The 1,153,433-nt window shown below is 40.3% G+C and overlaps 12 protein-coding genes, 4 long non-coding RNA genes, 1 other non-coding gene and 3 pseudogenes across 124 annotated transcripts in view; 11 read left to right on the top strand and 9 right to left on the bottom strand.

Annotated features, from left to right (window-relative positions):
* Positions 1 to 28,064, bottom strand: part of LOC145507395 (uncharacterized) — a 721,493-nt gene extending 693,429 nt beyond the window's left edge. Inside the window, exons 1-6 of one of the 9 annotated variants that reach the window (XR_014054811.1) lie at positions 23,200 to 28,064; positions 21,645 to 21,748; positions 20,126 to 20,211; positions 6,790 to 6,919; positions 5,345 to 5,597; positions 894 to 1,288 (exon numbers count right to left, since the gene is read on the bottom strand). This is a non-coding gene — a long non-coding RNA (uncharacterized LOC145507395). Of the gene's footprint in view, positions 1 to 893; positions 1,289 to 5,344; positions 5,598 to 6,789; positions 6,920 to 10,726; positions 12,817 to 20,125; positions 20,212 to 21,332; positions 21,475 to 21,644; positions 21,749 to 23,199 lie in introns of those variants that run through there. The other 8 variants (XR_014054813.1, XR_014054814.1, XR_014054812.1 and 5 more) reach the window with 8 other exon arrangements.
* LOC145507398 (uncharacterized) lies at positions 9,292 to 28,653 on the top strand. The gene is made up of 3 exons (XR_014054833.1): positions 9,292 to 9,430; positions 26,428 to 26,463; positions 27,178 to 28,653. It is a non-coding gene; the product is annotated as an uncharacterized LOC145507398 (long non-coding RNA).
* Positions 28,654 to 56,548: 27,895 nt separating this feature from the next.
* On the bottom strand, positions 56,549 to 119,891 carry SEC16B (SEC16 homolog B, endoplasmic reticulum export factor). The gene is made up of 26 exons (XM_081493882.1): positions 119,759 to 119,891; positions 98,590 to 98,943; positions 96,707 to 96,819; positions 95,469 to 95,589; positions 94,597 to 94,705; positions 93,007 to 93,151; positions 89,709 to 89,860; positions 89,266 to 89,327; positions 87,381 to 87,516; positions 86,666 to 86,896; positions 81,529 to 81,626; positions 79,318 to 79,399; positions 75,253 to 75,370; positions 73,919 to 74,030; positions 71,976 to 72,081; positions 69,891 to 70,031; positions 68,383 to 68,502; positions 67,468 to 67,540; positions 65,885 to 66,169; positions 64,966 to 65,033; positions 61,049 to 61,201; positions 60,800 to 60,898; positions 60,283 to 60,394; positions 60,069 to 60,148; positions 58,334 to 58,432; positions 56,549 to 57,687 (listed from the first exon to the last, which is right to left on the bottom strand). The coding sequence occupies exons 2-26, from the start codon at positions 98,883 to 98,885 to the stop codon at positions 57,619 to 57,621; spliced, it is 3,180 nt and encodes a 1,059-aa protein (XP_081350008.1). The 5' UTR covers positions 98,886 to 98,943; positions 119,759 to 119,891; the 3' UTR covers positions 56,549 to 57,618.
* Positions 119,892 to 147,349: 27,458 nt separating this feature from the next.
* Positions 147,350 to 177,807, bottom strand: LOC145507390 (protein Cryzl2). Its single transcript, XM_081493877.1, has 10 exons — positions 177,691 to 177,807; positions 177,501 to 177,609; positions 175,401 to 175,497; positions 173,300 to 173,358; positions 172,678 to 172,743; positions 171,800 to 171,909; positions 170,342 to 170,423; positions 165,773 to 165,954; positions 163,569 to 163,797; positions 147,350 to 147,439 (listed from the first exon to the last, which is right to left on the bottom strand). The coding sequence occupies exons 1-10, from the start codon at positions 177,735 to 177,737 to the stop codon at positions 147,371 to 147,373; spliced, it is 1,050 nt and encodes a 349-aa protein (XP_081350003.1). The 5' UTR covers positions 177,738 to 177,807; the 3' UTR covers positions 147,350 to 147,370.
* LOC145507391 (ATP synthase F(0) complex subunit g, mitochondrial pseudogene) lies at positions 150,995 to 151,467 on the top strand (annotated as a pseudogene). Its single transcript, XR_014054808.1, has one exon. The product of XR_014054808.1 is annotated as an ATP synthase F(0) complex subunit g, mitochondrial pseudogene (transcript).
* Positions 177,808 to 225,627: 47,820 nt separating the features above from the next.
* Positions 225,628 to 610,352, top strand: RASAL2 (RAS protein activator like 2). Of its 7 annotated transcripts, XM_081485990.1 has the most exons (20): positions 225,628 to 226,147; positions 226,270 to 226,529; positions 423,759 to 423,886; positions 436,457 to 436,583; positions 508,527 to 508,633; positions 545,008 to 545,117; positions 567,439 to 567,592; positions 569,622 to 569,720; positions 570,270 to 570,824; positions 573,123 to 573,267; positions 578,935 to 579,079; positions 579,710 to 579,946; positions 582,057 to 582,258; positions 584,292 to 584,491; positions 585,483 to 586,344; positions 594,382 to 594,516; positions 597,754 to 597,956; positions 599,171 to 599,258; positions 604,593 to 604,731; positions 605,306 to 610,352. In XM_081485990.1, the coding sequence occupies exons 2-20, from the start codon at positions 226,328 to 226,330 to the stop codon at positions 605,383 to 605,385; spliced, it is 3,918 nt and encodes a 1,305-aa protein (XP_081342116.1). In that variant the 5' UTR covers positions 225,628 to 226,147; positions 226,270 to 226,327; the 3' UTR covers positions 605,386 to 610,352. The 7 variants fall into 7 exon arrangements, with proteins under 7 accessions (XP_081342116.1, XP_081342117.1, XP_081342114.1 ...); XM_081485991.1 differs by lacking the exons at positions 225,628 to 226,147; positions 605,306 to 610,352 and adding an exon at positions 602,188 to 602,218 and having other exon boundaries at positions 226,176 to 226,529; positions 584,313 to 584,491; positions 604,593 to 605,074; XM_081485988.1 differs by lacking the exons at positions 225,628 to 226,147; positions 605,306 to 610,352 and adding an exon at positions 602,188 to 602,218 and having other exon boundaries at positions 226,176 to 226,529; positions 604,593 to 605,074.
* Positions 303,653 to 309,160, top strand: LOC145504699 (uncharacterized). 3 transcript variants are annotated; one of them, XR_014052441.1, is made up of 3 exons: positions 303,653 to 304,422; positions 306,229 to 308,734; positions 309,105 to 309,160. It is a non-coding gene; the product is annotated as an uncharacterized LOC145504699 (long non-coding RNA). The 3 variants fall into 3 exon arrangements; XR_014052442.1 differs by having other exon boundaries at positions 303,882 to 304,379; positions 306,193 to 308,734; XR_014052440.1 differs by lacking the exon at positions 303,653 to 304,422 and having other exon boundaries at positions 306,156 to 308,734.
* Positions 395,431 to 398,371, top strand: LOC145504697 (proteasome subunit alpha type-2 pseudogene; annotated as a pseudogene). The gene has a single exon (XR_014052439.1). The product of XR_014052439.1 is annotated as a proteasome subunit alpha type-2 pseudogene (transcript).
* LOC145504700 (uncharacterized) lies at positions 438,825 to 446,977 on the top strand. Its single transcript, XR_014052443.1, has 2 exons — positions 438,825 to 440,926; positions 446,509 to 446,977. It is a non-coding gene; the product is annotated as an uncharacterized LOC145504700 (long non-coding RNA).
* On the bottom strand, positions 449,570 to 450,171 carry LOC145504698 (SREBP regulating gene protein pseudogene; annotated as a pseudogene).
* A 647-nt stretch (positions 610,353 to 610,999) lies between the features above and the next one.
* Positions 611,000 to 630,268, bottom strand: CLEC20A (C-type lectin domain containing 20A). Of its 3 annotated transcripts, none has more exons than XM_081485998.1 (12): positions 630,125 to 630,268; positions 628,004 to 628,263; positions 626,560 to 626,639; positions 626,329 to 626,465; positions 625,077 to 625,442; positions 623,562 to 623,627; positions 620,745 to 621,107; positions 619,519 to 619,611; positions 617,500 to 618,264; positions 614,035 to 614,154; positions 613,090 to 613,175; positions 611,000 to 611,094 (listed from the first exon to the last, which is right to left on the bottom strand). In XM_081485998.1, the coding sequence occupies exons 4-12, from the start codon at positions 626,348 to 626,350 to the stop codon at positions 611,014 to 611,016; spliced, it is 1,962 nt and encodes a 653-aa protein (XP_081342124.1). In that variant the 5' UTR covers positions 626,351 to 626,465; positions 626,560 to 626,639; positions 628,004 to 628,263; positions 630,125 to 630,268; the 3' UTR covers positions 611,000 to 611,013. The 3 variants fall into 3 exon arrangements, with proteins under 3 accessions (XP_081342124.1, XP_081342123.1, XP_081342122.1); XM_081485997.1 differs by lacking the exons at positions 626,329 to 626,465; positions 630,125 to 630,268 and adding exons at positions 628,995 to 629,051; positions 629,166 to 629,300 and having other exon boundaries at positions 626,592 to 626,639; XM_081485996.1 differs by lacking the exons at positions 611,000 to 611,094; positions 626,329 to 626,465; positions 630,125 to 630,268 and adding exons at positions 611,916 to 612,135; positions 628,995 to 629,051; positions 629,166 to 629,322 and having other exon boundaries at positions 626,592 to 626,639.
* Positions 630,269 to 640,773: 10,505 nt separating this feature from the next.
* On the top strand, positions 640,774 to 659,362 carry TEX35 (testis expressed 35). 20 transcript variants are annotated; one of them, XM_081486006.1, is made up of 11 exons: positions 640,774 to 640,890; positions 641,665 to 641,715; positions 642,308 to 642,376; positions 643,330 to 643,386; positions 644,072 to 644,131; positions 649,031 to 649,095; positions 649,325 to 649,514; positions 649,849 to 649,892; positions 656,299 to 656,348; positions 657,866 to 657,890; positions 659,196 to 659,362. In XM_081486006.1, the coding sequence occupies exons 1-10, from the start codon at positions 640,852 to 640,854 to the stop codon at positions 657,868 to 657,870; spliced, it is 630 nt and encodes a 209-aa protein (XP_081342132.1). In that variant the 5' UTR covers positions 640,774 to 640,851; the 3' UTR covers positions 657,871 to 657,890; positions 659,196 to 659,362. The 20 variants fall into 20 exon arrangements, 9 of the variants coding, with proteins under 9 accessions (XP_081342132.1, XP_081342129.1, XP_081342130.1 ...); XM_081486003.1 differs by having other exon boundaries at positions 641,665 to 641,823; XR_014052433.1 differs by lacking the exon at positions 657,866 to 657,890 and having other exon boundaries at positions 649,765 to 649,892.
* Positions 659,363 to 659,932: 570 nt separating this feature from the next.
* On the top strand, positions 659,933 to 831,744 carry LOC145504693 (uncharacterized). Of its 3 annotated transcripts, none has more exons than XM_081485987.1 (7): positions 659,933 to 660,220; positions 695,553 to 695,691; positions 740,551 to 740,662; positions 777,745 to 777,837; positions 814,216 to 814,274; positions 818,980 to 819,084; positions 831,411 to 831,744. In XM_081485987.1, the coding sequence occupies exons 3-7, from the start codon at positions 740,619 to 740,621 to the stop codon at positions 831,419 to 831,421; spliced, it is 312 nt and encodes a 103-aa protein (XP_081342113.1). In that variant the 5' UTR covers positions 659,933 to 660,220; positions 695,553 to 695,691; positions 740,551 to 740,618; the 3' UTR covers positions 831,422 to 831,744. The 3 variants fall into 3 exon arrangements, 2 of the variants coding, with proteins under 2 accessions (XP_081342113.1, XP_081342112.1); XM_081485986.1 differs by lacking the exon at positions 831,411 to 831,744 and adding an exon at positions 828,980 to 829,281; XR_014052426.1 differs by lacking the exons at positions 740,551 to 740,662; positions 777,745 to 777,837; positions 831,411 to 831,744 and adding an exon at positions 828,101 to 829,281.
* LOC145505158 (uncharacterized) lies at positions 829,403 to 833,795 on the bottom strand. The gene is made up of 2 exons (XM_081486955.1): positions 833,790 to 833,795; positions 829,403 to 833,033 (listed from the first exon to the last, which is right to left on the bottom strand). The coding sequence occupies exons 1-2, from the start codon at positions 833,793 to 833,795 to the stop codon at positions 832,251 to 832,253; spliced, it is 789 nt and encodes a 262-aa protein (XP_081343081.1). The 3' UTR covers positions 829,403 to 832,250.
* On the top strand, positions 832,193 to 995,867 carry RALGPS2 (Ral GEF with PH domain and SH3 binding motif 2). Of its 16 annotated transcripts, none has more exons than XR_014052423.1 (20): positions 832,193 to 832,334; positions 875,394 to 875,538; positions 881,740 to 881,844; positions 883,136 to 883,186; positions 902,482 to 902,565; positions 911,167 to 911,256; positions 915,242 to 915,334; positions 920,365 to 920,491; positions 959,433 to 959,570; positions 960,648 to 960,738; positions 969,584 to 969,655; positions 971,010 to 971,145; positions 971,942 to 972,093; positions 975,330 to 975,384; positions 978,548 to 978,625; positions 980,192 to 980,297; positions 980,852 to 980,944; positions 989,399 to 989,504; positions 992,045 to 992,136; positions 995,489 to 995,867. XR_014052423.1 is itself a non-coding variant. In XM_081485973.1 (20 exons), exons 2-20 carry the CDS (start codon positions 875,482 to 875,484, stop codon positions 995,516 to 995,518), a joined length of 1,752 nt encoding a protein of 583 aa, XP_081342099.1. In that variant the 5' UTR covers positions 832,193 to 832,334; positions 875,394 to 875,481; the 3' UTR covers positions 995,519 to 995,867. The 16 variants fall into 16 exon arrangements, 12 of the variants coding, with proteins under 12 accessions (XP_081342099.1, XP_081342097.1, XP_081342109.1 ...); XR_014052425.1 differs by having other exon boundaries at positions 832,193 to 832,338; XM_081485973.1 differs by having other exon boundaries at positions 969,584 to 969,651.
* On the bottom strand, positions 865,573 to 865,645 carry TRNAE-CUC (transfer RNA glutamic acid (anticodon CUC)). The gene has a single exon. It is a non-coding gene; the product is annotated as a tRNA-Glu (tRNA).
* Positions 931,982 to 953,365, bottom strand: ANGPTL1 (angiopoietin like 1). Its single transcript, XM_081485985.1, has 5 exons — positions 952,927 to 953,365; positions 947,194 to 948,039; positions 935,530 to 935,723; positions 934,084 to 934,354; positions 931,982 to 932,673 (listed from the first exon to the last, which is right to left on the bottom strand). The coding sequence occupies exons 1-5, from the start codon at positions 952,934 to 952,936 to the stop codon at positions 932,486 to 932,488; spliced, it is 1,509 nt and encodes a 502-aa protein (XP_081342111.1). The 5' UTR covers positions 952,937 to 953,365; the 3' UTR covers positions 931,982 to 932,485.
* Positions 995,868 to 1,006,225: 10,358 nt separating the features above from the next.
* On the bottom strand, positions 1,006,226 to 1,079,763 carry LOC145504689 (uncharacterized). Of its 3 annotated transcripts, none has more exons than XR_014052420.1 (6): positions 1,075,088 to 1,075,198; positions 1,016,203 to 1,016,330; positions 1,013,834 to 1,013,926; positions 1,013,412 to 1,013,529; positions 1,012,592 to 1,012,713; positions 1,006,226 to 1,007,253 (listed from the first exon to the last, which is right to left on the bottom strand). XR_014052420.1 is itself a non-coding variant. In XM_081485970.1 (6 exons), the coding sequence occupies exons 1-4, from the start codon at positions 1,079,761 to 1,079,763 to the stop codon at positions 1,013,482 to 1,013,484; spliced, it is 594 nt and encodes a 197-aa protein (XP_081342096.1). In that variant the 3' UTR covers positions 1,006,226 to 1,007,253; positions 1,012,592 to 1,012,713; positions 1,013,412 to 1,013,481. The 3 variants fall into 3 exon arrangements, 1 of the variants encoding a protein (XP_081342096.1); XM_081485970.1 differs by lacking the exon at positions 1,075,088 to 1,075,198 and adding an exon at positions 1,079,439 to 1,079,763; XR_014052419.1 differs by lacking the exons at positions 1,006,226 to 1,007,253; positions 1,012,592 to 1,012,713; positions 1,013,412 to 1,013,529; positions 1,013,834 to 1,013,926; positions 1,075,088 to 1,075,198 and adding an exon at positions 1,022,090 to 1,023,154 and having other exon boundaries at positions 1,014,669 to 1,016,330.
* On the top strand, positions 1,079,039 to 1,124,228 carry FAM20B (FAM20B glycosaminoglycan xylosylkinase). 50 transcript variants are annotated; one of them, XR_014052417.1, is made up of 13 exons: positions 1,079,039 to 1,079,115; positions 1,081,021 to 1,081,270; positions 1,082,283 to 1,082,427; positions 1,083,239 to 1,083,369; positions 1,091,927 to 1,092,430; positions 1,100,461 to 1,100,547; positions 1,104,299 to 1,104,408; positions 1,114,380 to 1,114,551; positions 1,114,767 to 1,114,958; positions 1,116,670 to 1,116,729; positions 1,119,077 to 1,119,374; positions 1,122,463 to 1,122,681; positions 1,123,273 to 1,124,228. XR_014052417.1 is itself a non-coding variant. In XM_081485951.1 (11 exons), exons 5-11 carry the CDS (start codon positions 1,092,054 to 1,092,056, stop codon positions 1,119,306 to 1,119,308), a joined length of 1,230 nt encoding a protein of 409 aa, XP_081342077.1. In that variant the 5' UTR covers positions 1,079,039 to 1,079,115; positions 1,081,021 to 1,081,270; positions 1,082,283 to 1,082,427; positions 1,083,202 to 1,083,369; positions 1,091,927 to 1,092,053; the 3' UTR covers positions 1,119,309 to 1,122,985. The 50 variants fall into 50 exon arrangements, 25 of the variants coding, with proteins under 25 accessions (XP_081342077.1, XP_081342076.1, XP_081342091.1 ...); XR_014052396.1 differs by lacking the exon at positions 1,079,039 to 1,079,115 and adding an exon at positions 1,079,183 to 1,080,174 and having other exon boundaries at positions 1,083,202 to 1,083,369; XR_014052403.1 differs by lacking the exons at positions 1,079,039 to 1,079,115; positions 1,081,021 to 1,081,270 and adding an exon at positions 1,079,163 to 1,080,174 and having other exon boundaries at positions 1,083,202 to 1,083,369.
* A 1,124-nt stretch (positions 1,124,229 to 1,125,352) lies between these two features.
* TOR3A (torsin family 3 member A) lies at positions 1,125,353 to 1,151,686 on the top strand. Its single transcript, XM_081485969.1, has 6 exons — positions 1,125,353 to 1,125,689; positions 1,127,037 to 1,127,150; positions 1,127,773 to 1,128,038; positions 1,129,688 to 1,129,866; positions 1,150,153 to 1,150,277; positions 1,150,826 to 1,151,686. The coding sequence occupies exons 1-6, from the start codon at positions 1,125,422 to 1,125,424 to the stop codon at positions 1,151,080 to 1,151,082; spliced, it is 1,209 nt and encodes a 402-aa protein (XP_081342095.1). The 5' UTR covers positions 1,125,353 to 1,125,421; the 3' UTR covers positions 1,151,083 to 1,151,686.
* Positions 1,151,687 to 1,153,433: the final 1,747 nt, after the last annotated feature.

The raw sequence follows: 1,153,433 nt of genomic DNA, 5'->3' as shown, positions 1-1,153,433 counted from the left end.
TTTTTAAGGTTCATCCAGGCTCAGCCTATAGCAAAACTTCATTTCTTCTTACGGTCAAATAATAGTCCATTATACAAATGGACCACATTTTATCTATTCATTCACTAGCTAAAGAATATTTGGGTTGTTTCTACTTTTTGGCTGTTATGAGTAATGCTGCTATAAACATTGGTGTATAAGTTTTTGTGTGGACATATGTTTTTACTTCTCTTAGGGACATACTTAAAAATGAAATTGCTGGGTCATATGTTAACTCTGTCCTTGGAGTAGGAAAATGGCAACCCGCTCCAGTATTCTTGCCTGGAAAATTCCATGGACAGAGGAGCCTGGGGGGCTACAGTCCAAGGGGTTGCAAAGAGTTGGGCATGACTGAGCACACACACACAGTAACTCTATGTTTAACCTTTTGAGGAACTGCCAGACTGTTTTCTAAAGTGAACAGCCACTAATCTTGCACTTGCTTCTAGGTGACCTGAAATAAGTCACTTAACCTCAGTAAGCTTGAATTTCCTTATCTGTAAAATGAGGATATATCCCAGAAGAGATCTTGTAAGTAGAGGGTCATCACTGCCTGACATCCAGTAGGTATTTAGCAAAAGGCAGGTATTCTGTTGTCCCTGGCAAATGGTTCCCTGACTGCTCCTCCCTCTCCAGTTTGGATTCAAAACATAAAGCCTGTGCCATGGAAGGTTTGAGTGCAGCCTAATGGAGGTGTGACATAGAGAAAATCAGAGTACAAAGTCATACCACCTCTCTGAATCAGGTCCCAGGTTTCTAAAATAAAGAACAAATAAACAAACAGATGAATCTCAACTCATGTGTGCATGTTCTCTTTGCTTCTATAAATTGGACTTCTGCCCAGAAACCACAACAAGTAAAGAAGAAATCAATAATCCAAGTTTTGTATGCTAATGTAATTTGGTGAAAAATGTACTACAATGAGCTCAGTTAGAACAACATTCTTTAGATTGCTAGAGTTTCTTACAGGCCACATCTCCAGAAAGACCTACAAAAATGAGATTTAGCAAAACCATTGTCCACGTGGATCTGAGCAATATAGAGACGTGTGAGTCAGTCCCCAGTCCCATCGTGCTGAAGCCTTGATTAGCATTTCTGTTTCTGGCAGAAAAGACTGACAGTCAGTCAATCAGTCCCAAATAACAATAATATAGCTCTGCAAAAGAGAAACTTCCACTCTTAGGGGAGTTATTGTTATTCAGGGTAAAAAATATCCCCTGGGCAGATTCACTCCAATGCAGAAGTTGGTTTCAGTGTTACTTTGCAAAACCTGGGGGGAGAAAAAAAAAACAGAAAAAGTTGTTCATGCAATATTTCACATTGTGAGAAGATTTGCTTTAGGGACAATAGGCATGATGTTTGGAGAGACCTCTCCTAGCAAATGAGAAAACAGAGGGATTTCTATCTTTAACTGAAAAAATAGTAAGAGGAGAGACTTGAAGACTGAACACAAGCGAGGCTGCCCCATTGTTGCGGCTCCCTGTGGAGGTGGGGGGTTACACACACAGGAGATGAAGCCACAGTCCCAGGCTTTCTTCCACCAGCTCCAGCTTCTGGCTCCCTCTGCAGTAATGCTAATTATGGGGTAAGAAAAACTAATCTTTTCTTTTTCTGAAGACATTAATCAAACCTATCAAAGAAGTACCAAAAAGAAAAAAGACAAACTTTCAACTAGGGATTACAAAGAAAGATTTAAAAGAAAAAAAAAATAGGATTTGCTTACTATTAGCCATGGGAAGGTTAAGAAGAAACATGATAATTGAGGAAAAGCCACTTGGGATGTTCTACATGCATTTTATACACCAAAAAAAACAACAAAAAAAAATCGTGTAAACTGAGTATCATAACCTGCACTCACTTGTCACTGAGTAAAAAATATATATGCCAGAAAAATACACTGACAGCTCTCAGATGTAATATTGCTTGTTTTGAGGCTGAGTTTTATATGAAGCAGGTGTGGCGTTGAGCCCTTCAGTTACCAAAATGACCTCTTCCAGGAGTCCTGAGAGGCCTGGACCCCAGCAGCCACCACCAGAAGGAACTGGGGAAGGAGATGGTTTATCTGACCTCAGAGCCAGAAAACAAGTACAGTGACATTACTGAATGAAACTGGGGCATGGGGGTGGCGGAATTTTTCCTGAAATACTGTGGCTCTGGATCAAAAGAAAATAATGCAAAATTTAGTCTCTAAATGTAAAATGCTCTTTCTATCCTCCAGGGCTTTGTTTAGGTTGTTCCTTCTGTCCTACCCCAGGCTAGTCTACCGTTCCTCCCGTGGTCCTTTCACAGAGGCCACTTCCTGCTGCCTGTGTTCCCCAGCTCCCAAGGCCCCGTATGTGACCCCATGAACTTGCGCAGCTCCCTATAATCACCTCTTCATAGAAACTGCCTGTTTACTTCTCCAGCTGCCTGGCTTGAATGTAAGTCCCTAAAAGAAACAGAAAAGCCCCATCGTGTTCACAGGGTATACTCAGGGCCCATACAATGTGTGGCACATAGAAGGGCTCAATAACTTCACCAAATTCTCTAGCTGAGTGAAAGAAATAGAGCATCTGAACCCAGAAGTGAAGCAAACCCTGAAACTGCCCACCAGCCAAGGTCAATCAGGTCAAGTACTGGGGGAGGGTGGAGCCTCAGAAGGACAGTCAGGGAGAAAACCATTCAAGGACAAGATATCCCCCCCTCCCACCTCCGCCAGTCTTTCTTTTCAGAATCTGTGGCTTCTTATTGTGTCTTAGAGCAAAGAAGCCTCTTGATTGTTACATTTAAAAAGTCAAAAGCCCTTTGCAACTGTATTGTTATTACACAAGGAGCATAGATCCTGACTACAGATTAGTAGAACAAAGGCAGATGGACCTGAGTTTAAATCCCAACTTTGCTACCAACTAAGCAAAGAGGTAAATCACTTAATCTATCTCTACCTCAGTTTTCTTCTCTGCAAAACAGTGATAATAACTGTGTTGCAGAATCATGGTGATTAGATTAAGTAATGAAAGGCATTGTACTGAGGGCTATTTGTTAGTGATGGATGTGTGTGATGATGTGTTTCAGCAACATTGAAAGGTAAGATTCCCAAATGTTTACTAAATTTGTTCCTGTTGTGTCAGGCATTATAAAGAAACGTAGGCTATATTTCTTGCCTTCAGGGAGGTCATAGTGCACTGAATTCAACAGACACAGGAGCAGCTGCAGCACAGAGAGGTTAAGACACATGCCCAAGGCTCCCATGTGGCAGAAGCAGGATAAAAATCTAGTCTAGTGATGCCCAGACAGTGCTCTTTCCAATAGCTCACATTCCATGAGGAAGAGGAAAAGGCACATTTCTTTACTGCTGTGCACCCTGCATGGAAGGTAAATAAAAGAAAAAATACAATAAAATAAAAATACTGTACTCATCGGATGGGGTTTTAGTCTGTTAAGGCTCCCATAACAATATGCCACAGATTGGGTGGATTGTAAACAACAGAAATTTATTTTTCACAGTTCTGAAGGCCGGGAAGTCCAAGATCAAGGTGCCAATAGTATCTGGTAAGAACCCAATTCATAGACATTGCCTTCTGGCTGTGTCTCCACATGGCAGAGGGATGGGAGATCACTCTGGGATCTTCCGTAGAAGAGCAGCAATCCCATTGAAGAGGGTTCTACCTTCATGATCTCATCAGCCACTAGGGCCCCTTCTCTGAATACCACCACTTTGAGGGTAAGGATTTCAACCTATGAATATTGAACAGACACAAATATCCAATGCATAGCATATGGTAAGTAGAGTGCTTCCTAGTACAGATGCATTGAGGATTTTTATCAAAAAAAAAAAAAAGAAAGAGGTTTAGAAAAAAAATTTCAAGAATTGTATTTAACAGTGTTGCCCCATGGATCACCCAGAGCAGAAAATCTGGATCAGTGAAGGTCAAGGAGCTATTTTTCAGCAGTAGAAGGAAATAGAGATAGGTTTCCATTTTTTCCTTAATCATGACTCTTCTTTCAAACAACTAAACAAACAAACAAACACTACCTGTTGCAAAAACTCTTCCACACTCTGACAGGATAAAAATTATGTGTGAAGTAAACAAAATTACTCATTAACATCCCCTACCCATTCAACCTGCCACCCACCAAAAGATTAATCCTTATAATCGCAGGGTCCCCTGTTGAATATGTAGAGATAGGGTGCTCGGATATGGGTTTGGGGGAAATAAATTACTCTGCATAAGAAAGGGAGAACTATTGAGAGGGGTTCTAGGAAAATTCCCAGCCTACAGTCCTCTTCACAAATACAGTGTCTACTTCTTAGGCATTGACTCAATGGTGCTCAGACATGCTCCTTCCCTGTAGGTCACAATACACTAGGTGCTCTTGTGTGTTTTGTGTTTTAAATGAGGAAGCACACTTGGGAGATGAAACCATCACCTATAAAGGCAATGGGGGAAATTCGTTTTTAGGGTGACAGAAGGCTGAGCACACAACTTGGCAGAAACAGGAAAGGAGACTAATACAATTTGATGAAGAACGGGGAGAATTCAGTGAAGTTGGGAAGGCTACGCTAGGCTTCTGGGGAGCTGTATAAGGGCAGAAAGACAAGTTGAGAAAGGGCCCGACAGAGGAAGAAGGGAGTTTTCTGGAGGAATAACAGGGTCAGGCAGGCTTGGGCCTCCATCAGAATTTTACTAAAGGCAAAACGTGGGTGAGGGAGAACCTGACCAGAATCAGAAGACATGAATTTTCATCCTAGCTGTGCTCCAAGCTTGCTGTTGGACCTTAGTTGGACAAGTCACCAAACCTCCTCAAATTCTGTCATTCTCTCACTTGGGCAATAGTTGCTTCACAGCAATGATGACTTAGTGCCACTGAAAGTGGCCTGCATACCACGCAGGGATCTCAGGAGTGTGGCCTGGAGTGCAGCTTCCAAGTTGTTTCTCAACCACCATCTCCACTTTGTGGGAGGCCCGCACCCTCTTCAGGGGACATGATCCTGTTAGGGACATTTAATGGAGGTAATCTTGTTCAGGCTTCAGAAGTAGGAGAGCAGGCCTTTGACTAACTTCTGACCCTGGCTGGACTGTATGCCAGCCTGCAAGCACACCAGTTGTTACCAGCAAGCCAAGTGGCATTTTAGATAAGAAAGGGAGAGGGTCCTGGAATTTCTGGAGCCCCAGGGACCTGGTCAGTTCTTCAGGGTCTGGAAAATCTTATGACTCACAAGATGAAACAAACAGCATTGTAAAAGCTAAAGAAAAACCAGAGCTGCATTTTTGCATGCAAACAGATGACGACATTTGCAGCCTAAGGTTATAAGCGGGAGCCCCAAAACTGCCATGTGAAGTCTCACCTGTGAGTTGGATGTACCAACCAGGACCTCTTCCATTTGGGACTCCAGATTGCTGTTTCTCGGGACTTCCCAATGCTGTTCAAGTCTAGGTGTAGGTTTCAACCCAATGTGGTGCTGCAATATCTCTCTCTACTGTTTCTGTTTTCTTTTAAAGACTGTATATTGAAATCAAGTCCAATAATCCTCTCTTAAATATTGACATTTTCATTGTGTGTGTAACAAGTGGTTTCTATTCTTAACGAATCCTTCGAACCTAAAATGGAAGTAAAACTTTTGACAAAACAGATTTGTATCTCAGGCTTTGTTTTCTTCCCAGGTGGCACTAGTGGTAAAGAATCCACCTACCAATGCAGGAGACACAGAAGATACAGGTTCGATCCCTGACTTGGCAAGATCCCCTGGAGGAGGAAATGGCAACCCACTCCAGTATTCTTGCCTGGAGAATCCCATGGACAGAGGAGCCTGGCAGGCTACAGTCCATGGGGTCACAAAGAGTCGGACACGTCTGAGTGACTGAACATACACATACACATGTGTTTGCTTGGGGCCCAATAATCTCATCTTTGTTTTTAGAATCTTTTCAGAATGTACTTGAACATATTGATTTCCTTTCCTAGATAAGAGAGATGCTGGGTAGAGAGCAGACTTGGCACTCTGCAGAACTAATTGTCAAGTCACCCTTGTTCTAGCCTTGGTTGTGTGAAGCCACAGTCTCCTTTTGATGGAGTTTCCTTATCCTTAAATGAGAGGGTTGGAACTGACAATCTTTAAGGTCCCTTCAGGCTCCAAAGTTCAATGGTCCCTTGAAAGACCACTCCTGAGGCTATCCTACCAGTCCAGAGTTCCAGCATTTTCTATTGCCCAATTAGCAGCATTTATCTAACTTTTTTTGGTCAGGTATGTGCTTCTATTCCAGGCATTCTGAGCCAATTCTGCAAATCAGACTTCTTGGAAGACTCAAATGTTTTAAACCATCTTCAAACATAAGACATCAAATGTACCATTTTCCCTTCATCCACCAACTTTGTACTTTTATCCGAAAAAAAGGAGGTACTGAGTCCATCTGGCATGATTTACCTTGAATAAAAGCCCATCTGCTTATTATTTCTAATTTCATTGTCCTCTAGAATGTTTACAGAAGTTTCTTTCAATATTTATTGCGCTATGTTTCTAATTACTGATCCAAACCATCCACGCAGACTTGGTGGGGTACCATGCAAGGATGTAGGTGTCTTTCTCCTTTTCATCTCCACAGTTCTTTACTCTGGAGGCACAATGTGGCCCTTGGCCATCATTACACCCCCCTGGTGTAACACTGCAGCGATGGATTCTGACAATCAGTTCCTTTATCTTGAGTCTCCCTAGGGCTTGCCAAGGAAGCTGCCTCTGATGAATTTTGCCTGCCTTGACACCATTATTGTCATAGCAAGGATGGAGATAATTACCTGGTTTATTATCCTGAGGCTGGCTTCATCCGGCCCGTGATCACTGGAAACAGAAGGCTTATCTCTGTCTTCAGGAGTCCTGAAGAGATGGCTAAGAGATTCACATTTCTCAAATTACTGAAAGACATTTCTGAAAGACAAGGATGGAGGCATTTCCAACCAAATCCTTTTCAAAATACTTCCCTAAAAATCAAAAAATGCTAAAAACTGTTTTAAATTAACCCTTTTCTCCCCAAATGAGCTCCCATTTCTGATTTCCCCAGTTCTGTTATGATGCTTTACTTTTCTCATCCCATGGCACTATCACTGCCCACAATCAAGCACGTTCTGTTACTCCTTCTTTGTAGCATCTTGATGCCTTTTCCATCTGTCCCTGACTTCCCGTCCCCTCTCCATCATCTAATTTCAGCCCCATATCACATGGTCTCCATTCCTGCAGGACTTCCTATCTCTCAGTCTCTCCTCCACCCCATTCAACAAGCACATGACTCCAGAACATAAAATATTGATTTCATCACTGTCCAACTCAGCAATATGCTATGAGTGCCTTTGGCCTTCAGGATTCCATGCTCTCGCTGACTCACAGGAGGTCTCCACAACTGAGCCTCACAGCCCCCAGCTGGCTGTGTATGCCATAGCTGCACCACGAATCCTCTTTCCAGCCCCACAGGGAGTGCTGGGCCCTCTCTGAGCTGCATACTCAGCTTTTGTTCACACACCAACTTGCCAGGAATGTGAAAAAGTTGAAAAATGACAAAGACAGAATCTGAGGTGAATTCTGACTGCAGACACCTAGGGATTAAAAATGAATATAGCAGTGAATTTTTATGGGGTGGGTCACCATTCTCCCAATTATCATGCTGCCCCAAATCCAGGGGAAATATCCCCACTCTGTAGACAGGCCACAGCTCTCCTTTAATGATCCAGAAGGAAGTTCTGGAATGAAGGGATGGAGGGAGGGGAAGAAAGAAAGAAAGAATGAGGAAAAGAAAAGAGTAAAAGAAAAAACAGCAGGCACTATACAGGAAAGGCAGGACTTATGGGTCAAAAAGATGGGCTTTGGAGTCAAGTAGAACCAGATTCAAACCTCAGCTCAGACTAATGCTGAAAGTTGGGCTCTTTACTTAACCTCCCTGAGACTGTTTCCTTATCAGTAAACAGGGTGAATATCCACCTTGCAGGGTCACTGTGAGTATTAGAGTCAACGCATGTAGATTCCCAGCCCAGATACTGGCACTTAGCCTCTTGATCTTTGCTGAATTACTCCACTGCCACCTCCAGCCCCAGCAGGTTCTACTGCAAGGGTGCCCATAGGGTGGGTTCACTCTACCAGCCTTCAGGCAACTTCTAACCAGGACTAGCATGTGCAGTGGGAGCCTGTTGTCTGGCCAGTGGTTACAGCTCTTCCCCCACAGATCACAGCTCTACATATGCTCCCACTGAGACTTTCCCTCAGACTACAGCTCAGCTGCCCATGTCCCCAAAAGCCCACCAGGTGGGACTCCCCGCATCCCTTCAAAGATCAATGCCCCTTTGTCATCCCTAGCGACCAGCTGCAGACCTGGCTCCGTGAACAGCACTGGCTCTGGCTCATGACAGGACAGCAGGATGAGATAGGCAGTTAGCCCGGAGCTGGGCTCCTGAGCCCTGCTCCCGGGATTGTCCCTGCCCCTAACATCTCTTAATTGAGTAATCTTGAGTGTATCACTTCAGTTCTGTGAGCCTTGGTTTCCTAGTCTCTAAAATGAAGACTTGCTTCCTGGGGCTGTTGTGAAGATTAAATGAGTTAATGAACACAAAACATTTAGAATATTGCCTGGCACACAGTGGGTAATCGATAAAATATTAGCTGTTAGAATTAATAAAGCCTTTCATCATCACCAAGGTCTCAGGTGCCTCATAATCAGGTTGATTAAGATGGCTCCCTGTTTACCCTGGGGCTTCTTCAAAACATCCTGCTTGTCCTCATGACCACCATGTGCCCACATGTGGTGCACACGCATACAAACACACAGCCTTCAGCCGTCAGCAGTACCAACCCTGAGGCAAGAGAAGACTGATTCCCTGGAGCCTTCAATAATAAGCACTGTTCTCCACCATCTCCTGATGAAGCTAAGTCAGCACTCAGCAGTAACCTACATCTGCTTCACTCAGCAGACTGCCTTCGCTTCTCCCAGGTCAGCAGGGGGGAAGGTCAGAGGTCAAACGGAATCATCTGACCCAACCCTTTGTTGAGAGATCATAAAAATTGAGGCCTTTTGGCTTGAAATGTCTGACTTGTCAGTATCACCTCAACTTACCAGGTATTTCTCAACTTTACCCTTTTCTTTGGCCTTACTCAGAAAGTTTACAAATTTGAATTCAACCTTTCAGAAAACATTTACCGAGCATCAGTTTTATGCCACGCATTGTGCTGGGGGCTGCAGATATAAGGATGACTCAGAGACAGACTTTAGGTTTCAGGTTACAGTCAAGAGAGGAAGACAGGCAGCTGGACAGATCACTTCAATGCAATGTGATATATACTAAGGCAGAGAAATGCATGAGGAGCTCGTAGAGAACACAGAAGAGGCATCCAACCGGCCAGGTAAATCAGGAAACGCTGCCAGGAGAGGGTGACTCCAGAGAGGCATCTTGAAGGGTGAGTAGTCATTAACAAAAGAATAGCATTTTTAAAGCATATTGGCATAAAAAGAACTGAAGTTGTGTCAGTTGCAGAGACATGAATGGACCCAGAGACCATCGTACAGAGTGCAGTAAGTCAGAAAGAGGAAAACAAATATCATATATTAATGTATATATGTAGAATCTAGAAAAATGGTATAGATGATCTTATTTGCAAAACAGAAATAGACACACAGACATAGAGAACAAATGTATGGATCCAAGGAGGGGAAAATGGTGAGGGATGAATTGGGAGGCTGGGATTTGACATATATACACTATTGATACTATCTATGAAATAGATAACTAATGAGAACCTACTGCATAGCTCAGGGCTTCCCTCATAGCTCAATTGGTAAAGAATCCAACTGCAATGCAGGAGACCCCCGTTCGATTCCTGGGTCAGGAAGATCCCCTGGAGAAGGGATAGGCTACGCACTCCAGTATTCTTGGGTTTCCCTTGTGGTTCAGCTGGTAAAGAATCTATCTGCAATGCGGGAGACCTGAGTTCAACTCCTGGGTTGGGAAGATCCCCTGAAGAAGGGAAAGGCTACCCACTCCAGTATTCTGGCCTGGAGAATTCCATGGACTGTATAGTCCATGGGGTCGCAAAGAGTCGGACATGACTGAGCAACTTTCACTTCACTTCACTGCATAGCTCAGGGAACTGTGATGATCTAAATGGCAAGAAAATCCAAAAAAGAGGGAATATATGTATACTTACAGCTGACTCTCTTTGCTGTACAGCAGAAACTAACACAACATTGTAAAGCAACTATACTCCAATAAAAATTACTTTTTAAAAATGTCAGGCTAGAAAAAGTGCCAAAGCTAAGGAAGGGTATTAGTGCATAATTCCTATAATTGAAATAATACCTAGTAGAAAAATAAGAAACTATAAATTTCTAGGGAGAGACTGGAAAAGAGAGGGGGAATTTCACTTCTTTAAATAATATGAGAACTCACATAAAACTAATATTAAGTTAGAAATAATAAAGAGAATAATAAAAAATGACAGAGTCCTTCCTACCTCCACCAAAAGAAAAGATGCATGGATATGATAATCTACTTCTCTCTTACCTTACTGAGGCAGGGAGAATCTCTTTGGGGATTCATGCCAAATAACTGATTTGATAAAATAAAATAAAAAAATACCCCACAAAAGCATATCAGCATAAAAAATACAGTGCAATTTTTGTAACTATGGTCATTTGGCACCACTGGAGGGCACAGAGGGCTTCCCAGGTGTCATGGTGGCAAAGAATCCACCTACCAATGCAGGAGACTCAGGAGATCTGGGTTCGATCCCTGGGTCGTGAAGATTCCCTGGAGCAGGAGGTGGCAACCATTCCAGTATTCTTGCCTAGAAAATTTCACGGACAGAGAAGCCTGGCAGGCTACAGTCTATGGGGTCACAAAGAGCAGGAGGTGACTGGGCACACACAAACACAGGGTGAGGAGGAGGGGTAGGAAGTGAGATGGAAGATGAGCAGGTACTAGACCATGGAAGGTCTAAAGTCTTTTGAATATTATCCTGGAACAAAAGAGGAAACATTGAAAGGTTCTAACAGAGCAATAACATGGTAAAAGTTGAATTTAGGTAGAAGTAAGAGGGTAGGTGGGGCAGAGGAGAAGTGTCTAGAAGAGAACATTTAGTGATTATTTATAATAATCCAAGTGAGAGATGGTAAGAATCTGAACTAAAGACCTCTCAGTAGAATTGAGAGAGTTTCTGTTTAATTTCAGAACTATTTAAGAGGGTAGGTCATCAAACTAGGGACTGCTTAGGAAGAAAAGGGAGAGGAGACAGAGATGAATGAGTCCCAGATTTCTATCATAAATGAAACATCAAGTTGTGATTTATGCACGAGAAATCCTAAGAGTATTTGGATTTATACAACAGGTTTTCTGTGCAACATTACAGATAACTTAATTTTAAGACAATGCTAAATAACAGTTTTATCACACCAACTAGGTCACAAAGAAAACAATTTCTGACCATGAAGCCTCAAATAATTGGCAGGGGTGGGGGTGCTAGCAATAGATCTTGAATCTAACTGAAGCATCTACTACTGAAGTTCAGTCTCCTGGAAATGACAGTCCATATAAAGAAGAACAGAGGAAAGAGGTGGGGAAACACACAGAAGCAAAGACTTGGATATAGGACAAATGTCTGTGGTCAAGACAGAAGGACTGTGATCAGAACAACACTAGAGAGGTCATTTTAAATTAGGAAACTGCAAAGGGAAAGGTAACTCCTGCAACATGAGAATGCTATTGTTAACAAATAGCAACTTCAGAGCAACAGAGACAAAGCCTTGGTGTTGACCCCACTGGAAACACAAGAGACCAACATTTATTTACTTCCCATCTTGATCATTCTGGACCATTCAAAATCCTGTTGTCGGGCTCTGTTAATTAGAACTGGAAAAGTCCACTTAAGATAATGGAAGATGGGTGTTGAAGATGAATTTTGGAGAGAAGGCAAATGTCAAGCCTGGGAATATGTTCTACATTTGTAAGCCATAGGGAGTCATCTCAGGCTTTAGAACAGAGCCATGATGTGATGAAAGCAAATTTTTGAAAATAGTCTGGGAGAGTTCCCTGGAGGCCTGGTGGTTAAGATTCAGGCCTTTCACTGCCATTGTCCCAGGTTTAATCTTGGGCTGGGGTGCTAAAATCCTACAAAGCATAATGGTGCGGCCATAAGAAAAAGAATAGTGTGGAAGCCCTGCACAAAATGGATTAACTTGACTGAAATCCCCTCAAATACTGCAATATGGCTGCCACTCTTGTTAAATCTTTCAGTTTCTCCATTAACTGCATCTTCAGACTCTGCTCCCTCTAAACCCCCTGGCAACACTGTTTCCTAAGGGCCCCTAGCTCTCTGTCTCAGTGATGTTCAAACAGAGGGTGTGTGTGCTCAGTCACTCAGGCACGTCCAACTTTTTGCAACCCCGTAGACTGTGTAGCTCACCAAGCTCCTCTGTCCATGGAATTTCCCAGCAAAAATACTGGAGTGAGTTGCCATTTCCTTCTCCAGGAGATCTTCCTGATGCAGGGATTGAATCCGTGTCTCTCGTGTCTCCCGCAATAGCAGGCGGATTCTTTACCACTGAGCCGCTGGGGAACCCTCACTGATGTTCAACCAGAGGAGGTGCCAAACTCCCTCAGCAGTCCTGTACAACAAAGACTTGTCCTGTTCAGAAGGCCTGCAGTGCCCGGGATGAGAAGCAGGGTATCTGATCTCTTTTGCTGCTCCTACTTTTGTCTTCTGTAAATTTTCTTCTGTAAATTTATCATCAGGCATTCTGCCAGCCAAGCTGCCTGAATAGCAGGTTAAATGGTCACTCAGCTGTCATTGAACTCCTTCTCCCTTTCAGAAGCAACTGGAGGCAAGCCAACGCCCATTATTGACCTAGTTTCACAGCAACTTAAGATTTCCACGGTGGTTTCTACTAGCTAATTCTCATGTCAACACATGCTTCAAGTTAGTTTTGTTATTAGTGGTTTGTAAGTGGAGGGACTCCAGTACAGATATGGAAACCTGTTCGTGTCTCCTACATTTAATTCACAGACTCAGAGCGTGGGAAGCTGTTTTCAAAGTTACACTAATTCTTTCAAATCTCTAGGAAATTTACTTAGTAGGGTGTCATTTGTGAAGAAATTTTAATATAAACATATCTTGCTTTTGGAATTCAAATACTTTTGTGGCCTAGTTATGAAAAGTGAATCTCCTCTACTGGTTTTTATTGTATTATTGAAGATATATTCAAATTTTTAATCTCTTTAAAGAGATTAATGCATTATTGCCATCTCTTTGAGCCTGTCTTTTCAAGTCTCTCACATTTTATCTTCTATTATTGGCCTTCTTTGAGGGACTGCAGTATCTTTCTAATTCTAATAAATTGAAAGTGTTTTGAGGGCAAACTGTCTTATTTTTTGTGCTCCTCCAGTCACTATGACAGTGCTTGGTCTATCTTAATGACAACAAATATTTGCTGATGAATTTGTGATGAAGTTGATGGTTGTACCTATTGGGAATTCACTTTTTAAAAACAATCTTGGGGACTTCCCTGGCAGTCCAGTGGTTGAGACTCTACACTTCCACTGCAGGGGCATGGGTTTTATCCCTGGTTGGGAACTAAGATCTCCCATTCCACATGGCCAAACAAGATAAAAAAAAACACTTCACAAAACATTACTGGTGTTTTTTTCAGTATTCTGCCCCTTTGTCGTCCCTGTTTCAATTTTTAAAAGTTTCATTTCATCAACACCGACCTCTAAGTCATGGATACTTCTCTCATAACTAAGAAGTCCCTAATTCCCCACCTGTCTTCCAACTAGAAATTCTCTATGCGAGATACAGCTAGTAACTTACCCTGTGGAAGTGAAAGCACAAAAATGGTCACAATTTTCCACTCATCACTTTGTCCAGGACCTTTGCAATATAACTTTGCATCTGCTGCTATCAAGATGTGGGGTCTATTTTCCCAACCCCTTGAATCAGGAATAGAAAAAAATTCCTTAAGTTGCTAAAGAAGAAAGTAAGTCTACCAAAACACCCACAGGAAACCTCACATGTAATCAATACAAAGAGTCCAAATGTAATCAATACATTTTATTTTTTTATTTTTTATTTTTTTATTTATTTTTTTATTTATTTTTTTTAATAAATTTATTTATTTTAGTTGGGGGCTAATTACTTTACAATATTGTAGTAGTTTTTGCCATACATTGACATGAATCAGCCATGGGTTTACATGTGTTCCCCTTCCTGGACCCTCCCACCTCCCTCCCCATCTCATCCCTCTGGGTCATCCCATTGCCCCAGCCCTGAGCATTTGTCTCATGCATCGAACATGGAATGGTGTTCTGTTTCACATATGATAATATACATGTTTCAATGCTATTCTCCCAGAACGTCCCACCCTCACCTTCTCCCTCAGAGTCCATAAGACTGTTCTATGCATCTGTGTCTCTTATTCTGTCTCACATATAGGGTTATCATTACCATTTTTCAAATTCCATATATATGCATTAGTATACTGTATTGGTGTTTTTCTTTCTGGTTTACTTCACTCTGTATTATGGGCTCCAGTTTCATCCATCTCAATAGAACCAATTCAAATGTATTTTTTTAATGGCTGAGTAATATTCCATTCGGAGAAGGCAATGGCACCTCACTCCAGTACTCTTGCCTGGAAAATCCCATGGACGGAGGAGCCTGGTAGGCTGCAGTCCATGGGGTCGCTAAGAGTCGGACACGACTGAGCGACTTCACTTTCACTTTTCCCTTTCATGCACTGGAGAAGGAAATGGCAACCCACTCCAGTATTCTTGCCTAGAGAATCCCAGGGACGGCGGAGCCTGGTGGGCTGCCGTCTATGGGGTTGCACAGAGTCGGACACGACTGAAGCGACTGAGCAATATTCCATTGTGTATATGTACCACAGCTTCCTTATCCATTCGTCTGCTGATGGACATCTAGGTTGCTTCCATGTCCTGGCTATTGTAAACAGTGCTGCGATGAACATTGGGGTACACGCATCTCTTTCAATTCTGGTTTCCTCGGTGTGTATGCCCAGCAGTGGGATTGCTGGGTCATATGGCAGTTCTATTCCCAGTTTTTTAAGGAATCTCCACACTGGTCTCCATAGTGGCTGTACTAGTTTGCATTCCCACCAACAGTGTAAGAGGGTTCCCTTTTCTCCACACCCTCTCCAGCATTTATTGCTTGTAGACTTTTGGATAGCAGCCATTCTGACTGGTATGAAATGGTACCTCATTGTGGTTTTGATTTGCATTTCTCTAATAATGAGTGATGTTGAGCATCTTTTCATGTGTTTGTTAGCCATCTGTATGTCTTCTTTGGAGAAACGTCTGTTAAGTTCTTTGGCCCATTTTTTGATTGGGTCGTTTATTTTTCTGGAATTCAGCTGCAGGAGTTACTTGTATATTTTTGAGATTAATTGTTTGTCTGTTGCTTCGTTTGCTATTATTTTCTCCCATTCTGAAGGCTGTCTTTTCACCTTGCTTATAGTTTCCTTTGTTGTGCAAAAGCTTTTAATTTTAATTAGGTCCCATTTGTTTATTTTTGCTTTTATTTCCAATATTCTGGGAGGTGGGTCATGGAGGATCCTGCTGTGATTTATGTCGGAGAGTGTTTTGCCTATGTTTTCCTCTAGGAGTTTTATAGTTTCTGGTCTTACATTTAGATCTTTAATCCATTTTGAGTTTATTTTTGTGTATGGTGTTAGGAAGTGTTCTAGTTTCATTCTTTTACAAGTGGTTGACCAATTTTCCCAGCACCACTTGTTAAAGAGATTGTCTTTTCTCCATTGTATATTCTTGCCTCCTTTGTCGAAGATAAGGTGTCCATAGGTGCGTGGGTTTAAATCAATACGTTTTAAATGCATTCCTTTTCACACCAGAATAAGATAAAAATGCTCACTATTACTGTAACTTCTTTATATAGCCCTCAACGTTTGGCCAGTGCAATGAGATAGGAAGATTGCCAGGGAAAAGCACAACTGTTGTTGTTTGGAAATAACAAAGAATATATGAGAATTTTATAGAGAAAATCTTCTTTAGGTCATATAAGTTCATATTAAAGGGGAAAAAAATCCAATGCTAATAGATAATAGATAGTTGCTGCCGCAACTAAAAGATAAGATTATTTAATCCTGTAAAGATGGAAAATCTCCCCCAAATTAATTTATAAATTTAATGGAATTATGAACCAAATTTCAGTAGGATTATTTTAAACATCTCATTAAACTGTTTAAAATGAGAATGGAAGAATAAGTATCCATGAATAAAAGAGAATTTTGAAAAGCAAGGAACCGAAGCAGTTAATTACTGTACTTTATTGTTTCCTAGGGCTTCGGTCCGGGAGAAGGGAATGGCAACCCACTCCAGTATTCTTGCCTGGGAAATCCCATACACAGAGGAGTCTGTAACAAAGTACCACAAACTGGGTGGCTTAAAACAACAGAAATACATTCTCTCACGGTTTTGGAGGCCAGAAGTCCAAAATGAAGGTGTTGGCAGAGCCACACTTACCCTGGGAGCTCTAAGGCAGAATCTGCATGGGGCCTCTGCTAGCTTCTGCTGGATGAGGGCAGTCCTTCACAGTCCTTGACCTGTGGCTGTATCTCTCCAATCTCTGTCTTTGTCTTCACCTCAGCCTTCTTTCCTGTGTCTTTCTGTGTCTGTGTTTTCCTTCTTCTGTCTCATGCTACTGGATGTAGGAGCTATCCAGGTAATCAGGCTCATTGCATCTCAAGTATCTTAATTTAATTACATATGTAACAACATTTCCCCCAAAATAAAGTGACATTCACAGGTTCTAGGGATTTGGATGTGGACATATCTTTTTGGAGGCCACCATTCAATTCACAATACCTGCCCTATCAGATACGAAGGCATACTATAAGGCCATAGTATAACTCGATTATGTACTGGCGCAATAACAGACTAATAGACCAATGGGACAAAACAGAGCCCAGAAAGAGTTCCAAGTTGGAAATTTGGATATATGGACAGCTGACATGATAAATCAGTGGGGGAAGAATCAGTTTAAGAGAGTTAAAAAAAAAAAACCTAAGGAGGAAATTTTAACTTAGACCCTATTTCACACCTTACATAAAGGTAAAATCTGGATGGACTAAAAACTTAAATATTAAAGATGAGCATTATATTGGTGTGTGCATTTAAGAAAGTATAGAAGAATATCTTTGTGGTATTTCAGATAGGAAACAAGACCTCAAAAGCACAAGCCATATGGTGAAAAATTGGCAATTTTTGATTATATTACAACTAAGGATTTCTTCTTGCTTATAGAATTGTAAATAACATATGTAGTTACTTCCTTGTCCAGAAGGTGAAGTTTGACTCCCCTCCCCTTGAGTGTGGGCTGAACCTACTGACTCATTTCCAAGAACAGAGTATGGAAAGGAAAAAAATCCAACTTGACAGTACAGAAAAGTGGCTGATATCACCTTAACCAAGTGTTCAAGATTAACATCACCAGTAATAAGTCATGTTGATATTATGTACCCCTTGATGTGATGTGAGAAGAAATATACTTTACTTCTGTGGTCTTCTTCCAAAAAAATGTGTAAGCCCAGGCGAATCATAAGAAAACGGCAGTCAAACCCAAATTGAGAGGCTGTCTACAAAATACCTGACCAGTACTCTTAAAAACATCGAAGGTCATGAAAAGCAAGGAAAGACTAAGAAACTAGCACAGATCACAAGAGACTAAGGACATGGCAACTAACAGCAATGCAGTATCCTGGATTAGATCCCGAAACAGTAAAAGGACATCAAAGGAAAGAATGGTGACATCTGAACCAATCTGTGATTTAGTGTTCTTAAGCCAGTGCAGAGAAGGTGATGGCACCCCACTCCAGTACTCTTGCCTGGAAAATCCCATGGACGGAGGAGCCTGGTAGGCTGCAGTCCATGGGGTCGCGAAGAGTTGGACATGACTGAGCGACTTCACTTTCACTTTTCCCTTTCATGCACTGGAGAAGGAAATGGCAACCCACTCCAGTGTTCTTGCTTGGAGAATCCCAGGGACGGGGGAGCCTGGTGGGCTGCCATCTATGGGGTCGCACAGAGTCAGACATGACTGAAGTGACTTAGCAGCAGCAGCAGCAGCTTAGACTAGTGTTATTTCTTGGTTTTGACAAATATGCCAAAAATTATGTTAACATTAGGGGGACTCCCCTGGTGGTCCAGTGGCTAAGACTCCATGCTCCCAGTGCAGGGAGCCTGGGTTCAATCCCTGGTCAGAGAACTAGATACGACCTACTGCCACGACTGAAAGAACTTGTATGCCACAAATAAGATCTTGAATGCTGCAACTAAGACCTGGGGCAGCCAAATAAATAAATAAACACTTTAAAAATAAATAAATAACATGCTAACATTAGGGAGAAGGTAATACGGGAACACTCTGCAGTATCTTTACAACTTTCCCGTAAATCTCAAATTCTTCCAAAATAAAACATTTGTCATATGAAAAGTAATTTCCTTCAACAAAAGATACCAGAAGAAAATTGCATCAGCTAAAACTGACAAAAATTAATGTCTAAAATACACGTGGAATTCCAACAAGTTGATAAGAAAGACAGGAACCCCAATAGTAAAATGGACAAGAATATGATTACACAATTCCCAGAAGGAGAAATCCAAATGACTAATAAATGTATGAAGAAATGCTCTGTATCACTAATACCCAGAAATATGCTCATTTATATGGATGAGAATGTGGAGATACAGGAAGCCTAGTTCACTCCTACAGAAGAAAAAAGTAGAACAATCATCTGGAAAATACCATGTGAGACGAAATGTTCAATTACCCCTATATTATAACCTATAATCCCACTCTAGTGCTACCACCCCAGGAACACTATTTACCCAGGACCATACACAGGCATAGAAAAGGCTGGTCTTCACAGCACTGTGGCAGCAAAGCACTGAGCCAACAATGGCATCTAAAACTGGGACTGTGAGCAAAACATAGTGGACACATGCTCTGGAAGACAATGCAGCGAAGAATTAACCACATGCACATTCACCAACATGGATAAATCCTGAAAAATTATGCTGAGTAGAAACAGTAAAAAGAAAAAAAATATACTGAAATACTATTATATAAATCTAAATGTCATACATTACATAAAATAGTCTAAACATATGTGTATGCGTGTTGCACGTTTACTAGATACGAAGGAGATAACAGGCATAGGTATGAAGGTGGAAAATACTGAAATAAACTAGCCCATGTGAGCCACAAAGAAGAGGGAGATGCCATGAGCATCTTAGGTTCAACTCTTTGCATCTGAGGTCAAATCTAAATCAAAAAGGGCAGAGGGCAGTTCTGGATGAGGGCTTGAGGAGATCACCTTTGAGCTAAGAGCATGAGTTTTAGTGTGGATGGATGGGGGAACATCTATATTGTCTTCTCAGCAGCCCTTGTCTTTACAGGCTGATTACAAAATAAGTTATTTCTTAATGTCCAGATAAGTCATCCACAGATGAGAAAAGCATTGCTGTACTTGATCTCATTACAATAAGACATAGCGACAGTACAGCCTGACACTCATGAGTAATTCTTTCCAATATCCCTATGAATCCCCTCAATTCACAAAGAACTACTATATCACATCATTTCCCCCATGATATGTATATACAAAAAGTGAAAAACGTTTTTTCCTCGAGCGGCGAGGGGCAAAGCATTAGGCCAGCCATGCAATCCACCACTGCACCCCAGCATCCCAGCCAGCTAGTGCAATTCTGATTCATGCTTCAATAAGAATACAAATTATAATATATTTTGAACCTGGAGGGTCATTTGCAAATAATGGAAAATGTAAATTCTAAATCAATGAAAGTCCAGGGAGTACTATACCATGATGACCACCCCAGTGCCCTAGAAGAGTTACTGTAGCTTTTTTAAGTGTTTAATCTCTGAAACAACAGAGGCCCTGAGCAAACCTTGCTCACTGTGATTGACAATGTGGCCTACGGCTCAGACCACTGCCGCACTGACTCTAAGCAAATCACAGAAGATTGAAATTCTAAAAGAAGCTGTTGATTTCAAAGCTTTTAATGATTCAGATTTTCAATCAGCAGCTTTTTTTTCCAGTTCATTACTCACAGACTCTGTGGATCAACCAATGTGTGCAGCTCATCTCCTCCTTAATTCCTCTAGTAATATAATCCTGTCCATCACTTTACCTGGCCCTGGAAAACAAAGCCAAAATATACATGTTCATTTTACCTTCATTTACTCTGGCAAGATTCCAAAAAGCATGGGAAACAAAGTAAGAAAAACCCAAGCATCTCAGAAAGCTTCTAAAATGAAGCCCATCAAGCCGATGATTCCTTAACACAAGTGAACTGATGGGAAATTGAACGTGAGCTGGCAGCTCAGGCTGTGATGAACGAGAGATGCATGTGAAAAAATAAAGGGAAGAGGGGAGCATCTTCAACCTCAAGTCAGGACTCTGTCCATTTCACAGTGTCATTCCACCTCGGGAGTCTGGAGATGAAAATAACTTGGTTTTGAAATACACATAGGCTATTCAAGGAAGCAGCCGACAATTTTAAATATGAAGAGGGGTATGGGAATAGGTTCCTACTGTGTAAAATTGCTTGTTATTGAATTGATTGAGTTGTCATTCGGCAAAGGTGATTTTAGAAATGAAGCTAGCAGGGAAATAAATAAAGCAGAAATTCAGATAAAATTCATTCAAGTCTTGCCACTGGTATCTGTGAGACTAAAGGATTGCAGCTTGTGAAGGTAATGTTATTAAACAAAGATGCTGAAGGTCGTTCCTTGTCACCCTTTTCTATAAATTATCCCACTTCTTCTGTGGCTCATCGACTGTCATTCAGCAGATCACTCATAGACTCACCTGGAGCCAGGGCCAGCCAGACCGTGTTGATACTAAGAAATTCCTATGCTGTCTTGCTATATAGCACCGGAAGCCCAGCTCACCGCTCCATGATGATCTAAAGGAGTGAGGGGCGGGAGGGGAAATGGGAGGGAGGCCCAAGAGGGAGGGGATATATGTATACACATAGCTGATTCACTTCATTGTACAGCGTAAGCTAACATTATCAAGCAACTGTGTGTGCTGTGCTGTGCTCAGTCACTCAGTCATGTCTGACTCTTTGCAACCCCTTGGACTGTAGACTGCCAGGTTCCTCTGTCCATGCGATTTCCCAGGCAGGAATACGGTAGTGGGTTAAAGAAACTGTACTCTGATAAAAAAAAAATTTTTTTTTAATTCCCATGGTGTCTTAAAGGTCTCCTGGAACCCATTTCCCATGTTCTGACCCCAACCATGATCCAGACTCACCTCCTGCCCCTTCAGTGCCCCAACTAAGCCATCAGTTCTTGTGGCTGACAGTAGATGATCAGAGATTTAGAGGAAAAAGACCCAGCTTTAAGGTATCTGGTGAGCTAGTCAACAATAGCACTTACATCGTCTCTAAAGGTCTGGAGGAGGGCCTGGCAACCCACTCCAGAATTCTTGCCTGGAGAATCCCATGGACAAAGGAGCCTGGCTACAGTCCATGGAGTCACAGGAAGTCAGACACGACTGAAGTAACTTAACACACACACACAGTCTCTAAAGGTATGTGGCAAGTTCCTGCTTCATTAGGGTTACCTTGAGAACTGAGAAGAATTGACTCTCAACTGTATCTTTTCTGTCCTGGGTGCTCTATAAAAATGTGTTCAATGAACGAAGGAATAATGAACAACTGGCAGTTCCTATAATAGTCAGAGAAAACTACAATCAGCAGCCAGTCCTGACAAGTCTGTGCAGAGGAACAAAACCTCGGCTGAGGGTGGGAGCAGAGGGACAGAGAACCAGCAAGGAGGTAGCAAGTTTCCAGGACTTTGGCCAAGGAGATTAGGCATCAGAACAGAGCTCCAATCCCAGCAGGGAATGCAAGTGTGGAATGGGATCAACTCGGCGGAGCTTAAAGGAAGTGTGTGTACACTCCACCGTCAGCTTGGGCAGGGCAAGCGGGCAGGGGGCATCACAGAGGAGGGGACCTCCAGGCCTGCCCCAGCTGAGCAGGGCCCAGAAGACCGCTGACCCAACTCTCTCATCTGCAGCTCCACCTTTAAAAACTGGCTCTCGGGGTGGTATAAATTTAAGTCAAGGACTTCCTCTGTAGGGTATTTCATATAAGAGCCTGCTCTTGTGGAAAGTGCACTAAGGAGACAACTTCAGAAACACCAGATTCAAGTCCCAGCCCTGACGGGATGCGCATGTGTCCTTGGACAAATCACTGAACTTCTCTAAGTTACAGGTCCCAGCTCATAACTGGGGGCAATGATTCAACCTACTGGAGTGTTGGAGCATAAAGAAGGTTCCACATGTGGAAGTGCTCAACAAAGAACAGAGTGCTATAAGTGTTGGCTATTTGTGCCTTCCACGGTATTTCATATTGAATCCAATGTTGACCTTGTCAAATTAAATTTTCTGTGATTATAAAGCTTTGATTCCAAGAGATTTTTAAGCATTAAGTAGGCAAAGTGAGTTGTGGAGGGAGCTAGAGAGGCCTTTACCGGAGCCTCTGAAATCACACTGCAATCAATATATGTACCCAAAGCATCTCCACTTAACCCAGGCTCTGCTGGAAGCTGTGATCCTCAGCCCCATCTGAAGCACATTTAAGTGTCTGCCAGAGGGCATGTAAATAAAACCTTCACTGAGGTAAACAGTTGTTCAGTTTTACAGCCTGTTCACACGTAACTTTTATGTCCCATTATGATATACGGCTTCTGTGTGTTTTGAAGGGCTGGAAATGTCATTCCATGTGGCATCCTCTATGTGATTGGCTGATAAACGATTATTTACTTGCTAGCTTTCACGGCCCATGAAAGTCTTTAAACTGGAACGTTGTCCCTAACTACCCGTTAGTGATTATGGTAATTCTTTCTAACAGGATGTGAGCAGCCATCCTGACAGCCTTCGTGGTACAAGGAGGAAGGTTGGGTAAGATAAGGAGGAGTTCACCCTCAACCCAGGGGGTTCCATCTGGTTGTCTAAACCAAAGGCTACGCCAACCATTGGTTGTTGTGTTATGACCAAACGTGGAACGTGTGCACTCTTAACACATGGTGCATGTCACAAACATGAAACGATTCCAGGAAAGAGCTTGAGTGCTATAAACAGCACCTGTTACTGAGTCAAGTGACTGAACCCTCACCTTCTGTTGGTTTCACCCCGAAGTGACTGTTCAGCTGCTGCACACGATCTGAAGGCTCAGGCAGGAGAGTCAAGTATGTTTGTTCCACTTCCTGGTAACACCTGTGAATGCTTCTGGGATGGAAAGCAGGTCACTTCTCTGCCCTGAGAGAAGCAGCAGCCCACAGCTTGAAAATGGAATGGATCTGAATTTTGCCTGAAAGCTTGTTGGTTGGAATTTGCAAAGTACTTTTAATAGAAATAACAGTATAATTAAGAGTTTGAAAATGTTACCATGGTTATTTTAACAACAATAGTTACCAAGTATGGCATGCTTATTGCTTGCCAGAAGCTCTTCTGAGCATTTTACACATAATAGTTAACTGATACAGTAAGCCAATGAGACAAGGTTTATCATTTCCATTTCACAGAGGAGAAAACTAAGGCTCAGAGAGGCTAAGTAACTTGCCTGCACTCTTGACCACCCCTCCATTGTTGGTGGAAGCCCTTGTAATCTTCATGCATGCACGCATGCTAAGTTGCTTCAGTCATCCGATTATTTGTGACCCTGTGGACTACAGCCCTCCAGGCTCCTCTGTTCACAGGGTTCTCCAGGCAAGAACACTGGAGTGGGTTGCCATGCCCTTCTCCAAGGGTTCTTCCTGACCAAGGGATCCAACCCTCATCTCTTATGTCTCCTGCATTGGCAGGCAGGTTTTTTTTACCACTAGCACCACCTGGAAAGTGCTGTGATCTTCATACTTTCCATATTTCCTCAATTTAAAAAGAAACTCTTTTAATTGTATTATACTATCAGGAAGATATTTTGTCATTAGCTTTCTAGGCTAGACCTCAAAAATCAATATTAGCTATACACAGCTGATTCATAGGAACACAAGTCTGAGCAGGGGTCCAAGTGAAAGACTATAAAGAAGATGGAAAATGAGGAACCAGGGGTAAAGGAAGAATTCAGAGCTGGGAGAGGAAACAGGCAAGCCAATGGAAATGGAGGAGAAGAGGTCTTCACAGACAAGGATGATGGCATGTGAAGACGAAGGGGAAGAACATTCCAAGCAGAGGGGACAGTTTGAGCACAAACATAGAGGAGAGAGCCTAAGGGTGGAGAACGTGGAAAGGAGCAGTGGCAGGAGGCTGGAGCTGAATGGCGAGATGCTTTCAGTGTCAAATTAACAACTTTGGACTCAACTCCATCCCCGAACCAGTGCCAGTTTTTACTTCATGCGGATTTTGTAACATAAAAAATGTAATGAATATTAAAACTGCTATCTGTCAACTGGAAAAAGAAAGAAGCAATTGTTGGCACCTACAAGATCAAAATTTTTAAAAAACGATGACATTACTTAAGTGTCATATTTATAATAAGAATCATCTTCTCCTTTGAAGTAATGAAAAAGATGATTTTCACATTTTCAAAATACTAATGATAATTCAACACATTAAATTATTACCAACACTTGAATGTATGTGATCATGGGCCAGTTCTTCTGGTGTGTTGTTTTGTTTTTTTTGACACCATCCCAAGCACTCCATCACTGTTTCAGGAACTCAGTAAACACTGAGGACTAGAGTTTCTGGACAAACCTCCAGCCTCAGCAGGTACCTGGAAGTATTAAGCAGGGAAACTGAGGCAGGAGTCCAATGATGAACTAACTCAGTGGCATGTAGAGACTGCTGCTTGGAGCCTCCTCGGGGTTTGGGGCTTAGCTCAGCAGAAGAAAGAACCAAATACCAGGTACCCCTCCTGGCACAGCAGAAATACACACTCATTGAGTGGACCGGGTGCCAGATACTTGAGAACTCAGCCTCACAGCAATTCCTCCAGAGTCACAAGAAACCCAGGGCCCAGTGGAGTAGAGCTTGGAGGTGGAGGGCATCCATGAGTCCTGAGTCCAGAGTCTGGTGGGGCAGGAGGGGAGGTGGCAAATGCAGGGGTCTGGGCAGAGACTCTCCTAGACAAGATGCACAGGGTCTTCACCAGTCTTCTGAAATTGTGCAATTTGGCAGTCTCCCCTGCTCGCATGTCATTGGGAGACAAGACAGGATGTTTGTTTCAGCTTTGATTTGTTTTGGCCATTGTGCCCAGAGCCCATGTGGTCATGTTCCAGCCCAGGATGGGCCTGCCCTAACTCTTGGGCTTCATCTCCATCCTTGCTGCCACCATCTTGGACGCTTTTCTGTTCTTCAAAAAGCACCACACTCTCCACTTTGGATATTTTGGAGTCTTTTCCTTATGACAGGCACATTCTTCTCCCCTTGGTCCTCTCTCCTCCTTCACCTGTTTACTCAATTCTTCACTCATATGTTGGCTTTGTTACAGAGTCCAAGCTCATACCACTCACTGCACAACAGGTCAATAAATCAAAAGATAAGCTGTTGAGGCAAGGAATAGTGACTTTATTTGGAAAGTCAGCAAACAGAAAGATAGCCGACTAGTGTCCCAGAGAACCATCTTCCCCAAGTTAGAATGCAGGCTTCTTTTATACTAAAAGGGGAGGGGATGTTGTTGGTTATTGTAAACTTCTTAGTGTCAGAATCCTTTGTTCTTGCAGCTGTCCATGTAGGTCATTGCATGATGTCCCTGTTAACTTCCTACAAGACAAATTCTCCATTGTGCAACTTTTTACGTCTGTAAGAATGGGAAAGTGTTATCCCTTTAAAAGTCAGAGGCTTGAGAATGGGCTATCCTGTATATTTTAAGCTATAGGCAACATTCTTAACTTGTAGCAATAAAAGGTGTATGTGTGTGCTAAGTCATTTCAGTCATGTCTGACACTTTGCAACCCTATGGACTATAGCCCACCAGGTTCCTCTGACCATGAAATTCTCCAGGCATGAATACTGGAGTGGGTTGCCATGCCCTCCTCCAGGGGATCTTCCTGACCCAGGAATCGAACCCTCATCTCTTATGTCTCTTTCATTGGCAGGTGTATCCTTTAGCACAAGTGCCACCTGGGAAGCCCAGCAATAGAACAAAAAGGTTAAAGTAAAAGAAACATCCAACATGGAGTCAGATTTGTTCTTTCCTATTACAACTTAAACAACACTTCCCAAGGGAAGCCTTCTCTCCTAGATCAGACGAATACCTGATATATACTCCCAAAGCACGTATTACCCCCTTTTATAATTCTTATCACACTTGTAATTATGTGTTTGTTGTTTCCCACCCCTCTACACCATGAACTTTATAAAGCAGGACTTAAATCTGTCTTGTTTCCCATTGTATCCTCAGCATCAAGAACAGGACCAGGCACAGAACAGAAGACCAGTAAATATTTGTTAAATGAGTGAGCAAGAGTCACGTGTCTATGGAAGATCTGAAAATTTGCTTTAGTCCATTGTGAGCTCCTAGAGGCTGGGACCGAGCCTGATTTGTCTTGCACCTGTGCTGCCTTGCATTGCTGACGTCACATTGCAGGGACTGGATTTTAAAAGGGTGACAGGAGAGCGTGAGATGGCATTTCCTCACACCAGGCCCTTCTCTTCCATCCAACCCCAGAAGACCAATGGGGTTGGAATTTCACCTCACCCAGCCCCGCATCAGTTTCCTCTTCTCAACTCCTACAGGCCTTCATGGCTGTGCCATTCCTTTGGCACTTGTTACCCCCTGCTTTTTCATGTCTCTCTCATGAGCTCCTTCAAAAGAGAAGCTGTCTTCTCTTTCCTTTAATTTCTTGGCTCCTAAATAATTTCTTGCTCAGAGCCAGTGCTCTATATATGTTCCAGTGCTCTATATATGTTCATTGAGGGCTGAAGAGAAGCTGAATGTTTCCAAAAAGATTTTTTAAACCTCCTTCCCTGGTGGACTTTGAAAAATTAGGGTGGATTTTCAGGTGTGTGAGAAAGTTGAATGACAGCTTTCCTGGAAGCAGAAAAGTAAACTACATGAGTCCCTCTCCAAACCTTCAGTTCTATGAAATTAAGCATCATGTTGACACTGTAAAAAATGAGAAAGTGCTCTTTTTGTCTTTATTCATTTTAGACAAAGCCTGGCTGTGTCGGGTATGCTCTGGTTTCGAGGGTCCTGGAAGAATGGGAAGTATTCTTCACTCTGACTTCAAGTAAACATGGCAGGTCCTTGTCCTACTAAAGACAGAATGAACAGCTTGCTCAGAAAAGCTGAGGATGGATTCCCAGAATTAGCCCAGAAAGGACCAGCAGCACCACAGACTTGACCCTGTCGCTTCATAGACGAGGCCTTGCTTCCAAAAGGTCCTATCCTCACAATGACTGGCACGTTGCCCTGGCCTGCAGATAACACGAGAAATCTCACTCTGCCTTTGCACCAGGATCCTCCTTACAGTTCTGCTAAGCCTCTCTACACCTTCCCTCACAGGCAGAGGCAGGAAAGGCCCCCTCAGAGGAACCCATTGCTAATCCATTCCCCTGCTTCTGTGTCACATTTAATTACTCACTCAATACAGAGTTATCTGTACTGCAACTCCAGACTAATGAGATACTGCGAAGCCTTCAAATTGGGGATTACCAAGTACAGCATGTTGTACTAAGGTCAGTTTGGATGGTTCTAAAGCTCTGATTACTACACGATCACCTTCTTTTTAACTTGAAACACTTTTATTTCTCATTTTTCAAAAGGGAAAAACTGTAGGGTGTTTTGGAAGAGGCAAAGGGTGTTGCTTGGTTGTTTGTTTTGACTGCATGAAAGCCTCAGTGATCAATATCTAAATCCTCAGAGCTGCATTGAAGCTACCACCTTCGTAATCTTCCCAACGGGGTATGCTGACCTTTGCCTTAAGGGAATAAGAAATTACAACCTCTTGATGACATTTTTGCAGGGAAATAATGCAAGAGGCTGGATAGCCATTGTTTTGAATGTGTTTGCATTCTTACCTAGTTTAATGATCAGAGAGACCCCATGTAATCCTTTTATCCTAATTCCTTATCAAGTCCATCTCACAAAGGTACTAGGACTTTGCCTCTCACCATATTTGCTATGCCCGGGAAACTGGGGTCATGGAGAGCTTCCTGCACTAGGACTACATACCCCCTATGCCTGTCCAGTAGCTGCTAGTCACATGTAGCAATCGAGTAGTTGGAACATGGCTGTCCTGAATTGAGATGTAAGTGTAAAATACACACCAGACTTTAAAACCTAGAATTTTTAAAAATTTAAAATATCAAATTAATGAGTTTTCTACATTTGATTACATGTTGAAATGAAATGTTCTAGATGTATTGAGTTAAATCTGGATTTTTCATCCTCAGTAGCATAGACATTTGGGGCTACCTGGTTTTTTGCTGTGGGATGCTGTCCCCTGTGCATTGTAGGATGTTCACTTGTATCTCTGGCTTCTTCCCATTAAATGTCACCAGCACACTCCCAGTTGGGACAACCCAAACTTGCCTAATGACATTGCTAGACATTGCCAAATGCCCCCAGGGTGCAAAATCTCCCCTGATTGAGAAACATTGGGATAAATAAAATATACTATTAAAATTAATATCACTATTTCATTTTACTTTTTTTTAATGTGGTCACTAGAGAACTTAAAACTACACTTGTGGCTTTTATTTATGCTGGACAGTGCTGCCCTAGACTGAGCATCCTGAGATCAAGGCTCTTTCTTTTCATTGTTGCATCACCAGTGCTGAGGGCAAGGACCCTTGGGCCTGGCACAAAATGGAGGAGCAAGAGCAGAACCACAGCCTGTAATGTTTGCAGGTAGGGTTGGTAGGCGGCAGCCCACTGAAGACATTCGGGTAAGTAATAGGAAGGAAATGGGATAAACACCGATAGGTCACAGATCAGGCCCACCGGTGCTAGAAGAAACCAGTTGCAACAATCCTAGAGTTTGAGGGAAAGAGAGTTCTAGTAATCATCGTGAAATCACAGGCTGGACCTGATGGCATACTAACCATTGGATAAAGTCCACCTCAGGAACCCATGTTGTCTTTTAACTGAAAATAGCTTTGCATGCGTGCGTGCTAAGTCACTTTATTTGTGTCCGACTCTTTGCAACCCTATGGACTGTAGCCTGCCAGGCTCCTCTGTCCATGGGATTCTCCAGGCATGAATACTGGAGTGGGTTGCCATACCCTTCTCCAGGGGATCTTTCAGACCCAGGAATGGAAGCCGCATCTCTTATATCTGCTGCATTGGCAGGCGGGTTCTTTACCACTAGCACCACCTGGGAAGCCCAAGAATAGCTTTACTAGTGTTAAAATAGTAAAAAAAAAAAAATAATAATAATAATAATGTATCATTTGGAGACATAATATTTCAATCAGCATACAAGCTCCCAAGTCCCTCCGACACTTGCTTATTTTCTACTTCCCAATTCTAATCCTCTTAGTCTGCCCTTCTTCAGCTGTTCTTTCCAATCCTGCGTTCACCTTCCCACCTATCAGACCACAAAATCCTCATAAGTTTGCTATTCTTAAGGCACCAAGCATACCTTTCCTCCACCACGTGTGCCCAACCTGTTCTCATATGGTCACATCTCCCAGGTTGGGTGGGAACTCTTTACTCATACCCTGACTTGCTCACCACCTCCAGCTCTTCTTAAACTGGTTCTTCCTAAACCTTCTTCTAATACTTAGGCCTTAATGAAGGTACATGGTTCACGGCTGAGTGCATTCTCTAATGCCAGACATCTTGCACTGCCCACAGTAAGGCTCAGGGATCCTGTCCCATAACCTACCCCACTGTGCTCATGACAGAAAAGAAACTTTAACATTATTGTTTTATCAATTAAGTTGTCTTTCATTGAAAGTTAACAGAGAACTCCAACTCAAAATGACTTAACAAATAAGGTAGGCAACTCCATATTTAATTGGGTAGCCTAGGGACATCACTAAGGACCCAGGTGCTTTGCAACAGGGGTCCCTGATGGCACTGGTCCATGGCCTGTTAGGAAGTGGGTTGCACAGTAGGAGGTGAGGGTCAGGCGAAACCAAAACCATCCCTACCCCCACTCCAGAGTGTGGAAAAATTGTCTTCTACAAAACCGGCCCCTGGTGCCAAAAATGATTGGTCATTCTCAGAGAGTCCACTTTGTCCTTAGTGTTGCTCCCTTAATAGTCCCAGAATATCTGCATCAGTCCCAGGTGCTCCATTCAAAGACTTTGTTCAGAGGTGGAAAAGAAGCCATCTCTTCTCTGTGTCTCGTTTGAAAAGTGAGAACCCCTTTCCCATAAGCCCCCTGCAGACTTATCACATCTCATTGGGAAGAGTTGCTTCATGTATCTATACCTAACCACTAACCATCAAGGAGGAGAAGGGACGAGAAAGGATGAGATGGTTGGATGGCATCACCGACTCAATGGACATGAGTTTGAGCAAACCTCGAGAGATGGTGAAGGACAGGGAAGCCTGGCGTGCTGCAGTCCATGGGGTTGCAAAGAGTCAGATGTGACTTAGGAACTGAACAACAACTGGTAAGGAGGAGGGGACCACCAGGATTGGCTCAGACAGTGGCTGTCAAAGCCTGGTCTTCAGACCAATAGTATCACCATCACTTGAGGCAAATTCTCTGACACCACCCAGACTTACTAAATGAGGGCTGGTGCCCAGCCACTGGTGTTTCAACAAGCCCTCTGCATGATTCTGATGTCCATTAAAGTTTAGGAACCATTGGCTTAGACCAATCTTGGCTTGCTTCTGGGCTAAAGCCTGCCTCCCTTGAAACATGCAATCATGATAAGGGTGGACACATAACAAAATCAGGGTTCTTTTATAAAGGAGAAAGGAGTGACGTAAGAATAGAGATTGAATAGAGGGTGGTTAAATAGTCAACATTACATGCTATAATCACCAAGTCAATTTTTTTCCCTTTCTGACTGGAAAAGAAGCCTTCCTATGTTATACACTTTTATTGCACATGCCTGGCAACCACTTTACAATAGTTCAAAGAGTGTTTTGGGAGTATTCTTAGAAAAAGTTTAACTCTATTTCTATACAATATTCAACAAAAACAACAACCCTCTAGCAACACAGTCTTCAAAACTATTACCCATAAAAGGGTTTCATATTATCCTCAGGATAATTTTATAAAGTAGAAAGAGCAGTTGTTATTTTTATTTTCATTTTACAGATGGGAAAACTGAAGCTCAGAAAGGGCAGAATCACATAGCCAGCAAATTTTAGAGTGAGCATTCACTTTGTAGATCTTCTGGCCTCAACTTTTTATTCCTTCCATGATGATACCAGGCTTTCTCCCAGATAAACATCTCTGGGCAGAGGCCACTGTGATTCAACACACCCAATGTCAGAACTCTGTGGGGCAATGATGTCCTACAATAAAGCATATTAGGAAGAAAGCCATGGCTGTTTCCATAACTTTCACCTGCATGGCCTGTTCCGATGCGAGACAATGGAATTCCACCTACAAGAAAATCTGACAGCTAGAAGAAATGGCAGAAATTTCCCTACCACTGTTAATTGTGCAACAGAGAGATTTTGCATGCTGCTTCCCAAGAAAATGAGCATTTTCATTAACACTGTTGACATTATTGACCTAAAGTTCAGCGAAAGAGATGCTACCCTAATCACATTGAAATTACCTAAGAAGATATTTTTCTCTAGAAAACCCAAATGAATTTTTGTTTTATTTTTGTAAGCTAGAAATATGAATAATTTTGAATTGATGCCTTTGAATTGTGGTACTGGAGAAGACTCTCGAGAGTCCCTTGGATGCAAGGAAATCAAACCAGTCAATCCTAAAGGAAATCAACCCTGAGTATTCCCTGGAAAGACTGATGCTGAAACTGAAGCTGCAATACTTTGGCCACTTGATATGAAGAGCCAACTCTTTGGAAAAGACCCGGATGCTGGGAAAGATTGAAGGCAAAAGGAGAAGGGGGTGGTAGAGGAGGAGATGGTTAGATAGCATCACAGACTCAATGGACATGAATTTGGGCAAACTCTGAGAGATAGTGAAGGACAGGGAAGCCTGGGGTGCTGTAGTCCATGAGGTCACAAAGAGTCAGATATGACTTATCAACTGAACAATAGTAACAAATGTTTAAATATAGCACACACAGTATACATTAAAATAAATTTCAACAGTAATTTTCAACTAGGGGACCCAGGCTATAATGTTCTCAAACAGCCATCAAACTAGGAGCTCAAACCCTAAAGATCACATGGGGTTCCTGGGGCAACAGAACCCAAGAAACAGAGCCGTTATGTTTCTCAACCCCATCTCCCTTTAATCTAACCATTCTCCAGCTCTGCCAGGAATTCCCTTCAGATCTCGGGAGCACTCATTACTAGAACAGTGCTGCCTGAGATGGGAAACTTAGAAGCTCTACCACAGCCTGAGTCAACCTTGAGATCCTAATAGGCATCCAGAGACCCAAGGAGCAGAAAATAGTACATACCTGAAGACTCCTTGGAGAAAAGGACTTTTGCAGAGAAAACTACATCAGCAGACTTTATTAGGAAACCCTGAAGGTAGGACAAAGGCAACGTTATCCCCATGGCCCTTGCTCAACGGTTCTCCAAAGGAATGATCCTCTCTAGATTCTCTACTGTTGGCCCTGCTGCTGATTTTTCTCCTGCCTTTTGTGGCCTCCATGTATTCAAAGAGATGACACTGAGCCTGGAAGTTCTAATAATCTATGCTGTACCAGCTCTGGATTCTAGCATCACTCCAACCTGACTTAGCTTAAATCTAATGCACTCACTCTCCAAGATGCTGTCACCAAAGAGAACTTTCCTTTTGATCAAAAGAAAGCCCCGATGCAGCACCACTGGGTCCTGGTGCAGCTGCCAAGTCCTGTCCCTAACCAAAGCCAAGCATCTTCCTGCCGAAACCCAGGTGGAAGGGAGCTCTTTCCCCACCTCAGCCCCGCAGGAACACGGCAGCTCAAAGCCCCAGAAAGCGCTCCGCCTGAGCTGGGTTCATGAATGCTTTATTATTGTTCTGCTGAGCAGTTACCCCCATGCCAAGCAACCCTGAACAATCCTTCTAAGCCACAGTGATGGATGTTTGCAGGAAACCCATGGGAGTTATTAATATTCATGTTCCCGTCACACTTTTGCAAGTAATGGAAGCTTGTTTTCTGTAACACATCATTAGGCGAGGAAGATAAGTGACCTCCTAGAGTTTTGATGTGCAAAGGGTGGTCACCCAAGGCTCAGAAGGGACTGATGGGAGAGCAGACAAGGTGAGAGGGGTGACAGTGTTGCACTCTCCTTTGGGAGACTCCCAAAAGACCCTTTTGGTGAAGGCGGGCTTTCATGGACCCCTCCGCCCACAGAGCGAGCAGAATCTGGGACTGGAATCTGGGGAATGGTCACAGTGTCTCCCCTCCCCCAGAGGACAGCAGGACCCAATGTCAGGTGTCTGAGGGCACAGATTTGAGAGCACAGAGTGAGGAATTGGGAGGTCTGGGCTGAGCCATCCTGCCTGTTCTAGAGCACTGGAGAGGCCTACAGACTCAGGAGCAAAAGAACAGGGGGTCATGAGGGTCAGAAGGAGAGCATTTGCTGAGAGCTCAGGGAAGACTAGGTCCAGAGCGGCAAGGCTTGAAGTGAGGGAAGGAGACGTGCCCATCAACTCTAAGAACCAGTCAATGGGGGTTGGAGAGTGATTATTACCCATAAGCCTCTCAGAGCTGCCCACCCGACCCCTCTCCACTCTAAGGAAGTGCCCAGTTACAATGCAAACTGTTGTCACACACGCCATCCACATTTCAGAATGTGTGGACTCTGTGCCTCTGTTTCCTCATCTGCAAATTGGGCATAAGAGTCATACCGACCTCATTTTGTCTTAAGAATTAGAAGAGTTAATACACCTAAACATAGAACAGCACCTGGCCTGTAGTACACGCCATTCAATGCAAGCCATCATCATTATCACCGTTAATATATTTATGGGTCCATTTCCCTCAATAGACTGAGTTCTCTGCAAGTAGGAACCATGTCTCATTACATTCATTACCCCAAAGCCCAGCACTGTGCCAGGCACAACTTAACTGCATGGTAAATACCTGCTGAATGAATGAATCAATGAATGAATGGTACATTTCCTGATCCTGTCATTGTAGGAAAGGCCTCACTCTACACTTAGGCTACATGAAATCATTTCTTTCTAATATTAATAGCATCAGGTCACTGATTCATTCAACAAATATATGTTGATCACTTGCTCTGAGCCAGGTACTATTCTGGATGCTGAGACTGCAGCAGGGAAACAGAAATGGAGAGACTGTCAGGCCTCGTGGAACTTGCCTTTCATAAGCGGAAAGAGAAGACAAATGAAAAAAGAAGTAAAATGTGTTCTGTTTGATGACTATCTGTGCTATGGAGAAAAGTTGAACAGCAAGAAGTAGGAAGCTGCTATACAACACAGGGAGCCCAGTATGGCATCTGTGATGACCTAGAGAGGTGGTACCAGGGTTTGGAGGAAGGCTCAAGAGGGAGGGGACATATATATAATTATGACTGATTTGTGCTGTTGTATGGCAGAAATCAACACAACATAGTAAAGCAATTATCCTCCAATTAAACTGTTTTAAAAGAAAAGATGCCAGGGAGCAGGGAATTTCCCTGGTGGTCCAGTGGTTAAGAACCTGCCTTCCAATGCAGGAGATGCAGGTTCAATCCATGGCCAGGAAACTAAGATCTCACATGTCACAGGGCAACTAAGCCCATGCCCCACAATTAGAAGTGCTGCTGCATTGCAACTAGCGAAAGTATGCATGCCACAATGAAGACTCAGCATGGCCAAAAAAATAATAATAAAATTAAATTTTAAAAAAGGAATGCCAGGGAGCAGGGGCATTCTGTGTAACAACAGTGCTAAGAGAGAGCTGCTGGAGAAGGGAGCCAAGGAGGTGGGAGAGCCAGCCAGGTAGGGGAAAAGACTTCTGGTTGCTACTGCTAAGTCACTTCAGTCGTGCCCGACTCTGTGCGACCCCATAGATGGCAGCCCACCAGGCTTCACCATCCCTGGGATTCTCCAGGCAAGAACACTGGAGTGGGTTGCCATTTCCTTCTCCAATGCATGAAAGTGAAAAGTGAAAGTGAAGTTGCTCAGTTGTGTCCGACTTTTAGCGACCCCATGGACTGCAGCCTACCGGGCTCCTCCATCCATGGGGTTTTCCAGGCAAGAGTACTGGAGTGGGTTGCCATTGCCTTCTCCGAGACTTCTGGTTAGAGGAAAACAAAGGTGCAAAAATATGTTTATATCTTTTGGCCACACCTTAGTGACAGATGTCATAGCCTTCTTATAATGGAGAGGGTTTCCTTAGATACCTGAGCCATCAAAGTCAGCTTAGGGTACCGAGTTTTCCACAAAATCAAACCACAATCAAACAGTGACATATCTTTGTTAACTGTGATTGTGAAGTGAAAGTGGATCTCTCAGTGTGATCAGGAAGGAACACTTCTGACAATTCCAGATCTGTTCCCATCTATAGATCATAAATCTCATTTCCTTCTGGATAGATCTGTTAAATGAGATATTAGGTATAAAAGGCCCAAAAGACACTTACTCCTTGGAAGAAAAGCTATGATGAGCCTAGACAGCATATTAAAAACCAGAGACATCATTTTGCCCACAAAGGTCCCTATGGTCAAAGCTATGGTTTTTCCAGTAGTCACGTACAGATGTGAGAGTTGGACCATAAAGAAGGCTCTGCTACTGCTGCTAAGTCGCTTCAGTCGTGTCTGACTCTGTGCGACCCCATAGATGGCAGCCTACCAGGCTCCTCTGTCCATGGGATTTTCCAGGCAAGAGTACTGGAGTGGGGTGCCATTACCTTCTCCGTAAAGAAGGCTCAGTGCCAAAGAATTGATGCTTTCAAACCGTGGTGCTGGATAAGACTCTTGAGAGTCCTTTGGACAGCAAGGAGATCAAGCCAGTCAATCCTAAAGGAAATCAATCCTAAATATTCATTGGAAGCACTAATGCTGAAGTTAAAGTTCCAATAGTTTGGCTATCTGATGCAAAGAGTCGACTCATTGGAAAAGCCCCTGATGCTGGGAAAGACTGGAGGCAGGAGAAGGGGATGACAGAGGATGAGACTGTTGCATGGCATCACCAACTCAATGGACATGAGTTTGAGCAAGCTGTGGGAGTGGTGAAGGACAAGGAAGCCTGGCGTGCTGCAGTCCATGGGGTCGCAAAGAGTCGGACACAACTGAGTGACTAAACAACAAGTGCTATGCTGGGCACACTGCAATTGCTTTAAATGGTTATCCCTGTTATTCCAGTCTTATTTCCTCACCCTCCCCAAGTCCCAACCTCCCAAAATGCCACAAAGAAGGAAAAGTACTGGAGGAGGTTGTCACTCTGTTGCTACTTGGGAAGCACGGGTGGCGAGGGGGAAGGACAGGGTAACTGACCACTGATGGACATTTTCTGTACCAGACTGTGAGTGAGCGGCTTGAGAGAGGCAATCTCCAGCTCTGTAACTCTGCACGATGCCCAGCAGATGACCTGCCACATAGTCGGTACTCAATAAATGCTTGATGAAAGAATAAATGGAAATAAAGTGCAGCCCTATGCAGTGGGCCTCGGGACTGTCATACACTCATTTCCATGAGTCCTACTGGCATTTTAGCCAGCCTGAGCTGGTGACACCTATAGAGCGAGGCTGCACCAAGACCTAACACCTCAGGAGCTTAACTCTCTTGCTGTCCACACGAACGCTCCCTCAAATGCCACCTGCTGTTCGGGGTGGCGCATGAGTAGCAATCCACATAGGGAGTCTGGGTGATTTTACTGCATTTAGCTTTGTTGGCATTTAGATAAATCATTACTTTCTGTAGTTTTAAACTTTAGCTCAGTGTTCTCAGAGAAGATATAAATTATTAAACAAAGGAAAGCAACTCTGGCTTCAGATCAGCTGGCAATTAGCATCACCTAGCACTGAGAAAAAAGTCCCTTCATGCGGTCCACGTGTCAGACTAAGGAGCTCATGTTTTGGCAATGATGCTCAAGTTCTAGCTGATATTAATCTCAGCTATGCCTGGAACCCAGAGATAATAATTGAAGTGATTTGGGCATTCACCCCTACTACAAGAGAAAAGGAAATTAAAAAGAGAAGGAAAAGGAAATGTAAATCTTGGTATAAGAATAAAAGGAATTTACATGAACTGCACACTTTCTAGTTACCACGTATGGTACATATATGAACTCATTTCAATTTTTACATCATGAGAGGTGCTGCTCTCTCTGTTTGGCAGGCAATCAAACTGAGGTTCAGAGAAATTGAGTAACTCACCCAAAGGCACACAGCAGGTGGAGAAGCAGAGAGTAGAACCTGGATCTGCCTCACACTAAGCTGCCCCCTCTCAGAAGAGAGCATAGGACCCCAAAGGCAGCCACAAAGTATATCCCAAAGGGTTCATGGGCCATGAGCAACAATGCCCTGGGTAGAGTTTAAGTGTGGACCACTCCCTTTGAATGTACATATCCTCAAGGGAAGGATGAATCTTCACACATTTCAGTGACACCAGAATTATTCCCTCCCTGTAAGAAGAAAAAAAGAAAATGTTTCTTTGTAACAAACTGAGCTAAAATCATGAGGTCCTATAACACTGTTTCTCAACTTTTTCTTCACACGATCCCCCACTTTGGCATTTGTCATGTCCCATCATTAGAATATAATCTATGTCATATGTATATATAGAGAGATAGAAATGTATCATATTTATATTTCCCTTCAATGCTAGAACTGGGTCTTGCCCCAACAGACTCTTAGTTAATATTTGTTGAATGAATATTCGTGTGTAAAATCTATCACAGGAAATAAAAGATTGTAAGTGATCCAACTAAATAAACAGGGTTCGAAAAAAAGAGAAGACTTTAAGCATTGATTTTTTTTATGATTTCAAGAGTAAATCCTCCTCTTGGAATCCAGAAAGTGACCGGTGTTATTGACACTGGAATATGGGAAAAGGGGAGGTTTAATTAACCAGACAGCAAAGCAAAAGTCTTTGTTTACCTAAGAGCTCCCTGTGCCATTGCCAGGTACCTCTTACCATGAAGAGTTTTCACTGCTCAAGGATGATCCTCATAGGAAGGGGGGCAAATGCAGTTTAAAAAGGTAAGTAACAGCATTAAAACGACACCATCAGAAAGGCTTATGAGGATTCTCAGGTCACAATTCTGACTGGTCAGACAATATTAATAGGAGGGAGAAAAAGAGCAGAAGGCTGTGTTGAAAAGATCCTCAGACTACCAAGACAGAAATGAAATTCTGAACAATGAAAGCCAGGAAAGCTCAGAAGAAAATATGGCTTCAGAGATTCCTAGTGAGACCCTTTTGGGGCTTTTCCAGGTAGGAGATATAAGAGATGCAAGTTCAAGCACTGGGTCAGGAAGATCCCCTGGAATAGGAAATGGCAACCCCTTCCAGTGTTCTTGCCTGGAAAACTCCATGGATAGAGAAGCCTGACTGGCTACAGTCTATAAGGTCGCAAAGAGTCAGACACAACTGAGCATGCATGCAGCAAGACCCTTTTCACCTATCTGGAGAGAACACACACACACACACAGACACACACCCTGATGAGAATGTTCCCAGCAGGTCCTTGGTAACCTTCCAACAACCATTGTTGCCAATTACTGTCCCTTCGGTCTCAGAACACCTGCTTGGGATGACACAAGCCAGGGATTCCAGCTGAGCATCCCAGGACCATTGAAGTTCACATTAGCCAGGTGACTTCTGGAGCCTGAGGGAAGAGCCAGCCCAAACATTTCACTTGGGATCATGTCAAAAAGCAGCTGCCTAAATAACAGTCCCATAACCAGCTCCCATAAGATTTTCCCTCTGGACAAGAAGAGTCGTTTTTGCTGCCAGGATATGAACTGCCTATTCAGGTAAAGACTGACAGTGTGATAAAAATCTAAATCTTCCTCAGAAATTTTAAACCTTCTTAAAACACAGACCTAGACATATCCTCTAACATACAACTCTGACATTTTATAATTAACTGACACATAAAATAATAAAACATACCCAACATTCACTATGTGCCCAGCTCTAAGTATTAACTTGTTTAACCAATGCAAAAAAAAAACAAAACAAAACTATGAGATGAGAAATATCATTACTCCCACTTTATGGATGAGGAAATTGAGGCCCTGGAAGATTAACTTGTCCACGATCACACAGTTCCAGAGCCCTCACTCTCACCCACTACACTATACTGTGTCTTATACTAGGATTCCAGGAAAACCTTAGATGTTTATGTCACTTGCTATCATTGACACAAAGTAACCCTTAAGTCTTTCCATTGGGAATACATGTGCATTCCTGAGAGTTTATCCAATTCAGCAAGTTCAGTGAAACCTTATTCAACACCTTCTTGGTGAAAACCAGGGCCAGATGTGGGGGTGGGCTCCATCTGGAGGTGGGCATCAGGCTTTCCTCTTTGCATCTCACTGCCAAGAAGGAGGTCCGCTAGTGTGGGAGCCACAGCTACTGAAGCTGAGCACACTAGAGCCCATGTCCCACAACAAGAGAAGCCACCACAATGAGTGCTACTGGGCCATGAGGCAGGCTGGGATAGTCTGTGCAATAAACAACAAGTCAGGGCTTTCCTGTTGGCTCAGTGGTAAAGAATCCACCTACCAATTCAGGAGTCCCAGGTTCGATTCCTGATCCAAGAAGATTCCACATAGTGAGGAACAACTGAGCCTGTATACCACAACTACAGAACCTGTGCTCTAGAGCCCAGGAGCCACAACTATGGGAGCCCAAGCACCCTAGAGCCCATGCTCCACAACAAGAGAAACCACAGCAATGAGAAGCCCCTGTACCACAACTAGAGAGTAGCCCCTACTCGCCACAACTAGCAAAAAGCCAACACAGCAACAAAGACCCAGCATAGCCATAAATAAAGTATTAATTATTTAAAAAAAAAAAACACAAGTCAAAGGCTCTTGCATCCCTGCCCTGCTCTCTGCTCTCCTATCTAGTCCCTCATTTAATTTCCAGATTGTGTTCCTGTATTTGGTTAGTTCAAGAAGTTAAGCCTTTGGCTTCCTACCCCCTGCGCCATCTCCCAATGCCTCAGGGGTTAACTTACGCCAGCTCTGCTCTTGGCTGTATTCCCCTGGACCACCTCCCTGTTAGATTCAGTTGTCCATACCCTCCTGCTTTCGCACAATGGTCGAGGCTTGGGTATAAGAATGGGACCAAGGAAGCCAGTTTTTAGTCTCGCCCTTGAGCTCTTCAGGAGACCAAGAAGAAAGTGTGACTCACACATGGAGAATCCAGCTCCCTGAGCTATGAGTTCCATGTGGGGGTTTCAGCCAACACCATGTGGTCATCAATAGTGTACTCTTGTCTGGCCATGTCCTTCATGTCCCAAAACCAGCAGTGGCAAACTGACGGAATGAGGGTTCCAATTTTCAGGATCTCACTCCTGCCTGTCTCCATCTTGGAGACTTCTTAGAGATATAAGGACCAACGAACCGTGGTCCTTCCCTACCCTCAAGGAACCTACAATCCAGTGGGGATACAAATAAACACAAGTAGTCAGAAATCAGGCAGAGGGAGAATGTATTGTCTGTCTACTTGGGAGCACAGAGAGGGGCATGATGGATTTCAGCTAAAGCAATTAGAAGAGGCTCACAGGACTTGAAGGATGAACAGGCTTCTGATGGCAACGGAGGGGTGCTTTTTCCAGGTCAAGGGAACAACGCGAGCCAGAGACTATGAAGCTGGAAAGGGCAAGGAGTTTTGAAAAATATCAATCACTGAAGCATTGGGTATAGGAGCTCAGAGAGATGAGGCTGAAATCAACCCATAAAAAATCTTAAATGTCATATTAAAGGGTTTGGCCTTTGTCCTTTAGCAAGTAAGCAGACGTTATAGGTTTTGATATTTATTTCCTGAAGACTTCCCCTGCCTCTCTCCTCAATTCTAGACTAGCAAATCCAGCTGCATGGCCTGGCACATCTCCACTTGTAATTCTCAGATCCTAACATGTCCAAATCACGCTCTCCATCTTCTCCCCACATCTCTCTTCCTGCAGTTTTCCCCATTTTTCAGCTGCTAAAACCAAAAACCTATGAGTCAACTTTTACTCCTGTATTTCACTCACACCCCACAGCCAATCCATCAGAAAATTCTAACAGCTCAACCTTGAGAATATACCCAGAATTTCAGCACTTCCCACCACCTGATCCAACCACCATGACCTACTGTCTAGATTATTCCAAGAGCCTCCTGTCTCTCACCCAGTCTTGTCTCCTCCCAGAAGCCAAAGTGATCCTTGAAAAATGTAAAGATCATGTCAGCCACTCCTCTGCTCAAAAACCAACAGCAGTCTCCCTCTCACTTAAAGACCAAAGTCCTTACTGTGACCCCTACATCCTATGAGATCTGCCTCCCCACTTCAGGGAGCTCTTCTCCTTCTGCTCCCTCCCCTTCCATCACCCACAGCATGCTGGCCTCATGGCTGTTATTACACATCAAGCATGCTGTACCTTGAGACCTTGACACTTGCTGTTCCCTTGGCCTGAATCTTGAGATGGAGAGAATATCTGGATTATCCAAGTGGGTCCAGTGTAATCAAAAGGCCCATTATAAGAGGGAGGAAGAGGGAGATTACTGCTAGAGAAAAGAAGAAGGCCATGTGATGATGGAAGTGGACATTGTCGTGATGTGGCCACAAGTCAAGAAATGTGGGCAGCCACCAGACCCGAGAGAGGCAAGGAAGAGTCTCCCCCGGATCCTCCAGAAGGAACCAGCCCTGCTAACATCTTAAGTTTAGTCCCTAAGACTCTTTTCAGACTTGTGGGCTCCAGAACTGAAAGATAATAAATTCATGTTGGTTTAAGCCATTAAGTTTGTGGCAACTTGTTACAACAGCGGTAGGAGACATACCACTGGGAATTCACCAATGCCTGTCACAAGTGGAAAGGGCACTGGACAAGGCTATTAGATCTCCAAGAATCCTTTCTCTCTTGAAATTCTAGAATAGAAAAATAATTGGAGGGGCTTTAAAAACTCATTGTAGCCTCTCCTGCTTCTGGGTCCTTCCATAGCAAGATGTTTAAGACTGAGTCCAGCTCTGTCTACTCAGTTTGGCCTCTTTTGTAGCAAGAGTTTTAGGAAACACTATTTCCAAACCTGACAAATCATCTTATATTTTAAGAGCATTAGCTTTCCAAGCTTTTTCTTTCTTTTTCCCTTGATGGGAGAAGGAGAAAGAGAAGTCTTCATGCCCTGAAGTAGAAATAATTATGTTGAGGACTTCAAGACTGCATACTCACTGTTTACACCATTCTGATCAAAGTCAGTCATGACTTAAGAACAAACTGTAGCCTTCTATTCAGTATTCCTTTCAATAATCTTTCTGCTTCTCCTCTTTGAGGGAAGAAAAAACTTACAACCTGGAGATTAGTATTAACCATAATGATAATGTTTCACGTTTACATGCTCAAAGAGCTTTAGCATCATTAGGCAGTTAATGCATATGACACTTCATTGCATGAGGGAGGTCAGTACTGTTCTTCCCTCTTAGCGACAGGGATCCAGGTCCTGCAAGTTTCAGTTCCCACTCGTACACTTGTCATCCATCAGCCACAGGGCCAGTGCTGGAAATCAGGTCGACAGAATCTCTGATCTCTCCAACGTATATAGAACTGTGAGCAGCCAACAGCCTCCAAAAAAAGACTGTTGACAAAAAAAAAGCTTATCAATGAATAACAGGATTCAAATAGAGTATTGTCATTCTTTAGGAGAGATAAGACTTGTGAATAATCAACAGCACAGAAGACAATGTGAAAACGAAGGGCTATTGTGCTGTGTGGCATAGACAGTATAAACTTCAGGGATTCGGATAAAGGAAATGTGATTGAGCAGATTCGTCTGTGCAGAGTCTTTTTTTTTTCCATGCCAACTAGAATTCTTGTAGCTCAGAGAGGAGCTCTGTATTTACATGATTGGAGCACATATATGTTCCACCTAAAGACAGAGCAACTATGTCTGGAGCAGAAGAAAATGTATTAGACATCAGTGTGTTGGCTTCTGTGCTCCCGTTACAGGAACTGACCTGGATGTAAAAAGACTCCTATAGCCTAGTGATGGCATCCTTGCATGACTCATGTGGCCCAGCCTGGACTCCTGCTCTGAAGAGTCAAGACAGAGAGGAGCCTGCAGGGCTTCAGGCATCTTATCATTTGCAGAAATGAGGTAATTCTTTTAAGCAGCCCAGTGTCTCACTTAAAGCCAATAGGGTGGTTTCACTACCATATGACCCAGCAATCACATTCCTAGGTATATACCCTGAGGAAACCAAAATTGAAAATGACACATGTATCCCAATGTTTATTGTAGCACTATTTACAATAGCTAGAACATGGAAGCAGCCTAGACGTCCACTAACAGATGAATAGAAATATAAGTTGTGGTACACTTACACAATGGAATATTACTCAGCCATAAAAAGGAACACAACTGAGTCAGTTCTAATGAGGTGGATGAAACTAGAGCCTATTATACAGAGTGAAGTAAGTCAGAAAGAGTAAGATAAATACCATATACTAATGCGTATATATATGGAATCTACAAAGATGGTACTGATGAATTTATTTGCAAGGCAGCAATTGAGAAACAGACATAGAGAACAGACTTATGGACCTGGGGAGAGGGGAGGAGAAGGTAAGATATATGGAGAGAGTAACATGGAAACTTACATTACCATATGTAAAATAGATAGCCAATGGCAATTTTCTGTATGTCTCAGGGAACTCAAACAGGGGCTCTGTACCTACCTAGAGGGGTAGGATGGGGAGGGAGATGGGAGGGAGGTTTAAGAGAGAGGGGACATATGTACACCTATGGCTGATTCATCTTGATGTTTGACAGAAAACAACAAAATTCTGTAAAGCAATTATTCTTCAATTAAAAAAATAATTAAAAAAAAACCCAATAGGGTGGTTTCAGTGAATTTTTTTTCAAAAGACAGAGATGAGTTAAACCATGGGTCCAGATTTTGGGATTTCACAGACTAATTAAACTTCCCCTCTTCATCCTCCCCAAATGTGGGGGACTTAGGATCTTTTTGTTTTGCCAAGTAAAGGCTAACAAAACTGGTGAAAAGTTTGCAGTGGTCTAGACCCAGCTGTGTTTGGAAATCTCCAGGTTAAATGCTCTGTAAATTCTCTGATGGCTGTTAGTTCAGAGATCTCATTTGCCACTTTACCATTTGTAGGCAAATTCAAGGAAAACCATGCCTCACACCTGTTTTGCTCCTTGAAACCATAATGACAGGTAGGCTCCCTGCAGAGGTTAGTCTCTGAGGAAACAAAGACTTTCATCCATCCACCAACCCACTCATTCATTCGTTCATTATTTACAGAGTACCTACTAAACAGGGCTTCCCTGGTGGCTCGGTGGTAAAGAATCTGCCGGCAATGCAGGAGGTTGCCTGCAATGCCGGAAACGTGGGTTTGATCCCTTGGTTGGGAAGATACCCTGGAGAAGGAAATGGCTACCCACTCCAGTATTCTTGCCTGGGAAATCCCATGGACAGAGAAACCTGGTGGGCTACAGTCCACGGGGTCGCAAAAGTCAGATACGCCTTGGAGACTAAACCACCACCACCACCGCTTACTAAACATTAGGGATTATTTTAGAAAATGGAGAAGCAAAGAAGAAGTTTCAAGCCGTGTTGACACATAAATCATGAAACAATATTCATTGCAGCATTATTTACAATAGCCAATATTTGAAAGCAACCTAAGTATCATCAATAGAATGGATAAAGCACATAGGATATAGATACAGTTATGCAATAGAATATTACTCACCATAAAAAAGAATGAAGTCTTGCCATTTGAAAGAGCCTGGATGGACCTAGATGGCATTTTGCTAAGTGAATTAAGTCACATAGAAAAAGATAAATATTGATACCATCTGATTTAACTTGTATGCGAAATCTAAAAAAAAGAAATAACAGGAGCAGACTTATAGAACACAAACTGGTGATTGCCATGGTTGGTGGAGGGGGTGGTGAAGATGAGTGAAACAGGTGAAGGAGATTAAGAAGTACGAACTTCCAGTTATAAAATAAATAAGTCACTGTGATGTAATGTACTGCAAGGGGAATATCTCAATAATATCAAAATAACTTTGTATGGTGACAGGTGGTAACTAGACTGATCATGGTGATCATTTTATAATTATAAAAATATTGAATCTCTGCTTTCTACCTGAAACTAGTATAATAAGACCATTATACTTCAATTAAATTTTAAAAAAATGAAACAAAAAGATAAAGCTGCAAACAGCAGTGCCAGGGCCAATGAAGGTACAATCAGAGAAGAGGGGGTGGGAGGCACAGGGAAGCAGAGGTTACGTGCACCTGCTTCATCCACCGAAATTTCCATCTTCCATGGTACACACCCTGGCAATGATGCTGACAGCAGGCATATCTTCAGATAAGCCAGACAATGATATACCCCACTGTTCTAATTCTGGAACTGCTATGCCACCTCATTAATATGTGAAAATGTGTTAAAAAGCTGCTGATAAACAGCTGCACAGAGGCAGAAATAGTGGCTCCATCACATTTGCAAGCTTTACTGGCTCTCGAACATGGCACGAGAAATGAAGCTTCGCCTGCATATATAAACTGGGTAATTTGCTGTAATCCTCCACTTTATTGGTAGACATTTTGCCATATCATGTCTCCCCAACCACAGTTTAAGGGCACTTCTGATTTACACAGCCCTGTAAACTGCCTCTTCCTGAGAAAGAACTGTCATGTCGTTTGGCAGCATTGTTTCAACATTCTGATTTATCAATAAAACGGAAGATTGCCTTGCTTCCATGCACTGCACAGTTCCTAATAACTGCATTTGTATTCAGTCGGAGAGCATTTGATCAAGGAATTAGATACAAGTTATATATAAATCAGTGCAAGCCCTGAGTTGACCGAAATGTTGGAAAGTGCACTTCTCAGGCAAGGGGCATAAAATTTTACCCCGACCCAGAAGCAGATCAGGAGTAAGGAAAGAGGCTTGTCTGAAATGGGATGGCAGAGATTTTCATCTCTCCCAGGCACCGCTCCCCAAGGCCAAGGGCAAAACCCCTTGTTTATCTTACCTTGGGGATGGCCCTGCTCCATATTTCTCTAGCCACACTCCCCACTGGAGGAAAAGTCCCCAGCGATCCTCATTTCCAATTGCCTCCTTTCTCCCCACTCCAGTTCCTTTCTGGTGACAGATTGATGGCCTCCCCAGGTGCCGCCTGAATGTACCTTGGGACGGGACAGCAACACTGAGCTTAACGAACCGATTCCCAGTGTGTCCCTACTTAGACCCAGACCTTGGAGGTGATTTCCATCCCTGACCTCCCCACCCCACAGAGGAATTACGGCCGGTTGGGGGACCTTCTCTTCTGGATAAATATTAAGCTGTTTTCTGTTTGGACCAGGTGGCAGCTGCTCCTTCCCTTCTGGGTTGGGGATTATGTATTTGTGTAATTTTTATATTGTGTTTGTTTTCTTGGCAGATGGCTTCCTTCTCATTATTGGGGTGGCGTGGAGGGGAGAGGAAGGGTGTAACTCTAGGGGTGTGTTCTGCTTGATGAAAGGCAGATAATAAAAAGGTGGCTTTTTGTAAAACCCACAGAGAGCAAGACTATATAATTTAACTAAACACGAACAGCCTCGGATCCTGCAATTATCCATACAATCACCATCCAGGCAGCACCTGGAGCGGGGCAACTTAGAAATGGGCTTTCCTTTCTAGAAGCATTTAGATGATTCTCCTGACACACACATCTCCTTTCCCCTGGCTCCCATCCCCACCTCCCCCACCATCCCCCACCCCATGCTGCATTTGCATGCAAGAATGCAAAAACAAGCTCTGGGTCAGGATGTTGCCACATCTAGAAAATGTCAGTGTTTCCTGGCAGTGCCAAGAGTAGGGGTGGGGTCTTAGAATTGCAAATGTAGTGCTAAGTTAAAGCCCTTGGTATAAAATTTGACCTAATTAAGACACTACCAGAGCAAAGCATTCCAATAGCAATTACATAGGTTGTAAAGGGGGTAAAGTGCCTTCTAAAACCAAAAAATGCTTCTGCCAGAAATAAGCACCTCTGAGGGTCAAATGAGGAGCTGTCAGTGCAAAATACCACTCGCCTTGACCTCAAGCCGGTACCTCCCTTCCATCAGCTGCCATGAAGGCTATCTGCTGGGGGTCTCTGCAAGGAGCCTGGGCTCCCCCTCCCAGCAATCTCTATCACCTCTCCCATGTACAGTTTCCCAAAAGTTGTGATAATTCTTATTTGCACCCCTTGCCTCCCTTACTAAGCTATCATTTATTTATGGATTTTTTTTTTTTGAGTGTTTTCTATGTACTGAGACCTGTCTCAACTCCTAAAGATGTAGTTAGTATTAGTCGCTCAGTCGTGTCCAGCTATTTGGACCTCACGGACTGTAGCCTGCCAGGCTTCTTTGTTTGTGGGATTCTCCAAGCAAGAACACTGGTGTGGGTAGCCTTTCTCTTCTCCAGGGGATCTTCCCAGAGATAGATCAAATTCTAACAATAGGATGACCCCGCATGGCAACCTCTAGGCCAGAAATAATTTGTAAATATTTTCTTACGAACAGTTTTCAAGTACTCATAATGGAAAATTACTCATTCAGGTCTACCTTGAATACTGAGCCCCTATTAGACATAGGCACTGTGAAAGGTTCTGTAAATATAAAGGTAGGTTGTATCAGCCCTGTCCCTGTGGAGTCACAGGTCTAATGGAAAAAACAGACATATTCCTAAACACTTAAGATCATGAGTAATGTTCCTCAGTTACAGATGGAAAACAGAGGAACAGAGATTCACCCTAGATGAGACAGAAGTGCCAGACTGGGGATAACATTCAGTGGTCCTGCTCAAGTTTGCAGGACAGATTCAACCACTTTAAACTAAGTGAACAGAAGGTAAGGGTCTAGGCTCTGGGGCCATAGTGCATAGGTTCAAATCCGAGCCCCCCACCCCAAAATACTGTGTGATCTTGAGAAAGTTACCTAAATTCTCTGTGCCTTCATTTTCTCAATTGTGAAGTGAGGCTAAATAAAGCCACCTGGTTTGAGTTATCTTAATGATTAAATAAGACAACATACGTGAAGCACCTGGCACAATGCTTTCTGAGCTCCATTGTTAGCTGTGCAGTGCTGTCCAAGTTATTTGAACTTCATGTTTAATTTCTTCCAAATACCTGCTTCATTTATGTTAAGAGAATTTAATGAATGTAAACATGTGAACTCAAGTAACAACACCTAGCACAAAATCTTAGTTATTATTATCGACATTTTTATTACTACAGACACACTCTCGATATACTAATAAAACAGCTTTATATTTTAAATTATGTTCTCATAGAGGAAAAAACCATCAGCCTGGAAATCAAAACTTTAATTAAGGGCTTCCCAGGTGGCACTAGTGGTAAAGAATCTGCCTGCCAATGCAGGTGATGCAGTAGTTTCAAGTTCAATCACTGGAGGAAGAAAGTGTCAACCCAAGTGTCAACCCACTCCAGTATTCTTGCCTGGAAAATCCCATGGACAGAGGAGCCTGATGGGCTACAGTCCATGGGGTCACAAAGAGTCAAGCGTGACTGAGTGACTGAACACTACACACAGGAAAATTGACTAACCTCTCCAGTCCAGTCTTTTCATCGATAGTTACCTCCTCGAGAACTTTCCAGTCACCTCCTTCCCTGGCAGGCAGTATCAGGGCCCTCTGCAGGACATTGCTAGCTTCTGGAGCAATCGCTATCTTGAAATATACTTGTTCACTTGGTTTCCCATCCCATCCATGAGTTCTTTGAGCTAATCCTTTTTTTCACCTATCCATTCCATAAGTTTAAGTAAGTGTTAGTTGCCCAGTCTTGCCTGACTCTTTGTGACCCAATGGACTGCAGCCCACCAGGCTCCTCTGGCCATATTTTCCAGGCAAGGATACTGGAGTGGGTTGCCATTTCCTTCTCCAGGGAATCTTCCCGAACCAGTGATCGAACCCAGGTCTCCTGCACTGCAGGCAGATTCTTTACCAACTGAGGTACAAGGGAAGCCCATCCATTCCATGAGAGGTCCTAATTTATTTGTTGAATGAGCAAATCCAAGTTTTTAGCTGAGAAGTTTGAGGACACTGAGAAATTCAATTAATTTACTTAAAATCACCAGTTTAGCTAGTGGGAGATGTGAGCCTAGAACTGGAAGTCTTCTCTTACTGTGGTATCTTCCCCAAGACCACCAAGTCAGCCTCTATAAACTGAGTGATTCATTTGAAGTGAACATTTTCTTTGCAAACCATTTTTTTATTTTAGGGTTTTAACATCAATTACCTTCAAATAGCAAGCCACTCCAATACATTTAAAAACTAATTTGATTCAGCAAACGTCAATGTATCTACAGCTTGTTGTTCAAGTACCTGTTGCACAAAGCAAGCAAGTATAGCTGGATCCCGACTTGAGATATTAACTGAGGTGCATTGTCAGGATGACTAACACCATCTGTGAGGTTGGGGCTGGTTTGTTGTTGTTTTCAAGGAGAAGCAGCTGAAAAATTACATAAAGAAGTCACGAGTGTAAGGCTATGATTTGTTCTCAATTCATGAGTATTCATCCAAATATTCAGAGAAGTATTAGAAATAAATTCTTATAGCCCCCAACTCAAATTATGTCTACCCCAGGACAATGAGATCTCCTTGTGATCTCAAATCATGATTGTAGAACACAAGGACAGTGAAAAAGAAACAGTGTTCATCATCCTCTATGTTCCAAAATGGACTTTTAGAACTCAGAGACAAGTCTTTTAAAAGTTCAGATTTCTAAGAAGCCAGACTGGGGGAACATAACATCCTAGGTACAGTTTTCTAGCCCTACGTCTGGATTTATTGACCTATGATCTGTCATATCCTATTCTGGTAAATAGGACTCCATGAATAGCTACATATTATCAGCCATTTGGAAGATGCTTAAAGGAGGGGCTGTCTTCCAGATAGGCAGTAATTGTGAAGAGGAAATAAAAGTCTAGAAAAAAAAGGTAGAAAGAGACACACACATAAATCACACGCACTCCTCACCTTGGACCCTTCCCTAAGAGAGTTCCACTGCAATAGTCGGTCTTTTTCAGCCTCAGGATCCTGGAAAAGGCAGAAAGAAGCAAGCAGGTATTTTGTGATGGCAGTCTGGCACATCTACATCAGGCCATCCTCCTTTCCGATGCCACTGCTCCCTGTCCTTGTCATCACAGTGCACCACGATCCTTGTTCCTTCAGGCTCCGTGCTTGCCCCCTGCAGCTTAATGCCACTTTACACTTGAGCCCCAAAGTTTGAATTTGCTATTCTACCTACTAGCAATAAACTTCACCCAGATAACCAACAATAGATGGTACCATTTGAACATGTTACATATTATATTAGCTCTTCAATTATATAAATAGATGAAACTCCTTATTAAAGATATCAAGGTAATTAAGTTCTTTGAATATATTTTTAAGTACAACTGTTCTGACATTAAGCAGTAATTTCTGTGTTCATGTGTCTGTCTCCCTCACTGCTGCTGCTGCTGCTAAGTCGCTTCAGTCATGTCCGACTCTGTGCAACCCCATAGATGGCAGCCCACCAGGCTCTCCCGTCCCTGGGATTCTCCAAGCAAGAACACTGGAGTGGGTCGCCATTTCCTTCTCCAATGCATGAAAGTGAAAAGTGAAAGTGAATTCACTCAGTCGTGTCTGACTCTTCGCGACCCCATGGACTGCAGCCTACCAGGCTCCTCCGTCCATGGGATTTTCTGGGCAAGAGTACTGGAGTGGGGTGCCATCGCCTTCTCTGGTCTCCCTCACTAGACTATGAGTATTTTTAGAGAAGACCCTCTTGATGAGAAAGCAGTGCAAATCCTGACACATCATTCAATTAATATTTGATGAATAAGTGAACAAATAAATGTACATATGTCCAGGGACAATGTAGCTCAAAGCCCAGATTCTGAGGCCAGACTACCTGGAGTCTAATCCCAGCTCCATGACCTTGGACAAATTGCTTAAACTCTCTCTTGAGTTTTCAGATTCCCCATTAATAAAGCTTTGCAATACTACTATATAGGACACAATTGAGCACGCACACACACACACACACACACACACACAGTGTATGTCATAGTGTCTGACACAAAGTGTTATCAAATGCAAGTAACTGTGCCCAACCCACAGTGAGGCCAAACAATACCGAAATGTCAGGGTTTGAGGTCCAGGCCCTGGCTACAAGGAGGGGTCCCTGCACGGGCCAGTTATCCTACCCAGGAGAATTCGTCCAGCACCAGTCTTGGTCCTCCCGCCAGTGCCCAGGCCTTGCTGAAGAGGGGTAGTGAACTGGCAGTGCCCTCAGGGCCAGGTCCCCAGACTCTGCCCAGCCACCATCATCACTACGGGAGCCAGACGCCCAGGGCCCAGCCGGCACCTCAAGCTTTTCATCTGAACTGGAGAGAACCCTTTGTATAGAACCAATAGGAATACACGTTGTAGCAAATACCACTCAGGTTAATCCCCAGCTCACAACAATGGCCCCTCTTTGAGAACAGCCCCAACCACAGAGATACTCTGAAGTACAATGTCCTTGCAACTTAACCCTGACCTCTGGCCACTTCCTAGGTGACAATTGATCTAAGCTGGACCAGCTTTTGAAATTTGGAGAGAAACTGGTTAAAGCTGTTACCTTAAAGGCCGTGTCTATACACTCCCAGTTGCTGAGGCCTCCGTGGACTGTGAGTTGGCGGGAAAGGTTCGCTGCTGTTTCCAGGCCTGTGCCTGGCCATGGTGAGGACTCTGGAGCTCTTCAGGACCCAGCCCTCAGCCTATCCCCAGGCCGCCCAGCTCATCCACCAGCCCGGAGGCTGGAGGGCCTAGAGGGCCCCGGGGAGAAGGCCTTAATCTGCACTCTCTGCCGCAAGGACCACTGGGAGGCTGACTGCTGGCCACGCTCAAGGTCTCCTGATAACAATTACAGACTAACGGCTGCAGGCTCGCTCCACTTCTATTACGTAAGTACTCAATAAATACATATCTATTGTTATTGCAATGCAGAATGTCTGGTCATCATAGCTACCAAAAGATTCCAAACATTCAGCTGATTTAATCCCCAACTCTGGTCAAGAAAACCCCTTTTTGTAAGCCTTCATTTCACAAGCTGAGACATGATTTAATGGGCTTCCAAAACGTGGAAGAGTTCCAGGCACAGGTGGTGGTGAGCAGCTGTTTTCCATCTCCGCTGAGGACCAGCTGAGAGTCTTAAAGAGCCACATGAACAATTTGGGTATAAAGTACTAGGAATACCTTCCTAACGTTTGAGAGTGTGAAACCCTACACTGAAACCTCAAGAGAAGCCATGGAATCCTCCTCTCTAGAGATTCTTTAAAAATGGGACACTGAATCAGCTCTAAGTTGGATAAAGACCAGAAAAGCATCTCACATTAAAATAACAAGCAGTTTGCATGGGTTAGTCAAGTTTGAGTTACACTGCTATTGACCTAGTTCCCTTGAAGTACCATTACCTGGAGATACATATAAAAAGAAAGAGTATGAAAAGCAGATTCCTCTACTAAGTGAGACTGCAATGAAAACTGTTGAACATGCTCTAAATCCTCATTCAAAATAACTTTAAATCTCATTAAGAAATCATTTCTGAAGGATCTGAATGAACAGTACCTGGTATAAGTACTTCATGAGAGAAGGCAGTGTTGGGGGTCATGTTTGAAGCAAACTCAGGAAAGTACCTAACATCCTATTATATGCAGACCACACCATATGCAATTTCCAGCTTAAGATGGCAAAAACAAGAGGTGAAAAGGCACTTCCATTCCACTCTCTTGGTGGAGAAAGTGTCAGAAAAACCCCTGTGAGTGGAGAGACCCAAATTACACACCTATTATTCTTTACAAGCTCAGGAGCATTTTGCATATTTCCTCTTGGGAAGAAAATATTCTGATTTTAGTGAAGAGGTGGAGGCAGTCTCTTGCTATTCTTGGTGGCTCAGAGGAAGAAACCAAAGAGAAAGGCGATTTCTAGGGTAAAAAACATAAAAAAGCTAGCAGAGGCTTTGATCCTGAGCAACCTGAAGCTTGAGTTAGAGCCGGAAGAGGAGGCTGTATAGGTGACTAAGGAAGCAAGGCTTGTTTGCAGTTTTATAGCCACATAAGTGGATTAGACAGAAGGCAGGAATGGTGATATGTGATAAAGACACTTAAATGGAATTTAACGGTTTATTCTCTTCCAAATTACTGAACATTAGGTTTAAATGTTTCCGTATAAATATTAAATTATATGTATATAGCAGGATTGCAAATTTGCACATTACCACTCTGTTTTTTAAGGAAAATGTAGCTTCTTTATTTCCTATAACTATTCTTCCTCCAAGTTCACACCCCATTGAGGAGTGTGGGGCAAAAACGAATTTGCCGATTAATAATATCTCAGTCTCTTCCCTTTTAAAGAGCGTCTTTGGGTAAGTCTTTTTTTAAAAGAGAGAAAGATCTGTTTATATCTTCTCCCAGGAATGAGAAAGAAGGTCTGTGGCTGACACAGCCAGCCCCTCTCCTTGCAGGTGGCTGGTCTGATCCAGCCCTGACTTGGCATCCGCTTGGGCACAACGGGTCCCTTGTGACCTTTGGTGCACAATCATTGCCTGCAAGAGTCCCATGTGCACCAGGATGCAGGGATCCAGAGGCTCTGCCTCAGACTATGGTTATACCCAAGGCCAGGATGCTACAGCTCCCAAGCCAAAGCCAGCTTCTCCTTGGCCTGCAGAGGCCTGGAGCCTCCTAGCAGCTGTAGATGAGGAAACAGGCCACCAGCCCCAGTGTTCTCAGGCTCCCTGTTCCTGGCAGCGTATTTCTAGCACAGCCTGTTCTACATCCCCAAGCTTCTACCTACATAGGAGGAAAAAAATACCTTGTTCTTAGAGCTGCATTTGCTTTGTTTCACCACAACTGGTTTTAACCGCTAGAGCTCTAAAACAATCATGACCTTTAGCAACCTCACCACCATCACCACCACTTATAAAAGCTGATAAACTACTAAGACCTTTGAGTGACCCCAGTTTATCAGACCCTTACTGCGCTCAACTGAGGGTTCCTTCCTGACCAATGAACAGCAGGACTTGTTGTAACCAACCACACACCAATGAACGGATGCATTCTGACTTTGCTGGAGTACAAGCTTCCAAACATGAATTAGCGTAAGTGCCGCAGCCTCCTCCCTTTCTAATGCATAAAACCTTCTGACCTTCCCCTCAGAAAATGTGTCCGCTGCCGCATACTTCCTATGCCTGGAAAGTAACTAAGCTCAAGGCCTACTTTGTTGACACTGTAGTCACTGGTTTGCCATGAATAATCCCAACAGGAGGCAGAAGTGAAAAACCACAGAATCTTTGCCTTCCTCTTAGGTCCTCACTCCTTCCTCTAAAGTGCTTGTTTTTATGAGATAGGACTTCCCCTTTGTCATTGTTCCTGGAGGCACTAAGCCACACGGCCTAACATTGGTGGCAGCCGGGATGCATGGAGGGAAACCAGCTTAGTCATAAGAACACCTATTGAAAAGTAATTTCAATTTATTCTTTCCATTACATACCTGCATCAAGAAGGAAAAATCTCACACAGATGGCCTACAGGCACATGAAAAGATTCTCAACATCACTAATTATTAAAGAAATGCAAATAAAAACTACAATGAGGTATCACCCTTACACGGGTCAGCACAGCCACCATTAAAAATCCTACAAACAACCAAAACTAGAGAGGGTGTGGAGAAAAAGGAACCCTCCTACACTGTTGGTGGGAATGTAAGTTGATGCAACCACCACGGAAAACAGTATAGAGGTTCCTCAAAAAACTAAAAAATAGAGTTGCCATATGATCCTGCAATCCTACTCCTGGGCATATATCCAAAGAAAACTATAATTCAAAAAGATTCATGCACCCCAGTGTTCACTATTCATAATAGCTGAGACATAGAAACAACCTAAATGAATGAATAAGGAAGATGTGGTACATATATACAATGGAATATTATTCAGCCATAAAAAAGAACAAAATAATGCCGCTTGAAACAATATGGATGGACATAGATTATCATACTAAGTGAAGTAAATCAGAAAAAGACAAATACCATACGATATCATTTATATGTGGAATATAAAATATAACACAAATGAACTTATCTATGAAACAAACAGACTCACAAACATAGATAACAGACTTGTGATTGCCAAGGGGGAAGTGGGTAGGGGAGAAATGGATTAGAAGTTTGGGATTAGCAGATGCAAACTATTATACAGAAGATGGATAAACAACAAGGTCCTACTGTACAGCACAGGGAATTATATTCAATATCCTGTGATAAACTATACAGAAAAGAATATGAAAAAGAATGTGTGTGTGTAAACATACACATATATATATAACTGAATCACTTTGCTGTACAGTAGAAATTAACACATTATAAATCAACTATACTTCAATAAAATTTTTAAGTGAATAAAAATCATTTACTCTGGTAGGCTACAAGATTAAGGCAATTTTACTTATTAGATTGTATACTAACAATTTTTTAGAAACACACACATGTAATGTGTAGCATGTACTAGGTACTTTTTTAAGAGATTGACTCAGTTCTTGCACTCCCGTATGTGATGCCTCATGTGCTTAGTCATGTCCGGCTCTTTGCGACCCCATGGACTGCAGCCTGCCAGGCTCCTCTGTCCATGAGGATTCTCCAAGCAAGAATACTGGAGTGGGCTGCCATGCCCTCCTCCAGGGTCCTAGGTGGTAGGTACTATTATAATTACCATTGTAATTATCATAATTACAATAGTAATTATTATCCTCATTTTATAGAAGAGGGAATTGAAGACAAGAACAATTAGATAACCCTGTTCAAGATTACAAGGTGAACTGTGGATGAGCCAGGATTCAAGTCTAAACAATTCGGTGCCTCTGAAACTCACAAACTGCTGACACTGTACCGCCACTGGGTGTCAGCATACTGAACTGAAGGGGCTGCAGTCTTTTCAGGAAAAAAAGGAACAGCAGTCACTGAGGGCCTTCTAGATGCAAAACACTTACACGTGCATTTCCTAATTTAATCTGAGAGATGAATAAACGTCTTAGAGGACAGAAGGTGCAACATTCAGTTAACGGAGTAACTAATTTTCATGAGAGGAGGGTTTGTTCATTTTTTTTAAATCATAAAAATAACGGTGGACAAGTTAAGAGGATCAGCCCCTAGATTCTCCATTAATTAAAGGCTTTTTCCAGCTGTCTGCACCTTATCACCCAATGAAACCATTATTAGAAAGACCTCAGGGAAGAGACCACGCAGTGTGCACTCTCCCTCTGCAAAAATCAGCCAGAGACAAGCATCTGCTACAAAATTATCTGGTTTAATCGCTATCAACATCAGAACCATAGTACATTAAAGTACAAAACCTGTATGTACAATTACACATACAAAGAAATGTTCTTTGTGAGGAGCAATTTTCAACAAATCTGACAAACAGCAAGAGTCATTCCTATTAGGGGTTTGAAAGGAGAAATGGAAATTTCTGAGATGGTCCCTTCCTCCCTCAGGCTCCTCTGACCCTCTGAACATGAATTTACAAAGGCCTGAGGGAGAAAGGGAAGTATTAACAATCTCAGACACTCAATCCTCCTCTTATGGAAGGGGTGAATTTTTAGGGAACATTTTCCATCCTTTATTACACTGATGTTCCATCCATCTGCATCATTAGGTTCAGTAGTTACCATGACAATATGATGCCTACAGCAATCTAACTTGATAGCCAGATGCCAGAATGTGAAAAAATAGGACCAGCTAAGAAAGTGAGAGAAATATAATTAATCTGAACCACATTTAAAAAAAAATGTGCACAAACCAAAACCAAGAAGGAAACTGCCGAAATGTCATCCAAGAGAGAATGATGACAGGAAACAATGATCAAGTTTCCAAGATTCAAAAATCCTTTGCTAACTAGAGCCATGAATTGGTCTGTAACTAAGGCTGTGGAAGGAGTCAAAGTTAATCTAGAATATTGCTCTGAGTGCCTCTCCCCAAGTAATTGCTGCTGCAGAGTCCAGCGGTGTCATCTTCAATTCCCGCAGAGGAATTCTTAAGCCCTGATTTTCCCAAGGATCTACAGCCACGTCCCCAATGCTGCCACCATGGCATCCCACTTCCCTCCAGTCTGATGTTAAACCCAGCTTTTCCACCTGAAGACGTCATTTCCACCATCACTGTGAAGCTAATCTTAAGAGATTGAACTGAGCTGTGTCCTGGGAGACCCTGTCCCCTTGCCTTCTCCATATCCAGTGGAAGCAACTGGCTAGCACAACCCTCTTTGGGGCCCAAATAGGGCAGAGGGGCTGCGAAATTAACAAGAACAACATAACAGCTGTGCTTCAGGGAGACCAGCCTGGGATGGGTGGTCCTTCTCATCATGACTGGGTCGGATAGCGGCGCTGAGCTAGGCGATTTGGCCGGTTCAGGCTGGTAATCGTGGAGAGCTGGAAGAAGACAAGCACAGCACTAGGTTATAACCCCAAGTGTGTTTCTGCTGAGGGCTGACTGGCTGGATTGAGCTTAGGCATCCTGAAAGTCTAGAACCCCTCAGGAGCATTTGGCTTCCTATGTGGTATTCTCATTATTCACTTTCACACAACACCTTTACCTCTTAAATAAGGAGAAAGAAATTTGATTTTATAAAGAAGAGAAGCCAATAACACATCCGAGCAAGCAGTCTGCCTCAGATCATGCAGAAGCAAGGAGTTTAGTTTCAACCAAAGTTTGCAATGATCCCCTCACCCTCAGGACACTGTGCTGGTGCAACCACACCATTAACACTGACACAAATTGTCTCTTTTGAGTCTTAAGACTTACGAAAGGTCAAGAGAAATATTAATAATAGTGACACTGACTGAGCATTTTCAGAGTGCCAGAGCCTTCACATACATGCTCTGATTTAATCCTCACAACTATCCAGTGAGGTAGTTACTACTAACCCCATTTTACAGATGCAGAAACTGAGACTTACAGAGGTTAGTCATTGCTGAAGAACTCAGGCATAGTAAGTTGTTATCAGTAAGTTATAAACCTGGGTCTCCTTCACTCAGAACCCATGCTCTGAACCCCTCTCCCTCAGGACCTCCTTACCTGGGGAACCTGAGATGGGTTGTAGAGAGGAACACTCCCTTTCACGGGGGGTGGAGGAAGCAGAACCCCAGCGTTGAAGTAGAGCTCAGTGGAAACACCCTGTGATGGAAAATAATAGAAAATCCTCTTAGTCACCACTTCCTGGATTCTAGAATGTCAGGGGCTTTCCTGAGAATCAACTTTGGTCAAGAGATGCAGTCCCTGGTGATGCAGTGGATGGGAGCCCACCTGCCAGTGCAGGGGACACAGGTTCCATCCCTGGTCCAGGAAGATTTCACATGCAACTAAGCCTGTGCACCACATCTACTGAGCCTACATGCCTAGAGCCTGTGCTCTGCAAGAAGAGAAGCTGTTGCAATGAGAAGCCCATGCACTGCAACGAGAGAGGAGCCCCCATTCACTGCAACTAGAGAAAAGCCCACATAGTAGCAAAGACCCAGCGTAGTCAAAATAAACAAATCATAAATACATTTTAAAAAATTTTTAAAAGAAAGATGCAAATGTGATAGAGCTCAGGGAATCCTGAGTTAAACAAACAGTTCCAGTGGGCACAGCTACCCCCGGGGCCTGGGAGAACTTTGCAGAGGCTCAGGTGCTGCTGTGTGAGAAGAAACGGCCACAAAAAATGTACTAATAGCATCGTAAAAAGTAACCTCGTATTCCTTGAAAGGCCTAAAATACTATATTAGTACCATAACCAGGCCCCAAGAAATAAAATTGTTTTCCTAGCAATTGTCATGAAATCTATACTAGACAATTAGTCAAGGCTTTATCACAGTCCTTGCAAGGGATACTGGTGAACTCTAGCTCCTATTGGGGACAGGGAAAGAGGACATTCCCTTTTTTCATTTCATTTTTTTTTTGGCTGTGCCTTGTGACATGTGGGATCTTGCTTCTTCAACCAGGGATTGAACCTGTGCCCCCTGCACTGGAAGTACAGAGTCTTAACCACCGGACTGCCAGGGAAGTCCCAAGGCCACTCTCTAGACATCATGTAAGGAAGCAGTGATGGGCTAACTCATGTTCCTGCCCCCAACTTCCTGTCTTGAAGTCCTAACCCAGGCACCTCAGAATGTATTCAGAGACAGGGTCTTTAAAGAGGTGATTAACTACTGCACAGCTCCATGGTGACCTAAATGGGAAGGAAATCCAAAAAGAGCAGATATATGTATACTTATGGCTGATTCACATTGTTGTACAGCAGAAACAAACACAACACTGTAAAGGTATCCAAGCAAGAATAATGGAATGGGTGGCCATTCCCTTCTCCAGGGGATCTTTCTGACCCAGGGACCAAATCCTCGTCTCCTGCATTGCAGGCAGATTCTTTACAATCTGAGGCACCAGGGAAGCCCCATACTCAATAAAAATTAATTAAAAAAAAAGGTCATCAGAGTGGGCCCTAACCCAGTATGACCAGTGTTCTTGTAAGAAGGGGGAATTCGGACATAGACACACACCAGGGAAAGACCACATAAAGACACAGGGAGAACATGACCGTCTACAAGCCAAGGAAAAACCCACTCTGCGGACACCTCCATCTCAGCTCTCCAGCCTCCAGAACTGTGAGGAGATACTTGTCTGGTGTTTAAACTGCACAGTCTTATGACATCTTGTTCTGGCAGCCCTAGCAAACTACTACAGAAACTTTCTCTATACTCTCAAGTCAGGCCTTCACAGGGCAGCACCTCCAGCCCCCATGAAAGTTCAGCTCACACACAGGTGGGCTGCTCACCTCGGGTCCTGACAAGCCTCCACTCCCCGGGCCCTCAGCTGTCCCCGCACCAGACGCTGACCCTCGGACTTCATCTCCACCTAGGAAGCAATGAGTCGGGGGTGTTCCAACTACTCAGGACAGCAGAGCCTCCACTCCCAGAAGGCTCCTCCACCCACCCCTGGGGAGTGCAGAGAGGATCACAGAGGGCCCAGAGGACATGAGGTTGGCATACCTGTTTCCCTGGAGATGGCACCAGCACCCAGCAGAGACTGGGGATCTGGGGAAGGTGTCAGTGAGAGGCCTGGGCTGGGCTGAGGTGGAGACGCTGCCCTGGGCATCTCCTGCTTAGTGGAGAAAGGAGGGTGGCACTGATGGTCAACATATCCATGCCACCTGCTTGCATTCCTGCAGTGCCCACATGGCGGCCTCCACCCTCAACCAGGGCTGGCCTCCTCTCCACCAAACTCCATTCTCTTCATACCACTCCTCTGCTCAATAATCCAAGTCACTGCTGGCTCTCAAAGGTTAAAATTCTACATCCTAACTTGTAAGGCCTTTCGTCATCTGCCTTTCCCCTCACTGGATCAATCTGTCTCCCACAACCTCCCATCACAAAACCAGTTTCATCCAGACCAGGGTGGAGATGCCAGCTCCGGGCCCTCCTGGAGTTGAGGAAACTTCCTCAGAAGGGGCCACAGAAGAGGGAGTTTTCCCTGCCCAGCCCCCCACAACCTTCCACCCAAGGTTACCTCAGAGTCCGGGCTGTCAGACGAGTCTTCGTCTCCAGAGGGGGACACATTGTGGGTGGGCTTTGAGCGGAACCAGCTGAACCAGCCAAACCCTGGGCTCTGGAAGAGAGAGGGGGAGTTCTATGGTCTGTAGAGTGGAGATTAACACCCCCTCACTGTGATGGTGGTGAGACAGGAGAGGAGGGGACCCCACAAGAGCCCAGATCCCCAGCTCTGTGCCACCATCTGGGAAGAAAAAGATCCCTCCACCTTTGCATTCTCCTTCACGTTTCCGAGCTTCTCTCTCTGGACGGTGTTTTGGGAAGATTTTTTATCTGCCTCGTCGGAGGACTCCTCCTCGTCCTCCTTGACTGATACAGTGGAACTCTCAGAAGTACTTCGAGCTCTGGGAATCAGTGGCACCTGGAATCAGGGAAAAGAAAAGCAACATCTTTATAGCACTTGACAGGTTACAAAGGCACATTTACATGTACTCCCTCACCTGACCTGCTTGATGAATCAGCGGGGATAGCCTTACAGGATCTAATATGACTGATGAGGAACCACGATTTAGCCACAGGGAATAACTTGCTGAAGGTCTCAGGACAGGCCAGAGCCCAGTCTCAATCTTCAGATTATCCTTAATCCTGCAGGGTTTGGGCCACTGTGCTACTAGTCCCCAGGAGCATCAGGTTTCCAGAACTATGCCAAGGCCTAGAGCAGGGGTATGAAATGCTTCCACTGGAGACGAAGAGAACCCGGAAACACCCTTCAGGGAACCCCTAAACGCAAAGAACAGGGAAGGTGACAACCACCGAATCTAACTCATCCCAGACCTCGCTTCCTAGCTGACTTGCTCAAGATGAACTGTGAGCCAGGGGGGAGTAAAATACACCCACATCCCTTTGTATTAATTTTGTGTGTGTAGTAGAATATATTGGGTTGCCCAAAAAGTTTGCTCAGGTTTGTCTGTAACATCTTACGGAAAAATTCAAATGAATTTTTTGGCCAACCCAACACATCACATAAGGTTTACCCATTTAACCACTTAAAGCATACAGTTCAGTGTATTAGAATATTCATGATGTTGCATAACCATCATTGCTTTCCATTTTCAGAAATTTTCATTAACCTCAACAGAAACCGTTCCCATTAAAACTAACTCTGCATTTTTCCTTCCCTCTGGCCCCTGAGAACCTCTACGCTTTCTGTCTCTATGAGTTTGCCTATTCTAGAAGCCTTGCATAAGTGGAATCATACAGTATTTGTCCTTTTGTGTTGTATTTACAATTTGCACTCTCAGAAAAAGATAATTGGTATAACCTTTAGAAAAAACACTTTGGCAAATAGAGAAAAAGTTTCATTTTTTATTCTAATGAGTATAGAACTTACTGTGTACCAAGTAGTATTCTGAGCATTTTATATATAGCAAGTCATTTAATCCTTACAACTATCCTGTTAGGTAGGTACTCTTATTATCACCCCATTTAACATATGGGAAAACTAAGACACGGAAAAGTTAAGCAACCTGTGTAAGGTCACACAGCTAGTTAAGGGCAAAGCAAGGATTCAAACCCAAGCAGTCTGACTTTCCTTCTAGGAATTTCTCCTGATTGAGTAATTCAAGAAATACACAAGGGCTTATATATTAGACTGTCCAACATTGTGGTTTACATATAAGGGGAAGGGAAGGGAGGAGTAAGGAGAAGGAGTAGAAAAGAAAAGGAAAAGAGAGGCACTTGAAGTGTTTAACAGAGTAGTAAAGACGAATTAAAATCCAAGCTCCTTCCAGGGCCTACCAGGCCCTCTATGATCCTGCCTTTCTCTGTCTCTCTGGTCTTGCTTCTTAGCCCTCTCCTCACTTTTTTTTTTTTACTTTTTTGACCACACTGAACAGCTTGCAGGATCTTAGTTCCCCAACCAGGGACTGACCTCAGGCCCTCAGTAATGAAAGCGCCAAGTCCTAACCACTGGACCACCACGGAGTGCCCTCATCCCTCTCTCTAGATGCAGCCCATACGCTCCCTCAGTTGTACCAGCTCAATCTTATTACAGTGTCTTTGCTCTTGCTATGCTCTCTGCCTTGAACACTTGTTCCCTGAATACTCACCTGGCTCATGTCCACCCTCCATGCTGAGCTCAGAGACGTACTCCCTCCCACACCATCTAAAGGAATATCCCTCAAGCGTACAGTGGTTTATTTGCAGTCATCTCTGCTGAACAGAAGCCCCATGAAGGCAGGCTTTGTCTAGTTCCCTATGTATTCCCAGCCTCAATAACAGGACTAGGTACACTGCAGGATCTCAGTATTTGTGAATGAATAAATGCATGAGCAATGATGTTTCCACACAGTGAATTTATCACACCAATACTAAAAATCATATTTAAGAACGACATGGAAAATCTCATTTTACAGTGTTAAAAATAGAAAATAAAGCTTCATCTACATATGTTCTCAACCATTTAAAAACACATATATGTGTGTATATATATATATACACATTTATGCATGTGTGCTAAGTTGCTTCAGTCATATCTGACTTTTTGTGACCCTATGGACTGTAGCCTGCCAGGCTCCTCTGTCCATTGAATTTTCCAGGCAAGAATACTGGAGTGGGTTGCCATGCCCTCCTCCAGGGGATCTTCCCAACCCAGGGATCAAACACGCATTTCTTAAGTCTCCTACATTGGCAGGTGCGTTCTTTAGCACTAGCACCACCTTGGAAGCCCATATACACATATATATACACATATATAGATGGGTCTCCTTCACTTTTTGAACGTTTGTATCATACAACTTTGCTTTTACCAAAGACTGACATTAGTACCTATTTTCATTAACAAAGCAAAACAAAACAAAATCCAAAGAGGATTTTTACGAAAAAAATCAGAAAGTGCAAAAAGCATTCAGTGTTTGTTTTGTAGGAGCCATTATAGAGGTAGCTTGTATCCCAAGCAGTGAGACTGGCCCCACTAAGCTCCTTCCCCGGAAACTACACTCAGCATCTCTCGTGGCTTTGAACCGTACCTGTGAGCATCTGCGCTTCATCTCAATTCATTTTATGCATTGTTAGCAAGATGTGTACTGAGGTAATTGCTTCTTCCCTTCACATCATTTAGACTTATGAAAGGTTTCATAGGAAGGTTCTGCTTTAAGATAGCATGAGAAATGTGTACAAAGAAAACATATTTGGAAGAAAAGAAACTATTTGGCTATGAGATTCTGAGTGATGTCTGTTTGACACTTTATATGACATTTTCTCTTTGTTTTTCAGATTTTGTATAACAATAAAGCACTAATGGAGAAGGCAATGGCACCCCACTCCAGTACTCTTGCCTGGAAAATCCTCCCATGGACGGAGAAGCCTAGTAGGCTACAGTCCATGGGGTCGCTAAGAGTCGGACACGACTGAGCGACTTCACTTTCACTTTTCCCTTTCATGCTCTGGAGAAGGAAATGGCAACCCACTCCAGTATTCTTGCCTGGAGAATCCCAGGGACGGCGGAGCCTGGTGGGCTGCCGTCTGTGGGGTCGCACAGAGTCGGACACGACTGAAGCGACTTAGCAGCAGCAGCAGCAGCAGTAGCAAAGCACTAATTTAGAGGGAAAACAAGTTTCAAGGTCTGTAGCTTGGTTACTACTCAAGATAGTTCTATGACATCACTTTCAACCAGGCAAAGCTAGACAGTATCTTAAATTTGGACCAGCAATGCCTATTAGTAGAGAAGGGATTCATTCATTCAACAGCTGGATAGATGATTAACTAGACATGGTTACCTCCAAGACCTGAAGAGAAGAGACACAGCAGCCAAAGGTCCTTCTCAGAAATAAAGTAAGGTAAAAATGTTAAAGATAGAAATATCAAGAGTCTTACATGATGGCACAGAGCACAGCAAGTATTCAGTGCATCAGCAAGAAGAGGGCATTGGAGGGGGCTGATGTATGAGACCAGAGGTAAACCCAGTCCTGCCCCCATGGACACAGGTTGGCAGGACTGAACGTGAACAAGAATGAGCCTCCTCTCCACCTCTCAGGATCTGGTGTAGAAAGAAACAAGGTGCAATGTGGAAGAAAGGGCTGGTGCAAGGTACAGGAAGGTGCCTGCATGTGGCTGAGAAACTGGGGCAATTGGAGGAAATCCACAGCTCAGAGTGGGTGGTGTCATCTGGGGACTCTGTCCTCTCACCTGGGGTCTGGAAACAGCCTTCTGCCCATCAGGATGCTGCAGGGTTTCTGGAGACACTGTGTTCTCTCCTATGGCACAAAACACAACAGAAATCAGGATGTGAAGTTGGGCCTTTCCCTTCTATCCTAAAGAAGGGTAATGGGAACACAGTCAGCTTTCCTAATTGCCAAGTGGCTGGAGCTCTGAGCACACAGCCCCAAGTGCCTCAAAACAAATATGAGGTCATTTGCAAAAGCCTCTTAATTCCAGCCACCCCAGAACATGCCACTCACCCAACCTCCACCCCAAACCAAGATCATTCCACAGGAACCCTGAAAATGAGAGCCACGTCAGGCTGGATCACAGGGATCCTCCCAGCCTTCCCCTCTGTGTGAGCCTCCCATCTTGGACAGGACCTTATCTTAGAAGGTCTAAGATCTGATCCTTCTGTTTGGCTTCCAGCACTTCCCTGGCATCACTCAGCAGTGCTCACCCATACTCAGCCCCTGTTGTCCAAGACCTGATGGGACAGGACAGAAGCACGAGCCTCTGCCTGCAGCCCCTGACACAGATGACTTCAGAAAGAGGACTTGGCCTAAACTGCAGCTGGAGGCACCAGTGGCATTGTCTTGCCTTCTACTGCCTCTCTCCTGGAAACTACGGAATCCAAAGGGAGGGCCGGAGTGGCTGCTGGAGGCTGTGCTGTGCTTGTCCCAGCAGAGAGCTGGGCTGGAATGGGAGAGAGCCGTCTCCCTTGAATGAACGCGAAGCTACCAGCCCAGGTCTGACACCCGGAGGCCCTCAATCACATGCACACCCACCACCCAGGGCTTCACTAGCTCCCACCCCACATCTCACACTGGCCCCTGCACCACCCTCCTCTGCTGCTCCCCTCCACACCTCCCCACCCAAGGCTCGCTGCCTTGCTGGCAGCTCTTACCAGGGGGCAGATGTATCTGCTGGCCTTCCTCCCAGGCTCTTCCTCCGGGAGCCCCTGTCACTGCCATGCTGCCACCGGTCCCCAGCAGATGGGTCTCAGGAACCGAGTAGAGAGGCACCGGGACCCCCAACTGCCCGGAACCTCCACCTGTTGGGTAGGAGCCGGGCTGCTGTGGGCTGGGCTGGGCCGGGCCCAACTGCTCCGGAGTTGGCCACAGAGCTGAGCGGTCGCCATAGGCTTCTGAGTTGCCTTGAGGTCCAGAAAGATCCTGATAGAAAGTGTTTTCTAAGGACACAGAACAAAGAAGAGGTGAGACCTGTAATGTGGCCTCTGTGCAGACGAAACACCTGGAACAAGGCTGCTCTTTGGAGAGCAGTGATGAGGACAGGCCAGTCGACGTGGCCATCAATGTGGCAAGAACAACACAGTGGTGACTGTAACACCTCTCGCCATTTAGGACTTAGAGTTTTCAAAACTGTATCCCTCACCGCTTGTATGATCTCTGAGCCTTTTAAACCAGGGGGTTGGGATAGCAGAAATGACCATCTAGTCTAACTCCACACTTTTTAGCTTTTGGATAAACATTTTTTATGGATTTACTAATGGACTGGGGCACTTGGAACTTAGAAAGTTTCAACTTAAAACCCAAATCAGACTACAGAAATGATGGCTTTGTTTTGAAAGATAAAGAGCTTTGGCCCAGGAAGGGGACTTGGTGACATTGTTTCTGGCTCTGCTGTGCTGCTAACGAGACAGACCAAGGTGTGGACTGCGGACGTGGACAACGGTTGGCCCAAATGATGGAACTAGTGAGGTCGGCTGACCTACCCGCTTGATAGGGTGACAGGAGACACGGCTGTTTCGCAGGGGAAGTGACCACTCAGGAGCACCCAGCCTGCTCTCCCGCATACCTCTCCCCTCACCAATTCTGGGACACAGCAGCAAAGCTGGGAAACAGAGACCAAGGCCTGCCCATCCTTGCTATCCCCTTAATCATCCCTAAAGGCGGTACAAAAGGCTGGGAACCAGCCGGAAGCAAAGCCGTGAGACCCCGTCCTCACCCCACCAGTGAGTGCTATTTGGGGAAACAGCATGGAGTCAACTGGGATAACAATGTCTGCCCAGGCCAACACTTGAAGCATCCTAAGGGAGAAGGAGGGATCTGTTGAAAACACTTTGAAGCCTAATTCACGTGTGCGGCAACTGATGCTCAAACACCACAGGCACTTCCAAGGTACCCACCACTAACAAGAAATACAGATGATCCACCACCTCAGGCATCGAGAAACGCATCCACCTAGGGAGATGGTACTGACACTAGTGAAGCAAATACATAACAACCCAGCAACAACAAGATTAAAGCCTGAATGTGAAACAAAAACTCAACAATGCGGACACAGAAGTGTCAGGGAAGGCTGTGGCCAGTGGGGCTGTGTAGAGAGAAACCTAGACTACAGGTCAGACTGACACGGGTGAGGAAGGCACTCCAGGCAAGGAAGGGGGAACGTTTTTTGTTAGGTTATCTCCTATAATCAGATCCCAAGAGTCGGCTATTTACACACTCAGTTCATTAGTTTAGGTACCTGGAGTTTTTCTGGCTTCTGAAATAACCGCTTGAGCAGAGTGAGGACCCCCAACGTCTCCTGCTTTCTTTTGCTGTTAAGATATAGTAAAATCCTCTTAGGTGACACAAAGAAAAACAAGAACAAGGAAGCATGATTTGAAATGAAGTCAAGCAACTTCAGCAGTGATGAGGTAAGGGAGCCTCAGGTGAATGTGGGGGCTGTGAGGGGTTGGAGGTGGGGGACCCGCGGGTCTTCCTACCTCTCAACTCTGCTCAGAGACAGCAGGCAGAGGCCAGGGCATCCTCCCCTTCCAGAGGAAGGGGCAAGAGGAAGGAACTAAACCATGGGCCCCAGGGCCCACAGCACATGGGGGAAGCAAGGGCCACGTGTGTCTAAAAAAAAAATCCGCCTGCCCCTTTCTCAGCAACAGAGGAAGAAAGGAAATGGAGGAGGCCCTGTTCCAATTACTGTGACAATTACTACCAGCCGCTTTTGCAATTGTCAGAACCAAAAAAAAAAAAAAGAAAGGTCCGGAAGTCTTTTAAGCAATTGCCCTACATTACGTGAAAGTGACACCGGGCCACTGTGAGCCACTGTTCCTCACAGAGAGAGACGGAAGCTTTGATGGTCATACAATGTATTTTCTGGGACCACAGAGAAGGGTGGCCGGGTGACTTGGGAGAGGGTCCCACTGTCTCACAGGGGAACACAGGAAAACCTCTCCAACCGGGAGGGGAGCGCGTTAGTGGAGGGGTGGTGGTGGAAGCTGAATGCTACCCCTTCCCCCATCAGGCCGTGCTTCCTTGGGGACAGAGGACCCCACAGCCCTCCACGGTGTTGGGGACTTGCCAACGTCAGTGCCTGCCTACCCTGTGTCTAGAGGAGCCAAGAGGGGAGCAGAGGCCCACCCCGCTGACCGTCCCCCCCCCTCACCTGCAGCTCCCTGTGATGCCCCCGAAGGTGCACCAGCCAGTCCGGCTCCAGGTCCCTGTCTCCTCGGTGGCGGCGGCGTTCTAAAACCAGAGGATCTGACAGCTTCAGTCTCTCCGCCAGCTGTGCCCGGTTTCCAGATGGTAAGAGAGGGAAAAGGAGGAAGAGAAGTAGGAGAAATGGACCATGGGGAGAAGCAGTGAGAAAAAAGAAGAAAGCAAGCCTTTGCTCAGTTGTAAATCAGATGACAAAGAACTGCCGAATAGCAAATTCACCAGATACCTTCCTCGAATCGCAACATAAACAGTTAAACCATCCTGGTGTTAGATACTAAATAAAATATGAGGAGAAACTGCTACTCTGCTCTATGTCTCTGCAAAGCTGTTCTCAGGAGCAGTGCTTCTCAAACTTCAGAGCTGGTAGGAACTACCTGGGATTTTGTTAAAATGCTAATTCCGATCCCAGAAGTCTGTGGGGCCTGAGATCCGGCATTGCTAACAAGCCCCCCACGAGGTGACGCCCACGTTGCCGGTTGAAGGACTGCTTATGTTGCAAGACTATTCATTCATTGCTTTTCTGGTGGCTCAGCAGTAAAGAATCTGCCTGCCAATGCAGAAGACGCGGGTTTGATCCCTAGGTCAGGAAGATCCCCTGGAGGAGAGAGTGGCAACCCACTCCAGTATTTTTGCCTGGGAAATCGCATGGACAGGGGAGCCTGATGGGCTACAGTCCATGGGGTTGCAAAGAATAGGACACAACTTAATGACTAAACAACAACAACAACATCCCATCATTAAGTCCTCAAACTTTCCTACTCCTCCCTTCTGGCTCCTGAGCTGCCTACAATCATCATCCTGTTGGCAGAAATTTGCCATTAAGGGCACTCAGTAGCACAGATTTTACTGGCTACAGAATCCAACACTTGGGCCTCATTTAAAGCCAAGCAAAAATTGACGGTAGGCTGCCTTTCTACTCTCAGCTAATGGATTTTTCTTCAATTAATTGGAACAACTATTTGCCTGATTGTTTTCTTTCCCAGGAACTAAAAGTTGATGTTTTTGTTTTCTCTTTTTTGAATGTATCTCACATGTGATAAAATATTCCATGCATTTAAAAGCATTTTAATAAGGATCATTTCCCATTTTAATCACTAAAATATATTTTCTAAGCCCAGCTTTTATAATTAGAATGGTTTGCCATAACATGCATTTTTACTGTACCAAAAAGGCAGATGCAAGAATGACTTCCTTGCACAGCACACGCCTGGTTTCCACTCCCCCTATTTCAAACCCCCTCCCGCCCCCCGCCCCTCCTACCCATAGCATCCTTCTTTATGCAGCGTCAGGCCTCTGCTTATCACATCTGGGCATGCATATGTGGTCAAAGACAGCCAGGGGCTCCAATTTTATAGCATGTTCAAAGAAGATGAAATGGGGCCTGAGCCGCTTTACAATAGCTTTCTCTGAACACTGAAGATAACACACCTGCAGAGAACCCTTTGAGAAGCTCACCTTGATGAGTTCCACTAATAGCACAGGGTGACTGCTCTCTCCGTGGCTCAGGAGGGCTGTGCCAATGGCTTCGCAGTAATGCAAGGCCTGGGACGTGAGGCCGTAATCTGCCAGACGGGAAGCATAAAGGAGCTTATACACCTGCGAAGAGGAGCAGGGCCAGAAAGAGAGAAGTGGAGATAAGACTTCTTGGAAGTCAGTGGACTGCCAGCTTCCTCTAACTCTGGGTCCAAATATTAAAGAGGGCCTTGCAACATTTAGGGCATTCTATCTGTGTATAGGCACAGTTCCAAACCCAGCCTGCAGTTCCGTCATTGCAGAGAACAGGGTAGAAGGCACATCAGCTGAGTCTCCCTAGGCACTGGTCACCATGGAAATGCACCAGCCTCCCCACTTCTTATCAGGCAGCCTGTATCTCTGGGAAGCCTGGTGTGTGGGGGGCAGAGGACCAGGCGCCAGGGGCACAGATAAAAGAAGAAAAAAAAATGCCTCTGGTGCAAGGGGCTTCAAGGCTAAGACAGAGAGTACAGACAGATACAGGTAAGGGTTCAGAGAAGCATGAGGGACAGAGCCAGATGGAGTACAAAGGGGCTGGGAATCAGACAGACCCAAGTTCAAACCCCAACTCTATGCTGGGTATGGAACATGAAGCTAGTTCACCCACCTCCTCTCTGCATCTCGGTTTCCTCATTCTAATATGGGGATGATACTACGAACTACCCCTTGGTTGTTGTAAAGATTCAATGAGATAATCCATGTAAAGTCCCTAGAGCAAATGGTACCCAAGAGATGTGCTGCTGCTGCTGCTGTTGCTAAGTCGTTTCAGTCGTGTCCTACTCTGTGCGACCCCATAGACGGCAGCCCACCAGGCTCCCCGTCCCTGGGATTCTCCAGGCAAGAACACCAGAGTGGGTTGCCATTTCCTTCTCCAATGCATGAAAGTGAAAAGTGAGAGTGAAGTCGCTCAGTTGTGTCCGACTCTTAGCGACCCCATGGACTGCAGCCTACCAGGCTCCTCCGTCCATGGGATTTTCCAGGCAAGAGTACTGGAGTGGGGTGCCATCACCTTCTCTGCAAGAGATGTGAGCCAATAGCATGTAACTCCTTGGAATCTCTTTTGTGAAAAGAGGGTAATCATGCCTGCCTCACAGAATTAGAAATCACACAGTCAGATGATCACAGCACAGCGTCAGGTGTGTAAAACTCATTCCCTAAAAACAGCTAATCTCACCGCTATCAGTCCAAAGACAGCTGAGAGGTGGGATGACTACAGAAGAGAAAGATAGAGACTGAAGACCTACATGGACCCAAACAAGCTCATTGGGCAGGGCTGCGCTGGAAAAGATGGGTCTTTGGTAAAATCCTTACAGAAGATACTAACTGGGTCACTGCTCTATAGACAGTAATCTATTCATTTCCAAGGCTTTCTTTCGTGTTTGGTGGTAGTGGTCTGTGTGTGTGTGTGTTGTTGCCACCAGATACACTCCCACTACAATCACTGAAGAAGTCTTTGGGGCTCAAAGGGGACACCAGGGCATCCAGTAGAGAGGTTGACAGGTTAGAACCTGGATATGGATGCTGCCTACACACCTGCAGCCCTGAGGGAAAGAAGGACGGACAGGGGCCAAAGGACAGAGCAGAGAGGAATTCCAGAGTTAAAGATGGAAGCATCCAAGAGAGATGGGAGCAGCAGGTCGAGGAGAGAGAGAATGGTGAGCAACCAGGGGCTGCTCCTGGCAGGATGACCGTGGAGCCCAGGATAAGATGGAGCCGTTTGGAGACAGAAGAGCTGAAGGAGCAGCAGACAGGAGGTGGGGCCACAGGGACGTCTGCCTGATTCTCCTTTGTCAGGAGGGAGGCAGGAGCTCGCAGCACAGAGGCTGCTGCCATGTTTTGCTTTCCTATCTTAAAACGGAGACCTTGAGGGGACCTAAGAAAGAAATCCTAACCCTTCCCACACTCCAGCTCATGAGGAAAAGTCCAGTGGATGACTTAGCCTAGCCACTACATGCCAGAGAGCAAGGCTGAGAATCCAGCCGCCCACAGCCATCAGATGCAGATAAGGCCTTGTGAGTGTTCAGTTACCTGGAAAGAAAGGATGAAGGATCGGGGACGGCCCAGCATCTGACAGTACTCGAAGATTTCCGTCCTCTGGATAGCCTCAGTTGTTGCAAATTTCAAAAACTCTTGACTAAAACCAGGGAATAACAATAAAAGAGTTTGAGGTCAGGGCAGGTGGGGGACAGATTTCACTCATAGACAGCCAAACACCAGCTGCATCCATTTACGGCAGAATTTCTGTCCTGGGCTGATCCCTGGGGCAGCTCCAAGAGAAGAAGGAGAATCTGTGCTCCCAAAGGCTCTGGGGGAAGGTGGGGGCCAAGCGAGGGGACTTCAGGGAGTGGGGGCGGTTCCTGCCATCTTTCCTGGAGGGTCACTTAAGGCAAGATGCTCTCATGCCCAGCTCAGAGGGGCACTACGTCCCCCCTGTAACCATGCTGAGCGCCAGCCTTAGTGCCCTGAGAGCCCAGAGTGGGTGTCTGGGAGAGGTCACCCCAGCCTAAGCAGAAGAGCAGGAAAGAGGGAGCCATGTGATGTTCTGGGAGCACTGAAGAAAGAAGGCCCTGAAAAGAGGGTAGCACCGCAGAGCCAAAAATCAAATGACAGTCCCTACATTGGACGCTCATTCCAGTGAGAGAGCAGACTGAATGATCGTGATCTGGGGGGCCCTCAGAGTCTCCACGGGCCCCAAAACAGCTGCCGTGGGGGCTGAAACCATAATCACTGGGGCTTCCCCTGGGGTCAGGGCTGGATCTCCAGAAACATCCTCATACAATACACAGGAGAGAGACACCTTAACCCAGGGGTCTCCAACCTCCGGGATCTAATGCTTGGTGATCTGAGGTGGGGCTGATATAATAATAACAGAAATAAAGTGCACAATAAAAGTAATGCACTTGAATCATACTGAAACCATAAGAGTTTTTTTTCCCCCCACCAATCCCAATCCGTGGAAAAATTGTCTTCCACGAAATCAGTCCTTGGTGCCAAAAGGGTTTGGGACGCTGCATAACCCATTTCGCTTGTTTGTCACACCTGGCCCAGACAGGCTTCTTTGGCGAGTTAACTACGTGCCATCAGAGACCATGACCTTGACAGACAGGTCATGAGACGATGCACTTCTACGAAGAAAAGCCTGACAGTCTGGATTCCAAGGCCAACCTGACTCCACTTTAGCTGTACAATCTTAGACCTGTTACTCCACCTCTCTGTGCCTCATTTTCCCTCCTCTATAAAATGAAGCTTAAAAATACACTTTCTTCACAGGGTAAACTTGTAGTGATTAAAGGAAATGGTGCAAATAAAACAGCTGGTACAATGTAAGAGCTTAGGAAATCTTAACTATCACAGAGAGAGAGAGAGAGAGAGAAAGATCCAGAATGTGGAGCATGGCTAGAGAGCAATCTGGTGTTTTCATCCATTTATTCACTGTCTGGGGGCTTATCAAGGTCCTTCTATGTAAGAAGTCTAATGTTATGGCCAGCAGGGAATAAGTGACAGGCCTGACTTTGAGTAGCTTGTGTGTCAAGTCAGTGTAAGATGTGGGGGCGAAACACAAACTTCTCCCACTTGCAGGTTTTGCCCAAGGCCGGTTCTGAGAATAGGTCCAGGGCTGCCTAACGCAGAGCCTCAAGCCACCGCGCTCGTTCGTATTAGCCTTTTCCAAGAGTCAGTCTCTGGTCATGGAGCCAGGGCGCCACCGAGTGGCCAGAGGGGCACAATACAACCCACAGGCACCAGCTCGCAGCTTCCGGGAGCAAGGCCTGGGCCTGAGGACCCCTGGCGGTGTGATGCTGTACTCTTCCCGGCATCTCAGCCCAGAGCCTACCTGTGCTGAAAAACCATCAGCAGTAGCTGAAAATTCACCAAAGACAATGGAAAAATGAAGCCTTGAAACCCACCTAGGACTAAACCAATCCCCTGGAAGACGTCCTCCCCACTCTCTGTCCCCCAGAAGATTGGCATACCTGTGGCTACTGCCCAGCAAGGCCAAGTAGTCTGTCTTCACGGTGTAGTAGCCGAAGGGCACGTGAGCCATGAGGTAGCAGAAGTGAGCAGCCTCCACCAGCCCCTTCCCAGCTGCAGGCGGAGAACAAGCCTGGGTCAGGGAACACGCCCACAAAGGGAGGGACCCACCATCCGAGTGGGAGGGGAGAGGGTTAGGGAGCAGCTCTGAGGTCAGAGCGGAGCGCTTCGGGGGAATAAAAGAACAAACTCCCATGACACGAGTCACAGACCCCAAATCCCGCTCCCTCTCCCACCCCATTTTTGCCCTCCGACATTACATTTCACTTCTCTTCAGCCAGAAAAAGGCACTATTTCACATTCCCCCTAATGGACTTTTGATGAGGACGTCTCTAAGCATTTTAGTCCTTCTGGAAGGGGAGAAAAAGGAAAGAAATGCCTACAGCTGAGCAGAGAAGCAGACCTTTGGAAGCTGCGGTTTTAAAACTAGGCTTCTTGGGGCATTAATGCTAATGCCTCCCCCGCTAAAATCAAACAATAGAAGACTTTTCCCAGTGCTCATAAAAATCACATTCATTACCAAATTGTTCCCAGCTTTTAAATGTTCTCCCATACCTTTTTCATTACTTCAACACTGAGTTAATTCAAGTAGGCAAAGTAATTAGCTTGGCACCCAAGAAGGTTCAACAAAAGTTAGTTCTTTCTACCCAGGTGCTGAATAACTTGTCATTTGACTGGGCACAACTTTACCTGTAGCTATTTTAAGTTTAGCAGAGCAGTATTTCACAAAGTGCCACAAAGCAATGAGTTTCTAAATATTCTGTCCCTTGACCCAATCTGAGAACCACTGATCTGCAACATCCAACAGCCCCTAAGTGTTTAAAAGGCCACATTCACAAAGAGATGATAGAAATAAAGCCTACACAGTTACCCAGAGTAGCTCGGGCAAAAAATAGAATTTCCTATCTGGTTGAGCTGGGTCACTGGGGGACTAACAACAACAGTAGGGGAGATGCTCCAGGTGTTAACTCCATCTGCTGGGGACTCTGACCCGGGCACAGGAATCAACCACTCAGGGCAGCCTCCTGCGGCGGCGGGACACCGGAGTCTCAGGGGCCTGGCCTGCACTTGCTTACAGCAGAAATCTGGGAAACGGAAAGGCAAGAAGGACACTCCTCTCCCTGGACTTTCTGTCCCCAAAACACTGAGGCTCCTGGTCAAAGAAATGCCTGAGGCATAGACTCGGGCCCAACACAGAACCTAAGTCTAAGCACAGGGTGTTTAAAGCTGGCCTGGAGACAGAGGCGAGGAGGGGATGGAGCTGGTCTCTGCTTACCCAGGGTGTCCCCCATGCTGACAATCGTGCGCTGGTACAGCTCCGGGTCTCCACCCTGATTCGACAGAATCACTGCCAAGTGTGGCCTCCAGTCTCCCCACTGCTTGTCCCCACAACACTGAAAAGCAGCAGAAAAATTGAACATTGCCTGAGTAATACAGCCCCGGCCAGAACATAGGTTAAAGGAGGCTGTTGTCTATTTTCTGATTTGCCAGGAATGCCCGTTAGGCTGCCTGCAGTGCGGCCACTCATTGATTCTGAGCTCTCTTTTTTTAAAAAAGCAAAACTCTTAGAAGGATGGGTAGGCAGACACATTACATACATACATACACAGGAATATTGGGAGGTGGTGGTTGGTGGTTTAGTCGCTAAGTCATGTCTGACTCTTGTGACCCCATGGACTGTAGCCTGCCAGGTTCCTCTGTCCACGGGATTCTCCTGGCAAGAATACTGGAGTGGGTTGCCATTTCCTTCTCCAATATTGGGAGGTAGATAAAAATAAAATTATACTACTAGTCACTAATTTTCAAATTTCATCCTGGTGCCCCTAATCTCAATAGCTGGGGACAAAATTTAAAGAAAAAAATTGATATTGATATATTTCCTTCTTGGAGGATCACAAACCCTTGGTTCGTGAGAAGAGTCCATATTAACCTGTAAGAAAACAGGGGAACACTGGGCTCCTTAATATTTTACCAAATGGCTAATGTTCTCTGTTTTTACAGGGTCCTCTTCTACACATCACCTTCTTTAATCTTCCCACAACTCTGTGAAATCTAATTCCTATCGCCTCTTGAGGAGTGAGAAAACAGGCCAAGGGGCCCAGCCAGCGTTAGTCGCTAGTGACGATACAGGGGCAGCAGAGCTCCACGAGGGGGCGGTAGAGGGTAGTCAGAGAAGTGGACGCGGTGGAAGCCCCATAGGAACGATGGGTGGTCTTTCTCCTGAATGACGGGGAATTTCAGGGCCGAGGAAATAGCAATAAACAAAACAATGTCACAGGCTCCGGATTCAACAGGGGCCCTGACTCTTGAACAAGTTTCTTTAATGCCTTTGAAGCTTTGTTTCTTCATCTCTTAAATCGAGATCATAATGTCTATCTGACTGGATTACTGTTGACGATAAAATAAGATTGGTAAAGCCCATCGTGCTCCTGGTTTGCACTTTATAAGTTACATGTAGGTGTAAATACACACACACACACACGGAAGCACAGCAGAGGAAAAGAGGTGATTTGCAGACCAGTCTGTCCTCCAATTTGTTACACAGAAAGGGCAGAACTGGAGATTGACAGTAATAGCTAAGATCTGGAGGTCAAAACAATTTGCAATTATTTGGTATTGTATTTGTAATTATCCCACAGAACAAAAGATGCTTTATCCAACTCCATTTTATAGATACTCTTTGTTTATCTGGGCAAAGCAGTGTGAATGAGAGGAATGATGATAACAAATCACAAAAATAATAGCAGTTCTCACTTATTGCACTCTGACCCTGGGCCACAGCCTGTGCTAAGCATTTCTCCTATGAACAATCACATGCATTAAGTACTATTATTATCCCCATTTTAACGTGTGAGCCAGGCTCTTTCTGGCTGGAACTAAGGGAACCAGCAACAGAAAATCTCTTGCTAAAAGAACAAAAACTTAGAAGCAATTCTTCTGTCTCCTCCCCAGGTGATTTGGGGGTTGGGGGGGAATCACTGTAAAGCAGGTCTATGGAGGTGGGGAGAGAGAGAACACTTATTAACTAACTTCAATGGGCCAAGCATGGTCATTAATACATTCAGATATTTTCTCTCCTTTAATTTTTACAATAGCTCTGTTAGGCATTAAAATGCCCACAAAGATGAAAAGCTGAGACTCTGAGACTAAGTAACAAGACCCAGTTCACACAACAGTGAGGAGCAGAATCTAGGTTAAGCCTGTGACAGAAGCCCACTTCTCTGTTTTCCAGTCGCCATGCTTCGTCCACTACACCTCTGACGCTAAGTACCAAAGTCTAGCCTTTTACTGGCTGCTATGATGCTAGGAAACTCTCCAAAACGGGTGTCAAATACCACACTGGTATATCACCTCTGGCTCCTTGGTTTTCTCACCCAAAAGCAGGGATCATTTAGCAAACTCTACCAGTGCACTGTTGATTACATCACTCCCTGCATTTAGCGTTTTGTGACATGGTACGATTTCACTGCAGAGCACATGCACTCGGCAGAACTGTGAGGTGCAGCCCATGCTCTAATATAGCCAGTTCATTTGACAAAGGGGCATGAAAGTCAGCATTTCTCTTTTCTTTTCTTGAAATTGTCCACAAGCAATAAGAAGGACAAAAAAGCAAAAGTGTGGGTTTTCATTAAAACTAAATGTCGGCAAAAGCCCAAGCCTCTAAATACAAGAAAAGGCTTCCAAAAGAGATTGAGCAGAGGTGGGTTCAGGAGGCAGAGAGAGAGAACCCCAGAGGGGATCCCACAGCCATCTCCATTGGCTGGGGAGAAGCAAAGACACTCACAGAAAATACCAGGTGGTGTGGAAATGCCAGCTGGCCTGGAACGTGGCCCTGGCATCTCCCCAGCTCAAACCTCCCATAAATAACTGGTCCAAGGAAGGCCTGAAGCCTGTGAAGGAACAAATACAGAATTTGTATAAATATACCATCAAGATAAAAGGAGGGAAGAAGGTAGAGAGAACATTTACCAGAAAAAAAAATGATGCCACCAAACAAAGAATGGTCATCAAATATTTCATCATGAATGTAAGTAAAATAATGAAACAATTTCTTTTACGAAGCAAGGGCCTAAAGCTAAGTTATAGGAGCAGAGGAAAGAGATGGTGGAGAACAGGAGGAGGTAAATGTGACCTGCAAAGCTCAGGAGAGAAGTGGGGGGAAAATCAAAGAAATAAAGACAAAAATGGAGGGGACTTCCCTGGTGGTCCAGTGGTTAAGAATCTGCCTTCCAATGCAGGGAATGTGGGTTCTATACCTGGTCAGGGAACCAAGATCCCACATGCCATAGGGCAAGTAAGCCCACACATTACAACTACTGAGCCTGCGTGCTCTGGAGCCCACACACCATAACCAGAGAGAAGCCCACACTCCCACAACAAAGAACCCAGGCACCACAACTAAGACCAGAAACAGATAAATAAATAAATAAATAAATAAATAAATATATATATATATATATATAATGACAAAATTTCAAATAGCACAGAAACCAAGAGACTGATGAAAACATAGTAAGGGACGCACAGGAGGGACACACAGCAAAAAAGAAGAAAGAATTAATCACATATATATATATAAACTATTACATTTTGTATATAGAGGGAGTTCCTGAAAAGAAGACCAAAACGAGAGAACAAAACAAATACTGAAGGATATAATTCAAGAAATTCTTCCTGAACTGCAAGAGATGGATGCACATATTAAAAGAGCATGCTCTATCCCCCTCAAAATTGACACAGACAGTCAACAAGAAGATATATCTTACTAAAATTATTGGACTTTGAGAATAAGGAAGGAATACCTTGGGACAAAAAGATCGAGTCCCTTATGATTGGAAAACTATCAAGGTGGCCTCAGGGTTCTCCTGAACCACATCTCACACTGACGACCTGTAGCATCTAAAGTGTCCCTCTTTGAAGAGTCCCGTGCAGTGGTGGGGAAGAAAGGAAGCCTGGCTGTGGTAAGCGGGGAGAGCAGCCTCAGCTTCGCTTGCTATTCTTCACTCAGCAGGTAGCTGTGGATTCGTGGAAAGAGCAAGATCTTCGGAATCAGATAGACCTGGACCGATCTTGACTCCTCTGCCCCTAGCTCTGTGATCTTGGGTCATTTTATACTTTTGCATCTCAGTTTTCATGACGGCAAAACAGGGATAATAATTCCTACCTCCACACATTAAATGAAATAATATACATCACAGTACTTAGCACGGGGCCAGGCACATGGGAGGTGATTAAGGGACAGTTGTTATTTTATTTGTCACCTCTCAAGCCATCACTTTGTTCCTGAGCGGTCCCCACCCACTAAACCCTTAGGATGCTGGGCTCCTGTTATGAAGGGTACCGTGGCTGCCTGTGGGATCCTCCCCGACATGAGCTGGAAGAGAGTCTGCAGTGGGTCGTTGAGCGCCAGTGTGCTGGTGAAGCTGCAGAGAGAGGGGACCGAACATCAGTGGGGACCCAATCAAGAGCACCTTTAACCCATTGCCTTGCAGTGGCTTCTGTTGAAACTTGAGTTTCTCTCTGCTTTTCGGTTATGGCTCAGCTCCATCCCACTTTCAGACACCCATCCCACCACATACTCCAAACAGACCTCACCACCAGGGGAGACCTTCTGCACTTCAGCACTGACACCCTAACTCTTGAGCAAACCATTTTTGTAGACCTTCGTCCATCACGGAGATGAGCCACACATAAGTCAATGAGCCCTGAGAGCCCAACAGTAAACCTGAGCCTCTTCTTTCCAGACCCCTTCTCCCCAGCCACGCTCGAGACCCACTGCCCCAAGGCAGTTCTCCTCCAGGCCAAGCCTACAGTTCTCAGTGCTGCTTTTTGGGGCTTATCGCTAACCCGGGTCTCTCGTGCCTTTGCTCACAAGTACTAAATAGTCATTTTCAGTAACTGAAGAGGCGTAGAGCAGGGACCAGAAATGATCCTGCTGATGACAAACCGTGGGATCTGCTTAACAAGGATATAATAAGCTCTATGGCTGATTTGAGATTTAAGCATACTCAGTAAGAGAGATATTTCACGATTCACTGGGCCCCATCAAACATCAATGGTCCAAGGCGGAAATCCGTAGCAGAGATGTATGCTACAGCACAGGGTTGTGGGATGCTCACTTCCAAAACCTAAAGGAAATTTATCCCTCAGAATGCTGTTTTAACAGCATCCTTCCTCCAGAGCTGAGAATGCTTCCCTTCGTAGAAGTTCAGTGCTCCTCACCATTCTGGCCTCTGAACATAATGAAGTACGTGGGGGTCACCATTTGCTGGGAAGACTGAGGGTCAGAGTAATAAAGAGCAGGGGCCATGGTGAAGAACAGACTCCCAGACAGTGTGACAGATGTGAGCCCCACAGACCGAACTTAAAGTGAGGGTGTCCTTCTTTTTATCCAACCCTGCCTAGCAGGATTTACGGCCAGTTTAAATATTAGATAAGGCTTCCCTGGTGGCTCAGCAGTCAAGAATCTGCCTGCCAATGCAAGAGACTCAGGTTCAATCCCTGTGTTGGAAGATCCCCTGGAGAAGGAAACGGCAACCCACTCCAGTATTCTTGCCTGAGAAATATCAGGGACAGAGGAGCCTGGTGGGCTACAGTCCACAGGGTTGCAAAGAGTCAGACGCAACTGAGCAACTAAACAACGAGCTGAGAAGGTAGCTTCAAGGCTTTAACCAACACAAGAAGATAAATTTTGACTTAACATCCTTCTCACTGTCTGACCCAAGCCTGCTCCTTATGGGAGGGCCCCCTGCCCCACCCCATCGCTGCCACACATCTGTCCCCAACCACCCGCGGATGCCAACTGCAGCCTGAAGGGCTGACCCTGGCACCTGCTACACCCACCACCTCCGTTTGATCCTGACTCGCCTTAACTGTCTCACTGCCCCTGCTCTAAACTCCTGGCCAGGTACTCACACCTCCATTCCTATCCCATTCTGGTTTGAGCCTTCTTCCCTGTGCCCCCTGGCACCCAGGTCCTGGTATGCCAGTGCAAACTATGACCGAGGGCATCTCTTCAGTCTTGACATCTCCCATTAGGTGAAGTCTTCCGTGTCTAATCTCCAGCCCTATGAACCCCTTTCTACCACAGCTCACAGTCCCGCTCCTCTGTATCCCTCCCTACATCTCAGCACCCACACCCCCACTGCAGGACCAAGCAGTGAGTTACTCACTCTCAGTCCTAAGGCTCTGTCAGTCACCCTTAAGTGATCCACCCCCTCACTGATGGAACTCTCTAGAGTTCTAGAAACTTCTCTCTTCCAATGAGAGAAGGCTACTGCAATGCAGAATCCTGTTTAATCTTTGGAAGCTCTGACCCTGAGAAAATGTCAGTAAAACGTTTTGTTCAACTTAGCAGCTAAAAAGAATGCATCCGTGCCTAGGTTATAAGGATCTGGAGAAGAGAAATACTACGTCCGACTTAGAATTGGAAAGATGCTTGGAGAGTGGGGCTTTTCAGTGCATCTTGTCTTTCTCACTACCCTCACCCTCACATTTGGAGGGGAGGTCTCTCCACTCCATTGGTCTTTCCCTATGCAAGTCCCCGACTCACCCACTCATGACCCAGCTGTAGGTCCTTGGGTCCATCTTGCTGGAGAGGAACAAAGCGTGGCCCCACAAATGGTTCTTCATGGCCCACTCCAAGGCTTCCTGAAAACACAGACAGCACCTTCAGTACCTCCTTGCTCACCTTCCTCTAACACAACAACCAACAACTGTGCTTGGGTACCGCTGCCCCCTGAGCAGTTAGAGGCCAGGCCTCCAGGAAGACTCGCAGAGCCTCCCATGTGAATGTGAGAAATAAAGAGCAGGGAACCAGCTTCAGCTGGCAGATACTTCTCTCTCCATTGTCCCTTTCTCCAACCTTCAAGTTATCAGAACCTATTACATGATTTCATTAGCTCCTCACAAACATGGTTACCAGTTACCTTTATCACTTGAGAAAATGTCACACGATGCTTTCATGAGCCTAAGCACCAAGAACGAGAGAGGCATTTCACATCAAGGACTGAGTCTCTAAAGATGAGTTGCAAGATGGTGTTCACAGGGCATAGCAGAGGAACTGCTTATTAACAGCTGTGGCAGAGACACCTAGTTCCTCACAAATATCCATGCTCTCCTTCCTGGGCCAAGAGCTGGACTATATTTCCCACCTCCCTGGCACTGAGGTGTGGCTGAGTTCTAGGCTGTCAGATGGGAATGGCAGCAATGTGTGCAGCCTCTGGGTCTGACCCATAGAACCCCTGCAATGCTCAACCCTCCATGGCCTCCTCCCCATCTGGCTGGAATGAAGATGACTCCCAGGAGCCTATGTTGAAGGTGGTAGAGCCTCCGACAGCTGAGTCCTTGGGTTACTCATGGAGGAGGGCTGCCCCATCTTCTGTTCACCTGCCCAGTACTCTCACTGAAGAGAAAAAGGCTGCTATTATGTTTAAGCCAGTATACATAGCCATTAACCTACCCCACCTAATACTATAACTGAGTGCTTACTAACTATCAAGTGCTTGTTAGTTAACTAGTCAACTTCATATGCCAAACTAGTCACACCATTAATTTGGTGACAATTTAAAGCTGCAGATTTAAAAAACATACACATACACATATTTATCTCTTCATTTAATTTTCAAAACTATTTAGTAAGAGTTTAATTTATATCTGAGGTTGACTAGTCAAGAATCCACCTGCCAATGCAGGAGATACAGAAGATGCAGGTTTGATCCCCGGGTCAGGAAGATCCCCTGCAGGATGAAATGGCAACCCACTCTAGTATTCTTGCCTGGAAAATCCCACGGACAGGGGAGCCTGGTGGGCTACTATAGTCCATGGCATCGCAAAAGAGTCAGACACAACTTTGTAACTGACCACGCAATTTCCTTACTGTCCTTGAAATAATTTGATTTTTGGACAGGAGGTTACTAATGAGGTATTTCCACCTCCAAATGAAAATATATTTGATTATCCCAACATCTCCCACGTTATCGTATTTGAAGAGAGAATAAATTTAAACAATCAGTTAGGAAAGTCAGCCTCGTAGTCAGTAGAAGTAAAACTGACATTAAGATTGCTCTTTTTGAAATAAGTTCCTACTGTATAGCACCAGGAACTATATTCAAAGTCTTGTAATAAACCATAATAGAAAACAATATTTAGAAAAAGTGTATCTATATGTATAACTGCATCACTCTGCTGTACAACAAAAATTAACACAACTTTATAAATCAACTATACTTCAACTTGAAAAAACAAAAAAAGAAACCCAGGCAAAATCTTAAAAAAAAAAGATGTTCTTTTGGGGGAAAAGAAGATTGATCTTTTTGTACATTAAACTATTTCATAGTAGTATTTTTTAGAAGGAGTTACTAAATACTGGTAAGCTTTCTTATCCCTCCTTGCTATTCTTTGGAACTCTGTATTCAGTTGGGTGTATCTTTCCCTTTCTCCTTTGCCTTTCAGTTCTCTTCTTTTCTAAGCTCTTTGTAAGGCCTCCTCAGACAACCATTTTGATTGGTGGAGAATTACTACTTTATTCAAAAATCTGCATCCCCAAAAATATAATTTAAGAATCAGTGATGAATTGAAAACTTATATGGAGGATATCAATCTTGCCCAATGCCAGAAGTGAGACCCTAGTCAAGTGTTAATATAAGATTTTAAAAATATTGTGGAGTCCGGCTCCTCACAGATCATCCTGAACTCCCACAGTGCTCTATCTACCCATTGCTACATTTAGGTCATAGTATGACAGATGATGTGGTGGGTGGTTACAAGCCCAAGCTCAGGTACCAGGCTGCCTAAATCCAAACCTTGGCTTTATTACTAACTTTCCTCATTTATAAATACACAAAATACGAGTAGAACCTAAACTAGAGGGTTTCTATGAAGATAAATGAGATAGTGCATATAAGGTGATAGGTGAGTATCTGGCACATAGAAAGTATTTTTCAAATATTTTCTTTTATTATTGTTGTTGTTATGGTCATTTCTTATTCTTAAGAAAGAGATGATCAGTGATTTATCTCTGTATCCCCCTACTGGGTTTGATGCCTTAGAAGAAGTGGCTGCTACATAAATGTTTATTGAACAAGTGAATCACTGGTGAAATAGCAGTCCCTACTATATAGTGACTATATATATTAAATATATAATGACTGTACACACACACATATATGCTACAAGTTGATCCCATTTTCACTGAGTATCATGCCTATCACTCATTTAGAAGATAATATCACATACAAAGACACACACACAATTAAAGATTTTAAGGTAAAGGTGAAATCACAAAAGTATTTCAACTTTATTTTCATAAATTAATTTTGAAGCAGGAAAAGCCTTTCTATATATCACCCAAAAAAAAGTGATTCCGGACAGAAAATCCTAAAAGAGTAAAGAGCTCCTACAAATCAATATATGGGTATCAAAAATCCACAGAAAACTGTGGAAAATCAGTGACAAAAATATTCACAGATTAAAGGATATTCAGCTTCATTTATAATAAGAAAAATGCAAATAACTACTATACATTTTTTTCACCTCTCACACTGGCACATATCAAAAGTTAAGAAACACACTGGGCTGGTGAGAGTGTAGGGAAGCAGGCACTTTCATATATTGGTAATCAGTACAACCTCTAAAAAGTCAGCTTGTAAATATCTATCAAAATTACAAACCATATACCCTTTGATCCAAAGCTTCCACTTCTACGAACTTTCCTTACATATATTCTCTCCACAGGGCAAAATGACAATGTTATTCATTGCAGCATTATTTGTAATTGCAAAAGACTAGAAATGACCTAAGTGTTAATCTATAGAAGTTCAATTGAATTGATTATAATTTACCTATAGAAACCTATGTAGCTGTAATAATGAGGAAGGTATTTGTATATAATAAGAAACAGGAGTCACCAAAATGTGGCCCAAAGACCCAGTTCAGCCCACTGCCTGTTTTGGTACAGCCTATAAGCTAAGAAAAGTTTTTACACTTTTAAATGATTGAAAAAAGATCAAAAAAAAAAGAAGAAGAATGCTTCATTACACATGAAAGTGATATATTCAAATTTCTATGTCCATAAATAAAGTTTCATTGAAAAACAGCCACACCCATTTATTTACAGATTATCCATGGCTGTTTTCACACAACAACAGCAGAACTGAGTAGAGCAAAGCCTGCAAAGCCTAAAATATTTACTGTCTGTTCCTTTACAGAAAAAAATTTACCAATGCCAATATAGAGTGCTTCCTATAAGATTTTATTACATGACAAAAGGAAGGTGAAGACAGGATATGTAATATGCTATAAGGGCAAAGAGGGAGGAAATTATTATATGTGGAGGAAATACCTCCATATATTTCAGAGAGGAAAAATCTTGTGGCTGGGAGGGAGCAGGGAACAGCATCATTTCTCCTGTTATATCCCTTTTATCTTTTGATTTTTAATTAAATTGATTCGAATTGATTTCAACCATATATGCAAATATTTAAAGCTAACTGAAATGGCAACTCAATCCAGTATTCTTGCCTGGGAAATCCCATGGATAGAGGAGCCTGGTGGGCTACAGTCCATGGGGGATAGCAGAGAGTCCAACACAACTGGGTGACTTTCACTTCATTTCACTTAAGACTTTTGTAAAATGTGAGCTCAACTTCAAAATTAGGGTATAAAATAACAGGGACATATGTGAGGTGATGTATGTGTTAATAACTCAGTGAGGGGAATCCTTTCACAACATATATCAAATCACATTGCACACTTTATCTTACAATTTTGTCAAATATACTTCTATTTAAAATTTAATAAGTATTATAAAAATGTCAAAGTCTAACTTACATATCAAAAAATACAGAAGATATCACTTCATCAGTGGAATTAAAGTATTCAGTATTGACATGTATATTTTAGATATAGTTGATGGAGGTATCATTTGTAAACAAACTTCCTGAAAACTAATTTAGTGTATATGTGAAGAGCCTTTTAAAAGTACATGCTCTTTAACCCTGTAGTTTCACTTCTAGGAATCTATCCTAAAAAATAATAAAAAGATCATCCAGAGATTTATATAACAAGATTTTCGAATTGTACAATTTATGCTGGTGGTGGTTTAGTCGATAAGTCTCTGGCTCTTGCAGCCCCATGGACTGTAGCCCCGCAGGCTCCTCTGTCCATGGGATTTTCCAGGCAAGAATACTAGAGTGGGTTGCCATTTCCTTCTTCAGAGGATCTTCCCCAACCAGGAGTGGAACCCTGGTCTCCTGCATTGCAGGTGGATTCTTTACCCACTGAGCTACAAGGGAATGGCAAAATTGTACATGGCCTCTATATTCAACAACAGTGAATTGTGCATAAAATATGATACATTCATATAATGAATATAATCTAGTTTTTAGTGGTACAGTTTACTGCCATGAGAGGATTTCATCATATAGTCTTAAGGGAAAAAAAAGAAAAAATTGTATATGTAATTTAACTTTTAATATTGATACAAATGCATAGAAAATACTGGAAGTAAATATATCAAAATGTTAACAGGTATTATCATTCAATGGTAGGACTTTGTTTTGTTTTTTTTTCTTTGTACCTTTCTGAACTTACGTGCTATGAAATGAGTACATGTCACTCATATCACTGGGGGAGGGGTGAGTTATCGGGCTGCCGGGACTATTTTAAGCAGGAGCAGGCGCGGCACTTGCCTTCTTCCTTCCATAGTAGAGCAGCTTAGTGAATCTCTCCACGATCTGCGCAGGCGTCTCCACGCTGGGAGGCATCTCTCCGGTGAGCAGGTCCCGGGTCCCCGAGCTCAGCACTGGCCAGTCCTCGTCCGTCAGGTTGATGAGGTTGGCCACAGGAGGCTGCCGCTTGTACTTCTCCAGCTTCTTGCAGTCCTGCATCAGCAGCTCGGCGATGTCAGACCCCACCATGGACTGCAAGACAAAGAGAACCCCATTCCTTGAGGGAGAATCCCATTCGTCGCCATTGGTACCCCAGGCTGCAGAAGAGGGGCACCGGAGCACCTGCTTTCTTCAGGAAGAGACGCGCTTGTAAACACAAGACAGTTCTTTTTGCATTGTGGTAGTTGAAACTCCACCTTCATTCTCATGGCTACTTTCTGCTTGTCAGGAGCCACAAAGATGACCAGAAATATGCACACTCTCATGGGTGTATCATCTGCTTGGTGCAGTAACCCAAGAACTGAGCAATAACCAGAGGCTAGTGGAGAAGGGCAGGGAAAAGTTAGCGTTTGCACTCTGACATTGACCTCAGCAGTTTCTTTTCTTGAGGCCATTTGTTGCTTCTTTAATGTTACCTTTTATAATTATGCCCCAAGACGAATCTTCTCTCTCCCAGGAAAATTTAAATTTCAGTCCACCCTGCACCTGCCCATCCTCCGGCCGCGGTGATACTGACCCCGTTCTGCCGACAAAGGAGAACCAACAGCTGCCAGAGTAGAGCTGAGTCTCTGCTCCTCAGTGTCTCAGATTTGCGGCTCTGTGCTGCCTTCTGCTGGCAAAACGTCATGATGTCCACCTTGTGCACATCTTCCCTAGGGAGGGATTTCAAGGAGCAAAGAGTGAGGGACAGACTCCTCCCCCAGGCAGGACCACAAGCCCCTCGTACAGCGTGAGGGCGCTGCCTGGGCTGGGACTGGGATAGTAATAGAAACAGGACAACCCAGGATAGGGACAGTGAGTCTGTAGTTACAGGACAGTTGTTTCCATATAGAACAGGACGGGACCTCAGAGATTCTCTCATCCACTGTCTCCATTTTACAGAGGAAGAAACTGAGGCCCAGAGACCTGAAATGACTATTTGGGTGGCAGGTTAGAGCACAGACTTGGAGCTCAGACCACCCTGGATTTAAATCTAGCATAAACTTCTCAGCCTACACAAGTTGCTTATCTCCTCTGAGCCTCTGCTCTTTCTGATAAAACTGGGGTGATTAAAATGTCTACCTCCAGGGCTTCCCTGGTGGTACACTGGATAAGAATCTACCTGCCGATTCAAGGGGCACAGGTTCAATCCCTGGTCTGGTAAGATTCCACATGCTGTGGAGCAACTAACTCATGTGCCATAACTACTGACCTTGGCGCTGCAACTACTGAGCCTGTGGGCTACAACTGCTGAAGCCTGCATGCCTAGAGCCTGTGTTCCACAACAAGAAAAGCCACCACAATGAGAAGCCAGTGCACTGCAACAAAGAATAGCCCCCCGCTGGCCACAACAAGAGAAAGCCCGCGTGGAGCAACGAAGACCTAGTGCAGCTAAAATAAACAAACAAAATAAAATTTCTTAAAAAGTCTACCTCCAACTCAATGTCTTGTAATAACCTATAATGGAAAAGAATCTGAAAAGGAACAGATTTATATATAACTGAATCACTTTGCTGTACACCTGAAACTAACACAGCATTGTAAATTAACTATGCTTCTATTAAAACACTGTTTTAAAGTCTACCTCATACAAAAAGGAATTAGCCAATTGTGTAGCATATATAAAGTGCTCAATAAACAGGAATTATTATTTGCTTGAGATTATTTAATGAAGTCAGTCAAATGGGGATCAGTACCCTAGGTGTCCAAACACCCAGCTCAGTACTCTAGGCCACATCGCTACACCTGTGTGTAAAAATGGAGACAACAATTCATTTTTACTTGGAGGAACTGTCAAAATACCCTGGGGATTTTCATGGAGGGGGGAGCTTCAGGATAAGGACACATCTGTATAGTTGTGATGATATTTAAAGGGCTTCAGAATGCATTATCTCACCTCTGACACCAGCCTGAACTCTTCTCTCCGCAACAAAAAACATCCTCAATACTTGCCAGAAACATGACTAGGAATGTAAAAGCAGTTCTAGCTCAATCCTGCAGAGGGCAGACTTGCACACTGTCTAGTAACTCATGCTGACTGGGTTATACACCTTTCCAGAAAAATGTTTTCCATATGGTCAACTTGCCTATGATTTCCCAGGCTGTGCTCCACTTTTCTACCAGCTTAAGTATTATTAAGTACCCAGAACATTAAAACCACCTACCACATAGCCTTTGTAAAATAGAACTGATTTCAGCTTTTTAAAACTTTAATTCTTCTTTCTGCCTTTCAACACTCAAATTGCTTGTCAAAATGGCTCAGGCCACATCTGGCTCCAACTTGTAGCACAAAGATTCCATTCCAATGGTGACAGATATTTTCTTTCAAGGAAGCCAAGCCCAAATCCCCAAAATGCTGATTTGGGAAGGAAGATTTTATAGGTTTCAAAAGCCCTTATTTGGCAACTTTTATGTTGATTTACCTGATCAGGGGTCCCGAGAAAGTCCTCATCTCTTCTTGTTCCTCGGAATCATTAAGAATAACCTGGAACAAAAAACTCAAGTTTGGTCTTCAAGACTATGTCCCCCCAGTGCCCCATTCCTCAGTTGAGTCCAGTATCAGAACCCAGAGCTGTGGTCCTAGGATGTGGCTCAATGCCTCATGGAGAAAGCAGAAAGACAAAAATGAGCTCTCTAGTTGCTGGATATGAGCCAACAGCATCACAGGTAAAACATCAGTCTAGCATTACTTCTTTCAGAGAAGAGCCCCACGCATTCCTTCACACACACACACACACACACCAATCCACAGGGTACATGGCTCAGGCCCCTCCAAGAGCACTCTGTTCCTGGAGATGCCAGGGCTCAGGCAAAGGGAAGCAGGGAGTAACATGCTGACATTCAGGGGACACAGAATCTTGTTTACCTCCATGCTGTGCAGTTCAACAAGGGCTGTCTGTCCATCACTGGGAGAGCTGGGACTCACACACACCAGCTGACCTCCTGGCCCAAAACTCACAGGCATGTGAGGGACATAGAACTTCATGGGTTCCTTGGGACCAGCTGCCGAGATGTCTTCTGACCAACCAATACAGGTGGACACTGTTAGCATTACTACCACTGCTTTGCTTTACATAAGAAATATTCCACAGACACATTTCTTTCCAAATTTCACCTGGGACCAAGATAAGATTCTGGGTGGGTTATATTAGAAGAAATACATGCTCAAAGTCAGATTTAGGCCTTTAAGAATATGTCATACTATAAAGCCAAATCCAACAACATATTATAAGAATTATACACTATGATCAAGTGGGATTTATCCCAGGGATGCAAGGATTCTTCAGTATATGCAATCAATCAATGTGATGTACCATATTAACAAATTAAATAATAAAAACCATACGATCATCTCAATAGATGCAGAAAAAACTTTTGACAAAATTCAACAACCATTTATGATTAAAAAAAAATTCTCCAGAAAGTGGGCATAGAGGGAACCTACTTCAACATAATAAAGGCCATACATGACAAATCCACAGCAAACATGATTTTCAATGATGAAAAACTGAAAGCATTTCCTCTAAGATCAGGAACAAGACTAGGATGTCTGCACTCATCACTATCATTCAACATAGTTTTAGAAATCCTAGCCATGGCAATAAGAGAAGAAAAAGAAATAAAAGGAATCCAAATTGGAAAAGGAGAAGTAAAAATATCACTGTTTGCAAATGACATGATACTAAACATAGACAATCCTAAAGAGGCCACTAGGAAACTACTGTTGCTAATCAATGAATTTGGCAAAGTTGCAGTATACAAAATTAATGCACAGAAATCTCTTGCATTTCTGCACAATAAAAATGGAAGATCAGAAACAGAAATTAAGGAAACAATTCCATTTAGCATTGCAACAAAAAGAATAAATACCTAGGAATAAACCTTCCTAAAGAGGTGAAAGACCTGTACTCAGAAAACTATAAGATACCGATGAAAGATATCAAAGACAACACAAAGAGATAGAGAGATATACCATGTTCTTGGGCCAGAAGAATCAATACTGTGAAAATGACTGTACTACCCAAAGATATCTACAGATTCAATGCAATCCCTGTCAAATAACCAATGGTATTTTTCACAGAATTAGAACAGAAGATTTTATAATTTGTGTGGAAGCACAAAATACCCTGAGTAGCTGAAACAGTCTTGAGAAAGAAAAGCAGAGCTGGAAGAATCAGGCTTCCTAAATTTAGACTATACTACGAAGCTACAGTAATAAGACAGCATGGTACTGGCACAAAAATAGAAATATAGATCAATGGAACAGGATAGACAGCCCAGCGATAAACCCACACATCTACGGTTGCCTAATATTTGATAATGGAGAAAAGATAATCTCTTCAATAGTGATGCTGGGAAAACTGAACAACCCATGTAAAAGAATGAAATTAGAACACTCCCTAACACTATATACACAAAAATAAACAGAAAATGGGTTAAAGACCTAAATGTAAGGCCGACACCATCAAACTCTTAGATGAAAACAGGCAGAACACTCTGACATAAATCGCAGCAAGATCTTCTTTTGACCCATCTCCTAGAGTAATGAAAATAAAAACAAAAGTAAACAAGTGGGACCTAATTAAACTTAAAAGTTTTTGCACAGCAAAGGAAATCATAAACAAGACAAAAAAAAATAACACTTAGAATAGGAGAAAATATTTGCAAATGAAGCAACACACATGGGACTAATCTCCAAAATATATAAACAGCTCATGTAGCTCAATATCAAAATAACAAACAATCCAATCAAAAAATGAACAAAAGACCTAAATAGACATTTCTCCAAAGAAAACATACAGATGGCCAAGAGGCACATGAAAAGATGCTCAACATCACTAATTACTAGAGAAATGCAAATCAAAACTACAATGAGATATCATCTCACACTGGTCTGAATGGCCATCATCAAAAAATCTACAAACAAAAAATGCTAGAGAGAGTGTGGAGAAAAGGGAACCATCTTATAATGTTTGTAGGAAAGCGGATTGGTTCAGTCACTATGGAGAACAGTGTGGAGGTTCCTTAAAAAACTAAAAATAGAACTACCATATGACCCAGCAATCCCACTCATGGGCATATACCTGGAGAAAACCATAATTCCAAAAGATACATGGACCTTGATGTTTATTGCAGCACTATTTACAATAGCCCAGACATGGAAGCAACCTAAACGTTCATTGACAGAGGAATGGATAAAGAAGACATGGCACATATACACAATGGAATATTACTCAGCCATAAAAAGGAACAAAATTGTGCCATTTGCAGAGAAGTTGATGGACCTAGAGACTTTCTTGCAGAGTGAAATAAATCATAAAGAGAAAAACAAACATCATATATTAAGGCATATATGTAGAATGTAGAAAAATGGTACAGATGAACCTATTTGCAAAGCAGAAAGAGAGACACAGACATAGTATGGACACCAAGGGAGGAAAGGAGCATGGGATAAATTGATAAGATTGGGATTGACATATATACACTATCAAGTATAAAATAGAAAACTAAGAGAAACTACTGTATAGCACAGGAAACTCAACCCAATGCTCTATGGTGACCTAAATGGGAAGGAAATCCAAAAAAGAGGGGATATATGTATATATATGGCTGATTCACTTTGCTGTACAGCAGAAAATAACAACATTGTAAATCAACTATACTCCAATAAAAAATTAATTTTAAAAAAGAAAAAAGAATATAATTCAAGGAATTAATGGTTGGGTCCAAATGATAATGTACCAGGCCTAGACTCTCATGAGGGTGACAGGTTGGGGATTGGCTCTCATAGCCCCAGTACTCAGGGCAAATCTCCTACATCCAGACCTTTGTGACCTGCCTTCACTTTCCCAAACTGACTCTGATCTTCACTTTCTTACCTTGTTACCTACAGTACCTCTGAGGGCCTCCTCTCCCAACCTCATGATGGCCATGGGCAGTGTTCCTTTCCAAGAACCAGCTATGATGCGGTCTTCAGTACAAAAGAAAAGATGGGGAATGGAGCCAAAGCTGGCCACTCTGCCCAGGGGACCTACATATGCAAATGAGGCAGACAAAGGATCTACTCTTGGAAATACCAGGTAAAGTTGACCTTCCAAGAGATGTGCCACCCAGCCCTCTTCTCATCAGACTCAGCCAACTCCTTTAATCACGTCAGTACCCACCAGCCTGAACTGGGCTCCAGACTGCTGAAGTCATGGGGTCATAGAGCTCGGAAGCATCTGCCATGTACTGACTGAGCTCGTAGCTGCTGGAAGTGAGACCAGACTCATGCTGCCAGAGAAGGTTGGACTCCTCCATCAGTGATGGCTGGAAGTTAAAAACAACAAGAACACATGGGAAGAATCAGAGGCACTTTCAGAGAGATAGTCCTCGAAAGTGTTTCTTCAAAGCAACAAAACTCAAACTTTCAAATAAATCTAATGAATGTGGACATATTGAAAGGAAAAGAAGGGATCATTCAGCTGACAGTTCTCGCTAAAGGACTCATTTTGGCCCGTGGGTAGAGTGCAGGTCCTGGGATCGAGGGATTTTAATTCAAATCCCAGCTTTGTTAATACCAGGCTCTGTGACCTTGAACAAGTGACATAGACTCTCTAAGCTCAGTACTTTCATTTGTAATGTAGATAATCATACCTACCCTACATAGTTCAAGTACTTACCTCTTGCATTCATTCACCAACTGTTTAATGAGCACTTACTATGCTCTGGGTGCAATGCTTTCCCTAAGGATACAGGTATAAAAGGACTTTCCTGGTGGTTCAGGGGCTAAGACTCTGTGCTCCCAATGCAGGGGGCCCAGGTTTGATCCCTGGTCAGGGAACTAGATCCCACATGATACAGCTAAAAATTTGCACACCACAACTAAAAGATTCCACATGCTGCAACTAAAAAAGATCCTGCGTGTTGCCATGAAGATGCATGCTGCAACTAGGACCCAGTACAGCCAAATAAATAAATATTTTTAAAAAAAGAAATTCACAGAACTTATAGTCTGGGAGGATTGTAAAACAGATGCAAACAATGGATGCAAAAGCTCTTTGTCCACACTGTAAAGTACTGTACTCATATATGACTGCTGTTATTGTGTTGTTATTACTGTTAGCCCTAATAGGTGCCCAGCTCTGTTAAGTATCAGATATACAGAAGAAACTGTACCCCCAAATCAAAAAAATCTAACCAGGGATAGAAGATTAATACAAGACTGTCAAAAATTAAGACCTTGTCTCTTGTAACTTTTCCATAAATCTAAAGTTATTCCAAAATTGAAAGTTTAAAAAAATTCAAGAGCTCCATTTCGTAGCCCAACTGGTACACACGGTAAGATTTCAGAAGAGAGAAATGGAAGAGTCAAGAAAGGTTTCAAATTCTGCTTTTCATACCCAAATTAAAAGATGCTAGCAACTTCCCACTTCCTGAGTAAACCAAATTGCTAGTCCACCGGGGTACCGATAGCACTTCTTTTCTTTCCCACCTTGCAGTGACTTGGGTGATATTTCCTGACAGCTAACGTGGCAAAAAAAAAAAAAGAAAATGCAAAAGGGTTCGATAAGGGCCCCAGACCCAGAAGATTAAAATAGGAATCAGGAAAAGGAGGACGTGGGCATGGAGGCTCTGCCAAGAGGGGAGGAATGGTACCCCTTAGACTGCTGGCACTAGGGACCCCCACCCCCAGGGCCCTGCCCTGCCACTGCTGATGATGTCAGCTGTGATGCACTATGACAGGCCACCAGCCCTGTGTCACTTCAGGTTACCTTGTTTTTCTGGGCCCCAGTTAGCGGACTCTCCATGAACAGGTCCCCGGGCCTCTCCTGTCCAGAGTTAGAAGCAGGACTGTCTTTATAAGGATTCCGACTCTTAGATCTGCAGCAAAATGACAGGAGCATGTGAGAGGGAGTCCGACGCAGGCCAGCAAGGCTGAGCCGCTCTGTACTGGAGGCTGCTCTGCCGCCAAGTGTGGGCAGGTGTCGGGTTGGCCCATGTGCCACAGGGAAAAGCCTTGTCCTCCCTTGTGCTGCCACAGTCTATTAAACCAGAAAAACAGGAACTCCGGGGTTCATAGTACAGTTACTAGAAGTGGCCCCAAACTCTGCAGACAAGGCTGGGTCTCTGCGGCCTGACATCCCAGAATGACTTAAATCAGAGCAGGTGGGTTGGTGAGTTTCAGGCAGGGGAAAGGCCTAAGGGCACCAGATGGGTGGATGTACACAATGCTCTTCCCTGCTCGTCTCATCCCAGGGGAGAGCCCATTCTTAGGGCAGAGGACCGGGCAGAGGAGAAGCACCCCATCCCCAGGCAGGATGCAATCATGAGAACTTCTGCAAGGCCACATCTGTTCCAAGGCCAACACAGAATTAAGGCCCTCCTTCAAGATGGACCTCAAGTAACCTCACAGGTTTGGGGACTTAGGCAGGGTTGGGGAACTGCCGCTCAGAATTAAGAATCCCTCCTTCTAGGGTCCATGTGAACAGCTGGCTCGGGCCAGCCTGAGCTCCATCCCTGTGGCCAGAACAAAAGCAGACGGGCTTCTGAAGATGAGAGGCCAGTACCAGATGACATCAAATTTGCCAAACGTAGTCTGAGTTTGGCTGAATCCTGTTGAACCAGCCTCTCCTTTCACACTTACTGGAATTGGGTCTCCCTATTTGTTCCAAATGGACTATTCTGGTTTTCATGTTGATGATCGTTGAGGTACTTTTGATCTCGATGATCTTCCTGCCAGATATAAGGACTCCCTTGCCTTGGCACTGCACCCTCAGAGAAAACAAAACAAAGACAGGTCACTTCCTATTCCTAAAAGTTCGGAGATACTAGCAAGTTGTAAAGCTGGGTTACTGGAGCATGGCAGGTATAAAGACATACAGTCATCCTTCTGTATGCTTTAGGGGATTGGTTTCAGGACCTGGGAAAGTTAAAGTCCCTTATATATTAATAAAATGGTGTAATATTTGCATATAATCTATGCACGTCCTCCATAAACTTCAAATCATCTCTATATGACTTCTAATACTAATAATACCATATAAATGCTATGCAAATAGTTGCAAATACAACATAGGTGCTATGTAAATAGTTGCCAACAAGCAACAAATTCAAGTTTTAAGTTTTGGAATTTTCTTTTTTTCAATATTTTCGATCATCAGTTGGAGGCAGACCTGCAGATTCGGAGGGCTGACTGTATTTGCCAAATTGAATAAAGTTGGTAAGTGAAAGCCAACAGTGTAAGTCTGTAAGATGAACCTCAGTTTTCTCTGAACCAGTCAGCATGACTGTCTAGGATAGTACAACAGTGGGGATCGTGTGTGTGTGTGTGTGTGTGTGTGTGTGTGTGTGTGTGTGTGTGTGTTTGTGTTTTCAGTACTGAAACAGATTTTTCTCTTTGCTAGCAGGTCAGAAGCTGCCATTAACACGTACCTAAATCCTTACTATTGGTATAGGGTATAAATTCCTTTTTGCACAAATCTGCCACTCTGTGATGGTCAGACTCATTACAGCCCAGCCACACACTTGATGACTTCACTGTTAAGAACTGACTTCACTGTTAGTTGGTCAGGGAGAGACTATAATCTTGATTATAATGAGGGGTAGAAAAAAAAATGGGTGAAGTACAAACTATCCATAACACTAATAACATAGTAATAGTTTCAGTACCATCAACTACACCTACATGTACAAAGAAAAACGACTCTTTTCTATCTCTTCTCAAGACGTCTAGCAGCAGTGTGTTTGCTATGGCCTCATCTGACCAAGAAAGAAGCAGGTGGGGGTGGAGGCCTAGGATGAGGCTCTGAGCATGGCCCTTTTGGCCTCTGCCCTGTCAGACCAGTGGTAACATCCCAAAGGCTCTTGGAGATTAGTCCATACCTCTTTCTTCCTGAAGCTGCTGTGGGTGTCCATGGTAGTAATAACTTCCATAAGCATATTCTTCCCTTAGGGCTGGAGAGTAATAGCTCTGATAGAGATCCTCAATGCCCCACCTAAAGAATCACAAAGAAGGCCACTCATTCAAGGATGAGCATAGCAAAGAGAAAAACCAATGGAGAGTAAATTTCCTGGTGGTCCATTAGCTAAGACTCCACACCCCCAATGCAGGGAACTTGGGTTTGATCCGGGTCAGGGAACTAGATCCCACATGCTGCAACTAAAGATTCCACATACCGCAACGAAGATCAAATATCATAAGTGCCACAACTAAGACCCGGCACAGCCAAATAAATAAATGATTTTTTTTTTTTAAAGAAAAACAATGAAGGACTTGACAAACAAAACAACTTTAGAGGACAAAACTGTGATACCCATCTAGAATCTGCTAGAAAGCTATGGTTCATCCTACAACCAAAAATCTAGAATCGGAGCAGGAATAGGATCATTATGTCAGAAAAAGGCTGCAATTTTTACAATAAAACCACAGCCAACCGTCTCTTCTCCTTACTTATGACCCTTCTTACTCCTCAAATACACACATCCAACAACACGAAATATTATCTAAGAAAACCCTGCCCTGATATCACCTTAGGAAACCCCTTCCCAAGATAATTGTGTAAAGTACCCAATGCTGCTGCTGCTGCTGCTAAGTCGCTTCAGTCGTGTCCGACTCTGTGCGACCCCATACATGGCAGCCCACCAGGCTCCGCTGTCCCTGGGATTCTCCAGGCAAGAATACTGGAGTGGGTTGCCATTTCCTTCTCCAGTGCATGAAAGGGTAAAGTGAAAGTGAAGTCGCTCAGTCGTGTCCGACTCTTAGCGACCCCATGGACTGTAGCCTACTAGGCTCCTCCGTCCATGGGATTTTCCAGGCAAGAGTACTGGAGCGGGGTGCCATTGCCTTCTCTGCAATGGCACCCCACTCCAATACACCACTGTAATTCCCATGCATATTATAGATGGAAATGAGATGGAAAAGTCAAATTGGACCATCTTAAATCTGATTGCTGTTATTGCCTCTACCCTTAACAGACCTTCCTTCAAGAATTAACACTATTTTTATCAATTAATAATTCTTTACTATTTCATAGGGACAGAATTCTTTACAATAACTGTCATAATTTCAACCTTAAACCTAGAGGCAGGAAAATATCATCTCACCTGAAAAAGCTAAAGTAAAAAATAGATGGCTTGCAACATTCCATAAAATATGAAGGCTGGAGTAGAAACTCCAGATTCTCCCAGAATTACCTCACAGAGCCCTTTTCATTTTGAACTTGGAGACTACAAGCTTCTATCCACTCTCTGATTTTTTTAAGTTCCCATTCATTCACTCACTGTATATATTTTCTGTGTAGGCATCACACTGTAGGTGCTGTTCTAAGCACTAGGACTCTTATGTTGCTGGTGGGTTCGGTGCTAACCCTGGGTCAGAGTCATCAAAGAGGATAAGGAACTTTTTATAGACAACCATAGGAAAAGCTTTTCCATAGTCTACAAATCCTGCTTTTTGTGATCCCAGAGGAAGAGGGTCTCATCTGCAGTCTTGAATTTCACCATTCTTTCTACTCTCTCCTCTGCCCCCAACACCCAATCGCGTTGTGATGGCTTCTTTAAGAAGCTCCCCTAGGGATTAATAAAGGGAAATAAACTATATTTTCAGCCACCAAAATCCAGGCTGGGAGAGGAAAGGGTTTAGCTAAGTCAATGTAGAAGGAGGAGGAACGGGAAGAAGAGAAATAAAAGGAAAAGGAAGACGGAAAAGAACAATCTGTTCATAAGCATTGGGAGAGCTGGGTCAAGTCCAAGCTCTAAATTCATACCTTGAATACAACTGACTGGGATAACCGCCTTCGTAATAGTCAACCCCGGACATAGGTGGATGCCATTCTCCAGGTCTGGCTGCGTAGTGAGGCTGTTGGTGGTCTGCCCTGGGGTCCTGCTGTGGCTGGGGGCTCCTACCCATGTCTTGCCTTTGATGGACCCTCTCTCCATTGTGCCAAGAGTGAGGAATAGGCCGATAGTATCTATCTCTCCGAAGCCCTCCGTCTGGATCCTTTGATGGTGTCGGGGGCCTCCCTGATGGCTGAGGCAGCCACTGAGGAATCCAAGGTTCCATCCTAGATCTTCTGAATTTCTCTAGTGTTTTGAGTCGGCTGTGTAGTTATTTTATCTTCCTGCCAGACAAAACAAAAAGAAAACAAATTATCATTTTAGGCCTATATCCAAGCATGATGCTTAATTAGGTTTTGTGAAAGAAGCACCGATGGTCCTCAAAAATCTTCTATCTAAAACAAAACCACACAGGCACTGAGACAGAGATATCTGAAAAAATCGCAAGTGGATACTTGAAATAAATAACAGGCTAGACAATTATATTGAGGTTGTTATAAAAATTTTAAAGTATATTTGGAGCAACAATAGATGTGGAAGGCCCGGGAGAGGTAACAATAATAGATGAAGCTCCAAAAAAAAATCAAAGTATTCCAATTAAAGACATGTGTGCTCACCTATTCCACCAACAAATAGTCATTCAGGAGGCCCTATGTTGTCATAGAAATAAAGTGGGCTTTAGACAGAGCTAGACCCAGGTCAGATCCTAACTCTGAACTTCCCTGGTGGTAAAGTGGATAAGAATCTGCCTGCCAGTTCTAGAAACAAAAGAGACACAGGTTCAATCCCTGGGAAGGGAAGATTCCCTGGAGAAGGGCATGGCAACCCATGCTAGTATTCTTGCCTGGGAAATCCTATGGACTGGGGAACCTGGCAGGCTACAGCCCATTGGATCACAAAGAGTCGGACACAATTGAAGTTATTTAGCACACCAGGAAGATCTCACATGCCGAGAAGTAGCTAAAGCCTGTGAGCCACTACTACTGAGCCCTTGTACTCTAGGACCCAAGAGCCACAGTAATGAGCCCCTATGCCACCACTACTGAAGCCCACATGCCCTAGAGCCCACATGTTGGAACTACTGAAGCCTGTACACCTACAGCCTGTGTTCCACAACAAGGGAAGCCACTGCAATGAGAAGCCCATGGATGGCAACTAGAGAGTAGTCCCCACTCTCCAAAACTAGACAAAGCCGGCATGCAGCAACAAAGACCCAGCACAACCAATAAATAAATAAATAAATACATTATTTTTTAATTTAAAAAAAATCCTAACTTTGCCACTTATTAGCAAGTCAAATTTTTCCAGCCTTAATTTCCTTACCCATAAAATGAGGGCTGTAATAATTAGCTGACTGGGTCACTGTCAGAGTTAGAGACACTTATATAAAGTGCTGAACACTATGCCTGGTATACAGTAGTGGTTCAATAAATAACAGTGTTATCAGAGATAGAGATTAGTGTAGTGTAAGTAGCTGAAAAGATTTGCTAAATAAAAAGAAACTTAGGGACTTCCCTGGTGGTCCAGTGGTAAAGAATCCTCCTGCCAATGCAGGGGACACAGGTTTGATCCCTGGTCCAGAAAGAATCCACATGCCTCGGGGCATCTAAGCCCATGTGTCACAACTACTGAAGCCTGCTTGCTCTGGAGCCTGCGCCTGCAACAAAGATCCCACATGCTACAGCTAAGACCCAACATGGCCAAATAAATAGATGTTTAAAAAGAAGAAGAAGAAGCTTAAAGTGACTTCAAGAGACATCTTTTCTAAATCCTTAAAGTCTTAGAGAACTATGCTCTATAACCTGCCCATGCCTGCCCCTCCTCCAAGGGAGGTGAGGAGACGCAGGTTTGGGATTGCTTCTGTGACAAACTAGAGAGCCATGTCTCGGTAATCTTCCTGCCTAGAGATTTTAAAACCTGGAAGTCTCCCCAGGATCAAACTGGTTTTCCCCACTTATTCTTCAAACCGGGATATAGCTCCCGAGGACGAGTTACCTTCCAAGCTTCTCTGCTTGTATTACAGAGCAGCACCAGCACCCAGCTGCCTTCAAAGAAAAGCACCCATCACCCATTACAGCTGCTCAGGAGTCTCCTGTGTCAGGAGGATACACGGCTCCATCAGATCCCATGCTCCTTCTCCCTTGGGAACTACGTTAGGTTGAAAAGTTCTGATCGGATCCACAACTTGCTCCCACTCCTGAAACTCCCAGCCCAATATAAGAATGAATATCAGAAGCAAAGGTCAAAGGGTGTGTGTGTTGAAATCAAGATGTCACTCTGTTCCAATGCCGCGGAGCCAGGGTCCACAGCTATGAGCAGAGAGCTGTAAGCAGAATGCACCAGAAGAACAAGGCACAGAAGTGCCTTCTACCTCCAGAACAATCACAGCTCAGGAAGACTTGCACCTTCCTTCCCATGTCAGCTTGCTTCCTTGAAAAAGTCAGGTGTAACGAGAGCCTTTTCCAGCAAATCCCAGCAAAGGCCAAATGCCCCAGACACAGTGAAAGGCTACCTGAGTCTTTCCTGAAGGCCTATGGAATTTGAAAGCATTTGGACACCAGGAAGCTCAGCAAGAAGAAAGCCTCAGGATTTCCCTGGTGGTCCAGTGGTTAAGACTTCGCCTTCCAATGCAGGGCGTGTGTGTTCAATCCCTGGTCAGGAAGCTAAGATCCCACATGCCTTATGGCCAAAAAACCAAAACATAAAACAGGAACAACACTGAAACAAATTTATAAATAAAAACTTTAAAAATGGTCCACGTCAAGAGAAAAAAATCTATTTAAAAAAAAGAAGACGAAAGTCTCTTCCACCTCATCCCCAGATATTTTCACTAGACAGCCCTTCTCTGACTGCAAAGACACATTACCCACTCCCTTCGCCAAAGTCAACTCCAGTTGATTTCTGTTGCCAAGATATCAATTCCAACAAGTTAGGGCTCAGGTTACAACTAAGGACCCCAAACGAAAACCATTTAAGATACTCCAAATGAAGGCATTATATGCACAGGGACAAGTCATACTCACACATCCACATAAATGACCTTCCCTGGCCCCACTAAGGTCAATATTGCCTTTCCTAATTTGACAGCACAGCAAGCACAGCCAAGACAAAACCCACAAGGGCGCTAGTGTCCCCACACACCTGCTCTGACAGCCACCACCTTCCCTTCGCATGCTCCAGGAGTGTCTTCTCCCCTCCTAGACACTGTCAAAGTCCAGGTGCCACATCTACCAAGACTTACCTGGCTCTCAGATCTACAGCCTGTCAGCTGCCTTTGCAACTAACTGCCCAGCCTCCATGGGCTGATTCACGAGGGCAAAGTACAGCCCAGCTCCCTCCTTCGTCCAGACCCGGCTTGGCGTGTTTGCCCAGAACCCAGTCAGAGGCTGCTGCTTCTGTTTGCCTGGTAGTGGGCTGAGCCAGTCTCATGCACGTGTGAAAGAATCCAAACCCGCACAGCAAACAAAGAACAGAGACCTGAAGGAGAGGAAGTGCAGAAAAGCCCAAAGGCAGCCTGGCCTGGGGACAAGAGCGCCATCTGTGGGTTGTTAATGCCTGTCTGGGCCACGGGAGGCTTGGCTGCTCAACCTCTGTTTCTTCTCTGAAAGAGGAATAACAGGGTGGGTTTTCCCAGGTGGCTCAGTGGTAAGGAATCCGCCTGCCAATGCAGGAGACTCAGGAGACGTGGGTTTGAACCCTGGGTCAGGAAGATCCCCTGAAAGAGGAATAACAATGCTTAATTTAGGAGGGTCATAATAAGGACCACAGGCTGACTTCAGAGATATTCCGAGTTCAATTCCGGACCGCTGAAATAAAGTGAGCCATACGAATCTGTTGGTTTCCCAGTGCATATAAAAGTTATGCTGTACATGATACTGTAGTCCATTGTGTGCAATAGCTGTATGTCTAAAAAAAAAAATGTAGGACTTCGCTGGTGGTCCAGTGGTTGGGAATCCACCTGCCAATGCAGGGGACACAGGTTTGATTCCTGGTCTGGAAGATTCTACAGGCCATGGGACGACTAAGCCCATGTGCCACAACTACTAACCCTGCACTCTAGAGCCCATGCTGTGCAACAAGAGAAGCCACTGCCATGAGAAGCCTGCTCACTGCAACTAGAGAAAGCCCACGAGCAGCAAAAAAGACCCAGTGCAGCCAAACATAAATAAATAACAATTTTTTTTTAAATGTATATACCTTAATTTTAAAATCCTTGGGGACTTCTCTGGTGTCCCAGTAGTTAAGAATCTGCCTTCCAGTGCAGGGGACACGGGTTCAATCCCTGGTTGGGGAGCTAAGATCCCACATGCCACAGGGCAATTAAACCCACAACTACTGAGCCCTCGAGCCACAACTAAGTGCTGACACAGCCAAATAAATAAATATAAAATACTCTATTGCTAAAAATCGCTGAAACAATTACAATAGTAATATCAAACATCACTGATCACAGATCACCATAACAAATATGATCACAATGGAAAAATGTGAACTACTGCCAGCATACAAGATGAAAAAGAAAAGAAAAAAAAGAAATATTGCCAGAATTACCAAAATGTGACGTGGAGACACAAAGTGAGCAAGTGCTATTGGGAAGGTGGTGCCATGAGACTTGCTCAACGCAGCTTTGCCCCAAGACTTCAGGTCGTAAAACAACACAATAAAGTGAAGCGATATAAAATGATGTATGCCTTTAAATGTTGGTAGTGATATATAATTATGTATGCCTTATAAATAAGCATTATCTTTTCATTTCAAAGGAGATGAGCTAATTCTACTGGCTAAGGTAGGTACAGTACACACTGTGTGTGTGTTAGTTGCTCACTCGTGTCCGACTCTTTGTGACTCCATGGACTGTAGCCCACCCAGCCCCTCTGTCAATGAGATTTCCCAGGCAAGAATACTGGAGTGGGTTGCCATTTCCTTCTCCATGGGATCTTCCCAACCCAGAGATCAAACCCAGGTCTCCTGCATTGCAGGCAAATTCTTTACCGTCTGAGCCACTGGAGAAGCCCAGAGTACTCACTGGTGGGTAGTAAATGCCTGTTTTAGGTTTTTCTCATTTGAATTTCTCTCCATTGAATTCTGATTGTGCATCAATTGTGTTATCTAGATGGAAGGCAAATTTAAATACTCAATACTGAATTGAAGGCACTGAGAAGTTTCTATTACAATAAGAAAATAATTTCTCTTGTTTGAAAAATAAACTTCTTCAGGTGAACATAAAGAAGCTCATGTCTACTTTTGAATTAATATTTTAAAATTTAGCAAATCATCATGCTGTCTACCTTAAATGTGTACAATGCTATACATCAATTATATCTCAAGAGAGCTGGGAGAAAATACAAATCAAACTCAGAATTTGCTCTAAAAAGGCTCAGATGTTTATCCTTTCTTTCAACAAACACTTACTGAGTCCTTATTATGTGTCAGGATTTGACACACATAAATATGAAGGACACAGTCCTTGTCATCAAAAATCTTTGAGCAAATTAACCTGTCATGCTGTTTATTAGTCCAGGGAAGGCCTGGACTAATGGTCCTTGGTTGATCTCATGATCAGATAGGCTAAGGTACCTAAGCTATAAGATTATGACACAGAGGACTTCCATGGTGGTCCAGTGGTTAAGAATCCATCTTGCAAGGCAAGGAACAAGGTTTCAATTGCTGGCTAGGGAACTAAGATCCCACAGGCCACGGAGCAACTGAGCCCACACGTTCTGGACCTGAGGGCCACAAGTAGGGAGTCCGTGCGTCACAAGGAAGATCCTACATGCTGAAACTAAGACCTGACAGAGCCTAATTAATTAGTTAATTTTTTAAGAAAAAGCTTTTGCCACAGCCCTTCAACTGACTCCGAGGACATGACAGCTGAATGTAGAATTCTCTGACTCTGGGTCGTGGTTTCTTATCCCACTGGTGGGCTTTGAGGCTTTGCTCACTAATAACTGCACTGTCATTTTTAATCCTCCAGGGAAGAGGTACTGGAAAAGGACACACACAATGACCACAGGAATCAGAACATGGTTGATTACAACACAGACTCAGATGTCAAATTATGTGTCCCAATATTTCACAATAACATTCATGAAAATCTGATGTAACTCTTTTGGCTTGTAACATGATGTTAGCCCTGCCTCAAGGGCTTCCCTGGTAGCTCAGCTGGTCAAGCATCTGCCTGCAATGCAGGAGACCCCAGTTCAATTCCTGGGTCAAGAAGATCTTCTGGAGAAGGGCTAGGCTACCCACTCCAGTATTCTTGGGCTTCCCTGGTGGCTCAGATGGTAAAGAATCCTCCTACAATGCGGGAGACCTGGGTTAGATCCCTGGATTGGGAAGATTCCCTGGAGAAGGGAAAGGCTACCCACTCCAGTATTCTGGCCTGGAGAATCCCCAAGGACAGAGGTGCCTGGAGGGCTACCATCCATGGGGTCGCAAAGAGTCGGACATGGCTGAGTGGCTAAGCACAGCACAGCACAGCCCTGCCCTATAACACAGCTCTGTCACTGAAATGTTAACTTTGGAAGACCCTACAGGTTATTTTAGCAACTTCATTTGGTTAGTGATAAAACCAGATCCAGAGAGATAAAATGATTTAGTCAACATCACAAAGCTAGCTAGAAGCTCAGTTAAGATGATCTAGATGTACTGGACTCGTCTTGCATTGGGCTTACCAAAGTGTGATTATTAATTATTCAAGAATTATGTGAGCCAACAGTAAAACTGTTGATAATTTAAAATCCACCACAGCGGGGGTATATACAGCACAGAAACTGGCAAGTGCTGCAAAATCAGGTTGTTGTTGTTTTCAGATAATCACTTTCCCGGCACAAAGATGACAACTCCTAACTTCTATTCCAGTGTCCTTTCAACCACAAAATTGTCATTCTGTTTCCAGCTTTCATCTCATACATCTGGGTTAAACATCTAGCCCAGTTATTGCAAATGCTCCTTTTGTGACATCCCAAAGCATCTCCAGTCATCTCAAGAGTTATTATGAAACTCTTCAAATACTCACCAACCAAAATTAATTTTAATTAGCCTTAATTATTTTATATAGACATATGGCATACCACAGTTATATAGGTCATGAAATGAAACAAATTGTATGGGGTTTCAGCACTCCAAAAGATTTGGGATTTATCAGTCCCTGCCTTCCCTAGCACCACAAATCAACAGTTACTAAGTCTTTCAACCTGGCAGCTCAAGTCTTCCTGGTTTCTAACAAAGTTCACTCAGTTTGACAGTATACTAGCAGCTCATCCTAAACAGGAGCTGGGCTAAAATTGGTCTTGTCACCTCAAGCCCTGATTGCAGCACCCTCACATGATCCCATAGGCTCTCATACACTGAAACAGTTATAGTCTTAACATTTTTCCCTTCCCCAAGTGTCCTGTCCTCTTGCCCAATTCCTACTCTGCATGCCAATTGGCCACTGGAACTGGAAAGAAAAGTGAAAGTGAATTCGTTCAGTCGTGTCCGACTCTTTGCGACCCCATGGACTGTAGCCTACTAGGCTCCTCCGTCCATGGGATTTTCCAGGCAAGAGTACTGGAGTGGGTTGCCATTTCCTCTCCAGAGGATCTTCCCGACCCAGGGATCGAACCCAGGTCTCCCTCATTGTAGGCAGACGATTTACCATCTGAGCCACCAGGGAAGTGGAGCCCTGGAACTGGAGCCCTGGTCAATTACTAATTGTTGTGAATTTCCTTTCTCTGCCTTCCTCTCCAGATACCAGACCACTAAGAGGCCCTTGCTTCAACCAGGTGCAAATACCCTAGTTTGACATCTATCTAACAAAAGCATCATCACTGCTAATAATGCAGTTAATCTCTTCCCACCAGAATAGTGCTGCTAGATGTGAACACCCACCCAGATCCAGGTCAGGTTTGCCATGAATCCCTGAGCACTAGGATTTAATGACTGGTGAGCCTTGTAAAGGCCAGCTTAGTAGCTGAGATACTCTCCAGGCTTGACCCCATTTCTTTACTGAAAGTAAAAATTTAGGAAATGAACTGAGATGCCTTATGTCAACAGATGACTGGTAATTATTTGTCTGGGTAATGGGTCTATGGATGATTTTATTTTTTTCTTCTGGCTGTTCATATTTTCTAACTTTTCTACAATAAATTTGTTTTCAAGGACAAAATCAACTAACATGATTTTTAATCAATACTATATCCAAATGTGGTACTGTCATAGCAGTAATTAATTATTTACCCAAGTTGCTAAAATGGAGCAGTGAGTCCCCAAAGCTTCCAAGATTGGTTGGCTGTGCTCAGTCTGCTCTTCTGGAAAGATGATTCTGCATTCACTAAACAAATCTTTATTGAACACCCACTCTATGCCCAGCATTGTCACTTGTCCTGGGGACACCGAGATTAATAACATAATCCTTTCCCTAAGGAAGTTTTCAGTTCATTGAAGCAGTAGATATTGAAAAGCTGGACACAGAAAGAGGAGCCTGTGAAAGATAATAATGAAGGTGGGCTGAAAGCCAGGAGAGAATGGTGCCCCAGAAGCCACGGAAGGTGATGGCTTCAGAAATGGGAGAGTCATCGACAATGCCAAATGTAGGAGAGACATTGAGAGAGGCAACAGTGAAAGTATTCTCCCTACACTGGTTTTACTGATAAGGAGGTTTGGTGATCACGACATAAACAATTTCCTTGGAACTATAGTCAATGGTATGAGGAATTAGACACAGAAATCACTTGTGCTGCAAATGGAAAGTAAGTAAAAGGAGACAGTTCTGAATTATTCTTTTGAGACGCCTGCGTATGAAGAAAAGGGGACAATAGCCAGGACTACTATGAAGCACTCAGGATTGAAGAACTGGCTTAGCATAGACAAGATGAAAAATGTTATATGCTGATTCATATGAAGATTGGAGATACAGAAACAAAATACAGTTACTGAAGGAATAAATCTCAAAAGAGGCTGATCACATAGAAGTATGGAAGTAAAAGTTAAGCCTAGCTTAAAGAAAGGGCATTTCTTCCTCCAAGAAAGAGATAAAGGCAGTGAAGATAGGCTTGGATGGAGGCAAGTCTGTTCAAAAAGGGACTGGGTACTGAGACTTCTCTGCAGAGTAGACTGCTAGAGATCAAAGTGAGCTTTCAGTGATAAACTGGAGAAATGTGGTGATGGTTTGGATTGGCCAATGTAGAAAACAGGAGTGGGCTTTAACCAGGAACATGTCTTCAGAGGAACCAGTAGGCAGGAAATGCAGCTATTATTGGACCCTTAGATGGATTTGAAACTCCATGAGGATATTGAACATCTGTGGTTTTGTCCATGCTATGACCACCAGGCCTAGCACAGCATCTGGTGTGTGACAAAAGCACAGTAAAGACTTTATTTATAAATGAATGGACCTCTGAAATGTATAGCAGCAACAGTCTTGGCTGCAGATTGTATCCAGTAGTTTTCCCAGCCTGAGTAAAGAATTAAACTCTGATAGAGAGTTCCTAGGGAAAGTAAAGGGAGAAGGCAATGGCAACCCACTTCAGTACTCTTGCCGGGAAAATCTCATGGAGGGAGGAGCCTGGTAGGCTGCAGTCCATGGGGTCGCTAAGGGTCGGACACAACTGAGCAACTTCACTTTGAATTTTCACTTTCATGCATTGGAGAAGGAAATGGCAACCCATTCCAGTGTTCTTGCCTGGAGAATCCAGGGACGGGGGAGCCTGGTGGGCTGCCGTCTATGGGGTCGCACAGAGATGGACATGACTGAAGCAACTTAGCAGCAGCAGGGAAAGTAAAAGGGAATGTTAAGGCAGTGAGTTAAGGGGACTGACTGAAGAGTGGTTGAAGAGGTGCCGTATAGGGCATAAATGAGACAGAAACACAAATTCTCTGCATACCTTGTTAAAGTGAGATGCCTAGAAATACATAAGAGTCCTCTCCAATAAGACAGTGAAAGAAAAATATTCAATCATGATTCAAAATGTAAAACTTCAGTTAAAGGGGAATGACTGGATAATGCCTACCCCAGACTTTCCAAAAACATCTGATATAATGAAGTGCTAGCATCTCATAGCTCTGGCTCCAGAAAGGAGTTGGGGGCGGGGCGGGGAGGGGAAGGTTTAGCGCAGAGCAGCCTCTAGACTCCAGCAAAGCCAGCCCCTGGAGCCTGCCTTGGAGATACAGAGTTCATGGCCTCAGCCAGGGATTGGCAACCAAGGGTTTAACCTCCTTCTTCAGGAGGGTTGGGTGGCAGGTGAGAGGCATAGCAGCACATGCCTGTCAGCAGTTCCATTATCAGCAAGGACGTGTGCCAGGAAAACCCGGTATGAGGGCCAGAGACAATTAACCTGGCATAGGCACCATGAGCTACTCATGCCAATCCTGGGACTGTTGCTCTTACCCTAGAAGTGAAGGAGAGGGGGCCTCACTCTCTCCTCTCCTCATCCTTCCCTTTTTATCGATGCCCCTTGAACCTGGATGAGTGGGGTGGCAGCTGGATACTGCTCTGACCTTTAACCCCACATCAAGCTTCCATCAGGCAAAGATGACTCATGCACCTGCTAAATGAAATAAAAGGCTATAAATGCTGGGAGAGTCCTCCAAGCCCCCAAAGCCAACTGGAAATAGGCGGGATAAAGCTGAGTGTGAATTTCAGCTCCACTATCTGCTAGCTGTGTGAACTTGGGCAAGTTACTTCATATCTCCTTTTCTTGCTCTATAAGATAGGAACAATAATAATAGAACCTTTCTCAGAGAGCTATAATTTAAGGGTACATTTTTAGATTAAAAAACTACAAACATGACATATACTAAATGCTCAATAAATGTTAACTGTTATCATTTCCCTGAAAATGCTATAAAGTACTCAGGAAGCATTCCATACAAGTCATCAGTCAGGAATTAATTGGTTACCCATTACTGCTCTGAAATCCACAGCTCCTCCTCCACATTTAACCCAGTGTCCCCACTGAACCATGAGATCAGGGAAAAATTGAGAGACTATGTTACACAACTACATATGACATAAAACAATGGGTTAAGGTAAGAACATCAGAATTAGAAACTTCATGACTATGCAGTCCTATGCTTCTCACACTGGACAACTTGTAGCCACTGTCAGGATGCCACAGGATTAGCACTAATTTTATTTTATAAGAAAATTAAAATACTACCTTAATTTTTAACAAACAAAAATATTCTAATATGGGATATAATGGAATAAAACTCAAATCTGTATTACTTTTTACAACAAAACATGAAAAACTTCAAAAAATTTTCATACTTGCACCGAGACAGGTACACACACATCCCACACAGACACATGTTCACATACACATACCTTGCATCTCCAGGAGTCACTCCCTGCCATTTGATGGAAATGTTTGAGAGACACATTTGAACAAGAGCAGACATTTGGACACATAACTGATGAGCTGGGAAGAATCTCTGGAAGGAATCCATCCGTGCAGGTGATGCAGTGTCTATGCCAGAGAGACTCAGGCCAAGGCATACAGCCCTTTGATTTCCAGACCTGTAGCACTCCAAGCTTTCCACTGCTGATAAAAATCCTCTCTTACATAAGACTCTATAGAGTACCTAGGCGGCCAGTGACTCTCTTGCTTTACCTGGGGCAGGAAGTGTTTGTTTTCCAGTTGGCAAGTCCTCAGACTCCTTAGAGAAACACACCTCAATATTTTAGAGTTAAGATCTTCTCCCTTTGGGCTTCCCTAGTGGTCCAGTGGTTAAAAATCTGCCTTCCAATGCAGGGGACGCAGGTTCAATCTCTAGTTGGGGAACTAAGATCCCACATGCCACAGGGCAACTAAGGCCACAGTCTGCAACTACTGAGCCCGTGCAACTAAGAGCTGATGCAGCCAAATAAATAAATGTTTTCAAAAATAAAGATATTCTTCCTTGATGGAAACACACATATGTGACTCAAACTCATTTAAACTCTTCAAATACAGGGAAATGTCACGCCACTTAGCCTTCTTCTTCTCTCCAGGTTTCACAACCCCAATCCCATTTATGTTTCCTTGTGCAATTTCCTTCCCTCAGTCATTTTGGGAAGTAGCAAAGGCACAGGGGAAAGAAAATAGGAATTGAAATCTGGATTTAGTTTTAACATCGCCACGTCTCAGCCATGTGCCTTTGGAAAATCATCATTCCAACTTTATCAGCCCCAGTCTCCTCATTTTTAAAATAAAGTCTAAAAAGTACCAAAGAAAGGCAATGTCAAAGAATGCTCAAACTACTGCACAATTGCCCTCATCTCACACACTAGTAAAGTAATGCTCAAAATTCTCCAAGTCAGGCTTCAGCAGTACGTGAACCGTGAACTTCCAGATGTTCAAGCTGGTTTTAGAAAAGGCAGAGGAACCAGAGATCAAATTGCCAACATCCGCTGGATCATCGAAAAAGCAAGAGAGTTCCAGAAGAACATCTATTTCTGCTTTATTGACTATGCCAAAGCCTTTGACTGTGTGGATCACAATAAACTCTGGAAAATTCTTCAAGAGATGGGAATACCAGACTACCTGACCTGAATCTTGAGAAATCTGTATTCAGGTCAGGAAGCAACAATTAGAACTGGACATGGAGCAACAGACTGGTTCCAAATAGGGAAAGGAGTACGTCAAGGCTGTATATTGTCACCCTGTTTATTTAACTTATATGCAGAGTACATCACGAGAAACGCTGGGCTAGATGAAGCACAACCTGGAATCAATCAAGCTGGAATTGCTGGGAGAAATATCGATCACCTCAGATATGCAGATGATACCACCCTTATGGCAGAAAGCAAAGAACTAAAGAGCTTCTTGATGAAAGTGAAAGAGGAGAGTGAAAAAGTTGGCTTAAAGCTCAACATTCAGAAAACTAAGATCATGGCATCTGGTCCAATCACTTCATGGCAAATGGATGGGGAAACAGTGGAAACAGTGACAGACTTCATTTTGGGGGGCTCCAAAATCACTGCAGATTGTGACTGCAGCCATGAAATTAAAAGACACTTGCTCCTTGGAAGAAAAGCTATGACCAACCTAGACAGAATAATAAAAAGCAGAGACATTACTTTGCCAACAAATGTCCATCTAGTCAAGGCTATGGTTTTTCCAGTAGTCATGTCTGGATGTGAGAGTTGGACTATAAAGAAAGCTGAGCACAGAAGAATTGATGCTTTTGAACTGTGGTGTTGGAGAAGACTCTTGAGAGTCGCTTGGACTGCAAGGAGATCTAACCAGTCCATCTTGAAAGAAATCAGTTCAGTTCAGTTCAGTTCAGTCACTCAGTCGTGTCCGACTCTTTGCGACCCCATGAACCACAGCATGCCAGGCCTCCCTGACAATCAGTCCTGAATATTCATTGGAAGGTCTGATGTTGAAGCTGAAACTCCAATATTTTGGCCACCTGATGCAAAGAACTGACTCATTTGAAAAGACCGTGATGCTGGGAAAGATTGAAGGCGAGAGGAGAACGGGACGAAGGAGGATGAGATGGTTGGATGGCATCACTGACTCAATGGACATGAGTTTGAGTAAACTCCGGGAGCTGGTGATGGACAAGGAAGCCTGGAGTGCAGCAGGAATGGGGGTCGCAAAGAGTCGGACACGACTGAGCGACTGAACTGAACTGCACTGAAAAAGTACCTCACAGGGCTGTGATGCAGATAGATTGAAATCATATATGGCAAAACACCACAGTGCCTGTTACATAGAGGTTTGCCATAAATCTCTGCCTCTCCATATTCCAGGCTCCTTACCTGCTGTTAAAGGTGTTCCAATCTAAACTGTAGGCTAAGCTCATGAGTGTGATACAATATGATGGTTAAGGGCTCAGGCTTTGCAGTGTGAATTGGATTCGAGTCCCAGAGCCTCCCCTGACTTACTGTAAGACTTCAAGTAGGTTACTTAACCACTCAGGCTGAGTGTTCTTGTTTGTTAAGTGTATAATAATGGATATCTTCACAAGGTTGTTGTAGGATAAGTAAGACAACGTACTGTTCATGGCGTGTAGGAGGTGCTCAATGAATATTTGACGCCAGATGAGTGCACGAGCTAGGAAAAGCACTTGGCACGGTGCCTGCACATAGGAAGTGTTCACCAGTGCTTGTTGCCAGTGTTGTTGTGTAAAAGATCATAGCAGGAGAGTTCCCTTCTGGGCTGTTCAGGGTGTAAGTTCTTAGGTTCTCTTATCATAGTAGTTCATAGCTTTTATCTTAGCTAGTCTTTATTATTGGCTTCAAATCTAATCTTGAGTTATTGCTTTTAATTTTTCTCCTGATCTCTCTCTCATCATCATAATCCACTACATTCATAGCTTGTCTTCCCCCAAGACAGGCATCCTTGGTTCTTTATTTATATCACCCAGTGGTATTGGCAGAGTTTGTCCATTTAGGGGCAATGAAAGTGAGTCCAGAAAAGGTAAGAAATTTCACCAAACTCATGCAGTGTCAGTATCAGTCATCAAGTGGCAAGAAGTCAATTACAGGACTTCTAGTCAAGGCTTTGTTTAGAAAAGCATACTGGTTACTAAAAACCATGTGGTATATTTAAGGCAGGGATTCCCAGGTGGTGGTAGTGGTAATGAATCCACCTGCCAATGCAGGGAATAAGAGACACAGGTGTGATCCCTGGGTCGGGAAGATCCTCTGGAGGAGGACATGGCAATCCACTCTAGTATTCTTGCCTGGAGAATCGCATGGACAGAGGAGTCTGGCAGGCTACAGTCCATGGGATCGCAAAGAGTCAGACACAACTGAAGCAATTTAGCATGCATGCAAGCATATTTAATACAAAATTGCAATTATTTAAATACCCACTCCATAAACTTCAAAGTTATCACTGTAAATAGGCTCATTGAACTTGACATATATATAGGAAATTATATTCATAAAAATAGAAACTCAAAGATTAACTTCTGTATTTCCTCCTTGTCTCATTTGTCAGTCGGTAAAGGTGCATACCATTTTGCTGGCTCTACTCCTCTGCCCACTGTTCCACATACAGAAATAGCCCACGTGTGCACAGCATGAGTGCATACACGTATTTTAGCGGCACTCACATTCTTGTTCTCTTGGCCTGGAATAAGTAACTGCAGATATAGCCAAGATCCCCAGGAGTGCTGTTCTAATGCTGAATTTAGCACATCAGGACACTTTCCATAGGAGCCGCTTATGATGCCAAAAAACAAAGCTCAGACTTCAGTTTCTGGAGGACACTGAAGGACACGACAAGCTGATGGAGAAGTTTCTTTTCTAAGCATAAATGTCTGTAGTCATCGAAAGGGAGATGGCCAAAGTTCATTATTTTCTGGGAGCCATACATATATGAATGTTATAGATTCTCTGCATGCTGAGAAAATACTTACTGCCTTGCTCAACATTGCTTTTGTGACATAGCTTCTGTACAAACCTCCTAAGTATACTTCCTTTTTCACTAAGGATGCAATACTCTTTATGATCCATGACATCATGACACTGTGACACCATGTCCTAGTGCTGGTCCAAATGTCATTCATTAGATGGATGATGTCACTGAATGAACCTAACTGAGGTATATAGCCTCACTCCAGGAGAATTTTTTAAAATTATTTCCTTCATTCAGTAAATAATATTTTAGATACATATGATTCATTATTCACTGTAATAAGAATATTTTCTCCTGTATGAGCTGGCTCTCCAGTTTCTCTAATAAAGCTGCTAAGTCCCAGGAATATGTGGAAGAAACCAAAGAAAAATACCAGTTCCTATTTAATAACCAAGAAATGGGTGAGAAGCTGAGTTCCTCATTTATCATGTATTTACTGAGTGCTTACTATGTGCCATGCACCATCTCAGGTGTTAAGCGCAGGCCACAGGAAGCAACCAAGGTGAGTTTGTTCCTTATGCTCTTGGAGTTTACTACAGACAAGGTAACAGACAACTCCAGTGATCAGTGCTGGGAGAGGATGGCAGTAAGAAATGGATGAAGCACACACCAGAGGTGCCAAACCTTGGCAGAGAAGTCTTCCCAGCAAAGAAAGGTGTCTCAGTGAAGACCACATGAAGGAAGACTCACATCCAGGAAGGATGTGAGTCTGTTAGCCTGGAAGAAGGGAAGGGAGAGCAAGAGAGTAGGTGTTCCCAGCAATAGGATGGATATAAGGGCTCAGAGGTGAAGGGGGACCTGCACATTTAGCACATCATCAGTAGGTTTTACGTTCAGTGTGGTTGGAGCCTAGAATGCACAAAGGAGTTGCTAAGACTGAATTTTTGTATCCCTCTAAAATTCGTATGTTGAAACTTAATCCCCAGACTGATGTATTTGTGGCTACTTTGGAGGAGGGGTGATTAGGTCAGGAGAGCAGAGTCTTCATAAATGGAATTAGTGTCCTTATAAAAAAGACCCCAGAGAGATCCCATGTCCCTAGTGAAGACACAGGTGAGAAGATGTGAGAAGTGAGAAGATGGCTATCTATGAACCAGGAAGCAGGCCCTCCCCATACACTGAACCTGCCAGCACCTCGGCCTTTGGCTTGACAGCCTCCAAAACCATGAGAAATAACTTGCTGTTGTCTATAAGCTAGCCAGTCTGTGGTATCACATCATAGCAGCTTGAGTGGATAAAGACAGCAGTGATGAGGGCTGAGACTGAAGAGACTGTCCTAGCTGTCTCCACCAGCATGCAGAGCAGAGCGTAGCCCCAGCTGTCCCTAGCATCCAGATTGTTTGCACACAACGTGGCAGACACGTGCTACTACTGCCTGCCTGCCTCCTTTCCTCCAGCTTCTGGTAATAAATCATTAGTGTTTCTATGATGAGCTTCCCTGACCCCTCTCAGTTTATATAGCACGTATAGGACTGACCCCATCTCTGTTCTAAGAATGGACACAAAATTCATACGTGACAGAGTCCTACAGCTCCTGCCTGAAGTGATTAATTTGGCAGTTAGCACATGTCCAGGGACACGTCCACAAAGCATGCTCCCAGAGCTTATGCTTGAACTGCTGGGAAATAAGTCTTCCCACTGGATTGACTGAGATGATAGAATAGCAACCTGGAGCTGCGGGCACCCATCTGTCCACCATTCATTCAATCAATAACAGTTTCTTGGATAACTAGTATGTGCCTCATGCTGTTGTAGACATTAGGGACACAGAAATAAGGATATAATTCTGCTTTTTAGGTTTTCACTATCAACTGAAATGGGAAACAAAATAAATTTATCACCTTAGATAAAAGTGATAAATGTTGCATAGCTTCTCATATGATCACAGAAGGGCAACCAACTCAAGCAAATCTTCCTAGGAGGAAGGAAAAAACTCATTAAACCTTATTGTATAATTAGGACTTAATCAGATGAATTGAGGCATGGGGCGGTTCCACAAAAGGAATCAGTAAGTTCAAAGGCATGGAGGGGAGGCCCAGTTGGACAGGCTCTGGTGACACACCATATTCAATTAGACAGGAAGATAATGCCCTTTCAGGGGAGTGTATATACCAAAATACTTGTCTTGGACAGTGAATATGAGTCATGAGCTCCTGAGAAAAGTCTGCAGGGACTCGAATGTGTGGTGGGTGGTATTTATTTGTTTATATGTTGCTTCTTTCCTGAAGATTTGTATATGTTTTGATTTATGTGTTATCAGCACACAAGTCATAATGAAAATCATGGACATGAATGACATTGTCAAGGAACAACGCAGACTTTAAAATAAAAAATAAGATGAAGAATTAAAGGTAAAAGGCAAAGAAAGAGAAGTTCATGAAGACTAAGCAGGCAGAGTTGGAACAGCATCAAGGAAACCAAGCCATCAAGACACAGGAAGAGGTAAAGAGACTAAAAACAGTAAGAGATCAAGTTACATAGGAGCTTGAAAGTATCCACAGGATTCCATAGGGTTCGCGGAATGGTGAGAAAAGGGGTAGAACATTAAAGAGGGTTGCTTATTGGCTGGCTGCTTGGTTGGTATAAAATGGGAGACGCGTGAACATGCTTTTCCCTGTGGTGGAGCGGAAAGCCAGTGTGAAAGAGAGGCTAAAGAGATGGGGGAACAAGGGAAATGAGCAATGGATGCAGCCCCTTAGGAGGCCACAGAGGGATGGAGCTCATAGCCCAGAAGAAGGGACTACCTGGGTCCGCAAGTACACTTCTGCCATTGAGAAGGGCTGGGGGCAAGCAATCCCACTACTAGGCATACACACTGAGGAAACCAGAATTGAAAGAGACACGTGTACCCCAATGTTCATCGCAGCACTGTTCATAATAGCCAGGACATGGAAGCAACCTAGATGTCCATCAACAGACGAATGGATAAGAAAGCTGTGGTACATATACACAATGGAATGTTACTCAGCCATTAAAAAGAATACATTCGAATCAGTTCTAATGAGGTGGATGAAACTGGAGCCCATTATAGACAGTGAAGAAAGCCAGAAACAAAAACACCAATACAGTATGCTGCTGCTGCTAAGTCACTTTAGTCGTGTCCGACTCTGTGCGACCCCATAGACGGCAGCCCACCAGGCTCCTTCGTCTCTGGGATTCTCCAGGCAAGAATACTGGAGTGGGTTGCCATTTCCTTCTCCAGTGCATGAAAGTGAAAAGTGAAAGTGAAGTCGCTCAGTCGTGTCTGACTCTTCGCGACCCCATGGGCTGTAGCCTACCAGGCTCCTCCGTCCGTGGGGTTTCCCAGGCAAGAGTACTGGAGTGGGGTGCCATTGCCTTCTCCCAATACAGTATACTAACGCATATATATGGAATTTAGAAGGATGGTAACGATAACACTATATGCGAGACAGAGAAAGAGACACAGATGTATAAAACAGTCTTTTGGACTCTGTGGGAGAAGGCAAGGGTGGGATGATCTGAGAGAAGAGCATTGAAACATGTATATTATCATATGTGAAACAGATCGCCAGTCCAGGTTCGATGCATGAGGCAAGTGCTCAGGGCTGGAGTACCGGGATAACCCAGAGGGATGGGGTGGGGAGGGAGGTGGGAGGGGGGGTTCAGGATGGGGAACACATGTAAACCCATGGCTGACTCATATTAATGTATGGCAAAAACCACTACAATATTGTAAAGTAATTAGCCTCCAACTAAAATAAATAAATTAGTTAAAAAATAAAAATAAAATAAAAAGAGAAAGGCTGGAGGCAGCATGCCCAGGTGGGTGCTAGGCAAGGCTGATGGGGGAAATATGCATACTAATTATGTTAAAGAAATTGATCTTATCCTTCAGATTCTATTAAAACATGTTAATGAGACGCCCACAATTTCCAAAGCTAAAAATGACTGAGCTGATGGTGCTGGGTTTCAGGAAGCTGAGGATGTAACACACAGTCACTCATGGTAGGTTTTTTTTTTCTATTCTATTGGAAACACAGCCTGACTTATTCTTGATTCAATTTAATTTCTGTCAAGCTGTAGCCTGTGGGTCACACCTATTTTAAGAAATTTCATTTTCCTTAGTGCCAGGCTCTTGTGTCTTTGCTCCTCAAAAATCAACAGCACTTAGAAAAGTTCCAATTGATAACCATTTGGAAATAGATATTTAAGATGAGTCTGTATGGAATCACTACCTTTAAGACATCTTTTTCAGGAACAATCTTTCCTCTTACCAATATCATACTATATGTGGGCCCATCCAAAAAGGATCCTTCAAGTTTAGGTCACAGAAAATCACAATGTGGGCTTCCCTCATGGCTCAGTGGTAAAGAATTCAACTGCCAAAGGAAACACGGGTTTGATCCCTGATCCAGGAAGATGTCACATGCTGCAGAACAACTAAGCCTGTGTGCCCCAACCGTTGAGCATCTGCCCTAGAGCCCAGGAGCCACAACTACTGAGCCGGCACACCCCAGAGCCCCTGCTCCGCAACAAGAGAAGCCACCGCAAAGAGAAGCCGATACATCACAACTAGAGAGTACCCCCGCTTGCTGCAGCTAGAGAAAAGCCCATGCAGCAAAGAAGACCCAGTACAGCCAAAAATAAATAAGTAAATAAATTATTTTAAAAAATAAAATCACAATTTGATAAAGCCTAGTTGATGCCATGTGAAATCTATTTCATAAATAAAGTACTCATTCCCAAATAAGACATGGAGCAAATTCAATGCTGGGTAAAAAGCTGTTCAGCAAGGGAAAAACTCACAGTTGATAAGGAATCAATTACTGACAGAGTTATTCCTCCCACCCATTCATTTTATAGCACAGAAACTGCAGCCCAGAGTGCCATATGGTTTGCCCAGCATTCAGGTCTCCTGACTGTTCATCCCTCTTCTCATAACATCTGTTTTTCCTGCTGGGCAGCAAACATTAGTGGACCAGAGACCTCTTTCATCTTGTTCACTTAGGCGCCCCCAGCATAGAGGTAACAATCAGAAATACCTGTTAGTAAGTTAACCACACTTAGGGTGGACCACTGCTGATCTTTTGTGAGGTTTTATAAAGAGCTGAACATCAGAGTAAAAGATCTCAACAGAAAAAAAAAAAATCACCAACACATAAACATATGGTTTAGAAACTCTGAAAATACCAAAAACTCCAGACATGATTTCCAGGGTGGCAGTCTCGGGAATAGCAACTCAAGGTAAGGATCCGTGCCAGGGCTTCATTTGTCATTGGGTTGGCAGGCCCAACGCCCCTGGTCATCTATACAGCTCGAGAATAGAAGTTTCCACTGCTGCCTCTAAGTCAGCTTTCACCAGTTTGAATCCACCTTAAATATTTAACAGGCTCTCTCCCTCCCTCAAACACTATAAATGCTAAGGCTCCTTTGATCTTTCCATAACCAAACCTGCCTAAAATTTTTATCTTTGCTGAAATCACATGTCCTTTTTGCACATTAGCAATGCACTCTACCCCACAGGGGATAGTCCCTGCCAGAGTATGCAGGTCCTTGGAGGAGTTAGGACTTGAAAGGGGCATTAGCCACAGTTAAAGCTTGTTTTTTCAAACAAGACCCTGTGAGTTTCCCCTTCTGCTGAGAACCATGTGCCGGCTTGAAAACTTTCCACTCTGGTTAAGACCAAATGTTTCTCAAATGAATCTTCTGAAGGGGTCTCTAGTGGGAACTGTATTCCCTCTTAGCATTCTTCAGTTTGAGTTTGCTTTGTGTTAATTGGTTAATGGTGAAAGTAAGTACTTACATCTTTTGCCCCTAAAGCAGGAGTTGCTGCTGCTGCTTCTGCTATATTCCAACATGACAGCCTGCTGTTCCTCACAACTGGCAGACACTGTAAGCTGTGATGCCACGTCAGCTGCTCAGAACCTTTCTGCTTCAGCAACAGTTTCCTGACGGGATGATTTGCATGTAGATCCTGAGGCTGGAAACATGATCTGACCACCATATTGAGAAGGTCTGAGTAAAAGAGGTCACTATCTCTTTTATAACAGACTTATAGAAAGAAATCACAGACCCTTTCATGTATCTAAATGAGAATTCCAAAAGAAATCTAAATATTATGATGACTTTCTAAACAATCATGACAGCAAGTTAATAACTGACCAAAAAAATTCTAGTGAAAAAAGTAAAATTTAGACTTGTAGACAGCATCATAGATTTTAGAAAGTTAAAAAATTATGAGCCTGAGCTGAAAAATATTATGAGCTTGGAATGGCAGAAAACTGAAAAAGTAAATGCTCATAAATAGATTTTTTAATAGATTATGAGACATTTAAGTTGTGGACTATTCAAATATCTAATGACAAATAATGTATTAGAGATATACCAGTTGATTTGAAAGGGTTTCTATGAAACATTAATGAGCCAAAATAAAAAAGGTATAATGTTATTCTGTTTGGGGTTTCTATGGCATATAATTGAGTGAAAAGTATAATATTATCCCATATGCTATTATATATGCATATATATGATAATATGTAGTTATATATAACTATGTATCTATATAGATAAAAGTATACAAAAGATATATACCCAGCAGTTAATAATACTTGCTTTGTTTGAGGGGGAGGAAATACAAGGACAATGACCAGGGATGGATGTGATTTTTTTTAAAGGCTTCACAATAAACAGCATTTATTACATCCCATGTATATAAAAGTATCTGTATGTGAATGGCATGTACACTTGAGAAGTGTGTGGAAGTTAACAAAAGTGTTAATTAGATATCTTTGGATGGTGGGCTTCCAGATGATTTTTATCTTATTCTCTATAATTTTACATGTATTTCAATCTTTCTCAAAGAAAAACTTTCTTTATATAATCAAAATAAACAATAAAACTGCTTCTGTTATGTAGAAATTTTCGACAAGTGGTAACTTGCCTGAGCTCTTCTGTTTCTGAGGCCCTCTGCTGAATCTTAAATAGATTTGGTTTTTTTCCTTCATGTTCCAAATACACTCAAGATTCTGAAGATGTTCTTGTGCTTATCTGGAGCAGACAAGCCATGCCAAAGAGAAATGTAAAACACTACTGTAGCCCAGACCTCACACAGCCCTCCTCTCCTTTGAGGTGGATAGCAGAGGGGGTCATATCTTCACACCTTCCCGTGATGTGTGGTGCAGAATGAGGGGGCTCTATGGCATGTGCACACACAGAGGTGTGACAGAGCTGTCACCTACACTGCCTCAGATTATTTCTCTAGGGGTGACTCAGGAATCATTTGGGAAAATGCCAACTGAGGAAAAGGGAGTTGGAATTGACCAGGCAATCCCTGCTTTCAGCAACAAAGCCAGAAACTGAGAAATAAGCTCTCATTGATCAGTGACCAAACAACCAACATATTTTACATAATTAAACTACAAGCGAGGTCACTATGTATTCACTGGCCACATTTTCTGAATTAAAATGAAATGAGATATATGAATGTACTTGGATGTAAAATTATTTATAGGGAAACACCACAGAGTTTTTTTTTTTAATTGGTACAATCATAGAAAATTCAAGATGTCCCATCACCACAAAGACTATGTATTAAGTAGATATGTGTATGAGTCAGAAAGCATATATTGTGTGTATATATTCACTACTCTGGAATGGGGGAAGCTCTCATTTTAAACTTAAATGAGAAAAAGACCTGATTTAGATAAAATATTTTAATTATAGAAATATTTTGAAAATAGCTTTTTAAAAATAAATGTTGTTCCTTACTTTCAATTACAAAAATAATCCAAAGTAGAGGCCAAAAAACTTTAACCTAAAACAATCTTGAATTCACCTCATCATTTTAGATAGAAATAATTAGAGATGAGAGAGGTTAAATAACTTGCCCAAGGTCACACAGTAGAACTTAAGGCTCTGGCTCTCAGAGATCATCTCACAACACTGTGCTGCAAATATTAAGAATAGATCATACATAACCTGATTTGTCATAACTAGAGAAGACACCCATAATTACCATATTCTTGCTTTATATACAAAGAACACCTCCTTAGATTTATGCAAAGAATACTTAAATACGACCTGCATTTGCCATCTTGTCTTATGATTAGTTTAGGCTCTGTTATCTTGTTAATAATCACTCATCTAGACAAATGAAGGATACAAACAGAAATCTGTAAAAAGCAGATGTAAATAAATGCCAAACGTGTGATGTCAGCTACAAGAGATCAGGAGAGGAAAATAAACCTAAGGCAATTTCAAGGATAAGAAGAAAAGGAATCAATTCAAAAAGAGATAGGAAAGAATATTCAAAATACGAAGTTTCTTGTTTGAGAACACATCTACTGCTCAGGCTATTATAGGCGATACTAGGCCTTAGTTTACATGGGACTTGTGACCCTGATCCAAAGACAATCTAGCAGTCTCATTTTCCACACACTTCCCTCACTTAAAAAGAGACACATTAGGAAAATATGCAAAAAGTATACATACATATTTTCACAAACTAGCATTTACCTTGGCTCAGACATCTCCAGTAAATTGAAAAGGTACAGACCTGTGTATATGTAACTAAACAACTGAATAAAAAGGAGAAAATGCAATGACTGCTATGTTCCCAAATACATACTTTCTCATAGGCACCTACTTCACAGTTTCACTAGCAGATTCAAGGAATTAACTCAGATGTTGGTGAACCAAAACAGACAGCAGAACACAATTTCCACAAATGTTTCCTCTTGAAAAAACATCTCTTAAATTAAATTACTTATAACGACAGTCCAGTCTCAGTGTTTACCTACCATAAGGCTAAGTTGCTGTTGTTCTGTCGCTAAGTCATGTCCGAGTCTTCACAACCCCACGAACTACAGCACGCCAGGCTTCCCTGTTCTTCAGTATCTCCTGGAGTTTGCTCAAATTCATCTCCAAGGCTAAGTTATAAGAAGGGAAAACATCTTAAACTTCCCAGGAGAGATAAGCAAAGGGTTTTTGAGCAGAGGCAGTATAATACAATGGTTATATGTGTGGGCTCTAAAGCCACACTACCAAGCTGAGGTCCTGGCTCTGCCACTCTCTAGCCCCATTGATATCAGGTAAGTCATTGAATAGCTCTGGGCCTCAGTTTTCTTATCTGTAAAATGGGTTTAATAACTCCCTCAGGGGTTGTTGTGAATAGATATTAAATTATTACAGCTAAAACCATTTAGATTAATTTTACACAATCCATGCAGCTGCCTTAAGGAGTAGTTCCTATTATTGCTCTTCTTTCTTTCTTTTTTTTCCCCCCATTTTAAGCTTTATTTTTTTCTTTTTATTATTGATTCATAGGAGTTCTAATTCTGGATCTGAATACTTTGTTAGAGTATTTATTAGGAATATTTTCTCCCTTTTCTATGGCTTGCCTTTTCATTTAACTGCCTTTTTCTTAAGGTCTTTTTTTTAATTGAAATATAGTTGATTTACTGTGTTGTGTTAGTTGAGATTTACTATGTTGTGATTTACTATGTTGATTTACTACGTTGTGTTAGTTTCTGGTGTACAGCTAAGTGATTCAGATAGATACAAATATATATAATTCCAAGCTCCTAATTTATCTCTCCTCCCTCTTAACTGTCTTTTAATAAGCAGAAACTTTTAATATTGATAAAGTCCAATTTATCAATTTTTCTTTCTTTTAAAGTTAGTGCTTTGGGGATCTCATGAAAGAAATCTTTGCCTGCCCCAAAGTTATGAATATATTCTCCAATGTATTCTTCTAGAAGCTTCACAGTTTCAGCTTTCACAGTCAGGTCCACAATCCACCTTGATTTTGGGGAGGAAGGTGGTGAACTTTGTAACAGCCAGATAGGAGAGACGCACAGAACGAGGTGTGTAGGAAGGCACAGGGAGCTCCCATGCCTTCTCCCGAGTGCCACTCTCCCCATATACCCATCACGCCTTCTCTCGAGTGCCACTCTCCCCATACACCCGTCACGCCTTCTCCCGAGTGCCACTCTCCCCATACACCCGTCACGCCTTCTCCCGAGTGCCACTCTCCCCATACACCCGTCACGCCTTCTCCCGAGTGCCACTCTCCCCATACACCCGTCACGCCTTCTCCCGAGTGCCACTCTCCCCATACACCCGTCACGCCTTCTCCCGAGTGCCACTCTCCCCATACACCCGTCACGCCTTCTCCCGAGTGCCACTCTCCCCATATACCCATCACGCCTTCTCCCGAGTGCCACTCTCCCCATATACCCGTGTCTCCATGTGTCACTGATGCAGAAGTTCTGCTCCTTTCTTTGTAAATGAGAAAACTAAAACTCACAGAGAATGAGCAGTTTGCTCAAAAGTCCCGCAGCCAGCAAGGATAACCCAGACTTTGAATCCAAGCCTACAAACGTTTCATCATGGTTTATACTGCCTCCCAAGTCAGCAGTTCAAAAACACACAACACAGAGATGGAGAAAACAAGCATGGTTACCAGACGATGGGGGCGGGGGGTGGGGGGTTACAGGGAGATTGGGATTGACATGGATACACTACTATGTATAAAATAGATAATTAATAAGAACCTATTGTATAACACAGGGAACTTTATTCAATATTTTGTAATGACTTATATGGGAAAAGAATCTAAAAAAAGAGTGATATGTGTATATGTATAACTGATTCACTTTGCTGTACACCTGAAACTAACACAACATTGTAAACCAAATATACTCCAATAAAAATTTTTCAAAATAAAAAAACAGACAACATAGATCCTTTTGTTGTTATTGTTTGTTCATTCATTCATGTATTCATTCACTGGAGAGCTTAGTATGTGCCAGGCTCTGTACCTGGTGTTGGGGATCTAGCCATGACCTAGGCAAACCAGAAGCAAACTGTCTTCATGAAGCCTACATGCTGATAAGGGAGGCAGACAAGCAAACAAAAATCAATCCATCATGTAATAAAACAGACAGCAGTCAGTGCCCTAAAGAAAATAAGAAAGTGATGGAGAATAGAGAGTGTCAGGGTTGAGATGGGCTCCGTTAGGCAGAAGAGTCAGAGAATACTTCCCTGAGGAGAGATGAATTCAATAGGGGTGCTCCAGGCAAGATCTGGAGAAACAATGGAAACACAGTGAACTGTAATTACCCTTCACGAGGCAGGAACAAGATTGACCTATTGGAGGTGTGAAAAGGCTCCTGCCGTGAGCTGGTCTGGAGAGGGAAGGTGTAAAAGAGCTTCTCAAAGAAAAGGGAAATGAATGAACTAAGGAAATGAGGCACCACTGCCAAATCCACTTGAGTCCTGTGTTCATAAAATTAAGACCAGTCAGCGGCTGTGTGTTTTCATCCAGTCACATTCTGAGATCCGGCGCTTGGATGCAGACATGAACAGGTGAGTAGAGGGTCATCAGATCCTGGGGTCTGCAGGTGCAGGCAGCAGAAGGGTAGAGAGGCACGGAGTTGAGCTGGGCCATGGACTCACATTGCTGAGGGGGAAGGCAAGGCCAGGGGGCGTAACAGACAGTGGAAAGAGGCAGGGATGATGGCCTGGTGGACCTGGTGAGGTCAAAGTTTGGTTGGAAATGGGGTTCTAAAGGGAGTGAGCTGGAAGTGAGGAAGTGGCAGTCACAGTGAAATGCCAGAAACCAACATTTTTGAGTGGGGACAGGTACTAGTAATGACAAACACCAGTGTTACTGAGTGGGTGTCTGAGAGGGGGAAAAAGGATTGTTGAAAGTAAGGAAGTTTCCAGAATATTACTTGGATCGCCTCTACCGATGGTCTCAAACCTTCACACACTAGAATGACTGGGAACTCTTAAAAACTACACAGACCTCCAACCCCCAAAGATTGCAGCTCAATAGACTGGGAGGAGAGGGAGTGGTGCCTGTGCTTCTATTTTTTTTTAAGCTTCTTGAATAATTTTAGAGTGCAGCCAGCATTGGCGCTGACTGATCTAAGCGGGCCATCCACCAAGAGTGAGGACAGATGAGAGTGGAAGTGAGCAGGCAGGGGTTGAAGCATCACTGGATGAGGGGTTGACGGCAGGTTGGTGGAGGACTACAATGCGGAGGTTTATGGAAATTCAAAGGCCCGTCTTTCAGATAGGTCTGGGAGTGGCCATGAGGAGCAAAGCAGACACCAATCCCATAATCAGGTCCTGGGACACCTGAGGTGTGTCCCCACGTCCCCAAGAGTGAGTCAGGTATCCAAGCAAAAAGGTGAGTAGGACATTCAGAGAAGAGGCTGAGGTCATAGGAGAGGGTTTGGGAGTCAGGAGGATGGGAGTCAAATAAGGAGATGTACAAAGATGTGTAAGGAAGGGGGCCTGAGAGTCTTGCATTGAAGCAATGATGTGGGAAGGCATGATGGATTAGTACCAACGCCTTTCAGGAAAGATGGGTCATCGATTCTAATTAGAACCTCTCTTTCGCATTTTCTTTAGACTCTCGGGCAGTGGATTCATTTCCTAGGGCTGCCATAATAAATTACCACAAACAACAGAAACTTATTCTCCCATAAGGAGCTGGAAGTCGAAAATCAGGGTGTCAGCAGAGCTGTGCTTTCTCTGAAGTCCCCACGGCGGGAATCCTTCCTGCCTCATCCTTGCTTCTGATGACTCCAAGCAATCCTTGGCATCCCTTGGCTTACAGCTGCATCACCCCAATGTCTGACTCAGTCTTTACATGACTGTTTTCCCCTCTGTGTGTGTCCAAGTCCCTCTCTCCTTATAAGGACATCAGTCACTGGGGAATTCCCTGATGGTTCAGTGGTTAGGACTCAGTGTTTTCACTGCCAAGAGCCCAAATTCAAACCCCAGTCAGAAAAGAAGCCACACAGCAGGGCCAAAAAAAAAGAAAAATTATTTCAAGATAAATAAATAAATAGATGCCAGTCATTGGATTAGAGCCCGCTCTAATCAGTATGGGCTTCCCAGGTGGTGCTAGTGGTAAAGAACCTGCCTGCCAGTGCGGGACACATAAGAGATGAGGGTTCGATCCCTGGGTCAGGAAGATCCCCTGAAGTAGGGCACGGCAACCCTCTCCAGTATTCTTGCCTGAAGAATTCCATGGACATAGGAGCCTGGAGGGCAATAGTCCATGGAGTCACAAAGAGTCAGACAGGACTGAAGCGACTTAGCACATGCACTAATCCAGTATGACCTCATCTTGATTATATCTATGAAGACTATATCTATATCTAGAAGTTTATATCTGTGACAGACTTTATTTTCTTGGGCTCCAAATCACTGCAGATGGTGACTGCAGCCATGAAATTAAAAGATGCTTGCTCCTTGGAAGAAAAGCTTTGACAAATCTAGACAGCATATTAAAAAGCAGAGACATTACTTTGCCAGCAAAGGTCCATCTAGTCAAAGCTATGGTTTTTCCAGTAGTCACGTATGGATGTGAGAGCTGGACTATAAAGAAAGCTGAGCACCAAAGAATTGATGCTTTTGAACTGTAGTGTCGGAGGAGACTCTTAAGAGTCCCTTGGACTGCAAGGAGATCCAACCAGTCCATCCTAAAGGAGATAAGTCCTGGATGTTCATTGGAAGGACTGATGCTGAAGCTGAAGCTCCAATACTTTGGCCACCTGATGTGAAGAACTGACTCATTGGAAAAGACCCTGATGCTGGGAAAGATTGAAGGTGGAGGGAGAAGGGGATGACAGAGGATGAGACGGTTGGATGGCATCACCGACTCGATGGACATGAGTTTGAGAAGGCTCCGGGAGTTGGTAATGGACAGGAAAGCCTGGCGCGCTGCAGTCCATGGGGTCGCAAAGAGTCAGACACGACGGAGCTACTGAACTGAACTGATGAAGACTCTATTTCCAAATAAGGTCTAGGGTTTCAACAAGCCTTTTGTAGGGAGGAGAGGAACATAGTTCAACCTATAAGAGGCAATCCATGGAAGTGATGTTACAGCTGAAATAGTGTTCTTATCCAAAGAGCACAGGTTCTTGGGGCTTCTATTAAATTCACTGCTCGCCTGTCATGGCCAAAGAGGGTCAGCTGCAGGCCTTCTTTATAGACCTCAGGGTCAGAACAGGGGGATGGACAGCCTCACCAGGCACACATCCAGCTCGATGGATCCTCCTTAATCCTGCCTAAGTGTGAAAGCAAAGTCGATTCAGGGAAAACCCATCCTCCTAGTGGATAAACAATTCAATTTTGTGTTCATGGCAGGTCAGCAGTATCTTTGAATAGACATAGAGCATATATTTGATGAGAAGCTACAAAGTGACAAGATAATGAAAGCCTCAAAGACTTCCTGCTACCTCACCATTAGCAGCAAGCAGTGAAGGAGCAATAAAGATAAGGAAAATAACCTGTGTTGTGCTAAGAACCCAAATTTAGTTGAAAAAGTAATGTACTCCATCAGTCAATGATCAAGGATTAAGTGCCTATTGTTGTAACAATGAGATGAGGGGAAAAAAAATGCACAGCACAGCTCTGCAAAGAACCTATCCATCCACCAGCTGGGGATGTTAAGAAACTAGAGCCACGTTTTAAAGTCAATGTTAGTTAACTGTTAACTTGTATGGTGCAGATAGACTCAATAACACAGAAACCCAAAAATAGGAGGGAGTAATGATTCCGGGATTACTCCAATGGGGCTTTCTGGAGTTTGGTAAGTATTTCTTTGGAGGCTGTTCTGTGTAACCCAGTCACCAGGCTGGACCCTAAGCCCCCGATTCTCACTCCGTGAGATGATCAATGTCTCTCTTTCACAGGCAAGAAAACCAAGGTTCCCAGACACAATGTCGTGACTCACCCAAGGTCAGAAGTTTGTAACTTTCAAGTCAGGAGTTGATCCAAATCTTTTATCCTCAAGTCCATGGCTTTTTCTACAACACACTGAAGAATGAATAGGGTTGGGTAGGTACAGGAGAAAAAGGAGAGTGTTGTATGTATGGGAAATAGGATTAATATTTTATTATTACATTTAGCTAATTGGCTCCTGAGAGCCAGCCTGTATCCCCAGATGAGATGCTGCAGTCAGTCCTCCAGCACTTAAAATATCTGTGTCAGTGAGAAGAGGATCACAAGGTCTCCTTGTGCTTATTTTTAACTTAAAAATATAACCTTTAAAGAAAAGGACAGGATAAAAATTGAAAAAAAAATAATCAGAAATGTTACAAGCTCAAGTCAAAAGGGAACTATTCAACAGGTTATTGAATAGTTATTCAATAGGTTACTGACACTGACTTGCAGGGAGGGGTCCCTGGTGGGTCACAGTGGTTCCTGGCTCCATGAGAACTGAGAAGGGTGCCCTGGAATCTACATCAGAAAGTGGGCTTGAGACTGGAGCAGAAACTAACAGCAGGAGACATCCAGGTGTGGGTGCCACTTCCCCATGCCTGCCCTCCCTTCAAAAAGACACTACCCTTGATCCTTTCTTCAGAGAAGAAAGAGAGAGAGAAACTCAGTGGACCTGGTTCCCAGCTTCTACCACTGGCTTTTGCAGTTTCAGAACAAAAGGAAAAGAAGGGGAATGTTTTAAGCTATCACCTTATGTTACAAAAGTGGCTCCAATTGATATGTGAATGCTGCTTTGTGTTTTTTGAGACAAATCAGCAAAAATATAACATCCTTTCCACAGCTGTCCCTTCAACTCAAAGAAACCAGGAATGAGGAAGCTCTAAGTGCCACAGACTCTGTTTCTCAGGACCTCAGAGTGAGAGGTTTCTGCAAAGCATCCCCCTGGGTCAGGTGTCGAAAGGAGCACCTAAGAATAGACAGTTTCCCTCAGGTCTGCAATACGATGGTCACTTTCCACCCCTGGGTCCCATGCAGGGGAAAGAGTATCAGAGGCAGGTCCTGAGTCTAAGGAATTTACTCCCAGGCTGGGTCTCTAACCCAGGGCCCCGGTCATTGCAAAAGTTCCCTAAACGTTGAACATCACTGAAAGATAACACTACCACAGACAATACAAGTGCATGCATGCTCAGTCATGTCCAACTCTTTGCGATCCCTTGGACTGTAGCCCACCAGGCTCCTCTGTCCATGGGATTTTCCAGGCAAGAATACCAGATTGGGTTGCCATGCCCTCCTCTAGAGGATCTTCCCAACGTAGGGATAGAATCCACAACTCTTGTGTCTCTGGCATTGGCAGGTAGATTCTTTACCCCTGAGCCATCTGGCAACAAGGCAACTGTGCAAATCCTTGGCTACCTGAGAGCTGAATTGTGTGCTATGGGAGGTACCAGGAGGCAAGGTCAATATAAGCTGGTTTCCCTGAGCAAACAAGACTTCAGCTGAGCTCAGAATGGCACAACTTGCACTGAAGGGAATGACAGGTTCTTGGAGTGAAAAGATGTGTTTCTTCGGGTACTGTGTGTGCACCACAGATGCAACAGTGAGCAAAGTGCGTCCTGGCCCCTGCTTTCACACAGCTGCAGTCTCCAGCGATCGGTTTCCTTGGAGTCCAGGGTACTGGTAGATCGTGACAAAAGTTGACAGTGATTTAGGGACTATGATGTGCCAGGCACTATGCTAAGTATGCCACAAATATAATCTCACTTGCTCCTCATTGCAACTCAGAGATAAGTAGAGTTTCTATTATCACCACTTTATGAATTGGAGACTAAGCACACTCAGATAATTCATGGTGAAGCCAAAATTCAAATCTAGGGCTGCCTGACTCATGGGCCATTCCCTTCCCACTATACCTCATGGGAAATGAGGTCAGGGGAGGGTGGATGGTGGAGTGTTTGGAAGCCCGGTGAAGCAGTCCATATTTGCTATGAAGGAGATAACTTATTTGTTATTAGTGTATCTTCCTGCTGTTGCCTTACCTGCTCTAAGTCAGATTCCCAAGGGACACACCCAAAATTCAGAGGACCCTCCAGACAAGACATGCTCTCTCCCTCCAGATGTCCATCAGCTTTCCGGCCATAGTGAACTGCAATGACCATCTTTAAAGGAAATTAGAGTCCTATTTGTTTTCTCTCCCTTAAATCCTAAACCTACGAGAAACTATGAGAAACCAGTTCCTGTGGTTTTTCTCATCTGGCCCCTATATATTGGCCTTTCGTAGTTTTCCCAGTATTCACAAGAACCCTCACAGCTATCCAGAGACTGACTTTTTAGGAGACATTTTATCAGTCAAAACATATAAAGGAGAAGAGATGCTTGCAAATTTCTCCTTAGCTTTTACTTCTTCATCTTCCCAGGGAGGAAAGGGGGATGAGAGAAGATATATCTGCATTCTCTCCACCTCCCGAGAGGATGCGGGATTGTTCCCAGCCCTCAATCCTTTCCTTTGTTCTGAACTGGGAAATACTGCTCCCCTAGGAGGCCAACCAGGATCAGGCAAGGCAAGATGAAGGTCAACCCACCCAGTAGACAGAAAACTAGAAATGCTACAATAAAAGCAGAAGTTCTTAAGTTCATATAGATAACATCTACTTACCAATTATAAAGCACTTCCAGGGCCCTCCCTAGTGGTCCAGTGGTTGAGAATCCACCTTGCAATGCAGGAGATGCAGGTTTGATCCCGGGTCAAGGAACTAAGATCCCACATGCTGCAGAGCAACTGAGCCCACACACCACAACTATTGAGCCCGCACACACTAGAACCAAGTTGCCCCAGAACCATCATGCCACAACTAGAGAGCCCACATGTCGAAACTAGAGAGTCCACATGTCGAAACTAGAGAGTCCATGGACCACAATAAAGATTCTGCATACTGCGGCTAAGACCTGAAACAGTTAAATAGATAAATATTTTAAAATAAATAAACGCTTCCAGAAACAGGCCTTCATTTGACTCTCTCACAATAGTTAGGCAAATTTTAATGCTGACATGACCTTTTTTTTCCCCACTTGAGGAAACTGGGGTACATTATAAAGAAGTAAGTCCCTTTAAGGTCAAGAAGGTAAAACTTGCAGCCATGCCCTCTGAACTCAGTCTGTGCTCTGTCCTCTCTGGCATATTCACTCAGGAACCCTGATTTCGACAAGATGCCAGATAGGGACAGGAAAGCTTAATGGTCAGTCTCCATGTTGTCATCCTCCAAGATTAAAAAGATTTACACAAATGATTTTAATTTCATTTTATAATCTCCTATGACTCTACCCTCTAACAATATGTCTTTCTCTTATACTAGTTGGTTTGGTCCTGGCCAACCTTTAGAGTATGAAGTTCCATATACTCACTATTTCTGTGGAAGGAAGTGCTATTTTTACTTTGCCCTAAAACTATTTCTTTAAAATGATAAAGTTGTCCCTAGTTCTTGTGCTCTGGGATTTCTTAAGTTCATATTTTTATCCTATGATTTTCATTATTTTATAAATTTCAATTATAGTCCCCTCTCAGCCTGGGTCTTTTCAGAATGAAAAGCCCTAATTCTTTTATCATCCCTCACAAAGGACTCTCTTGACCCTCTAGATCAATTAAGGCGTCCTCTGGATCCTGTCTGGCTCTGTATGTCTTTGAGGTATATCAGATCGTCAGGCCCTCATCACTTTGTCCATTGTTCTGTATAAAAGGGCACAATGGCTTCAGATAAAATCAAATGTTGAAATATTTGAGAGATACTCTTTAAGCAATTCTTCCAACTGTATAGCATGGGGAACTATATTCAATACCCTGTGGTAAATCATAATGGAAAAGAATATAAAAAAGAATGTGTGTATATGTGTATGTGTGTGTATTTATATATATATATATATATATCTGAGTCACTTTGCTGTACAGCAGTAATTAACACATTATAATTTAAAAATACCTCAATAAAAAATAAATTTTAGAAAAATCAAGCAATTCTTTTGCTTCAAGTCAGCCCAAGATGTGTGCTAAGTCACTTCAGTCATGAGCACTGACTTTAGTGCTAAGTCACATTCTGTGCAACCCTATGGACTGCAGCCTTCCAGGCTCCTCTATATATGGGATTTTCCAGGCAAGAATACTGGAGTGGGTTTGCATGCCCTCCTCCAGGGGTTCTTCCCAACCCAGGGATCGAACCCAAGTCTCTTACTTCTCCTGCATTGGCAGGCAGGTTCTTTACCACTAGTGCCACCTGAGAAGCCCCAGCCCAGTACAGGCTGAAAAAATATAAATTTTGCTTCAAGGCTGAAATGACTTTGAACACATTGCTACCAGGCAACCTTGTAATCTATTATGGAAATAACAATTTACAAAGCATTTTCATATACATTATCTCACTTGACCCACACGTGAACTATGCACCATGCACAGTAGAAAAAAAAACCATTATCTTCATTTTTTTACATGAGAAAAGGAAAAAGATTAGTCTAGCCTCTAGTCAAACACCTGAAACTGGAGTCCTAGACACGAGCCCTCCATCAAGAGAATGGTGTTTTATCCACTGTGCAATACAGCCTTCCTTATAAACACTTGTGATTTACATTAAAGCACCAAACTACCTCTAAGTCTATGTTAGTGGTCACAGCATAGTCACAAAATAGTCTGTAATTCTATTGAAAGGAAGGATTTTTAAGGTCAATCTAAACTCTTCCTTTCTCTCTCTTCTCTGGTAGCTTCCCTGGTAGCTCAGTTGGTAAAGAATACACCAGCAATGCAGCAGATCCCAGTTCGATTCCTGGGTCAGGAAGACCTGCTGGAGAAGGGATAGGCTACCCACTTCAGTATTCTTGGGCTTCCCTGGTGGCTCAGCTGGTAACAAATCCGCCTGCAATGCAGGAAACCTGAGTTCAGTTCCTGGGTTGGGAAGATCCCCTGGAGAAGGGAAAGGCTACCCACTCCAGTATTGTGGCCTGGAGAATTCCATGGACTGTATAGTCCATGGAGTCGCAAAGAGTCGGATACAGCTGAGCAACTTTCACAAACTCTCTTCCCTTCTTTCTCTACATGCTCTACAGGCACAGTCTCAGCCATACCACAGGCATCATGGTCACCTCCATGCAAATGACTTCCAAATCTACACCTCTAGGCTACACCTCCCCTCTGAGCACCAGAAAAGTATAAAACTGCATACTTGACATCTTTTGGTTGTCTGAACATGCAGAAAACATCTTCTGTCCCAGTCACATTCTTCTCCACTGCCAAAACCCAGTTCTCTTTTTTTTTTTTAATTTATTTTTTATTGAAGGATAATTGTTTTACAGAATTTTGTTGCTTTCTGTCAAACCTCAACATGAATCAACCATAGGCATACATATATCCCCTCTCTTTTGAACCTCCCTTCCATCTCCCTCCCCATCCCACCCTTCTGGGTTGATCCAGAGCCCCTGTTTGAGTGTCCTGAGCCATACAGCAAATTCTCTCTGGCTATCTATTTTACATATGGTAATGTAAGTTTCCATGTTACTCTTTCCATACATCTCACCCTCTACTCCCTGCTCCCCATGTCCATAAGTCTGTTCTCTATGTCTGTTTCTCCATTGCTGCTCTATAAATAAAGTCTTCAGTACCATTTTTCTAGAATCTGTATATATGCATTAGAATACGATATTTATCCTTCTCTTTCTGACTCACTTCACTCTGTATAACAGGTTCTAGATTCATCCACCTCATTAGAACTGACTCAAATGCATTTCTTTTTATGGCTGAGTAATATTCTATTGTGTATATGTACCACAACTTCTTTATCCATTCATCTGTCAGTGGACATCAAGGCTGATTCCATGTTCTAGCTATTGTAAATAGTGCTGCAATGAACAATGGGATACATGTGCTTTTTTCAATTTTGGTTTCCTCAGGGTATATGCCTAGGAGTGGGATTGCTGGATCATATGGTGGTTTTATTCCTAGTTTTTTAAGGAATCTCCAAACCATCTTCCATAGTGGCTGTATCAATTTACATTCCCACAAACAGTGCAAGAGCATTCCCTCTTCTCTGCACCCTCTCCAGCATTTATTGTTTGTAGACTTTTTGATGATAGCCATTCTGACCGGCATGAGGTGATATCTCTTGGTAGTTTTGATTTGCACTTCTCTAATAATGAGTGATTCTGAGCATCTCTTCATGTGTTTGTTAGCCATCTGTATGTCTGTGTTGGTTGCATAGATATTTACAATTGTTATATCTTCCTCTTGGATTGATCCCTTGATCATTATGTGGAATCTTCTTTATTTTAAGGTCTATTTTGTCTGATATGATGATTGCTACTCCAGCTTTCTTTTGCTTCCCATTTGCATGGAATATATTTTTCCATCCTCTCACTTTCATTCTATATGTGTCTTTAGGTCTGAAGAGGGTTCCTTGTAGAGAGCATATATATGGGTCTTGTTTTTGTATCCATTCACCCAGTCTGTGTCTTTTGGTTGGAGCATTTAATCCACTTACATTTAAAGTAATTATTGATATATATGTTCCTATTGCCATTTTCTTAATTGTTTGGGGTTGAATTTGTAGATCTTTTTCTTCTCTTGTATTTCTTGACTATATATGTCCCTTTAACATTTGTTGTAAAGCTGGTTTGATGCTACTGAATTCTCTTAACTTTTGCTTGTCTGAAAAGCTTTTTATTCCTCCATCAGTTTGAATGAGACCCTTGCTGGGTTCAGTAATCTTGGTGGTAAGATTTTCCCTTTCAGTACTTTAAATATATCCTGCCATTTCCTTCTGGCCTGCAGAGTTTCTGCTGAAAGATCAGCTATTAAGCATATGAGGTTTCCCTTGTATGTTACTTGTTGCTTCTCCCTTACTGCTTTTAATATTCTTTCTGCTTAGTCTTTGTTATTTTGATTAGTATGTGTCTTGGTGTGTTTCTTCTTGGGTTCATCCTGTATGGGACTCTTTGTGCCTCTTGCAGTTGACTATTTCCTTTTCCATGTTGGGGAAATTTTCAACTACAATCTCTTCAAAAATTTTCTCATAACCTTTCTTTTTCTCTTCTTCTTCTGGGACCCCTATCATTCAAATTTGGGTGTGTTTGATACTGTCCCAGAGGTCTCTGAAACTATCTTCAGTTCTTTTCATTCTTTTTACATTATTCTGCTCTTCTGAAGTTATTTCTACCATTTTATCTTCCAGCTCACTAATTCATTCTTCTGCTTCAGATATTCTGCTATTGATTCCTTCTAGAGTATTTTTAATTTTAATAACTGTGCTGTTTGTCCTTGTAAGTTTATTCTTTAATTCCTCTAGGTCTTTGTTAATTGATTCTTGCATTTTCTCCATTTTGTTTTCAAGGTTTTTGATCATCTTTACTATTATTATTCTGAATTCTTTTTCAGGTAGTTTGACTATTTCCTCTTCATTAATTTGGACTTCTGTGTTTCTAGTTTGTTCCTTTATTTGTGTTGCATTTCTCTGCCTTTTCATTATATATATATATATATTTTTTTTTAATTTACTGTGTTTGAGGTATCCTTTTCCCAGGCTTCAAGGTTGAATTCTTTATTCCTTTTGGTTTCTGCCCTCCTAAGGTTGGTCCAGTGGTTTGTATAAGCTTGGTAGAGGGTGAGACTTGTGGTGAGCTTTTTTATTTGTTTTTCCTCTGATGGGCAAGGCTGAGTGAGGTGGTAATCCTGTCTGATGATGATTGGGTTTGTGTTTTTGTTTTCTTTGTTATTTAGTTGAGGCATCCCACACAGGGTGCTACTGGTGGTTGGGTGATGCCAGGTCTTATATTCAAGTGGTTTCTTTTGTGTGAGTTCTCACTATTTGATACTCCCTAGGGTTAGTTCTCTGGAAGTCTAGGGTCTTGGAGTCAATGTTCCCACTCCAAAGGCTCAGAGCTTGATCTCTGGTCGGGAACGAAGATTCCATAAGTGGTTTGTTATGGCATTAAGTGATACTAAAACAAATATGCCAACCTGCACTGAAACCAAGCACCACCCAAGGGTCAACAATTTCCAGAGTAAGATATACCACACAAATTCTCCAGCAACACAGGAACGTAGCCCTGAGCTTCAATATACAGGCTGCCCAAAGTCACACCAAACCCACTGACATCTCAAAACTCATTACTGGACACTTCATTGCACTCCAGAGAGAAGAAATCAAGCTCCACCCACCAGAACACCGACACAAGCTTCCCCAACCAGGAAACCTTGACAAGCCACCCGTCTAACCCCACCCACAGCAAGGAACCTCCACAATAAAGAGGAACCACAAACTGCCAGAAAACAGAAAGGCCACCCCAAACACAGCAATATAAACAAGGTGAAAATGCAGAGAAACACCTAGCAGGTAAAGGAGCAGGATAAATGCCCTCCAAATCAAACAAAAGAGGAAGAGATAAGGAATCTACCTAATAAAGAATTCCAAATAATGATAGTGAAAATGATCAAAAATCTGGAAAACAAATTGGAGTTACATAACCTGGAGACAAGGATCAAGAAGATGCAAGAAAGGTTTAACAAGGACTTAGAAGAAATAAAACAGAGTCAATATATAATGAATAATGCAATAAATGAGATCAAAAACACTCTGGAGGGAACCAACAGTAGAATAACGGAGGCAGAAGATAGGATAAGTGAGGCAGAAGATAGAATGATAGAAATAAATGAAACAGAGAGGAAAAAAAGAAAAAAGAATTAAAAGAAACGAGGACAACCTCAGAGACCTCTGGGACAAAGTTAAACGTACCAACATACGAATCATAGTAGTCCCAGAAGAAGAAGACAAGAAGAAAGACCATGAGAAAATATTCAAAGAGATAATAGTTGAAAACTTCCCTAAAGTGGGGAAGGAAATAATCACCCAAGTCCAAGAAACCCAGAGAGTCCCAAACAGGATAAACCCAAGGCAAAACACCCCAAGACACATAATAATCAAATTAACAAAGGTCAAACACAAAGAACAAATATTAAAAGCAGCAAGGGAAAAACAACAAATAACACACAAGGGGATTCCTATAAGGATAACAGCTGATCTTTCAATAGAAACTCTTCAGGCCAGAAGGGAATGGCAGGACATACTTAAAGTGATGAAAGAAAATAATCTATAGCCCAGATTACTGTATCCTGCAAGAATCTCATTCAAATATGAAGGACAAATCAAAAGCTTTACAGACAAGCAAAAGCTCACAGAATTCAGCACCACCAAACCAGCTCTCCAACAAAAGCTAAAGGATCTTCTCTAGACAGGAAACACAGAAAGGGTGTATAATTTCGAACCCAAAACAATAAAGTAAATGGCAGTGGGATCATACTTGTCAATAATTATCTTAAATGTAAATGGGTTGAATGCCCCAATCAAAAGACAAAGACTGGCTGAATGGATACAAAAACAAGACCCCTATATATGTTGTCTACAAGAGACCCACCTTGAAACAAGGGACACATACAGACTGAAAGTGAAGGGCTGGAAAAAAATATTTCATGCAAATAGAGACCAAAAGAAAGCAGGAGTAGCAATACTCATATCAGATAAAATAGACTTTAAAACAAAGGCAGTGAAAAGAGACAAAGATGGACACTACATAATGATCAAAGGATCAATCCAAGAAGAAGATATAACAATTATAAATATATATGCACCCAACATAGGAGCACTGCAATATGTAACGCAAATGCTAACAAGTATGAAAGGGGAAATTAACAATAACACAATAATAGTGGGAGACTTTAATACCCCACTCACACCTATGGACAGATCAACTAAACAGAAAATTAACAAGGTAACACAAACTTTAAATGATACAATATACTAGTTAGACCTAATTGATATCTATAGGTCATTTCACCCCAAAACAATGAATTTCAGCTTTTTCTCAAGTGCACACAGAATCTTCTCCAGAATAGATCACATCCTGGGCCATAAATCTAGTCTTGGTAAATTCAAAAAAACTGAAATCATTCCAAGCATCTTTTCTGACCACAATGCAGTAAGATTAGATGTCAATTATAGGAGAAAAACAATTAAAAACTCCAACATATGGAGGTTGAACAACACACTGCTGAATAACCAACAAATCACAGAAGAAATCAAAATATGCATAGAAATGAACGAAAATGAAAACACAACAACCCAAAACCTATGCGACACTGTAAAAGCAGTGCTAAGGGGAAGATTCATAGCAATACAGGCTCACCTCAAGAAACAAGCAAAAAGCCAAATAAATAACCTAACTCTACAACTAAAGCAACTAGAAAAGGAAGAAATGAAGAAGCCCAGGCTTAGTAGAAGGAAAGAAATCTTAAAAATTAGGGTAGAAATAAATGCAAAAGAAACAAAAGAGACCATAGCAAAAATCAACAAAGCCAAAAGCTGGTTCTTTGAGAAGATAAATAAAATTGACAAGCCATTAGCCAGACTCATCAAGAAACAAAGGGAGAAGAATCAAATCAACAAAATTAGAAATATACTGGTTCCTTATCCCACTTCAGAAAGCAAGCAGGTTCTACAGCATTTGTTTCTTAATAGCTCTAGTTCTGATTATCTGTCATCTTGGTTCATTTGCTGTCCTTCAGGCACTCATTGTTGTTCTGAAGCAAGGTGAAAAGACAGCCTTCAGAATGGGAGAAAATAATAGCAAACAAAGCAATGGACAAACAATTAATCTCAAAAATATACAAGCAACTCCTGCAGCTCAATTCCAGAAAAATAAACGACCCAATCAAAAAGTGGGCCAAAGAACTAAACAGACACTTCTCCAAAGAAGACATACAGATGGCTAACAAACACATGAAAAGATGCTCAACATCACTCATTATCAGAGAAATGCAAATCAAAACCACAATGAGGTACCATTTCACGCCAGTCAGAATGGCTGCTATCCAAAAGTCTACAAGCAATAAATGCTGGAGAGGCTGTGGAGAAAACGGAACCCTTTTACACTGTTGGTGGGAATGCAAACTAGTACAGCCACTATGGAGAACAGTGTGGAGATTCCTCAAGAAACTGGAAATAGAACTGCCATATGACCCAGCAATCCCACTGTTGGGCATACACACTGAGGAAACCAGAATCGAAAGAGACACGTGTACCCCAATGTTCATCGCAGCACTGTTTATAATAGCCAGGACATGGAAGCAGCCTAGATGCCCATCAGCAGATGAATGGATAAGGAAGCTGTGGTACATATACACAATGGAATATTACTCAGCCATTAAAAAGAATACATTCAAATCAGTTCTAATGAGGTGGATGAAACCGGAGCCTATTATACAGAGTGAAGTAAGCCAGAAAGAAAAACACCAATACAGTATACTAACACATATATATGGTATTTAGTTAATCGGTAAAGATAACCCTGTATGCGAGACATCAAAAGAGACACAGATAAATAAAATAGTATTGTGGAATCTATGGGAGAGGGCGAGGGTGGGATGATATGGGAGAATGGCATTGAAGCATGTGAATTATCATATGTGAAACGAATCGCCAGTCCAGGTTCGATGCATGATACACGGCACTCGGGGCTGATGCACCAGGATGACCCAGAGGGATGGGATGGGGAGGGAGGTGGGAGAGGGGTTCTGGAAGGGGAAAACACGTACACCCATGGTGGATTCATGTCAATGTATGGCAAAACAAATACAATATTGTAAAGTTAAAAAATAGATAAATAAACTAATTTAAAAAAATAAAAAAACAAATATGCCAAAACAAGAAACCAAAGATGAACCCCAGACAAATGACAGTTACAAAATCAGGCAAATAATAATTAAAATAATGGAATATACACATATACATATATACCTATGAGCAAAGTCAAAACAGTCCAACAAAAATAAAGTACAATAGATTGACCCGGGGAACAAAGGAAATCAAAAATTATACTTACCAGTTAGGAACAAAACTAAAGCACAAATTGGAAAACAAAATTACAGCAAGGTGCCAAGTGGGGAATAAAGCAATGAAAACAAAATTAACAAATATGTTGAGAGGAAAGGAAAAAAAAGAAAAGAAAGAAAGAATAGATATGCCAAGTTAAATAGAGGTAGATGAAGAAGATTTATATACATTAAAGATTAACTGCAAGGAGAAAAGAACAGTCTGAAAGGCAAAAAAAAAGGAATAAAGGTAAAAAAATATATTAGGTTTAAAAAAATAAAATTATAAAAAGAGAAAAGAAAAAAAAAAGGAAGAGGAAAGAAAAAAAGGGAAGAAAAGGAAGACTCCAGGGAACTGCAAAAGCCCAATGTAGAGGCAGAGGTTTATAACAACAATAAAAATTGTGACTGAATATACACATACACATATACACCCATAAGCAAAATCAAAACAGTCCAACAAAAATAAAGTACAATATGTTAACCCAGCGAACAAAGGAAACCAAAATTACATCTACCAGAACAAAACTAATTAAAGCACAAACTGGAAAACAAAACTAAAGCAAGGTGCCAAGTAGGGAATAAAGCAATGAAAATAAAACTAACAAATATGTTGAGAGGAAAGGAAAGAAAGATAGATATGCAAAGTTAAACAGAGGTAGAAGAAGATTTATATACATTAAAGGTTAACTGCAAGGGGCAAAGAACCGTAGGAAAAGTAAACAAAGGAATAAATGTAGAAAAAATAATAATAGGTTTAAAAATTAAAATTAAAAAAAGAGAAAAGAAAAAATAAATAAATAAAGGAAAACTCCACAGAACTGCAAAAGCCCAGCATAGAGGCAGCAGAGGTTTATAACAACAATAAAAAATGTGACTGAGAAAAAAAAAAAGCTCAAAATTTTAATTAGATTTCATAGTGCCAGTAAAATTGACAACTACAACATGGGGGGGGGGATCCAAAAGAATCCACAGAACAAGCCAAAACATAAGAATAATAAATGTTTTTCTTGAGTCACCGCTGTCGGAGTCCTTTCCGTCGCTGGGAGTCACAGTCCACCTCACCTCCCTAGGATGCCCTCCAATACTGTGCTCTCTCTGGACCTGCTGTGGGAGCAGTTCAGATTTTAATCTGGTCCTACTCCTGTGTGTTCTTGCCTCCAAAGTCCACAGCTATCAGAACTACTGCGTTTTCTTTTGTAGGAGTTCTCAATCTTTTCTATATTCCACAGACACAGAGTCTGCCTAGTTGATCGTGTGGATTTAATCTGCAGCTTGTGCAGCGGTGGGAAGGTTTTGGGTCTTCTTCCTTAGCCACACTGCCCCTGGGTTTCAACTGTGGTTTTATTTCCACCTCTACATGTGGGTCATTCACTGAGGTTTGCTCCTGATGCTGCCCTGGAGGACTTGGGTTTGCCCCTCTGAGGGCCAGGTGTGGAGGTGGTACAACTGCTTGAGTGCCAGGGGTTCTGGCAGCACCAGGTACTCAGGGGAGTTGGCGGCTAGAGCAGCAGGAAATATAGCGCTCTAGAAGGGTATGGCAACCAGTATTGGCCAATACACTCCAGTGTTTTTGCCTGGAGAACAGCCCCCCACCCCCCAACTCCCTGACAGAGAAGTCTGGCAGACCACAGTCTACAGGGTCGCAAAAAGTCAGGACATGACGGAAGCGACCCTGAACACATAGACACGACTTTTTTTGCCTGTGGCAGCTCTGCCCCAGTGAGAGTTGAGCGTGAAGGTGGCGCAGCTGCTTGGCTTGCGGGGACCCTGGCAGTGCCAAGTGTGAAGGGACACAGACTCCCTCTGCCGCAGGAGTTATGGCTCTGTCAGAGTCTCTTTTTGAGCCTCTTGTAGCTGGCGATTAGAAGGCCTCTTTGGTCAGTCTTTCTCTGTAGCTCCACCCATTCAGGCACTTACTGGGGTCCTTCTCTGTTGTTCAGCACATCAGGCACATAGAGGGGCCCCCTGGCTGGGGCCGTACTCCGTAGTTCAATGTGTCAGGCCTTTGATGGGCCAGCCTCTCTATCGTTCAGCTGCTGGAAGCTGGTGTGTGGGGTGAGCGAGGCTATGGTGATAGCTCCACCCCTAATGTGACTCAGCAGTATCGCCTTGCTTCCGTGGCTGCCTGGCTTTCCTCCACAGGCATTTCCCATCACAGTCTCCTCCCTCTCATCCTCTCCAACCATCTCTCTGCAGTCAACAGCAGCCGTCGACCTGGGATTGCTCCACAATCCCTAAACTGCAGCTCCCAGCCACTGCGCCTTCCAAGGAACCTCCGTACCTGTCCGGGGTCTGCATGGCTGCGGCAAGGACTGTCTGATTCTCATTCCATTTAGGCTGCCACAGATCAGTTGTTTCACTCTCAGCCTTAAATATTTCTCCTCTGACTCAGACAATTGCCCCGATGTGGGGATCAGACCCCTGCTTCAGTTCCCCTACCCGCTGAGGGTAGGTCCAGTCCTACTAACACTCCCGTTTTTCCCCCTAGTACCTTCACCCTACCGAGTTTTGCGTGGTTCAATATATTCTTTTCTGCTGGTCAGGTACTGCTGTCTGTTCTCAGCTGGTGTTCTGCATGTACTTCTGTGTCTGAAGGTGTATTCCTGATGTATCCATGGAGAGAGATGTACTCCACGTCCACCTACTCCTCTGCCATCTTGCTTTCCCCAATTCTCTTTTGATGTCCCTCCTCTCAAAAAACCTATCAGGAAACTAGGGGTCATCTCTACATTTCTCTCTTCCTCCTGCACAGCTCTCATCCTTTCCTTCCTCCCCTTCCCCATCATCACCACCTTAGTCCAAGGTTACCATCCTATCTCACTGGGACTTTCACAGACTCCTAATTGGTCTCCTCCTCTCCAATCCTTCCTGCCCATTATAGACCATGCCATTCTGGTCATTCCATCCTTTCCCAATCCTTGCTTAGAACACTTCAATGGAATCCCACTGCCTGTAGTGTAAAGGCAAAACACCCAGAACTGACCCACCAGCACTGCCTAACCTGGTCCCACCTGAAGCCTCATCCCACAACACTCACCTTCATTTCTTAGGCTCCAGTCCCACTAGCCTTTGTTTAATCCCTTTAATCACCATGCTTTGTCACAGGGTCCTAACATATTCTTGTCTTTCCTGGTTTTTCTTATTATTGATTTATTTGGCTGCACCAGGTCTTAGTTGCATCACTCAGCTTGCCAAGCTGATCTTCAGCTCAGCACATGGAATCTTTAGTTGTGGCATGTGGGATCTAGTTCCCTAACCAGAGATCGAACCTAAGCCCCCTGCACTTGGAGCATGGAGTCTTAGCCACAAGATCATCAGGGAAGTCCCTGTCTCATTCTTTTTAACAACTGCTACCAGTCAATCCTAAAGGAAATCAACTCTGACTATCCATTAGAAGGACTGTTGCTGAAGCTCCAATAGTTTGGCCACCTGATTCGAAGAGCTGAGTCACTGGAAACGACCTTGATAGTGATTGAAGATTGAAGGGAAAAGGAGAACGGGGCAGCAGAGGATGAAATGGTTAAATAGCATCACCGACTCAGTGGACATGAATTTGAGTAAATTCCAGGAGATAGTGAAGGACAGAGGAGCCTGGCATGCTACAGTCCATGAGGTCCCAAAGAGTTGAACGCGACTTAGTAAATGAACAAGTAAATGAACAAGTGCATAATGAGGATGTACATCATATACAACCATTTCCTTCCTTCACATGACCTGTATAAACAATAAACATTTTGAAAAATCTCTGCTCTTGACCCAGTTATACAATCTTGGAAGGAAAATAAGAGAAAGAAATAACAACATGAATTTTTCTTCGTTTACTTAGTTTTGGTTTTAAATAAAAGTGATTTTGTGTAGATACTTTTATTTTCCTTTACTTGCCGAAGAACAAATCTTTTGTTTTCTTTACCATAGTTCCAGCATAGTTCAGTTCTTCAGTGCTCAGCCTTCTTTATGGTCCAAAGAATTCCTAAAGGAAATCAACCCTGAATATTCATTGGAAGGACTGATGCTGAAGTTGAAGCTCCAATACTTTGGCCACCTGATACCAACTCATAGGAAAAGATCCTGATGCTGTGAAGGATTGAGGGAAGGAGGAGAAGGGGGTGACAGACGATGAGATGGTTGGATGGCATCACTGACTCAATGGACATGAGTTTGAGCAAACTCAAGGGGATAGTGAAGGTCATGGAAGCCTGGTGTACTGCAGTCCCTGCGGTTGCAAGGAGTCAGACATGACTTAGTGACTGAACAACAACAACCATAGCTCCAACAGAAAAGACAGCTTTCTACAGCCATGCAGACTGCAGAGGAAGGAGCAGGGACAAATACACAGGTGATATGAAGACAGGATTATCCCACAGCTAGCAGCACAAAAATCCCACTTCTGTTGTCGAAAGAAGTGTGTGCAGGTGGATAGACCCACAGTTCGAGAAAAAGAAGAGGGAGCTGTGTGGGAGTGATTTCTTCAGCAGCCAGCCTACAAATGGGGAGCTGGGAAAAGTCTGTGAATATAGAATAAATGCTGTCACTTGGAGCTGCACTGATTCTTTTTTCAGACTAATGGCTCAGATGGTGGAACAACCAAACGATGACTAAAATGTGAGTCAAATGCTTTCAAATCAAATCATTCCAATGAAGCAGGAACACAGGCAAGCAGAGAACAGGTCATTAGGGGTTCTAACCAATACTTATTAAACCTGAATAAACTCACTCTCCTTAATGACTGCCTCTTTCAATCTAAGTCATTTTGACATCAGTGAGCTGGGGACAATCGATCTTTACTACTAGTGACGTCTACTGATCAGCTCTGAACAGTGGGAAAGGGAGCTGCCTGGGGGAGGGGGAGAGGTTGTACACTTTTCTCAATCTTGATTTGTCTTCCTTCTCTCCTGGGGTCTATCCGGCATGTCTTTCAATTATCCCAAAGGGCATCAGAAAATTCTAAAATTGGTGTCTTGATATTTTTGAAAACTTTCATTTAAATACAAAATTAGCTCACGTTAAGAAGAAGTGTGGGGAGAATGCAGGCGAAGAGAGGCTTGTCATTCAATGCAACCACAGGGCATGCAGCCCCCAGAGACTAAAATGGGCAGCCGGGCATGGAAGAAGTTTGAGCTCTGGCTCTCATGGCAGCTCCACGTGGGCCCACAGCAGACACATGGTGGGTCCCTGATCTCATCCCCCTCCCCCTTCCTTCTGCTAATTTCTCAGTCTTAAATTCTCTCCCTAAATGTTCACTTTCTATTTCATAATTCGATTTTTCCAAAAGCTTTTTGGTGAGGACACCCTGAGAAGATGGGTGTTTTTGAATGCCCTGGATATTTATCAGAAAACAAAGCCTCTTTCCGATTTTCTGTCTCGTGCTGAATTTATTATTTTACATCTTTCAAGCAATTTGTCTATTTCATCTAGTTGTCAATTCACTGCTTGGTTTAATGATCGTATCATACCGTTTGTATGCATACTTCCAACAGCGTCTCATATGGTTTTCTGTTGCTTTTTTTTAACTTCTGATAAATGGTTAGAAAAAGAAAACAAAGCTTCTTGCCACATTTATTGGAACTGGAGCTCATCAAGAACAAGTAGAAGTATCTCCATTCCAGTGGTATCAGGTGTGTGTTTTTGCCCCCATCTTACTCCCCTCCTTTTGAGTGGTGATCAGGAGGATTGGAGAACAATGTTTATAACCAAAAAAGAAAGGAAGAAAGAAAGAAGTAAAAGTAACCAGCAAGTGCTAATCACCTACTGTGTGCCAGATGCTTTGCCCAATCACTGCATGTATTGCTCAGAATAACTTCGTGAGGTGGAGACTATAGCATCCACTTTTTAGGAGAAAATCAAAGCTTGAAGACCTTAAGTAACCACCTCCAACGTGCTGAGACTGAGATTCAAACCCACCTCTTGGATTCAGAATCCTGTGTTCATTCCTTTAGACATGCCACTCCTGCTGGTACAAGGCAGAATGTGACACATCCTGAGGGAGGTGCCATGGGAAGATAGAGAAGAGATGGCCACCCACCTGAGGGGGAAAGCCCGTGGCAGAGGTAGGTCTCAGAGGCCAAGATGGCTTATGTTTAACAAAGATAAGAGAGAAGAGGAAACAGCTTGAGAAGAGGAAGGTGGAGGAGACAAGCAAACTCAGTGTACACTGAGGGACCAATGCGGCTGTCCAATATGGGCTGGAAAGCAGAGAGGGGCACAATCCCGGTCATGGTGAGATGCGAGCTTGAGGAGTCCGAAAGCCACTGTGGAGACAATGGTGAGCCATCGTCGGGTTCTGAGACAACACACAACTGTAGCTGCACTTTGGGAAGGTCACCAAGGCAATAACATATAACAAGAATGGAGAGCAAGGGGATAGATTAAAGGTAGGAAAGTTAGTTAGGAGGTCACTGGAATTAGCAGATATGACATGATTAGTCAGAATGGAAATGAGGATGTGGAGGTGTAAGACTTCTTAGAGGTGAAGATGATAGAACTTGGCCATGGATGCATTATGAATAGGTGATCATACATCTTGGTAAACCTGTTCTCCTGGGGTAATTACTAACAGCATCCTTTCACTCTCAACTGTATCCAAGTCTGGACAATAAAGTACATGATCACACTATCTAGGAATAAGAAAACAGAATAAAAGATGACTCTAAAAGATCTTGAAACTGGATTAATAAGGAAGGTGGTAATATGGAAAAAAAAACATGGAAGGGAAATCAAGTTTTTTTGTAAAGATAATGAGTTTGGATTTAGACATGCTGAGTTTGCTGAAATGAAAATTTATTTAAGGGAGAGAAGCACCTTGCCTGTGGATTTACGCTGTGTGACATGAAGGAAGGCATCATTGACCTAAAAAAAAAAATCCAAAAAACTGTGGTCAGACTTGCAACTATGCATATTTCAACAAAGATTTGTTGCTGGTTCAATTCTTAAAATAGCTAAAGTATTAAGATGTCTCCAAAAAAATGTATGTAACTATCTAATGCAATATTAACTAAGTAACTGATCACCACAACCTCAAAGGAAAACAATAAGGATAATCTAACCTCAGAATTTTTCTGTCTAAGGTATAATTTTTAACATTATCAGATAAATAACATCAGATAAAAAGTCTTCGGGCCTGTCCATACTCTACTGTAATATTTCTGAATATTCTAGCTTTTGAAAAGAATGGAGCCACTGCCAGAAGGATCAATAACGTAATTTTTTTACAATTTTTTTCTTTCTATTTAAATTACCTTGTTTCCAATGTAACTGAAATTACAATCTCTCTGAAATCCTTTTTTAGAGGTACAAAGGTAAAAACATAAATTAAAAACTAGCCACAGTAATCAAGATTGTGACATTGGTGTAAGAATAAACAAACAGGTCAATAGAACTATTACAGAACCCAAAAATAGACCCACACAAATACAGTCAGCTGATCTTTGACAAAGGAGCAAAAGCAGTTCAATGGAGAAAGAATACTTTAAAAAAAAAAAAAAATGGAATGGTGCTAGAACAACTGAACATCCAACGCAAAAAAATGAATCAAGACACTGTCCTTAGTCTTTCACCAAATTAACTCACAGTGAATCTTACACATAAATGTAAAAAGCAAAACTATAAAACTTCTAGAAGAAAACAAAAAAAAATGTAAGGCAACTTATGCTTAGCAATGAGTTTTTTAATATAACATCAAAGCATAATCTATGAAAATAAAAATTAGTAGGACTTCCCTGATGGTACAGTGGATAAGAATCTGCCTGCCAATGCAGGGGATACAGGTTCAATCCCTGGTCTGGGAAGATTCCACATGCCATGGAGCAACTAAGTCTGTGTGCCACAACTACCGAGCCCAAGCTCTAGAGTCCGTCAGCTCCAACTAGAGCTACTAGAGCCCATACTCTGGAACAAGAGAAGCCACCACAATGAGAAGTCCCTGCACTGCAACTAGAGAGTAGCTCCCCAACTCTCTACAACTAGAGAAAGTCCTCAAACAGCAACAAAGACACAATAAACAAATAAAATTAATTAAGTTTTTAAAAATTGGTTAGTTGGACATCATTAAAACTAAAAACTGCTGCTCTGCAAAAGACACTTCAAAGAATAAAAACATAAAACACAGCCTGGGAGAAAAGTATTTGCAAAATATATATATGAAAAATAACTTTTATCTAAAATACACAAAGAATCCTTAAACCTCAACAATAAGAAAACATCCCCATTTAAGAATGTGCAAAAGGTCTAAGCAGACATTTTACTAGAGAAGACATACAGACAGTAAATAAGCCTATGAAAGATGTTCATCATATGTCATTAGAGAATTAAAACAACAGTGAGATACTACTACACACCTGTTGGAATGTCTAATATTCAAAACTAACAGCATCAAATGCTGATAACGATGTGGAGCAATGGCAACTTTCATTCATTGTTGGTGGGAATGCAAAATGACACAACTACTTTGGAAGATAGTTCAGCAGTTTCTTATAAAACTAAACATATTCTTACCATATGATCTAGTAATTGTGTTCCTAAGTATTTACCCAAATGAGTTGAAAACTTATATCTACACAAAAACCTACACAAGAGTGTTTATAACAGCTTTGTTCATATTTGCCAAAACTTGAGAGCAACCAAGATGTCCCTCTGTAGGTGAATGGGCAAACAAGCTGTAGTATATCCATACCATGTAATATATTATTCAGTGATAAAAAGAAACGAGCTATCAAGTCATGAAAAGACACGGAGGAAACTTACAAGATATAAGATCAACTTACAAAAATTATTAATATTTCTCTATATCAGAAATAATCAACTGGAAAACATAACAGAAAATATTGTTCTCAAGAGCAACAAAAACGACAAAAACGAAAAGTACTTGTAATTAACATAACTCAGGCAATACAGAAGATTTTAAGGAGAAAAACTTTAAATTCTATTTAAAAACATGAAAGATCTGAATAAATAGCAAAATATCCCTGTTTACAAATGAGAAAACTTAAAACTGTAAAACTATCACTACTCCCCCAAATTAATCTCTAAAGTCAACACAATTCGATTCAAAAGTTCAGCTAGAGTTTTGAGGAACTTAAGAAATTTATTTCAAAATTTCTCTAAAAGGATAAAGATTCACAAATATCTAAGTCATATTTGAAAAATAACAGGTGGAAGAGTTACTCTTCCAGATACTAAAACATACTTCAAAGCTATAAATACAAAACAGTGCAATACTATTATAGGAATAAACATGTGAACCAAGGAAACAACAGAAAGCAGAGAGCAGACACACACATATGTGCCTGGGAACTTAAAATAAGACAAAGGTAGTATCACAACGGAGAAGGCAATGGCACCCCACTCCAGTACTCTTGCCTGGGAAACCCCATGGACGGAGGAGCCTGGTAGGCTGTAGCCCATGGGGTTGCGAAGAGTCGGACACGACTGAGCAACTTCACTTTTCACTTTCATGCACTGGAGAAGGAAATGGCAACCCACTCCAATATTCTTGCCTGGAGAATCCCAGGGACGAAGGAGCCTGGTGGGCTGCCGTCTATGGGGTCGCACAGAGTCGGACACAAATGAAGCGACTTAGCAGCAGCAGCAGCAGCAGTATCACAAATCAATAGAGAAACAATGAACTACTGAGTCTGAGAAAGCAAGCTCATCGTAAGGAGAAAAATTAAAATTGATTACCTAATTTATACCTAATACAAAGGTAACTTCAGATGGATTTAAATCCTTAAATGTGAAATGAAAGTGCAAAGTTAAAAAAGAAAAACAGAGAAGAAAATCACTGTGAACCAGGGATGACAAAGGACTTATTAAATAGCTCCCAAATAGCACTAATCACAAGGCAAAACATTGATGTGTTTGATTATATAAAATCCAAACAAATGTGACATACACTTGACAATTTTGGAAGGACAGACTTTCTCAAAGCCTCAAACTAACATCGTTGTTTTAGTCGCTAGGTCGAGCCAATTCTTTTGCAACTCCAGGGCCTGTAGCCCTCCAGGCTTCCCTGTCCATGAGATTTCCCAGGCAAGAAAACTGGAGCTGGTTGCTACTTCCTTTTCCAGGGGGTCTTCCTGACCCAGGAATTGAACCCATGTCTTCCGCATTGGTAGGTGGATTCTTTACCACTGAGCCACCTAGGAAGCCCCCAAACTAACATGTAGAACCTTGTTAATCACATTGTGGTTCAGGACAACAGGCTTCTGCATCATCTGGGAGCTTATTAGAAATGCACAGCCTTAAGCCCCATCCCACTCTTACTGAATTATAATGTGTATCTTAACATGATTCCTGTGCACATTAAAGTTTGAGAACCACAGGTTACACAGGAACTTTTGCAAATTAGTAAGAGAGAGAAAACCCCCATAGAAAACTTCCAAAGGGCTTCAATTTCCGGGCGGGTGACATTCAGCCGGCCAGTCGGGGCGACGGGGTCTCCGTCCTAGGACCATGGCCCAGTTTGTCCGTAACCTTGTGGAGAAGGCCCCGGCGCTAGTCAACGCTGCTGTGACTTACTCGAAGCCTCGATTGGCCACGTTTTGGTACTACGCCAAGGTTGAGCTGGTTCCTCCAACCCCTACTGAGATCCCTACAGCAATTCAGAGCTTGAAAAAAATTATCAACAGTGCTAAAACTGGTAGCTTCCAACAGCTCACTGTTAAGGAAGCTCTACTGAATGGTTTGGTGGCCACTGAGGTGTGGATGTGGTTTTATGTTGGCGAGATCATAGGCAAGCGTGGCATCATTGGCTATGATGTTTGAAGACCAATTTTTAACATGTAATTATATTTGCTTTATTATTCAAGTGTTCTTGGACCATGTGTGAGCAGACTGCTATTTGAATAAAATAAGACAATGTGTCAAAAAAAAAAAGAAAACTGGAGCAGGTTGCTACTTCCTTCTCCAGCGGATCTTCCCAACCCAGGGATCGAAACCAAGGTCTCCCGCATTGCGGGCAGATTCTTTACCAGCTGATCCACCATGTTATATGCCGACGGGTGATAAATAAATAAAAATATTCTCATGCATTGCTGGTAGAGGCGTAGACAGGGCAAGTCATTCTGGAGAACAGTTGGCAGTCAGATGAAATAGGCATACATCCTATGACCCAACTACCCTATTCCTGGGAAAACACTCCCACAGCAACACTTACACAAGTCCTAACAGTCACCCATGAGACTGTTCATTATAGCAGCAATCACAGGGGCAGGCAATCACATCAATTTTATCTTTAGGGAAGGGATCTGTAAACCACAGTAGATGCACAGACTACTATGTAGCAGTGAAGGGTAACAAACTGGATATAGGAACAGCAATATGAAGGGATCTTAAAAAGGCAGCACTGGGACTTCCCTGGTGGTCCAGTGGCTAAGACTACACATTCCCAATGCAGGGGGCCCAGATTCGATCTCTGGTCAGGAAACTAGAGCCCACATGCCACAAGAAGATCAAAGATCCCAAGGGCCACAATTAAGACCTGGAGCAGCCAAATAAATTAAAAAAAAATTTTTTTAAAGATGGTGCTGCATGAAAAAATAAAAAACAGAATAAGACCTACCAGACATTTACATCACTTGAAAATAAATTAGCACACAAAATGATTCTGTGTGTTTTACAGAGAAATATAAATCCAAAGATAAGCATCAAACACATTATAAAGACTGACTCTGAGGAGAAGAAAGGAAGATAAAGGGAGTAAGTAAATAGAGACAGCCATAAATATACAGACATAAAAGCCAAAGAGGGGCCTTGTGTGGTCCAACGATGAACATGTGCTTTGAAAGAGGATTTTGATTAACCAAGCCTTTCCCCTTGAAATCCTTCCCCAAAAGCATAAGAAAAATAAAATAAGCACAGAAGCAAATCAATCGTGGCAATCTCTCCGCAGCATGAAATCCCTGGCTTCTCAAGAACATCTGTCTTTCAGGGCTTTGTGCCTTACAGAGACCTTCCCAATCTATGCAGATTTAGATGAAATCAGAGGAGGTGGGAGACGTCTCAGACAGATGTCTGAAACACTCATCTTCACCCTGTCGATAACTCAAAGGTACATCTCCAGGTGACTCACAGCTGCATCACTCTCCCTGTCAGCTAGAAGTTGCTTGTTCCCAGAGATCTGTCACAGGCCAACAACAGAAAATACTTGGGGAAACAAACATAACTGGAGAGAGTGGTATTTCTCTTCACCTGGCATCCTAGAGATGTGAGGAATCCTCTGCAAATGAATGTTAACATAAAAAGAAAGCTGTCCCTTCAAATGTTAAAACTCATTTTGAATCAGTCTGCATATAAATCTTTATAAAAATGTAGCACATTTATCTAACTTCTTTAAAAGATAATATGAGGGATGGAAGGAAATAGAACCTTTTTGTTCCATGACTTGGGAATCTCATAATTCTGAGTATCCATTATTTTGCCCTTTGTTTTTTAGATGCTCTGTTAACTCTATGTCCAGATGCTACCTCTGTTGTGACAGCTGCTTCTAAAAATAACCCAGCTCTGTCCCTTTCTACCTTTTGATTTCTATCTGGGCTTGGAAAAACAGACAACTGGTGGTGTTGAAAACTAGATATTTAATGAGTGGTAAGACTCTCAGTCAGAGACTTGGAAGTGAAGCACATGGCTTTAGACCAGAGTCTTTTGATAGATAATTCAGATAGCTGGGGACATCCCTGCCCCTCCTACCTCTTCTGTATCCCACAGGCTGTGTCACAGAGAGAGAGGCTGCTCCATACTGATGCCTAGATAGATACACAGACTGTACCCCGAACCCTGGTTCTCTGCCCTGCAGTGACTGAAGTCAATTACATTTGTCTCTGGAGATAAGCAACCTGGAATGTAGGGGCAGAGTGAGGCTATTGTTTTTGTTTTAGGTTCTGCTGCTGGAATTTTTAATTAGCTCATCAAACAGGAGTAATCAGAGTAAACTCTGTGTGTGTGTGTGTGTGTGTGTGTGTGTGTGTGTGTGTGCGTGCGCGCACGGCACGCTAAGTCGCTCCAGTTGTGTCCAACTCTGTGTGACCCTATGGACTGTAGCCTGCCAGGCTTCTCTGTCCATGGGATTCTCCAGGCAAGAATACAGGAGTGGGCAGCCATGCCTTCCTTCAGGGGATCTTCCTGACTCAAGGATGGAACCCAGGTCTCTTAAGTCTCCTGCATTGGCAGGCGAGTTCTTTACCACTAGCGCCACCCAGGAAGCCCCAATCAGAGTAACCTACAGTTCCCTAAATATATTATGCTGATTCATGTTTCCCATTAGAAAGCAGCTCTTCCTCCTAACACAGCACTGTCTTGAGACTGTCCCAACTAAAACAAAAAACACAAAAAGTTCTTTAAGTCTTACAGAATATACCCAGTGAACATTTGATGAATAAAACAAACTCATGAATGAATGAGTATAGCGGGGACTGAGTGGGATTGTTTTTAAAAGGTAGAAATGTTTAGTCAGTGATACACTGTCATAGTTGAATTATATTTATCAGATCACTGCTCTGATAGAAGTGAATCCGAATCTTCTTTTACAAGGCAGTCAGTGCATTTCACCAGAAAAGATACAGCTGGCAAACAGCATATGAAAAGACACTCAGGATCACTATTCATTAGAGAAATGCAAATTAAACCCAGAATCAAATACCACTACACACCTACTGAATGGCTAGAATTAAAGACAACAGCTGAAAACACGAAGTTCTGGCAGGTGCAAAGCAACATTCCTGCATTGTTGGGGGAAATGCAAAATATTACAACCACCTGGATAAACAGTTTGGTAGTTATTAAAAGGTAAACATATAGTATCAGACCAGTACAATGCTTGTACTGAAATGTTCACAGACAGTGGTTGCCATTTCCTTCTCCAGGGGATCTTCCCAATTCAGGAATTGAACCCAAGTCTTCTGCATTGGCAGGCGGATTCTTTACCACTGAGCCACCTGGGAAGGCTGTATACTGGAGCACCAGTTTCTAATCCAGAATATACCAAAAGAAAGAAAATCTATGTACTATGGGTTTTGAAAGAAATGCAATAGAAGCAACCTTGCCTTCAAAATCATGTGCTGTAGAGCCTGTAAAAGAATTGCTCCTCAGTAGCTGAGGTATAGAGAGCAAACCACTGATTTGTCCAGCTTGCCCTTCCTTGAGGAGCATAAACATGTTATATTTAGAATTCTGCATAGATTGCTTTTAAACTGATGTTCTTTTTTTAAAAAATTTATTGAGATATAGTTGATTTACAACATGTTAGTTTCTGATGTACAGCAAAGTGATTCAGTTATGCATGCGTGCTAAGTCACTTCAGGCGTGTCCAAGTCTTTGCAACCCCATGAACTATAGCTCACCAGGCTCCTCTGTGCATGGGATTCTCCAGGCAAGAATACTGGAGTGGGTTGCCATTTCCTTCTCCAGGGAATCTTCCCAACCCAGGGATTGAACCTGTGTCACTTATGTCTCCTGCATTGGCAGCCGGGTTCTTTTAACGCTAGCACCACCAGGGAAGCCCCCATTCAGTTAAATATATATATATTTTTCATATTCTTTTCCATTATGGTTTATTACAGAATATTGAATGTAGTCCCCTGTACTCTCTCTCTCTCTCTCTCTCTCTCTCTCTATATATATATATATATATATATATATATATACCAGAACCTTGTAGTTTATCCATTCTATGTATAACAGTTTGCATCTACTTATCTCAAACTCCCAATCCATTCCTCCTCACCCCTTCCCCAAATGGGGGGATGTTCTGTTCTCTAACAGAGAGTCTTAAATTGGTATTCTTATCTAATGATGTTATCTAGCCACCACTGGAGACTGGGGAGGGGCAGGTGGGGGATCTGCTGCTCAATAAATAAAGCCAATTAAATGTGTAAATTAAAAAAAAAAAAGGTTAAGCATAACACTTACCACATGATCTAGAAATCTCAGTTGTAAAGTAAATAAAAATGTTCAGTTCAGTTTAGCTGTTCAGTTGTGCCTGACTCTTTGCGATCCCATGGACTGCAGCATGCCAGGCCTCCCTGTCCATCCCCAACTCCCGGAGTTTACTCAAACTCATGTCCATCGAGTCAGTGATGCCATCCAACCATCTCATCCTCTGTTGTCCCCTTCTCCTCCACCTTCAGTCTTTCCCAGCATCAGGGTCTTTTCAAATGAGTCAGTTCTTCACATCAGGTGACCAAAGTATTGGATCTTCAGCTTCAGCATCAGTCCTTCCAATGAATACTCAGGACTGATTTCCTTTAGGATGGACTGGCTGGATCTCCTTGCAGTCCAAGGGACTCTCAAGAGTCTTCTCCAACACCACAGTTCAAAAGCATCAATTCTTCAGCGCTCAGCTTTCCTTAGAGTCCAACTCTCACATCTATACATGACTACTGGAAAAACCATAGCTTTGATGAGACAGACCTTTGTTGGCAAAGTAATGTCTCCGCTTTTTAATATGCTGTCTAGGTTGGTCATAGCTTTTCTTCCAAGGAGCAAGCATCTTTTAATTTCATGGCTGCAGTCACCATCTTCAGTGATTTTGGAGCCCAAGAAAATAAATCTCTCACTGTTTCCATTGTTTCCCCATCTATTTGTCATGAAGTGATGGGACCGGATGCCATGATCTTAGTTTTCTGAACGTTGAGCTTTAAGCCAACTTTTTCACTCTCTTCTTTCACTTTCATCAAGAGACTCTTTAGTTCTTCTTCGTTTTCTGCCATGAAGGTGATATCATCTCCATATCTGAGGTTATTGATGTTTCTCCTGGCAATCTTGACTCCACCTTGTGCTTCATCCAGGCTGGCATTTCGCATGATGTACTCTGCATATAAGTTAAATAAGCAAAGTGACAATATACAGCCTTGACGTGCTTTTTTCCCAATTTGGAATCAGTCCATTGTTCCATGTATGGTTCTAACTGTTGCTTCTTGACCTGATTTCTCAGGCAGCAGTTAAGGTGGTCTGCTATTCCCATCTCTTTCAGAATTTTCCACAGTTTGTTGTGATCTACATAGTCAAAGGCTTTGGGGTAGTCAATAAAGCAGAAGTAGATGTTTTTATGGAACTCTCTTGCTTTTGCAATGATCCAACAGATGTTGGCAATTTGATCTCTGCTTCCTCTGCCTTTTCTAAATCCAGCTTGAACATCTGGAAGTTCATGGTTCACATACTGTTGCAGCCTGACTTGGAGAATTTTGAATATGCAATTTTGAATTTTGAATATGCAATTATACCTCAATAAACCTGACTTTAAAAAAAAAAAGTCAAGCCATATACTATTAAACACAAAAATAAATAAATTTTCAATACTAAGTGTCAGCCTGGGTTCCCTAGAAAATACAGCCTGATCAAAACATATGTTCTAATGCTACACTGCAGTGCTAGCGGGGCAGGATGAGGGAAACTGGGGTGAATCAAGGAAGGAGGAAGAGGAAGCACAGGATGAGTGTTACCAATCCTGAACTGCTCATAGCTTCAGGGGCAGATGCAGCTGGTTGCTGTCCACATGGGGCCTCTCCAGAGAGGCAGTATAGGACCCAAGGCACATAGAAAAAGCCATCAGGAAAAGAGGAAAGGCAAGCGATTTATCTCTGGTCTCTCACTTGTCCCAGCTTGTCCAGTTGTGGGGGAGCTCCCCCACACTTCTGGACGGTGTTACCCAGAGCCCCGCATCTGGTTTCTGAAGAAGCTAGAGCTACAGCAGCTCCCTGATGAACAAAGCAGTGACCTTGCCTAAGATCAGCCCTATACTTAGGGAAAGTATGAGACAGTCAACAGCGTCAGGAGACGGACCCTAGGGATGGGCCCTGGGCTGCATCGTTGCAGGGACAAGAGAAGTGTGATAAGTGGCCAAGGCCTGGGGCAGGTGGGCTGGCTGATGTAAGGGGCCCATAAACTGACTCTAGAGCAATGGACTAAAATAATATGCATTCTATCAAAAGAGTAATTTAATTTTTTAGAATATTCCACAGATACACTGAGGAAACCTCAAACAATTTCTACCCATTAAATCTGTTCATGGGGTGATCTCACCCAACCTTCACGTAATAACAAGTTCAGACCCGTGAGGTGTAAATACTGTGTCAGGCAGAGACGTGTGTGGGCAGCTCCCTACAGAAAAGAAAGCCAGCACATCCAAATAACGCCACTCTCTGAGCAGATCACAGTGCTAATTCATGATCCACCCATCATGGTACAGACATAACAGTTCAGAAAACAACAAATTCTAGTAAAAATTCAAAATCTGGAGACTGTGTTTCTAATCCTGCCCTCTATTGTCAAAAGGCTTCCCAGGTGGCGCTAGTGGTAAAGAACCTGCCTGCCAATGCAGGAGACATATAAGAGATGCTGGTTTGATCCCTGGGTTGGGAGGGTGCCCTGGAGAAGAGCATGGCAGTATTCTTGCCTGGAGAATCCTGTGGACAGAGGGGCTGGAGGCCTACAGTCCATAGGGTCGCAAAGAGTCAGACACAACTGAAGCGACTTATCATGCAAAAAGTGTCAATGCAAAGTGTTCTAGTTCAGGGACTGAAAAAAGCTCAACTCTGTTATTTTATAATGACTACACACTTTCCTTTAAACATGTTTGCTATGTGCTTTTATGTGTATTATCTTATTTAATCGTCAACCCTGGGAGACTGTGTCAGGGGAAACACTGACTGCAACCACCCACCCTGGCCAGGTGGTGCCAGATGTAGTAACCATTTGTGTGAGTTATTTTACAACAGGAAGTCCTGGTAAGGAACACGGAACTAACAAGCCACCACCCACCGGAAGAATCTGGGAAAGGTCAAAAGGAGACTCCACGTGTCCTACGACCTCCCAGAATCCTCCTCCCTGACATCCATCTTGGCTGAGCAATGTGTCCACCACCAGGAAGGACCCTGAGTCAGAATGGTTACCAGAGATAACCGGGAAACTAATCCCATCACCATAAAACCCAAGACTGCAAGCCACGTGGCAGAGCAGTTCTTCCGGGTTCCCTTAACCCCCTGCTCTCCACCTAGGCACCCTTTCCCAATCAAGTCTCTTGTTTTGTCAGCACCTGTATCTCCTCAGACAATTAATTTCTGAGTGTTAGGCAAGAGCTTACTTTTGGGCCCTGGAAGGGGTCCCACTTCCTGCAACAGTTGGGTATGTTACTGCCCTCCCAACAGATGAGGGAACTAAATCACAAAGATGTAAGTCACACAGCCAGTTAAGTGGCAGTGCCAGGGTGTGAGTTCTGGTGGTCTGACCCTAGAGCCCCATACTCGCAATCATTCATCCCACAGATACTGTGTACCTGGCAGAATCCGGAGACACAGAGGTGCAGCAGCACATGGTCCCTGCCTCCATGGAGTTTATGGACTATGGGAATGGCAAGCATGGAACCAGTAATTACAAGTAGATAAAGGAGAAGCACAGAGGGTTACAGAAGTTCATACCTGATGCCTACTAAAAAGGCTATAATACAAAGTATGTGATCATGCTGAAACAGACTAGAAGCTGGGACCCTTTGCTGCAGTGCTTCCACTTGGACAAACGTCCCCTCAAGCAACAGAACACAAAGAAACTGGAAGGAATTAAAAATAACTGCATGGGCACTTCCCGGGTGCTGTAGTGGTTAAGACTCCGTGCTTCTAATGCAGGGGGTTCAGGTTCAATTCCTGGTCAAGGAACTAGATCTCACATACTGCAACTTAAAGATTCCGCATGCTTCAACTAAGAATTTGCATACTGCAGTAAGAATTCACATGCCGTAACTAAAGAAGCTGCATGCCACAACAAAGACTGAAGATCCTACGTGACACAACTAAGACACAGAGCAGGCAAATATTCTTTTAAAAAGTAAAACAACTGCACACATGTGCAGTTGGGGCAAATTATGAACAACATGATACAAAAAGACGAAAAACCTACCTGCCACTTCTGAGGTGTTGGGGGCAAAAGCAGGGGGCTGCAGCATGATCCCTGCAAACAGCACCACCAAGGGGGTGGGCAGACCACCTAGGCCCCTCTCCAGCCTGACCCATGGCCCTACCCCTACCCTCCCTCACCCCATCTGAGGGACCAGTTTGCCCCACTTCAGGGAGTGAGCACGGGAAACTACTCCTTTTTTTGCTGTCTCTGCAAAGCCTTGCCTGATTTCTTCCTCTGGCCACTTATCAACTTCTATTGATTAAAGAGTACAAGAACTCTGGTCAGTAACAGTATTAACATCAACTATCAAGGTCAAACCAGTACTCCATATATTCCGTTGAAAATATAAGATGGGAAGCACCAATATCTCTGGTATTATAGAGATACAAGTACAATGGTCATTTTCCAAGCCCAAGCAGGTTCTGACAAATGTGTCCAATATGTTAACTGATTTACATGAAAAAAATATTATTACCCAGACTTTAAAGTTTAGTGAAATTAATTATAATTTCATTTAATCTTCATTTTAAAAATTCAAGACTCCTGGTCACTTTAGCAATAAGTTTGTTCACATAGATGCCTCCATGACAGATGGATAAACTTCATACTCTAGGATACGGTTTCTAAGAAGAAATTTTCTGATTTGTTTAAGGACAGAGTTTGACCTTACCTTAAGGAGCTCTGATTTCAGAGTCAGAGACACACCTGAACTAGATTCCAGGTCTGTCATTACTACATGTCATTGGACAGGTTTCTTATCATTTACAAGTCTTGATTTCTTCATCTGTAACATGTGATAAAAGATTGTTCATATTTCAAAGGTTTGTTGTAAAGATTGATTAGAAAATGCCTGTAAAGTGCTTAGCACAGTTCTTGACCCATAATAAACACTTACTGTCTGTGAGCTGCCATTATTACTATTATTCTAAATAGCTTGCATACTGAAAGAAGAAGAAAGGGGAGAAATAGTAAACGGACAGAGTGTGAATCAGATGCTTGAAGTGTGTTAAGGAACATGGCCTCGGAGAACAGTTAATAACAGAAAGGTCAGCAGAGTGGAAAGAACTAGAAAAATCCTACATGCAGAGTCCTCATTGCCAAGGAAGGCAAATGGAAGCTGAGAGCAGTTACTAATTAGTTAATCTGTGTTTAAGAGAAGAGAGAACTTCAATGTGGGTAATTAAAACAATAATCCACCTCTAGCTTTCTTTCATGCCTGAGCAGTACCTAGAACACATCAAAGCAGAGAAGAAACAGCTCAAACTAGCACAAGTTTCCACTTGGGTACTGTCTGACTGTTCTTATACTCGATCAACAGGTGTATATGAGCCTGAGGTGAAGCAAACTTCAGTTTAGGAGTCACATAATAAAAGAGGAAAGGCACACAGAAATTCTCTAAACTGATGGTTTTCAAGTTTTTAAGCCACAAAACCTTTTCTGAAAAGAAAAGCATGAACACAAGAAATAAAACGTGCAGTACTGAGGTCCCGGGGCTTCCCTGATTGCTCAGTTGGTAAAGAATCTGTGTGCGATGCAGGAGACCCCCGTTTGATTCCTGGTTTGGGAAGATCCGCTGGAGAAGGGATAGCCTACCTACTCCAGTATTCTTGGGCTTCCCTTGTGGCTCAGCTGGTAAAGAATCCACCTGCAATGCTGGAGACCTGGGTTCGATCCCTGGGTTAGGAAGATCCCCTTGAGAAGGGAAAGGCTACCCACTCCAGTATTCTGGCCTGGAGAATTCCATGGGCTGAATGGGGTCGCAAAGAGTCAGACACGACTGAGTGACTTTCACTTTCACTTCACTTCACTGAGGTCCCAGCAGAGATGGAGCCCCAGAGCCAAGCAGCTCACCCTCATTCAGAATGTGGCTGCTGCTGCTGCTAAGTCGCTTCAGTTGTGTCCGACTCTGTGCGACCCCATAGACGGCAGCGCATCAGGCTCCACTGTCCCCGGGATTCTCCAGGCAAGAATACTGGAGTGGGTTGCCATTTCCTTCTCCAGTGCATGAAAGTGAAAAGTGAAAGTGAAGTCGCTCGGTCGTGTCCGACTCTTAGCGACCCCATGGACTGTAGCCTACCAGGCTCCTCCGTCCATGGGATTTTCCAGGCAAGAGTACTGGAGTGGGGTGCCATTGCCTTCTCCGAGAATGTGGCTAGGAAGTATCAACTGAAAGCCACAGATACTATCCCTCAACATTGTTTTGGCCATGTCATGTGGCTCATGGGATCTAGTTCCCTGACCAGGGATTGAACCTGGGCCCCAGCAGTGAAAGCACTGAATCCTAACCACTGGACCACAATGGAATGCCTACTCCTCAACTTTACAGATGTGGAAAGTGAAGATCAGAAAGGTGAGGGGAATTCCACAAAATTGCAAATAGACGGGGACAAAGCTGGAAACAGAATCCAACCAGTTTCCCAATGGCCAATCAGGTTCTCTTTTTACCAATGAACATAACCTTCTTGGCTGACATACCAAAATGATGAGGAAGAAAGTAAACCATTTTTGAGAAGAATGTGTCTCATCTCATCATCGGAAAAACATAAAAATGGAAGGCTGGAGAGAATGAAACCTGCCAGCTTGGGCTCCACAATCTGCATATGAACAAAACATCGCCTCCACCAGTGGCTGACTAGAGTTACCAAAACAGTCTTTTGAAGAGTAAAACATATTAAGGAAAAAAAAAAACAAAACTCCTTGCATCCCCTGGCAGTCCAGTGGACTCAGCACTTTCACTGCCAGGGCCCAGGTTCAATCCCTGGCTGGGGAGCTAAAGTTCCACAAGTCATGCAGCACTGTCCAAAAATAAAAGTCCCTTCACAGTAAATGTCTAACAGATTTGCATTTACAACTACATTGCATATGCATGCACATAATTACACTTTGGAGGACGTTTAAGTCACATTAATGGGACTGTGAGGGAATGAAAAAAGGGCTTGAATAGCCAACAAAATTAACAACAGTGACTAATGGATGAATTATAGTCATATGATACCGAGTGTGATTTGGTGTTCTGTTCACAGACCTCCAGCTTAGATCATCTGGTTGTACTTTAAAAGAGTCTACATTCTAAAAGCAAAGGTCAAATTAAGGGCTTCCTTTTTCAATTTGTATGTTGTACAGTTCAGAGTTCATATCAACACCAGTAAATCATTTTCTAAAGTACTATCACATCCTTCTGTTTAAGACACCAGTGATGTAGACAGAGCCCTCAAAATCCAGCTCCTTCATGGCCTTCACAGTTTCAGTTTCCCTCTGACTTACTAAGCGTGAGTATACAACTATACAACCTACAAGACAGGGAGAAATCCCATGACCCTGCAGCCTGTGAGACCCCACTGTGTTTTCACTCTTTAATTCCATATAAAGAAGATTTATAGTATCTAGAGAGAAACTGGGGCTTCCCAGGTGGCTCAGGTGGTAACGAATCTGCCTGCAATGCAGGAGACCAGGGTTTGATCCCTCGGTTGGGAATATCCATCCCCTGGAGGAGGGCACGGCAACCCACTCCAGTATTCTTGCCTGGAGAATACCATGGACAGAGGAGTCTGGTGGGCTACAGTCCATAGGGTCGCAAAGAGTCAGACACAAATGAAGTGACTTAGCACACACGCATGCAGAGAAAAACTATCCAGTAGTTTGACACATTATTTCCTGGCCTTAGCTATATCACTGGGAAAGACTGAAGGTAGGAGGAGAAGGGGACGACAGAGGATGAGATGGTTGGATGGTAACACCAACTTGATGGACGTAAGTTTGAGCAAGCTCTGGGAGTTGGTGATGGACAGGGAAGCTTGGCGTGCTGCAGTCCATGGGGTCACAAAGAGTCAGACATGACTGAGCAACTGAACTGACTAGCTAGTGTCTCAGGGGTTTCCCAGGTGGTGCAGTGGTAAAGAATCACCTGCCAATGCAGGAGACACAAGAGATGTGGGTTCAACCGTTGGATCAGGAAGATCCTCTGGAGGAGGAAATGGCACCCTACACCAGTATTTTTGCCTGGAAAATTTCATGGACAGAAGAGCCTGGCAGGCTACAGTCCAAGGGGGTCACAAAGTCAAACACAACTGAACAACTGAACACAACAGCATCTCACCTCTTCCAGTTTAAAAACCTCTCCAATGTGTGGCTGGATGCGCCCTTCCTGGCAGTACTGAAGCGCTGAGGACAGGCTTCTGGAGAAGATGGGAAAGTTCTGGTGCCGGTACCTGCTCCAGTACAGCCCCATGGCAGTAATATTCTTCAGGAGCAGAAGATTGGCTGGTACAGAAGCAATGGTTCCTCCAGCGAAACCTACCACCACGATCCTGCCCTCATATGCCAGGCTGAGGGGAAAAGGAGGAAAAAACAAAGATTATAAAAGATAATGCACATTCACAGCCATTAGGATGGCTACTATTAAAAATAAACTAGAAAATAAGTGTTAGCAAGGATTTAGAGAAATAGACCCCTCAAGGAACATTGGTGAGGTTGTAAAATGGTGCAAATGCTATGGAAAACAGCATGGAGGTTCCTCAAAAACTCAAAACTAGAACTACCATATAACCCAGCAATCTCACTTCTGAGTCTATATCCAAAAGAACTGAAAGCAGAGTCTTGAAGAGGTATTTGAAGACCCAAGTTTACAGTAGCGCTATCTATAAAAGTCAAGAGGTGGAAACAATGCAAATGTCCATCCACTGACGGACTGGTAAACAGAAGGTGTTATATACATACAGTAGAATATTATTTAGCCTTAAAAAGGAAGGAAATTCTGTCCCATGTTAAGACACGGATGAACCTTACGGTCATTACGATAAGTGAAACAAGCCACTTACAGAAAGATGAATATTGTATTAATCTGCTTATTTGGGGTATCTAAAGTAGTCAAATTCATAGCAACAAAGTAGAATAGTGATCACTAAGGGCTGGGGAGAAGGGGAGAAGAGAGTTGTTTAATGGGTACAGAATTTCAGATTTGCAAGAAGAAAAAGTCATGAAGACCTGTTTCACAATGTAAATATATTTAACATCACTGAACTATACATTTTATAGCAGTTAATATAGCAAGCCTTTTGTTATATACTTTTTACCACAATAAAAAACAGAATGAGGGAAGAAAAAGCAATGGACAGTAATTAAGAGAGGCACAAAATAGAATAGAGCTTATGGGAGTTGGCGGGCAGTTGTTTAATGGGTACAGACTTTGTATTGGAGATGGTTACACAATATTGTGAACAAGTTTAATTGTACACTTCAAATGGTTAAAACGTTAAATACTAGGTTGCCTCTATTTTACCACAATTAACAAAAAAAAAAGCAACATGCATTAAATCCCCAGTTGGGAATTCCTCTTGACCTTGCAAACTAGCAGAGGGGAACCATTCTGCACCAGTTTGGATTTCTCAGTAGGAAAAGATAAAAATAAGCATAAGCAAGAAAGAATAGGGAGCCAGAGGAACTAACCAGTCTAGTAAGGGGACCACACGGATCCCTTCTGTGGGCAAGCTGCTCTCTCTGCTTCTTCTCCTTTAAACTAAGATAAAGCATAAGACTATGCTTGCCAGGATGACATGAGAAATGAAGCTAATATTATCAGAGCACTGCAGACTCCCTGGTTGAAACAGAATGAGAATTAGCATAGATACAACAGTCCCATGAAATCTCCAGTGATTTTTTTTTTTAAATAAAACAAGTCAAGGAGACACCTATACTGGTGGTAGCTTCAGAAACCAGTAAGATCGAAAGAGACCCTTCCTTGGTGCATAGTGAACTGGGGGTCTGCCACCCCAGTAATTCTAACATGCAAACAATGATCTCCTCAAGAATTACCCACAGAGGAGAGTTTGGGGGAGAATGGATACACGTATATATATGGCTGAGTCCCTTTACCATCCACCTGAAACTATCACATTGCTAATCAGCTATGCTCCAATGCAAAATAAAAAGTCTAATTAAAAAAAAAAAGAATTACCCATACCATGTATATAAAGTAGCTAGTGGGGGCAGGCAGGCTGAATTTAACACATGTATAATTTCTAAAGCATTTGATATTGCCAGCTAGAGAGTCTGCGGTTATTTTTTTTTTATATATTTTCCAGTTGGCTATTTTGTTTTTGCTATATTTAAGCATTTCCTGATTTTCCCTCTGCTTTTATTCCTTTTCATCCACCCACTCAGCTGTTCCCGTTGATGCCAGTGCCTGAAGGAAAAGTGAGCAGCAGAAACAAGAAAGCAGCAAGGCCAGAAGGAAGCCAGAGGTCTGGGAAGGTTTCAGCAGAGCCCCCGGTCTGGCCCACCCAGGAGGACCACTTCACCTACCTGCGGAGAGCCTCCAGGAAGATGTCTCCTCCCACCATGTCAATGACCACGTTCACCCCGCCACTGCCCACTAGCTTCCCCACTGCCTCCTTAAGGCTGCCCCGACTGTAGTTCACGCTGGACTGTGCCCCCCTCTGCATCGCCAGCTGACACTTTTCATCACTTCCAGCCGCAGCTATTACCTGCATGAAGAACACAACACTTCAGATGGTCCAGAATACGTAGCAAGAGGGGCTCTCCCGAGCCACCCAGCCTCCAAACAAAGGGTGCTGATCAAGGAAACCAATGTGACCTCTGTCTTAGCACCAGCCTCAATCCAACACAACAGGCCCATCACACAGCATCAATGCACTGGCCTCTCCATGCCCCACTGACAACGGGGTCCACATTTCCAGGAACCCTGGAAGCTCAATGGGTCTAGCCAAGAAACGATTCAGGAGACACAACGTCTTCTCCAAATGAAAATTAAAACCACCATTTATTGCTGTCCTTAGTCACCCAGTTGTGTCCGACTCTCTGCAATGCCATGAACTGTAGCCCACCAGGCTCTTCTGTCCATGGGGATTCTCCAGGCAAGAATACTGAAGTGGGCTGCCATGCCTCCTCCAGAGGATCTTCCCAACCCAGGGATCAAACCCAGGTCTCCCACATTGCAGGTGGATTCTTTACCATCTGAGCCACCAGGGAAGCCCATCATTTATTGAGTACCCATTATGAGTCAAGTAGTAAGGATACAATCTAAATATCAAGCTTGGAGCCAAGAAAGCATGATCCAGCAGTATGATGGGGGAAGCACAGAGGGCTATGGAAGTGCAAGCTAGAGGCACCTAACCTAGAGCTAGAAGATCAGGAAGGGCTTCTTAGGGGGTAAAACATGACTCAGTGGAAAGAGCTTGAAGTCAGACAGACCTGAGTTCAAATCCTGACTCTGTTACTAACTATCTGTGTTACTTAAGGCAAATTACTTAGTAAGAACTAACATTTACATAGTGCTTACTCTGTACCAGACACTATTCTAAATGTTTTACATATATTAATAACTCATTTTATTTTAATAGCCCAATAATATACACACTATTATCATCCCCATTTTGAAGATGAAGAGACAGGCCAAAGAAGCATCTTGCCCAAGGTCACACAGCTCATGGGAGGTAAAACTGGGATCCAAACTCAGGTAATTCATCTCTAGAGTTTATGCTTTTAACATCTGTCTGTATTGCCTGCCAACTTCTCTAAGTTTCAGTTACCCCATCCATAAACTAAGATATATTTTTAAAATTAAAAGGAATAAGCACTTGGGAAACAAACTGTTAGATAAATTGAATCTACTTTTAAATGTAGGCAATTATTTATTCTATTTAAACTTCATAAGAACATTATGGGGGACTTCCCATTCTGAAGATGGAGACATTGACCCAGAGAGGTTAAGTAATTAAGCCAGGATTATCCAGGTAGCAGGTGGTAGAACAACTATTCAAATCCAATGCTACTGATACCGAAGCCCATGCTTTTCCACTCCTTCAAGCTGGGAGAAAGCCATGCCTATGGCCTGCCAAAGAGGGCATAGATGGCTGTGGGCCATACTGTGAGGAGGTCTGGGGTTTGGAAATCTTCAGAAAAGCTTCAGATACTGAAGCACTGCCTAGAGGTGCCTGTTCACTAGGCAGCCCCCACCAGCCCAAGCACTTTGGCTTCAGGGTGACATTCAGAATGTGCATTCAAACACCCAAGAACATCTGTGCTCTTAAAAGAGTCCAGACTCACCCATAACTATTTGAAGCTAAAAGTTACCCTCAAACGCTCCCCAATGGAACCCTCAAACAGCTGCACTGCACAGCAGAACCCACACACAGTGCCATAGTGGGCACACACCAGACTAGTGTCAGGCACCTGATTCCAACTCCAGGATTCCTTGTAGGTCCCAGTGAGGCTTGCTGTGAATCATTCTTTTCAGGTGCCTCACTTTCTTCATCTGTGAAATAGGGATAATAAACACTTCCACTCCCCATCTCCCATGGGTTCTGTGAGGACCAAGGGTAAGATAATTGCTGTGCAGGCAATGTGAAAGCAATGTGAGATGCTGTGAATGGAAGGTGTTATCAAAATGACATGTTCTGAGCAGTGACATGATGACATTATTTTTTTGTTTGTTTGCTTTTGCTTAAAACCATTATTCCTGTTAAAGAAAATACATGCATGCATGCTCAGTCACTAAGTCTGACTGTTTTGCAACCCCATGGACTGTAGCCCACCAGGCTCCTCTGTCCATGGGATTTCCCAGGCAAGAATACTGGCGTGGGTTGCCATTTCCTCCTCCAGGGGATCTTCCTGACCCAGGGATCAAATCCACGTCTCCTGGGATTAAATATTGGAATTAAAGCAAATTTTTCTTTCTACTTAACTTATTGTATCTATTTAAAACAAACAGTACAGTCTTGTCTTCCCAGAAATGTTAAACAGTCAGTGTTTCTAAACAATGAGACTAATTTTGGTCTTCCCGCTAAGAGAGGTGCTATAAGCCCTTATTTTGAGTGTGAATGTGTTAATATCCCATGAGGAGCCTCCTGGTATCTGAGACTAATTTCAGAACTCACATGTCCTTCCCAAAAGAGAGTCAATGTGAGAAAAGAGAGCTGCCACCTGGGGAAATTCCAGATCAGTCCAATTATCACCAAACCTGGACAGTATCTTGGTGCTTCTAGGCTCCAGAGGAACCTCACACTCAGCACATCCAAAACTGAGCTCACCATTTCCTCCTGGGTTCTCAGTCCCAACAAAAGGCAAATCTCTAAGTGCACCTAGTTTGTGCCTTCCCACTCAATGTCTGATAATAACAGGATCCCTTTTTAAAGGAACCTCCCCAACACACTATGCCTCAGACTGGTACATGACACGTGTGATCTCAATATTGCCACAACCACACTATGAGAAAAGCACTATTGTACAAATGAGATGACTGAAGCTAGTAAGCTAGAGACAGCTAGAATTTGCACTTAGGTCAGGCTAACTTCAGGGCTTCCCTGGTGGCTCAGATGGTAAAGAATCAGCCTGCAATGCAGGATTCCTGGGTTGGGAAGATCCCCTGGAGCAGGGCATGGCAACCCACTCCAGTCTTCTTCCCTGGAGAATCCCCATGAACAGAGGAACTTGACAGGCTACAGCCCATGAGGTCTCAGAGTCAGACATGACTGAGCAACTAGGCACAACACAGCAGGCCAACTTCAAAGTCCTTGTTCCTTCAACCATATTAGGATGCTCTCCAGGGAACCAAATTCTCTATTTTCTTCTACTTTGGTATCTTTCTGATCATCACCTCCAGTGCTCTGTTTTAAGGATCATTGCCTCTGGCCTCAATTGCTCCAAGAATCTGCCCTACTGCCTCCAGACTATCCCTGACCCCCTGACCTTGCCCCATCCCTCATCCCCATCATTACCAAAGTGAACTTTACAAAAATGCAAAGATGATCACGTCATGCCTTTGCAAAATCTTCAATAGCTCCTGGGAGTTTCCAAGAAATGTTCAGATTCCTCAGTGCTTCACGATCCTATCTCTCTCCACCCCTCTAGAGTCACCCGCACACCATTCCCCACACACATCCTTTGCTCCACAGATGCTATTTGCCATTCCCTGAAGGAATCATGTTAGTACCTATGTCTCTGTCTTCCCATGACTTAAACGGCCTTCCCTTCCTTCTCTTCTTCCACTATTCAACTGTAAATGTCAGCTTAAATGTCCACCTTCTCTAAGAAATTCTTCTCTGACACTCACAGCCTCCAAGAAAAACCCATATAGTGAATTGGGTCTTTCTTTCATGTATTTATCCATTTATTCAATAAATAATTATTTAGGGAATTTTCTGGTAGTCCAGTGGCTAAGACCCCACGCTCCCAAAGCAGGGGGCCCAGGTTTGATCCCTGGTCAAGGGACTAGACCCCACAAGTCGCAACTAAAAGTTATACACGTCACAACTAAAGATCCTGCAACTAAGACCCAGAACAGCCAAATAAATAAATAAATTTACAAAATAATAATAATTATTAAGTGCCTACGATGGTCTCAGCACCATGCTAGGTGCTGCGATTACAATAATGGATCAAACAGATACTGGTCCTGCCTTGAGGGGGATGACAGTCCAGTGGGATGGAGACATTGATCCAATAGGGTTAACCACACTATGAAAGAGAAGTACAGGATGCTCAGAGACCACATAGAAATAATACCAGGGAGGGGAGGGACAGAGAATACTCCCCTGAAAAAGCAGCATCTGAGTTTAAATTTGAAGTTCAGGGGGAGACAGTTTAGAGCATTACAGATAGAAGGAATAGAATCTTCAGAGGCTGTGAGGCGAGTTGAATCTTACCAAGGTCTAATAACTGGAAGCACAAGAGACTTACTCCTCAGTTCCCTCACTAGTCTGCAAGCAAACAGATGGCAAGACCCTACTCTAGGTTACTTAACAGTCCCAGTACCTCAGACAAGATTTTTTTTTATATAAATAAAGGAATATATTCCATGTTTGAAAGCAGGAGGTATGATATTTTTTAAAGGACACTCGAACTTGCAAATACCTTGGCCTGAAGAATGTTTGTTGCCACATCTATCATGGCGAGGCCTGTGGCTCCAGCTGCTGCCGTCACTAAAACAGTTTCTCTGTGCAGGGAAAGATGAGTGTTACTCAAGAAACCAAAAATCATCCAGCAATATGATTTCATGAACATTCTGAAGACGGGACATTTTAAAGCAAGAAGAGAACTGAGAGTTCTTCTAGTTTAACCCTGTTCATGTGCACGTACACGTACTTGAACACTCTCCAGCCTCTCAGGCTATATTATATATGTAGATCAGCGCTAATTTGGTCCAGTCCTGAAGAATTCCCATGTGAGGGTCCTTAATCTCTCTAGGTAGCCTCTTCCTCATTCCAGTGGTAGCCTTTCTTTGAGCTACCACTCCAATTTCTGCTTCTTAAATTCTGTCCTAAAATCACTCCCATATTAAACACTGCCAAATTTTAGAAGTTGATGATCACGTACCAGTCGCTGCTCTTCTAAGCCCATCTCCCTGGAGCAATTCTGAGCTCTCAGAAAAGAGCAAGAAGCTGTGGGAATGCTCCAGGTGAAGTGAGAAATTCAGCACCTCTGAGCTCGAAACACCTGTTAAGTATACCCAGCCAAGCCTCACAGAGGCAAACACCACTGTGTGTGTGCTGGGCTCAATCAGTGCTCAGTCGTGTCTCACTCTTTGCAACCCCATGGACTGTAGACTGCCAGGCTCCTCTGTCCATGAGATTTTTCAGAATACTGGAGTGGACTGCCATTTCCTTCTCCAAGGGATCTTCCCCACCCAAAGATCAAACCCGTGTCCACTGCATTGGCAGGTGGATTCTTTACCACCACACCACCTGCCTTGGGTATTTGTCTCTGTGATGCCCAGCCAAGCCTCACAGAAACAAATGCCACAGGCTTCCATTAAAACCAGCGTGAAATGAATTGAAATAAACCAGCTCTCTAAAATGTAAGGTTTTCTAGGAAGTGATCTCTGGAGGGGTCAGACTTGAGAGAAAGATTTCTCCAAATTCATATTGGCCAAGTTCACAGTCTATTGTCCCCTCTCAGGCAAAAGGGTATCCCACTGTCACCAGGCTCCAATCCTGGGTCACTCCCTTCCTGTGGCTTGTCCTTAGATAGCTGTGAGGAAAGGGTCAGGGAGGGCTTCCCACGTGGCGCTAGTGGTAAAGAACCTGCCTGCCAATGCAGGTGATGTAAGAGACTCCGGTTTGATCCCTGGGTTGGGAAGATCCCCTAGAAGAAGGCATGGCAACCCACTCCAGTATTCTTGCCTGGAGGATCCCATAGACAGAGGAGCCTGGCGGGCTACAGCCCATAGGGTCGCAAAGAGTCGGGCACGACCAAAGGGACTTAGCATGTACACAAGGGTCAGAGAAGGGAACAGAGGGGCACAGTCTTGGTGGACATTTCTGGTATTAGAGGAGGCACCATCTATCCTTCTGTCATCGACACAGTCCTCACCCAGGCTGGGTACAAGCCCGATGCTCCAGGGCAAAAGTAGCAGTGCCATACGATACGGGTAGCGCGGCAGCTTCTCGGAGGGACATCTTTTCTGGAACCTGCCACAGGCCCTATAAAAGAGATAACAGTGACTTAGAGATTAAACACTGTACCTCTTCATAAAGGCTGCTCAATACATATTATGACTTGACTTGCAAAGGGCAACATATGTCAGGAACCAAGCCCAGAGGAAGTCAAGACCAAGCAAGCGATGGTCAATTTCAAGACTTGGGCACATCAGTCTTCAAAAATCCTAAAGCTGGCATCTGGATCAGGAAGGAACTAATCTGCAGAGGATATAACACATGCCACTGCAGTATTAATATAATAAGTGAATTACATTGTGCAAAAAGTTTACCTTAAATAAAGCTGTTTAAAAAAAAAAGTGTGTATCATCCACCGCTAGGGGGCACCATTCACATCCTGGACAACCACACCCCTACCCCAGCTGGCTAGCTCCCAGGAGGACTATCTTTCACAAGCTTGGTGTGGGGAAAGAGCTCATTATATCCAGGCTTCAAACCAGTTTTTCTACCAAAACCACCTAACTATGGTCCAGTTGGACAGCCAGTCGATTGTTCCAGGCCTCAGAAAACAAAATGCCCTTCTTCATTAAATCACTCCACGCAAACAAAGCTCTATGCAATGGTTGTCACACCAAAACAAGCAAAAAAAAAAAGCGTTTAGCATTTGAAAGAAAGAAGTGCTTGGCTGAGAAACAAGCTATAACCAAAAGAATACAAAAAAAGAGAGGGAAAGGAGAAGGACGGAGGGATAGGTGAAAATGAAAGACAGCAGTAAAAGAATCTCCAAGGATGAATATTGAGGAGTAGGACTACCTTGTGGTCAATGATGCATTCTTCAGCCATACCATTAAAGCTAGGCAGGCCAATAACTCGATCTCCCTGAAGGGAAAATATCATTAAGGGTATGTTCAAATGCATGCTCTTGCCATTTAACCCCTTCCCAGATTAACCCAGAAAAGAAAGAAAATTGTTCTTTCTGATCCAGTAAGACACAGGTTCTCTTAATCATCTATTCAGTGTTACTGCTTAGTAAATAATTCACACAACCACCATCAGGTGGCCAAGCCAATTTGAGCACATTTTGGACGATGATTGAACCGAGAAAGGAAAAAACCGATATGAATTAGAATCCCAGTATTCATTTCTCTCACAAAATACTGAGACTTGAGAATTCTCTATCCTTTCAGTAACTAAAACCCCAGGTGCTGCCTTTCATTAATAATAAAAAGTTTAACGAAGCCAGGCCAGGCTTCCTTCCCTCAATTCAGAATTAGTTTCTCCCCGTTCCATCTCGTTCTGCCTTTGGTGTCCGCTGGCAAAGTCCAGGAAAAGCAAGACCCTCTGGCTACAAAGTCCAGGAGAAGCAAGACCCTCTGGCTACAAACTATCTCTCATAGTTACCCCCACATCAGTTCCCTAGATTCAGCTAATTTACCTCTTTCACCGTGCTGACATCTGTGCCTGTCTCCAATACTATCCCAGAAAACTCCATTCCTGAAACAAATTGTTTAAAGATCAGGTTATCTGTAAAGCCAGCATCAGAGAGATGAGAAAACTCTGATTGACAGGCTGTCTGTCCTATGAGCTTTCTAGAGCCGGAAGGGTTTGTGTTCCGCCCCCTACCCCATCCAGGAAGAAGAATAGGAGTGTTATACCCAACACACAGGAAAGTGAACTAAGATTTCATGATCACAACTTGAAAAGCTATTGCAGTCCCATTCTTACCATGACACAAATGAAAATTTCAAGAATGGGCAAAAGAACAGAGAATCATGAGTTTACAAGTACTTTTGACCCTGATCTCTGGGGCCTTGGGCTCCTCCAGGACCCCCAATGATAATATTCATCATATGGTATTTATCTGTTCCCATACCTCCTCTTCTGGACTATGAGGGCCCTCAAGGACATGATCTATATTCATGCACACAGCACTTGGCTCAGCTGGATGAACTGGTGTTGTCTGCTCTTTCCTCCTCCACCTCCAAAATTTCTGAGTTTAATGATCATACATTTCCCACTTGAGCTGCCAGAAGAATAACTCAATTGAGTAAGACATCTTCCCCGCTAACCAGCATGTTAGCAAATACAAACAGAGGGAACTGGTTCCAAGTGTTGAGACATAACCAAATGTCCTAAGGCCAAAACACTGCAACTGTTTTGCAATCACTGAATCCTTAGTGGTGTCTATCTGTATAAAATATACATGTACTGTATATTTACAGTATATAACTGTATATTACTTATATATATAGATACACACCAAACTATACTTATATCTCTTTTGATAAATTTCAACAACAAAAATGAGTCATTGGTCCACATACTCAGGATCTAAATGTAATCAGATTGAGTATAATGCAAATCAGAGAGCAGCCTACTAAGAAATGGATAAACTCTGTTTCTTCTTTCTGATCCTTTGGTATTAGGTTTCTTGGGGAATGTATTTGTGAGGACTGAGAGTCTTAGCTGCAACCAGATGTTTATGATCCTTCAGTGAAAAAGTAACATTAAGGAACTGTCAAGGAATGAAAGAGAATGACTATGGCCACTGATGATTCTGATCAGGATTCTGGTGAGCATAATAATACATAAAATTTTACTTGTTCATTTATGCATTTTCAAAGTATTTATTGAGGGGTGGATGAAGTAAGTGAAGGGGATTAAGAGGTACAAATCTTTAGTTAGAAAACAAATAAAACCACAGGGATGTAAATATACAGCAGAAGGAATGTAGTAATATTGTAATAACTTTGTATGGGACACATGGTTACTAGACTTATTGTAGTGTCATTTCATAATATATGCAAATGTCATATCACTACCTAGTACACCTGAAACTAGCATAACATTGCTTGTCAACTGTATTTCAAACAATCAATCAAGTATTTATTGAGCATTTAGCATGAGCCAGATACAAGAGTACTAACGGGGCCAGGGTGGGCAGGCAGGATAATGTTGAACAAGGCAGTCATAGAATCTTCCCTCATAGCACTAGAATCACTAGAATCTAGTGATTCTAATTAGCAGTGAGGCTGAGATATCTTTTTTTTTGGCCACACCACATAGCATGTGGGATCTTAGTTTCCCAACCAGGGATCAAACCTGCATTGGAAGCATGGAGTCTTAACCACTGGACCACCAGGGAAGTACCGAAGTTGACATATCTGAATCACCACTGATAGCAGGCAACCACCACCATGGTACTACTCATGAAGCACATGGTTCTTTTTCTTTTTACCAATTATAATTTTTTTGAACTTTTTGTTTTGTGGTATAGCTGATTAACAATGTTGTGATAGTTTCAGGTGAACAGCAGAGCAACTCAGATATACACATACATGTATCCATCCTCCCTCAAACCCCACTGCCATCCAGGCTGCCACATGACATTGAGCAGAGTTCCACATGCTATAAAGTAGGTCCTTGTTGGTTATCCATTTTAAATATAGCAGTGTGTACATGTCCATCAAGCAGTTCGTTTAACAATCTCTATATCTTCTCTTTTTGAAGCAATCACTTTGCCCTTTCATACTCACCGGGTGTGAAGGGAAGTTGATGCCTTTCCTGATACTGACCATGACAGGCCAAAATATCAGCAAAGTTAATTCCACAGAAATGAACATCAACTCTGACCTGCAAAGGAAATAGAGCAACAAGGCAGATCAGTACACATCTTTGGAGACAAAGTTCATTCAGTTATACTGTAATATTTACTGAATGGCTACTATATGCTAAGTACTGAACTAAGTACTGGTGCACAATCTCAAGACAAAATGGACAAGGAGCTAAGAGCATAGTACAGAAGACAGACATTAACCAGATAATTAGGAGAGTTTATGTGCTAAACTACAACTCCTATACAAAATGTTAGATAGAAATATATGGTGCTACGAAAGCACATAACGGGGAGATTTGACCTTTGAGGGAAGTAAGAACTGTGAGGAGTTAACTATTCAAGAGAGGGGAGGGGGAGCCTGGCACAGACAAAAGCAATGACCTGTGCAAAGGCCCAGTGTATGCTTAGTTGCTCAGTCATGTCCGACTCTTTGCGGCCCCACAGACTGCAGCCCACCAGGCTCCTCTGTCCCTGGGATTTTCCAGGCAAGAATACTGGAGTGGGTTGCCATTTCCTTCTCCAGGGGATCTTCCTGACCCAAGGATAGATGGAACAATGGAAGCCATTAAAAGATTTTAAGCAGAGGGTAACATGATCAGCTGTTTTGGGAATCAGGAATTCTAGAAGTGAGAACTAGACTCCCCAGCTTATGTGTTTCATGACAGAGACAGAGCAGAGGCAGGCCTGCAGCAGTTTCTGTTGCCCTTGTCAAGCTGTGGTTCTCATAGTGTGGTCCCCAGACTACCAGATTCAATGTCACCTGGCAACTTGTTAGATGTTCAGATTTTCAGCCCCTGACCTACTGAATCAGAAACTTTAGAGGACCAGCAACCTGTTTCGACAAGATAAATCTGATGCAGCCTGAAGTTAGAGAACTACTGTCACATACCAAGCCACCTCAACAGGGCTTGGAATCACGGGAGGAAATGAAGGCTGAGACAGAATCAGTGACATTCCTTTATCTGTTTACATTTCCCATATCATACAGAGGTGACCCTATTGATGAGAAGATATTTTATGAACAAAATGCATTCATTCAACAATATTTTAAGCATCGGCCACATGCCAGGCACCATTCCAGACTATGGAGATTTAATGATGGATAAACTCACATAGTCCCAGCTCTCACGAGCCAATTCCTGACACAACAGTCTGGGCAAATAACAGAACGAAGAAGCCCTGCTCTCAAGCTGTTTGTGTGCTGTGTCAATGACTGTCTCAAACATTGTGTGCTGACATGCATAGCACATATAACTTCCTGAAGCCACTCCACCTTAACTCAACGTGGATGGCTTTCAGCATGTGAATCCCAGGAAGCAGGCTGGCTGCTAGCCTACAGTCACCCAAATTATCCATTTAGTCCCAGGGTGCGCATTAGTGATACTTTGGGACTGCAGCCACATTTCTTCTCCTCCCAGTGGTCTCCAACCCTGAGACTCACTGCCTGTTTCACCTTGTCAGACAGTCTTATTCTCCACACCAGATGAGCGTCACCAGGGTGGTCGAGAGGCAAAGCCAAAGTGACTACCACGTTTTCCACCACCCTAAATGTGGGTAGATGCCCACAACTAATATAATCCCACCCACGCCAAATCACTGCAGTGCACCAGAGGACGGCACAAGGAACATTATCATGGAAATACAGGGCTGGCTGAGGGGAGCAGGGAGGGCAGATAATGAGATGCTGCAACTGAAGGAGAGGAAGCAAGGGATGGGGTCCATTTATCTGTGTTAAATCAATTACTTGCAGGTGGTTATGCAAAGTCGTGTGCAAATCAGAATTCTCTGTTTCTAAGGCAACAGCTCTGGGGCCTTCTACATTTGGGTTTGGGGGAACAGTCTTCTCTTTGCACTTTGGCCTTTTTGTGACCGAGGAAAAGGCCCATCTAAAAGCCCAGCAGAAAGCTGCGCTCCAGTTTCTCGGGCGCCCCCGAGCTAAGCACTCGGGAACTCAGTCCGGGAGGGGAGCCAGCGGGTCACGGGTGGTGGCCGCGGGGAAGAGGGCATCGAGGGGCCTGACCTCATGCGGCTGGACAGGGCGAGGGGCCACCTCCTCAATCACCAGGGGCCGCTTCAACTCGGCGCACAGCGCGGCGCGGTAATGTCGGCCGCAGCCCTGCCAGGCGTTTCTGCAAAGCGGAACAAGGGTCGGGTTATTGGGGCCGAAACTGGGGCGGCCCTTAGGGTTTTGGGGGTGAGTCAGGTCGCACCTGCAGAGCCAGGCCCGAGACACGCATCGTCCCCACGCCGCCGCCATGGCCCAGAGCAAGTGTCGCCGGAGCGGAGAGGTCCGAGCGCGGCAGGAAGAGCCGCCCGCCGCCTGCCCCGCCCCGGCTGCCCGGAAGAGCGCAAGGGCGCCGGGCGACAGGTCCAGGGGCGGGCTACACGCACTGACCCAGGCAGGCGGCGACAGCCCGGGCCGCGCCACCCGCTAGGGCACCGGAGCCCCCTGGTCCCCCGGGGACGCCACCGGGAGGTGGAGCCCGCGGCGGGGCGTGTAGGGAAGGTGGAGGGAAAAAAAGAGGAGAGAAGTGAGGCGAGGGGCAAGATAGGGGAAGGGGAAGGTGAGACACCAACTACTAGGTATAAAATAAATGAGAAACGAAGATGTAAAGTACAGCACAGGGAATACCGCCAATATTTTATAACTTTTTTTGTAATTACTGATTTTTATTAAAGTACTCTTTTCCAAGACAAAAGTATAGACTATTTCTTAACTGCTTCAAAAGGACATTTGACCCTGTTGACCTCACATCTTTTGATATAAACTCTTCCCTTAACTTCTTATAAGAACTCTAAAAAACATTGACTGATTATATTGTACACCTGTAACTGATATAACTTTGTAAATCCACTGTACTTCAACAAAACAAAGTATAAATAAACAATTAGGGGGTGAGGGTGGACCTCTGCATGTGCGAAATCCTAAATGCATAAAGGCTTTATGGCTGCCTTCAACATCTTACTGGGATTTGAGAGGGTAACAGGCAGGAAGGCTGGGGGTCTCCAAACGGAGGAAATAGGCTGCAAGTGTCAGACATTTTTTCTCTCTCTCTCAAGGGGCAGGAGGTAACCAACAAGCATTAGATGTTTTCCCCTTCTCTACACAAATTTAAAAAGAGGTTTCTCTTAAAATTCAGTGTTGCCATGATGACACCTGGTTGCACCTGAACTTAACTTTTCTCAAACCTTGAGCTAACCAATGTGTTTTTCTTATGGAAATATTTGTCTTCAGTTCAGTCGCTTATGTTTGTCCTAAGCTATGTTAATGAATTATGTATTTATCCTCAGTTCAGTTCAATTCAGTTGCTCAGTCGTGTTCGACTCTTTGTGACCCATGGACTGGAGCACGCCAGGCCTCCCTGTCCATCACCAACTCCCGGAGCTTGCTCAAACTCATGTCAATTGAGATGGGGATGTCATCCAACCATCTCATCCTTTGTCATCCCCTCCTCCTCCTGCCTTCAGTCTTTCCCAGCATCAGGGTCTTTTCAAATGAGTCAGTTTTTCGCATCAGGTGGTCAAAGTATTGGAGCTTCAGCTTCAACATCAATCCTTCCAATGAACATTCAGGACTGATTTCCTTTAGGTTGGACTGGTTGGATCTCCTTGCAGTCCAACGGACTCTCAAGAGTCTTCTCCAACACCACAGTTCAAAAGCATCAATTCTTCAGCACTCAGCTTTCTTTACAATCCAACTCTCACATCCATACATGACAACTGGAAAAATTGTAGCTTTGACTAGACGGACCTTTGTTGGCAAAGTAATGTCTCTGCTTTTTAATATGCTGTCTAGGTTGGTCATAGCTTTTCTTTTAATTTCATGGCTGCAGTCACCATCTGCAGTGATTTGGGAGCCCCCCCCCCAAAAAATATCTGATTGTTTCCATTGTTTCCCCATCTATTTGCCATGAAATGATGGGACCAGATGCCATGATCTTAGTTTTCTGAATGTTGAGTTTTAAGCCAACTTTTTCACTCTCCTCTTTCACTTTCATCAAGAGCCTCTCTAGTTCTTCTTCACTTTCTGCCATAAGGGTGGTATCATCTGCATATCTGAGGCTACTGATATTTCTCCCAGCAATCTTGATTCCAGCTATGCTTCATCCAACCCAGCATTTTGCATGATGTACTCTGCATATAAGTTAAATAAGCAGGGTGACAATATACAACCTTGACGTACTCCTTTCCCAGTTTGGAACCAGTCTGTTGTTACATGTCCAGTTCTAATTGTTGCTTCTTGACCTGCATGCAGATTTCTCAGGAGGCCAGGTAGTCTGGTATTCCCATCTCGTGAAGAATTTTCCACAGCTCGTTGTGATCCACACAGTCAAAGGCTTTGGCATAGTGAATAAAGCAGAAGAAGATGTTTTTGTGGAACCCTCTTGCTTTTTTGATGATCCAACGGATGTCGGCAATTTGATCTCCAGTTCCTCTGTCTTTTCTAAATCCAGCTTGAACATCTGGAATTTCACAGTTCACATACTGTTGAAGCCTGGCTTAGAGAATTTTGAGCATTACTTTGCTAGTCTGGTGAATTCCCTGGCAGTTCAAATGGTTAGGACTCTGTGCTTCTCCTGCAGAGGGTCTGGATTGATCCCTGGTAGGGGAATTAAGATCCTGCAAGCCTAGAAGCCAAAAAACAAAAATAAACCCCCCAAAAAGGACATCTGATCAAAGAGCATATAGCCTCTGAGGTTCAAGCCCAACTCTACCACCTATTTGTGTGGTTTTGGCAATTCTCAAGGCTGTGGAGTCCAGTTCATACCCCCAAAAGTGAAAGCATCAGGCAAAATAATCCATAAATTACTAAATTCTGTATCTATTTGATGGAAACAATAGTCCAAGGTAGCACAGAATTATGGAATGATCAGGAATGGAATAAAGGAAAAATAGAAAGCAAAAATGAAGTAGCAATGAACTTCTAAAATTATGGCCTAAAGAAAGGCTTTGGTAGGAAAAGAATTAAGAAAAGTGAAGGTCACTGTTCTTTTAAGAACACTGGCAAGGGGTGGGGCGGGGGGGTGAATTTGGTAGTCATTTTAGCCCTACCTCCCTCAGGGACAAACTAAGCGGAAGAGGAACAAGGACTGGAGGGTGAGAAAGTGGAAAAAGATTATCTTCCATGAAATGCTTTGTAAACTCTTAGTCATTATGTACATAAATCAAACCACAAGGAGTAGAGAAATACCAACATTATCATCATCAAAATAACATTCTGGGACTTCCCTGGTGGCTCAGTGGTAAAGAATCCACCTGCCAGTGCAGGAGACACAGGCTCCATCCCTGGGTCAGGAAGATCCCACACGCCCTCAGAGAGCTAAGCCTGTGTGCCACAACTACTGAGCCTGTGTCTAGAGCCGGCAAGCCTGCAACTACTGAAGCCCACACACCTTAGAGCCGGTGCTCTGCAACAACAGAGATCACCACAATGAGAAGACTGAGCACCGCAACAAAGAGCAGCCACCCCCCATCTCCACAACTAGAGAAAAGCCCAAGCAGCAACAAAGATCCAGCACAACCAGAAACAAAACTATTTTTTTAAGCAGACAACATTCTGGTTACCGAATAACAGTGAGCAACAAGAAATCTCAAGTTTATGAAATGTAAAATGAGGATTGATTTTGGTATGAAATGAGTTGTCACATGGGGAAAATATTTTGTAAAATATTAACTATTTATGAAGTGAGGTAAAAGTCGCTTAGTTGTATCTGACTCTTTGCAACCGCATGGGCTGTAGCCTGCCAGGCTCTTCTGTCCATGGATTTCCCAGGCAAGAATACTGCAGTGGGTTGCCATTTCCTTCTCCAGGGGATTTTCCTGACCCAGGGTTTGAACCAGGTCTCCTGCCTCGGAGGCAGATTCTTTACCATCTGAGGCACCAAGGAAGTTCCTATAAGTATTTATACAAGATATAAAGTAAGCAATTTTTGACTGAATTATAGTTGATTTACATAAAGCAAGCAATGTTTAATTGAGCTCCTTGAAAGAACACCCATTTCTTAATCTCCTTTATGTTCATACCTTGCACAATGCAACACTTTTAGGCACCTAACACATGCTTATCACTGAACTGTTGAACGAGCACTCCAGTTTAGGTCAGTCGCTCAGTTGCATCTGACTCTGTGACCCCATGGACTGCAGCACGCCAGGCCTCCCTGTCCATCACCAACTCCTGGAGCTTGCTCAAACTCATGTCTGTTGAGTCAGTGATGCCATCCAACCATCTCATCCTCCTTCGTCCCCTTCCCTTCCCACCTTCAATCTTTCCCAGCATCAGGGTCTTTTCAAATGAGTCAGTTCTTCGCATCAGGTGACCAAAGTATTGGAGCTTCAGCTTCAGCATCAGTCCTTCCAATGAATATTCAGGACTGATTTCCTTTATGATTGACAGGTTGGTTCTCCTTGCAGTCCAAGGGACTCTCAAGAGTCTTCTCCAACACCACAGTTCAGTTCTTCTGCGCTCAGCTTTCTTTGTAGTCCAACTCTCACATCCATACATGACTCCTGGAAAAACCATAGCTTTGACTAGATAGACCTTTGTTGGCAAAGTAATGTCTCTGGTTTCTAATAAGCTGTCTAGGTTGGTCATAACTTTTCTTTCAAGGAGCAAGTGTCTTTTAATTTTATGGCTGCAGTCACCATCTGCAGTGATTTTGGAGCCCCAAAAAATAAAGTCTCTCACCGCTACCTAGTATCAATTTTTCAGATAATTGGAAGTGTCTTTAAGCATCAGGTTTTTTATTTTTGATTAAGTATTCTTATGGACATTTTTCTATTGTCATTTTCATAATATCCTTGTCATCCTCAGGGAAAATGAAAATCAGTGAGTTTGAAGAAATCTATCAATACTGCATTCTACATTCATAACAGTATCTGAAGAAAATAGCAGACGTCCCTTTAAGAAGAATCTTGGAAGGAAATGAAAATATCTTAGGTAATTGAGGTGATTTTAAGCACTTAATGCAAAATAACTTTCATTTTTCCAAAGAACTTCAAAGGTAAGTGATAAGGCATTTAACAGTAGTTGCTACAGTGGCAAAAGAAGTATTTAGTTTACCCATCAATGTGCTGCCACCACACTGTACTATCTAGTTTTTGTTATCATTTTTGGTTATTTTGTTTTCTGTGGGGTAAGTTATGAAAGTGGAGAAGGAAATGGCAAGTCACTCCAGGATTATTGCTTGGGAAATCCCACGGACAGAGGAGCCTGTTAGGCTACAGTTTATGGGGTCACAAGAGTTGGACATGTCTTAGCCACTAAACCACCACCAACAAGGTAGGAAAGAGGGGAGGAAGAATAGAATTTGAGTCCTGGGGGAGAACAAGCAGCTAAATCTGGACTAATCAGTCCTCTGAGAAGAAAGAGAAAGAATCTATAATTGCCCTACAAACCAGTTTGAGGGCTCATTAGGAAGTAAAAGAGTAACAGATGACTCTTCCTTCTGGTACAGCTCACTTGAAGAGATAATATTTAACACCCAGAAGCTGCTGGAAGGGTGAGGGTAGAGAGATGAATACACAAACAGCTATGCTATCACAGAATAATAGAAAAGCAATATATAAACAACATTAACACCATGCAGGACTACACTGAACATGTAAAAGTAGCTCACAGGGTTAAAATGCTTTATCCAATAGTTTGTCAGCATCTTGAGAATAGAGTCTATGTGTCTCAGTTACCCAGTTTACCACCACATCTGACACAAAGTAGATACTCGGAACATTAGGAAGGTAAGAAGACTGATCCCCAAAAGCTGTGTAAGAGAGCTACCAGCACTTTACTATTCAAAGCCATGTCCAAAGATGTTAAAGGGTCTTGCACATACTTTCCTGTTTAAGGATGCATCTACCTGATACACATAATCTGATCCTTTTTTCTGACTAGTGCAGTATTGCCGTTATAGATATGCGATTCAGTTCAATTCAGTTTAGTCGCTCAGTCGTGTCCGACTCATGCAACCCCATGAACCGCAGCACGCAAAGATGTCTCCCAAGAGTCTTGAGCTGTGTTGTAGTTTGCCTTTTTATTGAATTCCCCGGATTGCTCTTTCTGACTATTGCAGTTGGGGTTAACTTTTATCAACCTCAGAGACGGACTTGGTTATTGATATATGTGGGCCATATTAACCTTCTAATCTATTCCAAGAATTCTGTAAGATTTGTTACATGATTTATCTGCTCCAAAATTCATGAAATCATAGAATTTCAGAGCTGGGGTGGCTCATCAAAATGATCTAAGCAACGGGGCTTCCCTGGTGGTCTAGTGGTTGAGAATCCACCTTGCAATGCATGGCACACGGGTTGGATCTATGGTCAAGGAAGATCCCACATTCCACAGAGCAACTAAGCCCGTGTGCCACAGCTACTGAGTCTGCGCTCTGGAGCCGGAGAGCCAGAACTACTGCAACCTGAGCACCACAGAGCCCATGCGCCACAAGAGACGTCTCTGCAACGACAAGGAAGAGGAGCCCCTGCTCACCGCAGTTAGACCAAGTCCAATCACAGCGAGGAAGACTCAGCACAGCCAAAAATAAATAAGTTTCTTAAAAAGATGACTTAAGAAACTGCTTCATCAACAAGTGAGCAAGCGAAGGCTCAGAGATGGACTGGCCCAAGGTCACACTGCACATTACTGGCTAAAGTAGCATTAGGATCTGTTAGGACCTGGCTTTCTTGATTTCTTATTCAATGCCCTTTCTATCAAGCTCTTTGGATTTCACACACTACAATACACAATAATAATATTTCACATTTTCATAATACTTCATAGGTTTCAAATCACTGTCATCCAAATTGCTTTATCCTGCCAGTGATGCAAGTGATAATAATGATTGCTACAACTAGCACTTATTGGTTACTTAGAACAAACCAGTCACTAAGTGCTTTTGCATTATTTTCTTAGCCCTCACAATAGTCCTATTACTATTATTTTCACTCTTTTAAAGATCGGGAATGCAGACTTAAGTAATTTGCCCAAGGCCACAGCTAGGAAATGGAGCAGTGTAGAAGCCTCCTAATTGCCTGATGCCAGAGGCCGGCCACCCACTGTTTCCTCCCTCACTATTGCCTTCCGTGGCAGACAAAGAGGGTATTGTGCCATACGTTACAGAGCCATGCTTTTTGCTTATAGTTTTAAGTTTAATTTTATAGGAATTTTACAGTAGTTCAAGCCTAGAAAATAGATGAATTCCCTGAAGAGGAGAATAGAGAGAAACCAGCCTCCAGGGATGCCTGCAGTTAAGACACAAGAGCAGGAAAAGGTAACACATAATTAGAAGTACTACCCTATTCCTTATAGCCAAGAGCTTGAAAATGTATTGATTTTATTTAAAGTATAGTAAGGTTAAAAATGTGATTATGTAAAGTAGTTTTCACACACACGAAAAGATTTTAATGAAACAATATGCTGACTGGGTTGCCTGGTTACCAGTCATCACTTAAGCAGGTACCAGCAGGCATTTGGACTAAATTCCTGGCACCCAGAGGGACTCATTTGGAAGCAGTGGTGACCTGGGCTATGTCTGCCATGGGCCCCAAAACTAACCACCAATATTTGATGCAGGAATCTATTTTCCATCTTAAGCCATCATTATGGAATCAGTTTACAAGTTCCCAAGCAGTCTGGCAACTTTATGAAGCCTTTCCAACCCCACCTCCCCCAGAGAGGACAATTCCTTTCCTTCCACATGTTTCCCCCAAGAGCTTTATAAACTTGGGTTAGCTCGCTAATCTCATTGTTCAGGTGGTATTTATCTGTTTATCCCAACAGTTAAGCTGTGAGCACTGTGGATGGTTCTGATGAAAACATAAGAAGAAAAGAATTTAGGCCTTGGAACCAGATGTACCTATGTTGGATTCCTGATTTAGTCACTTAACCATTGTGACCTTGGGAAAGTTATTTAACCTCTCTGAGCCTCCATCTTTGTTTTCATCTATAAAACAAGTGTAATAAAAGCCTCCTCAGGTGGTAGCTGTGAGAATTAAATCAGATAAGCCAGCACATGGCAGCCCTCAATGAATGGCAGCTCTTATTATGAAGGCAGTCCTATCCTTGAACCTCTCACCATCTAGTGGAGAAAGGCACATGAAAATAGGCTTCTAAGGGATTTCCCTGATTTTCCAGTTGTTAGCACTCTGTGCTTCCACTGCAGGAGGCATGAATTCGATGCTTGGTTAGGGCAGTAAGATCCTGAAAACCATGCAGCATGGGGAAAAAAAAAAAAAGATTTCTACAATGCCTGTGATATGTCCTGTGACCTTGGGCTGCAAAGGAGGCTGTGAAAGCACAGAGAAGGTCAACCTACCGCACCTGGAGAGCATTATTTCAAGAAAGTCTCCCAGAAGAAGGATGAAGAAGAATTAGCCAAACAAAGAGCAGAATTAAACATGTCCCAGGCAAAGGAATGTATGAGAGAGAAGGTGGCACATTCAAGGAATTATAGGTGGTCAGCTATAACTGAAGTTATGATTTGAGTCAGAGAATGGTGAGAGATGAGACTGGAGAAGCAGATGGTGGTGTAGAAAGAGTGTGGGTTCAGGGAGGAATTCCAGCTTCACCACTTTCCAGCCATATATCCTCATCCAAGTGACCTCTTTCTGGGTCTTGTTTTCCCATTTGTAAAATGATTGTAATCTAATATATGTAAAGTGCCTGGCACAGACGTACTTTTTAAAAAATGATAGCAAGTATTATTTATCTCTGTTTATCTAGGATGTGGAGAAGGAAATGGCAACCCACTCCAGTATTCTTGCCTGGATAATCCCAGGGATGGGGGAGCCTGGTGGGCTACCATCTATGGGGTCACACAGGGTCGGACACAACTGAAGCGACTTAGCAGCAGCAGCAGCATCTAGGATGAGCTTAATGTTTGGTCCATTTCGACTGAGTCAATAGAAAGATGAATGAATGGATAAATTCATTCACTTATTAATGTTAGTACTTATTAGACACCATCCCTGTGCCAGACTGTTCTAATCGCTAGTGAACAAAACAGGCAAAAAATCCCTGCCCTAATGAGACTTACAGTTCATGAGACTGAGACGGAAAAGGGGCCACTGGTGTCTCTGAGAGACCGTCTACTTCACAGCCCATGTGGCTCCAAAGTTACCTAATAAAAAGTTAATAAACCGACACAGCAAGTTTCCAAGAGAGCTGGATGTGAGTCCTACCTCCTGTCCTCTCCCTTAATTGCTTCTCACTTATCAACCCCCAGCTTCCTGTTGTGATCCAGGGGAACTGGTGAGTTGTGTTGTTTGGCAGGAAGAAATGTCAAGGAAGGCTCAATTCATTCTTGGGCTCTAAGTCTAAAGTGGTGGTAAGAGGAAATAGGAAAGCAGCTCACACAAAAAGGCTATGGAGAGGGAGATTTGCCTATCTCAGAAGCCCAGTGATAAGTGAGCTCAAATGCCTTGTGATGCATCCAGGTTTTATTTCAATAGCAGGATAATCATATTCACATGTGTGTATCTCATTACAGAAAGGGTGCCCCAGAAGATTTCATTTAATCCTCAGAAAGACTCGTCGTTCAGTCGCTAAGTCATGTGTGACTCTTTGCGATCCCATGGACTGCTGCACCCTAGGCTTCCCTGTCCTTCACCATTTCCTGAAGGACTCCATAAGGGAGGAATTAACCCCATTTAATCCCATCTCTCCCCTTGAAATTAACTGCTCCCTCTCCACGGCCTCCTGTCCTATGGTATATAACTATATCCATGCTTCAATCATAAACAAAAACAACAAAAATCTTTGTTCATCTCTCATCTCTCTTTGTGATTCTAAAAAACTCGACATACACACACACACAAGTCCATTCAATGTTGAAAATATGCTCATTAGATAGAACTGTCATATGATCCAGCAATTCCACTCCTAAGTATGTAGCTGGAAAAAATTAAAACACTAATTTGAAAAGATATACAGACCCCAATGTTCACAGCAGCACTACTTACAAAGCCAACATATAGAGGCAACCCAAGTATCCATCAAAAGATGAATGGATAAAAAAAGAGACATTAGATGTATATACAGTGGAATATTACTCAGCCATAAAAAATAATGAAATTCTGCCATTTGCAGCAACATAGCTAGATCTAGAGACTATTATGCTTAGTGAACTAAGTCAGATAGAGAACGACAGATACTGTATGATATCACTTACATGTACAATCTGAAAAGTAAAACATACCAGTGAATATAACAAGAAACATTTAAGATACAGCAAACAAATTAGCAGTTACCAGTGGTGGGAGGGGAGGAGGAAGGGACACCATAGGGGAAGGGATTAAGAGGTACAAACTACTATTTATAATATAAATAACCTACAAAGATATATTGTACAAAGAAGTACAGTAACTTTTAATGGAGTATAATGTGTAGTAACTTAATGGAGTACAATCTGTAAAAATACTGACTCACTATACTGTCCACCTGAAATCAATATAACATTGTAAACCAATTATACCTCAGTAATAATGATAATAATAAAAGGAATATGCTCATTGGCTCTGTTGCTCTCTTCCCATTTGCTCTCCACTCTATTCTTCCCCTAAATGCCACTGGACCAATGGATGCTTGTCAGTCAGTCCCCATCACAGTTGGCCTCCCTCTTGCAGCATTTGAAGCCAGTCTCTGCTGGTTCTCCTCCTACTTTTCAACCCACTGCCCAGTTTTGTTCTTAAGGTTCCTTTCCTGTGCCACTTCTTTAATGTTGTTAGCCAGGGTTCTTTCTACCATCTTTCTCTCTCTCTCTCTCTTTCTCTTTAAGTGAACTTTCTGTTTTTTCAAAATCCCGCTCAAGCTCCTGATTCAGGAGCCCTTCCCTAACCACAGTCTCACCACCTCCACCTTCTCACTCTTCACCCATTTCCAGAATATACAGAGTCCCCCTCCTCTTGCTTCTCCGGGAACTCTTCTATAGCTTCTGTAAAGCACATCCTACATTGTGTTGTGACTGTGTTTGCACCTGTCTCCCCAAGAGATTACACCGGACTGCAGGGTGGAGCCGGCAACTTCTCTATTTCTGCATTCTTGATGCCTGGCACAGGGCCTGGCACATGGTAAGCTTAGAGATTCAGAGGCATTTGGCAAGTTCTCAAGAGTCAAACAGCCAGGAAGCTTATAGGCAGGACCTCAACCCTAGTCTTCTGATTTTAAAGGATAGGAGCTCTCTGCCTCAGTACAGAAATGAACCAGGTGGCAAGTGTTTTATTGTAAATGCCTCAACCCTAGCAATTTATATATATCAAGGGGCAAGGCAATGCGAAGGGTTTTCTTTTCCCCACAAACAGTGCCCAGCTACCAGGTATGGAAGGATTTTTTGGTATTTGTAGCCTTCCTTTTGCAAACTCCAAGATGAGAAGAAGGAATAAAAAAATAAAACCCACCTCCCATGTCCTCCTCCCAGTGGACAATCACTACCATCACTTCCTTTTGAGCCAGGAGGCCGGAAGCCAATCCTAGCGCATGAAATTCCCCACTTGAGAGGAGTAGGGGGTGACTTAACAAGACACCTTGTAGCTGGGTCAGCCCTGAATATGACTGTTGCCATACTGAAGTCATATTCCGGAGAAAACCTTCCAAAGATGGTCACAGATACACCTAGAAGGAAAGAAACTTCCCCTTTCCCCAGGAATAAACAAGCTTTCTAGGGAGAGGCTCTGAAATCTGACAATGTGCACACTCCCCAATTACAAGCTCAAGTTCCACCCAGATACACACAATCAAAGGCTTTGCCAGGGCCATCATTACATGCACAGGGCCCTCCTGCTGTTTGGGCAACATTTCAGTGCTGCAATGAAGCAAGATAAATGTCATCAAAGCGGCAAGGTAAAGACAGATCTATGCGGCAGTGCCTTTTTCCGATATGATGACTCACTTTGCCTTCTCATTTACAATGTCGCAGTCTGAGAAGGGGAGAAGGAAATGAAGAGGAAAAGAGTGGGCTGTGTTGTGCATGTAATTTGTTTCCCCATTTCAGACGGCTTTTTAATGAGCTTTCTCATTAAGGGCTCTGTGAGCCTATGCTTAAAGTTTTCCAGACAAGCTAAGGAGCAGGACTGAAATCAGATGGTATCAGGCCAGCATCTCATGTTTTGTTTTAAAGATACAGTAAGAGAGGAGGGGGTAGTATGAAAAAAAAAACATTGTTATTTGTGAGAAGAGTGATTTGATAACTCTTTGATCCAAGATACTTTGGAAATGAATGATGGGGTTTTCCCCACTCCCCATGAAAATCCTAATGTTCATCAATGTTTGGAATATTAGTATATATCTGTGATAGCATTTCTCTATCCCATGGAGACAAGTAATTGTCCTGTGCTATCCTAACCCTGGGTTCATATTTCTGATAAGGTACTCATCACATTGCATCAGAGATAATGTCCTCTCTAGACTCTTATCCCCCATGGGGTAGGCACTCAGCCTCACCTAGTCTCCTTTACATTTCCACAGCCCAACACAGTGTCCGGACACATCAACACTCAATAAATGTGATTTTTACCATTTAACTGAATTCATTAGGTGCTGTCAGTACAGGAAAAAGTACATAAAATAATTAGACCTAAATACTAGACTGCAAATCAGCGTAATTTATCACCTTGCAAGGTTCAACAAACATTTTAATGTGCTAACCGCCCCTAATTAAAGAAGCAGCCTTCAACTGAAATTATCAAGAGGAAGGAAGGAAAGTACAGTCAGCCCTCCACATCCATGGGTGCCACATCTGTGGATATGGAGGCAGACTGTACTACACTAATTCTCTTTTTTTGGCTGTACCACGTGGCCTGTGGGATCTTAATTCCCTGACTAGGGATCAAACCCATGACCCCTGCATTGGAAGCGTGGAGTCTTAACCACTGGACTACCAGGGAAGTCCCTGTACTATACTATTTTATACAAGGCACTTAAGCATCTGCAGATTTTGGTATCCACTGGGGGTGTGGGAACAAATTCTCCCCTCCCCCACTCCCCCAGGTTATCAAGGGATGACGTACAGATAGGAATTCAGAGATGAAAAATTTGTTTTATCATTGATGGATGTTATTTGGTTTCAGAGTAGGAATTAGCTGCTTTACAATAGAGAAAAGGATGTAGTTTTTGCTCTATTTATCTTGCTAGTGAGTTTTCTTAACAGAACATAAGCACAGAATGCAGGAAAGTGTTCTCTAGCGGTGCCTATGCTTGAACTAGCTGCCCTGTGATCTTTCCCCCTGCTTGTATGGCATAAGGCATGCCTTACTTGGGATCATTCCAGGGACTTCCAGAGATAATATACTGATATATGTGAACAGTCTGACACAGTGTTGGCCATGGAGTATGTGTGCAATAAGAACCCATTGCTGGGAAGGGCACAAAAAGAGGAGAGGGGCTCCCCTCCATCAGACTGGAGAACAGACCTCAAGAGAAGGTATTAATAACACAATCTGCCTAAAACGTTTGCTCGGTGGTCCAGCTAAAAATGCTGCTGACTCTTCTTATGTATCCTGGATTGTATTTCATTCCAGAGGTCTAGGCTATCTCTGTGTCTCCCTCTTTCTCACTCACTACCACACCTGAATAGTCAGCCAGCAGTCAGTGGTCCAGCCTGACAAGCAGAAAAATGAGACTGAGTGTTCTCAGACTACATATCTGGCACATTTTCTCTGATGGGCATCACCTAGTCTGTATTCCACAAAGTGTGACCTGTGGACCATGCATCAGAACCCTGAAGGTACCGATTAGAAGGACTGGTCTCCCAGCTGGCATGGCAATCTGGCATCTGTAGTTTTATTAGGTTCCCCCTGGATCCTGCTTCCTGCTGAAGTTCAAGAGCCTCTGGCCCTGGCTTCTGACCTAGTGGTGCCTCAGATCACTAGAGGGCACCCTGGAACAACATTTTCCCCAGGCTGTGGGCTTTCTGCCAATGGACCAGGGCTGTGGCGCCCTCATAGTTCTGGGCTACAGTTTCCAAGCCCATCCTGGAACCGCAGTTTCCTTTAAGAAACAGTCCAGTTGCCACATCACCAAATATATCGAGCAGGCATTTCCACAATGGCGCTGTAATAAATTCAATTCCTAAAGAAAAGTTTCACTTTGTCATCCTACCTTTATTCATTGAACATAGATTGTGAACAACATTAGGTATTAAAAGGATTGCTAAAAGAAGACATTCTTTCTATTTTCAAGAAAAATGTAGGGAAAGATTAAAGCATGCGTATGAAACCATTTGGAAAATATAATTAATTGTAAATTGAGTTTCAAAGTAAGGAAAAATAGAATAATGACTAAATATGACACAAATAGGTGCCAGTATACGCACAAACAAGGAACTCCACCAGTGGCCTGGAGCTGACTGGGAAAATTACACATCAGGATCTCTGGAAAGGCATCATGGAAAAGGAGAAAGGAGGTCCAGGGCAGCCCAACACAAGCCTTTTCTTTTTAAATATTAATTATTTATTTGGCTGCTTGGAGTGAGATCTTTTAATCGTGGCATTTGAACTCTTAGTTGCAGCATGTGGGATCTAGCTCCCTGACCCAAGGATCAAACGTGGGCTCCTTGCATTAGGAGAATTGAGTCTTAGCCACCGGGCCACCAGGGAAGTCCCAACACGTCTTTTTAATTCAGGGCTCTTCCTGGTGTCTCAACAGACACTTAAATAAACATGCAAATACAAATCTGGGGAGGGCCATGGGGACTTCTTTGTCATGTTGGCATAATGCCCATTTATCCAGCAAGTCCTTATGGGGCACTATGACGAGCCAGGCACTGGCCAGCACACTGGGAAGGAAACGATGGGCAAGACAGACGCCTTAGTCCTGCCCTCGGGTGTTTCCTTCCAGCAGGGCAGACAGGCAAACAAACGCATAATTACAAAGCAGTGTGGAAGTGATAGGTTTAGTAGAAAGCTTGTGGAACCTCATAGGGGAGAAACCTAACTACGAGTCATGTTGGTGAAGGAAGCCTTCATGGAATAGACATAGTCAATGAAAGAACTTCAAGGATGAGTTAGGAGCAGCAAGGAAAGGCATGCTTGAAAGCTGGGGAAGAGAAGCAGTAGCTATTTAAGGATCTGAAAAGAAACGCAGTAGAATTCAACTGGTGGAACTGGGCAGGGAGGGCAGGGGACGTACGCTACAGAGTGTGTGTGTGTTGAGGGGGTGGGGGAGCAGGGCAAGCCAAGGCCGGCTCATGAGGAGCCTTCAGGGGGATATGGAGACATTATCCTAAGGGTACTGGGGAGTCATTGAAGGATTATGAGCAAGGGTAGTGCCATGATCAGATCTGTATTTTAGAAGGCTCTGCCTGAGCCAGGGTCACTGTTAATAAGTCAATAAAGAATTAGTCTCTGCCCTTAACTGGACCTCTCCAATTTCCTTCCTCTATCCCCAGTCACCAACTCCCCAGGAAACCCTTTAAAAGCAGAGGTTTCTTTTCAAGGTCAGCTTCACAGGGGAGGCAGCAGAGGAGACCGGAATAGCCTGCGAGGTGTGGCTGTCATAAGCTGGCCTGCCCTTCTCAGGGTATCCTGTGGTCCTCACGAAAGGCAGTCTCCAGCAAAGTGGAGGCAAGGCCACGTGGACTGGAAGAGGGAGTGGTCTGAACCCCACTTCCTTGGTTGGATGTCCTAAGCACCACACTTGAACTGGGTAAAAGGCTGTACAGAGGAGAAACAACAAACTTGCGAGTGGTGCAGACAATTGAAGCAAAATGCACAAAAGGAGGCCTTATCTGCCTAGGTGACTGCTGTTTTATTATTATGCTTGTTGCCGACCTAGGACTTTGGCTTGGCCTACACATCAAAATCCTTAATCAGGCTTCTCATTCTTATCCGCCTGGTAGCCAGGAGGCAGGCGAGAGCAATAAACTGTGACTGAATGACTAGAAGAAGCACAACACTAGGGCAACTGATTGAATTTTCCAATTAAAATCTAGCGCCAGGATTGTTTGCCTACAGAATAATCAGAGAAGTTTTCTTCTTTTTTTTTTTTTTTTCACCAATACCACTCAGGGCAGCCCCAAAGCATCCTGTACTATATCTTTATTTCCTAAAATGGAGGTTGTGCGGGGACCAGGCCTTCGAGTAATTCAAGTTCCTCAGTTCCGGCCTCTGTGATGGGGAGGCCTCACGCCCAGTTTCCTTTCCTTCAGGGTAAGGAAGAGTCTGTGTGCAGCGCCTGGAGCCTCTGGGCACAAAAATAGACTATTTGAGCCGTTTGGATTTTCCTTTCCTGACAGTGGACTTACTCAGGAAGAGGCACTTAAACAAGATTTTTTTTCTCTGTGTTTTTCAAAAAACACATTTAATGGGGGTGGGTGGGGGAGGGGGAGAACGGCAAAATTGTGATTGGAAAGAAGACTCACCCTCTCCTCTTTGCTCCCTAAATAGGCTCAGGTGAGGCAGTCCTTTTGTCCTTAATTGCCTTGTCTGCTCGCACTCCCCCCACCCCTCCCCCACCTCCCCTCCCCCCACCTCCCCACCCCCCCTTCCTCCCCCCCTCCCCCCACCCCCCCTTCCTCCCCTTTCAAGCTCCCAGACTCCTTTGCTGGGCCCCCACCAAGTCCTAAAATCACCAGCATCTCTTCCATTGTTAGGCTGGTAACTGAGACTTCCCACACAGTGATATGAAGAGACATATGATTCAAGCCTCCCTTTTCCAGAAATATTATTCTAGTCGCAGGAAAAAATAGGGGCCTGCTCTATGTCTGTCACCTGAAATAAACTCCCAGTTCCTTCCCTGCTGCTCCCCAGATGCTCGAGTCTGGAGATGGTTCCAACTGATTTTGCCACCCAGCGCCAAGGTCCCTAACTCCCTCAAGCAGGAGCCAAGGGAGAGGGAGGAGAAAAGGGGGCCTCTGAAGTTGGTCACCTCAGGGCTTGTGAAGCACATGCTCGTCACGTGGAGAAAAAATGTGCCGGCTAACCTCTGTAGCTCCCGCGGGAATCCAGAGTTTGTGTCTCTTTGCAGAGCCCAGAACAGCCTGTCTGTTCTCTCCCTGTTGTGTGCCTGGCGCTTCCCCAACGAGATATCTCCTGGAAAAGCTTTTCCTGTGAGGGGTGGGGAGCTTTTGTTCTCTGAGAAATTTGGTGCGGCTAATTAAGAGCATTGTCCTGGGAGGGGGAAGGTTTCAGAGGCTGTTTCCAGCGAGGGTGAGTGCTACCGCCTGGGATTGCCGCCATGATGCTCTTGGTCTCTCTGCCCTGCTGGGCGAACCGTTTTAAGGGGAGATTAAAATAATATCCAATAAAATAAAAATAGATATTGAAGTGGAATCTCCCTCTCTTTAAAAAAAAAAAATGTTCTCTGCAATGAATTGCGTTTCTATTACTAACTTGTTTCAGAGAGGGACTCTCTGACAGTTTGGTTTTTGACCCCTACCCATCAGGTAGAAGCTGGAGGTCCTAGGACTAAAGCCATATTCTGTTTCACTCCTTTTCCTCCATAATAAAACACAACACACAAACATGCAGCTAAAGTAAAATTTCTAGCAACGATTTGATTTAGTTCTTGGTTGTCAGCATAGAAGTAGTTCAACAACTCTCAGCTTTTGATTTGAAAAACAGGGGTAACCTACTTCATGGCATTTGTGGCAACAGGACCACAAAGATCATAAAATCTCAGACAGGCTCTGATTGTCCCCATAGCAGCAAACCCAGTTAGACTCGAACTTTGTGGAGGCAGCATTCTGCACTTAGTTTGCTCTCTCCGGATTCAGGAATTTGTATTCATTAATTGATACAAGTATTTATTGAGCACTTACTATGTGCTCTGTAGTGTTCTGGTGGCTTAGGATACGTTCAGTTCAGTTCAGTCGCTCAGTCGTGTATGACTCTTTGCGACCCCATGGACTGCAGCATGCCAGGCCTCCCTGTCCATCACCAACTCCTGGAGTTTACTCAAGCTCATGTCCATTGAGTCGGTGATGCCACCCAACCATCTCATCCTCTGTCGTCCTCTTCTCCTCCTGCCTTCAATCTTTCCCAGCATCAGGGTCTTTTCCAATGAGTCAGTTCTTTGCATCAGGTGGCCAAAGTATTGGAGTTTCAGCTTCAGCATCAGTCCTTCCAATGAATATTCAGGACTGATTTCCTTTAGGATGGACTGGTTGGATCTCCTTGCTGTCCAAGGGACTCTCAAGAGTCTTCTCCAACACCACAGTTCAGGATACATTAGGAAACAAAACAAATACAGATTCTGGCTCTATGGGGCTTATATTCCAGGAAGAGAAGATCAAGAATGAACAAAACACAGTAAATATGTTATATATAGAAAGGTGATAAGTGCTTTGGGGGAGAAAGGAAAAGTAGATCAGAGTAAGAGCAACTGGGAGAGTTGGGGTAAAGGAAATTTGGGTGGTCATGAGGCAAGACCTAGGTGCTCCTCTCCCCCAGAGAAAGCGATTGGAGATTCAGTCCCTGTGGACTGAAACTCCAAGATAAGACTAGCAGGACAATTAAGCAGGGAGGCTGGGCCCTGCCTGGACCACATATTTCTCATTCTGGAATTCAGGAGACCTCCCTAGCCACACAACAGCACAGAAAGTTTTCTTGGAGATCAAATGGGGAGTGATGTCAAGGGATGCTCTACCCATACACCTTTTTGGTAGAATCCATCTTGGCTAAGAGATGGGTGTGCATACATGGGAGGATCCTGAGATATACCAAATAGGGACTGTGAACCAGGCAAATCAAGATGATTGGCCAAAGGAAACCTGGAAAAAATGTCCCATAAAAGTAATTCAAACTGCCACGAGGTTGCAACTTGGTGATTCTGTCCCAGAATCCACCCGTGTGTGTACCCATACTGTACTCTTTTTCCTCCTAATAAACACTTGCTTCACTACTTTCCATCTTCGTAGGAATTCTTTTCTGCAAAGCTGAAGGACCAGGGCCCTTGTCACTGACCGCTGGTCTAGTGCCTAGGCTCTGGTGCTCTCTCCATCGTGACCAAGCCTCTATCTCTGGCTGGGAACCCAACCCCTGCTTCGAGCTCCTGCAGGCTGAGATGACCCGAGATCAGTCAGAGTAGCCATGAGGAGGTCACAGAAAAGGGCACGTGAACAAGAACTTGTTGGAGGTGATGGAGTTAGCTATGTGGATGCCTGTGGAGGACAGATGTTTTGAAAGAGAAGAGAGCCCAGTGTGCAGGACCTGAGATGAGAATGTGCTGAAAGGAGCAAAGAGGCCACTGTGGCTGGAGTAGCAGAGCATAGGAGGAGAGGGCAGACAGATGGCAGGGTCTAGGTCAGCAGGGCCCTGAATGCTAAGGTCAGAACTTTGTCTTTTACTCTCAGTGAAAGGGGAGCCACAGGAGGTTTTGGAGCAAAGGAATGAAATGATTAAACTTTAATTTTAAAGAATCACTATAGCTTCTTGATAGAAAAAGACTGTATTAGGGTATCAGCAAAAGTGATGAATCCTAGGTATATCAACACATTTATTTTTCTTAGAAGCATTTTGAAAGTTGACGGAGCCCACAAGATTTGTTGATGGATTGGATGTGAGGTGTGAGAATAGAAGTTAAGGATGTTGCCAAGGCTTTTGGCCTGAGCAACTGGAAGGAAGAAATAAGCACCTCTTGAGACAGAAAAGGCTCCACCAGGGTCACCTGGGGTCCATTTGATCTGAGTAACCTTTTCTGTGGTTCTCATCCAAGTGCAGGAATCAGAATCACATGGTGGCAAGTTTTCCAATTTCACTTGCCAAAGGATCCCAGAGATTTGGCTTTAGTGGATCTGGAGTGGGGTCCCAAAATATGTTCAACCTGCACTTTGGTTGAGAACCACAGAATTGTAAAATCATATTTGGTGGGGTTTTCTGTTTAAAATTCTGGACTTTATGACAATTGAAAGGATTTCTAGAAATTCTCCCACTCTCTGGGATGAACTGCAAGTCCTCCTTTCAAAATTAATTTCGAATGCTGCTGCTGCAGCTAAGTTACTTCTGTTGTGTCCGACTCTGTGCGACCCCATAGACAGTAGCCCACCAGGCTCCTCTGTCCCTGGGATTCTCCAGGCAAGAATACTGGAGTGGGTTACCATTTCTTTCTCCAATGCATGCATGCATGCTAAGTCGCTTCAATCGTGTCCGACTCTGTGCGACTCTACGGACAGCAGCCCACCAGGCTCCTCCGTCCTCAGGATTCTCTAGGCAAGAGTACTGGAGTGGGTTGCCATTTCCTTCTCCAATTTTGAATGAACTACATCTAACTTACGAAACAGTTAAAGCTACAGAAACATACAGAAACAGTTAAGCATACAGAAATGATAAATGAGATAGAATGAAGCGGTGAGATTAAATTCTGATCTTTTTCACTAGAAAACTGGTTATGAGACAGTTCTGTTCTGAGTCTATTTAGGTTCCTTTGATACTTTTCTAGTGTGAGCCAAACATCTAGCCAGTGGCCATCCCTCCAGGCAGGGACCAGCAGAGAAGAGATGGAAATACAAACCCTTAGTGTGAAACAAACAAGAAGAGGGAATTCCCTGGTATCCCAGTGGTTAGGACACCATGCTTTCACTGCCGTGGGCCTGAGTTCGATTACCGGTCAGGGAACTAAGATCCCACAAGCCACGCAGTGCAGCCCAAGTAAATGTGTGTGTCTGTGTGTGCTTAGTCACTCAGTTGTGTTCGATTCTCTGCAACCCCATGAACTGTAACCCGCCAATTTCCTTTGTCCATGGGATTTTCCTGGCAAGAATACTGGAGTAGGTACCATTGCTTTCTCCCGGGGGTCTTCCCAGCCCAGGGGTCAAACCCAGGTCACCCGCATTGCAGGCAAATTCTTTACAATCAGAGGCATCAGGGAATCCCCTAGATCAATAAATAAATAAAACAAAAAGGCAAAAAGAGTACCTTTTGGGGAAGTTTGGGGGATGGTTGAAAACTAACATGATAGTATCCTCAACTTGGGCACCATGCATAAACATTAGTCTAAAGATAAAGCCTACAGATCCAGATTTTAAAAACTGAGACTCAAGGAGGCCAAGTTCACTTGCCTAACTTGACTAACAATTCAGCAATAGGACTGGGCTTCAAAGCAACAAATCAAAGGCCTGCGTTGCTGGTTCCCAGGGCTGTCAGCACTCCCTTGTCACAATTGGTTCCACCAAGAATCGGAATCCCTCCCTGAAAGGAAAAGCTGCATAACGAAGCAGTGTTCAGTGGGAACCGTCTATTCAGTCTGACTCCCAGCCGGACCATTCTTTTATCCCGGATCATTTTCTGCAGCTATTCATTTCTGTGCGGCGGTGGTGGGAACATTGACGACAAAATGGCACCTTCTTACTCCATTTGGCTGCTCCCTGTGTGTCTGACTCACACCTGCTGACAGGAACGAGCCTCAGCTTCTTCATTCCCTGCGGAGCTGGAGGTGGATTTTAACTTGCTCTGGCCCTCCCCATCTTCATGAAGACTGTCAGCTTAGCTCTGATTTAAAAACAAAAAGAAAGAAACAAAGCAACTCCACAAACCTTTATTACCCAGCGGGTCACTAGAGGCAGAGCTCCCCAGGCTCACGTGGAGGGCCCAGGGCTGGCAGCTGAAAAGCCAGCTTTTGACTTGTAAAGCAGCAGCTAAATTGGCCACAGAGCCTCTTAGGCCAGAGGACCAAGGGCTTCTCTTTGTGTTCAACCTTTATGCTGAAAAGATTCTTTTCACTAGGTGGAATGTCCACTTGATGATGTTTATTTGGAGGATATTTAGAGGGCTGCTCTTGTTGAAATCAAGCATTTATTTGACCTGAAAAATAATGCTCACATCCAAAGAGAGTATAGGCTTCCCTGCTGGCTCAGATGCCCGCAATGCAGGAGATGAGGGTTCAATCCCTGGGTCCGGAAGATCCCCTGGAGGAGGGCATGGCAACACACTCCAGTATTCTTGCCTGGAGAATTCCATGGACAGAGGGGCCTGGCAGGCTACCGTCCATGGGGTCACAAAGAGTTGGACACGATTGAGCATCTAACACTAACAACAAGAATACACAACAAACAAAAGTAATGTGCTGTTTTATTATTACCAATAGGCTCTGAATGTGAGTAGCTGTTTTCTTTACCCATTAATGACAATAGACTTATCCTTTTTCTTAGGCTTCTCCCCATCCCAGACATTCTGAAGGACGGACATTTGCAAGACGGCTGGTCTTGGAGTCAGGGTTGTTTAGGGAGCAAACGTGAATAGTTATATGTTATTTAAAACCCTAAGCTTATTTTCCTGAGTACCTTGCTCTGTGACACTGAGACAGAGACCCTTTGGCCCAGGGATCTATGGGCTCTATTTAGATGTAGCCGATCTTGGGAAATTTTTCTCTGGAAGCAGGACTCAGGTTACTTTCCCACTGGGTTGAAATCTTTGACCTTTACTTGCACACTCATTAAGTGGCTAGTGAATGTGTTTTTTTGCCTCTCTCATAGAGTTGCTTTGGGATAAAGGGAAAGGGGGAACAATTCAAGAGCAAATTGCTCTGATTAACATTGTATTTATAGTTCAGTCTATCAAGGTCATTTCCCTAGATGCCAGCCTTCCTTTATGAAGACAAAAATACTGTGTCAGTGCCTCCCTATCCCTAGAAGGCAGGAGGCCAATGAGGAAGGCAATGAGTAATAATGAGTGGGATGCACATTTATTTACATATGTATACACATACACAGGCTTTCCAGGTGGCGCTCGTGGTAAAGAACCCAGCTGCCAATGAAGGAGATGTAAGAGATGCAGGTTCAATCCCTGAGTTGGGAAGATCCCCTGGAGGAGGGCATGGGAACCCACTTCAGTATTCTTGCCTGGAGAATCCCATGGATAGAGGAGCCTGGCAGGCTACAATCCATAAGGTTGCACAGAGTTGGACACAGCACTCATGCATGCATACACACACACATATTTGGCAGCTTGGTGCTGTGCATGTCTGGTGCAGTTTTTTCTCTTACTCTGATACTTGTCTTAGGCTCCTCAGTTCCCTTTTCGACTGTTTTCTTTGGGGAAAAAAACCCTCCTTTGTTAAATAATTTTACTCTGCTTTATCTCTCCCCTGATCAAAGCCTCTGGTGGTGGTACTTTTGTTATTAAAAACTGACTTTTTTTGGGGCTGTGCTGGGTCTTCGTTGCTGCACAGGGGCTTTCTCTAGTTGCAGTGGCTTCTCTTCTTGAGAGGCTCAAGGGTTCTAGAGCACAGGCTTAGTAGTTATGGTGCCCGGGCTTAGTTGCTCCAAGGCCTATGGGATCTTCCCAGACCAAGGATTGAGCCTGTGTCTGCTGCCTTGACAGGCAGACCACTGGACCACCAGGTAAGTCCAAAACCTGACTTTTAAATCACAAAAGTTTGTGAAGTCTAAATTAAAGTCTACCTTTTATGGGAGGGAGGGGAAAGCACCCTAAGAACACGCCCCTCCCCTTGAGCAGGATGAGAGAGATGACAGGTGTCTGTGACACTGGCAGAATGGAAGGCCCAGTAGTCTTAAATTACTGGAAAACATGTTAAACAGTTACCTTAAGGTTTCCTTGCTTTTAACAGTCACATTTATGTAAAGAAGACATTACCTCAGAGTCAGTCATGATGCCTTCAAGAACCTTGAGGTGTCCTGCTTGATTCAGACCTCCCTCCTCTAGGGAATATAATTCCCTGAGCGCTTGGGTAAAAATAGAATGACCTCATTTCCAAAAACTCCAAGTGACCAGTGACAGTATTGGTGTAATTTGTATGCATGGTGCTTAGCTTATTTATTAATCACTTTTGGGTTAAGAATAAGAATTTTGATGACAAAGCTTAGGTACAAACATTTCCTTCATTTATTCATTTCATAAACATTTAGTGAGCAGCTCTATGGAGATAAATTGTACAGTACCTGCCTTCAAAAGTAGTATACTGCTGGTGGTGGCTCAGCAGTATAGAATCTGCCTGCCAATGCAGGAGACAAGGGTTCCATCCCTGATCCAGGGAGATCCCATATGCCGCATAGCAACTAAGTCCATGTGCCACAACTACTGAGCCTGTGCTCTACAACCTGGGAGCCACAGCCACTGAAGCCCACGTACCCGAAAGCCCATGCTCTGCAACAGGGAAGCCATCACAATGAGAAGCCCGCAAATGGCAACTAGAGAGTAGTCCACACTTGCCACAACTAGAGAAAAGCCCTCACAGCAATGAAGACCCAGCACAGTCAAAAATAAAAAAGAAATAAAATTATATTAAAAAAATAATAGCAGCTCTGTTTTGAGTGCTTGCTATATGCCTGGCACCATGCAAAATTCTTTCCTTCACTTTTCTCATTTGATCTTAACAGCAACTCTACAAGTATTTTATTACCTCCATTTTGCAGATGACAAAACTAAGGCACAGATTAGCGAGTCATCTAATGTCACAAAATTAGGACCATGCAGAGTCTGATTCTGAATCCAGGCAATCTTGCTCCAGAGCCCAAATTCTTAACCAGTGTACTTGATGGTCATGGTCTCAAGTGCCTTAAGTCTAAAGAGAGAAATCAGACAAATGTTCTATGATTGAAGGAATTGAAGGAAATCAGAAAGTACTTAGGAGATATGTTGGCTCAAGCTACCCATTACTATGATATACATTTTTAGCCAAATTCCTGACTTTGCATGAGACTCAAAAGCCTACCTGGGAAAGTACTTCAGCCTAATCCACAATAGTTAGAAACATGCAGGCATATAAATTAGTGGAGGAGAGATGTCCAAGAGGAGGAGTTAGTTAAATTGATACAAAGGACAGACTGTGAAAAGGTTGGCTTAAAGCTCAACATTCAAAAAACTAAGATCATGGCATCCGGTCCCATCACTTCATGGCAAACAGATGGGGAAACAATGGAAACAGTGACAGACTTTATTTCTGGGGGGTTACTACAGCCATGAAATTAAAAGATGCTTGCTCCTTGGAAGAAAAGCTATGACCAACCTAGACAGCATATTAGAAAGCAGAGACAGTAAGTTGCTGAGAAAAGTCTGTCTAGTCAAAGCTATGGTTTTTCCAGTAGTCATGTTTGGATGTTAGAGATGGACTATAAAGAAAGCTGAGCACCAAAAAATTGATGGTTTTGAACTGTGGTGTTGGAGAAGACTCTTGAGAGTCCCTTGGACAGCAAGGAGATCCAACCAGTCCATCCTAAAGGAAATCAGTCCTGAATATTCATTGGAAGGACTGATGCTGAAGCTGAAACTCCAATACTTTGGCCACCTGATATGAAGAACTGACTCACTTGAAAAGACCCTGATGCTGGGAAAGATTGATGGCAGGAGGAGAAGGGGATGACAGAGGATGAGATGGTTGGATGGCATCACTGACTCAATGGACATGAGTTTGAGCAAGCTCCAGGAGTTGGTGATGGACAGGGAAGCTTGGCATGCTGCAGTCCATGGGGTCGCAAAGAGTCAGACACAACTGAGTGACTGAACTGAGCTGAACTGAAGGACAGAATGCTAGCAGAGAATCCAGCATCCATTCTTTGAGGTCAGACAGGAGACTGTGTCAGTGGAGAGGGCACAAAGGAGTGAGAGCTTTTGTGGCCAGATGTCTAGGTCACAAGAGGTCACACATGCCATGCCAAGAAGTTAGGGTTTTATCTTGAAATTTTGTACTTTAGAAAGATCACTTTGGCTGCAGGATAAAGAATGGATTAGGAAAGGACAAGACTGGAAGCAAGAAAACCAGTCAGGAGATGCTGGTGGTAATCCTGGTTGGAGGAGACAGGCTTGACTTAGACAGTGGTGGAGGAAATGAAAATCAATGAGTTGATTTCAGAGATAGTCAAAGGTGTGACCATCAGTTTTGACTGGAAATAGGGTACAGAGTGAGATGAGCAAAGGACAGGGCTCCAAGGGAAAGTCAATGCAAGAGGAGCTTAAAAGAAGTACAGCTAGAGAGGTAGAAAGACAGTCCAGCCAAGCAAACAAAGCGGTTCAAGAGATGGTGAACAATAGCATCAAACCCTGAGAGGGGAGGAAATGAATGGAGTGAGCAGTGTCCTAGGGTTTTACAGTAAGGAGGTCATTGGTGTCCTTGGTAATGTAGCTTGAGAAAAACGTTGATGGCATGAACTGAGATGTGGTGAGGGTGAGGAGTGTGTGGGAGGTAAAGAATGAGGGACACTAGGCATAGACAACTCCTTAAGACAAGTGGCTGAGAGGGGGAGAAAGAGAAAGAGCAGAGACCATGGGAGGATGCTTGTTTGTTTTGTTTTTATTAAGCTAAGACAAGCATTTTTATATTGATGAAAGGATTTCACTGGGGAGGGAAAGGTGGGCAGTGAAGGGAGAAGAAGGAAACAATAGATTCCTAAGAAAGTGGGAGGGTTTGGGATGCAAAGGACAGGCAGGGGTTTTAGCTACAGAGAGGAGGAGAAAGACTTCCATTGTAACCACAGCGGAGGAGGACGGGATGTGTCTGGTGGGAGCCAGGCTGCAGGATGGTGGTAGGAATCCGAGGTGGTTGTCTAGGGTGGCTTGTATTTTCCCTGTCTGTGGCTGTGGAGTCACTTGCTGAGAGTGAAGGGAAAGTGACATGTGTGGGTGGGAAGGATGGCTGCAGATTTGCTGAGAAAGAAGAACACGTGAGAGCCACTTTGGAGAACTGAAGGAAATGTGCTATAAGCGTTTCAGCTGGGTCTGGAGTGAAGTCGGAGAACCTCTCCCACTGTTACGTCTGCTTTTAGCCGAATTGCCTGTTTCGTGTGAGATGGAGGATCTTGCCTGGGAAAGTGTTTTATCCTGCTCCAGAAACAAGTTTGAAACATAGGTGGATATGTCAGCTACTTAACTGGACCTAGAATAAATAAATATTTCTTGGAACCAATATTCACTAATGATTCATTTTAGGTGCTGTACTTTACTGTGGTTATGCAGACTCCACAAATCTCATCTTTTCATTAGATTCTAATATCACACGTTGGAATAATTGGTGTAAGGAGATGATATTGCCTGATAGTTAAAAGCAGTTTCTGGAATCAGTCAAACTTGAGGTTCAATCCTGATTAGGCTACCTACCAGCTACATGACCTAAAGCAAGATAACTTTTTGTCAGAAAATGGGGATAATAAGAACACTCATCTCATAGGGTTATTAAAGGAGATAATGCATTGGGTAGAATAATATTTTTGATATATTAACTTAAAGTTATTAGCAAATTCCCTTCTTTGTGGTCTACTCCTTGAAGGTAGAGTGGGGGAGGGAGGACAAGAGAGAAAAAGGGGAAAAAAGTGTCTCCCTTTTTGGGGAGCCCCCAAATCCATTAAGGAGGCTTCCCCAGCGGCTCAACAGTAAAGAATCTGCGTCCAGTGCAGGAGCCACAAGAGATACCAGTTTGATTCCTGGGTGGGAAAGATCTCCTGGAGAAGGAAATGACAACCCACTCCAGTATTCTTCCCTGGAGAATCCCATGGACAGAGGAGCCTGGCAGGATACAGTCTGTAGGGTGGAAAAGAGCTGGACATGACTGAAGCGATTTAGCATGCATGTACACAGACCCATTAAGAAGATTATGCTAGTCAATCAATACATCTGAATCCAATAGCAAGAGAAGCATTGTCTCTGGGCAGTTGATTTTATCTAAAGAGTAGAAAAGATTCCCTCCTTCCTGGAGAGAAAGAAAAGGACCTGAGGCTGTGCCCTGGCGATTCAATGGTTAGGACTTGGTGCTTTCACTGCTGTGCCCGTAATTGGGAATCTTAGCCCCACAAGCCACATGTCCATGGTCAAAAAATAAAAGGAGTGGCGAGAGAAGGGTGTGTGTGTGTGTGTGTGTGTGTGTGTGTGTGTGTGCTGGTGATCTATTGTTCTGTTAACAATTTACCCCCACACTTAGCATCAAAGGAAACAAACAAACATTGATTATTTCAGTTTCTGAGTGTTAGGAATCTGGGAGTGGCTTGCGTGTGTGCCAAGTCAGATCTGTCGAGTCCAACACTATGCGACCCCAGGGACCGCAGCCCACCAGGCTCCTCTGTCCATTGGGGATTCTCCAGGTAAGAATACTGGAATAGGTTGCCGTGCCCACCTCCAGGGGATCTTCCTGACCCAAGGATTGAACCCACTGGGAGTGGCTTAGCTCGGTGCTTTTCTGCTCAGGTTCTCGGTTGCAGTGAAACAATTGGCTGGGGTGCCATCATCTGAAGACTTGATTGGAGCTGGAGAATCTAATACTTTCAAGTGGCTGTTAGTGTGAAGCTTCCATTTTTCACCATGTGAGCCTTTCCGTCAGGACTCTCAAGACAGGGCAGCTGGCTTCTCCCAGAATGAGTGATCTGAAAGAGAGAAGAGAGAGACCAGGACAGAAGTCACAGTGTTTTTTATTACTTAATCTTAGAAGCATCATAGGATCACTTCTGCCCTATTACATAGTTCAACCCTGATGCCATGTGGGAGGGGAACTGTATGGGCACATGACTACTAAACGATGAGGAACACTGGGGGTTATTTCAGAGTCTGGCTATCAGAGACACTGTGGGACCTTTGTTGGAGCAGCCACGCATGAGTGGGAGCAGACCACCTGACTTCCCTGAAATTGTGATCCACATGGGTGGTTCTGCCAGCTCAACTTCCCTTTGGCATCATATGAGGACCTTGCTTCTTCTGCAGACTTCCCCTTATTTTACAGAGCCTTCTGGCAGCAGTGATGGCCGCCATGCTCTGACACTTGGCTCCATCCTGCTCACCCTGTGTACATGACCCATCACCTTGCAGTGAACCCCAAGGAAGGAGGCCTGGATTTATTCATGGGTGGATGTACTCAGGAAACTCTCTCATGACCCAGGATAGTCGTTAAACACACTCCAACTTCATCATAATGGCTGATCTCACTAGATGCTTACTTATCAGAAACTATGGAGTCTTTCTGATGAGGAAATTAAGGCCCAGAGAAGTTAAGTAACTCGGTGAAGGTAATAGGCAACAGGTGGTAAAATCAAGATTTGAACCCTCTAAACCTTCTAAATCCATGATCTCCATCTCTGATTCTGTATATTCAGCAGAGAGCCCAGCGTTAGTGAGTATTCAATAAATGTGGATTATAATTATTATTTTTTCTCATTGGAGTAAAAAGTAAATTTCTACATTCAAGAAGCTAAAATATTACTCAGTCATAAAAAAGAACAAAATAATGCCATTTGCAGCAATATGGATGGACCTAGAGATTGTCATATCGAGTGAAGTAAGTCAGATAAAGACAAATATGTATCACTTATATGAAGAATCTAAAAAAAGGAGTACACACGAACTTATTTACAAAAAAGAAGTAGAATCACAGATATAGAAAACAAACTTATGGTTACCAGGGGGGTAAGGGCAGGAAAGGGATAAATTGGGAAATTGGGATTGACATATAGGTACTACTGTATATAAAATGGATAACTAATAAGGGCCTACTGTATACCACAGGGAACTCTATTCAATATTTCTATAATGACCTAGATGGGAAAAGAATCTAAAAAAAAGAGTGGACATCTTGTATACATATAACTGATTCACTTTGCTATACACCTGAAACATCATTGTAAATCTACACTCCAAAAAATTTTTTTTTAATTTAAAAAAAAGAAGCTAAAGAATTGGTGTAGTCATTTTAAAAGGTAAACTTTATGTTTTTGTTACTTTTTTGTTACTCTCATTGACAACCCAACAAAGCTTTTACAAAGTCATATTTACCAAATAGCCGTTTTGACTGAAGTGCCTGCAGAATTGCTCAGTGGTGGATCCAGATTGGGTATGACTACCATGTGTTTTCCCTTCTGTTTATACAGTTTTAATAACCCAAAGTCAGTCTTTCAAACATCAGTGTCAAGAGCTGCCAGTCCTTCTCTTGACTCAACTGTAATTCACACTACTGCCTTCCTTGAGGGGTCTGGAAGGAGCACGGATTCTTCCAGGTTTGAATTTAGCCTTCAACACCAAATCTGAGCTGTGTGATCCTGGGCAAAGTACTTAATGTTGCCGAGTTGCTATTTGCTCCTTTGTAAAATAGGACTGTTGGAAGGATTAAATGAGATAAGATTTGTGAAACACTTAGCGCAGTGCTTATCACCCAAGTAGGATATCCACAGTTAAATGCCATCTTCCCTTTCCTTCTCCCAATGGGGCTTAATAAATCTAGTCATTGTGGTCCCAAGTCATTCTAATGATGCCAGTTTATCAGATGATATTCAAATGCATGAGTGCCTGGTGACAACTCTATTTTTGTATTTTGTTTATAGACAAGTCTAATTTCCCTCAGTATTTCCCTGAGAGCAGGCTATTTCTTATTCATATTTATATTTTTGTTCCCTGTAGTGCCTAGCAAAATGACTGGCACATAGGAGAGTTTAATACATTATCTACTGACCTCAGTTGAAATCAGAGTATTTGGGAAGGATTGAAACTAAAATAAAATAGGAAATGCTTGCAGTAAAAGAAGTAAATGGGTTTGGGGAGGGGGGAAATTCATATTTTGAGAAAACAAATCATGTGCACTGCATAGATTTTTACATAGCATTTCATTCAATACCCTCCAAGGACATCTTCAAATTCAATTAAATAACATCTCAAATCTTTAAAGACATAATAGTGGCAGAAATAGACAGATTCATCTTTTGAAAATATTTAATATTTTATCTCATGTGTGTGAATGATATGAACACCTAGTACTGGAGAAATTATACCATTAATCATATTAATGACTTAACTGGTTTCCCAGACTGTTTCAGTTCTATTATTGCTTAAAGAGTGAGTTCTTGGAGAGAAAAAAGAATTTGCTCTAGAGGAAGTCATTTTATATTCTCCATTCAACTAATTGGACGATTGATAATAGATCCCTGATGGATCCCTGATAATATAAGTGAGACCATGGGCCTAAGGCATTTTATTTTCCTTTCCCTATCATCTAGTCACATCTGAATGGCAAAATATCAACCCTGGACCAACCCAACTGTATGATTCCTCCATGTCCACTTCTGTCGCTTGGCAGCCTGGAGTTGCTGCTTCCAGTTTGAGTGTGCAGGGCTGTGGCTCTTTCTAAGCTCCCTGCTTAAAAGTAGGTGTTTCATTCAATTGTACATATCCTGCCAAAGAAATGCCTGCTTGGAGTTACTGTTTCTTGGGTATCTCCCATTCATACAGGAAGTATAGATGTTATCAAACTTCTGTTTAGTTTTTCTTTTCTTTGGAAAAGAAGAAAAATGCCTGGTCATGACACAGCTCTTGCAAGGTGAGGGGATGGGATTAAGGATGGGGATTTCTCTTAGAGTAGAATTTATTCAGCCACTTGCCATGTTATGGAGATGAACTGACTTTTTCAAGGTGCTAAGACAGGGTGGGTTCAAGAGCACAGTTAGCTTTCTCTTCAGGTTGTATTGCTGAGCTGGGTCCACAGTTCCAGTCTCCTCCCTCCCTCATTGTGATTTTCTCCTTTCAGGGGTCCCCCTGTCCAGCTTTACAGTCCAGCATCTGTTGAAGGAAGGTGGGATTGAGATAGGGCTCAGGGAATGGCTGAGGAGGTCTGTCGATGCACATTACTTGGCAATAATTTTTTTAAGCGAAAAGTTTATTGGTTTGTTTTTAAGCAGAATCAAAATGTTCCCATATCAAAACAGCCACTTCAAGGCAGCCACATCAAGATGTTCCTGGCATCAAAATGACTGTGTCAAAGCTGTGTGTCAGCAAATTGACTATAATAAAACAGCCTGTATCGAAATGGCTGTATCCTGCTTTGGCACAGGACTTGCCATCAAAGGCACGCTTTTTCGAATGTCAGTGCTGTTTATAGTAAGATAAGATGAAAAGTTGGGTTTCTTTCCACTGATGCTCCTACTTTCAGCGGGGAGCTGGACTTAACCAAAGGAACCAGATGACAAAGAGGCACCGCTCTTTATTTCTAGCTATCCCTGCCTCCTGCAGAAAGGAATTAGGCACAGATTAACAACGATGATCCAGCTTTTACCATGGAAATTGTGAAACTCCCATACTAATTTTATAATCATGCCTTTACACTTTGTTCTCATCACAAAGATCTTTTGGAATTATCCACCAAGAAGCAGCCAACAAATCCACGCCAACATGAAGGCAGCCCGGAGTCACTTGTTAACTGCCTAGCACTACCGTGTTCAGTCACAGCCTTGGAAGAACCAGAACACATGCAAATACCTCTTCAGATACTCAATTAGGTTGCAAAACCTTTTCTGGAAGGTTTGATGTTAGAAACCTTTCTTGACCTCTACCTATAGGCTAAGCAAACGTACAGGTTGAGCAGAATCTTACACTGGGGTATGCAGCATATAGTGGACATGGGTCTGCCCCTGACTTAATTGTCCCATCTTTTCTTTGACCTCAAAGTACGACTTTTTTCAGCTTTAGCTTGCCTCATGGGCCACTCTTGCTCAGTCCTTTTCTGTCTCTCATTTCTCTGTACAACCTCTAAGTGTTGGAATGCCTCAGTGCTCGGGCCTGAGTGCTCTTCTCCAAGGATAACTCTCTTTGTTGGAGAGCTCATCCAATCCTGTGACTTTAAATGGTATCTGTGTGCTGAATGACTCCAAATAGGTATTTCCAGCCCTTCCCTTTCCCAGAACTCCAGATTTGTAGATCCACTATCACTATCTGAATGTTCAAGAAGCATCTTAAATGTATAGATACAAAATGGAACACTAGATTTCTGAACCTAAACCTGTTCTTCTGGTCTTCATCTTAGTGTCTAAATGAACTACATAGTTGTCCAAGCCACAAACAGAAATTATCCCTCATTTTTTTTTCTCTCTCTTTGAATATATATAATGTCAGCCAATGCTCCTATAGTTGTACCGCCAAACTTATCTGAACTACCTCTTTCTTTTCTCTCCACTGCTACGATCCCAGCCTAAACCCCCATCATCTCTACCTGGGCTGCTACAATGGCCTCTTCACTGATCTCCCCGTTTCTTTGCATGACTGGTTCGTTCTCATCTCTTAGGTCTCAGATAACACGTCAAAGCTCAAAGAGGACTTCCCAAACTACTCTTCCCCACCACTTGTTCTCTATCAACTTGCCATGCTGACCTTCTTCTTAGAACTCACCACAATGTGTAATTATTTATTTCCTTCCTATTGACCATGTTCCCTGCTAGAATATAAGCTCCAATGGAGCAGGGAGTTCAACTCTTTTCTTTGCCACTCAGTCCCCAGGGTTTGCCACACTGCCTGACCCACAGTAGGTTCTTGACAAATATTTGCTGGAAACAATGAATTCAAGTCTTTCCAAAAGAGAAAAATCTCTTTGGGATTCCAGAAGCTAAGGAACCATCAATATTTGTTCTGTTGCTCTTCAGAAATATTCCATTCCAACTGGCCACATATATAGTATCAAGGGCTTCCTAGGTAGTGCTAGTGGTAAAGAACCCACTTCCTAATGCAAGAGATATAAGAGATGCAGGTTCGATTCCTGGGTCAGGAAGATCCCCTGGAGGAGGGCATGGCAACCCACTCCAGTATTCTTGCCTGGAGAATCCCATGGACAGAGGAACCTGGCGGGCTACGGTCTATAGGGTCACGAAGAGTCGGACATGACTGAAGTGACTTAGCACACACACCACACATGCATCAAACATGAGGAATGTTTATTTAAAGGTATTGAGTTGAGTTGAGACTAGTTCAAGGCCCAGTTCAGACAAAATTCTGTAACAACTACTCCTTGGTTGTCCCAACTTATAAACTGGGATGGTGATTATATGTGTTGGTTGGTACCACCTGACTCAGGCACCAATCATTAGCAAGAACTAAAGGTGTTCTTTTACATAAGATTTTATAAAAAGATTTAGTTGGGAAGAAGCAATCATATGAATTTAAATGAACAATATTGAATTTTTAGCTCTCTGATACATAAACACGTATGTATCATAAGTAGAAACTAACCAACTTATGAGAAAATATTACTTCATGAACTGGCATTACCTTCTTTTTAGGTAAGACTTATCTTTGTTTAGAATAATATCTTGAGAGATGCCTAAGGGGTAAAAGTACAAGCTCTGTATGTGTTGTAAAGAAACAACAAAAAGATCACAAAATCATTCTTCATAAGAAATTGGGAAATATAAGAAGAAAAAAGAAGTAAATGAGGAGAAAGAGTGGGAGAGGAGGCTAGGGAAAATGTCAGGAGCCTGAACTTCTGGTTGGTAGAAACAGAGTAAGGAGATCAAATTTGCAGTTTTAAATTGGCAGCTGAAGAGTGCAAAGTATTTGCCATTTAGCCATCTATCTGGCAAATGTTATCTCTGAATCTCCAGGAAGAGTCTACTTCACAAAGCCCCCTCTCATGAATTTGGGGTGGGAGATCTAGGAGGAGGGGCTATAACCTACCCTCCAGTCAGTGCCAAATGAAGATAAAGGAACAGCTGCAGGACAGACAATGAAGAAGCGGAATTCAGCAGAAGCCAGAAATCAAACCCTGAGGTTATCAAGAGAGTGGGGAGCCCAGAGAAACTTCAGGGAGTTTGGGGAGAGCACTGGTTTCCCCATAAGACATGGGATGGGGTTTCCAGATGAATTTATGTAAACCTCAAGGTGATATCTGACTTCCCAGACAATCCAGGAGCCACTATCAGTGTAATTCTACTGATAAATATCCATCACTCCGCACCCGCACCAGAGTGTTAGTGAAAACCTAGTTAGAGATGGTAGGCAGTGTACGTTCCAACTTGTATCCTCTCCTCCCATCATTCTGTCCTACTTTGTTTGTTTCTGTTGTCCCGTGTGGTTCCATACTCCAATCTAGACTGTATTAGCTACACTCATAGGTCACTGTTTTTTTTACTATTAATACTCTTAGAGTTGGTTAGCCAGAACAAAAAAATTTATGAAGTCTATGTGGTAGGAAAAGTCCAGTGAAAGCTACATTTTAAGCAATAATAATCACAAAGACACAAAGCTTCTTCAAAGAGCATATTCAGTTCAACTAAATCACTTATTAATTGAAATCAACAAATATTTCTGAGCTAGATACTCTGCGAAGTTCTCGAATTTTAAATATGAATAGAACCCAATTGCTTCTCTTGATGAGTTCACCATCCAGTGGGGAATACATAAACAAATAATTACAATGCGATATGATAATTGCAAAGTACAGTAATAACAATAACTTTTATGAGATTATTGAAGAGAGGCACTTAGTGAAACCTGCAGGAGGGGCCAGCATCAGTTTGGCTTTTGAATGAGCTGACAGCTGAGTTGTATCTTAAAGGATATGAACAGTTAGTCATGTAGAGATGGGGGGGTGGGAAATTAGGTTTGGGTTGGGGTAGATGAGGTAAAGGGAATTGGAGCTTTCTAGAAGGAACAACATGGCAAAGACATGGAAGGAAAAAAAAAATGCATAGGCTACGCAAGATTTTGAGTTGCTAGAGACAAGATTAAGACGTAAATGAAGCTAGAGAAAAAGATAAAGGCTAAATAACCCTGGTATTTGAATGTTGTGTTAAAAAATGTAGATCATTCTACCTGTAATGGAGAAACAGAGGGATTGGGGGCAGAAAAGTGGAATGGCAAGATTTGAGTTTTAAGTAAATTACTTCAGTGACTATAAAGAGAACAATTAGAAAGTGGTTGTCGTGGCACCCATGGTTGGATCTATCTTTGAGATAGACAAAACAAAGGAGATTTATAAGGTAAATTTTGCTCTAGTCTAGGTGAAAGATATCTGTGAAGTTGGAGAGGTAGAATACATCAAGTAATGTTGAGGAAATTGAATTGTCAGGCATGGTAATTGATTGGATTTGATAAATAAAAGAGAAAAATCCAGAGAATCTTCTCTTGGATGACAAATATGGGGTCAAGAGTTAGGATTCTGTCTACAGGAGGAGAAACTAATTTAATGGAGAAGACAGAGAGTTCTATTCTAAATATGTGAAGTCCCAGCTGACTTTGGGACAGCCGGACTGAGCCAGGATCAGCTAGAACTGAAGGGAGAGGTCTGAGATAAAGGTACAGCACTGAAATTCATCTCTGTGATCAGCGTAGTTGAAACACTGAGGATGTGTCAGATCACCTAGGAAAACTTGCAGAGTGGAAAGAGTGCTGGTCAAGGGAGATTCCAAGGAGAAGATAAATCAGCCAAAAAAGAAGGTAGCGAAGGAATGCTCAGAGGCGAATGAGAGAACGGGTGAGTGTAATCAAAATAAAGAGTAACTTTTAAGAACGAGTGGATTGTTATATGTCACAAATGCACTGCAATATAGGACTTTCAATTGATCCGCTTGGATGTCATCTTGAGAGCTGTGGTCACAGAGCAGTAATGAGTTGAAGACTGTGTAGGGAGGCAACCCCCTTGGGTATCCAGGAAGGACATTCAAGCCAAATGAGGACAGCAGCAGATGGAGAAATTTATTGGCTCGTCTCACATGTAAATATAGATACACAAACACTAAATAAAATATTACAGTTCATTAAAAATACAATATAATTAAGAAGGGTTTACCCCAGAAATGTAATGATCCTTTATTTTTGGAAATCTGTTAATGTAACTCACCATCTTATCAAATTAAGGGAAAAAACTAAATGACCACCACGATAAATACAAAAAGAAATACTTAGTAAAACTTAACACTCACTTTATGATTTTAAAACATCCTTTTTAGAGAACTAGAAATAGATCACAGAATCACTAATATGAAAAACTTACAGCAAACATCACAGTTAATGGTGAAATAATGGAAACATCCTCTTTAAAGTCAGAAACAAGACATAACTATTGTGTTTATTCCACATTGTCCTGGAGGACCTAACCAATGTAGTAAGACAAGGTGGGGAAAAGGGGTTTGGAAAGAAAGAAACAAAATACTCATTATATGAAAATAATACGATTATCAACAGAGAACATTCAAGACAATCTTTTGACACGTAATTGGTACTTAGCAGAAAGTTTTTCAAGTTTGATAAACACAAAATCAATGTTCAAAAATGGATAGTGTTTCTATATATAAGCAATAACCAATTAGAAAAGAGTAATAATAATACCTAAATTTTAGTGGCAAGAGAAGCTATAATGTATTCAAAAATAAATCTAACCAAAAAATCTAATACCTATACAAACAAATGATAAAACTTTATTGATAGACATAAAATAGAAGAGAAATAGCACTTTTTTGGCAGGTGGGGGGTGCTGCATGGCTTGCCAATTCTACCCCTTGCAGTTTTAGGGTAGAGTCTTAACCACTGGACCTCCAGAGCCCCAGAAATAGCATATTCTGAAAGGAAAACTCAATATTATAAAGAGGTAATCCTCCTTAATGTATAAATTTTGTTAAATTTATAGTCAGAATCCCAACAGGGTGTTGTGTGGAATATGACCAGTTGATTTAAAAACGTATATGAGCTACTTCATGGCCAAGAATAGGCAGGGTAATTTTGAAGAAGAAAAATAAGGAGGGGAAATGAACACGATGTAGTACCAGAGCATAAAGAAATGGACCAGTAGAACAGGACAGAGAGCCACACATATGAGAAACTGACATATGATAGAAATGAAAGTACAAAGTAATAGGGAAAACCTGGACTATTTGATAACAGGTGTACGGTCAATTAGTTATCCATATAAGAAAAAATTAGATCCTCCCCACTGTATGCATAAATAAATATCAATTGAAGACTTCAATGTGAAAGGCAAAATAATAAAGCTTTCAGAAGATAATAGAGCAGAATATATTCATTACTTCCAAGTAAGGAAGGCTTTTTTAAGACAGAAGAAACTTAAACCATAAACAAACAAGATAAATTAAAATCTCTATGGGAAAGTCATCATGTACACTTGTGCTCAGTTGTGTCCGACTCTGGGACGCTGGGATCCGCCAGGCTCCTCTGTCCATGGAATTCTCCAGGCAAGAATACTGGAGTGGGTTGCCCTTTCCTACTCCAGGGAATCTTCCCAACCCAGGGATCAAATTCAGGTCTCTTGTCTCCTGCATTGGCAGGAAGATTCTTTACCACTGGGCCACTAGCGAAGCCCATAAACAATGTTAAAAGACAAGACTAAGAGAAAATACTTGCAAATCAAATAACTGATAAAAGCTTAGGGCATAGCATACAGAGAGAACTTTTATAAATCAATTTTTAAAAAGACAAAAATACAATAGAAAAAACTTGCCAGGACTTCCCTGGTGGTCCAGTGATAATACTCGGAGCTCTCAATGCTGAGGTCTCAGGTTGCATCCCTGTTTAGGGATCTAGACATCTTATGCCACAAGGAAGACAGAAGATCCAGTGTGTCACAACTAAGACAGCACAGCCCAAAATAAATAGATATTTTTTAAAATGGGGATAACCATTTAAAAAAAGAGGAAGAAAAAATCTGTCAATGAGTATGAAAAGGCAATTTAGAGACATGAAATCTGAATTGCTGCTTAACCTCTCTAGAGAAGGTGTAAAATTGGACTACTTTATATATATGAGAACGGTAAAAATTTTTAAATCTGACAATGTTAAATATTGGCAAGGATATGAAGTAAAAACTCTCCTACTCTGCTAATGAGAAAATAAATTGGTACAGCCACTGTGGAAAGCAACTTGCCAATATTTTGTAGAGTGAAGTTGGCGTGTATCCTACTACATAGCAATTCAATTTCTGGACATATTATCTAGAGAAATACTTATATATAATATGCAAAAGGAGAATTGCCTTAAGGATGGTCACTGATTTATTGTTTACAATCATAAAAATTAGGAAAGCAACGATCAGTAGCAGAATATATTAATTAATATTGGAATATTTATATGGTATAAAACTACACAGCAGTTAAAATGAATGGACTTGATCCTTGAGTATCAAATAGATAAATCTTAAAAACACAATACAGAATGAGAAAAGTACATTTCAGTATATATTAATGTATATGTAAATTTCATGGAGACAAAGACAAATTCAATAGGAAAAAATCATCAAAGGATTTGCATATGTACATGCTATATTTGGTTTATCACATATCTTTCTATCTATTCATTCATCAACCCATCTTATTTTATGGATGTACTTTGAAGAAAATTGCAGGTACCAGTGGATTTCACAGGTCAGGAGCTTTTTGATTAGATGAGAGAGCTGAATACATAAACGGAGGGAAGAAGCCCTCAGTGCTAAAAGTGTGGTTGAAAGAAAAAAAAGAGAGAAGATAATTGTTTGAAGCCAAAAGAGGTGGGATAGTTTGGCTTTTGAAAGAGGAGAGCCCACTCTTTCTCTAAGACTGAAGGAAAAGATGGTGGTGGGTGGGGACTTTGCAGGAGATCTTGTTTGGTGGCCTCAGTTTTTCTCCTTGAAACAGGAGGCAGAAACATTTTGAGAATGAGAATCATCAGGAGTTGACTAGGTCTTGAGGAGAGAGACAAAGACAAATTTTTTTTTTCTTTTGACGAAGACAAGTTTTATTTTAGCTGTGCCATGAGTCTTGTGGGATCCCAGTACCCTAACCAGGTATTGAACCCGGGCCATGGCAGGGAAAGTATTAAATCCTAACCACTAGACCACCAGGTAATTCGCAAGATTAGGTACATTTACCTGAGAGAATGGGAGCAGCAATTGATCAAAAATAACTTAAGGGACTGAAGTCCCTGAAGGCCCAGATGCGTTGAATCGGTAGCAATGCAAGACTCTAGGTTATGTGATTTTCTCCAGCCTCAGCTGCTTGAGAAGAAGGAGCAGAAAAAAGCATATTGCAGGAATGATCTAGAGTTGATGCTACAGGCCAGGCTGCAAGGGAATGGGAGAGATTGGTGTGAGAGTGTTTCAGATGAGCAATTACTGGTTCCAAGTAGAGCATGGGACTAAGAGAGTCCAGGAATCAAATAAAGAGATCAACAGATCTGAGTTCTCATGAAATGGAGAAATGGCCCCTTTGCTGAGCCACAAATCTGAAGAGTAGCTTTGTTCTAACTAGGCTTACTGCTACAACTCCAAACACACAGAGACACAGATTGTTTAAGAACAAAGTCTTCATGCCCTCTTTAGAAACTCTGCCTTCATGGCCTCTTTAGAAACTCTGTGGCAGCCATTACCACATCCCTGCATTTTGACAGAAGCTTTACCCTATTGGGATACCAAAAACTGTGCACCAAAATATAATATTTGAAGCTTGGCTCTTTTTCATCCCTATAATTCTCAGTCACTGATTAAAAGGGAAATGCTTCTAGTCACCAGTTCTCTCTTTAACCCTTGTCCCCTTAATGGTTTGTACTTTCTCACTTTTTCAGCTTATGCTATGAACCTTCTCATTTTCATTTCTTGTACCTGTCACTTACACACTCCTTGGTCATCCTTTCCACTAAGTGGTCTGGAGTCAATATTTCATTGTAATAAAATACTCGACAATTCTTAATATTTCTTCTTGGAGGTATATGTTCTACTTCTTGTCTTGAATTAAGAGGATTTCCTTCAAGGCTAGGATTTGCCCTGCAAATATCTTTGGTTGGGGTTGTTAATTTTCTCACTTCGTTCTGTTGTGCTCTAGAGTGAGTTGAGGTATAGGGGTTGGCATTTGGCTACTTGTAACCCCACTGCTACTTTCAGACCATCACTCATCACTTTCATGTAACTCATCCTTCTCTTAAAGGTGATTGCTATGCTCTCCTCCTCCCTGCCACTAACCACCCTTCTGATTGCTTCTTTTCATTCCTCAAAGACTTTGAGACTTAACCCACAGTCCTATCTGCTTTATCCCATTTCCTACCACCATCCTAAAAGTTCAATAACTTAGCTTCCTAATTTTCATACTTCCTTAACCCTTATGACCTCCTGTTCTATTCTAGTTACCTACTTTCCAGGACCACATTCTATATCTTTTCGTCACTCAGACAATATAGCTAAGCAATCTTAAACTTCAGTTCCCCACTTTCTGACTATTAGTTTCTAAATCTCTAGCTTCTCCCTAGTTGTGCTATAAGGATGCCCTGTTATAGACCAAGGGGAAAAATGATCAAAAAAAGTTTCCAGGGTTTTCCTGGTGGTCTAGTGGTTGAGAATCCTCTTGCCAATGCCGGGGATGCAGTTTTGATCCCTGGTCCGGGAAGATCCCACATGCCGTGGAGTACTAAGCATGTGACCCACAGCTATTGAAGCCCACTGCCATGAGAAGCTGGCGCACTGCAACAGAGAGTAGCCCCAGCTCATCAAAACTAGAGAAAGCCCGCTCACAACAAAAACCCAGCACAGCCAAAATAAACAAATAAATAAATCTTAAGAAAAAAAAAGTTTCCTGAGTTATTCTCGATAGCAATCAACCCTGATCAATAATGGTAAGACATTTAGGAGGTATGAACACCTTAATCCATATTTATATGACAGCCTTCTAGGGATATATTTTAGATATTTTTTCATCTTTGGTCATAAGAGTCATCTTAAATAGGCTCCAACTACTGTAACTGATGTCTCCACACCTTTATTAAACTAGAGGCAAATGAAAATGGGCCAGTGTAGCCATAACATGTTGACCAATGATGATAGTATTGCTCTCAAGGTAATATAAAGACAGTGAAATAACTTAAAACATCACTTCTCTGGAATCATTTGGCTTTGATGTCTTTTTATTGCATCTTTTGAGGCCTCATTAGAACCACAATGCTAAGGAAGGGGTCGTTTTCTTTGGCTAGGGTGAAGTAACTTAGTGTTTCTGCGGTTACTAGAAAAACACAGAAATTAATTTGCTAAAGATTACCCCCTTCATAGATTGTGTTAGTTAATAGATGGTTGGTACTGTGTATTCCAGGCAGAGCTGGAAAAGATGCAATGTTTAGAGTGCTGGCAAAAGCAAGAGTACACAAAAACACATACAAAAGTTTTAAGAGTCTGATATTGGCCATTTCTAAAGCAGGTTCTGTAGTGGTCATCGCTGAAAAAAAATCAAAACTTTGTTGCTCTTTCTAATACTTTGTGATGTTTTAATTTTAATTACATGAGGTGAGGTAGGGCACTTTATTCTTTTCAGTGTTTAGGACCTCTAAAGGTTTTAATGAGGCCTGATGTCAGTGGCCCTTGTGGTTCAATCTGAGTGTTTTTATTTTTGCATTCCTGTAATTGAATGTTGAGGTGAGGTCATTACTTTGGAGGAGCTTTTGCCAAGAAGAAATGACTGGTGGAGGTCTGTTTGTCTCTGGCCTGTTCTACTGCTTTCCCAAACAATATGGTCATTGGCTGGTATAAACAGTGACTTTCTCTTAGGGAACACAGGCCAGGTATAAAAGAGCACTTAAAAACCTGAGAAGATTCCTAAGTTCTTGGTGCCAATGAATGCTCAAGATCCAACTGTTCCTAACTTTCAATCACTGTCAAATGTTGCTATAAGGAGAGTCTGTGTTTCTTAAGTTCTTGACACCAGCCTCAGTTTCCCCATTTAGACTACTCACTTCCTTGCTGTCTGACCTGCTTCCAAACTTGACTCATGCCACAGCTTTGGTTTTTATACAACTCTTTCTACTCAGAATGCAGCAGAATGAATGGCAGTCACCCAACCACTTGAGGCTTGCTGTCCTGGGCTCTTGAATTAAAAGACAGAAAGTAGAGAAATAGTTCCTTTTAAATACAGACCCCTTCTAGGGAGTAGGGAATCTATTTTCTTCCATTGCATTGGATTCTGCTTAAGACTCAGGATGCAGGATGCTCTTTTGATGAGGGACAGACAAGGTTGAAAAGAGAGATATACTAAGCAATGAGGAACAGCTGAGAGCTACAAAGATAGGGCTGTGCTCATGTATAAATAGAAATGTTGCTGCTACCCTGATGAATCAGACCAGATGTTTCTCTGATGTCTCTGTTTGGTCCTTTGGTTTATTAAAAAAAAAAAAGTACAATTTTGCTAAAATTATATATGGGGCCAGAAATGTAGCACAAATGCTTTAAGCTTAAATAATATGTAAAAGAGTAAAATTACTTTACTTAGGAAACCTTTATCAACAAGAAAAACATCCATTTAGAGAAGCACAGAAAAGAGGAGGAAGGAAACAATCTGTTGATGGAGCTGACGAATTACGATTCAGAAGATCTGAATTCCAAGTCTTCATCTGTCACTAAATGTGTGACCTTGGGCAAGCCAGGTCATTTTCCTGGGTCTAGGTATATATATATGTATATATATTTTTAATTTATTTTTTGTTTTTATTGGAGTATAGTTGATTTACAATGTTGTGTCAGTTTCTGCTGTATAGCAAAGTGAACCAGCTATACACATACATATATCCACTTACTTTCAGAGTCTTTCCCCATATAGTCATTATGGAATTTGAGTAGAGATTCCTGTGCTATAAGGCAGCAGCTTATTAGCATCCATTTTATTATATACAGTAGTGTGTATATGTCAATCCCAATCTCCCAATTCATCCCTCCCCCTCTTTTCCCCCCTGGCAACCACAAGACTATTCTCTATGTCTGTGACTCTATTTCTGTTGGTATATTTATTTTTTTAATGGGGGAGGGGCTGGGAAAGAATGGTGTTACTTGGCCAGGTTCGTTAAATTAACTTTGTAAGTGTCTTTTGCAATCCCAAACATCTATGAACCCAACCAGGTTTTCTTTTTCAGTTTAATTTCTTGTTTCCTGGCTTTTAGTTTCATTGAGGGGTTGGTATGTGAAAGACATTGTAGGGGATAAACATGAATTAACCCAAGGCCTCTGTCCTCAAGATGTTATAACCTAATAGCAGATATTAGAGTTACACAAAAGACGATACCACAATATAAACTGTGATTGATTCCAGAAGGCAGAAATGAACAAATGCCATGGGAACTCAGAGGAGGCAGAGATCACTGCCAGCTTGGACGATAGGAAATAACTTGCTGGAGAAGGACATCAACATTTGATGGGGGAAGGGGTAGGGTCTTGAAGGTTGGTGAGTATTTAGTAGGCGAAGACAGAGGAAAGGCCATTTCAGATATAAGAAACAAGAGGAGGCAAGGGGCAAGAAAGGTGCTCGATATATTTGGGGAACATGAACCATTTGGGGTGGCTATACGAGCATAGGCTACAAGTCAGGTAGCAGTGCTGGTTTGGGACCACATTGGGGAGGCCCTTTTAATCTTGGCAGAGTGTGCATTTTACTTAGTAGGCAGCAGGGAGCCGTTTTTCTGAGCTTGGGTGTGACTTGGTCTGAATGGTGCTTTAGGATAATTCACCTACAGCAAAGTGTAGGATGAACTGGAAGCGGAAAGGTCTCAGGGGAAAGAGAACAGCTAAAAAGCTAATGCATAATCCTGAGCTCGCATGGTGTCAGTGGGAACAGAAAGTATTCCAAATGGGTTGGATTTATGGAAGCTAGGGAGGGAGGAGGGGACTCAAAGTTAACTCCATGTTTAAGAACCTATTAGTACTTCTAACATAAAAAGGAAATTCAAGAAGAGAAGGTTGTTTGGGCAGGAGAAACTGGGAAAGAATTCACTTTTCATGCAGCGTGTCTGAAATACAGGGAGCATGCATACCTCTTAGTGGAGGTGTTCGACATTTACATACTCCTGACTGGACCTCAGTACTGTGGATGCAGCTGGAGATGGGGATCTTAGAGACAACATTCTCTAAATGAAGGAGCTGAAACCCTCCAAGTGAAAAGATTACCAAGGAATTGGAGAGTGAGCCAGGAGGGAGATGGACAACAGAATTGTGAGAAATGTCTAAATTTTTCCATTTTGATGAACTGGGCATGGTCAGTGTTAAGGAACATAATCAAGAGAATGCCAAATCATTGTGTCCAAGGGGAAAGGGAATATTGAAAGGGAGTGGCTGGTGAACCATAATTGCATAACTGCTTGGGGGATTAGGGCCTTAGAGTTAGTGTCTGGATTGCCTAGAAGGAATTGGCTATAAGAAAAGTTAAGGGCATTTGTGATGAGGGAGCCTCTTTTGTGTGTGTGTTTTCTTTTTATTTATTTATTTTTGGCTGTTCTGGGTCTTTGTTGCTGCGAGAGGGCTTTCTCTAGTCTCAGCAAGCAGGGGCTACTCTTCCTTGCAGAGCTCGGGCTCTAGGCACCCGGTTTCAGTAGTTGCAGCTTGAAGGCTCTAGAGTGCAGGTTCAGTAGCTGCTGTGCCTGTGAGCTTAGCTGCTTCTTGGCATGTGGAATTTTTCTGGACCAGGGATCAAACCTGCGTCCCCTCCGTTGGCAGGCGGATTCTTTTCCACTGTACCACAAGGGAAGTTCTGTGCTTTCTGACAGATGAACAGAGGAGAAAATTGGTTGTGTACCTGGTCCTTAGGTTGACAGTCAAGATTCCAAATCCTCATTTCTTCTTTATACTGATAATGTGTACTTAGAGGGGCTTCCCAGGTGGCTCAGCAGTAAAGAATTCACCTGCCCACGCACGAGATTCAAGAGAGGCAGAATTGATCCTCAGAGGAGGAAATGGCAACTCATAGCAGTATTCTTGCCTGAAAAAATCTCATGAACAGAGGAGCCTGGTGGGCTACAGTCCACAGGATTGCAAAGAGTCATATATAACTGAGTGAGCACGCAGGCACTCAGAACCCAAGGCTTCTTTCTTTTGAAATCTCAGGTTACTGCCAGGCTTTGTTTTACAGAGTAAGATCAGGGGAACTTATTATTTTTTCTCCTCCACAGTTTCCCAGTTTTTTAGTTCCTTCTGGTTTCGTGTTTTGGGTTAGATTCTTAGAGTTGAATTCCATTGACAATAAATATGTAGATCACCTCTGAGAGCTTAGTGTCAGAGGCTCTAGAGGGAAGAAAAAGGAGAAGGGGGTAGGGCAGGCAGGGAAATGAGACTTTAACTCTATTGTATTTTACACACAAAGGCCTGTTTGCAAACTACAATGTAAATTAAGACTTTAACAGCAGAGGATTTATCTTCACTTTAAAATCTGGGATTACACCAGGCAGATACCACTGGTATAAATTCAAGTAGGACTGACTGCCTCCCAGCAATGCAAATTAGCTTATCACTTTTGTTTGCTTGTTTGATTTTTCTTCAACATTTTTAAGTGATAATAATTTACAAAAGCTATGAAATGTTTACTTTTGGCTCTACAACTGTTAGAACAATTCTACCTGCCAAATGGGGGTTGTTGTTGTTCAGTGGCTAAGAAGTGTCCCACTCTTGGCGACCCTGTGGAGGGCAGCAGGCCAGGCTTTCCTGTCCTTCACTATCCCAGAATTTGTTCAAACTCATGTCCACTGGGTTGGTGATACCATCCAACCATCTGCCAAAGGTAGGGTGGCTGGCGGTGGGGGAAACCTGAAGGAATCCAGATCCATCAGTGAGGTAAAAAATTAGGAAGTTAGGGTTTTAATCTATGAACTAGCTATGTTACTTTAGGTAGGTTGCTTAATAGATGTCTATGCTTCAATTTTTTTCACTGGGGAAATGGTGATTTAAAAAATACTGGTTCTGCTTTATCTCATAGAATTATTTTTCAGGTTGTGAAAGTATTTTCTCTTTAAGTTATAAACATTAGATAAATTCCAGGCATACTGTTACGTAAGCAACTAGAGAACTACTGAAGCCAGTCTGGGGTCAGGATGGGGAGGTGAAGCAGGAACTGGGATTTGGGAAATCTGGATGTAGAAAGTAGGATTATTGGGGATTGGTAGAAAGCTTTTTCTTCCGCTCAAGAATGAATGACGCCAATTAGAGAGCAAGCTAGAAAGAGAAAAAAAAAAGTTTGTGAATGTTTCATACAGCACTTCTGATGCTGCTCTGAAATAACTGCTAGGGTAAATAAATTCCTTATATATTGACTAACAAAGAGGTGCTCAAATTTGTATATCTGATGCCCATTACTTCCTTGCTCTCTGACTTTTGTTGCCATGACTTCAACAGCAATTTAATGTAACTAAAAATGCTCTAGTTCTGCTCCGTGCAGGCTCTAAATCTCTAGCTTCAACACTTTCTTTTGTCCACCCAAACACTGAGCGATCTGATGCTTAGACTAGGAAGTCTGAATATGGAGTCAGATAGTAAGAAATCAGGGTTCTAGATACTGGAAACGATCACTTCAATACATCACCAAGCCACGTATCAACAAACTTAACCACAAAGGGTTCCAAGCTGAAGTAACCAGTTATCATTGAAGCTTTGCCAGCTAACATGACTGTTCCTCAGTTTTCTCACCTGTTAAGCAAGAAGCCGGATCAGATTCTCTCTAAGGTTACTTTCTGCTATGAAGCACTATTACTCTAAATAAGAGTTTGGAGAAAATGACAAAACGTGTCCTCATAGCTCGATAAACCGAAACAATACAGAAAGTGAAAATGTCTCCTTTTAGACCAGTCTTGTTGTGCCAAGTAGAGAGAAACAGGGGGAAAACACAGAACAAAACCCTCCAAAAAGAGAAAACACACACACACACTCGTGGAACCCTTGTTCAGTTTTACATAGTCATGTTCAAGAAACACTGCTGGAGATGTACTATGTCCAAGACACTTTTAGGTTGTTACTGTTCAGTTTTAAAATGATAATTATTACTTTTCCAGCCACTCTTAGAGCTGAATTGGTGCATAATATCACCTTGGGTGGGCATAAAATTAAACCCAAGGTCAAGGGAGACAGTCTACAAATAGACCAAAAATAAAACGCAAGAGATATCATTAGAAGATTTGGCAAAAAAAAAAAAAAAAAAAAGCCAAGATGTTGCACAAAGATCAAAGGCTAAAAAAGAGAAATATGTTTAGCTAATTCTGGGCTTTTGAGTATTTCATGTGCTTGCGAGGCCCGTCCATCCATCCACACCACACTTCTCAGCCATGCTATTCTAAACCGATGACAAGTCCAGCTTTAGCGCGGACAGGGCGCAGAGCGCGGATCCCACACAATTCCACAATCCCAGACCCCGCTGCCAACTCTCCTCTCTGGGAAGCAAGGAAGCGTTTCCCCTAGGGTGATTGTAAAATAAAACAGCCTCTCCAATCTCTCCGTCCAATAAGAGAAACGTTGGTCCAAATAAATATAGACATAAATGCATACATACAAGGAAAAGGGTAGGGAGAGGGGAAAAGGAAGTTCTTTTCCTTTCTTTTTAAATTTCCCGCATCCCTTTTCCTCCCCGCCTCTCCACGCCGGCTCCACTTCAGGCAGCAGCTGGGGAGACGAGGAGACCGGGAAACGCACTGCAAGGCGGTCGGGGAGAGAGTATTTTGGAAGTAGGCGGGACTGGCTGGATGAATAACTCGGTGTCCGATTTTTCCTGCCTTCGGTAGCAGTTCCTCCTCCGCTTCGTTATTCCTCTGCACACGCGGCTGGGCCCTCGGCCCTCGATTGCTCCGGCCTATCACCCTGGGATGCCGCCTGCCGCCGCCACCGCCGCGGCTGCGGGGCTTGTGGGATCCGCGGCGGAGTCGGAGCCGGAGCCCCAGCCGCGGCGGGAGCCGTGGCCTGAGAGTTAGGGGGCGGGCAGGGTCCATTCCTGGGGAGGGTGCTGAAGACTGGCGGGCGAGAACGCGGGGCCACCGCCCTCCCCGCAGGCTGAGGGAGTGGACATTAGGAGCCCCTGAGCGGCGGCGGCGGCGGCGGGAGCCGGTCAAAGGGGGCGGCCCCTGGCGGCGACGCCCCCAGCCCAGCCCTGCCCGGCCCCGCTCCATCCCCAGCCCCGGCCCGATCGGCCCGCGGGAGACGCCGGCGGGGGCACAGGAAGGCAGCTCCGAGGGGGCCGGCGGGCGAGCCGCCTCTCCCGGGTCTTTCCGCGTCCCTCCCGGGAGGGACCCACACCTGAGCCCGGACCCACCCCCCGGCCCGGGGCCACGCTGGATCCGCCTCCCGGCCTGGGTCCCGCCCGCCGGCTACAGGTGGGCTGCAGCGCCCGAGCCGCGGGCTGTGGGCGGCGGGGAAGGAGGTGAGCCGCGTCCGCGCCGGCTGCCGCTCTGGTCCTTGCCCCCGCTGCTGCGCTCTCCGCCTCCCCTTTCCGCAGGCAGGGCGCGGAGCCGCGCGCCCGCCCCGCCGCCGCCGCCTTGTCCCTCTGGGGCACCATGGAGCTCTCCCTGTCGTCCGGAGGAGCCGCGGAGGCGCTGTCCTGGCCGGAGATGTTCCCGGGACTGGAGTCCGACTCGCCGCTCCCCCCGGAGGAGCTGGAAGCGGTTGTCCCGGTCAGTGGGGCTATGGCCGGTGGCATGTTGGATCGGATCCTTCTGGAGTCCGTGTGCCAGCAACAGAGCTGGGTCCGCGTGTACGGTAAGGACCTAAGGCCGTCTTAGAGGCTGATGTTTCTTATCTTTGCTCAGGCAGAAATGCATTCCCCAGGTCTCAGTCTCTTCCCTTCTCAGACCCCATCCATCCTAGGTCCGTTTCCCACATCCCTTTTTGTTCTGGAGTTGCATTTCTGACAAGTTTCTCCAGACTAGTACTTGAGGAGAGAGATGTGACTCAGTATGGTATTTGGACCTTTTCAGGTACCTGCAGTAAGTTTAAGGTGGAGTTGGGATATGAAGCCTTAATTTTCAGGTGGTTACTTCAAGGGAGGTGTCAGCCAATCTTCAAGAAGAAGACACCAGGAAATCAATCAGTCTTGAGCAAGGGAAGACTGCAAACCAAGATATTATGAAAAAGCTTAGTGGAGGTTAAGATAATAAAGTAAAAATCAAAAGTATTTATTTGGCGGGGGGGAAACAGTCTTACTTCTATAACCTCTTTCTGATCCTTACTCTCCAAAGGCAAGCACTTAGTCCAAGGGGTGTGGATTGTTTCAGATTGCACTATTGTTTCTGGTGCTCTTTGTAAAGTGACTGGATTGCTACTCAGCAAGTTAAAAAGTGATGAACACACTAAAACTTTCCCTTTCTGCATTCCTAGTAACCACCTCTTTAATTAAAACTGAATGATGAGATTCTATAAGGGCAAGCCTTGTGGCAGCGTTTAAGCCATGCTGGTTTTGAAAACCTGTAGCCCGAAGATTTATAGCCTGGCATTCAGGACTGAGCTGTGGCTTTCCAAATCATTGAAACGTCAAGGTGTTTATCACTTAGCTCACAGGGATATAAAAGACATTAGTCATGGGGCTGAGTATAAGATGGCAAACTTGAAGCACCTGAGATCAACACAAGTTTAAGGTGTTATCCTGCAGTCATGTGCATCTAAGCCTATAGTGATCAATTACTTTATGTGTTTTTGGCTTTTTTTCCCATCCTGAGCAGGTTATGTGTTTATTATTCAGGAGTGACAGTGACTTTGAAATTGTCTTTCTGGATAGTTTAGTTGATTTCAAGACTTTGTCTATCATTATCAGAGAGATCATAGAACTAGGAGTCCAGAGATATGAATTTTTGTCTCAGTTCTGCCGCTGTGTCTATGTGATTTGGAGCAGATCAGATCACTTTTTTGACCTCTGATTCCTCCTCTGTAAAATGAGTGGATTGGATTAAATAATCTCTTAATGGTCCTTGCAGTTCTAAAAATCCAGCAGTTTTTATAGCCAGTTTTTAAAGGATTTATGTATGCAGCACTTTGTATTTTGCTGGCTGTTTGTAAATGTTTCTTGATGTTATTTTAGTTAACTGAAAGAATTAAAGCAAAGAAGTGGGAGATGATGCAAGGTCATCCAGTTCATTCTCAGCAGATTAAAAACTTTAGTGCCTGATTTTTCATTCACCTGCTAGTCCTACTTAGCCAATGGTTTATAACAATGGTTGGTGAAAATCTGAAGTTGAGCTTGAATTAGAGTATATTGAGGTTACAGCTTTTTCCTATTCTGTCCTATCTTTTCTTATATACTTCTTTTGCATATTGTTTTTTTGTATGAAGTTAGCTTTGTTACTGCAAGAATATGTATATATGACAATTCAGTATTTCTGTCTGGGTTTTCTAGACCTAGTGTTAGCTAAGTACTTTGAATGTAACCCATAAAATGAATGTGCTTGTTTTCGTAGTCCATTCCTAGGCCTAGGTTTGTGTGTGTGTATATATATGTGTGTGTATGTATGTGTTTTTTCTTAAATATATGCGCTGTGTTTATTTGCTCAGTTGTGTCCGACTCTTTGCGATCCCATGTACTGTAGCCTGCAAGAATACTGAGTGTGTTGCCATGACCTCCTCCAGGGGATCTTCCCAACTCAGGGATCAAACCCAGGTCTCCTGCATTGCAGGTGGAATCTTTACCATCTGAGCCACCAGGGAAGCCCTCTTAACTATATACATGTATATTCTCTCTCACAAACACATATAATGTGCATTTCAGAGTTAATTTGCAGACTTTCTACTGCATTGTAGCTTTTTTGTCTTCCGTATCAATTAACCAGAAATAGTTTTTATTTACTATTTAGTACTGCTACTTTCCTTCCTCTAAGGCAGCTCATCCTGGATACTACTTTACTGTCTTTAGTTTGATGTAAATATTCTAAAACTATCTTAATGACTCTTGACTTTTCTATATCCTCGGCTAGTTTTTAAGTCGCCTATTGTACAGCTCTTAGAAAAGCTTTGATGCAAAAATAATAGAATGTAGAAAATCAATTTGGAAAAGTTTGTTTTGATTTTCTTGTGTGTTTGTTTTGTGTGTTCAAAATCCTGATTGTTTTGGAACATCAAGGTTCTTTTACACAAACTTTGATGAATGTATTCAAATGCTTTTTAAAGAAATCCAGAAACTAGAGTATGCAGCTGGGGGTTGTGAACCTGGGTTTTCATTCTGGCTTTGCCACAAATTGTTGTCTAACTTTGGGAAAGTAATTTTAAGTCCGTGTGCTTAGGTTTCTACATAAAATGTGGAGTCTGGAGTAATTGGTATCTATGGTATATTTTAGCTTTAAAGTTCTCTGATTCTATGGCCTGCCCTATTATTTTACCTACAACTTCGTCTCCCACTTCCAGCCTGACTTGAGGCCAGGCATCAAGCAATCCTTTAACGCATTTAAATCATGACTGTCGGGTTTCTGGGGAGCACTTTTATCAAAAGATCAATGAACTGAGTTTTGAAAGAAGGAATGTTGAGGGCAAATGTATATTTGTCTGGAATGTTTTCACAAGATAGGAAGGTGGGGATGGAGGTCTCAGATCCAGCTCATTTAGTTTTGAGACCTGACCTAAAATAGCCATGTGGGCTTTAAAGATAGGTTTTAAAGTAAAGAGCTGTATGTATTAAGTGCTGTTGGCTTCTGGTTATGGCTCACATCCTCTGCAATATACTTATGTTTGAAATCAGTATGCAAACAGAAATAGAACTACCCCCTCCCCCTCAGATATCTTAACAGAAACTTTTATCTATTTATTTACACAAACTTTTAAAAACAATATTTTATTAGTTTTCCTCGCAAAATTTGAAGACTGGACACCGTTTTGAGTTTGCTGCTGATAGGTCTGGCTCTTTGGTAGATAATACTTATATCTAGAGTTTTGTGTGTTGTCATGAGTGGAAACTTTTGGAATATGTTCAGAGCTTTATAATACGTGGGTCTATATTTAGAACACAAACAAATGCTCATCTTTAAGACAGGACTAAGAGAAAATCATGCTATTCTTCGTTTTCTTTTAGCTGTAAAATGTTTTGTTTGCCTTCTTCCAGTGTTATTGTAAGTTGTGCCCATGCCCGTCAAGACTATAAAATTTTTGACACCAGAGAGTCTGTCTTGTTGATCTTTGTATTCCTGTCTTGCCACTCCCTTCATTGTCACAGTGTCTAGCAGATTGATGCCTCCCCCATGGTAAGTCAGTGTCTGTTGAATGTTGATCCATCTGTCCTTTGACCATCCAGATCTCAACCTGACTGACTGTATGGGTGGTAGAGTAGCTTAAACAAAGGCATGCCACAAACAGCTAAATATGGATGCAGAATCCAACAGCATCAAATGCAGAACATTTTTCAGATATTTATAGCCTCAAAGCGAAGTCAATTGGCTGAAAAAGCTCAGCAGCCCAGCAAAAGGAAACAGGAGCGGCGAAGCCAGCCTCACTGTCTGTGCTTTCTGGTAAACAATGAGGATGTTAAAATTAACTACTTTACCATGAGTGGATGATGAGGGAAGGACACTATTTGGGGGAAATTTTAGATACCAGTCTCTAGCTGTGGCGGCATTGGAGCTCTGCACCCATCAGTACCACAGGTCTGCAAGTGTATGCACAGCAGTGCTCTTTAATAACTAGAAGGGAAATAAAATTATCATGATGAAGTGATCACCAAGAAACCATATTGTTTTAATAGTATGGGCAGGACTTATCTAAAATATTCAGTTAATAAAATAAATAACATCAGCATTATTGTATACCATTAAGCTAATATATGGCTCATTGTTTATTAATGACTGGTAGAGACCTCCTGGAAAATTTCTAAAGACTGGTACAGTTTTAGCAAGCAGAAGAAAAAGGGAGTTAATCATGCTGTATCAGATATCATATAGTTCAAGAAATATGGCAGTGAAAATTTGGTAAGAGTTTCTCATGAACTGGATATGAGTTGGTAGGAACAGAAGTCCTACCTGGTTGTAGTAAATAATATTGTTTATGCTTCAACAGTTAAAGGATAGTGTTTTAATTTAAAAAGTATATTTTATTGCATTTTTAGAGAATGTTTCTGTATTTACTTAAAATGTTGCAACCAGTAACAAGTCCAGGAAGTTGTTTTATTTTGGTGCAGTATAAATTAGTTGTGACTAACTCAACTGGCCTTACACAGCATGTTCTTAGCATAATTCACTTTGAATATTCTTAGCAAATCACTCATTCTTACACATCTTAAATATGCACCCCATGACTCCTATTTTGTATTAACATGTAGATAAATGAAATTGCTCAACCAAGACTAAAAGTTTTACGTGCTTTAGCTAATTGATTGCCAGAAGAAAATCACTAAATATGTACTCAGTATATCCCCAAACATATTCATGTTACTTTAAGTGTTTTAATTTCCTCAAATGCTATTAATTGAGCTTTTACAAATCAGTATTAATGTTTTAGGAATCTTGGGATATTAAGCATGGCACATCAAGTATGGCACATTGACTTTGAGTGTTGACACCTTAATTTCCTGTGATCTCCAGTAGATTTTATGCACAGTAGTAGTAGAAAGTTCTCCACTGAAGTTAAAACTTTCAAGAAGGCCTAGATATATAATGTTTATTTTAAATGATGTTGATTTCAAATAGACCTCCCTTTTGCCTTTGAGAGAAAATTTGTGTAGTCATTTAACTTCTGTGTTCTACGAATGTCACAGATGGTGGACAATTTCTTTTACAATATTTTAGTATTTTTCTACCGTCTGTCATGTTGGTTTATTGCTATTTCATTTTCTTTCTTTTTTTTTTTAAACTTTTTGTTTCGTGATATAGCCAATTAACAATGTTGTGACAATTTCAGGTGAACAGCAAAGGGACTCAGCCATACATATGCATGTATCCATTCTCCCCCAAGCTCCCCTCCCATCCAGGCTGCCACATGACATTGAGCAGGGTTCCATGTGCTATACAGTTGGTCCTTGTTGGTTATACATTTTTGCTATTTCATTTTCAAAGAACAAAAATATTTTTACAGAAAAGAAACTACATCCACAATCTCTTTTCCAAAACTGTTTGAACTAGTGTTTCAGAATTTAAAACTTTTGATTTTAGAAATTATGGTATATATACAGTGACATAAACCCCCTGGGATATCTGGAGAAACTTCCAAGAATCAGTCATGTTAGTAGTTCTGCAATTAAATAAATGAGTATTCACACCAAGTATGGTATAAGACTATACATAATATGATGTCATTGTAGGTCAGTTTACTGCTAGAGAAGTTACAAAGAAAGTGTTCATAGCTTTTTGGATTTAGGAATTGCTGGTATGGAATTGAGGATCTGTATACATTCTCTGGAGTAAATAAAATGAAATTCTAGAATGCCTCTGTTTATCTGACAGTAGTTTAAACAAATATTTAATTTTTAAATTAAACAAATACTTAATATTTAACAAATAAATAAAGATTGCCTTTATCTTTTTTAGATAATCTTTTCAGATATATTAATATATTATATATTAATATGATATATTAATATTAATATAATAATCTTTTTCAGGTAATATGATTCAGTGCACACCCCTTAAAAAATGATGTCCAGTTGTGTCCTGTTATGTTGAATGGAATAATTTTTTCCTGATTTGCTAAGGAAAAGAAAAGGGATTCACATGGCAAAGTAGGCTTTACTGAGGAAATGGTGGCAAGGCGGTGGTTTCTAACACCTTGTTTCATTAGAAAGAAGCATGAGGTAAATTAAAGTGGAGGGTTTATGTAATTGTTCTTCGCAGTTGCTCTCTTCAGTAGCACAAAGTGATTTGATCACCTTTTAAGTAGGTGAGCCACAAAAAAGCATTCAACTAATGACTGAGTTAATCCAGAAAAAATTCAGCTGTCTGCTCCCTTGTCCCACCCTATTGGAATCACTTTTAAGTAACTAGAGAGGTGTTCGGTCTTGTTAACCAGGAGGAGGAGTCTGAAGTGTGCTGAGGGCCCTGCTGAAACCGCTTCACCTGGCCTTGGCAGAGAGATACCTGCTCACTGATGTGTGTTTCTCCCCAAAGGCTATCAAGTGCTTCTCAAGACCTGTTGGTAGAGAACCCTTTACAAGTTTAATGTGGTTGGTTTTCTAGTGGGAAGAAAGCCATCAAGAAGTACCTGATATGTAAATAGTAGGGGAAAAAAGGACGTCCTGAGGCCCAGCTCAATGGGGTTAGTGGGAATATAGTGAAAAAAAAGAGAAGGAAAGAAAAATGGAGCCCTTGAGAGCATAAAAAAACTTCACTTGCTGCACTGTTACATAGTAGTGATCATCTTATCGCTACCAGCAGGGTTCAGGTGTTAGGAGTCTGAGTTTTACCTTCCTTCACCCAGTGTTTAGTTACATTAATTAGTTGTCTGCCGCTGTTTTGCTCATGAGGATCCAGTTTAGAGACTGATTGCATTCTCATTTCCCCATAAGTGACCCCATGGACTGTAGTATTACTGAGTCCATGTAGTATTGGACTGTAGTCCGTGGAATACTTTAGTCCATGGAATTCTCTAGGACAGAATACTGGAGTGGGTAGCCTTTCCCTTCTCCAGGGGATCTTCCAAACCCAGGTCTCCTGCATTGCAGGCGGCTTCTTTACCAGCTTAGCCACAAGGGAAGCCCAAGAATAATGAAGTGGGTAGCCTATCCCTCTCCAGTGGATCTTCCTGACCCAGGGATCGAACTGGATCTCCTGCATTGCAGGCGGATTCTTTACCAACTGAGCTATCAGGGAAGCCCAGATAGCTGGGTCTAAGAGATTGTTAATACTTGCTGATATTCCTTGGGAGAGTGAAAATTTAGAAAGGAAAAATTTTTAACATAAGGCATGAAAACAAAATTCAGAATAGTGTGAAAAGTTAAAAAGTTGGTGGTCCTAAATATTTTTCAAAATAATCTTTTTAAGTTTCCTCAGTAAGGGAACTGGCTCAGGAAATTTAGCTTATTCCCCAAATTGGAGTCAAATCCCACAGTTTGTCAGGATTAGAACTCTTAACCTCAGATTACTCAGCCTCCTGTTTTAGCTTCTAGATCTTACTGCTTTCCCTTAGGGAGATGGCCTTTCAAATCTGAAGGTCAGTGAGAAATACCAGATTGTTAGTTTCACAGTCTTTAAGGGAAGTGCTGGCAGTACCATTACCTAGGTAACAGAAAACAAAAATGGTCAAAACATCCACCAAGTAGGAGGTTAAGAATAATCTCTTAGTGATCCTTAAGAGGTAGACTAGAGGCCAGATTAGGTCTCTTCCTAAATTTTTTATTCTGTGATTGGAGGGATGTTTTAAGGAAATTTGAATATTTCATTTATGATCCTTGGAACCCTGGATAATACCTGTAACTATATTATATCTTCCCTTTTAATTTCTAATTAAAAAGTTAATACTATTTTCCTAATTATGAATGTAATCCATGCTTAATGTAAATAATTGGAATTATAGGAAAAGATGAAAATTAAAATCAGCTGTAATTCCACCTCTTAGAGATAATTCTTATTTTAATATTTTATTGTATTTTATTTCAGTCTTTTCTATATGGATATACTCATTTGTGCATATTTGGTATCATATTGTATCTATTTTATGTCACTTTTTTTCTAATAGTGTATTTCCTTTTGGCTTTGAAAATGTTTAAAAATTTTCCAATATATTTCTATTTTTAAATTTAATTTTAAAATAGGTAATACATTTCCTTCTTTCAAAATTCAAAAGGTATAAAAGGATATACCATGAGCCCTCTCGCCCCTCCTCCTCACCCCTCACTTGGCATCTGGCAAGCAATCATTGTCCTCCCAACCCCACACACAATCAATAAATGTTTGAAATTTTTGTGTATCCTTCCATACCTGTCTCATGAATGTAGAAGTAGATATGCTCTGTTGTGTCTGACTCTTTGTGACCCTGTGGACTGTAGCCCACCAGGCTCCTCTGTCCATGAGATTTTTCAGGCAAGAATACTGGAGTGGGTTGCCATGTCCTTCTCCAGGGGATCTTCCTGACCCAGGGATCAAACCCATGTCCCTTTCTTCTCCTGCTTTGGCAGGCATATTCTTTACCACTGGTGGCATCTCGGAAGCCCCTAGAAGTAGATAGATAGATAAAAAATTCTGCCAAGTGTAGGATCCAAGAAATTTAGGTCAAAAAAAAAATTCAGGGTCCAGAATTCCCTGCCTGTCCCCTGGTTAGGACTCTGCTTTCACTGCCAGGGGCATGGGTTCAGTCCCTGGTTGGGAAGTCCCACAAGCTGCATGGTCAAAAAAGTTTTGTGTGTGTGTATGTGAGGTTAATGAAATGGCTGGAATGGGCCCCCAAAGGAAGTTGATCTGGTGTTCTGGGGGGATCTGAAGCTGGTTGTTGTTCATTGTTTTGTATCTGAATTGATAGTATAGTTTTTACTCTGTGTGTGCTTTTTTCGTCCTTTTTTTTTTAAACAGAAATGATAACCCATTATAGGAATCGATCTGTACTTTGTGCTATTCCTCCCTCGTATCTCCCCTCCATACATACATATCACTGTATCTTGGATATATTTTCCTGTCCATTTGTAAAGTGGTTCCACATTGTTTTTATGACTGCTTGATGCATTGAAGAATCATCATTTAACCCTGAGTTTTGCTGGTACAGGTGATAGAATATGAATACTCTTGAAAATAAACCATTTTGCTTGTGTATATCTATAACAAAAATTCATGGAATTCCTAGGTCAGAGACATGTGTTTTCTAAAATTTTGAAAGATAGTCCCAAATTGCTTTTCTTTGGTGTTGTACCTATTTATATTTTTCCACCAGGTGGCTGGTATGGGGCTTCCCAGGTGGTTCAGACCGTAAAGAATCTGCCTGCAATGCAGGAGACCCAGATTCAGTTTGTGGGTTGGGAAGATCCCCTGGAGAAGAAAGTGGCAACCAATTCCATGGACAGTGGAGCCTGGGGGGCTACAGTCCATGGGATCGCAAAGAGTCAGATACGACTAAGCTACTAATACATCAGTGTATGAGAGTGCCCATCTTCCTGTATAGGGAATTATCAAGTATTTTTTAATGTGACAATCTAAAAAGTAAAAAATAGTCATAGTTTTGATTTTTCAAATCTTACCTTAAGTGTGATTGAGTATCGTACTGAGTCATTTAAATATAGCCTTTTTTGTGACTATACATATCTTTTGCCCTTTTTTATTGGGTTGTTGGATCCTTTAGTGATTTGCAGGAACTCTTAGTATGTTAAGAACCCTTTGTCTGCTGTGAGTTGACAGTATTTTAATTTGTGTTTTGTTTTTCTTTTCCTCTATGAGGAAATTATTCTTGTACAGTTGAATATATCAGTCTTTTATGGCTTTTTGGTTTTCGGTTAGAATGGCCTTTCCTATTCTGAAGTTCCAGCTCTCCCATGGTTTGTCTAGTACTTTTTTAAAAATATATATTTAAATCTTTGATCCATTTGGAATTCATCCTGGTATAAGGTATGAGATATGGATATAATTTCATTTTCAGGAAGATGGTTTTTCAGTTATCCTAGCAACATTTATTGAATAATTCATGTTTTCCCCCACTGATTTAAGATGTCTCCTTTATCCTTTACTAGATTGTCATATACAATTTGGTTTATTTCAAGATTTTCTACTGTGTTCTATTGGTCTCTGTATATTCATATGCCAGTGTGACACTGCTTTGTTACTGAAGCTTATTTGAAAATATAATTTGTTAATGACTAATTTGACATAACCTCTAACCATTATCCTATTTTAAATATTAACATTTTTCAAAAATTTTTTGTTATAGTCTACTGATTCTCTTTGTTTACAGATCTTTGAACTTCTGACTGTTTCTTTAGGCTGAATTCCTAGAAGAGTATGTTTTTAAAGGCCTGAGACTTAGTGCCAAATTTGTGTGACCTTCCTGGAAAGCAGTTCCTGCCACAAATATATGAAAATATGACTCATAATTTTAAGTCCTACTTCTGTATTGCTACATTCAACATATTGAAGTATGTTTGCATAGATTTCCTATAGTAAAATTCCCAGGTGGCTCAGAAGTAAAGAATCTGACTGCCAACGTAGGAGACACAGGTTCGATCCCTGGGTTGGGAAGATCCCCTGGAGAAGGATGTGGCAACCACTCCAGTGTTTTTGCCTGGAGAATCCCATGGACAGAGGAGCCTGGTAGGCTACATTGCATAGGGTCGCAAAGAGTTGGACATGACTGAGTATACAGGTGCATGTAGTGTTTAAATGTTATTTGGCACATATTAAATATGCTCAGAGTTCTAAGGTTATTTGGCACATATTAAATATGCTCAGAGTTCTAATGTTATTTAGCACATATTAAATATGTTCAGAGTTCTAATGACTTACCTTCAAAACTGAGTTTTTTCTCAATGGTACTCCTTTTGATTAATGGCATATTTCCAAGTGAACGAGGGAAGCATGAGTATGGAGTCAAAGCAGTTGATCTGCTAAAGGTCAAATCCGTGACCATGACCTTCTTTATACTGTTAGATGACTCTCCAACTGAAATAATCCGACACAGATACTTACTGTTTTAGATTCTCTGAGAAGAACATAGTTGGTGGCTTTCATCTCAGCTGTTCATGTCCTCCTTTTACTCTTTGTTTCTCAGAGTTTTCAGAAGGAATTGATTTGAATATAAGTTCATTTAGTTTTAGCTGGATGAATGACTGAGGTATATACTTTTTATAACACTATGTTAATGCTGAGTTTTTAGCATGGGGTTCATTTAGGTATGTTCTAGGGAAGTTTATAATGTCAAAGCCAAATTTGAAGAGTGGCAACTATAACATTAATGACAGAAGTAATTTAAAATATTTCTTCAAAAAAAAAAGTGTAGGAATAGGCATTGTTCTGGAAAAAGCATGGTTTGTATAGACCATTAACCGGTTAATCAAATTTTCTTTCTTTTTTTTTTTTTTTAAGGACTTAATTTTTTTTAGAGCAGATGTAGTTTCACTGCAAAATGAGAGGAAGTTAACAGAGATTTTCCTGTGTACCCCCAGTTCCCAAGCATGCATAGCCTCTGCCATTATCCAACATCCCCGACCAAAGTGGCACATTTATTATAGCTGATGAACCTACATTAACCCATCATTTTCACTCAAAGTCTACATTAGGGTTTGCTCTTGGTATTGTATATTCTATGGGTTTGGACAATGACATGTATTCATCATTATACATCATACAGATTATTTTCACTGCCTTAAAAATCCTATGTGCTCTGTTCATCTCTCCCTACCCACTACCTCCCAACTCGTGGCAACCACTGATGTTGTTACTGGCTCCATAGTTTCTCCTTTTCCAAAATGCTATTTAGATGAAATCATACCCAAATTGTCTTTTATCCATTAGCTATTTGTTTAGCATGTAATAGGAGCAAACTTAGAAAGGAACAAAGTAGTTTAACTTTTTATAGTAACATAAAGTGGTTTAAGAATGAAATGTAGAATCCTGTATCCAGTTAATATTGTGGAAGTTTGTAGGAGATTTTGTTTGATTTAAATTTGGGCAGGATATAACATAGAAGTATTTTCTTCTCATGATTTCTGTAGGCTTGACTATTAAATTTTCTGTTTATTTGTATATTTCAGGCATATCTCTGAGTGAGAAAGCCCGAGGCCTTTCTAGTGCACATTTCTGTTTTGTAATGGACCGGTTTTGCCCAGTGGATAGTGGTTAGCCTGATTCAAAGAACAGACCATGCAAAAGATGCCCAGCACTAACAAAAGACATGGTTCAAATCTAAAAAATGAGTGTACTTTTAGTATTTTCTGGCTTCATAAAGACTTCAGAGTAGTTGCTAATGTCTGAATCTTATTTAATAACATGGTAAAGAACACTATCATATGTGGTGATTCCTATTGAAACAGAAAGATACTGTAGAGCAGCGGTCCCCAATCTTTTTGGCACCAGGGTCCAGTTTCGTGAAGGACAGTTTTTCCATGGACCTGAGGTAGAGGAGGCGAGGGATGGTTTCAGGATGTTTCAAGTGCATTACATTTACTGTGTACTTTATTTCTATTATTATTGCATCAGCTCTACCTCAGATCATCAGGCCTTAGATCCTGGAAGTTGGAGACCCCTGCTCTAGACGATTTGATAGGGCCATGTGTCTTGCTGTTTTGCTCAAGTCAGAAAGTCCGAAGTCATTCTTTTTGAAGCACACCTTTAATCAGTTTGAGGAAATTTTTAGGTATTTGCTTTTAGGTTATGTTTTTAGTGTACACCTTGATTGTCATGCCTGTGTGCTAAGTCACATCAGTTGCCTCCAATTCTTTTGCGAACCCATTCATTGTAGCCCGTCAGGCTCCTCTGTCCTTGGTTTTCTCCAGGCAAGAATACTGGAGTGGGTTGCCATGCCCTCCTCCAGGGGATCTTCCCGACCCAGGGATCGAACATGCGTCTCTTGAGTCCCCTGCATTGGCAGGCAGGTTCTTTACCACTAGTGCCACCTGGGAAACCCACCTTGCTTGTCATACCTTGAGAAATAATTGCATTACTTTCTCATGCCAGTAATCTTTCCTTACCTGTAGCTTAACTGGCAGTAGTAATGTTTTGCTTATACAACCAGCAATGTTATTCCATTTACCTGTGAGCATATTATATAAAATGATATGTTTTTGCAAAGTTGGATTTTTCCCTACAGTCTCAAAATACCCTGCATTTTTTTTCAATAAATTTATGAAACATGATCATTCTTTTCACCATTTTATTGGGAAGTAATTATGTAAGGTTAGTGATGTAAAGATTTTTGGTGAAGTTATATTAGAATGTAAGTAAGGCTGGAATGTGCATTACAATCCAGTACATTTTTGGGATATTACCTTATTTCTATTATCCAAGTTCATAAGTTGCTGCTTCCAGTTTAATATATTTGTGTTAAAATATGTCATGAGCTGTTTAAAGTAGCATTTTTAGACTTTCCTAAGTTCTCTTAGAATTTAGCAGTATGTCTTATCCTACCATCTGTGCCTCTTTTGGAACCACATAGGTAAGAATGGGTTTGAGTTCACCGGTGAACAGAAAGAATAAAAGTGAGGATGCTGGAGAGAGTAACCAATATGTTCTTTTGCACTCATTTTTTTTTTTTTAATTGTGGTACAATATACATACCACATTTTATTTTAATTATTTGCAAGCATGCAATTCAGTGATATTAAGTACCTTCACAATGTTATGTAACCCTCATCATTGTCTATACCCACTTTTGAGAAACTGCAACTTTTCCACAGCATTTGTGCATTTTTACATTCCTACCAGCAATGTATAGGGTTCCAGTTTCTTTACCTCCTTGCACCCACTCTTGTTATTTTCTATTCTTTTTTTATTAAAGCCATCCTAATCAGTGTGAAGTGATACCTCATCACGGTTTTGATTTTCATTTCCCTTATGATGAGTGATGTTGAACATCTTTTCATACGCCTTTTGGCTGTTTGTATATCTTCTTTTGAAAAATGTCTATTTACATCCTTCTTTTATATTAATTCTTAGACATATTCTTGTTTTTCATATTATGAGTAATAAGTGTTCATTATCCAATATAGTAATCTTAACTCCAATAACAGTGATAGTCATAATCATGATTATAATGACAACAATAATGTAAAACTTCTTGAATACTTACATGAGCCAACTGCAGTTTAGGTTCTTTATGTGTATTAATTTAATCTTTGTAGCTATCCTATAAGGTAAATGCTATTATTATCCAGATTTTATAGGTGAAGAATCGGAGACACAGAGACGTAAAGGAACTTGGCCAACGTTATGGAGCAAGTGGGTGGCTAGTATGAGATTGGAACTCAGGCAGTTCACCCTTGAGACTGTTCTCTTCACTACTGTATAATTTGGTTTCTCGTAGATAAAAACTTTAAACTGTTATTATAAAAAGCACTCACTGTGACGTTTGTTAGTTTGAACCTTGAACCTGTAGTTTACCTATGTGCTTTATACAGTACTGTAACTGTAAAATAATAACATTTGATGTGCTGGGTATGCTTTGGATGTCATAATTGAACATCTTTGTAGAGTTGTCCAAGTTTTATTAACTGTAGACAACATGAGAAAGCTGTTTGTGGTGAGTGGTGTGAATATTTCTACATATAAAAAAGTTTATACAAATTCTAATGGTGATCTAAATTTATGTGTTTTTAGCAGTAATACAAAATATAAAAATAGGACTTTTTTTCCCTTTGAAAGCATGCCTTTGTCAGCCTTTTATTTATGCTTGACCAAGCCAGTAAGAATACTGAAATTTAAGAGACCACACAGTCATAAGAACCATGAATTGTATTCATCTGTGGCATAGCTTTATTTATTTTAGGACTTACAGTTCAAATGGTTCTCCCTTTTGATATCAGAAATTCTGAAAAGAGAATCTACTTTTATAGAGCCAAGTAAACTCAAACATTGATCAGAGCTTGGCCATATAAGAGATATTTTAGGATATTTTTAGAATTCCTGTGTTCTTTTCCAAAAACCCAGGAACACTGGCCTCTTGTTGGGCCTGATTTGTGTTCATCTCAGTTCCCCTTGAACCTGGCTTTATGGTGCATATGCTTTGTAATTTAAAAATATCGTAAGGTTTGTATTTCAAGGGCTCAGAAACTTAAGGCATGATTTAAACACAGCATGCTGTGTGAATCAGTTATGAATTTAACTTTCCCTAGGTGGCACTAGTGGTAAAGAACCTGCCTGCCAGTGCAGGAGACATAAGAGACGCTGGTTCGATCTCTGGGTCGAAAAGATCCCCTGGAGAGGGGCATGGCAACCCACTCCATTATTCTTGCCTGGCGAATCCCATGGACAAAGGAGCCTGGCGAGCTACAGTCGATGGGGTCACAAAGAGTTAAATACGACTGAAATGACTTAGCACGCATGCATGAATGAATTCAGTTCTTCAAAATCTGTGATTCTTTGAGCTATGGGCAATATGGCAACGGGAAGTGAGTTAAAATGTTACATTCTGATCATATGTCTTAAAAAAATACATACATCTTAAAAAAACAATTTGTTTTATTTGACATACAGCAGACTTAAATAACCATGAAACCACCACCACAATCAAGAAGATGAATATCTAATTCTTCTAAAAAGTTTCCTTGCATCCCTTGATAATCCTTCTGTCCCATCCCTCCCACTCCATCACCAGACAACCACTGGTTTTGTCTTTATAGGTTAGGTTGGATTTTCAAAATTTTTATATAAATCATGTAATATATACTTACTTGTAATCTGATTTCTTTCATTTAGTACATTTTGAGATTCATCCATGTTGTTGCTTGTATCAACAGTTAATTCCTTTGTTTTACCAAGTAGTATGCCACTGAGTAAATATTCCATGATTATTTGTCAATTTACCTAAATGTTTGGGTTGTTTCTAGTTTTTTGGCCATGACAAATAAAGGTTCTGTGAACATCTGTGTATAAATCTTCGTATAGACATATGCCTTTATTTCTCTTGGGCAACTACCTAAGAGTGGAATGACTGGGTCATGTGGTAGGTTTATGTTTAACATTTTAAGAAACTGCCAAACTGTTTTCCAAAGTGCTTGTATCATTTTACCACCAGCAGGGTATGACAGTTCCAGTTTCACTGCCTTACCAACACTTGGTATGATAAGTCTTTTTAATTTCAGTCCGTGTAGGAGCTGTGTAGCCCTATTCAATGTGATCTTAATTTGCATTTTTCTGATGACTAGTAATGTTGAGCATCTTTTCATATGCTTATCAGACATTCATCTATCTTCTTTAGTGAAATGTCAAATCAAATCTTTTGTCCGGTTTCAAATTGGTTTTGTCAGTGGACAACAGGGTCCTATTATATAGCATGGGGAACTATACTCAGTGTCCTGGGATAAATCATAATGGAAAAGAATATAAAAAAGAACGTATTCGTGTGTATAACTGAGTCACCTTGCCATATAGCAGAAATTAACAAAACATTGTAAATCAGCTATACTTCGTTAAATAAATACATTGGGTTTGTCTTATTGAGTTAAATGAGGTGTTTCTGTATTCTGGATTTTTTTGTTTGTTTTAGTTGCTAAAGTTGTGTCTGACTCTTTTGCAACCCCACGGCCTATAGCCTGCCAGGTTCCTCTGTCTGTGGGATTTCTAGGCAAGAAAACGAACTGGTTGCCGTGCTTTCCTCCCAGGGATCCTCCCAACCCAGGAATCTACTCGTGTCTCCTGCATTGGCAGGTGGACTCTTTACCAGTGAACCACCATGGAAGCTCCCATATTCAAGATATAAATCATTAATCACATATGTGATTTGCAGTTGCTTTTTCCCAATAAGAAACTGCCAAACTGTTTTCCTAAGTGCTTGTGACATACCTAATCATATTCTTAACACTGTCTTCAAAGAGTAGAAGTTCTTAATTTTGATGCATCTTTTCATTTTGTGAATTGTGCTTTTTATATCTTACTCAAGAAATTTTTATCTAATCAAAGGTTGCAAAGATTTTTCCTATGTTTTCTTCTAAAAGTTTTATAATTTCAGGTCTGTGATCCATTTTGATTTTATTTTTGTGTATTTAGTCCAAAATAAAGACAAATTTATTTTTAAAAATATGGATATTTAATAGTTTCAGCACCATTTGTTAAATAGTCTGTTTTTTCCTGCACTCAAATGCTTTGGTAACTTTGTTGAAAATCAAATATACATGGGGGTCTGTATCTGGTCTTTGGTATATTCTATCATTCTACTGTTTATCTTGACTCACAAGAATACTATTTTTATTACTATAGATTTCTAATAAATTTTGAGGTCAAGTATAAATTCTCTAACTTTGTTTTTCTTTTTTCAAAGTTATTTTAGCTATTCTAGATCATTTCCATGCCCAAATGAATTTTAGACTCAACTTGTCAATTTTGCACAAAAAGCCTGTTGGGATTTTGATTGGGGTTGTGTTGAAACTATAGATCAATTTGGGGAGAATTAATATATTAATAGTGTACATCTCTCTCTGTATTGTGTCTTTTAAAATTTCTCTCTATAAAACTTTCAGTATGCAGGTCTTATAGATCTTTTGTTTGATTTATTCCTAAGTATTTTACAATTTTTGATGATACTGTGGGTGCTATATTTTTAAAAATTTGTTTCTAATTTATTTCTAGTATATAGACTATAACAGATTCTTTTTTTTTCATTTTTGCCTTGTATGCTGCAACCTTGCTAAACTCACATGTTATTTCTAGTGGGTATTTTACAGATTCTATTAGCTTTTCTATACAGAGGATTGTATATAATGTCTGCAAATAAAGACTTCTTTTCCAATCAGAATGCCTTTTATTTCTTTTTCTTGCCTGATTGCACTGGCTATCTACTCATGATTTCTTGCCTGATTAGCACCTTCAGGTTAACGTTTAAAAGAAGTGGTGAGAGCAGACATTCTTGCCTCTCTTAGGGGGAAAGCTTTCAGTCTTTTACTATTTAAGTGTGATGCTAGCTTTAGGTTTGTTGGTGTTTTTGTAGATGCTCCCTATCAATTTTAAGATATTCCTTTCTATTCCTAGTTTCTTAATAGGTTTTTTTCTCCCCCCAGGAATAGATGTTGTCAGATGCATCTATTGAAGTGGTCACATTGTTTTTCTTTTTTAGTTTATTAATATTAATTCCATTGTTTTTTTGGGGGGGGGGCAGGGGGAACCATGTGGCTTGTGGGATCTTAGTTCTCTAACCAGAGATTGAGTCTGAGCCACTGCAGTGAAAGTGCCATGTCCTAATCACTGGACTACCAGGGAATTTCCTAATTACATTGATTTTTGAGTTTTAAACCAACTTGTCACACTTGCATAAAACCCTACTTGGTCTTGATGTATTATTATCTTTTTATATGTTGCTTGATTTGCTTCATTTTATTTGCTAAAATTACCTTAAAGAATTTTAGGGGCTTCCCTGTCAGTCCAGTGTTTAAGACTCTGTGCTTCCAATGCAGAGGGCCTGGATTGGATCCCTGATCCCTGGTGGGGAAATGAAGATCCTGCATGTTGTGTGGTGTGGCCAAAAAAAAAGAATTTTGTGTCTGTATTCATGGAGGAATATTGGTGTGGTTTTATTGTGTCATTTCTCTGACTTTGGTTTTAGAGTGTCCTGAAATCACAGTGTGGTGCTTCCCACTGTGTTCACTTTAAAGAAAGTAAACTGCTTGCCATTGCAGGAGCCATAAGAGATAGGGATTCAATCCTTGGGTTGGAAAGATCCGCTGGAGAAGGGCATGGTAACCCACTCCATTATTCTTGCTTGGGGAATCCCATGGACAGGGGAGCCTGGCGGGCTACAGTCCATATGGTCGCAAAGCACTGGACATGACTGAAGTTATTTAGCATGCATGCGCTACATCACAGTGTGCATTGTAAAGTATTTCTTTTTTAATTTTCTGGAAGAGTTTATATCGAATTGGTATTGTTTCTGCTTTGTGTATTTGGTAGAATTCATCAGGTAAGCCATCTGTACCTGGACTTTTCTTTGTGGGAAAATTTTTCTCAGTTCAAATTCAGTTTCTTTAATAAATGTAAAATTTATGTTATTCATTTCTTCTTGATCTTTTGTTGTTTGTGTGTTTGAAGGATTGTGTCCCTTTTGTCTTAAGTAGTTAAATTTATCAGCATAAAATTGTTTATGGTATTTCCTTATCTTTTTAATAACTTTAGAATTTTTAATGATATTACCTCTCTTATTCCTGATATTGTAAATTTCTGTCTTCCCTATTTCACCCTCCATCAGTCTGGTAGGTTTAAGTTTATCAAATTTATTGGTCCAAGAATCAGCTTTTGGTTTCACTGTCTTTTTTCCTTCTTTGAAATTTTACTGATTTCTGCTATAATCTTTATTATTTACTTTCTTTTATCTACTTTGGGTTTCATTTGTTGTTTTGATATCCCTTTACTACTTTTCTTAATATAGAAGCTGAGGCCATTTATTTGCAACTTGTCTTCTTTCCTGATAAAGGCATTTCCATGCTGTAAATGTTCCTCTAAATACTGCATTAGTTCCACCTCACAAATGTGCTGTGGCATGTTTCATTTAGTTCAGAATAATTTCTCATTTTTCCTTTGATGTCGTCTTTGACTCATGGGCTTTATAGAGGTTTATATAGTTTGCAAATATTTGAGGATTTTCCAGATGTCTTTTTGTTACTAATTCCTAATTTGTGGTCAGGATATACTTTGTATGATTTGAATCCATTTAGATTTATTGAGACTTGCTTTATGACTCAGTATAGTGTGCACTTACTTGTTTTAACAAATGTGTATTTTGCTATTGTGGAGTGGAGTGTTTTATAAATACCTGTTAAGTCTAGTTGGTTAATAGTGTTATGCAAATCTTCTGTATTCTTGATTTGCTATCAATTATTGACAGCTTTGTTGAAGTCCTTGGTTAATTGTGGATTTGTCTGTTTTTCTCTGTAGTTCTATCAGGTTTTGCTTTGTATTTTGAAGCTTTGTTATTAGGAACATAGACATTTAGGTTATGATGTCCTCCTGATGAAGACATAATATCATTATGTATTTTATTGTTATGAAATAGTCCTCTTTATCACTAATGATATTCTTTGTCCTGGAATCTACTTTATCTGACTTTACTATAGCTACTCTAGCTTTCTTGTGACTTGTATTAGCATGGAATATCTTTTTCCATCCTTTTATTAGTACTTTTAACTCACTTGTCTCTTTATAGTTAAAGTGGGTTTCTTTTAGGCAACATATAGTTAAGTCTTGATCTTTTATCCAGTCTTTCAGTTGGGGTATTTGGACTAGTTACATTTAATGTGTTTATACTTAATTATTTATATTTAATGTAATTGGTTGCATTTAAATTGAATGGGTGGGTTTAAATCTACTATAAATATCTTACTATTTGTTTTGTTTCTCATATCTGTTCTTTTCTCTCATTTTACTCTTTTAATGCTTTTTGAAGTAATTTTGTATTTTTTACGATTCCACTTTCTATTTTGTTTTACATTAATGATTGCTTTATAGTTTATAGTATATATCTTTTAATCTATAATAGTCTACCTTCAAGTGCTATTACACTACTTCGTTTATAGTTAAGAACCTTATAACATTATAGTTAATGATTTTAACTTTCTGGCTTTTCTGCTATTGTTGTCATGCAATTTACTTCTACTTATAAACTCTACAAAAATATTGTTTTTGCATCAAATAGTTGATTATTTTTTAAAAAGATTTAAATAATATGGGAAAATATGAAAATTTTACTTGTTTCCAGGCAGCAGGGTAATTCTAGTCCTTGTTAATCCACCTTGATCAATAGAAATCCTCCCATATCCGATTTGGCCCTGAATGATAGATAGCATGTCCTGGAGCAAATCAGCAGTATTCTTCCTTCTGCAGTTTTAAATCTGGCGTTTTCATCTCTTCAGGGAGGTATGATCTTGAGTTACTGAAGCTTGGACAAGTTGGATTTCTTTAGTGCCTTTTACTTATTTAAAGTCAGTGCTTCAGTGAGGTCACTGTATCTCCATAGTGTCACCCATATAGCCATCTGACTCAGTACAATAAAAAGCCTTCATACGCTACTTTTTAAATTCCTCCAAATATGCCACAAACTGTTAATGGCATAAGCTGTGACTACAAATTTCACAGCACATCTCTTCCTGTAAATGGTGGAGTGGAAGTTGGGAATGTTTATTTGACCTGAATAAATCAACGAAATACTATTTTCCTTTTCTGAAGGCACTGATTCTTGGCAAGCAAAGTCAACTTTTCTACGTTTAAACTAAACATCCTAGTCTTCTTAAAAGTGAAAGTGAAGTCGCTCAGACGTGTCTGACTCTTTGCAACCCCATGGCCTGTAGCCTACCAAGCTCCTCTGTCCGTGGGATTTTCCAGGCAAGAATACTGGAATGGGTTGCCATTTCCTTCTCCAGGAGATCTTCCTGACCCAGGGATTGAACCCAGGTCTCTCGCGTTGTAGGCAGACTCTTTACTGTCTGAGCCACATAACTAGCAGTCAGTTAAGCTACTAAATCATGCTTATTATTAGGTTAAAAAGTTAAGGTATAATTTTTGCCAAATAGACAATGAGAAGCACAAATAAGGGTGAATTGGTGAAGGGCCTGCTTTTGACATACAAACTGCTTGTTGTGTAGACATGACAGTGACATCTATACTTGTTTGTCCACCCTAGATATTTTGACTGAAAAGAGAACATATTGACTTAGGAACAAACATGTATGTTGGCAGATCTAACCTGAAGCAAAGGTATTTGTGAATCTTGTCCTAATGGTGCTTACAGTTTAGTCAGGGAGGTAACTATTAATCAAATGCAAACTAAATATAAAACTAAAATTCTCGCAAATACTGTATAAGAAAGTACACAGTGCCCTAAAAGTATATAACTAACTGATCTAATTTAGTTTGAGAGAATAAAGAAGACTTTCTTCAGGCAATGACTAATATCTATGGGGTGAAGAGGGGTTAAGTGCAGCAGCAGCAGGTGAAGGGAGTTAGGAGCGGGCAAGTGTTCCAGATGAAGAGGGGAATGTGCAAAGGTCCTGGTGTTGGTGAGCCTGGCAAATTTCAGGAATTCTGAATAAAGACCGGAGTGGCTGGATCACAGATATTTAGAGGATGCATGGTGTAAGATGCGACAAAGGAAGTAGCTGTGTGTGCAGGACTTGGGTCTGTAAGTCAGTGCCTGCTCTATTTGCCTTAGAAAAGACCACTCTGGCTTCAGTATAGAAGATAGATTGGTGTGGAGCAGGGAGACCAGTCAGAAGGCTCTTGTTGTAATTGGGGCAGGGGATGATGGTAATTCAGACTAGGGAGATGGTGATGGAGAAGAGAGAAGTGGATAGATTTGAGAGATATTTAGGAGGTTAAAATGGACCAGATTTGGTGAAGGATTAGATATGGGGCACTGAGATAGGTGGGGAAGGGTGGGAAGATTTGAAAAGGGTAGGTTGTGGCTTAATTGTGAATAGAGGGATGTTGGTACTATTTAACGAAATACAGCTGTTTGTTTTGTTGCTTGTTTTTGTTTTCCCAGTGAAATAGAAGCATTTTTTCTTCCAGGGAGGTGTGTATTTTATTCAGGGATGTTTCAGAGTCCTCTTCATCCTTTAAGACCTAGCACAAATATGACTTCTTCCCTGACATCTCTTTGCCTACTTTCCCCCACAGCTAGATAATTTTTCCCTTCTCTAAAACTTCTGTTAAACTGTTTACAGTTCTATTATGGAACTTTTCGCCATTTAACTTGTTGTTTTCTACTTACTTTTGTATGTTTAATTTCCTTTATTGTATTAAAAGCTGCTTATTGAATAGAAGGTTTGTTCATTTTGATAGTCTCACAGCTAACAGTTTCTTTACTATTCTTTAATGAATTTGATAGTCACAATCAACAGTGATATTTCTTTAATACTGTGACCTTGTGAGGGTGTGGTTCCATGAGGGAGTATACTACTTCAGTTAATTACAGCTTTGTGTACATTAAGATATCTGTAGACAAGAAGAATTCACTAGGGTAATAAAATGGTAGAAAGGTCTTTTATAATTTCAATTTAGATCATTAGTCAATATTAAACATTACTTTAAAAAAAAAGAACTACAGTTAAATATCCTTTTGCTCAATTTTTTTAACAAAATAGTTTATTGATTTAATTCGTCAGTCTATAATTGATGAGCTAAGCATAGGCTTATAAACCACCTAACATTTGTGTAAGACTTAACAATTGTTCAGAACATACTCACACAAAATATGTCTCAATCTCATCCTATAATAGTCTTATTAGATAGATAAGTGTTGTTCTAATTTTGCAGATCCATGCCATATTTTAAAGGATACTTTTGAAGACCTTGGGATGAGGTTATTTTGTGTTTTCAAAAATCAAAATATTCCTTTTTACTTTCTCTAATAGATTGAACTGGAAGCTCTTTGAGTAGTAAAGTCACTGGTAATATTGTAAATAGTAATCTTTTGGGTGACTTGACCTGAATAGCTTTTTGGGCTATCTCAATCAAGTTCAAGTTCTATGATGAACTCATCTCTAACCCATTCTGTTTAAGCATTGTGTGATGTTTTTATATTTTAGTTTAGAGAAAGTCCTTAAATGTACCTCCCAAGTAACAAGTAAAGCTGCATTTTAAAGTAGATTTACTTATATTAGAAAATAAATGTACCTTAAGTGACGGATTCAAATAGCAAGATCTTATCAATAAAGCACAGTTAAGATTTGGAATATGACAATATGATTCTTTAAAGTTCTTTTAGTGTATTAAAAGGAATCAGAGCAGCGTCCCAGTAGCCTTCTTTCCCCCAGGCTTTCATAAAACACCTATTTCATTGTACATTTTCTACTTTTTCCAGATGAGTGTCATCAAACTTAGTGGTAATTTAGGTTTCTAAACTGATAGGTTTCTGAGACCTACCTGAACTCCTTTATGAAAATCAGTACAATATTTTCTTTCATGTGATCATCTTCAGAGTTTTGTGAATAAATTTTTCTCTTTTTCCAGTTTCCTTTTAATGTTCCTTTTACAAAAAATTTGTTTACTAAGGGATTAGAAACTTCTACCTGCGTGTTGTCATTTAGTTGCTAAGTCGCGTCCGACTGTTTCTGTGACCTCATGGACTATAGCCTGCCTGGCTCCTCTGTCCATGGGATTTCTCAGACAAAAACACTGGAGTGTGTTGCCAGTTTCTTCTCCAGGAGATCTTCCAGGCCCAGGGATCGAACTCGTGTCTGCTGAATTGAAGGTGAATTCTTTACCGCTGAGCCACCAGGGAAGCCATATTCGTGTAGTTCTTGGGTATGTATGACTTAACATTTTTCTTTGTGTTCCTCATGGCAACTTTGTGAAAGAGGGTTATAAATGAAGAAACTGAGTCTGAAGGCGGTTGGGACTTGCTTAGAGACTACAATGTAGTTTTTTTGCTGCTGCTGTTTTAGTTGTCACGTTGTGCCCGGCTCTTTTATAACCCCATGGGCTGTAGCCCACCAGGCTCCTCTGTCCATGAGATTTCCCTGACAAGATTACTGGAGTGGATTGCCATTTCCTTCTCCAGGGGATCTTCCAACCCAGGGATCAAACCCACGTCTCCTGCTTGGCAGGCAGATTCTTTACCATTGAGCCACCTGAGAAGCCCTCAGTGTATTAATAGTACTTCTTTCTACTAACAGAAATCAAGTAGTTCTGCTCTCTGTCATTACGCTCTTTCCCCTCAAACCCTAGATCTCTCTGCCTTATGTTTTTCTGCACATTGCTTAAAAGAAACAAAGAACAACAAGCAAAAAAAACCCAGCGTGCTTTTTTATCTTTAGCATTTGTCACTAAACTCAGTTCATTTTTGGTTTTAGTGTTTCTGATAATGTTTTTCATTTCTGGATTCCTTTGGAAGCTTTTGGAGATAGATGTTCTTTAAAAGCTAAACCTGACTCTAGGACTGACTCGTTTTTTTATTTACGGTATTCTGTACCTTGAAGACAAAGGGCACCCTAAGTCTTCTCAAAGGAGCATGGAATCTATGGAGCTGACTCCTGTTGTTATTGATGAAAAAAAAAATCAGTGATTGAATGTGCCACCAGTCTAAGACTCATGAAATGTTCAAGTGAATGGGTTTGGAATGTTAAGTGAAATGTGTAAATATTAGTGTGCTTTATTAGCAATTCTGTTTTTATGTGGTACTAGAAAAGAGAGGCAAGTATGGGATTGAGAGTGAGCTATTTTATAAAGCCAGTGCTTTTTAAAAAATTGAATATTTTGGGAGGCATGTTGACTCAAAAAGAAAAGGATGCTGTCTGCTTTAACTGTGCTAAAGTAAAAAACGGAGAACATGAAATTGACATGGCCATTTGCTTAAATAATATTTTCAGGTCTTCAGGAATGAAGACTGTGGTAGGAATGCAGTAAAAATGATTGGACGTTAAAATGACTTGAGAATTCATTTATCTGTTTGCATCCTAGCATGTCATTTTAATGTGTATCCAGGAAGACAATGGATCAAAACAATTGATGTGTGAACTGACTGTACTATTTATTAGAAGCAGATAATTTTGGGGTACATGAAAAACCTTTATCAGGGAGCTAAGATTTTTATAACCACTAAAGGTTTATTTATTTTGGAGGATAAAATTATAGCCATGGTTAACTGTAGTTTCTTTGTATGAGGGAAAAATTGATGGTACAGATTGATCAGATTTTATAGTCTAGCCATTCATCATAAAATGAATCTAGAATGTTTACTTTTAATTTCTTAGCTTACACACAACTCTGGACCATTTAATTATATTTGAAATGTGTTTTTATTTTTAGATCTTAGTTGAATTGACCAGAGGTTGGTGGTAATAAATTTACGAAGTGTGGTGTAGTCTGTGGATAGAGATTGCTAGAATTTCATTGCAGTTACTGTGGTCCCACATTCAACATGTCAACTAGTGTTAGTAAAAATGAGTCTTTCTACAATCTACATAAGGATCACTAGGACTGCTTCTTAAAAATGCACACCATTGGACCTTTCCTTTCGCCAGCTCCCACCAATCAAAATCCTTGGGAACTGTGCCTAGGATTTCCATTTTTAACAAGCACCAAGAAATTTGGAGGCACATTAAAATTTGATATCTCCTTTACAGGTAATTACACACATTACACGTATAGTTCTTCTGTTTAACATAGTTAAATTGGAAGATCTTTGAAGGAAGTTAAGGACAAGGATATGTATTTTCAATTTAAGAATCAAAATATGCTGTATGCCTTAAGCTTATGCAGTGATGTGTGTCAGTTGTTCCTCAATCAATCTGGGGAAAAATAAATTTTATCATCTAAGGGAGAAAAAACAGATTTTTAGAGGTTTAAATACAGCTAACATCTAATTACAGCATTAATTTATTTGTTTCTCCTGAGGATGCAATGTGGACTTGAATTTTATATTTCAGCTCTTTAAACATCTGCTGCTGCTGCTGCTAAGTTGCTTCAGTCGTGTCCGACTCTGTGCGACCCCACAGACGGCAGCCCACCAGGCTCCGCCGTCCCTGGGGTTCTCCAGGCAAGAACACTGGAGTGGGTTGCCGTTTCCTTCTCCAGTGTTTGTTAAAGCAGGTAGAAAGTACTCGAAGGCTTCTAAAGGGTACATTTCACTTCCCATCACACTGAAGAAATGGATAAGCTCCACGTTGAGCTTGCACTATACTCTCTCACTCCCAGTGTTCTTTCACATGTTAGTTTTTCTGAAACTCACCTTGATTTAAAACGTAAAAAGAGAAAGGAGGGGGGGGAAAAAACTCAAGGTTTCTTCTTTAATATTGTATGAAATTTGTGTGATGTGTTTATCCTTGTTAGGATTTTCAAATTTTTTTTCCTCGGAAGTAAACACCCAGAACCCCAGAAAATGCTCCTGAGGCATTTCCCTGGCCCTCAACGGCCTGGGGCATAAAGTTTGAAAATCACTTGGAGGAAAGGTGGTTAATATTTGTTAAGTTATGAGAGGCGAGAAGAAGGGAGAGTCTGAAGTACTGTCAAAGCGGTCCAGTCCTTAGAGCAGTTGTTCTCAACCCGAGGCAGCTCTGCCCTCCTGCCAAACATGTTTGGCCATGTCTGGAGACAGTTTTGGTTGTCACATCTGCGGTGGGGGGAGGGGGGCTCCTCGCATTAGTAGGTGGAGGGCAGGGTACTGCTGAACGTTCTGCAGTACACAGGACGGCCCCGTACCACACAGAATCATCCTGCCTCTAACATCACTAGTGTCTTAGTTTGAGAAGCCCTGTCTTAATCAAACCAGCTTTCTCAAATGTGACTTGGTTTATAGACCATATTCTAAAATATAACTTGGTTTACAGACCATCTCCTCCATCAGTAAGAGTTCAGTGGACAAGAGGCCAATTTTTTTTTTTTTTTTGTAAATGAGTAGCTGGGTAAATTGTCATGCTGTTGCTGTTGGGTTACTCTTTCATTAGAGTGTTTATTTGGCAGATATTTTGATTAAACCTTAGTTTTCTTTCAACAGTTTTATCAAAGTCCTTACAAGAAAATGTTATTTACATTTTGTGTGTGATAGCCTGTTAGATGTGCACAGTATGAGATGACAACAGCTTCTCTTTTAAAATCGCCCTTCCCCATGTGGAGGGTGGTTCGCTTTTATTTTATAACCAGTTTTTATCAGACAGTTTGGCTTCTTTTAAAAAGAAATTTTAAATCATGTTTATTGAAGTAAGTTTTCTTTTTTAAAGTATAAATATTTCTAGTTGTAGAATCTCCATAAACTCATTTGTATTAACGCAGCAGCATTTTAATCCAGTAATTAAGGAAGTTCTATAAAGAGAGAAACTTAAATTTAGAAAGTTGTGTTTCAGTTTTTGAGAAATGATCTCCTTCCCTTCTTAAGTCCTAACAGCCAGTCATAGAAACAGCTTGCGCAAGTTGATTGTTGTTGTTGTTCGGTCTCTAAGTCATCTCCGACTCCGCGACCGCATGGACTGCAGCACTCCAAGCTCCTTTGTCCTCCGGTATCTCCCAGAGTTTGCTCAAATTCATGTCCATTGAGTCAGAGATGCTATATAACCATCTCATCCTCTGCTGCCCCTTTCTCCTTTTGCCTTCAATCTTTTCCAGCATTGGGGTATTTTCCAAAGAGTCGGCTCTTTGCATCAGGTGGCCAAAGTAATGGAGGGTCAGCTTCAGCATCGGTCCTTCCGATGAATATTCAGAGTTGATTTCCTTTAGGATTGACTGGTTTGAATTCCTTGCAGTCCAAGGAACTCTCAAAAGTCTTCTGGAGTTGACGCCTTAACATTAATCAGAAAAGTACACTAAGGAAGTTCTGGTCACCCAAAATGCTTCCTTCGGCTTTATTCCCTCTTTAGTGGATATGTTGCATTTTACCCTATTCCTGTGGCATTATATATTTAATAAGTGTACAGGGAAGCCTGACGTGCTGCAGTCCATGGGGTCACAAAAAGTCGGACATGACTGAGTGACTGAACAACACCATATTTCAGATCATTTTTGCTTTTTATTTCAGGAAGAATTGAAGTATCTGATTGTTGAACATTGTTGAAACCATCTGTCTATCTATCTATATATTTTTTTTGCTTGTGCCAGTTGGCTTCCAGGATCTTAGTTTCCCGACCAGGGATTGAGCCCGGACCACAGCAGTGAAAGCATTGAGTCCGGACCACAGCAGTGAAAGCATTGAGTCCTGTTTACTGGACTGCCAGGGAATTCCATGTTGGAACTATATTCTTAATACCTTATTTTAAAGTTTTCCCCTAGATATTTTCATAAGGCAGTTGGGATGGTATCTCTTCATTTGCAGCACAGAATATATACTTACTAAATTGGGTCAATTAGAAGCCTAGTAACTTGGAAAGAAATTTTTCACAAAAGTGTAGGAAATTTAGTACTTCAACACTTTCTATGGATGTAGAAAACAAGATCTGTTAATTTCACTCAGTTTTATTGTCAGTTACAGTGACTAACACAGGTTTTACCTAATGTATATTGTTCTATTTCAGCATGGGAGTGGTAGAAAATAATTGTATTAAGTAGAAGCACAAGTAAACAGTAACTTTACATGCAAGGGAATGCATGACCATCCTACGTTATGTGATACTTGGTAATTCTGTCTGTAGGAGAGTGCTTTTGAGTTTGCACTAGGTAGAAACTGCCACATTGCCAAAACAACTGTGTTTGGTTACTGTATTTGTGTTATGATAGGCCATTTTTCAATTTATTGCTTACCCTTTGGTTATTTCTAGTGTATTGCCTTGATGAAGTCAGCCCTTGTCTTTAGAAATAAAATGCAAATTTGAAGGACGATGTTAGAAACATGGCTTTTACTTCTGACCTATATGAGTAAAGTAGGCTTCTCCAGAGAATAGAAGAGGGTGGCAGAGAGTGAGATGGTTGGATAATAGCACTGACAAAATGAGCATGAACTTGGGCAAAGGTAGGCAGATAGTGAGGGACAAGGAGGGCTGGTGTGCCGCACTCAATGGGGTCTCAAAGAGACATGACTTGGCCACTGAACAACAACTACAGGCTTCCCCGGTGACTCAACAGTAAACAATCTGCCTGCAATGCAGGAGACACAGGTTTGATCCCTGGGTCAGGAAGATCCCCTGGAAAAGGAATTGGCAACTCACTCCAGTATTCTTGCCTGGGAAATCCCGTGGACAGAGGAGCCTGGTGGGCTACAGTCCATGGGGTCGCTAAAGAATTGGACATGACTTAGTGAACAACAACAACAATAGTACAAAATTACTCTTGTCTTACAAATTGAATACTTATTTAGGTTGCTTATTATGGGAGTAGGAGTGTTTAAATTGATCATAGTACTCTGGGCTTTTGTTGTTTACTCAGTTATAATTTACATACAATAAATTTTACCCCTTTTATGGGTGCAATTCTGTGAACTTAGATAAGTAGAGACAGTCAAGTAAACTCCCATCTATAGTCTAAGAGTGAATGTTTCCATCACCCCAAAGGTAGCCTTGTCTCCCTTACAATCAGTCCTGCTTTCCCACTTCTAGTTCTTGGCAACTACTGATCTTTCTAACTGTATGCGATTGCTTTTTTCAGAATGTTATATAAATGGAATCATAGAGTATTTCTGGTTTTTTTTAACTTACCATGATTGTTTTGAGAGTCTTCCATCAAGTTTTAAATTTTTTAATGTGTTAGTATTTCATTCCTTTTCATTGCCAAGTAGTATTATATTACATGAATGTGCCACAGTTTATTTGTTCATTTGCAAGTTGATGGATATTTTGCTTTCAGTTTTTGGCAGCCATGAATAAACTACTCTATTCATTGGCATGCAGGTTTTTGTCTGGGTGTATGTTTTTATTTCTTCTGGGTAAGTATCTAGGAATATTTGATCACTGGGTCATATGATAAGAGTATGTTTAACTTTATAAGAACTTGCTGTACTGTTTTCTAAGGGACTGTTCTCTCTCTAAATTGATTGCTCAATCAATCAATCGACATACATACATATAGTGGTAAACTATTGATAAAATTGATTGTTTTAACCATTTTTAAATGATACACTTCAGTAGCATTAAGTACATTCACATTATTATGCAGTCATCACCACCCTTCATCTCCATAATTTTTTCATCTTGTCAAACTGTACCCATCGTATAACAATTCCCCATTTTTACTCCCCTTAACCCTGGCTGGCAACCACAATTCTACTTTATCTCTATGAATTTAACTATTCTAGGTACTTCTTATAAGTGGAATCATATAATATTTGTCCTTTTGTGACTGTTTATTTGATTTATCATGATGTCTTCAAGGTTCATTCATATTATAGCACGTGTCACAGTGCCTTTCCTTTGTAAAACTGAATAATATTCCAGTGTATTATATACCACATTCTGTTTATCCATTCATCTATCAATGGACACCTGGGATACTTCCACTTTTTGGCTTTCATGAATAATGCTGTGAACATTGCTATCAGTTCAGTTCGGTTCAGTCGCTCAGTCGTGTCTGACTCTTTGCGACCCCATGAATCGCAGCACTCCAGGCCTCCCTGTCCATCACCAACTCCCGGAGTTTACCCAAACCCATGTCCATCGAGTCGGTGATGCCATCCAACCATCTCATCCTCTGTCGTCCCCTTCTCCTCCTGCCCTCAATCCTTCTCAGCATTAGGGACTTTTCCAATGAGTCAACTCTTCGCATGAGGTGGCCAAAGTATTGGAGTTTCAGCTTCAATATCAGTCCTTCCAATGAACAACCAGGACTGATCTCTTTTAGGATGGACTGGTTGGATCTCCTTGCAGTCCAAGGGACTCTCAAGAGTCTTCTCCAACACCACAGTTCAAAAGCATCAATTCTTCGGCGCTCTGCTTTCTTCACTGTCCAACTCTCACATCCATACATGACCACTGGAAAAACCATAGCCCTGACTAGACGGACCTTTGTTGGCAAAGTAATGTCTCTGCTTTTAAATATGCTATCTAGGCTGGTCATAACCTTCCTTCCAAGGAGCAAGCGTCTTTTAATTTCATGGCTGGTATACAAATATCTGTCTGAGTCTCTGCACTCAGTTCATTTAGGCATCTTTGTACGTTCTCAAAAGTAGAATTGCAACGTATCTTAATTCTGTATTTACTTTTTTGAGGAACCACCACACTGTTTTCCACAGTGGCTCTGACATTTTATATTCTCACAGAAATATACAAGGCTCCACATCCTTGCCAAGGATCCATCCCTTTGTTACTTCTTTCTTCCTTTCCTTTGATAATAATATTCTAATGGGAGTGAAGTGGTCTCTCAATGTGGCTTTAATATCACAAGTTGTGTTTCTTTTGTTACATTGTGAAAAAGTCTCTAAAAGTATTTTGTTTTGCTTTTAAAATTAAGAACTTATTAAATAATTAAAATTATTAATTATTGTTATTAATAATTAAAATTATTTTTCAGAAAAATAGCAGTAAGCTTTCCTGTATTCTGATAATGTACTTGATATTCTAACCAGCTTACAATTGGATTGTCGTCGGTTTCCTGCTCCCTCATACTCATAACTGGGACTGTCAAACTGAAGAATCTGTTCTGTGTTTTAGTAGTTGTTTTTTAACCTACTCCTCAGACCCTCCCATCACACACATCTTCATCCTTTTCACAGCTAGTATTGACTTACTCACTGGTTTTAAAAAGCTGTAATTCTGGTTCTATTACCAATCAAGTGATTTTTTTTTCTCATGTCTCTCTCACCCCTAGTGCAAAGTTTTGATATGACTAGTTGTTCTATGCAAACTTCCTATTAATTTAAGTTCCTAGGAACTATATTGTCTTATGAGTTGGAGCCATAAAGATGAGGGGTTGGATCAAGTTTAGTGTCCCTACTATAGCAAAAAATATAGCATATTTAAAATGTTCTATCTTAGAAGTTTGCTGTTAAAAACTATGTATGAAAAGTAGTCTAGCACTAGATTGAAAAGTAGGGATATATGATGCTACATTTTGGACTTATTGAGCAAAATACCTTAAACAATTAAAGAATGTGTTCTTGAACTGTGGAGGCTACATTGTTAATAAATTATATAGCAGTGAATTACAAAAATTGTGTTGCTGCTAATACAATTGTACTTTTTTTTTTTTTTTTTGCCAATTGACAGATACTTGAACATCTACTAAAGAAGAAAAGCTTGGTGCTAGGTACTTTAGAGGGTTTTGTTGTTGTTCAGTCGTGTCCAACTCTGTGACCCCATGGACTGCAGCCTGCCAGGCTCCTCTGTCCATGGGGTTTCCCAGACAAAAATATTGGAGTGGGTTCCATTTCTTTCTTCAGAGGATCTTCCCGATCCAGAGATCAAACCTACGTCTCCTGCACTGACAGATAGATTCTTTACCACTGAGCCACCATGGAAGCCCATAAGTGGGTGCAGGCAGGTAATTATAATAATTAATATTTTATGATGCTTACCAAATGGTAGACACTTTTCTGTGTGTGTGTATGCTTAATTGCTCAGTTGTGTATGACTCTTTGCGACCCTGTGGACTATAACTAGCCAGATTCCTCTGTCCATGGGATGTTCCAGGCAAGAATACTGGAGTGAGTTGCCATTTCCTACTCCAGGGGATATCCTGACCCAGGAATTGAACTTGCATCTCTTGCATCTCCTGCATTGGCAGGCAGATTCTTTACCCCTGTGCCACCTGGGAAGCCCAGGCATCTTTTTAGGCACTCAGAATTTATTGCTTACATAATTTTTACAACAGCTATATGCTGTTATGCTCAATTGGCAGATGAGAAATCTGAGGCATAGGGAAGGTAAACATCTTGGTCAAGGTCACAAAGCTGATGATAGAGCTTGGATTTGAGCCGAGATGATATGGTTCCAGTCTGTGCTCTTAACCTGTAGTGTATACCAGAAAGTAGAAAACATGGTTTTTGCCCTCAAATGACCTGTAATCTGCCTTGCTGGCTCACACGGTAAAGGATCTGCCTGCAGTGCAGGAGACCTGGGTTCAATCCCTGGGTCAGGAAGATCCTCTGGAGAAGGGAATGGCAACCCACTCCACTATTCTCACCTGGAGAATTCCATGGACGGAGGAGCCTGGTGGGCTACATTCCATGGGGTCACAAAGAGTTGAACACGACTGAGTGACTAACACTTCTCACTTTTTCAACCTGTAGTATAGTTGAGGTAACATGTATAAAATACATGGAAAGATATATAGTGTGTATATATATATATATATATTTTATGCAGTATATATTTTTATAGGGTATAGACTGTAAATAAAGGCAATAAGTAGAAAGATGGGTCCAGTTGGTTGACTAGATTGGCATACAAAGCAGAATCAGAATTCTCATTTCTGGGAATATTGTTGCATAATACTATGGAGAGCTGTGATGGGCTATCCACTGTGTATATGCACTCTGGATAAGATGGGAAGAAACACCATTCTTTCAGGTAGTACATTTTTTGTTTGTTCTTTAAAAAAGTTTTTTTGGCCATGTATATGTAGTCATATTGAATAGTTTATTATTAACATTCCTTCACTTTTGGAGTCTCTTTAAATTAAAATGTGTAAAAGCTTCAGAGTAAGGATGTTGAAAGACCAAGCTGCCTTTTCAAGGAATTTCTACTCGCACTACCCTTTGAAAGTCATTTTTCTTCTTAATCCATGGGAGACGATGGGGAAAGGGAAGAAAAGAAGGGGCCAGTTGCATTTATCCAGTCCCCATAAGTGACTTTTGTTAGATGTGTTGTAATACTTGAGGTCTGTGTCATGCATTACACAGCATGCTGTCATATGCAGTCTGCCTCCTCATGACTCTGAGTAAATCTGACTCAGTGATTGAGGCCTGGCCTCAAGGGAAGCAAACATACACTAAGACTGGATTTCATTCTTTGGTCCTTCCTTGTGTAGCTTCTTTTGCCCTCAGTCACATTTTGTGACCCAAAGATTATGTTCTTAGATTGATTCTCCTCTTCTTTTATTAATTTTATTATTTCCCCAAATGTGTCACAGATAGGAGGACAGAGTAGTTTGAAGATAAGAGACTTAACAAAGGTTTTTGTAAAATAACTTTCTTTTTAGCAATCACTATTACCCAATCCTTAATGACAGTATATTCAAGTATAAGTTCAACATTTTCTGTTGACTTTGAATTATTCTTGAGTTTTAGTGAGATAATATAGCCTCTTAAAAATTAGGCAGGGTGAAGAAAATGCTTTCTGTTCTGAAATGAAAGCATTTAAAATGATAAGAAAGTTTAGTCCCCCTTTTCCTGTGGAAATAATAAAAACAGCATTAACTTTTATTCTTTGTGTCATTGATACTGCTTTCTCTGATTTTTGAAATTTCAAGGATAGATTCTCTGGGAAGAACACATCTTTTTGGAACTTCGTTTAAGATGCATACATACCTAAATGAAATTTAAGACAACAAGTGGAATGAGAGTTTTATTTGTAACGTTGTTACTTCTGTGCTAGAGATAAATTCCTGTAGTGGTAATCTTTGTATAAAAAGACTTTCAGTAGATTTATTTTTCTTTTCTCAATATTTATTCTAAAATTTAAACTTTTCTTGCTGTTCTTTGAGCTAGCCTATAGGCATGTTTCTCCTTCAATTTCTGATCAGTCAATTGTACATAACTTCAGTTGAATTCTGATATTGTTACTTTGTTCCTAAAGAATAGAAATTTGCAATGAATGACTGGTAGAAAAGAGGGCCAGAGACCAGTACCTCTTTACCCTACTTACTAAATCGAATAAAAAATTAGACAGGAACAAAGGATTGCCTTTGTGGCTATGTCATGGAAAGCTGTAGAAAACCTCTGTGAAAGTGTCTGTTTTCTTCAGAAGACATTTTATGGAACAAAATTGAAAGGAATTTTATTTTAGAAAGATAACCTAGTTCAGTTTTCATTTTTACATAATGTTTATCAGCATGGGCCTTCTGACCCTGATGAAGTGTTCTTTCTGTGTCACTTCTTGGGTATTTAGGATCTCTTTGGTGACTTACAGAATCTCTCCTGTTGAAAAACCTCAGAATTAAAAAAAAATTGACCCCTATAGAAAATGCATATTGCATTTTAGAAATGAAGTACCTGTCAGTTTTGTTACTTGGAAGTCAGATAAACTAGAGTTCCAGTCCTGGTTCACCAGTGTATTACTTGAATAACAGGTTACTTAATCTCCATGTGTCTAATGTTCCTGGGCTGTGATAATTTACATCTAATTTATTGTAAGGATTATGTAAATTACTCAGTATCTCATATTGGTAGCATTATAACAGAAAGAAGAGACTCATTTTATGTGGTTTGAAACATACTACACTCTACAGTTTTTTTGTTATATTATTTTTGGCAAATAGTTTGATCGATGTGTAATTTTGCTTACCATAAAATTCACTTATTGTAATTGTACAATTCACTGATTTTTAGTAAATTTATACAGCTGTGCAACCATCAATTCAGTCCAATTTTAGAACAATTCCATTGCTCCCACAAAATTCCCTTATGTCTGCTTGCAGTTAATTCCTACTCCCAGCCCTAGACAACCACTAATCTACTTTCTGACTAGCTAAATTGCCTTTTATGGACATTTCATATGAATGGAATCATATAATATGTGGTTGGTTTCTTTCACTCACCATAAATGTTTTCAAAGTTCACATGTTGTAGCATGAATCAGTATCTCATTTCATTTTATAGCTGAATAATATTCCACTGTACTGCTATATCTGGCTTCCATGGTGGCTCAGATGGTAAAGCATCTGCCTGCAATGCAGGAGACCCAGGTTCAATCCCTGGATCGGGAAGATCCCCTGGAGAAGGAAATGGCAACCCACTCCAGTACTCTTGCCTGAAAAATTCCATGGACAGAGGAGCCTGGTGGGCTACAGTCCATGGGATCACAAAGAGTCGGACATGACTGAGTGACTTCACACTCACACTCACTGCTATATCACACATAGTTTATTCATTCATTCATTGATGGGCATTTGTGTTGTTGCTACTTTTTGGCTGTCATGAATAAAACTGGTGTGAATATTCATATACAAGTTTTTGTTATGTTTTCATTGAAGGGATGGGTCATATGATAACCCTATGTTATTTCCTTTTGAGGAAATGCCAAACTGCTTTCTAAAGCACCTGCACCATTCTGCATTTCTACCCACAATGTATGAGACTTCCAATTTTTCCATATCCTCCCCAACACTTATTTTCTGTGTGTGTGTCTGTGTTTTGTACAGCTATCCTAGTAGGTATGAGGTGGTATCTCACTGTGGTTTTAATTTGCATTTTCCTGATTAGCAGTGATGTTGAATACCTTTCAATTTGTGTATTTTCCTGATTACCAGTGATGTTGAATGCCTATTAGACATTCCTGTATCTTTTTTTAGTGAAATGTTAATTCATATCTTTGGCCCATTTTAACATTGGGCTGTTTATCTTGTTGGGTTCTATAAATTATTGATATATTCAGAATACAAAGTTTTTTAAAGGTATGTGATTTTAAGATATTTTCTCCCAGTTTATGACTTGTATTTTTATTTTTTATGATGTCTTTTGAAGTGCAAAATTTTCAATTTTGGTGAATTTGAGCTTTTCAAGTTTTTAATTTTATGAAGTAGGCTTTTGGTATCACATATAAGGGGCCTCCCTGGTGAGTCAGATGGTCAAAAGTCTGCTTGCATTGCAGGAGACTCAGGTTCAATCACTGGGTCGGAAAGATTCCCTGGAGAAGGGAATGGCTGGCTGCCCACTCCAGTATTCTTGCCTGGAGAATTCCATGGACAAAGGAGCCTGGTGGGCTACAGTCCATGGGGTTGCAAAAGTGTCAGACGTAAGTTAGTGACTAAACAATAACAATCATATATAAGAACTCTGCTTACCTAAGGTCATGATGATGGTATGTGGTTCTTTTAGAAATTTTGTAGTTTTAGCTCTAGGGTTTAGGTCTGTGAACAATTTTCAATTTTATTTTTATATGTGGTATGAGATAAGAGTCTATATATTCATTTTTTCCATGATATTCAATTATCCTGTCACTATTTATTGAAAAAAACTATCCTTTCCTTGTCACATTTTAACATCTTTGTTAAAATACAATTGACCATAAGGTAAGACTATTAGTAAATTTTTGATATGTTGTACATACATTGAAACATTTTTTATATCAGCACAGTAAGTTAGAATAATTAAAATAAAATATTAAGGCTATGACCATTTACCTAACTGAAGAAGGAAAATCTTTATTTCAAATATAGAAATGGCATTTTCCATGTTATTCCAAATTCATCAGGGCAATTTGTAAAAGAAGTATAACACATTTTAAATTATGGCTGCATTAAACATGGTTTGTTTAAAAGATCAATCTACATCTTTATTCTACTTTTTTCTGGGCCTCTGGCTACTGACTTCTATCCAAATTTCAGTATCAGTAATATATGATTGATAATTGGCAGATCATACAACTTTCAGAAGATATTAAGAAAAATGCTTTATTTTCTTTTCTGTTTTATGGTAAGTTGCTCTTAAATATTCCTCTGGGTCACACTTATTATTTTGACTTACAAAAGAACATTTTTTTCCATAAAAATCTTATGTAACCTCAACTATATTACCTCTGTGTATGAGAGATAATTTATTCTTTTTTTGGTATATTTTACACAAATTAAATCTGGAATACTACCTTGACCACAGGGTACATTGACTTGAATACTTTATCATATTGGAAATATAAAGAAGCCATATGTCATTTCCAGTATATCTGATTTAGTTCCAGTTTTGGGGTGTTACCTTTAGGGATAAATCTCAAAGCTAAAGATATTTTTCTTTACCTTATTGGGCTGCTGCTGCTGCTGCTGCTAAGTCGCTTCAGTCGTGTCCGACTCTGTGCGATCCCATAGACGGCAGCCCACCAGGCTCCCCTGTCCCTGGGATTCTCCAGGCAAGAACACTGGAGTGGGTTGCCATTTCCTTCTCCAATGCACAAAAGTGAAAAGTGAAAGTGAAGTCGCTCAGTCGTGTCCGACTCTCCGTGACCCCATGGACTGCAGCCCACTAGGCTCCTCCGTCCCTGGGATTTTCCAGGCAAGAGTACTGGAGTGGGGTGCCATTGCCTTCTCCACCTTATTGGGCAGATACAATCAAATACTAACCTTGATCTTCTGACTTTGCTTTTCCTGTCATATATTCCTTCCTTTTATTTTCCTTCCTCTTTTCTTTTTTTACACTTAAAAATATAAAACATTTGTGATTTCATTTTGTTAGGTTATGAGATGGATTTGTAGAATTTCCAGATAATTAGAGTATAACCCTCTGAATGCCAAGATCCTCTCAATGGCAAGCTTCTTGGATGGGAATATTCAGATTCATTTTCTTGCCCTCTTAGAAAGTAAACATGAAACTTAATTTAACATTCTCGTTTATTTATTTAACCATTTCAGAGTGGTGAGGGTAATGGTGTTTTTCAGAAACTTGGCATTAAGCTGAACATATATATCGATTATCTTATTTTCTCATCAGCCCACAAATTAAGTGTTAGTATCTTTAGACTGGGGATTAGTTGAATTAATCCTAGGGCAGTAAAATAATTTTAGCTTGCCAGTCACATGAGTTGAGTGGCAGAATGCTATTACAAATTCTCGGCAGTCTGAGCACAGAGCATGAACTCTTAATCACTAGGCGGCATTACCTTTACATCTTTCTAAAAATTGGCGATTACATGGTACTAGAATGCTCTCAATAAGACTATTTATTCCTTTATCAAAATTCCAATTTGGGTATTCCTTTTTTTGTTTTTTGAGTCTGTATATCTGCCTTTCTAGTTTTTGTTTCCTTGTTTTATGGCTTCTTTTTCATTTGATATTTTACAACTATCAATGTACATAGTTGTTTTTATTCCTCTTATTTTTTTTTCTAATCTTCCATAGCCTTGACAATCAGATAAACAATCTTGTTAATGTTTTTTAATCTAAAAAGTGAGTAGCTCATAAGGGAGGATAACGTAAATTACTAGATAAATTATCTTCAGATATGCAAGGTGTTACAGCAGTGAGATGATATGTGGGACACTGAAGATTTTTTCCAGAAGGATCGAATGCTTTATTTTTGTATTTAAACATAACTTATATGTTTTGTTCCAGTTATCTTAGTGCTATGACATGGCTTGTATAGGTGTATTCATTTCAAGTTATGTGAAACGTATGCAAGCAAGCAAATATGTTTATTGGAATTGTCAGTTCTGGGAATAAATGAATAGTAGGCCTTTTTAATAACAAACCAAATACACAAATATTTATTTTCTGTTATATGTGTGGTGCTGGGTAGGATGCAAATAAATAAAAAGCCTGGCTCCACCCTTCAGAATGAAACAGAATACAAACTTGTGAAAATTAAGTAATTTCCAGTTTTATGGATGTTCAAGAAACTGATACATCATTTTGATACATCACTGATGTGTCCATTAGCTCTGGTGAATAGAACTAAAGTCTGTATGTGGGAGAATATAATTTTTGGTTTTCTAAAATTTTTGCTATGGTTGTTTTATTTTCACAATGTCAGTAAGTGCTTAAAAAAAAAAGAGAGAGAGAAAGTAAACAACAATAAAGGAATGGCAACCCACTCCAGTATTCTTACCTGGGAAATCCATGGGTAGAGGAGCCTGATGAGCTACAGTCTGTGGGGTCACAAAGAGTCGGGCATGACTGAGCAACTAACACACACACACAAATAACAATAACTTTAAGTAACAGTACGATACCGTAGTAGACGCTGTTCTCCAGAAATGAATGGACAAGTTGATGAATGATAGCTGTTTTAGTTGGGAAGAAATCTTCCTGGGTATCTATCTTGGAGATGGATTTGAACAGCAGAATGGGTTTTCCTTGAGATTTGGAGGATGAATATAACTGTATAGTTGTAACTATGACTGTATGATAACTGTATGATTTGTACATCTTTTATGTTACTTTCATTCACCTTTTGCAACTTGGAAATTTAGATGATACACAAGTTTAATTGGGTCAAGGAAGTGAAATCCATGAGTTAAGAGTGCAATTTGGTGTGTGTTGTTGCTCAGTGCCCCTTCATGGATCACGGTTTTGTCATGATGAAGGGGCTTGTGTAACTCAATGAAGCTATGAGCCATGCCGTGCAGGGCCACTCAAAATGGACAGGTCATAGGGAAGAATTCTGACAAAATGTGGAGGACAGAGGAGGTTGGCATGCTGCTGTCCATAGGGTCGCAAAGAGTGGGACATGACATAGGTGCTAAACAACAACAACAAATTGCTTAACGCTTTGTCTGCCATCATTTTTCTTTTACTTTGTCTGTTCTCTTCCTCTACTTACTTCTAACCCCTTCATAAACTTGCCTGAAGAAATAGCTTCAGTTTTATGTGTTTTGCTTTCTTTCTTTTTTTGGTGATGGTGGGAAGCATTCTAACTTCTAAATGGCATGAAACGAACTGCCTGTCATCTGCCTTTCCATTCTATCAGCCATGTGTAAACCTGCCAATTCTATGAAAAGCAGGACGGACTTGAATGTGGCATGTGTGCAAGAAGGGTATTTACTTTTCTCACACTTTAAAGTGCTACCGGGAAACAGCTCCCTGTTGTTGGCCATTTGTTTTTTTTTGTTTTTTGTTATTTTTGCAGGAGGTTGGGGGGCATTTTGGTGGGAGGGCTAGTAATTTAAGTTACTCTATAACTTACAGTTTAACAAAACTTTGAAAATTTGTCTTACATGTAATTAGGTACTTTAATATATTAGAGTTTCTGTAAGAATTTTGGGTGGGGCTTGTGCCCTTTTCCCTATGAGTAGAGCTCTGACCTACTCCATATGAAAGCCTTGTCATAGGACTCATGTGAAAGTGTTAGTCGCTCAGTTGTGTCTGACTCTTTGCGACCCTATGGACTGTAGCCCGCCAAGCTCCTCTGTCCATGGAATTCTCCAGGCAAAAATACTGGAGTGGGCTGCAATGCCCTTCTCCAGGGGATCTTCCCGACCCGGGGATCGGACCCAGGTCTTCTGCATTGTAGGCATATTCTTTACCATCTGAGTCACCAGGGAAGCCCACCATGTGAAAGAGAGAGTAGGAGGAATCCCTTTGAGGTTTAGATAAATCATACTAGTTAGAAATTCCTGGGAGAGCCTGAGTGCTAAGTCTGATAAAGCCTCTTTCTTACTGTACTCAATATCTAAAGGGCATCTTATTTATTTTCAGATAATTATGTCCTATATCAGTAATCCTTGAATTAGGGAGAATTGTGACAGGATCATGTGGGAGGATCTTTTCTAAATAAATAGCTGCCTCACTCCCCAAGATTCTGATGAATATTGGGAAAGGAAAAAGGTTACCAGTTTAAAACAATAATGAACATTTACTATGTCAGTTTTGTGGGCCAGAAATTCAGGAGCCAGTTAGCAGGGTTGTTCTGGCTCAGGGTGTTGGAACACTGTAGTCAAGATCTCACTGGGACTGGAATCTTTTGAAAGCTTGTTTGGGGCAGGAGGATGGCCCACTCATGTGACTGTTGTTAGGAGACTGCACTTCCTTGCTGGCTGTTGACAGGAAGCCTCAGTCGAAGTGGACTTCTTTGTAGAGCTATTTGCATCTTCCCAGGACATGGCTGCTAGTTGCCCTGAGTGATTCAAGAGAGGGAGCAAGGAGGGAGCTGCAGTGCCTTTGGCAATGTAGTCTTGAAAATCATATACTGTCACTTCTGCCTTATTCTTTTCTTTAGATGGGAGTCGCTAAGTCAACTCACCCTTAAGGGGAGGAGAATTAGGCTTCGTGTTTTAATGGGAGGAACATTAAAGAATGGGTGGACATATATTAAATCTAACATAGGGTATATAAATGGGCTTTCTTGATGGCCCAGACAGTAAAGAATCTGCCTGCAATGTGGGAGACTAGAGTTCAATCCCTGGGTCAGGAAAAACTCTTGGAGAAGGAAATGACTACCCACTCCAATATTTTTGCCTGGAGAATTCCATGGACAGAGGAGCCTGGTGGGCTATAGTTAATGGGGTCGCAAAGAAGGGCATATAAAAGAAATTGGTTTCTTTTTTCTAATATCTGGCATTTAAAAAATACTTTGAGTCCTTCTGTTGCAAAGTATTGTGGATATATATAGCTTAAGGCTTCTGCCCTAAAGGACTTTGTAGTCCTTGTTGGGAAAGTTAGGCATTTATGTAAATAACAAGAAACTAAGATAAAATATATCTGCAGAGTACTTGTGAATTTTTTTAAATTAACTTTGCCTCATATTGTTTTAATTTGTTAACTTTAATTGAAGAATGTTAAAAAAAATCTCTGCTTTAAAACAACAACAGAAATCTATTATTCCTGTGCTAGTTGAACTCTTTAGTGTAAACTCAGACATCTAGGTAATTCATTTACTTGATTTACCTATTATACCAAATGTGTAACATATAGAAGAGAAATAGCAATGTTTTAAATATATCCTATGAACTCTTTGAATCTTAGGGGAAATAGCCGTTGTTCCTTTAGTGATCCTAGTTAGTTAATTGCTAATATAAAAGAAAACAGATACCAAATGAGAGTTCTGAATAGATTTAATTATCCAGACTGTTATATATATTTATATAAACTATGATCCTTTTTGTAGCTTTGTATTTAATTAAACATTCCCTCCTAGTAAGACAGTTTCTCTTTCAACAGAAAGGCAATACAGTACAGCAGAAAGATCGTGGGTTTGGGGTTAGATAACTTCGGGATTGAATATTTGTTATATATTACCTGTGTGACCTTGGACCAGCTATTTAATCTCTTGAGTCTGTTTCCTCATCTGTAAGAATAGTACCAATCTCTTGAGGTTTACTGTGAAGACTAAGTGGAAATCATGTAAATCATTGCCCAGTGTTTCTTGGATTCTCAGTACATCTCAGTTACCTTCATTTTTATTCCTCTCCCTTAAAGAATGAAAATAAGGCAATCAGGAAAAGTTTCCTTGAAGAGATGTATTTAAACTGAGACCTAAAGGTTCAGCCCTCTCCAGGCAGTGGGGATAACATGTGCAAAGCTATAGGTAAAGACCTTGACAGTTTAGAGAGCTAATCAAAGGCTTTGTGTCTGCACAGAGGGGCAGATAAGGTTGGAGAGGCTGGTAGGAGCCAAATCAAAGCTCTTTGAGGTTGGGGCGAGCACGTATTTGTATTTAATTCTGAGCATAGTGGAAGCCATTGGAGAGTCTAAATCCACAAGGGCTGCAGCTCTGATTTCCCAAATTTTAAGGCAATAGGCTGCAGTTAATCCCAGAAGAGGATTTTAGTTTTCTTCTATTATTCATAATCTGAGAATCTAATGTTTATTACTTGATTTCAAGATTTCTTTTTTTTCCCAAAATCCAGTGAATAAAGGCGATCCATAAGATCTATGGTCCTTTCTCAGCAAGAACTTGAAAAGAACTGCAGGGACTGAGACAGACTCACCCTCTCCTCTCTGCCCTGTTTCTGAATTGAAGTTGTTTTTTTTCCTCTGTCCTGTTTCTTCTAATTACTACATTTTTAAGAAAGTTAGGAATTGAGCATTTGAAGTAAGTTCTGCTATCTCCCTCTGTTGTTTTTCTGTGGAGTGTTGCACAGTTTTACTCTTGGCTAAGCAGATTATCTGGAACACTTCAAAGGCACATATACTCCATCCATTTTTTCTCTTCATACTAATGACATTTTGTTGCTTTGCATCTGGAATATTTGGTAGGTTATAATGTTGGCGATTAATTTATTAACCTCTGTTTACGTTGATGTGAAGAGCGACTCATTGGAAAAGACCCTGATGCTGGGAAAGATTGAAGGCGGGAGGAGAAGGGGATGATAGAATTTGAGATGGTTGGATGGCATCACCAACTCAATAGACATGAGTTTGAGTAAACTCCGGGAGTTGGTGATGGACAGGGAGGCCTAGCGTGCTGCAGTCCATGGGGTCGCAAAGAGTCGGACACAACTGAGTGACTGAACTGAGCTGAACTAGCAACCGAACAACAACAACTTTGAAAGGAATGTTTGGGAATTTTATTTCACAGAACGCAAAATCTTGTCAGTGCTTTTAGAAAGAGTCAGCCATAGATGCTGACTGATGCTTTCTAATAGTCACCTATTTCGACTTTTAGAATAGTCAGCAGCAGAGTTAAAGGATTTTTTGAAATGATTTGTTTGTGGCCAAAACATCATGGCATTGTACTTTTGATGAGTCAGTTAAAGCTATACCAGCTACTTGCTTTTTAAATTAAGTAAAGATAATGTGTCTGTAGCAGGTACCGTTTTTTTCCCCATCGCTTCTCTTCTGGATTGCCAAAGATGCTGTGGAAACAGAGATACTCTCCCTTCTCTCCCGCTCTACACTTGCCAGAGCACGCGGGAGAGGAACCGGATGTTTTTTTCCTGCCTTCTGTTAGCTATGGAGAAGGAAGAGGAAGAAAATGACTAATATTTAATGGCTCTTTAGCTTGTTAGGTAATACTTAATTATTTTATTTAATCCTTAAAACATTTTTACAAAACAGGTGATATTCTCCAAAAACTGAAGTTAAGAGATTGAGTAACTTGCCCATAGTCACACATCTGTTCCCTGATGCAGGGTTTGAGCCAGGTCTGTCTGATTCTGAAGCCGTGTCTCTCCTTCCTTCCTTCCCTCCCCGCCCCTTTCCCTTCCTCCTCTGTCTTCTGTCTTTTCTTCTCCTTCCTTTGCTTCTTCCTTTCTCTTCTGTTTCCTTTCCTTTCTTTCCCTTCCTTTAAAAAATAAAAAGCACTTTTATTAGTATAGAAGTAGTCCAGATGTGTTGTTGAAAATGATAAAATGTATGCATCCTTTATATTTTACTTAAATATTTAGTTTAAAAAAAAGTTAAATTCCCACCATTTAGAGCCTACTATTGTCTGAACCCTTAGTGTTACTTTGCCTTTTTAGTCCAGCTCTCTACCTTTCAGCAGATTTTCATCTCTTTTAATGAGATGATTAATATCAGTTTTCTTTACAATTGATTTTCCAAACCAGTATCAGTCTAATATATGCATTGCATCTACTTGTTAATGTCCTTTAAGTAAGTACTCAAATGCAGTCCTAAAGAGTAAAATCATTGACAAGATTTAATTGAGAGGACATTTACATATTAGCTCCTAAAACTGGTTAGTATAAATTTTCTGTCATTTTTATGTTTTTCACAAGTTTTCCCATGAATGACAAAGTTAAAATTAAGGTTAAATATTTTTAGATATGTCAGTTAAGCATTCATATTACTGTAGGAATAGAAAAATGATGATTGATGTCTGCATTTGTCTATACAGGGAGAGAATCTGTTTGGCATCTAAAGATCTTTTGGCCACCTTTATGAGACATGAGAATAATAATTGATAACCAATCTAAACTCAGGAGCTAATTCTCAAATTCCTTGACATTGTCAGATGAACCATATCCTATATTCTTGTGCGTGGCTGTCATAATGGTGGTTCTTTTTATGCCTTATATGGATCTATCTTGGCTTCATCAGGTGACGTAATGGTAAAGAATCCACCTGCAATGCAGGAGATGTGGGTTTGATCCCTGGGTTAGGAAAATGCCCTAGAGGAGTAAATTGCAACCCACTCCAGTATTCTTGCCTTGAGAATCCCACAGATAGAGCCTGGCGGGCTACAGTCCGTGGGGTCGCAAAGAGTTGGACGTGACTGAGCACACACGTACTGTGGATCTATCTCAGCTATGAAAGCTTTTTAAAAATTACTTTTTCAGAATAGTGACATGACTTAGAACTGACTTTATCATGCATGTTCTCTCTGTAATGTAGCACAGACATCTCTGTTGGTCTCTTTTCAGAATGAAAAGTTGTGGTTACATAACCCTGAGATGTAGCAGGACCTTTTTATTCTGTAGTTCACTGCAGCATCTCTAGATAGAATGCAAATGTCCTGTTTCCTTTGATTCTGAACTGCAAATTTTTTTTTCATATTCTAAGTGCTCTGAAATTGGGATGCATGTTTATGATTGCTGTGTCTTACTGTTAGCCAGATGAAAACAGAGATGAAGTTATTTGAAAATCTTTTGTTGATACCTTCATGACAACTAAACACCTTTAGAGATTTGATGATAGTACTTACCTCAAAGGGTTCTTCTGAGTATGTAATTAGCATATATATATATATATATATATATAGCACTTAGTACTGGCTACATAGTAAATGTTATACATGTTAGCTATTTTTAATATCTACTAGAAATATAACAATTGTGGTTGGGTGCTTTATTTTTAATTTTAAGGTTATATAATACCTTTTCCTGTGGAACACAAAGTGCTCTCCACCGAACATTTTGAAAAAGAAAACTGAATTCCTTAATATTAAAAATATGTAATACATACAAAGGAGGGAAGATTACTGAGCTCTTGAATTTTCTAATCTAGCTCCTTATCATTATTTCATTCTTTCTGATTACGGATTTGTTACAGCTTGTAGATAAAATATTCTTTAGTTTTTACTAAATTGGAAAGTTGCCTCTGATATAAGGGAAGAAAACAAGGAAGTTATTTCTTTTCATGTGGTACTGTACTGTTCACTAAGTGACATGGGCTATATGCCATCTTAGGTGGGTGGAGAGTACTCAGTTGCGTCTAACTCTTTGTGACCCCATGGACTGTAGCCCACCAGACTCCTCTGTCCATGGAATTTTCCAGACAAGAATACTTGAATGGGTTGCCATTTCCTATTCCAGGGGATTTTCCAGACCCAGGGCCCAAAGCCACATCTCCTGTGTCTCCTGCAGTGGCAGGCAGATTCTTTAACACTGTGTTACCTGGGAAGGCCATATTGCCATATAAAGTTATCAATTATCATAATTTTTTTTTTTACTGTAGATTTTTCCAGGGTGATTTCCTTTGTGGTAAATTAAGGTAGATGCCTTGTTACCTTTTATGGGAATAGTATCTACACAGATTCAGCTGTTTCATGATAAAACCATGGAAGGGTACATTTTACTGAGGTCTTCTGTGTCAAGCACTCTTCTGTGTGAGCACTTTACAAGTGCACTTCTATTTACTTTGCTATTCATAACATTTTCCTTTTTACATACACCGTATGTAAAGTTGGTATTTTTACCTCAATTTTACAATGCTGAGAGAAGTTGAAGAGCTTGTCCTCTTAGTGAACATGAGGATTTGAAACCTGTTCTACATTATTCTAAAATCTCTGAAAGCTGATTAAAATTTAAAACTGAAATAGCTGGATCCTTTCTTTTTAGACTAGACCAGTGATTCTGAACATTTTCTTCTTTGTATCTCCTACCGTTTGTGACTCCCACCCCCTAATCTTAAAAAAATGAACAAAAATCCTTTATTTTTTAGAGCAGTTTTAGGTTTATAGGAAACTTGTGCAGAGAATACAGAGATCTCACACCACCCAGATCTCTCCCCCGCACCCCAGCCCCCAACACATGCACAGTTTCTTCTATCATTAGTGTGGTACATTTGTTATAGTTGATGAGCCAGTATTGATATATTTTTAGTAACTAAAGTCCCTAGTTTAGGTTAGGTTTCACCCTTTGTATTGTACACTTGTGTGGTTTTGACAAATGCATGACATCATGTATCTACCATTATGTTATCATACTGAATACCTTCACTGCCCTAAAAATGCCCTATGTTCCACCTCTTCATCTCTCTTCTACTCCATTCTCCCCCTGAATTCCTGGCAATCATTGATCTTTTTACTGTCTATAGTTTTGCTTTTTTCAGAATGTTCTATGATTGGAATCATATAGTATGTAGCCTTGTCAGACTGGCTTCTTTCACTTAGCACAAGCATTTACGGTTTTTCCATGTCTTTTGGTGGCTTGATAACACATTTCTTTTATTGCAGAGTAACACCCCATTGTATGGATATACCACAGTTTGTTTATATGTTATCTATCAGCAGACCTCTTGTTTAGACTTATAGCCACACCTAACTATAAGAGAAGCTGAACTATTTCATTACTGCCCCCAAGTAAAACTGGGGCTCCATTATTAAGGAAGAGAGTATGTACTGGCTAGGAAAGTAGCATTCTCTATCATAGAGGGGGAAATAATATTAATAATAGCTTTTGTTTCTACTGAGATACGATAAGTAATTCTGAAAATTTTGTTCATTATTGCAAATTTGTAATTAATTTTAGTCATCTACTAGCAAAGTCTTTTTTATAAATCCCTTATTCGAAGGGACATGGACATATATTCAGGGGGCTTTAAAAAGGTACCTCTTGGAAATAAGACAGATTATACTTTGATTTTTCACTGTAGAGAAGAATAATCTTTCTTAATTTTATTCCTCATACTCAAGCTCTGGAGTCCTAAGGGGGTTCTGACATTGTCCTTTGCAAGCTTTATTTAGCTGTTATGTACATATTAATTCCAGTGAGAGTTCATTCTTTGTTTTCTGATGTTCAAAAAGAAAATTGGAGAAAACTTGAGATATATAAATTATTCCATGAGACACTCAAAAAATATTAGTTGCGCCTATTTTTGCATGCAGTCATGTTGTTTTCAAAGCTCCTCCAAGTTTTATTGCTGAGATGCTTGGGAAACATGTTCCTGTCTCATTCTGTTATTCTTAGGTGATTGAGCTGGAAATGTTTATGCAGCTTTTATAATGGTGACTTATTGGCTGAGTATGTGTGCCTGCTGCTGTCTTTGGCATTGGAATAATGAATTAGCATGTAGGTGGCCTTGGGAAGGGAATGTTATGAATGGATTTTGCCTACGCTTTTTTGGTAGCAAATTATATTTGCTACAAGGTTGCTGTGCCATACCTTTATTTCTTCAACTCTTTCAAAGCTATTAATTTTCCCAGTGATAGATGGCAGTAACCTTTCCCACACCGACCTAGTCTCAGCGTGGCGTAATGTCAGGCTAACCTGCGGGTGGAGATGTCTATATAAAGGCTTGTTATGAATGCCAAAGTCACTTAATAGCATAAAATGCCTCCTTTTAGCAGTAGCCTTTGGCTGTTTCCAGCTTTAAGATTGGTTCATTTATTTCATACAGCTTGGATTATTTATGAAGTTGGACATTACAGCTATAATTAAATTTTCCTTTGAATTGGTTATGCCAGAAGTAGATGCTTATGGTAAATAACTCAAATTGTTTTATTTTGAACTTTTGTACTATGAGTAGTGGATATTTTGTCTTTACCTTTTCCTTCCATTCTACTCTCCTTATCTTTCTTTAGATAAGCAGTAAAATGGGTAAGTGATTACGAACAGTCTATTAAAATATATAAGCTCACAGGCTCCCTTTGGCAAATAAATAAGATTATACAAAGCGGGACTTTTTTCCCCTGGTGGTCTGAGATGCAGTAAGAGAACAACGTTGTCTACATAATGTACAGTTGGAGAAAGCTCACTTTACTGAACAACTTTATTTCTAAAGTGATGTGGATTTCATTTTCCAGACTTGCCATAAAATGACTGAGTTGTTAGTTTACCACAGGCATCTGCACTGGAGTAACTGGTGTTTCTCACATGTTTTTTTTTTTTAACTTATTTTTTAAAAAGGTATAAAACCTAAAGTGAGAGAGTAAAGAAGTGTCAGGAAAGAGTTAGCCTTGGTAAACTGCTTTGACTTTCAATTTTGACCCTTCAGGGACAAGCTTCATATACACATCTTACATTGTCTGAAGGAAGCCCATTTAGTTCCTGTCTCATTAATGGCAAATTTATTTTTTAATGGCAGTTTTAAACATTGATTTTGTTGAAAGTATAATCAACAGACTTAATGTGTTTCATCTATTTTATTCTTTACTATGTTATACTTTAGAAGATTGGAGAGTTGTCCATGGCTTCCAAGGTGGTGCAGTGGTAAAGATTCCCCCTGGCAATTCAGGAGACGCAGGAGACATGGGTTCGATCACTGGGTTGGAAAGATCCCCTGGAGGAGGAAATGGCAGCCCACTCCAGTATTCTTGCCTGGAGAATTCCTTGGACAGAGGAGCCGGTGGGTTATGGTCCATAGGGTGGCACAGAGTCGGACACAACTGAGCAACTGAGCGTGAGCATGAGTCCAAGGCTACTCAAAGCTGTTAGTCAACACTTAAATGAATGTCAGCGTGTAAATATGTGGGTTTATTAAGGCAGTCTTAGAGATTGCCTTTCTAATTTTGCAAATTACATTTTCTTTTACTATAATTTTCCAACTATCTTCTGAATCTCTGATGTGGAAAAAAAAAACAAAACAGGACTGCTGTGATAAATTAGGTGCCTGCTTGTTTGTGCCACCCCCCTCCCCTTTCATCTTCCCTTCCTTCCTTCTTTTAAATATAGATGATTAAAAGTATTTTATCAGGGAGGATTTTGTCATGTGAACAATCTAAACCAGTATAAAAATGTGCTTGTTGAACTCAGTTATTCTAGGACATAAGTTATCTCTAAACTATTTATTATTTTGTGTGCTACATAGTGATATGAAAACTAAGAAGCCTTTAGAGACTCATAAGTTATGGAGAATAAGAAAGGAAGAGTTTATGTTCTTAGATATTTTTAAGTATTTGATGTATACAGGGAACATACTAGGCACTTGTAGGAGTTTTAACCTCTTATCTTAAGGAGCATGCTAAAGTCTATTTAAGTCAACATGTATCATAAAGTAGATTTTTTGTTTCTGACTTTGATATACATTGTCAATAAAAGAAATTCCAAAATTGTTGTGGTTTTAATTCATTTTTTTTTCCCCCTTAACCTAAATATTTTTCCCAGGGCCTCTTCGGCCATGGCAGTCTTTTCCTTCTGAGTGCCATCTCTTAATTTTCTGTTATCTGCCTAATGGTGTGTGCTCTCTTTGTTTTTTACACCTTTTGCCTTAATCATAAATTTACCTTTTTTGCCAAACTGTAAGAGAGATTCCATGTTCTGTTTGTGAGCCACATTGGAACAAAGTAGTCCCTTTTAAAAGAATGTTCTTCTTTGTATGAAATCAAAACTATTCTTATATTCTATTTAAACACTTTCCTGTGGTCTTCCCTTCTACCACCTTCCTAAGTGGAAGGCAAATTTGATCAAATAGTGCTGTCTGAATGATTTTCTGTTGCCCTTAAAATAAATTACATTTAGTGTACAAATAGGATCACTCTGATTCTTGATTATCTGTTGTCTGACCATTGGTTAGCCTCTTTCATTAGCTAATGGAAACAGTTAGGCTAGGATTGGCTGTTAGTGGATTGGGTTTGGAAACTGCCACAACCCCAACTTGCAAACATCAAGAGTTCTATTAGTGTTGCTTTCTGCTGTAGATGGTTCCACTTTTAATTTTTCCATTTAAAAAGTATTGTCTTCTTTTGGAGAGTTAGAATGTAGATTAGCTTCTTGTTAGGTCATTAGATAAATTTGCTTCTTAAACTTTTCATCTTTTATCAATTTTCTGAGAATTTTTTAAAAATTGAAAGCCTTATTTTGTTGTCTGATTCAATTAAGACATTATAGCCTATTGGACTTAACTGTTTGGTATTTTTAAAGGCAAATTAGGAATCCATTGATAATTTTCTCCTTGAAAGATAAAATACCACCTGCTGTTACATTAATGGAGACATCAGAGATTAAATTCCCTGGAGGAGGAAATGGCAGTGCACTCCAGTATCTTGCATGGAGAGTCCCATGGACAGAGGAACCTGGCAGGCTACAGTCCGTGCAGTCGAAGAGTCAGATACCACGGAGCACACATGCAGGGATTAAATTCACATATCATATAGAAATATTAAATACTTGTTGCTTCTATGGGGATTGTGTGTAGATCAGAATTTTTTCATCATCATCATTGTTTATTTAAACTGTAGTTGAGGCTCTCTCAACCTTTAGGTATATTACATTTCCCTGAGCTTTTGGAGTGGGAGGAAAAGGGAAGAGAAAGGGAAGTAAGATCTGTAAGAACCCGTGAGTAGTGAAGGAGAGATATCTTCTTCACTGGGGATTTTTTCTAATCTTTGGAGAGGTGGATATGTCAGGCACAGCTGCCTTAGAGATACAGTTTTGATAGTTAAATGTGGGTTAACTATGGGTTGAGGATTCTTCCTTTATTATAATTTATGAGGAAGTAATTATAAAATCATAGATTTGGAAGGGTTCTCATTATAGGACAATTTTTATATTTCAAAGAAAAGGAAATTGAGGTTTTTGAGAAGATAAATTGCTTGACCAAAGCTGGTATAAGAACTGGTACAGTAATTTATGTCTCCTGAATACAATTCCAGTGTTATCAGTGTAGCAGTTTAATGAACAATTGGTTTGAATGAACTCAACACTTTTAAAGATGTGTAGCTTTGTGATTTTTTTTTTTTTTTAATGCAGGTTATTGTATCCAGGCTTCAAAATGTGTGAGGTTTGTATGTAAAGTTGCAGAGTTGTGCCTGGATGTTGATGGTACAATTGGCCTCCACATCCATAGGTTCTGCTTCCTTGGATTCAACCAACCAGGGATCAAAAATATTCAAGGGGAAGAATATCAGAAAGCTCCAAAATGAAAAACTTAAATTTGACCTTGCAGGCAACTATTTACATAGGTATTGTTAGGTCTTAGGTATTATTATTAGGTATAAGTAACTTAGAGATGATTTAACTTATATGGGAGGATCTACATAGGTTATATGCAAATTCTATGCCATTTATATAAGGTATTTGAGCATCCCCAGATTTTGGTATCCATGGTGCTTCCTGGAACGAGTGCCCACCCCTCGCCACCCCCACCACCCCTCAGTTACCAAAGGGTGACTGTCCATTTTTGGGGATATATTTTAGCTAGACTTCTTGTTTGTTTGCCTGCTTTTTAGTGTTTGTGGGGGCTGAATAAAAGGTTATTTAGGCCTTTTATATATTTTCTGTTTTATAGGTAAAACAATACTTCAATGCTTATATCCCTGAAATGATTATTAGGAAAGTTCAGTAGATTTTTTTTTCTTCAAAACTGTTCCCCAGGGCAAAGAAAATAAACATCTGCATCAAACAAGATGATTACCTAGGGCTAAAAGTAAAAAGCAAAATGAGTATTAATAAAAAGCAACTAGTTGCTTCTAAAATATCAGAGGTATCAGTAAAATTTGCTGAAATTTCTCATGTTAAAAAAGGATTCATTTAATTGGCCTTATGCTCCCTTAAGCATAATAGAGTATCACATTTTAGACCATTCTCCTTATGGAGTTACTATTTAGTAAGCACAGATGATCACTGAAAGCCCCCCAACCCCTGCATCAATAACGTGTTTGTGGCCATTTGCAGAGCAGCAAAAAATTGAGTCCTCGGATGAGCAGGTTCCTGAGACTAAACAGAGTGATGCTCTACCTGCTTGTTTTAACTCTTGTACTATAAAAGTGTGTCCTTTTTGCTGTCTAATTCCACACTTTATCCTATTTTTGTGCTTTCTGTTGGTGATTTTATTATTTAAAATGGCACCCAGGTATAATCAGTCAGTTCAGTCGCTCAGTCGTGTCCGGCTCTGCGACCCCATGAATTGCGGCATGCCAGGCCTCCCTGTCCATCACCAACTCCCGGAGTCTACCCAAACCCATGTCCATCGAGTCGGTGATGCCATCCAACTATCTCATCCTCTGTCGTCCCCTTCCTCCTGCCCCCAATCCTACCCAGCGTTAGGGTCTTTTCCAATGAGTCAACCCTTTGCATGAGGTGGCCAAAGTATTGGAGTTTCAGCTTCAACATCCGTCCTTCCAGTGAACACCCAGGATTGAGCTCCTTTAGGATGGATTGATTGAATCTCCTTGCAGTCCAAGGGACTCTCAAGAGTCTTCTCCAACACCACAGTTCAAAAGCATCAATTCTTCGGCGCTCAGCTTTCTTTATACTCCAACTCTCACATCCATACATGACTACTGGAAAAACCATAGCCTTGACTAGATGGACTTTTGTTGGCAAAGTAATGTCTCTGCTTTTAAATATGCTATCTAGGTTGGTCATAACCTTCCTTCCAAGGAGTAAGCGTCTTTTAATTTTATGGCTGCAGTCACCATCAGCAGTGATTTTGGAGCCCCCAAAAATAAAGTCTGACACTGTTTCCCCATCTATTTCCCATGAAGTGATGGGACCAGATGCCATGATCTTAGTTTTCTGAACATTGAGCTTTAAGCCAACCTTTTCACTCTCCTTTTTCACTTTCATCAAGAGGCTCTTTAGTTCTTCTTCACTTTCTGCCATAAGGGTGGTGTCATCTGCATATCTGAGGTTATTGATATTTCTCCTGGCAATCTTGATTCCAGCTTGTGTTTCTTCCAGCCCAGCATTTCTCATGATGTACTCTGCATATAAGTTAAATAAGCAGGGTGACAATATACAGCCTTGACGTACTCCTTTTCCTATTTGGAACCAGTCTGTTATTCCATGTCCAGTTCTAACTGTTGCTTCCTGACCTGCATACAGGTTTAAGTGCTGTCTTTTCCTAAGTTCAAGAAGGCTGTGATGTACTTTATGAAGAAAGCATGTATGTTAGAGACACTTCACTGAGGCATGAATTATAGTGCTGTTGACTGTGAGTTTAGTGTTAATGAGTCAAAAATATATATTGAGATGCTTTAAACAGAAACACACATAAAGGAAGAGTATATTCATTAGTTGATGAAAATGTTGTCAGCAGAGGCACACAGAGACTTAATCGACATTTCCCTTAAGAGCAATAGTGCAATAATCATTAATTCAGTGTTTGCAGTGACCTTATGGAACATACCTACTACAAATAATGAGAGTCAATTGTATAGTGTGGTAACCAGCCTCCAAAATGACCTCTAATGATCCAAGCCTCCTTGTACTCACACCCTAGTATAGTCCCCTTCCACACTAAATCTTGGCTGATTGGCCCAGTGTGACCAATAAAACAACAGTGGAGATAATGACTTGTAACATCGGAGACTAGATCATGGAACGCATGATTACAAATTCGGCACTTGGATCGCTGTTTCTGGGGGGAGTCAGCTATGGTACCCGGAAGACATCTATGTCCTCTTTTAGAGAGAAGCCCACTGAGAAAGGAACTGAGGACTCCAGCTGAAGTATCATAAAAATATATATTTGGTCATTGTCTCCAGTTTTTGGCATAGAGCCCCTAGTATCCTTGGACTTTCCTGCATGTCAGGAGTGTCTTTTGTTATCCATAATGAGCCACTATCTCATCTGAGTTTATGTAGGTGAGGTGATATAGGGTGGGCCTCCTGGTTGGCCTCAGGATGTGGCTGGTCGCCAAAAAGACAAGTGATTAGAAGATGAGAGTTTTCAACCCACCAACTGACCTCCAGGGAGGGAAGAAGAGGCAAGATATAGAGCTCTTCAGAAGCTTTTGAATGGTGAGATTGAGTAAGCTTCCAGACTAGTAGACAAGTGGGGTCCTGGGAGGGTGATGAGCCGCGGAAAGGCATGGACGCTCCGCAGGCACGCCCCTTCCCCAGCCCTCATACCTTGCCCATGCATCTTTTCCATTGGGCTGTTCCTGAGTTGTATCATTTATAATAAACTGGTTAATGGAGGTAAGATGTTTTCCTACATTCTGAGAGTTGCTCTAGCAAATTATTGAACCTGAAGAAGGGGTTGTAGGAACCCCCAGCTTAGAGCCAGTTGGTCAGAAGCATGGGTGGCCTCCTGTAGACTTGTGACTAGCACCTAGGACTGAGCTTTTAACCTGTGGGCTCTGTGCTAACTCTGAGTAGTTAGTGTCAGAATTAAATGAATTGAGTTGCTGGATACTTGGTGATAGGGATTTGGGGAACTGGTGTTGGAAAGACACCATATATTTGGTGTCAGAGATCTAAAAAACTGTACACAGCTGTACTCTGATCAACAAGTAGCACCAACTTACCAGTCAGGTGAGTGACATCTTGGAAATTGATCTTCCAGAGCCGATCAAACCTTCATTTGGATATAGCCTAAGCTGACAGCTGACGGTAGCCAACTGAGAGACTCCATGTGGGAAAGCTGGCAGAACTTGCCCCAAATTCCTGACTCAGATACTGTGAGACTAATAAATGAATATTGTTGTTTTTTGAACTTTTAGTTTTGGGGATAATTTGTTATGCAGGCATAGAAACTGCTCCATCTCTCTCTCTCTTATTTTTAACCTTTTGATAGAAAATTTCAAACATGCACAGAAGTGGAGAAAATTGTGTCATGAGTCCCACGTGACCATCAGTCAGCGTCAGTGATGAGCAACTTGTGGCCAGTCTTGTCTCGTTTATACCAGTTCACTCACTACTCAAACTTCAGATTATTTTGAAGCAAATCCCATAATTTTTTCATCCATAAATATTTTAATACGCATTTATAAAAGATAAGAACTATCTATAATATTATTATATCCCTCTAAGTTAATCATTTCTTAAAAATCAGCTGGTATCCAATCACTATTCATATTTCCCTGATCTTAGAATTTCATTTTATGTTTAGTTTATTTGACTGAGATCCAGGTAAGTTCCTATCCTTTTTTCAAGATATTGCCTGTCTTTATGGCAGGCCAGTCATTTTAGTTGTCTGATGTTCATTCTTATTGCGCAATAATAAACTGGCAACATAGTTGTTTAAATTAATTAAAATAAAATTAAAAATTCAATTCCTTAGTCACATTAGTCACATTTCAGATGCTTAATAGTCACATATGGCCAGTGACTACTATATTGAATAGCCCAGAAAGAACATTTCCAGCATCACAGAGACTTTTACAGGACAGTACTAGTTTATAGTCTGTTTTCAGGAAGAGCTCAAGGAAATTATATTCCCTGGGTTCCTGCATAGTCATAAAAGCATGTGCCAATGTAATTTAAGGTCAGTTTGTGTTGCTGTGGAATCTTTGGTTATATACATCTTGTAGCTGTTGGTGTTATTTTCTCTTTTGCTTGTGTTTTGAGGTTCATAGGAATTTAACTTTGTCTAGTTTTGTTATAAATGTCGTATGGATTATTGGTTTAGGTATCTTAGTTGTGTTTTATGGGGGAATTTAGGGAAATTCAAAAGTCGGCAGCCTTCATCGCCGTATTCCCAGATCTCTTTACATTTATTTTACTTGTACCTATTACTAACAGAATTGTAACGAGCTAAGGCTAGGAAGAACTGGAAGTTTGTTTAGTCTCTAAACTTCATTTTAGGGATAAAGAGTCTGAAACTTGGAGAAGTTGTGTGGTTATAAGTAGAGTCAGGTTCCTGTCCCTGTTTGCTTGACACTCATCAGTGCTCCTCCCCAAGTCCGTATCACTGAGACAAAGGAAAAATGAAAGGGACAGTCAGATGACTCACAGAGACAAAACATATGCTTGAATTTAATTAGCTCCTAAGGTTAAATGAAAAGAAGGAAAGAGAAGCAAAGTAACGGACTGAAGCAGTTATAAAGAATCATATGTAAGAATATATATTGTGTATTCATAAATATAATTAAAAAAACTTAAAACTTTTTTTTAAAGGAGTTGTTTTAAATTTGTAACAAAATTGAGAGGAAAGTACAGAGAATGCTCACATACTCTGTCCCCACACATCATATCACCTAACTACCCTGACCCCATTATCAACATCTCTCACTATAATGCTTGAATGGTGCATTTTTATCAAGGATGAACCTATGCTGACACATCACATAGTCTATGTTCATTCTTAATGTTATACATTCTATGAGTTTGGAGAAATGTATAATGCTATAAATCTATCATTGTAATATCATACAGAGTATTTCACTGTCCTGGAGAAGGCAATGGCACCTCACTCCAGTACTCTTGCCTGGAGAATCCCATGGATGGAGGAGCCTGGTAGGCTGCAGTCCATGGGGTCGCTAAGAGTCGGACACGACTGAGCGACTTCACTTTCACTTTTCACTTTCATGCATTGAAGGAAATGGCAACCCACTCCAGTGTTCTTGCCTGGAGAATCCCAGGGGTGGGGGAGCCTGGTGGGCTGCCGTCTATGGGGTCGCACAGAGTCCGACACGACTGAAGCGACTTAGCAGCAACAGCAGCAGTGAAGTAAAAATGAAAGTAAAAGTCGCTCAGTTGTATCTGACTCTTTGTGACCCCATGGACTGTACCATCCATGGAATTCTCCAGGCCAGAATACTGGAGCAGGTAGCCGTTCCCTTCTCCAGGGGATCTTCCCAACCCAGAGATTGAACCCAGGTCTCCCACATTGCAGGCAGATTCTTTACCAGGTGAGTCACAAGGAAAGCCCTCACTGTCCTAAGAATCTGCCTATTCATTTCCTTCGCCTACCACAGCCACTAATCTTTTTACTGTCTGCATAGTTTTGTCTTTTCCATAATGTCATATAATTGGAATCATATAGTATGTAGCCTTTTCAAATTGGCTTCTTTCATTAGTAATACGCATTTAAGATTCTTCCATGTCTTTTCATGATTTGATGGCTCATTTTTTTTTTAGTGTTGAATAATATTCCATTGTCTGAATGTACCACAATTTACTTATTCAGCCACCTACTGAAGGATATCTTGCTTGGCTGTAAGTTTTGGCCGTTATAAATTATGCTTCTGTGAACATCCATGTACAAGTTTTTGTGTGAACATAAGTTTTCAGGTATTTTGGGTAAATACCCAGGAGTACAATGGCTGGCTCATGTGGTAAGAATATGTTTAGTTTTGTAGGATAGTGCCCAAACTGTCTTCTAAAGTGTCTGTATCATTTTGCATTCCCACCAGGAATGAATGAGAGTTCCTGTTGCTCCACATCCTCGCCAGCATATGGTATTGTTAGTGTTCCAGATTTTGGCCTATTTTGGGTTAGTGGTATCTGCTTGTTTTAATTTGCATTTCTCTGGTGATATATGATGTGGGGCATTTTCCCCATATGTTTATTTTCCATCTGTATATCTTCTTTGGTGAAGTGTCTTTTAAGGTCTTTGGTCTATTTTATATAATTTTGTCCTAGTCTGTAGCTTGTCTTCTGATTCTCTTGGTGTTGTCTTTTGCAAAGCAGTTTTTCATTTTAATGAAATCCATCTTATCTCTTTCATGGATTATGTCTTTGGTGTTGAATCTAAAAAGGCATCACCATATCCAAGGTCATTTAGGTTTTCTTCTGTGTTATCTTCTACAAGTTCTATAGTTCTGCATTTTACACTTTGATCTATGATCCATTTTATTTAATTTTTGTTAAGGGTGTAAGATCTGTGTCTGGATTCATTTTATACTTATGAATGTCCAGTTGTTCCAGCACTGTTTGTTGAAGAGATGTTCTTTTCTCCCTTTTATTGCTTTTGCTCTTTTATCAAAGACCAGTTGACTATTTTTATGAGTCTGTTTCTGGGTTCTCTATTCTGTCCATTGATCTATCTGTCTTGTCTTCTGCCAATACCACAGTGTCATGATTCTTGCAGCAAAAGGAGTGTTCAAGTCAGGTAGCATCAGGCATCCTACTTTGTTCTCTTCCTTCAGTATTGTTTTGGCTCTTCTGGGCCTTTTGCCTTTCCATATAAACTTTAAAACCAGATTGTTGATATCCATGAAAGAATGACTGGATACAATTAAAATATTTTAAGGTAAGTAGTTTTAAACTATTTGTGCATTAAAATGAACTGAAAGAGCTTCTTTGAAAAAGGAAGAAAAGCATTCCATGGAAGCTTCTTAGGGCATGTTGATAAGATTTGCTAATTCTGTGACCAGTTACCCTCTCTGGGTCAGCTGTGTGTTTACTACATTTTATAGTGTCATCATTTGTAATTGTCAAGAGTTGTTACTGTTTTCAAGTAAAATCAAAATTAATTTAGCCTCTTAACTTTTGCCAGAAGTAGATATAAATAATAGAAAATATAATAAGATTATTTTATTATAAAAATATGATCAAATATTTAGAAAATAAAGGAATCTACTGAACAAAATCTTTGAAAATTATTAAAGTTTGGTAAAGTGATAGGAAATAAGATAAAAATATAAAATAATCATTATATACCTAAAAGATTATAATCTTTCTATTGATAAAATAAAATATGTGTTTCTTTTTTTAGAATCCTCCATTATTGCTCAGAATACCCAGTTTTATTACTGAATTTATTCTTTTCTGAAATTGTCACTAGCGTGTGATTAAAAATAAGTATCTCTGGTTCAGTTCAGTTCAGTTCAGTCGCCCAGTCGTGTCCGACTCTTTGCGACCCCATGAATTGCAGCACGCCAGGCCTCTCTGTCCATCACCAACTCCCGGAGTCTACCCAAACCCATGTCCATCGAGTCGCTGATGCCATCCAGCCATCTCATCCTCTGTCGTCCCCTTCTCTTCCCGCCCCCAATCCTACCCAGCATTAGGGTCTTTTCCAATGAGTCAACCCTTCGCGTGAGGTGGCCAAAGTATTGGAGTTTCAGCTTCAACATCAGACCTTCCAATGAACACCCAGGATTGATCTCTTTTAGGATGGATTGATTGGATTTCCTTGCAGTCCAAGGGACTCTCAAGAGTCTTCTCCAACACCACAGTTCAAAAGCATCAATTCTTCGGCGCTCAGCTTTCTTCACCATCCAACTCTCACATCCATACATGACCACTGGAAAAACCATAGCCTTGACTAGATGGACTTTTGTTGGCAAAGTAATGTCTCTGCTTTTAAATATGCTATCTAGGTTGGCCATAACCTTCCTTCCAAGGAGTAAGCGTCTTTTAATTTCATGGCTGCAGTCACCATCAGCAGTGATTCTGGAGCCCAAAAAAATAAAGTCTGACACTGTTTCCACTGTCTCCCCATCTACTTCCCATGAAGTGATAGACAGTTAGATAAGCAGTATATGGCTGTTTTGCAGATGCCTTTTAGTAATAAGCTTAGTGATAAATAATATTGAGATACTAAGTAGTCATTTATAGGTTTGAGTCTGTAGATTTTGAATAGAGAGATGGTGTAAATTAAGATTGATACTTTGATATGTGTCAGATAAATTGGAGAGGGCAGATCCTAAAGACATATAAATCTGGAAAATCTTGGTAGTAGTGATAAAGTTTATGAGCTAGGGTGGTGGCTCTCTAAAAGTAAGGGAAGATATGGTTAAGAAATTGGGCGAAAAAACCCTTTATTTTGAAATAATTTTAGATTTACATGTGTTACAAAAATAGATTGAGTTCCCTAATGTTAATATTGTATATAACTTTAGATCAAAATGAAGAAATCAACACAGATTCAATACTGTTAAAGTACAGATTTTATTCAGATTTCACCAGTTTTTTCACTAATACCCTTTTTCTGTTCCAAGCTTGAATCCAGGATATCATGTTGCATTTAATTGTCCTCTCTCCTTGTTGTTGTTCAGTCGCCCAGTCGTGTCCCCATGGACTGCAGCACACCAGGCCTCCCTGTCCCTCACCACCTTCCAGAATTTGTCCAAGTTCATGTTCATTGCATTGGTGATGCCGTCCAGCCATGTCATTCTCTTAACACCTTCTTCTGCCCTCAGTCTTTCCCAGCATGAGGGACTTTTCCAATGAGTTGTCTGTTTGCATCAGGTGACCAAAATACTGAAGGTTCAGCTTCAGCATCAGTCCTTCCAGTGAATATTCAGGGTTGCTCTCCCTTAAGGTTGACTGGTTTGGTCTCCTTGCTTTCCAGGGACTTGCAGGAGTCTTCTCCAGCACCACAGTTAGAAGGCATCAATTTTTTGGCCTTCTGCCTCCTTTATGGTCCATCTCTCACAACCGCGTGTGACCACTGGGAAGACCATAGCCTTGTCTATATGGATCTTTGTCAATAGAGTAATGTCTCTGCTTTTCAACACACTGTCTAGTTTGTCATCGCTTACCTGCCAATAAACAATCGCCTTCTAATTTCATGGCTGCAGTCACCGTCCGCAGTGATTTTGGAGCCCAAGGAGAGGAAATGTGTCACTCCTTCCACCTTTTCCCCTTCTATTTGCCCTGCGGTAATGGGGTCAGATGCCATGATCTTAGTTCTTTTAATATTTAGTCTTAAGCTGGCTATTTCACTCTCCTCCTTCACCCTCATCAAGAGGCTCCTTAGTTCTTTGCTTTCAGCCTCTCTTCTTAGTCTCTCCCAATCTGTGATGCTTTCTCAGGCTTTCTGTGTTTTTCATGACCTTGATACTTTTGAAGAAAGCCAGTAACATATTTTGTACAACATCCTTCAATTTGTGTTTGGCTGATGTCTTGTTATGATTAAATTGGACTTATGCCCAATTTCTAGGAAGAATAGCATACATGTGAAGAACTCTTCTCACCATATCATATCAAGAGACAAATGATAGCAACATGACTTACCATTAGTGATGTTAACTTTGATCTCTTGGTAGGGTGGTATATGCCAGGTTTCTCCACTGCAAAGTTGCTGTTTTTCTGTTTCCGTAGTCTGTTCAGTAGGAGCAGGTCACTAAGTCACTATTCAAGGGAAGAGAATTAAGCTGCACCCCCTAGAAGGAGGTGTATCAAAGAATTTGTGGACACATGTTAAACCTATCATGTAATTCAATTAATCAGCATTTGAAGGAGATATTCTGAGGCTATGCTAATTAGATAAGGAATATTTTGAGAGAAGACTTCATTTTTAGTAATCAATTAATTATATGGCATAAAAGAAAGGAAAAGGAACTCCCAGATTTTGAGCCTGGGTGACTGATGTATTTTGAAAGAAACAGAGTCATTCTTTTGGTTTTGTCATCGATTCAGTCTTTTTCTACACTAAAATCTAGTTTTATAAAGTATAAACAAGGGTTTAGACAGATAATCTAGATATAGTACCAGAAAACAGAATTTTGATTCTATATTCTTCTCTTGGCCCAGAGGGCATTAGCATATTTCAGGATATCGATGCTATTCTGATGTAACTGACTCCATTCTGAGTCACCTTCATCCGGTTGCATGCTTTGTCTTCTAACAAAATTTCTTGATTATAATTTATGCATATTTTTCCTGATAAACTTGCCCTTTATTTTTAAAATTTAAGACATTCATAGGAAGTTTTCTTGTCTTGAAGATAGCTCAGAAAAAAAAAATCAGAAATGTAGTGACATCCTATTGTCATAATTTACATGTTATCTTTAAAAAAATTCTGTTAATGTCTTCAGGAGATTTTTTTAGTCAGTTCTAAAGCAGCCTCCTACATCTTTTATAGCAGAGAAGACAGATTTTGCTGGATTGCTGTCATCTTGCCAGCCTGTTTTTTTTCTTTGATGCAGAATATGTTGGACTTCCTCTGTCAGTCCTACTTAAAGCTCCCATGAATGACTGGTTACCACTGATGACTATCTTTCAGCAGACTGTGGTATACAATACAGGGCTTTGTTTGAGAATATTGTACCTCCGTTCTATGCAGGGAGCAATATAGTTAGGTGCTATTACATCTATATCTAAGTTGTTACAGGGATCCTTAGAACCAAGATCCCTCTCCTTCCTGGTGATTAGTAATCTGCCAGCTGAATTCATAGTTTCCAGAAACCTGTTGTAAATCATGCTCCATTGGTCCCCCACACACCCATAAACCTTGTATTTCTTGCCTTGTTTAATGATTACTAGGTATTTAATTGCAAAGATTATTTTAAGACATTCTGTTTAGGTAATATTTACTTCACAGCTGGGAGCTCGTAATTACTCCTTATAATAGAAACTTGCAGTCCCCAAATTTCTAACTGGAGGTTTAAAAATGACTTCATTTGAGTCACATTAAAAACTGGAATTGAGCCACCAAATTATTCACTATTTGCTGTTGAAAACACATACATAAATGAGAAGAAATGAAGCTATTTATTTAGAAACAATAGTGATATAAATAACTGTTTTGAGAATTTTCTCTCATTTACCTGAATTTAATTTTAATTTTGTACGTTATAGAAATCATTCCTCTGTAAGTAAGCATTGTATGATTTCTACTCCTTTCCCCATCTTATTGTATCAAGTAGTTCTAGAATGAATATGAGTTAGGTGTTTAGTGGATTCCTTGTAAACAATAAATTTAGAATATAATTTGAATGTTGATATGGAATTTAGATGGCTATAACAGTAAATTGTGGATGGGATTTGGAGATATGTAGTTTTCTTGTTGCCAGAATGTCCGCTATACCCAGATGCATACTTTTTTATTTGAAAGAAATATACATGAAATTACATGAAATTAGAGTGGCTAAATTATTAGTGTCAGCTAAAGTACTCGACTGTTATAGAGCCATTTAGCATATCTGTTTAGAAGGTAAGTGATTGAGTTTTGGATGATTGGCATTGGAACAGGTCTTGTTGATTGGGTGGAGAAGAGAAGAAATGAGCTAAAGACATGAAGCATTATTAAACTTTCCAATAAATACTGGTCTTAAAAACACAGTGAAAAAGTGTTAAAAACCTGATTCAGTGATGTGTACAGATGGATGATACTAATTAAAATAACAAACATAATATTAGGACAGGTTGGAAAATGTGATGTATGTAAAGATCCGTGGTAGTGTCATTTTGTGAATGCCTAGACCACTGCAGCATTTCATTTATAAATTTGAAATTCTATTTAGCCTAAATGTCTACTCCTGAGTATCATCTTTTCTTATAATACCTGATGTGTGGATAGCTTTCTTTGTGTATATAAAATGATAATATATATTTGGTGGGCCTTGGTTTCCATAAATTCTATTTCTGAACATTATATAGATTTCCTGAACTCCTTTCTGTGTCCCCATCTTCAATATTCTGTTTCCTGAATCTTGATGATTTTGAACTATTGCACTGTGGCACTTCTTGCCCCCAGATCATTCACACTGTTTTCTGGCTTAGTGTGACTGAGTTGGCAGTAGTTTAGATATTTTCACTGTGTCTAGCCTTGTGCAAGAAGCCTCCCAGAAATTTTAAGTTACCAGGTGCTTCTCTGGATCACCGCACAGCCAGAGCCTGGAACTGGCTGTAGTTCCAGGTAGTGGCGCCCGTCTACTTGGGATTCCATCATGTCCTGCTATTTCCTTCCCATCATCCTTCTGTCTTTTTACCACACAGGTTTTATTCTTATGGGGATTGGGGCTTGGTCAGTGGAAGGACTGTAGGCCTGCAGGATGGAGAAATAACTGGTTCTGATTCCCAAGGCCAGAGATTATTGAGGTGCCTCTGAGGCTTATCTGCTGCTCTCTGGGTAGCTGGTTTGGGATAGTAAGGATCCTTAATTAGGGATATGATAATAGTACTGTGAGAGTGTTACCACAGTTACAGCATATATGTCTCTTTTTAGACCTGCACTCATTGTCTTCAAGTATACCTTTGTTAGTGCAATATACAAAAGTAAGGGACTGTCAGTATTAAGTGATGCTTTACTATAAAGTTTATTATTGCTGCAAAGTTTGTAAGTCAAAAGGTAAAGGAGTTATTTTAAAAGTCAGTCAATGTTTTATTTAGTTCAGTGACAACCAATTTTCGTCCTACAAATCTCATATGAAAACCACTAATGTTTCAAAGAATACTTTTTAAAATTAGAAGTACTTTTCACCTTTTGAAGTGAAAGTCACCCAGTCATGTCCGACTCTTTGTGACCCCATGGATTGTAGCCCACCAGGCTCCTCTGTCCATGGAATTCTCCACGCAAGAATACTGGAATGGGTTGCCATGCCCTTCTCCAGGGGATTTTGCCAACCCAGGGATCACCTGGGTCTCCCGCATTGCAGGTGGATTCTTTACCATCTGAGTTATAGGTGTCCAGAAATGAGTGGCCAGTGGATGTGTTTTGTTTGACTGCTTTCTTATGCTTGCATGATATATTAAGGGGCCAGGTTAGTTAGACAGGTGTATGCTTGGTTGCAAAACCATCTTATTCTCCATTAGTTTAACTCACTGCATACATTTTATTTTAATTGCAAGCCTCTTGTTGACAGTTGAGTTTGCAACCTTGCTTTAGAACAAGAGAGAGTGGGACATCATAGTATAATGAAGGAATAGTTTTTAGAATTAGACTAACTTGCATTCAAAACCCTACTCTGCCTCATGTGCTGTGTGTACTTGGACAAAGTAGCCAAATCTTACTTACCTTATTTGTAAAATAGGAAATATAATATTCTTTTTAAGGGTTAAATTTAGGAAACAATTTATATGTAGCATTTGGCACATGGTGGTAGGTACTCCGTAAATGGTGGTGATCTTTATTGTAGTAATGGACAGAAGAACCACCAGTATCACGGTAGCTTTCTCAAAATAGTAGTAGTACCTATTACTTTGATCCCCTATGCTTTCTTTCTTTATAATTCAAATCCCCAAGTTCTTTGTGGAAATACATAAATGGATTTCTCCTTTAAAATTTACTTGATGCTTCTCTTAACAGGTACCTATTTCATCCTGATATTTCTGAGGTCATAGAATGTGGGACAAAAAAAAAAATGCAAGTGTTACAAAGTATGGTGATAAAAATGTTTCCTGATGACTTCTAGATTCTAAGGCTTAACTTTAGATTCAGTTCAGTTCAGTCACTCACTCGTGTCCAACTCTTTGTGACCCCATGGACTGCAACACACCAGTCCTCCTTGTCCATCACCAACTCCTGGAATTTACTCAAACTCATGTCCATCAAGTCAGTTATGCCATCCAACCATCTCATCCTCTGTCGTCCCCTTCTCCTCCACCTTCAGTGTTTCCTAGCATCAGGGTCTTTTCAAATGAGTCAGCTCTTTGCATCAGGTGGCCAAAGTATTGGAGTTTCAGCTTCAACATCAGTCCTTCCAGTGAACATTCAGGACTGATTTCCTTTAGGATGGACTGGTTGAATCTCCTTGCAGTACAAGGGACTCTCAAGAGTCTTCTGCAACACCACAGTTCAAAAGCATCAATTCTTTGGTGCTCAGCTTTCTTTATAGTCCAACTCTCATGTCTATACATGACTGCTGGAAAAACCATAGTCTTTAGATTAGTGGGTAATACTTACTTTGTAAACTTTGTATTGGCAAAATACAGGCTTAAAAAAGTATTAATTGTACTGGAATCAGGGAAAATATGTCCTGAAGTTTGGAATATAAGTAAAATAAATAATAGAAGACTTAATTTAGAAATTATTCTTGGAACATAAAATATAGTTTCAAAAGAGTGAAAATTTAAGCCTATACTGTTTGGTGTTTCCAACTAAATTGTTCAAATTAGTATTACAATGACTATGTTGGGTTTTTAGTATTCTTTATCCCTCTTATACATATATTTTTAATTTAGCATGCACATCATTGCTAAAAGAAACATTGCTCAGGAGATATGACCCCGTAACATCCATATTGATGTTATCTCTTTGACTATCATGTGTGTATATATATCCTCTAACTAGGCCAGTCACATAATACAAGGAGGGTAGACCTGGCATATCTTGTTTCAAAGAGGTGCCAAGACTTTGTCTTGACTGACCAGACAGTCTGCTTACAGCCTAGTAGTTTTTCAGATGCCCTAGAAAATAAAATAAAACAAAGTGATGCAGGATAAGTATCTCAAAACAAACTGGTTTACATATCTACTTGTTCTTTTCTAAAATGCTTTCACTTATTGGGCAATTATTGAAAAATAAGAAAATCTTTTTATCCCCTTCTGCATGTATTCCATATAATACCGTTTTGGATGCCTGTGGCCAAAGCAGAAATCCAGTTGGAAATTTCCAGTTATTTCTGGAAAAATTGTTCTGTAGTTTTGAAAACTACACTAGAACTTGTCCAGAGGGGAAAAAACCAGTATCTTCATAAAAACAATAAAGTAATAAAATTATTACTTTATAAGATTGTCAAGAGAATAGATTTTCTTTAAATAAGTAAACTTATAAAATGAAATCAGGATCAGGTTGATAATAAAGGGATCCCATTTATATTAAATTTATTGAGTAAATATTTACCAGCCCTGTCTAATGAACAAAAAGTCAGACAGTGAACACTGTAACTTGTGGAACATATTGAAAGAAGATAGCTTGAGTGCTTCCAATAATGTACAGAATTTGCCCCAACTCGAGAAGAAGGAAAGAATAGGAGCCAGACTTCTTTTGTAAGACAGAGAACTTAAGCTAGATGAAACTTGTTGTATTAAGTATGTCCCATCACTCAGAATCAATTGCCTAAAGGATTTGACGCTGCCAACTGTGGTGTTCTCCGAGATGTAATAAACTCTGCATCCTCTCTGACTGCTTCTCTGGCCTCTTATCCTCCCTGTATCCTCTCTGTGAGGGTTCTCCCAAGTGTCTGTCCTGCTGTTCTTCTTTCTGTTTTCACTCAGAAAGGTCTCAGACATGTTTCCCCTCATATATTATAATTTTAAAAGTTGAGAAATAATTTACATATTATGGCCATCACCCGTTAAAAATGTACAGTTAGGTGGTTTTTAGAATATTACCCAATAACTTGTGCAACCATCACTGCTATCTAATTCCAGAATATTCATCACCCAAAGAGGAACCCTCTATGCATCAATAGTCATTTTCCTCTCCCTTTGTCCTTGAAAGTGAAAATAAAGTGGAAATGTTAGCCCTTCAGTTGTGTTTGACTATTTGCGACCCTATGGACTGTAGGCCACCAGGCTGCTCTGTCCGTTGAATTCTCCAGGTAAGAATACTGGAGTGGGCTGCCATTTCCTTTCCCAGGAGAGTCTTTCTTACCTTGGGATCCAATCTGGGTCTCCTGCATTGCAGGAGGATTCTTTACCATCTGAGCCACCAGGGAAGCAACTGCTAATTTACTTTCTGTCATCACAGAATTGTCTATTCTGTTCATTTCATATATGTGGAATCATATAATGTGGCCTTTTGTGACTGGCTTACTTTGCCTAGCATAATGTTTTCAAGGTTCATCCATATTGCAGCATGTATCAGTACTTGATTCCATTTTATGACTGTATATTCCATTGTGCAAATATCTCACATTCATCAGTTGTTGGACATGTGGGTCTTTTTTTTTTTTTTTAACTCTTTGACTGTTATAAATAATGCTGATATGAACATTTGTAAACAAACTTGTTGATGGGTTTTCAGTTTTCTTTTCTTTTTTTTTTTTTGGAGCAAAGAAACATTTATTGCAGGGCTCATGCCCCCCAAACTCCAAGGTCTCCAAAGGGTTTCAGCAAAATTTTTAAAAACCAAATAAATGAGGGGGAGATCCCAGGGTATGTGATCAGCTAGTGCACAATTCTCTGATTGACTGATGGTGAGGTAATAGGGTGGTGTCACAGGAGTTAACATTATCAGTCTTTAGGCTCCAAGGGCCTGGGGCTATGTGCTCATGGTCATCAAGTAGTTAACAGTTTCCGTTTGGGGGGATGGGGACAGGGGGTATTTTGTTTTTCAATTGCACAGTCGTGTCTGACTCTTGGCAACCCCGTGGACTGCAGCAAGCCAGGCTTCCCTGTCCTTCACCATCTCCTGTAGCTTGCCCAAACTCAGGTCCATTGAGTCAGTGATGCCATCCAACCATCTCATCCTCTTCTCCTCCTGCCTTCAATCTTTCCCAGCATCAGGGTCTTTTCTAATGAGTCAGCTCTTCGCATCAGGAGGACAAAGTATTGAAGCTTCAGCTTCAACTTCAGTCCTTCCAATGATACATCTGTAAAATTACTGAGGAAATCCAATACTTTTATCTAGGTACTTCAGAGGACATGAGTTTGAGCAAGCTCCGGGAGATGGTGAAGGACAGGGTTGCTGCAGTCCATGGGGTCGCAAAGTATCAGACACGACTGAGCTACTGAACAACAAGGTATATGCCTAGGAATGAAATTTCTGGGTCTTATGGTAACTCTGTGCTTAACTTTTTGAAGAAATGTTGAAATGTACCATTTTACATTCCCACTAGTGATGAGGAAAGATTCCAGTTTTTCTACATCCTTGTCAACACTTATCACTGTCCATCTTTTTCATTATACCCTAAGTGGGTATGAAGTGGAATCTTTTTATGGTTTGCTTTGTATTTCCTTAGTCACTGATAATGCTGAGTATCTTTCTATGTGCTTATAGAATGTTGGGTATCTTCTTTGGAGAACTGTCTATTCAAATCCTTTGCCTGTTTTTAAAAATATTTATTTGTTTGGCTGTGTCGGGTCCTAGTTTTGGCATGTGGGCTCTTTGTTGCAGCTCACAGGCTTCTCTTTAGTTGTGTCTTGTGGGCTCTGGAGCACATTGGCTCAGTAGTTCCAGTATGCTTGGGCTTAGTTGTCTGATTGCACGTAGGATCTTGGTTCTCTGACCGGGGATAGAAGGGTTACAGTTGATGGAGTTGCAAAGAGTTGCAAGTGACTGAGTGACTGAACACACATGCACACAGGGATGGAACCCAAGTCCCCTGCGTTGGAAAAGTGAAAGTGAAAGTTGCTCCATCATGTCCAACTCTTTGCGACCCCATGGACTGTACAGTCCATGTAATTCTCCAGGCCAGGATACTTCGCAACCCAGGAAACAAATCCAGGTCTCCCGCATTGCAGGAGGATTCTTTACCAGCTGAGCTACCAAGGAAACCCAAGAATACTGGAATGAGTAGCCTATCCCTTCTCCAGCGGATCTTCCAGATCCACGAATCGAAGTGGGACCTCCTCTGTTGCAGCTGGATTCTCTACCAGCTGAGCTACCAGGGAAGAACTGCATTGGAAGGCGGATTCTTTACCACTGGACCACCAGGGAAGTTCCCCGTTTTTTTAGTTGATGGTTGATTTTTAAGAATTTTGGATACCAGACCCGATCAGATGTATCATTGAAAATATATTCTCCCATTCTGCAGGATGTTGCTGTTCTTTTTCTTTTCAGTTTCTTGATGATGTCTTTTGAAGCATGAAAGTTTAAAATCTCAGTGAAGTCCTGTTGCTTTTTCTTTTCGTGCTTTCGGTGTCATATCAAAGAAACCATTGACTACTCCAGTGTCACATAGAATTTTGCATATGTTTCCTTCTAAAAGTTTTATAGTTTTAGCTTCAAAAGACATCAGAAAAGTGAAAAGACAACCTGTAGAATGGGAGAAAACATTTTAAAATCACAAATAAGTATACTGATAAGGACTAGTGTCCAGAATATATAGATCTAGGTTGGGTCAATTTTTGTGTATGGTGAGAGATATGAAGTCTAATGTCTTGGATAGCCTGTCATTCCAGCACTATTTTTGAAAAGACTTCTTTCTACATTAAGTTATCTTGGTACCCATGTCAAAATCAGTTGTTCATAAATGTGTGGGGTTATTTCTGTTTCCTTGATCTATATGTCTGTCTGTGTGTGTACCACACAGTCTTAATTATTAGCTTTGTATTTAGTTTTCAAATTGAGAAGTGTGAATATTTTAATTTGTTCTTTTGCTAAAAGTTAAATTCTAATTTCCAACAGCTAAATTGTTTTAGCTATTTGGGGGTCCCTTGCAATTCTATAAGTTTTAGAATAAACTTATTAATTTCTGCCAATATATAATCATCTGGGATGTTTATTGGGATTTTGTTTAATCTGTAGATTAACTTGGGTGGGGGAGTATTGTCATTCTAATGATATCCAATCCATGAACTTGGGATAGTTTTCTATTTATTAGAGTGAGTGAGTGAAGTCGCTCAGTCGTGTCCGACTCTTTGCGACCCCATGGACTGTAGCCCACCAGGCTTCTCCATCCATGGGATTCTCCAGGCAAGAATACTGGAGTGGGTTGCCATTTCCTTCTCCAGGGGATCTTCCCAACCCAGGGATTGAACCCGGGTCTCCTGCATTGAAGGCAGATGCTTTAACCTCTGAGCCACCAGGGAAGCCTCTATTTATTAAGGTCATCTTTAATTTCTTACACTAGTGTTTTATAGTTTTCAATATAGTTGTCTCTCACTTCTTTTGATACATTTATTCTTCAGTTCAGTTCAGTTCAGTCGCTCAGTCGTGTCTAACTCTATGCGACCCCATGGACTGCAGCACACGAGGCCTCCCTGTCCATCACCAACTCATGGAGTTTACCCAGACTCATGTCCATTGACTCGGTGATGCCATCCAAACATCACATCCTCTGTTGTCCCCTTCCTACTCCTCTCGCCTTCAGTCTTTCCCAGCATCAGGCTCTTTTCCAGAGAGTCAGTTCTTTGCATCAGGTGGCCAAAGTATTGGAGTTTCAGCTTCAACATCAGTCCTTCCAATAAATATTCAGGAGTGATCTCCTTGAGGATGGACTGGTTGGATCTCCTTGCAATCCAAAGGACTCTCGAGAGTCTTCTCCAACACCGTAGTTGAAAAGTATCAATTCTTCTGCGCTCAGCTTTCTTTATACTCCAACTCTCACATCCATACATGACTCCTGGTAAAACCATAGCCTTGACTAGACAGACCTTTGTTGGCAAAGTAATGTCTCTGCTTTTTAATATGCTGTCTAGGTTGGTCATAACTTTTCTTCCAAGGAGTAAGCGTCTTTTAATTTCATGGCTGCAGTAACAATCTGCAGTGATTTTGGAGCCCCCCAAAATAAAGTCTGCCACTGTTTCCACTGTTTCCGCATCTATTTGCCATGAAGTAATGGGACCAGATGCCATGATCTTAGTTTTCTGAATGTTGAGCTTTGAGCCAACTTTTTCACTCTCCTCTTTCACTTTCATCAAGAGGTGCTTTAGTTCTTCGCTTTCTGCTATAAGGGTGGTGTCATCTGCATATCTGAGGTTATTTATATTTCTCCTGGCAATATTGATTCCAGCTTGTGCTTCATCCAGCCCAGCGTTTCTCATGATGTACTCTGCATGTAAGTTAATAAGCAGGGTAACAATAAACAGCCTTGACGTACTCCTTTTCCTATTTGGAACCAGTCTGTTTTTCCATGTCCAGTTCTAACTGTTGCTTCCTGAACTGCATACAGATTTCTCAAGAGGCAGGCCAGGTGATATGGTATTCCTGTCTCTTCCAGAATTTTCCACAGTTTATTGTCCACACAGTCAAAGGCTTTGGCATAGTCAATAAAGCAGAAATAGATGTTTTTCAGGCACTCTCTTGCTTTTTCGATGATCCAGTGGATGTTGGCAATTTGATCTCTGGTTCCTCTGCCTTTTCTGAAACCAGCTTGAGCATCTGGAAGTTCACGGTTCATGTATTGTTGAAGCCTGGTTTGGAGAATTTTGCGCATTACTTTATTAGCGTGGGAGATGCGTGCAATTGTGTGGTAGTTTCAGCATTCTTTGGCATTGCCTTTCTTTGGGATTGGAATGAAAACTGACCTTTCCATTCCTGTGGCCACTGCTGAGTTTTCCAAATTTGCTGGCATATTGAGTGCAGCACTTTCACAGCATCATCTTTGAGGATTTGAAATAGCTCAACTGGAATTCCATCACCTCCGCTAACTTTGTTTGTAGTGATGCTTCCTAAGGCCCACTTGACTTCCCATTCAAGGATGTCCAGCTCTAGGTGAGTGATCACATCATCGTGATTATCTGGGTCATGAAGATCTTTTTTGTACAGTTCTTCTGTGTATTCTTGCCACCTCTTCCTAATATCTTCTGCTTCTGTTAGGTCCATACCATTTCTGTCCTTTATTGAGCCCATCTTTGCATGAAATGTTCCCTTGGTATCTCTAATTTTCTTGAAGAGATCTCTAGTCTTTCCGATTCTATTGTTTTCCTCTATTTGTTTGCACTGATCGCTGAGGAAGGCTTTCTTATCTCTCCTTGCTGTTCTTTGGAACTCTGCATTCAAATGGGCATATCTTTCCTTTTCTCCTTTCCTTTTCACTTCTCTTCTTTTCACAGCTTTTTGTAAGGCCACCTCAGACAGCCATTTTGCTTTTTTGCATTTCTTTCTTGGGGATGGTCTTGATCTCTGTCTCCTGTACAATGTCACGAACCTCCGTCCATAGCTCATCAGGCACTCTGTCTTTCAGATCTCGTCCCTTAAATCTATTTTTCACTTCCACTGTATATTCATAAGGGATTTGATTTAGGTAATACCCAAATGGTCTAGTGGTTTTCCCTATTTTCTTCAATTTAAGTCTGAATTTGGCTATAAAGAATTCATGATCTGAGCCACAGTCAGCTCCCGGTCTTGTTTTTGCTGACTGTGTAGAGCTTCTCCATTTTTGGCTGCAAAGAATATAATCAGTCTGATTTCGATATTGACCATCTCTTGTGTTGTTGGAAGAGGGTGTTTGCTATGACCAGTGCATTCTCTTGGCAAAACTCTCTTAGCCTTTGCCCTGTTTCATTTTGTACTCCAAGGCCAAATTTGCCTCTTACTCCAGGTGTTTCTTGACTTTCTACTTTTGCATTCCAGTCCCCTATAAAGAGAAGGACATCTTTTCTCGGTGTTGGTTTCAAAAGGTCTTGTAGGTCTTCATAGAACCATTCAAATTCAGCTTCTTCAGCATTACTGGTCGGGGCATAGACTTGATTACTGTGATATTGAATGCTTTGCCTTGGAAACAGAGATCATTCTGTCGGTTTTGAGATTGCATCCAAGTACTGCATTTGTACTCTCTTGTTGACTATGATGGCTACTCCATTTCTTCTAAGGGATTCTTGTCCACAGTAGTAGATATAATGGTCTTATATTCATTTTTTTATATTCCTAATAATTGATATTCATTGAATGTTTGGTTTTTAGAACTGAAGAAATATTTATTCTGAAGTATTTTATTCTTTTTCATACTATTTTGTTAAAGAAAAAAATGAGAGAATGATAAACCATTTGCAGTAAAATAAGAACATTGGGAGAATCTGGGTAAAGAGTATATGAAAATTCTTTGTACAGTTCTTTCAACTTTTCTGTGAATCTAAATTACTTCAAGATAAAAAGTTTAGAAAACAGTACACAGAAGGAAGGTATGGCAACTGGTAATGGAATTAGCTCTCATATTTGCCAATACTGTTTACTATTTGCCAATACTAGGTAGGGTAGCCAAAAAATGCGGTGCATTTCAAGATGCCAGTTAAACATCTTTCTTTTGTTTTGGCGATTATTATTGTGCCAGTAATCAGATAAATTGTCATTTCTAATTCTAATTGTTAAAAAAAACGTTGGTTCTGTCTAAATAGAACAGGCTCCAAATCTTCATGGGAAACATATATAATTTTTAAGCATCTAAGCAAGAATTATAGTGATAAAATAGCATCATGGGATGTGTATGTGTGTATGTATATGTGTGTTGTGTAAACTGTATTTCCCCTTCCTTGTTGTCAACATTTTCCAGAAAATAAGCTATCATTACATTTGTTAATGTCCTTTTCCTCTAAGAGTACTGTGTTTTTGTCTTTTCTCTTTTAAAGGAGACAAAAGTATGTATGGCTTGTAATTGAGCATGGTATTAAAAGCCTGATCTCAGGCAGTCTGGTGCTTGATAAACTACTTATTTTGGTGGAGTGATGTATTTTGATTTTTGCTTTTTTTTCCCATTTCATGAGACCAAAGTTTTCAGTTTTTTCTAAAGACATGCTTTTGCTCTTCAAACATTTCATATATGTGTGTGTGCGTGCATGTGCACGTTTGCATATATAAAATTATTTAGAAATAGTGAGCCTGGTGGCCGAGCCATGCAGCATGCAGGAGCTTAGTTTCTCAACTAGGGATTGAACCTATGCACCCTTCTGTGTGGAAGCTTGGTGTACTAACCGTTGGACTGCCGGGAAAGTCCCAGTGCTTGAGTTTTTAATCAAATGAGCATTAAGGCCAGAAGTACACAGATATGGTGAACGTGGTGATTGAGCTTTTCGTCAAGTCAGCCTTAGGGCTGAAACTATGTTTTATTCATTTTTTTATGTTCCTAATAATTGATATTCAGTGAATGTTTGATTTTTAGAACTGAAAGGAACCTTTAAGCCAGACCTCCCTCCTAATTTCACTGTTGAAGAAGCTGTGTAAGATGGTGGAACTGCATTCACAACCTTTCCTCTTCTTTATAAGCTTATGCATACACATGCATACTCACAGACATTTCCCCAAACCCACTTTTATCTCTGTTGCAAATGTCAACAAACCTGGTTTCCCAAAGTCATATTCATATGTTTTCAGCTTCCTAAGAGTAAAACAAGACCTTGTAGGAGATAGGTAGAAGGATTTTTTTTTTTAATGAATTATGTGCTGTGGTCCCAGTGTTGTGAACTGTGAAAATAATAACTGTGTGACAATACTAGTGTGGTCATTTAATGGATTTTTAAATTAATGCACTTAAAAAAATCAAGATGTATTATCCAAATAGTAATAATTTTTAGAGGAAAGTTTTTAAGGAAAACAAACATGTTCATGGAACTAAAATCAGTTCAGTTCAGTTCAGTTCAGTCGCTCAGTCGTGTCCGACTCTCTGCGACTCCATGAATTGCAGCACGCCAGGCCTCCCTCTCCATCACCAACTCCCGGAGTCTACCCAAACCCATGTTCATCGAGTCGGTGATGCCATCCAACCATCTCATCCTCTGTCGTCCCCTTCTCCTCCTGCCCCCAATCCTACCCAGCATTAGGGTCTTTTCCAATGAGTCAACCCTTCGCATGAGGTGGCCAAAGTATTGGAATTTCAGCTTCAACATCAGACCTTCCAATGAACACCCAGGATTGATCTCTTTTAGGATGGATTGATTGGATCTCCTTGTAGTCCAAGGGACTCTCCTAACCCTAAAATCAGTAGGTTTCATCTAATATGAATGAGGTGTGACTGAAAGTTGTATATAATTTTAAAAGACAGCAATAGATATCTCATTATTAATATGTTTATTCAAGAAGGAAACAAAAATAAGGGAAAGAAATCAGTGAATGCAAGTCACTTTTTAGTTTAAAGTTTTTGTCATTTTGTGGATTTTTTAGTTTTATTGCAATTCTTTCTAGCTTCTGTTCTGAGAAATGCATTTTCAGTTGTTATTCAAAGCAGTCAAACAAAAAACTTTCCTAATTGATACATCCAGTGAGAGATTATTTTCTTCTACCAACATCTGGCAAAATATTTTCTAATTTAGTGAGGTTTTTTTTTTTAAGGCTTTTAGCCATGTGCACGCTAAGAATGTGCATAAGCTACTAGTTACTCGTGTTTTATGCTATTTAAACACAATGACAGAGTGACAGTGGACTTGAGCCCAGAAGACGTGAAGTTTAAATTAGAGAGGCAGATAAAGAATGACAGAATGAGAGAATGAGGATTTATAGTTTCCTCTAACTGTTGTGAAACAGGTCAATGATTTTACTGTGCTTTTTTCCTTATTGTTGATATCCATATCATACAAGACAGAAATAATTTCCAATATAAAAGATGAGCTTTTTTTTCAGATAATCAAAATAATAGATTTTTCAGTTACTTGAGAGTACTATTTTGAAATCAGCAGTTTGCATAATTCAGTTCTTTTTAAAGTAGGTGTATGAGAAAGAAAGATCTAAAAACAGACTGCTGCTTTTAAAGGGGAAAACTAGTTTTTAACTATGTCTAAGAGCATTTTTAAAAATAACAGTTCATCTTGGATTTAGAGTGTGTTTTCAATGTTAACTAAACAACCAGATTTTCCTGTCAACTTTGGAAACTGCTGAGGGTTAGCTTGATTCATGCCATAAGCAGATGGCATCTTGCTTCTGGCAGAATGGGCAGAAAATTCCTCAAGCACCCACCTGCATATGTTCTAGTCTTCATAAAATCCTGTGTACTTTTAAACTTAAATACTCTCTACACTTTTAGCACACTGATTAAAGTTGAAATCAGAGATAGTACACAAATAGCTAAGGGTTAGTCTTATTTCAGGTTCTGTGACAAACTAAAAAAATGAAAATGGTAGACTAGAAAGTAAGCTGTCTTATTACTGGCAAAATAATGCATTTTTATGCTTTTCTAAGTGGTGCTAGTGGTAGAGAACCTGCTTACCAATGCAGGAGACATAAGATATGTGAGTTCAATCCCTGGGTTGGGAAGATCCCTTGGAGGAGGGCATGGCAACCCATTCTAGTATTCTTGCCTGGAAAATTCCATTGACAGAGAAGCCTGGCCTGCTCCAGTCCATGGGGTTGCAAAGAGTCAGACATGACTGAGTGACTAATACACACATACACAGATATACTGTTGTTCAGTCGCTAAGTGTATTTGACTCTTGGCAACCCCAAAAACTGCAGCACGCCAGGTTTCCCTGTCCTTCACCATCTCCCTGAGTTTGCTCAGATTCATGTCCACTGAGTCGGTGATGCCATCCAACCATCTCATCCTCTGTTGTCCCCTTCTCCTCTTGCCCTCCATCTTTCCCAGCATCAGGGTCTTTTCCAGTGAGTCAGTTCTTCACCTCATGTGGCCAAAGCACTGGAGCTTCAACTTCAGCAGCAGTCCTTCCAATGAATATTCAGGGTTGATTTCCTTTAGGATGGACACGTTTAATTTCCTTGCTGTCCAAAGGACTCTCGAGAGTCTTCTCCAGCACCACAGGTCGAAAGCATCAATTCTTAGGCTCTCAGCCTTCTTCATGATCCAACCCTCACATCCATACATGACTACTGGAAAAACCATAGCATTGATAATATAGATCTTTGTTGGCAAAGTAATGTCTCTGTCTGTAGATATATTGGGTTGGTCAAATAGTTCTTTAACTATTAAGTTCTTTAATATTAGTTCTTTTAACATCTAATGGAAAAACCTGAATGAATGTTTTTGGGCAACCTAGTGGATATATTCTCCAAGAAGAAAATTAATCAGAAATCTTATTACTAGAAGCCTTTTTTTTTTCTTTTCACAACTTCAGCTTAATATCCAGAGATAATTCCTTTAAAATACTTCATAAAGGACCAATTCATAATCAAAAGTTTTCACTAGTAATCTGGGAGAGGGTACTTCTATTATGAGTATGATATTTTCTACTCCCACTTTCATGTCTCATTTTTAAATTTGGGATTGTTCTGCCTTGAATGGAACTTGAAAGTCTCAGCAATAGCACTGCTAGCTTTGGAAGTTAGTAGAAATGCATAACGGGCTCTGTATTTCTGAGATTTTTGCCTATAAGTCTATGTTTGACCTCACAGCAGTCAGTGGGGCTGTCTGTACCATCGTATGAACAGTGGATAGTGGGTCACCCAGAATGAACTCTTTTGTAGTCAGTTCGGTTCAGTCACTCAGTCGTGTCCGACTCTTTGCGATCCCATGGACTGCCGCATGCCAGGCTTCCCTGTCCATCATCAACTCCCAGAGCCCGCTCAAACTCATGTCCATCAAGTTGGTGATGCCATCCAACCATCTCATCCTCTTTGATCCCCTGCTTCAGCATCAGTCCTTCCGATGAATATTCAGGGCTGATTTCCTTTATGATTGACTGGTTGGATCTCCTTGCCATCCAAGGGACTCTCAAGAGTCTTCTCCAACACCACAGTTCAAAAGCATCAATTCTTCAGCGCTCAGCTTTCTTTATGGCCCAACTCTCTGTCCATGGGACTTCCCAGGCAAGAATATTGGAGTGGGTTGCTATTTCCTCCTCCAGGTGATTATCTTGACCCAGGGATTGAACCTGTATATCCTGCATTGGCAGGCAGGTTCTTTACCACTAGTGCCACCTGGGAAGCCCCAAATCACTGTACATGTTAAAATATATTAAAAAACTTCAATTTCCATATATGAGCTGTAGAACATTTGACATAAGCATGACTAGCATGTACAGTGATCTGGGGCTTCCCAGGTGGCACTAGTGGTAAAGAACCTGCCTGCCAATGCAGGAGATACAGGTTTGATCCCTGGGTCGGGATAATCACCTGCAGGAGGAAATTGCAACCCACTTAAGTAATCTTGCCTGGGAAATCCTGTGGGAAGAGGAGCCTGGTGTACTATAGTTCATGGGGTCACAAAGAGTTGAATATGACTGAGTGTGCACACACACAGTGAGTTAAAGTTATTTGTGGGTCTATAAATTTATTCTTTTAACTACAAAGCTAATTTTTGTTTAAATTTAAGATTTCTAAGATAATGAAGAAGAATCAGTGACATTATCTTTAGTTTTCATCTTTTATTAGAGCCTCAATAGAGCAATAGAAGCTATAATCTTTAAAATTATATTTAGCATTGGTATACACAGTTGCCTACCTGCCCTTTAAAATGTGCCGTTTGTCAATTTTTCTACATTTTTGTGACTAATTTTTTTTTGTTTTAAAGCTAGGGTGTACTCAAAGAAAAAAGCCTAATGTCTGTTTATATCTGAATATCTCCAAGTCTTACTTAACTGTAACGGTTACTATTTTCCCCCTCTGTGATTGACAAGTTGTATTCACAATTTAGAAAAATTCAAAGGGATCTTTGGTGACAGTTCTTATTAGAAGATTTCATTTTGATGAAGTAGTCATTTATTTTTATATATCTTTCAAATGAGGCTTTTCAGTAGGTTCATTCTTGGATGAGTTTATAATTGAAAAGTGTTCTTTTTAATCACTACAGTTGACACTAATTGCCTTCCTTTTTGGGTGTTTAATGGGTATGCTGACTTTTGAGTAGATTCAAGTCTTTATCTTTTTTTTTTTTTTTAAGTCTTTATCTTTTAACCTTAGAGGATGTATAAGACAAGAGATCTGCAGAAGTCTTATTGGTCCTGCTTATGAAATACTTATTAATTAAAGATTGCTCTCCACAGTTCTGAAGTTTGTTGATAACTTTTTTCTTACCATCTATTTATTATTGAATTTGCCTTTTAGGGTTTACAACCATATGTCGAGTTCCAAATGTAGAGAACGGTTTGAAGTTTTACCTTTAAAATGAAGGCTATATTATTTAATTATGGGGCAGCACAGTTTTAAAATGGGGATGGAGTTAGGTAGGTGGGCCTTTCCAAAAAGCAACTTGTAAAAATTACTAGGGTGTTTATGCTTGCCAGAGCACTGCCTTCTTAACATTCCACTTTTATATTTTAAAGAAATACACGTCATGGAAGAATGGAAGGTTTAAAATAGATTAACAGTTTGGCTAAGTGATTATGAATACATTTATTTCCACTCTTAAAATACTTAGTGTGTGACTATGTCCTTCCCCATCCTCCTCACCCTGATTTATTTTAGATTTGTCTTGGTTTAAACTTTTCCTCATTTCTGAACATATAAGTTGAAAATAGGCAATGCCTTCTATTACTTCGTTGCTAAGAAAGATTCCAAGACATTTGAAAGTAGATTCTTGATTGCATTTCATAAGAAATAGAATGTGGACCAGAGAATTAAACATTTATGGAATAGATTAAAGGGTCTTCTCTCTCTATTTTAATATAGAAAAAGATACAGTAAATTGCATTAGGAACTAGCTAGACTGATACAGAAATTCTGTGGTCTTTTCCTGGAAGAAATATGTTAAGACACAGTATACACATGTTTTGGTAGGAGCATAAAAGAGGAAGCTACAAAGTGAAGTCTAACAGCTGCTGTTGTGGCAATCGTTAAGTCATAGTTAATTCCTCCATTGCAATAAAATGTGTAATCAGAAAATGGAATATCTAATTAGAAACACACTTCTTAGGAGGATTAAAATATTTTTAATATTCATTCACATATGTAACTATTTAAAATTTTTCTCCCCTGTTTTATAGCATACTTTTCAAGGGGAGTTCTCTGGTGGGTTTTGGCTTTTTTTTTTTTTTTAATTGTTGGTCCTTCTGTGTTCACTTTTTAAGCTGATTCAGTTTACTTTGTCCTCTGAAAGACATACTGTTTACTTATATGTCATGCTTTTTTCATATATCTTACTTATTCAGGAATTCTGCTCTGTCTTTAGCCTTTTTTCAGATCTTCAGGTTTCAGATGTTAATCATTCATATATCAGCATCTGTTTACAATTAAACACACACACACACACTTATGCACGCATGCCCAAATGCACATACATAGCAGCATGGGTGTTTTTCTGTTTAAAATTATCAGTTCATTGTTAAGTTTTGTTGATTTGAATTATTAATCATTCCATTTCTTCCTTCCTTCATCATTTCTCACTTATTTTTATGACACTTTATCTCAGCTACTTTGAATGGGAGCAGTGAATTCATTTTGGTTAAAATTTCTTGGCACATGCCAAGAAATTTTATTCAACATAAATTTGCTTGTCTTCAATAAATTAATAATCAAGTAATATTTACTTAATCAGTAGTCAGTAAATTCATACACCACTATACACCAGTTGTTCCTGAAAGCATGCAGTCTTTTTCATATGAGATCTTAGTTCCCTAACTCGATTGCACCCTGCACCCTTCACTGAAAGTGCGGAGTCCCAACCCGCTGGACTGCCAGGAAGTCCCCTGAGTATGGAGTATTTTTATTCACATGTTATATATCTTTGGGCTTCCCAGGTGGTGCTAGTGGTAAAGAACCTGCCTGCCAATGCAGGAGACATAAGAGATACAGGTTCGATCCCTGGGTTGGGAAGATCCCCTGGAGGAGGAAATGGCAGTCCACTCCAGTATTCTTGCCTGGAGAATCCCATGAACAGGGGGCCTGGTGGGCTACAGTCCATAGGGTCACAAAGAGTCGCACATGATTGAATCCACTTAGCTTGCATTTATATCTCTAGGCCATCCAAAAGAAATATATTATCCTGAAAACAAGAGTTGAAAAGATAAGGAGGACTTCCCTGGCAGTCCAGTGGTTAAAACTGCATGCTCTGGGTCAAAAAAAAAAAAAAAGAAGAAACAAAGCATAACCCTTTTAAAGTAATCTGATCTATCAGCACATTGTTTCTCCTCATTCTTACCCTCACTTTGGTCCAGGTTTTGTTTTGAGAAGCATCAGTAGCTTGGAGTTCAGGCAAAAGAAGACTGAGCATCAAAAAATAGATGTTTTTAAGCTGTGGTGCTAGAGAAGACTCTTGAGAGTCCCTTGGACAGCAAAGAGATCAAACTAGTCAATCCTGAAGGAAATCATCCCTGAATATTCATTGGAAGGATGATGCTGAAGCTCCAGTGCTTTGGCCACCTGATGTGAAGAGCCGACTCATTGGAAAAGACCCAGATACTGGGAAAGATTGAAGGCATGAGGAGAAGGGGGCGACAGAGGATGAGAAGGTTGGATAACATTGTTGACTCAATGGACATGAGTTTAAGCGAAATCCGGGAGTTAGTGAAGGTCAGGGAAACCTAGCGTGCTGCAGTTCATGGGGTTGCAAAGAGTGGGACACAACTGAGTGACTGAACAACAACTTTAGAGTAAAATAATAGGTATTTCAATATGTAAATGCTCAAGCATGACTACACTAGAAGACACGATGAGGTAGTCAGATGCTTATTACACTTGGATATAGAATCACCATTGATTGTAGTACTGTCAAATGCAGGTGGATAAAGGTGTTTCCCATTCATTGGCAGTTAAAATCCACAAGTAGTGTTGCCATTGGTAACACCTTTCAAATAAGGTAAGCAACTTGGTAAAGTTCGAAACAAAATATAATCTTATTTGGTAATGGTGTTCCTAGAAATTCAGTATATATTCAGTTGTACAAAAATACGTTATATTAGTGAACTACTATAAGGCAAACATATATAGCAAACTCCAGGAGACAGTGATGGACAGAGAACCCTGGCGTGATGCAGTTCATGGGGTCGCAAAGAGTCGGACTCAACTTAGTGACTGAACGACAACAACAACCTTATATTTATTTGTAGAACAGATTTAAGTTTTAGGCTTAGATAATTATGAACTAGGTTTTCACCTACATGAATGGTAGAACATTCTTCACTGCATAGAAATAGGCATGAATTTCAAGATGTTTAACCTGCTTGTTCTTTCTTCTTCCTCCCTCCCCAGAATGGTAGGGAAGAAAGAGAACTCTAAACCTTTGTGACAACTTCTAGTTACTGTGGTAACTGAAAATACCCTCACAGGTTTCCAGAGTGCCTTCTAGGGGCACATAGCCCCTAATTTGAACCACCACCCTAGAGAAATGGTGAATAGGATAATAGTTCTGACAGTCCAGTGTGTCTGTAGTAAGCTTTTTGTGGCTTGTTAATAGTATTGTTGTTTCCGGAAATAACAATCTTCACCATAGGGTACAAGGAATAACTGAACTATAAAATAAAACACTATCATCACATTGTAGCATATGTCTAAATATAACATTTGCCTTGGCTGATAGTGTATATAAACCTATCATTCTTTTTTAGAGCAAAAGGTCCTAATCTGGGGTTTGGGTACTCCCTGAAATTACACAATTTAAACAAATGGTTCATAGTTTTGAATATGTAATCAAAAGAGCCTCTGAGGTCCTGATGGAATCTAACAAGTGTGGAAGGAGTTGGTTCCCTTTCTGTGAACCTTGGAGCACAATGACATTCCCTGAGGTTCACTGAGATTGATGGCTCAGATGGTAAAGAAGCTATCTGCAGTGCAGGAGACCCAGGTTCAATCCCTGGGTCAGGAAGATCACCTGGAGAAGGGAATGGCAACCCGCTCCAGTACTCTTGCCTGGAGAATTCCATGGACAGAGAAGACTGGCAGGCTACAGTCCATGGGGTTGCAAAGCATTGGACATGCTTGAGAGATTAACATGCATACACACACACCTTTACCATCATTTCTTCCCTTTTTGGCTAGCAAAAGTAGGGATTGAAATCCTATAATCGAGGAAATCCATTTTTGAAAATGAATTAGATTTCTTGAAACCATTTCATTAAAACTTAAGAGGAAAAGCTGACATATTGTCATTGAATCCTTATCCTGCCACATTCCAGGAGAGGAATTTTAATTATTGGGTAAAGCTTTCCAGTATATCAGTTATGACAAACAAGCTTAAAAAGAAGTATTTTGTATTAATAATCAAGTCTAACATTAAAACGGAGAAGGCAATGGCACCCTACTCCAGTACTCTTACCTGGAAAATCCCATGGAGAAGCCTGGTAGGGTGCAGTCCATGGGGTCGCTAAGAGTTGGACACGACTGAGCGACTTCACTTTCACTTTTCCCTTTCATGCACTGGAGAAGGAAATGGCAACCCACTCTAGTAGTCTTGCCTGGAGAATCCCAGGAACGGCGGAGCCTGGTGGGCTGCCCTCTATGGGGTTGCACAGAGTCAGACACAACTGAAGCGACTTAGCAGCAGCAGCAGCAGCAGCAGCAGCAGCAACAGCAACGTTAAAAAACATTCTTTTTTTTTGAATAAAATCTTTTCTCTTTAAGTCTCCCTCTCTTTCCAGTTATTCCTGTATGTATGACCATAGTTCATACTGTATGGAGAGGCAGTGACTGGTGGACAAATTTTGCTTAGTCGTTGTAGTCTTTTCCTTTGTTCTATTCCTTTTTCTAAGAAGTTGCAGACAAGTCTTTGTCTCCTAATAAATGAATATGATATGAAAAAAGCATTATCATATGATCTTTTTCTAATAGAGAAATCTATTAGACTTCTCTCTAAATGCTTAATTTAGGTCATTCAGTATTTCCTCCTAGTTGTCTTTTTAGAATATCTGTTTATCTCTTATCTGTATCTTTCTATGTCTTAACTATTTGGGAATTGGTTTAAGGATTTTTCTGTTCTAATATTTGTTGTATTTCCTTTTTTATTTGCCATCCAATATTAATACAAGATTCTAATATATTAAATTGGAAAAATCTAAATGCATTTATTTTTGCTGAAATAAAAATGTCTTTTCTAACACATATTGAATTTAAACTGAATGATGCTCTAAAATGTCTTTCAAGTAACTGTATCATTGGGGGAAGAAGAGTTAATGAGGACTTCTCTTTTCAGGGTGGCACCTAAGTTATGGATTCCATAAGTGAAGTGAAGTGAAAGTCGCTCAGTCATGTCTGACTCTTTGTGACCCCATGGACTATAAAGTCCATGAAATTCTCCAGGCCAGAATACTGGAGTGGGTGGCCTTTCCCTTCTCCAGGGAATTTCCCAACCCAGGGATCAAACCCTGGTCTCCTGCATTGTGGGTGGATTCTTTACCAGCTGAGCCACAAGGAAAGCCCAATGGATTCCATAGCTTAGATGAAATTGAACTGTTTCTAGACTAAATTCCCTAAATGATTAGGTTGCACTGGAGATGAGTTATAATTAGGTCAGTCAAGAAGGCCCAAACAGATCATAAATGAGAGGCTAATTAGTTTCCTGCTTCTGCTTCTGGATTTAAGCAGCCCAAAGAGTTCATGCGTGAACCCTTTGACTTTGGCATTTACTTTTCAAGGACAATTGCAGGCAGCAGCTAGTTCCTTGATGAGCTAAATTCAGCTCCTTCCTGAGCTCCTTTTAAAAAATAATTATCCTGCCAGATTTCAGCTTGAGTTGCCTGTTTTAAATCAGTAAAAATTACTATCAAATCCTGATTGCTATATGTTGCTTACCTAGAGTCGGTCAAGAGATGGTTTTAGGAAGGTTCTACTGTTCTGTGGAGCTCATGATACTTTTATAACTAAGATGAGATAGAATGATACAGTACTTGGCACATTACTTTCATAACTAAGATGAGATAGAATGATATAGTACTTGGCATATTACTGAGAATAGGGAAGTTCTAGATTTTAGAGCCGATGTCACTGATTTGACTACTAACTTTGGGAGAACAGAATTTCTTAAATGTTTCAGTTTTCTCAATAAAATGCCGAGAGAGATCTTAGATCTTCCATGATTTTTACATTTTTCCCCTTTTAGTTAAGGTATAGGAATGGTTAATTATTCCTACTTAATTCCATTCATTTAACTTAGAAAACTTTTATTAACTTTTTTAGGGGAGAAAGTCATATGATATGGAAAACATTATAACAACCTCAAGGCAATATGATGAAAGGGAAGTCCACTTCCTGCTCTAGACCCGCCCAGCTTTTCAGGCCTCTCTCCCAGAGCTAACCATTAATGCCATGGTGTCCATCCAGAAATATTCTGTGCATGCATGTATATGCCTACTTTTCACCAAACATATTTATATTTTAAACTTTATTTTTGTCACAGTTTATTTTGTGTTTATTATAAACATTGACATTCTTTTGAAAAATTACACATAATAATGGCTATGGAGCTTTATAGTTATTATCTAATAACTAAATTATTTAATTAATGCAGTTTATTTTGGTAGACCATTACTACACTTTTATCTTTATTAGAAAATAATTTATGATCAATATAAGGTTGGCCATAAAGTTCAGGTTTTGGGTAAGATGTTATAGAAAAACCCCAGACGAACTTTTGGGCCAACCCCATACTTTCATTCCATTTTAAAGATGGTGAGAAGGTATGTGATATCATTTCTGAACCTTTTCTTTTTTCAAACAACAATAGTAATGGTGATAGCACTTTATATTTTATGATTTTATTCCATTTGGTTCACACGTTTTAAAAATTTATTGTGTTAGAACTTTCTGTTTCCATATGGCATTGAAAGTGGGGTGATATTTTCAGAGTGGAAACATTCTGTGCTAAGGTTTTCAAGTTGGAGAAACCTGTCAGAACTGGTTATGTAGTGAAAGCCTCTTTGTTTTGTCTAGGCAATCAGTAATTTAGGTAGTTACAGCCTCTCAAGGCACTGTCCTTTTCAACCTATGCTGTTTTCCCCTATTGGCATATATTCCAGTTATATATTCAGATAAAAAACATTCATGTGACTCACATAAACATTTTAAATTCTCTCATAAATAAAAAAATACATGCCATTTAACTAGAATGGGCAAATATATTACATATATGCCACTGCTCTCCTAGGCTTTTGAACACCTGCTGACGTTTCATTTATAATCTTTCACAGTTTTCTTTTCTTTGAGCTTAGACTTGGCCTCACAATCTTTCCTTTTTTAATTTTATTTTTAAATTAAAATAAATCCTATTTTATATTGGCAATGATTTACAGTGTTGTGTTGATTTACAATGTTGTGTTAGTTTCATGTGTGTAGCAAAGTGATTAGTTATACGTATACATGTATCCTTTTTCAGATTCTTTTCCATCATAGGTTATTACACAGCACTGAGAGTTCAGAATTTTTTTTTTTTCATAACACCTGATCACAGGAAAATTTTTTAATGTCAGTGGAATAATAATTAGTGATAATTATAATAATAATAATAATAATAATTGATAAATGATAATAATAATTAGTGTAATTTAAAATTACAATTTTAAAGAGACTTTTGTTATGGTGTATAGTTATCGAAACCCTTGACCTCTCTGTGCACTGTTGCTGAATCAAATCTCAGAGACAGAGTTTTGGGTGAAGTAGAAAAGCATAACTTTATTACTTTACCAGGCAAAGGGAGACACATCGGCTTCTGCCTTGAAAACTCTCTTATTATATGAGTCTTTCTTAATAAACGCTTTAGACAGTTGATGTTGAATCAGAGTTGGTTAATCATATAATATTAAACTATATATAAAATTAAAACATGTAATATTGTATATATTATATTAATATATTATATATTAATTGTAATTTTAATGTTCTACTTGGAGGATTCTATCAGTGTAGACTATTATATGGTAAACATATCTGAAATGTGCTATCTCTGGAATTGCCTTCCTCGGAATATTTCCTTCTTTTATATTTTTTTTTAAAGGTACAGTGGGTAACATGAGTAGGTGAGAGAACAGTGTCATGCATACAGGATGTGATACTGTCTGAGAATTACTCAAAGTCTCCCTGCTATTGAGAAAAAACAAAGTGCCTGAGTTAGGCCTTTGGAAGCTAATACATTCAATGGTACCAATAGGCTTCAATACGATATTTTTCTTAAATTTTGATAATACTGTATCCAGCAGTTTTATTAGGGATTCAGTAGTTATGCTGTGATCTTGAATTACATCTAACGTTGGTTAATATGTCTTGAAGTTTAGTTTGTACTAATTTGTGGATATCCTTCATTCATTCAACTACCATGTGCCAGAGACTGTGCTACATCCTGAGGTTATAATGATGAACACAAATAGACAGTTCCTGCTATCATAGAGCCTGAAGTTTAGTTACACAAATAATGGATATGTAAATATAAACTGGTAACCAGTGTCAAGAAAAGGAATGTGGCTTTCACTGGGAGATAAGGCGGGGCTTCTCTGAGGAAGTGATATTTGAATTGGGATTTAAAGCAGAGGGAGCACTGGGAGAACATTTTAGTGTGAAGGAACAACATTGGAAAGGCCCTCTGGAGTGATGAAGGATCGTGTGTTAGAAAAACTAAAGAACCAAATAATGCTGAGTGGGAAGGGTCATTGGTGGTGTTAGATGGTGCCAGAAAGGTAGGCAGGGAGGAGACCTACAACTTTAGTATAAATAGCTAATTTAAAGTGACTACCATAGTGTAGCCACTCAGTCATGTCTGACTCTTTGCGACCCTGTGGACTGTAGCCTCCCAGGCTCCCCTGTCCATGGGAATCTCCAGGCAAGAATATTGGAGTGTGTTACCATTTCCTTCTCCAGAATTTAAAGGACCATAGAACTTGACTAATTCTAAGTTATTCTGTAAATAATTTTTGTAGTTAATAATAGATAATGCCCCATAATGCTTTATTTTCCTGGGCTCCAAAATCACTGTGGATGGTGACTGCAGCCATGAAATTAAAAGACACTTGCTCTTTGGAAGAAAAGCTATGATAAACCTAGACAACATATTAAAAAGCAGAGACATTACTTTGCTGACAAAGGTGTGTACAGTCAAAGATATAGTTTTTCCGGTAGTCACGTATGGATATGAGAGTTGGAGCGTAAAGAATGCCGGGAGCCAAAGAATTGATGCTTTCAAACTGTGGTGCTGGGGAAGACTTTTAAGAGTCCCTTGGACAGCAAGGAGATCCAACCAGTCAATCCTAAAGGAAATCAACCCTGAATATTCATTGGAAGGATGATGTTGAAGCTGAAGCTCCAATGCTTCAGCCACCTGACGTGAAGAGTCAACTCATTGGAAAAGACTGTGATACTGGGAAAGATTGAAGGCAGGAAGGAGAAGGGGACAACAGGATGAGATGGTTGGATGGCATCACCGACTCAATGCACATAAATGTGAGAAAACTGGGAGATGGTGAAGGACAGGGAAGCCTGGTGTACTGCAGTCCATGAGGTCGCAAAGAGTCGGACATGACTGAGCAACTGAACAACAACAACAATTATTAAGTTTTAGACTAGAAAAACATTTCCAATCTTTTTTTTTTTTTTTTTAAGATTATTTATTTATTTTTGGCTACACTGGGTATTCATTGCTGCACAATAGCTTTCTCTGGTTATGGTGAGCAGGGTCTACTCCGGGTGTGGTGCATGGGCTTCTCATTGCAGTGGCTGCTCTTGTGGAGCACAGGCTCTAGATGTGCGGGCTTCAGTAGTTGCAGCACGCAGCCTCAGTAGCTGTGGTGCATGGACTTAGCTTAGCTGCCCTATGGCATCTGGGATCCTCCCAGATAGGGATTGAACCTGTGTACCCTACATTGGCAGGTGAATACCCAACTACTGGGCCACCACAGAAGTCGCAACATTTCTAATCTTGATGTTCATCATTTCATAAAGTTTCAAATTATTCATAGCTAAAACTTGAATCTCATATTGAAGAGTTTATCTCTCTTATTATGGTTTTCAAGTTCTATGTTGAGTGTTGCTTATTGAGTTGATTTTTGGCTTTTGGAGTATTAGTGATCTTAAGACTTGCGTCAGTGATGAGAAAGGAATTTGAGGACTTCTTAATACCAGTGCAAACACTTAGACATTAGATTACTGTAAAAAAATGAACTTCAATAAAAGTAATAAATCAGCATCAGAGGATATATAGGACTGAGTAGGAAATGTGGGTACTAATCGCTTGAAACAAAGAATGTGAAAATAAAATTATTTAAATAATTTGTTTCATTTATGTGATGTTTGCAATAGAGCAGTAATCTGAAATGAAAACCTGGTATTTATACGAGCTGAAGGAAAAAAACATTCAAATCATTATTTGATGAAGGGAGGAAAAGCAGTATCTTTCTAAACAGACTTATAAACACTTTTTACTCTGAGACACGTGGAGGTGTCCAAGTGATCTTTTTAAATGAAGTATTGTAAGTCAGTTTGTTATGCATACACTATAGGCAAGAGATTTTGCTCAAATTTCTGAAGTCTTCAGTAAACTGGGAAAGCTTCAAACACAAGACCCAGGAGTATGGATTACAATCCAAGATTGTTGGTGACAATAATCCCTTCTCTTCTACCACTTTGTTTAGGAGAAGGTCACTTTTATAATAATAAAAATAATAATGAAAATTAAAATTTTGATATTGCTTTCCACACTAATTTAAATTTCTCTTTTTCCAGTGGAAGCCAAAATCTTGCTTCAGTGTCCGAAGAAATAGTGAACAGATGATCCTAATGGTGAACCTAATACATGCTTAATTATAGTTACTGAAAAGCATTCGTTGCTCAGTTGTGTCTGACTCTTTTGCGACCCCATGGACTGTAGCCTGCCAGGCTCCTCTGTACATGGAATTCTCCAGACAAGAATACTGGCGTGGATAACCATTCCCTTCTCTAGGGGATCTTACTGATCCAGGGATCAAACTTGGGTCTCCTTCATTGCAGGCGAATTCTTCATTGTCTGAGCTACCAAGGAAGTAATTATAGTTACTAAATTACCTCCATTCATGACTTCCCTTTTATAATACTTCCTCATAGGTCTTGTGGCTTTCTGAATCCGTCCAAGTCACTACTCAAAAACTCTGCATTTATATGATATGTAGTAGTGACTGATGGGCTTCCCAGACGGCTCATTGATTAAGAATCTGCCTGCCAATGCAGGAGCTCAGGAAGTGCAGGTTCGATCCCTGGGTCAGCAAGATCTCCTGGAGGAGGAAATGGCAACCCACTCCAGTATTCTTGCCTTGAAAATGCCATGGAGAGAGGAGCCTGGTGGGCTACAGCCCATGCGTCACAGAGTTGAGCACGACTGAGTGACTGAACTCGTGTACACAAGTGTTGGCTGACAACTTAAACAGAGGAGATCATAATTAAAAGGGAACCTGGAGAATTGGAGACGATGCAAAAAAAAAATATTGTTCCCATTAATTGAGGTGTATTGTATGGAATACTATTTTAATTTTTCCCATTTATAAATTCTGAAGGATCGAACAACCCTACTAAAATAAAGGTGAACTTTTTTTTTTTTTAATTTATTGGGGTATGGTAGCTTTACAATGTTGTGTTAGTTGCTGCTGTACAATGAAGTGAATCAGCTGTCTGTGTACATATATCCCCTCCCGTTCTACCTGCCGTCCCACCCCTCTAGGTCGTCACAGAGCACGGAGCTGAGCTCCTTCTGTCATATAGCAGGTTCCCACTAGCTATCTAACTTACACATGATGTTGTATATATGTCAATCCTGGTCTTCCAATTCATCGCGTTCCCCTCGTCCCACCCTGCCATGTCCACATCATCTGTTCTCTGTGTCTGCATCTCTATTCCTGCCCTGCAAATGGGTTCTGTTACACTTTTTCATTATTGATTTCATAGCTTACATGGCTTTTTTAATGCTCTGCTTTCAGATAGCCAGACTCTGTAATACCATAACAATGTTCCATCTACCACATACTAAATGTTTTATATACGTCTGGAATTTTGCTAGGTGTTTTACTTAGAGTATTTGAAATTCTTGCAACATATTTTCAGAGTTGATGTTATCAGCCTGTTTGAGAAATGTGGAAACTAAACCAATATTGTGTAGATGCATGCTCAACAACTGATTCCTTAGTTTAAAAAAAAAAAAAGCCCTGGTATGAAGCATTTGTTAGTTTCTGTGGAGCAAATGCTTCCATCATGGCTGATTCCAAGCTATCAACTAGTTTCAGATGAAGTCAGTGAAGAGAGCTTGGGAAGAGAAGGGAATGTTTGGCCCTCCAGCAGTATGAGCAGGCTCTAGTGTACCACTGACCTTAAAAACAAAGTAACTTCTTTGAGGAAGGCAAAATTCTCACTCCTGTCAGTCTAATTCTAAAGACTATTCTTTCTCTACAATACTCCTCTTCCTTTGTGGCTAAAAGTAGAGTACTGCTCTTTTAACTTGAGAAAATAAAGAACTGGAGGAGAAGGAATTGAAAAGTGGGAGAGGGAGAAGGAGGAAGAAAGGAGCTTTAAGACTGAAATTTGAGAGTAACTGATTCAGACCATGTTGGAATGGGGGAAGAGTCAAAAATCACTTTATTCAAAATGGTAGCAAACGACTGTGATTTTTTTCACTCTCAAGAGGCCGCACAGATTATAGAAAAGATAATAATGGCTACCACATCTTAAGTGGGATTGTGTTCAGACAACCCCCTTCCTGCAACTGATTATCTATTGTTACCACTCTTATTCACTCTGTCTTCAACCAGTGACCACATCATTGCATATAAAAACAGTCCAACAAAGTAGCTAATGCAGATAATAAATAATGATCTTGTATTCATATGACACAGAAAGTGATCACAATTTTCTGGGGTAAAAAAGAAAGCCAGATATCCTGTCGTGTATTCAGCATTTGCAAAACTGCTTATTGTTACAAATAACAAGGAGAGAGAGAAAGGGTTTTAGAACACATCTAGAATGAGTGTTCATTCACTTGAGTTTTACAGAGACTGATTATGAAATGTTAATATTTATTAATGTGGATGCTCTATCTATAGTGAAATTCTATTTCTACATGTAGCATTGAGATGTATAAGATACCAGGTTAAAAAGTTTTTCTGTTTGTTTATAACCAATCACTGGAAAACACGTATTTTACTAAAATGTTCTGAGTTATCTTAATAGTAGTTAGCTTCTTTCATGAAGCATATAAAGGCTGAATTGAGCCAAGTGGCATTAACACCCAACAAGAAAGACAACACATTTTTAATTTTATAAATCTTAACTTTTCTCACTCTTGTAAAATAATCTGGTATCAAAATAGGATATTGGAAAGAAGAAAAGAAGGCACCGTTACCCCACCTTAGCCACAATTTTTATAGTTGGTTTTGCAACTAGAAGTATCTAAAATGTTTATTTAGGAAAATACTAAAATAATCCCAAATGGGGACTTTATAAAAAGGAGCATAGTATAGTGAAACACATTTTGTGCACAAATAACCATAGCTTGCAACAGAGGTACCAGTTAAAGCTGGAGAGAAGAAACTGAAATTTAGGCCAGTTTTGATATCAGATAAGATATACATGCCATTCTAAGTCATTGGATTCAGTGACATAATGTTAGTTATAGTATTTTCTTACCTGTTTAATGTCTCTAGACCCTGCAGTGATATCACCATTTCACTTGTGATGTTGGTAGTTTGTATCCTTTTTGTCTTGACCGATCTGATTAGAGGTTTTTCAATTTTATTAATTTTTCTAAAAATCCCCCAGCTTTTGTGTAATTTGTATATAAAATTTGATGTATTTATTTTTGACTGCATTGCACAGCTTGCGGGATCTCAGCCCAGGTTCGAACAGGGATTAAGACCAGGCCGTGGCAGTGAAAGCCCAGAATCCTAACCATTAGGCCACCAGGGAACTCCCAATTTATTATAAAAATTGAGAGATAATCAATATATAACATGTATAAGTTGAAGTTGTACAAAATGTTGATTTGATACATTTACCTTATTGCAGTATGATTGCCAGTGTAGCTTTAGTTAACATGTCTATCACATCACATCTTTATCATTTCTTTTTTGTGGTGAGAATATTTAAGATCTAATTTCTTAGCAGTTTTGAAGTCTATAATACAGTATTGTTGACTATAATGTCTATGCTTGCATTAGATCTTTAGGACTTAACCATCTTCTCGTTGTCAAGTGTGTACCCTTCCCAGCTCCCTGATCTGGGGAAGAAGTGTTTGTGACATCAACTAGTGTTTTACTTCCCCCTTCCTTTTCATAGCAGGCCAGTTATACTTTATCCTCTCACCGTAAATCCCTACACGTTGAAAATGCCAGCAACACTTTGAAGACAAGAAAGAGGTAGAAATCCAAGGTAAATGGCATCTTGATCGTATCTGTATTTTGTGCACTGCATGATTTTTCTTTCATAATTTACTGATTGTTCCAGAAAAAAAGAGAGCCTGTGTGTGTGTGTCGAGAGAGGTAGTCAATATGTGTAGACACTGATGTTGTTATACTTTCTTTAAACAAAATTTTCGTGATAGAATAATTTTAGATTTGTATAAGAATTATAAAGATACTGCTGCATTCCCATCTATCCACACCTATTTTCCTCATTATTAACATCTTACTAATGCACATTTGCCACAACTGATGAACCAATTTTGATATATTATTATTAACTATTGTTGTTATTTAGTTACTAAGTCAAGTCTGACTCTTTGTGACCCGTGACTCTTTGTGACCCGTGAACTGTAGCCCACCAGGGTCCTCTGTCTGTGGAATTTCCCAGGCAAGAATACTGGAGTGGGTTGCCATTTCCTACTCCAGGAGGTCTTCCTGATCCCGGGATTGAACCCACGTCTCCTGCATTGGCAGAGTACCAGTGAGCCATGAGGGAAGCCCATTATTAACTATAGTTCATACTTTATTCGTATTTCCTTAGTTTTTACTAAATGTACTTTTTCCATTCCAAGATCCTCTCCAGGAAACCTCATTACATTTAGTTGTCTTTATTTCTTGAGGTGTTTCTTGGCCATAACAGTTTTCGGGCTTTCCTTATTTTTGTTTTTTTTCCCCCCATCAATTAAATTTTGTTTTGCTTTCTTTTTTTTCATTTTTAGGCTTTCCTTGCTTTTGATGACCCTGACAATTCTAAGGAGTAATGGTTAGGTGCTTCAGTTGAGGTTCATGTATCATTTTTCTCATGATTAGACTTGGGCTAGGAGTGTTTTGGGGAGAGATACAGAGGTGCCGTTTTCATTAGATCATGTCACTTGTACATACTATCAACATAACACTGTTTTTAAAGCTTTATTGAGGTATAACTGACAAAGATTGTAGATATTTAAGGTGTACAACTTGATGTTTTAATACAAATTGTGAAATGATCACCACAGTCAAGCTAATTTACATACCCATCACCTCACATAGTTTTGTGTGTGTGTGAGTTGAGAATTTAAGATCTGCTGTCTGTTTACAGAACAGTATTATTATAACTATAGTCACAGTACACTGTACATTTGATTAGTTGAGTTTATTCATCTTGCATATGTGAGTCTTTGTACTGATTCAATTATCTCCATTTTCTCCATTCCCCTAATCTCTGGCAACCACATTCCACTGTGTATCTATTTCAAACTCTATATATAGAGAGATCATACAGTATTTGTGTTTCTGTCTGACTTAATTAGCATAATGTCTTCCAGGTTCATTTATGTTGTTGCAAATAGTAAGATTTCCTCCTTTATAAAGGCCAAATAGTATTCCATTGTATATGTATGTGTGTGTATGTATATATGTATATACTTGTGTGTGTGTGTATCTCACATTTTCTTTATCCATTTGTCTGTTGACGCTTAGATTGTTTCTGTGTCTTGGCTATTGTGAATAATGCTATAATAAAGATGGAGGTGCAGATATCTCTTCGAGATCCAGGTTTTATTTTCTTTGGCTATATACCCAGAAATGGGATTGCTGGATCATATGGTAGTTCTATTTTTAATTTTTTGAGGTAGCTCCATCCTATTTTCCATAAGGCTGTACCAATTTACATCCCCACCCACAGTTGCACAAGTGTTCCCCTTTTTCCACATTCTCATCAATACTTATCTTTCTCTTTTTTTTTCTTTTTGACTATAGTTATTCTAACAAATGTGAGGTGATATTTCACTGTGGTTTTGATTTGTAGTTCCCTGATGGTTAGTGATGTTGAGCACCTTTTTGTATATTTTTTGGCCTTTTGTGTGTCTTCTTTTGAAAAATGTTTATTCAGGGCTTTTATCCATTTTTTATATTAAATTATTTGATTTTTAGCTGTTGAGTTGTTGAAGTTCCTTATGTATTTTGGACATTAGCCTTTTATAAGGTACAAGATTTGCAAATATTTTCTCCCATTTTTAGGTTACCTTTCTATTGTTTCTTTGCTATGTGAAAGCTTTTTAATTTGATGTAATCCCATTTGTATATTTTTGCTTTCATTGACTGTGATTTTGGCATCATATATCCAAAATCATTTCCCTGACCAATGTCAAGAAGTTTTTTAGCTGTGTTTTCATCTAGTAGTTCTGTTTCAGGTATTATGTTTGAGAACATAAGACTATTGATGTTGGCCTTGATCACCTGGCTGTGCTAGCATTTGTCTAAGTTTCTACACTCTGAAGTCATTCTTTCCCCCTCTTTTTCACACTATATTTTAGCTGGCTCTTGGTCCTTTTGACAGTCCCCATCATTGTGCTTCGGTTTGAAAACATTCCTTACTTTCTAGCAGTACAAGATGCTACAGGCCCGTCTTACACGTTTGCTACTCCAGTCCTGGAGTCAGTTGTTTCTCCAAGGAGTGTTGGTTTCTTTTATTGGAGAAGGGTAATAGGACTCAAGATCTGAGCACTGGGTGTTCTTGTTTATACTAAGGTACTGTTGTTTCTAGGCTCTCTTAAGTTGACAGAGGAAGGAAATATATGTGTGTATACTGACCCGTGTATATATACATATCAATAGATACTTTAAAATGTGACCATCTGTAGCTGTATAAGCTAAAACATAAGTTCATTCTGATGTCTCTAACTCTTATCTGCTACCACATGGATCATTCTACCTTCCTTCCACGGTTTATCTGTAATTTCTCACTCCAGGAATGAGAAACCTGGCTCCCATAGTCCAACACCCGTTTACTTATTTGTTCAGTTTCAGTGTACATGTCTAGGGGTTTTAGAATTGTTAATCCACATCTCTGTGGGAAATAACTTCACCACCTAGAGTGCTTTTATATAATTTCTTTTTAGTCTTACAGACTCCAAAGTTACTTACAGTAGCACTTGCTACCCCCATCACCTTCAGTGAGATTGTTTCACATGTTCGTACAAGAAGTAGTTTGTTTTTATCACGTTCTACATTCAATCCTGGGATCCTCAGACTTCCTGAATGATTTATTTTTAGTTTATATCCTTTAAGATGCAATCTTTTATGCTATAAAGTTCTGTATGTTGACAAATGTATAGTATCATGTATCCCCAGATGCAGTACCATTCGGAGGAGTTCTGCCGCATGAAAACATTCCCTCTGCTTCACCTGTTCAACACCTCTGTCTCTTCCTACCCTGGCGGCTATTGCTTTGTTTACCGTCTCTATGGTTTTGCCTTCTCCATAGTGTCATGCAATTGAAATCATAGATATTATGTAGGATTCTCAAACTGACTTTGTTCACTTAATAATATATATTTAAGATTCCATGTTTTTTATGTGTCTTGATAGCTCATTCCTTTCTTTTGTTTAATAGCCTATTAAATAGCCACACCTGCTGAAGGACATTTTGGTTGCTTCTTCTTGCAGTGATTGTGAATAAAGCTGCTGTGCTCATCAGTGTGCAGGGTTTTGCGTGGATGTAAGTTTCAGACAGTTGTATAAAAACCTAGGGGCATAATTGCTTGGTCATATGACTATGTAAGACTGTGTTTAGCTTTTCAAGAAATTGCTGAACTGTGTTTCACAGCAGCTGTACTGTTTTTCATTTTTACCAGCAGTGAATGAGAATTCTTGCTGCTCTTCATTCTTTCCAGCTGTTGGTACTGTCAGTGTTTTGGATTTTAGCTATTCAAATAGGTGTGTTGTCATATCTTACTGTCTTTTTTTTTAATTAAAACATTTTTTATTGTACAATCCAGTGGTTCATTTATACACATATATATATTCATATTCTTTTTTATTATAGTTTATTACAAAGCATTGAATATAGTTCCTTGTGCTATACAGTGGGACCTTATTGTTTATCTATTTTGAATATAGTAGTTTGTATCTGCTGTCTTATTGATGTTTTAATTTCAACTTCCTCAATGACATATGATATTGATCATCATTTCATATGTGTATTTGCTATTTGTGTATTTTTTGATGAGGTATCTTTTCAGATCTTTTACCATTTTTTAATAGGTTGTTTTCTTACTGTTGAATTTTAATTATTCTTCGTGTATTTTGAAGATCAGTCTTTTATCAGATATGTGTTTTACAAATATTTTCTTGGCAGAAAATATGGGTTTGTTTTTTTACTTAGCAGTATCTTTCGCAAAGCTCAAGTTTTTAATTTTGATAAAGTCCTACTCAATCAATTTTTTCTTGTGTGGATTGTGTGTTTTTGATGCAGTATCTAAAAATGAAACATCAAATACCAGGTCACGTAGATTTTTTTTTCTATATTTTCTTTTATAAGTTATATAATTTTGCATTTTACATTTATGTCTGTGTTTTATATTTAGTTAATTTTTGTGAAAGGTATTAGATCTGTGTCTGGGTTCGTTGTGTTACATATAGACATCTGATTTGTTGTAAGACTTATCCTTTCTCTGTTGCACTGCCTTTTTCATATTGTCAAAATCAGTTAGCTATATATGTATGGGTCTGTTTTTGGCTCTCTATTCAGTTCCATTGATCTATTTGTCTGTTCTTTTGCCAATACCACGGTGTCCTGATTTCTGCAGCTTTATAGTTAGTCTTAAGATCTTGCAATGTGATCCTTCATCTTTGTTCTTTTTCAGTATAATGTTGGTTATTCTTAGCCTTTTTCCATTTTATAAAGCCTTAAAACAGTTTGTCAGTATCCACAAAATAATTTGCTAGGAATTTGGTTGAGGTTATGTTGATATATTGGTTTGGCCAAAAAGTTTGTTCAGGTTTTTTCTAAGATGTTACGGAAAAATCTGAATGAACTTTTGGCCAACCTAATATATAGATCAAGTTTGTAGAAATGACTCTTTTTCAGTAATGAGTCTTCTAGCATATGGAATAGGTCTTCATTTATTTACATCTTGAGTTTTTTCAACAACATTTTGTAGTTTTTGCATATAGATTCTATACATATTTTGCTAGATTTTTAACAAAGTATTTCTGTTCTGTTTTAGAAGAGGATGAGATGCTATTATAGATGATATTTTAAAAATTTCTAATTACAATTGTTTCTTATTGTTGTATAGGGAAGCAATTGTTGTTTAACTTTGTATCCTGTGACCTTGCTGTAGTTGTTACAGTTCTAAGGAATTTTTTTGGTAGAATTTTTGGTGTCTTTGTCAACAGATATCCATGTCATCTGCAAATAAAGGCAGTTTTATTTCTTCCTTTCTTTCTGATCTAGATGGCTTTTTATTTTAAAGAAATAAAAAAGTGTCTTTACCTGTCTTAGTGCACTAGTTACAGCTTTCAGTAGGATGCTAAGAGTGGTAGAGAGAGCTTCCTTGTCTTTTTTCCAATTGTAGGGAAAAAGTGTCCAGTCTCTCACCATTAAATATACTAGCTGTGTAAGTTTTTTTGTAGATGGTCTTTATGAAGTTGAGGAAATTGGCTGAAAGATTTTTTTAAAATTCACAAGTGTTGAATTTTTTTCCTTTTTTTAATTGAAGTATAGTTGATTTAAAATACTATATGGATTTTCCAAGTCTTTTTTTGTTCTCAGATGGTTTTATGATTTTCCTTCTTTATCCTGTTTGTATGGTAGATTACCTTGGCTATTATTTTAAACTTTTTATTTTATATTGATGAATATTACTGATTAACAATATTGTCATAGTTTTAGGTGGACAGCAAAGGGACTCAGCCATACATGTACGTATATCCATTCTCTCCTAAACTCTTCTACCATCCAGTCTGCTATGTAACATTGAGGAGAGTTCCCTGTGCTATACAGGATTATGTTGGTTATTGAACTAGTCTTGCCTGCTTGGAATCCTCCTTGGTTGTGGTCTGTAATTCTTTTTATATACATTATTGAATTTGATTTGCTAATATTTTGTTGAGAATTTTTATGTCAATGTTTATGAGAGAGATTGTAGGGTTTTTTTTCCTTGTGACGTCTCTATTTGATTTTGGGAATAGGAAAATTCTCACTTTATAGAATGAGTTAGAAGATGATTTCTCTGCTTTTATTTTCTGGAAGAGATTATGAAGTATTAGCATTGCTTTTTCCTCATATGTTTGGTAGAATCCACCACTAAAGGTGTCTGGGCCTGGTTCTTTGTTTTTAGATTATTAATTATGTTACCCAGTCCAAGCTTGTACTGCTTTTTCCATACCACAGGCCAATAAATCAAGAGACAAGTGTTGGGGTAAGGAATAATGACTTCATTGGGAAAGCCAGCAGACTGAGAAGATGGTGGACTAGTGTCCCAAATAACCATCTTGCCCAGGTTTGGGTGCTACTTGCTTTTATAGAGCAAAGAGGAGGAGGTGAGGAGATAAAGTAAAACAGATCATAAGTTGTTGCAAATATTTCCTGGTTCCAGCCAGACTCCACAGTGCCCTCAGTGCCCCCACCCACGCCAGTGTGTTAATTTCTTCTTTCATGCAACCATTTACAGGTGGCCCTGGTCAGGATGTTTCCTGGGAACTAAAACAAAGATATTTTAGCTCAAGGTTCAGGCATGGGAAGCAGAGTCCCCTGGAGACAGGCCATTATGTATACTTTAAGTTATAGGCAACATCCTTTCAGTGATTAACTTGTAGCAAAAGCAGTAGAATTCAAAGGTTAAAGTAAAAGAAACCGATCCAAGATGGAGTCAGATTTTTTCTTTCCTATTACAATTAGTTATTCATTTTCTTTAATAGACATAAGATTATTAAGATTTTTAAATTTTTGTGTGAATTTTGATAAGTTATGATTTTCAGAAACTATTTCTCTTAAATTGTCAATTTTGTGGGTGGAGTTGTTTGTATATCATTTATTATCCATGTAATGTCTATGTGATCAGTAGTTATGATTCTCTTTTTTTCCCCCTGATATTGCTAATTTGTGTCTTATTTTTGGTTAGCCAGGGTAGAAATGTAGAAATTTTTACTGATTCTTTCAAAGAGCTAGCTTCTGGTTTTGTTGATATTTCTCTATTGTTTTCCCATTTTCAGTTTCACTGATTTCTGTTTTTTCCCCCTTCTGCTTGTTTTACCCTTAAGTAAGAGTTGGAGAAGGCACTGGCAACCCACTCCAGTACTCTTGCCTGGAAAATCCCATGGACAGAGGAGTCTGGTAGGCTGTAGTCCGTGGGGTCGCTAAGAGTCGGACACGACTGAGCGACTTCACTTTCACTTTTCCCTTTCATGCACTGGAGAAGGAAACGGCAACCCACTCCAGTGTTCTTGCCTGGAGAATCCCAGGGACGGGGGAGCCTGGTGGGCTGCCGTCTATGGGGTCACACAGAGTCGGACACGGCTGAAGCGACTTAGCAGCAGCAGCAGCAGCAGCAGCATGCTCTAAGTGGTGGTGAATTCATTCAGCTCTGTTTCCCCAAATGTCTTTATTTTCCTTTCATTTTTGAAGATTCCCCCCCTCCACCCAAATACAGAATTCAGTATGACAGTTTTTTTTTTCTGCTCATAAAAATGTTCCATCATCTTGAAGCCTGATTTTTTTTCTTATGAGTAATCAAGTTACTCTCATATTTGTTCCTTTTCATGTTATAGCCTTCAACCCACTGGCTGACTTTATTATTTTTCTTTTCATAACTAGTTTCTAGCAATTTAATTACAATTGACCCTTGAATAACACAGGTTTGAACTGCAGGGGTCCACTTGTATGTGGATTGTTTTCAATAAATGTGAACTAAGATCTACAGTTAGTTGAACTGGTGATGTGGAACCAGGAATGAGGAAGGCCAACTGTAAAGTTATATGTGGCAGTGTTGGCATCTCTAAGCGCCCCCCCACCCCAACCCCGTGTTTTTCAAGGGTCAGCTGTATTATGTGTCTTGATGTGGTTTCCCTGGCTTTATCCTGCTTGGGCTTTGTTGTTTTATAGATTATTAGTTCTGATTTTTACAAATTTCAGATTTATTTCTTCAACTTTATTCCTGTCCCACCCCCTGTTATCCTCTCCTTCAGGAATTGCTTGATATCATCCCACAGACTGCTGGTCGTTACTTTCAGCCTCATCTCCTACATCTGTTTTCCACTTGGTATATTTTGAATTTCTCTCTCTTTATGTTCATTGATGTTTTCTTTTGTGGAATCTGGCCTACTCTTCTATCCATCAAGTAAAATTTTAAGTTGAGATATTATATTTTTCAGTTTCATAAATTCCATCCGGTCCTTTTAAAAATATTTTCCATTTCTTTGCCTCTTATCTTGTTTTCCTTCAAATCCTTAAATGTATTTTAATAGTTCTTTTATAGTGTCTGTCTGGTAAGTCCATCATCTCTTTCATTTCTGGTATTGTAACTCCTGACTAATTTTCCTACTGATTATGTTTCACATTGTCCTACTTCTTAACATGGGTAGTAACTACTGATTGAATTTTGGACAGTGTGAATTTTACATTGTTGATTTTTTGCTTTTTGTTGTCTTCCTCTAATTGTAATTGAGGTTACATTTATTGAGAATCAGCTTCTTGGTTTTGAGGCTTGAGTTAAAGCTGTGTTAGGATGGGTCTAAAGTAGCCTTTTTTCCTTGGGCTAATTTAGTCCTGCTACCAATGCATACTCTTTGGGGATATCTGTAAATGCTTTGGGTATTAAACAAGATTTCTTCTTTGACTTCAGGGATCTCAAATGTCTTTCAGTCCTGCGTTGTGAGGATTTTCCACTTGATAGCTCCCTAGCAGCTTTCTTGGCCAGTAGTCATAAAGTTTAATCCTCTACACATGCAGCTTAATTATGCAACCAGTCACTCAAAGGGATCCCCATGCAGATTTCTGGATCTCTTTCTCTGTGTAATTTCCTTTTCTTTAATCAGCCTCAGTCTCCCTGAGCTCGCATTTCTGTCTCCTCAAATTCAGTGAGACCACTGTGTTCTTCTTTCCCTGTGCCAATATTCAGAAAATGCCTCCAGTTTAAAACCCAGGATTATCATAGGTTTATCTGATATGTTTTCCTTTTCCTGTGGATCACGGTCCTGTGTTTCCTGTTTTCTAATATCTGAAAACTCTTGTTTCATATATTGTGTCTGGTTGTCTAGTTGTTTACATACAGTAGGAGGGCAAGTTCAATATGAGTTACTTGGTCATGGCAGGAAATGGATGACTCTAGTTTCATTGTTAGCACAATTAATTATGTCACCAGAAAGCCTACCACTAAAGTAATTTTACTTCACAGATTATTTAAAATATTTCCTATCACAAAGCATGTTTAAATAGATCTAGAGACAGTAAAATCCTTAAACTTAAACCTACATTCTGATTATGTGTTTAATTCTAATTCAACAAACATTTATGGAGCATTACTGTTTAAAAGGTAAATTATACTCACTATTTACAAATATCTTTATACTAGCCTAAATATGAACTAAATTGCATTGTTTTAGGGTAAAGGACTCTGTGGTGTGGTGTGTTAGTTGCTCAGTCGTGTCTGACTCTTTGCAATCCCGTGGACTGTAGCCTCTGTCCATAAAATTTGCCAGGCAAGAATGCTGGAGTGGGTTTCCATTCCCCTCTCCATGGGATCTTCCCGACCAGGGATCAAACCCAGGTGTCCCACATTGCAGGCAGATTCTTTACCATCTTAGCCATTAGGGAAGCCTAGAAGTCACTAAAAATACCTAATTTCTCAATTTTATACCCCCCAGTCCGCAGATGTTTCTTCTGTTTTTATTCATAGATAGAACTACTAAGTTTTCTTAATATGGAGCAAAATTCATAAGCACCAACTATAAAAGAAAGACCCACATGGTTGTTGAAGCATCAAAAATAAAGGTAGTAACCATAGACAGTAACCATGATTATTGTCTTCCACTTCGAATGTTGATTTATGTTGCCTTTGTAAAGAATGGAGTCATTACACAGATATCAAAGTATCACTATCAACCGTGAGTCACCATAAATAAACGATTCATGATAGTCTCCAAAGCCATGTGGGTATATCGTATTATATTATGACATAAATAAGAGACTTTTTGCAATAGCTGTAATTATAGTTCTTATGTTTCCTGGTACATATACCCCACATATTTTTAATAAAAATTGATTGTTATGTAAGGATGTAATAACTCATTCCCAGTCCAGTAGTAGAATCAGTTTGAAGATAAGGATTGTGGGAGTGATAGGAATACTGCATCTCTCTATCATTTTTTGAATTAATAATATGTACAAGTATCAGATATGGAAGAAGGAAGGATCATAGTCAACCAGAGAATTCATCCAAAGTCATTGTTCTTAAGATCATACTTCTTAATAATATCAAGAAATTAATTAATATGCTTTCTTGGAAGCTTTAGAATTCTTTCATTTTTCAACAAAGGTCATAATATCTCTTATACTCTATATTAGAGTTATATTAATTCTAATGGTCTGAAAGTCTCAGTATAAATCGGTAACCAAGGCAGTAAAGAAATAGATCTCATGTCTGTGAATATAATCTATATCAGCTGTCTTAAAAGTATGGTGTGGGGACTTCCTGGCAGTTCAGTGGTTAAGACTCTGCACTTCCAATGCAGGGGGCTCAGTTCGACCCCTGGTGGAGGAACTAAGATTCTACTTGCTGCGGGGTACAGCCAAAAAAACAAAAAAAGGGTGGTGTGTACATCCTTGGGGAGTACAAAAAATAATCCTCTGGGTCCTGGTCTTAAAGTATCAGCAATTCATTGATATTTTTAAAATCTCATTCGGCTTAAATTTATGTTTTTCAGTATGTGTAACATTAGTACAATAGTCTGTATATGTAATTTATAAATAAGTTTAGCTAGATAGACATGCATGCTCAGTTTTTTTTTTTTACCGACAGTATGTTGGGGAAAAAAGTTTGAAACTATATTTCTGTATTGTTACTTGGTTCTGATCTGGGGAGAGTGTCTGGAAACATTTTTGATTGTCGTGACTAGGGAGTGAGGTTAGCTTCAGGTATATAGTGGATAGAGGCCAGGGATGCTGTTCAACATCCTTAGTTCACAAAGCAGTTCTCCCCCAGCATGCACTACCAAACACACAGTCAAAGAATTATCATTTGGTCTACAACAGATTTGAGAAACCTTGCTACAGACTATAATTCCTCCTTGATGGACAGATAGCAAAGAAGTGAATCTAGCCCATTTTTTTTTTTTTCATCTCATCTTAGACAAATATTGGGCTTTCCTATGTGTATGTCTGTATTTTTAATATCTCCAAAATAGGCACCAAAAGAGCTGAAGGTACTTATACATAACCAGAATTTTGTAAAACCATAGGAAAGTCTTATTAATTAGAGGAGAAGAAGTAAGAAATTGTGTGAAAGCTCATGTAAAAGTATCTTAAATATTTGTGTGGTTTTACATTTCATCAAATTCTACTTTGTATACTGTCAAACCTTTTGGTATTTTATAAATCAAATTGGTGTCTTGATTCACTGCAATCTAAAAAGAAAGCAGCAACTGCTAAGATTGCCGGGAGAGAATCCATCATCAGTTAGAATGAATTGCTGTTTGCGTAGTAAAGAACAAAGAGTATATGGTCTAATGACTTCGATGAAAAATTGACTTGAGGTTTCATTTCTGAGTTTACATGCTTTCAGTACATAATTCTTTGCATATTAAAATTTATTTTGGTTTCATGGCTGGGGGAAAGAGAAAAAACCTTTTTTATAGCAGGAATGAACGTTCACTGTGTGTTTACCATTTCACAGCATAAGTTTTTAGACAGTGAAGACCTGTCTTTATTTGAATTTATATCTGAATCAAACATGTCTTTTTTTTCTATATACACTTGTGTGCTTTGAATAAAGATGATTCTGAAGAGGTGCATGGCTCTAAGGATGTGGTGTAAGGATTAATGGCCTCAAGTGTTAGAAAAATGAAATAACACAGTATTCTATCACCATCTAGTTGCTTCTACTTTTGATAACATGTGGGAAGAATGTGAAACAGCTGTTCCTCACTCCACTAAGATGTTTAAGGAGTTCGGTCAGCATAGCTGAATTGTTAGCATGATTCTTAATTAAAATGGATCATCATCTAATTGATATTTGAGGTTCTTCTTGAAGTCAGGGGATAAGCCTTTTGAGTTCCCTCTAAATCCAGAAAGAAGCTTAAAAGAGGGAACAACTTGAGAGTTATAGTCAGAATTAGATGCATTTAATAATAGCACGACTCAAGACTATCTCTGTTTAAAAATTTTTGTCAATCTGTTATGAACCAGTACTTTGGCAAACTACAACAAAAACGAATAACTAGAGAAATGAAATAAAAAACCAAGCTGTAATTTTTTATTAGATTCAATAGACATAAAATTACTCTGTCAAATTTCTATAGAGCTTTCTAAACACTTAGTCTCTATTTTTGTATTCATCTTACAAAGCCTCACAGCAAAAAGTTTATGGACCACCAGAGGTCTGAAAATTAAGCTTTAAGTAGGACTGATTTCAACAGTAATTATTTGAAATAAAATTTCCTTTTTTACTGTTTACAACTTAGCATTCACTAAGTGCATATTCCTATCTAATCTCAATTGAAATATGACCTTCTCTGCAAAGTTTTCTTTGACTTAACCCAAGCTGACTTGGGTAACCCATCCTCTGTACCCACTTCACTCCAAAGGGGCCTTCATTCTATCAACTCTTTTATTAATTCATTTATTTTAGTTAAGGAAAATGTAAAAATAATCTTCAAGAGTTGGGGAGCTAGGAAAGTTGATAGCACATAACAGGCAATAAGTTAAAGTCTGTTTAATGAATGAAATAAGTACTGAATATAAAAATTGCAACAAAATCCTAAGGCTCTAAATATCAATACATACTGGATGAAGAAAGCTTCATTTTCTAGAAAGGAAAGAAGACAGTTTATTAGTCTCAAAACTTAGACTTGTATGAAACAAATTTTTATAAAAATAATTCTTGATAGAAAGATGAACACATGCATGCATTTACTAACAGTAGAACACAAACTGGAAGAAGAAAGAAAACTCAGCGTTTAACTTGCTAGAAATACTGGTTGAAAGAATTTTTGGCAGAGGAGGAGGGTCCTAGAATGGAGAGGGACTTGAAAACTAGTGCCTTGAGAGTTTGCAGGTTACTGTGCCAATAGGATGTTTTCTCCTTGCCTCTACAACTGGGTATCCCATCATACTCTTTCACATATTTGATTTTGGGTCTGCTGGTCTTTGTTGCTTTGTATGGGCTTTCTTAGTTGCAGCGAGCAGCAGGGGCTACTCTGTTTTGCTATGCGTGGGCTTCTTACTGCAGTGGCTTCTCTAGTTGCGGAGCTCAGGCTCTTGAGTGTGTGGGCTTCAGTAGTTGCAGTTTCAAGCTCTAGAGCACTGGGTCAGTAATTGCGGTGCACAGGCTTAGTTGCCACGAGGCATGGGGGATCTTCCTGCACCAGGGATCCAACTCATGTTTCCTGCATTGGCAAGTGAATTCTTTACCACTGAGCCACCAGGGAGGCCCTCTTTCGATGTATGTTAATGTCTATTTGATGATACCTTTACTGAGTACTCTGCTTGGAGAGTAGAAGGAACTTGAACCCGAGCAGATTAAACTCTGGTGAATAAGTCAGAAATACATAAAACTAACTAAAATATAGAGTAAAATGTATTAGTGTAATAGATTCATGAATTAAGAAATTTTAGATATGTCTAAGATTATTTTAAAATTAAAAGTGTTTATAGATGACATATCTTTATTGAAGTGGACTTAATATTTTCTTTAAATAATGGAATCAGTAATTCAGAGATTAATGAACAGATAGATGATAGACTATGTTGACCTAGCTTAAGCAAACCCATCAACAGATGGGCAAATTTAAATTTGGCCTCCAATCTAGAGGAGCTGAAAATGGCAAGGAATTTAGAGGCGTACAGTCTTCTGCCTTGAAAGTGTGACTAAGTAGGCAAGTGAGTGTGTAATTTCCAGGACTTCCCTCTCTGAGGCTGCACAGCTATTTCCTTCGCGTTCCATCTCTGAGAGACTGGTTTAGGAGAGGGAAGAAGCGCAGTCTGAAGTCCTAGGATGCTGGCACTGCCTCCGGGGAAAGCTCAGATCTTGCATCACTTCTTGGGTATGCGCACATTTCCAGTTCCCACAGAGAAGCTGATCCTTGGCTGGAGGCAAACAGACACAGCCAGACTGAGTCACAACTTGAGAATCAGGGAAATTATTTTTTAAAGGAATAGAGACTGTTGGTGGGATCAAATTTCTGCAACTAAACGAAGCAATGAAAAAAAAAAAAATTTAAATCTGGGTCACATTTGAGGGAACACATCCCAACCATTTCAGATTATTCTGCCATGACATAAATCAGAGTGGATTCATGTGGCAATTACCTTTATTGATTCTCTTGCACAAATGTTGACTGTTGAATCTTCTGTTGTGTTTTAACCCCACCTGCCAGCTGTGTAATTTCTTTAAATATGGTTCATAGAATAAGCACAGGTCATGTTATCAAGCGAATGTTGAAGTCCACAATAAATGCCAGAGACCCTCTTTTCTATCCTTTTTTTAAAATTAATTTTTATTGGTAATGTTGGTTTCCGCTGTATAGCAGAGTGAATCAGTTACTGTATACATTCATTGTTGTTGTTTAGTCGCTAAGTTGTGTCAGACACTTTTGTGGCCCCATGGACTATAGCTCGTCCATTCCTCAGTCCATGGGATTTCCCAGGCAAGAATACTGGAGTGGGTTGCCACCATCCCTTTCTCCAGAGGACCTTCCCAATCCAGGGATCAAACCCATGTCTCCTGCATTGGCAGGAGGATTCTTTACCATTGAGCCACCAGGGAAGCCCATCTCTATAAGATTGTGTATACACATACAGAATTCACTTTCAGTGTAATCTCTTTTTTTATTTGAGTAGAGTAAGGCCAAGTGATTTGCTCAGGACCAGCCAGTTAGACAGTTGTGAGTGGGACCAGCTAGACCTCATCTTTTTTCTGATTGTAAAGCTTATATTTTACCCTGTAATCCGGACCACTTCTAATTTGCCAGCAGTCAATACACTACTTTCCTTATAGTAAAAGTTCATTAGGTCATTGAATATTTGCCATTTAATTAAGTGCATTTGAATAGCTGATTGTAAGTGATCTTTTCAATAATATGCAGCTTTGATTATTACAAGGGTTAAGAGTTACTAGGTTTGTGTTGAACTATTGCTCTGCCTCTTGCTAAATATTGCTCTTCCACTTAATAACTATGGCTCTGGTACTTAACTGTGTAGTTTTTGGAATTAGCCTCATTTTCTTCATCTATCAAATGGGAATAATACCTACTTTATAAGGTGCTGTGAGAATTATAAAAAGAATTAATGTAAGATGTTAAGTATTCAACAAGTGGTATGTATTATCCTTTAGCATACTTGCTATTTTCCCTCTCATAAAACTGCTGTAAAAGATGAATCATTTCTTCTGACATGAAAACTAAATTATTCACCGAGTTACACATTATTTTCCATATAAAACTCTTGAAAGTGTAGCACTTATATATCCAGAAAAAAAAAAAAGCTAATTATAGTGGACTCTGAATTATTTATTTTGGATTCATTATTCCAATGCTGTGATCATAAAAAAATAGATTACTGACAGTTTCCCCTCAATTCATACTATTCACATACGTATGTTAATATTTTTCCATACTATTAATATATATTGTTCACAGTTTTTGAGGGGCTTATGTAGATCTTAGGATTCTGTAGCATATTAAAGATATAAATTCACTACCCTCAGACTAAAGACTTAGAGAATTCTAGATCTCATAACTATTTGAAGATACCAGTGTAACCATAGTCAATGAAAAAAAATGAAGGAAGTAAAATATTATAGGCTTTTAATTTAAGAAATAAAGTAGACTGTTTAATTCTCAGAAGCCTTTTCTCCCCTTGTGGTACTTGTTTTCACTGATTTTTAAAAAAAGTAAATAGTTGCCAGTGGTATCATATATACCTAAAAATTGATTGCTTTGCAAATTTGGGAGCCATTCACACTCATTAAAACTCTGTTAAAAAATAACTAATAGCACTACAAAGAGAAGGAGAAGTCAAAGAAAAGTCAAAAGTGAGAGGAGATATTTGCAATGTGTAAAACAAAGGACTAATATCTAAAATAAAGAACCACCTATAAGTTAATAAGAGAAAGACAAACCACCCAGTAGAAAATGAATAATGACTTCAAATAGCATCTCACAGAAGAGGAAACACAAATTGTAGTACCTAATCAGGAAAATGCAGCTTAAAATACAAGGAAGCTCTGTCACATACCATCAGATCAGTAAACGTTTAGAATTAATATTGAAAGAGACATAGAGCAATAGGAATTCTTATTTAATACTTCTCATGGGACTGTAAATTGGTGTGGCACTTTAAAAAATACCTTGGCTTTACCTTCTAAAGTTAAACATGCTCTAGCCTATGCCCCAGCAATTCCATTTCCACATATTTACCCTACAGAAATTCTTGAGTATGTGTACCAAGACACATGTAGAAGAAAGTTCCTAACAGCAAAAACTTGGAGATAACTCAAATGTCCATTGTTGGTAGATTGCTTAAGTGAATGATGATAAATTCATACAATGGCATATGCTTTACAGTGGTGAAAATGAAGGAACTACAGCTACGTATAACCTTGAATATATGAAGGTCTCCAAGTTCTATTACAGAGACTCCTGTAATTTTTTTGGAGGCAAAAATTCAATCTTCAGCCACCAGGAGGCTGACAAGAGGGAACCAGACGCTGCATTAAGCACGTGTAGCTTTCTACTAACACTTTCCCTCTCTGTACCGCTGATAATTTGACTCAGTTCCTCAAGCATGTAGATTGCAGTATCCTCCTAAGGGGGAACTACAGACTGGAAGATTTTTGCATTTTTTAAAATGATCTCCAGCAGAAAGCTACTTGCTGGTCTTGATGGAGGTAAAACGTTGGAGGAGGTGGTTCGTGGTTCTTAAGCCAAATATTGAAATTTTTCACAAATTAAAAAGGACAACACTGTATTTTGAGATACCTAGACTTTTAAGATTTGATTAAATCATCCTGTGTTCTATCCAGAAAGAATCAAAGCCTTTATGGAATTGTTTCATGGGCTTTTCTAATTAGTTTACAAAATGCTTTTCATTAAAGATAAGTCATTTGCTATTAAAAATTTTTATTTATTTGGCTGTGCCAGGTCTTAGTTGTGGCATGCAGGATCTTCAATGTGGCATGTGAACTCTTAGTTGCAGCATATGGGATCTAGTTCCCTGACCAGTGACAGAACCTGAGCTCCCTGCATTAGGAATGTGGAGGCTTAGCCATTGGACTAATTTCAGTTAAAATTTATCATGTATGTTGTTCCAGAAGATGGAATATAATTGTACTTCATAATTGGGGGAATACATAAAGGCTTCCAAATTCATTCCTGGCCAAATTCATTCTTGGCCTACCATATATTCATGATGAAAAAAAAAGAAAAGAAATATTAGAATTACTAGTTAAAATATTTATAGTCGAATATATACAAGTCAGTAACTAAGCCAGTTATTTAGAACTCCTTTTGTCATTCAGAAAAATTGGTTCATGTTCATGACTGAATGACTATTTTGTGAGTGTGTGTGTATTAGATCTTAGAGAATTTTTCATAAAGTGATTTCTGTCCTGAATGATTTAAAGCCCAGAAACAGAGTTACTTCCTAGCTTATTGGAACCTGACATCTATACTTAACATTTTACTGAAATCGTAGAGGTCTTAGTTGCCAAATCTAACAGCAACTTCTAAATAATGAACATTATTGACTTCTGTTTGACACTATTGACCATACTATCCTTGAAGTTCTTTATTGTCAGGTTTCTTTGATGTTTCTGTCCTAGTTTTGTTTTTCTGACTGTTCCTTCTAGCCTTTTTCCTTAGTTCTAGTCTTTTGCCCTTCCCTTATGTATAAAAGTCTCATCAATGTATTTCTCTTGCTCTGTGAACTCCGTTCCCTTTATAGTCTTGTATATTAAACAAGCCAGCTTAGATGAAAGTTCCAGGAAAGATAGGAATAAAGAAAGCTAGAGAGGAAACAGGAGTAGCATTCTGTTCTATACTTTAAGATCTCATTTTAGAGACCAAATGGCTAAACTGTACTTTATCTCTAGTATTCCCTTTCCCTTCCCATTTGCTACTAGACCTTGCTACTCCACTGCTTTTCTCTCTCCAGTATTCAACCTTTCTCTTTCTACTTGATCAAATCGTCAGCTAAGAGTTATTGACTGTAGGTTTGTGTGATATTTGGTACTTGGTATGCTGTCTCAATGTCCACAAAAACTCCGAGAGAAGTATTATTTTTATTTTAGAGATGAGGAAAGAGGTCGTGACAAGCCCGAGCAGTTACACAGCTAATAAGGAATAGAACTTCCTCAGGTGGTGCTAGTGGTAAAGAATCTTCTGGCCAGTGCAGGAGACGCAAGGGATGTGGGTTCAATCCGTGGGTTGGGAAGATCCCCTGGAGTAGGAAATGGCAACCTGCTCTAGTTTCTTGCCTGGAAAATTCCATGGACAGAGGAACCTGGTGGGCAATAGTTCATGGGGCTGCAAAGAGTCGGGCACAACTAAGCAACTGAGCACATGTACACACAAGGAATGGAACTAATACTGGACACAGGAAACTGTCTGGGTATAAAGCCCATCCATATTCTTGGCAATTCACCATTATCTTCTTTTTCAATTTCAGAACCCATCCTAGTCACTACTCTTTGGTAAAAGCCCTTGAACCATTAATTCTGTTTCTAGAATCTACTCCAGAAAAGTAGATTTGGACAAAGATCTTTACTAAGTTGTTTGTCACAGTGTTACTTTTTAAGATCAAAGACACACCAATGAAAATTATGGAAAAACTAAACGTCCTTCATTAAAGGAAGGGCTGAATAAATTATGGTGATCCATTCAGTGCCATATAATGCAGAGAATAAAATTAATGATCTCAAAACATTTTAATGATGGCTATAAATGTGTTATATTAAAAATAATTTTATTTATTTAAATTTGTTTTTGGGTGCGCGGGTCTTCATTGCTGTGTGCTGGCTTTCTCTGGTTACAGTCAGGTGGGTCTATTCTCAAGTTAGTGGGGCACAGGCTTCTCATTGCAGTGGCTTCTTTTGTGGTGGAGCACAGGCTCTAGGTGAGCAGGCTCAGTAGTTGTGGTGTACAGGCTTAGTTGCCCCATGTCATGTGGAATCTTCCTAGACCAAGGGTCGAATCCATGTCCCCTGCATTGGCAGGTGGATTCTTAACCACTGGATCACCTGGTAAGTCCAATATTAGGATTTTGATCATAAGAAAATAAACACATACCTATTTTTAATGCATTAAAAAATACCAGGAGAATAAACTAAAATGTTCATTGAGTGAGTGGTGGGATAGATGATTTTTTTATTGCTAAACAGACTAATGTATGTGTGTGTTTTAATAACTTATAAGGCTTGTGATGAAAAACATCACTCCCCGCTTCCCCTGCCTTCTCATTTCTAGGGCAACTAGTTTTAAATTATTTAAATGATTTACTCTGGGTTGCCTTGCAAAGTAACATGACAATATTTTTTTCTTGATATTATACATTTAATTCTTCCTCTGAGGAGACATTAGGACTCTTACCTCACCCACTTTCACTATAGCATCCCCCAAATCACTATAGTATACTATTCAGTCAGATTGGAAAAAAGAGTTTTTTCTTTTAACATGAGACTGTGCTTTGATTATACTCCTTTCTGATACTCTTATTCTATTTTCTCTTAAACTTTGAATTGTCTTTCTTCTTGTGTTGATTTCTTTATCATGTCCTCATTTTTTTCCCAAGTATGCCAATCTGTTGAGTGCTTTTTAACAACTGACTCATTGGAAAAGACCCTGATGCTGGGAAAGATTGAAGGCAGAAGGAGAAGGGAATGACAGAGAATGAGATGGTTGGACGGCATCACTGACTCGATGGATATGAGTTTGAGCAAGCTCCAGGAGTTAGTGATGGACATGGAAGCCTGGCATGCCACAGCCCATGGGGTTGCAAAGAGTTGGACATGACTGAGCGACTGAACTGAACTGATATACTTTTAAATTAAAATCCCCCACTTGCACACACATTTTGTTTTCTCTGGAGATACTTCTCTTGGAGCTTTGTATCCACCACCTCCTGTCTCTGTTGGTGCTCTCTAGATCTGCTTTATGACCTAGTTTTGGGACTTCCTCTAATTGCTTTTCTGTATTAGATACCCTATGTCCTGGATCTCATGTATTCCTCTTTCTTGAATTCTCATTTTGCTGAGGCATATCATCATGTAGCTTCCTAGGAAATGATGTATGGAAGTCAGAATTTCTGAATCCTTGTATGTCATTCTGTCTAATAACACTTTAATATCTTGAAGGTATTCAGTATGACTCCTGAGAAATCCAGTGCTTTCTCATTTTTTTAATTCTTTTGTGGTTGGTTTCTCTTCTAAAGTTTTAAGCTCATTTCTTTATTCCCAATATTCTGAAATATTTCAGTGATGTGCACTCATTGGGTCTTTTTCATTCAATAATTGGTGGATTCTTTTCATCTAAAGACTTGTATTTCAGTTCTGGGAAATTCTTTGTTTCTTTTATATAAGAGTATCTGCCCATCAGTTTTCTCATTCATTCTTTCTTTGCTTCTTATTAATCAAATGTTAGATCGTATAGATTGACCTACATATCTTTTCCCCCCTGATTTTTTGCACCTCTTTTTCTGTCCTTATTTGTAGGACATTTTCCCAGCTCTGTTTTTCAAGAAGTATTTTTGAGGCTTTGTTTTTAATCTTCTTTTTTTGGGCTAATTTGAATTCACAGCAGCTCTTTCTTATAATAAATTGCTTTTTTTTCTACACTGAGATAACTGGTCATTCTAACATAGAATAATTGCCAAGGTATGTTGGAAATAATAGAAAAGTCCTAGATAGTTTTTTATATTGTGTTATCACTTGAACAAAATAAAAAGGAGATACCTGTCTAAATGTTGGGTGTGCAATATTTAGTTCTTGAAGGTTACAAGAAAGAAGTAATATTGTTTACTCTTGGAAAAAACACTGTGGGACAGGTGGGTGAGGGTGGGTTTTTACTATGTGTCCTTTGTAATATTTGATATCTGATCATATACATCATATCCGAACTATGATTAAAGTCTTAATGAAGTTACATAAAAGAGAATTGTACAAGTGTTTCAACTGTTTTGCTTATATATTTTTAATGGTAAAAATCAAGACAGGAGTAATAAGACTTTTACTATTGGACCCAACGTTCTCAGGAAATTTTATAAGCCAGATAAAGGCTAAGTTTAAAAAATGCTTTTTTTTTCTATAGCATCGTATTTTTCTTTAATGAAGAAGAATACATATCTGCATGAATCATTCTGAGAGTGATAATAAGAGAACTTATTATTTATTTTAAAGCTCAAAGTTATCTTTTTTCATCTCTGTTTCCTGGGTTAAAAAAAAATTGTTTGTTTGAAATTCTCAGGCTTCTTAAAGCTGTGGATTGATATCTTTCATCAAATATGGAAAATCCTTAGTCATTACTTTTTAAGCACTACCTCTTTTCATTCATTCTTCTTTTCTTTTGAGGGGTTCCAATTTAACATGTTAAACATTCTCCTTGTAACTTCTAAGTCTCTTTACTCCTATATTTTTACTCCTGAATACTTTCTATATTTTTATATTTTGTATGTTTTTGTATTTCTGTGCTTTATTCTAGATAGTTTCCTCTGACCTAATTCTCTCTTCAGTAGTACCTAATGATTTTTCTAGTTTTGCGACTTCTCTTTAGTTCTTTTTCTGATTTACTATGACATTTTTATAATTTACCATGTTTTGCTAAATCTTACAGCTTGAATTTTATTGTCCTACATGTTGTAACTATATAATTATACAGACTTGGCATTGCAACTCAAGTACATATTTCTGTTAATGTTTCTGATAGATGTGTGTGTTTTTATTGCGTGTTGCTTTTACTTGTTTGTATTCATGATTAATTGCCTTCTTATGTGCCCTGTTATCTTTGATTATGTACTGAGCATTCTATAGCATTACAGTCCTTTACAGTTCTAAAATCCAGAAAGCTCTGCAACTAAAAGCTGTTTCATAACTCATTTATTGCCTAAACATGTTGTGAAGTGACACAAAGCTGTTTAGTTTTATTCAACTTAGTGTAAATGTTTGTACATTTTGCATCAGGTTGATAACAAGGTAATGCCCCTTACCCCACTGATGATGTGACAATATGGTATATGTACCATATTATTTTTCTAAAATGTGAACTCTTCTGAATTCTCATCACATTTAGCCTGAAAATTTAGATAAAGAATAGTGGATCTATTTGAAAATAGAAATCATTTGAGGCTTGAGATAATGTTATTTTTCTCTCAGTAAGATTTTTGTCATTTCCTGCCAAACACTAAAGGTTCTAATAAACTGGAATAATCATACCAATTTCATTTGAGATTTTGATTAGCTAATCTAAAAGACTAAAAGCCAAGCTTTTTACAAATCTGATTTACTTGTAATTCACTTTAGTCCTAAGGTGATTTTTTTAGAGTCCAGTCCAAAGTGGGCTAAAGAGAAGAAAATTAGTAACTTGGATTCCAACCCTGTTTTCCCTTGGTCTCTGACCTTTTATCTCTTTAGACCGTTTGCTTGCTAACCACATACCTCAGTTTCTCAGAACCTGTTTTGGGTGACAAAGGCCCCAAAGTAGAAACTACTTCCAGTGCCAGTTTTACTCCTCTGGATTGTTGTCTTATCTAGGTACTTCCTCTCCATCTGGTTTGTTGTTTGATACATGAATTATTTAGTGGGTCTTGGAGCCAGAAATGGAATCATTAACTCTGTTGTCTCAGTTCAGTTTCTCATTATTTTACTTCTAGTTATTTCCTAGCAGGTCTCCCTCCATTGAGCCATATCCCTTGCCATCTAACTTTGACCATTGCCAGAAGTAGCTTGCTATTAATATAAAAAGCTTAAACACAATCACATTGCTAGCTCACTTAAACTATTTTAGTAGCTCTCATTATTTGCAGGGCTTCCCTGATAGCCCAGTTGGTAAAGAATCCGCCTGCAATGCAGGAGACCCCGGTTCAATTTCTGGGTTGGGAAGATCTGCTGGAGAGGGATAGGCTACCTACTCCAGTATTCTTGGGCTTCCCTTGTGGCTCACCTGGTAAAGAATCTGCCTGCAATGCAGGAGATCTGGGTTTGATCCCTGTTTTGGGAAGATCCCCTGGAGAAGTGGAAAGGCCACCCACTCCAGTATTCTGGCCTGGAGAATTCCATGGAGTGTATAGTCCATGGGGTTGCAAAGGGTCGGACACGACTGAGCGACTTTGACTTAACTTCATTATTTACAAGATGAAGACCAAATTCTTTAGCAAACAAGAGACTCCCTAGTCTTCCCTCTGTGTACCTCTACAGTAATGTTGTCTCCTGTTACCTTTCTCCTTGTACTCTGGATGCTAATCTGTGCCTGAAATGTTTCATGTCTTCATATCTTTGTCTGTACTGTTCTCTTTGCCTTTCTTCTACCCTCAGACACTATCTCCTTGGCCTGAAAAGCTTCTCATCCTTGAAAGCTGGGAAAACTGACTGTAGTTTCTTTCTGTAGATCTTTCTTCATGCTTCTGTACTCAGTCGCTTAGTTGTGTCCGACTGTAGTCCACCAGGCTTCTCTGTCCATGGAATTTTCTAGGCAAGAATACTGGAGTGGGTTGCCATTTCCTACTCCAGGAGATCTTCTTGACTCAGGGATTGAACCTGTGTCTCCTGCATTGGTAGGCATTGGCAGGTGGATTCTTTACTGCTGAGCTACCAGGGAAGCCTGAAATAATTAAAGTGTCTATTCACTGAGACCATAAAATAAACTAATGCCTGTTAGAAAAAAAAATGTAAAAAGTAAACAATTTCAAACAAAGGTTCTTAATTCTTAGTTAAACCTAAAGTCAGCTTAACCAGAGCATCTTATTAATTGATATTTCTAGGTAATTGTATTATATTACTGATGAAATTCTGTTTCTTTTTCTTTTGCTAAATTTGCTTCTGATTATTTATTTTATTTCAAGGCATATATAACACAACCAGAAGGAACAGAGTTTAAAAGCTGTCGCTTTCCAGCTGTTTGTATGATAGGCCTTGACTCAGTTCCTTATCTCCAAATTGACTTTAACAGTAATTCTTTGCTCCTAAACATATTAAAAAGCAGAGACATTACTTTGCCAACAAAGGTCCGTCTAGTCAAGGCTATGGTTTTTCCAGTGGTCATGTATGGATGTGAGAGTTGGACTTTAAAGAAAGCTGAGCACCGAAGAATTGATGCTTTTGAACTGTGGTGTTGGGGAAGACTCTTGAGAGTCCCTTGGACTGCAAGGAGATCCAACCTGTCCATCCTAAAAGAGATCAGTCCTGGGTGTTCATTGGAAGGACTGATGTTGAAGCTGAAACACCAATACTTTGGCCAACTGATGCGAAGAGCTGACTCATTGGAAAAGACCCTGATGCTGGGAAAGATTGAGGGCAGGAGGAGAAGGGGACGACAGAGGATGTGATGGCTAGATGGCATCACCGACTCGATGGACATGGGTTTGGGTGGACTCAGGGAGTTGGTGATGGGCAGGGAAGTGTGGCGTGCTGCAGTTCATGGGGTAGCAAAGAGTCGGAAACAACTGAATGACTGAACTGAACTGAACTGAACATAAAAAGCCAACTCTACTTAATAAAAGTACTCATTAAAAGGTAGTAGTTGTCTAGAGTGGTGCTGTTAGTTGTTACTTATATCCAGTTGACTGAAGGTGCTGTGAAGTTCAACTGTGTCCTTACTGATTTTCTGCCTACTGAACTGTCCATTTCTCACAGAGGTGTGGTTGAAATCTCCAGCTATAATAGGAGATTCATCTATTTCTCTTTGTAGTTTTTAATTCACATAATTTGACACTTTGCTGTTGGGTGCATATACATTAAGGATTCTCAATTTTCTTAGGGAATTGGTTCTTTTATTATTACATAAGCCTTTATCTATTCCTGATTTTTTCTCTTACTCTGAATTCTACCCTATCTGAAATTAGTATAGCTACTTTATCTTTCTTTTGATTAGCATGTTATATCTGTTAGCATGTTACATCTTTTTCAATCCCTTTACTTTTAATGTATTTGTATCTTTATATGTAAAGCAGATTTCTTGTAGACAGCATATAGCTGGGGCTTGTGTTTTGATCCCCACTGACAATCTCTGTCTTTAATTGGTATATTTGGACCATTTATGTTTAAAGGGATTATTGATATAGTTGGATTAATATCTATTATATTTGTTACTGTTTTCTGTTTGTTGCCCTTGTTCTTTGTTTCTGTACTTGTCTTCCATTCCTTTTTGTCTTTCTTGATTTTAATTGATCATTTTACATGATTCTATTCTTCTTTACCTTTTAATAAAGTTTTTAAGTGATTGCACTAGAATTTGAAATATATATTAACTATTAATCCAAGTCCACTTTCAAATGATACTGTATTGTTTCCCAAGTGGTGCAAGTACCTTATAATAATAAAATATTTCTAATTCCTTCCTTTAGCAACCCCAGTTTTGGTGCTTAACTAAGTCTACTTTAGTACAAACTGCTTTGTCATTTATCAGATGTATTATTTCAAGTTATCAGAATGTTGTTCATTTTCTAAGTTTATACTCATTGAAGAAGGTATGAGATTTGTTGAGTGCTTGTAGTTACCTTTTTATGCTTCTTTAAGATGTTCTCCAGTGATGCCAGATTTTTTTCTTAGAAATCATTTTTTAAGAAAATCTAGAAAAGCTAGGTAATAGTTTCTGTCAACTAAATTGACATTTTGTGGGGAGGAAAATCTTAGCAATTGAAGCAATATTTCTTGCCTCTTTCTTGCTCTCATCTCATTTGACATAATTTTTTTTATTTTCCTCTGTTAATACTCCTCTCTTTCCATATCCTTGAAGAAACAGATAGTCACTTGGTTCAAGAAAGATAACTCCCTGGTGACTGTTTTCTCTCCCCTGTCCTTCTTTCTCATCATATGTGTTTTAATGTGGTGATCTTGGTAAGAGAGATAATGTTAAACTCATTATCACTGACCCTTGTTACTACTATCCTGAAGTCAGGTGCTTTTATTTTAGGTCTTTCTCAGATTTTTATTAGTTAATTCAACAAATATTAATTGAGTGCCTATCATATGTCAAGTACTGAAGACTCGATAGACAATAAAACGGGCATGGAAACTATAGTGTTGTGGGTGAAACAATCACTGACTAATAATCTCACAAGGAAATGTCCAAAAATAGCTATAACTGTAATAGGGAGATGCTTGGGACTGTAAAAGCCTATAAAAAGAGATTTGACCTAGTCAGGGAAATCAGGAAAGGCTCTCTCAGGAAGCAGTAACACTTGAACTGAAATCTGAAGCATGAATAGGCAATTGATGAAGGGAGAAAAATCCTTCCATGTAGAGGAAGCATTGTGGGCAAGAGCCGTGCAGTAGGGAAGGAGAGTGTTAGTATGAAGGACTGAAAGGATTCAAGGGAGGCTGAAGGGATGGCGTAGGTGGGGACCAGGCTATGTTGAGGAATTTTGGTATGTTTTGTGTTAGTTTTATAGAGTAGTGGGAAGCAGTTGAAAAGTAGTATGCAGTAAACTTGTATTTGGAAAGGATTATTCTCACTATAGTAGGAATAATGCTTTACAGGGGACCATAGTAGATGTAGGTAGTTAAATTTAGGATAATCCAGATGAGAAATGATACTAGGTTAATTTAGAGGAAATGGTGAGAAGTAGATTAAATATACTTAGGGAAGATTAGCGAGGTTCATGGATTTGATATTGAATGGTAAGAGAGGGAGATGACTAAGATTTGGGACTTGTACAGTGGAGTGGATGTTATTTTTATTAGAATTAGCAACACTGGAATGAGAACAGATTTTAAAGGAAAGATCATGGGTTAGGTTTTATACATATTGAATTTGAGAGGCCACAAAACATCTAATTGAATATATGAATGTGTTGGTCAAAGGAGATGAAGTCTGAACTGGAGGTATAAGTTGCTGTGGTAACTGTGAATGATGATATGCATGGTGAGAATATGGTGATGGGGTGCCTGGGACCCAGTTTGAAGAACTCCTAACATTTAGAGACTAGATAGAGAAGAATGAATCTCACAGCAGACAGAGAAGGTGTGATCAGAGATGTTTAGGGGAAAACCAGAAGTTTTTATTTTTTAAAAGACTTTAATGATAGAAGTTGTCTGTGTTTTGGTTTTTATTTTAAAACATTTTATTAAAAAAAATAAATTCTGACAGTTGTCTATTAAGAATAATCTTTATTTAGCTCCTCTAGACATATCTTTCTTAAATGAGAAAAAGTTGTGTACGTGTCAGGTGTGTCTTTGAGTTCTCTTACTTAGAAAGGAGGTAGTTTTTGCCACAGGAAGTGTTTCATCGGGAAGCAGATGTGCTCCAGTGATAGGAGATGGGAAGGGGATGTTTTGTTATTAATTACTTAGCTTTGAATAAACAAAGACTTTGTATTTTTGAAAGATGTCTTCTTCTGGTTTATAGAAATTAATCCTATTTTTAAAGCTTTTCATTAGTTGATCTAAGAGGTATGTACTCTGTTGTTCCAATAACAGAACTCCTAAACTCTGTTAATTGTATTATGTCATATCTTCTATTACATAAGAGCATGTGAGATTTATAGGATAGAATTTCGGTATAGAAAAGGTGTGTCTTAAAAGATAGGAAGTGGTGGCAGAGTAGTATTTGTAACTGAGAAAGCTCAAGTTTTGCCTTTTCATCTCTGCTTGCTTCCCTTAGTTGAAAGAAATCTGAAAAGCCATTTTAATGAGAAACTGATATCCTATTTTAATCTTTAAAAAATAAAGAATTTAGCATTTGAACTAGATAACAATAAAATATCTGGACTCAGTGTCACAATTATGCCCCGTAAGCCTAAATTTCTCAACTGTATTCTGTGAATCATAATTGGAAAATGCTAATTTAAAGAGGTTATATAGAATCCTGAATTAGAAATTAGGATACCTGTGTGTTCTTTTTTTTTTTTTTTGCTGTTGACTAAGTAGTCATGGACAAGTTCTTTTCTCTGGCCTCATTTGATTATATGTAAGTGTTGGTTAAGTTAATTTGTGATGTCTTGTTTTAGTTCTCTGTTCTCTAATTCTGATTCTGTGGGTTGATATTAAAGGTTTCCATTTTTGCTCTGGGTAGATTTAAAAAATATACTTATTTAAACTTTGTGCATTCAAAAGGAATAAAAATATACAGTCATTATAAAATTTCATATATTATAGAAATTAATATAAAAACAAAAATCTATTAGCAACAAAAATAACAAATTTTATTATTTTTTAAAAAAATATTTAAAAGAAATAGGAACAGTATTTCTCTCTATGCAAATTCCATCATATGTATACTGACATATTAATGATAATCTTCAGTAGAAGTGGGATCATGATCTACTTTTTATAGTATATATTGCTTTTCTACCTTATCGCTTAGACTTCTTACCACTTAAATTTCTGTTTTAAGTTTTTTCTTCTTACTCTGACTATAGTATATGCTGCTAAGTCGCTTCAGTCATCTCCGACTCTGTGCCACCCCATAGATGGCAGCCCACCAGGCTCCCTGGTCCCTGGGATTCTCCAGGCAAGAACACTGGAGTGGGTTGCCATTTCCTTCTCCAATAGTATATACTCACAGTTAAAAAAAAAAACAACCATAAAGATCTAAGGTGATATCTCAGTTGTACTCTCTACAGGCAATCACTCTTTAAAAATGTGTGTTTTTCTAGCACATTTAAATATATATGGTTGTTTTTGCATGGTATGTACTGTGATTTATTTGGGCATCCTCCTATAGATGGTCATTTGCATCTCCCTCCCTTGCTTCCTTCCATTTAAAAAAAAATGCCGCAGTTCTTAAAATGCAGAAGATTGTTGAATTTTTAATTGTGCTTTATTTATATGCTGTAGATAGTCTTTGCTGTCTCCAAGGAAGAGGTTTGGCTAGGATTGCTGTATCTTTAATTCTCTGCACACTACCATGAGCAAAGTCTCTATGTGATGTACATACTCACTCTCACAGAATATTTCCAGCAAATAGTCTCACTTTATCCTCAAATCCCAATACGATTTTTTTATTTTGGAGAACTTGACTGAGTCTGATGGGAGCCTTGAGAATTCCTTTAGTCCTTTTATTTAAAAATCTGTCTACAGCTTGCTAGTCACAATTTGTCCTGTGAATCAGTAGCATACATATCACTTACAGCTTGTTGGAAATGTAGAATTTCAGGCTCTCACCCATGTGTACTAAAGCAAAATCTACATTTTAATTCAATCTCCTGGTGATTCATTCACACCCTACAGCATGAGAAGCATTGGCCTAGAAGCAGATCTGTTGTATTATCTTTATGCTTGGTCCTTTGTGCCCACATCATGAGTTTGATCCTTTGGTTCTTATTGTTCTGATATTTCTGAGTAGAAAGAAAAGAAAAAAGTGAAAAGTTTGAACTAAAGAGTGGAATATACTAAGTTCAAGAACTATTTCAAACCCTGTGCATTTATTATGCCTTCCAATGGTAAGGTCTCCTGTTGATATCTTTACCGTTTTTTTTTTTTTTTATACCATACCAGTATTATGGGAAAGAGAAGATATAGTCAGCTCTACTATCATGCTTTATTTTTGGTGTTTTAAAAAGAAAATTATTATTTTATGTTTCAGATGTTTTTCAAAAATGTTTTAAATTGAAATTTAGTTTATGTCATGCTTGTTTTGAAAATGAGGATGTGTATCATGTGATGGATAGTAGTGAACAATTGGAGCGTTACATGAATTTTGTGTTTGCTTATGTGCCATTTGTTGAGAAATGTTAGCTGCATACCAAAAACTGTATCCAAGTAAAGCATGATACTGTAGGAAATACTGAAAGGCACACATCGTGACCAGCTACCAGCCACCTCAATTCCCCACACTTGTTATGAACCACATCCATCCACTTAAGTGTTACAGCTGTCATTTAGATTTCAGATAACCCTCCTTCCATCATGTCACAAAAATGAAAAAGCCGCAACCCTTCTGATGCCCACTTCTACAGGCAAACTTCATGGGTTTTTTTGAAGTAACATGACGTATTTATTTTAGCATTCAGGCTTTTCTTAACCATTTAACATGTACAAAATGGTCTACAGTTTTTATTAGCTTATCTTTTTTTATGTGTCATTGTTTCTAAATGTTTCTTCCCAAATCCACCTTCCTCAAAAGCCTTGACGTTTTATTGTGCAATTTTGTAAAGTGTGATGATTTTTAGAAATGTATGTCGCATGACATAGTAGAATTGAGTATAACAGTAGAATCTCGAGATCAAGAGAATTTGGAAAGAAATCGGTTCTATCCCTTGTGCCTTAGACATGGTTAAAAATTTCCTTGCATCACATGTCCCAAGCACTCCGTAGACTCCCTTTCCTAGTATCAGTCCTTCCTGGTTAGCTGGTAGTTTCAGGAGGGCAGGGACAGTGTGTGTTTTGTTCTTTTTTGTTCCTCTAGTCTTAGTTCAGTGTCTGATATGTGGCAGGTACTCAATAACCCTTTTAAAAATGGCTCCATACCAATATAAGTACTAGTATATTTATTTAGAGAATTCAGATATTTCTTTTGGCTAAGCAACTAGAGTGATTCTTAAAGCTGTGCTTTAAATATTACAAATTTTGTATTAAGGAAATGAATAATAATTAGCTGATACTTGAGGTGGCAGTAATGTTCTTGTTAAGACACTTTAATCAGCAGCCAATTTTTATTATAGGGTTCATAATGAATATGGTAGTTCAGTGGTAGTAGTGTCATTGTTTCTAATTAAAAAATTGTATAACTTGGAATATTTTCTTAAAAATTATAAATTTGTTGTATACATTTGACAAAATTTAGAAAATGCAGGGTGTCAAGTGATCATCTTAAATTCAGGTGAAAGACAAAACTTGGAGAAATAACTAACAAATGATATTAGGCTATCATAATAATAGAAGATAATTTGAAGCATTTGCCAAATCCAACTTTAGCCAGTTCTAAGAGAGGTGAATTTCTTCATTTCTTTGATTATTCCTACTTAGAGACGATCACTTCCTCACTCTATATTTCTTTTGCTTTCTGATTTTGTTTGAGTCTTTTTCTGTGCTGTTTAATATTTTACACTTCCATATTCCTTTAAATAGGGAAGTTTATGGTAAGAAGAATTGTAGCTCCTTGAAAGAATTGAGTTGATGAGTTTGGAAACTAGTATAATTATTTTTACCTTACCTATTTAGTGTGTAAAAGTATTTTCTCATTTAACACTGAGTCTTTCAATTTTACAGTGTTAATTATGGGGCTTAAGTTCCACTCCTATAGTGCAACTTTCCTCAAAATCGTAGTTTTAATTTTTACTGAGGTGTTTTAATAGGGTGATCTTGATTAACTTCCCTCTCGTGAAACCTATCAAACTAGATATTTTCTTACTAGTATTACTCAGAAGATACTCTGAAATAGGGACCATTACAGTATTAATAATAAAATATCTGTTATAGACTCAAAGGAAGTAGTTTTGAAATAAAATTTTACTTGTGTTGTCTTCTTTTGAAGTGATTTCAAGCCTATAGAATATTTGCAAGCATACAAGAAACTCCTGTATACCCTTTGTGTGGGTGTGTCTGTGTGTGTGTGTGCACATGCACAGGCGCTCACTCATGTCCATCTCTTTGTGACCACACTGACTGCAGCCCACCAGGCTCCTCTGTCCATGGAATTTTGCAGGCAGGAATACTGGAGTGGGTTGCCATTTCCTTCTCTAGGAGATCTTCCTGACTCAGGAATCAAACCTGTGTCTCCTGCATTTCAGGCAGATTCTTTACCACTAAGCCATCAGGGACCCTTTACCTAGATTCAATAATTATGTACAGTTTGCCCTGTTTGTTTGGTCATATTTTATATACCTTTATATGCGTAGTTTTTCCCTGAGTCATTTGAGGGTAAATTGGGGACATCATGCCTCTAAGATCCCTAAATACTTCAGTGGGAATTTCCTAAGAATAGTAACATTCTCTTTCATAATGAAAATGAGAAATCTTAATGTTAACATGATTCTGTTATCTAATGCATAGTCCATATTTAGATTTTGTCAGTTATCCCAATACTGTTTTTTATAGCTTTTCTCCACATTTTAGGATCAGATCCGAAATTATGCATTACTTTTCATCGTTTCTCCTTAGTCTCCTTTGAATTATAACAGTTTTGTGGCTTTTCTCTTATTTTCCTGACCTTGACACTTTTGAAGCAAAGGATATAGTTATTTCATAGATCTTCTTTAATTCAAGGTTATCTGATGCTGCTTGTGACTAGATTTAGGTTATGCATTCTTTTTTTTTTTTTTACAGGAATAAATCACAAGCTATTCTTTCACAGTTCAACATATCTGGAGGTGTATAGTATTGGTTTATTCCAGTATTGGTATGTCTGTCTGTATGTATGTATTCATCCATATTCATTTATTATCTTCAATGCATTTACTCTGTTTCTCAAGTCTTAAATACACAGAAAGTGCTTTCAGAATTGCTAAACCATTATATTAGATAAGTAAACCTATTAACTGTAGTATTTGCAGTTCTTTAAAGGTAAAACTTAATTATGGGAAAATGCATAAATCTTGAGAACAATCGGATGAGTCTTGACAAATATACCCATATTCACATGTATATCAAGATTAAGAAAATTTCCTTCACCCTAGAAAGTTTCCTGGTGCCCCTTTCTTGTTAATGCTTTCCACCACTGACAACTACTTTCTTGATTTTTTTCCCCCTGTTAAAAATTAGTTTAGCCTATTTTAGAACTCTGTAGAAATGGAATCATACAGTATGTGCTCTTTTGTGTCTAGTTTCTTTTGTTGGCATGATATTTGTGGTTTTCATTCACATTGTTTTGTTATTAGTAGTTTATTCTTTTTATAGCTGAGTTGTATACAACTGTATGAAACCATCACAGTTTGTTTATCCAGTCTACTGTGATAGACATTTGGGTTGTTTTCAGTTTATGGGTATCATAAATAAAGCTGCTGTGAACATGAAGTACAAGTTTGTGTATTTTCATTTCTCTTGAGTAAATGCTTATGAGTGGAACTGATGTGCATTGGATAAATATATGTTTATCTTGTAAAAATAAAATTGTCATATTTGTTCCATAGCAATTGTATCATTTCATGACTTCATGACTGATTATGAGATTTCTGTTTGCTCCACATCCTCACCAGCATCTGGTGTTACTAGCCATTTAGGTGTTAGCTATTTTAGTGAATGATATCTCATTATTGGCTTTAATTTGCATTTCTCTCAGTCTTAATGATGTTGAGTACATCTCCCACTATGCTTATTGACCATTCATATAACTTTCTTCGTGAAGGGTCTGTTCAACTCTCTTTTCCTATTTTTTAAAATTGGGTTTTCTTTTATTAATAAGCTATAGGAGTTCTTTATATTTTGTGGTAGAAATTGTAAGAGGTTTGTATTGTGAATACGTTCTCCCATTTTGTAGCTTGCTTATTGATTTAATGCCTTCTAGACATATTAAGGCTTTAATTTTTATGAATTCATAGTTATTAATGTTTTCCTATCACGGTTACTACTTTTTATAAAATTTATTTTATTTTATTTTTGGCTGCACTAGGTCTTCATTGCTGCATCTGGGCTTTCAGTTGCGGCAAGCAGGGACTATTCTTTGTTGTGGCTTGTGGGCTTCCTTTTGCCATGGCTTCTTTTGTTGCAGAAAACAGGCTGTAGGTGCGCAGGCTCTGTAGTTGTGGTTCATGGGCTCCAGAACGCAGGTTCAGTAGTTGTGGTGCTTGGACTTAGTTGCCTTGTGGCCTGTGGAATCTTCCCAGATCAGGGATCGAACTAGTGTCCCCTGCGCTGGCAGGTGGATTCCTAAGCACTGGACCACCAGGGAAGTCTGGTTATTACTTTTTTTAATCCCAAGAAATTTTTGCCTATCCTCAGTTCACAAAAATATTCTCTTGTGATTTCCTTTATAAGCTTTATCAGTTTATATTTTACATTTAGGTTTATTTTCCATCAGAGATTAGTTTTGGCAGATTGTGTGAAGTGTCATAAGTAGGGATTAGAACTTAATGTTTATTGTTTTTCTCTTTTTGCAGATTCACATTTCTAAGTGTCTTTTTTAAGCCAAGATAAAATTAATATGTTTCAAAGAATAGGTATGTTACTCACGTTACTATTTGGCAATAATAAGAAAGAGACTTAGTTAAGAACTGTTTTTTCATTGTACATATTCTACAAATGGATGGTTTTTTTAGTTTTCCACATGAAATCATCATTTTTTATGCAGCTTGCAAAGTGATCTGATTGCCATGTTTTATCTCTTTTATTGATGATCTTAAATCTGTCAGGCTTTCTATTTGAAACCCCTATTTTCAGGAGTTTATGAGCTGACAGTTGAAAAAAAATATTAACCACCAAAAACTTGGCATTCATGATCTTGATTCAATATAAGGTACTTTGCTTTAATAAAATTTTAAGTAGTCAGCTCTTTTTTTTTTTTTTTTTTTTTTTAGGTTGCAAATAGCACAAAGAGGAATAAAGGAATTTTTTCGGTTAAATAGATAGGGAATATTTTTCCAGACAACTTATCCCGATTAGATTTATAAAGCAAACTTTTCCCTTTTAGAAATCATTTAAGTATGTACTTTCCTGTGTTCCAGTTCCCACAAGATGTTGCCTTAAGATTTTCCTTTTCCTTTGCTATAGTTCATAGCAAGTATCCACTACCCTTTTTTTTTTTTTTCTGTCCACTTGTGCTTTTAAAATTCTCCCTAGTATGTTTACATTAAAAATGGCTTTATATTTTGGCATTCTTTTGTCCTTTTCCCCTCATCTTTGCAGTGCCTCTTGCACAAAACTTTACCTATTGGTTGTAAAACAGTATTAACTTTGAGAGAAGTTGTAGTGTAAATAGCAAGAATTTTCTTGAAATGCCAACTTTAAAAACTATTCTGAAGAGCTGTCACTTAGAAAGCAGGCTTTTAGGCAAGTTTTTTCTTCTTCTTCTGGAAAGTGTGCAAGTCAGCTTGAGTACTTTCACAATCTGTTTTTAACTCAATATCATTCACATAGTGAACACTTAACTGCTATTGGTCCCTAAAGGTGTCTGTGGGGGGTTCTTTTTGTTGCTTTTATTTCACTTCTCATTTTTTTTTTTTTTTTAAAAAAACCATTTCCTGAAAGCTCAGTGCAGAAATGTAACCTACTGCAGGAAGTGAGATGATCTTCTTTTGCTGTATTCTGAAGATAATTTGCTTCAGACAGGAGATTTTTGGGTGCTTGCTGAAATTTTGGAGATCTGGGAAAATGGGGGTAATAACATGACACCAGTTCTTAAGCAGCAACATCTGCTGTGGTTCAAAGCCGCACAAAGAAAGCTGCTTAAGCAGTTGAATGTTTTGGACTGCACGGACAAGTGGTTCAACTCCAAAGACTGCAGAGCAAAAGAATTTAAGTTTCAAGAAGTTGTTAAAAAATGGAGTCGTGGAAAATGAGCATCTTTAAGAGACAAACATCACCGTGTCCTCCAAGCTATCGAAGATCTTTGTCAGAACCTGCTTATGCACACTCAGAGATAGGAGCAAGCTTAAAGAGTTATCCATGGCGTGGTCCAGTGAAAAGCAAGAGGAAGAAAAATGAACAGGCTGATTCCAGTCTAGGAAAGCCACTGGGTGCTTATCGCTGGCAAACACACCCCAGCTTAAGGTTGAAAGGGGGCAAAAGGGAGCAATTGGAAAATAATAAAGGAGACTTGGATGAACCACAACAACAAGCGGTCCTGCCAAAGATGGTTGGGGATAATATTTCTTCCTCTGGCAACGAAGTCCTTGGAACATCAATGGAGAAGCAGAACCTGGTAAACACTCGGTCACTTCGGGTTCCATTCAGCAGATCTCTTTCAGAGCCAGAACCCCGCTCCAGTGTCAGATTTGTTAGACGGTGGCCGACTTCAGTGGGGTCAGTGGAGTCTGAGCAGCAGGGATATTTCATCCGTGGCATTTTCTCTACTCTTTCCAATGGCTTCTCCAGGATGCTGAGTCTAAAAAGAGAGTCAACCAATGAGCCAGTAAGAGAAGGTATATTGTGATGAATAAGGGGGAAAAGGGATTTTAATTATTTGTGTTTTATAATGAATAAAACATCCTATTTGCTCATTATAAAATAATTTACTTAATTAGTAAAATTTTTAAAAAGTATTAAACTCTACTTTAGAAGCTCAATGAATGATAGTAATTAATAGTAAAAAGTTGATTTAGAAGGAATGTTTTTATCTGAACTCTTCATTTTGGGGCCTGTGTAAAATTATTTGTTTTGTTTTGCCTTTTACCCTTTTTAATCCCATTGATGTACTTTTGTACATTAAATGCAGTTTAGAGGGAGAAATTATCAAATCATCTCCTCCTGACAAAGTTGAGAGTTAAAAGAGAATTCCTTCTCTTATTCCTTCATAAAAATTGACAAATGTTATTAGAGCTATTTACAGCTGGATTGTATTGATATAGCTTTTAATAGGTGGGACTTCTGATCTGCTCATGTCTTGGTAATACACAATTTCAAAAGGGAAGGAAAAGATGGAAATCTTGAATATTTAGGTTGCAAAATAGAAATTTGTGTTTGATTCATTTCAGGTAACAGAATCGTCAACATTTAAAGTCAGGATTTGTTTATATTTTAAAATGTCTTATATTGATGATAGTATTTTAAGCTACCAAAAGAAACCTTAAATTTCTGATTGTTTTGGATGTGATTGAGCTTATCTGACGAACTACTTCAATTATGAGTTAAGACTTGTGTTTGATTTTTTTGTTTTATTTTTGAACACCTTAACACTGATAATGTTTCTATTGAGTTGAGGTCATTTTTGGATATGCTCTTTCCATTAGAAAACTTTATCTTTTCTTTAATTATGAGATTGACCACACAGCAGAAGTTTGAATTCTTTCTAAAATTGTGAAAATTGTTGAATAATTTTCGTACTAGAATACAGTTTAATTTCTTTAAAAATGTCAGTGAAAAATTGAGTAATTTTCCAAGTATATTTGTGCCAAAAATTCAGTATGTCTCCTAAACCTTGTTTTCCCTTTAGATTTTCCTTTGCCCAGTGAGTTTTAATTATACTATTAAGGAAATATATTTTCTTCTTACTCTTGGTTTATAGATAATTACTGAAAGTAAAGTCTTTCTTGATGTGCCTCTGTTAACATCCTGTTAAAATATTTTAGAGACTAAGTTATTGCATTTCCTTGGATACTACTATGTCTGTTCCTTGCCAGGTGATCATAGGATGATCTAAGTAAAGGAGCATCAAAGGATAAGAGTTTAAAAGAAATTCTTAGAATCAATGCCTTCCAGTGGTTAATGTGTATATATTTGACAAAAGAAATCTATAGGGTTTTTGTTTTTGTTTTTTGATATTTGTATTTACGATCCTTTTTGGGCTTTTGTAGTTAACTTTCAGTTTTTAGCAATTTCACCAACCTGTTGGCAGCCCACTTATATGTGAGATCATCTGAGAATGTTTCCTAGCTTTTTACATATTTACAGTCTACTTAAAGTGATATAAACATTTTATATTTATTACTTCATAATATATTATGCATTCTAATCATATAATAATTATGCAAATAGAGACATATTTGGAGTGAAAGGTACTATGCTAACGGATTTCAGGTCCTAGAAGTAAAGCACAGTACATTGTGTTCCTACCTGTCAGATCAGCAGTTTTTATTTAGCAGTTACTATGTATGGTATTTCCTGAGTGCTTCACAGGTGGACGGTCAAGCTCTTAAAACAGAAGGATACTGTTTAATGCCAAAACTGGAGCTAATTAATGTGTGTTGTTTAGTCCCTTATTCATGTCCCACTCCTGCAACCCCATGGACGTAGCCTGCCGGGCTCCTCTGTCCATGGAATTTCCCAGGCAAGAATACTGGTGTGGGTTGCCATTTCCTTCTCCAGGGGATCGAATCCGCTTCTCCTTCATTAGCAGACTCATTGCCAGATGAATTCTTTACTGCTGAGCCACCTGGGTAGAGATTTCTTTTTCTCTTTGGACTATAGCTTCTACCCAGCCTAGAGTCTACCCAAGTGGTTTTCTAAAATTCTGCAGTTGTGAACCTTTCTTCATTTCTCATTCTCCATGGGGACAGAATACAATTGGCCCAGGAGATCTGAATTCTACTTCTATCTTATGCCAATTTGCGCTTGTGAAATTTAATCTCTGAATTTCTCTTTACACTTTTGTGGAATAGTAATTTCTTTCTTACAAAGTGAAATTTGAAAATATTATTAAATTATAGTTTACGTAGTCTTTGTTCACAAATGCTGTGTGAGTAGAACTTGTTCTTATCAGAGTTGCTATTATTGTATTGTGGCAACCTGTGGGATTATTAGAATATAGATGTCTTTAAGAAAACCAATATATTTAAAAATTTTAAACCCACTAGTGTTTGTTACTTTTCTTGTACCATATGAACTGCAATATATGAGAGGCATTAAATAATATAGCATGTATTTAAAGCATTTAAAGCAGTGTTTGGCACATAGTGGTTGTTTAGTAATTAATACATATATATTTACGTTGTGTTTTCATTTTTTGCAGTCAAAATGTTTTTTCCCTTTTTATTGAAGTATAGTTGGTTTACTATATTCAGTATATATTTGATATTATTTCTATTAAGAAAGTGAAAATATGGGGATAGATAATAATTTTTAAAAAATAATAAAGAGAAAGAGGATACCCAATTATTGAATTCATTATAATTACAAAATGTGAATAAATTGTAATGTTCTCTTCTTAAATTCTGTGACGCTGAACTTTTTCTGAGCGTACACATGTTCCGAGCATAAACAAGTAATAATTCCTTGTATCTAATAATATATCTAATAATAGCTAAATACAGTAATCTTATGCTTAAAGCAATGAAATATGCCACACGTACATGTGTGCTAAGTCGCTTCAGTCACGTCTGACTCTTTGTGATGCTATGGACTGTAGCCTGCCAGGCTCCTCTGTCCACGGGATTCTCCAGGCAAGAATACTGGAGCGGGTTGTCATGCCCTCCTTCAGAGGATTTTCCTGACCAGCAAATTGAATCCGTGTCTCTTAAGTCTCCTGCATTGACAGGTGGATTCTTTACCACTAGCTCTCCCTGGGAAGCCCTGAAATATATGTACTCAGGATCAATACCAAATTGAAGAGATAAAAGCTTAAAGGTTTCACTGCTGTACTATGTTGAACCCTCCAGCTGTACAATATATATTCCTTTACCTGCTACAATATATAGATAAAATGATTCACTATAAAAAAAAATAAGGCTTGTGTTTCTTATAGCTAAAAATAGTTCCAGCTCTTTTGGGCCCATGTATAATGATGTCACCATGCTTGCAATAGTGGAAGTAAATTGAAGCAACCAATAAAAGAGGATTAACTAAACAGATCAAATGAAAAAAATACCATATAATCTTCATAACTGTTGGGCTTCCCAGGTGGCCTGGTGGTAAAGAATCCACCTGTCAATGCAGGAGATGTAAGAGATGCAGGTTAGATCTCTGGGTTAGGAAGATCCCCCAGAGTAGGAAATGGAAACCGCTTCAATATTCTTGCCTGAAAAATTCCGTGGACAGATTATAGTCCTGCTGCTGCTGCTAAGTCGCTTCAGTCGTGTCCGACTCTGTGCAACCCCATAGACGGCAGCCCACCAGGCTACCCGGTCCCTGGGATTCTCCAGGCAAGAACACTGGAGTGGGTTGCCATTGCCTTCTCCAATGCATGAAAGTGAAAAGTGAAATTGAAGTCGCTCAATCGTGTCTGACTCTTAGCGACCCCATGGACTGGAGCCTACCAGGCTCCTCCGTCCATGGGATTTTCCAGGCAAGAGTACTGGAGTGGGGTGCCATTGCCTTCTCCGGATTATAGTCCATGGGGTTGCAAAGAGTCGGACATGACTTAGCGACTAAACAACAGCAATGGAGATTCCTTAAAAAACTAGGAATAAAACTACCATATGAGTCAGCAATCCCAGGACTGGGTGGGCGTGTGCGCACAAACACTCACACATACACACACACACACACATACATACATATGTGAGGTCAGGTAGCATACACACACATACATGGTCAGGAAACATTCTTCTGAGGCTTCTTCAGCTTGTAGTCAGGGCTGTCTTCTTACTATCTTCTCACTTGGCCTTTACTCTGTACACAGGTGACTCTATAGTCTCTTTGTCTTTTTATAGGGACACCAGTCCTATTAGTTTAGGACCCCACATGGACAGAGGAGCCGGGTGGACTGCAGTCCATGGGGTCATACAGAGTTGGACACGACTGAGCAACAAACACACATACCACCCTTCTAACCTCATTTAACCTTAACTACTTCCTTAAAGGCCCACAGTCACACTGGGGCCTACAGTTTCAACATATAAATAAACTTTAGGGTGACACAGTTCATTCCATATCACCAGGAAACAAAGATCTCACGAATAATGAGGCCATTAATGCAATGTATTAGCATAAATTTCAAAATATTATATAGCATACTCACATATATGCTCAAACTTAAAATAATTTGTTATAAAGTTAAGTAACTTTAGGGAAAAATAGGCTATATCACTTTAAATTTATCTTATTTTTCTCATTTTATGTGTGTTTATTTTTGAAATGGTTATGAATGGTGTAAATTATCTTCCTCCTTTTCTTTTAAGACTATTTCATTTACATTCCCATCTACTGACCATTAATTAAAATGTTGAGGATATTGGACACCCTGGTAATCTGTTATATTGAAATGTGGAAGAAGGCTCTACTGGACACTTCAGTTATTTATATATTTTTTCCATTACAATTTTTCCTTATGGGTACATGCCTTACCCACCTTTTCCTGGTTTGTATTATTTCTTTGAGGGTATACCAGGAATGATTATGCTGTGGAATACAATTATCTTGTAGCTCGTTATATATTGTAAGATTTTCTGCTTGAAAGCTATAAAACATTAATAATGTCTACAACAATTTATGAGTACAGTTTTCTCCCATGACTTTACCAGATTGGTGATTAAGCTTTAGTTTATTATAGTTTTGTGTTTGACTCGTAGCATGGGTGAGGGCAAGGAAAAGATCTCTGGGGTTGGACTAGTGGCTTCAGGATTTTACACGTGCTGTTGTCTAGTTATACGCCTGAGAAAGTTTCACATAACCTTTCTGAGCTTTCACTTTCTCATCGGTAGAGTGTGGGATGATGATAACTATCTAGTAGGCTTATTATAAATAGTAAATGAAACAAGATGCCCAGTGCTTATTTTATACTTAATTAATAAACACTTTTTATGGTTTTTAAAAAAAGATTGATTTTTATTTATTTTTGACTGCTCTGGGTCTTGTTGCTGTGTGCAGGCTTTCTCTAGTTACGGCGACCAGGAGCTACTGTTCATGCAGTGCATGGGCTTCTCATTGTGGTGGCTTCTTTTGTTGCAAAGCATGGGCTCCAGGTGCACAGGCTTCAGTAGTTGTGGCATGAGGCTCAGTAGTTGTGGTGCTTGGGCTTAGTTGCCTCACAGCATATGGGATCTTCCTGCACCAGGGATCAAACCCATGTCCCCTGCATTGGTAGGTGGATTCTTAACCACTGGACCACCAGGGAAGCCCAGTTTTTAGGATTATTAGTTTAATAGGTATATAACATTATGATTATATTTTTATTGGTGAAGTGGCACATTTTTCTATAAGATAGCTTATATTTGTAATATAATATTTGATTATTTTACAAGTAGACTTTCTTTTGACTATCAAGTGGAATCTGAGTAGATGTAGCAGTGTTTCATTTTTTTCAGTTATTCTGCATTGTAGGTTTTAAAATCATTTACATTTATCCCAAATATTTTGGTTTTCAAATAAAATTTCAACAATTTAAAAGAGTTATTCAAACCCTAAAGCATGCTTGTAATCCATCTTTGTTTCTTGATTATGTAGAAAACTTATCTTAACAGTACAAATATATTCTCATAGTTCATTATTTTAAAATTTTATTTTGGAAATAATTAATTGATCTATTAATCTATCTGATATAGATTTAGTTGTATGACATGAGATATAGAACTAAACAAATTATTTGTAACAAAAATGATTGTAACAAATTTCTCTCTTATGTGATTTCAGTATGTATTTAAAATTTTTTTTATTAAAATTTTTAAGTAGAAGTATAGTTGATTTACGTGTTAGTTTCTGGTATAAAGCAGAGTGATTCAGATATATATATATGCTTTTTCATATTATTTTCTATTGTGGTTTATTACAGGATATTAAATATAGTTCCCTGTGCTATACAGTAGTCTGTGTTGTTTATCTATTCTATAAATAGTAGTTTGTATCTGCTAATCCCAGACTTTTCCTCCACTCCCTTTCCCCTTTGGTAATTGTAAGTTTGCTTTCTTTGTGGGTCTGTTTCTGTTTTATAAATAAGTTTATTTGTTATATTATAGAGTCCACATATAAGTAATATCATTTAGTGTTTGTCTTTCTCTTTCTGACTAATGTCACTTCGTATGATCATCCCTGGGTTTATCCTTGTTGCTGCAGATGGCATTATTTCATTCTTTTTCATGGCTTAATAGTATTCCGCACAATGGAGTAACTACTACACACACATTACATCTTCCCTATCCATTTATTTGTTGATGGGCATTCTGTTTGCTTCCATGTCTTGGCTATTGTAAATAATACTGCTGTGAACACTGGGGTGTGTGTATCTTTTTGAAATAGAGTTTTGTCTTTTCTGGTTATGTGCCCAGGAGTGGGATTGTTGGATCATATGGTAGCTCTATTTTTAGTTTTTTAAGGAACCTCAGTATTGTTTTCCATAGTGACTGCACCAATTTATGTCCCACCAGCAGTGTTGGAGGGTTCCCTTTTCTCCACACCCTCTCCAGCATTTGTTATTTGTAGACTTTAATGATGGCTGTTTTGACCACTGTGAGTTGGTACCTCACTGTAGTTTTGATTCACATTTCTCTAATAACTAATGATGTTGAGCATCTTTTCATTTGCTTAGTTGCCATCTGTGTATCTTCTTTGGAGAAATGTCTATTTGGGTCTTCTACCCATTTTTTGATTGGGTTGTTTGTTTTTTTGTTATTGAGTTGTATGAGCTGTTTGTGTATTTTGGAAATTAAGCCCTTTTTGATTGCATCATTTGTGAATACTTTCTCCCAGTCCATAGATTGTCTTTTCATTTTGTTAATTATTTCCTTTGCTGTGAAAAAATTTGCAAGTTTGAGTATATCCCATTTGTTTATTTTCCTTTTATTTCTATTGCCTTGGGAGACTAACTTAAGAAAACATTGGTACAATTTATGTCAGAGAATATTTTGCCTATGTTTTCTTCTAGGAGTTTTATGGCATCATGTCTTATATTTAAGTCTTTAAGCCATTTTGAGTTGTTTATTGTGTATGGTGTTAAGGGAGTGTTCTGACTTCATTGATTTACATGTGGATGTCCAGCATTTCCAATACCACTTGCTGAACAGACTATTTTTTCTTCATTGTATATCCTTACCTCTTTTGTCAAAGATTAGTTCCTAATCCAGATTAGGAATCTGGATTTCTTTCTGGACTCTGTATTCTATTCTTTTGATCTATATGTCTGTTTTGCTGCCAATACCACACTGCTTTGATTACTGTAACTTCATAGCATTGTCTAAGTCTGGGAGGGTTATGCCTATACTTTTGTTCTTTTTTCTCAGGATTGCTTTGGCAATTCTGGGTCTTTTATGGCTCCATACAAATTTTAGGATTTTTTTGTTCTAGTTCTGTGAAAAATGGCATGGTAATTTGATAGAGATAGTGTTAAATCTATAGAATTCTTTGGGTTGTATAGCCATTTTAACAATATTAATTCTTCCAATCTAAGAGCATGAGATGTTGTTCCAGTTTTTGAATCATTTTCAGTTTCCATAAGCAATGTTTTGTAGTTCTCAGCATTATAAGTCATTCATTCCTTGGTCAGATTTATTCCTAAATATTTTGTTTTTTTCAGTGTGACTTTAAAAGGGATTCTTTACTTTTCCTTTTTGATATTTCATTGTTAGTGTAAGGAAATGCAACAGATTTCTACATGTTAATCTTGTATCCTGCTACCTTGCTGAATTCGTGTATCAATTCTAGTGGTTTCTGCATGGAAACTTTAGGGTTTTCTATATATAGAATGTCTGCATATAATGATAATTTTACCTCTTTTCTTCCAATTTTGATGCCTTTTATTACTTTTTTCTTATCTGATTGCTGTGGCTAGGACTTCCAATGCTATGTTGAATAGAAGTGTGAGAGTGGACATCCTTGTCTTGTTCCCGATTTTAGCAGAAAGGCTTCAACTTTTTACTGTTGAGTATTATGTTGGCTGTGGGTTTGTCATAAATAACTTTTATTATATTGAGATATGTTCTTTCTATACCCTTTTCTGTAAGAGTTTTTAATAATGAGTGGATGTTGAATTTTATCGAATGCTTTTTCTGTATCTATTGAGTCGATCATGTGATTTTTGTCTTCTTTTGTTGATGTGGTGTGACACATTAATTGATTTGTGTATGTTGAACCATCCTTTTGACCCTGGGATGAACCCAACTTGATCATGGTGTATGGTCTTTTTATGTGTTGTTAGTTTCAGTTTGCTAATGTTTTGTTGAGAATCTTTGCGTCTGTATTCATCAAAGATGCTGGCTTGTAATTTTCTTTTATGGTAGTGTTTTTGTTTAAAATATTTGGAATGTCTTTATGTCTATTTTAAATGTTCTCTGCAGATTCTCTTATTTCACAGATTTTTCTATTTCTAAAAGCAATAAGATGTTTTTTACTCCAAAATGAAATAGTCTTTTCTCCAATTATGAAAGTTAAAAAAAAAAACTCTTAAAAAAATTTGTACATAACATACCTGATTCTTTATTTTCTTTACAATTAAATAGAGTTAGTATTTCAAACATCATGAAATTGTTATAGGGATTAAATCAGATAGTATGTGTCAAGCACTTTAACTACTTTTCAGTAAGAGCTCAATTAATGATAGCTTTAAAATAATAATAATGCTGTGTGTTCATGAAGATACACCCTGAGATCTTTTTGTATTAGACTTAAAAAATGTTCCAGCCTTAATTATATGTTTATAAATCAATTTTGTCCAAATGTTATTTTCTAAATGTGTTCTTGGGACTTCCCTCATAACTCAGTTGGTAAAGAATCTGCCTGCAGTGCAAGAATCTGCCTGTGATTCAGGCGACCCAGGTTCAATTCCTGGGTCTGGAAGATCCCCTGGAGAAGGAAATGGCAACCCACTCCAGTATTCTTGCCTGGAAAATCCCATGGACAGAGGAGCCTGGCGGGCTACGTCCATGGGGTTGCAAGAGTCGGACACGACTTAGCGACTAACCCACCAAATATGTTCTCAGATTATGGGAATACTTTAAGTTCTGATTTGTTGTTTAATCAACAGAACTATCGCAATTTTTTACAGTGTAGTTTTCCCACCCAAGAGCACCATATATGTGTGTTTGTGTCTACAAACTTCCATTTGTTCTTGACTTCTTTAATTTTTTTCATTGATAAGAAAAAAACCTTCAAATATTTTTATACTTGTAGTTGGGCCCTGTTTTTATTGCATATATTACAGTTAATTTTAAAGATGGTAAGGAAGTACCTTGATATTTGTACTGAGCTATAGTTTATTACTGATTAATTATCTGGTATTTAAAATCACCTTATTTTAGAAGCAGAATATTTTAATGAAAAGATTGGCTTTTCATTAAAGACATAAAAGACCTTTTTTTTAAAACTCCTTTTATGTCATCTATTTATTTGCCAAGTAATACTTTGTGAGTTTATATTTGACTTTTTTGAGCCTGACCTTCCTCATATTTAAAGTAAGGATGTTTTTTTATATTGAAAGGTTATTAAAAAGAAACCTAATACAGTTGTCAAGAATCAGAGGTTTTCTTTAGAGATATTTGGGATTTAAACATGGCTTTAAAGAGAATGATTAAGGGAAGCCCTTAAAGAGAATGATTAACACCAACTTTAGTATTTTCCTTTGCTGGGGAGAACTGAGGAGACATGAAGGGAAGGAGTACATAGGTTGATGTAAGTTACTGGCATTATTTTCATTAAGGGTTGAATTATGGTTTTACAGATATTTATTGCAATACAAATAAGAAGATGAACGAGTTGATTAATTTACAAATCAGGCTGTGCATAACCCCTTACTCTAATAATAGGTTGTGAATGAAGAATGATAATTGAAGTGATTAAAGCATTTTTAAATTATGTCTCTACTACTCATTAGTTAATTCAGCAAATTACTTTCTCTCTCTCTCTAAGCCTCAGTTTCCTCACTTGTAAGATAGAGTGATAATTCTCTTGCAGGAAGACCCAGTCTTCCTGGCTGTTGTGAAAATTAAATGAAAGAGGATGTTTTACATTCATAGCATGGGCTTGTCAGGTAGTAAGAACTCAATAGAAGTTAATTCCCAGTGGTGTGTTGAAGCCAACCATGCAGAAGCCAGTTTTGTGCATCTATTCCCAATTCCCATATTGGCATTGCAGTGACAGCTTAAAATTAGCTGCAGTTGGACTGTTTATACTCCAGAAATATTACAAATCAAAGAAGGGTGGTGGTTGGGGTAGGGGTGGATGGATATGTTTCAGGAGCAGCAGTGTTAAATGTTTAGCAACAACCACTGGTAACTCCTGTTATTATATAACTATTTAGCGTTAATAACTAGTATTCTTACAGAAAATATGATTTGACTCTAGATTTAAGTATGATTTTTCTTACATTAAGAACTTTTATATTTGATATTTTAGAGTATCAATTTAAGTTGAATACTGAATTGTATTAAATGCCTTATTGTCATCTATTGAGTTTTTTTTTTAATCATTCTTTTTCCATTATTTTACTAGCATTGAATATCTAGGATAACCTATGTATGGTCAACACCTAGTTTGAAGTATTTTTTGCTGAGGTGTGCTAGCACTTTTTTTTTTTTTTTGATAAGTCATATGTAACTTTGTTTCTCTTTGAGGTTGCACACTAATTTTTTTTTTAATCTTATTTTGAATGAAGTATGTATTCCATTTTAGTCCCTTCAATAAAATGTAATCTTTTGCTGAATATTAGAGTGATAAAATACTTTCAAAATTATCTCTAGTGAATTCATTCATTCACTAATTATTTAGTGATTTTTTAAAAGGATGATTTAATATTTTGCATTCACTATTATTGATAATTGTTTTACTGCATCTTGTTTTATTTTAGTGCTTTCAACTTTTAAATTATTTTCACATGGATTTTCAGTATATGAATATGTGCTGAGTAAAATAACCTCCAACATTAATAAGATTTTTATTTATTTTTGCCTCATACTTATTGATTATACCTAATAGTTAGCTGAATTTGTATTAGTAATTAAATTAATTGATATATATTCAGATAATTATTAGGTATAGTCAATAAAAGGAACTTACTTGAATATTTTCATTTATTTCACTCATAGAATTTGCATGAAAGTCTTCAATTAATTTATTCTTTTTTTAAAAAGTATTTTTTATTGAAGTATAGCTGATTTACAGTGTTGTGTTAATTAATGCTATACAACAAAGTGATTCAGTTACACATATACATACATTCTTTTTTTCCCAATGAATCTATTCTTGAAAGTAGAATTTTCTTGTCCTTTTTTTCTATGCTTGAATGATCAAATTTCGCTCTTTCCACGTGGTTATGTAATTTCTGAGTAATCTGAATAATAAAATGAAAAAAATATGTACTTTATATGCAAAGACTTTCCTTAACAGACAACTGGTTTGATTTTCTTACCTTAAAGTAATTTAGCTTAAATTCATCAAGTCATTAAGTAAATTAATAAATATATAGGAGAGAGCCAATATACTAAGAAATAAAATTTCCCAGCTGTTTATTTATTTATCTAAAATATCCTAGTGCATTTTCCAAAAAGAAAAAGATTATTCAGCTGTTATCTCACCTTTTCTTGGCTGCCAGTATCTTTTTTCATGCTCATTTTCTAGAAATTTAAGTTGTTGTTCAGTCGCTCAGTTGTGTCTGACTCTTTGCGACCCCATGAACTGCATGCAGCATGCCAGGCTTCCCTGTCCTTCACCATCTCCTGGAGCTTGCTCAAATTCATGTCCATTGAGTTGGTGATGCCATCTAACCATCTCCTCCTCTGTCGGCCCCTTCTCCTCCTGCCTTCAATCTTTCCTAGCCTCAGAGTCTTTTCTAATGAGTTGGCTCTTGGCATCAGGTGGCCAAAGTATTGGAGCTTCAGCTTCAGCATCAGTCCCTCCAATGAATAATTCACGGTTGATTTCCTTTAGGATGGACTGGTTTGATCTTCTTGCTCAAAAGCATGAATTCTTTAGCACTCAGCCTTCTTTATGGTCCGACTCACACATCCATACATAACTATTGGAAAAACCATAGCTTTGACTATAATGTCTCTGCTTTTTAAGACGCTGTCTAGGTTTGTCATAGCTTTTCTTCCAAGGAGTGAATGTCTTAATTTCATGGCTGCAGTCACCATCTGCAGTGATTTTGGTGCCCAAAATCACTGTTTCCATTGTTTCCCCATCTATTTGCCATGAAGTGATGGGACCAGATGCCATGATCTTAGTTTTTTGAATGTTGAGCTTTAAGCCAACTTTTTCACTCTCCTCTTTCACCTTCATCAAGAGTCTCTTTAGTTCCTTTTCGCTTTCTGACATGAGGGTGGTATCGTCTGCATATCTGAGATTATTGATATTTCTCCCAGCAATCTTGATTGCAGCTTGTGCTTCATCCAGCTTGGCATTTCTCATGATGTATTCTGCATGTAAGTTAAATAAGCAGGGTGACAATATACAGCCTTGACTTACTCCTTTCCCAATTTCGAACCAGTCTGTTGTTCCATGTCCAGTTCTAACTGTTGTTTCTGGACCTGCATACAGGTTTCTCAGAAGACTGTGAAGGTGTTCTGGTATTCCCATCTCTTTCAGAATTTTCCAGTTTGTTGTGATCCACACAGTCAAAGGCTTTAGCATAGTCAAGCAGTAGTAGATGTTTTTCTGAAACTTTCTTGCTTTTTTGATGATCCAACGGTTGTTGGCAATTTGATCTCTGGTTCCTCTGCCTTTTCTAAATCCAGCTTGAACATCTGGGAGTTCTTGGTTCATGTACTGTTGAAGCCTAGCTTGGAGAATTTGAGCATTACTTTGCTAGCATGTGAAATGAGTACAATCGTGTGGTAGTTAGAACATTCTTTGGCATTGCCCTTCTTTGGATTGGAATGAAAACTGACCTTTTCCAGTCCTGTGGCCACTGCTGAGTTTTCCAAATTTGCTGGCATATTGAGTACGGCACTTTAACAGCTTCATCTTTTAGGATTTGAAATAGTTTTTTAGGCTACACCTAATAATCTTAGGTGTAGCTAACCTGAGCTATCTCTAAATATAGAATAGGATATATCTATTGATAGGTATGTAATTTCGACCTGTCTCTCAGTGTTAGAATTTGTTGTTAGTTTCCAAAATCAGAGATTCTAGTTTTGGACCTATGCTGAAAACTAGTAGAATTCTCAATAACCATTCTAAAACTTACCTAGTCATCCAAGTAAAACATTTTTTTGTTGTAGTTGCAGTGGGGTCATTTTTTGTTCCTCAAGTCTGTAAAGACTAGTAATTCCTTGGTTTTCAGTTGCTCATGGTTTTCCATTGAAGTCTTAATAAGCAAAGTAAAGGAAAAAGAGGAAAAAAAATCAGGGAAGGTTTCACTTTAAATATTATGATTAATAGTTTATTTCACTTTTGGAACTTTATGCTGTGACTTGCAGCAAACATTAGGTGTCTCTGGCATTTAGGTTGGAGCAAAATTAACCTGTGACTTTTTGTCTTGGGGTCTGATTCCTTAAAGTACCTGGATCCAGATCTTCCTTTTTTTTATGGACTCCATTTTTTCTTCATCACCAGCTGCTGAGGATGATACAGAAAGGAATATAGCCCATTATTCACACTCCACACTAGTTTACAACATAGTGAAGAGGCAGACATGTAAACAGATAAATAGCAGTCCCTGAGAAAATGTCATTTGAAAGAGATTTGGATTAATGAAAAGTCTCCCATGTTAATAAAGGAGTTAGAGGTGTTCTAGACAGAGAGAACAGTGTGAAGGCCAGGAGTGCATCTAGGGAATGGTGAGAAGTTCACAAAGTAAAAAGTGTAGAGGGTTTGAAGATGAGTAGATGTGACTGGAAATGAAAAGTGAATGGAGGGTCAGTGTTAGAAGAGTTCTCTGCCAAGTACCAAGCTAAAGTTTTAATAGAAATTTTAAAGCAGGAGATAAGCTTTGTGTTTTAGGAAGATAATTTCATGTTAGCGTGGAGGGAGGACTGATGATGGAGAGATTCAATTAAATTGTGCCAGAGTGAGATGTGATAAAAGCCTGAATTAAAGTATTGATAATGATTGAGGGTAGAGACTTAAAAATAGTTTTTTGATGTAGATTGACAATTCGAAGAATAATTCAGAAGGCAAATAGGAATCTATAATAGGTTTTGTAGATTTAGAACACAGTGACCCCATTAGCCAAGTTTGAGAATAAAGAAGTAGAACAAGTTCATAGGGGAAGGCAATAGACATGTGTTGAGTATTTCCTATAAGCTCAATTTTCCAGCCTCTGGGAACTTTCTATGTATTTATCTGGTTTAATCCTCTGAATAATCTTGTGAGGTAATTATTCTCATTTTGAAAGTAAGGAAGTAGAAGTTCAGAAAATTTAAGTTACTTCCCTTAGACTACACAGCTAGTAATGGTGGTTCCAGGTCTCTCTGACTCCAAGCCGCTGTTCTCACCCTCCATTTTGCAGTCCTCTTTGAGCCTGTGATGTCTGAGTGGTTTGCAAGAACGTGGGAATAGCTGTCCAGTGAACACTGAGGAATAAAGGGGCTTTAGTTCCAAAGTAGAGACCAGGTTCCATATGGAGACATACGTGGACGTTGACCTCACTGGAGAGGATGCAATCAGTCCTCTGAGTAGTGGAGGTTGTAGTGTGAGGGTAATGAGTGTATCAAGACTAGCACCCTGACCTTGGCACATCTGGCCATCTAACTCCAGGCTAACCAGAGTCTGTTAGCAGAGCCACTCAACTTTTATGATTATAGACTTGAAGTTAACTCATGGTGGCAAGTTTAACATTCTTACTTTTGTTTATGCATACCTTATTTATCAATATTTAATAGCTTTATTGAGATATAATCCACATACCATACAAATCCCTCATTTAAAATTACAGCTCAATTGGTTTTTTTAAAATTATGGTAATATATACATTCATTCATTCATTCATTCGTTCAATATATACATACCATAAAGTTTACCATTTTAAGATTTTAAATATTTTATTTATTTTTACACATCTTAAAATTTGGAGTTCAGTAGAATTAAGTATATTTGCATTGTACACCCACATCACCATTGATCTCATAGTAGTTCATCTTCCCAAACTGAAACTCTGTGTCCATTAAGTACCTCCTCATTCTTCTCTCTCCCCAGCCCCTGAACACATACCATTCTCCTTTCTGTCTCAATGAATTTGACTAGGCATTTCATGTAAGTGGAATTAAACAATATTTGCCCTTTTGTACAGTTTAGTTGTTTTTAGTATATTCACGGTGTTTTGCAACCACATTGCTCAATTTTATAACACTGAAAAGAAACCCTGTACCTCTTAGCAGTCACTTTCCAATTTGCTCCTTTCTCCCCCTGCCATAGGTAACCACTAATGTGCTTCGTGTCTATAAATTTGCCTTTAGATTTGATATAAATGGAATCATTCAATATATGGCTTTTTCTGTATGGCCTCTTTTAGTTAGCATGTTTTCAAGGTTGCAACCCCATGGACTATGTACAATCCATGGAATTCTCCAGGCCAGAATACTGGAGTGGGTAGCCTTTCCCTTCTCCAGGGGATCTTCCCAACCCAGGGATCGAACCCAGGTCTCCCTCACTGCAAGCGGATTGTTTACCAGCTGAGCTACCAGGGAAACCCAAGAATACTGGAGTGGGTAAATTTGCCTTTGCTAAGTCACCTCAGTCGTGTCCGACTCTGTGCGACCCCATAGATGGCAGCCCACCAGGCTCTGCCGTCCTTGGGATTCTCCAGGCAATTTGCCTTTAGGTTTGATATAAATGGAATCATTCAATATATGGCTTTTTCTGTATGGCCTCTTTTAGTTAGCATAATGTTTTCAAGGTTCATCCATGTTGTAGCATCTATCAACCCTTCTTTTTATGACTAAGTAATACTCTTATTTGGAAAATCATATTTTGTTAATGTATTCATCAGTTGATAGACTGAATTTTTTTTAGGTGTGATATTATGAATTATGCTGCATTGAACATTCATGAAGAAGTTTCTATGCAGACATGTTTTCATTTCTCTTGGGTATTTGCCCTTCTATTTTGTAAAGGACATACCTTTCACCCAAAATAATGGGTTGATGTTTGGAGACTTTAAGTCACATTTAAGTTTTCCATTTGTTAATCTAAACATGTAATAGTTTTGCCGTTTTATTTGTGTTTTATATCTATATATTTATTTAGTAAATATTTGTATAAGGTATTTATAAGATTTTAGTCTTACTTGAATATATGCAGTAATTGGCAATTTACTACCTATAATAAAAACATAAACATAAATATGTTTTTAGTTTTCTGTGATCTAGAGTTTCCTACTGGTAGCTTAACTGTAATGAACATGGTGATTTGTCTTCATTGCCAGGATGATTGTCATATTTTTATCTGCCTGAGGCAATTTTCATTAAATTTCTCACACTCAAGGCCGATGTATCTTTGTGAGGAAGCGAAGAGAAGAGTAGGATGAGTAATGACTGAGTATATGATTATGAAACCTTATCCATATGAGTATACAGGTTTTTAGTGATGGAGCTTTAGTCAGTAAACCACAGGCATTTTTCCTGTCATTCTCTTGTGAATTTTCTCATTGAGATATCCTTAGTTTTTTTTCTCTTAGTTTATAATTCTGGTTTTGCAGATGATAGTTTATTCATTTGCCTTTACAAAACAGAAATCCTGTGTTGTACCCATGTTTTTAGACATTGTCACCAGAATGTCAAAGTAGTTTGAAACTTAAGGGATACCAATTCATTTATAACTTAGCACAGTATATAACCATAACTGTGGTGAAAATAAAGGGTATTTTTGAAAGCTATGTGTGTGGTTTGTTGTTCTGGAGAAGAGTGGTATCTGGTGGTTAGAACATATGAGTTGCTGTCAGCATTTGTGGGTTTATTCTAAGATCCAAGCTTTTTTTTTTTTTAAAGAGATACAGAGTCTGTGCTTGGCATATGTTTAGTACAGTGCTTTATATACCCTACATGCGTTGTAACTAGTAAAAATTTTATACCCTTGACAGAATAATATACAAGAGATTAGGTATAGGTAAAACAGTGATAGCTGTCATGGATACTTTGTGATTCCATTCTTTAAGCTTTCTTCCAGAAAACCATGTTTAATATTCCTAGGTAGTATTAATAATATCTTAAGCAACTTATAATGAATATTTTTAATCTAAGTGTTTAGACATTACTCTCTCCCCAAGGGACTGCTCAGAACTCTACCTAGTGGAACACGTCCATTTCATGGTATAACTTGCCAGAATTTCAGAGTAAGAAGCCTGCTTTAAGATTGTATGATGTTTCTAATATGTGAAGAATAGGCACTGACATTCTAGAAATTAAGTTTTGTTTACCTCCATTCTCTTAACAGTATCCTAAGCTAAAGGTTTTAAAATATAAACCTTCTTATAATATTATTGGTCCTTGAGCTGGATGGAGGTGGTGTGCCCTTAATATAATAAAGATCTCTTCCTAGTTTATTAAAAGAGACAAATGACATTAAAATGTTTTTCAGTTTAAACATTTTTAATAAATATTTCTTAATATTTTGGTACCTGAAATAGTCTATAATAACAACAAAGTATTTGACTCAAATTTCTCTATTTGATTATTTTATATTTAGTATCAGTGGTTGAGTTGCTTTTCTTCCTGTGATTTAACTTCAGGGTTTGGCCTTTCCCTAATATTTTATGAACACCTGTTGTCCACAATGAACAGGTGTTGGTTGCTAATAGAAGTTGTGATTGCAACTAATTTATTAACCTTCTTTAGTCTTTATTCCAATTTATTGGATTGACAGTGATGCCTCAGAATTTGCTGTTAGTCCCTAGATTGAGACTGTATACCTTTGAATAATGTTTTCCGGTACCTGTTCTCTGTGGAATTCTAAATGTATCATTTAGTTCAGCCAAAAGGAACTTAGTATTTTCTTGTGAATCCCATCTCTTCTGAAGCTCAGTGTTCATCACAGTTTTTTTTTGGACCAATGAGGAATATTCATTTAAACAGTATTAATAGAGACATTTTTGTTAGTTTTATACGTTTTTCTTTTTCAGCATTAGACTACTTTGAATATTAGATCCAAGGAAACTTTTATCCAGGAGTAGGTAGTATTGGAAAAATATCACTTAAAATAAATTGTGTAAAGCAGTTGACAAAATTTCATACTAAATAATCCATATGCATGTGTATGGAGGGGGAGCTAGAAGATGGCTGAGAATTTATTTTGATAAAATATGAAATCTAAATTTATGAAAATAAACTTTTTAATCTTTTAATAAAAATTTAGATTTTAATTGCAATTATGCACTAATTGTTAAAGAGCTAAATGTGAACTTTTGTTTAGAGTCTTTTTTCTGAACAAAATTGTGTGATAACAAGTTGTGACATCCTTTTTCTATTTTTGCTTTCTCTGCACGATTACTACAATGTTTTAAAAACAAAATCATTAGAAGAATTTGTTAGTTCTTCTAAGACTCCTTTTAAAATTATACCTATTTCAATTTATTGGAAAACTAAGCTCTTCTGTTATATCCTGTTGCTACATTGTTCTAATTTAGTAAAACTATTTTAAAATTAAAATGTAGGACATAAAGCATAAAGAAAAATTATGGAGAAAGAATAAATAATTTGCAATTTTAAAATAAAATTTAAAAGTAGGATGAATTTATGAATACACCAGAATATGTAGGTGTTGATAATCATGTTTCCTTCCAGAGTGCTCTGTATTTAATATTTAGAACTTATATTGGTTCAGATAGTAAAGAATTTACCTACAACTCAGGAGACTCAAGTTCAATTCCTGGGCCAGGAAGATCCCCTGGAGAAGGGAATAGCAACCCACTGCGGTATTCTTGCCTGGGGGAAATCCCATGGACAGAGGTGTCTCGAAGGCTACAGTTGAGGGGATTGGTAAGAGTCAGACATGCTGAGTGACTAACATTTACTTACTTAAAGGAGTATTATTGATATAAATCTTGTTTGTTCTTGGTGTAAAATGTAGAGAGAGAGAAGTGAAGTCGCTCAGTTGTGTCCGAATCTTTGCGAACCCAAGAACAGTAGCCTGCCAGGCGCCTCTGTCTATGGGATTTTCCAGGCAAGTATACTGGAGTGGGTTGCCATTTCCTTCTCCAGGGGATCTTCCCAACACAGGGATTGAACCTGGGTCTCCTGCATTGCAGGCAGACTCCTTACCCGCTGGGCCATAAGGGTAGTCCATAAAATATAGAGGGTTGAGTAACTGTATTAAATACTCTATGTGCAGATATCAAAAGATCTCATAGCTGTATTGCAACAAAAGTACTATGTATTTTAGGGATTCCTTGTAGCTCTCAAACCCTTTCACATGTGTCATTTGACAATAAGTACATTGTGGAGAAAGTAGCAAGTTCACTTTATATATGGGGAGAACTACTTTTTATGTGGAGATAAGTATTATATTTCCAGGAAGCAGCTCTTTTCTCTTTTAAGATGGCTGTGGATTTAGGGGTGAGAAGTGGGAGGCCCTGATAGTTAGACCTGAATCCTTCATCAATCTGGTATTTCTATCCTTCTATGTTTATATTAACTAGAGTAAGTCTGATGGTGAGTGAGATTCGGTAAACTTTATTAATAGCTTCCCTTCTTCTGCCAGAGAAGGATGACCAAGGATTGCTCTGAGAAAAGTAAAAGGATGGCAGGCAGCCTCCTAAGTTATCACTGCAGTATCTCGGGCAGCTTTAGTCTTCATGTGGTTAACTGCTAAATGCAGATAATAGTGCAGATGAGTTCTACCTTCCACCCCTGTCACAAAGATACCTATACAGAGAGGTACATGCAGAGGCTACAGTTGGACTGCTTAGTTTGGAAAGTTCTTTCCATATGAAGATTTTATGTTCTTTTGCTATGGTGTTTACTTTTAGCTGTCTCCTCAGTTCAACTGGTCACTCACTCATTGAGCACTATTCAAGCACCAGGATAGAGAACTGCCTTATTTCACCCACAGGTTTGTTTCTTGATTTGTTCATGGTGTTTTTGAGTGTACCCCTTTGCATAGTTTTCTTAGTGGTTGCTCTAGAACAGGAAGAAACACAAGCTGGAGTCAAGATTGCTGGGAGAAATATCAATAACCTCAGATATGCAGATGACACCACCCTTATGGCAGAAAGTGAAGAAGAACAAAAGAGCCTCTTGATGAAAGTGAAAGAGGAGAGTGAAAAAGTTGGCTTAAAGTTCAGCGTTAAGAAAACTAAGATCATGGCATCTGGTCCCATCACTTCATGGGAAATAGATGGGGAAACAGTGGAAACAGTGTCAGACTTTATTTTTTTGGGTTCCAAAATCACTGCTGATGGTGACTGCAGCCATGAAATTAAAAGACGCTTACTCCTTGGAAGGAAGGTTATGGCCAACCTAGATAGCATATTTAAAAGCAGAGACATTACTTTGCCAACAAAAGTCCATCTAGTCAAGGCTATGGTTTTTCCAGTGGTCATGTATGAATGTGAGAGTTGGACAGTGAAGAAAGCTGAGCACCGCAGAATTGATGCTTTTGAACTGTGGTGTTGGAGAAGACTCTTGAGAGTCCCTTGGACTGCAAGGAGATCCAATCAATCCATCCTAAAGGAGATCAATCCTGGTTGTTCATTGGAAGGTCTGATGTTGAAGCGGAAACTCCAATACTTTGGCCACCTCATGCGAAGAGTTGACTCATTGGAAAAGACCCTAATGCTGGGTAGGATTGGGGGCAGTAGGAGAAGAGGACGATAGAGGATGAGATGGTTGGATGCCATCACCGACTCGATGGACATGGGTTTGGGTAGACTCTGGGAGTTGGTGATGGACAGAGAGGCCTGGCGTGCTGCAATTCATGGGGTTGCAAAGAGTCAGACACGACTGAGAGACTGAACTGAACTTTGTATAGTTTTCTTAGTGATTGCTCTAGAACAGGGATTTACAATCCCCAGGCCATGGACCAGCACAAGTTTGTGGCCTGTTAGGAAACAGCTACACAGCAGGAGGTGAACAGCAAGCAAAACAGAAACCTTCTGCCACCCCATGGTCTGTGGAAAATTGTCTTCCACGAAACTGGCCCCTAGTGCCAAGAAAGATTGGGGACCACTTCTCTAGAAGTGTTACAATCTTCATATGTGACATCACAGTTTACTGGTATCAACATTTTACCACTTTGAGTGAGTGAAGTGTGGAAATCTTACTTCCATTTAGGACCCTCCACTTTAAAATATCATTGTCTTGCGTATCAAATGGTATCATAATTTTTGTTTCAATGATAAATATTTATAAAACTCATGAGGATAGAATATTATACATCTTCACATTTCTGTATATTCCATTTTTTCTTATTTCCTAGTGCTCTAAAATTCTTTAACATTTCCTTTCTGTTTGAAGAACCCTCTTTTGCTGCTCTTTAAAGGTAAGTATGCTAGTGATTTTCAGCTTCATCTGTGAGAAATGAGTTTATTTCTCTTTCATTTCTGAAGGATAGTTTCACCAGGTATAGAATTTGCAATCGACAGTTCTTTACTTTCAGCACTTCAAAAATTTGTCCTACTTCCTCCTGGTCTCTATTGTTTCAGATGAGAAATCCACTGTCATTTTATTTGGTGTTCTCCTATAGATAATAGTCATTTTTCTCTGGGCATTTTCGATATTTCTTCTTTGTCTTTAGTTTTCAGAAGTTTAATTATGATGTGTCTTATCTTGGATTTTTTTTTTTTTAATTTATTCTTGTTTGGATTCATTTAACTTCTTGAATCTATGGGCTTTTGTCTTCGCCTGTCCTTTGGGAGATCTTCAGCCATTGTTTCTTCAAATATTCTTTTATCCCTATTTTTCTGTCCTCTCTTGCGACCCTAATGATATGAATATTAGATCTTTTGATGTAGTCTTACAGGTGTTTATTCCTTTTAAATTATTTTTTTCTATTTTATGTCTGTTGTTTATATTCAGTAAATTATGTTCATTTGTTCTCAAGTTTGCTGATTCTGTCTTCTGTCATATCCATTCTACTATTGAGCTATTCTAGTGATATTTTTTATTTGTTGCTGTATTTTTCAGTCTGTAATTTCCTTGTGGTTTTTTAAAGAGAATTTTCATTTCTTTGCTGAGATCTTCTCAGCAAAGATTTTCTTAATTTGTTCTAAGAGAATTTTTAATTGTTTGCAAAGTACTTTATGATGGCTACTTTAAATTCCTTCTTAGATAATTTCAACATCTGATTCATCTCAGTTGATTTTATTTTTATATTCAAGTTTTGGTATTCCTGTTTCTTGGTATGATGGATGACTTTTTTTTTAATTGAATCTTGAACATTTGGCTGCTTTATTAGGAGACTCTGGGTCCTATTTAAATCTTTTATTTTAACCAGCAGTTACCCTATTTAGGTTTACCATGTAGTTATAGGCCTACCATTGAGGGGCATGGTTCCAATGACAATTTAATTTTCAAGTCCTTTGCATCACTATTTTGGTCTGCTTGCTCTATCTGTGCCTCTTACTGGACCCTGCTAGTGCTAATGGGGAAGAGTGGAATGAGCTTCTCTAGAATAGGCCATCTGTTCTTCTAGAAGGGAGAAGGAAATCTCCAGCCCATGGGTACAAAGAGACTTTCTGGGCTGGGCTGCTGTGGTGGGATCCTTCTGTCTGGAGGCTAAGGAGAACATTTCCTAGATTGAGACCTCCTCCCTATCAGTACCCCCTTGCCAGTGCTGTTGAGCTTGCCTAGTGTTGTTGAAATGAATGAGCCTACCTAGGCCACTTTCTTTTATTAGGTTTGGGGCAAGGTCTGGGTCACCTTCTTTTGTTGAACCTGGGGCTGTAAGATGTTCTGCCAATTCAGTGAAAATTAAAATTATCTATTTCACATAACTAAGCCAAAACAGCCCTATACTTATCCTTAGTTCCACACCCCAGAGATTTGGGAATATCCCATACCAGAACCTCCATAGGGTACGTCTTGTCCATTAGGAGTTCCTCCATCTCTTCTTCATGCACTTTTCCATGATACCCTATGCTGTCCTCTCTGCAGCATGAAAACTAGACAGTCTGTATTTACCAGATTGGTACCAACTTAGAGCTTAATCCAGTTCCTGTAGCCTTTCTCCTATTTCTCATGCTACCCCTTTTGGTACATACTTGAACCTTTGTTACTGAAACTAATCTCAGAAGTATTCCAGTTTGAGGACACCTAACAAGTCAGCCTTCTTTCCATTTTCAGAGTCTTGTGGCTACCTTTTGAAGTTCCAAAGTTTATAGTTGTATTTATTAATAACAGGGAACAGCAGGAAGAAATGAGTCTGTGCTATCTTGTCTGGTCCAAGACTCATTCTAAATCCTTTGTTAGTCACATTTTTGTTTAGAGTGCTAAACCTGTGATTATCTATGTCATTTTTTTTGCACTTGTTAAATAATACAAATCTTTTGTATCCTTTCCTATAAGAACTTTTATTTGGGATCTGAGTTATTTGCCAACATAGCTCTCATCAGCTTTGTGAAGTCCTATCTTTTCTTTTGTGCAAGATTAGCAGTTTGTGCATTTATTTTGTGTTCATAGCGTATTCAATAGTGATTAACAAAGATTTAGGGACGGATACTGTTTAAGTGGATGTTGAATTTTGTAAGGAGTTAGTTAGCTAGTAAACATTTTTGTTTTGGGTAAACTTATTTCTCTATAAAAATTTGTAACTGTGAGGACTACAATGAATACTTACATAAACAAAAACCTTCCTATATGTTTGGGCCCTTACACTTTATTATTTTGTTATATTAGTTTAAAATTTAGAAAGACTTTAAAAGCCCTTTACTTGTGTCTTTATTGTACACATGAGTAAAATATTAAAGACATGTCTAATACTAAGATAACCTTGTAATTTATCATCTAAACAGAGAGGCTTTTGAAGATTGAAAGGGGGCATTGTTTACAGTTACTTTGGGACAACAGGTATAATTTGGGACATGTGGTCATTCTAGTGATGACCACATTGCTAGTAAGTACAAAATCAAGATTAATGAGATCCCAAATCTCCTGACTCCTGTAGGTATCGCTTCTGTTGCATAGCATTATGATTATGATGTGGGCTATAGAGTCAGACTACTTTGGTCCATATCCTGACATTACTACTTACTAACAGTGTGCTGTTGCTGCTGCTGCTGCTGCGTCGCTTCAGTCGTGTCCAACTCTGTGTGACCCCATAGACGGCAGCCCACTAGGCTCCCCTGTCCCTGGGATTCTCCAGTCAAGAACACTGGAGTGGGTTGTCACTTCCTTTTCCAATACAGGAAAGTGAAAAGTGAAAGTGAAGTCGCTCAGTTGTGTCCGACTCTTCGCGACCCCGTGGACTGCAGCCTACCAGGCTCCTCCGTCCATGGGATTTTCCAGGCAAGAGTACTGGAGTGGGGTGCCATTGCCTTCTCCGTAACAGTGTGCAGTTTATTCAAATTCTCTGTGCCTCGGTTTCTTTATGTGTAATATGGCAGTAATTACACTTCCATCCTCACAGGGATGCTATGAGGCTTAAATGAGATTATGCATATAGTCTCTTAGTACAGTCAGTGGCTAAGTATTATGTTTGCTGGTGTTATTACTACCATTTTTTTGTAAAATCCTAAGATCAGAGAAAGTAAGGGTTAAGTGAGGTCTGATAGCTTCAGTGTGAAATTAAGAATCAGGAGTTTGGGGTTCTATTTCTGTTTTGTCCCTGACTCACTTGGACTCTTTGGGAAACTGCTTAACCTTTTTGTGTATAAATTTTGCTGTCTAAAGCTAGAAGAATCTTGCCATCTGCTCACTTCTTGAAAGATGGTAAAAACAGTCTTTGGAAAATGCTTTGAGATCTGTAGGAGAGAGGTGCTATATAAACTTATAACTTCTATTCATCTCGGCATTGACATTCACTTGCTCATTAAATATGTATACAGTTTTTAATCAGCATAACTAGTAATCCAAAGTTACTATATATGTATAACGTGTGGGTGATGATACTTCTGTTAGAACATTTTCTTTTGTGTTTTCTTCACCGTTTAAAAACAGATTCTCCTTGCCACACTATATTAGATATATACACACACAGACACACACACATACATATATGTATGTATGAATTGGATGTATGAATTATAGGTAATGACTGAAGAATAATTTCTCATTTTTGTACTTAGTTTTAATTATAATGTAGACTTGACTCTTCAAAGAAATGAAAAAGTATGAAAGTAGGGACAAAGAATGATTGGTTGATTAATTATAATGACAATAAAATATGGCTAAAAAGTTACTTAAGAGAACATTTAGTCTCTTCTCCTACCACAATAGAATTATATTTTAATGAATTTAATTCAGTAAATTATTGATCTATTGGCTACTATGTGCATGGAAAAAGATAAGGCAGTTATTTTCCTCATGCTTACATTCTAATATGGAAAATTTAAATGTAACTGTTTACTTTATTCTTACATTATCATTAATAATATAGCTGATAGTGATTGCAGGTAGAGGCAGTATATGAAATGAAATCCTATGTAAGGTGTTGTCTATTTTAAAAGAGTAAGTTTTAGCTAAGTATTTTTATCAGGTTCAAAGAGTCAGATGGTCAGGTCAGAAAAGGTATTAAATTTGCCAAATTGATTTCTCACTGTACTCCAATATCAGTGGTAATTTATATTTTTAAAAATAAAGGTTAAAAGTTTTGTTATTCAAGAGAGTAAAGTAATGGAAACTTGTAAAAAATTATTTTAGGTGGCTTTTTGTTTCTTATAATTCACTTCAAGGCTTAGCCTGAATGATTGTCATTTCAAGAGTTATTCTGAGGAATTGAAAGAAATTTAAGATGTGAAAATAAGGTTAAGTGAAAAATTATATTCTAAATCCATGAATTATTGCATTATAAATGTAAAATTAGAATAATCAATGTATAGGTTATGAATATTTAAATAGTACACTCACCCTGAGATCTTGCTATTCACTTATACCTGGAGGAGAATATTAGAATGAAAATAACTTATAAATAACATTGTAAAAATACAATGACTTTCATGTCAATGTATGGCAAAAACTATTACAATATTGTAAAGTAATTAGCCCCCAACTAAAATAAATAAATTTATAAAAAAAAAAAAAAGAAAATAACTTATCCCATTGAGATGGCAATATGAACATTGATACTTAAATAAAAAGTAAGCTCTATATTTTAAAGTTTGTAGTCACATTAAGATTAGAAAATTAATATTTTATTTTTAAAAGAACTTTTTGATGCAATGTTTAGGAACTGACGATCAGTTTCTCTTAGTCTATTCCCATCCATTGCAGAACTCTGAAACACTATGTAGAAAGAGGAATTAACTAGTCTGTTAATTATTAAGATTAGAACAGAAACATTGGCCCAGAAGGCACAAGAAGGAATTTTTAGATAAAAGTTAAAGGCAAAAAGTTTATAATCCTATTTAGAAAAATGATCAAATCCCAAGAAATTTTATGAAATCTACCATCAGTTTGGTAGTCCAGAAACAGAGGGTTCTTCCATAACACCTTGTTTTCCCTTTCTGTCACCAAATCCAGTTCATCATCAAGTCAGGTGTTTTCTACCACTTACATATTTCTCTAATATGACCTTGCTTTATGTCTTCTACCACACAGTGGCCCCAATCTATCTTCCGTCTTGACTGGATTACCGTAATAGTCTCTGTGTTAGTTTCCTCGGACTGCTGTAACAAATTACTATAAACTGGGTAGCTTAAACACAGGTGGCTCTGAAATCTAGGTGTCAAGGAGAATTTGTTTCAATCTTTTTCCTAGCTTCAGCTGACTGTTGGCATTCTTTGGCTTTTAGCTTCATCACTACAATCTTTTTCCATCATCACATGGTCTTTCGGTGTGTCTCTTCTGGGTCTTCAAACCTCCTTCTCCTTATAAGGACTTGAGTCCTACTCCAATATGACATCATCTCAACTTGACATTTTACTTAAAGTCAGCAGAAGGAAGCAAAAGCCATCTAGATTGGGAAGGAAATATATATCTCTCTTTGAAAATGAAATTTTTAAGTATAATATCCTAAGAAATCCACTAAAATTTTGTTAAATAAATGATTTCAGCAAGATTGTAGGATGCAAGATAAATAAACAAAAATCAGTGGTATTTCCATCTACTTGCATTGAGTAATCCAAAAATGAAATTGAGAACTCCATTCACAATAGTACCAAAAAAAAAAAAGAAAAGAACAAAATACTTAGCAATCAGTTTGACAAAAGAAGTGCAGAACTTTTACCCTGAAAATTTTCAAAACAGTATTGTAAGAAATTAAGGGAAAAAAAAAAGAAATTAAGGAAGATCTCAATAAATTGAAAAAAGTCTCATGTTCATGAATTAAAAGACTTAATATTGTTAAGATGGCAGTACTCCCTAAACTGATCTGTAGATTCAGTGCAATCCCTATCAGAATCCCAGCTGACATCCTTATAGAAATAATAAGGTGGATCTAAAATCTATATGGAATTATGAGAATCAGAATATGCACAACAATCTTGAAAATGAAAAGTAGCAAAGTGGGAGGATTCATACTGCCCAGTTTTACAACTTATTATAAAACAACAGTAATCAAGACAGTGTGTTACTAGCTCAGGGACAGAGATATATACGTCAATGGAATAGAATTGAAGTCAAGAAAATCATGAGTTTAAGGTCAACTGTGTTTTGACAAGGGTGCTAAGACCATTCAATGTAGGGGAAGAATAGTATTTTTTTTTCAGTTGAAGTATAATAGCTTTACAATGTTGTGTTGGTTTCTACCATACAGCAACATGAATCAGCTATAAGTATACGTATTTCCTCTCTCTCTGGAGCTTCCCTCCCCCCTCCCATTCCACCCTTCTGTGTTGTCACAGAGTGCCAGGCTGGGCTTCCTGTGTTATACAGCAACTCCCCACTAGCTATCTGTTTTACACATGATAGTGTATGTGTGTCAGTACTACTTTCTCAATTCATCCTACCCTCTCCTTCCCCTGCTGTGTCCACAAATCCATTCTCAACTTCTTTTTCTCCATTCATTCCCTGCAGATAGACCCAAAAATAGAATCTATTTTTCTAGATTCCATATATGTATGTGTTAATATACGATATTTGCTTTTGTCTTTCTGACTTCACTCTGTACAACAGATTCTAGGTTCGTCTACCTCACTACCATTGACTCAAATTTATTCTTCTTATGGCTGAATAATATTACGTTGTATATATGTATCACATCTTCTTTGTCCATTTATCTGTGATGAACATCTGGATTGCTTCCATGTCCTGGCTATTCTAAATAGTGCTTCAGTGAACATTGGGGTACATGTATCTTTTTGAATTGTGGTTTTCTCAGGGTATATGCCCAGTTCTGGGATTGCTGGGTCATATGTAGTTTTATTCCTTTTTTTTTAAGGAATCTCCATTGTTGCTGTTTAGTCACTAAGTCATGTCTAACTCTTTTGCGACCCCATGGGTTGTAGCCTGTCAGGCTCCACTGTCCATGGGATTTCCCGGGCAAGAATCCTGGAGTGGGTTGTCATTTCCTTTTCCAAGGGATCTTCCCGACCCAAGGATTAAACTTGCATCTCCTGCATTGGCAGCCAGATTCTTTTCCACTGAGCCACCAGGGAAGCCCATACTGTTCTCCACAGTGGCTGGATCAGTTTACATTCCCACCCACAGTGCGGGGAAGAGGGCCCAGCAGCCCACTCCAATATTCATGCCTGGAGAATCCCATGGACAGAGGAGCCTGATGGGCTGCGGTCCATAGGGTCGCAAAGTCAGACATGACTGAAGTGACTTAGCATGCACGCATGTAACAGTGCAGGAGGGTTCCCTTTCTCCACATCGTCTCCAGCATTTATTATGTATAGGGTTTTTTGATAACGTCCATTCTGATTGGTGTGAGGTGATATACCTCATTGTAGTTTTGATTTGCATTTCTCTAATAATGAGCGATGTTGAGCATCTTTTCATGTGTTTATTGGCCATCTGTATGTGTTTTTTGGAGAAATGTCTCTTTAGTCTTCTGCCCATTTTTTGACCGAGTTGTTTGTTTTCTGATACTGAGCTATATGAGCTGTTTGTATATTTTGAAGATGAATCCTTTATCAGTTGCTTCATTTGCAAATATTTTCTCCTATTTCTGAGGGTTATCTTTTCATCTTGTTTACAGTGTCCTTTGCTCTGCAAAAGCTTTTAAGTTTAATTAGGTCCCATTTGTTTATTTTTGTTTTTATTGCCATTTAGAATAGTATTTTGAACAAATGATTCTGGGACAACTTGATAGGCTGATACAGAAATTGAAATCAGACCCTTGCTTCACACCAGATACATAATTGGACCAAATACCTGCATAAAAGCTAGAACTGTAATACTCTTAGAAAAATTAATATGGAGGTATATCTTTCTGATCTTATTTTAGCAAAGAATTCTGAGAAATGACACAAAAAATATGAGCAACAAAAGGAAATACATAATTTGAACTTAGTCAAAAAGCGTTGGTGCATGAAAGGAAACCATCGAGAGAGTGAAAGAAAAAAAGATAACCCCATAGAATAGGAGAAAATATTTGAAAATCAAATATCTGATTTTGGATTTTTATCCAGAATATGTAAAGAATTCTTCTAAAAAATATAAAATGCAACCTAATATTAAAAATGGGTAGAGGAATAGACTTTTCTCCAAGGAAGATATGCTCAGTAATAAGCAGATGAAAAGTGAAAAACACCAGCCCAGGAAAAAAAAAAAAGATGCTAGACATCATTAGTCATCAGGAAAATGCAAATCAAAACAATAATGAGAGAGAAATCAACAAGATAGCAACATAGGGGGCTCTAAATTTCTCTCCTGCATTGGGCTCTCTGAATATACATCTACACACAGAGTGATTCCTTCTGAGAAAAGTCCAAAAACTAGCTGAGTACCAGTTTATATATATATATATAAACAGGTTGGAAAGGCTGAGGTACATCCTTGCCATAAATCCCATTTCAGACATAGTACCATATAGCTGTGAGGGAAACCTCAACTCCCAGCCTTTCTCTGAGGAGTGACAGGGTTTGGATCGCAAAACTAAGTGACCCAACTTTTAATACTGAGGGACTGGCACCCAAATCACCTAGCTCTGAAAGCCAGTAAGGCTTCCACAGGGAGTATAGCAAACAAAGTAGTTGCTAATGGGTGTGTGAGCACTCACGGCAATTATTCCCCTGGGGTTCATTGCAAAGGGAATAGGCAGAACCACACCCATCCCCTAGTCTTTCCCTGGAATGGATTTGACAGCATCCTTTATAAGCTGTTGCCTGAGGATTAAACTTCTAATTAGCATGTGTCTAGGTGCTCCTAGGAGACTGACAAAGCCAGTGGGTACTTCCCCTGTAGTCTACCAGTGACTTGCTGTTATTAAAAGTTTCCCGTTTCTACTTGGAAGGAGTGTATCTGTCTGTCTAGTATCCCCATTTTTATAACTACCACCTGAGTGATGGTCTATTGTGTCACCTAGCCCTGATTGCCAGCATGACTTGGCATTCATGAATCCCACAGTACCATGTTAAGCAAAACAAAACAAAACAAAAAACAGTTTTCAAACGGGCACCCAAGCATTTCTTGCAGCTATCCTTCCCCAGCCCCTCCACAGTTGGGGTGAGGGGGCTCAGCCAGAAAGTCAGGCAAAAATGCTGCTTTCTCCATTTCTGCCTGGAAGAGATTTGACTTTCATAGTTGTTGCCTGAAGTTTCAGCTTCTAGTCAGCTGGTGTGCTAACTGAGATACTGCAGGGCAGCTGATAGATCTGGTAAACATCCCCCCTCTCCCACCCTCCAGCTCATTCATTCCAGCAATTGAATCAAGTTACCAGCATCTCATCTAGTATCCCAATCGTTAATGGGTACCACCCAAGGGACTGACTCCTAAATCAACACTTTGGGAACAGGCTTGGCATTCCTGAGTACCCCAGGAGTGAAACTGAGCAGGACTCTGTGGGGCTGCTGGGCATGTCAGCCTTTGATCCTTATTCTTCCAAAACATATTAAGGACTTAAGGATCTGAGTGAGGAAAAGGTAGAACTGAGCCTTCTCCCAAGTCCTGCCTTGATTTCATAGTTCAAGCTCTTTCTGTTATACCATGTGATAATATTACTCATGAAAAACACACAATTTAAGGAGTCATCATTCTAAAACATATAAGCACTTGATTCTCCAGGTAGTCATTTGCATGCTGACAGATTTGTGGCACCCTTTTCGTTCCCCTCCTTTCTTAGAGTAACTGACTCCAGCCTCCATGACCTTCCCTGAGTTCCAAACAGTTCCAAATAGGCAGATTCAAATAGTTACTAATCCAGGAAAGGAAGGGATTCAAAGGAGAGGGAAGGACAGCCAAGAATCACTAGTACATGTAGTCTTGGGGCAGGGTACTGGTTCTGCCTCAAGGATACACATAATAAGTAAGTTCTTTATAGAATTAAAACCCAACAATTGGAAGATGTCAACATTTTTCTGACTGCAGAAAACCACGTGAGGCCAGGAATCAGAGAAGCTCATCAAGATGACCTGAGAATAGAGTAGAGGAGTGCAGGCCCTGCACACACCCTAATCTTATCAGTAACCCCACCTTTGAACCATTCCTATAAAACTCCTCATCACATCCTCCCAGTTTGGGACACAAGAGTTTTTCAGGGCAGGAGCCTGCTGTGTACCCATTTGGCTGGCAGAGCAGTAAAGCTGTTCTCTTCTACTTCACCCAAAACTCTTTCTCAGATATTTGATTCAGCACTGGTACCCAGAGGCCAAGCTTTCATCATCAGGACCACACGAAACATAGAGGTGGTTCTATTTGAGTGCACAAGCCCTCTAGAAACTACTTTGGCTCGCCACAAAGTAAGCAAAAACACCCAACTCCCATTTTCTGCCAGGTTGGACTTAGATTATTTATTGAATGTCCTGATTCTCCCAGCTACCCCCTAAAAGATTTCTATTTCACCTGCACTGGGAAGCTAAATGATCGGTCAGTTTGTGTTCCCTGGGAGCCTGTATGGGCAATTCTCACACCTTAAAGATACTGATGGGTTTTGACACACCTCAGTTACTGAGAGCCACTAAGCAAAAAGAAGGTGCTTTGGACAATCAAAGGTTTAAGAGGCAACCAGGAGTTCAGGTGCGGCTGACTGACAGGATTTATCTCTTTACACAAGACCAGTATGTCAGGACTTTGAGGGGTGGCTTGATACTGGCTGCTGCTGCTGCTGCTAAGTTGCTTCAGTCGTGTCCGGCTCTGTGCGACCCCATAGATGGCAGCCCACCAGGCTCCGCCGTCCCTGGGATTCTCCAGGCAAGAACACTGGAGTGGGTTGCCATTTCCTTCTTCAGTGCATGAAAGTGAAAAGTGAAAGTGAAGTCGCTCAGTCGTGTCTGACTCTTTAGTGACCCCATGGACTGCAGCCTACCAGGCTCCTCTGTCCATGGGATTTTCTAGGCAAGAGTACTGGAGTGGGGTGCCATTGCCTTCTCCGGTGGCTTGATAGGTGACTGTTTTTTGTGATGTGCTAAACCAACACAGAGAGTCAAGAAAAATTAGGAAACAGGGGAGTATGTTCCAAACAAGGTGATGTATCTCTTGAATCTAATCTTGTGAGATATAGCTATAACTGATTTACCAAATAGCTCACTGAGGTCAGGAGAGCGTTGCATGAACAAATTAAGAAATTCAACAAAGAGAGAGAAAGTGTTAAAAAAGACCAAATAGAAGTCACACAGCTAAAGAATAAAATAACAGAATTGATAAATTCAATAGAACGGTTCATCATCAAACTAAATCAAGCAAAAGAAAGAACCAGCAAACTGGAAGATAGGACAGTGGAAAAAAGAATGAAAAAGACTGAAAACAGCTTAAGAGACTTATGGGATGCCATCAGGTGGATGTACATGTGCATTATAGTGGTCCCAGAGGAGAGAAGAGAGGATGGGACTGAAAGTTTGTTCAAAGAAGTAATGTTTGAAAACTTCCATAACCCGAGGAAAGAGACATCCAAATCCAGGAAACCAAGAAGTTTCAAAGAAGGTGAATCCAGAGAGACCTGCACTGAGACATGTTATAATTAAATTGTCAAAAGTTAAAGACAAAAGGAAAATCTTAAAAGCATCAAGAGAAAAGCATCATGTTACTTACAAGGGAATCACCATAAAGCTTTGAACAGATTTTTTTTTTAAGCAGAAGTCTTCTGAGCTGGAGGTTGTGTGATGACATATTCTAAATGCAGCAAAGCTTAATGGTTTCAGCAGAAGAAGTTCTAAGAAGGAAATTTATAGTCCTAAAATGCATATATTAAGAAAAAAGGAAAATCTTAAATAAATAACCTAACAGTACCTCCAGGAACTAGCAAAAGATGGACAGAAATAACTAATCAGAGTAGAAATAAATTATATAGATTCTAGAAAGCAATAGAAAAGATCAATGAAAGTAAGAACTGCTTCTTTAAAAAGTTAAATATATTTCTAACAAACTATTTTTAGCTAGATTAAGGGGAAAAAGGAAAAGAGAAAATCAGAAGTGCAAGAGGAGATATTACAAATGATACTGCAGAAATACTAAGGATTAGAGTAGGGTACCATGAACAGTTATATGCCAACAAATTGGATCACCTAGAAGAAATAGTTAAATCCCTAGAAATAATACAACCTACCAAAACTGAATCAAGAAAAATAGAATATCTGAACAGACCAGTTACTAGTAAGGAGATTGAACCAATAATCAAAAACCTTCAAATAGAAGTCCAGGGCCAGGTTACATTACTGGTGAATTATATCAAATGTTTAAGGAATTAATAACAATTCTTTATAAACTCTTCCAGAAATAAAGAGGAAGGGAATACTTCCAAACTTTTAAAGAGTCCAACATTACCCAGATATCAAAACTGGGCAAGGACACCCCAAGAAGAGAATATTACAGGCCAGGATCCCTGATGATTATTGATGTGAAAATCTTCAACAGAATATTAGGAAAAATTTCAGCAGCACATGAAAAGGCCTATATACCACAATCAAATGGAATTTATTCCTGGTGTGTAAGAGTGGTTCAGGATGTGCAGGTCAATAAATGTGTTACATCATAGTAACAAAATATTGGCTTAAAAAAACCCATAATTATATCAACGGATTGAGAGAAAACATTTGACAAGTCAATGTTCTTTCATGATAGAAACTCTGAACAAATTAAATGTGGAAGAAATGTGCCTCAACATAATAGAGGGAGTATATGACAGACCCACAGCTAACATACTCAATGATGAAAAGCTAAATCCTTTTCCTCTGAGATTAGGAAAAAGAAAAGGATGCTCATAACTGTTATTCAACATAGCACTGGAAATCCTAGTCAGAGCAATTAGGCAAGAAAAAGAAATAAAAGACATCCAAATTGGAAAGGAAGAAGCAATATTGTCTTTGCTGATGATATGTGTGTGTGTGTGTGTGTGTGTGTGTGTGTGTGTGTGTGTGTTAGTCGCTCAGTCGTGTCCGACTCTTTGCGACCTCATGGACTGTAGCCCACCAGGCTCCTTTGTCCATGTGATTCTCCAGGTAAGAATACTGGAGTGGGTTGCCATTTTCTTCATATACATATATATATATAAATAGAAACCTCTGAAAACACAATCAAAAAACTGTTAGATTAAAAAAAAATTAAAATCTGTTAGAACTAAAAACCAAATTCAGTAAAGTTTTGGGATACAAATAAATACACGTGTATCCCATTTTATTATTCTTTATAGATATTGTTCTTTTTACAGATTGAAGGTTTGTGACAACCTGTGTCAAGCAAATCTGTTGGTGCCATTTTTCTAATAGCATTATTTTTAAATTATGGTATATACCTTTTAAACACATAATGCTAATGCAAACTCTGTAGGTGACAATATATCATCAATATAACTTATATATGCACTGATAATCCAAGAAAAATTGTGTAACTCATTTTATTGTGATGTTCACTTTATTAGTGGTGTGGAACCAAACTCACAATATATCTAAGATATGCTTATATACAAAAATTCAGTTGCATTTCTGTTCACTAACAATGAACTATTGGAAAGAGAGATTAATCTCATTTATAATATTATCAAAAAGAACAAAATACTTAGGAATAAATTTAGTCAAGGAGATGAAAGAGCTGTATGTTGAAAAAATAGAATACGTTGGTGATAGAAACTGAAGTAGACAAAAATAAATTGAAAGATATTTTGTGTTATGGGTTGGAAGAATTAATATAGTGAAAATGTCAGTATTACCCAGCATGACCCATAGAGTCAATGAAATTTCTATCAAAATTCCAGTGACATTTTTCACATAAGAAAAAATAGTTCTAAAATATATATGGACCCACAAAAGACCCTCAATAGCCAAAGCAATCTGAAGAAAGAAAAGCAAAGCTGGGGGGGACATCACAGTTTCTGATTTCAAGCTATGCTAAAAAGCTACAGTAATCAAAGCAATGTGATATTGGAATAAAAGCAATGACAGATCAATGGCACAGAATAGAGAACCCAGAAATAAACCTGTGCATATATGGTCATTTTATTTTCGAGAAAGGAGCCAGGAATACACAATGAGGAAAGAATAGTCTCTATAATAAATGACATTGAGAAAACTGGATATCCACATTTAAAAAAAATGAAACATTTTCTATCTGACACAATACATAAAAATCAACTCAAAATTGGTTAACTTGAATTTAAGACTTGAAATTATAAAACTCTTGGTAGAAAACATAGTGGGTAAGCTCCTTGACACTGGTCTTGGCAATGAATTTTTTGGATTTGACACTAAAAGCAAAGGCAGAAAATGTAAAAATAAACAGGAGTACATCAAACTAAAAAGCTTCTGCTCGGCATAGGAAATCATCAACAAAATCAAAAGGCAACCTATGGAATTGGAAAAAATATTGGCAAACCAATATCCAGTAAGGAATTTGTATCCAAAATATACAAGTAACTCATAGAACTAAATAGCAAAAAATTAACCCAATTGAAAACTGGGTAAATAATTTTAATACGTATTTTCCCAAAGAAGACATGCAAATGGCCAACAGGTATATGAAAAGGTGCTCAGCATCACTAATAATCGGGGAAATGCAAATCAAAACCACAATGAGATTCTGCCTCAGACCTGCTATGATGGCTAATATCAAGAGATAACATATGCTGCAAGGATGTGGATAAAAGGGAATCCTTTAATACTGTTGATGAAAATGTGAACTGGTACAGCCACTAAGAAAAATAGTATGGAGATTTGTTGAGAAATTAAAATTAGGACTACCATATGATCCAGCAATCCCACTTCTGGATACATATCCAGATGTAACAAAATCATTTCTCAGTGGTATATCTGTACTCTTGTGTTCATTGCAGCATTATTCACAATAACAAAGGTAAGGAAACAACCTAAATTTCTGTCAACAGATGAATGGATAAAGAAATAAATACACAGACACATAAGTATAGGTATGTAATGAATATTTCTCAGCTAAAAAAAAAGAAGAAAATCCTGTTATTTGCAACAATATGCATGAGCTTGGAGGGTATCATCCAAAATGAAATAAAAAAGAGAAAGACATAGAACAGTCTTATGGACTCTGAGGGAGAAGGTGAGGATGGGATGTTCTGGGAGAATAGCATTGAAACATGTATATTATCATATGTGAAACAGAACACCATTCCAGGTTCGATGCATGAGACAAATGCTCAGGGCCGGGGCAATGGGATGACCCAGAGGGATGGGATGGGGAGGGAGGTGGGAGGGGGGTCCAAGAGGGGGAACGCATGTAAACCCATGGCTGATTCATGTCAATGTATGGCAAAAACTACTACAATATTGTAAAGTAATTAGCCCCCAACTAAAATAAATGAATTTATTATAAAAAAAAAAAAGAGAAAGACAATTACTAAATGGTATCACTTATCTGTGGAATCTAGTTTAAATCAAAAGAAAGTTGAGCTCATAGAAACAGAGTAGTATTATGGCTACCAGAATTCAGGGTTAGGCTAAATAGGGAGAGTTTGTTAAAAGTGTACAGACTTCAGGTATAATATGAATATGTTCCGAGGATCTATGTATAACAGGGTAACTGTGGTTGATAATACTGTATTCCATAATTGAAATTTGCTAAGAGAATAGAGGTTACATGATTTCATCAAAATAAAGAGAAAATAACAAATATTAATGAGAATGTAGGGAAATTGAAACCTTCATAGGCTGATGGTAGGCATGTAAAATGGTGCAGGTGCTTTGGAAAACAACCTGGCAATTCTTCAAACAATTAAACATAGAATAACCATATCACTGGATACATATCCACAGTAAGACTTCTAGATAACAACCCAACATAAGTGAAAACATATGTGTGTATAAAAATGTGTACACGATGGTTATAGCAGCATTATTCATAAGAACCAAAGGGTAGAAACAACTCAAAATTTGTATTAACTAATGAATGGATAACCCAATTTGTATATACACACAATGATGTACTAATATATGCTACAACTTAGATGAGTCTTAAAAATGTTATGTAACATGAAAGCCCATATATTGTGTGATTCTAGTCATGAAATAAATAGAATAGTGAGATACATGGTGACAGAAATTAGGTTAGTGGCTTCTTATAGTTGGGAGGGTGAAATTGAGTATACAGTTAAAACATGATAACTTTCTTTGAGATAATGAAAATGTTCTAAAATCAGTGGAGATGGTGGTTACACAGTTCTGTGAATACACTACACACCATTAAATTATACCCTTTATTATGGGTGGATTTTATTCTATGTGTATTATATTTCAATAACGTTGTTACAAAAAAGAGTCTGTCTTTCCAGGTAAATTACATGGAAGTCTAAAAAGCAATATAATGATTACATTTATTTAATAACCACTATATTGCATTTTAGACTTTAGAGTACAGCCACAAACAGGCTTTTAGTGATTTGAGTTCCTGAAATAAAATCTTCTATTTTAGACTTAGTGATCTTACAAATTGCCTAAAACATGATGTTTGTTTTGCCTTCATAGTAGATGTTAATTTTGTTATTTTAAAAATAAATTTAAAAAATTTGTTTTAGCACACCTAGAAATCCAAGAAAGATCGATGTCTTTTATCGTGTATGTTTATGTTTCCAGTTTTATCTTCCTCTACAGTCTTAACTTTTGTTAACATTGTTAGAGTTCTCATTAAAACTTCTGCTCAGTGTAAATCAAATTGTGACAGTGACATGATGAATGTCTTTTGCCAGGTAGAAATTTAAACCTGAATATGAAAGATGATATGATAGTAAACATGTAAAAGACAATTGTTCTTTAGAAAATGGATTTAATAGAGAGGTTTCCATTTTAGTTTTAGGGAAAGGAGAAATGTAATGGTAGATTCTATAGGATCCTTTTTCTAAATCTTAATTAAGTTAATTAGAATTATATTTCAATATTTTTGAATATTAGAATTTTAAATTTTGTTTAACATTTGACTTTTGTTGTCAGATTTTAAAATTGATTACTGGTTTACACAAAGCCTTTTTTTTTTTAGAATCTTCCAAAGAAGAAAGAATAAGCTAACTAGCTTACAAATAAAATGTATTTTGCTTAATTTTTCCCATAACTCAGAAGTCTTTCTATAGCCTAAATAAGTAGCTTTGCTGAAAGAGCTGGAGCATTTTATAAAAGAAGTGAAGGGTTTCACACATTCCTTCTGTGAAACCTTCTGACTGTCACTCAGGATGCACTGGACATTTGGAGCTGTAGGACTGCTCTCCAACATGCACTCTCACTTACGTACATTTCAGTGAAGTTGGAAGTTTACCAAGAGCCAATGATGTTTCTTTGCAAACTCACTAGTTTATTCTTATTATTGTAATTACATTAAATTTTAATGCTTTGTAAATTGATGAAATATGAATGCAGAAAGTTGTTTCTGTTAAATTTAATTTTCATATTTTGGAAAGACTAAATAAAGGGAGGTTGTTATAAATAATTTCTCTTAATCTGATGAATCAACTATAAAAAAAACTGGGGAAAAATTTTGGAAGGACTCTGTATTCCACTTATTTCATCGGTGTCTTCAAGTTTTCATTAAATAAAGAAAAAAATCAAATAACTGTAAACCATAGTTGGTTTATAATGTGTGTGGTTTGTGTAAAAGCACTGTGCAGAACTATGGATCCATTTCTGGATACCTGTAACTGTTAAATTTAATAATTATTCTCTCTTCTCTTTACCCACAGCACCTATTTCTTCTTTATTTGTATCACATTGTATTGCTAATATCTGATTATGTGTCTGTCACAATGGACTCTCTACTTTTTCTCCCTAATGTCTAGCACAATGATTTGCTTAAAGCAGTACTCAATTATTTAAGATCATACATTTTTCTAGCCTTTAAAATTGATAGATTTAAATGATATGCATTTTCCTCAAGATGTGTCAAAATGGATGTCTTCATATTCTGCATTGCACAGTATAAATTTGTACATCATTTTTCTGATGGATTGTTTGACAAATGTGTATAAGAATCTTAAAACCTGGTGCGTTGGGTCTTCGGGTAAAGATGGCGGAGCGTGGTTACAGCTTTTCGCTGACTACTTTCAGCCCATCTGGTAAACTTGTCCAGATAGAATATGCTTTGGCTGCTGTAGCTGGAGGAGCTCCTTCAGTGGGAATAAAAGCTGCAAATGGTGTGGTCTTGGCAACTGAGAAGAAACAGAAATCCATTCTGTATGATGAGCGAAGCGTCCACAAAGTGGAACCAATCACCAAGCATATAGGTTTGGTGTATAGTGGCATGGGCCCAGATTACAGGGTACTTGTGCACAGAGCTCGAAAACTAGCTCAACAGTACTATCTCATTTACCAAGAACCCATTCCCACAGCTCAGCTGGTCCAGAGGGTAGCTTCTGTGATGCAGGAATACACCCAGTCAGGTTGTGTTCGCCCATTTGGAGTTTCTTTACTTATCTGTGGTTGGAATGAGGGACGGCCATATTTATTTCAGTCAGATCCATCTGGAGCTTACTTTGCCTGGAAAGCCACAGCAATGGGAAAGAACTATGTGAATGGGAAAACTTTTCTTGAGAAAAGATATAATGAAGATCTGGAACTTGAAGATGCCATTCATATAGCCATATTAACCCTAAAGGAAAGCTTTGAAGGGCAGATGACAGAAGATAATATAGAAGTTGGAATCTGCAATGAAGCCGGATTTAGGAGGCTTACCCCAACTGAAGTTAAGGATTATTTGGCTGCCATTGCATAATAATGCAAATAATGAAGTGACTGAAAATCCAGAATTTCAGATAACTTCTCTACTTAAACATGTTTAAAGTATGTTTTGTTTTGCAGACTTTTTGCATACTTATTTCTACATGGTTTGATGGACTGATGTTTTTAAAATGAGACTTATAAATCATAATAAACTCTTAAATTAAAAAAAAAAAGAATCTTAAAACCTGAAAACTTTTGATTGAATGATTACATTTCTTACAGCTTATTCCAAGAAACAGAGATACATACAAACTTTGGCTGTGATATTTGTTGTGAAATTATCTACAAAATAGGAAGATTGGCATGAACCTATATTTTCAACATCAGGAAATTCGCTCGAATTTTGGTACAATGGTACAACTTGAGATATGGTACAGTGGGGCTTCCCAGGTGGATCAATGGTAAAGAATCCACCTGTTACGCAGCAGACACAGGTTCAAGCCCTTGGGAAGATTCTTCTGGAGAAGGAAATGGCAACCTACTCCAGTATTTTTACCTGGGAAATCCCATGGACAGAGGAGCTTGGCAGGCTACAGTGCATGGGATTGCAGAAGAGTCAGACACGACTCACGACTTAGTGACTAAACAACAATAACAACAATATGGTACTATAAACACTATGTTAAAAATCATTCTCAAAGACTGATAAAGGACACCAAAGATTGCAAACAGTATGTATCAATAAATTATAGCTTATTAAATTTAGCACAGTTTTTCAGTTATCATAATTTTGGATCCTGATTGTATGTCCATTACACTCAGTTCTGTGTCATCAGTACATTAATATGTATGCCGTCTTGTTTTTCTAAGTTACTGTAGGACTGAGAGAGTAGTGTATGCCCTCTTGTTTATCTAAGTTATTGTAGGACTGAGAGAGTAATTACATAGTAAACCACTAGAGATTGTGTAGGTTCATATGCTTCACCTCTTGATCCAGATAATCTTCATGTGCTTGTTCTTGGCATAGTTGTGAAAACATGCATGTTGGTTTTTGGTCTGCCGTGCTAGAGAAGGATTCGGTCTGCTTAACCTCTGAAAGTAACTTCCTGGCATTTCTTTCTTTGCTGTGTGCTTCAGTGGACATTGCTTCTTCCATTTGCCCTGCTGTTTCAGGCTTCTGACCACTTTTTCCTCACTTTTCCTTGTTTTCTTACTTGGATATAATGGAAAGTATGAAATTATAGGAGTTATTGAGTAGCTTCTTAGCTACTCATCTCAAACTCTTGACTAGATTTGACATTTTGAAAGCATAGTTATTAACAGTGAAACTGGTTTTTAATCAATGAAATTAGGTCCTTTTACAATAAGATAAGATGTTCCCATGTAAAGAATTACTTTTAGTAGATGCTCGTTTTGACGGAATTATTTGTGATTTATTATAGGCAAGATATGTTCAGTGACATCTTAGGATCATGGTCCACGGGTAAGGAAATGCACCTACGTGTATATCTTGACTTGATAAAAATGTATGCCCTCACAAAATTCAGCTTTATGGTTGGAAGGCACAGAACCTATGCTCTGGTTCTCTGTTGTCATTATCGCCATTGAGGATTGTACCTTAAACTTCCTTTTGCTTCCAGGTTGTGCCAGTGCCTTTCTAAATTTAATAGATACCTTTCTGTACCCTTCCTTGTTAATTGCAGTGTGAGCACTGATAACTAGGTGAATTTGTTACTTTTGGAGGCTTTAAAGCAGCAGTCCCTACCCTTTTTGGTACCAGGGACCCGTTTCATTGAAGACAGTTTTTCCATAGGTGAGGTGGGGAGGATGGTTTCAGGATGATTTAAGTGCATTTATTGTGCACTTTATTTCCATTATTATTACATCAGCTCTACCTCAGGTCATCAGGCATTAGGTCCCAGAGGTTGGGGACTCCTGCCCTAAGGGACTTACATAAAGCTCACAATGGCTTTCTAAAGTTAAAAAAAAAATTAGATTTTATATCTCTCTTCTGTATTTTGAGGATCATGTAGTTGACACTTTACATATGTCATTCTTCATATTACTTTTACTAAAAAAAGTTTTAAGAATGTTTAAAGAAATCACTGGTGTAAATAGTTATTTTCTTCACCAAGATTCTGAATTTTCAAAGGATTAAAACACTGTAATATACATCTTCAAAAGTACCAAGCAATGTATAAGCTCCCTAAAATAAACTCACTACTTAATAACTTGAATAAGATAAGTAGGCATCTAATACAACCTTCACTGAAAGGAGTTTATCATCGTGGTGTTATTTAAAAAAAAAAAATACAAAAATGACTAAACAGAAAGTCTCTTTCTTTGCCTTTATCTTGGCATTGTAATAGTCCAAATGTGAGGTAGTATAATGGAGAAAAACCACATGGTGTGGCTTCGCATTTGAAGCTGTAAGCTTGGAACTCCCTGCTGCTGCCAATCTAGTCAGATAACTCTTGGGAACTCTCTGATGGCAGTCTCTGTGAGTTCAGTTTTCCTTGTCTGCTTCTGGACTGCATTTAGAGAAATACTTGCTTAAAATATTTATCCTCTAAATAGAAAAATAACTCTGGAACTGTTCAGATTCTCAATGGCACACGTAATTAATGGGAAACATTTCACAAAGTTGATGTAAGGATAATATACATTTTTAGGTCTCACTCTGAATAGGTACTAGAGAAGAGCTTAGGTATAGACCTTTTATAACAATTCAGCCCTAAATGACCACCTTTTTAAAAGTCCTTTATAAAAGATTATAAACTTGTTTGACTTTTAACAACAATATAGTTAATTACAATCACCTCACACTTAGCCAGTGTTTCTATGTTGCAGTAGTTACTCCAGTTAGAATAAGTAAGTTTATATACTAAAGTCATATGTGTGAGCTTAAAGCTAATGTTAAGTGAGGGAAAACAACTTTTCCAGGAAAGGCACACAAGGAAGAAGTAATTTTTCTGTTACTGAAGGAGTATTCTATAACACAGAGGAACATTACTGTAGGGCTCAATCAGAAGTGTCTGTGTGCGCTGCATTTTAAAAATCTGTAATGTGGTTTCATTAAAGATACTGTAGGCTGGCCTTTTGAGAATCTCTCTATTAATAGGGCTATGGAAATTCTTAATCCTCTTTTTTGTTGTCATTATGTTGAGAATATAAAAATGAATAGTTGAATGATTGAGGAATGTTCTTGAGAATATTATTTGGAGTGATTATTGGGGCAAAATCAGTGCCTTTTCTCTGCTGGAAACAGTGACTAAAAAGAAAGTGGGCAGGCTCCTGGTATTGTTATGAAGGTCGTGCTCCTGGGCTCTGTATAACTGCAGGGTATTTAAAGTTCCTGGTATCCTTGGAAACACAGACTGTTTGTGATACCAATTGGTGCTTGTGTTTCAGTGACGTCACACAATTTACAGATCCACACAATGGATCTCTTGTTGGTGGCCCTACAGAGGAGTTTAGATAGTTTTGGAAAAGCACCTGAAGAGAGAGAGAGCATTTTCTCTCAGGCTTTAATTCTAAGAACTGATGACAGCTTTACTATCCATCCCTTAATCTTTTGAGTTTGGATTCAACTTTTTCAAAAAAGAAAAGAATATCACCTGCTAAATTTCTCTTTGTTTTACATTCTTGCGATCGCTTTGGAGAAGTACGTACATGTTTTTGTACTAATTGAAACATGTAGAGAAACAGATGAGGATTAATTGCTCTTCTCAGGGTTAGCCATCAGCTGTGCAGTGAGAGGCTGGTAGAGCTGAGTGTTTGAACTAATTGGTTAGATTAAAACAGTGCCATTAAAAACTTTTTTTTTTCCTGTATCTTTCTCTCTGTCTCTCTCTCTCTCAATCTGGGACATAATTGGTAGATTGTCTTAAGTGATGTGCATTGAATTGACCAAACCAGTGTTAAAAAAAAAAAAAAAGGCTTGTTTATTCTCTTAAATTCACTTCTGTTTGTAATTGTTTCTATGGCCAAATGGCTATAGGTTTATTGGCTCCTCCTTTGTAAAGTTTGCATCAAGAATGATGTGTAGATTCGTGGCACAACGATCTACCCAAACGTGTTGAGTGATAACAGATGGAAGTTTCCTTTTGTTAGAGCAAACCTGTGTAGTTTGGTTTTTCCTCCAGAATATTTCCGAATATTTTTTTGGATATATCCTATAATCTTGAAGATCATTCACAGTTTAAATTTAAAGACAGTTTAAAGTCTTTCCCCCTCATTTTATTTCAATATTTTTAGCAACAGTAGTTTTGAATTGGATTACAAAACAAATCCATTGTTTCAAACATGTGATATAAAAAGAAAAAAACAAGAGCTAACATTTACTGGAGTCTTAAAATATGCCAGACACTGTCTACATGCTTGACATTTCTTTACTCAATCCTCACCACATCTGTGTGAGGTTACCATATTATTCCCATTTTAAAAATGAGAAAACTGAGGGCCTGAGAGGTGAGGTATGTTCACTAGAGTCTCACAGCTGGTGAGCCATGGGATTTCTTATCAGTCAGGCTTACTCAGAGTCTGTGCTCTTAACCACTCAACCTATATGCCTCTCAATAACAGTGATAATGTTGTTGTTGTTTAGTCACTGAGTCATGTCCGACTCTTTTGCGACCCCATGGAATGTAGCCTACCTGGCTCCTCTGTCTGTGGGATTTAATAAGAGCTGATAGTTATTGAGCCAGAATTTCTTCTTTGAACCAGAAATTGAGAAATTGTTCTCTGCTTATTCTAATGTGCTAACTTAATCAAATAACCTGAGTTGGGACGTGGGTCCTGTCATGATGCTGAGCCTCACTGCCAAATTTCTGGCTTTGGTAGTCTCTTCTCTAAGTAAACAGTTCATATGTCCTGAAAATCAGGGTTGAGTTTGGTAAGGAGCTCTATATAAGAATCCTAACCCGAGGTCAGTATGTGCCAAGGCACTAACAGTATCACTTTCCTGTATATTGAACTACTGTATTCCCTATCTTCAGGGGAAATTAAAACCTTAGAGAGGCATTTGAAGAGTGTTAAGTTTCAACTCGATATTCTAAATGCTATATATTAATACACACACACACGCACACATATATGCATATGCATTTAAAGCCTTATAGCCGTCATTTCATTTTTGATTCCTAGGGTCTTTAAGTAGACTTGAACTAGTTAAAAATAAGCGGTTCCCTAGGAACAGGTGGTTCTCTGACTATTAATAGAGAAAGTTAAGCATCTGTGGACTCAAAGTTAACATTTCTATGCCACCCACACTCTGTACCATGATAGAGAAGTTAAATTATGGATGTATTGATGTGTTTTGTTTCTTGTCCATCAGCTTGATATTGATCAACTTAAGCTTAGAACTTGTCTTCAATCATTTTCTACTTTGGTGTACCTAGCTACGTATATTTTAGTTGAGCAAAATTATTTATTTTAAAATTTAATCTTTTTTAAAATTAATTTTTTAGAGTTAAAATTTAACTTTAAATCAAAGTAGTACATGGACATAGTTACAAGTGTGTACTCTAAGGACTGAAATCAAAAGAACATGTTAGCTTCCATGCCCATTGCTGCAGCATACCATACAGTCATCTACTTGCAGCTCCTTTATAGACTTTTTCTACTACTTGCCTTCATATTTTATAATAATTCATGCATTCACACATACTTATATGAAAATATAAATAGACTTACCATCATTTCGAATACTGTTTGGAGCTATCTTCTGCTTTTAATCTATTTTTAAAAAATATTTCTACACACACACACATACAGCTAAATTTATATTTCATATGAGTTAGATTTGTTTAAAATGGGACCATATAGTAATTTCCTCCACCTTTTTAATGCCCAAGTGATTAACAATAATACTAACAAACTTTCATTGTGCGCTTAGTAGGTGTGAGGCACTTTGTGAAGCCTTTGATGTGTGTTACCTCATTTGAACCTCACAAAAATCTCTAAGGGACTAGTTCTGTCATCCTTACTTTAAAGATGAAGAAATTGAGGTTTACTTAGGTTGAGGTTGAGTAATTTGTCTAAGGTCGCACAACTTACAAACAGAAGAACCAGAATCTTTTTAAAGATAATTTGTATTGGAATGTAATGTACACAGCAGTGCACAATCCTGTAGCTTAATGTATAGTTTGATGAATTTGCATAAAGGCTACATACCTGAGTAACTGCTGAAGAAACAGAGCATTATTAGTGTTCCAGGAGTTGATGTTTGTCCTTTTTTCAGTTACTGTATATCCAAAGAGTAACTAGGATGCTGACTTTAATATTGTAGGTGAATTTTACATTTCTGAACTTTCTATAAGCCGTTATACATCTTTTATGTCTGAATTCTCTTGTTCAGTATTTATAAGCTTTATATATGATGTTACATGTAGTTGTTCTTTCTCGTCAGTATATAATATTCCATTTTTTTAAATTATCACAATTTATCCATTCTATTTGTGGACATTTTGGATTCTTTCTAGTTTTTACTTTTACAAATAGTGCTGTCATGTGCTTTCTTATACGTCTTTGGTGAATATGTGTCCACATGTCTGTTGGGTATATATCTGGGAATAGAATTTCTAGATACTTTTATGTTCTGTTTTAGTAAATATTGTCAGTTTTCCAAAGTGGTTGTACCAATTCACACTCCCTCCTGTAGTTACTTTACATCCTACCAACAGTTATGTTTTCATTATAGCTATTCTGGTGGGTATATAGTAGTATCTCACTGTGGTTTTAATTTCCACTCCCCTGATGATTAATAAAGCTGGGTAACTTTTTACATGTTAAGTGGACATTTGATGCTCTTCTTTATGAAGTTGTAGTCATGTCTTTTGCCCATTTTTCACTTGGGTTGTCTGCTCCTTTCTTAACAAAATCTATTGGCTTTCCTCACTTCTGTCCCTTTTATCTGAGGCATAAACTTCTGACTCTTCTAGCTTTTTATTCTGGCATTTGGTGGTGGTGGTGGTGGTTTAGTTGCAAGTCATGTCCAAATCTTGCGACCCCATGGACTGTAGCCTGCCAGGCTTCTCTGTCCATAGGATTCTCCAGGCAAGAATACTGGAGTGGATTGCAATTTTCTTCTCCAGTTCTGGCATTTGCATCTCTTTATTTCTAAGCATTCTGCATATACTACTGTTTCTTTATTCATTAGTTTTAGAGCTTTTTGTTGATTTTCTGTAATGGTAGATGAGGATTTAGCTGCCATATACAGTCATCCCAACTTCCTTACCATACTTCAGGTCAGTTCAGTCACTCAATCGTGTCCAACTCTTTGTGATCCCATGAACCACAGCATGCCAGGCCTCCCTGTCCATTACCAATTCCTGGAGTTTACCCAAACTCATGTCCATTGAGTCAGTGATGCCATCCAACCATCTCATCCTCTGTCGTCCCCTCTCCTCCTGCCCTCAATCTTTTCTTTTCTAATGAGTCAGCCCTTTGCATCAGGTGGCCAAAGTATTGGAGTTTCAGCTTCAACATCAGTCCTTCCAATGAACACCTAGGACTGATCTCCCTTAGGATGGACTGGTTGGATCTTCTTGCAGTTCAAGGGACTCTCAAGAGTCTTCTCCAACACCACACTTCAAAAACATCAGTTCTTCTGCACTCAGCTTTCTTTATAGTGCAACTCTCACATCCATACATGACTACTGGAAAAACCATCGCCTTGACTAGATGGACCTTTGTTGACAAAGTAATGTCTCTGCTTTTTAATATGCTGTCTAGGTTGGTCATAACTTTCCTTCCAATGAGTAAGCATCTTTTAATTTCATGGCTGCAGTTGCCATCTGCAGTGATTTTGGAGCCCCCCAAAATAGTCAGCCACTGTTTCCCCATCTATTTGCCATCATACTTACATTTATTTTCAAACCACTATTCAATATTCCGTTTTCTTTTCCATCTCTTTTGTCTTTTTGTTCTACTTTTTGGGATTATTTTCTGAACTTTATCTTCCACTTGTATTATTGAGTTTTGTTTTACATTTTTTCCTATGATTTTTTTAATATACAAAAGCTGTTTTAGTTCTATGAATGTTGCTTTTTATGAAAATTATCCTGATTTTTGTTTCATGGATACCATTTTCTTCTCATATCTCTTTGAGGTAATGATGGCTGTTTTTTTTTTTTTCCTCCTACATCACTTATGTCTCCTTCAAGTTGTCTTTTTTCTGTTTAGATCTCTTATTTTCTCATGTCAACAGCTTTCCTCTGATCTCTGGTAATCTTTGTCTGCTCCAGATTAAGAATGGGATATGAAAAATTGCCTGGAAGATCTGAGTATGAGGTTGGGTCTTGTCCACTGAGGGCTTTACTGTAAGGTGATCTGGGTGGCCTGTTTGTTGGGAGAGCTCCTTTGGTTAGTATCTCTGACTCTTTTCTCTTGAGCTGATCTGATTCCCAAAGAGTGCTTTTGTAATTGCCTGGTAAGTAAAAGTCTGTCTGCCAGTTATGAGAGACAAATGGACCAGGTGAAGAGAACTTTGAAGGAAGCATTTCTTAGCATTCCTTGTACGTTTTCAGTATGCTTTTCTCAACAGTGACTGTCATCCTTTAGTCCGCTCTTTATTTTACCCTTCCAGGCAGGGGGAATGTGGAACTAATGATAGTTACTGATAAAAAAAAAAGTCAGAGAAAGAATCTTAGGACTCTGATTTTTTTAAAATTGAAGTGATTTACAATGTTGTGCTAGTTTCAGGTATGTAGCAAAGTGTAAATATATATATATATATATATATATATATATAATCACATATATAATATATATTCTTTTCCAGATTCTTTTCCTATATAGGTTATTAGAAAATATTGAGCATAGTTCCCTATGCTAAACAGTAGGTCCTTGCTGTTTATCTCATTTATATATTCAGTTCAGTTCAGTCGCTCAGCAGTGTCTGACTCTTTGCGACCCCATGAATCACAGCACGCCAGGCCTCCCTGTCCATCACCAACTCCCGGAGTTTACCCAAACCCATGTCCATTGAGTTTCTGATGCCATCCAACCATCTCACCCTTTGTTGTCCCCTTCTCCTCCCTCCCCCAATCCTTCCCAGCATTAGGGTCTTTTCCAATGAGTCAAGTCTTCGCATGAGGTGGCCAAAGTATTGGAGTTTCAGCTTCAACATCCGTCCTTCCAATGAACAACCAGGACTGATCTCCTTTAGGATGGGGTGGTTGGATCTCCTTGCAGTCCAAGGGACCCTCAAGAGTCTTCTCCAACACCACAGTTCAAAAGCATCAATTCTTCGGCGCTCAGCTTTCTTCACCGTCCAACTCTCACATCCATACATGACCACTGGAAAACCCATAGCCTTGATTAGATGGACCTTTGTTGGCAAAGTAATGTCTCTGCTTTTAAATAAGCTATCTAGGTTGGTCATAACCTTCCTTCCACGGAGTAAGCGTCTTTTAATTTCATGGCTGCAATCACCATCAGCAGTGATTTTGGAGCCCCCCAAAATAAAGTCTGACACTGTTTCCACTGTTTCCCCATCTATTTCCCATGAAGTGATGGGACCAGATGCCATGATCTTAGTTTTCTGAACGATGAGCTTTAAGCCAACTTTTTCACTCTCCTCTTTCACTTTCATCAAGAGGCTCTTTAGTTCTTCTTCACTTTCTGCCATAAGGGTGGTGTCATCTGCATATCTGAGGTTATTGATATTTCTCCCAGCAATCTTGATTCCAGCTTGTGTTTCTTCCAGCCCAGCGTTTCTCATGATGTACTCTACATATAAGTTAAATAAGCAGGGTGACAATATACAGCCTTGACGTACTTCTTTTCCTATTTGGAACCAGTCTGTTGTTCCATGTCCATTTCTAACTGTTGCTTCCTGACCTGCATGCAGGTTTCTCAAGAGGCAGGTCAGATGGTCTGGTATTCCCATCTCTTTCAGAATTTTCCACAGTTTATTGTGATCCACACAGTCAAAGGCTTTGGCATAGTCAATAAAGCAGAAATAGATGTATAGTCATGTGTATATGTTACTCCCACTTTCCTAATTTATCCCGTCCCCCACCCCCATCTTCCTCCTTTGGTAGCTGTAAGTTTGCATTCTGTGTTTATGGGGACTCTGATTCTTAAATCAATTTTATCTAGTTCTTATTTTAGACCATCTCTTCTCCCCATTGAGAGATAACCTAGTGCTGGCCTATCCCTGAACTTTTTGAGGATTCTCTGGTATAAATTGGGTAGTTTCTTACCTTTTCTCAGCCTTATCTCAGGATTCAGTTTTCTCAGGCCTGATTAAGGCAGTTACCACTTGAATATATTCTTTATAGCTTCTACAATTTCACTTATTTCTTCTCTGTTTTCTTTATCATTGTGGATTATTACTGTCTCTACATATAAATATAAATTTATCTTTACTGTAGTTTTGTGGGGTTTTGAGAAGGACTGAAATTATATGTGTTCAGTCTGCCATTTTATCCCAGTAGCTTCTATATGTTTCTTGAAACAAAATTTGCATAAGGCACTTGTGGACCTTTTGAAGAAACTCCAGGTTCTTCTGTAGACCAAAGTTAGAAGTTTTGGACTTAGGCAAACCAAGCTTTTGACTGATTTTTTTTTTTACTGGATGTAACCTAAACTATATCTATCAGCTTCTCCCTCAAAGCTTATCTTTCAGAATTCTTAATCTAAGTAAATGAAATCCTCGTTCACCTCTTCACACAAATGCAAGTCAGTGGTGTCACTTACCCATTACAACCTTCCAGGGGCTTCCTTTCCTTCCTCGGATCAAGATCGACAACCTTAACTTGGTTTATAGGTCTCTGCGTGATCTTGAAGTGAAGTGAAGTGAAAGTCTCTCAGTTACGTCCGACTCTTTGAGACCCTATGGACTGTGTAGTCCATCGAATTTTCCAGGCCAGAATACTGGAGTGGGTAGCTGTTCCTTTCTCCAGGGGATCTTCCCAACCCAGGGATTTAACCCAGGTCTCCCATATTGCAGGAGGATTCTTTACCAACTGAGCCACAAGGGAAGCCCAAGAATACTGGAGTGGGTAGTAGCTTGTCCCTTCTCCAGTGGATCTTCCTGACCCAGGAATTGAACCAGGGTCTCCTGCATTGCAGACAGATTCTTTACCAGCTGAGCTGCTATTTCAGCACCCGCCTAATACTGTACTTACCTTCTTGCTCCCCATGCATCTGCCTTAAGGGCCTCGTTTTCAGATTGCCGAAGGAACAGAGCCACTTTATTCCTCAAGGGTTTTGGGGCCTATGATTTCATTTGCCTGAAATGCTAATACTTAGACTCCCTTCCATACTGACACACCACTAACCATGCTCTGCTGCTGTAATGCCCCAGACTAAGTCCATAGCTCTCATTCTGTACTCTCGCAGCACCCTATACGGCTTTTTTAAATAGTGTTTATCATAATTGTTAACCACATGCTAATTGTACAGTATTTGTCCCTTCAACTAAATTTAAATTCCCTGAGTTCAGTGGCTTGGTCTGTCTTGTGCACTGTTAGATCTGTAGTATAGAGTATAGTGCTTTACACATAGTACATAAATGCTTACTAAATTACAACCAAAACCAAAGGAAACAAAGACAAGGAGAAGCCTTATGATGTGCTAGAAAAAATCCTAGTTTATACGTCAGACTAAATTCTGAGACAACTGTGCTAAATGTGTCACTTTGAACAAGTAATTTTATATCTCTGAGCCTCATTTTATTAATCTATGAATTTAAGAAGTATTTTTACTGACCTTTAAGATATCTTTCAACTCTGATTTGTTTCCCAAAGGATATCCCTCTTCCTCTTCTATGCATTTCTTATCCTGTTGACCTTTATTTTTTTAATTTCTTCTCCCACTTGATTTTCATCATTATTTGCTTCCCTATATTCATTTTTTTCTCTTTACTATCTATAATGTGAATGTATCCCTCGATATCTTGAACTCTCACCATTTAAATATTTGCTGCTGTCTCTTGGAAATTTTTAACCTAAAATTGACTATTCACATTGAAATATCATTGAAAGAAACTAATGTGTGTATTCTGGCCAAAAACATTAAGTTGCACAGTAATCTGAGTGAGAGAATATGGAGTAAACTATTGTCCTTGAATCAGTTGTTTTCACAACAGGATTGTGTTTCATGATGATGTTATTTAAGGGTTTCATTTTATCTGAATATCTTTAAGATAATGGAAAAGCCTGTGAAAAGTAGGTGAGCCTAGAAAAGCTCTTATGTTGGAAGAAAAGATGGAAATGATAAAGGCTGAGAGGCAAAAGACAAGAAGTTGAAAAATATAAATTTGACTGTGCACATGTTCTGATGTACTATACAATTATTTTTACCTATTTGCAAGAAAAAATGAAAATGGTATTAGTTTTTGTAATCTCATAGTTAATATTTGCATTCAGATAATTGTTTTTTCTTTTTCTTTTTGCAAACAAATAATTGTTCTTTTACCTTAGAGAGCACATTTGCAGTAAAAAAGAAGAAGTGTAACTTTTATCCAATATCGAATATATGCAGAAACATATTCACTAATAGCTTAATTAAATATTAAGTGATTTTGTATGTTTATTTTTAATTTAGAAATTAGAAAGTTTTTAGAAGTTTTTGGTGGGTTGCATATGTGGGTTTAAGAATGCTTAATATCTGGGGAAATTAATTGGTACTTTTAGATGTGCTTGAATTGAATTATTCTGTTTCTGCTTAGAATATAGTCTCTGCTACGTGAAAATTTGCCATCCAACATACTTTCAGAAACAGATTAGATTTAGATAAGAGGAATTTGTGTTCTATTTCTGTTGATTGTATTGAAGAAAAAGTGCTAAATGCTCCATTTTATTGCTGTATAGTCTTATATTGTAGTTGTTTGCTCCCTCTTACTCATTGTGGTCATTGGCTTTTTGGTAAAAAGAAAAGTATTTTGCTTCTCACATAAGCCAGCAGAGTTGTGTCAGGACCTGGCTGACTGAATCAGGTTGATTTAGCATGAGTGACGGATGGGATTCTTTAGTGAGGCCTATGATATTATCTCCTTGATAGTTTTCACTGTAAGCTCAGTGATTTGTGGTTCAAACAGGTCACAATTCAGAAAAGATGCATATTTAGGTCTATGTTCTATTCCATTTGATACTGTGGAGAGAGGTAGAGCTATTAACATTTTTTTAATGCTGTCAAAGTCTTGGCAAGTTTTATTTTTTAATTCAGTCTGTCTTCTTCTGCTCCCCTAGAGAGTAAGATAATGACACAGTATTGGCTGTATAACCAATTGTGAAAAACCCAGAAACTGATCTCTCAATAGTGGTAAACTATTTACTCTTTTTGTTTCCTTTCTCCTCTAAGAATCACATTCTTTTAAAAGCTCTAATTCTTTCCCCACAGCAGCTGCCCCTAAAGGAAAGCGATGAGATTCAATTCAAAAACAGGCAGGCGTGGGGATAGATTAATATAGGAAGAGGTACTAAATATAGCAAGAAGGATGAGTAGTACATAGTGTTTGAGATTAATTCTTAGTCTAGTTCATTTTTCTACCAGTAACAGGAACATGAGGTATAAAAAAGATCTTGAATTTTAATCATTTCTACAACACCATGGTTATGTCTTCAGAGCCAAGCTACTATTTTCTTACACTTCTCTTAAATTTGCACAATGCTTGGCTGTTTAAGAAGACTTGCATATAGACCTTTTTTTTTTTCCTTCTAAGGATGAGTATACAAATGAATTATTTTGAGTATTTTCTGTTTTTCTGAAAACCATGGATGTGAGTGTTCTGTTAGGATTGAAGAACAAGCTGTGATTGACTACCAGATTGACTACCATTTGTCACCTTATTGTGGCATCATTTATAACATTCCATTCGGTTACCCAGGCCCTATAGTTCCTTTAGCAATGCTTGGTTCAATATGGCAGTTATGGGACTTAGTTCTTCTAATGCATATGTAAAAAGTGAAGGAAAATGAAATGATCTGCTCAGGTCCAGTGCAAACTGTGTACTAATGATGTGGAAGGGAGAAGCAAGGTGGACCCATCATAGGAATTGTTTCCCAAATTTAAATTAGTTCTTTTACAAAGAAAAGTGTTGCCTTGATCAAGAAAGTTGTCAGTCATGCCTTCAGAGAACTTGTTATCAAATAACTGTAATGGAGCAGAGTTAGAATCACCCTCTGCTTAGGCCCTGTTGCTGCTGAGACTGAGGAAACAGCAAAGAGCCTGTTTGCAAACTGTGTTGTTGTTCAGTCGCTCATTCATGTTCGACTCTTTTGTGACCCCATGGACTGTAGCCCACCAGGCTCCTCTGTGTGTGGGATTTCCCAGGCAAGAATACTGGAGTGGGTTGCCGTTTCCTTCTCCAGGGGATTTTCCTGACTGAGGGCTTGAACTCGGGTCTCCTGCATTCGCTGCCGGATTCTTTGCCACTCAGCCACCAGGGAAGCCCTTGAAACCTAAAGGAAATAATCCACCAGAATACTTTATTATCTCTTACTTGTCCTCTGTTTATAAAAAGGTGAGAGTGAGCATAGGGGATTTCCTGACTAGACACAAGTGATCAAGTAGCATGAAAATAAAATAGTTAGCTTAGGTTAAAAGACAATGTAAATTCATTTCAACAAATAGTTATGGCCTTACAGGGAAATTATGGTAAGACTTGTATTTCCATAAAAGTAAACATTTATGGCCTAATTTTTTATTTTAACATTTTATCAAAAGTGTCTTTAGAGAAATGCAAATCAAAACCACAATGAGGTACCATTTCACACCAGTCAGAATGGCTGCTATCCGAAAGTCTACAAGCAATAAATGCTGGAGAGGGTGTGGAGAAAAGGGAACCCTCTTACACTGTTGGTGGGAATGCAAACTAGTACAGCCACTATGGAGAACAGTGTGGAGATTCCTTAAAAAACTGGAAATAGAACTGCCATATGACCCAGCAATCCCACTGCTGGGCATACACACTGAGGAAACCAGAATTGAAAGAGGAGCGTGTACCCCAATGTTCATCGCAGCACTGTTTACAATAGCCGGGACATGGAAGCAACCTAGATGTCCATCAGCAGACGAATGGATAAGGAAGCTGTGGTACATATACACAATGGAATATTACTCAGCCATTAAAAAGAATACATTTGAATCAGTTCTGTTGAGATGGATGAAACTGGAGCCCATTATACAGAGTGAAGTGAGCCAGAAAGAAAAACACCAATATAGTATACTGATGCATATATATGGAATTTGAAAGATGATAACGATAACCCTATATGCGAGACAGAATAAGAGACACAGATGCATAGAACAGTCTTATGGACTCTGAGGGAGAAGGTGACAGTGGGAAGTTCTGAGAGAATAGCATTGAAACATGTATATTATCATATGTGAGACAGAACACCATTCCATGTTCGATGCATGAGACAAATGCTCAGGGCTGGGGCAGTGGGATGACCCAGAGGGATGGGATGGGGAGGGAGGTGGGAGGGGGTTCAGGAAGGGGAACACATGTAAACCCATGGCTGATTCATGTCAATGTATGGCAAAAACCACTACAATATTGTAAAGTAATTAGCCCCCAACTAAAATAAATAAATTTATTTTTTAAAAAAGTGTCTTCATTATTCTCTAAGATGAGTGTGACCATCCTTAAATCTACTGGGGCCATTGATCCATATGCAACTTGTCAGCTTAAAGATTCATAGTATGTCAGGACAAAGCAGAATTCACAGACAGTCATTTTACTGTTTGGATGATTATCAATCTAAGAAAATTTTTGTTTGTTTCTTCTGGTAACAGGATATTTTCTGACATTTTAACAGAATATGGAGGGTGGAAAGGTAACAGGGGGATAAAATAAAATTAGGTTTCATTTTAGTGTCCTGTTAGATTTTGTGTTTCCTTTCCATCCTTTAAGAGTGAAGCAGAGTCACAAAGTATATTGATGGCAGTAATGGATGGCAGCTTCACTAGGTCTCCAGCAGACAGCATTAACACATTTGTAAAATAATTTGGTCATTTAGCTCTAATATCTAGTGGGCTACTGCTGAGCAGCTGCTACAGTTAGTGGCATTATTAAAAAATCATCTCCACATGACAGCTCTAACATTTTTTCTGTTGTAGCAGAAACTGCCTGTAGAAGATAGCCAAGCACACACCACAGTTTTAAAAGTTTTATGGCAGGGCAAGGATTTTATTATTTATCAGAAAAATAAAGAACTGCCTTTAAAAAATACAGCATGTTCAGTTCAGTTCAGTCGCTCAGTCGTGACTGACTCTTTGTGACCCGATAAACCGCAGCACACTAGGCCTCCCTGTCCATCACCAATTCCCAGAGTTTACCCAAACTCATGTCCATTGCGTCGGTGATGCCATCTAACCATCTCATCCTCTGTCGTCTTCTTCTCCTCCTGCCTTCAATCTTTCCCAACATCAGGGTCTTTTCAAATGAGTCAGCTCTTCGCATAAGGTGGCCAAAATACTGGACTTTCAGCTTCAACATCAGCCCTTCCAATAAACACCCAGGACTGATCTCCTTTGGGATGGACTGGTTGAATCTCTTTGCAGTCCAGGGGACTCTCAAGAGTCTTCTCCAACACCACAGTTCAAAAGCATCATTTCTTCTGTGCTCAGCTTTCTTTATAGTCCAACTCTCACATCCATACGTGACTACTGGAAAAACCATAGCCTTGACTAGACGGACCTTTGTTGACAAAGTAATGTCTCTGCTTTTTAATATGCTGTCTAGTTTGGTCATAACTTTCCTTCCAGTGAGTAAGTGTCTTTTAATTTCATGGCTGCAATCACCATCTGCAGTGATTTTGAAGCCCCAAAAAGTAAAGTCAGCCACTGTTTCCACTGTTTCTGCATCTGTTTTCCATGAAGTGGTGGGACCAGATGCCATGATCTTAGTTTTCTAAACGCTGAGCTTTAAGCCAACTTTTTCACTCTCCTCTTTCACTTTCATCAAGAGGCTTTTTAGTTCTTTTTCACTTTCTGCCATAAGGGTGATGTCATCTGCATATCTGAGATTATTGGTATTTCTCCTGGCAATCTTGATTCCAGTTTGTGCTTCCTCCAGCCCAGCGTTTCTCATGATGTACTCTGCATATAAGTTAAATAAGCATGTTAGTTGACCTATTAATATAAATGATATTTAAACTTGAACTTCTGATAAAACTGTTCTGGACAGTTTGGTGAAGAGAAAAATAACCCTTTGTCTTTTTAGGGAAATTGGCATGTTCTTAGCTAGTTTAAGCAAATAGCTCTGTTTTAAGTTATTTAGATTTATTTTGCTTCTATAAGAAAGTGGTCACTCCAATTCTGAGATTTATAAAGTAATGCTTGTGCTCTGACTTTGACTTCTCACCAAATTCAGAAGCAAAAACAAATGTGATAATTGAAAATTTGAATATTGGGAAAGATTTGTCTTTTCTAGGCCAGGTTGTCTCTGGCATGGGAATAAACACATACGTGAGAATACTAATCTTACTACAGCAGTTCAGACCTGTGCAGTTTACAGCTACTTGTTAGAAATGTATTTCTCTTTTAATGTATTTTAATCGTCCCTCTTATAGATAGATTTCCCAAAACTATGTGTTTTTTTTAATGGTTGGTACAAGAATTAATGAAAAACTATTGAGACTGAATGAAACATTAGGGTTGTTTTAACTGGAAGTTTCTCTTTATAGAATCCTCTGTGAAGCTTGTTTTGAATGGCCAAAACTTTAAATAGGTTTAAAGTTTTACCAGTTGCATTTAATTTAGAATATTAGAATTTTTAAAAACATTGTAGTTAGTAAATGGATGTAAGTTAGAAACAACTCAGATGAACTTCTGAGGATCTGCGATAGACAAAAATAAAATTTCTCAAGCAGTGTTTTATTTTACACTCTCCATATTTGGATTATAGACTTGTTCTTTTCCATTCTCCTTTATCCCTCTTTCTGCTTCCTATCAGATCCCTTCATTTACTCTCCTACTCTTAAGTCTTTCTGAGATGCTCCCAAAGTCTGAAAGAGACAAGATGCTTACATTCTAAGAGAAAAATTACTTTGTGGATATTTATAGATAAGCCTAATGGAATTTCCAGCTCTATCATATCATTTTGGTTCCTCTTTTTTGCCAAACGATGCGATAGGCTATTTTGCTCCCTTCTCTGGTACAAGGAAAAGTTACAAGAAAAGATTACACACACAGGAGAAGTTTTTTGGTTGTTGTTTCTTTGCCAAGTAGTTACTAAATTTATGTTAGCATTTGAAGAGGCCCAGGGTTTGACTTCGAGGTTTACAGGTAGACAAAATATAATGGTATTTTCAATGCTGTTTTGAAATGAGGTGGATATAATGGATTGCAGTGAATCCTTCAAATTAAATTCAAGTTTAAAAGCTTCCCTTTTGGGTTTTCTGTATGCTTTTTTTTGAAAAGTCTTTGTCTTAAACTTTCCTGCTGAAACAAAAGCAGAATTACAGTTATATAACCTGTCTTAGGAGTATTTATAAATCTGTATTTGTATTAATTGCATCTATTCTCTCAGCTCTTTTGTGCTATTCTTTCCCCACAAACAGCTAGAGAGTTACCAGTGTTGTTGATTTCTGTTTCAAAATTTGACTCACATAGTCCCTTTCTTTCTTTTTTCACTGTCATCAGTCTATGACCCTAATCATCCCACGCCCCAGCCATTACATTAATCTCCCAGTCATTGTATAAGAACTCTGGTCTTTTCCCTACTTCATCTTACAAATTATTGCCAAATTTTCTTAGAATCTTTCATTGCCTTCCTATTATGTAAGCGGTGGTTTTTTACGTATGGTCTGTGGGACCCTAGAACCTGAGGGTCCCCTTGATCTGTGAGATTAAAATTATTTTTATTTGTTTTTACTGTGTTGACATTTACTCTGATACAAAAGGAGTTATAAACAAAACTATTGATGCAGTTGCAGGAATCAAGACTGTGGCACCAAGCTATGCCAATAGTCATGCAATCTTCTCTGCCACACATAGTAGGGGGAAAAAAAGCCAGTTTTCCTTAAGGATATCCTTGAGAACTCGGGGAAAATCTTTAATTTTATTACATGTTAACCTTTGAAGTTTATGTCTTTTTAACATTCTGTATGATGAGAGGGGAAATACACTTAAGTTGCATTCCGAAGTATGACAGTTATATAACACTGGGGAAAGCATTAGTGGAAAGTGATCTGGGAGCTAGACTTATCATTTGTTTTTCACGGAACACCACTTTTACTTGAAAGAACAACTGAAAGACAAACTAAAGTTATTCAGTCTTGGTTATTTGTCAGTCATTTTCTAGCGGGGAAAAAGATATAAACCTGTCTCTTAAGGGGAAAGAAAACAAAAATATTTATTGACAAGGTAAAATTTAAGACAAGAAACAAAGGTCGGTGTTTTGGAAAACTTGAATGTGCCACCTGGAGCTTGACAGCTTTCCAGTACTTGAAGATTTTTCTGACGATCAAGACTTTCTGAAGATTAATGAATGTGATTTTTTGATATTATGTAATAAAGAGTGTCAGTGTTTCGAAGATCTGCGCTGCAAAGCTAAATGAACCATTTTTTTCTAAATGATCAATGCATAGTGTCCCTAAGTCATGTGTGCTTGGCCACTCAGTCGTTATCTGACTGTTTGCGACTGCATGGACTGTAGCCCACTAGACTCCTCTGTCTGGGGGGATTCACCAGGCAAGAATACTAAAGTGGGTTGCCATGTCCCCCTCCAGGGGATCTTCTAAACCCAGGGATCGAACCCAGGTCTCCCACATTGCAGGTGGATTCTTTACCTTCTGAGCTCATGCCTTTGGGTAAAAGGATTCATTCAAAGGGCAAAGTAGACCAATGATTTTTAACTTAACAGAGTATGAAAAGTTTTTTGAAGTGGTATCAAGTTCCACATTTTACTTTTAAGGAGCAGCTGCTTCTCAATTTTTGGTATAGTATTAGAAAAGATGACCCACACTTACCTGAAAATGCTATTAAAATATTTTTTCCCTTTTCCAACTGTTTATCAGTGTGTATAGATTTTCACTTATACTTAAACCAAGACAACATAAAGCATGAGATTAAATATCGCAACAAATATAAGAACCCAGGTGTCTTCTATATCCAGATTTGAAAGAGATTTGCAAAACTTTAAATATTGTCACTCCTCTCACTAATTGTTTTGGGAAATAATTGCATTTCATCAAAAATGTGTTATTTATGTTAACACGCAGTAGGTTTGTTCTTGTTGTTAAATGAATAAATATTTTAAAAATTTCTTAGTTTTAATATCTAGTGTGGTAAATATTGATAAATATAGCCCACATTAAAAAAATACTCTTTGAAGTCCTCAATTTTCAAAGTGTAAAGGAATCATGAGATCAAAGATTTTGGAAATTATTAGTCTACATGATAATATCCAGTCTCAAAGAAGTACTTTCTAATGGGGTTCATTGTGTAACTTCTGATTCTTTTTAATGTTTCTGAAATTATTCAATTTTTGTAATAAGGGGTAGCATCCAGTATCGTTGGTATCCTTACAGGAATTGGACAGCACAAATCTAAAATTTCCTTCCAGTTTTGCTGTTAAGATTCTTATTTGTAATTCTAAAGTTGTTACCCTATTCAGTAGTGAATTTTAGATACTAAATGCAATTGAAAGTCAGAAATTAGAAGTATGTCAAGAGAGCCAGAGAAACAAGGTGGGAGTGAAGGAAGATGGGAGGGAGGGAGGGATTGGTAGACTTGGTAAAATGAAATAGAGTAATAATCTGAGTTTGTCCTGAGTTTAATATAATCTCAGTCAACAGGCTTTACAAGTGTACTATTATACCTTCATTTAGTTATGGAAATGACACAGTAGAATGAATAAATTAAATTTATAGGTTTTCAAAAATATCTTAGATTGTTACTTAAAATGCCCTTTAAACCTTAATCCAGAAATGCTAAAAAGAACAAAAAAACCCCACTTATTCTGACTTCTTGTTTTCTTCCTTTTAATGCAGTCTTATAAAGTGATCAAAGTGTGGACCATAGATAGTAGGAAAAAATGTGAAGCTATAAAATTTATGACATGGCTAATCAACCTCATAATTTAGACAGACAGAAAAACTAAAATGTGGAAGTACTGCTTCCTATTTCATTCTACCTTTAACACTGGAGAGGAGTAATTCAGAGTCCCCAACATGCTTTATGAGACATTGTCTTGTTTCACAATAGCATGAAGAAACTAGGAGCAAAGCCCAAGTTGGAGAAGGGGAGAACTTTAAGGGAGACTGTAAGATAATTACTCAGGTTGACACAGGGAAGATAATTCAGGTTTTCTTAAATTCATTGCTGGTGGCAGATTTATATTTTGTCAGGAAACCTGGGTTTCCTGCTGTAATACAGTTTTCCATATTCTAGTTTTTATGGACAGAGCCTATCAATATCTTCTTACTCAGTGTGGATCATAAGATTCAGATTAAATTGCAGGGGGCAGTTTAGGTCATCCATGGCCAACTTACATAAGAAGGTTAGTCATTTGAATGAAAACTTGTCTAGGCCACAAAACCACTACATTTCTACATAAAGTAGGTGCATCCCTCTCTGTTGAAGTGATCTTGGTATTTGGCTCTAAAAATAGGTCTGCATTGTGGTAAAAATGTAACCCATTTGTTTATCCAAATCGTGTGAAGAAAATCAGCTTTGACATGGCTTTTAAGTTCAGGCAAGAATCTTTTATCTGCCAAGAATTACTGAATTAATTCCTTTAAAGCTGTTTGTGATAATTTTAGGAAAATTTGAAGTATAAAGAAAACTTTAAATGCTTGAAATGAAAGAGTTGAAGGTAGGAGAGAGTTGGTTGTGGAATGGAGAAGCTACCGATGTAGCAGGTACTGGTGTGTGAAGTTCACAGGAGATAGAAGCAGAAAAACAAGGGGAAAAGGAAAGACAGCGAACTTCTAAAAATTAGTAAACATGTCAAGCCAAGGCCTGGGAACATTATTGGTTCTTGGATCTTGAGTTATTTTGGAGGGTAGTTGATGAGCTCCCCAAACATGCCAAGCAACAAGTTTAGATAGACTTTTAGAGAGCAATGAAGTTAGCCAGGAGGAGCACTGATGACAATGTTGGACACACATGGGGGTGAGGAGAGGCATATATACACCTAATGCCCTAAATACTGACCTGTTTACTTTTTACAGATTGTCACCTGTAGTTATGCATATTTAAGTAATTATAGCATAAAACATCTAGGAAATCATTTAAATTTCCTTGAAGTCGGTCAGTACCAGGAATACCTATCATCCTGTGATAAAAAGACTAAAAGTCTATGGAAAGTAATAGTAATGAAGACTCTTACCTAATTGATAAAATGTGCTTATTTATTATTGATATTTACAACTCTCCTGCACTCATGGGCATTTGATTTTGAATTTCTTCAGTTTGAAGTGCTCCTCTAGTATAATAACTAAATAGTAATAAGTAATGTATTTTAAATGTTTCCTACACGGTATTCCTGAGAGGAATTAGTCCTTCATGGCTAAAGAACTTTTGATATATCTTGAAACATCATAAAAGCCTTACTCAATGGACCTAATACACACTTATAGTTAAGATATGTTTCAAGTTTTTCAATAGCCCAAATGAGCAAACAGTTCATATTAAAAAAATTTTGAAGTGATTTTTTTGGATCTCACCCCTAAAGCAAAGGCAAAAAAAAAAAAAAAGCAAAAAAACAAACAGGACTATATCAAAATAAAAAGCTTCTGCACAGCAAAGGAAACCATCAATAAGATGAAATGGCAACCTACTAAACTGGAGAAAATATTTATAAATCATATATCTGATGAGTTAATATCCAAAATATATGAAGAACTCATACAACTGAGTAAAAAACAAACAAAAATACCCACAGCAGTCTGATTGAAAAATGGGCAGAGGATCTGAACAGAAAATTTTCCAAAGAAACATATAGATGGACAACACATATGTAATGTATTCAGCTTCCCTGATCATCAGAAAAATGCAAATCAAAATCACAGTGAGAGGTCCCTCACCAATGAAAATGGCTATTTTCTAAAAGAGAAGAAATAACAAGTGATGACAAAAATGTAGAGAAAACGGAACCCTTGTGTACTGTTGGTAGGAATGTGAACTGGTGCAGCCACTATGGAAAACAGTTTAGAAGTTCCTCAAAAAATTGAAAATAGAACTACCATGCTGCTGCTGCTGCTGCTGAGTCTCTTTAGTCATATCCGACTCTGTGTGACCCCATAGACAGCAGCCCACCAGGCTCCTCTGTCCCTGGGATTCTCCAGGCAAGAACACTGGAATGGGTTGCCATTTCTGTCTCCAATGCATGAGAGTGAAAAGTGAAAGTGAAGTCGCTCAGTCGTGTCTGACTCTTCGTGACCCCATGGACTATAGCCTACCAGGCTCCCCCGTCCATGGGATTTTCCAGGCAAGAGTACTGGAGTGGGTTGCCATTTCCTTTTCCATACAGCCCAACAATTTCGCTTTTGGATATTTATACAAAGAACATGAAAACACTAATTGGAAAAGCTATATGCATTCTTGTGTTCATTGTGTAATTATTTACAATAGTCATGAAATGAAAATAACCCAAGTGCCCATTGGTGGATGAATAGCATACTACTCTGCCATTGAAAAAGAAATGAAATCTTATCATTTATGACAACATAGACCTTGAAGGTATTATGCTAAATGTAATAAGTCAGAGAAAAACAAATACTGTATGATGTCACTTATATGTGGAATCTAAAATCCAAAATAAACAAAACAAAACTCACAAATACAGAGAACAGCATGATGATCTCCAAGAGGATGGTGGATGAGATGGGTGAAGGGGGTCAAGGGATACAAACTTCCACTTATAATATGCCATGCAAATGTCATCTGCAGCATGGCAATTACAATATTGTAGTGGATATTTGAAAGTTGCCAGGAGAGTAAATCAAAAAGTTCTCATCATATATATGTGTTAGTATACTGTATTGGTGTTTTTCTTTCTGGCTTACTTCACTCTGTATAATAGGCTCCAGTTTCATCCACCTCATTAGAACTGATTCAAATGTATTCTTTTTAATGGCTGAGTAATATTCCATTGTGTATATGTACCACAGCTTCCTTATCCATTCGTCTGCTGATGGGCATCTAGGTTGCTTCCATGTCCTGGCTGTTATAAACAGTGCTGCAATGAACATTGGGGTACACGTGTCTCTTTCAATTCTGGTTTCCTCAGTGTGTATGCCCAGCAGTGGGATTGCTGGGTCATATGGCAGTTCTATTTCCAGTTTTTTGAGGAATCTTCACACTGTTCTCCATAGTGGCTGTACTAGTTTGCATTCCCACCAACAGTGTAAGAGGGTTCCCTTTTCTCCACAGCCTCTCCAGCACTTATTGGTTGTAGTCTTTTGGATAGCAGCCATTCTGACTGGTGTGAAATGGTACCTCATATATATGGTATTTAGTCAATCAGTAAAGATAAACCTGGGAGACATCAAAAGAGACACAGATAAATAGAACAGTATTATGGATTCTATGAGAGAGGGCGAGGGTGGGATGATATGGGAGAATGGCATGGAAGCATGTAAATTATCATATGTGAAATGAATCGCCAGTCCAGGTTCAATGCATGATACAGGGCGCTCGGGGCTGATGCACCGGGATGACCCGTAGGGATGGGATGGGGAGAGAGGTGGAAGGGGAAAACATGTACATCCATGGTGGATTCATGTCAATGTATGGCAAAACAAATAAAAAATAAATAAAAATAAAAAAATAAACAGCTGAAAAAAAAATAAAATGAACATATTATTTTCTTTAAAAAAAAAGGTAATCATCAAACGAAAAGAGATTTTCTAACTTATTATGGTGACGAATGGTAATTAGACTTGTTAGGATCATCATCCTGCAGTGTATACAAATACTGACTCATTATGTTATACACTTGAAAATAATATAGTGTTACATGTCAGTCATATCTCAATAAAAGAAAAAGAAAAAAATTAAAGTAACATAGGAGATGAGACTTTTAGAAGAGTTGAAACATTTAACTTTGATATTATATTGTATGCCTCCACCTTTAAGAGACATGATGGCAATGTTTAGATCGTCTCTGTTTTTAAGATCTTACTGGCCTCTAGTGGTAATATGATGCTATAGTTTAACCAGTTCTAAAATCTTACAACTGACCAAAAATAAAGCCATTTTGAAGATGTCGGCTGCGAGTAACTTCACTCTTTCGATTCAAGCTCAGCAGTACTCTTGAGTGTACATGCAGCAAGCAACATCTTCTTCCGAAAGATACCTATCCTTTGTTGTCTCTGAGTCACCCCCACCTCTTTCTTTTGAATGATAACTGGTTTTGCCCTGAAGTGATCTCCCATTATTTTAGTGCATGTACACTGGTGATTACCATGTCAAATTTGTACTAACAATTCTTCCCAAAGTGTTTCAGCCCTCTTTTTTTTGCAGACTATAGGGCAAAATCTTCCCTCTGTCAAAAACTGTTTATATTTTCTTCAGAGGAATTTTATGTTTTCAACTCAACTACATAGGTGTATACTTAGACCACCTTCCTTGATTTTGAAGCATCTTCCTTTTGAAATGTGAATTTACCAAGCGTGGTAGTGATTTGTCACGTTTGTTTTTGTGTCTGTCACACAGATGTGAAAGGGCCGCCTACCCACCGTCTGTCCTGTGGCCAGTCGCCCTACACCGACACGACAGCATGGGAGCGGAAGTACTGCATCCTCACAGACAGCCAGCTGGTGTTGCTCAACAAGGAGAAGGAGGTGAGGTTGGATGTTACTGAGAAAAGCTACTTCCCTTTTCTGACCAAATTCCTAAAATAATCTAGTTTTAAATTTGCATCTTGATGAGTTACACTTATGAAAATGGAGGCTTTATGAATGGAGACTCTCAAGTGATTCCAAAGCGCTGCCAGTGTCGTCATGATGAATACGTGATTGTCACGAAGCAGGGACTTCAACAAGACCGGGCTGGGTATTCACTATGGAATAGCGAAAGAGATATTGAGTTGAGTAATTTGGAATGAGAATGGGTTGGATTGTGTAGACCTGGCCCTGAAGTTATATCAATCTAGCTATTAGAAAGGCTTCCCTGGTGGCTCAGATGGTAAAGAATCTACCTGCAATGCAGGAGACCTGGGTTCAATCCCTGAGTTGGGAAGATCCCAGGGGGAGAGCATGGCAACCCATTCCATTCTTGCCTGGAGAATCCCAGTGGACAGAGGAGCCTGGTGGGCTACAGTCCATGGGCGCCCAGAGTCGGACATGACTGAGCAACTAAGCCCAGCACAGCTATTAGAAATTATATCAGTCTTGCTTCTTACAAGTATCAAATGGCACAGTCAGCAGATGAATTGAAAGAAGTTTAATGAAGGGAGTGTACAGAGGTGTGGGCAGCATAAGGGACCCACCAGAGGGTGATAGAGTACACATTACAGCAGTTGTCACCCTGGACCTTCAGGGCAAGGGAAAGGAGCAGTTTTTCTGGAACCCAGAGAACTGTAGTTGCACAAGAGGGCTGATGACAGTAGCTATGGCTTTACACAAGGAAACACAACCTCTACCAAAACAAAAATGGCCAGCAGGGAGGAAGCACTGGAGAACAAACACGCCTGCTCTCTTTTCCTGCTTTCTGATTTCTTGCCAGAGTTACCTACCGGCCAAACCTAACTTAAAGCCAAAGGAAAAGATTGCTTTTGATGTGTTCCAGAAATCTGTTTCCTAAAGCACAGCAAGGGAGAGAAGGGCAAAGAATGGATCTGGAGAGACAGATGTACTAAGTACAGACATTGAGTTCTAGGTAAATTTTCTGTGGTTCTAGTTAAAAAAAAGCCCTTGAACTTATGTATATACCATTATTACTTTACTCCTCAAACTGTTACAGTGTGCAAATTCTTCCACATCCAATAATTCATTTGCCTCTTGGTAATTTATCAGATGGTTGATTTGGTAGGGCCTGAAAACCATCTTGCTCCCAACCTCCACAGCATAAAAAAATGATGAGTATGATCTTAACAAAGAAGAGGGATAATGGGGAGGAAAAGAGGAGAAGGATCTCATTCAATGAAGGAGAAAGATTAATTGTCAAAAACATATATAAATAACTAGAAAGCAGTTAAGCAGAATATTAATTCCGTAAGTCATCCCTCCAAAAAAATGAATTCAGTTGAAGCAAAGCACAAAAAATACATTTCTTAATTCTTATCTGTGGATCCCTATACCCTTTTCTCTTCTCTCTCTCCTCCCCCTCTGTATCTTTTCTTTCCCATCTCTTCTCCTACTCAGCATTCTTTAACATCATAAAGGCAAGGTCATACCAATAAAGCAATTTTGATTTTCATCTTTTCTTTTCATAGGCGGTACTTACTTGCAAGGGCCTGGCTAATGTGCCCTCTATGAACTTGGTTATTCTTTTTCTCTAGTCACTGGAAAATGTCCCTTACTTTTGTTATCATTTCCCTACCTGTGACCCTTTTCCAGTATTGTAATATAATTAAATTTGATTTTATTAAAATAATTCAATAAAGGTCAGCCCTTTCTGGAACAGGATAGTACATGTTGTTTTGTTTCTATTAAGCAGCTACATAATAAAAATTGGTAGGGTACATATTAGTATAGAATATTTCTAATTATCCAATCTGAATAAACAGATAATTCAGAATGCCCATTTAAACCAACCTACTCTGTCAGCAATCTTTTATCAGAGCTATGTATGGAGTGATATGAACATGTCATTTACCACCTTTTTGCCCTTACCTACTTCAGTTTAGTACTGTAAGGAACCAAATAGCCTAAAGATACGTAGTACAAGGTCAGGAGCATGCCTTATAGAGAACCATGATGTACCCCATGGATTAAATATTACTGATCAATTGAGTAATCCAGGCTTGGACCCCCTTTAGTCCCATAAAATAACTGTCCGTGAGGAATGATGATTTCTAAAAAGATTTCTTACATACTGTATCCCTTTTTTAAAAAATTTGCTTATTTTTAATTGAAGGATAATTGTGCTATAGTATTGTAGCATCAAACATCAACATGCTAGCCATCAAGAGTAGCCCTAGACATCTGGGGAACCCTTGTCTTCTACTCTCCGTGTGACTCTGTAAATCCCCTTTCCTGTCTCTGCCTTCCCCTCATCCTTTCCCACCTCTTGAAACCCGTTTACTATGCCCTCGGCAACTCATGGTCCGTCATCAGTCACATCAGCTCTTTCTTTCACCCCTTCTCTGAAGGAGTTCCTTCATTCTAGATCTCCTGAGAATGTGTAGCTTTCTGAGGACACTAGCTTGTGTGAGGTCCTGTCAAGTGATGGCTGTTTCTCTCTCATGGCCTTCATACCATGCTGCCTGTGGTAGGCATCCTTCTCCTTTCATGGCTGCTTCCTGTCTGTTCACCCTCTTTTCCCCTATCAAGTCCAAACTCTGAGTCTCATGGTATAGTCATCTTCTAGCCCCACCCCATACCGTCATTTCTCCTCATTTCTTACTGATTTTAGCTCCTGACTCATCATCATTATCTCCAGCACTACTCCTGCCTTCACTTGTGAGGATTCCAGCGTCTGCAGAGATGATCCCTTCAACACACTGGCTCTAAGTTTCCCAAACTCCTCTCCTCTAAGAATCTTTTCGCCTCATTGCTACAGCTTCTTCACATTCTCAATTGTGCGTGTCTTACTATTTGACCGTCACCTACTCTCTTTCTAGCTCATCCTATTTGCCAACAGTTTTTCAATCCTTTTGGGACCTATCGGCCATTGATCTTGTCACTTTTTTGCCCCTCATACCTCTGTTACCCTCTCTTCTCTCTTCATCCAGCTTGAATTCCAGGATCATTTATTTTAATCTTTGCATACTGTTTCCTTGCTGCTCCTGCCCCCTTGTGCACCATCTCATATTCACTTGGCGATGTGACAGGTCAGTTAAATCCTGCTGCTCATCTGTCCTGCTCTGCTTCCATGCAGCATGATGTGTCTGGAGAGAATCAGTCCACCACACTGACGGTCTTTAACTAATGGCTGCAAACCCCATGTGAGCCTCTAATGCTCCTTGGCAATCACAAAACATTTCCTAGTCTAATTACTGTCCAACTCTCCTGGACTCATCCTTCTCAATCTATGCATGGTGAGGGACCAATTTTTTCCCTACCTCATGATGAAGAAAAACAATAATATGAATTGTGAAGCAAAATGAAGTTTTAAAAAGACAAAAGTCTAACCCTGTATGCGAGACAGCAAAAGAGACACAGATGTATAGAACAGTATTTTGGACTTGATGGGAGAGGGCGAGGGCGGGATGATATGGGAGAATGGCATTGAAGCATGTAAATTATATGTGAAACGAATTGCCAGTTCAGGTTCGATGCATGATACAGGGTGCTCGGGGCTGGTGCACCAGGATAACCCAGAGGGATGGGATGGGGTGGGAGGGGGATTCTGGAAGGGGAACACATGTACACCCATGGTGGATTCATGTCAATGTATGGCAAAACCAATACAATATTGTGAAGTTAAAAAATAGATAAATAAATAAATTAAATAAAAATAAAAAGACAGAAGTCTAAGTCCAAATTTTTTATTAGATTTAACAAAAAAATGAAATTGCAGTTCAATAATAGTCATAATAAGAAAAGAAGAAATAGAATTACAAAAATCGTACATGTTTATGGAGAGTGTGCTGTAAAATGAGATGAATCTACTAGTAACACAAAGCACACTTCTTAATTTTTATGTTGTTAAATTGTTTAAACAAACAACTTGTACAACAAAACAGAACAGTACAGGACCTTGGACTATGAGTAGCACAATCCAGAATGATTTCTGAGATGATTTTTTTCCATTTCCTCATATATTCTGACTCCTTCTCTATGTTTCTCTATTACCCTCACTTATAGCTGTTATTTTGCTGCTTATTTCATTAAGAAAATTCAGGCATTCAAGAGAACTCTGTTACTATATCTACACATCCACCAGCAACTATTTCCTTACACATTGATTTCCCTCTTTTCACTGTGGTTGGATTGCCCAGGGTCCAGCTGTCAGCCCTCCCTGTGCCCATTCTTGCCAATTGAAGAATATTCTACTGACAGTTCTCCCTTATTTCTTTTGCATCTTCAACTCTTTGCTCTCTGCTAGATTGTTCCCATCAGCATGCTATTATTTCTCCTATCTTAAAAGAAAAAATAAGCCTGCTAATCTCAGTTCTGTCTCCATTTACCATCCCTTTCTCTGCTTCTCTTCATGCAAAAACTTTTAAAAACTTCTAGCTGCTTTGTTTCTAATTCTTCTCTTCCCCTTCTCTCTTAAATCTACTTCATTCACACACCTTCGCTGCTTTGTGAAAATTGCGCTTGTTTAGCTCACTGGTGACCTCCACATTGCTAAATTCAGTGGTCACTTCTCACTTCTTGTCTTACCTAATCTTTAAGTTAGTGGCATTTAATGCAGTTGATCACTCATTCCTTCTCTTAGAACCACTTTCTTCACATTGCTCTCCATGACACTGTGCTCTCTTAGTTTGCTCCCTCTCTCTCTGACAGTTCCTTCTGGGTCATCTTTGGAGATTTCTCTCCTGCTCTCCAGATCTCAACGCGAGTGCTACGGAGTTCAGTCCATGAACTTCACTTCTTTAGGAATCTCATCCAATCTTATAACTTCGAATAACCCTCTAAAGCTGATGATCTTAATTGTATGTCTTAAGCCAACACAACTCTTTTCTTGACTCATGTATCAACCCGCCCATTATATACCTTTACTTGGATATGACTTTGTCCCTGTTTTAAGCACATCAGGCATGTTCCTACCTTGAAACCTTAGCCTTGACTTTTCTCTCAGATATTTGCGTGACTCACTTTCTCACCTTCTGCAGCTCTTTGCTTGTATATCACTTGCTTGATATGGCTACTCAGACCAAATTACTTAAAATTGCAACCACTCCCTATATCTCCATTCAGAAATTCTGATCTAATTACCTGAATCTTATTTTTTTTCCCCTGTAGTATTTACCACCCTCTAGAATGCTATATAATTTATCATGTTTATTGTCTCTTTTATATAAGCTTTTGAAACCATTAGTTGCTCAGTCATGTCCCACTCTTTGTGACCCCATGGACTGTAGCCTGCCAAGCTCCTCTCTCCATGGAATTCTCCAGGCAAGAACACTGGAGTGGGTTGCCCTTTCCTAAGGCAGGGATTTTGTATGTTCTGTTCAGTATGACACCCCTCAGTGCTTGGAACAGTTCCTGCCATATATGTAAATTCTCAACAAATATTTGTTGAATGAATTTTGAAAAAGCCAAATTATAAACTTTTAATTCCTGAATATCCATTTTTAAAAATTTAAGTTTGAAAGGAGCCAAACCTTCTGTCTTTTCTTTTTTATGTGATAAGTCTTCTCTTAACAATAGGTGTAATAGCATGTTTTTTTTTTTTCTAAGACTGGATAATAAAAGAGGAAAAAAATCCATAAGATGCTTTTCTGTTGTTGAATGTGAAATTCCTTCTTTATTTATTGAGCACCTATTATGTGTGCGGTATTGTGGTTGCAAAAATGCAGTTTTGTTAGGAACACATTCAGGTGAATTAAAAGTTAAAACCCATTTGAAACTAGGTACAGGGGTGGTGGCTGCACACCATCATGAATGTACTAAATGTTACTGAATTACTTGCTTTACGATGGTTAACTTTATGGTACATGAATTTTACCTCAATGCAGTTTTTTAAGAGGATTATAATATTACCACAATGGAAAGATTAACTAAGATATTGCCTTCCGATGGTATATGGTTTAAAGTGGAGAATAGCAAAAAAAGGATTTACAGAGAAGTTTACAACTGAGTCATGTGTTTAGGGACAAACAGAAGCTCACTTGGAGGAAAAGATGGGAAGGATATTCCATATACATATAAAGATGCAAAGTCAAGAAACATTTCACATCTCTTTGGCAAACTGCAAAATGTTCAAAATTCTTGGAATATAATTTGCAAGAGGAAAATGGATAGCTGGCAAGAGGTGAAGAATAGAGTTCTTTAAAGGCCATGCTAAGGAATTTAGACTTTATTCTGGAAATGATTTGGATCATAGAAAGCTATTTAACAGGGCAATGACATCACATTTGCTTCTTAGAAAAGGAACTCTGTTGATCATGTTGAAAATTGAGTGAAAGGGATTGGAAGGAAATACATGAGTTATGTTACTGCAATAGACCAGGTAAGGGGTGACAAGTTTACAGAAACAGTTTGATGTCTTGAGACAAGTGTGTTCTACCATTATTAAGTAGGAAAAACTGGATTAAGTCTCTAGGATAAGAAAATGTTAAGACATAGTTATACCTGCTACTTGAATTTTATTTAACATTCTGTTAATTTCATGGTAGGAAAAGATTAGAAATCTTTTTTTTTTTTTAGTGGAAGAACCCGAATACGCTGTCACTCTTTTACATTCCACCCACACGATCATGAGGAATATAACTCTTATCCTTTGGAGTTTTGTGTTGAACAGTTCACAATTTCTTGAAACAAGGAGTTTAAGGAATTTCCTGCCAAAATTATCCTAAAAAGCTATTTTAAACCTTAATCAACTAACTAATCATGGGGGTGTTTATCGCTCTGTTAATAAGATCAAGTGAGAGGGTTCTGTAAGGGTTTAAACTGAATCCTTAGCCAGACACTGTTGGAATGTGGGAGGATTATATTAGACTAGTATCCCTCATGTATGCAGTGTGTGGGATTTCTTAATGCTGTCTGTTAACTCTGCACGGTTCCTGTCAGCAGTGGAAACAGGATGGGGAGGGATGTACATGGGAAGCATGCTGAATACACCAAGTTACCCGATTGAGAAGGTAGTAGAAGGATAGACCTGGGCAGGATGCTGAGAGAGAAGTCTGCCAGGAATATCACCTTGAGAAATGATTCACTGATTCAGTAAACTGCTTCATGCAAATTGTGCCAAACAGACATTGCTTATGTGTTACGAAATACACTTCCCTGCCTGGATGCCGGGATAGGCCCCAGCTGGCTTGGCACCAGCATGGTTCAAAGAGGACTTAGGAGGCCATTGGAATTCCATTTTGCTTGCAAGAGATAAGACCAAGTAAACTAGAGATTAAGGAGCTGAGGGAAATGGTAGAGAAGACAATCATGACCCCCACCCCCACCCCCCAGAGTGCAACCAATACAAAAGTACAAAAGAAAGCTTAATTTCTGAGTTTCTTTCTTTGGGCAGTAACAAGCCATTAAGAATGTCTCCTTTTTTCTTCATTCAAACTCTGCTTTCTGTATCTGGAATTTTAAAAGCTGGGATGCTAGTGTAAAGGCTTCAAAGTAGTAATAATGCAATTTCAAAATATTTTAAAAATACTTTTCTTCCTTTCGGAAAGCAATATTTACACTCAGCTATATTGATGAAAATAGCAGTTAGGCTTTGTGCAAATAACTAAAATCAAGTGTTATTTATCTTGGAGTAAACTACCCATGGCATATTTCATTCAGAGCTACTTTTAAGTTATTCAGCAGATACATCATGTGCCCCTGTATGTGAATTCACTGTTCAGAGTTACAGAGAATAAGACACAATTCTTTCCTCTCTCCCCAGTACCAAATTTAGTTGTGGGAATAGGATAAATAATTGCAAAATGGCATTTGATAAATAGCACAAGTAAACTAGACAGAATAAAAGAAAGAAATCTATTTATTCTAAAGGACTATAGTCTGTTGTCATTAAGATGCTGTTGGCAATGGCCAATTACCAAAGAAAGTTTAAGAAAGGAAGGGGGTCAGAGTTATGTGTTATGAATATTAATCTGTGGGATGTATTGGAAGAGGGAAAGATAGGAAGGAGACAGACCAATTAAGAGACCACTATTCCTCTGATCTAAAATCTTGAATGGTTTCCCAGTGCTTCCTGAATTATGCATGGCCTGGTGTTAAAGCCCTCCCATGTGGTTATAATATATTTTGGTATTCTCTCCCACTTCTCCGCCTTAAGAGGCTCTAGCTAAATTGACTAACTCCAGGTTCCAAAAGTAAAAAAATAGTATGTTTACCAACTTCTTGGCTGATGTTATATTTTTTCGTTTGCCTAAAAGGGCCCCCATGTCTACCTATCAAATATTCATTTATTCATTTGTGAGTTATAACTATTTTAAGGTTTGAGAATCGACTGGTAAGTAAAGCTGTTAACTTATGTGGAATCAGTTGCAGAGATGAATAATTATGATCCCATGTATAAGCATAGTGGCAGAGAAAGATCTGTTATTGGAGAAATCTCAGATGTGCCCTAACCTGCCCTTAGGGGATTGATAGAAGGGAAGTTTCCTGAAGAGGCAATGCCTGTCCTAGGTCTCAGGGTGGATCAGAGTTGACCTGGCAGATAGGGAATAGAGAAGAAACTGAGAAAAAAATCTTTCAGACTGAGAGAACAAACTCAGCAAAGGCACTGAACTACAACGTAGGGAATATGTTAGGGAAACGCAAGCAAATTGGTGTTCCCAGAATGTAAAGTGTGAAGCTGGATACCCAAACAGTGGCCAGATTGTGGAAAACCTGGTATACTATATCAGGAACCTTGTACTTACTCTGTAAGATAGTAGTTTTAAGACACTTTTAGCAGAACAACCCTTTCTTTGTAGAAAAGCTTACGTAGAAGCCCTGTACAGCAGGTAAACTCCAGATTAGAGTGTGGTTGAAGCAGAGATGCGAAGAACTGACTCATTTGAAAAGACCCTGATGCTGGGAAAGATTGAGGGCAGGAGGAGAAGGGGACAACAGAGGATGAGATGGTTGGATGGCATCACCAACTCAATGGACATGAGTTTGGGTAAACTCCGGGAGTCGGTGATGGACAGGGAGGCCTGGTGTGCTGCAGTCGGTGGGGTTGCAAAGAGTCGGACACGACTGAGCAACTGAACTGAACTGAAGCAGAGAGGTACCCTCCTTGTCACACCCACACACGAGCATACCATCTCTTCTTTGAAAACCACTGCAAAGGAGAGCAACTGAAGGCCGTTAAGCCTCAGAATGACATGGTTATGATTGCATTTTTGAAATACTCTGTTAACCATGTAAAGGATAGATTTAAGGGGCAGAATATCACCAACAAAGAGACCGTATTAGTAGTTTGGATAAGAGAGAACCGGAGGCTTTTGGCACCAGCTGAGATGGAGTAGCTGGTACAAGACTAGCCCTCCCACTGCAAACAACACAAGACTGGACCCAAAAATACACATAGCAGCTATTTTTCAAACATGGGACAATAGGCAGCCAAAGACAGTGGTGGTCACCACTCTCCTCGAAGAAAAAGAAATGTCAGAAGACGCACAATATAAGCCAAGAGAGGTTGAAGGAAAGATAAAAATTTCTCTCATGTTATAGAATCTGAAAGATACACAATTTTTAGAGTAATTCAGTATACAAGTAAATGTGAACTAGTAAGCTAAATTAGGACAATTGGAGTGGAAAAAATTGGGTTTTTTTAAACTGTCTTTTTTAAAACTAATTTTCTTTGGCTATATGGCTGAGATTTGTAAAACTCTTGCTTAGTTCATTTGAAGATACTTGAAATATTATACCTCTAACTTTTAAGAAGCAGGTCAATATCTTTAAAAGGATAATTTAGGTAAGAAGCAAATCAATGGTATTGTAAAAGGAAATGATTCTTAAGAAACACATTTAGAATAAAAGTAAACACTATTTTCCCTTATATTGAGTCAGAAATAAAATACCCTAAGCTTTAAGAGCGATGCTGTGAATAAAATCATTCATCATATTTTAAGTTTCAACCGTGGAAAAAGAAAAGCCTGCATTGAAACTTTGAGAATATAATTGTGAGTGACATTTAGGGCCAAATAAGATGCTTGATATATTTTATTTATTCTCTTCTTAGATATGATACAGATAAAGTATGTGATAATAGAAACCATGTCTTTCTTTTACGTATGGCCTTTATGAATTTCCACAGAAAAGATTGTAGGTCATTCCCTCCTAAATATAAAATATAACTCCTTTTTTCTTTGTGGCTTAGGTCTTCATTAATTCAGATAATAGGCATTTTGGGGGAACTATTGCAAAAATAGTTATGTTTATTTAGGTTCATCTGTTTGTTCAAAGACCCAAACTACTTTTTTTTTCCCCCCAAATTTACCTCCATTCTGTCCTAAGGCAGGTAGAGGATACATTTTTACCTTCCCTACTAGGAGGGCATTATTTAACCTCTGGGCACTACTCTTTTAATTATTTAAGTAGAGATCATTTCCATCCTGAAAGGGGCGGGTGACTTAGATTACTGTTTGTAAAGTTTTCTATTACAGAGCTTTTGGAAGAGTTAATGTCTTTACTGATGCTATTATTTGATATCCGCTTATGTTTTAGAATTTTACTTTTCTTAATTCCACTTGTAGTAACTATAGTTATGGCAATGAGGAAACGGGGAATTTTTAGTCTTATAAAGTGTGAAAATTTTCAGTCCTCAAAAAGATATGAGAATTTTGCTCTTCAGACTCTCAGTAACACAGAGAAAACTTCCTTTGGTATTGTCCTCTTGACCCAGTCATAGGACTTGAATTACTGAGGCAAAGCAGGAAGCAGATACACTTAAGCTCTTATCTGTCCCAGTTTTGCTGATCGATTGCTATACCCATAGTAATTACCTGGAGAAATAAATTATTCCTCATCTATAAAAAGGGGATAATAATAATAGCTCCCTTATAATGTCACACATGTAAATCCTTAGCCTTGTGCATGGTAGGAACCTAATGCTAGTCATTATTGAAATTTGTTAAAAAATGTCTATATTGGAGCCATAAGAATTAGAGACTATGATTAATTGTTGCTGAATTGGTTGCCTGCACCCACACCGGGGTCCTAATCTAGACCAAGGGGTCTTGGTCAAGGAAGTTCTTTTTCCACTCAGATTCACACAACCAATAATAGCGAAACTGGTGCTGAGAATAGAAGGGCACATAGTTTATTCAGTGACCAAGGAAATAGAAACCTGTGGGAATTTAGTTCACAAATCAGCTTCTCAACCTCATTCAGGTGGAGACACCGTTTATATAGAAGGGTTGAGGTAAAAAGGACAGAATTGAGTAAAGAGAAAGAGGAATATTCATGAGATATCTGAGAACAAGGGTGTGGTTTATACTCAGAACTGAGGCGGCACCCTTTTTCAGTCCTTATATGGACTTTTCCAGTTGTCATGGCAAATGGCGCTCGTGGGTGTGTCATTTAGCATGCTAATATATTACAGTGAACATATAATGAAGATCAAAGTCCACTGGAGATCAGGTCTTCCGCCATCTTGGGCCTAGCCAGTTCTTGTTTTTCTCTGTGTAACTTCCTCTTTTTGTAATTGAGCCTGAAACTCAGATAAGGGCAGTTAATGTCCATTTGAGTGAGGGGCGGGGGAATGATTCGGAGGCAACAGCCTTGGTACCATAATTCCTGAGATAGTTTGCCAAACTATTTAAAATGTTATGAACACTATTCTTAATTCCGATAGAGGTTACTAATAAAATCTCATTATGAAAGTTTTTGCCCTTCTCCCAAAGCAAGATGACTGGGTCTTTTGCAATTACCAAAACTGGGGGAAGAAAAAGGAACTTAGAGCCATCTCATTACTTCACAGTGATTGCTGGTGTGTAAATTATAAAATAGTTAATGGCATCAGACATTGTTTATTCCACTTGTAGTTCTCATTCCACGTGTACAATCAGAAAGAAAAATTACACCAGAAAAAAAATATTTTTTAGGATTTCAAACACTAATCTCACTTGTGGAAGAAAATATGCCATTTTATGTGAGTATCTGTACGTTTTGACTGAAAACATGTATAGATAGTATTTTATTAACTATCTCTAAGTGCTTACTTCTAAAATTGGAGAAAATTTGGGTGATTTTACTACTTTTATCTAACAAAACCTTCTTTTATGAGAATTTTAGAGCGAAATCTTTCTGGTTGGCTTTATTTCCATTACCTTACTGAACGTTGGACAGAATTGGAACTTGTGCATTGGTTTCTGATGTGAAAGAATCTTAACTTGTGTGGGTGTCTTGTTTTGTGTTCCAAGCTCCCCAAGCAGATACACACCTGGATGTGATTTGTACATACTTCATGAAAGCTCATTTACATACTCACCTTTCCAGATCTTTCAGTTTTCTTTTTTAAAGAAAAGCTTCCTGAAAGGGGTTAGTAATACTTTAACCATTGTGTAGACTTTATTTCTCCATTTCTTCTGTTTTGCTCTGATGATTGCACACTCCTACCTTTATCAGCTAAAAATGTTATTCGGTCAGAAGGTACTCATGGCACAATTAAGTTTCATCTCTGTTTTGGTTTACTAGATACCCTTGGAGGGAGGACAAGAACAGCAGACAGATTCCACCAAAGGGCGATGCCTGCGGAGAACTGTCAGTGTTCCTTCCGAGGGTCAGTTTCCTGAATACCCACCAGAGGGCGCCGCTAAACTGGGTAAGCTACTAAGTAAAAGGAAAGAAATTACTAATTTTTATCCGGTAATTTATGGACTTGTTATTGAGAGGGTTACAATAAAAGAAAACATCCTGTATTTATTGTTAAGTAAGTACTTTAAAATGTAGTCAGAGGTTATTAGAAAGTTTTATTCTTTATAACCAAGCGATAGCAAAGTTGTTTTACAGAGATAAAATTTATCTGAGCGCTATGTGGTTGTGGAAAAATCCTAGGCATGTCGACTGATGTGTTGTTTCTGGTTTTACTACTCGGCTTTAAATTTTTAGAGTGTTATATGGTCCTGTTGAGGCACTGGGGAGTTAGTTTTTTTTGAAAACTTAGTATTGAATGGCTTGTGTCCTGTGCACATAACTACTGGTGTTGTCTTGCATAGTGTAAGGTCGGATTAGGCTAATTTACCTGAGCCAATTTTATATGGCCTATATAAGTTATTTTCAGGCTTGTGTTTAGAGTGGCTGATACAAGGGAGACATCAAAAAACCCCACCTGAGTTGTTACATACTAAGGGAATTAATGTCAGTATCAAGGCAGTTCTTTCTCTGTTTCTTACCAAATGAATCTGTTTGGCCTTTGCATACTTACCAATGGATATTTAGATAATTAAAATAGTCAGGTAATTTTAAGGGAATATAAATAATATTAAAGGAAATAATGAAAGAATTTGAAACATAGGAGTTGTTTGATGTTTTTACATTGTAGTAGTAGTATTTGTTTCGGAGAAGGCAATGGCACCCCACTCCAGTACTCTTGCCTGGAAAATCCCATGGGTGGAAGAGCCTGGTAGGCTGCAGACACATGGGGTCGCTAGGAGTCAGACATGACTGAGCGACTTCACTTTCACTTTTCCCTTTCATGCACTGGAGAAGGAAATGGCAACCCACTCCAGTATTCTTGCCTGGAGAATCCCAGGGACGGGGGAGCCTGGCGGGCTGCCGTCTATGGGGTCGCACAGAGTCGGACACGACTGAAGTGACTTAGCAGTAGTATTTGTTTAGTGCACATAGACATTTAGTCACAGATACTTTGTAGGTAGGTAAAACTATCATTTATTGTCTCTTTTTTTGTTAGTATGAATAATTCTGTGATTTTGTTGTGTTTTTTAAAATCAAGATTTTTTTGTTTGTTTTTGCCTTTTTCTTCATACATTTTCATTTTCTAAATGGAACTTTGTCAGAATTTGAATCCTTTAGTTCCCTTTTTATCCTGTGACATTTGTTGCTTTTCTAGACATTAGTCAGGTTAGCAAACACTTCTTCAAGGGGTCATACTTGGAAGAATCAAATTTTCCTCTGATCCTATTTCCATTGTACTTCTTTAATATATGTTGAAACCAGTTTAGGTGTGGGCTTAAGTTATATGCAAACCTGTCTGGGTGTGACCATTTTATAGCCTGTTTGTATTTCACTTATAAGTTTTGTGTGAACTGGACTAGCTCAGAGTTGCCTTCAACTCCTTTGCTGTCATTATTTGTAATGTTATATTGATGACTCTCTTTGTCACTTCTCTAGGATTCTCTGACTATTCATGCTTTGATCCACAAAAATCAATTGATTTTGAGGAAGTGCAATTATAGTCTGAGTGATTATTGTGATTTTTTAGAAGGGGAATGTACAGTACATTGTTAAATTTATCGCCAACATTCCAGGTACAGGTCCTAAAGACAAACAAAGATGAGGTGACTAAGATGTATAGTCCAGAGCCAGTCCTCTACCTTCTGTTCTTGAAAACAGATTTGGCAGCCATCTTGATTCATGCTCATCCATCATCATTTTTGGAGTGGATTTCCTAAATTTAGCACTGGGAGTTATCACTCATAAATTTTAGAGAGGAAAAGGTTCTTTTAGAGCCTTTCTTCCTTTCATGCCAATCTGATGTTGAATTAGATAATTATTCTGTTGTTCTATTTTCATTTCCCAATGATTTGTCTTGAGGCAAAATTTCCCACTGTCAAATATTTAATTGAGTAATTGCTGTATATCTCTCTCTATATATACATACAGATATATATATATAACATTTTATGCCAGTCCCTAAGAATGAAAAGAGGTACAAGATTAGATCTCTGCCTTTAGAAAATTCTTTTAGGAAGATAGATTATTGATGACTCTTCACAGTATATGCTATTATTGTGATGTACTGTGTGTGGCTTGGAGATGTAGTTAGAGATGACAGCATTGAGCTCTTTGGCAAGCAGATCATAAAGGTCTTATAGGTAATTGTGGGAGCTTTGGCTTTTACTCTGGGAGGGGAAGCCGTAGACTTCTATACTGAGACTAGGGAAGCAAGAATGGAAGTTTAGAAACCGATTAGTATGCTACTCCAATAATCTAGAAAAGAGATGAAAGAACTTGGGCCGTAATGGTAGTAGGAGAAGGGCTGAGAAGTGACCAGATTATATTTGAAGGTGTAGCCAACAAGCCAGTTTGCTCATTGGATTGGATGTGGGAAGTGAGGAGCAGAAGACTGAAGAACTTTGGCTAGAGCAGCCAGAAGAATGAAGCTGTGCTTTTTTAAGACTGGGAGAAACAAGTTTGAAAGTGGGACTGACTAGGAGCTCAATTTGGACATCTTAAGTTTGAGGATCTTATTAGATACACAAGTAGAAATATGTGAGTCTGGAAATTAAGGGAGGAGTGCAGACTGGAGATACAGATCACAAGCTTTTAGCAAATAGATGGTGCTTGAAGTCACGAGATTGAATGATATCATCAGGGAAGGGTATTTAGGTAGAAAGGAAAAATTAAAGAGTAAGCTCTGGAACATTCAGAGGTTAGGAAGATGAGGAAACATTCGTAAAGGACGGACCAGAGAAGAAGAATGAAAATACAAGAGTTTTGTTTGCAAGTGAGTCAGTCAAGCGTGTCGGGAAGCCCTTCTGTTTTTTCAGGGTTCTTTCCCTTTGCAAGCTCTCTCTTTCTCTCCAGTAGAGGAACTCCAGGGAGGACAGATCAGTTTTTGCGGATGTGAAACCGTGGCATGCATTTTGATTTCAGATGTGAGGCAGTCAGCTATGGAGAATTACCCACTCATGAAAAACACGGACCTTTTATTCTACCTCAGACAATTTGTAGCAAAAAAGAGCTCTATGAATGTAAAGGATCTGTGAAGAACTTTCATTAGTGGCTACCAATTTACTGTACTTTGAAGATTTCAAACTGGTGAAGAAACTTGAATGTAAAAAAGATGGGAAGGCCTGTATTTCTGCCTCTCACATTGTTCAGCATGAGCAAATGCACAGTCTTGAGGAAACTAACAAATGTCAAGAACTCAGAAGAAGAAAGTGTGTGTGAGGAGGCAGGTGGGGAATAGATAAGCACAGAATGTCCTTCTCACTCACTAGTTCCCAGTCTCTTGCATTCAGAAGTTTACCCCGACACACAAAATTTATATTTACCATGGTATTTGACACAATATTTTGATGCAGCAAATTCTTTTCTCTTGAAAGTGAGATATTTTCTTAAGGTATATGAACATCTTGCCTAAAGTACCCATTTCCAAATTTAGTAAACCAAGGAAAAAACTACTTTCCCCTGGTGACAGTATCCAGATTTTAATTTATTCATCAGAAAAAAGATTTTTCAAACCATGCAAAAGCACAATTTGCTGAATTTTCAAAAGGAAATCACTTCTTCAGATGGTAGAGTCTTTGCATAAAAGCAATACAGGGAGGTATATAAGTTGACCACATGAATTGGTAAACATTCGTTTTCAATGTAAATATAACCTGTATGAGTTCAGCTTTTTAAAAAGCCATTGGATACCTTTTAAGAACATTATTAAATGGGAGAAAGTGAAAGCTGAACTGTAGGGAACATTTCTGTGATGCATAGATACATAGAAGAAAATGTGTCTCAACCACTGTGTATTGTCTGCTGCCTGGCTGGGGGATTGCACAAAGATGAATGGAGAACCTTGTCCGGTCTGGTTGTTGCACTTCTTTGACATTCCAGTAAAGTTAATGCTTTGATGCTCAAGTAGGCAGAGCAAAGTCAGAGCCTGAAATGAGCAAGAATCTTGCTTGTAGGTAACATCAGAAACGTGATCATAAAGCTGGTTTGATTAGAAAGTGCAAACACTCATAACTGCACCTTTTCTCAGTTCTCAAAAATGATATTGAAATTGAACCGACATATTTAAAACCAAATATCTAGTAACTCAAAGCTGCAGAGATCTTCATGACTCTGTTTTATTACATTGTGATAAAATCTTAAAAGTACCCCCCATGATCTTACTTACAAAATCTCTGGATTTTTAAAAAAACTGTGCCTGTGACATTAAATTTGTTTCATTGTCATGGAGTCCTCAAAACCTGGAAATATCTGGTAAGTGTACTTAAAAATTACAATTTGACATAGGATGCCCTTGATACATGTTAGCAACCATAGGAAAAAAATATCAAAAGTGTTTGAGAGTCAGTGTTAGCTAATGCACAGTTTTCATGTTTGTGTAAATAAAGTTGAACAGAAGATCTAAAATAACACCACCAAAAAAGAGGGAAACTACATTAGAAAAACCTTGAGGAAAAACTAACCTTGCACTGATGTTTTCCTGTTTATTGACCCATGTGATAAAAATTTGAGGAAATTTTAAACAAAATGAATATTAAAAAACAGAATATACTCTCCAAGACATTAATGAAATTATTGGAAAGGATAACTCATTTAATCAAAATTATAGAGGATATTGATTATTCAGATCTTAGCTTTGACTCTGTCTATTAAATTAGCCTGAGATCTGATTTATGTATAAAATAATGATGATTATCTTTTTATTCCCAAGACATTCACTATTAGGAGTATCTAGATAACTTATGAAGTATTTTAAAGATGCTAGAATCTTCTAGGTATAGGATGATAATGATAATATTGAAAAAAGGGAAATGAGAATAATGAAGATTTAATATTGCAAGAAACATATCCTTCCATTTTTCAAATAATAGAATTTTATTTTTTCACATTAATTTTTAAAATTTTTACTTTATATTGGAGCATAGTTGATTAACAACGTTGTGTTAGGGTCATGTGTATAGCAAGTGGTTCATTATACATGTATCCATTCTTTTTCAAACTCTTTTCCTGTTTAGTTTATTACAGAATATTGAGTTGAGTTCCCTATGCTATACTGTAGATCCTTGTGGGTTATCTATTTTAAATATAGCACTGAACGTATCAATCCCAGACTCCCAATCTACCACTCCCTTTCCCCCTGGTAACCATAAGTTTGTTCTCTAAGTCTTTGGGTGTGTTTCTCAGATCAAATTTTAAATGTTGATAAATAGTATCTGTGTACGGTAGTAGTCAATATTTAAATTGGCTATTAAATTTATATGTGTAAAATTGTATGTGATTATATATCCTTTGCTGTATAAATGCTTTTTAGTTTAATGTAGTTCCATTTCTTTATTTTTGCTTTTGCTTATTTCACCTAAGGCGACAAGTCCAACAAATACTGCTAAAAGCAGTGTTAAAAAGCATACTATGCACGTTTTCGTCTAGAATTTTTATGATCTTAGGTCTTACATTTAGGTTTTTAATCCATTTTTAGCTTCTTTTTGCATATGGTGTGAGAAAGTAGTCCAGTTTGAATCTTGTACATGTGGCTGTTCAGTTTTCCTAACACCACTTATTGAAGAGCCTATCTTTTCCCTATTATATATTTATGCCTCCTTTTCTTTGGTTAACTGACCATATAAGCTTGAGTTTATTTGTCTTACCTTGATCTCTGTGTCTGTTTTTATGCCAGTCCCATGCTATTTTGATTGCTATAGCTTGTACTACTGTTTGAAATCAGGGAATGTGATACCTCTGGTTTTGTTCTTCCTTCTCAATATTGTTTTGACTATTTTAGGGTTTTTTGTGTTTTCATGGAAATTTTTGGATATTTTGTTCTATTTCTGTGAAAAAAGTTATTGGTATTTTGATAGAGATTGCACTGAATCTGTAAATTGCTTTGGGTAGTATGATCATTTTGGAAATATTAATTCTTTGCATCTGTGAGAATTCCAGTTGTTCATGTTGTCTTTAATTTCCCTCAGCAATAATCTTATAGTTTTCTGACTGCAAGTCTTTTAATCCTTGGTCAGATTAATTCCTAGGTATTTTATTCTTTATGATACAGTTGTAAATGGGATTGTTTTCTTAATGTCTCTTTCTGATAGTTCTTTGTTAGTGTATAGAAATGCATCAGATTTCTTAATGTTAATTTTGTAGCTTTCAGTTTTACCAAATTCATTTATTAGTTTTGATAGGTTTTTTTGGTGGCATCTTTAGGATTTTGTATATATAGTATCATGCCATCTACAAAGTGACAGTTTTACTTCTTCCTTTCCAATTTGGATTCCTTTTTTTTTTTCTTTTCTGCTGTACTGGAACTTCCAAGTCCTGTATTGAATAAAAGTGACCAGAGTGGGCATCCTTGTCTTGTTACTGATCTTAGAGGAAATTCTTTCAGTTTTTCATTGTTTCGTATGATGTTGGCTCTGGATTTGTCATATATGGTCTTTATTATGTTGAGGTATGTTCCTTTTATACTCAGTTTGTTGAGAGTTTTTATCAAAATGGATGTTGAATTTTGTTGGAAGCTTTTTCTGCGTCTGTTGAGATGATCATATGATTTTTATTTTCAAGTTGTTAACATGGTGTATCATGTGCAGTTATTGAACTATCCTTGCTTCCCTGGGATAAATTCCACTTCATCATGGTATATAATCCTTTTATTGTATTGTTGAATTTAGTTTGCTAATATTTGCTGAGGATTTTTTGCATGTTATATTCATCAGTGATATTGTTCTGTAATCTTTGTTATTTTATTTATTTTGGGGGAGGGTCATGTCTGTCTGATTTTGTTATCAGGGCGAGGGTGGCCTCATAGAATGAGTTCAGAAGCATTCCTTTCTCTTCAGTTTTTGGAAATAGTTTAAGAAAGGTATTAACTCTTTAACTATTTATAACATTCACCTGTGAAGCCCTCTGGCCCTGGACATTTGTTTGTTGGGAGCTTTTTTTAAATTACTGATTCAGTTTCCTTCCTGGCAATCAGTCTGTTCATATTTTCTGTTTCTTCCTGATTCAGGTTTGGGGGATTGTATATTTCCAGGAATTTGTCCATTTCTTCCAGGTTGTCCATTTCATTGACATATAATTGTTCATAGTAATCTCATGGTCTTTTGTATTTCTGTGCTGTTGATCATAAGCTCTTTTATTTCTGATTTCTGATTTTGTCTATGTGGTTCTTCTCTTTTTATTCATATTCTTTGAGTCTAGCTAAGGGTTTATCGATTTTTATCTTTTCGAAGAACCTCTTCTTAGTTTCACTGATCTTTTCTTTCTTTCGTCTCCTTGTATTTCTGTTCTAATCTTTATGACTTCTTTCTTCTATCTTTGGATTTTGCTTCTTTATTTTTCTAGTTCTCGCATGTCTAAGGCTAGATTGTTTATTTGGGATTTTTCTTGTTTCTTGAGGTAGGCTTGTATCACTGTAAACTTCCCTCTTACAGTTGCTTCTGCTGTATCCCATGGGTTTTGGATCATTGTGTTTTCATTTTCATTTGTCCCCAAATATTTTTTTTTTTTATTCTCCCTTTGATTTCTTCAATGATCCATTGGTTGTTTAGTAACATATTGTTTAGCCTCCATATATTTGTAGTTTTTGCAGTTTTTTTCTTGTGGTTGATTTCTAGTCTCATACTGTTGTGTTCAGAAAACATGATTTCAGTCTTCTTAAATATACTGGTATTTGTTTTGTGACCTAAGGTGTGATCTATCCCAAAGAGTATTTCATGTACACTTGAAAGGGATGTGTATTCTTCTTTGGGATGGACTGTTCTATGTATATTTCTTTTACATTGAAATAGGTTAATGTGCTATTTAAGGCCAGTGTTTCTTTATCGATTGTCTAGATGATTTGTTCACGGAGGTAAGTGGTGTATTAAAGCCCCCTTCTATTATTGTCTTACTGACAATTTTTTCCTTTAATGTTTGCTTTATGTATTTAGGTACTCCTAATGGGATGCTTAGGTATTTTCAATTATTAACTCTTCTTGTTGGATCAATCCCTTTATCATTATGTAATGTCTTATTTGTCTCCCATCTTTGTTTTAAGGTGTATTTCTTCTAATATAAGTATTGCTATCCCGGCTTTCTTTTCATAGAATTTAGTGTTATGTTTGGATTCCTTTCCCTCGTTTTGGTGTGTATCTGTTATATATTTTCAGTTTGTACTTACCATGCAGTTCATGTGTAACAACCTGTTTACATCTGATTATTTTACACTGATGCTCACTTAACTTTGAACACATTTTAACCACCCTACATTTAACACTCCCTACCATGTTTAATGTTGTGACATCATATTTTACATCTTTTGTTTTGTCTATCCCTTTAACTACTTATTATAGATATCCCCAGATTAGGGAAATTTTCAGTTATTATTTTCTCAAGTAAATTCTCTGCCCTCCCTCTCCGTTTCCTCTCCTTTTGGTATAATGTAAATGTTAGTACACTTGATGTTGTCTCAGAGGCATTTTCAAAACTACCCGTATTTTTTTTAATTCTTTTGTTTTTTTTTTTCTATTCAGCTTGAGTGACTTCCACTGCTCTGTCTTTCACTTCACTAAGTTGTTCCTCCATATCATCTAATCTACTTTTGATTGCTTCTAATATGTTTTTTTATTTCAGTTATTGTAGTCTTCAACTCTGTTTGGTTCTTCTTTGTATTTTCTAACTCTGTTAAACTTTTCACTCTGTTCATCCATTCTTGTCCCAAGTTCACTGAGCATGTTTAGATGAGGTTATTGCCTTGAATTCTTTATTGGGCAGATTGCTCATGTCTTCTTTGCTTAGTTCTTCTTTTGGAATTTTGTCTTATCCCTTTGTTTGGAACATATTCTTCTGTCTCCTTATTTTGCCTAATACTCTTCCCCTGTGTTAAGTAGGTCAGTTACATTTCTTGATTTTGGATAAGTGACCTTATATAGGAGACATTGTATGAGGCCTAGCAGTACACTGTCTCTGGTCACTAGAGGCCCCTGCATGGGCACTATGGGCCTTTCCGTTGTGTTGGGACTATGGTAGCTGGGCTGATAGATAGGGCTGGCCCCTGGCCCGGAAGGCTGCCATGCTCTGCCTCATTCAGTGGCTACAGGCCTGCTGGTACTAAAGTCATTTTTTATTTCACTCTTATGAGCTAAGTTTAGATGAACAGCTAAATCATTTTTTAAATGAAGAAATGGGTTTTAAGTCTAGGTGTCAGACCACAATTCTTCTAAGTTATAAAGGAAATATTTAGATTCCTGATTTTCTCTTTTATCTTCCTCCTCACCCTCATCCTGAAATAGTAGAGATTAGTTTTGTGAAAGGTAATTCAAAGGCAGTGCTGCACATCTGGTTGTGCAAATTATATGTACCCCTACAAGTAGGGGTGTGTGTCATTTAATTGTCATTGTTGATTTGTCCTTATTTCGTAAAATATACAACAGATGGCAGCAAGGTGTCTCAAGTAAAGGATTCCTTTTCTGACTCAGTTAAGTCATTTGTACAGGCTATTGTAAGGGTTGCTGTAAGTCCAGAAGAACTGGGGAAGGAGAAATGAAGGAAATTGGTGTTTAACTGTAGACGAGCTACTTGCTGAGTTTAGAAAGCTGTATCATATGTGTTAATATTTAAGTTAGTCTAATAAACTTTTTTTTTTCACTTAGAGCCCTCTAAAATGGAATGACCAGGTGAGAGGCCACTCTCAACTTGTTCTGAGGCAATATTAACCTTAGTAAACCACTCTGGTGACTGGAGAATTGGGTGGGAATGGTAACGAGTGGTGTAAACAATCAGGAATGGTTTTTGATTCAGCCTAGACTTCTGGGGAGAAAAATGGTGGATTGAACATAAGCATGTACTTGTATTCCTTTCAGAAACCTCACTACAGCTATGGTAATGGAATATTCTTTTAAAGACATAGTCCTTCAAGAATAAGGAAAATGGCAAAGAAGAAAACAACCACAAAAACCAATAATACATAATAATACATCAAATGCTGGAAAGCAAATGGAGTGTGGTAAATGACCTACCTGACCTGAGAAAGCCAATTCTTAATCTAGCAACAAAGCCAAGAACCAATCTGATTTTTACCACAAAATCTTCAAATAGTCCAGGAATCGATGGCTTCAGAAATGTATAGTAGTAGATCCCTCAGTCTTCTCCTCTTCCCAAGACCACTAGACAGTTTCTCTTCCCACCCTCATCTCTACCCTAATGTAAGGTTGCGGGTCAATTCTCTGGGAGAGAAAACTCAAGGGTCTCTGGACTGGGGCATACCAGGCAAAATGGAGAGCACAGGGTACTTTACCAAATACAAGGGAATAAAATGAACACCTGCAAACTGAGTGATGAGACTCCTCTACCTGTCTCCCTTACTTTGCCCTTACCCTCCAGGCAAGAGATCAGTGTCATTGGAAAATTTACCAGCCCAAGAGGAAAGACTTAAGGACACTGACATTCCCAACGCTAGTTGTCATTGGAGGGAAAGCCTCTAGCATGGAAGAAAAAAGTCCAAAACAAATTTAAAAAAAAATTAAAGAAATTTGGAAGCACAGAGATATGCAGGGAATAGAAAGCTTTAAAAAAGTTGTGATTATCTTCAGAGAGAGAAAATATGACATACATGAGACAAGAACTGAATGTTAAATACAAAGCCAAAATACTGCTTTCTACTGTGTATTAAAAAATTATAACAGAAATAAGACTCAATAATAGAAGGGTTAGAAGATGAAAATGAGGAAATAGCCCAGAAAATAAAGAGGAAAAAAAGATAAAATAATTAGAGCATCAGGTTAGGAAGTCAAAACAATGAGTTCCAGAAAAAGTAAAACAAAGGGGAGGAAATTACTAGCAAAATATTTTAAGAAAATTTCCCACAACTGAAGGATATGAGGTTCCAAATTAAAAGGAATTACTAAGTGCCTATGACAAGGCACATTTTCGGGAAATTTCAGTTTGTCTCTGATGACAAAGAGGCCATTTTGCAAACTGCCAAAGAAAGGGAAAACATTACAAACTAAGGACTAGAAATCAGAATGGCTTCTGACTTCTATCAGCAATATCAGAAGCTAGAAAATGATGAGGAATGCCTTCAGACTTCTGAAGGAAGATTATTTCAATACAGAATTCTACATAATATAGCTCTAAGCCACTAATATCACATGAGAATAAAGACATTTTCAGACACGCAAGGTTAAAAAAACTACCTCCTACACACCATTTCTCCTGAAGCTAAATAGGATAAATTCTTCACCAAGAATGAGCAGGATATAGGTTATAGGATAGGAGATCCAACACGGGAGAGACATAGGAAGCCCTCGGGAGAACCCTGCAAGGGGAACCCAGGTACACAGCCTCAGAATAATGACCCAGTGTAAACTGGAGCAGTCAGAAGACTGCTGTGAGGACTTCTCCAAGAAGACCACACTGATACATCTGAGGTCACTGAAACAACAGGAAGTGAATTTGGGATTGAATTAACAATCAGGACATAGATATCTAAGCAAATAAATAATCAGACAATAACTAAAGCAAGTTTCCATGTTTGTTCAATGCTAGCTGTAACATCCTCTTAGACCTGATGTAATAAGCAACATAGATAAATGCTTTTTATCAGCTTCCTCCCACTTTATTATTATAAGTATTTAATTTATAAATTTTACTCTATTTTATTTTCCATACACACAAAGTCTGATTTGGCGCTGGTGAATACACACAGAATCTGAAAAGTCCAATGTGAACTGAATAGATTTTCTGGGATCTAACACTAAAAAACAACTGCCAAACAACTGTCAGACAGTTCATTCTTCAAGAAAGCTAGGGACCACACTACTTCGGGAAGATAAGCGTAAGAAGTAATATGTGTGTGTGTGCTCAGTTCACCCTCTAAGAAAGCTGACTTAGGGGGACAGACTACTTTGGGAAGATAAATATGAGAAGGGGTGTGTGTGTGTGTGTGTTTTCCCCATGCTCACTAGTGCCTGACTCTTTGTGACCCCACAGACTGTAGCCCACCAGTCTCCTCTGTCTATGGGATTTTCCAGGCAAGAAGGGTTGCCATGCCTTCCTCCAGGGGATCTTTTGGACCCTGGGATCAAACCCACGTCTCCTGTGTCTCCTGCATTGGCAGGCAGATTCTTTGCCACTGAGCCACCAGCGAAGTAATAGGAGGGACTTAAGGGAAGTTTCCACCACACAGACTACAGAAATATATAGGAAGGCAAACAAGGCCCAAGGAAAAAGCTCTGCTGAGATAAAAATACTGAAAGCCGGCTTGGGCCCTGCTTCAGGGGCAACAGCTGAACAACCAAAAAAGAGCAAGGAAGACCTTGCCCAATCCTGGGGTTAGTGTGGGGCTCTGAGAAAGAACAGCTTGTGGTAACGTGACTCCTGAGGGCAAAGAGCGTTGCTATTCAGGAGCACATGACATCTTGATCTGAGGACCATAGACTCTCGATCTTGACCAGAGAGGGTTAGTGTCATACTAGTAACACAGGAGCACCGCAAGCATGTGGACCACCAGCCTTCATGTCCAGCACCCACGGAGGGTAGATGTGAGTCTCTTAAGGCACCTTGACAGAAACTTGAATTTTGTTCTTTTCTGTAAATCACAGGGAAACTGAATGTCTGTACGTCGCATTTCCTGGAGTTGAAAGCGATAAAGGACCAGCACTTACAGTCAGTTGTGAGATGTATCTCTACTTAGGAGTCGCCTTAAGATAGGGTTTCTGTGACAGAAAAGGAGGAGGCCACCCCACAGGTGACTTTCCTGAGGCTCCCAGTGTCCACGACTGAGCAGAGCAGTCTTTTCAACAGGGGCATGGGACATGACGACAGAACCCTCCAGGACAACAAGGCAGAATTGCTGGTGAAGACCGTGTCCCCACACAGGTAAACAAGCGTCTCCAAATACCACTAGGCAGAAAGCTGAGCGCACGTGGTGCCAGCTGCTAGAAGGTTGGCTCAGGATGAGAAGGGAAGAGCGTCTGAGTCTCTAGACGATGTTAGATGTCAGGACAGGGTGTTCAAGGCCCACCCCTGAAGAGGCTGGGGTGAGGTCCTGCATTTAGCCAAGCATAATTCAAAGTGGTCTTCAACTGCCATGAGAGGTTCTGGAATGTCGCTGCTGAGGAAGCGCTCCAGGAGAAGCTGCTTGCTGGGCTGCCCAGCCGCTGGACAAGCAGTCGCCACAGCAGTACTGCTTTGTGTCAGAGACATTGATGTCACAGCAGCCATCCACCAGCAAATCTTTCCTGTCACAAACGCAGCCATGTTCATCCGTGATGAGGTGCTTCCCTTGATTGGAGTTCTGCACTGGTTGCTGGACTGACTGCCATTGCCCCAGTTAAACTGTGTACTTGCCATGGAACGGAGTGATCATGGTCTTGACCCTGGAGAAGATTCCGATCTCTCACTGCCCTCTTCTCCTGCTTGAAGGTGCTGGTGAGGAAGTAGAGGAGCAAAAGCCGGAAGACCAGGGCAAGCACCCACCTCTCCCACAAGAGCCGATGCCACATTGTGGCCTCCAGGTTTACCATCCTGTCAGAGTGGGGTGGGCCCTGGGCCTGGGTGGCATGGCCCCTATGCAGCCGGCAGCCCCATGGCTCAAGGGGGCACCAGTCCCCTCTATTTTAGAAGCTAGATAAGTTAACACCAAAATAGCACACTTGAGTCATTCCCAGTTCTGCTCTCTCACTGATTGACTTAACATCCGCCATCCTGGATAATATAGTGGTGAGTATCCTAGCCTGTCACGTGGGAGACCAGGGTTTGGTTTACCCAACAGGGAGGCAACATGCCCAAGGGCTTCCCTGGTGGCTCAGACGGTAAAGAATCCACCTGCCGATGCAGGAGACTCAGGTTTGATTCCTGAGTTGGGAAGATCCCCTTAGAAGAGCATGGCAACCCACTCCAGTATTCTTGCCTGGAGATTCTCATGGACAGAGGAGCCTGATTGGTGGGCTACAGTCCATGGGGTCGCATTAAGTCAGACATGACTGAGCGACTAACACTAGTCACAAGCAGATTCTAAGTTTTTACTGTGTTAGCTGGTTCTAGAACTGACTAGAATTTAGAATTTAGGACACGTTAAGGCTATCTCAGGTCTTCATCAGCCTTTTCTAAAAGCGATTTATGTGTGCTCACTACCTGATAATTCTGTTCTGAACCCTGAAATCTGATTTCATCTTCCCCTGAAATTTCCAGCCATATCAGAGATGTGGTGAGTTCCCAAACTGCTGTCCTTTTCACTCTTTCTCTTCAGAGTTTGTGATGATTGACTCCCTCCCCTCTTGTGCAACATTTTTTCTCTATTGATTGTACTTCTCCCACACCCTTCTTTACTATTTCCCTTTTTGTAAAGTCTCATCCTTACCCTTCTTTGCTTGCTTTGTCCTTTCTCTGTGGATGACTTACCCTGTTTTCATGTTTGTAAATGCCACCTTGGTTCTAATAACTTTTAAGTCTCTATTTCTGGCTTTAATTTCTCAGTTGCAGACCTGAATTCCCAATTGGTCATCTGCACATCTTTACTGGAATGTTCAAAACTGAAGCCATTTTCTTTGTGTAATTCCCTTCTTCACCCCCTTCCTCCCCTACAGCATGTTGTTCTCATGTGATTGAGTTTCTGCTAAATGCCGACCATCCTTCTAGTCCTCCTAACTTTAACTTACTCATTTGTTTCTATCTTAATAACTACCCATTGTATCTCTTCTCGGTTCTCTTTTCTTCTTTCTATGTATCTCCTTTCACTGCTTGTTCAGCATTATCTTCTTAAAAGCCCTACTTGAATCATATTTCTTTTCTAAGTTATTGTTGGCTCTTTTTTTTCCCTTTCTCTTAAATATTTACTTATTTATTTGGCTGTGCTAGGTCTTAGTTGTGGCACACAGCGTCTTCAGTCTTCCTTGGGGCATGCGGGGTCTTTAGTTGCTGCATGAGCATATGGGATCTAGTTCCCTAACTAGGGATCGAACCTGGGCCCCCTGCATTGGGAGGGTGGAGTCTTGGCCACTGAACCATCAGGAAAGTCTCATATTACTTTATTTCTTTAAACATTTTTTACAAGATCTCTGTTGTCTATAGGATAAAATTCAAATTTGCAATGACACTGAAGGCTCTCTGTATTCTGACCAGACTTGACTCTCTCACATCATCTTTTTTTTACCCATCACAGATTCTCTAGGTTCTCTGGGCTCACAGGTCTACTTCAGGTTCCCCAGGCATTCTCATACTTGAGTTTCTGCTCACATTGGGGCATCAGCCTGATTGTCTTGCTGTGTTCTCTCATTCTATTTCCCTCATCTGTGATAATCACATTTGTCCTGAGGCCCAGTTAGATATCTCCTCTTGGCAATTGTTTCCTTTATTCCACTAATCAGAATTCATAGCATTTATCTCTGATAAGCAGTTCCTCTTTTACATCTAATACTGAATGTTATGTCCTTACCCTTTTAATAAGTTGTTGGTGTATATCTTCTTTACTAGATTGGAGCTTCTTAGTTGACAAGACTGTAGCTTCACTTTGGTGTTGTCATGGCAGCTGGCAGGTTTTGTGCATTGTTGCAGGATAAGTGAGTGACTGATTGTTGAGCAGATGACTGACGTGAGACACGTTAGAGAAACACTTGCCTGACTTTTTCAGGTGAGACACTTCAAAGTAAAAGATAATCTTAGCTGTGGGAAATATTCTTTCCTTCTAGCCTCCCCCCCCCCCCCCCCCCCCCCCGCCGCAGGGAAAACCACATCCACTTCAGAGAAATATTTTTGGAATGAAATCAGAGAATTAGCATCATTACGTGGCCACAAAGACTATAAACGGTTATTGCAGTCACCACTGTTGGTTCTGATAAGTGCAAAGCTGGTATGCACCATTGTCCATGTTAACAAGTCATAGCACTCAGTGTGCCTGGCCGCAGATGTCAGATCTGATCTCTTGGGCTGTGATTGGAGGAGGGCATGGCAATCCTCTCTAGTATTCTTTTTTGGAGAATCCCATGGACAGAGGAGCCTGGCAGGCTACAGTCCATGGGGTCACAAAGAGTCGGACACGACTGAAGTGATATAGCATGCGTGCTTGATATTGTAACCATAGTGGTGTTCGTGAGCATGACATCTGTGCTTTTTTTTTCTAAACAATTTTGTTAGTAGTAAATAGCTTTTATTAAATATTGTCTTGCTCCTATACAGAGTGGTAAGAGAAAATATGTCCTTTTAATAACAGAAAATGATCTTTAAAAAAAAATTATTTTTTGCTGTGCTGAGTCTTGTTGGCTAAAAAAAGATGTACAACTGGAGAGTTGCGAGTTAAGTTTTACTTGGGGCAAAATGCAGACTGCAGCCTGGGAGGCAGCATAGCTCTGAGAGACTGCTCCAAAGCGGCAGTGGGGGAAAGTCAATATATAAGGTTTTGGTGAAGAGGGAGTTCAATACCATGAAGCACTCATTTTACAAAAGGTTTTTTGTTAGTCATGAGGATCTGATGTCACCATGAAGGGATTTAGTGCTTCTCTAGATATGAGGAGATGCAAGGATTGAGATCATAAAATCTGTTCCTAAAAACATCCAACTATCTAAAGACCTGTCTCACCAATTTCCCTGGAGCAAGGAGTGCCTCACTCCACCCTAAACTCCCTCTGGGGTTGTTGAAGGTCAACAGCCATAGTAGCTTGGGGTTCAATCTCCATAGAGGCAGGTGGCAGATGCCTTTGTTGTTCAGTCATTGGCAGTGCTCTTGGTAAGTGCCAATTTGTAATTAACAGTCTTCATTGCTTTATACGGTCCTTCTCTAGTTGTGGTGCAAAGGCTTCTCATTGCAGTGGTCTTGCTTGTTGTGGAGTATGGGCTCTAGGTGCACTAGCTCAGTAGTTGTGGCTCTCGGGCTTAGTTGCCCCGCAGCATATGGGATCTTCCTGGACCAGGGGTCAAGCCTGTGTCTTCTGCATTGGCAGGCAGATTCTTAACCACTGGACCACCAGGGAAGTCCAGACAGTTTATCCTTTATGTTGCATTTCAGCTTGATAGCACAAACGTGTGTGCTATTGTTGGAGTTTCGGTTATAAGATTAATGAGTATATCAAAATCGCAAGAGCAGATTTAGCAGTTACTTCATAGATAGCAAGTTTACTGTGGTAGGAAAGAAAGTGCATGCCTGTGACTGGAACTCTGTTCTCTCTGGAAGGGCTGCTTTATTAGAGGCACTCATGGGGCAGTGGAAATGGCACAAGGTTTGAAGTTACCCTAACTGGCTTCAAATTCCACCTCTTTTCATCATGAACCCTCAGCCTCAGCTTCCTTATCCAATGAGATGTTTATTATGGTTTGAAAGAAGAATGCCAGACCAACAGCATAAATTTTGATTTGAGACAAACTTCAGTTCTCTCTGACTCTTACAAAACCATGGAACCAGTGAGATAATGGAGTGTTGTGTTCCTCATTTTGCTTGGACAGGTTTAAATTAACCCAATAAAGAAATTTGAGGTGTGGCATCTTAGAAAACATCCTGTCTCCATATCTCATGACTTTACTCATTTGTTTTTCCATTTTTACTTGCACAGTTTGGCAAATTCCTTTCTTCTAAAGTACAGCCATAATTCACCGTTCTGTTATGTAACTTGAGGTAGAAAGATGGGAGCGGAGTTGTTTATAGTGCGTCTTGAGATTTAATTTTGAGACTTACTCTTGGCTTTTGACTGCTATAGGAACTTTTCCAAAATGAAAAAAAATATATGATTTAGATAAGTTCAGCAAAATTATCTAAACATTGCTTACTTTTGTTGCGCCAGTGGTCTCTCTTTCTCTCCCCTCTCCCCTATCTCTCCCTCCCTCTCAGTTTCCTCCTCCATCCCTCACCATTCTTTTTTTTGGAGGGGGGAGGAGCAGGGAAAGCCTTTCTAGTTTATATTTCAAACAGAAGGATTTGTAAATCAGATAGGTGGACCATCTAGTGTTTGTGTCCAAAACAGACTTAAGCTGCCTCCAGGGATGAAACCTGTTTTGTTATGACCCTAAGGGCTTCCCCGGGTGGCTCAGTGGTAAAAGAACCCACCTGCCAGTGCAGGAGACACAGGAGATGCCTAGGTTGGGAAAATGCCTGGAAGAAGAAATGGGAAGCCACTCTAGTATTTTTGCCTGGGAAATCCCATGGACAGAGGATCCTGGCAAGCTACAGATCATGGGGTCGCAAGGAGTCCAACAGATTCATGACTGAGCACACACCATGCATGCACTTGGCACTCACCTGCCACCTAATTTCTGTAGTAACAATGCTTAAGAAAGGAAGTTCCCAAGTTTCTCCTAAAGCTGTTGTGTCTGTTGGATTGTTCTGGTTAATTTCTTTTCTCTGAAATGTACAGCCTATTTTCTTTTTCTTTGTCTTCAGAAATTTACAGGTTAACTGTTTTCCATTTTAATTGATAGTTAATATATTACAAGAGGAAATTCCCATCTATTTCATTTTTTTCTTTTGCTTACAAAATAATTTTGATTGTGTTTTGCATATTTTTTTCTAACTCTGCAGAGTAGAAAATAACAAGATAAACTCAAGGTAGAAAAGAATAACAAGAAGATGAATTCTTAGGATGGGAAGGAAATAAAAGAAACTTGAAATAGAAAGAGAACTGGTAATACAGAGTATTATTTTATGTCACTTTATATTTCAGCTTAGAGGTCTTTCAGTTTTTTTTCTTTTACTTTAATCAAAGTAGTGCCATCAGAGTCAAAAGCATATTTAAACAAACCTTTTGTAATCAATTTTTAAAAGTGGAAATTGTAGGAAGTATCCAGATGTGTGTTAGGAACCAGATGATCTAGGAAGGGAGCCAGTGAAATAATACATTGGGAGTGACTGAAAGTAAGAAAGAGAAAAATACATTTAGAAGAAGACTATCATCAGCAGTACACAAAAAACAATTAGATAAAAATAGCCTTGGAGTAGCCACTGAAGGCTAGAAAGTTCCGCAGTGGTAGATAAGCCTCCCAAAAAAGAAACCCCTTGCAGAATAGGAGTGAGGGGAAAACTTGGCCTCTTCTAATAACGTTTGACATAAGTGATATAGCATAGGGTCATTGGTAAAGATGAGCTTTTTGTAACTAGATGTGTTTCTTTGGTGAATAAATTAGAATTATACTAAAATCTTCATAAGCTTTCCTAAGACTTAGCAGTGAATTTGAATACTACTCTTATTGTATTTATGCCTAAATAATACATTCCTGTATCGTATTATTACTTTCTTAATTGGTTCCCGCTGTGATAAGAGGATACCATGGAGTGGGTGGTTTGAACAGCAGATTTAATGTCTGCTAAGGGCCCTCTTCTGGGTTGCAGACTGTTGACTTCCTGTATGCTCACTCATGGTGGGAAGAAGGCATGGTAGCTCTCTGGGGTCCCTTTTATAAGGGTACCAATTCTGTTCATGAGAACTCCTCCCTCATAACCTAATTACCTCCTGGAGGCCCAAACTCCTAATCCCACCATGATGGAGGTTAGAATTTCAACACATGAATTTTGAGGGGAAACCAAGATTTAGTCCATTCCAGTACTGTTGTCACACCATCATACAAACCTTGTAAGTGTCTTACTGAAGGACCAGGTTGTTGTAGTAATAATGTCTGGGTAAATAGAATAATCTCATTCTCATTAACATTTCTTCTCTGTTTGAAATGAAACTTAAAAATTACCAAATTCTTTTTAAAATTCTAATATTTTTGTATATCCTAGTTGCTTTCATTGAGGACTTCTTAATAGCTTTTGTAAACGCACAGTATATTCTAGTGGCCATTTATATTTGAAGGTGGATTCTTGAGGCTAAGCTTCCCTGGTGTCTCAGAGGTTAAAGCATCTGCCTGCAATGCGGGAGACCCGGGTTCGATCCCTGGGTCAGGGAAGATCCTCTGGAGAAGGAAATGGCAACCCACTCCAGTGTTCTTGCCTGGAGAACCCCATGGAGGGAGGAGCCTGGTAGGCTACAGTCCATGGGGTCGCAAAGAGTCGGACACGACTGAGCGACTTCACTTTCGCTTTCGCTTTCTTGAGGCTAAAAAATGTTTTTAAATTAGAAACTGGATATAAGAAAACTGTTAAAATGCCATGGAGACTGTAATTAATAACATCATGATCTGTTGTTAAATTTGAAGGCATAAACGCCAGGAAGACAATAGGGTGGGTAGGAATGAAGTGGGGTACAGAATCTAGAGAGTGGTATGAGTGGGGAAGAGGGCAGAAGATCGTTATTCTGTATGAGACAACCAGGGGAAAATGGCACCATTTAAGGGACGTTTTGTCAAGATCTGAAAGAAAAATTGCCAGAATTGTAGATAGGTTATGAGCTTCCACATTAAATGAGTCAACAAAGTGCTCAGCATAGTGAATAAATAAACACCTATTTCAAAGCACATCTTTGGGAAATTTCAAAGCATCTTTGATGAGGAGGACCTTCTATGAGTTTTCAGGAATTGAAAACAGAAACAAAAATATGCTATACGACATTTGAATAAGAGTGGCATCGAGTTCTTGACAGCGATGTTAGAGGCGAAGACCACAGAGTAGTGCTATTAAAGTTCCAGTTGAACATGACTTCTCAACTGAAATTGTATTTCAAGCTAAACGATCTGTCAAGTAACAGAAGGGGTATATCAAAAAGGACAAGAAGAAGACAGAGAAAATCCCCAAAATATTGGTGAAAGGAAGTCCCAGGATGGCAGCTGCATAGCTGAGAGAGTGTCCCGTCCAAATTGAAATAAGGGGACGGAAGGGTTTTAGGCACTTCTCAATTTAATTTCAACTTTTCTAGATAATATTCTTACAGCACTAGGTTTTATTTAGAAATGCTGAGATAAATGCCATAAGAAAAGGCTAAAAATTAAAAGAAAGAATGCCTTTGGTGGGCTGCTGTTTTTTCTTTATTAGCTTATTTGATTTTAAGTATAGTTGTTATTTTTCCCACAGTGTACATCTATAAATAAAGTAATGTGTAATTTAAGGAAACAACCTTCTCTGAATGTGTAAAATCAGCATGATAGTTACTACTTTATAGGGTTCTATAAAAAAAGGATATTAAAATTAAGTTCCCCAGCAGAATGCTGGCACATACTGGGTGCTCACTGAATGTTTGTTTCTTTTATTCAGTCAGTTTTGCTATATTTTCTATGAGAAAAAAAAAAATCTTAAGTTCCGAACAAGTCAATGTATGAACACATTTAAAAGCTAACTAGTTTTTAAGTAGGGCTCTGAAATTTCAGACTTTAAGTATAAATTATGTATTGTTTAATAGATCATGACAAGCATTCTAGATTCCAGATTTTTCATGAAAACAACTCTTTTCATTAAAAAAAGTCACAGTGGGAGGCAGGTTCTGGAAGGGGAAAACATGTACACTCATGTTGGATTCATGTCAATGTATGGCAAAACAAATACAATATTGTTAAAAAATAAAGTTAAAAAGAATGGTGAAACAGAACACCATTCCATGTTCGATGCATGAGACAAATGCTCAGGACTGGGGCAATGGGATGACCCAGAGGGATGGGATGGGGAGGGAGGTGGGAGGGGGGTCCAGGAAGGGGAACACATGTAAACCCATGGCTGATTCATATCAATGTATGGCAAAAACTACTACAATATTGTAAAGTAATTAGCCCCCAACTAAAATAAATAAATTTATTTTTTTTAAAAAAAAGTAGATACATAAACTAATTTAAAATAAAATAAGTAAAAGTCACAGATAGTAAAAATGTAATCAGAAACCAAGTACACACCCCAAAATTAATTTGACGAAATTTAACACCCTTTGTTTCGACCACTATGGATATACTTCTTGATATTAATAGTATAGGAAAAATCTATCTCCAGTAATATTTAGATCAATGTTTATTATACATTAATGTATTTTGGTTGATAATATTGTTGACTAAATTGCCTTATCGGAGTCATTTGTGGCAGACAAAATATGAAGGTTGTTGGCTGCTAAAGTGAAGGCATGGATGGGAATCCACCTGCCAATGTGGGGGACATGGATTCAATCCCTGGTCGGGGAAGCTTTCACATGATGCAGAGCAGCTAAGACCCATGTGCCTCAACACTGAAGTCTGTGTGCCTAGAGCCATGCTCTACAAGAGAAGCCACCGCAGTGAGAAGCCAGTGCACCACAACTAGGGAGCAGCCCCACTCTCTGCCCCTGGAGAAAGCCCATGCACAGCAACAAAGACCCAGCACAACTAGTTTCAGTTCCACTTTATTACAGCATCATGATCAGGTGACTAGTAAGCCCTGCACAGTCTTTTCTTAAAATTATTTCACTGGGTAAGTCCAGAAGATTGAGCTAATACTGGCCTGTAATGTGAGGAACATAGAGTGATGTGTTATTTTGTTTTACTGTTGCTACTTGAAATAGATACCCAAGATTCTTCAAGCTACTATCCTGCATACCTACTGAGAAGTTATTTCGCAGAGCATTTCATTTGTACCTCTCCTTGGGTAACTTATAATGTCAGCATTTTCACATCAAAGCACCTACAATTACAATATAGGGTCTATAGTGTCTTATTTCAGATATTCTTGGTAAGAGTAATAAATATTCTTTTGACAAAGTTACAGACTTAATCACATGATGGCAGTTGCAGGGGGTGTATGTTAGATCATGTTATAAACACATTAAAAATGTTCTCTTATAAAAGAATTAAGCATTTTTATAAATGGAAGGAAAAGAAAACAATTTAGACAGTCTACGGCAATGATAGCTTGTGAGTCCTGGTAAATGAAGAAATCCATACAGATATTTATCACAAAGCTTTTTGAAGGAAAGATGCCATGTCAAATCAGGGATGAATGATACTAATTGTTCTCACACAACCCCCCTCTCCCTGCCTTTTACAGCCTCCCTCACCCAAACACACAAAATACTATTTTTATTTTGTTTTAACAAACTCTTATACAGTGGTTTGTGCCAGGGATTATTCTAAGCACTTGGCAAATAAATATTTACTTACTAAACTCTATTAACTAGGTACTATTATTATCCTTGTTTGTTTGCTTTTTAAATATTTAATGAAACCAAGGTGGTGCTTTTCCAAGACTTCTGTAAGTAGTGAATGGCACTGCTGGTATTTGAACCTGGTAATCTGGCCCTAGAGTTAGTCCTCTGAACCTCTAATCTCTGCTGCTTGCCTTGGAGTGATGAACAAAAGAGAAAGAGTTCTCTACTCCTAGGTCCTATGACGCTGTCAATGGTTATTTCCTTATAGCATAAAAAAAAATAAATTTATTAGCAGAGTTGTCTGTTTTACTGTCACTTAGTGGAAAATAATGTGCAGTCATTTATTCAAAAATATAAAAGCAGAATATGAAGGTTTTTGTTGCTGTTGGCAGTTTTGGGAATAACTGTGATGAATGAAATTCTGTTTACTAAAGATGCAACTCCATGCATCATTTAGAGAACTTCTTTACCAAGAACATGTTCAGCACTTAATAGCACTCAATAAATATTGAGTCTAATTAAACAGTGAACAAGGATGCGCTATATATTTACAGCATTTTCCAATTCATCATATTCTTTTTAATTTCACGTTTGCTTGGGTATGATGTAGAATTTAAAATATGTATCATAAATGTCTTAGGAAGTTTTGAATGTTTTATATATTTTTGAATGATCATTTAAATCATGCGACAGCTGATGGTACAGGGTAAAGCATGATCCATAATAATTATATTTTGCAAACTCATTTTGTCCTAAAACATCTCTAAGGACAAAAGTATATCCTTTAATTAAAGTCAGTGTTGTGGCCTTTCTCTTGCCAGTGAGATAGAAACCACTGTGTTTATTTCCTAACATGAGGGGTAAAGGAATATTTCCAATTCTCATACACAGACATCCCTGTTGTTACTTCTCTGGATGGCCTCCTGAGAGATCTAATAATGGGAGTGTGAGTCTGTCCTTAGTCACCAGTGACTATTTCCTTAGCAAATTCATTAACCTCCCTTTTATCTCTCAATTTGTAACTCCAGTAAATTACCAATTAAGTATTAGATTTTCCTGAAATGTAGCTCTTTTTCACTCATTTCTGTCAATATGACATTTAAAGAGCAGTATGTTAAACAGGTTATTTGGATTTAAATTCATTCAAAAACCCAAGCCATGTGTGCTCTGATTTTATTACATCCTAGGGCAGATTTATCTATTGATAGTAACCACTGTTGAAGATAGGTTAAAGAATATAGTACAGATATATAATCGTAATTCTTGAATATGTTAAAAAAAAAAACAAATTTTTCATTTTTTATTGGGATACATCACTACTGTCACTGAAACAAATCTCTCAGAGATGATGTTCAAGTTTTTCAATGGTTTTTAGCTTCAACAATAGTACATTTCGATGCCATGTTTTATTGCCAAGAGAAAATATGTTATCCATTGTGACGGATAGAAAAAATTGTTATTTAAGCAAATGGTAAATCTTTGGATGGAGTGTTTTTGTTGCTGAACTCTACATGGTATTTTTTTTGTTTATTGTTTTTTGATAGGATTGCTGGTTTAAAATTGACTATGTGCCTTGTCTCATAATTCTGTGCCTTTTCTATCATGATGTTTACCTTTTCTGAAAGACTAACTTATTTCTTATTGTGTAGAACTTTATTTGATAATTATAATTTTTTTAACTGTATGTACAGATATTTAGAAGAAAGCTTTAACTTCTTGAAGTTATTTTTTATATTTACTGATATTTTCTAAACCAAAAAATGATTATTTATGGAGTTATTTTCATGTCCACAGTGTTTTACATTTTGGCAGATCATTCATCTCAGCTTTTAAAATAAGATAAAAATCTCATATTATTACATAGGAACTTTCAAATATAACCCTTCTCAAAAAATAGAGGGAACATATATGTATTTCAAAATGTAATATTTGAAATGAAAATGTAAAGAAACTAATATCATAAAATGGGTTAGAGTTGCCCTCTTGGAGCCTAGAATAAAATTGAATAAAAGGGTCTAATTTTTATTACTGTCACCATCCTGATGGTTCAGAAGTACTGAATAGAAGTACCACTGATTAATTTTCCCCTTGCTTAAGGATTTAAGTTTTCTTTGGGGAATGGATTTTCTATTAAAAAATAATCTGAACCATCTTTTAATAAATTGAATCTATTTGACATATAATATTGTATAAATTTAAGGTGTACAACATGTTACTTTGACAACATTTATGTATTGTAACATAACCATTGTAGCACTATTTATCACATTATGTAATTGTGATACAGTTAGTTGCCTATATTTATTATATGTGCATTAGATCACTGTGGCCTCTTTAAACACTATCCTTTGCAAGTTTGTACCCTTAAACATCAGTTTTATCCCCTCAAACCCTTCCCCTGGTAACTACCATTATTATCTGATTGTTTGAGTTTGACCTTTTAGATTTCACATATAAGTTTATGTCATACAGTATTGGTCTCTCTCTGTCTGACTTACCTCACTTATCATATTGTGTTCAGGATCCTTGCATGTTGTCAGAAATGTCAGGCCATCCTTCTTTCTTACTGCTGAATAATATTTCATTGGTATATAAACCATATCGTATTTATCCATTCATCTGTTGATGGGCATTTAGGTTGTTTCTGTATCTTGAATATTGTGAATAAAGCTGCAGTAAATATGGGAGTGTATGTATTTCTTAAAAACACTGTTTTCATTTCCTTTGGGTATGTACTCAATAGTGGAGTTACTGGACTGTGTGGTAGACCTGCTTTTAACTCTTTGAGGAACCTCCATATTCTTTTCCATACTATTGAACCAATTTATATTCCCATCAATAGTGTATGAGGGTTCCTTTTATTTTTTTTAAATGGCATCCTTACCAGAACTGTTGTCCCTTGTTTTTTAGTTGATGACCATTCTGACAGGTGTGAGGTGATGATATTTCATTGTAGTTTTGATCTGCATTTCCCTGATGATGTGATATTGTGCATCTTTTCATGTGTCCGTTGTCCATTTTGATGTCCTCTTTGCTTCACAATTTATCTCTTGGAGTTCTACTAGACTTTAGCTTGCTTCATATAGTTGTAAGAGAATAATGGAAGTAATAAAGAAAGTCCACTTAACCTGCATGATGCAGTAGTATTTGGATTTTTATAGTACATGTATACGCTTTTGGGTCTGTGATATGTGCAAAAGATGACTGTACCCTAACAGTTTTTGCTTTTCATAAGTAGATTTATTGAAACAGTAGCCCACACTTGAAAATATTCTTTAAAATTAAGGCAAAAGCAAACGCCTAATGACATACTTTTACTGAAACCAAATGTTATCTTCATTATATGGGGAAAGTAGACTAAAAATTCTTCAGTTGTGACAGTAGATGAGCTTAACGGGAAATCAACAAGCTGAGCAGATAGTTATATTTTCAAAGGCACTGAAGAAAATGAGTTTTTGATGGCTTTATTAAAGTTCAGTTTAAGCTCTTAAATGAGGAGAGCCAATGTCATAGGCATGTCCTTGGCTCCGTGAACACATTGAGATCTCCATTAATATCCAGCCCTGCCCCAGAATGCTTTTAGTTGCTTTTTGATGTTTATTAATGAATTTTTTCATAGAAATCGAAGCGTTGCTTTTGTTTCCATAGTATACTGTTTACTCATATACTGAAAGTAGAAAAAGATTTGCTTGGAGTTTTCCACATAGATTTTTTGTGTTTTTTTCCCCTTTGAAAGAGCCTGACTGTTGAGAAGGGTGACTGATGTGTGAGTTTTGCCTGCTCTTTGCAGTGCTTTCTCCTGGCCAGTGGCCATTTCAGGTACGCAAATGCAGTCTACTAAATCGTCTTCACTGGAAGAGCAAGGCAGTGCTCTACCGTGAAGCCAGGAGTTGTAGAAACATTCTGCAGCCACGAGTTCGGCGTGTGCCTTCTCTAAACACTTGTGAGTGTTTACTAACCGTCCGACTAACAGGTCCTCAGTCCCTATAATGCCTTTTTTAATCAAAAGAGAAGTGTGCCTGTGGTCCCATCATATACAAATAAAATGAAATAAAAATTAGAATTTCAGTGGTATTTTTGAATAAGTGGGTGACTGCGATATTTGTCATTCCAGTTATAAACAATGATTTCCTTTTCTAATACGAACTCCAAAAAGAATGCAGTGGGAAGGCCACAGCATCAGAATGTTAGTCTGGTTTTTGAGGAGACATTAAAAGAAACTGTGTTTATGGTTAGAGGAAGCTGTGTTTCTGATCATCTCTCTGTTCAGAAGAGGGAATGTGCATATAGAGTGATGTACACCTTAGCATGCAGGTAGAGTGATGTACGCTTCAGTTTGACTGCTGTTGGTATTGTATCTGCTTGGAAGAGGAAACAACGTATATTAACAGGATTTTTTGTTTGCTCATTTTTAAATTTGTTAATAAGAAAATGGATGTGCAAGTAACTTCATTATATTCAACTAGCTTAATTTTTGTGCCCTTTAATTTTCAGAAAATCATGCACCTATGGTTTTAGAGTTTCTTAATGGCTGTCATGGGGCCTCTGCCTTCTTTACAAGACATGGGTTTAATCCCTGAGTCAGGAAAATTCCTCTGGAGAGGGAAATGGCAACCCACCCCAGTATTCTTGCCTGGAAAGTCCCATGGACAGAGGAGCCTGGTGGGCTACAGTCCATGGGGTTGCAAGGAGTCAGACACAACTTAGCAACTAAACAGCAACAACAAATGGCTGTCACACTGATGTCTATACCTGTACCAAAGTCAGAATTCCCTAATTACTTTTGTAAAGGGTAGGGGAAAAATACACTGTCTATAGTCTTCAAAGTTCATAAAACATGCTATTTTATTGATTCATTACTAGGAAAAAATATCCTAGCCTTCTGAAAACAAAACCAATATTTGTTGACACTGAGCTTGGAAAGTCACATAGATACAGCCTTCAGTAGTCTACTTATACCTGTTTTCAAGCCATTTGTTTATTTAGCAAATATTTACTAAGTATTTATTGTGAGCAGACACTATATTAGTTCCAAGAAGGACAAGAAGAAAGTGCTATGTTAAGTTTTAATAGAACCATAGTTTGACAAGATGATGACCAAATTTTGAATTTGATTTAGCTCTTATTTCTGTTTGAATTATAATACAGATTTTCAGAATCAGAAAAGACATATAAACTTATCTACACCAATCCTTCATCCAGTGTTTGAATCTTTCATATTATTCATTTGATCATTGCTGATATTTGACTGTTTTTGACTTTTAAAAAATGGCATCTTCATGTAGTTCAACCTGATGGAGCTATTATTAAGTACAGAGTTTGCTCATGACAGTGTAAGATGGGCTAGTCAAGACAACCCTATCAAACTGTCTGTATGGGGGAGAAATGTAAAACCAGATATTGACAAAATAGTGGCTATTTGCAGAAATAAAATGGCTCAAGTGCCTTCATCTAACCAGAATGAAGATTCTGGGTGCTGAATTAAGGGTTCATCTTGTGTGATCCATTATATCATTTCAAACCTTCTTCACACTCTACAAGGCTCTTAAATCCCATGAGGGATTTTCTGAATGGACATGGATTTCAGTTACTTTGTAACTTGAATTTGTGGCTAGAGGATGAGCCATTTACTCAGGGTTCCCCAGCTTCTTAGAGAACACCTTCCTAGTGTTGTAGTTGAAGATGTTCTTGGTCTCTCCAGTCCCTACCTCAGAAGCTGCGTTTCCCTGGCTTTTGCAGCACAACACATAGACATTTAAAGTTACTTTGAAAATCAACATCTAGGGATCAGGATTTCACCTAGTATAAGTAAGACCTAATTGGGTAAATGATGAAATGACTATTTTCCCTTACGATTGGCTTCAATTAGTTACTTTAACTCACACATTCCTGTTTCACTTACATACAAGTGCTAGCCTCTGGCATCAGAAAAATGGATATGCAATGGTGTGTGTCCTCAAGTTACTCTAAGCACACCTCAGTCTAAGTACTTTAAAAAGTTTTGGTAAATGAAATATATTCTTTCATTCATCCATCCATCCAAGCATCACTTATTACATACCCATTAAGCCAGGCACTGTGTTAGGCTCTAGTGATAAGCTGAAAACAAGAACAAGCCCCTTCTTCATCTACCTCATATTCTGATGGTGAAATGAGACATTAAACATCAGTGCTAATATAATGTTAGATAATGATGAAAGCTATAAAGAAAAAGAAACTAGTAGAGAACAGAAAAATAGTACAAAGGAGAATGTAATCATCTCTGCATAGGAAATGAGGCAAACCTCCCTAAGAATATAATTTTAAATCTGTGTTTTGAAGAGTAGATAAGAGTATGACAGGCAGACCAGGCAAGGAAGAAACTTCTAAATAGAGAAGCAGCAAGAAACAGTAAGGCTGGAAGACATAAAACAGGAGATTACAAATAGGAATGCATATTTGTAAAAAAGATGTAGTATAGGAATAATAAAATATGGTGTATAATATCCTTTGAAGAGTGTTGAAATAATGTCATATTTGGATATGCAAAAAATTGTTTCCTTGAGAGTACTTCTCAGATTTACTCAAGTATCAGAACTCCAGGTAGTAGTGAAAGTGCTCTTTGCAGAACTCAATAAATTATTGTTCTAATTCACCTTCAAATATCTGAAAATGTCACTATTGATCTGAATTTGGAACTGTTCCAGGCACCTTTAAGGTTAATTAAAAGTAATAGATTCTAACATTTTAAAATACATTCAAGAAGAAAAAACTCACTTTTTAGAAAATCGAATACGTGAACTTTCTGTCATTTCAGGAAAGATTGCTATTCTTTTTTTTTTTTTATCAGACTAATGACTTTTTAAATTTTTTTAAATTAATTAATTTAGTTTTAGCTGCACTGGGTCATTTTTGCTGTGCTCGGGCTCTCTCTAGCTGCCACAAGGGGGCCACTCTCTCGCTGTAAGTGCATAGGCCTCCCATTGCACTGGCTTCTCTTGTCGCGGAGTGCGGGCTCAGTAGTTGCCTTACGGCACATGGAATCTTCCCCGAACAGGGATCGAACCCGTGTCCCCCACACTGGCAGCCAGATTCTTAATCACTGGACCATCAGAGAAACCCATTGTTCTCTTTTATCATCAGAGCCTGAGTGTTGCTCAGTAGCATAGTTTGAGAACTGCTGTGCTACGGTTATTCATGACATGGGCTGCCAGCCTGTATGGGAGGTGTTAGGGGATCACTGTCTCTTGTAGCAGGCAGCCCCTTTGGAAAGTCCCTTGCAGTGGCTCTGACTTCCTTTTATTGAGCTGAAATCTCTCTCCCTGATAATTTAGTCTCACCGTTTAGACTCTAACTCAGAGATAATGACGGAGATCGTGATCTATTTTTTAGAAATATTCTGAGGAATAATAAGTAAAAATAATCTCAGTGTAGTTTGCACTGTTTTAAGGTTGATTATAAATGAGGCTGGGCTTCCCTGGTGGCCCAGTGGTAAAGAATCTGCCTGTCAATGCAGGAGACATGGGTTCAATCCCTGGGTCAGGAAGATCCCCGGAGAAGGAAATTGCAACCCATTCCAGTACTCTTGCCTGGGAAAATCCCATGGACGGAGGAGCCATGAAAGCTACAGTCAGTGGAATCGCAAAAGAGTCGGACTTGACTTAGCAACTAAAACAATAACAAAACATAAGAGACTAATAATGATAAAGGTTAAAACTCGCCTGGGTGTGAAGAGGGTAGGAGGTGTTGGTGTTTTGTTTTATAGAGGGCAAGGTGGGAGTCTATTGTCTCTTAAGTCTTCATAATCAGACTCTTAGTTTGTTCTTTCTGTATAATGTTTTATGTCTTTTTCTCCTTCTATAATTCTTATTTGAGTAGCCATAGGGTTTACAGGAATAGTTCTTCTAAAGTAGAAATACGAAACCCAAAGTAAAAGAGGAAAATGCAGTGTTAGAGTATTATGATCCTTGAAGTAAAATGAAACCCGATAACCAAAATCAAATTATGATGGAATTAAAGGAGACTTTATGCATCATTGAAACTTGGAGAGAAAAAAGGGGAGAGGAAATAGGGTGCCAAAGATATATACATTCATATTTATCACACATATATGTACATACATACAAATAGATCTGTGTGAAAACATATTGTTCATATATGAGAGATATATTACATTTAATGCATATATATACAAACACGTAAATAGAGATAAATGTGTTTCCATCAGCTGTTTGTTAAATGGAAGATAACGGATTGAAACTGTGCTCTTCTCATGTCTGTCCTGTTCCACTGTCTGAAGTGGCAGGTGGAATCTGCTCAGTAATTCAAAGAGTGAATTTTTTAATTGATCAATCCTGACATGCTAACCTCAGCAACCAAGCAGCTGCATAATGTGTTAGGTCATCATACCAATAATGAAGATTACATCATTGTCCTGCCTCCTTTTTTTGGAATGTGGAGATAAACAAACCCTAGAAATATGTCAGATTTTCAAACAAACCAAAATAATGACTGAGAATACTGATACTATCTGTAGTTTCATCACAACTTGTTGACTAATCAGTTATGAACCATTCTGTTTAAAATTAATTTTTAATTATAGTTTATTTTTAAAATGGAGTTCTAGCTTAAGACCTGAATGAAAAGTTTCAGAGAAAGTAAGTTTTTCTTTTTATAAATTTGAAATATTACTGTTGTGATAAATTGATGCACCAAGTGACTTTAAGATAGCAGTATATGTGTTAACAGACTTCTAGATATACATCAGCTGTAAGATATTTCCCTGGGCTTTGTGCTTTGAAAAGTTTATATTTTAATTCAGCAATAACACTCAAAGTAAGAATCTCTGAAATTTGTTTTATATTTCTATTCCTGAAACAGGATAGATTTTGAAATAGATTGCTTTAAAAAAATAATGAATCGCTTCTTAAAACAAACAGATGTACACATCCACCCATGGGACAGAAGAAGTGAATTAAATACCTCGCTTGGTAAATCACATTGCTTCTCCTGAACTAGATTGCCTGCATCCAGTGCTGTGAAAGAGACACGCTGTGAGCAGGAAGGATAGCTATTGTTCAGTGCTCTCTAGCAAAAGGACTGCCAGGAGGGGGGGTTGGGGGGTGAGTGTGACTGGCGTTGGCTCTGGCTTTTCTGCATTCCAATCTGTCTGAGGCACTGAGCGGGAGCAAAAACACAGAGAGAGAGAGAGCAGGAGCGTGAAGGAGCACAGCTAGTGCTGTATAGAAAGTGTTTTGAGTTTCTGACTGGCATGCCGGAAAGATCATGTTAGCAACACCCAGAAACTTCGCGGAATGCAGACCCCAGGTAAGAGTTCCTAGAATCCAGCTGAGACAGAAGTTAAAAGTTTGTATATATTTAAAGGGTATCTGTGCTTTTTCAAAATTCACAAATGAAATGACTAGTTACTTTTGTGCTTATCGGCTTAAAAAAAAAAATGGGTCGGTTTTCATTAACTGTGAGTTCACAGGAGTACTCTGTGGAGACTGTCAACATCCAGTACAAAATCCAGATCAAAAATAGCCTTCTGAGAAACTCAGATAAAGTAAAGGTGTGATGATCATAGCAGAGTACTAACACTGCAACATTTACTTGTTCTTTTAATCATTTGAAGTGGATGCTTATTCTAGTTTTTCCCTAGATTCTTTATGAAATACTAAGATACCTAGGAATGGATACAGCCCATTTCTCTCTGAGAGAGACAAAATATATCAACCATTAATAATAATGTAACAGCCTTGCCTGAATCTCAGTAGCATGTAGTAAATCAGTTTCATTTGGCAAGCTCAACAGGTTGGATCCATAGACAGCAGTAAGAGTTCAAATGAGAACTTTGCTTGTTTTTTGTTTTTTGTTTTTTTGCCCAAGGTAGACTTTTAATATCCTTTGCCAATAGATGACGTTAGAAACTTTAACTAATTAGCTCATTGAAAGTTAAATCTGAAAGAGACTTGAGAAATCATCTACTGCAGTCCACACTCTTCTTTTTCAGTGAAAACATTGAGGTGTAAGGGATTTGGTGCTTGCTCAAGATTACAGCATTAGAACAATATTAAAATGAAAATCCAGATCTCCTGATACGCAGTTTACTGGTTTTTTTCATGGTACCAGCTACATTTAGGCTTTATACTTTGTCCATACTGTGTCTGCTGGCTCAGATACCATGAGTTATCGCCTAAAGACCAAACACATCATAAATCTAGATTGAAATATTATGGGGAGGAGACGTTGGCAGATGGATGTCATCAATATTGATATCATACTTATTTAAAACCAAAAATATATAGCAAAGTATTGGTATTTATCAGAATAAAAAGCAGCTTTCAGTTAAGGAAAATGACTGCAGTTTGTATGTTGCTTTTATATAAACAATTACATAGCTGTAGCATATTCTAAATGCCTATATACGAAATTAAAATTCAAGTTGATTTTAATCTCTTTTAAAGACTTTGGGACTTAGTCATTTTCTGTATAATTGAAGTTAGTAAAGCTTTTTTCGCATAGCATTATCCCATACTCAGTGCCTTCTCTATGTTTATATTTTTTTTAATGTAAGATAACATTTAAAAATTATCCAACTGTTTGAACCAGTCGCTTCCTTATCCAAGACCCAGCTCAGTTTCTCTCCATTTGTAAGGGTCCTCTGTTACTTCACCTCATGAATTATGTGCTTGAGGGTAACTTAAGTGGAGGATCTTGAGAGTCACAACAGACAGTGAACATCTGTCTTCATACATTTTCATTTAGTCTCTGAAAAGGTTGCTGCCCTTTCCATTTTTCTGGAGACCATTGTGGAGTTGAGAGAGACCACACTATTCTGGTGAGCTAAATAGTAAAGATAGCCACTGTCAAAAGGATCTGTCATGGCTCTTTACAATCCCTGGGAACAAGTTAGCTTGATTTGGCTCCAACCACAGTGAGGGGATGTAGTGTTTTTGTGTTAAAGCTTGACCTGCTATTCCAGTTTTTGACTAAGTCTGTGTAAATGGGGTTGTGATTTACAAGTCTGTGAGTGATGAGCAGTAAGTTGTAAGGAACAGTTTCATTACTGCTCTCGGCTATCGGAAATCAAATTACAAAGTGACATTCTCCACCCAGTAGGAAACAAGAGACTGTTTGTCTTACTGCCGAATCCATTATTAAAACACACTGTTTATAAGAGGACTGACGGCTGTGAGAATGAGGACATAATGCTCTATCCAATTTACCAGTGTTCACGTTGTATTACACAGGGCCTAGAGTTTTCTCTCATCTTTTATTCTGCTGGAGTATGTGAAAGGACTGCCATGATACATGCGTGTATATTATGTTATGTGTATATATGATAGATGAGTGGATGGATGGATGGATGGTTCAAAATGGACTTTTGATCTTAGTGTATTTCCCCATGCTAGAAATAATCAAGTCATTAATCTATTGCTGACCTAAGTTGAAAAAAAACTACTTTATTAACCAATCTAATAATTATAAAATTTGCTACTGTGTATTGGAAGGAGAAAAATATTAGAAGGAAACACATGACTTCTTTTTCTCTCCTGAATACAAATGTCGGATTATGCAGGTTTATGTTTTAAAAGGTACTTGTGCTAATAAGGTGCCCATTTTATGACTAAAGGCACATTGTAAATGGGAAGGGAGTGGGTAGGATGAACTGAATGGCATGAGGAAAGAAATTCTCTTATGTATGTGAAACAATTTTCTTTGACCATTGTTTTTATTTGAAGGCAGGCCCATTTTCACTGCTCATGATTTTTTTTCCTTGATACTAGTTTTTCTAAATTTTTTTCATGAAATATATATCCATATAGTTTATATATTAAATTTGCAAAGAAGGTAAAGAGCTCTGTAATATAGCCATGACATTATTCTGGTAAAAGTTTGGCTATAGTTGATCAAAACTTTTGTCTCATTTAGAGGAGTTATTAATACTTCTTCCCAACTTCTTTCTACTTTTGGGTATAATTCTGGGTTCTGTATCCTCATTAAAGTTGTAAGAATGAAATCTTTATGGACAAAAGTAAAGATGAAGGACAGTCCAAGGGGCAGAAGCTTGAGGCTAGATGTGTAAAACACACTGAATTATCAAGTTAATTCTTTACTCATAAAGGTAACCTGATTAGCCACTCAAAACTCTGGAAATCCTTTTATGTAGTAGACACATGGTTGTGTTTTCCCTTCTGCTCCAGTCTTGACCTTCAGCGGCTTCTAAAGAGGGAGTTACACTGGTTTTGTTCTTTCTGTTCTTTCACGCTCTCTAGTGGTTGTTTGTGGTGGTTCTTGTTTTCAGTTCCCCGTGTATCAGTTTTCGTGAAGAAGCCGGTGGCAGTGTGGTGAGACAAGGTTCACAAGATTCTTACACTTAGTCACATAAACTTTCTAAAATATCCAATTCTATAGTGCAGAGAGAGAGAATAACTGATTGTGTCCTGTTGTTTCTTAGTAAACAGTGAGTCAAGAAAATGAGTCATGACTCAGCAATGGGAATCCTCATACAGCTGTCTTTTGTTTTTCTTTATTTTTTTCTTTCTGTGTATGTGTGTGTGTGCCCTAATCGGAATTCAGTCTATCAAATCTCCACATGTAATTATGGGTATGATGTCAGCTTGTGTTTGGAAGCCTAAAGCGTTGCCACTGAGAATGTGTTCTTTGTGCACACTGGACAAGTAGGAGAGACTTACTGAATCGTCATTAAAATTCAGATGAAGGTCTTTATCTTTGGTACCTTGCTCGCCCTTATCTCCTCTGGTACCTTGCTCACCCCTACTCAGACCTTACCATTTTGCTGAATGAAGAGTTCTCTGAACTTAAACATGTGGAGAGGGAGCCAGCGAGGAGTCCTTATCAAGAATGAGACTATAAAACCCCACATTTCTGTCATTCTCAGGCTTGAGGTATTTTATAAATAAGTGAATTGCTGAAATAGCAAGTTGTGAAGTTAGTGTAGGTTAATACAGTTCTCTTCTTTGAAGAAGAAAATGACCTGGTTCTGCATGCTCTCTTTTGTTAGACTTTCAAAAGTAAGCAAGCAGGTTTAGGTGCCAGGATCAAGCCAGTGTCATTCAGGATCAGGTGACACCTAGCATAGTCAACCTGTTGGACAAGTTGCTTGCTCTGATGTATTGCATTTAATTCCACAGACTACAGAGTACCTTTGAAAACCTTAGCAGCATGCTACTGTTGTATAGTTAACTATTCATAGATACTACCTTTAGTTAATATGAAGACTAAAAAAAAAGGATATTCTCTTTTTAATGCTCTGGTTTGTAACTTTCTAGCTAGATTATATGTCAAATAGATTGTGTGTAGTTGATTTGATTTCTGGTCTCTCCAGTGAGATAGGAGAAGATAAGATGTTTGGGTCCCTACTACAAGAATTCCTTTTTCTAGGAACACCTAGACTATAAAGTGAGTGAAAGTCACTCAGTCTTGTCCGACTCTGTGTGACCTCATGGACTATACAGTTCATGGAATTCTCTAGTCCAGAATACTGCAGTGGGTAGCCTTCTCCTCCAAGGCTATAAAGTGTCAGGTAAATAAATGAAATAATTTATTTCATTTTTTTTTTTAAAAGGAATGATGTGTCAAAGGGACTGCAGAAAGAACCACTTGAAAGAATTGGGTTTGCTCAGTCAAAGGACGGGACAAGATGTGATATGAACAGGGAAGGATAATCATCTTTTGTATACCAAGAGCTCATTATGATGAGCTCATTTCTAAGACTTTGTTTAGTATGGTTATATTTCTTAGCATTTTCTCAAAGTGTGGGAGACAAATCACTCAAAGAAAGAGTAGTAAATTATTGAATTACTTTCTGCATATGGTAAAGGAATTGTATCACAGTAATACAGTTAGCTTACATACATCTTGAGATTTTTCTTGAAGCATTTTTGCCTCCACTTGAGAAACTCAGTGAAACATCACAGTAGTTTCCTGAAGCAATATCACTCTATTTTATGAATACTATTATTTTACTTGCACATATTTGCACAGTGACAATTGCTAAAATTGTGAAATATATTTTTAGTAATTTTGGTTTTCTTCATTTCCTTTTCTTATAAAGATAGTATAAGCACTCAGTATTTGATGATCAGCTTTTTAACATAAATTTTCCAAAGAATTAGCTGTTTTTTTCCCCAATTGGAGCCAGTGTTGACCATTTTTATTAACAAAACCAAAAACATGGTGTAAGGAAGAATGCCTAGGAGTTACTGCTGTCATTACAAAGAATGAAAACAAGTCTCTCTTGGAAACATTTTTATTAACAAAACCAAAATGTACTATTCAAAGCAAATTTACTGTAATGTAAAAGGCAGAAGTCTTTATAGAAAGTTTAGAAGTTGCTTGTTTTATTTGTTTTGTTTGTTAATGGAAGGGTATTTAAAACCAGAAGGCAGGCTTTCCTCTGGTCCTTTTTAAAAAGAAAATCCAACAATTTATTTACCAGTTTTTCTCAGAAGTGTGTCTTCTGAGAAACTGTAAAATGTGAACAAACTGCAAAATGTATTTGACAATGAAATTTTAATTAGCTAGAAATAGTGAACTTAAAGGATGTGACTATTTTATTGCTGTAAAGTACTGTGATTTATGACAGCTTCCCAGTAGGTTTCTTCCAGTGTCAGAAATTATAAGACCATTTTCATTTTACTTAGTTCTTGAATTAAATATTCAAAGATAGGCTTTTTCTTTCCCTTTTCCCCTCAAACCCATGTTACAGGAGAATAGAAACTGTTTTTTTTTAAAGGCTCTTGAGGTTTAATCCAGATGTTGCTTATGTTACATTTTTCTCTGACAGTCTAAAAAGAGATTATTTTTAAATTTTAACATCCAAACATAATACATAATTAGCTCCTCCTGGACACCTGTGAAAAAAAGGCAAGACTTCAGGGCCCATTTTTAAAAAGAGCTCATCCAAATGGCTATTCAATATATGAAAAGTTTCATTATTCATCAGGAAATTGCAAATTTAAACCAAAATTACATACACATCATGATATCTAAAATGAAACAAAAACAAAATACCAAATGTTGACAAGGATCTAGAACAAAAGGAGTTGTTCTAGATTCTAAAACAAGAACCTAAAGAATTGTTTTGAATTCTAGACAAGAACCTAAAACAAAAGGAAGAACACACTGCTGATGAGAGTGTAAATTTTTATGACTACTTTGAAGAAAAACTAAGATCATGGCATCTGGCCCCATCATTTCATGGCAAATAGATGGAGAAACAATGGAAACAGTAACAGACTTTATTTTGGGGGACTCCAGAATCACTGCAGATGGTGACTGCAGCCATGAAATGAAAAAACCCTTGCTCCTTGGAAGAAAAGCTGTGACCAACCTAGACAGCATATTAAAAAGCAGAGACATTACTTTGCCAACAAAGGTCCATCTAGTCAAAGCTATGGTTCTTCCAGTAGTCATGTATGGATGTGAGAGTTAGACTATAAAGAAAGTTGAGTGCCGAAGAATTGATGCTTTTGAACTGTGGTGCTGGAGAAGACTCTTGAGAGTCCCTTGAACTGCAAGGAGACCCAACCAGTCCATCCTAAAGGAGATCAGTCCTGGGTGTTCATTGGAAGGACTGATGTTGAAGCTGAAGCTCCAATACTTTGGCCACCTGATGCAAAGAACTGACTCATTTGAAAAGACCCTGATGCTGGGAAAGATTGAAGGCAAGAGGAGAAGGGGACGACAGAAGATGAGATGGTTGGATGGCATCACCAACTCAATGGACATGAGTTTGAATAAAGTCCAGGAGTTGGTGATGGACAAGGAAGCCTGGCATGCTGCAGTCCTTGGGGTAGCAAATAGTCAGATATGACAGAGCTAAACCTGAAGCTAAACCTATGTGTGCAGTCAGGAACTTTACATTTGGTGTCATTTAAAGGGTTAGATGGGGAAAGTCTCACACAGACCAGGTTTGTAAGTGAATCTTCAAAAGAAAACTGCAAGATGTGAATAACAGAACTGCCAGGCTTTTCATAAGCTTTCAAAGTCCCATTCATAAGCACTCAAAGACATAAAACACTAACTTTCATGTCCTAAATATTTTATAGTAGTTACAATTTATATATATATTACTGTAGTATATCTAAAGATATAAATGTACTCATACCAAGCACATTAATTTTTACAGATAGTTATTAATTAGTTCATGATACAAATTTAATGAGTTTTCAGTACTTTGGCTTTAATATCATTTTGCTTTAAAAGCACTTCTATGCTTTTAAAGGATATGTGATTACTTGTTTTATTGGAAGAAAAATAGACATTTTAAAACAGCTTTTTCATCACTGTGGAATGTGGAAGTATCCAACAAAATAAATAGAAGATAATAAATGTTAAGTTCCTTCTTTTTCTTTGCAAAAATACAAACATGATATATTCTTGACCATGCTTTTCTTCTCTTCTCAGGTAAATCACCCCTCTCCTTCTGATCCTGCCAATTCTGAATCATTAAAATGCATGTGTTTAGCTCTATTTCTGTATTCATTTACAGCAGTCTTCTCCACTTGTTCAGTTGCTAAGTTATGTCTGACTCTTTGCAACCCCATGGACTGTAGCATACTGGGCTCCTCTGTCTTCTACTCTCTCCCAGAGTTTGTTCAAATCCATGCCCATTCATATTTCATCAGCTTTACTCAAGCTTAATGTTTTCATGTCAGCATACTACATTAGTTATCTATTGCTGTTACAAACAACCATACATTCAATGACTTAAAGCAACACCTATTAATATTTATCATTTCACAGTTTCTGCAGAACCAGAGTATGGGCAGGGTGTAGTTGGTTGTCTACTTGGAGTATCACAAAGTCAGAAACCAAAATATCAGCAGACTGCCTCCTCATCTGGAGCTCAGAGTCCTCTTGTAGTTGTGGCACTGAGATCCTTTCTTTCTTGCTGGCTATTGGGAGGGAATCATTCTCAGCTCCTAGAGATCACCTTTGAGTCTCATTCCTGTGGCACTCCTAGAACGTGGCAACTTGCTTCTTCAGAGTCAATGAGAGAATCTTACTCTAGTCTGCTATGATAGAGTCCAATATAAAATGCAACATAATCACAAGAGTGGCTGTACCATCATCTTTGCCATATAATACAGCTGAGTCAAGGGAGTGGCTATCCCATCATTTTAACAGATCTTGGGTCCTACCTACACCCAAGGGTAGAGGATTATACAAAACTGTGGGTATCATATATATCCACATCATAAACACCAAGCCTTTGTTCATGATTCTTAATTGTGCTTCTTTTTTTCCCTCTCAAACTGAATATAGACTATTCCATTGAAGTTAATGATACTCTAATTCTGGCAGGTTAACAATCTTATCTTTCTTTCAGTTAGTATTAGTTTTGTGAGGCCTGTGCTTTTCTGTGACAGCAGCATTTTCATTCTTAATATGCCACCCATTTTTTAATAAAATAAAAACACAATATAATTGTGCAAATATTGCCAAGCAGATTCTGATGCCAAATTAACTGTTGATGAACATGTGACCCTGCCTCATATTTATCATCAACCGGTGAATGACAGTCCTAAATTTTTTTTAAATTACTGAATTAAAAAGTTACAGACCTATGCATTCTCAAGTTATTTTACTGTTGAAAAATGCTGTAAGCTCTCAGGAAATCTCTAGGCATCTAAAGATGTTTTAATATTTGTAAATTTTATGCTATTTTAATATTTCAAAGAAAAATAATACATTGAAGATGTCTTTTCATTTCATTATATTTATACCTGTAGATCCTTAAAGGCTGCATATTATTCCATTGTAGATTTACCTGTTCCCCTTCTTAAGAATGCTTAGTGTTTTTAGTTTTTGCCACTACGAACTGTTTGTTAAACATCCTCGTACATACATATCTATGTTCTTGTGCTGATATATCTGTAGGACTGGTTCCTAGAAATAGAAACAAAGGTAGTTTACATTTCACACTTGATAGATACTGTTAAATAGCCTTGCAAATTTGTTCAGGATGTCTTTATTTTCTATTTGAAGTTTTAAATTTTTATGTTTTCTTAATCTGTCTTTTCTGTTGTAATTTCTGGCTTTTGTGTGATACTTACAAAGGCCTTTCTCAATAAGATTAGATCTTTATCTGGAATTTATTTTTGGATTTTTGAAATGAGGTTTTCTTTTTCCAGTTGTAGAGTCAGTTGTCTCAACACCTTTTTTTGAATAGCCTACTCTTTCCACACGGATTTGAGAAGTGCCCTTTATCATCAGCTAAATGTCTGTGTGTTTTTTTTCTGGATTCTTTTTCTGTCCCACAGATATTGTTCTATTTCTATGTCAATATCAAAGTGTTTTAACGATTATAGATTTTGATATGTTTCTCCTACTGATGTAGCAAACTCTCTCTAATTAGTTAGTTCTTCCTTTTCAAATGTGTTTGGATTTTCACTCGTACATTTACTTTTCCAAATGAACTGTGGAAGCAAATCATCCCCCACTGCCAGCCAAAAACAAAATAATGTGTGTTGACATTTCATCTGGGATTACAATGAGTATATACATTATTTGGTGGAGAATTAACTTTCATACACATTTCTAAGTTTTAGTTGTTTTAAACTGTATATAAAAGGCAAGTTTTATATATTCTTTTGGGACTTATTTTTTTCACTTAAATATTATATGACTAATATCTTTCCATGTTGTTGTTGTGTTCTTTATATTTTTAACTACTGTATGACTTTTACATTATTGAATATGCCAAACGAATATAGAGTTTAGATTGAGTTTGCTACTAGGGTTCCATCTTTTCAATGAAGTGTATTTGGTTTGTTAACTAAATTTTGCTATCAATATCAGTGCTACTATGAACATTCTTGAAAGTATCTTATTCATTTGTGGCAGTTTCTTTTTGCTGTGTTCCTAGAAGTGGAATTTCTGGGTCTTAGGGTAGCTAATAATGCCAAACTATTTTTCACCAACAATGTGTATGAGCGATTCACATTCTCCCTAATACTTGATATTTTCAGAATTTTAAATTTTAGTCTTGTAATGAAGATTAAATTTTTGGTTTGTGAAACCTGATTGTAGGTGATACTGAATAGTTTTTGTAGGTCTATGGCTATATATGTTAATGCTTTGGTGAAATTATTTTTCTCACTTGTTCATTTTTTTATTGAGTTGTTAGGATTTTTCTATTAATATGAAGAAGTTCTCCACTGATCTCCCATAGCATATTGGGCACCTACCAGCCTGGGGAGTTCATCTTTCAGTGTCCTATCTTTTTGCCTTTTCATGCTGTTCATGGGGTTCTCAAGGCAAGAATATTGAAGTGGTTTCCATTCCCTTCTCCAGTGGACCACATTTTGTTAGAACTCTCCACCATCACCCGTCCATCTTGGGTGGCCCGACATGGCATGGCTCATAGTTTCATTGAGTTAGACAAGGCTGTGGTCCATGTGATCAGTTTGGTTAGTTTTCTGTGATTGTGGTTTTCATTCTGTCTGCCCTCTGATGGCTAAGGATAAAAGGCTTATGGAAGCTTCCTGATGGGAGAGACTGGCTGTGGGGAAAACTGGGTGTTGTTCTGATGGGCAGGCCCATTCTCAGTAAATCTTTAATCCAATTTTCTGTTGATGGGCAGGGCTGTGTTCCCTCCTTGTTGTTTGACCTGAGGGCAAACTATGGTGGAGGTAATTAAGATAATGGCAACCTCCTTCAAAAGTTCTCATGCACTGCAGCACTCAGTGCCCCCTGACCCTGCAGCAGGCCACTGTTGACCCACACCTCCGCCAGAGACTCCTGGACACTCACGGGCAAGTCTGGGTCAGTCTCTTGTGGGGTCACTGCTCCTTTCCCCTGGGTCCTGGTGCGCACAAGGTTCTGTTTGTGCCCTCCAAGAGTCTGTTTCCCCAGTCCGTCAAGGCTGTATATTGTCACCCTGCTTATTTAACTTATATACAGAGTACATCATGTGAAATGCCAGGCTGGATGAAGCACAAACTGGAATAAAGATTGCTGGGAGAAATATCAATAACTTCAGATATGCAGATGACACCACCTTTATGGCAGAAAGTGGAGAAGAACTAAAGAGCCTGTTAATGAAAGTGAAAGAGGAGAGTGAAGAAGCTGGCTTAAAATTCAACATTCAGAAAACTAAGATCATGGCATCTGGTCCCATCACTTCATGGCAAATAGATGGAGAAACAATGGAAATGGTGAGAGACTTTATTTTCTTGGGCTCCAAAATCACTACAGATGGTGACTGCAGCCATGAAATGAAAAAAACCTTGCTCCTTGGGAGAAAAGCTATGAACAACCTAGATAGCATATTAGAAAGCAGAGACATTACTTTACCAATAAAGGTCCGTCTGGTCAAAGCTGTAGTTTTTCCAGTAGTCACGCATGGATGTGAGAGTTGGACTATAAAGAAAACAGCACTGAAGAATTGATGCTTTTGAACTGTGGTGTTGGAGAAGGCTCTTGAGAGTCCCTTGGGCTGCAAGGACATCAAACCAGTCAGTATTAAAGGAAATCAGTCCTGAATATTCATTGGAATGACTGATGCTGAAGCTGAAACTCCAATACTTTGGCCACCTGATGTGAAGAACTGACTCCTTGGAAAAGACCCTGATGCTGGAAAAGATTGAAGGTGGGAGGAGAAGGGAACGACAGAGGATGAGGTGGTTGGATGGTGTCCCCGACTTGATGGACATGAGTTTGAGTAAGCTCTGGGAGTTGGTGATGGACAGGGAAGCCTGGGATACTGCAGTCCATGGGGTCACAGGGTCAGACACAACTGAATGACTGAACTGAACTGAACTGATGAAGAAGTTCTTTTTATGTTGTTGATAGTAACCCTTAACAGTTGTGTGTATTATGAATATATTCTCAGGCTGTAATGTGTCCTTTCACTTTCTTTTTTTAAGTTCATTGAATGGACAAAAGTTCATAATTTTGTGTAGACAAACTTATCAATGTTTTAAAGTTAATATTTCATGTTTACAAAATTATTTCCTACCCCAAGGCCTCAAGATAATTTTTATTAGGAGTTTTAAATTTTTGTTCTTGACTTTTAAGCTCTTATTCCAAGAGGAGTTGGTTTTTATGTTATATGTTTATGCTCTTTTCATATTGATAACTTTTACTTGCCATATTTATTGAATAGTCTTTCTTTTCCCTTGTGGATCTAACAGCACTTCTATCTATCATATGTAAAGTTTCATATTTTTTCTGCAAATGTCTTAAAATTTTTTATTAATCTTATCCCTAGTTTATAGGGTTTTTTTTAAAATGGAATCTTTTCTCCCTTTATTTTTCTAATTGGCAATTGCTGATTATATAAAGAATTATACATTTTTATTTTCAGCCTATATATATCAAATACTGTATATTTATCTTTATTCTGATCATATTACTGAATCCTTGTATTGTTTTTCAATTAATTGTCTTGTCCCCTGTTGCCATCCTCACTAAGGAATACATCTTATCTTCTGCATATACTTATCACTTGTTTCTTTCTTTCTGATATTTATATCCCTTATTGCTTGTCTTAACCACATTGTCTAGAACCTCTTACCAATAACATAAATAGACTCTGGTGAGCCTACATCCTGTTAAAAAAGTGCTGATTATTGATATCTTTATGTTAATCCTAGCCTTAAGAACGTGTTTTTAATGTTTTATGTTTGTATATAATAGAACCACTGATTTCTATATATCTTTTTTTAAATTAAAGTTTTAGTCTATGCCAAATATTCTAAGATTACTTTCAGAAGGTGTATTGGATATTATCAGTTGCCTTTTAGCATCTTTTGTTTTGATTATTTGGTTATTATCTTTTCTATCATAATAACATATTAAGGTATTTATTTCTCCCGGGTCACAGATATAAAGCCAGGAGGACTAAATCCAGTAGGTCATTGGTAATATAAATATTGTCGTTTCTAGTATTCTCAAAACCCCTTAGAATATTTAAGTATTTGTTACTCATTATACTGACCTCATGCTTATCCTTTTAGTCTGCTTTTCTAATTTTATTTAATAAAACATCACTAATGAATTTCCCAAGAGATTTAAAGTTTTGTTATTTTAAAATTATCTACAGAAAAACCTGAGAATCTCTCTTCAGAGTGACTAATAAATATATCACTGCTGAAACATGAGGATACGTTTGAGGGAAAAAAGACAGTGACTTATTACCATAGATTCCACACCATAGCCAAGTGATGTTATCCTTCTCTGAACTATGAATGATTCTGTTATAAATGGCTATAGGACTTGGACAAACCTTTGACTGTATTACTGTTATTGAATTAAGTCCTTTCTATGGCAGCTTCTGCTGCCACAAACCTCATGATCTTTTCAGCATAAGAGACTTTAATAAAACAGAGAAAACCTGAAAAGAGAGATTTGTGTTTGTAACTTTGTAATGTTTTTCTTAATGATAGCCTGCAAATTCTACAAGCTTTCAGCCCCTCTACCACCCCTAAGTGCCACTGGTGGAAGCCAAGAGTAGGGGAGAGGGGTTGTTTTCCCCAGAATTGCATTATTCCTTGCCTAGTTTGCTGGCAATCTTTGACATTCCTTGGCTTGTAGAAGCATTACCTGGTCTCTGCCTTCATCTTCATATGGTGTTATCTCTGTTTGCATGCTTCTGTATCCTAATTTCTCAAATTTATAAGGATATCAACAATATTGGATTAAGCTGCACTGTAATGATCTCATATTAACCAGGTACGTCAGCAGCAGCTGTATTCCGAATATGGTCCTGTCCTAAGATATTGGCAGTTAAGCCTTCATGAATGTTGGGGAGACACAATTCAAACCATGGGCTTTGTCCTCCCCTCCCTCTACCTGCCTTTCTGCAGCAGGTCTCCTGCCTCAGCTCTCTCAGTTCAGTTCAGTCGCTGTGTCATGTCAGACTCTTTGTGGACCCATGGACTGCAACAAACCAGGCTTCCCTGTCCATCACCAACTCCCAGAGCTTGCTCAAACTCATGTCCATTGAGTCAACATTGCCATCCAACCATCTCATCCTCTGTCGTCCCTTTCTCCTCCTGCCTTCAGTCTTTCCCAGCATCAGGGTCTTTTCAAATGAGTCAGTTCTCCGCATCAGGTAGCCAAAGTATAGGAGCTTCAGCTTTAGCATTAGTCCTTCCAATGAATATTCAGGACTGATTTTCTTTAACATTGACTTGTTTGATGTCCTTGTAGTCCAAGAGACTCTCAAGTCTTCTCCAACACCACAGTTCAAAGCATCAACTCTTCGGCTCTCAGCTTTCGTTATTGTCCAACTCTCACATCCATACATGACTACTGGAAAAACCATTGCTTTGACTAGATGGACCTTTATCAGCAAAATAATGGCTCTGCTTTTTAATATGCCGTCTAGGTTGGTCATAGCTTTTCTTCCGAGGAGCAAGGGTCTTTTCATGGCTGCAGTCACCATCTGCAGTGAATTTGGAGCCCAAGAAAATAAAGTTTCTCACTGTTTCCATTGTTTCTCCATCTATTTGCCATGGAGTGATGGGACTGGATGCCGTGATCTTCATTTTTTGAATATTGAGTTTTAAGCCAGCTTTTTCACTCTCTTCTTTCACTTTCATCAATAGGCTCTTTATCTCCTCTTTGCTTTCTTCAATAAGGGTGGTGTCATCTGCATATCTGAGGTTATTGTTATTTCTCTTGGCAATCTTGATTCCAACTTGTGCTTCATCCAGCCTGGCATTTCACATGATGTACTCTGCATATAAGTAGGGTGACAATATACAGCCTTGATGTATTCCTTTCCTAATTTGGAATCAGTCCATTGTTCCATGTCTGGTTCTAACTGTTGCTTCTTGACCTGCCTACAGATTTCTCAGGAGGCAGGTCAGATGGTCTGGTATTCCCATCTCTTGAAGAATTTTCCACAGTTTGTTGTAATCCACACAATCAAAGGCTTTGGCTTAGTCAATAAAGCAGAAGTAGATGTTTTTCTGGAACTCTCTTGCTTTCTCTGTGATCCAGCCGATGTTGGCAATTTGATCTCTGTTTCCTCTGCTTTTTCTAAATTCAGCTCTCTAACCTGGAATGAATGACGACTCAGATACATCCAGTCTTTATAAGTGATTCTTTTGGTGCTTATTTGTTAGTGAAGGGAGGGGTGATAGATAAGCAGGGAAAGTACTCCTTTCTAGACCAGCACTGACATTTTGGAAGATAATCTTGAATCCTTTTTGCCCTGCCTAACCCACTCCTGTTCTTGCCTGGAAAATCCCATGGACAGAGGAGGCTGGCAGGCTACAGTTCATGGGGTTGCAAAAAGTTGGACAGACTGAGCAACTGAGCATAAAGACTGAGATCATCAGGTAGCAGAGAGAGGCCACCTCCTAATACCCCCGAGGAGGCATCTGGCTCCAGTTGTATTGCGGTTTCTTTGAAATATAGAGATACTCAATCCACTTTGACTTTATTTTAAATGTGTGTGCCAGGGGTTGCAATAGGAATATCTTACTCAGTGTTCATTTTCCAAGAGAGGGAGGGGAAGAACCATGACAGCCTGTGTACAAACTTAAGTAGAGGAGTAGATTATTCAGGCAATTATAACCTAAAATGCCTTCAAATAATAAAGTACTATCCTCTTACCCTTCTTTGGGTTGTACTTTTTTTTTTTTAATGTACTCTTCATTAGGGATCAGCTTAGTTTAAATGAGAAAGACATTAAACATACTTAGTCTCCTTAAATCTGGGTAATAAAGGTGGACCATCAGAGAAATATAAGACCATAAGCTTCTTGGAAACAGTTTTTGTTTTGTTTTGTTTTCTGATTCATCTTTAGATGCCACAATTTTATGTGTTCCATTTTTGTATGAATGACTTCCCAGGTAGAAAATAGTAAAGCAGTTCTGCCTTTTAAACTTAAGATCAAATGAAGCAATTTTTGCATATCTCTTGAACTGTTTTGTTCCAGTTCATTCTTATACTAAAGCCCAATTTGCAACATATTCAAATATTAACCAAAGGAAAATAAAGAGTTGATTGCAGTGTTTGTCTTCTGGGCATGTCTTTGTATGGCGTTTTAACAATCCAAGTGAAAATAAATCTATTGAAATTTTTTGATAGTTATGATTTTATTACCAAAAAAGATGTGAAACCACTTGATTTTTTTGAGTTGTAATAATATATTCACTCAGTTATAATAATCATTATGTATCCATAATCATTAGTCCCCATTAATTTTTATTAAATACCACATGTCCAAAGTTAGGTTATCTCTTAAGTCCACCAAATATTTTTCTTTTTCTCCAAGCGTCAGGTAGCCAAAGTATTGGAGCTTCAGCTTTTCAGCATCAGTACTTCCAATGAATATTCAGGGTTGATTTCCTTTAGGATTGACTGGTTTGATCTTCTTGCTTGCTCTCAACCTTAGTTAGTTTTCTCTAAACCTTAGTTTCCTCAGATATAAAATGGGGGAAATATTACTACCACACAGGTTGTTATGAGGGGTAAATGAGATTAAACCTCTGTTGACTGAAAAAAATGCACAAGATGAGAATTGTGAGTTAAGTTTTATTTGGGGGCCAAATGAGAACTATAGCATCTCAGCTCTGAGTAACTGTGCTGAAGAGGTTGTGTGTTGGGGGAGGGGAGGCAGACTAAGTGTATATGTTAAGAATTCTAGTATTGTTTTAGATATGAGAAGATACAAAAATTGGGGCTCATAAAATCATCTCCTAAAAATAACTGTCTGAAAGCCTGTTCCACATGTTTTCCCCACAGCACACAGTGCCTCATTCCTGATCTCCACCCTGAACTCCTTTCAGGTCAGCAGCTTGAAGTGACTAGTGATTTAAGTCTTGTAGAAGCAGATGGCAAATGCCAGTTTTCAGTTAGCATATGCAAAGCACTTCATGTACTACCAGTACCTTTTAAGCACGCAATACATTTGATCTTGTATTGTTCATGATACAAATGTTCAAACTATTGCTGGTTCTAGACACAGAAGATATATTCAGTTTACTTGCATAGCATCAATAATCTTAGATGTATAAGTTTATCCCATCCGTCTACCCACTCACTCAATAAATGTTGAGGGTCTATTTGCTTGATATTGTGTTAAGTACTAAATAATAGACTCCAGGAACTGCTTTGAGAACAATTAATTGAAAAGGTTAACTTTTTATTTTAAAGAAAATTAATTTAAGAATAATTATACGTTAGCTGCTTTCTGGATCTTTTTGAGAAAGAACTTTCTGTCCATTAACTACAGTTGTCATTTTATTTACATTTTTTCCTTAAAAGAATAGCTTTAGTGTTTAAGGTGGAGAAGGCAATGGCACCCCACTCCAGTACTCTTGCCTGAAAAATCCCATGGACAGAGGAGCATGGTAGGCTGCAGTCCATGGGGTCGCGAAGAGTCGGACACGACTGAGCTACTTCAGTTTCACTTTTCACTTTCATGCATTGGAGAAGGAAATGGCAGCCCACTCCAGTGTTCTTACCTGGAGGATCCCAGGGACGGTGGAGCCTGGTGGGCTGCCGTCTATGGGGTCGCACAGAGTCAGACACGACTGAAGCGACTTAGCAGCAGCAGCAGCAGTATTTAAGGAATCTATTTATCTTAATTCTATATAGTCATCAACTTCCTCAAACAAAATCTGCCATTAGTCTTTGACACATTACTTTTAAGCTTCTGTTTTATAATAGTGTTACTGCCTTTATTTAAACAACTGCTTTACATTTTGACACCAGTTTTCACTGGAGGATATTACCTGTTTTAAATAATCATACAATAGGAATGCCTCTGGTAATGTTAACATCCATATTTCTCTGTGGCTTCATATTTCAAAAGTGCTGCTTCCTAAATCCAAATGAATGAAAATTCAGCTTAGCTTCATTATTTCTTTGGCTTTAATCATAACATAACATTTCTGACAAGTGAAAACAATGCTTGAGTGCATTCATTGATATATAACTTATAATATGTAAGTGATATGAGGAACATATTTACGTGTATATATGGTACTATTTAAATGTGTTGAACTGAAGATTTTGTAAAATTCAGCTCTATTCCTCTTATAGTAACATATCTCATCAAAATAAAAGGAAAAGTTATGGTTTGACATTCACTTTACAGTTTTTAGAGGCAAAAGGTTGTACATATCCAAAGAATATCAGGGTGGAAATGCAGTCACTTATTCATTAGTTACCTTTTTTGAAAATTAGTTATTTCTACTTCTAGTCCTTTATCACAACAGCATATTGAATGTTAATAAGTTCAGTAGTAATCCTTCAAAAATACAACAGACATTATTTTAATATGATGTAGACTCTTTCTTTGAATTAATTATATTTGCAGTCAGTACTTATGATTTCTCAGTCACCATTGCTTGAAGTCATTTTATTTCTCAAATAAAACACTTTGTATGATACTGAAATGTAATATAGTAGATTTTTCATGTAGAGGCAAATTTAATTTTATCCTTAAAATATCAACCAATATCAGTTTTAAATTTTCTGATAGTTGTTCTGGATTATTTAAGAGAATGTCCTTTGTTTTAGAAAATACACCCCGAAGCCATTGGTAGTAAAGGGCATAATGCCACCAAGTGTCCAAATAGTTTAGAAAAATGTCTATATAAAATAACATTATACACAGAAAGAATAATTAAGCAAAGGTAACAAAATGTAAACAGTTGATGAATCTAGATAAAAGGTATATAAGGGTAGGTGTACTCCACTTCCTCCTTTTTTGTAAGTTTTAAACTATATCAAAATGTAAAACTACCCCCCCCAAAAAAAGACTCTACCAACTTTGCCACCTTTAATTGTCAATTTATAAAAAGATCTATTTTCATATATTACTTGTCTTTGCTCATTCTCTTTTCCTATGTATAAGAACAGTAGCATAGGGGAAAAGAGACTGATACAGTAGTTTTTGTTTCTTCAAGAAGGATGGAAGTCCTAGAAGAATTAGGAGGAAAACATGGTACTTGTAAAATTAGAATATAACTCTCTTATGCTGTACAATTTTAGAATTTCTGGTGTAGAAAGAGCAGATTATATGATACATCTTATTTGGATATCTTTTAAAATATTTTTTTGTTTATTTTTGGCTGTACTGGGTCTTTTTTGTTGAATGTGCCCTAGTTGTGAAGAGCAGAGGCTACACACTAGTTATTACAGGCTTAGTTGTTCTGAGGCATGTGGGATCTTCTCAGAACAGGGACTGAACCTGTGTCCCCTGCATTGTGAGGAGGATTCTTAACCACTGGACCACCAGGCAAGTTCTAGATATCCTTTTAAGGTGTAAAGGTACCCAGACATGAACTTGTAGGAGAATGTTCATGACAGCATTATTTATAATTTTTAAAAATGGAAAGAACCCAAATGGCTGTCAGCAGAATACTATCCAACCATTAAAAACAATTAAGTAGTGATCCTTGCTGCAGCATGAGCACAGGTATATGAAAATCGGGCACAAAAGCCACACAGTATATGAATTCATTTGTATGAAATGTCCACAATAGGAAAGTTCATAAAAATGAAACATAGTTAGTTGCCTTGGGGGCTGAGAGGTTAGAAAGAATGGAAGTGAAAGTCACTCAGTTGTGTCTGAATCTTTGTGACCCCATGGACTGTCCATGGAATTCTCCAGGCCAGAATACTGGAGTGGGTAGCCTTTCCCTTCTCCAGGGGATCTTAAAGTGTCAGGGAAGACCTGGAGAGGTGATATTTGAGTTGAGCCTCAGTGGATTAGTTCAATGTCAAGTACATATGGTTGAATGATACCTCACCGGAAGTATGAAACTCAAAAAAAAATTTTTGAGCACCTATTGTGTGCCAGATAATGACTGTGTTAGAGATACACCAATGAACAAAGCAGGTAGACTTTTTTTCCTGCTTTTGTTAGATTACTGTAAGTCAAACATGAAGAGCGTTGGAGTGATGTAAATAGTACATCATGGCTGAGCCAAGGAGAGTCTGAGGGCCACTACCAAGAAAAAAAAAAATAAGAGCCGTATCTCACCAGAGAGTTTGAACTTGATGCTCTAGGCCAATGATTTCAACCTGGGAGCTCCAGAAATACTGGTGTGTTATTAAGTTACTACAAAAGAATTGTCAATCCATGCTTAGATACTAAGCAAGCAAGACATTTCAATTAAAAAGTCTTTTATGTGTATTTATTACTATTTTTCAATTTTATGTAGTTATTTTGAGTAACAAAATATAGATTTATTTAAACATTATGAATTCATATTACCCTCCCTCCCCCTTTTTATGTTTTCTATTTTCTTAATCAATTGGTGCCATTGCTAGAACAGCTTTTAAGTCACTGTCTGTCAAAGTGACTAATTTTAAAAAGAGATCCTGAAATATCCAGCCTGAGATCTCCTGCCAAAGTGGAAGCTGTTGAAACTTTCAGAGCAGCCAACCAAAACTTCAGTAAATATAAAGTGAACCCTTCAGTGCCAGGCACTGCTCTAGCTGCCAGGGTTACAAAGCTGTGTCCTCAGGGAACTTACAAAGTGAATAAAAGTCCAGATGAAGAATAATGAAGTAAACGTGGGAAAGAGGGTATGGATTCAGAGTATATTGAGATAGTAATCCTTAAGCAGTAAGAATGCTCTCTGAAGGCAGATTGCTAGAATAGAAAAAAAGAGTGGATTGTGGGGAACCGAGCTAATGTTTTGCTAATGCAGGGGAAAGCTCTGAGTGATTTTTTTTTTCACAGTAACAAACCCAATCAATCTCCAGAGAACAGGGATATTAGTGATTTATGGGTCTCTCAAAATACATCTTCTGCTTGATTTTTCTCTGCCTATTAATAAGGTATAAGCCTGTGCGATAATCCTAAATCAAACCATGTAGATTTGTAATGTAAATCACATTAAAAAAATCCATCTGGCTCTGACTCCTTTGCAATGACATTGTAAGTGTGACGGGAGTTGAAGGACAGTAGTTTGCTCCATTCATGGATCTCTGAATCTTTAGCCCAACAAGCTCACTTCTCTTACTTCTTTCAGGTTTCAGCCTTCTTTCCTTTACACACACACACACACACACACACACACCCTTTTCTTTCTGGCTAAGAAAGACAAAGCTATTGACTACAAGCCCAGAGTTGCCCCCAAGTTCCGACCACCGGCTCGAATTCTTATGAAGTGGACTTGTAATATCCTTAATGTTGCTGTTGGCAGTCAGTTACAGATTCCATTATTGTCGATCAATGCAGTCGCCATGCGAGGTGGGGGGAGGGATGGAGGAGGAGCAGAAGAAAGGAGGGATGAGAGCTTCCTATTCACAGATTTATCAACCTGCCTTTGCTTGCAGGAAATCTTCGTCAAGGGGGCTGGGATGCTGTTGAAACAGCTAAAGCAGGAAGGGGTTAGGGGGCTGCAGGTCTCTCGGCAGACTGAAAGGGAATTTGAAAACCTTTCTTCTCAGAACAAAACAAAATGCTGAATTTGTTCCTTTGCCTTTGTTTTTGTTTGATGATATGATTTACTTAACTGATTAGCTATTGTGCTGTCCGGTTATCTAAGCTGTCTTAGTGTAGGAACCTGTTTCTTTTTCTTTGAGTACCTTTGTTCTTTATTTTCCTTTCGCTCTCTCCTGACATTGAACACAAATCATTATTCAGTTTTATGCTGGCTTTTCTTTCAGGCTAAAGCTTAACACCAAGAGACTGAAGGACAGATCTTTCTTCCCTTCTCTTCTATCACCCCCTTTTAACCCTCTCTATTTCCTTCCCCCTCCCCCTGTTGTATTAGATTGGTGTCACAGAGACAGAATTCAGAGTGGAGGGAGGATCACAATTTCTCTCTCATTATTACTGCCTAGCTAGCAATTTAGGTGTCAGACCCCCAAGAATTTAGTCTCTGTATCTGTCTTTTCCTGCTCCATCATTCAGTAATTGTGCTCTGTATGGAAAAGTTTTCTGGCTGGAGAATGAGTCTCCTTTCCCCCGGTGATGTGGCCGAGTGGTTGGATAGTAGCACGGAAGAGGAGAAGAGCCTTCTGTCGTTTCTGGGTACGGTAGGGCTCCGCTTGTTCTTTTAACCCTTTGTTGTCTGAACTTCTCTTACTTTGGGGAGTATGATGCCCCCTCCCCCCGAATTGTCTAAAATCCACTTTTGTATTTTTAAAAGGGGGAAGAGGAATTAACAGAATTTGTTTAAGTTGTTTGCTTTTCAAGTTTTGTTTATGTCTGTAGAAATAGTGCCACCAACATTGGCTATGAGAAATAAGAGACAGTTTGCTTGGCTTTAACAAAGAGTGCCAGCTCCCTGCAAGGCTTGCCATGTCATCTGGTCAGCTGTCCGTGGTATTTAGAGAACTTCTACTAGCCAAAACATATTATTGTCTTACTATACCTTTCAGTCCAGTGATGATGAGGCTTGCCTTGTGAGCATGGGAGTAGGCTTTGTGTGCAAAAAAAAAGCCAACATATGAATTGAGAAGTAGCTTTTATGGAAGGCTTGAAATATTTGTAATGTTCATATATAAGATTTCTACTGTGTATGTAAAAGAGAACACAAGGACCAACTATTACTTTAACTTTCCATTTATGGGTGCTTTCTAATAAATTTCTAAGTAAAGCAATTATTGGTTATGGTATTATTGATATATAAATTCCTAGGAAATAAATCCATTGCACTTAGGTATCTTAAATTAATAGGAGAGCTTGATATTTATAAAAACCATACTTGTGAATACTTTGCTAGATTAATAATTGCCTTCAAATTTATCTTTTTAATAAATTTGATTAAATTCATAATATGTTTCCCTAAATACTAGTATACTTTTATTATAAAGGGACACAATTTATGGTGTTCTAATTTATTCCTCATGAGTATTCTCTATGACCTGTGAAAAGTCTCTGCCATTCCAAAAGATATCTCTATTTGATATCTCTATCTTATTTTACTTTCTTTTGTTATATTTAGCATAAGTTTCTGCTTTATTAACTCAATTAGGTTTTCGACTTTAACATTCCACAAATGATTTCTTTTTTTATGCAGTTTAGATGTAAAGAATCGTCTTAATCTTTTTTTTTTTAATTCTACAAAGACTTGGTACATATATTTAGATATTAATCCTATTCTTAATTTGTTTATCATAGCCTCACTTATCTTGGGCATTTAGGTGACTTTAAGAAATGCATGTATCTCTTAACTCCTCATTTCTCTGAAGCCGCTCTAAATCTACTTGCTTCACATTCCCTTCCCCCACACCCATAGAGAAATAACAGTGAAGAAAAGCAAATATCAATATTCCTGAGTAAAACCAACCACTTAGACCGTACTGCATTGTGGGCAGGGAAAGTAGTCATCACTAAAGATCTTTCCTTTGCTCTTGCATGATATTTTTATGAATTCTGATTATCAATCCTCGAGATTAATTTCTTTTCTTTTTTTTTTTTTTTGCCATTTCCCTACTATGCCTAAAAAGGATTTGACCAAATAGAGATGGCAAATAAAAAGTACTATAGTTTGTGCCCCCTTCCACCCCACCCCACCCGACTCCCATTCTTCTTTAACCACAGATGGTGATAGTAAAGACAAAGGATATTAGGACATGTTTACAAGAAAAGTACAAATTCCTACAAATTATCCACCTAGTGGAAGGAAACCTCGTAGGCATATATAATAGATAAAACACAGGTAAATCAGAGTCGTGATTCTGCTCAAGGGCTGTGGCAAGAAGTTAGTTACTGAGTGAGTTGATAGCTAGGTATCCCGTACTCGACTGTGGCAGGGCTGAGCCCTGGGTGACAGCAAGTCTTAGTTTAGGGACTGAAGCTCAGTCCTGACCACGGGTAGCAAATACCTCCATCTGTGGATAAATAGACATTTATTAAAGTGGGAGCAAACTCTCTTTGATATAGCTTGGAATAACTTGCAACGAGTCATTTGCTAATGTAGTTACCATTAATGAAAATGTGCTTTTCCCAGTGAAGATGCCAAGAGAAAGCAATCTACTTTATGGTGAATCTAGGATAAGTGGAACTGAAGGGGACATTGAATCAGATAACCAATGCAACTGTCTTTCTTTACCTAAGGAATTTTATGGCAGATTTCCCTCTAGGAGAGGAGATAAAAGAAAAGCACTCAGGGCTGGTCAGGCTTCACTTCTTCATCTCTGCACAATAGCCACTCAACTGATGTTCAGGCCTTCCTATTAATTTAGTGCACTGCTTGTTTGATAAACTTCATGAAACCATGCCCTCTTCATTAGCCTATTTAAAAATTCCATGGCTTCCTCATCACCTGTCAGATAAAACTCCTTACTTTAGAACTTATTCTGGCCCTTCCACCTCACATCCCAGTATTCCTTTTGGCATTGCTGAGTCAGAGACAGGGAGGACCCTTCATTCTACCAAATTGATTAATTTTCTCTATCTGGGATAAACCTTGCCTTTCTAATCTTTGCATGTCCTGTTTCTTCTCTTAATATCATCTGTGTTCCTTCATCCAAACTGAACTTTCCAAACCCTACCCCTGTTTCAAATCTTGCTGATAAACAAGACAGTGTGCTAGGTACTGTGGCTGGATACAAAGAAGTAGAAGATAGAACTGCTGAGAAGCGTAGAGTTTGGTTGGGGAGAAAACACGAACTATGTACAATTAAGTGAGAAAGAATTTATAATTCAAGACAACAATGGAGAAAATAAAATGAGGCAGTACCTGATTGTAAGATGATTTATCCAGGCAAAAATTGCTTTGAGCCTTTGAAGAATAGAGACATCATTTTTGATTAGTAATACTGAAGATCAACTTATAGAGATAGGTTTTAATCTGAATCTTCAAAGATAGAATGTATTTTTATGGAAATGGTGTAGTTTGCTGAATGAAGGGAGTGTCATGAGGAATATTAAATTATATTCATGTCCAAAGAGTAAACTGATTTGAAAGGAATAGAAAGTTCATTTGAAGAAATGTTGAGAAATAATACTTGAAGGATATTTGGTGGCTCACTGTTTAGGATCTTTCATGTCAGGCTAATTAGTGACAGTGTTAATCCTGAAAGTGATTGAGAAGAATTAAGATTCTTGAACAAGAAAAAGATATGGTCAAGATTGTTCTTTTAGGAAGACATATCTGAAAGTGTCACATTGCGGGAATAACCTTGAAGCAGTTAAACCTCTTTGAAAGCTATGACAGTAGTCCAGATATGAAATAAGTGCTTCTATTTTAACATTTAACTCTCTGTATTATAATTAGGTGTTTCCTTATTTATTATTAATCTAGACTGTGAATGCCTTCTCATCGGGGGCTCAATTCTCTGTCTTTTCAGCACCCAGGTACACTTCAGGTACACATGAATATTTGCACAGCTCAGATGAATAATTGAGATGAAAAGACAGAGAGATTACAAAGGATCAATCAGCAGAATTTATGACTGATCTGAGGAATGGGAAACAAAATGAATCAAAGACTGTTTTTGAAGTCGGAAGGATGGTGGTACTACTACTAAGAACAGAGAAGTTGGAAAAGGGAGTCAGTTTTTAAGGGAAGAGAGTGATTTCTGTTTAGATACATTGAGTTTGAGGGGACTGGTATCTAGATAGGAGTATAGTTCTGATGATTGGAAATGAAGTCACAGGTGGAGAGTGGTGTTTGGGAGTTACCCTAGAGGAGAAAGATTGTTGAAACATTTGTAGGTGATCTACTATTGAGAGATTATCGAGAAAAAGCAGAGAGCAGGAACTGAATCTTGAAGAACGCCAAAGATGGGGGTAGGGTGCGTAGAAAAAGAGGAGATACAGAACAGTCCTAATGGTAGGGGGAAAGCCAGCCAGGATGATGTGTTATTGCAAGTAGCTCAGTGGTAAAGAATCCACCTGCCAATGCAGGAGACATGGGTTCAATCCCCGCGTCAGGAAGATCCCCTGGAGAAGGAAATGGCAACCCCCACTCCAGTATTCTTACCTGAGAAACGCCATGGACAGAGGAGCCTGGCAGGCTACAGTCCATGGGGTCACAAAAGAGTCAGACATGACTTTTTTTTTTTTTTTTTTTTTTTTTAGAGACTAAACAGCAACAACAAAAAACAAAAACAAGATAGAAAAGGTCAACGGTGTGGTCAGTAGTGTCATTGGTTACAAAAGCCCAAGAAAAGTCAGAAAATACACTGGATTGGACAATTAGGAGACTTTTAATAACCTGTGAAGGTATCAGTGCTATTTCATTCATTAGAACTGAGGGAGAAGAAGTCAGATTTTATAATATTGAAAAAGACAGAAGATGGTGAGACAGTGAGTTGAGTTCAGTTCAGTCACTCAGTCTTGTCCGACTCTTTGTGACCCCATGGACTGCAGCACGCCAGGCTTCCCTGTCCATCACCAACTCCCAGAGCTTACTCAAACTCATGTTCATCGAGTTGGTATTGCCAACCAACCATCTCATCCTCTGTAGTTCCCTTCTCTTCCTGCCTTCAATCTTTCCCAGCATCACGGTCTTTTCCAGTGAGTCAGTCCTTCGCATCAGGTGGCCAGAGTATTGGAGTTTCAGCTTCAACATCAGTCCTTCCAATGAATATTCAGGACAGATTTCCTTTAGGATGGACTGGTTGGATCTCCTTGCAGTCCAAGGGACTCGACAATGAGAGCCACAGCTTAAGTCTCTTGTCTGGAGAAACCTGTGACTGACACAAAGGAAAAGCTACCTATCTTAAAATTAGGGAGACTTGGGCATCTTCTTAGATAGAGGAGAGAGCAAGATACTGAACTTACAAGTAAGTATCTGTTGAAACAAACATTTTAAACTAAATGGCTGAACTCGCCTCTCTGGAGGGAAAGGAAATTCCCAGGAAGAGAACAAAAGATAACAACTAAAAATCGAGGTAGTGAATTGCCCTGGGGGCGTTTGCCTGACTCAGAATTCCTGAAAGTTAAGTTTTAATGGTCATAAGATAGGAGATAAGTTTAGGGACTGAAGTGAGAAATTAGACCTGAAAGCCCCACCCCATTGTCCCTCATAGGATAAGTTCCTTGAAGAGTGAACATGGAAATTTAAAAATTTGCTCACAGACAAAAATTGACATATCTTATTTATCTTAGTCTGGACTGTTGAGGGAGGAGGACAAAAATCCCCTGGGAATTCATAACCACTGTTGTGATAAGGTAAAATTAAAATAGTGGACAATAGTAATGTCAGAGATAGGAAGGGGTGATTGAAATTGAAGTATTTTAAGATCTTTAAATTATTCAAGAGAAGGTGAGAAATCAGGACTAGCTTTAGGCTTTAGATACACATGTTAAAATGTTAACGACAACTATTAAAAGAGTAAAAATAGAGTGTATAGCTTCAAAAGCTGTAGAGGGGAAAATGAACTTTAAAAACTTGTCCTTCTGAGAAATAGAAACTCAAACAAAAAGCATAGAAATATAGTAACAAGAAAAAATAAAATGGTAAAAATAAAATCCAACTATATCAGAAAACACAATATATGAAAATGTTAAGAGTAAGGTATGTTAGACTCAATTTTTGTTTTTAATGCTGTGAATAAGAGAGACATTAGTGGGACTTCCCTGGTGGTCCAGTAGTTAAGACTCAGCTTCTGCTACAAGGAGCACCAGTTTGATCACACATGCTGCATGGTGCAGCCAAAAAAAAAAAAAAAAGAGAGAGAGACCTAAGAACCTAGGAAGGTTAAAGCAAAAGTTTTGGGGGGTGGTGGTGGAAGGTATAAAATAGAAGGTTAGGATTAACATATACACACTACTATGTATGAAATATGTAACCGACAAGAACCCATGTAATAACCTTTAAGGGTAAGTAATCTAAAAAAGAGAATATATGTATATGTATAACTGAATCACTGTGCTGTACACCTTAAATTTACATGATATTATAAATCAACTATGGGCTTTCCTGGTCAGCTAGTAAAGAATATGCCTGTAATGCAGAAGACCCTGGTTTGATTTCTGGGTCAGGAAGGTACCCTGGAGAAGGGATAGGCTACCCACTCCAGTATTCTTGGACTTCCCTGGTGGTTCAAATGGTAAAGAATCTGCCTATAATGCAGGAGACCTGAGTTTGATCCCTGGGTTGGGAAGATCACCTGGAGGAGGGCATGGCAACCCAGTCCAGTATTCTTGCCTAGAGAATCCCCGTGGACAGGAGGTACCTGGCTGGCAGGCTACAGTCCATGAGGTCACAGAGCTGGACATAACTGAGCAACTAAGTGCACACACACACACATAAATCAACTATACTTCAAAAAAAATAAATTAAAAAAAATTATTTTCTCAAAAAACAACAAAAAAACCTCCATAAAAGTAAAAGTTTTGGGAGAAGATATACCAGGCAAATGCTGATTAAAAGAGAGCTAGCATAGCCATGAAAATGAAATCAAATGGATCTTTATGTCAAAAAATGTTGCTAGAAGTAAAGGAGATCCCTATAGTAGTGATAAAATATAGAAATCACTAGAAAGTTGTAACAGTTTTATATGCACTTAAAAACAAAACCTTAAAATTTATAAGGCAAAAATTGACAGAAGTATACGGAGAAATTGATAAATCTGTGACCCTATCTACAAAAATTATTAAGGGTATTCAGTACAGTCTCTCAGTTTTTTCTGACTCTTTGCCACCCCATGGACTGCTGCACGCCAGGCTTCCCTGTCCGTTACCAACTCCCGAAGCTTGCTCAAACTCATGTCCATTGAGTTGGTGATGCCATCCAACCATCTCATCCTCAGTCGTCCCCTTTTCCTCCTGCCTTGAGTCTTTCCCATGGATAGAGTATTAAGGGTATAGAAGATATAAAAAAACACAGTAAGCTTCAGTTAATGGACACAATAGAATTCTGAGTCCACCAATTATGTAGACTTCTGAAGTAGGTGTGGAATCTTTATGAAAACCAACAATAGATTGAGACATAAATAAATCTCAACAAATCAAATTCTTTATATCATACAAACATATTCTCTTGATCATAGATGAACTAAGTCAAAAATTAGTACCAAAAAAATTTACTCTTAAAACTTTTCTTTTTGAAAACTTTTAAGGTTGAAAGTTTTAAAGTTAAAAATTCAAAAAAAAAATAACAATGGAAATAGAACTGAACATCCTAAAAATAGTACATATCAAAACTTATAAAATATTGCTAAAATAGTTATTAAGTGAAACTTATAGCCCTAATCTTTTATATTGAAGAGAATAAAATTAAGTGGGCCAATTGAACATTCAATAAATTCAACAAGGTAGAAAAAGAAAGAATAGACCCAAAGAAAGTTAAGGGAAAGAAATAATGAAGATGACAGCAGATGATAATAGAACAGAAGGCAGAAATAAACAGAATCAATAAAGCTAAAAGTTGTTTCTTAAAGAAGCCCAATGAAAATAAAACTGTCAAGATTTGATCAACATGAAAGAGAAAGCATAAGTAAACAATCTTAAAAATGGGAAAAAGAACATAATTACAAAAAAATCAGAGACCTAACAAATAGACTATCGTGAACAACTTTATGCTAATATATTTGAAAAAATTGAGAGAAAATGGACATTTTAAAGAAAGATATAATTTATTAAAATTGACTACAGTAGGAATAAAAAAAATGTAAGTAGTTCTGCTACTTATAATCATTAAAGAAATTGAATCAGTAGTTTAAAATGTACCACTGTGGTTTGATTTCTCATATAGCTTGACTCCTGAAAAAGAATAAATGCTGGATCAAACTTGTATTAGTATTTACAATCAGTGATAGTTCAGTTTTTTATTGCAAATGAATAAATGGACATTCTAGTATCTAAATTTAAAAAAAATGCTAAGAACCATGCTAAAACCTAAGCATGGAAATTGAATTCATATTGAGCCCATAGGTGGTCATGGTTACCTTAGAGTTTTTAAGTATTACATCCTTTGTTGATGGGATATCCTTAGAAAAGGGGGGGATAAAAAGTTCTTTCAAAATTTTTCTTTTACGGATATGTAAATAAAAAACTAGAGGAAATCAAGCTGAGCAGATATCCCAAGAAAGTGAAAATTAATAAGAAAGTATCAAGACTTAAACTGATTAATTTATGTTTAAGTGTGCTTCTACAACCTGAAAATTTGTGAATTTTTAAATAGAATGATGCATAGAAGGAAAAACTTAATCTCCCATGAAGTTTCTTTACCAAAATCTCAATTATAGTGTAAGACTCAAGCTAATAGACATAAAATGAGAGTAATTTTTAAACTTGACTAGTGATATGCTTTAATGCCATATGTGAATTAGAAATAACTAGAAAATTTATTAATATTTTTATTATGAATTAAGTTGAACCATATGAAATTGCTGTTTTCTCATTTTAACATACAAAAAAAAATTGGCAATTCTGTGAGATCACACGTGTTTATTAAAGGAGAAAAAAGGCAACCAGACTATGCTGAACTATTTTTTTAGTTGTTTAGTTAAAATTTATTTGTTACCATATATCTTCTGTTTCAGTGTTCTGTGCAAGACAAGAATGGATGCAAACAGTTTATGGAAACATTGTGGGAGAAATACTTAAAATTGAGAAAGTTCTATTTATTAAAATTTATTTCCTTTGAAAATTTAGACAGGATCGCCGTTGTTCAAATACCTAAATTTAGGTAGTTTGATACCCAAAACTAGAGAACATATAATCAAGTAATGGGAACTTACACAAATATATTACTTGGAAATCAAAGAAATGTGAATAATTAGGCCTGGCTTTATGGAAGCAGATGAATTGAAATTGGTATTGAAGGTTACCTTAGATTTGGCAGATAAGTGAACACCATTAGCAAACACAGACACAGAGGAATTAATATGGCCCATTTAAGATCAGAGATCATCTGACCAAGGCAATTTGTTGCAAAGTGTTGGCAGGAAAGAGTGACTGTATAGGGTAGGAGTTAGGTGATATTTTTTTTCAATGTGTGATTGTCTATCTGTAAGATTTCTGGGAAGGTAATTATATCAAGAAAGTAATGTTTTAGAGAGCTTAATCTGGTAATGGTGATCAGGATAGCTTTAAGCAGAGAGACGGGAATCAATGAGATTAGTTAGGAGGGTCTGGCCATTATCTATATGAGAAAATAAAAAGCCCTGCACTAGAGTCATATATGGTAGTGTAAATACAGAGAACAAAATGAAGCTAACATTTGAAGAGAGACTTGACAGTGTTTGGTGGCTGAGGGATACCAATCAACATTATAGATAATAGGTTTCTCCCTTTCCTGTTACTTTCACTGTAGAGATTTTTGGTTTTTGGATAGCACCTCATGCATATTTGTTCCTCAGTAAATGATTAATTTCTCATCTTTATGTTAGAGGCTAATATATTTTTATGTTTTCAATACTTTCAGTGCTTTCTGTTAATGTCTGTTGGGGAATAAAACCCAAATTAGTCTTAAAAGGACCCTGACATAATCAAGGATCAGATCTTTTTACAAAAGATTTTTCGAGATGAACACTGAAATCATGGTGTGAATAAATCAGATATACCCAGAATTATATTTGAAACATACTAATAAAGAGAACACATTATTAAGTCAGTTATAGGAAAAGTTTAGGTAAAGTCTGAGAATATCTCCACAAAGTAGAACACATATTGTCTTCCAGAATGGAAGACAAAATATTATTCACCAAAGCAAAGCTATGAAATTAAGGAAATCTTATAAATAACTAGATTGAAATGTTCAAAACAGTTATTTTATGCTGAACAATGCTTTCTAGTTATTTGGAGACTGTTCTTTCTAAACCTAAATTAGTCTTATGCTTTTTATCAATGATTGTCTATAGAATTTACCTAAGTAGTTAACTTTTCCACTTAAGTGTACTAAAAATTACTTTGAGTGGACAGACAGATGGGTTTTCTTTTCTTTTTTTGAAGACTGTTCTTTTAGAGCAGTTTTAGGTTCACAGCAAAATTAAGAGAAAGTTACGGATTTTTTTCCTGTGTCCCTTTGTCCCCACAAATGCATAGTCTCCCCCTTATCAATATTCCCCACCAGAGTGGTACATTTGTTACAGCTGCTGAACCTACACTAACATCATAATCACCCAAAGTAATGGTTTACATTAAGATTCTTTCTTAATGTATATTTTGTGGGTTTGGACAGATAATGACGTGTACCCTCCCTTACAGTACCATACATAACCTTTTCACTACCCTAAAAACTCTGTGCTCTGCGTATTCATCCATCCACTTAAGGGCAGATTATTTTTTGGAGGGCTTTTTGCTACTTTTTAATTCAAAGAATCAGTAGTAGAAATTCTTTATAGCTTAATTCCTATTCTGTTCAAGTTTTTTTTACCATTTCATTTAAGCAAGTTAACTTTTCTCCTTCTTTACCCCATTGCCTCACCCCTCTTTTTTTCTTGATTAGAATGTTCTTATTAGCATCAGCATTCCAGGATTGAGAGCTTCCTTTGATGGGGTTTCGTTTGCAGTAAATTATCCACCAAAGAGTATGATTTAATTCTCTTTAAAATATGAAGAACCATGTGCACTTGTTAGAGTTCTTTGAGTTATTATTAAGAGAAAGTGAGAAAAACTGGAGTTTCCATGATTGTTTATTTCTTATTCATTACAGTCCATTATACAAAACACAAGGGAGACGGATAGCATGCATGGTAATTAAAAGTATAGCCTCTGGATCCAGACTGCATGGGTTCTAATCCTGATTCTGCCTTTACCAGCCCTGTAAACTGAGTGGAGTAATAGATCATCTCCTTCCTTTCCCATCTGTGAAATGGGGGCATAATTCCAATTCCAGAGATTTGTGAGGATTAAAGAGAAAATTAATATAAAATACTTAGCAAGTAATAAGGAATAAAAATGATAGTTTGGTGTTGCTAATAAGTTATCCTTATTATACTTTTATTATTACTACTAAGATCCCTAGTTGTTATCACTAAGAACCAGAGATATGTTTTGTATTTGAAACTTAAGATAACCACATGTGCTGTGCTTAGTCGATCAGTCATGTTCGACTCTTTGCAGCCCCGTGGACTGTAGCCCTCCAGGCTCCTCCGTCCATGGGAATTCTCCAGGCAAGAATACTGGAATGGGTTGCCATGCATTCATCCAGTGACTCTTCCCAATGTGGGGATCAAACCCAGGTCTCCTTCAGTGCAGGCAGTTTCTTTACCGTCTGAGCCACCAGGGAAGCCCAAGATAACCATATAAATATCCCTAAACTGTTTTCTTAGTCTTTTTGGTTTCTCTCTCATCTCATCCAGTATCATCATGTGAAACCCTAAGTTAAAGAAATGATACACTGTGGGTGTTCAGATTGCTTGACCAGAGGGATATCTGTTCTCCTACTATATTAACAAGAATTTTTAGAAGTAATAATAATAGAGGATAAATTTGTTGAGGTGAAGAAAAGGTGGGAAAGACTGGATGGCTTTACTTGCTGAGAATTCACTACATTTCTGTACTTTGCACCAATTCGTACGTATTGAAATGTGTCTAGGGCGTGCAAACGTGAAAGGACTGCTTATTTGAGTGAAGTACTACAGTCTAAGTGATACAAATTGGATGAATTAAAGTGGCTCTGGGGATTTGTGTTTCAGAGCAACTGGATGGTAGTGACTGTCAGTGCTTTGGCTTTACAGCAGTAGAAATGGGATAGGGCAGGAAATGTCCTACTGAAAATGAAGTGGTGAAGTCTATAAAACACCCAGGTGCTATGTTGTTAGCAGCTGTATAAATGCAGAGTGTAATTTTCTCCTCTTTGCTCTTGTCACTTTTCCTTTATAAAATTGTTCTCTACCTGCATCTTTAAGCTCCCATTACCTTTAAGGAATCCTCCAGCAAAAAGTATGATATGTCATGAAGCCTGTTTTTCTTTCACATTTGCCATTTGTTATTAAAGACCCTCTTATTAAAGAGGTACAAGCCCATTTCCCAATACTGTTCCTTCCTTTTCTGTTCCTTAAGTGTCTTCTGTGCCTCCTGTTGAAGAAGAATTCTCCTAATTTAGAATTCACAGCATGGAGAAATGAGTTGTTTGCTTAACTCATTCATTAATAATTTGAGCCATGGACTTATCACATCCTATCTATTGTTGTCATCATTTGTGATGATAGTGAAGTGGATTCATTCACAGTAACATTATATACATTGAAATTCCAGTGACTTAAATGGGTGAGCAAACACATTTTGGTGTGTATTTAATTTTCTATCATGATTTGTTGAGAGCTTGATTTTTTAAAAAGTTTTTGAAGTGAATTAAAGAATTCTCTTTTGACAATGATACTAGAACACTTGCTTCCTAAATATAATGTCAAAAATATTAATGGGACATGTGAGTAATTAAAATTGACAGAGCATTCACATTCATTCATGTTTTATAATTCTGTACACAAAATTACTAGAAATTGGCTTGGGTTGCTGTTAATGTGAGGTATTTAGTAAAGTATTTATATATGCCAGCTGACTGCATCTGTGAATATGTAATTTTTTCTGGTCTGTCATAACTAGAGAATTTTGCTGTGAGAAGGATATTTTGGTTCCTTACATCATTATCCACCAAATTAAAACTTTATAAATATCTTTATTCATTCTGTTTATTATTTGTTTTGAATTTTCTGAAATTACTTTCACATTGGTAAGGTTATTATCTTTTTTAAATTTTGCTTCCACCTTCATCTAAGAGAATAATAAATTGGCTACTACCTCAGTAATAAATTGGCTACTACTGCCCCAAGAACTAAGAGAGATACTAAGGCCCAGTGGTTAGCACATTACAAACATTGAATATTAGCTCAAATTATCATAAAAATTTTTCTGCCTTAGACACATTATTAACAAAAGAGGTGCTTAAATAATTTTGAAGTACATCTTTTCCTCCTAAAAAAGTATTTTTGAATCATCTCCTCCACTTAAAAAAAAAATAGTAGCTCATTCTAAGTGGTAGACATTATCAGAATTTGTGACATTTTTAGCTGGGTAGTTTATGTTAAGTATATGTATATATAACATGATGGTGTATGCTGCTGCTGCTGCTGCTGCTAAGTCGCTCCAGCAGTGTCCGACTCTGTGTGACTCCATAGACGGCAGCCCACCAGGCTCCCCCGTCCCTGGGATTCTCCAGGCAAGAACACTGGAGTGGGTTGCCATTTCCTTCTCCAATGCATGAAAGTGAAAAGTGAAAGTGAAGTCGCTCAGTCGTGTCCCACTCTTAGCGACCCCATGGACTGTAGCCTACCAGGCTCCTCCGTCCATGGGATTTTCCAGGCAAGAGTACTGGAGTGGGGTGCCATCGCCTTCTCCATGATGGTGTATGAAATTTTGTTAAATCTGACTGAACAAAAAGTAAATATAGTTGATACTTATATTTGATCACAGTGGCATTACATAACAGATACTTTTCTCATTTAAGTTATTTGCACAGGCCTTTGGAACCTAACCCTCAGTTCATACAAGCATTGCCCTTATTCTCTTTCTGAATGTAATAATATTATAGGATCATTTCAAACACATTCACTATTCAAAATCCTTTAAAAAAAAAATTAAGAAAGTGCCAGGAAGTGTATCTCCATAGTATTTCTTTATTTAAAATTTCCTTTGCTATGGTAAAGATCACATAACATAAAGCATACTATTTTAACCGTATTTAACTGTCTGGTTCAGTGTCCTCTGTACTGTTTTTGTGTGACTTGTACCTCTGGATGAGGTGCAGGTCACCAGGTGGTTTTTCTTTCAGAGGAAAAAGCTAAGTCCCTATATGTAGGCCTACAAAGCCCACATCATCTGAGCATGCCTGCCCTAATTCCTCTCAGTCTTTCTGCTATTATTTATCCCCACTTCCTGACTGCAGCTTCGCTGGCCTCCCAGCTGCACTTTACTCTAGAAGCTTTCTATTGGCCTCCCTGTCTTCAGTGGCCCTCCCTGATAAATCTACAAGGCTGACCGCCTCAATTCCTTAAGTACTGGCTTTCACTCACCTTCTCAGCGCCTCTCAGTTCAGTTCAGTCGCTCAATTGTATGCGACTCTTTGCGACCTCACGAACTGCAGCACACCAGGCTTCCCTGTCCATCAACAACTCCCGGAGCTTACTCAAACTCATACCTATCGAGTCCATGATGCCAGCCAACCATCTCATCCTCTGTCGTCCCTTCTCCTCCTGCCTTCAATCTTTCCCAGCATTAGGGTCTTTTCTAAGGAGTTGATTATTTGCATTAGGTGGCCAAAGTATTGGAGCTTCAGCTTCAGCATCAGTCCTTCCAATGAGTATTCAGGACTCATTGCCTTTGGGTTGACTGGTTTGATCTCTTTGCAGTCCAAGGGATTCTCAAGAGTCTTCTCCAACACCATGGTTCAAAAGCATCAATTCTCAGCGCCTCTACCTGTTCACTATAGTTACTATAGTGAAATTACTGTACTTCTTCATCTCCCTTTCTCTGTCCTCCTCTTTCTCCCTCCCTGAAACACAATCTGCTACATTGGCTTCATTATAAGCACACTGAAGGCCATGAACACACTCTTAGGTCTGAAAGACAGGGTTTCTGTTTGTTGAATAGGCACATCTTCCACCAAAAGTGCCTTTGTCCTTATAATTATCCAGTTGTCAATTATTTTACCATGCTTTTCAAAAGAAAGCACGTTGACATAGAAGAAAATGTGTATTTTGAGGAAATGACATTGTAATAATATATTTTGGGTTTAGAGAGCCCCATTCTTTCAAAAAGCTAATTTTGTGTCAAAGCAGATAAACTCGTTCATCTTGTCTTCATCTCTGGTTGGTCTGAATAACCCATCTTACTGATGCAGACCAGAGCAGGAAAGGTTGAAATGGCTTTATACATAATCACACAGATAGTTAGTAAAGCTGGTAAAAAAAGCACCCAAGTGTTCTCTTTGTTCAGTACATCATCCTACATGGAGCTGTAGTGGAGGCTACCCCTCATTATTATAAGTTGTCACCTCATCTCAGTTCATACCCAATGGCAAAAGAAATGAAGAGATATATTTAAAACTTAAATGGCTTTTTATAACTTTTTTTTAACTTTTAATCTAAAGATGAAAAATATTATTTTTAGAGGGTGAGAACATGAGCAAATTAGTTTTAGTCCTTTATCCACTGAAACAATATCGTATGCCTCTTGTCTTAAGAGAGTGAGCATATTTTAAAAAGACTGTAATTAAATATTGTGACTATGAAGTGAATATTCACTTTCTACAGCAGGTAAAAATTAATACAGTCGTATGTAGCATGAGGCAAGTAGGGTAGAGAGCTGTCTAATTTTGGCCTACTGAAACTGGAATAGATTTTCCATCCAGATCAGCAGAAATGTAGCACTAAGAACATAGCAGTAGCCCCTTTCCTTTCTGCTTGGAGCTTTAAAGTTGAAGGTAGCCAGATCAGTTTAGCATGCTGGCCAGCCTGTGACTAATCCAGCAAGTTATTAATTCTACTTTTCCTGAGCCTACACCCCTGTTCTGAAGTGGACTTTGGTTTGGGGGATATACATTCTTCTCTTAGCTTTGAAACAGTTACGAATTTTCTGGGCACTAAACAACTTTAATACTCAAAGGCCTTTTCTGCATCAGCAGATAAGTTGCATTATTGTGGGGGCTGGGAAAGTCAAGAAGTATAGACTTCCTCCTCTTATCACCAGTTGATTTAGCTTATTTTGTTTCCTTACTTTTCCCTCTTTAAAGGCAATTGTTCAAACGTCAAAAGTAATTTAATTTCTTCTTTTTGAACCCAGTGACATTCTTTAATCTACATCAGAGTTGGGTTTGTTGGTTTTTTTTGTAATACAGAAGGAGAATGTAAAGGAAAGTACAACAAAGAACATATTGTTAGCGTTTGAAATGTGGTTGCTCATTTTAGCCAAAATAATTCCAGATAGATAAAAGCATTGAAATATATTTACGTAATGAGTTCATATGCCTGAAAACTAAAATTAGATGTTTGGAAGAGAGTAAGGAAATTCTTTTTTTTCCTTAGCCAGAACATTGCAAGTCAAGGAAAACTGTTCACTAGATCATTTTATCCTTGCTAATGGGACTTTTTTCCTCCCAATTTGGTTTCTCCATCAATTATTCCGAGATTGAAATATATTATATTGCAATAGTCAATCTCATGTATCTTTCTAATGATCAGTAATGGGCAGAGGGAAGATGAGATTTTCTTCTACCTTCACCAGCCCCTGTATCCACCTGCCTGCCCTTCAGATGGAATTGCCTGACTTAGATAATCATCCTTTAAAGTCATGTTCCTGAAGTCTGAAGGTCTTGTTCAGTGTGCTTTGACAGACCGATTTGTTTAAATTCAGCGCTTTGTGCCATTCCCGTTAATTGTACTACCGTTTTTTAGAAATGTACTAGGATTCATATGTGCCTAATTCTGAAAATGGCTTTGTACATTAAGGCTCATTTAACTGATGGTTAGGGGGAAGTTGAGAGACTTAAAGTTATTTTAAAACATAGTAATAGCTTGGAACTTTCTTGTACTGCAGGCATATAAGACACTCTGTTGTCAGCCTCTCGGTCATTAGGCTTGTTGTGATTTGGCTTATATCTTACTGGTCAGGATGTCACTGTGAAGAAACGTTTAGTCATGGAAAGAAAATCAGTGTACAGCATCAAAGATAGTAATAGAGTAAGCACTCCCAATTGGATTTTCATAGGCGGGATTGATTTGTGTGCATTACTGGGTCTGTGTAAAATGGTGTCCTTTTGGCACTAGCTGAATATAAATTTCAGGAAATGTTTTTTCTTCTGTAGATCAGTATAATACAGTGAAATTTGCTGTAACTGAGAGGAGGCAGTGGTTGGGCGTCCGCTAATAGCCTGAAAGGAACTAATGAGGATGTGCAGTCCGGAACGATTGATTGAATAGCTGCAGTCCTGTGTGTTGCTTTCTCGCTTGCTCTCTCTGCAAGCTGTAGAGAGGGAGGGGGAAGAGCAAGACACAGGGAGGGAGCGAGAGAAAAAACGCTTTCTCTTAAGTGGAAGTAGCACGGATCCCAGGGGCCAGGAGGCCAGAAATGGAAGTTTAAACTGCATCTATCTTTTAAAGGGAGAACAGCAGGAATCAAAATGTCAGTCTCCGGAGTCACGATTTACTCCTTATTTTTTAAGATCTGGAAGATAACACAGAATACTTTTTTTAGGATGTGTTTTTTTTTTTTCCTTGTCCATGTTGAGATTATCTAATGTTGTCTGAGAAGCTGGATTCCTATATGTCTGTCAGTTGAAGTGGAGATGGGAAGCAGTTGTGATAAAGGTATAATATGTATATATCTATCATCTGTGTGTGCGTGTGTATGTGCATATATATATGCATATATATGTATCGCTCTATAAAAAATTTAAATGTAACCTTAATATAGTGTATAGTAATTAAATTGGAGAATACCACATCATCTGCAAAATCTGAAACGCGTTAGGTCAGTTTGCACAGATTTAGGATCCCAGAGTAAGATCTTAGTGAGGTCATACTGCCAGAACAAGGAGAAGCTGAGCTATTTTTATATCTGCATAAGCATATATGTTATTTTATCCTAGCAGCAGCTTTTCGTCTTCTCATGGACTTTTGGTTGCAGGCTGGTGAATCATCTTGTCTGCACAGAACTGAACTTTGACCTTTGTGCAGACACCATCAAATCATGTTCAACACTAGGCTAAATTTGTTCATATGAATATAAAAAATAGTTCATTGGATTCTGTTAACTCTTATATGGCTGACATAAAGCAGTAGATTCATATACTGTGAGATGCAAATACAAAGTGAACTTAGAGATATTAAACATAGCTCAGAGGAAATTACTTTTTATATGTGCATAGATAAAGATACAAACTATCACGCTAAAGCAGATTCTTAACAGTGACCAAGTCTCTTTAATATCTGTTTAGAGATAAAGAGACAAATTATATCTTAGATGTAGATTATAATGTATCTTTAAAGCAAACTGATTTTTTGTGAGGAAAAAAATCAATAATTTTACAGGTTAGCGAAAGATCCTAAATTTGAATTTTCATCTATGTTTCTTTTTTCTCATCCAGAGGTGCCAGCAGAAAGGTCCCCACGCAGACGGAGTATCTCAGGGACCACTACATCTGAGAAACCCAGCTCTATGGATACTGCGAATACCTCACCTTTCAAAGTACCAGTAAGTGCTGCTCTTCTTTAAAAGAGTACTTTTATTCTTTTTAGAGTTAGAGACGGTTGCTAAGAAATCAAAACATTTTGTTCCTCAAGAATCTCTTTATCAAGTTACTAGTTAAAACCTTTCATAATTCTATAAAGGTGTGGGTAGGATTTTTTTCTTTTTTTACTTTAAAGAATGGGGAATACAATTTTTTTTAACTGATGGAACCTAAGCAGAGAATGATAAGACTCATAAAGTTGCAGAGCAAATTATCAGAGAATTAGACAGCTGTGAGTTTTAATCCTGAAACTAGGCCTGTGCTTTGCTTAAGCCATCTTTTAGTCACCCAAGTAGGTGCTTAAGAAATACCCTGGAAGAAGTATTCCTGTTAAAAATATTCTTTAAAGTGATGAGACGGTACTGAGAGTCAGTATTGAATACTAAAGAAGAATGAGACGGAAAGTCTGTAAGTGAACAGGTCAGCTGACCACCAGTTGCAGCCCTAGTTTCAACCTCTTTGATATAACTTGGAGTAACCAGATTTTAATTCATCCATTTTCTTTGTTTATTGAATAAGAAATATGCTTACTTTCTAATCATATCATTTTATTAAAATTAATTGCTTTTAAACTGGATAAGAATTACATCTGTGTAGTTGGTCATTATTATGAATATAACAGAAATCAGTATAAAGTAGAAATAGCCTTTTCTATTGGGGGAAAAAAAGGATTAAAAAAAAAATTCAGCCAAGTTAATATATGTGTTTTTTATTCCAATACAATTTTTTAAAGTTAGGATGACCTTTTAGGTAGAACTGGTATTTTGAGATGTATTAGCTGGCATTTACCTGTAAATTAACCAAAGTGAATGTTTTATTTTGCATTAATCCTGAGAACCGAGATTTCTCCTTGTTGTATCTCAGTGCCTTGTAGAGTTTGTGGATATCTATTACTGTGACACCTTTCAAATGTTTACAGATCTTCTCATTTTTAAAGATCACAAGCAACTGTTGGATTAATAGTCAATCAAATTATGAGAGGAATTATAAAATGCTGGATGTTATACCTTTTATTAAATTTCTTTATTCTAGCAGACATAATTATGTATTTAAAATTTGTTTTCATGAATGAAAAAAGTGTCTTTTCTCTCCCTTGCCCTTGTTATTTGCCTGATGAAACCAATCAAATATAGTGAAACTGTCTAACTATATGCAGAATTTGTTGAAAAGGTTTGAGTTAGAATTTGAAGTTTTCATACCACTGTGCTAGAATAAAATAGTGAATACTTAATTTTTTTTTAATAACATCAGTAACTGAAGAAGACTTTCCCTCTGCAATGTGGTAACATTGAAGTACTTCCTGTATTAAATCTGAAGTCATGGCTGGGTTTTTAAATTTTGAATTAATTAGCAATAACAGTTTTAATTTATATTTAAACAATAAATTGACAGCTAATTTAAGGTTTACCTTAATAATAAGACTAATTATTTTTGAGTAAAAGTAATAAACTGATGATGCATATACATGAAGATTAGCACCACATACAGACCACTTACCTGGAGAAGGGAATGACAACCTACTCCAGTATTCTTGCCTAGAAAATCCCATGGTCAGAGGCACATGGTGGGGTACAGTCCATGAGGTCACAAAGAATCGGACACGACTGAGCAACTAACACACACAGACCACTTACTCAGGGCTGGACTTCGGGAGAGTCCTAAGCACTGGACAGCCAGGGAATTCCCTCATTTGTTACTCTTTTTACAATCTCGGCCACCTCATGAATTTAGAAACTCTGAGGCAAAGAAGGGGCCTCTGAATAGCAAATTGCAGTCACAAAACCCATGCACTTAAGTAAAATTTAGCAATTCATAAGTCTTCACCTAGACAATTATTTAGAAAAATAACTATCAGAACACACAGATTGCAACTTTTTTTTTTAATGGCACAAAATGTTTTTTTAATTAAAAAAAAAAAAGACAGTGAGTAGAAGGAGGAGACAGAGGAGAAAACAAAGAGTCATAAAAACAATCTGAATCCATTTAGGATAAAGGCAAATAGCTTTATATACTTGTCAATAGTCCTTAAAGGTACCTTTGTATTACAGAATGGATGGTGCATAATGTAGTAATTGACATTGATAATAATAGTCCTGAATCATCAGGGAAAAGTGAAATTATATTGTTTACACCAGGCTTTTTTTAAAAAGTGAAAAACTATGTAATATTGTGTGATATATATCCATTGAGAATATTTAAAATCTTAAAGATATGTGAAGCTTTATGAATCTCGTTATTCAGAAAAATCTGGTTTGTGAAGTTCCTCTCTCCTTGATAATGCTGGATAAATAATTTATATTCTTTTAAGAGAAACCAAAATGTGCTGCCTAACTGAGATACTGCAGTACTTCCATAGACAGTGTATTTTTTAAATCTCCATGTGATACCAATAACTAATGTGACTTTACAGCACTTAAATGTTGCCAGAAGAGTATGTCTAGTTTTCAGAACAACACAAAATATTTTTATAATAAATGTCACAAAAGACTTTCTGGGAAAGCAGTACAAAAAGAAACCTAACTTTGAGATACTTAACTTTGTTACTTTATATAGTACTTCAGAGATCATTTTCATGTTAACTTTATGAAGGGGCAGGGGTGAGATTTAAGCACATGTACTTGTGGTTCTAAGATTCAGGTGTCATCGCTGACGTGTGTCTTTATGGTGAACAGCAGGTACATTAACCATCAGAAGGACCCAAAAAGGAGCTGGTAGTAGACTCTCCAAAAGGACCTTATTCTTCCTAGATCTATTTTTAGGCTTACTGAGGGAAAGTGAGCTTCCCTTGTAGCTCAGATGGTAAAGAATCTGAAAGTGAAAAAGGAGAGTGAAAAAGCTGGCTTAAAACTCAACATTCAAAAAACAAAGATCATGACATCTGGTCCCATCACTTCATGGCAAATAGATGGGGAAACAATGGAAACAGGGACAGACTTTATTTTCTTGGGCTCCAAAATCACTGCAGATGGTGACTGCAGCCGTGAAATTAAAACACACTTGCTCCTTGAAAGAAAAACTATGACAAACACAGAGAGTGTATTAAAAAGCAGAGACATTACTTTACCGACAAAGGTCTAGTCAAAGCAATGGTTTTTCCAGTAGTCGTGTTTGGATGTGAGAGTTGGATCATAAAGAAAGCTGAGCACCAAAGAATTGATGCTTTTGAACTGTGGTGTTGGAGAAGACTGTTAAGAGTCCCTTGTACAGCAAAGAGGTCAAACCAGTCAATCCTAAAGGAAATCAGTCCTGAATATTCATTGGAAGGACTATGATAAAGCTGAAGCTCCAATACTTTGGCCACCTGATGTGAAGAACTGACTCATTGGAAAAGACCCTGATGCTAAGAAAGATTGAAGGCAGGAGGAGAAGTGGACGATAGAGTTTGAGATGGCTAGATGGCATCACTGATTCGATGGACATGAGTTTGAGCAAGCTCCAGGAGTTGGTGATAGACAGGGAAGCCTGTCGTGCTGCAGTCCATGGGGTCGTCAAGAATCGGACACGACTGAGTGACTGAACTGAACTGAAGACAGATGAAATAGGTTTTTAACAAGTCTTGATGGAAATCGTTGACACTAGCACACTTCTTGAATGCTTACTTTGGGCAAAGTATTGGTGATTCAACCAAATAATATTGATGAAATTATTGATACTTTCTTGGCACACTACTTGGTACTGGGGAAACAGAAATGAACAAAACAGAATTTCCATTCAAGAGAACTTATAGTCTAATAGCAAGAGACAGAAAAATGACCAAATTTGTAAGGAAGTAGTTGAGCATGGTAGCACAGGTTTTTAACAGTTCACTATGTAAGCTGAGACTTTGTCAAGGAGCCAGTATTTCAGCTGCATTTCAAAGGCTGAATAAAAATATTTGACAGGGGAAGGATAGTATTCCAGGCTGGGGGAATAGCATTTTGGAAAGATGCACTTCATAAGGTGACTCTCAATTCCAGGGAATATAGAAAAGTTTCACTGAAGCAAGACTTGGAAATCATGTAGGCCAAAATGGCAAGCTAGAAGGTGAAGAGGTAGGTTGGGGCAAGACTGTAAGTGGGTTTGTTTGTCAAACTTAATGAAATTTTATTGGCCATTAAAGCATTAAAGATTGGTTTAATTGAAATATTTGTCTTGGTTCAAAAGCTGAACCAAGTTATGTAAATACTGTGACTATTTGGTAAATTACTTGGCTCTAACCTAAGTGACTCTTCTTGCTACCACTGTCTCAACTCAGGGTGATAGGTGAGTTGGGGCTATCATTCGGTAGAAGGCCAGTTCAGCACCCACCCCTGCCTATCAGCTGACACTCCCTGATAGTTCTAGAGTAACAGATAGCCTTAGGGAGATCCTTAGAAGCCAATGGGTAAGAATTGCTTGTATTGTGCTGACTACTGCTAGATATGGCAGAAGGGAGCCAGGGAAGAACTATGGCAATGAGCCCTTTAAACCTTTGTATATCTCCCTCATTCCCCCAAATTTATATTTTTTAAAACTTAAAATGGATAACTACTATATTCATGTATCAATATATTCCTTACTTAGTTTAATCCATCTTTATGCAGGTAGTAGACAGCAGAGTCAATAAGTTTAAACATAAGAACATAAGAAATAAAAGAGAGAACTTACATGGCCACTGAACCTATAGCTTAAGGCAGGGTCTTGGCTTCTGGGAATGTTTAAATGTATTTGCCCTTTTATCTAATCATCTAAGTGAAAGTCGCTCTGTCATGTCCTATGGAATTCTCCAGGCCAGAATACTGGAGTGGGTAGCCTTTCCCTTCTCCAGGGGATCTTCCCAACCCAGGGATCAAACCCAGGTCTCCCTCATTGCAGGCAGATTCTTTACCAGCTGAGCCACAAGGGAAGCCCAAGAATACTGGAGTGGGTAGCCTATCCCTTCTCCAGCAGATCTCCCCAACCCAAGAATCGAACCAGGGTCTCCTACAATGCAGGCAGATTCTTTACCAACTGAGCTATCAGGGAAGCTTATCTAATCATAGGCATAAGAAAACCAGAGATCTGTAGGATAGTTTTCTATAAAGAACGATGAACGCTGAAGAATTGATGCTTTTAAACTGTGGTGTTGGAGGAGACTCTTGAGAGTCCCTTGGACTGCAAGGAGATCAAACCAGTCCTTCCTAAAGGAAATCAGTCCTGAATGTTGGCAGGACTGATGCTGAAGCTGAAACTCCAATACTTTGGCCACGTGATGTGAAGAGCTAACTCATTGAAAAGATCCTGATGTTGGGAAAGGTAGAAGACAGGACAAGAAGGGGACAACAGAGGATGAGATGGTTGGATGGCATCACTGACTTGATGGACATGGGTTTGAGTAAACTCCCGAAGTTGGTGATGGACAGGGAGGCTTGGCATGCTGCAGTCCATGGGGTCGCAAGGAGTCGGACACAACTGAGTGACTGAACTGAACTGAACTGCCGGATAGTTTTTCTGTTCTTCCTCCACACTCATTCCATATCTCTTCACCTTAATTCCAAATTGCAGTTATTGTTTGTAAGTCTCTGTCCCTCATTAGACAATAAATTGTCTTTTCTGCTTATCTTTGTAGCTACCACAATGCCCAGCAACAAACAATTGTTGAATGGATAAAACGTATATGAATTATCTAAGAGTCAAGTGATTATGTTCCACACGTACTCTCTTGATATTACAGGTTATATCTCTAGTCAAATGGATTACTAAAGCATTTAATAGCCACTGAGAGATCATTTTAAAGGAGTGCACCTGTGCAAAATAGTTATTTTTTTTTCTCTTCAACAAAGAGATCTTAATTTATGTTTGAAATTCGGGGCTGTGGTATTTTATCTATATGGTATTTATTGTTCCTACTTACTTTGGAAAGTGAAACTAAATAGGGTTCTTTACTTAATGATTTATCTCTGTGGATATTTCTTTGAGCCATTTAGGTATCATACATATGTATAAGCTCACAATGTTTTTGCAGATCTGAGTTTTCACTATTAGATTCTTCAAGAACAATTTTAATCATTCAAATAGTTTTTGCCTCTTTTTAAAGATCCTGTTTTTCATTTTTTTTTTAACATCCTGCTAGACTTTTTGCCTTTGTCCTATTTATGTTTTCCTTTAAATAAAATATCCATTGTATGTCTTATATATTGTTAAAACTACATTTAAATGATATCACAAGAGTAATTGGGAAGAAATAAGTAAACCAATAAAAGTTATCCAGGTTCTTAAATTTAATTCAGAAAGGGAATAGGCTAACATCTTGTAATTGTATATATTTGTTTCACATTGCCTGAGTTTTTGGAACAGGCTGCTTCCTTTAATATTTATTTATAAAGTGACTATTGATATTTATGATTTCTGTATCACTTCTCCTTAGACGATGCCATCAATTTAGCTTTGGCTAAAAGAAAGCGGCTGTGTTCCGGGCCAGGTGCTCCGCTCACTGTTCTCATTTCCATTGCACAATGGTCTGAGTTGGCCTTCCCTGTGAATGTAACACAATGCAGTTGCAGCTGCTTCATTTGTATTAGCTTTGAGCTTGGCTCTGAAAGAATTCAGGCACTAAAGTATATGCCAAGACAGCCAGAAAGCAAAGTTGAACTAAAGGAGTAGCCGACTATTCCTGCGTAACCCTCCTTGTGTTCTTGTCACAGTGACACCTGAGCATTCCCAGTCAGACATACCAGATACAAAAGACTGTCAAAAGATAAAAGCTTTGCATAGTTTTTAGAAGAAAGTAAAGCTTTAGAGGAATAAAAGTAGACTAAGTTATACTCTTGTAAAAAAAAAAAAACAAAAGAAATGTTACATCTTTTTAAATATTGTGTGATTATCAGACTCAGTATTAGCCATTGTTTTGAACAGAATGCTCAATCAGGTCTTCGTTTTTCCGAGTTAAACAAAGAGATAGAAAGCTTCATGCCCACTTAATAAAGACCAGAAAGTGTTCATTGTCTAAACCAATGATTTTCCAACTCTGGCTACCCACAAAAATCATCTAAGGAACTTCAAAAACTACTATTGCCAGAGCTTCACCTCAGACCAGTTAAATGACACTCTCTGGACCCGAACCCAGTCTTCTGTATTTTTAAAAACCTTTCCAGGTGATTCTAACATGAATCCATGCTTGAGAACTATTTGCCTAAATGATTGGTTAAAGTATTAGGATCCCATCTTAGTCAGTGTATTCCCTGTGAACATCTGTGCCTCCTTCTGTACCTTCAAGTCAACCATTGATAAACTAGCAATGATAGTTTCGCAGTGGCCAGCTGTGACTCACAAACAAGTTATGTTGTGTATTAGTTGCCCTTCTAAGTGTTTACCACAGTCAGTCCAGGTGACCAGTCTAATTTTACAAAATGCTTATTTTATTGTGGCAGAGTAACCTCTGATCAGCCTAAGAAGCTCAGTTTTAGTGGTAAAATATTCAATTTGAATTCATGGCACCTGAGCTACAATATCATTTCAATTTTTGTGTTCTCACTGCTGTTGTATTCCAGGATACTTAAAATTCTTTCCTCTGCTGCTTAAAGATTCTTTGTTAATCTTTCTTCCTTCTCTTTCCTGACCATCTACATGAATCTAAAATCCAGGATCACCCTGAAGTGATACCTCTTTGTTCATATATGTATGAATATATACTGATAATATATGTCTATCAAAATATTACTACCACAGGTAAAAATAATGTAATAAACATAGGGATGTCATAAAAGAAAAATTACAGTCTGAAGATATAAAGTATACCTTTAAATCATTTTGTAATCAGAACAGCTATGACTTTTCAATCTTTTGATGATAAATATCCTAGGATATAAAAATTGGAGGGAAAAAAGGGATTAAGGTTAGATATGACCCCTTAAGGAGGCTGGAGAGCAAATAGCAAATACCTGGAGGAAAAGGGAGCAGAAGTGGCAGGGAATATTGCCAAGAACCTAAACTTGAAAGAATCGAAGAATGATGGAATCCTTCCTCAAGCTATGCTTATTCCTAGAAATAGGTTTGCAGTGGTGCTAACCAGTGGAGATTTCAACTTATCCTGCACAGGAAAAGACGGCTGTTTAAGGTAAGAGGATAGGATGAACTCAATTATAGTTCATTCTTATGGATAGTGTACTACTATTATAAGGCCATCTCCTCAAAGCCAAGATATTTTTCTTCTGTTTCAGTGGGAAGTAGAGGTTTAGCTGGCCTTCACTCTGTATAATAGGTTCTAAGTTCATCCACCTCACTACAACTAACTTAAATTTGTTTCTTTTTATGGCTGAGTAATGTTTCATTTTATATATGTACCACAACTTCTTTATCCATTCATCTGTCTATGGACATCTGGGTTGCTTCCATGTCCTGACTATTGTAAATAATGCTGCAATGAACGTTGGGGTACATGTGTCCTTGAATTGTGATTTTTTCAGGGTATATGCCCAGAGAGGGATTCCTAGGTCATATGGTAGTTTTAGTCCTAATCTTTAAAAGAATCTCCATTTTGTTCTCCTTAGTGGCTATATCAATTTACATTCCCACCCACTGTGCAAGAGAGTTCCCTTTTCTCCACATCCTTTCCAGCATTTATTGTTTGTGGATTTTTGTGATAATGGCCATTCTGAGGTGTGAGATGATACCTCATTGTAGTTTTGATTTGCATTTCTCATAATAGTGAGTGATGAACATTTTTTCATATGTTTATTGACCATCTATATGTCTTCTTTGGAGAAATATCTATTTAAGTCTTCAGCCCATTTTTGATTGGGTTGTTTGTTTTTCTGATATTGAGCTATATGAGCTGCTTATATATTTTGGAGATTAATTCTTTTTCAGTTGCTTCATTTGCAGTTATTTTCTCCCATTCTGAGGGTTGTCTTTTCATCTTGTTTATAGGGTCCTTTGCTGTACAAAAGCTTTAAAGTTTAATTATGTTCATTTGTTTATTTTTTTTTATTTCCATTACTCTAGGGTGGGTCAAAGAGGATCTTGCCTCAATTCAGAGAGTGTCCTGCCTGTGTTTTTCTGTTAAGAGTTTTTATATTTTCTTACATTTGGCCTTGCATTTAGGTCTTTAATCCATTTTTAATTTATTTTTGTTTATGGTGTTAGGAAGTGTTCAGTTAGGATGCTGTCCAATTTTCCCAGCAACATGTATTGAAGAGGCTGTCTTTTTTCTGTTGTATAGTCTCACCTTCTTTGTCAAAGATAGGGTGCCCACAGGTGTATGGGTTTATCTCTGGGCTTTCTGTCTTGTTCCATTGATCTATATTTCTGTTTTTGTGCCAGTACCATACTGTCTTGATTACTGTAGCTTTGTAGTATAGTGTAATGTCAGAAAGATTGATTCCTCCAGCTCTGATTTTATTTCTCAAGATTGTTTTGGCTATTTGGGATCTTTTATGTTTCCATACAAATCATAAAAAATTTTTGTTCTAGTTTTCGAAGTCCTAGCCTTGGCAATCAGAGAAGAAAAAGAAAAGGAATCCAGATCAGACATGAAGAAATAAAACTCTCACTGTTGGCAGATGACATGATACTGTGTATAAAAAACCCTAAAGATACCATCAGAAAATTACTAGAGTTAATCAATGAATTTAGTAAAGTTGCAGGATACAAAATCAATACACAGTGGTCCCTTGCATTCCTATACACTAACAACTAACAACAAAAAATCAGAAAGAGAAATTAATGAAACAATCCCATTCACCATTGCAACAAAAAGAATAAAATAGCCAGGAATAAACCTACCTAAGGAGACAAATGACAAACTGTAAGACACTGATGAAAGAAATCAAAGATGGCACAAACAGATGGAGAGATATATCATGTTCTTGGACCAGGAAAAATAATATTATGAAAATTACTGTACTACCCAAAGCAATCTACAGATTCAGTGCAATCCTTATCAGATTTGTTGTCTTTTTGATGATAGCCGTTCTGACAGGTGTGAGGTGGTATCTGATTGTGGTTTTGATTTGCATTTCTCTGATGATCAGTGTTGCTGAGCATCATCTCATGTGTCTGTTGGCCATCTATATGGTTCTTTTTTTTTTTTTTTGAAAAAAATATCTCTTCAGGTCCTTTTATTATTCAGCTTGTTTGGTTTTTTGATGATGAGTTGTGTAACTTCATTGTATATTTTGGATACTAAGCCTTTGTTCCAGAAAAACATCTATTTCTGCTTTATTGACTATGCCAAAGCCTTTGACTGTGTGGATCACAATAAACTGTGGAAAATTCTGAAAGAGATGGGAATACCAGACCATCTGACCTGTCTCTTGAGAAACCTGTATGCAGGTCAGGAAGCAACAGTTAGAACTGGACATGGAACAACAGACTGGTTCCAAATAGGAAAAGGAGTCCGTCAAGGCTGTTTATTGTCACCCTGCTTATTTAACTTACATGCAGAGTACATCATGAGAAACGCTGGTCTGGAAGAAACACAAGCTGGAATCAAGATTGCCAGGAGAAATATCAATAACCTCAGATATGCGGATGACACCACCCTTATGGCAGAAAGTGAAGAAGAACTAAAGAGCCTCTTGATGAAAGTGAAAGAGGAGAGTGAAAAAGTTGGCTTAAAGCTCGACATTCAGAAAACTAAGATGATGGCATCTGGTCCCATCACTTCATGGGAAATAGATGGGGAAACAGTGGAAACAGTGTCAGACTTTATTTTTGGGGGCTCTAAAATCACTGCTGATGGTGACTGCAGCCATGAAATTAAAAGACGCTTACTCCTTGGAAGGAAGGTTATGGCCAACCTAGATAGCATATTTAAAAGCAGAGACATTACTTTGCCAACAAAAGTACATCTAGTCAAGGCTATGGTTTTTCCAGTGATCAGGTATGGATGTGAGAGTTGGACGGTGAAGAAAGCTGAGTGCCGAAGAATTGATTCTTTTGAACTGTGGTGTTGGAGAAGACTCTTGAGAGTCCCTTGGACTGCAAGGAGATCCAATCAATCCATCCTAAAGGAGATCAATCCTGGATGTTCATTGGAAGGTCTGATGTTGAAGCTGAAACTCCAATACTTTGGGCACCTCATGCGAAGGGTTGACTCATTGGAAAAGACCCTAATGCTGGGTAGGATTGGGGGCGGAAGGAGAAGGGGACGACAGAGGATGAGATGGTTGGATGGTATCACCGACTCGATGGACATGGGTTTGGGTAGACTGCGGGAGTTGGTGATGGACAGAGAGACCTGGCGTGCTGCAGTTCATGGGGTCGCAAAGAGTCGGACACGACTGAGCGACTGAACTGAACTGAAGCCTTTGTTGGATATATTGTTTGCAAACATTTTTTTCTATTCAGTAGGCTGTCTTTTTTGTTTTGTTGGTGGTTTCCTTTACTGTGCAAATGTTAATGTGGCCCTATTTTTTGCTTTTGTTTTCCTTGCCTGAGGAGACAGTTCCAAAAATTTTTTGGTAAGATTGATGTCAAAGAGCATACTGTGTATATTTTCTTCAAGGAGTTTTATGGTTTGAGGCCTTGAATTTGGGTGTTTAATCCATCTTGAGTTTATTTTTTTATATGGTGTGAGAACATAGTCTGGTTTGAGTCCTTTGTATATAGCACTCCAGTTTTCCCATTTATTGAAAAGACTTATTGTATATTGTATATCCTTATTGTGTATTCTTTCCTTCTTTGTCATAGATTAATTGACCACGTTAAGTACGGGTTTATTTCTAGGTTATACATTCTGTTCCACTGATCTGGGTTTCTGTTTTTATGCCAGTACCATTCTGTTTTGATTAGTGTAGTTTTGTTGTATAGTCGGAAGTCAGGGTGTGTGATTCCTCTGGCTCTGCTCCTTTTTCTCAAGATAATTTTGGCTATTCAGGGTCTTTCATGTTTCCATGAAAATCTGAAAGTTATTTGTTCTAGGTCTGAAAACAATGCCCTTAATATTTGGATAGTGAAAGTCGCTCAGTCATGTCCGACTCTTTGTGACTCCATGGACTATACAGAATTTTGATAGGGATTGCATCAAATATGTAGATTGCATTGGGTAGTATGGTCATTTTAAGAATATTAACTCTTCCCATCCATGCACATGGTATATCTTTTCATCTGTTTATGTCACTTAAATTTGTTTCATCTCTATCTTATAGTTTTCAGAGCACAGATTTTTACCTCCTTAGATAGGTTTATTCTTAAGTATTTTATTCTTTTTGATGCAATTGTAAATGGGATTGTTTCCTTAATTTTTCTTTCTAATAGTTTGTTGTTAGTGCAGCAGTGTATAAAAATGCAACAGATTTCTGTATATTAATTTTGTGTCATTCAACTTTACTGAATTAATTAATGAGCTCTAATAGTTTTGTGGCAGTGTCTTTAAGATTTTCTATGTATAGTATCAGGGCTTTCTCGTGGCTCAGTGGTAAAGAATCTACATCCAGTGCAGGAGACACTGAGACATGGGTTCAATCTCTGGGTCAGGAAGATACCCTGGAAGGAGAAATGGCAACCCACTCCAGTAATCTTGCCCAGAAAATCCCACTGATAAGAGGAGCCTGGCAGGCTACAGTCCATGGAATCACAAAAGAGTCAGACACGACTGAGCAACTAAATAACAGCAACATGCATAGTATCATGTCATCTGCCAGCAATGACGATTTTACTTCTTCCTTTCCAGTTTGGACTCCTTTTATTTCTTTCTCTCCTATTAACCGTGGCTAGGACTTCCAATACTATGTTGAATTAAAGTGGCAGGAGTGGGCATCCTTGTCTTGTTCCTGATTTTACAGGAAATCATTTCAGCTTTTCACTGTTGAGTATGATATAAGTTGTAGGTTTATCATATATGACCTTTATTATGTTGAAATATGTTGTCACTGTGCCCACTTTCTGGAGAGTTTTTATCATAAATGGATGTTGAATTTTGTCAGAAGTTTATTCTGCATCTCTTGAGATAATCATGTGATTTTTATTCTTCAGTTCATTAATGTGATATCACATTCATTAATTTGCAGATATTGAAAACTTCTTGTGACCCTGGGATAAATCCCCCTTAATCATGATATATAATTTTTTAATGTATTGTTGGATTTGGTTTTTGGTTTGCTAATATTTTGTTGAGGATGTTTGTATCTGTTATCAATGATCTTGGCTTGTGTGTTTTTGTTTTGTTTTTACATATTTCTCTTGGTTTGTTATCAAAGCAAGGCTGACTTCATAGAATGAGTTTGGAAGGATTCTTTCCTCTTCAGTTTTTGGAGTAGTTTGAGGAGGATAGGTGTTAACTCTTCTTTAAATCTTTAGTAGAATTCACTCTTGAAGCCTGGACTTTTGTTTAGTGGTAGTTTTAAAAATTACTGATTCAGGGAATTCCCTGGCGTTCCAGTTGTTAGGACTCAGCACTTTCACTGCTCTGGGCCCTGGTTCAACCCCTGGTTGAGGGATTGATCGCACAAGATCTCACAAGCTACACAGCATGGCCATGAGTAAATAAGTAGTAATAGGTCTGTTAATATTTTCTGTTTCTTCCTGGTTCAATGTTGGGAGATTATACATGTCTAGGAATTTGTCCATTTCTTCTAGATTCTCCACTTTATTGGCATATTGTTGTGACTAGTAGTCTCTTATCCTTTGTCTTTCTGTGCTGTCAGTTGTAACTTCTCTTTTTTCACTTTTGATGTTAGTGATTTGAGCCATATCTCTTTTTTTTTGAGTCTGGTTAAAAGTTTATCAGTTTTATGTATCTTCTCAAAGAACCAGCTCTTAGTTTCATCGATTGTTTTATTGTCTTTTTAATCTCTATTTCATTTATTTCCATTCTGATCTTTATGATTTCTTTACTTTGAAATTTCAGTTTTGTTTGTTCTTCTTTTTCAGATTCCTTTAGGTCTAAGGTTCGATTGTTTATTTGAGATTTTTGTTGCTTCCTGAGGTAGACTTGTATCACTACAAACCTCTTAGAACTGCTTTTTCTTTGTCCCTTAGGTTTTAGATCCCTGTGTTTTCATTTATCCTTTTTCTCCAGGTATTCTTTTAAATTTCGGATTTCTTCAGTGACCTACTGATTGTTTACTAGCATGCTGTTTTTGGAGGGTTTTTTTTTTTTTTTCCTTACTCTCATATTGATTTCTAGTCTTATACTGTTGTGGTTGGAAAAGATACTTGATGTGATTTCTGTCTTCTTAAATTTATTGAGAATTGTTCTGTGGCCTAACATGTAATCTATCCTGGAGAATGTTATATGTGCACCTGAAAATAATGTACATTCTGCTCTTTTTGGATGAAATGTTCTCATTATATATCTATTAATTTGTCTCATCTAATGTGTCATTTAGGCCAGTGTTTCCTTGCTGTTTTTCTGTCTAAATAATCTGTCACTGATGTTAATGGAGTATTAAAGTCCTTTACTATTATTGACTTGCTGTCAGTTTCTCCCTTTTTGTTTGTTATTATTTGCTTTATGCATGCAAGTGCTCCTTTGTTGGATACACATGTATTTACAATTGCCATAACTTCTTGTTAGATAGGCCTCTTTATCATTATGTAATGTCCTTCTCTGTCTCTTGTTACAGTCTTTCTTTTAGTCCATTTTGCCTCATATAAGTATTACTACCCCAGCTTTCTTTTCATATCCATTGCATGGAATATTCCTTTAGCTTTTGCTAGTGCTGAGATCTTCATATTAAAGGGATGTTTTTATGACTTTTTATAGCAGTGTGTGATTAATGATCCACAAATCAGGAGATAGAAAGCGATATTGTTTTGGATAATCTTCTTCTAAACAGTCTTCTTTTAGTATTTCCTAACACTTCGTTCCAGTGCCCCGTAGTAATTTAAATTGAGCTTGCTCCAAAACATACCCACTTGTGTTTTTCCCCAAAACTCTTTCCCTCTGACCTTCTAACTTTGTAGTACTACACATTTCTTCTGTTCCCAGAGCCAAACACCTATGAGCCAGGCCCAGCATCTTGAGCATGAGATCAACACAGTGTACAGGGCCTGAACACAAGAAGGCCGTCTTCATGGAGTTGAATGTTCAGTGGTTGCCATCACAAGTTCTTAATGGCTTGTTTTTGGATTTGTGTTTTGTAAATGAAGTCCGATGGAACAGTGGAGCATGTGCCAGGGGCTTGAAACCAAGGCACGGTTCCACTTCCTCCTGCCTCTCTGGGGTAGATTCTGAGTTTCCTACTTTCCTATCCCCTGGATCCCAGCCACCCTTCCTCACCTTCTGCTTCACTGAGCCACAGCTATCACTCTCTGACCCTAGAGAAGCTTGTGCACAAGCATGAGAAAGATAGGGATTAGGCTGCACACTCTTGGCGAGGCTGTCCTTGCCCCCACCTGTTACCTTCACTGGTGTCTGGCAGGTGGCCAGAGACCACAGCTCAGTTGAGGCAAGCCTCTTGTTCATCCTTAATTCCAGGATCCTAATGAGTTGCAGTGGCAGCCATGGGAAGAAGCGTGGCTCAACTTCCCTGCCCTGAGCCAGGCACGTGGGTTTGGTGGCTGGGGAAGGGCAACCTGGTAGCCAGTGGGTCACCCACACACTAAACTGTGGCCTAGGGCCCCAGGTGACTCTGAAGTCTGAGGGCCTGAGGGAGCATGACATTAAATAGCAAATTAAAAATACCATGGCAAATGGAGCTAGAGAGACTGCTGGGAAATGTTTTTGTTTTATCATCTTTAATGATACTGTTTTCCTGCTTTTTGAACAAGAGCCCTAATATTTTTTCACTAAACCCCTCAGAGTGTGTAGCTGGTCCTATCTAATACACTAAAGATTTTAACTCATCTCCTGGCCTCCAATTCCTCCTTCATCCACTTAAGCTTTCATAATGTTGCCAGACTGGTCTCTTTAAAATTTAAATTTGGTCATTACTTAACTCTCCCTTGCTTACAGTGTTTTAGTAGTTCTCTTTGGTCCCATGCCCATGTTGTTGTTTAGTCACTAAGTTGTATCTGAATCTCTGTGACTGTAGGTTGTCAGGCTCCTCTGTCCATGGGATTTTCCAGGCAAGAATACTGGAGTGGGGTGCTATTTCCTTCTCCAGGGAATATTCCCGACGTAGGGATCGAACCACATCTCCTGCATTGGCAGCCAGATTCTTTACCACTGAGCCATCAGGGAAGGTTCTCTCCCCTGTGCCCATGGATATGACCAAATTTTGAACATTTTATTTGGCTTGCACAGTGGGTTCTTTCCACTCTCCTCCCTCTCTCCCTTCTTCCTTTCCCTCATTTGAATGTCTTCAGACATAACTAGCTTTTCCTTCAAAAATCATCAGTTACCTGCTGAAACCTTTTGCATATAACTTATTTTTTACTGGATGATCAAAAGCAAAGTTAACTTGGCACAGAGAGCCTTTCATTGTCTAGTTTTCAGCTGTCCTTCCAGTCTCATTTCTTTATACCCAATACCCTCTTCCCTACCTGCAGTTCTGTAAGCCTCCAAACTGAAGAGTGCTGTATCTTAGTGCTCCATCTCTGTTTAACTTAAGTTCCTCAAACAAGTTTTCCCACGTGTCTTTGTACATTTCTGCCTGGTGAAGCCACCTTCTGTACTCCCTAAAAGTATTTTTACCCTTCAGAACTCAACTCCAGTGTCTTCTTAACATTAGTCTTGACTTTCTCTGTCCTTCCTTCAGAGTGAACATTTACCCATTACCCTTTATGTGTATAGTTGCCTTCCCTGGTCTGTGATATTCTAGTTGGTAGTCTCCAGAATGAGTGTACATACCTCAGAGAGTATACCACACAGTCCACTTGGGTTGCAAAAAGAAAATAATAAATATTTGAGATTTTAAATTTCACTGTTTTAAGATTTTTATGTTATTGACTATGTTATAGTCGTATATCAGAGCATTCTTATAATTTTATAGATGAGCAGTTTTAGGAACGCACACCAACAGTATTTTACTTATTTGATACACAGACAAGACAATCTAGGGCTTCCCCAGTTAAAGAATTCTCAGCGTTAAAGAATCTGCCTGTAATGCAGGTTCAATCCCTGGGTCAGGAAGATCCCCTGGAGGAAGGCACAGCAACCCACTCCAGTATTCTTGCCTGGAGAGTCCCTTGGACACAGGAGCCTGGTGAGCTACAGTCTATAGGATCACAAAGAGACACAACTGAAGCAACTAAGCATGCACGTGTGCAAGAGTTTAAAAACTACTCTTCTGGAGGCTCCCTTTTTCGCTTTTCCCTCTTCAGCATTTGTTATTTGTAAACTTTCTGATGATGGTCACTCTGGTTGGTGTGAGGTGATACCTCATTGTAGTTTTTAGTTGCGTTTCTTTTAATGAATTAGAAGTGCTGAGCATATTTTCATGTGCTTTTTGGCTATCTGAATGTGTTCTTTGGAGAAATGTCTATTTAGATCTTCTGCCCATTTTTTGATTGGGTTGTTTGGTTTTTTGATACTGGGCTATATTAACTGTTTATATATTTTGAGTGTAATCTGTTAGTTGCACCATTCACAAATATTTTCTCCCGTTCTGAAGGTCATGTTTTCATTTTGTTTATGGTTTCCTTTGCTGTCCAAAAGCTTTTAAGTTTGATTAGGTGCCATTTATTTTTGTTTTTATTTCCATTACTCTAGGAGATGGATCAAAAAACTATTTGTGTGATTTATGTCAAAAAGTGTTCTTCCTTTGTTCTCTTCCAGGAGTTTTATAGTATCTGGTCTTACATTTAGGTCTTTAATCCATTCTAGTTTACTTTTGTGTATGGTATTAGAGAATGTTCTAATTGCATTCTTTTACATGTTGCTGTCCAGTTTTCCCAGCATACTTGTTGAAGAGATTATCTTTTTTCCATTGTATATTCTTGTCTCCTTTGTCATAGTATTTGACCATAGGTACATGGGTGTATTTCTGGGCTTTTCTAGTGAAAGTTCATTGTCCCATTGGTCTGTTTCTGTTTTTGTGCCTGTACCATACTGTTTTGATTACTGTAATTTTGGTGATATAAATTGGTGTAACCACTATAGAGAATAGTATGGAGGTTCTTAAAAAACTGAAAATAGAACTATCATATGAGCCTGCAATCCTGCTCCTGGGAATATCTCCAGAGAGAGCCTTAATTCAAAAAGATACATGCGCTCCAGTGTTCATTGCAGCTCTGTTTACAGTAGCCAAGACATGTAAGCAACCTAAATGTTCATTAACAGATAAATTCATAAGGAAGATGTGGTACATATATACAGTGGAATATTACTCAGCCATAAAAAAAGAATGAAATAATGCCATTTGCAGCAACATAGATGGACCTAGGGATTACCATACTAAGTAAAGTAATACAAAGACAAGTATCATATAATGTCATCTATGTGTGGAATCTTAATGATACAAATGAACTTATATACAAAATAGAAATAGATCAACAGACATAGAAAACAAACTTATGGTTATCAAAGATGAAAGGGAAATGGGAGGGATAAAATAGGAGTTTGGGATTTACACACTACTGTATATAAAATAGGTAATGACAAAGATCTACTGTATAGCACAGGGGACTAATCTCAGTATTTTATAATAGCCTGTAAAGGAAAATAATCTGAAAAAAAAAAAAAATATATATATATATATATATATCTGTAACTGATTCACTCTGCTCTGCACCTGAAGCTGTCATCACTACATTGTAAATCAACTATACTTCAGTAAAAATGAAACTTAAAAAAATAAGGACAATATTAGAAAAAAAAAAACTATTAGACAATCAAGACTGTGTTTTATTCATTTAACTCCAGCACTGTCCCTTTCTTCTTCCTAATCTGTTTATGAAAACTCAATAAATAGGTGACATTCCTGATTGCCCAAGGTATACACATTGCAAAGACACTAACATTTTATGCCATAGCATTTTTATCATTAGTAGATTGTTTTAAATTAATCAACATTATATATTGGGTTTAAAAAAAAAAGATTCTACCTTATCTGTTAAGGAAAATAGAATTAAGGGTGGAATACAGTGAATAGAAAGAAAAAATTTTCACTGGAAGCCCTGTGAGATTAATGGTAAAGAGAGTGATTCATGGGGACTATCTTAGTTTGCTTCTCACTCAAATTATAATTGAAAGTGTAGGAATGTGGTCTGCTCTCAGCTTTTTAAAAGTTAATTGAAAAAAAAAAAAAAAGCTAATACATCTAGCAGAAGGGAAGGTCAAAACCTGATGATCTGTCCTTGGCTACCTGGGCTCATAGTTTATGCATTCAGTGAGACCATCACTGTCACTCAGGAGCACTCACTTCTCCATTAAAATCAGCTACCTGCAGTTCAGAAAGGCTTTGCACTCTTCTGCCCATATGATCTAAGGCCAGTGTCACCTGCCTTTTTAATTCTGCCAGAGTATCAGTACAAGGATCTTATTAGCATTTAAGAATTTGGACCAAGAATAGGGAGAAGAGTTGTAAGACCTATATATTTTTTAATGTATATTCAGCTTTTTTTAATGTATGTTCAGCTGGCATCTCCCTTGTGTGACCAAGAGAAAATTGTTTGACCTCTTCTGAGGCCTATGGTGCCTTTTTTATGATAATGAAATATCACACAAAGATTTTAACATCTTGCAGGTTTGCAGATTAAAAGGTATTGTATACTAAGAACCAATTTGTTACTATTTTGAGGCCTAAATTCATAATAGAAGAAAATTTTTGCAGGATTAGAAAGAAGTACAGTTAGGAAGTAGCCTCTAGAAGTTATATAACTATGCCTAGTAAAATCTTTTCCCTAGTGCCTATCTCCCTGCCTTCTTTCACTTAATTGTATACTTAAAAAAAGAAAAAGAAGAGCTTATCCTGGCTAGTAATTAGATTGTTTTACTTTGTACCTTTCACTCACTACCATTTCCATAATATAGATTTTAGGTGCATTTTGTTTCACTAGAGGCATGAAATTTTTTATTTTTTTAAATAATAGGTTCCAAAACCCTCCTTCATCTGCAATGCTGTTATTCTTAGAGTCCTAGAAATGAGAGCTGGAAAACTTCAATTAAATTCATCTAGTTCATCTCCCATGACAATGAAAAAACATCTTTCATATTATATTATATGATGCTTTTTTCAGGCTTCCATGATAACCTCTGGGAGACTGTCCAACAGACTAATAGACCTCACTTAGGGGGACTGTTCTCATTCTTAGTTTTGGCCCTTCATTTCTCATTATTTGATTCCTGAAAGCCATCTTCCTTAATATTCATACTCCGTGAGCTTGAGTAAGATCAGCAGTCTCTTCTAGTGGTAAGAAAATCAACATATACCTCGTTAGCAGGAACTGAGGGTGGTATATATAAGTGTGTATTTCAGATACTAAGTTTTTCCTCTTTAAATACCAGATTTGGTTTTATTTTAATAATATTGAGGTTATTTTTTTCCCTTCAGATGTATTAGATCTTTTCCCTACTTTCTTGAGTGAATTGGAATTTTCCTAATTCAGTTTAATCATTATTAGCATTCTGCAAGGGAGAAGGACATGGCGACCCACTCCAGTATTCTTGCCTGGAGAATCCTGTGGACAGAGGAGCCTGGTGGGCTGCCGTCTATGGGGTCGCACGGAGTTGGACACGACTGAAGCGACTTAGCAGCAGCAGCATTCTGCAAATATATATTAGGTAGCCCTCTGTATACTAAGCATTGAAGTAGTATAATGATGAGCTCAATAATGTTTGCCTTTAAGAGTTAAGACTCAGTAGGGGATATAAAATTGAAATACAAAGAATTATTGGTCAAGACAGGAAGACAGTAGTATGAACAAAAGATCTTAGGTAATTAAAAGTGAGAGACTAACTCCTACTAGAGAAATCAAGGAGGATTTTGTGAGGAGTTGGTATTCAAAATGAATAGTGTAGGGACAACTGAGTGGCCATTTTGGAAAAAAAAGATAAAATTAAATGTGAGATGTATCTCTTACCTTACATGAGAATAAACTCCAAATGGATTAGGGATCTAAGTGTAAAAAATGAACCATACAACTACTAGAAGAAAACAGAGAGGAATTCCTCTTTACTTTTAAAAAACACTCTTCTTTAATGAATGGTTACTGAAAAGCCAGAGGCAAAAAAAAAATTTTTTTTAATACATGTCAAAAAACATCATAAAATTAAAAGACAACTGACTGATACACAACATATAGATATCAGCACTTAAAACTGAGAGACACATGATCAAAACCTCAATAGAAAAATTGAAAAAAGAGATCAATAGATAATTCTCAAAAACTATAAAAATTGTTCTGAACATATAAAAACAGCTTTCATACTCACTTACAATCAGAAATGCAGATCAAAACAGCATAGAGATACTACCTCACCTTTTAGCTACCAAAAACTGTCGAGTATGATAAATTCAGTTGGTAAGGTTATGGGAAACAGACAGTCTCATATAATGCTGATGGGAATGCAAACTGGTGCAGCCCTTCTAGAGGGGATTTTAGCAAATCTACACATGCACCTTTCCATCCAGCAGTCCCACTTTTAGCTGTCTGCCTTCAAAATACAGTCTCCACCATTATGAAAATACATATATACGAGGTATTCCTTGCAGCATCGTTCATAATTGTAAAATATTGGAAACAACCTAAATGCCCACCCATAAGAAACTAATGACATAAATTATGTGTGCAAGGTAGAGTAATGGCCTCTCAAAGATATACATATCATGAGATGCAGAATCTATGAATATGTTGCCATAAATGGAAAAAGAGGCTGTTGCAGATGTGGTTAAGGCTAATGACCTCAAGGTGGGAAGAGTATCCTAGATTATCCAGGTGGTTTCATTCTAGTAACAGGTAGTGGTGGTGGTTTAGTTGCTTTGTTGTGACTGATGCCTTTGACTCTATGGACTATAGCCTGCCAGGCTCCTCTGTTCGTGGAATTTCCCAGGCAAGTAACAGGAGGCCTTAGAAATTGAAAACATTTCAGAGAGATACTACATTGCTAGCTTTGAAGATGGAGGAAGACGACCACGAGCCAAAGAATATGAGTGACCTTAAGATGCTGGAAAAGGCAAAAAACACATTCTCCCATAGAGCCTTCAGAGAGGAATAAACCCTGCTGACACCTTGATTTTAGCCAGATGATACCTGTGTTGGATTTCTGACCTACAGAATTATAATAAATTTATACTGTTTAAGTCACTGTGCTTGTGGTAATTTGTTACAGCAGCAATAGAAAACTAGTACAGTGATAAACTGGTGAAATTAGAATTCTGTAATTTCAGTCAATATGTCACTGACCACGGTTCTTGACCTTAATCAGTAGCAACTGATAAGAAGAGACAAGAAGTTCAGACAAGGCTCTATCGGGGCCCTGTTGCAGCAGGAGGGAGTGAAAGCAGGTAACAATTTCCCTTGCTCTCTCCTTATGGGGCAGGTGAGCTCGTTCCTTACATGGAGTGAGGGTCGGGGTGGGTACAGGGGCTGAGCCAGAGAAGTGACTTAGGTAGTCTGCCCACACCTTTGTGGTGCTGTGTGCAGGGAGCATCCACAATACCCTACTTTTGCTCCCAGCTCCTCAGAAGTGGCATTTGGGTTTTGGGTCTTTTTGTGTCTTGTTGTTCATAATTTGCCCCAACTGCACATGTTGCATGTATGCAGTTATTTTTAGTTCCTTACAGTTTCTTTGTATTTTGTTGCTGGAGGACATGCTTATCCAGGTGCAAGCACTGTAGCAAAGGGTCCCAGATCCCAGCCTATCTTAAGTATGGTAACTGTGTTAATTTCCTAGTTTTCATAATTATGTGCATGCTCAGTCACTAAATCATGTCCAACTCTTTCCGACCCCAAGGACTCTAGTCTGCCACACTTGTCTGTCCATGGGATTTCCCAGGCAAGAGTCCTGGAGTGTGTTGTCATTTCTTCCTCCAGGGGATCCCCCTGACCCAGGAATGAAACCCCCATCTGCTGTGTCTCCTGCATTGGCAGGTGGATTCTTGACCACTGAGCCACCTGGGAAGTCATAATAATTCTATGGTTACATAAGATGTTAGTGTTAGATGAAGCTGGGCAAAGGAAAACTCTTTGTACTATTTTTCCAAACGTAAAGGAAAAAATATCAGAGATTCCTTCCCTTCTCAAGATTCCCACCCCCAGCTCACCTCATTGACATATTTATGTTAGTCTCCATTTCTTTTCTGCTGTTCCTCTGTGAATTTCCAGTGGCTTTTAACTCTTGTTAAAAAGTAAAGACTTGTTTACAAAAATTTTTAGCAGATTTATTCTTAATGGATCCAAAATGGAAACATCCCGAAAGTCCATTGGTTGGCAGATGGGTAAACCAGTTTTGGTACATCTGTACAGTGGAATAAAAAGGAAGCAACTAGTAACACATGCACCAATATGGATAAATTTCAAAAACAGTATGCTAAGTGAAAGAAGACTCCTTACCACATAATTCCATTTATATAACATTTTAGAACAGATGAAACTATAGGAACAAATCAGGTTAGTGGTTTCTAAGGGCTGAGGGAGGAGGAAGGGATTGACTATAAAGGGGCACAAATAATTTCTTTGAGTGATAGAAATATTCTGTATCTCAACTGCAGTAGTACACATTTGTCACTTCCTGCTGTCACTCTTGGGAATTCCTTCCCCATTATGGTTTTTTCTCTGTTCCCACAGCACTAATCCCCATTACTACTAAACATTCACTGCCTGCCCACTCTCAATTTTCACTCTGTTCTGGTGCTTGTCTAAGGTCAATTCAGAGTAGCAGATCAATGGCCTGATGGGTTATAGATGTCTTAGTGTTGGCCAATAACCATTTTGGGGTTTTAAACCACTTTTGAGAATCTGATGAAAGTAGATTTGTCAAAATTCATCAAACTGTATGCCTAAAAAATAGTGAATTTTGCTCATAAATTACACTTCTATGAATCTAATTTTTAATAGAAAAGATATATTTAAAACATAATATAAAAAGTTGAAAATAAAAGGTTTAAAAACTTTTAACTGGAAGATAATCAAAAGAAATCTGGCATAACAGTATTGTAGCAAGTGAAAATAAATATCTAAAGGAAATTATTGGGGATAGAGAAGGTATGCTTTATATCTTCTAGTGATAAGCATATCAATAAGTTATATTATGATGCTATATATAGTAATTATGGGGGTTCCCAGGTGACACTAGTGTTAAAGAACCCACCTGCCAATGCAGAGGACATATGAGACGTAGTTTTGATCCCTGGGTCAGAAAGATCCGCTGGAGGAGGGCATGGCAACCCACTTCAGTATTCTTGCCTGGAGAATCCCATGGACAGAGGAGCCTGGCAGGCTAGTCTGTAGGGTTGAAAAGAGCTGGACATAACTGAAGAGACTTAGCACTCACACACGCATAACAATTATAATGTTATATAATACTGTTTTACTTTTATATTTTAATATAATCTAATAATATCATTAGCATAGTCTAGATATAATTAGTGCATATATGTTCACTCTATTAACTTCTGTGCTTCTGTATGTTTAAGAGTTTCATAATAAAAGTTTCACTTCCTCTAACAAAAAAGAATCATTGGATGTGTGTCAAATATGCAGATTGCTGCTTCACACCAGAGATTCTGATTCATCAGCTCTGTGCTAGTGAAACAATTGTAATTTATGATAGAACCTTTTCTTTTCCTCTGTGATGCTCAAATTTGTAGACAAACAAAAACAAAACAAAACAATGGTAAATCAAAAAGCCCCACTAGAGGAGAAATTACTCACACTGAAACTGCTTATTAACTATAAAGCACTTTGTAACTGTTTATTGTTTTGTTATGATCCTTGTTACCTGGAATTTCCCTTTCTGTTTAGACTTCCAACAACTGGAAGATAAACTAAGTAAAATATTATAACTGAAAAGTAAAGTTTGACATTTTCAGTTGCCCTTCCTTTTCCTTTTTCCTTGTTAGCTTTCTACAATTAGATTTTAGTCAACATTTATCAGACATCTACAAGTTCCTAAGTGACATTAAGAGAACAAGCAAGAGAGTCAGTTATGTATGACAAAGCCCTTCTTGTTAGATAATTATGAACCATAGTAATATGAACAGCTAAAATATACAAAACACACAGAGACCAATTTACTAATTAAACTGAAGCTTAAAAAGCAAGAATAAAAACAGTTCTCACCTGGGTTCTTTCTAGTGGACAAGGTGACATTTTCTTGATATGAGTCACAGAACATTTTAAGGAACTGCTGTTAAAATTACTTATCACCTAGAATCGTTTAATCCCTTGTGTGGTCACTGATATGGAAAAGTCTCAAACAGGATTAAAGCAGGGTTCTGTTGCACACCACTGTGTGTGTGTGTGTGTGTGTGTGTGTGTGTGTGTGTAAGGTGATGACATGTTTCTCTGCTGCTTCTCCACGTCTTGAGGGAACAGCAGCAGTGCTAGGACGCCCGCAAGTCAGTGTCTCTGATTACCGCCACTGAGGCTTCTCAGAGCAGTTGCATAGCAGCAGTTTTATTTCAGTTACCAGCATGCCCTGATAGCCAAGGTCAGTCTTTTGGGGGTTACTCCAGTTTGTAGATGGTGAACCACTTTTATTGCTATATTAGCATTTACCAAGCTCCAGAGAAAGACACCATTTGACTTTTTCTCTCTCACTGGCTGTTGCTAATTTTAAGCCTTATTTTGACAAAAGAGTGAGTATCAACTTCTTAATCTAAGTCATTTTAGTTGTATCAATTGCGATGACAGTGTTGTTGTTTAAAACAGTAAGCTTTTTACTATTTTTAAGAACTGTAAATGGTAGCAAGAGTATTTCAAAAGGAGACTTGGATGGGTTGGGATTTGTTTGAAGGGTTTTATTGGTGTTCTTTCAGACTAGGTTTGGATCATTTAGAAGGACGAAATCAAGTTTCTTTGTAGTCTTCTCCTTTGTTTGCATTTATACTATAGGATTTTTAGGGTACATTTATAGGAGTATCATTTACTCTTCAAATTAACATAAGACATAGATATCATAACTTTATGTCAAAGGGAGAGATTTTCCTAACTGGTATTTATCTATTTTAAAATTTTATATTTGGATTTTTTTTCTCAGTTACCATAGAATGAGTTACATATAAAAGTAATTTCAGTAGGATTTCAATTTTACTCTAGTTTAATTTTATAGTTAGGAGCCTTAGGAGTAAATTTTTCTAAATCAAATGTCACATTAGTGGAGGTTTTTAATTTGTTTTCTTTTTTCCTCTCATATTGTTGAATTGTCGTATTGCATTTCTGTCTCTTTGTGATGTATAATTCTATAATAAGATACATGTAGAAATTAAGTATAGTATACATGGGGAAAATGCATTATATTATAGTCCTTAGAGTATTTGAAGAGAAATTAGAATGTGGAGAATTAGTATAGTACTATGGTTAAAAAGCAAGAGTTCCAGAGTCAGACCACCTGAACTTAAAGTTTTACTCTGCCACTTGGCAGCTGTGTGACTTGGGAAGAGCCAGAGAACTTCCTCATATCTCGGCTATTGATGGACAGTGATCAACTGTTCATAAAGAAAATGAACTGCTAATATATTGCACATTCCTGCTCAGAATCATATTAAAGTTTCATAGCTGAAAGTATTTTTCTCAGAAAAGCAAATACTTATTTATGACTGCTTTGAATGGTCTTGTCTCTCATTGTAGATTTCCTTAGAAATCAGAGCACAAGGTGAGGTCCTTACAGTGGCCTCCAGGATCTACACACCATACCACCTACCCCACTACCCAGACCAGCACCAGCCTGCTACCTCTCTGACCTCATTCCCCACAACTCTTCTTACTACTTTCTCCATTCCAGCCTCAGTGGCTTCTTGACTCTTTTTTGATCATACAAGGCATGCTTTTGCCTTAAAGCCTTTGCCAAGCCTAGTCGCATTGCCTGGAATGCTTTTCCCTTCCAGTATCTGCTGGAAGTATCAAGGCTGACTCAACTACTTCAAGTCTTTATTCAATATAATCTTCATAAGGTCTGCCATGACCACTTTGTATTCCCAATCCTCTTTACACAGCTCTGTTTTGTACAGTGCTTTTCTTTTGCTAATTTACTTTGTTCTTTTTTTTATTGTCTGTTTTCTTCCCACTGGTATGTAAGATTAATGAAGGAAAATATTTTTGTTTGTTTTGTTCATTGATATATCTCAAGTGCCTCAGTTCAGTTCAGTTCAGTCGCTCAGTCATGTCCAACTCTTTGCGACCCCATGAATCGTAGCACGCCAGGCCTCCCTGTCCGTCACCAACTCCTGGAGTCTACCAAAACCCATGTCCATCAAGTCGGTAATGCCATCCAACCATCTCATCCTCTGTTGTCCCCTTCTCCTCCTGCCCCCAATCCTTCCCAGCATTAGGGTCTTTTCCAATGAGTCAACTCTTCACATGAGATGGCCAAAGTATTGGAGTTTCAGCTTCAACATCAGTCCTTCCAATGAACACCCAGGACTGATCTCCTTTAGGATGGACTGGTTGGATCTCCTTGAAGTCCAAGGGACTCTCAAGAGTCTTCTCCAACACCACAGTTCAAAAGCATCAGTTCTTCGGCACTTAGCTTTCTTCACCATCCAACTTTCACATCCATACATGACCACTGGAAAAACCATAGCCTTGACTAGATGAACCTTTGTTGGCAAAGTAATGTCTTTGCTTTTAAATATACTGTCTAGATTGATCATAACCTTCCTTCCAAGGAGTAAGCGTCTCCTTAATTTCATGGCTGCAATCACCATCAGCAGTGATTTTGGAGCCCAAAAAAATAAAGTCTGACACTGTTTCCACTGTTTCCCCATCTATTTCCCATGAAGTGATGGGACCAGATGTCGTGATCTTAGTTTTCTGAACGTTGAGCTTTAAGCCAACTTTTTCACTCTCCTCTTTCACTTTCATCAAGAGGCTCTTTAGTTCTTCTTCACTTTCTGCCATAAGGGTGGTGTCATCTGCATATCTGAGGTTATTGATATTTCTCCTGGCAATCTTGATTCCAGCTTGTGTTTCTTCCAGAAGCGTGGCAGCTGCGACGGTCCACTCAGAAGCGTGGCCGAGAGGAGCTACCCCATGGCCGAGGCCGGGGGTGGCGGCCAAGAGGAGCTACCCCACGGCCGAGGCCGGGGGCGGTGACTGAGAGGAGCTACCCCAGTATCTGACAAATAAATATATGAATAAATGAAGCTTTTTCAGTACTAGTATTAGACTGGGTTTAAATTCTGACTCTTGAGAGTCCTTGGACTGTAAGGAGATCCAACCAGTCCATCCTAAAGGAGATCAGTCCTGGGTGTTCATTGGAAGGAGTGATGTTGAAGCTGAAACTCCAATACTTTGGCCACCTCATGCGAAGAGTTGACTCATTGGAGAAGACCCTGATGCTGGGAGGGATTGGGGGCAGGAGGAGAAAGGAACGACAGAGGAGGTATGGCTGGATGGTATCACCGACTCCATGGACATGAGTTTGGGTGAACTCCGGGAGTTGGTGATGGACAAGGAGGCCTGGTGTGCTGCGATTCATGGGGTTGCTAAGAGTCGGACACGACTGAGCGACTGAACTGAACTGAACTGAAATGAAATTCTGACTCCTCACCTATTAACTCTATTACCTAAATCAAGTTATTGAATATCTACTTTGTTCCATGAATTAAATGTTAACCACATATTGGAAAGCACCTGGCCAGTGCTTGATAACCCAGGAAGCCTTCAATAAATTCATTCAGCCAACAAATGTTTACTGAACACTTATGATATACCAAGTATCACTTACAGGCACTGCCATATATCACTGAGAAAAATAGCCCCAAATCCCTGATATATGGGAATTATTTCTAGTTTGCTTTCCTTTCTTCATTGCAGCACTTTTTAGAAGGAAAAAAAAAAATCATGATTTCACCTAACCTGTTCAGTAGTCTCTCATTCTAGATTTATGTTCAATTAATATTTACAGGTACCCATTTTCCATTATTTTAAAAGTACTTTTGCATTCAGTTTTCTTATTCTTTGAGATGGCTTTAAGAAGAGAAATTTTTAATCCTCATTTTGCCTCTAAGAAATCTGAAACCTCAAAAGTTATGATTTGTCCAGTGTCATTCAACTAAGAGAAATTTGAGCCAGGATCTGAAGCCGTACTTCCTGACTCAGGGTTCCCTATTCTCTCCATGGTGGCACCTGTACCAGAAACACCATGATGGGTTTTAGTCATTTCACTGCCTATTTAATTTCAGTTCTACAAACATACATTGGGCCCCTACTAGATGCCAGATACCAACCTTGCCCAGGAATGCAAAAATTGTTTAGTCCCTGTCCTGAGAAGTTCAGAATTTAATAAGGAAGACTATTAACACATCAGTGGGTATACAGGGTGCTAAATGTAACACTGGCTATATTTATAGATTCTTGGAAGCACATAGGAGAGACACCTAATTTACAGCAGGGTCAGGGATTGCCAAAATAGACACCTTAGAGGAGATCATGGCTCAGCTGAGTCTGAAAGGATGACTTAACCAGGGAAAAGGGAGCGAATATGAGCAGTAGCAGAGATACATGACAAATTGGAGGCTTTTAGAGTTGCTAGCGTCTAAAGCACGATGCAGGGAATGGCCAGGGATCAGGCTAGAGCAGTTAGTATCTACCAGATGATACCACATCCTACAGATAGAACTCTTACCAGGACCCTTCTCTTAGGTACTTTTAGGTCAATTATTCCTATCCACTCAGCTGTAGCCAGGGCTGTTCACAGTACAGAGCTGACCTATATAAGGAATTGCTCAGAGGGGCTGGTGGGCAAGAGGACATACCATACACTCTGAGGCTTCCCAGAGGGAAATAATGTTGCTGGAAGGCTCAGTGCAACCTGGTTGGTCCAGGCAAAGGTATAGAAGGAGCCAAGCTTTGAGCTAAATAGTCTTCTCAGATGAAAACCATAATTCAGTTAAATCAAGGACATGAAAACAGAACTTTGTAGTAGCTTCTACTACCTCACCAACCACTCTGGGCCGTCTTACAATTTCCCTTATCTGTATTCCGTAAACAACCATGATTTTATGTATATAGTTGTGAGATTTATTTATTGAGTACTTATTAAGGTTTAATCTGTGGTGGATGTTAAAATAGATACAGCATTATCAGTTCAGTTCACTTCAGTCGCTCAGTCATGTCCGACTCTTTGCGACCCCATGGAATGTAGCATGCCAGGCCTCCCTGTCCATCACCAACTCCTGGAGTTTACCCAAACACATGTCCATTGAGTCAGTGATGCCATCCAACCATCTCATCCTCTGTCATTCCCTTCTCCTCCTGCCTTCAATCTTTCCCAACATCAGGGTCTTTTCAAATGATTGAGCTCTTTGCTTCATGTGGCCAAAGTATTGGAGTTTCAGCTTCAACATCAGTTCTTCCAATGAACACTCAGGACTGATCTCCTTTGGAATGGACTGGTTGGATCTTCTTGCAGTCCAAGGGACTCTCAAGAGTCTTCTCCAACACCACAGTTCAAAAGCATCAATTCCTCGGTGCTCAGCTTTCTTTAGAGTCCAACTCTCACATCCATACATGACCACTGGAAAAACTAGAGCCTTGACTAGACAGACATTTGTTGGCAAAATAATGTCTCTGCTTTTTAATATGCTGTCTAGGTTGGTCATAACTTTCCTTCCAAGGAGTAAGCGTCTTTTAATTTCATGGCTGCAGTCACCATCAGCAGTGATTTTGGAGCCCAGAAAAATAAAGTCAGCTGCTGTTTCCACTGTTTCTCCATCTATTTCCCATGAAGTGATGGGACCAGAGGCCATGATCTCAGTTTTCTGAATGTTGAGTTTTAATCCAGCTTTTTCACTCTCCACTTTCACCTTCATCAAGAGGCTCTTTAGTTCTTCATTTTATGCCATAAGGGTGGTGTCATCTGCATATCTGAGGTTATTGATACTTCTCCCGGCAATCTTGATTCCAGCTTCTGCCTCATCCAGCCCAGCGTTTCTTGTGATGTACTCTGCATATAAGTTAAATAAGCAGGGTGACAATATACATCTTTGACATACTCCCTTTCCTATTTGGAACCAGTCTGTTGTTCCATGTCCAGTTCTAACTGTTGCTTCCTGGCCTGCATACAGATTTCTCAAGAGGCAGGACAGGTGGTCTGGTATTCCCATCTCTTTCAGAATTTTCCACAGCTTAGTGTGATCCACACAGTCAAAGGCTTTGGCATAGTCAATAAAGCAGAAATAGATGTTTTTCTGGAACTCTCTTGCTTTTTTGATGATCCAGCAGATGTTGGCAGTTTCATCTCTGGTTCCTCTGCCTTTTCTAAATCCAGCTTGAACATCTGGAAGTTCACGGTTCACATATTGCTGAAGCCTGGCTTGGAGAATTTTGAGGATTACTTTCCTAGCGTGTGAGATGAGTGCAATTGTGCAGTAGTTTGAGCATTCTTTGGCATTTCCTTTCTTAGGGATTGGAATGAAAACTGACCTTTTCCAGTCCTGAGGCCACTGCTGAGTTTTCCAAATTTTCTGGCATATTGAGTGCAGCACTTTCACAGCATCATCTTTCAGGATTGAAATAGCTCAACTGGAACTCCATCACCTCCACTAGCTTTGTTTGTAGTGATGCTTCCTAAGGCCCACTTGACTTCACATTCCAGGATGTCTGGCTTTAGGTGAGTGATCACACCATCGTGATTATCTGGGTCATGAAGATCTCTTTTGTACAGTTCTTCTCTGTATTCTTGCCACCTCTTCTTAATATCTTCTGCTTCTGTTAGGTCCGTACCATTTCTGTCCTTTATTGAGCCCATCTTTGCGTGAAGTGTTCCCTTGGTATCTCTAATTTTCTTGAAGAGATCTCTAGTCTTTCTCTTTCTATTGTTTTCCTGTATTTCTTTGCACTGATCACTGAGGAAGGCTTTCTTATCTCTCCTTGCTATTCTGCATTCAAATGGGTATATCTTTCCTTTTCTCCTTTTCCTTCGCTTCTCTTCTTTTCACAGCTATTTGTAAGGCATCCTCAGACAGTCATTTTGCTTTTTTGCATTTCTTTTTCTTGGGGATGGCCTTGATCCCTGTCTTGTGTGCAATGTCACAGACCTCTGTCCATAGTTCATCAGGCACTCTATCAGATCTAGTCCCTTAAATCTGTTTCTCACTTCCACTATATAATCATAAGGGATTTGATTTAGGTCATACCTGAATGGTCTAGTGGTTTTCCCTACTTTCTTCAATTTAATTCTGAATTTGACAATAAAGAGTTCATGATCTGAGCCACAGTCTGTTCCTGGTCTTCTTTTTGCTGACTGTATAGAGCTTCTCCATCTTTGGCTGCAAAGAATATAATCAATCTGATTTCAGTGTTGGCCATCTGGTGATTCCATGTGTAGAATCTTCTCTTGTGTTGTTGGAAGAGGGTGTTTGCTATGACCAGTGCGTTCTCTTGGCAGAACTCTATTAACCTTTGTCCTGCTTCATTCTGTACTCCAAGAGCAAATTTGCCTGTTACTTCCAGGTGTTTCTTGACTTCCTACTTTTGCATTCCAGTCCCGTATAATGAAAAGGACATCTTTTTTGTGTGTCAGTTCTAGAAGGTCTTGTAGGTCCTCACAGTACTGTTCAACTTCAGCTTCTTCAGCGTTACTGGTCGGGGCGTAGACTTGGATTACCATGATATTGAATGGTTTGCCTTGGAAACGAACAGAGATCATTCTGTCGTTTTTAAGACTGCATCCAAGTACTGCATTTCGGACTCTTTTATTGACTATGATGGCTACTCCATTTCTTCTAAGGGATTCCTGCCCACAGTAGTAGATATAATGGTCATCTGAGTTAAATTCACCCATTCCAGTCCATTTTAGTTTTCTGATTCCTAGAATGTCGACGTTCACTCTTGCCATCTCCTGTTTGACCACTTCCAATTGCCTTGATTCATGGACCTAACATTCCAGATTCCTATGCAATATTGCTCTTTAGAGCATTGGACCTTGCTTCTATCACCAGTCACATCCACAACTGGGTGTTTTTTTGCTTTGGCTCCATCCCTTCATTTTTTCTTATGTTATTTCTCCACTGATCTCCAGTAGCATATTGGGCACCTACAGACCTGGGGAGTTCATCTTTCAGTGTCCTGTCTTTTTGCCTTTTCATATTGTTCATGGGGTTCTCAAGGCAAGAATACTGAAGTGGTTTGCCATTCCCTTCTCCAGTGGACCACATTCTGTCAGACCTCTCCACCGTGACCCCTCTGTCTTGGGTGGCCCCACACGGCATGGCCTAGTTTCATTGAGTTAGACAAGCTGTGAACCATGTGATCAGATTGGCTAGTTTTCTGTGATTGTGGTTTCAGTCTGTCTGCCCTCTGATGCCCTCTTTCAGCGCCTACCATCTTACTTGGGTTTCTCTTACCTTGGACATGGGGTATCTCTTCAGGGCTGCTCCCGCAAAGCACAGCCACTGCTCCTGACCTTGGACGTGGGGTAGCTCCTGTCAGCCGCTGCTCCTGACCTTGGACATGGGGTATCTCCTCACGGCCTCCGCTCCTGACCTTGGACATGCGGTAGCTCCTCATGGCCACCCGCTCCTGACCTTGGGCGTGGGGTATCTCCTCTTTGCCAATTATACATTAATAGCTGGACAAATCAACTTGCCAATCTTATTTGTCGTTACAACTCGTAATTTACCAACCAAACTAAATCTACTTAACGTATACCCTGTGTGTTGTTCTTCTCATGCTGTGTTCCATATAGTACCCTTGCTCCTCAATACCTCCAAACCCAAATCATGTCTTCCCTCTGGGACCTAGCGTATACCACTTCTTCCATATACTTTCCCTTCATGTCAATAGATGATGCAACCTCATCTTTCTCTAAATTCCTGAAATAATTTCCTATGTACCTCTCTAAAACAATACCATGTTTCATCAATTCTGAGATGTAAATTTTTTCACATTTTAACATCTCTATAGATTATCTTTTAAAACATGCCATTCATCATCAATGTTTTTGAAAGAGAGAATATATCACGATATTTTGTGGAAAAACATTAACAACAACTACTCTTAGTCAAAAAATAGTTTAGAAGAATGAAGAAGCATTAAATACCTTAACCAGTTTTGTGTATGTTCTTTCTTTGTGTACACTATGTGATATATGACAAAACCTGCCAACCTAAGTCATTAAAAAAACAACTTCTTTAATGCAAAATAAAGAGTCTAAGTGATAAGTCATTTTGTTATAGTTTAATTGGCAGCTTTTTTTCTTAGTATACATAAAATAATGGTGTGACAATCACTGGTGTCCTAGATTCAAAGAAATAAGATAGTTTTATTTTGTGATTAAATATGTCAGGCATTATGAACATGTACCTTCCTAATGCATGCTGTATTATAGATATTTATATTTATTTCTAGTTCTGTATTAAACTACAGGCCTTTTGAGGGCAGGGATTTTTTTTAATCTTTGATACCCTTACAATAGCTGTTACAATGCTTTATACCATATACATATAAAATAAATGTTTAATAAATAAATGGATTAAAATATAAAATATGATATAAAAGTCCCACAGAAAGATAAAGTACTATATGAGTGAACATCTACTGATACATTCTCAGTTAACTACTTAACTATAGTTTTGTTAGAAATGTATTTATATATGGTATTTAGTTGGGTCCTTGGGCTGAATCTCAACTTAGGCTCGTGGTTTTTGAACCAATAATAAATGATCCTAATAGAATTCTATAAATTTCAGTCTTGCTTGCTGACTGCATTCATAAGAAAATGTGGTAACTCGTCTTGATCATAGAAGGTAGTAAAGAAAGCCTCTGCCTTGGAGAACAAATGACAGTGACTTTCCCTAATGATGCTAAGATTATACAGGAAACCAGGCAAATGCCTGTCTCTAAGAAATATAGTACTTTTAAAATAGCCTTGTTTTTTTTCCCTCCAATCAATCTCAATACACCTATAATAAAAAACCTGGGAAGTAAAAAACAGCTTAGGGAATTTTGTCTGTGTGGTATTTTCTAGTTTTTACCCTTATTCTTTGGACTACAAGAACAAGAAATAACACAAGCATTTTTCTTCAATCAGCTAAATAGTTCCAATTCTGATTCAAATAAGTAATTTCCATCATTCTCTCGGAGTGCTTATGTGTTTGCAAACTATACTTGGCGTGGAAAAGCAGCGGTAGTCCACTCTGCTGTTCACCGGATATCTCCACTTATCTTTCTGGATTGTACATTCTTTCCCTGTTGAAGTTAGGCGTGGTCATGTGACTTTTTTGTTTAATAAAATGAGACATAAAGCTTTCAGAGCGAGTACAAAATTTCCCAAACTTCCTTTATCCTGCTGCAGCAACTGTAGAAGCACAGAGATGGAGCCACCCTTAGCACAAGACCCTGCGTGAGGACAGCATAGAGCCAGGTCCTCATCATATTTGACCTGCTCAGAAATACATAGTATGTTTGTGTGAGATTATTATTTTGTGTGTGTATGAAATTTATGTGTGGTATTTTGTGTGAGATTATATTATTGTAAAGTTATTAGATAAGTATAACCTATCTTATTGTGATTAATATAGTCTTTACTCCAAAACAGTGGGGTTTAATCTTAACTAAAAGAATATAACAGATTTGATGTGCTGTTATTGGCCTAGTATTTTTTCTTCCTTTTGGAAATATTATTGTACACAGATTCTATAAGCTAATAATATTCATCACCAGGTGATTAGAGTCATTTCCATGCATCAAAATACTTTTATTTGAATTACAATCTTTTGTCAAAACATTTTGAGATACCTCTGTAAGATGTCCTTTCATCTGCCAACAGTAGAATTGTTTCTTAAAAGAAGTGCTCATTGGTGTTCATTCTTGTATTTATTTTTTTATTCAGCAAGCTTTTTTGAATGTCCATTAATTTGCCAGGTGCTAAGACTGGACAATGTTCAAGGCACTTTGGATGGTTTAGTAGAAGTGGCACAAAGTAAGCAGTGGCTAAAAACAATAAGGCACTTTGTTCTTCTGAAGTCTAGGTGCTTCACTGGTTTCATAAATAACATACCAATTTCATTTTAAAATAGTTAAACTATATTTAAAAGTTAACATCATAAATACCATATCCAAGGTGACATAGATCAAATTATGTCACTGTTGAGACCACTAACATATGACCATGAAAGTTAGAAGTTTCTTTGCCATAGCTATTGTAGAAACAGTTTAAGAAATAAGAACTTAAGTGCCATCAAAAAGTCTAATTCTCCCAATTATCTTAGAAGAAAAAAAATTTTAGCACATTACCAAGTGGTTTCCAGCAACTGTGTTTTACAAATTAAAAAATTAAAAGCTGGATTCTGTTTCTGGTCTTCATTATAAGAATCTGAGTAGCTTTCACAAAGGCAGTGCAGACGAGTTAGGAGATAGCAAGGTTCCCCTTTTGTTCTTTTTCCGATCACCTTCTGCCTTTTCATTCTAGGGGTTCTTCAGCAAGCGCCTAAAAGGCTCCATCAAGAGGACCAAAAGCCAATCAAAACTTGACCGAAACACGAGCTTTCGGCTTCCCTCTCTTCGCAATACAGATGACAGGTAGGCGTTCACTTGCTTAAAACACAGAACGCAATTTTACAGTGCATTTTGGTAAGATATTTTGGTCTTCTCTAACTGTGCATCAGTGATAGTCCTAGAGATCTGATAAAGAAATTTACTTTTTTGTCTTGCTTATATTGAGGCACAGTACAAAATATTAGCTTACATACCAAACCAGTTTAAAAATCTTATAATATTGGAGAGTGTGCAGATACCTAAGAACTAATTTAAGAGTCAGTTGTGCTATTTCTGTTGAATTGTGTTCTAGTGGTCCAAGGTGTATCTTTCTTCTGCAGAATGGCTTTAAGGGATTCTGATGGCTATAGCTAACATTTTCTGAGCACTATACTAAGTGCCTTATATACTTTATCTTGTTTAATCTTTAGAATAACCCTGTAAGAGAAATACTAATATTATCACCATTTTACAGATGATAAGTCTGAGAAACAGAGGTTCCAAGGGTTATACTGCTTGGTAAATAGCAAAAATGGTATTTAAACTTGGGCAACTTTGCTCTGAGTCCATGGTCTTCACTGCTGTCTTGTTCTTTGTGTATACTATATGGACTCGGCCTTATTAATTTACAGTCACATCTAGAAGGCATGTATGAAAAGGAAGCCTTGAGATTTCTCTGGTGGTCCAGTGGCCAAGACTCTGCTCCCAATACAGGGGGCCCAGGTTCGATCCCTGGTCAGGGAACTAGATCCCACATGCTACAACTAAAGATTCCACATGCCTCAATGAAGATCAAAGCTCCTGCATGCCACAACTAAGAACCAGCACTGCCAAATAAATAAGTAAAAAAAAAAATTTTTTTTTAAAAAGGAAGCCTGGATTTCAGTAATTAGGACTACCAGCTTGAGCAAACCTCACATGCATAGCTCTCTAAGGAAAGCAGCCTTCTAAAATGATTGAATGTATGCTAGGACACATTTGTAATAATTCATATCTCCACAATGTTCAAAATTTAGGAAATGGTACTCTTGTGTCTTGACACATCACCACCATCACCAGTGTTTATTGAGTGCTTACTCTGTGCCAAGTATTTTTAATGTAGTCTCTCATGTAATGCAACCCTAGATACTATTTTACAGATGAGGAACTAAGGCAAAAGAGGTTGAGAAGCGTGCCCATAGTCACACAGCTAATTAGTAGAGCTTAGATTTAAACTTTTGTCTGCCTTTCATAATGATCCTCCTATTTATACTTGGGTGTTTCTTTTTCTTTTCAGTAATAAGTCCATTATTTCCAGCTACCTGCATAATAAATAGAAATATAGATTGTAATCTCATAATTGCAGATTATAGACTTGCCAGGCAGTGAGTGACTCTCATTTTATAAAGTAACTTTTCCCCTATACTGAGTTAATGAGAGACTACTGCTTTATCAGCTCTTCTTATCCCTGAACCACTTTAGAGATGTTCTGTGAGATTTGCAAGTATGTTCAGTTGCAGTGCAATTGTATTGTTAGATATCTCTTTTATACCTCTTTGTTAAAGGGTAATCATTAAAAAAATCTTTTATTCTCATATTTTTCCTTAGATTCCTATTATTCTACAACTTTCATCATTGTAAGAATTCAAATAATTTTATAAATAAGTCTCAGTAAAATAGAATGACAAAATTTTTCAGAATATTGGTTTTTAAGGACAAGGATATGGTATAGCAACTAAAACATTCCTAATTCAATCGCCAGTTCCTTAAACTCTGTAGCATCCCGTATAAACTTAGGAGACAAGGAGATATATTTTATAGGTGTACTTTATTTTTTAAACTTGCACTAAATATCACTTTCTCAATTTCAAACCAAATGCTCTCTCCTATTCTGTTTTGCTTTAGGTGGCCTAAAGGAATTCTTGGATTGAATTACCAAGAGATAATATAATATTCTCCTGGGGTCTGCTATTGCTATTATATAGGCAGTGTGTTTTCAGCCTTTCCAATGATTTAAATTCCTTATATGTGACTTCCATGCTATTCTGCTTCAGTCAATAGTAGTATCTTCCTGGCTCAAATACAGCATAATAAAAAAAGTGCTAGTAAATCTCAAATATTAGATAATCCTTTTTGTCTTTCAAATCCATTTATAGAGGTTTTCTAAACAAATTTTTCAGAAACTTTATTCTTCTTGTATAGGAATATACTCACTAGAAGTTTGAATATATCACAGTTCAAAAAAAAAAAAAAAGACCCTCTTGCCGTCAGATCATCTGAAAACACAGTTAAGTAAAACTAAGGTACAAGATCTTAATCAACTGAGTTCTTCAAGTCGGTAACCTTAGTGGTGTCATTAAGAGATTTTTCCAAAGACCCTTGGTCTTGTGTCATATGCATCAGTTGCTGAAATCAGGCCATTTTTTCCAAAATGGTATGTGGTGTCTAAATCGTAAGTAGAAAAACATTTCTATTCTTACAGCAAGTCTGCAGAAACTCTAGGCAAACCTAGTAAGCAGCCCCTTTTTGCAGTTTCTAAATTGTACTGTAAAATGCTTGTGTCTTTGTGTAAAAGAAGAAAGTTTCAATACATTAAGTACAGCTTAAAAAATAAAAGTCCCTCTTCACCTTCATTTTCTTCCCATATAAATAACCTCATTAACAGTTTGTATATTTTCAAACCTTTTTTAAAAAATCCATACATAAATGCTGCTGCTAAGTCGCTTCAGTCGTGTCCGACTCTGCGCGACCCCATAGACGGCAGCCCACCAGGCTTCGCCATCCATGGGATTCTCCAGGCAAGAATACTGGAGTGGGTTGCCATTTCCTTCTCCAGTGCATGAAAGGGAAAAGTCAAAGTGAAGTCACTCAGTCGTGTCCGACCCTTAGCGACCCTGTGGACCATAGCCTACCAGGCTCCTCCGTCCATGGGATTTTCCAGGCAAGAGTATTGGAGTGGGGTGCCATTGCTTTGTATATTTTGCTTGTTTTCATAAAGCTGGTGTTGTTGGTCTTTAGTCAGTGAGTCGTGGCTGACTCTTGTGACCCATGGACTGTAGCCCACCAGGGTTCTCTGTCCATGGGATTTCCCAGGCAAGAATACTGGAGTGGGTTGCCATTTCCTTCTCCAGAGGATCTTCCTGACCTAGGGATCGAACCCAAGTCTCCTGCATTGCAGGCAGATTCTTTACCACTGAGCCACCAGGGAAGCCTTTTACATAAGTGGGATCATATTATATGTATTACTTTGTGACTTCACTTTATAGAATAAATATTTTGGACAACTTTATGTCAGTCATATAAATCTATGTAAATCTTCTTAACAGTAACAGTTTTTTGTAACGTGTACTTCACTTCCCTGCTGATGAATATTTTGTTTCTCCATTTATGGGCATAAAATAGAGATGTAATGACCATTTTTGTTATGTGCCTTTCTCTCCTTATGTGATGGGGTTAGATTTCTGAAGAAGAACTACTAGTATGAAGTATATACAATATCAAGTTGTTCTTCAGAAAAGTTGTGCTAATTTCCATTCCCACCCATAGATTAGGATCACTTTTATCCATGGATAATTAACAAGGTCCTATTGTATAGACAGGGAACTAGATTCAATATGCTGTGATAAACCATAATGGAAAACACTATTAGGAAAAATATATATATATATATATATATATATATATGTATATAAAACTAAGTCACTTTGTTGTACAGCAGAAATTAATACAACATTGTACAGCAACTATACATCAATATTAAAAATTACTTTTATCCTTCAAACAACCATTACATTTTATCAGTATGATGGATGAATAGAAATAGTAAACACATGTACAATATGTACTGGGCTTCCCGGATAGCTCAGCGGTAAAGAATCTGCCTTCAGTGCAGGAGACCCAGGTTCTATCCCTGGGTGGTGAAGATCCCCTGGAGGAGGGCATGGCAACCCATTCCAGTATTCTTGCATGGAGAATCCCTGGACAGAGGAGCCTGGCAGGCTACAATCCATAGGGTCACAAAGATTCTGACACAACTGAAGCGACTTAGCACTTACACACACAGTATGTACTATGTGTCAAACACTGGTCTAAGCACTTCACATAAATGAACTCATTTAATCATTATAACAACCCTAGTTACATTCATGACCTCATTTTGAAGATGAGAGAACTGAAACAGAGAAATGAGTGAATTGCACAATGTCACACATCAGAAAATGGCAGTACTGTGATTCATATTCAAGAATTCTAGCTCTGAAGTATACATTCTTAACTTTATGCTGTATTGCCCCTCACAAAAAAGGCAGGTAGCAGACATTTCTTTGTTTTAATTTCTATTCCCTAATGCCTAGTAAGTTGAACATCTTTTCAGAAGTTTTCTTCTTCTATGACTTGCTTATTGATCCCTTTGCCCATTTTCTATTGAGCTATTTGTCATTTATCTAATGGTTTGGAGTAGTCCTTTATTATTATGAGGGATTGTAAGCCACTATTACTCATATTGTTAAATTTTTCTTCCAGTCAGTTACTTGTGTTTTAAAATCATGTCTCTAGATTATATAGAAGTTTTAGATTTTCATTTGGTCCAACATGTCAGTCTTTGTGAGCTTAACTGTCCAAATTTGACCAGAACTCTGAACTCAAGAAGCCAGGGATCTCTTTCTCATTAAATTTCTCATTATAATGCTGTTCAGTTCACTTTCTCTCTCTCCTTCAAGAGGAATAAATATTCTATCTGGGGTATCAGAAGGATAATGAAGTAGTGATCATGATATTTTGAATTTTTCAAGGTTTTTGATAACTACAAACCTTATCTGGCACTCAATACATTATAAAAATGTAAAATTATTCTCATGAGGTCTGAGTTACTGCTTAAAGATGGCAGAAAAGCAGTTGTAAATGAGTCCTTTTCATCTAAACAAGGTTTACTATATGTGATCAGTAAGCTTTTCTGTGCAAAAGACTATAAGGTTATTTTAACATGCAGACTTAATTGATCAAAAAGACCCTGCAGGTCTGTTTAGCCAATGATCTGCAAGTCATAAACTCTGCTGTAAGGCCCTAATGGAATTTGGTGCCAAGGTTGCCTTGGGGATCAATTTATAATGATTCTTAAACTCAGAATATCCTTTGTGAAATTGTGGGGCATAGAGGTAAGAAGTAAAATGTTGCCAAATAATACTTCTAAAAACCAAATATCTTGTCACACAGTAACATAGGTAATTGTGAGAGTCAAGTACAGAGTAGAAACCCATGTGCTACCAGGGAATGTAGAGAAGTAAGGACAAGGCCCCAGCCTTAAGGAGTCCACAGAAGAAGTAAATATCCAAGAAGAAATGGTGTATAGGAGGTAAGACTACTTCTTGTTGGGTGGATCAGGAAAGACCTTAGCGGGCAGTGGCAGTGAGTTACACCTTAAAAAAGCAGGTATAATTTGAACCGAGAAATAGACACATGGAGACAGTACTCTTCAGGATGGAAATAATGAGCAAAAGAAGAGAGCAGGGAATTACAGAGTTTGAAAAGTAACCCCCCCAGAACTCTGGAAAGATCCAGCTCCAAAAGGCTAGCAGCCAGGCTTACATTTATCACAGAGCAAATTTGAGAAACTCAACCAGATAAAAAGATACCAACATTTATGTTCCCCCATTACAATTTCAGCTGGTAATCCTACTCCTAATTATATCCAAGAGAAGTGAAAACATATGTCCCCACAAACACTTGTACATGAATGTTCATAAGCGTTATTTATAATAGCCAAAAATGATAATGACCCAAATGTCCATCAACTGATGAATGGATATACAAAAGATGATATATCCACATAATACAGTATTATTCAGTCTTAAAAAAAGGATGGAGTACTGATACATGCTACAGTATGGATAAACCTTGAAAACTTTATGCAAAGTGAAAGAAGCCAGTCACAAAAGACCACAGAATGTACAAATCCATTTATGTGAAATGTCCAGAATAGGCAAATCTATGAAGACAGTAGATTAATGGCTTCTAGAGGCTGGGGGTATAGGGCAGGGAAGTGATGAATGAAAAATGACTGCTAATGGACATGAGGTTTCTTTTTTGGAGTGATGAAATGTTTTAAGCTTAGACTGTGGTAATAATTGCACAATTCTGAGTATACTGAAAATGGTGCACTTTAAATGGGTAGATTTTATGGTATGTTAATTATATCTCAATAAAGATGTTAAATTACTTTTTAAAAAACATCTGGCCAGGAAGTACTCTGCAATGAAGCTCATTAATCTGTAAGCTGTATTCCAGCACACAGTTTCCATTGAGTTCTTTAGTGCTTTAAAATAAAGACAGATGGCCAAGAATCTCCAGATATTGAGGAAATTCTTCACCATGAAAGGCAGGAGGAAAAACAAATAAATAGGAGAGAGAAAACAGAACTCAGAAGACACAGAGACAATGTACAAAGCCAAAAACAACTTCAAAGCATAATCAGTTCAGTTCACTCGCTCAGTCATGTCCGACCCTTTGTGACCCCATGAACTGCAGCACACCAGGCCTCCCTGTCCATCACTAACTCCCCAAGTCCACCCAAACCCGTGTCCATCGAGTCGGTGATGCCATCCAGCCATCTCATCCTCTGTCATCCCCTTCTCCTCCTGCCCCCAATCTTTCCCAGCATCAGGGTCTTTTCCAGTGAGTCAGCTCTTCGCATCAGGTGGCCAAAGTATTGGAGTTTCACCTTCAACATCAGTCCTTCCAGTGAACACCCAAGACTGATCTCCTTTAGGATGGACTGATTGGATCTCCTTGCAGTCCAAGGGACTCTCAAGAGTCTTCTCCAACACCACAGTTCAAAAGCATCAATTCTTCGGCACTCAGCTTTCTTTATACTCCAACTCTCATATCCATATATGACCACTGGAAAAACCGTAGCCTTGACTAGACGGACCTTTGTTGACAAAGTAATGTCTCTGCTTTTTAATATGCTATCTAGGTTGGTCATAACTTTCCTTCCAAGGAGTAAGCATCTTTTAATTTCATGGCTGCAATCACCATCAGCAGTGATTTTGGAGCCCAGAAAAATAAAGTCAGCCACTCTTTCCACTGTTTCCCCATCTATCTGCCATGAAGTGACGGGACCAGATGCCATGATCTTAGTTTTCTGAATGTCGAGCTTTAAGCCAACTTTTTCACTCTCCTCTTTCACTTTCATCAAGAGGCTCTTTAGTTCTTCTTCACTTTCTGCCATAAGGGTGGTGTCATCTGCATATCTGAGGTTATTGATATTTCTCCCAGCAATGTTGATTCCAGCTTGTGCTTCCTCCAGCCCAGCATTTCTCATGATGTATTCTGCATATAAGTTAAATAAGCAGGGTGACAATATACAGCCTTGACGTACTCCTTTTCCTGTTTGGAACCAGTCTGTTGTTCCATGTCCAGTTCTAACTGTTGCTTCCTGACCTGCATACAGGTTTCTCAAGAGGCAGGTCAGGTGGTCTGGTATTCCCATCTCTTGAAGAATTTTCCATAGTTTATTCTGATCCACACAGTCAAAGGCTTTGGCATAGTCAATGAAGCAGAAATAGATGTTTTTCTGGTACTCTCTTGCTTTTTCGATGATCCAACGGATGTTGACAATTTGATCTCGGGTTCCTCGGCCTCTTCTAAAGCCAGCTTGAACATCTGGAAGTTCACAGTTCACATATTGCTGAATCCTGGCTTAGAGAATTTTAAGCATTACTTTACTAGCGTGTGAGATGAGTGCAATTGTGCGGTAGTTTGGGCATTCTTTGGCATTGCCTTTCTTTGGGATTGAAATGAAACTGACCTTTTCCAGTCCTGTGGCCACTGCTGAGTTTTCCATATTTGCTGGCATATTGAGTGCAGCACTTTCATAGCATCATCTTTTAGGATTTGAGATAGCTCAACTGGAACTCCATCACCTCCACTAGCTTTGTTCATGTGATGCTTCCTAAGGCCCACTTGACTTCACATTCCAGGATGTCTGGCTCTAGGTGAGTGATCACACCATCGTGATTGTCTGGGTCGTGAAGAACTTTTTCGTACAATTCTTCTGTGTATTCTTGCCACCGCTTCTTAATATCTTCTGCTTCTGTTAGGTCCCTACCATTTCTGTCCTTTAATGAGCCCATCTTTGCATGAAATGTTCCCTTGGTATCTCTAATTTTCTTGAAGAGATCTCTAGTCTTTCCCATTCTATTGTTTTCCTCTATTTCTTTACATTGATCACTGAGGAAGGCTTTCTTATCTCCCCTTGCTATTCTTTCAAAAGATAAGGTTGTGCATCTATGAAACAATAATATGCTGTAAGAAAAGGAACCTCACTAAAACAAGAAAGAGAGTTTGAAAATTAAAATATGTAAGCTAAAGTCAAGGCAGTTTCCCAGAATGTGGAACAGAAAATGAGAAAATCAGTCCAGAAGATTCTAATAAAAGAAGAGTTTTCTTAGAAAAGTTTGAAGAGAAAACTGTCAAAGAAATAATACAAGAAAATTTCTGAAAACAAGAAAATATAAATGTACATATTGAAAAGGCTACCATATTCCCAGTGAGTGAAAAATAACAAGACTTTCCAACACACACACACACACACACCAGTTCACGTTATCATGAAAGAGCACAATACCAAGGCTTAAAAAATATCTTAAAAGCTTCTAGAAAGAAAAATTAGGTTACATACAAAGGAGGTATGAAAGGATTGCATTACAGTTCTCAATAGAATATTCAAAATCAAAAGTCACTGGAGCAGTGTTGTCAAAATTCTGAGTGGAGGTTATTTTCAACCCAGTATTCCATACACAAGATAATCCTTGAGTGTCAAATGGGGAGTTTGGATTTTATTGTATAAGCAGTGGGGGGACATTAACCATTTTTGAGCAAGGAAGTGACCTGATTAGCCTCGTGTCATGTATAGATTAATCCAGCAGTGGAATTTCACATGACTTGGTTTGCAGAGACTAACTTTGGGATTCCAATTAAGGAGGAGGTGGGGAAAGAGCTATTTTAAGAAATAAGGAAGGCTCTGAAGAGGGTAGTTGGCAGTGGGAATGAAGAATCAAGACAAGATAGGAGAACATTTTAGAGGCAAAATCAATAGAATGTCACAGTCATTATTGTTCCAAAGCCATCTAATCAGATAAAAGCCAGTAAAGTGATTTCCTAGAATCAGTATCGGCAGCATTTTCACATTAAAGCCATGTCATGTGAAAGGGTGTAGGGACAGGATGACTCTGATATGTCTACCTTTTGTTGAAACACACTTTGAAAAGTTTTAAAAATTTGAAATTGTTGAAAAACCGTGGTCATACCACATTGTCAGGCATTCCAGGATTTTGAATGCCGATCAGGTTGCCAACCTTGCTCTGGAAGTGCTACTTAAATTTATCAATGTCTTGAGGTAAAGGTAAGCACATGGAATAGAATTTTCTCAATTCCTTCAAATGTCCTTCAAGTAAAATCCTCTGCAGTAATGCCTTCAATTCTGAGACTCACTGATAAAAATATGGTTTTAAAGTCTGCTTATTCTCTGTCAGGAGATATTTAAGAGTAACTGTAGTGTTCATTTGTAGGATATATATATTCAGCTTCTTCTGTTTCTCCTGATTAGAACCAATTTTTTAACTCTCTTTCTTTTTAATTCATATACTGACAAGAAGTTAGAGGGTCTTGCAAGCACTTCCCCCAATAGTGTATGTGTTTGCTCAGTCGCTAAGTCATGTCCAATTCTTTCTGACCCCATGGACTGTAGCCCACCACGCTCCTCTGTTCATGGGATTTTCCAGGCAAGAATACTGGAATGGGTTGCCATTTCCTCCTCCAGGAGATCTTCCCAACCCAGGGACCGAACTCACATTACCTGCATTGGCAGGTGCATTCTTTACCACTGAGCCACCTGGGAAGCCCAGTGATATAACTGTAGTATAATATCAAAACCAAGTAATTGACGTTGATACTGGACTACAGACTTTATTCAGTTTTCACCAATTTTTATATGCACTTATTTGTGTGTGTTTATAGGTCTGTGCAGCTTAACCCTACATATAGATTTGTGTAACCACCACCATCACAATCGAGATACAGAATTATTCCATTACCAGAAAAGAACTCTGCTACTCTTTACAGTCATACCCTCCTCTCTACACCTATCCCTGTCCCCTACCAACCACTTTTTGTTTTCTACCTCTATGGTTTTATTATTTCAAGTGTTACATAAATGGAATTGTATAATGTATACCCATTTAAGAGTGCCATTTTTTTCACTAAATAAAATGCCCTTGAAGTCCCTCCAAATTGTTGCATCTGTTAATAGTTTGTTCCTTGTTATTGCTGAGTAGTATTCTATTGTATGGATGTATCAAAGTTAAACCAACCACCCACTGGAGAACATTGGTTTCTAGTTTTTAGCTATTAGGAATAAAGCCTCTATAAACGGTTGTGTACACATAAGTTTTCATTTCTCTACAGTAAATACACAGGCGTGGAATTGCTAGATTGTATAAATACTTGCTTAGGTTAATAAGAAACTGCCGAGCTATTTTGCAGAGTACCTGTACAATTTTACATTTCTACCAGCAATTTTATGGGGGGGCGGGTGTGTGTGTCCATGTCCCTGTCCGAAGAGATTTTCACCTAAGTTTTCTTCCAAAGATTTTGTGATTTTTAGCTTTTATGTTTAAGTTTACAATTCATTTAGTTTATCTATGGTTACTGTAAATAAAGGTCTTGACCCAGAGCGTATGGGTGTTCTCTCCAAATAGTAATCAAAACCGCCTACTTAACCCAGCCAAACAAATTGCAGAGAATGTGTCTGGTTTGGGAGAAGGAAGTGTTATAAACTACTTACTTCTCTCTTCATCTACTCTTCCCATCCAGCTTAACTACCCATGGTTTTAGGTACTCTACAGATTTGGGGCAATGGGAGACAGAAAGGCGGGGAAAGGGAATAAGAAAACAGTAAATACTATTTGCATGTGTGAAGTTGCTTCAGTCTTGTCTGATTCTTTGCAACCCTATGGACTGTAGCCCATCGGGCTCCTCTGTCCACGGGATTCTCCAGGCAAGAGTACTGAAGTGGGTTGCCATACCTTCCTTCAGGGGACCTTCCCGAGCCAGAGATCAAACCTGTGTCTCTGTTTCCTGCGTTGGCAGACGGGTTCTTAACCACTAGTGCAACCTGGGAAGCCCAAAACTGTCTTAGCCTTCCATAATGCTCTCTGAGCCTGGCAGATGTTTAACACTGACTCTTCTATCATGGGGTGCTTTGGGGAATTCTTCAAGAATATATCATATCTGAGGAACTCTCACCTATGGTTTTTGTTTTTGTTTTTTGAGTTTAGTGGGTACATTTTTATTCTAGGTATTCATTTGCAACTCCTTCCACAGTTTCTAGGTAGGAATTGCTGTTCTAGTTTCTACCCTTCTAGGTCTCTGGTCCACAGGAAATATCCATGAATTTTCTACCCTGACAAACCTCTAAGATTGCAGCCTTATGTAAAAGTATCAACTTGGGCTCTGCTACTGAAAGTTAGCCATTTCCCATCCTCTAGATTTCCCAGGTTAAATCAACCCCCACTTTGTATGCATTCCCTACCTAAACCCCTTATGTGTGTTTGGGGGAGGTGGGTAGCTGGGAGGCGTGAGCCTCACAGCTTTCTCCAAAAATTCTCCCTCAAAGAATCCTTTCCCTTCTCCATACTCACCACTTTTTATAGTCTTGTTCTGACCGAGAGGTTCAAGGTAATGGAATTCATTCCAAAACTTTTCCTTTGTAAATTCTGTAGTTTGTCTGATACTTTACTTTGGCATGCAATATCTGTTTTATCTTAGAGTCTCAATTTGAAACTTCACTTTTAATATCTAATCACACATGTATATAATGCTTTCATTAATCTACAATCTTCAGCATAACCTACAGGCAGGAATATGGCTCTGTCTGTTCCCTGTCAGCATTATTACCTGCCACTCCTACCAGAAGTCTGTCATTTACTTACTGTACTGTTCATATGTCTCTACTTTTAGTCTTGCTGCCCTCTCTGTCCCCCAAACCATTTCCTATTCCTACACCTTGTCCTTTGACAGGCTTACCTCTAATTCATACTGATGCAACAATACCCTAGTTAGGAGTTATATGCTTCCTAATTTCTTTCCCTTGTTCTTCCTATGCATCATCCTAAACTAAGCACCTACCCCACATACCCACCTGTGACCAAGTGTATACACCTTATTATAGGACTGACTACTTTCTATTGAATTTATCTTTGCATGTTTGTGCTTACCACAACAGATGGGAAGTTCTGCAAGTAGACACACGATCTTTGTATCCCCACCCCCCTACCACAATGCCTGTCCTATTACGATACTTAATTTCTTGGCCTGAAACAAAAGGTAAGAATCCAAACAAATTCTAGATAATAAAGAAGAATCTCCTTCAATATGGTGTACTTAGGTAGAATGACAGCTTCTCAGAAATTATTGGATTCCAGGCCATTAATTAATCAATACAGTCTAGCTATAGATTAGTTTCCCTTACTAGTGTTTACTGGTATGGGCCAATTAAGGAGCCCTTAGTTTTGTGGGCTAGAATCCAACTGAAGTTTCTGATTATATCACAATAGCATTTTAATTCACTCAGACTACTTTATCTTAGTAGAAAAAATTTATTTCCATACAGTTATTCCTTCTGTCTTCGTATTCTTCCAGCAAAGAATAATTCAAGAATAGCCATCCTAACCTCAACCAGATAAATAGTTTATATAAAATGAACTAATGCATGTACTATCGCTGTGAAAAACTGTGTTTGCAGTGATAGTCCTATTTGTATGGTACTAGAGTTTATGAGACATTTGTAAAATCATAGATGATTGCATTTGATTCTCACAATAACTGTGGGAAGTATAGGACCAGAAATCATTATCTATATTTTACAAATGAGATAACTAAGGCTCAGAAAGAATAAATTATTTGTTCCATGTCGCATGGCTAGTGAGTGATTTGAGCAGGCATAAATACATCGGGCTTTTGGCTCCAAGTGGATTGCCTTTTCCGTTATACTCTTTGTTGCATGTGTTGAGAAAATTATTGAGAAAGGAGAAAAAAAGGGAAAAATCATGCACACACATACACATATGCACAAACATACTGAAAACAACTCTTATTAAGAGTAGATTACCATGCAGTAATAATTAATGGGTCATTATATTTTCACAATTTGGTAAAATGTAAAGCAAACTCCCTACTATGCTCCTATCATCGTCCCTTCCCTCCAAATCCAAGTGGAAAGGATGAAAAATTAAAATAAAAGTAGAAGAAACTATAGGCTGGATTTCTTATGCTCTTGGAATGGAAGAACTTTTTCTAAACATAAACTGGAGAAAATAATTAAACTATGGACAGAAAAAATGCTAATTTCATTAATTTACAAATAGTATTTGCATATCAGTTAAATAGTATTTGCATATCAGTTAAATTCAGCAATTAGAAAAATGGTCTAAGAACATAAAATAACATTTCATAATTCACAGAATAGAGAACTGAAGTTGATTGTATATTGATATACATTTAAAATGTGCTCAACCTCATCATTTAAAGAAATTCATATTAAAGCAATTAATGAAATGCTACTTTTTACCAGTTATACTGCCAAGGATATTTGAAATTCAGCCCTGTGTCATTTTGGTGGTGATAGCATGTAGAAACATGAATTATTGGTGTGAATTTAAGTTGATACTATCTATTATGGAGGATAAATTAGCATTATCAAAACTTTAAATGTGTGTGCCCTGTGATCTAGCCGTTTCACATTTGGAAGTTTAAACCATGAATACATGCACTTGTGCTTCAAAGTATATGTATTAAGATACTTTTTGAACCTGGGTGATAATCACCAAAAAAAGAAAAGAAAAAGAAAAAAAATGTAGATGGTTGTCAATTATTGCTTAAAGTTCTATAAGCCAATATAAGGGAGTACAGAGTGATCATTAAAAAGAGGCAAGTTATATCTATATTTTCCAGTGTGGACGGAATTCCAAAATATACTCTTAAAGGAAAAAAGTGGTAGAATTCCATTTGTGTGTGTATACATACACATACACACACATATGTATATGTATACAAAGTTGGTTGTCTATGTACAAAAAATTTCTAGGAGGATCACAAAAAAATCATCAATAGTATTTTCTCTAGGAGATTGAGGGAGGTACCATTATTTATATTTTTCACCTTCTACCCTTCTGAGCTCTTGGAATTTATTACCAAGAGCATGTATTACTTTATTATTTAAGAGGGAAAAAATGATTAACTAGAGAAAACCTTCTTTAGTGCCGTTTCAGCCTCATCCCTCCTTGTAGCTTTTCCCAGTTGCCAGCCCTTCATCATCAGGCTTCATGAGTTAGTCTTCGCTTTCTCACATCCCATGCATCTCCTTAGCCCTCTGCAGTCTCATCTTTATCCTCGTCATTTCACTGAAACTGCTCTTGCCAAAGCCTCCAATTATCTCTCAGTTCATATACCCAGTGGCTACTATTAATATTTTAACACCCTCTATAATGTGCAGTGATGGACAGCCCATCCTTTTTAAGAGTTCTCGTCCCTGGGTTTTTATGATACTTGAGTCTCCTGGTTTCCTTCTGTCTTTAAGATTCTTCAGTCTCTTTCACTTTTGTAGATTTAAATGTTAGCATTTCTCAGGTTATTTTCTTAGGACCTTTTGTCAGTCTGCATATTCTCTTTCAGTATTCACATTGTCTTAGCCTGTTGAGGCTGCTATAATAAAACATCATAGGCTGGGTGGCTTATAATCAACAGAAATTTATTTCTCACAGTTCTAGAGGCTGTGAAGTCCAAGATGAAGGTCCTGGCAGATTCAGTGTCTGGTAGGGACCTGCTTCCTAGTTCAAAAGCCTTTCTTTTCTCTGTGTCCTCAGACCAGGGGAATGGGTGATAGGCCTTTCTGGGGTCTATTTTATAAAGGATCTCTCTGGGGTTTATTTTATAAAGGCACTAATCCCCTTCATGGGTTTCCCTTGTGGCTCAGCTGGTAAAGAATCCACCTGCAATGCCTGAGACCTGGGTTCGATCCCTGGGTTGGGAAGATCCTCTGGAGAAGGGAAAGGCTACCCACTCTAGTATTCTGGCCTGGAGAATTCCAAGGACTGTACAGTCCATGGGGTCACAAAGAGTCAGACATGATTGAGCAACTTTCACTTTCACTTTCAATCCTCTTCATGGGGGTGCCCCGTCCTGACCTGATCACCTCCCAAAGGTCATACTTCCTAATAGAGTCATATTGGAGGTTAGTAATTCAACATAGATTGGGGGGAACACAGTCTGAAGCAAACGTCTACTCTCATAGAAACCTCAAACTTGTACTAAACTTGATTTTATTTCCACCCTTGCCTCAACCAGCATTACCTCTCACTTCCCATCTCTGGAAAGGAGTTTACCATTTTTCTACTGAGTGACTCAGCCTTGACTCTGCCACCTCACTGATGTCCCCAGGATTGCAGTCATTAAGGCCTGTTTACCTCCTAGTGAAGTGAAAGTTGCTTAGTTGTATCCAACTCTTTGTGACCCCATAGACTGTAGCCCACCAGGCTCCTTTGTCCTTGGAATTTTCCAGGCCAGAATTCTGGAGTGGGAAGCCTTTCCCTTCTCTAGGGCATCCCAATCCAGCGGTCGAACCCCGGTCTCCTGCATTGCAGGCAGATTCTTTATCATCTGAGCCACCAGCGAAGCCCAAGAATACCAGAATGGGTAGCCTATCCCTTTTCCAGTGGATCTTCCCAACCCAGGAGGCCAACCGGGGTCTACTGCATTGCAGGCAGATTTTTTACCAACTAGACTATCAGGGGAGCCCTATTTACCTTCTAATTACCACCCAAATCCATTTACTTCTTTCACATTTCTGCTGTTCTAGTTCATGATCTTTACTCAGATTACTGTCATAATCTAGAGCCAGTTTAGATCTATGAGTCTAAACCTTTCATTATTTCTCTCCCGTCTCTGTACCCCTTTCTCCACTTTTTAGCCAAAGTATACTTTACTCAGATACACATTTGATCTTGTCATTCATCCTCCACCACTCACAACCTTTCTATGTTCATTCACTGGTTTTGTGATCAAATTGGAACACCCATGTTACTACTGGTCCCATCATAGTGTCTCTCAGGCCTCATTATTCCCCACTCCTCTTCTCTCAGCCCCAGCACAAATCCACCCTGTACCAGAGCCACACTGCTGAATTCTCCTCAATTCCTCAACACCCTAGATTTGTATTTTCTTACAGGCTTTCTCACATGCTGACCATTCTCTCTCAGACTCTCAGGACCTCTACGTCTGCATACAGCTAATTCCACTCCACCCTTAATTACCTAATGACTTTTAGCACTCCATCACATTACTTTTACCTCCACGAAACTTTCTTTGAATCCCCAACTAAAGATCCAGGGCCCTTACTAAGTGCCCACAGAGCCATTTTTGCATCTTTTTTCCTAGGTCTTATCACATGGTATAATGGCTTGTTAACTCACTAGATTATAGACTATGTGTGAGTACAATGACCTTGCCTTTCTTCTTCACCATTGTTTACTTCCATCTGTATCTAGTATAGTGCCTGACACATAATGCACACCAAGCAACTATTGAGTGAATAGATGGATTCAGACATATTCATTTATTCAACCGAATAATGGTTAAAACCAGTGGGAAAGCAAATAGTCATAAATTTAGGAATGATGAAGAAGTAAGTGTCATTGAACTTCATCAATTTCTAAATTTTTTATCCTCCTTTTCAGGGAAGTCAGGGAAGTCGCTCAGTCGTGTCCGACTCTTTGCGACCCCATGGACTGTAGCCTACCAGGCTCCTCCGTCCATGGGATTCTCCAGGCAAGAATACTGGAGTGGTTTGCCATTTCCTTCTCCATATCCTCCTTTTACCCATACTTAAATTTTATGGTGACACTGAGACTGAAGTCTAAATTCAGGGAAGAATAGTTACTAATCTTTCCACTTACTCTTAAACTATTTAAATGTGTTAATTGAATTCATTTGTGAGTGTGATTTAGTTTAGTTTCATGTTTTTTTTAAATTCAGTATTATTTATATTGTTATATTGTTGTTTATATATACTGTTGTTTTAATTCAGTGATGTTTATACTGAATTTGTTCAACCGGCACTAGTAGATTTTATTCCATTTGCAATTTAAGAACAAAAAAGCTGTATGGTATGGCACAGTTTCTGTATGGAGAGTCTTCCCTAGTGCCTGTCATATTGAAGGCTGGTTGAGTTTTTCGCCCTTCAGAACATGTTTTAATGTCTATAATCTTGTCTTCATTCTGTGTCCACCTTCATTGCATGTGTATGTACCAAGATAGGCTGAATGTCGTTTTTGACTGTGACGATGAATTTCCTTACCATGGGTTTATTTAAGTGAAAACTCAGGCTGACAAACATCCTTCTTTACCATTAGCAGCTGGGTTCATTAGACCATCCTGTCTAGAGACTGAGAGCAGAGAGAAGGAAGATCAGTAGTACATGTTATGTTTCTATAAATAGCTTTTTGTGTGAGTGGTTGTGTGGTGGTTTTTTTTTTTTTAAAGCAAACATAAAAACCAGTGAGTAATATAAGCAGTAGGGACTGGCTTTAACTGCAGCAGGTAAATCAGCACACCTAGTGCTGTCAGAATCCTCAAAGAGGAGGTTTTTTTAGCACACAAGCAGAACTCTGGTGAATGAGCTCTAATTTCTTCTGTTTTTTTCTTTGCTTTTTTCTTTTTTTTCTTTTAAATCCAGGTAGGGAAACTTTTATAGTATAGGAAAGGATCTGCTCTTGCAAACAGAAAACAGCAGTTGGATGGTTTCACAGATACCGGATTGAAAAACAATAAAATCTGGAAAGGAAGTAAAGCTGTCTATTCCCCAGACTGAAAGCTCAGATGCAAATTTAAAAGACTGATTAGACCCTTTGTAACTTTGTTGGTTAGAGTACTAGGATACTGAATTTTATTGATTTCTTCCTGGAAAATTTTCAGACAAGGTAAAGTGCCTTAGGAACACACGCTGGTGAACACAAACATATATTTCTGTACCCCGTTTATGGCTGAGCTGTCTTTTCAAGAATTCAGTGAAGCAGTTTGGAATCATAACTGCCACGCCAAGCAGAAATTCACCTGCCCTGGAGTACAGGATTTTGTATGGCAATAAGCATTAATTTTTTCAGTTGTATTTTTAATTAAAAGTTTCCCACATTTGGAACTGAATCTGTTAACATGTGGCAGATTGAGCTAGCGATCCAAGTACCACTGGCGCTTTGGGGGAAATATGCTTTTTAAAAAATTGGATGGTTGAGCTGGGAAAAATCCAGCTGTGTTTTACTTAACATTGCACTAATCAGAGTCTTTTGACTCCTTTTTTTTTCTTCTTCAGTAAATCCAATGGCATGCATGTTGGCTCCCCACCCCCCACGACTTTACTTTTATCCTTTAAGGCTGATTTTCGCTAGTGATGTGGGTTAAAGCAATATAATATTAATTCACTGTCGTGGGTGATAGAAAGCTACTTCTGCCTTGTAGTTTATCTCTTAAATAGGTCAGAAGTAGCAGGTAATTTTCATCAGCAAAGCAATTAGATTTTTAACCCTTACCTTTCACATCACTAGAGTTCTGGGAGCTCACACAGAATTCAGTGTTATCTACTGACTGTAAAACAAAATGTAAAGGAGATCAAACCAGTCCATCCTAAAGGAAATCAGTCCTGAATATTCATTGGAAGAACTGATACTGAAGCTGAAGTGCCAAATACTTTGGCCACTTGATGCAAAGAACTGACTCATTGGAAAAGAACCTGATGCTGGGAAAGACTGAAGGCAGGAAGAGAAGGGGATGACAGAGGATGAGATGGTTGGATGGCATCACCAACTTGATGCACATGAGTTTGAGTAAGCTCCGGGAGTTGGTGATAGACAGGGAGGCCTGGCGTCCTCCAATTCATGGGGTAGCAAAGAGTCGGACACGACTGAGCAACTGAACTGACTGAAGGATATAGTGTTCCTTAATTAGAACTAAAATAGCTTGTGGGAAGCAGGTTCCCAATTAAACCAAGAAATAGTCATCTTTGAACCCTAAATTATCACATGATGTTTAGGATGATGGGAGTTGAGGGGTTGCAGGGATCAGAAAGAGAACCAGTAGTTAGTGAATTCACAGCGTCCACTTTCGAGGCTAGTTTCCTTGATGAAGGCAATTGTCAGATTGGACTGAGAATTGTTTCAAACTCCCATTTTTCTCTCAATAAATCCACATTCTTTCCTTTAGAGAAGTAAACTATAGTGCCATTCAAAGCTGCTAAAACTCTAGTTAGGAGATCTAAGAAAAATCAACTCATAGGAAGAAGGTACAGGAGGAGGTAAACATGACTTAGAGGGGACTTGGGATTACTAGTGCTATTATATTTGCACAGGTAATGCCTCCTCACCACTGCCATTCCCAGGCTGCTCCATCTTCCTGTTTACCGTAATCCTGCTTCTCTGGGAATTACTTCTGTCTTCTCCAAGACACTTTCTTCCCAATACAGGAAGGCTTGCTTATTTATTCGGTAGCAACATTGAATGTTAAGCAGATGTAGTGTTTAATTCATTGATGTCGGTGTGTATACACACACAAACATCCATAAATGCTGAACAATAAGGAGATCCTGAACAACTGAAATTTCCATAACCAGGAGGAATTTTGAATTCTAGTTCCAGGTGGCTTGGTTGTAATATCTGTTTATGACTGTATTTGAAAATTAAGCCTGAGTATCAAAATGAAATTTGTTCGGCATTATAAATACAATGAATAAAGAATTTTTATCCACCCCTCTCTCTAAAAGAAAAAAATATATATATAACTCAGATAAGTTAATGAAAAACAATACCTAGAAACATTAAACTAGGACAGCAAAGGAAATAGAATGGATGCGAGAGAAAGAGTATACTTTATACTTGCAAGATGGGATGAGGCGAATACCTTTTAGTAGGGGGCTGGGGATTATCCAGAAACAAATCACTGCTTTGTTCTCTAGCAGAGAATCTCTTAAGAGATTCTCCTTCACCCCCAGAGTTGCCTCAGTTTTCTCCCTATAGCTTTTGACTCCGAAATTGTTTGTGGGAATGGGTGGGGCCTCCCTGTTCCTTCCTTTCTGTCTTAAAATGGTCACATTTGCAGAGCATGCTCCCTGAGTCCTTCACACTGGCGGCTTCTCCCTGCTGCCTTGGGCTCTAATCTCCTTATAGGTGGAGCACCATGGCAACAGGCCCAGCCTAGAGCCCAGAAACCTTGTTTGTGTTACCTGAGGGGCTGGATGCAACCTGAAGAAGAGAAGAAGAATGTTACCTGTCCTGCAGCCGCTTTAGAAGATGACTTCGTGTTCTGTTTCATGTGTTTCTGTTCTGCTGCTATTGAAGACTTGAAGTTACACCTGGAAAACATTTATTCAAAGATGCTATCAGTAACTGAAGGCAGCAGGGGAAACTGTCTTCTATTGGTTCTTGTCTTCTAACCAGAGTTGTCTTCTGAGATGTAGTTCAGAAAAGTGACTTGCCGTACTGTGACATGTGGCAGCGCTATGATTTGGGGGTGCACTCCAAGGTGGCTGTACAGTTGCTTCACGTAGGTAGACATTTATTTGATTTGAGATAACATTATGTTTTAGAATATTTTGCTAGAGAGTTTAAAAAAGAAAAGTAAGGCTTTTGTCGTACATCTTATTTTAAATATGCCTTCTTCATCTTTCCTGTTGAGAGGCTTACTCCCAGAGCGGGAGAGGCTTCTCCTCTCCAGGCAACTCCTCCTGGGAAAAAGGGGCTGGAATTGTTGTTTCATTTGTATTTAGAACGGTTATAGTATCCTGTTGCCTCAACCAGGCTTCCCATGAAGCATACTAGGAAAAGGTTGTATGGTAATTGCGTTAAAATTTGTTTTTGCATTTAGTTATTTATAGTTGATATGCTGTGTTGACAGTATATAACATGACATTGTTTTATCCACTAGAACAAAGGGAAATAAATGTGGAGCTATTAAATTGTTCTATTTTCATGTACAAAACATTAGGTGGGTTTTGTGCAGACTTTGTATTATCAACGGTAAATGTAATTATTGACTCTTTGACCTTAAAAAGACTACTGAATATGAGAACACATGTTGGTGTGGGAAGAAGAATGGGCTAGAATCCTAGTCTAAGGATGTTTTCTACTGTATGTATGGAATTTGATTAAACAGTGTTGGAATGGAACCAGAAGGGAAAGTGCAGCCTTTAGTACTAGTTTCCTATATCTCATTACTTTATAATTTAACTGCAAGCTACTCTGACATTAAGTATTTCAGTTCCTTTTAATGTTAACATGGTTATTTCAAGGAAATGAATGAAGCTGCTTATTTAATGTATTTTACAAAAACAAATATCTTTCTATAAGACATTTCTTTTTATCCCTATTACTAGGTACTTCTGCTTAAAATATATGTATTTAACTCCGGGTGTTTCAGTCAATAAATACTATGATTACTAAGTAAAACTGCATAGCTATCCAGTTCTGGATTCAAGAATATTATGTTTTATATTGTTTGGCTTCAGGCAGTGAACTACTAGCTCCTGTAGTGACAAGAGTCACAATTCCCCACATTCCAACTAGGGGACAAAACCAACCAGAACCCCTGAATGGTGTTGACAAAGATCTGTTCTTCTAGATGAGAGTTTGAACATTTCTTTGGAGGGTGGGAAGTTTCTTCAGGGCATTTTACTGTTCATTCATATTTGTACAATAAAGCATAGATAGAAACAAAAGCTTGCCAGAAAAGAATTCCATATTGAGATGAAAATTGGACCTTTTGAAAAGCAGGGTCTTGTGCTGAAAAGTTTGGCTTTGTTTCTGAGTATGTATATGTGTGTTTATTCTGCCAAAACAGTGAAGATATAGCCACTACTATTTTGTCAGTGATAGTAGAGGATAAAGCTATAGCATGGGGGGAAAAAAAGAAACCATTTGTCTTTTAATAAGACCTTTGCATAAAAAAGAAATGCATAATGTAACCTTGGATGGTATCTATTTTCTCCATCTCCAACACAGGAATGAGAATAAAAAACAATGTCTGTGGTGGAGCTTCCAGCTCCCTTGAGATTAGTAAGGTTACAGTACATTTTTGTGTTTTGTTGAAAAAAGAAAGTATATGTGTGCACACACACATGGATATATATGTGGTTTCTATGTGTCCCATGAATATGATCCTATCATCATTATTACAGATTTATTTTTCTCTTTAGACATTTATCCATTTGTTGTTAAACCTCCATTGCATTTGACCTTTGTTTTCTTATTGGCCAAGTAGTTACACTACCATAAATATCTTTTTCTACTTTTAGGTCTCGTGGGCTGCCTAAACTAAAAGAGTCCCGTTCTCATGAATCTTTGCTGAGCCCATGCAGTGCCGTGGAATGTCTGGATCTCGGTAGAGGGGAACCTGTATCAGTAAAGCCACTCCATAGCAGCATCCTTGGACAAGACTTCTGCTTTGAGGTAGGAAAATCTAGGAAAAAGGAAGAGTAGTAAGACAGCAAAGAGATTTTCTATCTAATGTTCTTGTGATTGCATTACTGTATTATTGATGATTTGATCATCTTAACTGGTTTTCAGTTACTGAAAATTACCTACTTACAGGGGAAAAATTAGAAATCTGCTAATCTAATTATGTTGGTAATTAAAGTTATTACTGATGGCTTCTCATTCCTTTTGACTTTGTCTGCTTTCAAAATAAGTGAATTCTTAGTGCATTCTCAGCAGAGATCACAAGATTAATACTAAATTATTGTTAGTATTTTAATCTTTTGGTATTGATAAAGATATTACACAGTATGTTACTAGTTTTCTTCTGAAAACCTTAGTCCCCAATTTTAATGATTCTTTGAGGGAAAAATACCAAAACCATAATTTTTTCTAACTAAAACCTGAGTGGTTCAAGATCTGGGAACATGTCTTATTTATTTTTATAATTTCTGTGCATTTAGCTCTCTGGCACATTGCAGGTGCATAATTTCTTCAGCGAACTAACTGCCCTTTACCAGAAAATTATCACTTTTTATAAGGTAATTTTCCCCTCCCAAACTAAATGTACACAATTGGCCATTTGCAAATTTAATTTCAAAACTATCTGTGTACTTGTTAGCATTATGATTTAATTAATTAGCACAAACTTAAAAAATTACTAATGATGAGTCCTATGTTAGATGTTCTAAAAGTTGAAAGATATCTGATACCTGTTCTTATGGACCTGCCCTATCCAACAGAAATACAGTGCAAGCCATGTGTGTGATTTTAAATTTTATTAAGCCCAAATGTTACCACTTCCAACATGTAGCTAAACTAAAATTATCAACTTTTCACCTTCTTTTTTTTAAACCGTCTTCAAAATCTGATATGTGTTTTACACTTAACCTCACATCTCACTTTAAACTAGTTGTTTTTCAGGTGCTCACTAGCCAGGTGTTGTTAGTAGCTACCATATTAGACAGAATGTAACATCTGATCTAATTCACTAGGTTATAAACTGAAAGTAAGTTACTATGTAAGCCACTTTGGCAATTTGGACAGGTCATTTATTGGTGTTCTTTTTTTACAAAAGTCTCTTAAAGTTGCCATATTGGTGGAAATCAGTTCAACAGATTGTGTGCCAAGACAGGTGTTAGGTTCTAGACATAGAGACAACATACTTCATTTTTAAAGGACATTGATAATAATATTCAAACTAACCTAATGACTCGAAATCAACTGACTGGTTGCCTAATAGAACAGAAATGGGTTCCAGAGTAATTAATTCAACACTACTAACTCTTTTCAATTTCATGTAGTAGCCTTCTGTAATATTATAGTGTGAAGGCAGTCCCAAGAAATAAGCTGTTGAGACCTTCTTCCCTTTTAAATTATTTTTTTATCAACTCACTCAGAATTGAGGATATTTATTTGCAGGAAATTTTTAAAGGTATTAATTTAATTAGAGGTTTTCAGTTTTGTTCTTTCTAAACTGTAGGCCACTTTTCAGTTCCTAAGCTGAATTCTCAGTGACCTTTGTCCTTACCTGGAGAGGAGTATAGATGCTAAGTAGCTGCTGCTGCTGCTGCTGCTAAGTCGCTTCAGTCGTGTCCGACTCTGTGCGACCCCATAGACGGCAGCCCACCAGGCTCCACCGTCCCTGGGATTCTCCAGGCAAGAATACTGGAGTGGGTTGCCATTTCCTTCTCTAGTGCATGAAAGGGAAAAGTGAAAGTGAAGTCGCTCAGTCGTGTCCGACTCTTAGCGACCCCATGGACTGTAGCCTACCAGGCTCCTCCGTCCATAGGATTTTCCAGGCAAGAGTACTAAGTAGATAACAAAGCAAAAAGTGAATGTAGACGCGCGCATAGATATCACAAAACCAGCAAACATCATTTTGGTCACCGTGTAGTATCGTTTGGGTTCATAGCATAGCCCTAACTCTTCTGTGACACACCTAGGAGGGTAGAGCCCCCAGGCCTTATGTTTCCTTCTCCTTACTCTAATCTTTGCGTTGAAGGTTACCTACTTAAGTGGAAGTAAATGCTTCAGTTGTAACTCTGCTTCAGAGAGAGATAAGTGGATGGAAAACCTTCGCAGGACAGTTCAACCAAATAAGGTAAGAGTGGCTTTGAATGTCCAAAAAACTGTATAACTCTATAAGCAGTAAGTTGATTGAAGGGAAATACAGTAATATTAATAATACCTTAAATTTTATAAAACTTTTAAGCACAAACCCGTGTTTTATTATTTTGTGCTCAAAATAATCTTACTGCAGACAGTATCATGATTTTATCAGTGTGGATAAGAGGACTCAGAGAAGTTATTTGACTAAGTGAGACCCTAATACAATACACAAAAGAAATGGGACTAGAACACAAACTTCTTACTTACTTACCTCTATCTTATTTGCAGAAAGCTAATCCAGTTGCCATAAGACTGGCTATATGAGAATTTCCATTACAGGATGTTATTTCTTTAATGCAAGTGAAATAGAATGTATGTGGCTCTCTAAGAGCTTGCTGTTATCTTGAATGATGTGATAGCAATCCCCTTCATTATTTTATGACTGTCCTTAATGAAGTACATAGTATCACCTTCTTTAAGAGGAAAATGTTGTCTTCCTGGGATTTCGGCTCTCAAACACAACTTTGTTACTTCTTTATAGGACAATTGTAGACGAGCCGAAAATGTTCTCCGTTTATGGATTATTGAAGCCAAGGATCTTGCCCCTAAAAAGAAATATTTCTGTGAACTGTGCCTTGATGATACCCTCTTTGCTCGTACAACCAGCAAGACCAAAGCAGACAATATTTTCTGGGGTGAACATTTTGAGTTCTACAGCCTTCCACCTCTTCATAGCATCACAGTTCACATTTATAAAGATGTGGAAAAAAAGAAGAAAAAAGACAAGAATAATTATGTAGGGCTAGTCAACATCCCCACTGCCAGTGTGACTGGTCGCCAGTTTGTAGAAAAGTGGTACCCAGTGAGTACACCTACACCCAACAAAGGAAAGACAGGAGGACCTTCTATTCGGATTAAATCACGTTTCCAAACCATCACCATTCTGCCTATGGAGCAATACAAAGAGTTTGCAGAATTTGTCACCAGCAACTACACCATGTTGTGTTCTGTTCTTGAACCAGTAATCAGTGTGAGAAATAAAGAAGAGCTAGCCTGTGCCTTAGTGCACATTCTTCAAAGCACTGGAAGAGCCAAGGTAAGTGGGAAAGGGGGGTTGCATTGCCCAGAAAGGAAACCTATTATTGGTTCTTAGATTCAGAAAAAGTAGAGATTATAAAACTAAAGAAGTAAAATGAAGAGACTAACAAGTATTTATTTAAAGTTTATTTGCATGAAATATAGATACCACCGCTAGCTCTTCATCACCGAACAAAATAAATGGAAGGACTGGTGTAATAATCCCACAGTGTGTGCAAGATTATTTCTCTTTAGTTCCGAAGTATGTTGTATGATTGTTTTATTCCGCACTAGATTTTAATTAAGATTGACTGATGACTATATATATCACCTAGTCACAGAAGGAAGTATTCCAGAATCAGGTTGGTCACTAGCAAGAGTCTTCATGAGATTAATGTCTGAATTTGCAATTAAAATACCAAGGGATGTTATTATTAGCTGTCTCATGATAGCCTTATCTCAGTTCATCCTGGATAGAAGTAAAAATCTAGGAAGATAGAGAAATACACTAATTGTATGAAGAACACTAAACAATTGATAGAGCCATTGATCAGCCTGAACTGTGCTAATTATCACCTCTGCAAGGCATGTTCACTTAACTAGGCTAAAGTCTGCATTATATTATATGCAAATTTATCATGGTAAAATTGTATTTTAGATCTAGAGGAGTTCACAGCTAGAATAATTTATTTAGAACCAAACAATAAAGTGTTTTTAAGATTTCTTGATACATATCAGAATATATCAACATATTCAGTATATCAGTATATTCAGTATTTAGTCCCTTATTTAATCGCCTTACTATTAGATTGTCATTTTGGTGGCTGAATTTATTAATGATAATTTTGAGCTTTCTGGTGTTAAATCATTGAAATTTTGTCTCATCTTTGAAATTGTATGGATATGTTCTTTTTGTTATTCATTTGCTTGAGGTTCAAGGATGTATGTAGGATTTTTTAACAGCTTTATTGAGGTACAGTTTGCATATTATAAAACCAAATCCATTTAAAGGGAAAATTTCAATGAGTTTTGACAGTTTATGCACCCGTGGAAACCACAGCAATCAAGACACAGAATGTTGCCATCCCTCCCAGGTTTCTTCTTGTCCCTTAGCATAAGAGTTTTAGTAGTGATTCCTAAGTCTACAACTCTGAAATGATGAAAAAAATTCCAGAGTGAACCCCATTAATATTAAAATGCTTAATTTTAAAATAAGAGTAAATCAACATATTCCCTCTGCTTTTTATTTTGGAGACTTTGAAATATCCAGTGAGTATATAATATTCAAATATATGATGTTATCAGATTTCAAATTGAATAATGAACACTGAGTTTTAAATTAAGTTCCTTAAGACTGTTGAGAAATGAAGCAGCTATTTCTTAAGGGCTTCATTTCTTCTTATGCCTTTCTTCACTATGGATGAGTAGATGGATGGATGAATGGATGGATGGAGATATATACATACATAATTCACGTAGAAAATGAGTTTAAATGTTTAGTTCAAGAAATATCATGTTGATACCAATTTGTAACTGTTTTATATTGAACACCTAACATGTGTCAGAAACTGTTAAATGCTGGAATATAGAGATGAATAAAAATAGACCCTGTCTTTGGTCTCATGGGGCTCACAGTCTTCTGGGGAAAACAGATATTAGTAAAATAATGACAGAAATGTGTGATTACAGTGAGAAGTGCAGATTTATAAAAAGATACACAGTGCCACAAGAATGTGGATTAAGAGGTCCTGACTAATGGAGTTCAGAGGCAGTGTTGGTCAGACAATTCTTCACTGAGGAAACGAGGTGCAAACTAAAATCCAAAGGATCCAAGGAATTAACTCCATCGCAATGGAGGCGGAGCAAGGGTGGGAGTGAAGCAGAACTGAGAACAACATTTGCAAAAAACTCTATGGTGAATAGACAATGTTGTATGTAGAAAAGGCTTGACATAGTCAAGGACCTAAAAAAAAAAAAAAAAGTCCTTGACTGGTGCACAATGCAGAGAATGGTACGAGATGAAGCTGGAAAGGTAGACAGAAAACCAATAAATATAGAGGCTTGCAGGCCACATGCAGGATTATAGTCTTTATCCTAAGGGCAATGAAAAACCTTTGAAGGAATTTTTAACTTAAGGTTGGTAAGTTGGTAACACTTCAAATTTTATCCTGACTGACCTTTTCCCTTCAAATGAATCTGGTAGATTCAGTTTCAAAGCACCATTCCCAGGATGTCTGACATTTCATCAGTCTCTCCTAACGTGTAGTATTTATTCACATTCAGTTGCTTTCTGCCTGATTGAACATTATTCTACCAGGATTTTCTGACGGACTTGGTGATGTCTGAGGTGGATCGCTGTGGAGAACATGATGTTTTGATCTTCAGAGAGAACACCATTGCCACCAAATCCATTGAGGAATACCTCAAGTTGGTGGGACAACAGTATCTTCACGATGCACTGGGTATGGAGAAGAAAAATACCTCTGTTCTTTCCCTTTTGATTTTTAGGTTATTTCACCCTCATGAAACAACCAACTGGAACTCAAATTCTGAACGTTATTTAGTTCCAACTGATCTAAGTGTTAAAATTGGAGTTTCAATTGTAGGATGTGTCTGCAGTACTCACCAGGGGAGGAATAGAAGATCTGTTTCTTATACCATGTACCACAAGAAAGCTCATGAGCATAGGCAGCTACCCCCATGCCCTCAAATTCCTAAGATTCTGAGACATACAGTGATGTTAGTAATGAGATGTTACATCTAGTTGATCTGTTTCCTCTGAAGTCTTGGGTATTTACATCATGATATATTGGGTTGGCCAAAAGGTTCATTCGGGTTTGTCCATACCATCTTATGGAAAAACCACAACAGACTTTTTGGCCAACCCAATAAATACATTACCTAAGTTTTGAAAATGTTAGCATTTGTTATCATACATCTGAAATGGAGAAAGTCCTGCCAGTTCCCACAACTCCCAATTTCTGCCTTCAAGACCTACAGAATTTTTCATGACAACTAAGTTTTCTCCAATCAGTAGTTCTTATTGACTGGGTCACCCACTTACAGCTCCATGTTTGGTCATAAACTTCAGGTGTTACCACTAGTATAAGGCACTGTGCTTGGCACTTCAATGTACATTACGATAAAGTAGACATGAGTTCCTTAAAGAACATTGTCATTTTCTTTATCTTCAGGTCCCCAGTACTTCACACAAAATGTAGAACAGCATTGTCCTAAAGAAACTTAATGTGAGTCACATGTAATTTATATTTTCTAGTAGTCACAGTATAAAAAAGGGGCAAGAGAAGCAGGTAAATTTAATTCCAGTTACATTTTATTCAAACCAGTATATCCAAATATTATTTAATATATCATCAATATAAGAATTATGAACAAAATACTTTACTTTTTTCATGCTTTTTGAAATCATGTGTATTTTATCTACATTTATTGCATGCTCAGTTTGCAGTAGCCACATTTCAAGTGCTCAATAGTCACATGTGACTGTCAAGAGTAGACAGGTGTGTGTTGAGGGCAAGAAATAAGACTGAATGAGGTAATCACCAATGAGGTAATAGGACTTGGAAACTCTTCAGTTTGTGGGAATGGGGCAGGGTGTGGTAGGGGAGGAGGTCAAACATTAGAGTGAGTTTGGGGCCTTTGTGAGTGACAAAAAAGATGATGAGATTCTTAACAGAAAGAGAACATAAAAGTAGTATGCTTGAAAGAATGAGAAATTATATTTTCACTTCACATGTATTTAACTTGAAGTTCAAGTGGGAAGTCCCAGGGGTTCTAGGTAGGACATCCCAGGACTTCTGTCTAGCTGGCTGGTGGAAGTTTAGGACTAAGCTACCCATGTGGAGGGAATAAATGAAGCTACCAGATTACAGGAGAAGGAAGAGAATAGGGCCAAAGACAGATCTTACAGTGTTCCTGGCTTATGGTGTAGAAGGAAGCAGAGGAATGAGAGAAGAGATCGGCGATAGAGGAAGTGTCAATGCACATGCAAAAAAAAAAAAAAGAAGAAGGAAAAGAGTCTTAGACACCAAGAGAAAAAAAGCATTAAGAGAATCAGAGATTAAGGAAGGTAAAGATTCAAAGAAAAACATGACTGTTGATTTTGCTCATTAGTGATGCCTGGGATTGTTCTCAGGAGCCAGGTCACAGGAGGTAAAAAAGTGAATGACTGCCCAAGAAACAGCAGGTAAACACTGTGTTGGACTGTGAGTGCTGGACTCACTGTAGTAGCAGTTAATTCCTACTCTAGAGAAGTAAATTTTTCTTCTCCTGCTTCCTGTCTTCATTTTTTTTTTAAGTCATATGCTTTAGTTTAAGATCTAACGGGAATTTAGAAGAATGGCGAAAATGGATTTTCATTGACATTAGGAAAGGTACAGAATCAGTCTCACATAAAAAGCTTATTACAGTCATATCATGAATTATATATCATAGTTTGCTTTAATGATTTGCACCACCTTATAAAAAGCAATAATGATGCATCTCAAACAGTATTCTCTATTCTGGGGAGATAAAGAGGTAGATATTTGTCGACCATCTACTGCTTAAAAATCAAACATTCATATTCCACCATTCAATGTACTAACCAGGATTTCCAAATGAAATAATTCCTGAAGTGAGAAGGAGAGACAAGTCCTTTGATAGAACTGTTAATAATTAAAAATCTGATTGGCTTATTGAGATATGAAAATTAATTCAGTGAGCAGGGGGAGAAATTCACATAACCCCACAAAGATCTCTATTATCATATTTGTAACCCAAGAGCAAGGGCCAGGGTGGTGAAAATGACTGCTGCTTCTAAGACACAAGCAAAATTAATTAGTAAGCTTCTTCAGGACAGAGATGCTACTGTCTTATCCCCATCTAACTCCCCATATTTCTAGTTAGCCTTTTAATCCTAGATTCTTGGTAGCTGATTTTTCTCCTGTATTTTATTTTTTATGACAAATTCTGTTTTGAAAACAGTTTACAGAATACGTCTTAGCACCAGTGTAAATTAAGACTTATTTTATATGGTTCAAAATAGTAATAAGTCATTTTCCAAAAGTAACCCTGAAGAAGTGCAAAAATTTCAGTTCCCTTAGAAAGATTGTTTTTTTCATCATGGGATACTGTACTTGCTACAGCAGGAGCTTCTAATCATACAATTAAGTAAGACTTCATGGTAAGTTTTAAATAAAAAGGCTTCACAATGAAGTCTTAGTAAAAAAAATCACATTAATAAGTACAGCTGAGCACTCTGAATAATTCAAGTTTTACTGTATTTCATACACTTTAGGCAAAAAAAAAAAAATAGATGTTATTTGCAGACTGCCTGAAGAATGCTTAGAGAAAACTGAGTTAAAAGTTGCCAATCAAATTAAAAAATACCTGCCTGCTTTTTAGCCGTCTTCATTTATCTTGATTAAAAGCATTAACATTGATAGCATAGACTCTGCCTCAGTTAGACTTAAATCTTTTATCCATTAACCCCTTTTACCTTTCTAATTGAAATCAGATTTTGTGTTGATGTCCTGTGACACACAGGAAACACCATCTTCTGTGACATACAGAAAAGGCTCTAAAATGGCCTGATTTCCACCATTGATGGCGGAGGCAAATTTCCTTTTAACAATATGTCTGTACCTATTGGCTTATTTCTACTCATGAAATTTGGGTGCTAGATAGTAATGAGATAATGAAACATTTTAGAACATTGTAGGCAAACTCAAATTTAAACAAATTTAACCACCCTTCCTCTTTGTCCCTAATCTCCCCCCCCACAAGGCCAGAGAGCAGACATGAAAGAATTAAATCTGTCTCAATAATTTGTGATCAGCTAAACAGCCTCTAGGTGCAGATCTACAAAAGTTCACTTTTCAATGTGGTACTTTCCACACTATCAGACACATAGGTTATAGTTTCAAAAGTGAAAAGAGTTTTCTCAATTTCGGAGGATTTTAAATATAATCAGGTAAAAAGAAAAAAACTTCAGACAATCAATTTACTTCTAGACCCTTGAGTTATTTATTTGGTTCTTTTTTTGAAGAAAAAGAGACAAATACTCTCAAAATTCACAAGTTATTATTAGTATTATTTCCCCAGAATAGGTACAGCTCATTAAGCTGAATATTAATGATATAAATTTAGAGGTGGATTGATTTTTACATTAAGTATTTGACATTGATGACTTAGTTTTAACTTCAGGTACTCTTTAAATGAGGTGAAGTGTGTGGGAGCATATAGCATAGGTGACATTGAGACCGTGTTCAGTAGAAATCTTGTGAGAGTTGGTAAACAATTTAAAAGCCTTTTTACTAACTTGGGTTTTTTTCACTTTATGAAAAGTTATTTTAAAATTACAAAGTGTGTACATAACACTTACTATATGGAGCCCCTACTAAGTACCCAGGCACCATATTAGACACTTTTCTTTTCATGCCCTGTTCCTCACCATAGCTCTAGCGGGTTGGAGTTCTTAACACTATTTTCCAAATAAGGCACCCGAAACTCAGACTAGTTAAATGACTTTTCAGGCCCCCACAGTTGGTTAACTGATGGGTCCAGGATTTGACCCTAGATCTATCTGGTTTCACAGCCTTTAATTTTTCTCTGCACCACTTTCTTTTCTGTACATCACTTAGATTCCTGTCCTCCAAGCATTTTACTTCCAAATAATCACTTCCCATCCTCTATCACAGCTATTTTTTTTTAAATCTTTCATCTACCTTAGTACTAGCCATTTTGATAGAAAATGCTCTTTGTTATTGCTTCTGCTTCTTAATCTTTTTGTAGAAATTACTGTTTGCTTCCATGATATCTATTAGTAACTAGCCTGAACTTCAGTTACTGTAAGCAGATTTGGAAGGAGCTTTGAAAGATCTACTCCTCTTTCATAAAGACATATAAAGAAAAAAAAGAAAACCATACTACCATCTCTGACAACTATTTTTTGAGCTCCTGCAATGCTTTGCGGGGGGGGGGAGACAATGGCACCCCACTCCAGTACTCTTGCCTGGAAAATCCCATGGACGGAGTAGGCTGGTAGGCTGCAGTCCATGGAGTCGCAAAGAGTGGGGTACGACTGAGCGACTTCACTTTCACTTTTCACTTTCATGCATTGGAGAAGGAAATGGCAACCCACTCCAGTGTTCTTGCCTGGAGAATCCCAGGGACGGCGGAGCCTGGTGGGCTGCCGTCTATGGGGTCGCACAGAGTCGGACACGACTGACGCGACTTAGCAGCAGCAGCAGCAATGCTTTGGGAGCTATTTGATAGGCTTGGGATTTGAACTTGAATAGAACCCAGTCCCTGATGTTCAGTGGTATTCATCCTGAAGATGAGACGAGTGTGTGAACAAGTAAGCACAAGAAAGCGTGAAGCATAGAACAGAACAGATACAAGGTATGGTTCATAGACTAGGATAAACAGATTAGGTAAAGATTTGCTCTTTCAGGAAATACTGGGCATATCTCTACAAAGGATAAGATGTATCAACAGGGCATCTAAACTAAATTTATTTGGAAAAACATCCAAGTTACATAAAGAGATGCTGTGCTGTGTGCTGTGTTGAGTTACTATCCCCATCAGGAGAGGTAGGCCTAGAAACCCTTACTTGAATCTGAGTTTGGCACTCAGCTTGGCACCAGTATTAGCTCTTAAAAGCATAGGTGGAAAAAAAAAAAAAAAAAAGCATAGGTGGACTATTTATTCAGACCTGGGGTATTTATTCTTCTAAAATATTAACAACATTATTCATAAGGTAGAGAGGCCTTTAATGAGTTCCTGCTAATTAAATATAATTGTGGTTTCAGATAAAAGATCTAAAGTTGTAGCATTTTTTTTAAAGTAGTTTCATTATTCTTTATATAAATATCATGATGACAATGTTAATGAGTGCTATTTTTCCACTTTCAGGATAAGGAAAATAAACATGACATATAGGAGGTGGTAAACCTTAGACTCCAAAGCAATAACCCTTCATGAACAGTCTTTTGTACCCTCCATGTCAGGCATCAGAAAGAGTTCCCTATTACACATTTTAGTACAGAAATCCTAAATTCTTTTGTTCTATTCAGGAAGACACTATTTATAGTTATCCGATCCATCATCTTCTCTTCTTCAAATAGGGGAGTTCATCAAAGCTTTGTATGAGTCAGATGAAAACTGTGAAGTGGATCCCAGCAAATGTTCATCCAGTGAACTTCTGGACCATCAGAGCAACCTGAAAATGTGCTGTGAGCTGGCTTTCTGCAAGATCATCAACTCTTACTGGTGAGCTGCTGTCAGTGCTTCATTCCCTGCTTGTGGAACTTGGCTTTTTTCCATATGAAAGTTATCACAGTGTTAACTGTGGTTTCCCAACCAAAGGAAGAGAAGTTGAAAGTTTCCCTAATACAGTTTTGTCTAAAATCTAAACCTATATTGTAAGAAGTCCCTCTGAACTACCTACATAAATGTAATCTTTCCAGAATATTAATACCACATCCTTTAATACCAAAAGCACTTTAAGGACTTTTAAACATATTTACTAGTGTCAAACAGATGCGTTAATGATTTCTGATCACCATTCTCACCAGCAGTCGGCGAGATTTTAGAAGATTTGTGATGAGCAGTCTGTAGAGAGATTACGCTGAGCTAGAGTAAACCAAATGGGTTAGTCAGGAGCTGCATGCCATCTTCCCACTTTGCAAAACCTAGTTTACACTAGTTCCTGAGATGTATAGCATCAGGTTTCTGGTCTCCATCTGGACATCTATGATTTGTCCACCACCTCTCGGCCGTGAATCAGACGGAGTTCTATTATTCCCTCCTTGTATTCTGACTCTGTGGGGCCACAGTGGAGTCCACCCGGGCTTTTTTGGGTTCTAGTACTTTTACATTTGGTCATTCTTCCTTCCCCAGTGTCTTTCCTCGTGAGCTGAAAGAAGTGTTTGCATCCTGGAAGCAGCAGTGCCTGAACCGCGGCAAGCAGGACATCAGCGAGCGGCTCATCAGCGCCTCGTTGTTCCTCCGTTTTCTTTGCCCAGCCATCATGTCTCCCAGTCTCTTCAACCTCATGCAGGAGTATCCTGATGACCGCACATCTCGGACTCTGACTCTCATTGCCAAGGTCATCCAGAACCTGGCCAACTTTGCCAAGTAGGCGGAGCTACCATAACCACTTTCTAAAAATGTCACTTAAAAGTACATGAGGCCTAACCTTTATATGAGCATGGGGCACCTCATCACTTATGTTACATGATTTTCATTGTGATGTTATTAAAAACAGCAAAAAGGTTGACATCACTTTGAATATTCACTTTGTAGAGGAATAGTTAAGTAATCCATGCATCCAATGGAATATATGCAGCTACTACAAAATGTGTTTATGAATAGTATGGAAAATGATGAAGATATAATTATATTAAATGAAAAGTGCTATTTAAAAAAAGAGATAGGACAAAAAAGAGATAACCAAAAGGATAGGACACCAAATAGTGTATATGCTTTTATCCCCCAATATGATATTGCAAAAACCTAAATATAAGAAAGTTGGGAAGGAATTGGCCTGACCCCTTCAAAAAAGTCAATATCATGAAAAATGGAAAAGATGAAGTGGGGACTATTCTGGATAAAAGAGACAATGCAGTGTTTGGATCTGAATTGGAAAAAAATTTATTAAAACCATTTTGGGAACAACTGGTGAAATAGGAACTCTATATGAGATGATTTATAAGTAATGTTTTCTTAAAGTTTCAGTGTGATAATGGCATTGGTATGTGTAAGAGTTATTCATTATTCTAGAGAAAGTGAAAATGAAAGAAAGAGAAGTCGCTCAGTCATGTCCGACTCTTTGCGACCCCATGGACGGTAGCCTACCAGGCTCCGCCGTCCATGGGATTTTCCAGGCAAGAATACTGGAGTGGGCTGCCATTTCCTTCTCCAGGGGATCTTCCCAACCCAGGGATCGAACTGGGTATCCTGCATTGCAGACAGACGCTTTACCGTCTGAGCCACCAGGGAACTTAGGGGTTATGTCTGCAACTTAGTTTAAAATGGTTCAATCAAAAAAAGAAAGAAGGTGAAGACAGACTTGGCAAAATGTGAACAGTTGGTTAACGTAGGTAAATGGCATATGGGTGTACACTGTATATTCTTTGAAATTTTCTGTAGTTTTAAACTTTTTCAAAAAGAAGTTAGGAGAAAGCAGCTGGAAAAGAAATGCACTGAACTGTAAACGGCAGATATGTTTGGGTGGTAGAATTGGTACAGCCATCCTTTTTTCTTTCCACTTTTCAGTGTTTTCAAATTTTTCTTAAGTTTGTGTAATTTTTATAGATTATAGGAAATAATTATAAGAAATCACTGAGAAGCAATTCACACTGGCAGAATTGATCCCAGATTTTCTCAATATTGAAGCTTAAGTATGTTTCTAGGAGCAATGTACTGAAGGAAAAAATTAGAACTTCAGTGACACACATTGTTTTCTAGCATGTGGCTCTTTGAAAGTGCACGAGTTTAACTTTGTGTGCACTACATATATGCCAACAGAGAAATCTATGTTTACCCGTATTTGATCTAGGGGGGAAGTTGCTCAGTCGTGTCCGACTCTTTGCGACCCCGTGGACTGTAGCCTACAAGGCTCCTCCGTCCATGGGATTGTCCAGGCAAGAATACTGGAGTGGTTTGCCATTTCCTTCTCCAGGGGATCTTCCCGACCCAGGGATCGAACCCAGGTCTCCCGCATTGGAGGCAGACGCTTTAACCTCTGAGCCACCAGGGAAGTCCCGTATTTGATGTAATTCTTATAAAAATTGTTGCTAGTTTATTTTGGAACATGTTCTTTGGATTAAGCTAGGCCCGGAAGAGAGCTAGAACCTAGACAGACAAAGAAGAGATGAAATTCTCTAGTAGAAATAAACAGCATAAGCAAAGGTTTGGAGAAGAAAAGAAGTATAATATATTTGGGAGACTTTGAAGAAGCTAGTGATACTGAGGTTTATACTGATAATGAACGTTTATACTGGCTTTAAATACCAGGGAAAAAGGTCTTTGTTTTTACCTTATAGAGAATAGAAAGCTATTCAAAGTTTTTGAGTATTAATATAATATTAAGAAAGTATGTTTTAATACTTATCACTTACAGATGATAAATTAGTCACCTCCCCAAAATAAAAAAAAAAGTATAGCTCTGTGTAAAGTCAATTCAAAATGATCACATGTCTTTTCCTGAATATGTTCTTTCTCGTTTTCTCTCCCTCTACTTCAGATTTGGTAACAAAGAGGAATACATGGCATTCATGAATGATTTTTTAGAACACGAGTGGGGTGGAATGAAGCGCTTTCTTTTGGAGATCTCTAATCCAGACACCATCTCAAACACCCCAGGCTTTGATGGTTACATTGATCTGGGCCGAGAGCTCTCAGTTTTGCATTCCTTACTGTGGGAAGTAGTTTCCCAACTTGATAAGGTAAAGTAGGCTGGAAGGGCAATGGGAGATGGGAGGTAGAGTACCCTAAGCCACATGAATTCTGGAAAGTGTCTACGGAGTGATCACGTTCGTGCTCTCTGCTAGTTGAAAGCAACCTTTTGACCTGGAAGTCTGGGAGGAAATTGTCATTATTTCTGAGTAAAACGTGCCCTAACCAACCAGGAAATTCTATAAAGCCACGAAATTATTAACATTTATTTTAAAGTAGTTACCTTGATTAATGGGGTATATATTTCTATAAATATATGTGTGTATTTGCCTAGAAACTAATATCAACTATTGATGTATGATGCATTATTCATGGAGTGTAGAATGAGACGAAACCTCATATAGTAATTTCTAACAAAAGTGTGGATTTAAAAAAATACTGAGACTATCATGTTTAAGTAACTTACCATGAGATTTATCTTATGCAAGTCAGAGGGTTTAATATAACTATTGGTGTCTAGAGTTATATGGGATCTGAAAATCTTTATTTTTTTCCTCTGCAGATGTGAATTAATATAGAAAATGATCATTTTAATCCTCTATTTTCTGACTATAAGCTAAGAATTATATATCATATTAATAACTAAATGTATACCTGTCAATCATTTTCTTCCTTCTGGAATTTTGCAAAGAGGAATAGAATTTATTATGGAAAACAGTCTAACATATTTTGGCTAGGTTTATCACAATAGTTATTTATTGATATTTTTGTTTGCCACAGGTACTTTATAAGTATCTGTGGTGGTATGTTAGAATAACTTCAGAAAACAAAATTATTTTAATTATTTTTCTGTAATAATTTGTTTTCCTCCATTTCCTATTATCTTTAAAAATGACACACCAATAAAATGGGGAAGAAGGGAGTAAAAGCTATTTAAAAAGACCACTTTCCTAAGGAAATATATATGGTATGGTGCCCACTGGTACTAACACATTTGTAAAATAATAAACTGTTTCTTATTCTCACGGACCCATTAGATTTTAAGTTGCGGCTATTCTAAGGGTAAATTCCTTGAATATGAATCTTGGCTCAAGTAAAGACATTCTTCAGATGGCCTTTGTCCTCAACCAGGAGTCTACTGATTGTTGAGGAGACAAGGACAACCCAGAGGCAGCCATATAAAACTACCTAATGGTTAAGGATTCCCGTAAGACCCCATGAGAATGAGAGTTCCCCAAAGGAAAAAATGATTGAGATGGATAAAGCAAGTTGTAAAAGGTTATTCTTCACTGAATAACTCCATCAGTGGGCTGCAGATACAGTTATAATATCTTGTGAAATCAACCTGGTTTATTCAGGGGCAAAGTCTTTTTAACAGGCTTTGCTGTGTAAACACACTTTCTCCTTTTTAATATCTGTTTGGTCCTGGGAACCAGCAGTACCTCTAGACGTATCTCAGAGAGTTTACCTGATTTTGCTGTTTAAACAAAAACATTGTTTTGCTGATGCAAATTCAGTTGGCAGTAGATCAGCGTTCCCAAGAGTAAATGGCTAGCGGATGACAATTATCAGCTGTGTGCCCTGCAGTGCTCTGGACCCCTGAATGCATCACCTTCTTGTATGCTGGCATGCATTTCTTTCCTCACATGATCCCTTGTCTTTGGAAGTTTCATCCCATTAGCCAGTCCTCTGGTCCTAAAGTCCTTTTTGGTTAGAAGGTGTTTGGTTCTTCCCCTCCCTTCCCCTACCTTGATCTACCAGCCTCCCAAAGATTTAGTTTGCTTTGCATGCCTATTTTAGTTGGAATGGCAATAGTTTGGTTGTTTTGAGCATGTCTTTTAATTTTTATTTGCATAATCCTAATTTCTATTTCCTTTCTTTCCTCAATGTCTGCTGCATCTTGTTTCGCCTCCTCCATTCATCTCGACGCCATGGTTCTGCTGCTCCATAACAATGCATTATGAACCTGCCACTCCCATACGCAAACACCTACCCTTCCCTCCAACCTCCACCCCTCCATCAATGGCATCGCTGTCCCAAAAACAATCTGTGGTGGATATCGCAATGCTTATTATCCAATTAGGGTGAAAATTCCTTCCTACAGGCGACCGTGGCAAAATTGGGACCTCTCCCTCGTGTACTTGCTGATATTACCAAATCTCTGACTAATCCTACACCAATACAACAGCAACTGAGACGCTTCACTGAGCATAACTCCAGTCCAAATGTCAGTGGAAGCCTCTCCTCTGGGCTGCAGAAAATATTTGAAGACCCTACTGACAGGTATGAACTTAGGAAGGAACTGAAACTGCTTACTTCAGAGGGAGATGATGTTTAGAGATTTGTGGGGAAATCTATTGAACTTCCTTGTTGAATTTACAGCTTTAAAGTCATGAGCAGTTGGAAAGAATCTTAGATAAATCCTATTGTTTGTCATAATAATACACATAATCTAGGATACTTTTTTCCTAAAATGATAACTGTAGAGTTATATTTAAAAAATATATATTTAAATAAAAAAGCCTGGGCTTCCTTGGTGGCTCAGATGGTAAAGAATCTGCCTGCAATGCAGGAGCCCCAGGTTTGATCCCTGGGTCAGGAAGAGCCCCTGGAGAAGAGAATGGCTACCCACTCCAGTGTTCTTGCCTGGAGAATCCCATGGACAGAGGAGCCTGGCAGGCTATAGTCCATGGGATCTTAAAGAGCCAGACAGGACTGAGTGACTTAAAAAAACATATGTCCTGCCTAATAGAAGACTAAGGGCTCTATGAAATTGGTGTTTTCGTGTATTGTAGCACTTAGAGATCTGAGAACCTCAGTTGAAATCAATTTAGAATTGGCTGTGTCAGCTGGACAGGTGGATACAATGTTGATGCTTAGACTTTGTTTTCTGTATTGGCAAGACCTGTGCCTGTAGTAGGGATCCTTTGGTTGTACACTCAGGGCTTCTGGAAGGGTTAGACAGAACCAATTAACTATGAATTGGAATACCTTGGGTAGTTTAAAACCTAACTAGGAAATGATTGGAATTCTAGTAAAAATCTAAGACGGGGATGGAGGTGGTCTACACAGTGTTATCCCCCACCTTTGGAGAAAAACTGAAAATGTTGGATCTTATTCTGAGTATTGTGATGATGAAATCTGGGCTTAGAAACCAGTAAGTAAGACTCCCCGGGCCTGTGAGCTTTCTGAGGAGTTTATATGCCAGAGCTGAGGAAATCTTAACTGTTAAATTTGCCTCAAGAGTGATGGAGGGTCCTTTCCTTTTTCACAGTGATTTGCACAAACTAAAATCCCCAAGCCAGGACAACACAGACAGTTATTTCAGAGGGAAGACATTATTGCTGGTCCAGCAAGCCTCCTCCCAGAGCATGACTTACTCGGAAAAGGATGAAAAGGAAAGTAGCCTCCCCAATGGCCGCAGCATCTCCCTCATGGACCTTCAGGAGACGCACGCCGCCCAAGCGGAGCATGCGTCTGTGATGCTCGATGTGCCCATGCGCTTGACTGGAAGCCAGCTCTCCATAACTCAGGTGGCCAGCATCAAGCAACTGCGGGAGGCCCAGAGTACCCCCCAGAGTGCACCCCAAGTGCGAAGGCCCCTGCACCCAGCCTTGAACCAGCCAGGCAGCCTCCAGCCCCTGTCCTTCCAGAACCCTGTCTATCACCTCAGTAACCCCATTCCCGCAATGCCAAAGGCCTCTGTGGACTCCAGTTTGGAGAACCTAAGCACTGCCAGTTCCAGGAGCCAAAGTAACAGTGAAGACTTCAAACTCAGCGGACCCAGCAACAGCAGCATGGAGGACTTCACCAAACGGAGCACGCAGAGTGAGGACTTCTCCAGGCGCCACACCGTGCCCGACAGACACATACCTCTCGCCCTGCCACGGCAGAACAGCACGGGGCAGACCCAGCTCCGGAAGATGGACCCGGCGGGGCTGGGTGCCCGAGCCAAAGCCCCGCCGTCCCTGCCGCACAGCGCCTCCCTGCGGAGCACCGGGAGCATGTCGGTGGCATCGGCGGCTCTGGTGGCCGAGCCGCTGCAGAACGGGAGCCGGTCCCGACAGCAGTCCTCTTCCTCCAGAGAAAGCCCGGTACCCAAAGTGAGAGCCATCCAGAGGCAGCAGACCCAGCAGGTAGGGGAGAGTGCCAGAGCGGGACTGCCCGCTGCTTGGTCCCGCTGTGTCCTCGGTTCTCTACCCATACATCACTGGGAAATGCAGTCACTAACAGGGTTTCTGCTTAAAACTATCTTCTGCAACCTTTTAATGGAAAGTTTGGGAGGTTTCTGGCTAGGTGAGTCAGCGGAATGTAGCCTGACTCAACACCCCGGCACGGGGGGCGCCTTTTCATCTCTTCAAGCAGCTGAGCTACCTCTCAGCACCAAGCACAGATCTGTGATGCTGAGTGAATGGTTAGAAACTTAAGATATGAAATCTACAGGCCAGATCAACTAGGATGTGTTTTGGGAATCTGCACATTTATCCTCCTTATTTTTTTCCCTTAAGTTTCCAAACTAAAGTTTTGCATTCTGAGCCAAGAGTTTGATATACCTACTCTCTACTCCATACCCCAGTTCCCGCTGGAAATAGCAAGTCCCGTGTGCCTTTTCCTGAAAATGACTAGAAAAATAAACTGAACACCGGTAGAGGCAAGGTAAAGGAGAGAGGTCAAAAGATAGAAAGAAACACAGGTGGCTGACAAGTATTCACTAAATGGTTATGCAAATCTGTTCTTTTTCTGTTTACATGGACAAGCCCAGCTAGTATCACACCTAAACTTAATATAAGATTATCAAACTTTTTTCTTCACAAATAAGAAAGGTTTCTTAAGAATTTAATCATTTCTTCCTTACATATTACATTTTGAGGCACCTAGACATATTTTGTGCTCGAAATAAACTAAGAGTGCATATATACATATCTTACTTTCATCTAAAAAAGAACCTTCTCCTAAAAAGCTTCGTTGAATTTTTTTGGAAAACTAATCATTAAACAAGTGATTAAACAAGTTCTATGACAAATCCTCTGGTCAGCAGAATCACTAGTCAGAGGAGACTGCAATGAAACACCAATGTATCTCTTTAGTATGTTTGCATTTTTATAGATAGGCATTTACTGATTTGCCTCTTTCTGCCTCCTCTCTGCTGTAATCAGAGCCCTTGCCACTACTTTGATAATTATTGTTTTTAAAAAAAAAATTAGAATGTTTACAGAATCCTTGGATACAAAAGTAGAAGAAAGGATGAAAAACTTAGGCAGATTCTGGTAGCCAAGTTCCTGGGCAAAACCTCCTAGTTGGTCAGTTCTTTTCTGAGAAATACTTTTTCTTCAGTATTAAATTTTTCATAATTTTTTGTTATATTTCCCAAAATTTCATCAATTCATTTGATTAAATGCACATTTTCATTTAAAAAGAAATGGAAAAAAGATACTATATAAACTTACATAAAGATTATATTATATAATTTTTTCCTTTGAATGAAAATGCTTTTCTATATATCTTTTGTATGTGTGTATATATATATTTACTGACAAATTTGCTGACATATTGAGTGCAGCACTTTCACAGCATCATCTTTTAGGACTTGAAATAGTTCAGCTGGAATTCCATCACCTCCACTATCTTTGTTTGTAGCGATGCTTCCTACAGAGATGGCAATGGCACTCCACTCCAGTACTCTTGCCTGGGAAGCCCCATGGACGGAGAAGCCTGGTAGGCTGCAGCCCATGGGGTCACGAAGAGTCAGACACGACTGAGCGACTTCACTTTCACTTTTCACTTTCACGCACTGGAGAAGGAAATGGCAACCCACTCCAGTGTTCTTGCCTGGAGAATCCCAGGGACAGGGGAGCCTGGTGGGCTGCCGTCTATGGGGTCGCACAGAGTCGGACACGACTGAAGCGACTTAGCAGCATATATATATTATATATACATTTAATTTGTGTTAGGAAGCTATCAGTCTTTCACATCTTATTGTCAGTAAGTTTCCACACTTGCTTTTATGCTAGCTTCTAGTTGAGATTAGCCCCTTTCAGAGAACTGAAGTGTTTATTGAGAGGAGAAGAGAAAAGTAATTTTAGAGATGCAATACTGTGTAGAGGCAAGTGTCTACATGGGGCATTAAGTGCAACATGAAGGCCCTGAGGATGAGATCAGGAGTAGAGAAGAATATCATATTGGCAGAGAGGGGCAAGACAGGGCAGAGAGCCCTCTGCCTACTTTTCAAAGTTGGACTTAGTTCAAACTCTAGACAGAAAAAAAGAATGCCTACCCTTCTCTGCTTTATCATATTGTCCTTGATTCCCAGGATCCATGATTCAGACTATTTATAGATATTGTAAATTAAATAGCCTTTTGTGTGACCACCTGAAACTGTCATTTATAATATCTCTGCTATATGGTAATTTAACACCTATCATGTAAGCACTACATGATTCTATGTGGGAATGTCCAGATGGATGGAAGGTAGGAAATGCAAATGGTCTTCAGACACCAATTAAAATGCTTTCTAGCCATAGCCATTAATGAGCTTGGGAACATCTCTGTTACACTGGCATGAAGTGGGGCATAGCCACAGCAAGATGCCCCAGCACAACTTTAAATATTCATCTCTGGTTGTGCCTTTGCTGGTAATGCCAGTCAGTTAGACTGGAAATCGCTGTATTTTGATTGCTCAAATTTCTGGGTTTTTTCCCTAACACTGACTTTTTCTATGCAGACAGTTTATTCTTTCAAGCTTATGTTGTTGTTTTTTGGTTCCTTTTCTTTCTTGCTTGATTTTCTCATCTCATTCCCATGAAGCCTCTGATGTTCTATCTAATCAGCACATTTTTTACATAAATTCCTTTACATATTTTAATTGCAAATTATTATGCTGGAGAATTCTTCTCTCCTCCCAGTACTGGAGGATTTCTTTGTGAGGATTGTTTTACAGGCATTTATACTTATTGGAGGCTTTGTGCCATGCAAATTCCATTTGTATCTTGGCACAAAGGAGTGGCCATTGTTGGCAATGTAACTAGCTTCAGTCCTTCTCCATCCACTGAGTAGGAAGTTGAACTATCTACAGAGAAGGAATATTTTAGGAAGCCATCTTTTAATTTTTTGACCCTTTTCGGCTTTTTAATAATTTTCCTCTTCATCTTTTTTGATCTGTCATGTACTCTGTGTGCATAATAGACTTTATTTATAATATATGAGTTGTACAGATACAATATGTTACCTAATCTTAGAAATACAAATTTGAAGACGCTTTTTAACTAGGTATTTGCCAAGTCTATTAGAATGATGCTACAGTTTTCATTTTGGGATTTGTTGAACCCTTCCCTAACCAACCTCTTCTAGGATCCTCAGAGTTTACTGATTTAGTCAGCCCTTTCTTTGGTGTTGATAGCAGAAATGGCCTTCATTTTGGGGAACCTGATTATTTCAGATTAAGGAGAAGTTGAAAGTAACACGTCTTATTTATGTCTAGTAACTAAACAGGGAACTGGCCTATTCTCAGTCAGCCTCAAGCATAGCCAGGCTAACTAAGATCAATGGAAACTGCTTTCTCAGGCCCTTTTTGCCCTAAAACAAAATTATTTTCCCCAGAGACACCCTATATAAGCTCTATCTCAGAAGGATGATATTCCTGTTAGGAATTCCTGCTCCTTTTCATTTTGTCTTTTTCATCTTTCATGATCCACTGTTGAACGTCAGTGGAGAAAATGTTCTTCTGAAGGCTATAGCTAAGCAACTTATCAAACTCTTTTCTCAATTTGTTTGACTATAAACTAGAGGAAATAAATTTTGTTATCTTATAAAGGAGATGGAACAATCTCTGAGGAAAAGCCCTTTGATGTACTTCCAAAGGATTGGAGGAAAAACATAGGGTATCTTTCTCCTAGTGAAAAATTGTACTTTGGTATGAATTCTAAAGAAAATCCAAAGTAATAGTAAATGGATGATATTTTATTGAGCATCCATTGCACAATGACATAGTCACTACCATTCAAAAAAAAACATGCTGTGACATATGGTGCCATGCTTCAAGAGTTGAGAGTTTAATTAAGAAATAAGACCAGCATTCATAAGACCAGTAGAATAAATATAAAAGACAGTATTTAGTTCTTTCATATGAAGAATATATTATAATAAAAAATAATTTTTAAATAAAAATCACCTCCATTGTCTTCCAGTATAGATAACTATTTCTTATTTGTTCAGTACTATTTTTCTGTTTTTATAATCAGTTCAGTCAGTTCAGTCACTCAGTTGTGTACGACTCTTTGCAATCCCATGGACTGCAGCACACCAGGCTTCCATATCCATCACCAACTCCCGGAGCTTGCTCAAACTCATGTCCATCAAGTTGGTGTTGCCATCCAACCATCTCATCCTCTGTTGTTCCCTTCTCTCTTGCCTTCAATCTTTCCCAGCATCAGGGTCTTTTCCAGTGAGTCAGTTCTTTGCATCAGGTGGCCAAAGTATTGGAGCTTCAGCTTCAGCATCAGTCCTTCCAATGAGTATTCAGGACTGATTTCCTTTAGAATTGACTGGTTTGATCTCCTTGCAGAGATTTAGTCAGCCCTTTCTAGGTTTTATCATAAATACAAGGAATAGTTATATTAGTCTGATTTATTTTTTCAAAACTTATTGACCGCCTACCATATGCCATGGGGCATCCCAGGTAGTGCTAGTAAAGAATCCACCTGCCAATGCAGGAGACGTAAGAGATGCGGGTTTGATCCCTGGGAAGATCCCCTGGAGGAGGGCATGGCTACCCACTCCAGTATTCTTGCCTAGAGAATACCATGGACAGAGGAGCCTGGTGGGCTACTACAGTTCATAGTCACAAAGAGTTGGACACGACTGAAGCGACTTAGCATGCATGCACCATAGGCCATGCAAAGTGCTAGGAATATATATTAGAAATTGGTTGAAAAACAGATTCAATGAATAAAATAGGAATAGGTTGAAATGCCCAGTTCCCATTGTATACTCTTATAATTCACTGGACATAGTCCCTTTGATGATATGGTAGCTACCACCACCACCAGTGAAATGAACTAACTCTTGCTTTTACAACTTCTCACTTTACAGTTAGTGCCCGGATTACCTAAGGAGTTGTTGTTTTCAATATGCTTCTAGGGGCTAAGATCTCTCCTTAGTATGTTCTTAGGGATACTATTAGTTGGTAAGGCATTTATTGGCACTCATTAATTAGTTACTTGTAACAAATCACAGGGAAAGAAAGTTCTTTCAAGCAACATACTGTTAACTATAAAGCAAAAAGCTATTGAATTAGCTTCCTTGAAGTTATAAATTACAAACAGTAAAGTTACTCATTTTAGCAACTACTTTATCTCAAGCAGCAATTGAAAAGAAAATCCTGGTTTCACAGAAAAGCAGCTTTGCTGTATGTACCCTATGTGGTAAAGTGATAAGATTATGAAATTAAAAAGGCACTTGTCTCCTCTAAGTATTGACTTTCTATTAATTTTTAAAGACTCAGAACCATAATATTTTGCCTTTCAGGTGCACAGATGTCAAGTAAAACCTAAACCCCGTGTTAAACTATTTTTCTGCCAATACAAAAGCAATGTAGTGTGCTCTACTTTCAAAATCCAGTAGAGGGAGAACCTAGGGTGTGTGTGTGTGTGTGTGTGTGAAGTAACTTGTGGTTTACAAACTGCTTTTATGTGCTATCTCATTTGTTTCTCATAATAACTTTTGAAGTAGATAGTTATTGCCTATTTTAATATAAATGAATTCTATAGATCAGTGTTCCCAAAGTGTGATACTCAAAATTATTTAAGTATACAAGGTATTTAATTAATCATGTAATTATTTTAATGTATATTAGAAAAATATTTGACTATTAATATAAATTATTTATAAATATATATAAAACTCATGATTTTACTGATAATATTGCTTAGCTAACTGGAAATAGTTGTTTTATTATTTATTATAATAAATAATATGTCAGTGATAATGTGGTTATGACAAAAATAATGAGAATGATACACAAATGAATGAAGTATAAGAAGCATGCCTACCACAGTGGAGATGAAGGTAGAACTGAGGGTACTGAAGTTTAAGACATGTTTATGTTTTTCTTGACACAGTGGAGAAAATAGCTTTAAAGAAGGAATTTCTAGAAGATCATTCCCAGTTGCTTATGTGTACCTCAGGCATGAAGCCATTTTTATATATACATATCCATAATCTGTATAAATCAACCAAACCAGGTTCTTCTTTAGATCTTTAAGAAATACTTTCATACTTTCTAAAATTTTATTTATATCCATTTCTGACTGCACTGGGTCTTCATTGCTGTGTGCAGGCTTTCTCGAGTTGCAGCAAACAAGTGTTCCTGTCTAGTTGCAGTGCTCAGGCTTCTCATTGCTGTGGCTTCTCTTGTTGTGGAGCACAGGCTCTGTAGCACTTGAGCTCAGTAGTTGTGGCTCACGGGCTTAGTCGCCCCACGGCATGTGGGATCCTCCCCAACCAGAGACTGAACCTGTATCCCCTGCATTGGCAGGTGGATTCTTAACCACTGGATCACCAAGGGAAGTCCCTCCTGCTACTTTTGCATGAATATTTTTAAGTCTGCCCAAATAACCTTTTTGCCTTTGCATCTGCTTTTTTTTCATCTAGTCTTTCTAAACCTCAAAGTGATCAAAATACCCCTTACTCTAAAATATCTATATATTTAGAGTTTAACCAGGTTTTATTCCAGAACAAGATAAAGATTCTTAAGGCTTATAGCTCTGCATGAGAGAGAAAATTCCCTTCCAATTCTTTATAGAGTATTGCTTCTCAGAATAGAAATGTATTTTAATTATAAAAAGGCTAACTCACAGAAAGTGCTTTTTTCTGTTTCTCAGAAAAGCTAGAGAAAAAGAATTTGTTGTCTATTTCCAGCATTATTTAGGGAGGAGCACTAATGTTCATTCGTTATTGTTTAGTCACTAAGTCATGTCTGACTCTTTGCAGCCCCGTGGACTGCAGCATGCCAGGCTCCTCTGCCCATGGGATTTCCCAGGCCAGAATAGTAGAGTGAGTTGCCATTTCCTCCTCCAGGGGATCTTCCCGACCCATAGATCGAGCCGCCCACGTCTCCCACAGTGCTGGAGGATCGTTTACCTCTGAGCCACCAGGGAAACCCAGTAGTAGCCTAATACAAACTGTCATATCCAGTGCCAGTTTTCTAAGATAAATATAGTAATAACGTCTAAGTTCTATAGTACTCTATAGTTTCCAAAGAATTTTTACATACATTGTATTATTCAAGCCTCGGAACTCCCAGGGAGATGCTCAGAATAGGTGGTGATGGTGGTGGTAACCCTACTCAGTAGATTTGGAAAAAAATATTTAAGAGATTAAGGGTCAGGGTAAGTGGTAGAGTTACTACTCAAGGCCAGAATTCTTTTCATTCTGCATCCTTTTCTGTTGCCCTTACAAAAGGGCAATTTATCTAGCTATCCTAACTAGATAGAAATATCCCTTGGACTAGGCTGATATCCATTGTTGTGATGCTATATTCATCAAAAAACTTTCTGGTAGAATATGGACTTATGAGTGAACTTAACCCATCAAGAAGTCAGTGCTCTATAAAAATGACCAATATCAAAACACCAGTATCGAAAAGTGTTTTTTTCTCTTTCCCTGAATGGCTGATGTGAAAATTAAGAACTTGGCATTCTGATATATAAATCGGTTAGCTACCTTGTGAGTTGTTTAGCATTAAACAGTTCCTTGGTTTCTGAGCATTCCTGGTTAAACAGGTGTTTCCTCACCTGAGCAATCAACCATCAAGTTGCATTTTCTTTCTCTCCTCTGTCAACACTGTAATTTCATTAGGTAATGACCTAATGAAACCACTGGCCTAATCAACAGTTTTAAGGCCTTGGCTTTTCCTCTTTGAGGGTGGAGGAGTGGTGTGGGGAGGCAGATTCTTAGAAGTGATTTCTGTTTACAATATTTCTGAATATTTATTCTTATACCAGTGGATATCCTCTTCTCTCACCCCCAGCCCTGGCAGTAATAAAGTATTATTTAGAACTGAGAGCATTTATCAGAAAACAGGGATCACAGTTATGCCTTCCAAGAATAGCTGTCTTTGTGAAACATACCTGCAGATGAACTCTTTTGGGAAATGCTAACGGGTATTTCTGCTGCAGGTTCAGTCACCTGTGGACTCTGCCACAATGTCCCCAGTCGAGAGGACAGCAGCCTGGGTTCTGAACAATGGGCAGTATGAAGAGGACGTGGAAGAAACTGAGCAAAATCAGGATGAAGCCAAGCATGCTGAGAAGGTAGGACGCAGTCTGTTTATTGACTTACTGTCCCCGCAGTGATAGACTACCCACAGGGTCATCTAGCTAAGAAAGTGGTCTCCCCAACTTCAGCTCCACCTCTTATGTTAACCCTTCTATGCATATGCATATTCGTGTATATTATTTCAATAGTGGCTGTGTGTGAAAATATGCAGACATGTCCATCAAGTTGACATCAAGCTGTCCTGCAAGGGGAGAATGCATTCTAATTTTTTTTTTTTTTTAATATGGGTTGCCTGAATTTCAAGAAAACTCTGCTATTCATTTCTAGTCATTTTAGGTGAATATTTAGTGTTTCTGTATAACTAAACACATGCAGAATTACCCTTGGACTAGACTTCCTTTCTATATCTTTGTAATGATTTTGCCTTTTTTTTTCACCTTTTCTAAATAAAGAATTTGTAATGCTATAGATGATTTTTAAAAGACATCAACTAAAAGAAAAAAACTAAAAAGAAAGACAGTAACTATTGCTTCAGTTTTGTTTCATTTTGTTAAGAAAAGTTGACATGAAGAAAAAGGATTATGACACAACAACCTTGACGTCATGTACAGCATTATCTCATTTAATTAACCAGACAACTAGCTTCTGTTTATTTATCAGCATAATCCTAAAAGCTATGCTTATTGATGCAGTCTGCCTCTTCAGACTGTATAAGAACTGTCATCTTTGACCTTCTGGATTAATAAGCATAGTTTAGGACCATGACATTGGATAGTTCAGTTCAGTTCAGTCACTCAGTCATGTCCGACTCTTTGCAACCCCATGAATCGCAGCACACCAGGCCTCCCTGTCCATCACCAACTCCTGGAGTTTACCCAAACCCATGTCCATCGAGTCGGTAATGCCATCCAACCATCTTATCCTCTGTCGTCCCCTTCTCCTCCTGCCCCCAATCCTTCCCAGCATTAGGGTCTTTTCCAATGAGTCAACTCTTCACATGAGATGGCCAAAGTATTGGAATTTCAGCTTCAACATCAGTCCTTCCAATGAACACCCAGGACTGATCTCCTTTAGGGTGGACTGGTTGGATCTCCTTGCAGTCCAAGGGACTCTCAAGAGTCTTCTCCAACACCACAGTTCAAAAGCATCAATTCTTCAGCGCTCAGCTTTCTTCACCATCCAACTCTCACATCCATACATGATCACTGGAAAAACCATAGCCTTGACTAGACGGACCTTTGTTGGCAAAGTAATGTCTCTGCTTTTAAATATGCTATCTAGGTTGGTCATAACCTTCCTTCCAAGGAGTAAGCGTCTTTTAATTTCATTGCTTCAATCACCATCAGCAGTGATTTTGGAGCCCAAAAAAATAAAGTCTGACACTGCTTCCACTGTTTCCCCATCTATTTCCCATGAAGTGATGGGACCAGATGCCGTGATCTTAGTTTTCTGAACGTTGAGCTTTAAGCCAACTTTTTCACTCTCCTCTTTCACTTTCATCAAGAGGCTCTTTAGTTCTTCACTTTCTGCCATAAGGGTGGGGTCATCTGCCTATCTGAGGTTATTGATATTTCTCCCAGCAATCTTGATTCCAGCTTGTGTTTCTTTCAGCCCAGCATTTCTCATGATGTACTCTGCATATAAGTTAAATAAGCGGGGTGACAATATACAGCCTTGACGTACTCCTTTCCCTATTTGGAACCAGTCTGTTGTTCCATGTCCAGTTCTAACTGTTGCTTCCTGACCTGCATACAGGTTTCTCAAGAGACAGGTCAGATGGTCTGGTATTCCCATCTCTTTCAGAATTTGCCACAGTTTATCGTGATCCACACAGTCAAAGGCTTTTGCGTAGTCAATAAAGCAGAAATAGATGTTTTTCTGGAACTCTCTTGCTTTTTCGATGATCCAGCGGATGTTGGCAATTTGATCTCTGGTTCCTCTGCCTTTTCTAAAACCAGCTTGAACATCTGGAAGTTCACGGTTCACGTATTGCTGAAGCCTGGCTTGGAGAATTTTGAGCATTACTTTACTAGCGTGTGACATTGGATAAGCAGAAGCTAATTGTCCAGTTGTTGATTAAATGAGATATGATGTGAAAATACATTGCATTTTACAAAGCAACATATAGGTTTATCATTAATGACTAATGAATTTAAGTAGACCATATACAAGAAAACTTAATGTTTCTCACCTCATCCAGAAATTTGACATTCCAGCTACTCAAACTCCAACAACAGCAGCTTCAGTATAAGAAAGGACCAGGTAACCAATTGAATTATATGAGGCTTTAGTGAGAGTTTGTTATATAAAACTTTGGTGAGAAAACAGGCATATATATGTGTTCCAACAAGCCGTGGCAAATTGGGCAGATGAACAACATCATAAAAATGGATCAAGAGGGGGTATTAATCAGCCCCAGTGAACACGTAGGCCTTTTGTTTAGAGCCTGTGACCTGAGTGTTTCACACTTCCATGGACAGGGAGGAAGCAGCAATAATGTATTGTGCTATAAAAGTATCTATTGATTTAGTAGCTTGTCACTATAGAAGTGCTGCTTGCTCTTTAAAGGGCTGATTCTAAGGGTGAAAGAATGGCGATCTGATGAGTCTAGCCATGTCAGAGATCCTACAGCACAGGAGATGCTACAGAAACCTTTCTCTTGTAGACAGCTGGCTTTTGGCTTATTTTAAGCTTCTAAGTGCCTGCCTGGCCTTCTTTTTTTTTTTCTCCTGTTCCCATTGGATACCATCACAGATTGGATGTGGCTTGCAGCAACCTCTAGTTTAATGTGGAGAATCATACATAAATATATAGATTTGGAATGCAGAGTTAAGACGTCATTTTAGGAGTCAGGCAGAGCTCCATTACCATGTATGCCTGGGGATCATTTTGAAGAGTATCAGCAGCCCATGGAATGGCCGCTCAGACAGCCTCCAGCTACACTGCTTAGGGTTTGATAAAAAAAATCAATCACTGACATCTAAAACCAGGGTAACTCCAGTTTTTCCCTCCTTGTCTTTGGCACCTCTTCTCCTCTGCTCTCCCTGGTGGCTCAGATAGTAAAGAATTTGCCTGCAATGCCGGAGACCTGGGTTCGATCCTTGGGGTCGGGAAGATCCCCTGGAGAAGGAAATGGCAACCCACTCTAGTATTCTTGCCTGGAGAGTCCCATGGACAGAGAGGAGCCTGACGGGCTGCAGTCCATGGGGTCGCAAAGAGTCGGATGCAACTGAGCAACTAACACTTTCACTTTTCTTTCTCCTCTGCTCTAGTACGAACAGGAAATCACCAAACTGAAGGAGCGCCTGCGGGTGTCCAGCCGGCGACTCGAGGAGTATGAGCGCCGGTTGCTAGTGCAGGAGCAGCAGATGCAGAAACTGCTGCTGGAGTACAAGGCCCGGCTGGAGGACAGCGAGGAGAGGCTGCGCAGGCAGCAGGAGGAGAAGGACAGCCAGATGAAGAGCATCATCAGCAGGTCAGAGGCCGCCTGGCAGCGGACATGGGCTGGCTCGGGGCACAAAGAGGTGGGATGATGGCTAGAGGATCCTAAAGCAAGCACTGCGTGTCCTCCGTGATACTCTGTACAAGGGTGAGGCTGACTATCTCTTACACTTTTCCACTTGTGAGACCTTAGTGCACTTCCTTTGAGGATAGAGGTAGCCAGTTTTCCTTTAGTTGTAACAATTAGAAACAGTTAAAACTTAGTGACTCACTTAAGAGGTATTTAGAACAAAACTGAATTTTAAAAGTGGCAGTATCCAACGTCAAGACTAATTTAGATTTTTACAAGTCCAGAGAGGTCTAACAAGACACTGTACATCAAGAGAATCAAGGCAGAGGGCCAAGGACGTCCAAGGAAGACCAAGGGAGGGGGGCAATTTTACCAAACACTACATAGCACTGACTGTGGGCCAAGCACTTTTCTAAGCACTTCTAAGCACTTTACAAATAAAATTTGTTTTATCTGTTGCTAATAATTTGTTTAATGCCAACCTCTGAGGTCAGCATTATTATTATTATTCTCCTCTTACAAATAAAGAAACAGGCAACAAATTCACTAAGTCACTTGCCCAAGGTCACTTAGTGGTGCAAATGGGATTTGAAGTCAGGTAGTCAAGCCCTAGCTTGATGCTCACAACCACAGTGCTTTAGGGTTGTTAAGTGCTGTGGGCAGGTCAAAAAACGTCTGTTGTTTTAGCAGCACAGAAAGATTTACCAGTCTTACTGAGAGCCCTTCCATGGAGTTGAACATCAGGGGATTAAGATATGAAATGCATGAGAAAAAAAGTAGGCCTACTATGTGTAGAGTACACTCAGAGGACATTTAGCTGTTCAGGGGAAGGAAAGGTCAGCTGTTGCAAAGTAATGAGATTAAGAGAGGGTTTGATTTGTGTCAGTAGATTTGCTATTTTAAAATGAAATAAGTTGTGCTGAGGAAAGGATCTGATAGAAGAAAGGGAGATAATGATGCTATTGCAGAGGAGATGGAAATGTGTGGGATCCAGTCCCAGGAGAGGAATCAACTCTGAATGTCTTCTCCCGAGGCAGGCGAGAAGACAGAGCCTAGTGCAGCTCTTGCACTAGGAAGGAGTGGCGACACTGAGCTGTCCTGAGTTTGGGTGTCTTGTTCTGTGTGTTAGCCTGCTCTCTCCTTGAAGATGTTGGTCTCTCCTTCCCGCCCCATTCTAGGCTAATGGCTGTGGAAGAGGAACTGAAGAAGGATCATGCTGAGATGCAGGCAGTTATTGATGCAAAGCAAAAAATAATTGATGCACAGGTAAGCAGGTTCTCAGTCTAGTGGAAGCAACTTGTTTATCGTAACTGTTATCTCCCAACTTCCCATCCCTTGCAAACATCAAGGCACATAAAATGGATCACTGGAAAGTTCTTGGCATTACTTTTTGAAGATTTTTTTTAAATGTTTCTTTGCAACCTCTACGACCTTTTCCTTCCTTTACTGGTGACGAGTCCGTTAACTCAGCAAACTTTTAGCGTGCTTTAGTACAGGTGCTCGACGAATCTCAACCTGGTGCATGATGGGGTTTACTTCTTTCCTTCTGGAAAGGAGGGCATTCTCTCAGGGGAGCACCTGTGAAAAGTCCACTGCATGTGTCTAGCTTGTGACCTCCACTGACCATTGCTTGGCTATGACGTTCACGGTCTCGTCAGTCACGTCCACTGTGCCATCAGCCTCTGGCCTCAAACAGTAGTTGAGCTTCAGGGGAAAAACAGGGCTGCAGAAGGTACCCTGCCTTGTTATTCTTTTGGTTCTGGGACAGGCATTGGTGCCTGGGGTTCACTTGGCCACCCTTCTCCGTTGGTGCTGTGCTTGGAGAGCCTCTTACAGTTGATGAGATCAGAACCTGGGTGTCTGCTCCCTGTAGCTTCTACCTGTGATGCTAGTGACACAATGATGGCCAGGGGCTCCTCACAGGTTCTCATCAGTGATCAGAGCAAAACCCAGGAAGCGTTCCTAATGCCTTTTCATCTTATCAGTGCAAAACATGGTTGTATTTCTTAGAGTGAAACAAATAACAAAAGGGAGGTGCCGTTTGGATGTGGGTGGTCTGGCCACTGAATATATCCCGTCTCTAAAAACCACCCTGCCAGGCTTGTGTTTCTCACCCTTAAGTATCATATCATTTCTTTAAGGTCTGAAATAAAAATGGGAGCAAGGCCTTTATGTCCTACTTTCTTCTCTCCTTCTCAGCCAGTAGTCAGTCTGCCAGTAGTCAGTCTATGGTAGAGTCCCCCAGTATTCTTAAACACACATTCCATTCCCACTCTGGTTTCTTGACAGAGCTAATGTGGGATGGGGTACACTTTTCAAAGGAATAGGGAGTGAGGCTGAAAGCACCGCTGTGGAAAGGATGCGTCCTGGGCCTCGTACTCCCTCATACACACGAGACCCAGAAGTCAAGTGCGAGTTCCAATGCTCTCTTATCAGCACGGTTCCCAGAGTAATTTGGACCCCTGAACTCTAGTTTCCAGATATTTAGACCTCCTAAGAATCAGAAGCAAGTTCTTAGTTGGTCCTTTCTTTAAATGTATCCCCAGGGTGGATGACAGAGAAGGAAGGGTTGCAGAGACAAGGCTATCTCGACAGGCATTCATCCAAGAGGCTTAAGAGAAACCACCTGGGTAAAGACAGTTTAGTCAGGAAAACTAGTGTTGGTAAGTGTTCACTTTGGGATTTTCAACATGAGAGAGAGTTCTATGAATAACTACACCCAAAGAGATTTTAGTTCTAATGAGATAATACAGATTGTTTTAATAATTTCTGCTGGTCTAAAACCGTGGCAGCCTTAGCAGAGGGAGCTTGGGGGTGTCCCACTCATGGCTATGTGCATACAGTCCGATTTCTTAGTTGCCTATTGAGGCAGCCTCATCATTAGCTTCTGAAGATTTCTATCCTACCCTGCCCCCGATTTTGACTTCTAGGATAAGATGGCTGGACATGAAGCAGGAATCATAGGCATAGAAGGTGAAAGCAAAGGAGGGAAACAAATTCATCAGGGCTCAAAAGCTCTGGAAAGTAAGGACCTTCTCTCAGTTAACAGGAGGGTATCACCATTCAGAATGGGAGAACTGTTATCCACTAAACAATAGTTTGGGTCCATACCTCAAGGCAATGGTTTTCAAATGGTTTGATTCTATGGACTATTTTGGTGGAACCAGAGGCACCTTCCATAGATCCCTTTCCAGCTGCTCCTACTGACCACTCAGCAACAAGGACTTAGCTCAGCTAATGGATCAAATCATGTCCAGCTTAGCTAAATATCATAAATTACACATTCAAACACAGGGATTACTGTGTAGGAAATTTTAAGAGGAGGCTCACTTTGGATCCCTAAAGCACACTTGAAGAATCCATTAGACCACATTTTGAAAACCATCGCATGATGCCCAGCACAGATGATAAACACTAGAGCTAGCTTTTTCAAAAATTATAATCCCCTTAGAAGGAAGGGGGTTCCCAATTCCAGCTGCTGTCTCTCTTACACATTAAAAATCTTTTTCTAGCAAAAGACTGAAAATCCTTTGGTGTCCTTTGTAACAAATGCCTTTTCCTCTGAAAGAAAAAGTAACTTAACATCTTAAGTGTTTGATGGAGCAGAGCAACCCTTCTGGCATCATTTGATAGAATGAGAACATGTTTGGGGGTGAAAGCTTCCCAGCGAGGTAGCCCACACTTCCGTGCCCCTGAAATCTGCCTTGGTGCCACTGACAGTTAAAAAATATTTCTGAAGTGAATTGCTTTCCTTATACTAGCATCGGGCCCAATACTTCCCAAAACAGGACAGGACAGGTACCCAGTGAATGGGCTTCCATCTCTCTCAGCAGCCATGTGCCCCTCCAGACCAGGCGTGTCCCTGAATTCAGCCTCTTCATCTCCTAGAGTCAGTTCATGCTCCAAGGCCCCCCTGGGGTCAGCCACTTTCTAACTAGAACTGGGAGATGATGAGTATTCCCCTAGTGACCCTGTTCTAGGAGATGGAGATCCTGGTGATGGTACTAAGAGGTCATTTCTTAAACATCAGACTAGGGGCCTTCCACCCTGACCTCTCCCCCCCTCCCCTACCTCCCCCCTGCTCCAAGGATCTCTCCAGGTGACTCAAATGGAGAACAGAGAAGGGCGTCCTAGGAGAAGAGGGCAGCTGCCTAGTTACTATTGCAAGTGATATCTCCACTGTGTTAAATTACAGGTCATAAATGGAGATGAGATTATGCAAACAGGCAAGTAACCCCGTCCGTCCGTTCTCTAGCTGAGCAGTTCCCAGCCCTGGCCCGGTGCACTGGCCTCCTACACATTCCAGCTCCTGCACTCCCCACACTCAAAGCCCTTCCTGTCAGGCCGGAACTAGATTTCTCTGCCATTCACTCCAGGCAGAATGAAAATGTCAAGGCATCTTTTGCCAACTGAACTTGACTTTCAAAAGTCCCTGTTTGATTTTTTTGTTTGTTTGTTTTACTTTGAAAGGTTGGCACTTGGGGGGAAGTTACAAAAGGAAGTTTGTCCACTTGGAAGTTTTCAACTGTTGAGTAAAAGGGTTGCTTGACTTTAGTTGTTACTCTTGCAGGAAATAAATAAATACAGCCATTCTTAGCCTTCTTTTTAACCCTTTAAGAGTCAAATAATTTTTTATGAATGCCTAATTTCTTTGGGTCAACCCTAGAGAATCCTTTATTCCTTAGAACTTGGACATTATAATTTATCCTAATACTGAAATACCTTCTTTTTTAATCATTTTGAGATATTACCAGTCTTTATGCTTAGAGATCATTTCTAACCATAGTAGGGGGGAATATCATATCTGGTTCCCACCCCCTTTTCCCTGGTAGTCACCGGCCAACCCTTACTTATTGACTTTTAAAAGATCTAAACTTGTTACCTCAGTAAACTCCATTGGCTCTAATTTTTTTTTTTAATTATTATCTTTTTAAAAGCCTTGTAGTTCTTTCTTTCTTTCGAGTTTTGCTTATCCTTAAAACAAGTTACCTTCCCAGAGTATAAATCTTATGCTAGTTTGTAGTTAATTAATAATGCTGATTTATATATATATATATCTTACCCCCTGAGTTCTCTATCAGGGAAAGGCAAAAGAATTTAATGATATTAACAAGTGTGAGCTAGTTTTTTTTCATACTTTTGAAACTGTGACCACCAGCCCTGCTCCATATAGATTCCCACCCCACCCCCAAAAGCAGAAGGTTAAAGGGAAGCCTTACCTGATGCTACTGTTGTATTGGGTTGGCCATAAAGTTCATTCGGGTTTTTGTATGCTGTTACGGAAAAAACCCGAATGATTTTTTTGGCCAACCCAATATATGCTTTCTCCCTAAATGTCCCCCCAGGGCAGTGGTCTTCCCTCTGCATCTTGGGCGGCATGTTTCCCAGCAGAGCAGTGCTGCTTGCAGCCTTGTGAAGCTACTCCTGTAACAGCAAGGAATAGCATCCGTCACATGGACGTTTGTGTGTCCTCTCTAAGCCTGACCATGACTCTCCTTACCATGCTTTTCCCTGAGTAAATGAAAAAAATCCCTGGGTAGGAAACCTATTTTTGGCTCTGGGGGGTTGTTCCTCACATGCTTTTTTTTTTTTTATTTTTCTAAAAAATGGCAAATTCATGTAGGAAAGGTTCTAGAATGATTTACCTAGCTGCTGAAGCTAAGATTAGGATTTCTCTCCTAGTCTTTGCAAAACTAATAATATTTTGATGGGATGATTTTTAGTTTTTTTAAATTTAGATGAGTCTGCTTTTCTCTGATCGCCATTTTGTTCCTTCATTTTTTTCTCTTTTTTTATGCGTGTGTTCAGCAGTCTTTGGTTCCAAGATATTTTGGTTCTAAGGCTTTTTTTTTTTTTTCTTTCTGAGATTCAAAAGTAAAATGAAAGCAGTCTTCCTTATTGGGTAGCTTTCCTGGAGTACCTCTGAGCTGGAATGAGTCTAGGAGCTTGTGTTCTCTGTTTGTTTCCATGTGTTATGTTTTCAGCATCCCTCTCCGGCCACATCTCCCTTCCCACATTCAAATAACCCCTTGGTCTAGCTTTTGGCTGCTCCTCCCCCTCTTGCTGTCGCATCCTCACTTTGTCGGTGACTATAAACTGCCACCATGTATTGTTTCAGTTTTGAGCACCATGTGAAATCTTTCCACATATGACCGGTGTGCCCCCTTCGGGGGCTGAGAACCTATAGATCACATGCACTTCTCCTCTGTGAAATGAAACCTCTGGTGCTTCTTTCTTTGCCACCTAATTCCTGTGTTTAAGTTTTGACCCAAAGCACTTAATACAGCAAGGCTGCTTGACACCTCTGTCTCATAGTCTGAATAACACATGGTGTCATTTTTATGTGATGTCTTAGGGCCCCAAGGGATGATGAGTCACAAACCCTGCAATGCTGAAAGGGGAAAAAGAAATGCAAACCCATTGGGCCCAGGGGAAGCTGGCCTGACTCGGGTGCAGAAAGAGGCAGAGACGTTCCATTTGTCTGGGAAGCATCGTGTGCACTGCTGTTTGATAGAAAACATTAGAACAGTCATTTGGTAGAGCATTACGGCGCAGTTGCCCACATGGAGCCAGAATAAAGCCCCGTTTGGTGTGTTGTAGGAAAAACGGATCGTGTCACTGGATTCGGCCAACACCAGACTGATGAGCGCGCTGACCCAGGTGAAGGAACGGTACAGCATGCAGGTCCGAAATGGCATCTCCCCCACCAACCCCACCAAGCTTTCCATCACGGAGAATGGTGAATTCAAAAACAGCAGCTGCTGACGGACGGGCCTCACAAATAGACAGACTGTGGGAGGAGAAAGAAGGAAACGTCCCCACTCTCCTATCCCCAGCCCTCTTCCCAGCCCCACCAGGTTTACAGAATACCGCTGCTTCAGAACAGCAGGGTGGCGAGCAAGTCTGGAAGGAAGAAAGGAACCTTGTCTTTCAGGGCATAAGGCTAAGACTTCCAAGGTCGATGCTTCCCCCACCCCCACCCCATGTCTCTATGTACATAGGAAACTTAGTTCTGGGCCATGTACAGAAAATACCACTGTAATATACCCAAAGGAAGTTAATAATGTAGATTACCTTTTTAACTATTGCTATTTTTATTATTGTTGTCCTCTTGTTGAAAGCACTGCAGTTGTTAGAGGAGGAAATGTAGGAACTATGTACGTGAATGAGAGATGAGCCCAGCCGCTCAGTAGGTAGAGACCACGCATCTGTCTGATAGAGCACACGGACCGCGACAGGACATGGTCAGAATGAATTTTTCAGGGATTCATCTGCCAGGTTAAAAGCCCCACTCTGGTTCCCTTGTCCTATAGGAAAACATGCAAATACCAAGGTCCAAATGAAACAGTCTATCCCACTGATCAAGCGGGACTGGTTCTACATGGACAGCTAATCTGACCTGGGGACACACTGTTCCAGAGGACGCAGATAAGAGCTGTTGCATCGAAACTGGACTCTAGGAGTGGCTGTTGAACTCCTGTTGATGTTCATTTCCTTCTGTCTGTAGCAGATGGAAATTTTTCCACTTTAGGTAGGGGGCTTTTTTTTTTTTTTAACCCCAGTTGTAATAAAAGGTGTTCTTTTTCCTCTTTAGAGTTTACAAAACTATAAATATCTGTGTCTCTAGAAACCATCTTCATCTTCACATACCTACTTGCCCTTTCCTCCCCCATGGTGGGAGCAGTCATCACCAACAGGGTTTACTCTCCCCTGGAGAGGTTATTCAAATCTACTGTCCATAAGCCATCCGAAAGAAACACCCTTTCTTCCGTACAGAAAAGGGCTAACCATATCATACCATAGCAGGAAGCTCTGAATAGTTCCTATTAAAAATTTTTCTTCTATTTGTAAGTTACAACTTTGGTTTGGGATAAAGATTTTGTCCAGTGTACTAGCAGGTCTCGGGGCAGGGTAATTTTATCTCAGTCTTTCACTTTTAAATTGCTTCTTCTTTTAAATTTGGACAAGAAATCCAAATCAGAAGCATTGCTCTCTTTAAAGTCGTGATTACTCTTAATGAAAAATAAAATACTGAAAGTGGAAGGACAGCGTATTCCAGCTGTTATTCCCATGCTCTTTGTAGATTTGGCAACAATAACCCAGTTTCACTAGTTGTCATCCATGGATTTATTGTGGGACAGAAACAGTTATGGAAGTTCATTTACTTCCTTTTTTTTTCCCAGAGGTTTGAAACGTCATCTTAAATGCAACCTTGTTTATCAGAAATATGGAATGTTACAAGTTAGACAGATAGTATATAGACAAGTATATATACACATATATTCACACATATGTACATATAACTGCACAAATAGGAAAAGTTCCTGCCTTCTATGCTGTCGGATTTAATGTTACAAGGAGTTAGAATCTCATTAAGCAAGTTCTAAGCAATTGCTTATATTGAGAAAGCAACCACATTTCTCCAGTAAGTTAATGATGTTTATTTTAAATGATAAACTTTAGGGAATTTTTTTTTTAAGGGAGAGGAGGGAGAAAAAAAAAACACCTGAGGAAGCCATATGCATGAAGTGAGTGTTTCCACATTACGGAGTACTTACAACTACAAAGGGGACAAGAGAACATTTATCAGGTCCCCTTTTGGGTGAAGCCCCAACAGAGTCACCAGGCTTCCCTTTCCGCTGTACCACAGACATGCATTCTGACCTCTTAAGCACTGCCCTCCAGTAGATCTTTGTGTTTTACCTTGTATCTCAACAACCTCACGTGGCCCCCGACCCACAACCTTTTGAAATATGTCCCCTCCATAACATTCCCATTTCTGCCTGTCAAAGACCTAAAACAAGAGCTGCCTGGTGTGCTTATCTGATCTGCAGACAGCATGCCACATGTTTTGGCACTTGTGTATTTTCTTGACCCCTGGTCATGATTTTATAAATTCTTATCCCCTTTCCCTCCAAGTTGAAGACACACTGTGGCCACAAAATCACTTATTTGAATAGGAAGAAAAAAAACTACCAATTCTGAAGTAGTGCTCCGTGTTGGGGGAGAGGGTATGTAAACATAGGTCTGTTCTTGTTTGTGACTATTTTCAGCTCTAGCCATTCTCTATCAAAGCCTTCAGAAAACCTGGTAAAAGAATGGTCAGTTTCAGTGGCCTTAAGTATGTATCATTGGTGATGTCTTGCATTGAGGTTTGGAAGTTCTCGGGTGGTGGTTATGGATGACAGAGGTCTGATAAACTATTTTGGAGAGTTGGGGGAGACACACAACCCCCCAAATATGTTTTTGATGGATGCAATACATCTTATCGGCATTATGTGAGCTTCTGAGATGGTTGCCTCATTTAGAAGATTAGATGCCCAAAATGTTTGTATAGATTACGCAGCCCTCTGTTATTATCAGGTTATCTTGAATGAAGAGGAAAGAGTATACACAAATAATAAAATCAGAGGTAAGCTAGAAGTTCAGTGTAGTTGCCAGATGTTAAATTTTAGATTATCCTTTGAGCTTATTCCTGTCTGGATATTTTTTCTGAGTATTTGTTTAAAGAATGCTGCAGTCCTACAGAACTTATATGAAAGATTTTTTAACTATGGAAAAAGTTAGCAACAGCCAATAATTTTTATGGAGGTATTGCTCAATTGGCTTTTCTTCAGCCCAAATAAGTACACACCTCTGTTTTACTAGGAGGAGGTGCATGTTTGAAGAGAAGTGGGTGGATTAAGATAGCACATCTTACACACCTTCTAACATCCAACACATCACCACATGATGGGGTGCAGCATAGACCAAGGCTGGAGTTTGGAAATCAGATGAAGTGCTGGCAGAATGTTTGTCTAGCTGACAACCAGACTAGGCCATTAACAAGGACAACATTGGCAGGATTTAGGGAAAGAGCTTGATACTTCCCTTTTATTTTCACTGGAGCAATAAGCTTTCTGAGCTGAAGCAGCGAGAAGGAATAACATTTCCTTCAGGTCATCACATTCCCTGAGTCTCTGCAATACAAGCCCTGATGGAAGGGAGATTATAACTAGGTGACTAAGACAAACACTTGAGCACTTACTATATTCCAGGCACTGTTACCAAGGTTGTGCCGGGCTCCAGGGCAGTCTGTGGTAAGGGAAGTATGGTAAAATGAGGTCATCATGCTGCTGTAACTTGGCCTTTTTCACTTGTCATTAAGTTGGTCAGAATTCGCTTTCTCCAGTCCACTTCTACCTTCCCCTGTGATGGTGCTAGACAGTGAAAGAAAAAGTAGGATTAACTATCTAGGACTGCTGTATGCCCTTGAGAATTAACTTTCTAGGTAAAGCTTTTTAGATCTTAGTCTGTTCACAGATCTGTAGCTCTGCCGACCCTCAGTTCTCTGCCTGGCCTCAGAGGTGCATCGGGTTGAGAGCAGTTCTTTTTTGGAAGCCTCAGAGCAGGACCATTGCCATCAAGTGAGTTTGGTTACAATTTGTTCTGCCTTCCATCTAGGTTCAGTTCTAGTTATCTCCATTTTGGAGTTTCTGAGAAGGCTGGTTGTGGGACTGAACTTGGGGAAGGAATCCTCCTTGGGATGACCGAAGGCCCATGTGACCCTGACCAGAGTTGACACCACTAGACTTGTCACTGGGCCGGTCTCAGCGGCTCTGGGGCCCACGCCACAGCTTCCCTGTACTTTCAGCCACTTCTCTGGGGGCCATCTCCTACACATTATGGAAAACCAAAAGGGCTTTCTTCTTCATTTCCCCTTCCCTTTTCCAAATCTAATACTGAAATCTCCTGCTCACTTCAGCAGTAAATAGTTGCCTTCCCACCCCCTACCTGAGGGCCAAGGATTTGGGATACTTTGTTTTTTTAATCAATATGTCCATTGAAAGGACCTATTTTGTTTCCTTTTTTAAAAGCAAGATATTTTGGGGTGTTAAATTGTTAAGTAGACTCTCTTTTTGTGTTTGAGTGATTGTTATTAGTTCTAGAAACATTCTCTTGTCATGACCCAGTTATGAATGCTCTTGAGTTTAGGAAGGACAAAAGTGATGAAATTTGCATGAGGTAGAATAAATATCTTATGAAGAGTGAAAGAACCTGATAAGATACATGATCTAAAAGGGGCTAATGCACAGCAGTCTTCTTCAAAGCCCCGCGGGTTCAAGGAAACAGAAGGATTTATTATCCTTTGCCCAATCTTAAAATATGTGAGATACATAGAAAGGCAGTTTCTGTAGAAACACGACGTGGGCACCCACGCAAAACACATGATTCTTAGGGCTTCCTTTTTCTGAATGTCAATCCATCTCATCAAGCAGTGATTCCCAAACATCCTTGAGATTTTTAGATTTTATGCCCTCATCTGTTAGTTTGTATGACAGTGGTTCTTTCCTCTTTAAAATGTACCATATGTGTTATATGTATATATGTTAAAGTGACTTGAAATTGACTTGGTTTGACATTGTTTCAAGAACCCAAGATAACATTATTGATACCTTGGAAAGTCATGGAAATAAAGTTGAATGTCACTGATCTGAGAGTAGAGTCCAGAAAGAAGTAGCTTTGGTTCCTGATCCATTTATCCTCAGGTGTTTGCGTAAGGTTTGGCCATGAGCCACCCAAGGAAAGCCAAGTGGTTGTTTGTGTCCATATTTCAGCATGCGTTTTAATTTTCTCCTCAGTTCTTAGTTTTCATTGCCTTTGTTTTTGCCCAGGAAATATTTTAGTTTGAATCTTAAAACCAGATTTATATATTGTAAAAAGATTTTCACGGAAACTGTGTTTTAGGAGGCCTCAATCATCTGTGTGGGGTGTACAAAAATTTAAGAATAAATATCATTTTTATGTCATTTCTACACTCCCAAGGGAAAATTACAATTCCCAGTTCACCAAAAGGTTAAATACTAATTGATTCAATGACCACTATCCTGCAGAAAATTTGAAATAGTAAAGGTGAAATTTTGACTGGTGCTTAGACATTTCCTCATTACATTAACTCAAGCAGTCAGCAGCATGTTAACCTGAATCACCCCTGTAAGGAACTTACCTTCTAAATTTGATTTTATTCTTCATCTCCAGGGCCTTAATAAGAGTGTGTTAAAACACATGACTATTTTGCGATGATAGCTCTAAATAATTTATTTTTTATTTCAAGAAAGAGAAATACACATTAGAGAAACAAAACCCAAGATTTTATTTTATTTTTAAAGCCATATTTTTGTGCTAGTAGCACTTAGATTGTTCCATATGTGAGATCCATATCAGCATTTCATTACCTGGGTTTGTTCTAAAAGAAGATTTATTTTTGTTCTGTGAATAATTTTTGACGGTTCTTGTACATGTACAGATATAGATACGTTTGAGGTCTTTTATTGATATTCCTACGAAGAATACAAATAAACTTTAACTTTAAACATTTCAGACTAAGGTTGCTACTGTATTTGACATATTACTATTTGATTTCTAGCATGTCATCGGGGTGATTAGGACACTTGGAGAAGAACCAGTAATAAAATATATGTAGGAACATTATGCTGAAAGTATATTTTAACATGAAGAACAGTGTGTCTTAGAATTTCCCAACTTACAGGGAAAAAAATATTTAGCTGAAGGGCAAAGATAACATGCATTGTATTGTAACAACACCCTTAAAAAGCTCCTCATTCTGGAGAATTTGAAGTCTCTTTACCAGCTTGTAACTGAATAGAAAATGTAAGGATAACCCCACTGAGCACTCCAGACCAGTACTGGCCTCTCTTAATTCCTCAATAGATTAACAGGGTTTGTTTCAGGGTTGTGTTGTTTAGTTGGGACTTTTTGCTGTTGTTGTTCTTATTTGCTTATTATTCTTAAGTTATTATTTCCACATTACCCCCATCTTCTGCTTACCTATTTCATTCTTCAAAGCCCCAAGATGCAGGTCCCATTACCAGTTGTCTTACATGCTTAGTTCTGAAATTCCACCAGTTAGCCTCCTCACATATCTAGTTACTTCTTCTATTCTACTAGGAATTAAAAGACTAAAATTCACTCAAAATCCAGAGAAAATTGTGCAAGGAGACTCCATATCACAGTAGAAGTGTTATTTTTTGTTCACTTCGAAGCCGACCCATTTCAATCTGAATTGCTCACAACCTAATGTAAGGTTTAAGACATCTTGGATCTGAAAGATCAAAAAGGGAGAAACTATCGTTGATGCTATCTTGTGACCTCCCAGTCTTAGCCCTTAACTGTCCACCCATCTACCCTTTATGTCCAGCCATACCCGTTACTTTTCTTAGCTTCCTTCCAGCTACCTGCCTTTTGTTGTTAGTGCCTTCACCAGTAGGAAAGTACATGAATCAAGTTTGTTAGGCCACCACCCCCCACCCACACACACACAAAGCTTAATGATAAAGGGGCCTAAAACAACTTCTTAATCAAGAATTCTCAATCCTGACTGTTCATCAGAATCACTTGAGATCTTGAAAAAGTGAAAATGGAGATGCGCCTTTAGGCCCTCCACTGAACAATTAGATGGAAACTCTCTAAGGACTGGGCCAGGAGTTACCCAAGGGATTCTAAATTCAGCCAGGTTAATGACCGCTAGTCCATATCTTGCTCTGAGCACTGTGTGTGTGACTGTTACAATGTTCTCTCTGTCGCCATCCATGGAACTGGGTAAGTTGGCTGTAGATGTTTTTTACCTCCTGTTTGGAATGTTAAATGCTGGTAAAAGTGATAATATGTACTCTACCTTGTCCTTGCCAATTCCATCCTTTAAATATATGATAGACATTCTCTCTGTTAATATGGGCAGTCATATTCCAACAAAAGTGACCAAAAGCTGGAATTTCCCATCTTGACCCCAATTTTCCTGTTATTGGTTTTAATTTAAAACATAGATGGTTTCTGGATCGGAACCCCCTCCCCGACCCAGAAAAGGGGGAGGGTTCTTGACTTTTATAGACTTAACACTCAGCACTGCAGTCTTACTACTTGAACTTTTACTAAAAAAAATTTTATTGGAGACCAAATTGCATCATTTGCACCTGTTCTTCCTTCAGTGAGGGCTTCCCTGGTGGTTCAGACGGTAAAGATTCTGCCTGCAATGCAGGAGATGCAGGTTCGATCCTTGGGTCAGGAAGATACCCTGGAGAAGGGAATGGCTATCCAATCCAGTATTCTTGCTTGGAAAATTCCATGGACAGAGGAGCCTAGTGGGCTATAATCCATGGAGTCACAAAGACTTGGACACAAGTAAGCAACTAACACTTTCCTTCAATAGAAAAATGCACCAAAAGCTCTCTAGTTTCCTCCCCACTACCAAGCAGACACGTGTGCCCATACACATGTGCGCACGCGCACACACACACACAACCGCTCTTCCTAGAAACTTCAATTTTTGAGATTTTTGAATGAATTGCCTGGGTGCTGTTTCTTTGGCATATGAGTAAATTGCAGTAAGCTAACAGATGGATGTCAATCTGTTTGCTTGTCTGTAAAATTGTGATTTTGGCTAGATAGTCTACAAAGAACTTTAGCTCTGACATCTTATGATTATTATCTGATATCACTAAAAAATGTGCTGTTAGGTCATATCTGAAAATCAGTTTGGGGCTTTTGTCACAATGTTTAGAAACAGTTCTTCCTCGTCACAATTTCCTGTCTCATGATACTTTTAAAAAATAGGAGAGGAAAAACAAAAGCCTGGAACAAATGTATATCCAGAACAGTAATTTGATAATAATAATATTTAATGTTTATTGAGCACTTCCTATGTGCCAGACAATTTGCAAAGCACTTTTTTATGGAATATTTCATTTAATCAAATACCAACCATGAGGAATGAATTTCCTAATTCATGAGGAAACAGAGGTTCAGAGAGATAAGTTTAGGTGCTCAAGGTCACACCACTAGCAAGTGCAAAGCCATCATCCAAATTTGGGTCCTTCTGACTATGCTGTATAGATTTTTTTTTTTCTAAGAACTCAGGAAAAATGTTAGAAAAGATCTGAGCACGTGAACCAGCCTTCATGATGAACCAGAGCCAGAAGGATGGCAATGGGAACAGACAAGCTAATTTTCCAAGACTATTTCTCCATGTATTGGCTTTAACAGGATGGCTTTGCATTGTCAAGTCATCTGACTGATCAGAATTAGAAGACAGAAGTCTCACCTCACTCAAAAATTGGTCTTTCATGTCTTCTGGGTCCATCAAAACCGGGATGAGAAAATCTGCTTTGAGGATTCCAAAGAGTTGCCCTGAAAAAGAAAGTACTACCTGGATCAAGGCAAATTATCTCATTGCCATTTGAAAACCTCACATTCTTAGTGGTCAGGGAGTGCCCACTGGACACCATAGAGGCTGCATGGTGATTTAGGACTTTAAAAGGAGAAGAAAGAAACCAGCTAGTGGCCGAAAGTAAAGAGTCTCATGAGTGGAGTAACCGCTGCTCTCCTCCCATAACCTGGCCACCCTCAGGCAGTTATTTTCTTTGCTCTCTCTTCTGTATTTTCCTCCTTTAAAAAAAAAAAGTTTTCTTTTTGGTGGGGTGGGGGGATGCACCACGCAGCTTGTGGGATCTTAGTTCCCCGACCAGGGATTGAACCCTGGACTGCCAGGGAATTCCTGTTTCTTCCTTTTAATAAAATTATCAAGTAGATTGTTCCACACCACGCTGGAAATATTCACCTCTCCCTGGACCCACGTTTGTAAAGGCCAACTCTACCCCAGAAAACTCTTACATTCTCTGAGCCTATAAACAAGCTCAGCCTTTGGCCCTGAGCACTGCAATCATAGAAACTACAGCATCATACAGGACCACCTTATAAAGTTAATAAAGTACCTCACTATCTCTTTGGGTACTTGAACAACTCTGTGATGAAGGCAGGGTCATTTTTACTACATTCCTTCTGCAGATGAGAAAGAGGAGATTTGCTCCCTGAGCTTTCACAGTCATTAGGGAGCTAACTCTAGGATCCTCACCCTTGTTCCCTTCCCAACATTTCATGCTGTCTTTCATAGAAAGGTCTTGAGTGCCCCGTGCTGAGCAGTGGCTGTCCAAATTTAATTGATTGGTTGTTAAGAATGAGAACTTGGTAGCCAGAAGCAGTTAATTACCTGGTTTCAGTGCTGGAGTTGTTTCCTTAGATTCTGGGTGATTAGCTGAGTTCCAGTGTCGGGCCTGAGTGGCAGGAGCTGTGTCTGTCCTATTGGTGCCACTCCTTTCACTTGTCACAGCTACAAGAGGGGAAAATAAAGGAGTTACTGCAGATACAGCCAGGAGCAAGGTGGTTTGAGACAGGTAACTGCCCCTGAGCTAGAAGACAGGCCTGGGCGGCCACCATCCTACAAAAACCATCCAGCGTGGGAAGCTCAGTCCTTCCCAGACCCTTCACTTACCCCCACAGGCTCATGTACCCAGTGGCTACATCATCATCCCTCATAAAGTGTCTCTGATATCAGGATTTATGGGGCTTGGGCAATATTGTATCTCCTCAGTACCAAATGTTTATTTTTAGTAGTTCCTACCCCAAGAAGCCCAATCCCCCTATGTAGTCTGCCAGCTACACAGAGCCCCACCATGGCACCCAGGGAGCCCCAGCATCCCCATCGAGGGGTAGTACCTCAAAGTACATATTCCAAAGCCAAGCTCAGCAGCCCCCTCACCCCCTTTATGGTTGCGCATCCCCTGAGGCCCTCCAGTCAGAGACCCCACATAAGCCCAGCTGCTTCCTCCCTCCTCACTCGCTCTCATGTTCAGTCACCAAAGTCCTGTCAGTGCCTTGCAGATGTCTTTTTTTTTCAAATATGGAATATTTGAACCATATTGTTTTGTGATACATTATTGTAAAGTATATAAGTAAAAGTGTCCCCTCCCCTGACCCAGAGACAACCACTATTAACAGTTTGCTATAGAATATCCTTCACACACTTGAATTTTTCGATTTGAATGCATAAAAATCTACCTGATTCTCTTTCAAGGCTGCATAGTATGTCATTGAATGTACATAACTTATTTAATCAATCTGCTTTCAATGGACATTAGATTTTACCTCCAGTTTTTCACTGTAATAAACAATGCTGCAACAAACAACCTGTGTGTGGAGGGTACGCGTCAATGTGTGTGTGCACCTTGTACTATTATTTCCTTAATAAACTTCCAAGGGTAGGATTTCTGTATGAAAGAGTATGCACATTTCAGAACTGACACGCGTTACGAGAATGGGAACACCAGTTTACTGCGCTATCCAGCGTCTGAGAGCGCTGATTTTCTCACATTCTGATCAGCATTATCACTCCAAATCACTGCCAAACTGGTAAGTTAAAAAAATAATAATGTGAATACATTTTAATTTGCATTTCTGTGATTCAATGAGCAAAGCTGAGCATTTTGTAAAATATGTTTGTATTTATATTTCTTCAGTTAATATCACTTGCAAGCAACGTGAAATCAGTTCCAAGTGCTGCTCACTCCACTGCTCCAGTCTGACCTCGACGTCACCCTCCCAGACTGTGCAAGTCTTCCCCCCACACACACTTCCTGTGTCTCCACGTGCCCTCTTCTTTCCCCACCCAAAGTATTCTACATTTCTTTAGTGACGTGAAGAAGTTTTGTGATGTCCAAAAGCACAGAAGGCAGGGAAACACACATATTCTTGTTGCCTGAATGTAACCGTTGTTAACATTTTCACACATTTTCTTCTAATCTTTTTTTCTAAGCACAGGTTGATGTTTCCTTTCAACGTTGCTGTGACTGTGTTACACGTGTAATGTTGAATCGTCTTTTTTCCTTTAGCATCCTGACACAGCCATTGCCCCATGTCACTATTACTGTCATCATAACCACCTTGCTTCTGTTGACTACAGATCTGAGCATTTTGCTGCCTTGCTAAGAAAACTCTGATGGCTCCACTGACTGCAGGATCCAGTCCTTCAGAATTTGGCCCAGTCCACCTCTTTCCCCTCATCCCTTGCTGCGTGCGTGATTGCGTGCTAAGTCGCTTCAGTCATGTCCAACTCTTTGTAACCCTGTGGACTGTAGCCCACCAGGCTCCTCTGTCCAAGGGATTCTCGAGGCAAGAATACTGGAGTGGGTTGCCATGCACTCCTCCAGGGGATCTTCCCAAACCAGGAATCAAACCCAAGAGTCTTATGTCTCCCACTCTGGCAGGTAGGTTCGTTATCACTAGTGCCACCTGGGAAGCCCTCATCTGTTGCTACTTCCCTTCCAAATATGTGACAGGCATTCCAGTCACCTCAAACTGCTTGTTTTCCCCACACATGTTCACATCTACCTATCTGCTCATGCTGTTCCCTCTGCCAAGAAGAACCTTCTAGCCTTTCCTGCCTGATGAAATCCTCCATTACCTTCTGTCCATTGACCACCACCTTTCCAGGCAGAATGAATGAGTCATTTTCCGGTCAAGGCTCTTGGTTCACCCTTCCGGGGGCAGTTCTTATCAAAAACTGTCCTAGTTGTCTCTATTAGCCCTTATTAGACTAAACTCTTTTAAAAACAGGAAACAGGTTCTGCTCATCTTGGTATCCATTGCCTTGTTCAAAACAGGTACTCAGGAAATGATTGTTGAATTAAATCATCTACCAGTATGCAAAACACTATCCTAGGCCTGGGAAAGATACAAACAGGCATAAAACATAAAACAGCCCCTGCCCTGTGAGATTTCACAGTCTTAATAATTCATAATGGTGATCATTCATGCTGCTGCTGCTGCTCAGTCGCTTCAGTCGTGTCCGACTCTGTGCGACCCCATAGACGGCAGCCCACCAGGCTCCGCCATCCCTGGGATTCTCCAGGCAAGAATACTGGAGTGGGTTGCCATTTCCTTCTCCAGTGGATGAAAGGGAAAAGTGAAAGTGAAGTCGCTCAGTCGTGTCCGACTCTTAGCGACCCCATGGACTGTAGCCTACCAGGCTCCTCCGTCCATGGGATTTTCCAGGCAAGAGTACTGGAGTGGGGCGCCATTGCCTTCTCCAGGTGATCATTCATAATCATTTATAATTAATAAAATGAGAATGAGGCCAACCCTGTCCGTTGAGTCAAGTAAGGACAGGGATGAGAGACTGAATGAATCACTAAGTATTTCACTACTGAATTGAGATTAGAAATAACTACCATTCATTGAATGTCTGCCAGATGCCAGGCACTGAATGATATCTTGTGACATCCAGTATTTTTCTTCACTTTAAAGATGAGAAAAATGAAGTTGGGAGAGATTGGGAAATTTGCCTAAGACCACACAGTAAGTAGAAGACCCAACATTCTAACCCTTGACTGTTAGACTCCTCTAGCCAAAATACAATTTTTCTCCCCTAGATCACCCACCCCACCCTAAATTATTATCCAGGGAGGATGAGGGGGTTAACTGGCTCCGGCTGGTAAACTGACTCCCCCATGGAGTGATCCGGAAGGTACCCAGCGGGTGGAGACGTGGCCCAACACACACATCCCCACCCCCTCAACCTCCCTGACTGGTGGCCGGGGCATGGAAACTAGGGCTTGGTCTCCCCAAAGGAGGAGCCGGGCTCCAGGCTGGGGTCCCCAACCCCCCGGCAGGCGGGCACCTGTGTCGGGCCGTGGCTGGCTGCCAGCTGTCTCCGGGCCTGCGGCCTGGCTCTGGGCTGGCCCTTTATGGTGCATGTTTGTTCTTTGGAGCACAGCTGAGCTTCCTGAGCTGGAAGGCTCCATGGTGCTTTCTTCGGTCCCAGAAGGCTCAGCACCGCGGGACCCACTGGATGTGGCCGCCCCAGGGGTCGCCGTCACCCCTGGGTGAGCCAAGGCCCCTGCGTCCTCCTGTGGCCTCCTGGGCCCACCCTGGGTACCGGGGCCTGGAGCAGGGCTGGAGGTGGAGGCCAGGGGGATTTCGGTCACTCCCTGAGGGACAGAGGGGCTCCCCGAGGGGATTGGCTCCGTGGGGTTCGGGGCAGGGGTTGGCGAGGAGGCCGAGGGTGTGGAGCCTGGAGCAGGGCTGGAGGTGGAGGCCAGGGGGGTCTCGGTCACTCCCTGGGGGACAGAGGGGCTCCTCGAGTGGACTGGTTCCGTGGGGTTCAGAGCAGGGGTTGGTGAGGATGCCTGAGACGTGGGGCCATAGGATGTGTTCTGGGCGGTGGGCGAGGTCTGGGGCCCTCTGACCCCAGGGATTGGGATGTGGGCCGGAGGGCTCGGTGATGCTGCCCCTCTTGGCTGTGGCGCGGCAGGGCCTGCGGAGGTGGAGGTGCTGGGGCCAAGGGTGCCGGAGCTGAGCTCGGGGGGCTCCGGGCTGACTTGCTGCGGTAAAGGCCCCGCCGAAGCCCGAACTTTCATGGCGTCCACGGGACCGAAGCTGGTGCCTACGGCAGAGAGAAGGCTTCCCTGGGACTCCAGGGCACTGTACCTGCAGCCACCAGGCGGCCTCTCCTCGCCTGGCCCTGCACCACTGTCGCAGACAGGGCAGAGCTGGGCGGCGGGCAAGGGAGCTCCTGAACCCTCCTGGTAGATCCTGGGTGACCAACGAGCCCCTCAGCATCTCAGCCCAATCCCTTGTTCCTTAGCAGCTCACAGGCCCCCACCCCTACAGGATCCAGGAGTCCCGGCTCACCCTAAGCATCCCTTTCAGACCCCCTCCATTCCCTTTGCAGGCTAACTTCAAAACCACCCCCTCCAGGAGATCCTCGGATAATTACAGGAGCTGGGACAATCCCCTTCCCTGTGTTTCCCACCAGGCCTGTGACTACGCAGGCAGCACTGCCTGTCAGGAGCCCTCCTCCTGCTGGCTGTCAGCCTTCAGAACAGGCCCTGCCTTTGCCTTGTGTCCCTGGAATTAATAAAGCTCTGTGCATCCTTGCTCTGAGCTGGTCTCCTTGCTCTCTGTCCTCAAAAAAGGCAACAATACCTTTGTCTGATGTCCGACTCTGTAAAGATGCCAGAACTGTGATTTTTGCCCTCAATTATCCTAGTTTGCTTCAGAACTCACGGGAAGCAAAATGAGGTAATAGCTGTGAAAATGCTTCAGGAATTTAAAAACGCTAAAGGCACACTATCCCTGTGATTCCCAGCCATGTCTCCACACATGGTCCCAACAACTCAGCTCTCATCTTCTCTCCTCCCAAAGAAGGGATTTGACGGGCACCTCTATTGTACTTCCCTGTCTGGTTGCTGAACCTCAGAGGCCTGTCTGGTAATTTTTCCTCAGGAGCACTGCGCAGCTGGGCAGTGAGGAGGTCTTCCCCTTTTCCTGTCTCTTGACCTCACCAGAGAGACTACACAGCCTCTCGTGGGTCCCCTGGCCCGGGAGCTGCAAGTCCAGTGGCCTAGTTCGAGGAGGCAGGTTGATGGTAATGGAGTCCTCCTCCTTTGAACCCCAGTTGGCCCAGCAGAGTGAGGGGCCCAGGGAACTGCCTCTCCGTAAGACGCCCATGGTTGCCACCCAGGTGGCTCACCTCTTTTCCAGCTCCTCCCTGGCCTTTTTGGGAGGATCACTTGGGACCCACCCTGTGCTACTGTATACAGTCCACCCTCTCCACATCCCAGGCCCTGGAGACCCTTGAATTCAGCCAAGAACAGGCTCAAAGCCCCCACATGGAGCAGAAAACAGGGGAGTGTACTTGGCCTGGGCGTCATCCCCACGGTCACTTCTGAGGAGGGAACGTAGAAGAGCTGAGGGAGGGCTGCAAAATCCCGGTGTCCGATGGTGGGATCTGTAAGAAAACACCAACGGGGAGTGTGAGGGCAAGGCTGGCACAGGGGAGCACACAGCACCCCCAGGTCTGCCACTCCAGACATGCTGCCCTGGTGAGAGCCCCACCAGACACTGATGATCAACCTCCCATCACAGAAGCCAGCTCGGGAGGGCGCTGTCACGGGAGAGGTCCCTCCGCCATCTTTATTCCTCACAGCGGCTCTTCAAGGGAGGAACCATTGTTCCTGTTTTATAGATAAGGACCACTATTCTCATCAAATCCAAAACACAAAAAGAAACAGCCAAGAATGGGCAAAACCAGAGACAGCAGACTAGTGGGCGCCAGGACTGAAGGTGGGAGAGAATGGAGCAGGGGCACCGCTAAAGGGTAAGGAGTTTCTTATTGGGGGTGATACAGTTGTCCTAAAATTAGATAGTGGTGATGATTGGGCCACCTGGGTTGTACTAAATCTCACCATACTGGCCACTTCCAAAGTGAATTTTAAGGAATGTGAATTATATCTCAATATAACCGAAGCAAACAAGAAGGAAGGGACAAAAGAGAAGAAAAGAGAGATGGAAAGAACAAGACAGGATGAAGCCTCTTGCTGAGGAGACATACCACACACAAGATCCAGAATAACCAGGTAGGCCTCTGGTTCCCACGTGTTTGTGGTGACAACAACAGTAACAGTAGCTGATATCTACTGGGCGTTTACTCTGAGTCAGGGTCTCATCTAGGTCCTTTATATTCATTCTCATTCATCCTTCAAAGCCGTCTTATGAGGTGCATCATCAATGCCATTTTGGCTTTTTGCAGATGAGGAAAATGAGGCTCAGAGATGCAGTTCACCTTATTTCTAGCGAGGAATAAAATCTGATTCCAGAGGCCACACTTTTAACCTCTTTGTTGCCAAATAAGTAATTGCTGTTGCTAACTGCTAATGCCCAGAGACTGGATGGGGTCTGTTCTATTTTTTAAAGATTCCCCAGAATTAAACTAAAGCCTGCTTCAGAACTCTGCTAACCTACAGAATCTATAAATACTTCCTTAGATCTATCCTCAATGTCTCAAGCTGCCAAGAAAACCCGTTTCTCATCCCAGTCTAGCCTTGGGTGGGCCGAGGGCCAGTGGGGGTGACTATCACTCACCATCGAAGCAGATGAAGGGTTTCAGGGAAAAGCAGGTCACTGCAGAAATTCTGGAGGGGAAGCTCCAGTAGCTACTGAGACCTGCACACAGTCCTGCCCCAAACTTAGGTGGATGCAGCCAGGTAGGGATGCTGGAACCCCTGTCGCTGGACCACCTCGGAGACCCAGAGGCTGCACTGAAATAGAGGCCAATCCAGGCCTCAGTGTTACTCGTGATGGATTTCAAGTCCTTGTCCATCTCTTCAGTCACCGTCTGCAGGTCAGCCAAGTCTGTGTGGTATCTGCGGCAGTATCCCACCGCCTCCAGCCACATCTTTTCTTGGTCAAATCGCTTGAAGGTCAGATTGCCAAGCTGAACCTCAACTGTAAGTAAAGAACATAGAGACCACAGGCCTGAGGTCCGGGATCTCTGCCGGCTCAGCCCTCATCACCCCTAGACACAGTCCCAGTCCGACCCCTGCCCTTACCGCATCCTCAGGTGTTAGGTTTGATGAAATCCACAATTTTATAGGCAGACTAAATACCAGATTGGGAGAATGAAGCTGCTGTCACAGCAGCAGCTGGGGAAAAGGACGTGCATTAGGGAGAGCAGGGATTAAGAACTCTCCTGTGGGTCATGTCTTCTTACAAGTCAAGTCTAAGCTTCAGTTTCTCTATCTGTACAACAGGGATGGCAAACCTAGACAGTGTATTAAAAAGCAGAGACATCACTTTGACAACAAAGGTCCATCTAGTCAAAGCTATGGTTTTTCCAGTAGTCATGTATGGATGTGAGTGTTGGACCATAAAGAAGGCTGAGTGCCAAAGAAATGATGCTTTCAAGCTGTGGTGCTGGAGAAGACTCTTGAGAGTCCCTTGGACTGCAAGGAAATCAACCCTGAATATTCAGTGGAGGACTGATGCTGAAGCTGAAGCTTCAATGCTTTGACCACCTGATGTGAAGAACCAACTCACTGGAGAAGACCTTGATGCTGGGAAAGATTGAGGGCAGGAGGAGAAGGGGTTGACAGAGGATGAGATGGTTGGATGGCCTCATCGACTGAATGGACATGCTGCTGCTGCTAAGTCGCTTCAGTTGTGTCCGACTCTGTGCGACCAGATGGACTGCAGCCTACCAGGCTCCTCCGTCCATGGGATTTTCCAGGCAAGAGTACTGGAATGGGGTGCCATTGTCTTCTCCAGAATGGACATGAGCATGAGCAAACTCCAAGAGATGGTAAAGGACAGGGAAGCCTGGCGTGCTGCAGTCCATGGGGTCACAAAGAGTTGAACATGAATGAGTGACTGAACAACAACACAGGGATAGTACCTAAATGTTTTTAATTGAAATGATTAAATGAAGTCATGAATATAAATGATTTAACACAGTACGTGCAAATAATAAACACTCAAGTGGTAGGGTTAAACTTTGCAGGGAGGTAATGAGGGGGCTAGTATAATCCTGGTTTAGAATCAGTCTCTTCTGTGGTTTCCAGAGAGCATGCTTGCCGCACCAGCTCTTAGGAGGGTCCAAGGTTGAGGCAGAATAGAGGGAGCATGTGCTATTCCCAGACTCATGACATCAGGAGAGCCAGGGAAAAGAGGTAAGCCTGGTGAGGGGCACACCTGCTGGACAGGAGGCAGACTGGGCCCACAGTCATGGTCCTGACTTCCAGTGGAGCTCAGACAGACCGAGACACCCTCACCTACCCTGCCCCTGGCCAGGCCTGTCTTATGGGCAGCACATAAACATCTGTGATTCAAAACAAGGGAAGTTTGGAAAGGATGTGCTTTGGCATGGACTGATTCCAGAAACCTGTTAAAGGAAACACCTCTGTTTGCAGACTTGGGACTCACATCCTCAGATTGAAATATGGCCTCCCAAGCTCTGACTCCTGCCTGCTCACCAAGTCCCATCCAGATTTGCCTAATACTTCCCTAATTTTCCCTATTCAAACTGGTCTTTTAAAGCTACCCTTTGTTAAGCACCTCATTCTCTTCTCGCCAGCCCTGAGCTTTGCCTGTAGCACAAGTCATCTTTTAAAATCCTCATTATAATCCCCAGAAGCAGACCTCACTTTACGGAGGAGGAAAGGGAGACTCAGGGAGGCAATGACTTGCCCAAACTCATGCCTTACTAAGTGGCAAGACAAGGTTCAAATCAGGTCTGCCTGCCTTGCAAGCCTGTGCTGTCTTCACTCCACAGTGCCGTGTTCCACAGCATGCAGAAAACCAACTTTACAGAGCTGATTGAGGAGTGAATTCCCTTTGAAATTTCTCTACTCCAAGAAACTCTTTGTAACATACCAGGGCAGTAATAGTCCCCTCACCATGTGGACTTCCCTGGTGGCTCAGATGGTAAAGAATCTGCCTGAAAGATAGGAGACCCAGGTTTGTTCCCTGGGTCAAGAAGATCCAGGAGGAGGGCATGGCAACCCACTCCAGTATTCTTGCCTAAAGAATCCCATGGACAGAGGAACCTGGTGGGCAACACTCCATGTGGTCACAAAGAGTCAGACCCAACTGAGCAACTTTCACTCACTTTCACGAGGTGGATGGGCCTCGACTGTGGAGAGGTGCTGCCCACGCCTCCACCCCCAAGTCACTGGGGTGGAGACATCAGAGACTGGGATGCAGGCTGGGCTGGGCTCTGCCATCAGCTGGTTGGAGAACCACACCCCCCCACCCCCGCCCCCACCATGTGAATAACAAAGGCATTGAGCCTCTGCTTGGGGTCAGCCTGTGGGCAAAGCCAAGGCATCCCTGGGCCTGGGGGGAGGGGGGAGTCACTGCTCCAGGTGGACCAGTGCCAGGGAAGGCAGAGCCCCAGGCGCGTACCTGGCCTTGGAGTGGCAGTCAGGCTGAGAACTGGCTTCAGGAGGGTGTGGGGCCCCACGGTAGGATCTGTGAAACAAGCCACATGTTATGTGGTGGGGGTGGGGCTGCCCAGGGTCTTCTCTGGGCACCAGGAATCGCCAAGTTGAAGAAACCTAGCTCCAGAGTAAGTGGGCCCCTTTGTTCCTACCCACGTGTGTTCCATAAATATATAGACTGAGCACCTGTTGTGTGGCAGACACTATTGCAGGCCCTGGAAAAATAGCAGTAGGAATAAGGCAAAGCGAGATCTTTGCTCTTGAAGAGAATATGAGAAGGGGCCAGCCTTGCGAAGAGGTAGGAAGGAATATGTTGGGCAGAGCTAAGAAGGAATGGGACCACATGTGTACGACTGATTAGAAGTGCTAAGGGAACCTACTGAATATGTCTAAGCAAATTGATCTGATTTACTTTTTATTTTTAATTTACATTTTTAAGATTTGACTGTGTACAGAACAGGCTGGAGGGGGCCAGGCAGATGCCAATGAGAGCTGTGCTGGTGTGTGCACTTGCAGAGCTGGAGAGAAGCGAATGCAGTTAAGAAGCATCTAGGAAGAGTCCAAAGACTCCAGGGTGGTTGGGGAAAGCTCCATCCACACAATTGTTCCTTCAAGGGGACTCCCACGCCCACTCCGGCACATTCACCACTCCTCTGGCTTGGGAATTGCAAGATCAAACCTAGACTTCCCTGAGCTACATTTCAAGGCCCCATGATGGGCATGGTAGCATAGAACTGGGGACCCATCAGGTTGGTCCTCCATGACCCTATTTAAGGAGCCGTGATGGGCCTTGGCTGACTGAGAGAAAAGCAGAAATTGGCCTTTTTTTTTGTTTTTAATGAGGAAGGTGCTGTCTATAACTATTCCCTCTGTGATCTCAGAACCTTTAAGACAAGGGCTGCCTGAGCAGAGAGGGGCCAGCCAGGGGCAAGGATTGCGTTTGTGGGCGGGGTGGGGGTGGGGGTGTGCATCGAGTAAATGGGTTGTCTGTAGAGATGCACCCACCTGCCTCCCCAAAGCAGGGGTTCTCCCACGGAGCGGCTGTTCCACACGCCCCCAGCCCCTAGAGACGAAACCACACTGTGCTTTATCTGGAGATAGACCCTGGACTCTGCTCTGCTTTCTCCGTAGATGCACATGGATCCCCAGGCTGACTTTCCCTGTTCCCTCCCTTTCTTCTTCCTCTTTGCCCAGATCCTTAATTGGCAGAAGGAGGGGACATGATGGAACATTCCAGATTTTACTTTTTGTCTAACCTAATTTACACCCGTTTTCTCTGATGGAGTCTTTGGAATGAGAAGCAGAAGGGAAAGAAACTAAGGCAGCAGAGAAGAATGTAGCAAACGAGGGTTAAGACAGTCGGTCAGTTATGCTCTGAAAGAACTTGAGCCAGACCCATGCTCCCTCTCCCTGTCTCATTTGCTCCTGAGAAGCGACCCTGGGAAGAAAGAGCAGGCCCAGGATGGGACTCTGAACACACCGTGGTAGCAGATGAAGGGCCTCCGAGCAGTGCACCAGGACGCCCCCAGGCTGGGGAGAAAGGCTTTTGAATACAGGGTGGCACAGAGGCCCTCCCTGAAAGCAGGCAGCGGGCCCCACACCGACGCGCTGAAGGAAGAGCCGCCAGACCATCTCAGGCCACCAAGGCGCACGTCGAAGAAGAGGCCGATCCAGGCCTCATGGCTGCTGGTGAGGGAGTAGAGGGCCTTGATGCTGCTCCAGCCGCTCATGCTGTGCAGGTCGGCCAGGTCTGTGTGGCGCCGCCGGCAGTACTCCAGGGCCTCGGACCAGCTCAGCTCCTCCGCCACCCGCCAGAAGGTCTTGCCTTCGCTGGTCAGCTGCAGGGCTGGGGCGGGAGGGTTGTCACCTCATCAGCACTGCCCCTACCCTCCTCACGAACCCCAGGTGTCCAGCCACACCACAGGCAGTCTCCCCGGCCTCTCCTCTCCCTTTTCGCCCCCCACCTCCCACCCTCCACTTGGCCTCCAGGGCCTTCACACAAGCCTCTCTCTTGGCCTGAAAGACTGGCCACCCCCCCCATTCCCCTCAACCTGCTCCCTCAACACTCCCCCCCCTTCTTGCGTTTCTTATCTCCCACTTCCGCTGCCCCATCCTGGTAGCTCCCTTCCTATAAGCAGCGCTGCACCTTTGTTAGCGCTTCATGACAGTAGAGAGTGTTCCCTGAGCACTCACCGTGTGCCACTAGCTCTCTGAACCCCTTCCAAGAACTCCCTAGGTTAAACATCACTATGACTGTTTTCCAGATTGAAAAACCAAGTCACTGAGAGTTAAGTGACTTAGCCAAGGCCACCCAAAGGGAAAAGAGCCAGGGCCCAAGGGCCGTGGGTGGGGCTCCCAGGGCAAGGCCCTTTGTCAGAGTGTGGTTTTGCCCTGATGCAGGAATCACAGGCTTGTCATTGGGCTGCACATTAGAATCACCTGGGGAGCTTTACAAATACCCGGATGCCCAGACCACCTGACAACAAGGATCTGAATGTCTCGCCGGGGCCAGCATCAGAATTTGTTTAAAGCCCATGGGGAAAAGGACCTTTTGGCTTATCTGTCTCCACCAGACAAGGCAACTTGGAAGCAAAGAACCAGCCTTATTCATCGCTACATTCCCAGGGTTGCCCAGCACATCAGAGGGACTGGATGTATTGAAAATGAATGAATGAGTGAACAGACAAATGAGCTCATTGGACATCTCACAGGAACCAAGAACCCTGTATTACCTTCCTTCCTTCCTGACTTCATCCCATTGAGGAGGTGCCCACAAAGGAGGGCTGGTTAAGAACTACTCTGCCCAGGGCCTTGGGGTGGGGAGACGGGTTATCCTAGTCCTTAAGGAAACCAGCTGCAAGCCAGAGCCCTAAGGAAAGGAAAGTAAGACTGAAAAACTGGGCCTACAGAGGGGCAAGGATGTGCATGATGGGGGAGGACATGGGAAAGGCCTGACGAGGCACCTGCCAAAAACAGTGACGCTCCTCACACCCACCAGAGGCCGAGAAGATGCTGCCTGACGCCGAGAGAAGCTGGAGGACCCCTGGATGGAGAAAAGGGAATAGAAAACAATCGTTCTTGTGATGTGTGTGAGTCATTTTGATATTTTTTATCCAATTTTGTTTAATTTTTTAAATTAAATCACTGGCTGTGGCCTACTAAATTGACTCTAGGATCTAAGGGGTCCCAACCCACAGTTTGAAAAACCCTGCTGCCCCAGCTGATCTCCTGGCTTGAAACACATAAGCTGACAACTCCGAGACCCAACTCCCCCCTGAGATGGGTGTACGCCTCCAAACGTCCGTTTCTCACACGCACACAGGTTCACCCCACTGATCTGGCCTGTCTGGGTCCTCCCAGCTCATCCGTCATGCGGCACCCCTCACCTCAGCACCTCAAGCCCCACCCAGAAGTCGCTGTTGATGCCCCTCTGTCTCTGACTAGGCAAATCCCGTCAGTTCTACGGCCAGCGTGTATCTTGGACCTTCTTGGACTTTCCACTTCTTTCCGTGCCCACTGCCACGCTGGCTCAAACCACCATCCCCTTCCTGGGACTGACAGCACAGCGCCAGCCCCGCAGCTTCTGTCCCCAGGCCTCACAGCTTGCTCTCCACTCTGCGATCAGAAGGGCCTTTGCTTGTTTACCTGGTTACATCCCCACAGGTTACAGGGGGAGAGGGGGGCGCTCCTTACCGCAGTCCCCAGGCCAGTGCATCCTGGCCCGCTGTCATAGGAAGGCTCCTCAGGCACCCCAATTTCTCCCACACACAGGCAGCTCCTTCACAAGGCTGGCCCCGCGCCTCAGGGCCTTTCTCTGGCTTTCTTCTTCAAGGTTCCTTCGTTTAGCCCTTAGGCTCAGCCCAAATCCCCCTTCCTCGGAGAAACCTCCCCACCGCTAGACTAAAGAATCCCCCGCAAGCATCTCTCTGTGACTGTTGCTCGTCACCCTGACCATCTCCTTCGTTGCTTTAGTCACATTTTGTGACTTGTTTCCTGACTTTTGGCCCAATGTCTCGAACCCCAACTAGGGTGAGGGCTCCATGGCGTCGGGGGCCATTCCTGGCTGGCACCTACTAGCACTGTATGTGTCGGTTAGATGCATAAATGAAGAAATGAGTGAGTGAAGTTCTATACAGAACAGCAAACTCCAGGCTCTGACCCCTGGAGGGTGCAGGTGCACAGGGGGTGACTGGGGGGATGGCGCTGACTGGGGGGGAGGGGGGAGAGGAGACGCAGGCAAGGGAGGGCGAGCTGAGGCTGCTCTCACCATCAAGCTGACTTGCAAAACCAGTTACTTCTTCCTACTTGTCTCACCTGCAACCTCTGAGAGAGAGCCACCTTTCCTGCAGGTGCCCCCCCTGGACGTGCCTGGGGCCCGGTGCCCTCCTGCCCGGGCTGTGGCCTTACCTGCTGTGCAGAGGGACAGTCGCAGCCCCATGACCGGCATGACTACGACGCAGGACAGGACTGTGGGTGGAAAGGCTCCCCTGCTCTGGAAGAGGCTGTGCCTGGTCTGAGGGTCATTTCTTTCTTGATCCCCACTCTCCTCCTCTTTCCTACTCACATGGACAGATTTTACTGAACAAACACTTATCCAGTGCCTCCTGCAGGCCAGCCACTGTGTGAGGTGCTAGGGACGCAGAAGAGCAGAAAAGACGGCTGTGCTCCTGCAAGTGACAGGGGAGGTGAGTTACCGGGATGAGTAACTAAGGCACAGGCCAGGATGGCTGCTGGGGGAGGTGAGGAGGAGGATGGCTCGAGAGGTCAGAGCCCTGGGGTCCCCCAGGGCCGAGGGACAAGGGGCCCAGTGGAAGGAGAGAAAGGGGAGGACAGAGGAGGGACAGCGAGCTGGCAAGTGTGGGCCAGGCTCCCTGTGCTCTCTTCCCTGCCCCCCTCAACAACCACAGCGCCAGGGAGAACCTGTCACAATCCTGTTTCACAGGTGAGAAAGTTGTGACTCCCAGAAGGAAATTACTTGCTCAAAACTCCAGGTAGGAAGTAGAGCAGTGATTCAAGCTCGGGTCACTGCAACGCATGAGGTGGGGAGGTGTGGACTCCCCCCTCTAGTCCTACTTCAGTGAGGCCAGAAGTGCCCTCCACCCAGGCTAGGCTCTGGCCCCCCAAGTAAGCACAGAACAGATGCCAAGACACTTTCTCTGGGGGAACCAAGAACAGCTTGCTCTCGCTCTCTCTCTTTTCCTTCCTCCCTCCCTCCCAACATCCTGTTTATGCCCACAACTCTCTCCATTCCCCTAAGAGCTAAGCTTTTGGAAACCAAAGCCTGGAAGACTCTTTTTTTTTTTTCTGCCCTCCACCCCTTCACACCCTTCCTGGAGGGAAAGGCAAACAGCCCCTCTGATTGGAAGGGCAAAGGGAAAGAGGAAAAAATTGTTCATACTTCAACAATAATGTCCTGCACAATATTCTCTTGTGCAGCGATGGCCTCGGATGACTTCTTCCCAGTGGCAGAACCCGAGTGTGCCAAGGCCACTCCCTGGGGATGGAAAACTCGACACTCCTGGTCCAAGAAACACCACCCCCGCCAGGACCCTCTCACCCAGCCATTCACCTGGGTATCCTCAGTCTCATGATGTAAGGGCCCCGTTAGGCTTCCCTGGGGGAGAACTACTGGGGCAGTGCAGTGAGTGTGGGACCAGGCACAGCCTCCATGCCCCCTATCCCCCAGGGCCGCTCCTGGCACTGTGGGTTGAAATTCCACATGCATTTCTCTTCTCTCCCACTACTCCATGAGCTCCTTGACAGCTGGGACTGCGCCATAGTCACAAAGCCCTCATCCCATAATGCTGTTGCAGTTTAGTCACTCAGTTGTGTCTGACTCTTTTATGACCCCTGTCCTTTTATGCTCCTCTGTCCATGGGATTTCCCAGGCAAGAATACTGGAGTGGGCTGCCATTTCCTTATCCAAGGGATCTTTCTGACCCAGGGAATGAACCCACCTCTCCTGCATTGGCAAGCAAATTCTCTACTGCTGAGCCACCAGGGGAAGCCCCATCCCATAATAAGTGCAGCAAACACTCTCAATGAAGAGGAGGTGCTATGGTTTGTATGAGGGACCTTTACTATTATTCTTCTCCCTGGAGTCCCTCCTACCTCAGACTCTGTCTGACCCACGGAGATCTTGAGAACATGAATGAATGAGGAGACTTACACTGGACACGGAGGGCCAGTGATAAGGGGAGAGAGGACAGCTCTGGTCCCCAGGACACCAGTTTCACCTGAGTTGTGTTAGGAAACCCCAGCTGGATAAAAGGGACCGCAAGAAGGAAGCAGCAGGCTTCCCAAGTGACCAGGAACAAACACTTGGTTTGCATGAGCCCTAGGAAGCAAAAGGTTCATGGAAACGTCCTGTAGCACCTCTTCCCATGCCCCAGATTAGGAATCCATTTCCACCTGGACACAGTACACCCTTAGGTACACGCGGGTCTACAGTTTTCACTTTCCCACAGTCACCATGTATCTCTTCTCCCAGACCAACTAGTTCTGTAGCCCCTGTAGCATTTCCCATACTTCATTACTTGGACAGTCTCCCCGAGAGCAGACAGGCTTTCTTCTGCAAAGTGAGCTGCTAATGTCCGTCTTTGTTAGAGATGTGCATTGTGGCCACAATGGCTGGCCAGCGCAACTCGAGAGGTTTTCCCTAAGCCTTGATTCCTGTGAGAGAATAGAAAAAAATATATATTTGTCTCTGCCCCCCAGGACCTGGCGTGTATGTGCTAAGTCGGTCAGTCATGTCCAGCTCTTTGCAACCCCATGGACTGTAGTCCACCAGGCTCCTCTGTCCATGGATTCTCCAGGCTCTTGCCTGGAGTGGATTGCCATGCCCTTCTCCAGGGAATCTTCCCGACTCAGGGATTGAACCCACGTCTCTCATGTCTCCTGCACTGGCAGGTAAACTCTTTACCACTAGCGCCACCTGGCACAGAGCTCCTAAAGCCCTGGTTATTTCCTGGGTGACAAAAATATCTTTTTTTTTTTCTGATGAAGTGATTCTGGATGGGCTCCTGGATGGCAACTGGTACCTAGAAAGACTAAGCCATGATGAGAAGCTTGGAATTTTCAGCCCCAACCTCCCATCCTTCAGAGTTAATGATCGCTCAGGGCTAAGTAATAAAGCCTTCACAGGGACTTCCCTGGCAGTCCAGTGGTTAAGATTCCACACTTCTGCTGCAGGGGGCATGAGTTCGATCCCTGGTCAGGGAACTAAGATTCCGTAAGCCATGCAGTATGGCAAAAAAAATAGGGGGGAAAAAAGAAGCCTCCACAGAAATCCCCAAAGCGTGGGGTTCAGAGAGCTTCTAGGTTGGTGAACACATAGACGTTTGGGGAGAGCCCTTACCATGCCCCATGCCTCTCTCCCATATGGCTGTTCCTGAGTTAAATCCCTCCGTAATTAACTGGTAATCTGGTGAGTAAGATGTTTCTCGGAGATCTGTGAGTCGCTCTAGCAAATTAATTGAACCTGAGCAGAGGGTCATGAGAACTGCCATCTGCAGCCACTTGGTCTGAAGCACAGGTAACAACCCGGACTGGGGACTGGCGTCTGAAGTGGGTGTAGGGGGTGGAGAGCCTGGTAGGACTGAGCCCTTTACCGATGGGATCTGACTCTAGCTCCAGGCAGTGTCAGACTGAGTTAAATTACAGGATACCCAGCTGGTGTCTTAGAGAATTGCTCCTTATGGGTGAAAATCGTCATATGTCTGGTACCAGAAGTTGTGAGGATGGTATGATATGTGAGAGTAAAAGAGAAACACAGGAGGAAAGACTCGGGGGAGGGGTTTCCGAAACAATTCTTATCTGCAAAAATGAGGGTCATAATAGCTATTTTTCAATGACATTATGAGGATTAAATGAAATAATCTTTGTAGTGGATATGATATGCTGCACAAATTCTGGTGTGCAAGAAACATTGCGTCATCTGCTTATTTGTGTCTAAATCAACTTGAAAGTTTTAAGGTGCACTTTTTTTTGTTTGTTTTATTGTGTGCACAGAATAAGATGCACCTATATGTTTTGTAATGCACCTATTTAAAATACACAATCTGATCAGTTTTGCAGAATGCATGTACCAGTGGAATCACCACAATCAAGTCATAGAACATTTCCAACACCCTAAAATGTTCCCTCCTGCCCTCTTCAGCAGTCCCTCCCCTACTCCAGCTTCAGGCAACCACTGATTTACTTTCTGTCACTGTAGATTCATTTTCCAGCATCTTATTTGAATGGAATTTCACGCAGTAAAATGTCTGTAAGGTTCACCCATCTTGTCATATGTATCAGCAATTTACTCCTTTTCATCATTGAGGGATAGTCCATTGTAGGAAAACACTACAACTTGTTTATTCGATTCCCCTGCTGGCGAGTTTGGTGTTGTTTTCCCGTTTGAGGCCATTATGAATGAAGCTGCTATGAACATTCATGAACAAGTCTTTGTGTGGACATATGTTCTTATTTCTTTTGGGTAAATGCCTAGGGGTGGGATTGTTGGGTCATGTGGTAAACTTATGCTTATAAGAAATTGCTAACTGTCTTCCACCGTGGCTATATCATTTTCCATTCCCACCAGCAATGTATGATAATTCTGCATGGATGTGAACTGTTGGACGATTGTGCCCCATAGAGCTGTTCCTGCTTGAGGGAAAAGTTCTGTTACAGATAGCTTCTCAGAATGCCCACACAGTTGGGAGGCAGTGGGGCTCCTGGGACAGGTCCTTAGACGCTTTCTTGGGTCCCTTGGGGAGAGCCGCCCGGGTCCTTTGCTCTTGGGCGCCGCCTAGTGGTGCGTAGCGCACAGTCCTGGGCAGCCAGCCCTGCTTCCTTCATCCTGAAGACAGGTTTTTTACTCGTACCTCAGGAGGAATGTGAACCCTTGGACTCCACTGTGGCTCAAATTTTTCACTTATGTTTCCCCTCTAAGTGCTGTTTTAATAACTGATTTTTTTAAAATTCTACTTTATTCCTTTAAAAGTAAATGTGTTGGCCAGTAAGAATATTAAAAGATATGCAACATCATTAGTTATTGCATGCACGTGTGCTCAGTCATGTCTGACTCTTTTGCAACCCCACGGAGTGTAGCCTGCCAGTCTCCTCTGTCCATGGGATTCTCCGGTGAAGACTACTGGAGTGGGTTGCCGTTTCCTACTCCAGGGGATCTTCCTGACCCAGGGGGAAATGCAAAACAAAATTACAATGAGATGCCACCTCACACCCATTAGGATGGCTACCATCAAAACAACAGAAAATAACAAGTGTTGGTGAGAATGTGGAGACGTGGGAACACTTGTTAGGGGGAATGTCAATGTCAGTGCAGCCACTGTGGAAAACCATATGGAGGTTCCTTAAAAAATTAAAAATGAATTATCATATGATCCAGAAATTCCATTTCTGGGTATATGTCCTCAAAAATTGAAAACAGGGACTCAAAGAGATATTTGTACACTCAGGTTCATAGCAGCATTATTCACAATAGCTAAAACATGGAAGCATCCCAAGTGTCCATCGAGGATGAAAGGATAAACAAAACATAGTACAATGGAATATTACTCAGCTTCAAAAAGAAGGAAATTCTGGCCCATACTGCAATATGAATGAAACTTGAGGATGTTATGCTGAGAGAAATAAGCCAATCACAAAAGGACAAGTATCATATGATTCCACTTATATGAGTTACTTAGTCAAATTCACAGAAAGAGAAAGTTGAATGGTGATTGCCAGGGTCTAGGGAAGGAGGGAATGGACAGTTGTTTAATATAAAACTGAGCAGAACCTTGCACTGCCCTCCCAAGGAAAGAAGTCTTTCTGTGTCCCCCATTTCTTGTTTGTAAAAAAAAAAAAGGCTTTCTTCTCCTAGGCCTTCCCTGAGTTCCAAAGAGTAGACTCATTCAGTTACTAACTAGGGGAGTGAGGGAATGAAGAAACAAAGGAAAAACAGTCAAGCAAGAAGAATATAACAGCTTAAATAATAGTTTAACCATAAAACAGAGTCCTAGGACCCAAGTTCCTCCTGAGGGGGTATAGATAATAATCTGACACTTATCTTTGAGCTCTGCAAAAACTAAGACCCCTTCCCACCCCCTGCCAGGTAGGGGATGATGACTGCATGCTGACTGTTAGCACGTGGACCCCAGGTGGGTTGGAACCAGAAGGTGATGATTAGAATTCCTGAAACATCACCTGTCACCACCAACCAATCAGAAGTCCATAAGCTGATCATATACCCTGCAGCCCTCACCCCTAATGTTGCCTTTGAAAACCCATTTTTGAAAGTCATCAGCATTCAGGTCCTTTAAACGTGAGCTGACTATTCTCCTTGCTTGCCCCCCTGCAATAACACTGTACTTTCCTTCACCATAATCTGGTGTCAATTGATTGGCTTTGCTATATGTGGGGCTAGCAGACCCCAGTTTCACTTGGTAACAAATGGGTGCAGAGTTTTCATTTTACAAGATGAAAAGAGTTATGGGGATGGATGGTGATGATGGCTGACAGCACAGTGAATGGATTTATTTAGCACCACTGAACTGCACATTTAAAAATGGTTGAGGGGACTTCCTTGGCAGTCCAGTGGTGATGACTCTGCCCTTTCAATGCAGGGGGCACAGGTTCAATCCCTAGTTGGGGAACTAAGATCCCACATGCTGCACAACATGGTGAGAAAAAAGTAATAGTAAACACTATGTGTATTTTATTACAATAAAAATTTGGGAAAAAGTAAATGTTTCCAGAGTTGATACTATTTACCTAATTTGACCATTTTTCTTTTTATTAACTTATGTGTATTATCTCCAATTTTGACAATTTCTCTCCCAAGTTACTGAATTCTTTTTGTTTCATATAACTGTGTGTGTGTGTATATGTGAACTTCTTGGTTTGTTCTATTTTACATAATTTTCTTCAGCAATTATTTCACCCTTTTAGTACTTTCAAGAACTTAATAGGTTCATTATTAATTTCCTTTTAATATCTTTTAAGTATTTCATTTTAAGTTTGCTGTTGGGGAGTTGCATTTCCAAGGGGAAAGAGTTAGTTGAATGCATACCACATGTTGTTGTTGTTGAGTCCTCAGTCGTGTCTGACTCTTTGCAGCCCCATGGACTGTAGCCCACCAGGCTCCTCTGTCCATGGGATTTCCCAGGCACGAATGCTGGAGTGGGTTGCCATTTCCTTCTCCAGGGGATCTTTCTGACCCAGGGATTGAACCTGTGTCTCCTGCATTGGCAGGCGGGTTCTTTCCCACTGAGGTGGGCTGAGGAGAAGGTTAATCCTGCTGACTGTGTAGTCAGGCTGCCTGCCTTCATTTCACAGCTCTTCCACCCAGCTCAGCAACTGCTTCCTCATCTGAAAAATGGAAAGAACAATGGCAGTTACCTCTTAGGATCATTGTGTGGATTAAATAAAATAAACACATTCAAAATGCTTGGTTAAGACCCTAGCTATTTTATTCTTGTGATTCCCCATATCCCTGTAGGTGAGCCCTTGACTCTAGTTTAACCTGTAAGGTAAGAAGGCTGGCAGGATCACTAGGAAATTGCTGAACCAGAGAATCCAGGCCCACCAGCCCAAAGCCCTCTTAAGGGAAACCAAAAGTCCCTCCTTAGCAATGGGCCAGCCAGGGACTTTATACCTGTGCTGTCCCTAGAGCGAACCATGCCTACAGCCCCACTCATCTGCACACCTGATTGCCATTAACCAAGTAGAGCAACAGGCTGAGGGATTCAGGAGCCTAGAGAGGCTGGGGCAGGAGCTCGGAGCAGAGAATGAGCTCAGAAGTGGGCTGAGACGGTCAAGGGCTGCTCGAGGTAATCTGAAAAATAGAGCGTTCTCTCCTGGAAGAACAGGGGACCAGGAGGGTATGGACAGATACGCTCCTACCAGATGGATGTCAGGGGACAAAACACCAAGAGTGAGCAGAGGAGGAGGTGTGGGCCCCCCAACCCAGCCCCACCCCTCTGCATCAGCTGATTCATACAGCTGAGCAGAGAGAGAGAGAAACGTCTTCCTGGAAGACCTTTCCCTTAAACTGCCAGCCACGGCAGTAGGGTGGGAGGAAGCTCTCCAACAGGGGCAAAGGAGGAAGGAGGGATCTGGTACGGAAGAGCCAGGGGCCAGGGCCCCAGAGGGCAGGGCCTGAGGCCAAGCCAGAGGTCAGTTATTACCACGAGATCAGGCCACATCTGACACGACTCAAGGAAAGGAGCTGTGCTCCAGAAGATGAGGTGATGGGTCAAGAAGACTGCAGAGACAGGTAATATGATGTTTAATCTTATGTCAACTTGGCTAGGTCACAGGGTGCTCAGAGACCGTTGACCCTTCTTTAAAAAACAAAAAAAAATTAATTTCTTTTTGGTTGCACTCTTCACTGCTGCTCACTGGCTTTCTCTAGTTGTGGGGAGCAGGGGCTAATCTCTAGTTGTGGTGCTTGAGCTTCTTGTGCTGGCTTCCCTTGTTGCAGAGCACAGGCTCTAGGAGCAGGGGCTTCAGTAGTTACAGCACTTGGGCTCAGTAATTGTGGCACATGGGCTCTAGTTACTCAGTGGCATGTGGAATCTTTCCAGACCAGGGATCAAACCCGTGTCCCCTGCATTGGCAGGTGGATTCTTATCCACTAAACTACCAGGGAAGTCCTACAGTTGACCTTGAACAATGTGGGGGATAGGGGTGCCAACCCGCTGGACAGTCAAAAACCTGTGTATTGCTTTCTAGTCAGCCCTGGTATCCACAGTTTTGCACCTGGAGATTCAACCAACTTCAGACTGCATAACACTGCAGTTTTTACTACTGAAAAAAATCCTCACGTAAGTGGACCCATGTAGTTTAAACCCATGTTCAAGGGTCAGCTGAATTTGGTTAAACATTATTCTGGGTATGTGTGTGAGGGTGTTTTGGGTGAGGTTAACACTTGGATAGGTAGACTGGGTAAAGCAGACTGCCCTCCCCAATGTGGGTCGGCCCCATCCAATCTGTTGAAGGCCTAGACAGAACAAAAGACTGAGTAAGAAATAATCCTTTCTCAGCCTGTTTTATAGCTGGGACCTCAGTCTTCTGTACTCAGAAGGGAACTTCCCCCATTGGCTCTCCTGGGTCTCTGGATGGCAGATCATGGGGCTTCTCAGCCTCTGTAATCACGTGAGCCAATTCCTTAAGATAAATGTCTAGATAGATAGATGACAGACAGATATATAAATAGATGTCCTATTGATTCTGTTTCTCTGGAGAACCCTAACTAATCCAAGTAACCAAGTGGGAGGCACAATAGAAGGCCCGTGGAACATCCGGGGGTGGGGAGCGGTGGGCTGGCAGAGACCAGAAGGACGGAGGCCAGGTGAGGTTACCGAGTGAGGTCAGCAAGGTGAATCTCATGGACACCAGGTCGGCCCTGCAAAGTCTCCTTTGTTTGGACGTGGGGCTTGCAGCTTTCCGGTTCCCTGAGAGCTGAGGGAGATCCAGGCACAAAGCCAGAAGGTTGTTCCGTTTCTGAACATCCCACTATTTCCCGAGGCAGGCGCCCGCAGGACCTCTGAGAACGGGCATGTGTTATGACACTGGGACGTGGTGAAGTATCAGCCTGACACACACGCTTCTCAGAGGACACCTTCTTGCTCTATGTTGTTAGAGGATGTGTAGATTTAACTCCAGTTCCAGCTGCTGTGCCGAGTGACAAGGCCAGGTAAAGGTGAACTTGGGCCAGAAGGAGCAGGCAGAGAGGGCTGATTTGGTACACAGCACACCTGCTGGGACAGGCTAGCAACTCTCTCTGCCAGAAGGAAGACCCATTCGATATGCTGGAGACAGTAAACACTCGCCATACAGGGCCCAGCATGGAGCAGACGGTCCCACTGAGCTGGGGGGAGTGTGTCATCTTCAGAGACGGAGACGGGTATTGGTGATGGGAAAGTCTGGTATGTGTAGGTAACGTGGCCCTCCACACCTCCTGCCCTGGGTTTAAAGAAGAAATTCTCTAAAGTCAAGGGTAGTGGGAAGCTCACTAGGCCAGGAATGGGATCCAGAAGAACATGAGAGAGAGCCAGCTCTGAGAACTGGGCCATGCCTCTCCCTGGGCTCTCAGCACCCTGAGCCAACTCACCATATTGTACGTGCGATTCCAATGATGCCAACAGTGATGAGTCCCTAGACGCCAGGGCTGCGTCCGGTAACCTTCTGCTCCTGGTGCCTAGCAGAGAGCTCGGCCACAGGCGGGGCTCAGTGTTGCATGAACAGGGCGCTTGCTGTGGAGTCACTTACATAGTGACCCAGAGCTCCTTGCTGAGACCCGGCCTGGCCCTGAGCCTGGATAAAGGTGACCTGCCAGTGAGGTGTGTGGCTGAGATGGGCAGGGCCCCGCGATTCACAGCTCTCAGCATGGGTGGTCATTGTCACAGGTGTTAGAGTGGTGGGGGCACAAGAAGAGGGCTTTGTTTTAATCGAGAATGAGATAGAAATAAATTCATACTTATGTTTAGGGCGTTCAGCAAATGACCATGGCCTGCTTCAGTGTTGGATTTCCTCCAAGTTGTCTTGCCCAGGGAGCGACTTTCACACCCGTTTTGCCACCCAGAAAACAGTTTCGCTTACGCCTCCTTTTTCAACTTCAAGTGGGAGCTCGGGGCCCAGAGAATTCGTCTCAAAGTTTTTGTCTGTCACGTGACACAGGAACACCCTAGAGCCATGTAGAGAGGAGCTGGTGGAGAGGAACAAGGGCGCCGCCAGTGGCCCCGAGGAAGAAGGCTAGGGTGGGGCCAGGGTGGGCTTGTGGATTCAGCCTTCTGATCAGGGGAACAGTCCCACTGGAGAAACTGCTCCCTGCAGAACCAACATACAGGGTGACGAGCCTGTCAGACTCTTGTGAGGAAAAGTTCATCATCTCAGGTGTCTTGGTGCAAAAAGATAAAAATAAAGTATCTGTGCATGTTTGCCTACAAAGAACAGGCCAAGTGAAGTCACTCATTGTAAAAACTGATGAGGGGGACTTCCCTGGTGGCCCAGTGGTTAAGACTCCGCCTTCCAGTGCAGGGGATGCAGGTTCAATCCCTGGTCGGGGAGCTAAGATCCTACATGCCTTTGCAGCCAGAAAAACAAAACATAAAACAGAGGCAATACTGTAACAAATTCAATAAAGACTTCAAAAATGGTCCACATCAAAAAAATCTTAAAAAAATAAAAAACCAAAGAAGGCAAAGGGACCCTAGCCAAGCAAGGAGGCCCCAGGAGCTGTATTTGGCATAAGTAGGGGGAGCCACTGATGGTTGGTGGCTCTTTATCTCAGACAGCAGGCCACTCTGTAACGGTCGACTGTGGGGATAGTAACATGTCCCCTGGGTCCTGGGAGGCCCTGGCAAAGGCGTCCCTGTCATGGTGAACACACAGGAGAACAAAGCCTGCAATCTTCACACAAAGTCTTCACTCTGACTTTTCACTTATCATCAGCTGTATTGCAGTAGCTGGAGATTTACCATTAATTGTTGAGAAGATCATGCTTTGTTCCTGAAACAGAGGTACTAGAATTTCACATGATAGAAATTCCATAGGAACAATATAATAGAATTTGATTCTAGCTGAGGTCTGATACATTGTTCACAGGAAGGATCAGAAATTGCATAGTAACCAATGTGTCAATGAGAAAAGATGTCTGAACCCTGCCCAGTGTAGAGGCAAGGTGTATATAAATCAGCTACGTGGGACAATATAGTAACCAATGATATAAAATTTCTGTGAGAGGTCCCCTGAAGCTAGGGGGACTCCCCCCGCAACAGGAGGGGACAGTACTAGACACTCCCCACCACTTCCTGCTCCACCCCTCCACTCCCCAGCTGAACAGTGACAGGCATTCTCCTTTGGTTGTGATGGGCTGAGATCAAGGTCTGTCCCGAGGATGGAAGCTGCAAAATAAGTCTCAGAGCTCAGGGCCTCTGGGAAGGACAAGCACAGGCCCAGGAAATGGTCAGGTGAGCGCAATCAGTCGTGTCTGGGATGCAGACACATACTTAGCACGCAATTTGCATCATTTCCTGTACTGTCTGTCCTAGGAATTTGCAAGTTGGCCCTTTCTAGAGCAACTAGTATTTGAAATGAGAGGGAGGAAGGAATACCCAAGGATAAGAGGGAAGAGAAATTAGGTTTCCTAACCTGGATATGGAATAATTCTAGGTCTCAGGGGAGGCCATGTTGTTTAGACTTTTTTTGGTGGATTTTTTTTTAATTGGAGTATAATTGCTTTACAATGTTGTGTTAGTTTCTGTCATACAACAGTGTGAATCAGCTATAAGTATACATATATCCCCTCCTACTAGGACCTTCCCCTGCCCCCCAACCATCCCATCCCTCTAGGTCTTCACAGAGCACCGAGTTGAGCTCCCCGTGCTGTCTATCCCTACAGCTATTCATTTTACACATGATAGTGTATATATGTCAATCCTAATCTCCCAATTCATCCCACCCTCCTTTTCCCACCCTGTGTCCACTTGTCTTCTAAACACAAATCACAGTTACCCTCAGAATGGCCTCAGTAACCTTCCTTGCCCATCATCCAGGATTCTCACCATTCACACTGTCTACTTATTGCTTTTTGCCCTGGCTCTCTTCCAGGAGGGTAGAAAAACCAGGAGGAAGAATGGAGTTGGGTGAAAGAGGGGAGAGGGGCAGGACCAGCTGTAAAGTCAGGCCAGGGCATCAGAGGTCATCCCGCGGAGACTGGTACCAAGAGCCCCAGGTTAGCACAGCACAGACACCTTGAACTGCGAAACTTCAGGGCACCTCAACCCAAAATAGCCTCAGGCTCAAGGAAGGGCCAGGAGAGCAGGTGTGTGGTCTCCAAGGAGAAGCTCATTGTTGAGGGCAGATGCCTCCTCCTGGTCTTTGGGGTAGGGGGAGGTCCTGCTCGGGTGCAGCCAACAATTTTTCCTTCTCCAGGATGTGCCTTGTGCTTGGGCCATACAGGCTGCGGTCCTTCAGGTGGACTCTGCAGGAAGGCCCCCTTCCCCCTTGCCGGAGGGAGACTTTGTGGCTTTGGAACCCGGCCTGAGGTCCTCTTCTCAGTGGCCAAGACACCCCAGGCTTGCAGCTGCAGTGACACTCTGGGCTGGCGTGTAGGTCCTGGGCATTGTGACCTCAGCTGTTCCACCCACAGAGAGGTGGTCATCCTGGCTGACCTCGGCCTGTAAGCTGCCTAGGACAGTGGCCTGGTCACGGGGGCCCGTTGAGGGGAGGTTGGGAAATCGAAGAACACTCTGGCCTCCTCCATCATGTCGGCCAAGAGGGCGGAACTGAAGAAGACAAGCCTGGTAAAGGAGAAACGTTGCTGGCCAACGTGGGGTGTCTTTGAGCTCCCACTGGATAGAGGTGGGGGTGGGGGTATAGAGAGTCCCCAGCCAACCCTCAGCTTTTCCTTCTCCCTCTGAGCACGAGGTAGCCTCTCAGCCTGGAAGGAGGGTGGGGAATGGACCCCAGGCCTGGAGGTGGCAAGGACCACCCCTAGGACGAGGAGCACTGAAATGGCCCACCCCAACTCCAGCCACGCTGGGGGCTACGACCCCAGCCAGGCCTGCCTCTGACCTGCATGTTTAAGGCATAGAAGAAGCTCATTAGATAAAGGTAATTATCACCCACAATTTAAAGGTTAGAAATAAAGGCTCCGAGAGACTAAGTAACTTGCCTACGTTGACACAACCAGTGAGGAGGTGGCTGAGACTAGGATTCCAGTCTGTCTGTCTACCTCCAAAGTCAGTGCTCCTGAAAAACTACTTAGCCAGCTTCCTTCAGTTATCTCAAATTGCTCTTGCCAGCCCTCCCATCCCTGCCCCCCAGCAAGAAGAGGGCAGCCTGCTGAACAGGCAGGTTTTACTCATGAGAGAACTAGAACATGACAAAATGTGAGTTGTCTTGGCTCAGGAGCTGGGGGCATGTGGGCCTGATCTTAAGTGCAGTTGGGCAGGCAGGGTGGGGTGGATAGGGGGTCCTCCCCAATTTTTCCCAGTCTTTCCCAAGCCTCCCCAAGCTTCCCTAGTCCTCCCCTGCCTGATGCCTGGCAGCCTGAATCCCACCTTCCCTCTCCGCAGAGCAAGAACTACAAGGCAGTTTGCCTAGAATTGAAGCCGGAGCCAATCAAAGTAAGAAGCTTTTTTGATGCCATCCCAGCAGCCAGGCCTGAGACCCATGGGGAGGTGACTTGGAGTCAGGGGTCATTCGCCGTTCCTGGTGGCCAAGACTTGTCCCAGGTGCTGGCAGATACACTGAGAGAGAGAGAGAGAGAGCACTCTGCTCTCATAGAACAAAGCAGATGCATAAATAAATGAGGAAAAATTTGGTAGCATTACCTACGATACAGGGGATTGAAATAGGAAGACGAAACGGAAAGGCCTTCCTCAGAGCTGAGAGGACAAGCCTCTGGCCACTGGAGGGCCGAGGATGAGCACCAGGGCTGGAGGAAGCCAAGCGTCCAGAGGCCCTGTAGCGGGAATGAGCATGACTGTCGGGGGGATGGAAAGCTGAGGCCCAGTGGGCCAGGAAGGGAGTGGAATGAGATGGGCTCAGACAAAGGAGAAGGGCTGAGGGAACTCTGGGGCTGGTGGGGCCAGGCCACCAGCTCTCACGTCTGCCCTGGCCCGAAGGGAGGAGCTGAACCTGGGGGGGGATCTCTCTTGCCTCATCTGCCCATGCTGGCAATTTCCAATATTCTATGTTTCTGTTTTCAACCAACAGAGATATGACTACAAAGGAGCTAAACAAGAAGGGCCATTTACCAAACCAGGAGGGACAAAGGAGCTAAAGGTAGGTGTGGGGACCCTGGAGGCAGCAGGTTGGACCAACACAGTGAACAGGCGGGGCAGACAGAACAACCGCTGCGGCAGGTAAACTACTGGTATCTACAGTTCTGCACCGGCCCCTGTGACTTCACTCCTTCTGCTTCTACTTTAAAATTATTTCTGGCTTACAGAAAATTTTCCAAAAAAATGGTACAGTGAGTTGTAGTTTGCTCTTCCCCCAGATTTCCAAATGTTGGCATTTTATCATGTTATTTTCTCTTTTTATCATATTCATATATGTGTGTATATATATATATATATATATATACACACACACACACATATATCCTGAACCATTTGCAAGCATGTTGTTCTCCCAAATTTCAGTATACATTTCCTCAAAACAAGATCACTCTCTTACACAGCCACAGTACAATCATCCAAACATCAAACTCAGGAGATTCATGTTGATACAGTTCTCATCTACAGCCCTTAATCTAATTCCCCCAGTTATCCTGCCAATGTCTTTCATAACAAAAGAGGAGATAACTTTTTTGGTCTGGGATCCAACTCAGAATCACACCTGGCTCCCAGTTTCCATGTCTTTTTTCATCTGGAACAGTTCTTCGACCTTGTATTCTGGGACACCGTCAGTTTTGAGGATTGCAAATCATTTATTTTGTAGAATGACCTCAGTCCAGGTTGTCTGATGTTTCCTTGCCATTAGACTTAGACCGTGAGATTTTGGTGTTCACACCACAGCAGGGAGTGTGTGACCTTTTCAAAGTGCATCAACATCTAGGGGTACAGTGCATCCCACTGTACTATTTTCTTAACAGCATCCTTCCTTTCCTCCCTGCTGGCAATGATCTTCTGCTCCTCCTTTGGCCATGCCCTAGGATCTTTCCTTTCCTTCTTTTGACTGTCTCCCTTCCATCCAAGACATTTCTCTATGCCTTCTCTATTTTATTTCCTCAGAATGAACTCAGGGAAGTGAGGGAAGAGCTCAAGGAAAAAATGGAAGAGATAAAACAGGTAACAGGATGAGACTTTACCTCTCATAGAGAAAAAGAGTAGTTTCCAGGAAAATGCAACACCTAATTTTGAATAGTAAAGGAACTTGGGAATTGCCTGATAGAGCAATCCAACTAACTGAGCCCAAATTCCCTTGAGTGCTTGTGTCAGGCAGCTTAGGTTATTTGTTTCTTACATGTCTGAGGCTTAAATCCAATTTTTGAATAAGGGCTGTCTAAGGTGTCTCATTGATTAGGATGGAGAGATACAACCTTAGTGACAGAGCGAGAGGGGATGATTTGGAATTTGGAGGCAGTCAGGGACCAATTTCTTCCTATTCTCCTCCCCGGAACAAGGTGCAGAGCAAGAACTCTTGTTTTTCTGATGAAATCACCTATAGCATATTTGTGAACAAAGAAAATACTCAAGCAAGGATGTGTGATTGAAGCTGTGATTTGAGTTCCATGTGGCAGCCTTACAATGGCCAGATCCAAGTTGTGCCCAGCCTGCTGGTGGTGGTGACTTGGTGGTACATGCATTTACCCTTCACAGACTCTTGGGAAGAAGTGGCTTAATAAGCCATTATTAGAACATTACTTAAACTTTATCAGCTCATTCCAGGGGAGCAGCTACAGCCCTTACCTTATAACTCCCGAAAGACAACTCCACATTCAGTAATGTGCTGTGTGCCTTTCTTCCTCACTAGATAAAGGATGTAATGGACAAGGATTTTGATAAACTCCAGGAATTTGTGGAGATTATGAAGGTAAGTATTTACTGAATGCCCTCCATGGGCCAGTACCATTCCAGGAATCATGGAAGGAGAAGCCAGAGCCTGCTCTGAAAGTGCTTACAATCTAGCAAGAGACTCAAACTCTTTTGCATAAATAACAAGTACCAGAATCCACCTGCTAATCCAGGAGCCAAGGAGATGTGGGTTTGATCCCTTGGTCAGGAAGATCTCCTGGAGGAGGAAATGGCAACCCACTCCAGTATCCTTGCCAGGATAATCTCATGGACAGAGGAGCCTGGTGGGCTACAGTCTATGGGATCTCAGTCAGATGCGACTGAGCACACAGGAGCCATGCAAGTACAAAGTTAAATGATGACCGGTTGTCACTTAACTAGGAGTTTAAAGACGTGAGAAGTGGATGTGGACTGGGGTAACCAGAAAGTCATTTTAGAGAAAGCAAGTCTTTTTCTTTTTTCAATATTTATTTATTTGACTGTGTCGGGTCTTTTCTGTGGCACACAGTATCTTTTTAGTTGCTGCATGTGAACTCTTGGTTGGGGCATGTGGGATATAGTTCTCTGACCATGGATTGAACCTGGGCCCCCTGCATTGGGAGCGCAGTGTCTTAGCCACTGGTTCACCAGGGAAGTGCCCTAGGGAAAGTGAGTGGTAAGGTGAGTCTAAAAGTTTGAAAGTTAAATGCAAATCTATCCAAGAGTCCAGTAAGGTTATTTTTGAATTCAGCAATTACTAAAAAAGATTATCCAGTTTCTAGAATAGCAGTTTTCAAACTTTGAGTTTCAGAATTGGTGGGAGCACTAATATAAGAAATAGAGCTGAAGTCCTTGCACCCTGGGATTTTATTCATGTTCCCCAGGAAGAAACTTGAGAACAACCAATGTAAAAGCATAAACAGGCAAATGCATTTACCTATAAATTTTTCAATAGTTGTAAGGAGGCATTACTCTCACCAGATATTAAAGTTCATAATGAAGTCACAATAATCAAATGAAGGTGGTACAGCCCAAGGATAAGCAGACAAATGAAATAAAGTGGCATCGATAACCCTATGACAGCCTCTCTGACAGAGATCACTTCTGTGGATTTCTCAAGTCCATGTACCCAGGCCCTGGACCAGATGAACTGAATGAAAACCTCCAAGCTAGGGCACCATTGCTCAAAATGCTGTTACATGATTAAGATGGTTGCTTCTGATGAGAACCAGGTCCTTAGCACTTTAACAGTGGTTAACATTGGCCACACACTGTAATCACCTGTACTGTGGTTTTGAGCTGCCTCTCTTGATAGCTGGCTGCACCCCATAGCAGTTGAATCAGAGGTCCGGGCATTGGTAATTTTTAAAGATCCTCAGTTGATTCAATTATATGCTCACAATTGGGCACCACTGCTCTATAAAATTTTAAATCCAATAAAGATGATTTTTAAAATTATCAGTGAGACGGACAAGATTATTAATATTAAGAATATTTATATGATGAAATATTATTCAACTATAAAAAATAATGAAGTAATGTCGTTTGCAGCAACATGGATGGACCTAGAAATTGTCATAGTGAAGTAAGTCAGAGAGAGAAAAACAAATATCATATTACTTATATGTGAAATCTTAAAAAATGTTACAAATGAACTTTCTTACAAAACAAAAATGCAGCCACAGATGAAGAAATCAACTTATGATTACTGGGGGGAGGGGCAAGGGAGGAGGGATAAATTGGGAGACTGGGGTTGACATATACATATTACACTATATAAAATAGATTAGGTTATTTGTTTCTTACATGTCTGAGGCTTAAATCCAATTTTTGAATAAGGGCTGTCTAAGGTGTCTCATTGATTAGGATGGAGAGATACAACCTTAGTGACAGAGTGAGAGGGGATGATTTAAGAAACTACTGTATAGCACAGGGAGCTCTTCTCAATGTAATGACCTACATGGGAAAAGAATTTTAAAAAGTGTGGGTATATGTTTTTGATTTACTTTGCTGTATTGCAGAAACTTTACTACAACATTGTAAATCAACTATACTCCAATAAAAATTAAACAAAAAGAAGAAGATTGCCTGATTATATAAGGGAAAAACTTAACTCAGTTAACACTATAAACTAAAATAGTCTATAAAGTGAATTAAAAAAAAAAGAAATTGCATGTATTTAACTGGATGGTCTAAATATAATTACAGTGAAAGAAATCATAGAAGAAATACCGATATGTTTAACAATATAAAAAAGTTAAAAATCATAACAGAAAAGCACCATACACAGAAAGTAAACAACAGTTTGAGGGAAATAATTTTCCACAAATATGATTGATCTAGACAAAATGTTTTTATCTGTAACATATAAAACTCACACAAATCATTAACAGCCAAATAGGAAAATGGGCAAAGGGTGTATGTGAACAATCCACAGAAAAGAATATTAATAAAAAGCAATAAATACAAAGTTTTACCTAACGAATAATCAAGTAAACGTAAATGAAAACAATACTTAGGTAATTGCCACATTCAAATAAACCAAGTTTTAATTTATGACAATTACAAATCAAGATAGGAATGCTCTTTACAGCTGATCGGAGTACAGGTTTGTACAAAACTGAAAAGGAATTTAGACAATAGGTATCAAAAATATCAAAACTCCATGACTTATCAACTCCTTGACTTCTCAGAATTTAACCTATGAGAATAATCAGAAATGCCTGCACAGGTACCTATAAAAAGATGTTCATCACAGGATATTTATAACAGCAAAAAATAGTCAATAACCACAACTTCCAATAGTAGAGGAATGGTCAAATAAAATATGATATAGCTATTAACATATAATGAAAATTAACTATAGGAGACAGTGTTTAGAAAGAATGCTTATAATGAGAAGTAAAAAAGCAAGATGCAAGTAATAATGTACAGGCTGATCGCAACTAGGTGAAAAAAAAATAGTTAAGTAATTATATAGAAAAAAGACTGGAAAGAAATATACCAAAAGGGCTAATTGCTGTTATCCCTAGGTGATGAGATTAATTTTTCCTTTTATATTCCTCTGTATTGTCCAATTTTTCTGCAAAGGGCTGTGCTATTTCTGTATTAAAATGCAAACACAGTGAGTGTTTTGTTAGTAGGTAGGACTGGGTATCACAAGGCACAAAGGAGGCTATTTTGGGCACGGGAGCAGCTTGCACACAGCATGGAAGCAGGAGGAATGCGAAGCTTATCACGGTCAGTGGGGAGATCAGTCATATAAGTGGGATCATTGGGGGAAACTGTGAGAAATAAAACGGAGTGGGCACAAAGGCGATGGATAATGAAGGCTTTTGAAAGACGGGCAGACAGGTTGGGACTTGGTTGTGTAAGCGGTAAGAGGCCTCTGGAGATTCTTAATCAAAGAACACGCTAGGAACAGCACTTCAGAAAGCTGAGTTGGCAGCTGCTTGCAAGGTGGCTGGGGCGGGGTGGGGGCGGGGGCACCGGGGAGCAGGTGGGGGTCGTCTGGAGCAAGAATATCAAACAGGAAGCCACATCCCCGCTCAAGGGGAAGAAGGCTGGACCCAGTGTAGGAACAGAAGGAAAAGGGTACATCCGAACGATGCAGCAAAGGGAAAATAGCATGCTTGGTGACTGATTCAGTAGAAAGATATCAGAGAGGCAAGCGTCCATGATGACACCGGTTTTAATCCGGACAGCTAGAAGAAAGAGATGACAGTGACAAGGACAGTAGGGAAACAGCAAATTTGGGAGAGAAAATGATTGAGGTCAGTTTGAAGCATGAGTTTGAAGTGATGGTGAGACTTCTAAGAAAGTGGGATGTATTGACTCTGATGTTTTGGACCCAGGGGAACTTTTTAAAGATATTTATTTATTTGACTGTGCTATGTCTTATTGTGGCACACGGGATCTTTAGTTGTAGCATGTGGGATCTAACTCCCCGACCAGGGATGGAACCTGGGCCACCTGCATCAGGAGCTCAGAGTCTAAGCCACTGGACCACCAAGGAAGTCTCTGGACCCAGGGGGAATTTTGACTTCAAGGATATTTTGACTTTACTTATGAATACCAGTATCTTATTCGAAATTTATACGAACCTTTAAAAATGCTTTTCAAAAAGATCTTTTTGGGAAATCATTTCCATCCTGACAGTAATTCCTTGATTAATTTTCTACCCCAGATCAGTATACTCTTCCCAAATCTTTCAATTTTTTATTACTAAAATGGTTTTCCTTGAAGCAAATTATTTTTTATTTATATTTTGTGATATTCAATCCAACCCTGTTTTTATCCTCAACAGATACTATCAGTAACAACGTCGGCCATCTTAGAGTTTCTTTGCGACCACTATTTCTCTCCAATTTTTCCAGGTCAAATTTTATAGCCCTAAACTTTACCAAGAAGACTTTATTATTATTTCAGTTCTTAACAATACATGTGAGGAACCATTTGCACTATTATCTGTTTTGTGTTGACCATTTCTGCCAGGAATTGGGTAAGAGATGGAACAAACACAGATATACAGGATCTATGTGCATGGCAGGGGTCAAAACATTGGAGTCAGAAGTGTCTTTAGGGGTCATAAGATTTGTTTTCTTGGTTCCATGATTTTATAGGCATTGAACCAAGGCAGATAGGGTTTCATTCAAGTGTAAGATCAGGTAAAACAGATCCTGGCCTCTGACTCACCTGGAGACTTTGAACAAGCCCTTAAGGACTCTGCCTGTGCTTTAGCTTCATCATGGAATGGGAAAGGAGACAAGGAGGGGTGGGTGGCACATGTCATGGACATTCTGTGAGCCACCTCACCCAGGGCCAGTGAGGATTCTTGAGGAAGTAATATGCAGAGGTGGCCTCGCAGAGTGAAGCAGGAGAAAGGGATTTCAAAAGCCCTTCATGATGATGATTCTAGCTTTGAATTCTCTCTTGGAAGGAGATGCAAAAGGATATGGATGAGAAGATGGATGTTTTAATAAATATACAGAAGAACAGCAAGCTGTAAGTGCAACCTGCCCCCATCTCTTCTCACCCCTGAAGAGTCTCTTTCCTTTTCTTTGCTAAATGTCCTTGAAGTTCAGAGGACTCCCAGAGCCTTCAAAGAGCTGTCTTAGTTTCTCTTGCCCCAGTGGCTTGGAGTCAAGACCCTCCATGGCCACTCATGCTACTGGTTAGTTCCTTTCACGTTGAAAATTATTCTCCCCAATTCTGCCCCTTCCTGACTCCCCAGTCCCTTTAGGAGAGGACTGAAGATGCAGCAAGAACTCAGGCTGATAGGAAAGACAGACACAGACCCACAGCTCCAGCTCAGGAAAATGGAGGGAGCTGGTAGAGCACCGCTCTCTCTTCACAGAAAGATGGTGGCACTGCAACAACCAAAAGACCCAATGGATTCCCTTCACCAGTGCGACTCCTGCTTTGTAAGTGAAGCCCTCCCCACCCTGCCCCATGTCACACCCCCGGTCTCCTGTTCCCCTCTACCTTCCCTGGGCTCGCTCTCTCCCCTGGTTCCACTCCTCTCCCGGCCCGGGGATGCCTCCCTAGTCTTGAATCCACTCTGGGGTCTTGCCCTATAGGACTGGGGAGATTCTGAAACCATGACCAAGTAGGACTCAACCCTGGATGCACCCGCTCCCAAGTGCAACTATATTGTTCTATCGTCTCCTATAGCAAGATCCGACGAGGTGCCCAGCAGCCTGGCCATCTCGGACCAGGGAAAAATGATCTTTCTTGTGCCGTTTCTGTCCTCCACAGGAGAAATGTTTGTTGTGTACCCCACAGAACAACTACGATCAGGGGTAGGTAGATCCCTGCAAGCCCCTTGTCTCAATCGGGTGGCCAGTCATCCAAAAGGCGGTGCTCCAGGGCGCATTCCCATCGACCCCAGCCTGTGCAGGCTCCGCCCCCACCGCATCCACGTGGCCTTAGAGGGCGTGGCACTTCGAGGAAGGAGGACTTGATTAGCCCAGACTGGGGGCTGCCCAGAGGCCTCTGTGGAGGGCAGGGTGCTTTGCTAGCTGCCCAGCTGACCTCACTTCAGGGTCCTGACTTTCTCCCCATATAACAGGAAACTTCCATACCACGCCTGGGCATCTATTTCACCCTTGGCGTCTGGACCTGCTTTCTGATTTATCTGTACTTCAACTCCTGTGTGACCGAGGACATAGTTCCAACTTAATGCTGCCTCAGGACCCATCAGCGGCTTGGGTTCAGCCTCTCCCCACTCCTTGAAAGGCTTGCTGCCTTCTCACATACCACCCTGCCCCCGGCTCCCTCCACCCGGAGAGTAAAATCTTCGTTTAAAGCCAAAGCAGGAGTCAAAGTGTTGAGTATCAGTCTCAAACTTGAGTGCGGAAGGACTATCACTTTTTTAGATCAAAATCAGTGTGTTTCAGACTCCAGCCTCTCTTCTTGCTTCCTGATGGTTCAGTGCAAAATCTTTAGGATCATCCTTAGTGTTTCCACCGCCTCCCTCCACTTCACCTGGTTCTACAGATGTCCCAGGTCAAAGGGAAGGCCCTGAAGATATCAGATGCCATTCTCTATGATCCCAGAAGTGTGTGTGTGTGTGTGTGTGTGTATGTGTTGGGCAATGGGAGGAACTCCTGAGCCCGGGGTCTAGCCTGCACTACCTCCCTCTGAGGTCTCATCACCAAGCAGGACTTGAGGCTCCACTGCTCATGGGAACTTGCTCCCCGTTGGGGCTCTGAGGATCCACCCTTATTCTCTGGCACGTTTCCTCATCCCCACCCCACCTGAAGGAGACCTTGCCCTTCAGAGGCCTTTAAAGGTGGGGACGAGCCATTGACCTCCCACTGCCCCATGCTGTGTCCTGCCTAAAATCCCTCCACCAAGATAAGGGGAAGCCTGGCTGCTGCCCTGAAATGAGAACAAAGAAAGATACAGAGTAAATAGGATTTCAATAAACTATCCTGCCATGAGTGAAATACTTTGGATTCAGTTCAATGAAGGATGAATTAATGGGATTCCACGTTTTATTTCACAGCAGCTTTCTCTTGTTTCTTCTCTCTGCTAAGTTGGCTGCTTCAACTTTTGTGGTTTAGTTGCTAAGTCGCATCTGAGTCCCGCGACCCCGTGGACTGTAGCCTGTCAGGCTCCTCTGTCCACGGGATTCTCCAGGCAAGAACACTGGAGTGGGCTGCCATCTGATCTAGAAAATGAATGATCAAGTTCCTAATGGCTGCATAGTCATGCAGTGCCTTGGGTGCTTCAGATATACATTGAAAAAAATAAACAAAAACCCCCCAAAAACATACACTTTGCCCTCAAGGAGCTTATAGTTTTAAAGGAGAGATGGTAAACAGGGGTATTAAAAATATGGACTATATGTAAATAAGTCCAATAATAGTACAACTGTGATGAAACAGAAATAGATTACGAAACGGAGAAAGGTGGGTATCACCCTCTGTTCGTTTCCTATTGCTGCTAGAACAGATGACACATTTAATGGCTTAAGACAACATAAAATTGGTCCAAAATCAGTCCCACTGGGCTACAGTCAAGGCATTGGCAGACCTACATTTCTCTGCAACTCAGGAGAATCTGGTTCCTTGCCTTTTTCAGATTCTAGAGGCTGCCTGTCTTCCCTGGCTCATGGCTCCCTTCCATCTTCAAAGCCAGCAGTGGCCAGTCAAGTCTCTCTCACTCTGCATCACTCCGATTCTTTTATTTAAAAATTAATCTATTTTTAATGGAAAGATAATTGCTTTATAGTATTATGTTGGTTTCGGCCAAATATCAGCATGAATCAGCCATGGGTATACCTGTGTCCATTCCTTCTTGAACCTCCCTTCTACCTCCCTCCCCATCCTATCCCTCTAGGTTGTTACAGAGCCCTGGTTTGAGTCCCCTGAGTCATGCAGCAAATTCCCAATGGCTATGTATATTACATATGGCAGTGTATATGTCTTCATGCTACTTTCTCCTTACATCCCACTCTCTCCATACATCCCACCCTCACCTTCTCCCCCTCCCTGTGTCCATAAGTCTGTCCTCTGTGTCTGCATCTCCACTGATGCCCTGCAAATAAGTTCATCAGTATCATTTTTCTAGATTCCATATATATGCGTTAATATACAATATTTGGTTTTCTTTTTCTGACTTACTTTACTCTGTATAATAGGCTCTAGGTTCATCCACCTCATTAGAACTGACTCAAATGCATTCCTTTTCGTGGCTGAGTAATACTCCATTGTATATATGTACCACAGCTTCCTTATCCATTCATCAGTTGATGGACATCTAAGCTGCTTTTGTGTCCTAGCTACTGTAAATAGTGCTCTGCATCACTCTGATTCTTCTTCTGCCTCCTTCTTCCACTTGGAAGGACCCCTGTGATTACATTGAGCCCTCCTAGATAATCCAGCTACTCTCCTTAGTTTAAGGTCACCTGATGATCAACCTTACTTCCCCTTTGCTGTATAACATAACATATTCACAAGTTCTGGAGATAAGAACATCTTTGGGGACTGATTTCTGCCACCAAACAGAACCCCCCCAGACCCTATCCCTTGACTCCCCAACCTCCAAACACTTGGGAACATTGTATGGCTCAGTTCTGTGCTCAGTTCTGGTTTGGTATAGACCCACAGATTCGATACTCTTTCAAAAGGAAATAGTTCCCCTCCCCTTAAGTGAGGACTAGACATAGTGACTTGCTTCTAATGAATCGAATATGACAGAAGTGATGGTGTGTTACTTCTGAGACAAAGTCATAAAAAACGTGTTTCTTCCATCTTGCTCTCTCTTGCACACTCATTCTGGGTGAAGCTCACTGCCGTGGGGTGAGGATACCCAAGCGGGCCTATGGTGAGTGCCGCATGGCAAGGAGCCAAGGCCTCCTGCCAGCACTGGTGTGAGTAGCCCTCTTCCAGCCCCTGCTGAGCCTTGAGAGGACTGCAGCCCTGGCCATCGCTTGACTGCCACACCTCATGAGGAGACAATGAGCCAGAACCCAGATGAGCTTCTCCTAACTACCTGACCTACAGACACTGTGAAATAATAAATGCTTGTTGCTTTAAGTTGCTAGGTTTTGAGGCAATTTGTTATACAGCAAGAGATAAACCATGTGCTAGTTTGAAGAACGGAAACAAGGTCATCAGGGAAACGGGCCAGGATCAGCTGAAGCGCTGAGTCTTCTTTGTGCAAATGACCGGGCCGTGCTAACCAAGCCCCGAGGACTGGTGGCAGTGGTCTCCGCAGTCCCTGCCCCTTGTCCCTTTCCAAGCTCCCCTGTGCCCCAGTTTCACATCATCCAACTCAGAGGCAGCAGAAGGACAATACTGTGTGTTGGGGGACAGGTCTGCCTGGCTGTCAAACAGCTGTCGTGTCTGCCCTTGGGAACAGACCTTCAGGGAGCCACAGCCTGTCATTCCTGCTGACGCTTCCCATGGGCCAGCTTTGCTGGTGAGCTTGTGCTTTTCCTGTTGGTTTCAAGGTCACCTCATCTGGAAGGGAATTAAGCTTAACCTGTCTCTTCTCTGAAAAGATGCGACTCCTCTCCTGAGAACAGAGCCTCTTGTGGGGAGGGTGCGTCTCCCCGACCTGGGCCACCACTTCTGCTTTGTGCTACAGGACCCAATTGATCAGAACAAGGTGGACAGCCAACTCAACTTTGCCCAATTGATTTCTGTCCCTGGGAATTTGAAATTGGAATTTGGGGAGACTCAGTTGGCCCCCCAGAACTGGCCTTGTAATTAGGAGCTGGGGGTGCATCTGCCACTATTGGCCAAAGAAGCAGAGAAAGGTAATCTACAGAAAAAAATAAACCATTTTGCAGAGAGAGAAGACTGAAAACAGAGGAACTGAGAGAAGTGGAGACTCGTGCAGTTCCGGAGAGGGGGCAGCAAGTACCACTGCCTGGCCTCAGTCCTACTGGCCTGGTGCTGGCCCCTCACTTGGCTTCATGAGGGTCTCTGGACTCTTGGACCACAGCGCCCATTTCTGTTTAAGCAAAGCGGTTTTTGGTTACCACCCAATAAGCCTCAGCTAAGGCTCCATGGTTAGAAGGAATCTCAGAGAGTGGTCAGATCTTTTCAGTTTACAATGAGGCTTCTGAGGCCAAGAGAGGTGCAGTGAAGTGCCCTCAGCCACACAGCCCATGCGTAGCAAAGCCAAGACCAGAACGCAGGTTTTCTGACTTCTGGGCTAGTGGGCTAGTACTCTGTGACTCTCTGGGGCTGGTTGTGTTTCCAAGGGCAATGAGATGAGATCAAAGGAGGAACAGACCTCAGGGTCAGCTGGCTCTGGACAGAAATCAATGGTGTGGCTGCAGGTAAGTCACATCACCTCTCAGACTCAGCGTTTTCATCTGGAATGTGACTGTAACCACATCTAGTTCAAAGGGGTGTAATGAGAGCTAGGGCTTCCCTGGTAGTTCAGCTGGTAAAGAATCTGCCTGCAATGCGGGAGACCTGGGTTTGATCCTTTGATCCCTGGGTTGGGAAGATCCCCCGGAGAAGGGAAAGGCTACCCACTCCGGTATTCTGGCCTGGAGAATTCCATGAACTGTATAGTCCACGGGGTCACAAAGAGTCAGAAACAACTGAGAGACTTTCACTTCACTTTCAGTGAGAGCTAAATGAGAGCATATGTGGAGGAATTCAACTCGCAGAAAAACCCAAACTACTCTGACAACAATGATGACGAAGTCCGAATTGCCTTTCCCAGATTAAACAGTTTCAGTTCTCCATTGCAGTTTCCCAATTCCTGGACTGACTCCAGTCAGACTGAAGTCTGCAATTAAATGAGATTTGATCTACTTCAATATTAAAAAAATAAGTGTTTTGAGAAGAAGTGTATATTAGAAAATGAATCAATAAGAAATTATTAGATGGTATGGGGATTGAGACTGTGTTCTAGAGGACCGAGTGGTCCCTTGTGAAGCAGTATCCTTCCTTTGTAATCTCGGTGTCTGATTTCTAGCAGAGTGAGGGGCAAGTGGCTCACCCGAGCCCACCGACAGGTAACAGGTGCTGCAGCCTCAGGCCCTGACTCAAGGAGTCACCAGAGAAACAGGCAGGCAGGCAGGGCTGGGCCCAGGAGGAGGCCAGACTGTATCATCCATTCCCATTACTGCCCTGGGCCCTGGTATGACCCACACTCACAGCCTCCCTTCTCCCTGGTCACAGGTTGCCACCAGCCCCAGAAGGTGGATGAGGGTGGGCTCAGGCATCCACCACCATGGTCAGGAGCCCCATCTCTCCCAGGAGAAATAGGTCTGAGTATATACCTTTCCGTGGCAATGAACTTCCCACCCACCTTCCTAAGTGTCCCTGTCTGGCTTCCAGGACCCCCAGAGCCTCCCTGCATCCTCTTCAGTATTTGAAAGGTGACTTACCCTCTGATAAGTGTGACCAAGGTGACTCTGGTATTTCCCTCTATATTAGAAAAAAAAACAACCCACAACCAAATCCAATCCGGATCTTACTATAGAGACTGAACAGTGAGTCTGAAAGCCTGACCCTAACTCTAATCCTAGAGGACCCAGAAGATGAAGAATGTGCCTTCAGCAGGTGATGAAGCAAAATGGTGCAAGGTTGCCCACCTGACACTTTAATATCAATATCAGCTTTTAAATGTGACCAAGAAGCGTTCATTTTATTTTTATTGGGTGATGTGTCTGTGGGGACATGAGCAACTCCAGGATGAGTCTAATTCACACAAATATTTCTGAGAGCAACTTGGTGATATGTATCACATGCTTTAAAAGATAGGGAAAAAATTACAGATGGCTGCCAGGATTTAGCTACAAGGATACTCATCATGGAGTCATTTATGACATGTATGTATTTAAAAATCAGAAACAACATAAATGGACACCAATTGGTTAAATAAATTGTGGTACACCCATAAAATGAAATGCTCTGCTGACATTAAGAATCATATGTGGTCGAAATATATTTAATGTCAACAACAGTATTGGTGTATTAGATAGTATCAGAAAATCATCCCATTTTTTTGTAAAAAATTTATATGTGTGTGTATGTGCATGCACATAGAGCCTGCATGAACTGAAGAGACTTAGAAATATGCAAGAATGGAGTAATAGCAGTGGTTTTCTCTGAGCAGTAAGATTATGCCAATTTCTGATGTCATTCTTTGTGTTTATCTATAATCTCTAATGTTTCTGCAAGGAACATGCATTATTTGCATAATAAAACTAACAGCTTTTTTTTTTTTAAGGAAGAGAAAGATGGCCCAGGAAGGACCCTTAAGAATAGAGACAAAGTCAGGTGAGATCTCCCCACATCCTTTCTGATGAGAAGCACCTTGGATCTTTCTGTTTCCTGGGAGTGGCCAATGAAGTTGTACCCTATCCAAGCGTTCACCCAGAGGAAGGGGGCAAATGGACCCCACTCAAAGGATAATTTAAAAGGAAAAGAGGAGGGACTTCCCTGCTGCTCCAGTGTCTGAGACTCTGTACTCCCAATGCAGGGGGCTGGGGTTTGATCCCTGGCCAGGGAACTAGATCCTACATGCTGCAACTAGGAGTTCTCATGCCACAACCAAAGATCCCGCATTCCACAACTAAGACTCAGTGCAGCCAAAAAAAAAAAAAAGGAATAATAGGGAACAAGATGAATGTGGGTAGATGTTTACAGCCATGAATACGTACCCTCCCACCACCGCTCTCAGGGATCTCTGCACCCCACCCTCCCCTCTCGCCTGAGCAATCACAGTGCTCCTGGAGTGGAGGAGGATTTCCCACAGTCCATCCCCAACAAGCCAAACTTGTCCTTTCAGAATGTCAGTTAGATCGTGTTGCTCTCATGCTCAGAACTTCCAGCGTTTGCCCTTTTCTCTCAGAGAAAAATCCAAAGGTGATGCTGGCAATGCCCTCAAGGATGGATCCTGCTCCTCCACACTCATCCCTTACCTGTTTTCCTCCCCCACCACCCCTGGGCTCCTCTTTGTTCTTCACACACACTGTGTACACTCTTTTCTCAGGGCCTTTGCACTCACAAATGGTCCCTCCCATTTCTTCAGCTATCCATGTGGTCATCCCCTCAAAATTACATTCTCTCTTTTTTTTCACTTTAAAACAGTCTTTATTACTTTAAATTAAAAGTATTTGCATACACTGAATTTTGGATATGTACAGCTCTGAGTTTTAACATATATTGGGTGGGCCAGAAAATCCAAATGAACTTTTTTTTTAATTGGAGTATAATTGCTTTACAATGTTGGGTTATATACATATATTCCTTCCCTCTTGAGCCTCCCTCCACCCCCCGCCCAGGTCATCACTGAGCACCAAGCTGAGCTCCCTGTGTTATACAGCAGCTTCCCACTAGTGATCTATTTTACACATGGTAGTGTACATACGTCAGTGTTACCTTCTCAGTGACACTTTCCCAGTCTGCACAAACAACAGTATGCTCACGCTCAACATTCCTTATGCTCCTTACTGTCCTGTGTTTGCCTCTGCAGCTCACTTAGCACCAGCTCACATCCTATCCATTTCACTTGTCTGTGGTCTGTCTTCTGCTCGAATGTAAGTTCCTTGAGAGCAGAGATTGTGTTTCTGTCACTGCTCGATGTGGGGCCCATGGCAGTGCCAAGGGCACAGCAGGGGGTTGACAGACACTTGCCGAATGGACACATGCGTATAAAGATATTTGCCATGTGCTGGACACTACAGGCTCTGCACTAAGAGCTTCACCTGCATCGTTGCATTTTATTCTTACAACAACCTCATGAAGTCATTCTGTCTGTGTTTCTATGAGGTCATCTTCCCTGTTTTGTGCAGGATGAAGCAGACTCAGAGAGAGAAGGTAATGAAAATAATCTGTCCAAGGTCACTGCATAAGTGGCAGAGGTGAGGTCAGAATTCTGCCTGAGCATTCTGATGTCAGAATCTATTTCCTCTACACTCTTGCTTTCCCTGTGTGGTCCCTAGACCAGTAGCATCAGCATAATCTAGGAGCTTGTTTGGAATGCAGAGTCTCAGGCTATATAGCAGACCTACCGAATCAGGACCTGCATTTTAACAAGACTTCCCAGGTGACTCCTGTGCATTCTAGTGTGAGAACTGTGCTGTGCCATCTGCTGTATGGGAAATAGGGGGCTTCACTGAGCAAGGGGCTGCCACAGTCTGGGTTAGTTTGGCCTTGGGCCCTGCCCACTACCTTCCTACCCAGGAGCTCTTTAGTGTCTGCCTAGCTTCGGGAGGAGCCACGATTCATGATGAGTACAGAAAGCTCAGTGCCAGCCCCTGTCCAGGAGCCAGTCCTGCTGTGGGCAACTTTGCTTCTCCCTCTTGGAGAAAGTTCTCTCAGCTCACTCAGACAAAACCACATGCGTGCCTCTTAAAAGCAAGTGAGAGAGCCTGCTACAATCAGAGGTACAGCTCTGAGCCTGGAGCAGAAGGTGTTTCCCCCAGACATTTAGGCACTGGGGCCAGGGAGGTTGTTAAAACCAAAACCTGCTTTCAATTAAATTATTAATGTCTGGGAGCCCACCCTGACACTCATTTTTATCACCAAGGGCCACTTTCAGTCTTGACATTCATGAAGAATGAGCCTGTCATAAAACCAGAAATCCTCATTCCCAGTCTCGCCCAAGCCCATTAAAAACAAAAGTAAACATTATTAAATATAAACCCAGACATGCAAAAACCGCCTATGAAAGTACATCAGCAGAGGGCGCTGTGACCCCATCAGTCCCTGCCCACTGACCCCCTCCAGAAGCAAAAGCTGCAAAGATGCAAGAAAAGAAATCACACAAGATTAGGGGTCTGGATCCACCCTGGCTTCATCTTTGGAATCTTGTGGGAGCCCAGGGCCACAGACACCTCTGATCTGTGCCTGCAGGAAAGTCACTGGTCACCCAAATAGGGATGGATTCCAAAAGTCCACCTTCAGATCTGGCATTAGCAACTCAAAATGAAGTCACTTTCATTCATGTCTTTATTCCCTTAACCAGCACTTGCTGAGCACCTGTGATGAGCCAGGCACAGGGCTAGACCATGCATTTTCCCCATCAAGTGATGCCATAACAACAGTTAGATCCTGAGGCTAAAGCCTTTTAAGTCTTCCATATAGAGGAAATAGAGCTAATAAGGTTATTTTCTGTTCCAGGGTCAGAGGAAAGGAATAGGGGAAGGGCAGTGGTGAGGAGAGGAAAGTAAGCATGGGAAGAGAAGAAGAAGAGAGACAAGTAGGAGCAAGAGGACCCTGGGGAAGAGGAAGGGAAGTTGGCTTCCAGCCCCTGCCTGGTGCATATAAAATATAACCTTAAGAAGTTAGTCTCTGGCTTCCTCCCATTTTCCTTTCTAGACCCTGACTTGGGAATCTCTCCAGAGCCTTGGACTGCCCAGGGCTCCTGTAGCATGCCCCAGCCTGCCCTGGCCATCATGGTCACCGTGATCCAGGATTTTCTACCCTCCACTCCCTGTCCACAACCCCAGGCCTGCAGCTGCCCTTGGCAGCCGAGTCATCCATTTAACACACATGCTGACATGCGGCAGGTTGGTCCTCCCAGGGACATGGTGTGTCTTTTCAAGAAGACCCACCCAAATCTACCTCTAGGTGGTAGATTTCCAGACAGTGGGCTGAAAGGACATGACAACTTCAGGCTGTTTGTGTCAGGGGTGGTATTCTGGAAACAAAACCAGAACACCTGTTTGGGGAGGGCGGGATGGTCTCACACAATCTCTTAGAGGAGCTGGCAGGAGGGACTTCCGGTGGAGGTGCTGGTAGGGAAAAGTCATTGGCAAGTCAAGGATTTGCATGTCAGTGATAAAGCTCTCCGAGCAGATTTGAATTTTGTGACTGTGGCTGTGTGTGTGTGTGCGCGCACGCGCGCGCACTGGGATGAGACCAGAGAGAGAAAGTCTGCAGGGCTGGATGCAGGAGAACCACTGAGGCAGGAGCAGGGTCCTCCCAGAGCTGGGGCCTTGCTGTGGTTGACGGCAGGCTCAGACTCTACAAGGGCCACCTCCCAGGAGTAGCTCCTGGCGGAGCGTGCTCTGAAGATCCTGACCGCAGAACAGGAGGCTGCATTGCCCGCTGCCTCTTCTCGATTCCCTGCTTGTGGGAGACCTGCTCAGAGAGTCCTGCCTCTCTGGAAGCCTGGGTTTTTCCAAAGGGCCTGCTGGCGGGAGGTAAGTGGACACACAAGGGGCAGGAGGGACGGTGATAGGACCGTGGCCAAGGCAGACTCCCCGATGGCAGCTGCTGGCCCTGCAGCAGTGTCTCCAGGGTGCTTGGTGCTGAAGCTGTCCTTCGGGATGAATCTTAGGCCTCGGGCACATTGCTTCCCTGCTTCAGCTGCCCACCCCCAATCCTGGGGCCTCCTGGAGGGATCCCAAGGCAGGGCTTGCTGTTGCTCTGAAAGGGTCTGCTGGCTGCACAGGAAGTAAAGCACGGCGGGAGGAAGCCTGTTTGCTCACCAGGCCTGGGTACAACAGGAAAAAGTGGTGTGTGTCCACACAGAAGGACTTAAAGCTGACATAAAGCCCTGCCTGGTTCACTATGCCTTTGGTAAGGCTGCTCTCACCACAGGGCACGTTCCTCCATTCTACCTCTCAAAGCCCCAGCCGCTGGTGGTGACAGAGGTCAAACTAGAGGTTCAAGGGAGGGTTCTAGAGTGCTGATAATATCCTTTTCTTGACCTGGGTGGTGGTGATATGGGTGTGTGCTATGTATAAACATGTATTCATCAAACCGCAGATGCTAGATGTTACAGCTGCTTTGGAAAACAGTTTGGCAGTTCCTCAAAAATTTAACATGGAGTTACCACTATGACCCAGCAATTCCACTCCTCGGTATACACCCTGAAGAGTTGAAAACATATGCTACACACACACACACACACACACACACACACACAACATGTGCATGAATATTTATAGCAGCATTATTCATAATAGCAAATGTTCATCAGCTGGTGATGAATAACAAACAAAATTCTATCTGTCCATACCATGGAATATTACTCAACCATAAAAAGCAATCATGTACTGATACATGCTGTGACATGAGTGGACCTTGAAAACATTATGCTAAGTGAAAGAAGCCAGTCACAAAGGACTACACAGGATTTTATTTATAAGTCCAGAATAGGTAACTCCACAGAGATAGAAAATAGATTGGTGATTGCTAGGGGCTGAAGGAGGGGGAAGTGGAGAATGAGTGCTAATGGATATGGGATTTCTTTTTGGGGGTGATGGGAATGTTCTGGAATTACATAGTGGCAATAATTATACATCTCCATGACTATATGAAAGACGATTCAAGAATACACTTTAAAAGGGTGAATTTTATAGTGTGAGAATTGTATCTCAAAAACTGGATCTTGTTCTCCTTGATCTACGAATGCTATACCTTAATAATTTCTTTAAAGTTGAAAAGTGAAGATGCCACTACTCTTGCTATGTTCCTGGTTCTTAAGAAAAGTCACTGCCAAAGTGTCGCCTCCTCTATGACAGCTCCCTGATCCCTGCTCTGAGCTCCTTCAGCGTTTAGTTTAGTCCCGACACCCCGCTAACTGCTCACTACTTGGAGAGCCTGGCCGTTCAGAGTGCAGCTGAGGGCCAGCATGCCTGCATCTCTAGGAGGCTTTTTAGATATGCAGCATTTCAGGCCCCTCAACCTGCTACGTCAGACTCTGTCTTTCAAAAAGATTGCCAGGGAATTCACATGCGCATTAATGGTTGAGAAACACTGCTCTTGCAGGCTTCCCCCAGCCTCCTCCTCCTCCATCCACTGCCTACACCTGAAGGCTCTTTTTGTCTCTCCCCACCTGGTGCTCATCAGCATGTGTGGATTCAGTGCTAGTGGCCTCAGAACTAAAGTCAATACCTACTTGAAGACCAGGATAGAGAAACTAAAATCTGGGGACACTTCGGTCAGATAAAAAGAGTGTGTAAACTCTGCACATCCAAAGTGAGGTCCTCAAATATCATCTCCCACTGAAAGGCACCAGGGCCTTGGGAGAGATGGCTGATTCTAAGTCTAAGCAGAAGCCATACAAGATGAGGCTTGTTTAAAATGTACAAGTCTTCTCTGTGTTGTGCTGTGCTCAGTCATGTCTGGCTCTTTGAGACCCCATAGATTGTAGCCCACTAGGCTCCTCTGTCCATGGGATTTTCCAGGCAAGAATACTGGAGTGGGTTGTCATTTCCTCCTCCAGGGCATCTTCCTGACTAAGGGATCGAACATGAATCTACTTGTGTCTCCTGCATTGCAGGCAGATTCTTTACCACTGAGCCACCAAGGATTATAGTGTTCTCTAGTCATGTTTAAAAGATTCAGGAATCAAGTGGAAGAGACTCACACTGGTCAAAATGGGAAGCATCAACTGCAACGAATTGACACACATGTTTAAAAAGCCATGAATTCATAGTAATACTAAAACCTAAACTCTGTTCACTGTTGGAGGATGGTAGGAAAGCAATTCATTGTTTTGAAATGGTAAATGGAGGAGAGCAAACAATTATCTTGGGTGTGAAACAGTAGATAAATAGCAGTATCTGATTCTATCATTCTTCCTTTATTTATAAGCTGGAATACTTCTATGAAGGAGAAAATGATAGAATCAGATATTACTATTTTGAAACAGTAGATCTTTCAAAAGATTCAGGCATTGACCATCTGCAGCATCTAATACGGAAAGAGACAGACAGACATCACATGCCTCCTATTGGAAGAATATCCACCACTGAAACCAAACCTGAACATTATTACGCTCTAGATTACTGATTTACAGGAAAAATATGGACAGAGATCCTGTAAAATTATACCATAGAAAGGTTAGCAGCAAAATCTAGATTGTGGTTAAATCTACAGGATAAAGAACCCAGTGTCTTCAACAAACAAATTACAAGAAAAAAAAGAAAAAAGATTAAAGCAGTTGAAAGTCAAAGCAACCAATTTCAACAGATGAACCTCATTTCAACCCTGATTCAAACTGTTTTCCTAAAAATCCATTTATGACAATTTTTAGACAATTGGGAAATTTTTAAAAAATATTTGTTTTATATCAGAACACAGTTGATTACAGAGGTACAGCAAAGTGATTTGTGATTCAGTTATACCCATAGAAGTAGCCGTTTTTCTTTTCAAATTCTTTTTCCATTTAGGTTATTATAGAATCTTGAGCCAAGTTTCCTGTGCTATATAGTAGGTCCTTGATGGTTATCCATTTTAAATATAGTAGTGTGTACATGTCAATCCCAAACTCCCAATCTATCTGTCCTTGCTCACTACTTTCTCCTCTGGTAACTGTAAGTTCCTCTCTAAGTCTGTGAGTGTTTCTGTTTTGTAAATAAGTTCATTTGTATCATTTTTTTTAATATTTTGTATATTAATGGTACCATATGATATTTAAGAGACAAGTGGGAAATTTAAACACTAGGAATTACTGGCTATGATACAAAAAGTTCTTTTTGATTTACTAAAACTTTTACAGATGAAATAGTATGATATCTGGGATTTGCTTCAAAATAATAGAAGATGGGCTAAATGGAAGAGGGTGGGAAATGGAACCAGTTTGGTTATTTTGGGGGTTGGTAGGTTGATGGGTGTGTAGTAGTTCATGATACTAATCTACCTACTTTGGCGTATGTTCAAAGGTCTCTAAAATTAAAAAAACTAAAACAAACAAAAGATTTATAACAAAGTGTTATGTAAGAAAAACAAACATATAAACAAAACAAAAGAGAGTTTAGGTAAAGGATCCATAACTAAGAACAATAATATCACCTTTCTTGTTTCCTTCTCAACATACTTGCTTTCTCATAACTAGATTTTCTATAACATAATAATTTGCCTTCAGAGGTGTTCTACAGAATGAGACTCTCAACTCACCATCCAAAAATGAAGCAGAAACTTAAACCTTTATGAAAACTCAAGGAGAAAGAATTGGATACAGAAATAATTATGGGTGAGGCATGAGTGTAGCTGAATTCACACCAGAGGTCCACCAGCTGAGGGCAGGACCAAGCTGCAGAGGTGCTTATGACTGCGCTGGGGGTGGTAGTGTGTCTGTGGGTTTCAACCCTGCCTGCATGGGCGAATCACCTGGAAAGCTCTGGAAACACACGGATGCCCAGGATTCTACCCTAGCCCCATTAAATCTCTGCAGGAGGCCTGCGGTTTCAGTGATTGCCAATCCCTGCCCCACCCCCCCAGGTGACTGATCCTGACACACGGCCAGAGAGAGAAAGGACTGCAGCCAGCTTGCTCATATTTAAATAGCTGGGTAAACCTGCTGGGAAATGCTGGTGGCCGCCACTGCCAGATAAATGACAAAGTGAGTTGGTGAGTGAAACACTGGGCGTCAACAGCATTCTGTTTGCTGTGAGTCACCTGAGGCCATTTGGAGCCACTGTGTCCAACCTGAGTCACTTCTCTCTGGGTCTCGGGTGTGGCTGAGATCCAAGGAGGCCACAGGTTGGCTCCTGTGGGCTCAGCTGTGGGCTCCTGGGCTGCAGGTTTTGGCAGCACATACGTAGCAAGCACCGAAGGTAAACAGCTGGCCAGCGGAAGTTGTGGTCGGGATCAAGTTTGGGGAGGAAAGGTTTGGGGTCCACAAAGGTGGCCTCCTGCTGCATGCCGGACTGTGAGTCAACCCCAGGAACACCCAGCGGCTAAGAGGGCAGCGCCAAGCCCAGATTCCATCTCTAAGGCAACAAAAGCCCTTCCTCAGGATCTAGGGCTGGTGCTGAATGGCGACTTTCATCAGGGCCACCGTAGAAAGTTAAACTGACTAACTGACATGGAACAGAGTTTGAAGTCAGTGTGTCAGAAGCCATGGCCCCCTGGCAATTGAGGCAGGCAGTTTCTAAGCAATTATGGTTCATTATGGGCTTCCCTGGTGGCTCAGCCAATAAAGAATCTGCCTGCAATGCAGAGTGCCTGGGTTTAATCCCTGGGTTGGGAAGATTCCCTGGAGAAGGGAATGGCAACCCACTCCAGTATTCTTGCCTGGAGAATTACATGAACAGAGGAGCCTGGCGGGCTATAGTCCATGGGGTTGCAAAGTCGGACATGACTGAGTGACTAACACTTTCAAGGGAAAATGTGATTTGAGTTTCCAAAATTCCATTCCCAGGTCTTCACCATGGCACAGACCAAGGTCCCCTCACCACAGGGTAGAGGTGGCTGGACATCTCCCTGGCCTGTGTGGGTGCTGCTGGGCCTCCCTCTGATCCAGCAGGAGTCTGTCACTCTCAGCCCAGAGGGGCGTCCCACTCCCACACAGGGGCCATGACTCAGCGGACCTCCTACCACACCCTCATTCCGCTCTGGGTGTGACCCACCCTTTGACCTTCCCCTTGCCTCAGCGCCACCCACGTGTACCTGCTCTGACTGCTGGGCAGCTCAGCATTGCTCAAGGCTCCTAGCCCTGGAGTCCTTCTGGTTTGGCCTCTCCCAGGAACATCCCTTCTCAGGCAGTCCTACTCATTATGTCCTGGCCTTCCTGGGCCCTTGCCCTCTCTGGCCCTGGCCCTAGGGGTCCAGGCATCCCTCACCTGCTTCCAGGTAACAAGAAAGCAGGAATCTGGATCGCATCACTGGACAATGATCAATTTAAAACTCTTAAGGAGCATCACACTTTGGTGCAGCAGGGTCCACATGGGGCTGGAGGAAGGCAGTGTGAGATTGAGTGTGAGGGCAGGATCTGTGGCCTCTGGAATCAGGACAGTTCCCTGGGGGAGGTGGGACTTGAAGCAGGAGGACAGGCTGTGTGTGAGTCTGGGGGTGCGAAGTGGAGGGACTGGGCAGCAGGAACAAGTCACCTCCCTACTCTAGCTGACAAGCCCCAACCTGTTTTGGCCTTCTGCCACCTCTCACACCTCATCTTCTACCACTGCCCCTCCCTCTCTTGGCTCTTGAGTGTCACTTTGTCACACTGTCCCCTCTGCCTAGAATAATGCCAGCATGCAGGAGGTGGATCAGGGGCTGTTGTCCTAGGGTGGTGAGCAGAAGTTTCTCTGAGGAAGTGACTTGTGGGTAGCCTTGAATACCTATTGGAGAAAGCCATGCAAATACATGCATGTGTACACACATGTCTTCACGATGTCTTGATTTTCTACAAATGGTGCTCAGTGAGGCTCCCAGCCCCCTGTGGAGAGGTATCCAGAACTTTCAGGCAGCCTCAGGGATGGGAATGCACACCTGGTCGGCTGGGGGAGTCCTGCTCAGGCTGCCAGGAACCACTTTCCTATTCCCACCTCAGAGGGAAATGTCAGGGTCTGGTGGGCAGAGGACAAGCCGGGTGCATTCACGTGTTCTATTACCCCCCAGCCGGAAGCAGCATCCTCAGGGCACACCACGCTCCCCTTCTCCGAAGCCCCCCCGCCCTTCCCCTCGCCCAGCCTTTCCCCAAGAAGCACTGAGACCCATAAGATAGCTACCCTGCCTCCAGGGCGGAGTGCAGTTTCCTGGGCAGCTTCCTTCCGATGTCAGGGACTGAAGTTTTAAGGACCAGGGAGCTCAGTGAGTAAATGACTGTGACTAAGGCATGGACCTCAAGGTTCCCTATGCATAGACTGGTAATAGGCCTCTCGCTTCTGCCACGGGCTGTGATACAGTCCAGCCGCCCAGAACATGACACTGGGGGAAATTTCAAGCGCCGCTGAAATTAGTAGATGTTACTGTCTTCATCCACGCTGTTGCTATTACTACCATTCCGGCTTCTCCTTTTGCTAAAAGTGGATTCGTTCCCGGCAAGGGAACGATAGCAACCTGACCCCGCGCATCGCTCGGCGCCAGGCATTGTTCTCGGTGGCCAGCCCCCGCGGAGGGAGGGAGACGGGCTCGCAGGGTGCAGTTCTCGCCGTGCCCACTGGGTGGCGCAGGCGCCGCACTCCGTAGGGAGCTGAGCACCAGAGGCCAGGGGCTGACCTCTAAGGAAAGGGTCCCCGGAGGAGGAGGACCCCTCCATCTGTCACAGGGGACCCCGGCCTCGCAGCCCGGACCTGGGAGGTCCGCTGCAGCCTCATCCAGGCTCGGTTCCGACACATGCCTTCCCTTTGCTTTCCAGAATCTTCTCTCCTGGGGATTCTCATCTCACAGAGCAGGCTCCAAGGCCAGGGCTTGGCCACAGATGTGCTGGAGTCCGGGGAAGGAAGTGCGGGCGGAGCGGGGAGAGGGAGGAGGGGAGCTCTTGCAGAGTGAAATGAGGAGGCCCAAGGCGGTCAGTGGTCAAGGCCAGACCTGCGGTCAGCCTTCTTGGTTTGGTAGTAAACCAGCCTGTCGCATCCTGATCTCCTGCAGATGTTGGGAGGGCGGTGGCAGGGTGGGTGGTCTGGGGGAATGGGGTGCTGTCCTGGGAGATGGGAATGGAGAAGGGAGATGGAGGTAGAGAAGCAGAGAGTAGCCGGGCTAGACACCTTGTCAAGTAGGCCCCAGGCTTGCTAGGGTGAGGTGGGGGCCCTCCCCTCCCCACGACTTCCTTGCCCTCCTGGGTACAGTTGTTTGGCATTTTCTTCCAAGGTTCTCAGATGCTTGTGGAAACCTGCCGTCTCCCCTACTTCTGACTTGATCCTTCTGCCTCTGGGCAATGCCCCGTTTGCCCAATTCGAATCTGCCTTTTGCTTGTGAGAAGAGAAACAGATGAGCACTGGCGCTTTCTGGGGAGAGTGGCGGGGAGGAAGGGGGGGGACCAGGAAGTGGAGCTGGAACAGGCACCTGGGGATTTATGGGCACCTTGAGTATACGTCTTAGGGCACTAACCCGCCTCCTGCTTCCTTGGCACATCAGCACCACCCCTGGGATATTTTTCCTCAGGTAGCAGGGCCCTCGTTCAAGTTCATTGTCCAACTATGTCCGAGAGAGTTGAAGAGCAACGTCAGGATAACGTGCCCCTGGGCTATTTGTATAAAATGCAGATTCCACCTTCTTCCTAAAGATTCTAATTCGAGAAGATGAGGATGGGGCCCAGGAATCTGCATTTTAACAAACACTGGAAGAGATTCCCAGGCACGGTGGCTAGGTTCCACTTGAAGAAATACCAGCCGAAGCTTTGGGGCATTATGTTCCACTGAGAGAAGCCTAGAGTCAGCAGTTCCTCCTTCCTTTCTGAGCATCTCCTCTGGCTTGGTGTGACTTCAGGTTCAGCAACTCTAGAGCATTTTTTTCCCCTGCACTCAGCCTCTTCAGCTTTCCCAGGCCTGGTTTTTCTTATTTTTCTTTCTCCTAACCTCACTGGAACATTGAGCTCCATTCTTTCAGTAGGTAAGCTCTTTATTAGCATCAGCCTAGAATTTTGGGAAGCCTCAAACAGTTGTGCAGCGTTGGATAAATCCTGTAAGAAATGAAATTGTCATTTGCCAGCCATTATTATGGAACCTGCGTTCTGCAACCATGTAATTTTCTTTTCTTAAATGGTTCTGATTTGAGTCTAAAACACCTCCCTTCCCGTCCCACCCCCGTTCCTCTGAGCCTCCTGAACTCCAGATCTTTGTGCTGTCAATCACAATTTTTTTCATTCTTTTTATTCTTCATGGAATGAGAGAGGCACAAACAATGTTTTTAAATAAAATTTAGAAAATGTCTACATGTCCTTATCTCCTGGAAGAACTTTAAGTAACTACATTTCCCTGGGGTTTACTTTCCTGCCTGGCTCAACCTGCTATCATAAAAATAGAAAGTTGGCAGACAAATATATTATACAGAGTCCACAGAGTTGGGTATTTCCTTATTGCATTTTTAAGAGCAGTATTTTGTAATTGCTGTGATAATACAAGGGATGATATTTGTGAGAGTAAGCCCAGAGCACCTTCCCTGCTGGTGTCTGCCCTCTAATAACCCCGTGCGATGATGGCGACGCAGCACCAGGAGGGGATCATCACAGAACATTAATAAGGCGGAAGCTGAGAGCTGGCGCCAGGAGAGCTGCAGAGACAGAAAGCATTAACTAGGCCAGACGGGCCCATCATTTTTGCACTTTGAGCAAGAAGTGAGAAATGGAAAACATTCTCTCTACCTTCCCAGCATTGATGTCTTAGAGCTGTAGTGCTGGTGAAGAGACCCGTGGACTGCAAGGAGATCAAACCAGTCAATCCTAAAGGAATTCAACCCTGAATATTCATTGGAACGGTGGGCTGAGGTGGAAGCTCCAATACTTTGGCCACGTGCTGCAAACAGCTGACTCATTGGAAAAGACCCTGATGCTGGGAAAGATTGAAGGCAGGAGAAGAGGGCGACAGAGGATGAGATAGTTGGATGGCATCACCGACTCAATGGACATGAGTTTGAACAAACTCTGGAAGATAGTGAAGGACAGGGAAGCATGGCGTGCTGCAGTTCATGGGTTGCAAAGAGTCGGACATGGCTGAGCAACTGAACAGCACCACCACCTTCCCAGCAAACACAGGGCCTGGCTCAAAATTTCCTCTGACTTTGTGTCCCCAAGACGCTGGCTTCCCAATTACATGGAGCCAGATCCAAAAAGAAACTGTTCAAGAGAGTTCAGGAAAATGACTGTTCCCTCAGCTCTGTGAGGACACATGGGCTCTGGCTGAGATGAGAGATTTGAGAGGGTCATAATTGAGCTCCAGATGCATCTAGAACCCTCTCAAAATTTCACTTTTCTAGAATGTTTTGTCACTTTCTAAAAATTATATTTTCAAGTTAGATTCTGCAATGTGTTTTACACTATTTATTGGGTCTTTAAGAAAGAGATCATGCATTTCCTTGCTGGGCAGAAGGGTGCTAGACTTGCAGGAATCTTCTGGGTTGTAGCTACAGAAACATAGTTCAGCTTATTTGCTCACCAGGGACAACTTGCTCTGCAGCAGCCACAGCGGCCCCAGGGACCCCACGGGCTGTGAGGGCCTCTAGCCCAGGACTAGATCAGGAACACACCCGGGTCCTCCGGGGAGCCACTGGGCTCCAGGTCACTGCCTCTGCAAGATTTGTTTGACCATGCACGTGCCAGGGGTGTGTTTCCACTTCTTACATTTGCTCATTCTTCCTGAGAGGGGCCCATGTCATTGTCTGTTTACAGAGCAGGAAAGCAAGGCTGAGGGAGGCTAACAACTGGCCCTGAGTCACAATCCCCCACTGAACGTGGCGCCGCCCATCTTAGCACCCTGGGTGTTCTAGGCACCCAGGGTATATGCAATGAAGGACAGAAGGGGGGCTCAGGGATCAAGCCCAGCTGCTGTGATTTACAATCCAGAGTCTTTCCACCTCATAAAAAAGCCAGGAAAAGGATCTTCGGCTTTTCCACTGAAGACCCAAGCAATCCACGTCCCCACCTTTTCTGCTCTGATTCTGGAGCTGCGAAAGCCAGTCACCATTTCCTGCCTTAAAACCGAAGAATAAATTCTACAGTCATAAATATGAACATCACAAAGGACACGCTCTGGCCCATGGGGAGGACAAGTAGCTACAGTTACAAAGAGCTTTGAGATTTATTTCATAAGTCACCACCAGGCCATCTCAGAATGGCATTTGGGAGACAGAGAAAATGAAAGTGTTGCCACTCTGATTTGTTACTTGCCATAACACCAAGCAAAGGACTGGGGGACGATCCTGGGCCAAACTTGGAGGGCCGGGAGGAATGTGCCTATGTCATGTAGACATAATCCAGAGAAGCTTATTTCAGACAGAACATTTTGCCTCTGAAAATCCTGAAAACTTCCTAGCCCTTGAATGTGGTAGGGTTTATCTGAACATTTTAGAAACCATTTAAGCACACGCAGTGGAGAAGAGGAGAGGGAGTGGTGGTCTTTAAAGAGTGGTCTCTTGAGCTTCCCTGGTGGCTCAGACGGTAAAGAATCTGCCTGCAATGCAGGAGACCCAGGTTCAATCCCTGGGTTAGGAAGATCCCCTGAAGAAGGAAATGGCAATCCACCCCAGTATTCTTGCCTGGTAAATCCCATGGACAGAGGAGCCTGGTGGGCTGTAGTCCATCCGGTCGCAAATGAGTAAGACACAACTTAGAGATTAAACAACAACAAACTCCGTTTTGAGGGCCACCCAAAAATGAGACGGGCAGAAAACTGAGGTCTTGCCAGAGTGGTTTTACAGACAGAAACTCAAAGAGAAAAAATGTCCCAAGAGAATACATGATATGACTGATGGTGACATGAAGTGAAAAGGCTGTCATAAATTCTAATAAAAAATATGATGGACAGATGGTCCCCAGATGCTCATTTGAGACCTGGTTCAGGTCTTGCCTCTTCCAGGGAGGTGCTTGTAGCAACACCAGCATCTAAACTCTTTCCCTTCTTTAACCTCATCTGAAGTTTCATAACAAGCAGAATACATCACAGTATTAAGAAATCCAGTCTTAACTGGATTTGACTGGACTCCTTTCTTTAGAATCCACTTCGGGGTGGAAACCACTTCCTCAATGAGACGAATGATGCCTCGTTAGCATTGCCTTTAGATCCAGGCAAGAGGAAGCCTGTTCCTGGTGCAGCACTTTCATGGGTTAAGTCCATATTCTGACTTCTGGAATATTCCCCAGGTGCTCAGGGCCACATAGGCCCCTCTTCACCTCTGTCTCTCCTGGACAGACAACATTGCCAGTCCCTGAACGGCCAAAGGGGAGCTATTTGCAGTGGGTCTGCTTGGACACAGAGCTGGCAGTCCACCAGCCCCGGGTGAGAGTTTTCACGGTGCCAGAGCCTGCTGAGAAGAAACGGGGAGTGGACCACAGGCTGGGCTCCAGGACCGTCTCCCTTCGCTACCGCATTCTAGTACAGAATTCTGAGGAGGCCAGAAATTCTCCATGTGAACTGGACTTTCCAGCCTCGTGTTGCTCTGAGGAACTTAAGGCAATGATATGGGGGCACTTCACAGACATGCTAGTAAAGTAATGCTCAAACTTCTCCAAGCCAGGCTTCAGCAATACATGAACTGTGAACTTCCAGATGTTCAAGCTGGTTTTAGAAAAGGCAGAGGAACCAGAGATCTAACTGCCAACATCCAATGGATCATCTAAAAAGCAAGAGAGTTCCAGAAAAACATCTATTTCTGCTTTATTGACTATGCCAAGCCTTTGACTGTGTGGATCACAATAAACTGTGGAAAATTCTGAAAGAGATGGGAATACCAGACCACCTGACCGGCCTCTTGAGAAACCTGTATGCAGGTCAGGAAGCAACAGAACTGGACATGGAACAACAGACTGGTTCCAAATCGGAAAAGGAGTACGTCAAGGCTGTATATTGTTACCCTGCCTATTTAACTTCAACGCAGAGTACATCATGAGAAACGCTAGGCTGGAAGAAACACAAGCTGGAATCAAGATTTCGGGAGAAATATCAATAACCTCAGATATGCAGATGACACCACCCTTATGGCAGAAAGTGAAGAAGAACTAAATAAAGAGCCTCTTGATGAAAGTGAGAGTAGAGTGAAAAAGTTGGCTTAAAGCTCAACGTTCAGAAAACTAAGATCATGGCATCTGGTCCCGTCACTTCATGGCAAATAGATGGGGAAACAGTGGAAACAGTGTCAGACTTTATTTTTTTGGGCTCCAAAATCACTGCAGATGGTGATTGCAGCCATGAATAAAAAGATGCTTACTCCTTGGAAGGAAAGTTATGACCAACCTAGATAGCATGTTTAAAAGCAGAGACATTACTTTGCCAACAAAGGTCCATCTAGTCAAGGCTATGGTTTTTCCAGTGGTCATGTATGGATGTGAGAGTTGGACGGTGAAGAAAGCTGAGCGCCGCAGAATTGATGCTTTTGAACTGTGGTGTTGGAGAAGACTCTTGAGAGTCCCTTGGATTGCAAGGAGATCCAACCAGTCCATCCTAAAGGAGATCAATCCTGGGTGTTCATTGGAAGGACTGATGTTGAAGCTGAAACTCCAATACTTTGGCCACCTCATGCAAAGGGTTGACTCATAGGAAAAGACTCTGATGCTGGGAAGGATTGGGGATAGGAGAAGAAGGGGACGACAGAGGATGAGATGGTTGGATGGCATTACCGACTTGATGGACATGGGTTTGGGTAGACTCCTGGAGTTGGTGATGGACAGGGAGGCCTGGTGTGCTGTGATTCATGGGGTCGCAAAGAGTCAGACACGACTGAGTGACTGAACTATATATACTATCACAGATATAGAGGTTGCCTGGCTGGCAGTGGGAGGGGTGAGGAGAGGTCTCTTGCAGCAAGGCTGGGGACTTGCCTGGATGTCTTCTGGGCTCCTCGCCTGCTCGAGGCAGCCCAGGCATGTCCTAGCTACCTCAGTTCCTGAAAGTTCTGTTTAATTTTTGTCTTGCTATTGCTATCACGTCTCTGGAACTAAGAAATGAGTCATCAAAATAATGAAATGCCTGGCTGAGCTTGAACACAACACCAGGGGACTTTCTAAATAAATAGGTTATGAAAAAGTGGAAACTGCAAGTCCCCATAATGAATTCAAAAACTCTGTTCCAAGATGGAAATAATGTTAAATAAGGGAGTTTAAGGCAAAGGAGGTAATTAGGAGAGAATGGCGGCTGACACTGAACTGAGACTGTACCAGGGCTCCATCTCAAAAACAAATGAGCCTCATTTGTAGCGGCAGTTCTGTGTGTTGCTCTGTTGATTTAAAAATGTGGGTAAATGTACTTGGTCAGGCTAGACTGACACTTTCTTCTACTACACTTAAAAGATTACCAAGAAAGTTCAGTGGACAAACAGGCATTCAAGGAGAAATTTAGGTTTAATTAAGAAAGCAGCTCTTTAAAGGACTTCAGCAAAGTAATTGTTGGTGTGCAAATAGTACTATGAACTACAAATGAGTCATCCATTCTTTGAAGGAGGCTGAACGGGATCTCTTCTTGGAAGGACTTGGGACAATTTTGTTGAACAAAATTGTCAAGTTCCACGTCATCCTCATCCAGCAATAATGACTGAGTTCTCTTCAGCCTAACGACAATCAGGTAATATCTTTTAGGTGATTACTACAAAATAGGCCTTTGGTTGAGTGCTTTCCAAGCAGTTAGCCCTCACAACAAGCCCATGAAATGTTGGTTACTAGTATTACGGCCATTTGCCTGATGAGGAGACTGAGGCTTTGCGAGGCCACGGGCCATGCTCAAGTTAGCCACCTAAACACTAGGTATCTAAAGATGGGTATAATCGACTCTCTGCCTTTAGGACATTTACTATCTAGTTTTGTTTTTTGTTTTCCTAAGATTTATTTATTTGTTTTATTTTTTGGCTGCACTAGTCTTCATTGCTGCTCATGGGTTTTTCTCTAGTTGCGGTGAGTGGGGGCTACTCTTCACTGTGGTGCATGGGCTTCTCATCGTGGTGCTTGTTTTGTTGTGGAGCACAGGCTCTAGGGCACGTGCACTCAGTAGTTGAGGCTCCCAGGTGCTAGAGCACAGGCTCAGTAGCTGTGGCTCACAGGCTTAATTGCTCCACAGCCTGTGGGATCTTCCTGGACTAGGGATCGAACCCCTGTTTCCTGAGTTGGCAGGCGGATTCTTAACCACTGGACCACCAGGGAAGCCCTGTGTGTGCATGCATGCTCAGTTGCTTCGTCTTTTCCAACCTTGGAAGCCCTGGTATTTTTTAAATGTTGTAAATTTTATAATGTTAATAAGCTCAGACCAGCTTTGTCTTCCAACTGATCTGAATTGGGTATGTCTCACTAAAGTAAGTAAAACAATATGAGATATTTTTCTAACCAATTAACTATTGTCATGGATTATAAGATGAATGAGGGGAAATCTGACTGATGGAATATCCAATCCACACGTGGGAAGCAACTGACTGAAAAAATAATCTCATTTCTAGATTGGCACGTGGTATGTATTATGCCTGAACAGTGACAAAAACAGTGCTGATTTTGTAACAAAACCTCAGGGAATCTATTAACAAGTTGGCATTTCTAATTCATGTGGAGATGTTCATTTTATTTATCAGAGAATTGCAGCAGTGGTGTTCATTTAATTAAGAATCTGGTGCTGTGGAAGGGCAATTTTGTGAAGTGTGTAATATTGCAAACAAACATGAATTCGGACGCAAAAAAACCAGTCATGCGTCTAAGGGTCAGCTCATTTTCCTTTGACCCACTCATTTTACACAGTTTGAGAGCTGCTTAACAAAAGAATGATATCATTATGTTGTATCATTTTATAAGATTTTTTTTTTTAAGGCAAATCCATCTAACTAGTAACTGTACTAGGCTCCTAAAGAGCCAGAAAGAACAGTGCTTCCAACTTTTGACAACAGCCTAGGAAAACTATCTCTGTGTATTAGAAAGCAGGTTAACAGCTAGCTGCTTTCGCAACTGTAAATAAAGTGTTGGCGTATTCTAATCTATACAATAGGCATTATAAAATCAAGAAGTGAGAAAGCAGATTTGAATGAGGAGTCTGAGAAAAGCAGAGGATGGGAATCAGATGGAAACTGGAAGAGGACAAAGAGACTGGAAAAGGTGGCAGAGGAGAGCACCCACTCTCAGCATATGACACCCACACCTTCTCCAAGAAATGCTGCTCGCCTGTCAAAGCTCTAGGCCCGCTAATCTCCGGGATCCAATGGGTGTACCACTTCCACGGCCCCGCCTTCCTAAGCCGCCTCACCTCGAGGTCTGCATTCACTGTTTGCTGTTGAGCACTAATTATGTGCCAGGTGCTGGGGTGTGTCACACCTACGAACAAGGAGAACGGGTCCCTGGCCTCTAAAGCCGATGTTCTGGTCAGAGAAGACAGTTGTAAACAAGTAGATAAATAATTGTGAAAGATGGAGGTGACCATTTGTGCTGTGATGAAAATAAAGCAAAGAAAAGGGGTTGAGTGTGATGGAGGGACATAGGGGATGAGGAAAGGCCTCTCTGAGGTCGTGTCCTCTTAGCAAGGAAGAAGCCAGCCATGGGAGGGTCCGGAGGGCTGAGGTGGGGGGAGCGTCCCAGATGGAGCAGGTGCCAGGGCCCTGGGGCAGGAAGGAGTTTGTTTTATCCGAGGATGAGCAAGAAGGTACCAATATAGCTGAACCATAGGAAGGGAGAAAATAGGAGATGAGGATGGGAAATCACAGAGGCCAAATCCTGTGGTCGTCTAGGCCAGGGCTAAGCTCTGGGATTCTCTTCTAAGTGGAATGGGAAGTGATTGAAAGATCTCCAGTAGGGAAGTGATGATGGATTTCCATTTTTCTGATATTGCTCGTTGGAGCTTGGGTTATAGGAAGATGAGAGTAAGGAGGTGAGTAAAGAGAGTGAGCAGTCACTTCTGCCCTAGAGGTGAATGCAGGAGTCAGTCTGTGACCCTGCCGGGACTCAGACATCTGTCCATGGGATGTTTCTGTGGAAGTGAGAAGGGCAGATTCTCTCTCCTGTCTTTGGTGTTGAGCCACAACTTCCACCCTTTGGAGAAGCCAGAGAAAGTGATGAAGGGCCGAGAGAAGGATGGGCATACCTGCCTTCTCTGGGGTCCCAGTGTTGCCTGGCCTCCTCCAGCTCTTCTTTTGATTCTAGAAGTTTTAGCTGAAGGAGTTCTTAGAAAGATACGGAGGTTAGAGATGGAAAGCAGATGGCCAGAGAGGAGTGGAAGAAAACAGAGGGGAGACTGACCTTGACCTTGAATGTGGGTGGGATCCAAGAAGAGGGAAGCAGAGATGCATGAGCTCTGGCTCAAAGATCTCAAGCAGAGAGGACTCTCTGACCCTGGCAAGAGGACAGCTGCGTGTTTTCTGTCCAAACATCCAAGTTACTCATTTCCCCAGGTGATACTGCAGCTGGCGGACCTATGAGCGGTCCTGCAGCTAACAGCTCACAATTTTGAGTTAAAAAAACCCAGGATGGTATTTAAACCAAGAAGCAATAATGCAAGGGCAGTGCCTCAGTGTGTATAGCATAAGGGAGCAAAGCATAATTAATTCACAAGGATTTCCTTTAAAATATAGAGAGGGGACTTCCCTGGCAGTCCAGGGGTTAAGACTCTGAGCTCCCCCTGCAGGGGTTACAGGTTCAGTCCCTCACTGGGGAACTAAGATCCCACATGCCACTCGATGTGGCCAAAAAATAAATAAAAAATGTTTAAATATATGTATATAATGAAAAAAGATTCGGACATTTTCCTACACATTCTAATGGAAATTAACAAAGATAAGCAAAAATGTCACAAATATTGTTGTTATTCTGTGTGACATCCTATTATTTTTATTGTAGTGAATGCTAAGTATTTATTTACAAAGATTTTTGTAGCTTCTCTCTCGCTTCAACCTCCAGCTCTCAGTTTTTCTGGTAAGGGTTTAAGCTCCTCAATCACCAGTTGTCAGACCTACTACAGAAGTTGCAGCCTAACCACACGCAGAGGGTGGAGGTTAAATTTGAAATGACTAAGGTCAGGGTGCTTACTTCGGGAAGAAGCTGATGAACCTAACATGGGAGGTTAGATGTAAGGGGGGCAGACCTTCATCCTAAAGCAGGAGGTCTGATGTCCCTTCATGGGTGCTGCTACCATTCAGGCTGGCCTCACATTCTCTAATCGGGCTTCATTGCCCATGCCATGCTCTGTGGTGCTACAGTCACCCTTTGGCGGAGTGGGAGAAATGCTCTCCCTAAAGGGCCTCTAAAAAATGCTGCTGCTGAGACTGCCCTGGTGGTCCAGTTGTTAGGATTTTGTGCTGCCAATGCAGGGGACTCAGGTTCGATCCTTGGTCAGGGAACTAAGATCCCACATACCTTGTGTCGAGGCCAAAAGATTAATAAAAAAAGTGCTGCTGCTATGTGTGTGTGTGTGTGTCTGTGTGTTAAAGTTTAGTGCAATGGTTCTCCCAGCTTCTACTTACAGCTCCCTTTCTCCCTAGGTCCATGGGTCAGGACCAGACATTGCTTTGGTCTGAAACACCAGCCTTTCCTCAACCTTCACTGAAGCTTGTGCTCCTTATGTAGTCAAGGTTGTCTTGCCTCCTTTCTTTTTTTCTTAGTTCTACCTGTTTATTGCTATCAACCCATCTCCCTCCACCCCTCCTCATGCAAGTATGCTCAGTCGTGTGACTCCCATGGACTGCAGCCCGCCAGGCTCCTCTCTCCATGGAATTTTCCAGGCAAGAGTGCTGGAGTGGGTTGCCATTTCCTTCTCCATTGCCTCCTTTCTTGAGATGAGTTCTTTCCCAGGACGGCAGCACCTTGATCACCCAGGTAAGGAGACTGTAGGTGGGCCAATCCCACCAGTTCACCTGGCATTTCTAGACACACCCACCCCCATCCCATCCCTACCATGGTATCCAACCAAGGGGGTGATGAGAAAATCTGTGCTTCAATAAGATTTGACTGACAGCCAAGGACAGGATGATTTTGCCTGCCGCAGAATCTTCTGGAGCACTTGTTAAAAATACAGACTCCTGAGCCCTACCTGGAAAAGTGTCACTCACTAGGTCAGGGCCTGAGAAGCTGCCTTCTAAACTCCTGCATGTGTCCCACCCTCATCTCCACCTTCATGATTCTGATGCACTCACTGTGGGATTCGGATGAGAGGGAAGCAAAGCTGGAGGTCAGAAGGTCAGTGTGGAGCTTGCATTGTGCCTGAGAGATGCCTGAGACCATCAGGCAAAGGCAGCCGCAGAGAGAGGAAGGGAAGGAGACAGGCTTCAGGGGCAGAGTGGGTTATGACTGAAGGCAGAGGAAAGGAAGACGGGTGGGAGGCGGTCTGTCATCCCTGGTCCGTGTCCAGGCCAGCACCCACCTCTCCAGCAGGGCATGTGGCTCTCACACGTGTAGGGAGGGGCCTGGGCCGCCCAGCTCCCTCCTCCTGGCTCCAGCTGGCCCTGCTCCCCTGACGGCAGCTCTCCTTGGGGACCAGCCAGGGCCACTCCTTGGAACACTCGGGTTACAGCTGTACCCTGGCCTCAAACACGGCCTCTCCACGGCCCTGCCTGATAAAGTTACCAAATGCGAAGTGTGACAGATTCCTGGAGGGGGACAGCAAGTGGAAACCACGCCTGATCCCAAAGGCTTGTCTTTTACATCCCAACCCCATCTAGTGAGAACAACTGCACCTGATGTTTCCAGAACCTTCTTCTTCTGGGGGATTTAAAAATGGCTTGACTCCATGAGCTTTGTGATCCTGGGAATTTTTTTTTCATGTATGTAACAAATTGTCACATATATGTGTAAAGGTTTTTTTGGCTGGGCCAGGTCTTTGTCACTACGTGCGAGCTTTCTCTAGTTGCAGCAGTGGAGGTGGGGTGGTTTACACTTCATTGCGGTGTGTAGGCTTCTCATTGTGGCGTTGTGGTGGCTTCCCTTGTTGTGCAGCACAGGCTCCGGGTGCAGAGGCTTCGGTATTTGCAGCACATGGGCTTGGTAGTTGAGGCTCAGGGTCTCTGGAGCGTGGGCTCAGCAGTTGTGACGCCCTGGTATAGGCTACTTATCTTCTTTGTTGTGTTGTTGTGTTAGTCACTCAGTCGTGTTTGACTCTTTGCAACCTCATGGATTGTAGCCAGCCAGACCCTTCTATCCATGGAATTCTCCAGGCATCATGCAAAAGCTCAGTGTTCCCTCAGGGTTATTAGGAGCAACTACTGAAGCCAGAGGACCAGGGGATGTGGAAGGAAGTGCATGGCGGGTGTGTGAGGGATGGTGGGGTCGGGGGGTGGGAGGCCAAGTAAACCTGGGAGACACATGAATTGAGTTTGGTTCAGTGATAAACAAGGAGTTAGGGATTTTCTTTTTTAAAAAAGGCAGCCTTCTGATTTGTTTGCCTTTCCACTGAAATTCTGGCACTGCTGGACCTCCAAATGCCATTAACATTTACTCCTTTCTTGAGACTGGTATCTGTCTTTAGTAACATGCGACAGTGGAAAGGGAAGTCCTGGAGAAGCCGTGGCAGAAAGTATTCAAATGTCTTCACTTCCTGAACTACCCCACCACACATCTCTACCATGCCCTACCACTTGCCGTGGGACCTTGTGAAAGCCGCTAAACCTCTCTGAGCTGGTATGACAGTTTCCTGAGGGTCAGTGGTAATGCATACCACATAAGGTCGTTTAGAGAAGTCAGTGAAATAACAAATGCATAAACACTTTTAATAGGGCTACCCCGGTGTTTCAATGGTAAAGAATCTGCCTGAAAAGGTGGGACATGTGGGTTCGATCCCTGGGTTGGGAGGATTCCCTGGAGGAGGAAATGGCAACCCACTCCAGTATTCTTACCTGGAGAACCCCATGGCCAGAGGAGTTTGGCAGGCCACAGTCCATGGGATTGCAGAGTCAGACACGACTGCGTGGCTGAGCAGGCAAACATTTTTAATACACTTGTGTGCTCTCCAAGGTGAAGGGCTCTTGTTAGTACTCCCCTCTTTTCCTTCAGCCCTACCCACCGTCCTTCTTGAGACACTCTGGCTTCTTTCTCGAGCCTTCTTGGACTTGGTTCCAGCTGTGTTTCTAGCAAGCATCTCATTGGTTCTGGCCCCAACCCCATTTGCTTCTTCAAGCTCACCTATCTCTTGCAATAACCTCGCCTTGACAGTCTGTCATGGGGAATTCTGACCATCATACCAGAGATCCTACTCTTTTAGCTATAATAGTTTGCTAGGGCAATGATTTCACAATTTCACAATAAAAGGAGCTTTCTTCTGAAACAATGAGTAAGCTCTGCACAAGCACCAACACGTCAGGAGCTGTAACAACTCACATGGGAAAAGCTGGTCTGACTATATCCTGGAGTCTCTATATTCAAGCCAAAAAGAAATGCAAGGTAACTTGTTTGTTTCACTGCTAAGCCTTTTTTCCCCTCAACATCCTTTCCTATGTATTGTCTCATTTTAGCCTCCCAATGACCCCTGTGAGGTAGGAAGGGCATCCCCATTTTTACAGTGGAGGAAGCAGAGGATAAGAAAAAACTCAGAGTGATTTTACCCAGGGCCCCAAGCAGCCAGTCTGAGGTCAGATCAATGAGAAACTGTGTTGTCTAGTTCCGAGTATTTTCTATTGAACATTGCTGCCATCATTTTCACTTGTTCCTATTCTCTTTATTCTTGATTTTCGCAGGAACTTCTGTCTCTAGGGAAAAGTATCCAGGCTTCTAGCAAGTGGTTGTATTCTTGGTAGCATGATTTTTATTTTGCCTCACCAAGAAAGTCAGTTGCAGAACCACGCATCCAGTAGGGATCGACCTAAGACCACACGGCCAAACTCCTGCCTTGAACTCAAGGGAGGCCTGAACCATTGTTTTCTTGCTGGTTGAGGGAGCCTTGGGGTGCGGTGACCTGCTTCAGAGCTGAAGAAAGGCCTGGGTTTTCCCTCAAGTCAACCTCATGTATGGGGGCTGCCCTTGCATGGGGATACCTGAACCTAATCCTCCACCTCCATCCCCAGAGGCTTGATGGGTCAGACTGGGGACCTGCAGATCTTTTATGGTGCGGAATGTTGTGTTGGTTTCTGTTTTTCTTCAGGGGGTGGTGCAAGGTGCTGGGGTTCTGAGAGGGAATCTGGGGGATGGGAGTGGAGTGAGCATGGGATGGAGAGGCAGAAACACAGGTTGGGAGAGGAACTTCAGAGAGAGGGCAGGGATGCTAAAGGGGATGGAATGCGACTGCGTGACATTTGTGTGCCCTCCTCTGTTTCCCCATGAAGGCTTAAGCAGATCCTTGTTACTAGTTGGTGCTTTTGGAGTTAATGCGGGGGGACGTGTGTGTGGCAGAAGTGGGATGGGACTGGTTGGGCATGGGGATGTCAACTACACATTGGCACTTGCCAAGGGCACTTGCCATCTACCTCTACAAGGGTTAAATCATGTGCTGTTGCAGCCACTGACCTTTAACACTCCTTGAAAGGAGTTCAAGGTGGAGAGCAGAAATGAGGCACTCAGAGGGAAAACCTGGCAGGACAGGCCTTCAGATAGTTAGATCCTTTTCGGGAGCCAATTTTATGAGCCCAATTCTTGTATCTCTTCATATCTAGAAAAGCACTAAAACCCTTCATGGTGATGACTGTTCTTCATGACTAGCAAAAGCTTTATGAGATCAGCAGAAACCTTCTGGAAAAATATGTGCTTGATTGCATGTACTCCCCCCTTCACCAAAATCACTTATATACTGGCCTTCCCCCTGCCTCTTTGGGGCAGCTTCTCAGGGCTCCAAAGGTGCTCTCTCCTGGGCTGCAGTCCTCATTTTGCCCCGAATAAAACTTAACTCACAACTTTCATGTTGTGCGTTTTTTTTAAGTCAACAAGGGGAAGCGGAGCAGTCCAGTTGTGCCTGGTCACGTGCAGGTCACACCTGGAGTTTCATCACAGAAGAAGGGGTCTGGGGCTGGCTTAATTCATCAGGGCATTGGTTTCCAAATCTGAAGATAAGTGTTTATCAAGAATTCTTCCTTTTCGCCTATTCCAAATCATTCCTCCTTCAACTCGAATTCAAATCCATTTCTTCTGGTTTGGCTCAAACTGAATCCTTGCCAGTGTCCCAAACTTTGGCTTACAACACCCAGAAATGGAGGGAAAAGGGTAGCTGGGAAAGGAGGAAGGCTCTGGTCAGAATCAGTGGAAACTGTGGGCTAAGCAGTTGTGGAAACTGAATGACGCTAGTACAGAGGTAGGAGTGTAGCCATAGGAAAGAGCTATTATTATTCTGCAGGAAAGATAGTGAATAATTCCCATTGGTGAAACAAATTTTAAGGAAATTCAGAAATACTTGGCCTTTCCAGTGGTGTGTGTGATCAGTTGCTCAGTTGTGTCCGACTCTTTTGTAACCCCATGGGCTGTAACCCACCAAGCTCCTCTGTCCATGGAATTTTCCAGGCAAGAATACTGGAGTGAGTTGCCATTTCCTGCTCCAGGGGATCTTCCTGACCCAGAGATCAAACCCACGTCTTCTGCGTTGGCCTGTGAATTCTTTACTGCTGAGCCATCTGGGGAGCCCCTTCTGGTGGTTTAAATTCTAATTTAATGGACACTAATCTAAAGCAGCCAAAGACACTAACCACAATGTGGGAAAATGGCACTCGTTATTAGTCCAAGTGTATCCACAATTTGTCAAGCACTATTTGATGTCGTTAGTGTAGCATAGCGTGCATGCTCAGTCATGTCCAACTCTTGCAACACCATGGACTATAGCCTGCCAGGCTCTTGTGTCCATGGGATTTCCCAGGCAAGAATACTGGAGTGGGTTGCCATTTCCTCCTCCAGTGAATCTTCCCACATGTAAACCCATCTTCTGTCTCTCTGTGTGATGGCCAGAGATAGCCTATGTCTAACTTACTCAATAATGAGGATCTTCTTTGTTTGTTAACACAGTTCCACCTTGTAGAACTATGAATGTTTTCTGTAGAAACCCACCAAGCCCTTGTCTCAGTCCATTAAGCTGCTATAACAAAATACCACAGACTGGGTGGCATATAAACAACAGAAATATATTTCTCATAGTTCTGGAGGCTGGAAGCCTCAGATCAGGATGCCAGCATGGTCAGGTAAGGACCCTCCTCCGGGTCAGATTTCTCATTGTATCCTCACATGGCAGAAGGGGCTTAGTTATCTCTCTGGGGCCTCTCTTATTAAAAGGGCACTAATCCCATTATGAGGACTCTGACCTCCTGACCTAGTCACCTCCCAAAGACCCCAACTTTTAATAACATTGCTTTGGGTTTCAGGATTTAACATGAATTTCAGGGGACTCAAACATTCAGACTACAGCAGTGCTAGAATTTGCCAACCTAACTAGTGTCTGCCACTATGCAGGGCCTCACCTATAGAGATAACTAGAAGTTCTGGTGTACATTTTTAAAAATAAAGATGCAAATACTTATCCATATTCACATATATAACTACGTAGTATATTAACATATCAAAGACAGGGAATGTAACTAGATCTTAAATGACCATATCTATTTTTAAGGACCATTGTTTTTTATCAGCCATTTATATTCCGGGGCACATTTTACTTCTCATTTTACTTGACACATGAGAAAATTGTTGCAAGCTAGTTGAGCTGTAAGGTGAACTTGACTATGATAATGGGACACAGCTCAGCAAAGACAGCAAGGTCAGTTGACCGGTGTTCTGTTCTCTGCATGCTGTATCTACTGACCTAATTCAGAATCACCTTTTTGTTCTCCAAAGAATTATAACATTAGCACCAGGGTGGCCCAGGAATGTCTTTTGTACAGTTAACCAGTAAAGAAACCAACAGATGTATGTGGGATGAATGGATTCAAAGAAACTGATTAATATTTGTAATTAATCCCAGATAGCCAACTTTGCTTTGAACTATCAGCCTAAACTCCTCTTTCTAAAGGGGTCTAGAAATTCTTGGGTGGGTGGGAAAAATACCTTGTATAAAAAATGTCTGTTTAAATCTCCATTTGTGCTATGTCAACTGTGTTGATCAGAAAAGGCTAGGTATGCTATAGTAAAAAACAGCCATCACATCTTAGGATTTATGTAACAAAAGTTTGTTGCTCAGACCATATCTGAGGTCTGAACATTCATCCAGAGCAACTGTCCTCCCATGCTGACTCTGAGTTCCATTCAGTCTGAAGGCTCTCCCTTATCAACACACATTTCCCTGATAGCCACAGCAGAGAGAAAGCAAGGAAGAGCAAATAAATGCTTCCACCTGGAGGTGACATGTATCAAATTTAATTTGCAAAAGCAAGTCCCATGGCCACACTGAACTCTGAGCAGGCAGGTGAATCAGATATTGGCTCCTGTTATAAACATAATACTGCAAACTTATGCTTTCAACAACACTTTATAATTTTGTGGAATTCTGTGAGTTGAATGGACAGCTTCTATGCTGGCTTTTCCTGAGCTCACTCATACAGCTATGCTTGGTTGGATTGACTGGGCTGAAAAAGTTTAGATGTCCTCATTCACATTTCTGGAAGTTGTTGCTGGCTGTTGGCTGGGGTACCTCAGTTCTTCATGTGACTTCTCCTCCTCCAGTAGACTCAGCTGACTTCCTGACATGATAGTCTCAGGACAGTGGCACATGATGACAAAGGCAAAAACTTCAAGCTCTCTTGAATCTAGGCTCCAGAACTTGAATAACCCTTCTGCCACATTCTGTTGGTCAAGGGACCAAGAGAACAGGGCCAGCCCAGATTCAAAGTATGGGCCAACAGTCTGTTGATGGAAGCAGCTTCACATATTGTAGCCATGTGTTTTGATCTATTATAGCAGGGTACATGAATAGCTGATTCTTGTTACTTATGGTAGTTATCTTCTATAAAGTCATTGCAAATAGAAAATAGTGAACCATTTCTCCTTTGGGAAATACAAGTTAAGTTCCTATGAGCCTCTGGATACAATAGTATTATCAACTGATCAATAATCATGTTGTTTTACGTGTGTAACTATTTAAAGACACATTACTTAAAATATAGGGCTTTGTAGATGGCTCAGATGGCAAAGAATCTGCCTGCAATGCAGGAGACCAGGGTTCGATCTCTGCATTGGGAAGATCCCCTGGAGAAAGGAATAGCTATGCACTCCAATATTCTTGCTTGGAAAATGCCACAGACAAAGGAGCCTGGTGGGCTACAGTTCATGGGGGTTACAAAAAATTGGATATGACTGAGTGACTAACACTTTTACTACTTAAAATACATTGTTGACTCATTAACATTGAACTCATGGCCGATAGCATTGTAACTCATGCCTGAATGGTGCTTATCTAATACAATGTATTTCCTCCATAAGGCATGTCACAGACTTCATTCCTTAGAACACTAGATAGCACTTCAGCATTATACTTGGGGATCATTTAAACAGTGAAATCACCACCAACAAACAAAGCACAAAAATGTGAAAAAAAAATCACTAAACAAACCCCTCAAAGGATATAAGAGAAAAGAAGACTTGTTTTGCCTCAGCTGGGAACCTGTGTGTCAGACAACTCAAATGTGGTAACACTCCATACACATCCATGAATGAGCATGAAAGCAATATGAGTATTGATCTGGGGATTATAAATAAATTTTAGTAAGTAGGTGAATTTGCAAATACAGAACTCACAAATAATGAGGACTAACTATACATAGAAGAGGGAAATCAGAATGGAAACAGTAGTGATTCTGTTATGGGAAAACAGGAAAGAAATGAACATGGATTGAGTACTATATGCTTGCCTTTTATATTTACCATGTCATCTAATATATATTATAAAACATAATAAATGTTTTAATATATTGCTAATTCAGCTTCCTAGTATTTTTTTTTTTCTTTCTTATGATGTCTTTGGTTTTGTAATCAAGGTACAACTGTCCTCATAGAAAGTTAGGAAGTGTTCCTACCTCTTCTATATTTTGGAAGAGTTTGTGAAAGACTGGTATTGATTTTCCTGTAAACTTTTGGTAGAATTCACCAGTAAAGCCCTGTGGTTCATGGCTTTTTGTTTTGATGAGAAAATTGTGTATAAATCATTGCTCCCATTTTATATAAGATGAAAGAACTGAGGTTCAGAGAGGGGAACGTGTCTCAAATCATTCAGCTGGGGAGCAATAGAAGTGGAATCTCAACCAGGTCTGTCTTAATTCTGAGCTCTGCGGTTTCAGATTAGCATTATTTCATGTGGCTTCAATAGGTTAAATGAAAGAACTATGGATGGGAGTTTCAGGGAGAAGTGAAGGGTGTGAAAAGTTGCCAGCTATCAAAGGCGTCTTGAGTAGTTCTGATATTATCTTTCTAGGAATTTGCCCTTTCATCAAGGTTATCTAATTTGTTAGAATACAACTATTCATTAGTGGAGAAGGCAATGGCACTCCACTCCAGTACTCTTGCCTGGAAAATCCCATAGATGGAGGAACCTTGTAGGCTGCAGTCCATGGGGCCGCGAAGAGTCGGACATGACTGAATGACTTCACTTTCACTTTTCACTTTCATGCACTGGAGAAGGAAATGACAACCCACTCCAGTGTTCTTGCCTGGAGAATCCCAGGGACAGGGGAGCCTGGTGGGCTGCCGTCTATGGGGTCGCACAGAGTCGGACACTACTGAAGCGACTTAACAGCAGCAGCAGCAGCATTCATTAATATTCCCTTATTATTATTTAATTTCTCTAAGGTCAGTGTAACCGCTGTCATTCCTCATTTTAATAATTTGAGCCTCCTTTCTTATTTGCTGGTCAGTGTAGCTAATGGTTTGTCAATTTTCTAATCTTTTCAAAAAATTGGCCTTTTGTTTTGTTGATGTTTTCTATTTTTTCCCTTCTTTGTACTTTATTTTTACTTTCATTTTTATTGCTTTCTTCTGCTTGTTTTGAGTTTTGTTTGCTCTTCTTTTTCAATTTCTTAAGGTGGAAGATTATGTATTGATATGAGATCTTTCTTCTTTTAAAATATTAACAGTTACAAATTTCCTTCTAAGCATATTTTTGGCTGCAGCCCATAAGACTTAGTATGTTGTATTTTCATTTACAGGGGCTTCCCTGGTAGCTCAGCTGGTAAAGAATCCGCCTGCAATGCAGGAGACATTCACATCAGAGTCTCTATTCTAATTTTCCTTTCTTTCTTTTTATCCATTTGTTATTTAGAAATATGTTGTGTAATTTCTACATATTTGTGAATTTCCCAAATTCTCTTCTGTTACTGGTTTACAGTTTCATTCTATTGTGGTTGAAGAATGTACTTTGTATGATTTTAATTCTTTTAATATTATTCAGAGTTGTTTATAGCCAAGCATAGGGCTATCCTAGAGAAAGGTCCATGTGTACTTTAGAAGAACGTGTATTTTGCTATTGTTGTATGGAATATTCTGTAGATCTGTCAAGTCTAGTTGGTTTATAGTGCTGTTCAGGTCTTCTGTTTTTTTGTTGATCTTCTGTCTCATTTTTAGATTTATCATTGAAAGCAAGGTTTTGAAGTTTCCAACTGTTATTGCTGAATTAGTATTTCTCCTTTCAATTCTGTCATTTTTACTTCATGTACTTTGGGACTCTGATAAGTACATATATGTTTGTAATTGTTTTGACGTTTTTGATAGATTGACCCTTTTATTATAAAATTTTCTTCTTTTTTCCTAGCAACAATTTTGTCATATGTTAGTATAACATGTAATTAATTTGTGTAAAGTTTTATCTGATATCAGTATAGTTACTCCAGCTCTCTTTTGGTGACCGTTTACATGATATATCCTTTCCATTGTTTTACTTTCAATTTATTTGTGTCTAAAACATACCTCTTATAGAAAGCATATAGTTCTATTGTATTGGTTTGTTTTTATCCATTCTGCCAATATCTGCCTTTTAACTGGAGTAAGAGTTAATTTTACTGAAAACCTTTTGTATATGATGAGTTGATTCTCTCTTGCTATTTTCAAGTTTCTCTTTTTGCCTTGGCTTTTGACAGTTTGATTTTGATGTGTCCAGATGTAGATGTTTTGAGTTTATACTACCTGAAGTTTGCTGAGTATCTTGAATGGTAGGTTGAGGTTTTCATCAAATTTAGTACTTTTTAAGCCATTATTTTTTCAAATGCTCTTTTCCTTTTTCTCTTTTCCTTTTGAAACTCCAATTATGCATATGTTGGTACACTTAATGCTGTCCCACACAAGTCTATGAGGTTCTATGCATTTTTCTTCTTCCTTTTCTCTTTAGGTGGCTCAGAGGTTAAAGCGTCTGCCTCCAATGCGGGAGACCTGGGTTCGATTCCTGGGTCGGGAAGATCCCCTGGAGAAGGAAATGGCAAACCACTCCAGTATTCTTGCCTGGAGAATCCCATGGACGAAGGAGCCTGGTAGGCTACAGTCCTCGGGGTCGCAAAGAGTCGGACACGACTGAGCGACTTCCCTTTCCTTTCCCTTTTCTCTTTATATTCCTGAGACTGGATACTTGCAATTGACCTATCTTTCAAGTTTGCTAATTCTTTCTTCTGCCAGTTCCCATCTTCCTTTGAGCTCCCCTAATGAATTTTCCATTTCAACATCAGAGTTTCTATTTGGTTCTTTATATGTGTATATATGTATGTGACATTTCTATCTTTTTATTAATATTCTCTGGTGATATATAATTCTTATACTTTATTTCTTTAGACATGATTTATTTTAGTTCTTTGAATAAATTTAAAACAGCTGACTTAAGGTCCTCATCTAGTAAATCTAATGTTTGGATTTCTTCAGGGACAGTTTCTATTGATTGCTTTTTTCCTGTGTATGGGCTGTATTTTCTTGCTTACTAACTTGTCTGGTAATATTATTGAACATTAGATATTTTAAATATGATGTGACAAGTTTGGAAATCAGATTTTCCACCCTTCCTGGGTTTGTTTTGCTGTTGTTATTTGTTTAGTGGTTTCTTTTTTAACTAAATCTGTTTTCTTTGTTAGGTTGAACACTGAAGTCTCTGTTTAATTAATTTAGTGGTCAGCTAACAATTGCACAGAGATTTCTTTAAATACCTAGAACTAATAAGTCTCCTAGTCTTTGCTGAGGAGAGTGTTGAAGCACATTTTCAATACTTCAGTTCAGTTCAGTCGCTCAGTCGTGTCTGACTCTTTGCGACCACATGGATCGCAGCACACCAGGCCTCCCTGTCCATCACCAACTCCCGGAGTTTACCCATACCCGTGTCCATCGAGTTGGTGATGCCATCCAACTATCTCATCCTCTGTCGTCCCCTTCTCCTCCTGTCCCCAATCCTTCCCAGCATTAGGGTCTTTTCCAATGAGTCAACCCTTTGCATGAGGTGGCCAAAGTATTGGAGTTTCAGCTTCAACATCAGTCCTTCCAAAGAACACCCAGGACTGATCTCCTTTAGGGTGGACTGGTTGGATCTCCTTGCAGTCCAAAGGACTCTCGAGTCTTTCCCAACACCACAGTTCAAAAGCATCAATTCTTCAGCGCTCAGCTTTCTTCACCGTTCATCTCTCACATCTCACATTCAATACTTAGCCAGGCAGTTGACAGCTCTGTCTTAGCCTTTATTTCCTCCCTTTTCAGAGCTTCAAGGTGAGAATTTAGGGCTTTCTCGAGTGTTTTCCTAATATGTGCTCAGCCCTACAAATGCCTACGTCCTTGTAGAGTCCCAAGAATGTGTCAGGGTTTTTCAAAGTTCCTATAAACATTTCATTCCACAGTTTTTCCTTTTGAATTTTTTGGTTAGCTTATTGTTTGCCGCAGCTGTTACCTACCACTTTAGGCAGCTATAAAATCAAATAATTGCCTTGAATTTTTGTCAGGAGAAATACCAGAGTAAAAGGCCTGTCATGTGAGTGAGCTCCAATATAGGTCAAATAGAGATAGCCTTGCCAGTGGGGTCTTTCACAAGATCACCAAACAAGTCAAATAACAACCATTCTCTGGGAATGAGGTTTTTAAAGGTGCTTCAATCCTGTTTTGCCCCCTCCCGTGGCTGGCAGATTTCTAATTTTCAGCACGATTGGAAGCTTTTGATTTTCAAGGTCACCATAGAGCTGGAAAAGGGTCGTATTAAAATGCCACAAAGCTTGCTATTTTTGCTGAGACCTAGTGGTTCTTCTTGAATATATATACCTACAAATTGAATAAATAGGCTAACCAAAAAGTCTTTTGTTAATTTTCAGAGTTTTAAAAAAAGTTGATTCTGATCATTTTGGCAAGTTTTCTCATTGCTTTTAAGGAGGAAAGAATTTTTGAAGGTCCTTTTTCATTCATGTCCCTTTTTAGCTATGTTGATCTTTATTCTAGCAGTTAGGATTAGGTTCATATAACATGTGACAAAAAGCCTGAGTTAGCAGTGGCTTAAATACACAAGTTGTATTTGCTCACATTAGAATTTAAATGAAAGTTCAAACTATTCAGGGAGAGCAGCTTCTTTCAGCTTTCAACTCTGCCAGCCCTAGAGTATGGCTCTCATTGTCATGGTCTAAGATAACTGCTTAGCTCCTGCCATCGTATCTGCATTCCAGGAGACAAGCTGAAAGAAGAGCACACACCCTTCCTTTAAGTATACTTCCCAGAAACTGCACATGATATTTTAGAACATAGTCACATAGCCACACCTAACTACCTGGGAGGTTGAAAAATATGGTCTTTATTTAGAAGGCCACGGGCACAGCTAAAAGCCAAGAGTGTATTATTAAGGAATGAGGGAAACTAGCTGTGACATGTATTTGACAGGTGAAGAAAATAAGGTTTAAATACGTTTAGTAATTTATTCAAGGACACTCAGGCAGTACATAGTGGTAGTAGGATTCAAATCATGTGGTCTGATCCAAAAGCCTGTACTTTTATATATATTTATAGAGAACATTTTATTTTATATAATTGAATCCCATTGGTAAAATAACAATGTGTTGCTGTTCTTTTCTGGGTGGAAATACACAAAGTTCACAAAATTTATCTCCCCTGCATATCATACCCTTTTTTTGTTTTGTTTAAAAATGTTTTTTTTAAACTTTGTTTTGTATTGGATCATAGTTGATTAGCAATCTTGGGTTAGTTTCAGGTGTACAGCAAAGTGATTCAGTTATACATATACATGTATCTATTCTTTTAAAAATTCTTTTTCCATTAAGGTTGTTACATAATATTGATCAGAGTTCCCTGTTCTATACAGTAGGTCCTTGTTGATTATCCATTTTAAATATAACAGTGTGCGCATGTCAGTCCCAAACTCCCTAACTCTGCCTTCCCCACCTCCATCCCCTCCTGGTAATCATAAGTTTGTTGTCTAAGTATGTGAGTCTGTTTCTGTTTTATAAATAAGTTCATTTTTTTCCTAAGATTTCACATATAAGCAACATCCAATGATATCTTTCTCTGTCTGACTTATAAGCAACATCCAATGATATCTTTCTCTGTCTGACTTACTTCACTCAATATGACAATTTGTAGGTTCGTCCATGTTGCTACAAATAGCATTATTTCATCTTTTTCAATGTTGGAGTAATATGCCATTGAATATATGTGACACATCTTCCTAAAGCCGGTACCTTTAAGTATTTTGCTATATAGATTCTGAGAAGTTAAATAAGTTGATGAGGTCACACAGTTGGCAAGTGCAGTTCTGTCCGCCTCCAAAATTTATCTTTTTTCCGTATTTACCCCAAGCTATCTGTTTTACTCTGGTGGGCCATCAAGAGAGGGAAAAATATAGATCTCACTGTTCAAGCTGAAAATGCCTGGTTGAGGTTCATTAAGAAACCTAAATAAAGGACATCAACCGTCTTTTAAACACAGAACAACAATGAGTGCCTGAAGGACAGCAAATGAACCAAGATGACAGATAATCAGAACTAGAGCTATTAAGAAACAAATGCTGTAGAACCTGCTTGCTTTCTGAAGTGGGATAAGGAACCAGTATAGTACAGGCTATGAATTGTTATTTAGAAATCAGTATTGAAGTTTGCAATTTTGAACAGAATGCTAAGTACTAAGACTGTTTTGTTTTTCTCACTAATCTCCTGGACTCCTACCCCCACTCCAGTCAGTCATTAGGTTATTATCAGCCCCTTCCACTCACATCTGGCTCTAAGATGGGGTGAGGCCTCAAGGTTTTAAAGTTCCACTGAGCCCACCCACAGTCTCAGGGAACAGACTCCCAGTGCCTGCCTTGACTCATCCATTTCTTTTCATTCTTGGTCAATTCTTTTTCTTCACCATAGTTTATCCAAAAGCTGAGTTAATTGAGGTCTGAATAAAGAAGGTCATATAATTGCAAACTCAGGGCAAATTTTCAATTCAACCCGAGCACCTTCTCACGTTGCTCGCAGAGAATACGCTCCTGGAGAGGTTATCAGTGGAACTGCAGTTTGATAACCAAACAGAAGCACAGTTGAAGCTGTGGTGACTCATACATAGCCACCCAAATATTATCCACGTTCTCTGTGGTTTGAATCCATCACACACACACGCACATGCGATTGGGTTCCAGCAGCTTGAGGATTCATTCTAGCTTCTGGATGGTATCACCGACTCAATGGACATGAGTGTGAGCAAACTCCAGAAGATGGTGAAGAACAAGGAAGCCTGGCATGCTGCAGTCCAGACATAATTGAGCAACTGAACAACAACAAGGATGTTTGAGTTACTGAAGTTAAAAAAAAATCTCACGGCTGGAAATTGGGCCCCCATTGGGAGGTGCTATGTATTCCCTTCCTTTGCCTCTGGAAGCTTCCTCACTAGCACATAGCAGATCCCTGTTGCTAACAGCTCCCTCCTCACGCTGCCCTGGCACCCAAAAAACCTCCGCTGACACCTTTCCTTGACCCATGTGCACACACAGGGGCAGGAATAACTCCAGCCTCTGCTTTTGTCCTCCACTTTGAACATTTTCCGGGCTTCTTGGGCTTCCCCACTGGTCTTTCTGTAGCTTCACACCTGAATTCTTTCTTTCTGTAACAAGGTTAACAAAGGCCCATCATGAGAATACCAGATTGCATTTAAGTTTTAAAATTTAATTGAACACTTTATTTTGAGGTAGATTCACACACAGTGATTGGTAAGAAATAATACAGGGAGATACTATAAGTTCTTTGCCCAATTTTCCCCAATGGTAAACATCTTATAAAACAGTGGTACAATATCAGAGTCAGGATATTGACACTGGTCTAATCCCCAGATCTTGTTCATATTTCCCTCGTATGTGTATGTATTTAGTTCTTTGCTATTTTATCACATGTGGAGTTTCGTTTATCAGTCACTATCTCTTGTGTTACCTTTGTCTAATGCCACACATCCTCGTCTTGCTCCCTCCTCACTACCCCCAGCCCGAACCCCTGCCAACCTGTTCTCTATTACTATGTTTTTGTTGCTTCAAGAATGTTATATAAGACTCCCCTGGTGGTCCAGTGGTGAAGAACCCACCTGCCAATGCAGGAGACACAGGTTTGATCCCCGTTCCAGGAAGATTCCAGAAGGATGCTGCAGAGCAACCAAGCCCATCCACCATGCTACTGAGCCTGAACTCTAGAGCCTGTGAGCTGTGACTACTGAGCCTTCAGATCCTGGAGCCCATGGTACACATCAAGAGAGACCACTGCAATGAGAAGCCCATAAGCCACAGCTAGAGAAAGCCCGAGTGCAGCAATGAAGACCCAGTGCAGCCAAAATAAACAAATAAATAACATATTAAAAAAGAATGTTATATAAATGAAATCAAAACCTATGCAATCTTTGGGACTGGCTTTTTTGACTCAATTTAATTCCCTCGAAAGTGACCCTGATGCTGGGAAAGATTGAGGGCAGGAGGAGAAGAGGGCAGTAGAGGATGAGATGGCTGGATAGATCACTGACTCAATGAACATGAATTTGAGCAAACTCTGGGACATAGTGGAGGACAGGGAAGCCTGGTGCACTGCAGTCCATGGAGTTGCAAACTGTCAGACACAAGTTAGCAACTAACAATAGCAACAATTCCCTTGAGATCCATCCAAGTTTTTGCATGTATTAATAAGCTGTTTCTTTTTATGCTGGGTTGTATTCCAACGTATAGATGTACCATAGTTAATTTAACCATTCATCCACTGAAGGACATCTGGATTGTTTTCAGTTTGGGGCAATTATGGATAAAACTGCTATGAACGTTCATATATAGATTTTTGTATAAAGATAAAATGTAAGTTTTTATTTTCTGGGATAATTGCCCAAGAGTGCAGTTGCTCGATCATGTGGTAACTGCATGTTTAGTTTTATAGGAAACTATCAAAATGTTCTCCACCAGCAAAGTATGAGTGATTCATTTTTTGTGCATCCTTGCCAATAATTGATATCATTACTACTTCATGTTATAATCATTCTGAAGGGTGTGTAGTAGAACCTCATTGTGGTAATTTAAGTCCTGAAATCTTTTTATATTTCAGCTTTTAATTGTAAACTCATTTGTGCAACTTTCATGCATTGTTTTTTCTAACACATTATCTTATTTTTTTTTACTTTTTTAAAATTGAGCTATAGTTGTACAGTATTAGTAAGTTATAGGTATACAGTATAGTGGTTTACAACTTTAAAGCTTATGTTTCACTTATAGTCATTATTGCCTTTATATTGCCTATATTTCCTTAGTTGTACAATATATCCTTGTAGTTTATTTTTATACATAGTGGTTTGTACCTCTTAATCTCGTACTCCTATACTGCCTCTCCTACCTTCCCTCTCCCCACTGGTAACCACTAGTTTGTTCCCTTTATCTGTGAGTCTGCTGCTTTTTTGTCATATTCACTAGTTTGTTGTGTTTTTTTTTAAATTCCACAAGTAAGTGATATCATACAGTATTTGTCTTTCTCTGTCTCATGTATTGTTTTTTCAGAAGCTTCTTTACTAAACAACTGTTGTGAAGTGTTGCAAAATTTCAAATTTTCCACCTAATTTCCACTAGTATTCACATAATTCCATTTCACTCATCAATCTACATTTTTTTTCAACATGCTTAATATTCTATCAGTGTCTGCTTTTGAGACATGACCTGATGCAGTGTTGAAACATTTTCAGTAATTGCCAACTCAAAAGTGACAAATACTGCATGAATAATGTAGTTAATGAGCTATTCTGACCGTCACGAGCCTACGATAAAGGGAATTGCTTAGTCCACATACCAATTATGTTTCTACGTTCATAAGATATTTTTCTAATCAAAAAATTAAACAATGAAAAATAGACACCTATTTCTTTTCCAGCCCTTCCAGAAGGAGAATGCATTTAGGCTCTCTGCCCAGTTCTGATCTGTAAGCTGCCTCCTCAGTTCCTCAACTCCGTGCAGCCCGGATCCCACCCCAGCTTTCAGGCCTTCTACTCACCCCTGGGGGAAAATGAGAGGTAAGAGGGGAAACTCGGTGTCCATGTTTTTATTTGTCTGGAGGAAATTGATGCTTTTAGCAGATAACTTAAATGTTTACTTTAAAAAAAGTAGAGACCCAGTTGCTTGGATACAGCCAGAAACTCCTATGACTATCATAGGATGTCCCATACTCACTTTGTCCCTATTCGAGGGTCCAAAGTGTTATGGAAAAAATGAGACAGCTCTAACAAATAGCTCATACGTGCTTGGACTTTCTCTGATGGTTCTCTGGGTGTGTGTATACGTATCACATACCCATGCATATGCATGTAAATGGTTGAGTATAAAAACCCTGCAACAAACATCAATTCTGTAGAAGACCAGAGAGGCCTAATTGGGTTCACTAGCAAGGCAACTTTTATAAAGACTATATACAGTAGGCACATGCCTCCATAAGCAGTGCAGCCATTTATTTTTTTAATAGGGGATTCTCATGTTACAAGGGCATCACAGATTACTGAATAATTTATTTAATGGCAGATTATATGGGCTTCGCTCTTTGCCAATGAGCTCATCCCCAAATGTCTGAACGAGATAAGGGGAGCAAAACCTAGAGCTGAGGCTTGAGCTGTTTATTTTTTATTAGATATCATAACTATTAGAGTCGTATGTGCGTATTTTATTTAAAATCTCAGCTGCATTGTCATATATATTCAACCACTTCACTGTTGACATCTAGCTTACTCATAACAGTGCATACAACACACCGCACTGAGAAATACAGAATAAAATAATAAATGACTTTGTCTGTTCTTGGTGATTTTAACAAAGTACAGTGCTATATAAGGGTATGTTTATTCTCTATGAAAATATAGGAAAACATGAGGGAGCAAACTCAATAAAAGGATGTTGAATTTGGAAAGTGAAGGCAAGAAAAAAGATCTGGATAGGTATTTCCTCCGTGAACCTCTATTGTTATCTTTTTAATGATTTGGAGTGGAAAAAACAATCACTTCCAAACTTGCAGATCTTAGACATTTTGCCTTTAGCTGTATACAGTCCTCAGGTAAGCAGAAGTACTTTGAAAGATGGGCATACATTTGTGTCAAACAAAATTTTGATAAAGATAACATTGATTTAAGAAGAAAATTTAAATTTGACAATAGAAAGAGGGCAAAACATTTGAACAGGCACATCACATAGGAAGAAATTCATGTGCCCAATGACTGAGGCAAGAGGTACTTTATTTTGTTTTTTTCTCTGTAACCAGGGAAATGCAAATTAAACCCATAATGAGATATCTCTACCCACCCACCCGACAGTTATAGTTTTAAAGTTTGACAATAATAAGCGCTAATGAGGACAGAGAATAATGGGAACCACTACTAGTGGGACTTTCAATTGAAGTAATGACTTTGGAAAATAGTCACTGGCTACTGAGGCTGAAGATTCACACACCCTGTTGACAAATGAAGAAATGCCACTGTGGGAAAATGCCCTGGAGGTAAATGTGTATATATTTCCTGTGGATCAGGGTATACACAAGAATGTTTACAGAAGCATTATTCCTAATAGCCCCAAGCTGGAAACAACCCAAATGTCTGCCTGACTTAGAAAGGATAAGTGAGAACCAGAGCCATTTACAATAACAGGGATGAATTCCACAGACAGAATGTTGAGCAAAAGAAGCAAGATGCAATTGGTAGAAGCTCTTAAACAAACAGGCAGAACTCAGTCTGTTGTTTAGGGATACATATAGAGAGGGTACCACTGTAAAGAAAAGCCAGGGAATCGTTATAAGAAGGGTTAGGATGGCAATTACTTTTGGAGGAAAGGAAGGATTGTGATCACAAATTATACTCGGGACTTCTGGGCACTGGAAATGTTTTGTTTCTTGACCGGGCTGTGATTTCATGAGTTTTTACTTCACAATTTTTCGCTAAACTAGATACTTTTAAAGATTTTTAAAAAATATTTATTTATTTGACTTCACCAGGTCTTGGTCACAGCATGCAGGATCTTTGATCTTTGTTGTGGAACATGGGATATTTAGTTGCAGCCTGTGAAATCCTTCATTGCAACATGTAGAATTCATTAGCTGTGACTTGTGGGGTCTAGTTCCTCGACTAGGGATCAAACCCAGGCCCCCTGCATTGAGAACTCAAAGTCTTAGCCGCTGGACCACTAGGGAAGTCCCTAAACTGGATATTAATGTTTAATGAACTTTTATGTAAATGTGTATGTCGTATTTCACACACATCTGGCACCAAGTGTGCACAAACACTAAAAGACTGAGATTTCAAAAAAGAAACCCCCTAGATCAATTTAGTTACTTTAAAAAATGGACATGTTCAGTTGAATGAACATTTAAAACAATAAGCTAAATCTTATGCAGAGTCTCATGTAAGAATTCTCTAATGTGGTGCTGGGATGGAGAGGAAAGGGCGTTGGCCGCCAGAGCCCAGGCCCCTTTCCAGCCAGCCCTGAGCCTCACCACTTGTTTTCCAGGGCAGTTTTCAGGGTCTCGAACCCCATCTGTAAAGAGGATCAGACCCTATTAGAACTCCTCTGAGAGTCTCCTGGTGTATTCTTGGGAGTTCTCTGTGGGGACTTTAATTCTTTAAAAATAAGAAAATTTTCCCATTTGGATGAGACTATGAAGAACACGCACTTCATCCGGGTCCTCTGTGAGTCCACCTTAAAGCTGACAGAGCCAGCATCACTCTCTGGTTATGATCACGCTGGGGCCCAGAGGTGTTGCTTCGATTGTCTCGGGCTGGTAAGGTGAACGCACAGGTGGCCCTCATGAGTAGTGTCTGCGTTTGCCAAGTGACCTCATGGAAGGCCCACAGCCAGAGTTTTCATGGAAGTTTGAAGAGATCGTACTGTGTGAGAAGTGAGTCAGGGGACAATGCCCTACCCCCAAGAGGACTTGACACCCAGTGACAAAGCCAGGGGCAGTTTACTCCACAAAATCATGCCATCTGTCTCGTTAAAGGAATGCTGTTAACTTAAGATTTATTGGTTTGCTGTTGGGTTGTCACAATCGTGAAGCTGTTTTGATTTTATAGTTGTAGAAGTTACAAACCTGTGGGATGCATGCCCGGTTTCATGTGTGTACACATCTAACTAACGACGCTATAAAAGTAATTTATATCGACCCTGGAAATCCTCAAACGTTTTTTTCTCGAGAAGGCACCACACATCATTTGAATTTGAGCACGCTGAACCCTGTGACCTTCACTGACCCTCCTGTGATTCTGTTTCAATTTTGGAAGTCAAGCCCTTTCCAAATGAGTGGGAGGCTTGTCCCTGGTGCAGCCTGGGACCCCACCCCTTCATCTGTCTCAGTGAGACTCTATTGCACGTGACTTTGTCCCCAGGGGGCCTTTGACAGTGGTGGGAGACATTTTTGGTTGTTGCACACCAGGGCCCAGTCAACAGAGACCTGCTAAACATCCTACAATGCACAGGACAGCCCCTCATAACAAAGAAACTCTCCAGGCCATAATGCCAACAGTGCCCGGGTTGAGAACCCCTGGTTCCGCTTCCTACAGCTTTAACTTTCATAGGAAAGAAGTCATCTCTGTGTTTGTTCCCAGTTAATTAGGATAAGGCAGTACTTTTCTTTCTTTTTTTTTTTAATTTAATTTTTAAAACATTTATTTGGCTGCATTGGGTCTTAGTTGTAGCACTTTCATTGGGAAAGTAGGGCTTTATGTTGTAGCACACGGACTCTCTAGTTGTGGCCCACGGGCTCCAGAATTGACTCAGCAGTTGTGGTGGGCGAGCTTACTTGCCCTGTGGCACATCAGATCTTAGTTTTCCAACCAGGGGTAAAACCTGTGCCCCCTGCATTGAAAGCACAGAATCTTGACCACTGGACCACTAGGGAAGTCCCAGTAGTTTTCTTTTATAACTTACCTTTCCTAGCACCTGTTTCCTTCCACGTGGGAGAAATGGACAAACAAGCAAAACCATTCCTCAGGTGTGAGGTCTGTTAATGAGACTGAGTTGATTTAAGAGTGGGAGTTTGCAGCCATTTTGCTATTTTTGAGGCTCCCTTATTTCTGATCCTCTTCTATTGGATCCTGAGCCTCTTCTATTGGGGCCTAATTCACCATCTACATAGAGTGACTTTGCTCTGCGGGGACCTGTTCCCTGATGTTTGTAACTGGTCTCTAGAGGGAACGTGCTCCAAAGTGATTCCCAGATGAGCCAACGTCTCTTCCGGAATAAACCCCTGGAAACAGCATTTGTGAGCTTCAAACTGATCTGAGGAATCTGGATCAGTCTCCAAGGTTGATCTCAAGGACCACGTGGTCATGTTTGTCTGTGTGTCTGTAGCAGCTGCTGGGGACCATCAGCCCTGCTGCTGTCTATCCCCGAGGAATTCTTTTTTTCCTTCCGGCAAAGAATTCTTATATTTGTTCGTACAGATCCTGCTGGGTGTTCCTGGGTCCTGTCTCCCCTCCCCCATCAGCTATGTAACTCCTCGTGAACACAGCCTTCTGTGTCTTTTGCTGTCACTGGTGCAGCACCAAGAACCTGGCTCTGTGGAGGTCACACTGTCGGCAAGCTAGGGAAAAAGACCATGTTCAAATACAGGTCAGGTGGTTTTATGGTGACAAGTTTCCTAAACGCCGCCCCAGTCCCCCTCAGCCTTTCCTCTTGCTTGCCTGTTGTTCTAGTGATCAGCATCCAGTCACCAACCTTGGGGCCTCTTGGGTTTGGAAGCATTAGAATCTATAACTTTTTCCTGACAAGATAACTGCTCTTAATCTCCAAGACCAAAAAAGGGGATGTTCTCTCACTCACTTGGCCGGGCAGGCTGCCCGAGGTAGGGGTTATGAGCTCTCCTCCATCTCTACCCCATCTGGCCCTCCTCCCTACCACACTCCCACAGGGTCACGGAGAGACGGCGGTGGGCAGGACTTCATCCAGCCCTTGACAGCCTCTGATTCGAGGCAGCCGAGAGGGTGTCTCACATCCTGACTAAGACCACCACCCTTTCCTCCCTGCCCACCCCACCCCCCACTCCTTTTTAAAAAGAAAAAAAAAAATTTCTCTCTAATGTGTAGCCTTTCAAAAACACAGTTGGGGGCAACATACTTTTGCACAACATGGGTGCCCCTAGGGTATGGCCAACAGGGTCCTTGTTTCCCGGCCGAGACTTTAGGGTTCTGTTCAGATCCCACAGCTGAGACACACAGCCCACAGACCTCCTCTTCCCATGGGCTCTTTGGTCAACACCCCTCCCCCTCCTCCAGGTACCCTGCTTGGGGGGTGCCCTCCTCCTGGGTCCTGCACAGCTGGGGGCCTGCATGGTTCAAGGTGGCTCACTGCAAAGGAAACGCAAACCAGAGTGAAGGAAGGAAGAAAATGGAAGGCCTGAGAAGCTGAGCATTGGGTGTAAGGAAATGAGGCCAGACCACAGAAAGGAAGGCCATCATGGGGTCAGAGGTCAGAAGGGTGGCAAGCACAGGGAGTAATGTTATAGGAGACAGGCATGCCTGCTAAGTCACTTCAGTCATGTCCGACTCTTTGCAAGCCTTTGAACTGTAGCCCGCCAGGCTCCTCTGTCCGTGGGATTCTCCAGGCAAGAACACTGGTGTGAGTTGCTATGTCCTTCTCTAGGGGATCTTCCCAACCCAGTGGACATCAGGGATCGAGACCAGGGATCAAACCCGGGTCTCTTGTGTCTTCTGCACTGGAATTGGGTTTTTTGCCACTAGCGCCACCTGGGAAGCCCCTAATAGGAGACAAGTGAATGGAAATGGATCCGGTGAAGTCTGTTAGCAATGCCAGGCTGAGCCTCTCTTGTGGAATCTGGTGATATTTTAGGTTTGCGGTGGAGTGAAGAGAGAGAAGGACATGATGGCCGTAGGATAACTAGGCAACACTCAACAATCCTTTGGTCCATTTCAGCCAGATTTTACATCGATGATGTCCAGGCCTGGGGGAAGGGGAAGGAGTAGCTGTGATTTTCCCCTGACTTTACACAGACACAGTGATGACTTGGAGCCCCATCTATGACTCTGAAAGGGCGGCAGACCTTGTTGTAACTAAAGTGTAGCAAGCCCCCAGCACGGTGGTGGGGAAGAGCTAAATGAAGCCCTTCCACCTGGTGTGAGCCAGAACTAACTTTAGCCTCCTGGGAGCACATGCAAAGTGGGTCACCAGCTGCCCCATTAACCTCAGCCAGGGCCACTTCTGTTTTACATCCTGCACTGGGGGCTTTGGTGCATCTCCATGCTCATCCCCGGTTCTGAGGCCAAGAACATCTTAGACTCACATAGGACTCTTTATTCCCTTGGCAACCGCCAGCTCCTTCCTCCCCTTCTACCCCTGAAGCAAAGTCACCCTTTCTGTACTTCTGCCCTGGGTCAGGAAGATCTCCTGGAGAAGGAAATGACAACCCTCTCCAGTATTCTTGCCTAGAGAATTCCGTGGACAAAGGAGCCTGGTGGATTACAGTCCATGGGGTCGCAAAGAGTTGGACATGACTGAATGACTTGCTTCCTTGTTAGTGGACCCCATGAGGACGGGCCCTTGTGGAGGGCCTGAGTTATAAGCAGGAAGGAAGATGGGGAGACAACTCGTTCCTGTGAGATGGGATACAGTCAGGTCAGGAGCCCATGGTCCAGACTGCAGAGGATCCAGCCTCCTGTTTTCCTCTTCCCCTGGCTGCTGGCGTCTTGTTCTTGTCATGGTTGATTAGCTCCCTAAGTAGAGAAAATGAAAGGAGAAAAATGGAGGAGAAATTAATAGCTCTGGTGAAAGATCTGGTGGGGAAGGAATTTAAAACCAATGAACCAACTGAGATTTCACTTGTTGCATCCACTCCCTGATCCCTTTGTGGTACATAGAATTAAATCTTGGGTGTAGGCACCAAACACATTTTACACCCGTTCACCAATGGGTTCTCTGGTCTTCAGCTTGAAATCTGCTGAGCTTGAGGTCAGGATGCTCCCCTGGGACCCAGGGCACCAGGTGACACCACATCCACAACTGACCAGCAGGCTGAGTGGCAGGAAGCCCTGCTTGTGAAGAAAGCTGGGTGTAGCCACGGGAAGTATGGGTGATGTCTCGTGGGCACCATGGAAAGACACAAGGATGGGCTGTGGGAGTGGAGAGGGTGGAAGAGGCAAAGAAATGTCTCTTCCCACATCATTCTCTGGGAGAACCCCCAGGTCCTAAAGCCTGGCCCTGAGGGGTGACCACATTTCAGAGGAACATCAAGGAGCAGATCTGAGCAGTGTGAAGAGGCCAAACAGTGAAAGCCTCAAGTGCCACTCTGGCAAGCAGTGGGGATCTTGCTGCCAGGAATCTCAGGGCTTAGAATTCTCTGCTAGTGACCTCACTCCTTTCACAGTATTTATTCTTCCTCTTCATGGGACTCTGCCACTCAAAAGGAAATGCAGTGCGAGACAAACACTGCCTGATATCACTTATGTGTGGAATCTAAAACATACAACAAACTAGTGAATATAAAAAAAGAAGCAGGCTCACAGATACAGAGAACAAACTACTGATTACTGTTGGGGACCGGGGAGAGGGACAAGATAGGGGTAGGGGATTAAGAGGTACAAACTACTATGTATAAAATAAATAAGCTACAAGGATATATCATACAACATAGGGAATATAGCCAATATTCTAGAATAACTATATATCAAGTATAACCTTTAAAAATGTGAATTGCTATATTGTATCCCTGTAACTTATATAATATTGTATATCAACTATATGTCAATAAAACATTTTAAACTAAAATGAGGGGCCAAGATTTAAAAAAAAGGAAAAAGAAAATGCAAAATTGGGCTTTGTAATTCCAGAAAAAGTCTCTGTGGTTCCACTAAAGTCAAGTGGGCCATGAAACTATATGAAATGTCAAAACAGGTGCAAAAGGAGGAAGTAAATCTCTTCTTAGTAACTGCTACATTAGGCTCTATTCACCTGTGGGATGCAGGGTAAAATTATTGCCCCCATTTGAAATCCAATATCTATCCTGCCCATAATGGGCCATCCAAACCACTGGCCTTTTAAGAAAGCCAACTTTCTAGCCTGAAACCACTCTACCATTCTACTAGTAGAATTTGTACCACTGGCTGAGGTCCCACCCAGAAAACAGCCAATCCAATTTAACATAACAAACATGCATAGACCTTTGGTATACAGCTGGTGACTATCTATGTTAGTTGCTCAATCATGTCCGACTCTTTGCAACCCCGCTCACCAGTCTCCTCTGTCCATGGAATTCTCCAGGCAAGAATACTGGAGTGGGTTGCCATTCTTTTCTCCAGGGGATCTTCCTGACCCAGGGATCAAACCCGGGTCTCCTGCATTGCAGACAGATTCTTTACCAGCTGAGCCACCAGGGAAGCCCTGGTGACTATCTGGGAACGTGCAATCACAACTCAGGTCACCCACTCTGAATATCACATAGTAGAAGGAAAACCCTAGCAGTGTGGGCAAGCTGATGGGTAGCAGAGAACAAGCGTGGGCACCATCTTTTACTAAACCACTGTCCAGATCAAACCCACGATTTAAGTCAGCCCATGACTTTGAGGAGTTGACATGGTCCCTTCTGATGAACCAGGGTTCCCACCACCAGCCCCCTCAGATCTCTGGCTCTGCAGGTGGGAGGGCCTGGAGTGGGTGTGTTATCACACCTCAGACTGCCTTTCGCCACGAATAGTGCTGCCACAGACAGTACCGAGCAACGGGCAGAACATCAGGCACCATGGTTTCTCTGGCACAACTCTGAGGAGAGACTGAGCCTTTTTGCTTTGTATGGACCTGGGGTGTGCTCAGAGGGGAGAGGAGATGGCCTGGCTATTCCCTGCTAAAAGGGTCTTCTCCGAGAGTCATAAAGCCAAGTAACCAAATCAGCCAGCACTTGTGGAGCCCTGCTGCAGCAGACTCTGTGGTCCAGGTGAGAGCACCTGAGGGCAAGCCGGTTTGGGCGTCCTGGTGTGGGACTGAGGCATAGAGGTAGGTCTGTCAGTCAGAAAAAAGTGAAGAGGGCCATCCACAAATAACAACACAGAGGGGAGGAAAACCTTAGAGGTATTGCCTTGGAAATGACCATTTCTCTTTGGAAACCATACAAGTAAGTAAATCACACTCTTTGGGTCCTGAGAGGTGCGGCTTTGTCCCCTATCCAAGGATGTGGAGCCGTCGTGGGCCAGGCACGTGTGGAGAAGCCAAGAAGTGAATGTCTCACACTTCCATGGCATTTTACAGCTGCTTTTACCCACATGGTTACACCTCATGCTCACAGCAACTGCTGAAGGAGACCAGAATTACTATCTTCATTTCACGGATGGAAAAAATGGAGTCTAAGAGAGGTTAAATGACTTCTTGAAAGCCACGCTCTTTCTACGTGGCAGAGCCTGAATTAGAACCTGGGTGTTCTAACTTTAAATTCAGAGATCTTGCAGCCCTGCAGTGGTGGTTTTTAAACTGTGTGCCCAACAGAATATCCTGGGAGAGGAAGGGGACTTTGGCATCCCCAACCCCCACTCAGATGGAAGCAACTCCAATTTCATTTGCTTTCTCTGTTGGTGTTCCAGTCAAGATTTTGTGTATTAAAAAAAGGGGGTTGGTTTAGGTTGGAAATTCACTGAGTTCTGCCATGATCCTTCCAGTGGGGGCTCAGCCACAGGACAAGGAGTCCGTGTGGAACACATACAAGAAAGGGAGGGATGAAGATAACAGCTCCAGAGGCAAACTCCCACATGTGCATGCTCCGCACCTCAAGACTTCCCTTAGGGAGGGAGAGAAAGAGCTCAAGCCTGTCAATCTGGGGAAGTATTTCCTGGCTCCACATCGTGGGGTGCTGTCTGGTCAGCTTTGTGGGATCTTGCCCGGACAAATCTAATGCCCTCAGCAGACTCTGAGTCACAAACCATCCAAGCTCAATCAGCTATTGCAGCCTCATGCCTTGTAGGCATGCTTGCAGCCTCTTCCAATGCCCAGCCTCCCGTGAGGCCCCTGCTCATCCTGAGGGTTGGCTTATGGCTGAGGCATCACCTGTTCATGGGGTGAGCCCTGAAACTTCCCAGCCATTTATCCCTTTTCTCTGAGCTCTTCTTTGATAAGACTGCCTGCTCTCTCACTGCACTTCTGATCCTTCTAGGAACCTGCATTACAACCTTCTGGTTTTAGCTTCTCTAAATAGGAGCTGTTTAGGAACAGCCTGCTTCTCTCCCCATCGTCCCAGCTGGCAAGTATTTTGGCTTACCAAGGGCCTCTTGGAGCTGGGTGGAGTAGGGCAAATCATTGAAGGTTGGGTTTTGGCCCTTTAACCTGGACTATGAAAAAGCCACCTGCAAGACTTGCCTAAGGTCTGACTCTACTGTCATTGTGGTTGATAGACGTAAATGCATCCTTCCATTCAGATTTTACAAAGCTCTGACAGTTTACTTTTGTCATTTGTTTTTATATCTCTCTCCTAAAACTATGTATGACAGAAAGAAATCAGATAGACCTGGGTTCGAATTCCAGCTTTAGACTTACTAACTGTAGGATGTTGGATAAGCTACTCAACTTTCCTGACCTTCCTTTTCCTCATTTATATAATAGAGATAGTATTGCTGCATGGGGTTGGTGTTTTGTTTTTTAAATGAAGAATAAATGAGATAAAGAATCCTGTACAGTGTTTAGCACAGAGTCAGATTTCAATAGATGCTGGTTTCAAGGATCTAAGGATAAAGCCTGAACTTTACCCACATTTGTTTCCCTAAAATCTAGTATAGTGACTGGTACATAATACATACTCAGTAAATATTTATTGACAGTATGAATACATGAGGAGTGAATCAAGAGGACATATATGAAACTGATAAGTCAAACCACAGGAACAGTTGGCAAAACATGTTGAGTTCTGTAAAACAAGTAACAGTATTAGAATTTGAGAAGTGAGAAATGTATCCTAAAGAGGTAATCAAGTGCTCCAAAATGTACTTACAAAGATGTTCATTGTTGTGTTCTTTACAATAGTGAAGCTTTTGAGGTAACCTACATGTCCTTCAAAAGGGTTTAAGTACATTAAGTAGATTTAATGTAATAAAACAGTATGTACCCATTTTTAAAATGTAGATTTAGAAATTATTATTCTATAAAAATAGCAAAAACATATTTTAGGTGAAATGATATATTATAAAATCTCAGTCTTGTAAAATTATCTATTTATCTATCTTTCAAAAGAAAAAAATTCCCTGGTGGTCCAGTGGCTAAGACTTCATGCTCCTAATGCAGAGGGCTTGGGTTTGATCCCTGGTGGGAAAACTCGCTCCCACATGCTGCACCTAAGAGTTTGCATGCTGCAACTAAAGATGCCACAACTAAGCCCTGGTACAGCCAAATAAACAAAAATAAGTATTAAAACAGAAATCCCTGCAAGAGTATTAAAAGACAGTGGTCATATATGGATGGTAGAATTATAGTAATTTTTAAAATACATTTTTCAATATTGTTTGAATTTTATGAATCTCATTTTATAATCAGGCAAAAATTTTCTTTTGGAAACCCAGAACATACAAAGGGTATAACAATCAGTGGATTTTTGTTGTTGTTTGTTTTCAGTTGTAAATGTCAAAACCCAGTATGAACTCCTTTAGATTCAAAGGAAAATGTGTCTGGAAGGCTGATATAACTATAGGAAGGTGGAGGTGTTGCTGTGCCTTGGAAACAGCTGCGAACGCCTCTGTCACATGTCATCTCGGGATGTTGATATTGTTCATTCTACCACAAGCCACCTTCCCCCCCACGGCGGGAAACGCCACCATCAAGATCTGAGCTGCTAGTCTCCACCACAGAGGGGGAATGGGCACCGTACTCGATGGTCCTTATGTCATAAATTCCAAAAGTACACTGCAGTTGGCCCCATTGGTTCAGCTGTCTGTCTGCCATGCAGTCACTTTGTCCAGGGCAAGTCATGCTCTCTATGGCTGGACCAGCTTGTGGCCCACTCCCACCCTTAGGTCCGTCAGTGTGAACCAGCAGGCAAGGTCCTGTGAACAGAGCTTGACTGACGGGTTGAGGAATGGTTATCCTCTTCTCCTGCACTCTTCTGCTGTGAGCTGATATTTTCTCAGAGGTGAGGAAGAGAGGATAGGAAGTTCTGAGTGTGTTGGCTTAATTTCTGTTTTTAGTGGAGGGCAGGGGAGGCTGGAGGTAGAGGCGTGGCCAGAAATTGAATGGACAGTTGTCAATATCAGGGGCAGTGAGTGAAATTCCTGGACATGTCCCTGTGCTAGTGCTAAAGTCATCTAAATTCTCCAACGGCTTACAGTTCAACCCAAAGGCTAAATGCTAGTTGGATAGAGGCAGTAGCTTTTGTTGTTCTCACTACCTGACCTTTCTTCCCGGGCACCTTTCATCACTTCCTTGTTAAGAAAGGAGAAATATATCTTCTCAAGGATGGTGGATTTTCTAAGTGTCTTTCTTGGAACAACCAGAGCTCAACAAAACATTCAGTGGTTTCCATTCCTCTGTGCATTCGCTGCTGCATTTACTTACTTAGGCATGGTCATTTCATTTCTTTCCAAAATAGTGACTGTGCCCTGAAAATAAACACTTGCAAATACAGTAGGATCTTATGATATCATAGTCTACTGTTAGAATTCAACTTAGAATAAGGTCTTTGGTTTGAATGAGATCACTGCACTGTGAGTCCCTGATGGCCAAGGGTTATGTTTATGTTATCTCTGAGCCCCAGCTCCTCGAGCAATGCTGGTCTACAGTAGGCCCTTAGAAGTGAATGGTACTCATAACTCTTACGGTTCATTCTTAACATGTTTGGTTTGGGGGGGGGGTTCTATTAGTGTTTTTTCTTCCTCCTTACATTTTTTTCTGTCTATTAAGGATGCCACATGTTTCCCCAAATCTTGTTCCTGCTGTAAACCATTTTCAGAAGCTTGTTCTTCCTCTGAGTCTTTTCAGTGATGTTCCCTGTACCTTGTTCTACAGTATTTCCCCCACATAATTCATTTTTGACCTCTTTACTCATCCTTGACCAAGGTAAGATGTATCTTCCCACCAACAAAGAGGCTATTTGGAATGCCTTGGGTTGGGCTCATTGTCTACTTGGGCACTGGCTGAATCCTCTTCTTATTTTATACTGATAGATGCTACAGGTTCATGGGTTCAACTCCCAACCAGCTGCAGGTAACTGTCTTGCTCTTGCAGTAGATTTAATCCAGATGCACATTAAAAAAAAAAAAAAAAAGCATTGCCCTGAAAGATCTGCTATAGCACTGATAAGATTATATTTCCAAGATGCACAGAAGGATTTTAACATGACATTATCTACCTATAGACTTACAAGTCTCAGCCCTTAATAGCCACTACAGTGAGAGTACATTGTAGTGTGTTTTCTTTGTACTGATACTTGATAATTATTGAGCACTGAGGGAAGAAAAACGAGTGTCTTTCCTTTCTTAATTAGCATAAAGAGGTATGGAATGAAAAAAATCCACCAAAAGCCATGGCAAATCTGCAACATTTTTTCCCATTTGCATAGCCATATGTCATTACTATACATTATTCGCCTTGCTTTTCAATGTGAAATTGTTTTTTAGTTGCAAGTAAAGAGAGAGATGTATCAACAGTGACTTAAATGAAAAGAGCATTTGTTTTTATTAAACAAGAATTCCAGAGATATGGTCTTAGGGGTGGCCTGAGAGCTCAACTGTGTTATCAGGGTCTTTCTCACTTTCTCACTCTGACTTACTAGGCACCTCTCTTGTCACCATTATGCTTATTCCCTCATAGACTTAATGTGGCTACCTCTGCTCCAGGAATCACATCCATATTCCAGATAGGAAGGCAAACAGGGATGACAGCAAGCTTTCCTTCAAGTTTGTCTCTTTGATTAGAAAAGCAAAATTTCCTGGCAAACTTTTATGTTTCATTGGTCCCAGTTGGTAACATTTCACTCCTAGCAGCAAGGAAGGATGGGAAAGGGTTTTTCAAAGAGAAAAAGTGTTATACAATCATGACTAGATTGAAGTTATTGATCTTAATTTATTCCCTGAGTCAAGGTACATTGCTGCTACACACCACTGACCTCCATCATCATTCAAACAAAATCAGTGTTGTGTTAGCAATGATTGCTGACAGTCAAGAGCAACCTTGGCAGCCTATTTTGGGCTGTGGTGATGATAGCTATAAAACTTACCAGTGTTTTCCTAAGATAGAGGTACTTTGAATATAATGAGATGATGTATGATTTTAATCACTGATGATGAATATGGAGTCAGTGGAACTGAATATTACCTAATATTACATACTTAAATATGACAGCATGACTTGTTGAACTCAAGAAGACTACAGAGACATCAAATCAAATAATGTTTGTACAACCTCCCTTTCTTAAAGCAAGTAATTTCAGAACCCAATATATAAGGAATTATGAACAACATTTGCACTGGTTGCTCAAATTTCTCAAGCAAGCAAATTCCGAGAATCACATACTTCAAAGAGCCCTGTCTAGTCTGCATTTCTACACAGTTTGAAGTGAAAGGTATTTATTGGGTTGTGGCTTCCTCCACTCAAGCAAAGACTGCTGAGGCCCACTGCCGGCTCCTGTTTCTTCCCCTACCATTATTGTCTCACAAGCTCATCCTTTAGTAAAGTTAATTTTGATATTAGAAGTCTTCTCCTAGGGCTTACAAGGTGAACGGTAAGGAGTTCAGGTGATGGACCATCCCAGATGGACTAGGATTAAGGCTTTCCTAGAAAGCAGGACTTTGAATGCTGAAATCAGGACAGTCCTAGGCAAACCAAAATGGTTGCTCATATTAGGAATTGTCACCCATGTGAAATGACTCATGAGGGAGAGGGAGTTTGAGAAGAAAGAAGGAGAGGGATGGGACTTCCCTGGTGGCCCAGTGGCTAAGACTCCACACTGCCAGTGAAGGGGGCTTGGGTTCAATCCCCAGTCAGGGAACTAGATCCCACATGCTGCAACCAAAGATCCCACATGCTGCAATGAAGACCCTATGCAGCCAAATAGATAACCATAGAAAAATAAATACTTAAAAAAAAAAAAAAGTAAGGGGAGGGAGGGAGGACCTGGGAAGTCATGGCCATTTAACCCAACTCCAAATTGTGTGACTTTTCTTTCCATTTTAATAACTGGGGTTCCTGCACATCAACTCACCAGTGATACATGAACTCATCGTTTTGTCAGGTTCTTTATTCTTCCAACCTGTACACAATTGCCCATTTTCCGCCTCCTGGTTCTATGCCTCTATTTTTCTCAGTTTCTATTTCCATCCACTGGATTCAGTGGCCTTGCAGGTGCATGTTTTGAAGCCCTCTCTGCTCCAACACATAGCAATGATAGATAACATATCCAAGAGAATTTAAAAAGTCGTAATCACACCAAAAAATGAGATACATATGTCCATGGTCCTGGAACTAAAATGTGAAGTGATGAGTTAAGGCTGATCTGAGGGCTTGGCAGGCTTTGGATCTGGAAGGAGGTAGTAGGAACTGTGAGTTTGGCTTCTACAGATACACTACAGGGGAAACGTGCTCTGCAGGAGGCGTGGGAACCAGAATCATGCTCAGAGCTCACAACCAGAAGCCAGGGCAGGGCTACCCTGGCCTGTGAAGTGAGCCTGAAAACCTGCTGCCTAGCACTGCCTGGCATATAATCTAGTGCCTTTGGAACCAGGCTCAAACTCAAGCCCCAGAAGGGTGATTCATAGAGAAAAAGAAAGGCAGGGGAAAGCATTGCACATGTTGATGACCCTGTAAACTCAACTTTAAAATGTATGAAGGACACTTATACCAAGAAAAGACAACCAATAAAATCAATAATTGGAATATGAGGTTTTTTTTTTTTTTTTCAGAAAAAAGATAACAAAAGTCTGAAAAAAGACTTGAAAATATATACATTTAGAATCCTTAAAGAGATACATGAAGACATTATGCATATGCCACTGATATATTCTGTATTGAAACAGGCAGAAATGAAATAAAGATTAGAAATTATGAAAATATCATTGAAAAAATTGTAAACTCAGTAGAATAAATTTTAAACTAAACATAGCTGAAGAGAGAATTAAATTGGAATTGGGAGGAATTCACCTAGAATATAACAGCTTCAAAGGGGTTGCACAAATAAGGTAGAGAATGTCAGGTGCTATGGGCTTCCCAGATGGTGCTAGTGGTAAAGAACCCACCTGCCAATGCAAATAGACTAAGAGACACAGGTTTGATCCCTGGGTTGGGAAGATCCTTTGAGGAGGGCACAGCAACCTCCTCCAGTATTCTTGCCTGGAGAATCCCATGGACAGAGGAGCCTGGCGGGCTACAGTCCATAGGGTCACAGTGGGTCAGACATGACTGAAATGACTGAAGCAACTTAGCGTGCACGCACGTCGGGTGCTGTGGTTATGGACTGGGGGCTCAGGAAAGGCTTGTCCAAGAAGATATTTTAGGGACTTTCCTGGTGATCCAGCGGTTAAGAATCTGCCTTTCAATGCAGGGCACTTGGGTTTGATCCCTGGTTGGGGAACTAAGATCCCACACGCCATGGGGCAAAGAAGCCCCTTCACTGAAACTACAGAAGCCCACTTGCTGCAAGAAGACCCAGTGCAGCCAAAATTAAAAAAAAAAAAAAAAGATATTTGAGCAGTGAACTGAGCAAGTAAGGACGTGAGTGATGCAAATGTAAATAAAAATTAATCAAAATCAAAGATACACAGTAGTAATAACAGCTAGTTTCCAAGTTGCTGTGAAGATTAAATTAAATGGCATACCTAAAAGCACATGTCCAGTGCCTGAAAATAGTAATTACAATTTTTATTGTTATAAATAATAACAAAGGTTCAGGAGCTCTGCTTCCCTTCCTAAGAACCTGAGTAAATAGATTAGAATTTATACTTCTGCCTCCAAAGTGAGAGGCCTTTTGCCACCTCCACTAGAGCCCCAGCCTCGTTCCCAGGAGCCTCGAATCAGCTGATGATTTTTCGAATCTAATAAGGGTGGATTTAGCTCTTTGTGACAAAGTGGCTGGAATGCTGTCAGCTGTCCATATGCTTGTTTTCTCCTTCTGCTTCTCTCCCTGGAGAAAAACTCTATTTTTCCCTCTAGCATTAACTAAACAATCCAGTCATGTCCAAAAGACAGAGATGACATTTTAATATATCCAGGCAACATGGCTAGCGGTTTCTTTGCAAATCTTGCAATTTTATCAGTACAGCTCTAAGCATTTCTCCCTGTTTTGTCTTGTCTGGAGCCTCAGAGAACTCCTGACAGAGGTCACGAAAGGGGGAGGGACAAAGCCACCCTCTCTCTGAGCATGGAGCCTTTTCAAGGCGCAGGCCCCTCATGGAAACATTCTCTAATGAAAAGAACAAAATAAGACTGCTTCACAACGAACAGCAACAGAATGTTCCACTGGACAGAGAGCAGCTTCTTGGGACGTGGGAATCTGAGAGACTGGATTGCATTCAAAGAAAATGCCCTCGGAGTGATAAAGAGCAAGTCCTGGGGGCTCAGCAATAGTCAAGACTCCAGGCTTTAAAGGGAGGGGGTTTCCCTGCCAAGGCCTGGGGGTGGGGCTGGTTATCCTAGGAGCTGAACTGGGATGTGGGATTCTGATGATCCAGGACATGAGCTGGAGCAGCTTCTTCCTCTCTTGAGCAAAGCAGAAAAGGGAGGCTTGATGGACCAGAAAGAAGATAGAGGTGTAGAGTGTGTCTGTATGTTTCTAACCAGAAGAGAGGAAAGTGTCCCGCCGTCTCTGAGTCCTTGGTCAGGAAAAGGTTGTTTTAAGGAGGAAAGAAGGAAGAAGAAACATCCCTTTTTGCTGCGGCTGAGACTTGTATTTGCACTCAGCTCCCGGTGAGGGTGCGGGGCTCTTCCCTGATAGCTCAGTAAAGGTAAAGAATCTGCCTGCAATGCAGGAGACCCCAGTTTGATTCCTGGGTTGGGAAGATCTGCTGGAGAAGGGATAGGCTACCCACTCCAGTACTCTTGGTCTTCCCTTGTGGCTCAGCTGGTAAGGAATCTGCCTGCCATGCGGGAGACCTGGGTTCAATCCCTGGGTTGGGAAGATGCCTTGGAGAAGGGCTACCCTCTCCAGTATTCTGGCCTGGAGAATTCCATGGGACCGTTTAGTCCATGGAGTCGCAGAGACAGACACAACTGAGTGACTTTCACTTTCGTTTCCAGGGGGTGAGGCAGGCTAGCAGACATTGCATAGTGGTCCAGGCAGTCACCTCAGCATTTCAGTCCAGCACAGCTGTCTCACACTAGCAAGTCTATAAAAAACCAATCTTCCTCTTATTTGAGTTCTTTTTTTTCCCAAAAAACTGCACACTTCACCAAGTATGAATTATTTTTAAAAAATAATAAAGAACTGAGCATTTTGACTTAGGCTTAGTTGGAGGTAAATATTTATGCTTGGGGTGGGAGAAGATAACAGGAATTACAGGAATTACGGGGATAAATAGTGGGATTTTAACATCTCGAATGAGGCAGATAGCCTCTGATATCTTCTGAAGGAAAAGGAAAAGAATCTTCAGTTTACGTCACATTCAAAACAAAACGAAATTTTAAAATCAGATACTTGGGGTGAGGTTAGAGAGAAAATTATTGTACAACTGCAGAAGGAGAGTGTGATGTACACGTGTGTATAAACAGGAGCTCTGTATCATCATGTTGGTGGTCTTCACACAAGTAGAGATGTTTGGTTTTCGATATGCTTGCCAATCTCACACACGTATACAGCTTGAAATGCATCTCTAATAAGATTTCAGTCCCTATGGTAGGCAGGTAGGAGACACATTAAATAGAGGAAAATTCAAACTGAGAGTGGGGCATTGTTCAGTTATCAATATTTATTAGTCAAGGTATCTGTATTGTGGAGGCTCTGTATATGCCTTTTGATTAAATTAATGCAGGACACCAGAATAGCAAGTAGAAATGGATTTTATTCCTTTCCTTAGGGACAATCGTTTGGTGGTGATCATGCCATAGAACCAGTTGCCTACCCACAGAGACCACCATAGGGTATATGTTTGAGTAACAAAATAAGTCCTAGTTTCTCAGTTAAATCCTTTTTAGACGTAATTCCTCATTCTGATTGGAAACACTGCATCGATTTCTGTTCTTTCCTTATACTTTGATACATACAGTTTGTTTGGTTTTGTTTTTATTGGAGTATAGTTGATTTATAACCTCATGTTAGTTTCAGGTATATAGCACAAAGAACCAGCTATGTGTATTTACCTCTGTCTGGTTTACTTAGTATAATAATCTCTAGGTCCATCCAAATTGCTGTAAATGGCATTATTTCATTCTTATTTATGGCTGAGTAGTATTCCATTGTGTACAAATATCACATCTTCTTTATCCATTCAGCTGTCGGTGGACATTTAGGTTGCTTCCATGTCTTGGCTGTTATAAATAGTGCTGCTATCAACATTGGGGTGCATGTATCTTTTTGAGTTATGGTTTCCTCCAGATACATGCCCAGGAGTGGAGTTGTAGGATCATGGTAGCTTTATTTTCAGTTTTTTAAGGAATCTCCATACTGTTCTCCATAATGGCTGTACCAATTTATATCGCCACCAATAGTGTAAGAGAGTTCCCTTTTCTACATACCGTCTCCAGCATTTGTTAATTGCAGACTTTCTGATGATGGTCATTTTGACTGGTGTGAAGTGTGATACCTCACTGTAGTTTTGATTTGTATTACTCTAATAATTAGGGATGTTGAGCATCATTCCATGTGCCTTTTGGCCATCTGCATGTCTTCTTTGGAGAAATGTCTGGGTCTTCTGCCCATTTTTTGATTGGGCTGCTTGACATGTAGTTTTTTAAACTCCATCTACTTTTTATTTTTATTTCTTTGTTTTTTTTTTTTTGGTAGAAGGGAAAGTTTGCTTGATTTCGGATGGCAGCAACTCAGCAGGAGGTTGGATGTCTGTCCATATTTCTTTGTTTTTAATTAATTAATTTATTTTGGCTTCACTGGGTCTTCATGGCTGCACTCAGGCTTTCTCTAGTGGCGGCAAGCAGGGGTTTCGGCGCACAGGCTTCTCATTGTGGTGGCTTCTCTTTTGTGGAGCACAGGCTCTAGACCACAGATTCAGTAGTTGTGGCACATGGGCTTAGTTGCTCCGTGGCATGTGGAACCTCCCCAGAGCAGGGATCGAACCTGTGTCCCCTGCATTGGCAGGTGGATTCTTAACCACTGGATCACCAGGGAAGTCCTCAATACTTTTAAAGGGCCTTCCAGGCCACAAACCCTTTCAGTCTCTCTTCAGATTCCTTAGCCTTCATAAAAAAGGCCTTTATTACAGACCTCGAACCCAAGCCCTTGTGTCCATGACTCCCAGAGAGAGAGATGTGGGAAAAAATGGGGGAGGGCAGGAGAAAAATCACCTGTTCAATATTATAGAGCACAATAGCAATTAAGCCAAACTAGAAACTAGAATCCACTCATTCCGAGTAACCATTTTGAGAGGCACATTTTCAAATTAAATTAGAATATATTGAGTAGCTAAGTGTAGGGATGTGTTTTGTGTAGTGGTAGTTAAGGGCGATCATATAAGATGCACATTAAAAAAAGTGCAGCAGAAGCAAATAATCCAATTTATCTATTAAAATTAACTAGGAATATTCATTTGAATAGCTAATAATTTGACACTAGATAGGAAAATTACTCCATTGTGCCTTTTTGGATGAATCTCAGGAATCATCATCAGTCATCCCCAATCCCTTGTCGCCTGATGAAATCAACAGTGAATTTCGCAGCTGCTCTGTTATTACAATTCAGCTACTTTCTGTCTTAATCAGAGCAGATTACTTTTGACCAAGCTAGCATCTCTGAATATGTTCTCCACTGTATGACCTCTTTTGGTTAATGGGAACTGGTTCTGCTATTCATCTCATGTTTGTGCAGAGCTAATTTATCTTTGACCAATATTAATATTATGCTAATTATATAAGTGCAGTTGGCTCTTTCAGACAATTTCTATTATGAGAGCCCTTGAAAGTACAACACAGAAGAAAGAATAAAATAGAGCGGACATGTAATTAGGGAGATGATGAAAATCCTTTCCTAGGTATCAAAAATATATTTGAAGTATAAGAATTTTGATCTTTGTTTTATGATGCCTGCATCCGTTTCTGGACCATATTACTCCCTTCATGGAGTAAAATCTGAGATGTGTATGTGGGCCAGGACGACAAGGGAAATGAGTAAAACAGACAGGATTCAAGTGCTTGTATCTATGTCATGTGAGGCCCAGAGAAGCCTAGACCCCAAGAGAGTGCTTACTCCCTCTGAAGGAGGATACAAGCCTCCGCACCATGACACCCACTGTAAGAGAATGAGGCTTAGTCTGGACTCGAATGAAGTGTCCTGATTTTTTAAAATATTTATTTATTTATTTAGGCTGTGTTGGGTCTTCATTGCTGCGTGTGGGGGTTACTCTTTAGTTGCAGTGCGTGGACTTCTCATTGCAGCGGCTTCTCTTGTTGCAGAGCATGGGCTCTAGGGGGTGCAGGCTTCAATAGTTGTGGCACATGGCTTAGTTGCTCTACAACATGTGAAGTCTTTCCAGACCAGGGATCAAATCTGTGTCCCCTACACTGACAGGCAGATTCTCAATCACTGGACCACCAGGGAAGTCCAAGTGTCCTGATTTTTAAGTGGCTCTAATTTTTTTTTTAAGTACTGAGCTGAATCAAATAAAATTTAACCAAGGGTAGGCTGCCATTTAACCAGCAGGCTGCCATTTTGTGACCCCTGCTCCATTCTTTACAAAGGTCATTTCAGGAGCAAGGTGCTTAGAAATGGTCTATAAAATAGCTGGAGCATCCACCAGGTGGCAGGAAGAAGCAGACAATTTTTCCTGCGTGCCAACCTTTCCAGGGTTGAAGATTTCTGTGGATCTATCTGGAATCTTAAAAAAAGCAGCTGTGGGACTTCGCTGGTGGTCCAGTGGTTAAGCCTCTGTGCTTCCAATGCAGGGGCTACAGGTTCAGAGCCTGGTCAGGGAGCTAAAATCCCACATGGCTTGTAGCTGCAAAACCAGAACTTAAAACAGAAGCAATATTGTAACAGATTTAAATAGTCTACATCAAAAAAAATTCTTTTTAATAAAATAAAAATTGAAAAATAAAAAGCAGCTGTCCCCTTGGCTTCACCAACCACTCCTCCCCAAATCTTAAAGCAACCAAACACTGAGGAGACTACCTCTCTCTTTCCCTATCATTATTGGACAGAGATAAACCAGAAAACACACAGCCCACCCTGCCACAACCCACCACCACCCCTGCCTGGCACCCCACCCTCACCCCAAGAGCCACTGGGGAGCAGTGTGGAGCATGAAAGGGTCACCGCCCTGACCCTGCTTCTTCCTTTCTCTGAGCTTGAGGGTGCTTGGTATGAGGTGGAAAGTCACTGAAGATGAGGGATATTCATGCCCGGGGGAGTTCATCTCAGCTGTAACTGGGAGCCACCTGGGCAGACAGCTGTTTTCACATGAAGGCCCAGGATGGAGTATCATCCAGGTCTACTTGATGCTGATACCTGTGTTTGAGGCCTGAGTGCCTGATCCCCTGCCTGGCCTTGCCCTTTATTGGCTCTTAGCTGTCCTGTCTCCCAGGCTGTGAGCTCCTCCTGACCCTGAGTCTGGTTCTGACCATTAGACCGTTGCTCACAATCCCGACTGGCCCCTTACCCAACACAGACTGTCTGTCTGTCTCCACCTCTGCCTCCGCCCAGACGCCCCTGGCCCAGCTCTCTGCTCCAGGCTCACCCAGGCTCACCCCACTGCATCCTCTCCATCCTCTATCCAGACACTCCAGATGCTCAAACTGTGCTGCCGGGACTGCCCTGCCCTCCCAGAGACACCTCATCTCCTCTCCTCAGAAGGCCCAGGGTTAGAGGCCGCACACAACATAAATCTGTGACTTGAGGGGAATGAGACAAGGAGAGACTGCTCCTTTCACTAAGAATTAACAGGATGAGATAATTCCAAATTGTAGAAGGAGAGAGAAAGGCTGTAAAATGCTTGAATCTATTATCTAGAGAGATTTGGAAACTTCAAGGTTTTACAGAGTACAGTCACTCCTTGGTATCTGCAGGAGATTGGTTCTAAGACCCTCACCCCCCAGGATACCAGTATCCACAGATGTTCAAGTCCCTTATATAGAATGGTGTAGAGTCCCTTGGACAGCAAGGAGATCAAACCAGTCAGTCTTAAAGGAGATCAACCCTGAATATTCATTGGAAGGACTGATGCTGAAGCTGAAGCTCGAACACTTTGGCCACCTGATGTGAAGAGCTGAATCATTGGAAAAGACCCTGATGCTGGGAAAGATTGAAGGCAGGAGAAGGGGATAACAGAGGACAAGATGGTTGGTGACATCATTGACTCAATGAACACGAATTTGAGCAAACTCTGGGAGATAGTGCAGGATAGGGAAGCCTAGAGTGCTGCAGTCCATGGAGTCACAAAGAGTAGGACATGACTGAGCAATTAAACAACAACAGCAATACAACAATATGCACATACTCCCTTCATATGCCTTAAATCATCTCTAGATTATTTATAATATCTAATACAATGTAATTTATGTAAATAGTTGTAAATAAAATGTAAATGATATGTAAATAGCTTCCAGCATGCAGCATATTCAAGTTTTGCTTTTGGAACTTCTCTGAAATTTTTTTTCAAATACTTTTTACATGAGTTTGATTGAATCTGTGGGTGTGGAACCTGCAGATACAAAGGGCCAACTGTGGATGGAAAAGCAACTATCTGGAATAGGGTTTGGCTGGGACTGGGGAGGCCTGCTGAGGGGCCATGAAAGGGACCCATTGGCTTCAAGATCAGGCTTCCAGACTTTACCCCTTTCTCTTCCGGGCCAGCTGGAAACAGAGATATCCTATTAGGAAAAAGTAGGGGTTCATTTAAAGGAGGGTTACATAAGGCCATGCCAGGCAAATTTCCATAACACCAAATTGCAAAGGGGCATTGTAAATTGTAAGAGAACCCCATCTGAGAATTCAGGGGCCTAATTTCTGGTCTGGTCTGAGTCTGTGAAAGTTCAGGCAAAGTACCAAACCTCTCCAGGTATCCATCAGCTCACTGAGAAAACAGAAGTTGGATTAGAAGAAGTATTAGTTATCTGCATACATGCTCAGTCATGTCTGACTCTTTGTGACCCTTTGAACTGTATAGTCCACCACGTTTCTCTGTCCATGGAATTTTCCAGGCAGTAATAATGGAGTGGGTTGCTATTTCTTCCTCCAGGGAATCTTTCCAACCCAGGGATCAAACCCGCATCTACAGCATTGCAGGCAGATTCTTATCCACTGAACCATCAGGTTATCCAAGATGACACAAATTCAACCCAAACCTTAGCAGCTTAAAACAATAAACTTATTATCCCATAGATTCTGTGGGTTAGGAGTCCACGTACTGTGTAGCCAACTCCTCTGACTTAGGGTCTCTCTGAGGCTGCAATTAAATGTCAGCTGGGGCTGCCAGGGTTCAACATGGGGAGGATCTGCTTTCTAGCTCACGCAAGAGGTTGTTGGCAGGATTCAGTTCCTCCTAGACTAAGAGTCGCACTGTTAGAATAAGAGCCCCAGTTCCTCTCTGGTCGTTGGCTAGGGGCCTCCCTTCATCTCTCGCTGCACAGGTCTCTCCACAGAGCAGCTCACAGGATGGTGGCTGGCTGTCATGAGCAAGAGAGGGTGAGCAAAATGGATCAGAGTCTTTGACGTCCCATCCCTTTATTACATTCTGTTCTATAGAATTGACTCACTAAACCCAGCCCAACAACCAAGGAGGGGGGGAGTATGCAAGAGCATGAATACAGGAGGCAGGGCTCATCGGGAACTATTTTAGTGGCTGCCTACCACACATTCTCTCCAAGGCCCCTCCTAGCTCAGATTCTATGAATACTCCCTCTCTCTCCCCCAGAAAGGGGCTACATATTCTATTTATAGACCCAACTTCTCAGCCAAGTGCTCAAATGGGCTCTGACATATTCTTCAACTAGAGTTAACCATCATGAAAAATGTAGTCAAATAGGAAAATCATCTTATCCAAAAGAGTTAGACTATGAAAAGAAGACTGGATTTTCTCTGTTTTGGTGGCATCCTCCATTATAGGGCTCTTCTGGTAGACCAGATATCTTTTTAGAATAAAAGGGGAAATATATCTTTGTTTAGAGCACTTCAGAATCAAGTGCACTGAGACCAATCTATTCAGAGAACCTAGGTTGATTTGAGGTTCCTGCACTGCTAGGAGGAGCATCACAACTCAAAGGCCACTCCTGAGTTTTGCTTACTTTACAAAGCAATTGATGTCATGGATTATCCCCCAGAGCCTCTGTGAGGTGTTCACATTTCTTCTGAAATAATATGACTTTCTTCAGACATCTAAGCCTGTACGTGTTATACATTGGACTGGCTCAGATCTGCAGAATGACTTAGGGTCTCCAAATCCTGAGGACTGTTAGGTTAATTTGAATTAATGTTGCTGTGTTTGTCCGTCACACAGGCACTTTGTAAAGCAGTCATGGATTCTTTTTAAAAATCTGTTTTAATCTATCAGAGGTCCATATTTCCTTTATTAATAGCCCTCTTTAAAATCGTGGTCATTGGGCTTCCCTGGTGGCTCAGTGGTGAAGAATCCAGCTGCCAGTGCAGGAGACACAGGTTCGATTCCTGATCCGGGAAGATCCCACATGCGGCGAAGTGACAAAGCCTGTGTGCCACAACCACTGAGCCTGCCCTCTAGAGCCCAGGAGCCATGACTACTGAGCCCACCAGTAGCAACTACTGAAGCCTGCTCACTCTAGAGCCCATACCCCCAGCAAGAGAAGCCGCAGCAACGAGAAGCCTGTGCGCTGCAACTAAAGAGTAGCCCCCCAATCTCCACAACTAGAAAAAAGCCAGCAGAGCAATGAAGACCCAGCACAGCCAAAACTAAATAAATAAAATTAGAAAAAAAAATTGTGGTCATCATAGGCCCTTCATCTTTTGATGACCTCAAGCTCTTCTAACTTGGGAAGCTGTTTTGTCACTGTGCACATATACATTAACCAGTTTGGAGCCTGTAGTCAAACTGAGCCACAGCAGCTTTTTACCTCTGAATGAAAAGGCTTGAGATCCCTGTTTTTACTTACAATTTCTAATTTTGAGGAAATACATTATGATAATCACAGCAACACATTATGAATTCATGAGATTTTAACTGATCCCTTTCCATTTTCTTTTCATCATACTTAAGAAGCTAAGACTTACAGATACTTGAATTTGCAGTTATCAAAGCTGTCTTATGTAGTTCCTTATTCATTCTTTCAAACTAGATAAAAAGAGGGATTTAATTCTTTACTGGGAGGTAACATAACGTCAAGAAAGTATATAGACTTTGACATCAGAGAAGCTGGATTAGAAGCCTTAAGACTTCTGGCAAGTTACTTCACCTCATGGTGACTCAGAGTTTTCATCTGTAAAGTGGGATCATAGGTGCCTATCTCCCAGAATTGTTTCAAGGATTAAATTACACAGACATATCTGTATGAAGCATTTAGCACCATACACAGAACTGGTTACTCAATAACTGCTGGTTTTCTTTAACATTTATAGAGAAGCAAAGGGAGATCCTGAGAGCATCTCCAAATGGTCAGCCAACAGGAGCAAGAAGGGATGGGATCCTAGAGTCTAGATCATCAGGCTTCATCATAGTTATCTCAGGTGTTCCTTTAACAAGTCATCACCCAAATATCCTGCTTCACCACTTTGATGAGCTTTATAAACGGAGCCTGAAATACCACATAAGACACATACTGTCTGTGCCATTCCTGCGCCCTCAAATAAGGGCAGATTTGCTCTCAGTTGGTAGAGGGAAAAGGAATATTGTATGTAATATATGCAGGAAATGCTGATATTCCCACTTTCCAATCTTCTGTTGTATTGGATTTTGTGGTTTAGCCTCCATATCGGAATGCATGACAAGTGAGCACAGATAAAGGTGGGCAGTAGGTTCTCTGTGGAGCTCCCTGCCCCCCACAATAAATAGCTCCCCTAGATGATCCACGAAGTCAGCTGCATGTTTGGAAATTCCTCTCCTCTACCTGGAAGGTAGCCTGAGATTGGCTCAAGCTATCCTGGGGCAGCTTTGCCATGTAAACAACCACTGGAAACGCACCACTCCTTGAAGCCTGGCTATGTGAGAAGTGGACTGCAGAAAGGCCAAGAGTGGCCACCAGGATCCCAGCTCAGGGGCTGGAGGAGAGGAAGCTGAGAAGCAGGGGAGCTACCTGGCTCTGGGGCCTGGGGCCTGTGTGTGTGGGGGGAGTGGTGGTGAGGGTTCCCTGGTCTGTTTCATTAAATGGGAGGCAGAGACACAGAGTACACCAGCAAGGTGGTTTCTCTTGGACCCCTGGAGGAGATTTATAAAGGTCTTTGCCAGCTATAAAAAGTAAAGTAAAAGAGTTGAATATTGAGTATTCAATAAAATTAAGAGAGTCCAAGATGGAAAGTATAAAGAGAAAGGAAGGTTTGTATGGTATCACCAACCCCCGATGCCTCCAGCTCCCTCCTCCCAAAGCCCTCACCTTAAAAACTCACCTCCACCTGCAGTTCTCTCCACTGGGACTCTCTCTGCCTTCCCTTATAGGGGAGCTTGCCACTCTTTTACTCTCCTGGCCTTGGAAGTGCTCCCTAAATTCATCCAAGGAAACACACCCAAGATTACAGAAGGGAATATTCCAACCATGGGAAAGGTTTCAGAGCACATACACAGCTCAGCCTAGGATAATGTACACCTGGGCACACACAGTCAGAACTTCTGGGGAAGTTTCTTTTCTCCAACTCTATCCTAAACCAGGAGACCCAGCTGAAAAATCCTCCTTTTTGATCCTTATGTGTTTTTCCGTTCACATCCCACCTGCCTTCCCCTTTTGTACCCTTCCCTCCTCACTGCCCCTCCTGGCACTCTCACCACTCTGGATAGGGAATTGGAGATGCCTGTGCAAATGAAGGACATTAACCCAAAGGATGTGTAGAAATTATTTTTTCAATCTTGCTAGTAAATATCTTCTGGTATCATCTTGGATTAGGGCTGTACTTGTAGAAAAAGCATCCCCAGATAAATGCTACATAAATTGATACCTCTAGATTCATAATTTCCCTACTGCTTGTTACTGATTCATTTTTCAGTTAGGTAGTGAGTCCTATACTGGGTCAATTTTAATTTTCTCAGACTTCCTTCCTCTGCATGTAATCAGCAGGTCAAAGCTCAAGGAGGGGGGAATCCAACATGATGGAACCAGGGTGCAATATTCTGTCATTTACTACTCTTCCCCTCTGAGGCTCCCCAGCCATTTATCCACTTTGAGGTGAGATTTTATACACACACACACACACACACACACACACACACACACACACACACACACACCCCTCCTGGGCCCCCCTACACACACACACACACACACACACACACACACACACACACCCCTCCTGGGCCCCCCTACACACACACACACACACACACACACACACACACACACACACACACACCCCTTCTGGGCCCCCTCCCCAAATCCTCCAGTTGTTGGAAATGGCAGCAGAACCCTAATCTGGAGGCCAAGTTGAACCCTTCCACAGAGTCAAAACCACAACTAGGAAGCATTTGCCTAGCACTCAGATGTGCAAAACACAGAGCAGCACAGCAAGTTTTCAGTTTCAGACCTAATTCTGATTCCTCCAGCGCAAACTGCCTCCTCATTTGCTTTTAAGCATGTCGTTTCTGCAGTGAACTTTCTTGAAAAATCACTCTTCTGTGGATCTCCTTCTAGTATGTCTCTCCCTGCCTTTCCCTTCCACTTGGCAACAGAAGGCATTTCTGTCCCCCTTAGAGCACACTGGCATGACCCACGGCTCCTGGGGGAATTCTTCCAAGAAACAGGTTCTTACTTGACCCCGACCTACTCACACAAAGAGTTCGTGGCAGGAAGGCCCAGGTCTTGGCCGAGTGAGCCCAGCAACGCCACCCACCAAGCACAGCTGCTCTGCTAATTTTAGAACTCTGAGAAGCCACCTGACTTCAAGGCACTCATGAGATACTCATCACACCCTATCTCCGGAGCTGATCTGGGGTGGGGCCCACTTCTTGTTCTTCACACCCAGAACACCTTTGAGAGCTAGAAAAGTGACTTTGGGGGAGGCGACTCTGAATAAATGACAAAAAGATGAAGTGACCCTCGATCAGCTAGCAAACTGCAGATTATTTCTGCCTGGTCGAGCCTCCAGCATTGGACTGGTCTGTCCAGTGGCCTGATCTCCACCTGACATTCAGGTCCCACCTCCCATTTCACATGTCTGAAGTGGGAATCACCAGCCTCCACCAGACCCTTGCCTCCTGTCTGCTTGTCTGAGGCATATCCTGTTTCCCAGGTGAGGATCCTCAGGTCAACCCTGACTACCTCCCCCTCCTCTCCAGTCACTCAATATAAAGTTCAAACTACTTTATCTCCTAAACAAGGTTTCATAAACTTCTTCTCTCCATTCCCACAGTCTTTGCTCTCCATCAGGTTCTCTTCAGGGATTCCCAGGTGGCGCAGTGGTACAGAACCTGTCTGCAAATGCAGGAGACACAAGAGATTTGGGTTCGATCCCTGGGTCGGGAAGATCCCTGGAGGAGGAAATGGCAACCCACTCCAGTGTTCTTGCCTGGAGAAGCCCATGGGTAGAGGAGCCTGGTGGGCTACAGTCCATGGGCTCACAAAGAGTTGGCCATGACTAAGCACACGTACATGTGCACAGGTTCTCTTCAGCCCTTACCTGCTCACTGTAACAGTTGCCAGCAGGCTCCCTGCCTACCTTTTCATACTCTAAGTCCAACTACCACAGCCATTTTTCTAAAACCACATCTATTTCTAGCTTAAAACCCTTCAAGTTTTCCTGGCAGTTTCTCCACACTATTTGCATGTTAGAATCACCCGGGCAGGGTTAAAAAAAAAAAAAAAAGAAAGTCGGTGCCCAGCTTCCCACCCCCAGAGATTCTGATTTGATTGACAGGATGGGAGGAGGCATCCATATTTCTTTTTGAGATTCCCTAGAAAGCTGATGTGCAGCCAGGGTTGAGAACCACTGACCACCAGGATGAAGTCCAAGCTCCTTCCCCCGGCACACAAGACTTTTCTTGATGGGGCCCTTGCCCACCTCTCCTGTCAGCCTCTCTCCTGGCCTCTCCATGCCTTTATGTCCCAACAACACTGAGCTGCTTACAATTCCCACCACCACACCATTGCTCATCCGTTCCCAAGCCTGAAACACCCTCCTTACTGGCCCAACATCACCTTCTACGGGAAGCCATGTCTGATGCTTCACCTCAGCACCTTCCCTCACTCCCTGGTGCTCCATAAAACCTTGGGTGTGCCTCTGTTACTTAACATCCACATTATTTTGTGGTGATTTGTGTACCCATCTTCCTTAAGCAAAAGGGAGAGATTATTTACATAGGGTTACTTCATGGAGCCCAAAGCTGCTCACACTGCAGCTGAGTCTCTCAAGCATGAGGACGCTGAATTTGGAAAGCTGCCTGGAATCAAGACACTTCTTCTCAGTCACCTTCTCACTGGGGTTATATGGCCTCTGCTGTCTGTTCATTGCTTTTGGATCTTCTTGGCAGAAAACATTCTCTACCTGTATGTGCCAGATGGACCTCAAATGGCCATTCCATAAAGGCAGGCTCAGCTCCTCAACATACATGTTCTCACTCGCAGCAACACTGACTAGCAACCTAAAGGTCCATTCCAAAGTCCTAGGAAAGAGAATTCTATTGGCCCAAGGAGTCACCAGTGTTCCCATCAGCTATGGCCAAATATGGCTGTTGCACAGAAAGAGACGCCTAAAAAAATGGAGATGAATCATGGCATGGGCAGTCACCCCAAAGGTGAAAATTGTGCCATAAGAATCAAGATTCTTGAACCCCACGTTTCACGGGTGTAGATTAAGTGCTGAGTGAACTAGAGAATGAAACCAGTATTTCAGTCTTGGATGTCTGGGAAGGCTTCACAGGAAAGCTGACACTAAACCTGAGCCTTGAAGGAAAAGGAGGATTTTTCCAGACACAAGAGAAAGTAAAGGATATTCTGGGTAGAGGCAATATCAACAAGATACCGTGGAGAATATGTTTCCACGTAGAAGTGAATGGAAGGAACTAAAAGGGTGCCAACATGGTGGGATCGGCAGCTGGGGCTAGAAATGTGGGTTTGACCCAGATTGTGAGAATCTTTGCCAGACTGAGTCATCTTCACCCCCCAGGAAGTGGACTCACCAAGAAGATCTCAATCACAAAAGCAAGGAGGAGACTGTGAGCAGACCAGGGAAGAGGCCCTGGGAGTCTGCACTAGGGTAACAGATAGATTCCTACCAGACTTTACAGTTCAAAGAGCAATTTGACTGTGGTAGCTCATCTAACCCTCACAATATCATCATAATGTAGGTAAGCCTGGCTTTTATTATATTTTATTCACATTGCTGCTGCTGCTGCTAAGTCGCTTCAGTCATGCCCGACTCTGTGCGACCCCATAAATGGCAGCCCGTCAGGCTCCGCTGTCCTGGGATTCTCCAGGCAAGAACACTGGAGTGGGTTGCCATTTCCTTCTCCAATGCATGAAAGTGATAAGTGAAAGTGAAGTCGCTTGGTCGTGTCCGACTCTTCGAGACCCCATGGACTGCAGTCTACCAGGCTCCTCCATCCATGGGATTTTCCAGGCAAGAGGACTGGAGTGGGGTGCCATTGCCTTATTCATGTTACTGAAGAGGAGAATGTGCTTCAATTCAGTTATGCAGCTTGCCTAAGATCACATAGTTAACCAGATACATAACTTGAATGTTCAGTTCAGTTCAGTCACTCAGTCATGCCCGACTCTTTGTGACCCCGTGGACTGCAGCATGCCAGGGCTCCCTATCCATCACCAACTCCCAGAGTTTACTCAAACTCATGTCCATTGAGTTGGTGATGCCATCCAACCATCTCATCCTCTGTTGTCCCCTTCTCCTCCCACCTTCAATCCTTCCCAGCATCAGGGTCTTTTCAAATGAGTCAGTTCTTCACATGAGGTGGCCAAAGTATTGGAGTTTCAGCTTCAGCATCAGTCCTTCCAATGAATATTCAGAACTGATCTCCTTTAGGATGGACTGGTTGGATCCCCTTGCAGTCCAAGGGACTCTCAAGAGTCTTCTCCAACACCACAGTTCAAAAACATCAATTCTTTGGCACTCAGCTTTCTTTATAGTCCAACTCTCACATCCATACATGACTACTGGAAAAAACCGTAGCCTTGACTAGACGTGCTTTTGTTGACAAAGTAACGTCTCTGCTTTTTAATATGCTGTCTAGGTTGGTCATAACTTTTCTTTCAAGGACTAAGTGTCTTTTAATTTCATGGCTACAGTCACCAGCTGCAGTGATTTTGGAGCCCAGAAAAATAAAGTCAGCCACTGTTTCCCCATCTATTTGCCATGAAGTGATGGGACCAGATGCCATGATCTTAGTTTTCTGAACGTTGAGCTTTAAGCCAACTTTTTCACTCTCCTCTTTCATCAAGAGGCTCTTTAGTTCTTCTTCACTTTCTGCCATAAGGGTATGTCATCTGCATATCTGAGGTTATTGATATTTCTCCCGGCAATCTTGATTCCAGCTTGTGCTTCGTCCAGCCCAGCGTTTCTCATGATGTACTCTGCATATAAATTAAATAAGCAGGGTGACAATATACAGCCTTGACGTACTCCTTTTCCTATTTGGAACCAGTCTGTTTGTTCTTCCATGTCCAGTTCTAACTGTTGCTTCCTGACCTGCATACAGATTTCTCAAGAGGCCGGTCAGGTGGTCTGGTATTCCCATCTCTTGAAGAATTTTCCACAGTTTGTTGTGATCGACACCGTCAAAGGCTTTGGCATAGTCAATAAAGCAGAAGCAGGTGTTTTTTTGGAACTCTCTTGCTTTTTTGATGATCCAACGGATGTTGGCAATTTGATCTCTGGTTCCTCTGCCTTCTCTAAAACCAGCTTGAACATCTGGAAGTTCACGGTTCATGTACTGTTGAAGCCTGGCTTGGAGAATTTGGAGCATTACTTTACTAGTGAGTGACATGAATGCAATTGTGCAGTAGATCTTCAATTCTAAAGTCCATTCTCTGTTCAGTGTTGCAGGCTTCATAGCAATGAACAAGTCAAACTAAAACTACCTTGCTTTAGAATAGAAAGAAATGGATAATTCAGGGAAATCATTTTCAGTATTAACTACTGATATGGAAAAATGTTCATGATATAATATTACTGGGAGAAAAGTTAACTATAAAACCATATGATCATGTAGTGCTAATCTTCTTAAAAGTATAAACATCAACTGAAAAAAGTACCAAAAGGGAAAATAGCAAATTGTTTTGGGTAATTTTTATTTTTATCTGGCTAATTCTTTTTTTTTTTTTTTTTAATGATTTTTTGTTTTAAGTACTTAGTTAATTTTTGGCTGCACTGGGTCTTTGTTGCTGCACTCTAGCTTCTCATGGTGCTGGCTTGTCTTGTTGCAGAGCACAGATTGTAGGGGCAAGGGCTTCAGTAGTTGTGGTTCACAGGCTTAGTTCCTCTGAGGCATGTGGGATCTTACTGCACCAGGGATCAAATCTATGTCCCCTGCATTGGCAGGCAGATTCCTATCCATAGACCCACCAAGGAAGTCCCTGGATAATTCTTATTTTTATCACTATATCCTTCTATGTCTTCTAAAATTTCTACAACAGAATTGTATTGCCTTTAAGTGAAAACAGTAACTTTCCATTATAAAAATTATATATTCTCTCTCTCTCTCTCTCTATATATATATATATATATAAATTATATATAAAGTATGTAAAAAGTATACTTTAGCTTCAGCATCAGTCCTTCCAGTAAATATTCAGGGCTGATCTCCCTTAAGATTGACTGGTTTGATCTTCTTGCTGTTCAAGGGACTTTCAGGAGTATTCTCCAGCACCACAGTTCGAAGGCATCAATTCTTTGGTGTTCTGCCTTCTTGACCATCCAGCTCTCACAACTATATGTGACAACTGGGAAGACCATAGCCTTGACTATTTGGATCTTTGTCAACAGAGTTATGTCTCTGCTTTTCAACACACTGTCTGGGTTTGTCATCACTTTACTGCCGAGAAGCAATCTCTTTCTGATTTCATGACTGCAGTCACCATCCGTAATGACTACTTATTCTTTAGCAGTTTCACGGGATTCCATTGAATGGATGTGTCACAACCTATTTAATCAATCCATTTTAAGACATATTTAAGATGTTTCTAGATTTTTTTATATTATAAATTTTAAATACACTGTGTTTGTGTCCTTATACATTGCACAGACATTTAACTGCCTATGAGCAATAACTACCTGGGCTTCCCTGCTGGGTCAGTGATAAAGAATCTGCCTGCCAATGCAGGTAACATGGGTTTGACCCCTGGGTCAGGAAGATCCCTTGGAGAAGGAAATGGCAACCCACTCCAATATTCTTGCCTGAAGAATCCCATGGACAGAGGAGCCTGGCGGGATACAGTCCATGAGATGTCAAAGAGTTGGACAGAACTTAGTGACTAAACAGCAACAATAATTAACGACCCAACAGTGGAATTGCTGGGGAAAAGGGCATGTGTATTTGCAATTTTGATAGAAATTGCCAAATACCGTCACCTTCACTTACTATGGGTTAAATATTTTTTCAATCTGCGGCAATTTGATATATGTATTTTTAAAGGATTGTTTAACAAAATACTTGTAAAGAAAAAATTTCCATCACTGACCAATTTAGAGTATATTTATTGGTCACAGTCCAAAATACATCACATAATCAAACAATTCTTATAACCAAGATTGTGTAATTCAGAGTTGTAAAATTTTACCCCAGTATACACTTACTAAAAACTATTCATTGTTAATTATCAGTGTATATCTAACCATGAAAGCCCAACTCTATTTATAGTAGGACATGAAACTCATGGTGTGGCTAAAATTGCTATGGTTCGTTGTATGAGGCAGTAACTAAAATTTTCATCCCTGTGGCTGAATGACTGAAAAGAATGCACTGTGGTTGCAAAGTTCAGTTGAAGACTGTGAGAAAGGGACATCCTCAGGGCCCATCAGAGGCCTGACCACAATCCACAGGACAATCAAATGCAGGGGTGAGCAGGAGAGGACAAAAAGTGGTCTGGGTATCAGCTGAGCACCTTTCAAAGGACTGACAGTGGTGTGTCTCCAGGGAATAAACACTCCCAAATAAACTGTGCTTCATTCATAAAGAAGTTCAGGCCTTGCTGAGCTCCTGGGTTGGTTGGTTTGTTTACTGTTTACTTGTTTGCTTGCTTCTTTGTTTGTTGAGCTTTGAGTTATGAGCCAGATATAGATATGACTGCATTGTCCACATATGCATTCAAGGGACAGGATTTTTTTTTGAATTTTTGTGAGTCAGAGGATTTTTGTATTGGGATAAAACAATGTTGTGATAGTTTCAGGTAAAAAGCGAAGGAACTGAATCATACACATACATATATACAATCTCTCCCAAACTCCACTCCCATCCAGGCTGCCACATAACCTTGAGCAGAGTTCTCTGTGCTATTCAGTAGGTCTCTTTGTTGCTTACCCATCTTAAATGTAGCAGTGTGTACATGTCCATCCCAAACTCCCTAACTATCCTTTCCTCCCATTCTTCCCTCCAGCAACCATAAGTTTGTTCAAGGGACAGGTTCTATATCATCAGGCTAATAGGAAAAATTTGTAAAATGACTTCATCATCTCCCTAGATGCCAAGAAATAATTCAAACCAACAGTTGTCCCTTTTGAAAACTCTAAATATTTTAACAAAAGTGTTTCTGTGTTAAAGTTTCTTAAAGAAACCAAAACTCCAAACCAATTTTATATAAAATGGAGAATCCAGAGTCAGAGTTAGTATGCTCTCTGCCATCATTGCACTCAACATGATATTATAGGGCTGATAACAACGTGCTGAGAAGAGCGAGAAACAGAGGCATCTACATAAGAAAGGAACACTTAAAGTATCATGGAGAGATGCTATTATTGTATACTTGTACAACCCATGAGGTGAGAAGTGACAAAGAGCTATGGGGTATATGACAAGTCCACAAAATCTGGTGTTATTCTGTATAGTAGCAGTACACATAGAAAAAGAGATTCCATTCTATAAGAGTAACAAAAAACATAAATTCTTGAATACTGACTCAACTTGGAATAAAAAACATTTTATCATGTTGAAAGAAATGTAAAACACCATAATAGGAAAAGTAAAGGGAGACCAAAATATGGCAATCTTTCCTTGTTTCTGAATAAGAAGAAAATATAGTAAAGATAATATATCTTAAATCAGTGTGCAAATTTTGGGCAATTAAAGTTCACTAAAGACAATTTAGGGCTTCTCTTGTGGCTCAACTGGTAAAGAATCTGCCTGCAATGCAGGAAACCTGGGTTCGATTCCTGAGTTGGGAAGATTCCCCAGAGAAGGGAATGGCAATCCACTCTAGTATCCTTGCATGGAGACTTCCATGGACAGAGGAGCCTGGTGGCTATAGTCTGTGGGATTGCAAAGAGTCAGACATGACTGAGCAACTAATGCTACTACTACTAAGGACAATTTACACAGCTTGACAAATAATGTAAAATTAGTCCAAAAGAAAAAGCAGTCAAGGATAACAAAATCCTTTTTTTTTAATTTATTGAGGTAAAATTTGCAACATATAACAACTAAATCTTTATGAAAATTGTATTATACTGACATCAAAACAGTGAGAGGGGGTAAAAATCACTAACTGAATAAAATATATATTTCAGAAATAAATTCAGTCTTAGGGACAAAATATATTGGGGGAGAGAGGGGAGAATAAGCACTATAACAGTAGGTAAATATTATTTAAGCAAAATTATAGGAAAAACAGGAGAATAATTGTATATACTTATATGTCATACTTAGAGTGAATTATTGAGAGTATCTAGCGTTTTGCCTTTTTTGTGTGTGGTTTACGGTTTTATGGAAGCTTGTATTTTTTTCTTTCCGCTACTGTGGACTCATCAGCAACGACTGAAGGGAATTTTCCCCTTACTCCTCTCAGAGAATGCAGTCAGCCTTTGTGTTCTTGTGTCCGCAGCTCCCAAAGGACACATTTTACGTTCTAAGATCAAGCCTTTGTTTGGAAGCACTGATTTCCAGGCAAGAAGAGGCAGAGGGTGGAGGTTGGGGCGGGGGCCATGACGTGTCTGGAGAGAGGCTTGGCGTCAGGCTGAGAGTGGTCGGTTCTCTGGTTTGAGGTCCCTAAGGAGAGGGGTACACACAGTTGGCTCAGTTTTAAGCCAGCTTTTTCGCTCTCCTCTTTCACTTTCCTCAAGAGGCTCTCTAGTTCTTCTTCACTTTCTGCCATAAGGGTGGTGTCATCTGCATATCTGAGGTTATTGATATTTCCCCTGGCAATCTGGATTTCAGCTTGTGCTTCCTCCAGCCCAGCGTTTCTCATGATGTACTCTGCATATCAGTTAAATAAGCAGGGTGACAATATACAGCCTTGACATACTCCTTTTCCTATTTGGAACCAGTCTATTGTTCCATGTCCAGTTCTAACTGTTGCTTCTTGACCTGCATACAGATTTCTCAAGGTGGTGGGACCTTGAGTGGAGGATGGCTGCAGGGATGCTGTCAAGGCCAGTCACCAGCCCCTCAGCTGGGGAACAGCTACCATGCCACCTGGTCTGGTGAGGAGAGAGTTCAGCTACAGTGCCCCCCAACCGTGGGGAGGCCTGTGCCCACTTGGGCAAGGAGCATCTTCTCTGGTGACTAAATAGATTAATGACAGAGGCTTCTTTCCCCGTCCTCCTAGACTAAGTACGTCCTGAGGATCTGGTACAACTCAGGGAGGGAAAAGAGAGAATGAAGACCCCTTTCCTAAACAGTTACTACTGGGATCAGAGAGTAAATCCTGAGCTAGAAAAATAAAGTGATATTTCTTGCACCTCAAGTATGTGGAACAGTTCATACCTGTTACATCCTACAGTTTGATAAACCCAGGTGATTCAAAGAATAATTAAACAACAGCTACAAACCATTTTGAAAATTAGAAAACAAGCTAATATATTTTTTTCAGTGGGGAGGACAGATACATTTCTGGGATCCAAAAAAATAACATAGAAAATTAGACCGAGGGGTAATGGAAAAATATACAACCCAACTGGCACTTAAAGAAATACAATCATATGGTGTACCCAGATTGACCCCAAATGGCCTGGATTTATTCTAACTCAGGATAGACTATAGTTAATCCATAAGTGACTATTAGCAAAAAGTTTTAATTATAGTGGTGTAAGCCCAGCAGTATAATCTGCATTTTTCACCAGATGTGACATAAACATTCGTGCAGACTCCAAGTTAACAAAGGACTTACTCAGTTTTTTCAGTGTCTCATGCCAGAGGATGTTTTTGAAGTGATGCTGGAAAGGGGTCTGGGCTTTCCCATTCTATGAACCAGCCACTTATGCTCTCACACCACACGATGGCTGCCAAGCCTGAGGCCATGAGGCAAAGCTCAACTGCCAGTTCTACACGGGCCCAGCACAAAACCCAGATCTTATTATGTTAGAAATTCAGTGGCTGGCAAGGGGTCAAGCTAAATGACCCCACAGTGTAGCCACTGAGACATCAAGGTGAAAAAAACCATACAGTATTAGGATTTTCCAGAAAAACAAAGCCAACACTTCTCTCTCCCTCTCTCTCTCTCTCAGTTCAGTTCAGTTCAGTCACTCAGTCGTGTCTGACTCTTTGCGACCCCATGAACCGCAGCACGCCAGGCCTCCCTGTCCATCACCAGCTCCCGGAGTCCACCCAAACCCATGTCCATTGAGTCGGTGAGGCCGTCCAACCATCTCATCCTCTGTCATCCCCTTCTCCTCCTACCCTCAATCTTTCCCAGCATCAGGGTCTTTTCAAATGAGTCAGCTCTTCTTAGGCGGCCAAAGTATTGGAGTTTCAGCTTTAATATCAGTCCTTCCAATGAACACCCAGGACTAATCTTCTTTAGGATGGACTGGTTGGATCTCCTTGCAGTCCATTTCTCCAACACCACAATTCAAAAGCATCAATTCTTTGGCGCTCACCTTTCTTTATAGTCCAACTCTCACATCCATACATGACCACTGGGAAAACCATAGCCTTGACTAGACGGACCTTTGTTGACAAAGTAATGTCTCTGCTTTTTAATAAGCTGTCTAGGTTGGTCATAACTTTCCTTCCAAGGAGTAAGTGTCTTTTAATTTCATGGCTGTAGTCACCATCTGCAGTGATTTTGGAGCCCAGAAAAATAAAGTCTGACACTGTTTCCACTGTTTCCCCATCTATTTGCCATGAAGTGATGGGACCAGATGCCATGATCTTAGTTTTCTGAATGTTGAGTTTTAAGCCAACTTTTTCACTCTCCTCTTTCATTTTCCTCAAGAGGCTCTCTAGTTCTTCTTCGCTTTCTGCCATAAGGGTGGTGTCATCTGCATATCTGAGGTTATTGATATTTCTCCTGGCAATCTGGATTTCAGCTTGTGCTGCCTCCAGCCCAGCATTTCTCATGATGTACTCTGCATATCAGTTAAATAAGCAGGGTGACAATATACAGCCTTGACATACTCCTTTTCCTATTTGGAACCAGTCTGTTGTTCCATGTCCAGTTCTAACTATTGCTTCTTGACCTGCATACAGATTTCTCAAGAGGCAGGTCAGGTGGTCTGGTATTCCCATCTCTTTCAGAATTTTCCAATTTATTGTGATCCACACAGTCAAAGGCTTTGGCATAGTCTCTAGAGAGAGATTTTTGACCTTATAAGATATTGGCTCATGCAATTATGGAGGCTGAGAAATCCCATAATGAGTTATTTGCAAGTCAGGGAGCCAGAAAAATTAATATAGTTCCAGTCCAAGTCTGAAGGTCTGAAGAACCTGGAGTGTCAATGACGTAAGTCCTCATCTGAGTACAGGAGAAGATCAATGTCCCAACAGACAAGGTCAAGCAGAGATCAAATTCATCGTTCCTCTACCTTTTTGTTCTATTCAGGGCTTCAACAGGATGGATGGTGCTCACCTATGTTAGGGAGGGCTACTCAGTTTAGTAATTTCTTCTGCAAACACTCTTATAGACACACCCAAAATAATGTTTAACTAGAAATCTGGTACCCCAGGCAAGTTGACCCATAAAGTTAACCATCACCATGTATGTAGGGATTCAGCAAGGACTACCCATCTGCCTAACACTATGATTATGAAACTAATTTCCCATGTGTGTCTCATTAGCAGGCTTGGATTGGCTAATAATTGTAATTGAACCAAACTTCATGATATAGTTTTTTTGAGTTCCTCAGATTTAATTCCACTAAAATTTCAGAATGAAACTGGGACAATATAGATTGCTAACAAAAGGAAAATAGGGATGAATAATTCCCCAAATGTCCTTGACTCAGATTTGAGTCACATGGATTTTCATTTAACACAATTATCACTAAAAAAACCAGTATTGGTGGAATAGTGGTGAGCATAGCTACCTTCCAACACCATTATTGCTAAAGGTAAATGAATGTGGCTTACTTGAATTTCTGATCGTGTGGTTCATCACTATATAAAAATGTGATTGTTTCTGCTCAAACCAATTACAGAGTCAACCAGAACACACCTACATATGTAATAAAAATAATTATTTATTATATTTTATTTCATAAAAATTCAACATTATGATTAGACAATTAATGACCTTATATATGTTAGTTGTTGATATCTTCCAAGTATTTATAGTTTTATTTTCTCTTTCCACAAATGATGCTCCTTCCCGTGGCTGCTCAGATTACTTCCCTTCGGTGGCCAAAGATGAAATTCCACATTTAGTCAACTGGAATGTTGTTACTATCGGGGTAATGGCAGGAGCAGACCTGAGTTAAAGTCCAGGCTACCCCACTTACAAGGATATGACCCTGTGCAAGTTAACTGACCACTCAGAGTTGTGGGCTCGCCTTCATAAAATGGAAATGATAATACCTGCTCTGATATTCTTCCTTGAGGCTTGTGGTGAGACTCAAATGAGATATTATTCAAAAGTCTTTGCAAAGCATAGAGCACTATCAATTGTATGGTATCATGATTGGCATGCCCTAGGAATAAATGTGCTTAAACCCTGGAGCATATTAAAATCACATGACTCACTGGTTTAAAATGTTCATTTCTAGGCTCTATTCTCAGAGAGTCTAGCTTACTAAGTTCTGGGTGGAACTTGGAGATCTGTATTTTTATCCTTCAACCCCCATCATCACCACCCTTCCCCTGCCGAGTGATTTGTGTATGAATGGTCTAGGATGACACTTAGAGAAATACTCATGTAAGGGTAAAATAAAACACTTCTGAAGAACTTCAGAAATGGCTCCTCAGAAGAATAAGTTAGGTCCTGCCAGTTTGGGATTATGTATCAATCCGCCTGCCAATGCAGGAGACATGGGTTTGATCCCTAGGTCAGAAAGATCCCATGGAGAAGGAAATGGCAACCCACTCCAGTATTCTTGCCTGAGAAATACCATGGCCAGAGGAGCCTGGTGGACTACCGTTGGACACGACTTAGCGACTAAACAACAACAATCAGATATCTAATTGCTTTAAGTGATAAACTAACGTAAGCTATTGAGCTGGAAGATATTACTCAAATGAATTCACTCCAGAAAAAAGATATTTATTGTAGAATTGCTCTTAGAGTTGGTTGAAAATAATGGGAAAGACTTCCGTTTTCCACTCTACCTTAGCTTCCTCTAATGCTACTTCCAGGCCAGTATTTCTTGGCTTCACTTCTTCTCTGCCATGATTTCTGTACTGAATGAATGTCCTTCATCTGTTTGGGGAGAGAGGAATGGAGTCCTGCCATTTGAACAAGGCTGTGTGCTGAACCATGTGGGCATGCCTCATGCCAGAGCGCTGAGGGAAAAACAAAGCTTCAAAGATTCTGGCAACTGCTGGGGCATCCAAGATGGGAAGTAATAGAGCTGTGGTTTCTCAGCAGCCACAGACTCAAATGATAGCTGTTTTGTCATTCAGAATAGATAGCACAGGGCTAGCCCTGGGCTAAATTATTCAGTCATTGGAATTGACTTTGATGTTTCTCCACTATCTCCAGCTCCTGATCACACTTATTATCCCTGCCTTCTACCCTGGTCAGGACCCTCATTTTGATATCCCACTGAGCTCTCTCTGACTGGAACCTGGGAACTCTTTCTTTTCTGTGACAACACCCCAACTGCCCACTTGGTTCAGTGTCCCTGGTATAAAAGGAGGTAGTGGTAGTGCTGGGGGTGGGGGGATGGGACTCTAATCAATCAGTGTATTTGTGTTGAGGTTTAATGTGTCACTTTCTCCTAGGTGACTGAGGACTTTTTGGAAAGATATTTTCATCCCAAAGAATACAAAGTCCAGGAATTATAGGCACATCAGGTAGCTTTGGAGTAGAGGACCAGAGTGGAGGAGAAATTTTAGGGTAGCAGCCCTCCCTCAGTCATACCACCTGGGGGGTAGTATTGACAAGCCATGCATATTTCTAAGGGCTTTACCTGGGGACTTCATAGATCCATTGTTTGGACTTAGCAGATAGCTCCTTCTAGCTCACCAGCCTCTATTTCCTGAAATAAAGGAGAAGGGGGCTGCAGAGGATGAGATGGTTTGTGCTAAGTGGCTTCAGTCATGTGTGACTCTTTGCAATCCTATAGACTGTAGCCCGCTAGGCTCCTCTGTCCATAGGATTCTCCAGGCAAGAATACTGGAATGGGTTGCCATTTCCTTCTCCAAGGGATCTTCCCAACCCAGGGATCGAACCTGAGTCTCCTATGTCTCCTGCATTGGCAGGAGGATACTTTACCACTAGCATGACTTGGGCAACATTGACTCAATGGACATGAATTTAAGCAAACTCCAGGTGATAGTGGACTGGGAGGCTTGGTGTGCTATAGTCCATGGGGTCACAAAGAGTCAGACACAACTTAGCTACTGAACAACAACAATATTTCATTGACTCCTCTTAGCAACCACACAAGGAAGGTGTTATGCTAAACTCCTTACACAATGGACCATTGAGTCCTTTCAAAGACAGTATAAACTGTGAAGGTTAAATTCATCAATGCAAAGAATCAACTATACTGACCCTAGATTAATGTTATCCTGAATTTAAAAAGAAAACTACCCCACCTCCAGCTGTGGACCCTAATTAGTTTAAATCAATTATTATAAGCCCACTCCCTTGCCACAGAGATTGGTTTTATCAAAACTAAGCCAATCAGTTCACTCAGCATTCCCCTGGCTGCATTTGACCTAATTAAGGGCAAAGGAAAGCAAGAAAATATCAGAGGGTTTCTGGGAAAGGAACTTCATTGTTTTTATCAGAATACTTCCAGATGTCTTTCTTTCTCTCTCTCTCTGAAAATTGATAAGGAAACACATATCCGTCTTTTTGTTAGCAGTCATCTTGCCTCAGTCATAGGATGAAATTGTCACCCAAGACAAAACAAAGGCCTAGAACAAAACTGATTCTTTGATTATCATGGAGAGCTGCTGAATCAGATTAACACTGAAGCCTACCCTACTGCTGGACTTTGAGCTATGGGAATATGAGTTATGATTAGGTTCAGTTGCAAATAACTGTAAACCCTAATAACAGTGGCATAAACAAGTTAAAGGGTCATTTCTTTCTCAGGTTTAAAAAAAGTCCAAGGAAATAGTCCTGGGATGGTATATCTTTCATCTGATAGCTCTGCCATCACACCCAAGTCCAGTCAGCAAGAAAGAGTTAAGTGAAAGTCAGTTCTCAGAAGACACATATAACACTGTTTAAATGCCAGAACTTAGTTATGTTACTATAACAGCTTTAGATGTGGCTGAAAAAATGTCTTTATTTTGGGAGGTCATATATGCCTGGCTAAAAGTTGTGAGTTCTTCTCCTGGTATAAGGGGGAGATGAATCTTTGGGGATAACTAGCATTCTCAGCCATTGTATGTCTTCCTTACTGTTTAAGGCAGTTTGGATGGAGTTTCCTGTTACTTACAAACACATCCTAACTGACATAACTCCATAAGCCCCCAATGATGTTCCATCTCCAGTCACATGCTGATGGATAAAAGTAAGAAGATCTTCACTGGGAGCATCTCAAGGTCTTTCCTTCTTTTTCTTCTCAGGCTTGGAACAGCACCTGACACATAGAGGCACTCGATAAATATTTGCTGAATGGAGCAAAATTAACTAAGAAGATTCAAACAGAGAGAGTTCAATAGAATCTTGGCATAGTAACATGTCAGCTCTGGCCTTGAGCAAACTGTAAAATCTTCTGAGGCTATAAATAAGAAAAGTAATACCTACCTTCAAACACTGTTCAAACATTAGTGACAATGTGTGAAGAGTGCTCACCAAAATTTCTGGCACATACCCACATAGTTGACACATACATACCACGTGCATGAATTTTTTTAAAATTACAATTATACATCATACATCTTGAAAGAACCTGAAGTTAAGAAAAGAGGGATTTTGGCAGTGTTTCAAATACCCACAAACTCTACTGGCTATTATTCATTCTTATTCTTAGGAAAATATAACTGCTGAGTTCAAAGGAAAGAATACTTTGAAGAGATTTTTCATTAACACCCTGAAGCCTTCTTAGATATCAAATAGTTATTTAGTGAGTAAAGTGTGAATGAATCAGAACATATGTATTGAGTTTATCTTGGAACCGTGTGTGTGTAAAACCTAACTACAAAATGTGCTTTGCGTTCTCTCTCTGTCCAAAGGCTGGAAAAACAGCATGACATTCTGCTGAACCCAAAATGACCTTGAACTCAGCAAATAGACCAAACTGATGGAAGAACCTCAGGTCATTTTCAGGGTCTTTACCATATTAAGGTATCTATAACCCACTGTGATCTGGGATCTTTCGTGTTTGTTTTCCTTGGTTTGACTCAGAAACTTAAGGGAGAAAACAGAATCACTCTCTTTGTCCTCACTCAAGGTCTGAAAACAAAGATAGAAATGTTACCCCTGTGAAGAGGGCCTCTTCTAAGCAATGGGGCCTTGCAGACGTGGAAAGAACTGAGTTAGCTTTTAAGTCAAATCATAGATAAAGGCTGTAGTAAGAGGAGCTGAAAGAAAGAGTGAAGGGGATTTTAGAATGTTAACAGAGATTAGTGGTCCTCCTCCCATTTCGGAGTTGAGAAAGCTGCATTTCAGAGAAACGGCTGTTCTTAGCAGGACGTGCACTGAGTTAACAGAGTGGGGAGAGTAGGGACTGAAAGGCAAGTTTCTCATTCCATAATCCATTACACCCTTGCAGGAAAAAAGTTTAAAACACAAGAAAAAGTTTTAAAAAACCTATTTGCAAAGGCAGCATATTGGTTTTAAAGGGTTGCAAGTGCCTTAGAGTGTACAAGGGGCTTTCACACACACAGTCTCATCTGACCTCACACACACACAGAATGCCCTTTAGCCCACTCAGCCAGGTTTTGCACAGGAGGGAACAGAGGTTAGGTGACTTGGCAAAGTTGCTCAGAGGAAGCGCTGACTCCAAACACACCTCTTTCTGCTCTGCACATGAGTTACGTCAGAGACAAAGCAATCATGTTTCTTTTTAAAAAGAAGAAAGAAATGCTAGTTTGTTGTTCTGATACCACCATCTCCATTTGCTGACTGTCTTTAGGATAAAAAGTCTTCCTTAAAAATGAGATGAAAACATTTCCAAGTTTTTCTTTCTGGGGAGTTTACTGATGCTCTGCTTTCGGCCTCTGGCCTGATGAACGTAGGAGGGGATCCATTCCGACTCTGCTGCAACCTTTCCACTCTAGTCTTGCCTTCCTCCCTGGGCCCCTCTTTCCTCCCATCTGGGTGCACAGTAGACCCTCAGCCCCATCAGCCACCATGTCCTGAAACACAGCAAACTGCTCAAGACTCAACTGAGGTGAAAGTTGCTCAGTTGTGTCCGACTCTTTGCAACCCCATGGACTATACAGTCCATGGAATTCTCCAGGCCAGAATACTGAAATGGGTAGCCTTTCCCTTCTCCAGGGGATCTTCCCAACCCAGGGATAGAACCCAGGTCACCCTCATTGCAGGTGGATTCTTTACCAGCTGAGCCACGAGGGATGCTCAAGATTCAAGTTGATGTCAAATGTCAAAACATTTGTTGTCTTTGTCACAGTTGTCGCTAGGTCCTAACTAATGGATTGACTGAAAGTAGAAATTATCCTATTTTTTTCCAAAAGGCAAATCCTCTGTTCTCTCCAAGCCATAGGCCTGTTGAGATGGCTGGATAGCCCATTAAAACATTAGGATCTTTTCCTAAAAAACGGCAGGGTTGGGGGACTTCCCTGGTGGTCCAGTGGTTAAGAATCTGTCCTGCAATGCAGGTGAGAGGGGCTTGATCCCTGGTCATGGAACTAAGATCCCACATGCCTCAGGGCAACAAATCCTGTGTGCCACAACTGGAGAGTCTGTGTGCCACAACGAAAGATCCTGCATGATGCAACAAAGATCCCACATGCTGCGGCTAAGACCTAACACAATCAAATAAATTAAGTAATTTTTTTTAATTTATAAAAATAAATAAATGAAATGGTGACTCCTTTCTAGGAGGTTTTCAATTAAAAAAAATTGGCGTTGGGGCTCTGTCTGACCCAGACCTTTTGGTAATGACCACTGATTGGTACTTTTTTCCCCTCATAGTGGTACTGATTTTTCCTTGGCTTTTAATTATGTTAATCAGAACCAGTGACATGCTGGAGCTGGCTCCTAGCATGTCATGAGAGGTGATCCTTAAATTTCAGGAATTTGTGAAGCTGACGTGTTAAAAGCAACCGTTATTACAAATTAAATTATATAAACTCACAGTTAAATTATTTTAAAATCAAATGTAATAAGTGCTCAAAATTCCTAATTACTTTTACTTATTTTTAAAAACTAAAGTATAACATTGGTTCTTTTGAGACTATTTGGGTATCTGTTTGGTGGAAATGCCATAACCTGGTGTGCTAGTGTGTTTCTCTTCCCGACTGTGTTTGGTGATGTCACATTGACAGCTTGAAACCAACCATGGAGGGAGCATTTACTCTACAGAAATTGGAAAATAGAAAACACTATAAATCAGAATTTCTTTATTTATTTCAGGGGGTCTTTTTTAAAAAAATACATTTACTAACACTTCACCCAGCAGAACCACCTGTAGATCCTGCAACGTGAATATAAGATCACTGTTCTTAGTGCTCAAGCAAAATCTTATTTATAATAGCAGTCCCCAAAGCAAGGAGTGGCAAGAATGACCTTGAAGAGCCAAGTGATTGTTAAGTAGTGTAAAACAAAGGTGCCTTGGGACCCACCCTCTTCCTCTTTCTTTATATAGATCTTAATGACTAAGACCACTTCTAGATAACATAGACACACCCCCTGACAAAATTAACTACAGGTAGTCTTCTTATTGAAAAGTAGGAAGAAAATAGTGCTGGTAACTACTAATTTTCAAAAAGAAAGGCTGGGGGCTTCACTGTGTTTCCACAGCTGGGGACACAGGTGCCATCACTGCTTGGGGAACTTAAGATCTCACATGTCATGTGGCGGGTCAAAAAAAAAGGTTTAACCTCAACCATCAACGTTGTTACACAAAAGCTACTGTTTTGAGCAGGTTATTCTGAACAACAATGTTGTTTTGAACAAAAACATTTAAATGTTGTTGTTCAGTCACTTAGTTGTGTCTGACTCTTTGCAACCCCATGGACTGCAGCCTGCTAGACTTCCCTGTCCTTCACTGTCTCCCAGAGTTTGCTCAAACTCATGTCCATTGAGTTGGTGATGCCATCCAACCATCCCATCCTCTGTTGTCCCTTTCTCCTCCTGCCCTCAATCTTTCCCAGCATCAGGGTCTTTTCCAATGAGTCAGCTCTTCGCATCAGGTGGTCAAAATATTGGAGCTTCAGCTTCAGCATCAGTCCTTCCAGTGAATATTCAGGGTTAATTTCCTTTAGGATTGACTGCTTTGATTTCCTTGCAATCCAAGGGACTCTCAAGAGTTTTCTCCAGCACCACAGTTTGAAAGCATCAATTCTTCAGCACTCAGCTTTCTTCTTTAGGGAGCAGATATTCTCAGTTCCTCCTTGTCCCACTTTTTACAGATGCCTGTGCTGGCCTGGTATTGCCTGTGATGGGGTGGGAATGGCTGCCTGATTCTGGGGTTCAGACCTGGAAAACTCACTTGCCCAGACACACCAGGCACACTTCCCTCAACAGATTACTTTGCCTCCCATCTGCTTTACCCCTTTGTCTTATTTCTCAGTTGATTCAAACCCAGGAGGAAAGAGGATATTAACTTCAGGGCCTCTCTAACCCATCAACAGCCAAGGATGAAGTGGCTTAGAATTCTGTCTTCCAAGGACATTACAGAGAAATTTTTTATGGCTGCGGTGAGAAGCTGTCAACACTTGCCCACAATATCTTTCATGTTCAAGTGTTTGAACATTCTACTACATAGAAATTTGGCATCTCATTGGAGCCCTGGCTCTTTTTGACCCAGCTCCAAAATTTATTCCTTAAGAAAATCTTGGCTTTTTTTCAGACATATCCCTCACTCACAGCTCAGCTCCAGGCAGGGATAGGAAGGCCTTTGATCAAAACAGGGATCCTGGCCAAGCCCTTTAAAGTTTCACAACTGAGCATGAACCCTCTCACCTGTTTACCTGGGTTTCAAAGCAAGTGCTCTGCTCAAAAGGACGGTAAAGGATTCCTGAGTCCCTGATCTCACTAGAAAAGATAATTTTGAATGGTTTACTATCTCATTTATCTGAAAAAGCCCAGTGAGATCATCTTATTTAGGAATAATATTTGCCATAGGAATGTTTACAGAAGACCATCCGGATTAAAAACAGACAAGTGACTATCCCTACTGCAGTTACTATGAAACTCTCATTGAAGATACCATTCAGAGCATCCTCCAAAAACTTCTGTCTGGTAACCCACGTGAGGAATATCTTGGATCTTTGTACTAGGGAAAGTTTGTCACCCCCATAATGAATGAAATGCTTCTTCCTTTCAGATGATAATTGAAGTACCACTTTCCCTCCTTGTCTTGGCTATGAGGAGGCTGCAGCTAAGCCTCAGACTTCATGCTCACTCACAAATACTCTATCAACCCTGATGGTTGGAGTATCTGCCTTGCACCTCTTAATATTGCCCTCTCCTCTTTTTTTCTTCCCTTTTATTGACTTTGATATATTTATTCCATTTTAAAGTCATTCTGAAATTCTTAGGAAAGAGGTGAGCTACACTAAATATAATGTAAAGATTCCATGATTGCTTGAGGTTGGGGGGGTGGGGAGTGCTGCGTGGGAGAGGAGACACCTGCAGGACATAGGGGAACTTTGGAAGACCGTGGAATGTCTATATCTTGATTGGTAGTGGTTACCTGCATACGTGCATTTATCAAAATCCATTGAACTGAGTGCTTAAAATGGTGCATTATATTGTAAGTAAATTGAACCTCAATAAAGTTGACTTATTCAACTAACATGTTCCTATGATCTTCATTTTACATGGTACTGGGCAGAAAGAGTGCACACAGTTGTGTAGGTTGTTCACTGAACAAGGGTACCTGGCCAAGAGACTAGGAAGGGCTGAAATCCAGCCCATGGCTGGCTCACCAAGCCCAAGTGCCCAGCAAGGGGCTGAGTCTTCTCAGAGGAAGACTTTGCTTTTCTTTTTTATATTTTATAATTATATATTTACATTTTTATAAAACTTTATTTTATATTTGAGTATAGTCTATTAACAATGTTGTGATAGTTTCAAGTGAACAGCAAAGAGACTCAGCCATACATATACATGTATCCATTCTTCTGAGGCAGCCTTTTTGATTCTGGAAAAAGCATTATATGAATATGGGTTCTTGGAAGCCTGGTTCTAAAGACATAGTGAAAAAGAATACAGATACTTTCCTGCCCTTGTGGAATTTGTTGTCTAGGGGGAGGGAGTTAAAACAAACAGTAAACATATAAGATAATGATCAGTTGTAACAAGCACTGTGTAGAAATAAATCCTAAAGGAAATCAACCCAAAGTATTCACTGGAAGGACTGATGCTGAAGCTAAAGTTCCAATACTTTGGCTATCTGATGCAAAGAGCCGACTCATTGGAAAAAAACCTTGATGCTGGGAAAAATTGAGGGCAGGAGGAGAAGGGGGCAACAGAGGACGAGATGGTTAAATGGCATCACTGACTCAACAGACAAGAGTTTGAGCAAACTCTGGGAGATAGTGAAGGACAGGGAAGCCTGGCGTGCTGCAGTTCATGGGGTCACGAAGAGTCAGACATGACTTAGCGACCGAACAACAAGAAATAAATATGATGATGTAACAGAGAGTGTCAGGCTTGGGGAGATACACAAGATAAGTCATCAGGAAAGACTTCTTAGAAGACATTTCAGCTAAAGCCCGAGTGATGAGAAGCAACCAGCCTTGCAGAGTGTGGGAAAGCAACCCAGACAGAGGGAACAGCAAGAGCAATTTCTTGGGGGCAGGAGATCTTGACCTATTCATGGGTCAGAGAGAAGGTCACTAAGCATGTAATAAGCCAACTGGAAAGGGGCATAGGGGTCAATAATGTAACGAATTCTCCAAAAGTTAGACAGAAGCCTTGGAAATGGCTCAGAATACTAACTGCACTACAAAACATTTTGTTGCTCATAGATTTTAGAGTTGCAAGAGACCTTACAGATAAGATAGCCCTTCAATCTGCCCCTATGACAAATGCAAAAAACAAGGGCCAGCTCACTCTGATAACTGGTAGCACAAATAGGATTAGAACTCAGGCTTGGCTTCAATTCAGCTTGCATTTACTGACTGCCCACCACATGTCAGGAACTATTTTCTACCCGCTGGTCAAGAGCTTCTCAGACTAGGCAGGATTGAGTAACAAGAATGACCGAATTGGTGTGGTTCTAGTGCTGAAGACATGGTAAGATAAGAAACATCTTCCTTTAGAGAGCTGTGGGGGCTTAATCAGATGAGTATTTCACAAGACTTGATTTTTGCCTTGTGTTTTAAAATGGTTTCCATTCATGACCATGAGACACATTTTTTTGAAAGATGCGTATCTTAAAGCAACCAGTTCTGAAGCTAATCCTATGCTGACAGTGTTAGGAATGAGAAGACCATTAAGGGAATGCTGGGTGGGAAGTAACAAGGATATAATCTCGAGTAAATAGTGTTGATCAATCATGGGAACACCAGCACCATCTTTGAAACCCAAGAAAAGCGAGATTGTATGGAAGACTTGTAGGGAAAAACTCGGATCTCACACCCCATATCACAGAACACGGTGTCATCTTCCACATTTCCTTCATCCATCTATACTCACTGCCTGGAAATGGTGGGTGAAAATGACAACTGCCCCTTCTGAAGCCATGACTTTATCACTGCTAAATGATTTGCAGGAGAGTAAATCCCAAGGTTCTTGGGATTATATTCTCCCTCTCTGATCTCCCTTTTCAAAAAGCTAAAGAAGCTAGAGCCATGCAAGTAAGCATCAGCCAATAGAAATATGCCACAAACCCATCACTTCCCCCTCTATCTCATGCAGTTCTAAGAGTAACAGAAATGAAACCTACCATCTTCCACACAAACTTGAGTATCCTACTCAAGTATATAAAAAGCTAATTAAGAAACAAAGGTTGATATTCGAAGAGACGTTTTCCCTTGAGCATGATGGGTTTTGTTCTCCTTTTAAAGAAAGTGACTTTCTTGTTTTCAGCTGGGGGCCATTTTCCTAACTGACCCCTCATCCCTAGATGCAACCCCCTGGCAGTTAGGTCTAGATTAAATAGCTTCACCTAATCCAAACACATTCTGGTCCTTTCCATGGAAGAGATTTAAGAAGATCCAGTCTCAGTCTGGGCTGACCTCCCACTGGGTGTGCAGTGAACTCGGTACAATTTGCTACCCAGCACTTCCTCCTCCTCTGAAACTGCTCCCCACCTCCCCCTGCCCCGCCCCAGTCACTGAGCCGTCTCTGGAGAGACTGATCTCCTAGGACCCACTTCTCAGGCCACACTGGGTTGGTCTTCAGGCAGCTGGACCTCAGAAACTGATCAGGACCCTTAAGGCTTTCAGACTCTGCCTCCAATGATACATCCCTGTTTCCCTCTGAGTCTTCTTCCCTCTTCCCCCAGACACACTAGCTTTCTCTGTTGCTCATCCAGGTGACAGAAGAGGGCAGTTAGTTTCTCTGAAGTTAACATTTGTTTGTAAGCAACAGGGTGTCCCGGAAACAAACAACAGGATGATAAGTGGGCCTGAAGTGTAATGAGAACCAAGGGCTTGAATCACAGTATGAGTAAGAATCTCACTCTGTCACTTTTCCCCATTTCTTTCTACTTACCTCTGTCGGTCCCCTCTCACTGTAGACTAGCTCTCTCTACTGCCCAATCTACTATGTAAATAATTCCCACAGCCAACAGTTCCTGGGGTTACAATTCCTCAATTCAAGACAGCTGTTACACTGAATTAGACTCAGTCTAATCCCAAATTCCTGGAAAAGCTGTTTGTTTCCCCATGGATATTATCAGCATTTGGGGCAGGGCAATTCATGCCGTATGGAACTGTTCCATGCATGCAAGATATTTAACCTATTGGCCCCTGCCCATGAAATGCCAATAACCTCCCTCCCCCGCACCTTATCCATTGTGGCAACAAGAAAACTGCATCCACCCTCTACCAGATGCCCCTTGGGGGGAAATATAACCACCGTTTGAGAAGTACTGGATTAGATATTCCAACTCAACCTGGTTCAGTTTGAGGTCCTATTCCCAGAGAATTCTGATACTTGTTATAAGTGGCTAAATTCTGAGAGGAATTTCCCTTGGCATACATCTTAGAGGGCAGAGGTATGTGTAACAGAAGATGAAATTTTCATTTCTTTATGATTTTGAGTCATAAAGAATTTCTTTCTAAGCAGTTTTGTTTTATTTTTAGGCGTATCTTGCTTCTGCTGTTTTATTTTTCTTGCACAATGACATGATGGTGAAATCAAGGATGTGGTAAACGCTTGTTTTGGTTCTTTTTTAAGATCATGTAATTAGTAGTGAAAAATGGCAAATATTGACTTGTGAGTTGGCACTCTCCTTTGGACTCGAACAACTAAGTACAAATGCAAGTCAAATGTCCCTCTTTCAGGTACCCCAGGGACAGTGGAATGGGAAGGAGGAGCAGGAAAGAGAGAACTTGACTACTAAAGCAGTTTTTTCTTTCATAGAAACCTAGGTTTGGCCATGACTTGCTCTGCCTACCTCTCTCCCATTCTCTGAGTTCAAGGACAGGATCCTTCTTTTGCTCAAGGACCATAATAAGATCATGGTTAGACTCGTTACACACATGGCCCAAGAGGAATTAAGGGGAGTGAGAAATGATGAAGGTATTTCTCTGAGGCAAAAATATTTAAACTTGTTATTGTGACCTTGGAAAATGTGACCCAGAGCAATAGTACTAGTACTCTTAAGACCTCTGGTGTGCCTAGGCTCTAGCTTGGACCCTGCACTGTCATGAAAGAAGAGACCTATCATAAAGTTTGTGGTCTGAATAAAGTTTCAATTCAGTTTTTGAACCAATGTGATGAACTAGGAAATCATCTCTGAAATAATGCTATTATGAGCAGTTGGGCCATAGAGCTGAAAGAGACAGACTCAGGTGGTAAGAGATATAGATTCTAGAATAAAAAAGAACCTATAAGCGAGCCCACACTGATATCAAAGAAAGAATCAATGGGGGAAAGGGGAAAATTTTTCCTTACAGTAGGATTCCAACTAATAAATGTAGGAAAAAGGATAGAATTAAAAAATCACCACTTGGCAACCACCACATTAATAGTTGCTTCAAGGAAAAGTTATTCATGAATGAAAAAATCAGCAGGTGAAGTATAATGAGGAATAAACCTACATAGTCTCAAGGTTTCTCCTTACAAGATATTAACTTATTACAAAGGGATGAAATAGTAACTTTATCATGGGAATACCCCACAGATTCTGTCTTAATCAAGGTATCAGCGTTCCTATCATGAGAAATGGAAAAATAGACCTCCTGTGCCCCCTGACATGAGACCCTGAGAAGGACACTAGGTCACTGCTGTGCTACTTGTGCCAGAACTGCAGAGCTTGAATCTAATCATGAAAAACATCAGACGAACCCAAATCTAGAGACATTCTTTAAAATAATTGACCTATACTCTTTGGTATCAAGACCCAAAAAAACAAAGATACACTGAAGAATCATTCCAGATTAAAGCAAATTGAAGAGACATCACAACTAAATTTGTGTGACTCTGGATTGGGTCCTAGACCAATAAAGGACACGAGTAGGACAATTGACAAAATTTGACTAAGGTCTGTACATTAGTTTATAATATTGCTTTAATGTTGTATTTCCTGATATGGTGTTATAATACAATACAGTAAATAAGTGTACTCTGGTTACAAAAGAGAGTTTTTACTTTTAGGAAATACGTGCTGAAACACTTAGAAATGAGGAAAAGAGAGAGAAAGGTTAAGATTCTAATCCTACGTCTACCATTAACTAGGCGACCCAGGACAAGCTGTTCACACCCTCGGGGCTTCGGCTTTCTGTTTGTGAGATGAAGAGATTGCTGCTGCTGCTGCTGCTGCTAAGTCGCTTCAGTCGTGTCCAACTCTGTGCGACCCCATAGATGGCAGCCCACCAGGCTCCCCTGTCCCTGGGATTCTCCAGGCAAGAATACTGGAGTGGGTTGCCATTTCCTTCTCCAATGCACGAAAGTGAAAAGTGAAAGTGAAGTCACTCAGTCGTGTCCGACTCGTAGCGACCCCACGGACTGCAGCCTACCAGGCTCCTCTGTCCACGGGATTTTCCAGGCAAGAGTACTGGAGTGGGGTGCCATTGCCTTCTCCGAAGAGATTGCACTAGTTGCCATCCTCAAGGTGTGATGAAATAAAACAGCAGCATCTGGGAAATTGTTAGAAATGCTGATTCTCAGGTCCCATCCCATCCCATTCTGGGAATGCCCCTCTCCCCCCCCTTTTTAAGATTTAAAAGCATTTAATGACATGGCATATATTTAGCAGATAAGACAAAAGTTGAGCAGTACAGGTCAGACAACTGAGCACTGGGCCTGAATGACCACCTCCCTCTGCTCAGGCGCAGCCTCTGGAGTTCATTCCTATCAATGCTGTCTTGATTGTACAGTCAGATGAAAATTTGTCATTACCATCATTATAATGACAGAGAAATGCACACTGTGTATCAAAGAGCAAGGTAATGAAGCCAATGAGGATGGAGCCTGTGTATTAACGAGTCCTCCATGAAATCCTGATGCGTGCTGAGGTGTGAGAACCGCTGCCCTAGTCATCTCCAAGGCCGCTGGTAGCTTAAGGTTAGCTGATGTTCTGTGGTTCTCATCTCTTTCCAACAGAGGACCACCGTTTCTCAGAAAGAGTGCCTCCCCTCTCCAGTTCACTCATCATTTATTTGGTGCTGACAAAGGGCTGGCCAGGGAGCTGGAAGTGCTGGAACTTTGGAGAAATGGTTCTCCTGGGCATTTAGACCCAACCTGTGCTTGCAATAGGTACAGATGAAACATAAAACATTTAATAATCCTACTCACTCGGGAAATAGCAACAAAACTAAACGATGCATAATTAAGTTCCACGCAGTGTCTTATCTGCCTTGGCCTCTTACTAAAATGCTTGAGCCACTTGCTTCTAGGAAGAGTGGGGCTGTGAATCACTCCTAAGAGTTTCTATTGCTATGTTTAGAAAAGTTAGCCTTAGTCTTCTCTTCAGGATAAGTGTTTCCTGGATTACTCAGGTGGTTGAGAATCTCTTCTCATGCCTTCTAAACACTTCTACAAAGAGTTAACTCTTGTCTGTTAAGTGTCCTTAAGCTGTGACCCAAGAGAGTGTTAAGTTTGCTTCTGATTGACTGTTGATTAAAAACAGCAAACAGACAAAAATCTCTCCCATTCTTGGTTTACCGGTTACTACTAGGCTAGTGGTAAAGAACCCACCTGCCAGTGCAGGAGACATAAGAGACTTGGACTCAATCCCTGCATCGGGAAAATCCCCTGGAAAAGGGCATGGCAACCCACTCCAGTATTCTTACCTGGAGAATCCCATGGACAGAGGAGCCTGGCAGGCTACAGTCCAGGTACACACAAAGAGTTGGACAAGACTGAAGCGATTTAGCACACAAGCACACACTGGGCTCCTATCACTGAAGGTTTTCCATTCACATCCACACCCCTGTCTTCAGCACCACCTGGCTCTCAAAGCTACATTTTTAGTCCTGATCTTGTCTAACTTCTGTTTCTAATTTTGTGTTGTTTCTACGTTTTTATTTATTGATCGAACAGATAGTGGAGATCTGCACACGCTTCTTCCCTGCCCACCCTGGCTTTATCCTCCTGGTTCAATTTCTGATTTTTGACAGCCATGGGGATGCCTTTTGAGAACTGATTCACTCTATCCAAAACGGATCCATCATCTTCTCTCCCATTCTGGACCAATCTCCTTAAGCCTCTTCATCTTTATCTGTAAAACAAGATAATAATAGCACTTTCCTCATAGGGTGTGTATGTCCCTCACAGAACCAATGCTTGTAAATTTTAGCACTGCCGAGCACATAGTAAGAACTGAGTAAAAATTCACTATTGATAACATAGTTATAATAATAATTAACATAATAATAAACAACTCTCCCTAAATTGAATATCTATCTATGGGTTTGCCTTTTCTCCCAGTCTTGCAAATTGGCAACTTTGGAGTTCACCCACCTCTGCCCCAAACTTCAGTGAGTGAACTTTGGAATTCACTCATTCTCCTCCATTGCAGATATTTTGGCCTCATCTACCTTTATGTAGGACTTCCCTGGTGGCTCAGATGATAAAGAATCCCCCCACAGTGCAGGAGACCTGGGTTCAATCCCTGGGTTGGGAAGATCCCCTGGAGGTGGGCATGGCAACCTACTGCAGTATTCTTGCTTGGAGAATCTTCATGGACATAGGAGCCTGGCAGGCTACAGTCCATGGGGTCGCAAAGAGTCGGACAAGATTTATTGCTTTCTTGGGGTTTGCATGGGACAGGAATTAGGAACAAATTCCCTGGGAGGCTGCCCTACTCTTGCAAAGACCTTGAACTAGGTTGCTGAGGAGACTCTGCCATGGGTCACCCACCTCTGCCCCTGGGTCCCTTTCAACACAATTTTCCCTGCCTTCCTTCTGGGATATTGCTGGTAATTAGTGCTTCATTCCTGACATTGCTATTTCCCCCTGGGCCAAATGACTGAGCTTGTTACATTTAAAAATGTAAGATTTCCTGGCTCTCTTGAGTGCATTTAATCCTGCCACTTCTTGGGCTTCCACAAAGGCACACTTCTCATTTTCATGGTAAAGTAGGTGAATAAATATTGAGAACAAATCCTTCCATCTATCAAATATTCTAGTGCTTCAATCTCAACGACAGCTATCTTGGGGATGAGTGGGGTGTGGGTGAATGACGGCCCTTGGTCAGCATTGCGTTGGAAGGGAAAGAATGTGTCAGGGCTCACGTTTATTCTTTCCAGTCTGTGTTCATTCCATCGTGTTTTCTCCCTCCCCATTCTTAGCAAATGGCTATTTCACACTTAGAGCTGCATTTAAATCTCATTGTATGCGTCACTGAAAAATATGTTCATAGTTAAGCCCTTAAATGAAGAAAATCTTTCTCATCCTCATGATTGTCAGTTCAGTCAGTCGCTCAGTCATGTCCGACTCTTTGCGACCCCATGGACTGCAGCACACCAGGCTTCCCTGTCCTTCACCATATCCCAGAGCTTGCTCAAACTCATGTCCATCAAGTCAGTGATGCCATCCAACCATCTCATCCTCTGTCATCTTCTTCTCCTGCCTTCAATCTTGCCCAGCATCAGGGTCTTTTCAAATGAGTCAATTCTTCACCTCAGGTGGCCAAAGTATTGGAGTTTCAGCTTCAGCATCAGTCCTTCCAATGAATATTCAAGACTGATTTCCTTTAGAATTGACTGGAAAAAAGACGCTTGCTCCTTGGAAGAAAAGCTATGACCAGCCTAGACAGCATATTAAAAAGCAGAAACATTACTTTGACAACAAAGGTCCATCTGGTCAAAGTTATAGTTTCACCTATAGTCATGTATGGATGCGAGAGTTGGACTATAAAGAAAGCTGAGCCCTGAAGAATTGATGCTTTTGAACTGTGGTGTTGGAGAAGACTCTTGAGAGTCCCTTGGACTGCAAGGAGATCAAACTAGTCATCCTCATGATAACAGCTTAAAAATGAGCACACAGACCACTCTACTCTTTGCTAAGCCATGTTTGAGCCTAGCAGAGTAAGCCTTCTCCACTGAAACTGCAGCTAATCAGAACACTGGCAATCTCGCCAAATAAAAGGGCTCGAAGAGAAATGCCTTGACCAAAGCTAAAACTTCTGCCACCTGGTTGTAACATTTCATATTTGATATCAAGGAACATTAGAATTATTATGCTGTGTACTTCGATTTTGCGGCAGATGCTTCCTCTGTTGGGAAATACTGGGCTTGGGCATTTCCTCCTTCAGGAAGCCTTCCCCTCCCATGGCTTCGGTTATTTTCCCTGGGTTCCCATAACCAGTCTTGTGCTGGGTGTGAGGGGCCCAGGCTTGGGCCTTGTGTTTCAGGGACTCCTTTCTGACCCTCCTTTTGAGTGGCCTCTCCTTCCAGGACAAACAAACCCCTGGACTAAGGGACTATGTCCATTCAGAGAATGGACTTTCCCTCTTGGACCGTATGCTGGGTACTCAAGATCCCAGAATGTTCTCCTTGAATGGCTTACAGCCCTCCAGCTTCAGTCCATCTTGAAAGTTGACCACATAGCTGGTGAACACACCCTGAGGGATACTGAGAGGTAGCTGGGCAATGGCTATTTGCTGCTGGAGAGAAGCTTGGATACCCAGTCTGACGGGTCCACGTGCAGGTGTGCTGACACTCACAGTTCAGGATGGAGCTGGGGTTGCGAAGTCAACGAGAGTGAGCCAGGGGTATATCTGATAAGATAGGAAGATAGAACATATTGTATTGGTAGTTTATTAGCTAGATTTATAATTTTAAATACTTAGATGTATAGTCAGTGGGCCTTTCTTTGTATTCTTGCTCTGGGCCCTGCAAATGTTAAAGGTGGACCTGTTCAAAACACCCAGGGAATATCTCTAGATTTGCAATGCTAACCTTGTATAATCATCTGTTTCATGGCTGTGGTAGTTACTGTGTATTCTCCCCAGCCTCAGGGTTTTTGCACACACTGTTTCCTCTCCTGGAATGGTCTTCCCATGGATCCCTTTAGCCTAGTAAACTTTTTTAAAATTGAAGTTTAGTTGATTTACAATATCAGGTGAGTTTCAGGTGTACAACAAAGTGATTTGGTTATATATTTACGTATATATACTGTATTTTTCAATTATTTTTCATTAAAGCTTATTGCAAGATATTAAATATAGTTCCTTGTTCTGTACAGTAGGTCCTTGTTATTTATCTGTTGTATGTATTGTAGTATGCATCTGTTAATCCCATACTCCCAGTATATCCCTCCCTCCCCTTCCCCTTTGATAACCATAAGTTTTCTATTAAGATGTCTATGGGTCTGTTTCTATTTTGTAAAAAGGTTCATTTGCACTATTTTTTAGATTCCATATTTAAGTTATATCTTGTGATATTCGTCTCTGTCTGACTTACTTCACTTAGTATGATAATCTCTGGGTTCGTCCATGTTGCTGCAATGGCATATGTATGTATATGTGTGCACGTGTGCTCGGTCACTTCAGTCATGTCTGACTCTTTGTGACCCTATGAACTGTATAGCCCATCAGCCTCCCCTGTCCCTGGGCTTCTCCAGGCAAAAATACTAGAGTGTGTTGCTTTGCTCTCCTCTAGGGTGTCTTCCTGACCCAGGGATCGAACCTGCATCTCCTGCATTGCTGGTGGCTTCTTTACTGCTGAGCCACTGGGGAAGCAGTATATATATATATATATATAACATCTTCTTTAACCGTTCCTCTGCTTATGGACAGTTAGATTGCTTCCATGTCTTTAACTTTTGTGTGTGTGTGTGTGTGTGTTTGTGTGTGTGTGTATTAGTTGCTTAGTCGTGTCCAACTCTTTGCAACCCCGTGAACTGTAGCCCACCAAGCTCCTCTGCCCATGGAATTCTCCAGGCAAAAATATTGGAGTGGGTGGCCATTCCCTTCTCCAGGGGATCTTCAACTTTTAATTTATCTATCAGACCTCAGTTGAAATATTTTATAAAAAAAATCTCCCCTGACTTCCTAGATTAGGTCAGGCCCTCCTGGTTTTTCACTGCCAAATCTCCTGATACTCTGATACTCTGATAATACTCTGAGGTGAAAGTACAGTAGCAATAATGATAATAACAATGTTAGTGATAATGATAAAAACAAGTATCCACTGATTATTAAGTGCTAGACTTTTTCAAGGGTGCTTTACATATATGACCTCATTTATTCTGCATAAGACAAATGAAATATTATCATCCTCGTTTTACAGATGAAGAAACTGAGGCTTGTGTAGTGTGGTGGACTGTTATGCTTCTGGTACCTACATGAATCAACCTCCCAGTATTCTCACCTTCACAATGATTACCTGCTAACCCAGGTGATTTGCTTTGGCCAATGATACTTCAGCAAGCATGACTTACTGATAAATTCTTGCACATTGGAGCTTATCATCTTTGAACCCAACTTCATATAAGACTCCCAGATCAAACTAATGAATGAAAAGAACCACATGGTGAGGGAGGCCCAACTGGTTCAGCATCTCAGCTGACCTCAGCCTGCAGCTGAACCTGAAGCTGCATGCAACCATCGCAGGCAAATTATAATGATAGAATAAAGAATAATATAATAGCTCAGTGTACTACAAAATGTACATAGAAATAGATCATTAGTAGAGAGGGGTTAATTTGCTCAAGAACCCAGAACTAATAAATGATAGATATGCATGCAAAGTTTATAACTATACTCATACTATATAACTTCCTAGTCCAAGTTGTCCTCTTCTGGACAATGGATGGACTGTGTCTTTGCTCCCTGGCTCCTCTCCTGGTCTACACCACACTTGCCTACCCTCTAGCCCACTCAGCTTCCTCTGGCCATGCTGTCGTGCGAATATCATGGACACACAGGACTACTGAGAGCAACAAAAGTCCCTGTAAGATAGGCAGCTTCTCATCGCAGTGTGAAGTTCCCCAGGGGAATGGCTTCTCTCCAGCCTGGGTGCTCCTATACCCCCTGAGCCTCTACCCCAGGGGAATCAGGTAGGCCAATCCCCTCTTCTCTCCCCTGTGTCTCCAGGACACTGTCTCTTTAGTTCTGTACCCTCCCTTCCCCATTTCCTCAAATCAGATTTAGACTGACAAATGAGCTTTTCTTTCTCCTACTAAGATTTTCCATTAGGCATCTGCTGACATGGCCCTTCCCATTCAGAGAAGCCGAGGGTATAAGAGGTAACAAAAGTGCTCAAGCACCATAAACTAGAAATGCTTTCTAATCTCAAACTAGAAATGGGAGGGAAAGAGCATCTTCCAAAGAGAGAAATACAGTGAGGATTGGTGAGGCCTAAAGAGTGACTGGCAACATATGCTTCAACCCAAATTGAGATTTGAAAAATCCCTAGAATTTCTTAGAGCACTTACCCATGGCTGATCCTTCTGTCTCCCAGAAAAATATGGGTTACTTCCCTTTTTAAACAATAAGAACAGCATTGTGAAGCTACACTTTACATATTAGAAAATTTACCTGTTTCAAATGTACTATTCAATTATTTTTAGTAACTTTACCAAGTGGTGTAACCATCTTTTTAAGTCAGTTTAGAATGTTTCTATCCCCTCAACATAATCCCTTATGCCCTCATCCTGTTCTCATCCCCAAACCCAGGCAATCATTAATTTAATATCTATCTCTATAAATTTGCCTTTTCTAGACATTTCTTGCAAATGGAATCATATAATATGTTGTCTCTTGTGTCTAACTGAACATGACATTATTAAAGTTCATCTACTATGTACCATATGTCAGTAGTTTATTCCTTTTTTACTTCTGAGTAACATCCATTATGGGGCTTCCCAGGTGGTGCAGTGGTAAAGAATCCACCTGCCAATGCAGGAGGCGCAAGAGATGCAGGTTTGATTGCTGGGTCAGGAAGATCCCCTGGAGAAGGAAATGGCAACCCACTCCAGTATTCTTGCTTGGAAAAACCCATGGACAGAGGAGCCTGGTGGGCTACAGTCCATGGGGTCACAGAGTTGGACCCCATTCAGCACACACACAACATCCATTGTATGGATACACCACATTTTATGCATCTCTTTACTACTTGGTGAACAGTTGGGTTGTTTGTAGATTTTGGCTCCTATGAATAATGCAGCTATGGACATTTGAACATGAGTCTTTCTGTGAACAAACATTTTTACTTCTCTTAGGTAAGAGTGGAATTTCCAAGTAGTTTTATGTTTAACTTTTAACTGTAAACTGCCAAGCTGTTTTCCAAAGTGGCTTTACTGTTTTACATTCCCACCACTGATTATGGGTTCCTTTCTCCTCTCCAACTCATGGGACAAACATCCTCCCATCTTTGATCAACAACCAGTTTTTTTATTCTAGGAATTAATTAGGTCCTAGAGAATGTTTTAGCTATACTCTCCTAGGTTGAATTATGCTTTGTTCTCTGTAATGACCTTAAATAGACAGTTATGATGGTTACACTCAATATGCACGTGTCATTATTTATTTATTTAAAACATTTAGTTCATTGGGCTGGCTCCAATAACCATTTAGTTTTTTACTATCTCAGGGGATGGTCATGCAAAAGTACTTATGAAAACTCTGAGGCAAACAACAGTGTACTGCTCTGAAAACTCACCAGGAAACTGAACTCCCTGAGAGCAGACTTCTGAAGACTGTAACCTTGTATGGTATTTTTTAGAAGAGGACATTGGCCCTAAATAGGTCCACATGCAACCCCCCATGGTGAAAAGCCGATATGAAGGACATCTGTATAGGAAACCTCAGAGCCCAGAGGAAACAAGTTTAGATTTGTGTGAAGGTATATACCAACACAGGCTTCCCTGGTAGCTCAGCTGGTAAAGAATCTGCCTGCAATGCATGAGACCGTGGTTTGATTCCTGGATCAGGAAGATCCCCTGGAGAAGGGATAGGCTATCCACTCCAGTATTCGTGGGCTTCCCTGGTGGCTCAGACAGTAAAGCATCTACCTGCAGTGCAGGAGACCTGGGTTCAATCCCTGGGTTGGGAAGATCCCCTAGAGGAGGGCTTGGTAGCCCACTCCAGTATTCTTGCCTAGAGAATCCCCATGGACAGAGAAGCCTGGTGGGCTACAGTCTGTGGAGTCACAAAGAGTCGGAAGCAACAGAGTGACTAAGCGTGCGCACACACACACACACACACACACACACACACACATATGCCGACATGTCTCACAGATTATGAAATTTTAAAATTTATTTATTTTTGACGGCACTGGGTCTTTGTTGCTGTGTGCAGGCTTTCTCTAGTTGCAGCAGGCAGGGGCTACTCTCTAGCTGCGGTGCACGGGCTTCTTACTGCAATGGCTTCTCTTGTTGCCAAGCATGGGCTCTAGGGTGCATGGGCTTCAGTAGCTACAGTACATGAACCCAGTTTCTCTGCAGCATATGGTATCTTCCAGGACCAGGGACTGGACTCATGTCCCCTGGGCTGGCAGGCAGACTTTCAACCTCTGGACCACCAGGGAAATCCAAGAAATTTTTTATTATGCAACTATAGTCAGTTCAGTCGCTCAGTCGTGTCCGACTCTCTGCGACCCCATGAACTGCAGCACGCCAGGCCTCTCTGTCCATCACCAACTCCCGGAGTCTACCCAAACCCATGTTCATCGAGTCGGTGATGCCATCCAACCATCTCATCCTCTGTCATCCCCTTCTCCTCCCGCCCCCAATCCTACCCAGCATTAGGGTCTTTTCCAATGAGTCAACCCTTTGCATGAGGTGGCCAAAGTATTGGAGCTTCAGCTTCAACATCAGACCTTCCAATGAACACCCAGGATTGATCTCTTTTAGGATGGATTGATTGGATCTCCTTGCAGTCCAAGGGACTCTCAAGAGTCTTCTCCAACACCACAGTTCAAAAGCATCAATTCTGTGGCGCTCAGCTTTCTTCACCGTCCAACTCTCACATCCATACATCACCACTGGAAAAACCATAGTCTTGACTAGATGGACTTTTGTTGGCAAAGTAATGTCTCTGCTTTTAAACATGCTATCTAAGTTGGCCATAACCTTCCTTCCAAGTAGTAAGCGTCTTTTAATTTCATGGCTGCAGTCACCATCAGCAGTGATTCTGGAGCCCAAAAAAGTAAAGTCTGACACTGTTTCCACTGTTTCCCCATCTATTTCCCATGGAGTGATGGGACCAGATGCCATGATCTTAGTTTTCTGAACGTTGGCTTTAGTCAGAGAAATTTTAATCAGAAATCCTAACTTTCAAAAATCCTACTAGACTATTTCTACGAATGTACGTTAAAACAACGTGCTCAATAACAGAAACTATTCAAAGATTCAGAAATAAAACTCAAGACAGTTTGGGACTAGAAGTTGCCATTGAGGCCTTGGTAATAGTGAATGTGATTATTCCCCAGGGGGAAGGATTGGTGAGGTCACAACAGTTGTCCCTCAAGGTCATTTGCATAAGGACTTCAGATGTGTGAAATAGTAAAAATCTCCTGAACTAAGATTTATAACACTGAAAATGGAATATTTATAAAAGAAAATCACTGACTACTAAGGAGTAACACAAAGTTTCTTTGTGGGTTGGTTTCTCAATCTACACATGTGCTGAAATATCAAGGAACTACACACACACACACACACACACACAGACACAGGGTGCATGTAAAAACTAGTGAAATCCAAGTAAGGTGATGTGAGTTTATAATATTATACCAATGTAATTTCCTGGTTTTGACCTGTGCCATGATTATGCAAGGGTAAAAGATACATGGGAACTCTATGTACTATAGTACTTTTGAAATTTCTTGTACTGTTATCTTAAACTATTTCAAAATTAAAATTTATTTAAGAAAGAGAAAGAAAGAGAAAGACAGGAACGAAGGAGAAAGGAAACAATGGATCCTTTTCTTCTATAGTCAGTATAGATTGGAGGTAGGGGAGAGATGGAGGACAGTCAGGTACCTCCCGAATTTTAGCAAAGATCCCTTCTGAAAAAGAAATTATGAAAAATGAATACAATAAACTCACCCTAAACTGGAATCTAGATATGGGAGATTAGATAGATAGCTTGACCTAGATAGATAGGTTGCCATTTCCTTCTCCAGAGGATCTTCCTGACCCAGGGATCAAACTTGGGTCTCCTGCATTGTAGGCAGACACTTTACTGTCTGAGCTACCAGAGAACTTCCCAATAGATTGACAGACATAGATATTTCATATGTATAGAATGACTAGATATAACGTAACAAAATGACCATGTCTGCATGTAGGAGTCTAACTGCTTGTGCTGTACCTTTATTTAGCAAGAGCAATCACAGAAGGAGGTTAACCTTTACTGTGTCCAAAAGCAGAGAGTACAAACATCAGGAACTGTCCACAGGAGAGGGTCTGGACTGACTGTTCCAGCATCCTTGGCAGGGGTACTTCTATAGCGGAAATGGATGCATCAGACTATGATAGTCTGGCGACAAGAGCTATTAAGACCATTCTCTAATTCCCTTGCTATGACTCCATTCTCAGTTTTAATTGTACTTTGGCTTTTCATGTAGCTTTTGTATAGCAAGATAATGAGCTGATTGGCCAATGCAAGGATTTTTAGTCTACTTGACATTATTTCTTCTTCATGAATTAATAATTTAGCATTCTGGTTCATATATCAATATCTTGTGGGTTTGATAAGTATGAGTGAGCAACTAGAGCATGAGTTATTAACCTAGAAACCAGGGATGGGCTTCAAGGGATCCATTAAGCTCTAAGATTGTATGCACAAGCATGTCTATATATGCAGAGTGCATTTATCAAGGAGTGGGGTTGATAGCTTTCACTAGATTCTCATAGAGAGTTTCCAATCTGGATACACTGGCAAAATAGAATTACCTGGCTTATGAAACTTGTTTTCATGGAACATGTTGGGAATATATTCCCATGCTATAATTCTTTTAGGACAACTTCACAGGATTCAATTGCTCAAATTCACCTCTAAGATTTTAACAGCTTGTTCGCTAATAACCTCTGAAGGGCTTAATTTTTAGTTGAAATGTTACCTTATTTTATTAATAGATGGTCAAGTATGAGAATTAATGGCAATCACTACTATTAACAGCTAATGTTTACAAGACAACAGCTCTGTACCAGGCAATGTGCTAACTTTGTGTATGGAATCTACAATAGTCCTGAGGAGTGGGTATTAGTACTTCTGTTTAATATCTGAGAAAACCAAGCCAGAGAAATTAAAGAACTTACAAGGTTATATAGCTGTCAATGGAGAGCCGAGTGAACACCCATATCTGACTGGCCTTTCCTTCAGCCACAAGGCTCAATATCTTGATTCTCAAGCTCTACTTGGAAGCACTTTCTCGTCAAAGCTTTATTTCCACCTCAAGTTCTCCCACTCTTCATAGAAGGCCTCTGGTTCTTAAACTAACTGTGAATCACCCCACTAGAACCATTAGAGTAGTATCAACGTGAGGTCAGCAAGCTATTTTCTGTGAAGGGCCAGACAGTATTCATAACTATTTTAGGCCTTGTGGCCCATATGGTCTCTGTCAAAACAACTCAGCTCTGCTCCCCTCTGTGGTGCAAAAGTGAGTGAGTGTGGCTGTGTTCCAATAAAATCTGATTTATGGATATGGAATTTTAAATTTCACATAATTTTCATATGTCACAAAATAGTATTCTTATTTTCATTTTTTTCCCCACCGTTTAAAATTGTGAAAACCATTCCTAGCTCACACTCTGTACAAAAACAGGAGGCAGACTGAATTTGATCAATGGGCCAAAATTTGCCAGTGTTGCTTGGACATCATCTTATGTGCTCCTGCTCTCCACAACTACACAGAAAACCACTGAGCCTAAAATTGTACCTTAACCTTTTCTTATTCTCTACAGAATCTAAAATCTATATGCAGGGTTAAACCTATAAGTAAGGGCTCAAATATACTTGAGAAACAGCACTGATGCTTCCCACCCTCAGAGCCATAACCAAGAAGAAATAACAAGTCCATCTCAAAATAGACGGCATCTTTATTGTCTTCACCCTCTCTCCTCCCTAACAAAATTCTGGCTCTCTAAAATATCACAGTGAGTTTTTGGTTCTGAGTGCTGATAAGAAATACCCACGTGCTTGGCTAGCTTGAAGGTCAGATGGCATCCGGGCCTGGAGCCAATGAATACAGCTGGTGAAAATTCAAGCTGTCACACACTTGTTGCTAGCCCTGGTTTTCTAGTTCCTTCATCATGAATTATTAGATTATTTATAATAATGAATCGCCACATGAGCAATCATTTTTAAAACCGTAATCTCCAACCAGGAAAGATGTCATGACTTGATGGGCTAAATTTAGGACCATGAGAACCGTGCTCTAGGTCTGGCAGCCATGCATCTTCTCTAGGCCTTTATTTCCTCCTCTGTAAACAAAGGGTAATAGCTCTGCCCTCCTCCTTTGTGAGGTTGGGCTGATTGGGCTGCAGATATAGTAGCAACGGTTTGTAAGCTTCTCTATATAATTTGGCTCAATCATATTAAGCCGTGCTGGTATATGATATTATAAGACTGAGAAATGTGCTGTGCTGTTATGTGTAAGAATGAAACTGTTAGGTTTTTTAATTTGCTTTAAGGCCATATCAACAAACTTTAAGATCAAGCTGATATTTACTACTAAGTACACATTTAAAAATTATATAACATATGCCAACGAGTTTTTTTTTTTTTTGCTTTACCACTTCAGTGTGAAATTGCTGAAACAAGAAACTGCAATTACCACAGTCTTTCTGGTCAGATGTCATCCTGCTGAACAGCATGTGAAAGCAGGAGATTCATATTATTCTTTGTTAAGCAAAGCCCGTGACCCGGTTGTCAGGATAGAATCTTGCAAACACCGCCAGGCACCAAGTAAACTTCTAGGTGCTTGAGGAGCCAGCTGTTCTGTGAGGCGTGGATGTTATTCTGATTTATTTCTAAAAGTTTGCGCGGTTTTTTTTTTTTTTAACCGCTTTGCACTGGAGTTAGTTTTCACCCACTTTACAGATGCCTTAAAATAATCCGGTGTTGAAAACTCTTCCAACAGCTGCCAGCTTGCCCATGAGGTGAGGAAGCTGCTCCCTCAAGGATGAAACAGCACTTGGTGCAAACAAATGTTTAAAACCGGTAAAGACAGTAGACAAAGGAACACTTTAGCACTTCTGCATTAACTATAGCAAGGAGACACTTTCTCCAGTCAGAAGCCCCTGACCATTCAGCAGGAGATTGATGATTTACTGCTCCTAAGAAGACAGCAATCTTGGACACGGTATAGAGTAAGAGGTGGAACAGAAATCGACTCACAAAAGATATTCTTTCAAACCTCAGACTGCAATTACCATGGAGAAGGAGAGGAGGAGTTCAGCTTTGCAACTGGAGCCTCAATGATATATGTAGGAAGCAGCTGCCCTCTGCTCCCTGATGCTGCCTCATTCCATTGTGGGGTGAGCAATGTCTGGGTACACAGAATTTGTGACATTCATGGGGTGCTTATGGTGCCTGGATGAAGAATACTTATAGGGTTACTAACTATTATTATAATAATACTGTGGCAAGAAGCTCTGCTGGCGTTTAGCAGATAGCAGCTTATATAATACTCGGCTTTGATGTGAGAAGCTTGCAAGCAACAGTGGTTAACATAATTTTGGCTGACTCTTACAATCAGCTGTGGTCATTATGGTGCCTCCTCTAACATAACCCTAAGAAGTAGTTCGCATATTTCTATGTGGGTTAGTCACTGAATCATGAATCAAGAATTTAACCACTGGTGTGGCAGATCTTGTTGCTGTTACCAACATGCTGGTTCTTCTCTCTCTCCACCTTCTCCAATGGTTTCAGGGTAGAAAAGAAAACTATTGTTGTTGTTTAGTCGCTAAGTTGTGTCCAACTCTTTTGTGACCTCATGGACTGTAGCCCACCAGGCTCCTCTGTCCATGGGATTTCCCAGGCAAGAATACTGGAGTGGGTTGCCATTTCCTTCTCCAGGCGATCTTCCTGACCCAGGGATCAAACCCATGTGTCCTGCATTGGCAGGCGGATTTTTTTTTAGCACTGAGCCACCGGGGAAGCCCCAGAAAAGAAAATATTTCCCCTCAAATTTGGATTCACACTAACTACTTGAAATTGAAAAGCCTATGACATGTTTTCACTGAATAAAGAAAAACCTTTAATTAGCCTAGGAGTAAAAATGGAAAGAAGAGGAAGAAACACAATTTTGAGAAGTCTCAGGTTAATTTGATTATTTTAGCAATTCTTGATCCCCCAGTATGGCCAGACATTAGAGATACAAAGATACAATGACGTCAAGGAGACTCAGGCTGGGGGAGATGGATAGACAAATTGACAAGCGCCATAAAAGGCACATGTGCAATGATACATGTAACAAGAATGACAGAGGCGCAACAGAGAAAAGGACTTTTTTGATCTGGAACAGAGCAAGTCAGACAAACAAGGCAAAGATATGAGTAGGAGATAATCTGGAAAAATGGATGCAGTGGATCCTCCCAGCTCATAAACTGCAGCAGTAGGTGCAAGAGTGTGGAGGTGAAAAACAGACCAGCCTGCATGATGATAAAAAAGAAAACAGAGTTCTCAGAAATGCCTAATCCTGTGACTATATGCTGAGCAGGAGACCCAGTCTCCTGCCCCAGTCCCGTCCAGGGCTCTTCACCCAGAAACTCTGGGAAGTCTTCCGGCTCCTTTGAATTGCTGTAGCAGCTGACTCTTTGTGCTGTTTATCCTGCACTCCCACCCCATCATTTCAGGGTAGCCTTTATCCCCTTTGGCGAACAACCTGAGGGAAGGGACTCAGCAGGGGGTGTCCTGCATTAAGCTTCATTGTTATTCCATTTGTGTGTGTGTGTTTTTTTTTTTAGTGCTCCCTGGAGAAGGGAATGGCTACCCGCTCCAGTATTCTGGCCTGGAGAATTCTGTGGACTGGGTAGTCCATGGGGTTGCAAAGAGTTGGACACGACTAAGCGACTTTCACTTTCTCTTTATTTACTTTAGGCTTTCACCATAGATTTAAGGAGCACACTCCTTTTGTTTAAACATTATTTTATTTTTTTACCATGCCGTACAGTGTCTGAGATCTTAGTTCCCCAACCAGGGAATGGAATCCTTGCCCGCTGCACTGGAAGCTTGGAGTCTTATTTAACTCCTGGACTGCCAAGGAATTTCCACTGTTATTGTGTTCGAATTGACCTGCTCAGTTTGGTTCACTATGACCTATGCACATAGTGACTTACAGTAGGCATTTTTTTCTGTTTTTGTATTTTTATTTTGAAATTTAAAACTTATAGAAAAGTAGTAAAAGTAGCTCTTGAAACTCCCCTATACCTTTCACTCAGTTTACGTATTGTTTCCATTTTGCCACATCTGTCTTATTCTTTATACACACATACACTAAAATTTTTTCCTGAACCATCTGAGAAAAAAGTTGCAGACATCATGCCCCTTACGTCTTGATCCTTCAATGTGTATTTATGTATTTCCTGGGAACAGAGAGAGACATGCTCTTACACAACATAACCATCAAGATCAGAAAATTAACATTGATCCAACATTGCCATCTAATTCAGAGATTCCATTCAAATTTCATCTGTTGTGACACAGAAAACAATCTTATGGTTACTAAAGGGGAAAAGTGGGGGGAAGGGATAAATTAGGAGTTTGGGATTAACATATACACACAATATATCTAAAATAGATAACCAACAAGGACCTACTATATATCACAGGGACCTATACTCAGTATTTGGTATATACCTATCAGGGAAAAGAATCTGAAAAAAGAAAAAAAGAAAGAAAAACTGAATCACCTTGCTGTACACCTGAAACTAACACAGCATTGTACATCAACTATATTTCAGTTTAAAAAATTTGCACTTGTTGACCCGGTGATAGGTCTAGGTCTTTTACAGTTATCACTTCTCTTTAATTTCCTTCATTTTGGAAAAACTCCTCCATTTTTCCTTCTCTCCACGACATTTCTTGAGGTACACAGTTACTTTACAGAATACCCTGCAGTTTGTGTTTGTCTGGCATTTCCTTGTGATTTACGCATTTGCAGCAAGAATCTCTCAGAAGTAACGTCTTGCTCTTCTTATTGCATCCTATCAGGAGGCACATGATGTTAATTTGTCCCATTGCTAATTTTTCTCGTTACATTTGGTGGAGATGATGTTTTATAGGATTCTCTGCTGAGTCATTCCCAAGTGTTTTGTGAAGAAAACGTTTTTCAACTTCTACAGTAAGATAGGACTTTCTTTATCCTCCATTTATCCCTTTAATTTTTATCACTGTAGATTCATGGAGTCCTATTTTATTCAAGTGGGTAAGATCAGTAACTGTCATTTACTAGGATACTCAAATCATGCCAGACTTGGTCAGTGGGAGCTCACTGAAGGCAACTCTTGTGTCCTTTTGTTATGTCCCCATCATTCTTTGAGCATCGCCTTAGTTTGTAGTACAAGATGTTCCTGTCTCACCTTCTATTTCCCCTACCCTAGCCCTAGAATCAACTGTTTCTCCAAGAAACCCAGGTCCATTAAATGAAGAATAGCATGTAGAAGCCAGATTCTGCAACTGAGCTATGCTTATTCCCACTGGGATATCTTTGCTTCTGGCCCTCTCAGGAGGTAGAACTAGGAAATATAAGTATATATCTATCTACATATGTGTATACATGTATACGCATGATATATGTGAATACACACACATAAACATCTATACTCACTTATACCTAATTCTATATCCAGGTCTTTCTAAAAGTTATGAATTCACCTTGATTCCTCCACTCCCAATTTAACACCACAGTATTTATTCTAGCCTTTCCCTTTTCCATATTTGTAATTCCCTTCAGACAGCAAGTAATTCTCAATGCATTAACTTAATTGTGCAGCGGAGCCTGGTGGGCTGCCGTCTGTGGGGTCGCACAGAGTTGGACACGACTGAAGCGACTTAGCAGCAGTAGCAGCAGCAGTCCTCCCTGTGTGTCGAGCTTCCCTGGTGGTTCAGTGGTAAAGAATCCGTCTGCCAATGCAGGAGACATGGGTTCAATCCCTGACTCAGGAAAATCCCCTGGAGAAGGAAATGGCAACCCACGCCAGTATTCTTGCCTGGGAAATCCCATGGACAGAGGAGCCTGGTGGGCTACAATCCATGGGGTCGCAAAAGAGTAGGACACAACTCAGCAATCGAACAACAGCAACAACCCTGTATGTCACCAGTCCCCCAGCCACACTAGCCTGAAGTTTGTCCCCTGACTGTGGGCCCCCAGAGCAGGCAAATCCCTTCCCTGCCGTGGGGTGACTTGTAATCAACAATGACTTGCATGATCAGAATGAAGCATCTTTAAGTGAATTCTGACCACTTCTGCCACTGCCTAGACTGAGACTCACTGGAGAAAAATCACAAGGTTTACTTTTCCTCATGTTGCTTAGCAGAGTGAATGTTATTTTCTTCTTTGCCATGGCAGTGACCACTTTCAATGTGGAATTTTTTTTTCCTGTTTGCTCCTCTCTCCTGCTCTCATTACTCACTAATGAGTAATACTCAGTAAAAGGATTAACTGAATCCATTCAAAGATGTGTAGCTTGCTCCAAGCTTCTCCCAGGAAGAGTGCATTATAAATATGATATAGCTGTAAAAAACCAGAGCTGGAGACCAGAGGTCAGGTGATCCCTCCCCACAGCTGCCAGATGGTGAGTTCTTCTAGTACATTCTCAGAGACATAACCTCACGTCCTAGGATACACATCTTTAAGCCATCTTCAACTCCTCCCGCCTCTCCTTCCCCCACCCCCATGACAAATTGTAACCTTGGAGGCGGTGAGTTCTCTGCTGCTGCGGCTGCTATGTCAGTTTCTCCTTGATCTTTTTACTGCGTTGGTAGTGACTGTCCCTGACAATGTCCTTACTGTTCTTCACGGCAGGGGAAATCCTTTTCCACGATCTAAATCATCCCGACACATTTAATGTTGTTTCCTTACAGAATCAGATAGTTGTATTGCAACACATGTACCAAATGAAGTTAAAAATGTCATTTCTAAACTTACTCTCAACACTCTCACAATTTATATTGTTGGATGAAAGGGACAATAAGGGGACCCACAGTCTTTCAGTTCAGAACTGACTCTGTTTTAGAGAAGCAAGGAGAGCTGCCTGGCAACACAATGCATCCCTGTGCATAAACTATGTTTACAGCCAAGGCTGGAGTAAAGGAACAGATGGCAAGAAAATCGGATTTAAGGAAGGGACAGATGCGCCTGCATTGGGGAGCTCAGTAAATCTCTTGGCTTCTGGTTTGCATGCAAGGATGAAGTCTAGCTACCCACGGCAGTCACGCCCTAGCTCACTGCTGCCTTTGACTGTTTGCATCTTGTCCCTGAGAATGGTTAATACAGCCCATTACCAGCATTTATCTCATCCCTCCCACGGGGAGTGTGTTTTCCCAGAGCTTTGTATGTTCCCTGTCCTTTCATGGAAAGTAGTTTCTTCATCATCCATGTGATTGTATATGTAAAATTGCAAGAATATTTAAGCTGGTAACCCTGCTAGTCTATAGAAGCTGGGATTTTATTTCTATGATCTTAGAAATATTTCCAATGAGCACATACAACAAGGAAAAATGAGCATAAACATTTATGTTTAACATATTAACAAGCATACTCCCGCCCCCTACTCCACCCCCCACCCCCGCCCCCCGCCCCAGCCATGCTTCATCATCTCTTTTTGCTACTTTTCTCTGTGAAGGCAAAGCAATTTTAAGATGCTAAATTCCGCAGTATATAAAATAGCTATTACAAATGTTATATTAAAGCTGCCTAGGCCTACTTCCCCCTCCCTCCCAAAGGAAATTATAAGTTATACTCCAGTTAAAACTTACATTTGCTGCTTTCAGGGAGGTAATGGGGAAGAACACATGCGTTCTGTCCCAGTGATCTATGGCTGGGTTTAAATACATTTGTGTTATTTAACCTAATTCTATCTCAGTGATGTATGGTTGGATTTAACAGCCCCAATTGTTCAATGCCGGGATCAAGTTATAAACGTTTTTATTCCAGAATGGCCCCCTCTATGTTTATAGCAATCCTAGGACCTTCACAGCCACCTTACAAGTCACCTTCCTACAGAAACATCCACCATAACAAGAAGCCCACACTCATGCCTGCATGTGTCAATTTGTCACTTCTCAGCAGCATCAAGTTCTGTCAAAGTTACTCTTTTAGATTCATCCTGAGAGAAAGATGGAACTAATTTACTAAAAATGCTATATATTATAGAAGGAGTTTCTCACAAAATAGCCGCGAGTTAAAAAAAAATCAAAGTATCTTGAAACTTCTCTGGGTGTCCAGTGGTTGATAATCCGTTTTGCAATGCAGGGGACATAGGTTCCATCCCTGGTCAGGGAACTAAGATCCCACATGCCACAACCAGAGGGCCCACGTGCCGCAAAGAAAGATTCTGCAGGAAGCAACTAAGACTCAAGGCAGGCAAATAGTTAGATAAATTAATTAAATATTTTTAAAACATCAAAGTATCTTACAGGATCGGCTGCAGAGCGCCCACGCAAGTGGTTTCAGCGATGTCATCAGAACCGGTTTGACTCAGCTCTCGCCTCGTGGTATGTGCAAGGCCAGCTGCAGTTCATGGGCATGAGCATGATTCTGTCAGATGACCCACGAGTTCCCCGACACATAAATTCCCCAGGTGTGCCTCACCAGCACCCTCAGTGCCTAGCACACCTACAGCTGCTCTCTGTTACTTCTAGTTGGCTCTGAGATCCTGTGACCACTTCCCCGATTTATGGAAAGGCGATGTTGGGATCAGAGGCCTGTGGCTTGCTGGTACCCCCAGTCTCTCACAGAACATAGGTTCTGGCCTGTGTTGATGTGGCTTCCTCACCCCTTGTGACATGGAAGGGGTGCCCTGAGCCTGGTAAAATGGAAGCCTGGCTAAGGCTGCCTTAGAGACAATTTTCCACTTGTGCTGTAAGTGAGCCGTGTCCTTTTACTTTACATACCATCTGCGTCTGCCCCAGCCTCTGATTCTGTGGCTCCAATGCACGACAGTAGCCAAGCCAAGGAAAAAGCCACTACCAAGAAATCCGGGAAAGAATCCGTTATGGACACCTATTCACGACCACCAGCCAGGAGGCAATTTGTTATGCCTCTTTTTTGGCACCCTTGTCTGTGGCTGATACAAATATACCCTCTCCTCAGTTCTATGGGGCTCAAACTTTTGTTAGCATGGGATAAAACTTGAGGACATAGGATAGACCTCGAGGGCATGAAACTGGGTAAAATAAGTCAGACAGACAAAGGCAAATTGTATGATCTCAATGTAATGTGAAATCTGAACAAATAAACAAAACCCGAACTTAAAGATTTAGAGAACAAGGACTTCCCTGGTGGTCCAGTGACTAAGACCCCACTCTCCCAATGCTGGTGGCCCAGGTTCGATGCCTGTTCAGGCAGCCGGATCCCACTTGCCGCAACTAAAAGATCCTGCATACAGCAACTAAGGGGGCTTCCCTGCTGGCTCAGCGGTAAAGAATCCGCCTGCATTGCAGGAGACCCAGGTTCGATCCCTGGGTCGGGAAGATACCCTGGAGAATGGATAGGCTACCCACTCCAGTATTCTTGCCTGGAGATTCCATGGGCAGAGGAGCCTGGTGGACTGTAGTCCATGGGGTCACAAACAGTTGGACATGACTGAGCGACTAAAGAACAACAACAAACTGCAACTAAAGATCCTGTGTGCCACAACTAAGACACAGTGCAGCCAAATAAGTAGATAAATAGAGTAAACAAATACTTTTTAAAAATTCAGAGAACAGATTGGTGGTTGTGGGGTTGGGAATAGGTGAACTGGGTGAAGGAGGTCAAAAGGGACTGACTTCCCTCACCTCAGTCATTGAGGTTTACTGGGTCCAAGTTGGGCATAGGAACAACAGGCTCCACATGCAAAGCTCATGACAATGGATTTTTAGAAAAAGTCCCAAAATAGTCTTTTGTCTTTTTCTCTCTTCACTTTATACAATCCCCCTTTCCACTCACTTTAATTATCCTAGAGCTTTAATTATTACCTATAAACTCCAAGTCTGTGTATCTGTAGCCCCAAGCTTTCTCTTGAATACTAGGTTTAAATTTCCATTGGCCAGCAAATATTTCTCCCTTTTATGCTCTAGATACTTTTGAAACACGTTCAAAATATAATAATGAAAATTTATTTCATCCTAGAACATTTGAAAATAAAGGCTACTCTTTGAGGCCCACTTAGGTCAAGCAAAAGGCTAGTTTGACCAAAATGTGGAATCCACTCAGGGTAAAGAAAAATTTTGTTTAAATTTCTGATAAAGTTTAAAAAAGAATTTGTTGCTAGTGGCTGAACAACCTGTAACACCGAGACCAGAAAGCAGTTAGATTCCACAGTCTACACATTTAGGACAAGTGTCATCACTTTTGCTGAAGATATGAACAAATATTCAAATATTTCGTCGTCATTTAGTGAATGTTTGCTTTGCTTCCCCAAGACAAAGATGGCTCTGTGAAGGCTGTATTTGATAACTGTGCATGCTCACTACCTGTTGATTTTATTCTCTACTACTTCTCAAACAATAGTGGTGAAAATTCTAACTTGAGAATCTGACTTATTATATTCACCCAAAGATTCAAATCTATAGTCATAATCAGGCTCCTGTTCTAAGGAGCAGAAACCCACTCGGTTCAAAGTTTATTTATTTATTTTTAACATTTATTTATTTGGCTGTGCCCAAACTTAGTTGTGACTCGTGGGATCTTCAGTCTTCATCGCAGCATGCCACGAAAACTCTTAGTTTCAACGTGTGGAATCTAGTTCCCTGATCAGGGAAAGAACCCCGGTCCCCTGCACTGGGAGCTCAGAGCCTTAGCCACTGGACCACCAGATGTCCAACACTTCAAAGTTTATTGTAAGGCTACAGTTGTTGTTTGACACTAAGCTGTGTCCAACTCTTTGTGATCTCATGGACCACAGCAGGCCAGGCTTCCCTGTCCTTCACTGTCTTCTAGAGTTTGCTCAAATTCATGTCCATTAAGTGGGTGATGCTTTTGAACCATCTCATCCTGTCACCCCATTCTCCTTTGCCTTCAATCTTACCCAGCATCAGGGTCTTTTCTAATAAATTGGCTCTTCGTATCAGGTGGCCAAAGTATTGGAGCTTCAGCATCGATCCTTCCAATGAATATTCAGGGCTTATTCCCTTTAGGATTGATTGATTTGATCTCCTTGCAGTTCAACGGACTCTTAAGAGTCTTCTCCAGGGATTAGGAGCAGGGCGGTGGGGCGGGGGGGGGGGGGGGGGGTGAGGGGCGCGGTTCTTAAAAAAAAAAAAAAAGAGTCTTCTCCAGCACCACGGTTCAAAAGCATCAATTCTTCAGCACTCAGTCTTCTCTTTATGGTCCAAATCTCACATCCGTACGTGACTACTGGAAAACCCATAGCTTTAACTGTATAGACCTTTATCGGCAAAGTGATGTCTCTGCTTTTTAATACACTGTCTAGGTATGTCATAGCTTTTCTTCCAAGAGCAAGTGTCTTTTAATTTCATGGCTGCAGTCACCATCCACAGTGATTTTGGAGCCCAAGAGAATAAAATCTGTCACAGTTTCCACTTTTTCACCATCCCAGCTGCTCTGCCTCTAGGGCCATGTTCTTTCACGCAATGCAGCCGCTCTCCTGGCTGTCCTCCTCCATTGGAACTTCATGTGGTGGTGGCTCAGTGACTCTCTTGTTGGCATCACCTGCTCTTGCTGCTGCTGACTGACTCTGCGTCCTCTCCCTTAAGATTTTTTATTCACTCTCCCAACATGTATACTGTTTTTTTTTAAATTGGAGGATATTTGTTTTACAATATTGTGTTGATTTCTGCCATACAACAAGGTGAATCATCCATAAGTATACCAACATGTGTACTTTGCATGCAGTGTCGCTGGCAGTAGTGGGAAGAGCATTTTTGGCAGGTGTCCAGGCAGCCTTGGTGCCTTAGTAGGGTATATGGAAGCTATGGCATATTGGAGCTGATAGAAATGTAGAGATACCACCACTGTATGAAAAAGCAGGAGAGAAAATAGTAAGCCAGAGGACAGAAAAGTAAAATCAAATGCCCTCTTATGGCCACATGTTCAGAAGGCAGGAGTGCTATCCTCCGGAAGCTCCTAGAACCAGCTGGTGAGAAATTTGAAGGGAATGAAAATACTGCAGACAGAGAATGAAAGAACCAAAGAAATGTTGTATTTGTTTTTATTTTTTTCTCTTTTTCCTCTCCTGGCTGGTATGGATGGGGAAACATGGACTTTGTATTTGTGTGTGCTCAGTCATGTCTTATTCTTTGCTACCCTTTGGATTGTAGCCCTCTAGGCTCTTCTGTCCAGGGGATTTTTCAGGCAAGAATACTGAAGTGGGTTGCCATTTCCTACTCCAGGGGATCTTCCCAGTCCAGGGATCGAACCCAAGTCTCCTGCTTTGCAGTTGAATTCTTTACCGCTGAGCCATCCAGGAAACCCATGTATTTGTTGCTCACACAAAATAGAGCCCTAGAGCCGTCCTCCTCCAAATGTCGATGCGCACTGTGTGTTGATTTAATTTAAGCTAATTTCCCTTTCCCTCTCACATCAAGGCCATGGTGTAAAATAGCGCCACCTTCTCCAGAAAACACTTCCCCTGTGACCGTGCTGATTTACTGAGACCTTACTGTGTGTAAGCGGGCACTAAGAATATAGCAATTGATAGAAGACACAAGGTCCTGGTGTATTGAAACATACACTCCAGGTGGGAAGGGGCCTTGGAGAGCATCTATCTAATATATACTCCTCATTCAAGACAGGAATCATCTCCACCCCAGGCCTGCCCACCACTCAGCCAGCCTCTGCTTCACACATCTCCTGGGATGACCCATTCTATCAGCAGTTAGCTCTAAAGCTTAGAAAGCTCTTGTCTAAATGGTGTAAAAACCGGTTTTCCTGCTATGTCTGTTTATTGACCTTGGTTTCATTCTCTAGAGCTAGACAAAATAAATTTCCTTTCATCTGACAGTCTCTCAAATATTGGTCAATGTAAAAACCTTCACACTTGCTCACTCCTCATCTCTCTGCCATCCTTTCACTTTCCCAACAAGCTCAGGTCAGACCTCCTCCCCTTATCTGTCCCTCATCCTTGCCTTACCATCTCTCTGGCAGAATATGGCACATTGGCACTCCGTGTGTTTGTGTGTGTGTGTGAGGGCGCATGTGTGCTCAGTCATCTCTGACTCTTTGAGGCCCCATGGACTGTAGCTTGCCAGGTTCCTCTGTTCATGGATTTCTCCAGGCAAGAATTCTGGAGTGTGTTGCCATTTCCTACTCCAAGGGGTCTTCCCGACCCAGGGATTGAACCTGTGTCTCCTGCATCTCCTGCACTGGCAAGCAGATTCTTTACTGCTGAGCCACCCGGGAAACTCTGCACTTGTTTTATTTGGACTTTATTTCTTCTTCATGCTATTTCTTCCGTTTTTCCTCCCAACACAATCTCAGCACCCAACTCTAAGCCTATATTGTTTCAACCTCTATATGTGCTAGATTATTGCCCTCCTGGACAAAGTGGAATTGGACAGGTTGTGGTAAGTGGTGGCGGCAAGTTGACACTTTCTTTGGGGCTTTGTTTTGTCTTTGGCGGGCCTATTATTTCTTTAAATTAAAAATTTTAAGTTTACTATGAAGAATTATTTAAGAACTGGGTTGACAATTGAAAAATGGGCCCAAGAACTAAACAGACATTTCTCCAAAGACGACATATAGATGGCTAACAAACACATGAAAAGATGCTCAACATCACTCATTATCAGAGAAATGCAAATCAAAACCACAGTGAGGTACCATCTCACACTGGTCAGAATGGCTGCTATCAAAAAAACAGTAAATGCTGGAGAGGGTGCAGAGAAAAGGAAACCCTCTCACACTATTGGTGGGAAAGCAAACTAGTACAGCCACTATGGAGAACAGTGTGGAGATTCCTTAAAAAACTGGAAATAGAACTGCCGTGTGACCCAGCAATCCCACTGCTGGGCATACACACTGAGGAAACCAGAATTGAAAGAGACACGTGTACCCCAATGTTCATCGCAGCACTGCTTACAATAGCTAGGACATGGAAGCAACCTAGATGTCCATTGGCAGATAAATGGATAAGAAAGCTGTGGTACATATACACAATGGAATATTACTCAGCTATTAAAAAGAATGCATTTGAATCAGTTCTAATGAGGTGGGTGAAACTGGAGCCTATTATACAGAGGGAAGTAAGTCAGAAAGAAAAACACCAATACAGTATATTAACGCATATATATGGAATTTAGAAAGATGGTAACGATGACCCTATATGTGAGACAGCAAAGGAGACACAGATATAAAGAACAGACTTTTGGACTCTGTGGGAGAGGGTGGGATGATTTGAGAGAATACCGTTGAAACATGTATATTACCATATTGAAATAGATCACCAGTCCAAGTTCGATGCATGAAACAGGGCACTCAAAGCTGGTGCATTGGGATGACCCTGAGGGATGGAATGGGGAGGGAGGTGAGAGGGGGTTTCAGGATTGGGGACACATTTATACCCATGGCTGATTCATGTCAATGTATGGCAAAAACCACTACAATATTGTAAAGCAATTAGCCTCCAATTAAAATAAATTAATTAAAAAAAATAAAGGAACAAAAAAGAAAAAAAAGAAACTGGGTTGAGGAGTCTGTTTATGATAATGATTTTGATCACTAAAATAAAATTTATTTGCTTTTTTATTCTTAGGTGCATCTTTATTTTTTTAAGTTAATTTTTATTAAGAGTATAGTTGCTTTACAATGTTGTTAGTTTCTACTGTATAGCAAAATGAATCAGCCATGCATAAATCCCCTCCCTTAAAATAAACTTTGATAAAGCATATGTACCAGAAAGCCTTTGTATAGATAAAAAGTAAGCCAAGAAAGAGTACACGAGTGAATGGATGGATGTTTCCTTGTCCATAAGCCTTAGAATCACTGTTGTCCATTTTTAGTTTATTCCTACTCATACCAAATAGATAAATAAAGTGAATGGTTTTTCAAATCAAAATAGCGGTTTCAGTCATTACAATTGCTAGTTTATTTATATTAAATAAATATATCATCTCATCACGCTGTGCAGCATAATTAGCAAGTATTATATTGTTGAATCCATGACCCAATTTCCTGAAGACATCTGTTTTCTAAAAGGATTTTTTTTAAAACTGAGATTCAAAGGCACTACTCAAGTAAAGTTGCCAGATAAAATACAGGACACTCAGCTAAATGTGAATTTCAGATAAACAGCAAATAATTTTTCAGTATCTCAGACATATTACATGAAGCAGACTTATACTAAAAGTTATCAATTGTTTTTCTGAAATTCAGATTTATTTTAGCATCTTATATATTTTTTCTTTTTCTTCTGTGTGCATTTTTTTTTTTGTCAAATCTGACAACATCATACCCAAGATGTAAACCTTAGAAGTTCATCCCAATTCCCACCCCTCCACCACTATTCTCCCTCTCCACCTTCCAGCCCATTTATGTTTCTCTTTCTTTGTTTCTTTTCAGATGGAAGACTCAGATTGCAGTCCTCCCTAGTGTAATGGCCTCATTTCTGCTCCAAATTGTTTTTATTTTTTTGCTTTTGACAATATCCAACAGGTGTGTAACCATGCTTGATTTCTGTTGTGGGATTAAAAAATGTGTATAGGATAAACTGCTGGGAAAATAGACTTAAACAACTTAACTGATGACTAAGAGTTTAACAGGTGCAAACTGGTGAAACCAGTCTCACTGTACAAATGATGCAAACTGGAGGGTCAGTCTGGGTGGAGGTTTGTGACAGTAAAATACAACTCCCTGTCAACAGAAATGAATTTACTGGATGTTGTCACCTGTGACCTTAAGGCCTTCTATATTCACTATGTTTCTTTCTTTTTTTTTTTCACTCAAGAACTGGATTCCTTTTCTTTTTTTAATTCTTCTATGACTCCATAAGTCATCAGAGACCACTCCATGGATTGATTTTTCTTAGGGTTCTGGGCCATCTCCTACCTCAAAAGGCTTTATTTTTACTAGCCTGAGAAGTGCAAACACAACCCGTTCCCACCTCCTCTCAGCCTGCATCTTGGAGTCACTCATGCTCTTGAGCTGGCCATATGATTGATTTGTTTCATTATTGTTTATGGATCTGTGTAGGCAAATGTGTAGAATCATAAAGACAGTGGGAAAAGATGAATTATTCTTGTTGAGAGTAAGCTACGTCAGTGTCCATGGCATGAGGCTTGTTAAGTAATAATTGTCAATGTATCAGACAACGCAAGCTGGTTCAGTGTAAAATTATGTGCTTTACCTCTCTGGAAATGATGATAAACTATGCAGTAAGCTGTTATTACCTGTGTTTAACAAAATAGTACTCAGAGTAGTCTATGAGACTCTAATAAAGTTACTTAAACATGGATACTGAGATATTAAAAATGGCTTAATAGAGCAAATTTTAAGATGACCATGAACTTCAAAGAACAAACCTGAGATTCCATTCCATACACATTTTTTAATTCAACGACAGAAATCAAACTTCTATATACATAAGAATGTTCCAGAGATTTTTCTAAATACAGACTATTCTTGTGTCATATTGCCAGATGTTCTGTTTCAGTAGGCATGTAGCATGGATAAGGAACCAGACAAATCTGCCACTTTATCATATGAAATTCTCTCATATCTGTTTCCCCATTTCCTGTAAAATGGGGATGATGTCGCCTATTCATGGAGTCATTGTGAGGATTAAGAGTTACTATCTAAAGCACTCAGTAGACCACCCATATATGTTAGCAATTAAAAAAAAAGAAAAGCCAGTACTCCAGGTGATGCTGGCAGTCAGCACTCATTCTAAATACGGTAGTGTGGCCTCAGGCTAGCTATGGACTCAGTGTGAGCTGTGTGTAAATTAGTTAATCTCTCTGTGCATCAGTTTATTGCCAGTAAAATACATGTGAGAATTAACTCACTGATCCAGTCCTTGAGAAAGGAAGTAGCTATATTTCCCCCAACAGCCTGGTAGTGTTTACTCAGCACTGTGAGAATGTTTGGAACAGTTAAGAAATACGTAGTAAACAAGGACCATGCCAAGACTGTAGGCACCAATAAATTGCTTTGGATCTTTACCTTCACTCTTGTGGAGAGCAGTCACAAAAAGTTTGCAGTCTTGGTTGTCATGACAAGTCCAGCACACAGGAAACTACAAGTCTACCACTCAATTCTGTAGATGTGTTTGAATATGTGGGAAAGCTCAGTGACCACAAACTGAGTCTCCTTTCTGGCTCCTTCTCCATGACCTCTAAATGCTGATGGGCCCCAGGGCTCTAGCCTCTTCTCAATCTATACTCTCTTCCTAGGTGATGTTGTCTAGTCCCTTGGCTTTTTATAACTCTCGCCTGACCTCTCATTGGGTTTCAGAATTGCATACATCCAACTGTCTGCCCAACATCTATGCTTGGGTGCTTAAAGGTATCTCCAGCTTAATACATCTAAAAGTGAACTTTTGCTTTTAACTCCAGCATCTCCCCTGCCCACACAAATCTATTCCTTTCCTCCCCAGACTTTCCCTGCCACGTTCTCAGACTTAACATTAAAAACTTACCCTTGATTCTTCTCTCCCTTGCTCACCTCTACATCCTCATCTTCTGCTTCACTCTGCCTCACATTAACCTTTTTGCTGTTCTAGAACATTCCTCATCTTTCTAGAACAACCGTCCCCAACCTTTTTGGCACCAGGGACCGGTTTCGTGGAAGATAATTTTTTTGCAGACCGGGGTAGGGAAATGGTTTCAGGATGATTCAAGCACATTACATTTATTGCATACTTTATTCTATTATTATTACACTGTGATAGATAAGGAAATAATTATACAACTCACCATAATGCAGAACCAGTGGGAGCCCTGAGCTTGTTTTCCTGCAACTAGATGGCCCCATCTGGGGATGATGGGAGACAGTGGCAGCCTCTCCCCAGTGCTAGCATAACTGCCTTAGCTCCACAACAGATCACTAGGCATTAGAGTCTCAGAAGGAGCTCCCAACCTAGATCCCCTGCATGTGCAGTTCACAGTAGGGGTCATACTTCTATGAGAATCTAACGCTGCTACTAATCTGATGGGAGGCAGAGCTCAGGTGGTAATGCAAGCAATGGGGAACACCTGTAAATACACATGAAGCTTCTCTGGCTTGCCTGCTGCTCACCTCCTGCTGTGCAGCCCAGTTCCTAACAGGCCATGACCTAGCACTGGTCCATGGCCCAGGGGTTGGGGACTCCTATTCTAGAACATTTCTGTCTCCAGGACTTCACTTCCTATTTCCTCTACCAGGAGCACTCTTCTCTCTGGTTGGCTCATGACTTATTCTCTCTCATAATTCAAGTCTCTGCTCAAATATCACCGCTTCAAAGAGGCTTTCCCTGACCACTGAATGAAAAACAGCCTCCACTCCTGCAATCACCTTCTAGCCCTTGTCATTTGGTCGCTAAGTCATGCCTGACACTTTCACGACCCGATGGACTGTAGCCCTCCAGGCTCCTCTGTCCATGGAATTCTCCCACCAAGAATATTGGAGTGGGTTGCCATTATCCTCCCTTTTTATTTTTTCCTCATACTACTTCTCAATGTAAAGTTATACTACTCACTTGTCTTATTTGCTTAATGTATGTTTTCCACACCAGAATAAGTGTAGAAGAAGTGCTAAGCGGGTAAAGACCTTGTCTTATGGTATCCTGAGCTCTAGGATGGTGATAACTCATAATGGTTCTTAGAAAATCTTTATTGTGAGAATGAATGAATGAATGATGAGTAGATATTGGTTATTAATAATAAAGGAGTTTGGGGAACCAGAAGAATACTGAGTATCAGCACATTCAAAAAAATAGTCTATTTGGGCTTTGAAGGGCTAGAAGGATTTGTATAGGTGAAAAAAAAAAGAAGAAAGGGCTTAGCAGGTGGGAAAGAGCACAAGCAAAGCCCAGATATGACCACAGTATTCATGGGGCAACAAAAAGAATCCAGCCTGATAGAGACAGAGAGCAAATACAGAAAGAGACTGACGTTGAATAAGTAGGAGGGGTCAGACCAGAGCTGGAGGTGTCACAGAGAGGAGGTGTCAGTAACAGGTGTGGCATCACGTAAAACTGAAACTGTGAGTAAAGGGGAGTTCTGCCACCAGCACAACATTCAGCCAAAGTCTTAGGAAAAGATAAAGGGCGCAACAACCATATTTCTCCCATAGCTTGAGTAAAAATCCCAGGAAGAATTTTTTTTCTTTTTTTTTTTTTCACTCTTTACTCTTGAGACGTTCAGAAACTTAGAGGTCATGGCAGAATCTGAGAATGGGCCAAGCCAAGAGTACCTCACATTACTCAGTGGTCAGGGAGTCATTCATTGTTGCTCTAGAAACTAGGAAGTATCGGATCTTGTGTGAAGGCATGGGAATGAGGGCCATTCTGAAAACACATTGGCAATATCGCTGGGAAAATGTCAGGTTTTTAATAACCAAAAAATGACCACAACAGAATTTCAAGCAAAACTTTCCGTAATGTTGCTGTAGCTAAAACCACTATTTGTTATGATTCAAAGTAATACTGGGTAGCTTTGCTCTATAGATGCATATCCTGGCCTTTTGAGAAATCATATTTATTCCAGATGTTATGTAACAGAGGTGGAGAACTGATTCACTATGAGAAAAAGCTGGAAATGACCTAGATGAGTACAGGAAAACCCAACGGACCCAGGCAGTTTTCTATTAAGATCAAGCGACTAATTAGATTGTGAAACGTGTTATAGTTCCCTGACTTCCACCTCCCCTCAAAGATATGAAAGGCACATTATGTAGCATCAAAGACCACTTTAAAGGATGCTTTAGGATTTGCTTTATTCACAAGCCTGCAACTGGACCACCCGTCGCACGTTAAAAAAATCTCTCCGTTGTGCCTCTACTGTGTAGACACCACAGCATCACAAGGGTGGTGCAAACACCGTGTTTGTGCCACTCACTTCCTGGTTCAGCCTCGGTGTCCCCTTTGTCTTCTGATGCACTAGAAGAGTGAGTCACATCTAGTGGGCGTTACATCACTGGGTACCCATCTCTCTGCTGGTGCTTCACCTATTTTAGCTCAGTGAATCCTCACATGTAAAGGCAGTAGGTAACATCACACCCATGTTACATATTAAAAAGGTACACTTCAGAGAATATTTTGCATCCACAGTCTATTTATTTTGGATAAGGGATGTATTGACTCTTGGAGCTCCCATTTCTGGACTCCAAAGCTTTGCGTTAAGAATAGCTCTGCATGGAACTTCCCTGGTGGTCCAACTGCTCCCAACGGGGTGTGGGTTTGATCCCTGGTGGGGGAACTAGATCCCGAAATCCAGTACAGCCAAATAAATAAATAAATAAAAATAAATATCTTTTTAAAAAGATATTTATCTTTAAAAAAAGAAGAGCTCTGCCTTGTCTCAGAGAGGTGGAACTCTTTGAAACAAAATTGCTGAATAACTTAGAAATGGCTAGATTTCACTTATGTTAAGCAAAATCCAAGAAAATAAAAGTTTGAAACAGAAAAAGAATAGGGTCAAAGAAAAAAAATGTCCCTTCTTCCTACAGACAAAGCCCACATCATCTTTGTCACTGTATCCCCGGTGCCTAGATTAGAGAGGAAATCAAGATGGATCTGTGGGGAGCAAATAAACTCATATGATAGCTTTGGGTGTTTACAATACACGTTCCAGACTGGATATTTCCTCAAAAGTCATTCTGCTTCCAAGTAGTTTCCCATCCAAAGTGAGCACCAAAAGGACCAGGCCTACCTCCCTAAGGCGTAACAAAAGCATTACAGATGGACAGTTAGAACAACAAAGAGTGTCTAAGATAAAATAAACTTGATCCACATTGTCCACTTGACTTTCTTTCTTTCCTTCCTCCCTCCCTCCCTTCCCTTCTCTCTCTCTCTCTTTGTATTTCCTCTTTTTTGTTAAAACAAAACAAAACAAAAAACCAGAGACATGTTGGGAGGACAATTCCTGGACATTTCCCACAAGCAGATGGTAATGTTCTCCTATTCTCATCTTATGGGCTCCAGACAGAGAAGGGGGTGGTGGAAAAGGGAATGATAGAATCAAAATGAGACAAAGCACATGTGGCCAATCAGTAATCCTCTGGTTCTAATGACTCTTGAAAGCTACAGTATTTGCAAGAATTATTTACCATTATCACTATACTATCCTTACAATCAAGGAGTAGGCCAGTAAGAAATTTCATCTGCACTTGTCCTTTCAACAAATGTTTGGTCAGTACTGAGCATGTCAGGCTTTGGGTTAGTTGCATGTTTTATAGAGAGGACCATCTTACAGAGATGGACAAAACAAAGTGCCTGGTGTCAGCTAGCTCGTAACCAAGACAACCCTGACAGCAGTGACCATGCAGGTTGGTCAATGCTGGGACAGCGCATGCCCAGGACACTAGGGAACTCTTGGAGTGTGGTCAGAACAGGTCCCAAGACCAGGCGACACTAGAGCTGTGTCCAGAAAGAGCAGTAGAATTTAGACACAAGCGAAGAAGCAAAGGAAGTAATGTGAAACAGGAGTTAAAGTCATTGAAATATGACAGCTCCTGAGCTGTTTGGAAACCAGATTTAGTTGGTATCTCTAGAATCTGAGATGGGGCTGAGGATCAGCAACTGAGGCCGAAGAAGCAGCAGGGGCAAATCAAGAAAGACTCTACCTCTCATGATTGGACATTGGACTGAACGCAGAGGGGAACCATGAAAGGATTTCCAACCAGAAACAAAAATACCATATTAGAACTTTTGGAAGTTCACTTGATTAGCAATGTAATACACAGACTTGGGAATTATGAAAGAAGACTGGAGACAAGAAGACTCGTTAGCAAAGGATGGCAAGAAACCAGATGAGAAATTACACAAGGCCTAAAACAAGGACTGCCAGTGAGGATGGAGAGGAGGAGGCCAACCGGTCAGTTGGGTGTGAAGAATGAGTGGAGAAGGAGATGCCATAGAGAACTCCATGGCTTCTGATTTGACTTAACAGGTAGATGTTGATATCACACAACACACAATGTAAGGAAAGGGCACAGTTTGAGGAGGAAGATGATATGGGCAATGTTCAATAGGTTGAGTTTGACAAGTCCAGCTGATAGTTGGATAGCCATATCTGGAGCTCAGAAACAAGTTTTATACTGAAGATACAAATCAGCACATAGGTGATCACTGAAGCTCTAGGTTTAAGTACTACTAGATCAATGGCTTACAGACAGTTTTTATATAGCCCACAGTAGAAATACATTTAATATCACAATCCTGTGGGCACAGGTACACACAGATAAAAATTCACTGAACAGTACTGACTATTGCAAAGTGTGATGACTCTAATAATTTTCCCTCTTATTCCATTTTTTTAATGCAGGTTAAATGCATACCAAGTGGATGCAAACTTTAGTTTAAAACACATAGTCCTAGACTGTAAACTTCTTGTGGCAGGGACCACATCTTACACAATTTGGATTCCCTAAAGTATCTGTTATTAATATGATGCCTTTCACGTAATTTTTGTGGAAGGAATGGAGGGAAGAAGGGTTTTCTGATAATTTTCTCCAAAACTACAGTGACATATTGTCTCCTCAATTCTCTTGAGCTTTTATATACAGTTTCCATTTTTTCCCACACATTTCCAAGATGAATCAAGAATGAATCACTAGAGAGTTCCCCAGAGGTCCAGTGGTTAGGACTCAGTGCCTTCCCTGCTGTGGCCCTGGTTTCAATCCCTGGTCAGGGAATTAAGATCCTGCAAGCCACGCAGTAAAAAGAAAAAAAATCATTAGTGCCTAGGGTGAGATCTGCTTTTTCTCCCCACTGCACCCCCATACCAACTCCCCCAACCACACCAAGCATGACAGGCATGGGGTGTTAAGCTGGACTGGACTGGCAGAGCAGTTCAATCCTGGCTGCAGCTCTTTCTATGCGAAGATTGTCATGCTCTATTCGACATGACCCATCACAGCTGCCTGGAACCAAAGGAAGACAGCAGTGGCAGGCAACACACACATAGAGAAGCGGAAGTGCAAACCAGGAGGAAACAGAAGCTATGAGCAAGCTGAAGGCAAGAGGAAGAGAGGACAGGACAGGTTGCCAAAATTAGTTGGTAGGAACAGGAGCGGTTGAAGAAGAAGCAGAGAGTAGTTGAGAAACCATAACAAAGCCCTAGAAAAGGGCGCTGTGGCCAACTTCTGCTCACAGGGACGAGATACCCAATTAAGCTGTGATGCATCCTGAGTAACCTTCCACTCCTCTGAGAACATTTCAGGCTCTGTGACGGCTGGCTTTTCATAGATTTATCTTACTCCATGAGGCCTAGCCGTCGTAAATAAAATTCCCCCCTCCCTTATTTTGATGAATTTTTAAAATTCTTAAGTTGTAGAAAAGTTGCAAGACTAATAGAGAGAACTCATACTCTTTACCTAGATTCATCAACTTTTAACATTTCGCCAAATTTCCTTTGTGTCTCGGTTTTTTTCTCTGAAACATTTGAGAACAGGATGCATATATCATACTCCTTTGCCTCAATATTTCAGTGTGTATTGCCTTAGAACAAAGATATTTTCTTCTGCAACCACAGTACAGGCACATTCAGGAAATTTTACACTGATGTACTTCTTTAAAAGTCTGCGTTTCTACACCAGTGTTCATTGCAGCATTTTTCAAAATAGCCAAAAGGTAGAAATAACTGAAATATCCATCAGGAGATGAATGGACAAGCAAAATGTGGTATATGCATACCGTGGGATGTTATTCAGTCTTAGAAAGGAATGACATTCTAATGTATGCTACATGAATGAACCTTGAAAACATGATGCTAAGTGAAATAAGCCAGACACAAAGGGCAAATATTGTATGATTCCACTTATATGAGGTACCTAGAATAGGCACAGTCACAGAGACAGGAAGTAGAATGGTGGTTACCAGAGGCTGGGAGAAGGGGAAAATGGGCAGCTACTGTTTGGTGGATATGGAGTTGCTATTTGGAAAGATGAAAACACTCTGGAGATGGATAGTGAGGATGATTGTATAGCATTGTGAGCATACTTAATACCACTGAACTACACACCTAAAAATAGTTTAAATGGTAATTTTATATTATATTTTATCTCAATTTTTTAAAAATTTCAAATTCTGTGACTTGCCCCAATAATGTCTTTAACAGCATTTTCCCCTCCAGTTTCATTGCACAGGTAGCATTTAACTATTATGTCTCCTTATGAAGATGATGAATTCGTTCCTGTTTGCCTGCACTTTTCCCATCTTAACCTTGCAAATGCTGAAACCTGGGAAACCACTCAGTCCCAGACAAGCAGTGATGGTTGGTCACCCTACTCTTTAGTCTCCTTTGATCTGTAACTGTTCCTCAGCCTTTGTCTTTCATTGCCATTTTTAAAGAAATTGGTTCAGTTATTTCATAGAATATTCGCCCTTTTGATTTTACCTAATGTTTTCCCAGGTTATGCATTTCTGGTTGGGGTACCATTTTAGTAATGTTGCATCCTTTCAGAGTACGTTAGAGTCACAAGTGTCCCTTTGCCCTGCACTGGCATCTTAATTTTGATCATGGGCAAGGTGTGGTCCAGTTTCACAGTCACGGACTTACTACTTCCTTCCCTGTACATTCTTTTTTTTCTTCGGTTTTATTGAGCTATAATTGATACATGGGCTTCCCAGGTGGCTCAGCAGTAAGGAATCCACCTGCTAATGCAGGAGATGTGGGTTCGATTCCTGAGCTGGGAAGAGCCTCTGGAGTAGGAAACGGCAACCTACTCCATTATTCTGGCTTGGAAAATTCCATGGACAGAGGAGTCTGGTGGGCTACATTCTGTGGGATCACAAGGAGTTGGACACAACTCAATGACTAAGCTACACACACAATTGACATACAGCACTGTATAAATTTAAGGTGCACAGCATAATGATTTGACTGTGGTGACCACAGGTGATGACCACAGAAAGTTTAAAGAACATGCATCATCTCACAAAGATATAAAGTTAAAGAAATAGAAAAATATGTTTTTTTCCTTGCGGTGAGAAAGATTAGGATTTACTCTCTTAATAACTTTCACATATAACATATAGCAGTGGTTGTTCTATTTATCATGCTGTATATTATATCCCTAGTGCTGATTTATCTTACATTTGGAACTTTATACTTTTTGAATGTCTTCATCCAATTCTACTCCCAAGCCCCCGCGTCTGGTAAACACAAATCTAACCTCTTTTTCCATGAGTCTGGTTGGTTGTCTTTGAAGAATAATTGACCTACAACACTATGTTAGTTCCTGGGACACAGCATAGTGTATTTCTATACATTTTCCTATTCTAGATATTTCTATGTATTTCAAAATGATCATCATGATAAGGCTAGTTACCACCCTCCCAATATATTTTTAAAATAAATATTTATTATGGTACATAAATATTCCTCACAGCCTGAAAGAGCCTGTTAATCGCTCAGTCATTCTGACTCTTTGCCACCCCATGGACGGCAGCCCGCCAGGCTCCTCTGTTCATGGAATTCTCCAGGCAAGAATTGCCATTCCCTTCTCCAGGGGATCTTCCCAACCCAGGGATCAAACCTGGGTCTCTTGCCCTGCAGGCAGTTTCTTTACCATCTGAGCCACCAAGTAAGCCCTGAAAAGCCTGAGGAGAAGCTGAACATTTGATAGCAAGCATCTGACAGCATCCTTGCACTTGACAGAAGCAAGCATTTCAGGATTCCCTTTCCACTGTCATCACAGGACACGATAAACCACTTTATTCCCACTCCTTCCCTCTTTGGCCACTATAAGTTTTTTTTTTTTTTTGTCTTTATATAATTTTATTTAGTTACTTTTGGCTGTGCTGGATCTTCGCTGCTGCTCAAAGGCTTTCTCTAGTCGCAGTGAGTTGCGGCCACACTCTAGTTGCAGTGTGCAGGCTTCTCACTGCGGTGGCTTCTCTTGTTGCAGGGCATGGGCTCTAGTTTTGTGAGCTTCAGTAGTTGTGGCAAGAAGGCCCTAGAGCACGTGGGCTCAGTAGTTGTGGCACATGGGCTTAGTTGCCTTTTGGCATGTGGGATCTTAGTTCCCGGACCAGGGATCGAACCCATGTCCCCTGCATTGGCAGGTGGATTCCTAACCACTGGACCACCAGGGAAGTCCCACTGAGGAGAAAGACTTTTCAAAATGCAAATACTTCTTTCTATACAATTCCCTCTTCTTAAAAAATTCTTGGCTTGACTGGTGAAGAGTGCATGTCCTCCTGTTTGAATTTGGTGCCTTGATTCTCATTCTTAAAGGGGAGAGTGTTTTCTTGGGAAAAGCACAATATCTATGTGTAGCAGAGACCTCTACCCTTTTTTATTGACAGCCCCAACTGCCTTCAGAGTTTGTTGTATATTTATTTAGTAAGTGATCGGTTCAGATGAACACATCTTCTTTATGAATTACCCAATCAGGTAAACAGTGAACTCTTCAGAAGCACTAGAAATCACCGGAGGCAGGGCTTTGTGGGGAAAGAGGTGGACGAGCAAAGGTTTCAGAGCTGTTTGAAGGACACAGAAGCCTTCAGAACCTGGGAGCACTGTGACCTGGAATTCAACCATAGCCCTTATCACAGGCCAACGTGCCACCGAGTCTATTTATCTATTATGTTTTCTGCTTGTTCTCTACCTCTGTGTGCTAAAATGAAGAAACTCTCTGAAGCCAGGGAATCTTTATTTTTGTTCATAGACTGCGGTGCCCGCTCCATAGCACTCATTCAATTAAAATTTGTGGAATGAATGAACGAACTTGTTTATGAATGTAATTAATGTAATAATGCCACTGATTGCACACCTAAAAATGGCTAAAGTAGTACATTTTATGCTGTGTATATTTTGTCACTTAAAAAAAGTTTAAAAAATTCATCTGACATGAGTAGTACTGGATTGTTCATATACAGCTGACCTTGAACAACATGGGTTGGAACTGTGCAGTTCCACTCATATGCAGGTTTTTGTTTTGATAGTAAATACTACAGTGCTACATGATCTGCCATTGGTTGAATCCATAGTTTCTGAACTGTGGATATGGAGGGCCTTATAGGTGGATTTGCAACTACAAGGAGGGTCAGTCCCCCAACCTCCTTCCCCACCCCTCACATTGTTCAAGGCTCAACTGCATTTGAAATTACCACAGTATAACAGTTCTTCTAAGGAATCAATGCAGACTAGTTCTTCATTCCAAGAAATGATGGAGGATCAGTCAGTTTCAAAGCCCCTTGACTCAAGTTTTTTTCTTTTTTATCCTACTAATCATGAAATTTCTTTTTTAAAAAAATTATTTATCTGATTGATTTTTGGCTGTGCTGGGTCTTCATTGCTGCTGGGGCTTTTCTCTAGCTGCAGCGAGCGGGGGCTACTCTCTAGTTGTGGTGCACGGGCATTGTGGTGGCTTCTCTTGTTGCAGAGCACAAGCTTAGAGTGCTCGGGGTTCAGTAGTTGCAGCTCGCATGCTCTAGAGCACAGGCTCAGTAGTTGTGGGCTTAGTTGTTCTCCTGCATGTGAGATACAGTCCAGGAATTGAACCTGTGTCTCCTGCTTTGGCAGGTGGATTCTTTAACCACTGAGCTCCTAGGGAAGCCCGACTCAGGTTTTAAGTTTTTAGTTTTACTGGGGGTGGGGGGCTGTGTATGAAGGATGAAAAATAGCAACCTCTTTTTGGTTATAATCTTTTCTTGACATCCTTCCTCCTGACACACACCTCACTATCATTCCACCAGAGATTTGAAGAATGGAGTCTTTGAACCCTAAAATTCATGATAGAATAGTTTTGCTTTCCCCATTTCGCATGGGGAAAGGCAGGAGTTCAAATTCAAATGTGAATTCGCATTTTCTGACCGTATTCTTGGTCATCCACCTTCAGTTGAGTACTAGGCTGCTGCGGCAACAGGGAACTTAGAAACTGCCTGGTTGGAAAGGATTGCACGTGCTTCTTCTGTTCTCAGATCCTTCTCCCTCCGTAGCGAAGAGCCCACGCTTGCCAGAGATGAGGTATAAAAAGCACAGAATCAAGAATTACAGTTCATGGAAGTTCTGTGGGATAGACTGGACAGGGAAGATGCGCCTACATTAATGGTCCACTCTGGGCAATCTTCTGCTTTAGTGATCGCAAAATGCTTTGCGATCTGCAGATAAATATGCAGGCTCTGCGAAGTGGAACATACAAATGGCTCCTGGTAAAATCCTTAAGGATCAAAGCTATTTTCTCTCTGCCCTTCGAACTGTCTAGTTTACTTTTTAAATTTCAACGCTTTCATACAAGTTGTGGTGATGATACGAGTGTGAATATACCATGCCCCTTCTGAAAAGATCCTGACTTAGAAAAGTCTTCACCCCAACTCTGACTCTCCTCTGAGGCTTGGGAGGAAAAGAAAGAATGAAAGGGATGCTCACTCATACAAGCCTTTGAAAATATATTGGGCACTCAGTTAAAAATGCTTTATTTAATTTGACACCTAAGTCAATAACTGAAGACATAGTAATGAAAGTTCAGTTCAGTTCAGTTCAGTCGCTCAGTCGTGTCCGACTCTTTGCGACCCCATGAATTGCAGCACGCCAGGCCTCTCTGTCCATCACCAACTCCCGGAGTCTGCCCAAACCCATGACCATCGAGTCGGTGATGCCATCCAACCATCTCATTCTCTGTTGTCCCCTTCTCCTCCCGCCCCCAATCCTACCCAGCATTAGGGTCTTTTCCAATGAGTCAACCCTTCGCATGAGGTAGCCAAAGTATTGGAGTTTCAGCTTCAACATCAGACCTTCCAGTGAACACCCAGGATTGATCTCTTTTAGGATGGATTGATTGGATCTCCTTGCAGTCCAAGGGACTCTCAAGAGTCTTCTCCAAAACCAGAGTTCAAAAGCATCAATTCTTCGGCGCTCAGCTTTCTTCACCGTCCAACTCTCACATCCATACATCACCACTGGAAAAACCATAGCCTTGACTAGATGGACTTTTGTTGGCAAAGTAATGTCTCTGCTTTTAAATATGCTATCTAGGTTGGCCATACCCTTCCTTCCAAGGAGTAAGCGTCTTTTAATTTCATGGCTGCAATCACCATCAGCAGTGATTTTGGAGCCCAAAAAAATAAAGTCTGACACTGTTTCCACTGTTTCCCCATCTATTTCCCATGAAGTGATGGGACCAGATGCCATCATCTTAGTTTTCTGAACGTTGAGCTTTAAGCCAACTTTATCACTCTCCTCTTTCACCTTCATCAAGAGGCTCTTTAGTTCTTCTTCACTTTCTGCCATAAGGGTGGTATCATCCGCATATCTGAGGTTATTGATATTTCTCCCGGCAAACCTGATTCCAGCTTGTGTTTCTTCCAGCCCAGCATTTCTCATGATGTACTCTGCATAGAAGTTAAATAAGCAGGGTGACAATATACAGCCTTGACATACTCCTTTTCCTATTTGGAACCAGTCTGTTGTTCCATGTGCAGTTCTAACTGTTGCTTCCTGACCTGCATACAGGTTTCTCAAGAGACAGGTCAGATGGTCTGGTATTCCCATCTCTTTCAGAATTTTCCACAGTTTATTGTGATCCATAGAGTCAAAGGCTTTGGCATAGTCAATAAAGCAGAAATAGATGTTTTTCTGGAACTCTCTTGCTTTTTCGATGATCCAGCGGATATTGGCAATTTGATCTCTGGTTCCTCTGCCTTTTCTAAAACCAGCTTGAACATCTGGAAGTTCACGGTTCACGTATTACTGAAGCCTGGCTTGGAGAATTTTGAGCATTACTTGACTAGCATGTGAGATGAGTGCAATTGTGCGGTAGTTTGAGCATTCTTTGGCATTGCCTTTCTTTGGGATTGGAACAAAGACTGACCTCTTCCAGTCCCGGGGCCACTGCTGAGTTTTCCAGATTCGCTGGCATATCAAGTGCAGCACTTTCACAGCATCACCTTTGAGGATTTGAAATAGCTCAACTGGAATTCCATCACCTCCACTAGCTTTGTTCATAGTGATGCTTTCTAAGGCCCACTTGACTTCACATTCCAGGATGTCTGGCTCTAGGTGAGTGATCACACCATCGTGATTATCTGGGTCGTGAAGATCTTTTTTGTACAGTTCTTCTGTGTATTTTTGCCACCTCTTCTTAATATCTTCTGCTTCTGTCAGGTCCATACCATTTCTGTCCTTTATCGAGCCCATCTTTGCATGAAATGTTCCTTTGGTATCTCTAATTTTCTTGAAGAGATCTCTAGTCTTTCCCAATCTGTTGTTTTCCTCTATTTCTTTGCACTGATTGTTGAGGAAGGCTTTCTTATCTCTCCTTGCTATTCTTTGGAACTCTGCGTTCAGATGGGAATATCTTTCCTTTTCTCTTTTGCTTTTAGCTTCTCTTCTCTTCCAAGCTATCTGTAAGGCCTCCTCAGACAGTCATTTTGCTTTTTTGCATTTCTTTTCCATGGGGATTTTCTTGATCCCTGTCTCCTGTACAATGTCACGAACCTCTGTCCATAGTTCATCAGGCACTCTGTCTATCAGGTCTAGACCCTTAAATCTATTTGTCACTTCCACTGTATACTCATAAGGGATTTGATCTAGGTCATACCTGAATGGTCTAGTGGTTTTCCCTACTTTCTTCAATTTAAGTCTGAATTTGGCAATAAGCAGTTCATGATCCGAGCCACAGTCTGCTCCCGGTCTTGTTTTTGCTGACTGTATAGAGCTTCTCCATCTTTGGCTGCAAAGAATATAATCAATCTGATTTCGGTGTTGACCATCTGGTGATGTCCACGTGTAGAGTCTTCTCTTGTGTTGTTGGAAGAGGGTGTTTGCTATTACCAGTGCGTTCTCATGGCAAAACTCTATTAGCCTTTGCCCTGCTTCATTCTGTACTCCAAGGCCAAACTTGCCTGTTACGCCAGGTGTTTCTTGACTTCCTACTTTTGCATTCCAGTCCCCTATAATGAAAAGGACAACTTTTTTGGGTGTTAGTTCTAAAAGGTCTTGTAGGTCTTCATAGAATCATTCAACTTCAGCTTCTTCGGCACTACTGGTTGGGGCATAGACTTGGATTACCGTGATATTGAATGGTTTGCCTTGGAAACGAACAGAGATCATTCTATCATTTTTGAGATTGCATCCAAGTACTGCATTTCGGACTCTTTTGTTGACCATGATGGCTACTCCATTTCTTCTAAGGGATTCTTGCCCACAGTAGTAGATATAATGGTCATCTGAGTTAAATTCACCCATTCCAGTCCATCTTAGTTCGCTGATTCCTAGAATGTCGACGTTCACTCTTGCCATCTCCTGTTTGACCACTTCCAATTTGCCTTGATTCATGGACCTAACATTCCAGGTTCCTATGCAATATTGCTCTTTACAGCATCGGACTTTGCATCTGTCACCAGTCACATCCACAGTTGGGTATCGTTTTTGCTTTGGCTCCATCCCATCATTCTTTCTGGAGTTATTTCTCCACTGATCTCCATTAGTATATTGGGCACCTACTGACCTGGGGAGTTCATCTTTCAGTGTCCTATATTTTTGCCTTTTCATACTGTTCATGGGGTTCTCAAGGCAAGAATACTGAAGTGGTTTGCCATGCCCTTCTCCAGTGGACCACAATCTGTCAGACCTCTCCACCATGACCCATCCGTCTTGGATGGCCCCACACGGCATGGCTTAGTTTCATTGAGATAGACAAGGCTGTGGTCCGTGTGATCAGATTAGCTAGTTTTCCCTGTCAGCCACCACCCCTGGCCCCTGGGCCCCGGCCCGGCCTAGGCCCTGTAGGCCGCCGCTCCTGGCCCCTGGCCCCCGGCCCGGCCTAGGCTCTCTGAAAGAGATTTTGTAAAAGGTAGAAATGATGAGTGCCAAGTCCTATCATTTACAAATTTTCTCCCTTGCATGCTAACGTGGATTCAGATGAAGAAGCAATGAACAGATCCAGGACATCTTCTTTGTACTAAGTGTTTTTACACATTTTATCTCATTTAACTTACAGCCATATCTACACATATCTGTGTAGATTAGGAAATTGTGACTCTTTTCTTGAGGCAAACAATTTGGCTCTCAACTAAGAAATTTTCTCTCTCTCCTTCACTCCCGTTTTTTTCTTTTATGAATTATAGAAACAAGCCATTCTTACTTTATCTTAATGTTATGCTTATAAGACTCAGATACGTTTTTCAGGATTGTTAACAAGGAGAAAAAGTATGTTTGTGTTATAAGGTTAATTGTATCAAACACTGAGCCAATATTTTTAATAACTATATTTTAGTAACTATACATTTTAGTTAAAATGTCACTACTATATTTAGTTTAATTGTATGTTTTGATTCTGAATCGTAATAAACAATGCTGGGTTTGAGCTAAAACTGTCACAGAAGTGGGTAGGCAAGTTGCAAAGAATGTCAGGATAAGTACTATTCAGTGGGAATCAAGTTTTTAGAAGAATGGAATAATCAGCTTGCCCCTCACTCCCAACAAGCTCAAGGCACATTTTCCAACTCTCATTTCGATAAGAAGTGTCAATGGACACAGTGGTTATATGCAGATTATTTCAGAACATAACCTTGATTGATGTTAGTAGTGTATTATTAACAATTTTCATTCTAAGCAAAACAATTTAGCAAAAAAAATGTAGATAAAGATAATTTTTAAAATATTACCCTAAATAATACATAGGTCACTGCTATATAACTTATATTCAATAATATAACCCACTCAAAAACTTATGTACACTCCCCTTTGTGTAGAGACTATTTATTATTACAGTTCCCACTCCAGTGAACATAATAAATAACTGTGGATTTATTAGAAGTTATTAATCAGTACCCCTGGAGGTACAGATAAATAGCTAAGTTTCAGGATAAGATAGAGGATTCTGTGTATATGAGCTATAAGAAATAGGAATTTATTAGGGTGCAAAATCTGGAGCACAAATATCTGAATTTCAAGAATCTGTTCTAACACTTAATAACTGTATGACCTTGAGGAAATTCATTTTCAATTGTAACACAAGGAGAAAAATATTACTTGCCTTCCAGCAGTGCTGTGATGTTTTGGGAATAAGTGATAAGGAAAAACATTTTTGAAAGCTAAAACACCATAGATAAGTTATAATAATAAATACTCTTAGCAAGTTTCAGACTTTTGTTTCCATTAAAATTTTTATCTAAAAATAAGTTGCCAAATATTCATTTAAGAAATCAGAAAAGTAAATATAAGGAAAAAAAAATATCCATAGTCCCACCATCCTTCTTCACCTTCAAGTCTTGCTCAAATATCACTTTTTCGGTGAAGCTTTTCAGGACATTGGGTTTAAAATTGTTGCACAACTATCTCTACACGCATGAACACTACGTACTCACTGACTAAAGCATTTTGGATCATGTGACCCACTATTTAATTTATTTGTGTATTGCCTATATCCCTCAGGAATTTGAGCTACATAAAGTTAAGGACTTTTTTCACTTTGTTCACTGTTGTATCCCATTGTTATCTCTAGTCTCTGTTCCTGTCAGTATTCAATAAATATTTGTTTAAAAAAAATCAACAGATCCAAACACAAGTACTATAAACAGTTAGATGTGTTTCTGGCAGTGTTTTTAAATTTTAAATGCAGTGAGTGTTGTTATTTTTAACGTACAGCATATAAGTAACATTTATTGAATGCCAGATACTGTGCTAAGGATTTTACCTACTATTTTTTCTTGTTTTTTTTTTTTTTTTTTTTACCTACTGTTTTTAAATTTACTATGTCAACAACCCTGAGTGATATTATCCCTGATTTAGAAGTGAGAGAACCAAAGGCTCAAAGTATTAGGCAATATTGGTCATCGTCAAGCTTCCAGTAAATTAAAACTGGATACAAATCAGTGTGTGACTTTCACAATATCACTGTGCTCTGGAGTTGTACTCTTGCTGTGTTTTTATTTGTATCCATCTTTTTCTATTTCCTTTTATGTCCTAAGTATTTCCTCACATTATCACATTTCATTTCCTGTTTCAATGGCCGAAGCTAACTGCATATATGAGGCTCATACTGGAGACAGCAGTAAAATGTGGTGGCTGAAGGTCATCAATATCTATCCCTTAAGTGTTCAGTTCTGAGCTTTACCTAAAAAATCATATTTAATCTAATCTCTGTTTTTGCCCTGGAGCCCCTCCCTACTCCTGTCTACTTACTCACATCTGTATTAGCTGGGATTCCTGGACTCAACCTATCTGCTCAAGCGTTTTGCTTTTTAGGGGGTGATTTATAAGAGAACACTGGATTGACTCAGATTTGAAGCTGAACAGCTAAGCCTTGGAAAGCTGTCAGTTGGACCCTGGCCATCAGGGCTCCCTCCCCATCTTCTGCCTCTCAGCGCCTTGCTCTCAGACCAGCTTCCTCCGTGGGAGTACAAGACATAGCTGCCTTGGATGGACATCCTTACAGCTCTTTGACCAAAGAAAAAAGCAATATCTTTCTCCAACTCAAGTTTGAAAGATATTGGTAACAAGGCACTGGTTGAACTGGTTGGGACCCTGTGCCTATCCAGGGATGGACCGATGCGCCCAGGGGAGTGGAGAACAGAAACTGACTCAGCTTGGGCTATGTGCTCTTTCTCTGAAGCACTTCACAGTTAGTAGCCCTCGTATGATTTTAAGGATCATTTCCCCGCAAAAATATCTGTTCTGAACAAAATATTGAAAGTTCTACTCTAGAACCAGATCAAACACCACCATCCTCCCTAACCATTTCAGGCCTCATTCACTCTTTGTGAAGAAAAATTCATGGAACACCTATCACGTGGTAGGCACTGCTAGGTTCATTTGATCAGTCAACAAAGTTTATTCTCAAGTACCATATATTAATGCATATATATGAAAAAATTGGTGTAGATGATCTTATTTACAAAGCAGAAGTAGAGACACAAATGTAGAGAACAAATGTATGGATACCAAGGGGGAAAGGGAGGGAAAGGATGGACTGGAAGATTGGGATTGGCATATATACACCACTGATACTATGTATAAAGTAGGTAACAAATGAGAACCTACTGTATAGCACAGGAAAGTCTACTCAGTGCTCGGCGGTGACCTAAATGGGAAGGAAATCCAAAAAAGAGGGGATATTTGTGTATGTTTAGCTGATTCACTTTGCTGTACAGTAGAAACTAACACAACATTATGAAGCATCTATACTCCAATAAAAACAAACAAATAAACCAAAAAAATCCACAAAGTTGATTCAGAGCCTTCTATGCCAGGCATCTTGCTAAGTTGCTGGGGACTCAACAGTGAGAAAGAGAGGTAGGTCTCTACCCTCTAGAACTTACACGCTATGGGCCCGACAGTCAATAAACAAGTAGATAAATGACACAATCATAGATTGTGAGAAGTCATAAACAGGGTGCCATAATAAGAGTGTAACCAGGGTAGCTATAGGGAAGGGGTCTGCAGAGTTGATAATAGAACAACTACCCAGCTCACAGAGGCTGAGCCCATGAAGGTCTGCTAAATTGAAAGAGAAACTAGAAAAAGGAATGTCTAGCTTAGGGTAAAAATAAAGGAAATTTTCTGAATGTTAAGAACTGCTGGTTAAAGGAGGTCCTACTCCCTTAGGAGTTTTGGAAAAAACACATCATTTAGCAGTCATTAAGAAAAAATGTGTGACCCTAGGAACTGTAAAGTTCACAAGGCTTCAATACACATTTCAAAACAAGCCCAAGAAATAACAATCAAATGTGTCATTGCTATACAACTCATTCAAAAACAAATCCACAACAAAAGGAGAAAAAAAAAAAGCTGTTTCAGAGTTCACTTACCTAAGCACCAAAGAATGAAAAGGCTCCTCTGAAAATCCACATGGCATGTTTATTTCTTTAAAATGACTTCACCTCTCCACCCCATACATTTGTTTGTTTATATGCCTAACAAATATGTAAAGAGAATTAAGATTTGTATTTCGAGATTGCTCTCAATACAATATCAGACCACAGTGTCATGAACTTGTCCTCTCTACACACACATAAACATGCTCTCATGCATAAAAGCAACATCATATGGAAAAGGTATGAGTTTATAGTCAGAAAGAGCTATGTCCCAATTCTAAGTGGTTCTGCCACTTATTAGCTGTGTGACTTTGAACATCTTATTTAACCTTTCCAGACCTTATTTTTCATTTGTAAAATGGAGATAACAATAATAACTTCATTGAGGTGTTCTGAAATTTTTCTTAAATGAGATCTATGGTGCTAAGCAGTATGTGAATCAGAATAGGCATTCAATAGATGGTATTTATTTTTTTTAAGGTTCAGTTTCTGATTAGGCCTGGACAAGACACAATATCATTTGGACTACTCTTGTATTCTATGAAAAAATTAATTTAGTGTATTTTCTTTGTTTGCTAGTGATTCAGATCACATCAGAAATATTAGATGACAGCTACTGCTGCTGCTGCTAAGTCGCTTCAGTCGTGTCCAACTCCGTGCGACCCCATAGATGGCAGCCCACCAGGCTCCTCCGTCCCTGGGATTCTCCAGGCAAGAACACTGGAGTGGGTTGCCATTTCCTTCTCCAGTGCATGAAAGGGAAAAGTGGAAGTGAAGTCACTCAGTCGTGTCTGACTCTTCGTGACCCCATGGACTGTAGCCTACCAGGCTCTTTCATCCATGGGATTTTCCAGGCAAGAGTACTGGAGTGGGGTGCCATTGCCTTCTCCAATGCGTGCACGCATGCTTAGTCGCCTCAGTCGTGTCCGACTCTGTGCAACCCTATGCTACTATTTCATTAATATGTCAGGAATAATTGGAACAGATCCAGCTATGAAATAGGTTAAGAACATTAGCAATGCTTTTTTTTTTTTGGTTCCTTCTGCTATTCACTAGAATACACAAGGGATTAGTTTAATTATTCACGTGTGAATGGGAGACCCAAAAAACATTCAGTCAAAGCAGCCTTTACAGGTCAGAGGAACCTTGGCCATCCGTATGAAAACTCTTGCCTCCCTGTTCTGCTCATTCTTGAATTCAAAGTCTGGCCCAAGGTGCTCTCATTACTCACTCCATCTGCTATCGTTGCTCTGGTTTTAAGGAAAGGGAGTTCATAGTTCTTTTGTTACTTCAGCAAACAACACTTACTCTGGAATGTCTTAAGTTCTTATCATCCTTTTATAAATACCTCCAAATCTCCCTTAAATCACGCTACCTCGGACATGGAAACCTTACAGTTAGCTAGTCCAGGTCCATTAAAGTAGAAATCCTGCTTGAAGCGATGAGACAATCAATTCTTTAAGACACGGTCAAGTCCTTATGGGTAACTCTAATCTTAAGAAAGGTTTTCATTCAACAGTTCACAGAGGTTATCTCTTAAGAGTAGAAATAGAGGAAGGTGAGTGCAGAGAAGGGAAGAGAAAGAAAGAGGGAGATTTTTACATTTCATTCCGTTAAATTTGGTCAAAATCAGTTCTAGAATTATATGAATAAATCTAATGCTGCCTCCAAACGACACTTTCAAACCTTCAAAGGCAACTATTTGCTCGCTCTTTGTCTTCTCTTTTTCAAGCTAAGGACTCCTAGTCCTTTAAATGTTCCTCATGTGATAAAATGTGTGCATTTGTTGGTTATTCCTGCATCATTTATTTCCTCTTCCCTTTTTCCACCAGCCCTGATTTCCAAGTGGGACTCCCTGTGGTACTGGATAAGCTGATCCCCTCCCTGCTCCAAGGGTAGAGTTCACGGCCAGGGCTAACACTCCTTTCTCCTGGCCACAGTGATAGCCACAGGGGTGGGCACCTGACTTAAGCCAGTCAAGTTAGAGTAAATTTCAAGACATTAATGCATTGGTTCTAAGGTATGAGATGGGGGTAAGGATTCTTGGGACCTTGGGAATATTGACATCTGTCTTAGACCATGAAGGGAAGGGCCTATTCCCAAAATGTTATAGGTGCCAATACCCAAAAAGGAGATAGAGAGAAAAATCTGAGTCCTGGTTGCATCAGGTGAACCTACAGCAAAGCCTTGCCTTAGAACAATTTTACTTCACAATTTTGTGGTTTCAGTTGCATGTGTCAAATTCTTCCTTTTGCTTAGCTCAGTTTGATTCTAGTATTTTGTTCCTTACAACTAAATATATCCTGACTGATACATGTGATATGGTGTTGTTAAGGTTGCCTTCCCTTGGACAAGCTCCAGATTGTCAATGACCCTCTTCCAAGAGTCCCAGAAGAAAAACCTATTATTCTAGATGGAGCCTGACTAGTACAAGTCAGAGAGGGCCTCTCATGAGACTGGAGTAGAATGTAGTATTGTTAATAACTCAATCTGAAACTGGCATTGGAATTTTGAGCATCCCAATTCCAATTAGTCTCACCAGTAAACTACCTATTTTCCCAAATAATTTACCCAAGTGTAACCTAAACCCTAAACACCAGGCCCTTGTAGGAAAAAAGAGAAAAGTATATTTCAGAATATACTTTCTACCTCTTCCTTCCCTACAGAAAGGCCCAATCCCTGCTGATTCTACTTTAGCTTTCAAAATAAAATCACCAACTCCCTTCTTCAATTTTGTCACATATAGGTTAAAAAAAAATCTGCAGGTTTTCAAGTATAATCACTATACCTGAATACTTTGCTAAGCAAAGTGACTACAGTGTTCTGCAACCGTGTGGAATGATTGCTCCCTAATTACAATGAGCTCCAGGGGGTTTCATCTAGGAAAGAAGTCAGGTGACTGGCCCCAAGAGGCCTCTGGGGGGATGTTTCCCTGGTAACGACACAAAGGTCCGGGTTTGGACCTCAGCTGGGAAAGTTCACAAACTAGATTTTCCGAGTGTATCCCCAGAGGTGCAGACTCAATGATACACTCACACAGGGTGGACGTATAAATCATAATACTAATGCATTCATTTTTAATTGGAGATGAGCTTTTGCGGCAGGAAACAGATGACCTTAATCGAGTTCAGAATAACACACCCTCTTTCCTGGGGACACATACCTGAAAAGTTGGATTAGTTATCAAGACACTTTCTGGGTGAGGATGGAATTAAGAGAAGTTGATTGTGTTGAGGACTTTTCCACTACTCAGGTCATGGTTGACCCTGATCAAGTATATCCTTACATGGTTACATGGGGGAAACATATCTATCTAGGGGCCAGAAAGACTATTATGTGGATCCACATTGCCAAATTGTTCTTTGCGAAATAACAACAGTTAATGTTTATACATGGTGCTTACCCTGTGGTCCATAGCTATTCCAGACTTCTTATCTATTAACTAATTTAATCTTTATAACGAACCTTTAAGATTTTTGTTATCAGCTTCTTTTTACAGATGGCAACCCTGAGTCACAATAGGGTGAATAATTTGCTAAAATTTTCATTGTTAACTAGGTGGTAAATCTAGATCCCCAGGTTGCCTGGCTCCAGAGTCCATGCTTTAAATTGTTATGCTACAATACCCAACTCCCCCACCCTTTTTTTTTTTGGCTCTGCTGGGTCTTCATTGTGATGCAAGGGGGCTTCTGTAGTTGTAGCACACAGGCTCAGTAGTTGTGGCCTGAGGGTTTAGTTACCCCGTGGCATGTGGGATATTAGTTCCCTGACCAGGGATTGAACCAGCGTCACCTGCACTTAACCACTGGACCACCAAAGCAGTCCCTACACTGCCTCTTGAATATTGTGTTCTTTTATGCTACACACACATCTATGTTGCTACACCCTACATGCTACATGGGTTACTTCATATCCTATTTGACACCATTCTCTATAAATCTGATTCCTTATAATACTGTGTCTCTGAAATATTTTTCTTAAAAAGTATATATGTATGTGTTAGTGCTAGTTCCTCAGTCATGTCCAACTATTTGCAACCCCTTGGACTGTAGCCCACCACCGGCTCTTCTGTCCATGAAATTCTCCAGGCAAGAACACTGGAGTGGGTTGCCATTCCCTTCTCCAGGGGATCTTCCCGATTCAGGGATCGAACCCAGGTCTCTTGTATTGCAGGCAGAGTCTTTACCATCTGAGCCACTAGGGAAGCCCAATATATATATGTATATATATAAGCATATGTATATAGAGAAATTTTGAAGAAAAATAGTATATACCATATATGTGGTGTGTGTATATAAAATCCTTACTGCTGCCTCCATATATGCCAACAAATATGAGCAAAACCATGCTCGTATGGGCGGTTGGCCAGGAGGACAGGAACTTTGTTATATTGAACTAGACAGCATGATGATAGCTGTTAAAATAGCAGTCTGCCTATACTTAATCCTTCTCCAAAAAAGGAAATATTTAGTTTCATGGAGGTATTTAATAGTTACAGCAAGAAACACTAGAAAGGAATGAGGGATGTGTATTGGCCTCATGCTAGAAAGTGATGCTACAGTCAGAGACAGCCCCTCCTGAATAAGGCTTGAGGCAGCACCCTCCGTCCCTCTGCACAAAAGGCCCCGGTCAGGGCTGGATTTTACTAAGCTAGTCACATCCTTGTTTCACAGGGATTATTTAAAAGCAGCTACGATTTTAAGAAAGATTCCCTTGTTACTTTCTTTTTTAAAAATCTAGTATTTTTTAAAAATAGATTAAAAATTCATATGATTCCAAAACCCAAATGTACAAAAGTTTATATAGTTGAAAAGAAAGAATGTCTCTCCTATGCCTAACCCCCTGAAATTTGGTTCCCCGCTTGGGAGGCAATTATTGGTTCTTTATCTTTCCAGAGGTATTCTATTATCATTTTCTTTTACTGTCACATTTTTCCCCGTGGGGACGTTATTGGAAACTTTTTATCTTGTTTTTGCCACGGTTTCCTTTCTTTCTTTCCTGTCTCTTTTTACAGATGGCAAGGTTGACCTTCCCTGGGGACCTTCTTCGAAATGTCAACTTCTTGTTGATGGGTATTGGTTTTACCCTGTTTCCAACTCCAGTTTCTGCTCTGGTTAGGAGTCAGTTTGTGTGTGACAGCTGGTGGTCCCAGGCATCTTCCGATGAATGATGGATGGGACCAGGAGGAACAACCCTTCCCTAATATTATTAATTGCCAGATTTTTGCAAGCTCAAAATTCTAAGAACTGACAGTTGCCTCCAACTGTTACCAGCTGTTAATTTGGCTGAACTGGTGGGGATCCGATTCCCCTTCAGCAAACACTCTGGGACAACAGCTGGCTTACTATATATCTTCCTTTACACACTCTGTGACACTCAATTCTGAATTATTTAAGCCTAAAAATAGTATCCTAAACCTATTCCAGAGTGCCCACATCTACTATTGACCCTGCAAGAGTAACTTACCTTGGTCCTGGGTTCCCCATTCATACTATAAGGGAACTAGGTGCATTGATCTGCCTGCTTCTAGCCCTAAAAATCTTCAAACATAAGAATAGGATCAGTTGGTAAATGGTTAATGTCGCAGCAGTCTTTCCCTCTTTCCCTCAAAGCATCTAACACTTGAGGGAGTGAAGAATCTGGTTGTGATCTTGAAGCAACATCCAGTGTGTACTTGAGCAATTTGAGAGCAAATGCTAAGGGGTTTCTGTTCTTAGCTTCCATGGCCCTGCAGGGTTTAAGAACTGCTTTGTTTCACAGCTGCAAAAAAATTCTCTCCTAATCCCATATACTAGCAAGTAATTTTTCTTTCTCATTTTAAGTTATTATGACAACAAGGGATTTCCCTGGCAGTCCAGTGGTCCATTGCAGGGGGCTTGGTTTCGATCCCTGGTCAGGAAACTAAGATCCCACATGCCACAGGGTGTGGCCAAAAAATTTTAAAAATAAATGAAATAAATTTTTAAAAAGTTATTATGAAAACAAGCATTAATTTTTTAAGTATAGAAAAGCAGTAGAAAAAAAGCAGTTCCCGCTTTTAATCTCACCTGAGCTTGTCCAGGTAATCTATGCTGCTGCTGCTGCTGCTAAGTCACTTCAGTCGTGTCCAACTCTGTGCGACCCCATAGACAGCAGCCCACCAGGCTCCCCCGTCCCTGGGATTCTTCAGGCAAGAACACTGGAGTGGGTTGCCATTTCCTACTCCAATGCATGAAAGTGAAAAGTGAAAGTGAAGTCGCTCAGTCATGTCCAACTATTAGTGACCCCATGGACTACAGCCTTCCAGGCTCCTCTGTCCATGGGATTTTCCAAGCAAGAGTACTGGAGTGGGGTGCCATTGCCTTCTCCGCAGGTAATCTATAATTCTCACGCAATTTGAAAGTTTAGTTTGAGTCATCAGAATGACAGTTTTGAGGTATGCTTCATGAATTAAATTTTTCTATTTTTATTTATTTATTTGGCCACACCAGGTCATAGTTGCAACATGTAGGATCCAGTTCCCTGACCAGGGATCAAAACCCCACTCCTTGCATTGGGAGCATTGAGTCTTAGCCACTAGACCACTAGGGAAGTCCCATGCTTGGTGAATTAGATGCTTCTGTCAGAGAAGGGTAAGCCTGGTGACAAGGTTTTATGAGTGGAGGTACATTGGGTGCCATATTTCCGTGTTCTGAAGCGGAATTTCATCGGGCACTCTAGGGTGTCAGTTTCTTAGGACCCAGCTACAAAATCAAGGGGCTTTCCTGGCAGCTTGGTGGTACAGAATCCACCTGCCAATGCAGGAGACTTGGGTTTGATCCCTGGGTCAGGAAGATCCCCTGGAGAAGAAAATGACAACCCACTCCAGTATTCTTGTCTGGGAAAATCCCATGGACAGAGGAGCCTGGTGGGCTATGGTCCATGGGGTTGCTACAAAGAGTCAGGCGTGACTTACCGACTAAACAACATGAATCAAATTCTCAAGAGACTGATTTCTACCCAGACTGACAATACATCAATGTGCACGGGAAAACGTACTTTCACTCAGGTCTGCTGTGTACACATCACCTCCCCCATATGAGGTACCTGAGGAAAATTTTTTTCTGTCAGAAGATTTGATAAGCATGGAGTTAGTACAAGATAAGGTATCCAGGCCCTGATAGATATGCTAAGATAAAAAATTCCTCCTCTACGAAAGAGATTCCTAGTATGCACGTGTCTCATCTTTGGCTAACTCGCTCATTGAGCAAACATTCCTCAAGCCCCCCAGCAGATATCCTGAAGCTATTACTGGTTAAGTTTCGTGGTGCCTCACTTGCAAGGGTCGTCCCTCTTATGACCATGGGAGGTGCCTTCATAATAAGTTCATACATTCCTATGTTTTTGTAAAATTTGCAAAAGTAGGCAATTTAAATGTAACCAGTTAAAACTTCCATCTCCCGGCCCTCCTACTTCTCCTCAGTCACAATTCCTCTGGAGTAGGGTAACTTTGGAGTGGTCATGAGTACTTTGGGGGTCTGATAAAGGAGTTGAGTTGGGGATGCATTTTGGTTGGGTTTAGTGGCTTGCAATCACTTCTGTAAATAGTTAAGTCATTGCTGGTTTTCCAGTGTCAGAATAGCTATAGGAATGCTTCTACTACTCACTGAGCCAGCCCGCCCAGCAATAAGACTTGAAAGTGCTGGCCCAGAAGTCACATTACACTGTGAACATGTCCTATTGCATCAAAAGTACATAGAGTGTGGAAGGAAAAGATGATTTGAAACATACAGGCAGAAGGTAATCTATGATGCTGAAGGTTTCCTGGCTGCCCCTCTCTTGGTTCAATGTGCCCTATCCCTGTTCCTCTAACACACCTAACACATCCTCTTCAAGGGACTTGAGATTTTTACAAACCCCAGCAAGAGCCTTAGACTTCATGCTGCCTGGTAAATTTTGTCTAGAAAAAATCCCCAGGATAAGCAAACATGAAGGGGCCTGGGAATCCGCTCAAAGCAGGGAGAGATGAAACATACTGAGCATACAAATTAATATGAATTGAATATAGTGGCAATGGAGAAGTGAGAGTATTAAGGGGATGGGAATGAATGGGAAAGGTGTGTGTAGGGGTGCTGGGAAGGGAGGACTTGGCAGACACTGACAAATTCTTGCTCTCCATTTCCTGAGAAGTTGAACAGATTGTCCCCTTTCCAAGGCCTTCTTTTTGCAGCGTTCACCACGACTGCTTAGTTCAGACTTTATTAGGTACCATGGCATTCCAGTTATGCCTCCCTGACATCATTCAGATTAAACGTGAGGGTTTTTGAATATTTGCAGAAATCTTTACTAAATATTGAGTAGATTGAAAAGAATAGTAAACTATAGATATATGTCAACTACTCAATCTTCAAGTGTAAGAAAACAAATTAACCTGTGAACCTCTCCCTACCCAATCTCCTCCCTTTCCTCCTCAGAGCTAAGGACTATAATTTGTAAATAGCATTTGTTTGCTTTCCTTTATAGTTTTATCACATGGATTCATTATTTATTGTTCAGTTGCCATGTTGTCTCCGACTCTTTCCAACCCTATGGACTGCAACAAGTCAGGCCTCCCTCTACTTTATTTCTCAGATTTTGCTCAAACTCATGTCCATTGAATCAGTGATGCCATCCAAACATCTCACCCTCTGTCACCCTCTTCTCTTCCTGCCCTCAATCTTTCCCAGCATCAAGGTCTTTTTCAATGATCTTCTCATCAGGCAGCCAAAGTTTTGGAACTCCAGCATCAGTCCTTCCAATGAATATTCAGGGTTGATTTCCTTTAGCATTGATTGGTTTGATCTCCTTGCTGTCCAAGGGACTCTCAAGAGTCTTCTCCAGCACCACAGTTCAAAAGCATCAATTCTTCAGCACTAAGCCTTTTTTATGGTCCAACTCTCACATCCATACATGACTACTGGAAAAACCATAGCTTTGCCTAATCAGACTTTCATTGGCAAAGTGATGTCTCTGGCTTTTTAATACGCTGTCTAGGTTTACCATAGTTTTTCTTCCAAGGAGCAACTGTCTTTTAATTTCATGACTGCAGTCACTGTCTGCAGTGATTTTGGAACCCGAGAAAACAAAATCTGTCGCTGCTTCCACTTTTCCCCTTTTATTTACCATGAAGTGACAGGATTGGATGCCATGATCTTAGTTATTTGAATGTTAGGTCTTAAGCCAGTTTTTTCACTCTCCTCTGAACCTCATCAAGAGGCTCATTAGTTCCTCTTCACTTTCTGCCATTAGAGTGGTATCATCTTCATATCTGAGGTTGTTAATATTTCTCCTGGCAATTTTGATTCCAGCTTGTGATTCATCCAGCCTGGCATTTCACATGATGTGCTCTGCATGTAAGTTAAATAAGCAGGGTAACAATTAACAGCCTTAACATACTCCTTTCCCAATTTGCAACCAGTCAGTTGTTCCATGTCTGGTTCTAACTGTCGCTTCCTGACCTGCATATAGGTTTCTCAGGAGGCAGGTAAGGCAGGTAAGATAGTATTCCCATCTCTTTGAGAATTTTCCACAGTTTGTTGTGACCCACACAATCAAAAGCTTTAGCATAGTCAATGAAGCAGATGTTTTCCTGGAATTCTCTTGCTTTTTCTATGATCCAACAGATGTTGGCAATTCGATCTCTGGTTCCTCTGCCTTTTCTAAATCCAGCAGGTACATCTGGAAATTCTCGGTTCACATACTGTTGAAGCGTAGCTTGAAAGATTTTAAACATTAGATTCTTTGGCATTGCCCTAATTTGGGATTGGAATGCAAACTGGCCTTTTCCAGTCCTGTGGCCACTGCTGAACTTTTCAAATATGCTGGCATATTGAGTGCAGCACTTTAAGAGCATGATCTTTCATTAACTAATTAATCATTAACTTTTTCGTAGATTCTTGGCCATATTTATCAGTTAGCTTGTTTCTTTCCAACCTTTATACTTTAATATCCTTCTTATTCTGATCAGGATCTCCTATACGATGTTAAGGAGAACCAATGATAGAAGCACCCCGATCTTGTCCCTATCCTAAAGAGAATGCTTTCAGTATGTCACCATTGGATATGATGACTGCTGTAGGGTTTTTGTTAGTGTTCTATGTCAGGCATTCATTAGTGTGTAACAGATGATCCCAATGGTTTAAAATGACAAACTTTTTATTATTTTTCATGATTCTGTGGGTTGACTGTAGGGCAGATGGCACTAGTAGTAAAGAACCCACTTGCCAGTGCAGGAGACATAAGAGATGCAGATTGGATCCCTGGGTTGGGAAGATGCCCCGCGAGGAGGACATGGCAACCCACTCCATATTCCTGCCTGGAGAATCCCATGGACAGAAGAACCTGGAGGGCTGCGGTCCATAGGGTGGCACAGAGTCAGACACGACTGAAGCGACTTAACGTGCACACGGGGCTCCATTGGGACGGCTTCTCTTTCTGATCTAGGTCGTATCAGCAGGTACGGCTGCAATCTGGATGCGATCTAAGATGGCCTCACTACAGCTGAGATGGCTGGAAACCTGGGGCTTTTCGCCCGTCCTTGTCTTTCCAGGGCTTCTCTCTCTGGCTGGCCTTTTCAGCGGAAGAGCATGACTTTCTGGATAGCTTAACTTGTCAAAGTATAACACTTATTGACACTTTCAGTAACACAAGAATCTTTGAATATTGTATTTCTAATCACTCCTGGACTTATATGCTATTGTAGAAGTGTTTTTAGTCTAAATTTAAAAATTGTTTTTTAATTATAGGAAAGTTACTTTACAATGTTGTGTTGGTTTCTGCTGTACACCAGTTCTAGTGAGGTGATGAACCTAGAGCCTGTCTATATTGATTTTTAACCTAACAAAGTATTGTTATTGTTTTATGTAGTTTAGATTTATGTTTACTCACAAATTTAACCCCTTTTTTGCTGTTAATCTCTTCTTGCATCTCAGACTTTCCTCTGGGGATTATGCTACTTCTTCTTGAAGTATATTCTTTAGAATTTCCTTCAATAAATTAGCTGACTCTCAATTCTTGAAAGAAAGTTTTTGCTAGTTATACAATTTTAGATTGTTTTTCTTTTCTCTCTCTCAGTCCATTGAAGATATTATTTTACCACTTTCTGACTTCCACTTCTACTGTTAAAATTAACTTCCATTCCTTTGAAGATAATATATTATTACTCATCTTCTTTTAAGATCTTCTATTTTACTTTTCTGTATTTTAGTCACATTATATGTCTAAGTATGATTTTTAAAAATTATTTATCCTGCTTAGGAGTCTTAAAAACTCATACCAAGATATAACCAAGATTGAAATTGGAGACATAGTTGGGGATCTGATTGTGAAAGATTTTGAAAGTGGTACTAAGAAGTTGAGTTTATTCTTCAAACCTGGTAGCTATGCACAGTATATAAAAATTTTGGAAAATATGTGTTCCCTTGCATATATTTAATAATTTTCATCATAAGTTCATATAAGTTCATTTCTTACTAATTAGAGAATATAATAAATATTTTATAAAGTAAAATAAGGTGAGGATTGACTAAAATTGGAATATGGTTTATGGAATGCTTGAATGTATCAATTTGATATATATTTGGATATGATTATATACTGTTTATGTGCTTAATGAATAAAGCATGCTAATTTAAAAATAAATCACATTCAATTTTTACACATCAGTTTTATTATTTTATTAAATGTGTCTTAAAATTTTTATACTTTAAAATATCATAGTTTCATTTAAAAGAATAAGAATTACTTACTTATGCTGCTTCAGTTGCTCTGAATTTAAGCCATCCTAATATGACATCAACACTTCCTAACTTGAAGCTTCACCCTTGACAGAAATATGTGTAGGACACAAAAAGGCAGGAACGCTTTCATTAATCATTAAGGAGGGTTCCCTGAAACCCATTGTCATTCTAGGTAGTTTAATCAGTCACACAAGAGGTCTAAACAAATTCTCAATAAACAAATTCTCAATGTCACAGTGGCTTTAGAGGATCTCTCTCTCTCTCTCACATACACAAATGCAAACAGATCTGGATGTCCCACATTTACTTTTGGAAAAGGATTCAGGCAGACAGGTTTTGCCCACAAATAGATATCTGCTTCAAGGGGAGAGGAAGTCCAGACCTTTTGCTTGGGCCAAGAAAGATGGGCAGAAGAGAAACCAGTCATAATTCTACTATACTTTATTTGGAAGTAGGTTCAAATGACCTAATGGGCAGATCTTTCTCTCTTCTTTGCTTGGAACAGTAAACAGGTAACTGGTACAAGTTTGAAGTGAGACTTTTCATAACATATAATATCTTCAATTACTGCAATACTATGAAATTTGTCTTTTTGAAATTTTACTTGAGAATAGTAAATTAGAGTTATTTTAGTTATTTCTACCTTTTTCTCTGAAAAGAGAGAAATATGAGACATGTGTAACTTTAGACCTACAGAGAAGAATTTGACCAAGGGTATGGTGGCTCAGATGGTAAAGTGTCTACCTACAATGCAGGAGACCTGGGTTCAATTCCTGGGTCAGGAAGATCTCCTGGAGAAGGAAATGGCAACCCACTCCAGTATTCTTGCTTGGAAAAACCCATGGACAGATAGGTTACAGTCCATGGGGTTGCAAAGAGTCGGACACGACTGAGCGACTTCACTTTCACTTTCATCTTAGAACAAGGTCTAATACATACTTTATGGTTAAGTGTTAATTGTCCTCAGTACAGATTTTATGCTTGATTATGTACTAACCATTAAGTAGTTAGAGGAGGTATTGAACAGGGATTAAGGGCACAAGTACAAAGCTAAACTGCCTGGATTCAAATCCCCTAAATAGCTCTGTGAACTTGAGTAATTTTCAAAACTTCTCCAGGCCTCAGCTTCCTCAACAATAATATCAGGTTAAAATGTTATCTATCTCGGATGATTGTTTTGAGAATTAAATGAATGCCCCTGTTTCCTCAGTTGTAAAATGATCTTTTGCTCACAGGACAGTTATAGGGATAAAATGAGTTGTATGTGTAATGTTTAGCACAGGGACCTGCCTTATGGTATGATTTCAATAACGTGTTCCATTTAGCAAGTAAGGAAATACATCTGCCTTAACAATACAAAATTAAATGCTTATTTTACTTTCACACACCATATTACAACTGGGATTTTGACGATTTAACACACAAATTGAATATGCTGAAAAAGAAACAGACAAGACATTGACTTTAAAGAGGAAAGTCCCTAGACATCTTTGTATTCCATTGTACGAATTACATATTAAATATAATGGGAAAGGATAGCAAAGATACACAAAGATAAACGATTCTCTAATTTTTAAGTAAAGCTATCTCAATTTTAGTTCTTAGTTCAACTCTTATAGAAATGTAATGGCAAAACAAGTTCTCCATTTTATCTTATATCAGTTCTCTGGTTTAGCTCTAACTTGTTGAGAGTAAGCATGTTATGGCAAGACACTAAATCTCCTATAAAATCTAATGTGTTTGTTTTTATTGTGTAATCATGATTTTTTAAATTGCATATTCTAGATTCTAAATGACACTACACCAGGTTAATGTAGCATTAAAATATCCAGATTAAAAAATAAAGGAATCTGACAGTTATCTATATTTCTCATAAAACACCAAAGGAATTGAAAATTTAGAAACATTTCTATGATTGAATTTTTCACTTTTTATTTAGACTTTTTTCTTCTATTTTTATTGGCCATGCCACAAGGCCTATGGAATCTTAGTTCCTTGACCAGAGATTGGACCAAGGCCCTTAGCAATGAAAGCACAGAATCCTGACCACTGGACCACCAGGGAGTTCCCTATTTAGACATTTACCACAATCAAGAAGGCATATATTATACAAACAAAGCATTGAAAGCTAGTTCTGGTTTTTTAATTTATCCAACGTAAGCTATTTTTTCTCTTTAATTTCCCTAATTTTCATGCTAGAGATAACTTGAACATTATAGTTAACAGCTATAGTTTTCGACTGCTCAGAGCCACTCATTATTTGGAGAACTGTCCCTTTGTACTTTATTAGAGCTTGAGGTGGGAGGAGCTGTCATCTGCCACTCACTCTTCCTATCATGCTGACAAGTAAATAAATTAGCCCTGGATACAGGTATATGTAAGGCTGAGTTCCTTTTCTGTTCACCTGAAACTATCACAACATTGTTAATCATCTATACCCCAATACATAATAAAAAGTTTGAAAACAAACAAAAAAATAAGAAATGACAGAGGTCACATAACACCTAGGTTTAGGATCAGTCTGTTAACAGTCATAAATATGTTATGAACACTAATAACCCACTGGAATCTGACAAGAAGTAGGCCAATTTTTTGAAATTATTGAAATTATATGAAATAAAATAAATTAGCCCTGGCTAATCAAAATGGTCCAACTTCCCAGGTAAAGTGATTGGTTCAGGAGTAGACACACAACCCAAGAGGAACCAGTCATAGTCCTTCCCTGGGACTTTTCAGCCAGAGCTGGAGGGGAAACCTGCTGTCATTTCTAGACCTGTGGGCTGAAAGGATGTGCATCTGGAGTGCTACCTTCTCATCAGCAGAAGTAGATGAATTCAACAAACCAGTTCAAGAAGCTCTGGGAGATGGAAGGATGGGGCTTGATTATACAGCTTGGCCCCTAGATTTAACTCTTGTCTGACATCATGTCCTCATACCCCCACATATGTGGGTGTGTTTTAAAGATAACTTGAGTTGAATTTATAGCACTTACAACTGGAGGAGTCCTGGTAAGTACAGACATTTTTCTAATTTATTCATAGAGGCAACCATTCACCATGAAAGTGAATATATTACAACGAAGTACATTAAAAATGTGGTCTACGTGTTAGTTGAACCCAGCTAGTATAACACATGGTTGAGAGCATAGTCTCTGGAGTCACCTTACATGCCTGCAAAACTAAGCATCGCCTAGGGCTGAGAAGGGCTACCCTCCCAGAGGGCACACGGGCTCTCCAGTTGCCTTAGGGATGGCCTCACACACCTGGAACCAGCACTGATTGCCATTTATCATTGCAAGACACTATCATCTTTCTTTGAAGTGTGTTACTAGAAATGTCAACCATTCTTTGTTTCGTCATCTGTACAATTCTACGAAGAGAAAGGTGGGATGGGAGAACCAAGAAAAACAGGAGCCAGTGTTTTTGTCTGTGGATGAGTGGAAGGTTTCTACAGGTTGTGTCTGTGAAGCCACTATTTCATGCATTTTCATTATCTATTTGGGCCCTGCAAAGCATTTGCTTTCACCACCCTGGTTCAGTGGCCAGCTATGGTAGAAAATTCTCTCTAACACTCTTAGAATTTTTTCACATGTATGTTATGCTGCCTGAAATGTGGAGATTCATTTGTGTTAGGTTGCCTGGATTCAGAACCCAACTCCATCACTGACTGTAGCACAGTGACTCTGAGCAAGCCACCTAAATTTTCTGTGCCTGTTTCCTTATTTGTGCAATGTAGATAGTGTAGCACCTCCCTCCTGGGATTGTTGAGGATCTAAATCGTTGGTGCATGCTTAGAATAGTGCCAGGTACAGCACTACTTAAGCGTCAACTCTTATTGTGCTTAGGTGTTCATACATCATTTAAATCGGATTTCTTTCTCTCTAATCTGTCTGAGGATTGCTTCACTGAGGGACTGGAAGTTTGTTGAGATGACTCAGGTGGGGGCTCGGGGACTAGAGGAGTTGGAGACAGGGGATGGAGTGAGATGGGTCAGAATGAAGAGGATTAAAAAAACTCAGGGCTTTGCACAGTGATGAGAACCTGAATGGGATGACAGGTGGAGTCTATGGACCCAGAGTAAGGGACACTAGAAGATGGAAGAGAGAAAAAGGAAAGGAAGTGAGAGGGTGCCTAAATATTGGGTTGGCCAAAAAGTTCATTTGAATTTTGGTGTAAGATGTTAAGGGAAAACTCGAATGAACTTCTTGGCCATGCCAATAAATTGCACACATTTCAAAGCTTTGTCTAGTGTTGACTTGCAACCAGAAAAGGGGGGAAGAAATTTCTTTTTCCTCTCTTTCACTCTTAGACAAATATCATAATTTAACTGCATTATAAATGAAATAGAGTGGTGTGGACAAACCTGAGATCCCAACCATCATTTATACTCTTTCAACAGGAAATCTTTTCTGAGTCCCGAATACCAGGCTTCAGCAATCTTCTGGAGCAGGATCCATTGTAAGTTGGGGCTGCCTGTTTGCTGGGAGGGGGTTAAAGAAGGGAGCTTACAACTGGGCAGGTCAGATAGAGAGCCAATGTCTCACGAGAAGAAACTGGAGCTTGCAATAGTTGAGTTGTCTGGACTAGTGACACAGCTAGTTCCAGAGCCCAATCCCCAGGTCTTCGAATGCCCAGCAGAGATTGGATGACCACCTGCCAATTTTCACAGAGGTATCCAAATACTAGGCTGGAGGAGGTAGAAGAGGGGAGGAAAATTAGGAGATCCCCAAGTCTTCCAAACTCAAGATTCAATTATGCTACACTGCCCAATTTTATTTTATATATTTATTTTTAAATTTATTTAATAGGAGGCTAATTACTTTACAATATTGTGGTGGGTTTTGCCATACATTCACATGAATCAGCCATGGGTGTACATGTGTCCCCCATCCTGAACCCTCCTCCCGCCTCCGTCCCCATCCCATCCCTCAGGGTCATACCAGTGCACCAGCCCTGAGCACCCTGTTTCATGCATCGAACCTGGATTGGTGATCTATTTCACATATGATAATACACATGTTTCAATGCTATTCTCTCAAATCATCCCACCCTCTCCCACAGAGTCCAAAAGTCTATTCTTTACATCTGTGTCTCTTTTGCTGTCTCACATATAGGGTCATTGTTACCATCTTTCTGAATTCCATATATATGCGTTAATATACCGTATTGGTGTTTTTCTTTCTGACTTACTTTGCTCTGTATAATAGGCTCCAGTTTCATCCACTCATTAGAACTGATTCAAATACATTCTCTTTAATAGCTGAGTAATATTCCATTGTGTATATGCACCATAGCTTTCTTATCCATTCGTCTGCTGATGGACATCTAGGTTGTTTCCATGTCCTGGCTATTTAAATAGTGCTGCGATGAGCATTGGGGTACCTGTATCTCTTTCAATTCTGGTTTCCTCGGTGTGTATGCCCAGCAGTGGGATTGCTGGGTCATATGGCAGTTCTATTTCCAGTTTTTTAAGGAATCTCCACACTGTTCTCCATAGTGGCTGTACTAGTTTGCATTCCCACCAACAATACACTGCCCAATTTTAGACTAGACATAGTAAGTATCAATCACTTGCTTAGTTTATCCTTTTGGTACTGCAACAATCTGGATCATAATCATTCCTCACTGATGAAGATCAACTTGAAGTACAATCTGCCATGAACTTCCAGGAATGTTTAGCACCTATGAGGCCCAACAGTAAAAACTTTGCCTAAGGAGTGCGTGTGTGCATGTATGTTAAGCCGCTTCAGTCCTGTCCGACTCTTTGCAACCCTGTAGACTGTAGCCTGCCAGGCTGCTCCATCCATGGGATTCTCCAGGCAAGAATACTGGAGTGGGTTGCCATGCCCTCCACCAAGGGACCTTCTCAACCAAGAGATCGAACCCACCTTCTGTCTCCTGCATTATAGGCAGATTCTTTACTGCTGAGTCACCGGGGAAGCCCCTGCCTTAGGACAGTGATAGGAATATTTTTATGAATTCTTTACTTGCAAGAAATGTCCCAAGATCAATGATGCCATTATTCTCTCTACCTGACTGCTGTGGAATTAACCAAGAGAGGTGAAATGACCAGCCAACTCACCACAAATTTTGTGTGGCAGGAAGCTAGAGCAATGATCAAAGAGCACTATCCTTGGACTTCCTTGGTGGTCCAGCAGCTAAGACTCCCAATGCAGGGTTCAATCCCTGGTCGGGGAACAAGATCCCACGTGCTGCAACTAGGAGTTTACTCAGTTCAAATAAAAGATCCTGCATGCTGCAACGAAGACAGATGATCCTGTGTGCCACAACTAAGACCTGGGGCAGCCAAAAAAAACCCCAAGAAACTCTCTCCTTTCACTGCTTAATGGGGCATAAGCATCAGTAAGACATAGAATCTGATCAATTTTAATACCAGCACAATGAAAAAAAAAAAAGCCAATAGAGTGCAAATCTTTATGGTTACCTCTATGTTGGTTTACTCATGCAGCAAGAGTTAGATGAATTGCTAAGAGAATAATGACAATCACTAATAGAGCTTTACTAGGCACCAGATGCTATGCTAGTCCCCTAAGCTACATCATTTCTGAACCTTACATGGAGATTTTATTATCCCTGTTTTTCTGATAAAGAGCTGAAGCTGAGAGAATTTCAGTGTCTTGTCTGAGGTCCCCTAGCTGGTAAGGAGCAGATGGGTTTGATGTTGCTGCCCTATGTGAGGCAGCAGCAGCTAGGGACTTTGGGTTTGGCATTTTGAGAGATACGCTAGTAGTAGAAATGACCAAACTATAAAGAAGTTGTGGTACTGTGGATAACTTGATTGTGCTATAAGAATTCCAAGAACAACAAAACTGAATTATAGTAGTAAGGGAGATGTTTTAGTAATATGAACAGTACAACAAAGGGAGGAGAAAAATCTCTTCTGACTATATCACAAAACATTGTTGATCAAAAATCATGCCTTTAAGAAATATTTTAGATTAAATCAGTCATTTAGGAAGCCACTATAATGTTTTCTGTCTAGGAGGCAGTAAAGTAGATTGGTTAGGACCATGCACCTGGAGCAAGACTGCCTTGAATCAGATCCTGGTGCTGCCACTTCCTAGCCATGTGACCTTGAACTAGCTACTTATGTTTAGTACCTACCCCATAGGGCTGCCATGAGGGTTAAATGATTAAATACACATGAAATGCTTAGAAAACACCTGGTCTATGAAAAGCATATGGTCAATGTTAGTCAATACTGTGTGCAGAGCAGTTATGCATGGTGTGATGAGATTGAAGGCATGGTCCCCACTTTCAAGGAACTTAGTGACAAGCTGGGATGAAAAAGCACCTGCTAATAATATGTCTCAAGAACTGGTACAACATTAAAACATCTGTTGTCAAGGTATATGCTGTTATATCACTGAAAAAATTTCCAGTAAATATTAATAATAATAATTAAGGAAATAAAAGAGAAAGTGAGCTATGACTTAGATTTTGAAGAAGCTGATGGCTCACCACTAGAAAAATTTTTACTCCAGGATTCTGGAAAAGTGACTTGTCCATTATCATTATTGTTCATCTTTATCTGTTATGTATTTAATGATAATCTTCTCTGTGAAAGACGCTGGGATAATGGTAACAAAGGACTACAAATCTGAAGGAACTCTTATCCTCAAGGAGCTTAAGGTCTATTATAAGAAGTTAAATATTAACAAAATTCAAGGTAGAAAGTGCATTAAAGGCATCCCCGGTTGTTAACACAATAGTTTCTAGAAGTTCTATTATATATATATATTTTTTAAAGTGTTACTCTTGTGCACACAGGAGCCCAGATGCCAAGTGTAGTAATGAAAATGAGAGAGATCTTGTTCTTTTAGGAGGGGCCTCCTGGGTTATAGAAGGAATGGGGAGCAGTCCTCCCTAGGAATCCTCTGCAGGATGAGAAATTTAATCAGGATCCAGAGGCTGAGGAGACCTCACTAAATGGGCAAGAGCATCAGGATGAGAATTTATTAAATTACCTAGCAAGAGCATCCATATGGTCCTAAGTCTTCTCTCACCAGCTGTGCTTCCCCTCAATCTCACCATGCTTGAAAGGGAGATTAATTTTGGGAATAAATACTAGACAAGAGATTGTGAGTCAGATAGACTGATACTTTCCACTCTAAGAATATTTCTGTCTTAACTAGATACAACAGTTTTGTATCTAGACAATTACCTTTTAGATTCCTCTTTTTTACATTTTTTCCTACTATTACATCTGAAGAAGGATTTTTACCATGTTACAGTTTTCAAGTTGAAAGATCATTTTCCATTGGCTACACTCTTAGTTTCTTCCTGATGACATTCAGTGGGGAATCTTCATTTCTTATAAATCTGGCTAGAGGATGGGTTATGTTGGAAGGCTTCCTATAGAAAACAAATACCACTAGGGCTTCCCTGGTAGCTCAGATGGTAAAGAATCTGCCTGCAATGCAGGGTTTGATCCCTGGGTGGGAAAGATGCCCTGGAGAAGGGAATGGCAAACCCACTCCAGTATTCTTGTCTGGAGAATTCCATGGACAGAGAAGCCTGGCGGGCTACAGTCGTTGGGGTCTCAAACAGTCAGACATGACTGAGCGACTAACACGCACACAGAGTAGTTGAATTATTAATACTTTTTTACCTAGAAATTTCATCTTTTTCCTGACTTTTTGTCTTTATCTCTTGTCCTAGATCTCGAATACTAATTTTAGGTTTGACTTCTGTTTGCTGATTATATAACAAATTCTATTTGGTTAATTGAATAGGATTTATAGTTCATATGAAACCTAGCTCATTTGTAGCTAAGCACCACTTTGGCTGTCCCTAGTGGTTTATATGAAGCCTGAGAAAATCACACAGTACCCTGCCTAATGGAAAGAGAAGTGTACAGGTAACATCAAACTGAAATAAATATGAAAGGAAATGAAAGTTAGGAAAAAGCTGATGTTTGTAAGAAGGATAGGGTGTGGAGTTTTGGCCTTCCAGAAGGGTGATGGAGGTTGAAAGATGACTGATTTTTCAGTCACCTCCCAATGATGTGACAGGACAGAAAGTTTTTATACTGTGAGTGTAGAGCCTAAAATGGGTTTATCACATTAATCCCTCTATCTAGAAAGAATAGATATGTTGATTAAATGCTGCCCAAGTAAGTTTGTGTGAATTCCCTTTCTAGGCAAGTTGGGCCCTGATCAGTGTTCAGGAGCCTGCCGTGGACATGGGCAGGCAAGGCTAGCCCAGAGGTTGATGAAGCAGAGAATTGGAAGGCGTCTAGAACAAGGTAAACACAGTATTGACCTGATATTTCTGGGCAGTAATTTGGAAACAAGGAAAAGAAAATGCAGACACTGTGATTGTACCAGTCTTACAACTTCAAGCTAGCACCAAACATTTGAATAACATTGGTGATTTAGAAAAGTGCCTAGAAATTAACATTATAACACATAACAAAGAATATTACTTATAAAACCCAACAGAAACACTTTTCAAGGTTATTTTTTTTTACTTTTGTTTTATTATTTAATCTTTAGAATAATGACATGAGGAATGACATGGGTACAGTTTTTTCAGTACCCCATCTCTCCAATTCCTTAACTTTGCAGAGTTCTGCTGTGCAAATCAGGTGGCTTCTTTTTGCCTTTTACAAAGGCAGCTAATTGCATTTTACTCCACTTACTTAAGTCTATTTATCCTTTATTTTTTCATCTTCCAAAATTTTTTATTCATTATCCTTTCTTCTTCCATTCTTTTTATACTTTATTGTAATTTTAGGTGAATTTTAGGAGGTAGCAGATATAAACATGAATATTCAGTTCACCAAGTTTAGAAGGTAGTCAATAAATTTTTAATTTATCAAAAGCCTTGCCTTTCTTGTGGTTATATTTCAAAATTAATAATGTTGATAAGGAAGAAAAGTACCGAAATATAAGTACATCTTGACAAGTATCAATATTTATGTTTAGGTATAACTTAGCCCCAAAGCCCATTAGTCTTAAAGTGATTTTATTTTAGTTTTAGCATGTGTGCTGGTATTGTTTATATTATAGTACATATTAGTAAATTGAAAAATTTTTGAAAAGTGACTAACACTGTTTTTAATGAAATCAAGATTTCCAACTGTAGTCACAGTTTGAAAGTCAATCTATAACTAGTTTTACCACCATTTATACTTTCTCAAGCTAAATGCTTTAAATAATAACCACTATGTTATAGACACAGTGGCTTTTAAAGACAAATATAATTGCCAGTATTCAATAATGAGTTTCAACTGTGTATGCTAAGTCATAGTGAAGAAAGTCTCTTTGGCTAAGTGAAGTCTCTATTAAATACAGTAAGAATTATATAAAATGTATTGGTTAGTCTAACAGAGGTACAATTAAATGCTTATGTTACTAATTTTCAGAAGGAGTTAGAATATTTCTTTTCGGAATGTGAAACCACAGATAGAATTGCATCTCTCCAGGGAAAGGGGCTCTTTGGTTATGCAGTAAGCTTTTCCCATCTCTAATGTGATAACCAACTTTATTACTACACTCAGTTCAGTTCAGTTCAGTCATGCAGTCATGTCCAAATCTTTGCAACCCCACGGACTGCAGCACGCCAGGCCTCCCTGTCCATCATCACCTCCTGGAGTTTACTCAAACTCATGCCCATCAAGTCAGTGATGCCATCCAACCATCTCATCCTCTGTGTCCCCTTCTCCTCCTGCCTTCAGTCTTTCCCAACATCAGGGTCTTTTCTAGTGAGTCAGTTCTTCGAATCAGGTAGCCAAAGTACTGGAGTTTCAGCTTCAACATCAGTCCTTCCAATGAATATTCAGGACTGATTTCCTTTAGGATGGACTGGTTGGATCTCCTTGCAGTCCAAGGGACTCTCAAGGGTCTTCTCCAGCACCACAGTTCAAAAGCATCAATTCTTCAGCGCTCAGCTTTCTTTATAGTCCAACTCTCACATCCATACATGACTACTGGAAAAACCATAGCCTTGACTAGACGGACCTTTGTTGGCAAAGTAATGTTTCTGCTTTTTAATATGCTGTCTAGCTTGATCATAGCTTTTTTCCAAGGAACGTCTTTTAGTTTCATGGCTGCAGTCCCCGTCTGCAGTGATTTTGGAGCTTTTTGTAAAGGCCTCTTCAGACAACCATTTTGCCTTTTTGCATTTCTTTTTCTTGGGGATGGTCTTGATCCCTGCCTCCTGTACAATGTCATGAACCTTCATCCGTAGTTCTTCAGGCACTCTATCAGATATAATCCCTTGAATTTGTCACTTCCAATGTATAGTCATTAGGGATTTGATTTAGGTCACACCTGAACGGTCTGGTGGTTTTCCCTACTTTCTTCAATTTAAGTCTGAATTTGGCAATAAGGAGTTCATGATCTGAGCCACAGTCAGTTCCTGACTGTGAGCTAGCAAAAACTTTCAAGAACCAGAGTAAGCAAAAACACTAAATGACAGACTTCAGTTTCACTGTTAAATTTTATAAGCATACCTCTCGATATAATTAATCTGATTTCGGTGTTGACCATCTGGTGATGCCCATGTGTAGAGTCTTCTCTTCTGTTGTTGGAAGAGGGTGTTTCCTATGACCAGTGCATTCTCTTGGCAGAACTCTATTAGCCTTTGCCCTGCTTCATTCTGTACTCCAAGGGCAAATTTGCCTGTTACTCCAGGTGTTTCCTGACTTCCTACTTTTGCATTCCAGTCCCCTATGATGAAAGGGACATCTTTTTTGGGTGTCAGTTCTAGAAGGTCTTGTAGGTCTTCATAGAACTGTTCAACTTCAGCCTCTTCAGCGTTACTGGTTGGGGCATAGACTTGGATTACCATCATATTGAACTGTTTGCCTTGGAAACGAACAGAGATCATTCTGTCATTTTTGAGACTGCATCCAAGTACTGCATTTCGGACTCTTCTGTTGACCATGATGGCTACTCCATTTCTTCTAAGGGATTCCTGCCCACAGTAGTAGATATAATGGTCATCTGAGTTAAATTCACCCATTCCAGTCCATCTTAGTTCGCTGATTCCTAGAATGTCAATGTTCACTCTTTCCATCTCCTGTTTGACCACTTCCAATTTGCCTTGATTCATGGACCTAACATTCCAGGTCCCTATGCAATATTCCTCTTTACGGCATCGAACCTTGCTTCTATCACCAGTCCCATCCACAACTGGCTGTTGTTTATGCTTTGGCTGCATCCCTTCATTCTTTCTGGAGTTATTTCTCCACTGCTCACCCAGTAGCATATTGGGCAGACAGTGAAGAAGAACTAAAAAGCCTCTTGATGAAAGTGAAAGAGGAGAGTGAAAAAGTTGGCTTAAAGCTCAACATTCAGAAAACTAAGATCATGGCATCTGGTCCCATCACTTCATGGCAAATAGATGGGGACACAGTGGAAACAGTGTCAGACTTTATTTTTCTGGGCTCCAAAATCACTGCAGATGGTGATTGCAGCCATGAAATTAAAGGACGCTTACTCCTTGGAAGGAAAGTTATGACCAACCTAGACAGCATATTAAAAAGCAGAGACATTACTTTGTCAACAAAGGTCCGTCTAGTCAAGGCTATGGTTTTTCCAGTGGTCATGTATGGATGTGAGAGTTGGACTATAAAGAAAGCTGAGCGCCACAGAATTGATGCTTTTAAACTGTGGTGTTGGAGAAGACTCTTGAGAGTCCCTTGGACTGCAAGGAGATCCAACCAGTCCATCCTAAAGGAGATCAGTCCTGGGTGTTCATTGGAAGGACTGATGTTGAAGCTGAAACTCCAATACTTTGGCCACCTGATGCGAAGAACTGACTCATTTGAAAAGACTCTGATGCTGGGAAAGATTGAAGGCAGAAGGAGAAGGGGACGACAGAGGATGAGATGGTTGGATGGTATCACTGACTCAATGGACATGAGTTTGAGTAAACTCCGGGAGTTGGTGATGGACAGGGAGGCCTGGCGTGCTGCAGTTCATGGGGTTGCAAAGAGTCGGATACAACTAAGCGACTGAACTGAACTGACTGAACCAAGAACTTCCAGATGTTCAAGCTGGATTTAGAAAAGGCAGAGGTACCAGAGATCAAACTGCCAACATCCGTTGGATCATAGAGAAAGTAAGGGAATACCAGAAAAAACATCTACTTCTGCTTCATTGACTATGTGAAAGCCTTCGAGTGTGTGGATTACAACTGTGGAAAATTCTTCCGGAGATAGAATACCAGACCACCTTACCTGCTTCCTGAGAAATCTGTATGAGTGTCAAGAAGCAACAGTTAGAACCAGACATGGAACAACTGACTGGTTCCAAATTGGGAAAAGAATACATTAAGGTTGTATATTGTCACCCTGCTTATTTAACTTCTTTGCAGAGTATATCATGCAAAATGCCAGGCTGGATGAATCTACAAGCTGGAATCAAAATTGCCAGCTGAAATATCAACAACCTTAGATATGCAGATGACACCACTCTTATGGCAGAAATTGAAGAGGAACTAATGAGCCTCTTGATGCAGGTGAAAGAAGAGTGAAAAAGCTGGCTTAAAACTCAACATTCAAAAAACTAAGATCATGGTATCCAGTCTCATCATTTCATAGAAAATAGAAGGGGGAAAAGTGGAAGAAGTGAAAGATTTTATTTTCTTGAGCTCCAAAGTCACTGCAGATAGTGACTGCAGCCATGAAATTAAAAGATATTTGCTCCTTGGAAGGAAAGCAATGACAAACCTACACAGAATATTAAAAAGCAGAGACATCACTTTGATGACAAAGGTCCATCTAGCCAAAGCTATGGTTTTTCCAGTAGTCATGTACAAATGTGGTAGATGGACCATAAAGAAGGCTGAGTGCCAGTGAATTGATACTTTCGAATTGTGGTACTGGAGAAGATTCTTGAGAATCTCTTTGACTGCAAGGAGGTCAAACCAGTCAACTGTAAAAGAAATCAACCCTGAATATTCATGGGAAGGCTTGATGCTGAAGCTGAAGTTCCAAACTTTGGCCACCTGATGCTAAGAACTGACTCATTAGAAAAGACCCTGATGCTGGGAAAGATTGAAGGCAAAAGGAGAAGGGGGCAGCAGAGAATGAGATGGTTAGATAGCATCACCAACTCCATGGACAGGAATCTAAGCAAACTCCAGGACATAGTGAAGGACAGGGAGGCCTTGCGTGCTGCAGTCCAATGTGGTCTCAAAGAGTCAGACACGACTTAGTGACTGAACAACAAGTGTGTGGAGTGGTGATAGGTGGAGAGTGGACTGAGGTTATGGAAGTCCCTGGATGCCTCCTTGTTGAACCATAAGGAACTGGGAATTTTTCAACTGGCAAGTGAGTAAGGATGGAGAAGACTTGTGACATAATGAAAACAGTGATGTAGGAAAAGTGAGCAAAAGAATTAAAAAAGGGTGTAAAGAGTAGTTAAATCTAAGAGACTAGTTAGGAATACCTTTCCACATACCTTGTTTGAGCTTATAGTTGCAAAACAGTCTGCAAATAAATTATAAGGATCAAGAATAAGTGGATAAGGAAAAAGTAAACATTCATTCTAAAGCCTGGAAAAGAGAAGAAGTGATAGGAACAGTAATTGAATAAAGAAAAGTTTTCAGATTAAAAAGAAAGCTCTTTGATTGTTGTGCTATGCTTTGCTTAGTCACTCAGTAGTGTCTGACTCTTTGTGAAGATTCTCCAGGCAAAAATACTGGAGTGGGTTGCCATGCCTTGCTCCAGCGGATCTTCCCAACCCAGGGATCAAACCTAGGTCTCCCGCATTGCAGGCAGATTCTTTACAGTCTGAGCCACCAAGGAAGCCCAAGAATACTGGGCTGGGTAACCTATCCCTTCTCCAGGGATCCCGGCCCAGGAATTGAACCAGGGTCTCTTGCATTGCAGGTGGATCCTTTATCAGCTCAGCTACCAGGGAAACCCTTGATTGCTATAGTTGCTTTTACAAAAGCTATCATGCTTCTGGTTAAAAAAAAATGCACAAAGACGAAAGCAAACAATGGAAATATATTAAGCAGAAAAATGAAGTTCCTTCTCCACCGCTAATTCTCATTCCCCTGAAATAACCATTGTGACAGTTTTCTCTGCTGATTTCTATGTCCGCACCAACTTAAAAGGAATTGGGAGACTCATGTACACGATTCTCTTCAACTTGTTTGGGCTCTTTCTCATATTGGTCTATATACAGCTATGTTTTCATGTAGGCAAAGAAATAGTATAATTGTATTTACATACCCTTTTATTGATAGATATTAAGTATTTCAATTCTTGCTGTTACAAACAATACTTAAAGAGCAGTCCTATGTATTTCTTTGAATATCGCAGTATTTTTTTTACAAGTATTAATATCTACGTGTGAAATTGCTGGATCAAAAAGTATATACATTAAGATTTCCCTTAAGTTTGGTAAACTGTCCACCAGAGAGATATGCTCATTTAAACTCCTGCCATCAGTTTATGAGACAGTCTCTTGCCTACATTCTGGCTAAACCTGAACATTATAAATCTCATTAATGAGGCAATGTATTAGGCAAAACATACCTTGCTTTAATATCTCTTTCTCTGATTATCAGGAAGGGTAGATATATTTTCATAAGTATTATTTTTATTTTTTCTCCTGTGGTTATTTCAGTTTTGTAGAGATTGAACTGATGATGAGTGTCCTCATCTAGATGTCCGTGGAGGCAATCAGATGTGTCGACAGAGGTCTGGGAGACTTTCACCAGTGGAACAGTGATAGATGAAACAGTAAGGCCATAATAATTCCCTGTTTAATCATAAAAAGAAGGGAATACAAGGACCATAGGAAACAGCGTTAGGAAGGAGGAAAAGAGAAAGTGATAGAAACTGAGCAGTAAGCTCAGATGGAAAGCTCAGCAGTTGTAGAGACTTAAGTAGAATCAAGATGGTGATCTTGACGTGTTAACCGGTTCAAGAGTTTAGGATAAGTCTTGAATCTCTGAGCTGTAGTTTCCTCATTTATGAAATAAAAAGGTTGGATAAGATGACTCTTTAATTATAAAATTCATTGTTTCTATAATTTTAACCCAAGAGATGAGACAATTTCATGGGAGTAGTCAATTTTAGAAAGCATGTGGGATTAGTCAGTAAGGTGGCCATTTAAAATAATTAGCATGTTATGGTCTATGGATTGCTTACTTCTGCCTCTGCTGCTTTTTTTTTTTTCTTAATTTTTAAAAAAAATCCTTTTATTTAAAAAAAGCTTTTTATTTGGAAATAATTTCAGATTTATAGAAGTTACAAGGAATAGCCAAGCAACATTTATCCAGAGTCACTTATTGTTAACATTTCACCTTTTTATTACTTTTGTTTTCTCTTCTCTCTCCCTCTCTCTCTTTATATATATATATAAATAAATATATTCCTTCCCTCCAATCATACATAGATCTTAGCTCATTACTCCTAAATATTGCAGTATTTAGGGACATTATCACAATATAGTTATGAATTTCAGTGATTTTAATGAAATATTGTAACATCTGTTTTCCAATTAATCTAATAATTTGCTTTATAAAATTTCCCCCTTCCATTTAAGGATCCAACCTAGCATCTCATATTGCCTTTAGCTGTCATGGCTCTTTAGCTGGAATATTTTCACAACTTTTGCCTTTCATGGCATTGACAACTTTGAAGAATACAACTCCCAACCCCTTAAAAAAAAAAAAAGACAACATTACATTCCTCATTTGGGATTTATCTGATATTTCCTCACTAGATTCCTCATTATATTTCCTCATTTCCTCATTAGATGCTGCGTCCTCTGGGAACTGCATCTTGAGGCAAAGAATGTCCATCTGTCCCTCATTTGTGACGGTAATTTTGATTACCTGGTAAAGGTTTTGTTCAGTTTCTCCAGTGTATAATTACTGTGTTTCATTCCTTGCAACTAACAGGATATCTCTAGGACGAACTCTAAGATGACCCAAATATCCTGTTCCTCATCAAAATTTCTCTCCTACAGTTAGTGTCTATTGATGATTCTTGTCTTACCCAAACTTTGCAACTGTGGTTGCAAAATGATTGTCCAACTCCAGTACTCCCTCCACATTTACCTGTTCAAGTATAAGCAAGAGTACCTCCTTCTTCTCCGTTGATTTAATGTTTATTGCTAGTATGGATTTATGAATTCCTGTTGTTTTTTAATTCTAACTTTTTTTTTTAATTTTTGGCTGTGCTGGTTCTTTGTTGCTGTGCGCAGGCTTTTTTCTAGTTACGGGGTGGGGGAGCTGCTCCTCTTTAGTTGTGGATACACAGGCTTCTCATTGTGGTGTAGCACGGGGTCTTGTTCCGGAGCACGGCTCCAGGCGCTCTCGGGCTGCAGTAGCCATGGCTCACGGACTGTTTTGAGCGCAAGCTCAATCACTGTGGGATACGGGGCTTAGTTGCTCCGCAGCATGTGGGATCTTGCCAGACCAGGGATCCCACACCATGTGCCCCTCATTGGCAGGCAGATTCTCAACTACTGGACCACCAGGGAAGTCCTCTAGCCTTAATTTGAATGGAGGGTATATGAATATGAGGAAACGACTGTGATGAACATTATTGACAAAGATTCTCACCTTCCATTAAGTATGTAGAACATTTTTATAAAGGAAGTAGAGTGCAATAATAATTTACTTATCTGGTAAACTCAATTTCCAAAATAGAGAGGAAAATATGAAAGTAGGCAGATGGCTTTTACGCCGTGTATCAGAGTTGTTTTAGCATTATCTGAGTTTCTTTACTCCCACTTTTTAAAAAATATTGGTTATTTGGCTAGCATGATAAGACTACTCAAATGGAGGTGTGAATGTGCACACAGGCAATGCTGTAGCAGCAGTGCAGCAAGAAGGGACAGGAGGAAGATTGATCATGAGGACTGTCCAGCTCAATTAGACTCATAGGAGTGCAAGAACATAGTAGGCCATGATTATTTATTGTAGAGTGAAGGGTACTAAGTACTTCTAAGCTTCTGGGGACATCCTGGTACTATAGCTTTTGTAATGATATAAGACACCACTGGGTCATTAGGAATAAGTTAAGTGACACCATATTTTATTAGTTTCAGGAAGAGAAGCAAGTGGTATTTCAGAAAAAAACATCAATACAAGTGGGTTAAATGAAACTGTTACTAGTACTTGAAGGTGAAAACCTCAGTTACCTAGAATATCTAATTATGTTCAATCCCTTGCTGCCCTCTTTCCTTATCCTGTCATATAAATAAGGCATTACTGAAATTGTCCTTAAAGTTAATTTGTATTAGTTCATACAAACATTTATTTACATACTAGTTTGTCTCCCCAAGAGTTGTTCCAGGGAAACATTAATCTTCATGAAGTAAATACCTCCCTGCTGATCCATACCCTGCAGAGTTGCCCTTGTGAGAGACAGCTCAGTCATAAAATAAGTCCTTACTGGACAGCAAGGCGATCAAACCAGTCAATCCTAAAGGAAATCAATCCTGAATATTCATTGGAAGGACTGATGCTGAAGCTGAAGCTCCAATACTCTGGCCACCTGATGTGAAGAACTGACTCATTGGAAAAGACCCTGATACTGGGAAAGATTGAGGGAAGGAGGAGAAGGGGATGGCAGAGGATGAGATGGTTGGATGGCATCACCGACTCAATGGACATGAGTTTGAGCAAGCTCCGGGAGCTGGTGATGGACAGGGAAGCAGGGCGTGCTGCAGTCAGTGGGGTTGCAAATAGTTGGACATGACTGAGCGACTGAACTGAACTGATGCCTTTTGAAATTTGTTGCTCATATTTGAATGGATGGGTGATTATCTCTGTTCTTTGTATCTTATTATCTGTGGCATGTCTCTCTTGATTTGGGAATTGTGGCAGCTCTTCCAGTAACTTGGTGTCAAGTTTTGTGGAGAATGCCTGACTATTCCTTCAAACCCCTGTGCATCTGAATTTTGAATATGCTACTTTGCCTATGCTTGCAGTCAGAACACTGCAAACATAACAGATCTTTTCAAAATGTCCAGCCAATAAATATATTTGAAAAGAAAAAGATTAAAGCTTAGGAAAATGACAGAGATACATGTTATTACTGAAATTCTATTGGTTGTGAAAGAATTAAGTGTTACTGAAATAATAAGCTTTCTTATGCCACCAGTTCAATTTTGTTTTGACAGCTGTAATGACAAGAGTTATTTGTTGATTCTTTTTTACAGTGGTGGTCTCCTCTTTGAAACTGCTTGTTCTACATCTAAATGAGTTCCTTGGCTTACCCCTTGGAAATAAGATTGATGGACAGTAATAAAACTGTTACATAATGGTGGTTGTTCTGAAACTACTTTTAAGCATATTGAATTCTTATTGATTTCTATTTTATATAATGGCATTTCTATTTTATACATTAGTACTTTTTGTTATACTAAGACTTTGTATATTTCTTGTCTTTTGGCAAAAGCAAATGGAAAACATAAAGCAACTCAGAACTTAACCGTGATTAAAGATGCTCTGATAAAGAAAATTTGCTGTTCTTCCTCTTTGGATGTAAAAAGTGACTGCTTCATTTGCATATCAATGAATAGGAAAGGACACTGACTTCCTAAAATAATTTCCAAGCTATGGAAAAAAAAAAAACCCAGACATTGAGAGTGAACTTTTTTCTGTATTTTTATACACAAATTCTTAATCTTAACCAAATTTGGAAATTTGAACTTAACACAACTCTAAAAATTAATAAAATTACTATTTTACAGGTTATCAACATGAGAAACAGATTTTGAGTAATTATGCCAAACTCAGAAATTCAGTATGTTAGAATTTAGTATCTCCATGGCCTAGCTTCATGAGTCACAGGACTTTTTCTCGAGTCCAGATGAAAACTTCACTGCTCTTACAGTAAATTTTAAAAAATTATTGGTAGATGTAGGAAGACAGGCTCATTTGTTTTTATGAAACCCTCCTAGTTTTATTCCTAACTGTGGAAAGCAATCAAAATCTTTGTAGGTGTGAAGGGAAGAAATGAGCTGAGCCCTGTTTCCTGAAAGCCCATTTCTTTTTCTCAATCAACCCCACCAGGTGAACAGTACAGAGTAAAGGCTTTTACAATAAGCCTTTTTCATTGCACAAGTCAGATAGTGTGGTGCAGGCAGTTCCGAGGTTGGGTGATTCCGAGGCTGGAGAAATCTGTTTCTAGCTAACTCATGCAGAGTCAATACTGTCCATGGAAAACGGAAAACTTTGGGAAATTACAGCAGATTCTAGCTCAGCTCTTTTCTGCAGGAGCTGGGTCATATCCACACTGAAACCACCAGGGGGTAGGAAATGAGGATCCCCACTGGGTTGATATCACTCATCATTCCCTCCAGGAAACAAGAGAGAGAGTGATGGTATGCCTCACCTGAGTACATTGGGAATAAAAGATACAAAGTGTGTGGCCTGACTGCTGGTAGAAGTGGGACAGTTTCTGCAACAGACACTGGCAATGATATGTCTCAGGCCAAGGGAAGGTCCTGCAAAGGTGAGAAAATATAAAGTATCTCCTGAAAGCTTCCCACATACCTGGTACTTGAAGTTATCTCCCCCATGTGGATACTGGATGTATGAGGTTCAACTTCTGGCTGTTGGTTCCATTGCAAAGGCTACTATCAGAATTTTCTCTTTTATGAGTCACACTATGTTGAGCAAGGAGAAACCCTAATCGAAATTTAAAGTTATTGCAAGACAATTACACAAAATAAAATTCCCTGTTGTTCCTCAGTTTTCCTGTTTTTTAAAAGCAGTGATAATGGGATTTATATATATAGATCTGTATTGTTGAATTATTACTGTGGGCACATAACCTTTTCCTTACTCTCTTACTAACAATTTAAGAAGATTAAAGATTTACCCAACTAGAAGGATTTTTCCTCCAAGTGCTAGTTCTGTTTGTCCCTTGTTTCTTTGGAACTTGAAGCAATTAACATCTGTGGACAAACTTCCTGTATACATCACACATTCTCCCCTTTTCACCATTAGTCTGCTCTACTTTTTCTTGGTCTATACTCACTTGAAAGTTTGTTTGGTTTCTCTGATTCTCCTAGTGATTTCATCATTTTTTTTTTTTTAGGACTTTCTTTGAAAGTAAATGAAATAAAAATGAAAAGAACATGAACTTTACCTATCCTTTTTTTGTTTGCTCTTTAACAACTTTAGGCGTGGGGAAGGGGAGCGCTTTAAAGAAGTAATTCTATTTATGAGATAAGGGTTGAAGGGCATTCTAGCTTCCCTAACTAGAGTGAAGGGCAGTCAATGGAGGAAATAATTAGCATCCTACAATATACACGATTAATCTGTTCTGTTTAGGAGTTATTAGAAAAGAAAGAAAGTAAATGGGAAGAATTTTGTCGCTTTCCTGTTTTTTGGGCAACGTTGGTTCACAGTATTCCTTTCACATCCTACCATACATTGCCTGGAGAGAGAGAGGCAGATCATCCAATAAACCATCCATTTCTAAATGGTCTAATGATAGCATATACAAAGGTGGCTCACCTTCCATTTATAGTCAGACTGCATCAAATGGTGCTAATTCTAAATAGGCCACTCCATATAGTGCACCCTCCGAAACAACACCCTTCCACTGTTTAACGAAATCCATTCCTTTTTGATTCACAGGAAATATTTAATATTCCAGAATCTTGTTCTTGCATTCAACGTGAAAATACTGCTCACCTGGAACTCATCAATCTGAGGCCCAAGGGATGCCAAAGTCCCTGTCATCTGCTCATTAAGCCAAGGGCATCACACAAAGGCCTACGTCTAACACCTCCCGAATCTCAATGCGAGAGAGTATTGATCTCTATAATTTATGATCCTACGGCAGTGGGGTGGCTCTTCACACGTGGAACCCCTCACTTGTGCGCAGTGACTTCGAAAAACACCTCTGGCGCGGGTAGGATATTGGATTCGGGAGCCGAGGGTTTCCAGACTTCGTTCTCTGGCCTTAAAGGTAAGGTGTCGGGCGCTGAAGGCGGAGGCTACCGCAGCGGATTTCACCGCGGAGGGCCGGGAGCAGGGAGCCAGTGGCCCGGCTGCCGCGGAGGCCCCACCTGCACGTCCCTCCAATCCTTCCCCGCCCCCTCGTTTGGCCGATAGCGGCCCCTCCTTCGGGCGGGCGCGGGGCGGAGGGACTGCGGCTGTGGGCGCGCGCCGCGGCCACGGGCCCCCGGGGACAGTTGGGCTCGGCCCGGCAGAGGAGCCGCTGGCGGGGGCGCGCGCCGGGAAGACCACCCCCCCGACCGGCCGCGGCGCTCGGGGCCCGCGCGAGCGCGCTCGGTTGGTGCACGAGCGCGGCTCCGCCCCGCCTGCTCGGCGCGCGCCCCCGCCCGGCCCGCTCTCTTCCCCCACCCCCGGCGCGGACGGGGTGGATCCAGCTCACTCCCCTCCCCCGAGCGGCCGCGGCGGCGGCCGGCGCTGAATGAGAGACGCCGACTGCTCGGGTCGCTGAGCGCTAGCCTAGGCGGCGGCGGCAGCAAAACGGCGGAACGGGAGGCCCGCGCCGTCTTTCCAACCTCCGAGGCGTCTGCCGGGGCTGCACAGGTCGGTGCCCTCGCCGCGGGCCTGGTGCGGAGCCTCGCTGGGCGGTGCGGGGGAGGGAAGGTGGGTGCGCTGCGCCCCCCGAGCGGCGCGGAGCCGCAGCGGTGGCGGCGGCAGCGCGGGGAATGGCGGCGGCCGGGTCGCTGCGGTGTGTGTCGTTCGCCCGGCCGCGGGCCCCGGGACTGCTCGCCCTCGGCGAGGAGAGGGGGTTGCGGGGTTCGGGCTGAGGGAGGAGGGGGCTCGGAACCCAGGGCCGCGCCTCCCTCGGCGGCTCGCTCTCGGCGTCAGGAGGCGGCCTTGGGGTCCCCGCTCCGGGTCTCTATCCTGAGGCCGGGGGTCAGTCCGCCTCGCCTCTCTTCTCCCCGGGGTGGCGGAAGCCCCCGGCCTCCGCCTGCGCTGCCTTGGCGACCAGCGGCGCCTCAGCCTCCCTTCAGGTGAGCGGAGCCGGGGCTCTGGGAGCCGGAACCCGCCGAGCCGGGCCACACCCCCTCCCCGGCCCTCGCAGCTGCGACCCCGAAGCCGGGCCGCCCAGCTGGCCGCCTTGCGGACTCGCACTCTCGCGGTCAGGGTGACCTGTTGCGGAGCGGCCCGCCGCCCGAGTTGCCCGCCGACTCGGACCCGGAGGGGACCGGTCCTGCGCTGGCCCCGCGCGGCGGGACGCGGGGCCAGGGGCCGCTGCCGGAGATCGGGTGTGCTGTACTGCTAGGAGCTGGCGAACTGAAAAAAAAAATTTAAAAAAAGAGGTTCCCCCACGGGTCTGATCAAACACTTGCAGAGCAGAGCGGGGATATCTGTCTGCAAATATCCGGGATTCCATTGCAGTATCGGATTAGGTAGGCTCATAAACACCATGCTTTGGAGGTGATTTGAGAGAAACCCGAGCCAGGAGTGAGGAGCTGTTATCTCTGTATGGAAAATAACCTTAAACCTGTGCTGAGCTAAATTATCCACCCCCCCCCCACCCCCGCCACCTGCCCCCATCAAAGCTCTTTTCCTGTAGCTGTGTGTTGTGTAGACGCAGTCCAGGTTCACTGTACGTGGGCGTGTTTGGGAAGAAGCTGCGAGCTGATAGGAGGTACCTTAGTACAAATGTTAATTTGTTTTACCCAGGAGGAGTGAGGGAGGAGGAGGAAAGGGCACTGATGTTAGCTGTAGAGGAGGGGCCATTGAAACACTAAATTTCTGTTGAAGAAAGCTCTAAAAAGAAATACAGAGTCCCTGGCCTTTAAGATGATTAAGAAGGAAATACAGTCAGCAGTTAATTGAGCTTTATCTTGTACATGCCCAGAATTTTAAAATTTCAACGATGTAGTTGCTAGAGAGAGCTTTGTTTTCGTACCGGTGTTTGTGAGTTGATCTTGGTGTTTTTCTGTATTCACCATCAAGCCAGCTCTGTCTCTTTGAAGATGACCATCAGAATTTTTGGGAAACTTTTGGATCTGTGCAGCATAGTATTACCGTCATAGATCATAGCTTGCTAGCCCTAAAAGCCTATTCCATCCAGATAATTATGGTTATACAGTGCTGTAGAATCATAAATAATGTGTGTTACTGTTACTGCTGCATATCTTCCTGGAGACTTTAGAATTATGAAGGATCTTATCCAAACGGTATTATTTTAATAAAAGCCTCTTACTCCAGCTTTGTAGGCATAAAGTTTATTGTCTAGCTTCAAAGATTTGGAAAAGTACTTGTCTTATTAGCTTAAAGACCAAATGCAAGGACATTATTTTGAAATGGTAAAATCTATCTTTTTTTTTTTCCATTTTATTCCACCTTTCATTGAATTAAGAAATTTAACTTTAAAACACTGAGAATGGAACTCTGGAAATATTGTTCATTTTGCCTAAATCATTCCAGATTGCAGTATGCTTTTCTGACATATACTTTGATTATCAGCAAGAACTGACCAAAATATCCTGAGAGAAAATATAACTACTTTAAAACTGACCTTGTGGATCCTATACTTTATGTACTTTTATCACATATGTGAGTAATGTATTGGTGTGTGTGTTTATGTACCTACTACATGTCTCTTTCAGCTTAGTACATGTCATTACAGCTGAGACAGCAGTTTTTTGTAGTGAATGATGGATATATGTATAAGTGAAATTGTTCTGTTGTAATTTAAAACACTTTTGTCCAGAGGCCCAGTTTTTACATTCATTCATTCATTCTACACATGTTTATTGATTTTCAACTTGGTGCCAGTTAGTTGCCTAGATGTTGGTGATAAAACAGAGAAAAGGATCTGTCTGTGCCCTGATGGAGCTTAAAGGGTAAGTAGGCAGATGGTCAGATAACACTATTTAGCATTAGTTTACAACTTGAAGAAGTAAAAACTCCTCTGAAGAGTTTTTTTGGTTAAGGATATTTGTTGTGTTTTTTCTTCTAAGGATAGTGGGAATTATTACTGAGTGAACAAAAGCATCAAGACAAGTTATTTTAAAAATACACAGATGTTTATGTACTTTGGGTATCTGGTTCCCCCAAATAAACACTCGACCTTAAGTCACATGATGCACAGTTTACATGTGGTTAGACAGCTTTATACTTTTGGTTTATATAGTTAAATGAGATGTTTGATAAAAATATTTTTCTTGGCACTTGTTTTTAAGGGAGTCTTAATTCTTTTTTTTCCCTAAATTTTTTAAACTGTTCCCTAAATTTTTTCTTCCTCTGGCTGTGTATGTGTGAGTGGACCAAGGTCCTATTGTTCTTCCTTAGAATCTAATAACCATTAGCGCTAAACCAGAGAATTCTGACTGAAATTTTTCTTTTTAAAATAAAATGTGACAAACATTGGTATAGTTTGTCGCAAATTGTTGTTGTTGTTTAGTCACTAAGTCATGTCTGACTCTTTTGCAACCCCATGAACTGTAGCCCACCAGGCTCTTCTGTCCATGAGATTTCCCAGGGAAGAATACTGGAGTGGGTTCCCATTGCCTTCTCCAGGGGCCTTTGCAGATCACAAAACTTTTTAATATACTATTGATTCTTAAATATGTTGGCACTTGTTATTTACAGGAGTGCCAACAATTAACACTGACCTGTGCATGTGCTCAGTCGCTTTGGTCATGTCTGACACTGCGTGACCCCCATGGACCATTAGCTTGCCAGACTCCTCTGTTCATGAAATTTTCTCGGCAAGAATGCTGGAGTGGGTTGCCATGCCCTCCTCCAGGGGATCTTCCCCACCCAGGGATGGAGTCCCTGTCTCCTGCATCGGCCGGCATACTCTTTACCACGGGGCCATCAGGGAAGCCCAGAACATTGACCTTATGTAGGTATTATCATCTCCATTTGAGCTGAGGAAGTGGGTTTGAAAATGTGAGTACACCAACAAGCAAGCAGTGAACCTAAACCCAAGTCTCAGCTCTTACTACGATGTGATGCTCCACCTGGGGAGTGTTGATGGCGGGAGCATCAACATCCACTGGTACAGTTCAGCATACAGTATAGTTGCTAGCCTGCTTTTCCAGAAATTTCTAAATAACTTTTAAACTCTAAACCCAACTGTTAGTTGAGATTTAATTGGTTGAATTTGTTTTCTTTTCATAAGTTAAACTTTTAAGACTTGTTTAGAATCTAAAAGTTCCACTTTTTTTGCTGTATAAAGACAGTTTGGGTCTATTTTTAATGATACAAATGTTTTGAGAATAAGATGTATTAAAATTAATCCTCTTTTCTGAATATGAAGTTTTTATTGTATACCAGCTGTATTTAGAATAAAGCAAATTGCTTCACTCTGGATGCTAAGTTTTTTTAGTTACTCAGTTTTCAATAAAAAGATAATTCAGATAGCCTGAAACTGTGGCTCAACCTGAGTGAGGTTTCTTGGAGAAGAAAATTACCCTCTAAATTGTTTTTTTTAATGTGTCTTACTCCTGTTGGTTTACGGTTTTTCTTTAGTGAGAAAATAATGATTGGATGTGATATATTTCGGTAGCTTGAAATTAATCTGGAGTCTTTCTTGATTAACATCTTGAACTTTTGGTTTAGGAAACCTTTTAACCATGTAATAGGAATAAAAACACTGAAATTTGAAATATGTGACATCTGCCTATTCTATGGGAAGAAGAAAGTTTGAGTATATATTTAGCCAGTCACTTTAGTAAGTAAGGGCTAGTTAGGGATGTAGGAAGCAGTGTTCATAGGACTCAGCTTGAAAGTGCCTGGCAATTTATGTGTGCCACCACAGGGGACTTTGGTACAGACTTTTGAATGACACATGGCTTTGGCATATGAGAGGCTTGAAAATGAAGCCCTCACTTTGAGCTTAATTGATTGATACCCTTCTGTTATTTTGCTTATATGACCTTTCTCCAAACAGATTTTTCCTTTAGAGCTCAATTTCCTTCTTACTCATTCTTGGAGAACCCTTTTCTGAAAACCTTGCCTAAATAGCAGCCCCATCACACTCTACCCTCATCTTTATTTCTCTTCACGACAGTGATTTATCTGACATTATAGCATATGTTAATTTGCTTATTATCTGCTTCCCTCTGGATATAAGGAGGGATCTTCCTTGAGGTCCTTCACGAGGTCAAAGACTTGGCTTACTGATGTCTTCCTAGCACCTAGAAAAGTGCCTGGAACAGTCAATGCCCAGATAAAATTTGTGGAGTGGTTGAATTAATTGATATTAAATAATACAAAAAACACTAGTTATGTTTCTTGAAAACAACAACACATTAACTTTTGACTTTAAATAATACACCTGTGCAGTTAAAAAGAAAGTTGTACTGTAAGACTTAAAAGAAAACCCACCCCCTGAATAATTTTCCCTCCCAGGTCCTGCTTTTAGAGCAATTATTTTTGATATGTTTAGCCTTTTTTCTTTCTTTCTGATATTTACTTCCATATTTTAAGGTATTACTTGTTTTTCAATTTTAGATATCTGTTGGGTTCCTCCTCTGGAAGATGAGTCTAAGCTTCAGGGTTCTTAGGCCCACTGAGCTTCCTCTCCCTTTATCTCCTAATATAGTTACCTCCTAATACGTTATATCTCCTAATGTAATATATAGTTATATAACTGTTATTGTTTATTGTTTACATTATTATGACTTTGTGTATCTGTTTACTGGTGAACTATGCAGTATTCTCTGATTGTATTTCATGAATTTAAAATTTTGGGGGGACTTCTTTGGTGGTCCAGTAGCTAAGACTCTGTGCTCCAGTGCAAGGGGCCTGGGTTGCATTGCTGGTCAGGGAACTAGATCCCACATGCCACAGCTGAGTTTGCATGCCACAACTAAGACCTGTTGCAGCCAAATAAATAAATGTTAAATATTTTTTTCTTTTTTTTTTTTGCTTAGTGTCCTATTTGTCTTTATCCCCTCAACCCCCCGGAGAAGGCAATGGCACCCCACTCCAGTACTCTTACCTGGAAAATCCCATGGACGGAAAAGCCTGGTAGGCTGCAGTCCATGGGGTCGCTAAGAGTCAGACATGACCGAGTGACTTCACATTGGAGAAGGAAATGGCAACCCACTCCAGTGTTCTTGCCTGGAGAATCCCAGGGACGGGGGAGCCTGGTGGGCTGCCATCTATGGGGTTGCACAGAGTTGGACATGACTGAAGCGACTTAGCAGCAGCAGCAGCAGCGCCCCACCCCACCCTCTAGGAACTGTCTCAGTATGTGCAAACACATCAGATTGATCACTCGATTCTTTTTTTTTTTTAATTGGAAATATCTTAGAGTTCCTCCTTTTGCCCAAATCAGCGCTGGGGCTCTTCACTCTGTTGAGTATCAGCTTGTGATTTCCCTTTGTGACTCTGGAAGTTCTCTTTACCTTTTCCCTGTGTTAGAGCCCATGTTCTCTGAATCTCTGCCCTCCTCTTTCTCTGATTTACCCCCTTTTTTGGGTGAAATACATCCCTCAGTAACTTTCAAGAAAGAGTGTTTGAGGAGGTGAAATTTCTGAGATGTTTGCATTGCTGAAAATATCTTTCTTCTACCCTGACAGTTGGTTGATAATTTGGCCTGTCTCAGTGTGGGATTCTAAAATGAAGTAATTGTCCTTCACAGTTTAAGGGATGGTACTGTAATAGCTTCAGGTGGCTGTTGAAAAGTCTTATGCCCTTTCATCTTCATCCTTTCTACGTGACCAGTTTCTGTTAAGATCTTTTCTTGGTCATCAGTTTGTGTCTCTGATGTCTTCTGTGTCTTGTGTGGGTCTTACCGCATTTCTTCTGCACAGGACTTACTGGGCCCTTCAACCAGCAGTGTCTGTATTAGATGAGAGGAGAGGTGATCATCTAGTGCAAGGCTGAGCCAGTTTTTTCTTTGAAGGGCTGAGCAGTATTGTAGGCTTTGTGGGCAGTACTGTCTGTTACTGCTGCTCAGCTTTGCTTTTGTAGCATGAAGCTGCCATAGACAGCACAGGCATGTGGTTTGCTGACCCCAGTCTGAGCACAGGTGAAGGATCAGCCGTTGCTTTACTAGGAATTGGGAGAGAAGAACAGAATATATGGACAGAGACATGATGGTGGTGGCTTGAGGAAGTTCTCATCTGAGGTTTTCTGTTAGTGTATGATAAGCAAGAACATTAGCTGAGAGTAAGGAAGAATGGCTGTGTGTATTGGAGGTTTGACAAGGGGGAAAATACATGACACAGTCATCCATCAAAGAGTAGAAAAGTGAATAGAATAGAGTAGAAGAGAATAGAGGAGAGGAATATATTGTGTTGGCTAGTGAGCATTAAGGGCTCACTACCTGAGAGAGATGATTCTAAATTTCAGGTTCCTGGTAAAATCTCACCAAGTATGATATCTTACTAAAGACCCTCCTCCCCCGCCCCAGTCAGGTGAGGTTTTTAAATTAATCATCAGAACTATTCACATATAAATACTGTATACTTATGTGTGTGTATGTTTTTATACATACAAACATAGCCTATATAACTTCTTATTTGTAGAGAAATGCCAAAAGAAAGTACTATAATTTTTCCCAAATGCATGTTTGATTTAGAAATCATTTGTTTATTTGTTTTTTAAAAACCATGGAGCATTTTCTGTGTTCCAGGAATAGTGCTTGGTGCTGGGGATACAGCTGTAAACAAAAAGATGAAAACATTTGCCTTTATTACATTTATATTTTAACTAACATGTAATTAAATACACACATCAACATTAACAAAGAAAGGAACATTATACAGAAATGAGACAATAAAATGTTATTAAATGTATTTTTTCAGCTTTCTTGAGGTATAATTGACAAAATTGTAAGACACTTAAAGTATACAAAATGATGATTTAATACATGTTTACATTGTGAAAATGCTCAGCATCATTAGCTGTAAGACAGTGGTCCCCAACCTTTTTGGCACCAGACACTAATTTCATGGAAGATAATTTCCATGGATAGGAGTTGGGGGTGGTGGTTCAGGCAGTAATGTGAGCAGTGGGAAACAGCAGATGAAGCTTCACGCACTAGCCCACTGCGTGGCCCAGTTCCTAACAGGCCATGGACAGATACCAGTCCATGACCTGGGGACTGGGGACTAAGGGAAGTGACATCAAACCATGATGTGATACCCCTTCACACTACTAGAAGGGCTAGAATTTAAAAAGTTTGGTGATGTAGCAAGTATAGGTATGGATGTTGAGAAATTGGATCCCTCAAACACTAACAGGAATGTAAAATTATGTAGCTAGATAGTATGGTAGTTCTTAAGAAGATTAAATGTTGAGTTACCATATGACCCAGCAGTTCTTTCCTAGGTATATACCCAAGGAAGATGAAAGCATGTCTCCATAAAAAATTGTTCCCAAATGATTATGGCAACATTATTCATTGTAAGGAAAAAAACAGAAATAACACAAATGTCTATCACCCAACAAGTGAATAAACAAAATGTGATGTATCCATCCAATGGGATTATTATTTAGCCCTTAAAAGGAGTAAGGTACGATACATGTTATATCATCAGTAAATCTTGAAAATATTATGCTTGGTGAAAGAAGCAGTCACAAAAGGCCAGATAACAGATATGATTACATTCGTATGAAACATGCAGGACAGGGGAATCTGTAGAGACAGAAAGCTGATTAGTGGTTGCTTGAAGTTGCGGGTAGGGGATGAGGAGGCCTAAAGAGTATAGGGTTTCTTTTTAAGATCTAAAAAAATGTTCTACGATCGACTGCAGTGATAGTTCTACATGCCATTGAACTGTATACTTTTTCTTTTTGGCCTCTCTGTGTGGCTTGTCGTATTTTAGCTCCCTGATCAGGGATTGAATGAGAGACCTCGTCAGTGAAAACTCAGGAGTCCTAACCACTGGGCCACCAGGGAAATCCCTGCACTGTATACTTTAAATGGATGAATTGTATGGTATGTGACTTATATCTCAAAACTGCTTAGAAAACAAGACATGGCAAAAATAATCTGTGATATGAGGCAATCCCACTATCTTTAATTGAGAAAAGCAAGTTACAGAGGAAAATATAAAATATCCCACTTTAATAAAACTGTAAAAATCCAATGTGTATTACAGAGTATAAGTGATCTTGTAAGATTGAAAAATGTTGCACACCAGATGTAAACATTTGTTACCTAGTTGGTCTTAGGTATAAAAGGAGAGGGAGAGAAAGAAGGGAGAAAATAACTTGAAGGAAAAGGGCTTGATTTAGAAGAAACAGCATTTATAACATAATAAACATAAATCTTGAAAAGAAAATGGTAGTTGTCTATGTGGTGAGATACCAGGGTTTTTTCTTTCCTTATTATATTTTTTTGGATTGTTTGATTTCTTTTATCAATATAAATATCTAAAACTAAATAAGCTATACAAATAAAACATTTATGAAATCTGAAAAAATGTAGCAGTTTGTTTTCCATAATAGCTCTCAACTGGAAACAAGCCAGATGCCCATCAGCAGAAAAATGTAGCAATAATTTGTGGTATGCTCTATACTGGAATACTATATATCAGTGAAAAAGAAGGAACTACTGCTATACTTAGCAAATATGGGTGAATATCACAAACTGTTAAAAGAAAGCAGACACAAAAGAGTATGTACCGTGTGATTCTCTTCTTGAAGTTCAGGAAAAGGTCAAACTCATCTCTGTTGTTGGAAGTCAAAGTAGTAGTTAACGGTTGTGACTAGAAGAGCAAGACTTCTGGAGTGCTGGAAATGCTCTATATCTTTATTTGACTGGTGGTTACATGCACATCTACATAGCAAAAATTCATAAGTACATTTTCGTATTTATGTGTATCTCAATTAAAAAAAGTAAAACACATCAAGCCAGAAAAAAATGAAAAAAAATAAGCTTTAAAAAATCTGGTGCTCATGTAAAAAGTCTTTGTATACTTTCAAGAATACTTATATCGTTTCCAAAGATAGCTTCTCTCTGCCTTCAGTTTTTTATTAATTAATGTTTAATTGAAGGATAATTGCTTTACATAATTGTGTTGGTTTCTGCCAAACATCAGCATGAATCAGCCATATCTGCCTTCATTTTTAATGGTTGCATTGTATCACTTTCTGTGGGTGTATCATAATTTATTTAAGCAGTCTCTTGATGGGACACATAGGTTGTTTCTAACTTTTATATATTGTAAAGAGTGATAGAGTTAGCATCTTTTCTTATACATCTTCCTGTACTTTTCTGGTTGTTTCCTTTTGATAAATTCCTAAAAGGAGGATGATTTGCTTGTTTGGAGGTTAAGTATATTTGCATTCTTGCCTGTGCCATATAATTGTTTCTCTGTACTCTTTTTTTACTGACTTAGTGATTAACTTTACAAGCATAGATATTGATCTATTATGTAATAAATTCTTGTTTTAATTTGCATTTTTAAATATTTTGGTGAAATTTATATTTTCATGTTTTTTTGGACGTTTAGGTTATATTTCCTTTTCATATCTTATATACTTATTGGTTATATTCTTATCTCTTAAAAGTCTTTTAAGCAGATAAGTCAGATAAACAAAAAAATACATGAAGATTAATGCATTTAACACCTCAAATAGAAAAAGACAAATACCAAATGATACCACTTACATATGACATCTAAAATATGATACAAATGAATTTATCTATGAAACAGAAACAGACTCCCAGAGAGAACAGACTGGTGGTTGCCAAGGGGAGGATTAGGGGAGGGCTGGATTGGGAGTTTGGGATTAGCAGATGCAAACTGTTATATAGAATGGATAAACAACAGGTTCCTGTTGTATAGCACAGGGGACTATTTTTAATATCCTGTGATAAACCATAATGGAAAAGAAAAAAAAATACAGTTAATTTCAGAAATGAAACATTACCAGTACAGTTGAAGCATCCTATTGCTTAACATTAATAACATGTTAGAGCTCTTCATGTATGAAAAATATTGGTTTTGTTGCTTGTTGTAGACCTTTTCCCTATCTTATTTTTTGTCACATAACTTAGAGTATTTCTGTGGTGGCTCCTACGGTAAAGAATCTACCTGCAATGCCGGAGACCTAGGTTCAGCCCCTGGGTTGGAAAGATTCCCTGGAGAAGGAAATGGCAACCACTCCAGTATTCTTGCCTGGAGAATTCCATGGACAGAGGAGTCTGGTGGGCTACAGTCCATGAGGTTCAAAGAGCTGGACATGACTGAGTGACTAACACTGTTTAGAGTCTTTTATTAAATCTATGTTGGCTTCAGTTGTGAGAGACACTGTTTAATGTACAGTTAAGGATAGAAATATACTCTCAGTTAAATCATGACACTCTTAGTTTTAAGAGGCATCCTGATTTCAGAGATTTTAAAAGATGAGAAAATATTCGTCCTAGAATTGATGAAATATACATATATGTTTGGCTATATGTGTGTGTCATATGTTTTCTTTAGTCAGATTTATCCATCTTTTGTACTGTTTCTGTTTTTCTATTGTCAGTCTTAGACTTTCCTATGCCAACATTAAAAAAAAAATTCACCTATTTTTACTTCTAGTATTTTTATGCCTTAAACATTTTTCATCTTTAATTCATCCTGTTTATTTTAATGTAAGATCTAATTTTTGTCTTTTTACCCAAATAATTAGCCAGTTGTCATAAAGTTAAAGGCCACTGGCAGTTTTTTGAATAAGTAATGAATGATATGATATAGTCAGATGTGCTTATTTGAAAAATATTAATATGGCTATGGATCTTGGTTGGGTTTAGTCTAAAAATTCCCAGTTGCATTTTTTATTAAATATGTATATCTTAATTCATTTGCAATAAGAGGAATATGAATGTTACAACTGTGATTTCATATTGTCTTAAATAATGCTTCTGAGTGTTCTTGGAATCAGTCAAATAATTAAAACAATTTTTTGCCGCATAGGCCATGGTTTTAATCCTGTGCTTTAAGTTTGTGTGAATCTGGACAAGTTACTTAATTTTTTTTAACATTCATCCTCCCTGTTTGTAAAGTGGGCATAGAAGTGTCTTCTCATAGGAACACTGTAAGGATTAAATTAGAAGGTATAAAAGCAAAGTACTAGGCTGAATTAGTTCTTCACTCTTCTTACTTTCAGGACCTTGAAGATCAAGTGTACTAATCACAGCCTAGCTTCTCTTGTATCTGGGGTTACTGTAGATCTCTAGGGTTACTAGAGTAAAGTATTCGTTAGACCTCTTCAAATTCTGATTTAGGTGTCTTAGGGTTTGACTAGAACTTTTCTCGCCTCCTGCAATTAGCTTACATGACAAATCTATGTGTTTTCTGTTGTTGCTCTTAAGCTGCTCTTCTGTGAATGTGCTTTTAGGGTTTTGTAGGTAGGGGGTTCGTATGTATTTTAGGTTTGACTGATACAGCTTTTATTCTGTAAATTGTCATTAGGATAACCTCTGCTGCTTTTCTTATACAGTTTGGATTTGTGGATATATTTTTTTGTAGGTTTGTGTGGTTCAGATCCCGTCTCTTAGGGCTGAGGGTACAGGGGTGAGTCTATTAAAAGGGAAATGTTTTGAAGATACCCTTGGGTAAGAAACTCCACTTTTGACTTGCTTCTTTTTGTCAACAGTGTTTTTGAATGGTTTCTGTGAGCCCAGTACTTGTGAATGTTATCCTGGAGGAGTAAGTTCTAGATCTTGCACTGGTTGCTTACATCTTCTTGGTGAAGCAAAGAGAGATGAAATCTTCTATGTGAAACCACATGAGATTGTATGTAGTTATGTGTCAGATTGAACAGCAGCGTGCAGGAGAGGAGGGAGGCTCAGTGAGGGCAGGAGTGGTCCTTAGGAAATGTGTTTCATTAAGGTTGTAAGAACATAAGCTTTGGGGAACAGCATTACTGAAGTTACAGCAACAGGAATCAGTTTTGGCATGCTTTGGCCTGAAGGGTTTTTGGAGATTTTGGAAATAATTTGATAAAATGAGACAGATTATTCAGTCCTTAGAAGTAAAACAGATTAAAATCTAAGGGATAACATATACTGTTACTGACTTTTGGCTTCTCACTCTATTTCCTTTCTTTTTAAGGTTGTAAATTGATCAGTTGTAAATGAAGATTGGAGGGAAAATCCAAACTGTTTAGAACTAGTGTTCTTTTTTTTTTCCCCCCAAAGGGAGGGGGTTTCTAGTTAAGTTATATATGTATTAGGTAATCCTCCCAAGAAGAAGATTTAAAACAACATTGATAGGAAAGTAGCATTGATAAGTTATACGTTTGCTTTTTTCTTTCTGTCGCTATTACTTGGTCTTAGCTAATTATGTAGCAGAAGGTTTTCATTTCAAAGTCTTTCCTCTGCCATTGAAAAAGCCAAGGGGTGTAGGGTCAGACTCATCTGCAAAAGGATTTTTTGAGCTATAATTCTAAAGGTTTGAACTTGGGGGAACTAGCAGTACTGTTGAGGCCTCTGTGCTGCCATGTGGGCAGCTGTGAATTGGCTGTAGTAATAGTGTCAGCACATCTAGACCCCTCTTCTGCCTGAGTTCAGTGTGGTGCAACACACATAGCTACGAACAGAGAGGGTTATTGATGTTTGCTACTTCTGTCTGAGCAGAATTGAAAATGATAGACAACGATGGGTTTTCCTTGTCTCAGTCGCGATACTGTTGCTGTCGTGTGGCCATCCTTGACTTAACAATAGCTGGGCCTGTGTCCCATGTCTTACTTGTGTGACACTGTAAATTATATGATCTCCTTAATAACAACCAAAATTTGTATTTATGACTGCTTAATTACTATAACTAAATAGATTAAAAATACTGACAAGACTTTTGAGCCCCAGATTAAGGGTGACTTCGCTGACTCAGTGTCCCAGACATGTGTTTTATAATTCTGGTGTGCCTGCAGTTCGACAGTACATTGCAGAGGAACAGACCTCAATAGCTGTGTTTTTACCAGGTAAAAGCTATATTCCATCTGATTGATCCAGGAGTGGGCATTTGACCTAAGGGCTGCTAATCTGTAAACCAGCTAACAACCTAGCATTGTCTGGTGGGGGAAATTACAGCCATGTATAGGGAACATGGCGGAGAAGGCAATGGCACCCCACTCCAGTACTTTTGCCTGGAAAATCCCATGGATGGAGGGGCCTGGTAGGCTACAGTCCATGGGGTCGCTAAGAGTCGGACACGACTGAGCGACTTCACTTTCACTTTTCCCATTCATGCACTGGAGAAGGCAATGGCGACCCACTCCAGTGTTCTTGCCTGGAGAATCCCAGGGACAGAGGAGCCTGGTGGGCTGCCATCTATGGGGTCGCACAGAGTCGGACACGACTGAAGCGACTTAGCAGTAGCAGTAGCAATAGGGAACATGGAGTTAATTTGCCATTGAGGCATGAGAGCCTAAGCTGGGAAGATACGTTAGTGTGGAATCCTGTAAAATTAAAGTTTAAGGGACTGGAAAGTTAAGTATAAGCAGAAGCTGTGAGTTACAGAAATGGTAAAGGAGTTGAGGAAGCCAGTTGGTAACCAGACGAGAATGAGGCATCTGTGATGAGAGAAGCACAAAATTGTAAGCAGGAAACCATGTGGTGAGAGAAAGATGGGCACAGAGCCTGAGACTGGAGATTCTGCTGTCTGGCTCTGTAGATACTCCTCTGCTGTTACTCCAGTACTTCTGTGGCTCCTGCCCTTCTGGATACCCCATCCCGTTTTTTTTTCCCAGGAAAGCGTGCAGGTATTGGTGTCAGACTTTGGGCAGTAGAATTCTGGCTATGTCTTTTACTAGTTGTGTGACCTTGGAAAGGTTGTTTTAACTCCTCTGTCTCATTGCTTATCTGTAAAAAGTGAACATCATAAATAATATTGATACCCTTCCTTATGGGGCTGATGTCAGGATTAAATGAGATGACACAAAAGCTTTTATAACAATAGTAAGATCATAACCAGTGTTCAGTGAGTAGTATCATACATAAAATGCTCTTTAGGGTAATTTGAATGAATTTCTTGCAACTAAAAGAGCCTAAGGAAATAATTTGCTTGTAGATTCACTTAGGGAAGTGCAGCCTAGTATGTGGGTTGAGTGATCAGGGTTATTTTAGGTAGTGTACAGGGCACTAAAAAATTGTCTTATTCACCTTATGAGTAATGGGACTTAACTGTATTTACCGGCGTACCTTCTTTTATTGTATTTTGTTTCATTATACTTCACAGATACTTTGTTTTATACAATTTGAAGGTTTGTGGCAACCCTGCATTAAGCAAGTCTGTTGGTGCCTTTTGTCCAACAGCATTCGCTCACTTCTTGTCTCTGGGTCACATTTTGGTAGTAATTCTCACAATATTTCAAGCTTTTTCATTATTATATTTGGTATGGTGATCTGTGAACTTTGATGTTACATTGTAACTGTTTTGGGACACCCCAAACCTTCGCCATATATGATAGTTGAGCTTAATGTGTGCATTCTGGCTCCTCCACCAACTGGCCATTGATGTCCCCATCCCCACTGATCTCTATCCATCTGTTGAGGCCTCCCTATTCCAAAAAAATGGGGTATTGAAATTAGGCCAAGTAATAACCTTATAATGGCCTCTTAAGTGTTCAAGGGAAAGGAAGAGTGGCACGTCTTTCACTTTAAATCAAAAGCTAGAAATGATTAAGTTTAGTGTGGAAGGCACGTTGAAAGCCAAGATAAGAAAGCAGAACCGTGAGGGTGGGCCGTTCTGGGAGAATGGCATTGAGACATGTGTATTGTCATATGTGAAACAGAGCACCATTCCATGTTCGATGCATGTGACAAGGGCTCGGGGCCGGGGCAGTGGGATGATCCAGAGGGATGGGAGGGGGAGGGAGGTGGGTGGGGGGTTCGGGAAGGGGAACACATGTAAACCCATGGCTGATTCTTGTCAATGTATGGCAAAAACTATTACAATATTGTAAAGTAATTAGCCCCCAAGTAAAATAAATAAATTTATAAAAAAAAAAAAAAAAAAGCAGAACCAGCGTTGTTGTTCATAATGGAGAAAGTTTTAGTGATCTGACCAGAAGATCAAACCAGACAATACTCTTATTAGGGAAAGGCCCCAACTCTCTTCATTTGTATGAACACTGAGAAGGGTGAAGAAGCTGCAGAAGAAAAGTTTGAAGCTATCAGAAGTTGGTTCATGAGGTTTAAGGAAAGAAGCTGTCTCTGTAACATAAAAGTGCAAGGTGAAGCAGCAAGTGCTGATGAAGAAGCTGCAGCAACCTAGCCAAAAGATTTAGCTAAGATAATTAATGAAGGTGGCCACACTAAACAACAGGTTGTCAGTGTAGATGAAACAGCCTTCTGTTAGAAAAAGATGCCATCTAGGACTTTTGATAGGTAGAGAGGAGAAGCCAAAGCCTGGCTTCAGAGGACGGGTTGACTCTCTTGCTAGGGGCTAATGTATCTGGTAACTTTAAATTGAAGCCAGTGCTCATTTACCTTTCCCCAAATCCTGTGGCCCTTAAGGATTATGCTAAATCTTCTTTCCCTGTGCTCTACAAATGGCATAATAAAATCTTGATGGTAGCACATTTGTTTACATGTTTGTTTGTTTTTCAAGACAACTTTTATTGAAGCATAGTTGGTTTACAGTGTTGTGTTTTGGGTGTACAACAAAGTGAATTAGTAATTCTTTTTCAGATTCTTTTCCATTACAGGTTATTGCAAGATATTAAGTATACTTCCCTGTGCCATACAACAGGTCCTTGTTGTTTATCTAATTTATATACAGCAGTGTGTATCTGTTAATCCCAAACTCCTAATTTATCCCTCCACTTCCTGTTCCCCTTTGATAACCATGAGTTTGTTTTCTGTGTCTGTGAGTCTGTTCTGTTTTATAAATAATTTCATTTGTATCACTTTTTTAGACTATACATATAAATAATGTGATATTTGTCTTTGACCTACTTCACTTAGTATAATAATCTCTAGGTCCACCCATGTTGCTATAAATGGCATTATTTCCTTCTTTTTTTTATGGCTGAGTGATATACTACAATATAAATCTCACATCGTCTTTATCCATTCATCTGTTAATGGACATTAGGTTGCTTCCATGTCTTTGCTATTATGAATAGTACTGCTGTGACTATTGAGGTGCGTGCATCTTTCCAAATTAGTTTCTGTCTTTTCGGGATATAGGCCCAGGAGTGGATTGCTGGATCATATGGTAACTACTCTTTAAGGAATCTCCATACTGCTCTCCATAGTGGCTGTACCAATTTACATTCCCACCAACAGTGTTTACGACATGTTTTACTGAATATTTTAAGTCTACTGTTGAGACCTACTGCTCAGAAAAAAGATTCCTTTCAAAATATTACTGCTCATTGACAATGCACTTGGTTACCCAAGAGCTCTGATGGAGATACTCAAGATTAGTGTTGTTTTCATGCCTGCTAATACATCTATTCTGCAGCCCATGGATCAAAGAGTAATTTTGACTTTCAACGTGTTATTATTTTAAAAATATATTTTGTAAGGCTATTAGTGAAAGCGTTAGTCATTCAGTCACATCCGCCTCTTTGCGACCCCATGGATAGTAGCCCATCAGGCTCCTCTGTCCATGGGATTCTCCAGGCAAGAATACTGGAGTGGGTTGCCATTCCCTTCTCCAGGGGATCTTCCTGACCCAGGGATCAAACCCAGGTCTCCTGCATTGCAGGCAGTATTAACCGTTTGAGCCACCAGGGAAGCCCGTAGCTGCCACAGATGTAAGGCTATGGCTGCCACAGATAGTGATTACTCTGATGAATCTGGGCAAAGTAAATTGAAAACCTTCTGGAAAGGATTCACCATTCTTGCTGCTGGTAAGAACAGTCATGATTCCTGAGAAGAGGTCAAAATATCAACATAAATAGGAGTTTGGAAGAAGTTGATTCCGGATGACTTTGAAGGGTTCAAGATTTAAGTGGAGGAAGTAACCAGCGATGGTGAAAGTAGAACTAGAAGTGGAGCCTGAAGGTGTGACTGAATTGCTGCAATCGCATGATTAAATTCAGATGAATGAAGAGTTGCTTTTTATGGGAGAGCAAGAAAGTGTTTCCTTGATATAGAATCTTCTGGTGAAGAAGCAGTGATGATTGTTGACATTTTAACAAAGAGTTTAGAATATTACAAAAACTTAATGATAAAGCAATGGCAGTGTTTGAGAGGATTGACTCCAGTTTTTGAAAGAAGTTCTGTAGGTAAAATGCTACCAGTCAGCATTGCATGCTACAAGAAAATCATACATGAAAGGAAGAGTCAGTCAGTGTGGCAAGCTTCATCTTTGTCTTATTTTAAGAAATTGCCATAGCCACCCCAACCTTTAGTAGCCACCAACATGATCAGTCAGCAGCCACTGACATTGAAGCAAGACCCTCCACCAGCAAAATGATTGACTTGCTAAAGGCTCAGATGATGGTTAGCGATTTTTAGAAATAAAGTATGTTTAAATTAAGGTATTGGAGAAGACAATGGCACCCCACTCCAGTACTCTTGCCTGGAGAATCCTATGGACGGAGGAGCCTGGTAGGCTACAGTCCATGGGGTTGCTAAGAGCCGAACACGACTGAGCGACTTCGCTTCCACTTTTCCCTTTCATGCACTGGAGAAGGAAATGGCAGCCCACTCCAGTGTTCTTACCTGGAGAATCCCAGAGACGGCGGAGCCTGGTGGGCTGCTGTCTATGAGGTCGCAGAGAGTCAGACACGACTGAAGCGACTTAGCAGCAGCAGCAGCAGCAAATTAAGGTATGTACTTTTTTTTAGACATAATGCTATTGTACACTTAATCAACTGTAGTATAAACGTAACTTATATGCACTGGAAAACCAAAAAATTGATATGACTTGCTTTATTGCAATATTCAGTTTGTTGAGGTGTTCTGGAACTAAACCCAGAATATCTATGGATATTCTTTTTTAAGCATTTACTAGTTGCTTGGAGCTGTTCTAAGTATTTTACCTGTATTAACTCATTGGATCATCACAATAAACTGGTAAAGAAGATAACGATTGTTACCTTCATTTTAAAGAGGTAGAAACTTAGCAACAGGAAGGCTAACTGTCTTGCTTTATGTTATACAGTATGTACGTGGCAGAACTAGGAATTGAACCCAGGTGGTATGGTTGTAGTTTTAGGGTTTTTTTTAAAGCATCTGTGTCTTTTTCAGTTTTTATTTACTGTTTTAAATGAAGCCAAGGAGAAGGTTTCAGTTTGTTGCTGCAATTTCTTTTACATTATTCTAGTGCTTCTCTCCCATTTTAATAAAGAGTTAGCATCTAGTTACAGAGTATTAGGTGGGCAAGATAATGATACTAGGTAGTATACTATTATAAGAGTCTTATACTGTATGTGAAGTGGTGCTGTCACTTGAAGTTAGACCATGGTAAGTCGAAAGTTATATACTGTAAATCCTGAAGCAATTCTGTTTTTAAAAAGGTTGAAGGTAATAAGCTATCAAAAGAGATAAAGTGACATCAGAGTTATACTCATTTAATTCAAAAGAAGGCATTAAAAAAAGGAGAAAAAGAACCTGGGACAAATAGAAACAAATTGTAAGATAATAGACCTAAATTGGACCAGATTGGGAATCATATTAAATATAAATGGTCTAAACAGAGATTCTCAGATTGGGTTAAAAAGCAAGGCTCAACTATATCCTTGCCTATAAAAAATATGCTTTACATATAAAGATGCAAACAGTAAAGGATAGAAAAAAGATACACTATACTCACAATGGTCAAAAAGAAAGATGGAGTGACTATATTAATATTAGACAAAGTAGACTTCTTCAGAGCAAAGGATATTTCCAAGAATAAAGTTCAGTTCAGTTCAGTTCAGTTCAGTTGCTCAGTTGTGTCCGACTCTTTGCAACCCCATGAATCGCAGGAGGCCAGGCCTCTCTGTCCATCACCAACTCCCAGAGTCTACCCAAACCCATGTCCATCGAGTCAGTGATGCCATCCAACCATCTCATCCTCTGTCATCCCCTTCTCCTCCCGCCCCCAATCCTACCCAGCATTAGGGTCTTTTCCAATGAGTCAACCCTTCGCATGAGGTCGCCAAAGTATTGGAGTTTCAGCTTCAACATCAGACCTTCCAATGAACACCCAGGACTGATCTCTTTTAGGATGGATTGATTGGATCTCCTTGCAGTCCAAGGGACTCTCAAGAGTCTTCTCCAACACCACAGTTCAAAAGCATCAATTCTTCGGTGCTCAGCTTTCTTCACCGTCCAACTCTCACATCCATACATCACCACTGGAAAAACCATAGCCTTGACTAGATGGACTTTTGTTGGCAAAGTAATGTCTCTGCTTTTAAATATGCTATCTAGGTTGGCCATAACCTTCCTTCCAAGGAGTAAGCGTCTTTTAATTTCATGGCTGCAGTCACCATCAGCAGTGATTCTGGAGCCCAAAAAAAATAAAGTCTGACACTGTTTCTACTGTTTCCTCATCCATTTCCCATGAAGTAATGGGACAAGATGCCATGATCTTAGTTTTCTGAACGTTGAGCTTTAAGCCAACTTTTTCACTCTCCTCTTTCACCTTCATCAAGAGGCTCTTTAGTTCTTCTTCACTTTCTGCCATAAGGGTGGTGTCATCTGCATATCTGAGGTTATTGATATTTCTCCCTGCAATCTTGATTCCAGCTTGTGTTTCTTCCAGCCCAGCGTTTCTTATGATGTACTCTGCATATAAGTTAAATAAGCAGGGTGACAATATACAGCCTTGACGTACTCCTTTTCCTATTTGGAACCAGTCTGTTGTTCCATGTCCAGTTCTAACTGTTGCTTCCTGACCTGCATACAGGTTTCTCAAGAGACAGGTCAGATGGTCTGGTATTCCCATCTCTTTCAGAATTTTCCACAGTTTATTGTGATCCATAGAGTCAAAGGCTTTGGCATAGTCAATAAAGCAGAAATAGATGTTTTTTCTGGAACTCTCTTGCTTTTTCGATGATCCAGCGGATATTGGCAATTTGATCTCTGGTTCCTCTGCCTTTTCTAAAACCAGCTTGAACATCTGGAAGTTCACAGTTCACGTATTGCTGAAGCCTGGCTTGGAGAATTTTGAGCATTGCTTTACTAGCATGTGCTGCTGCTGCTGCTGCTAAGTCGCTTCAGTCGTGTCCGACTCTGTGCAACCCCATAGACGGCAGCCCACCAGGCTCCCCCGTCCCTGGGATTCTCCAGGCAAGAACACTGGAGTGGGTTGCCATTTCCTTCTACTAGCATGTGAGATGAGTGCAATTGTGCGGTATTTTGAGTATTCCAGGAATAAAGGATGTCATTAAAAAATGATAAACAGGTCAGTTAATCAGGAGGGCATAACGGATCTAAACATTTGTGCCTCTAAGAACAGAACTTCAAAAATGGATAGAACTCCAAGGAGAAACAGTCAAATCTGCAATTTTAGCTGGATCTTTCAATACCCTTTCTTGAGAATTGAAAAAATTGACCTAATTAACATTTACAGAATATTTCACCTAACAACAGCAGAGTATTCTTCTCAGGTCTTTTTAAATGTCTGTAAAACATTTTCCATTATGGACCATATTTTGGGTCATAAAATAAGTCTCTATAATTTAAAAGGATTGAGATCTTATGTTCTCTGATCACAATGGAATTAAATTAGAAACAGAAAACTTTGGAAATTTTACTAATACTTGGAAACTAAATAATGCAATTCAAAGAGATTAAAAGTTTTGTACTGAATGAAAAGGGAGACAGAACATACCAGAATTTGTGGGATTCCATTGAAACAGTACTTAGGGGGAATTTGTATCACTGAATCCTGTATTAGAAAAATATCTCAAATTAATGACCTCCACTTCTACCTTAAGAAATTAAAAAGCAAATTAAACCAAAGTAATTAGAAGAGAGGAAATGGTATAGACCAATGTGGAAATTAATGTATAGAAAACAGAAAAATAGTAGATAAAATCACTAAAATCCAAAACTGCTTCTTTGGGAATATCAGTAAAATGGATAAAGTTTTAACCAGACTTTCAGAGTTATCATCATTACAGATTCTACAGATAGTGAAAGGACAACGGGAAAGTATTATCGACAGCTTTATGTCTGTAAATTTTATAACAGGAAAAAGATTGTTCAAAGACATACTCAGGAGTAGACAACCTGAATGGCTGTGTATCTATTAGAAAAATTGAATTTGTCATTAAAATATTCCCGCCAAAAAACCATTCAGGCCCAGATGGTGAATTCTACTAACCATTTAAGAAATAAATTAAGTCAGTTCTGTACAAACACTTGAAAAAATTGCAGAGGAGGAAGTGCTTCCTAATTTTCTTTGTAAGGCCAGCATAACCCTTATACTTAAACAAGATATAGACTTTATGAGAAAAGACGCCTGCACAAAAATATTCCACGTGCAAAGGTTCTAAACAAATTATAGGAAACTGAATGCAATATTATATTTAAAAAAAAAAATAGAATGACCAAGTGGAGTAATTATTCAGGAATGCAAGGTTGGTTTAACATTTAAAAAGCAGTAAATATAATTCACTCTATGAACCAACTAAAAAAGAAAAACCATGTAATCATCTCTATAAATGCAAAAATAAAAACATTTAATAGTCTTACCTCCATTCCAGATAATACCTGAGCACAGTAAGATTAGAAAGGAACTTCTTCAACCCAATAAAGAGCATATCCCGCCCCACCAAAACTACAGATAATGTAGTTTTAATGATGGAAAACCAAATGATTTCTCCCTGAGACCAGAAACAAGATTGTCTACTCTCACCACTTCTGTTCCACAATGTACTGGAAATTCTAGACACTACAGTCAAGCAAGCAAAAAAGATAAAAGGCACCTAGAATGGAAAGGAAAAAGGAAAAGTATCTCTTTTTTCTTTTTTAAACTCAACTGTTCTAGAAAATCTGATGGAACCTATGAAACTACTGAAACTGCTAAGTTTCATAAAGTTATGGGATACAGGATCAATGTAGAAATATCAATTGCACTTCTTTATACTAGCAACAAATAGAAATTGAAATTTAATACAACCAATACCATTGACAATAGTAACATGTATGCAATACTGAAAACTACACAGCATTGCTGAGCAAAATTAAAGAACGTTTAGATAAGTGAGGAGACATTCTTTGTGCATGAGGTCAGAGACTCATTGTTGCTAAGGTGAAAGCTCTCCCCAGTTGAGCTGTCGATTCACTTCAAGCCCAGTCAGAATCTTAGCAGGCTTTTTCTGTAGAAATTGACAAGGTGATTCTGAAATTCAAGTAGAAATGGCCAGGACCCAGAATATCTAAAACAACTTTGAAAAAGAAGGACAAGATTGGAGAGCTAATACTACCTGATATCACAATTCATTGCAAAACTAAAGTAATCAGAAACAGTGTAGTATTGGTATAAAGATTGAGAAATAGATCAGTGGAATAGAAGAGTCCAGAAAAAAGTCCAATAAATATATGGACAACTGAATTTTAATGAAGTACAAAGGCAATCCATTGAAGAAAAGATAGGTCTGTTAAAAAAAAATGATGCTGGCTCAATTGGATATATATCTATATATAAGCAAATGAACTTCATCTATACCTTGCACTGTATACAAAAATTAAATCAAAATGAATCATAGACCTCAATGTAAAACCTGAAGTTAGAAAACATTGAGACAAAAACAGGACAAAATCTTTGTACCTTGATTTAGGTAAATGTTTCTTAAGTACAATACCAAAAGCACAGCCCATGAAACAACACATTGATGAATTGAACTCCATCAAATTAAAGTGTGTGCCCTTTGAAAGATACTAAGAGATGCTTAGTAAGCACCTGTGTGATTGAGTTGGTCCTTCGGTCCTCCTGGTGTCCTGACCTGGAACTGGGGGTCATGGGCTCCTGTCTCTTCAAGTCACAACTGTTTCAGTGGCCCTCTCTGGCCCTTATTTTTCTTACCTGTAACATGTATGGTTTGGACCACATGATTTCCAAGGTTCCTTCCAGCTCGGACACCTAACATGTCTGTGAAACAATTGACTTGCAAAGCAATATCTACCATTAAATGTGTTTTTAAAAATTAAAAAAAAATTTTTAATTCATTTGGCGCAGTGGTTCTTGAATGAGGCAGTTTTGTCCCCCAGGGGACATTTGGTTGTATCTGGAGATGTTTGATTGCCAAAACTAGTTAATGGCATCTAGTGGATAGAGACCACAGAGACTACCAAACAGCCTATGATGCATAGCCAAGTCTTCCTCACACAGAATTATCTAGTCCCAAATATCAGTAGTGCCAAGGTTAAGAAATCCTAGTATAGAGTATCTAAAATCTATTTAGCTGCTTATTATTTGAAACCTGTGTTATTACACATTCCTATGTTGAACATATTCTTGGTAAAACAAGTTGCTTAATAAAATCCTTTGGAGAACATTGTGTCTTAGATTCTGGGGAATGTTTTTGGATGATGTATTTAGGAGACTCTCATTTTTGAAATAATTTTTATATAAACTGTGAGGAGTTAGTTGATCAATTTGGATATGTTGAAGTTTGTGTTCTCATACCATTTAGAAAAAAAAAAGAAATATATATATATATATATATATATATATTTTGGAATTCCCTGGTGGTCCAGTGGTTAAGAATCCACCTTGCACTGCAGGGGACCTGGATTTGATCCCTGGTCGGGGAGTTAAGATCCCACCCACGTGCCACAGAGAAACTAAGCTCACTGGCCGCAACTGCCCATGCCCCACAACTGGAGAATCCATGTGCCAGAACAAAGATCCTACATGACACAACTAAGACCTGACACAGCCAAATAAATAAAAATTAAAAAAAGTTTTTAAAAAATCACCACCATCATACATGTAATTTCCCATCCTAGTCTAGTAGAGGCCACCAGTAGAGCTTAATTTTAGTGGATGGACTAAAATTTAGTTTTTGAAATAATCTGAAATTTACGTTTAAGATTCACTAATTACAAATGCCTACTTACCCACCTTTTTGCCAATATTCCACAGATAGGCCAAGACACGGGTTCTCAGAGTGGAGAATTTCATCAGTTTACATGGTGGTGCTTAGATCTTAGTATGTTTTGTTTTCTTGTTACTTAAAAAAAAAAAGAGAACCTAAGGGAGAGAGAAAATAGGTTTTAGTGGAAGAATGAAGAAAACGTACAGGGATTTGAATTGGGTTGAGAACATTGGCCCTTAATATGTTGCCTCATGAGGAGGAGTGGTATTTTTTCAAATAGAGGGATACTAGGAATTTTGCATATTCAAGTTTGATAAGTAGTTTGCTGCTAATACAAATATATCTACAGCTGCACCCAGAAGATTGATGTTACACATTTGAATTTGGTCCACGCACAGCCTTCTTCTACATGTTAATCCCACCTGTTGTACTGAAGGAGTACTTTCTGAGATAGAATCTACCCTTGTTTTTGTTCTAGGCCAGGAGTTAGCTGACTTTCCATCAAGGCCCCACATAGTAAATACTTGAGGCTTTTTTTTTGTAGGCCATACAGTCTGTGTTGTGTCTAAGGTCTGCCTTTGTAGCATAAAAGGAACCATAAACGGTACAGAAATGAATGAGTGTGGCTGTGTCCCAATAAAACGTAATTTACAAAAATAAGCCTGGGTCCAGCTTGTAGATCATAGTTTGCCAACCCCTGTTCTAAGCCATCAGCATTTTCTCTTTGGAGCATTTGGCATTTCTGGTTAGTTTCCCGGTGGTGGCTGGTTGCAGATGGAAGAAAGAGGTACCTTGACACTTGCAGCTGCTCTGCTGTATTGAATGGCTTTTCTTGATGATGGTGTGGGGTAAGTGGATGACAGGAGCTTTAACTGAGAAAGAGAGTTAAGTTAAAGAGTTAAAAGAAAGGCTTGGTTCCCTTCTCCATCACAACCCATATGCAGGTGGTCAACAGATTCTAGCAAGTTTACCTTTGAAAAGTCTCTGGAATTAGGTTGTGTGTGTGTGTGTGTGTGTGTTAATAGAAGTACTTATAACCTCTTGGCTGGAGCAGGGTAATACCTTCTTATCACTCTCTGCTTTGAAGGTTCTTTGCTCTAATCCACCAACCTCCACAGATGTTGCCAGCTACCTTTCTAAAATGAAAGTGTTACGGCACACATCTCTGCCTATAAAATTATACAGTGATTCCCAGTCATTCAGAATAGTGCTTCTTAACCACTTTATTTCTGAGTTCCTTTGAAAATCATTTGATAGCTGCAGATCCAGGAAAATGGTTGTGTGTATGTGTGTGTTTATCACACAATTTCCATACTTTGGGGAGCAGGGCATTTCATGGCCCTGGAGTTTAATTCATGATCTCAGTTAAGAAATCTTGATTTAGAGAATAAAGTGCACATTTCTTCCCAGACTGTTGTTAATGTTTCGTGATCTGCCTCCAGTCTGTCTTCATAGGTTATTGTTCATTTCCGTACACACACATGCACATACACACACACGTGTGCACTTTTTCTGCAACGCATTAACCAGCATTGTCCTGACACGCCAATTTCTTCCATTCTTCTGTCTTTGCACGTACTATTTCCTCTTGTCAGGAATGTCCTTACCATTTCCCTCCATCTGCCCAGTATTTGCTCGTTAAGGCTCATTTCAAATATCAGGTTCTCTGTGAAAGCCATCCTCACCTTTCCTCTTTGACAGACATAAGTAAATATGGAGGAATTGTAGTGACAGACTTGCAGAGAATCCTTCCCTTTGGAGGGGAGAGGTGGGATAAGGATGGAAGAAGGAAAATTCTAGGAGAGAGTTCTTTACTCGTGAGAGATTCCTCCTCTTAACCTCCGTGAGCCTCAGTTTCCTAAGTTGAATGTAAAAATATTTATCTCAGGGGGCTGTTAAATGAAGAATGTCCCAGTCCCTACAGCACCTCAGTCTTTATGCAGGAAATTCCCTTCCTCTGGTCATTGGGTGGCCCCAGGAACTTATGCAGGAACAAACATCTTCAGAGATCCAGTACTCTCGGTTCTTAATAAAATATCCGAATGGAAAACTAGGCTGTAAATCTAGTAATACAAGATTTCTTGAAATCCTTCTGCCAAAAGTGTGGTAAGGTGTGTGTTGTAAGCTACAAGTTGCTAGGCTAATATTTATGTTGTTACAGGCATTGCTGCTTTTAAAAGACCAGTGGGGTCTTTGCTATAAAAGTACGTGATGCTTTTTTTGGCTAGTCAGTTGCTGCTAGAATAGAGCTCCATCTTTCACAAATTAACGCTTGTGGTTTTCAGTGTTCCGTGAATGACTGGGAGCGTGTATGACCTGATAATTTGTAATTTTGTTGGGCACATATTTGGTCCTAGCCTGCCACTGGTAGGCACATTTGTTATTCTCTGTTTTTTTGTGTAGTAGCTTTTGTTGTGAGGACTGTTCATGCTGCAGGAGGCAACTGTAGTTCTGGTGACCAAAGAGAAGTAGAAGGCAGTACATCTAGAAAGAGGAATTTTGGGTAAATTGTAAGATTCTGTGGTGGCTTAATAAATTCATGATGTAAAAAAGTTTGCTTTGCAACTCCTGCAGCTGAATTCCAGAAAAATAAACGACCCAATCAAAAAATGGGCCAAAGAACTAAACAGACATTTCTCCAAAGAAGACATACAGATGGCTAACAAACACATGAAAAGATGCTCAACATCACTCATTATTAGAGAAATGCAAATCAAAACCACAATGAGGTATCATTTCACACCAGTCAGAATGGCTGCTATCCAAAAGTCTACAAGCAATAAATGCTGGAGAGGGTGTGGAGAAAAGGGAACCCTCTTACACTGTTGGTGGGAATGCAAACTAGTACAGCCACTATGGAGAACAGTGTGGAGATTCCTTAAAAAACTGGGAATAGAACTGCCATATGACCCAGCAATCCCACTGCTGGGCATATACACCGAGGAAACCAGAATTGAAAGAGACGCGTGTACCCCAGTGTTCATCGCAGCACTGTTTACAATAGCCAGGACATGGAAGCAACCTAGATGTCCATCAGCAGACGAATGGATAAGGAAGCTGTGGTACATATACACAATGGAATATTACTCAGCCATTAAAAAAATACATTTGAATTGGTTCTACTGAGATGGATGAAACTGGAGCCCATTATACAGAGTGAAGTAAGCCAGAAAGAAAAACACCAATACAGTATACTAATGCATATATATGGAATTTGAAAGATGGTAACGATAACCCTATATGCGAGACAGAATAAGAGACACAGATGCATAGAACAATTTTATGGACTCTGAGGGAGGAGGTGAGGGTGGGACGTTCTGGGAGAATAGCATTGAAACATGTATATTATCATATGTGAAACAGAACACCATTCCTTGTTCGATGCATGAGACAAGGGCTCAGGGCCGGGGCAATGGGATGACCCAGAGGGATGGGATGGGGAGGGAGGTGGGTGGGGGGTCCAGGAAGGGGAACACATGTAAACCCATGGCTGATTCATGTCAATGTATGGCAAAAACTATTACAATATTGTAAAGTAATTAGCCCGCAACTAAAATAAATAAATTTATTAAAAAAAAAAAATTAGTTATGCTTTAATGTGCTATATGCAATAGTAACATTCTCAAATTTGGGGATATTTCAAGATGTCTTGGGACAGATCGCTCCTAAACATTGAGGATCTGTTGTACTTGAAGTAATTACACAGGTACCCATTTGTTGAGGTTTATGAATTCAACAGGAATGTCTTTCTATCACTGTGTATGTGTATGTGTGTATATCTTCTGAATGAGACTTGTAAGATCCTGTAATTTAATAGTCCCATTTATAAGGACTGTCTTTTTATTGCCTCCAGATAAAGTCCAGGCTTTTTTTTTTTACTGTGGTAAACGTTGCCCTTTATATACCAGCTTCTCCAGACTCACTTCCTGATGCTTCCCATCCCTCTTTCTTACATTTTACCCTCTAATTATATTGTACTCCACTACTGACAGTTCCCTGAATGCCAGTGACAAAGGATTTCACTGTCCTTAGCCTTTGTACATGGTGTTTTCCTTTGTCATCGTGTTTACCTAATGAACTTCTATTAGAAGTGAAAAGACAGAAACCAGATATTTTACCCTCTACCACTCCCACATTTCCACAGGATTTAAACATCCAGTTAAGGATTAGTAGGAAGAGGGTAGTTTAGCATTGTAGAAAGCACCAAGGATTAGCAAATAGAAGGCTTATGTTTAAGAGCTACCTGTGCCTTTTAACTAATGATATGTGCTTGGCCAGATCACATGACCTCCCTCCCATTAGATTGTTGTCTAGCTGTAAAATCAGGAGATTGGAATAAAGCAGGGGGTTAGCAAACTCACCCACTCCTTCTTTTCTTTACTTTCATTTTTCTTCCCTCCCCTTTTTATTCTTGCACATTTGAAGGATACAGTGCTTTCACGTTGCTTTATAGTAAATTACTACAGCAGTGATTCTCCAAGGGAGTTGGAAGGATAAGGGCATTCCCTGGATTGAGAGGGGCAAATATTAAAATAAAGGAAGACCTGGAGCTTTGAAATGTACTCCACGTGGAGATCTCCAAAGTACCTTCTACCTCTTAAATAATGTTCATCTGTGTTATTCTTGGTAGTAGCATGAGGCAGAAATATTTGAGGGTTATGTAGCTTAGTTCCAGAACATTGTTCACGAGATGGTTTTTTGGCTCGGAGGTCGAAAGTGACACTAAATAAATGGCCACTAACGCCATCTGTTGGTGAAAAGAGTTATATTTATTATTAGAAATGTACCTTATTTGAAATTTTGCAAGTTGAAGATTTTTGGGACTTCCCTACTGGCTCAGTGGTAATGAATCTGCCTGTAGTACGGAGACATAAGAAATGCAGGTTCAATTCCTGGGTTGGGAAGATCCCTTGGAGGAGAAAATGGCAACCCACTCCAGTATTCTTGGACGGAGGAACCTGTTGGACTGCAGTCCATGGGGTCACAAAGAGTTGGACATGACTGATCACACATACACTATGATATGAAGATTTTCAGGTTAAGAAGGTTTTGTATAACTCAGGAGACCTTGTAGGATTCCCTCCACTTTTTACTTTGAAAGAATTTCAAACCAAAAAGAAAATTATGAGAGTAGTAAAGAGAACTCCTGTTTACCTTCTGTACAAATTCACCAGTTTTCAACATTTTGCCCTATTTACTCTGTAATTGATTTATTTCTCCCTCACACACACATACATGCTGTTTTATTGAAATATTTGAGATTAGTTTTCATACCTCATACCCTTTTACCTCTTTAATACTTCAGTTGTATTTCTTAACAACAAATTAATTTTTTTATATAACCACAATATAGCTATCGAATTCAGGAAACGGATACAGTACTTTTATCTACAGTCTGTACTCTCGTTTTGTGAATTGCCCCAATAGCATGTTTATAGCACTTACTGTCATCCAATATACCGGGTGTAGGTGTCACGTGTCTTTGAGTTTTCTTTCATTTGTAATGGTTCCTTAGATTTTCTCAGTGTTTCATACAGTGGCATTTTAAAAAGACTGCATCCATCTATAGAACATTCCTCAGTTTAGGTTTGTCCATTTCCTTGAGATTAGGTTCAGGTTATGGGTGAATTTAACTCAGATGACCATTATATCTACTACTGTGGGCAAGAATCCCTTGGAAGAAATGGAGTAGCCATCATAGTCAACAAAAGAGTCTGAAATGCAGTACTTGGATGCAATCTCAAAAATGACAGAATGATTTCTGTTCGTTTCCAAGCCAAACCATTCAGTATCACAGTAATCCAAGACTATGCCCTGACCAGTAATGCTGAAGAAGCTGAAGTTGAACGGTTCTATGAAGACCTACAAAACCTTCTAGAACTAACACCCAAAAAAGATGTCCTTTTCATTATAGGGAACTGGAATGAAACACCTGGAGTAACAAGCAAATTTGGCCTTGGAGTATAGAATGAAGCAGGTCAAAGGCTAATAGAGTTTTGCCAAGAGAACACCCTGGTCATAGCAAACACCCTCTTCCAGCAACACAAGAGAAGACTCTACACATGGACATCACCAGATGGTCAATACCGAAATCAGATTGATTATATTCTTTGCAGCCAAAGATGGAGAAGCTCTATTCAGTCAGCAAAAACAAGACCAGGAGCTGACTGTGGCTCAGATTATGAGCACATTATTGCCAAATTTAGACTTAAATTGAAGAAAGTAGGGATAACCACTAGACCATTCAGGTATGACCTATATCAAATCCCTTACAATTATACAGTGGAAGTGAGAAATAGATTCAAGGGATTTGATCTGATAGAGTGCCTGATGAACTATGGATGGAGGTTCATGACATTGTACAGGAGACAGGGATCAGGACCATCCCCAAGAAAAAGAAATGCAGAAAATCTAAATGGCTGTTTGAGGAGGCTTTACAAAAAGCTGTGAATAGAAGAGAAGCGAAAAGCAAAGGAGGTAAGGAAAGATATGCCCATTTGAATGCAGAGTTCCAAAGAATAGCAAGGAGAGATAAGAAAGCCTTCCTCAGTGATCAGTGCAAAGAAATAGAGGAAAACAATAGAATGGGAAAAACTAGAGATCTGTTCAACAAAATTAGAGATACCAAGGGAACATTTCATGCAAAGATGGGCTCGATAAAGGACAGAAACGGTATGGACCTGACAGAAGCAGAAGATATTAAGAAGAGGTGGCAAGAACACACAGAAGACCTGTACAAAAACGATCTTCACGACCCAGATAATCACAATGGTGTGATCACTCACCTAGAGCCAGACATCCTGGAATGTGAAGTCAAGTGTGCCTTAGGAAGCATCACTATGAACAAAGCTAGTGGAGATGATAGAATCCCAGTTGAGCTATTTCAAATCCTGAAAGATGATGCTGTGAAAGTGCTGCACTCAATATACCAGCAAATTTGGAAAACTCAGCAGTGGCCACAGGACTGGGAAAGGTCAGTTTTCATTCCAGTCCCAAAGAAAGGCAATGCCAAAGAATGCTCAAACTGCCGCACAGTTGCACTCATCTCACATGCTAGTAAAGTAATGCTCAAAATTCTCCAAACCTGGCTTCAACAATACGTGAACCATGAACATCCAGATGTTCAAGCTGGATTTAGTAAAGGCAGAGGAACCAGAGATCAAATTGCCAACATACGTTGTATCATCAAAAAAGCAAGAAAATTCCAGAAAAACATCTGCTTCTGCTTTATTGACTATGCCAAAGCCTTTTTGACTGTGTGGATCACAATAAACTGTGGAAAATTCTTCAAGAGATAGGAATACCAGATCACCTGACCTGCCTCTTGAGAAATCTGTATGCGGGTCAGGAAGCAACCGTTAGAACAGGACATGAAACAACAGACTGGTTCCAAATCGCAAAAGGAGTACGTCAAGGCTGCATATTGTCAGTCTGCTTATGTAACTTATATGCAGAGTACATCATGCAAAATTCTGGGCTGAATGAAGCACAAACTGGAATCAAGATTGCCAGAAAAAATATCAATAACCTCAGATATGCAGATGACACCACCCTTATGGCAGAAAGGGAAGAAGATCTAAAGAGCCTCTTGATGAAAGTGAAAGAGGAGAGTGAAAAAGTTGGCTTAAAGCTCAACATTCAGAAAACTAAGATCATGGCATCTGGTCCCATCACTTCATGGCAAATAGATGGGGAAACAGTGTTAGACTTTATTTTTTGGGGCTCCAAAATCACTGCAGATGGTGACTGCAGCCATGAAATTAAAAGACGCTTACTCCTTGGAAGAAAAGTTATGACCAACTTTGACAGAATATTAAAAAGCAAAGACATTACTTTGCCAACAAAGGTCCGTCTAGTCAAGGCTATGGTTTTTTCAGTAGTCATGTATGGATGTGAGAGTTGGACTATAAAAAAAGCTGAGTGCCGAAGAACTGGTCCTTTTGAACTGTGGTGTTGGAGAAGACTCTTGAAAGTCCCTTGAACTGCAAGGAGATCCAACCAGTCTATCCTAAAGGAGATCAGTCCTCAGTGTTCGCTGGAAGGACTGATGTTGAAGCTGAAACTCCAATCCTTTGGCCACCTGATGCAAAGAACTGACTCATTTGAAAAGACTCTGATGCTGGGAAAGATTGAAGGCAGGAGGAGAAGGGGACGACAGAGGATGAGATGGTTGGATGGCACCATCGACTCAATGGACATGCGTTTGGGTAAACTCTAGGAGTTGGTGATGGACAGGGAGGCCTGGCGTGCTGCAGTCCATGGCGTCACAAAGAGTCAGACATGACTGAGCGACTGAACTGAACTATGCAATCGCAGCTCGGATGCTCATAAGTGGTGTGTCCCAGAGTATCCCATCAGAGACACACAATGTCTGTCTGCTCCTCCGGTCAAGGCGTTGTCCAGTTTCATCATGGTATACTTGCTTAGTTTTTTCTTGCAGCTAATAAGCAGTCTGTGAGAAGACACTGGTTTTTTGTCTTGTTTTGTTTTTACTTTTCAAAAATTGAAGTCTTTGTAGGAAAGTTCAAAATATACCGGTAAGCCGAAGTTAGGAAAAACTTGATGTGTAAACCTGGAGACAGCCACATTTTAGTGTGTGTTGGTACAGTCTCTCTTCTATGCTGTAATGATAATGACAGCCGAAAGGGATTATACCTCAAATACCGTTTTGTCACATTGCTTTATTGATTTAGCGGTAAGTTGTGGACATTTCTCCATGTATCACTGAGTATTCTTTTGTTTTTTAGTGACTGCATAGTGTTCCATTGCCTATGGATTATTCTGTGATGTTCTGTCAGCCTCACATTTCAGGCATAAGAATCTCCCGAGTGTCCAGGCTGTTTAATTGTCCTCCTTTTTATTTATTCCTTTTTTAAAAAATCCTTTTGGCTGTGCCACACGGCTTGTGGGATCTTCGTTCCCCGACTGGGGATTGAACCCAGGCCCTCGGCTATGAGACCGCAGAGTCCTAACCACTGGACCACCAGGGAATTCCCTGCCCTCGTCTATAGACCTTTCTCTCTTGTGTCTTAAGTGAGGCACTGCTGTACTGTTGCCCCACCTGAAATCTTTGCTTGGACATAGAGTTCTGATGTCTGTCTTGCTCCTTCCACACTGACTCACCAGACTGTTTTTCTGTTCCACTGTTTGAATACTAACAGGCTGAGTTCCTTTCTCTAATCATTTCTAGGCCTACAGTGACACACTTTTGCCAAATACATACATATACTTCTGATTCAGTTGACTTGTTTTTATGCTTTATTTGCTAATATTGTGCAGTATGGTTGTTGTTTTTTTCCAAATAGCATATAGTCTTATGAGTTAAATGGACGTTTACGGGCTAGTCTTCTGAGTTGAGCCTCTGACCAAAATGCACACACACGCACCAAAACACAAAAACAGATGTTTGAGGGACAGTGTATCTTTTGGCTTGGAGCTTCCTTTCTGTTAATGGAATTTCTAGTTAACCTATATTTATATTTTGGGTGAAGTCATATAGAAGATCTCGGAGCTTTTTTTTTTTTTTTTTTAAATTATTTGGCTGCACTGGGTCTTAGTTGCTGCACACGGGATCTTCCATATTCCTTGCAGCACGCACGATCTTTAATTGCGGCATGTGGAATCTAGTTCCTTGAACAGGAATCAAACCTGTGGCCCCTGTATTGGGAGCGCAGAGTCTTAGCCACTGGACCACCAGGGAAATCCCCTCTCAGATCTCTTAAGTTTAGAATCTTATCTAAGATAAGATTGTCTTAAGATTCTTAAGATTATCTTTATGAACATTTTATGCTAGGGATTGAGTATAACCTTTAAAGGCATTACTTAATAGATTAATAGATTTTCCCCCTTTAATATCTAATTTGAAAGCCTCTCCTCCCCTACAAATGGTTAGTTTTAGGCCATTTAGGTACATAGAAATACAACTTTTCTATGCAGCTATGGGCCAGTTTGTAAATGGTTCATCCCAATATATGTACAATTTAGTAGAAAGGCAACAAAATTATACCTGAAAAACTTACATTGAGTCTTTAGATGGGGAGGTTTAAGCGGGCCAGTTTCTTTTAATCATTGCCTGTAATATATGCTTTAACCCTACTTTAGGCGGGCTATTAAAGTGGCAGTGTGCTAAGTGAAATAGTTTTCTGCTATCCCTACCTTCTTCCTTCTAATTTAAGATTTCAGCTTACTTTGTTTGAAAATCATCTTTCTCACACATCTTAAATATGTACCTAAAATATTTCCAAATAAAATACATGCCTGGAAAAAAACATGGAGATGTTTAAACTTAAACAATAATTTGGTAAGTGATCTAGTAAACAGTCTTGCTGGGAAACAGTTTATTAAGTTCTTTTGACAGGAGATTTCAAAATATGTAGATTAGTTTAAACACTGTCTTTTTTTTCCCCCCAACCTGGGTGGTGTGTGAAATTGCTAAACCTGTCTTTGTGGTTGGCTTACAGTGATTGAAGCTTCTCCAGCACATCTTGTTTTTCTTAAGTTTCAGGGTGTTCTTGTCCATGTGAATTACTATTGTTTGAAAATGCTTGTTATCCTTTGATTAAGAATTAAGTATAGCTTAGAATATTTTATCACTTATTCTGCACTACTAAGAATACATGGGATAATTTCAGTGGACTTTTGAATAAATTTATAAAATAATTTATAGCATTCATGTTTAATTTATACTTGAAAGTTAGTCAGCCAGCATGCAAAGTGTGTCTCTCTTAAGAGACCTCACATCATTAAATGCAGTGATTTAGTATTGCAGACTGTAGGTTTATCTCCTACTTGTGCTGAAAGATAACAGTTATTATTAACATGTTATACACTTAGCACTTCTAAGAAATGAATATTTTTTAAGTAAATTTTTTAATTGTTCAGTAAATTTCTTTTCCAGTGTACTTGTGTCTTAAAATATGCTTTCAAAATGGTTCATTTAGAGGCATAGTTTACCATTTTTTCTAATTCATTAATTATATTGTAATTTTCACATGCTTCTGGAATTTAAAAGAAGGGTTGTTTGGGATCTGCCTCTTCCTCTCCTTTTGTTTTTTTTGTGGGTTTTTTTTTGTGGGGGCTGCTTGTTTTTATGTTTATTTTGTTTTGTTTTAAGCCTATCACTGATGGATGGACTTTGAGCCTCTGTCTAAACATTAGCAAAGTTCCTTGCCCAATGCCTTACAGCTGACTGGCAAGTGCCCAAGCTAGAATTTGAGCCCAGGGTTTTCCAACTCCAGAATTTGTGTTCTTGCTGTTATACTCACCATTTCTACATGCACTGAGTTTTGCCTATTTGATTACATTTAATTCTTACAAAATCACTTTCAGGTACATTTTATTGTTTCTTATGACTATGCATGCGCACTCAGTCTTGTCCGACTCTTTGCAACCCGTAGACTGTAGCCCGCCAGGCTCCTCTGTCCATGAGATTATTCCAGCAAGAATACTAGATTGGGTTGCCATATCCTCCTCCAGGGGATCTTCCTGACCCAGGGATCAAACTTGTGTCTACTGCATCTCCTGCATTGCAGGCAGATTCTTTACCATTGAGCCACCTGGGAAGCCCATTGTCTCTTATTTATACACAAAGAAATCAAAGTTCAGAGATTACATAATTTACCCAACAGCACATACCTAGTTAAAGTTCTAGAATTAGTATTAATATCTTAATGGTTTTCCCACTGAACTACTCTCACTACCCCTCAGGGTGGGTGGAGGAGCCAGTGTTCACAAATTAATATGAATTTTGTTAGATTTTTTTTTCTCTTAAACATCATCTGAAATTGCCATTTTCACAGCATCAGGGATTCTGAATTAGAAACTGGTGATGGGGGTGAAGGTGATAGCAGTTAAGGGGTAGAGTGTGGTCATGGGCTTTTTCTAGGAGACTAGGCAAGGGTCCTGGAGAGCAGAGATTGGAGAAGCCTGGGTAGGAAAGGGGTCTGCACATCATTTCAGATGCTTTGCTGTTCTTAGCAGAAGGTAAGAGTGTGTTTTTTACTACTCACCTTCCGTAAAGCTCGGTGGCGTACCCCCGGCATGGTAATCCTTGAAATACTGGTTTTAGTTTCCTAAGGTCATTTCCCTACTCAGAAAACTTGAATAATTTCCTAACGCCTTTCCTTTCCAATCTAAATTCCTCCTTTTAACAGTTGAGACCATCTGCAGTCTGGTCCTGTCACTTCTTTGAACCTTTTCAGAATAACTCAGAAAGGTTGTCCCCACTGAGCAAGTCTCTCCACATCATACCTTCTCTCTGGGCCACCTTTGCTTTTAAATTTGCACCGTTGTTGGTGGTGTTTTACTTCCTCTTTCTCTTCAAACCCTTCAACCTGTCTTACTTGGTGAACCTAAAGATCATTTCCTCCTCTAGAAATCATGTGCCTCTTGAAGCTGAATCACTGTGTAATAAGTTGTAGTATTCCCTGATTTCTTCTGTTTCCCCTCTAGTCATATTATAAATCTGCTCAGAGGAAGAAAAAACTTTTAGATACTCATCTTTGAATCCCTCCTTCCCTCATTTTGTCCCGCTACCTTCCCTCTCCACTCCTTTGCCCTCTCTTTTTTACCTCCTCCCTCCCCACCTCAAGTTTTTGTTCTATCTGTCCATCAGTTTATCCATCTTTTCTGTCTTTTGTTTTTCTGTCCATCCATCCTGCTTTCCTTTTTCTTCTCGCTGCCTGTTCCTACTGTGTAAGCTTAGGCAAGTTACCTTTCTGCTCATCTCTAAAAATAGGGATAAAATGTAATAACTTTGTAGGATTTGTTTTGATCATTGAGTGCATTTTTAGTGGAAAAGTGCTTAGAGCAGGACCTACTGGATAGCAGGCACTCCATAAATGTTAGCTTTGATTTGTTATTGTTGCACTGTTTTGTATATGTATTTCAATATATAAAACAGAATGAGAGGATTGTCTATAAAAGTACTTTTTTTACATAAAGGCAGGTCATTATTTTAAAAAGATATTAAATAGAGGTTAATTTTAAACTTATAAACACATTGACAACAATCTAAAATCACTAATCACCTTAATCACAGTTAACATAAATATTTATATTTTGATCTTGACAGTGAGAACTTATTTTCGGAATTCCACATTGCCTGGATTGAAGGACTGTTACTTCCACAAATTTTGTTTCCTTCATCTGCTTTGGGTTCCAGGAGTGTCATTGGCTTGTGTACATATTTTATGTGAATATCTCGTCTTGAAGGTCTTGGACCTTGCTGGTACTGGAGCATGCCTAGGATAACAGATTTTCATTTCGTAGGCACCCTCCTCCAGCCACCATATTAAGCCCAGGCAAAGACATATAGGTACTTATCTTTCTGTGCCAGAATTTTTTTATAAACCATCTTATCACTGATTGAGTAGACTTATCAGTCTCTCTGGTTTTATTCTAGTTATAATTGTGTGTGATGGGGTAGAGAGGATAGTATGTGTGTCTCAGTCCTCATCTCTTGGTTGCTTTTTCTGTTCAACTGGTGTCAGAGTCCAAGCCCCCATCTCTTAAATATCCCTTGTCATCATTTTTTAGCCATGTTGCTAGAAATAGAAATATTCCTTTTTTAGAAAAAAGCTACGGCCACGCCAGCTCATCGTTGCTGTGCCTAGGCTTTTCTCTAGTTGTGGCGAGTGGGGGCTACTCTCTCTCTAGTTGTGGACGCGTGGGCTTCTCCTTGCGGTGGCTTCTCTTGTTATGGCGCACGGGCTTAGTTGCCCCACACCATGTGGAATCTTCCCAGACTGGGGATCGAACCCATGTCCCCTGCTTTGGCAGGCAGATTCTTAACCACTGGACCATCAGAGAAGTTCTGTATTCATTTAAATGTGTATATTAGTGTGTGCACTGATTATTTGATTGCCATTATGCCTGTATGTTTATTGTTAATTGGATATTTATTTAAAGTTATCATGTGAACAACTACTTTGTTCAATCATTCATTCATCTTTCACAGATAGATGCTTAAGTTAGGCAATTAAGGTCAGTATTACGTTTATGTGCCTGAGTGCAAAGATGAAAAATCATGGTTTTTCTGTTGTGTTTTGTTTTCAATATGGGTCCTTGACATCAAGAAGCTCAAAGTTCATTATGGAGAGATACATAAATCAGTGAGAAAATACAGCAATAGAATTTTGACAAAAGAGCAGTGGAAGCGTAAAGGAAAGAGACTAATGACCTCTTTGTGGGAGGCATTGGGGAGCTCATATAACCGTGGATGGATGTATATCATAACCTCTTTTTATTTCTTTCGTAATAACTTGAACTTGTTATAAGCAAATACCCAAAGATGATCTTGTTTTGTGCTATAGTAGAAATGATTTTAAGAGGCAACCACATTCTTTACTAAACTTCTCTTAAAAGAGCTCAATATCAGTCATATCAAAGACAAAATTGTCTTTTTTTGTTACTCATCAGTGTTTTTTGATGACTGTAATTATTGAAACAAAGTACTGGGGGATTTGGGACTAATCTCTGCTGCTGCTGCTAAGTTGCTTCAGTCGTGTCCGACTCAGTGCGACCCCATAGACGGCAGCCCACCAGGCTCCGCCGTCCCTGGGATTCTCCAGGCAAGAATACTGGAGTGGGTTGCCATTTCCTTCTCCAGTGCATGAAAGGGAAAAGTGAAAGTGAAGTCGCTCAGTCGTGTCTGACTCTTAGCGACCCCATGGACTGTAGCCTACCAGGCTCCTCCGTCCATAGGATTCTCCAGGCAAGAGTACTGGAGTGGGGTGCCATTGCCTTCTCCAGGACTAATCTCTAGTTTTCTTAAATAAAAAAACAAAAAAGACAGTGAAAGTTTAGCTGTCAGACATGCTGAAAGTGCTGTGATATACAGGCCATTTAAACCTTTTTGCCTTCCATGTAAAAATGAAGTGTTTGTCGCTCAGTTGTGTCCAACTCTTTGCGACCCCGTGGACTGTAGCCTGCCAGGCTCTTCTGTCCATGGGATTTTCCAGGCAAGAATACTGGAGTGGGTTGCCATGCCCTCCTCATTGTCATATAAAATGTGTCTTTAATATTTATTTAAAAATAAATTTTAAAGGAAAACAAGTGCTATGACAACTTATAAATATTGAGTTTCTATTACGGTGTTTTAATTTCACCATATTGCTTTTTTTTTCTTTTGAAATTTATATGATCATAATAAGATTTAGGTTCTGTGGTTGAAATTGTCATTTCTATTTTCATATTTTTTCCTTATAATTGTCTATTTGAATTTTTTAATGTGATTATGTACAAAGGCATTAAGGTTACTTTTGGTTTTCACTGTTAGGGCTTGATTGAATAGCTTTTAATCTGTGTAGTTTTTTCTTCTTCTCCAGAGTTTTAGTGAGATTAATTTTTGTTACTGAGAGTTTAAGCCAACATGTATAAGCATATCAATTCTGTATTATCTGAATGTTTCCAAAGAAATTGTACTAATTAATTGCATTTCACTATTTTCCTTATAGTTGCTTAACTCTTCTATTTTGTAAAATTACTAAGTGTTTTTTTAGCATAATATTCCTAATGATGATAGCATAAATTATTTTAGAAAAGAATATGTAACTGGTATTATGATAGGAGATTAATTAGTGAGAAGTTGTCACTTTAACTTTACCTTCTTGGTATTTTTGTTTTGAATAAAATAATTTTCTCTCCTAAAAAAATAAAATGAAAAGTATTGGGTTTCTTGGTGGGGATACTATTGAGAAGGTGAGAGGTTAGGAGACTAATTGATTTTGCCTTTTATTTAACAATCTGATTTGGGCTTCCCTGGTGGCTCAGCTGGTAAAGAAAACTCCTGCAGTGTGAGAGACCTGAGTTCGATGCCTGGGTGGGAAGATCCCCTGGAGAAGGGAAGGGCTACCCACTCCAGTATTCTGGCCTGGAGAATTCCATGAACTGTGTAGTCTGTGGGGTCGCAAAGAGTTGGACACAACTGAGTGACTTTCACTTTCTTTTTTTCTTTCTTTCTTGTGACCTCAAGCAAGGAGCTAAATCTGCGCATTTCAGGTTTTCTATTTGAGGATTATATTGCTTGGAAAGAAGCAGTATTGCTGTTTGGGGATTATATTGAAACACTGTGCCTGTCTGGGGATTTAAACCTTTCTAAAGGACAGATTAACTGTTTCTAGAAGTTTCCGAAGAGAATAGTAGGAAATAATTTAACTAAGAAAAGCGCTACTGTGATGTTGTTGTTTACTGTGAATGATTGTGCTGTTTATACATAGTACTAGGAAAAGTAAATAATATTAAAGCATGTATTTGTCTTATCCAATTTGAACATTTTTGTGTGCAAAGCACAGAAATGTATTGAGGCACATGTTGTAAAAATTAACCCATGCCTGTCTCTTAGGACTTGCAGTGTTTTTATGGTATTGTATGAGGCTTTGTTGTACTTGAATGCTTTTAAATACTATTGACATGTAGTACATTTGTAAGTGATTATTAGAATAAGACTTTCATTAAGGTATGCTTTGCTGTCTTTCACATAATGGATTTTAATATGACAATTTTCATTAGGATATTTGAATGACTTTTTAATTAAACATAGGCAGAATGAATGATTCTTTACTGTTAGTTGTTTACAAATGTATTAGTGTTTACTCCTGGTATATTACCTGCCTTTCAGTAAATATTAACCATAAAATTTATATGTTTGATATGTAAGTTAGACTAAGGATACATTTTTTTTTAACGATTAGATGCATTTTTCTTAACACTAGGGGGCACTCTTGATTTATGAATTCATATCTAGATTAATCAAGTGCAGAATGTGGAATAAAATTAAATTGTTTGAAAACATTTCATTGCAAACTGAATGTTGCCTTCAGAAAGAATTAGGATTATCAAGTTCATTTTGGATAGTAGCGTAAATATAAGTGATTCTTAGTAAAATTCTTAAGAATAAACAAAGTTAATAAAATGAAATACTGTAGATTGGAGGACATTAAAGTATTTCTGTGCTCTATTCCTTTTCACATTGGTTTTCCAAATGATTACTTTAAAAATCATTGTTCCTAATATATTTCTAATTTAAAAAATTCTAGCACAGTGTTTTGCTCATAGCAGGTACTTAAGATATATCTGAAGAAATGAAGATAAATTTAGGATGTGACTGAAGGCTGCTACCAGTATTAAAAATTTTTAAGCAGTTGAATACCAGCAACATTTTTTTGCTGCATCTGGGAAACATATTTTAGGCATTCTCTTTTATTGTTTCTGCAGTCAGGATGTTGCTGATGCCCACCAACATGTGTTTTGTCAGAGGTGTATTCCTAAGGTTTGTTTTTTTTTTTTTAATTAGAAGATTCTCTTGAATTTAAGTTTCTAGTGGATTCAGTAGCTATTAGTCAGAATGTGCGTCATTATAACAGCTCTCTTAACGTGTGTCAGCACTGTTTTAGGTGCTTTGCATGTATTAATTTCTCATCACCACTCTGTGAAGTAGGTACTTCTCTCTGTTTTATAGGTAAGGAGATTGAGCACAGAAAAGGTAAACAGTTCACTGGGTTTAAACTTAGGCAGTTTTGTTCTGTAGTTTGTGCTTCCAAATCACTGCCATACGTTGCTTTTCCAGAGAAAGGAAACTTAGCATTTCGAGCGAATTAGTATCTCATGCTCAGTTTGTTAAGTGGATATAATTTCATAATGTACAACATAGGGAATGTAGTCAGTAATACTGTTAATAACTATGTGTGGTGACAGATGGTTACTAGCCTTATTGTGGTGGTCATTGTAATGTGTAAAAATGTCAAATCCCTATGTTGTATAGCTGAAACTAATTAGTAATGTAAGTCAATTGTACTTCAATAAAAATACACTTTTAAATACCTAATTGATAGACACTTATCATTTCTCTTCTGGAAAATATCATAGAAATTTAACGTTGGAAAGGGGCCTTACCCTGTTTAGAGGAAGAAATTGCCTCCGAGATAGGTCAAGTTACCAACATACCCATCTAGGAGGCAGTTTTCTTTGTGGAAAGGGATTAGAATCACAAGTAAACGTTTTGAGTTTCAGTAAAGTAGAAAAAATATGGTAATGTGGAAAAAATATTTGACAAGAATTTCAGATGGCTTGAATTTTATTCTTGACTCTTCATTTACCAGCCTGAGACAGTGTTTGTGTTATTACTATAACGAAATCTTCCTTAATTAGTCTTACTGGTCATTGTGAAGATCAGTGAGATAATGGATTGAGGCTATTCAATAAGCTTTAAAGCCCTATACAAATAAATATATATATATATCATATATTGTTATTTTTATAACATGTGATATCTTTATAAATAATAATTTGTTTTTAATTATTTGTGATATCTTTGTACTTGTAAACTTTTTAACTGTAGGTTATCAGCAATGCTAACCTTATTCAGTATGGTTGATTTAGGGATGTCATTTAGATCTCTAAGACGTTATTTTGTTAGGCCATGTGTTACTTTGCAAGATTTTTTTTTACACTTTTTATTTTCTTAAAGCAAACACTTTAAAAAAATTTCTAACAATAAATGAAAAATTATATCTTTGTTTTGCTGATAAAGAACATAACAGTAGCATGTATTGAACGTATGTGTTGAAAGTAGCGTAATAGGATTGTCCTCAGACTGGATTTACTGATTTAACTGAAATGAAAAACAGAATTTGGTAAACTGGAAGTATTTTATTTTGGGGCATGGTGAGAGGTATGGGTTTGTTTTCTTAAACTTCCAATCAGACACATGGTTAAAGTTTTCTGTTTATTTTTTTACAGGAATCATAATGTATTTGTGGCCTTGGACGTGAAGCAGTCAGTCTTCTGTTGCTATTAAATAGCGTCAGGGACTGATGTTGTGGGAAGCATGGACCTAATGAACGGGCAGGCAAGCAATGTTAATATTGCTGCTACTGCTTCTGAGGTAAGATAAGACGTTTAAGAAGTTTAGTTGTAAAATTTCTTACCTGGCATTTCTAATTTTTTAAGTGTTATGGTTGGTTACAGATTTAAATCAGAGCTTGAGAAAAGAGTTAACAGGCTTTTCAGTTTTTTTAAAAACTGTTTCAATTGTACCATCCGTGTGTTCATTGTACATTTTAGGAGTTAATTCCTACCTAATTAATATAATTAACAGATAATGATTAGTTAAAACCCTTTTTTAGTTTTAGTTTTGCAGGATGCATAGGATTTCTTTTTAAGGTGTTTTCACATTATATGAACCTTGAGGGCAGTAGCACAGGTGGGGCAAAGAATGATCATGTCGCCGCCGTCAGATTCCTTGATTCCAAGCCTGTTGAAGGAGATTGAAAAACCATTAGGCTGGAGTGTTGAAAGGGCTCTTCTGGTGATGTAGCTCAGACTGTTAGAGATGGAGATGAAGACTGAGCTAGATGCTGCTCATCTCTCTGGTTAATGGATTATGATTTTATTTTTGCCCCACCCCCACCCCCCTTCTTTTGCTTTGTCTATAGATCTAGAGTACTTGGCTGTTTCCCGTAATACTTTCAGCATCTAGCTTCTGTATTTCCCCTTTATTTTATCCGTACCACAGAGGATGAGAAAAAATGTTTGACACTTGTACACCTTGACTTCAGAGTTCCTTGGTAATTTCAGCTTCATTTTGCCCAAGCCAATTTACTTAGGCCTTGCTGTCATTAGAATATTCTCAGTCAGCAGTTTCAATTATTTTTTGTATGTAGATGATTTCCATATTTTTAACTCTAGTCTGGCTTCCATTACAAATTTTATTAAGCATTTCTGATGGACCAGACATTTTACTTATAATATGAATAAAATCAGTTTACTTGTTTCTCTCCTGCTGTACTACTTGTAAAGAAAATAGCTCACCCCCTTTCTCTGACTTCCATTAGTAACATCACTATTTCCTTAGCATCTAAGTTCAGATCTATAGATTTTTGCATGAACCTGCTTCTCCTTTGCCCAGCACAACCATTTTCACATCACAGCAGGGAGAGTCCATTAGCAGAACATAAGTTGAAATCCTCTGTAATGTAATCATCGAGTAGCATCTTGAGTCCTGCCTGCACTCAAGTGGGGAGGATTACACAGGCCAGCGACACCAAGAGATAGAGAATGCCTGGCAGCCGTCTTAGAGCTCATCCACCACAGCTTATCTCTGAGAGCCAGTCCTGTTCTCCTTTTTTCTACTAGTAGCATCTTAGTTTGGTCATTTATTATTTCTTGTCTAGAATATTGTAGTAGCCTTTTATTTTGATCTTGCACTCCTATTCTCTGCTGGTTTTGGTCCATTTGACTATAACTCACTTTTAATAGTCTTAAAATACAGTTACACTTTATTGTATTCCTGAACTGTCCATGGTTCCTCATTACCTACTAACTAAATACCCATGACATTCAGCCCTGAATTTAAGACTTTTCTCAAAATGGACTTAAATTTTCTTTCTAATGGATTTAACTACCACTGATTCTCTACTAGAAATTTATATTCTAATGAAAGAATACTACATCTTGCTGATGTTTGTATAAACCCTCAGCTTTTTCTATTTTAAATGCTATGCTTTTATGAAAGTTGTCTCCTGATTCCCTAAACAGGAGCTTTCTTCTTTTTGAAACTATCAATTTTAAAACAATTTTTTTTTAATCATTTTTTTCCATAAATTTGTACATAGCTTTTCTTCCTCCTTGAGGCATGTATTATATGTTTGTAAATATGTCTGTATTGCATGTGTATTTACTTGGTATCTTTATAATCATATTTCTTAACTTTGTTAAATGTATGTGGGTATATGATGGTATATTTATGACTTTGTGTCCTGAAATATATGAGGTAATATTATAGGAAACAGTACAGAATTGTTCGTTAAATAAAACAGATCATTTCACTTGTATAAAAATTTATGTTGGCTTTTCTAAAAGTAGATGAATTCCATCAGACCTCAGAGTAGTTTAATTTAGTATATGAGAAGTAAGGGTAGAAAGTCTGCCTTTTAAATTGTTTTCCTGCTGTGGCAAGAAAATAAAATTAAAAATACATATTTTTCTTCCCTCTCTTAAAATAAAGCTGTTTTAACATATCAAAATACAAGCTTCTCAGAAATGCGATAACCTTACCCATCTATCTCTACCTTTTAGACCTAACCTGTGCTTAAGTGTCTGGTATCAGTAGAGGGGTGGTGAACTTTTTTCATACAATTAGAAGTATCAATAGTTTTTTAGTCTTTCAGTGGATAAACAATGACTACGGTGCACTTAGTGTACATTATGTCTCAGTACTGCTTCAGTTCAGTTCAGTCGCTCAGTCATGTCCAACTCTTTGTGACCCCATGGACTGCAGCATGCCAGGCCTCCCTGTCCATCACCAACTCCCAAAGTTTACCCAAACTCATGTCCATTGAGTCAGTGATGCCATCCAACCATCTCATCCTCTGTTGTCCCCTTCTCCTCCCACCCTCAATCTTTCCCAGCATCAGGATCTTTTCCAGTGAGTCAGTTCTTCGCATCAGGTGGCCAAAGTATTGGAGTTTCAGCTTCAACATCAGTCCTTCCAATGAACACTCAGGACTGATCTCCGTTAGGATGGACTGGTTGGATCTCCTTGCAGTCCAAGGGACTCTCAAGAGTCTTCTCCAACACCACAGTTCAAAAGGACCAGTTCTTCGGCACTCAGCTTTCTTTATAGTCCAACTCTCACATCCATACATGACTACTGGAAAAACCATAGCTCTGAATAGACGGACCTTTGTTGGCAAAGTAATGTCTCTGCTTTTTAATATGCTGTCTAGGTTGGTCATAAGTTTCCTTCCAAGGAGTAAGCATCTTTTAATTTCATGGCTGCAGTCACCATCTGCAGTGATTTTGGAGCCCAAAAAAATAAAGTCTGCCACTGTTTCCACTGTTTCCCCATCTATTTGCCATGAAGTGATGGGACCAGATGCCATGATCTTTGTTTTCTGAATGTTGAGCTTTAAGCCAACTTTTTCACTCTCCTCTTTCACTTTCATCAAGAGGCTCTTTAGTTCTTCACTTTCTGCCATCAGGGTGGTATCATCCGCATATCTGAGGTTTTTGGTATTTCTCCTGTCAATCTTGATTCCAGCTTGTGCTTCAATACTGCTTAGCTTCTTATCAATACCAACCTATTTATTGGCAGTGGGGAAGCAGGTGGAAGCACATCACTCATAATTTTTTAAGCCCCTGCTAATGGTTTCTAAGAAGGAAAGGAGGAAAATGATTATTCATTTTGATAAGCAATAAGATTGCCATTATGATTTGCTCACTTGTTTTGAATGAGTTAGAAACTTGGAGAAAATTAGCAAGTTATACTTAAAATAAATGTATTTACCTGGCAGAATATATTTATTATTTGGTAGTTACTGGATTAGTATATAGTGTTTAACTGATATCTATTTGAATTATTGACATGAATAAATTTCTGTTAGTCTTGGAATATAAAATAACATTGTTGGCATACTGTAAGCTAGTCATAGTTACAGAGATCAAACACATGGAATAACATAAATATATGAAATCCATTTATGAGACTTTGGGTTTCTGCTCAGACACATAAAGAGCTTGGAATTCATGACTCCTGTCCTCACAGCTTGAAAAAAGCTGAACAGACTGAAAACCTGCTCTATTGGAAAACTGATATCACAGAGCAAATTGACAAGTGATGCCCTGAATACTGGAGAGAGAAGCAAATACAGAGAATCACTGTTTACCAAGAGCAGAAATCACTGGAGTCAGGAAAGGGTAGGAAAATTTACTGTAGTTGACAAGCTGCTAGAGGTTCTGTGTGGACTAGCTTGAGAGTTAAGATATACTGGGGGCTTAGTTTTAGGCCTCCCACTCCACTTTTGTGAATTTTACCTCTAGGAGCCCCACCAAGTTTTCATAGTGAGGATCATAGAAAAATCCCTCATGCTTCCAGCAGGAGGAGGGGAAAGTAACCATTTTGAAATATACTAGAGGGAAGTAATCATTCTCAAATATGCCAAGCATGTTCTTTTCTCCACCTGTCCTCAGGGGAAACTTTACCAGATCCTAACCCACCTGGGGAAAGAGAAATACCCAACTCCGAGCCCTCCAGCCTTCTTGTCTTACTTTCTAAGGGGAATCTGGGGTACTGAGAATCACCTAAGGTCACAGCCCAAGGGCACAGGCTCACCAAAGTAACAGACCATAGGACCGTGGAACATGTCCCCTCTTCCTACTTCCCACACCTTACCACCACATCAACAGGGTTCCTGTATGATAATAAAGGATCACAGCCTAAAGAACTTCAAGGCACATACTCTTCTCTAAGGAGTTTGTAGGGAAACCCAGAGACAAAAACAAGAACGCTACAGGAAAGTGAAGACACCTCTGGCCACAGCAAATAATAAACAACATAACTCCTATCTAGATAAACATAAACTCTTACACTAAAGGCCTATTTACCTCAGTTTCTGTTACCCACTAAGTCACATCTGACTTTCAACAAATTTTAAGACATGCTGAAAGGTAACCAGAAAAGCTTAGATTGAAGAGGCAAAGCAAGCAATGCAGTAAGAGGCTCAAATATGGCAAGAGATTTTGGAAATAACAGGCTGGGGATGAAAATAACCATGATTAATAATGTTAAGAGCTCTAATGGAAAAAAAAATGGACAACAGGCAAGAATAGATGGGTAATATAAGGAATATTGAAACTTGGAATCAAAATGAAAAGCTAGAAATCAAAAACATTGTACCAGAAATGAAGAATGACTTTGATTGGCTCACCAGTAGACTGATGACCAGCAGACACCTAAGGAAAGAATCGGTGAACCTGAAGACATGTCAGTGGAATCTTCCCAAGCTGAAGTGCAATGAGAAAAATAGAACGAGGAAAATGGAACTCAATATTCAAGAATGGTGGGGCCATTGACAAAAGGTGTAGTGTACACATAATGGAACTAACAGAGGAGGAGAAAGAGAAAGGAGCAGAAGAAATATTTGAAGTAATTAATGGTGCAGAATTTTCCAAAATTAATGACAGATCCCTTCCTTTGTAATGATTTTGATATTTAGTTGCTCCTGAAAGGGAAGGGAAAAGTAAAAATGAAGCATAATGACAAGTGCTCAAAACTAATGTATAATAGCTGTTAGGTTGACACACATATTATACCTCTGTTATTGATACTTTGGTTAATTTTTTGTGTCATTGACCGTAGCTTCATATTCTACCACCGTTTAACAGAACATGATCTGAATGTTCTTACAGTGCTTTTACTCTGATTTCAGTCAATGATTTGCAAAATGCTTCTTTATTTTGTAGTATAGATGAAGTGGAAATTTAACAGAAATAAGATTTTCAGAGCCAAAAGCCACCTTTTGTTCTACATATAGCAACAACAAATTCAAAATTAAACAGTAACCTTAAAGTAGAAAACACTTAAATTTGTACTGTAATAGGAAGGGCAGTTATCAATTGTATCATCACAGACAGTCACTTGACAGATAAGACTGGGTTATTTAGTTAATAAATTTTAAATGTTTTCCTGTGATTTATGTTAGGAAAATAATTTATCTTTTTCTTAATAAACATTAGTGTTAAAAATTATGAATGAATGTATCCCCCCCTTTTTTTTTTATCTCATTTGAAAATCATTGAGCTTATTAAAATCTTTCATTTCTGTTGGAAATGATAGGAGGTCGCGGTGAGGAAAACTGACAGGAAAATGACTTACTTGCACACCTAAAAATCTAAAGTTGAGGTTAAATTTAGGAACTGACTCATTTGAAAAGACCCTGATGCTGCGAAAGATTGAAGGCAAGAGGAGAAGGGGACGACAGAGGATGAGATGGTTGGATGGCATCACCGACTCAATGGGCATGAGTTTGAATAAGCTCTGAGAGTTGAGGGAATCCTGGCATGCTGCGGTCCATGGGGTGGCAAAGAGTCAGACGTGACTGAGCGACTGAACTGACTGACAGGTTAAATTTTACATTGCCTGACCCTTTTCCCAGTGCTCTTCCAACTAAGCAGTCTGTTCCAACTAACTTTACTACAGAATTTGTTAACTCAGTATTCTTAGCTTAGTTTTAGGACCAGTCTAGTTTCCTTGATACTGACTGCAAGACAGTTTTTCAATGGCTGCATTTTTTTTTTAATTTAACAGAAAAGTAGCAGTTCTGAATCATTAAGTGACAAAGGTTCTGAATTGAAGAAAAGTTTTGATGCTGTGGTATTTGATGTCCTTAAGGTTACACCAGAAGAATATGCGGTAAGTCTTCCACCTCTTGTTCTCCAGTTTTTGCACATAATTTACATATTGGTACTATTCAATTAGAATTTGTAGGCCCAGCAGAGGAGATGTTAAAAAAAAAAAGAAACAAACTGGATGTGGGAATAAATGGGGAGAGTAGCACAATGATGGAGCAAGCAGAGGAATGAAATGGAGAAGGTGAAAAAAAAAATCCAATGATATTTTTAGAGGAGCTTTGTAGGTTACACTATCAACTTGGTAAGTAATAGTAAGTATTTACCTTTATGACAGTTGGTTTTGTCTCTACCTATACCTCCTCCCCAAGCTAAATGTACTTTATTGATTGGCATAGGTAGGAAAGAAGTACTTTTACTTTTTCGTAAATGAGAAAAAGTTGAAGGCATTATTGCATTGTCATGAAGGATACCTAGAAAAACTTAATTCTTAACTGACAAGTGTTCATTTATTTATGTTATCTTTTTTCCTTTAGCTTGTTAGCAGAATATACTGGTTTCCTGATTTTGAACTGCTCTTCCATTCCAGGAATAAACTTTAATATATTGCTAGGTTTTGTTTTATATCTGTAGCCACAAGAAAGAGAGGTCCATAATCATGTGAAGACCTTCAATATGAGTTGCCACTGGTGTAGAGTCAGTTACTTTTTATAAATTGGGAAAAATACCCTTGTGTTATTATCACGTTTTATATGCCTGTTTGAGTAGATATGATTTAATAGTCATAGCAATGCCACTGCTTTATAAACCAGTAGATCCAATTTTTCTTTTTTATTTTGATTTAGTGTATGTATATGGGCTTCCCTGGTGGCTTAGATGGTCAAGAATCCGCCTGCAATGCAGAAGACCCAGGTTCAATCCCTGGGTCAGGAAGATCCCCTGGAGAAGGAAATGGCAAGCCACTCCAGTATTTTTGCCTGGGAAATCCCACGGAAAGAGGAGCCTGGCGGGCTACAGTCCATAGGGTTGAAAAGAGTCAGGCACAACTGAACAACTAACACAAGCAGTGTATGACCATGTTCAAACTTTTAAAATTATTTTTGTTTATTTTGTAGCTTTACCTCACTTGTCTCACAGGAAAATATAAAAGGCATGAGACAAGTAGAAATAATTGTATTTAATGGTGTAAGGACTAAATTTTCATTTTTTTAAGCCCTTATAAAATTGGGACTTTTTTCTAGTAAAGATTTGAGTACTCTGTATTTTAGTACAGACTGTAATTTTAATTTCAAATATATGTCATATTATGGCATGCCAAAGAAGAAATTGTAAAATTTTTTTACTTTTTATTTCAGGGTCAGATAACACTAATGGATGTTCCAGTATTTAAAGCCATTCAACCGGATGTGAGTAGTTTTAAGAACTTCCCTTTAAAATGTGCAAAATGGTGAATTATAGTATCTCAAATTGAGAAGTTTTAGAAATGAAAAATTACACTTTATATTAATTTTTAAGTGTTTAAAGCTTTTGACATTATTCAGGCTTTGGAAACTCATGGCATTCATAGCTATACACTGTTGGTCCTAGATGAGACTGAGTCATTTTGGTTGATTTGGCTTCATCACTTTACTGAAGGGGGCTTAAACTTAGGAAGGTTGGATGATTTACCTGAGGCTTTGAATCTTTTTAATAGGATAATGAGAGTAAGCTACTGGGTTTCACAACTCACTTCAGTAATCTTTTCCCTTGTACCTTAATTTTATGACTTTATAATATGACTGTGTGTTGACACTTTGGAAGAGAGAGAGAGAAGGAAAGCACTTTTTGCTTTTATTAAGGAGACGATTATGTGTCTAGCCATTTATTACACTGTGTGTGTATGTATGTTCCCGTCGTTATCACAACCTGAATATGTTAGTATCTATTTTACTGATGAGGAAACAGAATGGCAGTTGTCCCTGATTACAGCTTAGTATTGGAACTGATTTTCAGACTCTAAAAATTGATGTTTTTCCACTCTTATCAGGTAAGAATATACATATGACTTTGTATCCCCAAACTAAGTCATTGATAATACTGATATATTCAGTACCTTAAGACAGATATATTTTTAGTTCTTTCAGAACAAAATATAGTGTATTTGTTATAATATTTTCAAGTCCACTATAACATAGATGTTAGAGAAAATATCTGTATCTTCAGTGGCATAGACAGTCCTATGTTTTTCAAGTTACTTAATGTCTGAGTATCTCAAGTTTGTCACTTATAAAATGAAAGCATGGGCCTAAATGATCTCTGAGTCTTTGTTATATCCACCTTATGTTTTTAAGGTGTTATGTTATAAAAACCTTATGTTTTTTTCCCTTTCTCCCCATACCTTGGAGGGCACTCTGAAACCATTAGTTTAGCAACAGAGGAAGCAGAACAATCTAGTCTATAAATAAGGCACAAACAGGAAAATGGCTTTTATATTTAAATGATAGTAACTGAAATACTCATTTCCTCATATCCTTGAACAAAACAAACTAAATTCTTCATAAAAAGTACAATGTTTTGCCCTAAAGTTCAGTCATCTTCTCTTTTCATGCGTGCTCAGGCACTTTAGTCATGTGTAACTATTTGCAACCTTATGGACGGTCACCTGCCAGGCTCCTCTGTCCATGGGATTCTCCAGGCAAGGATACTGGAGTGGGTTGCCGTGCCCTCCTCCAAGGAGTCTTCCCAACCCAGGGATTGAACCCGCATCTTTTATGTCTCCTGCATTGGCAGGTGGGTTCTTTACCACTAGCGCCACCTCTTCTGTTTAGACATTTTTTTTTCCTTTTGAATAAACTGCAATTACTATATTTCTAGAAGTTTCATACAAGATTAATGCCATCCAGTAGAAATATGTGAACCATTTATGTAACTTTACATTTTCTACAAAGTGAAAAGAAACAAGTAAAATTAATTTAATAATTGTATTTAACTCGCAGCATCCAAAATAGTATCACTTCAACCTGTAATCAGTATAAAAATTATTGAGATGTTTTACTCTCTTTTTTCTGTGCTAAGACTTTGAGATTCAGTGTATTTTGTACAATTACAGGACATCTTGCCACATTGCAGGTGCTCCATAGCCGTATGTGGCAAGGGGTTGAATACTGAAGGTCTAGCAGTGACTGCGTATGGACATGAGCTTCAAGTCAATGGGAATTTTTTATTTCCCTGGAACATCTAACTGTGCTTTGTGAACTTCATAGAAGTGAACCTTAAAAATTCCCTTGACCCCACTTCCTGGTCTAATTTAACACTGATCGTGTTGATTTTTTTTTTAACCTAGCTCTCATATTTATCCATTCTGTCTCTACTCTCAACACCTTAATCAAAGACCCCATGGTAACTCAGCTGAATTGTTGGAGTGCCCTCTTTCCTGATCTGTCCACATTCACCCTGACCCTTCTAAACTTTCTCTACCCAGTAGCCAAGGTCATCTTTCAACATGTAAATCTGCTTTCATGATTCCTCTGTTTAGAATGCTTCAGTGGCTTCCTGTCACTCTGAGGATAAAGACAAACTATCCCAATATTGTCTACAAATCTCTTCAAAGTTTTGCCTCTTCCTACCTACTTCAACTTCATCTTGCACCTTTTCCACCTCTTTCTGGTCTAGCTGCAGTGGCCTTTTAGCCCCTCTCACCGCTGAGCCTGTGTGCATCCTAGTTAACTCCTATTCATCCTTCACTTCTCAAGTCAAGGTTGACTTTCTCAGCTGAGCTTTTTTCTCTTCCTACAGGCTCTCGCAGCACTTCCTACTACTTCACTGGATTTGTCAGTTGCAATTTTACATTTATGGGTTGTGGTTCAATAAGTATTTACTGAATGGCTGTTCTATGTCAGATGCTGGTTTATAGCACTGAAGAAACCAAAATTCCTGCCCTTGTGCATCTTACATTTGAGTAAAGTGAGCTAGTAGTGTGTCATGGAAAGTATCAGCCAGCCAGAAGAGGACAGGGCGTGAGGGCCATGAGAGCTGTGATTTTGCATAGGGTGATCAGAAAGGCTTCAGTGCAAAGGTGCCATCTGAGAAAGACCTGACTGAGATGAGAGAGCAAGCCATGCAGCTGTTTGAGGGGAAGAGTGGTCCAGGCAGACAGAACAGTGCCGATACATAGTGCTGTAAGTTTCTTTCTTAGTTCTTTTGGGAACAAAATACAGTGTATTTGGTGTAGTATATACAAGTCAACAATGGCCCTGAATACTTTTCCTTATACCTTTATTTTATGACTTTATAATAAGACTGTGTGTTGTATCCTAGAGACAAGAAAAAATCAAGGAAGGCATTTTTTAAACAGAATTAGACTAACATTTATTATGCATCTACCCACTGTAAACTATTTATTATGCTCACATAAGAGAAAAGATTACTGGAGTGAGGTGTGAAGCCCAGGGCAAAGGCCATTGAGCTCAGTGAGTGAGTGTGGGAGTCTAGTAGAAGGTGAGATGGGTAGAGAGGGCCAGATGGCATGGGACCTGGAGAACCATTTCTCTGAAAAAGATCGTAAGCTATGGACGGATTTTGAGGAAATGAGTGACATTTTCTGATTTGGGTTTTAAGTAGCTTCCTGACTACTGACCAGGGTGTGTGGGGAAGCAACATGGTGGGTAGGGGCAGGTACCAAGAACTGAATCAAGGAGACCAGGCGAGCGACGAAGGTGACTTGGGTCAGGGTGTGAAAGGAGGAGGTAGTGAGAAGTTGTCAGGCACTGTATGTTAAAGAGGAGTCAAGGATGATGGCAAGATTTTTGGCCTGACACCCGAAACATTTACTTCATAGCCTTTGAGATAGAAAATGGTTAGTATTGTGTTCATAGCTCCCTGGACTGCCATTTATAGAGAACAGAATATGCAGTGTAGTCTGTGGAGAAAGGCCAGAGGAGCAGATTTTGAAGGAAGAGCTTGAGTTTGGCTTTGGACATGTTTAGTTTTACATGTGTGTTGGACAGCCAAGGAGAATGCTGAGTTAGGTAATATATACTGTATTTTATATATATATATATATATATATATATATATATATATATATCCCCCCCCACCCCCAATTCAAACTGGAAATGTAAGTTTGGGAGTTGTCAGTGTAGAGATATTTAAAGCATGAGTGAGATTACCAAGAGTGAATATACTTGGAGAAAAGAAGTGACCTATTTAGTGTTGAGGAGGAGCTAGCAAAAGAAATTGAGACGCAGCACCTGGCGATTTAGGAGGAAACCTAGGATAGTGTGAAATTCAGTGAAGCAAGTGAAGGACATATTTTTAAGAAGGAAGGAGTGATCAGGTGTAAAGTGATGTTAATCCTGGGGCTTATATGTTTATTGCTTGCTACTTCCACTAGGTTTTAAGCTACATGAGGACACTAAGGACAGATACTTTTACTATTTTATCTGGCATGTAGTGGGAACTCAATATTTAGAATGAGAAAATGAACAGTGTTTAGTAAGTGTTTGTCCAACAAGAGAATTTTTTTTTTTTTTATTACAAAATTGGAGCAGTAACTCTGGGAAGAAGCAATGTAGCACCAAAATATTCTTGTCATGTATCCATCTCATATATCTTCAAGATTACGTTAACTCTGGCAGCATCAACAGGACTTTGTCACCTGGCAGAAAAACGTCTTCTGATTTATCCTGGGATATTTAAGACATGTAATAAGATGTAAAGTGTAAAAAGATGAAACTCTGTGTACCTACCTAGCCCAGTACCGTTGAAGCCACTCTGTGTCCTTCCATATTCACCTGTCTTCCCTCCTCCCACCAGAGGAACCACTATCCAGTATTGATCTGTATCATTCCTGTGCATTTAGTTATCGATTTTCTATAAGTGTATGTTCTCCCTTAGCAATATTTGCTTTTGCAGGTTTCAGATTTTTTATGTATGGTATCCTGTGATTTTCTTTTTTGTCTACTTATGTCCAACATTGTTGACTAGCATCCATGTTTATACTCTAGTGCATTACTGAGTTGTAGCACATTAATATCCTTATGTTTATTAAATACTGCCAAATTGTTTTCCATATTGTTTGTACAGATATTATTTGTTTATTATGTAAAACTCTTGCTATTGATAACTTTTAACAAAAGATTTTTTAAGTCATGCTGTTGTCCAGTCTAATGTATTAGTCTCATTTATTAGCATAAAATGAAATCTCTCTTACTATGTAGTCAGAATATTAACTTGATGACCAAATGAATTATTTTTGTTAAATCCAGATTTAACCTCAGATATGAAAAAACAGTGGTTATCACTGAACCAAATAAATTTATCTTCATGTTTCTGTCCATTATACCAATGTTCAAGTCTCTATAATTTTATATAAAGCTTTAAAAACTAGATATATATGAAACTATTTAAAAGATTGTTAGTTAAGTTACACTAAAACTGTTTTAGTCAAAATTTAGTATTCTCTGTATATATCCACATGTAACTTTATTTCAGGTGATGATTTATTCACATTTTCTGAAATAAAATGTTCTAAATTTGAGCTTTGAAGAATGTAGATTCTGAATCCAGCTATGTGGTTTAGTGATTTGATTTGCAAGTTGGTGATTGAACCACACAGGTCTCAGTTATCTGAAAATGAGACAATTTCTGAGTTACTTGCAACTTACATATTTCCCGTTAATTCCGTTCCCTATGTAGATCACTGCCATTCTTACCAGCTTGTGGAATTCTATATTCCCAAGTCTTTCATATCATGCAGAATTTATTTAAACTTTTGTCCCTAAACTTGTTCTTGAGTTGTAGAAAGAAAGTCCAGTTGTTTTCTCAGAATAAAGCTGTTTATCTGCCTGTCTGTTGCACTGTCTCCCTCAGAGTTGCTCAGGAAAAAAAGAAAAACTTGAAGCTTTTTGTTTCCCTCTGGAAACTATTGGCCTTATGTTTGAGATGTCAAAAATTATTTTTTATTATATAGAGACTATCCTTAGTCATCAGTAAAACACTGGCTGAAGAAATCTGGTCTTTAAGTAAGCAGATGTGAGTCAAACTTAATGCTCAGTCTGGTTTTTCTCCAACCTTGTGTCACACTTGAAATGGCTTGAAAGTGAAGGAAAACAAAAGAACAGATTTTGCCACTTTGTTTTTTGTTTTATAATGGGAGAAAAACATGTTTACCAATGAAAAGAATTTAATGGTAAAGGAAAGTTCAGTAATTTTACAAAGTACTTAATAGAATTACACAGAAACAATGTTTGCTCTGGTTTTAAAATTGTCTGTCTGAGTGGTTTGCACCCTCTATCCCATTTTTAGTACCAGTCAGAAACCTGGGAGTCATTCTTTTCTCTTCTCTCTCTGTCCTCTGTCCTCTGTTCTTGAGTATCTCCAGTTGATTTTACTTTGTAAATAACTTTTCTCCCCTTCTGCTTCCCTGTGCTTGCCTGTCAGCACTGAAGGAAATTTATTAAAAGAGCACAGTATTATTACAGGGCTGTAGCTCATTGGCTCAGAGAGTATGAACCTTCCCTAGTGCCTGTACATGTTTGTTAGACCTGAGACAGGTTTCATCTCAGTCTGTTACCTGTATTTACTGGTGGATCCTCCTTTATATGGACACTGCCCTGACGTCCCTGTAGCTAGTGCTACAGAATTCCCATGTCCTGATGTTCCTATAACTAGTGCTGCAGAAATCCTAAGAATCTTCATTTGCCCCCTGGCCAAAGCAGCATAAATTTGGAAGCTTCTGTGAATGGTGAGCATTCTTTGGCATTGCCTTTCTTTGGGATTGGAATGAAAACTGACCTTTCCGGGTCCTGTGGCCACTGCTGAGTTTTCCAGATTTGCTGGCATATCAAGTGCAGCACTTTCACAGCATCATCTTTGAGGATTTGAAATAGCTCAACTGGAATTCCATCACCTCCACTAGCTTTGTTCGTAGTGATGCTTTCTAAGGCCCACTTGACTTCACATTCCAGGATGTCTGGCTCTAGGTGAGTGATCACACCATCGTGATTATCTGGGTCGTGAAGATCTTTTTTGTACAGTTCTTCTGTGTATTCTTGCCACCTCTTCTTAATATCTTCTGCTTCTGTCAGGTCCATACCATTTCTGTCCTTTATCGAGCCCATCTTTGCATGAAATGTTCCCTTGGTATCTCTAATTTTCTTGAAGAGATCTCTAGTCTTTCCCAATCTGTTGTTTTCCTCTATTTCTTTGCATTGATCACTGAGGAAGGCTTTCTTATCTCTCCTTGCTATTCTTTGGAACTCTGCATTCAGATGGGACTATCTTTCCTTTTCTCCTTTGCTTTTCGCTTCTCTTCTCTCCTCAGCTATTTGTAAGGCCTCCTCAGACAGCCATTTTGCTTTTTGCATTTCTTTGCTATTCTTTGGAACTCTGCATTCAAATGGGTTTATCTTTCCTTTTCTCCTTTGCTTTTCGCTTATCTTCTTTTTGTAAGACCTCCTCAGACAGTCATTTTGCTTCTTTGCATTTCTTTTTCTTGGGGATGGTCTTGATCCCTGTCTCCTGTACAATGTCACGAACCTCTGTCCATAGTTCATCAGGCACTCTTGTCTATCATATCTAGTCCCTTAAATCTATTTGTCACTTCCACTGTATAATCATAAGGGATTTGATTTAGGTCATACCTGAATGGTCTAGTGGTTTTCCCTATTTTCTTCAATTTAAGTCTGAATTTGGCAATAAGGAGTTCATGATCTGAGCCACAGTCTGCTCCCAGTCTTGTTTTTGCTGACTGTATAGAGCTTCTCCATCTTTGGCTGCAAAGAATATAATCAGTCTGATTTCGATGTTGACCATCTGGTGATGTCCTTGTGTAGAGTCTTCTCTTGTGTTGTTGGAAGAGGGTGTTTGCTATGACCAGTGCGTTCTCTTGGCAAAACTCTGTTAGCCTTTGCCCTGCTTCATTCTGTACTCCAAGGGCAAATTTGCCTGTTACGCCAGGTGTTTCTTGACTTCCTACTTTTGCATTCCAGTCCCCTGTAATGAAAAGGACATCTTTTTTGGGTGTTAATTCTAAAAGGTCTTGTAGATCTTCATAGAACCATTCAAGTTCAGCTTCTTCAGCATTACTGGTTGGGGCATAGACTTGGATTACCATGATACTGAATGGTTTGCCTTGGAAACGAACAGAGATCATTCTGTCATTTTTGAGATTGCTTCCAAGTACTGCATTTTGGACTCTTTTGTTGACCATGACGTCTACTCCATTTCTTCTAAGGGATTCTTGCCCACAGTAGTAGATATAATGGTCATCTGAGTTAAATTCACCCATTCCAGTCCATCTTAGTTTGCTGATTCCTAGAATGTCAACGTTCACTCTTGCCATCTCCTGTTTGACCACTTCCAATTTGCCTTGATTCATGGACCTAACCTTCCAGGTTCCTATGCAATATTGCTCTTTACAGCATCGGACTTTGCTTCTATCACCAGTCACATCCACAGCTGGGTATAGTTTTTGCTTTGGCTCCATCCCATCATTCTTTCTGGAGTTATTTCTCCACTGATCTCCAGTAGCATATTGGGCACCTACCAACCTGGGGAGTTCATCTTCCAATGTCCTATCTTTTCCCCTTTTCATACTGTTCATGGGGTTCTCAAGGCAAAAATACTGAAGTGGTTTGCCATGCCCTTCTCCAGTGGACCACATTCTGTCAGACCTCTCCACCATGACCCATCCATCTTGGGTGGCCCCACACGGCATGGCTTAGTTTCATTGAGATAGACAAAGCTGTGGTCCGTGTGATCAGATTAGCTAGTTTTCTGTGATTATAGTTTCAGTGTGTCTGCCCTCTGATGCCCTCTTTCAACACCTACGGTCTTACTTGGGTTTCTCTTACCTTGGACGTGGGGTATCTCTTCACGGCTGCTCCAGCAAAGTGCAGCCGTTGCTCCTTACCTTGGACAAGGGATATCTACTCACGACGGCCCCTCCTGACCTTGAATGTGGAGTAACTCCTCTCGGCCCTCCTGTGTCCACATAGCCGCTGCTCCTTGGAACTGGGGAAACTCCTCTTGGCCGCCACCCCTGGCCTCTGGCCCCGGCTAGCTCCTCTCGGCTGCTGCCCCCAGCCCGGGCTAGCTCCTCTCTGCCACCGCCCCTGGCTTCCAGCCAGAGCTAGCTCCTCTCTGCCACTGCCCCCAGCCTCCGGCCAGGGCTAGCTTCTCTCAGCCGCTGCCCCTGGCCTCCGGCCCGGGCTAGCTCCTCACATGCTAGTAAAGTAATGCTCAAAATTCTCCAAGCCAGGCTTCAGCAATATGTGAACCGTGAACTTCCAGATGTTCAAGCTGGTTTTAGAAAAGGCAGAGGAACCAGAGATCAAATTGCCAACATCCGATGGATCATCGAAAAAGCAAGAGAGTTCCAGAAAAACATCTATTTCTGCTTTATTGACTACACCAAAGCCTTTGACTGTGTGGATCACAATAAACTGTGGAAAATTATGAAAAAGATGGGAATACCAGACCATCTGATCTGTCTCCTGAGAAACCTGTATTCAGGTCAGGAAGCAACAGTTAGAACTGGACATGGAACAACAGACTGGTTCCAAATAGGAAAAGGAGTACGTCAAGGCTGTATGTTGTCACCCCGCTTATTTAACTTACATGCAGAGTACATCATGAGAAACGCTGGGCTGGAAGAAACACAAGCTGGAATCAAGATTGCTGGGAGAAATATCAATAACCTCAGATATGCAGATGACACCACCCTTATGGCAGAAAGTGAAGAAGAACTAAAGAGCCTCTTGATGAAAGTGAAAGAGGAGAGTGAAAAAGTTGGCTTAAAGCTCAACGTTCAGAAAACTAAGATCATGGCATCTGGTCCCATCACTTCATGGGAAATAGATGGGGAAACAGTGGAAACAGTGTCAGACTTTATTTTTTTGGGCTCCAAAATCACTGCTGATGGTGATTGCAGCCATGAAATTAAAAGATGCTTACTCCTTGGAAGGTAGGTTATGACCAACCTAGATAGCATATTTAAAAGCAGAGACATTACATTGCCAACAAAGGTCCGTCTAGTCAAGGCTATGGTTTTTCCGGTGGTCATGTATGGATGTGATAGTTGGACGGTGAAGAAAGCTTAGTGCCGGAGAATTGATGCTTTTGAACTGTGGTGTTGGAGAAGACTCTTAAGAGTCCCTTGGACTACGAGGAGATCCAACCAGTCCATCCTAAAGGAGATCAGTCCTGGGTGTTCATTGGAAGGACTGATGTTGAAGCTGAAACTCCAGTACTTTGGCCACCTCATGCGAAGAGTTGACTCATTGGAAAAGACCCTAATGCTGGGAAGCATTGCGGGCAGGAGGAGAAGGGGACGACAGAGGATGAGATGGTTGGATGGCATGAGTAACTCGATGGACATGGGTTTGGGTAAACTCCGAGAGTTTGTGATGGACAGGGAGGCCTGGCGTGCTGCAATTCATGGGGTAGCAAAGAGTCAGACACGACTGAGCGACTGAACTGAACTGAACTGAACTGTGAATGGTGATTCCTCTCACACAAAACCCGGCTTTTCGTTCTTCTCCCCTTCCTCCTTATAAGTAGCCATTCCTTAGTGATAGAAATGGGAGGGAGACACAATGATATATGGTTGCTGACACTGTAGTTACATGATTACACGGAAGGAAAAAAGCTGGTAGTTCTGTCATCTGTTCTGTTAATACATACTTAAAATTCTTAACTACCAGAATTGCTCACTGTCTTTTTGTTCTTGTTATTCTTTAAATTAGACCAGTTTGGGGGGTAAATGGGCTTCCCTGATAGCTCAGTTGGTTAAGAATCTGCCTGTAATGCAGGAGACCCCAGTTCGATCCCTGGGTTAGGAAGATCCCCTGGAAAGGCTACCCACTCCAGTATTCTGGCCTGGAGAATTCCACGGACTGTATAGTCCATGGGGTCGCAAAGAGTCTAACACAACTGAGTGACTTTCACTTTGGGAGGTAAATTGCCAGGTATTTTGCTTTCTCTTTTTTTAATGGGTCCAACATTCACAGCTCTCTGTGGGTGCTCAGAATATTCTCAATTACTTAATTTCACTTATTTTAAAATTTATTTTAAAGCCCTTTGAATTCCAAAAAATAATTTAGTAGCAAAACATAAAAGCCATGAGCCAGAAGACTTGCGATTTTGTTTCAGTTTTGCCATCTATAGAATGTGCCGCTAATATAACCTATTTCATGTCGTTAGGCTTTGTTAAAAAATTTTAATGAGTGAAACAAGGAATTTGGGACTATTTGACCTTTAAAATACTCTTTAGGCCTTTGAGGATTCCTTAAAGTAGAATAAGTTTGGGTGGTGACTTCAGAGTAAGAGCTTCAGTTAAGTGTAGCTTCAATCAGTAATAAATAGGATTTTGACCAAAACTGTAGAAGTGTTGGGGGTGGTCAGAAGTCAAGTTTTTAGAGATTAGGAGTGGGGGGGGCGGTTCTCACTGGAACATAAATTCCACCAAGGCAGAAACTTGTCTGCTGGTGTGTCTATACTGATTGAATAATACTTATTCGATATTTGGATTTGAGTGACCATTCCAAGGCTTTACACGGTGCAGCCTGCAAGCATATCATCTCCCATTGTTTACCATGTTTAGTTATTTTCACAAAAGTCTGTTACCCAGTCCAAGAATGTAACTTTTATCAAGTAACACTTGTTCTATGGAAGCATTTTTTTTTCCCTCTCTGCCCATAATCCACAACATTTTCTTCCTTAGTGTGAATTCTTCAGTGTTCAGTAAGGGCAAAAGTTTACCATAAGGTAAACACTCATTAATTTCTAGAATGAATTTTCTGGTATTTAGTTGAGGCTCAACTCTTGTTAAAGTTTTCGCACATTTCTTATATACAAAGGTTGCCCCAGTATGGTTTCTCTTCTGATCATGAAGGTTTTTTTTTTCCTGTAGAAGGCTCTTACACATTTACAGGGCTTCTCTCCAGTGTGAGTTCTCTCATGTTAAGGAAGCAGTGACTGTATTCTGAGGAATTTTCCATGTTTATTAATAGGATTTTTGTGGTTTTTTCCTATTATGAATTCTCGGATGCTCTATAAAACTTGTATTTCTTCTGAAGGCATTGCCACATTCACTACACTGATGGGATTTCTCCTCAAAATGAGTATTACATTACTCAGCAGAGGATGAATTATGACAGAAAGCTCTCTTGCAATCAGGTTTTCTCTCCATTAGCAACTGTGCTTGAAATCTGCACTGTAGTCATTACATTGGATAACGTTTACTTCTCTTAGAGGTTCCCAAATATTTATGAAGTGACAGGATCTGACTAAAAGTCCTCTGACATGTACTACATTCAAAGAAGAAAGTTCTGTGCTTTATTGTTTATTCTGTTCAGTTCAGTTCAGTCACTCAAGTTGTGTCCAACTCTTTGAGACCCCATGAACCGCAGCACGCCAGGCCTCCCTGTCCATCAACTCCCGGAGTCTACACAAACCCATGTCCGTTGAGTTGGTGATGCCATCCAACCATCTCTTCCTCTGTCGTCCCCTTCTCCTGCCCTCAATCTTTCCCAGCATCAGGGTCTTTTCAAATGAGTCAGCTCTTCGCATCAGGTGGCCAAAGTATTGGAGTTTCAGCTTCAACATCAGTCCTTCCAATGAACTCCCAGGACTGATCTCCTTTAGGATGGACTGGTTGGATCTCCTTGCAGTCCAAGGGACTCTCAAGAGTCTTCTCCAACTCCACAGTTCAAAAGCATCAGTTCTTTGGCGCTCAGCTTTCTCTATAGTCCAACTCTCACATCCATACATGACTACTGGAAAAACCATAGCTTTGACTAGACGGACCTTTGTTGACAAAGTAATGTCTCTGCTTTTTAATATGCTGTTTAGGTTGGTCATAACTTTCCTTCCAAGGAGTAAGCGTCTTTTAATTTCATGGCTGCAGTCACCATCTGCAGTGATTTTGGAGCCCCAAAAAATAAAGTCAGCCACTGTTTCCACTGTTCCCCCATCTATTTGCCATGAAGTGATGGGACGTAGGTCAATATAATAAGTCATTTAGATTATATCAATAAACAGTAAGTACAAAGGATAGATAAACCCTTCCTGTATAACTGGAATATACTAGAGATTGAGGAAGAATTCTGGTTAAATGAGGGATAGTACATATAGGTCATTCTGAATCTTATTAAAACATTTCTGAAGAACTTGCAGTTGGTATGTAAGAGCTTTCTCTATGCAAAATTTCTTTCGTATGCAAAGAGGCTGTTGTCTTGGCAACATCCAAAATTCCAACATCAGGAATATCATAATTCTGTCCTTGTTTTAATGAAAAGTATCATTTTCATTAGGCTTAAAATATAAAAATCCATAAATATAGTGGGAGGTTTGAAGAAAGCAAAGAAGACATATTACTTTTCTTCTCATATTTCGTTGGAAGTAAGGTTAGCTGCTTTGTCAGTTCTTATTGCTGTTTCTCACTGAAAATTTTCTTAATATATAGTAAGGTCAGACTTAAGGAACTTGGGAAAGTGAAGAAGAAAGCTGTTGACTAGAAGAGTAGGTGTATCACACCATCAGTGGTAGCAGAAGATAGCTCCTGCCTTAATCTCTGACCTCACTGTAAGGAGCAGCGTTAAGGTATTGGAAGGAGGGAGGTTGGGGGAGTAGAGTATGTGAGTACATTAGAAAAGTGAAGTGATATTTTTGATTTAACATATTACATTAGAATTATATAGTTTCAGAGCTTGTTCTGTGGATCAGAAGCATAGGAGTTGCAGTGAGTGCTTCATTTGAGGCTGCGACTTCTTTCTAAACAGCCATATAGGCTGAATGGATATACTGGATATACCAGATCCCTCCAGATCTTCCAGGTTTTGAGCCTAGGAATACCTACCTCAGCAGTAGTGATTTTCTCATTGTGAGGACCCCCACCCTTGCAGTCTTTTACATATTCCATCGCTTTTTCTTTCTTTCCCTCAGTCTCTGTCTACAGCTGGTCTATATTGGCCTTTTCTCTTCTTCTATCTATAGGTATCCCTACAACATCACCCTTAGAGCAGTCCTTTTAAGAGTGTTGGAACCTACAAGATGAAATTTAGACCAAGAATTTGACTTTACAGAACAAACCTACAAGACATAAGAGAAGCTGTGACTCCCGTGAAATTCAGTAATTCTTTCATAGGGTAGGTGGTCATCAGTTGTGGTGTTTGCCTTCCCACATGCTTTCAAAATAATCTGTTTAATGGCTAAAAATGAACCTATGAATATTCTCTCTGATACACTTTTAGTGACCATTAAGAAATTGCCTTTGTATATGTGAGTTACTGTTAGAAGCTGTCTCTTCACTGCCTGTTTTAAAAATTGCAAGTTGAATCCATTTGAGCAGATTTTAAGCATCGAGGCTGCTCTGTTTCCTTTAGCCTTTGCTAAAATGGAGGCTTATTTACATAGTGTACTCAGCTTGAATCAGTCCTATTCATAAGTCAAACCCTAAAAAAACATCTTTTGAGTCAGTAAGTTTACTTTAACTTTTTGGTGTTCATGGGAAGTGGTTTAGTATAGAGTAACTTGAGACCTGGCAGATAACCTGTCAATACAGGATGGTGCTGGTAGGAGAATTTATTTCTCAGATGGTATAGTCTCACTTGGAGAAAGATTCTAGGGTCTGAGACAGAAAGAGACAGAGACAAAGGGAAAAAGGAATTTTTTTTCCACAGAGATATTTAGTGGCTGTTGAGGTAGAGATGGGGCAAGACAGATTCCTTTAAGGTCAGCTAACCGTAAATGCATGTCAGGGTTTAAGAGGAAGGTTCTGAATGAGTCTCAGTGCGGTGTCTACTTCATAAGCCATTATATGGGTTTTTCTTGTTGTTGTTTTATAAACTTTTTATTTTGAGGTAATTAGAGATTCACAGGAAGTTACAAAAAAATACTACAAGGATAATTTTATTTTAAGAATGGGGAACTGTTTTTCTTTTCCTTTTTAAAAAAAATGTATTTAGCTGCACCATGTTTTAGTTGAGGCATGCAGAATCTAGTTCCCTAGCTGGGGATGGAATCCGGGGCCCCCTGCACTGGAAACACGGAGTCTTAACCGCTGGGCCACCAGGGAAGTCCCCAAAGATAGTTTTAGATTCACAGTTTTGAAACCAGGAAATAGATGTTTATACAGTACCTGTCTGTATAGTCCTGTGGCGTTTTATCATCTGACTGCTACCTCCATCAATATACACAACTGTTCCATCACCACAAAGCTCTGTCACCTGTACTTCCCCTTTATAGTCACACCCATCCTATTCCCACCCCTACTCCCCTCCATCCATAATTCCTGGCAGCCACTATGTTGTTCTCTATCCTTGTCTGTTTGATGTTGTGTTAGATGAGCTAGTAATGTAACATTGTTTCCAAGGGGAAATGTTTTCTGAAGCAGAAAGTACTATCTTAAAACTTAAAGAACTTCCTTATTTCTTCATGTTTTTTATGTATATGATGGAGCGCTCCAATGGAATTTTAACCCATTTGCTCCCAAGTAATTTGACTGGAGTTTCATTCAACCCCTGCCTTCTTTCAGGTCTGCTTCGAACAGTTTTCTTAAAGAGGAAAAGCATTTTTTCATTAAGTTAGTGATGTTGCAATTCACCAAAAATTGGATGGATTTTTCAAAACCTCTTAGCGTCTGAGGAATCAGAAAAGAATTTTAAAATTTTTAATGTAAAAAATAAGGCTATAATCCACTGCTACCTTTGTGTTCCTTGTCATAATAAATTGTAATGATAAAAGATAGGATCAAATGAGTTGCTATGTATAAGGCACTTAGAATAGTGCCTGGCACATAGTGATCTCTACCTTAGGGTTAACTTTTATTTTTATTGCTGCTGTTAAGACCTGTGTTCTAAGGAAGAAAGAACTTTTAAGCACAGAGAAGATTAGATTAGAAGATTAGATCACACAGAAAAGGATAGATGTATTGGCTACTGTCGAAAGTTCTAGATGCACATAAAGGAGATAGGGAAGATGTTTATGGTCCCTCACTGCTGCCTCTCTCCACCCCCCAATTTTCTATTTCACAAACTTATTTAACAACTGTAATTACTCTTACAGATGGGGAAATTAAGGTATAATACATAGAAAGAGAATTAAGTACACCTAGTTTTGATAAGACGCTTGTGAAACTGACAGTAGTGCTAGTATAAATGATTCAGTATTTTAGAAGGGCAGTTTGACAGGTATCAAGACCTTGAAAGAAAGGATTCCTACTCTTTGACCTAGTGATTTCACTTCTAGGACTGTATATTTAGGAAATGATCAGAAACGTCAGAAAAGGTGCAAGGATATTCTTTATTTATAATATAGCCTTACTTATGACAGGAAAATGGCTTGTCAAATGGCTAGATAAGTTGAATAGCAATTTCATAGAGACACTTTGATTATAGCATTAATATAAATTTGGAAAATTTGTTAATTGGTTAAAAACAAATTCAGAGTTGATGGATTTAATCCTAGAAATTTTATCCTAAACCTTGACATCTTTATACAGTTGTATAAATATACTGTGATATTTAGGAAGATCAAACATGTTTTCTAGCAGTTTGTTGTTTTTAATATAGTTATCATATGTCATGTTTATGTTAATGTAATATCTACCACTAAATATTTTGTGTCTATACAGGAAGATAATGTGAAATGAGCATATATCTAGGCTGAGTACAAAGTACTCAAATTCCTTTTTACTGTAGGTTTGCTTCTGTCATTTTCTTTTCCTTCAGTAATCTCAAATTTGAAAATTGCAAATTCTAGGTTTAAAAAAAGTACTTTGTATCTTTAGAACATTTACTGTTTACCTACTGTGTTAAAGTGATAATTGTTGTCTCTTTCTTAAGTATTTCCCATCTCAGTTGCTCAAGCCAGAAACTTGGGAGTTTTAGTACTTCTGGATACCTCATTCTTAACTGACACTGTGTGGATCCAGGTTTTGACCAAGTGATATTTTCACTATCCATTGACACTACCCTATTCCAGGGGACATTGCCTTTTTCTTAAAGTGTTATAATATCATCATAACTTTCTCAGTCTTTCCTAACACAGTTCATTCTTTTTCGTTTTCATTTAATTTTAAAATTATATTGAAGATATGCATATATCATGCTTAACAAGCTAAATATTTCCACAAGAGAGCAAAATATAGCAATATCCTGTTGCTTCCACCCTTCCAACCTCCACCTTTGAGCCCTACACCCATCCAGGTCTCGTAACTTTTCTTATTTGGAAGACTTTATATATGTTTTAAAGATAATATATCTAAATGCCTATTGCTTATGAGTTTTCAATTTTGGATATGATTTATTGACTCTCTACTATGGAATATGATTTCACTCTTTTTCTCTTCCTTTCACATTTGCACAATTTATTTCCTCCTCTTTTCTTTATAGTTATGTCACAATTTTGACATGAATAAGTAATCATGGCTCAGCTGTTCTTTACAAGTGTAGAGAAAGCTGAAGAACAGCTGATCCATGATTACTTACTTAGATTTTGTCTTCTTTCAGCTAAATAACTTCAACTTTCCTTGTTTTGGAGTGCTTGCTGAGTAGTATCCAGGTCTTTGCGATCCCATGGATTGTAGCCTGGCAGGCTCCTCTGCCCTTGGGATTTTCCTGGCAAGAGTACTGGAGTGGGTTGCCATTTCCTCCAGGGGATCTTCCCGACCCAGGGTTTGAACCCATGTCTCCTACATCTCCTGCACTGGCAGGAGCGTTCTTTACCACTGAGCCACCTGGGAATCCCTTTAGCTCTCTCTATGACTTGTCGCTAATTTTTCTGCTAGAAGTGAATGTAGTGAGTGTGTTTTCTCTGTGTTCAAACACTCCAGATAGTGTTTCATCTTTCAGAGATGTCTCTCTTGGAATTTCTGTCCTTCCTATTTACCATCTGGACTATCGTTCTTATGGTCTGCTCTTAGCTTTGTCTCAGAATCTCCCTTTACTCTTAATCTGGGAATTTCCAGTATTTTCTTTTGGTCTTGGTTCCTTGGTTTCCTGGATCTTCTCTCCCTTTTTCTGACTTTGCTAGTTTGTTTTGATGGAAGACATATTCTACAAGCTCTGCGAGAATAGGTGCATAAAAGGAAGATTCTCCGAGACTTTCTGAAAATGTCTGTGATGTACTTTCATACTTACTAGAATTCTAGGATTTTGAAGGCTTTTTTTCAGTTGTCTTCTATCTTCTAGAGTTGCTGTTGAAATACCTAATACCTTCTGATCCCTTTTTTTCTGTATGTTATCTGTTTTGTTTTGTTTTTGAATTGACAGATTTTATGATTTCTTTGTCTCCAGTGTGCTACAGGTTTTTGATGCTAGGCCTTGGTTTGACTCTTTTTTTTTTTTTAATCTTTTGTAATGGACATTAGACAGGTCTTTCCTCATCCTTTAGATTCAAGAGCCAATTTCTTGAATTAGCATTTTTTTCAATAAGTTACTTTCCTCTATTCTCTTTGTATTCTCTTAAAATTATTTTTATTATTCAGAAGTTGACTCTAGTGGACTCTTCTAATTAACATAATATTTTTGCCCCCATATTTAGCTTATTGTTTAAAAGGTATTATCACTTTTATCTTTCTTGATTTTTAAAAGTTCTTTTATTATATTTTTCATGTCCAAAAGTTTTATTTGGTTCTCTGAATCTTTCTTGTTTGTACCCTTCTATTTTTTCTATTTAATGGGAGCAATATCTATCTGGAAGTAATAATTACGTGGTTTTACCCTTTTCTCAGTTTTCTTTTGTTCTCCACCCTAACTCGGTGTCCTCGAAATTCTTCTTTCCTATGGATTATGTCTCTTTCTGGCCATGGTGGTTGTTTTACAGCAGGGTTCCTAACCTGTTTTGACCTTTGAACTCCTTTGGAAAACTGAAGCTTCTGGAGCTGAACCCTTATTTAAAATCCAAGAAAATCAGTTCTAATAACATATACCTATCAAAATATTTTTAAAAAACTGTCCTATGGCTATATATGTGCCTCTTTATTAACATATTAAGTATCTAGCGGTGCTGAGATTATAACTTCAAAGCAGTGATGTGTGTAAATGATGTTTTTGAGATATCTGTTACAACTGTAATGTGATATGAAAATATCTGTGTTTTTATAAGTGATAAGTCACATATATTGCCAATTCCTCTACAGTCGGTAGCCTACATGTATAATTAAAAGCAATGTCATTTCAGTTGGAGGTTAGTGTAAAACAAAATTTTAATTTTCTTTTTTTTTTTTACATCTAAGTTCTTGAGCTCTTTGAATTCAATTGATAGATCTACGGGGAATCAAACATCCCCTTATAGGGGTTTCTTCAAATGCCTGGGGTCATTGGCTTTCAGCTCAAAAAATTGAGATTACTAGAAAGTTGATTGGAAGCTCTGAATGATTGACTGGGACTTGGCAACAAGTAGGCTTCACTTTATGTTGTGGGATGCTCATCTTTCATTACTTGTAGATTTTCCTCTTGAGATTCAAATCTCTTCAAAGAAGAACCTATAATTCTGCATATGGAGTATAGATCTAATTATCTATGTTCATATGGATAAGTAATTGTGCCCACTTGTATTCTTGCAAAATTTGTTTTTGTGATTTAACTGAATGGTTATACTATTAAATGTGTTCCTATTAAATAGTTCTGAAAAAGTACACAACTGTCTTTAATGCTTTTAAACCATTAATGTAACAAGAAAATTGGGCTTTTTCATGAATTTATATTTAATTTTTCAGGAGCTTTCAAGTTGTGGATGGAATAAAAAAGAAAAATACAGTTCTGCACCAAATGCAGTTGCTTTCACAAGAAGATTTAATCATGTGAGTTGCTTATAAAATTTTGATGTTTAGTTTCTGAAATTGAATTCCCCAGTATGTAATTTTTCATTCAGAAATAATTTAAGTTTTTACATCAGTTCTAGAGCATTTTCAACCAATATCTCCTCAGTGGCTTTCCATATCATCTTTTTTTTTTCCTTCTGTAATTCCTATTGGAAATTTACTGGAACTTTATGTCCTTTCCTACTTGCATCTTAACCTGTCATATTTTACATCTATCCCTTTGTGCTCCATTCTGTGTTATTTACTCAGATCTATATTTCAGTTCACTAAAACAATTCTCTTCAGATGTGTTAAAACTGCTTCAAATCTATGTACTTTTTTTTACACTAGTGTCATTTCCTGCCCTCCCTTTTTTTTCAATTTAAGTCATCTTCAACTTTTTATTTTGTAATTTCTGTGTTATTATCCAAAGTCCTTGGAGTACTAATGCTCTGTATCTGCTAATCCATACTCTCACAATAGCTTCTTTTCTTATGTATTTTGTAGTTTTGAATTGAGAGCTCATGTTCATTTAAGCTTCAGCTGTGGGAATTTTGCTGCTGCCTAGATTGAGGGTATATATCTTCTTAGAGGCATTCATTTTGTTTGCTTTCGCTGGTACCAAGTGCTGTTACGGAACTAGGACTATTTTTTATGTTCTGTGTTTTGGTTAGGGAACATCTGTACTACTCTGTAGTGAAAATTTAAGCTCTAAATCCAATTAAGGGCAAGTTACAAATTCTTAAGGAAGACTTACTTTTCTCTCTCTTCTGTATTGTCTCCTTCTGTCAGTGGGTGAAGTGTTTTAGTCTACATTTTCACCAAAATGTAGCTCTCTGAAGATCTCTTAGAGAGGAACTGATGGAGGAAGGCAGAGGTGTGAAGCTTTATGTTATCACTTTGAAGGTGTATTAAATCCCACATCCCTATGTTCTTGAGAGGAAATCTGCCAACAGCAGCTGTCGTACCCTTTCCTGTTTTGCCTTTATTTCCTTTATTTTTGGCCTCAAGTGAAATCTTTTCTTTTCAAGTTGGTCATGTGCAGTGCTTAGTCACTCAGTTGTGTCTGACTCTTTGCAACCCCATGAACTGTAGCCCACCAGGCTCTTCTGTCCGTAGAGACTTTCCAGGCAAGAATACTAGAGTGGGTTGCCATGCCCTCCTCCAGGGGATCGTCCCAAACCAAGGATTGAACCCAGGTCTCCCGCATTACAGCTAGATTCTTTACCCTCTGAGCCACAGGGAAGCCCAAAAATACTGGAGTGGGTAGCCTATCCCTTCTCCAGGGGATCTTTTCATCCCAAGAATCGAACCAGGGTCTCCTGCATTGCAGGCAGACTCTTTACCAGGGAAGTCTACTTTTAAAAAAATGGTTGTTTTTAGCTCAGCATGTCTAGGGGTTTATAGCAAATAGTATATCTCAAGTTATTTGGTTCACTGCATTACCCAAAATAGAAGTGAGTTAGTATTTTTTTTTTTTTCAGTTAGATTAAACCATTAGGAAGGAACCTACAGCAAACATGTCTTATACTGAATTCCTTATTTAAACTAAATTTTTTCTGGAGTGGTCAGGATTTATCATCATGGTAAACTTTTTTCTTTGCCAACAAAAACATTGTCACAATACCCACAAATTGACTTTAGATTTTTAAGCACTAATATTATTCTTAAGTAAGTCAAAAGATTGTTAGGGTCAAATATGTCACAGTGTGCCAAAAGCTCTTACACTTAATCAAGATTACAGTTGATCTATAATAAAATGCATTACTTAATTATTTCCATTACTCTGTTATTTTCTCTTAGAAGTGTGATGAGAAATCTGAAGTGGCAAATTACAAAAGAAGTTACAAAGAGACTTTTATTTTTAAAATGGGTTTCTTGTAGATAGCGTATAGTTGAGTCCTCCTTTTTTTTTTTTTTGCCCCATCTGACACAATTTTAGCAGGTAGTTGCTAAAATAACATCATTACTCTTTGAAAGAAGACAACAAAATCCACAATCTCTATAATATATTATCCATAATGATGATAATACAATTGAAAAAATTACCAGACACACAAAGAAAAAGTTGGGTGAGTATTAAGAGAAAAAGCATTAAAACTCCAGGAGTTGGCGATGGACAGGGAGAGGGAGGCCTGGCGTGCTGCAGTCCATGGGGTCGCAAAGAGTTGGACATGACTGAGCGGCTGAACTGACTGACTGAGGTAACTCGGCTGAGCTCAGACTCTAAATTCTCTTTCTTGTTGGAGAATAGATCAGTTCTTTCCAGATTTTGTCTTTATTTGGGCTTCTTAAAGTTTCCCCTGCACATACACAGTTCTGAGGTCAACTGTAGATTTGGATGAAGTTTTTGTATAGATTTGGGGGACTTTTCTTACCTTTCCAGAATTTCCCCCCTTATTGTCTAGCTGATTGTCCTCTGACTCTTGAAGCCATCACGACTGTGGCCTTCTGCTAACATTCTTGGTGCCCCACATTGTAACTCTGAATGTCCTCAGACACTTAACTTTATAAGTGCAAATCTCATCCAGTGCATCTTCTTTCAAAGATCTGTTCTCCAGTTTATGCCTTCTTTTGGTTCCTCTCTTGTGCTTTTAAATATTGTTTTTATAATTTGCAATTATAATCAGAGGAGCATTTCCAGAGATACCTGCTTATCCACATTACCTGAAATGGACCTCTGCCACATCCTTTTAAAACTATGCTTTTTTAATTGATTATCAAAACAGTAGCACACATTGCCAGAAAACTGAAAAAAATGTAGAAATGTATAAAAACCTGGGGGGGTAGGTGCAGAGTCACCCAGAGATGACTGCTACTAATATTTTAGTTACTAATATTCTTCCATTCTTTATTTTTTTCTTAATCTAATAGAAATCATGTTATACATATAATTTACAGTTCTATTGTCTTAACATATCATTAAATGTTACTGTATCATATTGATAAAATCACTTTGAAAACATTTTAAGTATCTGTATAGTCTCCTGTGACTTGACTCTATCACATTTTTAATATTCATTCTATTTTGGCTGTTTCTTTGTTCACTTGTATTTATACCTTCTGGCCAGTGGCTTTCTGATTTTTTTTTTTTTAATTGGGGGAAAGTTCGCCTAAGTTTTTTTAAAATGTTACCTTTAGATGATTGGAAATTTGACTAATTAGAAATTAGTGTTTTTAGGAATGATAATAATTTTATGTTACGTTTGTAGAAAGACTCGTTTTTGAAAATGTTGATAGATGCTATTATATACTGTCTGTGATATGCTTCACAGTATTAATGGAGCATTTGAGAATGGGATGAGAGTAGAAGTGAGAAAACTTGGCCGTAACTTGGCTGTTGAAGCTGGTTGATGTTTACTGGGAACTTCATTATTATTATGTTTAGTTCAGTATACATTTGAAGATTTCCATGATAAAAAGTTAGGAAATTATATTTAAAGCTTACCATATGTTTGGCTGTAAATAAAAGGTTTTCATAACACTTTTATATGATTATAAAAGCTTGAATAAAGCAGCTACAGTTAGAAATAACCTCTGAATAAAAGTTTTCTAAGATTTACTTTTTAATGAAATACTTGATTCATTCCAAAATACATTAAATGCTTATTTCTGGCCTGTGGAACTGGCAGGTTCATATGGTTAATCTAATGTATGTCAGGAAGTATTATAATAAAACAGCTGTGAATTCACCACTTAAACTAAGAATATTACCAAAACTGTTGAACCGTTTTATATGTTCTCTGCTCTGTCCTCACTTAAAGGTTAACTGTTTTCTGAAAAATTTTTTTTCTCTTTTCTTTTGTTTTTTCTTAATTTGATTTTAAAAATTTTAACTCTTGTTATAATTCCTATACAAGTAGACTTACCAGAAAAAGTTGTGCCCCCAAACAGCATATTGTATATCTTGCTTTTCATCTTTGTAAAACATATCGTCAGACTATATATAGTCTTCTGTGGTTGGCTTTTTTCACTTGTATTTCTCTGCTGTATCCATGATAATGTATATGGTGCTTATTCATTGATTTTCAGTGCTATCTTCTAGCATTTCATTGCATGAATATATCAGAAAGAATTCATCATTCTTTTGAGGGTAGACTAATTTTGAGGGTGGACTAATGTGTCTCCTAATTTTTTGCTGTTGTGAAGAATGTTGCTATGAATATTCTAAGAGTTTGGGTGCCCATGTGCAATAGTTTCTCTAGTTGGTGGCTTTCAAACATTTTTTTGCTGTGACCCACAATAAGATAAAATATTTTTACATTGTAACTGAATATACAAACCAAAGTTTTCTGAAATAATACTTACCTGTATTAGACAACATGTACTTTGGTCTTTGCTTAAAAAAAAAAAAGTTGCTGCTTAAACTTACTAAATTGATTACCATAAAATAAGGAGAAAACACTGTGATTTGTTTGAAAAATGTGTTCCTAAATACAAAATTTGTGTCAGAGAGAGTATATCCATGTTTAATTACATAAGATAGTATATATTTTTATTAATGATTGTACCAGTTTGCTTTGAGCTTTCATCACTGTGTATCCTTATCAACACTTGGTGTCATTAAACTTTGAAATCTAATTGATGTAAAATGACTCAACTTTTATTTTCATTCATTTAAATATTTACTAAGCTCCTACTATGTCCTGAATATTGGTCTTGATGTTTGGGATATATTAGTGAATAGGGAAAACAGAGATCATTCTCTTCATGGACTTTTTCATTCAGTTCTTCCTAATTTTAATTTCACATTTTTTTTTCATTTTCAGATGTTCTATCATTTTCATATTTCTCTGGTCACGTGTATTATTCTCTTATTTTTTACTTTAAACTGTTTATTGTAAAATAAAGCATGGATACAAAAAGAACCCACAAAACAAACATGGTTTAATGCAAGTTGAGGAACTACCCTAGAAACCCCTCCATGTGCCTTCATCCCAGTTCACACCCTTTCTTCCTCCAACAATAAGTACTGTCCTGACTTTTATAGCACTCACTGTCATGTATTTATTTTTATAGTTTTTATCACATAAATATGGGTCCCTAACTTAGCCTGGCCAGTTTTTTTAATTTGTTAAATGTTTGCAACTTTTTAATTTGCAGTTTCTCCCTTTATCCTTTTCTCTTCCTATTTCCTGTGGAAGAACCTCTAGAGTCTCCCATAGTCTAGATTGCATTTTGTGTAGTTAATATGTTCTGTGTTCTCTGGAAATTAGCTGCTAATTCCAAAAGTTCAGTTGGGTTCATTGCCTTTGGCAAGAATCTGGGTCGTATGGGGTTTCTTCATCAGATCTTTTTTGTGATATTAGTAAATACATTAGATATTAGATATAAAGAAATATTTTTTAGTGGAGATAATTTTATAAAGAGACATTTTTCCCTCATCTAGTATTTGCATACCCAGAGATTCCATTTCGTACAGGTAAGGAAGGATAAATATTTGATTTTTTTTCTCTTTATTTAGCAGTTTTGAAGATAATGAATTGGTATTCTGTCATCCTTTAACAATGACAGAGTCGTTTTTAATTTTTTAATTTTATTTTAAACTCATAAACGTAAACATATATGATGTGATTCAGTATTCTCATTGCCATTATTATCATTATTGAAACTCATATTACCCTGTCTTTGGCCAACAGGAGTCTCTTCAGGTTGGCTTTCATGACCTTTCTCGTGACCATTGTAATCTTGAACAGTTTCTTTGCTTTTGTTTGTAAAGACGTTGCATATTCATTTTGTCCGTTACCAGCTCCCTGCCTGGAATCAGCATTTCTTTAACAAATGTTGGTTTCTTATAGTAGGAAATAGACCTAGATGCTAAAAATGCTCATTGCTATTACAGTGACCATAATTTCTAGGCTTTTTCAGCAGATATAGCTAGGATATCTATATGTCATACACACACATATATATACTAACTATTTGAAGATTAAATATCTCATGAATTCATACTAATACTTCTAATTCAAATTCAAGACCAGAGTTTTACTTAATCTATTCCATATTATATCTGTATATCCTTTCTTCCACACCTGCAACCTGGTTTTCCATGAATACAGGGCATGATACAGTATCCTATAAGTTTTCATTTGCCTTAACCTATGTAAACAAATAACAGTCTCAGAATAGCAATACTAATGCCAGTAATATTCCTTTAAACAGTTAAGTACATATTTTTGCAAATATTGTTTTTATGGTGAATAGTATATAGTGTCTGGGCATATAGACACTATATAATGCACTCTCCTTTTAACCCTTATCATTCTTATTTCTGTGAATGTGTGTATTTAATGTTTGCTGTCTTTCTAATGTTGGTGTTTCTCTAGTCATTTGATTTTCTGAAGCTTGTTCTCTAGGCATTTACTCAGGAAGGGCTCATTGGAACAATAATTCTTGAGTTCTTACGCATTGATAAGTTTGCCTGTCCTTTGTACGAAATTTTCTTTCCTTGATAATATTTGATGTAGTACTCCGTTTTTTTCTGGCAAAGTGTTGCTATTGAAAAGTCTGATGATAATTAAATTTTCTTTCCCTTAAAAATCACTTCCTCTTTTCTTAGCCTAAAGATTTTTCTCTTTTAAGTCCAGTAATTTCATTACACGATGTCTTGCTGTTGCTCACTCTGGAGCAGTATTACCAGGTGTGACTGGCTTTGATGGGACTGTCGGTTGGGAAGCACCCACACTTAGCCTTTCTGTCACGGTGGTCTCAGGGTAGCTGGACTTCTTACGTGGCAGTTTAGGAATCCCATGGAGAATGTTCCAACAATCAAGGCAGGGGTTGCATGTTCTTTTATGACCTTATCATGGAAGTCAGAATCAGTTTTGTTAATTTTCTATTCCTTGAAGCAGTCGTGAGCTTATCTAGGTTCAATTAGAGGTGACGTATACCCCCAACTTTCAGGGTGAGGAATGACAAAGAGTTTGTGGCCATGTTTTTAAATTACCATAGTATTTGTCTTAAAATTTGACATTAAATTTATTAAGTCAGTGATCATGGAGTTTAGATTGAATCATAATTAATATTTTCTAATAATGTTATTGTTGGGCTTCCCTAGTGGCTCAGTCAGTAAAGAATCCACCTGTAATGCCCAGGGACACCTGGGTTCGATCCCTAAGTTGGGAAGATCCCCTGGAGGAGGGTGTGTCAACCCACTCCAGTATACTTGCCTGGAGAATCCCCATGGACAGAGGAGCCTGGTGGGCTGCAGTCCATGGGGTTGCAAAGAGTTGGAAACAACTGAGCGACTAAGCACAGGACAGCACAAGGTTGTTGTTCAAATAATCTTAACTTTAGATACATTTTAGAAGTAAAATTTATTAGAATCAGGGATAATTATTATCAGTAGCTCAAATATAGTAACAAATATAAAGATGTCTTTGTAAAATATATTCATTTTACATTTACATATACACTTTAAAATATACAAATTTTGACAGTTTGTTTATAGATGAAAGTTGCAAATAAAATCTGAAATGTTTCTCAGAAGAAAAGGTGGCAGTGGCTTTATTTTTGCGCTAAGATTTCTAACTACATCCTACTTTTAGATTTGTATAATTTTGAACCAACTAATAGTGCTTTGATTTTGCTTTCATAGTGCAAGAATTGAAATATGTTACATAAAAAATGCATATTACATACATATTACTCTGTGTCATATGATAAGCACACTATTTTCACCAGAGCATTTTAGTAATGTTACAGACCCATCCTGTCTTCTGATGAATGATATTATTGTTTTTTAAAAGAAATCTTGAAGATGGTTTCATTGAATTAGAAAGCATTACATAACTTTTAAAAATACAATATAGTGTATTTGGAGTACACTATATCTTGATTTTAGAATGACTTAGATATATTTTTCTTTAAGTCATTTTATATTTTATCCTATTCATATCAGAAAAACCATACTTGAGATTCTTTACATTTAGGATTCTACTCCCTGTAAATAAATGGCAGCATGGGATTACACAGACACAGAAAAACATACTATAAGTAGCATATGTTACAGTGTCTGATCTTAGAGCTTATCTAATTCTGCCAGAGTGTTTTAAAATACAGCAAAAAAACACTTGTATAGTGTTCTTGTTGCATCATTCTGGTTTTATTGCTTTCTCTTTTCCTTCAAATTTTACATTCACTTTTATAGATGAAAAATCATTATGATGTTTTTATGTGTCTATACAAATGTGTATATATGTTTCCCTGGTGGCTCAGTGGTTAAGAATCTGCCAATGCAGGAGACGTGGGTTCGGTCCCTAGGTTGGCAAGATCCCCTGGAGAAGGAAGTGGCAACCCACGCCAGTAGTCTTGACTGGGATATCCTATGGACAGAGAAGCCTGGTGGGCTACAGTCACGGAGAGTTGGACATGACTTAGTGACAAGGACTCACACACAAACAAATACACATGTCTATATCTGTCTGTCTATATGTGTGTATGAAGTATGTGCAACACTTGAAGAGCTATGTCCTGGTGGTGAGTTAGGGGCAAGAGAAAGTAGTTTTACACAACTCTCAGTAGTTCACCAAGTAGCTCTTGTCATTCTTTGATCCTGTAAGTAAAGAATCTTACCATTCAGCTGTTTTTTTTTATTTGCAGGTAAGCTTTTGGGTTGTTAGAGAGATTCTTCATGCTCAAACATTAAAAATTAGAGCAGAAGTTTTGAGCCACTATATTAAAACTGCTAAGGTAAGATAAACTTGTGCTTCTGTTTTTGTATTCAGTCATTTACGAATGCTTGTGAGTAAATATTTGCCTGTGTCACTATAGTCACTATTTATTGATGCTGGAAAATAAGGCCTACTGATTAACGTAAGTTAATTTTTTAAATTGCATGTCTGTTTTCTTTGCCTTTTCTTCTATTCCTCCTATCTTCCTCCCCTTTCTTTTATACTTTTCCTCTCTTTCTCAGAGAAGCTGAATTGTATTTGGGCAAAGGTCAGATTATGATGACGTTTAATATTTATAAAATATTTTGGTATATTCTGCAGGTGACTAAAAAAGCCTTATAGGATTAAGTAGGGAAATACATATCAGTTATTTGCCTTTGAAATAGATTATTCTGCCAACCATGTGGAGAATAAGACTTTATTTTTAAAAGAATAGTATAAATGAGAGTGTTAACCAAATACATTGAGTAGCATAGATAATAGATGCTACTTTTATAGAAATAGAGCATGGATTTCAAAGACAGTTAAAATTTAGAGAGGAAGATGGAATAGGACATTCCACAAGAGGATACAAGATTTTACTAAAATTTGTAACAGCTCCAAATTTATGTCAAGTTTATTGAAAAGAGGTATAATGGTAGCCACATCCTTCATTATTCTAATAATAAATACATACCTTATCTCACCTGTGAATGAAGTAAAATGGAATAAATTGAGGATACCATTTTTACAATTGTAAATTATTATAATCATTGTAAATATTGTAAGTCATAACTCTTCCATATTTTCCTTGAGCACCTGGGAGCAATTGTATTCTAACATTCTATGGCACTAGGTGGCAGAGCTAGCCTTCTTAAAATCTGTTATTTTTTTGGAAGTGTCATAAAATTTTTAAAAATATGCTTTGTGATATGTTAGATAAAGATTGGGTTTTAGTTGGTAGAATCCATGTCTTTTCTCCATAGATCCTGAATTTTCATTATTGTTTTCTGGTGTTTTTGTCAGTTTTTTTTCTTTTTTTTAATGTATGTTCTACTCAAAACCACCAAATCCATTAAACTTGTCATTATTCTCATCAAATAATCATTTCATTCCAGTTCAGACTCATACTTTGAGTTATTTCTGATAGTGCTTACTTTTACCCCAAGGCCTAAATTCATAATTTTTTTGTCCATGACTGTCTCTTCAATCCCTGTAGGGACTTTGCCTTCTATATTGTTTTTATAAAACAGGCAGGTCTTTCTCTTCTTTTAGTAGATGTTTCAGTTAGGTTCTATAGAGTCAGAAAACACACATGTGTATGTATATAATGTATAAAAAGGTTTAAGAAATTATCTCATGTGATTGAGTTGGGGAAAGGCTAGCAAATTTGAAATCTGTAGGGCCAGTAGACAGCCTAGAAACTTAGGAAGGAGTTTCTAGATTTTTGCTATTATTGGTACCACTACTTATACAGCATTCTTGTGTGAGTCTCTTGGTGCTCAACTGCAGGTTAAAACACTAGAAATATAGAGAGAAAAGACAAATTACCTTCAAAGAAATGACAATGAGACCAATAGCTTTCATTGAATCTGATGAGAATGAACATTTTTTGGGTTTTGGCTATTTACATTTTTCTCTCCTGAAATGTCTGCTCAAGATCTTTCTTTGAACAGTATTCTCTTATAGTGTTGGTCTTTGATTTTTATAGTTTAAAAAATATAATCCCAAATGCTAAAGTTTTTTGCTATATTCTTTGCATACATCTTCCTATTTGTGACCTGTCTTACAACTCTTTTCCTATTGTCTTTTGATACAGATGCTCTTAACTTTAATAGTCAAATATATTAATCTTTAACTTTTATTGTCTTATTTATTGTCTTGTGCTTAAAAGAATACCTCATTTAAATCTTACTCTAAACTGTGAAAATGTCAAAGATTTTCTCACACATTACTCTTTAAAACTTCTATAGCCTTGATTTTGGTGGTTAATTCTTTAATTTTAGATAAAATACATGTAATTATGGATTCCAGTTCATATTTTTCCATATAAATAATCATTCTGGCACCATTTTTAAATCTTTTTTTAAAGCTCTCTTTATTTTGTCTGGAAGCGTCTTTCTGTCACCCTTGTTCTTGAAAAATGCGATTCCAAATTCATAATTCATTTTTTTATTTACTCTGCTTGGGATTTCTTGAGCTTCCTCACCCTGGGAATTAGTGTCTTTCAGTAATTTGGGAAAATAATCCACCATTACCTCTCATAGGCTACCCACTCCAGCATTCTTGGGCTTCCCTTGTGGCCCCGTTGGTAAAGAATCCGCCTGCAGTGTGGGAGACCTGGGCTTGATCCCTAGGTTGGGAACATCCCCTGGAGAAGGGAAAGGCTACCCACTCCAGTATTCTGGCCTGGAGAATTCCATGAACTGTATAGTCCATGGAGTCGCAAAGAGTCGGACACGACTGACCAACTTTCACTTTCACCTCTCATATTGTTTCTACCCCGTTATTTTTTTTATCACATCCTTCTGTAGCTCCATTTAGATAAATGTTAGCCTTTTCCCCTCTACCTTTCATGTCTTTTTAACCTTTATTTCACATCTTTAAAAAGATTCCTTAGCTTTTGTGTTGCTTTTTGGATAATGCCTTCGTTTTCATTTCATTCGAAGCCAGTACCTGATGATGTTCTCCATTTGTGAATTCTTGTTTCCTTTTCTTTTTCTTATTTTTCCTCTGAGGCATTTTGTTTGCATGAACTTACATCCCTAGTTTTTACAAATCTACATCCCTAGAAAAAGAAAAAGAATCCAAGGATTTTCTCTCCTATGTGTTTTTGTCTTTCTTCTTCCTGGTCCATGATGACAGCTGAGGTTGTCAGCACAATGAAACCAAACTGATGGGATGGGAGCAGGTTGTTCTGCCCTTTTTCTAGTAATAGATCTTGAGCCACATATCAAATCTGGAGCTGATCCTTCCACACTTACTGAGCTGGGCTTTGGAGCACGGCCTGATAAGCACCTGGCTTTTGCCTCTCTTTTCGGCATTGTTGATACTCTTGAGAGCATCCGCCAAGACATTCACACACCCCATTATGGTGGCGCGGAAAGATGGCGGAAAGAGTCCTTGTGTTTTTTCCTTTCCCTTTTTTATTTTTTTAAACTTGAGTTCTTATTTCTTGAAATTTTATGGGAGTTCTTTGAGACCTGAGTTAAGGTGGTATTAGGGTTCGTCAAAGGAATAGAACCCCTCGCCTGTCCTTGGTTCTTACATTCATAATAGGCAATGTTTGTCTTGGAGTTTCTTGATGATTAAGGACAGTTTTATATGATAAGACCCTTGAGGTGTAAACATCTGATAGTTTGAAGAAATCTAGGCAATTAGCAATAATTTGACAAAAGTAGATGATTTCTTGATAAACTGACGGAACCTAGCATTAGCATGCACGCATAGCATCATATGGGATTCTTCTGCATGGAGGCTATAAAAAGCAATGTCTAGTATTGGGAAGCAGGTAGACGTCCCACCATGAACAAGGAACAAAGGAATGCGTATTCAGGCGGGAGGAAGCCAGAAATTGAGGGGGGCTGTGAAAAGCAAGCTTGAACCCTAGCCCTGGAATGTTAGGGGTCCCGAGTAGGACACAAATCAGGATCCTGGGCATGGGCCTTTCTTTGAACTTGGATCATAAGGCAGAACTACTAATAGTTCAATATAAGAAAGGAAACTGCCTACTAGAAACAAGGATGCATACCAGCTAACTTTGATACTGAGCCATAACTTTGGTTTTCTTGATGTATTAGACAACTGGAGGTAGATGTATTCCCAGAGCTAAGAGGGAGTTCTGTGTGGTCCAAAAATCAGCTTACTGTAAACACAGTGGATACCCCAAAAACAAATCTCAACAATGAGGGTAGTAAGTATGCTATAAGAACCACCAGTTGCCTAAACTGTATTTGTGTTCAAGTTGTCTTGTATTCATGCTATTTATTTTTCGTCTCTCCTCCCCCTTTTTCTTAATCTTCCAGAAGTTGTATGAGCTGAATAACCTTCATGCACTTATGGCAGTGGTTTCTGGCTTACAGAGTGCCCCAATTTTCAGATTGACTAAAACATGGGCGGTGAGTAATCTTTAGTTAATGATAGGTTAGACTTCCTGTTGGAAGTGAAGATGTTTTAGTTCCTTTTGTAGTTCTTAGTAAGGTTAATATTATGATAATAGATAAGGATTTTTTAATTACTTTGTACTCTGTTCTTTGAAACCTACATTTTTTCCTCTCCCCTTAAATAAGTATTTCATGAGGCTTGTTAGGTATTTTGAGCTAAAAACCAACTTGGTGCTTGGTTTCTGCTCTTTAGGAAATCATTTTTGCAGAACTTCTTTAAACATTTTTGACAACATAACATTTCAAGTTTACTGATGCTGCTGCTGCTGCTAAGTCGCTGCAGTCATGTCCGACTGTGCGACCCCATAGACATCAGCCTACCAGGCTCCCTCGTCCCTGGAATTCTCCAGGCAAGAACACTGGAGTGGGTTGCCATTTCCTTCTCCAATGCATGAAAATGAAAAGTGAAAGTGAAGTCACTCAGTCGTGTCCGACTCTGAGCGACCCCATGGACTGCAGCCTACCAGGCTCCTCCGTCCGTGGGATTTTCCAGGCAAGAGTACATCGCCTTCTCCAAAGTTTACTGATGGGAGACTGTAAATGTGAAAATAAATTGCATTAATCATGTAAAGATTATGCTTTTGGAAAATTTGAGGGAGATATAAATTGTAAGTTGCCCCCAAAATTTACTGATTCAGATTTCCATTACAATATTTTTTACTCAGTAAACTCTTGGGTTTTTTCCTGAGGAATAAAGGAAAATCTGATAGCTAACATGGAAGTAGGCAGTGTTTCTGTGCACATAGTGATATTATGCTAATCATACTTGGTTCTGTTTAACAGGATCAGAGTGTGAGTTTTTACTTTTGCAAATTTGTGTATTTTTATAGTTGATCAGTGTGATACTGGCCTCAAGCTTCTGGGTATTTTTCATTTAGATTTTATAGAACTGAAACTTTAGATTCAGTTAAATCTGTTCATATTAATACTGTTCTTTAATGTTAAAGAGGAATGATTTTGCTTACTACATTTTGTACAGAATTTTTAGTGTGTTCTTACTGTCCTGGAATAAAGACTTGACTAACTTTAAAACACTTTTTTACTTATTAAAATATAACTTTGTTTTTAATTAGCCCGATGTTCTCATTTTTCATAGTATCTGAAGAGACAGATGTTTCTCATACTGGAAAAACATTAGTATGGAAAAGCTTATGATCTTCTTTATATTTCATTTGTATTTTAGAAACACCTGAGTGAACAGTTTTCCTACTCTAAAAATTATTTTTAATAATGATGACCTAATTCTCTTATTAAAATTTTAATTTAATGAGGGAATGGAAGTGATTATAAATACATAGTCATGAATTCCGTCTTTGAAGTTTTAGGGAAAAGAAATTGTACTCTGGTTTATATTGTGGTTTAAAAATGAGATACATTTCCCTCAAGTTAATGTTTGTTTCCTTGAAGTTATTTTCATTGTCTCTCTCTCATGTCTTGCATCGAAAATAGTTTTGTTTAAATTTACTAACAGCTCCATTATTAATCTGAATAAAATTTTTGGTGTTCATATTCAACTTGAAAATATTCCACACTTTTGCTAGGTACCAACTGTTTGACGTGCATAGTGGATGATATAGACAAAGTCCTGTTCTTATAGAGCTAACATTCTACTGGGAAAAGATAAGCTGTAAATATATAAATGATATATCATAAATAATGATGAATGCTCTGTAGAAAAATAAAACAGAGTAAATGAGATGTAAAATACTTCCCTCATGCTCTTCTGTGATATGTGGGAAGAATTTCTGATAAGTGATTGGACCCAATTGCAGTTGGACCTGGCAATTGAAAAGGATTGATGACCTTGTTAAAGATGTTGGAATGATTGGATTTGAGAGAATAGTGGAGGGAAAAAATGGGACAGTAAGAATAGAGAGTGCCTTTGAGGAATTTTGTTGTGAAGTACAGGGGTGAGGGCCAGCGGTAACTAGAAGAAATGTGAGATTAAAGATTTGTGGTGTTTTGCTTTGATTTTAAAGATGAGATCTGTGACAGTATGCTTGAGTGGTAGTACAGTGATCTAATAAAATGAGGAAGTGGTAAGAGAACAAGAAGTCAAGCCTGTGATACCCTAGATTAGCCCAGAGGAGATAAGGTCCAGTACTCCAGTGGGACAGGAACAGTTTCTCCATTTTAACAAGAGAGAAGGGGGTGCGATTGGTTACAGACACAGGTATGTTGGTAGATTTGGTGGTGGGATTCTGCAGAATTCTTCTGCAGAATTCTGTTTCGTAAGACATAAACAGCAAGGTCATTAATTGACAGTGGGAGAGGTATTGGAGGTTTGAAGAAAGGAAAGGATGCAAGTCATCAAGGGGACTGTGAGAGTGAATTAATTAGGGAAACATGTAGGTCTTAGGAAGGTCCACTTGAGATTTTTGGTCATGAACTTAGAGTGAAACTTAGTGTTCAGCATTACTGTGGACAAGTGCTGAGAATTAATTGTATTTAACCAGTTGAAATTTTTTTTAGGCTTGTTTGTACCACAGAGGGGTCAAGGATAGTACAAGAGATAAAGTAGGTAAATATAAAAGTTGTGACAGATGAAGAATCTAACCCAAGTAAAAGGAAAGAAATAATGAACAGTGAAAGGGTAGTATGGTGCAAAATCCTAGTGCCCTCAAATACAGGGAATGTACCAAAACACAGCATCACAAATGGGGGAAATATTAGAAACATTCTCTTTAACATCAAGGAAAAGTATGCCCATTTTCACTGTTTCTACTCAACATAGAAGTACCCTCAAGAAATTAGAATTACATTGAGTTGCCATTTATCCATCAACTCCACTTCTGGGTATATACCCAAAAGAATCAAAGATTGGGACTCAAACAGGCATTTTTATACCAGTGTATAAAAAAGCATCATGATTAACAATAACCAATAGGTATGAACAATCCAAATGTCCACGAACAGATGGATGAAAGTACAAAATGTGGTGTAAACATACAATGAAGTATTATGCATCCTTAAAAAGGACTGAAATTCGGACACATGCTGCACCCTGGATAAATCTTGATGATATTATGCTCAATTAAATAAGTTAGACACAGTAGGACAAATAGTGAACGATTCTGTTTATATGAGGTGCCAAGAGTAGTCAAATTCATTGAGACAGAGTAGAAGGTGGTTTCCAAGGCTGAGAGGAGCAAGAGATGAAGAGTTCCTGTTTAATGGAGAATTTCAGTTAGGGAAGATGGAAAGAGTTCTAGCCATGGATGATTGCAATGATTGACAGATAATGTGAATATTCTTAATGCCACTAAACTATATACTTAACACCAGTTAAAATGGTAAATATTATGTATATTTTACCACAGCTTTTAAAAATAGTCCTCTGAAAACAAGTCTCTGCTATCCCACCCCAAATTGAATCCTTTCATTCTGATTATTGATTTGTTATGAAAATTGCAAAATGTGTTATTTTTATACATATCAGACTCCGTGCTTCTTTAGTTTTGTGTTTCAGATATGTCAAAATCAGCTATGAGTTCCAAGTAATTTGTTTCTCCTGATACTGTACCAGAGTTCTGGAATGATTGACTTTGGGGGGAAAAAAAAGATTTCTTGTTATCCTTGCTGTGTCATGCAGTATATTTTGCATATTCAAATACTTTGTTATGTGGGAGAGAAAAGAATGTTTGGATTTATAGATCGAAGTGGAGAGTTGCACCTAATCTTGAAAGTGCTAACCAAGTGTGTTGAAACTGGGCCACAGAAAGTCATGAAACCAGTGTTTGCAGGAAAACCTATCTAAAATATTCAAGCAGAGGACTCTTTGAAACTCTTTAAGTTTTAAAGAGGGAGGGATACTGGTTAGACAGTTTTTTTCTTTTTTTAGAGATTATCTGAAGATAATCTGTTATCTTGGAGCCTGTGAAAAATAGATTACAGCATCAATCCCAACTATATTACTTGTGATATTAGAAAGAGTGGTGGATTAGATGTTAGAATACTGTGTCTCCAGGACCAGACTGAGACCCGGAAAAGCAGGGCCTAGTCTCTGTGAGTGAATGACTGATGAGTGTCAGTTTGTTCTACTTCTCCTTGGGGTCTCAGTTGCCTCATCTTTAAATTAATCCTCTTGACTTTTCTCTTAACCTCGTAGGAGAATTAGATGAGAATTTTATAGGTGGAAGTGTTTTGCCTGCTATAAAATAACAAATATTTTATGACATAAAGTGAAATCTGATTTACAACATAATGAAATAGTAACGTCACATATTTAAAGAAGAGATTTTTTTTTCCAGAGTCTTTGAAATACTTAAAAACACGTATTTTCTGAATCTTTTAATTAATAATATTTTGGATGACTGCCGTTGCTTTTCTTTTATTCCCCTTGATATCTCCATTTTTCTCAAAGGGCACGTACTACAAATCTACTCCTGAAGCCTCCTAAAACAGCTGCAGTTGATTGTTCAACCTTATGTAATACAGCACTGATCAAAGGGATCAAGGAAAAAATGTCAGAAATCCAAACATGTAAATTGTAGTTTTGTAGTACTGGTAGGACTAGGTATGGTTAGAGTCATCAAGAAAAATTATTACTTAAATTATGAAGTTCAGTATTTATTCCTTAATGCTTAAGAATTATCTATCTTTGAGGGAACAGGGGACAAGTCATGAAAATGTTTGGGCCTTTGAGGTGAATATGAATATATAATTATTTTAAGTTAGGAAAATGACTAATAAAATTGTTTAACCATTTAAAATAGTAAAGATGAGAAATAATGTATTATAATTTACTACTTAGTAAGTTAATTATTTTAGGTACATACAAAGTATATTGTATTTTATAAATAATGAATTTGGGTTTATTATATTAATAAACATGTCTGGTTTTGTTTTATTTATATACTACCAAAATTTAAAGAAAATAAAACTTTGAAATTAAAATTCAAATTTATAGTAATTGTAACTTTTAGGTCTTTACTATAATAAAATTAGATATAGAAATAACTTGGGCTTTTCTGTTTGTCTTTTAGTTATTAAGTCGAAAAGACAAAACTACCTTTGAAAAACTAGAATATGTAATGAGTAAAGAAGATAATTACAAAAGACTCAGAGACTATATAAGTAGCTTAAAGATGACACCCTGCATTCCCTATTTAGGTGAGTTATGTCACTGTATATTCATTGTGCCTAGTTGTTGCTCTGCTTTAATCAATAGTTTATATAAAATTCAATGTATTTTAAAAGTTTGTGTGTCCTTTAAAGAAATGAAAGGATTCTTAAGTTGAAAAAATTGTCTAGAGGAATGTGTTACCTTACTACCTGGAATGTATTTTCATTTTTTCTTAGAAATGAACAATATGGTAAAGCAATAGATTTTTGCTATTTTAGTAATGCTTTAAAAAAGTGAACTAGTAGTTTGCAGTGAAGTTTAATGCTGTGAAAATAACAGCATTAAAATAAGCATTAAAATAACTTAAGAAATTGATCGAAAGATATAATGAATTTATTGTCAACATCATGAGTTCTTGGTTTATATTGTTGGCAGGTATTCTAACACTGAATTATGAAAAACAGTCTCAATGAAGGTGTTATTATTTTTCTGGAAGAAATTAGCTGTTTAGCTGTGGAAATTTAGCTCAGTGCTGAGACAAATCTGTATTTTACATATTATTACGCGTAGTGTGTATCTCTTTATTGTATATTTTACAGTGTTGATGAATTCCAAGAAGTATTGAACCAATAACATAAGATGTTCACCAAAATAGGAATAGTAATTTTTTATTAGGTGTTTGAATAAAACATGACTGAAACTATACCTTTTTAATGTATATGTGAATTTAAATACCGAAAATATATTATGTATACCTAGTATATGCTTTATATTATGTATGCCTAGTATATGCATTAAAATAAGTTGGCTTGATCCTATGTAGAGAGTAATCAAAAGGTAACATTTGCTTTTTCCCGGTACCCCCTTCTACCCCTATTTCCACTCTGTCTCTTATGTAACTGCTCATACTGGATTTCACCGTAACTATTTCTGAAAACAATGGGCAGACCTGTTACTTGTTTAGCAGACTCTACAGTGTCATCTTTGAAGTCTTCATAGTACCAGTGACCAGAACACAAAGTAGGGCAAAGACAGCTGATGCACTGGCATTCAGCTGCCCTAGAGCATCACCTTAGCTTGTCAGAGAAGACCTTAACTCAACATATCACTGCGGGGCATTCTCACATTCCAGTGGGAATAGGAAATGGTGTGCATCCTATGTTGACGGCAGAGTACTCCTGTGCATTATACAGACAGGGGCCACATACCGTTTGTCTGTTTCTTTATAAATAATATCAAAGGGCCATAATAAACATAACTCAGTCAGAGAGGCTCTAAGCTGATATTAGGAAAGGCATTCTGCATACGCTCTACTTTCTACCATTACCTTGTCTTTGACATTCTTGAAAGTGGGGAAGGAAAGAATAGAGGACTTTTAAAACTCATCAATATCTTCATACTCCATAAAAACATAAACTTTTCATAGCATAAAGAACACTAGACAGAATTTTTTGAATTCATGTCACTCAGTTGTGTCCAACTCTTTGTGACCCCATGAACTATAGCCCACCAGGCTCTGTTTGTGGAGTTCTCCAGGCAAGGATACTGGAGTGGGTTGCCGTTCCCTTCTCCAGGGGATCTTCCCAACCTAGGGATTGAACCCAGGTCTCCCACATTGCAGACTGAGGATTGGGAACTGTAAATTCCAAAATGGCTCTATCATATTAATTTTTCAAGTCATTGAATTGTCTTCTTTAAGCCTTGTTTTCTTTACCTAGAAGTAGCACACATGTTTTTCTTAAGGCTGGATGGGACCACAGTGGTCTCTTCTACATAAATCACTGATACTACACTTGAGAAAACCAAAGTCCAGAAAGGTAAAGAGCTGACTCAGAATCCTAAAACCTAGTTAATGACGGTTCTGAGGTTCTGACCTAACATCTTTCCAATGATAGCTGTGAAACTTCTGCTAAAATTTACTGATTCCACAATTGTGTTTTTTTCTCATTGAAATAAATATTTTTCTCAAATTTCATAATTTGTTTTTTAGAAAAGGAGATTAAGATTATTTTCTATTAAAAAGGACAAAATAACATAAATCCTTGTGCTGTGATGTCTAGTTCAGGGGTCTTTGTTTTATATTTATCCACAGTAGAAACTTCAGTAGAGGGTTTGAAGTTGTCTGTCCATGTGCAATGAAGCACACTCTTATATACCTTTGAGGGTGTGGTGGGAAATCATTGAAATAGTGGAATCTGGAAACGTTTTCCTTTAGAGAATATATGTTTTCTCCCAACTTTGATACCTGAAACGGAGTAATTTTTTCCTGTGGGTTAAAGCAAATGAAGAAAACACTGAGGTATAGAAGTTAGTTTGGAGAAAATAATAGAACCATAATCTTTCCTGTGTCTTCAATTTGATCTGCATTAACTCCTCTTTTCAGTTATTTTTCACTTTATATATTCTCATGACCCAGAATCTTCCTTACTGAAATTATCCACCAGTAGCACCAGTCTCTCTTGATTTACCTTCTAATTTATGGCTTTTGTTTTTTTGACTCCTCTTTCTCTGTCTTTCTCTTAAATCTGTTCTTCAAAGGTCTCAGTCCTTTCCTTTTATTCCATACACACACTTAAAGTGATCTCATTCAGCTTTTTCCCGTATATCACCTGATGACTGCCAAATCTTAGACTCGACCTATATATCCAGTTGGCTTTGTAATTCCTGTGGCCTAGTAACATTTTAGGTACTCAAATGCTGATTGAATGAGATATCTATTGGTAACTTTTAATTTAGCATGTTCAGAAGTATATTAATCATTTCCCCCCTTTTTCTGTACCTGATCCCCATCTTATATCCTGTCTTAGTGAACTAGTGATCACAGTGTTGCATTATCTACGCTACTTCACCACCCTCAACACTTGGTGGATTTTCTGTTCTTTGTTTTTTGCTTTACTGGATTTCTCCTCCTCCTCTACTTCTCATACCCTCTGTTAGTTCAGTTCAGTTCTGTTGCTCAGTCGTGTCTGACTCTTTGCAACCCGTTGTTAAGCGAGATGCATGTTTGTGAGGGTTATTCAAGAATTAGAAGCCAAAGTGAAAGTGTTAGTTGGTTAGTCGTGTCCGACTCTTCACAACTATATGGACTGTAGCCCACCAGGCTCCTCTATCTGTGGAATTCTCCAGGCAAGAATACTGGAGTAGGCTGCCATGCCCTCCTCAAGGAGATCTTCTGGACCCAGGGATTGAACCTGGGTCTCCTGCATTGCAGGCAGATTGTTTACCATCTGAATCACTGGGAAAACCCCATTAGAAGCCAAAGGGTGAAGGGGAATGGCAAAAACTTATGCTAAAAATAGAAAATATACACTTTCAGTTCAGTTCAATTCAGTTGCTCAGTCATGTCCAACTCTTTGTGACTCCATGGACTGCAGCATGTCAGGCTTCCCTGTCCATCGCCAGCTCTCAGAGCTTGCTCAAACTCATGTCCATCGAGTTGGTGATGCCATACAACCATCTCATCCTCTGTCGTCTCCTTTTCCTCCTGCCTTCAATCTTTCCCAGCATCAGGGTCTTTTCCAGTGAGTCGGTTCTTCGCATCAGGTGGCCAAAGTATTGGAGTTTCAGCTTCACCATCAGTCCTTCCAGTGAATATTCAAGACTGATCTCCTTTAGGATGGACTGGTTGGATCTCCTTGCAGTCCAAGGGACTCTCAAGAGTCTTCTCCAACACAACAGTTCAAAAGCATCAGTTCTTCAGCACTCAGCTTTCTTTATAGTCCAACTCTCACATCCATACATGACTACTGTAAAAACCATAGTTTGACTAGATGGACCTTTGTCGGCAAAGTAATGTCTCTGCTTTTTAGTATACCGTTTAGGTTGATCACAGCTTTTCTTCCAAGGAGCAAGCATCTTTTAATTTCATGGCAGCGGTCACCATCTGCAGTGATTTTGGAGCCCCCCAAAATAAAGTCCGTCACTGTTTCCATTGTTTCCCCATCTGTTTGCCATGAAGTGACAGGACCGGATGCCGTGATCTTAGTTTTCTGAGTATTGAGCTTTAAACCAACTTTTTCACTCTCCTCTTTCCGTTTCATCAAGAGGCTCTTAAGTTTTACTTTGCTTTCTGCCGTAAGGGTGGTGTTATCTGCATATCTGAGGTTATTGATGTTTCTCCCGGCATTCTTGATTCCAGCTTGTGCTTCATCCAGTCCAGTGTTTCTCATGATGTACTCTGCATATAAGTTAAATAAGCAGGTGACAATATACAGCCTTGACATACTCCTTTCCTGATTTGGAATCAGTCCATTGTTCCATGTCCAGTTCTAACTGTTGCTTCTTGACCTGCATACAGATTTCTCAGGCGGCAGGTGAGGTGGTCTGCTATTCCCACCTCTTGAAGAATTTTCCACAGTTTATTATGATCCGAGGTGGTCTGCTATTCCCATCTCTTGAAGAATTTTCCACAGTTTATTATGATCCACACAGTCAAAAGCTTTGGTGTAATCAATAAAAGAGAAGTAGATGTTTTTCTGGAACTCTCTTGCTTTTTCAATGATTCAGCGGATGTTGGCAATTTGATCTCTGGTTCCTCTGCCTTTTCTAATTCCAGCTTGAACATCTGGAAGTTAATGGTTCACAGACTGTTGCAGCCTGGCTTGGAGAATTTTGAGCACTACTTTGCTAGCATGTGAGATAAGTGCAATTGTGTGGTAGTTTGAACATTCTTTGGCATTGCCTTTCTTTGGGATTGTAATGAAAACTGACCTTTTCCAGTCCCAGGCCACTGCTGAGTTTTTCAAATTTGCTGGCATTTGAGTGCAGCACTTTCACAACATCATCTTTAGGATTTGAAATAGCTCAACTGGAATTCCATCACCTCCACTAGCTTTGTTCATAGTGATGCTTCCTAAGGCCCACCTGACTTTGCATTCCAGGATGTCTTCCTCTAAGTGAGTGATCACACCTTCTTGGTTGTCTGGGTCGTGAAGATCTTTTTTGTATAGTTCTTCTGTGTATTCTTGCCAGGAATATTCTGTATTCTGTACAGAAGTATTCTGTGTATTCTTGCCAGGAATGTTATGTATTCTGTACATGAAACATACACTTTAGCATCTACATAATTTTATACATTGGATTCTCCATATAATTATTCATCCCTATACCAGTCTGTGAAGAAGCATCTGAGATTGTGAGATGATTGCAGAATGTTTGGCACAAATGTTTGTTAGACTTGGGACAGGAAAATGAAACAGTGAAATATTTGTCAGACAAGTTCTTGTGATGCAGTTAAGCTTGTTTCCAGCATGAAGATCACCTTTTTAATGTAGTGACAGTTTCATTTTATGGCACACTTTGAGATTAAATGTATTCATCCCATCTATCAAAACAAACATGCTTTTCCTAAAAAAATGTGAAGCATTTCAACTTTATACAACTTTTTGACTGCTTGATTTATTTATATCATAGGCAGCTGGTTCATTTTCTCATTCTTAATCTTCAAAACTAAAGTATATTGAAGAATGAAGATTTTACAATAGTTTGTATCTTGTTAATATTTACATTTTTCATATTTTGTCCTTATTTAAAATGAATTAGGATCATGGCTTTTAAATTTAACTTTTCTTCATAATTTTTTCCCCACTCATGTTAAACTAGGCCTGGTGCAGATAGATGCCAAAAATGACAACATTTACAAGATGCTGTACATTTGATAGGAGATAACTTGTCCTGAAGACATTTGAGAAATAATACTCATTGTGCATATTAGGAGCTTCTAGTTAACTATCCCTCCTCAAGTGTACAGAATTTGCATAATGTTATCCTTTATCCAGATGGCTCCATAGTAAAGAATCCACCTGCCAAGCGGACAACCAGGGTTGGATCCCTGGGTCGGGAAGATCCCTTGGAGAAGGAAAAGGCAGTGTATGCCAGTATTCCCGCCTGGGAAATCCCATGGATAGAGGAGCCTGACTGGCTACAGTCCATGAGGTCACAGAGTCAGACACAACTCAGTGACTAAACAGCCACCTCTTATCCTTTAATGTCTGCGAAGGTTCTTTTGGAACAGATGTGTCAACCAAAAGAATCTGTACTGTACAGAGAAAAGGTAAAGGTTAATCACCTATTCTTAACATAAGAGACATTATCCAAACTAATGGTGTAATTTTAGTGTTATGAATTATGAACGAAACCAATCATCATTCTCTATGAAATTTAAAACAGAAAATGGAGGCTTATATGCTGACAAAACTCTTACTTTGATACTGCCAGATTTATTTATAATTCAATGTGGATTAAATTATAAAAAGTAGAAAATGTTTTCTTGGCTTTCAACTCATCATCTGTTGAAAAGTTGTCTCTTCTGTTGGTTTGCATTCAAGGTAAAAATTAGTCAGCCTGGACAATATAGTGAAAAGTTCTTGGGCTAAGGATACAGTTTTTCTGGAGAGAAATAGTTTGGCAAATCTCAAGGAAAAAATTGTTTTATATGAGAATTATTGCTTTAAATCTGAAAATCATTAACAGCACTCATTTGTTCTTGTCATTGGAGAACAACCTTAAGGGGCTTATTGAAGAATTTGGCATGGGAAGTTTTGCTTTGCTGGAGAGAGGGGAAAGAGCATTGTGCAAAAATAATTTAGTTGTATGAAACATGATAAATATTCTTTCATGTGCATTTTCTAGCCTCATTTCTACTTTATTTATGTAATTTTGGGAAGATGCAGTAGCTCAACCAGCTTAGGATGTTTTCTGGGAAGGAAAGCATATGTTTTTAAAACTATGGAAATAAGTAAGTTGTTGCAGTTCTGTACACGGCTTCCCATTAAGTAGAAGCAGAATGTTACAGAAAAGTAAGATGGCCTCACTCTGTGTCTTATAGAGATACCCCCAACTTAATTTGCGATTTTGTATGTTAGATTTTCAAGATAGCCCCCCCCCCGCCTTTTTTTTCCTTTTTTGAGAAGAGAAAAGCTGTCTTTATGTTGGGCTTCTCTGGTGTCCCAAGACGATAAAGAATCTGCCTGCAATGCAGGAGACCAGGGTTTGATCCCTGGGTTGATAAGATTCTCTGGAGAAAGGAATGCGAACCTGCTCTAGTATTCTTGCCTGGAAAAATCCATGGATAGAGGAACCTGGTGGGTTTTTTTTTTCCTTCTCCTTTTGTGAGAATAGAAAAGCTTTCCTTATATCCATCTGTAATAAAGAATATAAATTGTGCCCTTTCCATCCCCTATCCTCTGACAAGCACTATTTTGTTTTCATTAATCTCTCTCCCTCAGCAGTGTGTAAGCCCTTAATTTGTCTTGGTCCAGGGCTCTATGTTTAGCATCTCGAATAAAAGTGGGCACTTAATATTTAATACTTAACTGGTTGACTTCATTAATTAAATTATCCCTTTCTGTCTCTTCCCATTGTTCCAGCAATTTTATCTGTGTATCATTTTTTGTATACAAGTCCCTACCTACTCCCAGTCTTTTGGTGCATCCACTGGCCATACAGTGTTTGCTTAGCACTGTTCTTGGTGATAGATTTAGAGCAGTGACAAAGTGGTCTTTGACCCTTCTTTTGTGGAACTTAACATCTCTTTAATACCAAAGACTCTGTGTTGACGTCATTACCTTGTGAATAACCTCTTCTATCTCCTAAGCTGTGAAAGAGGTGCAGAACATTACCGGGCCTTGATAGCAGTGCCCTCATCACAGCAATGTTTGAAGCATGCCTAAACTTGGAAGGACCTTCAGATTTTATCTGATCCTCTTTAATGTTTCAGGAGTTTTCCACCTATCTTGATCCCTTAGAAGAATATAGTTCTTTAATTTTACATTAGTTTTACAAATTTTTGCTAATCTATGTACAAATATTTTCAAAAACAGTAGCTTTTTATTCACATTTCTACGAAGATATTTTGACAAAGTCCAAAGTTTTCTGCAACTCTGTGGGAATGAATGAGGGTTTTTTCCCTGCCCCTTTGGTAGAATTTTACTTGGTTAAATGTATAAAAGTCTCTGGCACTGATCTCAAAAATGGCTAATGGTCAAAAAATGTCATTGGCTTTTAATATTTTAAGAGTTTTATTCCATTTTTCTTTCTTTGATTTGTAGGTAATACACACCATGGATTACTTTACCTTATTCTTCTCATTAGGATTACATAGTGAATTCTAAAACAGCAATAAAGCATGTTCAGTCATTTGCTTCTGAATCCCAAGAATGAGGTCTGAAATGAGCTCTGACCAAATGGCAGCTAGCCCTACCTTTTTCTTTAGCCAAAATTACATTCCCATTTTCCATTACCTCATTTATATCCTTTTTTACTCTCATTCTTTTTTATATATTTAAAATTCTTCTAACTTTCTTTAATAGTGTATTTTCTGAAGTTTACTTTAGACCATTCAAAGACTTGTGATATAAAAGGGCTGGGGATGGGTTTATATTGATTGCTTTCCCATTTTCATAGTTTTGTTGTTTCATAGTTGTTTTTTTTTTTTTGAAGAGCCTATATCTTTAAAATATATGTATATTATGTGTAGAAGTTATATAGATCTGCATTTTAATCATAAACAGAATCAGATTCCTCTAGTTCCAACAGCTTTGCCAGCAGTGTTTCCAACTTGACATTTCAGTAGTATGTTTTGTAAAGTTTTTAGCAAACCTTAGCAGGAGGATAATAATAAAAATCTTAAGTAACATTTATTTGCAGCTTAATCCCATATGCCCAACATTGTATACTTTACATAAATTTTCGAATTTGTTACAACAGTTTAAAAGTGATATTATTATTATTCATATAAATGAAGAAACCTGGACAAGGGAGGTTAAATTGAGTTGCTCTTAAGATATACATTATAACCATTTCATTTATAGCTCCAAGAAAGCATTATGGAATTATATTAATATTTTGGAAATCTGTCTTTAGTTTTAATTTTAAATTCATTTTTCAGTCTTTCCTGTAATTATCTATAGAATTACAATGTAATAACTATTGACCCCACTGATAAAATTGAAAACTGAGCTTATTTTTAAGTGGCTTCTTTAAGGAGGGGTCATGACATCATAAGTAGAATCATTCTTTTCTTACTTATTTTCTCAGACACTAAAATAAAAGACTAAAGAAATCGTTAGGATATAATCATCTTTAACTTACTATTGATTAATTCATGTATATAAAAATCATATCACATTAGTACAGATTTACAGGTAATTTGAAACATTTTCATAGTTGTAGAAGCTTTTACAGTCTTATTATATGATTACCAGTAGGAGTCCTAACAAATATAATGCCAAAAGAATTAGCACTCCTTGACTCATAGAGTCAAGTGAACATTAAACTGAAAATCTGATCTTTACACTCACGTAGGCTTGGAGCCTGAGGATGAGTTTATTAGTTCATATCTACTTAATTTTAGAGATGCCAAGTTTCCTTGACACTGACGATGTCCCATTGAATGGAGGATAGAGTCTAAGTCATTTTCAGGATAAGCTTCATTTCATTTATTAAAAATAACTAAACATAAGTAATCCTTCTATAAATCAGCTCCAAGTTTATAGCTCAATCTTACTGAAGGTAAGGCAACCACATCATATTCCCCAGTAACCTGTAAAGTAGCTGGCTATCAGTCCTTGCCTACCATACATGTGACTTACCTAATCTCTCAACAAGATTCTCATTAGGCTGAAATCTCTTAGTGTGGCTATTCCTTTTTTTTTTTGGCTGTGCCATACAGCATGTGGGATCATAATTTCCCAACCAGGGATAGAACCCTAGCCCCCTGCATTGGAAGTATAGAGTCCTAACCACTGGACCACCAGGGGAGTCCTTTTTTTTTCTTTTCTTTTTTTTACTACGGCTGTTCTTAACTTTTCTTATGGCCCATGCTCTTTACTACCTGCCATTAACAGATGACATAGCCCTGTTAGGTTTGCACGTGAAGATCGTGGATCAGTGTAATTTTGTGCTGGAAAATTTGTATATTGTTTCTTTTTAGCACGTTTGTTACTCACTCTGTGCAAGGCACCACATGATAGGTAATGCAGAAAGTATATAGGTGAGCAAGAATAATCTGGTAGTTGAAGACTACTGAGTCCTTATTAGTATCAAGCATTATTCAAAATGTTTTACCACATGTATTAGCTCATTTGATTTTCATAGTAACTGCATGAGCTAAGTACTGTTGTTATCTCCATTTTATAGATGTGAAAACTGAGGCAGGAATATATAAATTGACCCCAGGAATATCTAAGTAACACATGTACATAGTAGATTTGGGCCACAAATCCAAGCAGTTCTGCCCTTAGGACCTGTGCTTAGCTATCATATAATATTGCTTCTTACTCCTTGATCTCGAGGAACTCAGTTACCTAAGTTATTCTTAAGCTTTCCAGGAACTTTAGAGTGGAGCTGTATCCCCTCTACAAAGGAGGGCACAGTGGACCCTATGGGAAAGGTGCTGTCAGCATGCAACAGTTTTCCAGTTTGTATGTTGACTTTCACATGATTCTGGTGTTAATAATATTCCTCTTCTGTGAAAATTCTCTGAGACTTGTCTTTAATAGGGTTTTGGATGTGTGAGTGAAATGCTGTAGTTCTGCAAGTAAATGGAATGCCTAGTAAAGTTTTATTCAATTAAGATTTGATAAAACAATTAGATGCCTAAATTCTCCCAGAAATTTTTTAGTGGATTTTTATGGTTCTAGGGGTAGTGGAGAGGGACTTGAAAACCATTCCAAAATGACCATAGATAAAGCAGAAAATAACATCACTATAGGTTTGATGTTCTCTTACCTTCTTTCACCAGAAGTTTTGAGATGTGGCAGAGTGGAAACGTTGGACTTGATGTTGATGGACTAAAGTTGTGCGGATAATTATCTTCAGTTCTGACGGGTTGAGCAAAAGTCTCAAGAGATTCCTCTAAAATTTTTAGTTCACAAATGAGTTAAGGGAAGATCTGCTCTAAGCAGAACATATTTCTAGAAGATAATTGTTCTAGAAGATTGGTAGTAAAGTTGTTAGTTGCAAGGATGAGCTAAAGACACACACACTGGAATTAGCCATTTGGACAAGTGAAACCCCTGTGGATTCCATTCTGAAACTGTTGAATCTCAGTATTGGAAAAATATCTAACAGCTGGTTGAAGTTGTTTTAGTCCCACCCATAAGTATGCAGTAATGCTTGTAAAGCTGTCCAAACTTTCTGACTTGACTAGCAGATAAACTTTTTCTAAATAGTTAAGATCAGTAAATTAGGGAGGGAAAAGTATTAATAAATAAGCTTAGAGTTGTAATTCAGTTCTGTAAAACCATTGACTCACCAAATATTCTGCACATATGTAATATCAATGTTTTACTGATATAAAAACATAAAGTTGGTTTTAGGAAATTTTGGTATTCATATGAAATCATACGAAGGTAACATTGAAAAATTCATTTGTATATTTCTGTTTCTATAAATTGGTCATTTAAATACTGTATACATTATTTTTGTTTTTAAAAATATGTACCTTAATTTTGTGGATTTCTTCATTCTTTTTGAAATTGACATAAAATATATTGTCAAGAATTCAAATTTAATCATTTCATATGAAAGGCATAAACTCAATTTGAAATAACTTTTATTCAATGCAAACTGTTGGCAAAACTAGAGTTTTTTCTAATTTCCTGTCTATATTTTTTATAAATAAAATATATGATGTTGCTGAAATCTTAAAATTATTTTTCCGTTGGAAGTACAGCATTCTCATAAAGGCTTTAAATAAATTGTTAAGGATCTTGACATGTATTGAATTTTGATTTAAAATAAAGCTAAAATTTGTTTTACATTGTAACAAATAATTTACATTTTAGAAGACAAACTTTGCCTGTATTCAGTCAATAATATTTTTAAAATTACTTGGATTATAGATACAGATAATCTTCTACAGTATATTAAGGGAAGATGAAACTATATTCATAAATCCCCTTTTATAGTTACAGTAAAAATTCACTTAAAAAACTATATCTGTAGAAATGAATTGTGCAAAATAATGTACATGTAACATTTACATTTTTAGGAACTGAAAAATAGAGTTCTGTGTCATTTAAATTGGAGACTGTGTCTCTTCAGTCAATAGGCTTTATCAGCATCTGAACTGCTCTCAAGGAGTATGAGCCACCTCGGTATTCTGCCCAAAATATCCCGTCTTGGTACTTGCTTCTGTAATGGCCTCCTCTGTACCAGACTCCATTGAGATTAGAGTGTGCACAGGCATTGTACCACCATCCTCCTTTATGGAAGTGGGCGCAGTTTCCTTTGAGGAAAAAAATATAGACATCAGAGTAAAAGTTTCTTTTCAGTGTGGTACTCGGTAAACCATCAAAAACTTATTCTACTTTGAGTTTTTCATACTGATTTCAGTTAACCTTTATCTTCACAGTGTTGTTTTTTTCATTTATCCTGTTATTGTTGCTTGAGTATCAGCTACTTGAAAGATCACTTGAACTGCCTTTTTTATTTTGCTCTTTGCTTATTAGCACGTGCTTTTTTTGTTGTTATGAGTGATTTTCTTTTCTGGGAGGCAGGGTAAATAAAATGCAAGTAGTGTTTGTATGTAAGAGAGAGAGGTTGGAGAGATTGGGAGGGGAAAAGATATGGAGTTGCTAAAGAGAGTAAAGTTGGGTAAAACTGATTTTCAAAATAGCAAAAAAATCTATATATAAAATAGTACTCAGTTCAGTTCGGTTCAGTCGCTCAGTCGTGTCCGACTCTTTGTGACCCCATGAACCGCAGTACGCCAGGCCTCCTATTCACAATCAAATGAGTTTCTGTAAATAAGGCATATATTATGGTCAAATCTGTCTTCCTTTTTCCTCTTTTGCCAGAGTGAAATAGAGACCTGTGTGCTGCTCGCCATAACACAGCTCAATGTAAAAATAAATCAATTTTCAGGAGATATCTCTTTATCAGAGCCAGAAACCTAAGCTAAAAAGGCAAAAAGTATGTGAAAATTAAATTAAAAATTACATTATGTGGATGACCTAATTGAGTCTTTGTAAAGAGAATATTTCTCCTCTGAATAAAGCTTTTCTGCTGATCCTGTACCGCCTGCTGCAGTTGTCTTGCTAGTCAGCTTTACCAAAAAGTGCCTTTAGCCCCTGTACCCAAATGACTCGCTTCCTTCGCTCCCTTCAGGACTTTGTTCAAATGTTATCTTTTTGTCCAACCCACATAAAATGGCACCTGTCCCTGTCCCCTTATTCAGTTTTACTTTTCCTAAAGCACTTGTCACTACCTGAGAAATCATTTTGTTTCCTTCCAGAAAGTAAGTTCCAAAAGGGCAGGAACTTTGTTCACTGCCGTGTTCCTCAGAGCCCACAACAGTGCCTACCACATGGTAGGTGTCCAGTGGGATTTGTTAGCAGTTTTAGGCCATTGCAAGTTATTTGTTATTTCTGGAAATAACACAACTGTGTTTTGTTTCCCATGCCATCCCATCAGGTTAGAATAGCAGGACCTTGTTCACAGAGTTCACGCTTTGGGATTGCCTTAGAGAAGAGCTCCTAAAAAGCTGTTCCTTTCAGCAGGTTGTATTCCCTTTGACTGAGTCCGAAACAACTTTTCTGAAAAGACTTCAGTAGCATATACTTTATAACAGGGTTCTATTTAGTGCGTAGAAAGTGGTGATCCTGCAAAGAACACGCATCAGTTTTTTCTCACTCACCTGCATACATATCTTTATCTCTGTCCAGAGTGGTGAACTGTTTACCATTATGCCACATCATGGAGTCCCCAGCATTCCCCTGGTAAGTCCCTAGACGCAGTCTATAGAATTCACTTTCCGGTTCCAGGCGGAAACTGCTGTATTCTGCATAGACTTTTTTGTCACTCCAGTCTTCTAATTCAATCAATAACTTATAATTATCTTGATTGCTAAGCAAATAGATATTTTCCAGTCCAAGCCAATATTCTCCATCAATGTTTCCAAATCCTTTCTGTTATTAAACAAAGAACATGCATACATGAATAAGTGTAGAGATAGTAACCATTTTATAGATGTTTTAAACACCTGATAGCTTAAAGATATTGACCATTTAAGTGATAAAGATATTGACCATTTAAGTGATAATGTACTCTTCCATTTTTGTAGATCACCTGTTCTACTGAAGTCCCACGTAATCACTTTGTTTTGTTTTGCTTTCTCTCAATTTGTCAGCATTTATTTGCACAACTAACTCCAAAGTCTACAAATAAGATAAAAGCAGAATTGAAATTATTCATAGAAACTAAAAACATTAACTAGTACACTACCCAGACCCTCGAAAAGTGTTCCTGATTTCTTTCATACTCATACAAAGAAACAAATTTTTGTTGTACAAGTATATAGGTATTGTCTCCACCATAGTCAAATAAATAGTACATCTAACATTTTTTATGATACTCAGTAAAAATGGTAGTATCTGTTTTAGAACAAATTATCTTCTTTAGCTCTATTAAAAATAAAATTAGTAAATGTAAGATGATAAAATAGTAATCTTCAGAGTCCCTTTGAAAAATTGTAGGTTAATGTTTGAAGAAAGTAACAAATTAACTATCCTATTTCTGTAAATATTTGCCATTGCAAGTATGCAGCAGACTATAAGTTTGATAAACCTGATCTTAATACTAAATGTATTTTCAAAGAGGTTGTGTTCTTTCACTTGTTACTTGTTTAGAGATTTATACAACTTCTTACATGGATATATTAATGTCTCATTATTATAAGCAATAATACAGAGTCTAATAGGACTTCCAAAACATGACCTTTTTTCTAAGATTGTTTACCTCCGATTAAATATACTTGATAATGGGTGCAGATGTGGTCATGAACAAAAAAGCAGTTGTCTTCCTAGAAAATGAAATCAGGATCAGTCTTTGCAAAGAATTAAATATATGTGTAAATCATCCAGACTGAAAGGGAACATTTTAAAGTACATCTTTAGTTTCCTTTTTACATTTTAATTTTGACTTGAAACCAAAGATGAGGATTGTCTTTTGGACAAATGCAGATAATGAAAAACATACAAAGAGGGATTTTTTAGCTGTGTATCTTATTTATTGTATAGAATGACTATTTTTGCAGGAGCTGCTTTGTTCTACCTCTTCCCCCAGGGCTGAATCACTGATTTACCTTATAATTTTCCCAGTTTCTGAAGAAGTTGACAGAGCCATCTGTTCTTTTCTGAATAACAGTCCAACCCCCAGGATCCAAACTGTTCTCACACCATAGTTGCATTGGTCCATTGCTGTTTTCAGGTTTGATCATATAAATCCCACTGACTGAATGTCCAGCGTCTTTTGCGTGCTGACAATCTTTGTATGGTCCTGTAATTAAAATTGCTTTGATTGCCAGGAAACTTAATAGGAAAAGAGCCATATTAAAGTAGTTTTTAGTCAAGAGTCTTACCATTGTATCTTTCTTTACAGATACCATTTTTAATGTATTGTGTACACAAACCTCTAAAAGCTAAAGAAACTAAATTAAAAAAAAAAAGAATCTAAATAAAAGAATTACCCACCCCCAGTCCCACTATCTGGAACATTAACTTGATTTTCCACTGTTCTTGCAAGTCTTTGTCCAAATACATATATTTTGTGTATTGTTATAATTCTGACACTCATAGAAAATTGGATTCTGTCTTTTTGTTTCAACAAACATTTCCATTGGGACTATAGTCTCCATTCTAGCACTTACAGTAACTATAAGACACAATCTTTGATGTTGATGTATCGTGTTTACCTCTGCCATTAGACACTGAAGTTTCATCTGATTTTTGCTGTTATAAGTAACACTGTACATAGTGTCTTCTTTTTGACTTCATTTCTTCATACTTATGAAAATGTTGCAGGATTGATCTGCTAGATCAAAAGTGTGTGAACAGTTTTACAGTTCTTCATGGGGTCCAGTTTATAGTGACCAAAATTTGATTTCAGTGGATCACACTAGTCCCTTGAAATACTGAGTGAAAATGGCATACCACGGTCAAGTAAGTTTTAGAACTGCTAAATATTATATTACCCTTTCAGAAACACAGTATACATTCACATATGAAAGACTGAGATGCCCTGAAATAAACCAGTCTCCCAAGCTTTTGGAATCTTTTAAATTTTTCCCTCATACAACAGTTCATAAGAATACATTTTAGGAATGTTGGCAACATGCCTTTCTAAAGTGTTGTATCAATTTATATGACTAACAGTAATTTTCTTATTTAATCTACACAATAACCTTCTGATAGTTTACAGATGTTCTATAGATGAAACAGTTAACTCACTAGTTTTTAAACCCTAGACTTAAGCCCACTTTTTTCTAACCCCAGAACCCATGCTCTGAACTGTTATGCTACAGTTGTTCCCATGTTATCTCACAGTTGTATGAGTTCACTCCCTATTTTTTAATCCACTGTTAAGTTCTTCATATATTATAAAATGACAGAACATTATGTAAAATCGTTTGTAGAGTATCTGACTGTTGAACTTGTGATTTCTGTATTTCTGATCTGAAAGATAGCATCTAGTTTACTGAGCATTCATCAATTTCATCCTTCTCCAGTGTTTTGACGCTTTGAATTTTTGAATAAGCATGTCAAAATATTAAGTGATTCAGAAATAAGAATTACCCTAAAGATCAACCCTAAGATACCCTAAAGTACAACCAAATGAGTATAGAAATTTCAGTTGTCAAATTTTATATTTTACTAAACATTTTTAAGTTCTGATATGTAGAATTTTTAGAAATTGTGTGAGAGTTTAGTCAAGTAAAATTCATACAAGAAAATCTGTACTGTAATGATAATAGGATTGTTGAAATTTTGAGAAATGTGTTTTCTGTACTGTGCCAAGTATATACAAGGTCCCTTATGGGGCCTTATTGGGGTAGAATTAATCTCATTAAATAAATAGTTACACAGCTACATCATTAGAAGGGATTCTTAGAAACTGTAAACTCTTCCCTCTAGATTATTCCTTAAGGATGGAGACTGTTTTTGTTTTTCTTCTGACTTCATGTCATCACTGTTTGAACTATTAAGTAGACTGTCAATTTTTTGTTAGGCAAATGAATCAAAGTTTCGTTCACATTTTAAATACAGGGAAATTGAAAACCACACACAAAAGGAAGAGATGATCGATTTCTCTAGTCCATATTTTTATTGTGTTTCATTGATATTTCTCTGTTTCAGGTTTTTAAAAATTATAATGACTGTAAGCACTACTGATTGCTACTAAAAATTTATAGAAACTGGAAATACGTAATGCTGCCTTTCTTGGGTTATATTTATTTTAAGTATTAAATTTCTTAGTTCTAGAGCTTCAATTAGATTATTTTTTATCGTTTTTATTTCTCTTCTGAGATTCCAGTCTTGCATTTATTATGGACATAGTTTCCTTTAAACTGTAATAACTACTTTAAAAATTCTTGTTCCTTCTATTTCTAGTTTGTTGAGAGCTCTTACTATGAATGGATTTAGAATTTTGTCAAGGCTTTTTATTTATCTACTGACATGATGATATGGTTTTTCTTTTTTTATTTGTTAATATGATAAATTCTATTGATTGTATTTTTAGTGTTAAACCAACCTTTCATTCCTGGGATAACCTCAACTTGGTCATGTTATATTATCGTTTTTATATATAGCTTGGTTTGTTAAAATTTTGTTAAGAATTTATGCTTTTATAGTCTTGAGGATATTGGTTAGATTGTGAAAGCTCATAAATGGTTTCTTAAGCTAGGGAGGGCTCTTCTAAAAATAATGTTTGCCCTTTACACACTAGCTGTAAATTAGGTCACATTCCATTTAAATGCAATGTGAATTATTTTTACCTATCTACCTTCTCAGTTATTGAATTTAAATTACAAAGTATTCATAGCCTTTAACATAGTGCTTAATAAAATAGTCATCATCAGTAACTTAGTTCCATTTTCTTCTTTGTTGCTGACCTTTACACATAGTAGTAACTTATTTAATAATTTAAGTGGCTGGTGTAATAAATATGTTTGTTTTATTAACAGATTTAATGTGGCTATTCAAAGCTGAATGTACAGTCATTTCTATTATAGAAGAATAATGTATTCCTGAAAAACCTCATGTTTCTGCAAAATCACGCACTAAAAATAACAGCTAATGTTAGCTGTTAGCATACTTTGTGTTCATCTGCAGTTACTTGTGGCACAGGACATTACTATGCTTGGATAAAATCCCATGTGAACCAATTTGACCACTTTGTTTTACTGATGTTATTCACCATTTTTTTTTAACCAGTCATGTATGAGCTACTTCATGTTACAGAAGCATGCACTGTAGTCAAGTCAGAGAAGGGTAGAGAAGTTTAAATGAAGTATGATTTCCAGGTCCAGTCTTAGATTATTTTGTGTAATGCATGGTAACGTGTTTTATTTGTTTACTTGTGAGTGAGAACTGTAGTTTTTATATCCAGTTTAACTGTGTATCTAGTTTAACTCACTTCAGTGCTCAAATATTTGTTGAATTAAACGATTCCTGGCAGCCACAGTGGTTTCCTTGGTTCTGTCTTTTCTGCATCTGCAATAGGCTGGAAACTGTGTTAGGCTCCAGGGATAGAAAAACAGCCATAGAGTCCAGGGGGAAGTGGGGAGAGAAGACTCCACTCTAGCTTGATGAGTCCTCCGATAGTCAGCAGGGCACACAGGAAACCTGGCTAAGAACTGGCTAACTCAGACTTGTGGGGATGCCATGGTGTTGGCTCCATCTGCTGAGGCATGGAGACAGAAGAGAGCTTGATGAACCAGGGGAGTTAGGAGTTCAGCATGTCTGAGATGTCTGTGGTGGAGGGTGGCTCTTAGAGCTCTTGAGGTCAGCTGCAGGGTTGAAATTGATTTCTTCAGTCTGAGAATGCAGTTGTCATAGTTGTTTACAAAATTAACCAGATTTTTTCTAAGTTGTCACTTTCAGAACAGTCAAGAATATCTGAGGAGCACTGTTTTTAAAACTTACATCAGTATTACAGTTAATGCACACATAAAGTGTTTTTGTTGCAATACATACAAATATTTCTCTCATTTCATAAGTGTGCTTCTTCTGTGAATGTCATCTTTGTAAATGTTTGCTCTGTACTCATTTGAGTATAATTTTGACAGTTTACATTTTATATTTTACTATATATATTCACAAGTTGGACTTTCATTAGATTATTTGAATTGCTGTAAAACATTTATAAACATCAGGGTTTTGAATCTTTGAATATTTGTAGAATGCAATTTGTTTCTCTTCTGCTGTTTAATAGACCCTCAGATATTTAAACAAATTGGAGAATTCCTGGGTTTTCTAGATCCAGCTTTGATTTTATAAGATTTCAGTTTATGCAAATTTAAAATTATCTTCAATTTTAATTTTCAACCCACTTTTTTGTAGTGAGCTTCATGTTTGTAATTTGGATGCTTGTTAGACTTGGTGGATATAAAGGCTTAGGAAAATGTGGTAGAAATTCTTTTCTGAGACATGTGGATAAAGTTAGCAGTATTTGCAGCTATTTTTTTCCTCCTCAGTAAAGCTAAGAAGTATCAGAATTTAGTGTTTGTTTATATTTATTTTTATAAATAAACCATTAACCTGTCTTAGCCCAGTGTATACTGTTGATCTTGGCAGAAATATTTTCTCATTATTACTTGCATATCTTATTTATTTTCTGCTATAGGATTAGATTATAGATCATTCTTATATTAAATGTTCTACTGCTTTCTCTTTACCATAAAAAATGCTTCCCAGGCATTCTTAAATGACTAGTAAAGAAGTACCAGCTTTATTTTTGAGAGGCCAGTTTCCCAGTTTAACTTGCTGGTTTGTGTAGTATCAGAAATTAAGTAATTTGTTTATCTATGATATGATTCAGGAATTTGTTATTAGTTATTTACAGGTACAGACTAGGAGTACCTTTCTTTCAAAATAGGAATTTTATTACAACCTTTTGCTTACAACCTTTTAAAAATTTTTATTGGAGTATAGTTGATTTACAGTGTTGTGTTAGTTTCAGGTATACAGCAAAGAGAATCAGTTATACATATACATATGTCCATTCTTTTTATTTTTTTTTAAGATTATTTTCCCATATAGGTCATTACAGAGTATTGAGTAGAGTTCCCTGTGCCGTATGGTAGGTTCTTATTAGTTATCTGTTTTATATGTAGTAGTGTGTATATGTCAATCCCAATTTCCCAATTTACCCCTCTCCCCCACTTTTCCCTCCTGCTAACCATGAGTTCATTTTCTACATCAGTGACTTGCACTGAGTAATCTTGAAATAGTTGTTTTCTATGACACAGTTGGATTCTTCGCAAAACGTAAAAATGGAATTCTGTGCATTGAATTTGAAGGGCCAGTCTCTTTCTTCCTCAGTTTATTTGGTGATTAAAATTTGTATAAGACTAACAAAGTCCAGATAATAGGTCTGATTCATCATAGAAAGAAAAATACTGACCATTCATGCCACATATTTCACAACATGTATTTTTTTAAGAAGAACCCACGTTTTGAACAGAACAGTGGGTTGAAAAAGACAAAAAGATTTCATACTTTGAATAGCACCTTTACTGGAAACCGTCTTTATTTAACATACCTGTCCTCTTTCTATAAAGAAACTGTTTAATTACTTAAGTTGAGAGGAAAATCCTTTTCTTTTTGTTGTTGAATTTCTGAATAATTTCCTTACTTTGTCCCAATGCTGTGTTCTTCGTGATAGGAGAAGTAGGACGAAAGGGATAACCAACTTAGAACTTTCAGATAATTGGTCAGCAAGTAAAATCTTTCGAGGGGTAAATTTTTTAATTGGGTTGAGTTAAGTATAAGATAAATATATTCACTTCTGAAATGGGAGATTTGAGGCTAATGCCTTCTAAAGTGATAATAGATTCTCTTATAAAAATATGAATTACTTTGTTTATTAATCTATAAGCTTAAAATGCAGTTAGCAACCTGAGCTCTTACACTGAAGTTACTTAAGAATATACCGATTGTTCTTCATAACTGGTTAATAGAAACATACTTCAGCCCCTTTGCTCAACCAGTTGTCCTCTTTAATTTAGTTTTTGTTGGTTTAAGTGTTAATATAAGTATTCCACTGAAATCAGCTGCATTTTTAAAATTTACTAATGGGAAGCATTATAAATAATTGAATTGAAAATTAGCTTATTACTCACTAAAAAGCATGTTTTTAGTTTCTAATGACTGCTTTTCAAATTTAACTTTATAAGATTGCCTTTTATATTCCCATACATGGCAAGGCATATATTGGAAAGTACACTCCAAAAAAATATGACAAGGATGGTCAGAGCATACACAAAGCTTATTTTCACTTGCATCACCTCATTTAATCATGACAACAAGCTCTTACAAAAGAAGCAACTGAGCCTCAGAAGAGCCTTGCCAGAATCCAGATTTCCTGGTATGCAGGTCTATTCTCTAACATACTATGAAGGAACTTTTCTCAACTTCATTTACCTACAAGGAATGAACTTATAAATATGCCATCTGTAAAAGGGAAGTGTTTTCTTTTATTAAAGACTAACCCAGAATGTACAATGAACAACATTACCAGTTAAGAATTTTTTGATAGCAATCTGCCAAGTGTATAGTTACATTCCCAAACATTTTGTTTTTCAGGTAGAGGGAAAGTAATTTTTCTGGGGGTTATTTCTTGTAAACGAACAAAAATATTCTGTTATTTGCCATAAGCTCATAGTGAGTTTATTCTCTTGAGGGGCACTTTTCTTATAACCATCTTAAATGAAAATACAAAATTGCCTGTCATTAAGACACCTTTTTAAAAATGCTGGTAAGGTATATATAACATAAAATGTACCAGCTTAACCATCTTTAAGTATACAGTTCAGTGGCATTAGTACATTTTCATTACTTTACGGTTAATCTCCATAGCTCTTTTCCTCTTGGAAAACTAAAACTCTGTACCCATTAAATAACAACTCTGCATCTTCCTCTCCCCCAGCCCCTGGTAGCCACCATTCTACTTTCTATCTCTGTGAACTTACTGTAGATACTGCACATTTATGTAGACTAATTGTATAGTATTTGACTTTCTGTGATTGCCTAGGACACTTTTTAAATTATACATACACGTTATTCATTTAAAGGGTTTAGAGTGACCATGTACCTACATGTAGAGGGCAGTAATATGAAATTCTTGGTGCCAGGAGCATATGTGAGTTCAGCAATAGACATCCATGTTTGCCCTTTTTGTTCAAGTACCCAAACAGCTGACATATTTTCCAGTCTGACATAGGAATAATATGAACAAAGATTTTAGCACATTATATATAAAGAAAAAATAGCAAGTCTGTTGTTGCTTGTAGTAGTTTATATTTGATAAGAATCACAGAATACTAGAAGTAGAAAGAGGTATTAGAGTCTTCCAGTCCCACCGGTACTTGTTGTACAAATGAGAAAAACAGATAGGCAAAGTGACTTACCCAGGGTCAATAACAAAGAAAACAAATTTCCTTAATTCTGTGCAGTTTCCCTTGTAGCTAATTAATGTCCTTGAGTTTCAGAGACCAGCATTTACAGAAAAAAATAAAAAGTTAATGTTTGCTTAGAACAACATATAAGTAATGTATAACAGAAAAAGTTATGCCCATGCTTCATTTTTACATTAAGGATTGGTTTATTTGGGATATATACACCATTATTTCTTTTAAAGCAAGTCTGTTTAATGGGACCTTTGATATGCTAAATCCTTAGCATGAGATTTAACTCTGTAATACTGGATTTTTTGGCACTACAGCTCTGTGTCTAGTAAAACCTAGAACTGATGTGTCTCATTTTCCATAAGCGTGCTTATTAGTGTGTCGTTGTATGAATATGTGAATAATCATTTCTTCTAGAACTGGTGATAACCATCAAATTAAGATACTCCATGGCAGTCATCCCCATACTTATGTGACTATACATCCCATCAGTTAAAAAAAAAATTTCACACACTTGAGTTATGTTTATTTATAAATTATATGTAAAAACTACTGATAAATTGCATACATTAAAGGCTTAGACAAGACATCCATTTTTTAAGAGAATATAAAAAATTTTTTTCTTTCTTTATATATCCAGGTGATCATTCCACACACATGATTCCCTTGGAAATCAGAGGGCATGGAGATCTTAATAATGATCATCATTTGCCCAATTTACTGGTTCACTAGCCTGTTGTTTCTGACGGTTACAACAACATAAAATGAATTACTGCAGTAGAATAGAATGTGTTAAAGTACTTTCATGAAGGTCTTTGGAATGACATTTTTAAGAAGCTCTATAAAAATATAATATCAAGTTAATCCTCATTGATTTAGCATCTGCAAAGGACACAATATCCACCTACCATGAAGGAGCTTGTACTATAGACTGAAGGCATTTTATTTAGGTGTGCATACATAAGTATTGTGTGTACATGTGAAGATACCTGATAATTCAGCAGTGATTATAAGAAATATCGTGTCTTTGTTACAGATTGTAGAGACATTCATGTAGGAACAATCACTTCAAGCCTGGGGAAGTCAAAGAGGCTTCAAGAAGGACTTGCTATTATATTGTATGGTATTATAGTCTGAGCCTTACAATTTGAATAGGGAGAATGCATGGAAAATATTTAGAAGACATTGAGTTGATTTATTTTATTGAAGCAGATGGTTTTTATGAAAGAAATCAATAGAAGGAAAGCTAAAGAAGTGGGGTTGATTCTTTTGAGGAGGATATTAATCTTCCCCAGGCTAAGCAAACTGGATGTTTTCTGTTTGTAGTAAGGACCTGCTGGGCAGGCGTGTGATGTGGTGAGGATGGAAATTTGAGGCAGATCTGTTGGCAGTGTAGAATATATTTTGACAGAAAAAGAAAATGGAGTTAAAGAGATCAGTTGGCACGCTGTTCTATAATTCTTAGTAAGAATAATGTTTGAATGCCAGGTGCACTGTTCTGATGACTCCTCAAGTGTGGTAAATACTGTTATTATCCCCACTTCACAGATGAGGAAACTGAGACACAGAGCAACCCCTTCCACCCCGCTAAGGTCACCCAGTTAGTGATCCAGGACGCTCTGTCCACTCTCTGCGTTCACAGATAATGTGGATCTAAGGTAGAGTTCTGGCTCTGAATAGAAACGAGGAACACATCCATGAACGACTGAAAAGCAACGCAGATAGAACTCAGCTGACTCCATGCATGGGACAGGAGGCAAAAGTCAAAGATGAGCCAAACAGATTCTGAAATGGGTGGTAAAATATGCCAAAATAGAGGAGTCAGAATCCATTTACCTGTCAGTTTCATTTACAGAAATTTATGTCCTAAGAGTATAATTATAGAGGGGAAAAATGAAAGTTAATTTTTAAAGTTACAAGAATATTGGTTACCATGTTTATGGGGGTGGCGGGGGAGAAAGACTTGAAGGTTATTACCAAAGTGTTTTCAGAAGTAAACTACTATTACTATAGTTTACTTCTGAGTATTTGGATATTCCGCAAGCATTTTTAAAAGTTTGTTAGTATTTTCTAGATTTTCTTCAGTAATTATTGTTTTTACAATAATAATTGACTTATTTCTCAAAGGAGAATTCTAGTTTGCGGGAAAGATTGTTTTAGGGTTTAGTTACTAATTTATGTATTCATTCCTCAAGTATGTATTGTAGTGCTTACAATATGCAGAATACAACATGCCACACCTAATCCCGGCTAGATGTTTGAGATAGAAAAATGAAAAGACAATTCACTTTCTTCCAGAAATGTTCAGTCTAACAGCAGTCTAACAGGGAGACAGGCATGCAGACAAATAACTTCAGTGTAGTATAATGGAAAAAAAACATGTTCAAGGCATTGTCAGCAGTTTGGGGAGGGAGCCTTCTAGATACATTTGTTTGAATCTGAGTAGGTATAACATTTATGACACTATTTTAGCTAAGTCTTGAAATCTGCCAGGTTGACAGATAAGATGAAAGAAGGCATTTCAGTAGGGGAAGCAGCAGCATGTGAGGTAATGATCGAATATTCAGGTGCAAACATCCAGCTTTGGTTAGAATCAGGAGGGAGAGCTCCATGCAGGAGTTATCTGAGCAGAGGTGATGCTTGTAGCCTTGAAGGAGTGTGAGACCACTAATAAAACAGAGCATCTTCGAGAAAGCCTTTTTAAGTCATAGGAGAAGGAAGAAAATGCCAGTGAAGGACCTAGAGAAGTAGGAAGAGTTAGAGTATTATGATCTGGATACCCAAGAAATCAGATGTGTGAATGGTCAGTGATGTCCCCTGCTACAGAAAGACGCGAGCACTTTGCAATGTACATACTTCTAGTCTTTTGTCTTTTTTCTGTGTTTTTTTTAAATTATTTCTTAGTCTACTTGCAGTCTTTTGTCCTGCCTTTTCAATAAGTGAATAAACTACAATTAAATTTTTTTTTTTTTTACTTTTGGGCCTTTGGGTCTTTCCCTTTAATAAAACAAATCAATTTGTAAAAATTCAGGAGAATAGCTTATGAGAAATTGGATGTATGTGTAAATAAATGTATTCAGAAAGTTAGCAGTGAGCTTACTAGACTGAAACAAAGATGACTTATTCATCTTTTTGTGGCAGACACCTTGATCAGTGACTGACAATGAATGAAAGGAGGAAGGGATGGAATTAGAGGTAGAGATACTAGGATCAATTCTCAGGATTTTTATGTATTGAAGACTTATTTATACTTACATGGTTACAAGGTATTTAGCTTTGAAAAATAGGTGAGATGGATACCTTTTCTTGGGCTTCCCTGGTGGCTCAGATAGTAAAGAATCCTGCTGCAATGCGGGAAACCTGGGTTTGATCCCTGGATTGGGAAGATCCCCTGGAGGAGGGCAGAGCAACCCACTCCAGTATTCTTGCCTGGAGAACCCCCATGGACAGAGAAGCCTGGCGGGCTACAGTCCATGGGGTCACAAAGAGTTGGACTAAGCTGAGTGACTAAGCACAGCGTACCTTTTCTTCTTCTTGAGACTGAGAGCAAGAGGCCTGGGTTTTATGCAAATGTTTTCAAGATAGGAAAGCACAAGGAGCCTAGGACTGAGTAGACTTAATCTCAGCACAGCAGCAGTAGGTGGTGCATGTGCTGAGAGTGGAGATAGGAGGAGGTTAATTCTAAGCTTCAGGAGCTACTGTTGTTGTTTAGTCGCTAAGTCTGACACTTTGCGACCCCGTAGATGGTAGCCTGCCAGGCTTCTCTGTCCATGAGATTTCCCAGGCAAGAATACTAGAGTATTGGGAATGACAACCATCATTCCCTTCTCCAGAGGATCTTCCTGATCCAGGGATTGAACCCACGTCTCCTGCATTGACAGGTGGGTTCTTTACCTCTGAACCACCAAGGTGGCTTTAGGAGAGTGAGAACTAATTGTTACATGTTCCTTCTGAGGAAGATAATGATAGGAAGCACAGCAAGAGGTAAATGAAAGAAGTGTTTAGCAAATGTGAGGACCTAGCTGGAGACCAATAGGATGGCATAGAGGCTAGGAGTGGATTGTGGACTCATTCCTGTCTCAGTGCTAATAATTTAGATTGTAAGAATTTGGATGAATGACTACTTTTTTCACAAAGTATACTGTTTCTAGAAACTGTTAAGACTGAGAGATGTATCTAAGAACAATTCCAGGTTAATAGAAAACAAAATCAGAAAATCTAATATTCATGTAAAATTACATCACGAAAGTGAAGGATAGGCATGTATTACGAGCATTATTTCATAAACCATAAAACATATTGATCTCGTACTTCCGTTTTTAGCAGTAAGAGGTAACTCACCTTCATTGATGAAAGTTACCGGTGGTATCTTTTGAGGGCTTTTGGTGGGAGAAGTTACCAGATCAGGTGGCGGCATTAAATCTCTGGGATAGCCCGGATCCCTCTGTATCTCATTGCCTCCCAGCAGACCAGGAGTGTACTGATGACTGTTAGGAATGTGCTGTGGCACGACCTGGACGAGAGGAGGAGACACATGGGGGTCCTGTCGAGAAAATATCCTCAAGCACTGTTCTTCCAACAGAGTGATCATCACAGACTGGTTATTGACCAGATCAGTCAAGGAAGCGTATTTCACCTCCAGTTCCCTGTACCTTGTTGCCATCTTCAACATTTCTGTGGTGACATTGAGGATTTTATTTTCCAACTGGGAAAGTTCAAGTGAATTATCCCTCTTTCGGATAATCTCATGCAGTAGTTGCATATAGAGCTGAGTAACACGGGAGTTCATGTTACGGCTTTCTTTCCTCAGCAGCTTTACCTCATTGACAATGTTTCCATCCACATCCACCACCAACTGCAGGACATCTATCTCCCGCTTCTGCTTGGAGAGCACATCCTTCAGGTTCTCAAGATCCATCCTGGTGATCATGTCTTTAATGGTACCTGCATCTTGCCCTTTGGTATTGACACATATTGGACCTGTTATTTTTTGTTCAGGTACCAGAAATGTGTATGAACATTTCTTTGCTTCCTCTTTACCATCTGTGGCGCGAGGGTATCTCCTCTGGGTTATTTTTTTAATTTTGAACTGTCCTCCTCTGCAATGTCCAATGCCCATTAGTAGGAAGAATAGCACACTTAAGGTCCAGATAAAAGCCTTCATTTTGAAATGAGGTTGTATGCTATCTTTAAAAAAGAAAAAGCAAACCAATGAAGGGAAGAAGTAGAAAAGAATTAATATTAATCTACTTTTTAAGTCAGTAATCTAAAAAAATATCTAAGGGAAAAACTGAATATCTATTGGTGTTAATAAATGGGGCCAGAATTAAAGTTATTAATTTCTTATATTCAATATTAAGTGCCTTCCTATTTGTTTGAAAATTAGGTTTCAGAGAAGAGCTTTCCAACTACCATCTTATGGTGATGCTTTTTGTTCCCCAGCTCAGTGAGCAGATCTTGGTGCCCCTGTGTTGAGGCATATAGTTAGATGCTCTTGGGGCTTTTGAGACCCTAGTAAGACACTTCTGTTACCTTTATCTGTCAAATTAAAGAAACAGTTTTAGACAAATGTAAAACCAGAAAGTTTTAGCATCATAGTTTTTGCTTGTTTTCGTAGTATGTCCTTTTGGGATTGGTGACGAGTTTAGGAATGATAGCATGCTCATAGTTATCATTGTGGGTAATCATGTTTCCTAAATCATAATCCTATATGTGCTCTAAGTTTATATATGATTCAGCAGGTTCATTCTTCTAACAGAAGTTCTACTGAACTGCATTTTCATAAAATATTAATAATTTTTTATAACCATTACCAAGGAAAGAAACTCATCTGTAGTTGAATCTGATCACTGGAAAGTGCCTTGACAACCATCTCATATCATCTAAGACCTCTCTGCTCCCATGGGCATGTTGAAGGCCAAGGCCACACAAGTAGATAATATTAGAACCAGGTCTAGAATTCAGGTTCCCTGGCTCTTTAGTCAGTGTTTGTAGCAGTGGCACATAGGCTAAAATGTGTGCTTGGAATGTTTCACTTCTGCTGTGACAGATAAATGCTTATTTTTTTATGGTATAATCTATCGAAACACTCTAGAAAACAATAAAACTAGTTCCAGGAAGCAAAGCTGCTTCCTTTCTCTTTCATTACCTCCCTGCAGAGTAGTAGCGGTTAGAATGAGTAGGATGTGTCATCCTGTCGTTAGTATAGCCCACCTTCCTCTCTTACAAACTTGATTCCTGTGTGCCGTTTTTGAAGGATGGCAGTGGATATACCAAGAACTTTGCTATCCCATTTTCCACCCAATTGTTTTTTGGTTTGGGAAGCCAGGTCCCAAATCGTTTATGATGCTACTAATAAATAGCAATGCAGCAGTAACAGTGGTTCATTTTTATTACGTGTGCCAGGCATTGTTTAAGCCTTTTACATGCATTAAATCATTTACATGTTACCTCAGCCCTCTGAGGTAGATTATTACTATCCTCATTTTCAAATGAAAAAACCTGGCATCCAGATGTTAAGTATCAGTACCTCACCCAGAATCACACTGCTTTTTAAGACATGGAGCCAGAATTTGAACCCAGGCAGAAGACTCCAGGGTTCGTGTTTTTCATTAACAGCTGTATCATATGGCAACATATTCTGTCCTTTTTTCTATCACCAACACTACAACAATCCCTTATATTTATGTAGTGCTTAACTCATATTAACTGTTTGCATTCACAGCAGCACTGGGATGTAAACATATACCATTTTGCAGAGAATAAGCCTGGAGAAGCTGAAACACTCAGATGGGATTCAGATCTTCTACTCTTAACTCCCTAGACCTGCGACTTTTATCGTAGTCATGTCATAACTGCAGAAGAATCTTAACTTTGTGTTCCTTGTCTTTCACAGTCTCTTCCTGGTTTGTATCTCTTTATATTGACCCATTACTTAAATTATGCAAGAGTACTTGTGGATCATTTTTATATCCCAAGCTTTTCTGCTGCCATTCCTTTCCCTCCATATGTATTCTGTCAGCTGATAGTAACATGTCTGACTTGATTATGAACCCTCCTAAAATTAAAGGTTGTATCAATAAAATATGGACTCTTCAACTAGAGTCATAAAGATGGGCTTCCCCTTTTTGACAAGCTTCCCTCATAAAGATGACTATTACTTTCTAAAACCATGACTCCTTCAGTGTTTTCAAATGAGTAAGGTTAGCAAACTGGAATGATAATGAAAATAAAGCAAAGAATGGATGGAGTGCAGGGAATTCTTTCTCCTTTACTAAAGTAAGATAGGAGGGGTGAGCATAATAATATTCCATATCTGTGTCAGAGGCCTTCTGTTTGCTGACAGATAGCCGGAAGCACACTTGGATGAATACTTTTCATTTTTTGTTTTCATCCTTTGCCTTCTGACATCAGTTGAAAATGTAGACCAAGTGTCATTTATTTTATTTAAAAAGGACTTTAAGTTACTATATTGGAGTTACCTGTACCAAAAATCAGTAAAATGTTTCTTGTTACACTTGCAGATTCATAGGATTTAGATATGGTTTATTTTTAAAACTGTAGACAGTAAAATAGAAGCCATCAGCCTCCTGGGTAAACGTACAGCATTTCTCCGGTAGTTAATGCAGCCCTTGTTCAGATGCAATCGTTTCTTTCACTTCAATAATGGAATGGAAACTCTTAGATCATAGAAAATTATTTTATCTAAATAATCTACTATGAAATAAGCTACCAAAACAAGGAAAATTCAGAAAGTACTGTGAAACTGCAAAACATGTAGACTTCTCTGAGCAGTGTTCTGACTGAAGATCTTACTTACATTCCTACCAGACACAGATTTGTGTAGAACTGAGAAGCATATAATCCAAGTCTGCTGGAACTTTGTATCAGTGTTGTTATGGAAGAACAAAAATGTGAAAATACAAATCTAAATTAAAATAGCCATAGCTTCCTTTTGCTGTATTCTGCCTTGGCTCTTTGTGGGTTCCTGTACGATTAAATCGTAAGATGAATCACCATCTACCATAAGAGAATCTGACCTAGGATTAACATTTAAAGGGGACAACAAAAAGTTTATTTTTAAAAAAAATAAATACAATTTCCTTATCCTTTACAAAAGTCATGATTTCATTGTCACCTAAAGCTGAATAAGGAACCACATTTCTTAAGTGGTAGACTAGCTACGTCATGAGTAAAGAATGAGTTTTTAAAATACATTTACTGTTACCTTTTATGAAAACATTCTCTCATTTAATATTTTCCCACATATGTTCAGTTTTTAAAGTGAAAGATCCATAAATCTGTGTTACCTCATAAAACCTTTCTGTATATGTTAAAATTTTCCTAGGCCCCACGAGAATGTTGTAAATTAGTTACAGTATACCTAAGTTTAAATCTATGTCTGCTGGGTTGTTTTTAGGGGGGGAAAAAAAAGCCTTCCATGCTTTGAGTTAATTTTATTGGTACTATTTCTCTTCATAGTTGCTACATTGCCAGTTAGTAAGGAGAAGAAATGAAAGTCAAGATGTGACTTCCTTTCAGATGGTAAACGCATAGAGGCATTTAACTGGCAGTGTCATGCACTGTGAAAACAGCATGAGGCAATGAAATTAAATTTATGAAGCACTGAAGGTACCTTAGATAAAGAACTTCTAGATTGTGAATTATGTTCTGGGAAGAGACACAAGAACGATTTCATCCCCTGGAGATGTTTAAGAAAGGGATAAATAGTTATCTGGGTTTCAGATTAAATGCTTGCTTAAGGCTTCCGTAAGAACCAAGGTTTAACTGAAGTCCTGTACTTTCCATAGCGGCAGCAACAGAACAGAAAGAGATGACAGTATTTCTTATCCAGGATTTCTTGGAAATTTTATCAGAATTTCTTATAAAATATGTTTAACAGAGATTGTCCCAGTATTTAGAGTTTTGAATCTTTAATGAAAGGACATGAAAGTAAAGTTGAAGAAATCTTACTTAGCTTTACCATTTTTTTGCTTGTTGAAGATTCTTACCTTGAATTTCTTTGATTCTTTTAGAAGGACAGAGAACCCCCAAATCATAACAAACTTAAGTGTCTTTGGTTTTAAAGCTCATTATTGGTAACTAGTAATTTTATTTTTAGTCTAGTAATACAGTTAAACAAAGCTCCTAGATAGAATATTTAAAGAATTGTGTTCATTGGCCAAAATTGTATTTGTCTAAAAATATTATATACTTTTGGTCTTTTAATTATGTATTTAAGTAATTATATCTTCTGGGTTCTTATTTTCTATTGTTAATGCTGACCACTTATGCAATACTTCTATCACATTTTATTTCTTCTCAACTATAATCTGTAGTAAGGTTTTAGGACTTTTTAATGTATCCATCGCTTTGGTTTGTCACATAATTCCGGTTGTAGCAGTTTTAATTTCTGTTACCCAAGTTAAGGTACTGTTACATGTAAACTTAGAAACTACTTAAAAGTTTGAGTTTTAGCAAGAAATACCATACACTTATTTTAAAACTCTTATATTTAGGATTACTAAATATTAGGTTTTATTTGGTTATGCTGTGATTGGGGTATCCTTGCAAAGCCTTGCAGTTAATTTGATGCTTTTAATTGTGTTTGTAGCTTTACTTTAAGATATTTTAACAGTGCATGTAAATCATTAGCATACACACTGTAGCTGTAAAGACAAACTAATCATGTTTACAACTATTTAGTTTGTATCCCTTTGTTTTTATCATTGCTCAATAAATCGTATACATTTAATGTTAATTGTTAAAATTTCTAATGTCACTAAAGCACTTGTTTTTTGAAATCCAGAATGTATATACATTAGTCTGTAAACATACACACTAAATATCATTCAATTGAACCTCAAATAATTCATTAATCATCACAAAGTATATAATGACCAGTTTTATATAAAGTTGCAAAACAAAACCTTTTCCAGACAAGGCAAATTGTAGTATGTTCCAAAAGTCTTTGATTAATAAGAGATTTTGAAATTTCTACTACAAATATAAAACAATTATACATTTCAGCATACATAGAATTTTAAAATAAAAATAAAAGAAATATTAAAATACCTTTTTGCATCTGTTGATAAAGCAAGCCCAGAAACTTGCTGCTCTTACTCTTGCTTTTAAAAATCAGTGTAGACGTTTGTTCGTCTGTGACTTTAATGGCAACTGCATTTTTGTTTTGGACCGTTGAATCCAAGCTGTAATAAGGAACTTCTTTTTCTTCTTACAGCACTAATCAATTGAATTTGACAAGCCACCTATGTAATTTTAAGTAGTAGAGTGGAAGTTCCTGGTCTGCGGGCTGTCTTTAATCCAGCAGAGAAAGCATTGTGGCTTTGCTCTGTCTGCCACATGGAGAAATGCAGTAAAACCAGCTGCAGCTGACCCAGATTGTATATACAGTACCCTTGAATAGTGATTCCCTCTCTTTCTCAGGAGACTCAAGTTCAGCCCACATATTACGTCACCAAAAATTTGCTGGAGACTAGGGGGGAAAATCTCCTTAGGATTTCCTCCCTGTAGCCTTAAATAGGGGTGGGGGTAGTGGCATCAGCAGGAGGTTGAATGCCTGCAAACAAGGAGAGACTGTGTGCAGGTTGAAGGAAGGGCACCATCTGGAAACAAACTATCATAGTTCAACGGGCAATTATAAAACAAACATATGAGTCTGCTGCCCAGAGATCTTTTAAGTTGAATACTGAAAAAATAGCACTCAACTTCACTTAGAAGTAGTTGCAGGCTGATGAGTTTGTTTTTTTATTACAAAGCTTAGGAGTGAGACTGTGTTCTAAAGAGATAGCCTCCTAATTAGCCTCCTAATCCTAATTAATAGAATACTCTTTACAGCCTGGAAGAATTTTTAAACATTTTACTAAATTTGCCATTTTAGATGTTTTGAAGTTGTAAGATAAACCTGGTATATATTTCTAAGATAAAACTGCTCGTTATATATAATTATCAAAAATAATTGAAAAGCTAGGTATAAAATTATCTCAGAAATTTAATACTTCTTAAATTCTAATGTTATATAACTAAATTCTGATGTTATATAATGTCACTTCCTCCTAGTCTGCAACATTACCCCAGTTGTCTGAATACAGTTATTCTTATTAGTTTATGTTGTGATTTAAGAGCAAACGTAACCCTGGCCTGAGTCATAGGGGAAAGAGAGAGTTCTGATCCCCCTGTTGGCTGTGGGAATTTAGACAAGTCACTTTACTACCTCTGACCCAATTCTTCTGCTATGAAATTAGGGTGCTGCTGAGAGAGTTAGTAATTGTCAGGTACCAACTATGCTTTTTTATTTCTTTAAATAAAGAATGTTAATTAACTCAGTGGCTGAGGAGACACAGATTTAGACATCTTAGGTTATTTGGCTTAGGACTCAGTACAAAGCTGTAGCACTTGGGATTTGACTCTCACTCCAAAGCATTTGGCCACACTCGCTCTGATTGGATTATATAACTGTTGATTGCTGCTTCTAGATAAAATTTGTGGGCTTCTACTTTCTGTACATGTTGTGTGCATGTGTGGGTGTGTAGGTCCCTTCAGTCATTTTGTCCTCTTTGCGACCCTATGGACTGTAACCCACCGGACCCCTCTGTTTTGTGGGGTTTTTCCAGGCAAGAATACTGGAGTGGGTCACCATGCCCTCAACCTGCGTCTTTTACATCTCCTGAGTTGGCAGGTGGGCTCTTTACCAATATCATGTGTTTTCCCCCTGTCGTTGCCTTACTTTGTGCTACTTTTCTCTTTCTCAGGCCCTACCATCAACTCTGTTTGTTGATCAACATCCTTTATTTGAAGTCAGCTTAGTTTCTACTTCTTTCACAGAATTATTTCTTTAAATTCTTATGGCATACATGGGTATATCAAGGGTCTACTCAAAGGCCTACAGGTGCTCACAACAAGAATGAAGCAGGTAATATATATAGGAGAAGTAAGAGAATAGAGGAAAATAGGTTATGACAGACTGACATCTGTAATGATTACTATCTGTACTCTTCCCAGCTGTACCTCAGTGTTGCCAGATCTCCCCACTTTTTTAAGGAAAAGGTCATATAGATACTTCCTATGTTACTTCCTGATTTTAAAAAGATTGGGACAGCTTCTAGCCTCTGATTTATATTATGTAATACATTACTTGATCATTCAGTGATCACATTGTATTCACTAATAGCTTAACCTGGAGAAATATGAGATACTAAACTCCTTCAGAGCTTTTTTGTTTAAGCACTGTAGAGGTTTCTAATTCAGTTCAGTTCAGTTGCTCAGTTGTGTCCAACCCTTTGTGATCCCATGGACTGCAGCATGCCAGGCCTCCCTGTTCATCACAAACTCCCAGACCTTGCTCAGACTCATGTCCCTTGAGTCAGTGATGCCATCCAACCATCTCATCCTCTGTCGTCCCCTTCTCCTCTTGCCTTCAGTCTTTCCCAGCAACAGGGTCTTTTCAAGTGAGTCGGTTCTTCGCATCAGGTGGCCAAAGTATTGGAGCTTCAGCATCAGTCCTTCCAATGAATATTCAAGGCTGATCTCCTTTAGGATGGACTGGTTGGATCTCCTTACAGTCCAAGGGACCTTCAAGAGTCTTCTCCAACACCACAGTTCAAAAGCATCAATTCTTCGGCACTCAGCTTTCTTTATAGTCCAACTCTCACATCCATACATGACTACTGGAAAAACCATAGCTCTGACTAGACGGACCTTTGTTGACAAAGTAATGTCTCTGCTTTTTAATATACTGTCTAGGTTGGTCATAACTTTTCTTCAAAGGAGCAAGCATCTTTTAATTTCATGGCTGCAGTCCCCATCTGCAGTGATTTTGGAGCCCCAGAAAATAAAGTCTGTCACTGTTTCCATTGTTTTCCCATCTATTTGCCATGAAGTGAAGGGACCAGATGCCATGATCTTTGTTTTTGAATGTTGAGTTTTAAGCCAACTTTTTCACTCTCCTCTTTCACTTTCATTGAGGCTCTTTAGTTCTTCTTCACTAATTAGTAATTCATATCACTGACCAGGTTTGGAAAGTGGAATGGCAGGTGTCTAGGGGCAAATTATGGTTAGTCTGGCATGTTAAATTGAAAATGAAAGTCAGGAGCTGTGTTCTGTAGAGAAATTTGGAGAGTCATCAGCAATCAGGTGATGGTTGAGGCCTCAGAAATAAGATACTTCAGAAGTACATTGAGAGTGAGAAGATTAATAACAGAACCAAGGGGAAAACCAATCCCAAGGGACCTGAGGAAATAGAAGAAGGGAGGGAGGATGGAAGCGAGGCAAGTTCAAGCCAGTAAAGACTGAGAAGCAGAGGGCGTAGTACAAATACTGCAGAGAGACTGAGCAGTAGAGAGGAGACCAGGAGAGATGTCTAAAGAATCAGGGTGAGAAGGTTATGTATGCCTTTGCCAGAATAAGTTTCAGCAGTGAGATAGATGTGAATTTCACATGTTAGCACGTGTGGATCAGTAGAAACCTATATACTGTCAGTGGGTGTATCAGTTGATATAGCTTTAAAAACCAATGTGGCACTGTCTTGTAAAGTTGAACATTATATATACCTACATGGATGTGTATATATGTGTATATATCTCTCCAAGAGAAATTCTTATACATGTGCACCAGGAGACATGTACAAGAATGTCTATAGCCACAAGGAGGAAGGGGGCAGGTAACTCAAAACTCTTATCAAACAAAATGAATAAGTAAATTGTGATATAGTTACATATAGTTTATTCTCTGAAGAAATCACGGTGTACTTAACAACATGAATAAGTCTTAGAAACAAAATAGTGAGACAAAGCAATCACAGATCCTATTTTTAAAAACTTACTTAACAACCACTTACAAATCACTTATTGTGTACCCATTCTAACTTTACCAATATTGTCATTTAATCACACATATAAAAGTATGATTTTTTTAAAGCTCACAAATAAGCAAAAGTAAAATAAAATGTACAGGAATACAGACATGTGCCTCAAAAAGAACAAGGGGAATAATCTTAAAATTAGAAATGGTAGTTCCCTCTAGACAGGAGGCAGAGAGATGACACAGGGAAAGAACATAAAGATGAGGCAATAGTACTGATACTGTAGCTCTTACGTTGATGAGTATTTATTATATTATTCGATAACAACCAATATTGTATGTTAAACTGTTACTTTTAAAAGATACAGTTATGATTCTCACACAAATAAAAAATGAATACATGTCAAAGGTTTTGTTTAAATCATTAAGTATACAAGGGAATCAGGAAGATATTTACAACTTCAAGGGAGAAGTCAGAGTACTGCACATATATGCATGCCGTTGGGAATGCTGGAATGAATTTACAGATAGTTGCAAAATTGGTCAACATCCACAGGGCAATAATCAGTTACATCCCACTGGAAATAATTCATTGGCATTTTTATGGACAAGAATTTGTATTATTACCAGTTTTCAACAACTTATAAAGTAACTCAGGCCAAGAGGATGCACTGGAAACAGGATATACCTAGTAATCTTTTTGCCTATTGCAAAGTCTATCACAATTTTTCCTGACACAAGTAAGCTTTTATATGTACCAAATATTACATAAAAATAGAATGAAGGATAAAAAAAAATTAATTGTACCAGTCCGTATTTCTCTTTCAAGGTGTTGAAGAAGGCAGGCAAGAGTCCTGTCTTGAGGAGGGGATCAGATTTAAAGGAAGGGTTGCTTTGCTTATGTTTTATTAAATAGAGGAGATTTAAATGTGCACACTGGCTCTTGGAAAAGAACCATGGAGTGTGAGTGATAGTGGAGGCAGCAGTGGATATATTAAAAGGAGGCAGTAGAGATTATGTTCAAAATCGCAGTTTAGATTTATAAGAAAAAGAAGGGGATTCTTCTTCCTCTGAGATAGGAGGGAAAGAAAGGGAGCTAGACTACAGATTTATTTGAAGTCATAAAAAATAAAGTTGAGAGTCTCTAAAGAAAAAGAAGTATTTATGATAGATGGCTTAAAGAATACTGTTAAGATTTACTGAATGGAAAAGAAATGATACTGGAATGAGTAAAAGGATTACCATTGCCAACTTTTTACATTGTATTAAACACCAGTTGTCTGGAAATACTGGTCAGGATTTTCATTTTTTAAAGTGTAAGATAGAGTAACCACCTGAATGAGTTTATTATCTTAAGCAGATAAGATATAAAATACAAAAGATTTTCAATAAAGAGATTTGAAAGTCTTAAAAATTATCAAGTGAATGATACAGATACTGTATGAGTTTGTAACAGTGTAATTTAAGAAAAAAGCCTTGGAATACAAGTGTATACTCTGAGATCCAGCTCTGTCACTAACCATTCACGTGGTGTTAGGCACTTCCTTAATATCTATGGACCTTGGAGTGTTTGCCTATGAAAAGGGGGGTTTGGACTAGACAGTTTCTAAATTCCTTTCTTGGAATCTGTGAGAAAACTGAAGAACCGTTGACACTGACCTGAATATAAGATAATGATTTAGATGGACAGAGTTGAGTTCGGGTATCATTTAAGATGGAGGAACCGGCATGAGAAAAAACATAGGGCTTATTTGGAAGGCAATAGGTACGTCATTTTGGTTACACTTATTCTGAGAGTTCGTGAACGGGGAGTAATGATTTGAAAGTGGGAAATGTTGCCTTTTACACTTAACACGTGCATAGTAAACTCTCAGGAAATATTTTCTGTAGATGTGACTTTGAATATCCAGAACTAGGACAACTGAATTATTTGGGAGGATGTATTATTTTTGTTGGTACAGAAAAAGAGCAAGGTTACCTTCAATGTGTAGTTAGTAGAACTATTTCAAAAATCCAACTGTTAACCTTTAATAAAAAAACAAGATGTTTCTACTAGAATGAGACAGTTTTCAAAGTAATTAAGAATCGAGACTTCTCATCCTCCAGCGGTTAAGAAACTACCTTCCGATGTGGAGAGGGAGGAGAGCACAGGTTCGACCCCTCGTTGAGGAGCTGGGATCTCATGCGTTACGGGGACAGCTGGGCCCAAGAGCTCTGGAGTCTACACACCTCAGCGAAGAGCCTGTGTGCCACAACCCAGACCCAGTGCAGCCAAATAAATAAATATTTAAAAGGCGAACAAAGTAAGACTCGTGTGATAGTTACCCACTCGAGGCAAGCATGTATAGAACTAATATTAAGTTAACTGCCCCATGGCAGGGAAGTGGTTAGGCTGGCTAACTTGAAAACTTCTTCAGGCTGTACCACAACTTGAAAAATAGGTACAAGTGCATAGACATAAAAACCAAGGTTCGGAAATTAGAATAATTTTCTTTATTTTATACAGAGGCAGAACCAGTTCAGGAACTCATCTTCTTTCCATTAAGACCCATGGGTAGGTAGGTCCTGGAGTTTCTAACTTCAGCTTTAAGTTACATGTCTGACCTGGACTCCACAGAAATCTAGGCCTTAGTGGACATGTTTTAACACAGTATTAATAATGAATATATTTTAAATATGGCATATATTGAAATATAGCTATAAACAAACTATACTCATCCAAACAAGTAGGAAAACACTCATTTATCTTAATTTTGTTTCAGGTATCTATCTGTCTGATTTAACATACATTGATTCAGCATATCCATCAACTGGCAGCATTCTAGAAAATGAGCAAAGATCAAACTTGATGAATAACATCCTTAGAATAATTTCTGATTTACAGCAGTCCTGTGAATATGGTGAGTTTCTGGGAGTAATGCTGTGATTCATTTATAAAGGTTGATTCATTTACACAGGTTGATGGCCACTTTCCACATAGCAGGGTACATCATCCTAATGTAAAGGAAAATGATGGTTATGTCACTGTTCAATGTTTAGCAACCTGTTTAAGATCTTGCTTTTAAGGAGTTCAAGTATTTCATATTTAAAATGTTAAGTTTTATCTTTTGTTCTTCTACAATTTTGTAGCAACTTTGCTAATGTAATCTTCACAACTATTTTCTATTCTCTTCATCTCATTTGATATCCCTGATCTATTATATAAATATTTCTTTTTATTTTTCAGTTAGAGAGTGAGCTGAGACTGTTGTAGTAACAGTTGAGAAGCTTTCTTGAGTTCTGTGTTGAGTAGATAATCAGTTTTTGTCCAAGATGTATTTTATGGAAACACATATGTAGAAAGAACTTATGCAAGCCCAAATGATTAGAAAAAAAAAAATTATTGTTTTAAAGCGTTTAAATGCTTTCAGTTTGATAGAAAACAAAGAGAGGTTTTTACAGCTATGTAATTTTAATGCTGTTTAAAAACAGTTTACAATTTGTTGTTATTTAACTGTAATCTCTTTTTTTATCCTTTTCTCAATTTTTTTAACATAACATCAAATTGTAATGTTAAATCAATCTTATTTGAAATTTCTAAGTAGGAGAGAAGAAAACTACAAATGTGAGCCAACCTTCTTTAAAAAAAAAAAAACAAACCCTAAACTGCCTTACATCTTGCACTTAGATGAGGTTTGACTATAAATTACAATGATGGCTCTGATTTTTTTATGAAATTTCTCAAATACGTGGGACTGTTTTAATCTATACAAACAGCATGCAACTGTAGTTTTCTAAATTACCTTCAGCTTTACATTAAATAACATTTAATGTAAATAACATTTAACATTTACCTCAGTCATGTCCTTCTAGAGTTAATTTAAATTTTGGTGCCATGTAGCCTTAATTTACCATTAAATATATTTTTCTCAGCTTAACTTTAAAAATTTTGCCTGAGATGTACTTTATCAGATAATTATTTATCATGTTTTGCCTAGATATCCCCATGTTGCCCCACGTTCAAAAATATCTGAACTCTGTTCAGTATATAGAAGAACTGCAAAAGTTTGTGGAAGATGATAATTACAAGTAGGTTGGATCTTCAGAAGTGGTTTGTATAACTGTGTCCTGTCCTCCACCCTTTTATCTCTGTATTCAAACATCTAAATACTGCATCTTATCATGCTAATACAGTTGAGCATTTACAGTGGTAAAGTTACCTATTCACGTGAATTTGTTATTTTTTTATTTTTTGTTATTTTAAATTAGTTTATTTATCTATTTTTTAACTTTACAATATTGTATTTGCTTTGCCATACATTGACATGAATCCACCATGGGTGTACATGTGTTCCCCTTCCAGAACCTCCCTCCCACCTCCCTCCCCATCCCATCCCTCTGGTGCACCAGCCCCGAGCACCCTGTATCATGCGTCGAACCTGGACTGGCGATTCGTTTCACATATGATAATTTACATGCTTCATGCCATTCTCACGTGAATTTTTTAAATCAATCACTTGATGTGACTGAGCCAGTATACAAGTACGTCATCTCTTCTTCTATTAAAAAGCACTGTATGTTTCTCAACTTGTTGAGAGCTGATGTTTGATAGTTCTAGTTTTACATTTCTTCCTTTCTCTCTCCATTGAAGCATTGAATCTTTATGGAAATGCATCTTTTAATAGACTGAAACATTAATGAAACAGTCCATGAATAGAAAAATTGCTCCTCTTTAATGAAATTTTTAACAGAATTTTGAACTTGTTTTCAGTTGTTTTTGTGTACTGAGAGAATACTGAACCTTCTGGACTCTGAATTAGAGACATGTTACTATTTGTCTAATGGAATACCACACATGTCCTTTCCTTTATTTCAGCAAGTCCTTCGTTAGAGGTTTTCAAAACTTACTTAAAAACAGCTCATATCCATGTCTTTTTGCTTAATCATTCTCAGTCCTGCCCAATGGAAAAGGGATTGTTTCATTATTAACCTTTTTTATTTTTCTGGAGTAGGAAATGCAACCCACTCCAGTATTCTTGCCTGGAAATTTCCTTAGACAGAGGAGCCTGGTGGGCGACCGTCCATGGAATCACAGAGTCAGACGTGACTGAGCACACACACATTCGCATTTATTTTTCAGTGGTGTGCTCTACATCATGACTACCAGGTTTTTTTGTGTTGTTTTTTTTTCCCAAAAGATAGAAGGATAAAGATGTTATTTCTCTTGAGGCTTTTCATTTTCGTTGCAGCTTCATTTATTTAAAAAAAATTTTTTTTGCTGTTTCTAAGCTTTCAAATTTAACTTTGTGTCTGCCACAAATATTTTTTCCAGTAAAAGGTTATACTTTAAATTTTTATCAAAGTGAAAGATAAGGTTATATTTAATATTAATGCATTATATACAAAAATTTTCTTATGCTGTGTGATAGTAATTATCAGCTTCTTTGTTCCATAAATTTCAACATTTTTTAAAGAATTCTGGAGAACAGAATTGGTACCCATAATAAAAGGCTAGAGATTCCAGAAAATAACTGGAAATAACTTTTCTTCAAATATCAAATATATGAAGAAGCTCTGTACATATACTTAAAATATATATAAAGCTTTATTTATATTTGAAGACACCTTTATTGCCATCTTCTCCACCATACTGTATCATTACCACTTTATCTTTCTGTATCAATTTTTGTTTTACAGAAAGTTTTTACAGGGTAATTCATTTGAAAATGTATGAGGTCAGTGTATCAGCTTTTTAATAATCTTGGCAGTGTTTCACAGATCTGATGCCCTAGATTGTAAGTTTCTTGAGTGTGATGGTCTGTGTCATATTTATCACTTATTTCTTTCATCTCTCTGCTGACATAGCATAAAACACTCATATTTTTTCCAGTTGGGTACAGAAGATTATCTTAAAACTCAAAACATGAGTAAGTCATTATTAAAATTTCTGTGTCTGTCTCAAGAAACTTAATGAATTTTTTAAAAGTTAAAGTTTAACTCTTCAGTAGAAAGTGAAAGTCGCTCAGTCGTGTCAGACTCTTTGTGACCCCATGGACTATACAATCCATGGAATTCTCCAGGCCAGAATACTGAAGTAGGTAGCTGTTCCCTTCTCCAGGGGAATCTTCCCAACCCAGGGATCGAACCCAGGTCTTCTGCATTGCAATTGGATTCTTTACCAGCTGAGCCTCCAGAGAAGCCAAAGCATATTGGAGTGGGTAACCTATCCCTTCTCCAGCGGATCTTCTTGACCCAGGAATTGAACCGGGGGTTCCAGATAGGAAAAGGAGTACGTCAAGGCTGTATATTGTCACCCTGCTTATTTAACTTACATGCAGAGTACATCATGAGAAACGCTGGGCTGGAAGAAACACAAGCTGGAATCAAGATTGCCGGGAGAAATATCAATAACCTCAGATATGCGGATGACACCACCCTTATGGCAGAAAGTGAAGAAGAACTAAAGAGCCTCTTGATGAAGGTGAAAGAGGAGAGTGAAAAAGTTGTCTTAAAGCTCAACGTTCAGAAAACTAAGATCATGGCATCTGGTCCCATCACTTCATGGGAAATAGATGGGGAAACAGTGGAAACAGTGTGAGACTTTATTTTTTGGGCTCCAGAATCACTGCTGATGGTGATTGCAGCCATGAAATTAAAAGACGCTTACTCCTTGGAAGGAAGGTTATGGCCAACCTAGATACCATATTTAAAAGCAAAGACATTACTTTGCCAACAAAAGTCCATCTAGTCAAGGCTATGGTTTTTCCAGTGGTCATGTATGGATGTGAGAGTTGGACGGTGAAGAAAGCTGAGCGCCGCAGAATTGATGCTTTTGAACTGTGGTGTTGGAGAAGACTCTTGAGAGTCCCTTGGACTGCAAGGAGATCCAATCAATCCATCCCAAAAGAGATCAATCCTGGGTGTTCATTGGAAGGACTGATGTTGAAGCTGAAACTCCAATACTTTGGCCACCTCATGCGAAGATTTGACTCATTGGAAAAGACCCTAATGCTGGGTAGGATTGGGGGCAGGAGAAGGGGACGACAGAGGATGAGATGGTTGGATGGCATCACCAACTCGATGGACATGGGTTTGGGTAGACTCCGGGAGTTGGTGATGGACAGAGAGGCCTGGCGTGCTGCAATTCATGGGGTCGCAAAGAGTCGGACACGATTGAGCGACTGAACTGAACTGAACTCCTGTGTTGCAGGTGGATTCTTTCCCAACTGAGCTATCAGGGAAGCCCCTTCAGTAGAAGTGAAGTCTAAGAAATTGTTGCATAAATACAGAGTATGGTGAATTTTAACGGTGAAAGGATAGAGTTAACTAAGCTGTTAAGTAGTTTTAACTGTATCCTGGCATGAGAGCTTCATTTTGGTAGGAAAGTGGATGCTGTTATACTGATTTTTGTTTTCATGAGTAACTAGAACTCGAGCAGCCTTCCCATTACACTCATTGTGTGTTAGTCACTTAGTCGTGTCCAACTTTTGCAACCCAATGGTCTGTAGCCCATCAGGTTCCTCTGTCCATGGACTTCTCCAGGCAAGAATACTGGAGTGGATTGCCATTTCCGTCTCCAAGGGCTCTTCCTGACTGAGGGATCGAACCCAGGTCTCCTGCATTGCAGGCAGATTCTTTACCATCTGAGCTACAAGGAAGTCCCATTATATTCATAAACAGATATGTATTCAGCTTTTGCTATAGGTGAATGCTAGCTGCTGGGATTACAAAACAATTACAGAATAGTTCAAAAAGTACTATACTAGAGATGTGCTGAGGATGCTATGGGAACATAGATGAGGGGAGACCTAACTCAGCTTTAACTGGGAAAAGTGAAGAGAAAATAAACATGAGCAGCTTCAGGTGACCATCTTACCTTAGTCTGCATCTTAGCAGGTGAATTGCTCCACTTGAAGAGTTAGGAAAGGTGTTTCAGGGATGGAACCATCAGTGGAATAGGGTGGGAAGCTGTGTTTGCTTCGGGAACTACAAGTCACTTGGTGATATTGGAGAATCTTATGGGAAGCTGAAGAAGATAGTGTTTTCCGAAAGATGCAATTGTATTGCATGAACCTACCGATTAAATGTGCTGAAAATCAGAGCATTTTAACATAAGAGCTAGTAAGGTCATAAGTTGGGGAAAATGGATTTTATGATGAAAGATTTAAATAAAAATGTCTTTTCATTTATCCATAAGCCTCTGTTTTTGGCAACTTCGTCTACATAGGCAGCCAGTATCAATATTACAAGTTACATGCATGTGTTTTAATCAGGGTGAAAATCTTTCAAAGTTATTTCATTTTAATACTGAGCATAATATCTTTTGGAGAAGGAAATGGCAACCAACTCCAGTATTCTTGCCTGGAGAATCCCAAGGACAGAGGAGCCTGGTGGGCTGCAGTCTCTGGGGTCGCACTGAGTCGAACATGACTGAAGCGACTTAGCGGCGGCAGCAGCATAATATCTTTCCTCAGTGAATCAGCATCACTGTTACTATTTTTTTTTAATAAATTTATTTATTTTAGTTGGGAGCTAATTACTTTACAATATTGTAGTAGTTTTTGCCATACATTGACATGAATCAGCCATGGGTTTACATGTGTTCCCCATCCTGAACCCCCCTCCCACCTCCCTCCCCATCCCATCCCTCTGGGTCATCCCACTGCCCCAGCCCTGAGCATTTGTCTCATTCATCGAACATGGAATGGTGTTCTGTTTCACATATGATAATATACATGTTTCAATGCTATTGTCCCAGAACGTCTCACCCTCACCTTCTCCCTCAGAGTCCATAAGACTGTTCTATGCATCTGTGTCTCTTATTCTGTCTTGCATATAGGGTTATCGTTACCATCTTTCAAATTCCATATATATGCATTGGTATACTGTATTGGTGTTTTTCTTTCTGGCTTACTTCACTCTGTATAATGGGCTCCAGTTTCATCCATCTCAATAGAACCGATTCAAATGTATTTTTTTTTAATGGCTGAGTAATATTCCATTGTGTATATGTACCACAGCTTCCTTATCCATTCGTCTGCTGATGGACATCTAGGTTGCTTCCATGTCCTGGCTATTGTAAACAGTGCTGCGATGAACATTGGGGTACACGCGTCTCTTTCAATTCTGGTTTCCTCGGTGTGTATGCCCAGCAGTGGGATTGCTGGGTCATATGGTAGTTCTATTCCCAGTTTTTTAAGGAATCTCCACACTGTTCTCCATAGTGGCTGTACTAGTTTGCATTCCCACCAACAGTGTAAGAGGGTTCCCTTTTCTCCACACCCTCTCCAGCATTTATTGCTTGTAGACTTTTGGATAGCAGCCATTCTGACTGGTGTGAAATGGTACCTCATTGTGGTTTTGATTTGCATTTCTCTAATAATGAGTGATGTTGAGCATCTTTTCATGTGTTTATTAGCCATCTGTATGTCTTCTTTGGAGAAATGTCTGTTTAGTTCTTTGGCCCATTTTTTGATTGGATTGTTTATTTTTCTGGAATTCAGCTGCAGGAGTTGCTTATATATTTTTGAGATCAATTGTTTGTCTGTTGCTTTGTTTGCTATTATTTTCTCCCATTCTGAAGGCTGTCTTTTCACCTTGCTTATAATTTCCTCTGTTGTGCAAAAGCTTTTAATTTTAATTAGGTCCCATTTGTTTATTTTTGCTTTTATTTCCAATATTCTGGGAGGTGGATCATAGAGGATCCTGCTGTGGTTTATGCTGGAGAGTGTTTTGCCTATGTTTTCCTCTAGGAGTTTTATAGTTTCTGGTCTTACGTTTAGATCTTTAATCCATTTTGAGTTTATTTTTGTGTATGGTGTTAGGAAGTGTTCTAGTTCATTCTTTTACAAGTGGTTGACCAGTTTTCCCAGCACCACTTGTTAAAGAGATTGTCTTTTCTCCATTGTATATTCTTGCCTCCTTTGTCGAAGATAAGGTGTCCATAGGTGCATGGGTTTATCTCTGGGCTTTCTATTTTGTTCCATTGATCTATATTTCTATCTTTGTGCCAGTACCATACTGTCTTGATGACTGTGGCTTTGTAGTAGAGCCTGAGGTCAGGCAGGTTGATTCCTCCAGTTCCATTCTTCTTTCTCAAGATTGCTTTGGCTATTCGAGGTTTCTTATATTGCCATACAAATTGTGAAATGATTTGTTCTAGTTCTATGAAAAATACCATTGGTAGCTTGATAGGGATTGCATTGAATCTATAGATTGCTTTGGGTAGTATACTCATTTTCACTATATTAATTCTTCCAATCCATGAACACGGTATATTTCTCCATCTGTTTGTGTCCTCTTTGATTTCTTTCATCAGTGTTTTATAGTTTTCTGTATATAAGTCTTTTGTTTCTTTAGGTAGATATATTCCTAAGTATTTTATTCTTTTTGTTGCAATGGTGAATGGTATTGTTTCCTTAATTTCTCTTTCTGTTTTCTCATTATTGGAGTATAGGAATGCAAGGGATTTCTGTGTATTAATTTTATATCCTACAACTTTACTATATTCATTGATTAGCTCTAGTAATTTTCTGGTAGAATCTTTAGGGTTTTCTATGTAGAGGATCATGTCATCTGCAAACAGTGAGAGTTTTACTTCTTCTTTTCCTATCTGTATTCCTTTTATTTCTTTTTCCGCTCTGATTGCTGTGGCCAAAACTTCCAAAACTATGTTGAATAGTAGTGGTGAAAGTGGGCATCCTTGCCTTGTTCCTGACTTTAGGGGAAATGCGTTCAATTTTTCACCATTGAGGATAATGTTTGCTGTGGGTTTGTCACATATAGCTTTTATTATGTTGAGGTATGTTCCTTCTATTCCTGCTTTCTGGAGGGTTTTTATCATAAATGGATGTTGAATTTTGTCAAAGGCTTTTTCTGCATCTATTGAGATAATCATGTGGTTTTTATCTTTCAATTTGTTAATGTGGTGTATTACATTGATTGATTTGCAGATGTTAAAGAAACCTTGCATTCCTGGGAAAAAGCCCACTTGGTCATGATATATGATCTTTTTAATATGATGTTGGATTCTGTTTGCTAGAATTTTATTAAGGATTTTTGCATCTATGTTCATCAGTGATATTGGCCTGTAGTTTTCTTTTTTTGTGGCATCTTTGTCTGGTTTTGGAATTAGGGTGATGGTGGCCTCATAGAATGAGTTTGGAAGTTTACCATCTTCTGCAATTTTCTGGAAGAGTTTGAGTAGGGTAGGTGTTAGCTCTTCTCTAAATTTTTGGTAGAATTCCACTGTGAAGCCGTCTGGTCCTGGGCTTTTGTTTGCTGGAAGATTTCTGATTACAGTTTCGATTTCCGTGCTTCAGCATCACTGTTATATATAGTGTTTTGATGGTGATATAGGCAACTGACACTGACAATCCTGTGCAGTTTAAGATGCTTCCACTTTTTATATTGCTGTTGGTTATCAGCCATTATTAATAGCAATGTGATTCTCCCATAGCCTCCTTTCTGTTCCTTTCTATTTTGGTTCTGTGTTAGGAAACTTTGTTTACTTCTTTGTCTTCCACCTTCTAGACTGTGCGCTTCCGAAGGGGAGAGACACCCTGTCTGCTTTAGTCTCCATTATATTCCAGTGCTGAGAGAACAGTGCCTGACACAAAACAGGTGTTCAGCAAAGGAATATAGGATAGTCTGAAGCTCACATAATTAAAGTCAGCTACCCTGTAATAAGAAAAAGAGCAGAGAGTTCTGGTTAATCATACATCTGTTCAATACATGTACTTTACATGGTTAAGTAATTATAGTACAATTATATATGATTTCTTTTTTAGGATATCAAACAAATTGATAAAAAAGTTAAGCACCTATAATAGATTTATCATTATAATATCATTTGTATTGTGCAGTTTCATAAAAAATTCCAGTTGGTAGGATGCTGAAAAATGAAAAGTCTTCATTTACTTCCAGACAAATGCTTAATAATAATACCAAAGTGTATTTCCTGGACTACACCAAAATATTTTCTACAACTGCTTTAGTATCCTATTTCCTGAAACCGTTTCCACTGATAGGAATTATAACCTCTTTTTGCTGCAGAACTCAAAATTGATACATTTTCCTAAATGGAACGTGTGTGTGTGTGTGCGTGCGTGCGTGCGTGCGTGCGTGCGTGCGTGCTCGCGTGCTCAGTCGTCTCTGACTCTTTGCGACCCCATAGACTGTAGCCTGCCAGGCTTCTGTCCATGGAATTTTCCAGGCAAGAAGACTGGAGTGGGTTGCCATTTCCTTCTCCAAAGGATCTTCCTGATCCTGGGATTGAACCCAGGTCTGTTTTGTCTCCTGCATTGGCAGGCAGATTCTTTACCACTGAACCACCTTAATTTCCAACTAATAAACTCTGACTTAGAAAAGGGATTTATCAGGGATTTTGTAAACAGCCTTTTTATTTGTATAGATAGATCTTTCTTTTGATAATTTTAGTTGGTTGGTTTTTTGGATGGTTAATTTTAAATAAGGTGTTTTGTTTTTTTTTTAATTTTCAGTGCTACAGAGACCATTAGCGCATCCAATAAGGATTCTAGAAAGAATTTGCATAATTTAATGAAATGTGGGACAGTTACTGAACTTACTGCCTTGTATCAATATAACCTCAGGTTAAATCACCTTTTAGTCATTCACCAAATAGCTTTAAATGTGTTGAATTGTTTGGCAGTATTGTTCTTGGGAGCGCTATCTCTGTTTTTGAATATGAGGTTTTGATGTTTTTCCCTCTCTAATATTTCCTGGAATCACTGTAAGATCAGCTTTGTATGAAAGAGAAAGGGGACTTAATTAAGATCACCCCTGAAGAAATATACATAGTTGAGGTTATTTTATAAAAAATGTTTTTAGACTTTTGGTAGAAAAATAGATGATTTTAATGTTATTTTGTCGAGTATTAATCATTTTGTGTGCTTTTTTCCTTTTTGACATTCAGGCTTTCATTAAAGATAGAGCCAGGGGCAAGCACACCACGTTCTGCTGCTTCCAGGGAGGATTTAGTAGGTTAGTGCAGCTTTCTCTTATTACTGAGTAATAAACCAGATAACCTAATAAGAAAGAAGGGATATACTCCAAAGTGAGTCAATGCTTAGCACGTTTTATTTTGCCTGCACAGTTTTATTTTTGGTATTAAAATATATCTTTTTCTGTTTGGTTTTTCCGTTTTTTCATTAAAAAGTTGTCACATGTAGTTTGTCAGTAATATGCAAATAAATATGCCAGGTAATCAAGAGTAATAGATATAGCCAACAGAAAATAATAAGTAAGTGTTTATTAATTATCAACTCTTTTTTCATTAAGCTACACTGTATGAGGCAGTGGGGTTAATTATATTAGAAATTTCTGTGGTCTAAGTGAAAAATTTACTAATTTGAATAATTACAGGAGTCAATTTTAGTGGCTTAATTTTTTTTTAATTTCACTCTAATGCTGGACCAAATACTGAAAAGAATAGTCTTAGTCTCTTAATTTATCTGTTGCATTAAATTTGGATTTATATGTATATAAATAATCTAAAAATATAAAATTGAAGAGAATTTTTTAAAGAAATCATAGACAATACCTTGTTTAATATTCCAAATACAGACCTTGACACTAAGCTTTGTATTACTGTATATCCTAAAAATATTTGGAGACCCATCTAATAAGGTATGAAGGAAATGAGGGAACAAAACCATGGCAGTATCTACGGGGGAGAATGTTCCAAGCAGAGGAAATCATTTCAGGGTATATCTATTTAAATTTGCTTGTCTTTTCATTCTTAAGGTGATATTTTCTTTATAAAGCAACTGTACACCAATAAAAATTTTTTAAAGTGTTATTTTGCAAAATCGGTGTACTTTCAAGTTCCATTTTTTTAATTTCCAGAAACTTGAGCAGTCAATATAGATTTAAATTGTAACTTGAATCCTTGACCTACTCTACACATTCTGTATCTATGAAGAAGCTGAAACTAAGAGTGAAGAAGTAATGTGTAAAATTAAATGAGCACTGAACTAGGATTCAGAAGATCTGAGGGTTTAGTTCAGGTTTCATGTGTGATATGAGACCCTTACGCCATCTCTTCTAATTACACTGCTTCCTCTATAAATAGGGAAAATATTTATACTGGCTACTTAGGGCAACTAAAATAGATAGAAATTAATAGATGTTGTTTGTTTTGAGGTTTTGTGTTTTACGACTCAGAAACTAAATATTTCTTATGTTTGGTCAATTAAATAGAATTAATATTACCTTAAACCACAATTTTTATTTCATATCAAAGGATTACAAATAAAGCAATCTTTCTAAACCATTTAACAATTTCTGGCTCTCTCTTTCTCTTTGTGTCTCTGTTTCTCTTTTTTAATTTAACCCTTAAGGTCCTGAAGTAGGAGCATCTCCACAAAGTGGAAGAAAAAGCGTGGCAGCTGAAGGAGCCTTGCTACCACAGACACCGCCATCCCCTCGGAACCTGATTCAACATGGACATAGGAAGTGCCATAGCTTGGGTTACAAGTAAGCACTTTTAATTTTATCTTTCAAATTTTTATGTATTTAGATGGATTTGTTTTCTACTTATTTTACTAGTTGGACAGAAAATAGTGTCCTTGCATAGTTTTATTTATGTAACAGTAGTCTTTTTCTGATTTAGTAAAATATCTTGTTTGCATAAAGGCATTTATTTGGATATAATTACCTTACCTTACCTTAATTTGCAAATGAGCTTTTTCCAGTAGTGCTTTCACATTTTGGGGGATAAAAATAAACATTACAGGTCATCATCATAAATAAAATCAGGAAAGCAAACACTATTTCCATTTTAAATTATAACTTATATCATGAGGCATTGCTTATCTTAACCAAAACAAGTCACCATAAATAAAGCATATAAAAACTGTTCTTTTTATAACAAAATACAAAGAAAGGGAAACTGTCTTTTTGTTTAGCTTTACAAGATTGTTTCCTCAAAATGGACCCCAAGGTTCACCTTTGCCATGATTTTTGTGAAAATTTAATAGACATTTTCCAAAAGTGAATGTGAAAATAATTTTTAATGAACCCAAGCATCAAGATAAAGTATTTTCTGTTACATAGGTAGATATGGCCTGGTTTTCTAAAAAAATTTTCCCTAAACTGTTAGCTTGAGGCTTTCATGGTAAAATCTGGGTGTTCATTAGTATGAGAGTTCAGAAGTAAGTTCAGGATAGCAGGTGCATCTTTTATATCCTGAATCTTTATGTAAGAGTATCTTTTATATCCTGAATTAGTAACAGTAATGAAAGATATGAAAAATATTTCTCTTTGTTTCCAGTTTCATTCATAAAATGAACACAGCAGAGTTTAAGAGTGCAACGTTCCCAAATGCAGGGCCAAGACATCTATTAGATGATAGCGTCATGGAGCCCCATGCACCATCTCGAGGCCAAGCTGAAAGCTCTACTCTTTCTAGTGGAATATCAATAGGTGAGAAATAATTCTCTGAGAGGGTTCCAACTTATGTAAAATAAGACTTCTAACAAAACTCAGCTGGAAAAGCATGATTAACCTTACTACAAGTAGAAAAAATAATTGATAAAAGCTAAGTAGCAAAGTGTGGCTATAAGATCATATTACTAGTAGCTGCTAAAATTAATAATTCATGATGGTTTGAAAAGTGCTTGATGTTTTTGACTTCAAAAGGGGAGGCATTCGAGGAATGGTGGGGAAGAGAACAGGCGCTGGTTGAATTGGTTACTGCATGTAGTTGGAATGTAGGAATGAGGAAAGGGGCAGATGAGTTATGATTCCCAGTTTTTTTTTAGATTAAGCAGCTAGTTAGATGGTGGTGCTGTTACCTAGGCAGAGAACATTAGAAGAGCAGCCATTTGTAGGTGTTGAGGTATTTGTAAAGGGTGACTAGGTTTGGGGAATTAAGAATTCCATTTTGGACGTGTTTGGACCATATTGAGTTGTCAGGTAGGTAATCGAATGTATGAATCTGAAGCTTAAGGAGGTAAAGTCACATCTGTAGATGCAGGTATAAGAATTAGCCTATTTGTAGTATTATTTCAAGCCATGAGATCAGATAAGGTCACTGAGGGAGAGGATATAAATAAATAAGAGTAGACATGCTAGCATTTAGAGGTGTCATTTTTTTTAAATGGTCAGCCATCAAACGAAACTACAAATGAGGGACCACTGAAGTAGGGAGAAAAACAGTGTGGTATCACAAAAGCCCAGTAGAGGAAGGATCTCTGACGGGAAGAATGTGTTGAATGTGTCCATATCAAGTGCACAAAAGAGAAAATAAGATGAGAACGGGAGTTGATCACTGAATTTGGCAAGATAAAAGTCACTTGGTGACCTTGACTAGATTTGATTTATAGAATACTGTGGGCAAAGCTCTGGCTGGAGTAGATTGGAGAATGAGAGGTAAGAAAATAGATAGCTACTATAAAGAAAACCAGGACTGGAAAAGGACATGAAATTAAGAAGAATTTGTTTGTTTTTACTTCCTAAACTGTTATTTATTTTCTGAACCTTCTAGCTGAGCATAATTTCTTTGGATAGTTAGGAAATCTCTATACGATGCTATTTTTATTTTTAAAAAGAAATAAATGAGGAAAATATCTTCTCTGATTAACTGCTAAGGTTGCTCAAGGGCTTAGTCTATTACTATTAATATGATCATCTCAATATTGATGAACAATCAGTAGAAAGAAATGTAGTAGTTCATTTTCTTGAACATATTGACTTCTTTTAATCCTTGAGAGTTTCAAACCCTGAAATTGCTTTGGAGCTGGAAAGCTCCATTCAGCAATTTTATTCCAGTATTTCCCTTTTTATAAATGCAAATGATGACAAAATTTACAAAACAGAAGACAAGTTGGTCACCTGAAATATCTCTTCATTAATACTGTATGCAAATTGGTTGTATGCAAATATTAACCTCAATCTGAAAAATAGTACACAGAATAATTTTGCAAAAGAGAGAGGAAGAAGCTTTTTCTAGTTAAAAATGTGTTACAGTTCTGGAATCTAGCATGTTACTTTAAGCAAAAAAGAAAAAAAGTAATTTTAAAAATTATAGCTCTCAATTTAGTATAAAGTATTTGCCTTTTCTGTAATACTTATCATAAGTATTATAATGATGATTATTCTCTATTTGTGACTTTTACTTTCCATAGATGTTCTTTTGGTTACCACAAGATAGTTATCTAATTATTTCATTCCATTACAGTTAATGTCTTATTTTAGAGAACTGTCTTTTAGAACAAGAAGGGGCTAATTCAATTTTTGCATTTGTATTTATTGTTTAATTATTCCAAGGCTAAGTAGGTAAACAGTAAGGATTGTTATATCCTTGTTTATAAATTAAGAACATTAGACATAGGCATTACTTTCCAGGGTGTTTCCTTTAAAACTTTAACATTCTGCAAAGAAAGTTTATAACCATAGCTGGTAGTTATTAATATACACACGCAATTCATAATAACAAAAAGATTTTTTCTTTAGCTGTAACTTTTACATACAATATTAATTTATGCCTTGGAAGCTCTGAGAAAGTACCCTGGAGAAATTAACCAGTGCTTGGGACTGTGGCCTCTTAACATTTTCTAACATGGCATATATGTCCTGGATAACCCAGAATAGTCTTGCCCAGCTGAAGGAGGCGTATCTACTTGAGGTCCATGCTTCTGGAAGAAACTTTTGTTTTCTACAAATAAGTCATACTAATTATGCTTAAATTATCAGTCTTTATCACGTAATATTCTACACGTCAAAAATAACATACAAGCCTCCACTACCAACAGCAGATTACCTCCAGTTTCTTACCTGAGCCACACAACCAGAAAATTATTTCAGTGACTGTTAGTACTTCCAAGGATGGGACATAACTTGTACCATTCTACATGCATGGAAGAGGTGTTAAATCCATCACACATAATAATATAGTATTCGAGTTTGAGCCTCTCAAAGAACCCTGGTTGTGAAAGTCTGATAGATGACTCAGTGTGATACACAAAGGACAAATTAATTATTGATTAATTATCTTTAAAATAAATTTTAAATCAACCTAAGCTGTTTTGGACTCTCCAAGTTCTTTCCCCTCCAATTAAGCTAATTTAAAACTTTCAATTTTAACTGATATTCTGGGTCTCTAAGAGAAAGTTTTTACAATGTTATGGTACCTTTTTTTTTTCCTTAAGGATTCCATCCTCTTCTGCCTTGCCTCTAAAGACAAAAGTTGAATTTCATTGAGTTTTTTATCCTTAGGATAGTAATGGGTTTAAAAAAAAAAATGTGAAAGGAAGTATACCATGAACCTCTAAGAAATTTGTAATTATATTGGTCTTAAATTATGACAAACCTAATAAGGAAAAATTGTGTACTTATATGTATTTATATGTACTTATATGTGTACTTATATGTACTTATTCTCTGGTGGTAGAAAAAGTGTTTACTAATGTAATAAGTTTAAACCATAAGTATACATATAAAAATGTTTTATGCTGTCTTGTTTCTTTGTGTTGATTTGTCAACTCTGTTCTAATATATTGCAAAATAAATGAAGCACAATGATATTAGAATGAAGAACTGATAAGTGGATGTTCACCCACAAATAATGTGAATAAGCACAGCTAGAGTATTTATTTTTAAAAAGTAAAATCTAAACTATAATTATGATGTTTAAAAAATAAGATAACTTTTGATTTTAGGTAGCAGTGATGGCTCTGAACTAAGCGAAGAGACCTCATGGCCTGCTTTTGAAAGGTAAGAAAAATTGTCCATTAAAACTGTTTTGAGTTTATTTTGTTTATCTTTAAGTACATGATGTTTCCCAAGTGGTTCAGTGGTAAAGAATCTTCCTGCCAATGCAGGAGATGCGGGTTCAATCCCTGGGTAGGGAAAAACCCCTGGAGAGGGATATGGCAACCCACTCCAGTCTCCTTGCCTGGGAAATCCCACGGACAGAGGAGCCTGCCGGGCTACAGTCAACGGGCTCTCAGAAGAGACAGGCACGACTTGGGGACTAAACAAAAACAACAAAGTATATAATAATGTGAATTTTAAGATATAATATTTGTTACATATAAAAGGACTATTTAGGCTTCCTGCTGGTGGCAGAAATTAAAAGTTAATACTTAAGCTTGGAATTCAGTATTATCTAGTAAAGACATTTTGTTTGGTGACTTGACACATATATTTGATTTTTAGTACATTTTAAACTGTAACTTAAAAGTCATAATAATCAGGGCTTCCCTGGTGGCTCAGTGGTAAAGAATGTGACTGCCAGTGCAGGAGACACAGGTTAGATCTCTGATCCGGAAGGATCCCACATGCCTCAGAGCAGCTAAGCCCATGCATTACAACTGCTGAGCCTGTGCTCTGCAGTCTGATAGCCACAACTGCTGAAGCCCACGCACTCTAGAGCCTAGTGCTCCACAGCCAGAGAAGCCACCACAATGAGAAGCCTGCGTACCTCAACTGGAGGGGTAGCCCCCACTGTCCACAACTAAAGAAAAGCCTGCACAGCAACAAAGACCCAGCAGAGCCAAAAATAAATTAAAAAAAAAAAATGACTTAAAAAAATAACAACCAATCATAGCTTACCTACTTAATATACAAAAGTAAAATCTTTTCCTTAAATTCTGGTTTATTTAAGTAATTTTAAGGTATTTAGTGAAATGATCAATTTCGTTCTCTGCTAATTTATACATTTTAAATTTTACTCTAAATAAGTAGATAAAAGTTTGAATTTAAATTGTTATTAATTAAAACCTTCTGGCTAATCCTGTTATCTTAGAGTATATAACTCCACTACTAACACTAGCAAGCGGGTACTCTTTTCTGCCCCCTTCTGATGCCTATGTCAGAAGCTTTCTCTATCTCCTTTATACTTTAATAAAACTTTATTACACAAAAAATAAAAAATAAAAAAATTAATTGTCATTAATTAAAAGGTTCCACAAAGCACACAGACACATACTTAAATAATGTAAGTCATATTCTATTCTCTTTTCCTTGATGTTTTAATCTATAAAAGCTGTCATCTGCTTGCAGCAAATATGCTGTGTTGATCTTTCAGTACAAGATTTTTCTAAAAATGTAGCCAAGCAGAGCAAGTAATAGTTATTTAATAAATATCCATTAGAATTTTGCTGTCTTTGATCATTTTAGTTCTAAAATGTCATACTAAATGCCATTGTCATACTAAAATATTTAAACCTTGAGCAAAATAACTGATCCTTTTGTGTATACACTAAGCAATAAGTTTCTGAGCAATCAGATTAGGTTGAATTTTGAATGTCATTATTAAAATTGATGAAGTTGAAAATATTTAGTTACCTAACTCCCTACCAGTCACTTTTTAATAGAAGCAATTATACTCACTGTACATCTGAAATTGAACTATACATATTTGAATTGGTTAATTTCATGGTGTTATTGGAAAATTAGGTCCTTGTTCCTGAAACTTCGTGAAGATTTCTCACCATGGTGATTAAGACTTTACTTGCATATCCAATATTTCAAAATACTTTTGAGCACTTCTAATTACCAGTGTTCTTAAGTTTTATTCTCTTTGTTTTGGGAAATTTTTAACAATTTGTTTTTACGTATTATTTCTCTTCCAAGTTTTTATTTCAGTCTCTTTATTTGGGTTTGCCTGAAACAGGAAGATCGCAAGAATTGCCTCTGGCATGCTGTCTGTACAAATTGTTTTGTTAGTTCTCTCCCTCTAGTAAGAACATAGTATCATCAGAAGTTGATTATAGTGTATTATATTTAGATAAAAAATATTGATGAACAAAGTTGTTTATCATGTGGCATGAGAAGTAATAGAGTAACCAGAATGGTGTTGTGTTAAATAATCTGTTCTTATCCCACCAGGTTACTTAAGGAAGATGGTATTTAACAGCGTTACCTTCACATCTCAAAATAGTATTTTTCTTTTGACAAATGTTTTGCTTTGCAGACATTTGCAGCCAAAAATATCTACTGTGCTTTTGCCAAGTTTAAATCAGTGGCTCTTTTGAACACTTTGAAATCAAATCAGTGCTGCCCAGCAAGATTCAAACATGAAATATTAAAAAGTGAATAAAGAATTGGGATTTAAAATACTGTTGTACTTGTGGAAAATAGACATCAAATATTTTGCCACTTAAGTTGCTAAAATAAAACTTTTTGTTTTAAATATCATTTACCAACAGTGCTGCTTTTGGCTTTTTCTAGGCAAAGCATCAGTGTCTGTGTGTGTGTGTGTTTATTTCCTTTGTTAAGTATCACATGCCATTTTGGATGAAAATTAACTCATACCATTTTTTTAAATCATTTATTGGCTTTATCATGTATTTCTTGTAGTTGATGTGAAAATAAAGCCTGTATTTTTACTCAGTTTATCTATTTTAGTAGTCTTTTTTTAGATTTAATATATAAAAGAAAGGAAAGTAAGGTGTTTAGATCACATTAATTTTAAGTTTTTAGATCACATTGCTTTTAGGTATCTTCATAAGGGCATATAATAAAAAATTATTATTCTATAAATCCAGGTATCATATATAAAGTGGAATCCAAGAACTGCAATAGAAACAAAAGGATTTCAGGCTTTGTTTGGATATAAATACTTCTTTAATTATTTTAGTAAATTTGTGAAAATGAATGTGTATATAAATACATGGTTTAAACTAAGAAGCAACCTCAAGTGTTTATAGTCAATGGTAGAAGAAAATAATAATTTAAAATCTGTGCTGCATGCTTTAAAAAAAAAAAAGGAGCAATCATATACTATCCTTTTGTAGGATTTAGAAAGCTATATTACACGAAGAAATTATTATGAAAGCTGTATTACATGAAGAAATTATTATACTGTTCTTGGTTATTGATGATGATTTTGTGAATAAAAGTAATATATGCAATTTATAATGGAATCCAACAGGAACAGATTATACCATTCTCTCGGCCCGGTGACAAGAGTGGCACGAAATGGCTATCGAAGCCACATGAAGGCCAGCAGGTACAATCCCCCTGCGTTCAGGGGTCACAGAACTCCCCTCTGGTGGTGGTGACTGGCTTTCATAGGTGTGGTCTCACATTACTTCTGTTCTTTCTCAGCTAATTGGTTTCAAAGCTAAATAAAATGCCCATGAAAACTTTCTTTCCAAGATTTAATCTAGAGATAAATTTGAAGTATTCTTTCTGATCCACAGAGCTAATTGCTAAAACTTGCATCTTTATGTCACGTTCTTTAAATAATCCAAATCAGTAGCTTTTTAACTGCACAGGTCTTTCTAATGTTGCTGATTGTTAGAGAAGCAGTGCAAAAACCCACTTGTTTTTCAAAGGCTGCAATCAAAGAATTTACTACATTCAGTTTGTCTTTTTTAAGGATTTTTCAGATTAACTGCAGGTCTGAATTTAAAGAAGTCTGTTTTATGAAATAATATTTGTGTATTTAACTCATGTTCATTTGGTTGTTTAGTTAATCCTGATCTCCTTCTGCACTACATTAGCTGCTGAAGAAAATAAAGATGGTAGATTGACTGGGGACTGGAGGTTAATGGTAGTGAATAATCAACGAATTCTCATAAGACAATGCAATAGCAAACATTTTAAAGTTATTTTATGTCAGTTTAATAGTGTCTAATCTCCTTGGATATAAATAGCTCCAGTATGAAATTTCTAGTGGTTTCTAGGTTTTTAAGTCATTGAGACACCTAAACAATCAAAAAGAGATAAACTGGCAAACTTCAGTTTTCATCACTGTTGTAGGAATTCTGCAGCTCACGTCACATCACTGGAGAATGACTAATTTTTTTTTCATCAGTGTATATGTTTTAATTGACTCATAAAAATTGTTCCTATTTTAACTACAGGACCTTAAATGAGTTGGGGAAAGATATTTAAATGTTTGATTATTCTGTGGTGGTTTTCTTAAGATACAAGAAAAAGCAATCTTGAGTTTTAGTTATTCCTTTCTTGCAGAGTTGTTAGGCTATAATCACTTAGATGCACTGATGACATTAAAATGTCATTAAATTTTATTGTATAAAGTTTTATTTTTTAATATGTTGTTAATTGCCGTTTTTACTTCTCTCACCTATTTTAGAATTGAGCATGGGTTTTGTTTTGCTTTTTTTCCTTTTTTGATTTTCTGATATTTTTATTTTGAGTTTTACATGCTTAAAAAGACTTTTAACGTATAGAATCCTCACCTTTCCTACCAGGACTTGAGCTTCTTCTGGGGAAAAAAAATGTTTCAGCAGTGCTACAGTATGGCATGTTGAGAAGAAAAGTCTTAAGTCCCTAATTTACTCTTTACTAAAGTGAATCACTGTATTCTTTCTGAATTATGCTTGTTCAGATATGCAGTAAAATGCATTTTTTAACCATCTGCTGACTTTAATAACTGTCTGATTCATTTGTGACAGCTTGTAAATTTCAGATCAGTAAACCTTTATAATTGTCAGTGTCTTCTCATTTGGAATAAAGTAACAGTCTTAAAATTGAAAATAATTACATTTTATTTAAGTATCTACTTGAGGATTACTCAAGTGCTTATATGTTCTTTTCATTTTTATAGTTCTGCAGAATCAGAGGATTTGGCAGTACATTTATATCCAGGGGCTGTTACTATTCAAGGTGTTCTCAGGAGAAAAACTTTGTTAAAAGAAGGCAAGAAGCCTACAGTAAGAATTATTTTATATTTTAAAACATGTCTAAAAATAAGCAAATGAATAAGACCCTAAAAAAATAAGACAACTGAAATAAAACCAGATATATAATACACTTGAAATAATTTAAAATATACCTTTGCCTCACAATGTTATTTAAAGTGTTATTATACCTTCCATATATTAATAGATTTTGGTTAAATTATACACTTAAGGTGTTTAAATCAAGATGCTCCTGTACTTCTCTTTGCTTTCTAACATAGTTATTGGAGAATCTTGAAAGTATATCCTGTTAAGGAGTATTTTTAGTAGTAAGTTTAGAAGGAATAGAAAATAGAGAGCAAAAACTCTAAAAAACAGAATTCAGCCAATTTTGTTTTGTCAGTCCTAAGCAGAATGTATCAAGTAGACGTGGTAAGAATATTTGAGATAAAGATTTCAGAAGTGATAAAACTCAAAGCTAAGGTGGTGGAAGTGAAGTGGAGCTAAAGCTCTTTGGCAATGAGGAACAGAGTGACTGAGAAGCAGGTAGCATTTGAGTAGTATATTCATGTGTCTGTCCTCTCCAGGTAGCATCTTGGACAAAATATTGGGCAGCTTTGTGTGGGACGCAGCTTTTCTACTATGCTGCCAAATCTCTAAAGGCTACAGAAAGAAAACATGTAAGTATTCCTGTTCCAAGTCGTTAGCATAGTTTCACGGCCTCTATATGGTTGTAGGGGAAGTAGTCCTAATGGGATGTGAGGGTTTGGGGTTTTTTTTCCACTTTCTAACCCAAAAGTTCTTAGACTTTCTTTGTATGAGTATTGTAATGTAGTTATTTTTGTTTAGTAATACCATCCCAAGAAAGGTCTTAGAATAACTTCCATATTTCGAAGTTTCTTTTTTGAATGCTGTTTTTCCTTTGCAAATGTCAAAACTGCACCCTGCCGTTATCTTATCTTCATGTCCAAGCCCTCACAAACCTGGGGTTTTTTGTTCAGAAAAATGGTTGAAAACTGTTGCCTTGGAGTGTCATTTCCTGATTTGTAAAGTATGAAAGATTAGGACCAGCATCTGCAGTTCTTTCCACCTCAGTCTCTGATTGAGTAATTTTTCCAACAGTGAAGAGGAATAATAGTTACTAAGGTTACTATGGTCAACTTCTTGTGCTTGAAAGAAGCCTCGAAAAGCTCTTTCCTTGTAGAATCTTGCTATAAATCTTTTGCATGCTGTTCTGTTTTTGTATGCCAGTGACACACTATTTGAAAGGAAAATAATTTTCCGTTTTGCATTATCTCTTGGAGAGGAATTTATTTCTAAATTGTGTATTTTGAAGGTGGAGGGAATTAAGTGGTTTACCGTATTGAGGAAAGGTAAGTAAACCACTGAGAAAAAAAATTAACTTCTTTTACTATTTATAAATTACCTAGTGATACTGTGTGATTCAGAAACGCCCCTTTGTTTTTTTTTGACAATTATCACTTTATGGTTTTTTTCCAACAATGGCTGGCACTTAAAAACAATAACACATACATATTGCATGTGTACATTTTAATATCAGGTATTACTTCACCAAATACTTTGACTAAATTTACTAGGATTTGGTGTTTTATTGTTGTTTTGGTTTTTTCCTTTTAGTAAGAAAATCCCTAATTTGAAGTTTGGTTGGAAGAGGCCAGTTATCAGTTTAACTTCAAACGTTATCATTATACAGAGAAGCTTTTCTTTATTCTCACAGTTTTAGCCCTTTAATCAAACCAGGGATAGAAAAGAATACAGTTTTGGTTTACATGAATGTGGGAAGTGCTGTAATAAGATAGCATCACCTGCCTTTCTTTAACAGCTGTACCCATACCTTATTACTGTCCTGAATTTATGTTAATCATTGCCTTGCTTTTCTTTAGAGTTTGCCACTTAGGTTTCCTTAAATGATATATTGCATCATTTTTTAATTGTATCTGAATTGTACCTAAAAGGCACCAACCTTTTTGCTCAATATTATAAATGTTTAGATCTAGTCCTCACATTAAGGTGAAGGACTGTTTTTTTATATTCTAGTCAAACAGACTAGAATGCCCACATACCTGACAAAGCTACAGTTCAGTTTCACTAGAATGTTTTGCAAAGTAATTGCCTCTGGTTAGTATTGCTGTACTCAAAGGAGGGGAAAAAAAGAGGTTAATATAGCTAAATTATCATCTTCAGATATAGTTAACTGTTCACTTAGCCACTTCGAGAGACTTGGCTAGATTTCACTTAGTTGACTATTATAAGGAAGTAAAATGTATAAATTTTTTTTTGTTTTTTCCTAACTTGAATTAGAAGCCAAACTAGAGAATTGATAAAATAACTGAATTTGTCATCTAATACATATGTTAAGTATCTTTTTGTGTTTGGTATTGGTACTTACACAGCTAATTTGGGTTTTAAATTATATGAATTGATAAATAATGCATATGAAATGTTTAGATATTAGAGCCTAGTGGGCTGTGAGGGAGCCAGATTGAGTGCCAAGGAAATGGACTGTGTTCCTCATCTTTTCTAGTTTAAACTGTTAAGATTAAAGTAAGAATTATAATAACAAAGCAATATAGAGACAAGTCCATGTTTATATTTATCCAATTGTAGAATAGAAAAATGGCACAGAACTAAAAGCAGTGGAGAAAAAGATTTTTAATCATTTTCAAACAAAAGTTAAAATGCAAATTGGAAGAAAATATTGGCTATATATAAGCAGTAGATGTGGGATTAAAATATATAAACAGAGCATCACCTGTGTGGTGTTCCTGTCAAAAATTTAATCATGAGGAAGCAATTAAATCCACATCATGGAACATTGTGTAAGACCACTGGCTTGGATTCTTAAGAACAAAATTTGACAGCTGGAGGAGGGTAGAGGGACAGGAGGAATGTTCTAGATTAAGAGAAACTTTAAAAGAGTCTTGATAACTAAATGCAGTGTATGTACCTTGGTCTAATCTTGGAGGTAATTTTTTAAGCTATGAAGTTCATAATTAGGACAATCAAAAAAATTATAATAATGGACTTTATGTGATTATGTCCATTAAATTTCTTAAATGTGAATCATTGTGATTATATAGTAATATCAGTATATTCTTAGAAGATACATGTTGAAATATTTAGGGTTCAATGTTATGTCTGATGCTTACATTTAAATGTTCAAAGAGATCAAGCAAATGTAAAATGTAGATATATGGGTAATCCTTGTAGCATTCTTTTAACGTCTCTGTAGTTTGAACTTTTTCAAAACTAAAAGCTGGAGGAGGAAAAAAGTCACTAATAAAAATATATCTATTCCTATATGTAAATAAATGCAAGAGGAAGAAATCTGGAAGCCTACACCTGTTTTATTGCTTTCTAAAGTATGAATTTATTTTTTTGCATGTGAGGAAAAGAGCAGACTTGGGAATAGACAAGAGAGGAGTATGACTTCTTAATGTTTTAAAATGAAAGCATTCACTGTAAAAATATTTTTAATGAAAGTATATTCATTATAACTTTTAAAAGTTTGCAGATATCTTTAAAGAAATTTTAAAGATTGATAATGTAGCTCTGGCCATGATATAGGTAAACAAGACTATGACCCACAGTTGGCAGAAATTTAAATTGGTATTTTTTGTGGTGGACAGTCTTACTCAGCATTTAACTTAATAATAACCAGTGATTCTCCAATATAGTGAAAATGAGTATACTACCCAAAGCAATCTATAAGATTCAATGCAATCCCTATCAAGCTTCCAACGGTATTCTTCAGAGAACTAGAACAAATAATTTCACAATTTGTATGGAAATACAAAAAACCTTGAATACCCAAAGCAATCTTGAGAAAGAAGAATGGAACTGGAGGAATCAACCTGCCTGACCTCAGGCTCTACTACAAAGCCACAGTCATCAAGACAGTATGGTACTGGCACAAGGACAGAAATATAGATCAATGGAACAAAATAGAAAGCCCAGAGATAAACCCACGCACCTGTGGACACCTTATCTTTGACAAAGGAGGCAAGAATATACAGTGGAGAAAAGACAATCTCTTTAACAAGTGGTGCTGGGAAAACTGGTCAACCACTTGTAAAAGAATGAAAGTGGAACACTTTCTAACACCATACACAAAAATAAACTCAAAATAGATTAAAGATCTAAACGTAAGACCAGAAACTATAAAACTCCTAGAGGGAAACATAGGCAAAACACTCTCCAGCATAAACCACAGCAGGATCCTCCATGACCCACCTCCCAGAATATTGGAAATAAAAGCAAAAATAAACAAATAGGACCTAATTAAACTTAAAAGCTTTTGCACAACAAAGGAAACTATAAGCGAGGTGAAAAGAGCCCTCCGAATGGGAGAAAATAATAGCAAATGAAGCAACAGACAAACAATCTCAAAAATATACAAACAACTTCTGCAGCTCAATTCCAGAAAAATAAACAACCCAATCAAAAAGTGGGCCAAAGAACTAAACAGACACTTCTCCAAAGAAGACATACAGATGGCTAACAAACACATGAAAAGATACTCAACATCACTCATTATCAGAGAAATGCAAATCAAAACCACAATGAGGTACCATTTCATGCCCGTCAGAATGGCTGCTATCCAAAAGACTACAAGCAATAAATGCTGGAGAGGGTGTGGAGAAAAGGGAACCCTCTTACACTGTTGGTGGGAATGCAAACTAGTACAGCCGCTATGGAGAACAGTGTGGAGATTCCTCAAAAAACTGGAAATAGAACTGCCATATGACCCAGCAATCCCACTGCTGGGCATACACACTGAGGAAACCAGACTTGAAAGAGACACGTGTACCCCAATGTTCATCACAGCACTGTTTATAATAGCCAGGACATGGAAGCAGCCTAGATACCCATCAGCAGATGAATGGATAAGGAAGCTGTGGTACATATACACAATGGAATATTACTCAGCCATTAAAAAGAATGCATTCGAATCAGTTCTAATGAGGTGGATGAAACTGGAGCCTATTATACAGAGTGAAGTAAGCCAGAAAGAAAAACACCAATACAGTATACTAACACATATATATGGTATTTAGTCAATCGGTAAAGATAACCCTGTATGCGAGACATCAAAAGAGACACATATAAATAGAACAATATTATGGACTCTATGGGAGAGGGCGATGGTGAGGTGATATGGGAGAATGGCATGGAAGCATGTAAATTACCATATGTGAAACGAATCGCCAGTCCAGGTTCAATGCATAATACAGGGTGCTCGGGGCTGATGCACCAGGATGACCCAGAGGGATGGGATGGGGAGGGAGGTGGAAGGGGGGTTCTGAAAGGGGAAAACATGTACACCCATGGTGGATTCATGTCAATGTATGGCAAAACAAATACAATATTGTAAAGTTAAAAAATAGAAAATATACTAATTAAATAAATAAACAAATAAACAGTGATTCTTTACCTGAAAATCTGTTCTATGAAAATCATTAAGCTAGTGCACTTAGATATCTATAGAAAAATATTCCTGTTACATTTATAGTATCAGCAATCTGCAAACACTGAAAATACTTATTATTAAGAAAATACTGATAGGTAAAAACCACAAGTCAGAGTATAAGTATACCCCCATTTGTATATGAAAGCCAACAATGACAAGAAAGTCTTTGATGTAATGCAGAGAGAAAGGTCCAGAGGACTACACCCCAAAGGATGGTAAATTCTGGAAACAGGATGAGGTTCAGCTGGTGGTCAAGGGCATTTGCACTCTGTGAGTGGGCTTATATTGCTTGAGTTTTTATTATTATTACTGAAAAAAGCAATTGATGCAGAGGCTTTTGGGTCTAAGAAAAGATTAGAAAATCATGCTGTATGCTTTGACATAAACTATAAACTGTCAGATCAGCTGCTGCTGCTGCTGCTGCTAAGTCGCATCAGTCGTGTCCGACTCTGTGCGACCCCATAGACGGCAGCCCACCAGGCTCCCCCGTCGCGGGATTCTCCAGGCAAGAGTACTGGAGTGGGTTGCCATTTCCTTCTCCAGGGCATGAAAGTGAAAAGTGAAAGTGGAGTCGCTCAGTCGTGTCCGACTCAGTGACCCCATGGACTGCAGCCCGCCAGGCTCCTCCGTTCATGGGATTTTCCAGGCTATGTATTGCCAATTTGATTCTTCATAGTATTGTTGTCGCTAAATCGTGTCCAACTCTTTTGCAACCCCATAGACTGTAGCCCCTCAGGCTCCTTTGTCTATGGGATTTCCCAGGCAAGAATCCTGGAGTGAGCTCCCATTCCTTCTCCAGGGGATCTTCCTGACCCAGGGATTGAACCTGTGTCTCCTGCATTGGCATGTGGATTCTTTGCTGCTGAGCCACCAGGGAAGCCCTCTTCATTGTATTAAAGCTTCCTAATTCCTTTAGCTTTCATTTTTGCTGTAACCATGTTGTTAAAAATAATGTGATATGTTCCTTCTTTTTCCCATTTCTTTAAAATTGTGAAATATATACATGCAGAAGATATATTGTATATGTGTATATTTTAAAGAATAATAAATAAACATGTATATAACTCCACCCAGCATAAGAAGACAGCATTGTCAGAACCATCCAAGTCTTCCCAGATAGCATCTTTCTTCCTTATCAGCCATACCTGTAGCCTATCACTGTCCTGAATTTCAAGTTCACTGCCTTGTTTTTTATGTGTTTCCATAACACATTGTTTCATTTTTTAACTGTACCTGAATGGATTCACATATATAGTTTTAAGCACTCCCTTTTTTGCTTAATATATCATTGTTGATATTCATCACTGTTGATGTATATAGCTGTCCTTTATTCCTTTTCACACTTGAATAGACTTCCATTTTACAAATCTACCATAATTTATTCATCATTGTATTGATGGATATTTGGATGCTTTCCAAGTTATTGCTGTATCTAATAAGGCTGCTGTGAATATTTTTGTGCATGTGTTCTCTAGGTTATATACCAAGGAGTGCAAACATTCAACTTTATAAGAAAATGCCAAATTGACTTACACACTCACCAAAGCATGATGAAATTTCTCAGTGTTCCACATCCTCACCATACTTGTTATTGTCAGGCTTTTTAATTTTGGATAATCTAGTAAACATGAAATGTTGTTTTTTTTTTTTTTTTGCTATGAGAGGCATGTGGGATCTTAGCTCCCCAACCAAGAATCAGACCCATGACCCTTGCATTGCAAATGCAGAATCTTAACCACTGGATCACCAGGGAAGTCCGTGCCTTGTGATTTTAATGTATATACCCCAGATTATTAATGTTTGAAATAATTTTTTTCATGTTTACTAGTTATTTGTGCTTCTTCTATAAAATGCCTGGATAATTACTTTGCTTATTGAATAATTTGTTTTCTTACTAATTGGTAAAAATTTCCTTATATATTCTGGATACTTGTTAGCAATTATGTATTACTAATATCTTCTTCCAATTTGTTCAGTATTTTTTCACTCTCTTTGTGATCTTTTAGTGAATCGTTCTTAGTTTTAAAGTAATAAAATTTATCTTTTATGCTTAATACTTCCTGAGTCATATTTTTTAAATCCTTCTCTAATGCAAGATCATCAAAATGTTCTATATTTTCTACTAGAAAAGTTTTACAGTTTGCTTTAAAATCTTTGACCCACTTGAAGTCAGAGGAGGGTGTATGTGAGATGTGTTATGAAATAGGCATTCATTTTTATTTATCTGCCTGGATAAGTTATTTTCCTGGCACCATGTGTTACTTACTTTGCTGGTCTGCAGAGCCCATTCTTGTCGTTTGAGTTTGCATCAGTATTCACAGATTGCTTTCTAGACTTCCATTGCCCTGTCACTCTGTCCTTGTCTTGTAACTCACAGTCTCAGTTACTATAGATTTGTAAGTCTTGCTGTGTAGCAAGGCAAATCCTGCCTAATTCTTCAGGAGCATCTTGGCTGCTTCTGATCCTTTGTCTTACACACAAATTTTAGAATCAGCTTCTCAAGTTCCGCATAAAACCCTATTGAAATTTTTATTGAAATGGCACTGAATCTGTCGATCAATTAAGGATGAATTGACATCTTTACAACACTGAACCTTTTTCTTCATCTCATGGTATATCTGTTGATTTAGGTCTTCTTGAATGTCTTTTGACTGTTACACTTTCCTGTTTGTCTTTTGTTACATACATTTCTAGGTACCTTTCTTAGAAGTGACTTTTATAGTTCTAGTGTATAAAATTGCAGATGACTTTTATAGTGATCTTTTCCAAGCATCCTTGCTCATTTTTCTTATCTGCAAGTAATGGCAGTTTTATTTCTTCCTCATCCTTATACCTTTTATTTCTTTTTTTGTTATCTTATTATGCTGACTAGGTCTTCCAATTCAGTATTGGATGGAAGTAACAATGGTGGGCATCCTTGTCTTGAAACTGATTTTGAAATTTTTTTAGCATTTTACACTTGAGCATGTATTGAAGAATTTTAGTTTGGGTTTTATTTTGTGTTTTTCTTTCCTATATACTTTGTTCAGGTTTTTGGTGTTTTGTTTTTTTTTTTTGGTCGGGGCGGGTGGGGAGTGTCGTTTGTTTTTTTTGTTTGTTTGGTAGGTACTGTTGAATTCCTTGGAAGGCAATTTCCTAATTGAATAACAGTACGTACCAAACAAACAAAAAAATAAATTCCATTCCAAGTCTACCACAGATATGCATTATATTTTAACAAATGCCTTTGTTTTACACCAACTGAGTTGATCATATTTGAGTTGTGGCTCCCAGGCTCGAGTACAGGCTCAATAGTTGTAGCACACGGGCTTAGTTGCTCCACGGCATATGGGATCTTCTTGAATCAGGGATCGAACTTATGTCTCCTGAATCGACAGGTGGATCCTTTACCACTGAGCCACCAGGGAAGCCCGACAGTTAAAGTTTTGATAAAGAGTTGAAGCTGGGAAAGATCTGGAAAGTAGGAGACTATCTGAAGAGGGCATGCCTATATGGAATTCAGTAGTAAGAGGCCTGGAGCAGAGCTGACCAGCATGAAATCTTGTCTCTCCCTAGGAGAAACTGAAAACACCCTTTTTAACAGTAAGTTTTTACTCAGGATAAGCCATAAATTTTGTCTTTTTATTGTTTTTTTATTTCTCAGTTTAAATCAACATCAAATAAGAACGTATCTGTAGTAGGATGGATGGTGATGATGGCTGATGACCCAGAACATCCGGATCTCTTCTTGCTGACTGACTCTGAGAAAGGTAAATCATTGAAATAACTGGGGTTACTATACAGCTTTAGATAAGCCAAATTTTAGTTTAACTGGAATACTCAACGGGCATTGCTTATATTATTTCACCTCTTGGGAAATATTTCTGTCATGTGATGTATACTAATTATGCCAATATTTTTAAATATCAGTATCTATTAAATGCTTCTTTAATAAGCTTATTTTCTTTGCTACATGTGCATAAGCTTGAAGAGCTAATAATCAAGAAAGGAAGTAGGGAATTTAAGAATCTATAAACCACTGTTACTTTAAAATCTCAGATTTACAATATTCAATACCCTTTCATTTATATCTTGAAATATCAATTGTCATTAAGTTCTGAATGTGGCAAAAGTTTTCCTTTAAGTGGTTTGTGTTCCATTATTTTTAATTAAATTAATTGGTTATTTGACTCAAACCACTTTCCAGATAAGTATAATTTTAATTATAATGCTTTGCTTATACTATGTAGAGACATTTATGAGTAACATTATTGGCGGTTAACCAAGGAGTTTTTAGAGTGGATGAGAGAGGTTGGAGGGTGGGCTGTGCAGAATCAGGTCATGTGTCTCCTTACCCTGCTTGTGCGTGTCGTGGGGACCTCAGTGGTCATCAGAACAGATCCCCACATGATTGTAGCTCTTGCTTTATAACATCTGCCAGCCGTTGATGAGCACCACAGAGGAAGCCAGAAAGGAAATCATTTCGCATCTGCCCAGAACCTTCAACTTCGGCAACTCACTACTAAAATAATATTATATTACCTTTTATTGACTGTAAAGTTATATTCTTGACTTCTGTTTCTTTAGAGTGTATATCAACAGGTATTCTGCTTTTAGGATATTGTGATATTTAGAGTAAAAATTTAAGAAAACATGGAGAAAAAATAATAGCAAGATGTCACATTTTGAGGTGAAATAGACTGATTTACAGAGTAAGGAGTTTCTACTCAACATTCTGAATTCAGCCTCCACCCTGCCAATCCCAAAGACATTCATTATTTATAAAAGTACATTTTAAAAGGAGATAATTTTCATAGGATTTAGTTAACAAATTCTTTGTTTTCCTTTGATTCCTTGTGTGTATTAGTCACTCAGTCACATCTGACTCTCTGCAACCCCGTAGACTATATAGCCTGCCAGGCTTCTCTGTCTGTGGAATTCTCCAGCAAGAATAGTGGAGTGGGTAGCCATTTCCTTCTCCAGGGGAATCGTCAATTCCTTAGTATACTCGATAGAACTACTTCTGAGTACAAGGTTTTTATGAAATCTATACCAACAGCCTTTTTCAGGAAGAGTAGATAAATGGCCGCTGTGGCCAGCTTGTCAGATATGCCTGCTATTTAGGTTGATCTGATGTTTGATCTGGGCTCAACAAGCAAAAAATGTTATTCAAATAATTAAACATATGGTGAACAGAACTTTTGCTTCTGAAAGTGAGTAAGTCTTTGTTAAAATCTCAAAGAAGAGCTGTGTAAAGCCTACATATAGATCAGATAAGGCTCTTGAATCATTGGATGCAGTTATAAAGGAAAGAGTAGAACTCAATAAGAACTGGGAAATTAAAAAAAAAAAAAAAAGAACTGGGAAATAAGAAGAACTCAGGTCAGTGAGAAGGAGAACTAAGCTCAACTTAGGGCAGCCCATACTACTTGAATCCCTTCTTTTCTCAGTTTATTACCTTAATACATATAAATGTATAAAAATACTTTTATTGTGTGTCAGTTTTTAATTAGTCAACATAAGGTCTAAATGGTCTTTCCTAGTAACTCAGATAGTAAAGAATCTGCCTACCAATGCAGGAGACCAGGTTTGATCCCTGGAGAAAGGGAATAGCAACCCATTCCAGTATTCTTGCCTGGAGAATTCCATGGACAGAGGAGCCTGGTGGGCTACAGTCCATGAGGTCGCAGAGTCGGACGAGACTGAATGACTAACTTTCACTTTCAAGGTCTAAATACATACATCACAAATGAAACAAATGAATTTCTAATTTTATAAAAAAGAAAAAGGTGCTTTCTCAGATTTTGCACATAAGCCCTTACTAGACCTAGGAACTTCTGTAATAATTTTGACAAATGTAAGTAAAAACTAAAAGCATAGGTTACATTGATGTTAGCTGATTAACCCTTAATCACATTAAATAGCTAATGTTTAAGTGTTAAACAAGTTAGAACATTTTGGCCTATAAAAATTTAGTCTTAGCATCTACTAGTATTTAGATCATCTAAATAGTGCTGAGAACTGATATTCTGTACTCTCATCCATGCATACAAATTTAGAGAACCCAAACAATTGTTTTATTTAGGTATACTTTAAAGATCATGTTAGTAAACAAAATACTTCTCTTCCAATTCATGAATAGCAAAGCAGTGACTTTCTGAATAAATTATAGCTTGTGAATGTAGCATATGGAACTCTGTATTGGAAAATCAGGTGATAGACAAATAAACTGAGACTGAAACTGAAATAAACTGAAACTAAGAACTCTCATCAATTTTTGTTGTTTTCCCCTTGTTTTTAATAATTTTAGGAAATTCGTACAAGTTTCAAGCAGGCAGTAGGATGAATGCAATGCTGTGGTTTAAGCATTTGAGTGCAGCCTGCCAAAGCAACAAACAACAGGTAAGCATTTCTCTTCATCCTCAGAAGAGTCCACAAACTGGGAATGTATTTAAAAGAGCTGGAAAAAGAAAGTACGTGAACTAATTTTTGGAATGAAGTAGGAAAACTGTATTGTTTATGTTCTTTTTTTGTTGATCACAGTCAGCAAGACATGAGGTCAACATTTTAGTGAGGGAGATGGGCAATAAACAAGTGAAAAAATAACAGCATTTCAAAAAGGAAAAACTCTATGAAGGCAGCAAAATAGAATTAGGTGATATGGAGTGATGGAAGTAGCTGCTACTGCTAAGTCGCTTCAGTCGTGTCTGACTCTTTGTGACCCCATAGATGGCAGCTCACCAGGCTCTCCCGTCCCTGGGATTCTCCAAGCAAGAGCACTGGATTGGGTTGCCATTTCCTTCTCCAATACATGAAAGTGAAAAATGAAAGTGAAGTCACTCAGTCATGTCCGACTCTTAGCGACCCCATGGACTGCAGCCCACTAGGCTCCTCTGTCCATGGGATTCTCCAGGCAAGAGCACTGGAGTGGGATGCCATTGCCTTCTCTTGATGGGAGTAGAGTCAACTTTAAATAAATTAAGAGCGAACAGCAGAGGTCTCCCTAAGGAGATGACAGTGATGTGAATGACAGGAAGGAAGGGCCCTGTGAAGATAAGGGGGAACAGAGTTCTGGTGAAAGGAAGGGAAGTGCAAAGACCCTGAAGGTGAAACAAGCTTTAAAGTGTTCAAAATAGGGAGATGTAGCCTGTGTCAGAAGAATGAGAAGGAGAGGCAAGGGAATGTAGCTTCAGAAGTTAAAAATTTGATGGTATCGTGCCAAAAATTACTCTGATGCATCTTTATTTGTTCTGTTGACAATTTTATGTGGGTTCCTATGCTTGCAGTGAAACCCAAAACAATTTGGACTTTTCCCTTGTTTTTATTTTACTGAAACAAAGATGGTCTAACTCAAAGAGGTCTATGATGGTCTAACTCAGCGGCAAAGAGGAATGAATCCATAGTGGTGTTTTCCCCAAATCCTGCTGCCAATTTAAAGTTGAACCATGAATTGGTAGGGCAGACATAAATATAACTGGAGTTAAAAAAGTTTCTACACTCTTTTTGGCCAGTTTTTAGTTGAATATATTTGAAAAGCTTATTGCCTGTAGGTACTGAAATACAGAAGTATATGGTAAATATTATCAGTAGCTGATTTTGAATTATATAATACATTGCAGAAGTTTATAAAGCTTATAAATGTGTTTTTTACCATGTGCTATCAGGACCTAAGTTATAACCGCTTTTTTGGTATAGGAAGAAACTAAGGCTCAAAAATGCTAATAAACAACCTCGACAGGGTCAAACAAATTAAAAAAGTAAACAAAATTAAAAAATGTTGGACCTAAGACACAAAGTCTGTCTTCATTCTGTAAATGCATTCTTCTTAAATATTGTTGGAATGGGCCTTGTCCTCTTATAATTTTTATTTTAAAAATAATAAAGCAAAAATTACATCCTTGCCCTTGTCAAATTAGTGTCTGGGACAGAATGAAGGAAACAGACCTTCTTCTGCCTAAACCAAGTTTTTCAGGATTCAGTTGCATGCATACGTTTTCTTTAAATGCGGCCTTAAAGTATTGTATCATTTTTTTATCTCAGATTTCAAGATTAATCTAGAGAGTGTATGCATACCAGCATAGAGATTCAGTTTCTTTTACTGTATTAGTGGATCTTCCTGCTGAAAAAGTTAACCAGATGTGTATAAATGGTTTTGTTTTGTTCTTTCAGTTTGTTTGTTTCTATACTTAGAAGAATGAGAGAAGTAGCAAATTTATAAATTGAAGCCATGAAATTTGAAGACTTTCAGTAGAAGACTGTAACTCAAATACAACCTCTTAAACCATAGTCAGGCAACTTAGGAGGAAATGAAAATATTACCTTATTTAAATACGGATTTCTTATAACCAGACTCGAGAATTTATACTTTAAGTACTCGTCCGTTCATACTGTATTTTATTTATAATTCACTTATGATTACATTGTCAAATGATTTTTCATTCAGAAGCTGACATGTGTAAGAGATTAATCTTGTTTTTAGTGTCCTAGGTTTTCAGGAAAAGGTTGTTAAAAAACTGTTAAGCTCTTTTTAACTTCCCTGGTGGGCCAGTGGTTAAGACTCCATGCTCCCAGTGCAGGGGACCCGGGTTCGAACCCTAGACAGGGAACCAGATCCCACATGCCTCAGCTAAGAGTCTGCATGCCACAACTGAAAAAAGGGAGAGACAACTGTTAAACTCTTTTAAAGGACACAGCAATGACTACTGATACATGAATATCTCTACCAGCACAGCTTTGGAAAACTGGTAGTAAAAGTTAAGAGCATTTTTTTTAACATTGCAAAACCGTCTTTAGTACTTAACTAGATGACCCATCAACTAATTTTTAAAAACAAAATATATTTATATTTCTAAGAATTATTGTTGAATTTTAGACTTAAAAGAAATCGAGTTAAATTTGATCCAGTCTGCTGCTGCTGCTAAGTTGCTTCAGTCGTGTCGGACTCTGTGCGACCCCATAAGCGGCAGCCCACCAGGCTCACCTGTCCCTGGGATTCTCCAGGCAAGAACACTGGAGTGTGTTGCCATTTCCTTCTCCAGTGCTTGAAAGTGAAAAGTGAAAGTGAAGTCGCTCAGTCGTGTCCGACTCAGCAACCTCATGGGCTGAAGCCCCCCAGGCTCCTCTGTCCATGGGATTTTCGAGGCAAAAAAGTACTGGAGTGGGGTGCCATTGCCTTCTCCCTGATCCAGTCTATTAGCAGCCAATTGTTATATAACCTATAGATTTTTTTCAGAGTCACAAAGTGTCAGATTAGAATTTATCTAGCAATGAGTTTTATTCTTTTATACTCATTTCATGATGATTTCACAAAGAAATTCTTAGTAATGTCTGTTACAAAATTATGCTGATTTTAAAATTTGAATGTAGGAATTCATTGTAATACATATAATGAGAAAATAAATGATGACAGGTGTGTCTGGAATCTCACACCTGCTAGGGCCATACTTACTCTTTCCTCATTCATTCATTTATTCACTCAGCAAACATCTACTGAGCTCCCCTGTGTTAGACAAGAAGGGTATTGTCTCTGCCCATTTTGCCATCCAGATTTCAATTTACTGGAAAGGGTATTAACTTATCTCATGGTTTTTCTCTCAAAAATGTTCTAATATATTTTTTCCATTATTCATAAACAATTACAGTACCTTCTATCAAATTGCTTTGGGCTTACTTAAAATGACAAGGGAAGATAAGAAATAGTACTTTGAAGAACACCTTTCAAATACTATCAGTTTGTAATGCTTGTATTTTTTAGGTTCCTACAAACTTGATGACTTTTGAGTAAAAACGTGATAAAGAACAAGGTGAACTGTTACCCTAACTGAAAGCGAGGACCTGATGAAAGAGTGCCAGCTACAAACCAATCCTGTGCCAGGCAGAGCCCAGAGGCTCTGTCTTAGCCTCTGGAGTCCTGAACCAAAAAAGCACTAATTTCAGGGAACGAAGTGAGATATTCCCAGAGAACACATCAGAGCTGTAAAACAAACTGCCATGGACCATGCTTCTTATCTCTGAACTGACCTGTGGAAACCACTGCCTTAATAGAATGAAAGGAAAACCACCATGAAACACCAAATAGAGCGTGTGAATCTCCTGGCGGTGCTGTGCTTGGAATAGATCGTAGCTAATTTGCATTTCTTTTAACTTTGTACTAATTTTGGAGGGGGGAATCGCCTTTTTTAGATACACTTTAAAAGAAAAAACATATTTCTTATGGGTGACATCAGGAGCTGGTTTTGAACTGAAGTGTGAAGATGTTTCAGCTTAGTAGGGTTCTACCAGCCACCTCGCCAAAAGGTTTGCTTAAGCCTCCATGAGTCAGCGGCCTCAACGCGCTTTCTCACAGCAAGAGTGTAGGAATTAGAAATGTTAATAATGTGAGTTGTTGGGGTTTGTTTGGGACTGAGGTGGGGGGGGGTTGTTTTGTTTTGGATAGGGGAGTTTTTTTTTTTTTTAAACACTAAACTTCTGAAGTTTAGTACTGTATGGGGTACATTATTTCCTGCTGGAGGTATAAAGGCTGAGTGTTCACATGCCAGACACTTTTTTCAAGTGGGCTCCAGAAAACATGGTTGTTTTTAACTGGGTTTAAAGTTTGGCCTTCTATATGAATTCATTGTTGGACCACAGATCTGTTTAGTAGAGAACTATAATCCCAACCTAAACTTTTCTAAGACGATTTTACAATAACTACAGTTTTCAAGTTTAAGTGGATTATCCCTTCTGTCACTCACAGGTGATTTTTATCATCAAGGGTGATGTATCAATATTTTATTAGGATATTTTCTTTTACAGTGTTTAATGTGCACAATGCCAGTTATTTTTTTTATTATTTTCATTATTTTTGTTCAATATGAGATTCAGGATCACATTTGTTTAAAAGAGAATCTACATGTGTTTGTATGCATGTATGTATTTTATTATAAGGGATACAGAATAATTTTCAAAGGGAAAAAGGTGAAAGATTGAGAGGCTGCAAATTTTGAGTATCAAAACTTTCCTTCCTACTTAACTTTCCTTTATCACAAATATTTTTCTCAAAATTTACTATAGATCCTTACCATGAAACCATATTTTTTTAGTAGTCGATCAAGAGAGTTTTGTGAGAGCTCTTTTATGCAATAATGCATTTAACTTCCAAAATAAATGTTGAGTTTAAAAAAAGTTTGAAGGTGAAATGCCTTAGAGTTTTAACCAAAAAAAAAAAAAAAAAAAAGGCACTTGAACAAAGGCTGTGTGTTGGATGTTATAAACTCGTGAGGCAGCATGAATTTTGCCTGTGGCCCAGAGTAAGAAGTGCTTTTTGACTGATAACTTCTAATAGATTTCTATTACTTTGGGCCTCACATAAAAATTTTCAGATTGTATTCTAGGGGAAATTTGTCCTTTTCCTTTTTAATCAAGTATTTCATCCTTGAATCCATGAAACTTACATAGAAAATATTGCTTGTTAGAATAACTAAAAGTATATCCATTTGGAAAGTAGAAGAGCTTTCTCAGATTGCTAAATTTTTAAATTTTGTTTTCTGTTTGAAAAGGATATTAAGAGTTCAAATATTTTTCTCACATAGTACAGTTAGAACTACCATTATTTCTGGTTTTATGGAAAATGACGTGAGCTGGAGAGGGCAAGAACATGGCTGAGACCTCCCAGCATAGCCCACGCTGGGCACAGAGAAGACCCCCTCTGCATAACCAGCATAGCAGTATTACTCTGAGACCTTGCACATCTGACTTTCGTTTTAATTTTCTTAACTTGTTTATTTCTCTTCAGAAATAAGTGTTTTTAACAGTGTATGTGCTTTTTAAAACACATTGTGGATGAGAACCCTGTGGATTTTTTATTACCTTGTCTGTTTGTCATAAATAAGCTAAAGTAGATTAAGTGGTAGGCTAACCATATTGCTGAAGATGGGCAGCTGGAAGTCAGAGCCTGACAGCACACAGTTTTCCCAAAGAGAGGGCTCAACTGGAAGACATGTTTGATATTTTCAGCACTAAACACAAAGCTGCTTGTGCAGAGTGAGAACAGTGTTCAGATTTGGTGACTAGACCACACATAGACTTGTGGTCTCTGACTGACTGAAACTCTGAACTGTGCAGCGGAAGTCACCATTGTTTTCTTGTCTTCAGATTTGTCCATTCAAAAGCTTGCTCATTGCTTTTTAAGACTACTTTAGCATTTGAAACAAAGAGAAGACCAGTGGGAGAAGTGAATTAAAATAGGGTGGGTGAATTTTTGATCTTACAATTCACCAAATGAGACCTAATAATAATTCAGGCAAAAATAAATACTACAATATTAAATATTTAGGCATTGTGTTAGTGAGAAGATGAAATATTTCTCCTCTTACTAGGCCTACCTTTAATAAATTTGTAAACTAGCGCCTCACAAGCTTGAAATTTTCACCAGTATTAAGCCCATTTTTTTCTCTCTGAGTCAAGAAAAACTCATTGGAAATTCCATTATAATTTAAATTTAAGCTAGTTTTTGATAAGCATAATGATCCGTATATTATCCAGCCTGGTGCAGCAGTATAATACCAACCAAAATACAATTTGAGGCACATCTCATTTAAGTTTGTTTGAACATGGGAGCTTATTTTTCGTGCAAAAGTAACCTCTAACAGTTTTTAAAATGCAACTATAAAAATAACTCTATGATGACCTTCAGGAGCTCTGATTTTGGTCTCATGCCGCCTCTGTGTATGAGTTCTGCTTATTTTTTCAGAGACATTATTTTTACCATAACCTCCAAACTGTAAAAATTAAAAGAACCAATCAAACACACCTTCCTATTACATTTTCTTCACTGTGTAAATATTATTTGTGTAAACATTACGAAAAGGGATCCAAACAATTTGAGTCTGAGTATTTTTTTTCCTCCCCAAGCATATGCTTCAATGATAAATGTTTTCCTGTGCGGAAAATGCCATATGACTGTTGCACTACCTTCTGTATGGACTGTTTTGGTATTGTATCTTTCTGTATGTCAAGAACTTAGGGTGTTTGTAGCTGCAGAGTTTCTGTAAATGGCTTTATTCCTCTTCTAGAAGGTTTATAAAGGAGCCCAATGTGCACTGTTACAGAAGGGAAAAATGTTTACAGTCTCTAGTGTATACACCTTGTATGTTAGTTGAAACCAGGGCCCGCCAAGAGCAGCCTGGCCTATTGCTCTCTTAGGATTACTAGAATTCACTTGGCCAAATGATTTGAGCAGAAGTCCTTTCTTTTTTTTAGGTTAAATCTGTAGTTATAGATGACTTTACTGCTAAAAACAAAACTACAGGACTTGGTATTAGTTTAAAAATCAATAATAGTAGATTTAACCCATTAACTATCCACTGTTGATTTCCTTCCTGTTTTCTGAGACACGGTCCTTTTCAATGTTCTTTTAAACCACCATATTACCTTTTTTTGCAAACAAGAGGTACCAGTATTGTTAACGGAGGATAATATCAGTTTTTTAAAAAAATCATCTTCCTCAAAGGCTTTTGAAATAATTGGATCCCTTTTTGAAAATGAAGATGAATTTGACTGTGTCCTAGTGGAACAACAGTACTGCTGGTGCATGAATAGGTGATACAAAGCAAGTGGTGAGGTTTGTCTGACTTCTTCAGTGGTCTTTTAGGGTTTGCTTTTATTTTCTGTCTCTCTTCTTTTATATTATTTCTTTCAAGCATAGTAAATTTATAATTTTACAGCCAGAGTAGTATTCTGTTTTCTTCTAACAAACATTGTTATTTAACACATTGATGACAATAATTTTCTGTGCGAAGTCAACCTTTTTTGGTTTTGCTTCCTTAAAAATGGCTTGTGTCTAAGGTGACTGTTTTTGTGGGGTTTTTTCCCTATTGAGAGGTTTCTGACAAAAGAGATCTGTGTGAGCAAACTTTCAAGCTTTTTGAAAGCTATTTCGTTACACTAGTATCTCAAGTTGTAGTGTGGGGAAAATTTGGTCAGTGCCTTATCAATTTGAAGACCAACTTTAGGGCATTGAGTGTGACAATAATCATTTGTCCTCTTCCTCCTCTCATTTCAGGAGTGTGTGCTATTCCTCTCTCCACCAGCTTACTCTCGCTCACAGCGAGTCTAAGAAAATGCGTTCAGATCGCTCTAGGTTATTGTCTCATTCCTCCTTGGCTTTGAGTCTTTTTCAGACAAGCTGCTTCCCTGCTTCTCTCCTTCCAGGGTAGAAGATTAAAAATAAACCCTGCAAATCAGCCTTTAGATGAACACGCCTAAGAGCAACTTTGAATAACATCCATCCAGCTGAGTTTATTTTTATTTTGTGTTGTTGAAATAGTTGTTTTGAGCATAGATTTAATTATAAGTCCTTTCAGAAAATCCTTAAAAGAATACAGTACAGCCAGAAAGATTTGTTTGGGTTCTATAAAAGCTACTAAAATCCTGAAATGAGAGTTCCTTTGCCCAGAAGTGAGATTTAGTTCAGTACATTCTTAACAGTTAAACAGGACTCAGAACAACAAGCAGTCGCTTCACCTACCAGTTATTGTTTACTTGAAGATACTATGTCAGGAAAGTGAAAACAACTACAAGGTATAAATTAAAGAGAAGTTAAGAGACTAAGATAGCTTTCTCAGTAAAAACAAAGTGTGGAAACATTTTGCTTCTCTGAGATTATTGCAAGACCTGGAGCTACTGTTCAACTAAGTCAAAATGCTATCTTCACATTTTGTAAAGGGCTGGTATGGTCTAGACAAGGCAAGTAAATTTAGCCTTTAAAGCCAAATAAAGGGATAACTGGTCCTTGAAGTTTATTAGTAGGATTTAAAGTTTGATTCTAGTCATTTGGACTGCAAAGTGGTGATGGGATTAAAGGAATACATAATTAGAATGCTTTGGGATTGAGCTTTGTTTTTAAATAGACAAATAGAAAGTTTCATAATTAGCTATGCTTTAGATACCAGGTAACAAATATCAGTTTTCCCATGAAGATATTACCTATTAAAAGTATTCACAGAAGATAGTCCAATAATTATTGACTTACTAAATCTGACAGAGTAGCTGATAATAAGTCACCAAACTCACGAGTTTCTATACCTTGATTATTGACAAATCCATTGTTTTACAGCTGACTGAAGTATGTATGTGTGGGGAGGGGGTGGGGAACTCATTCACAGTGTAATCGAAAGGAGATAAAGGCATCTGTGGGGATAAATATCCAATAATGATAATATACAGGAAAACACAAGCCATTTTTACTCTCTTTCATCCCGGTTAACTTGAGGTACTAAAGATGAAGTACTCGTTTGCACTATGACCTCCTGGAGTGATGTGCAGCTTGGTTCCTCTCTCACTTTTGATTTTTGTTTAATATGCAAATGTGAGTGTGAGATCTTAAGTGTGTTTGCATAAGCTAACTTAAAATGAATTTAAGTACAGTTTTCTGAAATATTTCTATTGGAATAAATTACTTAAAAATATAGATTGTGTGGGGACAATTTGTTTCCATAGTTACATTTTTATCATTAACTTTTAAAGAAACGCTTTAAGGTGATTTTTTTTTTCCCACTCTTTCTAGAATAGTTGACAAGGATTTTGTTGGTACAGGGAAGCTTCTGTCTGGGTAAACTTCAGTTGCTCTTCTCTATCCCAGAGCAAGGATGTGCAGCATGCTGACAGATGGGGCCTTGGGGAAAAGAGGTCAAGGGTACAATATCCAACATATCTCCCCACTCCAAGTATGTGATATGAGCAGTCTCCATAGAGGCCCTCTTTGCTAATACGGTATTTCATAAATTCCAAACCATGACACTTTCACTTCTCACCATTTCTGAGAACAGAATCTGCCATCCAATCTAGGGAGCCTTAAACTGCAAGAAGTACCAAAATACATGTGTTGAGTCTCCTGTAAGTTATCGGCTGGGGTGTTTGCTCTGCCCTTTCTTAGAATTCCAGGAGTTTGCTTCTAAGAAGCTGGGGAAACCTCCAGACAGGACTGAATGCCTAGTGTTTGGGCAAACCATAACCCAATTTTCAACTATTATCTCACTTTTTTGATGGCCTTTGAAAATTTTTCACTGACACTGTGCTAGAACCAAAAGAGAGTGACTATTCTCTTATGGGGTCAGCCTGTCCTTACCTCACACAGCACCTCGTTCTCCATGTATGCATGCTGAGTTTCTGGGTTCCCTCCCCTGTTTCGTTAGTGGTTGTTCCCTGAGCCAGTACCACATAGTCTTCTTTCCTGGATAGCCGTGTAAGTCTTGATGTCTGGTGAGGTAGTTGCATTGTTCTTCAAATTCGCCTTAGCTCTTCGTGATTTTTTCATCCTCCCTATGAATTCTATAATCAGTGTGTCAGGTTCAGTGAAAACACTGTTAATATTTTTATTGGACTTGCTTTGAATTTGTAGATTAATTTGAGAATTAACAGTTTGAAATTACTCATCTCATCTATGAATATGAACTGTCTCTGTTTTATTTAGAGTTTTTAATGTCCCTCAATAAAGTTTCACAGTTTTCTCCCTACTAGTTTCATACATCTTTTATTAGTTTATTCCTAGGTAAACTAGTTTTTGTTTCTGCTATGAGTTATTTGTCTGTAGGAATGCTATTTTTCTGTTGACACTTAACATCCAGCAACCTTATTGAAATCTCTTATCTAATTCTAATAGTTTGTCCAGTATGATTCCATTGTCATATTAGCTGCAAATAAGGTAATAGATTGTGAGAAAATATTTGGAGTTTATAAAACAAAGGATTCATATCAAGAATATACATGGACTGGGTTTTTTTGCAAATTAATAAGAAAATGTATTCAATAGAGAGATGTGCTAAAGGGTATGAATAAACAGTTTATAGAAGGAGGCCTATGTGGCTAATCTATGAAAAGATGTTCAACCTCAGTTAGTAGAGAATTTCAAAGTAAATCATGGAAGAGCTGTCTCATTAAACTTATCAAACTGATGAGGCAGTGCCAGAGAGCATATGGGCAGTATTACAGAGATTGTGTACGTATACAGAGCATAAGAATTCAGAATTCCAACACCGGACAGCTTACTAGCTGTGTGATCTTGAGAAAGTGACTTAACCTTCTCCCTCAGGTTCCTCTCCTGTAAAATGATCACAGCGACAAGCCCACCTCATAGAGTTGTGCGGCCCACCTTAGCTCATGTCTCTAAAGCCCCACGAGCAGAGCCAGCACTAGGAAGAACTGTCAGTGTTAGGGAGAGTGGGAATCAGTCATGGAGAGTGGGGTTAGAGGTGAAGGGGAGAGTAAGGAAGAGGTATTTGCCTGTATTTGCCTAGTTAAGTCATAGTGAACTGAGAAGTATCTTACAAGCCTTAGTAAACTAAATGAAGAAATAAACCAGGTATATTCATTATAGACAGCCTGGCCAGTAGAGAAAAACCTGAAGGAAAGCCACCTTAAAAAAGAAACCTCCTTTATTGATTATTAAGCTCCGTATTTCACCCACGTGGTGCTTGTTTAATGATGACTTCTGAACATCACCCCCAAATTGCCCAAATCAGAATATGAGGACAGTGCCTGGTGGTGCACACTAAACTTTGAATTCATTTTGGTCTGATTTGCCCATAGCAAATCTCCTTGCAGTCCAAGGGACTCTCAAGAGTCTTCTCCAACACCACAGTTCAAAAGCATCAATTCTTTGGTGCTTAGCTTTCTTTATAGTCCAACTCTCACATCCATACATGACTATTGGAAAAGCCATACCCTTGACTAGATGGACCTTTGTTGGCAAAGTAATGTCTCTGCTTTTTAATTTGCTGTCTAGGTTGGTCATAACTTTCCTTCCAAGGAGTAAGCGTCTTAATTTCATGGCTACAGTCACCATCTGCAGTGATTTTGGAGCCCAAAAAAATTAAGTCTGTCACTGTTTCCACTGTTTTCCCATCTATTTACCATGAAGTGATGGGACCAGATGCCATGATCTTTGTTTTCTGAAGGTTGAGCTTTAAGCCAACTTTTTCACTCTCCTCTTTCACTTTCATCAAGAGGCTCTTTAGATCTTCTTCACTTTCTGCCATAGGATGGTGTCATCTGCATACCTGAGGCTATTGATATTTCTCCCAGCAATCTTGATTCCAGCTTGTGCTTCATCCAGCCCAGCGTTTCTCATGATGTACTCTGCATATAAGTTAAATAAGCAGAGTGGCAATATACAACGTTGACATACTCCTCTTCCTATTTGGAACCAGTCTGTTTTTCCATGTCCAGTTCTAACTGTTCCTTCCTGACCTTCATACAGATTTCTCAAGAGGCAGGTTAGGTGGTCTGGTATTACCATCTCAGAATTTTCCAGTTTATTGTGATCCACACAGTCAAAGGCTTTGGCATAGTCAATAAAGCAGAAATAGATGTTTTTCTGGAACTCTTTTGTTTTTTTGATGATCCAGCGAATGTTGGCAATTTGATCTCTGGTTCCTCTGCCTTTTCTTTTTTTTTTTTTTTTCCTCTGCCTTTTCTAAAACCAGCTTGAACATCTGGAAGTTCACAGTTCATGTATTGCTGAAGCCTGGCTTGGAGAATTTTGAGCATTACTTTACTAGCATGTGCTGCTGCTGCTGCTAAGTTGCTTCAGTCGTGTCCGACTCTGTGCGACCCCATAGATGGCAGCCCACCAGGCTCCGCCGTCCCTGGGATTCTCCAGGCAAGAATACTGGAGTGGGTTGCCATTTCCTTCTCCATATTAGCATGTGAGATGTGTGCAATTGTGCGGTAGTTTGAGCGTTCTTTGGCATTGCCTTTCTTTGGGTGTGGGATGACAGTTTAACCTCTCATATTAACCTTTTTTTTTTTCCCCTTACATATTTTATCAGTGTGTCTCACTTTGGGGTGTCTACTCATTTACAATATGGTTGTCTCCCTTCATATTTGTTTATATCAGTGATTCTCAACCTTAGATGCAATTCAGAATCATCCAAGGAACTTTTAAAAATTTCAAAGCCTGGGCTACACACCAGACCAATCCCATATGCATGGGAGCAGTCAGGGCAGGGGGCACTAAGCCTCTCAGATGACACGAATGTGTAGCCAGGGTTAAAAACCAACATTTAGGTTGTTGGTCTCTAAACACTGCAGAGGCTTTAGGACAGTGGCTTTCAAACATCCAAAGGCATAAGAATCCCCTGGAGGGCTGGTTAAGACTTAAATTGCTGGGTCCCATCCCCCAGAGTTTCTGATTCAGCAGTTTTGGGGTGGGACCTAAAAATGTACATTTCTTACAAAGTCCCAGGTGCTGCTGATGCTGCTGGTTTGCAGGCCATACGTTGAGAACCACTGGAAATTAGAAACTGGGTTAGGAGGGGAAGATGAGAGGATCCATCTTCGGTGCACACTAGGCTGTGAGTGTGCAACTTCATACTATGAATGTGGTGGACGGGGTGCTGTCCAGAGTGTGAGCATCTGTGCCGGGTGGTAAGAGGGCACGAAAGGAGAAGACAGCACCCCAAAACTCAGAGGAAGCTTGGGATGAGAGGGAGGAGGCCAAGCTTGTGGCTGGGCAGCCACAGGGTTCCCAGCAGCTGTGGCATGGCAGAGAGGCAAGGACTGAGGAAGCTTCACGCATGTTTGATCTCTGGCCCATCTCCTGTCCTCCCTGCAGCTCAGTGCTGACCTCTGCAGAACTGGAGCAAAAGCAATGTTTTGACTGCTTGCAACAATGTATTTACTCACAAAGCAGTTACTTCAGAACATCCACAATCCCCTTTTCCACCCTCTTAATAACAAAGTATTTTGAAGCAACAGGAAGAAAATTGTTCTGTATTTGAAAGCCTTCAGCAAGGTCATTTGCTCCAATGCACCATAGTCCCTACCACTCCCGATAATATATATATATATATATATATATATATATATTTTAGTATTTATTTATTTATTGGTTGTGCTGAGTCTTTGTTGCTGTGTACTGGCTTTCTCTAGTTGAAGTGAGCAGGGGTGCTCTTCGTTGCTGTGTGAGGGCCTCACATGGCAGTGACTTCTCTTTTCTCAGAGCTTGGGCTCTAGGGTGCACGGGCTTCAGTAGTTGTGATTCAGGGGCTTTAGTTGCCCCTCAGCATGTGTAATCTTTCTGGACCACCAGGGAAGTATCCCCGTAGTCTTTTGACCTATTTTCTCCACTCATCTCTTTAGCAGCCTAAAACAGAAGGTCCCATTTTGTGACAAAGAAGGAAGCTGGCCTGGAAGTAAAGCTGTCTCCAAGAACAGAGGGAAAAGATTGAAAGAACCTAGGTCCTTAGTGACTTGCTTGTGCTGCTGAATTAACCCAACCCTGGCAGAGTCCAGCTTCTGAACTCCTTACAGATCGTGATCATCTTTTATTTTTAAGAGAAGAAAAGAGGGGAAGGAGAGGAGAAAAGAAGACAGGAAAGAATAGAGAAAAGGGAGGGAAGAGAGAAAAGAAAGATAGGATGGAAACAAAAAATGAGGAGGAAGAAGGGGGAAAGGCAGGCCACTTTTAAGACTTCTGTGCACTGGTAAAGAATGATGGAGCTGCAAAAACGTGTTAGGTTTCTTGCAAGATTTCTGCTTGTGCCCCCACAATTTATTAATTTTTAGAAGTACAACCAGGAGGTATTAACAGTCTCAAAATAAGGGAGAGAAGCACCTCTTCCTTATGTGGTGTTATTATTAAAGGGAGGATACAGGTGTTGACACTGGGTGCCCTGGTGGGCGGTGGAGCCCCATCAGCCTCAGCTCTTGCCCACGGCTAGAGTCCCCTGAGCCGCCTCTGCTGGGAGCCACGTCAGCCACTGTTCTGCTCAACAGGGAACACTCCGTTCCTCTACTTGGGTAAACCAGACACAGTCCCCTGCTGCTTCTTGAATCAACAGGGAGGCAGGCCGACCAAGCAGCTGCCTCCTCGCGGGGTCAGTCCAGTGTCAGCAACAGGCCCTCTGCTCCTTCGGGGCCCTGCTCTCCCTCTGCTGACAGCACCAGCTTCGTCAGAGATGCAGAATTCTCATCAACTGTGAGAGCCAGATTGTTTCCCTCCTTGCTTTTGTTTTGATGTGTCTTAAAATGATTAGGCTTTTACTCTCAAATATTTCCGTTCACCCTTACTGGCTAACCAACGCACCTCACACACCACAGCAGGACAAGGCGCGCTACTATGGTATCCAGTAAACAGTGGCTAAACAAAGTCAAAAGTCTTGCTCAAATCAAGTTCTCTTTTGTACTTGTTGTTCTTCCATCTGCCCTGAGCTATGTAATGGCTGTCCAAAAATGTAACCCACTGCAGCTCTGTGAGGAGTTTCAAGAAAAGCAGCTTCCTGAACCTTTGCCAATGATTTTCTTGCATCGTCTTAATTATCCATTTGCTAGTTAACAAGTCAGTCTAGAAAGAAGTCTTTCTTCTTTTATTCTTGGAAAGTATGTACTTGAGAATGTCCAATAAAAGCCAGTATGTGCTGAATGCTTGCTCTCTGCCAGGTTCTGGGCCATGGGAGGCTGTCTCTGAGGGCTGTCCGGCTGGGAACATGAGGGCTGAGGAGAGGCCACTCAGGAGTGACCAAGGGCCTGATCAGTGATCACCTGCTTGAGACAGGTAGAGTCTCTCACTCTGCGGCTGAGGTCAGACAAGGGTGGTCTCTGGGAAGAAGGGGCACACTTCCCTGTCTGGGGGCAACCACCTCCCCATCACCCGGTTCCCGCACCTGGACCCCAGAGCCACTCTAGGCAAAGATGACTAAGCACCTGGTCTCCGTCCAACCCACTCCAGTCCTGCCCTGTGTCTCCTCACTATGTCCCTACAGACACCACTCCCAAGTTCCCAACATATTTCATGGAAACTTGTCAATTTGATTCATCACACAATCTCTGATGGCTTGGTTACAATCTTACTCATGTTACACACAGTCTCTCCGTATTCCTTATGGCAACTCTAGGAGGAAAGGATACTTCTTCCCAGGTAACAACAGGAAGAGTCAAAGAGGTTAAGGAATTCGGTGAAGTCACCCAGTAAGGGGTGGAGCCAGGATTCAAACTCTGTATGGTCTCATTCTCAACCCGGTAGACCTTGGCTTTCAGAGCTGTAACCTAGCAATTTCCGTGCCCAGAGCTAGCAGCACGAAAGCTCAGCAAATAATGTTGTGATTTATTATGTGACTCAAAGAAAGAACAACCGGCAGCTTCCTGTTTTAGTTATTCTTGCTTATGACAGTTTCTAGCTAAAGAAATTCATGTGCTGTCAACATGCAAATGTAATCTTTTTTTTTTTTTCCAATGTCTGTGCCAGGCCAGAGCCTCCCTTTGGGCCTTGCACGCACTGTGCTGAATCTGGTCCCTTGAGTTCTACAACCTCACCACAAATACAAAACACTAAAACAATTATCACGAACAACCCCAAATTGCTTAAATGTCACGTATACATGTTACACCAGAAAAGTTCTGCCCAATCAGAAGGAAAAGCTATGGCCTAGAGAGCTTGGAAAGGCTGGGTGGAAGAGATGAGATTTTTGTGTGGATAGGATTTAGGGCCAGAGGAGAATTGAAAGCAAGAACTGAAAGTGTTAACTGACCTGGGTTCTTGATCTCATTGTTCAGTCGCTCAGGGGTGTCCAGATAAGGACTTCAGGCAAGGCTTATTTGGACTCAATTATAGCAGGAGGGTGTGAGAACAAGAAGTGGTTTCCCTTGCTTGCTCCCCGATGAGGGGTGGGGGTGGGGGGTGATTTGGGCCAGTCTCAAAGGGGGTGAGCGTAGGGGCCCATCAGTGGTTCGGGCTTCGGGGCTGGCTTAGGTGGTCTGCCCATCCTCTTGATGGTGCTGTGTGCAGGGTGCATGCTCAGTCCCCTGCTTTTGCTCCCTGCACCTCAGGAGTGGCATTGGGTTTTGGCCTTTTCTTTGCAGGTCCCAGCCTGTCTCAGAAGTACACAGTTGAGGCTGGGAAGAGATCACACTGACAAGAAGCAGGGCATAAAGTGGAAAAAGTAGGTTGGAGTCCAACGGTCAGGACTTTGCCAGGATGAGGAATTGAGGGTGGAAGCTGGGAGAACAGGCAGGGAGTAGTTAACACTCCAGGGGAGAGAGAACGAGGGCCTGACCCAAAAGTAGGAGCATGGGAGGGACAAGACTGAAGGAAGTCTGCTCCTCTGCCCGAGGCACCAAGATACCCTGCTCTCTGGTAACCAGTACTAACTGGAATGATGATTAATTGCTCAGTTGGTCCCCACTGGCAGTACGATACCCTTTATAGAAAAAAGTGGAACCTCCTGGCACCCTCCATGTTAAACTGCCAATTTCACTCACCTCCTCCTGTCAATCTTACTTAACCTTCCCACCCTATTTCCTCATCTATAAAATCAGCATGAAATGGTTCCTCCTTCCTAGGGTGGTTATGAAGTTGAATGAGATAATGCATGCAAAGTGTAAGGCCAGGCACTAGGCTCCTAACTGCTTGTGATGAGCCACCAGTATGACAATCTGCTCCCTTGGTCAGCTAGAACCTCCTGAGCCATGAGCAAGCTTTATGAGGACTTACTGCTGTGGAAAGTGGCTATTATGCCCTCTGTCTCTCTCTGGAAAGCGTTAGACACTGGCAAATGGCTGAAGGTGCAATCAAGAAATTTATATTGTGATCTCTCTCAAGTTTCCCATAAGTTAATTTGGACACAGGTAGCTTTCTAACAAGAAGTTCAGAATTGTTCCATTTTGACAGTCAACCATCCTGTTCCTTATTTTATACTATTGTCCGTATGGGCTCCTCTTCTCCCTTTGTGTTTATACTGGAGTGTACCTGAGCTAAACTGTAATGGAGCTCTGGGTAGGAATCTGGGATACTTTAGACCCACCCATAGAGGTCAAGACCTGAGAATGCTAGAAGGATCTGAGAATACTAGATGGGCCCTTCAATAAGACTTCACTCATTTCATCCTTCAGGGCACTGTGCCATACATTTGGCATATGTCATGTTATGTAATTCTTACACCAGTCTCGTGAGGTAGAAATTGTTAACATTGTTATAAATGAGGAAATAGAGTCTTGGTTGAAGGGTCTTGCACAGACACACACATCTAGCCAGCACTGCAACAAAAATCCTCTCTCTTGTGCGTCTGGCTGAAGCCCCTTCTTTCCTGCACATGTTCCTCCCCCAGGTTGTCACTCCAGGCCTCGTTGTAAGCCTGGTACAGTTGTTATTATGATTTTAAGATTAGCATTTTTTATTGTTGTTATAGGATGCTTAAGAGGTTTATAGTTCCATAATGGTGATTTGCTATAATACTTCTAACCTGTATATGGTTTTTTAGTCACTAAGTCGTGTCTGACTCTTTGTGATCCCATGGACTGTAACCCACCTGGCTTCTCTTTCCATGTGATTTCCCAGGCAAGAATACTGGGGCAGGTTGTCATTTCCTCCTCCAGGGGATCTTCCAACCCAGGGATTGAACCTGCATGTCCTGCATTGGCAGGAGGATTCGTTACCACACAGCTACCTGGGAAGCCCTCTAATTTATATAATTGGGAATAAATGTAAATACTGCAAGCTCTAATCAGCCCCAAATAGCATGTTATTTCATGACAAATAAATAACATGTTGAATGAAAACAAAAGCCATAGGACAGAATATGGAAAGCCATGGTAAATGGAATTTCTTGCTCATCACTAGAGAAAATAGGCTGATGTGGAGAGTCAGTTCAGACAGAAACTAAAGATCAAACAACAGAGCATTTTAGCTTATGCTTTTTACAGCGGGATTCCAAGGAAGATAAATCCTATTTGAACTTATCTTTTCAAATATCTTGCTAATGAAGTCAGTCGATTTATTGGGTGTCAGACAAGAAATTTAAAACAGGTATTATATGTATGTATGACTTAGGACATGTAATCATATATGTATGTGAGATTAATATGCTAAGGGCACTAATGGATAAAATAGCATGCAAGAACAGATAGACAATGTAAGCAGAGAGATGGAAATCCTGAGAGAGAACTCAAAAGAAATTCTAGAAATGAAAAAAACACGGAAATGAAGAATGCCTTTGATCGGCTTATTAGTAGACTGGACACAGCTGAAAAAAGAATCTTTGAGCTTGAGGCTATTTCAATAGAAATCTCCAAAACTGAAAAGCAAAGAGAACAAAAACTGAGGGAAAAAAAAAAACCAGAACAGAATATCCAAGGTCTCTGGACAGCTACAAAAGGTTTAACTGAGTAACACAAATGCCAGAAGGAGAAGAGAAAAAGGAACAGAAGAAATATCTGAAACAATAACTGAGAATTTCCCCCAAATGCCAGATATCAAGTCACAGATCCAGGAAGCTCAGAGAATGCCAAGCAAGATGAATGTCTCAGAAAAACTACACCTAAGCATATATTTTCAAATTATTGAAAAGCAAAGGTAAAGAAAAAATACTGAAAGAAACAGAGAAGGAAAACACCTTACCTGAGGAGGATCAGAGACAAGAATCAATCTCACTTCTTCACAGAAACCATGCAAGCAAGAAGAGAGTGGAGTTAAATAATAAAAGTTTTGAGAGGAAAAAACTACCAACCTAGAATTCTATACTCTGAAGAATTATCCTTCAGAAATAACTGAGAAATAGACTTTCTTAGACAAACAAAACTGAGGGAATGTGTTGCCTGCAGACCTGCCTTGGAAGAAAAGTTAAAAGTTCTTTGAAAAGAAGAAAATTGACATAGATCAGAAACTCAGCTCTACATTAAAAAAGAAATAGCATCAAAGAAGGAATAGTGAAAGTAAAATAAAAACTTTTTATTTATCTTAAATGATCTAATAGCTTGTTCAAAATAATAATAGCAACATTGATTATGAAAGCTTATGTATCTATCATATATATACGTCTTATATATATGTATATACATACATACACATATACCTGTGTGTGTATATATATATGTAATATGCTTATGTAATAAGTGAAATGAGTGACATCAGTGATACAAGGGACAAGGAGGAATTAGGATTATTTCCTTATTATTAGACATTCACATGACCCAAGAAATTGTATAGTGTTATTTGAAAATGAGCTTGTATTAGTTGTAAATGTGTATTCTGACTCTAGTGCAACCAGTAAAAAAAAGAAAAGGAAGAAAAGTATAACTGATATCCCAAGAAAGGAGAGAAAATGGAATCATATAAAATGCTCAGTTGAAATTGCAAAAGGCAGAAAAAGTGGAAGACAAATAACCTCAAGGAACATGGGCAACAAATTGAGAACAGTATCAAATAAAGTAGATATTAATCCAACCATATCAATAACCCCATTGAATGTCAATAGTCTACATGCACTAATTAAAAGACAAAGATTGCCAAAGTAGGTAAAAGACAAGAAACAAACAAGTGGTTGTCTACAAGAAACGCACTGAGTATAAAGACACATGTAGATTAAAAATACATGAACAGAGAAAAATATACCATTCTAACACTAATCAAAAGAAAGGAGTGGCTCTATTAATTTTAATCAGAGCAGATTTCAAAGCAAGAAAAGTTATCAGGGATAAAGAAGGATGCAATATAATGAATGAGGGGTCACTACTCCAAGAAGACCTAACAATCCTAATGTATATACATCTAACAGCATCAAACTATATGAAAAGTACTTGTTAAGCAGAAATCAGGGAAAAGGTGTTAAGGGGTGTGTGTCTCAGATTCTGGAAGAGTTTGGAATGTCCTCTTGACCATTCTTTCAACACTCCTGGATAAATACCAATGTGATTATTCTTTAACCCCCTTTTTCTAGGCTCAATACAGGGCTATTCATGTCTATCCATTTAATTCTCTTCAAATAACATGGCCTTATTACAATCTAGTTTGTTGTTTCTTTATATAATTCAGTTTTCCAATAAATTTTGAGTTATCTAACAATGTAGCAAATCATGAAATCCTCAACAATGCATATGCAAAACCTACCTGAGACAGGTCACATCCGCAAGTGGTTAATCTCAGGTGTATTGTGAGGGTTCTAGTAGCATTCTTCTTCAATTCCTGACTCCTTCTGACCATGTCCCCAAATTCTGGAGGTGCTCTCTATACTGCCCACAAAGATAGCAAATGTGTGTTAGAATCTGAAAGTGCTAGAAGACTCCGGAGGGAAAGAGGAACTGAATTTATATTGGCCTGAAACAAGTTTGGTCATACAGAGGCTGTCTCACATGGTTCTTTTATGTCTGATGCAGCTCAAGTATACAGATAGCTGATCCCTGGAGTTTGTGGTAACAAAGCTCCTAATAGCTTGACTGGTTTAAACAGCAGTCATTTATTTCCTATAGTTCTTGAGGCTAAGAAGTCCAAGATCAAGGTGCCAGCAGATTCTATTTCTAGTGAGAGCTCTCCTCCTGGCTGGCAGACAGTGGGCTTCTTCTTGGAGAGAAGCGGCGAGCTCTAGTCTCTTCCCATTCTTAAAAGGGCACCAATCCCATCACAGGGGGCCCTCCCTCATGACCTCATCTAAACCGAATTATGTCCCTAAAGCTACTCCTCCAACTACCATCATTATTAGTAAGATTTCAAACTATGAATTTGGGGAGGACACATACATTTAGTCCATAGCAATTACCACTGGGTTCTTTTGTATCAGATATTTTCTATTAAGTGGGGAAATAGTAGACGGGTTTTGGGACACATACAACTGTTTTGGTACAGAGCCCAAATGAATTCTAGGACAGAGAGGTTTGTTTCTAACCAGCTTCTTAAGTGAGCTTTAAGTAAAGGGTGAAGGAAATTAAAGTACCTAGAGATGTTGTACCATGATTTTGCCAAAGATTGTCCAGGGTCTTTTAAGGCCACGATTAGAGACAAGACTAGACCTTTCCATTCCTCCTCTGCTCTTCTGGATGCCAAAGCACTGCCTTTCTCCAAAAAGAAAAAAAACACAAATTCTCAAGTGGTTTGATAGTAATTCAGACCAACAAATTTTACTCTCCATTAAAAGTCACCAGCTGTCATGTGCTTAGCTTTAAATGGGAATAACTTGCTCTCAAAGAACATTTTTCAGTTGATGTCACTTGTGAGTTTTATTTTCTCCTAATGAAAAATGTATTTGCATTAGTGTGGCTTTGGTGACAGGAAACCCCTGCTTGGAGGCCTGACTTGGTGATCCGCCCATGCCTTGAGGAAAGCTAATTGTTCTACCAGCCAACTTAGAGGACTAACACTGTGGTCAGGAGGGGCCTTTGAGGGGACAGAGGAGAGGGGTGGTGATAATGTTCCGGCTTCTTGCAGGGAGGGTCTCATGGGGCTTCTTCCCTAAAAAAGCAAACAAAAAAAGGCATTAAAAAGATGCTTTTAGAACAGGGTGTTGGGAGCAAGGGCTTTCCTGATATCTCATTTGGTAAAGAATCCGCCTGCAATGCAGGAGACCCCAGTTCGTTTCCTGGGTTGGGAAGATACACTGGAGAAGGGACAGGCTATTCCACTCCAGTATTCTTGGGCTTCCCTTGTGGCTCAGCTGGTAAAGAATCAGCCTGCAATGCGAGAGACCTGGATTCAATCCCTGGGTTAGGAAGATCCCCTGGAGAAGGGAAAGGCTACCCACTCCCTATTCTGGCCTCAAGAATTCAAAAGCAGGGGACTGAGCATGCCCCCTGCGCTCAACACCACCAAAGCAGTGGGCAAAACACCTCAGCCACCCCACCCCTTCAGCCTGACCCCTGGACACACCCCTACCCTCACCCCATATAAGGAACAGGCTCGCCCCACGGGCAGTGAGCAAGCAAGCAAGGGAACCTGTTGTTTGTTCTCACTCTCCCCTGCTGCAACAAGTGAAGTCGCTCAGTCGTGTCCGACTCTTTGCGACCCCACGGACTGACTGTCGCCTACCAGGCTCCTCCGTCCATGGGATTTTCCAGGCAAGAATACTGGAGTGGGTTGCCATTTCCTTCTCCAGATCTTCCTGACCCAGGGATTGAACCCGGGTCTCCTGCATTGTAGGCAGACGCTTTACCGTCTGAGCCACCAGGGAAGTCTAGCAGCACCCCAATAAAGCATTGCCTGGGTAGGGGGGGAAGTGCTTTTAGGTATTGAGAATTGGAGAGAGGAGTGACATTTTAATGTGATTACCAATTTGAGCGAGGCAGCCCTTCTGATACCCGTGTGCTCAGAGACTAGGACCAGATCTCTGCCACACCCCTTCTCAGAGAAGTGTCACTGTGGACCCGCCACTCTGTGCAAGGGCCTAAACATCTCTTGTCTGTTAGCCACTGGAAGAATCTCGTCACAAGCCTCAAGAACAAAACAAATCAAAAAGTCTCTGCACTGAAGCTCCTGAAGCCTGAACCCTGTCAAGTGCAGCCATGACTCTGTGGACACTCAGGAGCTGCCCGCTGTGGGGCCCTATGATGGCCATCTGCTCGGCAGGCAGGAGGGTGACACCGAGGACCCTGGCTCTACTTATGGGCAGTCTCTTTGGGGGAGGCCAGAGCAGTCTCTTCTAGAGTCATCCCAACAAGGTCCCAACCCACTGAGAATGACCCGAAGGGACCAGAGAGCCGTGAACCAGTGAGGGGAGCTGGTTAAACCGATGAAACTAGGAAACAGGGACAAGGAGACACAGACAACCCCGGCACAGAGCCGCCCGCACATCTGAGGGCTGGAGGCACCTTTGACCTGGGTCCTCAGAAGGACTCGGTGGACTCTCTCGCCTCGCCGGCCCCTGACGTGCACAGCCACACACACGAGTGTCACACACAGCAGCTGTGGGCAAGCTCCCTGTGGAAACAGCAACATCCGAACCTGGGGCCATGACAAGGGCCCACCCAGAGGAGGAAAAGCTCTCCCCACCCGTCCGCCTCGTCTCAGTGCTCACAGTGAGGACTCAGGGAGTGTCCAAGGATTCCTGAATACTGTTTTTGACAGACACCAAAGCGCTCTCCTCCTCCTCCGACCGTGGAGCTCTGGGGCTGCCCCCAGGGAAGACGCCTCTGGCAGCGCCCGGCCCTCCGAGCCACTGGGGCCAGCTCCAGGAACACTGAATTCTGGCCACACTTGCAGCCAAGCCTGGTTACTTTAGATTCTCTCTCCTCCCCGCTTGTCTTTTCAAGCTGGAGCCAGCCAAGGTATTCGTCATATTTCCAAGCTACCCTGCTGCTTGATTTATGCTCTGACAGGGCAGAAGGGAAGACTCCAGAGTGGGGTGGGGCGGGGGTGGTGAAGGCAAGGTCTGGGGTGGCAGGGGGTTGAGGGGTACTGAAGGGTCCTGTCACCCTAGGTAGGGGTCACTGAGGGTGTCGCCAGTTGTAGGGTCGACTCTGTTCACTTCAGTTGGTGCTGAGGAGCACACAGGCTCTGTCTCAGGGGAACAGAGATGATATTCCCTCTCTCTCCCTCTCTCTCATGTTGAGATACGGCCATAAAAGGAGTGAAGCTTCATTTGCCCTCTCACTGGGCTTCACCTAAAAGGGCTTTCAGAAAAATTTCCAGCCTTCTCCTGCGGGACATTGAATGCGGTCTCGTTGGCCAAAGAGAAAACGAGTAACAGATGAAGCTCATACAGATGAAGAGGCCAAAACCAAAATGTTAATCACCTCAAAATATGCACTGCTCCCTCCAAAACCGCTCTTGGCTCTCCTCAGAGGATCTCTGATTGGAGACTTTTCCCCCATGGGGTGGGGGGTCTGCTGCTGATATTCGGGGTTACACTTGAGGGTCCAAGCTGCAAGAAGATAAAGAATTGTCATTCAGGGCACTTAACGCACCGGTTGTGGTGATTTGAAATGGCTGGAGTATTGATTGACTAGCCCCTCTTGGTTAAACGAATCCCTCTAGGACGCTCCCATAAAAGCTCAAGATGCTGTCATCCAAGATGAATAAAAATGCCTCTTTTGATTCCACTGCATATGAAAACATGAGATCATTGGAATATATTTAGAGTGAGATTTGGCAGCGTATTCATGTTTACAATTCTTGGACTCGAATGTGAACCAGAGGCTCTCTTTTCCCTCTTCACCTTCTTTTCTTTCTCTAAGAGGGTGAAGGCCTGTTCCCAGAGTTCAGAATCCCTTTCCTTATTAGATTCTGAAGTTAACCTTGCTCTGTGATTGATGACATCCTCAGTGCCACTGACCAGCTTTAGAGGCCCTGTCTTGAGGTGTTAATGTATTAAGCGGACTGCTGAAGTGACTCCCCACCAGAGCAAAGCCTCCATTGGGTTTGAGCAGAATATCTAAAAATACAGGCTTTTCCTCAGTTCTTTGAATCATGACTTGGTCTGATTGCATGAGGGGAAGTCTATGATGCCTTATGGTCACTGACTCCTGTTAATACATAGATTTGGGGTTCTTTATGGGGCCTTCAGGAGCAGCATGGAATCAATAAGAAGGTGCCTGTGCTCTGCTGTCTTATGCTATCTCATCTTTAAGGGCTCTTGTTCTCAATACTGGCTGCTCGTTAGAATCATCAGGAAGCCTTAAAAAGCGCTGATGGCTGGTCCCTAACCCACAGCGACTCTGATTGTATTGATCTAGAGTACAGCTGGGCATCATAAGTTTTAGAAACAGTATTATACTCTATTTCAAATTTTTAAAAATAATCATTTGTCACAGTAGTAAAGAATCTACCTGCCAATACAGGAGATGCAAGGGACGCAATTTCAATCCCTGAGTCAGGAAGATTCTGTAGAGTAGGAAATAGCAAGCCGCTACAGTATTCTTGCCTGGAGAATCCCATGGACAGAGGAACCTGGCGGGTTACAGTCCATGGGGTTGCAAAGAGTCACACAGGACTAAATGGCTAAACAATAACAATAAAAATATCACAGAAAAAAAATGGAAGAATATTCGCCAATATGTTGACTATCTCCAAGTAGTAGAATTGAGAGGAAATTTTATTCACTTATATACTTTTCTGTATGACCTGAATTTTGATTGCAACAAAGCAAAATGCAATGAAACAAATTGTTGGTATAAAGAAGGGGAAAGCTATTTCTCACTTAAAAGGAAAGAATCTCAAGATACTCAGAACTCTTCATCTTCCACCACAACCTGAGTCCCTCCTGCATCCCCAGTTCTGAAAGTGGCACTGGATCCTCACCGCTGCCCTTACTCAGTGGTCCTCCCCGCCTCCTATTATCCTCATTCAGCATCCTTAATACTTCTGACATTTCTCTGCCTCTGGCCACACAGGGCCCCCATCCTCTGCTACCTTGATGTGGGCCTCTCATGATCTCACTTCCATGCTGATGGCACTGGCTCCTCAGCAGGCTGTCTGTCCTGGAGGCTGCAGTGTGGCAGTCCTCCAGGGCATGCTGCAGCCACATTTGTCCTATACCCCACACCTGGTCCCGGCACTCACCTGTTCAAGCCTTCAATGACATCCTCTATTTCCAGAGCATGCTGCAGTTCCTTGCATGGCTTACCAGGCCCTCCGTGACCTGACCAGCCCACTCTCAGAGCCCCTGGCCCTGCACCCTTCCCCCCAGCCATGTACACTATTTGGAGACCTCCAAACATCACCTGTGCTTGTACTTCTCCCATGCTTCGAAGGCCCTTCCCTCCCACACTAACCATTTTCCCCTAGTAAACTCCTACCCCTCAACATTCTGCTGGGGCTGCCTTCTCCAAGGAGTCTTTGCTTTACCAGATCTCAACACCCGTCTCTTTCACATCCACCTACACCTGTGTCTTTGTCTAGTGTTGGTTATTTGTGTGTGTGTCCGTCTGTCTGTCTCCCACACTGCTCTCTGACCTCCTTGAGGATCAGGACCTCTCACCTTTGTGCCCCAGCACTGCTCACATCGCCCGACAGGTCCCAGGTGTTCAATGTATGAGGTAAGGAGTGAATGGATAATATCGATCCCTTACATTTATACAGCTCTCTGATTTTTCAAAGCACTTCTGTATCTGTTCGGGGGTGGATGTTGTGACCTCAAATTGTCTTCAGAAGTACAACCTGCATCCTCTGCACTCTAATTTATCCTCCAGGCAAGTTTGAAAGAGAGGAACCATTTATTCTTCCTCCTTTTTCTGGTAGTGAAAGTGAGGTACGTGATAATGGGGGACTGGTCGGGGAGCTGCTGCCCAAGGCCACATGGCCGGCATGTTGAAAACCCAGGAGACAGACTCTGCCTGGGTTCTTCGCCCTCACCACCTTATTTCTTCAGCACGTTGGCTCCACTGGCCTGGCTCCCGAGTCTGCCCTGGACAATTGCCCACAGAGAAATGGAGATTGTCAGTCATTAAAAAATTCCTGCCTCCTCCATTTTCCAGTCATGCTTTCAGAAAGGAAGGGAGGGGAAACCAGGAGACACAAAGTGGAAACTGAAGCTCTGTTGAGTTTAAGATGAGATACTCAAGGGTCTGCAGTCTACTACTATCCACCTTCTCTGGAGAGAAAGCAGCCTCAGTATGTGCGGACTTCTCTCGGGAGGAAATACACATTCACTAATCCCTTCCACTTTAACCAGGCCTGGGCTGCCAGGCGCTCCTTTCCAGACAGTCGTCAGCGGGAGAAAGAGCAGAGCAGCCTGCCCTCTGACTCAGTGACCTTCAGATCATGTCCTAAGACTGGACACAGTGACCGAACCATGACTCATGGCTTCCCCATCAAGCCAGATTTGGGAGAATAAAGCCAGGTTTGGGAGAATAATACTAGGAGGGCCTTGTCTCTGGCACGCTTGGAGTCATCCTCACTTGATCTTTGCATTAAGTCTGATCCAGAGAAGGCTTCTGGGCCCTTGTCCACTCAAGCAGGCATTGGAGGAGGTCATCAGGAAGATGTAGGAATTGAAGACTCCTAACCCCTCCCCTGGTCCCTGCACTAGAAGCTGCCCAAGGACAGAGCCTTGAAATAGTGAGCTGTTGTTGAGACCATCTGGACAGTATATGTGACTGAACCCAGCTAAGCCCTCTGTATAAACTTTTAAGATTCTGCCAGGGAGTGTGCAAAGATCTACTCTTCTTGCAGCTGCCCAAGACAAGCCTTATATGTCAGTCACCTCATTTATCAAATCTGCCAGCTACCAATTTAATCCGTGATGGCCCGCCTCTTTCCTAGTCTTTCCCTGCCCTCTGAGCGGGGAATCTGTTTCTGATAACATTCAGGGAAGCACCCAAGGTTTTGAATTAACAGCAGGGCCAAAGGTGCATCTTCAACAGGCCCTTCCCAGGAGAGTGCAGAGGTGGGGGTGGGGACGTGGTGAAGGTCAGGAGTGGAAGGATGGGGCTGCACCTCAGATTCTCCTATAAGCTGTAGGATGGAGCCCTGGTACAGGCATGTCCCTCCAAGGAGAAGGAAGTCACATAGTGGACCTCCACCAACTCTTAACAGGCACCTACAGTGCACTAGATACTCTGCCAGGAGCCAGCTGAAAGTGAAAGTTACTCAGTCGTGTCCAACTCTGCGACCCCATGGACTATACAGTCGATGGAATTCTCCAGGCCAGAATACTGGGGTGCGTAGCCTTTCCCTTCTCCAGGGGAGCCAGTTAGGTAGGGATAAATTAGACGTGGCTCCACACCAGAAAACAAAGACATGAACACACATAGGCAAATAACCATGATGCCTGGAAAACGGTGACAAGAGATGCAAACAAGGCGCTAGGCGAGTTTAGGAAAGATGATTTCCAGATGGGAATTCAGCAAAGACTTCCTGGGGGAGGTAGCATTTAAGCTGAAACTTGAAGTGAGAGTAAAATTTGGACAAGAAATATTGTTGATTGAGGAGAGAGAGAGATGGAGTAGTAAAGATAATAAAGGCTTTTCAAGTTGCAATGTCTATGATTGGGTTAAATCACATGAAATTGCTGATATTTTACTGTTTCACTTACAATAACATTGATTTCAGATGGCTCAACATAATACTTCCCAGGTGAGTAGAGACAGGAAAACACAGGTTGTAGGAAACAAGGCAGAAGTTCAGCGTCTGTCAGTCGCTGGTTAACATGCACTTAGTTTCACCTTTTGTTAATGTGTTGATAGAAATATCCTTGGGATGGCATTTTTTTTTTTTTACTTTCTCCAAAGGAGACTGATACTGTGAGGTTTGTCTGTTGTCCAAAGACTTGAACTTTAGAATCAGACTGAACTAATGAGTTGCTGGAAAGCAGTGTTGCATGCCCAAGTTTGAAAGATTTGAGTTTAAATCCTGGCTCTACAACTTGTGAGCTATGCTGCCAGTTTCATAACTTTCTGACTCATACTTTTCTCACCTGAAAAATGGTGATAATAATAATATAGTAGTAACAGTATAGTATTGTAGTAAAAGGAATAGCATTTTCCATAACATAGGAAAATCCAAACGAACTTTTTGGCCAACCCAATACTTCCCTTCTAGGACTTCCCAGGCGGAGAAGGCAATGGCACCCCCACTCCAGTACTCTTGCCTGGAAAATCCCTGGACGGAGGAGCCTGGTAGGCTACAGTCCATGGGGTCGCTAAGAGTCGGACACGACTGAGCGACTTCACTTTCACTTTTCCCTTTCATGCACCGGAGGAGGAAATGGCAATCCACTCCAGTATTCTTGCCTGGAGAATCTCAGGGACGGTGAAGCCTGGTGGGCTGCCATCTATGGGGTCGCACGGAGTCGGACACGACTGAAGCGACTTAGCAGCAGCAGCAGCAGGACTTCCCAGGTTATCGAGTGGCTAAGACTCCTCAATCCCAATGCTGGCAGCCCAGGTTTGATCCCTGGTCAGGGAACTAGATCCCACATGCCACAACTAAGACCTAGTGCAGCCAAATAAATAAATTGAAAGAAAAAAAAAGACTTCCCTTCCTCATAAGATCATGGAGTTGAATACTCGAGTTGGTGCCTGCATGGCTTAGCATAATAGCTAGCCCTCAGAAAGTGCCTTGAGGCACTTTCAAATTCCAGCACCTATTTGACTGTAACCTACGTCAAGAGGCACCGAGAAGGACACTGTGTCCACAAATCATAAAGGGAAGTCCATCCTCAGTCCCTTGGCTTGTTTCAGTGGAGACGGCAAGACAGAGACCTATTTTGGTGCCCACTTTAGTCACAGGAGAAGAGGAAAGGAAGACACAAGGAAATATACAATACTTGAGTTTCTCAGGCCAAAATAACAAGGGCTTGACGCGATCCTATAAAGCCATTCAGTTGCTTTCAGTCCTTAAGCAAACCTGCTAAGGAATTTCATGTTCCCGGGTCTCCCCTGGCAGGCACCCCTGGCACAGAGATGGGTTCTTTTGAGCAATGGGGTTTCTGCAAGCTACCAAGTCAACGCCTGGGAGCAGTTCCCGGGAGAGAGCAGTGATGTCAGAACAGCAGGCTGGCTTGGGCACCAGAGGTGCAGGAAAAACAGATGCTGGGCTTTCCAGGGAAATAATTCTCGGCCACTCAGGGAAATCTAAACCAGAGAGGTGAGGCGGTGAAGCACACATCCTAACCAGAAAGCACAGGGTTGAGACAGGCCCCTGGGCAGGACTTCTGGCCCAGCAGGGTGTGGGGTGACTTACCCAGGTTGGTTCCCAGCCTTCCACTGCATTCTAAGCTGTCTCCTGCTGGGCATGGCGACAAAGTCCCATCACCACCAGAAGACTGGCTTGTGTATTTTATAATCATTGTCAATAAGAATTTTAAAATGAAATTTAGGGTTCTAAAGTAAAGAGTGTTTGTGATGGGGCACTGCTTTTAGAATAAGAAACTGGAGTGTCAGGGAACATTCTCTGCCAGCCCGCCTGACCCTCCTGCCTGCCCTTCGCCCACATCACTGCTGTCCTCGGTGACCCAGCCTCATCCAGGGGCTAGCAGCCTGGTTTCCTGTTCCTGCAGATTCCTGAGGTCGGGCTCAGCAGGCATCTTCCCGTTATTTTGTTGGTCTTTTACCACCCTTTCCCCCAAAACAGGATTGATGGAATGGGGGGCAGGAGTGGCTTGTGAACACCCTGAGACAAGAAGGGTCATCTTCGGGGACTAGAGACCCCTGTAAAAGCCCTGAGGGCAGCACTTCTCTCTGCAGCCCTAAACAGTTTCCTGGCAGTTTAAAATTTTCATTCAAGTCACCATTTCCAGTCCTGCTGACAAGTCTTTGGGGTCGGAAAGTGGCTCCGGCTGGGAGCAGCAGCTGGGGGAGCAGGCGGCCAGGCCTGGCCTGGGCGTCGACAGCTGGGAGCCTTCCCACAGGCCAGGAGACCATTTCGTGCTGAGAGATTGGTTCCTCCCGCCCCCACTGAGAGGGACCACAGGCCAGCGCCCTCCTGCCACGCAGAAGAAGCTCCACGCCTCCATGCTCAGGAGGGCGGCTTCTCGATCATTCTCTGCACCGTCAGCAGGCCCTGCTCCAGCTGCCCTTCACCTCCCCACTCCAGGGAGCTCCGGAGAACTTCCCCTCTAATTTCAAAGACAGCATCTCCTTCCACTCGGTCCCACCATGACTCAGCAGCCGCAAAGAGGAGTCTTTTCCCCAGGAAGTGACGCTGGACTTGAATCTTGAAAAGTGAAGCCAAGCCAGGCTAAGGGGGCAGCATTCGCAGAAAGCCGGGGAACAGGAATAGTGGTCCATTCAGCACTTCCGGTGTGTGAGCTGAGCCTGGAGAGAGGCCCGGAGCCAGACCGGAAGCAGCCATCTGAGTAAATGTTTAACAAGCAGCTGGGGGAAGAGTTGGACAAGTTGCTGATGTGTAATGTCTGTGCCAATTTCTGTGGTGTAAATACTTCCCTCCGTGGCAGATTTCAGTCTGCCAGTGGTTTGACAACCAGCTCACAAGAATTCCTGAAATTTTAACAATCAGTTTGCCTGCTGATAAAGGCTAGCTCCAACACCCTCGTTTATCACAAGTCGCATATAAACCCTACCCTCCCAAATTCGTTGGCTGCCACAAAATCCCTACAAAGTCCTTAGGTAGAGGGGCAGCATTAGGTAACTCAGTCTCCCTCACTTTCCTGCTAATAGTTGTTCCTTCTCCCTACACCATGGACACAGGCATTGAGCTCAGTCACTTTTCTTGGAGATCCACAAAAAAAAAATGCTCACTTACATAATGTAGCCGATTTGTGGAAATGGAGAATGTCTACATCACAGAGATGCTAATTACATCAAAAGAAATTAAACTGTCCATTCTTAAATTTTTCCTTAGCCATTTCCACCATCCTGGGTTTGGTCTCCTTCCATAATTCTTTGTCCCTCTGTCTCCAACCTTGACTGACTGTCTGCTCTTAACACCACACCACCCACCTCCCCCACCAAATCCTATCACAGAGAGCAATTTGGTTCTTTTTCGCCACCCCTCACCCAGGCCTGCAATGTTTGGTACATATGCAGTCTGTCAATGGCTATTTCAACTCTGAAGGGCCTCTGGGAGGAACAGACTACTCTTTACACCTGATTTAATGCACGTTGATTAATCTTATGAAAGTGTAACCATCATCATTCCTCAAACTATCAGAATTCCTTTGAATATTCACACACTACTAACACAGGTAATAAATAAAAAATTCATTGCAAACAATGATACCACTACACATCAATCTGAATGGCCAAAATCCAGCACGATGACAGCCCCGAATGCTTGAAGGATGAGGAACAATGGGAACTCTCATTCATTGCTGGTGGAAGTGTAGAATGGTTCAGCCACTTCAGAAAACAGTTTGACAGTTTCTTACAAAGCGAAACATAGTTTTACCACATGATCCAGCAACTATACTACTTGGTATTTACCCAAATGAGTTGAAACTTTGGTCTAAACAAAAACCTGCACATGAAAATTTATAGCAGTTTTATTCATAATTGCCAAAACTTGGAGGCAACCAGGATGTCTTTTGTAGGTAAATGGATAAATAAGTTGTGGTACATCCAGATGATGGAATATTATTCAGCACTAAAAGAAAAATAATGAGCTATCAAGGCATGAAAAGACATGGTGGTGGTTTAGTCGCTAAGTTGTGTCCGACCCATGGACAGTAGCCTGCTATGGGATTCTCCAGGCAAGAATGCTGGGGTCGGTTGCCATTTCCTTCTCCAGAAGATCTTCCCAACTCAGGAATCGAACCCAGGTCTCCTGCATTGTAGGCAGATTCTTTACCAACTGAGCTATGAGGCTTAAATGCATGTTACTAAGTGAAAGAAGCCCAGCTGCAAAGGCTACATACTGTATGATTTCAACTATATGACATTCAGGAAAAGGCAAAATTATAGAGGCAGTGAAAGGGTCAGTGGTTGCCAAGGGCCGGTACAGGGGGAGAGATGAATAGACAGCACAGAGGTTTTTTAGGGCAGCAGAGCTACTCGGTGTGGTGACACAAGGGTGATACAGAGCCGTATACATTCATCCAAACCCATAGAGCACAATCCACCAAGAGTGAACCCTAATGTAAACAATAGGCTTTGGGTAATGATGCTGTGTCAGTGCCGGTTCACTGATTGCAGTACCTCTACCTACTGCTCTGGTGGGGGATGAGGACTGTATGGGAGACTGCATCTGCTTGGGGTACAAGGGGTAAATGGGAATTCTCTACTTCCCACAGTTTTGCTGTGGACCTGAAACTGTTATGTAATTAAATTCTTTTTTTTTTAATTCATTAATTTAGGACTTCCTTGGAGGTCCAGTGGTTAGGAATCCGCCTGTCAATGCAGGAGACATAGGTTCTATCCCTCGTCTGGGAGGATTCCACATCTCTCAGGGCAACTAAGTCCATGCACGACAACTACTGAAGCCCGTGTGCCCTAGAGCCCATGCTCTGCAACAAGGGAAGCTGCCACAACAAGAAGCCCAAGCACTGCCACTAGACAGTAGCCTCCACTTGCCTAAACTAGAGAAAGCCCGCACAGCAATGAAGACCCAGGGCAGCCAAAAGTAAAATAAATAAATAAAAAATCATTAATTTAGCACATTGGATTTTCACAAACATTTAACACTGATTGCAAACTTAAAGTAATACCTCCAAACATTTAATTAAATTCACAAATTTAACATAGCAAATCCTCTTTAAAGCTCTCGATGTATTAAATACACAATATATTACAATTCCAAAGCTGTTTAATACCCTTACATCAAAACCTGTTATAAAAGCACTAATATTGTGGATTTCACTTTGTTTCTTCTCCTGAATTTTGCACCTTCCTGGGGTGCCAGTTTTGACACTTTCCTAGGATTTCAGTGATTTTTACCAAGTACTATTTTTAGCTTTCTAAGGATTTTAACAATTTCACCAGACCACAAGAAAAAGAAAAAGCACCACCTCAAACTGCTGGAGTTGCAAAATCTGGGTGGTTGAACAATTCATTCTAAGTCAGGATGTCAGGCTAGGAGTTGCAAAGGAGATGAAATCAGGTCAGGAAGCTTCCTTTTCATAACTGTTCTTTGTTTCTTCAATAAGACTTTTTAAGTCCACACCTCTTGGGAAGGTTTTCTGTTTGACGGCATTATATTTTCCCCCTCAAATGAGATGAATTCTCATCTTGCTTGGCCAGCATTGACCTAACCCATTGTCCTGTCATCATGATGAATTGACCTGATCTGTTAACATTATTAAAAATGCACATCTTGCTGGTGTTGTGTTATAATTTATAGAGACCATCTCCAAGTTTCATTCCTTAAGGGAGCAGGCACTGGGTCTGTAGTTTCAGCTCCTCTCTAGGACCCCATGGAATATGGGGTAACCACCTTTACTCAGTTGTCCTGTATCATCACCCCAAGGCAGAGAAACTGCAGCCTGGACAGTGCCTACTTTTTCTTATACAAGTTGGCTAACTCAGTATTCCCTGCATTTGTTCTTTCCTGCTTTCACAGATAGAAACAAAAATATATCTATCCTTGGTAAACAGATATATAATTAATAGAAGAAAGAAAAGACCTGTTTACATGAAATGCCCCACTTACTAAAGTCAATACAAAGCAACATATGCCATTGCAGTCACTGCCCTTTTGTTCTCAAACCACTACTCTATATGCTTAGAGAGTTTTGAGAATTATCTTGAACACATTCTTTCTCTGGCTCGACTTGATCAAAGCTTGGCCCAAAAGCCCCGTTGTTTGGCTCCTTTGTCCTTGCAGCACCGCCCTTGATATTCTTGAAAGCATTCTTGATTTCTGGCAACAACAAGACCCATCCTAATTTTTTTTCAGCCTTGATACCTGGAATCAACTGCGTCTGTGGAGTCCTTATTCCTGTGAGTGATATCAGAGATCACAACCTGGGAGCTTGTGGTGTGTGTGAGCACCGGGGGGAATGAGGGACAAGAGTGCCACCTTCGTGGTAATAAGCAGAAAAATATTTCTTTTTAAGGTAATGCATTTATATTCCTTTTTCCGACTTAACACAACATGCCTTGTAGCTTCCACCTACTTTTCTCACAGTAGGAGTCATCAGTGACCACTAAGCCTTTTTCTGCAGCTCTCAGCTGTTCTCCCCACTCCTTCCCGCAAGAGAAAGGGAGGTGGACAGAGATTTACTTCCCCACTGATACAACCGATGCCCTGCCTCCCTCACCCTTAGAAGGATGCTGCCCTGAAATGATTTGGTTTTCAACTATTTTCTCCATTGTGTATTCCAAGGGAGTGGGGTGGGGCACAAGATTGACTTTGTGTTTTGGATGAATTCCCCTTGATTTGAGAGTGGACAGGATAGAGGAAGGAAGATCATTGAAGAGTCAGTTGTGGCAGATCAGAAAGAGGGCCTTGAACCAAGGGAGCAGCAGGAGAAGTAGGGAGGAGGACAGAGAGTTGGGGGTTATTTGGTGTCTGGATAATAGAAGAGAAAAGGGTACAACCCGTGTGTCTGGTTCTAGCCTCTGAAAGGATGGTGGTACCAGTCTCTGAGAGAGAGAGAGAGATTGAATACCAGGGGTTGGAGGAGAGTTTGACTTTAACCCATTGAGTCCGAGATGTTTCCATTAAGATGGAAACCTCCAATAGTCAGTTTCAGCTGGACATACGGGTCAGAATTTCTAACATGAACCACAAGCAGAGAAAGCCTCCCAAGCTAAAAGCAGGTGGTTTGGGGCTGTCTGTTGCCAAAGAATATTCTCCGGGGGCCATCCACAGCTTGGGCTGTTTTCTTGGGAAAACTTGGAGACTTGTCTGTTTTTCTAATTTTCATTTTGTCTGAGTCCTTGCCAGGAATCCCTGATGTTTTTACTTAACACCAGAGTTCCAAAACCAAAATAAGCAAACAGCCCAAGAGGCTGGGACCCAGAGAAGGGGCCAGCCACCTCTTCCCATTGCTAACCCTAGAGAAAAGATAACGGTGATGGAGACCTGGAACCAAGGCGACAAAGGCTTCTGGAGCAAACCCTGGCCATTCCAGAACCTGATCTTCCCATGTTTGCCTAGTAGGTTCTGGAGTCTCTGGAGGAACCACAGAAGTGAGGAATAGAGGGGGCTTTGCAGAGAAAGACTTTCTCCCATTGTCTAAGCATCCATCGTGGTGGTGCTTGGAGCATCATGTGGCCTGAGCATCACCTGCCCCCAAGAGTCCTCCTTGGCTGAGACAAGACACTGCAGCTTCTTTCCTGACTCTGTGCAGGACTGTGCTCATCTGAGAGTGTTGTTTGAGTTGAGACAGGCACTAGGCAGCCTGTTCTCACTCAGGCTCTGGACACGGCAACTTGGATCTCAGCTGTTTGCCTAATCGAGTGTTAGGTTATTTTTTCCCCTCTCCTGATTATAAGAAATTGCCACATGTAATCAACGCTCTCACCCTCATCACTATTCTCTACTCTGAGCCAGAGAAAGTCAGACCTGGAGAAGGATTACTCCCCAGGCTAACAGCTAATCCAGGGGCCCTGTCTCCAGCCTCATTTCTCACCTTTCCCCAACACAAACCCAACCGAGTTCTGTCTCCTCACTGGCCCCTCACTCACTGCACACGTTTCCTTCTCAGGCCCATCTTCCTGCCTGAGTTTCCACCATTTCCTTAGCAAGTTAACTTTCCCCCTTTCTTTACCCCAACTGAGGTCTCACCCACCCTTTGGAGCCGAACTTGGCCTCCATTGCATCCAGCCCACTGTGATGGGGACCTCATCACTTCTTCAGACTAAAGTAGAGTACAGTCCAGACCCCTCCTTCCTACAGCTCCGTGCACAGTTGGAGGTACAACGTCAACTTTAAAAATGACAACTATGGGAATTCCCTGATGGTCCAGTGGTTAGGATTCAGGCCTTTCCTGCCGGGGACCCAGGTTCAGTTCCTCATTAGAGAACTAAGATCCCCCAAGCCATGCAGTGCAGCCAAAAGAAATAGATAAATAAAAAAAAAATAAAATGACTACTACAGTTGGGAGGAGTAAGAAATTTCTCTCGGGTGTTTAGAGGGAAACCCCAAGTACACTTAGCCCTTTGCCTTCCTTTTTTTTTTTAAAAAAAAAAAAAGCTTGTTAAAAAATATTATTTTTTAAAATGTATTTGTCTGTGCCAGGTCTTAGTTGCAGGATCTTTCGTTGCAGCATGTGGTGTCTAGCTCTCCAACCTTTTCACAAACATAGGCAAGGGAGAGGGCCTTGTCCTCAGGCAAGTACCTTGTCCTTTCTGATTCTGATGAGCTCAGTGAGGGCTTTGGGCTTCATCAGAGGTTCTAAGCCCCCTGCACATTACTACAACCTGGAGACCTATGAAACCCAACCAGGCCAAGGACTTCCCTGGCGGTCCAGTGGTTAAGACTTCCCACTTCCACCGTGCTTACCTGGTGGTTCAGACGGTAAAGAATCTGCCTGCCAAAGCAGGAGGCCCAGTTTCGATCCCTGGGTCAGGAAGAGCCTCTGGAGGAGGAAATGGCAACCCACTCCAGTATTCTTGCCTGGAAAATCCCATTGTCAGAGGAGCCTGGTGGGCTACAGTCCACAAGGTCGCAAAGAGTTAGACACCACTGAGCAACTAACAAACACACTTCCATTGCAGCGGCACAGGTTCGGTCCCTGGTTGGGGAACTAGGATCCCACATGCCGTGCAGCACAGCTGAAATAAATAAAGAAAAATTCTTATTCTTTAAAAATTTAAGACATTTAAAACAAAAACAAACACACCCAACCAAGTCATAGGGCTCCCAAAGAGAGTCTAATTTCATTGGTTTAGGGCAGTCTGGGGCATAGCGATGTTTTTTAAAATTCCCTAGCCTTTTTTTCAAACTTGGCCACACCTGAGAGTCCCCTGGGGCATTATTTGTTTGTTTGTTCTTTTTTGACATAGAGTTGATTTACAACATTCTGATAGTTTCAGGTGTACAGCATAGTGATTCAGTATTTTTGCAGATTAGATTCCATTATAGATTATTATAATATAATGAGTATAATTAGTTCCCTGTGCTATGCCTTATATCCTTGTTGTTTATCTATTTTAAATATAATAGTTTGTATCTGTTAATCCCATCCCTCTACACTTCCCTCTCCTTTTTAGTAACCACAAGTTATGTTTCCTATGTCTGTGAGTCTGTTTCTGTTTTGTATATACATTTTTTTTTTTTAATTCCACATACAACTGATATTATCATATAGTATTTGTCTTTCTCTTTTTCTTTGACTAATTTCACTAAGCATGATGCTCTCTTGGTCCACCCACACTCCTGGGTCCCACTTCCAGCAACTCTGCTATGAGATGAAGTTGGGCATTGCAGTTTTCGAAGTTCCCTCAGGTGATTTGAATGTGCAGCAAAACACATCTCACCTGGAGGCCTCTCCACAGGAGGCTGGCATCACACTGACTGGTGATACTTTCTGGGCTTTGTCAGATTTTCATTCGTCCTGAGCCCGGGAGGAAACAGAACTAGGAGTGACCAGCGAGGCCCAGCCCAGTGGCAGAGCTGAGATCTCTGTGACCAGCAGAGGGGCCCTGGCTGAGAGAGGGTACCGATTGCCTTCTGCCTGCCTGCCCCAGGCAAGGTGAGTGCTGGCTGGACACAGGCATCATGGGGCCGTGTGTCTGTGTCTACCATCCCTCCAGCAGCAATTGCAGAAACCCAGGAGAAGGGCATGAGTACCACACGCAGCTGATGCTGGAGACTTGGGTCTCCAAATGGGTCATGGTTTGAATACTGGGGGGTCCCAGGTGCGTCCCCGACTCTTTCCACTCATTCATTTTTTCATACATGTTTTTGGCCATTTACCAAGCACTCTGCTGGGCCCAGGAAAAATAGGTGAATTGGTGTAAGTGATCGCCAGGCAGAAAGGGCAGGGAAGGAGAAAGTTCAGGCAGAAGAGCAGACCAGGCAAGGCCAGGGTCTGTAAGTGGTGAGATAAGGACGGTTCAAGGGAGGGAAAGACAGGGGCCCAATCAAGCCTCGAGCTAAGGAGCTCAGGCTTTATCCTGGTGATTCCCGTTTTCCAGGCACAGGAGCCTCACACCAAGCAGTGTCAGGGTCACAGGGCAAACTGTGCTACCCTCTCTGCCTCCAGCTGCTCTCACGAGATGCCTGCTTCAAGGAACCTTAATGCTGGGAGTCCCTGGGTCTGTCTCCAGGCCTACCAAGACAGCACTGAGGTTCCTGTCCCACCCCAAGGGTGCCTCTTTCCCAGCCCTTGTGAAGGCATCCTCTGTCTAGAGCTCCCCAGAGCCCAAGAAGTGTCCCCTGGGCCCCTGCAGGTGGCTGCTGAGGCTTCTCCAAGCAGGACCTCGCCACGTGGGCCTCAGCTGCATGCAGGCCTCTCCTCCCAGAGTCAGAGAGCACTTGGGGAAATCACAGTATCCCTGTATCTGTTGACCTTCTTCCTGGGATCCCCCAGAGGTACTCAAAGCCCCCCTCTCCTGCAGACAGCCATCCCAAGCCCTGCCTCTACCCTCCCCTCCCTCAGGATGAGCTCTCCCCTGAGGGGGAGCCATAGCCCGTGCTAGCAGTGGGGCCTAGCAGACCCCCCGGCACTCCAAATCCTGGGACCCCCCACGCACTGCTGGCCACTGGGAGCACTCAAGACAGAAAGGTAAGCCAGAGAGTGACTTGTGTTTTCCTTTGTTAAAAAAAGAATACATATACATATATGGGAAATTGAAGATGCTGTGTTACAATGTTATAAATTACAAGGTGCAATTTTTTTAAGTGAAAAAAATAGACTTCAGCAAGTGAGATAAGGTGGTATCAGCACCACCTTCAGCTGTTAGCACTTTGCAGCTTGAAAGTGACTTTGCTGGCCTTTTATCACAAGATTCACAACTAGGCTGTGAGACAGGAGTCTAGATTTTCCCCATTTCACAAGTGAGTAAATGGAGGCTCCGGAGAAGGCAATGGCATCCCACTCCAGTACTCTTGCTTGGAGAATCCCATGGATGGAGGAGCCTGTTGGGCTGCAGTCCATGGGGTCGCTAGGAGTCGGAGACGACTGAGCGACTTCACTTTCACTTTTCACTTTCACTTTTCACTTTCATGCATTGGAGAAGGAAATGGCAACCCACTCCCGTGTTCTTGCTTGGAGAATCCCAGGGACGGCGGAGCCCGGTGGGCTGCTGTCTATGGGGTCGCACAGAGTCGGAACGACTGAAGCGACTTAGCAGCAGCAGCAGCAGCAAATGGAGGCTCAGAGAGGTTGGGTGATTTGCCTAGGGTTGCACAGCTAGGACAAAGAATGGGAATCTAAACATTTTGGCTTCAACACACTGGCTATATCAAGCTGCTGACAGCCTTTTTAAAACTATGAAGTGTTACGCAAATGTCAGGCATTAATAATTATTATCACTTCTACCGTGTGGAGCTTGGCTTGAAGCCCCTGCAAGCCCACACTTCAGCTCTGCTGCGCTGCACACACTCCTCTTTCCACTTGCCTGTCCCCAGCTGGCCCTCGACGAAAATGCACCATCAGGAGTGGGTAGAGCTATCTTGAGATTCTCCTGGCCAAGGCTCCAGGCTCCTAGCAAAATGTGAATCCCCGTCTGGTTTTACATAAGTCTTTGTACACTGTCTGGCTTTGTGCTGTCCTGACTCCGAGTGTGTCCAGAAACACTGAGGTCTCACAGGGTGCTTCCACTGTTCCAAAGGCAGCAAGCATGGAGTGGGACACACAGAATGGATGAGGGCAGCCTGTCTGATGCAGCGTGAGGCTCGGAGGTGACAGACCCTGGAGGATGCTCCTGTAGGCATCTCAGTGGCTCAGAGCCATTCCAGCTTCTCAGCACAGAGCCTGAATGTTTCCCCCATGGTTAGCTTTTGCTGGAACCTGAATTCCCTCTTCTAAAGTGTTGGGAGAGATGCGGTAATGTAGAAGACAGGGAGAGGCAAGTGGGGGAAGGTTCTGGGGATTGGGGAAGTCAAATACTCCCTCAGAAACATCTCAGTGTATAAAGGCTGAGAAACATATGGATTGAATTTTCCCAAAGAATACACAAAGAATTTAAAAATTAAAGGGCTAGGGTGGAGATTGGATTTTTTTTTTTTAGATGATTGGCTGTTTTCCCCCCAGAGCATATTTTGGGGAATTTTATTGGCAGCCAAACCACTTACAGCATCCTGAGATATTAACCAGACATGGAGTCATCCAAGTGACCTATCACCCAGCTCGGCAGTTTAGCAAGCTGTCTGTCTCTCCCTGTTCTAAGCACACATTCCTGCCTGCTCCACACCCAGGGGCTGAAGAGATACAAGGAGATGATGACTGCAGGTATTCCCACGGCCAGTTGGTACCCTTTGACTGTGCTCTGCAGGCGCTGGGGGTCACCTAGTGTGAGCTCCACAATATTGGCTAATAAAAGTCAGGCGGTGACAGTGAATCTGGTCTGAACTTCTCCATGGTTCAGTTTTGTCATCTGACAAATGGGAATAATAAAAGCGCTTATCTCATATTTAATTACTAAGGATTAAATGGACATGTAAAATGCTTAGTTCTGTGCCTCGCAAACTTTGGCACTCAAAAATACTGTAATAAAAATAATAGCAATTATTATTACTATATGATATGTACATATATATCAGTACCTAGAGTGGAGTTCTTCAGGACATTATGAAGGCAACCAAAGGATTCATTGACTATTCATTAAATATTTATTGAAGGCCTGATGTATCAGTCAAGGTTAGCTAGGTTATTTTGCGGTAACAAACATCCCCATCATTTCAGTGACTCAAAACAAGGTGTCTTTCTTGCCAACATTACTGTGTGCCTCAGGTTGCAGGGGCTCTGCTCCACCCAGTCCTAAGGGGTGTGGGCAAACATACAGGATGAAGGGGACAAGTCACACACGGACTCCAAAACATGCCTTTTGGAGGCAGCACTTGTCACTTTTAATTTACATTTCAGGAGCCAAAACAAATCCAACGGCCATTTCAGGGGAGTGGGGAGAGTGTGGTTCTACTCTGTGCCAGAAGGGGCAGAACAGGAAGGGGCAGCAGAGACAACAAAGGAATCTTATCAACCAGCTGCTACACTTGGTGCTTGGAATGTAACAGTGAACAAAACCCTGCCCTCAGCTTATCATCCAGTGAAGGGAGAAAAAGAATAAACATAGTAAATTGAGGGCTACAGTTTTTTTTAGTTTTTATTTATCAGAGCATAGTTGAATCACAATGTTGAGTTAATTTCAGGTGTACAGTATAGTGATTCAGCTATACATGCATGCATGCGTGTTAAGTTGCTTCAGTCATGTCTGACTCTTGCGACCTTATGGACTGTAGCCTGCAAGGCTCCTCTGTCCATGGGATTCTGCAGGCACAAATACTGGAGTGGGTTGCCATTTCCTACTCCAAGGGATCTTCCCAACCCAAGGACCAAACTTGGGTCTCCTGCGTCTGCTGCATTGCAGGTGTATTCTTTACCACTGAGTCACCAGGGAAGCCCTATACATATACATATATTCATTCTTTTTCAGATCCTTTTCCCATACAGAATATTGAGTAGAGCTTCCTGTGCTATATAGTATATCTTTGTTAGTTATTTATCTTATACATAATAGTGTGTATGTTAATCCCAGTTTCCTAATTATTCCCTCACCACTCCCTGCCCCATCTTTCCCCTTTTGTAACCATAAGTTTGTTTTCAAAAACTGTGAGTCTGCTTCTGTTTTGTAAATAAGTTCATTTCTATCATTTTTAAAATTAGATTCCACATCTGAATAATATCATGATATTTGTTTTTCTCTGTTTGACTTACTTAGTATGATAATCTCTAGGTTCATTCATGCTGCAGCAAATGGCATTATTTCATTCTTGTTAATGGCTGAGTAATATCAAAATATTTCAAGCTAGGCTTCAGCTGTATGTGAACTGAAAACTTCCAGTTGTACAAGCTGGGTTTGGAAGTGGTAGAAGAACCAGAGATCAAATTGCCAACATTAGTTGGGTCATGGAGAAAGCAAAGGCATTCCAGAAAAACATCACGTCTTCTTCATTGACTTCACATTAAGCACCAACTATGTACCAAGAAGCACGCTAGTTCATTTCAAGAACTTCTGCTGAACCAGCTACAAAACCATCTATATTTAGTCAATCTGTTGTTCAGTCATTAAGTCATGTCTGACTCTTTGTGATCCCATGGATTGCAGCACACCAGGCTTCCTGTCCTTAGTCAACCTAGGCTGCCGTGACAAAAGGTCATGGTCTGAGTGGCTGAAACAATAGAGATTTTATTTTTTCACAGTTTCTGTAGACTGGAAGTCCAAGATTAGAGTACCATCAGGGTCAGATTCTGGTGAGATTCCTCCTTCTGGCTTACTGATAGCCACCTTCTCACTGTGTCCTCGTCAGTGAAGAGGGAGAGAAAAAGGGTGTTCTGGTGTCTCATCCTCATCTTATTAGGGCACTAATCCCATCATGAGGGCCCCATCCTCATGACCTAACCTAAATCTGATTATCTCCCAAATTAGATAAATCTAATTATCTCTCTTCTGGCACATGGGCTCAGAAGTTGCATTTTGCATGTTGCAGAGCGAGGGCTTGTTAGTGTGGCACAGGGGTTCAATTGCCCTGGAACATGCGGGATCCTCCCAGACAAGGGATCAAACTGGTGCCCCTTGCATTGCAAGGTGGACTCTCAACCACTGGACCACCAGGGAAGCTTGGTTTTTTCTGTTGTAATGCCACATGTGGGGTGTTGAAATCATTGATGAGATGGGGCATCCTTGTACTTGTGCCCTACCCTCTCCAAGGGTACCATACAGCCAATGAGCTACCATCACATTGGTGGTTACAGCTTCAACCTATGAATTTGGCAAGGGGACACAGACATTCAGTCCATAACACCATCTAACCAGGTCATCATCTGCAAGATCACTTTTAATGAGAGTCCTCATTAAGGTCCACGCTTCAATTCAGAGTGTATTATTTCACAGATCCTCCAGTGGTAACCACACTATTAAAGAAATGAGACCATTTCTTTGCTGAAGGCTTATAAATTGTGTATTTAATAGTATTCTCAAAAGGTTTTGCCAAGTTTCAGGTACATTGGTATTGGAATCTACCTCGTCCCAGTTTTTAAAAATTGGTTTAAAATCTACCTATCTCCTGGCATCTCCTGCCTTTTCCAAGACTCCTCCAAGAGGACCAATCAGAGTTTGGGGATATTCTTTGCAGGCTCTGTCCATGCTCTGGGTGTATCTGAACTAGGCTAAAGGTGCCAGGAACTCCCTTCCTTGTGTAACTGGATAATTTCTTAATAATTTCTCCTTTAAATGTCCTGATCCCAAGATTGGTGAAGGTAGCTTCATCCTTATGTGTTCCTTTCTATGGGAGTTTTGTACAATGAGGCCAGCAATAGAAGTGCTTACTTGGCTGTCTAGTCCAGAATTGGTTGGAGAGATTATGATAAATACTTTTAATCACAATTGGAAGAGTAGGGGACAGAATTCCCTGCGGCAAAAAAAAGAATCATCAATCAAGGTGCAAGGTAGCAGGACGGAGCAGTGAGGAAGAAGTGGTAAGTCCTGAGTGGTTGGCTGCATGATACCCTTGGAGAGGCTAGGGCACAAGTACAAGGGTGCCCCATCTCATCAATGAATCCACACCCCACATGTGGCATTACAACAGAGAAAACCAGGCTTCCCTGGTGGTCCAGTGGTTGAGAGGCCACCTTACAATGCAAGGGGCACCAGCTTGATCCCTTGTCCAGGAGGATCCCACATGCTCCAGGACAACTGAACCCCTGTGCCACACTAACAAGCCCTCGCTCTGCAACCTGCAAGATGCAGCTTCTGAGCCCACGTGCCACAACTACCGAAGCCTGTGCATCCTAGAGCCTGTGCTCTGCAACTAGAAAGTAGCCCCATTCGCTGCAACTAGAGAAAAGCAGTGAAGACCCAGCACAGCCAAAAATAAATAAATAACTGTTGGATAAAAAAAAACAAAACAGAAAACCTTCAAAGGATCACTCTGAGTTCAGACAAGGAAGATATCAGCCACAACCATAATGACCTAGAGTTGTGTGACTTTGAACAAGTTCCTACACCTCTCTGGGTCTCAGTTTCTTCACCTGTGAAATGGAGGTGTTAGTATTATTTGTCTCAATAAATAATAGGTTTTGTTATGAGGATTAAATGAGTTCCTATGTGCAAATTCTTAGAGCAGTGCCTGGTGTCTTCTCCCCCAGACTGCCAGCCATGAGACTGAGCCCCATCCAAGCCCCAGATGACTGCAGCCCCAGTGGACATCACATGGAGAAAAAGTACCTCTCAGGCAGGCGCAGTGAGCCCACAGAATCATGAGACAATATAATGGGTTTTGGTGGGGTTTTTTTTGTTTGTTTGAGGAGAGGAGATTAGTATATTAACTTTTTTTAAACTGGAGACGAAATATATACTGGGCTGCCCTGGCAGCTGGGTGGTAGAGAATCCGCTTGCCAGTGCAGGAGATGACGGTTCCATCCCTGGATCTGGAAGATCCCCTGGAGAAGGAATGGCAACCCCACTCCAATATTCTTGCCTGGAGAATCCCATGGACAGAGGAGCCTGGTGGGCCACAGTCTTTGGGGTCACAAAGAGTCAGACATGACTTAGCGACTAAGCAACAACAACAAAACATACATTAACAACAAAAATATACATTACATACAATTTATCATCTTAACCTTTTTAAGTGTACAAGTCAGTGGTGTTAACTGCATTCACATTGTTGTGCTACCATCACCACCACCCAGCCACAGAATTCTTCTCATCTTCCTAAACTAAAACTCTGTCCCCATTAAACAGTAACTCTCCATCGCCCTAGCCTTTGGCACCCACCATTTGACTTTGTGTCTATGAATTCTACTACTCTAAGTACCTCATTCAAGTAGAATTATATAGTATTTGTCCCTTCATGACTGGCTTATTTCACCAAGCATAATGTCTTTAAGTGTCATCCATGGTATAGCAGGTGTCAGAATTTCCTTCCTTTTTAAAGCTAAATAATATTCTCTTGTATGTATGTGAATACCACATTTCATCTATCCATTCATCCATTGATGGACACTTGGATTGCTTCCACCTCTAGGATATTACTTTAGAATAATACTGCCAGGAGCATGTGTGTACAAATATCTCTTCAAGTTTTCAAAGTTTCAGAGTAGAAACCCAGAAGCAGGATTGCTGAATCATATAGCATAATAATTCTATTTTCAATTTTTTGAGAAACTGCCATACTGTTTACCATAGTGGCAGCACCATTTTACATTTCCACCAACAGTGCACAAGTGTTTCAATTTCTCCACATTTGCACCAACACATACTATTTTCTGTTTTCCAGGTTTTTGTTTGTTTTGGTAGTAGGCATCCCAGTGGCTGTGAGATGTTGGGTTGATTTGTTACGCAGCAATAGATAACCAAGACATTGCATTTGCAGTCCTGGTGCTTCCCTAGCTGTCTAGTTACTGTGGGCTCTAACGTGGCACACTGACCTCCCCACACAGTATGACATCTATTCTTTCCAATTTTTCTTGCTGCCTGAGAAGTCTAGAGTAGGTGGTGGACCATTGGAGAAGCATATTGAGAATTTCCCCCAACACTTTTTTCTGAAGAATTAGACACCCTGCCTCCCTGGACTTATTGGAACATTTTGGCATTGGCTTGCATAGGAATTTCTGAAACTTCAAAGTAGAACTGGGTTTAAGGCCGTGGCTGACCACCCTCACTTACCCTTGTAGACACAGATTTAATACCCTTGAAGTCTTGTATATTTCTTCACTGTTCACATATAAATCTAACTTTTCCCTGACTCCCACATTCACATGTTCAGATACAAGGTCAGACCCTTATGATACAATTACAGTGAAGTTCAGCCAAGGTCAATCTGTCTAGCCCTCAGCAGACCTGCAGGCTGGGAGGAAGAGATGCCAGCCCGGTGGAAATAGAAGGGAAGGTCCTGGGTGCTGGGATTTCTTGAACACCTTTCATACAGCTCTGTGTTCAGGCCTCTACCCTGCTGATTAAACCAGAATCTCTGAATGTGGGACCCAGGCGTCCGTACTGACAGGTGACTCCTATGTACACCAGCCAAGTTTGAAAACCAAAAAATCTTCATCCATCATCAAACATGGGCCTAAAACAGAGATTTTTTTTTTTAATGGGGACAAAATTCAGATGACATAAAATTAACCATTTTAAAGTGTACAATACAGTTGCATTTGCTACATTCACCATGTTGTGCAACTACCACATCTATCCAGCTCATTTTCATCACCTCAAAAGGAAAGCCTATACACATCAAGCTGGCATTCCCCCCAGCCACTGACAACGGCTAGTCTGCTATTTCAACCCATGCCATGTCCTTTACTTGGAGAGCGCTTCTGCCCATGTTTACCAGGTGATTTTGAAGATCAGTCAAATTGCCCAATCTTCAGAGTGGAATGAACCACTCCCTCATCCAATTTCCCATGAAACCTTGTGCACACATTCTGCTATTTGTCTTATTTATCAGGGCTTCTTCATGGGTTCATCTTTTCACATTCACATTGGAAATTCCCTTAGTGAAGAGTCAGATCTGTACCAGAAATAGTAATAATAACAGAGGCACCACTAAAAATATTTGCCAGCCACTACAGACTTAGAAAATGAACTTATGGTTGCCAGGGGGGAAGGATTGGGGGTAGGGGGGGGGAGTTAGGGAGTTTGGGATTGACATGTACATACTGCTATATTTAAAATAGATAATCAACAAAATCCTACTGTATAGCAAAGGGGAAAAAATTATTTACCAACCGAAAAAAAAACTGTTTCTATGGAACCTAATCTGGATATTTCATATAAATGGAACCATTTGATACGACCTTTCGTTTTCAACTTTTTTCACTTAGCATATGTTTGTCGTGCTGTAGCATGTATCAGAACTTCACTCCTTCTTCTAGCTGAATAATATTCCCCTGGGTAGATAGATGACATTTTGTTTATCCACTCATCAGTGGAAGGCTATTTAGGTTATTTCTACCTTTTAGCTACTATGAATAATGTGGCTATGAACACTCATGCACAAGTTTTTGAGTATCTGTTTTTTATTATTTGGGGGTCTATATCTAAGAGTGGAATTCCTGGATCATATGGTAATTCTATGTTTAACTTTTTGATGATCCGCTAAAACCATCTTCCACAGCAGCTGCTCTATTTTATATTCCCACCAACAATCCATGAGGGTTCCAATTTCTTCACATCCTCGTCAACACTTGTTATTTTTCATTTTTCTTTTTTTTATTATTACAGCAACTCTAGCAGGTGTGGAGTGGTATCTCATTGTGGCTTTAATGTTCATTTCCCTAATGACTAATGATATTGAGCCTCTTTGCACATGCTTGTTGCCCATTTGTATATCTTTGGAAAAAGGTTTATTCAAGACCCAAATATTTCATATTCCCCAGTCCTCACAACTGAAAGAAAAGGATTGTGCATGCTTTTAATAGATGAAGAAAAAGAGACTAAGAGAGGTTAGGTTGCCCCAAATCCAACTGGTGATGGAAAGGGAGGTCTGCCTGACCCTGAAATTCACACCACACACATCTCCCAAACATCCGAGTGTGCAGATGCTAGTGCCAAGTGAGAAGCTGCAGGGTGTGGAGGAGGGATGAGTACACAGCGCTGGAGCCCCCAAGGAGGTCTTCAGGTGGGAAGTGGGGAGAGAGTTCCACATGGATTTGCAGTGCCAGAGAAAGACACAGTGTAAGGGGCAGGGCACACTGAAGGGGACCCCTGTGGCCAGGTCTGTGTCTGCAGCAAAGAAAGACACAGCTGATGTGTACCGCTGTGAGCTACTTGAGTTTCACGCTCTGGGCTCCCTTGGGCCTCAGGAACTCTTCAAGCTTGGCCATATTCTGCTCCAGTTTCGGATTCTGGGATGGACTCAGACAGACCCAGCCGATTCCAGGGTCACACAATGGGAAGCAGTAAGTCAGAGCCCTGCACAAGCTGCCACTGCAGCTGCAGGAAGCCTGGAGGTGTGAGCCGACATTTCTGTTAAACTTCCAGCTTCATCAGAAACCAGGGCCAGAAAATGGCTTTGCAGCCGTGTGTGTGTGTGTCTGTCTGTCTGTCTGTCTGTCTGTCTGTGTCTGTGTCTGTGTGTGTCTGTGTGTCTGTGTCTGTGTGTGTCTGTGTGTGTGTGTCTGTGTGTGTGTGTGTGTGTACACGGACTCCAACATGGGCCCTTTAAGAATCCAACCTCCACCTCTAAGAGGTGCAAATTGAAATTGGGATGAGGGTCCATGAGGTGCGAGGAGTTTCGAGGATCTGAGGCTGAGGAGAAATAAGGACCAGAATTGCCCTCAGGCCCTGGCAGGCAGCCTTCAACTCTGGAAATGATGCTGAAATATTTAAGCCTCTCTCTCCTGGGGCTTCCTATTTCCTATTTGGTCTCTGGTTTCCAAGCAACACATGAATACCCTGCCCCAACTCCTGAAACGTCCAGGTCTCCAAGTGTCCCTTTTAACGCTGAAGCGCACATCTGTAATGAGTTTCCTATCTGCGGGGTCTCCCATCCATTCTGCTCTCTCCGGAGGACAATAGCAACCGAAGATGCCTTGCGGTTTGAGTGTGTGTGTGTTTCCCCCTTTGTAAGTTCCTTCAGTTTAATAAATCCTCCAGCAAAGTCATTTTGGCTGGATCTGGTGTGGGGGTGAGGCAGGAGATTTAGGGTTTGATTTAGTAAAGAATCGAGCCTTGGCAGGAGCCCAACAGCAAAGGGAGAAGGTGAGGGAATAAGTAAGCGGAGTCAACCGGCTGCTGCGCCGTTGGCTGGAAGGAGAGAGGAGCTGCTTTTGCTTTGGGTGACTCTGATGGGCTTCAGGGGACTGGAAGCCCTTTTTTAGACGCAGGCAGAACCCACTTTCTGAGTCCAGAGCGGCTGGTGGGGTTGCAGTATAAAAATAAGGGCAGTAGAAATTTGGGGAATTGCCATTAGTTTTTGTTTTGAGCACGAGAATACAAGACATATAGTTTTCAAAGTTTCTCCCATAGCACCTCAGGGCTTATCACAAAAAACGAGCAAGAGTCCTCAGCCACTTCCATCCCCTTCTAAGCCCCTAACCCCAGGGACAGCCACCTTTATTTCCTATAGCTATTTTTTAATGACCCTCCATATTGAAAAGATTAGCTCTTAATTTATTTTTCATTTTAGATATACTTTATTGACTTCTACCAGAAAAGGAAGGATTTATCTCTGTACACACCTCCTCCACACACATACCCACACTTCTAGTCTCTCACCTTACAGTAAGTTTTGTTTTTTTGGTTTATTTGTTTTTTAATTTTTACAATGTTGTGTTGATTTCTGCCATACAGCAACATGAATCAGCCATAATTACACAGTAAGTTTTATGGCAGTATTTGAAAATCAATATTCAATATTTGTATTATTACTAGGTAAATACTGTTCCCAGCTGAGGCTCCTGGCCCCAGATTATACTTTCCCATATGTACAGCTTCCTCACATCTGCCCCACCACCTACATTAAGAATTGCCTTTTTTGTTTTCTTTCTTCTCTGCTTAACTCTCATTAATTTTTCTCCAATACGCATTGTGAGCGGACCTCGGACAATGGGCCCCTTTTGTGTTTTCTCTGAGACGCCAGCCTTGACTCTGACCTAGGCCTGAGGGAACACGAGGGGCTTGTCTTCAACCTTACCCTGGAGGTCCCTGTCACCTTCCTCCCAAGATTCTTATACACCCAATGTTCCCTTTCTTGGCTTCATCCCTCATTTTGCTGGAACTCCTGCTCCAGTAGCTTCCTGAGACCAGGGTGCCTGGGAGGTACGTCGTCTTACAGCCTACAGGTTTGAAACGTCTTTAGTCTGTCCTTCCGAGATTAAGAGTTTGGCTGGAAATAGACGCCGGGACCGGAGGCATTTCTCTCATTATTTTCAATGTATCACTTTCTTGTCTGCTGGTTCTCAGTGCTGCTGATGAGAAACTTCATCCATTTCTCACTATTGATCTTTGCTGTGAGTTTATTCCTTGACTTCACAAGCTGATAGGATCATCTCTTTATTCTGGATGTTCTGATGATTCAAGATTAAGTACCTCGGGGTAGCTCTATTTTCATTCTTCTTGCTGGTGCCCTGTGGGACCTTTCAAGCTGGTGATTTATGGCCTCAGATGCTGAAAATGTTTCTTGTATTAGTTTATTGATAGCATCCTCCTCAATTTCCCCTGATCTCTCCCACTGAAACTTCTCTAGTATATGATGTTTAACCACCCTGTTTTCCATCTCTCTGTCTTTTTGTTCTACTTTCTGGGAGATGTCCATGAATTTACATTCTATCCCTCCTACTGAGTTTACTTTGACTATCATATTTCCAGAAACTATTTCTTATTCTCTAGGTGTATATGTTGTCCTCTCTTTTGTGGACCCTGATCTTTCTGAGGATCATTATAATCATTTAAGTTCTCTTGTGTGCCTTATATTATCTTTGTTTCCTTAATTCCTTTCCTGAATTTCTGTTTGTTTTTGTTTGCTTGTTTTGTCTCCATCTTTAAACATTGGGGGTTGTCTGGTATGGATAAAAATACATAAGCCAAAAGAGCAAAACATAAATAAGCCTCCCTTTAAAAGCAAAATATAATAATATATATATATATATATATATAAGCTCCCCTCTTAAGGAAAAATATTAGGTTTTCTTTCAATAAAATACTTTGCTAGGTAAACTCACTAGTGTAAAATTTTAAATCCAAATCAGATTGCATTTTTCTGTACACTGTATTTTCTGTTCTTAAAAAGTCCTGACACTCAAGGAATAAAAAATAAGAAACCTTGTGTTAAAACTTTGTTTTTTATTTAAGAAACACATAGAAAACACCTCTTATTCTTGAATTATTCATCAGATTTGTGAAACCTTATTTTGGTAATTATGTTATCATAAATTTATGACCACGTGAGTACTGTTAGTGGTTCAAAATTCATGTAAGCCTTTTTTCATAAAAAGCATGGTTTTCAAAACTCAATGTAAATTCCTAGCAGATAAGGATAATTCTACTTTTCTTACTTCTGCAGTAAAGCAATATTTTAAATATGCACAGGCATGCCTCACTTTATGGCACTTTGTAGATACTGAGGTTTTTACAAATTGAAGATTTGTGGCAACTCTGCATTTTTCAGTGATAAAGTGTTTTTTAATTAAGGTGTGTACATTTTTTTTTAGACATTATGCTCTTGCACACCAGATAAACTACAATGTAGCACAAACATAACTATTACATGCACCAGGAAACCAAAAAATTGGTTTTCTGTAACAAGTGACTTGCTTTATTATAATATTTGCTTTATTGTGGTGGTCTGGAAATGCCCTATCTCTGAGGTATGCCTGAATAGTGTTTTCCAAGCATTTTTCCTAAAATTTGAACTTAAGGCAAAGTTTGTGTTTGTTGGTTCCCTAAAGATTTTCTCCCACTCTGGTGACCCTGGGCTGCCTGGGGGTGACTGAGTGGGTCTTCTCTGAGTATTGGGACCAGGCATAGGGCCTGCAGGAGCTCTCCGCAGAGTGACCAGGTTGAGATCTGCTTATTTTGTTGGGAGGACCCAAATTTCAGTAGCTGTAGGTCTTTTCTCTCAGGCTCATCAGTTTTTCCAGAGAAGAACCCTCCAGTTGCTGGCCTGGAAGTACCTTCAATTGCTGGACTGCTCAGATCAGGGTGGAAAAAGGGCCCTGGGGCCTCAGAGAATAGCGTGGGGCCTTGCAGTCAATTGTCTTGACTTCAGCGGGTGCCTTTCTCCCAGCCTGCTGGGCCTTGTGATGTGGAAGGTAGTCTGCTGGTCTGTTTCTGTAGTGAATAAACTTCATCACCCATGGGGGTGAGGACAGGAGGGGTGGGTTCCGACTCTCCCTGCGTGCTCTGCTGCACTCTCTTATCTTTGTCTTTGGGAGTTTACACATTTTGTACTTTTTTTTTCTTTCTTTTTGGTGGCCACACCATGGGCATGCTGGAATCTTAGTTCCCTGACCAGGGATTGGACCCACGCCCTCTGCAGTGGAAGTTCTGAGTTTTAACCACTGGACCACCAGGGAAGCCCCAGTATTCCTTGATGAAACTTCTTAAATAGAGTTTGAGGAGGGAAGAGAGATATACATATGTTTTCAATCCATCTTGTTTAACTCAAAGTTCTCATTTTTCTTTGGGGATGACCAGAGATTGTACCTATCAGACTCCAGCTCCTTCATGAATGCCTTCCCAACTACTCATTTATTCACTTATCTATTCATTTATTTAACCACTATTTTTTCAGTGCCCCAGCTTCACAGCCTAGTGGAACACTCATGTAAACAGACAGAAGCCAGTGTGACAAGGCTCACACTTCACAGATATGGGACTCAAATCTGGGTTTTTGAATCAGACCCAGAGCTCTTTCCATATGAGAATCCAAGTTAAAGAGTCCTATATACAGTGGGCTCTCCATACTCACATGTTCCACATCTGCAGATTCAACCAACCACGGATAAAAAGTTGTGCCTTTTTTTTAATTTCCAGAAAGTTCCAAAAAGCAAAACTTGAATTTGCAGTGTCCTGGCAACTCTCTGCATTTACATTGTATTAACAACTAATATACCTAGCATTTACACTGTATTAGGTATGATAACTAATCCAGAGATGATTTAAAGTACATAGGAGGGGCTTCCCTGGTGGTCTAGTGGTTAAGAATCCGTCTGCCAACGCAGGGGACACGGGTTTGATCTTTGGTCTGGAAAGATCTCATATGCCACGAAGCGACTAGCCCTGTGTGCCACAGCTACTGAGCCTGCGCGCCCTAGAGCCTGCATGCTCCACAACAAGGGAAGCCACCACAGTGAGAAGCCCCTGCTCACCACAACTAGAGAGCAGCCCCTGCTCACGACAAGAGAAAGCCCATGCACAGCAACAGAGATCCAGCACAGCCTAAATAAATATATAAATAAATCTTAAAATAAATTACACAGGATGTGCATAGTTGATATGCAAATATTACACCACTTTTTATAAGGGACTTGATCAAGGGATTTGGGGATCCTGGGGGTCCTGGAACCAATCCCCAATCCCTGGTAGATACTGAGGAGTGGAGGTGATTGTACCGCCTCCCAAAGCCCTGAGCTGGGCAACACAAAAGAAGCTTTCTTCCCTCTGGAGAAGGTGAACACTCCGCTCTGCAGGGTGGGAGGCAATGGGGAGCTTGGGGGTCATGAGTAAGGAAACAGTGGTTGTGGGTACATCTGTCGTGGGTACTCTACTAGTGCCAGGTCATTGGACAGCCCCCTGGATCCCTTCCAGTTCTCAATTCATTGAGGGCAACCCATTGACCCAAACTTGAATCATGTGCCCTGAGCTGAGATTTCCGCTTGGAATGATGTCTACCAGGAGACACTAGGTGACCCTAGCAGCTCCCCAGCAGTGTCCTAGCCCATAAAAGTTGATTCTCTCAGTCCCCTGACTTGAAACTGGATCCTCACTGAGACTGGAATACTGTTTCCAAATTCTTGATAGGTATTTAACTTCAGCATTCAGGAAGAAGCAATTGAATTCCTGGGAATTCTTGGAAATTTGCCAAATCGTGTTATTCTTGAAATACTTTCAACATTCTTCATGTTGTTGTTCAGTCACTCAGTTGTGTCTGACTCTTTGTGACCCCATGGACCGCAGCCCTCCAGGCTTCCCTGTCCTTCATTCTCTATGCTCTTTACTTATTATCATGCATACCTAAAATTTTTTGTTTGATATATAAGAAATGTTAAGTTCAATGGTATTCACAAAAAATCACTGCCTATATAGTGAATATTCAAACACAGAAAAACGAGCGCATGTTTTGGGCTGTGCTGTATTTGAATAACGTAACATTCAGATCTTCTAGCAAAGTGAACAGTGCTACACAAAACTGTGTTAAAATTGCCAATTCAGGGACGTAGTTTTGCTTTCAAAACTTGTTATTTCTTGGAATACTATGCATAGGATTTGAAAAAGGTGTACAAAGTGTATATATCTATTTATTTATTTTGTTTGCAACAATAACTCGAGTGCTAGACAGGGCCACAAGCACACACTCATATCGTAACAGCTTTAAGCAAGACAGACTATATAGTGACCACATCTCTCCTATGGGTTCCCATCCCTGTTCCCCAAAACATTGACCTTTACCATCAACTCAGAGTTATCAGCATTTTCTACTTCTGATTTCACTAGATGTCAGTGGAATCCTTCACACCAGTCACATCTCTGTGTTGGTTGTTAAGCTTCGATTCTCACAGGAGAAATGTGATCCTTTTTCCTATTTTCCGGATTGATTTTTCTCAGGATTCAGGATTTGGAAAAGCATACTAATTTCCCAAGAAATGCCCAGAAGAAATGTCTGCATAGAAACAGTAGGCTGCAGTTGGCTTTTGCCTGATTTCTAAAGGAAGCACCTTGTTAAACATAATGTCAGATGAGAACGTAGGCAAGGGAAAGGAAGGTGGCAGGTTTGGCCCTAGTTACTTGGTCGCTGCCTATTATGGGCAGTCCCCTGGGTGCATAGCCGCTCAGCCTTTGTTATTCCCTCAAGGGCCTCCTGGGAGCAGTCAGATCCCCGACCCCATTCTACTCTTCAGATTCAGCATTCAGGGAGCGACAACTATGTACTGAGAAGCATGCTAGGTGCAGGGGACATGTAGATTAGTAAAACACAGCTTCTGTCCTCAGGAGATCTGGTCTCCTCTAAGGACAACTCACAGTAGGGTCTGGTGGGGCCAAGGGGGACCGTGGCAGTGACCCCAGCCTCGATCTCATCCTGTCATCTGCGAGCTTCACCTCTCACTCCGGGGAGATCCCAGATATGTTTTCCCCTGGTCACAGCTGAAGTTGCAGCATCAACACCTGTGTGTGCTTTTGTCTCTCTGGGGCACCCAAGTGGAGAGAAGGTAAAAGTAAGTTGAAAGGATGTGTTTTATTCCCTATGTCTATTGTCTCTACTTGTCAAATCAGTAGAAACTTTAGAAGGGCCATATGTTTACAGGAAGGAAGGGCAAGAGAGGCTGGGGACCCAGGTGGGAGGGGAAGAAATTCCTCCACCAGAAACAACACAAGTTGGGTGGTGGAGAGTGAAGGAGGCAAGCCAGTTATTCCTAGAAGAAGGAGGAAGTAGGGGAGAGTGAGCGGTTCCAGGCAAGGGTGGATTTAGCATGAAGTTAATAAAGCACAAGCTTCAGGACACTTCACTGACAAGAACATGGGAGAGCCCTTAGCAATTGCTTAAAATGTATAAAACTTGAAAAAATGAGGTATATCAACCATTATCAATTAAGACTACTATCTTAGATGATTGATATATATACACTGGGAAAAGTTTCTCTCTTTGAGTTAATTAAAACATCCATCATCTAAAAAAATAAAAACTAGAGTCTTTTCCCACTTTGACATCTCTTGGTCACCCTTCGTTTCATGGTGGATAGTGGGCTATGGGCTGGCTTTGGAATGCTCTGGGCATTTTTAGTATCTAAGGGAAAATGGAGCCAAGAGTGCATTGTATATACGTGATTTGCAGTGACTTCCTAGTATAGTTAAATAATTTTTAGCACCTTTTCCTAGTGTAGGAATGGCTTGTAGGCATGTTCCTACTGTCTACTCATGACAAATGACCAAAGCCATATTACAATATGAATGTGACCTCAGTACCTAGTACCGGAAGAAGGTGGGAAGTGTGAGAGAAACTAGGTTCAAAATGTACATAATCAGAAGCTAGTTTGTGGGAAAATCCCTCCAGTCATCATAAATCTACAAGACAGAGTTTGGTTGTTAGTAATGCAGTTCGATCCCTGGGTTTGGAAGATCCCCTAGAGGAGGAAATGGCAACGCACTCCAGTATTCTTGCTGGGAATCCCATGGACAGAGGAACCTGGCGGGCTGCAGTCCGTGGGGTCACAGAGTCAGACACAACAGGGCAACTGAGCATAGACACAATATCTAGTCAAAGTTTTCTTCTGTCAGAAGATTCTCTTTTGTCAAGAATATACTTAATAATGTAGCATATCGCAATTTTAAGCATACCACATGTTTTCCATCTTTGTTGGGACTGACAGAATAGAATGTATGAATTCCTGAGTTTGTAAGCATAAACCGGTAGCAATATTACATAAACTACTGATCAGCTGTAGTAAAGACTGAATTATCTTTCTGTTCTCTCTATAGAAAATGATATTACAAATTGCTGGCAAATGAAGTGCTTGTCAAAGAGTAAGCAGCCAAAACACCTGGAAAAATACTATAGAGGTGTGGTGGGCGGTTAACAAAAAGGTTATTTTTCTGGATTTTGTGATACTTGTGCCATTTGTTGTCTTTTTAAAATTTATAATTTGATGTCATCTGTTTTCTCATCCCAAGTAAATATTTATTTCTAATACTAAGGAAAACATCTCATTCTAAGTAAATATTTATAAAATTGGGTTTACAAATATGATTTTGTGTTTGTAATTTTATATTATTTTTCTTAAAATGAGCCCCAAATGGTAAAACCTTCAGACCCACAAAGTCTAGATCTGGGGCTGGGCCTGGGTTTGAGGGTCAGTCTTGGCCCTCAGGGTTCCCTGGGATCTCTAGCTCACTCTTCCCCCAAAGTCTCCATTCCAGCCTTCATCTCCTAGACCGTGGGAAGTGAAAAAAAGTGCAGTCAGTCAGTCAGTCAGTCGTGTCTGACTCTTTGCGACCCCGTGGAGTGTACAGTCCATGAAATTCTCCAGGCCAGAATACTGAAGTAGGTAGCCTTTCCCTTCTCCAGGAGATCTTCCCAACCCAGGGAACGAACCCACGTCTCCCTCATTGCAGGCAGATTCTTTACCAGCTGAGCCACAAGGGAAGCCCAAGAATACTGGAGTGGGTAGCCTATCACTTCTCCAGTGGATATTCCCAGCCCAGGAATCAAACAGAGGTCTCCTGCGTTGCAGGTGGATTCTTTACCAACAATTTGAGGCCAAGGAACCCCTTATCCTTCGGGAGCAGCAGGGTCTGCCAGCCAGTGAGACCTGTCTTTGGCGTATCAGGATGGCCTCTGGGGACTTTCCTGCAGAAAGCCCCCTCTAGCAGGGTGGTTGGCCGTCGTGTCAGCACACACCATCCCCCTGGTGTAGAGTGAGCCCCACCCCCAGGCCTCGTGGCCTGGCCAGAGGCCCCACCAGCAGCACTACCTGAGACTAGGAGTCCTGCAGTTGTTAAAAACAGGGCCAGCAGAGGTGGGCCAGCTGCCGCTGACCAGAACCCCCATGTTCCTAAGGGGGATGACACTCCATCTTCCTGAAGTTGCATACTTCAGGATTTTCCCCTTTTCTGGCATTTCTTCCTGCCCACCCCATGGTGCCCGAGTGAGTGCCTACGTTCTTAAATTAGAGAGCTTGGAGCCCGCCTGTGCAGGGCATCTGGGCAGAGCCCTGTGGCTCCTGTCAGTGCAACAACGTGACTGCTGTCTTCTTCCTCACCCGGACTATCGGTCCCCCTGGCCACACTGCTCCAAGCCGTAGGGGAGTTTTTTGTTTTTCACAATTAGCCAGAACTCTCTGCAGAAAGATGCAACAGAGAGCTGCGGGGTCCAGGGCGGTCCCCACCCAGCTGTGCTGATCCAGGCATGAAAGGACACTGACCCCGTGTGGCCACTTGTGGACGTGCAGCACCAGGAGAGAAAGGAAAGGCAGCCAGGCACTTGTGAGGTCTTTTGGTCCCTTGACCTCAGGCAAATGACCCTTCCAGGCCCTCTTGCGTCAGCTGAGCTTAGTCCCTACTCATGGCACAGGACCCCCGCTCAGAGCCAGCTGTTCATCCCTGATGACACGTTCCCATCAGGCACTCACCTCTGTGTTAATATTGGGCTGTGGCTTCACAGGCCATTTGAGCTCAGTGTGGGCAAGAGAGGTACCATGGAGGGGTGGGCATGGGCCACTCAGAAAAGGTTTTGACAGACAGAAGGGAGGAGAGTTCTGTTCCCCACCCACAGGTCCCCAAAGCACAGACCACAATGTCCAAAGCATAGCGGCTTACTTAGTGAGGAATCTGCAGACGCACGCACACGCGCACTCCAGCTGAGGGGATTGGCCTGAGCCCAGGCAGGCAGGTGGGGCGCGGGCATGGAGGGCTGGCCAGGGGAGCTGCCTCTCAGCAAAGGTTCCAGGATAGGTGGGGCACTTAACTGACTTCTCTAGAAGCTGAGTCTCCAGCCCCAGTTCTGTGCTCTTTCCCTGACCATAGGGCTCTCTGAAAGTGAAGAGGCCTAAGGGCCACCGTCTGGGCTAAGGGAGGAGTGGGTGTAGAGCCAGGCAGTTGTAGCATTCTGATGCTATTTGAATTCTGAACATATCAAAATCAGGCTCTGTTTCTAAATATTCACTCTTCGTTTGATGCTGGGATCAAGGTCCTATGAAAAGAAAGTGCCATGCTTGGGAGAGATGAGGAAAGAGGCTCAGAAAAGTCAAATAGCTGTGTCTCGAGTCAAGACCACTCTGTAAGAAGCCAAGCAGGGGGTTGAACAATATAATGAAAATACAACATAGGCAGGGCTGTTGGGCTCCAGAATCCACACCCAGCTGCTGCCCCCTGTAGCTTCTAAGGAACAAAAGCCTGACTGGTTTTCGGAGCTCCCTCCTCCCCAACCTCAATCCACTCTCCCCTTGCAGTAGAGTTGTCACCTCACAGTCAAATCTTGCTGCCTGCTCAACACTGCAAGCAGTTCTCCTTTGGTGTCAGGGTAAAAGCTCCAGCCTTTGCCTTAACTTCAGAGGCCTTCCTGACCTCTCCCCTTGCTCCAACCACATAGTTCCCTTCCAATTTCCAGCTGCACTGAGCCTTAGGCAGGCCCCTAACCCACTACCTCTCAGACCTGCTGTGCAAATGAATCCCCTGGGGACTTGGATAAAATTCAGATTCTGATTCCCTAGACCTGGGGTGGGGCTCTAGATTCTAAACTTCTAACAAACTTCCAGGTGATGCCAATTTTACTGGTCCACAGACCACAGATGAGTGTCAAAGTGGTAAACATGTCATATTCCCCTCAACTTTGACCCCTGCACAAACTATTCCTTTGGTCTGAAACATTTTCCCCTTCCTGTCTTCTTCCTCCTGCTCTATCACTTTTGCTGTTGTTTGTTGTTGTTCTGTCGTTAAGAGACCCCCGTGGACTGCAGCAGATCAGGCTTCGCTGTCCTCAGCTATCTCCTCGAGTTTGCTCAAATTCATGTCCATTGAGTCAGTGATGTTTTCTAACCATCGGATCCTCTGCTGCCCACTTCTTTTTGCCTTCGATCTTTCCCAGCATCAGGGTCTTTTCCAATGAAATGGCTCTTCGAATCAGGTGACCAAAGTATTGGAGCTTCAGCTTCAGCATTCAGTCCTTCCAATGAATATTCAGGGTTAATTTCCTTTAGGATTGACTGGTTTGATCTCCTGCTAATCCTACTCCTCCAAACATCAGGTTAGATGCCACTGCCTCTAGGAAGCTTTCCTGCCCACTTTGAGACTAGTTAGGGCATGCCTCATCTGTTAGAGCTGCAAACAGACAACTGAAATGGGACCTGGGGTTGGTTTTTAAAAATACTCAAGAAAAAAAGTGGGATCAGGAGATAGATGAAATAAGGATGACAGAAAATTGATCCCTGTTGAAGCTGGGTGATGGAAACACGAGGGTTCATTGTGCTCTCAACGTTTGTACATGTTTGGAAGTTTCCCCCCCAAAAAACTGATAAAAAAAAAAAGCCTAGGTTAGGAGCCTCTCCCAGGTGCCTCCTTAGTTTGTGTCCCTGCCTGTCCCCAACCCCACTCTAGCATTGACCCCACTGCACTGTGAGTTGCAAATTTTTTTAAGGGCCAAGATTTTACTGTGTTTTGTTCACTTTTGTACCCTGGCCGTTGACACAGTCATCAGCACAGAGTAAATACTCAACATATTTTTGTTAAATGATTGAATGAAAATCCTGCCAAGGTGACAGAGAGCAAATTGTTGAAAACACACATGGAAATGAAACAACGCACTATTGTTCTGCCTTATGTAGAGCTGACCTGTGTCTGCTCCTGGAGTCCTCTGTGAAGGCCAGCGTGTCTTGGGAGAATCACTTTAAATGGTGAAGCAGAAAGAAAATTTAGACCCAGGACCTCTTTAGTATATAAGGGAGAAGAGTAAATGTGATATGATTCAAAGCTATTGAAACAGAAATAATATAGATTCATTCATTCAGTTACCAAATATTAGTTCGGTGTCTGAGGGTAAGATTTGTCTGTCATGTTAGAGACACCACTTCTCCAAAGTAGCTATTTGCATGGGCTTATATGAATAGAAGCTTTTTTAAAAAGCAAAATTCAACTGAGTACATTTTAAAGATCTCTTTGGCTTTATTCAATGATTCATGAATCAGACAGTATCCAATCTAGCAGATAGAAAGGAACTCAAAGGGGTTTACCAAATGAAAGAATTTTATAGGAGAAGGGGGCAGGAGAAAGGAAGTTGCACTAGGTTTAAAAAGAAAAAGTGAGTTAGTTATTGCAAAGTTACTTTCCTTTAGTTAATGGCAGGATCTATCAGGCAGATTACCTAACTAATGCTGATTAGGCCTGCTTGATGGTTTAAGATTTCATTTTCAAGAGAGCCAAAACCATAATAATGTCTCAGTTTGGTGACGTAGGCTTAGCATAAGGAACTCCATTTTGGGCCTGTTGTCTTGTTTTTAACAGAAGCTTGTGTTTGTTGGACAAATGAAAGAGGCAGAAGGGTTTTATTGGCATGGGGAAGGGTATTGTTCTGGTTTGTGAAGGGGAACCTAGAAAGGAGGAAGAGAGACTGGGACAGAGATGGGATGATGAGGCCCTGGGTCCCATCCCAGAAGAACTAAAAAGAGTAAGTTAGGGCCAGAGGTTAAAGCACAGTCTTTGGAAGACCCTAGGCAACCACACAAGCTAATAATCCACTTCTACACTCTATTTCCTACACCCATCTGCTTGAACCCAGTGCAGCTTTAACTCTCTCAGATTGCATGGTGGCCAGAAGCATTGGAGGGTGGGGAGAGAGAGCATCACCTCAGTTTTCTGTCTTGAAGAATGAGGTGAATGATGATGCCTTTCAAAGGCATGAGAAATATGGTGGGAAGAGCAAGACTGAAGGAAACGCAGTGAGTTCACACGTGGAGACTCTTCACTAGGTGATCCCCTTTAATGTGTGAGAGATAGGCTTATACAAACCAAAAGAAGGGGCCACCTGATTCCCCCAACTGGGAACAAGCTTCTAGGACACTCGTTATCTATCCTAAGAGGCAGATCAGAGGCTGGAGTTACAGACAGAATCACAAAAGGCAGGTGGATCCAAGAGTCAGGAAAGACAGAGCATAGGAGAACTACCATGCATCACAGCAAGTTCAAAACTTTTAAGGTTAACTATAAGAAAGGCAATAGGGTTCTTTTTATGTTGTTTTTGTATTACTATTTTTGGCTGCACTGTGTCTTCCTTGCTGCACAGGGGCTTTCTCTAGTTGCGGCAAGTGGGGGCTACTCTGTAGTTGTAGCCTGCAGGCTTCTCATTGCAGCGGATTCTCTTGTGGCAGAGCATGTGCTCTAGGCTGTGCAGGCTTCAATAGTTGTTGCGCATGGGCTTAATTGTTCCCCGGGATGTGGAATCTTCCCAGACCAGGGATTGAACCCTTGTGCCCTGCATTGGCAGTTGGATTCTTAGCCACTGGACCCCTAGAGAAGTCCCATGATGGAGTCCTTTGACAGTGGCAGAACTTGGGCATGTATAATCTCATGTGCAGAAGTTGGCTGACTTCCACTAAACCATACAGCCTGGGGACAGACCCAACATCTTGTTCATTTCTGTACCACTAGCCCTAGAACAATGTCTAACTGTAGGTGCTGAACCAATGTTTAAAAAAATCAATGAACTAAATGAATGTTCTTGGAATGGTGTTGATTTTTGCTCTGCCCCCAGGCTGGAACGATTAATCTAGCTCACTCACACTCCATTTTGTTATTCTTATCTCAGTTACTGTGTTTACACAGCATTTTATAACTCCCCTGTCCTCCCAACTTCAGGGAAATTGAAGCTTCGATAATGAGGGAAATTTTCACTTAATTGTTTTCTGTGGGAAGTCAACCTCAGCTAACATATGGTGGCCTCCACGACATCCTCACGCTGAAGGGATTTTATATTTTCCTTCAGCCTGCTGGATCCAGACCTTAGAGAAACAAACCTCCCTGTCTTTCCATTAAGAGGAAGTTTAGTCTCATCTAGACTCTGTCTGCTTAGGGCCTGATTTTAGATGATCAGAGCAGACTTTAGCAAAATAAGCAGAGCAGAGAGAGAATTCTGATGTTTGGGTTAGGCTATTTTTTTTTTTTTTAAGGAACTAAGTCTTTATATATATATATATATAATTTTATTTACTTATTTATTGACTCTGCTGGGTCTTTGTTGCTATATGGGCTTCTCTCCAGTTGTAGTGAGTGAGGGCTACTCCCTAGTTGCAATGTGTGGGCTTCATTGTGGTGGCTTCTCTTACTGCCGAGCACAGGCTCTAGGGCTCACAGGCTTCAGTAGTTACAGCTCCCAGGCTCTTGAGCACAGGTTCAGTAGTTGTGGTGCATGGGCATAGTTGGGCTTCCCAGGTGGCTCAGTGGTAAAGACTTCGTCTGCCACGCAGGAGATGAGGGTTCGATTCCTGGGTCGGGAAGATCCCCTGCAGAAGGAAACGGCAACCCACTCCAGTATTCTTGCCTGGGAAATCCTATGGACAGAGGAGCCTGGAGGGTTACAGTCTATGGGATTGCAAAGAGTCACACACGACTTAGCGACTAAACGACAAAGACAACAGTAGTTACCTTCAAGAAAGACAAACAAGGCAGCAATTGGGAGAGGGTAGGTAGGGCTCCTGGGATGCTAGAAATATTCTATTTCTTGACCTAGGTGGCTGTTAGATGGATGTATTCACATCATGATAATTTATTATCTGTTAGCTTATGATTTTTAAACTTCAATATAAACATATAGACTTTCTGGGGGCTCAGACGGTAAAGCGTCTGCCTACAATGCAGGAGACCTGGGTTCAATCCCTGGGTTGGGAAGATCTCCTGGAGAAGGAAATGGCAACCCACTCCAGTATTCTTGCCTGGAAAATCCCATAGACAGAGGAGCCTGGTGGACTACAGTCCATGGGGTCGCAAAGAGTCGGACATGACTGAGCGACTTCGCTCACTATAAACATTTCACTTCAATTAAAAAAATTGTTTTACTGATTAGATTATACCCAAAAGAAGAATGATGTAGATATAACTTACACAGTCAGATCTGGCCACTCAGCCCAGGGCTGTGGGCAGTGAAGCCCTCCTGCTGTCTGTAAGCCCCCTAGGACACACTGCTGGGGGACCCAGGTGACACCTCCCTCGGGGTGCCTGCCTGTGATAGAGGAGCACTGCAAAGCACCCTGTGTCACTCTGCCCCCCAGAAAGGTCCTCACTCCATCAAGACCCAGCTGATTGTGCAGAGCAGTCAACACTGTGAGCCAGCAGGGAAGGCCAATCCTTCCCCAGACCTCCCAGTATTTACCAAAGGGGCTTGTGAGAAAGACCAGGCATGGGACAGGGGCTTTCAAGATCTTTGAGGTCAGTGGGCCAACTACACAGAACCGCCCCAGGCTGTGCAAGAGCTCAGAGGAGACAGCTCACCTCTTCCCTCTTCCCACTCACAGCACAAAAAGCATCTTTTGTCCCAGGACCGATGTCAGTTTTCTCTCTCTGATTTGATCACTGGCTAAGTTTAGATACTTCCCACAGCCTCCATTCTCTTGCAAAGAAAGAGCAACAAGGTAACTCAGTCCTAAAAATGGACAAGGGACTTACCTGGTAGTCCAGTGGTGAAGACTTCAAGCTTCCAATGCAAGGGGCACTGGTTTGATCCCTGGTCAGGGAACTAAGATCCCACATGTCTCAAGACGGGGCCGAAAAAATATTTTTTTAAAAAAGGACAAAACATTTAAACAGGCTCCTCACGTAAGAGGATATACAGATGGCCAAGAAATATATAAAATGATGCTCAATATCATTAGTCATTGGAGAAATGAGAATTAAAACCACAATGAGATAAGACTATACTTACATCATAATGGTTACAATGAAAAGACCCGATAATACTATGTCAGGGAACAGGGTGAGTGTCTGTCTACCTTGCTGCTGGGACTGTAAACTGGCCTCCCTCTTGGAAAACTGTTCTACATTTTCTACTAATGCTAAATGAACCCAGTAATTCTCTCCTGGGTGTGTACCCAACAGAAATGAGTGCTTGTGGCCACCCCAAACATACAGAAACACACAAGAATCTTCAGAGCAGCTTTGTCCCTAACAGCCATGATACTGGATCCAACCCAAATATTTGTCACAGGAGAGCGAGTATTGGGATCTTCCTGGCAGTAAACTGGTTGGGACTCCATGCTTCTACTGCAGGGGGCACAGGTTGGATCCCTAGTGGAGGCACTGGGATTCCCGAATGCCAAGAGGAGGAACAAAAAAACTTTTTTTTAAAAAAAGAGGAGAGTGAGTATTGAGGCATAGTCATTTACCACAACACTACTCAGCAAATGCAAAAAAGACCAAAATGCTGCTGGGTGGACTTCACATGACGCTGAACAAAAAGAAGACAGACACAAGATTACATACTGTATGATTCCATATAAATGCAGCTCTAAAACAGGCAACGCTAATCTCTGGTGCTAGAACTCAGGATAGCAATTCCACTGCTGGATTGTGGGCTATTTACTGGGAAGAAGTGCCAGGACCACCCACGTCTTGATACGGGTGGTAGTTACAAGGGTATACATACAAATGGAAGTCCATCTAGTGTTATACATTCTTCAATTCAGATGACATATAAGCTCTACTTCAATAAAAATTTAAAAGAAAGATGAAACAAAAAAAGGCAGGGAAAAATGAAAGAAAGAGCAACAACAAAACTCTCTCATAGGCAAAATGGTACGGTCACCCTGGAAAATGGGCAATTTCTTAAAAAGTTAAACTTTCACCTCCCTGGGAGCCAACAATCCACTTTTGGGTATTTATCCTAGAGAAATGAAAATGTATTTCACACAAAAACCTGTATATAAATGTTTATACCGGCATTATTGATAATAGCCCCCAACTGGAAATAAACCAATGCCTTTCAACAGCCAGTGGATAAACTGTCACACATATACATGGAAAACTACTGGGCAATGAACATGAAAAGATTATGACATTTGTATCAGCATAGATGGATCTCAGATATATTGTGCTAAGTGAAAACTCAGTCTCAAGAAGGTACATACTGTATGATTCTATTTATGTGACAATCTGGACAAGACAAAAATATAAGAACAGAGAACAAAGCAGCAGTAGCTAGGGTTTAGAGATGGAGGAAAGGTCTGAATACAAAAGAGAAATCTTTGGGGTGTTGGAATTGTTCGATATCCTATCTGAGATCACAAAAATCTATAGGTGTGTAAAAATGCATACATTATATACCCAAAAAGTGACTTTTACTCTATGCAAATTAAAAATAATTTAGTAAAAGCAAAAAACTGTACAGTTGCAATCATTTCACATGCTAGCAAGTTTATGCTCAAAATCCTTCAAGCGAGGCTTCAGCAGTACGTGAACCAAGAACTTCCAGATGTACAAGCTAATTTGCAAGAGGCAGAGGAACCAGAGAACAAACTGTCAACATTCATTGGATCATGCAGAAAGCAAGGAAATTTCAGAAAAACATCTACTTCTGCCTCACTGACTATGCCAAAGTCTTGATTGTGTGGATCACAAAAAACTAGAAAATTCTTAAAGAGATGGGAGTATAAGACCACCTTACCTGTCTCCTGAGAAACCTTTATTTGGGCCAAGAAGTAACAGTTAGAACAGGACATGGAACAACGGACTGGTTCCAAATCAGGAAAGGAGTATGACAAGGCTATAAATTGTCACCCTGCTTATTTAACTTACATACAGAGTACATTATATGAAATGCCAGGCTGGATGAATCACAAGCTGGAATCAAGATTTCCAGGAGAAATATCAATGACTTCAGATATGCAGATGATACCACTCTAACGCAGAAAGTAAAGAGAAACTAAAGAGGCTTTTGATGAGGGTGAAAGAGAAGAGTGAAAAAGCTGGCTTAAAACTCAATATTAAAAACCTAAAGCACGGCATGTGGTTCCATCACTTCATGGCAAATAGAAGAGGGAAAAGTGGAAGCAGTGACAGATTTTATCTTCCTAGGCTCCAAAATAACTGTGGATGTGACTATAGCTGTGAAATTAAAAGATGCTTGCTCCTAGGGAGGAAAGCGTTGACAAATCTAGACAGCACATTAAAAAGCAGAGACATCACTTTGCCAACAAAGGTCCATCCAGTCAAAGCTGTGGTTGTTCCGGTTATCATGTATGAATGTGAGAGTTGGACAAAAGAGAGGGCTGAGCACATGAGAATTGATGCTTTTGAATTGTAGTGCTGGAGAACCTTTGAACTGCAAGATCAAATCAGTGAATCCTAAAGGAAATCAACCCTGGATATTCATTGGAAGGACTGATGCTGAAGCTGAAGCTCCAGTACTTTGGCCACCTAACGCGAAGAGCTGACTCATTGAACAAAAGACCCTGATGCCAGGAAAGATTGAAGACAAAAAGAAAAGGGGTCCACAGAGGATGAGATGGTTAGATAGGATCACCGACTCAATGGACATGAATCTGAGCAAACTCCAGGAGATAGTGGAGGACGGAGGAGCCTGTTGTGCTGCAGTCCATGATATTGCAAAGAGTGGGACATGACTTAGCAACTGAACAACAACAAAAGCAAAAGACAAGGGAGTTCCCTGGTGGCCTAGTGGTTAATATTCCATACTTTCATTGTTTTGGCTTGGGTTCAGTCCCTTGTCAGGGAACTGAGATCCTGCAAGCCATGTGGCATGGCCAAAATATAAATAAGTAAATAACAATTTTTTTAAATAATAAAAAAGGATAAAATTATATCTAAAAAAAAGAAACAAAACCGGGGGCTTCGCCGGTGGCTCGGTGGTAAAGAATCTGCCTGCTATTGAAGGAGACAGGGGTGTGATCCCTGATTCAGGAGAATCCCACATGCCACAGAACAACTAAGTCTGTATGCCACAACTACTGAGCCTGTGTTCTAGAGCCTGGGAGCTGCAACTACTGAAGCCCTATAGCCCGTGATCCACAAGAGAAGCCACCACAATGAGAAGCTCACACACTGCAACTAGAGAAAAGCTTGTGCAGCAATGAAGACCTAACATAGCCACATGCAAATAAATAAAATTAAATTATAAAAAAACAACAATCCAAAATAAAACCCTACCCTCTCTTCACTGATCCTGGCCTTCACTCCTCTGAGCCCAGGCTGGAGGGGCAGATGGCAGAGACCTCAAGGACTAGGGCAGGGCCTGGCTCAGAGCGGAAATTCATGAGCTTAATTTCCTATCCAACCGCTCACATGGCTTTGCAATCATCACCGTCCTGTGAAATGCCATCAGCTCACTGTCCATCTCTGTGTGTTTGCTTTTTAATCCTCAGAACTCACCACTCAGAGACAGCTGAGCAGCCTACACGGCTCCCCAAGGAAGAATTTGTTCTCTGAGGTCATGGCCAATGCTAAGTACCCTTGGGGGCACAGAGGGAAACTTATCACGCACTAGACCCATCTTACCCATAACTCAGGACTCCTCCCAGCTGGTGGGGCCAGGGTGTGAGCTGTTATCCACGTGGAGAGAACTGCAGGTCAGTTGGCCTTGGCTACACAGAGCGCCTACTGTTCCCCAGGGCTTACCGTGTCCCCTTGTTCCTCAGCGCATGTACTCCTGGTGGTGGTTCTGCCTATAATTCCTTCTTCCCAACCCAAGACCTTGCCCTTGTCATCCTGGACTGCTCAGGACTCTGCTTAAATGTCACCCTCCCTCTCCCAACAGAGGCCGAATCTAGCACTTGCATACCTAAGTCCTGTTGATTCTTCCCCTAAGCACCCACCAATGGTCCCCTGCTTTCCACCAGCACCATCCTGGCCTCAATTCAGACCCTCTCACCCGGACCCTTGTGAGGATGAACTGGCCTCCAGGACACCTTCTCTGCTTTGACCTCAGACTGCTCCAATTCTCCCTTAAACCTTAAAACCTCTGTTGGTTCCCCTCCGTGGGGTGGGCACATGAGAACCTGCCTGGCTAGACCCCTGCCACTTTTTCCACTCCCACCTCCTTCCCAGACACATCCCCTACATGCCCATAAGATCTGGCCACCTTCTCTCCTGCTCCTTTCCATCCCTGCTCACTCTGGTCCCCCTGCCTGGAATGTCCTTCCTACTCCTCTATTTAGTAAAGACTTACTCCAGTGCCACCTCCCCTGGGCACCATGCCTTCTTTCCACCTCACCAGGCACACTCCTCCATTCAACAAGTATTTCCTGAACACCCACTTGCTGGAAATCAGAACAGGGAGTAGGATGGTTGAGGACGCTGCCCCGGAGGAGCTCCCACTGGCCTGGGTGAGACAACGACAAACACGCCCACGTGCACTATAACTTCAGAGTCTCAAAGGTGCAGGGCCGGTCCCAGTGGCCTCGCTGAGGACGTGCCACACAGTTGGCAACCTGAAAGAAACCCTCCCTCTGCGTTCCTGAGCACTTGGCCTTCTTTATGGAGTCTCCTATCTGCTGCCTGACTTAGAGATCAGAATATTGTGTGAAACACACTTACGCTAAAAAATTGTGCTTTGTTTCTCTGAAATTCCAGTTTAGCTGGCTGTCCTATGTTGAATCAGACAAGCCTACCCCTAGGGTCTCTCTGCCCCATGAGATCGGTGAACAGGAACTCTCATACCTTCAGGGCCCAGCACAGTGGCTAGGTTGTATTAATAGTAGACACTCAATAAACAGTGAAAGAACAAGCAGCAGCACTCATGACCCTTGAAGGCCTGTTTTACTTGCATAGAGAGTCTCCTGGACACAGTAACCTCCTCTGCGGTGGGGGCGATGCTGGATACTGTCCTCTGTGCCTAGTGCAGGGCCTGGCTATAGGCAGCCCAAGGGACCTGGGGGCCTTTAGCTGCCCTCCTACCGTCTCCACCCATGGCTCCTTCCCTCTCCTTGCATAATAACAAAATAAGAAAAACATTTTAAAATGTGGTGAAATATGTAATGTGGAAAACCGACATCTTCTCAATCTAATGTTCATGAATAAAAGCACCTTTGTAACACACATATGTGGAATCCAGAAAAGTGGTATTGATGAACCTATTTGCAGGGAAGGAATAAAGATGCAGATGTAGAGAACGAACATGTGGACACAGGGAGGGAGCAAGGGGAGAGTAGGATGAATTGGGAGAGTAGCCCTGACATATATACACTGCTGTATGTAAAATAGCTAGCTAGTAGGAAGCTGCTATATAACAGGGACCCCAGCCCAGCGCTCTGTGTTGACCTAGAGAGGTGGGAAGGGGCAGTGGGGGGGAGGCTCAAGAGGGAGTGGATATATGTATACAAATAGCTGATACATCTCGTTGTACAGCAGAAACTAACACAACAATGTAAAGCGATTACATACCAACAATAAGTAAGGAAAAGCATGTTTGGAAAGCTTTGCCATATATATGGGGCTTCTCATATGTATTGATGTGCAGTGTACAATCTAAGAAGAAACTGTTCTGTCCAGTTCCCTTACTATCTGCCTCCAACCAGACAGGCTTCCCTAAGCCTCTCTTCTATTGAAACTGTGGAGCTGGCCCATATAGCTGGCAGGTAGGAGTTTGTTATCTGAGCAAGGGGTGTGAAAAGGCAGTCTTGTGATTCTGGCTGTACGTGTCTATCTCCCCACCAGACGGGCACTCTCTATTGTTCCCAGGGCCCTGCACGTGGATGAAGCTCAGGAAACACAGGTTGGAAGGAAGCTTGACTGTGGAGAGCAGATCGGACCTGACAGTAAAGCCCTTCCCTACCCCAGCCAGCTTCCGAAGCAAAGAGAAGAGAAAAGACAAGAGCAGAACAGGCTACTTCAGAAGCAGACCCCATGTTGCCCCCTGGAGGTCAGCGATACCATCAAGGCTCAGTCTACACCACTGAACGGTTCACAAGCAGCAGCCCGGGAAGACTGTGGTCTGAGTGCCCAGCAAGTTCTATGAATAAGCCCAGTCTTTGCTCACAGTTCATAAAAGGAACACTGTCCCAGAGCAGCCTCAGCCCCTGTGGGTTTCAGCTCAGAAAGAGAATGTTGTTGCTTGAACCTCTTTCGAGTTTTAAAAAGGACAAGGAAAGGCACTGTGTACAGTGTTTTACTTCGGGCCTTTTTTTTTTCATTACTCCAAACTGTTGGATGTTGAAAACCTTGCATTTACTTGTGAGCTGCCTGTCTGTGTTTATGTATGGAGGAGGGTAAAGATTGGAAGAGTCAAAATTACTTTTATTTTCCTTGTAAGTTTCTCCAAAACTTAGCTTTTCATCGAGCATCCCATATTTATTTCTGTGTAATTATGTCATTATTTGGTGAATTTTATAACCAGAGATGCTAAAAATTGTTCTATCCCACCCTTCCGTGCTGAAGTCGGATGAGCCACAGTGGCGGTACAGAATCCAGACCCACCCAGCAGTTAGACGGGGCCTCACTTATCCATGGAAAACACTCCTGGATGAGCATATGAATTTATCCAGGAGAATAAGCACAGAAACACTGTAGGTAATAGGATCAAATACTAACTCAAAGACAGACATTTAATTAGGACCACATTATTTACTTGTATGTAAGGGAAGCCAATAGCAGATGTTTCCTATATCAAAGGCAAATTAGGAGTTAAATGGGAGAAGGAAAAACTAAAGACAAGTTGGAAATAAAGAACAGCTTGTCATGTTCTTGCCTTTTCTTGGTCAAGCTGTTGAGTAGCAGGCGGCCAGCTAAGAGGGTCACTTCATGGCAAATAGGTGGGGAAAAAATGGAAACAGTGACGGACTTTATTTTCTTGGGCTCCAAAATCACTGCAGATGGTGATTGCAGCCATGAAATTAAAAGACGCTTGCTCCTTGGAAGAAAAGCTATGACCAACCTAGACAGCATATTAAAAAGCGGAGACATTACTTGGCCAACAAAGGTCCATCTAGTCAAGGCTATGGTTTTTCCAGTAGTCATGTATGGATGTGAGAGTTGGACTATAAAGAAAGCTGAGTGCCAAAGAATTGATGCTTTTGAACTGTGGTGTTGGAGAAGACTCTTGAGACTCCCTTGGACTGCAAGGAGATCCAACCAGTCCATCCTAAAGGAAATCAGTCCCCTGAATATTCATTGAAAGGACTGATGCTGAAGCTGAAGCTCCAATACTTTGGCCACCTAATGCGAAGAACTGACTCACTGGAAAAGACCCTGATGCTGGGAAAGAATGAAGGCAGAAGAAGGAGATGACAGAGGATAAAATGGTTGGATGGCATCACCAACTCAATGGACATGAGTTTGAGCAAGCTCCGGGAGTTGGTGGTGGACAGGGAAGCCTGGTGTGCTGCCGTCCATGGGGTTGCAAAGAGTCAGACATGACTGAGCAACTGGATTGAACTGAGCTAAAAGGGTGGCAGAGCAGTAAAAAATCCGCCTGCAAAGCAGGAGATGCGGTTTCAATCCCTGGGTTAGGAAAATCCCCTGGAGAAGGAAATAAAAATGGCAACTCATTCCAGTATTCTTGCCTGGGAAATCCCATGGACAGAGGAGCCTGGCGGGCTAGAGTCCATGAGGTCACAAAAGAGTCGGACATGACCTAGTGACCAAACAATAAGAACAATAAGCTAAGAGGGTGGTCTGGATGTTCTGCCCTTGGCAGTGGGATGGGTGATCAAAGAAGACAATTCCAGTCATCTCTGAGTTCTCCAGAGCCCCTGGGAATATAACGGCACTGTGAATATGACAAACTGTCTCTGGGTTAGGACTGCCGGGGTACTGGGTGAGCACTCCCATCTCTGTTATACAGGTCTGCACCACAACCCTTATACAAATTTCTCAGGAGCAAACAAATGAAAACAACCTAAATGTCCGTCACAGGGAAATCCCCTCAATAAGTTACAGCATACCATCAGCAGAGGATACAAAAGATATTTTAAAACGTTTTAGTAACTTAAGGAAATTTAAGTAATTTAAGAAAATTTCTTAATTTAGTAATTTAAGAAAATTTAATAAAGGAATATGTAATAGTTTGAAAAGTTGTTCATGATATACTGTTAAGTTAAAAATAAAAAGTGGATTTCAAAGGAATGTATACAGGGGATTCTGGGTAAAGAAGGCAGAATAAACACATGTATGTGCTATTTTGCCTCCTCTCCAAACCCTGCTAAAACAACAATAAAAGGGTTTTTTTTTTTTTCTAAATGAAGTAAGCTCTTTACTGGAAACTTAGCAATAACATTAATCATTACAAAGTCTCTAAAAAGGATAAGACATAAATGAAAATTTGCTCTAAAATAAGACTAAACCTGGCTCGGTAACTGGGACCTCAAAGGGTATTTTAAAAGACATACACTTGCAAAGATAGGAAGAAAAAAGAAAATGACAAAATTTGGAAGAACGTGGATGAGTGATCCCCCTTCTGGGAGCCCAAGGAGATTCCCAACCTGATGCTGAAGGGGACCAAGTAAAAAGTCTGTGTAGGAGAGACTCAGAAGGCTCCAGGGAAAGACTGCTTAAAGACGGTGAGGGTGTTGAAATAACGAATATGTCTGTGCTTACAGACAGGAGATACAGGCAACTGGCAGAGGTTTTGGGACTGCAATAATAATAAGGACAACTAAACAAAAAATAATAAGTCATTAACCTTAAAAAAGGGGCGGGGGGTGGTTATCAGAAAAGCACTATATCCATCAGTGTCCAGTCAGAAAATAGAAACAAACAGTAATTTGAAAGACTTACAAACTATAGAAGTGGGTTGGACTGAGGAAGGACCAGCTAGTAGAAAGTGAAGAGAACTCTGTAAAATACAAAAATAGCAGACAGGAGGCAGCCACCACCCTCTCTGGCTGAGATAAAGAACCAAGGAAGCTGGGACTTGCTTGAACGCCACCCCCACTCCCACTACTCCCCTGCCAGGGTGCTAGAAAAAAGACATTTATGGAAAAGGGTCTCACTAGAGACACCAGAAGGGCTACTTGGGGAAGCCCCTGGCTGCAACGCACTGCAGGAGCCTGGCCATCTGCCAGGGGCACATTAGCACAGAGAAGGAAGGCCCCCTCCTCCTTGCAGTGTCTCTCTGGCGCCCTCTACTGACAGGGCTTAACATGGTGCCGCCGCCTATTAAAGGAAAAATATTTAAAAGGTGATTTTCAGAGCAGGCAACGAAGGGTAGATTGGAGCTGAGGAGCCATAAATTGATAACTGGCACAAAGGTCTTTTTTAAGATTATTGTGAGAAAAAATGAGATAATATCTGGGATGCCCTTAGCACGGGGCTTGGCGGACAAAATGAGCTCTCAGTAACAGCAGTAGCTCTACTGGGTGATTAGTTGGCTGTTAGCAAAGAATCCTTTCCTTGTATTCTTGGATAGCTAAGTGGATTATCAAAAAAAAAAACAAAAAACAATTACAGTTGTTTTTAGACTATCCAAGAGACCTCAGGAGGTATATGTGGCAATATATGAGGATACACTGGAGTAGGGAGATACTCAGATGAGAGAATCCATTAGCAGAGTATTACAATAGTCTAGGAAAGAAATAAGGAGGGTCTGGGTGGGTGGTGTCACTCCCTAAAGAAACAATAAGGCCCTGCTCCAACTGGCCTCAGCCAGGGCAGTGGGTGACCCACCAGATCAGAAAGTGGTTGGCCTTTAAGGAAAGATGCCTTTCAGAGCAAAGCACAGGATCTACCTTTGTAGAGTGCCTTAGTTGGAAAGTTCTGGGCTGCATATAACAGAGAGTCTAACTGGTCCCTGCTTAGACACTCTTAGTTGGAAGAAGACAGTTCAGGTCAGGTCAATTCAGTGGCTCAGAAAGGTTCCAGGTGGCAAGAATGTGCAGCTACTGCCATTCACGTACTGCTGGTGTGCATTTAAATTGATACCACCCCTTTGGAAAACTGGCACTAATTCTGACATATGCATACCTGATAACCCAGTGGGTCCACTCCTAGGTAACCCAAGCGTTCTTCATGACAAAAGAATGCTTATGGCAGCATTACTTATAACAGTCAAAACCTGGAAACTATCCCCATGTCTACCAAGAGTAAAAATGGATAAATAAATTTTAACATATTCTCCCAATGGAATTCTATTCAGCAGTGAGAGTGAATGATCTGTAACCACACACAACATGGATGAATCTCACAAACTGTTAAATGAAGTATACCAGACATGGAAGAATACCGTGCATTCAGAAAAGGACTTATCTGGGGGAAATAAATGGCAACCCACTCCAATATTTTTGCCTGGGAAATCCCACGGACAGAGGTACCTGGCAGGCTTCAGTCCATGGGGTCACAAAAAGTCTGACACAACTGAGTGACTAAGCATGTTCCAGTGTCATATCCTGGAATGGAATACAGCCAGGGCCTCGGGTTTCCAAGAGACAAAGTCAATTAGCTTAAGGGAAGAACTTATCCCAGAGAAAGTATACAGCATACCAGTTCAGAGAATTTAAGAAAGTAGAGGTTGCTAATTCTGATGCCCTGAAAACATTTCAGACTTCATGGTTGGTTCTTAGAGTGGCTGAATTGCTTTAATATTTTGATTGCATCTGATGGATTTCTGATGAGTCAGAAATTCAAACCACACCATTTTATATAAACATTACATCCAGAGCAGCCAAAAAAGGACTTATCAGTCAGGATCCATTCAGGTTCCATCTACACACTGCACAGAAGTAGGTAAACTTGTCTATGATGTTAGAGATCAGGATAGTGTCTACCTTTGTGGGAGGTAGTGATTAGAAGATGCTGGTTAAACAGGTATGTTCAGTGTGTGAAATTTCATGGAGCTATATGCCTATAATCTTCTATATATATGATATCTTTAGGACTTAAACATAATGGAGAAAATCACCTGGCACTTTCTATGCTTCCTTTCTGCCTTCTTCAGATGGTTGGCCCTGTTTTCAGGCTTCTACCCTCATGGTCATATAGTTGCTGCCAGTCTGCATACTAACCTCTTCAGAGAGACACATCCCAAGGCAGGAAGTTGGACATTTCTCCTTGTCATTCTCCTTTTAATAAGGAGGATGATCTCTAGGAACCCTCCAGATAATTTCTCTTCAGGTCCCATCAGTTGGGATGGGTCATATGTCCCTGTTCTAGCAGCATGGGAAGCTGGGAAAACAACTTTGGACATGTCCAGCCCCTACCAGAGGCTGAAAGCAGAGGGAAGCGTGAAAGAATGACTATAAAATGGGAAGCTAGTAGTGTCTACCCTGTATAGTAACAGTCACACATGTAGGTGAAAGACATCACTAGCCAGATCCAGAGAGCTATAGCTCCTTTCTGATAGGGAGGACTAGGCAAGGTGAGAAGGTGGTCCTAGTTAATCAGACAGCTCCATCCATTGGGTACCAGGAGGGAGAACGGTGTTGAAATCCAATCTCTAGTTCCGATTCTACTCTAACCATTTGTGTTACTGTGGGCAACTTACTGCAACTCCAGACCTGTTTCTACATCAGTAACATGAGGAGGCTGGACCAAATCCAAAGTCAGTACATCCTTGCATGAAACTTCATTACTTCGAGGTCCCTGAAAGGACATTGAACTGCTCTATTGCTGACATTAGATAATGTTGCCCAACTGTTATTATGAAAGGTTTTCCCTTTTGAGGTTGGTTTGCTTCCTCTGTAATCACTTTTTTGAAGCAACATTCTCAAAGCGGTTCTCCATCCTTCTGACATCCTCATTCTTCCCTTCCTCTTCCTCTCCTTCCCTCTCTCTCTCCCTCTCCTCCCCTCCCACCTGTCTGACCTAACCAGGGAGTAATCCATCTGCACTACCCTCCCAACACAGGACATGAGTATCAAGCAGATACTAAGAAGGGCCACCCACAATCAAATTTTTTATATGGAACCAATCCTTTCCTAGGGCTTCCCTGGTGGCTCAGACAGTAAAGAATCTGCCTGCAATGCAGAAGACCTGGGTTTGATCCCAGGGTTAGGAAGATCCCCTGGAGAAGGAAATGGCAACCCACTCCAGTATTTGTGCCTGGAGAATCCCATGGACAGAGGAGCCTGGCCAACCACAGTCCACGGGGTTGCAAAGAGTTGGACATGACTGAGTGAGTAACACACAATGAAATGCAATACTTTCCTAGAGCTAAACAAATGGAATTGTCCGAGAATAGCTTAATAACAACTGACTTTCCTAAACATGTATACAAACATCATAGTTAATGATGATGTGAGTTTAGTTCAACCTATGCATCCTTATTCAGTGATCTTGTAAAAGTTCTGTAGTCTGTTTACCTATTCAGTGTTCCATTCACTTTATTTTCAGTCAACATGTATTTATTGAGCAACCACTGTGTACCAGACACTCTACCAGTTTCTAGGTATACAAATAAGAGTAAGACATAGCCCATACCCTCAAAGAGCTTTTAGTCAGTGTGAGAAATAGATGATTTCAATATAAGAAGAAAGTAATGATTATAAATGTGTACTGATCAACACGCACGCATCAAGATTTAGCTTATATAACAATAGAGCACAGAGGAAAGGAGAAGCTATATAGAAGCAAAGCTTCATGTACTATATTAAAGTTGGCATTAATTTGAACTACACTGTTATAAATTAAGATGGTAACTGTAATCACCAGGGAAATCACAAAGAAAATGACTTAAAAATATATAGTAAAAGAAACAAGGGAATTAAAAAATGGTATGCTAGAAAATACTGATTTAACACAAAAGAAGGCATTAATGGATGAGTAAAGGAACAAAAAGTCACAAGACATAGAGATAACAAATATCAAAATAGCAAGCAAATCCTACCTTATTTGTACCTTACATTAATTGGATTAAATATTCCAATTAAAAGGCAAATACTGACAGAATGGATTAAAAAAAGAGAAAGGATGGTAAAAGATATTCCATGCAAAGAGTAATCAAAAAGAGTTTGGGTAGCTACACTAATATCAGATAAAACAGACTTTAAAAAAAAAAATGTTGCTAGAGACAAAGAAAGTCATTTTAGAAAGATAAAGGGTCAAGTTATCCAGAAGATATAACTATTAAAACCACATATGCACCTAATAATGGTGCTGCAAAATACATAAAGCAAAAACTGACAGAATTGAAAGAAAAACAGGCAATTCAACAAGAATAGTGACTTTAATACATGTGTGCATATGTGCTCAGTTGCGTTAGTTGTGTTCGATTCCTTGCGACACCAGGGACCATAGTCTGCCAGGCTACTCTGTCCATGGGCTTCTCCAGGCAAGAATATGGGGCTGGATTGCCATGCCCTCCTCCAGGGGATCTTCCCGACCAAGAGATCAAACCTGTGTCTCCTGCATTGTAGGTGGATCCTTTACTGCTGAGCCACCAGGGAAGCCACTTTAATACATACCTACTTTCAATAATGGCTAAAACAACTATGCAGAATATTAACAAGAAAATAGAAAACTTGAACAATACTAAAAACCCACTAGAAGTAGAGATCTGTAGAACACACCACCCAACAAAAAGCAGAACATGCATTCTCTTCAAGTGTAATAGAAGCATTCCAGGACTGCTCATGTGTTAGGCTATAATACAGGCCTCAGAGATTCAAAAAAACTAAAGTCACACAAAGTGTGTTTCATAACCACGATGGAATGAAATTAGAAATCAATAACAGACGGAAATTTGGGAAATTCACGAACATGTGGAAATTAAACAACGCACTCCTAAAAAACCAATGGATCAAAGAAGTAATCACAAGGGGAATTAGAAAATGAAAACAAAATGCAAGATACCAAAATTTATAGGATGTATCCAATGTTTAGAGGGAAATGTATGGTAAATCCCTATATTTTAAACAGAAGGAAGATCTTCAGTCACTATAATATAGAGGGATGTGCAGAGGCCTAGGCGAGCTGAGTGATGGGGTACTTAGCTTTTCCTTAAAGATGACATTTTATGGATGAGTAAGGCTGGAGGAAGGTGGGAAGGGAATTCCAGATGGAGAACAACTTGAGCAAAAGTATGTAGGCATGAACTAGCAGGGGGTATACAGGAGCGCTTTACACAGTTCCGTATTTCGAGAACGTAAAACATGTGGCCAAGAAGGCTGATGAGTTTGTGCAAGAAGGCTGTGACTCCCAGCCCTGAGGTTCTGTATGCTCTGCTGAGAACCTTGGGCTTTCATCTTCAGGTCACTGAAAGTTTATAAGCAGGTAGGTATATAATGTGATTCAGATTTCCTTTTGTGTTTTGTTTTGTTTTATTTTAAAATATTTATTTATTTGGCACGTGGGTCTCAGATGCAGCACATAGGATCTTTGCTCTTAGTTGTAACACGTGGGATCTAGTTCCCTGACCAGGGATTGAACCCAGGACCCCCAGCATTGGAAGCATGGAGTCTTAGCCACTGGACCACCAGGGAAGTCCCCAGATTTCCTTTTGGAAAGATCTTTCCAGATGGAGTTTTCTATATGGATATTCTGGAATGGATAGCAAGGGGTTAAAGTGGAAAGATTAGAGACAGAGAGGCTGGAAAAGGGGTCATTGCCATAATCCAGTGGGGAGAAAACGAGCCTGAACAGGAGCTGCAAGGGTGAGGCTGGAGGGAAGGAGCTGGATTTGAGGAGTCTTTAGGAAACCAGGGTTGGCAAAACAGTAATGACTGGAGGTGGGTGAGGATAAGGCTTCTAGGATAGTGGATACTTCAGGCTTGGGTGAGTGGTTGCCACAGTGAACAAAGATCAGAATGCCAAGGGAGAAACAGGTCAGAGAGTGTCTTAAACTGTTTTTCTTTTCCCCCCTTTTCTTGTGCACGGCCATAGAAAAAAATGCTATCCTGGTAGTATGCTGCTAAGTCGCTTCAGTTGTGTTCGACTCTGTGCGATCCCATAGACAGCAGCCCACCAGGCTCCGCCGTCCCTGGGATTCTCCAGGCAAGAACACTGGAGTGGGTTGCCATTTCCTTCTCCAGTGCATGAAAGGGAAAAGTGAAAGTGAAGTCGCTCAGTTGTGTCCGACTCTTAGCGACCCCATGGACTGTAGCCTACCAGGCTCCTTCGTCCATGGGATTTTCCAGGCAAGAGTACTGGAGTGGGGTGCCATTGCCTTCTCCGTGGTAGTATCATATCTGCCAGCAATTTGCTAACCTCTCTGAGAATGCTTGCACAGTCCTTTCATGGGTGCCCTGAACTCCCACCCCCAAGGGGTCCTCTGTGCCAACATGTCTTGCCTCCCCATTTCTCCTACAGTGTCCCCTGGGGCACACCAGGCACAACAGTGAGCTGTTGGCTGCTTTCTCCCTGGGATCCTAGGCCCGCTGCGTCGAGTATCTTGTCCTGCCCTGTCCTGGGCCACCTCCCTCTTCCATGAACATCTACCTTCCAGGACAGGGTCACAAAAACTGCAGGCCTGAGCACTGGATTTCCCCCATCCATGTGTTTTATTTGGCCTGCCTTGTCTTGAAACTATGTTTTTTTGGACTTCCCTGGTGGTGCAATAGACTAAGAATCCACCTGCCAATGCAGAGGACACAAGTTCAATCCCTGGTCCAGGAAGGTTCCACATGCCAGCATTGAGTCCACCCTCTAGAGTCCACAAGCTGAGCTACTGAGCCTGCGTGACCTAGAGCCTGTGCTCTGCAATAAGAGATGTCACTGCAATGAGAAGCCTGTGCACCCCAACGAAGAGTGGCCCCTGCTCGCTGCAACTAGAGAAAGCCCAGGAGTAGCAACAGAGACCCAGTGCAACCAAAAACAAATAAATAAATAAAAGAAATTACAAAAAAGTAAAAAATACATATTCTTAAATATAAATGACTTTGAAGGAGGGACAAAGTCTTCCTCTCATGTTCCCTGGAAACCTCTGGTTGTCTCATCCTCAGCCTACTTGGCTCATTTCCCTTCGTGCCTGGCAGACCCAGGCTTCTGAAAGACTTAACTCCACTGGAAGAGGATATGCAGGGGGTCTGGTCCATCAGGGGGCAGCATCTTGACAGAGCAGGTCATTGGCTTCCCTGCCACATCTTTCTTACCTTGAGGATGCGGGTTTGGAGAGAAATGACTGGTTTTCTGTGAATGCCTTTGGAAGGACAGTCCTACCTCCCTGTCGAAAATAAAAACCTGTTGCGTATATACATTAGACTAAATTGTATAAAATTGCCGATGTTGAGCTGGTTTTGCTGCCCTGAAGATGGCCATTTCCCACAATTCAATTGATTAATAGGATCCTGGGTTAGTCACTAGTAGAACAGTCGTTCTCAGACTGGGTTGCAAATTAAAGTAAGCCAGGAGCTTTTTAAAACTACCCTTGCTAGGACCTCCTCCTAAGATAATTAAATTCAAATCTTTGAGCATGGGGGCAGGCACAGCGATATTTTCAAAATTCGTGTGTGGCCAGATTAAGGACTGCAGCTTTAGGACATCCTTGAGTTAGTCCTGAGAGAGGCTCAAAGAGTCTCAGCTTAACTTCTTAGCACGTTTCCTGTGGGTGATGGGAGCTGAGTTTGAGGAGCTCAGAGCTTCCATGTGGCTGCAATTACCTCATGCAGTAATTAATGCAATTACTTCATGCAATAAATTGAGTTAATAAAAATAAAAGAGCTTCCATCACAGCAAAAAAAAAAAAAGCAGGGGGTGTTAAATATCCCTGTGCATGTGGTAGCATCCTAAGCACATCACAAAATGCCTACCTTGTGGGAATTAGCAATTTGGAATCTGCAATGTTATCTCTGCCAAATCCACTGGAGTGCCCACTGGCACTAGAGAAAGGCCCAAAGAACTGGAAAACATTCCAAAACATGGCCCTGGACATCCACTCAAGAGCACACATAACAACAAAGTATGCTTTTTGGTCTGAATAATTCAATGATTTCAGCCATGCTGTTGTTTTGTCACTTAGTTGTATATATTTTGTGGCCCCATGGACGGTAGCCCACCAGGCTCCTCTGTCCGTGGGATTTCCCAGGCAAGAATACTGGAATGGGTTTCCATTTGTTTCTCCAGAGGATCTTACTGACCCAGGGATCAAGCTTGCACCTTTTGCATTGGTAGACAGATTCTTTACCGCTGAGCCACCAGGGAACCCTGCTTTCAGCCATACACGGCAGTTAAGTGAAATACTCTTTGTGAGCTATAACCCCTTTGCATTCTCAATAATTCTAGGAATTTCACTTTGTCCATAATGTTTTTTTTATTTTTGCTTTTAATGAGCAGATTAAAAAACGAAAACGAAATATATTTTTAGTTTAGATAAATATTTGTATTTAGATAAATATATTTTTAGAATAAAAGAGAAAATAGCACATATAGGTTTCAGGGTGATGAAAATATTCTAAAATTAGATTATATAATGGTTGCTCAACTCTGTAACTGTAACAAAAACCATTGCACACTTTGTACAGGTGAGTTTTATGATATGTAACCTATAGCTCAATAATAAAAACCATAATACTAGTGTGGAAAGAAAATAACTGAAAACAGTTAATATGCATTCCGAATTTCTAGACATTAAAAGGGTGTGTGTGTGTGTGTGATGCTGTCCCTGGGACTTGAGTGTGGCACGACACAGGTGCCACAGGACGGGTTAAATGAGCAGTCCCAACGCTGTAAGCAAAGGGTGGGTAGGAATAGTACTGCAAAGCTGGTGGCAAAATGAGACACAGTACTTTGTACCTCTCTTGTGGTATGGTTGTACTGTCTTTGCCCAGTTGGGAAAGAAACGCAGAAGCAGCGTCCACAGAGAGCCCTATGCAGGGGACAAAACCTACCCTGGGGGCAGCAAGGCAGAGCAGGCATGCTCCTTCACTCACTCACCCTTCCACCATCTCCTCCCAGGCTCCAAACACTTTGGACCAGCGTGAGCTCTCTCCAACTGCTCCCTTCAAATTTCTTGGTACAGAATTGACTTAATAAGTTTCAGTAGGATCCATCATGGTGGGTGTATGCTCTGAAAAGGAGTGTGTGTGCTGTGTTCATGTGTACAGGAGCCTTGAGACAGTATTCCCCTTATACCCTGGAATTGCTGGACAGTTATTGGAGTCCTAGGGCTTGACAAATTGTCAGAGACTTGGAAATTCTAAAAGAGTTGAAGGAAAACGCTTACATTGATGAAGGGGCCAAGAAGGAAACCTCCGGTGCTCCCAATCCTCCACGTCTCCAGGACTTGCTCTCCTAAAACTCTTTCAAATGTTGAGAAGCTACCATGCGCCGTGTACTATGGGAGATACAGATGTGAATAAAACAGTCTTCAGCTTCAAAGGGTTTACCTATTAGGGGAAGAGGTCAGACATATCCCCCAAAGACATCAATAATACAAACCATACCACAGAAGAGGTACAAAGGACTGAGACTCAGAAGCCCAGGAAAACATGCACAGTTAGAAAAATTATGAAAGTCTTCCTGAGTAAGCAGCATCTGAGAGATAAGTAACATTTTCAGGGATGAAGATGGGGGTGGGGTGGGCATCCTGCAGGAAGTGCACTGCCCTAGGCTGGAGGGGGACAGCCCCACCCCCACTCTGATTTCAACCCAATCTCACTTCAACACATCAGTGCAGAGATGCTACCCCGTGTAAGGCAGAACCACAGATGGAAATAAAGATGAAATAAAGACAGTCTGTGTCTTTAAAAGCCTTGCAGTTCAAGGACAGGGAAGAGAGAGGCAAAGGGGGTGACTAGACAAAGATACCTAGAACCACAAGATACCACGTGAGTTGTGAAAGAAGCATCATAGAAGCCATGGCAAAGCGCTCAGACCTAACTAACAGGGGCTCCGCCTGCCCTTTCATTCTGTTTCTCTGTACTAGCCTGTAAGCTTCTCAAGGATGAGGACCTGGACCTCTTGGTCCTTGCATGGCCTGGGTCTAGTTCAGTGTCTGGCACTTGGTAGACATTTGTTGAAGGAGGGAGGAAGGAAGAAAAGGCGGGGGGGGCGGGGGGAAGGATGCAGGAGGACAGGGAGGAAGGAACGAACAATTCTCCCAATGGTGAATCATCTCCTAAGGATGTCTGTGTTTAAATTCACATAGCACCGCCTAACCTCAGCTCTTATTGTCCCTTTCTTCTCCCACTTGTATTTTGCTCACCTCGATCCTTCCTCCCTGACAATACCAGCCCACACTATCTTCCTGGGCCTTGATTCTTACAGTGATCACAGAGCCTATGCTGCATAATTTAAGTACTCCACATTCCTTGCAGCTGCTTCCTGTGTGCTAGTTGTGTAAACTCTTTGAAGGCAGAGTCCCTTTCTTAAATGACTGCATCCCCCACGGTACTAGAACATATTGATGGTTGATTGGCTGGGCAATAAGGCCCATTACAGGAGGAGAGCAGAAACACAACCTGGGGTGCTAGTGCTATACATACATGCACAAAGAGCCTGGATAATGGGGCCTAGTAGAGAGAAAACTGGGGGACAGAACAGTTTTACCTTTAACACAGAGGCCCCAAACCCAGGGTTCTCCTTCTCTGAGGACAGAAGAGGAGAAAGTGTGTATGTCCTGCAGCACGGTGGGGTGGATGGAAGGATATGATAGATGTGAAATTAAGCCCTGGAGTGGGTTGCCTGGAGAAGTCACAAACCCTTCTCTCTGAATGTCCCTAAAGTCACTAAGGAACTAAGGCTGCTGGATGCACTGAGCTTCTCCCGAGTACCAGTTGGACAGTCCATCCTTGCTGTCTTTATCAGCAATATAGGTATGAAAGAGTCCTTTGGGGACAAAGTGTCTTAGAGGAAACGTTGATTTGCCCTTTGCTTTATGATCTCCTGATACAATGAACAATGTTCAGGAGGATTAGCTGACTGCAGGCAGACCAATGTTCCTGTGTAGAGAAATCAGGTAGACTCTCATTACCACCCAGCTCATTTCCGTGGTCAGAAAACGATCTCCAAACATTTTCAAATACATCCAATACAAGGCTGATACAACTCCTCCGGCATTTGACCGTGTACTCCTTCTTGCACTGATTTCATGCTTTCTGCAAAGGGGCTTCCTCTGTAAGTAGATTGTCTGGGACAGGTATAAAGACCAATTTTTCCTCTAAGATCTCCCAATACTAAGTGCTTAATAAATATATATATGAATTAAAACACTATACAATAATCTGAAAGTCCTCTCCCCACACATTTCCTTATGTAGTTCTCACAACCCTGTGAGGTAGGTCCCATGATTAACTCCCATTTTCCAGATAAAGAAATCAATATTCTGAAAGATCAAGTGGCACGCCCAATATCATACAGCCAGTAAGGAGTTCTTTCCCTTGCTTAAATGAACTCTAAAGCCAGAAGAAGAAAAGTTATGACCAACCTAGACAGCACATTAAAAAGCAGAGACGTTACTTTGCCAATGAAAGTCCGTCTAGTCAAAGCTATGGTTTTTCCAGTAGTCATGTATGGATGTGAGAGTTGGACTATAAAGAAAGCTGAGTGCCAAAGAATTGATGCTTTTGAACTGTGGTGTTGGAGAAGACTCTTAAGAGTCCCTTGAACAGCAAAGAGATCCAACCAGTCCATCTTAGAGGAGATCAGTCCTGAATATTCATTGGAAGGACTGATGCTAAAGCTGAAACTCCAATACTTCAACCAATTGATGCGAAGAACTGACTCATTTGAAAAGACCCTGATGCTGGGAAAGATTGAAAGCAGGAGGAGAAGGGGACGACAGAGGATGAAATGGTTGGATGGCATCACTGACTTTATGGACATGAGTTTGGGTAAACTCCTGGATTTGGTGATGGACAGGGAAGCCTGGCATGCTGCAGTCCATGGGGTCGAAAAGAGTTGGACATGCCTGAGCAACTGAACTGAACTGAAAGCCGGAAGAGTCAGCCCCATCTCTCCCATCACACACCTTTTCACATGCATCAATATGCACTACAGTATTTCAGGGATGGGAACCCTGAAGTCCAAGCTTAGTATATGATGAATAAACGAATAGATACATTATACAGTGGATGCACTGTATGGAGTCAGTGGAAAGGAGACAATTTAAGAAAAGGAAGAATCTTTAGTTCAGACTATTTACAAGGAGGGAGTTCCCTGACAGTCCGGTGGTTAAGACTTGGTGCTTTCAATTTCACAAGCCGGGCAGCAAGGTCAAAACTTAACAAAATTATATATAGGGAGTCTACTGAGTGTCAGGCATTGGAAACCCAGACACAACTGCCCTGCCCTCAGGGGCCTTATAGTCCTTTGCAAAAGACAGACGTTCAGAAACTATTACAGCAAACTAGTCACACTTTTTGTTAAATGCTGCAAAATGTTAGCGGGGAGCTGGGTAGGATTGGGGGCAGGAGGAGAAGGGGACGACAGAGGATGAGATGGTTGGATGGCATCACCGACTCGATGGACATGGGTTTGGGTAGACTCCGGGAGTTGGTGATGGACAGAGAGGCCTGGCGTGCTGCAATTCATGGGGTCGCAAAGAGTCGGACACGACTGAGCGACTGAACTGAACTGAACTGGTCTGGCCCAAAGAAAGAGCTCTCATGATGGGAAGGTTGGCCTCTTTTGGGCAAGAGGTTACTTTTGCACAGGCAGAAGCAGTGAAGTGAAGGCAAATTGGGTAAAAGGAGGAGGGAAACTGCTTCTCACAAATAGAACTTAGGAACCGCAGCTTCCAGTCCCACTGCCTGGCTGCCTATCTGCTTTACGAAAACCAAGAAAAGAGAAAGCGAAGGCTAGTGAGAGGTCGATTTATGTAAGCGGGGTGGGGCGGCAGGGAGAAGCAGGAGAGGCGTGAGTCGGCGTCGAGAGAGTTAAGCTGGGCCGGCCCGGGACGCAAAGGGTTAAGCAGGGCGGTCCGGAGTGGGTCCAGTAGGCCCGCCCACCGGGGCGGGGGGCGGGACCTCGCTGAAAGAGCCCTTGGATTGGCCGCAGGGAAGGCGTTAGGCTAGGACGGTACCAACAGTCGCGAGCCGCGGAGGCGGGGGGTGGGTGTGGGACCGCCGGCTCAGCGCCGGGAGAGGTGGCCGGGGAATGGCCGGGCCGGGGGTGGGCGGGAGCCGCAGTAGCGGCGGCTGGGGGCGGTGAGCGCGGCGTGGGGCTGCCCCTCCCCGGAGGCGGCGGGGGCGGCCGGGCCCGCGCCGCACCGCACCGCGCGGGCGGCCATGGAGCGAGCCTAGGGCCCTGCAGGTGAGCGGCGTGGGGGCGAGGGAGGGCGCGCGACCCCCGCCCCTGCCGAGGTGAGGCGAGGCGGGAAAGTGCGGGCCGGCCCGCGGGCGGGGCGCGGTGCGTGGCGCGCACCGGGCGGGGGCCATCTGAGGGCGGGGCGCCTCCCTGAGGGGCTGGGCACCGGTGCCCTGAGCGGTCCCCGAGCGGCGGCTGTCTTCGAGACCGGCCCGGGCCGGGCGCCCAGCCTCGTTGGCCCTGAGCGGGCTCCCGCCGGTCGTAAAAGCGGCTGAAGGGACGCGGCCGAGGCCGCCGCCTCCTCGGCCCGCCTGAGGCGCGGACGTTACCTGGGGGCGCCTCGGGCCGCTGGGGGTCTGTTGAGTTGACCCACCCTTGCGCCCGGACGCTGTCCCCAGATTCGACTGGCCCCGGTGCCGCCTCCGTGTCCCGCCGAGCGCCCGTTGCGGCGGCCCGGGGGTGGGGGGATCGCGCACCCGCGGGCCCACCTCGTGGCCGTGAGGCGCGAGTGACCTCCAGGCCCGAGGCGACAGGCAGGGTAACCGTGCCTAGGGGTCCGCGGTTCCCTCGGAGTCGTGCACCCCGCGCTCGCAGTAGGGCACAACTTAAGGAAATGATACGGTTGTGCAAAGTGGGTTGCGCTTGAGATTTCATTTCCGGGTGCTGTGGCCCCCGCAATTAAAAGAGAACCGAAACGTTGCCATTGATGATCACCGTGAGCAGTTGTCAAGTTGCGTCCTTGATTGTGGGATGTGATAAGAGTTTCATTCTAATCAGGCTTCTGTTACCTGCACGTCTCCCGGATAGGACGAGAAACGGTAGAAGGATGTTGGAGGGAAAGTGAAGGGGACAAGACATGATTGGTCATTAAAGATTTATTAGCCCTTTAAACGGCCATATCGTCGGTTGGAGGAGTGAGGATTTATAATTCTGGGAAATGAGAAATGCTTGATACAGCGATTTGAGTCTAGGGCCAAGTATCAGTATCATCCCCACCAAGCCAAGGTTTGATTTCTCACCTTGAAAAGAAGGAATAGGAATGTGGAATCTTTTAGCTTTCAAATGGTAGGACTTTAGGTAAAACTGTAACTATGATTACTGTTTACTAATACTTGCTATTCTCGTGTTGTAAATTAATGCGTAAATGTCATTGGGGTTATTTTAAATTGGGCTGGAGACGTCAGTGTAGTACAGTCCTTGAATTTATGCAGGATTTTTGAGCCAAGCCTTAAAGCACTTCTGCATATATTGTTATTTATCATCAAAACATACCCTTGAGAATCTGAGATACAGATGTTAAAGATGCTAAGTTATTTGCCTAGCCTTAGAGCCAGTCTAAGGTCGATTTATGTTAAATTAATAACTTTTGAAATTTGTGAAGATGATGGACTTTGGCCCCTAGAACCATTCAGTGCAGTCAGTCAACTGGAGGTCCTTCCACCTTTGAAAGCGCTTGTCAAAAGAGAATTAAGAGGCACAGACAAGCAATTCAGAGTCTCTGCCTCACATTAAAGTGCAATGATAGAAATGAATGGCGGTAAAAGATGATCAGGAAATCTTGGAGCTCACAGCTTTTCTTCAGTTTGACTGGTAAAAATGTGACATTGGTTTGTCCTATTTGTTTCTCTGGAACTAGTAGGAAAATAGCCACAATTTAGTTAAAGAATGAAAATTGGAAAACATGCCCAGGGTACTTTGAAATAGGGAACAAACATATCACTGTTTCTATCATTTACTCCTTTATGTCATAGAGTTACTTTATGCTGAGTTGATAATTTCTTGACTTTTAGTCCATTCTCTTGATTTCTATTTGTAGACTCCAGTTCTTGCACACAGCGTTAAAGCTTCTGCTTTTTATCTTTTCTGAATTTTGAATTTCTAAATGAAATTTTCTGTTTCTTCTACTCACAGGGCAGTCTTCAGCTTCCTTCACTTTGTGTGACCATCATTTTAATGGCGTAAACCCTGGAGCCAGATGCTTCAACTCTTGAATTGATAACTTTTAAAAATAGCAGCCACAGTGGTTGTCTCTTGGCAATTGCTTCAATCTCTTTATAGAATTAAGAGGCTGTTCTTTGTATTCTCTGGCCACAGTTGGAAACAGTAAAAAGGAGACTGTCTTTTGAAGCTGATGTCAGGCCTCTCTGGGACTAAGTGCCAGGTAGTATGGGGCTGAGAAGCACGGTTACAATGTGTTTAGTTGCTAAGTCATGTCTGACTCTTTTGCAACTCTTTGGACTATAGCTTAACAGGCTCCTCTGTCCATGGGATTTTCCAGGCAAAAGTACTGGAGTGAGTTGCTGTTTCCTTCTCCAGGGAATCTTCCCGACCCAGGGATCGAACCATGGTCTCCTGCTTTGGCAGGTGGATTCTTTACCATTGAGCCACCTGGGTGGAAGCACAGTTACAATGAAGAACTACAGTTTAGTGTTGTAGTGATAATGATTGATGTGCTTTGTTTTTTGTACCTAACAGTGTATAGTGAATAGTAGGTGTGGAGTAAATATTTGGTAGTTGAATAAATGAACGGAAAACAGTATGAGGGAGGAGGACATATCCTTGTGTAGATATTAAATTGTTTAGTTCCTCTTTACAAGAAAAAAAAAACAAACCAAGAAAATTGTTTTGGATTCCTGCTGAAAATAGTTCAGTTGAGATGGGTATCTGTAAAGGGTGTTACTTGCTGGAGCTGCCCTGAGATCTGATTGTGTGATTGGGTGGTGTTCTCGCCACCAGCAGCCTGGGTGCATCTTCATAGACTTGCTCCTGCAGCCTGCTCTGACTCAGCTCACCTAGCAGTTGGTCTGGTAGACACTATTTTTGCACTAGTAGAAGAACTCGAGTTCTTGGTGTTGACCGTGCCAGTATCACTGACCCTGGCTGTCCATCTTCTCGTCCTTCGTTTGGGGATGGGAGAGGGCATTTATCCTTCCCTGAAGTGCTTGTCATCCCACACCTATAAATCTCTCCCTCTTTTCCTTCCTTAAACTGCCTCTGTAACCCTCAAGGACTGACGAATTCATTGGCACAGACCTCGGGTACTAAACAGAAGACCTTACTTTGCAACTGAAACCAGCTTTTGACCACCTTGTAACGTCAGCGTGACTGCTAGAGCCATCTAGGAGAGAATGTAATACAAAGCTTTCACTTGTGATTTTGTTGTTCATATTCAGAATCAGGAGAGGGAAGGCCCAGCTCTGGACCTGGTCGATCTCGGGGGTGTATGTGTCATACCAGTACGAGATATGAAATGAAGGCTGATGCAGAAAAGGACACTGAGCTTGGGAGTGTGTGTTTGGGAGTCTACTTTCTGGCAAGGTAACTACCCTGTGGAGGGAATGGTGTTAATTTGGGTACATTTTGAAAGGAGGTCAAGGAATATGAAATTAAGAATGTGGAACAGAACCAAGTACAGGGTGAGACAGTGAAGTCTATCATTTCATCATTCTTTGCTCTTAAATGCTGACTCTCTGCTTTATGTATCGATATATACCAGCGTGGGAATAGGCTATTGTGTGCAAAAATCCTTTTTTGGCTATACTCTTTGTGCAGAATTTTTTACAGTGTATTTTATGTTTCATTTGCTTTTTAAACAATGTAGTTTAACCTTTGTTGATTTGAGATTATGATTACAGACAGTAAATCCTGCAGGGCTCCGAGGTGATTGACATATGTAGGTTGTTTGCCCCTTCCGCTTTTTGAATTCTTGAATTTGCTTTCAGTAGCCAGTCTGTCTCTTCTTTCAGAGGTGAAAAAGTATCTTTTTGCTGCTGTTAGTGTCCCTGCTGCCCTTTTTAAAATTTTTTGCAGCTTCTAATCTTCTGTGGAGGAGCAACCCAGATAACTCTGCTTCCTGAAATTGAATGTAAAACAGCTAAGTGAGCTTAGTGAGGGTCTGCCTGGCTTTTCTTTATTAGTGGATGAACTTTGTGACCATGATTTTGGCTGCCCAAAGACCTTTTGTTCTCTTGTTTCTTATCGTTGGTTTAGATAGTGAATTTGCACTCTATCCAGGTGCATTTATGTCCCTGTAGTTCCTTCTATAGAAAAAAGAAAGTGATATGGAAATATCAGTGTTGGTTCTCATTTCAGAAAGTATTGCCAATAACACTTGAAAGCTTGGTTCCAGCCCTGTCTTGTGTCATTCTTGGACAATGTCTTGGACCACCTCCAGTCTTCCTCTTAGCATTTCCAAATCATCTTTACTCCCAGTCCCAACCATCACCAGACACCAGCTTGGCCGTGAATGGTGGAAGCAAGGTATGTAGAAGGCAGCAGTTTAAAATTGAGTGTATAAAATTGGTATTAATATTTGATATTTCAACATTTTTACTGTATGTATATTTGAATTCATTACAGGACTTAGTTTCCCTATATTGGTTAAAAAAGAGGTCACTTTTAAACTAAAGAGCTGAAGAAATTCTTAAACCCATGAAGATCTCTGCCTTCCTCACTCTTCACTCCTTTTATTCAATAAGTGTTTATCTCATGTCTCCTGAACTGTGCTAGCTTACTTCTAACTACAAAGAAAGTAAAATATCCCCTGTCCTTGAGGAATTCACAGTAGAGGAGACAGGCTGCCAAAAAATATATGTGCGTATGTATGTGTGCCTGTGTATTTATATTCATATATAACAAGGGATCATGCCGGGAGCCACTCAGCCATAATTCAGCACAGACCTGCTTGGGGTTCCTATTTCTAAAGTGATCTGTAGCCTGTCAGCTTGACTGACCCTAGAACATAAGGTTAAAAGTGTGAGGTGTTACTGCTCAATAAAGTTTACCTACTTTTTGATACATTCAGCTTTTTACTGTTGAATGAAGTTTACATACCTTTTCAAGAACAGTAAAGACAGAAAACATGAAAATATGAAGTAAATTTTTTTATTATATGAAATTCTGTATTTCTACAGTATATAGTAATTACATTCTATATAGCCTTAAATGATTGTTAGATCTGATAATTGAGCAGTGAAATACCTAGAACTTAGGAAAGTTCATTATACCTGGCTCATTTGAAACAATGCAAATTCTTAGGCATTTCCACAGAGTTTCTAGATCAGTGAACACTGCCTATGTTGGTTTTTTAGAACAAATCTCACTAGCAGTATGAGCTGAAAATTTTTTCTTTCCACTTTTCAAGAAAAATCATTAGAGGAATGGGACAGGTTGCAGGAATTGAATTTTTTCAATGAGGGAGCAAACACTCTGTTGCCTGTTTCATTTTTTACTCTCACACCCAGGAAGAAAGGCTACCTTATACTTCATTAATGTCCAGTGATCATTTTAGTTCCTTTCTTCACAGGGAACTGTTAGAGGTTTTCACATAACACAAGTTTATATATGTGAATAAATATTTAAGTAGAAGTGAAAACAGTGAGGAATATATAACACTTGAACCGACTTGGACTGTGTAGAAGTTCGATTTTCTATACCCATAACTTAAGTTACTCCAGGGCTTATCTTAAAAGCTTTATTGTTCAGTCTGTCAGTCATGTCCGACGCTTTGTAACACCATGGACTGCAGCATGCCAGGCTTCCCTGTCTATCACCAACTCCCAGAACCTGCTCAAACTTATGTCCATTGAGTTGGTGATGCTATCTAACCGTCTCAGCCTCTTCCACACTCTTCTATTGCCTTCAGTCTTTCCCAGCCTCAGGGTCTTTTCCAGTGAGTCAGCTCTTCGTATCAGGTGGCCAAAGTATTGGAGCTTCAGCATCAGTCCTTCCGATGAATGTTCAGGGGTGATTTTCTTTAGGATTGACTGGTTTGATCTCCTTGCTGTCCAAGGGACTCTCAAGAGTCTTTTCCAGCACCACAGTTCAAAAGCATCAGTTCTTCACTGCTCAGCCTTCTTTATGGTCCAACTCTCATAGCCATACGTGACTAGAAAAGCTGTAGCTTTGACTGTATGGACCTTTGTCAGCAAAGTGATATCTCTACTTTTTAATGTGCTATCTAGGTTTGTCGTAGCTTTCCTTCCAAGGAGTAGGTGTCTTTTAATTTCATGTCTGCTCTAGGACATGCAAAGCTGTCAGCTTTAAAACACAGATTTAATCTTCCAAACTGAAGGACATTGTGAAGGGCATTCTATTCAGCCATTTTCGTGAAATAGAAAAAGTTCCTGCTTCCCATCTGTTTCACTCACATCGAATGTGGTAGAATTGAACTTTGTAAACAAGAGAAAGACATTGGTCTAAGGTCGGCGACCTTAGTGACATCACCTCCTGGTCTTCCGCTTCATGGCATCCACTCTGACAATACCTGCTCCTCAAATTTAGAGAAGTCTGGTTCAGAAATACAAGGTTACTAGAACTCTTGGTAATGCAACATATGTATTCAGCCTCTGACTGTGTAAACCCAGAAGACAGCATGACCAATGAGGATTATTTTCTTTGCCATTCTTTCTTCTTAGGAAGTCATCTTTGGGTTTTTGATATGGTAATAATGACCAACAAGCAACTACTAGGGGTTGTCCGAGCACTAGTTTTAGCACAATACACCCTGGTAGTACCATTCATTTTTAACAGTTCTGTGAGTCAGGTAATAGTATTTTTATTTCATTTTTCATATAAGGAAATGGAGGCCCAAGGAGGTTAGCAGAAAGAAAGTAAATTAAGAACCTATTTAAGTGAAAAGGACAACTATATGTAGATACTGATTAATGATATTATTTGTTGCTAGGTTTTGTTTCAGTTGAAGACTCCCAATTGAAGATGAAAAAGAAGAATATTATGCTGCTGTAGGCGGTGGTGGCAGCACAGGAGTGGGCTGGTTTTCTGAGGATATAGAGATTTATTTAAGTAGTGAACACTTGATACCACTTAGTATTAGAGGTTTTGACTTCTTAGGCTGCTGCTGCTGCTAAGTTGCTTCAGTCGTGTCCGACTCTGTGCGACCCCATAGACGGCAGCCCACCAGGCCCCGCTGTCCCTGGGATTTTCCAGGCAAGAATACTGGAGTGGGTTGCCATTTCCTTCTCCAGTGTGTGAAAGGGAAAAGTGAAAGTGAAGTTGCTTAGTCGTGTCTGACTCTTATCGACCCCATGGACTGCAGCCTACCAGGCTCCTCCTCCGTCCATGGGATTTTCCAGGCAAGAGTACTGGAGTGGGGTGCCATTGCCTTCTCCAGACTTCTTAGGCTAGAGGCTCACAATGCTAAGTGGAAAGATTTCTGAATGCCCTTTATTTTACTTATAAGAATTGTCACTAACCATCAGGAAAGACTGCATTTATTTCTAGGAGGCAGCTAATAATAATGTAGCAAAGTGCTCTAAGGTCACTACCAATTGAAAAAACAAAAGCGCAGTATATCAGACTTGCCCCAAGGTGGAAATATGCGTTTTTATTTTATTTTGGTACTAAAGGGTTATAATTTTTGCTAAGATTTATGCTTTGACTGGAGTTTAAAGGTTAGAATTTATAACCTGGGTGTGTATAGTTCTGTGAGTGTGTGGGGTTAGCCTTAATTGCTCTAAAGTGTATAAATGGACTTTAGTAAATGATGCATTTGAGATGCTTTTTTTTCTTTCGTTACCTTTAAGAGACTTTATTTATTAATCCAATTTTTATTTGTACTTAAATGGTTAATTAATATATCCCATATAGTTGATATGGACAGAATAGACATGAAAATGTTAGGTTTACAAATTACCCCCAGATATAGTGGCTTAAGACTAAATGATCTAATTCTCATCCTTAGGCAGATCAACTGGGCCCAGCTGATTGGTTCTTCTGCACACATGATATTGGCTGGAGTCACATGGATGGCTGTATTTAGCTGAGACCTCAGCTGAAACTGGAATGCCCTAAATGGCTTCACTTATGTATCTGGCTCTCAGCTGGGGTGGCTGGAATAACTAGGGGCTGACCAGGCCTCTCATCATTCAGTAGTCTAGCCTGAGCCGCTTTACATAGTAGCTTGGTCCCAAATGGAAGCTGCTAGGTCTCTTAAGACACCTAGCACTTGGCCACTTCCACAGCATTCTGTGATCAAGGCAAGTTACAAAGCCAGTCCGTATTCTAGGGAAGGAAAAATAGATTCCACTTCTTGATGGGAAGAATTGTTGGTTTCTGTCTTTGTAGACAGTCACCCGAAAACTCATAATTAAATTCAGGTCTTACCTCTTACGCTTACCAAACCTTCAGAGGTTTACTGAAACCAGCAATGACCAAAGAAGAAGTTTGTGAAATTGTCCTTGTGATTTCCACTCAGGATGAAGGGCAAGGAGAAAGTGTGAGTAAATATGATAATACACTAGGTGTATAATAAATCCTACCCCCTTCATCATTTTCTTTGTTAATCACTATCTGCGTGAAAAGTTCATACTGAATGTTTTCCTTCTGGTACCTGACACTCACAAAATGTCTTGCATTCCCTTCATGTGGTAAGAACTTGATTTGATCATTGAATTGAAAACACAAGAAACAAGTATTACTGAAGTCTTTGTTTTTAGTTGCTTTGAACAGAAGTTGGGATCTCTTCTCTGTGACCTCAGGTGAAGTAGGGTGAGGTCTCTTGATTAGAGGGAGATTCAAGGTGGCACAGCTACTAATGAGGTTTGGAACCTTGCTGATGGCTTGTGGGAGCCCCTGATAAGGTAGTAAGTGTTGGGGCCAGGTCTTTTCATGTTCCTCAGCAGTCACATACATTGAATTTTATCACGCAGTGGCTTACAGATCTTTGCACCAGTGTGTATTTCTGTATATGCTCCTCCAGACATCAGTCAGATTCTTGAACAGAGGGATCTAGTCTTTATACTATGACTTCACTTTTTTCTGTAAAACCTCTATTTCTTCTCCCAAAACAATTTACAATGTAGTCATAAGTTTATCCTTATAAAACACTTGCTGTATGTGTGGGAATGTGTGTATGTGTGTAAGAGAAAGAGAGAAGAATGACATATCAACTTCCATATCAAGCCTCATTTCGCTGATAGAGCCGAGAGTGAAACCAGGCTTCAGTGTGAAGATTCCTTATAAACGTCTGTCTTCCAGAACTCCAGTCTGGGAATTTATGCCAGCCTTTAGTGTGAAGATCACCATTAGCCCTGCCTTTTTTATATTGAACATTTTTTGTGTTATATTATTACCTTGAGTCTATTTGTTCTTTGAGGTAGGCTCTCTTCCGCATAACAGAAACATTAAAATAAATGACCATAATATAACTGGACAGTGTTACACTGTTGGAGGCATTTATATGAGGCGGTGCAGGCATGAAATAGAGCAGGCAGACTCCTGAGAATGCAGGAGAAGTTTTCATGAATAATTTGAAATATACTCAGTGATCTTGCTTTCATTTCCTTAGTATCTGAAATGGAGGATCCTCTTAGAAACCCAGTTTGCAGAGTATATAGTATGCTACCGTTTTTAAAGAAGATAATACAGTATGGAAGCTCTGTCTTGGGTACCCTCCCCTCTTAAGGATACAGGAGAGGGGGGCATCACTGTAAAGAGTAAAGGAGTCTACCATCATTGGAGGATGGAATCATTCTATATTGTGTATCTAATACATTTTCCTGGAAAGGAGTCTTGCAGACTCACAAGCTTTCTGTAGAAATTCCACTAAAAACTCTATATTGTCAATTTCTTGAATATCTTTGTGCTTGCCCTGTAGGCTGAAGGAGTAGCAGCTTTCCAACCAAAGGAAAACCTCTTTCTGAGCTGTCAATATTTACTCAGAAAAAAACTATCCTCCAAAACTACCAACTAAATTGAATAGTGTCAGCAGAGAAGTATATTGCCTAAAAATGCATAGCTGATTAAAGATAGCCAAGTTAAGGTGCCAGGTGATACACATTCATTTGATCACCGAATGTAGTACCGAAGGAAATTAACAGCAGAGTCTCGAGATACTTGCAAAGCCTCATTTGCAGTGGTTTGTTTGGTTTAAGGGGAAAAAGGCATCTGCCCTTACTATGCTATGTACTGTAGGGAGTGCAAAAGTAGCTAAGATCTGTAAGGAGTCAGAATTCTGAGAGGGGAATTAAGAACCATCTACAAGAAGACACTGGATACGGCAGAATGTAGTTAAGTACTGGCCCAAAGACAAGAGAGGTTACTATAGTAAGGAGGTACCAGAAATGGCTTTGAAGATGGCCCTTGAAAGCTAGATTAGGCTTTAAACAGGAGAAGAGGGGAAGAAATGATAAGAGCAAGAGGAATTTTGAGAGCGCTCCAGTGAACAATGACACGTAGAGGACCAAGTTCCTATTCTGTTTTGGCGGAAGCTGACACATGAGGGAAGAGAGTGGTGCCTAGCAACATAGACTGGCCGACGCCATCATTGCTTTGCTAAGGGATTTATGGAACTCACAAATGGTGTGTGATTAGAAAAATGATTTTGCTGCATTATCTATTCTGGATTGGAAGACCTGCAGGTCCAACAGGCTGTTCTTTCAGGGATTCCATAAAAGGTGCCCTCACTAAATGCAGTCAGTGGCTGTGGACATGCCAGGCAGTTGTTGAGAGCAGGGCCAAATTGCAGTCTTACTTGTTCTACCAGGATGTGGTGACTAATCACAAACGTGAAAACTTGTTCGGCCCCTTCTTCAAACCTACCCTCACAACTAATCTGCAGAGATAAATAGTGAAGTGAGGTAACAGTTGAACCTTTCAGTCACTTAATAGGGATTTCTTAGTTGAGTGGATGAAGTATTTGCAGCCCGGAACTGATGAGTGCGTTCTTCTGGGGCCCATCAAAAGGTAATGAGATTTCAGAACTTAAAAGCACACAGGCTCGGTTTGTTTTGTTTGAATTTGGGAGCTACTCAAACTTCTCATCGCATTGGTGATTTAAAAAAAAACAAAACCCCTCACTGTCCCCAGCTTTTGTGCTAAATGTTTAGATATGATATGTTTATATAGCACGAGGGAGGAATTTCTTCATTCTAAATGTAATGAGCAGCATCATTAGAAGTTCTCGGGCTAACCAGACTTTCGTCCTGAGGAGGGTTGTGTAGGACATGAAAGGCTGTTCAACTGACCCCTTTATGCCAGAAGAGCACCTCAGCTGGAGGTAGTTGCAGCTGTAGGGGCTAAGGAAAAGATTGCCAACACAGTGAGATTTCCACATTACATTTTACCACTGCAGCCAGAGATCTGTACTGTTGAACAAATAACTGAAGAATTTTTGTGGTTTGGGTCATGTTAGGACTAGCAAAAATCTCTGAAATCTGTCCTACTAGCATCGCTGTTATCAGTAATCCTAGGGAACTATTTTACTGAGTTTTACACCAAATTTGATACCATCACAATTACATTTTGGATACACTTGAATTGCTTGTGTTTCAGCTAATAGTGTTATGTACTCCCTGGGAGATGATGATGCAACGGAACAGGTGGCTGGAGATAATTAGAATTTGAATTTGACTCTCACTTTGCCGTCTTCCTGAAAATGAAATGGGAGTGGTTAATCACCAAGAATAAACTGCATGTCAGCAAGCTCTCAGCAAGGCGCTGCCCTTAGAACACACTGCTGCTCTAGTAGACTGTTTTGGGATGTGCTTCCAGCTGTTAATAGGGGAGCTGTCTCCGGTTTGGCTGGGAGTGGCTCAGCCTGAATCATTTGCTCCATCTTTTGTATTGGTTTTATTTCTTCAATTAATAGTTTGAGTTGTTAAATGAATTGGAGAGTGAAGCAACACCCTGTTATCTTCTTGTCATCTTTGCCTTAGCCCAGCGCAGTGCTGCCTGTAGGCATATCGCAGAGCAAGCTTGTGCGTGTTTTTAAAGGGCCCTCTGGAGTGGAAAGCAGCCTGTCAGCATGCAAATGAGATTGAATTTTATGTTCTTGACACCTTGGCAAAAAAATGTATTTGGAATCTTTCAGCTTGAGAACTGACCAGTGTGGTGGGCCCCACACAGGAACCACTTCTGTAGGTCTGTAGCATAAGTATCTTTGTTTTGTGCCTGACCAGTCCAGATTTAGTCACGTTGCTATAGTACCAGGTTTCATTAAATTGCTGGTCATGTTCTTCTAATAGCCAGATGGTATAGGGATATGTTTTTCCTTTGCTTAATTTATCCAGATTTGATTATCCATATTTTACAGGGTTTTTAATTTTGAAAAATAATTCGTAGAAGACTGATGAGTAGAGATACATGTCTGGGTGTTGTATTTCAGTATATGAGCAGCAGATACTACATGTTTAGGCTTGCTGGATATTTGAATTCAGAGAGGGAGTTATTACTGTCCTCTGTACCCTCTTTGGTGGAGAAGGAAATGGCAACCCACTCCAGTATTCTTGCCTGGAGAATCCCAGAGACAGAGGAGCCTGGTGGGCTGCTGTCTACGGGGTCGCATGGAGTTGGACATTACTGAAGCGACTTAGCAGCAGCAGCAGCAGTACCCTCTTTGGCATTTTTTAAGAGTTCCTGTCTTATAATATGTCATAATACTTGTATTTGGAGACAGTAACCGGAAAGTTACCAAATACTGGTGGTTTTGGATAATCAAAAGTCATTTATGGGTTTTGAAAGGTAAAATGAAAGTTAAAGAGTTATGCATATCTTAGTGTTTAACTTTTTTGTGCTTTTTCTCATCGTTTTGGTTTCTAAGAATTGGTGGCCATCCAAATGGCTCTGGAATGGCTCTGCACCCTATTAAAACAGGAGTATTTGCTTTAAAATTTTCAGTGTACCTAGTTCATAGCTGTTACATCCTTCCTTGGACCAGTTCATTCTAAATTATTGGGTCTTCTCAGACGTAGGATTAGTCCAGCTGAAAGGGTGAGCAATCTATTTGAGGCTTGCAAAGGATTCAGGGGTGGAAGGACAGAATTTCTGAATGAACTGTGCTTTATACTTGGGCTTGCAGGAATTGTGGGAGGCGCCTCAGTGAAGAGATGGACCAGTGTGTATAATCATGGAGTCTCCTTGCTGACCATCACCACCTGCTCTCCTTGATAAGTGAGAGTGGTCGGGGAGAAGGAAAAGAGGTCAACATGAAGCTAAAGCAGCGAGTCGTGCTGTTAGCAATTCTCCTTGTCATCTTTATCTTCACCAAAGTTTTCCTGATTGACAACTTAGATACATCAGCTGCCAACCGGGAGGACCAGAGGGCCTTTCACCGAATGATGGCGGGCTTGCGGGTGGAGCTGGTGCCCAAGCTGGACCACACCTTGCAGTCTCCCTGGGAGATTGCAGCCCAGTGGGTGGTTCCCCGGGAAGTGTACCCTGAAGAGACACCAGAGCTGGGAGCAATCTTGCATGCCATGGCCACCAAGAAAATCATTAAAGCTGATGTGGGTTATAAAGGGACACAACTGAAAGCCTTACTGATACTTGAAGGAGGACAGAAAGTTGTCTTCAAACCTAAGCGGTAAGTCTTCATCTTGGAAGTTATCTGTGCTGTTTGGTTCTAACCTGGAATTGTTTGAGTGCTCATCTCCCTCTCCTGCTATTCTCTTCAGTAAAATGGGAGGGAGAGACTCAAAGGTCTCTGAAGTCTTTTCTAGCTCTTAATGTTCCATGATTCTTTGAGTAAGGGAAACTTGCAGGAATGTGTTTTGGTTCCATACTAGATTGAACATTTTACAGTGAGAGCTCTCCTTGATTTCTAAATTTATCAAGTACTATGTGCCAAATGTTAGAGATACAAAATGAATTGGTTAGGAAATAAGCAATTTGTCACCGTAAGTGTACAGTTAGAGACCAGATAACCACATGTCAGAAATGCCGTGGAGTAGGAGTTACCCAGAGTTGGAGTGAGTTTTGGATGGGTAACTGAAGTCCTTTTTAGTGCTAAAGCTATGATTCTTTCACTTGAGCTTTGGTTTTGTTTTAATTAATAGGCTTTATTTTATTTTACTTTATTTTACTAATTTTAGGTTTGCAGAAAAATTGAGGGGAAAGTATAGAGAGTTCCTATGTATGCCCTTCCTCCTCCTCCCCAGTCTCTCCTATAATGAACGTCTTCCATCAAATTAGTACTTTTGTTACAGTTGATAAGCCAATATTAATTAACCAAAGTCTATAGTTTATGTTAAAGTTCACTCTTTGTGCTGTATATTCTGTGAGTTTTAATAAACTTATAATGACAGGTATTCACCGTTACACCATCATAAAGGACAGCTTCCCTGACCTCAGAGTCCCCTGTGTTCTATCTATTCATTCTTCCCTTCCTCCCACTGAATCCCTGGCAACCACTAATCTCTTTAGTGTCTCCATGGTTTTGCTTTTTCCAGAATGTCATATAGCTGGAGAGATACCTTTTGTAACCTTTTCAGATTAGCTTCTCTCCAGGTTTTTTAAGGTTCCTCTGTGTCTTTTTGTGGCTTGATGGCTCTTTTTTTTTTCTGAATAATATTCCATTGTGTACATGTACCACGGTTTGTTTATTCATTCACCTACTGAAAGTTATCTTGGTTGCTTCCAAGTTTTGGCACTTATGAATAAAGCTTCTATAAACATTCACGTGCAGGTTTTTGTGTAGATGTAAGTTTTTAGCTCATTTGGGTAAATACCAAGGAGCATAGTTGCTGGACTATATGGTGAGAGTATGTTTAATTTTGTAATAAACTACCAATCTGTCTTCCAAAGTAGTTGTTTCATTTTACATTCCCATCAGCTATGAGTGAGAGTTCTTGTTATTCCACATCCTCATTAACATTTGGTGTTGTCTGTCTTTTGGATTTTGGTCATTCTGATGTGTGTGTAGTAATACCTCGTTTCTTTTGCCTGTTTTAAGCAGAGAACTGAGCCATTTTAGTTGCCTCAGTCCAAATGTGAACTGGAGAAAGGGCTAGTTCATATACTATCAGACAGTGATCCCTTTGGACTTCTCTAAGGATCTACAGAGAGAATTTATGTGGCAATTCTATAGTATAATTATTTTTTAAGTTTTCTGTGTGTATATGAATTTGAAATAGGTTAACATGATGGTAATCTGTGTTCTTTTGACAGGAATTAGTTACCAGTGCATTTTCTCAAAATTTGTAAGGTCTGAAATTATCTGTGGACTAAACAGTTTTTTCATTCCTCAGTGGAGCTTTGAAGAGAATTATAACACATAACTTGGGGTCTGTTGCTGGGATGGGAGAAGAAACGTGGGGTGATGATGTGCAGAAACTTACTGTGACCAGAGTAGTTGGCTTAGCTCTCTTCATGACCCAAGTATCAGTAGATACTATACTGGCAGAGAGCTAATATATTGGGATGCCAGAAATGGACGGGATCTGCATTTGCCTGGAACTGGGAGGTATGGTGTGTGGAAGATGTGGAAAAAGCATGGTTATGTGGACCTTGAATTTAATTTCTGTTGCATGCACACCGTTTGCCAGTTGTTACACTAAGTACTTTTGTATGTTAATACTGTTAACCTTCATCACAACTGTGGACAGTTACGGTGCTTATTTCCAGAACCAGAAACTGAGACGTAGGAAGAGTAACTTGACAGGGTCACCCTGCGGTAACTAATGGAGCTGGCATTGGGGTCTGTCCGAGTGTGAGCAGCTGGTGTTCTGCCACACACATGCGAGCCTCTCACGTTTGTTTGTCTTCCTATAAGAGAGATGACGTGGATCATCCGTCTTCAAAAATTTGCTAGTTTCTTTTTGAAATGTGATCCTTGACCTCTTGATTTGTAGCCTGAGAGATCAGCAGCATCAGCAGACTGATGGAAAGAAACCAAACTAAGAACAAGAATTAAGTTAGTGTAAAAAGAGATGAATTGCAGGCAGTTTGTGTTTAAATAAAAGGATACCCTCTTCACACCCACTGTTTATACACTGGGGAATTAAAGGTGAGATGGGGCAGCAGGTAGTGTTAGAAGGCAGATATTACTGACGATGTGCAACGTTAGTGTTAGTTCAGGTGCTTTGCAGATAGGTCTGCAGTGTTCAGACAAGATATAATATAAATGGAGGGTGGAGGAGGCCAGACTGGTGAGAAGGGGAAGTGGCAGCAGATAAATGCATAAGCTAACGTTAGTCACTGATGCTTTATCTCATATCTCTTACTACCACTGTAGCCTTCCCATTACTTTCCTCTTCCAGAGCATCCTGAAAACTACTTTCATTCTTCTCCCAAATACCCATATTATCACTGTGCTCCCCAGCTTTAAAACATCCAGGGATTCCCATTACTCACCAGACGAAACTCAGCCTCCACAGCCTAATGGCCAAGCCTCTTACAGCCTGGTCCTCCTCTCTACACCCAGCTCTTTATTCTCGTCAAGGCAGCCCCTTCATCCCCCATCATCTCCCAAATAGCCCTTGTCTATGCCCGGCTCCCGGGATGTTCCTCCTCCACCCCCTGCAAGCTGTCGAGGCCCCTACAGTGGGTGGTAGCACCCTAGTCACTGCACACACTGACCTGGGCTGATTATACCTGGCACACTCGCTGGCTGGGGAAAGTGGGTGCACACTTAAGTGCTTGTAGAAATTGACTTCAGTCCGAAAACACCCAGCAAATTGCTATTCTGACCCCAGGGGCCTCTGAGACTATTGAGTCCTAGTGTAAGTGCAAATTAATGTCCTTGGTCACATTCTGATGTCCTTCACCAGGAGGATAGGAGTGATTTATCAGCAGTTACTGTATGAATTTCGTTGTTCTGTCAGTGACTTAAGATGGATCGCTCTGTTGAGAGGAGGATCTAAGTCCTTCCTGCTGAGTTGAGACATGCACCTTTCTTTAACAGCCACTTGTGGTTCAGCATTTCTGGAGCCTGGTTGTCCAAGTCCTCCTGTCAGAGATGGAAGCTTTGTGTAGTGCATGAAATATACAGGAATACAGTCATGCCTTTATTTGCACATTTTGCCTTACATTCAGTTCAGTTCAGTCGCTCAGTCGTGTCCGACTCTCTGAGACCCCAGGAATTGCAGCACGCCAGGCCTCTCTGTCCATCACCAACTCCCGGAGTCTACCCAAACCCATGTTCATCAAGTCGGTGATGCCATCCAACCATCTCATCCTCTGTCGTCCCCTTCTCCTCCCGCCCCCAGTCCTACCCAGCATCAGGGTCTTTTCCAATGAGTCAACCCTTCGCATGAGGTGGCCAAAGTATTGGAGCTTCAGCTTCAACATCAGACCTTCCAATGAACACCCAGGATTGATCTCCTTTAGGATGGATTGATTGGATCTCCTTGCAGTCCAAGGGACTCTCAAGAGTCTTCTCCAACACCACAGTTCAAAAGCACCAATTCTGCGGCGCTCAGCTTTCTTCACCGTCCAACTCTCACATCCATACATGACCACTGGAAAAACCATAGCCTTGACTAGACGGACTTTTGTTGGCAAAGTAATGTCTCTGCTTTTAAACATGCTATCTAGGTTGGCCATAACCTTCCTTCCAAGGAGTAAGCGTCTTTTAATTTCATGGCTGCAGTCACCATCAGCAGTGATTCTGGAGCCCAAAAAAGTAAAGTCTGACACTGTTTCCACTGTTTCCCCATCTATTTCCCATGGAGTGATGGGACCAGATGTCATGATCTTAGTTTTCTGAACGTTGAGCTTTAAGCCAACTTTTTCACTCTCCTCCTTCACCTTCATCAAGAGGCTCTTTAGTTCTTCTTCACTTTCTGCCATAAGGGTGGTGTCATCCGCATATCTGAGGTTATTGATATTTCTCCCGGCAATCTTGATTCCAGCTTGTGTTTCTTCCAGCCCAGCGTTTCTCATGATGTACTCTGCATATAAGTTAAATAAGCAGGGTGACAATATACAGCCTTGACGTGCTCCTTTGCCTATTTGGAACCAGTCTGTTGTTCCATGTCCAATTCTAACTGTTGCTTCCTGACCTGCATACAGGTTTCTCAAGAGACAGGTCAGGTGGTCTGGTATTCCCATCTCTTTCAGAATTTTCCACAGTTTATTGTGATCCACACAGTCAAAGGCTTTGGCATAGTCAATAAAGCAGAAATAGATGTTTTTCTGGAACTCGCTTGCTTTTTCGTTGATCCAGCGGATATTGGCAATTTGATCTCTGGTTCCTCTGCCTTTTCTAAAACCAGCTTGAACATCTGGAAGTTCACGGTTCACGTATTGCTGAAGCCTGGCTTGGAGAATTTTGAGCATTACTTTACTAGCGTGTGAGATGAGTGCAATTGTGCGGTAGTTTGAGCATTCTTTGGCATTGCCTTTCTTTGGGATTGGAACGAAAACTGACCTTTTCCAGTCCTGTGGCCACTGCTGAGTTTTCCAAATTTGCTGGCATATCGAGTGCAGCACTTTCACAGCATCACCTTTGAGGATTTGAAATAGCTCAACTGGAATTCCATCACTTCCACTAGCTTTGTTTGTAGTGATGCTTTCTAAGGCCCACTTGACTTCACATTCCAGGATGTCTGGCTCTAGGTGAGTGATCACACCATCGTGATTATCTGGGTCGTGAAGATCTTTTTTGTACAGTTCTTCTGTGTGTTCTTGCCACCTCTTCTTAATAGCTTCTGCTTCTGTTAGGTCCATACCATTTCTGTCCTTTATCGAGCCTATCTTTGCATGAAATGTTCCTTTGGTATCTCTAATTTTCTTGAAGAGGTCTCTAGTCTTTCCCAATCTGTAGTTTTCCTCTATTTGTTTGCACTGATCGCTGAGGAAGGCTTTCTTATCTCTCCTTGCTATTCTTTGGAACTCTGCATTCAGATGAGAATATCTTTCCTTTTCTCCTTTGCTTTTCGCTTCTCTTCTCTTCCCAGCTATCTGTAAGGCCTCCTCAGACAGCCATTTTGCTTTTTTGCATTTCTTTTCCATGGGGATTTTCTTGATCCCTGTCTCCTGTACAATGTCACGAACCTCTGTCCATAGTTCATCAGGCACTCTGTCTATGAGGTCTAGTCCCTTAAATCTATTTGTCACTTCCACTGTATACTCATAAGGGATTTGATCTAGGTCATACCTGAATGGTCTAGTGGTTTTCCCTACTTTCTTCAATTTAAGTCTGAATTTGGCAATAAGCAGTTCATGATCTGAGCCACAGTCTGCTCCCGGTCTTGTTTTTGCTGACTGTATAGAGCTTCTCCATCTTTGGCTGCAAAGAATATAATCAATCTGATTTCGGTGTTGACCATCTGGTGATTTTTGTTTTTTAATGTAGCTGTATCCTTTCTGGAAGTATATTGATTTTCATAGGCAAAAACTGCAGTTATGGTGGGAAAAGAACAAGCTGGCAAGGGCCCAGAGCTTGGGAGAAGTGAAGGATCATAGGAAGTGCTGAAAGGGACCTTGGTGATCAACTAGTCTAACTACTCATTTTGCTTCTGGGGAAAGTGAGATCCAGGGTTCTGACTTCCATGTTTCACAAAAACCAAAACATGAACTAAGAATTCAGACCTTTGGACTCCAGTGCAGTTCTTTCATTTTGATTCCTCTTCCTTTCCCGTTTCCTTCCCTTCCTGTTTCTCCAGCCCACTCCCAAAGTTTCTGAATTTTTCTAGGGTTTTACATTTCACTCTGCACAGCCTTTCCATGTTCTGGAAAGTTCTCTAATGTTTCACTGAAAGGAGTGGACTGCATATCACCACAGTCTTCTGTGGTTCCGCTGGAGTTCTGAGAAATAAAGTATTCCAGGCCTGTCAACCTGCAGCTGTAGTGGAGAGAGAAATGCTTGAATAGTGTCAGCTTTCGCTGCAGTCCTGTGTAAAAACTGATACTTTTAATTTGGAGGTAGCAAGTGTAATCCTAGGCAGCCTAAATGATGCTTTGACACCAGAAACAAAAAAATACATATGAGTATGTTGACCAGGCTAAGAAGAAACTGGTGTCCAACCAGGTGTTAAGGCATGTCTGTCTTCTAACATAAATGTTTCATTGCTTTGACTTGAAAATGTGTTTTATGAACATGGTTTCACTTTATATCCCGTGGTCATTTATGTTGAAGGTCACTGCCTTGTATAGTACTGTTTCCCACTTCCCTATGGCCTTTTCAACATTGGAGATCCAAGTGACCTTAGTGGAGTGGCTCCTCTTCACATCATTCTCAACCTATTTCTGTCTTGTAAAGCCTACTAGGTCTCCTTTTGATTCAGGAAATGCAAATGAACAATAGAAGTCATAGGTGAATTGTGTTCAGTTCTTCCCATTAAAAAGTTTAAGTTGTATCTTTTTATATAATTAGTAGAAAGAAATATGCCAGTTTTCATTATCCTTCATTTATGTCACGCATGTGATGTAAAATCATCAGAATGGAGTTTGAGATGAAAGACATCTTTGTTGTTGTTGTTTAGTCACTAAATCGTGTCTGACTCTTTACAACCCCATGGACTGCAGTGTGCCAGGCTCCCCTGTTCTTCACTGTCTCCTGGAGTTTGCTCAAATCCATGTCCATTGAGTCGGTGATGCTATCCAACCATCTCAACCTCTGTCATCCCCTTTTCCTCTTGCCCTTAATCTTTCCCAGCATCAGGGTCTTTTCCAATGAGTCAGCTCTTCGCAAAGACATCTTAGAACTTGCTTTTTGGTCCAGCCCCTAATATTATAGATAAGAAATCTAAGACCCAGAGAAAAGAAGGGTTTTACTCAAGGTTACCCAGGCAGGTAATGACAGAGCTTTACCTAACTCTCACTACAGTCCAGTATTCCTTCTACTGCATCATCATAAACTTAAAAAGAGAATAGTTATTCAGATAACTTTAAAAAAATTTTCCTTTTCCTACTTTTTTAAGAAAACCTGAAGCATATCAGGACCATTGTTTTCCCTAAGAAATTTAAACTTCTCTAATAAGCCTTACCATAGCCATTCTGGTAAGCAAACCTTTTAATTATATATTTGCCTTCATTATTTCAGTTTAGTCTAATAGACATTTCAGTAGACATTTATTAAGTACCAACTATAGACTTAGCTGCCTGGAAAATCCCATGGATGGAGGAGCCTGGTAGGCTGCAGTCCATGGGGTCGCTAAGAGTCGAACAAGACTGAGCGACTTCACTTTCACTTTTCACTTTCATGCATTGGAGAAGGAAATGGCAACCCACTCCAGTGTTCTTGCCTGGAGAATCCCAGGGACGGGGGAGCCTGGTGGGCTGCCGTCTGTGGAGTTGCAGAGTCAGACATGACTGAAGCGACTTAGCAGCAGCATAGACTTAGCACTATGCTGAAGATACAAAGAGTTCAGAAAAGTACCTTATAGTTTTACTTAAGCTACGTTGAAAGTCTTTAGGAAGGGTAGAAATAACATCTGTGTTTTATTCATAGAATGATTGCAGAGGTAGATGTATAATTCTAGTTTTCTTCTCCACTTCATCTTCACATCATCTACTAGTGATCCGTGCTAACCCATGACTGTTCTCAGGGTTGACAGAGAAGGTTACTAGAGCAAAATCAGGCTTGCAGAGTTTCTATTCCACCTCTTGTACTGTCACCTCTGGTACTGATGTAATTCATGTCTACATCTGTGCTTCCCATTCGCTCTGCAGGTATAACCGGGACTATGTGGTAGAAGGGGAACCATATGCTGGTTATGATAGACACAATGCAGAGGTAGCAGCCTTTCATTTGGACAGGTATGTGTAATCACAGTGGGTTACATTCGTTTTATTTACTTTTAAAAATATCTTGGAAAGTACTTGTGGACTCCTTTCAAAGGAGTGTAATTAAAAAAAAAAGTCTAATAACTTTGACTTGTTAACTTACTTTAGATAACTGATTGCTTCCACTAAGTTTGTATGAGTGCCTCTTTATTTGGGTAAATAAAATGGCAAGAAGAAAACCAAAGTTTGACTTCAAATCCCTAAATTGAACTGGTCATTAATTGGGCCTGGCAGTCCTGGTTTTTTTTTTGTTTTGATTTTGTTTTTAAGTAATACTCATTTATCCTCATATGCTGGAAACATAACATGACATATAATGTAAATATTATTTTCCTTCATACAAAATATGCACAGCTTCAATAACCAGGATAAATGTGAATTCTAAATGTGTAAGTGAATGAGGAAAGCTAATACTTTTTAAGCAGGTTATTAGTCAGAATTCTTGTAACTGAATTGTCTAGTGTCCCACTTGCTCCTTTTGATCAGCTCTTTAATCAGGGCATGTTGATAGATTTTAAAAGAAATTATTCACTGTATTTTTTTAATGACTCTATTAGGAAACTAGAATAAAATAAAGATGAATTTTTTTCTTTTTTTAAGATTAGGAAGGATTTTCTAGGTATAAAAGCAATAATTTAAAAATCAAAAAGAGGCACTTTTCTCGTGGTCCAGTGGTCAACTCCATGCTTCCATTGCAGGAGGGCATGGGTTTGAGCCCTGTTCAGGGAACTAGGATCCCGCATACTACAGCCAATAAATAAATTCAGTTTAAAAAAACTCAGCAGATTCAGCTAAATTAAAAAACTAACTCATATGTCAAAAAACATAAAAATTTAAAAGCAAACTAACTTGGGAGGAAAATACCTGAATCTGATATATAATGTAAGCATTAATAGCCTTAATATATAAATTTATAAAATCTTATACATACTCTACAACGCTAGTAGAAAATGGTCTAAGAACACAGTTGGCTGAATAGAAATTATTGATCACTAATAAATATGACAGGGGAGTTCATCTTTACCAGTAATAAAAAAAATCCAGATAACTCCCTGGTTGTCCATCGGTTAGGACGCCACGCTTTTGGAAGCCTCAGGTTCAGTCCCTGGTCGGGAAACTAAGATTCCACAAACCACACAGTGCAACCAAAAAAAACTCCAGTGAAATAATGGGATACTGTTTTCTCCTATTGAAAGTGACAAAGATTAGAAAAAAGATAGTACTTTATTGGCAGGAATAGATTGGCATCCATATGCTGCTTGTGTCATTGTTAATTGGTTCAGTCTTTAAGAACTCTGGCACCATGTATCCAAAATCTTCATGTTCATACCCTTTGAATGAATAGCTACCTTTTTATGCAAACATCTAAGACATTTCTAGGAAGATATTTCTAAAAAGTACTTTAGGGAATCAGAAATTCAAAGATACATATAACAAGATCTTAGCTAGTAGCATTTTCAGTACTGAAAATCTGAAAGCAACCTAAACATCTAATGACAGGGAAAATTAAATGAATGTTCATTCATAATGCCATGAATTTTCACTGCCCCTATTAAGACCTAGTGGGAAAGAGTTGGATAAACCCTACTCATCACTTAACTGCACATTAGAATCAGTCTTTGCAAGACCTTATTTGTTTCCTTATTTTCTTCATCCCTAATCCCCTTCCTTTTTCTCTGTTGATGGACACCAGCAGTGCCTGAAGATCTTTTTCCTATAACCATACCAATTCATATTGTCCAACATACTAATTTTTGTTAATCTGATATATGTAAAGTGGTATCTCATTGTTCCTTTCTATTCCCCCAATTATTGGCAGAGATACCTCCTCATCTTTTCACAGCACAGCACCTGTTTGTTAACTTGGAGTGAAGTAGTCTTTGTACAGAAATTATTACTTTGGATATTAATTAAATAAATAGTTTCAATTTATGACCTGTGCTTTGGGGTCTTGTATTTAAAAGCCCTTCCCTCCCTCAAAGTCTGAAAGCTATTCTCTGACCAGCCCCTATCCCTTTTGTTAACTGCCCCAGCCAGGCTCAGGTGCCGCTGAATATGGCTTCCCAGCACTAAATGGATGCTCTTCTTTGGTCTGACAGTGGTCAGTGGGGAGAAAAGATACTTCCTCACTTTCTTTCCCACCCAGTGCTTCTTACACTTTTCTGCTCTTGAGTTGCTATTTCTCCATTACATTACAGTTTAATCCCCTCCTCTGGCCTCAGAAGGTTCTCTCAATTTTTATGGTATTTCGATAGATCTGTTGATCTCCTTGCTTTTGTGGCTTTTCTAAGAATGAGTTTAGGATAGAAAGTCAGTTGGCAGCCCTCAACAATGGATTATTGATTGCACAGTCATTTGTAATTGTAGAAACCTTAAGGCAACTTTCTAAGAGAGTCAGAAAAGGCTCGTGATGCAATGATGAGTGAAAAGCAGGAGGCAAAATTGCATGTGGTATAATTTCAATTATGTATATACACACAAGAGTGAGTATGTGTCTGTATATACATGTCTGAAAAAAGTGGTCAAATGCCAAATTGTCACTAGTTATTTCTGGATTGTGGAATTATGGATGATTTTAATTTTCTTCCATAAATTTTCTGTATATTACGAATTCTGCCCCTCCAACTTTTCTTCAGGGAGTGTGTATTTTTTAGCAAGAAAATTTCCTTTTTTAAAAAAATGATGGTGCCCAACCCTAAGGCTGCACTTTGAGACCATTAGAAGTATCTTAAAATGTATCTGTATTTAAGTTGTCCTATGAGTTTATCCTTTTAGGTTAATTTGTATAGTTTTCTGTCAGTATTCTGTTTTATGCAAAGATTTGAAGCTGTGTGTGAGTTTAGGCCTAATCTTTTTTTAATGCTTTGTTAAGTTTATTTTAAAATCTTATTATGAAAAATTTCTAACAAACAGAGAGAGAACATTAGAATGAACCCATAGACCCACTCCCTAGGTTTAACAGTTGCTCACATTTTGCCAGATATATCTTCAATAAATTACATCTCGATATTAAATTCATAAATATATGTACCTCTGAAAAATATTTACAAGCAATCAACAGTACCTTTTGGAGAAGGGCATAGCAACCCACTCTGGTATTCTTGCCTGGAGAATCCCCATGGACAGAGGAGCCTGATGGGCTACAGTCCATGGGGTCGCAGAGTTGGACACGACTGAGTGACTAACACACAACAGTACCTTTACACACCTAATATGATTAACTGTGATTTTTAAGATTTCTCTTTAAGGAATTCCCTAGTCAGGGAACTAAGATCCTATAAGCTGCTCAACTCACCCAAAAAAACAAACTTACTGTTTAAAATAGATCCCCATAGATATACAACAAGCAACAAAGATTTACTGTATAGCACAGGGAACTATAGTCAATATCTTGTAATAACCTATAATGGAAAATAATATGAAAAATAATATATGCGTATTCTGGTTTAGTCGCTAAGTAGTGTCTGATTCTTGCAACCCCATGGACTGTAACCTGCCAGGCTCCTCTGTCCATGGGATTTCCCAGGCAAGAATTCTAGAGTGGGTTGCCATTTCCATCGCCAAATATATGCATATATGTATAACTAAACCACTTTGCTGTGCATCTGAAACATTGTAAATCAAATATACTTCAATAAAATATATATACTAAATTTTTTTTAAATAAATAAAAATAAAATATATCCCCAAAGATTTTTCTCTTCTGTTCAACCTTCCAAACCAGGATTCTAGGTTTCCGCCGAGCTCCCTTGGTGGTTGGCAGATTTGTTAATCTGCGGACAGAGATCAAGCCTGTTGCCACGGAGCAGCTCTTGAGCACCTTCCTAACCGTAGGTAAGAAGGTTATAGAGGACGTTTAGATAAGGCAATATTTAATAAATTAAATGGGGCATCATAGAGCAAGCTTGTTCATGACTTTTAGGAATTGAAGAACTCAAGGCAATGCAAAAGCAAATCAGGCAACTTGTTCTCAGGTTACTGGGGGAAATAGATCTAAAGGTAGATGGCAGGAAATTGAAAGTTTTCCCTAATGTGCACTTTGTGTATGAAGTTGGAAGTGAGATCATTTATGCTAGTGTAGTTAGGGGATAACTTTATTTCCTTCTGCTTGATCTTACATTAAATCTCAAACTCAAATTTTGGCCTAAATCAATTATTGTCTGTATATCATTGCCTTTCATGCCCCTGTACTTTCCTGGAAACTGTGTCCTGTTTCCTGAAAATTGAGCAAACCTTAAGCCAGCTCTGTCAGAGGGTCAGAAGTTCACTTGTAGGGTTGTACTTGGGCCTGGAAGATAACCACTGCCTCCTCCTACTCTGTGAAGGTCAGCCTGACTCATTGTGTGTGGAACTAACTGCCACCCTTCTGGCCTCTGTTCTCCACTGTCACGCTCTGAGATGAGAGGTCTGCGTAGAACTCTCACTCCTGTTCTCCTTGCAGACACAGTGAGGATAGGAGGAATTCAAAGGTGCTGTGGTCTCCTGTCCGAGCCTCCTCATGGTGACATTTTCAATAACACAGTGCTCTGCACTGATATGACTGTTGCAATAGACATTGCAAGATGAACTTCACCTTGCTTTGCTAGAGTGAATGTATTTACATTTATAATGAGATGAAACCGAATATTTAAAGCACTTGTGACAGATTCATCATTCAGAATTTACACTTACAGGCTACAGCTCTGCTGTTCTTACAAATAACCAAAAGCATACAGTGTCACTGATTTGTTTCATATATTTTCTAATCACTTTTGCTTGTCCAATTTTATGCTTAGGCAAACACGCATTCCTGATGGATGAGAGGAGGTCAAGAATAGGCCTTCTATCTAGAGACTAATGGGTTAACTCTCATATACTGACTGTGCAAGGTGTAGGGAGAAGGGAGAGGCCCAAAAAAGGAGTGTAGAGGAGGTTATTAACACTTCGACTGAGTATTGAAGAATCTGTATATGCTATCCAGGCAGCAGAGAGGGATGGGCATTGGGCAAAATAGCAAGAAGTAAATAGAGACAAGGGCACACAGACCTGAAGTACACAGAACCGTATGTTTAGGGAAGAGCTTCTGGATACACCCTGCAACAAAGGGCAGTGTCTTAGTGTGGCTGGTGTAACAAGATATCATGGACTGTGTGGCTTAAAGAATAGGAATTTATTGTTTTCACAGTTCTGGATGTTGGAAGTCCAAGACCAGGGTGCCCGTAAGGTTGGGGTCTGGTGAGAGCCCTCTTTGTGATTCACAGGCAGCAAGCTTCTTGTTTTATCTTTACATGAGAGAGAGAATGAAAGAGAAAGCAGCTCTCTCATGCCTCTTCTTACTGAATGTTAAAGGCACTAATCCCATCATGAGACCCCCTCCCCAAATTTCCAGCTCCCCGTACCACCATACTGGGGCTTCACTGTGTGAATTCTAGGATGGACATGAGCTTTCACTTCATAGCAGGCCATTCGAGGGATTCGCTGGAGACAGGTTTTAAGCAATAATGACCTTAGCACAGTATAACTAAATTTTGGGTAGCCTTTGCAGCTTGACAAAGCACTTTCACAGTTACCTTATTTAATCCTCTTGACAAAGAGTGCAATAAATAGGGGAGATTTATCCACATTTCAGACATGAAAAAGAAGTTTAAAAAAATTAGAAGACTTTCTCCAAGTCACGGATCTACTAATTGTTAGCCAGGATTCAGATCCAGACTTTAAGACTCTAAAATATTTGATCTGCTTATATTTTTATATTCATTCATTTATTCATTGAACAAAATTTGGTTTCACTTCTGTGTGGCAGACTCCAAACCAGGTGTTGAATATACAAAAATGAACGACACCTTCCTGTGTTCAAGGAGCTTTGTCTAAAGGAGGAGGAGCTAGACATTTACAGAGAGCCTGTGGGGCTATGGAAGGGAAGAGGAGAGAGTCTAGAAGTTAGGGCCAGGGTGATAGTTACCAAGTTAATGAGAGAATAGCAGTCCTGCAGGAAGATACAATGGAAAAGAACACTCCAGGTTTGGAAAAGAATTCTTATTAAAAGTTTTTTGTGCAAGTGATTCCTTTGGCAGCCTAAAGAAGCTTTTCTATCCTTTCATAAAATGATGTTTTTAAATACATAACACAGATTTATAAGTAAAACCAACAACATTGAAGTATATATTTTTGACCTAAAATTACAAAAAGCAATTTTGTCATAGAGTAACATGTGCTTTGTTATTTTACACATTAAATAACAAGATTTAGAGTGACCTAGTAACTACCATGATTTCAGACCATAAATATAATTGATAGTTTGTAGTATCTGCAGCAATGCTAATATGATATGAAAATCTGTTGATTTTTTATGGTGAAAAAATCACAGCTAATGCTAATGCTATGGTTTGCTCCCTACCATCATAATTGAAGGAAATGCTAAGTTTTAGATAGAAGTTAATGAAAAGAAAAATGTAATTTCGTTTCCATCTAGTTCACAGGCTCTCTGAGTTAACCTTGTTTCAGGTGGAAGGTGGAGCAGAGACAACAGTGACAAGAAATGAGAGAGGAACATTGAAAGCTCAGGAAACTGCATAGTTTAGCTGAAGTAAGCCTTTCTGCTTAGACACTGGGAGGCCACTGAAAGAGTTTGAATATGGAAAGATGAAATTTGAGTTTTAGAAAATTAATTGTAGCCACACTGTGGTGGATGAGTTGGGAAGAGGCAAGATGAGATGAGAGCCTTTGGAGGCTGTTGTAGTAGATTCACATGCAGTGAGTCAGAACTAAAACAAGGACCAGGTATGGAATGATTTAGGAGATACTCAAGAATTAGTGTCTGGGCTTCCCTGGTAGTTCAGCTGGTCAAGAATCCGCCTGCAATGCAAGAGAGCCTGGTTCAATTCCTGGGTCGGGAAGATCCCCTCGAGAAGAGATAGGCTACTGATCCCCTCTAGAAGGGATAGGCTACTGACTCCAGTATTCTTGGGCTTCCCTGGTGGCTTAGCTGGTAAAGAATCCGCCTGCAATGTGGGAGACCTGGGTTCAGTCCCTGGGTTGGGAAGATCCCCTGGAGAAGGGAAAGGCTACCCACTCCAGTATTCTTGGGCTTCCCTGGTGGCTCAGCTGGTAAAGAATCCACCTGCAATGCGGGAGACCTGGGTTCCATCCCTGGGTTGGGAAATCCCCTGAGAAGGGAACGGCTACCCACTCCAGTATTCCTGCTTGGAGATTCCATGGATAGAGGAGCCTGGCAAGCTATAGTCCATGGGGTCGCAAAGAGTTGGACATGACTGAGCAACTTTCACTTCACTTTAAGAATTAGAATGGAAAGAATTTGGTAGACGTTTGAGCTAAGTGCGACAACTGAGAGAAGAAAAATTTTTAAGAATGACTCTGAAATTTTTGGATTGGATGACTAGATAATGAAGCTGTTAGCTATCTTAGGAATGTACAAAAGGGACAGACTTAGGGAGATAGAGCAGAGGAAGATAATGAATTTAATTTGGGGTATTTTGTTTCCTTGTATAAAATAATAAGAAATAGATCTACTGGTTTCTGTCCCCAGTTCCTGATACATGGCTCCTGAAACCCTTATAAATTCCTACCTAAGAACACTAGGAGCATACCTTATTCTATTGAGATGATTCTGGGTGGGTTCCTGGATGCCTCCTGGATGAAGCTGTGAACAATCAGGCCATAACTCCAACTCATGGCTGGAGTTACTAATTGATGATGTCTAGGTAAGGAAGTCTCTATAAAAATCCAGTAGTACAGGGTTTGGGGTATTTTACCGGTTGGTGAACCAGAAGTTTCCATGTGCCCTTATGCCAGGCCCTAAACAAGGACAGAAGCTTCTTTGTTCAGGACTTGCCCTGTGTATCTCTTCATCTGGCTGCTGATTGCTCTCCAGTGTAATAAGCCAGTAATCTAGGGAGTAAACTGGTTTCTCAAGACTTAGGAGCTGTCCTAGCAAAAACGTTTTTTATTGAGGTATAATTGACATACAACATTATGTTAGTTTCAGATGTACAGCGTAATTATTCAGTATTTGTATATATTGTGAAATGATTGCCACTAGCAAACGTCACCATACATAGGTACAGAATTTTTTTTGTTTCTTGTGAGAGCTTTTCAGATCCATTCACTTAGCAACTTTCAAATATGCAGTACAGTATTATTTACTATAATCACCATGCTGTATATTACATCCTGATGACTTATTTATTTTATAACTGGAAGTTTGTACCTTTTGATGTCCTCCACTCACTTCTTCCACCCCCCACCCCAGCCTCTGGCAACCATCCATCTGTTCTCACTATCCTTGAGCTTGTTTGTTTTGTTTTGTTTTAGATTCTGTAAGTGAGATCATACAGGATTTATTTTTCTGACTTATTTCACTTAACGTAATGCCCTCAAGGGCCATCATTGTTGTTGCAAATGGCGAGATTTTATTCTTTTTTATAGCTTAATAATATTCCATCACACACACACACACACACACACACACATCACATTTCTTTTCTTTATCCATTCATACATTGATGAGTATTTAGGCTGTTTCCGTATCTTAGGTATTATAAATAATGCTGCAGATAGTTCTTTGAATGAGTGTTTTTGTTCTCTTCAGATACTAAATACCTAGAAGTAGAATTGCTGGATCATATGGTAGTTCTATTAATTTTTTGAGGAACCTCCATACTGTTTTCCATAGTAGTTGTACCAGTTTACATTCCCACCAGTGATGCACAAAGGTTTTCTCTACAGCCTTACCAACACTGGTTATGTTTTTGTTTCCCTCGTGATTAGTAATGTTGAGCATCTTTTCATGTCTCTGTTGGCCGCTTGTTTGTCTTCTTTGGAAAAATGTCTATTCAGAGCTTCTACTCCTTTGTTCGTTGGATTATTTTTTGCTGTTGAGTTATAACCCCTAGTCAGATACATGATTTGCAAATATTTTCTCCCATTCAGTAGGTTGCCTGTTTGTTTTGTTGATGGTTTCCTTGGCTGTACAGAAGCTTTTTGGTTTGATGTTAGTCCACTTGTTTATTTTTACTTTCGTTGCCTTTGCTTTTGGTGTGAAATCGAAAAAATAATTGCCAAGACCAGTGTCAAGGTGCTTACCACTTATGTTTTCTTCTAGGAGTTTTATAGTTTCAGGTCTTAAGTTCAAGTCTTTAATCCATTTGGAGTTAATTTTTGTGTATGTTATAAAATAGTTGTCCATTTTCATTCTTTTTCATCTGGCTTTCCAGTTTTCCCAACACCATTTATTGAAGAGACTGTCTTCTCTCCATTATATATTCTTTACCCTAGCAAATTAAACCCTAACAGGGGCTAATAGGAACCCCTGATTTATAGCCAGTTGGTAAGAAGCACAGGTGACAACCTAGACTTGTGATTGTCATCTGAAATGGACGGCTTATGGGACTGAGCCCTTAACCTGTGGAGTCTGATGCTATCTCTTGGTAGATAATATTAAAATTAAGTTAACTTGTGGGACACCTCACCAGTGTCCAGGAATTGCTTGGTGGTGGGGGAAAACCCACACTCAGTGAAACTGGATGCAGAATCTTACCTTGACAGGAACATCCAGGAGTAAATGTTGACTAATCATTTAGAAGCTCAAGTCTGCAGCTTAGGAAAGAAGTGTGGCTGGAAGTACAGATTTTACCATCATAAGTGGTAGCTCATCCCAGGAGAGCATGGAGATCAAGGTCATCAAAAAAATAGTATTTTAAAATTGGTGCATCCAGGAATAATGAAAGATTGACAACCTCAGGTTCATGGCCATAAAACCAGAATATTGAAATCTGGAAAGATATTATTCATAATAAATAGCTGGCATTGACGGGTCTCTGACAGTGTGTCAGGCACTGTGCTGAGCACTACTGGAGATTATCTCATTCACTCACAACCCCGTGGTGTGTTGAAGAACTATTATCTCCGTTTTATGGAGGAAGCTTATAGAAGTCAAATTACATGCCTAATGTCTTGCAGTCTAATGACTATTTATAGTCTATATTTTGAACCCGCAAACCTGACCTTAGATCACACTCTTAGCCTGTACAGGTACCTGACTCCATTCAGTTATAAAGGGTCTTATTTACCAAGCTCAGGAATTTGGATTTCATCACATAGATAGCAAGTTTCCTACACCAAGCAATGTTTGTTTTATTTTGCATGTTTTTTTAGTCAATAATATATTCCCACAACTCACAATTTTTTAAAAATACCAAAGGAGTACAATGAAAAACCTTTCATCCAACCATTCCTTCTCCCTACTCCCAGTGGCAATCTCTATTAGTAATTTCTTTATGTCCTGTTTGTATGAAATACGAATATATATATTTTTATTTAACTCTACCATTTTATACAACATGTGTCACACTGAACATGCTTCTGCATCTTATTCTTTTATGTAATACATCTTGGAAATCTTTCTATTATCTCATATAAAGAGCTTTTTCATTCTTTTTTTGTTTTACCAGTTACAACATGCTCCATTGCATGGATGTACCATAGTTCATTTAACCAGTCCCTTGTTGGACCTAAAAGTTACGATATTTTGTTTTTACAACCAGTGTTGCCCAGAATTACCTTGTACATATTTTATTTCATGCATGATCAACTATTTCCGGAAGTAGAAGTGCTGGGTCAAAGGCACATATATTGTTACATAGATGTTTAACCAGTTTACCTTCTCAGCAGTGATGCATGAGAATGCCTCTCCCCTAGCTTCACCAACAACATATTACCAAACTTCGGGTTTTGTTTGTTTCACATGTAGCATCTTTTTATTTGTTTAAGAGCCATTTGTATTTTCTTTATCTTTGCATATCCTTAGTCATTTTTAACTGTCATTGGTCCTCCTGATTTACAAGAGTTCCTGCTTAGGAAGGATAATAGCTCTTTGTAATATGAGATGTAAATATTTTCCCCAATTCTTTAATTTCTTTTGACTTTGCTTAGTTTTTTCTCTTTTTTTTTGCTTTATAGAGTTTTTTAAATTTATTTTTTAATTGAAGGATAATTACTTTACAGATGCTTTATAGAAATTTTTTGTTTTTAGTGTATCAATCCATCTTTTCTGATAGATTTTCTGATTTTGAATCATAGTTATGCCTTACTCCAACATTATGGAAAAATTCTTTTTTGTTTGTTTGTTTGTACTTCTGTAGTTTTATTTTTCACATTAAGGTTTTGATATTGTTGGAGCTATAATGAAGTATGGCTCCACTATTGTTATTTTTCCCCCTAGATGGCTATCAGTTGCCCCGGTAGCATTTACTAAAGAGTCGCTTGTTTTTCCCCTGTAATAAATTTTCTTCAGCTTATTTAGCTTTAGTTTCTAGACTTTCTGTTCTGTTCCACTGGACATTTTCTAGACTTTCTGTTCTGTTCCATCGGACATTACATCTGTTCATCAGCTGGTCTATGTTTTAATTATGAGACATTATACTATGTTTTGATATCTGATAAATCTAGTCCCTTCTATTTGCAGTTATTTTAACAGTTTTCTAGACGTTCTTATTTATATTTTTTCTTGTGACCTCTAAAATTGTCATATCTAGTTACCCCCTAAAAGACCCACTGGTATTTTTGATGGATCAAATTAAACTTTTAAGTTTATATGTTTATAATTATAAACATTATAAAGATGGTGTATCTTTCAATTAGTGTTCAAATCTCTTTTTATCTGGAAAAGTTTGTGAATAGAGAGTAATAGAGTCAACCTTAGGGGAGGGCTGTATACAGTGGATTAGTTTCTATTTAGTGTGTACTAGGCCAAAGGGTGGAAATACTAATAAGTTTATCTCTTCGAGGACCCCTATACATGTTTATGTTTTAACAATATAAATGGTTGTTAAAATAGTATGTGAGGTTTTATAGGTATAGGAAATTAGCTCATTTGATGGTTATATTTCATAGAGATGGAGGGCAAAGAAAACATTACCTTCCTTAAGTTTTATTTTGAAATAATTTTATGTTTACATAAAAGTAGCAGAAAATGATTTGGAGTCCGCCCCCAGATTCCTCAATTGTTAATACTTCTGAATCGGTTGAGAACAGATTGCAGACATGAATATCCATTACTGCATTATATGCTCCCTTAAGACTTGAGTGAGTATATCGCAACTTCCAGGGCACTCTTGTACACAACATCATTCAACCATCAAAATCAAGAGATTAACACTGATCCAATATCACTAATCACATAGACCCTATTCAGATTTTGCCACGTGTCTATGTAATGGCCTGTGTACATCCAGGATTTAATCTAGGGTATTATATTCAGTTGCATTCACTTATCATGTCTTTTTAGCCTCCATCAGGCTAAAACAGTTTCTCACTCTTCCTGTTTTTCAAGACCTTGACGTTTTTGAAGAGTGCAGGATGGTTACTTTCTGGAACATCTCTGTGTTCATGTTTCATTATGATTTAAAGACTTTAGTGAAAATGCCAACAAAGTGCTATTGTTCACTTCTCAGTGCATAGTATCAGGAGGCACATGATGTTGGTCCCATTACTTGTGATGTTAACTCATCACTTGATTAAGGTGGTGAGTGTCTGCAAGGTTTCTCCAGTGTTTTATACTTACTAATAAGTAATGACTGAGTACTTTGTAGGGAGAAACTCAAAACTGTATAAACATTCCTCACCAAACTTTTGCCCGGCAGTTTTACCGTTCATTGATAATTCTTGCCCACATCAGTTACTACTGTGATAGTTGTCAAATGGTGATTTGCTAATTCTTCTAGACTTACTGGTTGCCATTCTGTTGCCAAGTAGACCTCCCCTCACCCTGCCCCACTTTTATTTACTTATTTATTTATAAAACTATTAAAAAAAATAAAAACTATGAGCATGCAGGCTCTTAATTTACTCGGTAACAATGTTACTATTATTATTTATTTTGATACTCAAACTGTCACAGATTTGGGAGGGGGAACCCCTACAAACTGTCTGGTGTCATTTGGAATGTTCCCATTGTTCTCTAAGTGCTTCCTTATGACTGGCATAGCAATATGACCCAGACTCATCTGTACTTTCTCTGCTCCTGCCCTCGGGTCATCTGTTTCTCTAGGGAACCCTGGTTACTTTTAATATAGCACTAAAACAATATTTAGAAACTAATATATGAGTGCCAGGTGTGTTCATTACTACCTGAGTGTCACTGTTTCTAGATTTTCTAGAGGGGCAGAGGTTGTAAACATATGTGATATATATATACATGTGTATGTATATATATGCATACATATCCACACACAAACATTCGTATTTTGTCTTCTCTATCTCTGTGTATTAAACCATCTATTCAAACCAGTATCCCCTGTTATAATTCAACAGCAAAGGATTTACTCTGGCCTTCTCCCTTTGTATGTGTTAAACTCCCTTATCTATCTATCAGAAAACTGGTTCCCATTATCCTCAGTCTGTTTACTCATTTGCTCAAGACCCCACTCCCCAACCAGTATGTAAACAAAGTCCTGGGCCATTGTGCCCTCTCTCCCTCCCCTGGGCATTCTGCCCAAAATTCAGTCCTGTCAAAGGAGAAGAGGCCATTACTTAAAGTGAATTCAGAAAGATACTTGTGACAGTAGTTGACTTCTGGGAGGGGACTGGGTAGACAGGACAGAGAGGGAAAAGGAGAGTTACGTTTTTGTATATATCATTTTGAATTCTTTTTACACCATGTGCTTTTATTTCCTATACAGAAAATAAAGATTTTAAAATGAATTCAGGATCTTTGTTTTCACATACAGCTGCTCTCTTCTGCATTGTTTGGGGAGAATTTGGAGTCATCCTTTTTCTCTGAAAGTATTTGGTTCCACTCTCTCCTTTAGGAAATAATACTTGTTTCTATGGGAAGTGTTACTACTGCCGAGAAACAGAGCCAGCCTGTGCTGACGGAGACACGATGGAGGGGTCTGTCACGCTTTGGCTTCCAGATGTGTGGCCTCTACAGAAACACCGACACCCATGGGGCAGGACTTACCGAGAGGGCAAATTGGCCAGGTAAATGCTCCTGTGAGCCATTACTTTATTCTCTCCCGTACCTGGTCAGGTGCTAACCCTGTGTAGGAGCCAGGGGTTCTGTCCACAAATAAAAAGGACTATGGAGGGTTCAAGGGGAAACCTGCTAGTCTGGGACTTTCTCTTCTCTGTATTTTAAACAATGCTACATGCGGTGCTGACACTCAGTAAACAGCCCCCGTCCTGCTCGCCTCCAGGTGGGAGTATGATGAGAGCTACTGCGATGCTGTGAAGAAAACACCTCCTTATGACTCTGGCCCGCGCCTCTTGGACATCATTGATACAGCTGTCTTTGATTACCTGATTGGCAATGCTGACCGCCATCACTACGAGAGTTTCCAAGATGATGAAGGCGCTAGTATGCTCATCCTTCTCGATAATGCCAAAAGGTAGGGCTGGCGGGACTCTCCCTGTCAGTTACGGGTCTTGTATATAAAAGAAGGATGCTGTCTAGGCTGTCCTGGGAAAGCTCCAGAACGACTTGACCGAGGGTGTCCTTCCTGTTTCCACTCGGGGTCTTTGCCACGGTCACCCGTCCTTCCAGCTTGTTCAGAGATTATACTCCTTTCACCCTCGGGGATCTAAGACTTTAACAAAAATGGAAAAGTCATTTTTTCCAAAGAGTCAAAGAATCTCATTTTCTTCACAGACAACTGTAAACCAAAGTCTCGTATTTATTGCTAGTTATATCATTCTTTCTTGACTAAGGTGTTTACAATCTTGAGAAATACATAGTTAACAGAACATGAAATTTAGTTACTGTTAAATATATAGTATCCAAAGGTTCATGCAGTTTAAAAAATTAATTTACTTGAGGGTGTTTTTGCTATTTTTATGGCAGTCTAGGCCCAGATTTTTTCTATTATGAGTAAGAGAGCAGTTGTTTAGTAATTATAAAGACAAGTCACTATCTTGAATAAGACAATTTTATTAATTTTGAATAAATGAAATGTCCTTATTTAGATCCGAGCTTATTTAAAGAGCACATTACATTTTCAGTTTGCACTCTGCATTCCCCATGGTAACCAGTTAAGTGCCACACTTTTAGTTACACTTAATAAATGTTTGCTAAATAGAATACTTCCTTGGAGCCAGAATTGTCCAGACTCTAGGTCACTAACTGTTAACGTCGGTTGCTGAGAATAAGTTGAGCCGTGGATCCTCAGCAGAGAATGCTTGGGCAGCATTTGCTAGGCAAGCCACCACCTCATACTGAACACCAGGCCCCTCATGTTCCATGGAAGGTGGTGTCAGTTACAGAGAGTGCGAGGCCAGCAGGAAGTGGCCAGTGCCGTGTGTTTCATTTTCATTTATACTATATTTTCAGTTCCTGAATATCTTTATCCTTACTTGTAAAAGTGATCATGTGTACTATGGAAATACACATGGAAATGGTTGCCTTTGCCATTTTTTATTTGAGGGCCTGCACTGTGCTGAGGGCTGCCAGACCCTCCAGCTATTAAGGTGAGCTTCTAGGAAAAGAGTTGACAGTTATTCCAGAATGAGTTCTTTTCTAACTCTGAATTACTGCTTAAAGCATTTTTATATCTGCTTCCAATCACCATTTTCTCAGCCTCTCTGAGCAGTTTTTCCAGTTTAAATCTGACCATATTCTTTGTTGTAGGGAATAGGATAATCTAAGTCTTTTCTTATTGGTAATTTTGGAGTAGAACAAGTATAACTTCTTTTTACAGGAAATGACTTTCTGCTTGTTTGTGAGAACCTAATATGAATAGCCTTTATTTCTCTGTGCATCCGTAAAACTTTCTCAAGTTTGGGGGTCTTCAGATTCTCCCTCCATCTGTGGACTTCACACTTTGTCACAATAGTCATGCTTCAGCACCTTGCGGTGTCCCGGCAGGAGAAAGGACCCTTGTAAAGGAGCATATCTGTCGTGTGACGCTGCAGTGCAGGCTGTTAGGAATCCTGTGTCTAATTGGTCATACCCTGTTCATTTCTAATTTAAGTGATTTGAGCTGTGGGAGCATAAAATTATCTAGGATCACATTTGGGTTTCTTATAGAATCTGTTCTTAACTTTGATGCTAAGGAGGGAACTGGTGCTTTCATCTAATTCACTAAGTTTTCATTTAATTTTCAGCTTTGGGAACCCCTCCCTGGATGAGAGAAGCATTCTTGCCCCTCTCTATCAGTGTTGCATGTAAGTTACTTGAACAAATGTATTTGCCTGCAGTGCTTTTCATACTTTTCTAACCCAGAACCCCCTGGAGATCCTAAGATGTAGGGGATCAGGGGAGGATTTCTACAGCAAGGCTTAGACAGCATTTTGAGTTTTATATGAATAGAAATTATCCGTTTATTTAATAATATATGTCAGTTTGTTTTAATATGAGAATACAGCCCCCACTCCCCTCAGAATCGAGTGCAGTCCATGCCCCTCGGTGCTCTACTGTGTCTGCCTTGTGCTTTCACGTCCCCTCACCACGGCCCACCTGTGCTTTGCTTATCTCAGTCAGACGTTGTGTAAACCAAAAATAGCTATCTCCCTAGGTATTTAGTAATTGATTTTTTGAAAGTCTATGTTAGAGGGCAAAGAAATTAAAAAGTAAATTAAAAAAATGAGGTAAAGACTGGGCTCTAAGGAGCTCCTTTTCAGATCATCATTGCCAGTATGACTTTAAAGCGTGAGCACTAAGAATCAGCATGGACCCACCTCGCTTGGATACTACTGGTCAACTCCCAGAGAGACACCGATCGCATAAGACTGCCCCTTCTGGCAGCTGGTCTGTTTTACTTTTCTTTTCTTTCTCTTTTTTTTTTTTTTAAATAACAACAGTATTCTGCAGAAAGTGTTACCTAGGCTACCCTAAATTATCTTCATTAATACTGGGAAGCAGTGGCACATCCAGTCCAAACCTGCGTCTGTGAAGGAAGATGTCTTTGTGTTAATCAGTACTGTCAGTCTGGTCCAGTCAGAAGATAGAAGAGACATGGTGGGTTCAACAGGAGAGTTTAAGATAAAGGAGGGTTAAACTCTTTGATACACAAGTAGGGCTGAGAAAGAGTAACCGATTTGGAAGAGGACCACCATCACCCCCACCCCCACCCCTCCCCGCTGTGGCTGGGTTTGGTCCTCAGTGGAGAAGGTGTAGTTCAGCCCACTTGATAGCAGAGAAGTGCACTAGTTTGCAGATGCTGGGCATGCAGGAAGTAACCCTCCAGAGTGCAGGCAAGGTACAGGTAATCCGTAGGTCGTGGCCTGTACAGAGAGAGTCATGACTCAGTAGAAACCCTCTAGGCTACAGGCAAGGCTTATTTGTGGGCCTGCAGAGGGAATAAGGGTACCAGCATGAGTGGGTGGCCTTGGGGCTCTGGTTTCCATGTCACGAGGGCCTTAGGAAAGTTATCACCAAGCCCGGCCGAAGCTGCAGTGTCACGGAGGACCTGCCTGCTCTGGGAATGTGGCCAGGTCAGAGCTTCATTTGATGACCTTCCCCAAACACTCCTGCCCTGTACAGCAGCCAGAAGCATCTCCCTCCAGCATCCTCTACTGAGAAAGCCTAAGAGGAGAGATGATTAGAGGACTTCTGTGCATGAGAGCAGGGCATGCATGACGAGTGGATTTGGAGCTGAAAGGAAGTCAAGTGATACTTTCGTCATGCAGGAGAAATTCTGATGCTCTAGGCACTCATATTTTTCAGAATTGGAAAACTACACTGCCTCTGTCCTTGTCCATCCCTTCCATGTTTTATCCAAAGATCCTTACTTTCTTACTGTTCAAATGGTTTCAGAACAGGTTGCCTGCCTCATGCAGAGTCAGACCTTAATGCATACCTAGTAGTTCCCTCATTACCTACAGGGGAGTTCATACTTTTCTTCTAATATAAACAAAAGATCCTCTTTAGGCAAAAAATAATTAAGAAAAATAGATACCCTTAAAATAAACTTTTTCTATATGTAAGATTAATGCTAGAATTTTTAATTCAGAAACATAAAAAGGAAATTTAAATCACTTGCTAAAATATAAGGATACCTTCGGTTAACACTCTAGTGACTTCATTCTAACTGTGTGTGTGTGTATGTGTGTGTGCTTATATACACATTTTCTTTCCCCACAGATTTGGAGTAAAACAGTTTTTCCCTCCAACTTCCCCCCCAATTCAATATTATATGGGCATTTCCTCATGCCATTGAAATTTCATGACTGCTTTAAATGGCTGCATGGTTTTTCATTGAATGGATGAACCATAGTTTATTTAACCATTTCTCAGTTGTCGGACATTCAGATTCACATTTTTCCTGTTAAAAAGAGCACTGCAGTGAACATGTGTAAATATTGTGTGTATCTCTTATTATTTACCGAGAAGGAAATATCAAAATGTGGTAATGTCACTCATAATGTAGAGCTGCTTCTGAAACAGAAGTGGTTTTTCTAGTTGAGATATTTTACATAATTATTTCTTTACATGTGTCTGCCAAGCAGGCTTCAGTCTCCGTTTGACAGTGAGAGGCTTTATGTAATCTGTTCTAAAACTGTTTTCTCCCAGCATTCGTGTTTCCACCTGGAACAGACTGAACTCCTTGAAGAATGGTGTGCTGAAGTCTGCCTTAAAATCCGCCATGGCCCATGACCCCATCTCCCCAGTGCTCTCTGATCCTCACCTGGATGCTGTGGACCAGCGGCTCCTGAGTGTCCTGGCCACCGTCAAGCAGTGCACTGACCAGTTTGGGATGGACACTGTGTTGGTGGAAGACAGGATGCCTCTCTCGCACTTGTAATTCTCCACAAAATAAGTGAAACTGCTTTTTACAAAGATAGAGAAACAGCACAATCAATTCTACATGGTATGAGATGGATTGGAAATGGCCAGCAGCGCGTTCTGGTGATAGGGGATAGGGTGGCCTTGGATTTCTTTGGTGTTTGCTGTAGTAGAAGCTAAAGCAAAGACTTACAGGCTTCCGACCACAGAACCATACTTGCTGAACCACCTTCAGACTTCCTCGGTGTTTGCCCATCCTAGCAGTGGGCGTCACAGTTGGTCAGTCTTAATTTCTCATGCCAAAGGATGAAGAGAGGTGACATTCAACTAAGTTAATGCTGGGTTGGTTCTGGAGTGTGTATTTGGAGTTCATCCTTATAGTCCTTTCTCCACACTTGTGGATCTTCCAAAAACACTTTGCAATCTCTTCAGTCCTTTTTTCCAGGATTAGTCAAATTGGGGATTTTACTGCTTCCTAGGGAGTGGCAGCAAGGAACCTGGCATTCTGTTAAGCCAACTGTAGTATGCTCTGTTGAAGGGACTATGCTTTTAAGGTAGAATTAGAGGGAAGGACAAAAGCAGGAAGGATGTTTGGGCTTTTAAGTGAGAAGCTGGTAGTGCTTTTGATGATTCTTAAAGGAGGGAAGAAGAGAGAGAGACCTTCTTGGTAGAACCAGAATCAAGGAGGTGATTGAATTAGTGAAAAACAGGTTCCCCTGTATTTAAGTTCTTAACATATATAAAAGCAAGCATGACTTGTACCTAAGTAAGATTTGCATTCTCATGGTTATGTCCAAATTAATCCAAAAAAATTGTCCCTAGAGAACCTACTGTTACAACCCAAGCACAATTCTGTTTTGGAGGCTTACTTTCTTTTTTGCCCCAAACAGGCAAATCCTTTGCAGATTAACAAAGCAAACTGAAAATAACACCTTGAGTAAGAGTTAAGTTGCCTGCGATCTCTGCCATCCTGATTTCGAAAATGAATTTTCACTTCTGTCTTCAAGGTATTTAGTTGTTAAAGCTGTTGTTCCCGAGAGACTGGCGATCCTATTTGTGCCTTTCTTAGGAGAAAAGCCAGCTCACTCCTATAGCTAATAGTTCACATCTTGCTGGTGGCTGGACCTGTCTTGTAATCTGGGCCACGTGGAAGGCTAAAAACAAAGATTTTAAGCCTTCTGAGCCTTAAAATTAAGGTGGTTACCTTAATTAAGGTACCTTAATTAAGATTTTGATTTATGGCATACCCTGTTTCCATCATTTAATCTTGTTCTGAACCCACGAGGTAGTGTTGTTCTGTCTTCTGTTAGCACTTGCAAATATCAGGTTGCTAAAACAGGCTTAGTTGTGTGTTCTGGCAAAGTGATGTTGACATGTGACCAGTTGCATTAAAATATAGGGCGAGGAGAGCTGGCCTGGTGAGTCCACTTGTGCGTCCTCAGAACTGGCAGCTTCTCTCCTGCATTTTGTCTGGGGACTCGTCTGGTTTTGACTTCTGTGAAGCAAAGACTAATATTTAAACAGTGTGGTTGAACAAATTTACTGCCAGTTACTGGAGACCAGTTTTAGGTAATGGCCTTTTCAAAAACAGTTTAGAATTTATGCTCCAATTTTCTCAAATTGAGAGTCAACTGAGTACCCAGTAACTACTTTAAAGTAACCTGAAATTAGGATACTTTTGTACTTAGTTTGTACATTTGGAGATGTATACAGAATGGGCTGAGTTATTTTTTAAAAGGTTTTGGATTTAAGAAGACATATCAGCACAAAACACCGAGCTAGTGTTAACAAGAGGAGGCACTGATTCCAGTTTTAAAGTCATGTACTGTGTGCACCCAGGGAAGTACACATTTGAGCTTGAGAAGACCTTGGATGGTGCTCACCTCAAAGCATCAGGGAGCCAATAAGAAGGTAGTCAGTGCTGCTTTGCTTCATAAATGTTAGTTGAACTAATTCTTTCAAACATGTGATATTGTTCTTTGGTATGCCCCAGTGGAATGAGTAAGAACTGTTCTCAAACTTGGGAACTTTATTCATAATGCTGAAGGCAGAAGATTCTGTTGAGGAAAAAGGCAGGAGGGAAGGCTGCTTTGAAAACGTCTCATTCTTTTTTCCAAACACTGCTTCATTCTCCTTCCCTATTTTAATATGATCTTAAAAGGTGTTCATATGTATAGTGGTTAAAGTTAGAATTGTGCTAAGAGAGTGGTGTGAACTGATGCTTAGAATATAAATTTATGTTCTAAGTCAATATTGGATTAAGCTGGGGAAAGTGTGTTTAGGTGAATCTCGGAGAAAACCAACCATAAACTCTTAGTCCTAAAATTCATAAACACTATATTCTGATTCAAAAAAGAGGTAGATACTGTTTTTTAAAGTTTTGTAACACTGTCCTTTTTATGGTTTATCTTTCAGAATTGAGGGTTGTTATAATCAGACAGGTCATTGGAAGGGTTTTTGGTTAGTCTTAAGTTGGGTATGCCTAGCTAACATCTAAAGATAGACATGGATACATTTCAATATTCCAAAACTAAGAAAATCAGAACCGAGTAGCATTTCTGGACTCCTTCTCCTACTTTTTAAATACATTTATTCCAGAGTTTGGGGGAATATGGGTATAGAGGCTTCATTCTAAAATTGTTCTTTAATGTGAAGGTGTATTGTTAGTTTGGGGTAAATAATTTTCTGTGCAAAACAAATTAATAGACAGGATCTGACTTGCTCAGAGTATTGCTTAATAATATGTTAATAAGGCATTTCTCTGTATTTGCTCTCAGGATTAATATGTCAAATGAAATGTAATAAGGAAATGGGAGAATTCAGGTACATCCATTGTATAGTTTTGGGAAAGGTGAATCCTCTACATGGCAAAATTTCAGTGTCACCTGAAAGCCACATGTTCTTCCAAAGAAATCCACCTTTTCTTTTCTTTAAAAAAAAAAAAGAGGCTTTTGGCCTTCCCCTCCTATCCACCGTGTTCCTTCACCCTCTCTTCTCCACGGCTTCCATCTTCTCGTTTGACCAGTCCATGACCACACCTCAAATGATGGTAAACAGCATCTGTCAGTGAATCGTTTTGTGAGCTTGGGCTTCAGGAAACATGAGTCAAGGTATATGTATGTATATAGTCATATATGTATTCTAACAAGAAAAAAATATTTATTTTCACACAGGGAAACACTGACTTATGTTGCTGAAGAACCTGAAGCTAGTAAAAGGTTCTCAGTCTCTGAGTGTCAACCTAAGTGACGTAAAGACCAACCATTCAGGAAACACCTACTGTGCTAGCCGGGGCCGGTGCCCGAGGCAGATAGACCAGCCTCGTGAGACTGCTGTACAGCAGGGGAGGGCCAGTTTTCCTCCCTTCCACTCCTCAAGTCTGGGTTGAAAAGGTGGGGGCTGGATACTATACTGCCACAGGCTTTTAAGGAACTAAGGTGTTACTCAAAAATACAAATGTTTAGCGGGGGAATCTGGGAATAACTTACCGGGAAGTAATTTATTTGCTTAAGAGAGAGGTGTAAGAACCATGACCCTCGTATCTGATCTGCCAAGGATTTCCTCTCAGAGCTCTTGCACAAATAGAGGTTGTGCTTGGTAAGACATCAAACAAGATAGATACGCACCTAAATTTCTAATGTGTTCTATGGATTTCAATTCTGAAAAAAAGACAATGAATAAAGATTTTAATAAGTACCAACGTATCATCTTTTCCTCTTACTATCTCCCCACCCTGCCTGCTGGTTCAGGGTATTTCTATTGTTTTCAATTCAGATTGCCTTTTTTGTTAGGGGACAGAAGATTATATTTTCTGCATCTGCATAAACTTCCACAGGGGTTGTTTCACAGAATCAACGACAGATAAGACCTTTACACTTCTCATTAGTCTTCAGAAGTTGCCTATTAGGTTGTGACAGAACCAAGATTTTCAGTAGGATAACTCTTAGGTGCTTTTTATTTAATACTTAACTCCTTTCTTGCAGCTTCTTCGAAGAATTATGAATCCCGAAGAACTTGTCAGCACATTACCATAGAGGCCTGGGAGACAAGACATTCTTGGGACACCCAGACTTTTAAATTTTGCAATGGAAATGCGACATCAAAAACCTCAAGCAGACAACTGAGTAGAGTTCTCAAGATTTTGACTTGATTTGTAGCATTTTTGTTTGTGCCAGTTTTAGTCACTTGTGCTTGAATGCAAAAGGGAGGCTGAAGCCAAGAACATGTTCCTCACTGGCTCACCTTATACGATCCTTTTCTAGGTGAGATTTCAGGCTTAGTTTTCTTCTCAAGCATTCCAGAAAGACCAGTACTGAAGCCTAAAAAGGCAGATGGGAGTAGCGAGGGAGTGGTTCTATTAATATTATGGGCTTATTCTTACCCAGTGTATTTCTCATAAAAACTGATTTTTAGCAGCTCTCATTTTATAAAATAGAGACAAGTATGGTTAGAACCACTGGTTTAGCATGGGTGAGTTTTGTAAGATAAGCTGCTTTATAAGTGCCAGGAAATAAGAGAATGAAGTTAACAGTTGTAAAGATTGTTTCCAAGGCAGATACTGCTCTGACGGTGTGCAGCAGGTGGAGGAGGTTGTCTATTATTGCAAAGCTAGGTTCCATCCAGATGACCTCAGTAAAGGTGCTATGTGCCCATTTGCTCTTTGAAAGTCTTTGCTAAAACGCATATTCTTACTGAGTAGGTTTGGGGCCTGAGTTTGCATTTCTAACAAGCTTCAGGGCAGTGCCAAAGTCAATGGTTCTCGGGCAATTCTAGAGTAGGATTGAGTTTGCTTGCTAAGGAAACACAGCTGCCTGTAGTTTTCACAAGAGCCACTAGATGTCTCCATCATCCATGAGATCTTGCTCCTAGCTTTACAACCAGGGGTCTCCAAGCACGGAGAATGAAATAGCAAATTTACTGAAAATAGAGGCTTATCTACGAACTGGTGTTTGGATTCATTGTTTCTACCTGAGACTGACTCTGGTTGAAAAAAAAAGTGGAGTCTTTTAGGAAAAAGATGTCTTGAAATCAAATTGTCCAAGAACTTCCAAGCGACCTGCTTTATTTATACTGAAATGTAAAATCAAAATCCAATCTCAAATATTATCAGTTAACCCTCCATGAAACTTACCAGTAGAGAATTATTTCCACAGTCTTAAAACTTGATTTTGTTTTTTTAAGAAACCACGGTAAATACTAGTCATTTTATCGGCGTGAATTCACCAGTTTCTTCCTAGGACAAGATGGCTTTTAGGTCAGTGGCTTCAATAACTCAGGTGATCTTTGAAAAAAATGCAGTAAGTACTTGGGAAATCGAGCAAGCTTGTTACATGATCATGTTAATGGAGGAAAGAGGCCCAGAGGTCTTCTGCCAGCGGTGTCTTGAGACGCTGTTGTAACAAGCATTTCAAAGTTGCAAATTTAAGCCCAGAAAGTGCATTCAGTACTCAGCCTAGCTTGTTTTCAACAGGCTGTGATTCCGTTGACACGAGACCTCGTGATTTTTCCGTGACTCGGGGAGTTTCCAAAATGGAAATACCTCCCGACGGGACCCCGTTAGCACCCCCAGCTGTGGGAACTCGCTGATGGCTTGCTACCGTTTCATCTCCCCCTGTAGCGAGGCCAGGCCCAGGGCTGACCTCCCCTAGCTAACTCAAGCTCCCGGTGGGACGGTTGCCCGGTTTCATCTAACAGGTCGGCAGGAAGGTGATCTGCAGACACGGGACAGGGCACCAGTGGGTGCCCGTATTTCGTGGCCCTCAGGTGGGCCACCGGAGCCGAACAAAAGTAACTGGGTGATTGACGGTGGCCATCTCAAAGCCTGACTTCAACTGCTTTGCAACCACGATCACCCAGAATAGACTGCTGCCTGGCAGCGAGGCCCCAGTCAGCTGGGCGGCGCCTGCAAGCGGCCTAGGGTTGCAGTCTTAAGTACCTTTCGGTTTCGGTTCCGGCTGGAACCTGGCTCGCCCTGGGTCCCCTGGGAGACGAGCTCGGCCTGCCTGCAGTTCCCACGGCAACGCCAATCCCCGGCCAATCCGGGCCTCGGAAGTGCGGGCGCCCGCCCTCAGGCCGGGACCCTGAAAGGGCCGGGAAGGCCCCGCGGCGGAGGGAACTGCTGCCGGCCTTGCCATGCTTGGGGGCACAGAGCGTCTGCTCTGGCTCCTGCTTCTGTCGCTGCTGCTGCCGCCCCCGAGCGCGTGGGGACACGGCGGCCAGGCGAGGCCGAGGGAGGGGACCGAGGAGGCAGGCTCGGCCGGAGCTTGGCTGGCCTTCCGGGGCCTGCGGGAGCGACTGAGGGCTGCCGGCGCGCTCTCCAGACGCTACTGGGCTGTCTTCAGCTGCCGCGTGTGGCCTGAGGGCTGTGGGGAGGATGAGGAGGCGCCGGCGCGGCCCCCGGGTAAGACCCTCGGGCTCAGGAGGGCGGGAGCGGGCGGGCGGGATGCGCGAGGCCCGCTGGGACCCGGCCGCGGCGTTCAGAGCCTCGCGCCTGTCCTGGGCCGTCGCGATCGGGGTCACCAGACGAGCGCCTTAGCCGCCGTCTCTGCTGTTCCGACCAGCCTTTGGGCCGAGCTAAGAGCAGGGCAGCCTCTGCGGAACCAGGAACCCTCATCACTGCCGCCGCCGCCGCCCCCAGCGCTGGCGCTGTGTCCTTATGCAGACGAGCGGTCCTGGCTGCACTCCCCGCCCGTTCCTGGCTCCTCCAGACACGACTTACACTTCCCTGCTGTCTCCGAACCTGCCCTGCTATTATTCCAAGGAGCTGCTCTTGCCCACATTCTTGATGACTTTAAGGAAAATCCCCAGTTGGGCACTTCCCCCACAAGTACCTTGTCCTCCTCCTCTGCTGCTTACAGAAGCGGAAGCTGGGCTACGAGTCCCCCAGACCTGAGTTCTGATTTATTCTCTGTCACTGATAAATTGTGAGGCAGGGTTGTCACATCAATGTCCTGGCCCTGGTGGTCTCAGACTCCTTGCAGTGGATGTCGTTAACTCTAGGTTCTGTAGTGGTAATCCTGCAGTGGTGCTAGAAACATTTTTCATTTAAATTAAAAGTTCTTTTGGGGGAAGAAGGGGAGCAGGGCCTCCAGACATGAGGGATCTTAGTTCCCCAACCAGGGATCCAACCTATGCTCCCTGCATTGGAAATAGAGTCTTAACCACTGGACCACCAGGGAAGTCCCTAAATCAAAAGTTCTAAATTCCAGTGAATGGTTTTTGTTTCGTTTTTGCCAATGCTTAGTATATTCAAATTGACATCTGATAGGAGAATGGAGCCTGGCCCGCTACTGTCCATGGGGTCACAACTTAGCAACTGAACAACAGCAGCAAAAGAATTGAGACCCTTGGGGTTGGCCGTGATCAAATGATTCTGCAATTCAGAGCAAGTAGGAAGCATGGCAATCATCAGTTACTGTTTGTCTCCCTTGGAGACCGCAAACTCCTTGCAGGCAGGGCCTAGGTAACTTACAATTTGGCACAAAATAAGATTTATTGTTGAGTAAATTGAGCTTTTGCTGCAACTAGAGCTGCATCTATAGCAAGGCCATCTACTTCCTCAATCTGGAGATTCCCATCTGAGTCCATTCCCAGGTGCCGTGAGAGGAAGGCCCAGGGCAGAGCAGTGAGGAGTGGTTCTGGAGAGAGGACGTCCGGAAGAACTGCTCTGGTGGTTTGAAGGGAGGCAGTGTTCAGCCCTCCCTGGGCCCTGGGCTCCACTCCTGTCTCACAGCTCCTCCTTTCCCAGGCTGGAGCCTTGCCCTGCTGGGCCAGCAGTACCTGGATATCTTGAGCACGTGGTCCTGCAGCTTCTGGAACTGCTGCGGCAGAGGGGACTGCAGGATCATCAACAACTTCCCAGGTTGGACCTCACGTGGCCCTCAGGGCCAGGAATCTGTGGGGGGAGGAGGGGCGAGCAGGGAGGCAATTCAGGAGAATGCCAGGGCGTAGGGACCCAACCTCAGCCTGCCCATAGCCAGCAGCATGGTAGAGACCCTCCCTGTCTCCACCATGGTTCCCATATCCTGCACCCTCATGGCTGAAAGGAAGGAAGGCCTTGGCAGAGGGCTTTGCCCACATTAGCTGCTTCAGTAGGTGTTGGCTGAATTGAATTGAAATGAATAAAATAAGGAGGTCTCCATAAAATATTTAGGGGGTCCTGAAACTTCCAGGCAGGAGCAACTTCATGGTAGTCGGGGGCTGAGTTCCTCCTCCAGACAGGACTCTGCCCACCCTGCTAGGGGGGTGTCTTCAGGACCTTCAGAAAAGGGTGAAATCAATCTGGATTTCTCAAACTCTTCAGAAAATAGCACCGAATCTCTTCTGCTGCACGGTCTGCCCAGTGGCTTCTTGTCATGAGGCCACCAGACAGGATGGCTCCCACCTCAGAAATGGTCAGCGGTGCTCAGTCTCTCGGCCATCACCAAGCCTGGGGAAGATGCACCTGTGTGCCTCCCTCAGCGTGGTCTCTTCCCCATCCCTAGGCCTCGAGGCAGACCTGCACATGCGCCTACATGGCCAGCACCTGGCCCGGGAGCTGGTCCTGACAGCAGTGAGGGGCTACTTAGAGATGCCCTGGCCGGACAAGGCCCTGGCTCTGTCGTTCCACGGCTGGTCTGGCACAGGCAAGAACTTCGTGGCACGGATGCTGGCAGAAAACCTGTACCAGGATGGGCTGAGGAGCGACTGTGTCAAGGTGTTCATCTCCACGTTGCACTTCCCTCACCCCAGGAATGTGGACCTGTACGAGGTGAGGCCGGCCATGCTGAAGAGCTAGGGTCAGGGTGAGGGTGAGGGCTTGGGCCCGGTGGAGGCCTGGGCAGCTGAGACACAGGCCTGTGCGCCGGGAGGGAGGCTGAAGCCAGCCCTCGGTGTGGGGGTTGGAGGACAGCAGGGTGGGGGGGACGATGCAGTGAAACCTGGTACCCACAGAGACCGCTACTCCACAGGTGAGGCCCGAGAGGGCACTGAGCTTAACCAGAGAATCCATGTATTTAATTTGTCAACAGAAGTAGTGGAAGCGCCTCAGGAAGTGTGAAACAGAGCAAGCAGAAGCTTTATCATAATCTCCCCACACGGACACAACCAGTTAGCATTTTGGTGTACTTCCTTCAAGCTGTTCCCCTGCGCTCTTTAACGTCTTTATAATTATGTTGGACAGAAAGTTGCATGTTCCACAGTTTTTTTTTTAAAGAGGCTTCTCATAAGTGATTTTTCCACGGCTTCCCAAAAGTACTCATTTCGTGCCAACAGGTGGACTCATCACATACAAAAAGTTTCTGTTGCCCTGCTATTTTGGGTTTTGTTCATTCAGACACGTTAGCCATAGCAATGACCAAACCCCTCTGCAGCCTGACAGAGGTAACTGTGTCTCTCTTTGGCTTTTAGTTTCATTATTTGGAGTGTGTTAACCTGGGAAGATTATGTAAGCCTTTGGGAACAGATTGCCCGAGTCACCTGGCAGTTTCAGTGTGGCCTGGCAGGGCAGGCTGCTGGTCAGGCCTCCCAAGAAAGAGCTGGCTGGCTTTGCAGTAAAACACCTGTGACTCTCAGCTTCCCCACTGTGGAAATCGACATGTACGCACTCTCACACCCACACACTGGGGAGATGGGGCTGAAGTCAAAAACCGGGGAGGCCAGAGGTAGATGGAGATTGTGGGCTCTGCTCAAACACCTCTCCCTTGGGGAGGGAGGTGAGGGGATGTTCAAGTGGGAGGGGACGTGGGTAAACCTATGGCTAATTCATGTTTGGTAGAAACCAACACAATACTGTAAATCAATTATCCTTCAATTAAAAATTAAAAAAAAAACAAACATCTCTCCCTGGGGCAGGAGCCAGTCCTGTTCTCCTGGGGAACCCTGCAGAGCAGCATCTTTTCAGTCCAGGGCTTACTATCCTGCCTGGGGTGGGGAATCCCAGTTTTGAGTTGGGTCCCTCGGGCACCAGGCTGGGCTGAGATCTCAGGGAAGAAGCTGGTGGGTGCTCTGCTCCTGGGAGTTCAAGACAGGGCTGCCTCTGGGCACCCAAGCCTGTCTCTACCTGTCATCCCTGTGTGAGAGCCTGACTGCTACCCCTGGGGAGGGTGAGTTAGCAGTTAGTTCTGGGATGGAACCACATCCTGGAGGGGAGGAAGCAGGGCTGGGGCCCAAGACCCTTTCCCCAGGCTGGCTCCACTAGTTGGCTTTTAAATCTCAGGGTGCAGGAGAATCACCTGGGAGGCTTGTTAAAGGAGGATGCCCTAGCTCCATCCCCAGAGGTTTGGATTGGTGGTTCTGCGGTGGAAACCAGCTCCAGGTGATCCACTGTAGACGCCCTGGGGAAACCAGTGCCTCACTAGGGCCCTCAGAGCCAGGAGGTGCCTCCCACTGCTCTCCAGCAGCTCCCCGTATTATGTGCAGGAGGAGCTGACGGACCAGATCAGGAAGACGCAGGAGCACTGTCACCAGACCCTGTTCATTTTAGACGAGGCTGAGAAGCTGCACCCAGGACTGCTGGAGGCCCTCAGGCCACACCTGGAACGCCAGGCCTCCAACAACCACAGAGCCGAGTCCAAGAGAACCATCTTTCTTTTTCTCAGGTGAGGCCTGAGAAACAAAAGTCAGAAGGACTGGGTGAGGGGAGGAAGAACCCTGTTGGGCAGTGTGTGTGCCAAGCCTGGGAGCTGAGGGGAGTGGGAGGGGTGGTTTCCATGCTCTCCTAGGCTGCCCACCCTTCTCCGCAAGGGAAACCAACACACATTCCAGGAGAGAAAACAAAAGCCCAGCTGCTTGGGTGGCAGCAAGGGTGGGGAGCCTTAGGTCTCCTGCCTTGATTCTAGCAAAGACTTCTGAAGGACTCTTATCCCACCCTCACCACCAGAACAGGCCAGCTAACTCCCGGGACCAGCCTGGGGAAGACCCAGCTGTCCCTTATCTGGCTTCCTCCCTGGTTCTCAGGATGGGGAGGCTCCCTCAGACTCCCCAGTTAGTACACGGCTTCCTAAGGGAGGGACACTGGGAGTCTCTTCTTAGATGGACATTAAGTGTTTTTTTTTTTTAATTGAAGTTTAATTGACATATTAGTTTCAGGTGTATAATTGATTTGCTATTTGTTTATATTGTGAGCTGATCACAATAAGTTAACATCTGTCACCATACATAGGTACAAAACCTTTTTGTTCCTGTGATGAGAACTTTCAAGGTGTACTCTTCTCAGCAACTTCCAAATATGCGATGCAGTATTATTTACTAAAGCCACCATGCTGTACGTTACATCCCCGTGACTTACTACTTGAAGTTTGTACACTATTCATCTTATTTTGTTTCTCTTTCTGACCTATTTCACTCAGCATAATACCTTCAGGGTCCACCCATGTTGTTGCAAATAGCAAGATTTGCTTCTTTTTAATGGCTGAATAATATTCCATTATATATGCATTTTTTTCCCTTTATCCATTCATCTATTGATGGACACATGTCATTTGTTAACTTAGCCATTGTAAATAATGCTACAGGGAACATGGGGTTGCACATATCTCCTTGAGTATTTTCATTCTCTTCAGATAAATATCTAGAAGTAGAATTGCTGGATCATGTGGTAGTCTTAGTTTTAATTTTTTGAGAAACCTCCATACTGTTTTCCATAGTGGTTGCACTAGTTTACATTCCCACCAGTGATGCACAGAGGTTCCCTTTTCTCCACAGTCTCACAAACACTGATTATTTCTGATCTCTTTGATGATAGGCATTCTAACAGGTATGACGTGGTATCTCACTGTAGTTTCTGATTTGCATTTTCCTCGTGATTACTGATGTTGAGTACCTTTCCATGTCTCTGTTGACCACTTGAATGTCTTCTTTGGGAAGATGTCTATTCAGAGCTTTGTTCATTTTTTCATTGGATTATTTTTTGCTGATGTATGAGGTCTTTACAGATTTTGAATACTAACCCCTTATCAGGTATATGATTTGCAAGTATTTTCTTCTATTTGGTAGGTTTCCTTTTTGTTTTGTTGATAGTTTCCTTTGCTATGCAGAAGCTTTTGGTTTGTTGTAGTCCACTTGTTTATTTTTGCTTTTGTTGCCTTTGCTTTCAGTGTGAAATCCAAAAAATAATTGCCAAGAGCACTGTCAAGGAAATTACCACTTATGCTTTCTTCTAGGAGTTTTATGGTTTCAGGTCTTAAGTTCAAGTCTTTAATCCATTTTTTTCCTTCATTTTATTTTATATTGGAGTATAATTGATTAACAATGTTGTGTTATTTCAAGTGTTCAGCAAAGTAATTCAGTTATACATGTATCCTTTTTCAAATTCTTTTCCCATTTAGGTTATTACAGAGTATTGAGCATAGTACCCTGTGTTATACAATAAGTCCTTGTTGGTTATCTATTTTAAATACAGTAGTGTGTACATGTAAATCTCAAACTTCTAATTGATTCTGCCCCTCCCCCACCTTTCCCCTTTAGTAACCTTAAGTTTGTTTTCTAAGCCTGCGGGTCTGTTTCTGTTTCATTTGTATCATTTTTTAATTCCACATATAAGCAATATCATATGATATTTGTCTTTGTCTGACTAATCTCCAGATCCATCCAAGTTGCTGCAAATGGCATTATTTCATTATGTAATGGATGAGTAATATTCCATTGTATATATGTATCAGTCTTCCTTATCCATTCCTCTGTCAATGGACATTTAGGTGCATGGATTTATTTCTGGGGTTTCTATCCTCTTTCATTGATCTATATTTCTGTTTTTGTGCCAGTACCATACTGTCTTGATTACTATAGCTTTGTAGTATAGTCTGAAGGCAGAGAGCCTAATTCCTCCAGCTGTTTTTCTTTTTCAAGATTGTTTTGGCTATCCAGAGTCTTTTGTTGTGTCTCCATACAAATTTTTAAAATTTTAGTTCTATTTCTGTGAAAAATATCATTGGTAATTTGATACAGATTGCATTGAATCTGTAGCTTGCCTTGAGTAGTACAGTTATTTTGACAATATTGATTCTTCCAATATAAAAACATGATATATCTTCCATCTGTGTCATCTTTACTTTCTTTCATCAGTGTCTTATAATTTTTGGGGTACAAGTCTTTGACCTCCTTAGATAGGCTTATTCCTAGGTATTTTATTCTTTCTGATATAATGGTAAATGGCATTGTTCCTTCAATATCCCTTTCTGATCTTTGTTAGTATATAGAAATGCAACAGATTTCTGTGTATTAATTTTGTATCCTGCTACTTTACTGAATTCATTAATGAACTCTAGTAGTTTTCTGGTAGCATCTTTAGCGTTTTCTATGTATAGTATGTCATCTGCAAACAGTGACAATTTTACTTCTTTTCCAATTTTAATTCCTTTTATTTCTTTTTATATCTTTTTCTTCTCTGATTACCATGGGTAGGACTTCCAAAATTATGTTGAATAAAAGTGGCAAGAGAGGACATCCTTGTCTTGCTCCTCATCTCAGAGGAAATACTTTCAGCTTTTCATCATTGAGTATGTTACCTGTAGCTTTGTCATATATGGCCTTATTATTATGTTGAGGTATGTTCCCTCTTTGCCCACTTTCTGGAGAGTTTTTATCATAAATGAATGTTGAATTTGTCAAAAACACTTTCTGCATCTATTAAGATGATCATATGGTTTTTATTCTTCAGTTTGTTCATGTAGTGTATCACACTGATTTGCAGATATTAAAAAAATCCTTGCGTCCCTGGGATAAATACCCCTTCATCATTTTAATGTAATGTTAGGCTTGATTTGCAAGTGTTTCACTGAGGATTTTTGAGACTGTGTTCATCAGTAATATTGGCCTGTAATTCTTTTTTATGTGGTATCTTTGTCTGGTTTTGATATCAGATGATGGAGCCTCATAATGAGTTTGGGAGTGTTCCTTTCTCTGTGATTTTTTTTTGGAATAGTTTCAGAAACTATTTTCTAAATGTTTGATAGAATTTGCCTGTGCACCATCTGATCCTGGACTTTGGTTTCTTGAGAGTTTTCAATCACAATTTCAATTTCAGTACTTGTGATTGCTTCATATTTTCTGTTTCTTCCTGAGTCAGTCTTGGGAGATTGTAAGAATTTCTAAGAATTTCTCCATTTCTTCTAGGTTGTCCATTTTATTAGCATATAGTTATTTGTAGTAATCTCTTATTTTCATTTATTTCTGCCCTCATCTTCATGATTTGTTTCCTTCTACTAACTTTGGATTTTGTTCTTCTTTCTCTAGCTTTAGGTGTAAGGTTAGGTCGTTTGTGATTTTTCTTATTTCCTGAGGTAAGATGGTATTGCTATAAACGTTTTTTTGTTGCTTTTGCTACATCCTCTAGGTTTTGGATTGTAGTGCTTTCATTTTCATTTTTCTCTAGGTATTTTTTCATTTCCTCTTAGATTTCTTCAGTGATCCATTGGTTGTTCAGCAGCATATATTGTTTAGCCTCCGTGTGTTTGTGGTTTGGTTTTTTTTTACAGGTCTTTTGCTTGTAGTTGATTTCTAATCTCATAGCATTGTTTAGAAAAGATGCTTCATATGGTTTCAGTTTTCTTAAATTTACTGGGGGTCACTTTGTAGCCCAGCATTGATCAGTTCTAGAGAATGTCCCACGTGCACTTGAGAAGAATGCTGCTTTTATATGGAATGCTCTATGAATATCAATTAAGTCCAACTGGTCCAGTGTCCAATAATGGGTCCAATAAGGCCTATATTTCCTTATTGATTTTCTGTCTGGATGATATGTCCATTGATGAAAGTGGGGCTTTAAAGATCCCCACTATTATTGTGTTACTGTCAGTTTCTCTTTTTATGGCTATTAGTATTTGCCTTAGATAGTAAAGTATTTGCCTTATATATTGAAGCTTCTATGTTGGGTGCATCAGTTCAGTTCAGTCGCTCAGTCATATCCAGCTCTTTGCGACCCCATGAACTGCAGCATGCCATGCTTCCCTGTTGATAACCAACTCCTGGAGCTTACTCAAACTCCTGTCCATCAAGTCAGTGATGCCATCCAACCATCTCATCCTCTGTCATCCCCTTCTCCTCCTGCCTTCAATGTTTCCCAGCATCAGGGTCTTTTCCAATGAGTCAGTTCCTCACATCAGGTGGCCAAAATATTGGAGTTTCAGCTTTAGCATCAGTCCTTCCAATGAATATTCAGGACTGATTTCCATTAGGATGAACTGGTTGGATCTCCTTATAGTCCAAGGGACTCTCAAGAGTCTTCTCCAACACCACAGTTCAAAAGCATCAATTCTTCGGCACTCAGCTTTCTTTAGAGTCCAACTCTCACATCCATACTTGACTACTGGAAAAACCATAGCTTTGAGACAGACCTTTGTTGGCAAAGTAATGTCTCTGCTTTTGAATATGCTGTCTAGGTTGGTCATAACTTTTCTTCCAAGGAGCAAATGTCTTTTAATTTCATGGCTGCAGTCACCATAGGCAGTGATTTTGGAGCCCCCAAAAATAAAGTCTGTCACTGTTTCCATTGTTTCCCCATCTGTTTACCATGAAGTGATGGGACCAGATAGCATGACCTTAGTTTTCTGAATGTTGCATTTTAAGCCAACTTTTTCACTCTCCTCTTTCACTTTCATCAAGAGACTCTTTAGTTCTTCTTCACTATCTGCCATAAGGGTGGTGTCATGTGCATATCTGAGGTTATTGATATTTCTTCCAGCAATCTTGATTCCAGCTTATGCTTCATCCAGTCTAACATTTCTCATGATGTACTCTGCATATAAGTTAAATAAGCAGGGTGACAATATACAGCCTTGATGTATTCCTTTCATGATTTGGAACCAGTCTGTTGTTCCATGTCCAGTTCTAACTGTTGCTTCTTGACAAGCATACAGATTTCTCAGGAGCCAAGTCAGGTGGTCTGGTATTCCCATCTCTTTCAAAATCTTCCACAGTTTGTTGTGATCCACACAGTCAAAGGCTTTGGCATAGTCAATAAAGCAGAAATAGATGTTTTTCTGGAACTCTCTCACTTTTTCGATGATCCAACAGATGTTGGCAATTTGATCTCTGGTTCCTCTGCCTTTTCTGAATCGAGTTTAAACATCTGGAAGTTTACGGTTCATAAACTGTTGAAGCCTGGCTTGGAGAATTTTGAGCATTACTTTGTTAGCATGTGAGATGAGTGAAATTATGCGGTAGTTTGAAGATTCTTTGGCATTGCCTTTCTTTTGGATTGGAACGAAAACTGATCTTTTCCAGTCCTGTGGCCACTGCTGAGTTTTCCAAATTTGCTGGCATATTGAGTGCAGCACTTTCACAGCATCATCTTTTAGGATTTGAAATAGCTCAGCTGGAATTCCATCATCTACACTAGCTTTGTTCATAGTGATGCTTCCTAAGGCCCACTTGACTTCACATTCCAGGATATCTGGCTCTAGGTGAGTGATCACACCATCGTGGTTATCTGGGTCATGAAGATCTTTTTTGTATAGTTCTGTGTATTCTTGCCACCTTTTCTTAATATCGTCTGCTTCTGTTAGGTCCATACCATTTCTGTCTTGGTATCTCTAATTTTCTTGAAGAGATCTCTAGTCTTTCCCATTCTGTTGTTTTCCTCTATTTCTTTGCATTGATCACTGAGGAAGGCTTTCTTATTTCTCCTTGCCACTCTGCATTCAAATAGGTATATCTTCCCTTTTCTCCTTTGCCTTTTGCTTCTCTTCTTTTCACAGCTATTTGTAAGGCCTCCTCAGACAACCATTTTGCCTTTTTGCATTTCTTTTTCTTGGGGATTGTCTTGACCACTGCCTCCTGTACAATGTCACAAACCTCCGTCCATAGTTCTTCAGGCACTCTATCAGATCTAATCCCTTGAATCTGTTTGTCACTTCCACTGTATAATCATAAGGAAAAGGTCAGTTTTCATTCCAATCCCAAAGGAAGGCAATGCCGAAGAATGCTCAAACTACTGCACAATTGCACTTGTCTCACATGCTAGTAAAGTAATGCTCAAAATTCTCCAAGCCAGACTTCAGCAATACGTGAACCGTGAACTTCCAGATGTTCAAACTGGTTTTAGAAAAGGCAGAGGAACCAGAGATCAAATTGCCAACATCCACTGGATCATTGAAAAAACAAGAGAGTTCCAGAAAAACATCTATTTCTGCTTTATTGACTATGCCAAAGCCTTTGACTCTGTGGATCACAATAAACTGGGGGAAATTCTGAAAGAGATGGGAATACCAGATAATCTGACTTATCTCTTGAGAAACTTGTATGCAGGTCAGGAAGCAACAGTTAGAACTGGACATGGAACAACAGACTGATTCCAGATAGGAAAAGGAGTACGTCAAGGCTGTATATTGTCACCCTGATTATTTAACTTATAGGCAGAGTACATCATGAGAAACGCTGGGCTGGAAGAAACACAAGCTGGAATCAAGATTGCCAGGAGAAATATCAATAACCTCAGATATGCAGGTGATACCACCCTTATGGCAGAAAGTGAAGAAGAACTAAAGAGCCTCTTGATGAAAGTGAAAGAGGAGAGTGAAAAAGTTGGCTTAAAGCTCAACGTTCAGAAAACTAAGATCATGGCATCTGGTCCCATCACTTCATGGGAAATAGATGGGGAAACAGTGGAAACAGTGACAGACTTTTATTTTTTTTGGGCTCCAAAATCACTGCTGATGGTGATTGCAGCTATGAAATTAAAAGACGCTTACTCCTTGGAAGGAAGGTTATGACCAACCTAGATAGCATATTTAAAAGCAGAGACATTACTTTGCCAACAAAGATATTTCTAGTCAAGGCTATGGTTTTTCCAGTGGTGATGTATGGATGTGAGAGTTGGACAGTGAAGAAAGCTGAGCGCTGAAGAATTGATGCTTTTGAACTGTGGTGTTGGAGAAGATTCTTGAGAGTCCCTTGGACTGCAAGAAGATCCAACCAGTCCATCCTAAAGGAGATCAGTCCTGGGTGTTCATTGGAAGGACTGATATTGAAGCTGAAACTCCAATACTTTGGCCACCTCATGCGAAGAGTTGACTCATTGGAAAAGACCTTAATGCTGGGAAGGATTGGGGGCAGAAGGAGACGGGGACGACAGAGGATGAGATGGTTGGATGGCATCACCGACTCAATGGACATGGGTTTGGGTAAACTCTGGGAGTTGGTGATGGACAGGGAGGCCTGGCATGCTGCAATTCCTAGGGTCAGAAAGAGTCAGACACGACTGAGTGACTAAACTGAACTGAATGGTCTAGTGGTTTTCCCTACTTTCTTCAATTTAAGTCTGAATTTGGCAATAAGGAGTTCATGATCTGAGCCACAGTCAGCTCCCAGTCTTATTTTTGCTGACTGTATAGAGCTTCTCCATCATTGGCTGCAAAGAATATAATCAATCTGATTTCGGTGTTGACCATCTGATGATGTCCATGTGTACAGTCGTCTCTTGTGTTGTTGGAAGGTGTTTGCTATGACCAGTGCATTCTCTTGGCAAAACTCTCAGCCTCTGCCCTGCTTCATTCTGTACTCCAAGGCCAAATTTGCCTGTTACTCCAGGTGTTTCTTGACTTCCTACTTTTCCATTCCAGTCCCCTATAATGAAAAGGACATCTTTTTTGGGTGTTAGTTCTAGAAGGTCTTGTAGGTCTTCATAGAACCATTTTAGGAATGTTGGGTGTATATATGTTTACAATTGTGACATCATCTTCATAGATCTATCCTTCATCTTTACGTAGTGTCTTTCTTTGCTCATGTAACAGTCTTTATTTTAAATTCTATTTTGTCTGATATGAGTATTACTACTCCAGCTTTCTTTTGATATACATTTGCATGGTATACCTTTTTCTGTACCCTCATTTTCAGTCTGTACGTGTCCCCAGATCTGAAGTGGGTCTCTTGTAGACAGCATATATGAGTCTTGTTTTGTATTCATTCAGTCTCTTGTTTGGAGTATTTAATCCATTCACGTTTAATTTGGTTATTGATATATATGTTCTTATATTTTGTTAATTGTTTTGGATTTGTTTTGTAGGTCTTTTCTTCCTCCCTTCTTTTGTTCTCTTCTCTTATGATTTGATGACTAACTTCAGTGTTGTGCTTGGATTTCTTTTTCCTTCCCTATGTATCTATTGTAGATTTTCAGTTTGGGGTTACTATGAGGTTTTGGTATATTCATTAACAAGAGTGTTTTAAGTGTTGCTGGTGTTTTAGCTTTTATATGCATTTCCAATATCCTGCATTTGTACTCACCTCTTCCCATGATTGATGGTTTTGGTATCATATTTGTGTGGGGGTGATTTCCTACCTTTATTGTATATTTGCCTTTACCAATGAGCTTTTTCCATTTGTAATTTTCTTGTTTCTAGTTGTCATCTTTTCTTCTCTGCTAGAGAAGTTCCTTTAGTATTAGCTGCAAAGCTAGTCTGGTGGACTTTCTCTTAGCTTTTGCTTGTCTGTAAAGCTTTTGATTTCTCCATTGAATTTGAATGAGAGGCTTGTTGGGTAGAGTATTCTTGGTTGTAGGTTCTTCCCTTTCATACTTTAAATATATTGTTTCACTCCTTTCTGGCCTGCAGAATTTCTGCTGAGAAATCAGCTGATAACCTTATGGGAATTCCCTTGTATGTTATTTGTTAATTTTCTCTTGTTGCTTTTAGTATTTTTCATTGTCTTTAATTTTTGTCTGTTTGATTACTGTGTTTCTCAGCATGTTCCTCCTTGGATTTATCCTGCCTGGGGCTCTTTGCACTTCCTGGAATTGGGTGACTGTTTCCTTTCCTCTCTTATAGAGAAGCTTTCAGCTATTAATATTATCTCTCCAAATATTTTCTCAGGTCCTTTCTCTCCCTCTTATCCTTCTGGGGCCCCTATAATGCGACTGTTGCTGCATTTATTGTTGTCCCAGAGGTCTCTTAGACTGTCCTCTTTTCTTTCTTTTTTCTTTATTCTGTTTCATGGTTGTGATTTCCACCATCCTGTCTTACAGCTCACTTATCTGTTCTTCTGCCTCAGTTATTCTGCTATTGATTCCTTCTCATGTATTTTTATTTCAGTTATTGTATTGTTCATCAGTTTGTTTATCCTTTTTTAAAATTTTATTCATTTAAGCTGCACTAGGTCTTTGTTGCTGTGCTCAGGCTTTCTTTAGTTGCAGTGAGCAGGGGCTACTCTTCATTGCAGTGCACAGCTTCTCATTGCAGTGGCTTCTCTTGTTGCATAGCACGGGCGGTAGATGCATGGGCTTCAGTTGTGGCGTGTGGGCTCAGTTGCTCTGTGGCGTGTGGGATCTTCCTGGACCAAGGATCAAACCTATGTTCCCTACATTGGCAGATGGATTCCCAGCCACTGGACCACTGGGGAAGTGCTGTTTATTCTTTAATTCTTCTAGGTCTTTGCTAAACATTTCATGTATCTTCTAGATCTGTGACTCCATTCTCTTTCTAGTGATTCTTTTTCTTGGATCGTCTTTACTATCATCCCTCTGACCTAATGCTGGGTAGGATTGGAGGCGGGAGGAGAAGGGGACGACAGAGGATGAGATGGTTGGATGGCATCACCGACTCGATGGACATGGGTTTGGGTAGACTCCGGGAGTTGGTGATGGACAGGGAGGCCTGGCGTGCCGCAATTCATGGGGTTGCAGAGAGTCGGACACGACTGAGCGACTGAACTGAACTGAACTGAATTCTTTTTCAGATAGGTTGCCTCTCTTCATGTCACTTAGTTGTTGTTCTGGGGTTTTATCCTGTTCCTTCATCTGGGACACATTCATCTGTCATCTCATCTTGTCTAACTTTCTGTGATTGCAGTTTCCATCCACAGACTGCAGGGTTGTAGCTCTTGCTTCTGCTGTCTGCCCCCTGGTGGATGAGGCTAATAGGCTTGTGTAGGTTTGAGGCTTGTAACCTATTCTTAGAGGTCACACACAAGGTTTTGTGTCTACCAGGATCCAAGGGAAAAAGCAGGGACCTCATAAAAGCCTGGGCAAAACCTATCTGCTGGTATTGGAGGGCCTTCTGCAGAGGCAGAGGGTGGCTGTGGCTCATTGCAGGGACAAAGACCATTACAGTGGTAGTTCTGGGGAGTATTCACTAGTGTGAGCCCTGCTGGAGGCTGCCGTTTTCTCACCAAGACCTGGCTCCATCCAATCAGCTGTAGGCTCCAGTGCTGGGATACCTCAGGCTGATAGAGTGGGAACACAGCCCCACCCATCAGCAGACAGACTGCTTAAAGTCTTCCTGAGCATAGGGCTACCTGCTAAACACCTTGACACTTTGACATGGCCCTGCCCACCAGAGGGATAAGACCCAGTTTCTGTCTCCCTCAGTCCTATGAAATTCCTGTGCCCAAATGCCACTGGCTTCCAAAGACAGATTATCTCGTGTCTCCTTGTCCCCAGGCTAGGGAGCCCTGACCTGAGGCTCAGAACTTTCACTCCTGTGGGAGAACTTCAGTGATATTATTTTCCAGTTTGTGGGTCACCCACTCAGCCAGTATAAGATTTGATTTTATCACAATTTTGCTCCTGCTACCATCTCATTGTGCCTTCTTCATCTTTGGATGTAGGATACTTTGGGTAGGTTCTAGCATTTTTCATCGATGGTTGTTCAGCAGTTGTGATTTTGGTGTTTTTCTAAGAAGTGAGCTCATGTCCTTCTACTCTACCATTTTATCTCCATCTTTAATCCATTTTGAGTTAAATTTTTGTGTATGGTCTAAGACAGTGTTCCAGTTTCATTCTTTTGCATGTGGTCTCCTAATAAATTTATTAAAGAGACTGTCCTTTCCCTACTGCATATTCTTAGCTCCTCCTTTGTAAATTAATTGACCATATATGCATGGATTTATTTCTAGGCTCTCTACTCTGTTCCATTTATCTATGTGTCTGTTTATATGCCAGTACCATACTGCTTTGACTGCTAAAGCTCTGTAATATAGTTGGAAATGTAATTCACATGCTGGGAGTCCCCTCTTAGAAGGGCATTAAGTTTTCAAGTCAGCATATTAGTTGAAACTTAAGTACAAACTACCCTTAAAAATTCCCAAGGTATAACCAGTTGGTGGATAGTTTTCCATGAAGTCCAACATGGCCAGTTCTTTCTCCAGCCTTGGAAAGTCTGTTTCTTCACTAATCATGAGAGGAAGTCCCTGGCCTGGAATTCAGCATATAATGTGTTCAATGAAAAGCTTTCCAGCTCCTGTGTTGAGATTTGCAACCTTACCATGCAGGACTGATCACTTACCTAACCATTGCACTCCATTTCCTGTTTAGCTCTACTGTGTGCCACAGGTTCTGGAATGGCTTTGCAGAAAGTGAATTTTGAAATCAAGTGTCCAACCATATCTTTTTATGGCAGCTTCAACAGAAAGTCCTGCCCAAGTTCTATTAGCAGTCAAGTTTGGGTCCCTCTTGGCCCAACTTGAATGCATCACAAGCAGCTTCTTTTTTTAAAAATTATTTTTAATTGAACGATGATTGCTTTACAGTATTGTGTTGGTTTCTACCAAACATCAACATGAATCAGCTATAGGTTTACCCATGTCCCCTCCCACTTGAACATCCCTTACACCTCCCTCCCCATTCCACCCCTCTACATTGTAACTGAGCCCTGGTTTGAGTTCCCTCAGTCATACAGCAAATTCCCATTGGTAATCTATTTTACATATGGTAATGTATGTTTCCATATTACTCTCTCCTTCCTCCCCTGCTAGCCGTGTCCATAAGTCTGTTCTCTATGTCTGTGTCTCCATTGCTGCTCTTCAGATAGATTCATCAGCACCATCTTTCTAGATTCCGTATATGTGCATTAGTATATGATATTTGTTTTTCTTTTTCTGACTTACTTCACTCTGTATAATAGGCTCTATGTTCATCCACCTCATTAGGACTGACTCAAATGTGTTCCTTTTTATGGCTGAGTAATATTCCAGTGTATATATGTGCCACATGTCTTTGTCCATTTATCTGTTGATGGACATCTAGGGTGCTTCCATATCCTAGCTATTGTAAATAGAGGTGCAGTGAACTTTGGGGTACATGTGTCTTTTTCAATTTTGGTTTCTTCGGGGTATATGCTTAGTAGTGGGATTGATGGCTTATATGATGGTTTTAATTCTAGTTTTTTAAGGAATCTCCATACTGTTCTCCTCAGTGGCTGTATCAATTTACACTCCCACCAACAGTTCAAAAGGGTTCCCTTTTCTCCACACTCTCTCCAGCATTATTGTTTGTAGATTTTTTTATGATAGCCATTCTGACCAGTGTGAGGTGATATCTCATTGTAGTTTTGATTTGCATTTCTCTAATGATGAGTAATGTTGAGCATCTTTTCATGTGTTTGTTAGCCATCTGTTATGGCTTCTTTGGAGAAATGTCTGTTTAGGTCTTTTGCCCACTTTTTGATTGGGTTGTTTTTCTGGTACTGAGTTGTATGAGCTGCTTGTATATTTTGGAAATTAATCCTCTGTCAGTTGTTTCATTTGCTATTATTTTCACCCATTCTGAGGGTTGTCTTTTCACCTTGTTTATAATTTCCTTTGCTGCACAAAAGCTTTTAAGTTTAATTAGGTCCTACTTTAGGAGGTAGGTCATAGAGGATGTTGCTGTGATTTATGTCATAGAGTGTTCTGCCTATGTTTTCCTCTAAGAGTTTTATAGTTTCTGGTCTTACATTTAGGTCTTTAATCCATTTTGAGTTTATCTTTGTGCGTGGTGTTAGGCAGTATTCTTATTTCTTTTATGCATAGCTGTCAAGTTTTCCCAGAAGCACTTATTGAAGAGACTGTCTGTCTTTGCCCCATTGTATATGCTTGCCTCCTTTGTCAAAAATAAGGTATCCATAGGTGCATGGGTTTATCTCTGGGCTTTCTATCATTTCATTGGTCTATTGGACCATATGAACTGTGAGTTTTTTTGTTCTAGTTCTGTAACAAATGCTACTGGTAATTTGATAGGGAGTCTATTTAATCTGTAGATTACATTTCGTAGTATAGTCATTTTCACAGTATTATTCTTCCAACCCAGGAACATGGAATATCTCTCCATCTGTTTACATCATATTTGATTTCTTATATCAGTGTCTTATAGTTTTCTGTCTCCTTAAGTAGTTTATTCCTAGGTATTTTATTCTTTTTGTTGCAATGGTGAATGGGATTGATTCCTTAATTTCTGATATTTCATTGTTAGTATATAGGAATGCAAGTGATTTCTGTGTATTGATTTTGTATCACTGATTAGCTCTAGTAATTTTCTGATACTATCTTTAGGGTTTTCTATGTACAGTATCATGTCGTCTACAAACAGTTTTACTTCTATTCCAATCTGGATTCCTTTTGTTTTTCTTCTGATTGCCATAGCTAGGACTTCCAAAACTATGTTGAATAATAGTGGTGAGAGTGGGGACCCTTGTCCCAGATCTTATAGGGAATGCTTTCAGTTTTTCACCATTAAGAAGAATGTTTGCCGTGGGTTTATCATATATGGCCTTTATTGAGGTAGGTTCTTTCTATGGCCATTTTTTGAAGTTTTTATCATAAATAGGTGTTAAATTTTGTCAAAAGCTTTTGCTGCTAGATATCTATTGAGATTATCATATGGTTTTATCTTTCAATTTGTTAGTGTGGTATATCACATTGATTTGTATATATTGAAGAATCCTTGCATCCCTGGGATAAACCTGACTTGATCATGGTTTTTGGTCTTTTTAATGTGTTGTTGAGTTCTGTTTGCTAGAATTTTGTTGAGGATTTTTGCATATATGTTCATCAGTGATACTTGCCTATAATTTTCTTTTTGTGTGTTGTCTTTGTCTGGTTTTGGTATCCGGGTGATGGTGGCCCCATAGAATGAGTTTGAAAGTGTTCCTGTGCAATTTTTTGGAAGAATTTTGGAAGGATAGGCATTAGCTCTTCTCTAAATGTTTGACAGAATTCTCATGTGAAGCCATCTGGCCCTGGGCTTTTGTTTCGGGGGAAATTTTTGATCACAGTTTCGATTTCAGTGCCACGAGCAGCGTCTTGCATTCAGTGGAAGCCAAACCACTCCTCCCTGCCATCACCCTCCCCCTGCAGGCCAGTACATGCTCACTCGGGGATTTTCCCCAGCTTTAGGGTACCCCTCTGGTGACTCAACTGGTAAAAAATCCACATGCAATGTGGGAGACCTGGGTTTGGAAGATCCCCTGGAGAAGGGAAAGGCTACCGACTCTAGTATTCTGGCCTGGAGAATTCCACGGACTGTATAGTCCATGGGGTCACAAAGAGTCAGATACGACTGAGCGACTTTCACTGAGAGAATTAGGGGATCTGGTTTTCCCTCCCGGCTTGGCAAGTGTGAAGGAGTGAGCTGGGATTTTGGCCTGTAAGTAAGGCTGACAGGACACTGCAGTGCATTGTGAAGGAGGGCAGAAGAGCCTCCAAGGTTATTTTAAGAGGAAAGCAGGGAAAGATTTTCTGCTGTGATTTGAGTGGTTCAGAATTAGGAAGCAAGGACAGTCAATTCTTTGAATTAGCTCTCCTCCCCAGCTGTGTATTATTCATCTCCTTTTGAGGCAGCCCGAAGTATGGATCTCTTCCTGTTGTGAATTAGGTGGGGGCTCCAAAATGTAAGGTCAGATAAGGAGTCATCTTGGTTCCCCAAGGCTTCTCCCCCCAAGCCCTGACGGGGTGAGGGCAGGGGACCCGGAACCACTGTTGCAGGAAGTCCTTCCCTCAGGACGGAAGGAAGCCTGGAGCCCAGCCACCTTGGGTGCCCTTTTCTATCGCAGGAATCTTTTGCCTTCGTGCATGGCTTCTTCCCCCTCTGCTGCTGGGTTCGTTCTTCCTCCTTAGCCGAGCCCTCTCCTGCCTCCTGGCAATGGCCGTGGCCAACCTTTCCCCAACTTGGCCCGAGGTGCCCAGACGCTGACTTTCCCACCAGTTCTTGGCATAGAAAACCTCACCCTCACTGGTGCCAGGAGTTCCTAACCTGACCCAGGTGACCCTGCTATCTCTAAGCAGACGTTGTAGTATTTTAGTCATTGACCCGCCCCCTGCCACCACCTGCCCTTTCCCCAGTACCTCAGCCTCTGTGCCCTGTCCGAGGCCAGAGGGTCCCAATGAGCAGACAGGTGGCAGAGTGGGGGGCAGGGTCTGGGGAGAAGCTGCCCGCTCTGGGCCTACTCTGGCAGGGGATACAGATACCCTGCTGGCCCTGGAGGAGCCTCTGAGCCCCTTGGGGAGGAGGATGCACACTGGTGACAGGAGGCGAGGACATGGCCTCCAGTTCCATTCACTCCGATGTGGGCCCAGCCTGTGAGAGCCAGTGGTGCACAACAGGCCTGGGTGGACTGTCTGGAGCCTGAGGGCCACCCAGACTGACCCTGGGGCTCAGCACCTCGCTGCCCCAGGCGGCCTCAAAGCAGCACCTCTAGACTCCATCAGGTGTTCTAGTGCTGGGCAGGGGAGGACGGTGTCTCTGGGCTTGATTTCTATAGTGACCTTACCTATGTGGTGAGGACTCTGACATTTGAAAGGAAAGCACTGATGGTGTAAACAAATCACTAGTGTAAGGCCAGCGGTTTAATCCTAAAACAAATTGTGAACGTGCTGTTTGAAGTAAAGTGCTAGTGGCTTTGCTGGCCCCCCTGCAACGTGGTGGTATCTGATGGTAGAAAGGAGGTGGCAGGTGAAGCAGGGAGGGGAGTGGGGGGTGCAGCTAGAGTCACCCCAGCCCTCAGAACCAGTCCTGCCTCTGGGCCTGAGGAAATCAGGGCCCCTGGCTGGGTACCAGAAAACTAACATTGACTACTTTTGCCCATTTCTACCAAGTACAGAAGCTCTGGGAATGGTGTCACAGGGCTGGATGGGCACACAGAACTCTGGAGATCAGAGCCACGGTCCTCCCATTGAAGCTGTAAAGAGAGAATTAATACCTGTTCTCTTCGGGCTGTTGTCAGGAGAAGAATGGATAGAAAGGGCTTTAAAAATTAAAAGAACTATGCAAGTGTAAATTGTTCATGGACCCAAAGGCCTTGTACCCCAGCACACAGAAAGTACTCGTGGATATGTCTATTTGTTGACTGACCATCAAATCTAGGGTGACCTAGGAGGGCTTCTTAAATCGTCTGCTTCAGGTCTGTCATTTTACAAAATAGGAAATGAAGGCTCGGGGAGATGACGCTGGAGTCAGGTTTATGGCTGTCCTTTAGGGAAGACTTAGCGGTCCAGGCTGGGGTTGGCTAGCATGGTTCTGGAGAGGCCTTTGAGTCCCCGTCCTCTGTGGTCTTAGGACTGGTAAGAGCACATCCTGTCCCCTCCCACAGCCAGGGTGGAGGGCTCATCACTAGGGGGAGCCTTCTGTCCCTTGTCCTTTCAGACCTCCCAGTCCGCAGGTGACCTGGGAGAATGTGCAAGGGAACTGAAGCACTCTGCGAGGGCAAGCTCTGTTGAAAAGTATAATGTTGGGGTTGGGTTGGGATAGAAAAGGGGCCCCAGTTATGTACTGGTGGGTGAGATAAAGCCTGAAACCTGGAGGAAAAAGAGAGATCTTTGGCTGTGGGACTAGAGGAGAAAAGTCAGAGGGAGGTGGAGATCTCAGACGTCATGTCAGGTGGCCTTCTGGGTGCAAATGGGGAAGGCACTGGAGTCTGTGCCCCTGGCGCTGAGTGAGTGAATCCTGGTCCTCTCCCCTTTACCCTGGATGCCTGCCCTGCAGCCTGCGCATGTGTAGACCTGCCTTTACCTCCCGTGGGTTATGGAGGATGGGCAGGTCTCACCTCAGCTGACGCAGTTGTGGTCTGGCGTGTACAAAGATGACCTGCCCAGGCGGCCTTCCTACAGGAAGAGGAGGACCACGGCTTCAGGAAGTAGAAGAGAGTTGACGTAAGCAGCTTTCCCACCTGCAGAGGTCAGAGGAAGTCTGGCTGAGCAGGGGACAAGGGGTGGGGATTCCCCTCGTCCGTGCCAGGCCCTCCAGCTGGGGACTTCTGGCCTCAGGAGTGAAATGGAGCTGTGAGGGGCACACTGGCCCCTACAGGAAGGAATATTGCATCCCTTGGCAGGAAAGGACGCCTGCCCCAGGAGGTGTCCTCCTTGTCCATCAGTGGAGGCAGGCAGGCAGAGAACCACCCAGCCCCTGGGACACACTCAAATGCTGAATGAGCAGACAAATCAGCTAATGTACCTGAGTGTCAGCCAGTCAGAGCAGAATGGAAATATTGGCTCTTTGCTCCTTCCCTTGCCACTTGCCTCCCTGCTCCTGTCACTCATACTCCCTCAGTGTACGGGGCTGGAGGAAAAAGCAGGGCAGAGCTCGGTTTGTTTAAGGAGCTAGCAGAAGGCCTGGGAGGGGACGTGAGTACCGTGAGGCGGAGAGGACGCCAGGAGCGGGGAGCATGACCTGCAACCAGCTCCTGGCTCCACTTCCTCCTTCCCAGCTTCCCTGCTCTAAGATTTCCTCTCCCCCTCATCACTCTCCTGTGTTTTAGGCCCACAATTCCAGTGAAATTACCACCCCTGGTGAGGTCACAGGCAAGGGCACAATACTCAACCGTGTGTAAATCCAAGCTGGCATCTCCAACCTTCTCCTAAACCGCTCTTCCGCTGAGCAGGCTGCAGGCCACTCCAGGCAGACACTTGCTTCTCTCTGGTGACCTCCTCTGTCTCACTTCTCATGTCCATCAGTTACAGGGTCCTCTCAGTTGTGCCTTCTCCACTAACTCTAAACCCTTCTCCACTGCCTTTATCATCTCTAAACATGGACTATGGCACAAAGCTCCCTGACTAGCTTTCTCTTCAATCCAACCACTGTGGCCCAAGAACAATCTTATTAGAAAGTAAAGCCGATCAGACCACCTTACTACCCTGTACTCCCAAGTTCACAACCCTTCAACGGCTCTCTGTGGCCCATAAGCTAAAATCCACTTGAATGGCTGACAGAGGCCTCTTGCCAGCCTCAGCCTGCATTCCATGCCTCTGCTCCGCCAGCCTCTCCAAGCAGCTTGCAGCTCCTAACCCCCACAAGCCCTCTGACCATCCATGCCTGGACATGTCTGATGAGCACTATGGGGTCTGCCTTTGCCCAGAACCCTCCTCTTCCCTCTGAAGTCTTATCGCCAGGCCCCAGCTGGCCTGGAATCATACACATGGGCCTCTCCTTCCATACAGAAGTCAAAGGAAAGACCGACATCCTACCATCTTTATGCACTCTGCATATAGTACAGTCTCAGTGTTGGTCAAAAGAGAACAAGGCAGGGAGAATGGATGACAAAGCAGGACAGTGCCTTTTCTGTACAGACTTGTGTTATGACACGATTTCCTGGAGGACGGGAGGCCCAGGCCCCTCAACCTCCTTTCTTCCAGTCACCAATGGCTTCAGTGGTCAAATTGTGCATTTGGAAGCCAAATATAAAAATAATGAAATATAAGACGTGAGACCATGAAACTCCTTTAAGAGAACATAGGCAAAACATTTTCCAACATAAATTGTGGCAATATTTTCTTGGATCAGTCTCCCAAGGCAAAAGAAATAAAAGCAAAAATAAACAAATGGGACCTAATCAAACTTAAAAGCTTGTGCACAGCAAAGGAACCCATCAACAAAATGAAAAGATAACCTGCTACAGAAAAGAAAAGAATTTGTAAACAATGCAACAAAGGATTAATTTCCAAAATACATGAATGGTTCATATAACTCAATAACTCCCCACAAAAAAATTTAGAAAGTGGCATGTATGCATGCTCAGTTGTGTCCAGCTCTTTGCCACCCCATGGACTGTAGCCCGCCAGGCTCCTCTGTCCATGGGATTTCCCAGGCAAGAATACTAGAGTGGGTTGCCATGTCTTCCTCCAGGGGATCTTCCCGACCCAAGGATCAAATCTGCATCGCCTGCATTCCAGGGGAGTTCTTTGTCACTGAGCCTCCTGGGAAGCCCCCCAAAATGGGCAGAATACCTAAACTGACCTTTCTCTGAAGATATACAGATGGTCAACAAACACATGAAAAGATGCTCAACATCACTAATTATTAGAGAAATGCAAATCAAAACCACAATAAGATATCACCTCATACTGGTCAGAATGGCTAGCATTAAAAAGTCTACAAATAAATGCAGGAGAGGGTATGGAAAAAATGAAACTTCCTACACTGTTGGTAGGAATGTAAATTGGTTCACTCTCTATGGAAAAGTCTGGAGGTTCCTTATAAAACTAAAAATAGAGCTACCATATGATCCAGCAGTCCCACTCCTAGGCGCATATCCAGAAATGATGAAAATTGGAATTCAAAAAAATACATGCCCCCCAGTGCTCATGGCAGCAGTCTTTACAAAAGCCAAGATATGAAAAAAAAAAAAAAAAAAGCCAAGATATGGAAAGAATCCAAATGCCCATCAATAGATGATTGTTTTAAGATGTGAGAAAAACACACACACAATGGAACATTACTCACCCACAATGAAGAAATATTGCCATTTGCTGGATGGACCTAGAGAATATCACACTAAGTGAAGTAAGTCAGAGAAAGACAAATATTACATCACTTATATGTGGAATCTAAAAAAATTATTCAAATTATTCTATATACAAAACAAACAGATCCATAGATGCAGAAAACAAAGTTGTGGTTACCAAAGGGGAAACGGGAGGTGGGGAATAAATTAGGAGTGTAGGGTTTACAGATACACACTAGTATATATAAAATAGTTAAGCAACAAGGATTTACTGTATAACACTGGGATCGATAGTCAATATCTTATAATAACCAAAATGGACAATAATCTGAAGATACATATATATATATATAACTGAATCACTTCGTTATTCAAAGTGATTAGTTTGAATCACTTAGTTTCACTCGAAACTAACCCAACATTGTGCATCAACTCCAATTTTTAAAACCACCACCAACAGAATCTATTAACAGGACTTGTCTCTTTCAGTAATCTTGGGGGCAATATCATCAACGAGGTGGTCCTGAACCTGCTTAAGGCTGGGTGGTCCCGGGAAGAAATCAGGATGGAACACTTGGAGTCCCGCCTCCAAGCTGAGATTGTGGCGTCCACAGGTGAGTGATTCCCAGCCTTGCAGAACATAAGCCTCTGGCAAGAGGGGGAGGTAGGGAAAAACGTGTATGTGCTGGGAGTTGTGCTCATGAGATAAGACTGGGTACTCAGAGCCACAGAGGAGGCGCCATATAATATTCTTGTTGTCAGCTTGAGGTAGGCATGAGAAAAGTCCTCTCCTGAAAACTGTTCCTTAAAAGGGAATAGTTGGCCTTGGCCATACAGACCCTTGAAGAAGAAAGTCTCACTATGTGACTCTCAGTGGCTCAGCCTCCAGTCGTAGGCAGGGTCGCTGCACCTCTGCCTTCTGCCCTCGAAACCATAACCCGACAGGCATGTGCACCCTCTCTCTCACACGTCTAGTTCCTCGCGGCCCTCCTTCCCTAAAGGGAGGCACAGTTGCATACTTCTTGACACAAACTTAAGACAGCCCTCCTGGAGTTGGCATATGAGATCAAACCTCACCCAGGCCTTCGGGTTGGGGAACACCTCGACTCCAGCTGGGCTCAGCCCCAGGTCAGACCCCATGTAACCCTGCTCTTGATTTCAGACAGTGGCTTTGGGCACAGCCGTCTTGTGAAGGAAAACCTGATTGACCTCTTCATCCCCTTCCTGCCACTGGAGTTCCGTCACGTGAGGCTGTGTGCACGCGATGCTTTCCTGAGCCAGGACCTCCTGTATACGGAAGAGGCCCTCAACGAAATCGCCAGGATGATGGTGTACGTCCCCAAGGAGGAACAGCTCTTCTCATCTCAGGGATGCAAATCTATTTCCCAGAGAATTAGCTATGTCCTGCCTGAGGGCTAGACGAAAACTTCCCGAAGCGGCCTTCCTTCCACTAATGGACCCTGGGCTGTCGTGGCAGCACACTGTCTAGGAAATAATCGGTTGGAAGGGCAGGCTGGCAACCAGCAGTCACGAGCACACAAGTGGTGTGTAGAGGGGAGGTCTTGGATCAGAGACAGAGCCAATGCTTAAAGTCACTTGGTGCCTTAAAGAGCCACATTCCGAAATGTGAGCCAGCTGGCTGGGGAAAATCATGCGGGAGAGACATCCCAAGGATTTGTTAGCATCTGCCCGCAGATGCCTGGCCTTGGTGTTGGGCCTGAGGCTGCAGTATGCTCAGTGACAGAGAAGGGAAAGACGAACTTCTGCTTACCAGTGGCAGGGACTGACCTCACGTTTGCAGGCTGGGTGGGTGAGCTTTCAAGTTGTTATTCCCAGAGGGAGGCTGAGCAGCTTCTATCTGAGCTCAGGCAAGAGCTTCAGGCTAAAGGGCACAGAGGAAGTGTGTTGTTTTTTTTTTTTAATCAGTATACGTGAAGATTTCTTCTGCTCTGCAGATTTTTAAGATTTAAATTAGGGACCTTAACATACGTAAAGATTAAAATTTTGTATTTTTTTCCTAAAACCCTTGGCTTACTTACCTTCTTATTGAGCCCTAGTAATCATGCTCCTGCAGCAAAATTCCACACACCAGGTGATATGGATGGGGCCTGATGGAAATGGGGTCTGTGCTGGCACCCAGAGCTGACAGGGGGGTCACCTGCTCTGCCAACTTACCTCCGTTTGCTTCAGGACCACATCAACTAAGCCGGGCTATTTCTGCCTCTTACTGAAGAGGCCTTCATAGCATCTTGCCCTTATATATGAAAACAGCACTCCTGTGCTCCCAGCTTTAAAGTCATCCTTGAGGACTGAATGGCCACATGTAGACGTGGGCATTGTGCCTTTACATACACAGGAGGTGCTCACCGTTTTTCCCCTCCCCTTGGTTCTTCCCTTCTACCACACTTCTGGAATCACACACGGCTCTGCTTTCGTGTCATCACCTCAGGTGGCCCTTTTATTTACAGTCCTCCCCACCCTCTCACCTGTAGACTGAGTAAAAGGAAAACGCTTCTGCTTCTCTCCCATTTAACAATTACATTCATTTACTCCAATAGCTGCCCCGAGGTTAGAAAAGCAGCTAGCCTGAGCCATATTAGATACCCAATCAATACATAACAAATGAAAGCAGCTTAGTTTCGCACCACCCATGGGACAGAAGTAAACTTGGCCTAACTGCACAAAGAAATGGGGGTCAGTCTTAGGTGCCGGCTCGCTGTCTCAGTGGAGCATCTTGGGAATTGGGTCTGTAGCCACCCAATCCTGTAACATACCCAGATCTAAACTCTGTAGAGACACACTTTAAATGGTATGTTGTACAGCTTTAGGTCTCAGAACCACGCACGAACAGCTGACCTGCTTTCAGCACAGGTCAGTCATATCTGATGTCATAAATACTGGATCTGAACCTCATACCTTGGGACCAGAACGGGCAGCAGACTATGGTAATTGCAGACATTCCTCTGGAGCCAGAAACTTCTCAGTGGCTCAGCCACTTACACCCGCTGGTGAGACCACAGGAAAGCTGTTGATAATTTCAGTTTAACCTTGGTAATGGTAATGACTGTGCTTACCTCATAGGGCTGTGAGAATTAAATGAGTTAGTATTTATCAAGTACTCAGGACACAGAACTTTGGCACCATATTCAAAGCCCAGGAAGGGCCTTTCCCTTCATTCTCTCAGACCCCTGGTTTGTTTCAGGTAACTTAACGTTTACAAACATGTCATGTGCCACAGAGCTCTGCTGCCTAACCTCATGTAATTCTTAACACTGCGGATTAAACTACCTCATGTAATCCTTAATACTATGACTTAGGGATCAATGTAATCACCATTTAATGACTGAGAAAATTGGGGCTTTGAGAGGTTAATTATCTTTACAGAGCTCGTCAGTGGACAAGTGGGATTCAACTCAGGCAGTCTAACTCCAACACTTTAATAACTTGTTTCTAAAATTTTTTTTTTTTTTTTTGGCGAATGCCATAGCCTCGGGTTTGGAAAGTATTGCAAGCAATACAAAGAGGGAGGAGATAACCATGGGAGGTTCTCCTCAGAAAAATCTGAAACAAGAATTTCTAAACTAAAAATGTATGGGAGAAAAGGATTGACAGTGGAGGCTACAGAGGTGTATAAATGATGCTTAACAGGGTCAAGGAGGAAAATTTTTCCTCTTTCCCTTTCTAGAGTCTTTGGCTGGCCTGGTAATTAAGTTGACATAGGATTAAGAGGAGAAAAGTAAAAGTTTAATAAAATGTATACATGGGAGAGA

This window comes from Giraffa tippelskirchi, chromosome 5 (genome assembly GCF_054371585.1).
Source record: "Giraffa tippelskirchi isolate mGirTip1 chromosome 5, T2T-mGirTip1v1.2.pri, whole genome shotgun sequence".
NCBI classification, from domain to species: Eukaryota; Metazoa; Chordata; class Mammalia; order Artiodactyla; family Giraffidae; genus Giraffa; species Giraffa tippelskirchi.
Note: the sequence above shows the minus strand (reverse complement) of the source record. Positions and strands in the feature narration are given on the sequence as shown.

What these genes read in the sequence shown, in the direction of transcription:
- SEC16B (XM_081493882.1), bottom strand. Translation starts at nt 98,885, where the DNA reads ATGGAACCTTGGATTCCTCAGTGGCTGCCTCAGCCATCAGGGAGGCCC. An exon ending in TTGAACTGCACAGCATGGAG is followed by an intron (nt 89,328 to 89,708) that starts GTAAACAAGATT and finishes TTTTTGTTCCAG; the next exon opens with GTTATTCTTAATGATTCCGA. An exon ending in TTCTCGGGACCCCTGATCAG is followed by an intron (nt 87,517 to 89,265) that starts GTAAATCAACAT and finishes ATCCCTCCCTAG; the next exon opens with GGAAGATGTGCACAAGGTGG.
- LOC145507390 (XM_081493877.1), bottom strand. Translation starts at nt 177,737, where the DNA reads ATGGCGGCGGCGTGGGGACGATGCGTGTCTCGGGCCTGGCTCTGCAG. An exon ending in TCAACTTCCCTTCACACCCG is followed by an intron (nt 173,359 to 175,400) that starts GTGAGTATGAAA and finishes AATTTGTTTCAG; the next exon opens with GAATGGAGTTTTCTGGGATA. An exon ending in AGGTTTTTAAACTGGAAGAG is followed by an intron (nt 147,440 to 163,568) that starts GTGAGATGCTGT and finishes TTTTTTTTTTAG; the next exon opens with GTCAATGATGCCTTCCTTCA.
- RASAL2 (XM_081485990.1), top strand. Translation starts at nt 226,328, where the DNA reads ATGGAGCTCTCCCTGTCGTCCGGAGGAGCCGCGGAGGCGCTGTCCTGG. An exon ending in GAGCTGGGTCCGCGTGTACG is followed by an intron (nt 226,530 to 423,758) that starts GTAAGGACCTAA and finishes TCTGTCACACAG; the next exon opens with ATGTGAAAGGGCCGCCTACC. An exon ending in TGCTCAACAAGGAGAAGGAG is followed by an intron (nt 423,887 to 436,456) that starts GTGAGGTTGGAT and finishes TTGGTTTACTAG; the next exon opens with ATACCCTTGGAGGGAGGACA.
- CLEC20A (XM_081485996.1), bottom strand. Translation starts at nt 628,043, where the DNA reads ATGCCGGTCATGGGGCTGCGACTGTCCCTCTGCACAGCAG. An exon ending in GCCCTTCATCTGCTACCACG is followed by an intron (nt 623,628 to 625,076) that starts GTGTGTTCAGAG and finishes CTTGTTTCACAG; the next exon opens with ATCCTACCGTGGGGCCCCAC. An exon ending in AACTCCAGCACTGAAACCAG is followed by an intron (nt 613,176 to 614,034) that starts GTAATTAACTGC and finishes TTTCTTTTTCAG; the next exon opens with GGCAACTCTTTGGAATCCTC.
- TEX35 (XM_081485999.1), top strand. Translation starts at nt 640,852, where the DNA reads ATGTCGGCCAAGAGGGCGGAACTGAAGAAGACAAGCCTG. An exon ending in AATTTGTGGAGATTATGAAG is followed by an intron (nt 644,132 to 649,030) that starts GTAAGTATTTAC and finishes CTCTCTTGGAAG; the next exon opens with GAGATGCAAAAGGATATGGA. An exon ending in ATACAGAAGAACAGCAAGCT is followed by an intron (nt 649,096 to 649,324) that starts GTAAGTGCAACC and finishes CTGACTCCCCAG; the next exon opens with TCCCTTTAGGAGAGGACTGA.
- LOC145504693 (XM_081485986.1), top strand. Translation starts at nt 740,619, where the DNA reads ATGGAAGAACCTCAGGTCATTTTCAGGGTCTTTACCATATTAAG. An exon ending in AGGGTCTTTACCATATTAAG is followed by an intron (nt 740,663 to 777,744) that starts GTATCTATAACC and finishes GTTTCTTTTCAG; the next exon opens with ATGGAAGACTCAGATTGCAG. An exon ending in CTTCTGGAGCAGGATCCATT is followed by an intron (nt 814,275 to 818,979) that starts GTAAGTTGGGGC and finishes TTCCCTTTCTAG; the next exon opens with GCAAGTTGGGCCCTGATCAG.
- RALGPS2 (XM_081485971.1), top strand. Translation starts at nt 875,482, where the DNA reads ATGGACCTAATGAACGGGCAGGCAAGCAATGTTAATATTGCTGCTACT. An exon ending in TCACAAGAAGATTTAATCAT is followed by an intron (nt 902,566 to 911,166) that starts GTGAGTTGCTTA and finishes TTTTATTTGCAG; the next exon opens with GTAAGCTTTTGGGTTGTTAG. An exon ending in GATTGACTAAAACATGGGCG is followed by an intron (nt 915,335 to 920,364) that starts GTGAGTAATCTT and finishes TTTGTCTTTTAG; the next exon opens with TTATTAAGTCGAAAAGACAA.
- ANGPTL1 (XM_081485985.1), bottom strand. An exon ending in GGTAACTTTCATCAATGAAG is followed by an intron (nt 935,724 to 947,193) that starts GTGAGTTACCTC and finishes TTTTAATTACAG; the next exon opens with GACCATACAAAGATTGTCAG. An exon ending in AGATAAAGATATGTATGCAG is followed by an intron (nt 932,674 to 934,083) that starts GTGAGTGAGAAA and finishes TTTTCCTCAAAG; the next exon opens with GAAACTGCGCCCACTTCCAT.
- LOC145504689 (XM_081485970.1), bottom strand. Translation starts at nt 1,079,763, where the DNA reads ATGAAATCTCAAGCGCAACCCACTTTGCACAACCGTATCATTTCCTTA. An exon ending in GGAGCAGTGCATATTTTGAG is followed by an intron (nt 1,013,927 to 1,016,202) that starts GTGATTAACATT and finishes TTGCTTTTTTAG; the next exon opens with GGAAGAAGCCCCATGAGACC. An exon ending in AGGCCCCTCCTGACCACAGT is followed by an intron (nt 1,013,530 to 1,013,833) that starts GTTAGTCCTCTA and finishes TTTTGGAGAAAG; the next exon opens with GCAGTGCTTTGGCATCCAGA.
- FAM20B (XM_081485940.1), top strand. Translation starts at nt 1,092,054, where the DNA reads ATGAAGCTAAAGCAGCGAGTCGTGCTGTTAGCAATTCTCCTTGTCATC. An exon ending in GTTGTCTTCAAACCTAAGCG is followed by an intron (nt 1,092,431 to 1,100,460) that starts GTAAGTCTTCAT and finishes TTCGCTCTGCAG; the next exon opens with GTATAACCGGGACTATGTGG. An exon ending in CGAGAGGGCAAATTGGCCAG is followed by an intron (nt 1,114,552 to 1,114,766) that starts GTAAATGCTCCT and finishes GCTCGCCTCCAG; the next exon opens with GTGGGAGTATGATGAGAGCT.
- TOR3A (XM_081485969.1), top strand. Translation starts at nt 1,125,422, where the DNA reads ATGCTTGGGGGCACAGAGCGTCTGCTCTGGCTCCTGCTTCTGTCGCTG. An exon ending in GATCATCAACAACTTCCCAG is followed by an intron (nt 1,127,151 to 1,127,772) that starts GTTGGACCTCAC and finishes CCCCATCCCTAG; the next exon opens with GCCTCGAGGCAGACCTGCAC. An exon ending in TGAGATTGTGGCGTCCACAG is followed by an intron (nt 1,150,278 to 1,150,825) that starts GTGAGTGATTCC and finishes TCTTGATTTCAG; the next exon opens with ACAGTGGCTTTGGGCACAGC.